The following is a 1,153,433-nucleotide window of genomic DNA, read 5'->3' as shown; positions in this document are numbered from 1 at the left end:
AGGGTCTATGGTTCTGTGATGGGAGCCATATTTTTGTTATACACCATGGCCAAGCTTTGAGCCGAAGTGAGAGACAAATCCATATGGAGGCTTAGGAAATAATATGGCAGACTTTCATGAGTAAAGCTTAGAAAATATAACTCTCATGATTTAAAATTACTTAACCCCAACCAGACTCTGGGAACAATGACCTCTCTCATCACACGAGTCCTCAAAAACAATGAAGTACCTGTCCCCCAAAGGTCACAAATCGCAAGTAGTGGAGTGTTGGGATCATTCCTAAGAGTGAATTATATTAGTGAATCAGCACATATGACTTAACAACCACTAAAACATTAAATATCGAATTCTCTGTCTAGAAGGAGCACAGAAGCTTAGAGCCATTAACCTCAGGTTAGGAAATGTGGCAGCTGTCTTCCAAGCTTTCCTTCTGAAGAAGTCTGTGCATCTGGATATACCTCTGCCCACCTTGGGACTCTGATCTATAACCTGGGGTATCAGACCACATTGTGGTTAACATCCTGGGTGTCAAGAACCCAACCGAGAGTTAAACGAAGGCCATGAACCCAACTGAAGTCATAAAGTCATATGAAGGCTTCCCTCTGAAATTCTCATATCCACCACACTCACACATACACAGACACAGTTGTTAACCCCATGAATCTCTTTCTTGGATCCCCTAAGAGTAAAGAATCCATGACCATATCAAATGTAAGCAACTTTCCAATACTAAATCCCAAGTAATACATTTGGTCTAATGTGTCCCAGCCAGGAGGGGGGCATTGTGATGGTTGCTTTTATATGTCAACTTGACTGGACGGCCAGACATTTGGTCACACATGATTCTGGGTGTGTCTCTGCAGGTGTATGGATGAGATGAAGATTTGAATCAGGAGACTGAGCAGAGAAGATCGCCCTCCCTAATGTGAGTTGGCTTCACCCAATCCACTGGAAGTCTTAGTGGAAAAGGAAGGTTGGGGAAGAGGAAATTTCACTCTGTCTGTCTTCCAGCTTGGGCCATTGGTCTTCAACTGCCTTTGGACAGGCTTGGACTGGAACTGGCACCACTGGCTCTCCTGTGTCTCCATTTTGTTCACTTCAGAACTTAGAACTTCGCAGCCTCCCTAATCACACGTAGATTCTTTTTTTTTTTTTTTAAAGATTTTATTATTTATTTGACAGATAGAGATCACAAATAGGCAGAGAGGCAGGCAGAGAGAGAGAGAGAGAGAGGAGGAAGCAGGCTCCCCGCTGAGCAGAGAGCCCGACGCGGGACTCGATCCCAGGACCCTGAGATCATGACCCGAGCCGAAGGCAGCAGCTTAACCCACTGAGCCACCCAGGCGCCCCGACACGTAGATTCTTTTTTTTTTTTTTTAAAGATTTTATTTATTTGACAGACAGAGATTACAAGTAGGCAGAGAGGCAGGCAGAGAGGAGGAAGCAGGCTCCCTGTTGAGCAGAGAGCCCGATGCGGGGCTTGATCCCAGGACTCTGGGATCATGACCTGAGCCGAGGGCAGAGGCTTTAACCCACTGAGCCACCCAGGCGCCCCATACGTAGATTCTTTATAAGAAAGAAATGCATATATTTTGGAGAACCCTGGCTAACCTCAGTGTGTAAGAGGAGAATGCACAATGTCCTAGAATCAGGAAGCTGGAAGGATGACATACCTTGAAATGGTTTGTGTATTTCCTGTTTCTTTGCTCTCCAGCTCTCCAGACAGGCACCCACAGGGAAAGACCTTTCCTTGGCCCATCAGGAAGCACCAAAACTTCTACCTGAGGCATGGGAGGGGGACCTGTGCCCATGCACGCTGGTGGTGATTGCAATAGAGAAGACACATGTTGGTCAGAAGCAGGCTTGTCGCTCTCACTTTCCAATTTTGTCTGAATCATCAAGTAATGGTGTGTGCTGCTTATCCTTCACAGCCTTCTACTAAAAGAAGTGGTCCCCTCATATTCCTAATGCTGTTAGTGGTCTGCCACGAATCCACAATGATCCATATGTTTATAGCCCTTTGCAGTCTATTTCTAGACTATCAAGTGAGAACTTGACTCCCCAGTCCTGCCACACAAACACATTTTGCTTCCCTTGTCTTGGCCACTCAAGGAAGCCCAGACCCATGTCCGTTCTCAGGTGACTTAACTCATCATGGAGAAGCACGACCTGAGCGTCGAGGAATGGTCAGAAGAGCTGGGGCTGCTGTTCTGGGTGGGCAGTTATCCTGAGCATTCAGGAGGCACGGCTGGCAAATGAGTGCAAAATGTGACCACACTTAGGATTTTAAAATACCTGGATCACCTTCAGTAGGTCAGACCCTTGTGCGAGGTGTACGTGCATTTGCATACATCTCCCTTTTAAATCTGACAGCGACAGTACAGGAACAGTATTGCAGACGAGGAAACCGGGGCTCACAAGGTTCACTGTCTTATTCAGAGGCCGACCAGGGGTCTAGATACGTGTGGTGCCAACACCCCTAGACTATTCCGTTCTCACTGCTGTATGGCCGAAACCTGTGCAGATGGGATCAGGACCCCTCCTCTTTTTGTAAATTAATATTTGAACTTCACTGAGGATGAGATCTAATATCGCTAGCCAACTGACTTCAAATCGTCAGAAGACAGTGTTATGTAAATGCCAAATGGGGTGATTTCTTCTGATAAATTTGATTGATTTGTTCTGTCAGACACTTTATCCTTGAGTTTACTTCCACTTTTGGGGGCACATTTTCACAAAAACATCTGCTAAGACACCACGTAACTTCAGTTGTTTTTCTAACTTGTTTGTGCTGTTAATCAACGTTCTTACCAACTACGGTATCATAACTAATTTCTGAGTAGTTAAAGCTTTCAATGACTTTATTGGAATAAGATTGGATAATAAAGATGGCTGTCATTTCCTTGAGGTCTTCTTCTCTATATCCATTAGCTTCCCATTCCCCAGATAAAAGGGCCCACATAAAGGTCATAGCAGCCAGTCCTCTGTCTTTTGCCATTATGGCTACGAATCCAAATGGAACTGTAAATTCAAACCACAAGTTTCTTGCTTTAAAAGGTGTAATCCAAGAGATAACACAACTTGAAAATTAAAGTTAATAAAGAAACTGTGAGATACTAAGTGTCTCCATGCCGGCACACCTGACACCGTGTTGTTCTTTTTTTTTTTCTTTCTTTCTTTTTTTCACTGGATACAGGATATTTCATTGATATATGACAAAGTAGGACTCCCCAAGCCCCTCCCTTTCTTCAGGGGACCTGGGTTAGAAATGGTGCAGGTCGGGAGGTTATTGGTGTGTCGGAGGGGGAGTTGGAGCAAGGACACCCCAGCAGTTGAGGGCCTCTCCCTTCCTCGTGCTCTCCCTGGGGCTGGTGGTCCAGGGAACCCTTACTCCTTGGAGGCCATGTGGACCACAAGGTCTACCACCTGATTGTTGTAGCCAAATTCATTGTCACACCAGGAAATGAGCTCAACAAAGTGGTCATTGAAAGCAATGTCAGCCCCAGCATTGAAAGTGAAGAGTAGGTGTCGCTGTTGAAGTTGCAGGAGATAACCTGGCTCTCAGTGTAGCCCAGGATGGCCTTGAGGGGGCTCTTCAATGCCTCTTCCCCCCCTTCTTGATGTCATCATATCTGGCAGCTTCCTCTGGGTGACAAGTCAGATTCACGACTAACACTTGGGGGTGGGGCAATGGAAGGCTATGCTGGTGAGCTTCCTACTCAGCTCAGGGATGACCTTGCCTACAGCCTCAGAGCCAGTAGAAGTGGGGATGATGCTTTGGGCAGCCCCTTCAGCCATCATACCACAGCTTCCCCAAACCATACTTCTCATGGTTCATGCCCATCACGAGCATGGGGGCATTAAAAAGAGGGACAGAAATGATGACTCTCTCGGCCCTACCCTTCAAGTTAGCCCCAGATTTCTCCATGGGGGTAAAGACCCCAGAGGACTCCACAACAGACTCGGCACCAGCCTCACCCCATTCGACGTTGGCGGGATCTTGCTCCTGGGAGATGGAAATGTGGTTTCCATTGGTGACAAGTTTCCCATTCTCAGCCTTGACTGTGCCATGGAATTTGCTGTGGGTAGAGTCATACTGGAACATGTAGACCATGTAGTTGAGGTCAGTGAAAGGGTCACTGATGGCGATAATATCCACTTTGCCCGAGCTGAAAGCAGCCCTGGTGACCAGGCACCCAATACGGCCAAGTCCACTTACTCCTACCTTCACCCTCGTGTCTTGGGGACATGACTAGGACCGCACCAGAAGATGCAGCTGTCTGCGGAGTGGGGAGGAGCAGAGAGCCATATTGTATTGTTCTGAGACCCTCTTGCCTTTAAAGTTTAAATTATAAATAATGAGTTTCCACTTGTGAACAAGATCTTGCTTTGAATCGGTTACATAAGCACTCACAGTGTCACTTTTCCACAAGAGAAGACCAGAAGGAGAGCACTGGATGGTTTGGGATACGTGGAGGTGTTGCTATGATTTCTCGAGACGTTCAGTGGGCTTCCTGCTCTCCTTTCATTGAGTCATTGCCCAGAAATCCCTCCTGCCTGCGTGGAGGCTCCGGCTCAGGCGATAGCACTGTCGCCATATCACCCCACTCAGAAATCCCTTTGCGAGCAAAGCCTCTAGACAAGAAGTGCTTTCTCTGTGACACAATGAGCTTTCTGGTCTGTGACAATATAAGCAATAATGAAATTAATAACAATATGGAAGCAGTCCATGTATGGGATAACTGACTTGAAAAGTGAAATATATGTCCCTGAAGTCCCTGAACTTCTATCATAAAATGACTCAAAAAAGAATAAGAAGATTCAACTTTCACCTATCCTTGATGAAAATTGCAATGTGGGTCTTGGCCAAATCACTTACCTTTTCTAGGCTTCACTTTTTTATCTGAAAGTTTACTTTTTTTTTTTTTAGATTTTATTTATTTATTTGTCAGGCATAGAGGGAGAGCGAGCGAGTGAGCACAGGCAGACAGAGAGGCAGGCAGAGAGGCAGGCAGAGGCAGAGGGAGAAGCAGGCTCCCTGCCGAGCAAGGAGCTCGATGCGGGACTCGATCCCAGGACGCTGGGATCATGACCTGAGCCGAAGGCAGCCGCTTAACCAACTGAGCCACCCAGGCGTCCCGAAAGTTTACTTTTTCTTTTCTCTTCCCATCCGCTAAGAGTTAGCATGCCTGCGGTCCCAGATCCTGAACACTGGCTCTCTTTGGAATCTCCTCCAGAAATGTCATTTAAAATACGATTTTATGCACATATGCTGTCGATTCCAAAATTCACATCTTCCACCATGGCCCCCCACCAACTCCACAACCATATGATCATCTCCCTACTTGGCATCTTAAAAAGGTCTCCAATAAGCATCTAAAACTTAACAGAGCTCAAGAAAGCTTTTGATTCTCATGACTCATCATGAATTCTCTGAATCTGAACATCAATAAATATTTGATACTATTAGGAAATTACTGTTCATTTGTTAGAGATGATAACAGAATTGTGGTTGTTTAAAAAAAGATTCCTTGTGAGATGCGTAACAAATTTAATAATGAAGTGATTGAAATAAGTGATAAGACTACAGGATGTGAGGTCTGGGATTTGCTTGTGTGGCTCACGGTGGTGGGAGGTAGCAGCAGAAGAATCTAATTAAAGTACCGATGGAACACGAGCTCAGTGAGCCGCTGATCGCCTCAACTGGGTGAGGATGTCCTGAGAAGCCAGAGCTGGAGTATTAGATTACGATCTGCAGATCATGGCCTGCTGCCTGAGGGGGCACAAGCCAAATGAGGTGGGCCGGTAGCTCCCTCCACATCCGATCTCCCACTTTAGGGAAAAGGAAACTCCGGGTAACCTTGACTGAAGGCACTGTTTTAGCACAGCCACACAAAGGAGGTAAAGTCATAAGATGTGTTACTTGCAGATCCCCCAAATAAGGGTGGGGGGCTGAGGGTGCTCAGCAAACCAGGGGAAGGGCGGTCCCAGGTCACGAGTGAGCACGAGATAGATAGAGAGCAGGATGGCAGTACCTGTTACCTACAAGGTAGTTGTGGCCAGAGGTCTCTAAATTTCAGAGACTCAACGCTGACTGGTTATTTTAAAAGGTGTCCCAGGAAAAACAAGGTGGACACTGGGGGTGGGAATCCTACGCTCAGGTCCCTAAGGGTCCAGACTTGGGACGTGGGCAGGGCTACCATGTGTGAAATCCTAGACACCCACTTAAGAGGGTTGTTCCTCTCATGACAGACGAGTATGTGGGGTTTTATATTATTGTCCTTCTAATTTGGGGTTATGTTTACATTTTTCCCTAATAAAAATTTTATTTATTTATTTTTAAAGATTTTAGTTATTTATTTGACAGACAAAGGTCACAGGTAGGCAGAGAGGCAGGCAGAGAGAGAGGGGGGAAGCAGGCTCCCTGCTGAATAGAGAGCCCGATGCGGGGCTCGATCCCAGCACCCTGAGATCATGACCTGAGCCAAGGGCAGAGGTTTAACCCACTGAGCCACCCAGGTGCCCCCCCCATAAAAATCTTAAAAGAGACTACCTCTTCACCATCCAAATAAAAGACAACACTGTTAACTCAGTTACTGTGAACAAAATTCTTTGAATCATCTCTGCCTTGTTCTTTTGACCCCGTGTCTCTCTGTTTGCAAAGGACCTAGGTTGGGAGTGTTCTCGGTATATCTCTGAGCAGTAGAAAGGCTGAATGAGGCAGTGAGCATAAGGGATGTAAGAAATGGAATCCGAGAGGCATTTTGATGCTTTTTAATATAGGACCTTAAGGGGGCATCTGGGTGGCTCAGTGAGTTAAGTGTCTGCCTTCAGCTCAGGTCACGATCTCAGGGTCCTGGGATCGGTCCCGAATTGGGCTCTCTGTTCAGCAGGAAGCCTGCTCCCCCGCCTCCGGCCTGCCTCTCTGCCTACTTGTGGTCTCTGTCTGTCAAATAAATAAATAAAATCTTTTAAAAATATCTAGGACCTTAATGGTCATGTAAGAATTTGTATTTTGTTTTCTATTTTGTTCTGCAAGTGATGTGAAATCTTTGGACAACTTTGTTCAGAGGAGGAGAGTGATGAGTTTTACTTTTGACAAATGTCATCAGGGATGGTGTGGAGGAATAGACATTAAGGGGTCAAGAGTGGGAGAGGGAAACCAATTAGATGCTATTTCAGTAAGTCAAGGAAATGATGGTGGCTTGAAATAGCCGTCTCTATGGAGGTGTGTGGGGGTAGCAGTTAGGACAGAATGTCAAGGTATTTCTGACATGAGTTTCTAATGGATGAATAAATGTAAGGTGACACTACAGAATTTAAAAATCCCTAAATTGTCCTTCAGCTTCATAGCCCTGCAAAATGCAAACATTGTGGCATGTGCCATTAATTCTATGACTTCTGGGAATCCCCTCTTTGCAATGCACACCCCCGGCAGGAACAGTGTGCCCTTAGGGTCAGAGAACATGGGTTCGAGTTGGAGTGGGTGATGCCGTCCACTCTGCAGGGCCAGGGAATGAAACGAGACAGTGTGAGAAAATCTCTTGAATACTGGACACTACAGCATAGGGACTCGGGAAAAATATTTCTTTCCTAAGTTATTTGCCCTCTCTCTTACCCAGCTAAGGGATGTCCACCTTCCTTTTCTTTTCTTTTCTTTTTTTTTTAAGAATTTAAAATATACTTACATGAGAGAGAGCAAGAGAGAGGAGAGAGAGAGAGAGAGAGGACAGAGGGAGAAGAAGAAGCAGGCTGCCTGCTGAGCGGGGCGCCCGACACAGGACTCGATCCCAGGACCCAAGGATCATGACCTGAACTGAAGGCAGAGGCTTAACCAAGCCGCCCAGGTGTCCCTGCAGTGCCCACCTTCCTTGCATGTTCCTGGGCTCCACGCTCAAGATTTCCACAACCTTGGGCTTTCTCCTTGCTCTTTTTAGCCTGAATATCTGTATTTATTGGAGCTGGGTCAAAAAAAATCACTTTGCAGAGAGGTGACCCTTATTTGGGGGCTAAAATGAAAGTATCTTTTGTTGGGAATTTCTCTTCATTGGCAATTTCAGATCTTTATTATGTGATTCATCATACGTAGATTCACTCGTAAAGTGTCAGTCTTGCATTGGCTTTTTAATAAAACCTCTTCTAAATTCAGAATACATAAGATAAAGCTTTCATTTGCACATATGTAGCTACTTTATATCCCCCTTTTTTGGCCTCCCCGTCTTTCTTTTTTATAAGCATTAATTAGTGGTTTACACTGTCATGTACATGTAGCTAAGCAACGAGGGATAGAAAAAATTGAGTTAAGGGGCACCTGGGTGGCTTAATTGGTTCACCTTCTGACTCTTGATTTCAGCTCAGATCATGATCTCAGGGTCGTGAGGTCGAGCCCCGCGTGAAGCTCTGTGCTCACTAGGGAGTCTGCCTTGTCCTCCCTCTGCTCCTCCGTGCTCTCTTTCTCTCTCTAAAATAAGTCAGTAAAATCTTTTAAAATGTTTGAGTTAATAAATAATATGTATACAAAATCTTGACTGTTTTATCAGTACCTTCATTTGATTAATACAGGATACATATCATTTGGTGGGGAGACACCCAGTTTCAGGCGATGGTAGCACCGAAGAATTTTAATTAGGAAAGTTCAATCTTTAAAAAAAAAGAAAGAAAGAAAGAAAGAAAGAAAAGAAGAAAGAAAGAAAGAAAGAAAGAAAGAAAGAAAGAAAGAAAGAAAGAAAGAAAGAAAGAAAACTGATTTATGTCATCGAATACATGTGTAAATAGAATTTTCACTAGGTAACAGTTCCTCAGATAGGAACTGGAATGTCAGCGAACTTTTGGAAACGGGGCCAAGTAGGCAGCTGACGTGCATCCATGCACGAGACCGTGTCTGATTCTCCAAACCTGATGTGGACCGTGGCAGACAGCTGTTTAGACAGGAAAGCCATGGACACAAGAGTAGAAGTGTGCGGATGAAACCACGACGCCAAAGGTACAGAATTTCGTTTCTGCACATTGCTGCCATCCACGGGGGCGCGTAGGCTAGTGAGCAGAGCAGCGAAGCCCAGGGCGTGGGAGGCCCTTCCGCAGCGCCCGCCGGCCGAGCGCCAATCCTCACGCAGCGGACGCTCTTTGCCCCTGTTCCATCCCATTCTCTACTTTCCAGCTGATAAATATTTCCGAGTATGTAAAGCGAGGTATCCTAATTTTATCCACCCGTTGTGATTATTTTTAATTGTCCTTGCTCACTAAGAATGTCCTCAGTCTAAAGTGAGCTGGTTTTTTCGTCCTAAGCACGGACAGCTGGACATGGTGAATCACTCCCAGTGGGCTTCATGGGGAACCGGAGGCTCCCAGGGTTCTCTGGACATCTTTCCATTAGAGCATTTGTCATCCTCCGTTGTGATCTTGTTCTACTCTGTCCTCTTCCCCTCCTCGACCCTTGGCCTAAACCTTGGTCGTTAAGGCCTGTGGGCTGGAGCTGGTTCTGTGCTGGCGATCTGCCCAGCCCTCAGCACATACTGCTCTGGCCTATAGTCGGCACTCAGGAAATATTTTATTACTGAACAAATGGGTAAACAAGAAAACTTATTTACTATTTACATGTTGCCCCCCCAAATGGTATAACATCAAAACTAAACACCATAGCACTCCTGGAAGTGAGGACCAGCCCTGGACAGATGCGTGGATTTCGCGAGTCCGTCTCTGTTATCCCCGAGGCGCCTTCCTTCCAGGTGGCGCCGTTGGCCAGCGGTCCTTCCATTCCCCCCCAAGCCATTCTGTCCATCTGGCAGAGAATGACTGTGACCATAGTCTGGGAAGGATAACGGCTCAGAACAAGGGCAGCTCATTTCTCCATCAGAAGTGTCAGGTGGGGGATGGAGTCACCGGCAGCTTCCCTGCCCCTGTCCATTCGGGATCTGGGTTGGTTCCTTCTGTGGCTCTTCTAGGGAGTGGAAGGGAAGAGGGAGGAAGGCGGAGTGTCTGCTTCTAGAAACCCCTGCTTCTGCAATGCTACTCATCACTCAGGCTCACATTCTACTGGAGAGCTGGTGGCCACACCTCTTGCCAAGGGGCTGGGAAGTGCAGACCCACCCAGCTCCCCACCCCCACCCATCGATGGACAGCACAAGCTGTCCCACTGTGCATGCATGCCACGGAGGAAGAACTAGCCTGAGAGCTTTCATTCCCAATAAGCTACAACAGCTCCTGAAGCTCGCTGCTCTTCCTACCGGGTGGTCGTTTTTATCAGAAATCCAATCACAGGGGCTCCTGGGTGGCTCAGTGGGTTAAAGCCTCTGCTTTCAGCTTGGGTTGTGATCCCAGCGTACTGGGATGGAGCCCCACATCGGGCTCTCTGCTCAGCAGGGAGCCCGCTTCCCTTCCTCTCTCTCTCTCTCTGCCTGCCTCTCTGCCTACTTGTGATCTCTGTCTGTCAAATAAATAAACAAAATCTTAAAAAAAAGAAAAGAAAGAAAGAAATCCGATCACAGAACCCAAAACGAAATTAAATCTCTTGCTAAACAGAAGGGGTCATGGTGGGAATGGCAGAAAACCTTCCAAAATTATGCAGGACAAGCAGCTGATTCCCAGTTGTGTACCAGATCATCTTGGCTGAAATAGAAGATTCTCAAAACTGTGTCCAAAGCATTTGGAACATATCTCCACTGCAGGTGTGAGCCTAAGAGATTGAACATGCTAATAAAACCCAACATCATTCCCATCTAAATAACTCCCTGTGGTAGAGTTGCCTAAATTTCCTACATGAATGACTGATCTACCACAATAGGGTATTAAAGCTTAGAATACTAACACAGGCACTCCAGATACCAAAGAAAATGGTCTTTCATTACCGTCGTGTCCCAATTCTAATGAGCAGGTGACTCTCGGGGATTCGAGCGTTGCAAGCCCCATGGCCCCGGGGGTGCTGTCACCCAGGCCACGTGCTAGCATCCCGGGGTGCGCGCCTGAAGCACTCTGGCCTTTGTCACACGGAAGGAAGTAATACTCAGCTCTGAACCTAGTAACAAACAGGATCCCATTTCATTTGCTTTTGTGCATTTTTCACTGACTTTCACTTGTTAGTGTGAAAAACCTCAAATGTGATGCTTTGATAGAAATGGAAAATTTTAAAACACTGAGTTTCCACAATTTGAGTTTAGTATCTGCATGTTATGAAACTCTGTGATGAAATGCCTTAAAAGGTCAAGACCGCTGGGAATTTGAACAGGCGTCGGAACTTCCCCCGAGTTTTCTAGGAATAGCTACAAGTCTGAAGACACAGCCCAGAGTCTACAGACAGGTGTTTATCACACAACAGAACCTAAATAAATTCATAAATTCATAAATAAAATGGGACCAAATTTATGCAATATTTTTGCTCCAAATGTTCCGCAAGAAGAACAATTTTGTCGGTATGTTAATAGTATAGAGACCCATGCAGATATTGGAGGTTTCTCTTGCCTTTATCAGGGGTTAAGATATGTCTGTGCATCGGAATTACAAGGTGAATTTTTAAAAATATTTATTTTTGTTAGAGAGAGCGAGTGGGTGGGAGGAGGAGCAGAGGGAGAGACTCAAGCAGACCCCCTGCGGAGTGCGGAGCCTGCCACGGGGCTCGATCTCATGACCCTGCGATCACAACCTGAGCTGAATCCAAGAGCCCAGCGCCCAAGCCACTGAGCCTCCCAAGCACCCCAGTACAGAGAATGTCTAAAACCACAGAGCCGAGGTCCTATGTCCAGAATTTCTCCCTCAGTGTGGTGTTTGTGGACTTGTGAATCTGCTTTGTATTTAACGAACACATCAGGCTGCGGAGAGGTAGGTGGGTCGCAGGCTTGTGGATCACTGATAAGGGTTTTGAAAGATTTAGAACAGCCGTTCTCAAGCTTTCTGGTGCATGCAGATCGCCTGCTTCACAGGATTATTGCCAACACCACGTAAGAACACGCAGGACTCTGCATGTCACAAGCCTTCGCCAGCAATCATGGGGGTGTCTTCGCCAAAGACGAATGAGGAGTTAGAAAGAAGGAAAAGTGTTCAGTGACCGGAATGAAATGGAAAGAAAACCAAGTGCTCATGGGCAGGGAAAGAGGCAGGCGGTGCTGTCCACCAAAGGCTTCCCACTTCCGGGCGTGCCCGTCGTAACTGTGAAGATAAATGACAAACAGCCTTCGAACAGGTCATTGACTCCCCGTCCTTACTCCTTTGCCGTGTGTTCTCCACCATCGAGTCAGGTTTATAGTGAGTCGACTGCCTGTGTCACTCCCCAGGTAAACACCCCTTCACCCTGGGGGTGAGAGAAAAATCCTCACGGCTGCTGCCTGCCTGGGACTGTCTACACCCACATATCCCAAGGCCAGGAATCACCACTCACAGACTCAGACACCACATCCTGTAGGAAGCCTTGCTCCAACCTCTGTTTCTCCAAGCCAGACATTTCCATTCTTTTTTATTTTTTTTTTCTTGAAGGCTGGCATCTTTATTTAAAAATCGGGTAGGTGGGTGCTACTGAGTTTTTTGTTGTTGTTGTTGTTGTTTTCAGCATAACAGTATTCATTATTTTTGCACCACACCCAGTGCTCCATGCAATCCATGCCCTCTACCACCTGGTACCCGAACCTCCCACCCCCCGCCCCTTCAAAACCCTCAGATTGTTTTTCAGAGTCCATAGTCTCTCATGATTCACTTCCCCTTTCAATTTCCCCCAACTCCCTTCTCCTCTCTATGTCCCCATGTCCTCCATGCTATTCCTTATGCTCCACAGATAAGTGAAACCATATGATAATTGACTCTCTCTGCTTGACTTATTTCACTCAGCATAATCTCTTCCAGTCCCGTCCATGTTGCTACAAAAGTTGGGTATTCGTCCTTTCTGATGGAGGCATCATACTCCATCGTGTATATGGACCACATCTTCCTTATCCATTCGTCCGTTGAAGGGCATCTTGGTTCTTTCCACAGTTTGGCGGCCGTGGCCATTGCTGCTATAAATATTTCCATTCTTTAGTGCGACTTCTCAATTAGTTTTCTGTAAGTCTGCGAATCTGAAAGAACAACGAAAGTGAACATTTTCATGGTTGATCAACGTCTTGATCAGTGTTTAATTCCCAGCAGCCCCACTGCCCTGGTATACGACCGATGTTTAATAAATATTCATTCCACCAACAAAGGATTGATAGAGAAGATGCGGTAGATGTATACATTGGAGTATTACTCAGCCATTGAAAAAAACTTAAACTTGCCGTTTGGGACAACACGGCTGGACCTTGAGGACATGATGCTAAATGAAGGAAGTTAGAGAAAGACAAATTCTGTATGATCTCAACTACACGTGGAATCTAAAACACAAAAAATCAAAATCGCAGATATAGAGAACATAACAGTGGTTGTGGTCTATAAGTGCTGAGGGCTGGGGCCACAGGGCAGGGGCGGTCAAACAGTACAAAGTTCTAGTTATAAAATAAGTAAGTCGGGGAGATGTGATGTACACCATGGAGACTGAGTAATAATGTATTGCCTACTTTGAGAGTTGTTAAAAGAGGGGCTCCTGGGTGGCTAAGTCGGTTAAGCATCTGCCTTCAACTCAGGTTATGATCTCAAGGTCCTGGGAAGGAGCCAGCATCCGGCTTCCTTCCCAGCAGGGAGTCTGCTACCCCCATTCTCTCTGCCCCTGCTCCTGCGCTCTCTCGTGCATGCATTTTCTCTCTAATAAATACATAAAATCTTAAAAAAAAAAAAAAGAAAAGAAAGTTGTTAAAAGACTAAACCCTAAAAGTTCTCATTACAAGAAAAAAAATTCTGTAACTCTGTGTGGAGACAGACGTTAACAAGACCTCCTGCGGTGGTCATTTTGTGATATATACAGATAGTCGGTCGTTACATTGTACACCTGAAACTTATACCATGTTTATGTCAATTATACCTCAATAAATAAATAAATAAATGTGTGTTGAAGGATATATATTGTTTACTTTTCATCAACTCTTGTGAAAAAAACCTTTCTTTATATTCTTTCTGAGACTCGTACAAAAGCCACTTCCTTTGTGTAGTTTCTCCAAATGGTAATATTGTTTGATCAATAGATTTATACCTCAATTTATAGAATTTATTTAATCCATGCAAATTTCAGTTATCTTTCCTCTCTGAGTTCCTTTTTTTCTTTAAATATTTTTTTAAATTTATTTATTTACTTGACAGAGATCACAAGTAGGCAGAGAGGCAGGCAGAGAGAGAGGGGGAAGCAGGCTCCCTGCCGAGCAGAGAGCCCGATGCGGGGTTCGATCCCAGGACCCTGGGATCGTGACCTGAGCCGAAGGCAGAGGCTTTAACCCACTGAGCCACCCAGGCGCCCCGCCCCACCTGCCCAGTTCCTTTTACACATAGAAATGAGAACTGGTTATATCAGCCATCAATACAGAGAAATGTAACAAGTAGCAAATCTACTCCTTGTAGTTACTAAGTATAGAGTAAGAGGCACTTCAGTTGGGCTTGGAGAAAGAGATAAAATGAAACAATTGTTTATTACATGACCTGGTGGAAATATAAGGTGAATTGTAACTTGGACTTTCATGGGCAGTACCAGTCATGAGATAGCAACAAAAAATGGCAAGGCACATACTACTCCTTTGTGCCCAGATACCTTCCCTGTCCAGAGCAAACAAGCTGATGTGGCCAGTGGATTCTTGATTTCGGGACCCTCTGTGGCTACCAGTCCCTGCTCAGCCACAGAAAGCCTTCCTGGTGCCACCCAGTGCTACTGTTACTGCTGCCCCCACCTTTCAGCTTGACTCCCCAACTAGCCTGTGACCTTGGTCCATGTTTCCCTGTCCTTACTGTCTGGTGGGGCCATTCCTCCCATTAGCTAGTCAATCACTAAATATGAGTTGAGCTCTGTGCCAGTCACCAGACTGGCTGCTGGGACAGTCGTGTGAGGAAGTGAGACTGCAACCTGTTCCCACAGAGGCTGGAACGCAGCAGAGAGAGCATGCTCCTCTCACTGCGGAGGGCAGAGCTCTTCAGATGGGCCAGTGAGGTGGCCCTAATTATTCCCTCTCTACCATCCCTTCTCATAAAGACCAGTGATTGGCCTAGGGCTGGGTGCCCTCCCAGTGGGCTTGCTGGAAGCATCTCCCCAGAGCTGAAGACCAGCCTGTACCCCGGGTTCATCCAACTCTCCCCTGACTCACCTAGGGCTGGGCATACTGCCTGCCAGGAAACGATCCGACAGGAACTTGAACTCTGGGGCCTTGCTGTTAATTCTCAGGGGTCCCATCTCTTCTAACTGAGCACAGCAGACCCTCACAGAAAAAGGAAATGCAGAAGCTCTCCACTACCATGTACAGTGCTACCTAGGTAAGAAGATGCCACCATTCTTCTGTGTCGGTTTTGAAAGATGGACATGTGACTTCCACAGAGATAACTAACATAAGGCAGGCCTTCTGAGAGCTCTCCATCTGGCAATGCTCACCTCACCTGCAGGTCTGAAATCCAGGAAGCAGAAACACTCAAAGTCACAATACTCTTGTTTCCAAAGGGGGAATAAAAACCCCACAAAAGCATATGGCAGTCAGGAAGAGTCATTCCTACTCCTGCTGGTATTTGGGGAAAGCATCCATACAATGAAGAAAGGTTGCTCCTGTGTCCAGTAGTCCACCCAGGAATGTATAAAAACCCAATAAACCACAAGGGCGGGGAGGGGTCCACGCAATAGCCAATGGGTTACTTCAGACAGGCTACCAAGTCCCAGCTAAACGGTGTGCCATGGCCACACAGAGTAGCAGGCGAACTGCTGTGTGATGAGAGACTCTGAAATGCTCAAGAGATTGGGATCAATTTAGAGCACGCACAAGTCAGGCACTGGCACAATGGTGAAGAGGTTCCTGGACTGGAAGGTCTATAACAGGCAATGTGTAGATACATATTTTTCAATGTCAGTGACTCAGGAGAGCAACCAGCAGATAAGTAACCCAGAATCCAGACAGCATGATGTGAAATCACAGTAAGTTCAGAAGACAGGAAACAGAAATATTTAGTCAGGGCACAATGGTGAGAAAAATATGGCAAGAGACAAAATGAAACAAAAATGTGTTCTCTGAACAAACAAAAGACAAAACAACAACAACAACAACAACAAAAACCCCTCTTGATCAGGAAGAGGAATCAGCTGGTCGGACCGCGGGAAGGTAGGCATGTTGGTCAGACGAGGTAAAACCTCCAATCCCATGACCCTGTTTATCTCGGGCAAACCGCACCTGCCCACACAGGCTTCTTGGTGCGGTGAAACTAGCAGGCATACTTTTAAACCCCTGCCATGGTGTGCCCTGAGCCCGGGAAGAATACGATGAACAAGACTAACATTTAATTTTGGGGTCCCTTCCTTCTGACCGGGCACACTGCTCAAGCCCTTACTCGTCCTTTCTCTCTCCCCCCTGCAGCTCTTTGAGGCCGGCGTCCCTGTTCCCGGTGAGAAAGTGGAGACGGGGAGAGGCGAAGCTCTTTCTCCAAAGTAACACGGAGGACTTCGCTCCCAGGTGGTCTGATGCCAGAACCACAAATTTGAACCATTGCTTTGTACTTCTTTTTGAAACTCCTTCCCTGATCTCCGAGACTGGATTCCATGTCTCCCCCGTGGAAGCCGCCTCACCCTGAGTCACTCTGCCCTCCTCCATGTCCTGGCCTGGCCCCGACATTTTACTGAACCAAACTATGAACTCTGAGGCAGCCACGGTGTCTGACTGCTGTGCTATCAGTGCCTATCCTAAACAGGCCTTCATTTATAATTCCTGAATTACTGAAAGACAGATGTTTAAGCCAATGAATATTGAAACAGCGAGGCCAGGGGTGCCTGGATGGCTCCATTGGTTAAATGTCTGACTCTTGATCTTGGCTCAGGTCTTGACCTCACGTTGGCTTCAGACCCCACCATTGGGCCCCAGGCCCAGTGCAGAGCCCACTTAATAAAAGCAAAACCACATCCTCTCCAACACACATTATTTACTGTCTTGTGAATTTTGGCCATTCTCACTGGTGCAAGGTGGTATCTCAATGTGGTTTTAATTTGAATCTCCCTGACGGCTAGTGATAATGAACATTTTTTCATGTGTCTGTCAGCCATTTGTATGTCTTCATTGGAGAAGTGTCTGTTCATGTCTTCTGCCCATTTTTGGACATGATTATCTGTTTTGTGTGTGTGTTGAGTTTGAGGAGTCCTTTATAGATCCTGGATATCAACCTTTTGTCTGTAGTGTCATTTGCAAATATCTTCTCCCATTCCATGGGTTGCCTCTTTGTTTCCTTGACTGTTTCCTTTGCTGTGCAGGAATCTTGCACAGCAAGATTTTTTGATCTTGATGAAGTCTCAAAAATTCATTTTCGCTTTTGTTTCCTTTGCCTTTGGAGATGTATCTTGAAAGAAGTTGCTGTGGCTGATATCGAGAGATTACTGCCTACGTTCTCCTTTAGGATTCTGATGGATTCCTGCCTCACGTTGAGGTCTTTTATCCATTTCGAGTTTATCTTTGTGTACGGTATAAGAGAATGGTCGAGTTTCATTCTTCTACATATAGCTATCCATTTTTCCCAGCACCATTTATTGAAGAGACTGTCTTTTTTCCACTGTATTTTTTTTTTTCTGCTTTGTCGAAGACTATTTGATCATAGAGTTGAGTCCATATCTGGGCTCTCTACTCTGTTCCACTGGTCTGTGTGTCTGTTTTTATGCCAGTACCATGCTGTCTTGGTGATCACAGCTTTGTAGTAAAGCTTGAAGTCAGGCAACGTGATGCCGCCAGTTTTGTTTTTCTTTTTCAACATCTCCTTAGCAATTCAGGGTCTCTTCTGATTCCATACAAATTTTAGGATTATTTGCTCCAGCTCTTTGAAAAATGTTGGTAAAATTTTGATTAGAATGGCATCAAAAGTATAGATTGCTCTAGGCATTATAGACATTTTAACAATGTTTATTTTTTCGATCCATGAGCATGGAGTGGTCTTCCATCTTTTTGTGTCTTCTTCAATTTCTTTCATGAGTGTTCTGTAGTTCCTCAAGTACAGATCCTTTACCTCTTTGGATAGGTTTATTCCCAGGTATCTTATGGTTTTTGGTGCTACAGTAAATGGAATCGATTCTTTAATCTCCCTTTCGGTATTTTCACTGTTAGGGTATAGGAAAGCAACTGATTTCCGTACATTGGCTTTGTATCCTGCCACATTACTGAATTTCTGTATGAGTTCCAGTAGTTAGAATGACCAAAATTACAAGACAGTAAATAATGTGTGTTGGAGAGGATGTGGAGAAAGGGGAACCCTCTTACACTGTTGGGAATGCAAGTTGGTGCAGCCACTTTGGAAAACAGTGTGGAGATTCCTGAAGAAATTAAAAATAGAGCTACCCTGTGACCCTGCAATTGCACTACTAGGTATTTACCCCAAAGATACAGATGCAGTGAAAAGAAAGGCCATCTGTACCCCAGTGTTCATAGCAGCAATGGCCACAGTCGCCAAACTGTGGAAATAGCCAAGATGCCCTTCAACGGACAAATGGATAAGGAAGATGTGGTCCATATACACTATGGAGTATGATGCCTCCATCAGAAAGGATGAATCCCCAACTTTTCTATCGATATAAACAGGATTGGAAGAGATTATGCTGAGTGAAATAAGTCAAGCAGAGAGAGTCAATTATCATATGGTTCACTTACTTCTGGAGCATAAGGAATAACACAGAGACATGGGGAGTTGTAGAAGAGAAGGGAGTTGAGGGAAATTGGAGGGAGAACCATGAGAGACTGGACTCAGAAACAAACTGAGGGTTTTGGAGGGGAGGGGGGTCAGGCGTTGGGTGAGTCTGGTGGTGGGTATTATGGAGGGCACGGATTGCATGGAACGCTGGGTGTTCCCAGTGGTACACTGAAAAGAAATTTAATTAATAAATAAGATTTAAAAAAAAAAAAAAAAAAAGCAAAACCAAACCACACAACTGCAAGGCCAACAGAGGCAAATTCACTCCTGACCAGTAGGTGGCAACAATGGACCGCTATCAAGGGAGTGACGCCCGAGAGGGACCCGGTCTTATCCTGCGGGGTGTGCAGCCGAACTACCAGTGTTTTGCCCGAGGAAGTCACCGTATTGCATTAACAGTTACTGTACTCTTCTCTAGACGCCTTCCAGATTTGATGCATCTTTTCCCAGCACCATAAAATTAGAACGGGTTTAATTATTCCACTTGTAATGCTACTTCTGTTGCATTTCTTCACTAGCCTATCTTGTAAAATATTTATGTTCAAAGAACAGATAGAAGGGTTTATAGATTGTATTCTTATGATGAAGCTACAGCTGAAATACACATATGACACATGCCCCAATTTGAAAGTGTACTTTCCTACTCTGGAATATTTGTGGCTTGAAGAGATTGCGGCCCTACCAGCGACGAGAGGTTAGAGGAACAAACTGACCCGAAGCTAGCAGCCATTGCTATGATAACCACCGTGGAAACATTCCAGAAAAAGGGGTGGTCTGCGATACAATATCTGAATGAAATAAGTCAAGCAGAGAGAGTTAATTATCATATGGTTTCACTTATTTGTGGAGCATAACAAATAGCATGGAGGACATGGGAGTTAGAGAGGAGAAGGGAGTTGAGGGAAATTGGAAGGGGAGGTGAACCTTGAGAGACTATGGACTCAGAAAAACGATCTGAGGGTTTTGAAGGGGCGGGGGTGGGAGGTTGGGGGAACCAGGTGGTGGGTATTGGAGAGGGCACGGATTGCATGGAGCACTGGGTGTGGTGCAAAAATAATGAATACTGTTATGCAGAAAATTAAAAAAAAATTAAAAAAAAGAATGTTCCTCCCACATTTATTTTCATGAACTTCCATTCCTTTTACTACAACTATTTGGACTGGTGGTTCTTGGTGTTTAGGGTTACAGAGTTACATGGAAATCACCCAGGGACTTGGTAGCGTGTTAACAAGCTGCTTCTGATGCCGGGGTCTAGGGCAAGTGCAGAGACCCTGCATGTCCAGCAAGCTCCTGGGGAGGCTGGTGGGGCTGCCCTCTGGACCACCATTTCGGCAGGATCTGGGGGACAGTGATTTCCAGAACTTTAAAAACAAGTATGACTTGTGTCTGTGCTCATTAATTGGTGTGTGATGGTCTCCAACTGAATCTTCAAGGCATGAGTATTTCTTAACTGTATTTTGACTTCACAGACTAAGCTAAGTCATTTTACTGAATATTTATGATAAATACAGTAATTTACTGAAATTAATGTTGTAGCTGTTCCTAAAGTTAAATCAAAGTGTCATATTTTAGTGATCTTTGATCACATGACAAAGCCTCCCAGAACTTAGTGCCTTTGGACAGCATCATGTCACCCTGTGGTTTTGTGGCCGGGAGTTCAGACTGGTGTTCCCTGAGGTCCCCAGGGGACGGTGCTCAAGTGTCTGTAGGTTGAGCTCAGCCGAATGACTCCTGTTCCCGGGTCTCAGGGTCCCTCTGGATGGTCTCTTCAGTAGGACGATGATAGGCCTACAGGGTGGTTCAGGATTCAGGATCAGGGTAGAAGCTGCCAGCCCCCGTAAGAGAGAGCCATGAAACTAGGGTGGCATCATGTGCACTGTATTCTCTCAGTCCAGACTACGGGTGGAAAGCCCAGGCTCCAAGGAAGGGAAAATAACCCTCTCTCACCATAGGAAGAGTGTCAACGTGGCCATCACGAGTCTCCCACAGGAGCGCCTGAGAGGCTCAGTCAAGCACCCAACTCTTGATTTTGGCTCAGGTCATGATCTCAGGGTCAAAGGATCGAGCCCGTGTTGGGCCCCCTGCTTGGCGGCGAGCCTGCTTCTCCCTCTCCCTCTGCTCCTTCCCCTGCTTGTGCCCTCTCCCTCTCTTTCTGCCTTTCTCTCTCTCTCTCTCTTTCTCTCAAATAAATAAATAAAATCTTTAAAAAATATATATCAGCAAGCAAATCAACATCATGGGCTCAGGGCGTGACTGCGTATTTGTGTGGAGGGGTAGAAAGCACTGGAATATTTCCATTGACTTCTTTCCCCTGTAAAGTTGGTCATATTTTCAACTTGGCTTTCTCTGCATCCGTCTTCCTTCCTTTCACTTTGAAGAAACCACTACAGAAGCGTAGAGATGGATGGAGATTAAGATGGGCAGGCTAAGGCTCCAGCAAGACTTGACTTGGAACACATTTTTGTCTTCCTCCATCTTGACTCCTCTCCCTTAATGTCTCATGTTTTTCTGTAGAATCCTTTGTTCTAGGAACTCAGCCTCCTTACTTAGTAGCGAGACCCAGATGGCCAGGGCACCAGTGACAGTCATGAGACCACCTTGAAGACATGAGGAATGCAGCTGGGTGGTAGCATCCTCGAAACAGCCCAGGTCCTGCATTTTCCCATACATACCGCTTAGCCTCTTACTCCCAGTGGGCAGTTCTGAAGCATTAGCCCGCCACAGCCTCCTTGGCCCGGCAATGCCATAAGACTCCTTCCTCTTTCTCTTTATCTCCAAATTCTGTCTCCGTGTTATATTTTGTTAGTGATGAACAATGTTTGTGATCTCTCCAGGTCTCAACTTTCTTATTATTAAATTCATAGTAAGAACTTAAATGATTGCTTCTTCAGACCCTGTGATTCTAACATACTAATCTATTTTGTCACCATGTGTAATATACTTGTAGTGTTAAGAATATTTAGTATAGCCAATGTTTCAGAAGCACACCAATCCAAACCAAAAAACCACATAAGACATCTATACGTAATCATACATATATACGTTTACCTATTCACACCCTAAATCTCTGCCTTGTCTTTATTTCCAGTAAGTGCTTCCAGACCTTCTGCATAATTTATTGCTTATTTAAAGATTTACTACTTTAATTATAGACATCCTCTCTCTTTGAAAATTCTTTAGATGTTTAGGGAAATCTCACAGCTCATTCGAACCCATATAATTTATTTATATAACATAATTTAAAAGCTTAATCAAAACATTCCTCAGTCCAAATTATTATTGGCCATTTTAAGTCTTTTGACCTTTTTATATTTCCTATAAAACATTCTCAAGCAGCTATAATTTTCAAAGAGTTAGAGCAGAAAAAAATGTCCACCCATCTATTACCTCTAGACAGTTCTAAAGATTGAGAGACTATGAATCTTGGGGTTGGCGTTCAGACCTAGAAGAGGGAGGGAAAAGGTTTATGTTATCATAAAAAAGTCACAGAACTTTCCATACATTTCTTTAAAAGTGCTGGTACATGTTGATTTTTCCAGGGGGTTAAATTTTTGTGGGGGGGGGTGTGGGTAGCATAAGCCTCTGAAAGAAGAGGGTTCAGTCAGGAGAAAAGTACATCTTCAGGTACGTGAGGGCAGGGAGGGGAGAAGCTGGACGAGAATAAAATACAGAGCAAGAGAAGACAGGCAGGCAGAAGGAAGGGAGGAAGCATCAGGCCTGTAGATAGGAGACAAATGCTTGTGAAAAGCAGGGACTTAGCGTTCCAGCCCAGATTTTCACACAGTATGTCTGCCCAGAGTACATGCCCGAAATGTAAAATGGGAAATGCACTCAAGATAGTTCTCAAATATGCACGGCTTTAGCCCCACAAATGAACAGCACCATAATGGTCTGAATTGCGCTCCCCTCAATTCCTATTTTGAAGCCTTAACCCCCAGTACCTCAGAAGGTGACTGCATTTCACACAGACCTTTAAAAAGGTGATTTAGATAAAATGAGGCTGTTTGGGCAGGCCCCAATTCAGTCTAACTGATGTCCTTCTAGAAAAGGGAACCTGGGACACAGAGGACAGGAGGGATGAGTGTGGAGGGAAGAACACCCGAGGACACGGCACCTGCCAGCCAAGGAGAGAAGCCCCAGGATGAGCCAACACTGCCCACGCCTTGATATTGGACTCCTAGCCTCCTGGGGTGCCTGGGTGGCTCAGTGGGTTAAGCCTCTGCCTTCGGCTCAGGTCATGATCCCAGGGTCCTGGGATCGAGTCCCGCATCGGACTCTCTGCTCAGTGGGGAGCCTGCTTCCTCCTCTCTCTCTGCCTGCCTCTCTGCCTACTTGTGATCTCTGTCAAATAAATAAATAAAATTTAAAAAAAAAAAAAAAAAGGAAAGAGGTGGACTCCTAGCCTCTGGACCTGACAGGGAATGCATTTCTGCCATTTAAGCCACAAGTCTGTGGGACTTTGGGATGGCAGCCTGGAAAACCAATACAGTGCCTTCGTATAGCGCAGAGACCAGGGGTCTGAATTTCCGTTTCACCATATACTTAACCATGTTCGCTAAGGGAATTTTTAAAAATAAACATTTTTATTTAGAATAGTTTTAGATTTACAGAAAAGGTGCAAAGATAATATAGAGGGTTCCTACAAACCCCGCAGGTTCCTGTACTGTTAATATCTCATATTAGTATAGCACACTTGTCATAATTAATGAGTCAGTACTGATGCATTCTCATTAAGTGAAGTCCATACTTTATTTGAATTTCCTTAGTTTTTTTTTTAAGATTTTTAAATTTTATTTAAGAGAGATAGAGCAAGAAAACACACCCAGGGGGTGCAGCAGAAGTAGAGGGAGAAGCAGGCTCCCCACTGAACAGGAAGCCTGACATAGGGCTCAATCCTACGACCCTGGGATCATGACCTGAACTGAAGGCAGATGCTTAACTGACTGAGCCACCCAGGCATCCCCTGAACTTCCTTAGTTTTTACCAAATATGCCTCTTCTGCCCCCATGGTCCCATCCAGGACACACTACATTTAGTCACACGTCTCCTTAGGCTCCTCTGGCTATGAGAGATTCCCAGGTTTTTTCCTTGGTTTTGATGACCTGGACAGCTTGAGGACTACCAGTCAGGTATTTTGTTGAATGTTCCTTCTATTTTTCTTAGGTTAGATCTGGGTCATGGGATTTGGGGAGCAAGACCATAGAAGTAAAGTGCTATTCTCATCACATCGCATCCAGGGTACCTGCTATCAACTCATCTCTCTGCTGGTGATATTGGTTTCCTCACCTGGTGATGCACTGTCTGTCAGGTGTCTCTATCATAACATTACTCTTTTCCTCTGCTCACACAGCAAGGCAAGATTTCAATCACCATGACGCTCCATTTCTTCCTGTTGTGAAATATAAACAAAGCTACTTCGAATTTACAAAATGATATTTTCAGTGTACTGACGGACCTGGGCTATATCTACTCTCATTCAGTTGGCTTTGAGCAGGACAGGGAACGTTGCTACTCCTACATAGGTCACTCCCCAATTCCAAAGCCATCATGTATCCTCTAAAATTCTCTCCTCAAGCCCATTGTCCAAGAGGTAGCATCCAATTTCAGGTTCCATTCCCTTTAATCTCTTTCTTCACTTTTAATTAAAATTTTAAAGTCATAATGCCAAGTATTTAATACAGTCTTCAAGGGTATAAAGTCAACTACTTTGTTGGTTATAAGTGAATCTTATAGCCATTTCTGTTTAAAAGATTAGAAAATAGTAATTAACAAATAATTTCCTATCATACCTGCTTTCTTATCTCACCTGTATAAAATGTAGCATCCCTTGAACATAGGGTGATACCTAATACAGGCAGCTCTCTCGTTTTCCTCAATATTGTCTTTTTCTGACGCAGGTGCATGAGCCAGTTTCCATTGATGTACCTAGAGGAGGAGACACTTTCAGAGACACCAACAGTCTGGATGATGAAGTTGGAGCTGAGAGGGCTTTATTTTACAAAAGGTCTCTCAGGAGTGAGGGCTCTGTGCGTGGGTGTGCTGGAATATGTCTTCAACACTCAGCCGGGCCTTGATAAGGATGCTCTAGGCTTCACTTCCTGCTGGTTTGGAGTCTTGAGATCAGCCACAGGTGAGAGCCTGGGGCCTTTCTGGAGGCCCCCCACCCCTGGGTATGGAGTATAGTCTCCTTAGAACGTGTGGGAGTTTTTCAAAGGCCCCTGTGGACATCCGCGCTCCTTGCTATTGCGTCCTTTCTCTTCCTTTCAGGGTTTTGCTTAGCTTGCAGTTCGTCCAGTATCATCCCCCTGAGGCAGACGGAACATCAAACAGTTGCCCCTGATTGTTTCTCATCAATGTTCCCAGGGAAAAGCTTTTTACCTGGGCCCTCTCTGAGTCTAGTAAAATTAAAATTAGCCTTATAGTTGGGTTTTCCAGGGAGCTGACAGATAGGCCAAATCATGCCAAGTCTCTCCAAAGGGTGTGTACCCCACTGGTTTCCACTGTCACTCCAGATGCTGGTTTCTAGGGTTGCCATGGGATCAGGGAGAGGGCAATGGGAACAGGGCAAGTTAAGACACAAAGAACTTGACAAGGTTTGCCATTTTCTTGTTGCTTTTACGGAGAAGAAGACTTCTGAAGCACATTACTCTGCCTTTCCCAATGCTATCACTTGATGTCATATCTAATTTTGTATTACTTTTTTAAAGGGGTGCCTGGCGGGCTCATTCAGAATGGTGTGAGATCCTTGATCTCAGGGTTTTGCGTTCAAGCCTCATGTTGGGTGCAGAGATTGCTTGGATAAATAAAGTTTAAAAAATTTTCTTAAATAAGAGCTGGAAAATTGCATTAAGCTTGAGATGCCTGGGTAGCTCAATCAATTAAGTGTCTGCCTTAGGCTCAGGTCATGATCCTAGGGTCCTGGCTTGAGTACCACATCAAGCTCCCTGCTCAGTGGTGACTCTACTTCCCCCTCTGCCTGCTGCTCCCCCTACTTGTGCTCTCTCTCTCTCTCTCTCAATCTGACAAATAAATAAATAAAATATTTTTAAAATTGTATGAGGCCCCCATAAAATGAATCTATCCCTGGTGCCAACCAGCTGTTTTAAGTCCTTTACAGGTATTAATCTAATCTTCACCACAAGGAAGCTGGTTATCATCACAATTCTAGAGATAGAGTTCAGCTCAGAGCTAACAGAGTTAGCAGCCCAGAGTCATCCTGCCAGCAATACCAGGTGCAGGGTCCGGCACGAAACCATTGCACTAACACAACTTAAAACTGGGAGCAGGTGTTTCCTGCCAGCCAAAGTCCCCAGACCCCACTCCAATCACATACAAATCATCTCCTTTCTGTGGTTAGTTTTTAAATATGTTCTAAAGTTAAGTTCAGTGCCTCCCTCTGATGATTCCTTGTTAGAATATGAATATATATATTAGGGCACCAGGGTGGCTCGGTTGGTTGAGCCTCTGCCTTCGGTTCAGGTCATGATCTCAGGGTCCTGGGATTGAGCCCTGCATCAGGCTCTCTGCTCAGCAGGGAACCTGCTTCCTCCTCTTTCTCTCTGCCCGCTGCTCTGTTTACTTGTGATTTCTCTCTGTGTCAAATAAATTTTTAAAAAAATCTTAAAAAAAAGAATATGAATATATATATATATATATATGTGTATATATATGCCTTTGAAATTAGAGGTCATTGCTCCACCAGGGAGCTGGGTTTTATTTTTATAAATCTCTACTAAAAAGTATAGTTCCATAAATTATTCATCAGCAATCCTGTGAAATATTATTTATTTGCCAACCTTTCAGCACTATGTCTATTTCTTGTTTTATTTATTTTTATTTTCTATTTATTTTACACGATGCAGATAAAAGTGCAAGTATCAAAGTAATATGGTACCATAATATCTAATCAGCTAACCAACAGGTGTTTGCCATGAAGCTCTATGAATTATAACTGAAGCAGGAAAAAAACCCCTGAAAATGTAGGTAAAATTTTGCATTTCCCTGAAAGACCTACTAAAGACTACTATAACTATAGTAAAACAGAGGGATTGAGTACCAACTTGTTTGGTTTGGGCTAAAAATACAGGAGGATTTCAGAGAGGCAGGGCTAGAGGAGGGTGTAGGGCAGGTAAGGGTGGCGTGGGCCACACAGATAGGGTGGGCATTCAGGAGCAGAGAGGGGCCAGAGGTGCCCTGAGATCTCTGGGAACAGAGGCAAGGCTGGAAATAACAATACTGTGATTCACTTATAATGCATTATTTTAACGATTTTATTTACTTACTTATTTACTGACAGTGCCTGTGCAAGCTGGTGGAGGGGAGAGAGAGACAGTCAGGCTCCACGTTCAGCATGAAGCCTGCTGTAGGGCTCCATCTCAGGACCCTGAGCCCATCACCTGAGCGGAAACCAAGAGTCGGTCACTTACCTGACTGAGCCACCCCAGCGTCCATCCTGTGTTTGAAACACGTTCTCAGCTTCCGAATTTATGGTTCCTGTCACCGACACAAGGGGCACTTGGGGAATTTCTCTTTCATGCCTTTACTCTAGTATATTGTGCTACAAAATCAGTTCTTTGTCTAAAGAAAGCAGGAAAAAACGTGTTGGTGAGGCGCATTCTGACAGTGTTTCCCCTGGGGGGGCCGGGCCCAGCTGCTAGGTTTGTGACCCCGCTGTCCCCGCGTGGTGTCAGGAACAGCACTGTGTCCATCAGAGTCGGGCTGCACCTACCAGGTTAGGATTTGAATGAAACACAGGTCCCGTCTTCCTACTAAGTAAAACTTTGTGAACTGAATGCAGGAATCTCTAGAAAGGAATAAATGTCTGAAAACTTTGATTAGCCAAGAGGAAAAAAAATGAACATCCCTTATGGATGTCAGTGGGAGAAAAAAGTAAGATCTCTGATTTCACGGTTCGATTTTCATTGAGCGCAGTGTTCAGTGTTAAATTTTCAAGTACATAGTAATGCCATTCCACTGGCATTTTTCCCTCAGCACAAAAGTACTGGAAAAGTCAGACAAACCCAAAGGAGAAAAATAAGTCATAGGGACAGCACTTATATATATTAAGTGGTCTTATTTTGATACAAGATCTATAAGGCTATATTTTTTCTATGCATTTAAAATATACTTTTTAGAGGCACCTGAGTGGCTCAGTGGTTGGGTGTCTGCCTTCAGCTCATGTCATGATCTCTGGATCCTGGGATCGAGTCCCACATCAGGCTCCCTGCTCAGCAGGGAGTCTGCTTCTCTTTCTCCCTCTGCCTGCTTCTCCCCCTGCTTGTGTACTCTCTCTTTCTCTCTTTCTGTCAAATAAATAAATAAAATCTTAAATATATATATGTACTTTTTAAAAATTGCAGACTGGCGTATATTTTTCGTACACTGCATGCCATGAAATTTTCTCCCTCGATCATTTAATGGCTGCCTACCACATCCTTCTACCAAGCGTTCTATTTACATCACCACTCAGATCATTTCCAGTTGTTTTCTGTTGCAAATAATGTTATGATGAGCAACCTTGCACATGCAGCCAGCCATGTATACGGGATTTCACTTTCAAGAGGGACGCCAACCGAGAACCGGATCATTCTCACTACATTCAAATAAAGGAATATGATTAAGATTATGCGTATCATCTCCACCTCTCCCATCAGGTATTTGACGGTAACTGATAATTAGGAACTGCTCCTGCAGTGATCTCATTTACACTAATTAACAGAATCAAATAAGCTTGAAATTTATTGTCCTGTTCAGTGAGTCATTGAGTCTGGCAGCTGCTACTACCGAGACAAGCATTATATCGGGCTGTTAACAGATTGTCTGAAAAAGTATTTTGCTGATGATCTTCTAATGAACTTATTTTTAGGAGAAAATGTTGTAAGAAATACATGATCAAGTTCTCTACTGAGAAAAGTTTAAACTGATTTTGCACTGGGATTGCCAATACAAAAGGGGAAGCTCCTTCAGTTAATAAATTTACATTACAGTCCAGGATGTGCTGGAAAACAGTCATTCTGAGACATGTTGAGGAGGAGGTATCAACATGGTATCGTCTGGTATCGTCTCCAGGCATGTCCCTTAGTTTTGTGGGGCAGAGAAAGGCGGCACTCCTGAGTGGAGGCCAGTCCACCTGGCAATCGCTGAGTGCTTTAATTTTCCATCTCATCCCTAATCTAGAGTATCCATTTTTGGATGAGCCAGACCTTACCCTTTAATCTATATTTACAATAAGTGGACCAACATGCAAGTATGGTCACTGCCATGGCGATAATAACAAGGAAAGAAAGTGGTGGGTCTCTGCGGTGGTTAGACAAGGTTTTCCTTTTTTTAAAAAGTTTTTACTTAAGTTTCAGTTAATTAACATACAGTGTTATATCAGTTTCCGGTACACAATATCAGATGCCTCACTTTCTTATATCACCAGGTGCTCATCAGAACAGGTGCAACATGCACTCCTTAGTCCCCATCCAAGCCTACCTCCCCTCTGATGACCGTCAGGTTGTTCTCTACAGTTGGGGGTCTTTTCTTGGTTTGTCTGTCTCTCTCTCTTTCTCTCTCCCTTTTTCCTTTGCTTGTTTGTTTCTTAAATTCCACATGCGTAAATTGTATGCTGCCCACTCCTTCCCCAGCAAACATACTCAGCATCTCCCCATCTAGCCACCAGAGCTCTGACATCTCTCTGTGAGCATCTGGGCTTGACCTTGATCTATTCTGTGCTTGTTTTAGCAAGATGTGTCCTAAGGTCCCAGAAAAGCCAGAGAGAGTCGAGTTTTGGGGGCCTTAGAATGTTCAAAAATATTTCTGTATAAATTAATGGTAATGGTTTCTTCACATCATGTGGAGCTTGGAGAAGTTTTCACTGAAACACTCTACTTCGGGATATTGGGGGAAACCAGTGTGTCTCTATCCTCCTTAAAGAAATACAAAAGTTAAAACAATTTCCTCAGTGCCCTGCAGTTTCCTGAGATAGAGTCAGGAGAAAAAAAGGGAAAGTTTTAGAAAAGAAAAGCCATTTTATTTTTTTAGTAGGCTCCACGCTGAGTGTGGAGCTGGGTGTGGCATTTGGACTCACAACCGTGAGATCAAGACCTGAGCTGAGATCAAGAGTGGACACTTAATGGACTGAGCCACCCAGGTGTCCCCAAAAGGCATTTCTATGTATCTCAGAGTTTCATATTCGCATGGGCTGATGTACCATCACTTATGTGATCAAACCGTTGTTAACATTTATTTCTTTTCCTTCATCATAGTAATTTACAGTGATTGTCCTTGTAAACGTGTCTTTTGTATATGTGTAACAACATCTGTCCTTGCAAACTGAATAACTTGGGCAGAACATAAATGCATTTAACATTTTGGTAGGTACTGCCACCTGCCCCCATAGAGGATTAATATATACATGATAAAAATACATATTTGCATTCAAAAAGCATAAGAATATGTTTCCTCACATTCTCATCAAAACAAAAATAAAAGTTTTGGCTTATACTTTTCATAGCAAAAAGAAAAACACATTTTAGTATGTCTTTATTGTGGATGAGCAATCTATCTTTATATAAGTTTAATAGCTGTTTTCTTTAACCTATATTTTTGTGTTTTGAAAATTTTTATGTAAAGTCATATTTGTTACTTCTTATGTAGATGATAGCCCTTCTTACAGACACTCTACGTATCACAAAGAAAAAAGTCACAAATATCTTCTCTACTAGGTCACTTCCAGTGACTTATTTATGGTACCGACTGTGGAGTATTTTAATAAATTTTGTAAATAAAATTTAGCAATCTTTTCTTCTCTGGCTTCTATTCTGTTTTTGTTTTCAATACTTAAAAGACACCCTTCTCCTAAATTTGTATTATTTGTATGGCTTTGTTTTGTTTTAATTTTAATTGTTTAAATGTTTCTTATTTGAGAGAGAGAGAGAGTGAGAGTGAGTGTGGGCAGGGGAGGGGCAAAGGGAAAGAATCTCAGCAGACCCCCTGCTGCTTCTCCTCCCTACCTGGGGCTGGATCCCAGGACCCTGAGATCACGACCTGAGCCGAAATCGGGAGCCCGTACTTCACTGACTGAGCCACCCAGGCACTCCTGGTTTTTGCTTCTGCATATCTGATTTGTACGAAATATATTTGGTTTAAGCAGTGAGGGCTCCAAATTGACTGTGTTTCTCTAGATGACTACATAGTTGTCTCCAAACTGTTTATTAAATAATCCATGTTTTGGGGAGCCTGGGTGACTTAGTCGGTTGAGCCTCTGGCTCTTGATGTCAGCTCAAGTCATGATCTCAGGTCCTGGGATGGAGCTCACGTCAGGCTCCACACTCAGCAGGGAGTCTGCTGGAAAGGCTCTTTCTCCCTTGACCCTTCTATCCCTTCCCTCCACACACACTCTCTCTAAACTAACTAACTAACTAACTAAATAAATAAATAAATATTTTTTTTAAAAAATGCATGTTTTCCCCCATTGACATGGAATGTCCCCTCTATTTTACACTGAAGCGCATACACGGTCTTCTGGCAGAATTCAACAAAGCTAAACCCCACAGCTTGGGTTGATGCCTCATCAGGCTAGCCACCCAGATTCAGTCCAGTATGTCACCAGCAAATACTTTTATTAAGACTGATGCTGAGTTGAAGATAACATTGTTACGTAAATCTACAGGTTGGACTCTTTGATCTAAAAGGAAAATGTCCCATGAGGCGAGACTAAGAGCTATTTTGAAATGTAAAGACATTCAGTGAAAGTGTACAACTGTATTTATGACATAATTCATGCTTCATACTTATAAAGAACAGCATTTTGTGTTATACCCAGTGTCCTGGTTTCTTGAGGTTTTTGCAATCTGTTTTATTGCTTTCATTTTATCAGACAGTGTAAATTACACAGTGACTCATGGGCCCAAGAAAATCAGTTTATAAATATGAGTAATATAATTTTTCCTATGAATTATTTTGTTTCTTCATAATCATTGAGGTTGTATCATGGATTCTGGCTATACCCTCCTTTGCTATGTACAGTGTTGCAAAGTTGGAAGAAATTTACTCCAATTCAGCAAAGAGGCCCCAAAGCAAAACCTATAGTTTTCTTGATTTTAATGAGCCAATTTGTATACAGTCATATCCCAGCCATCTCAAATCAGCTTAGGTCCCTGATGCCTATCTTTCTCATTATCAATGTTCCAACTTACCAAAATCATTCAGTATCGCTCAGGTCTTTGAGGTTTGGCTGGGCTAGTAAGTGAGCAGGGTCACAGCGTAGGTCTTCTGGAATGGTAATTAATAATAAATAGCACTTATGTAGGACTTTACATCTTCAAAGGACTTTGCAAACACTAATTAACCCACATACTAACCCCTTTAAAAGAAATGAGCAGGAATGAGCATTCGTTTTATGAATGAAAAACTGACTCGCAATAAAGTTGTGATCATGGCTGGTCTGAACGCATTACTCACAGATCATAAAATGTCTTCCCCATCACATTTCACTGGCTTCTGGGACAACTCTCTCCACTTAAACAAGAGGGAGATTTGCATCTGGTTCATTGCTGTGGGGGACTTTCCTCTTCATTGTGGGCTACTTAAAAGCATCCTTGGTCCCACCACACAAAAGCTGTGCTACCTCAGTCTTGACAATCAGACTCTAGATGCTGCCTGGCCCCAGGGGGCGGGAGGAGGAGGGTGTGCAGAAAAATCATCCCCAGTTGTGAACCACCATGTAGAAGAAAGGGAAAAAAATGACTGCCTGCCTGTTGGGAGGTTTTCCCTTACCAGAACAGTCCTTTTCTCCAATTTACATTCTGTTACTTCCATGTATCACAGTACCCGTGCACCTGTCACCCCCCTTCTACCAGACAAGATAATACCTTTAATGATGCAGCCCTCCAAGCATTGCTCTCAGACACATACACATTTGCACGCGCACATGCGCACACACACACACACATGCTTAGTCAACACGGCCTGATAGATTAGGAGCCCTTCTTACCCTATGTTATACAAGAAGAAACCAAGGCACAAAAAAAATTGCATGGCTTGTCCAACTAGAGAAGTCCAAACTCAGAGTGGGGCCCCTTGTTTCCAGAGTCTCTGCTCTCAACCGCTGAGTTACACCTGTAAGTCTGTCTCCCCCCAACCCCCAGCGGAGAGTTGGTAAGCAGTGAACGACACTGATGTTCTGAGTGTCAGTATAAAGTCCCTTAAGAACAACAATGACTCTACACATAAGAAAAGAACAAAGTCTCAGAAATGGAAAGTCGTGCAGCAGCCTGGGTCCTTGTCCTTCAAATACACGTCCGGGCCTCCATAAACACAAGGCACTCTGAAGCAGGAGTCGCCCAGTGCCCTTCAGATCCTCAAAGCGCTAGCTCAAAAGATAACATCAGATAAATAGATTTTGGGGCGGAAAATTATAAAGAGCACAAAAGTGACAAGTTCCTGGGTGGTAGGGAGGTGACGGGTCATGGCTGGGGAACTGGGGCAGATGACATGGTCAAAGTGGTGTATCCACTCTTCGAAGATGAATAGGATCTAAAGCGGGGGTGGGGGGTGTCACAGCAGGTGCCGGAAGAGGGCATGTCAGAAGAGAAAACGGGATATTCGTGGAGGCAGAGAGGGCAGGCGCAGTGTCGTCAGTCAGTGTGGCTGGAATAGGCTAAACAGAGAGAGACAAGGCTGAAGTCAGGATATGAACGTGTTATAAACGATTCGGACTTTTTTTTTTTTTTTTTTTTTTACGAAACAAATGGAGAAGGGGGAGGAAGTATTTCTTCACCGTCTCCTCTGCCCTAAACGCGGCTAGCACTTTGACATACATTCCTCACTTAGTTCCCCAAGCTTCTCAGGAAGAGGCGCGCATGATGGGACGTACGCTAGACTTCTGTTGGTGCATTTCCAACTGGAGGCTCAAAGGGGAAAGCGTTTTCTTCCTGCTCCCACGCCTATGGCGGCGTCAGCGGTGGGATCCACGGCGGCTTTCTTCTGTGAAAGGCGGCAAAGAGGGCCAAGAGATGGAAGGAGGGAGAGACGAGAGAGGAAGAGGGAAGACCGGAGGGGAGGCAGAGCGAGGCTGGGGAGAGCCGGCTAGGAAGACGGAGACCCACACACTGTCATGGAATACACAGTGCCATCTATCATTGTCATTTTCTCCTGATAAGAAGCAAGTCACAGGACCTGCCCATCATCGAGGGGAGAAGACTGTACAAGGGTGTGAACACCATCACGTAGGGACCATGGGGGTCACCTCACAATCCGCCCATCCAACTCGATCCTGTGACCTTCAATGATCCCACCTCCTTCCCATGTGCAAAACACATTTGCCAAATTAGCCACTTCTAAGCTGTTTAATCAATGTAGCTAAAACCATACTAAGAAATTGCTAGATCAGGATGCCTGGGTGGCTCAGTCAGTTAAGCACCTAAGTCTTATTTTGGCTGAGGTCCCAACCTCAGGGTCAGGAAATCGAGTGCGGCGTGGGGCTCTGCGCTGGGCTTGCAGCCTGCTCGACATCCTTTCTCCCCTCCCCTCGGCCTCACCGCCATCGCCCTCTCTCCTTCTAAAAAGAATGGCTAGGACCTCACTCAAAGAAGGCATTTAAGCTATTTTCAATCTACTTCAAAATGTGACATTTGCTGCCGTGCCTACGGAAGAAAAGATGCAAGGATGGCAGAACTAGTTAATCCACACGAGACAAAAATTCTACCGGGGCGCCTGGGGGGCTCAGTCGTTAAGTGTCTGCCTTCAGCTCAGATCCTGATCCCAGGGGCCCGGGATCAAGTCTGGATTAGGGCTCCCTGCTCGGTGGGGAGTCTGCTTCTCCCGCTCCCTCTGCCCCTCCCTGCACCACCTGTGCCCTCCACCCCTGCCCCTGCTCATGCACTCTTGCTCTCTCTCAAGTAAGTGAATTTTAAAAACTTAAAAGAATAAAATCTTTCAAAATCAATCCTAATTTACCTATATCTCTCCCTCCCACTGAGTATTTTACAAACACCCTCCCCCCAATTTTTGTATTCCCCATACCTGTTATTTATTCTCTTCCCTCTGCCAGGAAAAACCCTCCATACCACTACGTTAGAAGGAATTCAACGTATGGTTCCAGAATTCACTCACTTATTAACCCCCGTTGCAGAATTAAACCCCTCTGTAGAGGCCCAGGTAAGAGCAGCAGATAAAAGCTGGAGGCGCCATTCTGTGTGCTAGGTGCTCTAATTCTGTCCTCGAACATCCTGGGTGAGACGGAGACCGTTTCCATTTGAAAGTTTAGAAACTAAGGTTCCAAGAGATTGTGATTTGCTCAGGTAACACAGATAATTGGTGACAGAACTGGAACTGAGCCGAGGATAACTAAATTCTAAAAGCTTGTATTCTTTTCACTATGGCATATGGCTTTCCAGGGAATCCATCATTCCTTTAACTAGGAAAGCACTTAACTTTTGTATTCTAATTATCGTTCTCTTTTGGTACTCTGTGTTCCTTGAAAGCAGAGGCTGTCTTTTTGTCTTTCTTTCCTTCCTTCCTCTCTCTTTTCTTTCTCTCTCTTTCTTTTACTTATATGACTGTCAAAGAAAGTAAGAACTTCATATATGTTGGTTGAAACTGAATGGTGATGGTTTACAGAATAGCTCCAGTGCTCAGGGAATTCCATATTGATGTTTCAAAGCAATGCTCAGCCTATTTCCCCCAGAGTGAGAATTCCAAGCTTCCCAGTCAGCCATGCTCACTCCAGTGTCAGCCAAAGGGCACGGCTATGAAGCAGCTAGGGCAGCCACCTGATTTTTAAAGAAGATGCCATCAACCTAAAGATACGAACTCAGTCACGACGGTGCTATGTCATTAGGATGCAGAAGGTAGAGTTCTTGAAAGGTAAATATCTCATCCTGCTTTCTGGGAAGAGCCCATGGCCTTGGTGAAGAGCAAAGTAGGCTTTTCCGTCTGATTCAGAGGAGTTATTCCTTTAATATTTATTGAGTGACTGATCACAACAGTGAATGAAACAGCACGTCTTCAATCATGGAATTTGAATTCTAGCAGTAAGAAATAAAGATTCAGTGCCTTGGAAAAAATACAGCAGAGTGAAGGGATAGTACGTGTTGGGGATGTGAGTGGGGCAAACTAGGAGACCTGAATGAAATTGAAAGGCAAGGTACTCAGACCAGTGAGACTGCGGTACGGTGAGCAAGGGTGTCCTGATAGGAAGTCAAGTCCGAGAGCTCACAGAAGATAGGTCACCGGGGCCAGGTCCAACAGGCCGTTGATTAGCTTTGGAAGTTATGGGATGGGGATTCAGTGGTTGTGACCAGTAGAGGAAAAACGAACTGACTGCATCTTTAGAAGGAAAAATGGTGTCGTGCAAAACACACAGTGATAACCGTGCAAAATAGGAAGGTGACTGCAGTCCGGTGAGCGGAAGGGGAAGACGATGTGACTGGGGAGCGCGCTGAGAGCTCATATTCTGCATTATCTGGAAAGTCAGGCCAACAAGGCTTGCTGCGTCTTGGAAACATGAGAATGGCCGGGGGGGGGGGGTGTGCCGCAAGGATGACTCCCTAGTTTTCAGTTTGACCAGGGCAGTAAACAGACGCACCATGCCGTGAGGAGGGGACCGCTGGCAGACAGCGTGAGTGTGTTCAAGAAACCCAGAGCTGCACACAGAATACCTGTACATTAAATTAGGTGCCATGACTGCAGAATAATCCAGAGGTCTGTAAACACGGAAAAGATGGTCACGGACAACCGTTCACACTGAGCCGTGTGCATGAACACGCTCATTATACTGTGCTCTCGTGCACTTAAGATCCTGCCAGGATAACTGCAGTTAGACACATTAAGTATGAGAGGCTCATTAGACTTCGTGTGGAGACGTTATGTGGCTGCCTACGTGAACTGGAGTTCAGCAAGGAACTCAGGGCTAGAGATATGTGAGCGGTTATCGGCGTATTCAAGCCAAGGGATAGGATGAGAATACTTACGGAGCGAATGAAGACAGAGAATAGGTCCGGTACTAAGAAACGGAACTCTCCAACATTCAGAGATGAATGAAAGGTATTTTACGTGTCAAATTTACATAACTGCGTATCAATTTACTAAAAAATACGTAACTTTGAATCAGCAATTCTGTACTAAGAATGTTTAAGGAGAAAACAGGACTAGAACACGCAGACCATGATACAGACTTATCACAATGCTTACTAGGAAAGTAAAAAGGTGCAGCCGGGGGATGGTGCAAGGTCAAATAATCTGTAAGTCTTACAATAACATTCGGCCTACCTGAATACATTACACTCATTCAGTGGAATTGTGTACAACAGTTTAATGTAATGCAGACATGTTTTACTGACCCGTAAATTCTCCCACTGAGAAAAGCTGATCAAATACAGCATTACAGTTTTATCTTTATCTGTTACACTGCAAATAATGTATTTTGCACTTCCCATACTATTAATAACCTAAAATAGTGAATGTTACTATTTTTGGTGGTAAAATTATGTACCTTTTCCCCTACTTCCCTTACTGGTATCTGTTTTATAGTTTTTCTCAATGGGTATTATAAAAATATATGTTGAAATTTTTTTTGAAGTGTTATTTTTTGAGAGAGAGAATGTGTGCGAGAGAGCACAAGTAAGGACGGAGCGGAGGGAGCGGGAGAAGCAGGCCCCCCGGTGAGCTGGGGGCTCCGTCTCCGGACCCTCAGATGAGAACCTGAGCCAAAGGCAGACACTTAACTGACTGAGCCACCCAGCTGTCCCAAGTCTAAGTTTCTAATAAAGTTTATTCAGTCATACAAAATACAAAGGACCTCAAGTAGGAACCTGATTTGAATTGGTGAAAAATTGTATCAATAACAAAATATGTCTGACTGAAATAACTACTATGAATTGTTTTAAAATAAATACATCATAAATTTTAATAGTATACTAAATATTTTATTTAAATAAAGAAATATAACATTTGTTCCACTGTATCGATAAAATTTCAAATTATTTACAAATAATAATAATAATTCCTTGGGTACTATATTTCAAGTATCACAAAGCTGTCATGAAAACATATTTTTCAAAATGAATAGACTGCATTCTAAAATTTAGTATATAAATCCAGACATAATACATATTACACAAAATTGAATAATCTAGGGATAAAATCATTTTAAACAGAGCAATTTACCTCTCTGTAATGGAAGTTACAATACTTATGCCATCTTGACATGTACTGAATGGATTACATCTAGGAAAACCACTCCTTGTGAATACGATCTATCCTGGAGTACAGTTCACGTGAAAACATTCTCTTTAAAACATACTCTGTTGCAGGGAAAAAAAAAAAAAGTGGGCCAAGTACTTTAAAACTTCAAGTTTCTTTTAATTAGATTCATCTAATTTTAAGTTATTTCTCCTAATTTACCTAATGACATCATTAACAAGGTTTCATTTGTGAGCTTGCCCTTAACCTTAAAAAATAAATTTGTTTACATTTCACACTTGAAAGAATGTTAGCCTTCAATTTAAAAGAAATATTTTTTGTAAGTCCGATTATAGCAATTCTGCTTCTTTCTTGTAATGCTGTAATTAGATAAAAACTATTAAAATTTTGATCTTGGAAAATCCACTTAGATCAATACTTTTAATGACTCTAAAAGCTCATGAATGTAATATTTGAGTCAAAATTCTCAATTTCTGTAGGGATATTATATAAATGTCTCTTATTTAACTGTTTATTTCATCTTGGTTTTAAAAGTCACTAAATACCACACGGCTAAAAGAATTTTTTATTTCTTGGCTTTGGTCCATTTAGTGTCTTATCTATCTCATACATTTAAATTGTTTTTCTGTATCTCATAATGCTGTTTAAGTATAAATTTTAAGGGATTAAAAATAAAATATAGTTTCATTTTTTATCAGGACTCATCACAATGAGGCCACCGGACCATAGGCTTTCCTCCACAGAAAAGCTAGCTTTAAACCAAGTACCGATTTTCCTCCTGCAACTCACACTTGTCTATTGAATCAGTGACCCAATCTTGTTGCAGGATTTTAAACTTTCTCTTAAGAGTTCTTCGAAAAGCTTTTAAATCTGCCACACGACTCTGATCCTCCCCAACGATGACATGAGACACTCCCTGAGCTAAATGAGAAACCACTTTGGCTCCATGAAACCGAAGCTCCAAAGCTGTAACGGCTAATCTTGTTCCCTCGATGCTGGTACTCAAGTCATTAACAACAGCATACATGTCCACGTAAATAACGCAGTGCCGAAACATACTGAGAGGGCAGCCGTCCCAGGAATACCGGTGCTCTAAATCAGCAATCACAGAAGCCATTTCTCCAGGAGCTTGTGCGCTGGGATTTTTAATTCCTGAGAACACTTCCTTCAGTCGGTTCAAATCCGTATCAACGAAATAACTGTCACCATAACAATCGTATTCACGGGCAAAATGCTCCTTTGTCGACGGGCACATGTGAATCATAAAGCGAGGCTGCCACGGCACACAGCTTTTGGTCTTAAAACACTCCAACAGCCACTCGGGCTTGACGACATCATGTTTGTCCGAAGAAATTATGTTTTTCACTCTGATGTTCTCGGACCCTGCAATGACGCAGTACGTGTCTGGGCCTGGATTCTGTACTATGTAACCACCAAATTCGGCAATTCTGTTCTCCAGATCGGGCTTCGGATGGCCATCCGTGCCGTTCATGACACAGAACTCCACATCTTCAAATATATTAGACACTTTGTTTACATTAGAAAGGTTGGGAGCTTTTAAGTGCTCAATAATTCCGATAACTTTCCTCATCTTCGGGGCAGCCTTCCGCTTCTTTTCTTGTGGCTCATCGCCATCGCCGACGTACAGGTGTTTGGAAGCCAGCTTTCCCGAGGCCTTCCCGCGAAGCTGCTCCAGCCCGTCGCGGGTGGCGCACTCATGCCACTCTTTGTCTTCTCTGATCCTCTCAATTCGTGGAAAACGGAGTGTGCAGCCAGTCTTATACATATCGCTGGGGACGATCTCTGTGGCCTTAACCTGAACAATGACAGAATGACAGGGCTCAATGTACACCTCTGGCTTCTCCGTTCCACATAAAATGCTGCTCGGTGGAGCTTTCCTATGGAAAGGCTTCCAGTGTTTGGCCAACTTCAAACCCAGATCATACAGTTCTTTCATGGTGTAACCTGAACCAACACGGCACAGAGTATGAAACACCGATGGTTTTTCACCAGGAGGCGGCGTCTCTGCTACGGCACATAAGAAATGAGACATCATGCCCCCTCGGGAACCCTTCCCCCAGTAGCCCCCGACGATTAAGATGTCCAGCTCATCCACCAGCCCGTCCACGTACTCTGGTTTAATCTTCAGCCATCCTTCGCCCTTTTTGTCCGGCTTGTAAATCGACAGAGGGTGTTTTATCATGATCCCCTCTTCCCGTTTATCTATTGCTTCATTCAAAGCATCGATCACTTCTTTCTGAGTATGAGCTTGTGTCTTCTGCACTATTTCTATCCTACCGGGTACTGGGGTAAAAACACTGGTAAGAATCTCATACCTTTTTCTCAGGGTCTCACGTCCCAGCTTTTTATTATTAACCATCAGTACATCAAACACACAGAAACAAGTCTGCAGATCAGAATCCTCCACCATTCTTTTGATATCAAACTTTGTCCCCTTTTGCATGAAAGTCTGTGTGTTGGGGTTGAAGGCCATCATCTCGCCATCCAGGATACAGATCTGTATGTCTGTTTTGAACGCACTGTGAATGAACGGTGTGAGAGAACCTTCCTGTGGAGATCTGCCGAACTGATCCGTGTAGTTGAATCCGTTTCGGGAGAAGTACTGGTACTCCGCACCCTGCTTGTGCATCTGCATGCGCTCCCCATCGAGCTTGGTTTCAATGTAGAAGCTCTGGTGTTGCATGTCCTTCTCGATTCGCTCAATGTCTGCTATAGCAGCCAGCATCGGTTTAAAGGCTGAGAATAAAGTGATGGAGATGTCACTGAGTCCTATGGAAGGGTCATGCAGCTGCCTACAGACCTTTTCCAGATCTGTGGTGACGTTATGCAACTCGGCAGCATCATTATGGAAAACAGAAAATACAGACTGTTCGCTGAAACCGAGTTTTAAGTCCTTTACAATCATCCGTATAAGCCACTTCTGTTCCAGTGCTGAACTCTGACTTATGAGCTGAAGAAGACTCTTCTTAATTAGGTCCTTTCTTCTGGCAGAATTATTGCTGGCAATTGAGTCTAAAATGTCATTTACCTGCTGTATGGTTAAACTTCCTTTCTGCAAACATCTTGGTTTCAACACAAAATATGCAATTGTTGCAAAGTCACCAGCATCTCCACGAGTTCCGGTGGGCGTTCTGTAATTTAAAAGTTTAAGGGCATCTTTTCCTCCTTTAGGCAAATTAAGCAATTCGATATACAGTTTAGCAAGCATGGTTTCTTTGATTCCATACGCCATTCTCTCTCTTTCCAGCTGAGGAAGAATAAGTCTCATTGCTGGGTAAAAAGAGTCTTTGACATCTTTTTGGTTCTTATGAAGGGCACTGTGAAATCTTCTCCAAGAATCTAAAAATTCCCTGAAGTGTCTGATTTTTTCTGCTCGTCCTTTACTTCTCTGTATTCGTTCTAACGTTGAACACAAGTCTGCAAAAGGAACATGAGATGCAACAGTTGGTGAAGTGTGCGAGGCGGCCATGGAGGCGATGGTGAATTCTCTGGTTTAACTAGGAAGGCAAAAAGAGAGTAATTTTCAATTAAAGATAAAATTCAACTAAACATTTCATGTAAAGACCTTACAGATAGTGTCTCATTCATGATCAACGCTTGCTAAACGAAACCAAATTAATGCTAGAAACTTGTCTCTTTTCATTCTCTACATTTAATGAAAATCAACTATTTTACTTCCATCCTATTTAGAATTTATTATCAAAAGTATCACCAACCCCTTTCTGTACATTTACAATACCGAAATTGACCACTTTGTCTTTCTCCCTAAGTTCCAACTTCTATTCAATTAATGATTCCATTCCTCATTTAGCTCATCGTGCAAAGGAATAACACAACCACAAAAACAAGGCTCAATTCATTTCATTTCTGGGCTTCTGAGGTAAGGCCTTTCCTGACACTTCTCCTCCTCTTCTGTCAGACGAACACACAGCATCAGAAACAGGCGTTTTCAACAAATCACTGAATTGAAATTTGGCTTTGCGGGTACTGTAGGAGTTCACCCAAAGAACTTATCTTCTCTTTCAGCCAAAAAAAGCCCATATCTATGTTTACTTTCACTTCACTGTTAGCAAAGCCAAATCATTCCAGTGCCCCAAACCCAACTCCGAACACCCTTCCTATGAAATCCTTACCTGACCTACCTCTTTTAACTCTATTTTATCATAGCTATTCAATGGCTTTAGCAACTTAAACTCATTAGCACACCTTTCTGCTCCTATTCACATGCAACTACCCCCCAACAATTCACTGACTACATATATGCCAGGCACCATACTGTTTCTGCCTTAAGAGAGCTTGAGTTCTGGGGCACCTGTGGGGAGGCTCAGTGGGTGCACCATCTGCCTCAGCTCAGGTCCTGATCTCAGGATCCTGGGACTGGTGCGGATGCTGGGACTCCCTGCAGCAGGGAGCCTGCTTCTCTCTCTCCCTCTGCCACTGTCCTGGCTTGTGCTCTCTCTCACTCTCTCTCTCTAAAAATAAATAACATCTTAAAAAAGGAGAGAGAGAGAGAGAGCAAGCGTACATTTTATAAAGAGAAAGGGGATCTAACGGGAACTTATTATAAAATGCTAAGTGTTTTAACAAAAGTAAAATGTCATGAGACAGCTTTTCACTGAAGCATCTTCTTAAGTCAGAGAAGAAATAACAGGTACCTTGCTGGGTTAGGGTCTAGATTGTTTCCCAAAGTGATCACCACAACTGTGAAATTTCTTTGAAGTTTTAAATATTCATGCAATTTTTTTAGGGGGGGTGAGCAGAGGAAGCAGGAGAGAGAGACTCTTAAGCAGGCTCCTTGCCCTGTGCAGATGACCTCACAGAGCTCCACCTCACACCATGAGATCATGACCTGAGCCAAAATCAGGAGTCAGAAGTTTACCCAACTGAGCCACCCAGGCACCCCAGCAAATCCTATCAGAATCTCTAAGATATCAGAGCTACAATATATGATTTACATTATGTAACATTAAAATCAACTAACTTTTCCAAAAAAGACTTCAATAAAAATGTGCATTCCAGGAATATAAACTGTGTCCTATCTTGCGGTTTTAGACCCCTCCTGGCACATCCGTGTCCCCTAGAGAGCAGGGAGTCAGAGCAGGGAGGAGGGAGATGCACTGTACTCTCAGAGACCAGGAGATTCCCCATGGCAGCAAACAAGACAGCACACACTAGGAGCACAGGCCGCACTGTCTGACAGCTGACACAAGAAATCCAACAGCTGGTTGTGGTACCACTGTCACCACACTGCCAGTCCCCGGAGGTCAGGAGCAGTACTTTTTGTCAGTAGTGCCTGGTACACAGCAGGTTTGTTTGTGGAGTGAATTACGGAGCGACTAGAGTTGAGCTCCTGGAGAAGCACAGGAGCAAAGGCCAGGGGCTGGTCACACTTGGCACAACCCTCCCCACCCCCAGCCCCACTATTCCTCGTGGGATTCAGTTTTGTGAAAAACATTTAGCAGCTATGATTGCACTGGGAAAGTTCCACAACAGCCATTTGATGGCCTTTGGGGAAAAAGGCCACACTTCTCACCCAATGCCTGACAAAGGAAACTCTGCTTCTATGGAGTCAGGTAGACCATGAGACAAAACCCATGAGAGACCACTTTTTCCAACCTTTGATCTTTGAATACAGTGACTGCTCCCCCGGTCTCATCTGCATAACTGACTGAAACACGGGTCAGATGAGCTCACCGTCTACCTCTCAAAACGCGCCCCCTCAAGCCAGTGCATTATGCGATGTGCTGTGCTTACAATTCGTATATGACATTTACATAAAACACAGGATGTTAAGAAACACTTCTTGGAATGTTCGAGATGGGTACACAGTTTCTGATCTATCTGAATAGTCTACCTGGTCTCAGTTCCCCTCAACGAGTTCCAGGGAAAGACTCAACTACTTTATAACAACACTGAAATCGACCCTACACATGGGCGCCAAAACTACTAAAAATGTGACAAGGGCCCCAGAGTTAGGATGAATTGAGGAGACAAATGTTTTTACTCCTTAAAATGGACAAGAAAATCGCTTCTCAGCCTTTTGGCTAAGATCAAGTGTCAAACTGCACAGGAAAATAAAAATATGTACAAAAAAGTCAAATACTGGGATTTCCATCGAACATTACACATAAAAGGATTTCCTGTAAACATTCTCTAATTTTATTGTCTGGATCTGAGGCTGTCCGCCGACGGTCTACATTCGTGAGAACTGAACAGCGTGTGGCGAGGGTTCGGGACCCCGAGTCCGACCGACCTGAGTGTAACGGGGGCTCCACCGTGAGCAGTGCGACACCGGCCAGCCCCGCACCCTCGCCCAGTCTCCGTGAGTGTGAAGCGGGGTCCACCCCTGGAAGGTGAGACGAGGCGGCGTCAGACGCCCGCACACGGGCTGACCCTGGACGAGGCGGCCAGCAAACTCGGCTAATCCGGCCCCGCACCGCCGGCGGACGCAGCAACGTTTAAAACGCTGTATGTACCCCAAAGATACAGATGTAGCGAAAAGAAGGGCCATCTGTACCCCAATGTTTATAGCAGCAATGGCCACGGTCGCCAAACTGTGGAAAGAACCAAGATGCCCTTCAACGGCCAATCGGATAAGGAAGATGTGGTCCATATACACTACGGAGTATTATGCCTCCATCAGAAAGGATAAATATCCAACTTTTGTAGCAACATGGACGGGACTGGAAGAGATTATGCTGAGTGAAATAAGTCAAGCGGAGAGAGTCAGTTATCATATGGTTTCACTTATCTGTGGAGCATAACAAATATCATGGAGGACACGGGGAGATGGAGAGGAGAAGGGAGTTGAGGGAAATTGGAAGGGGAGGTGAACCGTGAGAGACTATGGACTCTGAGAAACAATCTGAGGGGTTTGAAGGGGCGGGGGGTGGGAGGTCGGGGTACCAGGTGGTGGGTATTATAGAGGGCACGGATTGCATGGAGCACGGGGTGTGGTGCAAAATCAATGAATACTGGGGCGCCTGGGTGGCTCAGTGGGTTAAGCCGCTGCCTTCGGCTCAGGTCATGATCTCAGGGTCCTGGGATCGAGTCCCGCGTCAGGCTCTCAGCTCAGCAGGGAGCCTGCTCCCCACCCCCCGCCTGCCTCTGCCTACTTGTGATCTGTCAAATAAAGTAAAAAAAATAATGAATACTGCTTTTCTGAAAACAAATAAATCAATTTAATAAAAAAATAAGTAAAATAAAACGCTGTATAAAGGGTTAAGGACACAAGCGCGGGGCGCTTGCTGGGACGGAGCAGCAGGACACGCGGGGGACGGACACCACCGGTACCGACGCTAACGCCACACACACAGCGACCACCCGCCGCCCGGCTGTCCTCAGGCGACGCGGCGGAGCCTAGAGCAGGACCGGGCTCTATGCCCGCGACCGCCCCGCCGCTTCCCGGAGAGCGCGCGACCCGCCTGCCTCCCCTGACGGCGCGAGGCCCCCCCGGGAGCGACGCCCCCACAGCACCCGCCCCCGGGCCGCTCGGGGAAGCCGTCCGCGGAGGGGAAAGGCCAGGACGCGGGAGCCCGGAGGCCGACGACGGACGGACTTAAGAAGAGAAACGGGCCCCCGGACGTCCGTGCGGCTGCCCCGGGGCCCCACCCCGCGGACCCCCGCCCCGCGGACCCCCGCCCCGCGGATCCCGGCGGACGCCGCCGCGGGGACGGTCCCGTTACCTCTCGGAGCCGAGCGTCCCCGCGGGCCTGGGGAGGGGAGTCGGGACGTGCGCGACCGCGGCGTCGCAGGGTCCAGCGCGCCCCGGGAGGCGGTCGCGGACAACCCCGAGCCTCGCCCGCGGCCCGGGAACCCCGCCCCGAGGGACGGCCGCCCTCCGGCGCCGCGCGGACCCCGAGAGGCCCGGGCCCGCCCCTGTGACCGCGCCGGGGAGCGGGCCTGAAAGACTTTCTGTCCGGAAACAAAAACGAACTTTCGAGACCAAAAGCATGGGGCGGGCCGAGAAGACGAGGGACGGCGCCCGCCCCGGTCACGCTGGCACTTACCCGCCGGCTCGCCCCGCGGACTCCGACGCCCGCGCCCCGCTGCGCAGCCGCGCACACGGCCGACCGGAAGCGCAGCCCCGGGAGCGGTCACCGAACCGGAAGCCGCCGGCCGAGGGCTGTTCCGCCAGCTGCTCCGGGCGCAGACGCAATCGCCCCTGAAGGCCGGGGGGGTCGGGGGGGGGAAGGGGTCCCTGACGTCATGAAGATGATGAGAGCGGCCGCCGTCACAGCGCCAGTCCGTGACGTCATAGGGATAATGTGCGCAGGCGCAGTGGCGCTCGGGACGGGCGCGCCTTGCAAGGCTGCGGAGGTCCCCAAGGAGTCCTGGTATCCGTGTGACTACAAGCAACTCCCGGTCGCCTCCCAAAGCAGCAGGTGCTCTTCGCAAGTGGCTGACCCAAGAGAGTGGGTTCCGTCTCCGAGCGACAACCGGAAGCATCTTGTGTACTGACCCTTACTGGACTATGAACCTAGTCCGCTCCCCGCGCGGCCTCATAGAGTTCTGTTCTCTGTCTGTAAGCAGTGGTACCAACCCTTATCTCACTGGTTGTTACGAAAAATGCCCTGATTTGAAAAGGGGCATCTTCCCACCCACAATGTCTGCTGTTTCCTTTAAATGGAAAAATAAGCTTTTGCAAAATTGCCTAAGGCTGTCCTTTCCTATTTGTTTCTCAAGATGGTACAACTTTGGTGTGAGTTCTTGTCTCTTCGTACAGAAATAATACGTAACTCATGCAAATACATAACATATAATTCTTAATACAGACATAAAGAATTGCATGCCCAGAAATCAACTATGGACTCTTCTAGTATCTGTTCGAGGATTCCAAATAAAAGTACTGGGCAAACCCTTATTCAGCACGGATACAGTAACTGTGCTAGGCATGCAAGATTGAGAGAAAACAAACTCAGTCCTTATGTTGCAGGAGCTGTTGATTTCTACCAGTGTTTTGTTACGGGTTGTCTCCTGTCATGGAGAATTGAGAAATTATCCATGACGATGGGGAAACAACGTTTATAATTATTCAACTTAATTATCAACTTGTTTTGGAGTAGCACCCAACAGTGTTGGTAGAGGACCCCCTCACAGTTGCCCATCTTAGGAAAGGGCATTTGTCTGTGCACATTTGCACCTTGTTCAGCCTCTACTGAGCCCCTACAATGTCAGAGTTTTCACTTTATATTTTTCATACAAGAGAAGAGCCAAGGATTATAAAACCAAACTCCAAATTAATTCAAATCTTAGTCTCCAATTCACCATGATATTTTAGCCTTTCTAATGCTTGGTTCAAAGATAATCAGGGGTTTTTCATCAAGTATTTTCTAGAGGTGCTGTGATTATTACTTTATTTATGTTAGTGGTCTCCCTTAGTGCCTGGCATTATTGGTGCCAAATAATAAGAAGCTATTATCAGAGCCTTGACCTGGAGCTCTCCATCTGTTGGAGGATACATGTTTGTCTGTTGTTTTTAAATATGAAATATCCTTTGTATATATAAAATAGGGCACGGAGAATGGGGAATGATTGAGGGAGAGGGACAGATTCTGTAGAAAACCAATTGAGTGCCTAGAAGGGCTGATAGTGAAGCTAATTTGGGATGCCTGGGTAGCTCCGTGGGTTAAGCCTCTGGCTCTTGGTTTCAGCTGACGTCATGATCTGAGGGTGGTGAGATGGAGCCCTGAGGTGGGCTCCATGCTCTGCAGGGAGTCGGCTTGAGATTCTCTCTCTGTCCCTCACCCCACTTACGCTCCCTCTCAAAATAAACAAAATCTTAAAAAAAAAAAAGAAAAAGAGCAAATCTAATGAAACACCAGCTTTAAGGGCCCATTTGTGCAGCCACTTCCCAGGACTTGGGCTCTCGCATGTTCCTCTGGTCTTGTGCTTTTGTAAAATTTGCAAAAATAAGATAAAGTTTGTATTCTTTTTCTTTGAAAGGCCCTCTAGGGTCCCCAGGTTCAGGCCTCTGAGAGAGGCAGGAGAGGGCAGGACTGCGAGAAACCGAAACAACGTGAGCTATGCACGCCTTTTAAGTACTTGGGGGAACACACTCTACTACCCGGTAACTCTACCAGGCAGACACGCTTTCTTAGGTAATTAATGCTTATTTGTGCGCACGCTTAGACTATGTCCTGAAGGGAAGTCTGGTGCGTTACCAACACTCACCCTGAGGTCCTCGGATGAGGGTTTAAGGCCTCCAGGGATCCCGGGCGCAGAAGCCACCGGGAAGCGACCCGCGAGCTCCCGCTCGCCGCGGGCCGGGCTCCAAGGTATCTTGTCCGCGCGGGCCACCGTCGCGGGGACTCCCCCGACTGCGGTTTGTGCGCATGCCCGGGAGGGCGGGTCGGGTTCCCACTCAGGGGAGGAAGGCGGAGAGGAGAGCAGGTGATGTGGGAGCCGGCGGGGACATTTGCCGGCGACACCGAGCGTGGGCCGGAAGTGGAGGAGCCGAGAGCGGCGCCGCAAGAGCTCCGGGCTAGACCGTGGCGACGGCGGCGGCCCCTCGGCTGGCGGAGGACGATGAGGAGCGACGGAAGCCGCGCGGGGGGACGCTGCTGCGCGGCGCCGGGTTCCGAGTCCGCGGCCGACTGCGCAGCCTGCGAGCGGGTCTAAGTAAGTGCGGTGCGCGGCCGCCGGGCCCGGTGCGCTCCCGCCGGGGCAGGGTCGCGGGGGGCGGCCGGCGGGGCCTCCCCGGGGCTGCGCGACGCGGACGGGCGCCTGGCGAGGGGCCCGGACGGAGGCGCAGCGTGGCCGCGGGCGCGCCGTGAGCGGCGGCCCCGGGTGCCGTGCGGCGACCGGCCCCGGAGCCGGTGTCCGGACCCGCGCCGCGGCGCTCCCAGCTGCGCGCCGGGACCGGTACTGGGAGACCGCCGCGCCCCGCCCCCACCGCGGCCTCCCCCGCCCCGAGGAGCCGCGCGCCGGAAGATCGCCCGCTGCTGGGGCGCGGGGACCCGCGGGTGCACGCGGGCAAGTGTGGGGCGTCGAGGAAACCGCGCGAGCGCACCCCGCGCGGCCGAAGCCCATCGTGCTGCGGCTTTCCGCCGGCGTTTCTTTTTTTGCAAAATGCAGCCGTGGTGTGCCTGCCCCGGTGTCCTGACCCCGCAGCCGGCGCTGGCTGCTGCAGCCGCTCCCCGGAGGTTTGCCGGGTGCTGGTCACGGAGTGAGACCCGCGAGACCGGACGGGCGGCGAGCTCGGGGGTTGGGTCTGCGTGGAGCCCCTCCCGGCTTCTTCCCGCACGGGGTCGTACTTGTGTGTGTGCACGCTCACATTCGTCGCGTCTTCTGCGAGAAAGTTAGATTTCGTTTCAGGAAGGAGCAGTTGGCCTTTCCCGGGCGCTGTCCTCTCCCCGGGGCCGACCCGGACCCCCGGCTGCTCCGTTCGGTAACTGTGCAGCCTCCCTGCGCGCCCGGCACTGTCTGCCGAGAGCGTGGGACCCAGTGGGTGCAGCCCCGACCTCGCGGACTGCCCGCGGGTGCGAGACAGGTGCCCGGCTCCACTGCGGCAGCCAGTGCCCCCGTCCGCGTGCGGACGCAGAGCGTGGGGCGGGCGCCCCGGGACAGGGCCAGGGAAGGCTTTCTGAAGGAGCTGCTACCCGAGCTGGGTTTTGGCAGAACAAGTAGGGCATTGCCCTAGTTATTTCCTGTGCGCAAGGACTCAGGTATTCTCCGGTGAGTCGTACCCATTATTTAATGCAAGTCTAGCAGGACCTGTAGCTGTGCTTAACTTTCACTTACCCTGCTCTGGTGGATCATAAATCACTTTAAATTTTGTTTTGTAGAAGCAGCTGCAATAACACACTACCTATTACATTGATCCCAGCAGTGTTTCAATTACACGTTTCATCTCGCCTTTATCTGTGCGGAAACATGCATTTAGAGAAGCTAAGTGAGTAGACGGAAGTCACCCAGGTAATAACAGACCAAGCTGGAAAACGTCTCTTTCCACTGCGTGGCACTGCCGCCCATTGGTCGTTGATCTGAGATGGTGCCTGTAAGGCAGCTCCTGGCTGTCTCTACCTCCCCATCCTGGGGCCCACATGCCTTCTCAGACACACCCCCAGCCCCTTTGCCCTCTGAGTGACAGGATTTAGGAACCAAGTTGTTCTGGGTTAACAGTATCACTTAGAGATAGGTTTTCCTATGATCGCCCGTCTCTTGTTTCTCATCTCAGGGGAATCTATACCTGTGTCTCTGTCTTTCACTCATTTAGGACTCAGTGATAACTCAGATTCTAAAATCTTTCTTGTTCTTGTTTAATCACCCCAGGAAGGCCTGAGGCCCATAGATGCCCTTCTTAAATTGAGACCAAAAGAGTTTCTAGTTTTTCTAATTCTTCTAATTAAGATGATTTTCCCTCAAATGATACACTTCATAATGAATTGTTACATTTTGTTACCTTTTCTAATATGTCTTAACTCCTACAGCAGTACCTTCTAAAGTTGCAGAGGTGTATTTCTAGCACTTGAACTATATGCATTAATGAGGTAGCCTGAGAATCATTAGAAGAAAATAATTTTTAAGTTTCATCCATCTAGTTAATATAAAGTGGCTAGAACTGTACCCGCTTCATAAGTTGAAAGTGTCTTGAAGTTCGTTATCAGTCTTAATTCTAACATTACTATTTGCATTTTTAGCCTTTGTGAATCTTTTTAAACAATTTTCTTCCTTGTAGCTATTTATAATCTCAGAACAAACTGTGATTGGCTTGCATAGTGACAATAATCTGTCATCTTTGTTCTGTCAGAGTTGACTGTATTTGCCAAGTCTCTCATGCTACAAGTAAAGGGGAAGCACACACATGCTCTCCGTGTGGCTCTTGGTACATGTGTCTGAGGTTTCTGCTCAGGCGGGTTTAAATCCCAGTTCGGAGCACTCTCTGAACGATTCGGTTCCTATCCAGCATTTCTGTAGGCTGTTGTTGTTCATTTGTCCCAGAGGACTATTAATACCCCCTTTTTCATTATTGATGACCTGTGGGTACCCATTAGGGAAGTAGATAATTCATTGTGTGGTGTCTCCCGCACACTGATAGCTGCTTGTGTTTCCACGTCCGCTGTGCGGCTGCCATGATTTCTTCACTTCTCCCTGCTTAGCAGAGAAGGAGATGTTGATGTAGGAGGGTTGAACCCGAGTGCTGTGGTACTTGAAATGTGATTGGAAACTGAATTCCCTCAGAGTAGCTGATGAGCAGCCTGGGACCCTCCTGTCCCTTGTGATCTGGCCGTTAACAATGACACATGGATTTGATGTCTGTGGTTTCCAGCCTTCACGTGAACCCGTTCTGTCACTTGGAGGTATGCTTGTTAACAAATGATGAGTTTTTATTTTTAAACAAGCTGTTCCCAAAATTACCAGTTTGAGATAGACTTAGGGGCCTTTAAAAATAATAGTACATTCATGATTGAGGACTTTCTCCATGGCATGTGTGTAATTGGTGACCCTTCAGTCAGTGTCAAGGGGAATTTCTCTTTCACGACTGGTAAACATCTACTTTTCAAAGATCTTGGACTGTTGGCAGAATCAGTAAATCACTACACACTGTATAATACAATGTAAGCACTCGCAATTAAAATAATCAAGATAGTTAGCATTTACTTTTTTGTATGAGAATTCCAACTTTTATTAAAACATGATTTTAAGTACGATTGAAAGAATAACATATTTGTCTGATCTACTCCGCTATTGAGGCAGTGATAATTAAAATGTATTCATTCCCATAATTTAAGTTTTAGTTCTTGATTTATTTAAGTTTTCTTTATGATTTGGGGATAAAATATAGCTGGATAGAGAACTGATCTGAATAGATTACAGACTTCAGAGGGAAGTGATAATATCTCTTGGCAAGGAAAAAGTTGATGGTGCTTGTTACTCTAGACTTGAAATTAATCTTTAATGTAGCACTTGCCATCGTGACATTACTTTTTATTGGAGAGACTAACCCGAGTTCCATTAAGTAAAGCAAAAACAAGACATTTCAGAGTTCATGAAAACTCATGGTAGTTCCCTGTATATTCCTGACTCTTCTTTCTCCCTTCTCAGTAATCACGTACTCCTAAAACATGCTGTGTTTTATGTGAAGGTTGCTCCGCCAAAGTTATTTTCTACAACTTTAATTCTGTGTGCTTTAAAAATATGTGACTTTGACAGTAGTGGTCTGGGAAGGAGACTAAAAATGTATGATGAATAAAATACCTCACAAACCCTAATTGAAATATAAAATCACTGTGTCTGTGCACATTGAAGATTTCTAGAGACTCATTTTTAATCTTGGTGCATACTTAGCTCGCTCACTAACTTTTCAGTTACTCATTAAAGTCATATAACTGGGCCCTCCAACCTTCTACTGTACTAGTTAACGAAGACTATTTATAATCTAGTGCTTATTTTCCAACTCTACCTTTACTTTTTCTCTGTCACCCATAAAATAGAATTTGTGAGATCTTACGGATTATTCAGGTAAGAGCTCCCTTCTCCAAATATGGGAACCAAGACCCAAGGTAAAAAAGTGATATGTGGGAATACCCATTCAGAATGAGTTGCCATATTTAAATGTGGACTTGCGGGCACCTGGGTGGATCAGTGGGTTAAATGTGAACTTGGCTAGTGATCTGAGAATGTGTGAAGCAAGAGTCACTGGGTACAAGCCTCGCCTGGAGTGACATAGAACTTTTGCCTGGGCAGAAAGTTCTCCCTCCAGAGTTTGCCATCTGTCGTCTAGTTTATGATCCTTGGGAACTGAAGAATGCCAGGTGTTTTTATTAAAGATATTTCTCTTCCAGAATCTAGTAAGTTTTAGCAACCTGTCTATATTATAAGACACAAAATATTTAAATTACTGTAGTACATTGTTCTTTTGGGGGGGAAGGTTCTGGTTTTATTTTATGTTTTTATTTAATTCCAGTAGAGTTAACATACAGTGTTATATTAGTGTCAGGGATTTTTTTTTTCAGGGGATGCAAAAATAGTTCATTATTCTCAGTCAGCATGATGCAACACATTAACAAAGTGAAGGATAAAAATCATAAGATCATTTCAGCATTCAGAAAAACCTTCTGAAAAAATTGGACATCTGATTTCATGATAAAAACTGTCCACAGAGTGGGTATGAGGGATCTATTTCAATGTAATGAAGGCCGTACTATATTAAACTTACAAGTAACATCCTATTCAGTGATGAAAGACTGAATGCTTTTCACCTAAGACCGCGAACGAGCCAAGGAAGTGCTCTTGCCCCACTTTATTCCCCTAGTTCTTGGAAGTCCCAACTGTAGGAATCCTCTTCGATGTGGCCCCTGCTCTCCCTTCGTTGTGGAGTTTATTCTGTCAGTCTTCAAGTGGATTTCTGGGGTATTTAGGATGATAGTTATCTAGTTATCTAGTTCTCCCCTATAGTACCTCCTTCTTAATCTGAAGGAGTCAAGTTTCTGCAGGAAAAAGACAGTAAGTTTGTATAGTTAGACTCTCCGAAACAGTGGTTTTCAAACTTTCTGGTCTCAGAACCTCTTTACATTGTGAAGAATTATCAAGGATGCCGAAGTGTTTCTGTATATGTGTACTCTAGAGAGAGATATTTACTGTGTTAGAAATTAAAGTTGGGAGTTTTTAACGTATATAACATTTTAAAATGGCAGTAAAAAGTTCATTACGTGTTAATATATTTTTTGTCGAGAGCAGCTGTTTTGAGGAGTATGGCATTGTTTTACATTTCTGTAAATATCTTTAATGTCTGCTTAGCAGAAGGTATATTATCATGTTTCTGTATTCATTCTCCGAAGGTAGGTTGTTTTAGGTGAACTGTGTGAAGCAAATCAGGTTCACACAAAACTTGTAAAGAGAAGAGTATTACGGATGTTCTTTGATATTGGTCCGATACTCAACAGGTAGTAGTTTCTTTTTTTTTAAAGATTTTATTTATTTATTTGACAGAGAGAGATCACAAGTAGGCAGAGAGAGAGAGGAGGAAGCAGGCTCCCTGCTGAGCAGAGAGCCCGATGCGGGACTCGATCCCAGGACCCTGAGATCGTGACCTGAGCCGAAGGCAGCGGCTTAACCCACTGAGCCACCCAGGCGCCCAACAGGTAGTAATTTCTTAAGGGCTGGTTACATTGTGGAATCTGAAACTTGGATCAAAGAACTTTCGTCTTTGTTACATTAAAATCCATTGGTTTGTCTTATAATGGACTGTTACTTCTGCTTGATGTGACAGCATTCATTGCTCATTTGGAACATACTTGTTTGCTGTGTTGGGCAGATTCTTTCAAATGTTGGTAATCGAAAAGGTTATCAAATTGCATTTGCTGGTACCATCATTACCGTGGTGCCAGCCGGAAAGCCTCTGAAGTCATGGGAGGCTATTGGCCACTTCACATTCGTTTTCCATAACGTGTCTGCAGGCACCGAAGTCTGAATAGCCATAGTTTGTCAGTGGTCTTTTTAAGTAAAATTGTTGTCACCTAAAAAAAGCAGCTAGTTCAGCTCTCGACTCTGAATTTCAGTGCAGGGCCCTAGGGTTTTTTGTGTCCTCTCCATTTTGTCACACATTCATCACACAAAATGTTAAAGATGTATACTTATTGGCTATGATATAAGTAAATTAATAATTTTTACGGCTTTTTCAGTGACATTCTTAAGTAAAACTGACTTTTGGCTCCTTCCCTGTGGGGATAAAGAATGGCACTCCCAGACTCTTGCCTCTGGGTGGCGCTGCCTTCATTGCTGCTCAGGCGGCTGCCGTCCTCCCGCAGTGGTTTCCTACCGTTAATGCCGCAGTGAAAAGGCAAATTGTGTCTTAGTGCCATTATAACATGGATCTTGAAGATACCTCAGAAGGGTCTTGTGGCCTTTAGGACTGTGCAGTGCAGCCACTGGCATAGAAAGGTCTGAGGCCTAATAAGGACCTTAAAGATCATCCACTTCGACTGCTCTGATTTCCTGGACACTGATTGCCAAGTATTTACTTAGATTATGCTTGAATATTTCTAGTTCCTGAGAATAATTGTGCTCAGTAATAAAAATAAGTGGCATAGATAGCCATTTGATGGCAAGTAAGAGAAATCCTTAAATGTGGAGTTGTGCTTTGTCTTGTTTTTAAAAGTTTGCGTAAATCTCCACTTGGTTTCTAAAGCATGCTGAAATGTAGAGATTACTCAAATTCTGTTGTAAAGGACGCATAGTTGCTGTATTTAAGGGCAGTTGTGATCTTTGATTGTCTTCGTGTCCTCTGTGATTAGATCGGTGTATGTTAGACATGTGCTGTGACGTGTGCCCCTGAGTAGATCGTGAGTCACTTGAGAGTCACATGAGGTAGGATCTGCATGTATTTGTGGCGTTGTCTTTCATCTTTAAGTAGCAGGTAGGATGCCCTGGAATCTGCCGGGCCTGGGAAACCAACTCTGGGTCCGCTCCAGGGGCCTGGGCTGGCTTTGAGAACCTCTACGGGGATTTGTGCTTGTGTTCTGAGGACTCGTGTCATTGACCAGGGGCGTTACTTTGGTACTGGTCTCTCTCTTTTTTTTTTTTTTTTTTTTTGAGCATCAACTTATACAATATTTATTTAAATAAAATGGAACCATTTGCAGTTCTCCCAAGTGCATATAAACGAGGGAGCGCCTGAGGTGACTAATGGAGGTCAGGTGAGCCCTCCTGTCACCGGCTCCGTGACTTACACCCGCTCACGCTGCAGCCAACGTGATGGTTCCGACAGCTTCACGGCTTCAGATTGTTTTTGTTTTTAGTCTTAAATTGGTGACTGTGTACTCACGAGGGTCTAACATTTACAAACCTGAAGCACAAGGAGCACTAAAGGTGAATAAAACAAGTTAATGCGGACCATACCTTCTCAAGGGGATCATCCCAGGTCTGGGGCTTCTGTTCCTGATTAAAGTGCTTCTGTAGCACATCAGGGTGTGGCTGGTCCTTCAAAACTGTTCTTTTAAAAGGAAAATGATCGTACCTACTTTATCTAAGCATTATAATAAAAATTAGTAGTGCTTCTAACAGATTTTTTTTGAGATTTTCATTTGAGAGAGAGAGAGCAAGGGCGAGCGAGCTCCAGCAGGGGCGGAGGCGGCGGGAGAGGGAGAGAAGCGGACCCCTGCTGAGCTGGGGGCCTGACTGGGGCCGGTCTCCTGACCCTGCGTCAGAATCAGGAGTTGGGGAGCCTGCTTCCTCCTCTCTGTCCCTGCCTGCCTCTCTGCCTACTTGTGATCTCTGTCTGTCAAATGAATAAATAAAATCTTAAAAAAAAATCAAGAGTTGGCCACTTCATCGACTGAGCCACCCCGGCGCCCCTCAATAGATCATTTCTTGAGAAGTGCTTAGTAATATCCGTTTGATGACTCTGATCACTTCATCTAAATAAAAAGCACGAGATTATTTTTAATGTTGACTTTTTTCATTCAAAGTTAAGACCTGTGCATGTTATAATGATGTGCTCATTTTTTGAAACTGTCACACATTAATTAAATTTTAGTTTACACGTTATTATATACTGAACTCCAGGATTTCACCTGTGTTTTTTAAAAAAGTTATTTGTTTGCACACCATGTGTTTTTTTGTTTGTTTGTTTGTTTAGTAATTGACAATAAAACATACAAAATGTGAGGGGAGGAGAAGGATGTGGTTGTTTGTAGATACGTTTGAGGTGTCAGTGAGCATCAGATACTCAGGGAATAGATAAATTGAGATTGGAGATGCAGTAGACACAGAGAATTGAAGTAAGTTATACACAAGTGTGATAGTTTGAGCCATGAGAGAGAATGAGATCGCTGAGGGAAGGGAAGTAGATAAATGGACAGGACCTGGGAAGATACCGACTTTTAGGGGTGTATCAGAGGGAGGAACACTGGGATTTGGGTATACTGGAAGCCAAGGAGGAGTCAGTGTCTAGTGCTGCTGAGGATTGTGGTGTTGCAGTGTGAATTGAGAAAAATCCATTGGATTTATTAGTAAATGAGGCTTACTTTTTTTTTTAATTTTTTATTTTTTATTAACATATAATGTATTATTAGCCCCAAGGGTACAGGTCTGTGAATCGCCAGGTTTACACACTTCACAGCACTCACCATAGCACACACCCTCCCCAATGTCCATAATCCCACCCCCTTCTCCCAACCCCCTCTCCCCAGCAACCCTCAGTTTGTTTTGTGAGATTAAGAGTCACTGATGATTTGTCTCCCTCCCGATACCGTCTTGTTTCATTTTTCCTTCCCTACCCACCAAACCCCCCATGTTGCCTCTCAAATCCTTCTTATCAGGGAGATCATATGATAATTGTCTTTCTCTGATTGACTTATTTTGCTCAGCTTAATGCCCTCTAGTTCCATCCGCATCCTTGCAGATGGCAAGATTGCATCCTTTTGATGGCTGCATAGTATTCCACTGCATACACCACATCTTTCTGTATACACCATTCATCTGCTGATGGACATCTAGATTCTTTCTATAGTTTGGCTATTGTGGACATTGCTGCTATGACCCTTTGGGTGCACGTGCCCCTTTAGATCACTACATTTGTATCTTTAGGGTCCATTGCCAGGTCGTAGGGTAGCTCTATTTTCAACTTTTTGAAGAACCTCCATGCTGTTTTCTAGAGTGGTTGCATCAGTTTGCATGCCCACTGACAGTGCTCCGCATCCTCGCTAGCATCTGTCATTTCCTGACAATTTTAGCCATTCTGACTGGTGTGAGGTAGTGTGAGGTTTACTTTTTATGAGAGATCGTGGTGAAGGTTCATGCACCAGGTTCTTAGACACTAAGTAGAGAGTTTTTGGAGTGGTTAAAGCCACAGGTAGACGAATTTGAGAGACATTTGACATGTGAGACCTTGTGTGATAGCGTAGCAAGAGCAGAACTGAGAAATGGGAATAAGTCAGGTATTTAAATGTGGGCATAAGGTTAAAACATAATAATGTAGAAGCATGGAAGATGAGAAGATACTGGTTGACTGAGTTTCTGTTATCTGTAGGTCTGATGCTCTTTCCCTCTCAGCAACCCTTCTAGTTCGTATAAACTTTGTTTTAACTTTGCATATATAATCTCATCATCTTTCTTGGTTGTTCAGTATACGAAGGTGATATCAGCAAATGCATTTGAGCATACAGAAGAACCTGGCAGATAATGCATCTCTTTTGGCAACACATTTCGTAAATTTAGCAACACATTTCATAAATGTTTTGCCCCATAGATGCCCCCATAAAATGTACAGTCGCCTTGTTTATTGTCCATGACCGGCAGCAGTGGTCTTGGGTTCAACTGGATATTCACGCTCAAGACCTGAGAGGCCATACCTGGTGCTCTGTCTTTCCTCTTTTTGAAAGATAGAGGATACAAACGCAGCACGTCAGCATCAGGTGCATTGTTCCCCAGTAATAGCTAAGGTTAGAGGAAAGGTGACGTGGGCGGGAGCGCGTGCCACCCTGACTTAGCGGCTTCCTGCTCCGTGGGAGATAGTATCTTCTGTAACAGCACCAGGGCATCGCATCCAGGTGCAAAGAGCACACCAGTTCCAAGTCCAGTCCCCACGGAGAGAAGGCTTTCTTTCTGATTCCTACCGGACATGTGTAGCCCTACTCAGTGTTTGCTCAATCCAGGTGTAGCTCACCACTAGGGGTCAAGTTTACCACACAAAATGTTGCTTTGAAAAAGCTGGCATCCCACCTTCATGAGGTTTCCAGGGAAACAGTACTAGAAGGTTAACCAGAGGTCATTTTTTCATGCTGGAGAAGAGGTTTTGTTAACCCTTTACTCACACTAAGTTATTGACAAAATATGTGGAAAACTTGCGTATCACTAGCTGTATGATCTGTGAAGTGGACTGTATTAGAGGCACTGTTCATTTTCATTGCCTTTCATAACGTCTGGGTCTACACGAAGTTGTTTTTACATGCCAGCAGATGGCTCTAGTAATTGTATTTTGCCGATAGTTTTAATACATTTAGGAAATTTAAAAAGTCCTTCCATATATTAGGCTTGCTTGTCTCAATTCTTAAGATCATAGAAGTGTGTGCTCGCTCTCTCTCTGTCAAATAAATAAAATCTTTAAAAAAAGAGAGAGAGACAGCATACACACTTCAGAGCAGTTTTTATTCACCTGTCCTTAAAGTTGATTTCCATTTGATATTCCTCCAAATGGACTGACTTCGATTCTGTCTTCCACAGTTTAAGAATATAAGTTTATGTTGTTTATCACAAAGTCATTTAGTTAAGGTGACTTTTCAGGACTGCTTTGTGGAAAACTGCAAATTTAATTCCTCTTATTTCTAACCATCAGTGAACTCAAATATGCCATTTTTCTGATGTCCCGTCTTAAATATATATATGTCCAGTGCTCAGAATACAGTTATGTTTCCTCAGAAGTCTAATAAGTTACTGAAACAATCCAGTAATAAGGTATATTACTAGATTGTTCATTCAAAAAATATTTTAGTCTTGAATATATGTAAAGTGGTGTACTACCCAGTAGGGAATAGAGTAGTGAAAAAGAGAAAGATAGTTCTTAGGCTTATAGATTTAAGTTCAATATTTTATGTTGAAATTAGATATTACAGAGCCTGCTTTAAAAGGATAATTTTTCTAAGTTTGAATAATTGAAAATTGTAACTCTTTTTTCTATGTTTTTTATTTATTTGTATATATGAGATAGTGCGGTAGTTTTTGTTTAATTTGAAAATTGGTCAATTCTTGATTATCCAGGATATAGGGGCCCTTATCAAATTTCTAGATTTGCTTGGTACATTCAGATATTGATGCTAATTTGAGTAGAACATGCTTAGGAACATAGTAGTACAGCTAGAAATACGAGTCACAAAAGCAAATACAGTTAACATATTTCTATAGCATTTGTAAATGCTTTTTAAATTAGTTTCATTTGGTAATGCTGACCGGCCTTATATATAGGCATTTTAAAAATTCTCATTCTACTGAAAAAGAAATTTAGATTGGAAATAAGTGATAAACATAAGATTATTCAGGAAATACATGGTAGAGCAGAATTTAAGTGGATGAAATTTTACTGTGTTTTTTTCCTACTAAATCTCCAAATAAATGGTACTTTGAGTTACTCCTCTCTCTGATAACTGTCATAAATGATTGGCTCTAACCATGAGAAAGATAGAAAAATTGTTCACAAAGAAATTTCTTAAATGGTATCTTATTTTCCAAATAGTGCAATGCTCTAATATGTTTGTATTTTATCTCAAACCCTGTTAATCCTAATCATTACACACACAAAAAGTTTTATTTTGATGTAAAAAGTTAATGCTGGTGTGTTTTTACATTTCTCCAGTACACCTGTTGGGTACAAATGACAATCATTGATATCACTTATAATTAAAAATTAAAAATAAAATCAAGTAAACAGTGGATGAAAAGTTTAAGTGGGCCAGATGTGTTTGTTGAGACGTATCCGCTGTGTTGAAGGAATATAGAATAGCTCTGACTGATCTGAGCGCTGTAGATAAATTGCTGTTATAGGTTGTAAAGGCATTGATTGATTACTGATCTGCAAAAAGTTGTCAGATTGAATGTAATTGGCTTATTTGGCTGCTATAATGCAACCACTTTCAATCTGGTTTTTAACCAGTTCTTGATATCTGCTGCTCAGGGATTGCTGCTTCTACAGTAGTTAAGCTTGAATTTTTCTTTTACCTCACATACCTGCTTTTCTCTGGCTTACCATGGAGCTCATTGTAATAAAACTTGCTGCAACTGGGTGGCAGTGTTGATTTCAGAGAAACTTCAGAAAAATGTCCTGTTGTCGGTGTACATTCACAGTCATTTGGATAAGAACTCAAATTTGAAAGTTTGTGTTTAGCGAAGTAGTAAGACATGTTTGGTGAGATAATGGTAAAAATCAAATTTGTTAAGTCATCTAACTCATCTTTATAGCCAATCCAATTTAACTTGGTTTTATGATTTTTTTTTTCAGTGTTTAATTCAGTGAATGAAAATGTCACATTTATTAGCTTATGGAATACAGTAAAATTTAAAAAAATCAGTCACTAACATTAGTTTCAATAATAACCTCTTTATGGTAGTTTTATTAGTGAGTAAAAGAGAATTTAGTATTTTTTTAAGAAGAAAATATTCAGTGGGGGAAAGGTCAGTTTCTTTAACAAATGGTGCTGGAAAACTGGATGTCCACATGCAGAAGAATGAAACTGGACCCTATCTTAGACCATAAACAAAAATTAACTCAAAAAGGATTGAGGACTTTTAAGACCTGAAACCATAAAACTCCTAGAGAAAAACCTGGCCATAAGCCTCTGATATCTGTCTTGGCAAAGATTTTTGGATCTGTGACATCAAAAGCAGGGGCAACAAAAGCACAAAATAAGTAAGTGAGCCTGCATCAAACTAAAAAGCTTCTGCCCAACAAAATGAAAAGACAGCCTACTGAGTGAGAGAATATATTTGCAAATTATATATCTGATAAGGGGTTAGTCCCCAAAGTATATAAAGAATTTACACAACTCAGTAGCAGCAAAACAAACGGTATGAGTATGAAATGGACAGAAGATCTGAATAGACATTTTTCCAAAGAAGACATACAGATGGCCAGTAGGTATATGAAAAGATGTTGAGCATCACTAATTATCAGGGAAATACAAATCAAAAACCACAGTGAGTTATCCTCTCATTATCTGTCAGAATGGCTGTTATCAAAAAGATAAGAAATAAATGTTGGCAATGATATGGAGAAATGGAAACCCTTGTGCCCTTTTGGTGGGAATGTAAATGGTGCAGCCACTATGAAAAATAATATGGTGGTTCTTCAAAAAATTAAAAATACAACTACCATATGATCTGGCAATTCTGCTTCTGGCTATTTATCCAAAACCACTGACTCAAAAAGATATGTGGATCCACATGTTTATTGCAACATTATTTACAACAGCAAAGATAAGGAAACAACCTAAGTGTCCTGTTGGTGAATGGATGGATGGGTAAAGAAAATATGATACATACAGACAATGAAAATAAAAAAGAATGAAGTCTTCCAGTTGTGACAAAATGGATGGACCTGAGAGCATTGTGCTTCCTGAGCTAAGTCAGAGAAAGACAAGAAAAAAACAAACTGCAAAAACTAACCCCTCTCCCACACCCAAAACAAAACAAAACCCCCAAACCCCAAGTTTAACAGATACGGAGAACAGATTGTTGGTTGCCAGAGTCAGGGATGGATGAAATGGGTGAATGTACAAACTTCCAGTTGTAAAATAAATAGACATGGGGATACAATATACTGTTTGGCAATTATCCTTAATACTGTATTGCTTATTTGGAAGTTTTAAGAGAGTAGATCTTAGAAGTTCTCATCACAGGGGGGAAAAAAAATTTCCAGTTGTGTATGGTGACAGATGTTAGCTACTTACTGTCGTGATCATTTCCCAAAATATATAAATACTCTTATTTTGTACACCTGAAAATAATACAGTGTTACATGTCAGACCTCAGTACGAAGAAATTTTTTTTCTCAGCCTACCTGGCTCACTGGTGGGCACACAGGGAGCTTTGGAATCCTGCTGGTTGGCCTCTGGCCTCTTCTGCCTGAGGAGCTGGGAGCACAGCTGTCGACTTACACCCCCGAGCCTCCCTTCCCTCATATACAAATTTGGGAACATGGCCTCAACCGATTCTTCTGTCAAATCAAGGAGAATGCCTTAATGAAAGTACCAGGCAGTAATTAAGCACTTTTTTAAAAGAGCAGGATCATTTGATAACTCTGTGTTTCATAAATACAGCAGCGGCAGGAGAGAGGAGACTGATGGGGCGAAGCAGCAGGGGGTCCGGACAGCAGAGGGTGGGCCCTCTGAGCAGTCTCCAGTAGCATAATTTATTATATCGTGAGTCTGACTTTTTAAATAACGTATGTCGAATTACTGATTCTCTCTCTCTCTCTCTAGGATACTTACGGAGAGTGGCCATGGAAAAGTCCTGGATGCTGTGGAACTTTGTTGAACGATGGCTAATAGCCTTGGCTTCCTGGTCTTGGGCTCTTTGCCGTATTTCTCTTTTACCTTTGATCGTGACTTTTCATCTGTACGGGGGCATTATCTTACTTTTGTTAATATTCGTATCAATAGCAGGTATTCTATATAAATTCCAGGATGTATTGCTTTATTTTCCAGAACAGCCATCTTCTTCACGCCTTTATGTTCCCATGCCCACTGGGATTCCCCATGAAAACATTTTCATCAGAACCAAAGACGGAGTGCGTCTGAATCTTATTTTGATAAGATACACCGGAGACAATTCGCCCTATTCCCCAACTGTAATTTATTTTCATGGGAATGCAGGCAACATAGGTCACAGGTTACCGAATGCGTTGCTTATGTTGGTGAACCTCAAAGTCAATCTTCTGCTTGTTGATTACCGAGGCTATGGGAAGAGCGAAGGGGAAGCCAGTGAGGACGGACTCTGCTTGGACTCCGAGGCCGTCCTGGACTATGTGATGACGAGACCTGACCTTGACAAGACAAAAATCTTCCTTTTCGGCCGTTCCTTGGGAGGAGCCGTGGCTATTCACTTGGCCTCTGAAAATTCACACAGGATTTCAGCCATTATGGTAGAGAACACGTTTCTAAGCATACCGCATATGGCCAGCACTTTATTTTCCTTCTTTCCGATGCGTTACCTTCCTTTATGGTGCTACAAAAATAAATTCTTGTCCTACAGAAAAATCTCTCAGTGCAGAATGCCTTCTCTTTTCATCTCTGGACTCTCTGACCAGTTAATTCCGCCGGTGATGATGAAGCAGCTCTATGAGCTGTCCCCGTCTCGGACTAAGAGATTGGCCATTTTTCCTGACGGGACTCACAACGACACGTGGCAATGCCAGGGCTACTTTCCTGCCCTCGAACAGTTCATCAGAGAAGTCCTCAAAAGTCATTCTCCGGAAGAAATGGCAAAAACTTCCTCTAACGTAACAATCATCTAATGTTGTTCCTTTTGATTCATGCACTGTATTTTAATTTGTGCAGAATGATAAAGAATGTTCCTTCCTAGAAGTGTGTTATGTCTGTACTTGTCTGAAGAGTGACATTAAACTTTGAATGGACTTCAGTGCTCCTCTGAGATGATCCAAATAGTTTTTTACATTTGAAGAACTAGAATTCTTGGGATTCTTTCATACATTTTCATCCAACCTTTCAGTGTGGTTATGTACCCATACCTTTAGTTTAATATGCCAGTGTAATAGCATATTGTATTCAAAAGTTTCTTGTTGCCTACGTGGTGTGCCCTGTGTGACACTCGGGTTAATGGTGGGGTGCGGAAGGAGAGTCGTAAACGAGAAACCTTTGAGTATTCTGCCTTTAGTAAATACTGGGACAATCATGGTAAGCAAACGTAGTCTGTTAACTGCATTCTTCCCCTTAACAGTTAAAATGAAATGCATGATGGTATTTTATTCCTTGAATTATGCAATGCAATGTTTTTAATGTAAATACTACCGGTCATATACCTATGTATATGGTAACCTGGGTCATATCTATTTTTATGTAAACTCTATTTTGTTCTTGGCAAGAAGTGAAATTGAGGCCTGTGTGCAGGTTGCCATTGACTTTTGCTCTGGTGAATGCTGAGATCCAGCTTTTTCTTACAAATAAATGGGACCCCATTTTTTCAATATAAATGTACCGTGTTTTGTTAGGTACAGTCTGGATCATGGCATGTAAAAATAGAAATTTAGAATTTTACTGCAGCTTTGATGTGCATATTTGAACTTTTTAACATTTGTAATTTTGGTGGCAAAGAGAAATTTTAGCTTCTGTCAGTTTTGTACGTCTACAGCTAAACCACTAATAGCAGTCATAATGACAATTAGAACTTGTTTAAGAATTAAATTAGCAAGTCTTACATTACATGATTGTACATACTATTTTACAGAAATTCCCACATTTGATTTTTTAAGTCCAGTATCTAGGTATATCTAGCCCACTAAAGTCAAGGTATCATTTATTGGACCTTCTGAAAATAAAAGTTACAAAAACAAAAGCAAAAAAGCTGTTCTTTGGTTTAATGTTCCAGTTATTACGATAGCATTGAACGACAGTGTCAGGAAGTCTTATTTATTTCTCTCCTACATGTAGGAATGTGGGAGTGAAGGAACTATAGAGCTTTTTCTTACAGAACCTACTACCAGATCTAACAATTAAGTGGCTATAAGTGAGAAGTAGCATTTAGACATATAGAAGAGTAAGAAAAATCTTACTTAAAAAAAAGAGCCCCTTTAAACTTGCAGGATTTACCTTAAAAAATATAAGCTATAAGGTATTATTGTGCTAAGTTGTTTCAAGTCGTCCTCAAAAATTAGGTGTAATTGAGCTCTGTCCATTACGTTACATCAGCTTTAGCATACCATATTTTGAATATTTCAGCTATATTTATTGGCTTTATGCAAGTAGCTAGAGAAGAGAAATAATGGGTCAACGTTCTTGACCTTAATTATAAAATCTTTCCATGGAGATAGGGCTAGAAATACTTTGCCAAATAGCATTCTTATTCACTTTATGTCAGTATTTAGAAAAAAATACATTCTAGCAAGTGTGATTGCTAAAGGATGCTGTTTTTCTATAAATTACTGTTAGAAAGTCATGCTTTTCTAAAAGTTGGTAATCCATATCGTGGAAGGTGTATTTTTATGTATAAATTCACCACGATTAAAGGATACTTTTCATCTTGTCAGTCATTGCTATGTAGAATGATTATCCTAAATAGTAACGTATTAAAAAGAAAAGAGTTAATACAACAAATGTAGTGTCCTTAGACGTGAGCTCACGTGGCACACCCGAGATGTGTATCATTCTCGGAAGCTTGCAGAGCACCTCTCTGTGTGTTCCTGTGATGGCTCCGTCTCCTGCTTGGGGAGGGGCTTTTGGACTTCAGTTGTAAATATTATGCTGATGAAGTATAAAAGCTTTTTCTTCACCAGTGGTTTGTTCTTATGCTGCTTTTGGTTGGTTGTTTCCTTTTTTAGGGTTTATAAATATTTGTTTTTGTTTTCCCTAAAGCTAGGATTTCAAAAGTCCTAAAGTACTTGTGCCCACCCCCACTTTCATTCCCTTGGGATTAAGGGGCATTTCTTCCTGCGGCAGAGGGAAGAGTGTGTTTCGGGTTGTAGTACATCTTTCCTTCCTGGCTTCTGTATTTGAGATGTCCTTAGATGGGGAGAGGGGGCCCATGAATCCCCTGGCATCATTTTTTCAAAACGTATCAAATCTTGTGGCCAAAACAGTTAGTATTAATCAGATGTGACTTCTTCATGGGTCACTCCTTCATTTGGACCCATGTCTTAGTGGGAATAGAGGTGTTTCTGCCTTGTGTATTAATTTCTGGCTCGTTTTGGAAGAGCGGCTCTAAGAGATGAGGAATGAATTTTAAGTTATTAAGCTGCTATAGTTTTGGAAATCCTAGGATGATTTTAAATACGGCAAAATACAAATTGTATTTAGATCAAAATTCATGATTTTAAAAGGGATTGTTGGGAGAGGGGTGAATGGCAAAAAGAATACTAAAAAGGATTTGCAAAAGATGGGAGAAGAAATTTGTGACAGGCGAGAGATAAAAGATACTAAATGAATAGAACTAGCTGGAAAGGGAACGTGATCTGGTTCTTGAGTGTAGGTCCAGGAAACGATTAACTGAAGAGGTCGGCAAAAAGGATACCTCATGGTGCAAAACAATACATTTGTATGCAAAGCGTCTCTAACCAAGAAACTGACTGGAGCACCTGATGTTGCAAATAACTTTGTAAAATTGATATTTTTACTGAAATGGTATTTTCAGTTTTCTTTTTACTGGGCAACTTAGCTTATTTTTTTTTTTCATGGTGAGCTGTGGATACTTGGTAATTACCCAAATTCCAGCTTTGGTGATATGTCAGTTACATTCTTTTGTTGAAAATTCATACCACCGGATGCTTTTATATTCATCTTTTATTTTTGTAAGATTTAGTTTGAGGTGGAAATAGGTTTGTTTGGTCAAATTACAGAATGAAGGACACGTTCAGCTTTATATAAATATTCTCACAATCTCAGTTTAAGGACAGTTTTTAGCATTGAGTCCCTTTCTTCCTTAAGGTTGGGAAAAAATAAAGTAAACTTCTACCTAGGATGTCACAGAAGTCACTTTTAAAATTAGATCATGATTGAGATATACTGAACTCTTGCACTGACCTCCCCTTTTCCGTTTTTCCTATTACGTTTGACAAAATAATGAAGAGAAAAAAAAACTGTGAGAAATACTCGTTATAATGCTTTCAGATTATCCACTTAAATTTATGTATTTTCATATCACTCAGGTAAAGTTGGAAATGACAGAGCACAGACATCTATTTTTTAAATCAGTAGGGTAGAAAATGAAGAGCACTTCTGTTTATTTATATTACCATATATGCACATCATCTAAGCTAATCAGAAATAATATATTCATTTGTATAGCAAAATGAATGCATTCATCCTAACTACAGTCAACACATTTTTGCCAAAAGGCACAAATATACCTCCATTTATATTTTGTATCTAAAAATGTAGTTTAAAAATAGGACTACGTATAAGAGACACTTTTTACAAAAAGTGCCATATGCACACAATGTAACGGGGATGAGTGTGTGGTGTTCAACATCATTTATAACAGTTTCCGTCAGTACAGTGAATACTGGAAAGTCAAGTTGTTTTCGACTTATTCAAGTATATCCAGGATAAAATAAGTTAACCCAGTTTCATGATGTAAATCATATTTTTGTTATTTGCCATATTTTATTTGAAGCAGTAATACAATTTTATAACTCAGATTTGAATGTTATCGTACACGATGTGCTGGCCATGGCAAGCAAACATTTACATTTGTTTTTTTTTTTTTACAATAAATTTCTTTTAGAATATACTTTCTATTTTTCTGTACTGACATATGCAATAAATTGATAACATTAAAAGTTTGATTAATGTCTTAAGATAGTTTGTATTCAGTCTTTTTTTCCCCCCAGTTTTCTATTAACCTAAATTATATAGTAGGACATTAAGGTTTCCTAAGGGTTAAATAAAATTTCTGAATGCATATTGAAATTAATGAATTTTTATTGTTGTAATGGTATGGTTGATAAGTAGAAGTGAGATTTATATTCTCTTCGTATTATCTTCCCACAGAAGACATTTCATGTAGGCTCATAGTAAATATTTTCTTTTTTTCAAAGGTTTTTTTTTTTCTCAGTTTTTTTAAAAAATATTTTATTTATTTATTTGACAGAGTCAGAGACAGAGAGCACAAGCAGGGGAAGGGGCAGAGGCAGAGGGAGAAGCAGGCTTCGAGCGGAGCAGGGGGGCCCCATATGGGGCTCAGTCCCAGCATCCTGGGATCGTGACCTGAGACAAAGGAAGACGTTTCACCGGCCGAGCCTCCCAGATGCCCCGTGAATATTTTCTCTATATGACCCGCTGGTGATTGAATAGGCCCCAAAGCATTTGATGAGTTAAATGAATCTGGGAATGAATACATTTTAACTATTGCCTTCAGATGTCACAAAGTGCTTTCTCACGGGATTCTGGTCTTTTTTCCTCCGTTACCATGGGGTTGGGGGTGTAGGACGATGTAAGATGGCCTGATACGCGTTCAGTCTTGAAGAGTCTGTAGCTTGGTTTCTCTGACAAGAAAGTCACACGCTCCAATAGTGTCAGAACCAGTTGGATGATAACGAAATGTGTGACAGACCATTTTAAACAGCCCCTACGAGTCAGGGTGAGGAGATCCCTTATCGGAGGCCACCATTCCACTGCAGATGTGGTGGGAGAGGCGGTCTCCCGTGTACTTTCCTCAAAGACTGCTAACCTGAATCTGAAGAGAAAGTAGTTTGTTTGTTTGTTTGTTTTAAAGATTTTTTATTTTTATTTGACAGAGAAAGACACAGTGAGAGAGGGAACACAAGCATTGAGAGAGGGAGGAGCAGACTTCCCGCTGAGCAGAGCGCCCGATACGGGGCTCGATCCCAGGACCCTGGGATCATGACCTGAGCCGAAGGCAGACACTGAACGACTGAGCCACCCTGGCGCCCAAGAAAGTAGTTTAAAAAACTAAGAACTACTCGTTCTTATTTTCAAAAAAGATACTTTCGCAGTCCTATTTCCCAACTCTCGCTTTACATCCCGTGACCTGCTGAAAGTCATGGGCAGTTGGATCCAGTTAAAGAATAGAACAGTCACCTTATTAACGAAAAAGGAGGGAAGGACATTTTCTAAACACCTACAAGTGTAAGACCGGCATGTAGGGCGCGTTAATGATCACGGAATTCCCACAGCAAAGCTTTGAGACAATCTCGAGTGATTTACTTGTTAGGAACACTTCCAAACAATGGGCCATAGATCAAAAATTAGGAATGTTACACAATAAGCCACATTTTCCCAGAGGATTTATTTGTGTTTCTGTGGAAGATCTAGAGGTTAACCTTACTAAGACTTCTCATTCTCTCTGTCAGCCCTTGATAGATAAGCAAACTCAAGAAATAGAGACGTCTGTCTCCAGGTTGCGCAACAGGTTGCTGTGACACCGATCTCCCTGTGTATTTCCCTAGTCCCACCACACGGGTCCCTGACATTATTTTATAACAGCTAGCACTTTTCCTGAATGATTGTGACATACTAAGTATTGTTCTGACTCCTTTTTGACATTTAATTCTTGATCACTAAACAGTGAACTGGTTTCTGACTTGGCTGATCTCACTCCTTGGTCTTTGTCCTGTTTTGACTTGCAGAAACAACTCCACACCTTTCCCTATCAAAGGGCACTTCGTGACTGCATTTCTCATTAGATCAGAGTCAAACTTCTTGGTCTGTAGGGTCCTTCACAAGGTGATCTTAACCTTCTAAAAAGTGGCTACTCTTTCATGAATCAAACTCGTTTCTCTTCTACGCACTTACGCCCTGTGCGTCAACCTGTACATCCAATGTCCTCTCACCTTGCTGAGCTCCCACACCCATCACCCAAATCCACGGTAGCTTTAGGAATAGTGTCTCCTCTTTCTGAAGATTATGGCACTCACTGCCTTTTGTAGTTTGGTACTTGATTATATTCAATTCGGTTCTTTTTTAAACAAACTGTCTCATTTCCCGTTTGTATGTCTTGGCTTCGCAGTAAATCAAGGTGCGGCAGCCTGCATGCAATTTCTCTCTGTCTGACATAGTGTTTAGCACCGTGCTAAGCACCTGGTAGTGCTGAGTGTGTTTTCCATGTGGCGTGTGCTCACTGAAATTGGTCCACGCTTTTCCTTCTCTAAGAACTAAGAAGATGCACAAAGGCAATTAATGTAACATTGTATATTTCTTAAAGGTTTAGATTTAGAATAGCAGCAAGTGAAGGTAAACACACATACACACACACACACACACACACACACGCACACACACACTCCCTAGCCAGTCATCAAAGTAGAAACATCAGAAGCTGCCTGTGTGATTAGATCACCCTTCAGAGGTGGGCAGGGGAGCGATTATGCAGGACATGTGACACTTGCAGGATCTAACTTCAGCTGAGCAGAGCAAAGAGGCAGAGATGAAAACACACTTAAAAAGAGACCGCACAGAAGGAGAGTATGGAACAGAGATCAGACGTGATCACTAAGCCTGGCCGTAAATAGAGCTGATACAGGACTGCAGTGTTAGCAGGCACACCAGCGGAAGGCCACAGGACCCCTTGTCATGGGATCTCTCTTCTGGGTGATAGAGATTATGTCCCAGTTTTGTTATCTTCCATTTATTTTTAATCATGTACTTGAAATTCACTTTTTAAAAAAATCTATCATGATCCCTATAGCCATTTTTTTAAAAAAATAAGGTATGCATATAATGTGGCATATTGGTATTTTTTGTGGCCTTAATCCCAGGACATATTCCTTGATGTTTTAGGAGTTCCAGGCTCCTCTGTAGCGATCCTGCAGGCAGGCCTCTGAACACAGGATGGACTGAGTTAGGGGAGAGCCCAGGGGCAAGTTCAGCATCTCTGGAGCAGTTGGTAAACAGTTGTCATTCTCACTTAAAGCAGACCTGAAGTTGAATGACAACTGTTGTAGTATTGTTAAAATCCCTTCCAGTCTTGTACTGTATTTCACCATTATCTGTTATTTGGGCTTCCAGCATTTTCGTCGTTAATGTGAATTACAGACCCACAAACATCAAGCAGACTAAAGTTGGTGAAGATGGGCACAGTTCTTCTGATCTCTCCTCACTGGCTTGGGCACAAAGCTGGAATTCAGTAAATACAAAATGAGCAAAAAATATCCCTTGGGTATAGCAAATACTCCAATATATGATGATATCGATGGAAAATATATATTGGTACATTGCATTCCAGAGACACTATCTGTGAGAGCAGAGGCCCCCAGAACTTTCAGGAGCCTCTGTATCCATGTGTCCTCTCAAAAGCTTGTAAAAGCTGCAGCGTGCACTCCGAAGTTAAGCTAGGTAGTGAAGTTAGGATGAGTACGAAGGTCATAGCCACATGCAAGTGATGTTTTCATGCCCGAAACACAGAAAGTGTTTCTGTCGAAACGAAGTGACATACTTCGTTAACTAGAATACCAGGTAGTTGGGATAGATGGCTAATGATGTTTTATACTTTTTTAAAGAAAATGCAGGCTTGGGCGCCTGGGTGGCTCAGTGGGTTAAGCCTCTGCCTTCGGCTCAGGTCACGATCTCGGGGTCCTGGAATCGAGTCCCGCATGGGGCTCCCTGCTCAGCAGTGAGCCTGCTTCCCTATCTCTCTCTCTCTCTGCCTGCCTCTCTGCCTACTTGTGATCTCTCTCTGTCAAAAAAATAAATAAAATCTTTAAAAAAAAAAAGAAAAAGAAAGAAAGAAAATGCAGGCTTGTCTTGAGGGGTGATTTAAGCATCTCCTACACTCTTGAAGAATTGTAGGTTCTAGGCAGTCTTCCTGCAGATCCTAATAGAACCGTCCTGTGAAGGCTAGTTTTGCTCAGTTTGACCTCGTATTTGCTGTATGTGTTTTGCATACCTTAATTACTTGTCTTCCATTTTCTAAGGCCTCGCTAATCTAAAATATAAACCGTTTGCATTCTAATATATAATTTGTTTCCCTTATTAGAATAATTGTTGCTTAGAGCCTAAAATGTAAGAAAATATATTCATGAGTAACTCATTGCCCTTTAATTTTTATTTATTATGAGTAGAACTGGAGTAGAAAGGCCGAGGGCAAGTCTGCCTGAGGAAGAGTTCATACGAAGGTCACTTTGGCAAAGTGTGTTCTTATCGCCTACTGAGCTTTGGGAAAATGCAAAGGAGGAATGAGCCTGACACGTGAGAAAAGTACACACTCATAATGTAGCACAGAAAATAGCCCTCCTGTTTTTTTTCTTTTCTTAATTTACTTTCCTCAGAACTAAAGAGCCCACGGCGTCGTGTCGAATCCCCTCCTCCTCCTGAACCTCTCCTTCCTCGGGCGCTGTTCGCCTTTCAGGCCCGCGTTCCCCTTCCTCGATTCTCCGCCCGCCCTTTCATTCTGTTGTCGCCGTTCACAATCACAGATCTACAGAAGAAGTTGAAGGTACAGTGGAAGAATTTTTAATGAAACATTTGCAAGTTCATCTCCAAGCTGATGCCCCCGATCTCTGAATATTTTCCTGTGTTTTTGCTGAGCAGGTTCTCCTGCACACATCCTCATAATGCAAACATTAAAGCCAGGAACTCAACAAAGTGGATTACCTGAGCCTCAGATCCCACGTATCCCAGCATCATTTACGGACAAAGCATCTTATGAATATAGGTGCAAAATAAAATACTAGCAAACTGGATCTAGCAAAATATGAGAGAATTATGGATCACAACCAAGTGAACTTTGTCACAAGAATGCAAGGTTAGTTTAAAATCTGAATTAAACCATTTAAACCATTCAGTTTAAAATCTGAATTAAGCCACCTGGGTGGCTCAGTTGCTTAAGTGTCTGCCTTCGGCTCAGATCATGATCCCAGAGTCCTGGGCTCAAGCCCTGCGTCAGGCTCCCTGCTCACTGGGAAGCCTGCTTCTCCCTTTCTGCCTGCCACTGTGCCTGCTTGTGCTTTATCTCTGCCAAATAAATCAATAAAATCCTTAAAAAAAACAAAAAATCTGAATTAATGCAATACACTACACACACACACACACACACACACACACATATATATTAGTCTGCTTGGGCTGCCATAACAGAATGCAGACTTGTGGTTTAAACAACAGAGATGTACTTTCTCACAGGCTAGAGGTTCATGATCAAGAAGCCAGTAAATTTGGTTTCTGGTAAGAGCTGTCTTACTGGCTTGTAGATGGCCTCCGTCTTGATGTGTCTCCATGTGGCCTTTCTTCTGTGAGTAGATGGAGAGAGATCTCTTCCTCTTCTTTCTTATGAGGACACCAGTTATCAAGATAGAGTACCATGATTACGACCTTATTTTATTTTATTCCTTTAAGGATTTTTTTTTTTTCCTCATAAGAGGGAGAGTGTTGGGAAGGGCTAGAGGGAGAGGGAGAGAGAGAATCTTAAGCAGGCTCCATGCCCTGCACAGAGCCCGACACAGGGCTTAACCTTACAACCCTGAGATTATGACCCGAGCTGAAATTAGGAGTCGGCCACTGAACCCACTGGGCCACCGAGGTTCTCCATTAGCTTTATCCTTTTAAAGGCCATGTCTCCAAATACAGTCACACTGGGGGTCAGGGATTCAATGTAGGTATTTCTGGAGGACACAGTTTAGTCCATAAAGCTATATGAACAGAAGAAAGCATTTGACAATATTCAACACACCATCTTGATGAGAAGCACTCAACAAACTAGGAATAGAAGGAAGCCTATGCCCATAGTGAGCATTTACAAAATACTTGTGGTTAGCATCATACTTAAAGGTAAAAGACTGAAAGCCTTCCTCCTTAAGATCAAGAACAAAACAAGCGTATATATTCATGCCACTTCTATTCAACATTATACCAGAGGTTTTATGCAGACGAATTAGGTAAGAAAATAAAATAAAAATCTGGCAGGTCGAAAAGGAAGAAGTGAAACTATTGATGAAATGATTTCTATGTAGAAAATCCTAAGGAATCCAACAAAAATCAGAACTAATAAATGAGTTTAGCAAGGTTCCAGGATTCAAGATCAAGTGGAAAAATCAATTTTATATCAATGCACTATTAATAAATAATCCAAATAAGATAGGGTTTTGGGTTGGATTGTGTATTTCCCCCAAAACTGATTTTTGACACAAGTACCAAGATTCTTGAGAGGACAATCTTTTTAACAAATGGATGTATAGACTGGATATCCACATGCAGATGAATAATTTGGATTCCTACACACACCATATAGTAACTCAAAATGGAAAAAATCTAGAGGAAAACATAGCCATAATCTTTGTGACCTTGGATTAGGTAATGGTTTCTCAGGGATGACATCAAAACACAAGTAGCAAAAGAAAAAAAGAAAAAAAACAAACAAACAGAGAAATTGAGCTTGATAAAAAAAGTTTTGTTTTTTTTTTTTTAACTGTGCTTCAAGGAACATTATCAAGAAAATGAAAAAAAACAACACGCATAGTGATAGCAATAGAAAATATGTAGACATCACAAATCTGATAAGGGACTTGTCTCTAGCATATGCAACGATATAAAAAAAATATATATAAAGACAATCTCATTTTAAAATGGACAAAAGATGAGAAAACGTTCTCTGAAGAAGAAGACAGGTGGCCAATAAGCACATTAAAAGATGTTGAGTGTCATTAGGGGTAAGGGAGATGTGAATCGAAACAACGATAGGACAGTACTTCACACCCACTGGGACGGACGTGATCAAAGACGGTGACAGCGAGTGTCCGCAAGAGTGTGGAGAAGCTGTGGACACTCACATTGCTTGTGGGGATGTACAATGGAGGAGACGCTTTGGAAACCAGTGTAGCAGTTCACGTAATGTTAAAGAGGGAGTTAGCCTGGGACCCAGGGTTTCCACTCCTGGGATATATCTGAGAGGATTGAAAATACGTGTTCACACAAAAACTTGATTGTACGTGATTGTTCACTGAAGCATTATTCATAATAGCAAAAAAAGGGGAACCTGTCCAAATATCCATTAAGTGATAATTAAATAAAAAAAAGTGATGTATCCCTACAGTGAAGTTACCGTTATGCTACAATAAAAAGGAAGTACTTTTAGATGCTACGACATGAAGGAACCTTGAAAACATGCAAAGTGAAAGAATTGAGTCACAGGAGATGATGTACTGCTAACAATACAGGTTTAAACTGCAGTGAACATGGATTTTTTAAAAATGTAAACACAGTATAATACTGTATATGTATTTTCTCTAATGATTTTCTTCCTCTAGCTTTGTTGTAAGAATATAGTATGTAATAAGATAACCTACAAAATATATATTAATTGACGGTTATCTTTTGGTCAACAGTAGGCTATTGGTAGTTACGTTTTTGGGGAGTCAAAAGTTCTACATGAATGTTCAACTCGGTGGCGGGTCAGCAGGCCTAACCCCCTTGTTGACGGTTCAACCGTACTGTGTGTTTCCAGTCATTAGTGTCCAACGAGGCAGCTCGGTTGAGTCGAGAAGGAGATTAATGTCTGCCCAAAAGCGGGTACTGAGGGGAATTAAAGAGTTTCTTCTGGGGGTAGTGGAAATATTCTAAAATAGGTTATTATCTATCTGTATCTGAACTAGACAAAAATGCTGCAAATCTTTGAATTGCACCTTTAAATGGGTGAGTAGTGGTGCATGTTAATTATTTTAGTAAAGCTGTTACAGTGGGTGAGACCATTTAGGAATAGTCTAAGTAGAAGGCGTTGGGTTCAAAGGATAGTGTTGGCTGTGGAGAGAACTGGATGGATTCAAGATACCCTCGGGAGGTAGCTGATGGGGAGGAGCGTGGAAGAACCCAGAGCCGATAGGTCTTTAGCACCTGGATGACTAGGAGAGCGCAGGAAAGTTTTGACAGAAATATCAGGAGGTCACGTTGACTTTATAATGAGTGTGAAGTGCCTATAAAACAAAATAACGAGTATTTTTCATTCTTTTCACTGCCCAGCACCCGTCCTGTGCTTTGGTCGTTCTATCTGACCTGTCAGAGCTGGTCTCCCCGTGTGGGACGCTCCTCTCACAGCAAAGATGCAGGTTCTGTACGTGACCCAGACTCGGTCGACCAGACACACTTGCTCAGACTTGGAGGTGGAGAGCGGTGACGTGGAAGAGGACGGCCTTGGGCAGCCCACACTAATGCAGGCCTGTGCCGAGAGCGGCCGGGTGCGGATTTCCGAGCCTCCTGCCCCTGTGGGCGAGCCGGCGGGGCAGCGTGCCGAAGGATCTGGGCCGGGGGCCACAGCAGTGGTATCTTTATGGGCCCATTTCTGTATCGTGACGGGGAGAGGATATACGGGTATTGAGTCCCCAAGCATACTTCTCTAGTTCTTTACAAAGATTCTGGAAGTTACCCCGAGCCTGTTCAGTGAAGTTCTTTTCTATTTAATTAGCTAGAGATGGTTTTTGTCACTTGCTGCTAAGAGCAACCTGAGGCATAGGATACCTGAGAGGGCACGGAGGTGTGGGGAAGAGCTCTGAAGATGGGCACCGGGGCGGCCACCCGCGCTCCCTCATGAATGGACCGGGCGGGCAATGTGAGCGCACTGAATGCCATGGAAGAAGCAGATAAAGTGGTCACTCCAGGGTGTGTGGTTCTGGTGCCGTAAAGAGAGAGAGAGACAGAGAGAGAATGTTGAGGGCAAGAGTCTGAAAGGGAAGGAGGAACCTAGGACCTAGCCTGAGGAACCTGAACATTTAAAGGCTAGGAGGACAGAAGATAGCCCTAGAAGAGAAAGAGAGGGAGATGCTTTATTGGGGTCTTTGCAGAGCAGCCAGCACTTGACAGTTTAGAACAAGGTTTGTTCAAATGGGAATGAATGAATGAATGAGTGAGTTTCACGCCCAGCTTGAGAGCTGCGGAGGTTGCTGAGCACTGATTGCTGATGCAAATACACACGGGTTATAAAAGTACATAGCATGGTGGTGAAAAAGATCAGCAAATTGGTGTCGCAGCAACGAACAGCTCCTTTTATGACAGTGCAGAGTCCACAGGAACCCAAGAAGGGGAGGAGATTCTCAGCCCCGTCCTGCTGACTCTGTGTGTCACAAGAAGCCGGGCAGCACCTCTGAAATACTTTGGCTAAAAGTCTTCCCTGAAAACACACACTCCGACTCCGTGTATTGTGTGTCCAGTAAGATTTATTCATGAATTGAGGTCATTATTAACAACCTTCATGACTACTGGACTACCACACCTTTATTTAATTAATAATGCCAGCTCCTTTATGGTGACCATAAAAATGATGTCCAAGTTAATTCGTATGTTTTCTTTTTCTCCTTAGCTGGACACATAGGGGGTAGCAGAAACAAGCATATTCAGATAAAGTGTAAGAAAGAGAGATGGTGCCATTTATGTTTGGACTTTCCGGTACCTTGAAATTTTTTTATTTGGAAGTATAACCAGTCATTTGAAGCTCACCCGATCAAGGCACTGTCTGCTCCAGTACAGACTGTCTCCTTCTGCGGTCCGAGAGAGAGGGCGCAGGGAGGCTCCCCGGCCTTTCGATCCTGTCCCACTCATTCTCTGCTTCTCTGTGTTTCGGTACCATTCTTATTGACTCTTGGAGTTTGGAAATCTTTTAGTGCAAATCCTCGAAACTTATTTTTTTCGAAAATTTTTGACGGTTCTAATTCATTTACATTTCCCTAAACATATTGAAATCAGCATGTTACTTTCTAACAAGAAAAAGCCTGCAAGCTGATGAACTTATCAATTTGAGTCACATTAATATCCCGGCAGTATTCATCTTTAGGCTTTAAGTTCTCTCAGCATCCTTTTTAAGTTTATAATTTATCAGGGCACCTGGGTGGCACCTGCCCTCAGCTCAGGTCATGATCCTGGGGTCCTGGGATCGAATCCCACATTGGGCTCCTTGCTCAGGGGGTGTCTGGTTCTCCTTCTGCCTGCTGCTCCCCCTGCTTGTGCTCTCTGACAAATAAATAAATAAGATCTTTAAAAAAATTATAATTTGTCTTCAAATAATACTTTGTGGTGTTTCCATCTCTTGCCTTTGTGCTATTTTTGTCATGTATTTTCCCTCTATAGAGCTTACACATTTTATAATTATTAGTCATCAGTTAATTATCTTCTTTCAGTGGCAAAAATCACTTAATAGAATTTACAATCTTAATCATTTTTAAGTGAGCAGTGAGTAGGGATAGGTACATGTGCCTTGTGCGTGGCCCTCGAGAACATTTTTATCCTCCAGACCTGGACCCCTGGACCCAGCGAACGACTCTCTCTTCCCCTTCCTCCAGCCCCTGACAATTGTCATTCTCATTTTGGTTCCTATCAGTTTGACTGCGTCAGATCCTCATACGAGCGGAAGCAGGCATCTGACATATTCACTTTGTATAATGTCCCTGCAACTCCAGACAGACTTTCCTTCTATTCTGAAGCTGCATTCCATTGTATGTGTATAACGCATTGTCTTTATCCAGCCATCCGTCCTTGGACATTCAGTTTCCACGATGTGGCTCTCTTGAATAATGTTTCAGTGAACATAGGTGTGCAAATATCTCTTTGGGATTCCATTTCCCATCATACTGGGTATGTCTTGGAAGTGAGATTTGCTGGATCATATGGTACTTCGATTTTCAATTTTCTGAGGAACATTTGTACTATTTTCCGCAGCAGCTACACTGTTTTACGTCCCCACCAGCAGAGCAGAAGGGAACCACTTTTCGCATATTGTGGCCCCACACTTTATTTTCTGCTTTGTTTGTCATCCCAGTGACCGTCCCAATAGGTGTGAGGTGGTATCTCGTTGTGGTTTTGATTTGTATATCCCTGATGCTTAGCGATGTTGAATATCTTTTTCACGTGCTCGTTGACCATCTGTGTATCTTCTTTGGAGAAATGTCTATTCAAGTGTTTTGCCCGTTTTTAAGTCAGGTTATTTGGGGTTTGCTGCTGTGGTTGCTGAGTTGTTGTTCTTTGTATATCTTAGATATCACTGCCTTATTGCATATGTGGTTTGCAGTATTTTCTCATTCACTGGGTTGCTTTTTCATTTTGCTGTTTCCTTGGCTGTGCATAAGTGTTCAAGTTCATATAGTCCCTGTTGTCTATTTTTGCTTTTTATACCTGTTCCTTTGGTGCCCTGTCTAAGAAATCATTGTCAAATCCAACGTCATGAGATTTTTCCCCCAAATGCTTTCTTCTACAAGGGTATAGTTTGAGGTCTTAAGTTTAGGTCTTTAATCTATTTTGAGGTAGTTTTGTTTGTGGCGTTCATGTAAGGGTCCCACTTTATTCTACTGTGTGTGGATGTTCCGTTTTCTCAGCATCATTTGTTGAAGAGAGACTCCTCTCTCCATTGTTCAGCTCTGGCAGCTTTGTCCTTTGATCCCATATGTGGTCATGCATTTATTTGTGTCTGTTCTGTTCTGTTGGTCTGTATATCTGTTTTCATACCAGAAACATGTTGTTTTAATTACTGCGATTTTATATGATGTTTTAAAATTAAGCAGTGAAGGTTCTAGTTGTGTTTTGCTTTGTTTTGTTTTTTTCTGTTACAATTGTTTGGGCTCTTTGGTGTCCTTTGAAATTCCATACAAATTTTACTATGATTCTTTCTATTTCTGCAAAGAATGCCACTGACATTTTGACAGGGATTGTGTTGAATCTGTGGTTTACTTTGAGCGTATTATGGACATTTTAACAATATTAAATCTTTCAATCCATGAACACAATATATTTCTATTTATCTGTGTCTTGTCTGATCACTTTCATCAATGTCTTGTAGTTTTCAGTTTAAGTCTTTTGCCTACTTGGTTAAGGTATTACTGATTATTTTATTCTTTTTAAATGCTATTGTAGATGGGATTGTATCTGTGATTTCCTTCAGATTGTTCATTGTTATCGTAAAGATTTTCTGTTGATTTTATATGGCACAACTTTACCGAGTTTATTTATTTTTTAGTTCTAGTACGTTTTTCATAAAATCTTATTGTTTTTTACGTATAAGATCATGTCACCTGTAAACAGAGACAGTTTTACCACTGCCTTTTCAGTTTGGACGCCTTTTATTTCTTCTTGCCTAATTGTTCTGGCTGGGACTTCTGATACAGTTTTAAGTAAAAATGTCAAGAATGGGCATTCTGCCTTTATTTTTAACCTTAGAGGGAAAGCCCTCAGTTTTCCACCATGGAGTATGATGTCAGACACACGCTTTAATATGCGGCTTTTGTGTTGAGGTAAGTTTCTTCTAGTTCAGTTTGTTGAGTGTTTTTGTTAGGAAAGAGTGCAGAATTTTGTTAAACGCCACAGCAGAGCCCAGCATGACAATTTTGATCAAAGAACCAATGGACGAAGCTTCTCTGTGGCAGGCTCTGGGGTCACATGCACTCATATCTCTGCTCTGTCTTGGCAGATGGGGTTCTGCTGTGCTTGGACTTGGCCCGTAAATGGCACCATCAGCGGTGACCTCAGCTCCACTACTCGGTGATCGGGGTATCCATGGGGCAAGCTGTCTGAGAGGGAACCCAGGGTAAGGGAGGAGGACATGATGGGTATCTTCAGTGTAGTATCTTTCTCTTGGAATATATGAATTCTAGGAGGATTTGTTGGCCATTGTATTTGAAGACCTTAAGAACTGAATTGTTAGTAAAGTTATTGGAGCATGAGGACATTTCAGTACGGAGATAGTTGGAAAACAATTTAATTTGGTGTCAGTGTATGAACAATGAACTGCTTCATTTTTCAAGGTTAACGGGAACAAAATTTAAATGGTTGATAAAGTCTTGAAATGGTTAAGATCCTGTGCCAACAAGGGTACAAGAAACTGTTGTCAGCAGGATTATGAATTGTTACATTTTGGAGACCAAATTGCATCTATGTATGGAACATGAAGGTTGGTTTCATCACTTCTAGCCAGTGTGTTCACTTTGGAGAGTCTATGCCCTAAATATAATTAGATGAAGGCATGTGTAAAATTATATTTTAATGTAGCATTTTTGGAGTAGCAAACAAAAAAAAACCCTACAAAACAGCTTGAAATTCCCTCAATGGGAAATAACAAATTACAGAAAGAATTAACTTTTTTTTTTTTTTTGATCTGCAGAAGTACTCATGATATAGTCACTGAAGCAAATCCATTGCAGTGTGATGTGAATAATAAGCATCTGTCAGGAACCCTGTAGATGTTAAGATCTGTGTGAATGCACACCGGCCCTTGGCCCAGGGACACACCAAACACACAGTGTTCTTGAGCTATACATGTTTTACTCATTAAAGGTTCAAAACAAAAATACACACACAGAGGGGTTGGATTAGAATTTGTATGTGTTATCTGACTCATATGTAAATATACACAGTAATACATTAAACTATTGATATCGATTACATGTAGAGAAAACTTGCTGTAGGTAGGAGAGAGAAGAAACAGCATGAGTTGGGATAGAACTCAAAATTGTATTGACCTAAGGCGTAAGTGGAATAATGTTTAATAAAAAAGATCTTTAGACAAAAATATGGGTTTTGTTTTACCTAACATTGAAAAGATAAAGTTGGGGGGGGTTGTGTGTGATTGCTTTAATAATTTTCCCCTCCCCTAGTTCATAGAAGTCTTTCTAGTAATATGGTGTTAAAAGTTGGGGTGTTGTGGCTGGTAAAATCGTCTGAAATAGAGAGAAGGTATTTTAAATATGTCAGTCGTGAATTACCAAACAACAGTCATTCTGTACACACATATGTTTATGCATACACACATCTCTGTCTGTAACATGTTCCATATATCCCCTACCTATCTATCTGCCTATTCACCCCCACTGACCTTTTCTTAGAGAAATGGTTGTATTCTGTACGTGATTTATTCCACTATGCATTTGTCACTTAATATATTTAGGAATATTTTTAAAAATATAAGAGAAGCACTTTCATGTTGTTGAACTTTTAAGGATCTAAACATAATTGGAATATATAAAAGTTTATATTGAACTTCAAATTTTTTTAAAGATTTTATTAATTTATTTATTTGACAGAGCGAGCACAAGTAAGGGGAACAGCAGAGGCAGAGGGAGAAGCAGGCTCCCCACTGAGCAGAGAGCCCAGTGCAGGGCTCGATCCCAGGACCCTGTCATCATGACCGGAGCTGAAGGCAGACGCTTAACCCACTGAGCCACCCAGGTACCCCTGAACTTCAAATTTCAAGTCCCTTTAACAGAGTTTTGACATTTTTGTTAGCTCATCAGCTGTAGAGCACCATAGAGCTTCTCTGTGAGTATCTATATTCTCTAGCTGTTAGAGGCTGAAACCCATGAGCCCCGACCCCTTCACCCAGCGACCAGACAGGAGGTTAGATGAGAATGCCAGACAGGGTTCTTCCAAGTGTGCAGACTCGAGTGATTAAGCAGGCTCAGCCACGTTGAATAGAGGAGTGAGGTGCCTTCCTCTGCCCTCTGGCACATCTAAAACCTCCACCATTGGGTCACTCTAGTGTTGTTCAGTAATGTTTTTGAGATAAGATCAGCTTTGTGGTCGGCAGCTCAGATAGCAGGATCTCCCCGGAAATGGGGAGACACAAGGTTAATAGGATCCATGCCTGCAGAGCATCATGATGCCTGGGCCGGTCGGCTTCTTACCCTTGTCGGTACAAAGGCAGTGTCTCCTGTCATTCCACAGGAGAATGGTCGCATATCTTGAAGCCCACTGGTTTTGCCAATTAAAAGTCAATTTTAAGAAGATCTTATTTATTTATTTGACAGAGAGAGCGAGCACAAGTAGATAGAGCAGCAGGCAGAGAGAGGGGGGGGAAGCAGGCTCCCTGCTGAGTGGATAGCCCGATGTGGGGCTCAATCCCAGGATGTTGGGATCATGACCTGAGCCGAAGGCAGATGCTTGACCGACTGAGCCACCCCGGTGCCCACGTATCTCACAATCTTTATGTTTCTTATAAAACCTAAGATGTAACACAGACAAGGACACTCTGTATAATAACTAACCCATCTTAATTCATTAAGTCTGTTTAACCGGTGTGCATCACAATTGGGATACTGAAGTATAAATCACCAGTTGGGTTACTGAAGTATAATAAGTTACTGGAAATCTAAGGCATGCTGATAAGGTTCTGATCTATAACTTTTCATAAATAGACAACTGTGCATTTAGATAAACCAGCCTAAGTTCTTGATGCTATAGATAGGGCCGTATGAAGCGCGCGTGGCCTGCATAGTGCAGACTGCTGATCGCTTTCTTTCTGGGAATGGAGCATCTGCGTACATCGGTCATTGTGCTAGATTTCAGTTCTGTAAAGGCAAGCAAAACAGGCAGCTCCTGCCTTCATGGGGTTCGGGGAGGTAAACAGTTAGCAGATCAGTAAATAAATATACGCACACGCGGTACAAACGTGCGGTAAGTGTTGTGATTGGAAAGCATAGTTTTCCCCGAAAAAGAATTGTCTGCCTTCCTCTTGGAAGCAGGGAACATTACGTGTCCTTGTTTCTCTTTCTTTCTTCTTCTCTTTTTTAAGAATCTGTTTTTCAGTAATCTGGACCCCCCAGCGTGGGGCTCAAACCCACAACCGCAGGTTCAAGAGTCACACGCTCTGTGGACTGAGCCAGCCAGGTGCTCCCTTGTTTACCTAAATCAGATTGACCTGCATCAGCCCTCCCTGACCTGTAAAAATTGTCCATAGTTCTTGACTAATCATGGAAATAGAAGTCAAAACGACAGTGATCTATCACCGCACATCCATTAGCATGGCCGCCACCAAGGAATAGAGAGTGGCAAGTGTTGGCAGGCTGTGGAGACGCTGGAACCACTTTGGCCTGTTGGTGGGAATGCAGACTGGGGCAGCCACGGTGGGAAACAGGATGGAGGGTCCTCAAAAGACTAAAAATAGAACTACCCTCTGATTCAGCAATTCTGCTTCTGTGTATCTCTCCATAAGGACTGAAAACGGGACCTCCAGGAAGTATTTGCACAAGAACATTCTAGCAGTATTATCCACAGTAGCTCAAGTGTGGAAGCCGTCCGAGCCGATCGTCTCCCTCCCCGATGGGTCAGTGGATAAACAAAATGTGGTATTGCGTTGGCCAGGGTTCCCCAGAGACACAGAAACAATGGGATATGCATATGTATGCACATATTCTAGTACAAATACGAAAGCCGAGAACCCGGAGAGCTGCTGCTCTAAGTTCCCATCTGAAAGGTAGCCGGCTCCAGACCCCAGAAGAGCCCATGTTCCAGTTCCAGTTTGAAGGCAGGAAAAGACCTGTTTCCCAGCTCAGCAGGGAGGCAGGAGGAGTTCCCTTTTCTTTGAGGGAAGGTCACCCTCTGTTTTATTCGGGCCATCAAGGGAGTGGGTAAGGGCCACCTACATTAGTCACAGGCATACATACGATGGAATATTATCCAGCTTTGAAAAGGAGGGAAACCCCGATACAAGCCGACGTGGATGTACCTTGAGGACATCGCGCTCCGTGAAGTGAGCCGGTCACAGGAAGACAGATACCGTAGGACTCCACTGATCTGAGGATCTAGAGTGTCCGCACCATAAAGACCGATAGGAGAATGATGGTTATCAGGGCTTGGGGGCAGGGTGCTTGTTACTTTGATGAAAAGAGGGGTTCAGTTGTGCATGTTGAAACAGTGCTGGCCACAGGCGGTGGTGATGGTTGCCCACCAGTGAGAGATGGTAAATTTTATGTTGTATGTTTTTCATCACCATAAAAAAAAAAAAAAAAAATCTAGGGCCAGAGGCGGCCTTACAGGCAAAGGACAGTCCTGGGAATGAAAACACGTTTCTCCATAGTGAGTACAGTGGAGTGGACCACACATGTTGCCACCTTCTGGAGCCTGAGATGATGTAGAAATCCTCTTTGTGCTGCAAAATCCATGACATGCGGAGCTTTCCCAAAGTGAAGAAGGTTCCCTTGTCTGAGTGAGGGTGAAAATTATAAATTCAAAAGTCAGCTATGTTAAAGAGAAATTCAAGAGTACCTGTATAAAGGGTAAGATGGTAAATTTTATGTTGTTTGCATATTAATGCAATTTTATAACCTAGAGTTAATGATTGAACATCAGTGTTCTGAAATGGTGAAGGAGTTTTTAAAAACTTTTATTTATTAAGTAATCTCTACCCCCAATGGGGGGCTCGAACTCACCACCTCAAGATCGAGTCACCTACTTTACTGGCTGGTCCTGCCAGGTGCCCTGAAATGGGAAAAGATTTTGACAGTCACCTGCAGATACGGTTTGTACTTTATTCCATGTCAGTTGTCATCCTTGGTTAATTATCCTGAGTCCTGCTGGTTGATAAGCGACAATGAGAATTTCACCAGAATTTTGCACGGCATCATGATTGCCTGTCCTGAGCGTGGAAATACCAACATGGGTCTGGATTGTGTTTAATTTTTGAAACGATTAAAGCCCATTATTCAGTTTAAAATATGTAAACAGCTGAAGCCGTGAGATAACAGATTATGCTTTTGGTTAAAATTCTGGAAATCACCCTCCTTTTTTTTTTTTTTTTTTACTCTAGTGGTAGAACAAAGAGACCTATTTTTAAGAGGAACAGAGAAAAAAAGTCAGCCCATTTTAAATGCAGAAAATTCAGAAGTAACCAACAATAAGATGATTTTTTTACTAACGTCTTAGATGAGTTTTATGATTGCCCAAAATTATCTAATACAGCTTTTACAAATCTTATTATAAATATGTTGGACACTCAGACTTGGTAATAAGATGGTTTGAGAAATGAAGAGTCTTTAGCTTTGTATTTTGAGGATCAAGAAAACACAAGAAAAGAAGTTGCCAATTGCCAATAAAGGGTTCAACATAACGAGAGTTAATTTTCCTTGAGACCCAGTCTGTCTGTCCTTTTGTACTGTTTCCTCCTCCCATGGTAAGTTCTCAGCAGCAGAATTGTTGAGTCGAAGTGAGAATGTGTTTTCAGTGTTACTAGGTAATTCCAGAGTGGTTTCTAAAACAATTTATTTTGCACTTTTGAAAGAGTTCTTTTCCCACGTTCTAACTAACAATACCTAATTAACAACTAACCCTCAGTGCTTGTTACCTTCATTAACTTTCACTTCCTGGGTTATTTTGACTTATTTTATTCCTTTCCCGATTTCTGCAGAATACTCTTGTGTTTTGGTGATAGCTTTGTTTGCAGTGCTCCTTTCTCATTAGTGATCAATGCCTTGCTCGTTTCATATAAATCGTTTCCCTTCTCGGTGCTCTCCAGGTAGCTTCTAACTTCAGTTTTGCACATCTCGTTGATTCAGATTTTATCTGTGATTGTAGTTTTTAACATTTCCTTTTTCATTTTTTAAAGACTCTTTTTTTTCTTTAACATATTATTTATATACTTGAGGGGGGTTGGGGAGAGAGACTGTGAGAACACAGAGGAGAGGGAGAAGCCAGTATCCTGCGGAGCAAGGAGCCCGATGTGGGGCTCCATCCCAGGACCCCGGGATCATGACCTGAGCTGAAGGCAGATGCTTAACCAACTGAACCACCCAGCTGCCCCTATATTTTTTACATTTTCAAGTAATAACTCTTTGATCAGCTTTTTTAATGATTTCAATTTTTATTACACCAAGAACAGTGAATGTGGTATTTCAGTTATCTATTGCTAAGCGACAAACCACCCTAATTCAGTGGCATATAAAGATGATATAAAGATGATGGTTTATTACTTTTGTGACTCCACGGCTTTCTGGCAGACGCATCTGCTGGTCCCACCTTAGCTCATCATCATGGCTGGTGAATTTGGACTTCTAGGCTCTGAATTTGGACTTCTAGCCTCCCTCACACATTTGACACTAATGCTGGCTCTTGGCTGGGGCACTTGGGTGCTTCTCCATCCCCCAGTGGATACACGGACTCTCACACTGGGACACTGGGGTGCTTCTCTATGTGTCTGCCCATCCCCCAGTGGATACACTGGGATACTGGGTGCTTCTCCATGTGTGTGCCCATCTCCCAGTGGACACACGGACTCTCACACTGGGACACTGGGGTGTTTCTCCTTGTGTGTGCCCCTCCCCCAGTGGATACACTGGGTCTATGACACTGGGGTGCTTCCCCATTTGTCTTCCCATCTCCCTGTGGATGCCCTGGCTTTCTTACATGGTAGTCTCAGGAAAGCAGCCCAAGAGAGGGTGAACTAGAACTGGGTTGCATCTACCGTAGTCTCCTGATCACAAATCAACTCACAAGGTCAGCTCAGATTCAGGGGGTGAGGAAATAGAGAAACTTTTGGGTAGGAAGAGCTGCGGTGTCTCACGGCAAATGGACTTTCACCAGAGAGTTTATTCTCACCCTTCCAAAACCACACATCACAACAGCTTATAGAAAATGCTACCTTTTTGAGAGTTGTTAATGTTGAGTAAGTTTTGTGTTTCTTGTATGTTTTGAAAAAAATATCTCTTTTTCATAGATATAATCATTACCTTCCTCTTTTGATTATCTTTCCACTAATTTTATATATATATATATATATATATATATATATTTAACACTGTATTTTTTAACATTATATATATATATAATTATAATAATAATTATAATTATAATAATAATTATTATATATATAATGTTAAAAAATACAGTGTTAAATATTATAGCATCAGTTCTCATGAACCTAAACCATGGGAGAAACCACTGGAAATAGGCAAGTAAAACACTGGTTGTAGGAGACTTTAATCCATCTCAATTAGTCTGTAACAGATTATATAAACAAAGGATATTGTGAACTTTAATAAAAGTATGTGTGTCATAGTCACACAAATGAAAATATTAATCTAAAAAGAAGCTTTCATTAATTTTTATTGATAGAAATAGGAGGAGAAAATAACCATAATGCAGTGTGGTAAGTGAGAAATTAGTAACGAAAATGAAAAACAAATGCCTGGAAATTAAGACAATTTAGCAAATATCTCTTCAATGATTTCTGAGTCCAAGTAGAAATCCAAACCAAATGGTGACATTTTCTTGAAAATATTAACAATAAAAACACTACGTATCAAATATGATTGAATTTTGCTAAGCAATGCTCTTAGGAAACTTAATAGCCTGTTTGTTTATATCAAATAACAAAGGAAATGAATGATTTAAGCATTCAGCTGAAGAAGTTGGAAACAACAAAACAAACTTAAGAAAAGTAGAAGGAAGCAGATCCCAAAGATAACAAGTAAAACCATCTGTTGATTACTTAGATAACAGTAACCAAATACCTTTTAGCTGTCTTTTCACAAAATAAAGGGAGAAGTCATAAATAAACAGTTTTTAAAAAATAGTAAAAGACCACCACAGGTACAAAATAAGTTGAAAACCAGATAGAAACTATTTTGTATAAATCCATTGTAGTTTGAAATTATTTAAAATAGATGACCTCACACAGCAGAATTTAGCCTCCAGAAAGCAGGAGTTTTCAAACTTTCTTTTAAAGTTTCTTTCTTTCCTTTTTTCTATCTTCTCTTTCTTTCCTTCTCATCCCTGGCACCTAGAGCATTAATGACGGACCAAATGGTAGTTCAGCCACCATGCTCTCCCTGGTTTATTTTTTCATTTTTCTTGTACAGAATATATATATATATATATATGTATATATATATATATATATATATATATACTCCCATTTCCCCTTATCAGTACTGCAAAAACTTGTTCATCAAACCCTCTTACTATCTTTCTGGCATCTGTAGTCTCTCTAGAAATGTCCCATTTGTCATTTTTGTTAATGATAATTTGTACTTTCTTTTTTTTTTTTTTTTGGTTTTCCTAAAATTTACTCATTTTTTTTGTTTCGAATAACCAAATTCCTTTATCCTCTCTATTGTGTCGTTACTTGCTATCTGTTTCATTATTTTTTTTTAAGATTTTATGTATTTATTTGCGAGAGAGAGAGATTGAGAGCACAAGCAGGAGGGAGGAGCAGAGGGAGAAGCAGGCTCCCCACAGAACAGGGAGCCCGATGTGGGCTCCATCCCAGGACCCTGGGATCTGACTTGAGCCAAGGCAGATGCTTAACCAACTGAGCCACCCAGCTGCCCCTATTTTGTTCATATTTTATCTTCTTTTTATCTCCTATCTTTAAGCTTAATTTGGTGTTACTTTTTTAATTTTTCAGGACTTTGTGAATTGTATGCTTAGCTCATTATTTGCCTTTCTGCTTTGCTACAGTGCTCAGATCACATAGATCTTCCACCTTCTAGTAAAATACACAATCGAAGCTGTCACGTCCCCGGTAAGAAGAGATTGAAGTGCACCCCCGGGGTCTGGCATATTTCCCGCGGGGCCCATAGACTTTGTGCAGGGATTTCATCAGGTTTCCTTGGGTGTGTTTTCCTCGGAGCTACCACTTGGTACCCACTTTCAAACTAGTTTTAGGTCTTTGTTGGATTAAGGCAGTTTTTTCTCCCCCCTTCGTGTTTTCAAATCACTGTGTCTTTAATCACCACGTTCGGTCCCGTCTTTTGTGCTCTGTGTTCCGAGGCTTGATGTCCCCTCAGGCCTGCAGGCCAGAAGTCAGAGCTTTGAAGTGACCATCCTTGCCCTGGGTTCATCTCTTAAACTCTTTAACTGGAAAATTATTTGGAGTCTTTCTCAGTTCGTAAACAAATTATCTGCAACTGAATCTTCTATCAATTTAAAAAATTCGTGTCGTCTGCCCCCACCTTTGTGCATATGCAGGGAGATGTCTGTGTTCTTTCTTTCTGGGATCACTCGCCTTTCCTGAACATGTCCTTGGCATCCTTTAAAGGCATGACGTGGCTGCAGTCTCTTCGGCCCTGCTAGTGGGAAGCCAGTCGGCTCTGTGCCCGCAGAGCAAAGGCAGTCTGCCCCTGAGGCCCGAGGGCAGGCGCCCCTTTCCGCCCATCTGGTTCCATTCTCCCAGCCTTGGGCCAAGAGGACTAAGTCTCTCCCCGTCTGGTTCCTTCGTACGTGCTGGGGGTCCAGGAAACGTGGCCTGCTCCTGTGGCGCTGATGACAGCGCCCCGCTCCCCCTTCTAGCACCGAGCCACTGAGCCTCCCGTCTCACATCCGGACTGGAAGCTGCCCCTTGACGGAAAACCTCACACCGTCTTTCCGTCCCAGACCAGTTCGAGCGCTGCTCATCCCTCCTGTCCAGCTGCCTCTGGGCCTCCGAAAGACAGGTCACTGGGGAGCCGGTCGGAAGGACAGTGGGATGGATTCACACTGCATTTCCCCAAGAGTGCCCTGGGGTCCCCTTGGGGTGTCTGAGGTGCTTCCCTCCCCACACAGAGACCTACAGTCCTGATTTCCTATTTTCCCTTCAAGAAGAGGTGACCGAATGTTTCTGGTTCCACAGATAAGACAATCCGTTCCCTACCTCTCCAGAAGCTAACTACCAGTTGTAAAGTTGTTGTTTTCTTAAGTTTCCTAACACTACGAAATACCTGAAGTTATCGAAAAATAACTAAGTAAAACTGGGAAGAAGACTCTTAGCGAGCGCATCCAATTTTTTTTTTTCTTTCCAGCTGCAGATGCTGGCCTTTTCTGTTTATATTGTAGTTTTTAAAATGGGGACATGTGGAAAAAATTCTGAAAGAACATTCAAAACTGTTCTGTACAAAAAGTCTTTAATTGCGGGACTATAAATATCCTCCAGCTAGCAGAATTAGTTAGGCCGCTTCTGGGTGGCTTAGCACCTAATCATGTAGCAAGTTGGCTTAAAGAAGAAGGCGAATGTGTTACTTAGTATAAGAAGTCCGACTGTGGAGCAGGAAGGTTGATTACTTCAGCACTCAGTAGTGGGGTTAGAGACCCCGTGTCTTCCATGACCTTGCTCTCCTACCGTCAGCCTGTCAGCCCGGGCATCCCAGCAACTGGCAGATGACTGCCACCATTCTCCGTTGTCCCGTGAGGTCATGTGACAGAGTGAGTATTTCTTGTGTTTCTCTTTAAAGATGATGAACTCTTTCCCATCTGCTTGTTAGAAACCTCACGAGTCCGTCCACACTTAGCAACCAAAGGCAGAGCCACATTTCTGTGATTAGGATTGAAACATGCGATTGGTCAGAGTCTCACAAAGACCGACGTCTAAACAAAATCAGCTTCTTCCCTACAACCCAGCAATTGCACTTCTAGGTATTTATCCAAGCGATACAAAAATGTTGATTCAAAGGGGCACATGCACCCCAACGTTTAGAACAGCACTATCAACAATAGCCAAATTATGCAGTAACCTCTTTGACATCAGCCATAGCAACTTCTTGCAAGACACGTCTCTAAAGACAAGGGGAACAAAAGCAAAAATGAGCTATTGGGACTTCATCAAGATCAAAAGCTTCTGCACAGCAAGGGAAACAGTCAACAAAACTAAAAAGCAACCTACGGGATGGGAGGAGATGCTTGCAAATGACATATCAGTTAAAGGGCTGGTATCTAGGTCCTATAAAGAATTTATCAAACTCAACAGCCAAAAAACAAATAATCCAGTCAAGAAATGGGCAGAAGACATGAACAGACACTTCTCCAAAGAAGACATACAAATGGCTAAAAGACATGTGAAAAAATGTTCATCATTAGCCATCAGGGAGATTCAAATCAAAACCAAAATGAGATACCACCTTACCCTAGTTAGAATGGCCAAAATTAACAGGAACTAAACAACATGTATTGGAGAGGATGTGGAGAAAGGGGAACCCTCTTACACTGTTGGTGGGAATGCAAGTTTGTGCAGCCACTTTGGAAAACAGTGTGGAGATTCCTGAAGAAATTAAAAATAGAGCTTCCCTATGACCCTGCAATTGCACTACTGGGTATTTACCCCAAAGATACAGATGTAGTGAAAAGAAGGGCCATCTTTACCCCAATGTTCATAGCAGCAATGGCCATGGTCACCCAACTGTGGAAAGAACCAAGATGCCCTTCAACGGACTAATGGATAAGGAAGATGTGGTCCATATACACTATGGAATATTACACAGGCATCAGAAAGGACGAATACCTAACTTTTGTAGCAACATGGACGGGACTGGAGGAGATGATGCTGAGTGAAATCAGTCAAGTAGAGAGAGTCAATTGTCATATGGTTTCACTTACTTGTGGAGCGTAAGGAATAACAAGGAGGGCATTAGGGGAAGGAAAGGAAAAGTGAATTGGGGGAAATCAGAAGGGGATAAGAAACGTGAGAGACTGTGGACTCTGAGAAACAAACTGAGTGTTTTGGAGGGGCGGGGGGAGGGATGGGTGTGCCGGGTGGTGGGTATTGAGGAGAGCACGGATTGCACGGAGCACTGGGCACGGTGCATAAACAATGAGTCTGGAACACTGGAACACTGAAAAAATAAAATTAAGATGTTAAAAATAAACAAGCAAACAAATAAATAAATGAAATGAAATAAATGAAGTAGTGCAGAATTTAGAAAGAAATCAGGTTCTAGATGTTGGGCAGGAGACAGTCTATTAAGGTCGTGAAGCCCCCTTGGGCATGCAGACGTGTCTGACCTCAGTGTCCACCTCCATCCTTTTGCTTCTAACATCTACTCAGCAAAATTTCAACTAAGTTATTTTAAATGTTTGAAAGCTCTGCCTTATTAATTTTTCGAGGCAGAGAGTAGTGTTTCTAGCGTGGGTGGCATCACGCTGTCATTTCTCCCAGTGTTTCTGAGATGGGTTGAATCATGCCAGGTTCTTTAGTCAAGTGTCCGAGGATGTCCGTGTGTTGTCTGTGTCTGTGTCTGTGACATGGACAGAGTCATTCATGGGTGTGGAGCAGCAGATGATGCACTGACTGCCCGTATCCATCTTAATACTAACTAGAATTTTATTCGTGTTGGTATTATAAAGGTCAAGAAGAGCAAACTAAGCTGCACGGGCCTTGGAAATGGTGTCAGAGCCGACAGAAGTGTCTTGAAATCTCCCCCTTAAGCACTGTTCCTTCAGAGCATTACATCCGGAAGTAGTCCCACGACAAACTAAGACATACTTGCAAATGAAAATGAATACTTAAAAAAAGTGCCTATGTTTCCCAGCAGTGAGGCTAATTAAGTTCCAGTAAATGCACGTGCTCCTATTTTTAATAAAACTATTGAGTATTAGGGATCAGTATGACCGACATTAATTTTTGTATGTGGATCTACCATGACTTTACAGTTAAGTTACCAAGTGATTAGCACTAAGCCTTACAAATCCATTTCCCTGGCTGCATACATATTTCCAACAGGAGACAACATGATTGTTGCCCAAATGTAATGGAGCCTTGTATCCACCTTTTTACCGTATTTTGAGCCCTTTAGGAAGTTGGTTTTACCGAGATCTATTGCTAGGTCCATCCACATGTCTGGGAGAGGCGTGCAATGCCCGAGTGGCACGGATCCTAGGGAAAGAAAACTCACCTTCGAAGAAGTGGTGTAAGAGAGGTGTCCTAAAGGTGCTGACTCTTCAAAACACTATTAAGCCAGAAGTTTCTAATTAAGCTTTTTGCATATTTTTGAGGTCGTCTATATAGGTAGTAGACAGCCAAAGATTGTATGTTGGTTTTACTCTCTGGTTCACATTCTTGGATAAACTCCTCACTTAAGTTCTTTCCACATATACTCTCACAAGTTCCTATCTGCCCAGTCCTGAGTGGAGGGACAGGAAGATGTATTCCCTCTGGGGTAGCTACAGCCGTACTACACAGGAATGTTTTCTATCCCAAGTGAGAAAGAGAAGTGGGTAAAAATAGCTCCATCCTGGCCAAGAGCACGGCGCATCTCAGGCACCCTGGCTTCCTTCCCTGAACACACTTGCGGTGTGGAGAGTTAGTCAATGAGCGGCATGCTATGTGTGGAACAGAATTTCAGTTAAATTATCATCAAACCATGTCCCCAGCAGGAAACAGATCCTTGATGTATGGGGTAATAACTTCCTTAGGTTCCTCTAACAAGAAACTCAGGAGCACATGAATGTCACTTAGTTTCTACCTGTCTTTAGAGAAGTTCGGTGGTGTGACCGCTGTGGCGGCACGCACATGGCCATGGCCGCGAGTCTCACACCGCGTCAGGGGAAGCGGCCGCCTGCCGTCTTCCGTGGAAGAAGCGCCATCCCTCTGCAGGTTTAGGCTTGCCCACGGCTTGGTCCAAGTTGAGACACTTGTTGTAAGTTGACCTGCACGTGGACTGGTCAGTCATTTTCTCTGGAGATCGTGGGCCATGAAGGTCTCTGCCCAAAAGAGCAAGGAAGGCAGAGCTAATTCTCCAATACGATCAAATTATTCCCTGTCTCTGGAATTTTTACAGCGGACTATGGAGAGCTGTGGCCCCCGCAAGGGGAGGAGGGTCGGCTCACAGAAGCAGCAGCGGCCGCGAGTGTCCTGGCTGGGAGAGGAGAGCCATCGCTTTCCAGCTCGGCCCGGAGTTCTTTTATTTCTGCGTGTGTGCAGGTAATGCAGATCCACACCCGTAAGCTGAGTGAGTTTCCCTTACTTTCAGTCAGAAGGCTTTAATACAGTCCCCCGAATAATTATTCTGTTTTCTGGAACGTTATCTAGTGTGTGTCACCCTGACGGGCCTGGAGACCAGGGCTGTGACCGAAGACGTGATCACATGATATTTGGCGCTCGCAGAGGGCGTCCTTCTCCACTTCAGAGACGGGGGTCCCCGCCGGCTGGTGTGGGGACCCCGGTCGTCTTTGAAATAACTTCGCAAAGTTGTTTTTGTTTTTTTTTAACCTTCTTTAAAAGTCTCTTTAAAAGGTTTCAAAATTCATAGACCCAAAGAAAAAAATAACCATCCTAAAATGAGTGTCGGATGGTGTCCCCCTGGCTCCTGGAGAGGCAACGGGAACTCCTTGCCGGGAGCTCCATGACCCTGGGCAAGGTGGCCGTGTGCCTCCTCTCCTGCAGGTGTCTGCCCGGCAGCCGGGCGCAGGTCGCAGGGAGACACGCGTGAGGACGTCGCGGAGGTGCTGCTTGTAAGACAGCTCACGGGGTGAGTGGGTAGGGACAGGGCCGCTCGCGGTGGGGCTGGACCGAGGCACTGGGAGTCGGGAGGAGGCCGGGTTTCCCAGACCCCGTCCGACCGACACCTGCGGCTGGGGGTGCCGACCTCCCGGCGTGGCCGTCCTGGGGGCGTCGAGTCCCAGAAGGAAAAGCAGACACGGGTTCCCCTTGGAAATGCAGCCCCCGCAGAGCAAGCAGCCCTCGGGGGGAGCTGAGACACGTCTGCAGGATCTCGCCGCGTTCTCTCTGTGGTGTTGCTAAGGATAAAGCGAGGATGGCCCGGTGGCCTCCGGTGCCTCCTCAGAGGACCGCCTGTTTCCTCCCTCGAGACCGTTCCTATATCGTTCTCCAGCTGGGACTGTTCACAGCCAGCACTGAGCTTATCTGACCTGCACAGTCATTACTCTGACTCCGGCAGAACCTGAACATTCCTTCCCTCCCGCGGTCTGAGCCCCGCGCCCCGAGGCAGCAGCTCGGGCCATGCCACCCAGAGCTGGTCCCGCACCTGCACGGCTGCGGGGCTCTCCCCAGCGGGCCAGCCCGCACCCCGGTCCCGTCACACCAGGGGCCTGTGTGTGTGTGTGTGTGTGTCTTGAGATGCCATTGAAATTCTTACAAAAACTGAAAGTGAAATGAGGAAATGATTGGGCAATCAGATTGAAGCGCCGGTGCCGGGAAGACCTATCCTGCAGCGGGGCCAGGACGCGGCCGGGCGGGCGGAGGGGAGCGCAGGAGAGCTGTCCTGAGGGCGACCGCAGGGCCAGGCCCCCGAGTCAGTGTAGGACACCAGCAAGCACAGCTCACAGGAAATGAGCCATTCCCTGCGCTTGCTTACTCGAAAGGCCCGAACCTGCAAAGTTCCAGGAGTGCCATGGATGGCTGCGCAGGCCGGCAGTCACGCCTTTCTCCCTGCCTGGAGAGGGGAGAAGAAATGAAACTGAAGGAGTGTGTCTCCATCCTCCCCCTGAAGGAAAGCCCCTCTGTCCCAGTCTCCAAAGATGGAACGCTGCTGGCCGTGACCTTGCTGCTGGCCCTGGCGGCCAGCTGCCTCTCGGTGCTGGCGTTCTGCAGGGTGGCCGCCCTTCAGGCCGAGCTGGGGAGCCTCCAGGCGGAGCTGCGGGAACTCCACCGGGCTGAGCAGCTGCCAGGCGCCCCCCAGGCCGGAGCCGCAGCTCCGAGGGCAGCCGTGCAGGAGGCCCCAGCTGTCCCCTCGGCTCTCAAAGTGAGTTTGCAGCAGCTGCCTCCCCCCGACCTCCGGGCGTGGGTGGGCTCGCCCCGCACAGCTGCCTCCCGCACCTCAGCTGTCTTTGCAGTAACTTGGGGTTTTTCTCTTCTTAGGGGATCTTCGCACCACCCGCTGCAGGAGGGGGCAACTCCAGCCAAAGCCGCAGGAACACACGTGCCCTTCAGGGTCCAGAAGAAGCAGGTAGGTTTCCGGCGCAGGAGCATCTGGGAGTCAGGGAGCCTGCGTCCACAGGTGTGGAGGACGGTCTTTGCTCTGGGGGCCCGGGAGCCGACCCGGGCACGGAGACCGTGCAAGTTGCATCTAAACCAGGGGAAGCTTTTAGGCACAACCGGTGCACAGCACGTCTGTCCTCCAATGAGCAGAGTGTGAGGGGCTGAGCTGTCCCGAGAGCAGAGAGGAGGAGGAATGAGCCGCGTAGTCTTCCTCATAGATCATGCCTGTGTCAGAAACCGGGTCCAGCCCTGCCGGGAGAAAGCGCCGCGTGTTAGTGCAGGTTCTGTCTACCTGAGTCCAGAAAGCCAGGGCAAGGAGAACACGTCCTGAGGGCGTGTGGCGCCCTGCGGCCCAGGAAGCTCCTATCGCAACAGGTGTGTTTGTGATTTCTTTTGTTTATTGCCTTCGTTTAAAAAAAAAAAAAAAAAAGGTTCATTTTACACACACACACACACACACACACGCAGAGATTTTAAAGCTTCTCTTTAAGGCTTTTCCAGGAAATCCACAAGTTTATAATCTTGTAAGAGTTCTCCAGTGATTCCTGCTTATGTTCATGTCCCACTTAATTCCAGAGTCCCAGAGTCCCAAGCCTCGGATTGGGCAGGGCCTCCCAAAATGCTCGATTCTAGTTCCTGCACTTCAGAGATGAAAAAGAGCATTTGTATTCCATTCAGTAGCATCACTACTTAGGAAATCCGTGGTATCGGTTCCCGTGTCAGGAGCACACGGTGTGTCGGACAGGTACGTGCTGTGATAGCCGATGTCACGGCTACTGTGTCCTTAAACACTCACCCTGCCCGTGAGGCCGCAGGACAGGTGTAGCTGTGTGGGTACAGGTGTGTGTTTGGGGAGGGAAGGGCCTGACTTACCCGCCAAGTGCTTCTCCGTCAGACTACACACTCACACACACTCACACACACTCACACACACTCACACACACTCACACACATACGTACATTAGATGCTCTGGCTGGAAACTCTTTTCACTGCCTGCCTTGTTCATGGGCAAAATTCTTAACCGATAAAACCATGATTTTTATGTCTTATCAAAAGCAGACGGGTTAAAACATATATAAACTAGGAAACACTAATATTTTTATTATACTTTAATAAATGAATTACTTTCATACTTTGCATTTTACCTGTATTTCCTACATAATTGAAAAAATACAACATAAACTGTGGTATATTTTTGTGTTTACTTATCATACAATAAGCCTTTTCCCTACTTCTAAGTAATTCCATATTAGTTTGCTATATCATACAGTTATTTAATGTGACCACTTCCAAAATTTTGTGCAGGTCTCTTGTTTCTGAATTACATGTTTCACTTGAATTCTGTAGATAGACTATCAGAGCTAAAAGAGGATGAACGTCTTGACCGCTCTCGCGGCCTGGCGCCATTTAGCTTTCAAACTGACTTATAAATGTACACAGCCAGAAATGTCGTGGGCGGCTGCTCCACATTCTTAAAGCATCTTATCTGTTAAATTTTATTTTGGCTAATTTAGTGGTTATAAAACTATCTCAAATGTAATTTGTTGCTTGCTTACAAAGAAGAATTTCTTTCTGCATATTTGGATAATTTCTAATTTTATGTCCTGCTAATTTTTATTCACAACTTCCCTCATTTGTCCTAATTTTTCTTTGTAATTTTGAAGAAACTATGTTAGGCATACTGCTTATCAAAATTTTGCTGTAAATATTTTCACAACATTTTTTTTAATTGTATAGAGATTTTGTCTGTGTATTTAATGTGATAAACTTTTCCTTTTCATCTTCTCTAATACATTAAAGCTAAATACATTAAAGCTAAAATTGTATTTATTCAAAATCTCTTACATAGCCTGTTCTATTCGCTGCTACTTTGACTTTTTTATAACTTGGTGTTTTAGTTTGGTTTTTAACTCCTTAATCCTCCTGGCATTCATTTGGTAGATCATGTCTACTAGCTTTAACTTCCCCTTTTTTCTTTAATTTTCTCCTTCCAAATTACTGCTAAATATCTCAACTAAATTTATTGGATGATTTTTTAACTTGTTTGCATTGGGCAGCTTACTATATTGTATTAAGTTTCTCATATATAGTTGAATCTATTTTGGACTGTCTTTTTATTGATTTATTATTCTATTTATCTGTATTAAATAAAATACTCAAGTATTTTGTAATATAATGAGCTTTATATCTAGTACCTCAATCTTCTTCAACCTCTATGTTAGTATTCCCAGCCTCCGCACATTAGTTTTACAAATAAACCTTAACTTGACCATCTCAAAGAGGGTGTCTTTATAGCAGATTTAAGAAGAAAGGATATTGAGTAAGAAATTAATTAACTTACAGAGTTCCACTTCCCCCAAATACCCTCTGTTCTATTTTAAAATTTCCTCCCATGTGCAGATTTTTACAAATTTCTGATTTTATGGCATCCAAAAATTAAGTACTGATTAAAAATTTCCCTAAATAATTTGTAATTGTTAGAAAGTTTGGAAAGTAATACAAAATTCTATCGAGTGAATGAAAATTTACCCAGTTTCCCAAGTCCAGATGGAATTGCTATTGTCATTATCGTGGTTAGCCTGAGATGTTTTTTAGACCTTTCATAAAATGCATGTATCTGCATGGTATACGTGTGTACAGTATGTGTAAGAATTCATCATATATATGTATGGTTAATGTAGCAGTAAATAGTATATCTCTTTACACACACCCACACACACACGCACACACACACACACTCAACGTTCATAGATCTGAGGCGGGAGGCTTGAAGAGGAGTACCTCGGTGACAGTCATATTTACTTTTCCTCATTCATGAAACTGGGTTGAATGCTGTTTTAAACACTATTGTTTTGTGCGGGGAAAATAAATTTTGTTTAGCATGACCAAATTAATGTATCTATAACCGAGTGGTTTATCCAAAACTCCTTGATTTTTTTTTCCTCTGTTCAGTACGGTCCTTTTTTGGAATTGAGGAAATTCTGAATCTATGCAGCTTTCTTTGTTTTTTGTTTGTTGTTTGTTTGTTTCTATTCTAGTTCTAATTTATTTTTTTTAAGATACTTGTTAATTTATTTATTTGAGAGAGAGAAAGAGAGAGAGACCATGAGCTGGAGGGCTGGGGTCAGAGAGAGAGGGACAAGCAGATTCACCGCTGAGCTGGGCGCCCAACTCAGACTCGGGGCTCAATCCCAGGACCCTGAGGTCATGACCTGAGCCAAAACCAAGAGTTGGATGCTTAGCCCTGAGCCACCCAGGTGCCCCTAGTTCTGTTTGTTTGTTTTAGTATTTTATTTTATTTTGTTTTTTAAATTAATTTATTTATTTTCAGAAAAAACAGTATTCATTATTTTTTCACCACACCCAGTGCTCCATGCAATCTGTGCCCTCTATAATACCCACCACCTGGTACCCCAACCTCCCACCACCCCGTCACTTCAAACCCCTCAGATTGTTTTTCAGAGTCCATAGTCTCTCATGATTCACCTCCCCTTCCAATTTCCCCCAACTCCCTTCTACTTTCAAAGTATCCATTCATGTGCTTATTTATTAATTTTCTATATACATTCTAGAACCATTGACATTTTTTGTTGGGACTTTATAAAAATTGTAGCTCTGAAGAAGAAAATGAATTTTCACATTGTTTAATTGCTTAGCTATCTCTTTATTAAATATCAAATTTTGAATTTCCTAATTAGATAGAATTTTCCTTGTATATGTTTTATTATTCTTTCATAGTTAATTATAAAAGAGGTTTTGTTGTGATCTCGAAGTCCTGGGATTTTCAAATAGGTTGTTAAACTCTTTGAGAAGGTACAGAATTGTCAAGAAATAATGCAGCATCCGATCTCATTGTTAGTTTTAAGCCACATCCACACACTTATTGGATTTATACTTAATAGAATTACAATATTTTTTCAGATTTTGTTTTTAGGATCTTCTGTTTTCTATACTCCTTAGCATCACTGTGCTGTCACTTTGTGTCAGAAAGGTTCAGAGCTAAGTACTGCTCAGTAATATGCCAGACTGCTGTGCATTTTTACTTCTCTGTAAATCCAACCTTGATTTCAGCAGGCACTACGGTTTTATCGCGTGTCTATCTAATTTGTAAGTAAACTCCGGCGTGTTGGGCCTAGAAAGCTGCAGGTCCTCAGCACCCAGCACTCCTGGCATCACGTATCACCTGCGGGAGGTTTGTACATGTCCTGTCTGTCCAGCTAGAGACCAGAGGCTTCTGTGCTCTGGGTCCTGTGTCTCTGGCGCATTCGTCATGATACTTGCACACGGAGGTGTTCTGTGAATATTTGCTGATGGATTTTGGGCTCGTGAAGCAGTAAGATGCAATGATTTGGCGTCCCTGGAAGGGGGGGATTTTCCCATATTTCTTCTTTTCTCAGGTTTTGATCAGAGGCTGTGTTATGCAGTTCTTTAACTTGACATTTGAAACAGCCGACTCACCAAAGGATGAGTCTGACAGCAAGTAGAGTTCCATGGGGCACCTGGGGACCCCTTGCCCCAGACCTTCTTGGTTTACCAGACAGAGGCACAATTAGGGCTCGCTGAAGGAACTTTCATGTTCAACAACCTGTGTGACTAATTTTGTGGATTTCTGTCCTTATTTAATGCTTTGGTTCTAAATGAAATATTATTTACGTACGGAAAAGGGCACAGATCGTAAGGGTATGTCCTGGGGAGAGTTCCTGGAATAAACGTGAGGTGGAGGACGGACATCACCGTCAGCCCCCAGGCCCCCCAAGGGCGAATTCTGCTCTTCTGTAGTTGTACTGTTTGGGTGCTTGGCTCTGGTTTTGTTTTCCTTAATTGTGTTGTTTCAAATGGAGGCCTTACTAGGTTTCTGTATTTCATAAGATAATTCCTGATTGTAATATAACAAACAGAAATGTGGGGAAATCCAGGATCAAAGAATTGCCAAATGGCTCAGATTAGCCCAAAGTTCACTTTTCAGCCCCTAAGTGTATTTGGAGATATTCCCAATTAAAACTATTAACTAAAGTGACCTAGCTTTGAAATATTCCTGTTAAAGTTTCTTCACAAATGGAATCATCATGATACCTGTAGTCCGCGCTCATCTAACGGTCCGGTCCACTCAGAGAACGTGGAGATGACCATACTAGGAGCCATCAAGAGAAAGGGTTCTTGCCAATGGATCGCTACTGAGCTAAAACCAGGTTTTATTAATAAAATCAGGTAACCTTTATATTTTCCCCTTGTTATTCAGGAGGGAATTTAAAAGTTATTAGAATTGCATGTGTTTTAGATTATAGAAATACAGGGGCACCTGGGTGGCTCAGTGGGTTAAAGCCCCTGCCTTCGGCTCAGGTCATAATCTCAGGGTCCTGGGATCGAGCCCCACGTCGGGCTCTCTGCTCCGCAGGGAGCCTGCTTCCCCCCCTCCCCCCGCCTGCCTCTCTGCCTACTTGTGATCTCTGTCAAATAAATAAAATTAAAAAAAAAAGATTATAGAAATACAGAATATATTTTTATTGATTGTGTGTATCATACTCATCTCAAGTTATAAGACTAAAACGGTGTTGAAAACATGAACAAAATGTAAAAACAAGAATAGGGAAAAATTATCCATATTTTATCTTGTAAATATCTGTTGTAAGATTTTGGCCAATCTACTTTCAGTTATTTTTCTCCATTTTTAAATAAATGGTTCTTGGTTTGGAAGTATTTTAGAATAAAAGAAAAGTTGCAGATAATACAAAGAGTATTACAAAGAGTTACCATATACCCCCCATCGAGAATCTCCTTTAATTTATATTACTGTACTTTGTCACAACTAAGAAACCAACACTGGTATTTAACAAGAAACTGAACTGCATATTTGAGGGTTTTTTCTTTAACCATAGTTCATCTCCTTTGCAAGGAAAGATGGGAGGTCTGATGGGTCTATAACATCTAGTCTTTGTTTCATTGACATTTCTGGGTTGGCTGGATCTTACAAGACTATAGAAAGAAGTTTAAAAGCATATTCAATATAGAACTCAATCATCCAGGCCACCTGGGTGGCTTAGTCATTAAGTGTCTGCCTTCAGCTCAGGTCATGATCCCAGAGTCCTGGGATCAAGCCTCCCATCGGGCTCCCTGTTTGGTTGGAAGTCTGTTTCTCCCTCTCCCACTTTCCCTGCTTGTGTGCGCTCTCTCACTGTCTCTCTCTCTCTGTCAAATAAGTAAATAAAATCTTAAAAAAAAAAAAAAAAAGAACTCAATCATCCACTTTGTACCAGAATCAGGTTAACTGGTGCCTCTTCCCCAGTAAGGGTGTGTTCCTTCCTAGAACAGAAACAGCTGGCTGCTGTCTTGGTGATCTTTGACCAGAATCTTCCCTGAGTGCTATCCCCCCCACCCCTGCATCAATAGTGGCTTCTTTTTCAGTGTTGCAAGAGCTGGCTTCTGTTCAGTTTCCAAAAAAGTAATAAAATAAAATAGTGATCTCATAATCAAATCTCTGAACCCTGTTCTTGTCAAGTTTAAAGTTTTGGGAAATAGAAGGAACAGGAAGTGAGTCAATCAAAGCAGCCAGAAGCGATGTCTCATACCTTCCATGCATGCCACAGGCCCGTTAGGTCTCAAGCACTGTTCTAGGTGTGGGTGTTGATCAGAAAACACAACAGATAAAAGTTTCCTGCCCACTGGAGATTACATTATAGTGAGGTAGAAAGACACAGAAAGTAGTCAATAGACACAATTAATGAAGAGATTACTAGATACCAGAAAATGGCACAGATCATGGGAAAGTACAGTATCTTGGGCAGGGGTTCACGGAACGGGCAGCATGAAGGGTGGGGAAGAGGAAGAGTGTGCATCAGGGAGGCCGGGGTACGTCTTTCTGTTTCTCCTCGAAGGCTCATTAATTCTTTATACTTTCAACTTTAAAAAGAATTGAAGATATGGGTTGATATTTTAAAAATAAATTCATAATGTTGGGGAATAAGTTCTCATTAATAATGCTGTAGGATAGGGTAATATTAGTTTCGATGTTTATTATTTTTATGAGTCAAGTCCTATTTAAAAGAACGGTATTGAACAGCTGCACTTTTGTTGTGGTTGGATTTTCTTTTAAAAGGGATTCTTGGGGCTCCTCCGTGGCTGTCACTTAACTTTGGGCTTCAGCTCAGATCATGATCTCAGGGTCATGAGATCGAGTCCCACCTCAGGCTCCACGTTCAGTGCGGAGTCTGCTTGAGATAATGTCTCTCCCTCTCTTTCTGCCTCTGCCTCCACTTGCATGCACACACTTTCTTTTTCTCACTCAAATAAATAAAATCTTTTTTAAAATTTTAAAAGAAAACAAAAGATATTCTCATTTCTTAGAAAAGAAACAGGGTTTGCTCAAAACTAGAGGAAACATCCACTGTGCCAAGGTCTGAGGTGGGCACTCCAGAATTACAGAAAAGGGGAGGGAGAAACTAAGTTACTGGGTGTGTTGCACTCACAAACTCTGGGTTGGGCTCTGTGGGTCTATGACACCACGTACCATTCACCTTCTCAGTAACCCCTGTTAGGTTGGCATTACTGTCTTCATTGTAGGTGAGAGAATTGAAGCCAAGACATCACCAGTCCCTTACCTTCACAAGCTAAATACTGAGTTGGAGAAGTTTTTAAAAATTAACGTAAATTTTTAAATAACACTGTAATCAATAAGCTCTTTACCTTTTACAAAGCACATGTAAAGTACCACTCCCGTTGGTTCTCACAGCAACGCAATGAAGTAGATATATTTATTCTTATTACACAGAGAAGAAAAAATATTTTAATGTTAAGTGTTAATCGCATGATTAAACAGCTAAGTTGGTTTGAGAACTAACATCTGAATCCATTATATACTGACTACTAAGTCTGAGTTTTTTTTTCCATTGTGCGAGTGGTATGTCTTAACATCCAAGTAATATAACAGATTTGACAAAAAAAACTGTTGGGTCCCCAAGAGGCCTAGACTGTTACTAACATGAGTACCAACAGGAGGCCATTAAGCAATGGTATCCTAGGATGTGAGATCAGACCACAGACTGACAGATGATGGACACCATGATGGATAAGAGCTGAGCTGAGTTTTGAAGTATGAGTCAATTTGGGGAAGGGGAGACAGTATCCCAGGGAAAGGGATCAGGGATGGCTCAGGCAGAATATAGGCCAGCATCTTGACATTGCCCCTTTGCTTGGATTTTTGCAAAGGAACACTTATGGAAGTGTTTTCACACGTTCAGGTTTCCTCCTCCTCCTCCTATGGCTGGGCCTTTTGGGGTAGACAGGGAGACTACCGCAGGTGACTACACAGTGACAGCTTCTGACACTGGCTGAGAAGTCACTCTTCACAGCTCATTCTGTTTCTCTTCTGTCTGCCACACTAGAACTTCTGGGAAATAGAGAGTGAGAAATTTTAGAGAAATACTACACAACCATTTGCTTCAAAAAATAATATAGTGTACTATGATTCTACAAAAAAAATTCAAAATCTTTATTATTGAGGATTATTTGTTATGGAAAATGTTTTTTGTATAACCCTGGGATTATAACCAAGGATTTATTGTTAGATGGTCCAGATGTCGGTGGTTGTTTCTCTTTTATGAGACCTATTTTCCCTAAGCATTAATTCAGTTTGATATAATGTGTATTATAAAGTTGGATATAAGGATGAGGTTTCAAAGAACCATTTGGAAAAGGTGGATATTATTATAATGTCTATTTGTGTTCTAAATGTTTGCACAATACTCCAGTTTCTCTTCAGATAGTATAAATTTTTTGCCTTTTACTAAATTGTTGCATGGGTTTTCTTTCTTTTTTTCTAGCTGACATAAGCCAGACCCCATGCAGATTTGTAAACGGTACTTCTTAACATCAAGTGTCAGCCTAGGGAGAGAGACAGTAATGGAAACAATGAGGATGTATAGTGAAATGTTATTTCAGTAGATGTTTGCGCAAAGTGTAGTGGGATCCAATATTTAGCAGGAAGAATGAGGGAAAGAATGGATATTTGGTCTGAGCCCTGAAGGAGGGATGGGTTTCACCAGATGCCAAGGTGAGGAGTATGTAGCCAAGGGAATGGCAGACACGCAGTCGCAGTTGGAGCTCCGTTCTGCAAGGGGTGGGGGTGCTGAGGTCCTGGGGTCATGAAGGTTCTTGGGTTTGTGTACAAGGGAAACCCACTGAAGGAGTTAGAAACGGTGGAAGGACAAGATCGAATTCAGGCTTAGGAAGGCCAATCTGGAAGAAACGCAAGAGATGGAGTGGAAATGTCAGACAAGAGAAGAGAAGAGGCCCAGCTCAGTGGCAGGTGCTGTCGTCCAGAGCAGTGAGGGTGGAGATCTGCACCGCCTGCCGTGCTTGTCCTGCCCCTGCTTATCATCCCCTCCCTGTCTGTCTGTCTGTCTCTCCCCCTTCAGCCGTACTAGCTGTGCCCCTCCAACCTCGGCCTTTACGTATACTCATGACGATTAGTTTCGACTGGAATGTTCCTACCCCCTTCTTTCTTCTGACTTCAGTTTAAGCACCCCCTTCTGAGAAACCTTCCTTATCTCTCTTGAAACTTCAATTCTGTATCTGTGACGCTGCTCCTCCCTGTGCTCCATGGACATAGGGATGCTCCATGAGTCTAGGGATTGTGTCTCCTGTTTCTTTCCTTTTCCTTTTCCTTATCCCTTAACTCTCCTTTTCTTTCTTTTCCTCTTTTCTTTCTTTTTCTTTCCTTTTCTTTTCTTTCTTTCTTTTCTTTTTCTATCTGGAGCACAACACGTGGCCTAAATTTAGTGTTCAGTAAAATTATTGAATGAGATAAATAGCAGACAGAATCCAAACGGAGCAAAACTTGAAAATTCAAACCATTAGAACTGGGTTATTTTCTGGGTTTCAAGATGGCAAGGGAAGGAATCAGCATGTTTACAAAGTGTCTCGGTTGGGCAGCTCAGAGGATAGCCATAAGCACTAAGAGAAAACAGAAGAGTGAGAGGTGCGTGTGTGGGAGGAACATAAAGAAATAGATTTGGGTCATGTTGAGTTCGAATCGTCACTGTGATATCCAGACAGAAGTGTCCAAAGGGGAGTCAAAGGTTTAAGAGCCAATTGGGCAACTCCCCGGTTATCTTTCTTCAAACACTCAGGTATATTTCTATCTTGGTTTTGAACTTCCTTGACTTCAAGTATGTTTGCATGTTATGTCATGAAGTTAATTTTCTTCTCTGGTAAGTTACTGATATCCAGTGCTTTATGCGTAGACACCATTAATAATGAGAAATAGTCTAATAATTCAAAGAAGTCATGGCCAAAGAAAAATAATACCCTGTGGAGAGGGGGACTCAACTACAAAATTAGTAATTTTAAATTAAAATAGTTCATCAGTTGTAAAATGAAATAACCTATGAAGATGGCATTTTGTTTTCCTGGGTTTTGTTTTGTTCTGTTTGTGTTTTTACTCTTGGTGTTTATGAGGCAAGGCAGAGGGCTACCATTTTACATATCTTACAGTTGCTTTAGACATAAAAGATGCTCACATTCTAAATGGTGTGTGACAATGTTAGTGCTTAGGACTCCGTACACACTCACACACACACACACCTTCCATTCAGATATCTTTATTTACTCCTGTTGACTATTGTGATTTCTGTGTTATTTTATCCACCTCTTTCCAAAACCCTCAAAGAACAAACCCTCCCCTTCGGTACTGCCTGAGGGCCACTGTAATGCTGCCATCTTTCTGAATTATCCAGAATGGAAAACTCGTTTTCATTATTAGCTTTTAATTCTCCTTCAGACACACAGTCGTTAGTCACAGACCTTTAATTCTTTTCCCCACACTCTATCTTGGACGCCATATTTACGGAACTGCTTCTGGGATCCGATCATCCGCATATTAGTTACTACCACTCAACAGCTGAACCTTGGCTTTCATTTCCTCTGCGTGACAATTGATTCTACACGAGAACGCGTGTATGACCGTCTTAAAGCACAATATGTATCAGATGGGCCCCCTCAAGTTTAAAAATTCCTGATTTAAAAAAAAAATTTCTATAAGGCAAATACATGCTTCTCAATTTAGCTCCCTAGAAATATTTTTAAAACTCCGCCTACTTGTGTTGGCAAACTGTTTATCACTGGTCCACTAAAACTCTATAATCCAGTTTTTTTACCCCTAAATTCATTGAATTTAGGAAAGGATTCATTGAAATCAGGAGTAATGTCTTAAAGATTTTCTCGTTTCTATCAGGTGGTCTTTATTCATTTGGTCTTCATGGCCTCCTAGTACTCTTCCTTTATGTGCCCAGTTTACTGGGTTCAATACTGTGAATGAGAATGATGTTAGCACCGCTCCCATGATAATAGCCAAGACGTATCTCGCAAGTATTGTGGGCCAAGAATCGTACTAACTATGCCACACGCTTTATCTCATTTAATCTCTATATGCATGTGCACATACAGCCCAGGAAAGATGGAACATTCGGAAATCTGACCTCGACTTTTGTCAACATCTGTCCTCACAGAACCTATCACAGTGCCCTGTGAGTAGTGATTCCTAAAGAAGTGTTTGTGAGAAAGATAGGAACATGTTTAAGTAGGGCTGGGTGGGCTGCCCTAGACACTGCCCGTCCTTCAGACTTTCCTCTATGGGTGTTTTGTTTCTCCCTTCTTTTACGCTGTCCTTATTCATGGCCGTTCTGCCTCTTAACGATGCTTTTACGTATTTTTTGTGGCAGAAGGTCTGCCGTAGTGACAGCACCAATGAGTCACATTTTCCCTGTGGCACAGACATGACAACTGTTGTTTTGCAGACCAATGAAATAATTACAGAGACTCCAGAATGTTCTGCTCCAATTGAAATGATGAGATAACATAAAAATATGTTAGAAAAGGTTCAGGGTTATAAAGGAATCATAGTTTTTTTTTTTTTTAAGACTTTATTTATTTGAGACAGAGAGAGAGCACGCACAAGTGGGGGTTGGTGGGGGGAGAAAGGGGCAGAGGGAGAGGGAGAAGCAGACTCCCCGCTGAGGGGGGAATCTGACACAGGACTCGATCCCAGGACACTGGGATCATGACCTGAGCCGATGGCAGTCACTTAACGACTGAGTCACCCAGGCGCCCCAAGAATGACAGCTTTTAACATTGTGTTTCCACTTTGAAATACCAAGGGTATTCTTCTTAGCAGGTTTTCTGATGCGATTACTCCCTGCACAGGTACTCGTTGAAGGCCTGTGTGCCTGTACAGCTTGGGGGTAGCTTACAACTGCTACATCTATGGGGTGTTGTATTGTGAGTATTAACATGCAGAACGTTTTCAATTAATAAGTGAAGCAGGAATTCTCTGTGTCACTCTTAAAATGTGACCACAGAGAAGCCTGTTTTTAAAGGATCACTTCAACTCTGAATAAAATACTTGCGGTAAGAAAAACTCTACACTAATATTTTCTTAATTAAAAATAGGCACGCTTAAATGGCTGTTTCATATTTTTCACAGATATTTACTGCTCTGTTTCCTTTTCCCATAGGCAGGGTTCTCATTTTGCTTTCACCTGGGGGCTTCTGTCTTTATTTGAGAGAAGCGTTCTCTGTGTCCTTGAATGCTGTCTGGAATATCATACACGTGATATGTGGTGCAAATTGAAGCTTCCCAGAAGCTTGACTGATTCTGCAGTTCCAGGGAAATCTCCCATTCTATTTTTAAAAATGCTTTCTTTCTTCTCTTCTTGGTCCAAGAGATATTACCCAAAGCCTGACTTTGGCTCCAAAGCGAAACAGGCAGGGTCTCTATCTGGCCCCGTCAGTTTCCACCACAGGCCCCGAAACAAGCTGTTTACACTTTCCGGGACTTAGTATCCCATATGTAATTTTTAAGATTTTTGTGAAGTCGCTTGTATTTATATCTGCTCAGTAAATGTTAGAAATTGTTTTTATTTTCAGGAATAGTCATTGTATTAGCAGTAACAGTGAATTACTATTTAATGTTAACTTTTTCTTTGTTTCTGTTTTTGCTTTTTGTTTGGTTGGTTGTTTTTATTTGTTTGTTTGTTTTTTGAGAGAGAGAGTCTATGTGAGTTGGGATGCCGGGGGGGCGGGTGGGGAGGGACAGAGAGAGAGGGAGAATCTCAAGCAGACTCCATGCCCAGTGCAGAGCCTCGATCTCATGAACCTGAGACCATGATCTGAGTCAAAATCAAGAGTCAGATGCTTAATCGATTGAGCCACCCAGGCTCTCCTTCATGTTAGGCTTTTCTGAAACAAAAAAATCACTTTCACGTAGTCTGATAGTTTGGCTCATACGTATGATGGACGGGAAGATTATGTGATAATTACTAAACCAGCCTTCTGTCCCCGCTTGACCTTCGGGCAAGTTAGATTGAACTCTAAGGATGATATAGTTGCCGTGTTCCAACAGCACATAGAGTTTTTCTAAACCATGGATTTCAAGAACATGGTATATTTTAAGTAAAATTTATAATAAAAAATCTGGGCGTGGACATCATAAAGCAGTTTGAGAACAAAGAGTAGGCTCTGTTGGAAGCAGACTTGGTTTCGTGCTTCTGGAAGAGCACCTGTGCTCCTTGTGCACTCTTACCTCTCTTACTGTTCCTCGTCAAGTAACTAAAAGGATGTATTTTTGCCTTTCAGTCACTCAGGACTGCTTGCAACTGATTGCAGACAATGACACACCTACCATACGGAAAGGTAATGAGAGCCCCTCCCGTAACTTTTCTTACACGTTAGTCACTTGTAAGACTGCATTCAGACTTCATCTCGAATCCGCTGTCTGCCTGCAAACATCTCAGAATCAGATGTAGAATAAGAGCCTTCAATCTCTTCAAAACAGTTGGGGAATACATGTTTAGGCTACTGTAATAATCTAACAAACAGAATTACCTTAAAGACACAAATACTTAGAAATGTAAAATAATTAGCCTATGATAAAACCAATACTAAGCCACGCTTAGGTTTTTGTTTTAAATTTTTAGAAATCACTTTGGCTTCTCTGATGACTCAAGATCATTTTCATGAATATTAACTGGTTTTTGTTTTATTTAGGTTTTAGAACTCACAATAGGGGGAGGATGAAACTGAACAAGTCATAAACCTTTTATATCAATTACTAGTGAATATGTAATTGTGCAAATGAACATGACACTGTTATGATAATCCAATGTGAAATGGTTGCTTTGTATTTTGCACGTATCAGTTGAAGACATGCGACGTTCTACGTACCGTGTGGGCTTTGGGGCTTCGTGACAAATCAGATGTGTACTGTTCTTCACCTTCATGGAATTTACCTTTTGATGAGGGGAAACGGGGAAAAAGCTAATGAACAAGTGAAATGTAAAATGATAAAATTAAGTGCAATGGGAAAAACTCCAGCAGGCGGGGGCCTGGGGAATGTCTGGGCTGTGAACCAGAACAGGGAGTTCACAAGTGTCAGGGGGCTAAGCTAGGAGCCGGGAATGGGGAAACGAGAAGGAGCCCAGAGGATGGATTTGGACGGGCCTCTGTACTGAGTGCCAGGAGGGCTGTCTTACATCTGTGTTTTTCTAAGTGGATGTAATTCTCCCAAATGGAGCACAAGTACTAAACTATTTGAAACCCTGTTATCATTTATCACTCTGCATTTTCCAAAGTTCTATCTTTGCAACTTTAATAGGCAGCGGACTGTTTGCTAAGAATTAAAATAAAGTCCGAAGAAGACCTTAAGGACCAAAGATAAAATTTGAAAAATATAACTTAGGAAAAGTTTGGTTTATACGTTTGGCCAAAACAAAAATGCTGCCCGTCACATGGAAAGATGAAGCTGCTTTTTGGTCCTGAGTGTGAGTCTCACAGAGGACTATGTGTGATGTCCCCGGTTGGTGGCTGCTCTCCACTGACCTCAGGTGCTTATCTGCATGCTTTACCCCTTAGACATGTAGGTTAGCCCGGTGAGACCAGCAGGCCTTGAGCAGCATGGGACTGTTAGTCGTTAGCACCACTGCTTGCTGGCACCTGGTAAGGTCTGCTATGTTGTGTTTCCATTTTCACTTGTCTCACTATATTTTTTAACTTAACCTTTTGATTCCATCTGACCCATTAGTTGTTTGGGAGTATGTTGCTTAATTTCCATGTAGTTTTGAGTTTTCCTATTTTTTTCCTGTTACTTATTCCTACTTTCACATCATTGTGGTTAGAAAAGATACTTGATATGATTTCAGTCTTCTTAAATCTGTTCAAATTTCTTTGGTGCCCTAACATTTTATTTATCCTGGAGAATTTTCTTTGTGCGCTTAGGAAGAATGCATATTCTGCTACTGTAGGATAGAATATTTGTATATCTGTTAAGTCCTTCTGGTCTGTGGTGTTGTTCAAGCACACTATTTCTTTACTTATTTTCTTTTGGATGACCTATCCATTATTGAAAGTAGGGTATTGAATTCTCCTACTCTTACTGTGTTGCTGTCTATTTCTCATTTCAAATCTGTTAATATTTGCTGTATACATTAGGGGCTTCAGTTCATTAGGGGTAACAAGTATATATATGCTTGTTATACTTTCTTGATGAATTGATCCACTTGTCATCATATAATGACCTTCTTTGTCCCTTGTGACATTTTGTTACTTGAAGTCTATTTTGTCTATATAAGAATAGCCACTTCTTGTCTTTTTTGTTTACCATTTCTATGAAATCTCATTTTCCAGCCCTTCACTCTGAGTGTCCTTAAGACTGAAGAGAGTTTTTTGTAGGCAGAATAAAGTTGGATTTTGTTTTCCCTTCAATTCATTCAGCCACTCTATGCCTTTTGATTGGGAAATTTAATCCATTTACATGTAAAGTAGTCATTGATAGTGAGGACTTATTATCTTCTTTTTGTTAATTATTTTATGGCTGTTTTTTAGTTCCCTTCTTCCTTTCTTCCTCTCTTGATGTCTTCCTTTGTGGCTTTGTGTATTGTTATGTCTTCATCCTTTATCTTTGTATTTTGGGTGTCTACTACAGGTTTTTAAATTTGTGTTTACCATATCACTTACATAAAGCCATTTAGTTACAGTAGTTTATTTTAAGCTGATAAGAATTTAACTTTGACTTAGATCTTTTTATATTGTGTGTCTATTAACAAACTACTATAGTTATAATTCTTTTAGTACTTTTTCTTTTAATTTTTATACTAGAGTTCAGAGTGATCTATACTCATTATAGCCATTTCTGTCAGGTTTACTGGAGATTTGTTTTATCCCTTCGGTTGTGTTGGATTTTCCTTGTTCTTCACCTTCCTTGAAGAGTTGCTTTGCTGTCTATTCAGGTACCTCTCCTACTCCTCACTGACTGATTTTGACTGGGAGATACTTTTACTGGTTAGCAGTGCTTGATATTAGCCACTTTAAGGCTAGGAGCAAGGCCCACTTTGCCTCCTCCCTACCTTCCTGGAGGAAAAGAATCTGTTGTCTGTTTTTCCTCAGTCATACAAAACAAAACAAAGCAAAGCTAACTGCTGGGTATAAAAGAATGTCCTCCCCTTTTCTTTGTTTCTTGCTGTTGCAGGGACCAAGCTCTTTGAATCATTCAGCACAAAGTATGGGGTGAGATGGAAACCAGTTCCAGAGAAGGCACTCTGAGAGGCTATGTGGCTAGGCATACACTCAGATCTCCCCATCACAGATGGAGGCTGTCTTCTTGGTGCTGACCAAAGCCTGTCTGGGGGAGGTACTGATGTGAATAAATTGAAATTGTTCCTTACCTATATAAATGTTAACTGCTTCTCAGTTTGTGCTTTACTATGTAACTCCTACTTCTTAGCTGGATTCTGAATTTCTTTTCAGAAAGTTGGCATTTACAAGGTATTGGTACATCACTGTTTCTGTGAAGGGTTGATGTGTAAGGCTTACTATGCTGCACCTTGCTGACATAACCATTCATCCCACTGCCTTTTGCCTACATGGTTTCAAGGGAGAAATCAACTGTTAATATTACTGAGCATCCCTTATACTGGAATGATTGCTTCTCTCCTGCTGCTTTCAAGATTTTCTCCTTGTCCTTTCTTTTAGCTGCTTAATTACAATTCACCTTGGTATGGATCTCTTGGAGTTTATCTTTTTTATTTATTTATTTAGTTTTTAAAGATTTCCTTTATTTGTTGGAGAGAGAATAAGCAGTGGGGAGCAGAGGTAGAGGGAGAAGCAGGCTCCCTGCTGAACAAGGAGCATGATGTGAGATCCAATCCCAGGACTCTATGATCATGACCTGAGCCAAAGGTAGATGCTTAACCAACTGAGCCACCCAGGCTTTCCCCATGTTAACCCTTTTTAAAATTCATTCTGCTTCTTGGATGTGTAATGCAATCTTTCTTCAAAGTTAAGAAGACCTCCTCTTATTTCTTCAAATACTCTTTCTGCTCCTTTCTGGGCTCCTTCTGGGTTTCCCATAATGCAAATGTTAGTCTGATTGAGAGTCCCCTGCTCAGTTCACCACTTCCATTTCTTTTCTTTCTGCTCCTCAGACTGGATAAGTTTAATTGTTCTATTTTCAAATTTGTGGATTCTGCCTTCTGCCTGCTTAATTTGCTCTGTAACCTCTCTACTGAATTCTTTATTTTAGCTATTTTACTTTTTAGCTCTCACGTTCTATTTGGTTCCTTTTTTAACAAAATATTTTTTATTTGTTTACTAAGAGTGTCCATTTGTTTATACATAATTCTCCTAGTCTTCTTAAGCTTTTTGTCTATGGTTTCCCTTCGCTCTTTAAGCATATTAAAAGATGTAAATCTTTGTCTAGTAAGTTCAATATCTGGGTTTCCTCAAAATGGTTTTGCCAATTTCTTTTTTTTCCTGGGAATGGCCCATAATTTTCTGTTTGTTTTATTTGCTTTTGTCAGTCTGCTGTCCCTTGTTCCAGAAGGCTATGTGTGGTAGACATCTTTAAAGTTTTTGATTGACACCAGGCTGGGGATTTGCTCCTATCAGAAAGAAATCTCCAAGCAGGGGCACCAGGGGTGGGAGAGAGCAGTCAGTAAGACATCTGACTCTTGGTTTCTGCTTGGGTTGTGATCTTGGGATCATGTAATCAAGTCACACATCAGGCTCTATGCCCAGCACAAAGTCTGCTTAAGACTCCCTCTCAGTCTCCCTCTCCCCCTCCCTGTTCTCTCTCTAAAATTAAATAAATCTTGAAAAAAAAATGAAAAGAAAAAAAAAAAAAAGAAAGAAAGGAAATCTCCAGACAGGTCAAAATGCATAGCCACAATGATTTGAGAACAAAGTAAGTATTATACTCAATAGTTCCAGCAAGGTGACCCCTAGAACTCAGGGCTTCATCTCCCTAGCTGCTGCTATGTTGGAGAATGGGAGATGGCAAGTGTGTAAGCAAAAATACAATGCTTCCATAATGAAATTTAACAGCCTTTTTCTTTTTTCATTAATTACTGTCTTGGTTGCTGTAACTTTTTTTTTTATTAGATTTAATATATCCAAAGATGTTGATTCTGTGAGTTTTGCCAGCTTAATTGCTATTCTGGTGGAGGGACTGATTATTTGAGCTTTCTACTCTGCCATTTTATATGACATTACTCTGACATCTATAATTACATCTTTAGGGAATATCTATTGACCACTCTGGTCTAGAATAAAATTAATATGATTCCTCTTAATTCTATATATTCCTTCTCTCCCCTACCATACATTTTTGAGGTACCAATGTTATATTTCTATATGTTATGTATGTACTATTAAAATATCTATGTTTCTATCCATTGAGGTCAACTTTAATACACAGCCTTGGATCCCCAGGTATTACAAATGAGGCAGTTGAATGAATTTACTACCAATATTTTTCCTCCTCTACTTCTCTGTATTTGTAAATTTTATAATTTCTACATTGTCATGACATAATACTGTTTCCTTCTTTTCTTTCAAGTCATTCTCTTTATGTACTTTTGTGTTCAAACCATTCTTTTTATGTGCTTTTTGCTTGGTTTTACAGATAAATGTAGTCAATACCTATCCCAAGTGCTTTCATTGTGCTTTCCTCATTCATGTCTTAGTTTCCTGAATTTCACTCTATTTTACTCAAAATGGGCTCAGGAGAAAAATGTTCACTAAGCTTCTGCACTGATAAAGCTCTATCTTTGTAGTTTCTATATGTTAAGGAGAGATGGCTAGATACAAAATCCCCAGTTTCCCCTTTATTTATTTGAGTTGTAGGAATTTCTCCACTCTCTTTTGGTATTAAATGCACTTTGAAGAGAACAAAGGTAAGAGAAATATTTCTTCTTATAAGTGGCTTGACTTTTTTGCCTGATTTTACAAAGAATTATTTATTTACCTTTAAAAGTCAGTACTTGTTTTATTCTATATCTCAGGGCTGACTGCTGAGTAGGTAGCACAACAGCTCCCAAAGACATCTACAGTCTCATCCCTGAGACTTTCGAGTATTGTAGGTCACACAGGAAAGGGCACTTTGTAGGTGTGATGATGTAAGAGATTTGGGGGAACTACCCTGGCCGATCTGGGTGAGCCCAGGGTAATGACAAGTGTCCTCACAGAGCAACTTGGTCTGGTCAGAGTCAGAGAGGTGATGTGAGGTTGAAATTCAAGATGGGAATGATGGGTTTGGTGCCTGGGAAGACAGAGGAGGCCAGGAACCAAGGAAAGCAGGAAGACTATGGGAGCTGGAAAAGGCAAGGGTTGGGCTCTGCAGCTTCCAGAAAAAACATAGACTTGCCAACACCTTGATTTTTGCCCAGTGAGACTTCTGATGTTTTGAACTGTGAGATACTAAATGTCTGTTTTCTAAGCCACTGAATACTTGATGGTTTGTTATAGCAGCAACCCACAACTAATGAAGCTATCTTGAATCTACTTTCCTGGCCCGGGGGGCACCGCTCATCTGTGGTGGCTCTGCTTGACTTCTGTTGTGGCTTGTTTTGTCTGTCAGGGTTCCAATTACTTGTATGTGCTTGTTCTTGACCTGTCTTATAGCTTCTATATACTTTATAGTTCTAGATGTATTTTGCAAATTCTAAACTCTTTATTTCTTTGTTTTTGCAATACCTGTTTCCCATTCTGAAACTTTTATTTTCATTTCAATGATTTATTTATTTATTTTAAAATTTTATTTATTTATTTTGCCTCCTTGCCTCCCACGTTCTTCTAGCCAACATGGAAATTGCCTGGACTGTGAGTTTGCAGAGATTTCTGTGTGTCTATGAGGGCTTCTTCACCATTAGAGAGTTGATTCTTGCTGGTTCTTTGTAAGTTGACCAATGCCAGGACCTTTCACTGTTTTCTGGCTGCGCCCCTCCCCTTCCACACCCAGCCCCAGTGTGAGCCCCTGACTTCTGGCAGCCTGTACAGCTACTCTGGAGAACATGCATCTGTCTGCTTCTTTCACATGACCCAATAGGAAGTAAAAAATGACAGATGTTATTTCCACAATCGTGTTGATAGCAGAAGTCTCTTGTTTGTTTCTGCCTTACCATCTAATTATTTCATATAGGCAATGATGAACTTTACTTTCAATATCCCAGTAGAATTTTAACACTTGATGACTCCCTTCTTGAAATACACGCTGCCCTTGGTTTATTTCTCTAATCATTTCCTTACCCTTTGGGCCATTCCTTTTTAAATTTCTTTGAAAACTACCCTTAAATGTATTTCCTCAATAGAGATGTCCTTCAGTCCTCCAGTACAATCTTATTCTCTTTTCATTCTTCTTTTTCCTTTGGTGTTTTTCAGTGCTACTATGTCGTCACTTAGCAGGTATGTGCTGATGGTTTAAACATAGATCTTTAGCCCAAACCACTTAGCTCCAAGCCCATATACACTCTGTCTTTTTAACATATCTTCCTTCAACTTGGTGACATCTCAGCCTAGACCATAGGACTTGTCCCCACATTTCCTCCTCTAGCAATCCTATTCCAGTGAGTGTGACGACTGTGTCCTCTGTTGTTTCAGGCAGAATTTTGGGTGTCATTCTTATCTGTTCCCTCTGACTCAGTACATTAATCTCAAAACTCTGTCAGTTATTCCCCATGAACATAACCTGAATTAATCCATTCCCTTAAATTCCCATCTTCCCAGACCCCCATCATCTCTCCCCTTGGCTGGTTTCCTTGGCCCCCATTTTGTACCTTTTCTTGTCTGGTAACCACAGAGTGATTATAGCCCAACCGGGGCCTCCAATGGCCCTTCATATAACTCAGCCTCCATGGCCCTGCCTGGCTGCGTTTGCTCTCTCCTGATTCCCCTGCTCTGTCCCAGCTACAGAATCACACCTGTCATAACTGTGGGCTTCCATGCCAAAAAGCACTCTTTTTATATTAAAAAAATTACTACTTCTTGAATTGGTTGACATAATCTGCCTTCTAAGAAAGTATTATCATTATCTTATCCCCTAAAACTATTTTCAGCAGCTGTATGATACTAAGATTAAAAAATCAGAAAGGTAGCCAATTGACAGCTTCTCTCTGTAGCGTTTTTTCAGTTACTGTGGGAGGTAACACCAGAAGTATGGATGTTTTCAAGGAAATCTGTTCATAAAGTAAAATTAAAAAAAAAACAAGTATTCATGAAATACATCTGATTTTTCTTTTTTTTGTTCAAGATTTAATTGGGCATTTAAAAATTTTTTTAAATTTATATTCAATTAGCCAACATATAGCCTCATTTGTTTTTGATGTAGTATTCAATGATTCAATAGTTGCACATAACACCCAGTGCTCATCATATTTCTATAAAATGTTATCAACCTAAAATTTATGTTTTCATGTAAGTCAGATCACGAAAGACGTACTCTTCTTAAGAGCAGATGCTTTCAAATATAGTGTAAATTATTTTCACATGTTAATACTGGCATTCTGTTGATTTCATTTCATTATTATTGTACGCATCCATTTTAAGTTTTCAGAGACATTTAAATACCCCAAGTATTTACAGCTCCATGGAGCTGGGAAGTTCAGGCTTTATACACCACAGCACATCTGTGTTTAGCTGTGGACTAACGGAGATAAAGAGAAGCAGTAACTCTTGGAGTTTACTTACAAATTCTCAAATATTTATTGGTGGCGATGCATTCCAGTTTAGAAAAGCATCCTCTGGAATGGGTTCTTCATGCATATTTTCTTGTCAGCCTTTATCCATCGTCTAATTAGTGTGCTAAAAGTCTCAGTAAATTTTAAGATGTAGAAATGTTATAATATTTATGCTTAAGTTATAATCACTTTAGCTCTTAATGTATTCTTTCATCTGTTTTCTTAATGGATCTGAGATTCACTCCACATGTACCCCCTGAGTGCAGACCCCGGGCAGGGCTGTGTTCTTGGTGTTTGGCCTCACGCAGTGCGGTCCGTGGGTGTGTGTGCTGGTGTATGTGTGTGTGCACTGTGTGTGTGCAGGGAACAGGAATACAGACAGTACATACAAACCAGTAACCATGGACTGTCTCTAATAAGAATATTTCCAGCAAGGTAGGATGAAATGCCAAAAGAACATGTCAAGAGAACATAAGAATATACCTAATAACTACTTCTTTTGCTTTCTGTTCTGACAATGCGGCAGTGAAAGTTGGTACAAGCTGGCTCACTAATTTTACAGATGGAAAGAAAAGCTTTCCTCAAGAAATAGGAAATCAACTTAAAGTATTGAAAAAAAAAATGTGCAGCCAAGAAATACCTCCAGCCAGGATATGAGCAAGCAGGTTTGGAAATGAGCCTTTCCCTTCACCTCCTGAGTATGTCCTACGTCTGTGGTAGCTTCCATCTCGCACAGTTCCGGAAACCAGCTCATGAAACCCTTTCAGAAATAAATGAATAAATAATATGATGCTTTTAAAATGCAGCGGGATGCTTGTGGGCAACTGTATAGCACACCACCATTTTGAGTTAGTTTATGTCTAAAGTTGAGGTCATTAATTCAGTGACGCTTGGCTGCCTGTCCCCTAGGGGCATCATCTCAGGCCCCAGAAGGCAGCAGGGAGCTGACCTACAGGGCCCCGAAGTCAGAGAGGTCCCAGTCTCAGGCATGTGCTGTTTCGGAGGGAGAAAATGTGCTCGCTGGTCGGAGCATCCGACAGGTGTCCTCAGGACCACGGAGGCCCCTTTCGTCATCCGCTGCATTTCACAGCAGTCACAACACGAGAATTCATTCTTCCCATGTTTTGGGCAGTCTGCATTTAAAAATGCCGTGAGCACAGGATCTCACTTAAACCAACGGAAAACGATGGTATTGTCATCTGCCCACTGCCTTGCTGCTGTGTCAAAACGGGATGACAAGATTGCCTCTGCGACGTGTCCCTGAGGAGACCTTTCCTCCAGGGACTGTCCCCTTCCAGTGGGGCACCGGGGGGCTTCCATCCAAGTCCAGTTTCTTCACGGGCCTTCCTGGGAACAGCAGAGCTGGGTGACCAGGCCTGCCGAGCACTGGGGGGCCCTCCTCGCTCCCCATGGGAAACAGAGGCGCGTCCTGTGAGCACACAAGAGGACGGACGAGACCACCTGTGTCCACAGGCACCTGTGGCTCCTTCCGTGGTCTCCCTCACAGCCGCCTGTCTTCCACCTGTGGGCCATGCCGACGTGGAGGGCTGCGAGAGGGAACAGAGCTCAGATTCGCAGTGTCCTTCGCTTTGTGTGATCACCTCGGGCTCTTTACTTCTCTGAAGTGTTGAGAAAATATGGGGCTTTTGTTTTATTCTCTTCCCTCCTGAATCCTATTCGGAAAAAGCTCAGACAGGATGGGTTTGGGGGAGCTAGCTGAGGCAGGGACGCTCACTCAGCCGTTCCTACCGTGCCACCCCCTGACAAAAATCCACAGGAAAGTTGATCTTGAAACTCAACCCAGGACAAGTTGTTCTTCCCAGAACTTCTGGCATATCGTCTTGTGGACCCTGAGTTTTATTATTTCCCTCTTTGCTGTGACCGAGGTGAAACCTGGGGACATGCGTTGTCCAGCATTATCCATTATAAGGAACATTTTTAGATTATTTTAGACCACAGTCTCATTTCACTGTTTTCTCTCCTTATATTACCACTTCCCTAATCTTCTTTTCACTTGTTAGATGCCATTTTATTTATGCCCCCTGCATTCTTGACCTAGCCTCAGTTTTACCCTTTACTCTGGTATTTTTACACAATGGTGAGAAATCCAGGGAATTTAATGCTGTGAATTCACAGGAGAGGGTGTTTGTCCCTGAGCATGGTGTTCCCACGCCAGAGGGAGGTCCCCCTCCTGTCTGCCCGTTTCTGTAGCCGCTGGCGGCTCTGTGTCCCCTTCCTTGGGCTCTTGTCTTTGCGGACCCCCCACCACTCCCCCATGAAATCTGAGGGCTCACAGAGGAGAATGTGTGTGCTGACCTGGAAGCACTTCAACTTGGATATCGCAGAGGACTATCGCCGAGTCCCTTGACCTTGTCCTCGTAGAGGCTGTGTCTTGGTCCCTTCCCTCGCTGCCCCGAAGCCCAGTTACGGTGCCTGGTGGGGAGGGGGCCTCCCCATGCCCCTCGCTAAAGTCTCCCATCCTAACTCGGTCCTCTCCGGGAACCAAAGGCAAACCAGAAAACCTCTTTGAGTGTGTCATTCAGAGACATTTGGTCCGTTTGGCCCCATCCAGACCAGGCTTTCTGGCGAACGTCGCTGAAATACACAAGATTTGAAGAAAACACAGACTTTGCTTGAGATGTACTGGCCCTCGGGTCCCCAAATACAAGGGTGCGGGAGGTCGTGTGCCCAAAACCACTGCTGAAACACCAGGGGAATGTCCTGATGGTCTCCTTTGTCTCTTTTGTAAAAGGCGAATTTCTCCTCTAAGTTTCAGACTCCGCTTTAGCGGCCGAGCAGACGTGGAAAACCGCTCTTCTCACCAGTGCTCTGTCTTCATCACAGGGGCTTACACGTTCGTTCCGTGGCTGCTGAGCTTTAAAAGAGGAAGAGCCCTGGAGGAGAAGGAAAACAAAATCCTGGTGAAGGAAACGGGTTATTTCTTTATATATGGGCAGGTAGGTTCCCTGCCCCCTGCTGCCTCCGCCTGTGTCTCCCTGCTGTGCTCACTTCTGACCCGCGTCTCTGGTTTGTTCCTCAGGTTTTATACACCGATAACACCTTTGCCATGGGACACCTAATACAGAGGAAGAAAGTCCACGTCTTTGGGGACGAATTGAGTCTGGTGACTTTGTTCCGATGTATTCAAAATATGCCTGAAACACTACCCAATAATTCCTGTTATTCGGCTGGTAAATAACAATTCTGTGTAAATAGAAGGACGGTTCTCGGTATGCTGTGTGGCGTTTGTTCTCTGGAAGGATAAGCTAGCTCTTTTGAGTCGAAACAGATACAATCATTAGTAATGGTTTTATCGTTCTTCTGTACATGGAGAAGGAGCCGTAACGTGCTGGCGATCAGCACGGAGAGCAGTTCCAAGCTGCATTTCCTTCCGTAGATAACGCTGCGTAAGAACCCTGGGAATGATTACCATGTGCCAGGCATCCTTGTCTTATCCTGACCTGGGCTCCTTCGTCCGACCACCGCCCCCCTTACCCCCTCCCCGCCCCGTTTAAGGGAGGCAGCATCTGAGACACAGAGAGGTAGCTCATGCTGCCCCAGAGGGCATAGCTTCCAAGTTCCAGAACCTGGATGAAACCAACAGGTCTGACCCCAGAGTGGGAGCCCCCAAAGCTTTTCTTGTTTGTGTCTTTGTTTTATGTGCTGCTGAAGACATGTCCTTAACCAAATCAAGGATCTGGTCAGGTTGCCCGGCGGCTTTCTCTCCCTCTCCCTCTCCTTCAGGTGACATGTGCTGCACAGAGGCCAGACAGGTGACTTTGGGATGGGAGTTTGCAGGAGCGAGGCTCCTTCGGCTCGGGGCAGTGAGGATGAGGAGAGGAAGGAAAGGGAAAGGGAGGACTTTGTTCCCATCCGGTCTTCAGGCTGTTCTTGCAACAGAGTCTTCATTTTATTTTGGGGGTAAATTCATCAAAGCTGGTATGAGGGGATTAAAAAAAACATATTAGCCTTGAACACATTTTTTCCTCTCTGGTGATTTGACACATCCACTGAGAACCCTGAGGCATGTCTTCAGTTCCGTATTCCCTGAAACACAGGCCCGAGGCCTGGCCGCCTCCTCTGAAGCCCTAAGTTTCAAAGGCGTTTGCTACCGAGTGCACAATCACTCATCAGGAAGGAAGGGAAATTGGAGGGGGTGTCCTCGTGGACCCGCAGCCATGAACAGCTGTAAGGGGATGATGAGGAAGTGTGTTGAATTCAAACTCCCTAATTTTCATAAAGAGATGTTCCCCTGCGCTCAGCGATGGCCAGTATCCTGGCATTGCAGAAAACCCACAGAAAGGCGCGGCCACCCCATCTGGACTGACTCTAGCACAGCAGTACTCGACACGGGCTGTGCCTGGTCATTGCCCTCCGGTGCTCCCGCCCTCCGCCACGCTTCCCCGGGGCCTCGCCTTTGAAGACTAGTTTATTGGACCTTTGGGCTGTGCCCCGGTGCCAGAGCTTAGGTTAGGTAGGAGAACCGTTCTCCAGGACATTCCGGGTTGCAGTGCTCATCTGTTCTAGGGCCAGTCTGCTTCAAACCAGTTAGCATATAAGAGCCGGACATGCTCCCATACATCATAACCTGGGAAAAAATGCAAATGGTCCCTTGGAAGAGCCCAGCTGACACCAAACACTGGTCCTAGGCACAGCTGGATCTCGCTGTTTCCCTCTCAAATCGAGTGTCTGTTGTAGAAGTGACAGCTCAGCTGCTGCGATCGGGAAGGACTGGAAGAGCCAATAACTCAGAGTTAGAGTTTCAGACAGAACCTTCTTGAAAACTGTCAGTTCACACGGCCTTTATTTTGAGTTAGTATTACTTAATGCTCCGTGATCAATAGCTTTTGTTAAAATACTAGATTCTCTTCAGTCTCTATGATAACAACTGATCTATTCAACAAGTAAATTCCAGCTTTTTTTTTTTTTACTGTTTTATGTAGTCATCAAATGCTTTGCTAATCCTAAAAAGTGTGCATGTTACCCTTCGCAATACCTGAAACTATGTTCCTTTGTTTGTTGTCTGTCATAGTCCGTGACAAAAATACAAGATCCTTGGAGACAGAATCTTTTGTCATTCTGATCACAGCCCTGTGCGTGTCTAGAAAGGTGTCTGTACATCGTAAGTTCCGATAAGTAAACACTGACTGGCTGTCGCCTGAGGAGATCTGGGTGCTTTGGGCCTGATGGATGTTAACATACATAATGTCGTTCGTGTAAATACATTTTCAGGGCATCTTCGTGAAAATACAACTGCTTTTTTAAATTGTTGGTTGAAAATAGGAACAACATCGATAGTAATTTGTTTGTTACTTTCTTTGTTTCTTCTCCCCTACTTTCATCCTTTTTTCTCTGTCATCTTTGTCTTTTAAAACGGGTCCCCACGGATGTACCGAGGGTAGTTCCTGAATTGTATTCTGTGTTCCTGAATCACAGAACACATCCTTGTAAAGTAGGCACATACAGATTTATTAGTTAGTTTTGAGAAGCTAAGTATTTTATTGCTTTTGATTATGAGGACAAATATGGTCATTTAAGGGAACGTGGAAACATAGAAGACTGTCAAAAATAATTCAAATGTCTCCTAACCCCATGGTCTGGACTCCAGAGAAACACTATGTTAATGGGTGGGTTTTGCTGATAAGTGGTGTTTTGTTTTTTGTCTTCCTAGTAATATACACATATTTATTTATTTATTTATTTATTTTTATTTCTTTTCAGCATAACAGTATTCATTGTTTTTGCACCACACCCCGTGCTCCATGCAATCCGTGCCCTCTCTAATACCCACCACCTGTTTCCCCCAACCTCCCACCCCCCGCCCCTTCAAAACCCTCAGATTGTTTTTCAGAGTCCATAGTCTCTCATGGTTCACCTCCCCTTCCAATTTCCCCCAACTCCCTTCTCCTCTCCATCTCCCCATGTCCTCCATGCTATTTGTTATGCTCCACAAATAAGTGAAACCATATGATAATTGACTCTCTCTGCTTGACTGATTTCACTCAGCATAATGTCCTCCAGTCCTGTCCATGTAGATACGAAAGTTGGGTATTCCTCCTTTCTGATGGAGGCATAATACTCCACAGTGTATATGGACCACATATTCCTTATGCATTCGTCCGTTGAAGGGCATCTTTGGAAGACCATTCCATGCTCCTGGATCAGAGGAATAAACATTGTTAAAATGTCTATACTGCCTAGAGCAGTCTTTACTTTTAATGCCATTCTGATCAAAATCTCACCACTATTTTTCAAGGAGCTGGAGCAAATAATCCAAAAATTTGTATGGAATCAGAAGAGACTCTGAATTGCTAAGGAAATGTTGAAAAACAAAATAAAACTGGGGGCATCACGTTACCTGATTTCAAGCTTTACTACAAAGCTGTGATCACCAAGACAGCATGCAACTGGCATAAAAAATATACACATTTTATATGCACATTCAGTGCATATTTATGTGATATCTATGCAGTTTATACATCTGCATAGTGTGTGTGTACTTTGTGTATTCTATTTTGTATTTTTATTTAACATCTTTTTTTTGTATTTCTATTTTGTTTTTATATAACATCATTATTTTTTTAACACTGTTATAAACATTTTTGTCAATAAAATGAAGCAAAACCACTTTTAACCACACAATATCCCAAGGAGGGATGTGCTATGATCTGACTTTTTTTCTTCTTCAAATAAAACATTGGTTTCTGTTCAGAGTCTCATCTTATAGACAGTAGGTGAGAAATACATTTATTTGTATCTGCTGTCTTTCTGCTCATTTGCTTTAGCTTTTTTGTTTGTTTTTTACTCTGGCCTTAGGCCGGTGGAATTGTAACTGGTTTGCAGTCCGCTGGTGTCCCTTGAAGTGTGAATGCGTAGGTTAACATTTTCCCCAAACAGCATCGTTTTATCTAGTGCACCCCCCACCGTGCGTCCCGCGCTGCACGACCGCTCACAGTCCCTGCACATCCTTGTTTTCCAGGCATCGCGAAGCTGGAGGAGGGCGACGAGCTCCAGCTCGCAATTCCGCGGGAGGACGCCAAGATATCGCGAGACGGCGACGGCACGTTTTTTGGGGCCTTGAAGCTCCTGTGACCCGCGGACCCCTGCGCCGCGGCCGGGTCCTTCCTCGCTCCGCGCCTCCGAGGAGGAGACGCTTCCCGGGAAACACCCGAAGGAAGAAAAGCAGCGGTTGACTCGCCTTTTCTGGGAGCTGCTTATTTTGATTCCCTGAAACTAGACCAAACAGGAAATTTCACGGACAACCGCAGCCCAGGGGTGTCCTGGGGACCGAAAGGAGGCCGCCCGCGGCGAGCGGGCTGGGCGCGGTCGCGCTCTCGGCTGGAGGGGCCGGTGGCCGGGGCCGTCGCCCTTTCCTGCGAACGACAGTCCGTCGTGTCCGCGGGGCGCTGGGACGTTCCTGGGAAACCGCCGCAGCCCGCCCGAGTCTTCACGTTACATAGACATGTGCCCTGTCCTTCCGCCGTGAACGTGCGGAGAAGTGTTTTATTAGAAAGAAAAGGGGGAAAAAAAAAAAAAGAAATCTTGCATTTGGCACCTGAAAAAGTAACTAAAAGCTAACCCGGAGATACATTAAGGCCTTGCACTTAAAACGCAGGCACTATTTAAATTCCTCCAGTTTACTTCAAGTCCGCCCTTTTTATCTGTAACATTGTATCACCGGCGGCACCACCAGACAATTTTCGCAGGAGGGAAGTCATTCTCTCCGGCGTCTACACTTAACTTGTATATTTTTTCTAGCTAATGTCAGTCACTTCAGAATCTTTACTGTGGGGTAATTCCAGTTCTTACGTACGCGAGCATAGAGTGAAAAAATAGCCGTGATTGGTCTTCTGTAAAAATCAAATCTCCAATGGAAGTTAATGAATACCTTTATAATAATGGAATCTATTGCCCTTTATTTCTTAATCTTCTGTTTGAAACTGCTGCTATTAAAAACACACCCATGTTATTAGGTTTATGGAAGTTGAGCTGTCGTTAAAGTTCTTGGCGTCTGGAAAGGTGTTCGTGCCATGTGCTTGTTACCCGGCTCTGGATACACCAGAAACATCACCTTCTTTCCACCTAATAGAGAACCGTACTCACAAACGCTGTCACAGCCGTCTTTATGACACCAATCTCTCTTGTTCTGCTTCTCTTTTTACAAAAAAGAATTTACTTCATTAAACAATTTCTGTCTGTCTTTTAAACAGTAGGTGGAAAAAATAGACCCCGATGTAGACTCATTTTCTCCAGTCCACATTGGAATGGGTTTAAGAATATGCTCTTCCAAACAAAGCAAGACGATTTGTACTTTGTGTCTAAGATGTCTAAGATGAAATGTTTAAAACTCTGATTACCACAATTTTGGATTTTTTGTTAAAATCAAATGTATTTTCAAACTTACTGTGTTACAATATTATAGTTAAAAAGTACAGGGAGAGCAGAAGCCCTGATCTAGGAGGTGAGTCATTGTCCTCATGTTGCTGCTAACTTGAATTGCAGAAGAGAAAATCTCAGTGCCTTCTGCCTGGCTTTTTGATGGAGTTTGCTTAACACCCTTCATCATTCGGTTTTTCTCCATGTAACTAAATGACGTTTTAAAAATTCAGTGCTGAGGTGTCTGGATAGCACAGCGGTTGAGCCTCCGATTCTTGGTTTCAACTCAGGTCACGATCTCAGGGTCATGGGATCGAGCCCCACAACAGGCTCCACGCTCAGCAGGGAGTCTGCTTAAGTTTCTCCCTCTGCCCCTGCCCTTCCCCCTTCCCCTGCTGCGTGCACCTACGCACTCTCTCTCTCAAATAAACAAATAAATCTTTAAAAATAAATAAATAAATAAATAAAACAGTGCATACCATAAAACATTATTAAGTAATATGCGTTAGGGTAGGAAACAAAGCATTTGAGGTCATGCATAGCTTATATATTTCAAAAAGGATTTGTTCACATCAGTACAATAGATAGAAAAGAAGCAATTCTTGGAGCGTCTGGGTAAAGAAGGTAGTGCTCCGGCTCAGCAGGCCGTTCATCTCCACCCGGCTCTCCCGTGTTCCTCTTCAATGACTGAGCACAGTCTATGGGCAGATGCTGCCTTCTGCCACATAAAGTGTCCTTAACTTTTACTTTGCTTTGAGTTTAAACCAGCATTGAAATGTAAATCATGTCTTCCTCATGCGTGAAATTGTGAGGGAAGTCCGGGAGGTTCTCTAAGAGTTTATTTAACAGTGAGGAAACAGGACAAAGAGGAGGTAGTCCCATAGTGGGGAGAGTGGGAGGCGGGGTCTTCCCGGCAGCACTGGGTCCAGAGTCTCCCTTTCCCTAGCTTTCTCCCAATTTTCTTCAGGAAAAATGATGTCATAGTGAGATTTCCTATAACAGAACGTTTCTAAGGTTCACTGTATGGACCCAGACCCCAGACGGTTGTCTTATAAGCAAACTTAGAAAGGATGCTGGGAACTAAGTACTTGAGTGTTGACTTGCTCACCTGCGTGGGACAGAGGGACAAGCCAGCAAGCCCCCATGAAGTGACGGGCAGCCCGACCTGGGTCCTGGAGAGACCGACGCACCGTCTCAGCTGGGGTGCAGAGAAAGGATTGGTTTGGGGGATAGCAGTGGACTGTCAGAAGAACTTACGGGATCCTATTGTAACGTGAGCTATGAATCACACTTGCTGTCCTGGGACTGAGGTTGTAACCCGTGAACGACGCACCAACACAGGCAGCTGATGCGTTTGCTTTGGCTTCCGATTTGCTAATATAAAAATCTAGACTTGTTTCATGAAAACAGGACATTTAAACATTCTATGAATATTCTCCAAAAATATTTGGGGAAACCTATGTACACATTTCTGTTGGACTGACACCTAGAAATTGAATTGTTGTGACAGAGGATGCGCCTATGTTCAGCTTCAGTAAATACTGCCAGAGAGATCTCTGAATGATAAACAGTTAACGGAAAATCGCACCAAACCAGGCTATGGAGGCAACAACCCATTGGGCTAGTTTCCGGTGGCCCGCTGCAGCCACGCAGGCGAGCACTGGGCTGCAGACCGCATGGGACTCTCTTTTTCCACCTGTCCTGTGCCTGGCCCCACACCAGGATGCTGGCGATTATCAAATACACTTTACTGCTGATTACCTTTGGGCATATTTGCTTTCACAGATCAGTTCTGTAACTTTGTATGCATTGGGCTAAATTTTACAAACTAATCATTGGTTAAAAGGAAGTGGCCCAAGGTCCCCAGTCTTGCTGATATCAGGGCAGCTGCTCCTTTGGGGTTCCTTGTCTTCCATGGGTGAAGCATGGGAGTGAGGGGCCCCATAGGGGGGTCAGCGATGCCACACTTGGGGGCTGTCCCTGCTCAGCTATGGCCAGACCAACTTGTTAGGTTTGGTTTGAGGTCCTCACCATCACCACTGTCCTTATTCAAGTAAACTAAGTCTTTGGTTATTTTAAAATTAATGCAATGAAATTATGTTTTAGATCATTATTAAGATTATTAAAAATAAAGACAATCAAATAAAATCATATATGCATATTAATAATGTAGCACGAGTATGGATTTCTTGCTTATATAGACTTATTTTACAATCTCATTGTAACTAGCCCAAGGGCTAGTTAACTTGTCATTTTAGAGGAATAAAGAAAGGAGAGCTACAATGCAAAAATACTGATACACCTGGGATGTAAGAACAATTTTGGTGTCACCTTTTCCCTCTACATTAAACTAGCAATAATTTTTTTCACAAATGCACATACACGCACACACACCATCACACACACTGCAACACAGGCATGTGCGAGTGCACACACACATGCACATGCACACACACACACACACACACACACTAGAAAGCAGCTCTTCTAGAGCACTCCGGAGGCTCCTAATCTTGGTTTAATCCTCTGCTGCTCCGTCTTGAGATTTGTAATAATTTTTGAGGAAGGGGTCTTGCATTTTTGTTTTGCCCTGGGCTCTGCAAATTAGGGAGCTGTCCCGCTTGAAGCTCTTGGAGAGAAGGACAGGATGGCAAGTAAGGGCATGTCTCTAGGGCTGTGCCCTGGAGTTCAAGGCCCTGGAAGGCTGTTTGTTCACTGGTTGTATCCTTTAGGATCTGGGGATAGCAGTATTGCTGAACTCCCCCAGCTGCCGGGAGAAACAGATGAACATGTGAAAACACCTAGACGGGTACCTGGCACATTACACATGCTAAATGTTGTTGCTCGAAAGATACACACACACACACACACAGAAGGGAGGGATTGCAAATGGAATTCGAAAGAAGTAAAGAGACGTGCATTGTTTGGTTTTATTTTAGCAAAAGATCCAAAGCTAAATCTGGTTTTGTTTGGTTTTAAGAGACCTTGAATAGACCCAAAATAAAAAGAGAAGAAAGAAAGGAGAACCAGAAAGCACCTACCCGCCCCTCCGCTCGGGCTGGGGAATACCACTGTCTATCCGCCTTCAGTCCCAGAAGGACACTTGCCTCTACCTTACAGTGCCCTGAGACAGACAGCAGCTCTGACTACATCCTGCCCTGGAGGCTAAGTATTTCCAGGATTTAGGGGACAGATGGGGCCAGAGTGTCAGTGTGGGAGCCAAGGCTTTTCTAAATTTAACGCCACTGGAGTCAAAGAACCAGGATCCCGGGATCAGGTGGGAGTGGCTAGACAACGTCGTGGGGGAGGGGAGAGTTGCGGAGAAAGAAAACGCCCGCAGGAAGGAGACTGCCGGGCTCCGGGGACGCCCGTCCCAGTCCCACCTGCAGGTGCAGGTGTGAGCAGGGACAAAGGACTCCGGGACTCAAGGGACCAGGGACTCTGCCCGCACCCCCGGCCTCGCCCCCCAAAGGCTTCCCTCCAAATGCCAAGGAAACAGCTGACCCTCCTAGCGAGTCTCGTCAGGGAGGGCGCGACCTGTGGGGCCCGCGGGCACCCGCTGGGGCGGGCGGACACTCAGTGCGAGCGGGAGTCATGCGGGCATGGAGACGGCCGCGTTGGAGCTGAGCTGCCTTCCAGACACGCCGGCTGCTTCCCGCACGGCGCTGACTCCCTTGGACGTTAGGACCAACTGATGACGGGTCACGTGTAGCCTCCGGCCGGCAGGGCCGTGGCCTCCGGGGCAGCAGGGCTGTAACCTCCGAGCCGGCAGGGTCGTAGCCTCGGAGCGGACAGGGCTGTAACCTCCGGGCCGGTAGGGTCGTAGCCTCGGAGCGGACAGGGCTGTAACCTCCGGGCCGGCAGGGTCGTAGCCTCGGAGCGGACAGGGCTGTAACCTCCGGGCCGGTAGGGCGGCCCAACGCGAGTCCAGAAACCGCAGCGAGAGCGCACAAGACGTCTGCAGAACAGCGTGGCCTGCCCCGGACTCCTGTCCGCCCCCTCGAAGGCGGTCCTCGGCCTCGGAGCGCGCGCCCGCGGGGAGGCCGTCCGCGTGGCCCTCCGCGTGGCCGTCCATGAGTCCCTGCGACCTGCGCTCCGGGAACCGGCCTCACCACGTGTCCCGGGAGAGAGAGAGGCGCGCGCATGCGCCTCCCAGGCGAGAGGGGCGGGGCGGGCATGCGCTGGAAGGGGGCGCATGCGCAGCCCGACGCCTCGCCAGGCGCTCACCTGCGGCCGCTGGTGCCGGCCGGGAAGCTGCGGGCGTCTTCGTTGCTGGAACTTCAGACCAACTGGGGTCCTGGCTGCTGCCCCATGGGGTCCGGGGCGGTGTGTTCCACAGCCCCCGGGTCCGCAGAGGCGGAGAGAGAGCCCCGCGGTTCCGCACGCCGCACCCCAGGGTGGAAAATAGGGACGCTCTCCGGGGACGAAGCCTGAGCAAAGTAGGAACTGGTGCGCGGGCAGGACGCCCGCAAACACACGCAGGGCCGGGGAAAGAGCAGGGGAGGAGGAGGAGGGAGCAAAGAAGGAGCATTTCTGACGCGCGGGGACCTACAGGGTCAAGTCAGAATCCGTGCGTAGGACTTCCAGAATTTCGTTTCTAAAAAAAAAAAAAAAAAAAAGCTTATCAAGGTACAAAGTACATAGTATAAAAGTTACTCGTATGACGTGCACAATTCAATGTTTTTTTTTTTTTTAATGAATTTGGAGAGCTGTGCAGAAAGGTACAGAATTTGGTTTTAAAAACTAGGAATTGAGATTTTAGTGCCAGGAAGAAGAGGAGGGTCTCCGGGGAAGATTAAAATAACAACAACCTTTTATTTATTTAAAAAAAAAAAGGTTTTATTTATTTGGCAGAGATCACAAGCTCGCAGAGAGGCAGGCAGAGACAGAGGAGGAAGCAGGCTCCCCGCTGAGCAGAGAGCCCGATGCGGGGCTCGATCCGAGGACCCTGAGATCATGACCTGAGCCGAAGGCAGCAGCTTGACACCCGGAGCCACTCAGGCGCCCCCGACAACAGCCTTTTAAAGAAAATGCGTGAAGCACCTTTTTAAATGTTAGGACGGACGTGGGCTTATGAGAGGACAAAGGGAGCGCAGAAGAGTCTAGATGTGCCCCCAGGTGCCCCCAGCGTTCGCGTCCCGGCTTCTCACGTCCTCACAACCGAGGAGCGACCCCCCCAACCCCCCCCCCCCCCCGCATTCCCATGAACCAGGCTCACCTGGGACCGGGATCCGTGCGGTTTCCGCGGCTGAGCCTCTGCTTTCCAGAACCCCGTCCAGGCCGTGCCTTGGGCCTCCCGCGCTCAGTCTCCTCGCCTGCCCGGTCCGGGCCGAGCTCCTGACTTTCCTTGGCGTCGCGGCCCCGCAGGTGCAGGGGTGTCGGCCGGCTGTTCTGCGGGACGTCCCTCCGTCTGGGTTTGCGGCGGGGTTTCTCAGGTTGCAACAGCTGCGGTGCCTTTGCGGTTAGAACCCCCTTCACGTCCCGTCGGATCAGACGCACCACCACCTGGCCGGGAAGTGTCCGCCAAGATGCCAGGGACCACTTCTAAATTCCCATACTTCCGCTAATCGTGAAACTGCTAACGATGCAGGCTACATTTATTTGGAAACGAACCCACAAAATGTTCATTTTTTAGGCAACGGACCGTCCCGCCTTTGCCTGGTTAGATGTTATGCCCCCGTGTCACCACTAGAGGGAAGCACTAGAACAACGAGCGGACAGGTGCGCCTTCTACTGCAGTGACATGAGTGCTGTTAGTCGCCATAAAATACATAATTAGTGTTTGATGCATAACACAACAAATAATTTCATTCTGATTTTAAAAATCAGTGAGTTAAAATTAAAGTGGATGAATTTTAAGTTTGTGTTATAGTTTTTAAAAAATTGGTCAAGGAATAAAATGTCTTAATAAATTAACTCTGAAAATTACCTTCTCAAATAAAATTTTCACGTTTTGGACCAAAAAAATAAAAATAAAAGTAAAGAGAGAAATACTAAGTGCGATAAAACCAGAAACTGGAAGAACGTTCAAAGACAAGCCAAACCCTGCTAAAGCCCATTACTGTTTCCTCAAATCATATTCAGTTTCAACAAAAAGGTGCAGTATCACAATTTCTACTCTGTTCTTGCGTGATGAGCATCAGCTCCTGTTGAACTGTAGGAACTGGTTTGCAAACCTGAGAACTTTGGCGAAGGTGGAGTCCCGGAGAGTCAGGGCGGAGGGAAACAATAATGACAAGGAGAGAGGAGGGAAAGAAGCTGTAGATCAGGCTCTCTCTCCCAGGCTGGGCTGAAGAAATCGCTTCCTTCTCTGACTTCTTAATTAAGAGATGGTTATATTGATATATCCTGATGCCAGCACATAGCAGACTACCTCCATTAAATTTTTAAACTGCTTATATGTTCACTGTACAGAACCAGTTTGCATGCATTTTCTAATTTTGATTAAAAAATCAAAGAGTATTTTTAGAGCAGTTTTAAGTTTGCAGAGAATCCAGCAGAAAACGCAGGGTTCCCATACACCGAGTCACCACCTCCCTAATGCCCCTGTGTTTAACTGACTGGGTTAGTGTGGCGAATCAGCGACAACGGCTGAACACACACAGACACATGATTATTAACTAAAGAGCACGGTTTACATTAGGGCTCAACCTTGGTGTTGTAATCTACGGGTTTGGGCAAATGGGCGATGTCATGCAGTATGGGTGTCTGCAGTGTGACACGGAATCTTTCATGGCCCTGAAGGTCCCCTGTGCTCCTCCTACTCACCCCTGCACACCCCAAATCCCTGACAGACCGCTGATCTTTTTGTCTGCGTAGTTTTGCCTTTTCCAGAATGTCAGAGAGTTTGGATCACACCCTCTGTAGCCTCCTGAGACCGGCTTCTTTCACTTAGTAATGTGCCCTTCAGGTTCGCCAGGCCTTTTTGTAGTTTGACGGCTCGTTCCTTTTTGCTTCCGAGTAATATCCCACTGTCTGAGTGATCCCGTTCATCTGTTTATCTCTTGAGGAACATCTGAGTTGCTTCTAGATTTTGGCAATAGTGAACGAAGTGGCTGTAAACATTTGTGTGCAGATCTCTGTGTGGAGACACCGTTTCAGCTCATTTGGGCCAGTAGCAAGGAGCACGGTTTCTGGAACATACAGGTAGGGGTACGCTTAGCTTCGTAAGAAACCACCGAGCTGTCTTTCAAAATGGCACCATTTGCCTTCCCAGGGCCAACAAGGAAGGTTCCTGTTACTGACATCCTTGTCTAGTATTTCTTGTCAGGTTTTCGCCATTTAGTGGGTGAGGAGAGTTATCTCACCTGCAATTAGTTTGCAGTTCCCTCAGGACACGGGACGTGGAGCACCCTTCATGCGGCCGTTTGCCATCCGTTATCCTGTTCGGCGAAGTGTCTGCTGAAATCTTTTGTCCACTGGCCAACTGGTACGTTCTTTTTCTAATAGTTGAATCTTAAAAGCTCTGTATATCTTTTAAAAGTATTTTATTTATTTATTTGACAGAGAGAGACACAGTGAGAGAGGGAACACAAACAGGGGGAGTGGGAGAGGGAGAAGCAGGTTCCCTGGTGAGCAGGGAGCCCGATGCGGGACTTGATCCCAGGACCCTGAGATCCTGACCTGAGCCGAAGGCGAGGCTTAATGACTGAGCCACCCAGGCACCCCAGCTCTGTGTGTATTTTTAATATAAGTCCTTTATCAGATACGTGTTTTGCTAAGATTTCCTTCTGGGCCGTGATTTCTCTTCTTATCCTCTTATCTATTTTATTTTTTGCAACAACTCTGTGATGAAGGGGCTATGGTCATTAACTGGGGAAACCGGGTCCTGGAGAATTTTTGTATCTTATCCGAGCTCTCCAACCCTACAATGCAGCAGATCTGGAATGTGAGCCCAGATGGGGCAGAGCCTACTGAACTGACCACTTCTTTGCTCCCATACTCAGTGCCTATCAGCTTTGCACACAGGCCATTGGTGCTTGGCTGAGGTCACGTATGACACAGAGACCCCGACACTTGTCCATCTGCCTTCCACAGTACGCAGGCTTCTGATGCTTCCTTAGAAATGTCGTCGGGCGCCTGGGTGGCTCAGTGGGTTAAGCCGCTGCCTTCGGCTCAGGTCATGATCTCAGGGTCCTGGGATCGAGTCCCACATCGGGCTCTCTGCTCGGCAGGGAGCCTGTTTCCTCCTCTCTCTGCCTGCCTCTCTGCCTACTTGTGATCTCTCTCTGTCAAATAAATAGATAAAATCTTAAAAAAAAAAAAAAAAAGAAATGTCGTGAGTTAGTGCTACCAGGTGCTTAAAAGTAGACGTTCAAATACTGTAAAATCAAATCCAGCCTAGAAAGAGTTGCTTTTAGACCAACAGTGGGGATTTTTCAATATCAGAGAAGAGAATGGTTTCCGGAAAGCTTGATGAAATTCCACTAAAAGTTAAACAAGGGGATTTCAGTGGTTTTCTTGAAGGAAATGAAAGTGCATCTTCAGGAGAGGAGGCCTGGGGCTAGCCGGCCTCATTTTAGGTCACTTTGGTCTGGAAATTTCCAGGGAGAGAGCTATAAAGTCCACTTAATCAAACACAGAAGAAAATGTGGATGAGCAGCAGTGTGAATGCATTAGCAACCAATTTTTCTAAAAATGAAACAGAGAGAGAGAGAGAAGAGAACCTGGAAAGTGAGTTGGGGTTGAAGGGCGGGCTGCCCTCAAATACTGGAAATGTTTCCTTGAAGAAAGAGCATCTGTTCCTTCGTCCTGCAGAATTCCGGAGTGCACGGTGAGGCTCCAGGGGAGACAAAGTTTCCTTTCCACACAAGGAAAAAAAAAGTTTTTTCTGGAGATGCAGCTGCTCCTGCGTGGAATCAGCTGCCCTGCCATCCGTCAGAGTCCGGTGGCTGAGCGTCCCCGCACCCGCTGTGGAGCCGAGGTCACCGTCTCATCCGCAGCCCTCGGCCCTTGCGGTCTGGGCCAGCAGCAGAGGGCAGAGGCCCAGGGGAGGAGGCCAGGCTTCCACCGGGGCCCACGGCTGAGCTGGGGCCTGTGAGCGTGGAGCCCAGAGCCCCCAGGCAGCAGGTAGAGTCACGGGTGGGAGCTGGGAGAAACAGAGAAGGCACATTATTGCCACCAGTTCCGATGACAAGGAGAACCCTTTGTGCGCAGTCTGCTGAGGAGAGGGAAGGCGGGAGGGAGCATCCAGCAAACGCCCAGCCCACGTCCTGGATCCCGAGAGGGGCCGGTGTGAAGACGGAGAGGGGAGGCGCGGTGGGGCGGGACGGTGGATCCTGCGCCGCAGGAGAGAGACAGCTTTAGATTTGCTTTCCCTGAGGCCTCGGGGATAACCTCAGGACAGAGCAGGCAGGAGGCAGAGAGAGAATGAAGGGCAGCGCTGTGCCCCGGAGAGAGGGGGGCGGTGCGGGGGGAGGCCTTGCTCTTCTTGTCGGGTAGGAGATGCCTGCAGCCTTCCCTGAGCCAGCTCTCACGGAATGTGCTCAGTGTCACCCTTTGGGGACAAGGGGCCCCCACTCCAGCTGCTGGTGGCTACCTGCCGGAGAAGGGGAGGGGGCTCCGGTCTCCCTGCCCTCCACGCTCCTCCCAATAAGACCCTTCCTCCGGCAGCAAGGCCCAGCCCTGGAAGGGGTGGGCTCCTTTGCCCCCGCTGTGCATTCAATCAGTGGGAAGAGGCTGAGGGCCTGTGACCGTCCTTGCTTTCTGAAGGACCCAGTGGTCCTATTTTCAAAGAGGTAAATAAAAGCAAAGGCAAGATCACTTGGAGCAAATGTTTTCATGACCAAGGTCATGACCTGTGCACAGTGAGCTGTAGGAACCGGGGGGGGGGGGGGGGGGGGGGTCCTTGCTTGCTCCTCCAGGCCAGCCCCGTCCCTGCTTCCTTTCACTTCTAATTAGCTTTTCAGTTTCATAATGAATTAAATTTAATAGACCCTGAGCCTAGAGACAGCCTCGTTGCCTTCGCTCGCTTTAGTCTGAACTGAACTAGCCATGCATCCCTGGGAGTCGACGGATTTATCCGTATTGTGAATCGTATGAATCATATACTATCAAAGATGGGAATTTTAATGGTCGTGTTATTAAAATCTGAAATATTATAATTTTAATGATTGTGTTACTCATATTAATCTCGGAGTTCCAAATCATCGATTTTCTTTTAAATTAATGCACCGGACCAAAACAATAAGACAGTACAGGGCATATTTGATGTTTCAAGGACCGTACCCATCCTGTGCTTTAACTGAAGAAAACCTTCTGTAAATCTGCCCCCACACGCCCTTCTCTCAGCTTGCCAGCTGCGAATTGATAACGCTGTCACGGCGTGGCGATGGAGTCCCTTCTATTTTGCTGTGTTTCATTCAACTTCGAGTCCTAGTGCATCTGTTTGACTCCAAAGTCCCTTTTTTGCCATGAAGATTTCCCATCTCTCAACATTTGGGATTGCTTATGCCTTCCTCTGAAATGAGACGGAATTTCGTTTCCACATTTTTGATGTATCTTCTGACGTTAACTTGAAGAGCAGCGTGGAGCCGTGGTAGGAGCATGGGGTGTCGAGCCCCACGGAACTGGTTTGACTTCCACCTGTGTGACCTGGGGAGGGCGTCCCGCAGCAAGGCTTGCAGTTCTGTGATGCTCTGTTTCTTGATCTGCGCAGAGCTGGTGTGGGCGTCAGGGATCCACTTACACGACACGCCTCTCCGTCCTGCCCACCGTGGCTGTGGCGTCATCGACGCCCATGGGTCCTCTGTCACTAGGCTGGTGCTGATCCTGGAGGGCAGAGGCAATCACCACTCACCTTTCTACCACCATCGCTTAGTTTGGTGTTTTGCTTATAAAAGTTGCCAGTTTACGTTTCTTGATTAGGAAACTTATTGTTGAAGAAATGAAGTGTCTTGTAGATCCTTACTTAGGGGAAACCAGGAAAACCACTTTCTTGACCCATGCCCATTGCTTTCTGTATGTTAATGTCAGTTTGTAAACAGAAGGCACATTCACTGTGCATCGTCTAAGGTCTTATTGGGAGGAATAACATACTTTTTACACTTCAAGTAAATAGAGGGAATTAAGAGCAGGTGCACTGTGACCTGTACCCACAAGTCTCCTGGGGTCAACACAGCAGGTCGACAACACTTGGCAGGAAGCTCCTAATAAAAATGACTCCAGCTGAGTTACCGTTTGGATAACAAAGATTTGCTGTAAAGATCTGATGATACTGTCTTTGGCCCTACTGGATAAGCTTTACGAGAGGTTGTGATGATCATTTCTCTCATCTCTGTTCTTGGATTTAAATGTCCTAGAAAAGGCCGGCTGGTGAAGAGCTGTAATTATCAACTTGGCTGAATTAGGAAGCTTAGGGGATGTGCACTGGGCTTACTTTCCCCTCTTCTCTGTGCATACCCTGTCCCTCTGCAGTTTCTGGTAAGGATGGGCATGACGGTCAGAAGTAGTCATAGTCAGGGGGCTTCTGTTACAGGATCTCTTATGATGTCTCCACTAAAGGACCAAGTCTCTGCTAGACAGAACCCCAGAAGAAAACAACTATAGCATCTGGACACGCACAGAGCCATTTCCTGGTGGCTGGTGGTGGGGGAGGAGGCGCTGACAGACGCCCATGGGGGTGAGGGGGGTTCGCGCTTGCTTGGACAAGGGGAGATGGAGCTATATCGGGAACTTTTCCTGGGAGGTGTGGGGCACATGTGGAAAAAGCCAGTCTTATTCTCTAGGAAGTTAGAAAAGAGCTGATAAAACACAGCTGCTGAGGAGAGCTAGGAATGTTGAAAGGAGAAGTCTGGGCATGATGTGTGTAGCCAACCTACCCGCTTGTCTCTCGGACCCTGACCGTCGCATGCGAAGAACAGACTCAAAGCACAGAGCTGAAAAGACAATACCTGAATGGAGACCAGGCCTCTGTCCAAGACACAGTTTTGTGGTTCAAACTCAGCAAGCACCATTTTGTGCCACTCCTGAAGTCCCTCAATCCACGCACCTGAAGACCTGAATGCCGTTGCACGGGAGGATTTCCTGATAGAAAAGAAACATGGCGGTACACGAGCATCAGAAAGGCCTAATTTGACAATAACTGAGGATTTTGTCTGTTTTGTAGGTTCATCTATTTTCAATTCGCTTGATCTTTTTTTTTTTTTCCAGTAAGCAGCTTCAAAGGAAAAGTGCCGCACTAAATTATACTTTAAGACTTTTTTTAAATTTTTTTTAAATTTTTTATTTTTTATAAACATATATTTTTATCCCCAGGGGTACAGGTCCGTGAATCGCCAGTATTTTAAGACTTTTGTGGCAGGTTGTCGGTGGATTCAAAAGTTGTAGAATCATTTTTATTCCCACTACATAATTATTTTTTCATGTATTTATTTTTATTATTTTATTTTATTTTATTTTAGAGGAAGAGAGAGAGGGAGAGATGGAATCTTAAGCAGACTCCATACCTAGTGCAGAGCCCAACGTGGGGCTTGATCCCACAACCCTGAGAACATGAGGTGAGCCGAAATCCGGAGTCAGATTAACCGACTGAGCCACCCAGATGCCCTGCATTTACTTGTTACTAGTATGTTTTTGTTTTTATTTTTGTTTTCTGGACAACACTTATCCTTTACTTATTCTCTTAGATTTTTGAGTTCGCTGCACTCAGTGTCTTGCGCTGGCACATCCGATCACGCCCCTCGTTGCTTTGTGAGCTAGAGGTTTCCTGAGAGAGGTGTGCGTCCATTAAAACCTCACGCAAGTCAATTTGCTGATTCATAGTCACCGTATCCTTTTTGGTGGGCTCTGGTAATTTCTAACATTTGGAGGTGTGCCCCAGCACAGCCCTCCAGCAAACTGTCTCCCAGGTGATACGCTCTTGAAAGAGAGAGAGAATTAAGTTCAGCCACAGAGTCAGACAACTGGTTCTCTGTACTTCAGTGAGTGGTTTGCATGAAATCTCCACCCGGTTGCAAAACCAGCCATGCTCTGAAAGTAGATACACAGAAGTTTCTGAAACTCTTTGTCACAGGATCAACCAGAGAGTTGGACCTTTGGCACCATCTGAAGGGTAAGAGACTCAATCACTAGGTTTTTGTACATGATCTTTTAGGGGTTGAGATGCCTAAAACTGTTGCCAGCAGCCGCACATCCCTCCAGTAGGACACCGTGCTGATTCACAGTCCTGGAGGGCAGAGGTGGATGGCGTTGCAGGTAGAGCCAGATGTTCTGGCCTCTGGACCTGGAGTCCTGACGAGGGCCTCGGTCTCCCAGCCATGTGGAGCGTGTTGCCTGCTTCGTCCACCATTGCTTTGTGTCCCTCCAGCACAAATGAGAGGCCACTTGCCACCCAGACCCATCACCATGTCTGTGCCCTGTGCTGGTTCTACGAACAAATCACGGGTCTCGTCGCTGCTTCATCAGGAGAAGTTGTTGTCACGATGGCTCCTTTAAAGCACTTCGAATTGTCGTAGACAGCAGGCAGTTTGGGTCCCGGACTGCTAAAGCGGAGGAAGTGAGGGGCCTGCGGCAACCTCGGGAGGAGCGGGGGCACTGGAAAGTGGCGGCTGAGGGCGAGGTGACCAGCCAGAGCTGACCTGCTGGCCCAACAGGTGCAGGACAGAACAGACTGTGACGCTGCTTTGGAAGCTCACGGGAGCGGACGGCGGAGGGTGGACAGTGCACCACGAGTGTCCCTGCGCCTGTCCAGAATAAGGAGAGAGGCAGCTCCCCTTTTTCCTTAGAAAATGCATAGGTTCTTTCTCTGTCCCTTTGAATAGATGTCACTCATTTTAAAAGGTAATTCCCCAGTTTCCCAGTCCCGTCAATCTTTCTCAAGGGCGGGGGAGCCTTCTCTAGGGGACGTAGCATCAAGGAAGACAGCCACCCGTCTCCTGGCGCAGAGATGGCTTATTTTCCTTTGTATAAAGCCGTCTAACTAACAGGGGAGGTCACTCTAGTGACAAGGCAGATGTAGGACGGACAATGCGGGTCAAGTGTCCCATCATGCCTGGCCACGTGAGGACCAGTTACCGTGTCTCCTGAGAATGTGGACGTGGCGGGTTGCACCGGCTCAGCCACAAAGAGCGTGAGATTTCCTTCTCTCGGTCAGTCTCTCAGCAGACGAGCTGTTCTGTGACTCACATTCCGACTTAGCACTTGCTGGGTAATAACACCGCTTCCTGCACGGACTTCGTGGAGAAGACCTCTGCGTTGGCAGGGACTGTTTTAAATCCTAGGTCCCCACTAAAGGCTAAAGCTTGGGGCACCTCAAGTCTTTGACTTCTTTTTTTTTTTTTTCCTGCCACAGGATGATGACAAGAATGTCCCCAAGCATCTTCTCTTTGTTTATAGAAATATGGTTTATTTTCCAGCAGCCGGCATATTGACCCCCTCGGCCCTGGCTGGCCGCTGCAACTTAGATGCTCTCTCAATAACTGCCGACGCCTCCCATCAATCTAATCGTTCTCCCTGTCCAAGCCCTGAGGCTTTCAGTCCATCGCCATGTGCCGATCGGTGATGGGGTCGATATTGTCCGGCCAAGCGCAAACTCGCCCCCGGGATAATTTAGTCAGAATAATAATGTTAGCGATAATAACGGAAACACATACGTTCTTGGACAAGTGATATTTCTTGGTGCACTGCTGGAGTTCTGAAACTCTGCCTTTGAATACGTTCATCAAATTCTTGGATCTGCATCAATATCTTCAATTTCTTTTTCGTAACTTTTCTATTTGATTTAGCTCTATTTTTTTTAATAGATTGAGAGAGAAAATAAGTTCACCCCCCCTCCAGAGAACCCAGCACAATATTAATGACCCAGAGATAATCCCCATGAAGACGTCACAATACACAGTGCTCGGGTATCTGGGGTTTTCCACACTTGCTATTGCAAAGAAAGCAAAGCAAAGAAATAGAGATGTTTTAAAAAGTAAATTCAAAAATAATAAAGTAGAATTGCCTTCCCCCAAATTCGTAATAGCACCCAGATATTTTAAGAGTCACCAGACTTAAAGGACGAGCACATCGTTGGAAGCGTGTTCATTTTCAACGAGGCCTTTATGTTGGGCATCATCCCTTTGGTTCTATCACAGGAGCTCAAATTGCTTTGGCTAAATTGCTTTCAGCCCTAATCATACGCCGTTTCTCAACACAGTGCTCTGGGAGACTGTTACGAATTAATTGAAGTGATCGTACAGGATTCTTTTTCATTAAAGAGATTGTCTTTAGGGACACATCCATCATTTGCTTGGAGTTTGTAGGGAAAAAAATTCTGGACAAAAAGCAGTTTCCAAATTGGAAGTCGTCCTCACTCTCTGTTACTTAATACAGTGTAAGCCTGGAACAGCGCGCGCACACACACACACACACACACACACACGCACACACACACACGCACACACGCATGCACACACATGCATGCACGCACACAGGTCCCTTAGGACGAATACTAACAATGACAGGTTACTGCTTGGAAATCTAACTTCTTGCATTGGAAAATCACATGAAATACGCCTTCTTCTGAAAAGTAGAAGAAGGGGCAAAACAATAGAAACGGTGTTTCCTGCCATTCACCGTGGGCTAGCATGACCTTTAAAAATTATCTCCTTTCATCCAAGTATTTGAGGAAGTCGTTTTCTTCATGAAGCACCAGGCTCCAGGGTCACCAGCCAATACTCTCACGGATTAAAAAAATCACTTTTTCAGGTGGTTTAATTTCTAGCAGGGAGCCTTTGAAGTCTCTGGAAAACTTGGCTCCTTCCCAGCCTGATCCTCCCCTGGAAGGACAAAAGGCTCCTCCCGTGTCTGGTGGCGGCCACTAGATGGGGCCTGACGACAGTTCGAGAATGCTTCCCTTCTCCGAGGCCAAACCCTCAGCTCAAAGATTCCTGTAATTTATACACTGTCTTTTTAAGGAGGACTCGATCGTTGACTATCTGTTGGGCTGACCTCGTGCCTTCCCAGTTCTGTTTCTGGCTGGCCCTCTGTGCCTGCCTCTCCCGGTCCGGGCTGCAGCCAGGCCTTCTAGATCCTTCTGAGAAACAGCAGGAAATACAGTACAGACAACCAGCGGGTGCAGGGCAGTGGTGACCTGCGGTTGTCAGCCATCTGGGAAAATAAGAGTGGGAGGACGTCGAATACAGATGTCCTAATATTTTCCCTAACGGCCCAAGAAGGGAGACATGAGCCTTCAACTCGCCAAAGCGATGATCCACCGTGAGGTCCTGTCTTTGCTGCCAAAGACAGAAAAGGAAAATCAGAAATGCAGGCATGCACGAAGGAGCGGACACTGTTGGCCAACGTTGCGAAAGCAAGAAGGGGACGCTTTGCTCTCCCCATAAGAACACCCATGCCTCACCACCAGAAAAAACAAACCCAAACAAAACTCCACACCTTGGGGAAAAAAGGAAAGTAAGAGGTCATCCTGAAGGTTCCCCTCCCCAGAATGATGAAACCTCGACTCTCGAGCCAAGATCAGAACCTCGACGCCTGAGAATGTGAGTCTGAAGGCCGGTGGCCTTGAGCTCCGGGAGGTCACGTGTACTGACCTCAGCTACCTATGGGGCCCGGTGATCGGAATTTCTTCCAATTACACCCAGACTCAGTCCACATATTAGATCCACTCAGAATTGGGGGATCTGTCCTCCTCATGGCGAATCCCATGAGTGGTATTTGCAACGTGGAACTATACAGCCCGTTTCAAGAGTGTGCTGTATATTCTCCTCCTCCAAGGGCAGGCTTTGGAAGCAGCCTCCTCTGGGATCCCCTCTAGATGCTCTGGTTCCCAGCTGCACGACGTGGGATTTCCATGTGGGCTTTCTCACGGGGCCAGTCACACTAGGCACCTTCATCATCTTGAGGATTCACTGAAACAAAATATGTGAGATGCCTTTCAGCCTGGCCCATCACGTGTTCCATAAATGTTAGATGCGTCTCTTTATTGAGCTACGCACTTCAGTTGGAAATCACTTATTCACGTACAGGTGGGACTGTTGAGACCTAATGGTCACGGTTCTCACGTCTTCTGTCTTCTACCAGCGAGCAGCGTAGAATCTAACACTTAGGGCTTGTTAAATACTGTTGTCATTCTTCTCAAATGACAGCTACAATTCTGAAGGTTTTCGAGACGTCTTAAATCAGTTCAACCAACAACCATTGAGCATTTTGAGGTTAAGCCTGCAGACCTTTTGACGTTCACGCAAACACCTACATGCTAGTATTTTTATACTCCTGCAGGCAAAGAGAGTGACTGTACCAAGTGGTGGGACCTTCTCAAAGGGCTTACATGTTGGGGTGGGGGGAGGCCCCATGTGACAGGGGCGTCTGCCTCTGCTGAGGAAATGCGGAGACACGGTCAGAGAGTGCTTCCCAAGAGGATAGGTTAAGGAGGCTAAAGTTCATCTTGGTGGGGATGGGAACTAAACGGCTGATTTATTTGTGAACTGAAAGAGATGCTATTATTGTCACTTTTATTATTGTAAGATGGCATTGGAAGCTCTGCTGTGGTTGGTTTGTCGCAGTGAGAGAGGAAACAAGGAAACTGGTGAAGGGGCCCTCACCCAGCCGTCGTGCAGAGGACGTGCCGGGGCCCGCGGGCAGACAGGATACGTGGGAGGTAGAGCCATCCGTGAGGGGCCTTGGCCTGGCATTGTGGGCCATCCAGCTCAGAAAGAAAGAACTAAGGGAGACATGACCTGGTGGTCCCGGCGGCCTCCTCAACCTCTACTGGGCAAAGGGGTCAGGCTATAGTCCTGGGCCTCTCTGACTGCAGAAGAGAGAGCACTGATCATGCACTCTGGCTTCCGAGAGCCCTGCAGGATGAGAGGACACGTGTCCACCTCAAGCCTTGGTGCTGTTTCGTGGCTTACTCACAGTGGGGAGTAATGGAGCCAAACAGAAGCACCCATCTTGCCCTCGGCCCCCGCCAGCCTCAGGCTGCCCATACAGCAAGACCCACCAAGATCAGATAGGCTAGGCTAGGAGAAGATAAAATAAGATAAGATAAAGGCCAAAATAAGATAAGAGCCAACTTTCCCAATTGAGAGATCTTTACTGCCCTTGGAGAGAACAGTTTTAGTCCTTCTGGAGCATCCCTGGACGGAGAGATCGGGCTAGGTCAGGATGCGCGGACCGGAGCGCCATTTCGTTTCATGCAACAGGCTTGTCTGTGAAAGGAAGGAGAGATAAGAAGAAGCAGCCCAACGTGTCTCTTCATTTTGTCCGTCGAAGTGTTCTTTATATTTGGGGAGATAGTTTTGCTACAAAATAAGCCATTGATGACGTGATTAAGTATGAGAGGTCAGTAAAAATGGTCTTTAATTCTGTTATTTTCCAAGTCACCCAAGTGCTCCCTCGTGTCCAATAATCATAAATCCGGACTCGCCAGCAATAACGGAACGCTGAGTGAAGACAAGCCCTCACACGAGGCCGGCCTTTTTCAGAAAGCGAACACTTACATGCTGGGCTCTGAGGGACCTGTTTCAGAATACGCCTCCTACCTCATCTGGCGTGGACCGCAAAGCATCCTGCAAACAGAAGACACCGGAGCGGTGCTAGGGGCGCCGGGCTAGCTCACTCAGGTAAGCATCTGACTCTAGTGTGGCTCATAAACCCAGGGTCCTGGGATCGAGCCCCGCATCGGGCTCCCTGCTTAGTGGGGAGCCTGCTTCTCCCTCTTCTTCTACTGTACCCCCTGCTTGTGCTCTCTCACTCGGTGTTTCTCTCAAATGACTAAATAAGCACCCCCCCCAAAAAAAAAGAAAGAAAGAAAAAGAAGTTTCTTGGTATTGATGGGGCTGAGATGCTGGGTCTCAGCTCTCTCCCATTATTTTTGTTGAATGTGTGTGTTTTCCATTGCATCATTTTGCTAAAGGCATACTATTTGGGGGGGGGTCTATCCTTCTTGGTGATGTGCACAGAGTTTTGGAGGATATACAAAGTGACTCAGATATAAGTGACTGCAGTTACCTCTGTCACCTAGAAGTTGTCCATCCATATTTCCTTTTAACATTTATCTTTCCTTCCTTATTCTCATAAAAGCTATTAAAAGCCAAAATACCTTTGGGATATCGAAAAATTCTACTTTTTCGGCATGTCCTTTTTGTAAAATAATTAATAAGGCCTTTTATAAAGAAATTATAATGCATTTTCTAAAAGCCAATCATAATAAAGAACATTATCTATACCATAAAGTCAACTCTTTTAATAATTTTGGTAATTTTCTTTCAATAAAATTCACGATTAAAATGACAAGATTTTATCCAATTTGAAATTGGATGATATGATCTTAAAAATTCAGATGAAGATGCGAATGTTTGAGTACAGCCAAGGAAAATAATTTTTATTAAAGATTTTATTTATTTATTTGTCTGAGAGAGAGGGAGAGTGAGAACAGGCAGGGGGAGTGGCAGAGGGAGAAGCAGGCTCCCCACTGAGCAAGGAGCCCAATGTGGGACTCCATCCCAGGACCTGAGACCGTGACCTGAATCAAAGGCAGACACTTAACCGACCGAGCCACCCAGGCGCCCCAAGAACACTTTTTTAAAAGTCTGTGTGTCCGATGTCAGCAGATACTTACAAAGCCAGTGGAATCAACTCAATATGGTGTTGGCTTAGGGACAGATAAAGAGTAGGTGAACCAAAGAGGAAACCAAATAATTTTGGCCGTATAAATCCAGGAATCCCACCCAGTGTACACGAGATAAAACATCAGACAAAAATGGTATCTTAGCGGGGCGCCTGGGTGGCTCAGTGGGTTAAGCCGCTGCCTTCGGCTCAGGTCATGATCCCAGGGTTCTGGGATCGAGTCCCGCATTGGGCTCTCTGCTCAGCGGGGAGCCTGCTTCCTTCTCTCTCTCTCTGCCTGCCTCTCAGTGTACTTGTAATTTCTCTCTGTCAAATAAATAAATAAAATCTTTTAAAAAAAATGGTATCTTAGCTCAGCAGGACGGGGCGGCTTATGTGACAGGACGTGCCGGCCCAGCAGCCCATCCTTATGAAGGAGGGAGTCTCAGGCCCCAGAGCGGCGCATCCCAGCAGTGGTGCATGCGTCCACGGACACACGGCCACAGGGAACGGTGGCCAAGGCTGGCAAGTGACGTGGTTTTGAGACTGTGGAAGTCTTTACGAGTCGCAGAAGGAATGAACTTCAACGTGTAGGAAAATGGAGACCATTTTTCCTATGATCGTCATACGTATGTTTTAGGACGGAGCTGGCAGACACGGAAGGATCTGGGGGAGGGCAGAGACGCAGTGCCGTAGCCGGGCAAGAAGGTCTGCGGGAGGCCAGACGTGGGAGCGCGGGGTTTAGAACTCCGGCGATGACCTCAGACAGCTGGGGAACAAACCCACGAGGCACACTTGCCTGCTTGACCCTTTTGCCAAGAGGGTCATTCTCTAGCCTTGCCGTGTGCGTTCTCAACAAACTCCGGGTCTCAAGGTCTTTCCCCTCTTGTTCGGCAGCTGTAGGGACCCACAGGGAGCCGAAAGTGTGCTTACCGGCAAGCAGTTTCCCTAACAAGGAAGCCCTGCCTTTTTCCAGTTCCTGGAAGCGGCTGTCATTGCACCGACCTCCATCCTCTTGTTGTAACCAGATTGTGGCCACCAGCTCCCCCGTCAAGAGCTCTCTCAAGGGAAACCACAGATCTTGTGGTTCAAAACCCACCCCAGAGTGTTTCCAAGCCTAAGAGATGAGACGAGGCATCGTCTAAACGCTGCTTCTCGTCAGTGAGCGGTGGCACCAGCCAGCAGGGGACATTTCTCTCTGCGATCACGCTCACTGCCCGTTGTCTGAAGCAGCAAGTGGAGCCCAGACCCACAGACCTACGGCTCTCTGACTAGGATGACTGGGGTGTAAATCTTTTCAAAAACAAACCCTAGATTAGGCTTGGAGTCCGTTCAAACTTCATCGTGGAAAGAGTCGCCGCAAAAACATGGAACATAAACAAAGCCGAGAGCGTGTGGAGAAGAAAGGTCTTCTTGTCGTCACATCCTTGTGAGGATTCCTAAGCCGAGAGCGTGTGGAGAAGAAATATCTTGTCGTCACATCCTTGTGAGGATTCCTGTTTCCCGCTTTGCAAACCGTACCATGAGGATAGGCTTGAAAGATCGAGGAAGCAGTGCCTGTCTTCCCTCTTGGGCTTCTGAGCGGGACCGTTTCTACAATTATTCTTCTTATGTTAATTTTTCAGTAAATACTTGGTGCTGGGAATTCTAATAAGAGTATATATTCTCATTTTATTCTTCACTCTCAAATCATGTTATTCCCAGAACAGCATTTATCAGCAAGATTAGTCATTTCTCCATAGTCGCACAACAAAAAATGAAAAATTCGTCATCTAACTCAAGCATACACGGCCCCAAGGAGCTCGCTCTCTCCACAGTATATACCCTCCCAGTTAGGCCAAAGCAACTCGTGTGAAGAGGAAAGCCTGACTGATTTTGGTGATGCATTTTGCCTTGAATGCAAATTGCTTTTGTGCCCGTGATCTTCAATTAATTGGATGAATCTTTGAATCACACCGATGTGAGCCCTGAGTCTGAAGAGGGTGACACTGGTTTCAGCAGTTGTCCTGATACCCAGACTTATGGCCTGGTTTAGAATGTGGTAGTCGTGACATTATTATTTAGGACAAGCTACTTTAATTTTCTAACCCTCTGTTTGCTTGTCTATACAATGGGTGTCTAGACGTTAAGACTCAATGTAAATGAATCTAGTGATTAAGACTCACTCATAAAAAGCAACAATCTCCTTCCCCTCCACCATCTGTCTCCCCCTCAGATCTAGAGTGTTCCTAGACTCCAAACAGTTTGTACCTTGTATTTTAGATAATGAGTTTGTGGTGAGGTTGGCATTCAGCCCCCAAATAAACATGTCATAGTGGAATTTCAGGACTACCGTAAACAAACAGGAAAATGATAGGTTGTAAGATACTCTTGGAACATTTTCAAATCTCAGTCCCCTGGCATCTGTTTCTTTAAAAAGCATCGTGAAGGGTACCTGGGTGGTTCAGTCCGGTGAACGGTGAACGTCTGACTCTTGGTTTGGCTCAGGTCGTGATCGCAAGGTCATGAGACGGAGCCGCAGGTTGGGCTGCACACGAGCTCAGAGTCTCCCTGGGATTCCTCCCCCCTTCCTTTCCCTCCCCCTCTACGCCCTTCCCCCCATCCATGTTGCTCGCTCGCCCTCAAACAAATACATAAAATCTTAAAGAAAAAGAAGCGTGGGAATGTAAGTTTGGGCTAGGTTCGCTGATAGTCTGGCATGGTACAGAAGGGAGGAGACCTTTGGAAAGGAAAGAGAAAGACAAGCAGACAGCGAAGTGAAGACAAAAGTTTTCCAAGTGAAAACAGTACAAAAGTTGGTGAGAAAATGGGGAGGAAATTAGCCATGTTGATAGACAGCTGTGAATGTTGTTAGTGGTTGATATTGTTGTTTTCTCTCTTGAGGTCTAGGGTTAATAATGATTTTCACATCCGCGTGGTTTGATGCGAATCCAGTAGTCACTGTGGATTGCACCAGCCAGAGCGGCAGAGGCTGGCGTGGGAATAAGGGACCCTTCACCACGAAGGCACGGGAGATGCCTTCCCTGTCACGTGACCCAGAGCAAGAAGAGACCCAGAGAATGAAGCGTTCAGGTCCTGTTTTTCTGGAATTTGACACGGGTGCATTGCAGTTGTCTGCAGAGGGAGATCATGCCCTTCCTCCTCCAGAGATTTCGGTAAGCTTCTGCCAGAAAACGATGTGCTGCCCCCGCCCACACTTTTGTCCTCCTGCCGTTGGGGGTACGGTGGCTCATTCCAGGAGACCAGGTTTCATTTGGCTGCGTTGCGAAGACTCTGGAATTCTATGAGGACCGCAGGAGAAAAAATGTCCTTGTGCTTCCGCGACATGTTAGCCGGAAGATAGAACTTGAAGTTTCTGTCAAGTGCTCCTCTTCCCTGGGAAATCCTCTGAGAGCCATTATATTAAAGTCAAAACAGAGCCAAGGATGCATTTAACCTCTCCCCGGTGACTCGGAGACGTCTCTCCGCTGAGTAAGGCACTGATGTCCAAAGCGATAGACACAAATGTTCCAAACTACCTAATGTCAAAGAAGACAGATTGTTGAAAGCATCTGACATATTTTGGACTTTGATGTACAGGAAATAGGCTGGTAAAAAGTGTCCTGTCACGGAGTCTGGGACATTGAAGAACTGCAGACTGGAAGCCTGAACAGAAAAGAAGACAAGAAGATGAATTGAGCTTTTCCTCTTCATCAATATGCTATTGACAGGATGACTAACAATCCAGCCCCGGGACGGGAGACGCCAAGTGAGGCTGACCGACCCGCTGGTGAGGTCGGCTCCCCTGCCTCGTCCTCATGGGCTTACCCGGGGGGGTGGGGGCGGCACATCAGCTTTGATTTCATGTAGTAAGCGGGGAGCTGCTGTAAAATCGTGGACTCTGCAAGCGTCACACGTCTCCTTCCGTCAACGGTCAGTTTTAGTTTGTGCGAAATGCATGTCACACTCACAGCTCTCAAAGTGGGACCGCCAGGGGCCCTCTTTCCAGGGAGCGCTCGTCCCTGGGACGCCGGCTTCCGTCCCCACAGGATGGAACCTGGTGGGCGTTGGCGACGTTATGACCTGGCTCTTGCCCGTGAGTGGGCAGTAGTCCGGGAGGACCCCGCCGTGCTGTGTGAGGACTTCCCCACGCGGTTGCATTAGACTTGACCTTCTGCTCCAGGAGAAACGGGAGGAGGAATCGTGTGGAAGGGACCGTCCACCCGAGGGGGGTGTCCTGACCTCCAGGGCAGGCGGCCAGTGCTCGAGGCTCGCCGCTGCCCAGAGACCAGAGATGCTGGGTGGGATGCCCATGCCCTGCCTCCAGCCATGTGAGGAACCGCTGCAGCCCAGAGCTCTTGGCGGTGAGCAAGTCCACGGCGCCACTTTGCTTCATGGGGAGGCTGTGAGAGGCGGAAGGGCCGCCGCCATGCGTTCATAGGCCCCCCCAGTCCCCCCGCCTCTGAGCGATGGTCAGACACATTCTGTGTTTCTTGTGGTAAGAGCAGAGAACAGGAGATGCACCTTGTTAACAGATCTCCGTATCTCATACAGCGTTTTCCACTAGAATCCGGCACTGTACCCCAGATCGCTGGCGCTCACTCCTCCTCTTGCGTAACTGGAACTTCTGTCCCGGAAACAACGAACGCCTCCTCCTCTCCCCTCCCCAATGCCTGGAAAGCACCGTTCCCCTCTCCACTCACTCGACTTACACCTAAGACGGTCCCCCTCGCGGAAGCTCCGGATGTTCTTGAATCACAGCCAGTCACCACTCGTACCTGAAAAGCGATATGCAGTGTCCACAGGCTCCTGAGTTAACCCATCACGGCAGAGGATACAAATGTGACTTAACGTTGTTGTTTCTTTGCTCATCCCTTTAGCTGATTGTACTCCCTTGATCTGCTGTCCTGGTGTGGTAAACCCACAGTCCTGTGCCTTACCCTCTGGACCACAGCGCCGGAAGACCCAGCTTTAAAGCCCCACGTGGGAGAGTGAGATACGGTTCAACCCGCAGCCTGCTAAGTGTCCCCTTGGTTTAGTTTGGGGAGTTGTAGTGAGGGAGGAACCAGACAAAACTTCCTGCCCAGGAACTTCTCTTCCAGGGAGAAAGACGACAGCGAGTCGCACTCGTAAAACACACAGTGCACGTGACAGTCGCGTGTGGGACACACGGTGCACGTGACAGTCGCGTGTGGGACACACGGTGCACGTGACAGTCGCGTGTGGGACACACGGTGCACGTGACAGTCGCGTGTGGGACACACGGTGCACGTGACAGTCGTGTGTGGGACACACGGTGCACGTGACAGTCGCGTGTGAAACACACGGTGTACGTGACAGTCACGTGTCCTTAGGAGAGAAGATAAAAGCGGGAGGAGGCGCAGAACATCCGCGTCCGAGGCAGGAGTGAGCCCCGACAGTCTAGTGACACAGGGGTGGCAAGTGACAGAGAGCGGGTGGCTTCTGAGTGAGCACTGCGTGTCACGCATGGCGCGTGTGTTGTGTTGAATGGGGTCGGGGAGCAGCCGGGGAGCAGGTGCTGGCCAGGTGCTGGGGGAGGGCCAGGGGTGTTTGGGGGACGGAGCGCTGGCGTGGGGCCACGGGAGGAGAAGCAGGGAGGAGAGGTCAGAAGGGCCAGGGGAGCCTGTGTGGAGCGGGCCTGGTGAGGCTGGAAAGGAATTTGCCTTTTTCTCTGAAATGGGAATGTCTGTAAAGTCGTGCACAGAGCAGTGCCAAGATAGGCTTGACAGGTTCCGACCGATAGCGGAGAAGGCACTGTAGAGAAGCCTCAGCAGAAGCAGGCGGGAAGTTAGACGTCAGGACGGTAATGAAACCGAGGCTTAGCGATGGCCTTGCCCGAGGTGTTGGCTGCGAGAACCCAGCGAGGGAAACAGCACTTACAGCGGGAAGGAAAGTGGGTGGGAGCGGGGAGACCCAGGACTCGCTAGGCTGGCTGCCTCTGCCTGGGGCTGGGAAAACTCACGGGGCGAGATCCCACGGGCGCGAAGAGAGAAGTCTGCTTCTGGGCAGAAATTTGTGACATTGGTATGATTCTATATGGAGGGACCGGTCGACAGGTGGACTCATGGTTTCTGGACAGAAAGTCTGGACCAGAGACGTACCTTGGGGACCCATCGGCAAACGGGCAACTTCTAATCCTGCGAAACTGAATGATACCAGCGAGAGTATGATTTTTTTAAGACAAAGAGGCAGAGATCCCAGCAGAGGTTTGGTCAGCCTGGAATGTTTGGAGGGGGCCTGGGCCAGCTCCTGGAATGTCAGAGGAATTCCAGGCCCCACCTTGGGAGCCACTTCTTTCTACTCAAGCCTCACGGCGTGTCACCTGGCGTGGGTAGCGGTGAATCTTGGGTCTGCGTATGACACACCTGCAGAATCCACGTCCTCACAGGGCAGAGGAGGGGGGTTGGGGCCGCAGAGGTGCGGTGTTGGCTCTGCTGTTCGGGGATTCTGTCACACGCGGAGCTAACTCTATCTGCCACTCGAAATACTTCCCCACAAAACTCAGTGCCTGATCGTGTTCTCAGCTCTTGCGTTCACACGGCTAGGTTACAGCCAGACACTGAAGTGTTGTTCCTTTTGTTTTGCGTTTTACAAACAAAGGATTTTTTTTTGCACGATTCACAGAGTGTCAGACACCAGCTAAGCAATAAATACTTCTTGTTATGAGATAGTAATTTTATGGTCATTTTTTTTTCTTTCACCAGAAAATATCACAGTCCTGGTTTGAACTTGGGTCACACAGGAGAGTCAGAAGATATCGGCACAGTCTTCATTTGCACGAGTGTATCTCGGCGCTCTCTTATGGAAGTGAAGTATGCTTTTCAGCTGCCTTAGGGTTCCTTCTTGGCAGAAAACAAAAATTAAAAAGAAAAAGCCTAGCTCCTTTCCTGACGCCTCCCAAACAATATTATCTCTGAGCTATCTTTTGACTCTGCCTCCTGTGTTTACAGAGTGTCCCGCTAAAAATACCCTCTGGGACAGCTGGGTGGAGAATTCCAGAGAGCACAGCTGTTTTGGGGTAAACTTTTGATCTTTGTCATCAGAGGCCCAGTTGCTAATGACTACCATAGCAAAGGTTTTCTTTGCTCTGAAATGAAAGCGACAGCATTGGGCCTTTCATGCAGCATGGAGGACTTTCAGGAGCCCTAATGGGCCTCGGCCACCGTGCTGTGAGGTCTGGAAGTGACACGTCCGAAGAGAGCAGCGCGAGAGGAACTGACCGTTAGAAGCCAAATACAGGTAGCAGGACCACGTAAACTGCGAGCGAGGGTCACATCATCGGGAAGCCAGGACACATTTCTGAAGCAGATTTATAAATTCATTTACAACAGGGCAAAATACACATGGCAAACACAAATGCTGATCATCCTGAATCAGCTTTCTGAATCGATCTGGGCCCTGACTCAGTGCTTTCAAATCGCATTTACTGAGCACGGATGGCAGCCGCGGTGGTCGCTGGAGACATTAACATCCATAAACTCACTTAATCTGTGCAACAATCTTTGGAATATATATTATTTTCCACTCTTTATAGGGGTGGGAACTTCAGCTCACACAGGATAAAGAACCAACTCCAAATCACCCAGTAGTTCTTATAGATACATGATACAAAATATTATAAAATACACAAAACGAATATGCAGAAACTTGTTGTGTTCCTATGATTAATGAAGTAGCAGGAAGAGAAGTGAAGAAAGAAATCCCATTAAAAATTGCACCAAAAGAATAAAATACCTAGGAATAAACTTAACCAAGGAGGTAGAAGACCTGAATTCCGAAAACTATAAGATATTGGTGAAAGAAATTGAAGATGACACAAACAAATGGAAAGATATTCCAGGCTCATGGATTAGAAAAACCAATGTTATTAAATTCCCGTATCGCCCAAAGCAATCTACAGATTTAATACAACTACTAACAAATACCAACATTTCTCATAGAACTGGAACAAATAAACCTAAAATTGGTATGGAACCAAAAAGGAACCTAAGTGGCCAAAACAATCTTGGAAAAGAACAAATCTGGTCTCAAGATACACCACAAAGCTGTGATCATTGACACAATCTGGTATAGGCACAGTAACAGACACATGGATCAATGGACCAGAATAGAAAACCAATGCTTAAATATCCAATTAATTTATGGCAAAAGAGACAAGAATATACAATGGGAAAGAGACAGGGTCTTCAACAAATGGTGCTGGGAACACTGGAGATCTACATGCAGAAGACTGACACTGGACCAGCATACACAAAAATAAACTCAAAATGGATTAAAGACCTAAAGGTGAGACCTGGAACCATAAAACTCCTGGAAGGAAACTCAGGCAGTAATTTCTCTGACATCAACAGTAGAAACATTTTTGCAAATGTCTTCTCAGATAAGGGAAACAAAAGCAAAAATGAACCATTGGGACTACACCAAAATAAAAAATCTTTTGCACAGTGAAGGGAACCCTCAACAAAAGGACAAAGCAACTCAGTGAATGAAGAAGATCTTTGCAAATGATACATCTGATAAGGGATTAGTATCCAAAATATATAAAAGAAAACCCAAAACCTTATACAACTCAACACCAAAACAGAAACAAATCTGATTAAACATGGGCAGGGGATTTGAATAGACATCTTTCCAAAGAAGATATCCAGATGGCCAACAGACATATGAGAAGATGATCAATGTCACTCAGCCTCAGGGAAATGCAAATCACAACCACAGTGAGATACCACCTCACACCTCTCTGAACAGCTAAAATCAAAATGACAAGAAACAACAAGTGTTGGTGAGGATGTGGGGATAAGGGAATCCTTGTGCTCTGTCAGTGGGAATGCAAACTGGTGCAGCCACTGTGGAAAACAGTACGGAGGTTCCTCAAAAAATTAAAACTTGGAATACCACATGATCCATTAATTCCACTATTGGGTATTTAGGAAATGAAAATACTAATGAGAAAAGATGCGCGCGTGCACACACACACACACACACACACACACACACACACACACAGAGGGCTATTACTCAGCCATTGAAAAGAGTGAAATCTTGCCATTTGCAACCACCTGGATGGGTCTAGAAGGCATAATGCTAAGTGAAACAAGTCATAGAAAGTCAATCACCACACGGTTTCATTCATATGTAGAATTTTTAAAAAATGAAACACATGGGGGTTCCTGGGTGATTCAGTCAGCTAAACTCTGCTTTCGGCTCAGGTTATGGTGTCCGGGTCGTGAGAACGAGCTCCATGTAAGGCTCTGCACTGGGCACGGAGCCTGCTTAAGATTTTCTCTCTCCCCCTTGCTCTGCCCTCCCCACCCCTACTCACACTCTCTCATGGTCTCTATTCTCTCTTTAAAAACAAATATACAAACAAATGAACAACCGAAAAAGAGACAAACAGAAAATGTGCTCTTAAATACAAAATATGAACTGGTGGTCACCAGCGGGGAGGTGGGCGGGGAAATGGGTGAAATAAGTAAAGGGGATTAAAAGCACATTTTTAATTATACTTCAGTTTTAAAAAAGAGTTTCAGGGACACCTGGGTGATTCAGTGGGTTAAGTGTCTGCCTTCAGCTCAGGTCAGGATCCTAGGGTCCTGGGATCGAGTCCTGCATCAGCAAGGAACCCGCATCTCCCTCCGCCTGCTGCCCCCCCACCTGTGCTGTCTCTCTCCCCCTCTGATTCTCTCTCTCTGACAGACAAATAAATATAATCTTTTATTTATTTGTTTGTTTATTTAAAGATTTTATTTATGACAGAGAGATCACAAGTAGGCAGAGAGACAGGCAGAGAGAGAGGAGGAAGCAGGCTCGATCCCAGGACCCTGAGATCATGACCTGAGCCGAAGGCAGAGGCTTTAACCCACTGAGCTACCCAGGCACCCCATATAAAATCTTAAAAAAAAATAGTTTCCACTTAAAAAATGGAGTTGTAAGCAGCACAAACTATGGGCAAAAGAAATGAGGAAAATTCACGTGGTGGGATTGGCAAATCCATGCTCTGTACAACTGAGACTGCAGGGCAAACCCTCCAACAGTGGGTCAGATATGTCACCCACATACCAGAGACAGGGCACACTAAAGCGAACAGGTTGTGATTTTTGAATCACAAATGGATTGGCACTACTATTTTTAACTCTCAAAGGAGGTGACAATGACATTCATGTGGCACATTATTAGACAACTGTCTTTATAACTATTAACGTAGGTACTTAGAAGGCATTTCAACAACAGCAAAACATCCAGAATGATGACACTCTTTGTAGAGCGCCCATATATTTGCTCTGAATTAATTTCTGCTAAAGCTATTTTGCTGGAACGCTAATGTATTCGTCTAGGGCAGAGGTGCGGCAATGCAGAACACAACGGCAAGGATTTGCTCTGAGGGCCTCATGTCTTCTCCATTGTCCCTTACTTTAATGGACCTGGGGTTAATGATAACAAATGTGTAGAAAAATAAAAACAGAAATGACAAAAATGGGCCTTAAAGGATAAAAGGAAGCTTGTCTTCCTGACTACTAGACAGCTGACTTGTGACTAGGGCTGAAGGTGACGTCTCCTACGTAGTCCGTGCTCACATGTGTCATGGTCTTGAGTCCTGCTCCTTGACCACCAGCCTCTGCTTTGGGTATATCTGCTGCAAAACCCAGATCTCTAGGACCACGTTTCCCACTGTGGTGAAAAGAAGAAGACATGGTTTGCCTTGACTCCTTCTCAAGGATCCTGTAGGAGTCGAACAGGGAGGAAGCGTGGGAGGCAACACCCGGATCTTCCAGGGTGGTGTGACAAGCAGGGACGGTTCCCACCCCCCTGGCTGCACATTTGAAACATTGGGGGACAGGGGCCCTTTAATATTCCTGAAGCCCAGGCCACAGTGTAGACCAGTTCAGCCAGAAACTCTGGGAGTGGGGTCCTGGCATTAATGTGTTAAGTCTTTGGGCACCTGGGTGGCTCAGTGGGTTAAAGCCTCTGTCTTCGGCTCCCGTCATGATCTCAGGGTCCTGGGATCAAGCCCCGCATCAGGTTCTCTGTTCAGCAGGGGGCCTGCTTCCCCCTCTCTTTCTGTCTTAAAATCTTAAAAAAAAAAAAAAAAAGAAAAAAGATTTGAAAGAAATGTGTTAATTCTTGTTAAAATAGCCCAGGGGAGTCTCCTGTATAGCCAAGGGATTGAGACCCATGGGGTTGGGGGGATGATCAGAGTACCCCTACTGCTTGATGTGCTGTCTTCTGACATGCTTCCACGGTCACTGGCGGCAGGTTCCTCACCCCAAAGACCTCAGCTTATGACATCTCCTGACTCACATCCAACCATGTAGCCTTCCCTCCAATGGGTCGGCGTGGATTACGAGCCAACAGGGACTGCCTGACAACCTGAGGCCTGACGAAATGACATACAGAGGAGGGATAGCATGATGTCTTGGAGATGAAAACATGTTACACATTTCTTCCCCAAGAGCCAGTTCAAAATCTGAACTGTCTAAATCATGAAATGGTTCTGACCATGGTGAAGTAGCCGCTTATTTCATTTATGTGCGTATGTCAAGATGCAATTGTTTAAAACATTTTCTTTCTTTACTGAGCTGTCCTTGACATGTACTTTTTGTTGGTTTCAGGTGTCCAAAGTCACGAATGACTTGCGTTCATATGTATTATGAAATGGCCAACACAATAAATCTGGTGAATGTCACCACCCGTGGGAGATGTTTTAAAAAGAGAATCCCAAATGTAGGGAGTGGAGGTAGTTAAGACACAAGTATGGAATTCAGAAGCAGAGGTGAGCTTAGGGATTGTAACCGTCCTCTTAGTACGATGAATCACTTATGCTTTGGGATGGATGTGGTAGGCTGTCTGAATGGCACGTGAAGTTTTAAATTCTTATCTCCTGAAAAAGAAAAATGTTTACGCACTCACTCCCAGAGAGTCCACATTATGAAAGGAGGTTTTAAAAACAGACGTGACAGAGAGCAACGTATTTCTGGGGACTCGGCCCGCAGCTCCATCTCCATCAGTGGAGCAGTTAGCGGTTAGCAGCCCCATTCCCAAGACGGGGGTTTTAACACTGCTATCCCGGAGTCTGTTGGAAGCATGAGGAAAAGCAATGTCAGGTGGACTTTGCCTTCCCGTATTCATGGTTCACCAAGAACAGCTACGATATTCATGGAAAGCACACGTACCTCACAAATATGACGAAAGCGGGCCATCGATCCTAAGATGTCAGTCTGGCAGGGGTCTATCACCGACCTGCGGATTTCATTCTCGGAAAGAGCAAACAGCACAGTAATCAGAGAAGCAAAGGCTGAGCGCCTACGACTTACTGTTTGTCCAGGCTCCGTCAGAAAGACAGTGCAGGTTTATGAACTGTAATAAACCCGTCTCGGAGCCGAGGCCTACTTGTCTTCCACACACACGAAAACCCCTCTTCGCCCTGAGTGGGTGAGACAAGCACATACCCGAAAATTACTGAGATAATCCAGGCTCTCATGATTGAGGATTATCTGAAAGTATTATCTAAAAGTATTATTACTCATCATTGTCATGTTGAGTTCTGTCCGTCATAGCCTCGACCTGAGACCTGTGGGCTAGCACAGGAAATGCACACACTGGAAGCCCCAGCTTTTAGGCATCCTCTGAGGGGGTGGGTACAGAGGGCATCGGGATTTTCTGTTGGAGGACATGTACTGAGGATTCTGTGTTTCTATTCTGAAAACACACACCAAGTCCCCCGCAATGTATGTTCAGTAACGGAGTGGACAGCCGCCTTCTTGGGTAGAAAGTAAGAGTGGGGACATGTGAGATCGAAGGAAGTAGATTCTGGGCCGGAGCAAAGCCAGTGATGATGCGGAGGGCGCAGGGGAAGACCAGTCGAGGACACACGGGGGACGGGTGTGGGAGGGACAGCTGAGGGTGCTGGCCGCTGTCAGCGCACCTGCCCGGCTCAGTGCAGGGCGACCACACCTGCCCGGCTCAGTGCAGGGCGACCACACCAGCTGCCGGCATTACGGGTGGGACAGGTGGGCAGTGAGGTGAAGGCGGACGAGAGCGGGGACTGGTTCTGCTCTTACGCACTTCTGTCGTCCCTGCAGGAACATATTTGCAGAGAATGGGCGGGTGTGCCTGCGTCAATGCACATTTTCGTCCGCAGTGCTCTGCTTCAACCCTCCGTTCCCACAAACAAATGCAGCACGTGCTTCACGGAGGGACTGAGCGTGCCTGGATTGAGCGCGTGGGTCCCACTCCTAGAGGCTCTGCCGCTGCCGGCATGTGTGACCCTTAACACGACATTCCTGTGTCTCCATTCTGCGTGAGGGCGACTGGGTGAGGACAGTAACCAGCCACCGGGCGGTTGTAGGGATTAAGTACACGGATTCCGAAGAAAAACACTAACCCAGGGAATAATAGCAGCTACTACTCTCGCCAAAGTCTCTTAACCCGGTGGACTAATGGAAACCATCATGAAGCCACGGGCTCGTTGCTGTTTGCCCATCCCGGCTGCTTCATCAAGGGAGTCAGCGCAGGGCAGAGCTCTGGGTCTCGGAGCTCACTCCAGTTAACGGACCGCATTCACCCCATGACCAGGAACGCAGCAAAAACCTGGAAAGCTTTTCTAAAATACATAATTAGGAGGATCTCAAACAGGTAATACGTATGTTTGGGAAGGGAAATACCGCAGAAAGACTTGAAGGAAGGGGAAGTTGTCGCTGATTCCATGTTCCTTACCCTCAGCCTTTACTCCAAGGCAATAAATTTTTTCTTAATTTGAAGAATAACATGGATTTAGAAAAAGGCACACACTTTCTGTGTGCAGGTGGATTTTTGCAAAGTGGACACATCCAAGTAACTAGCAGACAGGCCGAGCTATGGAACACCCGTGTCCCACCAAACCGCCACGGGGCTTTGACACGGACCTTGCTCGCCCAAACTGGTAATTGGCTCAGTTATGGACAACACACGTGTAAGTACATTTGGAACAACCTGAGTGTTTGAATCTACTGCTCTATCTGCAAAATGTAAGGACAGGTTAAGAGTTCCTGTTGAAAAATTAGCATCTGAACAGAGGAGGGCTGTTCACGTTAAAATGACTGATAGCAAGACTTCGCACGAAAAGATCTGAAATACCTCAATCATCTTTATACTGGTTTCGCGTTCAGTTAAATAAAGTCTATAAAAATAATTTCATCTGTTTCTTTTTAGTTTTTAAAACTAAACTAAACTCTCTGTCCATGTGTGATGGTCCGCGCTGACCTACCGTTCAGTAACGCCCTTGCCTCGCGCCCACGGCTGGCTACTGCTGGGGCTTGGTTCTCTTCACTGTTCTTTAATATTTCATTGTTTTAAAACCCCATATTTTATTTGCTTATTCACTCTACTGTGAATGGGCCTTTGCCCCCCGCCTTTTTTGTCTTACCGATTACGATGCTCTAGACACTAGACTTCTGTAACCCTTCAAGGACTGGCTTTCTTGGAATTTCCTTATTCCTACAACTTCTGTCTGTGCATTGCTCTCCAGTTCTCTCCCGACCTCATTGTTTCTTGCCCTACGCGGCTGAACACACTTCACCTTTCACCCAGGTCCATTCGTCCCAGGCCGCGGTTCCCCCGGCGCTTCTCCATTGCCAGCACGCGTCTCCTGCGATCCACCTGCCCGGTTGTGTCCTGACTCCCAGCCTCCGTGCCACGTCCCGGTCCCGTATTTCCAGCACCAGCTCAAGTCTACAAACTGATTTCTATTTTAGCCACCGTGTCTGAACGGCTGAAAAAAAAAAAAAACCCAAAACTCAGCTTAACATAATGCCGGTGTGTCTGTTGCCCCCTCTCTACGCTGGTTTGGCGGTGGGGGACTGGCTGAAGCCTGTCTCTGAGCTCAGCAGTTTGTCCCAGGAGAATAGGAAGGGCACGGGTAGTAACGACCCCACATTCTCAGCGGCAGAGTCCCGTCAAATCCCCTGCGGTGTCTTCCTGTTGAATTCCTCTGCCCTCCAACTTTGGAAATGATCACGCTTCACTCTCGGATCATTTATTCCCCTCTTTTTGGGAAATTGTTAGCAATGGTCCATTGTACCTCCCACAATGACGGTCTGTGTCGCTTATCTCCTGCTCTGATTTTTTTTTTCTTTTTCCTCTCATTTCTTGAATTTGTATGGACCTCCCAACTAAAGCTTTTCTATCTTGTTGTTCTTGTTTTTATTTTCTGTTCCTTGAGTTGTCTTCCTGGATATTTCATGCTTTGTCTTGGATTTTCTCCCCTTGAGTTGTCTTCCTGGATATTTCATGCTTTGTCTTGGATTTTCTCCCCTTGAGTTGTCTTCCTGGATATTTCATGCTTTGTCTTGGATTTTCCCCTTCCTATGAGAGGGATTCTTAAAATCACTGGTTCCTCTACTGTTTGCATCACAGAAGACGGTGACAAAGAGCAGAACGGAGTGTGTCTTTGTTGCTGGGCTGGTTAACTGGACAGACTTCATCTCTGGTAGTCAGAAAAGTGTCAGCACCTTTAAATATGGAAAATGCATCGTCTTTATCCAGGGATTCTAAAATCACCTCCATTTTCCTTGTTGTCCCCTCAAAACATCTTCAGAGAAGAACTCCAACAGTTACCTGTTTTCTCTCATTTAAGCTTTAGATGTTATCCCAGTGCACGTGTTCCATGTTTTGTTTCCAGAAAGACCCTGTTGACTCCACCCTCCGTGCTCTGCCTCATCGCACACCTAAAACCTTTTGTGGGCTCTGTCCAGCAGGTTGGCAGCCCTCTCTGGCCCTGAACTCACTCTACAGCCCGCTGAGTCATTTGGATCTCCTTTGTCTACTTTCTGCCTTTGGTTACTGGGTCAAATGACCTGTCCTTTGAGGGTTCATACCTGTTATCTCTTTCACTTAAGGTGCTTGTGGATTTTTGCCCCCTTTATTTTCACTTAGATCAGGGAGAAGAGAGACGACTCTTGACATGTCACTTGAATGGAAGTTGCAGGTCGTTACACTTCAATTGACCCAGCAGAGGACCCATCTTTTCTTAGAGGCCAATTCAGTGGTAAGATGGAGCGAAGACCCAGACGGTTGTAGAACATTAGACGGAATGCTGGTTTCACCGGGCTACTCCAGGAAAGTTGGGGGCGCCGACAGTTCCCTACTATATTCCTGTGTTTCAAGGGCTCATTACACAGTCTATTTGAACTGAAAGCTGTGAAATGACCCTGTATTCATGGAACTCAGGTATTAGTGTAAATTTAAAAGTGTGTTTTGCCCTGGATTTTATTTAGAAGCCAATTACAAATGCTGTGTGTGTGTGTGTGTGTGTGTGTGTGTGTGTGTGTTCTCAAAGGACTACATTTACTTTCGGTTTATTGATTCCCTGGGAAAATTCTCAACTACTCCCAAATCTCAATAATCAAAATACTTAAAAACCACCAATTGATGGTGGTTTAATCTGAATTGTTGCCAAGTAGCTAATAGACAGGAATGTTGGCTTAACAAGAGATCAAATCTTGTTTTGTGTACTCTACACTAGAGAATACAGTCTGTGGTTAGCTCTTCTGGCCAGCACCTACTAGACGCCAGATAGCTGACCAAGGGTTTCCCATGAAAGGTCATGTTTAGTCCTCTCAGTAGTCTTATAAGGTAAAAAGCATGATTAACTTGGATTTACTGATGGCAAAGTTGAGTGCTATAGGATTTATTTGCCTAGGATTCCAGGGATGGTAAGTATCAAACCCAGGAGAGAAGCAGAGGAATTCTGGGTCAGGGTCCGCATGCGGGACAGGCACACGCGTGTGTCTGCAACATGGGTTGCTCTGCCACGCCCATCCCATCAGGCAACATACTCACGCTCATCAGCTCTGTTTCCGTAACCTCAGGGCTGCTGTGTACTCAACACTTTTACTGCATTCGCTTTGCTCTTTGACTTAAATTCATTTGTTTTACCAAGAAACCTTCTATCTCCAGCTCAGAAGGAAAAACGGTCATTGTTTGTTGTGTGTTACCAAGGCGACAGTGGCACGATTGAGGAAAAGACACAGATGATCAAGGGACTAGAATTTTATTTGGCCAATGATGGGAAATCGGAGTATGACACAAAACAAAAGAGAATTCAACATATTTACAAATGGAGATAGATGGCTTTGCCGGATCTCACAAAACTGCTTGTCGCTTAGGAGAATTCTCTGAGGTCAGAAGCTCAGTTTTTCCATTCTGAAGGTTTTTTGTTTATTTGTTTGTCTGTTTGTTTTTTAATGCCATCCTGGGAGAACAAATGACAGGCCTTTCTTCTCTGGAGACCCCAGTTACGTGAGTCTCTATAGACAACTAAGGCCAGAACCCCCCAAAGTGTCCCAAGTTTCCCTGCAGACAAGTGGCCGTCACAGCAAAGTTGGGTTAATAGATTGAATCCAAGGTCAGTGCCCGGGTGCAGCATTTCATGGCAACCACAAGCTTCAGGCCAACCTGGGGTTCCCCACCTGCACATGTAATAAACTGAAGGTGTCCCATAGATAGTTCTGCTCAGCTTTAGCTCAAAGTTATCATCAGTCAGTGCTCTAAGCCTAAAGCTGAGTCTCTTTTCTAGAAAGGGAGTTAAGGACGCTAATACCTACTAACATCCAACGTAGACTTATTTCTCGACATTATCTCGTGATTTTAAAGAGAAGTGAAATTGGTTTAAAAAGATGTTTCACTTGAAACATTTATTACATTACATAACATATATTATATTGAATGACCCGTGTATGTGTATGTCTTGCTTAAATTAGCAGACACCCTCTGTGTTTCCTGTCTTGCGTTTTAGGAAACTCCACTCAGCTCTTACTGTTCTGTACCCACCGAACTCTCAGCCGCCACAGTGAGACACGCTCGCAAACTATCCCATGAACCAGCTGGTTACCATGCGTTTTTGTTTTTTAAAAAGTTACGTAAAGTAAAATTGATCTTTGGGGGTACATACGTTTTATGAGTCTTAATACACATATATTTTTCTGTAAGTACCTTCGCCCTCTGAATGCACCCACGTTGCTTCTCTGCAGACAGACTCTATCCCCCTGAACCCCATGCTTGCCAACCACTAGCTCATTTTTTGTCCCTAGAGTTTTTCCTTTACCAGAACTTTGCACAGGAAAATCACACCATGTGAAAGCTTCTGAGATGAATTCTTTCACCATGTCTATGCCTTTGAGACTCATCCACCTTTTTAATGTATCAGGATTCATTCTTTTCTGTTGTGGAATCACACCGATCAAGGGACCACGGTCTGCCCATTCACCCGATGACTAGAGAACTTTTGTACCGTTTTTGTTTTTTTACCACTATGAACAGAAATGCTATAGATATTCATGTACAGGGTTTGTGCGAGCATAATTTGATTCCTAGGTGTGGTATTGCTGGGCACAGTGTAGGTGCATGTTGGATTTTATTAGCGATTACCAGACTATCTTCCAGAGCGGCCGTGCCGTTCCGCACCTTCACAGGCTGCAAGGTTTCCAGGCACCGTGTATCCTCACCAGCCTTTGCTGGCTGTTACTCATTCCCTTACTCATCCATTCACACACTTACTTAAAGTTGCTGTGATGCCAATGTGTCATCCTATCTCATTATGATTTTAATTGACATTTACCTAATAGCTAGATATGTTGAACATCTGTGCACGCTTTGCATATCCATTGGTCAAGTGTCTATTCAAATTTTTTGCCATTTCTTTTATTGGATTATTTGTTTTCCTACTGTGGAGTTTAGAGCGTTCTTTAAATATTTGGAATACAAGTCCTTTGTCACATGCATAATTTGCAAATGTTTTGTCTTAAACTCTCTTTTTATTTCATTAACTGTGTCTCTCGCGGAGCAAACGTTTTTAATTTAATAGACTCCAATTTATTTTTCTTTTATCAATTTTGCTATTGGTGTTGTATTGAAGCATTCCTTGCCTGACACAATGTCACAATTTTTTCTGTTTTCTTGTGAAAAGTGACAGCTTTATCTTTTATATTAATTATATCATCCATGTTGAAATATTTTTTATAATGTGTAAGATTTATTTTGCAGGTCATTTTTTCAAAGCAACCTTTATTTTACGCACTTACTGAAAGAGTGTGTGTGCACACACATGTGCAGTGGAGGGGACAGAGAGGGGGAAGAGAGAACCCCAGGCAGACTCCGCACTCACCTTGGAACCCAATGTAGGGCTCCTTCTCAGAACCCTGAGATTGTGACCTGAACCAAAACCAAGAGTCAGACACTTAACTGGCTGAGCCACCCAGGTGCCCTGTGGTGTTTCCTATTTTGTTTGCATCTAGATACCCATGTGTTCCATCACCATTTGTTGAAGGAATTTCCTCCATTGTTTGCTTGTTCTCTACTCTGTTTCATACATCTACGTGTCTCTTCCTTCACCAGTACCATATTGTCTTGATCGTGGTAGCTTTATGATAAAAGTTAAAATTGAGTCCTTTAGGGTGCCTGGGTAGCTCAGTTGGTTAAGTGTTTGATTCTTGATCTCAGCGCAGGTCTTGATCTCAGGGTCTTAAGTTCAAGCCCCACATTTGAGGGCACCTGGATGGCTCAGTTGGTGAAGTGTCTGCCTTTGGCTCAGGTCCCAATCCCAAGGTCCTGGGACCAAGCCCTGCATTGGGCTTCCTGCTCAGCGAGGCATGTACTTCTCCCTCTCCTGCCCACGCATGCTCTCTCTCACACTCTTTCTCCAAAAAATAAATAAATAAAATATTTTTAAAAATTATTGAATACATTTGTCTTCTCCAGTTCCTTTGTCTTTTGAAATAAATTTCAGAACTGGCTTCTCCGTATCTATAACCTGACGGAAGGACTCAGATGTGCATTTTCTCTTGATCTGTGCTGACCTTTCCTCAACGCCAGCTAACTCATTATCCTAAGACTAACTGGACAGTCTGGCTCTGAGGGGGGGCTATATGTTGTACTGAAAAGTATCTAATATTTTTCTAAAAAATCTCAATGGCTATTATCTAGGAAGTTCTATCTGAGAATAGAGACATTCTCCAAAAGTCACTGAGTGTTTGACACCCAGGGGCTTGAGTGCAACGGTTCATCTTTAAATTGGTTTTTTTCCCAAAAGGTTTGGAAAGATGGGGAGTTGAAACTATTAATATAAATCAAGTGTTAAATTTACTGTGGGTTTAATTATCTCAGCAACAATTAATAAGTGCTGAATTTATCAATTTATGAAATAAGAAAGATCAGTATTGAGGGTTTTGTTTTAGTTTTGAGGTTTTGTTTTTATTTTATTCTTTAACAGCACCTATTGAAGACATACATCACAATAGCAAGTGACCATTTTGACCGTGGATCTCATGTTTGTGGGTGTGTGAGACAGTAAGTCAACGACCAATCCAGCTTTCTTTAAAGAAATGCAGTATGTCTTTCAAATTTAGTTTCAATTTTCTGGTTTATGCTCTTATGATGATTGGTTGGTTATGATCCGTTGTCAATGAGTTAAGTCTGATCCTGTTTCAATTTTGTACCCCTCGACATGCTCAGAACTCATGCTCTAAGGGGAAAAAAAGTATCAGGTAACAACAAAAATGTTTAAAGACCTAATGTTCACACTCTCTGAAGTTGGCTTGAGAGCAGTCTGACCTCCATTTCCCAATAACCAGATTGAGGCACTGAAGGCTCTAGGGCATTATGCCCAGCCCGAAGCATTTCTGAAATGCTCCACCTTCTAGAACATCCACACCATGGCCATCCTACTATGCAAGCTTGGATAAACTGCCGTGCTCGCTTGGGAAGACGGAAGTCCGGCACAGGATCATTCGTGAAGCCCATAGACTGTAAAACACACAGGTTTCCTGTGAAGCCAGTGGGGCTGTGAGGCGTGACGCTTCGTGGGTGGAGGTGTTTAGGCAAAGAACAAAAGGTTCCTTTCGTGCTGCTTGGCTGGATTGTTTCCACAGACATTAATGGGAAGACAACTCCACTGTCTGTGAATTCAGTGGCTGGATAATAAGAGTCAGAAAATTGGATAGAAAATGGGCACAGTTTTATTTCCTCAATTACCACATCCCCCTCTAAAATGTTCTTCCTGAGAAAGTTTACTGTCTCGCTTGCCGAGTGATTTAGAGGGCATCTGAAGTAAGTTGTGGCCTTGTAACGGAGGAGAGAGCACGTTTCTATTTTAAGAATTTGAAAGAACTTACGTACTTCCATTTGGATTAGTTAACTAGTTAAATCAGGTTTTCTCAGCTGTGGCACTGGTGACATTTGGGGTCGCCGGGGGCCATCCTGTGCTCTCTGGGATGCTTTGCAGCATGACGGTCTCCACCCACTAGATGCTAGAGGCCCTCCCCTGCCTCTGCCACCGGTTACGACCATTCAGAAATGTCCCCAGACACTGCTAGCTGTCCTTGAAGGATAGGGAGCCGAACTGTCCCCAGCTGAGACCTAGGTAGACGACAGCATCCCTGAGCCATAACAGGTGTTTGCACAGAGTTTGTGACTTCAGTTGGGAAACAAGGTTTGTGAAACAAAAGACAAAAAATCATGTTTCAGAAAAATCATGTTAAAATCAGCACATTTATGTTAAACGATGTATTGAAATATCCCAATGCTATATCATTTTCCAAATGTTCCAATCTCTCTTTATAAGCGTGAATTACATAAAAATCACGTGTTTTCTATAAGTGCCAAATTTATTTATTTGTGTGATTTATTTTTGCTATAAAATGTTTACTTTTCTGCACAGACAAGAGTATTTTTCTGGCTGCTGGATATTTCTATCTTATGCTGAGCTCGATGGGCCATTATGAGGCAGCTGTTTGTGGAATCCTATGAAAACACTTGAGTCGTTTTATTTTAGAACCTCACATCTTCACATTCACTGGTGCAATTTTAAGTACTTCACTTATGAAATGATGCTATTCTGGTTATTTGGAACTCATTTACATCCCCCTAAGTACCCAGCAGGAAGTCTTTTATCACTGGGGTGTGCTGTCATTTCGTTTGACTTTGTTCATCTTTCTACAAAACACTAGTGACTCCCAATCTAATTCTATCTCGTTCCTTCTCTATCCTGTACTAGGTGAAGTTATGCTGGTTTTTGTTAGACTTTAAAGGGAGAACGGAATTGTTTGCTTGAGATAGTAACAGAAAGCCTTTCATTCATATTGGAGCTATTTCCGTTCCAATGGCACAATCCACACACAAACAGCACAAACAGCACTGAGAAACAGAAACAGAATCGTAAATACAGAGAACCAAGTGGAGGGTTCCAGCAGAGGCGTGGGGGGATGGGCGGAAGGGGTGAAGGGGATTAAGAGGCACAAACTCTCAGTTATAAAATAAAAAAGTCACAGAGACAAAAAGCACAACATAAGGAAGATAGTCAATATTGTAATAACGTTGTCTGGTGCCTGATGGCGACCGCATGTTCATGGTGAGCGTCATGTAAGGTACAGAACTTTGGGCTCATGGTTGAGCATCTGAAATGAATAAAACCTCGTATATTAACTGTACTTAAATAACAAAAAGAAATAAATACATAAAAAGTGAAAAAAAGATTCAAGGGTATGATTGAAATGCAATGACATCATTTATTCCACGACAATTTTTTATTAGAAAGTACATTTTTTTGTTGTTGTTAGAGAGAAAGAGCACACACACACACATTGGGGAGAGGGGCAGAGGGAAAAGGGGAGAGAGAATCTCAAGCAGACTCCCCACCGACTGCGGATCCTACCCCCTGAGATCATGACCTGGGGCCAAAATCGAGAGTCGGCCACTTAACCAACTGAGCGCCTCTAGAAAGTCAAACGTTCTAAACAATACCATGTGAATTACATATCTTAACATTTTCACTCATAGGTAATTCTTCAGTAATAAGAAATGTTTTCATAATTTCAAAACGTATTCACCATTGCAGGGCAATAGAATGATATTAAAAAATACAAAATTTTAAATTCTTTTTATAAAACATTGCTTATTAAAATGGTATGGGATAGTTGATACTAAGAGAAGCCACTTCACAGACTGAAATCCCAGGTAAGGACAGTCTGGAAATCAGGAAGACAATTGTAAAAGACATGTCGACCGTACACTAGCTTTTGTCATTGAAACATGACCTGTCTTTTCCTACCTCTGTGTGTGTGTCTTTCATCACTGTCTTTGGACACACTGACCTGCCAGTGACTGCAAGCAATTGTACTTAAGAGCTCCAGATTTTTTTTTTTTCCTTAAGATTTTATTTACTTGAGAAAAAAAAAAAAGTGAGAGAGAGCAAGAGAACAGGATGAGGGCAGAGGGAAAGGCAGATTCCCTGCTGAGCAGAGAGTCCATGAGGGACTCAATCCCAGGACCCTGGGATTATGACCTGAGCTGAAGGCGGGCACTGAACTGACTGAGCCACCCAGGTCCCCCAAGAGCTCCAGATTTCTAACACAAAGCCAAATACAAAGCACATGCCCAAGTGAAGAATGTAACTTTAAATTCTTTGTTAGCTTAAAAGCCAAGCATTCATCTCATTGCTTCTTTCTGGTTACAAAGCCCAGCAAAGGAGTCTTTTGGAGATCAGCCACTGGGTCGGGACCACATTCTCATGACACTGCTGAGCTTTGCTGCTCGGGGCCCCGAGAAGGCAGAGAACCACAGGCAGGTTATGAGGAGAAGGGCTTGGGGCAAGCACTAGAGGCCAGGGGAAGCAGCTTATGCCCGGAAGTGAGAGGCTTGTGGGTGTTTGGGGTCTACTTTCAAATCCTACAACTTCTGGTGGAATAGCTAAAGACATTAGCAGCCTTGAACAAAACTGAACTAGCCCTCCGGGATGAAATCAAACACATTGACATTATACAAGTTCTTACGGTAGCCAGAAAAGCACCTGCAAATAGACCATTCTCTTGTTTGCTTTTCCACACTTGCTGGCCCTTTAGCTAGAACTGCTCACTGACTTTACCCTGCTCTCTCACATCCGCCCAGGGCATAATGTGGAAATGTCCCAGGAAGCAGGTGATCTGTTTTGGCAGTCTGCTTCCGGTCCCCCAGAGCTCACAGCCAACTGCACCTGCTCAATAGTGCCTCGGCGAAATACCCCGGGTCATGTTGGTCTCCTATCGGTGTAGCAAATGGGAGTTACGTTTTGATTGTATCTGGCAGCATACCTGGGCGGGAGGTATGGAACGTGGGCTAGTGAGCAGGGACATCCCCCCGGCAGCCCTCACACCTGCACACATGACTACCCATCACTGCACTAACCACGGCGAGGGCTGGGTTTGTTCATCAAACAGCCCACAGGGCAACCCGTTCTTTGTGAATTTATCCAGTTGGGACTAGAGTTGAAACTTGGGTGTCATCCTTATTTTAATTCTCTCTAGGCACTGACTTGAGCCCACTATGCTTCTTGGTCTTGACTTTTTCATCTGTAAAAACAAGGAAGCTCATTTTTCAAATTCGTCATCATTAGTCTGCCTGGAAGAAGGAAAGTGGACTATATAAACTCAGCCTCCTTCCAACTCACATTTTCAGCGTGAAAACATAATATTAGATTGCTGGGGAGAACTTGAATATTTCATTTGCTCACAATGGCTTATGTATGGGAAGAGTCCACTATTCCAGAACATTCTAGCCCTTGAAAAACATGGATAATAACTCTATTTAAGGTCAAAGTTAGATTACTACCCAGAAATGATTTCTTGGTGCTCAGCAAGAATTCTGTAAGTGAAGATCAACTAACAATAAAACAATGTCTTTTTAAAAATAACCTGTTTTTTTCCAGCATTCCTTTCTAAAAATCTTCAAGTCTTAGTAATTACCTCTGGCTTCCGATTGCACCGTTTTTAGCACTCAGCGTTCACATGAGAGCAATCAGACCAAAATTCACTTAACATATGGAGCTGCAGCTGTTACAGAAAAATGAGCCAAGGAAGGCTCTGATGTTGGCCTCCTAAGTCTCAGGTGTGGTGACTGACACGTGAAATTCAGGGTTGCAATCAGCTTGCAATTGTTCAGCATGGAAAAAGCTACTGTTGTTAGCAATCTGATTATGTAAGAAGCATTCCCCTTAGAAATGGCTAGACTTTGGCAGGGAGGGGCAGAGATGTGCTTATGACACACGAGGTCATAGTGCCCAAAACTACAGCCGGTGGAGACAGCTGTCTTGGTGCAGGCACTTGTGTAAGCTTGTGTGACCTTGGGAAGCCTTGAAATATCTTGGTGACTTCTTTCCACATGGACAAAAAAAAGAGAGTCCCTACCAGTGAGTGTGCTTGTGTGGCTAACTTGGGGAACCTATGCATGGTTCTTTGAACAATGTCAGCTAACAATGGCCCAACAGATTTTAACTATTTATAGGGGGAAACATGAAAATTATATTTTTCTTACAGTTTCCATTTTTTAAAGATACTATTTATTTATTTATGAGATAGAGAAAAGGCACGGACAGGGGAAGAAGCAGAGGGAGAGGGACAAGAGGACTCCATGCTTGACGCGGAGCCTGATGTGGGGCTCTATCTCATGACCCCGAGATCATGACCTGAGCCAAAATCAAGGACGGCACGGGCACCTCTAGAGTTTTCTTGTAGAATGAGATAAAAACCAACATATTTGTAAGCTGTGCAAGAATGACTGACAAGAATATTGTGAATTAAACACAAAACCAAAGGATGCCTCAAGAATGCCAATACAAATTACCAAAACAGTATTTACAGCATTTAAAAGTATGAAGGTATTTAAGTATTCAAGCTGTTCACGGTGGCTGAGAAAGGATGTGGCCCATGAACAGGGATATCTGGTTAGTGATCTGGACACGACGTGAGAGTAGATGGTGCCGTCATCAGTCCCATCATGGGAGCCACAGCCCCTCCTCATGGACTAACCGCTCCTGCCGCAATTTGGCTCCCATGATGCCCCGTGGGTGGAGAAGAATGGTCATCGGGGAACCCAATACACCATCCACGTGGTAGGTCTTTTTTATGTAAGTCTGAGTTTCAGTGATGTCTGATTGCTGGAAGGTGGTAACCTCTGGGTCACTGATAATCGAATATCAACTCGCAAGAATGAGCACCAGACCTGGAACTGGGTGGCTGAACTCGATTAGGACCTCTCTGAGGATGCTCCCTATCTGGGTGACCCGAAACGCTGCTGCCAATGAGGCTCGATTTCAAACTTTTTTTTTTTTTTTTTTTAAGCAGAAACAACTTTGGTGGGCAGATAACTACGGGAAGTTTTTTTTGTTTTTTTTTTTAAAGATTTCACTTATTTATCTGACAGAGAGCGATCACAAGTAGGCAGAGAGGCAGGCAGAGGTGGGGAGGAAGCAGGCCCCCTGCTGAGCAGAGAGCCCAATGCGGGACTCAATCCCAGGACCCTGGGATCATGACCTGAGCTGAAGGCAGAGACTTTAACTTACTGAGCTGCCCAGGCACCCTACTGTGAAGTTTTTATTGGGCAATTAGAATAATGAAAGTGAACTTGAGGAACATAAATCAAAATTTCCCCATCACTGTAATTCATTACCACATGTCCACGTGCTAGGATATTAGATTACACTTGTTTCCTTCTTCTTCTTCTTTTTTAAAAAATTGGATATTAAGAATAAATTATATCATGCATTAAATAGGTATTTTACAATTGACTACTTTGGCTTTTAGGAAAGGCAGTTTGATTCAAATTAGTTTATATACGATAATAGCTCTATTTAAATTAATGAAATCTTTATATGTCTTTTTAATATAATTTAAATCCAAACATAATAAACTTAATGTGTCAAGATATTATAATCAGTCACTGAAAATGAATATAAATGTAACACAAACTCTTTAAAAACACAATAAATAATTATTTACAAGGTGCATCTGAATGAAAAACAATTTGCTGCATTCTATACTTATGTAAGAGTAATTTCATGTACACTATTAAAATTTCTGGTGTTACTTGCAAAAATGAATTTATTTCTTTTGAGGAGAGTGGTGTACATATATCATGGAAGGATGTCTTGTTGACAGAGTCTGTGAGATTCTGTGTAATGGAAGAATTTACTTAATAAATGCACACACTGTATCTCTCTTACACACACACACACACACACACACACACACCCCACATTACATCCAACCCAATAAAGGGTACTGAATAGATAGATGGTGGTAAGTTTTGGATAATTAGAATAGTCAGTGAACTGAGAAATTAGAATATTGTTAGCTGAGCTACATGTTTTCACTTGTATGCTAGAGAAAATAAAAATGAGTCAAAATGACTCTTCGGCCAGTTTGGTAGTGGTTGGAAGGTTGGTATTCTGAAATAGATGAGACACTTATTAAATAGCAAACATGTTTAAATTAAACTATTCAAATTGCAAAAATAAAGAAGTAACTCTTGACTACATGTAAATTAAGTATAAGATATATCCCTTCATAACTCTGTGACCTTTGCCAGGTCTTTTTCTCCCCAGAACCAGTTTCTTCATTTCTGAGGCAGGGGTCACCCAACTTCAACCCTGAGACAGGCTTCTCTCCCAGGGAAGCCCTGTCGGCGACTACACCCAAGAGACACCAGCATCCCATGCTCCATGTCTGCTGAGTTCTGTGATGTGATGGCACTTAAAATGATGAAAGGATCTTGTACCTGATCTGTCTGTCTGTCTCTCTCTCTCTCTCTCTCTCACACACACACACACACACACACTCATGGAATTTTGGGTGTTTTGAAGGAAAGAATATTTGATTATTGTGATTTCCTACATTAAACAAGATGACTCTTGGGGCACCTGGGTGGCTCAGTCAGTTAAGCGTCTGCCTTCAGCTCAGGTCATGATCTGGGTGTCCTGGGATCCAGCCCCTCATTGAGACCCACATCGGGCTCCCTGCTCAGCTGGGAGCCTGCTTCTCTCTGTCCTGCCCCCCTTGCCTGTGTTTGCTTTCTCTCTATCTCTCTCTGTCAAATACATAAATAAAACCTTTTAAAAAAATAAACACGCTGACTCCATACATTTTTTATATTATTTGGAATTAAATGAAAAGTACTAATTTCTCAGACAAGTTAAATAAAATTCTTAATGTGAATGTAGTGAATAATGCTTAGTCCTAAGTTTAATGTTCAGTAAAGTGTGGTGTTTCTATTTGAGTTTCCCAATGGCACAAAATAAGCAAATTCCAACTCAACAAGATTTCCTGGTTAAGCAACATTCTCCAAATGACATTAAAGTAGAGGCGTCGTGGGCATACAATTTGTGAATGGCATGAAGACTGGGATTCTATAAGAGACTCTGGATGTGTTAAGATTTGGGGCAGCATCTGGCACCAACTAAGTGTAAATTCTTATCATGCATATCATCTCCACCCTCATCACCTTGTCCGGCCCATACCCACCACCAACTTACCAATAAGTGCCTGTGATAAAGTAAAAGTCTTTCATCACCACTGAGAACTGAAGGTCAGTGTCAACTCAATGACATCACATGGGAAGAACTACTTCTAATGATAAGGCAGGTGGCGGTGGGTTAAGGAGAACATACTTAACTCATGAAAGCTTTTGACTTCTCTTCAGAAAACAGACAACACGCGAGAAAAGGAAAGACGGTATTTTCTGGCAGTCGTGACATCTTTCCTGGGATTGAGAGATCTGGTGAGGAAATAATTCAGCTCCTCACAGGATCTGCAATGGAGGTGGTGACAGTAAATGTTTAGAAACAGAAGTGCAGGACATAGGGCCAAGCTGGAGGTGGTGAGGGGAATTCTGAGGGGTACAGAACCCCAAAAGAAACAATACCCCCAAGAGGTAGATAGACAGAGACCCGGTAACAGAGACACGTGTAAATCCCGGTTTCTTTTTCTTTCTCTCTTTTTTAAAAAGATTTTATTTATTTATTTGACAGATCACAAGTAAGCAGAGAGGCAGGCAGAGAGAGAGAGAGAGAGAGAGAGAGAGAGAGAGGGAAGCAGACTCCCCGCTGAGCAGAGAGCCCAATGCAGGGCTCGATCCCAGGACCTGAAATCATGACCTGAGCCGAAGGCAGAGTCTTTAACCCACTGAGCCACCCAGGTGCCCCTAAATCCCGGTTTCTGTGTGCTCATGTCACTTCCCTGCACAGAAGTGGTGGGTAGAGGCTGGGGGCTGGGAGGGGGGGGCCGTGTGGGTGAGGAGCCAGAAGACATTGGTAGAGAAAATCGGCCTACTTACTGTGCATTGGACTTGGGAATTTGAGTGGGGTGCTGCATACCGATCTGCTTTTCAGCATAGTTTTGAGAAGATTCAGTACCCAAAACTCATTTTCCATCTCAGCAGGTGTCAAATATTACTCCTCAATTTCTATGTTTGGAAATCAAGACATACACACAAACACACACATACACACACACACATACACATACATACATGAACACACACACACACACACACAGAGTTCAAACAGAATCTATAAAGAAGTACTACAAAATATGTAAGAATAGACAAAATAGAAGAGTAGATTTACAACAAACATACAAAAGTTCTGACCTTTACTGCAGAGATTACAAACTCAGATCTACCCCAGCAATAGGAACACGACAGCATTAGTGACAACCAGGAGGGCAGGTGATGGTCGCAACCTGAAGCCCGCATGCCCTCTCCCAAAGGGAGACTAGAAGGAATCGGCCCCTGCTGGTTCTTGCCGATACAGGCTCTGGTCCCCCCTAATGAGGGTTTTCAGATAAAACTAAATCTCCAAAATTTTTATGGGAGCTCTCCCCATGTTTTTAATATTGTATATGTCAAATAAAACATGTCTGTGGGCCATATGTGGCCCAGGAAGGCCTAGATATTACCCTATTCGTGCACCAAATAAGAATGCATTAAATATTTATATCTAGAAATGTCAGAAACACCAGGTTTTAATTACCATTAAGGTAACATTTTACCATCGGACTTTGACAGAACAAGGAGGCAAAGTACAAACAAGCAACAAACAAAAACAGATAAATGTTACGTTTCTATAAAATTCAGGCCAAAAATGAAATCTTGCCATTTGCAATGATGCCTATGGAACTAGAGGGTATTATGCTCACAGAAATAACTCAGTCCAGAAAGACAATTATCATATGATCTCACTGATATGAGGAATCTGAGAAACAAGGCAGAGGATCATAGGGGAAGAGAAAAAAATAAAACAAGACAAAACTGACAGACAAACCATAAGAGACTCTTAATCACAGGAAACAAAGTGAGGTTTGCTGGAGGGGAGGGTAGTGGAGGAATTGGGGTAACTGGGTGATGGACATTAAGGAAGGCACGTGATGTATTGAGCACTGGTTGTTATATAAGACTGATGAATTACAGCTCTGTACCTCTGAAACCAATAATACATTATATGTTAATTTAAAAAAATGTAGACCATAATCAGTTAAGTTCATCTTAGAAATGCAAGTTCCATTCAACATTAGGATATCATAAGTGACATTAAATAAGCATTTGACGGCAAAAGAGCAGGTAGCTTCGATATCCATTCCAGTTACAAAATTGTACTGTGTGAGGCTTAGGGCATACACGAGAGGGTTGGTTACTGGAAAGCCTGGTTTCAGGTCAGTCAGCACCATGCCCCAGCTTTCCCCAGCATCTAGATGCCTAACCACTAGACAAAACATCGCAAAGTTCTTTTATATAGGTATTTGCCTCCAAATACTCATACTGTAGTCTTCTGAGTTATCCTCCTGCCTCCTGGATGATTAGTTACTAAGATGACGATGCTAAGGGACAAGCGTCGCTCATACAAAGAGAGCTCCCAATTAGTTTTATTTTTCTACCTCAAATACACGTAAAACCATTGGATTACTTAATGAAGTCCTTGTGATAAGAAAGGCTCCAAGATTAACCAGAACATTCGATCACAGGAGCAACTGATACTGCAGGAAATAGATGAGACCGAAAGAGAAAAAAAAATGTCTATAGAAAGATTTAAGAAGACAAGACTCAAAAAGAGGGTTCATCCACAAAATAAGAAAAAGATGCTTTACAAAACTGAAAACAAAACAACACCAGGAAATTTAACTATGATTTAAGAGATTTCTAAAATATTCAGTAACAGTGGTGGGAGATTGAAATACAGGAACTATCTTAGAAAATGAAATAAAGATCAAAAGCATGGAAAATATGAGTATAAAGATAAACAATATGAAAAATCATTCCTAGAGATTGCGTTCAATTTTCACTCAATTCCAAGAATTGCACTCAAGAAAAGAACAGAAAAAATAGATGGGGAAATGGCTGAAAAAATCTAACACAAAATCACTTCGCAGGGCCAATGAGGAGGAGTCACAGGCAAAATAAGACCAACGAATGTTCAACAAAATGAATGAGAAAAAAAAACCACATTGATTATATCATCACAATAATTGAGAACAGCAAGTTTAAAGAGAAGTTCCTAAAATACTAGAATAAAATCGCCACGAAGAGATGGGAAGGAGAAAACTATCATATTTTCCCATCACTAACAGCAAAACTTCAAGCCCGAGGATTCACTCTTCAGGGCTGTAAGAAAAATTTGTAACTTAGCATTTTGTTGCAGCAAGACATACAGTGAAATAAATTTTAAGAACAGATAAATTTCTCAATGATAAGGACTCAATGTTTATTCCTACTCATCTTTACTTTTGAATGTGCTCTTTGGAAGTAAGGGATAGTTCCCCAAATGGAATCAACCACGGATCCAGTAGAGTTGTGATCAGAGACCATAAAACAACAGGAGACAGATAGTAGACACAGAGAATTTCGACAGCCAAAGACAGCAGAGGACTCCAAGAGGTAGTTCTATTGAAAAGAAGATGTACAAGATTTTTGACACTCTATTTGAGAATTTGTAATATCTAATAAAACAGTAAAGGCAGAAGATACAGGGAAGAAAAAGTGACTGATCATGAACAATGGGGTATTACAGTAACCAGGGGCAGTTCTGGAGAAACAAACAGATGCATAAATGCATTCGCACCACCGGAAGGTGAAAACTATCTCTCTAATTAATAGATGATGGACAGATTGATGACAAGATAGAGAGATGATGGATGAATGGGTGGATGGATGGTCAGATGATGGATGGATAGATAAAAAGATACAGTGATATAACTCAGAGCAAAAGAAGCTATTGATTTATTCATTGTGTCATTATTTACAGTAGCTCATATGGAAACAGCACAAGTATCCATTGACTGATGATTGGATAAAGAAGTTGTGAGATGTGAGAGATATATTGATATAATATATATAAAACATGTATTACATACATAATATATGTAATGGAATATTACTCACCCATAAAAAAGAATGAAATCTTATCTTTTGCAATGTCATATACAGAGAGAGAGTATTATGCTAAGCAAAGTCAGTCAGACAAAGATAAATATCAAATGATATCATTCATATATAGAATTTAAGAAACAAAACAAGTGAACAAGGGGATAAAAGAGAGACAAATGAAGAAACAGACTCTTAACATAGAGAACACGTGGGTGGCCCCAGAAGGGAGGTGGATGGGGGATGGGTCTTCAGGTGATGGGGATTAAGGAGTGCGCTTGTGATGTACAGAATTGTTGAGTCACTGTATTGTATGCCTGAAACTAATAGCATTGTATGTTAACTGGGATTAAAAGAAAAACTTTTAAAAAAGAGAAGCTATTGAAAAAGAATGAGTATAAAAATTATTCAACTATGGAGATACAACTGTATACCTGTGAGAATTTTGGTTTTGAATCAGAAAAACTGTTACGAATGTTAATAGAGCAGTAAAGTCATAAAAGTAAGTGTGGCTTCATGGAAAGTCATAGAAAGAAATGAAAGTCTGTTAATTTCATTATCTTTCTACTACAAAATCAGTCAATAGTGTCTGATATTGAAACCCAGCTTTAGAAAGCCAAGAATAGGACTCCAAACCCTTAGATATTTTTGTAATACCTTTTCGCGTATCCTTAGTTAGCATATACTATAAATCCACATCTCTTATGGGAAGGGAACATTTATCTGATGTTCAAAAATCAGAACATCAGATAAATGTTCTGTTAGCTTCATGTTTTCCTTCTTCTGTTAAGTCCAACTTATACTCAACTGTATACCATCGGTTTAGAAGCAGCATGTTTACTAGTGGATTTATTAGTAAAAATTCCTGGCTTAATGACTGTTATATCTGTAATTCCACAACTGAGGGATTTTTTATGTGGGGACATCATTTCCAACTGCAATGTCATCAACTCCTTGAAATTTTTCATTTCACAATGCATATTACTAATGTAAATTCAAGTCCCAGACTTCAAAGACAGAGAATTGAGCTGCAGATGGTTGAAGGTTATAGTAAATGATCTGTCCTTCGAGGCCCAGTGCTCCTTGGGTATTACTTCACTCACCTTTCAAAATGATGAAACTTGAGTCCATCACATTTTTGATTGATCCCCATGACATCACTGTATTTTTTCTATGCTTCCTTTCCTTAATAGGTGTAATTTTTTTTATTTGTGTAATTTTGCAGTTAATTGATGTAGCCAGGTAAAAAACCTAATGTTTCATTTTAAGGTATTTACAAGGCTTCAGTCATATCCTGAAGGTTTTTGTTTAAAATGTTGGTTACTACCAATCTGGTCAGTTCAATAGATCACTGGCAGGTCTGACTTTAAAAATATTGTGTAGTTAGACTGTTTGGCACTATGACCAGGACCCCAACTGTAAACCAATTAAGGCCAAGTTTTCTCAGCCATACAGAATTTTAGATCAGTTCGTCTTGGCTTTGCATTCAGGATGGGCCAATACTACATTTTTGTGTACATGTTCCATTTCAGCACAAGTTTAAACAGATGAGGAGTTGCGTTTTGAGTAATCAAGAATGTCCAGGATGAAATTTGTCCAGTAGACACTTGTTTATCCTTACCAAAAAACTGGAGATATAGGCTGACAAGCATTGGAGCCAATAAGAAATTATGGCCAAGCATATATTGAAAATTACACACACACACTCACACACACTCACACACACACACACACACACACTTTTGGGTGTTTAGATGTTTCCTGAGGCAAAGCCATGCACATGATTTTATAATTTTAGGTACATGCAGCATCTGACAAAAATTCCAAAGTCGTAAAGACAAGGAAGGGTTCTATAACTCCTAACTCTAGACTTACAGGATTGACCCATAGAAATATCACCAGTTGTAACCTCTACAATCAAGTGAACGATCGACAAACCCGACTGCATATACATTTACAACTCATGTGCAGACAGCAACATCAGATACAAAGCAGAAAGACAAGTATTCCAGGTATGACAATATGGCCAATCCTGAGAGCAAAACGACATTCCCACTTTAAAATACTGGGGGAAAAAATGTTGGGTAATACTTTCAGACTTTTTAATGCAGGCGAAGTCCCGTCCATATGAAAAGTTTTCAATTTCAAAAGTTCCAAAACCAAGTTTCCAGAAAGGTAAACCAACACCTTTTCCCTCCCGTTGCTATGGGGCCTGAGTTCACACCACCTGTGTGCTTTTTTTTCTTTTCTTTTTCTTTCTTTTTTTAAAAATTTTTTTTTTTAATTTACTGGACAGACAGAGATCACAAGTAGGCAGAGAGGCAGGCAGAGAGAGAGGAGGAAGCAGGCTCCCCGCTGAGCAGAGAGCCCGATGCGAGGCTCGATTCCAGAACACCGGGATCATGACTAGAGCCGAAAGCAGAGGCTTTAACCCACTGAGCCACCCAGGCGCACCTTCTTTTCTTTTTCTTTTGCAGTCGTATAAATTGAGCTAACTTTACAGAGGTTGACTTGACAAAAGCAATCAAAATTAAAGTGTATATATGTTTTGAGCCAAGAATTCTACTTCTAGATTTACCAACTCATGTAGGTGCACACAAAAACACCTACAAGGATTTAAACACACACACACACACACATGCATGTGCACACACAGAAACAGTTACATGCACATTAATAAGGGTATGAAACCTTAAATTAAAGGATAGCTATTTTACACAATTATTAATACTGAGCAGCTAATAAGAGGATGGGATGGGTCTGGGGTGCTGTCTTGAAATATGGCCAGTGAGTATTAAATGTAGTGTGAGCTCATTAATAAATGTGTACATGTTCTCATACACATAAATAAGTGCACCACATGTACATCATGGTGAAGAGCGGTTACCTCTTAGGAAGCGTAGATGACATTTCATAATATGATTGCAACGCAGTTTTTAACAAGTTCAAGAAAATCACATTTTTTATTTGATTTTTGGGAGGGGATGTGAATTCAAATTAATCAGGATCAGTATTGAAAAACCTGTGTCCCTTGTCCCTCCTTCCGTTTTCTGTTAGCTGAGTAACAGACAGAAGCACTGAATACTAAACCCCATTCAAGAAGAAAAGCCTGGGGAAACGTGTTTATAGCTTTAAAACGTGGAAGTTCGGAGTATAATAGTATGTATATAATCGAATGTTGAACACAGAAGTCAACAAAATGCGAAGTTTTATATAAATGTAGCTGGTATGACTCTCAATCCATACACCTGGGTCAGCAAGGTACATATCTGCGTATCTATATCTGTATCTAGTCATTTTTCTGTATGTCTCTATCTGTATATCTCTATCTCTATCTATATCTATAGACAGATAGATAGGATTCCTAGTAGAAAATAGAAAATTCACATTGGTTTAATTTCAGGCCCTGAAGCAGGGCACATATCCAACGTTTTATTAAGCATCAAGGCAATGTGGAAGACGGGCTAAATCATGCTAATGACACATCTCTCCAGCCCCTATGAACCCAGTGGGAATGATAGTGGATGCTGGGGACCTACACACCCACCTTTCAAAGTACGCAAACATGCTTTCCCTCCGAGTCGGCAGGAGCTCCTATCTGTGAAGCAGGGAGGCATGGGCAGCAAAGCTCCTGGCCAGGACACTCTGCTCTCAGAACCTGGAGATCTCCCCCACCCACTCCTTACAGACGTTCTGGGACTCCCCTTGCCCCATTTTTTGTCTTTCAAGGCTTTCCTCCTGCCCCTCTAGAAAAGCCAGGGTAACATCTCCAAAGGGTTTAGTTTTTATAATAGATGGGGAGAGACAGATTGCCTTTGCTTTCATCCTAGCCAAAATCCCCAGGGGAGGGATGTATAAAAGAGTGACAAAGCCTGGCCACTTGCTCAAAATGAGGAGAAAGAGGAAATTATAGGAAGTACCAAAAACAATATCCTATTTCAATAACTTACTTTGGCCACATACAGAAAGCAAATTTAGGCAAGTCTAATTTGAACCACAGTAAAAATGCAAGGCAAGAAGGCATCAGAGAAAACAAAGATTTTTTTATCTTACTTAAGATCAAATTTTAGGCACCTGGGTATCTCAGTCAGTTAGGCATCTGCCTTCACCCAGGTCATGATCCTGGGGCCCTGGGATGGAGCCCCAAGTCGGATTCCCCGCTCAGCAGGGAGCCTGCTTCCGCCTCTTCCGTTGCGCCTTCCCCTGCTCCTGCGGCGCTTTCTCTCTCTCTTTCTCTCTCAAGGTGTCTCTTTCCATCTCAAATAAATAGGTGAAGTCTTTTAAAAAATCAAATTTTAAAGATTTTATTTATTTATTTGACAGGCAGAGATCACAAGTAGGCAGAGAAGCAGGCAGAGAGAGAGGAGGAAGCAGGCTCCCTGCTGAGCAGAGAGCCCGATGCGGGGCTCCATCCCAGGACCCTGGGATCATGACCCCAGCCGAAGGCAGAGGCTTTAACCCACTGAACCTCCCAGGCACCCCCAAAAATCAAATTTTAATTAAAATCATAACATCCAGTTAAAAAGAGAAGGCAAACAGGCAAACAAGATTTGAAGCCAACAAAACAGAGAGAGATGATTCAAACCCTGCAGCCCAGCAAGTCTGCTTCCCTTACACGGATGTGCTCAGCCTGCGGTCCCTGTCCTGGGGGTCACGGGTCCAAGAATGGAGCCGGGGCGCTGCTCTCTGCCTTGTCCATCCTGCCGGAAGCTGTCCCATCGCACCTAGAGCTGTCCTGGCCCCCAGAGTGAGCCGCGTGCCCCACCAGATCAAGTCCGCGGAGCCACTGCAGAGCTCTGCGGCAGAACCTTCCAAATCAAGGGAATTTCCAAGAAGAGAAATCGTGTTTATCTCTGCATCTCCCCCACACTGCACGGTGTCAAGTGGAACACCGAACTTGCTCTGGCATTTGACCAGTCTGGTGAAAAACCTCAACAAACACACACAATTCACTAATACGTTACAGGAGAAGGCGAGGGGAAACGGCTCTGGTTTGGCTGCGAGAAGAAACAGAAAACGGGGGACGGTGGGGAGCCGTGAGAGGCACGCACGAGACAGACGGAGGGTTTGGTCTTTCGGGCCAGTCAAGGAATTAAAATCGCGGGTGATGCTGGCGGGGCGGACACTGGTAAAGCAGAAGGAGGCGGGAGTGACGAGCACGAAGCCCTTGAGCAGGTGCAGGGGAGGATGCCGGCCGCTGGGAAGGACACCTGGGAACAGGCGACCCAGAGCCCGGGCTCCTGCGGGGCACTGAGCGCCCTGGGGTGGCGGCTGCAGGAAGGTCTCTCCCTGGGAAACGGGGTGAGAGCACCAGCTGCAGGTGAAGAGCGGGGACACAGAAACCGGCCAGCGGGTCCCAGGGACACCCGCACCTCCCAGGGCTCCTCAACCCTATACACGCATCTTTTCTGTCCCCAACCTCTTTCTCTCTGCTGACCCCTCTTCTGTAGAAGGACACGTTGGAACCAGTCCCATTTTTTTTTTTTTAAGATTTTATTTATTTATTTGAGAAAGAGAGTGTGTGAGAGCATGCAGGAGTGGGTGGGGGAGGGGCAGAAGGAGAGGGAGAAGCAGGCTCCCCGCTGAGCAGAAAGCCCGGCTAAGGGCTCCAACCCAGGACCCTGGGATCATGACCTGAGCCGAAAACAGACGCTTAACCCACTGAGCCACCCAGACGTCCTGAAAGTCCCACTTCAAACAACAGAATCAGTTTTCCAGATTTTAAGGGTTCTGACTGCTGCTAACCTCCAAGCTAATAATTTGAAACTTGGACGAAACGATGGTTATGTAGGAAAAATGAAATATTCAAAGTAGACCTCAGAAAACATGTAAAACCTTAAAAAGAAATTATCTAAAAGAAAATTTAAGAAAATAGGCAACTAGCTTCCTCTTTTGAATAAAGTAGTACATCATAAAAGCCGCATCTTGACCAAGGCTGAACGTCTAACTAATAAAATTCTACATTATTCCTAATAAAATGACTTCTGCAAGTGAAGTCAGGTTATAACACCCTTTTTTCTGTAAATTAATCCAATGGATCTCTTCTGCCTCACAGATAATCTCCAAACTCCTTTTACCAGCACACACACACACACAAAACCGTAATGAACTAGCTAGTACCTGCCTCCTTACTTCCCATTCTGTACATTCTATTATGCTTTAGGCGGGCTGAATAATTCATGTTTCTCTGCCCTTGACATCTTCTGCCCATTACATCGTAAGTAATCTCTCCCCTAGACAGCCGTTTGCTTGCTCCTCTTGCTAGATGCTAGCTCACCCTTCAGGACTCCGGTCTGGTGTCCATACGCCCAGGAACTTAAACCCATCTCTTACCATTTTGTATTCTCCTTGATTTTCAATTTTACGCTGTCTTTGGGGATCATTGTCACCACTTGGTAGATTGACTTCTTTGCAACAGTGATTTTGTTTTACTCATCCCCATAATGCCCAGAGCAGAGCGCGATGCCTGGTGCTTGAAAGCTGTCTGCGCAACCGTCCGTCCGTCCGGGGGCCTCAGTGTGTCCGCTCTCAGACCCATGCTTTCATCCAGGGCTTTCATACGGCTCTTAGCAAGAAGAGATGCCATACGCGTCTGTCTAGGCTAATTTATCTGCCTCTTAGAGGTATAACATTCATATAATCATAGTAAAAAGCCCTAATAATTAAAAATGACTCTGGGATGACATTTTGCAGTTGATAGAATGGGGTGCCTAACTCGAGCCTTGAACTTAAATCTGCTCGCCCCACGCTGCCCTGGGGATCCTGTGCAGAGTTGGAGAAGGTGAAGAGAAAGGGTGGCTTGGGGCAGGAAGATAGGCTTGTTTGCTTCTGCTGCTTATTCTTATCTCTTTGTATTGCTGATGGGGGCATTGGCTTGGTCTGCTCTCTGTTCACATCAGCACGTCTCAGGTTGAAGGGCCGACTTTCCTGAAGTGGTGAGCACTGCTTCTAAGGAGGAGGTTATTTCCCCGTGCACCACCCTCCATGGTCAGGGAGCGTCTCTGCTGCCTGGGATTGTTTTTCACCGGCTGCCTGTTGAAGCCTGCTGCACTTAGTTTGATTGCATCTACCTGGTTCCCTGGGTAAGTAGAATAACTCCACCATTCTGTACTAACTGCTACTCTAATCATTGTCTTTCCCATGCTCAGAAGGACGAGCAGCTTCCCATAGTAATTATCCCTCTGCCCCAGGCAGAAGAAAGTGCTTCCTTCCCATAGTCCCAGTAAAGACGCAGTAAACATACTCTTTAATCAGAATATGTTACAGCCTAGTATTTATTACTAATTTATTTTTGCTGATTTTCATGACCTATGCACACCCTTAAACAACCAAGCAAATGAATCAGTTTGACAGGAAATATCAGTTAACCTAATTGTTTGTCCTTGATTCACTGGAATTACTATGGGATGACTTTGGAACTTTTGGATACCAATCCATGCCTTTTCTTTCTATGAAACGTAAAGGATTGTCCTCATTACAATGTTTACTTTTAGACGGTTGACCCAAGGATCTCCTATTCATGCACTAACTTATAATATAAATTTTTCAAAAGAAAATAAGACTACGACAGTGAACTAAGGTGAAGTGACACCGACTGTCTAATTTCTGTCCAAGCGTAAGTCCATTTGAGAGTAGGAAATTTGTGCTCCCATATTTCATTATTTCATTTATGTAAAATGTTCCGAACAGGCAAAACTGGAGAGAGAAAAAGGAGTTTCGTGTTTGTGGGGATAGGGGGTGGTTACTGCCAACTGAGAGGGGGTTTGTTTTGAGGGTGTGAGACTTCTCTGGAGTTTGATGGTGGTAATGATTACACAACTCTTGAATATACTAAAACCACTGCATTGTACACACGAGAAGGGTAAATTCTGTAACATGTGAATTATACCTCAATAAAACACGGTATGAAGAGGTTACATCTAGTTGTATTTCAGTTTGCTTCTGTAGTGAAAGCACAGTAAGTAATTCTTTTCTTCAACTATGTTCATTGCTTTAAGGCCAGAAACATCGTTTTAAGGCTTATATTATTCTTACACTGTATTAATTATAACTTATTCAAATGTTTCTTTTTTTAAGATTTTATTTTTACTTATTTGACAGACAGAGATTACAAGTAGACAGAGAGACAGAGACAGAGAGGAGGCAGGCTCCCTGCTGAGCAAAGAGCCTGATGTGGGGCTCGATCCCAGGACCCTGAGATCATGACCTGAGCCAAACGCTTAACCCACTGAGTCACCCAGGCACTCCTTACTCAAATATTCTTATAAGTTTTGACTACCTGCACCTAATTTGGCCAACTCTTCACCTCCTCACCTCCTAGTGCCCACTCCCCCACCTTTGGCAACCACCGTTCTGTTTTCTGTATGTGTGAATTAGGGTGTTTGAGATTCATCAGTGAGATCATACAGAAGTTGTCTTTCTCTGACTTATTTCACTGAGCGTAACGCCCCTTGGTTTTCCTGGCTCAATGATATTCTGTTGAATACATACACCATCTCTCTACCCAATCACCTGTTGACAGACATGGACATTGTTTCCATAACTTTGTTTCCATAACTTGGCTATTATAAAAAAATGCTGCAGTGAACATGAAGGTACAAATATCTCTTTGAGAGAGTGACTTGGTTTCCTTCAGCTATGGATTCAGAAGTGGGATTGCTGGATCATAAGATAGTTCCATTTTTAATATTTTTGAGGCCCTTCCACACCGTTCTCCAGAGTGGCTGCACCAGTTTGTGTTCTCACCAACAGGGCAAAGGGTTCCTTTTCTCCCCATCTTTGCCAACACCTGTTGTTTCTTTCTTTTTAATGACAGTTGTCCTAACAGGTGTGAGGTGATATCTCATTGTGGTTTCCACTTGCATTTTCCTGATTGTTAGTTATATTGAACACCTGTTCATGTACCTGCTGGCCATTTTTATATCTTCTTTAAAAATTGTCTATTCAGTCTCTCTGTCCATTGTTGAATTGAATTGCTTGAGCTTTTGTTATTGGTTGTATAACTTCTTTATAGATTTTGGATATTAATTCTTCATCAGATATATTATTTGCAAAGATTTTCTACCATCCCATAGGTTGTTTTTTTCATTTTGTTGATGGTTTCCTTTGCTGTGTGACTAAGGCTTTAATTTCTAGTTTTAAGGTAATTTGTCTTTGAGGAGATTTTCTAAGACTCTAACCAGCAGCTTGAGTGTTAATCATGCAACAGTACTTTCTGTCCTGGCTGGGTCTTGGGCAGAAGAACAGGAGTCTGAAAAGACGGCTATGACCTGGTCCACTGCTACACCACCTCACCTCTCAAATCCCAGCAAGGCACATCTGGTTGCCTTTTCAACTCCATGTTTCCCAGAAGAGTTGATCCCTGAATATTTTCACCCCCAAAGAACACCTGCTCTACTTCTGGGACACTTGTTAGGAAACACGGTTGCACCAGCCCATGTGCTTTCTGAGGACAAATGCCTTTGCTCTACGACGAGAAACTGACTGATGTTTTTTAGCTTCAATAAATAAATAGTAAGAAGTGATAATTGTGATTCTGTTGAAGTTTTCTTTTAATTTAGAGAAAACCTAAGCAAAGCAAAAGAATAAATCCATATAAAAACAAAAAGTGCATTCAAATATTGACCAAGAGCATCATTTGGTATTAACACAAAAAGAAGTCTAATCTGTCCTTGATTACAGAGGGAGGGTATATACTATAGGATTTTTACTAACATAAAAAGCTATTCCTGGGTCTTTTTTAAAAGAATTTAGCTAAAAATAGTTTCTTCTCCATGCAAAATTTGAATACATTATAAAAATAAAAGAATGATTGTCTTTTATATAATGAATTGTATTTATATTTCTTTTCTTATCTCTTCTGTTTTCTTTTTTTTTTCTTTTTTTTATTTTCACCAGAGGACAAAATAGTTGCTGGACCCAGGCTTACAAAAAAACTGACAGCTAGAGCCAGTATAGATTATGATAAAATCCATTTTTTCCACAGCTTATAGAGAGAGCTGAAGAAAAGTATATTCTACGTAAGACAGCAAGGACAGACAATCTAGCAAAGCTTTATCAGTCTGTGTATAAAAAGGGGCTGATTATTTTGCTGGAATTTGATGTGTGAATGCTTTACGTACACTTCAAAATCTTTGTTTAAATTCAAGTGAACAGGAAGCCAGAGGTATCTTATCTAGTCATAGGAACACACTAATGTTTAAAGCATTTCTTCTTTATCTTTTCCTCTTTATCTTTTTAAACATTATTTTGTAATTAATATTTCAAATGCCTGACTTGTTAAAAGACTTACATATGAGAATTTAACAATTTTGAGTACAATTTACAGTCAAGATACTTATCAGTAATTGTCACATCAGGCTTATTGAATATTTTATCTTGCCTTCTTGGTCCCCCAAAAGAGCCAAGGGTAAATAAGTCACTCTCAGTCTCTGGCACCTCCAAGTTCAAACTTGAACATCACTGGTTAGGGGTTACAGGAGAATCACCACACTTTGTAATAAAGCGGTTCAAAAATACTTTGTAAGTGTAGAAAAATCCCTGCTACAGAATACTTTAAAGAAAATATCTAACTGATAATTCAACAGTTGATAATTGATTTGAAAAACACCAAAAATAAGTGTGTGCTCTAATTCACTTGGGCTTAAAGTCTTTTCATTGTGTGAAAATAATCATTGTTTCCAGTATATACGCAGTACAAGAAGACTTGATTTAAACCAGAGCAGACATAATGCTCATAATTTACCTGGTGGTAAATCATGGGAAAACAGCATAATAAAAGGAGGGTCCAGGGGAGATTGGTTGGTTGGTTAGTTTGCACAATATTTATTTACTACTGTTAAGGCTGAGGAGAGTCCTTCAGGAGCTGAGGTGCAGATGGAGTGGAGTTGCTTCTCAGGAGAAAGCGCGGCAGGAGTGGTGACTAGGACTGGGCGGGGCGGCGGTGGGGGGCACACACCGTTACGGGGCAGCGCATAAGCCTCAGACCCTCTTCCAAGACAACATAAGATTTGGGTGGAAAGAATTTGTCTCATTCATCACAGCATCCACACAGTCTAGAAAACTGTCAGTACTGTACTAGATGCTCAGCAAATATTTGTGAAATTAATATCTATTTTGAGCAAGTTAATTAAAAAAATTAAATTACTTTTGTTTTTCTGCATGTAAATATATTGTAGAAACATTGGCTAGAGAACGTCTATGTGCAGTCCCTCTGCTGGAAATGTTGACCAAAACTTGACTTTCCTCTGGGCTCTTGTCTCTGACTTACATCATGGGCTCTTGGTGTGGTTTAAAGATTGTTGGGGCTCATGTGAGACATCAGGTGCCTGTGTTTATTCACATTTTTCTTGAGTTTGGAACCAACATTACTAAACCAACATTACTAAAAATATGTTGTTTTGAGATGTTTTCAACCTATTCCTTTTAAAGGTTATTCTTTCTTTCTTTCTTTCTTTTCCTTCCTTCCTTCCTTCTTTTCTTAATACAAGAGTATTTGTTATATTTGTGTACACGGCAAATCAAAAGAGTATCAAAACTCCTCTTTTGGCCAGTGTATCTTTTCACCCTTTAGAGTTATTAGATAAAATGATTTTTCTACTCATTTAAAAATAAATCGATAGTTAATCTTTATCAAGATCATTCTGGCTGAAGAAACTGTTAGACCTGCGTATAGTTTCCTAAGATTTAGTGCTAGTTCTATCTTGTTTTGGGGTATATGTGTGCACGGTCTGTTGGTTCTAATGCTGCTGAGTATTAATATTTCCTAGTTCAAAGTCAGCACAGTCAGTCACTTAAATACATCTCGTTGGTGGCTGTAAACTCTCCCATAGGACTTCACTGCGAGTGATTCTGCGAACTCTGGTTTCAGCCCTTCTAACCTTTCTGAACAGAAGAAATCTGAAATGGCATCATGGGGAGCAACCCTGGTTGCCCACTGTTGACCAAAAGATGGCTGCCTCCACCTTCAGGCACCACCTCGGTGTCCAAGGCAAGATGAAAAGGGCAAGCCCTGTCGACACTTCCAAATAGTCCTCCTTCTTGCGATGAGGCACTCTTCCTGAAAGGAAATCATTTGATAACAAATCAGTCCTGATGACAAAATTCATCTGAGAGATGAGTGACAATGTTGGATTAAAGGATCCGCGGTGATCACCAGGTCCATTTCAGTCCCAAAGCAAAGGCACAGAGCAGGAAATACAGGGTATAACTAATAGGACGCCATGTCAGCCCAACTTGGAGCTGGAAGGGGAGAGCAGGGGAGGACAGCTGTGCTCCAGTATTCTTATCTGTCACCGTGGGAAGTCTGAAGAATTACCTAAATCTCATAACTTAATTAATAGAAGCTTAAGAGCATAAATGGGTCCTTTAGAAACACTAATTATAGTAACAGTCAATTCTATTAATGACTGTAATTGCTTTAATTTTCTTATCTGGTAACTAAAGGGAAACAGAGGTGAATATATCATTATTTCTTATTATTGTTCACCAGGATCTACTGCCCAAGCTTCCTTTAAAAAACTGCACATGTACTCTATGGTGATCAACATAACACAATAAAAATAATAATACTAAAATATAAAATATAAATAACTGATAAAAAAGAAATTGCATACACATTATTAAAATTAAAAAAGGAACTTTCAGGACAAATTAAGCCCAGACTCAAATCTGGTTAAGCATGCAGAAGGGAGATACACACATTCAAACATACGATATTAAAAACACAGAGAACGTGGGGCACCTCGTTGGCTCAGCTGGTTGAGTGACTGACTCTTGATTTCGACTCAGGTCATGATCTCAGGGTCCTGGGATGGAGTCCCACGTGGGGCCCAGCATGGAGTCTGCCTGAGATTCTTTTTCCCTCGGCCCCTGCCCCTGCCCCTGCTCGGACGACCTCTCTCACTTTCTCTCTCAAATAAATAAATAAATCTTCAAAAAATAAAAACAGAAACAACCCCCTCCCCCCCACACAGACCACGAAGTAAAACAGAAAGAATAGAAGAATCTTTCAAAAGGAAATGGGAAAGAAAATGTGAGAGAAATGATAAAACGGAGATCAGATTTTCCTGTCCTATCAATGAATATACATGAAAATGACACAAACTAATTAAATAGAAATGTTTCTGTTTCAACAGAGCACAGAAGCCCGAGATATGTGGGTAAAGCAATGCAGTCTGGAATGCACTAATAAAAAGCTGCTGGACATAAAGGAAGGAGAAGAATTAACTGATAAATGGGTACAAAATGAACTCAGGGATCACGAGATTGTGTTCGAAGGCAAGGCAATGGTACTGAGAGACACAAAGGAGCCACCTTCTGAAGATTACCGTTCAGTCCAGGGTAGAGGTCCAGAGCCACCATGAATCCGGTGGCACCAGCAAACTCTATTCCAAGCAAAGGTCTCTCCCGAGCGTTGTGCCCTGGACTCGGACATATGTGAGACTTACTATGATGGCTGCATAAGGTGAGGGAGACCAAAGCCGAGAGACGGAGCATAGGGCCAAATGAGGTCAGAAGTCTAGTGGGAATCCCTGACAAGACCCTGCCCCAAAGGGTTGGCTCACATTCTGTGAATGAAAACAAGGCAATGGGCCACACTAACGAGGACAGGAAGGAAACTCAACTGCATCACTTCAGCCTTGAGTGGCCATATAATGTGCCCTCCACAGACAGATGCTTCTCAGGGGAAAGGACACTACAATTATACTCTAACAGCCTGGAACATATAGCCGTTCTAGGTGGAAGGGAAAGGAAATTCTCTGATGGTCTGTAGTAGCAATCTCATTCTTCAGCCAGTTTCCAACACAAGTTAACACTACCTGCAAGTCTGTCAAAAACTTTGGCAAATCATCTAAGGGTCATCCCAGGTTGGTGGGTTGATGGAACCCATGAGAATGATGGAAAAAACACCATCCTTCTTTGTCGGAATGCAACCCTTAAACTAGGCCACAGAGTTTTCACAGATAAATTGGAAAATGAGGTTAAGGGCAAATGTAGGAAAACACACTGGGATAAAATAAATTCTGAAGGAAAACAGAAGGAAAAACTCAACTGTAGAAATTCTTACCCAAACAATGAAAATAATTCTATAATATTTCTAGAGAAAGAGAGACAAAGAGAGATGTATAAATGCCCCAATTAATGACTAATCCAGAAATTCTATAATTAATACACACACTTAAGAATTGCTCATTTGCCTAGCAGCCAGGAAGTAATTAGTTTAACCAAGACTAAAAAGTATAAAATAAAATAAAATAATGATAAAGAGATACAAAACAGATGAGATTTCACGACACTGGAACACAGCCACATGGGAGCACACTTTAGTAGTTTCTTACAAAACTAACCATATTCCTACCATAAGATGCAACAACCATGCTCCTTGGTGTTTTCCCCCAAGGAGCTGAAAACGTCTATCCACAAAAAGACCTACGCATAGACCCTTAGAGCAGTTAGTTAATAGCATTGTTCATAATCACTGAAACTTAGAAACAAAGATGCCCCTCAGCAGTGAATGGTCACAAAAATGGTACATCCAGACCATGGAGTATTATCCACCACTAAAGAAAAATAAAGTATCAAGCCATGAAAAGACATGGAACCCTAAACGCGTATTACTAAGTGAAAGAAGCCAATCTAAAAAGACCTATGTACTTTATGCTTCCAACTATGAGATGGTTTTGGAAGGTTTACGGGGACAGTAAAAAGATGAGTGGTTCCCGGAAGTCAGCAGGGAGGCAAGCATGAACAGAAGGAGCACAGAGTGTTTTAGGGCACGAAACTACTCGGTCTGATGCCATAATGGTGGATACAAGCCATGGAGTGGGAAAGGCGAGACTGACCTGGGGGCAGGGGTCTATGGAAACCCTCTGTACCTTTCACTCAGTTTTGCTGTGAATCTAAAAGTGCTCTAAAAAAAATTAAGTCTATTTAAAAAAGTCTATGACCCCAAAGCAAGAAATTGCTCAAAATAAATGAACCCCATAGAGACATGTCTGAAGACCACAAGGAAGCAGCCCAAAGGGTTGTCATGGGCTAGATCTAGGAGGGGACCCAACTAAAGGACCAAGAAAACACAACAAAACAATAACGATTCAACAGAGAACATTAATGAAACATATGACAAATTTGGAATCTACATAGTGGATTAAAGTATTTTATCAGGATTTAATCTTCTGAATCTCATAACTACCCTGTGGTTACACAAGAGACGGAGACAATGTCCTGTTCTCAGGAAATATCCTTTGAAATGGTGAAGGGTGGAGGATCACGGTCTTTCCGTCCTAGCCTCGGGAAGCTCCGAAAAGTAACAAATTGTGGCATATGTGAAACAATGGGCAGATCTGGCTGAAGATCATTGGTAAGTTCTTTGTGTGGTCTCCAACTTTTCTAGAAGTATAAACCTATTTCAAAGTAAAACAAAAACGAAAATGAGGAAAAGTCCCCTTGCCTCCATGCCCCACGTGATGAAAAGCACAGAGCAGAGCCCTCCAGTGTAGAGCTGAGCCCCGTCTTGGCTGCGTCCCCATGTGACTTCCTTCCACACGACATGGCAGTCGGGTCCAGTCGAGGTGCTGGGAGACCAGCCCCCGCTGCAGGCTTGCGTCCCAGGCATGTTGTGCTTTCTGTGCCACGGGGGTGCTATTCTGCTGATGGAAATCGCCTTTCTTTAGTCCTTGCATGTCAAGTGGAATGGGTCAGTGTTTAGATGAAGGGAAGGAATAAAATAGCGTAGAGCCCCGCATACAAAGTGTGTGTGAGCAGGTATGTGTGTTTAATGCTTTTTATTTGTTTTGTTTTGTAAGTAGGCGTCACGCCCAGCATGGAGCCCAATGCAGGGCTTGAATTCACAACCCTGAGATCGAGACCCAAGCTGAGATCAAGGGTCAGATGCCTAACTGACTGAGGCCCCCAGACCCCTATTTAATGCTATTTCTGTATCTTTCTTGGTTTATGCATGCTGGTTAGACATGACCTTAACCTGGTTAGTAACTTGTGATTACCTGCTGGCAGCTAACCAGAGATGAAGACAGAATCATAAAAAGAACTGAGTCTTGCTGGGACTCCCAAATGCCAACCCTTCAACTTCCCAGGTACATCACAGTGATTTCTCAGAGTTAAGCATTTTCCTGGAGCCATTAGCCCCCAGGTTGACATTTCTAGCCTGGTCAGTGTACTTGAAACAAGATGTTGTGGGGTTTGGACCGAGGCCCAAAACTCTAAGTATGACACAAGAATGAGCTGCCAAGAGCCTGCTCATGTGCTGATAGGAACGCTTAGAGATTGTAAAGTGTTCCTGCCAGCCCATTGTCCACCTTGTGGGTAAAAAGGAGATGAAGTTGAACATACCAGAAAGTGAGAGAATTGTTGCATTCCTGTGGCCTTTCCTTACCCATGTGAGAGGAGAGGGGGCTTCCCCTCACCCTGCACCAAATGAGAGGGGGCTCCCAGATTGTCTTTGGGGCCTGGACCCATGCCCCTGCAAGTGAGAGACATGGCCTCACACCTAAAGGTGTGAAGGATTTGGTTCACACCTAAAGGGTCTAAAGGCAAAGAGGCTAGAGGCAGAGCTGCCAACTGAACGCTTGGAAAGCAGACCGAAGTGGCTGTGTGGATACCAGCTAACTCTTCCCTGGTGCCAGGAAATGCCTGAGCTTCCAGGGCCAGCCACGAACTCTGCAGATGGGGGGCTGGCTTGCAGTTAACCCAGAAGGGATCCTCCCCAAGAGAACATGCCTGGAAGAGGAAAAAGACCCACCAGAGGGAAGGGCTTCAGGAAATCCAGGGTGAAGGCACATTTTAAGCCATTAGGTAAAGAGGCTTGTGCTGAAGAAATGGAGTCTGGAGGTCCCCAACTGCAGGGCATGGGATACCCAGGCCTCACTAGGGAAAACGAACGAGAGCACCATTCCCAGTTCTGCTCCACATCGTGGGCCTGATCCTCAAGAAGTCAAGCATGGGAACCAGGAGATGAGGGAAGGAGACTGAAGAAAGAAACAGGCCAGATCCCTTTTCTGCTTTGCCACTTCTTAGCCTGAAACAGGCCAGGCCTGGGACAGAGAGACATTCAAATAGAATGAGAGGTTGGGATTGTGGCTGGATCCTTGCAAGGATGCTTTGAAGCCAAATGAGACTGCATCCCTGGCTCAGAGAATGGGGAAGGCCCCCTGACTTCCTTCTGGGGACCAGGAAGTGGACTGGGTCTAATAGACAGTAGACTGTCTGCACCCTTGGGAATCCAGCATGCTCAACAAAGTGGGTAAACACTTAATGTCTTCACTTGGAGAGCCCACAGAAATTTCATTATCAGGATCCCCAGGGCTGACTTCTTAATAATATTCAAATCTGATCTCCCCTCTAATCCATACAACAATGAACGGACCAGTATCCCAAGCTGGAGGCTACACACCAGCACCGACATCTCCAAGTTGGCAGAGCTAAAGAGCACCATCTTGCAACCATGGCAAGACCTTCATTTACTAAAGCATCAGTCCACACTTATTCTTGTTATCAAATTACCTGTTTCCATTTAGAACCAGATGTTCTTCCTATGCACCCTTCCTCTGACCCCTCCCAGGGTCACCGATCACTCCAGGACCACTGATCTTCTTGGGGTCCCCAATTATATCATGTTTCATGACTCTGTGGCCTCATACATCCTGTTGTCTCTCTCCCCTTCTTCAGTTGTATCTTCTCCTACCCAGCTCAATCTAAGCATCATGGTTTGATGAAACTTTTCCTGACGCTGTATTGTGATTTCTGGGCTCTGTCTTGGCCCCTCATCATGACCTGACGTCTATTTCATTGTAGTTCATATCATACCTTGCCAGGAACAAGGATTTACTTCTCTTTCCTCAGGGCACCTCATGCTCCAATATATTTTGTTTGACATTGCGTTTCTTCACCCAGCAAGCTGCTTAATGCCAATTCTACGTTCACTAGTTGTTGACTAGATGAATGGAGGAGAAATGGGTGAAGGGTTTTGTTAATGCAGCATATTGTTACGGTGATGATGATGATGTGTAGCAAGAACTTATGTCAGCAGTCTTTGTAGTTTTCAGTGTTTTCATACACATTATTGTATTTTTTCATCACGCGTATAAAAGAAGAAAACCAACCTAAGAGGGATCAAAGAACTTACCCAGTATAAAGAAGTAATTTTTTTCCTTCAAAACAGTCACAGCTTAATAGAAAAGCTGGATTATTGTGCAAAGAGTGCTTTTTTCCCCAGAGCCACTTGACCATAAAGAGCCAACCCATCATCCCATCAACTGAATTTACTGTTGTGTTCCAACAAGGGAAATGCAAAGCAAAGAGCAGCATCAAACTCAGGAAATTCATACTGCCTTAAAACCCTCATGCATGTCATATAGGTTCTGCCAACTGCGCCCACAATGTCTTTTGTATCAAGGGATCAGAAGCAAACACCACAGTTGTCACATCTGCTCAGTCTTCTCCAGCCTGGGAAAGTCCTCTGTCTTCTCTAGAAGTCATGATCTTGATGCTTTTGAAGATCACATAACAGTTAGTTGGGGGATGGGAATTTTATTCTTACTCATGATTTGAGGCAGGGTCTGGGTCTTTGGCCGGAGAATTGTAGACGCGACGCTGTGTTCTTCGTGTGCTATCCTTCAAGCGACACCAGATGTTGATCTGTCTACACCCAGGTTTTTCCCTTTGGTAGTGAATTAAGATGGTGTCTTCCATGTTTTCCACTGCTGAGCTACCCTCTCCTCCCTTATAATCAGGACATAGTTTGTGAGCACATACTTTGGAAATATAGAAATAGTCTGTTCTTCATCATAGCTTCAAATTATTCACTCCATTTTGGCTACATGTCTCCAGAGTCATATAAGGTAAGAGTTCTCATTTTTATCCAATGGACTGCAATCTATTCTCTCATTATGTATTTTGAGGCTTCACTTGTCAGGATCAGTGCTGTCCCTTCAAACTGGCTTCTGTGTCCTTTAGACATTCCCACCATACTTGGAACACTTATTTTTCTTCTGGGTAAACAAGATTTGGTGGGTTCATTGGGTAATGTTTTTGGTCCAGCCTTGAGGCTGAACATTTCTCCAAAGAGTCTTGGTTCTTTATAGTGGAAAATGGGCATTGGATATGCTCATTCCATGGGGGTGACACGGCTCTCACTATTCCTCAGTGGACAGAGCTAGGCAAACACACATATGCATGTTTATATTTATTTCTATATCTAAGATCAGGTATTAAAAATGATGAGTTCACTCCAACACAATCAACATGGAGAATTTTATTCTAGTCACCTTCTTTCCTGTTTTTGTAACTCCTCCTCTAACAATATAAAATCCTAGTTCTAATCATCATTAAGATATTTACTTTTGGGGTCACTCTCCCTATGTCGTACCCATTTCCTGTCTCTCCTGCTACTCTCTTCCCTCCCCAACCTACTTGGGCTTCAACCTCCAGGCCTGACCACCCCTCAGGGGAGAAAACTTCTTTCCCACTGCTGGGGCCCTGACGTTCCATGGCAGATAGCTCCCTCCCTGAGGAGTCCCACCACCACACTGGAGTGGGAGCCCCTCTCTGGGCCACTATGGCAGTCCACCGTCCACTGTCTAAGCAAGAAACAACTTTGCGTTAACAGGGACACTAGGCTTGAGTGTTCATCACATGTTTTAGTAGCAAAGAAATAAGAAATTCAGGGCATTCAATTCTAATTTTCTTGCCCTTCAAACAACTCCCTTATATTTCTATACTTATAGAGGCTAAAAGGCTTCAGTTGGGTTAATCTAGTGAAGCGTGAAATAGCCATGTGTCTTAGCAGGTTTAGTGGCTAATTTCAGGAACAACAAAATACTACTTGGTTTTTCCTTAAAGGGGTGTTCACACTAAAGAAGCTCACTGAAAGTATTAGTTACTTTATTTCCATTATTTTCTTGATGAGTAATGCTTCAACAGATATTTTTGTAAGAGAAATCTGATGATTTCCCTAGGATAAATTCTTGAAATTGCAGTAAGTTATTGGTTCAAAGAATGAATGTTTTTGAAGATATGTATGTATATATTCATTCTTCGAGACATATGTAATATATATAATACACACACACATATATATATAATTATCCTAAAGTATACCAGTTTTACTATAAAATATGTGCGAAAGCAAAGCAGAACTGGCTTACAAAACAGAAACAATATATACCTCTTTATATATCGTACAAATTATTCAGAGTAGCTAGGATTTTTCCTTACACAGAATAGATACCCAATAAATTTATTGAACAAGTAATGTCTTCACAGATGCCTCATGATTTAAGAGTGTATGTCTAGGTACAAATGCACATATACATATACACATGGACTTTCACATATACCGCATATGAAATATATATGAATATATACAAAATTTATATTTGAATATACATATGAAATGTATATATTATGCTCTACAGATTCTCAATGTTGGGTCATATATCTTTGGATGAAACATACAGAGACGTTCTAGATACTCTTCTGATTTTATTGACTATGGGAACTTGAACAAGTTACCGATACTGTCAGAGGAGACCCCAGAGGACACCAGACGATGGAAGTATTATTAAAGCCAATGAAGGAGCTGCAGAGTCTGAACTTCTATGCAGAAAAACAAAAGGGCTTTTAATGAGATGAGATTCATGTCAGTTCTAATGATGCAACGTTGGGTTGGTTGCAATGTGTTTTCCAACTCTAGATGGAGTCTTGAGAGACAGAGGTGAAAAGAGGTTTGACTTCTCAGTAAGTTGAGCATCCGACGCTTGACCTTGGCTGAGGTCTTGCATTCTGGGTTGTGAGATTGAGCCCCTCATGGGGCTCCACACTCGGTGGGCAGTCTGCTTGAGATTCTTTTCCTCTGTCCCTCCTCCTGCTCATGTGCTCTCTAAATAAATAAATAAATATATTTTAACTTAATAAAAAAAAAAAAAAAGAAGTTTGATTATGATGAAATAACCCCTAAAAACTAGAGATGCTCGATAATGGAGCTTGTTGCTGTCTGAACCCTGAACACCCCAAAACTTGAGCTAGTTCAGCTAAAGCCAAAGGTTGAGAGGAAAAGCCGTGCCGCAGTCACCTCCGTGAAGGAGGAAACTAAATGTGCTTCAGCCAGGAGTGAGGGTCCAGCTTCTTAAAATACTATTACTAAGATTCAAAATATCATTTTGTTAATTTTCTAGACGACAAAATACATACATTATGTCTATAAGAACATAGAACAGGCGTCTTCAACTCACGTAACGGCCAGCCAGGATGGAAGATTTAGTCCAGGTGTAGACCAGCATCCACTCAGCGCACCCGTGAACAAGCAAAGGGCCAAATACCGAGACGGATGTTCACGATTTTACTGTCCCCCACCTCCACCAGAGCATCAGGGAACGTCTCAAAACAAGGAAATGTCTACGCCAGATTTATTGGTAAAACACTTGTTTTTCTTTTGTTTTATTTTAAAGTAGGACATATGTGTGAAATTTAGGAATATAATGGGAGGGGGGGTGTGCCTGGGTGGCTCAGTCGTTAAGCATCTGCCTTCAGCTGGGGTCGTGGTCCCAGGGTTCTGGGATGGAGCCTCGTGTTGGGCTCCCTGCTCAGCGGGAAGCCTGCTTCTCCCTCTCCCACCCCACTTGCTTGTGATCTCTCTCTCTCTGTCAAATAAGTAAATAAAATCTTCTTTAAAAAAAAATAGAGTAGAATAGGAGGATGAGAGTGGATAGCGGCGCCAACAGAAACCAGCAAGAATTTAGACACATGAAGAGTGGGGAAAAAAATAAATAAATAAAACCTAATAAGCATTTATCTCCACCAGGCTGTTTGGGGATTGGAAATGGGCTATCACTGCACTTGAACTTCTGCCGTGGGCAGCGATGACTGGAATCTTTTGAGATAGACTTATGTTGGCTCGGGACTAAATTGCCGCTGAATAAATCGTGAGTGACTTCCGTTCTCATCTCTGTCCTGAAGCTTCGGCGGACCGTGTGATTTGCGGCGATGTGCTGCTGGTTGTTCTTGACTCTCGAGTGTGTCCCACGTTTCTTTCCATGGCTCGGAATGCCAGCTGCTCCGCAGTTTTGCTAAGTTTCCACATCTTTTCCTCTACCTGGGACATTTTATTTTGTAAACACCGCATTTGTTTTTGCAGATGTCCTTAGCTATTCACATCTGTGTCTTTGATATTTGAATCACAGATAGAAGCGGAAGCCGTGGCTCTGGAAAAAGGTGTCGTTCAGCGTGGACCGGCTCCCGGCTGAATTCCTATTATAACCGAATGAGATTAAGCCCACGTTGAATTTGTATTTAGATAACCTTGTCGCTTTCCATTACCGACTCGGAACAGTTATGAGTAAGTGAAAGCCCCCATTGTCCTTCCTAGATCATGCCCAAGTCAGTGAAATAAACACAGCGTCCACACGGCACTGCCTGCCTGCCTTGGGCAGCTAACAGATTCTATCAAAACAGGACTGACAAACTACTCACAGATTTTCCGTGGGATCAGGAATTATCCCGGAGGCCTCTTTGTTGTCATAGAGGTAGAGTCCACTGCTCCAATTAATGTGGGCTTTGTGGATTTAAAATTTCCATTCTCCCAAGGGAAACTCTTCTCCCCCATGCCCCGGTCCCCGGCACAGGTGACTGGGCGCGACACTGTTGTGTAACAGACATGTGGGCCCAAAGAGAGAGGCAGAAGCTGACAGTGCACCCCCAGACCTGACCTCCGCGAGCAACCTATCTTGGCACTGCTTGGTATGCTCTGTGGGTAGGCTTTGAAAAATCCCCTTTCCAGCAGCACACACAATAGCTCTTCTAATCACTACAGTTATTGCTGGATATCGACAAGTACCAGACCCTACCCCAAAGCTATTTTAAAATATGGCAGTAGTTTATTTTGTTGTTGATTTTTTCTTAACATGCTAGATCGGGGGTCAGCATGCTTTTGCCATCAAGCCAAATCCCTATTTCTTTCCTATGGCCCCTAAGCTATGAGTGGCTCATATATTTGTAAATGGCTGGAAAATATCAAGAGAGGGAGACTTTTTCATGAAACATATTATTTCTATAAAATTCAAATGTCAGGGTCCATAACTGAAGTTTCACTGGCACACCGCCACACCCCTTGGTCTGTGTTGCCAACGGTGGCTTTCAGGCTGTGAATGCCACGGGCTCTGGCCAGTGACACTGTTGGCCCAGGTACAGAACACACCTTCTGAGATTGTCCCCACTGGAGCTTTGCCAGCAGGCATGGCGGGTCATCACTGTGTGTCTTCCTGGTGAGCGAGCTCAGGCTCCTGCCCCCTGGGCGGATAAGTAACTGCAGGGGTCTCTCTGTGTTCTGACAACTCAGAAAATGGTGCCATGTGCTGCCACCCACGTGGCTCACGTGGCCCTCCCTCACGGGGAACTCTACCAGTGGTGGGGGAAGAGTTACTAGTGGCTGTGGTCCGTCAGAAACGGTCTTTAAGCCTTTTGTCTTAGAACCAAACTGGGTTTTCATCACTGGATGGATAGTAGATAAGGTCAAATTCCATATTTGCATCTTGGCTTTAGAAACTAGTTACTTTTCACTCCGAATCTTTCCCGAGAGGTGCAGATATGGCAGAAGCCCTGACTCTCTGTGGTGTAGTATTTGCAACCTCGTGCCGCTTTACACCGATGCATATAGTCTGTTTGGGGTTCATTCTCCCGTTCACCTAAAACCACGCTGGCTCAGGACCAGACAGAGACAAGCAACTGTCTGGTCTATGACACCCTCCGACACGGCGAGTTACAATAAGAAATATGTATTGAGCCATCGTCTCCTGCTTCTGGACCAGAGCTCCCAAAACTCTTGGAATGTCCTAGGCCAAGAAGCAATAAAGTGTCCTTCGTTACGTGACTTTTGGAAAGCAGCTAAGGATGGGGGCTCTTTGCCAAGGGAACCAACCAGGAATAGAGAACAGTCAGTCTCACCTCCTGATTTCTGGGAAGGAGAGAGGACTGGAGGTTGAACCCGTCACAGACAGCCAACAATTTCATCAGCTGCAGCCCTGTAAGGAAGCTTCTACCAAGGATGGTGTTTGAAGAGCTTCCAGGCTCTTGAACATCTGGAGATTTGGGGAAAACGTTACCCTCTGAGAGGACATTGGAAGCTCGGTGCCCTCTCCCCATACCAGGCCCGAAGCATCTCTTCCATCTGGATGTTCCGGAGTTATATCCTCTCATAATAAACTGATGATCTAGTAAGTAAAATACTTGAGTTCTGAGAGCCACTCTAGCAAATTTATTGAACCCAAGGAAGGGGTCATAGGAACCTCCAATCCACAGCCAGTCTGTAGGAGCACGGGTGACAGCCTGAGCTTGCGATAGGCATCTGAGGTGGAGGGTGATCTTGTAGGACTGAGTCCTTAACTTGTGAATCTGATCCTTTTTCTAGGCAGATCCTGTCAGGACTGAATTGAATTGTAGGACGCTGAGCTGCCGTCACTGAGAATTGCTTTACTGGTTTGTTAAACCCCTCCACCGCCCGCGGAATTTGGGGATCAGAACAAGCTTGAATATGCACTAATCCCTAGGAAAGGTCTCGCGGATCTCCGCTTTTCAGGTGTGGTTACCAAGTGTACAACATAAAACAATTCATGGGAACAACGCAAAATAGGGCCTTCCAAGTCCAAATGGAAATTCTGTTGATTATCAGTTTCTTATCACTGCCAGTGTTCCTATCTTGGTGGTTTCCATGTCTACTGATAATTTTCTACAGTTCAGATGAGGGACAAAACAATAGAGAATCATCCCAGAGCTAACAACTCTTCCCCCAGCCCCGCCAACACACACCCATCTAAAAACCTAGTACAAAAATGAGCTGGGTAGCATCTGCCTAGTCTCTGCTCGATTTCGGTGGTAGAGAGCTCAAGACCTTGCAAGGAAGTGCATTCCAGTTTTGTTATCTTTAGCTATTAGCTCTCCTCCCCACTTTTCTTGTTCCTGTGTGGATGTCCTCTTTTGTACTCTGAAGTAACACAGTTAAGCATGACCCATTTTCTCCAGCCTATCATACCAGGTGACCCACTGCTGCACGAGGGCATGGGACAAAGTAGCGTTCAAGGCAAAAACAAATCTCTTCGAGCTGCTTCAACATATGCGGTGCGTTGTATGTGAGGAAGAAGATAGACTGGAGAACTGAAATTAGCTCACAATTACTTAGCATGGGAGAGCCAAACACTGACAAATCCAGCTGAATTATGATGCACTGATTGCGAGAGAAGTTGCTATCAAAAGATTAACACTACACCGAATTTATTATACATCTTTATTTTTGGCTGGGAAAATGAGGACAAACAGCCATTGCTTTGTTATTTCTGAACTGATCCCCAGTTGGCAAGTGTTGTAAGCATCACCAAAGAAAGGAACCCAATATTTAAAACGGAACAAGAAAAGTTAAGCGTTCTCAGGGGAAATAACGAAGTAATGTTTAGCCTGGGTAATTCGCGTTAACGGACCCGCGGACCCGCAATCCCGACCCCAGCTGATCAGCAGGGGGTATACTTAGAAAGTCATGAACAACAGCGCTGAAAAAGACGTGTTTATGCAAAAGAGTCTGCAATCGGAGAGTAAGCAAGTCCAGTGTGGCTTCAGCTCTAACCAAGAAATCATGACACCCTGAGGTGTGTCTAATCCCCCCGTCTGCCATACCAGTGAAGCTGGAGGAATGTCACCGAATGAATCCGATGACATTCAGTGTACGTCAGTGGCATGAAGATGTGATAACGTTTGAGGGCTGTAAGAGCATGAATGTCAAGGGAGGAGGACGATCGGCCTAGAGAACACTTTAAAAGAATGGAGTCTGCACGAATAGTCTAACCTACTACTTCCGTGTGCTGAAAAAAAATAATGAAGATATTTTTCAGGGGCTGCCTTTCCAAGAACACAGTAGTTGGGGAATCATTTAATTGCCTGCAAATGATAGATTCAGACTCAGAGCACGAGCCATTTGCATTCCTATCTCTAGATGTGAGGCTTCCCCTTTGAAAATACTCGAGAGAGAGAAACAGGAGGGAGGAAAATGGGTTGATTCGGGAGACAGACAGGATCCGTGTCTCACACAGAAATGGTGCACACTGAGAATGTGTGTGTTTCAAGATAAATGGTTTAAATGTCCTTATTTCCAACATATAGCAGCTCTTTCCTGTTTTCTCTAATATCACTAGGCACATTGTGGAAGACAGATGGCCTTCATGCCCTGCTATGCCAGTACTCAAAATTCCCTGCCCAACTGTAACAATAATGTCCTTTCAAATTTTAATAACACCTGCCACCCAGGGGACCCATGACCCTCTGGAGTTTCATTACATGCAACATTTCCATTAGGTTGGTTGTCTGCTTTGTTATTCGCAGCCAGGGAAGAAGCACACTAGGGTGTGCAAATTGGCTGACATTGTGATTCAAATTGGTTAATTTTTTTAAAAAATGTGTATTATAATTGGACCCACAATTCCCTACACATTGGTTCATCCTGTAACTAATTACTATATTAATTTTTACTGAACAGCACCTTGACGATTCTTGTATTTAAAGGTGAACTCTAAATGTGTTCTCTTCAAACAGCAAAAAGCAATGTCTTTCTACGTATTCAGATTGGACACGAAACTTTTTTTGTCAGCTCTTTGTGAATTTACGGGGGGCCGTGTACGGACTGTGAACTTACCGTTTCACTATTTCACAGAAACATGGTCCTTCCTCTCCATGGCAAGTAACCGTGGCCTTGAAAGCCAAAGGAATGGGCTGCCTAGATAACTCATGTGGGGACATTTAATGGGAGTGGGTCCATGGGTCCACTGAACAGAATGTTGTCTGGAAGGACTCAGAGGACAATCTCATGGCCACGTCCACCTGCCGTCTCTCAGCTGTGCTCTCCCTACCCCTGTCACCACCTGCTGCCCACCTCCTTCAAAACCCCCAGGGCTCGCTCTTTCTTATGTGTAGGGTGGCCCATAACTGGATAAGGAGACTATTACTAATGGTTAGTATTTGTTTGGAGGAGAACAAACAGCTATCTACTTTCCACTGGTGGGGCTAATTTTAAGTCCTCACACAGCCTGAGATGTTAATGTATGTGTCTGGTTTATCTAGAAAGTATATAACCACCCAGTCAAAGCAATTGTTTCATTAAAGGAGTGAAAAGTGACCTTGAGACTTTGACTGATGGGTTTTACACAAGCACCTTGGTGAGCTGAGCCCTGGTTGGGCAGGGTTGTTGGCAGTCTGGACCAGACTATTTTCCTTCAAAGTTTCACACTAACACAACAACAGAACAATCAAAAGGGCAGCTAAGTTTCGCATGCCATTACCCAAGTCAGGCATAGTGATGAGCACTGTTTCCACAATAGTGTAGGGGATCCTAGGAAGTGGGTCCTACAATGTGCCCATTGTAGAGGTGAGGGACAGAGGCCAGAGAACTTAGGGGTCTTCCCCAACGCTAACCCAGGTGACTGGAATGCCTGCAGAGTTTGCAGAATGAGTGCAAAATGAAATAAGGGGCCCCTTGTTCAAATCTGTGAACAATTCCACCACAGTGAGAGCAGAGCTGTCCCCTACGAGAGATGCCGTGATGTCTGTCTGCCCTTCCTCACCCAGTCTCCATTTCTGTCATTAGGAGACGAGGAAGGTGCCTATGTGTCTTGAATCAACAAGTTTCCTTGACTAGCTCATCTATTCAGGTAAAATCTGGCTTCCTGGTTATAGTATATATGCCCCATAGTTGACTTGGTTGGTCTTTTCACGGCACACACAGGCACACACACATTTCTCTCATCTAGATTGCCCTGTCCAAAAGAACACCATGCTTCTCATCTTCCCTGGGGAGGAAGAGCTTGGCACCTTTCTACAGACCACAAGACTCATGAGTCACCTACTGTAGATGATGTACAGGAGCTTATAAATCACTGATTCCAGAACGTTCCACTCTTTACCATTTTCAGAAGCGCTAGTGGCAAAGAACTGAGAGTTTTATGTTAATATTTGTTTCTTAATCTTGGCCAATCAAGAAACTCCAGCTTTATTTATTCCTTCCTCATTTTGCATATTTTAAGAGACTTTCTCTACAATTTTTCTCATAAGAAATGTTTATTTATATTGGATGGCAGTGTTTGTGCCTGACATCCAATTCAGATCTCACATCCAAGAACATACAAGTGACAATTGCTCCAGATTCCTCACTTTCCACTTCATTTCACGGAATCATGAGTTCTCCATCTGTCCCCTGAACTAACATCTCAGGACGCCTCCTATCAGCATAACCCAAACACTTATTACCCAGCTTAATTGTCCCTTAACATAATGATCGTCACTTGCATTACTAGGATTGTGATTTTGTGCTTTAATTTTTTTAGATATCTTAATTTGTGTGCTAAATAGGCCTTGAAATGCTTCTTTTTATCTTATTTTGTTTAAGTAAAAAAAAATGGAATATTTTACCAACTTTTCTTTATCTGCTAATGGACTGATAAGAGTGAGCTCTTCCCTATGCGCTCATTTAATCCCCACACCTATGTGAATCTATTTTTCTTATTCATTCTCTACCCCAGATTTTACCTACAGAATCACAAAAGCAGTTAATTTTGGCTGATACACTTCAAGATAATGTGTATGCTCAACTTAGAATTAATTCCACAAAAGAAGATGTTTGAACAGCAAACATAACTGCCAAATGATTTGACCCTTGAGTTATTTTTGTAATGAAAAGAAACCAGGTGAAAACTCATTTTATGTTGATAATATAAAGAACAAATTTTCATGTAATATTGACAGAAGCTAATCTTTTTCGAAACAACAGCACTCCCTTATTATTGGTTCAGATAGTCAGCTTCCAAGATGGCCTCCAAATGGTCCCCAGAATGTCCTCCTCTCTCTTTCTTTCTCTCACACTCTCACACACACTCTTACACTCATTCTTTCTCACACTCTCTCACAGACACTTTTTCTTCCACAAACTCTCTCACACACACATTCTTTCTCACATGCTCTCTCACACACACTCAGTCTCTTTCCCACATTCTCACTTGCACACTCTCACACATGCACTCTCACACTCTTTCTCACACACTCTCATACTCTCTCATATACTCACACACTTTCTCTCACAAATTTACTCACACACTCTCACATACCCTATCTCACCTTCTCACTTGCACAGTCTTTCCCACATGCACTCCCACAAACACACTCTCATGCTCTCTTTCACAGACTTTTACACACACACACACACATTCTCTTTCACACACACTCTCTCTCACACATGCACGCATGCCTTTTATTTAGTATATGTTAATTAATGATTCTCTTTAATATGATGAATTTTTAAAACACAGGGATTCTACATTCAGCTAGCTCAGCACAGAATATAGTTGATTCATGTAATTAAATTCTAGCAGATTAAAAAAATGCATTATGACCAAACAATAAACACATTCTGTACAGTGCTTTACAGTTGACAGTAAATTTGGTAAATGTTATCTCACCCAACCTCACCACAACTCATTCAGCTGGGACATGGTTATGGGCTAAATTGTGTCCCCCTCCAAAATTCATATGTTGAAGCCTGAGCCCTGGTACTTCAGAATGTGACTGCATTTGGAGACAGGGCTCATTAAGGTAAAATAAGATCATGTGGGTGAGCCCAGTCCGATCTGACCGGTCTCCTTTGAGAAGGAGGAGCACGTGGGGAGAAATGGCCATCTACAAGTCAAGGAGAGAGGATTCGAAGGAACACCCTGATGTCAGACTTCTGTCACACAGTAATGTGAGAAAATAAATGTCCATTGTTCAGGCTGTCTTGTCTGGGGCACTCTGTTCCAGCAGCCCTTGCAAAGGAACCCAGACATTCCACCAAGGTGAGGTCATGAGGTCCATGACTCCTTACTGAGCAGGCCTGGGACCTGAATCTAAAACTTCTGACTTTGTACAGGCCCCAGCTACATGAGCATTTGGCTATCTAGAAACAGGAGTTTATTGAACACATTTTGCTTTTATTTTATGGTCTTGACTTTATGTTACTAGGTTCACTTTGTAAGTCTTTTCAAATAGAGTTTATGAAGTCAGTTAGGACCAAGTCTAAAATCTTACTAACTGCTTTGTTCATAATGAAATGAAGGAAGATTTAAAATAAACAAATTCTGTGGTGCTTCAGTTATTTTGAGGACAGTAGATATGGGAAAAAAATCCACTGTATTTCTGTTTAATTTTTTTTTTTTTTGAGAAAACATGGGTCACATGAAGAACCTGACAGTCCATCTGCTCTGCATTTCTAGTCATCACTCTAATGCAGATTTATGAAAAGCAATCTATTTGGATCATTAAGAAGGTGGCAAAAAATTATCAGAGATTAAGTGGCATGATTTGGAAAATGTTAGTAACAGTTCAAATTGGATGATAAAAACATGGAATTCATTTTACTATTGTGAATTATTTTAAGTGAGTTTGACATTTTTTCCTAATTGAAGAATAAAGGAAAACCTCTCCCAAACTTGTCCGTGGACTGCTGACTTCAACTTTTGGCAAGTGTAATTTACCTATTTCCGGAATAGAAGGGCTCACCTACTACCTCGTCTGTTTCATAAACTTTTCTTTCAACAACACACTCTTTTTCTTGGAAGGACCTGGAGTCCTTTTCAGAGAATAAAACTCTAGTTATGACTTAGACTCAGACTGTGAAGTAAGATGAGTTGACTAGAAGCAAGACAGACCAACAAGCAAACAAGTTACGTGGCAAAATGATTTAAGAACTAGGGCAACTGAATTGGCCAGAGGACGGGGCTCTGGGCAAAGGGGCACAGGGAAGCTAGGCGGCAGCATCAGGTCAAGGGCAATTAATTGTCTTTGACCTTACCCCTGGGTGTAGTCATTGTTGTGGGAGTGACACAGTGGAGGGGAAACCATTCCACTGTGGTTGTAGGGCCAGGAGGCATGATGTGAAATCCAACTACAGATGGCAGAATCCAAGACTAGAGCAGCAGCTTCTAGGAGGGGAGGCTGAAGCACACAGAAGTCAGTGCCCTGACTTAGGCTGTGTGGTCCCTACACTGTGGCTCACCAATCTGGTCCCCCTCCTGTCTGAGCTTGCCCCCTTGTCCTTGGGACCTAATGCTCTGCCTTCCTGTGACCGCATTCCTGCCTTGCCCACACTCCAGTTCTTGCTGTTTATCCCCCCTTTTATCATGTTGCCTTAAGTAATCACCTTTTTTGGTGCTTCTTGCTTCAGCAGAAGGTTTACTAATATCACTAAACTGATAGAAGCATCTCTTACATGGAGGACAAGACTAGTGAAATCAGGATAAAAGAGGAGTAGAATCAAGGTCAGTGGGTCCACACAGACTGCCAAGATAAAACGGGAGGTACAGAGAGACAGATGGAGACCAGCAGAAACAGACCGAGAGGACGAAGCCGGGGGCACCAGGTCTGGCAGCCAGGAGCTCACTGTTACCTAGGAAAGTGATCTCAAGACTTGAGGTTGGGACCACCTCCGACTCATTTTGGAGTCACCCTCGAGTCTTAAGTCACAGGAAGGAAGCAGTGTCCCCTCTGTTTAAGAGGCCAGGACCAGGATTGGCAAATTCCTACTTGACCTACAGCTGGAGGAGAATGATGCCATTATCTTTCCAGCTTGGGAGAGGACAGTTCTCTTCCTGTGCCCAATTTGCCAAGAACATCTCGTTGCTCCTTCGTTCGTGAATTTGTGTACCTGTGAACAATATATTACACAGTTAGTGGGTGCGAGATACCGAGGTTCCCACAGCGATGCACTCTGTGTCTTTGAGGTGTTTCCCTGGGGCGAGGTGCACAAAAAATACACAATTTCTATGCAAAATCATTTATGGAGAAAGGGATGCGTGTTGGCCTTGAGATACATTGATTAGAAGAAATTTGGGCACTGAGGTCATTCTCCGTTGAATTAGTTATCCGTGCCATAGCGGTGCCAAGTCACAAATGATCCTGAAATGTTGTGCGTGTGACAATCAGCACGCAGGTACTCCCGAGTTTGCGCTCAGGTGATCTAGCCTGGTCCAGGCTGGTGTTTCTTCTGACCTCAGCTTGCTCTGCTCACGTCGGGAGTGAAATGTCCGTGGCGGACTGAGGATGGCCTCACCGGCCTCAACTGGCCTCACTGGGTTGACTCCTTCTTGCTCCGTGTGTCTCCTGCTTCTGGCGGACAGCGGGCTAGGCCGGGCACAGGCTCACATTGGGGGTGGACGTCAGAGACCCAAAACCCTGATGGCTACGTGCCACCTGCCACAACAAATCACGTGGCCAAGTGGGAGCTGAGAGTGAGGGGACGCTGCAGAGGGGCGGGGGGGAGGGGAGTCAAGTCACTGAGGTGATCCTGATAACACGCCACCCGGGGGTCCAGCAAACGGGCTGCCATCTTGGTTCTGTCACCAGCATTCACAGGAAGGAAGGTATCTTACTGTGTCAACAACTAGGGTATTTAAGAATATCTCAAAAAGGACAGACCGTCCTGGGGAGCTGGGTGTTCATACTTGACTCAGGACAGTCTAGGGTCATTTGAGCTGTAACAGCTCCCTGGGGTTTCTGAGAATCTGTTCTTCATTTTTGTTTTTGTTTTAGAGAGAGAGAGCATGCATGCAGGTGCATGCAGGGGGAGGGGCTGGATCATCAGGGGAGAGGGAGAACCTTAAGCAGTCTCTGAGCCCACCCATGGCTCCACCTCACGATCCTAAGATTATGACGTGAGATGGAAGCCAGTCAGATGCTTAACCCACCCTCCCCCCTGAGACCCACAGCTACCCCGGTAATCTGTTGTTTTGTGCTGGCTTCCCTTTTGGCACCACTGGGCTCAGTGACCCATCAGATCAGAGAGAGCAAAGGGTTCCACTGTGGGGTGGAGGCGCAGGGCAGTGGGCAGAAAAGGCCACACCACAGTTTTTGGGGCTCCCATCTTGGACTCTTCTTGTAGGGTCTCGGGATCATGCAGGGGCAGTGCTGAGAAACAGATTCCTACCAACCCAGGGGAGTTAGACAAAACAACTCCCACTTCTCTGTGACCCAGAAAAGGGCACCACCTTGATAGCTCCAAAGAAATGGTTGTCCCAGAACGCAGGGGTCCCTCTGCTGTCGGTGGATCTCATCAATAGCCCCAGGGAGACAGCATGAGAGCACCAGGCAGGTCCTTAGGGACCTACTTAGGGAGAGGCTAATCTGATGTATCATCTGTAGAGAGAGAGCAAACGTAACTCCCTGACTGCCCCTAGAATCAAAACCACATCAGCAAAGGGAGCCAACATTTCCAAGAGAGTTACAACTCAGTAGGTGTAATTACACATCTAAGCCTCCTGACCTATTTTGGATCTTTGATATAAATTTCCAGACTTAATTATCCAGTGTAGATTTTGTGTGTGTGTATAAAACTTAAATTATCTTTCGTAATGTGTATTTATATCTTATACATAAATTTTGTATGTGTACATATACACACGTATATTTACATACATGCAGACACGTTCGATATATATCTATGAAAATTCAACAAATTAAGTAAGATTCTCAAAAAATGTCTTTTAATATTTAGATAAAATAAGCTGAATTACCCAAGGGAAATATACTTCCTTCTCCCCTACACACTGTCTTTTTAACAGAGAAAAATCCCGTTGCCGCCGTGTTGCTGCTCTAACCGCACAGTATAGTGGTCGGCGTCATACTATTTGCCAGCTGTGCACACACTGGCCAGTTACTCCATCTCTGTAATTTACAAAAGGGCAATATTAATTACGCTTATGCACAAGGTATATACTTATACACAAGAATGTGTAAAAAGTTCAGCACAGTTCCCGCTGTGGGCTGGCAGCCCTGATGTCATCAAGACTTCGGCGCTGACTTGGTGACTCTGACGTTGAGCTTCCCAACATTTAATGTAAATAACATTCACTAAGTGCCTACCTTGCCTGGAGTTCTACCAGACTCTGCACAGACACAAAAAAGAAAGTGGTATGTGGAACTTGCCTTACGTATAAGAAAACAGTATTTCATAATGAAACGATACCAAAAAAACCCCACAAAAGTCAAGGGTGCCAGAAAGAGCTGTGAGCCATGATGGGCCAGAGCAGAGAGGGTGGGCATCCGAGTGGGGTTGAACTCGGGTTCCTTGTAGGGAAAAAAGGATTTAAGTAGTGACAAGGCAGGGAACACTCCTGGCAGAGAAATAACTTGAGAAATTTAATGGAAGCTGGGAAAATTGAGTGGCATTTTGTCTCAGTACCCTTACAAAGGTCAGAGAAATGAGCTCCACGATATAATTCATACCAGGTGATTCACAGGTTCTACGTGAATTGCCGTATATAATTCACATATAATTATGCTTAAACATTTATGATTATTTGCAGAGTCAACACACACTTTTGTGAGTACATATTATCTTCAGTAATATCAAATCCTCACTATGGTAAATGAATGCAAACACGACTCGTTTACTAATTCAATGAACATTTATGTGGCGCTACTAAGGGGCCAGGGACAGCGAGAAGAGTTCAGAGCACAAGCGAAGGTGCAGGGCTGGCTCCCGAGAAGTGTGCAGTGGCAGATGGAGGGAGAGAGATAAATCCACAGACCACACAGGGCTGCAGGACCGTCCAAGGAGGGCGAGGTAGCTCACACGGCAAGAGGGTAGGAAGGACGACAGAGGGGTCTCTGGAAGAGGTGACCCGTGGGCCCCAGCAGGCAGGATGCAGTGGAGTCGGAAAGGCCAGGGAGAGGGGGCATTTGCAGCAGGGACTGGAATATGCACAGGGCTGGAGGCGGGAGGAGGAACATCGGAGGGTGTCCACACTGCGGAGGACTGCTCACGTGTAGAATGAGAACGGGAGCTGGTGGGATTTAAGGCTGATGAGACGAGCCAGCGAGCACATAATGCAGGGCCTTTTATGCTTTGCTGATGAGTTAGACTTGCATCCTGTAGGAACGGGAAATGAGGAAAGGGTTTCTGATGAGACAGAACAGCATTCGCACTGAGAAAGGGCACTTTGGCTGCAGCGTGGAAACTGACTGGCAGGGGCAACTCTAAAGGCTTCGGACCACAGGCAGCGATGGCTGGTCCCGGACGCCTGCTCCGAGGAGGAAGAGCAGGAGAGGACGGCACGGTTGCTGAATCTCGCCGTCTGGGGAGATCTTACAGATGTCTCTGGGGTGTTTAACTCACTGTTTGCATTCATCAGGGGAACGAACCAAAGCTTCTGTAACAAACACGTTTAATGCTGCAGGCACCCAACACAATGTGGTTTTATTTAGCATTTATTCACCGCTCAGTAAGCAGCCAGAGCCAATTAAGGAAGGTGTACTGCTCTTATTTTATTAAATGTTTTTCTTTAATCAGGCATCATGTTGGAATTTTGATGTTATTTTTGCATCAACAGAAACGATAAGACACAGTTTTCACTGTGCTGTACGTTGGTATCTGTGATTGCGTCCGTGAGGAAATCTCTGCGTGGAGTGGTTCATCTTTTCATGTGCGCTGGAGTCTGTTTACCCTCGAGGTACTGACGCGCTGCTGTGCTTTCTTCTCCAGGCCGCTGAAGCGTCTTCTGATTCACTCTTTCCTCCTGATGCCAGCAACCTCCCCGGAGGGAATCATAATGTCTCTCCCTGTGTTTTCCCCTGGCCTTCCAAATCTACAGTGAGACTCTTACCGGTGGGTTTGAAAATCTGAAATCTTAAGGGAAAGGGCGTCCTGAGAACTCAGGACTCTGAGTTCTCTCAATCTGAGGGCTCTCAGATTCTCCTGGGAGAATGGAGATAAGGCTAGGATATGAGGGTGGTTCTGGTGGAGTAGATAAGAGACGTCATTACACTTCCTGTCGAATAATTGACTCTTAGCTCTCTTTCTCAGTTTTACTTCCTTTTTAATTTAAAGTTCCCAACTCACTGTTTTTTGAAAAGTATATCATTAGTTTTTATCTTCTCCCTTGTTTTGTTTTGGCACACTTTCACCTAAATTCCCAGGAAATGTCTAATTTCATTTAATCCATTCTCTTTTTTATTTGTTTTATTGTTGTGTTCATTTAATTAAGTAATTACTTATTTATTACTTAAAGTAAGTAGACTCTGTGCCCGATGTGGGGCTTACACTCATGACCCTGAGGTCAAGAATCACATGTTCTACCAACTGAGCCAGCCAAGTGTCCCTCTACTCCAGTCCTATTTGACTTAACTCATTATTTAATGACGTTACTGGTTAGGTCAATGACTATTATCTGAACACTGAGCACTGAGCACCCACATCTTAAGTAACATCCTGTTACTTGGTGAAATACGTGTATCTTCCTCTCCTGAAAAGACTATACATCCTTCAAATTTCAGCAAAGTCAAGCCAGACCCTGTAAAAGGGATGAGGTTAACCACTCCCAGCCTGTGGCAGGAGTGTGAGTTGAGACTTTTTTTTTTTTTTAATTTGGGCATGCATACAAAATACAGTGCATACATTATGTCCTTTCGTTCAATAATGCCACTCCTAATTTATCCTAAGGGGACAATTAGAAATACCCAAACAGCTTTATAGAAGAAGGATGTCAGGGTGCCTCGGTGGTTCAGTCAGTTAAGCGTCTGACTTTGGTTTCAGCTCAGGTTGTGATCTCAGTGTCGTGAGATCGAGCCCTGTCTTGGGCTCCATGCTCAGCAGGGAGTCTGCTTGATGTTATCTCTCTCTCCCTCCCCCTGGAATACATAGATAGATAGATAGATAGATAGATAGATAGATAAAAGAAAACTTTTTAAAAATAAGAAGATGCCAATCCACGTTTTATTTATAAAATTTAGAAGCAGCAAAGAAGAAAAAAAAAAGTCAAACACTGGAATGATGCTTAAATTCAATCTGTGGTACATTGACATGATGGAATCTTCTGTAGCCAGGTTTGGGGTTTTTTATTTTTATTTTTATTTTTATTTTTTAAAGATTTTATTTATTTATTTGACAGACAGAGTAGGCAGAGAGGCAGGCAGAGAGAGGAAGGGAAGCAGGCTCCCTGCTGAGCAGAGAGCCTGATGCGGGGCTCGATCCCATGACCCTGAGATCATGACCTGAACCAAAGGCAGACACTTAACCCACTGAGCCACCCAGGCGCCCCATTTGGGTTTTTTTAAATTCTAAAAATGTTTACTAAGACATTAAAAACTATCTTCTTGGAGAAAATTTAAAGATTCAGGAAAACTCTCAGATTTTAAAGTGAAAAAGAGATTACGTCTCTTAAGAACAGTAGGTCTCCAATTTTGTAAGAGAATTATCAGACAAATACACACCAATGTATTTCGTGGGTGTCGGAGATATAAACACACTATGTTTTTAATATTTTTCTCAATTTCTCCACACTACTCATTCATTGTTATTATAGTAGTAGAAAGAAATGAAAACTTTTCATAGCAAGTGGGAAATTAATAAGCCCACTTTAGGAAGCAGCCTGGGCATACAACTCACCAAGTAAAAAACGACTAGAAGGCAGCCTGGTGCTGCTTTTTACCCAGAGCATGCAGTCTGGAAATCTTCTGGGTATCCTGCAGTGATCGAATATTTCACTTTCAAAATCAGTCCTCAGCATGCACATTTAATCTTTAGTTGAAGTGATGTACCAAGTCAATAGACTTTCACTGAAATACTCCCTAGTAAACAGGAGCTATCCAGTCTCGTGTTTTATAAGAAAGACAGCAGATGCCTACGTGTGAGAGCAGGAGAGAAAAAACTTTCCCTTCTTCTTATTAGCTGGGCAAATCTGTAAAATATTCATGGATATTATTCTGGGACCTGAATGACTGATAGGAAAGGTTAGAACTGGGGGCTTGAGTTAGGTAGGAGATCTTCATCAGAGAGAAAAATGTAAGACCAATTGCAAGTTAGCACTCTTTTTTTTTTTTTAAAGATTTTATTTATTTATTTGACAGAGAGAGATCACAGTAGGAGAGAGGAAGGGAAGAGATCACAGAGAGAGAGGGGGAAGCAGGCCCCCTGCTGAGCAGAGAGCCCGATGTGGGACTCGATCCCAGGACCCTGAGATCATGACCTGAGCCGAAGGCAGCGGCTTAACCCACTGAGCCACCCAGGCGCCCCAACAAGTTAGCACTCTTGATTTTTCAAGGCTCGGTCTTAATTTTTTTTTATTTTTATTGAAATTTTAAAAAGCAGAAAAGGACTTAATGTTGAATCAAAGCTGTCCTCGTGAATACTATTCGTAGCATACATGGAAAAGGAACATGTCAGAACTTCTTTGAGTAAGTGGGTGGGTGGGGCTTCTTAGAGCTCTTGTAACAGGCCATTCTGAATAGAAAAAGTGAAAAAAAAAGTGGGGAGATGGGGTTATTTTGAAGTGTGTTTGGATCCTGTTTTGGGGGGACTACTTGGAAATTATTGGCTTTTGAAAATTATTACTGTAAATTAAAACTAAACTATATGAATGAAATTTGTCTTTTTCATCATCAAGAAATGTAAATTTGTTTCATGATCTAACTCACAGAGAGAGGTGGCCTTCCCTATCAGCCTATCCAAAGAAGTTATATGCTCATAACCTCCATGAGAATGGGCGCCTTCTTTCCAACACAGTCATAACAAACATTTTAATATTCTTCCTCCTGTCTTTACTGTTCTTTTCCCCACTAAGATGTCTATTCCATGAACGCAGCTTGTCTGCTTCTTAAGAGAACTTGTGTAATCATTATCTATGAGTATCTATTATATTATGTATCTATTTGACAGAAGAAGAAATGAATGACCATGCCACGGAGTCAGTGACGTTTAAAATCCATTCAGACGATCACATGTGTAAGGAGATTATTTTAATCTCTTCAATGGAAAAGTAATTTCAATAACAAGAAGAAAACTGGATTTAAAGGATATGATTGGGAGGGCATGAACTTTATTTTTGTCACAACAAAAACAATCAATCTAAGGCAAAAGACCTTGTATTTATCTGTCAATGGAATTATAAAGCCCCATCCCAAACCAAACAGCTTCTCTTAGACCAGTGCGAGCCTTGGAGACTTCCTGTTGTTCAGAATGCACTTGAGGAGTGCTGATGATAAAGACAGAGCAAATGTGCAACTGTATTTATTATTCCTACTTTGAAACATAAAGTCTAAACTTCTCTAATAGTTACTTTTGTTTCTTTTTAAGAAACAAACACTAAAGCAGAACAGTGAAATTAATAGTTGCTTCCGAAGAAGGCTCAATGCGTTTTTCAGTTCTGTCTGGTGGGAAGGCTAGACCAGGCATCTTCAGAAGCATTGGCTCTTGAGGTTTTTTTCATCAATGATTCTCAGGTTTTTAATAAAATTTCTGCTGTGTCTCTCAATTTCTAGTAATCACTGGGAGTCAGTTTGGGGTGTTATTTAAGAATGTGGACTTGGGATCCGACTCCCCAGTCTGAAGCCATGTGACTTTAGGCAAGTGACTTCTGTCAGGTTCTATTATAACGTGAGAATTAGCAACAGCAGCACTAGTGTGAGGATTCAACGTGGGCGCATTTGTGGGTACAATTGGAACAGTCACTGTGCATGACAATGTTGAAGTTTCTGGGGCTGATATTACCTGGATTATTCTCTCATTCTCTAGGAAGCCACCACTCTCCTTGAGAGCTACTGAGACGGACAAGGAACACATGCGCTGAGTGACCTTCACGGCCTTTCTTTGTCATTTATTGCCGGAATTTTCGCGTCTCATTGACGGTTCCTTTTCTCTCGCCCCAGGAAGTTCCTAGATGTGCACCTGCTCACTGACCTCACCTGTTGCCCTAGGAAGGACCATGGCAGCAAGATACACAGTGAGGGAGTTCTGTGGTCCTTTTTGCCCAACAGATAAAAAAAGAATAGTGGGACTAGTGCAGTGACAATCAAAGTTTTCAGGAGTGGCTCGATAGATGGCAGTGGAATCCAACCTGAATTTGTGGAAGCTGAAGACGACTTTGTAGAATCCAGCATTAATCATGTTACCAGTTCACACGCTTGCACCAGGCAGGGTCTGAGGGTTTCACATGGATAAACTCACTCGGTCTCTTAACAAACTTACCAGGCAGTTGCTGTTATTATGCCCATTTTGTGGATAAGCAAACCGAGACTCAGACGGTTTAAGCTCTCATGTCAAGTGGCAGAACTATGGAGCCACAGCGCATGCCCGCGGCCAGGACGGCGCCACTCAAGCCATGAGTTCACAAACACGTGCATTTACACACATAGGTGTGTTCACAAACACGTGTGTTTGCAAATGCTAACCCAGAATATTCCTCTGCATGAGGAATCTTCTCGGAGGCATCATAATGTCTACTGGACCTTGTGCTGCCTTCCTTACTTTTCTTCTGACAGAAAGCAGGGAATTTTGTGCGGCGGCTTTCCCACACACCCCATAGTTTATTCTGCATAGTGTCTGTCCATTTGCTATCCTGACTGCTTCATGACTAGTCTTTTAACCTATTTCTTGGTTTAAATGTCAACAGTGGTCTGAAGTATTTCCCCGAGTATCATGTCTGTGGCAGGCTACGATCAGACCTCTTCTCAGACAAGGAGAGCCTGCCTGGAGACACAGTAGGAACTGAAATACGGAAGGACCCAGGTTGTACCGATCCATGCGTAAAGGAATGCCCCCCGAGCGCTCCTGGGCCATCTGCCGGATTGCCCCATCATTTCAGCGACAGCGGGCGAAAAGGCAGCGGATCCTGCACGTTCCGGGTGATAAACAACTGGGTGACTGCCCCCGTCTGTGGACTTCAGGCACTACCTTGCATCAGGTAAGTGTTCACCAGGGAAGAAGGTGAGATGGAAAGCTCCCGCCCGGCATCGGCACCGTGAGTCCCCGGTCTCCTGGGATCCTTCGCACTCTGCATTCACCGGCGTGATGATCGTCAGAAGTGAAAGTAACCAGAGCCAAGTTACGTGTTCATGTTGTTCTAGAAACCAGACCCTGTGGCTGGCGGCCGTCTCTACTCATTCCTGCTCTGCATTGAAAATAACGATGTGCTCTGACACCAAATCCACACATTATTAGACATTATTGATGATCTCTTTAAAATGTTACTTTATTACATTTGTTTTTGTCTTTGGACAAATTGCAAATTGCCAGAATTGTTTTATATATGTAAAGGTAGGATAAGGGTCCCTATCCTTGTGAAATGAACATCGGAGTCATCTCAGTCGCTAAAGCTTTTTACAACTCTTCCACATTAAACACGAAACGATCGATAAAAGCAAGACTGAGGTGACTGTGAGCACATCAGTCAGAGAGAAGCCTGACTACTCTGGCATGTTAATTATTATTCTAGGATAGCCATTACATTTGGGGGAAAAAGAGGCAAGTCCAAACACATAACTGTATGAATTCTCTCATGAAACTTCTTTCTTTTTGTGGCTGATATCTAAAGTGTATGGTCCTTCCTCATTCCTCACAAAACTGTTTGAATTGTTTGCTTGCACACCCAACCACGTGAACAAAAAAGTCACTGCACCATGCCCTCTCTATAGCCTCTCCATCTTCATGGATGTACCTCTGAGGCTGCTCAGAAACTTTCTTTGCAGGTTTTCTGGGTCCATTTCCTTCACTGAACCATTAGCTAGAGTGTGGTGGGGAACCAAGACTCCGCTGTCCTGCAGTTTCAAAGAATCACAAGACCAGAACAGAGAGAGGGTCTGTCAGTAGAGTGACTCCCAGCAGATTCGGCTCTGCTGTGTAGACCTGCCCATCGGTTGTCACTCTCACTTGTCACCAGGGATTATGGTCAGTATCGACAGTGTCACCAATTTTCTGGTCCTCTTCTGGAAGACCGGCATGGGGTCTACACGCAGCACAACAAGGTTTCCACCTGCTGTGAATGTCACAGAGCTCACCATTCCCACCAGAACTAGGATTTGGGAAGTTCTAGGCACAGAAATCCCATGCAAGCTTGTTGACTTGTTGAATGCATTGCTAAACCCACTACAAAGTTTGGGTCTGCACTCTCAGCAAAATAACATTGTATGGGAGGAAGTACGTTCTCTTGGCATCATTCAGTTCTAGAAAACCAAAGAGAATGGCCATGTGATAAAACTTCGTGCTAGAAAAGACCAATACAATTAACAACAAGAGAAGTAATTTCTAAAGGGCTAGAAGGGGAAGAAACTTCTATTACAGGTACAGTGGAGTCCAGTCCTCGAAAGGTATTTTCACTTCAAAGTTTGGCTTATGAATCCTGTGAACCTGCCGAAAATATGAGTTCCAAGAAATAAAGACCAAAAAAAAAAAAATCCACCAAAAACAACAAACAACAACAAAACAAAACCTCTCAAAATGAGGCTCTGAGAATGAGTGTTAACACTTTTGTAAATCTGCCAAGATTCTCAATACAACTGCCAAAGTTTTGATGTTCGGGAAAGCACGGAGGAACTGTTAACACGCATGCCGCATAAATGACCATTCAGGGAATGAATGTGGCTGCTTATATGTGCCTGCTTTCCCTGGCTGACTAATATATCAAGCATGGTTCTTGTTTTGTGCTCTGAAAAACTTTGCCCATTACCATAGTAACCTCTACATGTTGGCGGAAGCTGATGTCATTCAAGGTATTATTCATTCCTGGTGAATCGATACTCAGCGTGCTAATAAGTCTCAGGGAGATGAAAAGCACTGAGTACACATACTGGTCAAACATTACTTAACCCTTTTACCTCACACGGTCCTCCAGGGCCGGCCGAGGGGATTACTGAGGGAAATGAAAGTGCGGCCCGGACTCGGGACAGCTTTGGAGCTGGGGTCGCTGTCACATTATGCTTACTTCACTCGGGAGGGCTGTATCCTTGTGTTAGTTGGCTCAGGCTGCCACCACGACATACCACACTTTGGATGGCGTAAATGACAGAAATCTATTTTTGCACCGTCCTGGTGCTGGAAATTTGGTTTCTGGGATACTCTTCGTGTCTTACAGTTAGCTGCCTTCTGGCTGTGTCCTTCCATGATGGGGAGAGAGATTGTTTTTTGTTTTTTTTAACTTAATTTCATTTTATTTTTTTCAGTGTTCCAAAATTCATTGTTTATGCACCACAGCCATAGCTCCATGCAATCCGTGCCCTCCTTAATACCCACTGCCAGGCTCACCCACCTCCCCACCCACACCCCTCCAAAACCCTGTTTGTTTCTCAGAGTCCACAGTCTCTCATACTTCATCTCCCCTCCAGTTTCCCCCAATTCACTTTTCCTTTCCTTCTCCTAATGTCCTCCGTGTTATTCCTTATTCTCCACAAGTAAGTGAAACCATATGATAGCTGAGTCTCTCTGCTTGACTTATTTCACTCAGCAGAATCTCCTCCAGGCCCATCCACGTTGATACGAAAGTTGGGTATTCGTCCTTTCTGGTGGAGGCATAATACTCCATTGTGTATATGAGAGCGATTCTGCCGTCTCTTCCTCTTCTTATAAGGACACCAGTCTTATTGGATTAATTCCCACCCTATGACCTCACTTATCCTTAATTACCTCCTGCAAGCCCCATCTCCAAATATTGTCACCCTGGGTGATGCAGTGGGAACATATGAATGGGGAGGGGGAACACAACTCAGTCCGTGACATCATCTTTCCTCTCCTATATTCCAGAACAAAAACCTAGTAAATAGTACATGTCTAGGGGATGTATGGTTTTCATTCTTTTATTTGAACAGGAAGCCAAGACCAGGTTAATGGATAATAAAGACCAAGATCATTCTGACCTGAACCTGAGCACCGGGTTAGTAACACTGTAGATATACCCTTGCATCCATATGTTGTAACTGTATGTAACATAGGCTTGCATTAAGAATACTAAACGTTCATTGGCATTTAAGGATAAGAGCAAATTCTGACATCATATTTCCTTTTATGCATGAATATAAGTTGAAACATTCTCCTGCATGAGTCTCAATGTTAATTTAGCTTTACACTTGGATTTGTCATCAGGTTGGAAATATTTATTATAGTGTTGACAGGAAGTCCAGGAGTCCAAGGCTGGGCTAACTTTCCACCAAGAATGTGCATAGACCCCATCACCAGCATTTCCCAGGTAATGAAGACGACTTCAAGTGTGCTGTGAGGAGAGCATGGAACACCTGGTAACACCACAATCCTGGCTCCCGTTTCACCGAGTCATTCAGTAAGTGCATGGGCATTGGGTAGGTGGGCGATTGCCTTCTAGAGAGTGAATGTATGTCAGAAGTGCACGTAGTAATTAAAGACTCATTGCAGGAACAGCAAGTACTGTCTAGGACTGAAATAGAGAGCAAGCATTAGCAACTGCTATGGTCTTAGTGTTTGTATCCCCTGCCCCCCCCCAACTTCATCTATTGAAAACCCAATGACCAACATGATGATACTAGGAGGTAGAGCCTTTGGGAGATGATCATGCAAAGGCAGAACTTTTGGGAACGAGATTCATACCCTTATAAAAGAGATCCCACCCCATAGAGCTGTGTGAGGACCCAGAAGTGTGCCCTCCTCACCCAACCACGCTCACAACCCAATCTCAGACCTCCGGCCACCAGAAATATGAGGAAGATGAATCTGTGGTTTATAAGCTCCCCAGCCCAAGGTACTTTGTTCTAGCCGCAGGAACTAATGAGGCCAGAGAGGCTGGAGGAGCCATGTCCATAGGGCTTCCTACACTCAGATCAGGAGCTGATCTGGATTCTACCAGAAGCCGAACAAGAAGTTTGCATTGAGGGATGTGGCCTGGCAAAGTTGCATCTCAGAACAAGAACTCTGGTAGAATGCGAAAGAACTTTGGCCCTCCCTCTCCTTTCTTCACAGCTAAGCTCTTCCTGCCACTTGGATCTTATCTTAAATAGTGTCTCTTTGGAGAGGCTTTTCCCCTCTGTGCAACCGAAGTTCTTGAATAGAACTTGCTGCTGCTATTTGACTTGTTGGTTGTCAGTTTTTTAGTTTGCTGTGTTTTGTGAGACTCCCATCGCCCCATCTAAGACGAATGCTTAGAGTCCATAGTCTCTCATGGTCTCATGGTTCATCTCCCCTGACTCCTCCCCACTTTATTTTTCCCTTCCTTCTTCTAATGTCCTCCATGCTATTCCTTATGGACTCCGAGAAACAAACTGAGGGTTTCAGAAGGGAGGGGGTTGGGGGTATGGGTGAGCTCAGTGATGGGTATTGAGAAGGGCATGTAGTGCATGGAGCACTGGGTGTTACATGCAAACAATGAATCATGGAACACCACATCAAAGACTAATGATGTGTTGTGTGGTGACTAACATAACATAATAAAACATGAAAACAAAACAAAACAAAAAACTAAAAGCTCCATAAAGATGGTCCATATCTGTATGGCCATTGCTGAGAATGGAGTTGGGCACATACTGGGGAGTCAATAGGTATCCATTGAATGAAGAAATGAGTGAATGGGGACAGGTCTTCCAATAAAAACTTGTGGCAATAATCTAAACAAAGCGTAAGAAAACCCTAAATTAAGTTCGTAGTATGGAGGGTGAATCAGAATATACAGACTTGAGGAACATTTGAGATGCAGATGCAACTGCATTTATTGACTAATTAAACATGGACAGTGACTATGAATTTGACATGGACATCGTGCCTCCATGGGGATAAAGGACCACGGGGGTCAATAGGACAGTAATGGCAGAGGTTGATGATTTCATTTCTGCATGGGGTGGTTTTCACCTTTAGAGGGTCAGTATCTAAGTGAGAATGACTATCAGGGTTGATTATACTGATCTGACTTTAGAAAAAGTGAGAAAGCACAAGGAATAAATTCAACAGAAGGCCAAGAGAGAATCCTACCAACAGTGGCACTAAAGAGTGAAGGGGAAGAGAGGAGTCCACAAACAGGGGAGTGGGAAGAGAAGTAGAAGGGAAACAAAGTGAGTGGTGGTTACCAAGACCTGGGAGGAAGAGTCATTCAGAAAGGAAGAGATTGTTCAGAAAGACTGTCACGGGGCAATAGGTGGTCACATAGAGTAAACAGAAAGGTGTCCCTGGGATTTGACAATATGCAAATTATTAGTGACCATGGAAATTATGGTTTTAATGAAGTGGTGGAGACAAACACCATATTTTAATGGCTTGAGAAGTGAACAGAAAATGAGGAAGGAGATTCACAGAATTAAATTATAGAGTGAAAATGGCAGAGTGATAACTCAGTGGTGATGGCCAGTGATTGGAGGACAATTTCCTGGGGCATATTTAAGTGTATTTATAACCAGGGGAGAAAAGAAGTAAAAGCTGGAGGAGACAGAGACTTTCATGGAGTTGGGTCCCAATGAAGACAGGAAGTCTTCGTGGAGATAGAAGTTTGAGTCTTGGAGAGACACTGGAGGGTGTGAAGGAGCATGTGAGAACCAACTGTGAGACCTCGCCCCCTGGACTCCCACTCAGTTGCAAATGGGCCAAAATTAGTTACAGGGGGTCAAATTCTGGTTACAGTTAAGAAAGACTGACAGGGACTGGATCTACCTGCTCACATGAAACAACTAGAAAATGGGACAAAATATATGAAACTGCGTTTTTAAGAAACCGAGCATCAGACAATGAAGGAAAGTGGTCCTTGACAGATGGGAACAAGGTGAGCCCTGGGGGTGTTGTGGTTCAGGCAGGGACAACAAGGCATAAGACAGAGCCTGACTGATGCCTTGGGTTGACAAGATGGAGCAGAGACTCAAGGTGGACCAGAAGGGTTAAGTTCCTGTGGGAGACTCCCTGGGAAGACCACACATGAAGAGCTCTGTAAAAATGCACAGGGTCCCCACTGGTGTCCTGAAGAGCCCTGAAGACCACACTGTCCCTGGAAGGGAATGACCAGGCTGGGGAAAGCACTCACTGCAGGAATTAGAGTGAACACTACTCAAAGCTTATGGAAGCTGGGAGTCATCTCTGTGTCTATAGGCCAGACTAGAAAATCTCACACCTCCTGGGACATTGGCTTGAAGACTCAGAAGTATCAGGTCTCAGTAGTGGAGAATATTTGGCCCTAGACTAAATGCTGCTGGCCCTCCCCTACCACATCTTAAAAGCAAGACCCAAGAAGATCGATCTGGTTCTTAGCATCAAGACTCCATATTGGAACAAATATCAAAAACATTATAGGAATGGAGCAATGTCCAACATGCAGAAGGTAAAATGCATGATATCTGGCATTCAATCAAAAATTATCAGGCTTGCAAAGAAATTCTATCCATAAGGTGTGAAAAGTTAATCACTTGAAACCAGAACTGACAGGGATGTCAAAATCAGAAAACGGGGCCATTAAACAGGTATTCTAACTACATTCTACATATTCTGGAGCTAAAGGGATGATGGGGCAGGTGAAGTGGAAACAGGACAATATAAAAACACCTGAATTCAACTCCCAGAATTAGAAACTACAGTGTCTGATGTGGAAAATATATTGGGTGGTTTTATTAACAGATTAAAAGCTGCAGAAGAGAAGATCATTGAACTTGTGGACATCACAACGGAAACTACTCCAAACAAAATATGGGCATAGAGACAAGAAGGTCCCGGACACTGAGGCCATCGGTGAATCATGAGACCCCATCACACAGCCTGATGAGATGTAGATTACCAAGGTCATAAGTTATTGGAGAGTTACAAGGCGTGTCCTCTTGTGACTTCTACTCAGTATCCTATTGGAGGTTCCAGCCAGTCCGATGAGGCAAGAAAGAGAAATGTTCAGCACCCAGGTTGGAAGGAAGCAAAGCTGTGTTGCTTTGCAGATGACATGTTCATCTACATCAGTAATCGTATGGGAGTACCCAGTAAACATCTCTATATGTGTGGGTCGCTCCCTTCAACCTTACTTCAATGAGGCTGTTAAAAATGTCAATTGTTGGAGTATATTCACCTCCATAAAGGCTTAGGTTTTGGTCTTTACTTTTATTCTTTCAAATAGCTGATTAAGGAAAGAGAATAGGTCTTTCCTGTATCCTCAGGGACCAGGGAGGCAATCCTAGCACTGTCGTCAACGTGGCTGAGGTTTCAGGCAAGGAGGGGAGGAATATTTCATTTTCAAGGACAGGACTTGCTTCAGGACAGCAGAGTAGATGCGAGCCGATGTCTGTGGGTTACCAACTCGTTTGTTCATTCAAGAAATAACTGACCCACCACAACGAGCCCTAGTCCCAGGGGATACAGAAAAGAACAAGAGACCAGGTTCTGCTCCTATGGAGTTTACTTCCTATGTCAGGGGACAGATGTCCAACAAGTTAAGGGGAAATATGCCAGGTGCGGATGCGTGCCTTGAGAAAGGAAGTCTCAGGGAAGAGGCAGGGAAGAGGAAGCAGGTGGAGGACGGTGGGTAGGAAGGCCTCTCCAGCAAGGTGGCATTTGGAAACAGACTCAAGGAAGCAAACTTACGCACCGCGTGCCTGTGTTTAATGGGGAAGGCAGAGGGAGGAGCTCGAGGGACTGCGAGCCCGCAGAAGCCCGGGAGGGGCGAGAGGTGAGGACGAGGAAAAAGGCCATTCAGGACTTAGAAACGGATGGGAAGCCTTGGAGGGGTTTCAGGAAAGGGGAAAGGAGACCCAGCGTGGATTCTAAAAGGATCGTTCTGGCTACTGTGTGCACGTGGACTGTGATGAGGGTAACAGTCGCACAGAATGCCATCTGGAGGCTGGTCGGCAGCACACACCATAGACAGTGACGGCTTGGACCAGGTGACAGCACCGGACAGGAGAAGCCAGGAGACTCTGCCCAGGATCTGAAGGGGGAGCCAGGAGAATTTGCTCCTGGACTATGTGTGCAAGAGAGGGGAGGCTCCAAGCTCATTCTCAGGTTCGGCCCAAGCCCATGGAACAGAATCACGCTGTACTTTGACGGGTAAGACAGGAGGATGTTACAAAACGGCCTTGAACAAATGGGTGATGAGGAGTGGCTTTGAGACGCTCAGCACCAAACAAAGGTATTTTCATTCTTATGGGAAAATAATAGTCTGGTTAAACCCAGTATCAGATTACCCAAGGCACTGGCCTCATGGTGTCGGAGAGCAGGCGACATTGAGCAGATCAAAGCCTTGAAGGAGTAGCACCTGACATGTTACCAGCTAAGTCTTCAAGTTACGATCCACAGAAATAAAAAAATCCCAAACAGCTTGGACCGAACAGGAGCATGTATTCATCTTGTAAATTAAGTCCTCTAAGTCTGAGGTTTAATGGCCACGTAAGAATTCGTTTTAAAGGGAGAACGGGACTATGGTTGCATGCCTGAGAAGCAGAAACCTTGCTTCGTTTTCCCGCCTCCCCTGCCTTGCTTCCCTCCTAAGAGCCATGAGTCACTTAATCAAGGAGCCCTTTTCCAGGCTCTGCTTCTCGGGAGCCTGACCTGAGACCCATAAACACACAGACAGCCTAAGCAGGGGTTTAGAGATCTGTCTGATCGCCTAAGAAAGCACGCACATAGAGATGAACAAGGAAGGTAAAAATCACCTTAGCCCCACCGTCCACCGATGGGTACTGGGAACAAGGTTTAGGCATCAGATGTCTTTTGCATGTGTAACAACGGGCATGGGATTAACTGACAACACCCAGCTGTGCTATTCCGCACTAAACAACAAAGCTTAGACCCCCTTGCCTGCCATCAGCCTTTTCTAAAGCTTCATTTATAAGGCCTGCATAGAATTCTATGATTTGGGAGATCGAAATAGCAATTGGGGTCACCTCCCTTCTCAGCTGTAGATAAGATTGGCTCGAAATCCCATGTAATAGACAGTAGAAAGTTCACTGCCCCCAGCAGGATTTCTGTAAATTACTAGGGGTGTTATTTTCTTACCATCAATCTGGACTCTGTGTTCAGGCTTCCATTCAATTATTTCTCTCTGGCAGTCTTCTCACCGTCTCCCACAAGGTCTCCTTGTCTGCACCGCGCTGACCTAGATAGGAATTCTAGGTATTTTCCTTAATAGAAATATCACAGACGGCATTTCTGTGCATGACTAAAGATTTGGGGGGATGGGGGGCTCCCCTTGCTGTCATGTAGATGCCCTCATGCTAACTGGCCTTAAGACGTTTCTTGGGGGAGGGATTTTCAGTTGGCACTTTTATTTCTCTGCATTGATGGCTCTGCCTTCCCTTAACCTCCATTTCTGCCCTTTTCCTCTCCAGCACAAAATGGAGTTTCTCCCTTTGATTTCCAGACACATTTCAGTTTTTGGCAGCACCTTGCCCTGGAGCTGAGCTGGGGTCCTTTCTTTGAACACTCTCTGAGTTGGAAGAGAATACTTCCATGTTCCCTGCTTATTGAGGTGAGGGGGTTGCTTTTTCCATTTATGTAATTCTTCTAATGTTCCAGTATTTAAAATGCTTCCCCTTCTTTGCCAACACAAGTAATTCTGTGGTAGGTATGTGGCTCAGTCCACATCCCCATTTCGAATCTAGGTGCCTAGAATGAGAATTTCTGTGGAACAAGTATGAAGGCGGTCATATTTATTGGCAACCTGCTTTCTGGGAAAGCTGTACCCCCTTACACCACCACTAGGAGTGTAGGAGAAGACCCTCGTCTTCTCTGGGTGTTCTCAACCTGCTCCAATTTTACCTTTCTGATATTTGAGAGCATTATCTCACTTCTTAATTGGCGTTTCTTTAATTGTTACTGTGTCTTGAGTACTTTTCCCCAAGTGTGGGGGGAATATGAATTTCTCTTTTTCTGAGCTGCCCTTTGGTCTCCTGGCAGCTCTGCTTTTGAATTTAATTATTTTCTTATTAATTTTTAGGAGTTGTCTGCATCCTTAGGCCACTAACAAGCTCATGGTCAACCATTTTACGTTTCAGCCTGTTGCGCGTCCGGTAGTTTTCAAGCCTGCAGATGTGTAACAGTTTTAACGTCAGGGGTCAGCCTCTCCTTCCTGCTTGCCAAATTTTTGGTGTGGCCTGTGCTCTCTGAGGCGGCCGATGGCCCCTGCTCCCCAGCCTCTGTGTACTGCTCCCCTATTGCATGTGGGCTAAACAGTGGATTTGCCTTTGATGAGCAGAGCTCACAGGGTGACCGGGTGTCATTTCTGAGCTTCAATGACAAAACAACTGTGGCTTCTCTCCTGGGTGCATGTGCGCTCTCTCTCTCTCTCTCTTTCTCTTCCCCCTTCCCTCTCTCAGGGGAACCCAGGGGAAGCTCCATGGACAGGTCCACATGAATGAATTGGGAGTCATCCTCCTCCAAGGACCCTGGAGATGCCTGGAGTCCGCCTGACACCCTGGTCAGGCGGCATCGTGAGGGAACCTGAGTCTGGCCCACCAGACCAAGCCACTCCAGCCCCCAGGCCACAGAGAGCGAGACCATCCGTGCTTGCTGTTTCCCGATGCCAAACTTCTGGAGCAATTTGTTACATATCGATTGATAACGAGGACTGTGGATACCTTGGCAATTCTTAAAGCTCAACATTTTTTGAAACCCAGTTATCTTTCATCCTAATTCTCTTATACCCCAGAGCACATGGGAGTCATTAACAGCAGCCAATCCTAAGTCTCCTCACCCTGCCTATTCTCTTCTTTCTGTGGAAGCGCTGACACAGGCTCTCACCCGAGCTTTGCTCTCTCTCCCTCTGGCTTCTAAGAGATCCCGGTGCTTTCCCATGGCGCCCCGTGTGCATGGCGTGGCATGATCCCTCCTCTTGGGGTCTGTGAGTATAACAACCCATCTCAGGAAGCCAGCGTGGCTCAGTTGGTTAAGCATCTGCTTTCAGCTCAGGTCATGATCCCGGGGTCCAGGGTCTGCTTTCCGCTCAGCGGGGAATCTTCTTCTCCCTCTCCCTCTGCCTGTTGCTCTGCCTGCTTGGGCTCTCTCTCCCTGTCTGTCAAATAAATAAATAAATAAAAATATTAAATATATGTGTGTGCGTGTATATTCTATATATAATATACGTATATTATACACAGAATTTATGTGTGTGTATATTCTATATATAGTATGTGGGTATTATATATAGAATATACACACACATATGTATATACTATATATATATTAACTCAAAATGGATAAAAGACCTCAACATGGGGCAGCAATCCATCAATCAGAATCCTAGAATATAGGCAGTAACGTCTTCAACATCGGCTACAGCAACTTCTTTCAATATGTGTCTCCAAAGGCAAAAGAAACAAGCAAAAATGAACTTTTGGGACTTCATTAAGATGAAAAGCTTCTGCACAGCAAAGGAAACAGTCAACAAAACAAAGAGGCAAACCACAGAATGGGAGAAGATATTCGCAAATGACAATATAGACAGAGGGCTGATATCCAAGATCTATAAAGAACTCCTCAAACTTAACACACACAAAACAGATAATCAGGTCAAAAAATGTGCAGAAGACATGAACAGACACTTCTCCAAAGAAGACATACAAATGGCTAACAGATACAAGAAAAAATGTTCATCATCACTAGCCATCAGGGAGATTCAAATCAAAACCACATTGAGATATCACCTTACACCAGTTAGAATGGCCAAAATCAACAAGACAGTAAACATCAAGTGTTGGAGAGGATGTGGAGAAAGGGGAAGCCTCTTACACTGTTGGTGGGATGCAAGTTGGTACAGGCACTTTGGAACACAGTGTAGAGATTCCTTAAGAAATTAAAAATAGGGCGCCTGGGTGGCTCAGTGGGTTAAAGCCTCTGCTTTCAGCTCAGGTCATGATCTCAGGGTCCTGGGATCAAGCTTCGCATCTGGCTCTCTGCTGCCAGGGAGACTGCTTCCTCCCCCCTTTCTTTCTGCCTGCCTCTCTGCCTACTTGTGATCTCTCTCTCTCTCTGTCAAATAAATAAATAAAATCTTTAAAAAAAAAAGAAATTAAAAATAGAGCTACGCTGTGACCCTGCAATTGAACTAATAGGTGTTTACCCCAAAGATACAGATATAGTGAAAAGAAGGGCCATCTGCACCCCAATGTTCATAGCAGCAATGGTTCACAGTCACCAAACTGTGGAAAGAACCAAGATGCCCTTCCACGGACGAATGGATAAGGAAGATGTGGTCCATATACACTATGGAGCATTATGCCTCCATCAGAAAGGACGAATACCCAACTTTTGTAGCAACATGGACGGGGCTGGAAGAGATTATGCTGAGTGAAATCAGTCAAGCAGAGAGAGTCAATTATCATATGGTCTCACTTATTTGTGGAGCATAACAAATAGCATGGAGGACATGGGGAGTTAGAGAGGAGAAGGGAGTTGGGGGAAATTGGAGGGGGAGACGAAGGATGAGGGACTGTGGTCTCTGAGAAACAAACTGAGGGTTTTGGAGGGGAGGGAGTGGGGAGATGGGTGAGCCTGGTGGTGAGTGTTGAGGAGGACACATGTTGCACGGAGCACTGGGTGTGGTGCATAAACTATGAATTCAGGAGCACTGAAAAGAAATTTAAAAAATAAATAAAAACTTAAAATATATGTATATATGTGTGTGTATGTGTGTGTGTGTGTGTGTGTGTGTGCATATATATATATATAAAATTACCCATCTTTTCAATGAACCCTCTCTTGATCTATTGGCCTCACAATGGCTGAATAACAACATCCATATTTTAAAACATACGTACACGTGTGTAACCCTGTATGTATGTATAGAGTTACTCTATTACACATACGTGCATATATGCTCATATGTACACACACATATGCAGTCACATATACACAACACATATATAAAATGTATAGAGTTGCCCTCGCTTTTCATAATATTACTCTGGTAAGGTTGCTTTGGACAAGGAATTACACTAACTTTTTGTATTCTCAATGCCTGTTATGCTAACTGATTGGAAAAACTGGGAAAAAAGGACAGTTGGGGAGTATGAGGTATACCTTTCCAACTCTTCCTGGGTGGTGATAGGTCCCATTCGCAAGCTGTATTTCTGTAATCACATAACTCACGGACATCAGGAGATGCTCTGTGGAGTCACGCTGTGGGTGTCGGAGAAGGGCCTCGCTGCTCCGGACTGGGAAGTCACCTTGCTATCACTGTCGATCATGGCAGGCTTCTTCAGTAGAATTTATAGTGTTTCTCTTATGGGCAGTTGACAGTCACACCTTTTGGGCTCACCATGAAACGATACTGCACGGGTCATTACCATCATTCAACATTTATGGGCCGCGCAGCGGGATGATGGGACCCTGAGATCCAGCGCTGGGCTGAGATGCATCAGCCCGGAGCACTGCAGCCTTCTGACTGTGATGAAGGCAGTCTTCCACGAAAATCACATAGGTGGTAAAACTTAAAAGAGGAGATTAAAAAGCAGACATGTTAAAAAAAAATTACCCTGACATATTGCATTCTCCCCCCCAAAAAACTAAGCCCCTGATGATGTATTTTCGACCACTTCACTAATCCTACAGGAAATTCTCCTGTTCTATAGCTTTAATAGGGACAAAGGAGGCAAAACCAAATTAGAAATAAGGAAGGCCTGAGATGATCACTCAGGACCAGCGAGGGGTGTGACAGAGTCGGATAGAAGTGAAACGGGTCGCAGCAGAGAGAAGCGGCCAGGGAAAGCGCGGGAAACTGGGTTGGGGAAACTGGGTTGGCTCAGAAGGGGAACTGGATGGATTCTGCCCAGGTCAAAGGGGTCTTGGGAGCCTGTCGGGAGCCCCATCTGGAAAGCTGCACCTGCCAGACGGGGCTTCGGCAGGGCTGGTTTGTTTTTGTTTTTGTTTTTGTTTTTAATGGATTTTTTTTTTAAGATTTTATTTATTTATTTGACAGAGAGAGATCACGAGTAGGCAGAGAGTCAGGCAGAGAGAGGGGAAGCAGGCTCCCTGCCAAGCAGAGAGCCGGATGTGGGGCTCGATTTCAGGACCCTGAGATCATGACCTGAGCTGAAGGCAGAGGCTTTAACCTACTGAGCCACTCAGGTGCCCCTAGCAGGGCTGTCTTAGAAGGGGCTGAGCTGGGACTTAGGGGGACCTCGGACCCACGGGGCACAGCAGGATAGCCTATGGAAAGGTCACTGCCTTCTCTCTCTACAGGGTGGTGCCAGGCTAGAGAGAGCTTTGGGATCAGAAAATCAGACTATTATAACTGCCTCGCTAGCCGGCTGAATGGTTTGGGGGCACCCGCTGACCTCCTGGAAAGATTCATTTTATTGGAGAAACGGGATCCATCATAGGAATTCAAAGCTTACGCATTAAAGAAGGTGGCTATGAAATTGTCCAAGGAGAAACTCTACGCTAAGTTCTGTAAATGGAGAAGAACTACACAAGCCGAGAGTAAGGGAGGTCCAGAGATGCACGGGGTGCGGTGAGAAGTGCCACAGTGACAGCCAGACCTGGCGGCGTCCTGGCATCTGAATCTTCATGTTACCCAGACTCCCCAGTGACTCCCGTGCACACTGGGCACTGAGAAACCGTCTCTCAAATCACCTCAGTGCACAGGAGATGCTCACCTAACTCCCCATGCTCAAGACTTCCTTGAGCTCCTATGCTTAAGAAATTCTTCTCAATGCCTGGAGATACACCTCTGACCAAAATTCAGAAGAAAAGCTTTTTAACATAAATGCAAATGTAAGGGATAAGTTTAGCATAAAACTATACCTTTATGCCTCCAGTTCCGGAGTGGCAAAAATAGAGATGGTGGAGTGTGGAAGATGGGATCTGACTTGGAGTCCTGGATCTTTCCCTCGTCTCATCAGCCAATGGGTCAAGCCCACTGAACTCAGGCATCAAATGGGGCAGATAATCATCCTAGTTTTCCAAGAATGATAAGATTAAAGGACCTGTCATATATGAAAGTGATTCGTAAGCTATCTAGTAACAGGCACCCATTGTTACTTTGTTTTTCCGGGCTTGGAAATGGTTGAAGCTCTCTAAACCTGTGTATCCTAACAGGCAAAATGAGCGCCCATCATTCTCAAAACACTGCCTCCTGACAACGAAGTTACATGTGTCTTCAAATAAACCACCCATGGGGGATAGTTTTTCCCAACCACAACGACAAGAAAGCAAAGGTGCCTTCTCCACAGTGGAGACTACACATGTTATCTTCTGGAAACAGCAAATGTCGAAATAGATTATATTTGCTTTCACTTTTAGTGTTTGGTTTGAAACAGCTGTGAGGTCCAATTCTAGCGGCCACTCATGTTCATGGTATTATTAATCTTTTATTTATGGCAGATGCCGTTCTGTTCGACTTCATAACACACAGGGCTGCACACCAATTACTTCTATCATTTTATGGCTTGGCCTCTGTTTTGCTTTTGCCTTTACTTTAACCCTACTCATTTCTTTCTGCTTTATAATCTTTCTCCTTATAAGCTATCGTAATGCCCTTTCAGAAAGAGAATAAGTAAAGATAACTAGATATATCAGAATACTATTCATAAGAAAGTTACATTTAAGTGTACATTATATGTCTAAATCATAGATACCCATACATATGCACATTATATAGATTTTTAAATGCATTTTATGATGGGAGCAAACAGAGACTCTTGAGTAATATAATAACCACACATCACAGTTGTCCTTGGTATTGTTAAAGACATAAGATGTAATTGTTAAAAGTCAAGTTTTGAACATGGTGTTTTCAGAGATCAATAATATTTTCCTTTTATTCTTAGCAATTTTCTAATAAAACGAGAATAAAGAACAACCACTTGAGTGGCTAACACAAACAAACCCCTTTGGTCTCTCGAGATTTATTTGAAACGATGCCTCGTTCTCTCAGGCAAATGTAGTCTAGTACAAAGAAATGTCTGAAATACCCAGAGGTGATGGCATGTACACAAAGGGTTTGAGACAAAACAAAATGACTGATTACAGAGATTTTGACATTGGAACAAACGAGATCTCAGTTGCAAAGTGGCCTCCACAGTTGAGGTTTAAGCACAGTTAAGAGAGGCAGAATCCTGCCGGCCCCCAGGCAGGAGATGGTTTTTCCACGAGTCCTGTGACTGTGAAATGCTTTCAGGAGGAACTTCTACCCGCCCCGGTCTCCTGATTTTGAAAGAACAGAAGGGGCGCCTGGGTGGCTCAGTGGGTTAAGCCGCTGCCTTCGGCTCGGGTCCTGATCTCAGGGTCCTGGGATCGAGTCCCACATCGGGCTCTGTGCTCAGCGGGAAGCCTGCTTCCCCCCCCCCCTCTCTCTGCCTGCCTCTCCATTTACTTGTGATTTCTCTCTGTCAAATAAATAAATAAAATCTTTAAAAAAAAAAAAAAAAAGAAAGAAAGAAAGAACAGAAAATCAAAGGATCAGAAAACGTGGGTTTGGGAGTTTCCAGTCTTTGCCCGGCTTTCTACTGTTGTCCAGTGGAACCTTTTCTTCCTCACCTCCCCTTGAGGTGCCCCATGACTTTGAAACGCATGGAAAAGCCATTGTCTTCATTTACACTGATTACCAGGAATTCCCTGTCATATGTTAATTCTCTCAAGCTTTTCTGTTGTTAAAAATGTTCTTTTTATTTTTGGAAGAAAAGAATTTGTTGCTAAGACATTTCAGCTAGCATGAAAGTAAGAGTTTATTTATTTATTTTTTTAATAGGAGGATGATACTCTTCCTCTTCCTTAAGACAGTAACCACCGACAAGCCGCCTGAGACCGCACCTGCTTGCTTGTTTTCACGGCTACATTAGAAGGAGGAAGCGGACTCCGGAAGGGAGCAGAATGCCCAGACAGCTCTGCTGGGTCCCTTTACTTTTCCTTCTGTGGCAGCTTTCCTAAAAGGACCCTCCCTTGCTGCCTCTCCGGTTCCCCTGAGAACCACCTCCTCGAAGGCCTCTCCTCTACCCGGGACTTTCCTTGCGCAGTCGTGCGCCCGAGCAACTGCACGGTCATGTCCGGGCGTCCCCTTCCTGCCGTCTCCACTTCGGCAGTTTCTCGGGTTTCTGACCTGACCAGAGAGTGCAAGGAGAGTACATTTAAGTGCCGGAGATCCCTATGCAGGGTCTGGAAAAAGATCGGAGAGACCCTCATGGAAGAGCTTCTAAGGTTATCTAACACCCTAAGATCATGGCGGAGGCTGGCTGGGGCAGGAGAATTCTAGATATTTAAGAATAAATATAGAAAATGTTTGCCTTTTAAATTCGAGAAGGGAAATTTGAATATAAGAATTGAATACAAGATTTTTATATATAAAAATCAATGTAAATATAAAATTTGAATATAAGATGGTAATGATCAGAAACAATGTATCTTGTTGAACTCAGTTTAAAGCTGTAAGAATTTTTTTAAAAACCCACAAGGAGAAACTAAAAGCTGTTTTGGCTATTAGTAAATATTGTTAATTAAAACAGCTTCAATGAATGTCTTACCTTGTCTAATTAGCTTGAAGTACTGTAATAATTACATAAATCTCTAGGTCTGTCAGATTCAGCTTTTTGAAAGTGTTTATTGCAATAATAAAGTCTCTCTCTCTCTCTCTCTCTCTCTCTCTCTATATATATATATATACATTTAGAACTGTTGGAATTGTAATAAAGTTCCATGATCACTTATCCTGGTCATTTAATCATAACTTTAAAAGTATTCAGGTAACACTAATGAGAAGTGGCGAAGGGCCACGCTGCCTGTCCTGTGTAGATTAGCAATGACCAGTGTCAGGGCAGAATGAACACGGCGTTAGCCTTTAAGCTGACTTCATAAAGTTGGACATGGGATCAGTTTCAGCGTGATGGTACTGATCTGGGAAGAACGTTTTACTAGAAATGGAAACAAGGCTCAGAGTCTTAGGTCCGGAAATACATTTCATTTTAGGTCAGCATCTAAAGAGTCTCTATGAAAAGAGGAATAATTAAATTGGAATCAAAGTCTGTGTGACCTTAAAGCCTGGAAGGGACTAAGCCTTCCCCAGGAAGAGCAGAGGGAGAACCCTGAGGGTAAGGAGCTGGTGTAACCTTATGAGAAGAATCCCTATCAGGACTGCAGAGCTCCTGGGATAAATCACCCATGGGGTCGCAGGTCGAAACGTGTGATGCTCACATGAGAAAAGCAATCTGTCCTTTGTTTGATTAAGTGAAACCTATCTCAGGGTGAGGCCCTTTGATGCAACCGAAGTAGTTTTAATGTAAACTGTGCAGTATGTAGCAATGCTACACATTGTTTCAGAAGAGAATTTAGCAAAAATATACCGTTAGCTTCTTTGCCTCAGAGGTTTTCAGTAACACCAATAATTCCCCTATACGGACTGCTTAAATCCAAAAGGTGTGAGAAGGAAAAGTGATGGATAATGATAAGTTAACGGTGAAATATACTTAAATTAAAAAGTCACACTCTAGGGGTGTCTGGGTGGCTCAGTCCTTAAGCCTCTGCCTTTGGCTCAGGTCATGATCCCAGGGGTCTTCAGATCAAGCCCCGTGTCAGGCTGTCTGCTCAGTGGGAAGCTTGCTTTTCCCTCTCTCACTCTCCCTGTTGTGTTTCCTCTCTCTGTGTGTCCCTCTCTGTCAAATAAATTTGAAAAAAAATCTTAAAAATAATAACGCTCTAAAGTAAAAGTATTTCCAAATTAAAATGTTGCTCCACTTGTGGTGAACATAGCGTAATGTGTAGACTTGTCAAATCACTGAGTGGTCCATCTGAACCATTGTGTGTCAGTGTGTCAACCGAAGCATTGTGTGTCAACTGTGCTCAAATTAAAAAAAAAAAAAATTGTTTCCAGATCATTCTTATGTTTACAAGATCGTAAACACTTTCATGAACGACTCGATTTTAAATAGATTTCACACCACATATGTGGTCTCAAAGGCCACTACATCTCCTACGAAGTTCCCTAAACCTCATCTTTTTGTCAATAAGTTGTGCATACACAAATCACAGCAGTGTCTCCATGGTAACTCAAGTGGGCTGATAGTGGCTGGCAGCCTCCAGGGGTGGGGGTGGGGGGCGGCACTGGCAACTGGCCTCCGGTTCACAGGGGGCAAGGAGAGACCAAAGAAAGAAGCAAACCCCTTGGGATTGGTGGGTGGCAGATATAACGAGCAAGGGGGCTTAGGTAGGGGCTTGTCTTGGGAGGCTGTGAGACCAGCCGATTCCTGCACCAGCCCTCCAGAATCTTGAACAACGTGGTTCAGGCATGTCACTCCCATGTGATCAGGAACACATTACTCTCTCCAGGCTTTGTCCCGGGAAAGGGCTCCTCCTGTGGGAACAGGGGGTGGAATGTACATTCCAAGGGCCGAAGAGGGAGTTGGAACGTGGCTGCCCAGTGCCAGCTCACTGGGCAACCTAGGCTCACCTCCGAATGACCTCGTTCAATGCTGAATGGGTTCATTTAAGAGGTAAATAACTTAAAATGAGGGTGAAAGTGACATGGCAAAAAAAAAAAGTGTATTTGGCTATAAAGCCTGAGGAGTAGTACCCAGCACTTTTTTTGGAGAAACCAAGTTCTTGCAATTTAGGGGAAAATGGGAACTTCACAAATGATACATAGCTCAAGGAACTTCGATCCCTGAAGGAATCTGAATGTGTCTTTGTCTCAACTCATTTACAGTACAGTATCCTCTTTGCAGACTTCTCAAAGATTGTCTGCTATCGAGATGAAATATTAATTTTTAGATGAGTTTGAATTAAAATTTGGAAGGCTGCAACTGATTATGTTTATAAGATAATTGCTGGAAATCTTAAATTTACTCTGGGTATGAGATACACTTGAGGTAATTTATTTTTAACTTGGTTCATTCAAGATCTATGATACAGGGGCACCTGGGTGGCTCAGTTGGTGACGTGTCTTCCTGCGGCTCAGGTCATGATCCTGGAGTCCTGGGATCGAGTCACACATCAGACCTTGTGTTCAGTGGGGAGTCTGCTTCCCCCCGCCATACTCTCTGTCTCTCCCTCAAATAAATAAATAAAATCTTAAAAAAAAAAAAAGGATGTGTGATATATACAGACAAGTAGGGTTTGGGGGTCATTGAGCACTTTAGAAATTTTTACATTATAATAGATTCTTCTCATTTCCCTTCACAATTGTCAGTGATTGTTCAAGGAAACTCTTACCAGTGATCTGATTACATTAAAGCAGCGCTAAGCACAGATTTCTGTATGACCAAGAAGAAGTTGTAAAAACCAAATTTACCCTCCTGCTTAAAATAACCAAAAAGGGAGACAAAATACATGAGGAATCATGGCCAAGGTGTCATCCACGAGCAGTAAAGGACCGTGGTCCCTGAGCTGACCACCCAGAGGGAAGGTTCAGATGCAGAGCGGGAAGCAGAACGTAGGTGGAGACCTGGGCTGCGAGTTCGAGGACACCGTGAGGACACCGTGCCGATCGGAGTTCACAGGGGACCACAGGTGCGAGATCCTCTTCACAGGAGGATGGAGTTGCTCAAGCATGAAAGCAAAACAAAACACCAGAGGCTGGGAAGTAACTACTCAAAAGTTAGAGGGAGCGATCAAGGGAGTTCTCACAGGGCTGCTCTATTTCCGGCAGTCACAGTGGGAAACCTCATCATCCGGGGACATTAGGTAGAGAACCTCGCACGAGCAAAGTCATTTGTTAGAACCAGAGGCTCATGTTCACTCCCCACTCAGATATTCTATGCTTTGCTCACATAGCACGAAGGCAGGGGAGAGTCAGGCCTGGACTGAGCCTTTCTTTTGTCCACCAGACAGCTTCAATGTAGCATCCAAAAGGATCAGACCATTTCCCAGTAATTTAACATGTCACAGAACCAAGCACAATAATATTTATAAGAATGCAAAATATCTAGCAACCAGAAAGGAAGATTGCAGTGTTTATCCAATCAAAAAGAACCAGGCATGCAGAGAAATACAAAAATGTGTCTCATAATTAGAAGAAAAAAATAAATGGAAACCAAACCAGAAGGCAGTAGTAGACAAGGACCTTACAACGGCTGCTCGAGGCCAATCCTCCCTGCTCGGCATGGACACGGGGCTGAGGTCCTCTGGGCGCTGATGATCGTCTTTAGAATGGGGGAATGGGACTGTGGAAGAGCTTTGAGTGTCTACAACACTGTTATAAATCAAGGATTTCACCAGCTGTTAGAGGAAATATCATTCAGGTTGTGCTCCCTGTGTGTGTGTGTGTGTGTGTGTGTGTGTGTGTATGTGTGTGTGATTTTACCAGAATGTTGGTATTTGAGGGAAGAACCGATGTTAGAAAACACAGTAATAAGTTCTGCTAGTTACAAGCAAGTTGTTGGTTATGGAAGGAACGGGAACTCGCCCCATCTCCTTGTTTGTTGCCTTGGGCTAAGCCTGGACATAGCTTTTCTTTAGACGATTGTGAAGGCTGTTTGTTTAAAGTCTAGCAAATGAAAGTGAAGGTTTGAGCAATAAGGTTCTCACATATTTAAATGATCTCTATGAATTGGAGCCACAGGATGGTTTTGTGGTCATGGATCCTACCTTTCCCACAGCTCAAGGGAATGCGCCTTCTCTGAGAGCCAGGCAGCCATCAGAGACTACAAGAAAGTTTCTGGAAGTCGTGAAATGGATGCTTTTGGGAGAAGTACAAGGTGCTCGTCTGTATGACCTATGGCGATTGGACATTAAAACTATGTCCATGGAGAGGCACCTGGGTGGCTCAGTGGGTTAAGCCTCTGCCTTCTGCTCAGGTCATGGTCTCAGGGTCCTGGGATCGAGTCCCGCATCGGGCTCTCTGCTCAGTGGGGAGCCTGCTTCCCCCTCTCTGCCTGCCTCTCCACCTACTTGTGATCTCTATCTGTCAAATAAATAAATGAAATCTTAAAAAAAAAAAAAGTATGTAGTGAAAGCAGAATTGGAAGGATCAGTGCCACTCCGGTGTCACTCAAGCTTTTACTTAGTGTCATTACAGGGAAGAATATGTACATTTTTGGCTGGATGGGTTCTGCACGCAGAGGAAAACATTAAGACCTTGCCTCATGATTGCGAACGGCAACGTGCTGGTTCATTTTCTTACCTGAATCTAGGAATAGCAAGGGGGACAACCCTGATTTTGGATTCTTGGGAATATTGCAAAAAAGAAAAAAAAAATCAAGTGTAAGAACAAGAGGACAGACACATGCTGTATTTGGGGACCGAAGAGCTGGCTATGAGAAACCACGCAGCCGTCAGGGACGCCGCAGGGATCCGTGCTGTCGTGATCCTGAGAAGCCACAAGCCCCGTCCCCACGTTCAGCGGGTTACAGCGGCTGCTAACTCGAGCCGGGCGAGGGGGACGGAATGCCCGCAGGTGAGGGCAGCTTCGCAGGGCAACACGGACACGCTGCAGAGACGAGGTCACCAGACTCCCCAGCAGCCCCAGACGCAGAAGGACTCAGAGAGGGGCTCCCGGCCGAGGCCGCAGTAACGCGGTTCGCAGCCGCATCCACGCGTTCGGGTCTAGACGACGGCTTCCACGCTGGGACAGAGTCCGCCGCGGAAATTCTGGACATACAGCCGTGAACGCAGTTCGGGGGAACAGAGGCCCGATTCCTAAGTACGGCCTGGCCGTGCACTCCCCGTCATTTCGCAGCTCACGCTTCTCACCATAATAGCGGCGGCGTGGGGGCGCGAAGGAAGAGTGCAGACCCTCGCCCGCCAACCAACCCGGCGGCCTGGGCTCAAGACGCTTCTGTGCTCAGCTCTCTCGGGGCGCACAGGCCGTCACACCCCTGTTGCGTCTGACTTTGTCCCTGCCCGCCTCCTGGCCGCTTCCCTCACGAAAGCTCGAGTCTCCGGCGCCTCTTCCACTGGTTTGCTCTGCGACCCCAACGTCTCTAGCCACGTGGCTTGATCCCTTTGAGCTGTTTAAAAGTAGCACAGGGCTGAGATAATTACTGGAAAAAGATTCAAGTTCAGAAACTGTGCCTTTGATGTTTAATGATTTTCTGAAGATCATGGTTAAGTTCCAAACTGAATAATGGATTTTTTGGATTTTTTTTTTTTTTTCAGATCAATATACTTAAATCTCTTTGGGGCCAGTTCACTTAATTTACTGCAGCCTCCAGTCTCTCCATGGAGAAAAGAATTGATCTTTAAGATCTTCTTGAATACCACCACCCTGTCTTTTCATGAAATATCAACATTTTCTTGAGGTATGGGACTGAAACTGTCATTACGTAAAATTCCAAATTAAAGTAACCGTTTCCCTATTGCAGACAGGAGGAAGTATCTTAACAGGACACAGGCTTTGAACCAGTGATTTAAACATTTGTAAGACTTAGGAAAATGCTCTACATGTTCCATTGTTTCAGTATTCACCATAAAATTGTAAAGCTCGTTTACTTCTGAAATATAAACATTTTATAGCTTAAGGAAGCTTCAGGTTCACCGTAAAGATGTGGAGAGACATCAGGAGCCTGCTGTGGCAGGTAACCTTTAAATCCTTTAGGGTTTAGGTGCCTGGGTGGCTCAGTCAGTCCCTGATCTCAGGGTCCTGGGATGGAGCCCCCCATCCTGCTTCCTACTCACCCGGCCGTCTGCTTCTCCCTCTCCTCTGCCCCTCTCACTATTTAAAGATAAATAAAATCTTTAAACAAAAGTCCCTTAGGAATGTCCTGGGTCTCCTGCCTATTCAAAAATCTGGACTAAAGAGCAGTACGGTACCTGCAGAACAGCCATTTCAAACCACCAGCTGCAAACATTGCGGGAGCCTGTATTGCTCACACCATATGTCTGTTTAGTTTGACTGAGGAACTCTGTACCCAAAATGCACATACAAAATTTAGACAAAGGTGAGTTTGTTTTTCAGGGTTGATCTATATAGGTGTTGCAGTCAATCATTTAAAATATATGGACTATTTCACAGAGAGGTTTTTTTTTTTTTTTTAAAGAACCGGGACTTGCTGTACTATAGTATGTATGTATGCGTGTCTACATTTATTTTATTTATTTTGAAAGATGTATTTATTTTGGAGGGAGAACAAGAGAGAGTTGGAGGAGGGGCCGAGGGAGAGAATCTCAGCTGACTCCTGCCGGGTGAGCAGCCCGAGGAGGGGCCCCATCTCATGACCTGTGAGATCATGACCCGACCAGGAAACCGAGAGTCCGACACCAAACAGACCGACCCACTCAGGGGCCCCTGCTCTACCATGGTATTTATAATTAACGCGTCTCATTCTTTTGAAGAAAATACACAAACTGTTAGATGCGTCATGAGAACTTTCTGAACTCTAAGGATAAAATAAATGTACTGCCCCAGTTCGACTAACTCTTTGTGGATCCTTGATCACTAACATGCCAAAGTAATATTTACCAAAATAGCAATTAGTTATGTACACGTTGAATGCCCGTACTTGTTGAGTGTTTCTGTGTGTTTAAATAAAATGTATGAATGAAAAGTTCAACACACAAGTGTATGTTTCAAGGGGAGTTGTTAAACAAACTATTTTCATTACTAAAGAAACATCAGATTTTTAACCCCCTTTTCCAACATTAATCAGTTTGCATCCTGAAGAACTTCTTTCACTGGCAAGGCATTCCTGACTTTAAGCAAAGCATAGAATAGCTGAGCAGGGAGTGAACATGAGCCTCTGGTTCTAACAAATGACTTTGCTCGTTCAAGGTGAAGGTGGCATTTCTATACCAACACACTCCAAGCTGAATAAATGTTTCCACTTTGAGAATTGACCAACTGCTATTATTTTCTGGCATTTGTGCCTTAATCACCAATTCTATTTATCTCTCAAATAACTGACTGGTGACCAAAAGATATCACCAAGACATCTCTGTGGCTTTAATAATATTTTCAAGTAAAAAAAAAATAGATGTCAATCTGTCTCTTATGATCTGCATAGTTTTGCAAGTAAAGATGCTTTTGTGTAGCAATGGTCGTACGATACAGACAGACTTCTCCGTAAGAGAGTACACTGAGTGAAGTCACTTTCTTCACACTTCCTGATTGGATGAACAAATCAGAGGAGCCAGCCTTTAAGTCACAGCCCTATTCCTATGCCCTGTGACTTTAGTCCATATATGGAATATGCAGAAGAATAATGATGTAAAATTTTTTTATGTAAAATTCTTATACTTTTATGTAACTTGAAATAAATATAAAGTGCCCAAACACTCCAATTAAAATGCAGAGATTATAACATCCAATTAAAAAAAAAAAAACAACAAAAAACCAAGACCTCGCTCTGTGGTTTCCTTTAAGAATCTGTTGGTTTACAAACTTGGAAGCCCCCGGGTAAAATCTGGAACTGGCTCCCATACCCAGAGGGCAAGGGGAGACAGAAGAAAGAGAGCGGCCCCTCCAGGTGGACAGGTGGAAGTTTCAGAAGCCAAGGTTGATGTATGAGGCTTGTTTGGGTTGCGGCTAAATGAGCAGATCTCGGCACCTGCCCACCAGAATCGCACAGGTGCATGGAGGGTTACTTGCGTGTGGCCATGAGGGCCGTCCGGACGATCTTAACAGCACCTTGCTCACTCCGGTGACAATGGCTCCCACTGTGGGAACAGTAGGCGGGAGGCACGTTCCGAGATCAGGGGAGGGGAGACGACTCTAATTGCCCAGCTCACAGGTCCCCAGGCGGTCACGTCCTCTCCAGCCACCTTCTACAGAAGCACACTTTAACTGTAAAGATCCAAATCATCTGACAGTGAACAGATGAGATACTCTCCCAACACCGATCAAAAGAACGCTCGAGTGGCTCTATCAGTATAATGAAAAGTGAACTTCATCTCCAGGCATGTTACTGGGGATAAAGATTATTTCAAAATGATAAAGGGATCAATAGCAATTCTAATCATTATGCACTGAGAACAGAAATCCTAAACACATGAAGTGAAAACGGACAGAACTGCAAGAATAGAAAAGCTCACAGTCGTAGCGGAGGAAGGCAGTAGCCCTCCCTCAGGAGCTGGTGGGGCTAGGGTCGCAGTCAGCTTGGGTAGCTATGACAAGTGACCGCAGGCCAGATGTCTTATCAGCAACACAAACTTATTTCTCAGTTCTGGAAGCTGGTGGTCTGACATCAGGATCTGGCAAAGGGGTGGGGCGTGGAGGGCTGACCCTCCTCCGGGTTACAGGACACTGTTTCTCACTGTGTCCGCACAGGGAAGAGAGCAGGCAAGCAAGCTCTCTGTTTCTTCTCATAAAGGCACAATCCCTTTGGTGGGGGCTCCGCCGTCCAGACCTAATCTTCTCCTAGAGGCCTCCGCTTCTAACACCATCCCACTGGGCAGTTAGGAGTTCAACATACTAATTTGGGGGGTACAGAAACCCTCAGTCCCTCGCAAATAGATAAACTGGACTTTGAAACAAATTGTAAACCAGGGGTTAAAACTGTGTCGTGATTTAGAAAATGATATTGTGTCCCTCAGTCATATGTGAGAAATTCTCCATTTGCTGGCTCCTACCGACACTTCAGGGACGTGACTAATCTGGACGTGAGTGTCTCTGTTCCCCAAACTATTAAAAATTAGCAAATTACTTTATTTCTGTGTTTAAATTTCCAGTTCATTTGAGAAAGGTGTATTAGCAGGACAGTAGATTATGAGCGTCGTACAACACAAAGAATTCACTGACACATTTTTCCATAAGATAAAGCTTAATAATTTATATTCTGAAAAGTGATAAGAACTTTAATTCAGGATGTGTACACGGCTAGTTTCTGTGGGATTTTTATTTAAGACATTCTTCTTTGTTTTTTTTTTTTTTAAGATTTTATTTATTTATTTATTTGACAGAGAGACACAGCAAGAGAGGGAACACAAGCAGGGGGAGTGGGAGAGGGAGAAGCAGGCTTCTTGCTGAGCAGGGAGCCTGATGCAGGGCTCGATCCCAGGACCCTGGGTCATGACCTGAGCCGAAGGCAGACGCTTAATGACTGAGCCTCCCGGGTGCCCTAAGACATTCTTCTTCTACTTGCTTGTACCTCATGGGGCTGCTGAACTGGGTAATGTCTGCTTCTGTGCTAACAAAATAATTACTATTTCAGCGCCAGACATTCCATGTAAACAGAGCACTCGCCACGGCAGACTAGCATTTATATCTGACTTTAAGAGAAAAGTTACCTTCGGGAACTGAACCGATATTGACATTCCTAATAATGTATTGCCTCTATGCTTGGACAGCAGAATTATTTTTTAAAACCTTATCAAAGTCATTTGTGTATTTGAAGTCACCGCAGTAACTGATGAGGCAGAACGTGATAGGGAGAGGTAGAATCCAAACAGATCGTTCACGATTGATGGATTTCTCTCTACATACTTCTTTTTTACTTCCTTCGTATAAGGTACTAACATAGACATTTAGATCTATAACAGAGAGAAACCCATATCAAGTACACAACCTCTATTTCAGAAACATAAGCACTTCTGTGATACCAACATAAACTCTCCTGCTGAATCCATATTAATATATTAGCTGATGCCTCTTGTTTGATGTCTATTGAGTTTTAAGGGTAGGTTACCAGGGGTTCGATGCTGGTTTGGCTCAGGTCATGATCTCAGGGTGATCTCAGGCTGCTGGGATTGAGCCCCGCATCAGGCTCTCAGGATGGAGTCTGCTTGAGATTCTCTCCCTCTCCCTTCACCTCTCTTCTCTCTTTCTAAAATAAATAAGTAAAATCTTAAAAAAAAAAATACCGGTGACCAGAGCCAACTTTTGGTAGACAAAATTTCTGCAAGTTTCTTCTACTATAGAAATCTTACAATATACATAAAAATGGAATGGTTTCACATAAAATGCAACACAATAAATACAGAAATGGGTAATCAGCGCATTGCTGTTTCTTGGTGCCAGTGTATAAGATGTCCAGATAAAAATTAGGTGTTGAAATATATTACTTTTAATTCAGAACCATTCTTACTAGTTCATATTACCCTTAGTTCTATTGTTGAATTGCTTTGATAAATTCAATGACCCTATGCATTATTTTTGTAAGAATTAAATCTGACTTGGGTCTATCTATACTCCTGTCACATTATGTATGGAAAACATCTCTAGACCATCCCATAATACATAAGGTAAGCTGATTCCTTGAACTGATCCTGTCCTAACATTCACAAAATGTCTCTCAACTCACAGAAAAATATGAAAGGTAAATGAAAATTAATATAGGATCTCAGAATCATCATTTAATCCATTCCTGAACGTGCACTGTTTAACGTCATTTAAGTATGAAATTTTGCATTTCATGCAGAGAACTCCAGATTCTCTATTTTTCATATACCCATGTATCACATGTTTTATTTAGAAGGGAATAATCTGAATAATTAATATGGTTATAAACTCATTTGAATAAAGTTATTGCGTGTGTTATATACAAGGCCCTTTGCACACATGCACACTTTATAATACAGAATAGCAAAGGGCCTTGTATATAACACACGCAATAACTTTATTCAAATAAGCCCAGAATTAATAGAACCGATAGCTCTCGCGGCAAAACGTGGACAGTGGAACATGTTTACAGGGCAAAGAGGAGCAAAATTTGGGGGGTGGGTGAGTGTGGGATTCTATTCTGGCATGTATACTGCAACAGAGAGCAGATCCCTAGAGAAAGGGAGCTCGCCCATGCTTCTCTTGTCCCACGCAAAAATTCATATTTTGGAGAATTCAGCACAATTCGGAAGCTCTCAAGTGCCAGGGCAGGAAGGACTGTATGGCCTCTGTATCTTTAAAAGGGTCACTCGTCTCATCTGGTGACAACTGCCACAGTCCCCGCGATGGCCTTTGTTCTGGTCGGACTGCCCAAGGGAGATGCCCGCTCCAGGCCACAACTCCGGGCCAGAGGGAAGGGGACCCGCGGCGCGGCCACCGCCTTCCCCGCCAGCTCCCCCGCTTCTCGCACGAGTCAGGAAGGAAAAGTTGGACGAGCGAGCCCCATTCTTAGGCTGTCAGCAAAGCGCGAGGCGGGAGAGCCCGCAGGGGAGGCTCGGAGGAGCAGGAAGAGCAGAGCAGAGGCGCGGTCTCCGCGCGTGAAAGCGTGGGAAGGAGGAGGCAGGAGACCTGGAGCGACCACCCGGGGCCGCCGCGGAGGGAGGCGGGCTCCGCAGTCCGGCCGAGGCGGGAGCCGCGGGACAGCCGGGGGCGGAGCGAGGGGGGCAGGCGGCGCCCCCGAGACCTGGAGCCGAGCCCGGCGGCCGGCGGGGCGCGCGGGGAGGGGCGAGTGCGGCCTCGGGTCCCGGAGGCGGGCGGAGCGAGCACAGCCCACCCGGCTCCCGGCGGCCGCGGCCAGCCTCCCGCCCGCCCGGCTGCGCGCACCGCGCCCGCCCCGAGCGCGCCGAGGCCCCGGGCGCAGGGCCCCCGCGCCCCCGCGGCCCCCGCGCCCCGCCGCCCCCGCTCGCCCGCCGCGGCGCACCCGGAGCGGATCCCCGCGTTCGCGCCGCCGGCTGCACGCCGCTCCCGTGGCGCCTTCTAAGGCAGGTAGGGCGGCGGCGGGGCGCGGGGCGCGCTCCCCAGCGCGGGGCGGTCGGCCAAGCAGCCTCGCCCCGGGTGCAGAGGTCGGCGGGGGCGCAGATGCCCCCCCCCTGCCCCGCGGCGCTGGCGACTCCGGGAGGGTGCGGGGTGCTCGCACCTAGGTCGCGCGGGTCCCCAGCCCGAGTCCCGGCGTGGAGAGGGGGGCGTGGAGAGGACGCTGGCGGTCCTTCCCCGGGAAGGGGACGCGGGGAGGTGTGCGAACGCGGGCCGAGAGCAGAAAGCCTCTGAACTCTGGACCTGGCCGAGGAGAGGAGGCGAAGCTGGCAGTTTAGAGGGACCCGGGAGCCTGTCGTTGCTGCGGGAGATGGGAGGGGCCGCGCGGTCACCCACCCGGCCACTTCTGGGGGCCGCAGGGGACCGTCTTCCTTCTCGTTCTCCTCTGGGGATGAAAAAGAGCGACTACTGCAGAGAACAAAGATGTAGGGGTGAAGGTGGGCTTCCTGGCTGTGGCCTCTTCCCCCAGATCCCACTGACCCCCGACCGCGACCCCCGCCGGCCAGTGTCCGCTCCATTGTCTTGCAGGCCCGGCCGCCACCCTGCGGGCCAAGTCGGCGGGGCAGCGGGGTACCCATCGGGGCTGCTCGCGGCTCCTGCTCCGCGCGGCCTCCGCCCACCTCCCCCCGCTGGTAGAACCCACCGCTCGGTGGAGGCGCTGGGTTTAACTGGCACCGTGTACGGCCCAGAGCGAATGGAGATGATTCTCATCAAGTTCTCCCGGCGTGTCTGTCATGACTGAGAAGCTGCGGCGGCTCGCTCGGGCTCCGGTCTCCGCTTCGGGGAGGGAGCCAATGCGTTCAAATGGTGCGTTACTCGTTTGGCACCTGGTAGAATTCTCCAGCCCTTGGATGGTGTTTTGCTCAGCAGGGCCGAGGGAAACTTAGCTGTTCTGAACCGGCCGAAGGAGTGGGGGAGCAGAAGGCAGGCGCAAAGGCGGTCTTTATTCTGCCCCGCGCAGGAGCTCCCGGGGAGCGCCGACCCTGCCTGGCTTTCTCGGAGGGTCTCCGGAAATGTTTGGAGTCTCTCTGTTCCGGAAGGTTAAAACGCCTCGCGCATGTTTGCCATGGGTTCTTGGGGTGCTTACGAAGCTCCCGCAGTCTATCCATGCGTCCGCTAGTGATTTTCACCCAGAATGAAGAGTGAGAACGAGCGACCCCAAGTCGTCCCGGAGCTCTGGGCGCCAGAGCCGCACAGCTGACGACAGGGCGGCAGCAGACCTCCCGGAACCATCAAGTGTCCTATTCCTGTGCTCTTGATGTTCGAAAAGTTTTGCAGGTGGTTTGTCAGCCGTGAGTTTAGGGTCCTCGGAAGCATGTCAAGTCGTCCGTTTCAAGTTTAGTTTATTAAAATGATGCAAGCGTATGTAACATGGGCTAAACATGAACAACTGTGGTCCCTTGCCAAGGGTAACCAGTCTGTGTGAACCTGTGAGGTTTATATTTGATGGGCTTTTTGGAAACCAGCATATACGGCATTGCTTTAGAGATAGCGTTAACACGCCCAGGGATGTATTACTTGCTATACAAATAATCCATGTTCCGATGTTTACTTACAAAAGGAAAAATGAGTTTAACCAGGAGAATTTCATGTAGAGGGCACAATGGTTCAGTTTATCTGTGTCCTTTGAGAACTGGGAGAGTGAAGTTTGCTCAGCATGTCCTCTAATAGCTATTTTATTTTGAATGCGAAATAATCTTGTAAAGACTTTCCCACTCTTTGGTGTGAGAATGCTTGAAGACACAAGTTATGGTAGATACCGTGGCAGCCATCCATGTGATCTGTGGGTAAGTCCGTGCTCCTGCACATAAAGGAGGATGTCCAGCCAATGGGAACCCACTGCAGATCTCGAATGTTCTTTGAGAATAGGAACACTTCTTCCTCCTTAAGAAATCAGAAGATGAAAGGTGTTGAGTAAAAACATACTAAGATATAATGCATATGGGACCCTGATATATGTATGTGTACATACATGTGTGTCCATAACTTGCAGGTCATTTGATGCGTTAAAACATTTGCATGAGTGAGAAAATATATTTCACTGGAACCGGGATATTTAAGAACAGTCGGAGGGTATGTGCTATGGTGAGCGCTGTGAATTGTGTAAAACTGATGAATCACAGACCTGTACCCCTGACACAAATAATACATTAAATGTTAATTTTTTTAAAAATATAAAGATAGTTCTGTATATTTGACCTGCGGTGAGTGGAGCACTTCAAATAAGTACCTGCCTTTTGGGTCTTTCTACCAAACAGGAGCATGGACAGGTGGGAAGGTAGAGGGTTTGACCGTTACCCCCCTGAGAGGGAGGCACATGGGGCAAACGTGGGGAGATGGTATTTTTAACAGCAGTGACCAGTCTCCTTTTCTCTCCTCACCCCTTTCTCCTTTGGTTCTCCTTCCCCCGCTCTGTGGCCATTCCTCTGTTCCGGGCTCTTCTCTGTACTAGAAGTAACACATTGTTCTGTTCGAGTTTCAAAGAGCAGAGGATGGGCATGTCAAGAGAACAGGAAACCTTTCAATGAAAATTATTTATTTAGTTTAAAGATGCATATAGTTTATCTACATGGGTTAAAGAAAAAAGGTCCAGGGGCACCTGGGTGGCTCAGTGGGTTAAGCCGCTGCCTTCAGCTCAGGTCATGATCTCAGGGTCCTGGGATCGAGTCCCACATCGGGCTCTTTGCTCAGCGGGGGGCCTGCTTCCCTTCCTCTCTCTGCCTGCTTCTCTGTCTACTTGTAATCTCTGTCTGTCAAATAAATAAATAAAATCTTCAAAAAAAAAAAAAAGGTCCAGGTAGTGGAAAAAAAGATGATTTTCACCCCAGGTGCATTGAGGGGAGGAAGCAGTCATGGGAAGACGAGTGTGTTTACCCTCAGAGATCCGAGAAGCTCCCAGTAGCAACCCTGGGCCACTTCTGAAGTCGTCCTCTCCCCCGAGCTCTCCCCTGAGCCTCTCAGCTGCCCCTGGAAGGTGAGCATAGTCGTGGCCACTCCCAGTTTCGCTTCCCCAGCTCTGTTCCTGCTCCCTGTGGAGATCCAGGCAAAGTTCTGAGCCCTTCCAGAGCTCTGCTGCTGGTGGGTGATTGTCACATTGTTTGTGCTCTGTCTCAGGTCCTTTCACAGCGCCTTGCAATCTCCTGCCTGGGGCGTGACCCTGCGTATGAATTTGGTTTACGCTTTCAGAATGTTGAACCCAAGGGTGCCTGGGTGGCTCAATAGGTTAAGTGGCTGCTTCAGCTCAGGTCATGATCCTAGGGTCCTGGGATGGAGCCCCACATTGGCTCCCTGCTCCGCGGGAAGCCAGCCCCCTCTCCCCTCAACCTCTTCCCCAACGAAATCAAGAACTTCTAGTCCTTGGCCTCTTTAAGCACCCAGAGAGTCAGATGTGTGCTCCCTGGGCTGCCTAATTGAGATCCACCTGTACCCCCCCTCCAACTCACCCCCCCACTCCACCCTCTGCCAGGAGCCTGGTAAGAGTGGATTTCCTGAGCCCTTCCCAGACCTATGGAATCAGAGTCTGGGGTGGGACACAGGACTGTCCCTTCAGCCAGTCCTGAGTGACTTCCGTGAGCACTGCCTCTTAGAGCCACTGTGCCAAGGGCACTCCCTCCGGGGTACACATCTTGCCTCCTCCGAAGGGGAGTTCAGGACACCTGTTCCTCTCTCCAGGAGGCCTCTCTCATTCCTGCACGTCACCCCCCAGTGCAGGGGTGGAAGCCCCATGGCAGGCCCTCCCACCCTCTCTTCCCCTCCCAATCTCAGGCCCCTCCCCTCCATCCCCAGGAGGTCTCGGTTTATCAGTAGACATGGCTAACCATAGTCGTGGTCTTCACTCCGGTCTTTCATGCCGAGACTTGGTCAGTCTTCATCTCCGGCCAAGGCTCAGGGTTCAGTTCCTAAGTTGGTGTTCCAGGCTGTCCCAGGTGCCAGTGATTGATCTTAAACGCCAATTTGGCCACGAGGCCTCTTGCCGCAAGCGATTTCCTGTTACCCGCAGCTGCCCACGTGCTCCTCGCACAGCCCGAGTGGTCCTTCTGGACCCCTCCTGCCCACCCTGCAGCTGCCTCTCCTCAGTCCTGATTCTGACCTGCTACCTTGGATGACACGGAGCTGTAGGTAGTTTCCTGCCCAGAATTTAGCGTTTCTTGCTGCACAGACTTGATCCGTTCTCCGGTGCACTGGGAACGTGCTTCTCACTCTGTTCAGCTGGGGTCAGACGCCACACATCTCTCCCCAGTCACCCTCATCCCATAGCTGTCCCTCTTTCGGCCTGTCCTTACCACCTACACCCCATGGGCTTGCTCCCCTTAGGCTTCCTGCTCTGTTGGAACTTGAACGTGTGACTTCTACACGTCCTGGTGCATCTGCGCGCACGTGCGTGCGTGCGTGTGTGTGTGTGTGTGTGTGTGTGTGGCTCGGTAGATGTTATAGGAATGGATTCGATGTAAGCTCTGCAGAAACCAACCTGCTCGGAGCCCTGGAAATGCCCTCTGGACATTCCGGCCCGACCCCGCCCTGCGCTCCGAACACACGGAGCTCCGGCTCACATTTTAATGTGGCTCTCGCTCTGCCCCCACCCCAGACCCTGCCCCACAGATCCCTCTGGCTGTGTCCTTCTCTTTCCCATGAAAATCATCTGTTCGTCCTAGAAACCCGGAGAAACAGAGTAATTTATTCCGAGTTACCTGTGCTCTTGTCACTAAGCAGAACTTCAGGTCTTTCTTTTTAAGAGAGGACCAGACAGCTGTAGGCTGTGGACGAGACAGAACCTGTGGCTTGTCGGGGTTGCAGCCTGCGAGCCACACGTTTTATTGGTAAAGGAGAGCAGAAACAAGATGATACAACACGACACAGCGCAACAAAGCTGAGTGCCGCTGAGACCCTGCGGCCCTCCTAGCCCCGAATACTTGCCGTCTTGCTCTTCGCAGAAGATAGCTACTGCGCGTGATCCGGAGGAGCGGTGGGGCCTGAAGGTCATGTTCAGTGTAATTTATGTGGAAACTGACTTTACTGAATAATCATCATCTCCCCAACCCCAAAACTGGACATTTAAAAAGTAAGTTGTAGATCTGTTGCATTTTAAGAAGAAAACAATGAAGGCGGAACCCATATTTCCTTCACTGAATGAATGGTGTTGGTGGCTTGTTTCATAGTCTCCTTCACCCACACACGATTATCACGGCAGACATCATCACTACCACGTACTGTAAGTAAATTAAGTCAGTTACAGCCCCCCAAAACTGCTGAGGGCATTTTGGTTAAAAAACATGACTGAGGGTGTGGATAAAGGTGAGTCTGATGTTCAAATTCTCATGAGCTAAATTGAATTATGCATGAAAATAGGCATTTGAATATATTCTTTTTCTATAACTGAAATGTTGAATGCCTTCCTTTCACTTTTATTAGTAGAATTAGTGTTTTAAAAATAAACCTGGTAGGTTAAAGCCTCAAGCATGTGGCACTGTATGCATTTAACGAACACATTTGAAATATTAAATAATTCCTTTAAGAATGATAAAGTCTTATTCAGGCATGCTCATTTTCTTTCTAATTTAGATTCGTGGTTAGAAGCAGCTGAGTTATGTGTGGTTGAGAGTCCCTGGGTAGAAATCATTTGATGAGCTCTCAAATCTTCTTTTAAAAAGTCTATTAATATGCCTTTTATCTTTATGATTTGGGACAGCGAGTCATTAACTTTACATTTATTTCCAGTGATTTAAAACTAAATGCAAGAGCAAGACAAAAGAACTTTGGGATAAGAAATGAAGGAATTTCATAGAATAGAATATGGAGAAAGATATTTTATATAGGCTGGTGGTGGCTGTGCTAATCTTATAGAGTGTAGAAAGAGACAACTAACAGTTTTCTGGAGTGAAAAAAAGACATTTCTCAGGAAGGGGTTTGCTGAAACAGCACAACCAGGAGAATTCAAATAAGGATGGTAAATAGAGTTTTCCTAATATGGATGATAAAAGAGTCATCGAGGCAAGGAAATTACAGCCATAACACACTGTACAGAGGTACAGTGCGGTAAGTGGTCAATGAGGGGGAACTTGAGGTGGACTAGCATATGTCGAAATTTCAGATCTGCTTCTCACCCCTTGGACACCAAGAATAAGTGGGAAAAGCTTTCTAGACCTCATCTGTGAAACAGGGTGAACAGAGTGGCTCTCATGTAGGATAAAATGCCGGATTGAATGAGATGCAGTTTCCTGCACCCTTAGCTCAGGGCCAATCACTGAGCAGAAGCTCTTTCAGCTCAGGTGGGGTTATCCTTCCTGGGGAAGACAGCAGTGTGCTCGGACTTGGGCTGAATTTCCATTCTCGGAATGTCTAGGTGATGTAAGCAAATTGCAGTGCTTTGTAAGAGCGTATCATTCAAGTGCTATGACAGACTTGAATCTACTTACTAAGTAAGAACTTGTTGGTGACATCAACATGGTGAAACCATTGGAGAAAAAAATCCCACTAGCTTGTTGAAATAGTCTGGTGTCTAGTGGATCTTAAGAGGATGGGTTTTGAAATTCTGGGAGGAAGGAGCCCAGGGGACAGAGACTGTAAAATCAGTTGTGGAGTGGGACACTCCAAAGCAGCATTGCGGCTCTGAAGTCCCATGTCATTATGAGGAAGCAAAAGAAGTCACGTAGGAAAGGGACATCACACCCTAGCGTCTACCTGTGAGGTGACATTTGGTGAGGATGTGTGTGGGAGGTGGAGAGGGAGCAGAGTGAAAGAGTAACATGAACCCATAAGAAGAATGTCAGGACTGGACCTACCTCATCATGAGTGCAGGTTTGGAAAAAATGCTAAAGACAATAGACAGGTTTTTGCAATGTTGGGAATAAGAAGAGCAAGGCTGTGATTGGCCTCTGGGACTAGTGGTGTAAAAAGTAGAGATCGTGTAAAGACGGATCTCCTCATTGTCATTTTGGTCCCCATCCTCTAAGTCAAAGAGAATGAGCTTAAACAAGGAAAACAAATGAGAATGTTGAACTAAAGCCCAAAGTATATGAGGATAGTAAAACAAAAATTCATGTATTTCTTGTAAGTGAATTCAGGTGATGCTCAGTTGCGTCGAATGCTGGGGAACAGACTGACCTGCACGGATGTCACTCGGGGTGTCCTTGGCAATCACGGGACGTGATGGAGAATGACTGAAACCATAGAGAGCCGGACAGGTCAGATGTCCTGAGCTTCATAGAACAACCTAGAATCTATATACCTATAGACTGGTTTCTAGATTCCCATCAAAAATAATAACATTATGTATATTATGTTCACGCACTTATTCACAAATAATTTTTAAACCATTACAAAAACACAAGGAACCAGAATAGTTCACAGAAGTCAGTCATTACAGACTCACCTGACTACTTACTTGAAAAGCTAGTTACAATGAATGCTTCCCTTTGCTCTTCTGTAAAATTCGGTGAATTAATTTCTAAGGTTCCTATTTATAAGAATTTATGTCAGAGTTTAGTCTGTTTTTTTTTTTTTTTTAGATTTATGTGCATCACGTATTTTTTTTCCTTGTGGCAAAACAGGAATAACAGAAAATTTACGACCATAACCGTTTTTAAGTCCATAGCAGTATTAATTCTTGTGCAGCGGATCTCTAGAAAGTTTTCTCATAGCACCACTGAAATCCTGTATTCATTGAACAGCAGTTTCCAGTTTCCCTCCCCTGCCTCTGATCCTTGCAACCACACCGCACTTTCTGCCTGTGCCTTCGACTCCTTTAAATACCTCATACAAACAGAATTGTGCCACAATTATCTTTTCATGACTGGCTTATTTCACTGGGCAGAGTGTCCTCAAGGTTCATATGTTTTGTAGCATTTGACAAGATTTCCTTTTTTTTCTTAAGGCTGAATAATATCCCATTGTTTGTATGTGCTCCATTTTGTTCATCTGTTCTTCCGTCAATGGACAGTTAGGTTTCTTCTCCTTTTGGCAGCTGTCAATAATGTTGCAGTGAATGTGGGTGTGCAAATATCTTTTTGAGATTCTGTTTTCAGTTCTGTTTGTGATATCTATATATCTATATATCTATATATCTATATATATATATATCTTGAAATGGGATTGCTGAATCATATGATAATTCTATTTTTATTTTTTCCAGCTTTATTGAGATGTAATTGACATATAACATTGTGTAAATTTAAGGTACCCAGCAAAGTGATTTTATGTGTATATATTGCAAAATGATTATCACAGTGTAGTTAATACATCTGTCACTTGTGTTCTTATAATTGTGTGTGTGTGTGTGTGTGTGTGTGTGTGTGTGGTGAGCACTTTAAAAATCTACCTCTAACTTGTAATGATAGTACATTCTTATTACTTATATAGACTATAGTAGGGTTAAATATAGTCGCCATGCTGTACATTACATCCCCTTGCTGTGTGGAAATCTTTAAGTTGGCTTTAGTCTCATTTGTTTATGTTTGCTTTTTGTTGTCTGTGTTTTTACTGTTATATTCAAGACATCACTGCCGTATCCAATGTCACGAGGCTTATCTTATTTTCTTCTAGGAGATTTATAGTTCCAAGGCTATGTTTAGGTTTTTAAACTATTTGGAGTTGGTTTTTGTGTATGTTATAGAATAAGGATCCTGCTTCCTTCTTTTACATGTGGGCATTTGGTTTTCCCAGGAGCAGCTGCTGCAGAGACTATCTTTCCCTTATTAGGTAGTCTTGGCACCCTCATTGAAGATCATTTAGCATTGTACATGAGGATATATTTTGGGGCTCTGTACTCTGTTCTGTTGACCTATTCCTCTGTCTTTTTTTTTTTTAAGATTTTTTATTTTATTTATTTGGTAGAGAGAAATCACAAGTACACAGACAGGCAGGCAGAGAGAGAGGGAGAAGCAGGCTTCCCACCGAGCAGAGAGCCCGATGCAGGGCTCAATCCCAGGACCCTGAGATCATGACCTGAGCTGAAGGCAGAGGCTTAACCCACTGAGCCACCCAGGCACCCCAACCTATTCCTCTGTCTTTATGCCAGTACTATTCTGTTTTGATCATTGTAGGTTTGTAATACATTCTGAAATCAGAAGAACGAGATTTCCAGTCTCTTCTTTGTCAGGACTGGTTTTGCTCTATGAGGTCTTTTGGGATTCTGTAAATTTTAGGATTGTCTTTTTATTTGTGCAAAAATACCATTGAGGGGGGCATCTGGGTGGCTTAGTCAGTTAACTGCCTTTAGCTCAGGTCATGATGCCAGGGTCCTGGGATCAAGCCCTATGTCTGGCTCCTTGCTCAGCGGGGGAGCCTGCTTCTTCCCTCCCTTTGTCCTTCAGCCTGCTTGTGCTCATTTTCTCTCTTTCTTTGTCATTTAAATAAATAAAATCTTGAAAAAATGCCATTGAGATTTTTATAGAGACTGTATTAAGTACAGATCACTTTGGGTAATAAGGACATTTCATAATATTAAGTCTTCCAATCCATCATCACTGGTTGTCTTTCCATTAATTTATGTCTTCTCCAATTTTTTTCAACAATATTTTACAGTTTTCAGAGAACAGTTCTTTCATTCCCTTGGTTAAGTTTATTCCTAAGTGTTTTATTCCTTTTGATGCTATTGCAAATGATATTATTTCCTTAATTTTCTTTTAAAATTCTTCACTCCGTATCATGCTTAGCGAAATAAGTCAATCGGAGAAAGACAACTATCATATGATCTCCCTGATATGAGGAAGTAGTGATGTAACATGGGGGGTTAAGGGGGTAGGAGAAGAATCAATGAAACAAGATGGGATTGGGAGGGAGACAAACCGTAAGTGACTCTTAATCTCACAAAACAAACTGAGGGCTGCTGGGGGGAGGGGGTTTGGGAGAAGGGGGTGGGGTTATGGACATTGGGGAGGGTATGTGCTATGGTGAGTGCTGTGAAGTGTGTAAACCTGGCGATTCACAGACCTGTACCCCTGGGGATAAAAATATATATTTATTTAAAAAATTCTTCACTCCTAGTGTATAAAAACATAACTGATTTTTGTTTTTTGATTCTGTATCCTGAAAATTTGTTGAATTTGTTTAATAGTTGGAATTCTTTTTTTTTTTTTTTTGTCGTATCTTTAGGGCTTTCTACATTGAAGAGCATATTGTCTGTGAACAGAGATAATTTAACTTCTTCCTTTCCAGTTTGGATGTTTTTTATTTCTTTTTCTTGTCTAATTGCTCTGACTAGGGCTTCCAGTACCCTGTTGAATAGAAGTGGTAAGAAGGGTCATCCTTACCTTCCTCCTGGTCTTAGAGAAAAAGGTTTAGTTTTTCTTCATTGCATATTATGTTAGCTATAGTCTTTTCATGTATGACTTTGAAAAAATATTGTGGGAATTTCCTCCTATCCCTAGTTTATTGAGCATTTTTATTATAAAATGGTATTGAATTTTGCCAGACACTTTTTCTATCATTTGAGATGATCATGTGGAATTTTGCCCTGTGTTCTACTAATGGGATGAATTATATTAATAGATTTTCAAATGCTAAAATGTTCTTGCATCCCAGGAGTAAATCCCACTTGGTTGTGGTCTATATTGATTTTAATGTGCTGCTGAATTTAGTTTGCTAGTATTTTTTTGAAGATTTTCCATCAGTATTTACCATGGATATTGGTCTATAGTTTTCTTTTTATGTGGTATATTTGGCTTTGTATCTGGGTAGCCTCATACACTGAGATTGGAAGTGTTTCTTCCTCTTCAGCTTTTTGGAAGAATTTTTGAAGGATTGGCACTAATTCTTCTTTAAATGCTGAATAGAATTCTCCAGTGAAATTATCTGGCCCTGGGCTTTTCTTTGTTTGGAGGTTATGTTTACTAATTGGAGTTCCTTACTGGGTATAGTTCAGCTCAGATTTTTTACTTCTTCTGGGTTTAGGGTTGGTGTGTTTTATATTTTAGGAATTTGTCCATTTCTGCTAGGTTATCTACTGCTGGCCTGCAATTGTTCATAGTAGTCTTTTAGAATCCTTTTTATTTCTGTGCCATCGATTGTCCTATTTCCTCTTCAATTCTGACTTGAGTCTTCTTGTTTTTCCTTAGTCTAGCAAAAGATTCTCAGTTTTGTTGATCTTTTCAAAGCCCAACTCTTAGTTTCATTCATTTTATTTTTTTCTATTCTCCATTTTATTTATTTGTTTGAATTTTTGTTATTTCCTTTCTTCTGCTAATTTTTGGCTCAGTTTCTTTTCTAGTTTCTTGATGTGTAAAGTTAGGTTATTGATTCCAGATCTTTCTTCTTTTGAATATAGGTGTTTACTGCTATTAACTTCTCTCTTGTTACTGACCTGTTGTATCCCATAGGTTTGGTGTGTTGTGTTCTCATTTTTATTTGTCTTAAGATATTTTCTGTTTTCTAATTTCCTTTTTGAAGTTTTCTTAGGCTCATTTCTTTTCGGGAGTGTGTTGTTTAATTTCCACATATTTATGAATGCTTCAGTTATTCTCCTGTTACTGATACTTAGTTTAATTCTATTGTGGTTAGAAAAGATACTTGGTATGATTTCATGCCAATATTCTTAATTATTTTTTTATTATTTTTTTAAATTTTTTTATAAACATATAATGTATTTTTATTCCCAGGGGTACAGGTCTGTGAATTTCCATGTTTACACATTTCACAGCACTCCCCATAGCACATACCATCCCCAATGTCCATAACCCCACCCCCCTTTTCCCAACCCCCCTCCCCCCAGCAATCCTCAGTTTGTTTTGTGAGATTAAGAGTCTCTTATGGTTTCTATCCCTCCTGATTCCATCTTGTTTCATTTATTCTTTTCCTACCCCCCAAACCCCCATGTTGCATCTCTACTTCCTTATATCAGGGAGATCATATGATAGTTGTCTTTCTCTGATTGACTTATTTCACTAAGCATAATACCCTCTAGTTCCATCCACGTCGTCGCAAATGACAAGATTTCATTTCTTTTGATGGCTGCATAGTATTCCATTGTGTATATATACACCACATCTTCTTGATCCATTCATCTGTTGATGAACATCTAGGTTCTTTCCATAGTTTGGCTGTTGTGGACATTGCTGCTATAAACATTCGGGTGCCCATGTACCTTCAGATCCCCACATTTGTATCTTTAGGGTAAATACCCAATAGTGCAATTGCTGTGTCATAAGATAGCTCTATTTTCAACTTTTTGAGGAACCTCCATGCTGTTTTCCAGAGTGGTTGCACCAGCTTGCATTCCCACCAACAGTGTAGGAGGGTTCCCCTTTCTCCACATCCTTGTCAGCATTGTCATTTCCTGACTTGTTAATTTTAGCCATTCTGACTGGTGTGAGGTAGTATCTCATTGTGGTTTTGATTTGTATTTCCCTGATGCTGAGTGATGTGGAGCATTTTTCATGTGTCTATTGGCCATCTGGATGTCTTCTTTGCAGAAATGCCTGTTCATGTCCTCAGCCCATTTCTTGATTGGATTATTTGTTCTTTGGGTGTTGAGTTTGCTGAGCCCTTTATTGATTTTGGATACTAGCCCTTTATCTGATATGTCGTTTGCAAATATCTTCTCCCATCCTGTCAGTTGTCTTTTGGTTTTGTTAACTTTTTCCTTTGCTGTGAAAAAGCTTTTGATCTTGATGAAGTCCCAATAGTTCATTTTTTTGCCCTTACTTCCCTTGCCTTTGGTGATGTTCCTAGGAAGAAGTTGCTGTGGCTGAGGTCGAAGAGGTTGCTACCTGTGTTCTCCTCAAGGATTTTGATGGATTCCTTTCTCACATTGAGGTCCTTCATCCATTTTGAGTCTATTTTCATGTGTGGTGTAAGGAAATGGTCCAATTTCATTTTTCTACATGTGGCTGTCTAGTTTTTCCAACACCATTTGTTGAAGAGGCTGTCTTTTTTCCACTGGACATTCCTTCCTGCTTTGTCAAAGATTAGTTGACCATATTGTTGAGGGTCTATTTCTGGGCCCTCTATTCTGTTCCATTGATCTATGTGTCTGCTTTTGTTCCAGTACCATACTGTCTTGATGATGACAGCTTTATAATAGAGTTTGAAGTCTGGAATTATGATGCCATCAACTTTGGCTTTCTTTTTCAATATTCCTTTGGGTATTCGAGGTCTTTTTTGGTTCCATATAAATTTTAGAATTATTTGTTCCATTTCGTTGAAAAAAAAATGGATGGGATTTTGACAGAGATTGCATTAAAGGTATAGATTGCTTTAGGTAGCATAGACATTTTCACAATATTTGTTCTTCCAATCCATGAGCATGGAACATTTTTTCATTTCTTCATGTCTTCCTTAATTTCTTTCATGAGTACTTTATAGTTTCCTGAGTATAGATTCTTTGCCTTTTTGGTTAGGTTTATTCCTGGGTATCTTATTGTTTTGGGTGAAATTGTAAATGGGACTGACTCCTTAATTTCTCTTTCTTCTGTCTTGTTGTTGGTGTAGAGAAATGCAACTGATTTCTGTGCATTGACTTTATATCCTGACACTTTACTGAATTCCTGTACAAGTTCTAGCAGTTTGGAGTGGAGCCTTTTGGGTTTTCCACATATAGTATCATATCATCTGCAAAGAGTGATAGTTTGACTTCTTCTTTGCCGATTTGGATGCCTTTAATTTCTTTTTGTTGTCTGATTGCTGAGGCTAGGACTTCTAGTACTATGTTGAATAGCAGTGGTGATAATAGACATCCTTGCCATATTCCTGCCCTTAGCAGAAAAGCTTTCAGTTTTTTTCCATTGAGAATGGTATTTGTAGTGGGTTTTTCATAGATAGTTTTGATAATATTGAGGTGTGTGCCTTCTATCCCTACACTTTGAAGAGTTTTAATCAGGAAGGGATGCTTTACTTTGTCAAATGCTTTTTCAGCATCTATTGAGAGTATCATATGGTTCTTGTTCTTTCTTTTATTGATGTGTTGTATCACATTGACTGATTTGCGGATGTTGAACCAACCTTGCAGCCCTGGAATAAATCCCACTTGGTCGTGGTGAATAATCCTTTTAATGTGCTGTTGGATCCTATTGGCCAGTATTTTGGTGAGAATTTTCGCATCTGTGTTCATCAAGGATATTGGTCTGTAGTTCTCTTTTTTGCTGGGATCCTTGTCTGGTTTTGGGATCAAGGTGATGCTGGCCTCATAAAATGAGTTTGGAAGTTTTCCTTCCATTTCTATTTTTTGGAAAAGTTTCTGGAGAATAGGAATTAGTTCTTCTTTAAATGTCTGGTAGAATTCCTCTGGGAAGCTGTCTGGCCCTGGGCTTTGTTTGGAGATTTTTGATGACTGTTTCAGTCTCCTTACTGGTTATGGTCTGTTCAGGTTTTCTATTTCTTCCTGCTTCAGTTGTGGTAGTTTATATGTCTCTAGGAATGTATCCATTTCTTCCCGATTGTTGAATTTGTTGGCGTAGAGTTGCTTATAGTATGTTCTTATAATTGTTTGTATTTCTTTGGTGTTTGTTGTGATCTCTCCTCTTTCATTCTTGATTTTATTTATTTGGGTCCCTTCTCTTTTCTTTTTGATAACTCTGGCCAGGGGTATATCAATCTTATTAATTCTTTCAAAGAACCAGCTCCTAGTTTCCTTGATTTGTTCTATTGTTTTTTTAGTTTCTATTTCATTGATTTCTGCTCTGATCTTTATGATATCTCTTCTCTTGATGGGTTTAGGCTTTCTTTGTTGTTCTTTCTCCAGCTCCTTTAGGTGTAGGGTTAGGTTGTGTATTTGAGACCTTTCTTGTTTCTTGAGAAAGGCGTGTATCGCTATATATTTTCCTCTCAGGACTGCCTTTGCTGTGTCCCATAGATTTTGAACCAATGTGTTTTCATTATCATTTGTTTCCATGAATTTTTTCAATTCCTCTTTAATTTCCTGGTTGACCCATTCATTCTTTAGAAGGATGGTGTTTAGTCTCCATGTATTTGGGCTCTTTCCAAATTTCCTCTTGTGATTGAGTTCTAGCTTCAGAGCATTGTGGTCTGAAAATATGCAGGGAATGATCCCAATCTTTTGATACCCTTTGAGACCTGATTTATGACCCAGGATGTGATCTATTCTGGAGAATGTTCCATGTGCACTAGAGAAGAATGTGTATTCTGTTGTTTTGGGATGGAATGTTCTGAATATATCTGTGATGTCCATCTGGTTCAGTGTGTTGTTTAAGGCCTTTATTTCTTTGTTGATCTTTTATTTGGATGATCTGTCCATTTCAGTGAGTGGAGTGTTAAAGTCCCCTACTATTATTGTATTACTGTTGATGAGTTTCTTTGATTTTGTTATTAATTGGTTTATATAGTTGGCTGCTCCCATGTTAGGGGCATAGATATTTAAAATTGTTAGAGCTTCTTGTTGGACAAGACCTTTTGAGTATGATATAGTGTCCTTCCTCATCTCTTATTATAGTCTTTGGCTTAAAGTCTAATTGATATGAGATAAGGATTGCTACCCCAGGTTTCTTCTGATGTCCATTATCATGGTAAATTGTTTTCCACCCCCTCACTTTAAATCTGGAGTTGTCTTCAGCTCTAAAATGAGTTTCTTGTAGGCAACATATATATGGGTTTTGTTTTCTTAATCCATTCTGATTCCATCCCTGTGTCTTTTGATTGGGGCATTTAGCCCATTTACATTCAGGGTGACTATTGAGAGATATGAATTTAATGCCATTGTATTGCCTGTAAGGTGACTGTTACTATGTATTGTCTCCATTCCTTTTTGATCTACTACTTCTAGGGTGTCTCTTTGCTTAGAGGACCCCTTTCAATATTTGCTGTAGAGCTGGTTTGGTGTTTACAAATTCTTTCAGTTTTTGTTTGTTCTGGAAGTTTTTTATCTCTCCTTCTAGTTTCAGTGATAGCCTAGCTGGATATAGTATTCTTGGCTGCATGTTTTTCTCATTTAGTGCTCTGAATATATCATGCCAGTTCTTTCTGGCCTGCCAGGTCTCTATGGATAAGTCCACTGCCAATCTGACATATTTACCATTGTATGTTACAGACTTCTTTTCCTGGGCTGCTTTTAGGATTTTCTCTTTGTCGCTAAGATTTGTAAATTTTACTATTAGTTGACGGGGTGTGGACCTATTCTTACTGATTTTGTGGGGAATTCTCTGCATCTCCTGGATTTTGATGATTGTTCCCTTTGCCATATTAGGGAAATCCTCTACAATAATGCTCTCCAATATACCTTCTGCTCCCCTCTCTCTTTCTTCTTCTTCTGGAATCCCAATTATTCTAATTTTGTTTCATCTTATGGCGTCACTGATCTCTTGAATTCTCTCCTCGTGTTCCAGTATTTGTCTCTCTTTTGTTCAGCTTCTTTATTCTCTGTCATTTGGTCTTCTATATCACTAATTATTTCTTCTGCCTCATTTTTCCTAGCAGTAAGAGCCTCCATTTTTTATTGCACCTCATTAATAGCTTTTTTGATTTCAACTTGGTTAGATTTTAGTTCTTTAATTTCTCCAGAAAGGGCTTTTATCTCTCTGAAGAGGGTTTCTCTAATATCTTCCATGCCTTTTTCAAGCCTGGCTAGAAACTTGAGAATCGTCATTCTGAACTCTAGATCTGACATATTACCAATGTCCATATTGATTAGGTCCCTAGCCTTCAGTATTACCTCTTGTTCTCTTTTTTGTAGTGAGTTTTTCTGCCTTGTTATTTTGTCCAGATAAGAATATATGAAGGAGCAAATAAAATACCAAAGGGGTGGCAAAGACCCCAGGAAAATGTGCTTTAACCAAATCAGAAGAGTCCCCAAATTGTGGGAGGGAGAAACGGGGTAAAAAGAAGTTCAGGAAAAAAAAAAGTTAAAAAAAGAAAACAAATAAAGAAAAAATATTAAAAAAGATATATATATATATATATATATATATATATATATATATATATATATATATAAGACTGGTGACTAGAACAGGGTCACCCCACTTAATTTTGGAAGTATTTTGGTCTTTTAGAAGAAACTACCTCCCAAAATTTTAAAGAATGAAAAACGTACATAAGGGTAGATGCAATGAAGGGATCAGATATGCCTATAAAGATGAGAAAAAAATTTTTTTTAAATTTCTAATAAAGGAGTTGATAAAGTAAGTTGGTTGGGAGGATAAAGAAAAAGAAATTGGAGAGAATTTGCTTGGGTTGGAGGCTAGAACAAGCCCAGAGCTAGATTTAGGGTATATTTTGATCTATTAGGAGAAGTTGTACCCCAAATTTTTTTAGAAGAAAAAACCCTATCTGTATGCCAAAAATAAAGTTAGATACAATGAAGGATCAAATTAACTATAATAATGAAGTTTCAAAAAAGGTTATTATTACTATATTATTATTATTTTTGAAAGGTATTGTTAAGATAAACTAGCTAAAATAAAGTTAAAAGAGGAAAGGGTAAAAGTAAAAAAAAAAATAGCAGCAGAAAAAAAAAATTAATTAAGTGCAAGACTAAAGAATCATGGGGAGAAAGCCATGAATTCCATGCTTTGCTTTCTCCTCCTCTGGAATCCGCTGTTCTCCTTGGTAAATGAACTTGGTCTGGATTTCTTGTTGATCTTCTGGGGGAGGGGCCTGTTGTAGTGATTCTCAAATGTCTTTGCCTGAGGCGGAATTGTCCCGCCCTTACCAGTGGCCAGGCTAAGTAATCCACTCAGTTCGCTTTTGGGAGCTTTTCTTCCCTGAATGCTTTCCGTAGAGTTCCGGAGGATGGGAATGAAAACGGCGACCACCCAATCTCTGGCCCGGAGGAGCTGAGAGCTCTGCCTGCTGCTCAGCGCACCCTCACAGAAAAGCACTCAATCACTCCCATCTGCCTGGCCTCTGGCTGCACTTGGAGAAAAGCGCTCAATCGCTCCCGTTTCCTTGGCCTCTAGCTGAGCTTCGAGCTCACCAAGCCTGCGACAAGTCCAAGGTAACCCTGAGCTGAGAGCTCACTCCTTGGCTTTGTCTCTGTAGCCAGCTTCCCCGCTCTAATACCTGCGAGCTCTGCGACACTCAGACACCCCCAATCCTTCTGTGACCCCATGGGACCTGGGGCCACCTGACTCTGTGTGGGCTTCACCCCGGTTTAGCCTCTGGAGCGATGTCCCTCAGTGGAGCAGACTTTTATAAAGTCCTGATTTTGTGCTCCACTGGTCCCTCACTTGCCGAGCGCTGGCCCCTCCCCCCCCCCCCCCCGTGGTCTATCCTCCCATTCCTTTGGATTCACTTCTCCTCTGGCCCTACCTTTCAGAAAGTGGTGGATTTTCTGTTTCTCTTCGATCTCCTGATGGATTTGTAGGTGTTTGCAATGGTTTGATAAGCTATCTAGCTGATCTCCTGCTACCTGATGGCGTCTCAGCCTGCTGCTTCTCCGCCATCTTGACCTCTTAATTTTTTTTTTTAAATATTCTCAAATTTTTAAACTCATTTTGTGGTCTAATATGTCCTAATATGTGATCCATCCTTAAGAATCTTCCATGTACGTTTGAGAAGAGTGTGTATTCTACTGTTGTTGGGTAGAATGTTCCATGTGTCTGCTAGGATGAATTGGTCAATTCCTCTCTTCTTATTGATCTTCTGTCTGGTTGTTTCGTCATTATCGAAAGTGGGTTTGTAGTAGTCAGTGTTAAAAAAATCCTGTAGCCTATGTATGTCTTTACATCTTAAAATGAATCTGTTTTTTAAAAATCTATTCAACTACTTTATGTTTTTTGTTTGGAGATTTTAAATGATTTATGTATAAAATAATTATTCACAGGGAAGGACTTATTATTAACATTTTCTTAAGTGTTTCCTGTATTTAATATAGTTGTTATGTTCTTATTTGTCCTTTCTTGTAGTGAGATACTTAGTTTCCTTTGTAATTTTCTTTTGTATATTTTCTATTTTTTTTCTTTGTGGTTTTCATGGGGATTACATAAAATGTCTTATAGTTACATAAAAAAGAACCAATTAGAGATGAAGAACACAAGTGAAATTAAAAATACACTTGATGGAATAGATGGCAAGCTGGAAGAAGCAGAGGAATGAATTAATGAATTAGAAGACAGAGTAATGGAAAGTAGTCAAGTTGAACAAATGTGAGAAAAAAGAATTATGCAAAATGGGAATAGAATTAGGGAACTTAGTGATTCCATCAAGTACAGTAACATTTGTTTTACATGAGTCCCAGATGGAGGAGAGAAAGAAAATAGGACAGAGAATTCATCTGAAGAAATAATAACTGAAAACATTCCTAATTTAGGGAAGGAAACAGATATCTAGATCCTGCACAGAGACCCCCTCCCCCAACAAAATCAACACAAGGGGGTTCACATTAACTCACATAGTAATCAAAATGGCAAAAAAAAGAAGTGATAAAGAAAATTAAAAGCAGCAATAGAAAAGAAGGCAGTTACATACAAGGGAATCCCCATAAAGCTATCAGTAGGTTTTTCAGCAGAAACTGCATGACAGAAGCAATGGCTTGATATAGTCAAGGTACCAAAAGGGAAAAATGTACAGCCAAGAATAATCTAGTTAACAAGGCTTTCATTCAGACTAGAAGGCGAGATAAGGGAACTCCTGGCTATCTCAGTCAGTCGAGTATACAAGACTTGATCTCAGGATTGTGAGTTTGAGCCCCATAATGAGTGCAGCAACTATTTAAAAATAAAAATCTTGGGTGCCTGGGTGGCTCAGTGGGTTAAGCTGCTGCCTTCGGCTCAGGTCATGATCTCAGGGTCCTGGGATCCAGTCCCGCATCGGGCTCTCTGCTCAGCAGGGAGCCTGCTTCCTCCTCTCTCTCTCTGCCTGCCTCTCTGCCTACTTGTGATCCCTCCCTCTCTGTCAAATAAATAAATAAAATCTTTAAAAAAAATAAAAAAATAAAAATCTTAAAGAAGTGTAGGAGAGATAAGGAGTTTCTCAGACAAACAAAAGCTCAAGTTCATGACCACTAAACCAGACCCGTAAAAAATAATAAAGGGGACTATTTGAGTGGAAAGGAAAAACCGTGAGTATGAAAGGCAGAAAACAGGAGCACCTGGATGGCTCAGTGAGTTAAAGCCTCTGCCTTCGGCTCAGGTCATGATCTCAGTCCTGGGATCGAGCGCCACATTGGGCTCTCTGCTCAGCAGGGAGCCTACTTCCTCCTCTCTCTCTTTCTCTCTCTCTCTCTGCCTGCCTGCCTACCTATGATCTCTGTCAAGTAAATAAATCAAATCTTAAAAAAAAAAAGCAGAAAACACAAAAGCAATAAAAATAAGTATTTCTATAAAAAACCAATCAAGAGACTCACAAAATAAAAAGGTGTAAAGCATGACACTATATACCTAAAATGGTGGAGGGAGAGGAGTAAATAATTGGTTTAAACTTATGTGACTATCAACTTTATAGACTGCTATATGCATGATATGTCATACACAAACCTAATGGTAGCCAAAAATCGAACAATTAATATGCAAAGAATAGAGAAGGGAATCCAGGTATATCACTAAAGAAACCCAACAAGCTATGAAAGAAAATAAGAGAGGAAAGAATCAAAGAAAAACTATAAAATAACCACAAACCAAGTAAAATGGTTTCATATATATGTATATATATACATATATATATTTAATTTTAATATAAATGGATTAAAAGCCCAAACAAAAGATACAGGGGGACATAGTGGATAAAAAACAAAACCCATTCATATGCTGCCAACAAGAGAGTAATTTCAGACCCAAACACATCTCCAGATTGAAAGTGATGGGATGGAGAAATATTTATCATGCAATTGGATATCAAAAGAAAGCAGAAGTAACAATGCTTATTTCAGACAAAAAGAAAAAAAAAACTTTGAAACAAACACTGTAACAACAGACAAAGCAGGACATAATATACTAATAAAGGAGACATTCCAACTAGAAATAACAATTGTAAATTTATGCACCCAACATGGAAGTACCCAAATACACAAAACAATTAATAACAGACTTAAAGGAACTAATCAATAGTAATATAATATTAGGGACCTCAACAAACCATGTACATTGATGGAAAGATCATCCAAACAGAAAATAAACAAAACAGTGGCTTTGAATGGCATGCTAGACCAGATGAATTTAATAGATATATTCAGAGCATTCCATCCTTAAACAGTAGAATCCGCATTCTTTTCAAGTGTGCATGGAACATTATTCAGAATAAGTCACATATTAGGCCACAAAACAAGCCTCAACAAATTAAAAAAGATCATACCATAAATTTTTTCTGACCACAACACTATGAAACTAGAAATGATGAAAAAATCTGGAAACAACCCAAACACACGGATGTTAACTAACATGCTATTAAACAATGAATGGTTCAACCAAGAAATCAAAGAAGTCAAAAAGTATATGGAAAATAATGAAAATGAAAACACAAAGGTCCCAAACCTTTGGGATGCAGCAGAAGTGGTTCAAGAGGGAAGTTTATAACAATACAGGCTGACATCAAGAAGCAAGAAAAATCTCAATTAAGCAACCTAATCCTACACCTAAAGGAACTAGAAAAACAACAAGTAAAACCCAAAACCAGCAGAAGGAAGGAAACAATAAAGATTAGAGAAGAAACAAATGATATAAAAACAAACAAAACAAAATAAAACCAGATCAGTGAAACCAGGAGCTGTTTCTTTGAAAAGATAACAGAATTGATAAAACTCTAGCCATACTCATTTAAAAAGAAAAAAAAGAGAGAAAGGAGAAAGGACTTGAATAAAATCACAAACAAAAGAGAAGAAATAACAAAACAATAATGCAAAAATACAATTGTAAGAGAATATTTTGAAAAACTATATGCCAACAAATTAAACAACCTAGAAGATAAATTCTAAAGTTTTCTAAATGGATAAATTCCTGCAAATGTATAATCTACCAAAACTGAAGAAGGAAGAAATAGAAAATTTGAACAGACTGATTACTAGCAAAGAAGGTTGAATCAGTAATATAATAGCTCCCAACAAGCAAAGTCCAGGACCAGATGGCTTCACAGGAAATTTCTACCAAACATTTTAAGAAGAGTTAATACCTGTTCTTCTCAAATGATTCCGATAAATAGGAGAGGAAGGAAAACTTCCAAATTCATTCTATGAGGCCAGCATTATCCTGATGCCAAAATCAGATAAAACATCACACATGGAGAGGGCACGGATTGCATAGAGCACTGGGTGTGGTGCAAAAACAATGAATACTGTTATGCTGAAAATAAATTTTAAAAAAATCACACACAAAAAGAAGAACTACAGACCAATATCCCTAATGAACACAGATACAAAAATCCTCAACAGAATTATAGCAACTCATATCCAACAATACATTTAAAAAAATTCAGCACAATCAGGTGGAATTTATTCCTGGGATGCAGGAGTGGTTTAATATTTGCAAATCAGTGTGATCCATTACGTCAATAACAGAAAGGATAAAAACCATCTGATCATTGCAACAGACATAGAAAAATCATTTGACAAAGTACAACATTAATTTTTTTTTTCTTTTCAGCATAACAGTATTCATTGTTTTTGCACCACACCCAGTGCTCCATGCAATCTGTGCCCTCTCTAATACCCACCACCTAGTTCCTCCAACCTCCCACCCCCACCCCTTCAAAACACTTAGATTGTTTTTCAGAGTCCATAGTCTCTCATGGTTCACCTCCCCTTCCAATTTTCCTCTCCATCTCTCCTTGTCCTCCATGCTATTTGTTATGCTCCACAAATAAGTGAAACCATATGATAATTGACTCTCTCTGCTTGACTTATTTCACTCAGCATAATCTCTTCCAGTCCCATCTGTGTTGCTACAAAAGTTGGGTATTCGTCCTTTCTGATGGAGGCATAATACTCCATATTGTATATGGACCACATCTTCCTTATCCATTTGTCCGTTGAAGGGAATCTTGGTTCTTTCCACAGTTTGGTGACCGTGGCCATTGCTGCTATAAACATTGGGGTACAGATGGTCCTTCTTTTCACTACATCTGTATCTTTGGGGCAAATACCCAGTAGTGCAATTGCAGAAAAGTACAACATTAATTAATGATGAAAGCTCTCAATAAAGTAGGTTTAGAATGACCATATCTCAACATAGTAAAGGCTATTTATGAAAAACCCATAGCTAATATCATCCTCAATGGGGAAATACTGACAGCTTCCCCCCTAGGGTCAGGAACAAGACAAGGACGTACAGTCCCATCACTTTTACTTAACATAAAAGTACTGGAAGTATTGGAAGTCCTACCCACAGCAATCAGACAACAAAAAGAGATAAAAGGCATTCAGATTGGTAAGGAAGAAGTAATTTTTTGACTGGTTTCAGATGGCATGATACTACATATAGAAAACCCAAGAGAGGGCGCCTGGGTGGCTCAGTGGGTTAAGCCGCTGCCTTCGGCTCAGGTCATGATCTCAGGTCCTGGGATCGAGTCCCACATCGGGCTCTCTGCTCTGCAGGGAGCCTGCTTCCTCCTCTCTCTCTGCCTGCCTCTCTGCCTACTTGTGATCTCTCTCTCTGTCAAATAAATAAATAAAATCTTTAAAAAAAAAAAAAAAAAAAAAAGAAAACCCAAGAGATTTCACCAAAAAACTAATGGAGCTGATAAATGAATTTAGCAAAATCTTGGGATACAAAGTCAATGCACAGAAATCTGTTGCATTTCTTACACCACTAATGAAGCAACAGAAAGAAAAATTGAGAAAATAACCTCATTTAAAATTGCACCAAAAATAATAAGGTATCTAGGAATAAACCTAACCAAAGAGGTGAAAGAAATGTACTCTGAAAACTATAAAACATTGGTCAAAAAAGTTGAAGATGACACAAAGAAATGGAAAGACATTCCATGCTCATGAATTGGAAGAAAAATTTCTTAAAATGCCCATGCTACCCAAAGCAATCCACAGATTTAATGCCATCCCTATCAAAATAGCAATGGCATTTGTCACAGATATAGAATAAACAAAAAATCCTAAAATTTATGTGGAACCACAGAAGACCTCTAATAGCCAAAGCAATCTTGAAAAAGAAAATAGAACTTGGAGGTATCACAATTCCAGATTTCAGGTTATATACAAAACTGTAGTAATCAAATCAGTGTGGTACTGGCACAGAAATGGGCACAAAGGTCAATGGGACAGAATAGAAATCGTAGAAACAAATGCATAGTTGTATGGTAAATTAATCTTTGACAAAGCCAAAAGATTATTCAGTGGGAAAAATACTGTCTTTTCGTCAAATGGTTTTGGGGAGTTAGACAGCTATATGTAAAACAATGAAACTGGACCACTTTCTTAAATTATACCCAAAAATAAACTCAAAATGGATTAGAGAGCTAAATGTGAAACCTGAAACCATAAAAATACGAGAGGAGAGCACAGACAGTAATTTCTCTGACATTGGCCATAACAACGTTTGTCTAGGTATGTTTTCTGAGGCAAGGGAAATAAAAGCAAAAATAAACTATTGGGACTACATCAAAATAAAAAGCTTCTGCACAATGCAGGAAATAATCAACAAAACTAAAAGGCAACCTACAGAATGGCAGAAGATACTTGCAAATAATATATCTGATAAAGGGTTAGTACCCCAAATACATAAAGAACTTATACAACTCAGCAATCAGAAAACAAATGATCCAATTAAAAATGGGTGGAAGATATGAACAGACATTTCTGCAAAGAAGACTTCCAGATGGCCAACAGACACAGGAACAGATGCTCAATATCTTTCATCACCACAGAAATGCAAATGAAAAGTACAGTGAGATATCATTTCACTCCTGTCAGAAGGGATAAAAAAAAAAAAAAGAAACAGCAGGTATTGACAAGGATGTAAAGAAAAAGGAATTGCCTTGCATCATTGGTAGGAATGCCACCTATTCCAGCCGTCTTGGAAAGCATATGGTGCTTCCTCAAAAAATAAGGGGCGCCTGTGTGGCTCGGTGGGTTAAAGCCTCTGCCTTCGGCTCGGGTCAGAATCCCAGTGTCCTGGGATCAAGCCCCGCATCGGGCTGTCTGCTCCGCGGAGAGCCTGCTTCCTCCTCTCTCTCTCTGCCTCCCTCTCTGCCTACTTGTGATCTCTGTCTGTCAAATAAATAAATAAAATCTTTAAAAAAAAAAATTAAAAATAGAACTACCCTGTGATCCAGTAATTGAAATACTGGGTATTTATCCCCCAAATATAAGAATACTAATCCAAAGGGACACATACACCCCCATGTTGATTGCAGCATTATTACAATAGCCAAATTATGAAAGCAGCCCAAGTGTCCACTGATAGATGAATGGATAAAGAAGAGGTAGTATATATAATGGAACATATATAATAGAATATTATCCATCCACAAAAAGAATGAAATATTGTCCTTTGCAATGACGTGGATGGAGCTAAGTGAAATACCGTATGATTTCACTTATATGTGGAATTTAAGAAACCAAACAAATGAGCAAAGGGAAAAAAAATGACAAACTAAGAAACAGACTCTTAACTGTGGAGAACAAACTGATGGCTACCAGAGAGGAGGTTGGGGGGTGGGGGTTGAGGGATATAGGTGATGGGGATTAAGGAATGCCCTTGTGATGAGCACTGGGTGATGTATGGAATTGTTAAATAAGTGTATTATACAACTGAAACCCTAATATGACACTCTGTGTTAACTATTCTGGGATTAAAAAAAGAAACTATTCTGGGATCTTTTATTTTTAATTAAATTAAATTATTTATTTTCAGAAAAACAGTATTCATTATTTTTTCACCATACCCAGTACTCCATGCAATCTGTGCCTTCTATAATACCCACCACCTGTTACCCCAACCTCCCACCCCCCCCCCACTTCAATCCCCTCAGTTGTTTTTCAGAGTCCATAGTCTCTCATGATTCACCTCCCCTTCCAATTTACCCCAACTCCCTTCTCCTCTCTAAGACCCCTTGTCCTCCATGATATTTGTTATGCTCCACAAATAAGTGAAACCATATGATAATTGACTCTCTCTGCTTGACTTATTTCACTTAGCATAATCTCTTCGAGTCCCGTCCATGTTGCTACAAAAGTTGGGTATTCATCCTTTCTGATGGAGGCATAATACTCCATAGTGTATATGGACCACATCTTCCTTATCCATTCGTCCGTTGAAGGGCATCTTGGTTCTTTCCACAGTTTGGCGACCGTGGGAATCTTTTTTTTAAACCTATTTTAAGCTGATAATAACTTAATAGAAGACCTCTAGTCCTTTATATCTGCCCCCCCATTTTATGTTCTTGATGTCACAAATTAAATTTTTATGCTGTGTATCCATTAACAGAATTTTATAGTTCTTTTTTATGCTTTGTTCTTTTGAGTTTTATACCATAATTAAAAGTGACTTATGTACCATTACAGTGTTATAGGATTCTGTGTTTGAGTACATACTGGCCTTTATTAGAGAGTTTTATATTTTTATATGCTTTCCTTTTTATTTAGCATTTGTCATTTTAATTTGAAGGATATCTGTTAACATTTCTTTTTTTTAATAACTTAAAAAAAGTAATTTATTTATTTATTTGACAGACAGCGATCACAAGTTGGCAGAGAGGCAGGCAGAGAGAGGAAGGGAAGCAGGTTCCCTGCCAAGCAGAGAGCCCGATGCGGGGGGCTTGATTCCAGGACCCTGGGATCATGACCCGCTGAGCCACCCAGGCGCCCCTGTTAACATTTCTTATATTGCAGCTCTTGTAATGTAGAGTAGTAGTGCGTTTCTTATCTTTTGTTTATCTGAGAAAGTCTATTCCTTTTTTATATTTGCAGGGTAGTTTTGTTGGGTATATTCTTAATTGGCAAGTTTTTGTTTTTGTTTGTTTTTTTTGTTGTTGTTGTTGTTTTTTGTTTTTTTGTACTACTTTGAATGTTTTATCCTGCTCCTTCCAGAAATGTAAGACTTATCCCAGGATCTCTAGTACATGATGATCAGTCATTTTCAGGATTCTCTTTTCATCTTTGACTTTTGACAGTTTGCTTTTGTGTCTCAGTGTGGGTCTTCTGGCTTCATCCTAGTAGGAATCCATTGAGCTTCCTGGATTTGATGTCCATTTCCTTTCTTAGACATGGGAAAGTTTTAGCCAATATTTCTTAGGGATTCTTAGATGAAAGATAAAGAAAAAAATGGAACCAATTTGAGACTCTCTCCCTTTCTCTCTTTGACTTTCTTCTGGGAATCTCATTGCTTTCCTTATAATGCCCCCTATATCTGTTAGAGCTTTTTAAATTTTTCTTCTTTCTTTTTTCCCCTCTGACTCAAATATCATATTACCAATTTTTGAGTTTTCCAATTCTTTATTGTGCTTGACCAAGCCAGATATTGAACATCTGTAGAGAAGTTTCCATTCGGTTATTATATTCTTCAGCTTCATAATTTCAGTTTGGTTTTGTTTTTTAGTTTCTGTCTTCTCATAATGTTTTCATTCATCATCTTCCTGATTTATTTTAGTTTTCTCTTTTTGTTCTCATTAAGCTTATTGAACTTTTTTAATGGGGCTATTCTGAATTTGATATCAGATATTTCATTGATTTTCCTTTCTTTAAGATCAGTTTCTAGAGATTTTTTTCTTTTGTGTCATCTTTTTCTCCCTTTTCTTCTTTCTTTGTTTCCTTCTTTCTTTCTTTCTTCTTTTTTTTCCTGCCTGGGACTTGGGTTTATGAGAACACAGCCACCTCTCCAGTCTTCATAGTCTGGCTTTGTACAGACTTCACCAACCAACTTAGCTGGAGATTCTGGGAGTCCCCCAAATCTTTGTGAGGGCACATCTTCTCTGCATGATCTTCCAACTACAGAGGGCTGCCTATTTCTTTTCTTTTTAAATTTTATTTATTTATTTGACAGACAGAGATCACAAGTAGGCAGAGAGGCAGGCAGAGAGAGAGAGAGAGGAGGAAACAAGCTCCCTGCTGAGCATAGAGCCTGACGGGGGACTTGATCCCAGGACCCTGGGATCATGACCTGAGCCAAAGGCAGAGGCTTTAACCCACTGAGCCACCCAGGTGCCCCCTCCTGTTTCTTTTTAAAGAGATTATAGCCTCTTCCTCCAATTGGTGTCTGCTTGTGGTGCTGCAGAGATAGAAGGGGTGCATTGGGAATTTTCTCCCAGTCCTGAGGGGCTGTGCCAACTTGCAGGCAGGGCAACTGTGGGTAGAGAGCAAAGACTTTTCTTACTTATGTCATTATACCTATTCTTGGGATTGTGCTTCCTTGGTCTACTGTAACTATGAGGCATTTTGATCTATTTATTATTTTTTTCAAGTCAGTGTATCTGTGGGAGAACAAGGGATGGGCTTCTTCTTCCATCATCTTGCTGATGTCCGTCCATAGGCTGGACAATTAAACTGGAGTTCAGCTTAATTTTAACAAGGCATTCTGCACACTTTTTTGGATTTGACAGAATGCATCATTGCCTTGATCAGTTGTTGCCCATAGTGTGGACAGGAGACCCAAGGTGAGGTGCGAGAGTTTAACCAAGTTAAACCAAGTTGCCTTTAGGGCAAAGTGTCCGTTTATTGACTAGTGTCAGTCTTGAACAATCAAAGATGAACTTTAATGAGACAGAATTGAAAGAACAGGCAGAAAAAAAAAGAAAAAACAGGCAGAGAGGTGTGAAAACTATAAGAAGAAATGTAAGTAGGGGATTTATCGAGGTCAAATCATTGGGGAGTAGGATCTCCTTGAAATGGGATCCCAGGTAACCATGAAAGCCAGTAAGATACATATACAACTGAAAAGTACTTTGTGAGTAGAAGTTGAACTCAGCACAAACTAGAGATAGGGTATTGATTGGCAAAGAAACATTGCAAAGTACATGCAAACTGAAAGAAAAAAATGTCATAAATGTCATAATTCATGTTCCCACAACTCTGTGGCAATAACCTCTTTACACATTGGTGTATATCCCTTATAACAGTGTTTCTATGTATGAGTGTGTATGACTATGTATACATGTATGTGCACATATGAATATGTATTAATCACCATTCATTTTACTGTTTTTCCTGTTGCTTAGTGTTTGTGTGGTTTCAGTGAAATTGAACCAAATCAAATTTGGAAATGGACTATGATTGGGCTTCGGTTTATCAGCGTAATAGTATTCTTCTTGCTCTGGTGATTTTTCAGGGTTAAAAATATGGTCCCAATGAATGTGGTCAGAACTTTTCTTCTATTATTGAGTCAGGATCCATCCATCCTTCCACCCCTCCCTCACACCCTTTCTCCCTCTTTACATCATCTTACTGTGGCCATATTGCTTTTATGACAGAAACTGGCCTCTGAAGAAAACCATGAGGGGATACAGTAGAAGTAGAATGAAAACAGAAAGGGGCTCACACTTCAATCAGACTGCACATGACACACTCCCCTACCACCCACCCCACACAAACTTCTTCTGACTTAGGATTTTTGTGGGTTGTAGAAGGACAGCCATTCTAAGTAATTCTTTTAATTTAATATTGGTCTTATTTATTGACAACTATAGCATTCACAAGGGAGAAGATGCATATGACATAACCATTCTCTTTAACAAATTATTGTAAGGTAAACACATGTATCAAGAAATAAACTGTTGTAAGCAACTCCACTACTGACTGTCTTTACTTTTATAGCATTTCTTTCTTTGGCTTTTCTGCATACTGTTACCTTTGCATCCCTGAGCATTGCGGTTTTGTCTAGACTGATTGTGAACTTTGTGCAAATGGAATCATGGAGTATTTGCTGCATGAGTGGTAGGTTACTCGGTTTCATTGATGGGTGTCTCTCTTCTTCTGCACAGACCAGAATGAATTTATCCTTTCTACTATTGTTGCGTTGGGGGCTTGGTTTTGCAGTTTGGCTATATTACAAATAATGTTACTCTGTCAAGTTTGGCCTGCTTGTAGACACACATATGCACATATGTATATATGTTGTATACCTAGAAGGGAAGGGCTGGGTTATGAAAATGAACACTTTAGTTGATTTAGATCAATATTTTAAAAACCTTGGTAGGCTGATACCTGGGTCTAAGGATCACAGGAGAATTTATTAGGGAGAATTTTAAGTTTTGCTGGCTGATTCAAAGTATTAATGGCACAAGTTCAGAGTGTCAAAGACACACCTTGATAACAAAGCACTTGGGATAAATTTGCAGGTATTAGTTGACTAATGCTTAGCACAATGAGCCCAATGTCACCATCATAAATATAGCTATGCTATCACTACTGCAACCTAGCATCTAATATCCTGCAGAGGTGAATTCACATTTAGAGCAGGTATTCATTTTGGAGAGTCATATATAATTAAGGATTTGACGAACTGGAGTATAGACACAGAAAATAAGCTAGAATAGTTAACGTCTGGAAAGAGCAATGTGAAAAGTTTCTCCCTGGGAGGTTTACCCTGGAAAAAGGTAGAGAGAATGTTGTACCTTTCACGTAGAAAAATAATTACAACTATTTTGTTATCTCTGTATGGTTGGCCTTGGACCGACAAGTGGGGTGGGAGAAGATTGTATGAAGGAATGCTTCATTTGCCTCATATTTTAATATAAATGTGGCTCTGATAATTCCAAGAGAAGGAAAGGATGATCTTAAAACATAGCTCACTATCAAAGAAGTTTCAAACAGAAAAGGGAAAAAGATATTCCTGAGATGTGTAGATGCCTTGGCTCTAGGTGATGATGTTTTAGTCTTCTCTGTGTGTCTCCCTTGAAGGTGAGGCAGGAGAGATCCACAGCTTCAATGAGGGAAGTCCTGGGTAACCTTAAATATCCTGTGGAAAGCATTTCTCCGCATTCTGAACAGAGAGGCATTTCGTAGTCCTAATTATAGCTTCCAGTCACCGTGTGTAATGTGACTTAGACAATTGCACCTGTTTTCCATACCAATAATTACTACTTGAAAAAGGGGTAAAGTCAAAATAAAGGCACAAATAACCCCTAAAAGTAGATATGTAAAAAAATGTACAAAACCACATTCCATTGTGATTAACCTTACATGGGGTCTTCTTTAAAGTTCTGGCTTACTTATTATAGAGCAATCTTGATTTATAGAAAGGATAATTGCAGTGGAGTTATTTCTGATTGAGAAAAAAGAATGTCAGAATTCAAAATGTTGTAGAAAGTCAACTATTATTTGAATTTTCTAAAATAATTTAATAGAACTAAAAATGGATGTCAGTCCAAAGGATAGACAAAAATTCAGTGATGTGACCTCAAATTGATGCACTTAAAGAAAGAAGCCAAATTCGTGAGCATCTTGGAAGAGATGCTGTTTTTAAGTGTTGAAGAACATTGAAAAATAAATCCCACTGCTTAGATGACTTTGTTTCTCAAGAGGTCAGTGACATCATACGTTTCTTAAATCTGCATGAAAATCATCTTACCAGAGGCAAGAAGTCCAGATTTCACACAGGTGAGTACAGAATAGTTTCATCTTGCCTAGCAGATGTCTCTAGGTCAGTGGCCAATAACAATTTGTAACACACCAATGATATTACAAGGCAGCCACTTCTCTCCTGGAAGTGCAACCTGCTTTATAAAAAATGAAACAGGCTGGTGACTTTTTCTGTAGCATAGAGATCTACCCTCCTCCCACTTTCCCACATTTCCTTTCCTCTTTCTTCCAAATTATGGACTTAACTGGACTTAGCTGTTCCCTTGTGTGAGGGAAAGTACATAAATAAGCAAATTTTAGGTCCTTATATAGATATCATATATGGATTCAAACAATGTAAATAAAAATAAGATTTACTTGACTGAAATCGTTCATGTGAAAAATATCACACCCAGGCATGCATACATGTACACCAGGAAAAAACTCCGAGTTTCGTCCACCATCCACATGTTTTCGTGAGAGTTTGCAGAAGCTATCTCAGAAGCCGACATCATGTAAACATACAGTGGGAGGACTTTGGTGGGATTCAGAGTAAATATGCTGGGGAGTGGATCCCTGCCACTTCTTCCCCTGAAAAGAAGGAACCGGAGTGACTGGAGTTGTATAAATAAACTGAAGATAGGAGTTTTGAAAAGTTCGGCATGTGTACATTTTCATGTTGTATCTGTTTTCATAAGGAATTTGACTTAGTAAAGCCACATTGAAAGGGCATCTGCCTTTCATCTTTGGGGCTGTGACTCTAGGATCATCAATTTACAAGGTGGCCACTGACTAGAATTTTTTTTAATTAATTAATTTATTTTCAGCATAACAGTATTCATTATTTTTTCACAAAACCCAGGGCTCCATGCAATCTGTGCCCTCTATAATACCCACCACCTGGTACCCCGACCTCCCACCCCCCACCACTTCAAACCCCTCAGATTGTTTTTCAGAGTCCATAGTCTCTCATGATTCACCTCCCCTTCCAATTTACCCCAACTCCCTTCTCCTCTCTAACTCCCCATGTCCTCCATGCTTTTTGTTATGCTCCACAAATAAGTGAAACCAGATGATAATTGACTCTCTCTCTGCTTGACTTATTTCACTCAGCATAATCTCTTCCAGTCCCGTCCATGTTGCTCTTACTTTTGTAAAAGTTGGGTATTCATCCTTTCTGATGGAGGCATAATACTCCATAGTGTATATGGACCACATTTTTCTTATCCATTCGTCCATTGAAGGGCATCTTGGTTCTTTCCACAGTTTGGCAACCGTGGCCATTGCTGCTATAAACTTTGGGGAACATGATGGCCCTTCTTTTCACGACATCTGTATCTTTGGGGTAAATACCCAGGAGTGCAATTGTAGGGTCATAGGGAAGTTCTATTTTTAATTTCTTGAGGAATCTCCACATTGTTCTCCAAAGAGGCTGCACCAACTTGCATCCCCACCAACAGTGTAAGAGGGTTCCCCTTTCTCCACATCCCCTCCAACACATGTTGCTTCCTGTCTTGCTGATTTTGGCCATTCTAACTGGTGTAAGGTGATATCTCAATGTGGTTTTAATTTGAATCTCCCTGAGGGCTAGTGATGATGAACATTTTTTCATGTGTCTGATAGCCATTTCTATGTCTTGATTGGAGAAGTGTCTGTTCATATCTTCTTCCCATTTTTGATAGGATTGCCTCTTTTGTGTGTGTTGAGTTTGAGGAGTTCATTATAGATCCTGGATATCAACCTTCAGAATCCTAGAGGAGAACATAGGCAATACCCTCTTCGATATCAGCCACAGCAACTTCTTTCAAGATATGTCTCCAAAGGCAAAGGAAACAAAAGCAAAAATAAACTTTTGGGACTTCATCAAAATCAAAAGCTTCTGCACAGCAAAGGAAACAGTCAAAAAAACAAAGAGGCAACCCACAGAATGGGAGAAGATATTTGCAAATGACAGTACAGACAAAAGGTTGATATCCAGGATCTATAATGAACTCCTCAAACTCAACACTGACTAGAATTTTAAGTATATTGTCATCGAGGAAATTAGAAAGTTGACAATAGGGTCATTTTCTCCGGCTTCCCGTGGCTCTCTCCTCTCTCTTCTTTCTCCCCGTACTCCTCCTTCTCCATGACCTGCCTCAAGTCATGTGAGACCATCATGGGACAGTGTCGGAATAACACAGAGTACGTCATGAGGTCCTTTGGGTCCATTCCAGGTTTAATAAGACTGAAACCAAGCGACGCATATGAGAGTCCTTCTCAAAACTGTAACATGCCCTCTGCCCACATAGAACTATCATCTATCAATCAGTCAATCAATCATTCTATGATATCTCTGTAGGCAAAAATAGGAAATTATAACCATAATGAAACCACAGGTCATTCTACATGAAAACAAATTCAGTTCGTATGTGCGACTAGATAGCGTCAGACTGTATCTGCTATACGGATATTAGAGATTTTATGTCAGTATTGTGAACTCAGGTTTCTTGTTTTTTTTTTTGTTTTTGTTTTTTGTTTTTTGTTTTTAAAGCTTTTCAAATAACTACTCATTTGGAAGGAGTTTCTGATCTTAGTATCTTGAATTAGTAAAATACAGCACATTAAAGAAAATTGGTGCCTGCCAAGAAGAAAATCGTCTGGTAAAGATCAATGGACAATCTGATACATGTTCTGCATTGTATTAAATTATAATACATGTTGAAATTCTCATCAGTTTCAGATGCATGTGAAGCCCAAAGCTTTTCACATTCACTGTGGTATGGATACGGACAATTTAAAAGCCTTCTGTAAGTGTGTGTCATTGGCAACAAAGCTGTCACAGTGGCTCTGAGCTCCTTCTTCCCAGCGATGGTTCCAGCAGGTCTCCCCTCTTACAGGAGCAGAGGATTCATCCAAGAACTCAGGTTACTCCATGTGATGGGCAAGCCCCATCTTGCTAGGTCCTCTCCCTCATCCCTCCTCTCTTCCCTCCTTCTCTCCTGTCTTCCCTCCCCTCTTGTCTCTCCATTCCTGTCCTCCAGTTTCTCTCTCGCCCCTTCCCTTTCTCCTCAAACCCACCACCTGCTGCCTTGTTGTGCCAGGTGCAAGACAGAAACAGCACCAGACATATCCTCGGACCTTACGGGTTCTGTCATCCAGCCTGAGACAGGCAATGAGCACAGAAACTGGGCAGGGCAGGGTGAGGCCAGGGTCTGTCTGTCACTGCCAGAGGGGAGCGGACAGACGGCAGGTGCCAGCCATGCTCAGACAGAAGGCCAGTTAGTAAGTCTAGAACATGTGGTGAGACAGCGTGGACACGTCGTGGTGCTTGTTGGATGCGTGCAGGACAGAAATGATGATGGTCTGTGGACAATTAAGTAAGGTTTATAGGATAAGATCTTGTCATTTATTATTGATATTTTGCAATTCAGTGTTAGGTGATGAGTAGGGTGATCAAACAGTGCTTTTAAAATGGATTCCTACTTAGTTTAATTATCTACAAAGTCTTTTTCTAACACAGATGTCTGTTAGAGGAGGAGAGTCTTGCTTTTTGGTTCCTTCTTCCTCAGACAGAATTGGTTGTAACAGGAATATATTAGGGGTGGTGTGATGCTTCCCCCGCTCAACTCTGAGCCGCTGCATGGTAAATAGCGCCATTCAAACTGATAACTGTTCTCTTTATGTCTGATAATCTACCTCTGAGCCTGGTGTTTGGGACCTTTCGTCATTTTGCCTGTAAATGTAATTATTTTTAATGATCTGTTTTGTAAATACAATGGTTTTTCTTTCTGTGGGTAGTCAGCTGAGTCTGAATGTGGAAAAACTAAAGGAATGTGAGCACTGTTCATTTCAGAAAATATAGCTATTCTCGTGGATATTTTGTACTTTGTTCTAGATTTACATTCAGCGTAATTGCATTACTATGAATTTCAGACAACATAAAGATCATGAAGATTTATATCAATGTTCCGTTGAAATTTTTGCAAGAGTTCTTAGTATAATTCATCCAGCATTGTGTACGAAGGGTGCTAGGTAGTTATCAGTTATTTTCCAAATTTAGTTATGAAGGGAAAAAGAAGAGAAACCTGAGTGGGGACTATTTTGTATAGGAATGAATGATGTTCTGTGAAACATAGTCTGTTTAATGGGCTCTGTCACAACTCAGACCTGGGCCAGTAGTTTGGAAATACACATTCTTCCCTATTCGGAAAGTAAGGACTTCTGTGATCCAAATAACGTGCTAGAAAGCAAATCTCTGGGAAGTGTATTCCTATTCAACTCTTGAATGAATAACCAAATGATTATATAAATGAATCAGATTCAGTATCCATTACTTGTTTTCCTCATGGATTTAAAATTGTATTTCAGAAGAATCTAGATCTGGCATCCCGTAATTCCCAAGAACATGCCAGTATCTAACTCTCCATGAGTCAATCGGTTTGGTGGCTGCCACAGCCGACATTCACTGTCTCACAGCTCTGGAGCTGGGAGTTCAGGATCAGGGCGTCTGCAGGGTCGGTTCATCTGAGGGAGGTGAGGAAGAATCCACGCCACACTTCTCCACTACCTTATCTAGCCTTAGCCTGCCATCTTTGACGTGCTAATGGATTACATCTGCAATGACCCAATTTCCAAATAAGGTCAAATTCAGAGATGCTGGGAGTTAGGACTTCAACATACATATTTGTGGGGCCGGGTGAAGTGGGACAGAATTGAACCCATTACAGAATGTCAAAGGAAGGCCCTAATCCTTTCTACATAGGTGTTATCTAGGCAGAGACTAAGATTAAATAGAGACTGTGGGATGGAACAGACTCAGTTTGAGGAAAACAAAGACGAGAAGAGCCCTCAGGCACAGCGGCAATCATGGGACACCGTTGCCAGGTCTGGTTGCACTAAGGGAAGTCTTCACAGAGGAGATGGAGTTTGAGAGCTGAAGGATGTGTAGACATTTTTCTGGTGAACGTGAACCCCAAATTTAATTCAACATGAAGCGGACTCAATTTTCTAACTATACTTGCTCCTTCTCTTGAATGGGTTGAATTGGATGAGTTCTATCAATGGAGCTGGTGGAATCCGAGCCTTCTCTTTCCTCCATCACATCTGATTCGATTATGAATGTCATCCCTTCTCTCCTCACAGAATCACTCTGTCCTTTCCCTCTGTCATATTTTTGATTGCCGCAGCCCAGCATCAGAGCTTCCTTCTAGAATGCCAAGGATGTGGCTGACAGTTTTCTGTGCTATCCTTGAATTTTTGTCTTCCCTTTAGCATCCGTCCTGCACATCACCACCCAGCTCACTTCCTTAGTACCAATTGGGGCTCTACCCTGTAGGCCCTAGACCTTCACTATCTTCTACCTGCCTGCCAATCTTAATCAAGCTACCCCGTATCTTCTTACAGCCCACATTTTCAACCTACATTCCTCACATCAACATTCAGTTGAGTTTAAGAATCCTATCTTGCAAATGGATTTTAGAAATTATCTGGTTGATGTGTCCCAGATGCATGAATCCCTCAACAACATCCCAGCTAAGTGGTCACACCTTATGTCTGCCCCCAGTTTCAAGAACTTTGCCTGTCACCCTGCTTACCTGTGGTCATAATCATTTTGAGCTCGTGGGTATGCTTCTCACTTCTGAGTCTTTGTTTGCACCACTGTTATGTCATATTCTTCTGAGACATCTTTGTCTTCACCCGTTTTCACCCCATCATTCAAGACCTGGCTCGCATGCTACCTTTGCTAAGAAAAATTACTGTGACACTCAGATAACATCTGAACCAAGGACTGTGCTGTGATGACAGGGGATAAATGACAAATAGAATGAAATGATGAAATAAAGACTGGGGTGGTAGAGTAAGTATAGGAGAAAAAAAGATGTAAGTGGAATTTGGTCATACAGATTTTTGTTAAAGGTTTTGGTAAAGATAGTCCTTCTTATAAAATTTATTTTTGAAACTACAAAGAAGACATTTAAAGGAGCATAACAAATAACACAGAGGACAAGGGGAGATGGAGAGGAGAAGGGAGTTGAGGGAAATTGGAAGGGGAGGTGAATCATGAGAGACTATGGACTCTGAAAAACAATCTGAGGGTTTTGAAGGGACAGGGGTGGGAGGTTGGGGGAACCAGGTGGTGGATATTGGAGAGGGCACGGATTGCATGGAGCACTGGGTGTGGTGCAAAAAACAATGAATACTGTTACGCTGAAAAGAAATAAAAAATGAAAAAAAAGATAAAGTCAACTTGCCTAGTTAACATTATTTCTGATGTCAAGTTAAAATTATTGCCCTGTGGTTTATTTTTTTAAAACTGAGGGAAAAAAATCAGACTCCTTTGAGGTGTCTGGTCCATGTCCAGAGTGTGAAGACTGAGGGTCCACACATTATGGGCACAGGGATTACCTCTGGGTCCCGATGGGAACCGCAATCAGAATCACCTTAGCGCATCATTAGGCGAGGTGTGACTGAGCACGGATAGTACAGGGAGGCTGCCTCTCTTCACCTGCTTCTCTCATGGATGTACTGTTCAGTGGGACTCTACTCCCTCAGAACTAACAACACTTAATCTATATTTTAGGAAGCAAAATGATGGCTAAATTGTTTGGATCTACCAACTTTGAAGTGGTCATCTGCTGTTAGGCACTTTTAAGTTATAATATAAATAATTAAATTAAGGAGATAATGAATACGATCTCCAAATCCTGTGCAAGTTCTGCTCTGTTCACACTCCTTGGACTATGGGGGAATGTTGCCTCATTTTATAATTCCATTTGAATGTGTGTTTGGATGATCCTGTTTCACAGTAGCCTTTGATGGTTTATACTTCCCATCTGAAGAGCCAGGCACTGTGAGAGATGGGAGTTCTGGTCCCCCAGCCTCTGGGAGTAGCCGGCAGGTGGCTTGCTGTGTAATGTTGACCCACATCCTGATGCAACTGGTATCTTCTTTGATTCTTTTGAAGCATCACCAGAGAAATTAGTGGCTTCATTGGTATGTAGATATCTAGATCAGGGTTTCTCAGCCTCAGCGCTGTTGACATTTTGGACCTGGTCATTCTTTTTTTGGGGGGTGTCCAATGAATTGTAGGGTGTTTAGCTACATCCATGGCCTCTGTCCTATGTGCTAGAAGCGCATCCCTCCCATACACAGTCTTAACAACTAAAAACATCTCCAGACATTGTTGAAATGTTTAGGGAGCAGAATCACCACCAGGTGAACACCACTGATCCAGGTGTTAACATCAACGCCATGACCATAGTTCTCATTACATCGAGGGGCCATGTGCTTCCTGGAGGACATCTTACTCTGGGAGTCCCTGCATAATTGCTGAGCATGACAGGCAGGCCTGTTGTCTTCTTAAAGTGGTTTTAACGAAAAGCCTGAAACTAACACCCGTACATTTATGATTCCTTCAATGGGTAAACTGCGTGTAACTGAAATGATATGCAATTAATTGCTTTTACTCCTTTTACACATTTCTCATGAGTATTGCTTGATCAAGTGATGCCATTTATTTTTTCTTAAGTCTGGCAACAGACGCTGCTCTTCATCTCCCCATGTGTGTGTTTTTTGGGGGGGAGGGAGCAGGACTGATACCAGCTGGTGAATTCAGAATTAATTACAGATTGCTTCCCTCAAAAAAGACACACTTGGGTCACTAACCTCTAATGATTTTTGGCAGCTGTTTTGGCACTATTAAGATTACTAGTAACTGGACAGACACTTTACTCCTCTTCTTGGAAGTGTATGTTGCAATTTTGGGGGATTTGGACACGACGAGCTTTGTTACAGATGCCACATCCAATGAGAGTTTAAGACCATACAAGCCATTGGCTCAGAAATCCATTATGTAATTTACTAATTCACAAACCTTTTGGTAGTCTGTGACTTTTTGTTAAATACTAATGTACAAATAAATAAATTTCCAAAAACTACAGGCTCAGAATTAAAGGATATATGTCTTAAAAGTGGAGAACTTCCAGCTGAGTGAAGAAATATCTCTTCTTATATTGGATGGGAAAAAGAATGATTTCAACATCATTTAAATGATCCTTAAAATGTGTTATGTTCATGGCAACAGTTTTGGGGGAGATGTTTTCCCCTCCCAAGCCTTGATAAGTTAATGGCTAAATTGCATTGAAATAGACTCTTCAAAAAAAAGTTTATTAGTTGTTATTAGTTGTTATGCAACCAATATTGCTGTTTTAATAAATCTTATAAGTGGAATCACTTTAAATTATATGGTTGAAAGGAAGACTTCTCGTCTCTTAAATAGAGTCTACACATTGTTTCCAGCATCTTGTTTCCCCTTTACTCCTCAATCCACTACATTTGAATTTAGGTCAAAGTGTTTCTTTAACTGGCCTGTTGGATATTCTACCTCCGTTCTGCCTTTCTTCCCTGGGCATCAGATGCTGCTGATGCCACTGGTAGTATTTCTGTCCATCACTTCCTTTTGTGAAGAAGCAGCATAATGTCAGTGTGAAAGCACAGGCTTACTGTCCACCCGCCTGGGCTTGAATCTTTGTTCCACATTTGGCTGACTCGGAGAAAGCAACTACAAAATGCCATCTTGTTATTTCTCTGTCAATTAAGGTCAACTTATTAAATTTGGATGAAGTTACAAAATACTGAGATCACAGATGGTGAGTTAATTATCATGAGGTTGGTGGATAAAATCAACCTTCTATCACAGAATGGTTTGTAACTTCAGGTGAGCGAGCAGTTTCCAAAGACACATTTCTAGCCAATGTAGCTTCTTAAAACACACGATTGTAAATATAGTCCTTGGAACATATAAATTATTTCAATGTATCTTTGAGTACTTACAGAATTTTTTTTCACATTACAAAGAAACTGAATTTTCATACAATTCAAGTTTACAGTAAGTTACAGATTAAGGGTAGAGCCGACTTGAGTTTGATGATAGCTAGTAAGTGAATTTTGACATACATTTTCTATTTGTGAATAAGATATAAGATAAATGCGTGCTTTAATTCATCAAATTCTTATGTTAATAGTCTCTTGATCCTTTTCATGCTTCCTTATTAGACTGTTAATTAAAGCTTATAGCCTGTGGCTTCTTTTAGAGTTTTGAGTAAAGATTGAATCAAAGAGTATGGGGCTTATAATTTCTCATTTTCATAACCACTCATTAAAGAAATCATTTAGCACAGATTCCTGGAGGTGCTCAAACTTGCGTGGCAATTTGAATTATATTGTATATGAGTTGTCATTGTGTGTGGAATGGCTATTCTCATACCTCTGAAGTAACAATGTATGCCAGTAAAGGATTCTTCAATTTGAGAGGATGGTTTCACAACTTTCTCCTTTCTTTCTTTCTTTCTTCTTTCTTTCTTTCTTTCTTTCTTTCTTTCTTTCTTTCTTTCTTTCTTTCTTAAGATGTTATTTATTTATTTTAGAGAGAGAGAGAGACCATGAGCTTGAGGGGGTAGCAGAGAGAGAATGAGAGAAGCAGACTCCACCCTGAGCTCAGAGCCCTACACAGGACTCGATTCTATGACGCTGAGATCATGACCTGAGGACCTGAGCTGAAATCAAGAGTCAGGTGCTTAAATGACTGAGCCATCCAGGCATACCCCACCTCCTTCATTTTTTCTGTAAGGATTATTGACATAGGAATCCTATTTCTCCTGTTTGTTTTGCCTACTTTGTTTTTTTTTTTTTAGAAAATTCTTTTTAAGTTGGCCCTTCTAACATCTCTGTGTTCATAGGTAGGCTAATGAGAGAATTCTTCAAAACTGAGGGTGTTACAATACACCCTATAAGAATTTTCCTATAATATTCCTATAGTAGTTTTCTGAAATAATTGTTCATGGACTTCCAAAACAGGCTCTTTGTTTTAGGATTGCCCCTTATTTCCTGTGTCTGGGGGGTAAGTGCCTCACTGCAGTGTTAGTTCACTGCCTGGAACCTGCTGAACACTTGGGACATTGAGAACCGTAGGATCCCTGAGCATCCCCCAAGGTAAGAGGAAGAAAGATTACAGTCAACAAGACAAGTGGAAAAAAGTGACAAGCATGTACAGATGTGAAGCGTTAAGTATTTACGGGGAACTGATGCTTTATGGAAGCAAATTAGTACATTTACCACATTGGACAGCTTTTTCTTTATATGTTATTTTGTTGTAAAGGAAAGCATTGTGAATGGGATGTAGGGCAAAATCCCATAAAGGCACAGACCCTACAAATAGTTAACTTCTTGGCCAGATGGCAGACCTGAGGCTATTTATCAAGATCTGAGGATAGAATTTGGGACAAGAAACTTTAGGTCCAATGCCAAGAAGAAGACAAGAAACTAACAGTGAGGAGACATGGCTTCATCCCACTTAAATAAATAGAGCAGTTTTCAAGTGCGGTTCCTTGTATTAACTAGGAGATCAACCTAGTTCCTTTAGTTCCTTAAATTACATTCCATGGTTGGGAGGAGTAGGGGCAGAGGACGGAAACTGGGCAAGAAGAACATTACGTTTCGGAGACAGTGTTGGGCCATTCTTTTTAATTTTATTTCTTTTCCTTTTATTTCCTCTTCTTTTCCTCTCCTTCTGTTCCTTCCTTTCTTCTTCTCTAGACTTTCTTCTAAGAAGATGTGGGATGGAAAGGAATGATGGTACCTTAACCAAAGGACGAGATGGTAAGGTAATGAGAGAAGAGGACAGGTCATGGGTTTAGACCAGTCTAGGGTACCAGGTCGGGACAGAGAGTTCAATAGTAGTGTCTCAAGTCCAAGAAAACCTCAAGACCAAAGAGCAGATCAGCGAAGCGAAAGCAGAGAATTACGCTTCAGACGCCGGCTGGGCCCACTCCTCCTCTTAGGCACCATGGCAGGTTGGGTAAAACCTTGGTCTGAGAGACAGGCTGTAATTCCGGGTGTGCTCACCAGCTGCACAAGGAATGACCTTGACTAGTCTCAGTCTGTGTTTCCTTGATTTAAAACACAGGGATTGGATTTGCTTCACAGAAAGTGTTGTTTCTTTTGTTCCCAAAGAGGCCACCGTATTTTTAACAATCTCTTTATATTTTTCTCTTTATCTTTACAGATCTTTCAAAACTTAAATACTTCAAACCATCATGACTTAAATGCTATTTCCCCAGAAAACCTTTCTTACTAATTCACCCAAATTTGAAATGACCTCCTCACTGCCAAACCCTGATATCAGCCACCAATGATACCTACAGTTTAACAGCCAAATAATTAAGTATTGTATTATATTTATTTCATGGGTCTATTTTCTTATATATATTAGTTCTGGGTTCTGGTCTTTGATTCTAGGTCACTAAGACTACTAGGGTATTTGGGGGCATACAGAGTTTCATTTTTTATTTCTTTCTTTTTTATTATTCAGCACTACCATGATCCTTGGAGAGAGTATGTTCGTCATTAAATACTTTACTTTTTCATTTGTTGAACTGTCAATCTGGAAACCTTACATATTTCCACATTAAACTCATTTTCATAACTTAATAAAGTGCCCTCTTTTGGAAGCTCACAGATATTCCACTGGAGAGGAAAAATAATCTCTCTAGTTTGGATTTTTATTTCCTCTATTAAAACCCTATCAGGCTCAGGTCCTTGCCCAGAAGAGCGAGCGATGTTTCCTATGCACCTGGACCAAAAACCTTGAGTAAAACTAAGTGGATCATCGGGGACATCAGGGACAGGCTATGTACCTCAGTAAGGTCATTGTCGAGGCTTTTTGTTTTTTTCCTTGAACCTCATACCCATTTATGGAGCACATTATTGAGTAGGCAGAGTAAGTTACAACTGATTCTGAAAACAAATACAACTCCATCCTGAATCATATTTATTTAATAAATGCTGATATGGTTAACCGCCAGCGTTCTCCTTTATAACTCTGCAGGAATAACAAACACCTCTTGATCCTTGATGCACCAGGAGCATGATGGTCTCATGCTCACCGCTGACCTACGGTGCCATGTCCCTGCAGGCTGCAGAGCAGTAACTGCAGGCAAGGCTGAGCCTTTGCTTTCTCTTACCAGGATTTTATGAATCCCCACATCTCTCCCAACACTTTTCCACTGTCCCCACAGTAAGCTCGATGTTCCCAGTTCCTCGTCCCCAAAGCAAGTTTAGCACCAAGCAGACCCCCAGATAACCCACTGCGAGTTCTGTCCCTGCCCATTCCCAGTCACTTCCAAGTTTTATGGAGGGATGTACCTGGGACAAAGAAGAGCCAGAAGACGAGAGCCCACTCTTTAACAATAGCCACATCTAGCAGGTCAGTTGGAGGAGACTTAGCCGGGAGGGTCCAGAAAAATAGATGTGCTGGAAAACACAGATTGAGGGGGAAGGGAGGTGGTTTAAAAGATGCAGAGCAGCTCGGGAGGATGGTTGTTTCACTGTGTGGTGGGACGGGTTGAAAGCGCAGGCTCTTTCCTCCAGCACTGTTTCTTTCAGAGAAATCAGGTTTGCATAGGTCAGATGTCCAGCTGTTTCTTAATTTAACCGTGGGACCCTGATTTTCAAAAACAGATTCTTAGTTTCACTGTACCATGAGCACTTTAATTATATATGATTATTGGGCCAATAAATCTCCACTTTGCTGGAGTCTAGCCTCCGCAGAGGCAAGAACATATCTGTTTGATTATCACCCTATCCTTAATATGAGCCAGGCACCCAGCTCAAGGCACAAAGGGAACTTTTAGGGTTTATCTTCAAATCCTAACAAAAAATTGCATCACATGCTTGTACTGTACTTCCGGTTACTAGCAAGGTGTGACCTTTTTAAGGACTGTTAATCATGATGCTTCCTTTTGGAATATTGTCTCTACCCAGTTAACATTTGGGTCTTAAACTTTTTTATTTATCTCTATGCTATTGATTCTTTTTCTGGAATGTTTTCAGAATTTTCTAGATTTTTTTTTTTTTTTTACTTTTGTGTATGATGTCTTTTTGAAATGGAAATATTTTAATCTGATGGCCTTCATAGTTCTGGATCTTCTCTTTCTGGGTCTCCTTCACTGTTTCAGGTGTTGAGTCAGTGATCCAAATACCAGCCTTGCTGGGAGAGGGGGGAAGTGCTGGTGCGGGGCCAGAGCTGTGCCCCAAGGGTGCCCTCACTAGCCCTTACAGAAGTGGGGGGCTCTGGGGTGGCCCCATGGGGCAGAAGAGAGGAGGGAGTATGTTTTAAGGATCCATTTTAGAGCTAGAACACACAGGACTTGGGGGCAGCCCTGAGGTGGGGTTAGAATAGGAGTAATCAATTAGGGTGCAGACAGGGTCAGAGACACAAAGGAAGGCTGGTTCTACACTTGGAAGAACCCCTACCTTTAGAGATCAGAAAAACATGCTGATATGGTTAGCTGCCAGGGCTAACCATAGTTATGAAAAAGTAAGAGGAAGTTTAAAAGGACATGTTTTTATGGAAACCAGAAGAAGGATTTATTTCGAGAAGAGGGGTAATTATCTGTATCAAATCCCACCAAGTAGTTCGGTCCGGTGAGGACCAGCACCCTGGAATTTACTGGTGATCTTAAGAAGAGCTGTTGGCCAGGGCGCCTGGGTAGCGCCGTTCAACTCTTGGTTCTGGCTCAGGTCGTGATCTCAGAGTCATGAGATCGAGACCCCTGTCGGCTCTTGAGCTCTGAGCTCCATGTGGAGTCTGTCTGAGACCCTCCCTCCTCCTGCCTCTGCAGCTTGTGTTCTCTCTGTTTCTTTCCTATATAATGTGTGTGTGTGTGTGTGTGTATACATATATATATATTTTTTTTAAGAATTGTGGTCGTAGTGATGATGTCAGGATGAAAGCTGGCATGGACTGAAGACTGTGCTGGGCCAGGAAGAAGGCACCTCCTCATGTTCTCGAGGAGAGCGGGGGTGTCTCCAAAGAGAGGGGGGAGAGCATCGTCACAAGAGTTTGGATGTGAGAGGACGGGCCCAATGGGAGGGAATAGATTGAAGATGCAAGATAACAGGAACTAATCCAGAAAGTGAGATTTCCCTGGAAAAGTGGAAGCGAGCAGGGTCCAGAGCAAGCGAGGACAGAGCAGTGGGCTTTGCTTCAGCATAAACGGAAGGAGAAGGAAACAAGGGCGGCACGGATGCCGGGGTCTGCGGATTCGTTGGTGGAGAGATGCCAGGGGCTGGGGGGTTCTGTTTAATGACTTCTGTTTCTCTTAAATGATAAAGAGTGTTAGCTGGTGACCTCGTTGGGAGTCCTGGTGAGGGGGAGTCAGCTGCAGAGGGGAGAGAGCCCTTCACAGCCGGTTAAGGGGGCTGATGCAGAAGGAGCGGCCTGCATAGTAAAAAATTTGGCTTCAACCAAAGAGAGATCTGGGCTTTTTCCTGGATCCCAGGAGGTAAACTATTAAACTGCTGGAATTTCCCAAATGATACTTGGGAGCACCTTTGTTACACTGTCCCTCATGGGCTTCGAGAAATATACCTGATGGGTTATGCTAATGAATGAACCAGGATGCGGCTTGCCACACCCGGTGGACCTGGGGTGTGGGCTTCCCGTGTCAGAAAGACCATCCTATGGTTTGTGGCCATGGTTTTGGTTATTGGTACACCTAGAGACTGACTTTGATTATATGGTCAGTAAGTCATCACTCATGACATTAAGGAAGCCTTCATAAAGCTCTTGAACACCAAAGCTTAGATGAACTTTGTGAGCAGCCTAGGCACTGTGCTTGGCCCACAGTGATTCTGGGAGTATAAGGAGTTCCTGAGGACAATGCCAGTTTGCATGAGAACCCTCCCAGGGTCTGCTCTGTGCGTCTCTTCCTTCAGGTGCTTCTGATTTGTAGGTTTCCTTCTAATAAATACAACCATGAGTAGAATACATTTCTATGAGTTCTTGCAGTGAACTTTCAAATGTGAGAGTGGTTTTGGGAAACCCCATGGACCTGCAGTCAGTGTCACATGTGAGGATGGTCTTGTGTGCACTCTTCTGACTTGGGAGTTGGATCTTGCCTCCTTATAGTAAAAGTCAAAAGCCTTGCACAGACATGGCTGTCTCTGGGAAATGTGTTCCTAGCCTCGTAGTTTGGCTGCTTCTGTGTACAACCCATTTACTCTTTGGGGGAGATTAGTTTTGATGTGACCAGAACTATTCCTTGAGAAACTGTGAATCAGTTGTACATCAGATGAATGGTGGGGTGTGGACTATTGGAGTCAAGGACAATGGATAGTTGACTGTTACAGCTTTCCCTCATTGTGCCACTTGGTGGTCCACGTGTCCAAAAAGAAGGGGGATCCAGATATAGAGAGATTTCGGAGACAAAGCTGATAAAACCCAAGGAGTGATTTTTGGAGGCATTGGTTCACCATAGCTTTTCTCTCCCAAGCACACATGAGGCCAAATCAAGCCCTATCTGTAACAGCAGCTCACCTCTGGAATGGTCACAGTGCATCTGTCACTGTCATGGTGGATGAGGTGGTGGCAGGCATGGCTCACTGTGGTGTGGGTCGAGTATCTGTGCCGCGAGCACCCCTGGAAAATGTCTAGCAGGTATTTCTGGTTTGTCTGTCTGGGAAATGTGCCCCTCTCCCAATATGGAAAATGAGTGGTTTAAGAAATCATGTCAGTAAACAGGATTTACCTAAAAGAAAAACTTTCTGTGGCACAGGATGTGACAAGTGAGGCAGCTGTGTGATGCGTTTCTCTGGGGCAGGCGCCGAGCCCCCAGAACCTCATCACAGGCAAGCCCTTCCATCCTCGGGGTCCTTGCTGTGCTCGAGAGTGCAGAACATTTTCTGATGAATACCAATTAATAAGGAAAAACAAAGGTTTCCATTTGGGGTGACATTCTGTTTCCCATAGAAATGAATCTGTATTTCCTTGAATCAAAATTTGCCTCCGATAAAAAGGTGCAAAAAATGTTAGGGTAGTGATTTCAGTTGCATGTATCCCACTGAATATGGACAGCACCTTGAACATGATTCTTTGATTTTAGTACCGGGACTTGTATTTTACCGGCGAACTCACGCGGCTTTCTTCCACCTCCTAATTTTTACGCAGCTATAGAAGCATATTTCATTTATGTTTGCTCAAATGGGCTGGATATCCCTGAAAGTGTTAGAACTCAGACTAATTACCATAATCATTCTGCAATAACAGAAACATCGCCTGTTCCGATTTTAAGGGGTTCTTTTCCTGCATATCCGCTCTGGCTCTGCATTTCATTCATCTGTGCGCTGTGCATGGTTCTAATCGTGGTAGCTCCTGCTTCAGCTGTGCTAATGGGGACATTGGGAGAGCGACCCCAAAGTAGAGTGTTATCTCAGTGTTACTGTTTTGGGTTATAATCGGCTACCCTTTATCTCCCTTGGGCCACCGTTTGTACGTACGTATGGCTAAAAGTGATGGTTTCGTGCTGACTTTCCGATAGCTTCTGGGGAAAGAGTTCTGTATTGTTGGTGTGATATGCCTCATCTCCAGAAGTGAATCCCACACTCACTTGTCTGTTCTTGGAGCTGTCTGGTGTCTGGCGATGATTTGTAATGGCGACAGAAGGCAGCAAGAAGGATGGGTCCTGCTGCCGTCCAGGGAGCTGACCTCGGGGTCCTCCCTTGATTGTCCTATGTGAGGTTCTTAGCCCTTTGTGTAGGAAACACTAATTTTTCCAGTTTCTCTACTTGATCTGCTTCTGGGTGAGGGCTTCTGGAAGCAGAAGCCTTTACTCCGCACGGGGTCATGAATGGCAGCCAACAAATCTCGGCAGGTAACGTGAGCAACTGCACTTGGCAGTTCTTAACTTCTGCTTATTTCTTTAGCGAGGAGAGGACAGGAAGTGGGGGAAAGAACCCAACAAGCATGAAGAGATCTCAGTTACCTTCAGTAATACAAATGAAGGTAAGCCTCAGCCTATGAGCTCAAGTAACAACAACATCCCAAATCACAGTGACCTAACTAATAGAGATATTTACTGTTCTCACTCATCTGTTGGCGTACACAACCTGGGCCTGGCATGGTGGCCCCACAGTTGTCAGGGTCTGGGAGAAAAGCCAGTGTTAAAATTGGCAAGTCATCTTTGGTGAGAAGTGAGCAGCATTGTTATTTTCGTAGTAAATCGGTTATTGGTGACTTTGGTGTGAGAATTTTGACCAAAGGCATATGTTTGTGGGCTGGGGTGGTGGGAACCTAGAGGCATCCATGGGAGTGAATGGCTGTGATAATGGGGAGACAGCAGATAGAGGTTGTGGTTCATGGAAGCTCCAGTCTGGATGGAAGAAAATATCAGGACCTGGAGAGCCTACAGTGGGATTTCCCAGGGAAGCTTATCCTTATGGTTCTAAGGCTTAGAGAGGTCCTGCTAAGGTCAATTCTTATTGGACATATTTGGCTCTGCACAACCCCAGTCCAAGGTCTTACGGGAGAGGTTTTTTTTTCTCTTCTTTATCTCTTTGTCCCTAGTGCCTAGCTCTGGGGCTAGAACACTTACAATCTCTTTGTGGAACAAATAAGGAAGTCTCCCATGGTGCTCCAGGATCCAGCCAGCTTCTGTGGTAGCCTGGATGCGAGTCCCGAACTTGGGTCTGCTCTCCACTGTCCGTAAGAGTATTTGATCTAAATTCTAAACAGAATGGACGTAAGTTTCATTTTCTAGTTTTCTCAGCTGAGAAGGGGACACTGTGAAGTCCTCTCTCCGTGCTCCTGCCCGACTCTTGTGCCCTCTGCCTTCACCCTGCTGTTCTTCCAAGCTTAGATGTATCACCTCCAGCTGTCGGGCTACATGGCCAGATTTAAAGACATCCTACACAGAGTTGTTATTTATCAGAAAAATTGCTTGCCTGTGTTTTGTGTTCTGTACTTGAGTTAAGAGAAATGGATTTGATCAGTGTTTGCAAAAGCCTCTTTCTAAGAAAACATCCTTCTTCACATCAGTAATTTCCTTGACACCCAAATAATGTTCAGCATCTGTTTTGTAGATGCATAAGATGTTTTATGAGTCTATGACCCCGCCAGTGTCCATTGCAAAGCAGAACAGGACCACATTTCTGGGATTGGCCCAAGAACAAGCAGCAAGGACCCGTCCTCTTTCAGTTTTCAGTTTGGAGAGAGCTGTCCTTTTATCATTTGAGCAAATGAATGATGAATGACCTAAAACATGTATTAAACTCCACGGTTTGTCTAGGAAACCAGGGCAAGGAACTAAATTGATGATGGGCCTCCCTGTGGGTCAAATAACTTAGGATCTGTCATGCAGTGAATGAAATGCTGTGGTTAAGAAGGAATATTATGGTGGTTATGGGCAGATGTTTCGTACATTGAAAAATGGGTTTACTAATGGCATGCTTATGAAGAAAGTTCTAATCAGGGATTCTGTTACCGTATTTAATTAACCAGTCAGCTGTTGAAGATCCACAAAGCTCAGATCCAGAAGTGAGTGATAATCAATTTTTAGTTTTGCTCTGTCCACAGCTAAGAAGAAGATGGTGGCAGATCTTAGAAAGCTCAATCAAAAGATAGATCAATATTTTATTTTGTCTTTGGTCATTGATAATCTAATGAGAGGAAACACACACATGTCTTCCTTGATTCCTGTTTGGCTCTACACTTGTATGAATTTCAATAGGGCACAGAAGACATGTGAGGTGGAAAAAGAGAATTAGATGATTTGGTCGTTGCAAGATGGTGCAACCACTAAGCTTCAGATTAATGGCTGTGTAACAGGATCATATATCATCAACAGACACTTCAGAAAAAGATATGAACGTTTAGGGACAATGATCAGCTTATTTCTATAACTACTGAACTCACTTCATCCCTTTTCTGATATAACTTGAATTAGAGTCTACATAAACTGGGCTGTCATGAAGAACACAGGTGGGAGAATGTTTGATATCATATTAACATACATGAAGGTGTGCAGTGGCTAGTGTAACAGCAGGAATGCCAAGGGGTATGCAAAACGAACTTTATTTTATTTATTTTAATTTTTAAATTCAATCAATTGACATATAATGCACTATTAGTTTCAGAGGTAGAGGTCAGTGATTCATCAGTCTTATATAAGAATATGAATTTTAAATACCTTATTTTTATGGATTTCCCTTTGTGGCAAAGCTGGTATTTTGTAGAACAGTTAAATGACAGTAGCTTTTGTGCGAAATGAAAATATTGGAAGATTTTTCTTTTGTCCATTTGGAAAAAGCCTTTATTTTATAAATGATGGCACTTGAAGATGTCATTCAAAGGAAATGGGCCTGGCATGAACCAGGAGCACCGTGAGGGACCCAGGTGGACAGTGTATGGGACAGTTCTTTACAAGAAATTATTTAGAACTTGTGCAATTCTACACTATTACATTCATTGCCTCATTTTTATTAATGGCTGGAAAATTGGGGATTTTTTTGCTACTCACAGAAAAGAGACCCACATTAATTTTGGTGTTGCAGTATACCTTCTTAGGAATATACCACCCCGGTTTCTGGCCCCATTTCCATATTCAGAGTCAGCTTCCAAGGAGCTACCCTTAGAAACCACAGTGGAATGGCTTGGTTAGATCACAAGTATAAAGCTTTGTATTTTTCCAGAAGCAGAAGTATTTGAAGACTATGGCCTCAAAGTCAATTAGACAAGAAAGAGAACTGTACTTACAAAGTTACAGCAAAGTTCTAATTTTCCACATGTTATAATTATAAAGCTTGAGTGTTTTACTCAGAACACACATGATAAGTGGATATTTGAAGATTGGGAACAATTTTAGATAAATATCGTGATTGCATGGGTGTTGTTTTCACTTGACATGGCCTGAAATTGGACTCGCTACGATGACCCCAAAGACCAGTTGACATGATTGAATGCTTGTCCCTGAGAATTCCTCAGCACCCTTGGGTGACCCCTTACTGTTGGCTGTTTGTCACAGTATTATTCAAATCAAATAAAATAATCATATAATAATCAAATTAAAATCAAATAATCAAATAATCAAATTTTAAAAATCAAATAATCATTTACATGTTTCTTACCTGTGACTTTAAAGACTTCTGCTATGTATATCTTCTCATTATACATCTTTACATAACATCTGTGAAAATACGAAAATGAAGCTAGGTATACTACAGAACTCTATAAGGAATGCATCTTTTGATATATTGTAACTTTCAATAGACGATTGATCTAACCACAAAGCTGTTATATTCTGTACTTTTCATTTTATGCTTTTAAGGTCATGAGTTCAATCTGTTCTTTCTTTTTTTTTTGAACATTTTACTTGAAAAATTTCCAGCCTACTGGAAATAGAGATAGGAGTACAGTAAGCCATCAGATAACATTTTAACATTTCTTTCTTTTATTTATTAACATTTATTTCTTAACAAATTTTTTTTGGGTTTTTGGTCCTGTGACTTTCTTCAGTGTCTCAAATCCTAGAGTATTTCTTTCTCAAAATGGGTTAAATATGTACCTCTAGCCATGGCATGTCTTTGTTTTGATATCTTATCTATAAATTCCCAGAAAGCAGTAGCACACTGGAGTTTATATAAATATCACTATTGATAGTTTGATTAGATATTGGAATTTTTAATAATGCTACTTTTTTAAAAATTTGTATTCAATTAGCCAACATAGGGTATTTTTTTTAAGATTTTATTTATTTATTTGACAGAGAGAGAGAGAGAGATCACAAGTAGACAGAGAGACAGGCAGAGAGAGAGGGGGAAGCATTTCCCCTGCTAAGCAGAGAGCCCAACGCGGGGCTCGATTGCAGGACCCTGAGATCATGACCTGAGCCAAAGGCAGAGGCTTAACCCACTGAACCACCCAGATGTCCCCAACATAAAGTATTCTTAAGAAACAGTTTTCTATATCTGGAACAAAGATGGAGTCAGGGAAAATTATTATGAAGCTCATCTACATTTTATGCCAGTGTTGATTTTAAAATAATAATAAATAAATAATAGTAATTAATAATTTTAAATAATTGTTACATTAATATTCTATTGTTGTGCATCAGATGTAATGTTTTCTTTACCCATATGTCAACACCAACCTGAAGACAGGTGTGAACAGATAAAGCACTGCAGAAGTCCCATGTTTGATTTTGTCTAAGTGATCATGCTTGCTTGTTTTAAGAAAAAACATTCTTCAATATCACAAGCCTCTCTTTGTGGAAGGTATCAAATGGATATTTGGAAAGATAAGAAAATTTATTATTGAGGGAATAAAGAGGATTCCTTGGGAAGTTTGGCTTGAAAGAAATTTTACGGTTTATTTTTTATTTATTTTTTAAAATATTTTAAAGACAGAGAAAGAGAGCACAAGCCAGGGGAACAGCAGAGGGAGGGCTCTCCTCTGAGCAGGGAGCCTGACCCACGGGGCTCAATCCCAGGACCTTGGCATCATGACCTGAGCCAAAGGCAGATGCTTAACCAGCTAAGCTGGATGATTAATTATAATCACCTACATTTATTGTGACTGTAAAATGCACAATAGTAAATACTTCTACCTTACTGTAAGGTTTAACATAAGTTAATGAAATAAGGGCTTCCTTTAGCAAAACAGGATTCCTTAATTTTCTTATTTGATCAAGGTAAATGGACCAGGTGAACTGATTACTTTTAATTAATGCTTTTGGTCATACAATTTGCTAATAGAGAATGATCATTTCCTTAGTTTTTTTTTTTTTAATCTCATACTATCATATACCATGTTAGGTTTTAATGGTTTTTAGGCACTGTGTATTCATGTGTTTAAGTTAATATTCTAATTCACGATGTAACTTACTATAGGAAGAATGTAGAGATCAGATTTCTGTGCGGCGGGCAAGTCACGGGCTTGTTAATCATGTAACACTCTAGATATTGGTTGACAGAAAAAGATGTGTTGAATCACATTTTAGGTAACAGGAGCAGTGGAAGAGGGTGGTGTCCAGTTTATACCCTGGGGTTGTGCCGAGCAGTGACCATGACCTGGACACCTTGAGGCAGAACTGGGTATGGTATCTGGCTTTGTGGTGCTTGGATGACCTTCCTAGCTTCCATGAAATGGAGATATTTACCTCCAAGTTTCCATGAGGACCACACGTAAACATGTGGGATAACGTCTCCAATATGATAAGCTCCTAATACGCACTAGGATTTGGTGGTAACGACTGCCATGATACTGAGATTGTGACCCTTGACCATGGTGGTCCAACCTCTTTCTAGCTGTGCTGTGCTGCTGGTTTTCTACGTAAGCGCAGATTCACATGGTTATAAACTACCCAGGTCTGACCGCGTTCTGTGTGTGAAAATGGGGGTGCAGACCATAGCGAGGCCAGGGGCTGGCTGGACATGACCCAGAGTAACAGCATTTGGATGACAGAGAATTCTGGAGGCAGCAAAGGTCATTTCTGGCCAGAAGTCCAGACGGCTGCATCCTGAGCTCGCCTATCCATCTTTTATTGTGGTTTCTTGTTACAAGAAAACTGACCGCCCTCTTTGGGGGCTCTTCTGAAAATAGATTTTTTTTGGGCAGTTAGCTTTACAGTCTTGAAATGTATTAAGAGGACCTTGAAGGTGCATCTAAGAGCTTTAAAGTGTATAATGTGTTTGGGGCAGACTTATCTCAAAGAAATCTCTCTCTCTCTCCCTCTCTCTCTCTCTCTCTCTTTCTCTCTGTCACACACACACACACACACACACACACACACACACACACACACAGCCCCAAATGTAGCTTATTATAAAACTTGGCTGGCACTTTACCAGTGCTAAATGTTTATTTTCCTCATTTGCTTTCTGAAAGTTAACTGAGAAAATATTCACTACGATACCATTGGACTGGTAACTAAGTCCCAGAAAGCTTAATTATGCAAACGTCACGGTCTCCACTGCTCCCACTTACCACACTGACACAACACAAATTACACCCCCATGGAGGTGGGGCTTATATTTCCACTTCTCACCTCGTCTTTGTTTCTTAGTAAAATCAAAATAATGGGATTTTGTATTTGTAGAGCACATATCAGAACTGACTTTCAGATCACTCAAGAAAGAGTCTCATGTGAGGTTGGTAAGTGGTAACTGTTATCCCTTGTCTAGGATGAAGTTAGACAATGGAAATCAGAGCTGGCTCAGAGTCACTTAGTAAGCTTCTGCTAGGGCCCAGGACAGAATGCAGGACTGGTGAATACTTGTCCACCCTCCCGGGTCTGCAAGCAGTTGTGTGTGTGATGTTACCAGTTGGCTCTTGTCAGGGGAGAGGGAGCCCTGATGGTAGTGTTTCCTAGTTTCTAAAGTATGCAGACTTCCACCAAGGCTGGTTTCAAGCTCCTGATGTGATGTTACTGAACGCAGAGTTGAGAAGAGATGCGTACCATTGACTCTCCAGGGACGTTGCAATATGGCCACCACCTATTCTTCCTCTCAGCCAGGAGAAAAGCTTTCTGGATTTCAGGCAGTCGTTTACAGGATCTTCGTTAGGTTATTTCCAAGAGCAACATGGTGGACTGCCGCGGTTAAACACAAGTAGGATATTCAGTGTCTGCCATCCAAGAGCTTGCCGATTAAATTGGTAGGCGGTGCGCGTGAAGGTTCGCCATGTTTTGGAAGGCATTGGTTGCCCGGCCGTGGGGATCTTAGCCAGATCTCTTCAGGCTGGATGAGCAGGCTTGGACTAAGAGATGGGATTTCAATAAGTGGAAATCGTCAGTGCGTGGACCGAGTCGTGAGGGCACTTCCTCTCCTCCTTTTCTACTCCGGATCGTTCTTTTGAACTTGTCACTGCCCCTTCGAGTTCAGACACTACCTCATTTATACTTTGCAAGAGACAGTGTGGTTTTGAGGGAAGACCATGGAGGCATCAGAATGCACAGCACCAAGAGTGAACCCTAATGTCAACTATGGACTCTGCGTCCATTGCGTCCAATGTGTCGATGTTGCATCATTGGTTGCAACAAATGTCCTACTGTGGAGGGGGATGTTGATAATGGAGGAGTCTGTGCATTGTGGGGGAAGAGGAATATGGGAAATCTCATGCCTTCCCCTCATTTTGTTGCCTTTGAATAGAAAGTGTTGGGCGAGTCCCTACAGTTTTTCATTTACCTCAGTCTAAGCTTTCTTCCTATATGAACTATATGGAGTCCTTTAGAAAGATAGTGACTTCCTTCCTTGCAAGCTTTTTTTTTTTTTTTTTAAGGAGAAACAGTGTATTCCAAGGCTAAAAGTCAGTTTGCTAGCATACCATGCCATCATGCTGTTGCCGACGTGATGGTGTGGTGGAGGTCACGTGTGGATGATGGTGGAGATGGGGATTCTGACGGTGGTGATGGCTTGCTGGTGTGGATGATATACAGGCAGTGGTCCTGGGTATGCTGGTGGTGCAGACCAACCACTCTTGCTTCCAACTGCCCACTGTGGTCTTTAAGCTTCAACACTAGCAAATGGAGTTTCTTGGAAGCTCATTAATTATTGTAACTAGTTGCACTAGTATGAGTTAGTGAAACAATGTGACCGAGAGATCCTAGCCACGTGTGTCTGTCCTTGTGTGCAGTTTCCAAGGTCCTGCTCCCACCATGGGGAGGAGGCGCTGATGGCGGCAGGCCAGCTGTAGTAGTATTTCATACAGAAATCGGCGGTTGACGATCGCACTGTACCAGTCTCTCTTCCCCTTGGCTATCTTTTGCGTGTTATAACACTTTCCTGTGGTGAAAAAGAAAGAAAAGGAACTTATTGGAGAAAAGATTCTGTTCTATCCAGAAAAAAATATGGCTTTGCAGGAAAGAAAAGTGACCTAATATTTACATGTTTTTCTCCCACCCTCTCTAATGTGGTTTCATGCCTAATATAAGCAATATCCAATCAATGGAACCCAGGTGAGAGTCTGAGGTTGAGGCTCTGTGTCTCTGGCGAGCCGCACAGGCCTTTCTTACCACATGAGAAATTTGTTTATGCTTATTTATGCTGTAATTACCATTTATTTTCATACCCTGTCGCAATCTCACTTAAAAATGAGAAAAACCTAAAAATTCTCTCTTTTTTCATAAAAAATTTAAAAAGACTGAATTGTATTCTTGTTATTCCACAAGCAAGCACTGGGTGTGGGAGATGTGTGCGTACGATGTCTGTGTGTGTGTGTGCACGGTGTGCGTACGCTCACATACATACATCTGATCAACAACGACTAGTTTCATTTAGGAGGAAACGGTAAAGAGGGTAATCAGTCAGAATAACTCCTACACCGTGACAGCGCGTCCGAATGCCGTGTGCACAGTATAATAGAAGCCAGGGTTTTAAATGGCTGTTTTGTTGGCTGGGAATGGTCTAGAATATCTGCCTTTTTTTTCTCACAAAGATTAAATGATAAGATATGATGATTACCTACTGGTTCCAATTTATTTGCTGTCAACTGGTTTTGTCCGGTCAGCTTCTACATTCTCCTCACACAGAGTTCCGGGCTTGCTGGTGAATTCAGAGCTCGTTTTCACAGATTAATATTATCTAACATATTGCTTGCAAAGTTTTTTTATTTATATTTTGAGGCATAAGATAACTCCCGCTGAATTATGTTTTATATAATATTTTGATATAATAATACTTTATCTTATTTTATATAATTTATAGGATGTAAGCCTCTACTCTTAGGCTTTTTTTAAATTCTATTTTAATGCTAGAGAGTATTTACAATACTAAAATTCCTGGAACATGGCCTGTATTCCCATCTGTTCAGGGTTACTTTTATGTCTCCCTGGAGTGTGTTACAATTTTCCTCATATAGGTTTTGGAGATTTGTTGTCTTTTTATATATAGACATGCATTCACACCTTTGAAAGTTTTTTTTTTTTATAGTAGTGAAACACAGTACCTTTCTTTGTTTATTATATGCTTCTCTCCTTAACAATTACATTCTGAGAAGAGCGTTTGTTTTGTTCTGTGTTGATCCCCAGCACTGTTCATAGCCCATGGTGCATAATAAATGCTGAAAATGTACTTGTTGAGTAAATGAACCGAGATACAACACCAGCTTCTTCCCTCTCCCTGCCCTTCCCTTCCAAGCCCATCTCTGCTATCTTCAGGCATGGTCTTGGGTGTCTTCATGATTGGTCTTTACTTATATTTAAATGAAGTTTATTACAGTTAACACTGAGCAAATAAATTCTAGAGCACAAATTGCAGACTGGTAACTTAAGGCAAATTTAGCAGGCATCTTTGTTCCTTCCCTGACAAAGTTTAATAAGCTTCGTTTCTCGTGAGGCAGCACCCACAGGAAGCCCGCGACTTGGCTGGCGTGCCCGGGTACACTGGCAGAGCTGGTGGTCCTGAGACTCGACAGGCCTATGTGGGTGACATGTGTGGCTCCCTGAGGATGACCCAGGCGTGTCCCAGCCACAAAGCCTGCTCTCCTCGACATTTCACCGGATTCTTGTATGAATCATTCATCACTCCGGGCCTCAGAGAGTACGTTTGTTTTCTGTCTTAATCTCTTGAGTTTGGTCTTGGCACCAAACAAGGAGGACCAGGCTTGAACCGAGAGCCTGTGAGAGGTTCGATGACCCTCTGCTTGTTACTTTATTTGATTCTCCCAGTGACCCAAGAGCACAGGCGTCTGGTCCCTGTGTTTCTGACAAAACAGCCACAACACAAAACACCACACAGCAAAACCTGGACCCGCTCGCCGGGCGTATTTCCATATTTCCACAGAGCCTCTCTGTGCCTAGTAGTGGCTTAATAATCTAGGGGAGGGTGATTTATCGTATCATCTATAAAATTAGTGTGTGGTCCGGCTTCTGAAAATCTTGTAGGTTAATCCTTGAATATCATCCATCACCCCAGAAACATTTATCTCTGGGGCTCTTTTTATTCTCCGTACCCACTGTAGTTTCCTCCACACGGTGCGTGCTCGATAAAGACTTGCTAATGTTTATTCTGGGTTAAGAGAGGAAGATACGAGAGACATTTTAAGTCTGAAGAGTTGTCTGGACAGAGATAAGACGTGGTGACAGCCCAGGTGGGAAGGCGTGGAGAGAAGCCAGGTTGGAATTTAACCTCACACAAGTGGGTCTGGCAAGTGTTCCATGGGACCAGCGTCTTCCCCGGGCACCTGGGAAAAGGGCTTCTCTGTCATGTGTCTGATGCCTGTCTCCTTACTTGAGCACCACTGCCCACGCTGAGGTCAGGCCTTTGTCTTCACCCTGGACATGCCACAGCTCCAAGCTGGCTCTTCTGTCTTGGCTTCACCCCCGCCCCGAGCTGGTGCACGGATCTACGTTAAGGCAGCTGAAGAGCCCTGAGCCTTCCACTTCTCTTCATTTCCTTCAGTTGCACCTTCATTACACTGTGGTGAAAAGAACCAGCATCTAGCCACTGCCCAGTCCTCTGTTGGCTTCTCTCTCCTCGTCCGGTCCCCATCATCCATCCATTCCTACCCCGACTCCTCATGCACTTGATTATTGTTCACTCGTGGACAGATTGTTTACCCCATTATCTAGAAAGATCCAACTACTGCCGCAGTTCTTTCTGGCTTAAAGTGTGTGCTTCACTTCATGATTCTGAAAAAATCCTGCAACACACACACACACCCACTAACATCTATCACAATATTATTACCCTTTTTAAAAAAGATTTTATTTATTTATGTGACAGAAAGGGAGGGAGAAAGAGAGAGAAAGCACAAGCAGGAGGAGTGGCAAGCAGAGAGAGAAGCAGGCTCCCCATGTAGCAAGAAGCCAGATATGGGATTTGATCCCAGGACCCTGGGATCATGACCTAAACCAAAGGCAGATGCCCAACTGACTGAATTACCCAAGCATTCCTCACAGCAGTATCTTCTAACTAGACTGCAATATTCTTGAAGACAGGGGCGCCTGGGTGGCTCAGTGGTTTAAAGCCTCTGCCTTTGGCTCAGGTCATGATCCCGGGATCCTGGGATCGAGCCCCACATCGGGCTCTCTGCTCAGCAGGGAGCCTGCTTCCTCCTCTCTCTCTGCCTGCCTTTCTGCCTACTTGTGATATCCGTCTGTCAAATAAATAAATAAAATCTTTAAAAAAAATATTCTTGAAGACAGAAATCTGAAAAGTGCCTTACTGATTGCTAGATTCTCATATGTGGCAAACAGAAAAATGCTCCCCCACAGGTATCACTGGCTTAATGCCAGACCCTATGAATATGTCATATGGCCGAAGGAACTTTGCAAGTGTGATTAAATGAAGGATCTTGAGCAGGAAGATGATCTTGGATTATCTGGGTGGTTCCAATAAGACCAAAGGTCCTTATAAAAAGCAGGAGTGCTAGAGCGAGGGAGAGAATAGAAGATGTCGCTGGCTTTGGAAACGGGAAAGGAGCCAGAAATCAAGAAATGCAGACAGCCTCTAGAAGCTGGAAAAACAAGGGGACAGATTCTCCTTGGGCCCTTTGGACTGAACACAGTACTACTGACAGTTGGATTCTTTCCCCCAGTGAAACCCATCTTGAACTTCTCAATACCAGAACTATTAAATAATGCATTTTTGTTGTAAATTTGTAATAGTTTGTTATAGTAGCAATGAGAAACTATGTAGAGGAGAGAGTAAGTATTTGATGTGTCAGCAGTGACTGGTAGAATGGAGCATATGATGGGACACATTAAACTTTATGTCTAAGGTACCAGAGGACATCAGTTTTAGGAAGAGAAAGAACGTTGTATTGGCACATGGTGGGCGTGGGGAGAGGGGGCATGACTGATGCTGGTACACGTCTGGGATCAAGAGCTTTCGGAATATTGAAATAATGGAAATACTGTAAAAAATTGTGGGGAAAAACACCAATACAACTCCCACTATTCTAGCAGACATTGAAAATGGTTAAAGTTCAGCAAATAGCACAGGGAGCAACAGGAACTCTAATTCACCGCGGGTGAGAATGCAAAATGGCGCAGCCCTCTTGGAAGGCATTTTAGTGGTCTCTTACAAAACTAAACATTCTCTTACCATATGATCCTATTGTTCTCCTCACTATTTACTCGAAGGCATTAAAATTTTGTGTCCACACAAAAACCTGTACCTGGACATTTATAGCAGCTTTATTCATAGTCACCAAAAATTGGAAACAACCAAGATGTGCTTTGGTATATAAATAGAGAAATAAACTGTGGTACATCCAGACAATAGATCATTATGCAGCACTAAAAAGAAATGAGCTATGAATTTATGAAAACATATGGGGGAATCTTATATGCATAGAAAAAACCAAGTGAAAGAAACCCATCAGAAAAGGTCACATACTATACGGTTCCAGCTCTGTGACATTCTGGAAAAGGCAAAACTATGGAGAAAGTCAAAAGATTGGTAATTGTTAAGGTTTTGAGGTTGGGGGGATAAATAAGCAGATCATGGAGGATTTTTAGGGCGGTGAAATTACTCTGTTTGACTATAATGGGGACATAGGTCATTATACATTTGTCCAAACCCACAGAATGCACAGCACCAAGAGTGAACCCTAATGTCAACTATGGACTCTGCGTCCATTGCGTCCAATGTGTCGATGTTGCATCATTGGTTGCAACAAATGTCCCGCTTTGGAGGGGGATGTTGATAATGGGGGAGTCTGTGCATTGTGGGGGAAGGGGAATATGAGAAATCTCATGCCTTCCCCTCATTTTACTGTGAACCTAAAACTTCTTTAAAAGATGTCTTAATTAAAAACAAACAACAAACAAAAAACAAATTTAGGATAGAGGCAATTTTGGTAATAATGCAAAGTAGAAGGAATAACAATGAGCCCACATTCCCTGCAGGCTCTCTGGCCCATCCTTGGGCAAGATCCTCTGGGCTTCTGTCTTGGGTGATCTCCCATGTATTTGGAACTGAATCCAGCTCTGTTCCATGTCCATGGCCTTGACAGGGCCAGCTGGCGGGCAGACCATCTCACTGTCTCTGTGCACCCACAGCCTGGATGGCTGACAGGCAGGAAGAAGTGAAGCATGTGAGCAGTGAGGAGGGACAGCTGGCCTCGGGGGCAGTTAGCCCCGGCGACACCGTCCCTCCCCCATCTGCTGTGTGACAGAGCTGCTGGGCTGCTCCTCGCAGTGGCGTCAGCCCTTTGGCAGCTGTGCCCAGGGTTCTTGGAAAGAACAAAGTCTTTGCAGTTGTCTGGTAGTCTGGCCCCACTGAACCCTTGAGTTTTTAGTTCAAATATCACTCGTGGGTAAAGACACTGAGCATGTGGGCTCAGTAATGTCAGAAAATCATCCTTCAAGCGACGTTGGCACTTAGACTTAACACCTTGTACCTAAATATGGAGTCTTTTATTCCTTAAAGAAAGCATAAAAATAGTTTTCCTCTCACCTGCTAGAGTACAAACAGAGTTTAAAATAGAAGAGCAAGCTGGCAATGTGAGATTCGCCATTTGTATCCGGTCATGACTTTTAACTAAGGCAAGTGGTTTTGAGTCACTTAGGCGCTTGGAGATGATTCGAGGGCTGTGTCTGTGGATCGGTCATAGAAATGGACCAAACTCAAGGGAGTAATGATTCTTGCTCGTTTTTACTTATTATACTTAGCAGAGCTATCCTTCTGTTCTAAATTTGCTTTTTCAATTAAAAACACATTCACTGAACCCCTGCTCACGCTTCGAAAATGAAATCACTGCATTTGGGAGAAAGCATTGCAGAGTTTTCCTCTTTGTCTCTTTGTCAGCAGGGTTAACGTGTTCTTTGAGGAGGCACCTGCAACAGAAATGCTTTATCCACACGAACTGCACGTGCTTGAAAATGCACTTGATGTCTTATGCAGTGAAGAGCTGATCGTGCTTCGCACCATGCGGCCCTGAGCCTGTGTCTTTTCAGGAATTTTCTTCCTTGCCTTTCGTAAGACCCTTATAGCCCCGTCACCCTGATGAGCAGTTCTTCCTCGTGCTCCTTCACGTGCTCATTTTATCCATTCTCTTCTTAAATATCGGGGTTCCAGAATCCAGACATGTTCTCAGTCCATTCTTTTCTTAAATATTGGGGTCCCATCTTCACTGTTTGCACGCTGCAGGATCCCTGGGTAGGTTCATCTTTCGGCTTCATCTTGCAGTTACACCTGGAAATCTCCTTGCCTAGGACTTCAACCTCCTCTGTCTCCTCTCTTAGACTCACCTACCCAACCGCGTAGTAGACCCTTTCTGTGACCGGCTCCCCAGGTCTGAGATTGAACTCGCGGCCTGCCCGCTTCCCCCAGGTCCACTTCTGCTGCCTTGTCCCACATTTGAACAGCTGGCCCCGCCTGGCTGTGGTTCCAATGGCTCATTCTCCATTCTCTCATCTCTTGGTCTTGCCCACTTGTCACCTCCTGACTGTGGTTCCTCTTTTTCAGTCCTACAGCTAAGACTCCCCTTAATGTTCCTTATTTCCCACCCAAATTGGTCATTACTCTCTTAACCCCTAATCTAGCCCTCCCCACCCCATGCATTCTCCACAGTTAGTCCAGAACTTTCCCACATGTCGTCCTGGTTTTGCTCTGTAAAATCTTCCCATGGTTCTGTGTTGCCTAGGGGAGGAATTCTTCACCCTTATGCTTTGTGAGAAAGGCCTTTTCTGATCTGATCCCTGACTATTTTTCTCAGCTGGTCTCTTATCATTCCACAGCTAATGCTGTCCTTCTAAGCATACTACCTTTTCTGGGCTTTCTTCGTGGGTACTGATGTGTGGGGAGTGGTCCCAGGGCAAGGGCGCTTCCAGGTGTACCTCCAGCAGCCTGTCCCAGAGGTTGCAGAACAGAAAGGCTCACGTCACCGAATTAAAATGCCTCGATCATTCTGCTGATTAACTTCACTTGAAACACACAGGAAGAACAAAGGAAGAGATGAGAGAGTTGATGTCTCTAGGATCGAACGTCAGGAGGCAGGTGCCCGTGCTAGGGTAGTCCGAGGACACCGACGATGACGATGGGGTTTTCAGGCTCCAAACTGAGGCTCAGTCCAGTGGCCTGTGGGTAGAAGGTGCCCTGGGTCAATGTCATACACTTTCTGTATTGAATTGTAGGTTCGCCTGGCTGCTGTCAGACGTGGAATTTCTCTGCTTTCCTTGGGTGGAGGATATGTGGGGTCAGAATTGCATGTCACCCACAGGTGACAGAGCTGTCACCCCAGAAGTGACAAGGTAATGGGTTGGTCCTGCCGTGGTTACCATCCAGACCCACACTCTTGTTCGGGGAAGGAGGTTTTATTTGTATTTACTCCATCTGTCTTTGGCCTGTCTCATAGCTCCCCCACTCTCTTCTCGGTTCTGCCCGGGCCCTTCCTAACCCAGGACTCATTGCTGCTGGATCTGGGGTGTGTTGCTGTGTGTTGCCAGCTGCCAGCGTCCCCGCAGTTGACCTCAGACACTGCTGGTGTATCTCCTCCTTATAGCAGAATGAACTGTCACGAAACACACTCTCAAGCACGTCTCATCTATTGCACACACGTGTGGCGGCCGTGAACTGTGTGTGCTCCACGGCCCAGCCCTCCCTCTCGCCCTGTCTGCCCACCTGCCCTTGGCCAGACTGACTTTCCTCCACCCTCACTGCTCCTCCCCAGAAAGCGTCCATGAACCTGCCAGTCTGGATCGGAAGCCCTGTCTACACTGGTCTCTGTACTTAGTGGTAGTTTACCCCAAGTTCATGTTTACTGATCTGGGTGCTCTCATTGTCCTGGGAGTGGCATCAGCAGGGATTGTGTGTTCCAGCTGTCGGATTCCTGAGTCATCCCAGGTGTGCTGCTCCTGCGGTGGGAACAGGGGTGGTGGTGTTGACGGCCAGCAGCATTGCTGTGGGTTGTTTTCTAACCTCGCTTCCCCTACCCACAACCCCCCCCCCCCCCCGCCTCGGCAGATACTGTTCAGGGCTGCGCCTCCGCCAGTGTTTAAGGGATCCCTGGCAGGTGTCTTGCGTGCTCATCGCCCCGACCTCTCAGTGGCCCCCAGGGGCGTTCTGCGGCCCTTCTGTGCTCCCCTTCTTCCTCTGCTGCTGGCGGCACTGGTGCTCTGGGGACAAACACGTGCTTTAAAACAGCCCCAGGTTAAAGACCGTTACTGCTGCTGGCTCCAACGTGCAGGCCCACCATCCCAGACACTCTGCCCTGTCCTGAAGCCCCAGCACTCTCCCCGAGTCACGGTGGCACTGTGTTTCCTCCAAGGGCTCTGAAGTTCCTTGGGGGTCTCTGCATTTGGGCACACAGAATCAATTTTACACTCTGCTCATCGACCCAACAGGTTAGCAAGGGCTGTGTGGACGTGCCAACAAGTGACAGAAATCGTACGCTATGGTCATACCTGGGTTTCTTGTAGTTTTTCTAGTCTGATTTCTTTTTCTTTTTCTTTTAATTTATTTATGTGACAGAGAGAGAGAGAAAGAGCACAAGCAGGGAAAGTAGCAGACAGAGGGAGAGGGAGAAGCAGGCCAAGCTCCACCCTGACCAGTGAGCCCCATGCAGGGCTCTACCCCAGGACCCTGGGATCCTGACCTGAGCTGAAGGCAGACGCTTAACTTACTGAGCCACCTAGGTGCCCCATTGGTCTAACTTCTGTGGTTCTGCCCTATCTTGTGACTCTGACCATCTTTACTTTTTTTTTTTTTCCCCTGCTTCTTTCCCTGCGTCTTTGCTTTTTCAACTAAAGGCAGAAATCTGAGGTCAGTGCTCACCTCACAGACTTTTCTGTAAACTCCTATCTCCAAGTGTTCTTCCTTCTTTTGCCTTGAGTTGCCCCCTTTATGGTGTTAGCTCACAAGTCTGAGCTACTATTTTGCCATCGTAACTAAACACCAGTTACAGTCTTATTCATCTCTACTTGGTGCTGGTTGTGGGCTGGGGGCGGGGGTGAGGTTAATGTGCTCCAGATTGTACTGGCTGCTCAAATCCAATCTTCATTTACCATCTTTTATCCCACACCTCGGTGCCCTCTACTCTTCTGCTGAAGGTCTCCCCTGAACGTGGAAGAGAGCTGGGTGTTATCTAATAAGTGCAAACTTCTCAGACTGTACAGAAATCTAAGTCTGTATTTGTTCTTATTAGCTGGTGTTGAACACCTAGCAGGTATTTAATAGTCGCTGTTGACTATGCGGGTCTCCTCAAAACAGGGTCATTAGACGTTTGGACCCATGTATGTCCCTCAGCCGATTGCTCACCTTTTCAGCCACTTCCTCCACAAGTTCTCATCAAGGGCTCGTGAGCCATCACTCTGTAGGACGGTGAATGAAGTCAGGGGCACATGCATTAGCTGAACTCAGAGGACATTTGACAGTGCTCAGGCAAAATGGGAGAGGTCTCTGAAGGGAAGTGGCTTTCAGATTTTTTTATCACAAAGCACATTAACTATTACATTTCACTCTGTGCCAAACATATTTATACACACACACACACACACACACACACACACACACACACACACGTACACACTTGTAACTGAAACAGAAGTGTAAATTATAAGTGAAGCGAAGCACAAGTTTCACAAACAATGCTTGTTACCATATGGGAGAGAGTCTGATATTTTCGAGTCTGGAAATAATGCCGGTTGCTACTCATTCAGCCAGTATCAAAAGCACAGTTTGAACAAGACCACTGTGGTTTACTTGAAACTGGGGACAATTGCCATTGATTCCCAGCTCAACGTGGGAAATGGTATGTTTACTCTCAAACCTTAGAAGAAAAATGTTCAATTGTATAAATAGAATGGATGAAAATAGGTAAATAAACTATTGAAAGGAAAGGGTTGAAATGCCAACTCAGCACTTACAAAGGCAAAGGGATTATGCAAAGAGAAACTGAAGGACCGCACGTGCATTTTCTCTAATTTTATTCTTATGTAGTGATAAAAAAAGCATTTTAAAGGGTACAAATCAAATACTTAAAAACTCTTAAGAATTAGATTTTCAGGGGTGCCTGGGTGGCACAGGCGTTAAGCATCTGCATTCGGCTCAGGTCATGCTCCCAGGGTCTTCGGATCGAGTCCCGCATCGGGCTCCCTGCTCGGCGGACAGTCTGCTTCCTTCTCCCTCTACCTCTCCATGCTTCCTCCCTCCCAATCTCAAATAAATAAAATCTTAAAAAAAAAAAAACACGAAGATTTGAAGCTGTGGAGAGGGAGGCACAGTGGGGGCTCTGTAAGGTGTTTGCAGATGAAGCCCCTGTAAAAGGACGTGGGCCACAACTAGCCTGAGGAAGTGAAGAGGGGAAGGGGGCATTCATCCTTGCGCAGACAAGGCTGTTCCATCCACCCAGCTTCTCTGAGGGAGGCTAAATGCAGATGTCCCCGGGGAGTTTCTTAGCATCCTGGCAGAGCTGGCTCCTCCCTCTGCTCCTGCTGCCCCCCTACAGGGATGGGAGCCCACAGGGATACCCTAGAGTGCAGGGATGAGGGACAGAGCACCTCTAATTCCCTGTCACAGCCCATCCCTTGGGACGTGCGAAACTACCACTCTTCAGAGCACACTGTGTGACCTGTGTCAGTCCATCCCCACAGACGAAGGAAGCAGTGCACTCATGCGACCTTAGATTTTCCTTCATTTTGTACAAATGTTCCCTCAATAGCATGGCTGTGGGTTGAATTGTGCCCCTTCCCCCAAATCTCTGTTGAAGTCCTAAACCCCCACACACATCCCGTAACCCCTGAAGGTGACCTTGTTTGGAAATAGGGTCTTTGCAGAAGTCATTAGTTAAGATCAGTTCTTAGAGCAGCCAGACTCTGGTGTGACCCGTGTCCTTACCGGAGACACAGACTGGGACATGGTCACAGAGAGAAGACGGCTCCGTGAAGCCAGAGACAGAGACATAGAGATGGAGGAAGCATGTGTACAAACCAGGGACCCCCAATGCCAGGTGGCAGCCCCTGGGAGCTGAGAGGAAGGCATGGATTCTCCCCTGGGGCGCAGCCCTGTCCACACCCCGATTCCGGACTCCTGGCCTCCAGAAGTCCAAGAACAGTTTTGTGTGCTTTGAAACCATGGAGCTTGTGGCACTTTGTCTTGCAAACCTAAGAAACAAGGACAGACACATCACTCTACCAGGAAGATTGTCAAGGAACACCACAGTGTAGTACCACCCGATGTCTCATGATGATCAATCAAAAATGAATCTTAGATTGGATTGTTAGTGTTGAATTATCATTCATTGGAATTAAAATACCAACGTTAAAATCCCAGGCTCAGAATGAGCAGAGAGGCCCCTCTGTGAGGGCGCGGTGCTGCTATTTGCATGAGGCAGTGCACCGTACACCCGGACCTGAACCACGCACCCAGCAGCCTGTTACCATGTTGCACGGTTGCTATGGCAACATCAAACCAATGAATGGACCACCTCCCGGAGACAGGGAGGTGAGTGAGTGTGAAATTGATTCAGTTGTAGCAGGAATATACTCAAGCCACATTTGTCAGGATACAATTTCTGGTAGGAAACTGCATTTTTAATTACATAGACATGATGCTTTTCATATTAAATATTTACTTTGGAGATTCTAGTAAAATGGTATTCAAAAACTAAGTGCGCTGGGCAATTTTGTGCTTTTTGTGCATGCTTTGCACTTAATTTCACATTAACACTGGTTTTTGTTGCCATTCATTGAAATTTGGGTATCTAAAGTGTAATTTTTACATTGAAATGAATATTTTAATTTTGTGCCCTGATGTTAAACTGCTTTTATTTGCTCATTTTACATGAACATATTTGGCAAATGACTTTTTAGGATAAACAAATGAAAGTTGTTACATACATATACTTATATATATTTTTTATTTTTGGATAACATTTAAAAATTGCGTTTCGCATTGAGTGGTACAAAATATCACAAGTAGTATAAATCAGTCAAAATTTAAGCAAGTTTTAAATAATTTAATAATTAAGCAGCCTACTATCGGGCTTCATAAAAAGTAGTCACATGACTTACTACTTAATTGTGTTCAGAACTCATTCTTAGACTGCAGTTAGTACGCAGTGTTACTCTGAGTATGAAATCTTGATTGATGTGATGCTTTATAATAAATGGCTTATTTAGAGTAATCTGATAAAATGAATAGACTCGCTTCCTTTCTTGTCTTACTTACAATGCGTACACTAGGCTTTGTCTGTCCCACGAGGTTGCTGAACACACTAGAGAGAGAAGAAGGATCGCTCTGTGATGTGGTAATTACTGTCTGCTGTGAAACGCAGTTCCTATTAACAAAATATATTTATCAGGCCTCATCAGTTTGAAGGGAGAACGTGTCTCATCTGGGGGACATGCCCATGCTAAGGACTGTCTACCTTCCCATTAGTTCAACTTGTAGCACAGAAGAGCATGACTTGTTTACATAACAGAAACCAATATTTGCTCTGCCTTATTCTCTTGGCATAGACTTCCAAGGACAATGTTTGCCAGATCCTGGCAGAGTGCTTGCTGACGATGCATTTCTCCGTGGGAGAGGAAACAGAGCTTTTATGGCTTTCTGAGAGTTGTATGCGGACCCCTTGATGTTTCGTACCGACCAAAACCAGGGTTGGTTATTATGAAATGAGTTTCCTTTTGTTTCGTGACCTGGGATGGTGATCATAGCCTGCTATCTCTTGGGAGGCATCAGCACACTGACGTGACGCTGTCAGTCAGATGGTCCTCGGTACTCGGTCACATCCACTCCGGGCCAGTTGTCATTACCACGTGCGCACCCACGTAGAGCCGTGGGCACCCACATTTGGGAGAATCGTGTATTTGAAATACTAAGTAAGACAAGCCGCTCAAGCAGGCAAGCCAAACAAATCTGGCACAGAGTCACTTCCTGAATAATGGTACATTGTCTGGTATGGGGTAGTAAGCCTATTCAATACGGGATCTCAGGAGATAAGGGAATTATTTCTAAATAAAACCTGACTCCTTCAGTGTGTTCCTAGCACCCCTGAATCGGGACTGTGATCATCTAGACCTTTGAGTTTCACCTGCCTGTAGAAGGTTTTCAGAATAGGCACCAAGCTGTCAGAGGACATAAGAAAAGGCAGGAAGAAGAGAAAAGGGGTTTACACATCTTGACATCCCCGCCACAGTGCACAGCGGGTTATCATTTAATGTTGATTTTATGGATGTAACAATTTATCAATGAGTTCTGTTTTTAGGAAACTTGCTACGGAAGTGCTGAGGGCCCTAGCATTTAAAATCTTCATAGACAATCACGATACGATTCTGACAGGCTTGTATGGACCAGGGCTGGTCTGTGAATTTCTGTGTGTGCCTGGTCTATAAGAAGCAGAGGCATCGACAGAATGTGCTTTGAAGTATTTGGACTAATATGACGTTGCCACGACATCGATTGCCTGATTAGGAGACTCATGGCATTAGCTTAAAGAAGATCGGGTATGACTGATCCTAGGCGGTGTGTCGTAGTAGGTGGTGGTGTGTGCTTCCTACTTGGGCAGAATCGCACCTATTTTTAGCACATTTTTTAATTGACGTGTGAAAAGATGTAGATACTTAACATATATAACTCAGTGAGTATGCAGAGAAGTGTACCCCTATGAAACTATCACCAAAATCAAGGCTGCAGATATATGCGTCTCCCCCCAAAGTCTCCTCCTTTCCCCTTATTATTATTGTCGATATTAGTGTGTGTGTGTGTGTGTGTGTGTGTGTGTGTGTAGTAAGAACATTTAATATAAGACGTACCCTCTCGGCAAATTTTAAGTATAGAATACAGCATTGTCTACTACAGGCAGTGTGCTGTGCACTGGATCTCCACAACTTATTTATCTCACAGAACTGAAACTTGGTACCCTTGGACCTTCCACTCCCTGTTCCCCCTGCCCCCAACCCCTGGCAGCCATCATTCTGGTCTCTATTCTCTGACTTTGACGATTTTAGATTCCACACATAAGTGAAATCCTATAGTATTTCTCATTGTGTTTGGTTTATTTCATTTAGCATAACACCCTCAAGGTCCCTCCTTCTATGTTCTTGCAAGTGGCAGGACGACCTTCTTTTTCATGACTGAGTGATATTCCATGATGTTTTCTCCATTCATTCCTCTGTTGATGGGCACCTAAGTTGTCTCTGTACCCTGGGTGCTCACAAACATGGCAGGGCACGTGTCCCTTCCAGGTCCTGATTTCAGTCACAGTACCACACATATACTGATAATTAATTTTTTTATAGTTTATTTACACAAATAATATAAGAAACACTGCAGAGATGAAAGGCTTATTTATTTCAAAAGACCTAATGCCATAATTTGATAAATATGAACTATAACATATGTAATCCAAAACATATGCATTTTAAAGATTTTATTTACTTATTTTAGAGAGAGAGAGGGGGAGACAGAGTGTGAGGAGAAGAGAGGAACCGAGGGAAAGGAAGGGGGAAAGAATCTCCAGCAGATTCCCAAGCCAAGTGTGGAGCCTGATGCAGAGCTCAGTCTCACAACGCTGAGATCATGGCCTGGGCTGAAACCAAGAGTCTGGCGCTTAACTGACCGCCCAGGTGCCCCTGGAAGAGAAAATAATTCTGACAATGATAAACAGTAAGGATAAATACAATGAAAAACTGCCAACCGCTGAGTACTGAACATGTTTTGGGTAACACGGAGGGATTTCCACCCAAGTTATATTACTTAATTCTTAAGGAAACCTCTAAAGTAGGTGATATTATTTTCATTTTAGAGAGGACAAAATAAAAAGATGGGGTGGTTTTGTTACTTGCCTGAACTTTTATCACAAATGGTAGATCTGGGATTCAATAATTTTCTCTAAATCTAGAGTTCTCCTCCCCAGACTGATGAGAAAGAAATATTTAAGTGAATGGACATTTAACGTGATAAAAAATAGATGAGTGGAGGGAGTGGAAGGAGAAATTTTAAAGTAGAAGCAAAATGTGTGTATAGATCTGGGGTTGAAATCGGTCAGGTCTGCTTCCATGTGGGAATTAGAGCAGCTTGATTAGGGTAGAAAACTAGTTAGTGCAGAATACTAGAAATAACCCGGGGAAGTGGGATGTGGCCGGTAAATGGATGCATTTAAATGCCAAAAGATTGCATTTAACAATGAGGAAATAATATTTTTTAGCCCCCCAAAATTGCACAGAGAAAGATATTTTTAGTCGTTCATTTTAATGAGTTAGGTGAGGAGAAGCAATAGGTAGGACAAAGGGTAAGGAGAGGGTATGGAATAGTCTGACCTTGAGATTATAAGACAGAAAGTCAGGATGGGGACAGAAGTGGAAGGGGAGGACAGTTTAGAGAGGGATCGGGAGAGCTGACACAGGTGGTGAGTAGGTATGAAGGGAGAGAGGACCTGCAGATGCCCACTCCAGTTCCTGGAGCCAGGACCCCTGGAGGAAAGAAGAGTCCTTGATGGCTCATGGGCAGTTGATGAAGGAGAGTAGCTTTATCCGCCCAGGCAATAAAATTGATTATCTGTATTGAGATACAGCAAGAACTGCAAATAAAAATGGCCAGTAGACATATGAAAATATGAAGACAAAATCTGGACATGGAAAAAATGTCTTATAATTACCTGAACACCACTAAGATAACTGCAAAGGAGGTTAGTTTTGGTGCCAACAAGCTTTATGGAGTAACATGAAGAGATCTGGGTAAATGAAACAAAGCTTATGAATTTGTGGGCTTTTTGTTTTTATTTATTTATTTATTTATTTATTTTTATTTTAGAGAGAGGGGAGAAAACTGGGGGAGAGGGGCAGAGAGAAAGCGAGAGAGAGGATCTTAAGCAGGCTCCAACCCCAGCGTGGAACCTGACCTGGGGCTCCAGCTTAAGACCCTGAGGTCCACCAACTGAGCTAAAATCGAGAGTGGGACTCCTAACCGACTGAGCCACCCAGGTGACCCATGAATTTATGTTATGGATGATGGTAAATTATGAACAGATGCAGCTAAGTCAGCTCTTAACATCTTCATTGAGATATAATTGACAAACTGGAAGAGTCACCCCTTCAAAGTGTATAATTCAACCATTGTGCAACCATCACCACAATGAATTTTAGAGAACTTTCATCACTCCCCCCCAAGTATCCCCATACCCAGTGGGAGTCATTTCCCTGTCCATCCTACCTAGCCCAGGCAACCACTGAGACACTTTTCTTTATGAATTTCTGGCTGATACTGGGCACCTGATATAAATGGAATCATGTATGTGTGGCCTTTTGCGACGGGCTTCGTTCCCTGAGCATAATGTTATAATGTCGCCCGTTTCGAAACTTTGTCTTCCACCCTGACTAGTATTCCTTTGTACGGCAATAACCACATCTTATTTTTCCACTTATCAGCTGATAGGCATTTCTGTTGTTTCCACTTTTTGCCTCTTAAAAATAAGGTTGCTATAAGCAGTCATGAACAAGTTTTTGGAGGGTGCAGGTTTTCATTTCCTTTGGGTGCACATCGAGGGGTGTAAATGCTGTGTCATATGGTAACTCCAATTTTAGCATCTGAGGAGCTGCCAAATCGTTTTCTAAAGTGACAGCAGCATTTTAATATCCCACCAGCAATGTAAAAAGATTTCAATATCTTCATATCCTTGCCAACACTTACTGTTTTCTGAATTTTGATTATAGCCATCTGAGTGGGTGCGATGTTGTATTTCACTGTGGTTGTAATTTGCATTTCCCTAATGACTAATGACGTTCAGCATATTTTTCGTGTGCTTATTGGCTATTTGTATATCTTCTTTGGAGACATGTCTATTCACATCCCTTGCCCATGATTTCCTTGTGTTGTCTTTTTACTGAGTTGTAAATGTTCTTTATATTCTGAATACCAGTGGCTTAAAGCATATGTTTTTCAAATACTTTTCCCTCATATCATTGTCTTTTCACTTGGATGATGGTAGCAACTGCATGAAAAATGTTGAAAAGTTTGCCGTCATCGAAATAATCTTTTTTTCCCTCCACTTGTTCTTTTAGGTTCATATCTAAAAAAAACATCATTTAATCCAGGGCCACAAAGCGTATCCCTGCATTTTCTTCTAAGACTTTTATAGTTTTCTGTCTTACATTTAGGTCTGTGATCCAGCTTGGGATAATTTTTGTGTCTGGTATACAGAAGGGTCCAGCCTCATTCTCTTGCACGTGGATACCAGGTTGTTCCAGCATCCTTGTTCGAAAGCTGTTCTCTCCCTTATGTGCGACTTGTCAAAATTCAATGGACCGTTAACATAAAGGTTTTTTAATGGGCTCTGAGTTCTGCTCCATTGACCTATATATGTGTGTTTGGGCCTGTACTACGTTATCTTGATTACGGTAGCTGTTCTGTAAGGTTTGAAATTGGAAAATGGAAGCCCTCTGATTCGGTTCTTCCTTTCAGGATTGTTTTGGCTACTTGGGGCCCCTTGCCTATTCACGTACATGTTATGATCAGCTTGTCAATTTCTTCACAAATCCAGTTAGAAGGTCGACCGTGTTTGTGTTGAGTTCATACATCATCCTGGAGAATATGGCAATCTTAGCAGTATGATGGGTTCTTACCCATGGATGTGAAATGTCTTTCCATTTATTTCAATCTTTAATTTTTTAACAATGTTTTGTAGGTTTCTATGTACAAATCTTGGGCTTTTATTAAATTTATTCCTAAGTATTTGCATTACTTTTGTTGCTATTGTAAATGGAATTTTATTCTTTTTTAACAAATATTTATCTATCTATCTATTTTTTATTTGAGAGAGAGCATGTGCATTCATGCATGTGCCAGGAAGGAGGGAGGAGGGGGAGAGGGGAGAGGGAGAGGAAGTTGGAAAGAATCTCAAACAGACTCCATGTTGAGCAGGTTGCCCGACATGGGGCTTGATCTCAGTACCCTGAGATCATGACCGGAGCTGAAATCAATAGCTAAATGCTTAACTGACCAAGTCACCTAGGCACCCCTATAAAAATAATTTTAAAATTTGGTTTATTCATAATGATTGTACATAAACACAATGGATTTTTGTATGCTGCTCTTGTATTCAGCAAACTTGCCAAACTCTGTTGCTGGATCTAATAGATTTTTGAGTATGATTTCCTTAGGTTTTCTATATGCAAGATCATGTCTTCATCAAGAGATAGTTTTGCTTCTTATTTCCAGTATGGATGGCTTTTGTTTTTGTTTACTGTCTCATTGTCCGGGCTAGAACCTCGATTGCAATGCTGGGTAGAGGTGGTGAGAACAGGCCTCCTTGTCTTGTTCAGATCTTTGAGGGAAAACTTTCTATTTTTCACTATTAAGTGTGCAGCTAGCTCGGGGTTTTGTAGATGCCCTGAATCAGGTTGAGGAAGTTCCTTTGTCTTCCTATTTTGGTGAGCGTTTCTGGCAAAGAATGTTGTTGGATTTTATCAGATGTTTTTCTGTCTCTTGAGGTGATCACATGGTTTTTGGTCCTTTCTGCCCGCACTATGGTGTATTGGTTCCTTTTCATATGTTAAACCAGTTTGTATTTCTGACATAACTTCTACTTGGTCATGGTGTATAATCCCTTTTGTAAGTTTCTGGATTTCATTTGCTTGTATTTTGTTGGGCATTTTTGCATCTATATTCATGAAACACCTGTCTATAGGTTTGTTTTCTTTTTCTTTCTTTTTTTTTTTTATGATATCCACCTGGTTTTGGTAATACTAGCTTCACATAACAGAGTGGGAAGCACTTTCTCTTCTTCCATTTAAAAAAAATATTTGTGAAGAATTGACATTAATTCCATCTGAAATGTTTTCTGTAACTTCCAGTAAAACCAAGTGGGCCTGGGAAGTTAACATTGGAAACTGGGTCTTCTACTTGTTTGTCTAGTCTGGGCACAAGAGTCTGAAATGCTTCATAGGTCCTTAAATCCATGTGTCTAGCTGAGGCAATCATAAAAGGAAGGCTTATTTAATTCAAGACTTTATGAAAATTAGAAATATCATATTGTGAATGACTAAATCTGCTCATGATTTTAAATGGCACAGTTGTGGCTAAGAGTGTTTCCTCTTCTCTGGTCTAGATATCTATTACTCTGTTTTCCAGTATTCTCTTCGGTAATTCTCTACTGAGATTGGGGATTTCCTTTGAGATCATCATTTTTTTTTTTGGATTAAAACATCTCTTGGGACTGTTATGCACTTGCTTAAAGTTAGCTTGATGGACACAACACTTACCAGAAACATTTTAAGGAGGGCTGAGGTGACACTGACTAAGCCATTGTAATTTCGGATTTTGGAGTAATTAAGTATGAGTAAGCCCAGATCTGATTAGGTGAGCCTTTTGTATTCCTAAGGCAAAAGGGAAGAAAAGATACAAAAGGGCAAAGACTTTGTGTTGCATTTCCCATTCTTTCTTTCTTCAGGCTCCAAGAAAATACTTGGTTGATGACTGGATCTCCTTGAACTGTGTAAGTCTGGGGAGCTGGCCCACCAATTAAGGATAAGCAGAACCAAGTGGGGATGAAAACAAGGGATCAGAGGATAGCTCAGAGCTGAGAATTAGCCCCCGGAGGAAGAAAAGACAATATTGTCAAGGTTGGGGAACTACTGAGAGTAGAAAAAATAAAGCAAGTGCTAGAGTTGGGAAGGACTGCAGATGTCTGCCTCGTGATAATGAAACTGATTTGAGACATTGCTAAAATAATGAAAGGCTGACACAGCTATTGTAGGGAATTAGGAGTTAAGGTTTTCATTAATGTATCCTGAGATCAAGAAGTCTTGAGAGAAATTTCAATTGTGCAGGACATGGGAGATGTTAGAAGGTGCTCAGTGGTCAGTTTGTGTTCTTGAAAACAAAGTTGGTTACTGGCAAATTCCTGTATATTTATTTCAAAGTCTTTTCATTATCCTTGGTGCTGTTAAAAATATATTTTTTTAATTAATCTTACTTTGATTTGCTCATGATGAGTGTATAAAAATATAGTTCATTTCTGTATATTGACCTTGTGTTCTGCAAACTTGCTGAAGTCTATTGCTAGTTCTAATAGATTTTTGTGTATGCATTCCTTAGATTTTCTATATACGAGGTCATGTCTTTGTCAATAGAGACAGTTTTGCTTCTTCCTTTCCATCCTGGGTGCCTTTTGTTTCTCTTTACTGTCTCAAAGTCCGGGCTAGAACCTCCACTGTGGTGTTGGGTCAGGGTAGTGAGAGCAGGCCTCCTCGTCTTGTTCAGATCTTTGAGAGAAAGCCTTCTGGTGTCACCATAAAGTGTGATGCTAGCTCGGGATTTTGTAGATGTCCTCAATCAGGTTGGGAAGTTCCCTTGTCTTCCTATTTTGCTGAGTGTTCCTGGCAAAGAGCTTTGTTGGGTTTTATCAAATGTTCTTCTGTGTCTATTGAAATGTTCCCATGGTCTATTGTCCTTTCTTCTCTTACGTGGTGTGTTGCATTGATTGCTTTTCATATATTAAACCCATTTGCATTTCTGGTATAAATTCTACTTGGTCATGGTGTATAATCCCTTGGATGTCTCTGGACTTCATCTGCTCCTATCTTCGTGGGGCTTTCTGCATCTATTGTCTGTAGTTTTCCCCTCTCGCGAGCCAGAGGAGGTTGTTGCTGTAAGCGTCAAGGACCCCTGTGGTCCCAGTGTTCCACCAAACACGCACGTTCTTTGATGGGGAATCATGAAATAGACATGAAGATAAACTTTATCCCCCACGAACCGTCAAACCTGCTCAGTGATGACGTTTCCTCTGCCACTGCATGAAAATTCAGACAGGCCTGATGACTCTTCTCCTAATGCTTACATGGCAGAAAGGTCCGTAGCATAACGTTTTAGTTCAGGAACTTAAAATGTCCAGTGCCGGAGAATCAGAACTATTTTCAAGCTGACTCCAAGTTCCTTTTTTTCTCCCTTTCTGCAGCAAGGGCCCTGATGATTACTCCTGAGAGAAAAATCGAGAAGGGGAGGTTCTTTCTCTACCAAGAACTCCTCTCTTCCCAGCTTGCGAATCACAACAGGTGCTGTGTCTGTGACTAGACAGGTTTGATTTAAGAACTAAAATACTAGAAATGCTGCCTCCAACTGTCATTTGAAAAGTGAGACCTGGACACTGGGAAGCTTGTTTATATAATAGACCTTCTTACTGGAATGCATTTCATAGTCTAGACTTAAATGAGAATTTTTAAAAATATTTTATTTATTTATTTGCCAGAGAGAGAGAGAGAGAGAGAGCGCACGCGAGAGTGCACGCACAAGCAGGGGGAATGTCAGGTAGGGGGAGATGCAGGCTCCCCAGTGAGCAGGGAGTGTGATGTGGGGTTCTATCCCAGGACCCTGCAATCATGACCTGAGCAGAAGGCAGATGCTTAACCAACTGAGCCACCCAGGTGCCCCTTAAATGGGAATTGTTATACAAACTATAGTAACAAGGGAGCTTCCTGTACTGCACCTGTCCTTGAAGACTTTAAGACTGGAAATGACCACACTGAGCTTGTCCCAAAGGCAGTGGTGACTGATAGGAAGACTCCAAGAGACCTAGGTAAAAGATACAAGCCTCATCCACATTCATAAGGATATGCAGTCCTAAGTACAAATAAAAACTTTCGTAGAGTGTGGGTCATCTCTGGGTTCTTGGGTTTCCACCAGATGCCCAGCAGCCAGCATCTTCCTCCCCTTTCATCTTCAGTGGGTGTTGGTATACCCACCCGTGCTTTTCCGTGGCTTCTCAACTCCCACTACCAACTATTCTGTGTATCACAAGTCTCTACCCACTGCTTCCCAAATACAAGTTTCTGGGGGAAGGATGACCTCTAGCACCTTCCTGAAGGTTTTCTCGTATTTGAGAACACTAACTCTCAATCTCCTGGTGGTGTAGCTCTTCACACATGGTAGCACAAGGTTTCCTCCCATCGCTCGACAACGTTTGACTCAAGCCTTGGTTTTGATATATTCTTATAGGTGATTCCCTTTACTCATTAGCACATCGCCTCTGATCTAACCCTGCTATTAATCTTCCAGGTCTGTGTAACTCAGCCCCTGTTGGAACATCCCGACCTTTCTTCTCTGCCCCAGCCCAGAGGTAAGGGCAGGAGAAATTGCTGTCAAGCATCCCTTGAACCTCATGATGTACAGGGAGAGGATAGGAAGGTTGGGTGTTTCAGAGCCTGCTGGGAGACAGAGTTACACCAGTTGGTGAATCAAAAGAATTAGATATTAAGAATTGATAATTAGATGTCCGAACACTAAAAAGACACAAAGGAAATACTAAGGTATAAAAGAGAGGTAGGGACTGTAAGATGCAGCCGTGAGCCTTAGATGTGGGGTAGAAACTTGCTAAAGCTCACATTTCTAGAAGTGGGGATGGAATTCTCCAAGCTAATGGAAGACCAGCCTTGTGGGCAGTGCGAGCCCAGGGGGTCACCAACATGGATCAGGACGGAGGACCCCCAGTGAAGGCGGATCAAGTAAAACTTCTCCTAGATGAGCCGCTTTAGCAACCAGAAAATAACATATAAATATTTGTAACATTTAGTCTAAGAATATTGAGGAAAATAAATGTGTGTGGTTGGTCTTATAAGACTTTAACACACATTGCTTTCTACAGTAAAATTTTAAATTCCTTTTTGTCTATATGGCAGAATGTGAGTGCTATTTTAATTAAATTAACTTTATATTTGATGGATCTATGCTGTGTGGAGGCATTTAATTAATCCAATAAATGTAAACATTTTAGGGCATCATTTTTTGAGGATTTTAGGTGAGTGAAAAGAGATACAGGAGCTTGGATGATTCACTAAAATCATAATAGCAAAAGGGTTACGTGTGTGTGTTATCTAATATTAATTTCTAAATGTAGAATCTCACCCTATAATGTGAATACCATTAGAGATTCTAGCTGGAAACTCTCTTTGACTGTCAGAATCCTAAATCTTATAGAGATGGTATACACACACAATATGTAAGCTAAATTGAACAAAATATTCAAACTTTATTCGTCTCACGTTCTTGCTCGAAGGTTTTCAGTAATTGAGGAGCACTTTTTCCCTCCCTGTAAACCTCCACCCTTCTTCTAGTCTGTTTAGGTACACTGCCTGTGTTTCTGGTCATCATGGTCCCACTGGGGTTTTACTGCCTGCTGTTTTCCAAAGGGCAGCTCTGGGCAGTGTTACAAGCAGACAGGGTACGTCAAGAGTGTTATAATAAGGTGAAGCTGGTCGGATTCTTCCAGAATTTCCAATGAGTTATGGAACGAATGCACGTTCATTGTTTCCATTTGACAGAGTATGGATTATTTAGATTCATTCGATAATGAATTTTTTGCATGTCATTAAAGCCATTTTAGGGTAAGCCAAAAACTTGTAATATTCCCTTATTTGAAAACATTTTTAAAATGTAAATTAGTTCAGGTTCCCCAGCCCTTTCTGTCAGGATGAGTGCATTTTCAGGACCTTCTCTTGATGTTGACTATTTCTGATTCAAAGAGGTGATGGAATGCAGAAGAACTATAAGAAGCTCAGTGAGAAAGCACCACGGAGAATTTGTTCCCTACCCTTGGCCTCACATCTCAGTCCTTTCTGTCTAGTTCTACATTTTTATGTTCAGACTATCCTGCAGACACCAGGAGCACAAAAGGAAATGCTCATGTTTCTAAATTTGTGGATCTTCAAGGAGGAGCATATTCTGACCAGGGGACCCTTTCCCAGCACCCAGCACCCCCAAACCCAGCCAGGGCAATGAGGAAGATATATAAGCAGAACACCTTGATTCATAGAGCAAATATTAGAAAACAGTGTGGGGACAGACAGCAGGGACAATCAGCAAACCAATTTAGAGATGGCTTCTATGTCCTGTGAAGACAGAGTTGAATCTTGGGGGACTGGCCAAATAAATGACGTGTGTGTGTAGGGGGAGGATAGGGCTAAGGGCTTAGGGTGGCGATGAGGGCCCTTTCCTATGAAAAGGAAGAGCAGCTTGCATTAAGCAACATATGGGTACCTGGAGTCATCGCCTCAATGTTTATAAATGATTTTGGCACGTGAGGAGTGACCTCCTGGGATTTTTAGGGTCATCCACTTCAAATAGGATCATATATATTAAAGCATTTAAAAAATTTCAAATTGTAAAAATTTTTATAGTACTAAATTTAATGTTTTGCAGAAACGTTATAGGGCAAATCCATGCGTAAATATTGTCATATTAATAAAAGCATTCAGGGACGCCTGGGTGGCTCACTTGGTTGAGCAACTGCCTTTGGCACAGGTCATGATCCCAGCGTCCTGGGATCGAGTCCCACATCCGGCTCCTTGCTCGGCAGAGAGTCTGCTTCTCCCTCTGCGTCTGCCTGTGTTCACCCTCTCTCCCTCTCTCTCTCTGACAAATAAATAAAATCTTTAAAAAAAAAATAAAAGCATTCAAAGAGCGTTATGTTGAGGACTTGTAAAATTGTGTGTTGTGGGTTTTGGCTGTTACATTCTAAACACCATGGTAGGAGCACTCGTGATTTCTTGTCTTCATATCTGTTTTTTTTTTTTTTTAAATGTATGGAGGATTTGTCTTTTGCACACATTTGTTATCATCATATTTTCAATCAAAGAAGTTATGCAGAATGTAATATAAGAACTACTTTTAGGAGCACATCCGTAAATCATCCTGGGATGGAAAAAGGACCATACATCACGTTGACAGTGTTGATGGCATTACTCACTTGGAATTCCTGTATTCACATGCAAAGGATTCTAAAGGAGCGTTTACTTAGAAACACTTTCCTGATGCACGATTATAATATTCTTTTGGGTTACCAAAACTTAAAGTGTTAGTGTCTTATAGATTTCAACCTCAGATTTCAGTATGAACACTACACATAAGGATTGTGGACTTAAAATATTATATTAGGATGACTTCCCATTACACCTGACTCTACTTCTAAAACACCAAGCTATTATAACCATACAATCAAACAGTGTTCTAAAAATAGCTTGAAGCCATAACACGTTTGTAAGCAGAGATTAATATTGGGACCATAAATCAACCTTCTCGAGAATGACAAATACATATGAACACAGCCAGGACCTGAAGCACACGAACATTTATTTTTTCTAAAATAGCAATTTAAATAAATAGAAGTGTGCTGCAAAGTATTTAGAAAAAAAAATCTAAAGAAGGAAATATGTATTTTTTAAACGACCTGCAATACCATTACTAAGGAACAGCAACCCTGGAAATCCTTTTTCTGAGCTACTGCTTTATATACACATATAAAGTTTACACGGTAGTGATCATCCTGGAGGTGGGATTTTGTGCTCTCTCTGCCTCTCCGAGTGCTGAATGCGATCTACTCAAATGTCCATGTCTCGAAAGGAACACTACCTGTGTCTTACAATTCCTGCTTTGCCTGTTTGGGAAAAGGAGTTTGCCTCATTTATACTTTGAGAAATACAGCTATTTTCCAGAATGTTCTGATCATAGAGTTTGTGCAAAGACATGCATCTTTGCTTGCATAGCGTTAAGGAGAGGAGTAAGTACAGAAAGCAACATATGTAGAGTGTGGTTCGTCCTGTAGCATGGTTATAGCAGGACCAGCTGGATAGACACTGATTAGAAAGTCATGAAAACAACACAAAGCAAGGCAGAAATCAGACAGAAGAGCATGCCGAAGAAAAAGGAGTAACAGTAGACCCCTCCCTTCCAAGGCCACTTCCCACACCAAAGAGATCAAAGGAAGGGTCTTTATAACCAGAGCAAGGTTGGAGAAGATGCTGGGGTAGGAAGGCATTTTTATGGTAGTCACGAATTATACTTGCAAACTGTTCCCGTTGGCCTCTCTCAGACCCACAGTGGGATTGCACTTTCCAGGCATGTTGTGGTTGGGCGGCACCGTGTGATGGAGTTTGGCCAAATGAGGTGTGAGAAGGTGCTCTGTGTCCTTTCCAAGTGTGGTGCTCACTTGCTGGTGTGAGGCCTCGGGCTCCTTCCTCTGGAGCGTGATTGGCAATGTTCAAGCTGAAGGTGAGGAGCCACCCCCTGCCCCCCCTGACGGGCATGCCGTATGGAAGGTGAAGAAACTCTGGCCGTTTTCAGCCACTGAGATTTGGGGTTGATTTTGCCACTGTGTGATTTAACTCGTTCTTACTCATAAAATGGTTTGGCATTAGTGGATTTTGTGTGCAACATTTTGGAATAGCTATTGACGACAAGTGCAGTCTTTCATATTTGATCGTGGAACAGACACTGGGAAGATGTTTCGCGGCTAAGGCAGTGGCAGGGGAAGGGAGTCCAAGAATCAGCCGCAGTTACCACAGGCCTGAGGCTTCGGGGACGGTCCCTGATCACACCTGTCATCCTGGTATAGTTATCGGTAGTCACTTCTTTCCCTCCCAAGGGTCCTGGTTTTGATGATAAGTTATGTTGGAAATCTACAAAAACAACGCGTTGACCTCCTTACTCTTACCTTTTCCTACTGAACAGATGGTATGACTTGTGATTATCAACCTGATTAGTAGGTCTGGCCCATTTCCGCCCTTCTTGCATCCACTTCTGTGTCTCACTGTACTAGGTTTCTGGATGGACTTGCTCCTGGCGTCTTCGCTACTATAGTACGTATTTTCCTCTGTCTTCCAACACACCAGTATTTCCTTAGATCCTTCCTTTTCACCATCTTGTAATAAACACAAGGAAGTTTATTATTTCGTAAACTTGTAACTGTTTATACGGTAATCACTCTAAGAGCAAAGCGAATGCCAATACAGAATTATCGTCAACTCAAAAGGAAAGTGATACCCAACATTACTCACTTAAGCTTTATCAAAGAGTTTTCTAGGGCTCCAGTCTGACTATATGTATGGAAGACCTCGTTCTTTTCTTTTTTCTTTTTGACCAGAAATTACATCTACCTATTAAAAATTCAGAAACCATTCCAAGTGTTTTCTGAAATCATGACTCTGGAAAATCGGTGGACAAGAGAAGAGTCCAAACAGAGTCCTGTACTATAGTCCTTTGGAGCAAAACTATGTGACATGTGAGAAAGACTTGAAAACAGTGGTGAAATCACCAGCGCATTGAGATTAACTTCCCATGTTCAAGTTTCTTGGGTTTCCTTCTCTCACATGCACTTTCTTCCTTAACCTTGACCTTTATTTCTAAACATCTGTAATGACTATAGTTCAGAGTAACTATTTTGTGATCCATATTATGCCTGCCTTGAAGAAGTAATCAAACACACACAATCATATTGATGAGAAACCTTTGGGTTCTTGATGAGCATTGTCAAAAAGGCCTCTGTTTTCTAAACAGCGTATTGTTAGTGTAGGCTAAATTACTGGTGTATTTTTCTCCAATTCATGCTAATAAAAAGAAAAAAAAACTGCAAATATTCCATTTTAAAGCATTATACATTTTTTTTAAAAAGCTGTCAAATCTGAGTCTTGTGAAGTGGTTTTCAACCCTTGCCACGCCCCAGAACTATCTGAATTTTAGAGAAGAGTAATGCTGGCTTCACCCTTTCGGGGTCCAATTTAATTGACTGGAACCTAGCATTGCTGTGATTTTGAAAGTTCTGCAGGAATTCTAATGAGTGATCAATGTGGAGAAACACAGTTTCAGTAAATCTTAAACTTTGGTGTGCACACATTTTGGGCTGAATTGTGTCCCCAAGAAGATATGCTCAAGTCCATACTTCCGGTAACTCTGAATGTGGCCTTATTTGGAAGTAGGGTTTTTGCAGATGTGATTGGTTAAAATGAGGTCAGCCTGCAGCAGGGTGGCCCTAACCCAATGATTGGTGTCCCTATAAGAAGGGGGAAATGTGGACACAAGACACACAGAGAGGGGAATGCCACGTGAGGACATAAAGACAGAGGGTATGCAAAGGACAGAGGCCATGTGGGAATGGAAGTGGAGATGAAGAAATATATCTACCGTCCAGGGACAAAGGACTGTCCACCACACAAAAGGCAGAAGAGATGAGGGAGTGTTGCTCTCTGGAGTTTTTCAAGGACAGTATAACCTGCCAGCACCATGATTTTGCTGGGTTTCTGGCTTCCAGCACTGGGGGAATGTATTTCTGTGCTTGTAGACCACCCATCCATGGTCCTTGATTCTGGCAACCCTAGGATACTGACAGAGTGTGTTATGGTCATTCGTTGAACCCGTTAGAAATCAAGAGTTTCAGTCCCTGCTATGTAAGTACTTACATCAAAATTGGGATGTGGGTCATGGGTTGCTGAATTTTTACTTAGTTCTGTAGACCCTTGCAGTCCATGGGCCAGCCATGGTGACATCACCTGGAGCTTGTTGGAAAAGCACTCATAAGTCCTGAGCCAGACCTCCTGAACCCAGCCTGCATGTGAACCAGACCCCATGTGATTCATGTGTATATTTCAATTTGAGAAGCCTTGCCTCCTGGGACTCGTGAGATGCCCCAGGCATGAGCTTGGTTGCTGTAGCCAAGAAATAATTTTTGAGATGAAGAAGAGCTTCAGTCTTTAATGCAGTTTGGTTAGTTATAAAGAACAGAAGTTATTTCCTAAACATAAAGGAAGAACACCCAGTATTTGAAAACATAGTTGAAAATTGAGTTCAACAGAAAATATTGATTCTCTTGTTTTTTAAAAGAAAGAATAATCTGGCTCTCAGGTTCATAAATGGTTAATGTCTGCATCTTTTCATTTGGAGTGCTGAGCTACTTTTTTTTTTTCCCCTTTTTCATTTTTAGCTTACAGTGAGTGGCCTTTCATAATGGTTGGAAGGAAACATGACAACAAAAGCCAATTTCATGACTTATTTTTCCTGACAATACAGATGATGTGCTTTAGAAGAAAAAGTATTTGGATTTGGGTTTTACTGTCGTTGAGCTTTCGTTTGTATGTTAACTGCTTTCTCTTTCTTCTTCCTTGTCCTTTCCACTGTGTAATGACCTACTTTGAAGTTTCAAATAAAAAGAAGTTAAATAGGCTTTTATTTGGCTCTTGATTCTGTCTTTTTCTAGCAAATTTGGAAAAGGTCCTGACTTTGAGTATAACATGGCTGAGTGTAGAGAGAAAAGAAAGGGCTTGTCCCGTCTTCCCGCTTTCTGCTGGTTCACTCCCAGGACTTTTCCAGTTTGGAGGGGGAGCAGCAGACTCACCAATATTTGTGGTCCATGAATAGAAACATTTGAGTTAAAAACAACAAAAAAAGTAAGATGTAAAAGATGCTCACCCACTTTTTGTGATAGCTCTGTAAGGGAGCACATCATCTGTGTGGTGTAGTGTAGTTAGCTACTGTAGGAATAGAAAATAATTTTCCCTCTACCCTTCTGAGCTCTTAGGGGAGACTTCTGTAACTCAGGCAGATTAACAAGAGAAAAGCAAGGAGAAGTTTATGAATATGTATACCTCATTCATGCATAGAGGACACAGTAGAAAATGAGTAACTCCAAGAGGTGGTTTAGAATTCAGGATTAAAGACCATCTAATTAGGGAAAGTGGAGGAGGAAATGGGGAAGGGTTGGGGGAGACGGAATTATCTTTAGGAAAGGTGAAGGGTCCTTTAGAACACTTGGGAGGTATGACTTTTTGTGACAAAGTTTCTCTAGTGTGGGGTAATGTTGCAGTCTCCTGGCCTGTAGCAGGAGTCTTGTCTTCCCGCTTGATAAAGCTCTTGGTAAGGGGATTTATCACAACTGAGCTCTTTCATCTTTGGGCAGGAACAGGTACTCAGAGAAGCACTCTCCCTGCAGGTGTCTACAGCTCAAAACAACATAATGAAGTATCATACTTTGGGCTGGGATAGTCTGCTCCCCTTCATTCCATAGAGTTTATTTTATCTTAAATGCTTTGGTACCAGTGTAGGGTCATTCTTAATAGGATGTGATAACAAAAGGAATTTTTTTTAATTAAAAAAAAAGTGTGCTATTGTTGAAATGGAAGACTTTTTAATTTTTAATGTAGTTGACTTTGTAAACTGTGGTACCGTTTCCAAAGGAAATAGTAATATAGGAGCACCTGGGTGGCTCAACCAGTAAGGCATCTGATTCCTGAATTCAGCACAGATCATAATCTCAGGATTCTGAGATCGACCCTTGTGCCAAGCTCTGTGCTAGGCATGGAGTCTGCTTAAGATTCTCTCTCTCCCTCTCCTGCTATCCTTCCCCCACCCCAACTGTCTTTCTCTTAAAGGAAAAAGACAGAAAGAAAGAGAGAGAGAGAGAGAGAGAATAGTATCAGGGCAGAGGTGGCTCAGTCAGCTAAGCATCTGACTTCGGCTCAGGTGGTGATTCCAGGGTCCTGGGATCAAGCCCCACGTCGGACTCCCTGTCAGCAGGGAGCCTGCTTCTCCCTTTCTCCCTGTTGTTCTGCCTTCTTGTGCTCTCTTTCTCTGTCAAATAAATAAATAAAATCTAAAAAAAAAATAGTATCTTTAGTTCCCTCAAAATAAAATAGCCCCCTTTCTAGAGAGTTATACTTAAACTGAACTCTTTGGACAATACCTCTGCTGTTAGTTCTGGTGAACATGGATGGAAATGCAACATCTCCTATCTTGTAGTCTAAGGAGGGTCACACACTACCATTTCAATGTCACCGAGATGGTAATATTTTGTCTCTTGAAATGTATGAATAAATGAAGAATGGTTAAGTGGGAGTGAATAAAATGCTTATGAAAGGGACTGACAGCTTTTCACGATGGGAGAAATTGATTAGCCATTACTTGGTATCAACACAGCACAGAAGGGGATTAACATAAACTAAAATACGCAAGGAACTCTTCCAGAGCAGTATAAGAGGAAGACAGAAGATTCAATGCTGGTATGGTTTCCGCGGTGCGAAAGGATCGCTGGAGGTGGGTTAATCCAATAGACCAGAGAATGCCAGGGATGGATTTGGGGAGTCAGTTGCCTGGGGGCGGAGCTACAAGGGCAGGCATGAGCTACTGAGAATGTGGAGCTTCCTTGATCTGGACCCACCTGAGATACCATTAATGACAGAACGGTGCTGTCTGCTTTATAAACTGCAGCTTTATGGATAAAAGTTTCGTTGCATATTTTAACAGTGAGGACTACAGACCGTGGTTTGTACGGTATATTTCCTATGGCGCAGGGCAGTGTTACTTGGAAAACTGGACAAGGGTGGGCTGGACTAACTTGCGAGGGTTCTGGAAAGCTCCTGCTTCTGACCCTACCTTCCTCAGAGCCTCCTTCCCTTCAAGGAGGGCCTGGGCACTGTCGTGCGGCGCAGGGACGGTGTTTGATGGTGTGGCATTGAGCATGTTTGCTGTGCTCCTATGTGCTCCCAAGGACTGCACAGCAAGTCACCTCCCCTGTGTCCCTCTGGGAAGTGGCCGTTCACTGCGGGAGCTGCCCAGCATGCCCAGGGGGACCAAGGTGTTCCTCTGCTGACCATAGACAATTTCACCAAACACCAACTTCTACGAATGATCAAGATAACCGTGAGATCCCTCTGTTGTCCTGTGGGAGCACAGATAGAAACATGAAGCTTATTTGAGCTGTGGGAATGTCTGAACTCCCCCCATGCTGGTCAGTAAGAGAGAGGCTCACATCACTTACCAGGTCAGTGTCCCTCTCAACTTCCCTCCTAAGAGAGATTTATGGACACCTGCCCTTAGAAATGGCCCAATGTCCTAACGTCTTCTGCTCCAGAGACAAGTCCTGGGTCCTCAAAACCCCTCCAAGATCACCTTCATTGCCCTGATCCTGTTCAGTTTCCCTGAGATGCCGCCCAATCCCATGGCCTGTGTGTGCCCCCTGCGCCCTCCCCTGCTCCACTGCAGTGAGCATTAACCCAAACTTGCTCAACTTTCAAGAGTGCTTCTGCTGGAGGGATTGGGCACGCTCTCCCCACCTTCATGCACACTTATTTCCCTCCCCCTCCAACAGATTCAGCTACTTCTTAAACCCGGCTGGCTCACTCTCCCCTTGCCAGCCACACCTCTCCCTAGCTCCTCAGCACCCCGCCATCTTTTAACAAATCTGCTGGAATCCATCTTGGGCTGGTTGTCTCAGATTTACCTGGACTGGAATTCCCCATTACTTGTCCCCCCATGGAACACTTGGGTGCTAAATACCGCTGCTCCAAGGTAGTCTGGAACTTAAAGTGTCTAGTAACCTGCTTTGGACCATCCCCACCAAAGGATTAGTCTTCTTAGGTGCTCCCAGCCCAGTTCCTGAGCAGGTGATATGGTTTGTACCCTCGCCTGCCTCATATATATGACACTTGGGAGCTCCCAGAAATACTCAGGCTTGGGATGCACAGGATCCTCGTGTGGGCGGGAGGCTGAACCAGTAATTAGGGAGCACCCTTCTAAATCAAAATTTCCATGATGTTAAGATGCATGGAAGTTAAGGAAGAGGAATATATTTTTGCTTCTTTATGATAAGTTATGGATTGCTTTCACTGAAAGATAAGCTGCCATGACTTCTGGTTCATACATAACAAGAAGTAATTTATTCCTTTCCAAACTTTAAATTCTTTTAAATGCATCCAGTCTATATATTTCATGGGCATTTCGACTGTCTGAATAATTCTTAGATAGAAGTGCCCAAATTTTGACTTCCCTGGACAATCTATTCTTCCTACACATTTCATCTCTCTCATAATTAACTTTGTTTTACGTGTAGATCTTCTATTTCTTAAAGTGACCAGTTGCAGAAGCCTGGGCTGTTACATCAGAAAACCACCTTGACATTTCCTGTATTGGTTTTTTATAGGAGTATTAGACTTGTTTAATTCATTGCTCAGCATTAAATGGAGTGATGGAATCAGGTCAAATCTACACATCCCAACGCAACTGGAAAAAAGTTTGGATCTGATACGTGTATAAGGGGCCTGACTCGGAGCTCACACTTGAGCTGTGTTTTTGTTGTTGTTGTTTGTTTGTTTTTGTTTTTGTTTTTTTGTTTTTCCTTTCTTTGAGTTCCCTCAAAGAGAGGTTTAAATACCGCCCCCACCCCAAGGCTGTGTCCACAAGTCATTAAACAAGACTGCAGTTCAGGGGGTGACGTGTTTTTAGCGAAAGGCTAGTCCGCCTCTTCTCATCCCAGCCACCGCTTCCCTGACTCTGCCAGCCCCTGGTCTCTGTAATCACTGTGCCGTCAAAGCCCTGCTCCACCTGCTGGGGTGTTTCGACACAAAACCAGGACTTGGCCCTGCACAGCCTCTGATCCCTCCAATAAATAAAGCTGCTGATTGTCACACCTCCTCTTCCCTCCCCCGATTCCCTCCACTTCCTTCTGGCTGGTGCGTCTTACTGGTAAACCTTTAACTTAACTGCCTTGACTTTGACCTTCATCACGCTGGCTCTTTGAGTGTTTCTAGAGGTAAAGAGGAGTGCACAAGTCAAAGTCTTTAGTGTTTTGTTTTGTTTTTCTTCCTTACCTTGCACAGGCTTAAGACTTCCCTCCTTGTTCATTAAAGATCTGTACTGGAGTCACAAAAGAACAGAGCCAAATGCTGTGAAGCTGAATGTGGGGCTGCCCTTAGGTCAACCTGAGCTTCTTTGTTTTCTAGAATGACTTTTTGAAAAAAGTCAGGTTTTGACTTACTGGAATCCCCATCATTTGCCTCGGAGTGGGGGAAGCAGTGGGGGCGGGAGAGGGGTGTCTCAGACACCCAGGGTGGATCAGAGCTGTAGGCAGAGACTAGAAATGCAGGGAAGGGATTTCCAAAGGTTGTATTTTTCCTTCTGGTCGGAGCCTCTCATCCACACTGTGGTAAGTGGGTCAGCTCCTGTTCACTCTTCCTTTTAGGAGGAGGGAAAACCCCATGCAGAATTAACCCTGCATTTCCCACGGGCTAATCTTATTTTTCTGATTTTAACCTTAGCATGTGTATGTTTCACTATCAAACTTTGTTTCTTTGTTTTTATTTTTAACTTTTTTTCATTTTTGTTTTTGGTTCTGTTTTTGCCTGTGCGTTCTGAAAGATTCAGCTTGGTGTAATGTAGTCCTCCTTTAAATTCATAGTTCTAATTAAAACTAAAAATAAAATAAATCTAAATTCTGAAAGTCTTCCTGAGGAAATCATACATTAAACAAAGGAAATACTGGCAAAGTTCTGAAAGACAAAAAAGGAAAGAAGGTGATTTTCTCAGTTCTACATGCTTTAGCAAGTTCTTGTGTGTAACCTAAAATTGAAGCCTGTACTGGATGGTCGAAGAAAGATACTTTTCTTCAAGAGCGTATCAGCATTTTAAATGCCTCTGTAATGTATATAATACACTTAGAACTACACACATTTTTCTTCGCGTTCACAAAACAGGGTGTATTTTTTGTAGGATCATAGTATTTGATTATCTGAATTTCTCAACCTTGGCAATGGCTTTTAAAAGAGGTAATAGCTACCATTCATTAATGCTTCCTGTATGCCCGGCACTGTTAGACCTTTGTATGATCGTCTCATCATACTCCTATAACACACTCCTCAGCACTTTTGTTACTCCCTTAAGAACGTATTTATATCCAAGTAGAACATACAGTTAAAATAAACTGAATGACACTGAGAAGCTCATGGTAAAAACCTATGATCTCTCACCCATGATGGGTTCACCTAGTTTTGCCCAGTAAAAGTGCATTTATTTCTGCCGTTAGCTCTTTAGGGAGGTACCTCCAGATTCCGACATGTGCCAGTGTACACACTGTCTACTGATGGGAGAGGATTTAGCTCACCGCGCACCTTCCTTTTTGTTGTCCTGCATCGATCTGCTTTTCACCCACTCAGCTGAAATGCATCTACTTTCCCATCAGTCACCTTCGTAACCTCAAACAACACACTTACACGCGTGTTTATTATTTTGTCTGTACACACGCTGTTTCTGAACTCTCCAGAGGCCACACCCGGTTGTTTGCTCTTCCGTCTCCTCCTGGACTTCCTTCCCTCCTCTGTTCTCCAGTGTCTATCAGCCATGCCTGGATTTTGATCCCTGGAAGTATGTGAAGTTGCCAATATCGATAGTTTTTAATCTACAAAAAAATGGCAGTTCCTTGTGTCGTGTCCAAGATGGAAAGATTATGGTACATTGCAGTCCGTAACCATTGTGGAGTCTTCCATATCTCTAGCATGGTCTTAAAATGGAAAACCAATTAATATTATTTATATTGTAATGGCTGTGTATGCATTTTTAGAAACAGGCACACACAGGGAGAAAGATGAACTCCTCCTTCTTTATCGCCCGTTTATGTTCTTTGCATTAGTATGGATTTTCCTTTTGAACAGCCCACCCTCTCCTTGTCCAGGGACTCAGTAGCTCGACCTTGGGGTGAAGAGGACGTGATACACGGGGGCCTGACTTTAAGGAGATGATACTCTAGTGTTAGTATTTCATGGCACCCTACACAATAAATTGGGGTGTCTGGAAGTGTGTGTGTGTGTGTGTGTGTGTGTGTGTGTGTGTGTATTAAACCTAGGCTAGAATTCTGCCCAAATTCACTGAGATTTTATAGCATGTTTAGATTTTCCTATGAGTCATGACAGGTTGTTTTTTGTTTGTTTGTTTTTGTTTTTTGTTTTTTTTTCCAAATGCTGATAAAATGAATGTAATTTTTTTTTTACTCTAATTTACCCATAACTAGTTTTCTTATCTCTTACAGGGATAGAAAAATTCTCATTTGTATCAATTGGTCTGGAAAGATTCTATGTTTCTATAATTTTTTATAAATTAAATTCCAAATTTATATAACAAGTGAATTGTCTTTCTGTAACTGAAAAAATATTTCTTGAAGGCTGCTATTAAAGTGATGATTCGAGGCTTTTTACATATTATTTTATTTTTTTCGAAAGTGTTCGTGTCTTGTAAGAGTTGAAAGTATCTATTTTTTGGTTGCTGTTTCATGAAATGCTTTTAATGGCAAAATAGGAGTGATCCAGTAAGTGTTAATTTTTTATGTGATTACTTACTGGAACCAAAAGCAGTATTGCTGGCCGGACATGTCCTCTGCCCTGAGAGCAAAATCAGTGTGTGTGTGAACGATGGGAACATGGAACAGAGTCACCTGTCGTTTCATTGCTCCTCGGGTTGGCATTTCCTTTTTACAGATATCATGGGAAAATAGCGAGGGTTGTGCTCATTAGGCAGTGAATTTTTTTTTTTTTAAGATTTTATTTATCTGACAGAGAGGGACAGCAAGAGAGGGAACACAAGCAGGGGGAACAGCAGAGAGAGAGGAGGAAGCAGGCTTCCTGCCGTGCAGGGAGCCCGATGTGGGGCTTGATCCCAGGATCCGGGGATCATGACTTGAGCTGAAGGTGGATGCTTAACTGACTGAGCCACCCCGGAGCCCGTAGGAGGTGAAATTGCAACCCAGTTGCCATCATAGACCATGGTGTGCTTCTGTCTACAGCTGAGATCCTTCACATACAAGCGTGTCTAACACACAGTCAGTGCCCCATAAATACATTTGGAATCAGTGATAAAGCTAACTGAAACCCTACTCAAGGACCTAAAAACTCAAAAACCTTCCTTGAAATTCCAGGGGGGTTCCAAGGCTATGCTCCTCCTGGCTCGTGTCTGCTTTATACCAGGTACGAGAATGTTAGGATTGTCCCACGCAACTGCCCCTGCTCTCCCAGCATGGTGCCGAGACTGTTCGGAAATGAAATGGGGCTTGTTCTTTGATTTTCACTCCGTCATATTTGATGGAGGGTGAGTCAACAGGAGATCCATCTGTGATTACACCCAACTTTATTCAACGTTTGCAAAATGTTCTCAGTCTTTATGTGCAGTGACTTGGCCATCCACCTGCAGACTCTCCTCTACCTAGATACACCCCCAAGACCTACTTCCAGAAACAAAATTATCTAGCTGAGCAAAGCCAGCTCTTCTCTAATGACTGCTGTTTACCCCAACCCTTGACTTTTTAAGGCTACGTTCTCTAGTACTCTGATTTTAATGCAAAATATTTGGCTGCACTGTCTGAAAAGAGCATGAGTAGGCGGTCGATGGTGTCAAAGGGAACTGGCTTTGCATTTCGGCTCTGATATCTGCCCATCTTGGATATTGGCTCATTTGCCAAACTTGCCTAGGGTTTGATCTCCTCCCCGTGCAGTGTGCGTGAGTGTAACAGAACACCTTAGCTGCTTCAGAGAGTTGTAAGCATGATGTGAGCAAGGTGCACGCGCAGGGTCCAGCCCCCGGTGGGCAGCCAGGGGCACTCTTGTGTTGATACCGAATGAGTAATTCCTCTACTGCGGACCCTTCCACACCCAGAGGGCTTCATGTGGGTGGAAGTTCTGTCAATCATCTTCAGAAATTTTTCTACTATAAAACTTAGTACATTTAGGTGTGCCTGGTTGGGTCAGTCCGTGAGGCATCTGTCTTCAGCTCACGTTATGATCCGGAGTCCTGGGATGGAGCCCTGCTCATTGGCTCCCTGCTCAGTAGGGAGCCTGCTTCTCTCTCTGCCCCTCACCCCTGCTCTCTCTCTCTCAAACAAATAAGTAAAGTCTTAAAACAAAACAAAACACCTTAGTACATTTAAAAATAGTCTGCTACGAGGGAATTAAGCATCAATAATGAAAAACCACAGGAGAAGTTAGCAGGAAGAAATGGTACATTAGACTTTCTGTCATGACCAGGCCATTTGACTGTTAGAAAATTCTAGTACTTTGAAGTGAAAATACTTTGAAACTTAGCAACTACGATATCAACTGCAGCACCTTTTTCTTCCTTCATTTCACTGTCGCTCTGGGGCACTGAGTCCGGGTAACCCTTCACAGGCCTCTGATGGTGAATTCAGTCTTGCCTGAACTCATGTCACTGGGGTTTTTATAAGTACATTAGTTTTCTCAACCTTATATTTTTCCAGCAGGTCCTATTAAAAAAGCAGGTATTTTTGACTCCTGGGGAGATATCAGAGACACATTTTTCACCATGAGATTTTTTTTTTCTTTAGAGAAAGAAATATGGAGAGAGAGAAAAAATGTAATCCGAGGTCCCTTTCACTTGAGCGGCTCTTAGATGACTTTGAACTCTGTGTGTAGAGTGTTTTGACCCATATACAAACCTTACAAAAGAGCCTGCGTTTCTGAGAAGAAGGTCAGAGCCAGCTGTGACTGTGGGTCTCCATTCAGCACACACTGTGTCCTTTGGAGATGTGCATCCCATGAGCATGGAAATACAGGCTTTGAAACTAGTATTTGATGGACTTTGGACTGTGTTGTGGACAAGTGGAAAATTAGAAAGCTTCCTAAAACCCATGTTAGAGAATTTTCTGCTATTTATTGTAGCTATACTCCATCGTAAGAGGAAATTGTTGAAATGTTCTGTAGGTTCCATCCCAGGAGACTTTTTTTTTTTTTTTTTTAATAAGAAAGAACACCTTTTTTTGGTCACACATATAGAAAACAAAGGGGAAAAAAATAATTCTTCCCTCTTTAGAGAACTGTAAATATACAGCCAGCTAGAACTCTGTTCTAGACTAGTTGTATTGATTTGTTCATAATGATAATAGGAGTCAATTTTTTTCCAGTTTCAAGATGATTCCAAGCTCTTTTGTATAGTGTGTATTTGGAGATTGTGTATGGGAGAAATTATGAGATCATCCCAAAGACCCACGGGCATAGAGCACATGCTCGTGCATCCCCACTCCCGTGGGCTGCCTCAGTCTATCCTCTGCATTTCCCACACCATTTAGAACAACCCAAGCAGGGAACGCCTGGGTGGCCCAGTCCACTGAGACTCAGATTCTTGATTTCGGCTCGGGTCGTGAGATCGAGCCCTGTGTCCGGCTCCGCACTCAACGCAGCGTCTGCTGGAGTTTCTCTCTCTCTCTCTCTGCCCTCCCCACTGCCTCCCCTACCAGGCATTTTCTGTCTCTCAAATAAGTAAATAAATCCCCTCAAAAATAATAATAACCTAAGCAGGAACTAGGTTTATAATACTAAGTATTTGGTTAACTGACCGTAAGTAGTTTTGAGAAAGTGTGTTCTTTTCCTTCCTCCTTCCTTCCGTTACTCTCTTTTTTTAAAGAGTTTATTTATTTGACTGAGAGAGAGAGAGCATAAGCAGGGGGAGCCGCAGAGGGAGAGGGAAAGGCGGACATCCTGCTGAGCAGGGAGCCTGATGTGGGACTCGATCCCAGGGTGCTGGGATCGCACCTGAGTTGAAGGCAGGTGCTTAACTGACTGAGCCACCCACACACGCCAAAGGTGTGGTCTTTTCACTGATGGTCTTGACTCTTCCTAACCACACAGGCACAGGACATTTGAGCGTTAACTTTCCAGGGGTTTGCACTTCTTGGGTCTTTCCTTTCTGTGTGTGTGTATATTCGAACTCTCATCTCTCAGATATACTTTTTGGTAGTCATTTTATATATAATTGCAATCCTAAAACACCACGTTTAGATGTTAAGATATTGGTAGGAGTTTTTGTGAAATGTCGTGAAACATCTTCCTGAAGACTAGCTGGGACATTTAGAGTTGGCGTGTGTCATGTGTTGAGGATAAAGGGGTCAGGGAGACAGCCATTTCTACTATGTAGAAAATGCTAGACATATGTACATCATCCTTAAATGTTGTAATCAATCTGTGAATCTTTAAATGGGCTACTTTTCCTCATAGGTAGTGCATGTGTTCTGAATTGCTAATTGGCACTGAGATTTGTTGTATCTTGCTTCTGAACTGAGCCCAAGGTGGCAAAAATTTATGAACTTAATAAAAATTTTTAATTTTTTTACTTGGTATAAAACTTTGGGGTTTATTTGGTGAATTGGGATATTGAACCTTTGCTATGAATTACCTGAATCGTTTACAGTAACTTTTAGTAATGTTTAAATTGGCCAGTGTTTTTTTTTTATTTTAATTTAAATTTTAACTTAAAACTACTTATTCTTTGCCTTTAAATTATGCCGTTAACTTCTTCAGATTAATTTGTTAATTTTGTGTGACTAAGTCCATTTTAATGCCTTATTTTTCACAGCCCTGAGCTATATTTAGCTGTATTTATCTGTTCTGTGGCTGTGGTTGTACCAGATAAAAGGGACAAAAGCAGTTAATCAACTAAATTCAGCATATGTTCTTGTGTTATTTCCTTGGTTTTGTCTTTTCTTCTCTCTTTCTTTCTTTTTTTTTTTTTTTGGAGAAAGAGAGAGAGCATGAGGGTAGGGAGAGACAAAGGGAGCTGGAGAAAGGGAATTCCTTTTGTAAAGATTTTATTTAATTATTTGTCAGAGACAGACAGACAGAGACGGAGACAGTGCACAAGCAGGGGGAGGGCCAGAGAGAGAAGCAGGTTTCCCACTAAGCATGGATCCCCATCAGGACTCAATCCCGGGGCTCCAGGATCATGACCTGAGATGAAGGCAGATGCTTAACCCACTGAGCCACCCAGGCGTCCTGAGAGAGAGAATCTTAAGCACACTCCAGGGAGCCTGAGGCAGGGCTGGATCTCAAGACCCTGAGATCGTGACCTGCGCTGAAATCAGCATCTGGAGGCTCAACCCGCTTTGCCACCCAGGTGCCCCATTATCTTCATTTTGAAGGACAGACTCAATGGCACAGTACAGACTCCCATGAACAAATTATACCTGGAGCTAAATATGGCCATGAGCTCCACCAACGGATGTTTCTAAGGAGCCTGCATTAGTAACGTATCTAGGAATGTTTCCTTTTTTTTTTTTTTTTAACAGGAATACTTATCATTGGGTTACTCTATGTGAAGAAGAAAAGTCCTTTCAAATGCCTAATACCCCACAATTTTCTAATGCCTCAGGATGTTCTAATGTTCCATGAGGTCCTAATGTTCCCACAAAGTTCTCATACCCCGCGCACGTTCTCATGCCCTGTGTTCGAATTCCCACTGGGCTCTCACGGCCCGGCACGTTCTACATCTCCGCCCTGGTCTCGCGCCCCAGCATGTCTTCGTGCCCGCGACGTTCCAGCACCGCTCTGAGGAAGGTCCGGCCCCCAGAATCCCCGACGGTCAGTGTTGGTGCGGAAGGGAGGGAACCTGCCGGTCCTTCTGCCCCCGTGGAACATTGGGGGGCGGAAGCCAGCGTGCCGGGGTGTGTCCAGCTCTGGTCAGCGATGCACGGCGGCCGCAGGCCTTGCTGCGAGCTCGTCCCCCTGGCTTGACGTTGCTGCCGAACGGGAGCTGCCGGCTCTTCGGTGGGGCTTCCACCCTCTTCTCTCCCTTCGCCCGCAGTTCCCGACCCTACCGCGCTCTTCCCCAGCTCGACTGCAGCGTGTCTAAGAACGGCCTGTGTGTGCGGGGGCGCGGGGGCTGCCCCCACCGTGACCTGTGTGTGCGGGGACGCGGGGGCTGCCCCCACCGTGACCTGTGTGTGCGGGGACGCGGGGGCTGCCCCCACCGTGACCTGTGTGTGCGGGGACGCGGGGGCTGCCCCCACCGTGACCTGTGTGTGCGGGGACGCGGGGGTTGCCCCACCGTGACCTGTGTGTGCGGGGACGCGGGGGCTGCCCCCACCGTGACCTGTGTGTGCGGGGACGCGGGGGCTGCCCCCACCGTGACCTGTGTGTGCGGGGACGCGGGGGCTGCCCGCACCGTGACCTGTGTGTGCGGGGACGCGGGGGTTGCCCCACCGTGACCTGAGTGTGCGGGGGCGCGGGGGCTGCCCCCACCGTGACCTGTGTGTGCGGGGACGCGGGGGCTGCCCCCACCGTGACCTGTGTGTGCGGGGACGCGGGGGCTGCCCCCACCGTGACCTGTGTGTGCGGGGACGCGGGGGCTGCCCCCACCGTGACCTGTGTGTGCGGGGACGCGGGGGTTGCCCCCACCGTGACCTGTGTGTGCGGGGACGCGGGGGTTGCCCCACCGTGACCTGAGTGTGCGGGGGCGCGGGGGCTGCCCCCACCGTGACCTGTGTGTGCAGGGACGCGGGGGCTGCCCCCACCGTGACCATCGCGCATGCGCTGCTCCTCTCAGCACCCACAGCCCCTCCCCCCGCTGCCGCCGCGCTTCTCCCGCTCCCCGCCGTGTCCCCGCCGTTGCCCTCCCTGCGCCAGGGACGCGAGCAGCGCAGGGCCTCCCAGCCCGGCCGGAGACCCCCGTGACCGCGCGTGAACCCCCGTGCGTCCAGCTCTCCCCTGAACCCCAACACACGCTTCTTCGGTTTCCCCTCGCACCGTCGGTCCCGCCGCGGTCCCCGGGCCGCTCCGGGTTTGTCGCGCTCCCGCGCGTCGCGCCGCCCCCGCCCCCGCTCGGAACCACGCGCCACTGCGGGGACCGCGGCGCCCGAAGTCACCTCCTCGGATCCAGAACCAACACGAGGACCGCGGTCGGCGCCGGAAATTCCCCGTCTCCACAGACGGGCGGCCCGCGGGGGCCAGTGCGGCGCCCAGAGGCGCCCGCTGCACGCTCTTCTCTTCGCGGCTTGTTCCTGAGCCCCCGAACCGTGTCGCTGTCCCAGGAAGCCACACACCGTGGCCCTGGCCCCAGCTCCGCCTTCTCGCGCGTGCGGCGGCCCGACGGCCTCGGCCCCGGGCTCGTCTCTGCTCCTTCGTGGCCACACAGGCAGAGCCGCCGACGGTCTTCCCTCCTGTGACCTCCACGTGCTCTGTACCCCCCATCCCTGAGGGCCCCCATGCCTGTCCCATGGGGTCCCCTCCGTGTCGCTGCCATCCCCCTGCGGGGCTGAGCCCACCGTGGGTGCTGCGGGGGGTGCCAGCCGCCCCCGGGAGCGAGGAAGCCCGGCGGGAGCGCCCCGGGGCTGCGGAGAGGAGAGTGTGCGGTACTAGCCGCGGCCACGAGGGGGAGACGGCGGGCGACGTGACGGGCCTCAGCCGTGTTGGCTGCAGGGAAGCTTCACTTCTCCCTCCTCGTGTCCAACTAAAAAAAAGAAAAAGAAAAAAATCTGGTGTAAAATCTGAGCTGAGTCGGATACAAAGGCTTTCTCTGTTTTTAGGACAGGCCATGACGGCCCCAGCCATCTGTAGAAAACGTGCGGGGATGCTGGAGACGTGCCGGGATACGCCTCTGAGTGGAACAGGAGAGGACACTGGTCATCCAGCAGATGGGCTAGGAGGGGCCGCACGGAGAGGGAATCGGAACGATAAACAAGAGACCCGAGAAGGGACGCCGGGCGTGAGGGCCGGGCGTGAGGGGCCGTGTGTGGAGGGGCCGTGCGTGAGGGGCCGAGCGTGAGGGACCCGGCGTGAGGGGCCGGACGTGAGGGGCCGGGCGTGAGGGGCCGTGTGTGGAGGGGTCGGGCGTGAGGGGCCGGGCGTGAGGGACCCGGCGTGAGGGGCCGGACGTGAGGGGCCGGGCGTGAGGGGCCGGGCGTGAGGGGCCGTGTGTGGAGGGGTCGGGCGTGAGGGGCCGGGCGTGAGGGACCCGGCGTGAGGGGCCGGGCGTGAGGGGTCGGACGTGAGGGGCCGGGCCTGAGGGACCCGGCGTGAGGGGTCGGACGTGAGGGGCCGGGCGTGAGGGACCCGGCGTGAGGGGCCGGGCCTGAGGGACCCGGCGTGAGGGGCCGGGCCTGAGGGACCCGGCGTGAGGGGCCGGGCGTGAGGGACCCGGCGTGAGGGGCCGGGCGTGAGGGGCCGGGCGTGAGGGGCCGGACGTGAGGGGCCGGGCGTGAGGGACCCGGCGTGAGGGGTCGGACGTGAGGGGCCGGGCGTGAGGGGCCGTGCGTGAGGGGCCGGGCGTGAGGGACCCGGCGTGAGGGACCGGGCGTGAGGGGCCGGGCGTGAGGGACCCGGCGTGAGGGGCCGGGCGTGAGGGACCGAGCGTGAGGGACCGAGCGTGAGGGGCCGGGCGTGAGGGTCCATGTGTGGAGGGGTGGGGCGTGAGGGGCCGTGCGTGAGGGGCCGAGCATGGAGGGGCCGGGCGTGAGGGGGAGCTGCAGCCCGCCCGAAAGCTGCGTCATTACGTGAAAGGATGCACGTTCCCGCCGGCAGGACGGTAGTTCGTCCCCTCTAGGGAGCCGTAGGGAAGGGCCTCATCGGAGCAGGAGACAGGTCATGGGACCCTCTAGGACCGACGGCGCTGCCTGACTCCCAGGGCTTCCCTCCCGTTCGACCTTGAGCGATAACGTCTGCCAGCCTGGGCTCCTCGTCTGTAAAATGGAGGTAACGAGGGTCCGTGTGTCACAGGCATCTGGGGACCTTTAAAGGCAAGAGGGCCCGTCCGCCGGCAGGGACCTGCCTCGGACGCACGTGAGGCACGCGCCGGCGCTTGGGTGTTCCCGGCGGAGACCTGGAGGCCCCGGGGCCGGGTCTCCCCACCGGTCGCGGCTTCCGTCATCCCTCGCGGGGGCCGCTCTTCGAAGGGTCCTGCCGTCCCGGGCTGTTCTCCTCGGACCCTGCGTGTGGGGTGGGGAAGAGCCGTGTTCCGTGGTGTGTTCTGGGAGCCTTCCGCGTGTGGGTGCCTCTGGAGGAAGGACGGAGGAGGCCCGGGGCGGGGGAGCTCAGGGGCGCGAGGAAGGCGGCCGCGGGCTCGGCCGATGCGGAGGGAGGGGCTCTGCGATGACGTCCTGGGAGCGTTTCCGCGTCGGCCGCGTTCACACTGCGGCTCCGAATCGAGCCTCCTCGTTGGCTGTGCTCCCCTCGCGGCTTCCGTACTGTGGGCTCTGGCCGAGGCTCTGGTAAGCAAAGGGCCGAGCCCAGCCCCGAGGGGACGCGTGACCTTGAGGCTGAGGAAGGCGGACAGCCGACGCGACGGACGGGGCAGGCGGACCTGGGGAAGGCGGGCCCGGGAGCGCCCTGGGCGCGCCCGGGCTCTGTTGTGTTCTCCCCTCCGGGTAAATCCAGGGCTGCGGGAAGTTCGTTCCCAGATGCTTCGTGAGAAATCAAGTTTAATGAAAGGATGGTGGGAAAGCCCTCGTGCCACCCAGGCTGTGGGTTCGGTGGATGAATCTTACACGGGCTTTAAAAATTAAAGATACCATTAGAATCACATACATCGTGTTGAAAACAGTGACCCACCTCTGTCTAGACTGGAAAGAAGTGATCACCGCAGTGATCCGAAAGTCCATATAGCTTAGCCTTCCGCAAATGAGAGAAGGTCGGCAGAAAACGCAGGGAGATGGTGCCAGTGGATATCTCAGAGTCTTCTCGTTTTGAAGACTGGCTGTTGAACCTTGTCTTTTGTCTTCCCCTGTAAATTGCATTAAAGTACAGAAAAGAGAGCAAAAACGAAAAAAAAGACTTCAAAAAGCCCCTATTCAATGAATCAAATTAATCATTTAAAAAAATTCCGAGTTGGAAGTCACACTGAAACAAAGGAGAAGGGAATTAATTTGGAACCACCAGAAAAATGACACGGAGCCAGTATTGGATTCCATTCAATTTAAAATCAGAACTTTTATGTTACACCATCTGCCTCACCAAGGGCCCGATAAAATTTGAATACTACAAACTTTAGAGATTCCCATATGAGGACGGCTTTTTTAAGGCCCTTTAAAGAACACAAAACCCCAGAATAAATAAAGCTGGTGTTCGTGCAGGCATCGAGGTAGTAATTAGTGATTACCAAGAAGGTAAAGTGCATCTGTGATTTAGGGACTCGGATCACATGAGAGGTTCTGCCCTCTGCAAAATCTCGCAGAAGCCCAGCAGCAGGTGGTCTGCTCCATGTAAGAGATGAGTTAATGGAGGCCGGAGGAAGCCAAGCCCCTGGGTGGTAGTCACCTCACCTGCAAATGGGGCAGAGCTGGAATGGAACCCACAACTCTAAACTTCTGGTTTTAGGCCTAACATTACTAAGCAAAGTAGACAGGAGGCATGACACAGAAAGTATGTCTTCCTGCCAGATTCTCCTGTTCTGGTTGTATAATCAGGTGAGCTAGCTAGCTAGAAAGCAGGTGATACGACACGCTTTGCCTTTTCCTTACACACAGGCATAGATGTGCATCTTTGTAGAGATTTCCATCAGCGGCAAGCATTAATTTACGGATAAGTTATGAACATCATGATGTTTAAATTGCCCATTTAGTTGATGCTGGTGAAGCTACCAGCAGATGCGGACTACAGCTCACTCATCTTTCAGTCCTGTGCCTTAGACCTACCCATTCCATGAGTGAATGAGCACTTAAGTAGAGAGGAGTCTTCAAGAAGACAAAGGAAAACAAGGATAAGGTGCTGATGTGAGAAAAGAAGTGGCAATATGCTTGAATCAAGGTTTTACCAAAGCTGATGATTATAATAAAAAATTCTACATGAGTCTGCATATTTGGGCAGTAGACGCTCATGAGAAAGATCTAGTTAATATCTGCACACTCCAGACAGATGAATACCTTCACTTTTAAGAGCTCAAATTCACTTTTTATTGATGTAACATTCTACATGTGCCATGTGTTGGGTTAGAATGTCAAATAAGACATGGTTCTTGCCCAGAAGGAGAGCACAGAAGACATACAAGCAAATGGATAAGTGGGGTATCAAGTGGTAGATGCTAAGATCATGCCTTAGATCATGGGTCTATCATGTCCAGGGAGATCATGCCTCCATCACATCCAGGGGAATTCAGAGGAAGGGGTGCTATTGGGTGTGAGGCAGCGAGCTCAGTCAGGTAAGAACTGAGGTGGTAGGGGTTGACCTGAGTCACTTCTTTGTCTACTGTGTGCTCACCTCCTCCTTTCAGACTGTGGGCAATGTAATGCTGGTCACCACAAGTCATACACATTTTATGGTCTTGCTTCTCTGTAAACCATGCCTTTCCTGCTGAACAAGAATAGAAACGAAAAGCTTAGCTCTTATTTGAACTAGGACTTGAAATTAAACCAGGATGTACTGTGTGCAGAAGTAGCAAAGATGAGGACAGGGGATTATGTGAAGACAGACTTTGAAGCAAGAAATAGCACTGCCCGTCCGAATGTGAGAGAGTACATAGGTCCTGGAGCCCCAGATGAAAGGGACAAGAAGGAACCTTGACTGAAGTTCAAAAGTCATGTTTTCAGCTTGGGAAGGGGGTGCTGATTGTGGCCATGTGTCAAGGTCAAGAAAGCAATTCGGACATATTGTCTAAGGATGGCTAACGTTCAGTTAAATGTGGTGAAAATACTTGTTTTCAGCTTTTTCTGGATATAGCAGGACACATTTCAATGTCTGAGAAAATCGACATAATCTTTCTGGATTTGACATTCTGCCTGTAAAAACTGAGAATGTGTGAATGAGGGATTGAGTCCAGATGTGCCCTTATTTCTGGACATGCTTGAGACATTCCAAAATTTATCTTCACTCCTCCCCCTCTTTAACTCCTCACACCCAACTAGCATGCCTGCTGAATATGCTCATGTAAATTAGCTTTACTGTGTGACAAAACATCCTCAAAACTTAGTGTCATGCTAGAAGAGGAAGGAACATTTCCCAAATCATTCTGTGCAGCCAGTGTTTCCCTGATACTAAAACCAGACAAAGGCTTTCCAAGAAAATGAAACACAAATGCCATTTGTGAAAATAAAAAGCAAAAGGTTGGATAAAATACAAACCCCATCCAGAAACTTATGACAGGTGTATACAGCAGGACCAAGTGGAATTTATCCCGGGAATGCAAGGTTGGTTTAACAAATGAAAATCAGGGGCACATGGGTGGCTCAGTGGGTTAAAGCCTCTGCCTTCAGCTCAGGTCATGATCCCAGGGTCCTAGGATCGAGCCCAGCATCGGGCTCTCTGCTCGACGGAGAGCCTGCTTCCCTCTCTCTATGCCTGCCTCTCTGCCTACTTGTGATCTCTGTCTGTCAAATAAATAAATAAAATATTAAAAAAAAAGAAAACAGCTCCACTTATAAGTAGCATCAAAAAGAGTAAAATACTTGGGAATAAATTTAACAAAAGAAATGCAAAATTTGTACATTGAAACCTGCAAAGCATCGTTAAGAGAAATGAATGAAGTCCCAGGTAAATGTTTATGGATTGGAAGAATTGATGTTGGAAAGAGGTCAGTGCTCTTCAAACTGGGCAATGGATTGAATGCGATTCTTATTAGCATTACAGCTGGTCTTTTCAAATACATTGACAGTCTGAGTTTAAAGTCAATGTATAAGTTCAAGGAATATACTAGCCAAAACAGTCTTCTTCTTCTTTTTTTTTTTTTTTTTTTTAAGGATTTTGTTTATTCATTTGAGAGAGAGGGAGCAAGCACAAATCAGGGGGAGGGAGAGGGAGAAGCAGGGTCCCATCTGAGCAGGGTGCTTGGCACATGGGGCTCGATTCCAGGACCTGGGATCTCAACCTGAGCCAAATGCAGGTGCTTAACAGACTCAGCAGCCCACATGCCCCATAATACAGTCTTGATGATAAACCAAATTATAGGATTGACGCTTCCTAATTTCAAAATTTCTCCAAAACCGCAGCAGTCAATACAGTCGATACTGGTGTAAGGCCAGATATGTAGACTAATATCTAATGTAACAGAATTAAGAATCTAGAAATAAACCCTTACTTACGTGTGCAATCAAGCAATTTTTGACAAAGTTCTCAAGACCATCTGATGGGGAATGAGCAGCCTTTTCAGCAAATGGTGCCAAGGCAACGGACTATCTGTATGCAGAAGAATGAAGTTGGGCTCATACTTCGTACTGTATACGAAAATGAACTTAACCCGGATCACAGGCCCAAATCAAAGGGCTGAGACTATCAACAGTTTCAGTAGGAAGCACAGGAGTAAATTTTTTTTTTTTTAAGGTACAGGGAAAATAAAGTTTAATTTCTTTTTCCCCCTCAAGCTTTATTGAAGTACAATTGACAAGTAAAATCATATATATTTAAGATGTGCTAATGGAATGACTGACCCTTGCATGTGTTGTGTAACAGCACAGTAAGCTCATCGCTATATCCCTCCCCTTGCTCAGGTTCCTTATTATCTATTTATTAATTATGGTGCAAATGGCGAAGACTTACTTTCAGGAAATTTCAACTGCACAGTTTAACATTATTAACTGTAGTCACCATACTATCCCTTAGATCCCCAGATCTTACTCATCTTACAACTTGAAGTCTGTACCCTTGACCAGCATCTTCTCATTTCCTCCTCTCCCAGCAACAACCCATCTACTCGCTGCTTTTGTGAGTTGTATTTTCTAGATTCCTATAGGAATGAGATCATACAGTGCTTGTCTTTCTGTGTCTGGCTTGCATAGGAGTAAATATTTATGACCTTGGGTTAGTCAATGAGTTCTTAGGACACCAAAATCACTAAGGCAAACAAAGGGTAAACTGCATCAAGATTAGTATCTATGTGGTAAAAAGGGATACGGTCAAGACAATGAAAATGCAGCCCATGGAATGGCGCAGAATATTTGGAAATTATATATCTAATGAGAGACTTTCTTTCCAGAATATATAAAGTAATTAATTGACAACTCAACAATAAAAAGACAAATAACTCAGTTAAAAAATAGGCAAAGAACTTGAATAGTTCTTCTTCTCTGAAGAAGATATATAGATGACTAATAAGCACATGAAAAGATGCTTAACATCAGGGACACCTGGGTGGCTCAGTGGGTTAAAGCCGCTGCCTTAGGCTCAAGTTGTGATCCCAGGATCCTGGGATCGAGTCCTGCATCGGGCTCATTGTTCCGCAGGGACCCTGCTTCTCCGCCTCTGCCTGCCTCTCTGCCTGCTTGTGATCTCTCTTCTCTCTGTGACAGTTAAATAAATAAATAAAATCTTAAAAAAAAAAGATGTTTACCATCATTAGTAATTAAGGAAATGCAACTCAAAACCACAGTGAGCTCTACTGCATATCCACTAGGGAAGTTAAAATAAAAATGTCAGATGATATCCTGTAGTTGTGAGGATGTGAAGAAATCGGAAGTCTGGTGTGCTGCTGATAGCGTTACAGAATGGAACCCCACTCTGGAAAACAGGGTGGTAGCTGTGCAGAATTGTAAACACAGAGTTATCCTGTGGCCCAGAAATTCCACTTCTAGGTATATAAGAGGAGAATTTAAAACCTATGTCCATAAAAAAGCCTGCATATAAATATTCATAGCAGCAATTATAATAGCAAAAATGTGACAACAACCCAATACCATCAATTGAAATAGATAAACAAAATGTGGTATATCCATTCAGTATTACATCATCCCACCACAGAAAAAGAATGAAGTATTGATCTGTGCTACAAAATGTCTGAACCATGAAAACGTTATGCTAAGTGAAAAGAAACCAGACACAGAGGGCCACCTATGGTTCGATCCCATTTATGAAATGTCCAGAATTGGCCAATCCAAAAGACAGGAAGTCGATGTGTGGTTGCCAGAGGCATTCAGATTAGTGTAGGTTTAGTTTCCAAACAACCTAATTCACCGTGGTCTGCCTCCATGGTGCACCATCTCTTCTTACCCAGATAAAGCATGCACTTCCCTCTTCCCTGAGCTGACGACACCGTTCTCCAATCTGCACTTGCTTTTCCATCTTCCTCAGCTCAAATGCAGTCCCATGTATCCCAAATTAGAGTGAGTCACTCTCTCTTCAGTGCCCCGTAGCACTGCATACCACTCTTGGTTGTGCGAAACGTAGCCGATGACCTTCATGCCCACCCTCCTTTCCCCACCAAGCTGTATGTCCCCCAAGGACAGGTCCTGTGATTTTTGTCGGTCATCTTGTCCAAATTAGCCTTCAGGGAAAGGGTTTTGCACATGGTAGTCTTTCAATAACTATTATTCAATCGAACATTTGAAGAGTAACATGTTCCAGTGAAAACTGAATATGTAATAGACATTAAAGAGAGAATCTGTTCCCTTGCTCCGTATTTTATGCCCAAGTAACAAAAACAGTGAGCAGGCATTCAGAACAAAAGGACATGTTTTGAACTAACTGCAGTCTCGGTTTGTTCGGAGGATTCTAGAATCTTCATGTTACAGTATGTGCTTCTGATATTTGAGAAAACAGGGGACAGCACCTCTGCCATTTTCTCTTCCAGTTCAGTCTTACCCTTTTTGTGAGGGGTCACAGGATGGTTATGACTCGGGATTCTGTCTTTAGGCAGCTGATTTGGTTTTTTTTCCTTTGTGTGTAAAGCCATCTCTGGGCAAGTTAAGCTGGAGTCTCCTCTCTGCCCCTGAAGCCTTGTGTGGTTCTAGGGAACTATCAAGTTCTTCCTGTGGGAGCTGAACTCCTTACTTCCTGCCCCTAGCAGATTAAATGCCACATTATTTTTGGAACTTGTTTGGAGACGTGTATCAGAATCTTTCAGTAACTCAGTGCAGGAGACCAAATGCAGAGGAGAAAGAGCTGTTGGAACCTGATCAGTTCTTTCTGTAACACCGGAATGTAGGAACACAGGAAAGCAGCAGAGCAAAGATAAAGAATTGTTTGAGTAAGGTTTTATTACTAAAAGCACCGCTTTTATTGTATCCTAACTATATACACTGTATGTTGTTATTTTTTGTTTGTTTTGGTTTTAGTGTGTTGATTAGACAACCATGTATGTGCTGGGCAGTGAGGATTCAAAGATAAATGGGGCTAGGTTTGTGTTCATAGTTTAGGGGAGGAAAAATGAGAAATGTAAAACTTAACAATGCACAGAATGTGTGATCTATTATAAGCAGACCAGCCAATCAAGCACAGGGCCGATATCTCTCCATCCCTACATCTTTCTTGCTCTATATTATTTCCTCCTGTTTGTGTATGGTATCTCCAATTCTAGCCTCGAAGCTAGGGTGTTTTTTCTCCGATTTTTGTTTCCCTAGTGATCTTCCCACTCCCATGGCTTTCGTGTCTGTGATTTATAAGAAATACATTTGGACCTGTAGGGAACTGACCCCTTCCCCCCAAAGAGTTGAAAATCTGTATATAACATTTGACTCCCCCAAACTTAACTACCAGCAGCCTACCGTTGACTAGAAGCCTTATCAATAACATAATCGATTGACATATATTTGTATGCGATAATGCACTTTCAGAGCTGAGTTGTAAAAGCTCCACATGGGAGAAGATGAGCAGAGATCAAGCCCAAATTGCTCAGGGTCAACAGTATGTACTTGGTCTCCATCCCTGTTTCTGGGATAGGAGTACTAAAACCCTTGGAATTTCCTAACTGGTGAGAGCCACAAATATGTCTTCGGTTGTGTTTTAAGGTGGCTTTTAGAGAGCACCCAAGGATGGGGGCTGCTTGCCAAGAGAACCAACCACAGGATTGGAAGGTTGTACCTTTCAGTCTCCCCCCTGACCTTAGGGGAGGGGAGAGGGGTTGGAAGTTGAATCCATCACCAATGCCAGTGATTTAGATAATCATGCATATAGAATGAAGCTTCCGTAAAAACCTGGAAGGGTAGAGTTCCTAGAGTTTCTGAGTTGGTTAACGCACGGAGATGTGGGGACAGTGCGGTGCCCTGTTGGACAGGGTTTAGAAGCTTCTTACCTCTTTCTTTTACCTCGTCCTACATCTCTTCCATCCAGCTGCTTCTGAGTTCTATCCTTTCATAGTGAGTTGGAGACCTATGTACAGTGTTTCTCTGAGTCCGGTGAGCCGCTCTAGCAAATCAGGAAGGGGTCACTGGAAGCTATGATTCTGAGCCAGTGGCTGAGATGTACAGGCAACACCTGGACTTGGGACTGCCATCTGAACTGTGACTGGCGTCTGGGTGGGGGGTGGGAGGAGGCAGCCTTGTGGGACTGAGCCCTTAACCTGTGGCTCCTCTACTGTCTCCAAGTGGCGAGTGTCAGGACTGAGCTGACTTGAGTTGAACAGTAGGACACCAGTGAGTATTCAGAGAGTTGCTTGGTGTTGAATGAGAAGCATACTACCCCCACCCCCATGTTGGAATTGGTCCAGGAATCCAAAGAATGTCTATTAACTATAGATTTCAAATGCCCTTTGCCAATCCATTCCCTTCCTAAGAGCTGTGTAGACCCAAATAACTTATTCTTTGCTGGAACATTTCCCTGACGTTTAAGAAGCAACCCCAACTTACTGGGTCTGGAACTGAGCTCATCTTGATGCCTGTAGTCCCCATGTTCCTTCTCCGTGTCATGGGCAGGCCTGGTGATCTTGTCCTCTGCAGTCTTCCAAACCTGCTCATGAATTTACCCCAGATTCTATAAAATCTACCTCCTCAATAGTTTTGAGACCGGCTGGGTGAATCAGTTGGCTAAACATCTGCCTTTGGCTCAGGTCATGATCCTGGGGTCCTGGGATCGAATCCTGTGTCACATTCCTTGCTCAGCAGGGAGCCTTTCTCCCTCTCCCTCTGCCTCCCCCCCTTCTTGGGCTCTCTCTCCTCTCTCTCTTGTCAAAAATAAATAAATAAATTCTTAAAAGAAAGAAAGATGTGATGTAGTGTTCCTTGATTAATTGTTTGCATCTAACACCAAGTGCTCCATGCAATACGTGCCTTCTTTAATACCCGTCACTGGGCTACATCGAAAACTAGTGATGTACTTTATGGTGCCTAATACAACATAATAATAAAACAAATGTGAGACTAACTTCCTCCTTTTTATTTTATCTTTTGATTATGAATTTTTGAAAATCCAGAAAAGCATATAGTTTTGTTTCCTCTGTCTGAGAGGTAGTGATGGGTTGGGGCTTTATTTGTGCCATGTCGTTCCTCTGGACTTGGTACCCTGCCTTTTAGGATAGATCCCATAACACTGGTTACTTAGGGATAAATAAAAGGAGAGCTGAATGGAGACCAGAACCCATATTTCCTGCACCCTGTGTTCTCTCCAGCACCAGTCCAGGCCCTGTGAGTGGCAGAAACACTATAAATATTTGGTGAATTGACAAATGATGGTTTTATAGGTACTGAAGGTGAAGACATTTTGAACAGCTCCTATATGTAATTTTTTATTCTATTGTGGGCAAGACTTGGAGTTTTCATCTACAAAGAATGCCTTCTTGCCTATTCCCAAACCAGCCCTTCCTTCTCTACTCCTTCGCCGCTCTGAGGACCTCACCAAACACACAAGCACCCAGGAGCTGGGGGACCGGGTTACCTCCCATCTCTTGTGCTGCGTCCCACTCCCATCCAGGCAGACTCAGTCATTGCTTCCTGAGAATTAATCCAGTCTGCTCTGTCCCCACCGCCATGGCTCCATTTCAAGGCTTCATTATGTCTGCTTTGGACTTTTACAAGAGCTTCTAATTTACCTTACCTCCCTGTCATCTGTTTTTCACAGAGTCTCACGATTTGACTTATTTGTCTAAAATCTGCTGACCAGTCTTCCTCAATGTCAGGAAAGGTCTTCATTGGGTCAGGGGCTCTTTGAAAAGCTATGGCTGTTCTTGCAGACGTCTGTGGAAGTTTGTGCGAGTCCAGGTTAAATAAAGCCGCCCGAGGTGACAAAGGTCTTTGTGCCATAGGCAGCCTCTCCTGCCTGTCTCTTCAAGTTCAACTCCAGCCATGTCTCCATCCTCTGTGTACAGGTCCCCGAAATCCAGCTGGCCTACAGCAGTCTTAAGGCACAGTGCCTTGGCTTGGTGCCCTCTCCTGGAAACAGCCTTTCTGACCTCTATTGAGCACCCTTCTTTCTGACGGACACAGAGCGCTGTGGTCCTTGTTGTCCTTTTGACAGCTTACCTTTGCGTCGACCGTGTTATAATCACCCATTTTCGACCGTGTTATAATCACCCATTTACCGAGCTGGGAAATCATTCCAAGGGCTGTAACTCTTCTGTGTCTGTAAGGAGGCATGGCGTCCTTGGTGCGACCTGTCAGTCAGTGATTGTTGAAATCATAGATGTACGATGAACCACCTTTGTTTCACACCCCTCAGAAATCTTTCTTTTGCTCTACCTCTTGCTGCTGTGTTTGAAACTGTGTTATGTTTTGTGACACTTAAAAAAATTTTTTAAAGATTTTTATTTATTTATTTTACAGAGAGAAATCACAAGTAGATGGAGAGGCAGGCAGAGAGAGAGAGAGATAGAGGGAAGCAGGCTCCCTGCTGAGCAGAGAGCCCGATGCGGGGCTCGATCCCAGGACCCTGAGATCATGACCTGAGCCGAAGGCAGCGGCTTAACCCACTGAGCCACCCAGGCGCCCCTTAGATATAATGTGGATACAGTAAAGTCCACGAACCCATAGTTCAATAAAGCTTTATATATCTTTATATCTCTCTGTGTTTATATTTGCGTCAAAAGATGCCTGATCAAAATAGAAAACATTTCTTTCATTCTAGAAAGTGTCCTTTCCCATTGATAGTCCACTTTTGAAACTTATATCATTGTGAATTAGTTTTACCTGCTCCTAAACTTCATGTAAATGAAGAGTTATATATCCGACACCCTCAAAAAATCCCGTCAGGTTCATGTGCGACTTTTATTTCGGTGATATTTCTTCGCACCCATCACATTACGTCCTTCCTTCAACCACTTAATTAACACCTCCGTATTGGGGTCTAGAGATGTATATCAACCTCCTCTGTGCTCCGAAAATAATCCTATAATTTTAAGAGCCTACGTATGATTGCTAGCAGCTATAATAGGTGACATGGAAAGATGAGTCTGTTAAAGTTGTTGCAGCTCAGCCACTTCATGAGAATCTCAAATTCCATTCCTCTCTCCCTCTTAAATTCTGTACCTAAAAATGTATCCTTCTTCCCTCTAGTAAGTCCTACCTGTGACCTGCACATCTTTCTCTCAGCACTTCCCTTCTCTTCGCATGTCTGCTTGAGTGACCCTGCACACCGCCGGGCTGCCATGATGGATAGTCTTCGGTGTAAGTGTAAACGTTGTTGTATTAGCATCATATTAGCATTTTGAGAGGAAGCCCACATAAGACATAAATAATCCATAATAGGATGCAGAATCAGAAGGCATGGCAGCCATGAAAAACCGTAGCTCACCTAAGCGAAGAACAAAGGGGTGGGGGACAGGGAAGGAATGGAGACTCACCTGCCTTGGGTCCCCCATGTCTTATTTTCTACCTCCTTTGACCCACCTTCTTCCTTTCTTTGCCTTTTCCTCTCAGTAGGTCTTTACTCTCTCTCTCTCTCCTCCCTCTATATGTCCACAATATGTAGGGCTGAGTTAATCAGACAAAAGAGGTTGGGATGAGAAAGACAGTGAAGAATGTTCCGGACAGAAGTGTGTGCTTAGGGTGGAGAGTTGCCGGCATGCTCCAGAACCTAAAGGAAAGGCTTGATCCCAGAGCTGGAGGGGGTGTGTAGTGAATGTAGGTGTGGGGTGTGCTGTGATCACGTTTCCGTGATCCGGTTTGTGCTTTCACTGTCGTGTGATTTTGGACTTCTGGCTTCGTCTTTATGACTCAGTTTCCTCTTCTGTTAAAAACAACAACAACAACAACAAACAATGATGACAGTCCCAACGCTGGAGGGTCTGTTGGGAGGATTAGGTGAGTCTGTGCACACGCTGTGATTAGCACAGGGCCTGGCGATGATCAGCACCTGTCACTCATTTGCTGTACAAAGTCAGGCCTTAAGAAAAATTTGAAGCCACTTCCTAAAACCACTCAGTGAGAAGCTTATTCATAATTTACTTACTCTGTACAGCTGGTGTGAATATTTATTCTGGAAGTGCCAAAGGGAATGACACTACGTGTATTTATGTTTTTGATACTGAAGTTTTAGGACGGTCCTGACATTTGAGACCCGAGGCACACCACAGGTAAGGGAGGAGGGCTAAAGCACAGGAGAAGAATTAACGCAAGTGACTTTTTCCCACGTCCCAGACTCTCTTCGGAAGCCAGCCCCAAGAGTGAAACCTGTAGGGTTTGGCCTTCTAGAAGAGACACCTTTGTAGGACTGGTGACATGAGGTACAGGGAGATGGCACATTAGGTCAGATCACATCTGCCCTTCGGGGGTGGGGCGGGGGGAGGGCTGGACGGCAGGGTGGAAAAGAGGATTTCTAAAGAAGAAGGCAGATGCAGGAGACTTTGACGCGGGCGGGGGAGGGGCTTACAGTTTGGTTGGAGAAGCATGCGCCGTCTGCTCTCCCCACGGCCTGGCTTTCTCTGCACAGCTGCCCATGGAGACAGCCCTCCCGTCTTCTGCTGCCGTCGTCCCTGCAGCCGCAGGGGTTCTCGTGAGGCCCACCGCTAGTCACCCCCTTCCAGCTCTCATTTCTCCCCTGTCTCTCTTTGTTACATGGGAAGGCATAGAGTCGCCTCCCCAGCTGTCCCCACCCTGGCCCCTGATGACTTCTGGAGGCTCACCGCTCACTTGGCCATTCTGTGAACTTCTCCTTTAGTCGTGCCCAGCTGTTTTTCATCTGGAACACTGCCCCGTCTCCTCCTCCGCCCACCTTCTTTACCAGATGTTTTTCCACTCATGCTCTGCTGTCTGCTTCGGCACCCCTTCTTAGGAATACGCTCTGGGTCCTCATGCTTTGGGGATCATAAGATCACACCTTCGGGGCACTGTGCGGAATCTTCCAGTCACTCTTACTTCCTGGTCTGTCATCTCTGCAGAGCTTCACAGGGTAAGGTCTAGGTCCGACGTGTAACTCTCACACACACCGTGCATACACATATTTCTAGGGCTGAAGGAATTCCCTCAGGCTGAGCTCTGTGTCTAGCGGCTCATAATAAGCCCAGGGTAAATGTTTACTGAGATGGGGTTTTGCTGGTCATGGGTGCCTGCAAGACTGTACCAAGGGGCGGTGATGTGTTCAGGACACTTCATGTCGTAAATATCTTCGCTCATAGAAAGATCATGCTAGGTCAGTAAAACATCGGGGCTGGACACATTGTTTTTAAGATAGTGGCTGGGAATGTGCTTGCCAGGTGCCGAGCCTGTGCGTGAGAATTCCGGGTAGCGTCTATCATTATCTCCATGTTTTCATCTGAGGAACTGGAACCCCAGGGAGGTGGTCTGACCTTTAAGGAGTGGCTGAGGCAGGATTCCTGTCTAAGCGTGCTCACTGCTGTGAAAGGAGGGGTCGCCCACCAGAGGAGCCCTGGTGATGGACAGGGCTTGCAGTCCTCTTAGCGCTTCATTAGCCTTATCTGCTGCCTGTAGAACTTCCCTGCATTTACAGCTTCACTCTGAGGAGTTCCTCCAGTTACCCCGCGATGGAAAAGGGGGGCTGCGCACAGAGAGAGAGAGAGAGGAGGAACATGCACATAAATCTTCTCCAGAGAAGACAAGAAAGTCTCCAGCTACATCCCCCTGAAGTACAATGATGTATAATATTATAATAATATATTATAAATAAATGAGCCTAGGGAGATGGCTTTCCCATTCACCCCAGAGTTACACACTGCCTTTAGCTTCCAAGGCATGTTTGTGTCCTCAGGCATGTTAGTCATTAAACCAAGGTTGCTGGTGCTCTGCTCTGACAGCCCCCTGTGAAGACCACTGTGGAGAGCGGCCCCCAACAACGAATGCTATCGCAACTTTTCCAAATAGCTTTGGCCTCTAAGTTTGGGAAATAATTTGATGCCATTTGTGAATTTGAATTATTTCACTGTACATTTTTTTTCCAAATCACTTTACTATGCTGTTAAATATTGTCCCTCAAATAGAGACCACGCTTTATCTTTCTTAGTCCAAAGTGGCATTTGCAAGCAGGGGTTTCATTTATTTTTATTTATTTATTTATTTTTTTTGGGGGGGAATTCATTTAGAGAAAAGAAGTTATCAGTGTTTAAACTTGCTTACTTATCTGCTATCTTTAAATTCATAAGGAACATTGAAAAGGCAAATAAACTGTCTACTTGTGCCTCCGTGCTCTCGTGAAGGAAGCTGTGTCTTCCACTCCGTCTCTCTGCTCCGCTCCTCTCTCTCAAGTCTAGAAAATTATGTTTTCCCAAGTTCTCAGTAATCCTGAGTGTAATAAAATATCACCACAGACATTACGTGTCATGACCCAGAAGATGCTTTGTAGCAATTCTAATTCTTGGGTTCTTCATTTGGTGACCCTCGAGTGTTCATTGAAGTTTTGGACTTTGTACAAAACAAGCAAAAGTAGTAGGTGTATAGTTCAAGTAACTGATTATTTAAGTATGAAGAGACTCCCCAGGTGATATAATCAAAGAAAACCACAGAGCATTGGGTCACCAGGTTCTGGATTGACTGGTACGTAGAAAAGTGACTAGAGGGTGGGTTAAGGCTTGGACTAATTTGGGCCAAGGTATATGGAGAAGAGTTCGTAGGTTATATGGGCTCAAAGTGAATTTCAGTGGATGCAGAGAAACTGAGCAAGTATCTTAGTGTGTGTTTGGGTATGGAGAAGATTCGAATGAAGGTGCTTTTATTTTTTAAAGATTTTATTTATTTGACCAAGAGAGAGGAAGCGGCCATGCGTGCATGAGTGGGGAAAGGGACAGAGGGAGAGAGAGAATCCCAAGCAGACTCCCCAGTGAGCGTGGAGCCCAGTTCAACGAGTTTGATCTCACCACCCTGAGATCAGGACCTGAGCCAAAACCAAGAATCAGATGTTAAAACAACTGAGCCACCCAAGCGCTCTGAGAATTTTTTTCTTTTTAAGAGGAATGCATTATCAGTTGGGAACGAGGTAGGAGAGGTTCTGAATTTAATCCCCTCCAAATTCCTTTCTTCTCTTTCAGAAAAATTGAGGTGATCTTTTACATCATCCGAATACTTCACTGATCCTGTTTCTTTAGTGACAATTGTGTGTAGATCTGCCACCTAGTTGACCTTGCTAGTCAGGCCGTCACTCCTCTCTACAGTTTCCTTCTTTCTCATTCAAAGTCCATTTATACGGGGCACCTAGGTGGCTCGGTTAAGTGCCTGCCTTTGGCGCAGGTTGTGATCTTGGGGAGCTGGCTCCATGCTCAGTGGAGGTCTGCTTCTCCCTTTCCCGGGGCCCCTCCCCCCGGTCATGTTCTCTGTCTCTCTCAAATAAATAAGTAAATAAATAATCTTTAAAAAAGAAAGAAGTCGGAGAGCCTGCTTCCCTCTCTCTCTCTCTGCCTGCCTCTCCGACTACTTGTGATTTCTCTCTGTCAAATAAATAAATAAAATCTTTAAAAAAAAAAAAAAAAAAAAAGAAAGAAGTCGGGACGCCTGGGTGGCTCAGTTGGTTAAGTGTTCTCAGGTCATGATCCCAGGGTCCTGGGATCGAGTCCCACATCGGGATCCCTGCTCAGCAGGAAGCCTACTTCTCCCTTTCCCTCTGACCCTGCTCTCTGCTTGTGCTCTCTCTCACTCTCAAATACATAAAATAAAAGAATATTTTTAAAAAGTTTTAAAAAAAGAAAGAAGAAGAAAGTCCGTTTGTTTGCTCCCCACTTACAGAAAGCCGCATACCCCCACAAACGGATTGGAGAACAAGCAGAGAACACTTACTCTTCCACTCACCGTACCCGTGTAATCGCACATGCATGTGCACAAACCCAGATGCTGTCCTGCAGACATCAGCACTGTCTGTGTCTCATTTACAGTTGATATATGCAAACCCATGTCCATTGTCCACTTTCGGTGAGTTGGAGCAGTATCTGGAAGCGGGGAGGTCATCCTCGATAGTTGTAACACGAACACTGGAGAGATTTCAAAATGATCTTAACATGCAGGTGCTTAACATGCAGGTGAATATATTTGCAAAAGTTTACAAATTTCCTTTCCTTCATAGCTACTGTAATTGCCGCACATTAGATTCCAAAGTATTTCATTTTGATTAGGGAGAAAAAAATCACAAAGGGAATGTGGGGAACCAGATGCCTTTATGGAGCAATTAGAGTATCAGAGATAGCCTGTGTGTGTGTGTGTGTCACGTGCACATCTATATTTGGGCATGTATATATATCCATATCGATGCACATATGTGCATATGTTATATTACTCTATACTGCATTACATAACGGGCATCTTCAATCAATACGTGGAGCAATTTTAAAATTGCAATTTTTTTTTAACTTTACATTGCTATTCTATGAAAATGCTAGTGCTGAGGCTGATGAGAATTTTCTAGCCGTTACATTGCATGTTCACACTTAAGCATGAAAAACAGGGCTCAGCTGCACAGAAAGGGTGGTCTAGTTGACCTTGCTAGTAACCTCTCCTTTCTTTCCAGCTGTGCAGGTCTATACTGTAAATTCCTTCCTCTGTCTGCTCCACGATTGCCTACATCTAAGTCAGAAGGCCACTGGTTCTGGAAGGAGATCTGTGTGATGGTTTGAGGGTAGGGAGGCCTGAATCTGATAGCCAGCATTGCCACAGACTGGCTGAAATCAAGATCAGTCCCAACCGGTGGCAGCTTATGGAAAGGGAACTGGCTGGAGAGGTGGGGGTCTGATTGGTCAGGCAAGGTGGGCTTGATCCTGGTCCTGAGGCACCTGTGGGATGACCAGTGACCCTGATTTTCCAACAAGTACTGAGTTTAGTGATGCCTCTTTCGTCTTGACAACCCACATCTTTCCTTCTCTGTGAGCTTCAGAAAAGGATCCCTTAAGTCTTATAGGGCCCCCGCTGACCAATCAGAGAGACAAGATGGCGGCTCCATCTACACTGCAGCATTCAGTGATTGTGATAGATTACACTATAAATTTAATTCCCAGCCATTTTGGGGTATGAAGTGTGAACTAAGGCCTGTGTGTGGTTTGGTTCATCCAAGCCAGTATTAATAAGCTCAGCCTGTTCCCAAAGCAGAGGCAAAGATACCTACTTCCTAGAGCTTGAGTTTGGATCACAAACAAAGTGTCCGTGTGATTTATAGCCTGCTTGGAATTTTTATAGTAATCTACTGTGTATACGAACCCTACCAGAGCTAGCAATGTTTGTAAACTTGAATTTTAATTCTATCATTTAACAAAGTGTGAAAAAAGGGCAGAACTATGAGAATTAGAAATTATCTATGAAAAGACTGGCCTAATAGATCTGTCCAAAAAGAAGTCTAAGGGGAGTAGTATTTCATCTGTGAGCTTTCACTGGAAAACCTATTTTGAAGCTGTGTATCATGCACATTCCATTTTAATAGATATTTAATAAGATAGTGCATAATTTTAAAATGCTTGTCTGTCACTAGAATCATTCCAGTTTTATATTTTTTTTATTTTGGCCAGGAAATCATTTGAAAAAAATCTGGTGTATAATGATACTAACATTTGGAAGGAAGAAATCATGTGTTTTTATCAGAAATACTGTGAATAGTGAGCAGCTGTTTGGTGTATAAAAGAGAGAGAGGAATTTCTTTATTGTTCCAAAATGCTTTTGAAATGTTATGTGTGACATTCAGAGACAGCAGTTGGTCATTGTAATAACCCTGAAATAAAATAATAAAACACTTGTGCTTTATGAGTATGTAAGTTTTGTTGTAGTAAGAAATAACTTCTTTCAATGCATGATTGTATTTTTTTAAAGATTTAATTATTTGAGTGAGAGAGAGAGAGAGAGAGAGAGCATGAGCAGAAGGGAAAGAGAGAGAGGGAAAGAGAATCCCAGGCTGATTCCATGCTGAGCACAGAGCCTGACGTGGGGCTTGATCTCAAGACTCTGAGATCACGACCTGAAGCAAAACCGAGTTGGACACGCGACTGACTGTGCCCTTTCATGATTACGTTTTGTCTTAGTGATCACAGTCTGTAAAACAGATAAGTTACTAAGAATATAGCTAATCTGATCTAAGTCTTTCCTAGCTACTACCATGGGCAACTCTGATATTATATTTACTACATCAGAGTCACAGAATCCTGAAATGATCAATCGATCTCCTGGGTTGAATTTCATAGGGGTGGGCAGAGATCAAGAAACTCTAACCACTTATAAATTACCATTATTTTTCTACTTTATAAAGGGAGTGACATTAATAAGGCCAAAATTATTTTGTCTCTGTATTAATGCCTGCACAATTTTTTGGTTTGATAATAAAGAGAAACATAAAGCTGTATTTCTTTGTGGTCAGACCTAGTTCTACTAGTGTTTAGAGCACAAGTATATGGTTTCCAGAGGAAAAAAAGATGAGAGAACTTTTTAATCTGGGTGAATTATATAGCTTCTGCGTAAAAGTAGACCCTAAGTATTATAATAAGGGTAGAATACATCTCTTAGGTGAGCCTCCTTCAACTCTGAAGTGGATTGGACACCGCTCCTTTAGGCTGCTTCAGAGATCTACACTCCTACTTGTAATCTCTTGCCCACTACCCTTCATGGCCTTTTATGACTGTCAGCATTTCTCCGGACGACAAGCGCTTTGAGGGGAGGATGATGCCAGCTTTCCTGTGTGTCTCAGTGTACTATGATGTACCAAATGTCTGTGAAATAAATGAGCCGGAGAATAATAAGTGCATTTGGTAATGAGCCCCCAAGTATGGTGGGCGGTGTTACTGCTCACAGGGGACTTTGTTCAGAGTTCTTAAATGGGGGGAGGGAGTTTGTTCATAACTAACTAGTTTATAATTTGTTTGTGGCCCAAATCGATAGCATAGTTTCTTTACCAAAGACACATCTTGCTTTATCTGAGTCTCATCCATTTATTTTTTCCCTTCAAAGAGTAAATGGTGCCACAGAGCTCAGTTGTCTTATGATGTTTGTTGAATGTTATGTGGAGGTGTGCAGTTTTCAGGTAACTAAGAAATTTGCATATATAAGGAAGGTATGTCGACAACATACCTGTGTGTGGAGAGGAGAGCGTAGTGGTACCTCAATGGCTAGCACCTCCCCAAAGGATGCTGGACAGCATTCACATAAGCTCATAATTACCGTACGTGTCTCCAGAGACTTGCTGTGAGGTGAGAGACAGCCTTGTTCTCTGTTGGATAACAGACAGACATAGTTGTCTCTGACAGTCTTATGAGGAAACATTTGATACATATGGACATCTTAAATAGTAGATTCTATCTTCCTTCTATATAAAGGCATTTTTTTGTAAACTCCTGAAAAGTCCTTAAAATGGTGACTTGTGGGGCACCTGGGTGGCTCAGTGGGTTGAGTCTCTGCCTTCGGCTCAGGTCATGGTCCCAGAGTCCTGGGATCGAGCCCTGCATTGGGCTCTCTGCTCAGCAGGGAGCCTGGTTCTCCCTCTCTCTCTACCTACCTCTCTGGCTACTTGTGATCTCTTTCTGTCAAATAAATAAATAAATAAAATATTTTTAAAAAATGGTGACCTGTGTAACACAGAGTCTCAATAATTATTTGGGGAGGGAACAAATTAATGAGGAATATGTATTACTGATAACAGCTGAAAATCCTCATTCTGATTCCTAAAAAGTTGAAGTATGCATTGCAATCTTTAGCATACAGCTGGCTGTTGTTTACTTGTTAAGTTGATGACATTTCAGGGCAGACCAACAGTATAAACTATAATTAGGATAGGGGTTTTTCTAACCTTCAGAGCAAGGGTTAGGAATTGTACTTGCCATATGTAGGTGAGGGAACTGAGGCTCTAGGAGGTAAAATGACTTATTCAAGTTGATACTATGGTAAGCATTAGTACCTGGATTTGAACTCAGGCCCTCCTGACCAAACCTTGAACTTGTTCTTCTACATAGTACTACTAAAATGATTAGAACAATTTCTCATGGAAAACTTAAGTCATGACCTTTGTTGCATAGGTTTGAATTTTATAATCTTTGTGCTTCATAAAGGTGCTGCTCCTGGAGTTTTGCTTAATAAGCGAATCCCAGACGTAGGCTTCAACCGCAGAAGGACATACATGTTTAACATATTGTTCATATTTGTCTCTCTGATGCCTGCGAATCCAAAACACAGATTCGAGACTGTGCCAACTCACTTGCAGAGATCATCACTCAAAAACACCAGTTTGCAAGAATAATTAGTTGCTTTTGTAAGTGACTTAAACACGACCTTTATCTTCAGCCCACATGGCTAGTGCATGAGGGGCACGATATTTATTTTTATTGCAAGAACCTTGAAGACCATACGTTTCTTCCTTTCTGATTCCAGTTCAGTCTGACTTATTTCATCCGGTTGTACAGTGAAATCCATTGCAGTCTGCAGAGGTAGCAGACTCCTAAATTTGTAAAGCTATGCAAACCAGAAGCTTTGGGGGGAATAATTTAAGTTTCGCATTCTGCAGAGAAAACCAGAAAGATGGGTTGCGGCATGTAATGTGATTTCTTCGTTACGAGAGGGGGACCAAACGACCTCTCATTCAAGGAGGTGGCATTCTGAGGTCCTGCTCTCCGTTTCCCGTCCACACATAGCAACTGGTGGCAACTAAAAATAATGAGCTGTGCCACCAGCTGAGAATCTGGTCACAGTTGGCTCGTGGACAGCGTGCACAAATGAGATTGAGGATGCCTCGCTCGGGTTCCTCCCTCCAGCCCACTCATCAGCTAGTTTGCTGCCATGTGGAAGCTATTGCAAAGCCATTAACAGGCAGGACCGGGAGAGCCGCAGTGCAGCACACCTCTGTGTGGACAGAATGTGGCTGCGTGTGAGCGCCAATGGGAGTGGGCTGTTCCCGGGACCAGGGCTCCGGGAGCCCTGTCAGTCAGCCTCCTTACAATAGCACGTGCGGCCGCTGGGGCTCCGGATCCATGGGGAGGCTTCCCTGAACTCCAGCTGCTGAATGAGAATGAGTTTGAAGCTTTTTGCATGACCATGGAACCGAGCCTTGGTTCAGTAATGCATCCTGAGGTAAACTGTTACCTGAGTCAGGCTCTAAATAATGCATTTCCTGGGGACCATGGTTGTAGCAGAAGAGAATGCCAGAACCCCTAGCAAGATTGCTGTCTGAGATGGAAAGATGTCTCACTATCATTTCATCAAGTGCTGTAAGTAAGCTGCATATTTTGCTCATGCGGTTGTCTTCTTGAAATAGGACATAGGCAGATGCCAAAATTCAGGCGGGTCTTCCTGTATACCACGTCCAGATGAGCAACATAGCACGGTGACTCGGAAAGATGTTTTACATGCTTAAATGTGTTTCCTCTTAATTTCAGGTGCTGCAGTTACTCCTGTGTGATCCAAAAGATCATAGTGTAGAAATCTTTAAAACTTGATCTTTTTAAGAAAAAAAATACATATATGCAGTAATAAAAAGTAGCAATTGGTAAAAAGGAGTGTGAGAAGGATATTTCTGGGTATCAGCATACATGAATACCGTGCTCGTATAAAAACTTAGCTCGTGAATGTATGGCTGAGACCATTTTAGTTACTATTTTACTCTCAAGTTTGACTGCTTCTGTCTGCATTCGGTGCTCAACTTACAAGCTTAATCTTTCCGAATATCCTTGACGGTAAACTTTTGTCCTTGTGTCATTCACCTTGAAGTGTTCACGGACTCGCGTGGCATCTGTACCAGATGCTCTAGGCTGATGCTGGTAGGGTGAAAAATAGTTTGTCACTGGCTTTCTGATGAGTCCATAAAGGCTTTCTTCGATGCCTGATTTTTTAACAATTCTCCGAACTAGATTAAAGCTGCCTCTGAACCTTCTCCAGATGGTAATCATGAAGAAGGAGACCTATTTATAGCAAAAATGGCTTGCTAGATATACATGTGGTACTTCTGAAAACTTCTGTACATGTATGTCATTGTCTTAAAGTGACAGATGGCATTAGTAGAAAATGCTTTCCTCTGAGGGTGAGGGTTTTGTTGGCCAAGGACATGACACTGTTCCATTTAAAGTAACATTGTGAAGGGGACATGTTTGAATGGATCTTGAGTTTAGCACTGAAGGAGAGTGAAAAGATCATGATAATAGAGAAGGAAAAATCTTTTCATTTCTTTTGTCTTTTGTGGGAGGATGTACATAGGAGTGAAACATCTATGATGAATGAAAATGAAGATGCCTTACTCTTCACATGCACCGAGCGTGCTGGACAATTTTAATTCCAAAAGGAATTCGTTGATCAGTTTGTAAGTTGGAAAATTAACCCTTTAACAAAAATTGGGAGTGTGCAGCATATTCAGGAATTGTGACAAAAGGGTTTTTGTTTGTTTAATCCCTGAAATCTTGGGGTTATTATCTTGGTGGAATGTCTGTAGGAGGGCACTCTTGGCAGGCTTTCATGTTGCCCCTCCTGTCTGACTGCACTAGCAGAATGTCATTATTTCTCCTTCCCGTGCCTCTGCAGAGGTGGTTCCCAAAGCCCTCTGCACCATTTCTAAAAGGAACCTGGGTGCTCGTTAGGCAGAGTGGACACACCTGCTGGAAGGCAGCCACAGAGCCTGGGCAGATCACAGAGGGACAGATGGGGGAGCAGCTGGTCACCAAAGAGAACATGAGCCTGCCCTTAGCTGCCTTACACTCCTTCTGTTCCAGCTAAATGATCTGAGTTTAAATTTGGGGAAGTTCAAAGAAGTCATGATGTCTGCTCCAGTGGAAGCTTTTGAGTTAAATCTTGCAGTTCGGGTGAAATATAAAATTAATGAATAGTGAAATGTTTCAAAAACCTGGAAAAAAGTGTTCCTGATGAATTTATCCAAGTAATCACATAATACTTAGAAAAGATCCAGCTATGTTCTATGCCTGGCGTTTGGTCATGTCTCTAAAATGGCAAAGAAGCATGGAAACGTCAGAAACTATCTTCCATGGCAGAAGGGTACAACGAGCCAAAGGAGTTCAGAAATTATATTTCACTATGAGACACTAGTCAGGGGACGTCTCAGAGTCGAGCTGGATCCTGAAGGATCTCCTGAAGGATCCTCCAGGATCTCCTGAAGGGAGAGTCCAGAAGGAAAAGTTGGAGCTTGTGTAGAATCAGAGGGCTTGTTGATAGGATCATAATCCACAGCTTAGCTGTTCTCGATGCATCATTGTTTCTGTATTGTGTCCCCTGTCCCTCCTGTGGGGGCGATCTCTTGGCAAGGCTCACGGGCCCATTTTCTTCATGTTTCTTCCTCACCTGAGCCTCCACATGGCTGTCGTGTCATCCTGCCCCGGTTCATCCCTGCACCGTGTCCACCTCCCAGCCGGGCAGCAAGGCAGGGAGGGTTCGGATCCAAGAGCATGAGCTAGAGCTCTGAAAACCAGCAGGAGCAGACCCCCATAGCATCCCAGGAGGAGAGCCTTAGGGCTGGACTTGGGGAGACCAAGAAAGAATGCTTACAAGGAACTTTAAATATCACCTAGGAAAATATTCATTATTTAACGATAAAGCATGTATATACTGAAAGGTCTAAACTCAGATTCTAGCAATGGTTGACTCTGGCTTGTGGAATAATCAGTTTTTGTGGTTCCATGTAGCATATGCAATTCTGTGAATTACCATTATAAATAATTGTTATATATAAATATAAAATATAAGTATTCACACATGAATTATGACTAACTTCAGAATAGAATTGTATAATTAATTATAGTTATGGGATTATCTGTTACTTTTATAAATTAGCCTGTATTTTTCAAAATTGTCTATAGTGGGCGTGTTTTCCTTTGATCCTCAGAAAAACAAACTCAAAGACCACGTAAGAGAGAGTATACGGAGGAAGAAATGGCTGAGACCTACATCTCCACCCACATTCCTTTCTGACTCCATGGGTTCTGGCCTAATTCAACATGTTCCATATATCTGATAGAGAAAAGTTAAAAAACTAGAGTCTAAAAATGTAGCGTGGAAACAAGATGTAGCAGGGGAGTGGAGGGGCATAACTGCCAAGAAGTGCTGATGATTCCCGGACCTCTGTGACCCAGAGATGTCTTTGGATGGGTGTGACTCTGCCCAAGTCGTGCCTGATGAGGTGGCGGGATGTGGGGAGGGCAGATGCTTCAACTGAGGCACAAGAGCAAGGGGACGGGGGAAACACAGTCCCAGCGTGTTAGGGCCATGGGACCCATGGAGCTGTCGTTCTGGCTTGCTGCTAATGATGGGCAGAGAGGCAGGAGGTCTGTCCTATTAAATCCTCTCTGATGCCTCAGGAGTCAGACCTCTGCCTGGCCTGTATCTCTCCCAGTTTACTTCTCTAAGTATATGGGGTCGGACAGCCCTGTTTGCAATAGGACGCGAGTTAAACTTATTTAAAATGAATGGACTCCAGACCTGTTAGTTCTTTCACAGCAACCCAGGATGAATTTTACCATCGAGGCTGCTATTGTGCATATTAAAAAATTTCCCAGTACCAAGGTCACCTTATTTTCCTCTCATCATGGGTTTTCATCAACACTGTTCCCACCGACATGCCGTCCCTGATCTTTCCCTGGCTGTTCCTGCTGTTCACGAGTTAGAGCCCCGTGATGCTGCGGGCTCACCGAGACGTCAGCACGCTGGTCCCTCCTTGGCTCGCCCTCTGCCCGGGTCAGGTCTGTGGTCCTTCATGGAAGCCTCCCACACCCTAGCCCTGATCTCTGCCTTGCACTGAAGCGAGAGATGCCAAGCCCCGCTTGACCCGGACTGTCCGTCTGTCTGTCCTTCCACCAGCGTAGCTGGATGGCCACTGAGGCTGCAGCAAAAGCAGACTCGTTTCCTGTCAGCTTCAGACTGCGACACTCTCTCTCCCTCGCGCTGTGCGTCCCCAGGAGGCACGGCGGCTCAGACCTCGAGAATCCTGACGTCTCCCTTCCTGAGAGGTTGGAAGCCAACGGATGTAGATGGTGCATCTTCCTGCTGGTAAAACTGCAGAGGCACTGGTGTGTGAATTTCTCTTTGTCCGCTCTCTTCTGTGATGCTGACTCGTTCCTCCTCGTGTCCCAAGCCTGCTCTGGACTCTGTCCCCTCTTGCTCCCTCCTTCTGTTCCCCTCCCCTCTGCACCCTCAGTCTCCTCCACTGAGCATTCACACCTGGCCCGGCAGGCCCGTCTTCAGATCATCGAACAGTCCTCCTTGACCTCATGCTCCTTTCTGGCCACCAACCGTTTTCTTTCTTTTCATGGTCATTCTTGGAAAAATCTGTACACATGATCGCTGACCCTCGTCCCCCTTTCTTCTCTACAAATAATTCCACTGAACTTACCTTACTTAAACCTTCTTTATGGGGCAAAATCCAGTGGACACGAGTCCTTCCTTGTGTTAGTTAATTTTTCACTTGACCTCTACCTCTTCTTTTACAGTTCTTGGGATTTTTCTCCTGGTTCACTGGCAAGTCTTCCTTTGCCTCCTTGCTGGCTTTCCTCAGTAGAGGTTGGCCCTGACCCTTAACAGTCTCTGGTTTACCTCTTCTCTCCCTGGGGCATTAAACCTCACATGGATTTTCCCTGGTTGTGCCTCTGACTCCAGCATCTCCTTTTCTCTCTCAACAACATGGGCATCTTTTCTGGTCAGTGAACATATGTCTTCGCAATATTCTTGTTTTGATTGCTAGGTCATATCCCATAACCTTTATTAAACCATTTATTCATTAATAAACTTCCCTTTTTGATAAGCATTAAAACATTATATTTTAACGTTTTGGCTTCTGTTACTAAAGTATTGATTCACAAAGGCGGTGCTGTTGAATCAAATGGTGTGTGTAATTTCAAGTGTGATAGAAGCTGCCAGATTTCTTTCCGCTAGGCTGTGGCACTTCAAGTTCCCCCACTGGTGGAGAACACCCATCCCTGCTTTTTTCCCAGCCTGGGGTGCTGTCCTTGTCCAGATGTCGTCAGTGCCTTGGTTGAAATACAGTTTCCCAAAAGTCCAATTTTATTCTACTAATAATTAAGGAGATTTGCTCATTTCTTCTTGGCCCTATCTTTTTGTATCTGTGCTCATTTTTATTTTGGACCGTTTCTTCTTTTTCTTATCAATTTATGAAATCTTTTATGTTAAGAAATATCAGTATTTTCCTGAATATGTGTTGAAGATAGGTCTCCAGTTTTTTCTCTTTTGTTTTTGTTTTGGGTATTTGTTGGCATCTAAGTTTTTAATAATTTATGGGAAGACGGTCTCATGGATTTCAGTTTTATTTATTACTTTGGTTGTTCTATTTTAAAACTAAATGGTCTTCATTTTATTATAGCTTTTATGTTTCTATTTTAAATTCTAGTTCTCATAAAATTAAGTGTATGTGTGGTGTAGACGAAGGTCACACTGCACTGCCTTCTTTTTCTACATGCACTGTGTCCACTGAGTTATAATTCCATATTTTAATTCCAAAATATACTTGCATCTGCTGCTTTCTATTCAGTTACACCAATTTCTTTGCCTTGCTCACAGCCATACTGTTTTAGTTACTGTGGCTTTATAGTAACTTTAATACGTGATAATGCAAGTCCCTTCTGATTTTTTAAATATTTTTATTAGATATTCTTAAGTATTTATGTTTCCATTAAATACTAAATTGTTCAACTGGTCTTTTTTTCAAGTTTATTTTATTTTCATTATTTTTATTTTTTTTTTAATTTTATTTTTCAGTGTTCCAAGATTCATTGTTTATGTACCACGCCCAGTGCTCCATGCAATACGTGCCCTCCTTAATACCCCCTAATCTTAAAAAACTTCTCAACTGGGTTTAAAATAAACTTACCTTGTAATGTAAATTTAATAATATTAGAATAAGATATGTAGATTGGTAGTACCTATAATTCCACTAAAAGTTATTTTTAATACATCGCCTGCTGTTCCAAATTGATACTTATCTTTATAACAGTACATTGATAATTATATGAATATTTATTTATATGTTTATGAGAATTAAAAGAATAATTTAATATCTTACAAACACTGTTTTATTGAATATTATTAAAGTATAAGAAAAAATAAATAAAATGTTCATATTAGTGATAAGTCTAGGACTCATAAACCTAACACAATTGAGAAAAAGATAGAAATCATTAAATGTGCTGTTACAGATAAATAAATCTTTAATGTTGGACATCTGCATACAACTCCAAATCTAATCTCTCTAAAAATGTACGTTCTTTGTATATTTATATTTGTATATCTTTTATATCTATATCTGTTTTCCTGTGGTATCAGTTGGGAAGTGAGGATACAGTTGAAGAATACATATAAAATGATAGAATTATTGCAGTGTATGTCCGTCATTCAACATTTGACTGCCTTATTCACACAATTCACATTTATACAGACTTAGGAATGTCATGGCTCCTTGTTTCCCAATGGTCCGTCCAGTGATGTACTTTTGTGTAACGAGGCAGTGTTGTCATTGCATTATTAAAGGCTTGTTGTTACAGATGGAGGGCTCCACACCCCTGGCCTCACTTGACATCTGTTACTCTAATGTGATACCCTTTCTTTCTGTAGATTGTGCAGTGAATAAAAGGGGGCTCTTTATAAGTCCCATGGATGGCTCACACTTGGTGTCACTCTAGGCACGGAGACATGCCATGGTAACTTAACTGTTGAGTAGAATTGAATGGATTAAGTCCATCACATTTTCCTCTATACCATTCATTCATTTATTCATTCATGGATTTAATTAATTTAGTAAATATCGAGTTCCTATTCTTTTCCAAGTACTGGCCTAAGGGCTAAGAATACAAAGACAATCCAGCCGGTTAACACCACTCCCATCTTGAAATCCTGGTGACTGTGGTGAGACAAAGTAACAATTAAACGCACTGATGGGATAAAAATTTTTGATAGCAGCAACTGATGTGGAGAAAATAAGAAATATATAGATTTAATAAGTGACCTGGCAGCAGAATGCAATGAGGGTTGACTCTGAATAGGTTGTGAAGGGCTGACCTCCAAGTGATTGAATGCAGTGAGAGAACCAGGATGTGAATATCTGGGGGAAGGTTTTGTTAGGCAGAGTGGAGAGCAAGTGCAAAGGCCCTGGGGGAGGGATGGGCGTGTTTCACTTTATTGATTTGGAGAATCTAGGCTCCCTGAAGTTAACTTTATCTTAGCACTTCACTAATAGTTTCCAAACTCTTAAATAGATAGTACATTTTATTTCAGTGCTTTTAGCTGTTCAGGCTAATAGCCTGTAGCTTAACCTTCACTTCCAAACTTCTTTAAACTGTTATTTATAGATGGCCCTCAAATGCCTTTCTACCCAGGGACTGCATGTTAGCTCCCACTTCATTATTGCATTGAGACCTCAAGCTCCCTTTTTTGTTCCTCATTTACCGCAAATATTTCCCTACTTTGACTCAGTGATCATCTGTAATTTCTTAACCTTTTGCTTTCCTGGAAAAGTGTTCATGTAACTCGTTGACTTATTCTGCTCTTTGGGTTCCTCCCTTGGTCTCTCCATTCTCACCTGGTGATTTCAGATGTTTCCATCCATCACTCATGCTTGACATGATGCAGTGTGCTCAGCTTCTATGAGTAGAGAGGATTCTTCCCTGTAAGAAATTCAGTCTAGAAAGGAGCCTGGGAGAAGTGAGCAAACACTGTCAGCACTCTACTGTCAGTGGGTGCGCAGTGGGGAGAAAGAAGCACAGGGCTGTGCTACAGGGAACATGAGCGAGGAATGGGTCCATCTCCTCACAGTGATCGAGCAGGCATCGAAGGATGAGGAGGCATTTGCTGATGATGGGTGGGTCAGGGACATGGGCAGAGGTGAAGGCCTACATGAAACCCACATTGTGAGTGCCTGGTACATTCAAAGAACAAACCAAAGGAGTTCCACATGGTAGAGGAAGGAGCAATGTGCAATGTTTGGACAAAGATGATGCATTTTTATGGTGTTCATCATAGGAGAGAGTTCATGGAGTAGTTTTGAAGAGTAAGGGATATGGTAGGATTTGTATTTAGAACTGTCACTCTGGTCTCAATATAGTGGATGTATTAAAAGAGAGATTGGAAAGGAAACAAGATAAGAAAATAGGCCAGATGTCAGCCTCAGTCAGAGGGCGGGCAACAGGGCTGATGAAACGTGGTTTGATTTGAGCCTTATTTATAAGAAAGAATTAACAGAACTTACTGTCTGATTAGCGAAAATCTCTGTGCTTTGCCCTCTTTTCCTTTATACCTGTCCTGTTAGGGTTATTCATCTCCAGCATTTTTGTGGATAGCTCCCAGGAAAATCTCCCTGGCTGTGCTTTCGTCAGACTCTCTTGGCACACGTGGTCACAACCCAAGAAGACCACTGTGTCTTACCAGCTCTTCAAACTCACAGTGTTCAACCTCAGTCCATATTCTTCCTTCCTAAATGTGAACGTGGAGATGGAGAAGGCCCTGTACGCTGTGTAAGCATGTTTAGACCTTTCCTAAGAGTAACTGGAATCCATTAAAATCTTTCACCCATTAGAGTGAAGAGCAAAGATTTGTGTTAGTGGGATCAGTTATGGAGAACGAGTGCAGGGGAATAGCAATGGAGTAGGCGTGGCCAGTGGGGAGGCTCTCATGGTAATCTGAACCCAGTTGGAAGGAAAGCCATCTTTGTGAGTGACCTGAGAATGGAGAAGAGTGGGTGAAATTGAATGATAGTTGAATACTAATGAATCTTGGGCTGTAGGACTGATTTAGGAGTCACAAAAGATGAAAGAAAGGGAATAGTCAAGACTGGCACTTATGTATTTGCTTGAATGACTGAGTGTATGATGTTTCTATTAAGCTTCAGATGTGCACAAGAGAAAGGGAGATAGGCCAAAACACACTGGGCCCCATGATGTCCGAGAAGCACTGTCCTGTCCACAGCTGTATATACAGGTCTGATGTCAGCAAAAGACATCTGTTTAGAGACATGGGGTCATTACCATACTGGTTTCCTTTAAGCCCTGGTGCAGGAGGAAGGAGCCAATGGGGAAATAGTTGGCTCAGGTCAGACACTTCTGAGAAGCAGATAGAGGAAAAGATGTTCACAAAGAAAGAGGGAGGTCTTCAGTCAATAATACGAGCACCATGGAGCCAGGAGGCAGGGTCTGCTGAACAGCCTGGTGTTATGAGATGAGATTAGAGCACAGGTTTGGTGAGATCCACTGGGACAACAGATGGGAGCAGTGTCAGTGGAGAAGAGGGAGTGAAGTTCAAACTCCCATATCTTGAGCCATCACTGGAGAGGAGTTGAAGGGTGCTGCATGTTTCTATTTCTAAAAGGAAGAGGAGAGAAAGGTCAGTTAGTGGGCAGAGGTGTGGTTCTCAACAAAGTTATTCTGTTTTTAAGATTGGAAATACTTGAGGTTTTAATTCATTGTGTCTCTTTCTTGTCTTTGGAAACTCAAGCCCATGCTTGCTGTCATTAAAGTCTATGTGTTGGAACTTCAGAGGAAAAAAAAAAAAAACCTTTGAGCATCATTCAATCACTTGAGAAATTAAAATAATGATAAAGCAAGGGAAATAACCATGATGCCATTGAAGATTCAGAAGAGCCTTGGCATAAAGGCAACTTTGGTTTTCACCAATTGTCGCAAATAAACTCATGCTAGTGTCATGTTTTAAAAGTGATCATTACATGGGCATGACCTTCTCATACTACACTTTGAACACCTCTGTTCCAGCCCACAGAAGAATTGTGTTTTCCGTTCTAAGGAGCAAGTATCCTATGCATGCAGAGTCTGTTTGAATAATTCTTAAACTATTTGGCTTTAAATTTTGTCATATCTTCAGAAAACTATGTAGAGGTCATTGTGGACAGTTCCATTAACACGTCATCTCTGCAGATGGTAGTTGCTAAAAATGCTGATTGGGAGCTGTTCTCCCCTTAAAGACAGGAGATGATATGATGCAGAATGGAAACTATGACATTGCATGAGTCAGTGGCGCGTTCTAAATACTGCTTCCATTTTGTTTCGCTCAGCATAAAAAGGTCTTTGGCTCATAGGAAGCGGTCAAAGGAGGGATAACTAAAAGGCAGAAAGCTTCAGAGTCTTTTGAGTAAGGAAAGAGAAGAGGCTTGAATTATTTATTATCTGGAGAGGAGGAGTGATGGCAGAGACAGACATAAATGAATGAATGGTTTTGTGGAAATCAATTGGCTATTTTTTTTTTCATTCAGGCTTTTAGCAGAGAAAGAGGAAGACACTTGTCTTGGTGGCTGAAAATATGCATGAAGTGGATGGATGCGGGATATGGCTCTTGGTGCCTCGTATTTTACGCACATAAAAGCCAATTCTGCGGAACATCATTGAGAAGAGAGAACCATTTGAGGGTTGAATTGTTTCCTAAATTTCTGGTTCATTATGTTTTATTTGGAGCAATTTTACCTATGAGGTTCAGCTCTGGGGACTGACTTAAACCCTTTCAATTGGGGGCTCAGTGTAGGCCACACATTGTTTCATGGTTTCTGTTCTTGTGAGATCCTAGACAAGTCTTTTTTTAAAAAATACTTAAAAAAAACTTCCGGTGTAATTAACATACAGGGTTATACTGACCCTAGTCAAGAGCCGACCTCTTCCTTTTCCCAGTGATCCAGGAGGGCATCACCTGTGCTGGGCCAGTAAAATCAGTGGAAGGTGGGCCCGGCACAGTGTGTTGTGACGTTCTCTGTCCAGGGGAAACTGTGGTCACAGGTGTGGCTGGCGTGCATGATGGAGGCCACACGTGTTGTCCACAACCACCCATTACTTATGAGACCTCTTGGGCCAGTCCTGGACTGTTTTAACTACTGTCTAGATTTTTCATTTTAATCTTTATTTATTTTTTTTTAAAGATTTTTTTTTTTTTTTTTATCAGAGAGAGAGGGGGAGAGAGCGAGCACAGGCAGGGCAGAGGGAGAAGCAGGCTCCCTGCCAAGCAAGGAGCCCGATGTGGGACTCGATCCCAGGATGCTGGGATCATGGCCTGAGCCGAAGGCAGCTGCTTAACCAACTGAGCCACCCAGGCGTCCCTCATTTTAATCTTGAATACATCACTTCATTTCTTTAGGGCTTGGTTCTCAGTGTCCGCAGTTGAAAAGCGTAGCTGGTGACATCATCCTTCCTCCCTTGGCTGGTGACATCATCCTTCCTCCCTTCACTGGTGACATCATCCTTCTTCCCTTGGCTGGTGACATCATCCTTCCTCCCTTCACTGGTGACATCATCCTTCTTCCCTTCGCTGGTGACATCATCCTTCCTCCCTTCGCTGGTGACATCATCCTTCTTCCCTTGGCTGGTGACATCATCCTTCTTCCCTTGGCTGGTGACATCATCCTTCCTCCCTTGGCTGGTGACATCATCCTTCTTCCCTTGGCTGGTGACATCATCCTTCTTCCCTTGGCTGGTGACATCATCCTTCCTCCCTTGGCTGGTGACATCATCCTTTTTCCCTTGGCTGGTGACATCATCCTTCTTCCCTTGGCTGGTGACATCATCCTTCTTCCCTTGGCTGGTGACATCATCCTTCTTCCCTTGGCTGGTGACATCATCCTTCCTCCCTTGGCCGGCGTCTGGAAGTCCGCCCGTTCATTGCTCTTCCCTTCCCTCCTTCCCTCCCTTACCCACCACGAATTCACCCACCTCTGTGGTCAGCACTGGCTCGTCCAGGGACCCGCTGCTGGTGGTGGGGCCCTCCGGTGCCAGATCCGGGCAGGGGCTGCAGGCCCGCAGGCCAAGAAAGATCATGCAACAAAGCTGGCTTGGTGTTAAAACCCAACTTATCTTAGTAATATCAGACACATATTAATGACACAATAGCAGTTGACAAATGAAAATGAGTTAGCAATAGTAATTAGTTCACGTAATTGTGGTCATTAATATTCCTTAATGAAGCCACCTTTTAAATTCTCTATATTTCCCTGGCCTCTACCACAATTTTCGGGGTGGAAAATGACCTCTAAACCTTGTAAGGTTTAGTACGTATGATTTTTCTTTGTATCTTTTGACGACCCCAGTGTGTTTCTCAACTTCCAGAGACACCACTCTTGCCCAAACCTCCTTGCCCCGCTGTTCCCATGAGATTGTCTACAGAGTAGGCAGCATGGATTCTGGGGGCAAGTCTCCCGTAGCAGTTCCTACCAGCAGTGACTATGGTGCACAGATGCCACGCTACAAAAAGATAATACAGACCCACATATATGGGCCGCGGGGAGGAGTAGGTCAGGAGGCAGGGGCCAGATGGGCTGCAGAGGCCAACACCCCTGTCTTTCCCTTTTTTCTCTGAGCTTCCTTGTGTGCATCCACAGAGATCAATGCCAAGATGCTTGGGGAGAGTAGAACTAGTGACTCCTGGTTGCATCGTTCAGACTGAACAAGAAGCCCTTGATGGGACAGGGAGGTCAGGATTCAAGAGTGGGGTGGGAGACCCTTTTCCTGAGTGTTCTACAGGTCAAGCACTTACTCCTAGACATGCAGCAGCTCTGCCAGGGATTCAAGTCGACCGTGTGTGCAGGTCCCCCAGGACTCCACATTTCCCCAAATCCTGCTTGTGATCCCAAGTCTGCATGAGGAGACGGTGGTTGTTCTGTGAAAGGAAAGAACAGAGTCAGAAAGAACAGGGATTTTTTTCTGTTTTTGGTAGCACATGTGTCTGTGTTTTATCATATGTGCTTACTCTAGCGTTTAGTATTCTTGTCTTTCTGTGTTATTCCGTTAATTTTGCATACATGTCCTATAACATGTCCTTGCACACAGACAAGTCCTATAACTCTGTTTTACTTTTTTTTAAAAAATTTTTTTAAAGATTTTATTTATTTATTTGACAGACAGAGATCACAAGTAGGCAGAGAGGCAGACAGAGAGAGAGAGGGGGAAGAAGGATCCCCACTGAGCAGAGAGCCCAATGCGGGGCTCTGAGATCATGACCTGAGCCAAAGGTAGAGGCTTAACCCATTGAGCCCCCCAGGCGTAATTTTACTTTTAGAAGACATTGTTGTTCTATTCTGATTCCAAACCAACCATGAAAGTGTTGTATTATAGGATGACATTAAAAATCATGGAAATAAAATCCACTGTACTTTAGGGCAAGTCCTTATTCTTTCCCTTAATTCTGGCATTTATAAGTTGGCATGAAGGTGCGATGGGCCATTGTCTTGTTAAAATGTTCTGAGATTGATATAATCTATGAAAAAGAGACAATGTTGGTAATTTTGATATTATTTAGAAATAACTGAATGTGTGCCTTTCCAAATCACTTATAGTTTCCTCTCATTTTTCATAAAGTTAAAAAAAAATGTAGTAATTAATGACAGTGCGACTTGAGGCTTATCAACATAAACCTATATCTGGTTTAAAAACATTAAATACGGCTGCTATCTGTGAGGCGCTCCAGGGTCCGGGGGGAAACCCCAGGGGGAGAGTTGCTCCCTGGCACAGCTGTAGTTAACCCCCCTGGCATGTGGACTGCTGCGTGGCTATGGGTTAGATGACTTGCGTGAATCACAGTTCCACATTGGTCTGTTTGCTCTCTTCCAAAGTCAGTGGTGTGTCCTCTCTCACCAAGGGCATCCCCTCTGTCTGGCCACCACAGCTTGGAAACTCAGAGGCAACTGTTACTCCATGTTCTGTCTCCACTGTCTACTTCCCACCTGCCTGGTGTCAGCTCCCACCTCTGGAAGTCTTCTCTCCATGCTCCTGCTTTGTGCGCTGTCCATGGTCCTGCTCTGGTGGGGCTGGGACCTTGATGCCTCAACTCTGAGAAAGCATCCTGGTGGGTCCTCCCCACCCCATCTCCTAGAAGATCTGGAGCTGCTCCCGATTTTCCACAGATCCCACTGTTGTGATGGGAATGCTGAAGACATGTTGTCAGAGGCTCCCTGTGGCAGAGTTGTAAGTGTAAGAGTTTTTCTTCCCTAAGAAATGTTCTGATTCTGTTCTGATTTACTCTCATTTCTGATTTTTCACCTTTATTTGTCTTTCTATCGCTCCAACTGACCCCCACAAATGCTTTCCATTTTTCTGAAATCGTTGCCTTTCTTCTATTTTTGTTCCCCAGTTTGAAAGGCAGAATTTTTTTTCTTGTCTTTGAATTTCCAAATTCAGGTCAAATGCCATGAAATTGTACTTGACCTTCAAGTACTCAATTCTCCTTATATCTGAGTTAACTGAGCACTTCTCCCGTTTTTCCTTGACGCTGGATGTATTTAGGTGACTGTCCTCTTTATCTTAGTCAGGAGGCAATATGAGCTGACTATGGTGACTGATTAAACTTAGAACCATCAAATGTGTAATACTCAGCTTTGCACACAGCAGGTTCTTAATAGTATATTTGAACAAGTGAGGTGGAGATTGAATCCTTCACGTGGCAAGCCCCTTGCTATGCTCTGTGGATGTACCTGTGAGCAAAACTAGAGATGGGCCTTCCCTAGAGGGGTATATGGTCTATGGGGGGACGGAAGGGAAGAATATTTGCTGAAGTGTCCGCTGAATTGTGAGAATAGAATTTTACAGCAGGAAAACTGCTTCACATCATTGTGTCATGTACACAGAGATAGAAAAATTAAAGTACAAGAATTGGGCCCATTGGTCTATGCCAGCATGAAGAGGATTAAACTGAATTTTCATGCTCCAGGCCCCTGGTCCTGCAGGTCAGCATGCTCTGGGGACGGTTAGGGATGCAGGCATTTGCCCTGTGAGAAGCACGGAATCCTGGCTGTCATTGTGTCTGAACTTTTCCTTATGTCTATGAACTCTCAATGGTGTGGTTGTACCTTTTGTGACCAGGCACTTTAGCTTCTACCTCTTTGCATCTCAGTTCATAGCCATGTGCACCGAGGGCATTCAGTGGCTACTTTGTTTACTGAGGAGTGACTGACTAGAGGGAATTTTTGTCTCCATCTAAAGCACAGCACACAGGAAACACGTGTGGGAAGCTTCCTGAAATTTGGAAATGGGTTATTTTAAAATAAATAATATAAAATCAATATTCAATGTCATATGATAGTTTAAGTGGAAATAAACTACACGTCAGAGGCAGAAGAGAAGAGATGTCACTGCTCTAAAAGGACATATCCTTTAGGGGGAAGAAAAACTTGTATGTTGTATGAGTCACTTGGTTGCCATTGGCAGAAAATCAACTCGTAAGGGTTTAAGCACAGAATGGAGTTTATTGGCTTTCATGTGTGGAAAATGGTCCTTCTACCTGGGAAGTCCAATTCAGTTGGCTTCAGATACTCCTAAATATGGGGTCTTGGGATTAAACTGATATTATTTTTTCTGTCTGTTTCTCTCTTTTTCCTCTCTGTTCCTCTATTTCTCTCTTTCTCTGAGTCAGAAGATGTAAGTCTCAATAGCACATACATACATCCTAGTGGGATGATAACAAGTAAGACAGGGACTTTTTACTGTTGTTGTTGCTCCTCATGTCCACCTATCAAATCTCAGGGCAGGGTCCTGAATTGTCCCCACTAGGGTCATATCCCTGCACAAGGACAGTTCATCAGTCTCCAGTGTACAGGCCATTGTGATGGGCTCACCTAAGTCATGTTTCCAGCTCTGCACACAGTTGAGTTGGGAGGGCCTTGTAATAACCCCACTAGGACCATGTGAAGGGAGAGAGGAGTGGTGATTTCCAGAAGGAGGGTGCTCCTAGAAGAAATAATGGGGCTCACCAGGTAGGTAATGGTAGTTTCAGATTCCATATGATGGAGTAGCAGGAAGACAGGAAGGAAGATGGAAGGTATATAAAGACTGGATGGTTTGTATGGTGCCTTAATTCGTAATAATCTTCTCTGGGTGAGGTGGAGCCCATGGATGATGGACTTGAACACTGTGACTAGTTTTATTGCTTATACCCATTATTTTAGGTTAGTATTAAGGCAAAATTTCTCTCTCTCCCTTTTTTTTTTTTTTTCAATTGAAAAGTCTGTCCAGGAGAGCAGAGTAGTAATAGACTGAAGCCAGGTGTGTTCAGTGCAATAATTAAGACTTGAGGGGCACCCGGGTGGCACAGTCAATGGGTGTCCAGCTGTTGGTTTCAGGTCAGGTTGTGAGTTGTGAGTTCAAGCCCCAAGTCAGGCTCTGTGTTGAGTATGGAGTCTGCTTGAGATTCTCTCTCCCTTTCTCTCTGCCCCTCTTGCTTGTGCTCTCTCTCCCTAAACAAAATGAATTAAAAAAAGAATTAAAAACAAAATGAATTAAAAAAAATGAATTAAAAAACAAAAAATGAATTAAATAAAACAAAATGAATTAAAAAAACAAACAAAATGAATTAAAAAATGAATTAAAAACAAAATGAACAAAATGAATAAAAAAAAAAAAAGACTTGAGACAAAGAGGGTCCTTATGTTGGATAAGGGGATGTTTATCTGTGAATCATACTCTTTGTTTTGACATTGCATTTTAAATTGGCCGTGAGGGACGCCTGGGTGGCTCAGTCGGTTAAGCAGCTCAGATCATGATCCTAGGGTCCTAGAATCAAGTCCCGCATCAGGGGCTCAGATCATGATCCTAGGGTCCTAGAATCAAGTCCCGCATCAGGCTCCTTGCTCAGTAGGGAACCTGCTTCTCCCTGTGCCTGCTCTGCCTGCTCTTTCCCCAGCTTGTGCTCTCTCTCTCTCTCTGTTAAATAGATAAAGCCTTTAAAAAAAAGTAAAATAAATTGGCCTTGAAGAATTTCTCTTATCTGAATGTATCTTATAAATTGATGTAAAAGACAAAGGAAATCATTTAAGAACACAAATGATAACCTAGAAATTATCTTAGCCTAGAAGGGATCATAGAAATGTTAGCATTTGATTTTTCTCTAAATTTTTCCTATTTAAAAGAAAGAGGGAAAAAAAAAAACAGACTCTATAAACCCAAAATTAAATATTAGATGTGAAATTCGGTTTTGCTTCAGCTCATTACAGGACTGAGAACATTTTATATCATAATAGTGTCAAATATCAAATATTGTATATCAAAGTACCATTTTAAATTAAAAAAAAACCTTTGCAAGACTTAGGAGAATGATGGAATAAAAAATTATTTATAGCCATGAAATTACAGTTGCATCAACACATACACACAAGCTTTCAAATCGAAAAAATAAATTTAAAGCGGAGCTGTCAATGTACAGCCTGTGCTCCTAGGTCTTTTACTTGCCATTTATGATGCTTATTTTACAGTGTTGCCTCAGGACTCAGACCAAAGACATCCAGGAAGCTGCGTGATTGACTGCTGAGGTCATGGGGCTAGTCAGGGCTCTGTTTCCTAAAGAGGAGCCAGTGTGTTGACACTGGCAGGTATCCCGTTCTGAGATAGCCTGGGACACCAGGGAATTCATCTGTTAAGAACATTGTCTGGCAGGAATGGAGTGAGTTGAGTCTCTCCCCGCCAGAATCCAGGATGTCGGCTAAAGGTGAAATGTGCAGATGTGAGTGATGAACAGACATTATTTCCAGTCCGGGGGGCTAAACGTGTGTATTTGAGGGAGAGGGTCTAAATCTGTTTTCTTCTGAATGAACCCAAAGAGGGCTTCTCTCTTGAGCTACCCAGAATTGGAGTCTGTCTTGAGACTATTTAATTCCCGAGCTTCGCCTCTGTTGGAAAGGACTGGACAGCAATCACAGCAACCTTGGAGAGATCCAAGTGTGGCACCTTGGTGTCCAGAAAGGCAGGGCATTCAGGAAAATCAGGATTTAATTTTAGCGAGATGGTACGCCATAGGAAGCATCTGAGAGTAGCCATGAGTAGGCAGTTCTGATCTTAAAGGGTCTAGACTTCCCCAGACAAGCTCTGATTGCAAGTGTATCTCATAAGGTCGTAGCTAGTTGATATTTTGATGTGGGGCTTCAAATTACCCAACTCTGTGGGTCCTGAATGTCGCTGGGCTGTCTTCTGAGAAGGAGCCTGGTCTTCCAGTGCTCCATGTATCTGGGTAAATCTGTGTCTGGGCATTAGCATGCGGGCATGATTCTGGAACCATCTATGACTCAGGGCAGAGTTTTCACCACATTATACCCTGTATCAACCATAGATTTGATAAGACATGTGGGTCCACTTGAATAGTGAACCGAGGACATTACCTCAGGGTGACAATCTTCAGTTTTATTGTTATCCTGAAACAAACTCCAGAAAGAATTATAACTATAAATCTATATCCCCTGAAAAGCTATTTATAGTAATCAAATCACTTGTCTTTAAGGAAATTTTAAGTGTACAAAACTATAGGTCAATGTGTAAAAGCATAAATATACTCCAGAGTCTGTAGTAATTTTTATGTCCTGCATATTTGCTTTATTCCTATTTTAATTTAAAGAGAGAACTTTTGGGGCCCCTGGGTGGCTCAGTGGGTTAAACCACTGCCTTCGGCTCAGGTCATGATCTCAGGGTCCTGGGATCGAGCCCCACATCAGGCTCTCTGCTCAGCAGGGAGCCTGCTTCTCCTTCTCTACCTGCCTCTCTGCCTACTTGTGATTTCTCTGTCAAATAAATAAAATGAAATCTTTAAAAAGAAATAAGGAGAGAATGTTCTTCACATTCTCATTAGAAAAGCATGCCATAATTATTGTATAGAAACCAAACAAGTGATCACTTGATATATAAATTTAAAAATTTAAAGGCAGCAAGTAGGGAGATGAAAAATATTGTACATTTTCTTGAGAAGAATTTAAATTATTTAAGTTTACCTCTCCATCATTCAGAGAAGTATTTCAGAAAACGATTTTATGAAACAGGCATTGTGGACCTACATTCTGAGATATTTTAAGGCATAACATCTCTATCTTCTTCCCCAAGTTCAATTTCTTTGTACTGTTTTTCGCTCTGTAAAGAGGGTTATGAACCTGCAGTTTGATTACAAAGATGTTAAAAAATCTAGCACTTTTTAAAGACTTCAATGCTTCAGTAGAGTTTTGTGGTTTTTTACGGCTCTGGGGGAGTATGTTGAAATTGATTATACTCTTGTCTTTGAAAATCCTCTCTGTTCCTTTGTTTCATCGTCATTGTGTACACAGTAAAAATAACTCTGGAAGCATGTTCTAACAATGGATTCTGTCAATAAAGCTTCTGCTAGGACAGTTTTGGGGGGTGCCTAGATACGAGAGTGTGTGTGCACGTACACACGTGGGCGTGCTCAGCACCTGTGCGTGACCGTGCTGATTTCCTTCCCCAACAACTGTCTTCTGCTTCTCAGCCTTCAGAGCAAACATTTTTATAAGGTGGGCTGAGCCATCAGGTTCACAGCTACATTTTTCATGAAGTACTTACACTATGTATATAAATATATTTTTAAAAACTCCTGTGAAATAGCCTCTTGTGTCTTCTTTCCTTTTTCCCAACTTTTTTTTTTAATGCATAAAATAACATTGAGTGGATTAGCCATTTTAAGTGTGTCATCAGCAGTTAAGTACACTCACGCTGTTGGGACGCTGCGCTCTCAAAGGTTTTCGGCTTTAAAATCTGATACTCTCTGCTCATTAAACAGCAATTCCCACCTTCTCCTTCTTTCCAGTCCCCGGTAATCACCATTCCAGTTTGTTTCTGTTGAGTGGAATCAGATAGTAAATGTTGTTTTGTGACTGGCTGTTTTCAGTAGGCATGTCCTCAAGGTTCATCCGTTTTGTAGCACATGATAGGACTCCCTTACTTTTTTAAGGCTGAATAATATTCCATTGTGCAGAGACCACACTGTGTTTATCCACTCACCACCGGTGACATCTGCCTCTACCTCTTGGTCACTGTGAACGCGGCTGCAGTGAACATAGGTGTGCAAATGTATCCTCTGAGATCCTGCTTTCAGTCTTTTGGATACACACCCAGAAGCGAGACCGCTGGATCTTATGGCAGTTCTATTTCTAATTTATTGTGGAGACGTCACACTGCTTTCCAGAGAGGAAACCATTTTGCAATCCCACCAACAGTGTCCAAGGATTTCAGTTTCTCCACATTTTTGCCAACACTTATTTTCTTTTGGGGGGAGGGTAAAAGCCACCCCCTAATGGATGTAAGGTGATAGCTCGCTGTGGTTGGATTTTCATTTCACTGATAATTTTGAGCTTTTTAAAATATGCTTTTGCATATCACCATTGGAGAAATGTCTAAGTCCTTTGCCTGTTTTTAAATTTGGTTATTTTTTTCACTGTTGAGTTGTAAGAGGTTTTTTTTTTTTTAGTACTTTAGATAGTAACCCCTTATCACATATATATAGTTTGTAGGTATCTCCTCCCCTTCTTAGGTTGCCTTTTCACTGTGTTCATTGTGTTCTTTGATGAGTGAATGTTTGCAAGCTGGTCGGGCTTGCCAGTGTTGGCTTCTGATGCCTGTGCTTGTAGTGTCCTACCTGAGAAGTCATTGCCAAGTCCAGCATCATAAAGTTGCTTGTTCCTTCTATGAGTTTTATACTTTTAGGTCTTATGTTTAAGGTTTTAATACATATTCATTGATTTTTGCCTATAATAGAACATTAGAGCCCCACTTTGTTCTTTTGCATGTGTGTCTTTTTTCTTCTGCTGTTATTACTTTTAGTTTTTTAAAACCTATGTCATTAAGTATGTTCGATCTGTATAAATTTTGCATCTACAAAAAAAAAATCCTTCCCTTTGGTGTAAACCATGAAAATTAACAGAAAATTAAGGTAAATGTATATAATCTTACATGTATTGGGTTGTGTTTTCTAGAAGCAGAGTCTTGAGAGAGGGTTTCAGGAACACATGACAATATATAGAAGGAATATCCATTAGAGAAATCCTGTGGGATTTCAAGGAATTGAACAGAAAGAAGCAGCAAAACAAGGTAGACTTGGCTAAAAGTCTTCAACCTCCCAGTTTACTTTGCCGTGGGGTGTAAATCGCACCATAGAGTCATCTCCTTCTACGTGAAGGGGATGTGTTTCCGTACTTCTCTGGGTAGAGTCTTCCACTCCCTGGGAGACTGAGTCTGGCAGACCATTCTCCAGAGGTGGGAAGAGCTCTGAATCCTCCCCAGCCAATACTCAGAGCAGCTGGGAAGGGTGTACCAGCCAGTAAAGGGGATCTGAGAAGGACATCAAGGTCACCAACCCTAATATGAAGAGCATTTGAGGTCTTTGATGGGAAGCATCCCCCAAGTCACGAATATAAGCTGATGGAATTGAAATGGAATTCATACTCATAATTGCTTATAAATGATAAAATATATTTTCTTTCTTTTCACAGGGAAAATTATAGGGCTTTTTAAAAGAGATTTTATTTATTTACTAGAGAGAGAGAGAGAACATTAGAGGGTGGGGAGGAGGAGAGGAAGAAGTAGACTCCCCGCTGAGCTGGGGGCCCGATACGGAACTCGATCCCAGGACCCGGAGATCATGACCTGAGCTGAAGGCAGACACTTCACTAACTGAGCCACCCACGTGCCCTGAAAATTATAGCACTGTTTTTATTTCATTCTGACAATTCATTTTTCTTGTGGGAAAACTAGGGTAATAAGCTATTTCTAATCATGCCCGAATCCACCCCATTCTCAGCCTTCTGAGGTCAGCTTCTGGAGGACAGAAACATCTACCAATACTTAGGTTAATAGTAGTAGTAGTAGTAGTAGTAGTAGTAGTAGTGGTAGTGGTAGTAGTAAATCAGTCAAGCTAAGTAGGCACATTTGCTAACTTCTTGCCTTGCTTCCGCGTTGGTACCCTGTGGTGACAGCAGACTCAGCACCAGACAGGAGGTGGACAATGTTACAAGAGGAAGCCATTCTGTTTGTTTGTTTGTTTCAAGTTTTTATTTAGAATGCGGTTAATTCTCATACAGTGCAATATTGGTTTCAGGTATAGAATTCGGGGGTCCATCACTTACGTACGTGAATCTCTATATGTGTGTGTGTCACGCGTGTAACCCCTCGCCCTCATCTCCGCCGGTGCCCTCCATCCCCGTCCCCGCCCCTCCTGTGCCTAGTCCGTCCCCCAGCTCCCTCCTTCAGCCGTCCGTTGTTCTCTGTCCCTGAGAGTCTCTGTTACGTTTGCCTCCTCCCTCTCTTTCTTTGCTTCCCTTCCTCATGTCCGTCTGTTTTGCTTCTTAAATTCTACGTATCGGGGGAATCATACACTATTTGTCTTTCTCTGACTTATTTTGCTTAGCGTAGCACACTCAAGTTCCCTCCATGTCCGAAGTAGCTATTCTCGTGCTTGCTTCTGAAGTTGGTAACTCGCCTTGGCCTCAGCATGGTGGAAACCACCTGGAATGGGACATAATCTCACCTAGAACCGTTGCTACAAAGTGTCGTTATTTAAAGAAAATGCCAGACTGTTTTCCTGTGTGGCTATCCTGTTTTACATTTGCAACAGCAATGTTGAGACATCCTGTTTCTCCACATCCTCACCAACACTGGGTATTGTCACTAATTTTATTTCATTTTTTTAAAGATTTATTTCTTTACTTTAAAGAGACAGAGAGAGCGCAGGGGTAGGGAGGGGCAGAGGGAGAGGAAGAGAAAGTCTCAAGTAGACTCTCCATTGAGCATGGAGCCTGACCTGAGGCTCAGTCTCATGACCCTGAGATCATGACCTGAGCCAAAACCAAGAGTCAGAGGCTTGACCGGCTATACCACACCCCCCCACCACTAATTTTATTTCTGTCTTAGCTCTTCTGATGGGTGTATAGTGATGTCATTGCGCTTCTAATGAGCATCTCCCTGATGACCAGTGCCATCAAACGTCTTCTCATGTGTCTGCTCGTCATCGTCCATCTTTGTCAGTGAAAAACGTCTTTCACGCCTTCTCCCGTTTTCCAGTTCCATCATTTGCCTTTTTGCTGTTCGATATTAGGTTTTTTACTTGTTCTGGATGGGAGTCTTTGTGGGACAGGTGCTTACAAGGACTTTCCCCCCCTCTGTAGCTTGTCTCTTCATGCTCTCAACATGGCTTTGACACAGCAGTGCTTTCGGGTTCCATGAAACCGTGTCCACCAGTTCGTTTTTCATTCATGGACTGTGTTTTGGTGTCAAGTCTAAGAAAGCCAGGTCTCCATGATTTCCTCCTACGGTCTTCCAAGTGGGTTATAGGATTCCTTGTGGGTTCATTTCAATATACAGTGTGAGGTCTGGGTGCAGGACCATTTATTCCCTATGGCTGACCGCAGGCCCTGTCCTCGCTCATTGGCAACACGCTCCTCACCGACTGGCATTGGCACTTTGTCATGAACCGTGGGCCACCTGTGTGCAGAAGTCTTTCCAGGTTCTCTTTTTCAGGTTCTGTTGATCTAGGTGTGTCATCAACCAGTACCAGTAACAGACAATATTAAAGGGCACAGGTGGCAAAACAGATTTTTTTCCTTCGAACCTCAGGGAGGGGATTACTTAGAAAATTGGCTTTTTTTACTCTTCACCCTTTTCACTGCATGCTGGATTTCTTGTTTGTTTGTTTGTTTATTTTTACCTGCAGTGTATTTCAGAAGGTTTCCAGAGTACTTACCATGGTTGTGGGAGAGAGACACATGTTCAGTTCAACAAAGTGGTTCCAATTTCTCTTTAATACCGATGGGACAATGTTGTCAGTCACATGAGTGTGAAATGGTATGTTTTAAAATTTTTCTAGACATGAGTAAGGCCGCATATCTATTACTGGGTTTGAAAATGTAACTTTCTTCTTTTGTGTATATACTGACTTGTGTTGAGCAAAATTCTGGCCTATCGGTGCCGAATGGCTGAGTCATAGAATGCGTTTGGCTTCCTGTGAGGTTAAGTGTTTACAATGATGACTGGCTTTCCCTTCTTTTACTGATATTAGGGTCCTTATTTCTTTTCCTTTTGTTGTCTATGCTGATGGAAACCTTCATTTTAAGGTATAATAAAAGCAAAGATAGAGGGCCTTCCTTCTCTAAATTTGGAACAGAATTGAAAGGTAGTGACAGACACTCATAGATGTTCTAAAATTAGCCATCCTTTCATTCCACTGAAAACATATGTACATAGGCTGTTTACACATGTATGTGTAGACAAGATTGATCTATGACTCCTCCTTTTTTTTTTTTTTTGTGACGTTCTCATTTCGGTTTTGGTATTCAAGCTTATGCTAGTCTCAGAAAATGAGTTGAGGCCATTTCCATTTTTTTTTTCTAGTCTCTAGAAAAATTGGAGGAAAACACAGGTTATCCATTCCTTAAAGGCCAATGAAATCATTTGGGCCATGCTTTTGTATGCTAGTTTCCTTTTTTTTTGTAACTGAATTTTTACCAATTAATTTAATTAATGTAATGATTGTAAACCTATTCAATTTTTTCTTCTTGGGTCATTTTTAGCAAGATATATTTTTTCTGGATATTGCCCATTTTCCATGCCTGTTTTTGTCTTTACTCATCCTGTATTTCCTTTCTATCCATTTGGGCCCTCATTTCATTTTCTTTTTCCTTTTTTGGACTTCCTTTTCTTGTTCTTTCCTACGAAGATGCTGTGTCACCTATTCTAAGATGAGATTCTTTTCTAACAGGTACAATGAAAGCTATAGATTTATTTCTATGCAGTGTTTTAGTTTCATCTGTGAAATTTTGATGAGACTGAAAAAGTATTATTTCCATTAGTTTTCTTCCTTGGATCTGCTTTATTCAGGATCAGCGTTGTGAGTTTCTTTTTTTTTTTTTTTTTAAGATTTTATTTATTTATTTGTCAGAGAGAGAGAGTGAGCGAGAGCGAGCACTGGCAGACAGAGTGACAGGCAGAGTCAGAGGGAGAAGCAGGCTCCCTGCGGAGCAAGGAGCCCGATGTGGGACTCGATCCCATGACGCTGGGATGATGACCTGAGCTGAAGGCAGCTGCTTAAACAACTGAGCCACCCAGGTGTCCCAGCGTTGTGAGTTTCTGAGCATACTGGGAGATGTGGCTTCACCTCTGGAGCTGATGTTCTATTCTCAAATATGCTAAGAAAGTACCTGTATAATATAAGTTCTTTAGCATTTTTTTAATTTGTTTTGTGTTGTGGCCTAAGACATAGCCAACTTCATAAACCATCCATGAATGTCCGTTCCCCTGAAAATTGGGTGCAAGTGTCTGTAAATGTCCTTGAGATCAAATTATCTGTGTTTTACCATTTTTTATTTCTCCTTTGATCTGGCAGTCATCGAAAGAGATGCAAGAAACCTTCCACAATGATGGGTGCCTGAGTGGCTCAGTGGGTTAAGCCTGTGCCTTTGGCTCATGTTTTGATCTCAGGGTCCTGGGATTGAGCCCTGTGTAGGGCTCTCTGCTCAGCAGGGAGCCTGCTTCACTTCCTCTCTCTCTGCCTGCCTCTCTACCCACTTGCGATATCTATCAAATAAATAAATAAATAAATCTTTAAAAAAAAGGAAAGAAAAGAAAAGAAACCTCCCACAATGAGTGTACCATGGCCCCATGAAGGTTTTGGTTCTCATTGAGTTGGAGGAATTTCTGGCAGTTGTACAGCAGAATAATTTTAGGAGGTCATTTTCCGAGTTCCCTTTTCCTTAACATTAGTCTTTATATTTCTGGTTTGCTACAATAAGGCATCCTGATATCATGGCACAGTGATAGGCCCTCCAAGATCAAAGCATGGAACTCCTCATTTTTTAACTAGATGTTCTATAATTAAGATAGATCTTTGCTTTTTCCTTGATATATTTTATTTGGTGGCTCAATAATTTTGTTATATAGAGATGCATGTTTGTTGAGCAAGTATTTCTGGCTATGGCAAATGTCTCTAAATTTTTATCTAGAATTGCAACATATAGCTCCCCACCCCGCAAACGGAGTAATTTGGTAGATCAAGAACTCCATTGCTATCATAAACTTGGCTACAATGAGGCAGTCCAGATAATTTAGTGAGGAAGAGCAATTAGGTGAGAAGTATGGTGCTGCTGTGCATTTCTGGAAGAGCAGAACTAATAGACATCCATTACTACTGTATGTTGAGTGCTGGGTCAAGTTTTAGCCATACATATGGTATTTCTGCCAGCAGTTTAATTAAACAGTTTCAGGAACAACATCAACAAAGATATCCCATGTCTACTATTCCAGAAGCTGAGAATAAGCAGTGGGTAAAATTGTCCAAGTTCCTGCTTTTTGGAGGACTTATAGATAAAAAAGAAAGTACGTGGTATATTTTAGTAAACAGCTTTAGTATTAGTATAAGATACTTTCTAAGTATAGTGATTGATATTGTAGAAACATAATTCAGGGTGATCAATACTAAGGAGAAAAATAAAGCAAGAAATAGGAATATACATATATATTCAGGAATTCCTGAATATTTGTTGATTCTGATGCATGTGAAGCCGTGGTCCTCCAAGGTGGGCTTGATGCAGTAGTTGGTTTAAAGTCGACCCTCCCTGCCTTGGGGAGAGGACCTCTTTCCATCTCTTTGTTTAGGGATGTGACTTTGGTGGCTTGAGACTGACTGTGACATTTGTACCATGGTAATAGGCAGACCAACAAATTGAAGATTCCATTCCCACTGCACCAGAGATGAGTGTCAAAAGTTTGCTAGAACCTCACTAGGTAGGTAGTAATGGTGTAGTCTTACCATTAAAAATTCTACCAAATATTCAAAATGTTGAATGTTCTCTTGATCACCCCTCAACACTGTGAAGACAAAAAAACAAAACAAAACAAAACAAAACAAAAAAACAGTTCTAGTTAGGGTGATGTTAATTTTTTAAGAGTTCAAACCCCTTTAAAAACATCAGTGCCCAATTGCAGTAGAAATTCATTTCTTTCTCAGGTACAGAGTTAAGGGAAGGGCTGGTTGGTGTAGGTTGCTCCAAGCAGTAGTGGGGACCCTGAGTGGCAAGACCATGGCCATCCTTGCTGCGTGGCTTCCATGGCTGCCATGTTCACAGGCAGCAAGCTGTAGGTGGCTAGAACATGATAAAATGCATGTGAGCATTTTTTTGGTGCCAGCCCTGGGGAGCTCAAAAATGATACCTACTCACATGAGGAAAAAAGACAACTTGTCTCCCTTTTCAGTTTCTGCCACAATAATGCAAATATGCTCTTTTACAATGAATGTGTCCTGCATGCTAATGAGCTGATACATTATTGTGAGAATGTGAGAATGAGGTTCATATATTGTTGAAGTTATGTTAGTTCATGTGTGGCTTTTTCTAGGCCAAGAGAGCCAAAATAGCAGGAAAGAATTACAGGCAATTCCAGGGAAAAGCCCTCAGTTCAGGAGTATGGCAGGCAGAACTCTCCTGCCTGGAAGAGAGTGCCTGCCCAGGACCCCTTTCCCAGGGGTGCAAACCAGCCTTGCCCAGCTCAGACTCCTGTACTTCCTCTTCAGCCTTAACCATCTGCCTGCCTGGCCTGTCCAGATTGTCACCTGAGGTATTAATGACTGTTACTTTCAGTGCCTCCGTGACCAAGTTTCATAGGTTTTGGGTAGACTGCCTCAAAACTAAGTTTCCTGTAACTACGTTGTTTTCGGGTGATATCTTACAGCTTGACAGCAGCTCATATATGTGACACAGCTGCTCCACCCCTAATTAGACAAAAAGAAAGTCACGGCACCTGTTATGTGCTTAGAATGTAAAAAAAGGAAAGTTTAGCCCATTTAAAAATCAAAGCATGGGGAATTATTGAACAAGAAAATATGTTAAAAATTAATATTTTATCAGTGTAGGGATCTGAAATTTCACAGCCTTGGCATCTGATTTTCCAAATCATAAGGGAATTAATTTATGAACATCCCTCAGTGCTTGTCTGGACAGACTGAGTGGGTTGCTCTGTGGATCAGGGGCTGTCACTGCAGACTCCTTTAAGGTTAATTGAAAATTTTGCAATACAGTTTTTCATACAAGCCAAATCCCAGAGAGGACTGTCGTGTTTATTAGGTTGTCCTCTACCTTGGACCGAGTGCTCCTTGGCAGGGACATGCTGTGACGTCCTAGGCTTGACTTCTTCGGGTTTCCCAGTGGTTCCGCTGATCGTCTCGGCACCTGCTCATGCAGCAGGAAAGTCATGGCAGCTACCGGGTCCTGGGAACCCAAGTGCTGTTTTCTGAGCAGCTTGGAAGGCAGAAGTATTTCCTGCCATTATTAATGAGCTCTCACAGACGATCTGCTTGTGATCACGGCTTTTATCACACAGACAGACTTGAGAGTGATTTGTTGATGTCATGACCGCCGCTGTGTCTTTGTGTTTAGGTCACTGGAAAGGGAACGTTTTATATGGAGTTAGCTGATGCTTCTCACATCACTCTGACAAATACTTATGAAGATCTTGATGAAAATATAGGATTCTACAACGTCGTCAAATGCTAATGAAAAACCAGGATAAGATTTCCCTGCTCTGCTTCCTTCCCCTCCTCCCTGCTCCCCCTTACATATATTAAATATCTGGCTGCAGAGAGTCGCTTTCTCTTATTCTGCATTTTTCTTGAGCCTTTATGGAACATTTGTGACTGTCGTATAATCATCTCTTTGGCCCTGGCCAAGTAATAGCCTCTCTCAAATCCATTTCCTTTTCTTGTGAAAGAGAGATGGTCTGGCCCAGTGGTTGTGAGAATAACACTTTGAAAAGCATCAAGTGATCCAGAAATGGAAACCGCCTGGTCACAATGCTGTGTCCTTTCAAAGGACTTGGACATCTCCCTGAAGATGAAGCAGCTGTGCCCTTTCTGAGTGATCTTTCCATACGGCCTATTATCAACCACATTTGTGGGGTTACATAGTTCCTTTGACTTCCACCATAAATACCTGAAGAGAAGAACATCCAGACACTTCCGAACCTGTGAGTTCGATTCTCAAATTCTAGTGTTTAGTGTTCATTTTCTGCCAATAGTAAAATTTGAATCTAGTGGTAGGTAATGAGCTTGTACATTTCTATTACAAGGGTTTTGGGTAGTGTTTCTAAGGAATATCAGGTGGAAAGAAAGTGAATATTGTTTCAGTTTCAGGACAGAGGAATTCAGTCCGTTAATCACTGCATTAGTAAGACAGAGACCACAACAGCAAGAGTTTTATCCATGGTTCTGAACTGCCAAGAGAAAAATCTGTTTCATTGTTCAACCATTATTTTGTCTCTGAGAGATGGATGTTACAGTCCCTAGGAAATGCGTTTAGCAATATATGGGTGGAAATAATCACTGTGTCACATAAACAGCTGATAGCCTACACAGGTTCTGTTACATTAGATAAGCGAGTTGTCGGGATAAACAGATTTTATTAAGGTGTGCTGAAAGACTCAGAATGGCTTTCTGCCAAGATTTAACACAGAAAGTTTCGTTGGTGTTATTCAATGATGGAATTTTAATGCATCTGTAGAACTTTTAGGGCTTTGGTGCAGGTTTAAGAAAAATAAAGAAATGATGGTGTTTGCTAATATTAAGTTGTGCAAAACCACACATCTAGCTCTAAGTATATGATTTATATTATTACCGTGCGATGTTGAGTAGGACATCAACTCTCTTTGCTTCTTTCCCGATCTGTGAGCTGGCCTTTGCCATTTGCATGCCAAGTTCAAAAAGGAATGATTAAGTTTCTGACTTCCGTACTGGGGCAAGAGGGAGTCAAGTGAGCTCTGTCCTGCTCCCGTATCGTTGGAGTAAGGGTCTAGTGAGCTCCATTGTGCTACTCTATTGTTGGAGAAAGGGTCTAGCGAGCTCTGTCGTGCTACTGTATCACTGGAGTAAGCGTCTGGTGAGCCCCATCCTGTATCGTTGGAGTAAGAGTCTAGTGAGCCCCATCATGCTCCTGTCATTGGAGTAAGGGTCTAGTGAGCTCCGTCGTGCTACTGTATCACTGGAGTAAGCGTCTGGTGAGCCCCATCCTGCATCGTTGGAGTAAGGGTCTAGTGAGCCCCATCGTGCTCCTGTATCGTTGGAGTAAGGGTCTAGTGAGCTCCGTCGTGCTACTGTATCACTGGAGTAAGGGTCTGGTGAGCCCCATCGTGCTACTGTATTGCTGCAGTAAGGTTAGTGAGCTCCGTCGTGCTACTGTATCGCTGGAGTAAGGGTCTGGTGAGCCCCATCGTGCTACTGTATCACTGGAGTAAGGGTCTAGTGAGCTCCGTCGTGCTTCTGCATCGCTGGAGTAAGGGTCTGGTGACGTTCTCACTGTATTTCTTGCAGGTTGCTTTCAGCTATGTAACGTTTTCCGAACCCATGAAATGGAAATTGACCAGTGCTTGCTGGAGTCCCTTCCCCTCGGCCAGCGGCAGCGGCTGGTGAAGCGCATGCGCTGTGAGCAGATCAAAGCCTACTATGAAAGAGAGAAGGCTTTTCAGAAGCAGGAAGGATTCCTGAAAAAGCTGAAGCATGGGAAGAGTCAGAAAGTCCACTTCAACCTTGCCGACATGATACAGGATGCAATTATCCACCACGATGACAAAGAAGGTACGTGACACAGAAGTTTTCCGACGTGGTTTTCATGGTTTCTGTTTGTTGTTTCCTAGTGGGGAGATGAAGGATGGTATTTCTTTTAAACGTTAGGGATCTTTAAAAAAAAATATATATATATATATATATATATGAGATAGTCAAGGAAATATCCTCTTTCGAAAGAACATAGTTAAAACTTCCAAGTCTAGTACAAGTGAACAAAATGCAAAATTTTGGTAGAATTATTGTAATATTTTTTAAAGAATTACCTACCTGGAAAGCATGTGATTGCCTTGTAAACTGTGCATTCAAATTTGTAATGAATTTTTTTCCCCAATGAAATTGTTTTCTTTGATGATGAGATTATGTTGCAAAATTCATTATTATCTCATTTTGAATTCATGGATAGAAATAGGAATAGGAATTAGCTACCATTTTATTATTCTCTTCCTACTTGGAGCTCTTCATTTCATGGCCATTCGCTCTGAGGAGCTGTAAGTACCTTCAGGGGAAGGGATGCTCTCAGCCCATTTCACAGCCCCCTGCTCCCCACCCAGTACCTTCCAGCAGTGTTGAGTGAGAGAGGGAAGCAATTTGTTCATTGCTTCCAGGTCGTATTGTTGGAACATGTCTAAATTAAGTTGCAGGAAGACACAAGCCCTATATCGATTTAACAATCACACAACCGCAAAAAGATTGTTCACTAAATCTCTTATGTAAAATATCAACAGGACAAATAATGCCTGAATTAGGGTTAAAAATTTAAGAATAATAAAATCATAAATCCAGAGACCAAGAGGAACTATTTAATGTATGTATAATATATAATATGTGTACTAATATATATTCCATATTATAACATTTGGTGAGGACACTGAAGTCATAAAGTCAGAATTAACCCTGATGTAGGCATGTCACTTGGGCAATCAAGAGCCTGAGATAGGGGTCCTGCCTTCAGGAAACCTCGAATCTAAGTGAGGGGGAAAAACTCTCCTAAGAAAGTAGAAAACAGTAGAAACGAAGTCTGGTATGAACGGGAAGAGCTGGGCAGTAGAATGTGATCTCTGAGGGGTTCCGGAGGAAGCTGTCTGTAAAGAAGAAACCACACTTAGGCAGTGTGGAGACAGCTGCCCCGCGTGAGTGCCGGCAGGGAGACCTGCCTGAAGGGAGCCGGAGTGAGGAGCGGGGCTGCTAAGCTGGTACTGGGGAAATAGGACTATTGTGAATACTTCAAGCCCTACTTTTGAAGCAGAGTGCAGTGGGATCCACTGTATGTTCCTCAGAAGAAAATGCATATGCCACAAATAGTGTTGAGCAAAGATTAATCAGGGATGTATATCTGTAGGAGAGATGGAAGGGTAAGGACAAGAACAAGAAACAAAGACACCAACTGAAAATCCAACGATGAAATTTCCATGTTAGATGGAACTGGCTTGAGATCGTAGCCATGGGGATTGGAGCGAAATCATGAACCCAGCAGCCATATTCCATAGGAAAAATGCCTAAATTCATCAAATAGGTATGGTGTTTTTATTATGGGCCAGGCAGCTGTGAATGAAGGAAAGCACATCTCTGTCTCTGTGATGCCCCACTGTCTGGTGTGTGACCATAAAAATTAAGATAAAGTTGGATGTGTAATATAGGGGGTAATGGAAGGAAGGAGGGAGACTCTGGAAGGAGGTGTGGGGAGTTAGGTGAATGGGTATCTGAGGAGGAGCCTTCCAGGTGAGTCTGGAGCTGGGAAGGAACATCCCAGCCTGTGGGAGGAGCCAATATGAATAAATTGGGAGGATGGAGGGCAAGAGGCCAGCATGGAGGGGCTGGAAGGGTCATGGGAAGGATTCTGGCTTTTGTGCTCAGTGAGTCCTGAAGATATTGTGGGGGCTTGAGTGGAGCTCCTATCACCTGTGACTTAACAGGATGAGCTTGGCTGCTGCACTGTGACTTGAATGAAGAATTGTGAGGACAGAGCAGGGAGGCTCTGCCAGGAAGTTGGGCACAAAATGATGGTGGCTTGGACCAAGGTGGAGTGAGGGCGTGGTGAGAAACTGTCAGTTGGGGCAGACACTTTCAGGATAGAGCTAACAGGAAATGCTGATGGGTGGGTGACGGGGAGTGTATCAGTTTGTACTGCTGCCATAATGAACGGCCACTCCTTTAGTGTGTAGTTGCAAAAGGTATGAGTATATCCTCTTAGAGTCGTGGTCCGAAGTCTGGGGTGAGTCCCACTGGCCTGAAATCCAGGTATCATCAGGCTGCCATGCTTTCTGGAGGTTCTAGGTGAGGATTGCTTTCTTTGACTTGTCCATTTTCTGGAGGGCATAATTTCCCCTCAACCCTAGCGCCTCCTCTGTCTTCAGGGCCGGCAAGTGTTGGTGGAGTGTCCCTCTCGTGCTTGGAATTTCTTCTGCTCCTTTGTCTGTCCTTGCGTCTCTCTGAACACATCTTTTGCCTCCTTCTTCCACCTTCAAGGCCCATGTGATCCAGGGCGAAGGACTCACTTGGATCATCTTAGATAATCTCCCTTTTTTAAGGTCAGCTCATGAGCCACCTTAATTCCTTTCCCCAGGTACTGTAACATAATTCAGAGGCATGACACCCAAGGGCAAAATTGATCCTACAGACTCAAGGATCACACCGACTCTGTTCTGGCCTGAACAACCAGCATAATGAAATGTTATTAATAGAGACAGAGGTGCTGCTAGGAGGTCAGATCAGGAGAGGGCATCATGTTGTTTGGAGATAAAAATTAGAGACAGATGGGCATCAAAAGCTGAAAGACTATGTATCACTTAGGGAATGAGAGTAGATAAAAATACAAAAAGCTCAAGAACTGAGCCCTAGGGAGCTCCAATATTAAGAATTCAGAAATGAGGCAGATCCCCCAAGAGCATCAAAGAAAGGTGGAACTTGAGGTGGGGGAGCCATCCTGGGAGCTAAGTGACGAGAACTTTTCAAGGAGAAGAATGACTATCAAACACTGCTTCTCAGTCTTGGGGTGGAGACAGAATTGAACCTTTGCATTTAAAATATGGAAGGTATAGTTTTAGTGAGTTGTTGGGAGCAAAACTCAAGTGGATAAGAATGGAGACAGTGGGTGAACAGAAATGGACACTGGGAAATGGAGACCTCTTGAAGGAAGTTTTAGGTAGAGGGGAGAAATGGTAAGGTAGCTACAGAAGGAAAAGAAATGAAGGGAACTTTGGTTCACGGGAGATCATGGGAGAAATATGGGATTTCTGGAAGAAATAATATCATGGGAGAAATAATAGCGTGTGTGTAGTGGAAAGAAATCATGTATCTGGGAGGGAAGAACTGCTGGCACTGAAGTAAGGAAGGAAAGTCACTGGAGCAAGGGCTTTGAGCTCGTACACATGATGAGATCTGGTCCTCAGCTGGAGGGTTTGGTCTCGCTAATTTTATTTGTAGTTCCAGTATCCTGGCTCTGCCCGTAGAGATCCTGATTCAAGCAGGATAGTTTCCCTTTGTGCCTCCAGTGCTGTGTTGTGCAGACAGGGCTGAGGACCTCCCACGGGGGCAGTGGGAGAAGAGATGCAGCCAAAGGGCGAGCGGGTGTGGGAATGGGAACTTAATGGCGGCTCCCTGACGGCCTCCAGCGCTTACTGATGAGGGAACCTTGGCTGTCAAAGAAGAGGGAGGATGAGAGGAGGCTTTGCAGCTCCAGCTCCCACATGTACACGTGGGAGAATAAGTGGACTGGGGCAATCTGTATGAAAAAAGGAGTTACCAATAGAATGAGATATAAAAAACAGAAAGAGAAGGACCACGTGTGACTCAAAGTTTTCCAAAGTGGATTGGGGCTCAGTGGGGAGCCTTCTTCTCCCTCTCCCTCTGTCGGCTGCACCCCTGCTTGTACTCTTTCTGTCAAATAAATAAATAAGCATCTTTAAAAAAAAAGGGGGGGGTTAGCATGGCCTCTCCACCCATGGGTCCTTATTCGTAGCTATTTGCTTTTCTACCCTAAAATTTTACTCTAGCTTTTAGAGTTCAGTTTGTCCCCACTTTACCTTCACAATTCCATATATATATGCACACAGATGCCATTATATATGGAATATAGTATTACCTCATCAATAGGCACTTGGGTTTCTTGCTAACTTGGAATCACTTGTTAGCTGTCAACACCTATTTTCCAGTGGGGTCCGTGACTGTGCAGATGTACAGTGGGTCATTTGTGTGTGAGAGTTTATATAAAGACCCTGAAATCTAAGCAAGCAGTTGGATTTGAGTTTTCAACCCAGAAGAAGCGGGGAGTAATTGTTTTGTTTGAATAGACCACGATTAACTATGAGTTGGGTTTAATTTTTTTAAAGTTTTTTATATTTTTAAAGATTTATTTATTTATTTTGTTTAGAGAGCACTCATAAGTGGAAGGGGAGGGGTGGAGGAAGAGGGAAAGAGAAAACCTCAAGCAGACTCCTAACTGAGCACAGAGCCCGACATAGGGCTTAATATCAGGACCCTGGGATCATGACCTGAGAAATCAAGAGTCAGACCCATAACTGACTGAGCCAACCAGGTGCCCCTTAAGTTGGGTTTTATTGAAGAAATTGCTTTTGGAATTGCAATGGAGAGAATGAACTGGTCAATAAAGTTACCCGTTTTGCTTGGTATAATGACCAATAGAAGGTATTTCAATTGATAGGGACAATAGGAAACTTCAGAAGAAAAAAATGCACACATTCACTCACAATGTTCATCACACTCTTGCTTTGCACAACAAACTATAACAAACCTTTGCTATATTTGATCTAGTTTATTCTTTATGACAGAAATTAAACAAAAAATTCAAAAGATTCTTAGAGAAAATGTCTTTAGAAAGACATTTTATGGGGCACCTGGGTGGCTCAGTCATTAAGCGTCTGTTTTTAGCCCAGGTCTTGATCCCAGGGTCCTGGGATGGAGCCCCACATTGGGCTCCCTGCTCAGTGGGAAGCCTAGTTCTCCCTCTCCCATAACCCTGCTTGTGTCCCCTCTCTCTCTCTGTCTCTCTCCCTCGTCAAATAAATAATTTAAATCTTAAAAAGAAAAGAAGGACACCTCATATAATTTTCTCACTCCTAGGAAATAGTTTCTCTTACTAATGGAAGCAAAGATGATGTTCAGTAACTAAGATCAACATTAGCATCAAATGATGAAGAAATAATTCAGTGACTCTTAAAACTCAACACAAGAGTTTGAATTTCTAATCAATTATTTCTTTAAAGATTTTTATTTATTTGAGAGAGAGAGAGAGAGAGAAAGAGAGCATGCGAACAAGTGAGGAGGAGCATCAGGCAGAGGGAGAAGCAGTCTCCCTGCTGAGCAGAGAGCCCGATGCAGAGCCAGTCTCAGGACCCTTAGATCATGACCTGAGCTGAACGTAGACACTTCACCAACTGAGCCATCTGGGTGCCCCCAATTTCTAATCAATTATTAAAATTTTAAGTACATTATTGTGTTGTTAAACTAAGATATTGATCCATTGCTTGACCTGCTTTAACAAAGTACTATAGACTGGGGACTTCAACAACAGACATTTATTTCTCAGGGTTCTGGAATTTAGATACCCAAGTTCAAGGTGTCACCAGATTTGGCTCTTAGTGAGAGAACTCTCCCTGGCCACCTCCTGGTAGATGGCCACCTTCTCCTTGTATCCCAAATGGTGGGGAGAGGAAGCTCTGGTCTCTTCTTCTTGTAAAGGTACCAGTCCCATCATGGAGGCTACAACCTTGTGGTTGCATCTAGTCCTAATTTCCTCCCAAAGACCCAACTCCTGATATCATCACACCGAGGTGTAGGGCTTCAATATAAAGATTTGGGAGGGGCACAAATATCAGTCAATAGCAGGTCACATACCACATCTATAATTGCAGCTGACCCATGTATGCACAAATGAAATATTACTTTTTTTGGAGTCTCTCATCTACTTTGGAAACTACCATGTGAGTATCAATAGACCTCACTGTTTCAGAGGAAAAGCTTTAATTTCTTGCTAATTTAAAATTTTAATTGGATTGAAAAGACAAGCAGGCTCTTTAGAGATATTATACTCTCTTTAGCCAATGTTTAACTTCTGGAAAAGTATCGAGGAAAATGTGTTTATTTCATTATGGTAATCATACTTTCGTTTATCTTTTAACTACTCAGATACTGAAATATACATGTTTATTGTGTTTATAAAATTGAGATGGTAAAACATATTGCCGTAAGAACAGCCTTTTTCCATTTAAATTATTATTGCAAACTTTGTAGGTTCTATTTTTGTGTAAAGCATTTCATTTCCTCTCTTATTTCCAAGTACTTTCTTGGCTGAATCTAAAGAATCAAATACACTTTTTCAAAGGACAACATATTATTCATGCTAATGTTTGTTATATATCATTGAGAAGCAATTCAGAATTGTTTAATTTTATGAATGTTGCATTTTCATAATTATAGTAGTATCTTTAGTGCTTTGTTTTTCTCTTCTGGTAGTTAGTGATATTTTAGTGTTAATGTACCATGTTAATATACTACATCATTTTAAAATGTGATTTCCTGGGTGGCTCAGTTGGTTGAGTGACTGTCTTCAGCTCAGGTCATGATCCTGGAGTCCCGGGGTAGGTCCAACATCGGGCTCCCTGCTCCTCGAGGAGTCTGCTTCTCCCTCTGACCCTCCCATCTCCTCTGCTCTCTCTCTCTCAATCTCATTCTTTCTCTCAAATACATAAAATAAAATATCTTTTTTTTTTTTTTTTTTTTTTTTTTTTTAAAGATTTTATTTATTTATCAGAGAGAGAGAGGGGGAGAGAGCGAGCACAGGCAGACAGAATGGCAGGCAGAGGCAGAGGGAGAAGCAGGCTCCCCGCTGAGCAAGGAGCCCGATGTGGGACTTGATCCCAGGACGCTGGGATCATGACCTGAGCCGAAGGCAGCTGCTTAACCAACTGAGCCACCCAGGCGTCCCAATAAAATAAAATATCTTTAAAAATAAATAAATAAGTAAATAGTGTTCATTCTTTTCCATCTAGAAAATTTTGTTCTAAATTTTGTTTTAGGGCTTTTAATTTACTTATTTTTCACCTCCCCAAATTTCCATCACTCCTTTAAATTAAAAAGATACATATATATTTTTCTTTTGTGGTAAGAGCATTCAACACGTCACCTCTTGGCTTGGCCTTTGGTGGTAAGTGAGCTAAACTACTGATCCCACGAGCTGTTTTCCCTTCCCTGCCATTTGCTGTCTTTCCCTCCTCTCGTCTGGTTGAGTTCTGCTCACTGTCAAAGGGACGGCCAGAGTGGGGGACAGACATTCTTTAAGCTGTGACCCTTTCCCTCTCTCTGCTCAGACCCTTCCTCCACCTTTTTGGCTAGAGTTTAGGAGGACCTATTTATTAACCTACATGCGTAATATTTTCTAAGAGTCTGTTCTATTCCAGTCACACAAAGAACTTTGTAAATGTCATTACAGACCTATAATGTCCAACTTCACTTATATCAGAAGTCAACTCTTAGGAAAAAAGGGAAAAATCAAATTATAACCATGTGGGACTCTGTTTCCTTCTCTTGCCTCTCAGACCACTGGCCCCAGTTTCTTTGGAGGGCTAAGGTTAAGAGCTGTGGCCTAAGGATCTGACCCTAAAACTTTCCACTCCCTGCTTGTCCTCCCCAGAAGGCCTCACCTTTTCCCTTTGCATTCCTTGTCCCCCGCCCCAGGGATACCCAAATGTGCATTCAGACCTCTCTCCTGAGCGCCACACCTGCCCTTCCAAACTTGTGACATGCGCAGTGAATATCCATCCCCATCTCCTTCCAAACCCAAATGCTTCTTCCCTTCTGTGCTTCACCTTCTTGCCCTCGTGCCCAGAAATCACGAGGTTGGGCTGATTTAGATACAAATTTGTGAGACTTGACGGTTGTCCCTGCCCTGAATAACTCACAGGAAGTATTAACTGCTCATGTACTAGCGGGAGCCCTCTTAAGAATATACCTGGAGTGCAGCAGATCCGTTTCTCCAATATGTAGCAGATTCTCTATTAATGGGCAGAACATCTCCCTCCTTAGAGACTTACAAGTAAATTATTGGGAGCAAGTGTTCTGTTCCCTACCCACCACACCCCCAGTGAGTAGTTTTGGGTCAGAGAATACATTTCACGTATTCCTTAAGTGTTTCACAGCTGACACAAGAAAGGGGGCTTCTCGTTGACCTAGCGAGTGGGGGTACTTAGTTGAGCCCCCTCCTTGCCTTTACTGGACTGGCATGGAGGTTAAAATGGTGATGGACGGGGTGACCACGTAATTGTATTTTTTTAATCTATTTTTTTACTTCTGTTTGACTATCTAGAGTATAGAGGTAAAACAAAGGTGCCAGTTATGGTGTTTTCTTTTTGCCATCCTGTGTTTATGAAGATGATCTGTCTGCCAGGGCATGTTTCCCGCTGGTGGCTATGGATTTCTACTCAGTGCAGCCTCTTTCTGTCTCCCTCACCTCCCCATAACCAGGCGTGTAAGTAGACAATTAGAAAATAAGTACATTTAACTTGCCCCTTAGAGAAATTGAACCAAGACTCTGCCACCTTTAGAGTGGTGGTCAGACGCACTGAGCAATTACCCAGTCCTGGTTCCCTACACCCATTTATGATAAACATAGTTGAGTGTGATGTATGTTAACTACCCGACAAGGATGCATATTTCTAGAACTCAAAATTAGGGGTATATCCTTGAAGTGGAGTGTAGATAGACCCTTCCCAAAAGAGTTGGATTCAACCAATATGAATGTCTTATATATTGGATACTTGGGGTTGGAAAGCAAATAGAAAGCATCGTTCTGTCTTTAAGGAAGAGTTGGGGAAAAGAACATTCCCAGTGAAAAGACGAGTGGTCTACTGCTGTCTGCATCATCCTTGTTCTAGAATGGTACCAAACCTGAGCAGAGAGAGGGAGATGACCGCTTTACCAGAACCACTCCGATCTTGTTGACTTCTCAGTGACGGGAACAGAAACGGAATGGATCTGTGCTTCTCATTGGGCAGAGGAGGGTGAGGATTTGGGGCAGACATCAGAACGAAAGGACAGCTTTTAGATTTTAGAGAAAAGGATGAGCTTTATGGCATCAGACCCATGTTCACATCAGAAAGCTGGAAGGCAAAGTGAATATTGCTCACAGCCGTGCTGAGTCCAGTGACCCAGGGCATGTTTGAATTTCACAGAGAATTTTACAGACCTCTCTTCTCTGGACTGGTGCTTTCGATGAACAGGTAGCAGTTGCTAGGTAATTAAGGGTGCCCATTTCAAAACCAGGTTTAGAAACATGAAGACTTGGAAATTAAGTGCTTCTAAATTCTGAGGGATTCTGTGCAAATTTAATGAGGAGCTCAGTATTTCACCAATACCAGATTCATATTCCTGACAAGTAGTAATTATTTTAACTGCTTGCAGTGTAGTCATGACTTTACCAGGTACTGTGGAAATAACTGGAAAAAAAAAGAGGGAGAGAGAGAGAAAAGTGTGCTTTATAGGCATTTATGCAAATGGAAAGATATGCTGTTTTTTAACAAGCAAACAAACCAACTAGAAATGGACCCATTTAAAAGGAATCCCAGCGGGCATTCACCAGGGGGAGGTCAGAATGACATGAATTTGAAAGTCTGCTCTGTGGGAAGATTTTACTTTGGCAGGATGGTTGGTCCCTACCTCCATGCACCTGAGCCTCGGGAGCCTGGCCAGTGCACCTTCTGGGCCTCTCTGTCCTCCCCTGCCGATGAGGGTGAGGGGTAGAGTGGTGGGCCTTTCTCAGAGGTGGCTGTGAGTGTCAGTCACAGAACTTCAGAGGACCCCTGTCACGTCTTACTCTGTGCAGTCCGTGCTCTGAAGAGAATCAGGAGGCAGTGTTGGAACAGTCGACAGTGGCAGGTGAGGACCCTGACCGGTGTGGGGTTCACAGACAATGACAGCGGGTGTTAATATGTGGGAATGAACACGGAGTGTTAGAGGACTCTAACTCTAATGGGGCAACCCTATTATAAATCATGAAGAAATAGAGAAAAGGCAAGACAGACAGGTAAGCTTAGAGTGTGGACATGAACCTGAGACCACGAGAAACAGCAGTTGGATTATACCTTTGGAAATGGGATTGAAAGGGGAAAATTCACGTTATTAAGCTGATTGAGCATTTTCTTCACTCTTTGCTGCTAAGGCAATGCATGTGTTATATATGGTAAATGTTACCTATAATGTGTTTTTCTATACACATACTTGTATTGTATATGTATAGAGTTTTATACACTTGGCGTAGCATTTGACTATCATTCTCTAAGCCCTTCATATGCATTGTCTCATTTAACCCCCACACACCCCTGTGAGGCCCTGTATGGAGTGACTCAGTGTCCTCCTTTATTCCAGGCCACCTGGAACCTCATTTGAAAACAGTCTTTGCACGAGCACTCCAGGGACGATGATGTCGCTCTTGATGAGAGTGGGTCTTCAACAAAGGACCAGAGCTCTTAGAGAAGGAGGGAGTTTGGACCCATGGGGAAGGTGGCCAGGAGAACAGAAGACAGAGATGGGTCTCCAGAGATTGCTGGTGGCTCTGAGAAGCTAGGAGACAGGCCTGGAGGGGCCTCCCCTCAGGGCCTTGGAGGGAGGGAGGCCTTCCTGACCCCTGGACTTCAGACTTCAGCTTCCAGGGCTGTGAGAGAATAAATTCTGTTTTCTGACCCCTTCATGCCCCCAGTTTGTGGGCCTTTGTGTAGCGGCCTTTGGAAACAAATGAGGGTACATACAAACCCTGCCCAATTTTGTGGATTAGATACTAGGGTTTAAGGAAGTTAAACAGAGTTCTCAGGAGATGGGCTGCTCCTCAGGGACAAAATGAGATTCAGACCCACCTCTGTCTGGCCCAAACGTCCACGCTGCCTGCCCCCGCCTTCTGGGGCCTCTGGTGTCACTCCCACCCATCCCGAGGGTGGCTCCGGGCTCGTCCTGCGTCCCTGCACGTGAGCTCTTTCACCTCCATGGTTCTGTGTCTTGAGCTGGTCCAGGCAGTGGCTCTAACCTGGCAGTTGACACGATGGGAAGGCACGTTCCCAGGGCAGCGTGAGATCCAGGAGCTCAGGCCAGCAGAGAGCTGGCTGTGAGCCACGGAGATTCAAGGTTACTGGCTACCTTCTCCGTCCATCCTTCCGACTCCCATTCTTGAGGTGGGACGTCTGACCCTCTGTTTCCCCTGGTCCTCACAGTGCTGCTCGGCAGATGTTTCTGGGGCCATTGGCCTTCTACTCATTCTGCAGGGCTGCCCAGGGTGAACTGGTAAGGCTCTCTCTTCCCCTCGCCTAGTGCTGCCCACCCCAGGCCGTCTGGACCACACTCCCTTCCCCACAGCTGTTCCACACAATTCTGTTGACCTCTTCTGTAGCCCCATGGTCCGAATATCCAGGCCTCAGGAGAAGGGGAGGATTGGGTCATGTTGTTAGAAGACATTGGGAAAGCAACTAGTCCCACATCATCGGGTTGGAACCTCTCATCTAGAATTTAAGTGTTTTAAGAAGAATCAGTTTCTTCTTTGCCCGTGCCAAGGCCATTTTCCCTCTCTGGTGGCTAGGAGGAAAGCTGTCTCTTTCCTCATTAATTCTGCCTTTGCTGCTCGCTTTCTGCCATAGGCCAGCTGCTTTCCATTGATCGACCCCAGGGGGTATGTGGGGGAGAGAATGAACTGATGCAAATGCATGTGGACTCTGCCTGGGCCGTGGTCTACAATACCAAGGATGGGAAACACTCTTACTGGCTGTGTCCTTGGAGTCTTTGTTTAAGCTTTATCCTCTGCCTAGAACATTCTCCCACTTTTATCTTCCAAATGAACCTCTCTTCTCTGAATGTGAGAGAAGACTGTTCTCTGACGTTCTTAGGCAACACTGATTCCTTCCTCCTTTATGTTGCTCGTGCTGATTCCTTGAGGTCATAACCCCTTCTTTACACATTGGTATCTCCCAGCGGAGTGGGTACCATTCAAGAAAAGGATCTTTCCTGTTCCCCGTCCTTTCATTTTTAGTGAACATTCATGGAACCTCTGCCATCTGCTTTGCACTGTGCTACGCACTGGAAAGATATAGGAAGGGCAGAAGGCGTTCTGGGCAGAAAGAAAAGATGGAGCAGAGACATGATGAGAAAGTATGTTTTCTTTTACTATCCTAATAGATATCATGATATTTCCACCCCTGTTCCTAGCACAGAGACTTAGTGTGTTAGTCAAGGTTCTTGAGAGAAATAGGACTGAGAGAACACACACACACACACACACACACACACACACACAGAGTGTGGGGGAGATTTATTTTGAGGAGTTGGCCTGCACAATTGTCTGAAATCTGTGGGCTAGTAGGCTGAAAATGCAAGGAGGAGTCCGAGTGGCAGTCTCGAGTCTGAAATCTGCAGGATAGAGACTCAGGCAAGGCTTTGGCACTTTTGACTTGAGGCAGAACTCCTTTTCCTCTTGGAGACCTCAGTCTTTGCTCTTAAGGTCTTCATCTGGTGAGATGAGGCCCACCCACATGGTGGAGGGCAATCTGCTTTAATCAGAGTCAACTGATTAAAGCATGAATCACATCTAAAAAATACCTTCAGGGCAACATAGAGAGTGTTTGACCAAATAGCTAGGCACTGTCACTTAGTTAGGTTGACACATAAAATTAACCAGTACAGACTTTCTTGGGGGACTAGTAAGAGTTAGATTAACTGAGTATTTATGAAGGTCCAGGCACTGTTCTAAGTGCTTAAAATCTATTAACTCCTTGTCTGCTCACTGTGGTCCTGGGATCTCAGAACAGGCTTAAACACAGGCTTTGACTTGTGAAGCGACTTGTCACAGTGCACACAGCTATTGTGGTAGACCAGGACGGAAGCCCAGGCAGGGAAGCTCTGGAGCCTCTTGACAACTAAAAACATATCTGGATTTCAGTAATGAGACTTTATTTGAAAAGATTGTTGTGATGGGGAACACTGACCTTAGCATTGGCGAGCATCTCAGAATCAAGCAGGAAGAGGCTTGCCTTTTCTAGGGAGGGGTTGGCAGGACCAGCAGGGAACTTTGGGGAAAACGGCCAGGAAGTGGGATGAGCCAAGAGCATGATTGGGTGGGTTAACAGGGCATTTTTCTCTCTGTGGATGGCTTTGCTTTGGAGAATCAGCCATTAAAGGAAGATGTTCAGCCTCTCAAGGCTTGCTTCAACATGAAGCAGACCGAGTGCAGGGGCCTGGGGGGTAGAGCTTTTTCAAGCCAAGTCAATGAGTAGGTAGTAGACAGTTGTGAACTCTCAGTCACAATGATACTTGTAAAACCTAAACTATCTGGGAGGTCAGTACGAGTATCGGGAATTAATTAGCTGAAGAGCAAAAGATTTGGGGGGCCTGGGTATGTCAGATGGTTAAGCGCCTGCCTTTGGCTTAGGGCATGATCTACAGGTCCTGGGATCAAGCCTCATGTTGGCTTCCAGCTCAGCGGGGAGTCTGCTTCTCCTTCTCCCTCTACCCCTCTCCTGCTTGTATGTGTTTTCTCTTTCTCTCTCTCTCTCAAATGAATTTTTAAAAAAATCTTTAATAAAAAAGAGCAAAATATTCTTCCAGATGATATTGTATGGTATTATATGTAAAAAGTCAGGACATTTTTCATATTGTTGAAATTAGTATTCATTTACTTTAGCCTCTTCATCTTCAGTGAATAGTGTTCTACTTCTTCTGGTTTTTATAAGTAGATTCTGATAGCACCTAGCAAGTGGCGATATGAGCAGATCAATGCTGAACACATGCATTCAGTCCTTCAGAATCAAGATACCATGTTGTTACCTGTGTCCAGCAGCGGGCTAGGTATTGGGAATACCAAGAGAAATTGAGCTTGCTCTCTGCAACCTGGCGGAAGGAAGGAAGCTGCTGCAGACAAAGGCTGACAGCATTTAACTTCTGTAGAAGTAGATGGGCAGTGCAGACAGCAGGTCAGAGTGGAGTGGGAGGTGACAATGACTTTGGAAATGCTATTTTTCGGCTCTTCCAAGTCAGGAAACTAAGCCAAAGCTAAAGATGGTCAAAGGCCAGAGGTCCCAGAAAGATAAAATGTTTGGGAATTGTAAACACTCGGATATGACTGGGGTTGGGGAAGGTTGGCATTGGTCTCTGGAGACTTTGTGTGCCATAAAGGCAGCTTAGGAGTTGGACTATAGGAGAGGATATTGATTTTGCCCAAATATATTCAGTGGTAGTTGAGCATGGTAGACAGTCATGAATCTTCATATTCTGAACATGGATGTTGTTACCCCTAACCTATCCAGGACGGTGATTTAAGGCTTCTCGTGGTTTTCCAAAGGAGTGGCAACATGGTGGCAAGAATATAAAGGCAGAGATGAGCCTGTAGGTGTTATTCCTGATTTTTCTCTCCGCTGTTTTACATGAATGCAAGAAGTGTGGGAGAGTATCATTGGGCTAAAAAAGCACGTTAAAAACTTTTAACCTACTAGTTTTCATACTTTAAGGAGGAGGAGGGCAGATGGTGTGTTCTGTCGTGTGCAATCACATATTGTCTCAAGGTTTTGTAGTCACACTCCTCTGTGTGTGTTTCTTGCCCCATATGATGTTACTTCTTAGGGCTGCTGGCTGCTCCCTTCAAACATAAATGTCCAATGAGAATTCCCAGCAGCACATGAAAACTGCACATTCTAACTCTCCACACTCTCAAGTTTTGACTAAATTGAATTTTTTAAAAAAAAGAAGAAGCATTTTAGTTCACTGGATTAATTCCACAGTTAGGGTCTCTGATCCATCAAATTTAAGACAGCATTGCTGCTGCCTGTGTAAACCCAGGATTTTCTGACTCAATATGTTCAGAACAGCCTCTGAAAAAAAGAGGAAAAAAAGGACTCATAATTTTCGTAGGAAAAAGGCACAATCTGTCCGAGGCCCAGACTGCAGCTTGGTGCATTTGCCTCTCACTGTACGAGGATGGTACACTCCATCTGAAAATGTTCCGCAGGCAAAATGTAGATTCTCCATTTCTAAGATCAAACAAGTCATTTTGTGCAAGAGTGGATGGAGCAGAATATATCACCAGAGTTTTTTTCTGAGCGTTTTCAACACACGCACCATTTCCAGGAAATTGACATTTATAAGGTCTGTTTTGTAAAACAGCCTACTGGCACCAAGGTCACACTCATCCACTGGACCCTGACCCTCTGTCCTTCCCAAGACCACCACTTTTCCAGCTGCCCCATCACCGTCCACCACACAGGATCGTGCCGCGGGAGAATAGGGCTTCATGTTGTCCAAAGTGGACAGGAAAGACACTAAACTAAATGAAACCATCTCCCCTTCCTTTCACTGATCCCTTACGACCCGAGCTCCTCGGGAGAAGAGCCTGGACTCACTGCCCCCCGATTTCTCCCCTCTGTTGTCTCCGTGAAAACACTGCCACCAGGCTGTCCTCCAGCTCTTCCGCCCCGCGCCGCCTGCACTTGCCGCTGGCCTCCTCGGTGCCACTTCAGGCATATCCCTCAGTCCCCATCACAGTGAGCTGGAAGCCGCGTCCTCTGCCACATCTCCTGCTCAGTCGGCTTCTGGACCTGTCCTCTCTCCTGGGTCCCCTGTCTGCCTTGCTGGTCCTCGCGTCTCAGTCTTCTGGGCAGGGTCCTCCTCAGCCTCCCCACTTTGACCCCACAGCATCCCAAGGCTTCAGCGCTCCTCCCTGTCTAACGTCCTCCCTCTCGGAAATCACGTGCCAGGCCACATGGATGCCATGAATCCCAGTCTTCACGCCCAGCCAGGACGGTCCCCTGGACGTCCGACTTCGCCCCACCGCCCTCGTCGCCGTCTTGCTGCTGCCCCATCTCGCGTGGACTCTTCCAGCAACCTCCCACCACACTCCACCGCTTCCCTTCCAGTGCCCCCGTCAGCTCACACATTTTCAGGGACTTCAAGGCTCCCCAAGAGTGGCACCTTTGTCCTTGCCAGGGGTAAGAAGACCCCATGAGGTCTGGCCCTGTCCTGCCCCACTCCAGCCACTGAGCTCATGCTCTCCCATTTTCCCTCACACGCACTCCTCCGCAGGCGCTCGGGCCTTCTTGCCTTTTCTCAAACAGGCCACACCTGCTGCCTCAGAGCCTTTGCACTTTTGGGCATAGATGCTGCAGGGCTTTCATTCACCAGCCTGGGCTCTCCGCTGGAATGTCACCTGATCAGAGAGGCTTTCTCCGACTCCTGGCTGAGCCCTCTTCTCCTGGGCACTCTCCCCCCCCACCCCCGCCCTGCTTTCCTATTTTCGCAGCCCTTCTCACGGTGCAGCCTTTCCCTCCTCAGTGCGCGTGTGCACGTGGGCACGCTCATGTGTGGTGTCCCAGGAGAATGCAGGTCTACGAGACCAACATCTTTCTGTGTTTCATTCCCCCCATGGTCCCGGCTTCTACAACAATGGCTTGCAGGACAGAGGTAACAGCAACAATTGTCCAGTGAGTATGTAAGGGAAGGGACTCTCTTCCTAAACGTCTTTTGAATGCATCCCTCTTGCCGGTCCCCATGGCCACCGCCATCTTGTGGCCTCTGTCATCTGCGGTCTGGGCTGGTTCCCAAGTCCCTGAACTGATCACCGACCTCCAGTTTTGTCCTCCCCCCGCTCAATCAGCACCTGCTTAACATCACAAGCTTTCCAAAGCACAAATAGAAATGTTCTTTCTTCTACTCAGAATTCCTGCTAAGAACACTGTAGTTTTCAAACTCCTTTTCCAGGGACTCAGCCATGTTGATCTTTCCAGAGTGCCTGTTTGATGCCCCCTGATGCAGCCTGTCTCCTCCTGTGCCCCCAGCATCTTGTAGCACCACATCCTAGAACCTCACACACTCCCCATCCCTTTCTGGCTGGGTGCTCCCTCTTCACCCTTAGGTCTCCTGCTATCACGTAGAGCTCCAGACCTGGGGCATCCACACAGAGAAGCCAGTCCTGTGTCTCCAGGCCGGCTCCCAGAGCGCCCTGAGATGCCCCTGTTACAGTGGGTGTCACCATATGTATAACGACATGACCCATTTGCTTCTCTGCATCCAGAATGGGCCGCAGGCTCCACAGGGGCAGAGTCTGCTCTCATTCCTCATCATCTGGATCCCAGCACCTAACACAGTGTCTGTGCTCAGACGGCCTGTCACGTTTTACATGTTTATTTTGCAAATTAACATCAAATATCTTCACGCAGCTATCAATTGTTTCTTCCATGTAAAGAGCTCAACAGTTCTTCTGACCTAACTGACTATTTCCCTGTCTTCTGTCTAGTATTTATTTACTCAAACATCTAAGGTCAATCTGTGGTCTCTGCGTTAATTCGTCGACTCTGGAACAGAGGCATTGCATAAACTTGCACCTTTCTGTTTATTTCTTCATGTGGGTAGAGAGAAAGCAAAATTACTGCTAAGAGTACAGTCAAAATTACATTTTCTTATGCCTTGAAGGACTTCTTAATCCTACTCTTACAATTCCAGTAATTTATATATATATATATATAAAATATATAAATATATAATGTGTGTGTGTGTGTGTGTGTGTGTGTGTGTGTGTATAGAACCGGACTTATTGTGATGTCGAGAGAAGGCATAGTTTTGGGAAAACCCCGAGCAATTCCGTTATACACCCCTCCCAGCATTGTGGACGGGATCTCACCCAGGACAGTGGGTTCGCCCTGCCCGGGGTACCCTGAACCATGGCGTGGGGGAAGTTCATGGCTTCCTTAGGCCCCAGGTGACATATGAATGATGGTGTGGTCGCATATGTTATGCATTTGCATAGTGATTTCTCATAACATTCCGTGATAACTGATTTTATTAAAATCTCCCTGGTTTGATAAGAAGAGTATTTGTCAATGTGATTTTGGAGCCGAAAATGTCCAATGTCTTTCTCATGGCCTTGGCCTCTTTCTTTTTTTTTTTTTCTTTTAAGATTTTATTTATTTATTTGAGAAAAGCAAATGAGAGAGAGCAAGAGCGCGAGAAGGAGGAGGGTCAGAGAGAGAAGCAGACTCCCCGCTGAGCAGGGAGCCCGAGGCGGGACTCCACCCCATGCCAGGACTCCAGGATCCTGACCAGAGCCAGAGGCAGCCGCTTCACCAGCTGAGCCCCCCCGGCACCCAGCCTTGGTCTCTCTCACAGGGCGATTTCCAAATTTGATTTCCAGAGTCCAGGCACTGCTCTAATTTTCCTCTTGTATGTTTTAGTCAAACGCCACACGGCGTCTGCTACTGTGCCCGAAGCTCCGTTTTTCCACAGCCCCATCGCCTTTCTTTACAGAAATGTCCCTTCCCGCACGTGCTCATTGGTCAATACATGGTGATGTCGTTGTTGTTGTTTTCCTCAGAAACTCCAGTTTGAAACTTAGCGGTTATTTTTGATATTTTCTCTCACCTGAACATGGGCCTTTAACCTTGCAGATCCCACCAGTGAGTTTCAGTAACAGGACTGATCCCCGCCCTGCATTTTGCCCATTGTTGCCGGAAAGGTTATTTGGACCTTTCGCATGGCTTACCCCTTGTCTCTTGCTGCCTCACTTTTTTTTTTTTTAATTTATTCATTTCAGACAGAGAGAGAGAGAAGGAGAGAGCATGAGTGGGAGGGGCAGAGGGAGGGAGAGAGAGAAAAAAACTCAGGCAGACTCTGCGGTGAGCACAGAGCCCGACGAGGGGCTCCATCTCACGACCTGGAGATCAAGACCTGAGCCAAAACCAAGAGTCGTCAGACGTGTAACTGACTGAGCCACCCAGGCACCCCGTCTCGTCACTTCTGATGTCATTCACTCCGGGACTCCCCAGATGTGCTTTCCCGGCATATTTGGACCAAGGAGGGCGTTGGTGCAAGGGAGGTTAACAGTGAGCGGAAGCAGGTGCGGTCCATGGTGGCTGCCCCTTCCAGTCAAGGACGAGAGCCCCCCTGCCCCTTGATCTGCTTCGTCTGTTCTTCCTGGGCTCTCTGCTTCTCTCACAGGGAACATGAACTTGAGCTCCCTGGTCTTGCTCGGCTGGCAGAGGGAGCGCTGCTGCACAAGGACAAGAGATACACGCCCGGTTTGTTTTCTCATAAGACAATTCCTAAAGCCATCCAGCTGCTTTCTGTCTGTCTCTCTCTCTCTCTCTTTCAGTCTTGAATGCGATAGTAGGGATGTGATGAGGCATTTGTCTTCAGAGACTTCTTTCTCATAACCCGGTTGCCACTCATGGCCTTCCGAGCTCTCACTTCGGTGCCACTCTCTGTGTCTCTGTTCCGTGCACCGGAGACACGCCACCCCGGGGAAGAGCCTCGGCACCTGGGATGAATGCTGCCTCACCTCCCTCCCCTGGGAGCCTCTTAGGGATGCAGATTCTCTGTCGCCATCCTGGACCAGCTGCGTCAGAAACTGGGAAGGAGACAGGATCAGCCTTCCAGGTGACTCTGAAGCTTTAGCTGGATTCTAGATATTCTCAACGGAGCATGTTTGTCAAACTTAACTCGGGATGAACTGAAGTTCGCTGTCCAGGGGACGGAGGTGCTGAACGTTGCGTGACCTGTGGGACCGCAACAAAGAAGAATGACTGCCCTGTCCTAGGGAACCCCGTCCTCCTTACGCACAACAGGACGAATCTGGTCTAACAGAGCTGCTTCCCTGCTTTGCCCGGAAGGGCTGACTTCCTGCCCTTCTGTGTTTCCTTCTTCAGTTTCTTACTCTGATTTCTGTCTTGACTTGGCTGTGTTCTCTTCAATCGGTCGAGGCCTGCATTGAGTAATGCCTCCTGCAGGGCCCTTTCCGGACTTCCTCGGCTGAAAGTATAAAACTCCTCTGTACACCCACAGGCATTTTTTCCATGAGTCTAGAATTTGCTCATTGGCATCTGCCTTCAAATGTCATTCTTGATAGAAATGTCTTCTCTTCCCCACTCTGCACTGCTCCAAACAGGGTGGTGGCTTCTCTCTGTCCCCACTGGAGTTGCCAGCCTGGGAGGGGCTCGAAGCAGAGACAGCGTCTCCTCTCCCTGCTGCTGGCGCTATAGTAGTTCTAAGCACTAGAAACACAGCACACTGCTGGTTGATTGCACCGTGTGCAGAAATACGAAAAAAAGAAAAAAGGAAACTCCCGCCCGTTCTAGTCCATGACCACGCTCTCACCAGGAAGCTCAAGAAATCTGTCTCTGATAAATGACCCCGTTTGTGCACAATTGTGCATGATTGGAGAAGTTATAATTCCCATTTGCTCCAGCTGCGCAAGTCCAGAAGCCATTTTTGAATACCCCGGGGCAACGTAGACTTGACAATTGCCTCCATTTTCCTTCCCAATTGGAAATGATTCTATAACGAAACACAATTACCGTCTTGTTCTAATAAAATGAAGATCACAAACAGAGTGTCAGGTCCAATGTGAATTTTAGGAAGATAAGGCTGGAAGTACAACCCGAGAATCCCAGGCAGCAGCGGTTTGAGTTCCCCTGTCATGTGGGGCCACGGAAGGGGGTGGTGTGCTCATGTCTGGAACCCCTGGGAAAGTCAGCCTGGGTCGGGGTCCTGAGAAACACAGGGGTGTGAACCGGGAGGCTGCGGGGCGTGACCCGCAGGGGAGACTGCTCTTTCCCCCCGTGGGATTGTCTTAGGCAGGAAAAGGTTGTGTTTTTCTGTTTGGACTATAATAGAAATAGTGCTACAGACAGGGTGGTCTGAGCACCAGAAATTAATTTTCTCACTCTTCTAGAGTCCAGAAGGCTTCAGTTGGGGTACGGCAATGCCAGTTTGTGGCGGCTGTTGCTGGCTTAATTAATTAACCACCGTCACGGCCTCATCTCTAAGGACAGTCGCACCAGGTGTCCAGGCTTCAACATAAATTTTGAAAAAGTCAGTTCTGTTCCTAAGAGCTGTGTTTTAGTTGAGTTCTTCTCTCAAGGAGACTGGGTGAGTTGGGCGTCCATTGGAAAGCAGGCGTCCAGGAGAGTGGAGATGCGCGAGAGTCCGGGGAAGCAGCAGCGAGCCCAAGAGGGAAGGGCGCGGAGGAGTCTGGGAGAGACTTGAGAAGGCGATGCGCGCGTGCCCCAGGCTGTGTTCGCTTCTAGGGCTGGTGTCACAAAGCACCTCGGGCTGGGGGACCTGCGCAACACGCACTGACTTCCTCACGGTTCCAGCAGCTAGGAGACCAGGTTTGCTGTTCCGTTGATCTGTGTATCTGTTTTTGTGCCAGTACCAAACTGTTTTGATTGCTGCAACTTGGATGTGTATTTTGAAACCGGGGACTATGATCCCTCCAGCTTTGTTCTTCCTCAATTGCTTTGGCTCTTCAGGGTCTCTTCTGGTTCCATATACATTTTAGTATTATTTGTCCTAGTTCTGTGAAAATTGTTGTTTGTGCTTCAATAGGAATTGATTTCAGTCTGTAGATTGCTTTGGGTAGTATCGGCATTTTAACAATACTTGTTCTTCCCGTCCATGAGCATGGGCTCTCTTTCCATTCATTTGTGTCATTTTCTCTTTCTTTCTTTCTTTCTTTCTTTCTAATAGTTTTCACACAACAGGTCCTTCACCTCCTTGGTTAAGTTTATTCCTCGGTATTTTATTATTTTTGGTGCAAGTGTAAATGGAATGGTAGAAGGAGCTATATCTCTTTGCACTTTGCCCCCAATACAGATTCAATTTATAATGAGCAATTCTACACTCTGGAAGAGTGCTATGCAGTTAACTAAGGAGTTACCTTGAGTACACATGTGTACACAGCAAGGTGTAAGTAGAACATAAACCCACTTCCTCTGTGGGTTAGTAGACTAACTGTAATGTCCTATTCCTAGGGGTTTGGTAACAGTCAAAGCAAAGGTAGTTATGGGCAGGTCACTGACCTGGCTCTGGGGTCAAGTCTTTGGTGCCCTGGATAATTATGATCCTACAGATTCTTCTCTGTGTTCCGTGCTGATGTTTTCTTCACGTTGAACCACACTAGACTGGTCGTGTCTCTCAGAGCTGATAGCCCAGATGCAGAAAACCACAATCTTTAGGCTCAGAGTTTCTGCTGCCTCTGGCATTTTGCTTTTTGCCCTTTTGAAGCCAATTATTGGTGGATACATGCATTTCCTCAATATGTAGCTGGGACAAGATGAGAATACATTGAATGCAGAAAGAGAATCTGAAAAGAACTATAGGGATTCAGACAGTGTACTTAATCCGCTGATAGAAGAGTTAATGGGGCAAATGTAAACTCCAAAATATCAATGACTGACTTTGGGATATTGGTGCTCTCCTTTCCCCAGTTAATAAAATCAAACCCTGCATTAATAGAAGTCCAGTTTCTAAACCAAGAGAGGCAGAAGTCCAAGGGTCGCATAAATTAATATGGGGGCCTTGGTGCATTTAAATACAGAGAATCTCATCAGGACTGCGAAAACAGTGAGAGGCCTAAAACCATTTTTACGGAGGAAGAGGCAATGGGCCAAGGGTGTTTGGCTCACGCAAGAGGTGGCTCAGCCAGCGCAGAACGGCTCTGAGCCCTTGAAGTATTGCCTGTGGAACTGGTTCCTGTAGCTTATTAATATTTTTTTCTTATGCCTTAGACTTGTTCTCGGTGGTATCAGGTTGGGTAGAGAAAGCCAGGGGTTTGAAGTTGTAGAAAAAGAGAATTTAGCTTTGTGTAAAGATGCCGTTTTGCAGATTTGGAACAATCAGCCTTGGGAGATGGTGAACAAGGTAAGCAAGTTAACGGAACTTCCGTGTCCAGTTTGCTAATGCGTACTCCATAAGTATATGAATATGAACTTACAGTTTTGTAAGTATAAGTTACAGTTCCCACTAGTATTACTTTATTATTATTTTGTACATATTTGGATTGCTTGATTTTTTATAATCTCTCTGCATGTTATCATAGCGTGATTCTCCAGGTTCGTTACACCAAAATAATTGCACACTCAACTCACAACCATAAGCGGTGACACAGTTGCTGTAGAATTCTTTGAAAAGCTCAGGATCAGATTTCTCATGTGGTTTAATTTCAAGTATAAGTTATTTTCAGTGCAAAAGTAGAAATCGAAGCAGGCAGAGAACAGCCTCCTAACAAATTCCTCTCCTGTCTCCCACATGTTTTGAGCAGGTAGGGGATATGAAATTGAATAACTTCATCAAAGCACTTCATGAAAATATATTTTAGCAAAGATGGTAAGTTTTGAGATCAGCAGCGTGTGTGCTGATAATTTGATTTTTAAAATTTTATGTTATACTACAATTTTTATCACAAAGAACCTTTAAAAAATACTGTGTTGGGGCACCAGAGTGCCTCAGTGGGTTAAGCCTCTGCCTTTGGCTCAGGTCAAGGTCTCAAGGTCCTGGGATGGAGCCCCACATCAGGCTTTCTGCTCAGCAGGGAGCCCACTTCCCCCTCTGTCTCTGCCTCTCTGCTACTTGTGATTTATCTCTTTCTGCCAAATAAATAAATAAATAAATCTTAAAAAAACATATACTGGTGTTAATAAATTTAATTATCTTAGCGTGTGTGTGTGTGTGTGTGTGTGTATTTGACCTTAAATGTCACAGTCAAACATTTTATAAAGTCACAGTAACTAATTAAGTGTATAATTTTAAAGAGCTCAAGCTGTTCATCGTAAGACTGTACCATACTGGTCAAAATCAATCGTTTTACTTGAATGACCCACAAAGATCTCTCAATGAGCAGTAGACATTATGACGGTTTTTGCAATGATCATATTTGGTAAGATCTGACTGCACTTTTATTGTCAACACTTACCTACCTTAAACCCAGACAAATAAACTACTTTCTTGCCTATTCTCTTTTTATTAGCTATTTCTTAAAAAGTGAATGAATGTTCAAGTTCAGAGAGTCTTTAAAACATGAGGATAACAACAGAGTAGCCAAAGCAAAAAAACTCAGGCAATACCAAACTATACTTGGAAACCACTACAGCCAGCATACTTCATACTATAGAGTTACTTCATTTCTAATGGAAAAGAGCCAATTAACTGAGGAACAGAGAGAATGGTTTAATACAGAAACAGCCTTCAAAATGAGATCCTGTGTCTAACACCCTATCGTGGGGACTGAGGATGGCCCCTGTATTCTCTCGGAATATAATGGATTCTGTACACGCCTCCATCATTTACCATCATTACCACTTCCCACTTCTCTCTCTCCGACTTGTTTCCAACCCTCACTTTTCAGCCTAGTCAGTCCAGTGCCTTCCACAAGATAGGCTCAAATCCTTTTAATGTAAAGGTGTGGCTTGGGGCCACCTAAGGTGGAGACAAAGCAACACAAAAGGAAAATACATCAGGTTGAGCCTCTGTGAGTGCTTCCGGCTCTCTCCAGGCAAGGCTTAGGAGATGGAGGGTGTCCGACTCTCTGTGTCTTCTGTCTCTCAGACCTCATTCTTCCTTCTTTTCTCTCCTTTCTGCTCTTCTGCAGTGATTAAAATAAAACCTCTGCTATTTCATTTTCCAAGAGAATCATAAAAGAACATGAACACCAGAAAGGGAAGATGATGGGGTCACCCTAGGGTATGCCCACTGCCCATTCTGTTCTGTCGTTTTTGTGATTAGAACCTGGTAATAAATACTTGTGTTCAGATGTCTCTCTCCACTTTTGTATTGCACACGCACACACACATATGCACGTTGACCTCTTTTGATCATTTGAATTCTTACATCCTTAAAGAGACTAGTTAATTCAAAATTTATATTGTTAATCTCAACTTTCTGTTTAACATAAAGTTTTAAAAATTTGTTTTGTTATAGACGGCCTTATGCACGGAATAGTTGTCAAGGACTTTGTAGAAGTCAGTGAATTAAATATCATTCAGAGCACTTAAATTCTTTTTATAAATTGTTTACAGTGTCAACCTTGAAGGAAAGTTCTCGTGCCTGTATATACCACCCCCAAAGTGCAAAATCATGCTCTTCACTGCATAAATTTTTTCTTATTTTAGTAGTGCATGTAGTTTGAAACATTAAAATTAGACAACTCAGCTCATCACAAAAGATTTACAAATATGTTTTTTTATCCATGCTTTGAGTTATAGTCTTATTTCACAAATATATTTTAGGTAAATAATGCTTTCAGGGTTGATGATCCATCCCTTCTTGTTTTTTATATCTTTATTATAAAACCAAGGGAAAAAGGTAGGTCTACTGAAAGTTGCCATGAGAAGATTCTCTTTGTGTAAGCTAAATGAAACAAAAACTCCCTTGGAAGAAAAAAAGAAAAATTGAAAAAAATATTTTGAAGGATAGGCAAGTTAGAGGAGACTAGAATAGTACACGTCGATACCAAGCATCACTTTTACATGAAAGATATGGAACCAATTAGTAGATCTGTATAATAAAAGATAGTCAAGTTTTGTTCTACTAATTTTTTCTACATATATACCATAAACTCTGTTCTGTATAATTACACTGATTTCTTAATTAAACTGCTTGAACTGATTGCTCTGATAATCAGGAGTGATTGTAATCAGTGAAATTAAGATAATCACATTAGCACAAAATGCCAGATTTTTACACACACACACACTCACACACATACTCACACTCATGTAACCATGCTCTAAAGTACTACGTCTATTTGGGCTTTTGTGCATGGGAGGTTTTATTTCTAGAGAGTTCCTTCATTTCTGCCCATGGCTGCCAGTATTTGGACGTGCTTATGGGATGTCCAATTTGTCAACGTCTCTGCAGTTCTAAGATGGGCTCAACTGCCGCACCATTTTACACCCTCTCTATCTCTGTATCTCAGTGCTTCCCTGATGTTGTCTGAGTCATTTAATTCTGTAGGGATGTCACTTGTCTGTTCTCTTTCAACTCCCTCTTTTATCCCTTAATCTTCTGGCTAGCTGCTTATCTTTACTGTCAGCTCTTCTTGGACTGTGGCTTCCAACGCATTAAAGACTTCAAAGGGGCTAAGTCTTTTTGATCCAACCAAAATAAAAATCTATTTTTTTCTTAGTTTGGGGCTTCAATATTTTTTATTACTCATATAGGAACCCTAGAGAAATGTTTACTATAAATCCTTTTCTCCTAACCTTAGGTATGTGATAATAATCTAAATTTTCTTTGATGCTTAGAAAATACAAGATCCTAGTCTAGTACAAAAATGAAACCAGTCAAAACTTAAGAAGCTCAAGTGTGAATGTGGCAGACAAAAATTTGACCTCACAATGAGCAATATATGGGCAAGGCCAAAAGTCTGAATATTGTTTAAATAATTGTTATAAAATGGTGCTAGAACTGATTATATATGATAAAGAACTTACAATCTAAGGAAAATGATATAGGCTTATTTAATAAAGGGCTAGATAATGGGTTAATTTGGAATCAATGAATCAATGTGCAACATTCGCTTTGGATCCCTTGAGGCTGGGAAAGGGGGACAGGTCTTTTGCAAAGCATGCATTTCCTCCAGCTGTTGGATTTTGTGTGTGGTGTCACATGAGGCATGGCACCAGCAGGAAGAGCTTGGAGGCCACAGGGAATTTCATTTCATGCCATGGGCTGCTGGATTCATAAGCTTAATGTAAAAACATACATTTGAATACAGTTAGGTGTTCAGCTGATCTCTAGTCTTTCTAAACAGATCAAGTGCCATGTATTTACTTTATGTAATTTCTTTGAGTTGGCCATGGATCTCAGATTTCCCTGACTGTTGTCTCTAGTCCTGTGTTGGGAACACAACACCAGCGTGGACAGATGTCGACTCATTGCACTTTTGTGTTAATAATAAATTAATGTTTGTGATATGTGGCATTTCTGAAAAGATTGAAAACTTCTCTTGGAATTCTTTTTTTTTTTTTTCTTTCAAGGAAATGCTATATAACAAATAATAGAATACCCAAAGACACATTCTCAGAAAGGTATGACAGTAGGGCTTGGGCAGGGGTGGGGGTGAGGGGCATTTCATCTCCAATACCTGCTCTTCATATCGCTAAGGATATGGTCTCTGCTCTACTCTAACACAACTCAACATTTTTCTGTGTCCTCAGTCCACATGCTCTCATTTGTCAATGATTCTTACTCTTCTTGTAGATTTTTATTAATTATGTCCCCTAAATGAGTGTGAGAAAGTGTTTGACTTGACTTCATTTATTTCTTCTGGAAAGGGTCCATTTTGTATGTGGTCTGCTAGTTTTTTGCCTATTAGGTTACGGTTTCAAAAATGGAAGGAAAACCAGAAAACAAGCATGGTCTGGTTGGGTAGTACAGAAAAGTAGAGGGAGACAGAGAGAGAGAGAGAAAGAGAGGGGGGAGAGCGGGAGAGAGAAACCATTTGGGTTTTGCTGTTTGTTTTTATAAGGATTATTTCATCTTGCGTCCTTCCTGACGAAGGATATACTCACGCAGGAATCCCTGCGTGACGAAGGATATACTCACTCAGGAATCCCTGCGTGACGAAGGATATACTCACTCAGGAAGTCCTGCGTGACGAAGGATATACTCACTCAGGAATCCCTGCGTGACGAAGGATATACTCACTCAGGAAGTCCTGCGTGACGAAGGATATACTCACGCAGGAATCCCTGCGTGACGAAGGATATACTCACTCAGGAAGTCCTGCGTGACGAAGGATATACTCACTCAGGAAGTCCTGCGTGACGAAGGATATACTGACGCAGGAATCCCTGCGTGACGAAGGATATACTCACTCAGGAAGTCCTGCGTGACGAAGGATATACTCACGCAGTAATCCCTGCGTGACGAAGGATATACTGACGCAGGAAGTCCTGCGTGACGAAGGATATACTCACGCAGGGACTCCTGTGGAGGAGGATATACTCACTCAGGAAGTCCTGCGTGACGAAGGATATACTCACGCAGGAAGTCCTGCATGACGAAGGATATACTGACGCAGGAATCCCTGCGTGACGAAGGATATACTCACTCAGGAAGTCCTGCGTGACGAAGGATATACTCACGCAGGAATCCCTGCGTGACGAAGGATATACTCACTCAGGAAGTCCTGCGTGACGAAGGATATACTCACGCAGTAATCCCTGCGTGACGAAGGATATACTGACGCAGGAAGTCCTGCGTGACGAAGGATATACTCACGCAGGGACTCCTGTGGAGGAGGATATACTCACTCAGGAAGTCCTGCGTGACGAAGGATATACTCACGCAGGAAGTCCTGCATGACGAAGGATATACTGACGCAGGAATCCCTGCGTGACGAAGGATATACTCACTCAGGAAGTCCTGCGTGACGAAGGATATACTCACGCAGGAATCCCTGCGTGACGAAGGATATACTGACGCAGGAATCCCTGCGTGACGAAGGATATACTCACGCAGGAATCCCTGCGTGACTGAGGATATACTCACGCAGGAATCCCTGCGTGATGAAGGATATACTCACGCAGGAAGTCCTGCGTGACGAAGGATATACTCACGCAGGAAGTCCCGTCCTTTACTTCGTCGTTCCCATTTCTAGCTAAGCTGAAGTCTTGTTGTGCTGCGGAGTCTTTGGTTGAAGACAGGTGACTTTTGTGGCCCACCCTAATAGTCGGTTTTATATTTGATGCAGACAAATAGGCTGGAAGAAGAGGCAAGACAGGCACCACTGTCACATAGGTGAACTTTCAGGAAAGCATGGCCCTAGACCTGGGTTTAGAGGCTGACCAGGTGACCCTTCCAGGGCAAAAGCAGATTTATCTCTAGTGTCCCTCAATTGACTGCAAGGTGACAGAAAGGTACAAACTCCAGTGACAACATTTTGAAATATCCCTGACACTTAACTCCTTTTACCCTTGCTCTGACTTTTTTGACCTTCTCTTCACATTTAATAATGACTTTAAAAAGAGATTTATTTATTTGAGAGAGAGAGAGAGAGTTGGGAGAGAGACAAGCAGACTCCCCACTAAGTGTAAAGCCTAACTTGGGGCTCTATCTTATGACCTGAGACCATGAGCCAGAATCAAGTGTTGGATGCTTAACAGACTGAGCCATCCAGGTGCCCCAACATTGAATAATGAATTTTTAAACAACAGCACCTGAGACTAACCGAGGCATTTGCTATTCATCCATGTAACTTAGTCGGTGTGCATGATATTGGATTTCTAAAAATGTTTAAGACACAGACTGAAAATCGGTTGATCAAGAATAACATATTCCGCATGTGGGGACACTAAATACCGATTTTGCATGGATAGGGCCGTTCTTCGGTGTGCAGACCTAACAGCGGTAGACACATTTGTCCGATGGCTTTTGTGGTCGCAGGCACCCTGGGAGGGGCGGGCTCACTCGATTTTGTTGGACGCTGAAGCCTCTGGCAAGTCCTGAAATTGGAATTGATAATTTCCTAGGGGGCAGCATTAATCTCTCTTCCTTAATGTGTCACACGGCACATATTTTTCTACATGAGCTTCTCTGGGGACAACAGTTATAAATGCTTAATGGGGCATGTGTCTGAGTATAAAAAAGAAAAATGTAATGATTAATGAGACTCAGAAAGAAAGCAAGCGGTTGAAGCAGGAATGTGGGAAATAGCACCATGGGTCAAGGAACAGAGACGAGCCTGTGGTTCCAGGCTCCATTGAAGACCGTTAGAACCAGTGTCCATGGCGCTGACCAGACTTGAACTAGCTCTGTGTGACCAGAAACTAACCTGTGGATTAAAACTATTCCCTAGTGGGTTATGAGGGCTAAATGTGCCCAAATTCAGCTCCTCAGAGAAAAAAAGTTCTAAGTGATTATTATGCAGACAAGAAGGCATAATTTGTACCCCAAAGCTGTACCTTCTCTACCTCAGAATTATTGAAAAACACAAACAGGATTTATATAAATAAAATCACTTGACATTAGGTTCTCTGTAAATATAGTTTTATAAAATATAATCATGTCTAAATATGTGTGGGGGCACCTGGGTGCTCCGTTGTGTAAGCAACACACTATTGGCATTGGTGCGGGTCATGATTTCAGGGTCCTGAGATCGAGCCCTGCTGTGGGCTCAACACTCGGTGCTGTTTGGGATTTCTCCCTCTGCCCCTCATCCCCCCCATCCTGGGCTCTCATGGCTCCTTCTCTCTTTCTCAAATAAATCAATTAATTAAATCTTAAAAAAGTATATGGCTTAAGAAGTTTATAATGTTCAAGACATCATAATCAGGGAATTTGGGCTTTTAACTGTAGTAAAATACATCGAAAATAAAACATACCATTTTAACTATTTAAAGTATATGGTTCAGGGGCAGTTCACACATTCACAATGTGGTGCATCCGTTAGCAGCATAAGCGGGGGGGGGGGGGGGCAGAGGGAGGAGAGGGAGAAGCAGCCTCTCCGCTGAGCAGGGAGCCCAAGGCGGGGCTCGATCCCAGGACTCTGGGATCATGACCTGAGAGTAAGGCAGACCCTGCACTGACTGAGCCCCCCAGGTGCCCCTGTTTTGGTTACTGAAACTTTGCAGTAAGTTTTGAAATCAGAAAGTGAGGCATCCAACTTTGTTTTCTTTCTTTCTTTCTTTCTTTCTTTCTTTCTTTCTTTTTTTTCAAGATTGTTTTGGCTATAATGCCATACAAATTTTAGGATCAGCTTTTTCATTTTTGCAAAAAAGGGCATTGGGGTTTTGATAGGGATATATCATAGCTTTTTTGATATGCAAAATGTCCTGAGAAATGAAGGAGCAGTTGGCCAACTCTTATATCCTTGGCTCCCTTGGATAGGCATTTTTGTTCCTACTCGTATTAGTTGTAGTAGGTTGATTTACCAAGGAATAGTTATTATATAATACCCAGGGGTTTGAAATATTAGTACTCATTATTTCTGTAATCATATAGCACATTTTTCATTTTGTTATCTTTTGAAATGAAATAAAAGACATAATAAAGCTAGCAATAAATGTGTAATGATGATTTATTGAAAGTAAACTTCACGTAATCACCAGTGAGCAAACAGAGTAGACCATTCCCTGAGCCCCTAGAATGCAGGGTTGCTGTATTATTTGAAAAGTACTGGGATTTTCTACCAAATAGTGGGAGACAGGAGCCATATTCAATAGATAGAGAACTTCTGTAAACCAAGAAGAAAAAATAAAGAAATATACTATAAAATATTGGATAAAAGACTGGGATTAGCACCACGGAAGAGAATATCCTAAGACTAATAAATTTACCTAAAGATTCTCAATGTTATAACTCATCAGGGTGCTGGAAATTAAAACCGCTTGCCCATAAGCATGGTTCCACTGAACAGCGAGTACTGGTGAGAAGGTGGACAGCCCGAATTCTAGTATGTTGCTGGTGGGAATACAAAATGGTACAGCCACCTTTGAAAACTCTGACAATTTCTAAGAAATTCAAATTTATGCATCCTCTGTGTTCCGGCAACCCCACTTCTAGGTACGTGCCTTATAAAAATGAATGTATTATTTTACAAAATGACTTGTGCAGGAATGTTGGTAACAGGTATATTCATAATTGACAAAAACTGGAAACCAATCCCGTGGTAGACATTTTGTTCTTTTATCTGTTGTCTGCTCTTGGACCCATGCTCGAGGGTTTGAGTTGTGATAGCTTTAATGTATCTGATGTTTTAATGTTACACCTCTTTAATGTTATACCTCCCCGTGTAACACGTGGCTCTATTTTTAGCTCACTGAAGAATTAAAGCATTAAAAATAATTTTTCAGACTTTCTGTTATTTTCAGGGAGTGAGTTACTCCAAAATGTCTCGTCTGATAGAGCAAACTTTGCTCCTATGAAATTTCACCCCCCACGCCTCCCCCACCATTTTTTTTTTTTTTTAATTGGGGCATGGAGCCCAATGTGGGGCTTGAATTCACAACCCTGAGACCAAGACCTGAGGTGAGATCAAGAGTTGGATACTTAACTGACTGAGCTACCCTGGCTCCCCTGAAATTTTACTTTTAAAATGAGTTAAAAGTTGGGCACCTGGGTGTCTCAGATGTCTGCCTTCATCTCAGGTCATGATCCCAGGGTCCTGAGGATCGAGTCCCGCATCTGGCTCCCCATTCAGCCGAGAACCTGCTTCTCCCTCTCCGTCTGCCTGCCACTCCCCTGCTCCTCCTGCTCTGCCACTGTCCCTGTCAAATTAATAAATAAATCTTCTAAAAAACAAAATAAAATGAGTTTAAAATCATGCGTATCTGTGATGCCTTTGGAATTCATGAAATCGCGTGTCCTCCATGTTCTGTCAGCGAGTTTACCTGGGGGAGACTGGAAGGGAAATATGAAAGGGTGAGAGACCACATCCCGTAACGACCGATACCTCAATAAGTATCCAATGATACTCTCCATTCCTGTCTTCTGAGTTGATCCTTAGGTACTTGGTCAGTGACAGAAATACTTGAATAGTTCTCGCCCCTAATTTTTTTTTTTTTTTTTTTTTTTTGAGATGTAATTTTTTAACAACTGAGTTGGGTTACTTTTTAAAAAGTTTTTTTAATTCACGCGAAATTAACAGAAGTCACAGTTCTATACATTACTCCGTGGTCATTGGTAAGGTTGTCGTAAGCGATCGCACCCATCCCCCCCCATCCCGCTTTGCCTGAATTTTAAAAGTTGGCAACTCGTTGTTTTACCTTTTATTTCAAGTGCATCATGTTTTAATAACTTTGAGGAACGTTTGCATTATTCTGTTTCTGTTTTTGTTTTTACTGGGCTCAGACATAAACAGTATTTTGTATTAACAATGTCAATGGTGTACTGCATTTTATTTATCATTGTTTGAAAGTGCATCAGTGTTTTGAAGCTAAGACCCCTTCTAGAATTTGAAATATGAAAAATCATCTTAAAGTTCTCTAAGATGAATAGACAGTGGCTTATAGAGGGGGAGAGTGAACGGGCCACATGCGTTTCTACTGTGTGCATTCTGGATTTACAGTTCCTACATCAAGGGCTGAAGAAATATGATGCAGTTAAATCTGTGTTGCTATAAAACTGTCACTTCGGGTCTGTTCTGGAATATTTAGAGAGTTAATGATTTAGATCTGGTTTAGGTACACAGGCCACGCCTGATTCCTGACAGGCGTATACATCACAGTAATATACATTAGAAATTCTGTAGAACAGGTGATTGAAGGGCACCTGGGTGGCTCAGTGGGTTAAAGCCTCTGCCTTCGGCTCAGGTCATGATCCTGGGGTCCTGGGATCGAGCCCTGTATCGGGTTAATCGGGCCGTGAAGTCTTAAATTTGGCACTCTTTCTCTTACTCTAAATGAGACGTTGAAGGTAATTTTTTGAGATTGTAAAATCCTAGCAGAATCTCCTGGAATGTTTGTGTAAAATGCAGGGTCTTAGATCCCATTCCAGAATGCTTGAATCACAGTGTCTGGACGTGGGACTGGGGCTTGATTCTTAAGGGGGAAGAAATGGCCCCCCAAGGTGAGCAGTCTTTTTAGGGGGAGAAAAGTGTTATCCATGGTTTGCTGTCCTTCCTAGGACCACCTAGGACACAGACAGAACATCTGTGGTATTACAATTTATGGCAGAGGTTGATGGGGAAGGAGTGATAATGAAAAATAGGTTAAGAATCACTGAACTAGAAAAAACTGCTTTAGGGGCGCCTGGATGGCTCAGTGCATTATGTGTCTGCCTTCAATTCAGGTCATGATCCCAGGATCCTGGGATGGAGCCCCATGGCGGGCTCCCTGCTCAGTGAGGGGGGGGTCTGCTTCTCTGCCTCTCCCTGTCCATCTGCCCCTGCCCCTACTCCTGTTCTCTCTCTCTCACTCTCAAGTAAATAAATAAAATCTTCAAAAGAAATCTATTTTTTTTTTTAAATCCTCATGTCCTTTTCAGGCATCCTAAAATTTGGGTTCAACCTAGGCAGGAAATCTGTGTGTTCAGCAGCATTCCTTTGCAGATCTACGGCTCTGTGGTGTTAATAACATAATCTCTATGTTCCTGCTTTTGGCCTCCATTCCTGATGAGCATACTGATAAGATAAACCTCTCAAAGAGGTTCTTAGAAGACTGTCCATTGTTATGGAAATTCCCACATCTGTGTTTTTTGGAAACCTTTCCATTGATGTTTCTATTACCCCTTCAGGGAGAAAGGACTCTGCCTTGATTTTTTGTGGTTATTCATCTTTAACTTTTTATTGAGAAATTAAACCAAACCTACAGAAAAGGTGAGCCAACCAAACAAAGAACTTTGTACCTCCTTCAGCCAGCCTTACTGTTTGCTAACGTTTTACACATATAAATTATCGTTTCCTCTATCTAAAAAGGCCTGTGCTTGGCTTAAAACGGGGCCAAGATTTAGAAGCCCTGATTCAGTTGTGTTTCCCTTGTCTTTCCCTCCGCTGATTTTATTTATTTATTTATTTTTAGGATTCTTAAACTCATTAGATTTATTTGTAATTGTTTGGCTTCAAAAGGAATCTTTGAGAATTAAACAGTTTTCGAACTTTTTTTTTCCCCACAATGAAAAGTAGAAATAGAATAAATTTTGATAAGAAGGAAAAAGGATTTAACAGCCAAGGCAGATACTGGGTTAAATATTCCTTTAAAACTTGAAAAACATTTTTTTTTTAATTTCTTTTCAGCATAACAAAATTCATTGTTTTTTTGCACCACACCCAGTGCTCCATGCAATCCGTGCCCTCTATAATACCCACCACCTGGTTCCCCCAACCTCCCACCTCACACCCCTTCAAGACCCTCAGATTGATTTTCAGAGTCCATAGTCTCTCATGGTTCACCTCCCCTTCCAAAGCCTCTGCTGATTTTTTAGATGTAAAATCTTTGTGAATAGGGACCCGCGGTCATTGTGAGAATCACGTGAGTATCATGGAACACCGTGTAGCCAGATACCCACACGGGCTCCTAGAATTCCCAAAGCAGTTATGGTCCCCAGGTTGCCGTCCAGGTCCTCTCCTCCGTGTGCTACCGGCACGTCATCCACACAGCTAAATCGTGGCACTATCTGGAGACTCGGAGGAAGAGCTGATTCCAAGCCAGACTCTTGGTTTTGGTTATGCTGGTGCTGGTGGGGACATGCTGTGGTGACAGCTGACACTATTAGAGCTCCTTAGCACATTTTCTGATGTGTTTGCATCCATTTTTCAACCGCAGTAGCTGAAGTTTTAGAGACTGAATGTTTCTTTTTAAATATCAAATCATGCCCCCCACACAGACTTCTCGATGGAGCTCTGGGCAGCTTGATGACAAAGCCACAAGTACACAGGACATGCTGAATCGGTTCCAAGCAGCCCCACTCTAAGAGGCAGCCTCGGCTCCATTATTCTGTTTGGTCCCCAGATGGTTGTTTCTCCCCCGGCTGTTTTCCTGCGGATTTTATTGTCCCAGAAAGACCCGGGGTGGCCAGGCCATTTGACTTGACTGGCAATTCGCCCCTTGTTACTAAAATGGATCTTGATTCCTGTTGTGATTTCTTTTTCCTATTGTGATTTTGAAATTTCTCTACCCCGATGCTGTTCTTGTTGAGAATCCTTGGAATCCTCCTGCCCACGCTGAGTGCTAGTTCCAGCAGGTTACCCTGTGGCTTGGGGACGTCACAAGATCGGAGTCCCTTTGTCCTTAGTGAAACAATTAATTCTAGGATCTGCATCATGGACTCAAGAGAATTAAAGTAATTCTTATACTCATGTTCTTACAACCAAAGTACTTAGAAAAGTGCTCAGTGTGTGTTAGTATTGGAAAATGTACCTGGCATAGGAAGTGTTGGGATCTGGAGCGCACAGCCAAGAAAGAATTATTGAGACATCTTCAGTGCAGAAAGGTGGTTTTATTGAAGCAGGGGGACAGAACCTGTGAGCAGAACTGGGGTTCAGAACACAACTGGGGTTCTGAGCGTGACTGATTATAGACTTTCAAGTTGGGAATGGTTTAGGGATAGCATAAGTCTCTAAGGAATTTTGAAAGCAAGGTTTCCAGGACCTTGACGGGACTAGCTATTGTTATAAAAAGACCATTTATTACTGTCTACTAAAACCTTAGTCGTGAGACCCTGTGGATGTGTAACGGTGAGCCGTATGCTTGGGGGAGGACTGCTGACATGCATCTGGGGAGGGCGGGTTAATGGATAAAGGAACTTTCCAAAGGAATTTTTATATTTAAAGTAGACTCACAGGGCCCTGGGTTGGGCTAAGATGGCCTTTGGCCCTTAGCAAAGTGCCAGCATCCAGGCAGCTGAGCTCCCAGAGGAAGGTCCCTCTGTCTGTTTCAAGGGCCTGACGATGAGCTGTAAGTAGGAAGGACATTTAATGTTTCTTCTGCCTTTATTTCCCCGTCATACCCTCTTCTTTTTCAGAATTCTCTGTTATGAATCAATTATTTAGCAAATGGCCTTTTCTGCGTTCCTTTTTTATATATGGGTACTTCACAGTGTCCAGTTTTAAGACTTAGCAGACACAGAATTTAGCTCACTCTACAACTTGCGTGTGTGTTTATAGGAAAAACGTTTCTTTATTTTGTCAACGGCTGATTGGCTCTGTTGGTCGGTCTCCACCATGGCACCCAGGGGCTACCCAGGCAGCATGTCTTCTGAGGTTCCAGCTCAGTTCTGTCTGATAATGTAAACAGCCCTTTTGGAAAACAGCCCTCCCAACTGGGGAAAAGACAGGCTCAAATTGTTCCCACTTCTTTTCTCCTTGGACTGAGGTGTGGCGCAACGAGAGGGGTGGGACTTACTCATGGGCCATTGTGGCAGGAAGTTCTGGAATTCCTGGGCGTATTGTCCTTGTCGTCTGTGGACGTTCTTGGGCCCATTCTTCAAGGGCCTCAGGCTGTCCCCAGTCGTGCGCTGAGCTTGCCCTTCTGGCCCCCCCGAGAACCAGCTGTTAAAATTTCAGGAATTCGTCAGTCGGTTGTGGAACAGTTAAACAAAGCCTACAGTAAAAATTAAAGTAGATAAACTTACAATTAAGTTGATTGTAATAAAGAATAATTCTCCAGGGGCGCCTGGGTGGCTCAGTCGGTCAAGCGTCTGCCTTTGACTTGGGTCATGAACTTGGGGTCCTGGGATGGACCCTGGACAACAAATTGTTTACAAATAATTAAATACATAGTACTCAGGGCTGACTGGAGGGCGTTTGTTGCCCACAGAATGGTGTCTGAGTCCCGTAGCGTGATGTCCCGTGTCCTCACTGACCCCGTCCTCTGAGCTCTCCGTGGTGTCCCCCTCCCCCGCATGCTCGTCACCCCTCACTGTCTCCCACATAGTCCTCCTCACCACTTTCGTGCTGGATAAACCACACACTCGTCCTCCAGGAGACTGTTGCTAAATCCGCTTGGCTTATATTCTAGACTCCCATTCAGCATTTAAAACTCAGAAGGTTTTGAGAAAATTTAGAATAAACCTTAAGTTATGGATTCTAGATACGTTATTATGGGGTTTTTTGACGTAGAGTAATTATAAGAGAAGGAATCATTTGGAGATCGGTACCCAGTGCCGGGATGCATGATATACTGGCCGCTCATTGGCTCATTCACTTGTGCCAGTGCCCCCAGGACATGGGGTCAATGGACAGGAAACTGAGGCCCTGAGAATTCGGCAGCTCGCCCCAGTGGGGCCAGACCTCCCAGCCAGTCTGTGGAAGCCCAAGGTCAGTGTCTCACAGACTCCTGTTATGTGTCGTTCACTACACAGGTTCATGGTGGGTTCTACTCAGAAATCAGACAGCAGGGGTGCTTGGGTGGCACAGTCAGTTGGGTATTGGGCTCTTGGTTTCAGCTCAAGTCCTGGTTTCAGGGTTGTGAGATCGAGCCCTGCGTCGGGTTCCTTGCTCTGTGCAGAGGCGGCTTGGGACTCCTGCTCTCTGTCCTCCCCCCTGCTTTCTCTCCCGCTCTCAAACAAATAAGTCTTTTTTAAAATATCTGACAACATTTTATGAATGTTTTTCTAATAAATCTGCCTCATACTGTATTTGTAGTGTATGTGCTTTGCTATGAAAACTTTAAAACTGCGTTAATATTAGTTAATTCAAGATGAACAATTTCATTTGCTAAAAAAATAAACATTTGGGGGAAAGTGCTATTTATCTTCTGGGGAAACCATTGGTAAATATATTTAATCAACTGTCTGCTGTTGTCAATGAACTGTTCAAAATTAAGGGCTAGAAGGGTTCTGGGGGTGGGGGCGAGAAGTGAGTCCGTCTATCCTTCGTGTGCATAGGGAGAGCCGGGAATGGGAGTGACAAAGGACACCTGCGGACCGTGCCGCAGGGCCGCTCCCAGATATGCAGCGAGGACAAGAAAGGCCAAGGACTCACCTTCTGGATGTTTTGATGGCTGAAGAGGGAGATGCCCAAGGGAGCAATGGTGGCGCCATGCCATGTCAGGTTACACTTGATCCTGGAGGATTGTGGTCTTTGAGAAATTCTTTGATCACAAACTACCACCATTAAGAGAATCTGTGTTGTGAAAAGAGTTCAATTCTTAATTGGAGAAAGAACATATTCAAGGGGAAGCCCCTTGGCAGGTGGACAGATGTGGACAGACTCCTACTGAGGACAGCTTTGAAGGCGAGGACGGAAGAGAAGGAGTGCGGGCCCTTGGAGCCACGTGTTGCCACTGTTGAGAGGGCACTGGGGTGTGTCTGACTTCGCTAGGGAGAGAGATTTGGACAAACGGCCCTCCGACTTCAGGAAGGCCACACTGGGCTGGGTGTGGGTTATCTCTACTGTCACCATGTCACCCCCATTTTAGAGGGGCTCCTCAGTCTCATTTTTCACCCCCACTGCACATGACATCAACGCGATGGCCTTCCTCGAGAGAGGACGACAGGCATAGCCATGTCCACCAGGACTGTTGGTGCCCCTCGTGACATGTGGTTAGCTCTGGGGAAGAGGGTGACACACTAGATATTGGAACACATAAAAGATTTGGGGTACCATAGAATAGAAGGGACATTTGAGTGACACTCCAGACTATAGAGAAGCTTCATGGAAAGACAGTATGTTCAGTGACGTATGCGTTTGAATCCAAGCCATTTAGTAACGGATTGTGGTATAATGGGGGAAAAAAAGACTCACTGTTGCTTTAATTACAGTTTTTATGGAAAATGCATTAATGGCTTTTTATCAAGACTGTGATACTGCTATTAACTGTGGAAACCATGATGGTGCTTTGGGGAACTGATGAGATTTCTGTGAGGCTGGTCCTAGAGCCCACTGTCAGAAGCAGAGACTAGAATAGTCTGCCCATGCCTATGGCATACCTTGTACTAATGAACTCACCTTTGCCGTTGAGACGGAAACAAGGTCGCCTTCCAGCTGTGCATTTGTTCTGGTAATTGGCGTCTATGTTGACCTATCTGGCTTCTTAATCTGGATAGAAAAGGCTTTGGCCCACAGTCCTTTTCGGGAATGGCGGACACACTCCCAAGAGGCCATTGTAGAAAGAGAAGTTTAATGTCCAGAGTATAAACTTTGTTTTAAGCCAATGGGCCCTAATGAGATAAAAAAATAAAAGTTACATGAACTGGTGCCTCCATGAGCCTAGTGAAGTAATTTCTTTTTATTATCTTGCCCTGTAAAGGGTATACAAACTAGGCATTCGGAAACAACAAACTGTAAGAACATGTTCCCCTTTCTGAATACTTAGGGCGGCTGTAATAGGAAATCTCGTTGACAGACCGGGAAGAAGTCTGAATCTGAAGACAAAGGCCACCGATCCTACCTAAACCAAGGAAGGCCAGAGGGCAGTGGATGTGTCTGCGTGGACTTTTATGGACGTTAGCGTTTGAGATACTAGTGCAACGCTCCGGTGTTGGTTCACGGTGCAGACGGAGCACGCACTCTAACTGCCTACTCTTTCCATTTTCCAGCACTCCGGCTCCTGAAGGAGGGCGCGGATCCACACACTGCCGTTTCCTCGGGAGGGTCCCTGCTGCATCTGGTGAGAACCTTTGACTGGGACGCGTGGGGGTCAACGCAGGGAGGAGAATCAGTTGTGGATTCAAAATCCAATAGCCAAATGGACCTCTTTTTTTTTTTTTTAAGACTGTTTATTTAATAGAGGGTGCAGAGAGCATGAGCAGGGGGGGAGGAAGAAGCAGACTCCTCACTGAGCAGGGAGCCCCATACAGGGCTCGAACCCAGGACCCTGGGATCAAGACCTGAGCCAAAGGCAGAGGCTTAACGATGGAGCCTGCAGGCCATCCTCCAAATGTATGTCTGACAGATGATCTTCAAAACATGACACTTTCAAATGATCAGGCATGGATAATGAGCTGCAGTATTTTCTAATTACTACATTGGAGTTTGTAATTAATCTTTAACAAATGGAGTTAGAACTTCTGTCCTAAAGAAGATACTTTTGAAAATAAAGCAGATACCTTGTATCTACTATAGACTGTTAGGCAATCATTCTTTTGCCTCTGCACTTTGTCTTTCTGGCTGCAGTGGATTTCCTCTATTCTCTGCTTGTGACCAGGCACATATAAATGTGAATAAAGCTCACCTACATTCTTTTGGAGACAAAGCCGTGGATAGCTAAGTGAATCAACTAATAAATGATTGCATAAACAAGAAAATATTATGTTAGGATCATGTGCCAGAAATTTTTGCTGGTTCACTTAAAAATTCAGTAGTAGGATCAATTAAGTAGTCTTAGGACTGATGTAATGATTAAGACTTAATTTTGAAAAATATCAAAATTAACATAACATTCAAAACCTAACTCAGAGGCACCCAGGTCAGGGGTGAGCTGTATTTCTTTGTGGTACATTGAACTCTGTTAAAGAAGGTCAGGCATCAAACAGCCCCAAGCTCTGGAACACGCCCCCAGTTCTCAGCCTTAATTGCATGTTGGAATCATCCAGGAGCCGTAAAATGCGGACACCTGCTTCCAACCCTAGCCAGGACACCTGCCTCCCAACCCTAGCCGGGTCCCTGGAGATTCTGACATTTTTCTGGGATATGACAATTCAGAGCTCCCCCAGCTGACTCTGATTTGCAGCTGAGGCTGAAAACCACTGCAGACAAGAGAAACATGTACCTACCAAAGGTTCAAGATATCCAGGGGACACAGGCAATCACATTATGCACTCAGCGGAATAGGAAAACAACTCAGAATAGTGGTAAGAGACAGTCTGTAGAAGAAATGTCAACTGTTTCTCTCCAGCTTTAATTGAGATGAAAAGAGAGATTTCTAGATAACTTTTTCCTTCTCTGGAGGGTTTTGGTTTTGAAACCTCTCCATTTTGGACTCTGATCATTACGTGGCTTATATGAAACTGCTAAGGAGCTATGTATGCCTCCTTAGTTCCTAGATCCCAGGTCTAACAGTGATAAGAAATGCTACCTTGACTAGGGACGTGCTAACAGCTTCGCACAAGCAAATATTTTCCTCTTGGTTGACGTGGTTATCTCCTACCAGGAGGTCCAGTGATCAGCACGTTCAGAAGGAGATGAGGCCAGGCCTTGCTTTCTTTTCTTGGGAGTGTCTACACCTGCCTCTGTGCCCCCTGTTAGAAGAGGATCAGGAGAGAATTCGAGCCCATGCCGACGGCTTTTGATCTTTTCTTTTCATATGTAACTTCATGTACATTTACCCCTTTCGTGAAGTTTGAGAAGATGCTTAAGCTCACTGAGGCTTATTTTTCCCACCTGTGAAATGGGCATATTATCTGGAACATTGTGTTCAGAGTATTTACTGGGATGAATACATATCACAGCTGCATTGTGATGGTCGGAGAGAAAGGAGAAGAACTGGTCAGCCATAAGGTGTCTTTGATATGTTAGATATTGATCAATAGCTACATTACAGTGTATTATTTAGGATGCATTTTCATATAAATTAATTTTTTATTCACTGTAGCTCTGTGTGCTTGGGAATATGCCTATGTGACTTTCCTCTGACAGAATATGCCTCAGACACAGACACACACAATGTTCTTGCCACATCGGTTCCCCAGTGATACCTAAAGGGGCTCATTTCATTTTTCAGAGAGCACACGGTACTTCTAATTCAACTACTGGAAGACAGACCTTCTCTGTAAACAAACGATGTGAATTCATTGTTAATATTGCCAACAGTGTTATTACTGAGCATGTGTGTGTATGAGAGAGAGAGAGAGAGACCCACAACTGTATATATAAAATGCATTTGCCTGTAATGAACATATAAAATGCCTTCTGCCAGTAGTCAAGCCAGTGGTTGCTTTCTGGTCTTCTGACCTACAGCCAGATGCCACTCTGTCCCTTCCCCTGGACCCCTGCCACCCTCTCTTAAAGCTTCATCCCTTTCTCAGGATAAGCAACAGCCTCTCTCATCTCCCCGTCCCATCTTTGCCTACCCTGCAGGGTGTTGCCACACAGAAGTCAGTTCAACCTCTCTGTTTCATCAGAATACTGCAGAAACTTCCCTTTCCACTCAAAGAAAAACCCAAAGTCCTGCATAGAGGCATATCATGACCTGCCCTGGCCATGGCCCCACCTCGGTTCCTCCCCTCTTGTTCTCAGAGCTCCTTGCTGGGTCCTGCCGCCCTACCCCCTCCAGGTGCATCCCCCCACCCCCCATCTTTTCCACTTGGAACATTGCTCTGCACGTGTCCACACAGCCCATGCCCTCACTCGTTTTGGGTCTCTGCTTGGAAGTCATCTAACAGAGCAGCCTTCCCTGGCTTGCCCTATAGGAAAGAACAGCCTATGACCACCACTCTACAATCAACTTGACTTTCATCTGATGTCTAGTTTCCCCGTAGTGTGCAGGTGCCACCAAACAGATTATAGACTGATGTGATTACATCCTAGTTCTTAGACTGTCCTCCCTGTGAGAGCAAGAACTGGGCATGGTCTTGGCCTGTTGTATCCCCAGTGCCTAGGGGAGTGCCCAGCTCTTGGTACCTGCTCAGTAGACTTGTTGAGTAGGAAAGTTAATGCATTAACTACTTAATTAATTAATGTCTGAGGCCATGGTCACTCTGAGGGATGCAGAGATTCAGAACACATTCTCTGCCCATACGGAGTTTAGTTTTCCCAGGGAGGAAGAAGAGTGAACCACTGGCTATGGCCGACCTGGGGGGCGGCGGGAAATAGGAGATCGTGGCAGAGGACCATGAAGAGGCCATCCTGCACTGGGAGAAGAGTCCTGACACTTTCTCCGACCCTCCTGATCAGACGCAATTACTCCTCCATCCAAGCTCTCCGAGCGCACGATCCTTGCTTCCTGCAGATCTCGTCATGATGGGCCGTGATAAATGGGCGATGTGTCTTCTCTCTCCGCTAGACTGCATTGTCAAAACCTGTGACTGTCTTAGGCACGCTTCTATCCTTGGCCGGTCACGTGCAGGAAATGCTCACTAGGGTGTCCGTGAATGAACGGATGAAGGAATGGGCCCCAGGACTTAAGGGCATCTTTGGCTAATGAGAGGTCGGTTATTTGAGGCCCAGATCACAGAGTAGACAGACTCAGAAATAGTGGAATCAGAAGGAAAACGAAATGAGAGGATTCAAGGGAGAAGGCAGAGGGAAACACGTTCTCAAGCCTCCGTTTGGGGCAGCTATGTTGCATTTTCATACCATCAGGCATGGGCTGCGAGCCTCAGACAAAAGGAAGGCAGGGCTGGGGAGCACGTGAGAAAGCCTGGGGACGGCCGAGGGACCCCAGGGTCAGCACCGAGTCTTCCTTTCCTGGGGCTCCTGAGTAAATAAAAGCAAATGAAAAATTGCGAGTTGCCAGAGAGACAAAATTACAGGGCTTCAACATGCCTTAGGTGCTGGAAAAGGCAATTTAGCCATCTGAAACGTCAAGGGTGAGGGTCTGGGCTGTCAGCCCCACCTTTGGGGCATCCTGCGTTAGGAATCCTAATGTGTTATCTGTGCTGAAGCTCTAATTAGAGATGCTTAGATCGATGCCTTTGAGAAAAAGGGCACCATCTGTTTGTGTGGGCCATGGAGAAAAAGCAGTGGAAATTGTTGAGATTTCTAGAGTTTTGTTGATTTCATTCAGTTCTTCTTCATTGAGTTCTTGATTCCAAGAGCAGATTTCAGTGCATTTCTCTTAGAAGTACCAGGAGAACTTTGATGTTGGAGATTAACAATTCCCATCCCGCACAGGGATTTTGTTTTCTTTCAAAATTTTCGACAAATACTTCCAGATCAGCTTGTTTGCCCACCCTTCTGTAAATAATTCATGTATCAAACCTAGGGGAGATATCACGTCCCGTGATGGACAGAGGGGAGGTAAGGGCAGCAGCTGACAGCACAGACAGATTTAAGTCTCGGGAAGACATTATATTTGTGGATTTGGAAACAGAATCACACAGGTATTGCTAAACCGCTGTGTGGGGGTTTAGTGTTAAGACTTCTAATAAATAAGCTCTTGAGAAGGAGCTTCCAGTAGTGACCAAACCCTCGCGAATGGAGCATGAAACACAAATTCTTTTAGTGTTGTCTTGTGACAGCAGCAGAACAGTGAGGCTTAAATGGAATGTGCTAGAAATAGAAATTACTCTTTGTTTGATCTGGTGATGAGATGAGAGAGAAAGAGAGAAAGGGGGACATTCTTTGCAAAAGCAGAGAAAATCTCCAAGCTAGACCAGAAATTTTTAACAGTGACTCAGGCTGGGGAGAGGAGGCAAAGTCTTTTCTTTTTGACATGTATGCTTCATGTGATCAAAGAAGTTAATGAACTTAGTTAAGACTGCATTTTTGTTAGAGGCTTAACACTACCTGTTTTAATCACTTCCTGCTCTTCCAAGAAGGTCTGGTGTCTGAATTGGCAGCTCATTGGGCTTCTCTCTCCACATCTTTCAAGCTTTAGGATCTGGAAGAAGCCGAGATAATTAGCAAAATACTACAGTGGCAGCTGTTCCACATCTTTGTATCTTTTCGATGGAGGAGAGAATATTATATTTTGAAAAGAGTCAAAATATTAGGACTGTGGAGGAAATGTCTAAAGAAAGATCTAATTTTAAAACTGGTCTAAGTGTTAGAGTGCAAAAGTGGTCAGTAGCTACGTGGACGTTGTCCGAAGCATCTGGGCATTGACCGTGTAACTTCGCCTTCCTTTGTTCTCCCAGAAAGGAAGGGGGGAAAGCTGTGAGGGTAAGTGCTGGTGAGAAAATGCATCATTGCAGAAGAAAATGTGCCCTCTCCAGGGGCCGTTCCTGGGATTTTCTTGGGTGATGAGGACTGGGGGACATCGTACAGGATGGGGCAACAGGAAGCGAGGAGGCAAGTGAAGGAGCAAGACGGACGCAAAAGGAGAATGTCCATGAGCAGGAGAGCCCAACCATTCTGATGTCTGAGGTGATGCTGGAAAGGGCTGGGAAGCAAGAAGCAGTTTCTGTGGCCTGGAAATAGTGACTCTTTAAATTTTTTTCAAGGAAGTGATTAAGATTCAAATTTCTGGCTGGACTTTACTTTTTTAACATCCAGCATCTCTTTGGTCCATGAGAATCATGGCATCCGTAACTGGAAAGCCCAAGTCTAGGATCTTCGATCATGAGCACAGCATCCATCTAAATCTTGAATGAAAACCCTGACTTTGTTCTGTGTGGTGGGCATATTTTTATCTGGACTGCGTGGGTGCATGACTTAGGGGTAAGAAGGCAACAAAAGTGTGTTTCTCAGAATGCCACCAGGGACTGAGGGGAGTGAATTTACCATTTTTGAGTAAATATATCACACAGGACTGGTTCATTCAACAGCAAATTCTAAAAAATTCCTTGGTAAAGTTACCAGTGAGATTTGTGTTCTGTTTCACCTTGTCTCTGCAACCACAGAACCCCATTTATAAAGAATTAGAATCTGGGCAAGGAATTTTTTATAGATGTCTTTGAACTGTGAACTTTGAGAAAAATCCAGTTGACCAGCATTGAGAGAACAGAGCCTTTCTTCAGGGAAGCTGTATGTCTCAGCCAGAAAGGTTTTCCCTGAGGGCTCAGTCTGAAACTGACCCTCTCAGAAAGACCTTCCATGAAAATGACAATTCCTCGAAGAGCCATTTCATTCCTCCTCCGGATTGTTTTGTTGTTTCCTACTTTGGGGTGCTCCTCTGAGATGGCCCCCGTAGCTCACTGGACCTGTCCATCATACTTCTCTTTGGCTGCATTGCCCTCTTGAATTTTGAGGCTATTGACTGGGGACAGTATCTAGTCCATGATACCAACTCTTTGGGTTGGCACAGCACTAAGCACAAGGGTAGGGTTTCAGTGACTTCTTAACGGATTAGGAATGTCTCCACCCCTCCCTCCTCCACCGAGTCCTTCAAGACCTGTGTTGAGTGTCCCATACTGGGGTGTCCAGTTCTATCAGGGTGTTAGCTACCCATCCACTGTGAATCTAGAATGCTCTGAACACCCTCAATCTCATTCAACTGGATTGTCTGTTTCCCAAGGATATTACTATGTCCTTAAACTTGACCTGTATATTGCCAAGTGCAGTGCCTGGAAGAGAGCATTGCCTGGTAAAATCTTGGTGATTCAAAGTGAGGCAGACCGACATTGCAGCTGAAGGTGCAGAGTTTGCAGTCACTTAAAAGGATAGAAGTTCTATTACGATTTTAAAATTTCTGGATAGAAGACCTATTAGGATTTTTAAATTTCTGGTACATCTGAATCTCTTTAGTAATAGCTGGTTTTATAATTTGAGTTTGGTTCGATCGGTTGGAAGATATCTGTGCTTGGAATGCAGGTGGAAATAAGAGCTATAACTCAGCTCAGAGGGTTAGGTTATGTATGGAGAGGTAATCTGTAGGACAAGTATTTGCCAGAGAGAAGAAACACATCTTATTTGGCTTATGTCTGGATAAATCATGTAAGTTGAAGGTATCATTAGGTCAAAAATGCATTTAATACCTCTAACCTACCAAACATTGTAGTTAGCCTGGCTAAGCCAACATTAGCCTAACAGCTGGGCAAGATCATTGAGCACAAAGCCCATTTTCTAATAAAGCGTTGAATATCTCATGTAATTTATTGCATTCTCTACTGAAAGCGATACCACAGAATGGTTGCATGGGTACCGAGTGGTTGGCAGGGTACCACTTGTCTTCGCTCATGACAACATGGCTGCCTGGGAGCCGCGGCTGCTGTCCAGCCTCATGAGAGGGGCTCGAACCGCATGTCGCCAGCCCCGGACATGATCCAAATTCAGAATTCTTTCACACCTTCATAACGTAAAAAACTCATAAGCTGAACCATTGTAAGTCAGAGACCATCTGTACATGAAAAGCAAAAATGATGAGAAGTATGTTCAAGATGACATTATAATGAGTGCGATCCTTCAGTGTGATATAATGGCAGGGAAGTGGAAGTGATTTTGTACAGATCTCGGCACTGGCTGAAAGAGGTGGCTGGTGGGGATTGATGTTCAGTACAAGGGGCCATATGGGAGTTCTAGAGAGATTTCAAAGATTTTTAAATATTGCAGCAAATTCAAATTCATTTTCCTACTGAAACAAATCTCTGCGTTTGTGTGTGTCTCTCTCTCTCTTTGTGTATCTCTGTCTCTTCTCCATCTGTCTCTGGTTGTAGGACAGTTTTTGAACCACTGGGAACCCGTAAATATAGGACAAGAAAAGTGGACAATGATTAATCCAATTTGATGCATAAATCATGTTGCTTCCCCTCTCCCCTCCACTTCTGGAGGGTTCAGAGAGAATTTTTTTGATTAATAATGGAACTGTGCTTAGCACGTGATACCCACTCGATAACTGATATCTGGATCAAACTGAATGTTGTCCTGGTAACTCTTTGCTAATCTCTCCCACCCTGGTGGCTGTGAAATCTGCACAGAGGAGCAAAAAAGAGAAGTGTGCCCTGAAAATATATAGACAGTGAGAAAACTAATGTGACAGGTTTGACCCATGTTTTAAAAAAGAAAACCAAAAACTTGCAAAAGATAACTTCCATGTGTGAACAAGGAGTTTAATGTGGGAATTCAGCATTTGTAGAAAACGTTGAATTTTCTGAGTGATAGATTTCAGAGTTGTTCAGGATATGGTCGTTAGCCAACCAAAAAACTAAAATACATAAAAGATCCCTTATGACAAGATGTAGGGAAAAGACAAAACATTTAAAGTTTAAAATTGTATCTGTTAATTTGGTTTCTTTGGTTTTTAGGGTCTTTTCAGCTGAATCAATAATATGCATTGTATTGAGTTTGTACATCGAGAGACATTAATTACCTTTGGTTACAAACAATTCCAAACAGTGAAAGAATGCATTCCCTGAGAAGCTGTGGACTGCTGGTTAGTGTGGGGGGTGTTTGTTCTCACTAATCCTAGGCAACTCAATGAACAGTGTTGGAGGAAGGAGCTGTTTGTTGTGTTGCTCTCTAAATATGCGTTAGGAGGCAGAATGGAATGTTTTGATCACGATTGGGATATTGGGATTTAGTAATTTAGCATGAAGCCAGTCTTCGGGGTGGCAAGCCAGGGGATGGGAACTAATGTATAATGTGGTGGAGGTTTCTGGGGGCCTAGAGGGAAGGCATTCTACACTTTCAGAGAGGGTGTGTAACCCAGCGTGGCTGACGTGCTCACTGCGGGACGACTGTGACTGTAGGGGATGAAAGTGGAGAACTTTGATGAAAGGGGAGAAAGACCTTTTTGGGAGAATAGGGCTAGGATGTAAGGATCGAGTGACTTCGAAGTTAGCATATTAAGGTGAATGAATAGTGAATCTATCAGAATCGGTAAGCTCAGGGGCATCCGATCGGCTCCGTTCATGGAGCGTGGGGCTCTTGATCTCGCTGTCGTGAGTTCAAGCCCCACACTGCGGTGTAAAGCTTACTTAAAAAATAAAAATTAAAAAAAAAATCAATATGCTCAGAAAATGGCTAAGCTTTTTCAGGGCCAGATGGAAATTTACCTGCTCCGTGGAGGAGGCTGCAGGAGAGATGGTGTTTCCACAGAAATAGATTTGGGTTCTACGGACATTTCTAGGTGAGGAAGGCTTATTTGAAACGGACTAGGTTCCAGGGATTCGCTGGAAGGAAGTGCAGTGTGCGGACTTGAGGGACCTGGGGGGCGGGGTGCATGAAGAGCTCTGGCAGTTCAAGGACAGCTTCACAGGCACGGGGTCCACATGGTCGCTTTAGGCTCCACTGAACCCATGCTTGGTTCCATGCTCTGCTGTCACCCTCTTAAAATTCTTAGTCATTTTAAAAAAAATGTATTTATTTATTTGAGAGAGAGAGACAGAGAGAGCATGGGGGGAAGGGCTGGGGGAAGAGAAAAATCTTAACCAGACTCCATGCTCAGCTCAGAGCCCGGCATGGGGCTCGATCTCATGACCCGAGATCATGACTTCAGCTAAAATCAAGAGTCAGGTGCTCAACCAACGGGACCACCCAGATGCCCCCAAATTCTTGGTCATTTTTGAAAAAGGGGCCCCACTTTTTCATTTTGCACTGGGTCCCACTAGTTACGTAGCTTGTCCTGTCTGGACCTTGGAGACGCAGGGGATGGTGACAGGAGGATCGGGGGAGACAACTGCTGCGTTCAGAGCTCTCTGAAGGGGACCTAGTGGCAGTCCAGCCACCTTCTTGCTGCAATAAACTGTTGCCAGAAATTGGTTGAAATGATGAAGAACGGCCTAAATCGGGAGAAAGATTTGCTAGCTGGAAGAAAATCCTTTCCAGTGAGAATGAGGTTTACTATCTAACAATAATGTTGTAAGAACATTGTAACGGGAATGTTCAACTATCGTAATCTTTTCAGACAAGTGTGATTAGAAGGTATTTATTGCTGTCAAATTATTATTCATGATCCTCTGAAATGTGAGTCTAAAAATTACATTACTTGAGAGAGGCTGATACCATTTTCCACACTGTATCTAATTAACTCTTTTTTGGTAAAAGACAGGGAAGAGCCAAACTGTAGGTATCTTTGAATTGTAAATGTGGGTTCCTGAGGTGCAGGTGGAGGGGTCTTGAAAGACAGGGAAGGAGGAGGTCCTATCACTGTTGATTCTGCAGGGAGTTATCAAAAAGATAAAGACAGCAGAGTACACGTTAGCAGCATGTGAATTTCCTGAAAGAAATTGGATCCAGGCCCTAATTCTAAAACCTATTTATTGAGCCTTTAGATTCTGATCCTCATCTTACTAGTCGTTGGACCCAAACCTGCAGCTCCTGTGAATGGGACTAGGGGTCTTAGCATTTTCGTTACTGTTATACAGGACACAGTACTTCACAAAGGCAAACGTCATGGTTCAAAACCGGAACCAATCCCTCCAAGTTCACGTGTGCCATTGCCCCAGGTGCTTCCATGCATCCCAATACAGATGCCTCCGCATCTTCCTTCATGTGGAACCTGAACCATGATTTTGCACCGTGCTCACCACTCACGGTCTTGAGACCACCAGATACTGTAGGAAGATAGGAATGTTCTTCCATGACTGCATCATGATTGGGAAACACAATTCATGTGTCTTTTTTTTCTTTGGTGAAATACCAGTTCAAACCTTGTACCTAATTTAAAAAACTGGCTATCTTGTAATTACTAATTTTAATGCAAATTAAATAATATGAAAATATAAATCAATTTCTGTAAAACCTATTTCCGGTACTATCAGTCTATTTGGTTACTGTCTGAGATTGCCCATGGCTCACCGATGCTTGGTTCACTTATTGAAAGTCATTGATTGTTCGGTCCTACTTTGTGTAATCTATGTTACCGTCTTCAGGTTCACCAGTCTTATCTTCTGCAACAGCCAGTCCATTGTTAATCCCATCCTTTGGTGTATTTTTTATCTCCACCCTGGTAGTTCTCATCACCAGGAGTTAAATTTGAGTCTCTTTGCTGTCTCCCATATCTCTGCTTACCATGTTCAACAGTTTCCCAGTTTTTTGAACACACAGAACGTAGTTATTGTAACAGTTTTAACATGCAGATTTGCTCATTCTAACAAGTGTATTGCTTCCGAGTTGGCTCCCGTTGGCCCCCTCTCTCCTCTTTGTGGGTCCTATTTGCTTGTTGTCTTGGATATCTGGTCATTTTTTCCTGGATGCTGCCATAGTGAGCTTTGCCTTGTTGGGTACTGAATATTTTCATATTTCTATAAATAACCTTGAGCTCTCCTTGGGGGGGTGTTGAAATATTTGGAAGCAGTTTGAGCCCTTCAGAACTGGAGTTTAGTATTTCCAGGTGGGGGTAGAAGACCTTTGAAGTCCCCTTTCTCTGTGCAGCCCTGTTCTCTCTGTGACTCTGTCCTATATCCTGGCCAGCTCAGTCTCTGGACTTTCAGTTCAGTCTCCTCTTAAGTGGCCCTGGGTGACCGGGGTTCTTCTCACTGTGCTGCAGCTTGGAAAGTCCTTCAAGCCAGGGAGCTAGAATAACAGCAGCAGTAGGACTACATTGTTTCTTTCCAGCTCTTGGAAGTCATATTTTGTCTGAGAGTTTTTGCTTTTGTTCCAGTTAATTTGGGCAGGAATGCCAGTCTGGGCCCTGTTACTCAAAAGGGAAAGCCCTCCCATGATTTGTTTTTAATTGGTCCAGGAATAGTTGATACATTGACATGATGCTATTTCCAATGATGGCATTGATTACTACTTCTCTGTGGGAGGGGAACCTGTTTGGATGCATCCAAATCCTATGGGAAACATGTATCTATCAACCCAGGAATTTTGCTGATCTGTAGTTAGCTTATTTAGCTTAGATCTTTTTTTAAAATATTAATTTAGCTAATATGCATTGGAACAGATGTAGCTTATAGATATAAAATATCAGACTTATACTAGGACAGGATAATTTATAAGGTGCAGGGCAAGTGAATATGTGGGACTCTTCAATAACTATTGAAAGTTCTTGATGACAACAGTGGAGCCTTAAACCAAATGCAGGAACTGCCTAAGCATGGAGATTGTGTACCCTTGGAGCCAGTCCTGACTTTGAATTTTTTTTATAAATTTTACCTATAAATAATAAATAGAAGATAAGAGCAAAACAAGTTCCTGGAGAGTTTGATTTAGTAGACTATGAAATTTCTATAAAACACAATGATTAAAATTCATGTTAGAAGATTCTGAAATTACCAATAGTTAACTATTCCAAGATGGCACCCTGGAGTACTGACTTATCTTTTGCAGCTAGGCTGAAGGCTGAGTTTGGATGATGGGGGATGCGTTTAGAAGGACCATGACGGGTCTTATCTGTCTTGGATGCAATAAGGGGGTAAAACTTTTTTCGTCAACAAAATTGAATGACAAAATATGTATATTTTAGAGAAGAGGGCTCATATGATCAGATCTGTATTTCAGAAAGATAATTCTGGCAAGCGGTCCGAGATTTTCTGGTAATCTTTTGTAAAAATGATGAGGACACAAAGACTGAAATTTTTTCCTCCTTCTTAATGTCTGTCCCTATGTTCTCATTTTTATTTCTACTTTCTGTGGATGCCATTTCCCTTTGAATCCTTCAACCCCCATCTGCCCCTTAGCTTGTAGGTTAGCTGGAGCATCGTTAGTCCCATCTCTCAACCTCTAAATTGGCATTGAAGTCTTTATCTATGGACATTTGCAATGAACCTTATCATTGTTTGAAATACATTTCTTCCTTTCTTTTTTTTTTTTTCTTTCTTTCAGTGTGCTCGGTATGATAATGCCTTCATTGCAGAGATCCTGATTGACAGAGGGGTCAATGTCAACCACCAGGATGAAGACTTTTGGACACCAATGCACATCGCCTGTGCTTGTGATAACCCTGATATTGTCCTGCTGCTTGTATTAGTAAGTAAAGCAATTTCGTTTTTTACCATTTGAAGATTTGACAGCATACCAAAGGCTATGTAGTTAACTATTACTATTTCACAATATGTAATACTTTGTTTGATAAAAAAAATATGTATGTATGTTACCCTTTATTTTCCTGGAGTTACAAGATAATTAGAGACTAAGGTTGTGGGTGACAGAGTTCATAAAACAGATTGTGTAGATGTCGTGTGGAGCTCTACTCTGCTAGCTTTTTTTTCCGGGAAATTATATGCCTTAATACTTTGCAAGTGAATCCTAACTAAAGTGGTTTCATAAGTGGTGTTTCTTTCAATCCGTTCTCTTAATTCTTAGCCAACTAGGCATACAGTAAAGAGATATGGCATCTGTTGAATCTTATTGTCTTGCTCACATCTAGTAAACCAGTGTCTATAGCATTTCTTTACAAGAAAATGAAAACTTTTAAGTATAAAACTTCACTAGAGTTATTTGTTGCTGTTGTTTTTTTTATTATAGCTTAGATCCTAGCATTGATCCTCACAATATATTTTAATTATCTCAGAAATGAGAGTTGGGATTTTTTTTTTTCTGGTGAAAAAAAAATCTGGTGTTATCTTAACAAAGATTCTTAAGAAAGTATGCAGGAGTTTTAGAAAACATGCACATCTCAGTGTCTGATTATGTTGCTTTTATTTGGGAGACAGAATTGAGAAATAGAAACTAGTTTTATTTCATGTGTGATCATAGAGTTAAATCTATAGTATCCAAATTAACATGTTCATGGTTCTGCAGTGACTCTTTTCTCACATCAGGTACAAAGTTGTATTTCTGACAGTTACATTCTACAGTGACCTTCACTTACTGATCATTGAATTAATATTTATTGATTACTATTTTTAACATAATCCCTACCCTTGAGGAACTTCCAGCTTATTCATCATTCAGATATTTATTGAATAACCCCTATGTTCTAGATGCTACCCGGCGAACAAAAAGTTTATGTTAGAGAGAGTGGCAAGAACAGACAAGAGCAAACAAGTAAGGGCACCACTGAGAGATTTGATTCGTGGATGAAGCTAGTCTGAGTGGTCTCCTTGCCACCGTGGAATAGCCAGCCCAGCCATCTATCCACAGGAATAATTCACTTTCAAATAAATATGGATGAAACCCATTGACACAAAAATTGTAGCAGGAATGTGTTCCTGTTTACAACCTCAAAAGAGAGATTTATTCTACTTCCAGGAGTAAGTGCCACTGTACTTAGTGTTAGTGCTGCCTGTCCAATATTCTTCCCATTTTCCAAAGATTTCGGATGAGTAAGAGACTGTGTAAGTATTTGAGTGTGTTCTGGTCTTTACGAAGAGGGTCAGCCATGAACATAAAAAACACAAATCCCTGCCTCTTGGAGCTTGCATTCTCCCGGGGAGAAGCCGGAAAGAACAAATACGCAAACGAGTGAAATACACAGTTATGTCAACTACAGAGAACTGTGGGAAGGCCAGGAGGAGAGGAGCGGAGGGTATTAAGGGGTGGCCTCATGGAGAAGGGGACATGTGAGTGAGTCGTGACTGGATTTCCCCGTGTTCTTTCACCCCCGGTGAATCAGGGATCCTCTGGAGAGTTTTGGGTGAAGTGACACGATCGGACTTCTGTTGGAGAAGATCCCTCTGGCTGCTCTGTGGAGAGCGGACAAGGAGGGGCAGGATGGGGGAGCCATCTGTTGTCACTCCCCAGGCTAGACGCTATGGTGGTGGTGGCGGTGGTGGGAGGTGCCTCGCATTTAGATATTTGAAGGTCAAGTTGTCCGTATTTGGTGTGGGGTTGGATGTAGGGCTTGAGAGAAAGACCACAGATCACAGATGACTCCCACTTGTTGGACTGAGGAGTAGAGGCTTGGCATTTGTGTTAAAAGCACTGGAATCATCTTTTTCAAGTCTCTTAGAAAATCATAATAAGAACAATTTCAGTGAGGTGAGAGATAATTATGTGTTATGAGCTTTTGTGGAGTAGAGATGTGTGTGGTTGTGTGTGTTGCTATCAAATACTGCGCAGCACTGGAACGTTGCTATTTTAATTGGATCGCAGAAGGTTCGTGTCCATGAAATAGGCTCAGGTACTGTGAATGTTGTCATTACTCTTACCAGATGATCTATGAAACTCTAAGAGGTAATAATAATTGACTTTGGCACAGCCTTCCTATGTGTCTGATATGTTTCTACATATGCTTTCTAGTGATAAATTGACTTAGTTCTCCTGAAACCCTACTGCATAGATGCTAGATTTCTCTGCCCTTTAGAGGTGAGGGACAGAGGCCCAGAGAGGCCAGGATCTGTGCTGAAGGCCCCAGAGTAAGGGCAGGGACAGATTTGGTGTCATAAATGAGCCCCCGGTCTGCTGTCCTCTTGCTAATGACAGACTTCCTACAGAATGGCAAGTCCCCAGAGTGGACAGATGATACCCCGATTCTCACCGTAATATCATACATTCATTCCCCTTTAAAAACACTGATTTCAAACTGATATTTAGAATTTGGGAAGACAGATAAGAAACATACACTCGATTCTTGTTATTTGTGGTAGTTATGTTCTCTAAGGTCACTGCAAACACCGCATTAGTGAATGCTGAACCACAGCTCTTGGGGAAGTGCAGCACTCGGTTCCCGCGAGCCTCTGGTCACGACATCGTCGTCAGCTGGTCTGTGGGAACTTTGTTTTATCTGTCTTTCTCCTTAAAGACACCTTTTAAAATATATACTATCGATTCATAAACATTGAACTCATGGCCAGGAATGCTATATTTTGTGTCTGATGGAAGCCTAGCCACACGCGTGCTTTCTCCATAAGGCTTCTTGCTCTAGGAAGCAGTAGAGAACATCTCAGCACCCCGCTTGGGGCTCATTTTAAATGACAAAATCACCAACAAAAGGACAGAAATGTGAAAGACACTCTAAATGGACCACAACAGAGACTTTGCACTATGAAAGTTAAACTTGTCATGTGGGATCCCCATTGCAAACGTGCACACTGGCTGACCAGACTTGTCCCCACTCCGTGCTTGTGCAGGAATGACGGTGGGTGTGGAGCCCAAGGAGACCTTGTGGTATTACGGAAAAAGTCAGCCAATAGGCAAATCTGCAAATGTGGAGTCTATGAATAGTGAGGATCCACTGTGTTTATTAAGCAAAACAATACACACTTTCTTAGAATTTTAAGAGTGAAATAAAAATCATCTAAACCCAATATATTTTAGGAATTGGGTGGATCAAAAAATGGTTATTTCTGCAAGACTTTTCAAAATTTATACAGAAAAAGTCTCAATATTTTTACAATTTCCAGCACGTAGTTGGATAGGGTTTTGGAGTTTCCTGAAATTTTATAGATCTGTCACTGGAAGTGTAGAGCATTCCTATGATGTGAGCAATACATTTAATATGTAATCCTTATTTTTATATAAAGAAATCTATTAATAATACATATCTCAAATCTAAATGTTTTGCTTCCCCAAAATAAAATTTTAAACCACTATAACTTTTTATATTTATATCTAATTATGCATGTATTTAATTATATGTAGTATACATTATAATTACAATTTGTCCACTGAGAATTTTCTTTTCCTCACTTTATTTTATAGATTGTTGAGCATTTCACATATATACGTTCTGATTTTTCATTCTACATTATCCTAATTTTAAAAATATTTTCTAATTTGCTCCATATTCAAACACTATGTTCTATAACTCAGAATTATCTCTAGTTTTTTAAAAAAAATTTTTCAATGTACATGGCCATGTCCCAGATTTTAAGAATCTCTTCTGTCCCTCAGGACTGAATCACAAAGGCTGATAAGTGATGAACTCAAGTCATGTCAGGTCTTTTTCTCTAGGAAATCTTGATTTCATATGTGTTTCAACATGTTTATGTACGTGTATTTCTGGCGTGTTGTATCCGTGAATCTGTATCTTGAAGAACGGATACACTCAGAATCTGCGCAATCCCGTGTCTGTGGAGGGAGGGACGGTAGGCTTGTCTTTGCTTTCTCGTGCCTTAGGACTGCACTGGGAACCGTTTCTGAGGAGACTTGCTCAGTTCTTCCATCTTTTCTCATACGACTTTGGGTAAAAGAAACATATTTATTGCAGGGTTCTGAATTTTCACATCTGATATTGCAAAGTGGCCACAGGTGCTACATTACTCTGCCCCATGACCAGTTCCCAAGCTGGGGCAAATCTGCACGTTTCAACAGTCCGGTATGTTTGGAACCATCGGAAATATATCCCTTGAATTTGGTATTAATTATTTTAGGAAAATAATTTAATTGAATAAAAGACTGTAGGTTGCTTCTACTTGAGAAAATGATATACCTGTGTTACTGATAAATCATCTCGGACTTCTTGTCTTTCCTACTGAAAAACTTGGGAAGATATAATTTGATATTCCATGTCCTGGAGTTATTTAATAAACCTTACTCCACAAAGGGCATCTATTAAACGTGTTTACAAAAAATGAGTAATGGACAACAGAAGGCTAAGATGTCATTTTAATTAGTTTTATTTACAAAACGGTGAATTAATTCTGTTACCTACTATTAGGAGACCTTTCAAAGTATTTTTACTCTTTGAAATCAGAAGGCACAGGGAAAATATTAGCAGGTGGGTAGTCATTGATTACGTGGGGCTCAGCAAAAGCTTTATCATTGTTTCACTTCAGTAACAAGGGGATGATTACTGGAAATTGCTCTGAATGTTTTCTCCGTCCTTGGCCTTTTGCGTTTGAACATTTGACGTTCATCATTTTTGTGCCTGTTGGATACAGTGTGTCATGGACCATGTCTAATGGGTACTGTGGGACTGGATCATTTTAACGGGTGGGGCCAGTAAATGTGAGAAACCAACAATTCTGTCATAACTGAGGTAGGAAATGATATTTCAAAAACACACTGCTTACTTTGTGTTAGGCGGCTTAAACCGATAGATCAAAATTAACTCATTCCCAAATGTTGCTCATTCGTTGCTTAGACTGTTTGTGGTTAAAGACTGCTATGCAGCTTTCATACTGTTTAGTTATCCTTTACCCTTCCCGTCTCTGTAATCTGTTAAATAGTAGGACATGGGGTACCCTGCTATTTAAGAAGGTGATCTTCCTTCCTAGAAAATGAGCTATACATCCAGAGGGTTCAAGGTACATCTGATTTCCCAAAAAGAGCTATGGTAGAGGGCCTGGCATCATTATCAACGTTTTACGTAAGTGACCCCACACTCAATATTGAATCTCTCTCTTAGCGGTTCTTTTGCTGTCAGTTTCACTGACAAAGTAAGTTTACAGGCTTGAATGCCTTCAGCTTCCACCTAGCAGACAAAAGCAACAACAAACCGTTGACGTTTTTCCTATCTATGCACAGCTTTTGTTACATCCGGAAAACGCATCTGTTTCCCTGCCGAAGCTAAATTCCCCTCCATCCTCTCTATACTCACTAACTACCACCTGTCAGAGGATTTCTGCCTCACGTTTCCATCTCCCATTTCCACGGTCTTTCTGTCGGGTTCCTCCTTTAGATTCATAGTTATGTCGCAGGATCTTCCAGTAATTAAAAACTATGGAAAAGCCCAATTAAATGTCTTTCCTGTCATTGTCACCATGGCGTCCCTCTCATTTTTATAGTAAGGCTTCCCTGAAGAGCAGCCTGCTTTTGTGGACCCACTTACCACCTCCTGGCCACGCCTCAGGGCAGTCAGGCTGCCTGCTGTCCACGCGGGAACCCCAGCATGGCCTGGCCCAGAATGCTTTTGACATTGCTGTGATGGCTTTCATTGTTTCTCCTAGTTCATTTGTCTCACGAGATCTAAAGGCAAGTGGGTCAAAGAAGGAAATCTGGCAGACATCCAGGTTTTTTTACTCAAGGTTCTATTTTTTGGGTTAATCAGAGTAAGAATTTGAAAGGAGCTACGTTGGCTTCTCAGCCCTGTTTGTGGCCATGAAACTTAGCGATTCTTGGCAAATAAGATGGTCTGTTAAGTGTCCAGCATGATGAGTTGACGTAAGCGCTTTGTGAAATGATGACGGTAGGTGGGTTATTGACACACCAGCACTTCCCACGGTGACCAGTAATTCTTACTCTGTCGTGGTAAGAAGGCTTCCGATTCACTGTCTTGGCGAAACTGTCTTGGTGGACAAAGCAGTGTTGATACTTCGAGTTGCCGTGCTGTGTGTCCAGTCCTCAGAGCCGATTCTTCTAGAACCGGAAGCTTGTGCTCTGACCAGCAGGTCCTGTCTCCCCCACCCCAGCTCTTGGGAACCACCTTTCTATTGTCCGTTTCTGTGAGTCTGACATTGGGTGTTGTTCTTATGTTGTGTTTTTGTAAACCTATCATTCCCTAACCCTTCCCATCACTAAAATCTATGGTGAAAATTCCTCCTGAACTATGGTGAAGATTCTCACTCAGTATTCATAGTGATTAAGACCATAAGAGTGATTTCAGAAAACAAGTACTGATGATAAATCTATAACTTGACATAAAATTTTTTGAAGAACAGAGAAATACATTATACACCTTTCATGGGAATCTGACAGAAACGTGAGCACCTGAGGTTTTCCCCGGGCGCGGCCAGTTTGAGAAGAACACATTTGCACGTCTAAGGTCTAAGGGAAACTTCCTTAGGTTTCCCTGTTCATTTATTGAAGCTCCCATTTTTAGTAAATTATATTGCCTCTTCAAAAGTGCTTTTCATGACAAACAACATTTTTCCTCTATATTTCAGACAATTAAAGTTTTAATAATTCTCATTAATATTGTAAAACATTTAGTTTTAATTTCTGAATATCCTTTTAGGAACACATTTTATTTTTCTAATTAAAGAAGCAATTCACATTTATTTTAGAAACATTGGAAAATATAGAAGAACCAAAAGAACATAAAAGTCACCCACAATCCTGCTGGTCAGAGAAAGTCAATGTTAACATTTAATACATGTCCTGGTTCTAATTGTGTGGGTGAGTGTAATGCACACGAAATACTTTAATTTGTGTATGTACATATTGTCTATTTTTTTGGTTTGTTTTTAAGTATTTTATTTATCTGGTTTTTTTTTTGTTTTTTTTTTGTTTTTTGTGGGATGGGGGCAGAGAGAGCAAGCAGAGGGAGAGGGAGAGACGGAATCTCAAGCAGACTCTGCACCAAGAGTGGAGCCCACCATGGGGCTCGATCCCAGAACCCTGAGTTTATGACCTGAGCCAAAATCAAGAGTCAGACCTCAACCCACTGAGCCACCCAGGTGCCCCACATAATGTCTCTTAAAGTCACAGAATTATTCCGTGTTTCTAAATATTTCGTCGGAACATCTATTTAGCGGCTGCATAGTGTTCCAGAGTTTAGAGGCTATGATACTTTTGGGTAACTCTAGCTGTTTCCAGTTCTCACACGCAGCAACCATGAGTAGTTCTGTAGTGTACGAGAGCGGTTATTTATAGCGGAACGTGGCTGTCATTTGCATTTCCTCCGGGAGTGGGGCGGAATGAGCTGAACTACGACAGCTCTGGGGGTCTGTGTGGACGTGTGGACGTCTGAGTCTTTCTAAACTAGATGCACTCAGCTGAGAGGTTTTCTAGCTACTACCGACCGCGTTGCAGCAAAGGAGTTATGATGGGATGCTCTGCTCTAAGATGTTTCTCAAATGAAATGACTGGCCTATACCTCTGGAATGTTCCTAATAATGCAGGCCTTGGAAGTAAGGAACAGTTACGGCCAGAGCCCCTGTTGAGAAAGGCTGGGCCATTGTGGCCCCTCAGCCACTTCACACGGGGCCGGGGCTCCTGCTGCCGGGTCAGAGACTCCTGGCCAGGCTTACTGACTGAGCTTCCTTCCCCCCTCTGACCTCGCCTTCACTGGTAGGGCTCAAGAACAGCTTTAAATGATGAAGTATCGCCTCTTCGTGGGTAGCACAGCGTGGGAGTTTTTAAACAGTATGACTGACTTTCAGTCTGGACCAGGCCATCTGTGTCGAGGGCACCGGGCTGGGTGCAGGACTGTGGAAGAAGAGACCGGGAAAGGGACTGCTGTGTTGGAGGCTGTCAGTGGAGGTGAAGGCCACACGCGGAGATGGACGGAGCCTCGTTTCCGTGTAGACAGAGCTGACTGTTTTAAACGCAAGAGTCAGTCCGTCGGTCAAATGTGGAGCCCAGCGCAGGAGGATTCTGCCTGGAACCTGGGACAAGCCAGTTGGGACTAGTGGCACAGGCAGAAAAGTCAATTCATGATACTGATAGAAGGACCCACATAAGGCTTAAGGCTTATGGTTCAGGATGGTGAGTTGTAAACAGAGTTCTAGGTCTTTCCTGGCTGAGGGGCTATTGTGAAATCCCAGCAAAAGAGCGATTAGCCTTTACATGGGTAGTATCCTGAATGGCGGGAAATAATGACTCTGTTATCTGTGAGACGGTCTCTATCGAATATAGGCTACAGTGGGAGAAGAGGGACGAGCTTAACCCAGTCCCTGGTGTGGGAGACAAGGGCATGTGCTAGACAGAGGGGTTGGGAAGACCCCCCCCCTGGAGCTGGTCATCAAGCCGAGATCTGAAGGGGGCGCCAAGTGTGTCCATCAGGCGGAGGGGGTGGGGTACAGAACATCGCAGAACCTTGAGCAGCTTGTGTACAGACTCCTTGATGAGATGAGAAAGGGCAGGTGTAGAGTCTCTTTAGCGAAGGGGAAGAGAAAAGGATCAAGTCACTTCCACTAGCATGAGCAGATGGAGAGACGCTGGTCTTTTGCCTCCAGTCATTAGGACTCCCTCTTGGGACTCGGCCATTGGAAGAGCAGACTTGCCGGTCACACTAGCTGTTCGATGTGGGTGACAGAGTATTTTTTACTTAATTCAGAACTCATCCCGGGGACTTGGGTGCAGTGTTTATTACTAAATAAAGCTCCACAAAATCAGAAATAACTTCACAGTCAAATACAAAGAAACATACAATCTTTAAACTATATTTAGAAAAGTACATTATTAACCAGGATAGTGCAGGCTACTCCCTTACTTTGTGGTGATTCATAAGACCCCGAACAGCGCATATCTCTGGCCACTGCTGTAATGTGAGATCTGTGCTGTCCTTCCTGACTCTTGACGCCCTTATTTCTTTTTCAATATTATATCTGCTACAGCAACCCGATCTGGGTATTTTAATATTAATAAAAATGTGATGTTAGGTAACTTATACTTTAATTTTTTTCATAGTCAGTGATGATTTTTATGAGATCTATACTTCTATGTGTATATTATAATTCAATTCAGAAAGTTTGAGCCAGGACTTGCCAAATGGAAGTCACTCTTTGACGGGTTTTGTAGGCTCTGTTCTCTTAATGATTGAGTCTGTTTTAAAAAAATAAATAAATAACATCTCAGCCTTCTGAAGATTTTTAGTTTAAGAATTTTATAATTTGCAGATAATACAGCAGAATTTCAGGATTGAAGTATGAATAGCCATTAGTGGTGTTTGTGTAGACGGGGCAGAAATGACAGTGTCACGGAACACACACCTTGTCTCCCTGTGTCTACGACCGCTCGCGTATTTCTGCCATTTTGTCTGGTGGGCAGCTGTTACCTCGCACTGTTGATCAAGTCACTGGCCATTTGGACTCAGGAGAAACGCAGTGATCCGTGTGCCCTGGGAACTGGGGAGGAAGTTGAAAGAGTGTCCTGTGAAAGACACGACAAGGTAAGATACATTTGAGCTTAGCTCCTTCTGACCCCCCGGGGGCATGTAGCCAATACAGGAAAACCTGGTACCGGAACCATCTGGCCAACCCTTCTTGTAGTAACTGAAGACTTGCAGTAGTAAAACCTTTGGGTTAGAACCTCTGAAAACCAGAAATGAGACGGACGCGTAGATGGGAGTAAAGAATGTGTGCAGTGAAAGATAAGATGACTTTTCTGGCTTGAGGAAGTAGATTAAAAAAAAAAAAAAGAAAAAAAGATCGAGCCAAAATGATGCCAGTAGAAAATCAGTTACCATGTCGTATTTTCAGTTTGCCTAGAGGAAGTGGAATGGACTGAATCTGAAAGTTTAATTTCTTGATAGAAGCAAGAGAGGCATTTGATGGTGGCATGTGCATGACGCCACGGCTGGGGACAGGAAGAAGGGGACTCTAGCAGGAAGGACAAGGCAGGCCAGCTGGGACAGTTGGGCGTTGTGCAGTACAGGGCTTCCTCTTAGGGGCCGGCGAAGTAGGTCCAGCGGCACCTGCTGCTTTCCTCTCTCACTGATTCTCGGCCAATGTGGGTTCTAGAATTGCACTGTTGGTCCTGCCGCTTGCCTGTCCTGCTGCCCTCAGCCATGGGGACGCTCTTACTGCCCGCCTCCATTCTCAAATCATGAAAGTGGCAAATACAGGGGTGACCCTAGGAAAGGGTTTGGGCATCCCCAGGCCAGGGGCATCCTGAGGAGGCTTTTACAGGCCTTGCCTGGAACTGAATCATTTAGCTCAGCAGGGCCCAGAGCAGAGCCCTTGGATCCTGGGGTCTCCATCTCACTCGGATCCTTCTAGCTTACGGGGCCTTCACGGTGCTCTCAGCTAGTGTGGGGTTCTAAGAGGAACAGAGAGTCACCAGGGACCCCAGACAGCTTAGAAAATCTCTCTTACAAGACTGGGCTGTGAAATGCAGGTAAAAGCTGAGGAGGCTTTTCAGGGTGGCAGGAGGAGAGAAGGAGACTCTGCCCGCCCCCTGGGGAGTCGCCCCCCCCCAGGATCCAGGGTCTCCCCTCTCTGTGACTCCTCTGAGTGGAGTTTAGTTGGCAGAGTAGACACCGGAGGGCAGAACGCTGGAGATCTGGGAGAGTTCATTGGAAGGTCACGGACGATGAGAAAATCTCAACAACGGCATATTTTGAGACTTCGCTGCTTCTTTTTTTAAATTCAGTTAGCCAGCATATTCGCACCTCGTCAGGTTCAGACGTAGAGGTCAGTGATTTACTAGTTGTGTGGAGCAGCCGGTGTCCATCGCATCCCGCGTCCCCCTCCTGCCCATCTCCAGTTCCGTCTCACCTGCAAGTGAGGTGACCCTCGGTCTCAGTGATGTCACTGCCTGGGTTTGCAGCCAGTCACACTGCCTGGCAGGGGCTCACCGGGAGCTGGTCTGCTTCCAAAGTTCACAGCCACCCCCATCTCTGCCGCTTCTCTGTATCTACCGTCTTCCTTGCCCTTTGATGCTGTTGGGATTATTTGGTACATTTAACCGGACTCCTTAAATTGTAAACACCTCGAAGGTAGATTCTTTGCCTTAGAGTTCTTCTACCACTTCTTCGGCCTCCTCTGAGCACGGCAGTTATTAAAAAGCAAAGAGAGACCTCAGCAGCTGGAACAGAATTATGGGATTTCAGAGTTTGACAGGGACCCTGTCCCTCATCAAAAGAGGTTCTTAAAACCACCGCAGGCGTAACAATGGTCTGGGGCTGGGTGCAGAGAAGAAGCCGCTTCTCTACCTTGCAGAACACCGTTGGCAGATCTGCTCTGTGGCCCTTGAATCCAGATGCATGTCACCTTTTCCTCCAGCCGTCAGACTTACCTGCTTCTCACAGGAACTATTCTCTGAATGAGTGTAAACTCGAATGACTATTTTAGAACAAGAAAGCCATCTTCAATAAGCTGTAAGCTATCATTCTTCCTTTCTAACTCAGGATCAAAATGGAAACACTATATTCAAAAATATCTCTGGTTAACTTACGATGTGAATTCACCTGTTCATTCGTTCATCAAGTACATTTTTTATTGAGAATCTGCTCTGTGCCCAGGGCTATGCTTGCTCCTGAGGATACATGAGCAACAAGAAAAACAGCCTCTTTGGCCATAACCATTGATACTCTGGTGTAGGAGAGAAAGTAAAAGGTGAGCATAAATGCTAATTTGTTTCTTAGTGTATAATCATTAACATATTTACATCAATGATTTTATGCATGCCATGTGTCAAATCTCAGCTTCGGGTGATGGCTGTAATGGGAAAAATAGCACTTTGTCCTCAGGGCTCTGGGCACACATGGACTAAGACTAAGGGCTCCTCACTGAAGGCAGAGCAGATCACCGGAAATGCTGGTTAAGCCGCTGTGGGTGTAGGGTATAGTGATGAGAGTGAAGGAAATATCGATGATGCATGTTGAAGGTGAAATCAACAGTAATGTTGGGGTTTTGTGGTTTTTGTTTTTAATGTTAAAGAAGGAGAGAGAATTTAAATGTGACTCCAAGACTTCTGTGTTTGGGAAATTGGAAGGGATGGTACAAACACCGGTGGAGAAATACTTTTCTGTGGGACGGCCATGCCTTCCCGGTCGAACGTGTCAAGGTCAGGATCCATGGAAGATATACATGGAGAAATCCAGGAGGCAGTTGGTCCTGGGAGTGGAGAGAGAGAGAAAGAGAGAGAGAGAATCTTATTTGCACCCATAGGAACAGAAGCCCTGGAGTAAATCAGATCAGCCTGTCAAAATGTGAAGTCCAAAAAAAGAAACATTTAAAAGAGGGTCCGAAGTATGCCAATTAGAGGACTGTTAGAGAAACAGGAATCTGCAGAGAAGACTGGAAAAGAGAAGCCAGATTTGGAAGGCAAACCAGAAACGGGTACTGTTGTGAAGTCCAGGGAAACGTGCCGGCAGCATTTCCTTGTGGAGGGGGGACCTGAAATTAACCCAAGAAGCTGGTCATTCCAACGTGGAAACGGACAGGCTAGGAAGGTTGCGGACGGCATCCCTAGCTCAAATGCAAGGACACATAAACCCTGTGAGGTCTCTCCTCCTTATGTGTGGTGTGGTGTGGAACAGTACAACTGTAATAGAATATTCTAGAATAAAAAAAGAAAGAAGAAAAAAAAGAGGAGCTGATACTATGAGGCATCAGAGATAAATCACACATGGAGACCACTGGCGCAAGGTGTGTCAGGACTGAGAATATCCACTGTATTCCCAGTGTGCTGGCCAATAGTCTTGGAAAAGATTGTATTTTCTCAGAACAAAGTATGGGGTGTTCAGATGAACAAAATATGATTTTTTTTTCTAAAGATTTATTTGTTTATTTGAGAGAGCATGTCCAGGAGTGGGAGGAGGGGCAGAAGGAAAGGCTCTTCACGCAGACACCCTGCTGAGCACCAAGCCTGACTGGGCTGGAGCCGGACCTCAGGACCCGTGAGATCGTGACCTGAGCCGAAACCAAGAGTCAGACACTTAGCCCAGTGAGCCACTCAGGCGCCCCCAAACTATGCTTTTTGAGAAAGCGGAGTGCCCTGACTGGTATTGGAGAAAAATTGCATGAGTAATCAATGCGGCGGGAAGACGCTGGCTCCTTCATGCAGGTCTTAGTGAACGAATATTGTGTGGCTCACACAAAACCATAATACGAAGGCAAACGTGCGGCTCAGCAGGACATGTAATGGAAGCGACTTGCCCAATACCTTGAAATTATGTTCCATTTACCCTAACCACAGAGGGCTCTGTACTAATGTGGAACCCATGATTTCTTGTCTTAGCTTTTTCTCGGAAACACTTATTCAGTATGCTTGCTTACGAAATTGTATCTTTTAATTGGAGGGTTGACTGTTATTTATGTGGTAGCCGTTCATTGATTCAAGAGTCACTCAGGCTCGCTCTCCAGTCGCCGGCTCGTCTCACGTTTCCCTCCTCACCTTCGACTTCAGAATCTTTGAAACTTTCCGTGAACCCAAGAGAATGGTCCTGTGTTTTCACCTCCTTTCATAGTTTTGTTCATTGTTTATTCTGAAAAATATTTTTCTCAGTATAAATATCACACATTTATTGTAGAAAGAAAATTGAAAGAAAATAAAGGAAAAGAAGAAAATTAATAATCACTAATAATTCGATCACACGGAGATAATCAGTGAATATGTTTTGATGTGTTTTGTAATCTGTCTTCTTCCCCACATTTTAGAATTTGTACAGAATTTATCTGATGCTGTGTGTATGTATTGGTAGCCTTTTTTTTTTTGGTGCAAACTAGTGGGTTGTTTTTTTTTTTTTTGGTGCAAAATAGTGGTTTTATTAAAGCATTGGGACAGGACCTTTGGGAAGAAAGAGCTGCTGCAGGGGGTTTCTGAGAGCTGGGGAGGTAAGGAAGAGGGAGGCTTTCAAAAGAACCTTCATATGCTAATGAGGACCTAGAAGGTCTGGAGGCCTTGCTATTGTCAAGTTCAGGTTGTTTTTCCCTCTAGGAACAATGCTGGAGAAAGTCATTGAAGAAAAGCCAATGAATAGAAAGGAGAACTGGGGAGGGTTAGGCCAACATTTCCTTCCTTTGAGAAAAGGGGGATTGACCACAGCTTTCTCCAGAAGCCTGTCACCGGAGGCTTCAGACAGCGGCTGAGCTCTTTGTCTTTAAGTGGCCCACAGGTGCCTGGTTTTACTGCTTATGAGAAGAGTTGATCTAAGAGGGACATCTCCCAGGAAGGAAAAGAAGAGTCCCCTTTTACTCACCCTTTGGAGGAAGTGTTCCCAGGTTTTGGCACCAAAATGGTGTCAGAGAGCGAAGTTCTTGTCTCACAGAGTCGGAGAATGAGTCTCGAGAACAACGGAGAGTGAGTGAAGAGTTCATGGTTTGAGGCCAAAGGCCAAGGAGGAATTCTTGGGACGTGTTTGCTGCAAACTGGTGGTTTATTAAAGCACGGGGACAGGACCCCTGGGCAGAAAGAGCTGCTGCCCCGGGGTCAGGAGGGGCGGCTCATTATACACTTGGGAGTTGGGGGAGGTAAGGAAAAGTGAAGGTTTCAAAGGGATTTTCTTATGTTAAAGAAGACTCACAGGATTCCTGCGGCCTTGCCATCCTCAAGTTCAAGTTGTTTTCCCTCTACCAAGGCTTTATCAGATAGTTGGGAGCCTCCTGGAGGAGCATTGCATTCCATATCTGTCTGGGGGAGGGGAGTGTTAAAAAAACACTTAATTGTATCTGCATTTCCTTCTGGAAGCTAGTTGGTTATTGATGGAAATGCTTTGTTCTTACAGATTGCTAAGACATTTATAAATGAGGCAGACTCCTATCTGGCAGGATTGTGATCTCTATGAGTTAATTGCTTGTTTTTCCTATCCTTAGCTTTAGAGCAACTCAGAGTGCAGGAGGAACATCACTTATATCTCATGGTGGGGGTGGGGGGTTGTGGGGTGTCAGCTTCTGCTTTGTCCTAAGCTTGGCTTCTGTTCCTCATTAAAGGGATATTTCCATTAGATGAAGGTACAGAAAAAGCTCTCAAGAGGGGTCCCAGCAAGGTTGCCACTGATGGCTTTTAGGGGTGGTCTTTTACAGACAGCTAACCAGGGAACTTAAATCCGTGTGACACCTCTACTGATATCACCATCTCGTGATGAAGCCGTCAGTGGCTTACTCCCTTCATAGCGTCAGGTAATTCTCTTGGTGGGAAGCGGCTATTACAGGACCCGGGTGTCTGACACCCAGGACCAGTGGTCTGGTTTGTTACCTTTTCTCTGATTTTTGAATTTTGCAAGCCCCTGATCCCTTGGCCCCCTACCTCTCTCTCCCTACCTAGCCCCACCCGCCCCTTACTGAGTAAGGCCCTAACATTAAGACAATTGGGAGCTTCCACGAGGAAAGTCACGCATATTCCACACTGGGGTGGGGGGCTTAGGGGGGTGTTGTAGGGTGTCCTCTTGTGCTTTGTCCTCAGCTCACCTGCTCCCTCATCATTTCCCTCCTAAACAATTGTGACCCATAAATCTTTAAGGCTGTCGAAGGTGGACGGTCCCATCTTCTGTAACATCTTCCTGCTGGATAGGGTCGTGGAGAGATCCCTACCTATGGGTCAGACTGGTTAGTTGGAGAAAGTGTAGGGGAGTTACTAAAGGGGGAGGCAGCTGACTCCAACACAGACGACACGTATGAACCTCCTGGACTAGAAAGGATCATGTGTCGCTGGAAGTTACGGCTGTGAAGGAGTCGTGGCGCTGGGCGGGGAGACACAGGAAATAATAAAATAAGGTGAGTGTTGTACTGAGAAAGAGATACCAGAATAAAAGACCTCTGATAGTTGACCTTCGCTAGTGTTCCTCCTGTCCAGGAGTTTAAGGCAGTCACTAAAGGAAAGAGAGATTCTTAAAAGCACCAATTTGTGTATTCATGTCAGTTAGAAGTGGGGTGCCTGGGTGGCTCAGTCGGTTGTGTCTGCCTTCAGCCCAGGTCATGATGCCAGGGGATCGAGTCCTACCTCCGGTGCTCCCTGGCTTGTCCTCTCTCTCTCTGGCAAATAAAAAAATAAAGTCTTAAAAAAAGAAAAGAAGAGAAGAGACGAGAAACGAAACCCAGAAGTATTTTGGTGGTAATCTGGAACACATACCCAGCATTCTGTTTTTGTGATTGTGCAAGTTCTACCTTGTGTAACACTTACGGCATCGAGTGCCATTCTATTATGTAGAACTGCTTCATGTATTTACTTTGGTATTTAATAGAGAAATGTTACTTGTATTAGTTTAGTAGTTGATAGAGAAATGGTACTTCGAGTGTCTGTTAGGGCTTTGACCGTGTGCCTGTTAAGAGCTGCCACATGCTAAACAGCATCATTCAGTCTCAAAGAGGGAAAAAAGGTGGATGCTGGGTGGTCACCCCAGTGTAACACAAAACGTGTCCACCATCGTTTTAAATTTGGAAGGTTGGCCGTGTTGGCAGTGGTTTAATAATGCGTCCATCTTTTTATATACACATGCTGTACATCTCCAGGTCTTACAAGTTTCTTCTATGACATGCTTTAGTTGGTTGGATCATACAGATGGCCTTAGTTAAGTGTTCTCCTATTTTAGACATCTTATACAAATTTTCATTACTTTTTCTATGCTCTTGACACTGTTATTACATGATTTCATGATCCTGGCAATACATGTTTCATGACATAAATTATTTCATGTATGCCATTGTTTTCACTTCTGGTTTGTATCTGTCGTGCAAACCCATATCTAGAAAGCCAGATCGTTTACAGGACTTGTTGGAAGACTTGTCAGATTAGCTGTGGCCTTCCCTGCACATTTTTCTTCCCGGATACAATCCCTTTGGACTCTTCTAGATGGCTTTCTGGTTTTTATATCTATTTCATGTTAAATAACTATGTTTATGTCCCTACACGTTGACTTTTCATCTTTGGTCTGGAAGATGAGGATTGAGGCTGTGGTCCCACGAGCCCACATCTGCCCCCTGCTATGCACCCATGAAACTCTGGTCCCTTGTAGAAACACGTCCGGGCTTCTTTAGTGTGTCTGTAAGTGCTATCCACACCCGTTCACTTGGAATTCTCCGATTATCCTTTCTTTCTGACATATTTTGTTTTCTTGGTATGGTTTGTTACTTAGCATGGCAGCAGGGCCGCCAGTAAATATTTACATGCTCCCAAAGTAGTAATTACTGACCTCGGATGTTTACAGACTGAGCTGTAAAAATCTCCTCCAATGTAATTTCAACTGTTATAAAATTTAAATGGTGGTCCTACAGGTTTTAAAACTTTTATTACCAGAAAACTTCATAATCATTAATCTCAAAGTACATTTTAATTATAAATGTATAGTTAATGCATAGTTCTTAATGAATGAAAGGATTCCCTTGTGGTATTACTTCCTACATTATCTGCTAACAGTGCAGAAGCAGGAGGAAAGTTGCATGCTTTTATTTTTCCCTCTGTGCTCCAACCGTGCAAACCCACGGGAAAGTCTCAGCTTGAGACCAGGGATGAATGGATCTTCTGCCTCTGTTCCCTGAGTTTCCATGATTGTGGGCAGATGGGAACTCAGGAATCCTCTGGGTGTTCTGACTCAAGTACAAGAGAGACGGCCTGTGGCAGGAAGATGGTTTCTTCCCTCTCAGCGCCATTCACTGGCGCTCATCAGGAGTAATTAATTCACTCTTACAGGTATCTGCTGGTGCATACCCTACCTGACACCCTCCCTTCCTGATGGCCATAGGGCTTTCAACTGGAATGTCTCAGTAGAGCCTTGGGGAAAGAGGTGGCAATTCAGTGTCTCCAGGTTTTAAGGTTTAACGGTTTCTTCACCTGTTCCTTTTGGTGGCATGAATATTTCAGAATGAGAAAGGTTGCTTTCTGGATGTAACTGGTAAAATAGCATTTCTGCCAATCACCCAATTCAATGGCAATAAGTGAAAAGTGATGCAGAGTACAGAGAATAGGTAGTTCTCAGAACATGAGCCTCTGTCTTTCCTGATGGCATTTGGTGGCCCTGTGGGTCAGAACCTATTATTCTTTTTGTTCAGTGATTTTAGGTTTCATTTTTGGGGGAGTCTTAGGCGTTTTGCTTGTCTTTGTATAAAAGGAGTTTGCTGTCTTTGTTCTGATTTATTTGAAGCTTTTGTGGTTCTTTGGAGTTTGTCCTTGAAGACGACAGGGTTGCTAGAAAGTTTTGTTTTCATTCTCAAATAATTGGTTGTAAGCAGCAGTGGAGGGTCTGCACAGTTTCCCTGGGTCACTGGCTGGAAGACACACATTCAAAAGCCAAGTAGTAAATTACCAGGAAATAAATGGATTGAATAGATTTTTGGGAGATCTCTTCCAGAAGTACCTGTACATTTCTATTTGATCTTTCATAAAAGTGTTTTGTTGCACGTGGGTTCTCTTTAAGGAACAGACTTACAAAGAGTTCCCTCATACGTCTCAGAGCACAGTGCATTTTTGTCAGTAGCAGAGTAGAGGGCATTCAGATATTTTTTTTCTGGTTTGCATTAGATGCTGCACTTGAAACTTTTAACATCGCTGGACCTGTATATTCTGGGCGTGACATTTTACAAGTATCTCTCGCCTTTGACTGAAATCATTTTGCTTCCTCATTGCTGGCTTTGTCAAATACGTTGTCCAGTAAGAGTGAGCGGAAGAAGGGAAGCAACAAAACCAAATGCACCACCTCAGCCTTCAAGGAGCTTGGGCTGAACTTCTCTCTCTCTTGCTGTTTCCTTCTGCCCATGCCTTTTGGAACTTGAATTCAGGACCCAGCTAACACCTGTGTGCAGGGAAGGATGGGTGATTTAATACAGCATAGCTCACGCTCATCTTTACAAAGACCACATTTAATAAGGTATTCTTTCCTTGCTGATTGCTTTTATTAGGAGAGCTGTAGTTCACTGAGTGCCTACTGTACATCGGCACTGTGCTGGGCTTAGACTGAGGAGAACTGGCGTCTCCATTAACTAGTAATAGTTGGTTGTAGTTTGCAAACTAAGGGGCTGAATTAGGTGTGTTGCTCTTGGTCATGACACCGGTAAACAGCAACCCGACACTTGGCACGGTGTCTCTGATGCCAAGCCTCGTTACGTTGTGCCAGGAGAACTTCCCTCCCCCTTTCCTGCTTTCTGCAAGCTCTAAGTCAAACACCCTTGACAGTCATGTCCGTGTTTTGCAGCTCCCTGAGTTCTGATGTCCCACTTTCTATCTCTGAACAGCCTGGTCTAACTCACCTCCTCAATGAATGTAAGATACCGGAAACACACAATTAAACTTTCATGGATGTCTAACTCAGAAGCCCCATGCAGATTTCTTCTTCTCATCAAAATATGCTTCTTTCTCTTGAATGTGCATTTCTTGTAGGATAGCAACTTTTATTGTTTACTTAATATGAGATGCCATGAAGAGTTCAGAAGTGAATATTGTCGTGCCTCCCAAACACTCTATTTTTGCTCAAGTGAATTAAAAAATCTGGAGATAATCTTTAACAGGTTGGGGTCCAGAGGACGTGGACACCTGAAGCCTTGTCCCTCTGATCCCACAGTGCAGTTCCCATATATCCTTAAACTAAAAGCTTGCAGCATGCTATCAGCATGTGTTCCGAACCAAAATAATTGCCCGTGCATTATACATTCATTTGGGACAACCTCGTTTTTTCCTGCTAGCACATAATGCAAAATTTTCTACAGAAAGAAGGGAAACCATCTGCAATTCAAAAGCACGAAACATCCGCTCCCAGAATTTTCTATTTTCCCTATCATGTTAGACGCCAACATTTTTATATTTAAGTGGAATATTTTGTGGCAGGATATTTGAGGACTGTGTAAATATTCTATTCCTCATCAAAGTTTCCTTCAAACTTCCGCCTTTCCGGCACCCAGGAACATAGTGTTAACCTCCCTTGGTGATTTTCATCTGAATCGATTATGACTGGAGCGAATGCCAGGTTCTAACCTTGTCATGCGTCCTGCATGCGTGCGTTGGGATTCTGTTGTAAGGAGGAGGCTTTTCTTCTCCCCTCTGTTTGGGTATTCATGTGTTTGTTGACATCAGCGTGCACTCATGGGTTCCTAGCTGTGGTTCCGCAGTGCAGAAACCTGGCTAACCTCAGCTCTGCCAGCGACCAAGGTTAACGTCTTCAGTGACGGGACCAAGGGACATCACACACCCGTCGGATGGGGTGCGATGGGACAAACGTGCTGCCCCCTCTGTGATCTGCCTGCTGAAAACCTTCTTGTAAGGCCATGTGAAGAAGGCCTTGAAAAGAAAAGGGCTGGGTGTCCGGGTGGCTCAGTGGGGTAAGCAACTGCCTTCAGCTCGGGCGGGTCATGATCCTAGAGTCCCAGGAGCGAGTTCCGTATCAGGCTCCCTGCTCTTCAGGGAGTCTGCTTCTCCCTCTGACTCTCCCCTTTCATGCTCCCTTGCTCTCATTCTCTCTCTCTCTCTCAAAAAGTTAAATAAAATGTTGTTCTAAATGAAAAGACAGGGCCTGTTCCAAATTGGAGAGGATGAAAAAGAAAGGACAAGTCCATGCACTGGGGGACCGTGGGTTACCTCCTGAGCTGGGGAGATGGCTTTCAGTAATACGCTTGGAAGAATTAAGGACATTTGCACGTGCATGCTGGTTTCTGTAATAGTGTTTAGGAATGCTGAATGTTGTGATGCAATAACTTTTATGCACAAGAATTACCATTATTCTTGTGAAATGCGTACTCAAATATTAGGAGTAAAGGGAGGTGGTACCTGTGATTCACTTTCAAGAGATTCAGGAGGGGCACCTGGGTGGCTCAGGCAGTTACGCTTCTGGCTCTTGTTTTTGGTTCTTGATCTCAAGGCGGTGGGATCGAGCCCCTCATCAGGCTCCGTGCGCAGTTCAGAGTCTACGTGGGATTCTCTCGCTCCCTCTGCCCCTCCTCCTGTTCTTGTGCCTGCATGTGCTCCCTCTCCCTCTCTCTCTCACGTAAATAAATCGATCTTTAAAAAGAGACACTCAGGAAAAACAGAGACTGAGTGCAAAAATAAGGGGAAAGTATAAATTGGTGAATTTGGGTAAAGGGCAGAGTATAAGTTTCCTAAGGTTGCTACAATAAAATACCACAAACTAAAGGCTTAAAGCAACAGAAATTTACGGTCTCATAGTTCTGGAGGCCAGGAGTCTGAGCAAGGTGTCAGCAAGGCCGTGCCCCCTCTGTAGCTTCTAGGAGAGGCTCCTACGTTACTGGTCCAGCTCTTGGGGCCACCTGGTGTTCCTCGGCCGTTGGCCGTGTGGTCCCCATCTCTGCCTCTGTCTTCACGTGGCCACCTTCCCTCTGGGCGTGTGTCCCCGGGGCTCCTCATCTTAACTCAGCTAGTTACGTCTGCACCCATCCCGTTTCCAAGTAAGTCACCTTCACGGCTACTAGGGATTACGGTTTCAGTGTTTCTGCAGGTGGGGGGGCAGGAGGGATGCCATTCAACCCCCAGCAGGTACACGGGGCCTCTTTTTACTGTTCTTGCAAATTTAACTAAACGTGAAACTGCATCAAAATAGAGTTACCAGAAAATGTTAGCCTATAACAAGTGCATTTGCTTATTAAGATGCCACCATGTGCCTCTCATTAAAATTCCAGTATTAATGTGTTAGAGAATTATTACTGAGTGAAAGACGTGGTGAGTATTTTCACTGACATTAAACTGTAACATAAAGCAACCGATACAGTGTTTATTTACAGGAAAGGTGCCCTTATGGGTTCATATGTCATCGGATGGGCAGTAAATAAGATTCCTATCTGGCAGGTGGGGGAGTGGTATGTTTGAGTTCCATTTCCAATACCAAGGACCATAATAAGTTAGGACAGGCTGGAGGTTGGGTGGCCTTCCTTAGAGAAAATGTGCCCAGGGCTTCCTGTAGGAACCGTCCAGTCCTCAGCTGAAGGAAGTATTTGAGGAGCGGGATTTTGCATAGAGAACATCGAATACTTTCATTTCCCTCATGAATACCCATCACGATGTGATTGATTGTCTTGAGGCCAAACTGAAGGGCATGCCTCACGGTCTGCACGGCACAAGAATAATGTTCTGGCTGAGCGGTTCTCACCAACGCAAGTTTTTCTTAACGTGAGCATTCTTTGAGGAACAGAGGACAGTGAGGACAGTCAGTATAAGAAATCGGACCACCCGGTGATCAGGCGTGGGAAAGTAGAACTAGGAAGAGGCTTTGCACACACGTGCGTGCGTGCACACACACAAACGCGTGCCCCCAGGCACACACACTAACACTAACGCATGTCTGCGTTCACACACATGCTTCCCAGGGCCCGGGGTGTTCCTGGGCCCTGGATATAAATGAGAAAGAATGTGTGCCTACCCTCTCTCCTCACTCTGGCTATCTTTTTACAGTTTTTAGCCAGTTCCTAAACCATCTGTTTTGATAAAGTACGGCATCCAGTTATTTTAAAATATTGCTTGAGCTTCGGAAAGCACGTCGTGATGGCTTAGACAGATGTTCTTGTATCACAGAGTAGGTACAACCTTGGACATCTTTGTCCTGTGTTTGAAAGTCTCGCCTAAAGCCCTGGCCTTGTCCTGCTTCTCTTGCCCTGGCATGAAACCGCGGGGTGCGCTGTGAAAGGCACACACCGGCACACGGGGAAATGGAAGTTCGTGTTTGCTGTCGGCGCCCACATTCTGTACTGAAAATAGTGAGCCCCGTATCCACGGAAACACTGTAATTAATATGTGGCCCAGTTCAGGAGCCCTTCTCCCTGGTTTTGATATTCGGTGCTGAGAAACCGTTTAGTGGACTCTTAGCACCCGTGGAATGAAATTTGAAATGTAATAAGAATTTTTTTTTTTAAGGAAGTATTTAAGAATATCATGTCTGGAAGGGAAAGATATTTTAGAACATATATACTTCTATAATTTTTCAAATTTCATATTAAGGAGGGACAATGCGAAAGGGGTATTTTTAGCAAATGACTTATTGGCTCTCACTTTGTAAAACGGAGAAAATTCATCTTACTGGGTGGCTCAAAGTATTTAAACAAACAAGTACTGGCACAATGTGTAATAAATGTTACTAATTCCCAACCCCATGGGCCTTTTCCTTTCTGTATGCTGGAAATCAGACCATCCTGACGGTCTTGAGGCAGATCTCTGACATTTTGAGGAGAAGTCTTGCTCTGCAAGCCCTCGGCCCCTCAGTTCCAGTGGGATCCATTAACAACTAAAAGTGCATATTAATGCTCGAGCCGGTCATGCTAAGAATGACAACCAGTCGCGAACCTTATCAATGGTGGTTTTTTCCATTTTTGTTTTCTTTACTAGGTATGCAATTCCAGATACACAGCTTCTCAGGGGACCCAGGGGACCAGTGTTCTTACTGCACATCGCTCAGCCTGCCTGCGGCCCTTTCCCAAGACCAGATGGTCGGGGGGGAGGGGGCCCAGCACCAGGACCCCCTGCACGTGGGGCACTGTCACCCTGCCCAGTGGTGGAAGAAAGAAGGGGGGAGAAGGCGGGAGAGACGGAAGAGGGAGACGGAGAGAGTGAGGGAGGGAGGGAGGAAGAAGCAGCAGGAGAGAGGAAGGCGGGCAGGAGAGACGGGAGGGTCACAGCAAAGGCAGGAAATGCACAAATGCAGGTAGTGATTTTGTAGTTTTATTCAAGAACCCATAAAATAAAGGTCAGGAAATTTAGTTCAAAATGATGAAAATTAGAGTTTTCTGCCTTAATTTTTAATAGTCTAAGTTCACTTTTGCTCCCCCCCCACCCAGGAAACCTTTTTTAGTGTCTACCATGGGCCAGGCACAGTAGTAGGCAGGGACAGTAACAGGGACTAAGCTATGGTCTTTGATCAGGGAAGTTTCCCACCCCAGGGAGGGCTCCCTTCAGTGCGGGGGGACACAGGTGACTGCGCAGCACAGACCGGTGAGTGACGAATGGGCTGGAGTTTGCGTGAACAGCCCAGCTGACATAGCGAGCGGCAGGTGTCTGTTTCAGACTTGCTTTGAAGGAGCCTCACTACTTCTGAGGAGAGTAGGAAGCCTTCTCTCCAAGTGCATCATCCTCCTCAACGCCAGGCTGTCGTCCTACTTCTTTTTGTTGTTACTGATGATACATGACTCTTCTGTTCAACAGGTATAGTCACTGTTGCCGTGTGTGCAGATGTTTGGCAGAGATAAGATTCTAGCCGGAACACCAATGTGCGGGGGAGAAAGGGAATGACGCGATTGACTTCTGCTTGTGAGGGTTGAAGTCGACAAGGACTTCAAGGTTCTCTCTCTCCTAATTGGTTCATTAACAAGTGACACTTGAGTAGTTATGCAAAATCTTCCTCTCCTGCGTGGACACTAACGGGGAAGACTCATTAGCAGAGTCTGCTTCACAGTATTGCCTCAAGTGACTACTTTTCAAACTCTGAATAACCTCAAAAAATTAAATGCACCAAGAAGATTGTTTGAAGTCTTAAGGACGTTAAACTTAACTTGCTTCCTTAGCCAAGTGAAAACCTGCATTATAGAACTTACAATGTTCAAATACAGGAGTAGCTTGATATGATTACAGAAAGTAGAATTTGGTTGACTCTGGGTGGGGAGGTAAATGCATAGTTCTCTGCAGGCAAGGCAGCGAGATAGACATGGTTTTGCCACTTGAATCGACTTTGTCTTCACAGGATACTTAGAGCAGTCCTTTGCAAACATTGTGTGGACTCGGTAAGGTATAGAAAAGCTGTTTTTTTTAATACAGAAGGCGAAAAATCCCCCATTTCGGTGTATAAGATTATGAATGTACATACCTTTTCATGTCACGTTAGGAATTCGGAGAGTATGTGAACTTCAGTAACATCACAGCACAGAATTGTATTTGGTCAAGGGAACAGGGGAAGACTTTCATTTCCCTGACCTGAGTTCCGTGACTTGTGAGGTGAACGGGGAGCCTTGGTCCGTGGGGACGTGGTCACTCCATGCCCTTGAAGAAAAGATGCAAAACAGGCCTGGTAAATTTTATGGCGCTCATTGAAGATTTACATGAGCACATTTTTTTCAAAGGGCAAGTACATCTGTCATTGTATTTCAGCTGGGATGGGTGGTGGGGGTGGGGGGGGACAGGCATCTTCTGAGGTGCCTGACGAAGCCTGCTTTGGAGCTGAACGAACTGTCATGGCCATATTTAATACACTCTATCCATTGATATCTACAGATGGTGCTTTTTTCAGAAAATAGTTTCTGGAAGGAGGAAAAAAAAAGAAAGAAAGAAAGAAAAAGATCAACAGCCAGAAGCCATTAGTCCAAGCCTTTATTAAAACATGGTAGGGGAGAAAAGCTCTCAGATGACTTTCCACAGAGAGCAAGGACCTCGAGGGGCTTATGCCATCATCTGGGGAAGATGGGTTGAAGTTCATAGGAAAGACCTCCACAGAGACTCTCTGCAGGCATAGGGGGTTTCTGCTGTGTAGAAACAAGGCAAATGACCGGGTGGGTTTGGCTTCGTGGTCATGGGCTGGAAATCGGGGTTTAGCGTGAGGGGGCGGGGGAAGTAGTCGGGACTTAGGCCTTTGCAAAGGTCAGTTGAACGGTTTTAGCCTTATTGGAGTTTCTCACAAAGTAACTGCTGTACTTTTCTTGCAATGTAATCACGGTTTCCTGCGATTCTCCAGGGTCGTATCTGCCACAGACTTCCCGCGCCTGTGTCCCGCCTAACCTAGAAGGGAGAGTTTTGATCGGCTTCCTCTGCTCACAGCGTACGTCACGTTCTGTTTGTTCTTCTTCACTCACAGGCTGGAGCCGACGTCCTTCTCCAGGATGTCAATGGAAATATCCCGTTGGATTACGCCGTAGAGGGGACAGAATCCAGCTTCATCCTGCTGACCTATCTGGATGAACATGGTAGGCGGGTGTTTGAGAAGCCGAAGAAAGATCGAAGGGCCGCGTGGTAGAATTGCCAGCGCGTGTTTAATCTTTAGGCGTGCTTATGTGACTGCAGATGGACAAGCTTTCCCCAGACTGCGTGACTTGAAGTCTTTCTTTCCATGGAGCCTTTCGCTGTTCCCACCCTGGTCATTGTTGGTTTAGTCAGTGCCGTTTTGCAAGGCTGCAGAAATCTGGAGGCCAGCAGTGAAGGGACATTTTAACAAGGGTCTGAAGCCTGTATTGAGGGGGACTGGATTTGTAGTTATAATCTGTTCTCCACTGGGAGGGGGCGGAAGTGAACCCGCACAGCTGAACGTTGAGTTCCTGAGAGGCTGGTCGGTCATCTGAGGTGTGTTGTCGCCGGAGCCCGTGGTCCTTGCAAGAAGGACACGCCCGTGAGCAAGGGCTTAAGTGGAGGGCAGCCCGCATAGCCTCCCGGCGCCACTGTCGGTGGCTTGAGAGTACCGTAGTGGAAGCAGGTTCCTCGGTGGCGGTGCTAGCCTGAAGAGATGAGCCCAAGCTCCCAGCCATGTCCCCTGACAAAGAATGTTTAATTGCACAGCCGAAACGTATAATTTCATGAGTAAGTTCAACATGGGCAAAGTGGGAGGTATCTGAAATCCTGAACCCAATATGGCATCAAGCTGGAGAAGGCTGCCACTTTCTGTTTTCTTTTCCCCCCTTTCTGTTTAGGTATAAATAACAACAAAGAAACTCCAGTCCTTTCAAGGATGATCTTTTGTCAGCACAAAAGTTTAAAAATGTTGAGAGCCACGCAGCGCTTCTGACTCTGTCCTTGCTTCTAAGAAAAGCCCTCACATCTGCCTCTTTGTTCCCTGCCCTCTCTGCCTCCTCCAGATCGCTTGTATCAAAAGGTTTATTCCGAGAATGGCTTAGAATAATAATAATAATTAGTACGTAGCAGCCAGCGAGTTCTTAAAAAAAATTATCTCATTAATTCTGAAAGCGGGATGAGTACCATTATCTTCATTAGGGACAACGTGAGCCAGGCTGTCCTACTGAAGGTCACAGAGTCTCTGGGTTGGGGTGACAGAGGCAGCGTCGGGGAGGAGTGCCACTCCCTGAGCTTGTCCTCACTCCTCGTACCTGCTCCTTACCGGAGGGTCACAGTCAGGTCTGTCATCCTCTTGTCAGTGGTGACTCGTTGGGGACAGCTTCCGTCACTGCTAAGGGGAGGGAAGCTTGAGGTCCTGCACATCCCACGGCTGCGAAGTTTATTTTTGGACCTTTGCACACCCTGGGCTGGCAGTGCCCGATTCTGACTTTGCGTGCAGAGCTCGGCCGTGCATTACTTGGTGTCTTTCCACCTTTCAGCTCTTTTTCTGAGGCTCTGACAGCTGCCGCAGCCCACATTTCTCTTTGAAAACTAAAATCAAGCATCTTCCTTTGCAAAAGAACTCACCTGACTGATAAGCCTTTCCAGCTCCTCCAAGGATTTTGCTTGATAAACAGTTGTAGTATTTGCTGGGCTCCTGGGTGGCTCAGAGGGTTAAAGCCTCTGCCTTCAGCTCATGATCCCAGCGTCCTGGGATCAAGTCCTGCATCGGGCTCCCAGCTCCACAGGGAGTCTGCTTCTCCCTCTGACCTTCTCTCCTCTCGGGCTCTCTCTCTCTCTCTCAAATAAATAAATAAAATCTTAAAAAAAAAAAACTAAAAAAAGAAATTTTAGTATTTGCAAAAGCAGTATTATCTTTCCTCTATAAAGAAAAATAAGTGTATTCCTTTGGGAGGTTGATTTTATTTTTTATTTTTCGTTTCTTTAGAGAGAGAAAGAGAGCACGAGCAGGGGGTTGGGGAACAGAGACAGAGGATGAGAGAGAGAGAAGAGAGAGAGAGAGAGAGAGAACCCTTAAGCAGACTTCCCACTGAGCGCAGAGCCTGACACGGGGCTCGATCCCACAGCCCTGAGACCACGACACCCGCTGAAACCAAGAACCAGATGCCCGACCAGCGGAGCCACCCAGGTGCCCCATGAGGTTGATTTTAAATGTGATTAAGGGAGCAGGAAGAGGGGGAGGCATTGACTCCGAATGTTTAGGAGAAAATCCGCCTCGACGCGGCTGTCACAATGGGTTTGTAACATGCATGTTTGCTGGAACCAATTCCACTTAGTCTCGCCTCCGTTTTAAATTCCGTGTTCATCCGTGCTCGCCGTGGCGCCGGCCCGAGTCTCCCGTCCATCTGCCCTCCCTCGGGTCACTCATTCTGCTCGGATCCTGCTGGGGTCCCTCCCACGTGTCTCTGTCGGCTGCCACGCTGGCCGGGAATACTGTCTCACTCGATTTATGCCCGGGCCCCTTGTCGGGGTGCTTTTAGCGTTAACTGCGACGACAGCGTGGGCCGATAGCCTCGGACACGTCGAGTACCCACCGGGAGATGGTCCTTACTGCTCGGATCTCCGTGCTTCCGCACTGCATTCTGAATAGCGGGGTGGCTGCACCTCCTTGAATTTTTGGTGCATGTCCCCTGGTTTCCAGGCTGAAACCTGAAACCCAGGAAAACCAGACTGAAACCCCCGGTTTGGGTGTGTGTCCCCCGGTTTTGATCCCATCGGGATGCGTGTGGCTGAAGGCAGGTGAGGTCGGGAGCGACCTTATTACATGGAAGACCACTCACTGGTCACAAGTTCTGATTGTACAGTGGCCGCTGACCCCACTGTCCCCTCCGGGGCACAGCCGCTAACCGCGGCTCAGGGCCTGAGCTCCCCGGGCTGGAGAAAGAGAGGCGGCGCGCTGCTTGAAGGCATGATGCATACCGGCTCTGTGGTGCGAGGCCAACCCCACTGGGTTTCGCAGAAGGCAAAGAATTATAAAATGCTCCCGCAAGGGAAGAAAGCCCTGCGGGGTTCGGGGGGCCACAGGGTGGCCCTCGACAGATGCCATACCCAGGGAAGACGGTCTGCTTTCCACCCTGCTCGCCCCGTTTCTTCAGCCAGCTCCCTCTCTCCTTCCTGGGAAATCCATCCTTTCAGAGAAGGTCACTCCCGTTGCTTCCCTGAGCTCCTGGTCTCCTCTCCGGAGCCCCCGCAGTGCAGCTTCTGCCGCTGCTGGAAGTGTCCCTGCAGAGACGGCCGCTGCCTCCTTGACAGGTCTCCGTTCTGTTCTGTGCTCCCGTGCCAGTGGGTGGCCTGCGCGCCACTGCTCCCTGCGGTGGCGGTGACCGTTCGTACTGTTCACCGTCCTGAGCTTTCCCTTCGTCTCTTTTGGATGTGCCGCTTGCACACGCAGACGCCAACATGTGGATGGCTGCCAGAGCTATTGTCTCTGGGTCTCTTCTGGCATCCCGCCGCCTGCTATGTGGGGCTTATGTCACCCCGATCCGCATGTTGTGCCCACTGCCTGCCTGCTCCCAGGAATACCCACCCGACCCCAGCTCAGAGATCTCTGCAGACCTTCTACTTGGCACTGCACAAGGTTTAGGAACACAAGAGTATCAGACAACTTGAAATAACACATGCCCAATGTGGGGGTTACCACTCTCCTTGTGTGCCCTGTCCATATTCTGTTTTGCCCATTAGCCAGGAATCCAACCATCTGAACATCACTTTTCTTTTCTAAATCTCTCACATGCAATTGTCACCAAATAGATTCTGCTTCCCTGATGTCCCTCTGATATGTCCACGTCCCTTACCAGTTACACTGTTTCTACCTTAGTTGAAACCCTGGGCTTTCTCGTTTTGGAACAGCCTCAGAAACTCCTTACCCCCGTGAGGGTTCTTCAGAGGACTCCCAGCTTGACCAGCGCACAGTGACCTTGTGTAATTTCTTCTGCCTGATAGAGTTCATTCAGAATGCTGTCCCCACATCGCCGTCCTGGGAATCAACCCTCGCTGGGGTGGCGGTGCACTCCGGGGGGCCCAGGACCACCTCACGTGGGGCCTCTAGTCAGGATCGAGGAAAGGGGATCAGGTGCAGGGTTCAAACACCTTTTGGCCTTGAACGTGTTTCTTTCTCTTTGCCAGAACCAGCTTCCCTTAGTTGCCTGCCCAGAGCGTCCTTCAACTCTTGGATTTAATGAGCTTAAGAAGGGAACAGTGGAGATAAAGCTGAGAGTTAGGAATTCTAAAAACTGGGAGAAGCCAGGCCTCCATCGCCGGGCACTGGTTCAGTAGTTACGTGGGCTCCCATGGTACCCCAGGGAAGAAGGGATAGCAGAGAAAAGGAAAAGTGGAAATTGTTACAAAACCATGTTATTGTAGGGGGACAGTTAGGGAGGTGAGTGTGCATGGGGTTTGGACTGACTTGAGGTGTCCGTGTGATTTCAGTTCTGTGCAAACACCTTCTGAAGGTATCAGAGGTGATCAGGGTGACAGTAATTAGTATCACGTGGAATCACTTGTGAATTTCAGACAAATGATGTTTTTCTTATTTCCTGAAAGAGAAGATTTTACACAATTCCTGTCAAAATGAAAAACCTAATCAGGGCTTCTATTAATGTTTTTCAGAAAACAGGGTGGAAGTGAAACTTGATTTCTTTGGAAAAGAGACAGGCTTGGCTCATTGCCCATTACAGAATAGACTTATTGTGCCCGTAATAAGTCTTGGTTGTTTTTCTCATGGAGCAGCTTGAGAACTTTGCTTGACCAAGAAACGCGGGAATTTCTGTTCTGTTTTTTACTGAAAATAGACTTCTGCATGTTTCATAATGAAAATACGAAATGACATTTTACTTGGTATCATATCTGAAGCAAAATTAAGTTTTAAATAATAAGACACAAGGTCATAATATTCCCCTCTGATTCCTTCACAGCCAGTGCTAGAATAGATGGCTTTCTCGTGACACATCGTAAGTCAGCTGAAGTGAGATCTCTACTCTGTTTCTAATTGTCTTTTATCTTTGAACCCTGTTCTTCTACCGTTCAGTTTTAACCCTGTGTTTCAATAATCCTCTGAAAGATACATACCACTCCCATAAACAGGGCCACGTTATAAAAGTTAGAATAATGTAACCATCAGATTCTCCTGCTGCTTCCAACTGTGCAAAATTGAACACTGACATTTGAGGGATAATATTTTCCAAAATTAACTCACATGTTCACTTCCATCATCCTAAAAATAAGAAGAGAGTAATCGTTTTTGTTGGTTCTTAACAAACCTCAAAGCAGCTCTTAGGGGAAATCTGTTCATGCTTCCAGCATGGCAGGGAGATTCCAAAGCTGGTCATTGGTGGTCCTTCCTGTCTCTGCTTTGGACGCAGGATTTGAAACAACCCACATTACTCAAAGAGTGCATTTTGCTTTATTTTGTTTATTTTGTTTGGTCCTCGCCTGACTCTTTATGACGAAGAAAAACACCACAAAATGAATGGCCCATAATCCCTGCATCGGAAAGCTGAGTAGGAATGACCCCTTCCGCCTATTGAGTGCTGCCCACCAGCCAAACATGGGGCGCGGTGCTGTCCGTGTTGTTGGTAACTCATCCTCATGATAACCAGTGAAACCAGAATGACCAGCCCCATTTTGCAGGTGGAGAAAGTGAGGCTAAGGATAAGTCACCTCTCCCATTGGCACTAGAAGTAGGTACAAGACAGCACTAAAGCCTAGGCAGCCTGACCTCTGAGGCCAGGCTCTGGGTGAGAGCTGTGCCGCAAGGCGGAGCTGCTGGCTCGGAGGGGAAAAGGGCGGCAGGTGTGCCGCAGGCTGGATGCTCTCTGCCCTGGGGACAGATCCCGTAAATAGTGCCGGTAGCTTTGCTCCCTTGGGACGGATGTTATGATCCGAAGGACTGTGGATGTGGGCGGTCAGGCGGGTTAAACTCTTTTCCCAGAGTTGCCCCGGGAGAGGTTGGCCACAGAGGAGCATGACCAGGGGGACCGCTCCAGTGGCATTGGTGCCCTGGTCTCCAGTGTCTTGCCCACCTGCACATTTGCCATGAGGACTCAGGTGTGAGAGAGAGAGAGAGAGAGTGAGCTCGTTCAGAAGAGTGGCTGGTTCACAGCCGCCACTGGCGGACTAATTATCCTCACCAGCGGGATTACCTTCCCTAACAAGAAGGTGGATCCTTTTCCCTTAGTAAACACCTGTTACGTCCAGGAACCAGGGCTGGGAACGGGAGGTGTAAACGCAAAGGTAGGGGCTACCGTGGAGATTCAGGATCCTGAAATCTCAGGTTAAAAATAAAGGCTGCGCTGAGGTAGGGGCCGGCGGTGAGCGGGCTGAGCTCTGGTTGGCCCCATCGCCCCCTCGGCCAAGCTGGGTGGACGGCTCTTCACTCTGCTTTACGAGCTTCCTCTGTGTTAACACGAAGGGTCATGACATGCTCGATTGGAGCATCTCTTGAAATCCGTTTGGAAAGCTTTTGAGATAGATGGGGACGTTGTGGAAATAGCTAAGGGGGACCCCATATCCCCTTCACCGGGGGCCCCACATCCACAGTCCACACAGCCGCGCTGTGTTGATCCAACTACGGCGTTAGCGTGGGTACGATACTATTCACCAAACCATAGATTTATGTAGATGTTCCCAGTTTTCCCAGCAAAGGCAGTTTTCTGCTCCAGGAGACCCGCCTCTCTTTTGGAAGCAACTCTTTTGGCCAGGAAATGATAGAGAATAAAAAACTGTATTTTTTAGCTCCAGTTCAATTCAAACAGTTTAAAATACTCTGGGCAATGCCCCTTGGGGATTTACATACTGAAACAGAGAGCCTGCCGTGGATAAGGCGGCATGTCCCATCTTTGGCGTATAATAAGAGGAAAATTATTCAAGACTGTCTTCTAGCTGAGAATAGAAGGCGTGCGGAGCCAAACAATCATACAGACTCTGGGAGAGAATTCAGAGGGGGAAGAGAGGCTTCAAAGGGGAACCGTTGAAAGAACAGGAAGCTAAATTCAGAGTTGACCCCCAGAGGCTGAGAAGCATCTTTGCCTTTGGTGTGAAAGGCTGTTTCCCCCCCAGGAGTGGACCTGACGTCGCTGAGACAGATGAAGCTCCAGAGACCACTGGCCATGCTGACAGATGTCAAACACTTCTTATCCGGCGGCGGAAATGTTGACGAGAGGAATGATGAAGGAGTGACTCTGGTGAGTTTGCGCACGCGACTCGGAAATCCTGCTGGAATAGAGATTTCAGCCGATGTCTCCTGTGTAGAATTAGGTACTACTTGTAAAAATGGCTTTTTTTTTCCTGATCGTGAAAAAACTACCTATAATCATAAAAATCTTGAAAACACCCACGTATGCAAAGAGGAGAACAGAAATCCCATACGCCGCTGCTCCTCGAAGCCAGGGGTTCTAGGTGGACGTGTTCTGTTCAGGCCTTCCTTCCGTGTATTTTTAAAAATCGAGAATGATTTGTATGTGTTACTTTGTCAGTGTGATATTTGAACTGGAACTTACAGGAGGATGTTTTCATTTTAATCTTAACAAACACAAATTATGGGTCACTCTGGTGAATGAATTTCGAAATCCAAGCAAAATTATGCCATTACTTCTTTTTTTTTTTTTTTTAATAGCTGTTGGGCATAGTTGCAGTAATGTGAAAACAGTACAATTAAATGTGGGTTAATTCTAATATAAGCATAATATCTGATCATGAGAATAAAAAACATCTGAGTTATTGACCCAAAAAATGTACTTGAACTAGGCATGCTAGTGTTGAAGTTAATCACGGTTGGAACTAAACGTATTGAGGCTCAGGGAAAAAATTAAGAGGAATTAAGCTAACAGGCAAGAGTATGATGCTTGAAGCATGGGTTGTGTAGAAGTGTCTGGAAGAAGTGATTCAGTTTCTGGCACGGCAGAAATAAGGTGTGAGGTTGAATACTGTGATGAGAGAAGTGATTTGTCTAAATGGATAAAGTGGTGTGAGACCTGATACAATTTTAGATTTATTAAATACAGATCAAGCACCTTGAGACCTCTAGATAGAATAATCTTCCTTGATACTGATCTTGGACTTTGGAATATAAATTTCAAAAGACTATAAAAAAAACACCAAGTTACAAGCAAAGAACACAAAGTATGTTTAGAATTTATTGAAAAATCACACATTCAAATGGAAAAATATTGTGATTAATCTATTGGGATATTAGCCACCTCCTGTGAACAAAATAGTAATGAATAAAACCACAAAAGTCCTTTTGTTGTGGGCTTCATTGCATTGGGGAAGATACATAATATACAATATAAATGAGCTAAATACAAAACATATTAACAATGGCAGATGCAAAGGAGAAAATAATAAAATGAGACAGGGAGGTGCTGGGTGTGTGTTGACATTTTGGAGGCACACAGGCAAGGTCTCACTGACGAGGAATTTTGAGTAATGACCTGACAGAGGTCTGCACACACCACAGGTGTGCATAGGAGCATTCAAGACTGAATGGTGGTAGGTGCAAAGGCCCTGAGGCAGGGGTGGGTGTGTTGTGATTTAGAAACAACACAGAGGCCTGTGAGGCTAAGTAGAGTAAAGGGAAGGAGGGAGGCAGCTGGCGCGGATCACACAGGGTCTGTGCACCTGTGTGAGGACCGTGGAGTCACTCTGAGTGCGATGGGAGCACATTGGAGGGCTCTGAGGAGAGCAAGACATGGTTCTACTTTCGTTCTAAAAGCACCACTTGCTCAGACTGCTGTTAAGGATGGATGGTCAGAGGGCAAGGCTGATGCCGAGAGTTCAGGTAAGAGAGTAACCCAGTGGTTGGTGGTGTGGCTCAGACCAAGCTGCAGGAAGCTGAGGGGGTGGGAAGTGGCTGACTTCCATCTGCATGGGAAGAAGATCCACTGGGACTTCCTGATGGCCAAGTGGTGGAAGAGAAATGATGACTGCAGAGTGACTTCAAGTACTTTTAGCTTGGACACCTGGAGTGATGGGGTTGACATCCAATGAGACAGAAGGTGGAGGATAAAATGAGCTTAGGACACGGACAGTTCGGGGAACAGAGAGCTATGGCTGCCTCTGAGCCGTCTTCATGGAGGTGTTGGGTTTGTGGTTGGTTGCTAGAGTCTGGAATTCAGGAGCTGTCTGGACTGCAGACTCAATTTGGGGAACACTAGCATAGAAACATGGCACTGAAAGCCTTGACCATGGGTGAAATCAAAGATTTGATACAGAAGGAAAGAGAAATTGGGACTGAGCCATGGAGCTTAGGAAGAAGAGAAAGATCCAGAAATGATCTCTGGGGCAGGGGGCATAGAGGGTAGAGGAGCAAGGAGGAGCTCCCAAGGTAGGAGGAGAACCAAGAGAATGAGTCGTCACAGGAGCCAAAGAAAGGAAGTATGATGAGGAGGGGGAGGAAGCTGTGAACTGTTAGATACCACCGAGAGACCAAGTGACTGGAGATGGTGACTTGGCCGTTGGACTTAGTAGCATGGAGGTCACTGGTCTTCTCAGCTAGGGCACTTTCATTGGAGTGCGAGCCTCGAGATCCAGACTGGAGCAGATAATGGTTCTTTAAAAACATGGCATGCACTGATGCCTAACTCAGAAACCCAATAGATCTTTGCTTCTCTGTTTGGCACAAGACATTACAGCTTTAGATTTCTTTAAAAAAAAAAAAATCTCTGCTAAATTAAAATGGCATTCGTGTTTCAAATACCACTGAACAGAAGGACCCACCTACTTCAGTAGTGAAGCTGTTTCAAGAATCAATACAGAGCAATACATTGCTATCCTGTTCAGTCATTTTCAATTTTGACATTCTTTGTGACTTTTTTAAATTGAGCAGAGAGCATAAATGTTGCAAACAAATTGTTGTTTGGATTTAAACAATCATCTCTGAGCTTTTCATGAGGGAAGTAACGGTGGTTGGGAGGCTAGGAAGTTGTCCCTCGAAGATGGCTCGCAGCATTGAGCAAGTGGAGGGTGAGATTGATTTCTTATGTCTGAATTGGTTAGTCTGTCACGTTAATGACCGCCACCCCATGCTGGCCTCTAGACTGTGCGTTCTTGTCTGTTGTTGGTGGGAACCGTGAAAAGACACTCGTCCACAGAATTCTGTATCCCGAGTAGGCATGCCTGTTGTGGCTTAAAATTAGGCATCATTTCCCACAGTTACATTGTGCAAAAAAGGTAAAACTATCAAGAAAAGATGCAATACTGCTACACTTGTAGTATATTGCCTTTTTCTCCTCTGTTAGAATATGCAATAAAGTAACCAAACATAATGTTGCTCTTTGAAAAAGATCTCTTAGTTTACACAGATAATTCTTTTTAGAGGAAAACAAAGCCTCCAAAAAGGACACAATTCCAAAAAAAAAAAAAAAAGTCATTACGAGCATATGGAAATGCATTCCTGAGTTCAAGTGCATAGATGCTCTTTGAAAATTTGACTGTAATGACTTTCAGATCCATTAGGAAGATGCTGGTTCTTTCTCTTTTGTCACAGAATTTGATATATAACATCTGGCCTTGGGATGTATTCACTGGGTTTGTTGGAAAAGAATTATTCATGAGATGCAAACATCAAGCAATTTTATTTTTGTTTCCCTTTGTCTTTTCAGTAGCGCTGGTTTACCCTTACTTCTGGATGAAGACTTAGCCATTGCCATCAGCTTTCTGGCCATTTTTAGGGAATAGAGTTTTTGTGGTTACTTTATATTACAAACCATAGCCTTAGTTTAGAGATTAGAGTGTCTGGTCCTATATAACCATGAAAAGTCCCAGCTTGTGTGAAATCAGGGTTCACTGATCTTTTTTATGCCGTGTTACCCTCTAAACCTCGGTGTAGCAGTGGATTCCTTGTCAGAATTGGGTTTAATGTAATAAAGATGGTGCCTGTATTACAGAGAACGCCAGTTACATGGAAACATCATAATCCTACTATCAAAATTAAATTTGTGATATGTTATGCATGTGCTTCTTTATGAAGGCACTGAGTGACGGATAATCATTGCCAGGATGTTAGGGTAGATTTGAATATGGGGGATATTTGGAGATGTCCGCTGTGACAGCACTGTGTAGGGACATACCACTTTCAATGACAGCATCCTAGGTGAGTAGCCTAGATTCACCATTCAAGAAGTTGCTGAATTTCATTTGGGGTTAGAAAAAAAAAATAAAACAAACCATTTTCCCATCCAAGTTTGCAAAGCCCCTGAATCTCCCTGAGATCCTGTGGGGTCTGGTGGGCTCAGGTGTTGAGGCCCCCGATCTCAGTGAAATCTGGAACCCACTGCTGGCGTCGTGTCGCATCAGATTTGGGAGTCCATGGAAGGGAGGGTGGCCATGGTCATCTGTTTCCCCTCTCATCACCGTCTCCTCTTCCGTGTCAGTGACGTGGAGGGAGAGGAGGGGAGGGGACAGATGCGCAGGAGGAGACACACTGGGAGCTGGAAGGTTTGGGCTTGAGGTTTCCTGTTGGGTGTCCTGCTCTCTGGGCACGAAGCTGACCCCTTCCCTTGTGAGGATGTGAGGGTTCTTCAGATACGTCACCCCCACCACTGGGGTCTCCAGAGAGTCCTTCACACCTGCCTCTGCTCTGGGAGTCAGGGGTACCCCAGCCTGTCTCTACAGGGCCACGCACGCTCTCCAGCCATCTCCCTGAAACAGGACGGAAAACAAACATGGCTGTCCTCCCTGTGTTTGTCTTTGCCGGTGCGACCTCATGAGTGCGGGCAGACGCCAGCATATCTGTGACTCCCCTTCGCTGCCCACGAAAGCAGAGAGCCAGCTTGTCCCTTGTCCTTTATTTTTTCTAGTCAGGAATCGAAACCAGTAACCGTGTCTCCAACAGACTCCAGAGGACACATGGCTTCTGTCGGTGACCACTGAAGCCAAGCTCTGCCGACATGATTAGGGAGGGACCCAGGCCCCACCACCATACAAAAATTTCTCATGTGTCCTGTCTCCATTTCTCTCTCATTTGGACCTACTATACCCTCAGTCTAGAGGTAGAAGTCAAAGGAAATCTAGGCTGGGGCATCTGTCTGTCTCAGTCAGTAGAGTGTGTGGCTTTGATCTTGGGGTTGTGAGTTCGAACCCCACACTGGGTGCAGGTGTAGAGATAAAACATTAAAAATGTAATTAGGCAGTTTTTGGTCAACTATTTTCAGATGTCCATATTTGGTCTCACTTTGAGATGTGATACATATTATTTTCTTACACAGTCAAAACTACAGTAGGAAAAATCTTCTGTTAATATTTTTTTAGGGATTTTATTTATTTGACAGAGAGAGAGAGAAAGCGAGAGAGGAAGCACAAGCAAGGAGAATGGGAAAGGGAGAAGCAGGCTTCCCACTGAACAGGGAGCACAATGTGGGGCTCTGTCCCAGGACCCTGGGGATCGTGACCTGAGCCGAAGACAGATGCTTAATGACTGAGCCACCCAGGCTCCTCCTTCTGTTAATATTCTGATAGAAAACTAGAACTGGAGAAAATTTGCCAGTATTCATTCAAAATCTGGACTAATTCCTTCAGCTGCTTGAATAGCTATCCCTCAAGATTGATTTTCATTTACTCCTAAGGTAATTTTCATCAGAATTTGACATTAGCCTCCTAGTGGCCTGCCTGGTCTAGAGTGGGAAGAGTCACAGACCTCAAATAAGATGACATTCAATGGGAATATATTTTTAATTTCACACACAAATTTCTTTTTTAAATGAGATTCTGAAATAGGAGACTGAGTAAGTAACTTAACAATGAACCCCCAGTTCCCGTGTCACACAGTAAAAAGGAGTTATGTCTGGGTGGTGAAAGCCCTTCTAATATCGAAATGGGAGAGAACGCACAAGGGGAAATGCTGAGATCATTGACTATGACAAAAATTAAAATGAACACTTGTGCATTAAATAATGAGCAAACTTAAGAGGCAGATAATAAACTAGGAATATGATACTTGGGACAGGTCTTTCAAAATGTTGATAGTTTTAAAATATGCAGCATTTGTAGAAATGAAGGAAAAGATCATCTCTCAGTAGGAAAACAAATTGCAGTGAGAGTCCATACCCAAAAGAAAGTACAGCTACCCTACAGATATATCAAAAGAGACCCATTTTTAGGAATGCAGTGCATTGAATTTATTTATAGTCATTTTAGAAATACATAATAGTGAAGCCCCAAAGGCTAAGGGTCTATGAGAAAGAGCCCCTCCACACACCACTCGAGGGGATGGGGATTGCACCAACATTGTGGAACTCAGTGTAGGCAAATACATTGAAAAAATTTTCATTATTTTAGGATTGCAATTCTATATCTGGGAATGTGTCAGAAGCACATAATCAGACACAAATCCAGTGATTACCAACAAAGCGATCTTCTATAAAATAAAAAATACGGCACATGTGTAAAAGCCCAGTAGTGAGGAGTTGGTCAGCGGATGGTAATGCAGGGCTGTGCGCTGAGCTCTCCTGGAGAGCAGTCAGTCGGGAGAAGCACGTCGTGCTGAGGAGACAGGACGGTCCTCAGGCGCAGCGCCCTCACTGCCCGGGGTGGCTCTTGTTGGTTGGTCATTGTCTCAGTCTTGACCCCAGCCCCCCACACCACCTGCGCGAGGAGGAGGCTGATTCAGAGACACTGACTCCTGCGGACTTCTAAGGGGGGTCTCAGGTCCTGTGTCTTCATCGCTGCGCAGCGCAGGACCTGGCGATGGTTTTGATCGGTGTGAGGAGGCTGCACGCCACGCTTAGCGCACGTCTGTGCCTCCACAGGTGGTGGCCTGGGCGAAAGCTGCGGCAAGTGTGTCAATGGTGGGTGTCTCCGGAGACAAACATTTAATACAAGACAAGGATATTGGGGAAGGGGGTGTATGGGAAGAAGAAAAATGCCATTTTTAGACCCAATACATTATGGGACGCACACAGGGTTGTTAGGAGCACTGACGAACTGTGGTTGTTAGGAGCACTGTGAATCGCGGCTGTTCCCCGGGTGGCCTGGCCGACGCGGGTGCCGGTGCCCGGTGGCCATTTCCGAGCGCCCATGCTGCAGAACACGGAAGAACGTGGCTTCGCCTACAGGGGCCGTGCTCCCCGGGGCTGGTCGCCTGAATTAGCTCAGCCCCAGCTTTTGCCTCTGCAGTACCAGGACAAAGGTCATTGCCTCACGGGTCTTACAGACGAGAAGGAATAACTGATAACTTTTATGAGCAGCGTTTGTGAAGCGGCTCTGAAGCCTCGTCCTGCGTTGTAACTGCGTGGGTGATTTCCAGCCTGCCGTAATTTCCCAGGACTGTCCTTTTGCAATTGTCCTTCCAAGAAGTGCTGCTCATGATTTACAGAAACAGCAGCTGTCTCTGTCTTTCTTCCAAGACCCCATAACGCAGCAGGAGAGGAGTGTTCTGAGATGCTGTAGGGATAGACACGTTCACATTTGGCCCCTGACATCTTCCAGACATTGTCAGGACAAGGGAGGGGGGCAACGTCCGTTTCAGAAAATAGACATTTTCGTGTCTATTAAATAGACAAGGTCTATAAAATAGACATTTAACTCAGTGATGAGAACGGTCCCCTTGGTGGGGGGGTCTGGAGGCTTGCTTATGGATTCAGAATTTGATTGCCGGTAGAATCAGGGTAGAGCCTCTAAGCTCTTACTGATTTACTGTGATGAATTTTTAAAACTCTGTTGTCTCTTGTAAGGAAGTAGAAATACTCAAAGTCAGGAGTTTTTGCCTTCATTTTGAAATGGTCTCGGATTAAATTTGTCTGCCTTCAGAGATGTCACTGGGAGCTCTTGCTTTTGACAGCTTTTCTCCCAAGTGAGCCAAGACTTTCCTTCTGGTCTTTTCCTTGAGAGCAGTGCCTGAGATGGTCAGCTAGGAGCTGGGCTGAGTTTGGAATGGGAGAACCCAATTTTTGCCCCGTGGAAAGCAAATCTTCTCATTAAGGAGTTCATCCTTGATGACAAGTGAACTTGACTTCGTTAGTCTCAGGTGCTAACCAACAAATGGACAGTGAAAACCTTCTCAGATCCCGATGTGCGTGCTTATAGTTCAGAGGAACCTTTGAGTCAACTGATTATTAGTGTGATGTAGACTCAATTGCGGAGCAGGTGTAAGACTGGTTTTCCAGGAGAACAAGTATATAAAATCATCCTTCTCTGAGATACTTGTGGATGGTTTGTTCTTGGGACTGTTTGCTAAAATATTGATGAGGTGAATTCTATGTATAACCAAGTATGGGAAGAGTGATGTGAAACTTGATCTCTTTGTGTTTATGCCTTAAATTGGTTAAATATATTTGTTCTTTTGTTGTAATTAACTAGGAGAGATAAGCATGTACGTACACGGTGTACATGAAAGAGCACAGTGAACTCCAAGGGTAGAAAAGCAAATGTTTTTGCTGGATTTTATTAATATATATGTACACACATTTAATAAGCCTTTTGACTTTATTATAATTTTATCTTTTTAATAAAAACAGAAAGGTACAAAATTCCATGCTACAAGACCAAGAAGAAAAGCAAATGTTTTTGCTGGATTTTATTAATATATATGTACACACATTTAATAAGCCTTTTGACTTTATTGTAATTTTATCTTTTTAGTAAAAACAGACAGAAAGGTACAAAATTCCATGCTACAAGACCAAGAAGAAATCATTGATTTTACTACTTTTATATTGTTTTTCTTTTTCCTTCCATATAGTTTCATATTATTATGCTCATGAAATCAAGTGCGTAGTTACTTAAGAACCCAGTTTAAATGACAGTTCAACTACAAATCAAGGCTTCTATGCTGGAAGCGGGAATTACCTCACCTGAAAAGTCTGAATCGTTCTCTAAACCTGACCTCCTGGTTGTAGCCTCTGAGTCCTCCGTCCTGAGCTAAGCTTGCATTCATGAGCTAACCTGGGAGCAGGAGGAGGAGAACCATATAATCATTTTAAGGTCTGTTGGGATTAACTCGTCCTTTCCAGTGTGTTGGCCCATTTTTCCTGTTCCTAAGCACCAAGATGATCACATCTCCTGCTGTCATATATGTCCTCGAATCTCCTCCAGTCGCACAACTACAGGGCTAGAATTTCAGAGCCGGTCACTACGTGTTTGACTTTTTGGGTGAGAAGAGGGTAAAGTGTTCAGTTATTGCATTTTGTATGCAAAAGTGCTCAGATTCCGGTACAGAGAACACTAAAGAAGGAAATGGGAATTGCATGAAAAATCGCACGTTGTCTGGGTCCGAGGGGAAATAATAATTAAGCCATAAGCCTTTGTTCCAAGAAGGATACTGTCCACTTACATCAAATAAGTAAAACTGCAGGTATGTTCTTCTTTTTAAAGGTATTTTATATTTGATAATTTGTTAGCTCTCAAAACAGCTCACTGAATAAGCTGTTTTGATGTCACTGCTTCTTTTTTGAAGTTCTATAACAAAGTATTCCCTCACCGCAGTTACACATGGCGTGTGCCAGCGGCTACAAGGAGGTGGTGGCCCTTCTCCTGGAGCATGGCGGGGACCTGAATGTCGCGGACAATCAGTACTGGACCCCACTCCATTTGGCAGCAAAGTATGGCCAGGTAAAGTGATCTCCTAAATTATTGTTTTTAAATCATTCTATAATGAATACATCATTCAAATTTTTAAATTGTGCACAGTCAGGATGAAACTGGGTTTTCAATGGCAGCCCATGTTGCCATTATTTTTACGGTGGAAGGAAACCATCATCTTTCGGAAGGATGCATAAAACATGCCGTCCTCGGGATTCTGCACATTGTCGTCAGAATTGTTGGAGAGATAAGACAAAATCAAAAACATGTTTCATAGGATGGGCTTACTATTTTCTTAACATTACATAATCCTTACGTAGTTCATATTTTCATGAATCGTTAGTAACTCTATTTGTTCTCTATAGTTTGTAGAAGTAAAGCAGAATTCTGTTTTATGTTTTAGTTTTTCACTATAAATTATATTTCATCTTGAAGAATGAAGAATGAGGAGCACATTTTTTTTTCTATGAATAGGTTTTTCGTCATAGCTGATACAACTTGAGTTCCTATTGCACAAATTACTTTCTCACCAGCTACCATGACATCATCAGGAAGAAACAAAATGACTTTTAAATGATTTTATGTGGGTGAATGTGACTACAGTGTTCATAATATTTAATTTTGAAATCTATTTATACAATACACAATATTTTGTGTTGGAGAAAGCCTGAGTAGTTCTGTTTTGGAAGAGAATTCATTGTTACATAAATATGGAGATTTAGGTTAAACTTGATGATTCTCAAACATTGGTCTAGAGTAACAGGTCATGCCCCTTAGGTTCATAGTAAGTCAAGTCTCTTAGGTACCAACGGGTACACAAAATATCCATCATAAAATCCGAGCATGGCTGTTGTTAAAATAATGGATACCATTTACATTTCACAATTTAGAGAAAGCACATTGCTTAGGAGATGTTTTTCAAAATAATAAAAACATTATTTGCTTTGGCAACATTTCCTTTATGAAAAGTATCATTTGTTAATAAATATTTCCAACAGGCCCTTTATTAAGTACCCCAAACTCTGTGTTTAGCAAATGAATGTTTGTGTAAGTAAATGGATGGTTCAAGGCGAGGAGACTGCAGGTAGCTGGAGTCACTTGTCCTAGGGGCTAGGGGTCTCAGGTCCCCCCAGTAGATCATGGGAGTAGTGGGGGGTCAATAATCGCCATGAACCATGAACACACTAGTGCTGCATTTCTAGCACCATAGCACACTGGGAGACACTGGGTGTCAGGTTTTGTCTTTAGTAAAAAGTACAGAAGCAAACACAGAAGCAAGTTTGGCTTCCTTGAATACAACCTGTTGGCCCATGCAGAAGAAATGGTAACCAGTGAATTATCAGAACATGCTCCTTGTCGTCAGGGATCCCTCTGGAAGGAGCTACATCTGCAAGTGAGTGAGAGCTTGGTAAAATGTGACAGAACGCTGCTTACTACAGTTAAATTAATTAAGGCTTTCATTTTACCCATTTTTTTCCCATTTTTCTGATTGGACTTTTAGAGTTCAGATTGGGTTCATTTCAAAGAATACCAAATTGGTTCCCTTTAACCACTTTGATAAGCTAATGGGAGAATAGGACTATTTTTAACAAGTTTTTTAAAGACATTCCTTGGGGGGTGCCTGGATGGTTCAGTGGGTGAAGTTTCTGCCTTTGACTCAGGTCATGATCCTTGTTCCTGGGATCGAGCCCCACATCAGTCTCCTGCTCAGCAGGGAGTCTGTTTCTCCCTCTCCCTCTGCCCTGTCTCCTGATTATGCTCATTCTCTCTCTGTCAAATACATAAATAAAGTATTTAAAGAAAAAAAAAATCCAGACATGCCTTGGACTAAATACATCATTTCAGCTGTTGTTAGACATTTAATTTTTTTTTTTTTCAGAAGCCAGTGTGTAGTTTTTGTTTGATTTGGTTGCAGGTCAAATGAAATATTTGGTAGGACTTGGTGTATTTTACTTGTTATTGCATGTTTTGGTTCTATGATTTCCATTTGGTTTGTATTGTCCCTTCTATGTCTTTGATGGAATCTCCTCTTCTTTCATTTGTTTCGAGAGGATTTGTAGTTGCTTGTTGAAGCATTCTCATGAGATCTGCTTTACCCTCATCATCAGATGATTGTGGCATGATTCATCTTGTCAGTTCTTCATCTTTTCTCATTCAAGTTGTGATTTCCTGATCTTGGTATGACAAGTGATTTTTAATTGTATTTTCGGACACTTCAGCTAATTTGTTCAGAGACTCTCAGTTCTGTATAAATATTCTAGTTTAATTCTCCTGTTTACGTTTGATATGCGGACCTGGTCTTCTTCAGGAGGTTGTAGTTCCAGTAGCAGTTTAATTTTCAGACCCTTTGGGGGGTTTTTTGGTCTACGTGGCCCATTTGGTGCTCCTGGGATCCTCACTCCTTCTTCCAGGGTCCCCAAAGGGGTGGAAGAAGAGGTTTTCCCAAGCCAGACTACCCTGTGTCTTAAGATAAGGTTGGGGGGGGGTCTCTGCAGGGACAAAAGACTTTTGGGGCTAGGGGCTCACTGGGGTATGCTCCCTCTTACAGGGCCCTCCTCCCAGCTACCCTTGACTCTCATCAGGGAGAGGATCTCAGCTCAGTGGGAGAAGAGTACTTGCCCTGGCACTTCGTGTTAGCAGATTGTGGTGCTGGACTCACCTGATGTTGTCTGAGGGACACATCTGGAATGTGGGAGGGATGCCTCAAACCAGGCCATCTTCTGTCCTAAAGATGGGCTGGGAAACCCTGGGTCTGGGCTAGACTTCAGAGTTCTTCTTGGGTTTATTGTAATTAGAAGGGAAGATAGGAAAGAACCAGTCTAGGCTGGAATGTTTTAAAACAACTGCTCTATTTCAAAAGAATTACTGACTTCTGAAAGTCTCCTGAAGCTTAATAGAGAGGAATGAAAGGAAGTGAATTTATGATTATTTTCACATGAAACCCATCTGTGGTGGAAGAGAAACAAAGATGCTTTTATATGACTTTCTTGTAGCATGTCTACTAGGATCTTTGATTCTGCGCATTGAACGTGTCTTGATGTGACCGATTCTTCCTGACCCATATTTTGCCAGGTTTGTTCTGAAGAACACGCCTGCTCACGGGCTCTGAACAGGGGCTGAGCGGATCCAGCAAGCCTCCCTAATCCTCCGTCCGGGGAGTCTGGCCCCAGGGTCTTCTATGAATGTGAACCGTCCACCTCTGTTAAAAGGGGGATTTTTACATAGCTCGGGGGTTCTGGGGAGTGATGATGGCAGATACGGAAGATGCGTGCTGAGCACCACTTGGCGTGTATCCTGGTCATTGATTCAGTTGTGAGATTTGTACAGATGATATCCGATGCAGGGTTTCTGGCAATGGCCATGATTAGTGTTCAAATGAGGCAGCTTTAAAAACCAATGTCACTTTATCCTCTGCTTCTTTCAAAAATGACTAGCCATCAGCTCAGTATTTCCTAATTCCTTATACATTTATGTACCAAGGAGAGATGAAGATCTCGTGTGTCTTCTCCATTCTGCTCCATCAACCCTGTTCAGCAGGGTTACCAGAATATAAGCTCCCAGCCGCGAGGACAGTTTGCGTGTCCTCTTGCCCTCTTGCCCTCTGTGCTCGGTGCCCTGCGGAGTAACCAAAGGGACTGAGGGGGCAGATCCATCAACCAAGAACTCGAAGCAAAGCTCTAACATACAGAAGCAGACGGGGGCTTTTCTGGTGGAATATATGACACCAAAACCAAACTATGGTTTTTCAATTCAGACTACGAAGACAACTAACAGATTTATATTAATAGATTTTGAATCAATTGTATCTCAATTATTCTGTCAGGAAAATACCATATGATATATAGAATAATATTTAAAAATTATTCACTTGTAAAAATGCTATTTAGTATTCATTTTGGAAATAATTTAGAAATAGCTTTTATGTGAATTTCAAGTTATATGCATGGGAGATTTATAACTCTGAAGAAATTTACCGTAAATAAGTATGTCTCAGTTTAGAAAAAAGTTTTAGAAATGCTAACATTGTAAAAGACTAATGGCATTTTTGGAGACATTCATAGCAATTTCACTTTCTTATAAATATCTTGCAAATACAAATACCTTTACGGGGAAGGTAGTTCATAATTTTTAGCGGTTTTCCTTATTGACACTTATACTGGGATGGCATATATATTTTAACATTCCCCTTTATAAATATGTTAACTTTCCAGCGAGGAAAAGGAGATGCTTGTTCTTGTGTAAAACTGGGGACTGAATAATTTATGTGACTGATGTCTTTTGGTTTCATAGTACTTTCATGAGTCGTACATAAAATTTGATTCTAGCCTTCTACATATTTTTAGCGTTTCTGATAGGATTGGTCACGCTACAACAGAAGATAGGAAAGTAACTACAGATGCCGAAGCCTAAACACCCTCCCCTTCAAAAGCATATTCTGTCACACAGCCTGCATATCTTGATGTTCAAAGGAGTCATTTGCATTCATTCTCAAAAACATTTTTGCCCAAGTTCATAAGAATTGAGAAATCTTCAGGGGTTTTGTTTGTTCGGGTTTTTTGTTTTGTTTTGTTTTTTTATTTCTTCTCTTTGGGAGAACATGGAGACACTCTCTGGTTTTCCAGTCGTCGCTCTGAGCACACGCTGTTGACGGGCTCGGCGCTCTGGGGGCTCCCTCTCTTCTCAGTGTTTACTAGTCTTTAGGGAATCCCCACCCTGCAGCCTCCAGCCCCCCCATGCTGCCTCTTGTTTCCCTCTCACGTTGCAGACCCCTGAGCACCCCTGCCAGGTGGGTGATCTCTACCCGCCTGCCCTCCTGCTGCTCTCGTGGACAAAGGGAATGGTCAGCTCATTTCCCAGCCCCCCAGGGTGCTGCCCTTCCCATGTGTCGTTTACTCACCACAGCACTGGGCATCACCCTTCCTCCTAGCTCGCCCCCATCTTCCAGTACGCAACAACCCCCCGAGCCTACGAGCTTCCAAGTAAGAATTGCCTGGGGCTCTGTGAGGTGAAACCATGGCCCCATCCGGTCCAGCAGCCTCCCTCCCTGGGGAGCCACCCACCTGCCAGCCCTGTCCCCACTCCTGCACACCTAAGCTTTGTCAGCTCAGGTGTCATCACAGTGCCTCCACACAACATCCTTCGTACTGCTGGGACAGAAAACATGCACTCCGTGACACAGGGTGCCAGTGCCCTGTGGCGGGGCGTCTGCTTCCTTCTCCAGCTGCCTTCCCCGGCCTCCCCCATCAGACTGGCACCTGTACAGGAACTCAACCACTTCCGTTTTCTGGACGATGCCACCATGTGCCTCCTATTGTGTTCTTTGCTCTTCCTGAAATTGTGCAGTGGTTCAGTATTAACGTGGAGAACCACACGGAGATGCCACTTAAGTGGCCCCTCTCCCAGTTGCTCAGATTCCAGGGAGGACGCTCCCCTGTGCATCCGATGTGGTCCCCGTGTGTTCGTACCTCGTCACGTATCACCGTCGGCTGCACCTGCCTTCGTGTGCCTGCACTGCCCTCTGGTCTGTAAGGACCCAGTGCGCAGACAGTGCCGTTTCTTATCAGCGTGGGGTCCCACCCAGGACACACAGTTCTGTTCACGAACAAGGGAGCCTGTGTCTGCCCTAGAGCTGCAGATGCCCGTTGGTCCAGCCGACTGAGGCTGCTCCTGTGCAGTGGGCTTTGAGCCCACAAGCTCACAGGCGCAGGCTGCCCAGTAGGAGGGACGGTCCCCAGGTACACAGGTCTGTCCGTGGCGCCCCAGATAAAAGGCATGTGGGCCGAGGGACTCCAGCCAAGGGTGAGCAGCACAGGCAACACCTGCTGGGTAGCGTGAGAGGTCATCAAGGAGGCTGACCAGGAGGGGATGCAGGGGGAGGAGGCTGCCACATGGGGGAGGGGAGGGACGGGCTCTGGAAGGACCGGCAGGTACTGGCGGGATCGGAGAGCCTGTGTTCTCAGCGATGGAGGCAGAGCTCTTGGGTCTAATGTGCAATCACAGTTGGGCCACAAATAGGGATAATACTAACTTATTAGGTGGTTTTGTATTTCACATCTGAAATCCTGCAGGGGCAGGAAGCACGCATTGGGAGTTCTGGGACCTTTAACGCTTCAGTTTCTTGTTACTAGATGAAGGAAACAGGCTCCTCTAGCGTCTGAGCTAGAAACCAGCTTCGTCCAGATGCTCACCGTCGTGGTTCAACTCTTTAAAGGGGCCATTTAAATGACCATCAAGGAATTAATTTTGCTGAATTCATCACACTGAAGGACAACTCTCCAAAGAATGAACAAGTCCATGTCCAGTGAAACCTGTGTGGATTTAAATTTCAGCCTAAGTGCATTTTCATTTAGCCTTCAGGGTCTCCCTTCCACCCTCACCACCCCCAGCGCGCGCGCGCGCGCGCGCGCACACACACACACACACACACACACACACACACAGTCGCCTTATCCTCCGGTGCCTTTGGTGATTGTAGCGGTCTTGTACTGGTGGTGACGAATTCTTACTGGGTTACACACCCGACCTATTCACAATTGAAGCAATTTACCTAATGGTCTTTTGAGAGGGTAAAGCAAATGTTCCGGAGGAGAGTAATTGAAATTAGCACGGGCCTGTTTAATTTAGTTCTGTGACGGGCCTCCCCGATTTCTGATCGGAAGCGCATGGGAAAAACTGGCTCTAAAAAAAGAAAGGAACTCCCCAAATGAGAGAGGCTTCCTCCCTCCACACATGAATGCCTCTCTCTATGGGCCTGAAATAAAATGGAGTTGCTTTTATTGCTAAAGATTTTCCTGAAGGAAACATTTTGCTTTTGTTACTGAAATGCTTTCTGGGGTTCTAGGAGAGGCTGCGGAGAGAAGTGGTTTTCTGAGAGATGGCACATTTCTCTTTGGAGGCCTGGACACACTGAATTGCATTTGCAATCGCCAAGTAATTGTTAAGTGTGTGTCTGACATTTTTGCAGAGATATAAAAGCATTTAGATTTATACTGTTCTTTCAAATTTGGGAAAGCCAAAGGCAATCTTAGCTCACTTTTGGTTTGGGTTTTTTTTTTTTTTTTTTCCTTTTCTAATTCCTTTCCTTCTTTTATCCTTCCCTCCCTCTGCCTGTCCATCTTTCTTTTCCTTCTTCCCTTTCATGTGGTTTAAATGCAAATACATCACTCTCATCTTTAATATAAAACAAAGCTCTTTCCTGTACCTATTTCAATGTCCTGGGAAACTGCTCTCTATATTTTATCTTTCATATTTCAATAGAATGTCTCCCTTTAATAAACTCTATATTTGGAAATAAAAACAAACTTCTATATATAAGCACTGTAATATAATTTAAATGCTACTGATATAATCCATGTTCTGCAAAAATCAAACACCGATTTTGAATGGGCTTTGGGAAAGCTAACAAGGAGTAGACTGTTTGAAATCTAATTAATTTTTTAATGAGAATACCAACCAGGACAATCATCGGTGGGCAGGGAGATGTCTTGTGTGCCTGGATGCAAAGCTCTGTGTGTGGGGAGAGCCACAGCGTGTGTTACAATAGCAAAACCCAAGATTGGAAAAGCCAGTCTCATTCTTATCAATATAATAAAGCAAGAAATAGAAACAAAGGGCAAAGTTGGGAAAGGAGAAAGGAGGATGAAATGCCAAAGGAATCCACAAAAAATGGAAAGACTAGACCCATTAAGTGCATTGATCAAGTTGTTTACAGTAGCATTAAAAACATAAAATATAGAACAATATACTTAACAGAATATTTTAACAGACAATTTCTACAGTGAAAACTATGGAACACTACGGTGAGGAATTAAAGAAGACCCCAAAAATGGAGGAGTAAGCCATAATCATGTGCTTTGACAGTGAATATTTTTAAGATCTCTGTGGAAGGCTGAAAAGTGGCCCTCAGAGATGTCCACACCTTGAAGCTCAAAGCCTGTCAATATGTTTGTTCCCTAAAAAGACAAAAGAACTTTGCAGTTTTGATTGGTTACGGATTTTGAGATGGGAAGATTTTCCTGGGTTACCCAGATGGACCCAATCTCATCACACGGGTCCTTAAAAGCAGAGAACAATTCCTGGCTCAGGGTCCCTGGGTGGGGGGTGTGTGGCTATGCAAAAATGGGGGTGTTGTTATTATAAATTGGGGCGTGATCATGTAAATTAAGGCCATTGCACGCAAATAGGGAGTGTGTTTATGAAAAAAGGGCAGACACCTGCAACATTGTTGGCTTGAAATTGAGGGAAGGGGCTACAAGCCAAGGAATATGAGTTGCCTCTAGAAGCAGGAAAAGGCAAGAAACAGATTTTTCTTGAGAGCCAGAGGGAAAATAGTGCTGCTAACACCCCAATTTTAACCCAGTGAGCCCTGTGTCAGACTGCTGACCTATAGAATTGTAAGATAATTTTTCTTATTTAAACCACTAAATTTGTGACATTTTTAAAAGCCATATAAAATTAATATGGTATTCACTTAAAGCAATTCCAATAAAAATCCTAAGCCTTTTCTTTTAGAAATTGAAAAGCTCATTCTAAAATTTATATGGAACTACAAAGTACCTAAATAGAAAAAATTATCTTAAAAAATAAGAAAATTACAGACTTTTTTCAAGACTTACTATAAGTCTTTCACTTACAAGATTTCAATACTGACTCCAAGTTGCACTAATCAAAGTGGTCAGGAAGTACAGTAAGGATAGACAGATAGATCAATGAAACAGGCAGGGACATGTATTGTCCATTAATTTTCCACAAAGTTACCAAAGCAATTCAGTGAGAGGAAAAAAAGTATTTTCAAGAAATAGTGCAGAAAAATGAATGGGTGCTGGACCAAAATAAATTTGAGATTTTCTCTGTCATTTGCAAAAACTCACTTGAGATGGACCATACGTATAAAAGTTAAAATTATACAGCCTTTAGGAGAAAATACAGTATTATGTTGTTATGGCCTCTGAGTGGACAGTTATTTTGAAAATAGAGTGTTGACTGCTTGAGAAAACAATACAGATGTTACACTTTCACAAAAGCAGAACAAAGTTAAAATACTCTTCTGTTTTTTTAAAAAAAAGCATTTTCAAGACTATGAATGGAGACGCCACAGAATGGGGAAAAATATTTGCGATACACATATCTGACAAATGTGTCTAGAACATACGAAGAACAGAGGTCACTAAAGCAAAGATAAACACTCCAGTAATAAACGGGCAAAGAAGTCTTGAACAGACACTTCCCCAGAGAAAGCCGAGGAGGGCCACTCAACACGTGGAAAGGTGTTCGGTATCCTTTGTCATCACAGAAGTAAGCTAAACCAGACTGAAATATTACTTCAGTCCTGGTATGAGAGCTAAATTTCTAAAAATGACCATATTAAGTGTTGGAGAGAAAGTGAATCTAGCGATAGGCAAATGCACAGAAGCAAAGTTATTAAGTAGAGTGCAGAGCAGCAGGATGTCTTGTTGGGGATGGGGCGGGCGTTTGAGCTCTTTGGAAAACAGCTAGAGCTATCTAAGCCACGTTGATGGTGTCCAGACCTTTATCCCAGCAATTTCGGTCCACGTGCTTGCGTCCTGAAGAGACCTTGGCACGCGTGCACCAAAATAAATGAGAACAGTTGCAGCAACATTACTTGTAAAAATAAATGACTGCAAACGGCTTGAAAGCCCAGGGAGGAAAGCACGTAAATTATGATATATTTGTATGGTGCAGTTATACTGTAGCTGACAAAATGAATGAATCTTGTCCATCACCTTTGATGACTCTCAGAATGCAGGGTTAAATCATGAAAGCAAGGCGTCGATGAATATACACGTGCAGATTCCACTTCTCTACGTGTCACACACAGACTGAGTGATATGTTGTTTGGGAGGTACTCCTATACATAAGGGCGAAATGTATAAAGAAATCATAGTGATAGCCCAAAATTCATGACAGTGGCCAACTCTGAGAAATACGGAGAGGGATAATTTTGGGAAGAAACACAGAAAGATACCATGCATGACTTATTTTAAAAAGTTGGGGGTGCCTGGGTGACTCAGTCGGTTGAGTGTCTGACTCTTGATTTCTGCGCAGATCATGATCTCAGGGTGGTGAGACTGAGCCCCACGTTGGGCTCTGCTGTAAGTGGGGAGTCTGCTTGGGATTCCGTCTCTCCCCTTCCTTCTGCTCTTCCCCTCCATGCTCTCCCTCTCTAAAATAAATAAATCTTAAAAAAAAAAAAAAAGTTGGATACCCTGGAAATCATTTCATACTTCTCTTTCAGGGCTCATGCACACATATATACTCATTGAGTTTATATTTTATAATAAGATTTAAAGAATATATTAACCTCTCATCAGGTTGCTTTCTTCCTTTCTTACAGTGCAAAATTTAAGTTTTCCTAACTCCCCCCGTGACTTTAGTTCATATTGTCTGTGGGGTTCCAGTGATGGGACAGGACCAGTGAGACGTTAATGAGTCGCTCAATTAAAACAAAACACATATAAGGTGTAATTCCTCCCACCAGATGCCCTAAAATAAACGAGGATGCTGTTAAGTGAGCATTTTCAAATCCCCAGCAATTTATCCCTCCTTTGATAAGTAACTTTTGGTTTGAATGTCTTTCACTTTTTTAAAAAGGAGCTGGGAAAACTACAAGTGGAGAGAGTGAGAAACGTTTACGGTGGGATGTGTTCATGCCTTGTCCCTCCAGCAGGCTGGAAGAAGCCCCCTAGAGACCACGCTTCTGTAGCTCTCTCTGGGGAATCTTATTTCAGTGAACTTTACTGTTTCAGACAAACCTGGTGAAGCTTCTTCTGATGCATCAGGCAAACCCAAACCTTCTGAACTGCAATGAAGAGAAGCCCTCAGGTAAGTTATGAGCATCCTGGGACCGGTGAGCGGTCACTGACTGCTTCCTGTCCTACCCGAACTTGTTTGTCCATCACAGGCGTGGCTGCCAAGTGAGGCCGCCTCCCCTGGAAGCTCTGTGCACATGCTCCACCCAAGCCCTGTTCCGAACCCCTTGCCCAGCTCCTTCGCAAAAGGGTCTTACAGGCTGGTTCCCATCCTCGGGGCCCTTGGACTTGCCTGCAATTTGCTTCTCGGGCTTTCAACTTCCCGCGCAGTGATCCCTTCAGTGGCAATTACTGTTGAATATATTTTTGCTGTTATTTCACTGGTTTCTTATCATTTCAAATACACACCTTTTCATCAGGGTAATTTTAAATAACATATATATATTTTTTTTTCCTGCACAGACAGGTATAATGCAAGGAATTGAGACTGATACCCTCCAGCTAATTTAAAAGTCTCACAATCTTAATTGAATATTTCCATTTTTGATAAGTATCTCTTGAACATTTCTAGAGTTCTTTTTACCACTGTTCTTTCATAATGTTCATCTACTAATTTAAAAACAGGGGTGCTGCATTCATTTTCTAGCTTTTACAATTTGACAACAAATGTATTCATCAGTTTTTTGTTTATTAAAAATAAGAATTCTAAGTAACAGAGAAAAGGGTACACAGGTCATACGTTGCTATAAAAATCTTGAAGGTACTAAGTGAGCACTTTATGACTGAGATTTCTCATTGGATACATTTGTAGGAGTATGATGACATGATAAACCTCCAGCTTAAGACAGGGTGAGAGATTTGCTCTATTTCTTGTTTTTTTGAAGTTAAAGGGTGTTTAATGTTTATTCATCTTACCTGTTAAAATAAACTGAAGATTTAACAAATGAAACTCTAAGATACTATGATAGCTTCAAACTTTGGGCGTGGACTGATGTCAACGAGAGTGCAGTAATCTTGGTATTAATGACAAAGGCATGTCTCATGATAAATATTAAAAGAGCAAGTAGAAATGTGTGGATTTTTCTATTTGTTTAATGTATCTATTGTGAAACATGTCACATTTAACATTTGTCACATTCGTCAAAATCACATCCCTGGCTTCTTTCCCAGAGAAGAGAATATATGATTGACCCTTGACCACATGGACTCCAGTGTGTCACACTTCCCCCTTTAGGTCTAGTGTGGTAGGCCTTAATGTGCTGAAATGGACACCCAAGGCAACCCACAGTCCTAGAAGACACGGCGTGACTAAATGTCTGGTCTGACCTCAGCCCTGGCCACCTCAGGATAGGATGGCTGTCTTAGACAGGCTGCCGGTGTTGGCCATGCCTAGTCTACCCTCAGTGTAGTCCATTTTCCATGCCTTGTTGGTCCAAAGAGACACAGTGATGGACTGGTAGAAGACTCTCAACAACCGTTTCTTGATTGAAGGAAAATGCTTCTTTCACACACCACAAGGGACAAAGAGCTATAATGCAGCGAGGGTTCTGAGTAAATGTGGGAGGGACCAACATCTAATCCAGCAGCATGAATAATGAACCAGATAAAATAATAGCACAGAGAACAGGAAAGTAGACACCCAGATTATGACTGAGCAGAAGAAAATCATCACAGTATTATATTCGAATCTTGCCATTTTGTGTTTCTTGAATTTGGAGTGGATACAGAAAAAATTATCTGGGGAACAGATAAAAAAAAGCAGTTTGGGGTGTAGTCATTAGGTAGGACAGACATAATCACCCCAGGTGAGGAAGTCGGGCTACTTCCTCTTTGTTACTGGATATGATTTGACCTAGATGAGATGGTGGTAAAATCTTGGCATAAACATCTTCTCGTGGTGGCTGAATTAACTCCTCCAGCTCATCAAGCCACATAAATCTGTAGACACAAGTGGTCATGCACTTCAGTCACAAGGATTGAAAAGAAGCAGTTGTGGCCATTAAGTTCCCAGTTGTTACTAAGGTCAATTTTTCTTCAAGATTTTTTGATTTCCAGTTTCAGTTGTTAGTAAGTGTTCATTTGAGTAATGCACGTCTATGTTGCTGCCCAGGTGTATTCAGATGTCACTGTTGACATGTGGTATGTATACATAAGGAAGTACAACTATATTTCAGATTGAAACAACAGGTCACAGAGTCTAGACTCACTGTTTTCAGAATTCAGCTATTTATTGGTACGTCTACAAATGGATGCTTAAAGAATGCCTACTCTAAGTTTTCCAGTAAGCCAGTCCTGGGGAATGTGTAACCATTTTCATCATTTTGATTGTTATTCATCAAGATGAAGGAGAGTTGCACTGAGAATGAAAATGACATCACGTTCTTTCAAGCTTAGCTTCTCTGTGATTTTACATTTTACACATCACCACTCGGTGAATATTATTTCTACATTTTTGCATTTCCTTTGTAACTAAATATGCCACCGATATAAAACAAGACCGCTTTTTTAAATGGCGGTACTGCAGCTTCATTCCTATCGTAAACTCTTCATGTTTTTCGTTTTGCTCTGATCAATTTTCACGTTCTGAGCATGCCCGAATTACAGAAAGGGAACCGTTTTCTGTGATCTCAGCACCCACTTTTCCTGATGTTCCTCTTGCTTCTTGTAGATATTGCCGCATCTGAGTTTATTGAGGAAATGCTGTTGAAAGCCGAAGTTGCCTGGGAAGAAAGGGTAAAAGAGCGTTTATCTGTTCCTGCTTTGGCCTCCGAGGAGCCCTATGAAGAGATCCTCCACGACCTCCCCGCTCTCTCGAGCAAGCTGTAAGTGCCTTCCCTGTAGAGAGCCGACTTCAAAGCCCTTGCGTGCGGAGATTATTTTCTCTGCCATCCCTGCCAACCATTTTATAGTCAGTATGAAGACAGAGTTCATAACTGAATTGAAGCTGAATGTTCCTGTCTTTACCAACAAGTACTTGTTGACAGTGATGAGTTTAGCTTCATTTTCTGAAAAATCCTCTGAATATTTTTTTTGAAGATTTTATTTATTTATATTGTCAAACAGAGATCATAAGTAGGCAGAGCAGCAGGCAGAGAGAGAGAGGAGGAAACGGGCTCCCACTGAGCAGGGAGCCCTATACGGGACTCGATCCCAGGACCCTGCGATCATGACCTGAGCCGAAGGCAGAGGCTTTAACCCACTGAGCCAGTGGGTTAAGGGCCAGGTGCCCCTCCTCTGATTCTTTTAAACATTGTTATTTTAGTTATAGATCAAGTGTGTCACCATGAGACCAAAGATGATAGTTTAACTGTATTCCACATTTTTAAGTCACCGGATTTGGAAGATTTCCCGTGACCCTATGGTAAGGGCTAAATTTCTAAAGTAGGAAATACAAATATCCACTTTTTTCTCTCTAAAGTATAAAACTTAATGGCTTCTGGTTGCCTAAACCATCTCCTCAGTACTGATACGTACAACAGCAAACATGAACCTCAACTTTATGCGGAGTGAGTGAAGGCAGACAGCAAAGGCCACATGTTGTGTGATCCCCGCTGCATGAGGTGTCCAGAATGGGCAAACCCACAGACACAGACGCGTTAGTGGTTGCCAGGAGCGGGGCAATGGGGAATGACTCTTACTGGGTGGGGGGTTTCTTTGGGGGGATGATGTCAGTGTCCTAGAAGTAAATGTGATACAAATTTCTGAATATGCTTTTTTTAAAAAAAGCACTGAATTATACACTTTAAAAGTGTGAATTTTGTGCTATAGGGATCGTATCTCAACAAAAGAAGGAAATATGTAAGGAAAAAATATTTCAGGTTGAAAGAACATTTTTAACACACTGTTCTCTTTTTTTAAAGATCTATTTATTTATTTATTTATTTGAGAGAGAGGGAGAGAGAGAGCAGGACAGGAGGGAGACGGAGAGGGTGTAGGAGAGAATCTCAAGGAGACTCCGCGATGAGCTGGGAGCCTGAGGAGGGGCTCGATCTCAGGACTCTGAGATCATGACCTGAGCCGAAACCAAGAGCTGGACGTTCAACTGACTGGGTACCCAGGCGCCCCTAACACAATGTCCTTTCGATAGAGATCATAGGTGAAATGAATCGGTGCTTTGACAGGATTAACATAAAACTTGCATGTATTTCTTTCACAGATCTCTTGTGGGTAATTTACCAAACAGCATTTTGTTGTTGTTGTTGTAGTGCGCGGTTTAGCCGTGGTGTTCAGGAAGGTTTTGTCTTCGGCCTCTCTCCTCACCTCAGCGTTGCTGAATTTTCCCCAAACCATTTCTGTCCTTTGCGTCTGTCAGAATAAACAAATGCTCTTGTTCTGTGAAAATCCAAGTTGCCCTCCGTTAAACCAAGTGCCTTCTTGAATGGTTTGATAACCTGGATTTTTTAATGTGAATCCTGCCCTTCAGCTCTTTCTAGAAGTTCCTCTGCTTGAAGGAATTGGAAGAAAATAGAACTCCAGGAAGAAGGGGAAAGAGCAAGTGGGTCTCGCCTCATTGGCCAGTTTCCCTGCTGCAGGCAGGGCCAGGCGTCCCCGTGAAGCTCGCTGCTTCTGTCATCTCATTACTTAGCCCAAGAAAGAATACTGCATGTTCTTCGGTAGGAGACGTGAATGATCAGGAAGAACTTACTCGGCCTTCTCTTCTTCTCGGTGCAGTCTGTGCTTATCTCCAGAAAGTCTCTTTTCCCACCTGTCACCAGCCAGCCTCCTTCTGAGGACGTAACCCGCATTACCTCATCTGATTTATCATTTCTGTCTTTCACTTTTCATCCAACTTCCTATCTCTTCCCTTCTACAGTTAACTCGCTCCTTTTACATTTTCCTGGGATATATTTTGTTAAAATTTTAAGGAACAGTTGAGTGGTTTCTGGTACCTCAACATACAAGTCAAATTCCCTTTCCAGGATCAATTTGCATTGATCATCCTGTGAGGGTTTGTGAGCTGAATCTTGAGTGAGTTAGGACAAGAGCATGACTCCTGCCATGCTCCACAACCGGCAGCCATCCTGCCTTTGGTTAAACATTTAATCAGAAGGAAATTCCTGCATTATTGAACTATTTCATTTTCCATGTTTCTAAGGTATCTTCTATTGAGTGAACATCATTAAGCAGTCTATGTGTTGCCTCACTTTCTTGGTTCATGTTTCCAAATGAGCAGGTTAAACAACTCCAAAGCCCTCCCAGAGTCAATCTTCCCCATCTGTAAAGCTTTCAGGCTTCTTGCCATACTTGCTGTGATTCCCCGCTCTGTGCTTTCTTGCCTTCTGGCCTCCTCCCCACACTCTGTCTCGTGTCCTGATGTAGATCTCAGTGTCTTGGGTGCGGTGATCACTGCTAACAAGACAGCTGTGGTGGCATGTGCCCCGTGGAACATGGAAATGCTCTCCCAGGGTCTCTCACCCTTGAGAAGTTTGATGTGGGTCACGTTTGCTGCGAGTACTCTATTTCATGGGTCCTGGAGTGGGAAGCCGCAGCAGTTCCACATACCTGGTGGGGTGGAGTCATTGGCCAAACACCTGTGGGTGCTCAGTGATTCACCACAAGAGCTGACGGTCCCCATCCCCTGACCAGACACCAGGATTGGTGCAGTGTTTACGGGAGTCATTGCCTTGAATCTGAAGAACAACGCAAGTACCCTCCCTCTTTCATTTTTGTTGTTGTTGTTGTTAATGTTTTTAATTTGAGTATCATTGACGTATAATGGTGTATTAGTTCCAGAGGCACAATGTCACTATCTGCCGTGCTCACCACGAGGGCAGCTACTGTGCATCGCCAGATGCCATTACAGTACTCCCACTATATTCCCTATGCTGTATCTTTTATTCATATGATGATTTTTGTCTTTACTTATAATTGTTTTCAGTTTTGTTATATCTATACACACAACACAAGGACTTCTTTTTAAAAATTTTTACAATTTACATCCAATTTAATTGGCGTACAGTGTATTATTAGATTTCAGGGGTAACACAAATGCTTTCTGTTCTATCCCATGTTCTGCATCCCCACCCCCTGCCCCGAGACTCAAAACTCGAGTAACTCCACTCCTGTCACGCACATGTACCCACTACCCTCTTGTTTCAGTGAGGAGGCCATTTTTATTTGCAATTTGAAAACTTCTAATTTGGCTTGAAAGAGGAAATGGGTGATCTGAGTTTCCCTGCTATGATCAGTCAGCTTCAGACGTGGAATATTGTCAGTTTAGGCTAAGTGTTTCTTCATATGACAACTTAAGAAGATAGTCTGTAATCAAGAAGACATTTCCCTTCTGCAGAAATGAGGAGCTCAAAGGCTCCTTGCAGTATGGTCGAGCACTGATCTGCTCTTAAGCGGAAGCTCAAGTCAAACGGAACATGGAGCCGTTATTTCCCCTGTGGCCGCCATGTTATTTTTCACACCCTTGTCTGGCTTGCTCTGAGTGTCTACACTCACCCCCTGAGGTGACTTGTGAGGCCATGTACTGTGGTCCTTATGGACGGAGACCCAACACCACACATTCCAGTTCAGATCCTGGCTCTGACTGGTAGCCTCTGTTGACTTCAACAGGGTCGTTGCCGTATGTCACCTCCAGTGTAGACTATGGGTGCCGTCTAGTAAAGAATTTTCCCAGGCCTTTCTCACTGCTTCCTGGAGGGGAGAAGCTCAGCTGTTGGAATTCCCAACCCATAGGTCTGCCTCTGCTGTCCAGGATCCCTGGGATCACACTTGGATTTAGGCTAACAAGGCACCTCAGGGTAGGGGGCTGATCATGCCAGAAAACCCAGTGCTGGGATGGAAGGACTGAGCAGTGAGCCGGCCTGGCCTCTGAGAGGGGAGGAGGACCAGAGGCTGAGATCAGTGACGGAATCCATCATATCTATGGAACCAAACCTCCAGAAGGCTCTGTGTAAGCCCAGGGGAGCGTCTTGGTGGGTAGCCACCTCTGTGTGTGTGATGGGGGGGCAATGTGCCCTGATTCCGACACTTGATCCTGAGGGTCTCTGTGCATGGATGATCCCAATTCATACCCTCCCTAAGAAAGCTGTGAGTATAGTGCCTTCCTGAGCTCTGCGAGTTGTTCTAGTGGGTTATCAAGCTGGAGGGAGTTGTGGGAGCCCTTGGGCTGGTAACTCTTTGGTCAGAAGTGTGGGTGAGCATGAGGCTCCCAAACTTGTGACTGTGTCTGAAGTGGGGGGTCAGCCTTGCCCTTAACTTGTAGGCTCCGTGCTACAGGTAGTTGGTGTCAGAGTTGAGCTACAGTACCACAGGTGATGACGATGGTCAGAAGTGTCTCATGAGGTGGTTCTTGATGGCTCCGTGACTTAGTATTTTCGAAACACAGCAGTCTCTGGCTCAATGTGAGACCACGTCAGCGCTCAAGAAGTGACAAAAAGGCAGGCAGATGCTCTTCATGCGTCTGTGAATTGTCAGCCTAATCATCTGATGAATGAAGGACTTATAGCTCTAAGCTAAGACAAGAGAGTGAAGCTTCCAGCTTGGTGCTTTCAAACTGAAAATGACCATATAGAGAAAAGCTTATTTTCTAAGCATCTGATAGGAAAAATCCAATGCCAGAGATGACCAGCTTTGAGTGACTGGCGTGGGGCTGGCTCTCCAGGGCTTCTGAGTCACATAGCACCTGGGATGGAGAGGCGATGTGACTGGGAGAAGTCTGGAAAGAGGCAGATCTGAGCGTGTCTGAGGACACGAGGATAAGGGGCTTGGGGGGGGGGGGCGTTCCTAGGATGCATAGACCAAGTGGCCATTGATGAGGAGAAATACCTTGTGGGAATCTGAAAGAGGCAGAGTGTGAGTTTTGCAGTGTGTCCTGGACCTCAGTGAAACCTGAGACTCCCGGCAGGCATGCAGTCGATGTTATGGAAAGCCTTCCAGGGGCCACATTTTATGAAACAAGTCCATTTGCATTTACTTAAAAGCAAGCCAACTGTCTGTGGCTTCACAAGGATTTCTTCTATGGCCTTTGTTGCACAATGAAAAGAAATATGATTCGCATAGCACTGTGGTTTCAGTTATCATTTCCACCGATCTTCGTTTAAACTCCATGACTTAGGGGGGATACACATAATGATCTACATTTTACTTACAGAGAAACAGAAACCCAGGGGTGTGACAGACCTATGGAGATAGTGAGTGAGTAGCAGCCGCGATCAGAACCACAGTCTTTGGATTCTTTGGAAATGCTCTCCAACCTGAGGTGGCAACAGGTTCAGGAAGATTATTCCAGGCTCACAGTGTGCACAATCTTGTCATACAAACTTAAAAATAAATAAATAAATAAATAAATAAATAAATAAATGAAAAAATAAAAAACATATATATATTTATATATTCATATATATATTCATATATATAAATATATGCATATTTATATATATTTATATATATATGAAGTTGCAAATGAAGGACATAGCCTTTAACCCATGCCTCACCGCCACACCTGGGGACTTTCTTGACAGAAATTGTCTCCTAATAATTTAGTCCGGGGAGCTTGGATAAGCAATCTTGCAAAGTGCATTTTTACTCGTAGAGCCTGAGGCACAGTTGTGCTTGGACATTAATTTCCCGGGTCGTGGTGGCCGACCACCACCTCTCTGGTTATTCCTGTGAGGCGTTGTTCTCATGCATTTACTCCTGACGCTGAGGCACCTGACCCTTTTCAAAATCAGTGCAGCTTCCGTGACCATTTCACAGTAAAATGACATCACCTGAGGTAAAGTCGGACCAGACTCCCAGCCCAGGATTCATCAGAGTCTTTGGAAGGAACTTTGTGTTACAAACTGACCATAAAGCTGTCTGTTGGTTCCATGTGAATTTAGGAATGAATTCTGTGGCCCAGAGGGAGATGGAGAGAAATGTCACATGATACAAGGAGATCAGGAAACCCTGAGAATTATCTCATCTGGTTTCTAATTTTAAACCATTTACACTGTCCCTCAAGCATGGTTGAATAACTAGTTGGTCTTCCAAAGTTGGTTGAGAACTAGACTTGGCTTAAGAAGAAGGTAGAGTCCAATAATGAAGATTATTAAAGATATCCTTGACTGAAATGAATGATGGTAATGTTGTTTTATAAAAATATCATTCATTAAATACCTATTCAGCAACATAACTGTATACTAGATAGTCACTGCTCACAGTATAACCTACCATATGCAGAAACTTTCTTCATGTACTCACAGGGCTGCTGTGCTCAACTTATTTTAATTTAGATTTTTAAAATTTCTTTGCAGATACCTGTTGAAACTACTAGACGAGTATAGAATGTCTTAAAAACAGGGTCATTTCCAATTCAACTGTAAGAAACACATGGACTTTTTTTTTTAAGATTTTATTTATTTATATGACAGAGATCACAAGTAGGCAGAGAGGCAGGCAGAGAGAGAGGAGGAAGCAGGCTTCCTGATGAGCAGAGAGCCTGATGCGGGACTCGATCCCAGGACCCTGAGATCATGACCTGAGCCGAAGGCAGAGGCTTTAACCCACTGAGCCACCCAGGTGCCCCCCCTTTTTTTAAAGAGCCAGACCTAGCATGGGGCCCAATATGGGGCTTTTGAACTCAGGACCCTGAGATCAAGACTTAAATCGAAATCAAGAGTCATAGGCTTAACCAACTGAGCCTCCCAGGCTCCTGACATTTTTGTTTTTTAAACACAAGTTGTATTTTTTCCAAGTGTTTTTTTTTTTAATTTTTTTTTTTTTATTACAAAAACTAAAGTCATTGGTGGGGGGCAAAGATATCAATTAACTCAAAGCTCTCCAAGAGCCGTTTCATTCAGAAGTGAGCTTTGGATCATGATTTTGTAGATGCAGAAAAACCCAAATGCCTTATAGTGTGTAATTTATGCAGCTGTGTTCTTAGGATTAAAATTGAGAACTTTCCACTCAGTTCATGACTCACCACCAAAATAATGGAGTCTCCTATGCCATTTCTATACAATTGTTTCGGTTTCAGTTTTTTCTTTGTTGGCCTAATATAGCCCAATATAGTCAATTTTGCTTGTTTTCTGTAGTTTTCTAAATTTGCTAGAGTCCTAATGGGCAATAATTGTCGCTTTTGTTAGTTTTATTGTATTATATTCCTGTTTCCATTTTCAGAAATAAAATCTCAGTTCCTACAGGCACATTTGCTCTGCATGAAATGCCTTTTATGTTTATAGAAATCAGTAAGTCTTAAATAAATCCAGCAGCGTTCAGAAATTGATTGTCTACTGGTATAGTCCCATGCGGTTTTGCCCACAGTCGGGTTAAAATGATCTATCCCCAGTTTGATCTGAACTGTCCTTGGATGGTTGGTTTTCATTTTATTTATGTTTAGGGAATCTGTCTACCAAAACCTTTCTTTAGAAAGTATACTCTTTTCAATCCTATTTTTTTCTGTTTCTCAAAGATAAATTTCTATTTCTAATACTTCTTCTTTTAATGTAATCAAAATAAAATTTTCTCATGGAGGAACATTTGGAAAATGCAGAAAAACATAGAAGCATGAAAAAACTCACTCATTATTGTCAAAGAAAAATTATACCAGAGACGTTAAAGGTGAAAGGAAGACTTTATTCAAGATTATTGCAATACCAAGAGCGAGAGTGAGCTTGACTCAGAGAGCTTTCAAATGCTGGGATGAGCTTGTGCTAAAGCCCCGGGGCTGTTAGCAGGAAGGGGGGTCCTTGCGAGGAGGCCCCCCAGCGTTTGCTAGTTGGTGTTTATGGAAGTGAGGCTCCTTCCCTCCCACAGAGACCAGGAGACTGGGGCTTCTGCTCTCCATCCAGATGGTCAGATCCCAACAGAAAGTCTCTGGGGTCCTTGAGAAAGACACTGTGGGACTGTGGAATATTTGCATCTCAGAAGGACAAAGGAAGAATTTACAACGGCAGTTCTCTAAAGTAAGCGCTCCAGGAAGGGAGAGGGCGGCCCTCTCAAGCTGGGGAGAAGACTGTCCAGAGTTTAGCTGAGATGAGGCGGCCCTGAAGTCCATCTGCAGCAGTAGTCCATGTTTTTGATGAAACGGCTATTAATTTGATCTATTTCTTCTTATCCTTTATGGGTTTCTTTTTTTTTTTTTAAGATTTTTTTTTTATTTATTTATTTGACAGACAGAGGTCACAAGTAGGCAGAGAGGCAGGCAGAGAGAGAGAGGGGGAAGCAGGCTCCCTGCCGAGCAGAGAGCCCGATGTGGGGCTCGATCCCAGGACCCTGAGAACATGACCCGAGCCGAAGGCAGAGGCTTTAACCCACTGAGCCACCCAGGTGCCCCGGGTTTCCTTTTCTTTATTGAGTTCTTGTTCTTGTGATAATAAGTACATCTTAATTTTTTTTTTTAAATCTCATATCAAATATTTTGTCATGGTTGGTAAATGTTTAATGAGTGTTGAAATAAATAGCAATGATTACTTAAAAATTATTGTTTTTTCTAGAAAAATGACATTTTAATACATGTTCATAGTGTACAAATGGATAACTGGTGAAAATTTAAATACGTAGAAGTTATCTTGGGTGAATACTGTTAATCACAATGATTACGGATAAAATGTATTTCATTTTGAAAGTGGGAAGAAGCGTAAAGAAGAGTTTTCCATAAACCTTTAAAACAGTATCACATGCCATCAGCCAAAGTACCTGTTTTGTATTTTCTTACAGAAAATACGTGTATGACAAATAAGTAGTCGTTCAATCCAATTGTATTATTTAGAGTCATTTTTTCTTACATGAATGAGAGTATTTTTAACTAGTTACTCACAATTATTTTTAGTAAAAGATCTAGCATATTATATATGATATTATTGAATGTGTAAGTGGTCTTCAAATATGTGGGTGAAATAACACATAACGAGGTATTAGGTAGTAACAGCATAGATCTGTAGGGCTTGGCGTACACTAAGATACTGCTTCATCTAACCCCCGCATTTGCAAAGCCAAAATGTGGCCCAAAGATTTTGAAGGCTTATAGGGTCAGGTGATTTCCAACTTGAGGTAAAAACTGACTTAGGGGCACCTGAGTGGCTCAGTGGGAGAAGTGTCTAACTCCTGATTTTGGCTCAGATTATGATCTCAGAGTCCTGAGATCAAGCCTGGCGTTGGGCTTTGTGCTGGGCATAGAGCCTGCCCAAGATGCTCTCCGCCTCTCCCTCTGCCCCTCCTCACCCTCTCTCTCTCCCTCTCTTAAAACAAAGCAAAGCAAAGCAAAGCAAAGCAAAGCAAAACCTGACTTAGCGTGAGGTCCCTGTATTCCTGGATCAATCTTCTTTCCAAGTGCACCTCTCATTTAGAAATAGAATTGATCCTGCTGTTAATGCTGTGATTAGGTTTGAGATAGGAAAGGAGCATTTTAGGTATTTTTGTAAACTCACTGTGTCTTCCTTTTGGAAATCCTTTTTAATTAGTGACATTATGTAGTTTCTACCTGACTGGTCAAACCACTGCTTTCTTCATTGCTTTATACTCAAAACACCGGGATGGTATATGCCCAACCTCTCTAGTTTTTCTTTGAAGACTTTCTGACAAAGCAGAAAAAGAGGTGATTGACATTCAGGAGGATAAGTAAGGAAATAATTTGGTGGGTGTGAGGATGGATTTTGGATGTGGGCAGCGTGACTGGGGTGGTTAAGAATACAAACTCTGGGGGCTCCTGGGTGACTCAGATCATGATCCCAGGGTCCTAGGATCGAGCCCCACCCCCTGCTTGTGTTCCCTCTGTGTCTGTCTCTCTTTCTCTGTCAAAAAAAAAAAAAATATATATATATATACAAGCTTTGGATCTCAAGTCCCACCTCCACTCCTGCTGCGCTGTGTGTCCTCAGCCCATTCTTCTCTTTCTTTCCCAGTGTACTCACCTAAAAAATAAGTGGAAAAGTAGATATTCCTTATACTGCTGTTAATAGGAGTTAATATGTCTGAGTCCTTAGAATGGAGATTATCATGCATTAAATTCCATCTAATTATTACAATGTGTTAATGGCGGTCCACTCACAGTCTGGAAAATACAGAGAAAGTGCAGTGGTCTTCAGATGTTTGAAGGGTTCTCATGTCAGCGAAGCAGAGGACACACCCTGGGAGCTCCAGGAATGGTGACTGCAAGTTAGGACAGCAGGTGCTGTTTCACAGTTGTTCATGGAAGAAACACAGCGTCTTTGAAGTTATGAATACCTTATCACTAGTGGGATTCCCGCAGATCTGGATGTGAAATTTTTACAAGCATTTAAAGCATTCTCATTTTATAGTGAATTTTTAAAAATTAATAATCACACTATTGGGAGGGTTAGTCTGCCAGGGCCCCGCTCCATTGTTGCCCAGCGCATCAGGCCGCAAACACGTGCCCTTAGTCGCGCAGGCCCTCAGGCAGCTCAAAGGGACCACGGAGCAAACACCAAGGGAAGAGCACTGGCTTCTCTGCTGCTTGGGGCAGCGTTTGCTTCTTGCTTGAAAAAACATTGGACTCCTGGCCAGGTTTCTCTCCTGCAACACAAACCACGGCACGTGTAAGCATCCATGTAGTTTCCCCCGAGCTGGCTCTTCTGACCTACCACCATGGGACTCTGTCAAACAAGAACCTCTGGGTACCGTGTGTGCCATGAGTCATGAACTCTTTGATCTCAGATCCAGGAATCTCTTGTCTTCCGTGCCTCTCCATGAAATGGTGACTAGCTAACCTGTTAGTCTGTAAACACAGCAAAATCCTTGAAGCTTCACAGTGCTAAGCCCTTTGTGTGTCTCATGCTAGAAATCCCTCAGCAGAGGCCTTTCTCACAGATTGGTTTCAGAGAATGCATCTATAATGCGCTCTGTCTCTCGTCAGCAGGACTTCTCACCTACTTCAAAAATCTCCCATTGGGTAAAACTTCATCATCCAGACCTCAAGATTTCACATTTCTGTAAATATGTTCTTTAGCTATTCCTCAGGCCTTTCCCTCAACCCCAGCACTCATGCAGCCCATTCACTGCTCTGATTTTATCCACGCATTTCTAGACTTGGTGGTACGGCTGGAAAATAAGGCCCAGTGCGACCTTGTGGTTACTGGACGAAGCCCTTCATTCCTCTCTTCCTCCCTATGCATGTTAGTCTACCCAGAGTTTGTATTCTTTTTTTTTTTTTAATTTTATTTTTTTAAATTAAATTTATTTATTTTCAGCATAACAGTATTCATCATTTGCATTTCTATAGACAGCAACAGGAGGTTGAAATAAAAAATTCATTTGTCATGATACTAAAACATCAAAATAAATCTAACAAATTATTTGCAGCACTTTAATGCCAAAAGTTACAAAATACTGAGAGAAATTAATGATCAAAATAAATGGAGAGAGGTGCTGTGCTTCTGGATGATGGAATTCAACATTGTTCATATGTAAATTCTCCCCACATTGATTTATCAGCTGAGCAGAACGCTAATCAAAGCCCCAGTAGGCATGTTTATAAACCCTGACAAGTAGATTTTAAAATCTATATGAAAATGCTAATGATCCTGAATAGCTAAAACAAAAGAAAACCAAGCTGGAGGAGTCCAAGTACTTGGTTTCAAGCCTTATCTGTGCAGGTACGTTAATCAAGACAATGTGATATTGGTGTAGACTAGACAGTTGTATCAATGGAACACAATGGAACATCCCCAGATAGACCCACACTTATATCACCAGTTGAATCTTAACAAAGGTATCCTAGATAAGTGGCTGGGAAAAGATGTTCTTTTCAAAAATGGTGCTGAAACATTGGGATGATTGGGATGGCCGTATGAAAATGGAACAGCCCCCGACGTGTACATAGCACCATATGCAAAAACCACTCACAGTGCATCGTAGACCCAAATGTAAAGCACACAACTATAAAATTGCTGGAATAAAACCTAGGAGAAAACCCTTTTGACCTTGGGTTAGGAAAAGAATTTTTAGATAAGACACAAGAAGCCCAAGGCATAGGAAAAAAAAAAAAAGTCTTTGAAACACTGTAAAGAAGATAAAAATGTGAGACACAGACTGGGAGAAGATATTTGCCATGTAGGTACCTGACCATGGACTTGAAACCAGAATATATGAAGTCAGTATTCTGGCAATGAAGGTTTGAGCTCACATTTTACCAGAGGAGAGATTCTCATGCCGGATAAGCGCCTTAAAATGAAAGTTTGAAACCACAGTGAGAAGCCACTAACATCCCTGCTAGAACCGGTGTAAGAAGAGAGAGAGAGAGGTGTTGGCAAGAACGGGAAGCCAGGGGAATGCCCACGCGCTGCTGGTGGGAGCGCCACGTTGGAGACCGCTTGGAGTTCCTTCTAGGTTTCTAACCAAGATGAAGGCAAGCACATGTCTGCTCAAACACCTGCGTGCAAATGTGGACAGACGCTTCACTCATGCTTGACGACAACTGGACAAGCCCAAACGTTCGGTGAATGGAGAGCCCAAGTGTAGTGTGTCCCCCAGGAGACCACCACTCAGCGCTGAAAACCAAACCGTTGTGTATAAAGCAGCGTGAATGTGCTCGAAAGCACGTATTAAGTCAACAAAGGCAGATGCAAACAGCGGCTCGCTCTATGATCCCCTAAACGACAGTTTAGAAAAGGCAAAACTACAGAGAAAGAAGTAATAATCAGTGGTTGCAAGGAGCAGGAGGCAGGTGGAGACAGTGGGTTCCCTGGAGCAGGCAAGAGGGAATGGTCAGGAGTGACAGAAATCCTGTATATTCCTGGTGACGTGGGTTACACATGCCCATAATTAACCGCATGTAACTCTACGTGTATCTGACATAGACACGTACAGCATGGCCATCCCCACACAGTGGATAATACTTTAATACGCCTGAATTTTTTTTAAACCAAAAAGTACATTTAAACATTAATTAGAATCACAAGTGCTGTTATAGAATACATGAAATAATTACATTTATGCATATTTCGCTTGATTAAATATGTACGTATTTCTGCTCATATGGTAACATTTAGGGAAATGCTTTTTTAAATCTTACTACCATAAACTGTTATAATGCAAATTAAACTTTTAGATCGTGCCTATTTTTTTATGGACGTTACATAATAATGACTTTCTTTTGGCAGTGATGTCTATGGAACGACAACAAAAAATGAAGTAGCTTTTATTTTTTTTGCCTAGTTTGAGCTGTAATGAAGGAAGTAATGAGTTATCGTTTGCAATATTGGAATCCTTGAGCACATCATTCCTCTCTAATGCCCCTGTCATTATTTTGTTACAAACTCTAAATATTGCCCATGATTCCATAACATATTTTGGGTTGTATATGAGCAATATTTTAATTAATTGTATAATTTGTGCCTTCACTTGTTTGCATTCACTTTCACATCTAAGTATCCTGCTTAGTTCAGTCATGTGTTCACGCTTAGCTTATAAATTGCTTATTGATTTGTCTCCTACAGTCCTATATACATTTGTAAACATTTTCTTCTCAAGTTGAAGTGAATATATTTTTCTTTTAAAGTTGAAATTGAATGGAAGTTAGAGCGAATAGAAAAGTTGACAGAGCCCCCATTGATTGTTTTTCCCCCTCTGTGTTGAGACATGGTTTCTTTTTTTTTTTTTTTTTTTTTTTTTTTTTTTTTATGATTTTATTTATTTATTTGACAGAGAGAACTCACAAGTAGATGGAGAGGCAGGCAGAGAGAGAGAGGGAAGCAGGCTCCCTGCGGAGCAGAGAGCCCGATGCGGGACTCGATCCCAGGACCCTGAGATCATGACCTGAGCCGAAGGCAGCGGCTTAACCCACTGAGCCACCCAGGTGCCCCGAGACATGGTTTCTTATCTGAATAAAACAACTTCCTATAACCCAATTGTCCTGTTGCAGTCCTTCTTGATTAATACGGCAATGTCGGTGGAAGACTAATTATAGTATTGATTATTTTCTGTAGCAGTCCCCTGGTGTTGCCGATTGCCAAGCAAGACAGTATGCTGGAGAAAGACATTATGTTCAAAGATGCCACGAAAGGTCTATGCAAGCGACAGTCTCAAGACAGCATCCCTGAAAATGCTACCGTGAATGGCCCCACAAAACCTGAGCCCGTAAGTATACCTTTACTCCATGCCTGTTTATTACATCATGCTTTAAAATCCAACATTTTGAAACCAAACACCCACAATTTCCATTCAAAGAAAGATTCATGAATGCAAAGGTTAATAGTTTTTTAAATTCCCATATATAAGCTGTTATATTATACTGACCACGAACAAACATAGCTGCTATTGTGCTGTACAAGGATTTGAATTGTATATTTATCTTGACTTACATATCAGGAATGTAAGCTTGGCCGGTACGCTAATTCCTGAATATTTCTGATTATGTCTTTAGTCCTTTATTTTTTTTTAATTTTTTATTTCTTTTCAGCATAACAGTATTCATTGTTTTTGCACCACACCCAATGCTCCACGCAATCCGTGCCCTCTATAATACCCACCACTTGGTTCCCCCAATCTCCCACCCCTGCCCCTTCAAAACCCTCAGATTGTTTTCCAGAGTCCATAGTCTCTCATGGTTCACCTCCCCTTCCAATTTCCCTCAACTCCCTTCTCCTCTCTAACTCCCATGTCCTCCATGCTATTTGTTATGCTCCACAAATAAGTGAAACCATATGATAATTGACTCTCTCTGCTTGACTTAGTCCTCCTTTTGATTATTATTTAAAGTATGGTTTTTGGAAATATCTCTTGGTGTATTCTGTGTGTGTTTGTTGGGGAGGGGGTAATGTGTGTGCCACAGTGCCCAGGTTATGGGAGATCAGTCTGGTGAGCTTGGGGCTATAGAAAACAGTACATTTCCCTAGAGAAATAAATGATCTTTAAATGCTTCATGTTTTATAAATGGCAGAATAATTTTATAAATGTCAGAGTAATCCTTGAAACTGGTTTGTTTCACGGTATCTAATTTTGAATATATTAAAGACATTTTAGCTAGATTTTTCTAAGGCCATCTTTTCAAGATTTAGTTTCATTAATTTTGTTATTTCAACATAACTAATAAACATGTTTTGTAATTTTGAGATACTTTAAAATTTCAGCAGGTGTATTTGTCATCTTAGGCTACTGTAACAAATACTAACACTGGGTAGCTTAGGCAGCAGACGCTTATTTTTCACAGTTCTGGAGACTTGAAGTACAAGGTCAAGGTGCCAGCTGTTAAGGTTTCTGATGAACGTCCCCTTCCTGGCTGCTTTCTCCTGGTGTCCTCGCGTGGGGGTTGAGCGGGGGAGGGAACAGAGAGGAAGGAACTGTCCGGTGTCTCTCAGAAGTGTGCCAATCCGATGGGATCAGGGACCCACCCCTATGACCTTCTCTAACCTTCATTGCCTCAAGACCCCATGTCCAAAGAGTCACATTGAGAGCCTCCACACATGAATTTGGAGGAAAGCAGCTTAGTCTGCTGTAGTAGGCAAATTAAATGTTAGTAAGATGGAAAGCCAAGTTCTTTCTTAACTTTCTCAAGGGTCCTATGAACTTCCTATAACCTTAAATGCATATTACTGAGTGAAAGAAGCTGGTCTGAAAAGGGTGTACAGCGTATGATTCTAGTAATTGACATTCCGGGAAAGGCCTAACCATGGGGACCGTACAAGATCACAGGCTGCCTGGGCCGGTGTGGGGAGGGGTGGACAGCTGGAGTCCAGGGGGTGTCGGGGCACTGAAACTGCCCTGTATGATTTTACAGAGATGGGTGTGTGTCATTCCACGTGTGTATAAAACCCCAGAATGTACAACACCCAGAGTGAGCCCCGATGTACCCCATGGACTTGGGGTGATGGTGACGTGTCCGTGGAGGTGCAGCTGTAACAAATGTCATCATTCTGGTGGAGAGTGTTGATGCTGGAGAAGGCTGTGCACGCGTGGGGACAGGGGTGCGTGGAAAATCTCTGTCCCTCTCAGCTTTGCTGTGAATCTAAAACTGCTCTGAAAACTCAAGATATTAGGGGTGCCTGGGTGGTCCAGTTGGTTAAGCGTTCAGCTCTTGGTTTCGGTTCAGGTCATGACCCCTGGGTCCTGAGACGGAGCCCTTCATGGGGCTCTGTGCTCAGTGGGGAGTTTGCTTGAGATTCTCTCTCTCCCTCTGCCCCTCCCCCCAATCACACCACATGTTCTCTCTCTCTCCCTCCCAAATAAATAAAATCTTTAATTAATTAATTAATTAAAATCTTTAAAAAAGAGAGGACACTCACAACATGATACCAGGTTTAACCCTTATAGAATGGCCTTTCTGATTTTAATGTAAACTCTTTGTAATTATACAATTTATAGTTGCATCCTAGACCTTAAAGGCAGTTGCAGTCATGTTCAGTTTTTCAGGTTTTGTGTTTTTCAGGTTTTGTGTTCGTACATTATCGATGGAACATTCACGTGTTCTCATTGCCCTCTGTGGGCACCATGGGCCTCTCTCCTTGGCCGTGAGGTGCGTCGGTGATTCTCTCCCAAGGAAGACCAACATTATCCACTGACTGAGTTATACTTTAAAAGTGTTTTAGAAAAGACTCATCAAAACAAGAACATTCTGATGAACATCTTAGGGAGAAGTACATAATGGAGACATTTTTGTAAAAAATTGAAACAAAACCCACAGAATCTCTCCTTCCAGATTTTTATAAAATGTAGGTTTTATCAAATGGTTACTGTGTGGGCGCCTGGGTGGCTCAGTGGGTTAGGCCGCTGCCTTCGACTCGGGTCATGATCTCAGGGTCCTGGGATCGAGTCCCGCATCGGGCTCCCTGCTCAGCAGAGAGCCTGCTTCCCTCTCTCTCTCTCTGCCTGCCTCTCTGCCTACTTGTGATCTCTCTCTGTCAAATAAGTGAATAAAATCTTTAAAAAAAAAAAAAAAAATGGTTACTGTGTGAGTGAGTATTTCAAGGCTTGATTTAAACTTTTGGGTTTCGATAATCACCAAAATGAACACATAATATCTCTGAGAAGACAGAAATTTTCTTCAAGTTGCCTAAAAGTGCAAGACATTCTTCCTTTGATTTCCTTTCCACTCTTCCTTCCCCCCTTTTCTCCTCCCCCTGCATTCTCCCTTCGCGCTAATTGTCTGACTTCTTTTCCCCCTCCCTTAACTTCCTTCCTTTGTGACTATATTTCTTTAAATTTCGTTCACGCTTGAAATTCCAATTTTTTTGCCACTGAGTGAAGGCACATTAGCCTGCGAGTTCAGAGAAAGGCAGGTGATTTGGTTACGTCTGCTGCTGAAAGTCTATGACTCAGGGGTTCCTTGACCTCATCAGCTTCATCTGTGAAATGGGTACATGGTATAGGTCTCACAGGGTTGCTAGGAAGCTGACAGAAATGAGGGCTTATCATACATTTACCAAGAACAGAGTAAAATGCAGTAAGATGTATTTATATTTTCATTGTTATTGATATAGACTGACTGTACGGTAGCTTTAGCCAGAATGGCTGAATTTAACTGCTCTTGATGTAATTCCAATCAACGCACCCACAGAGTTTATTTTCATCAATGCAAGTGTAGGTGACTTCAAACACTAATAATACAGAATTATACTTTATGTGAACATTGCAGTGCTTAAACATGCATTCGCCTGCATTGTCTTAATCCTCAAAATACCACTGTGGGCGAGTTATTATCCCTCTTCATCTCTTGACTTATATTCAATTTACAGATTAAGTTGTTTTTTTTTTTTTAAGGAGTTGTTTATTCATCTGGGAGAGAGGGTGCATATGCATGTGTGCAAGCAGGGGAGGGGCAGAAGAGCAGCTCCCCGCCGAGTACAGAGTCCCCTGTACAGGGCCTTGTCCCACGACCCTGAGATCATGACCTGAGCCAAAACCAAGAGTGGGTTGCCTATCCGACTGAGCCACCTAGGCGCCCCATAAATTACAAAATGGCCAAACTTCAGAACTCTAAGCAAATGGCTGAGAATCACAAGTGTTTCTTTTACTCTGGATCCTGTTCTGTGTTGGGGGCACGGCAGGAGAGCCCGTGGACCTGTGATGGTTGTATGAACAGGAGAGGGGGTTCCCGGCTGCATGTGTGGTACAAGGGTTTTGAAGATTGGTGAGAATTCTCTTTCTGTGGTCCACAGACTCACCTATCTCCATGCATATGAAAGTATAAATCCTTGGCATGTCAAAGCACCAGTAAGTGAAAGGACCTGGTAGGTTTTACTGTGGTGGAAACATCTAACAGGATAACAAGAGCAGGAGGGAGTAGTTAAAATGCTGTCTAGCCATGGTGATGAGCTTAAGTTTTGGAAAACTTAGTATTTGTCAGATTATTACCTTATTCTCTGCTAGGACCACCCGGGTCAGCTAGTTTTTTCCCTGACTTCCTCTTTCCCCTTAATTCATGAATATTCGGTTCTTTCCTCTCCTCAAGATACTCTGGCTTTTCTCCCATTTGTCAGACCACCGCTTTTATCTGCCAGACGTGTGGTCTCTGCGCACAGACTGCTCATCTCCCAGAGGGAAAAGCCCCAAACAAACAAAACAGTAAAGGGAACGGCTCTCCGTACGGTGTGGACAAGGGGAGACCAGGAACTGGGGAAGTCAGAATATTCCCAAACGTTAAGCTCCCTTTGGATCTCGAAACATTTCTCTAAGTGTTTCTCTGAAGTTTGTCCCAACTTTCTGTCCTGAACTATATCTAATTTATATTCTAGATATCTCCTCTTACAGAGATAGACAGAGAAACGTATTTCCATAGAAATCATAGTGGTCAGTCCTAGAGGGGGGATGTTAATCCTTTTTATGTATTTACCCCATCTCTGTTTTGCCTTCTGTTGTCTTTGTTAGGTGGATGTGGGCAGTAGACATTACGGAGTCTACGACTAGAGCATAGAGATACTCAGAGGTGTCTTTTTCTTTTCCTCTCCACTTGCTAGCAGGTGTCCCTGGGCTTCTGAATCTTTACGCGCGGACGGTTTTTGCGGATGGTGCTATGTACGAGTTGGGGTCTGTTCTGTTTTCACACGGCTCTCACACGACGTGTCACATTTCCTTAGTGCACACAGACGAGGGTGTCTTCACATGTTGGCTGTCAGTTTCACAGTTTCCCTAACCCACGGAACAGTTGTGACCCTGTGGCTGGAAATCCTTAAGAACCCCAACGAGATGTCTGCAAAAACTCTTCCGGGCTTGTCGGAACGAATGCCGACTTCTGTTAGTACTCTCCATGCTTTTTCTAAACAGAACCCCAGAAATTTGCATTGAGCTGGTTAGAGCTGTGGTTATAAAAGGAAGTTTATTATCGAAGAAATGTAATCCATTTCTTCTAGAGAAAAAAATCTTGCTCTTAATTTGTCTCTTTTTTGTGATGCTTTGGGAGGGGAATATGTATTCTACCTTGATGAAGCCTCTTGTCTTATTTTTGCATTGTTCAAAGCTATTGCAATCCACTGTTGGCTTGTACTATATCATGAACATGCATGAACGTGTATATATATGTGTACTAACATGGATGTATAATATGCATAGATATACATATGCACATCTGTATCTGTTTTCTGGGGTGCATATCTGTGTGCAAGGAGGTGTATACATTTTTGTATGTTCAGGAAATGCTTGCAGAGACACTGGAAAAAAAGATATATACATCCGTCTCTCAATTGATAATGAAAATTTCCTTTTATGTCTCTCTCTCTATAAAGACTTCAGCCAGTAGGTTTTTAATTCCTTAGAAATACATCCTTTCCCTTTGGTACTTATTTTCTGAATGACTTTCCTGTCTAAGGACACACACTTGCATCTGTGATCCCAGGTACGATGCAGTTGCATCAGTGTAAGTAGAGCTTCGACCTCCTCTGCGGGTCTGAGTCGGAAACGCCGCTAACCCCCACCCACGCGAGCCTGGCAGCTCCTCGCCCAGCTGTCCCAGCAGCCGCCCTGCCTGTCTTCCCGTGCGCCTCTCTCCCCCTCCGCTGCCACCGGCCCTATTTCCTCCAGCTCTACCGCTCACGGGACCTCATGGCCCTTACGGCTTTCTCCCCTCTCCCTGCGCGCCTTCTCCTCGAGCCCGCGGGCTGGCCTCGCAGCCTTAGGCCCAGGCGCAGCTTTGCTGTGACCTCATGGGAGACGACTTCTCAGACCCCCAGCGAGAGGGCACTCTCACTCTTCAGAGCACCCTCCAGTTCTCCCCCTACACTTTTCGTGACTGTAGTTTCTTACTTACGTCCTTACTTCTCCCCGAGCAGACTGTAACGAGTGTAAGACCTCAGCGCTCTGCTCCTTCTCTGGTCTCCACTCTAGCACGTGCCTGGCAAAGAGCCCGTGAGCAAGAAGCGGACCTGCCAAGGACTGAATATGTTGTCGGATTATCCGTCGTTGGCTAGACTTCCTCCACTGTTCCCCGACGGGGATTGTCCCAGCTTCTCCTTCTGACCTAGCTGCTGTGTGACCCAGGGAAACTGTGCAGCCTCTCTGGCTTTAAGTTCTGCATCTCCTGGTTAAGGAGGTCGGAACTATATCCATAAATTTCAAAATTTTTTAAATTACTACTTCAGAGCAGATCCTTTCCCAAAAAAGGGATCTGTGAATGTGAAATCTGGGTTTTAGAGTGGATGAGAGCTGAGGGTGTCCGCTGAGAGCTGCGGACCCTGGCCAGGGTCGTCGGCAGATGCCCACCTCCTCCTTTCTCCAAAGGCAGTGCTCAGGGAAGTTGGCAGCAAGTTTCCCTCTGGTGCGCACGACCCTCTGCATCTGTCTGTCTAGGTAACGACACTGCACACTTATCTACGGAGCAGACACTTGCCAGGCCTCCACGCAGACTCACCCTCACGGCCTCCCGCGAGGGACACACCATCATCTTTTATATCATAAGCGATGACGGAAAGTGACTTAGTAACGTTGGGGAAGAGAAAGGCTCAGGGCCCCCCATCCGGGGAGATACGCCACTGAGATTTTTTTTTTTTTTAAGATTATTTATTTATTTATTTGACAGGCAGAGACCACAAGTAGGCAGAGAGGCAGGCAGAGAGAGAGGAAGAAGCAGGCTCCCTGCTGAGCAGAGAGCCCGACGCGGGGCTCGATCCCAGGACGCTGGGATCATGACCTGAGCTGAAGGCAACGGCTTTAACCCACTGAGCCACCCAGGCGCCCCAATGCCACTGAGATTTACACACAGTCATCCCTATTAGTACAAAAAGAATTGGTGCCTGAGACACGCTTCTGTAGCATTTTTTTTAAGTGAGAAAGCTCAGTTCGGTGTGTAAGTTTTTTTATCCAGATCAGCGTGACTGATGGAAAACGCAGCACAGAACGCTGCCTGGGTGGAGGGGACTGCTGGTCACTCCCCCCGAGGCATCCTGGGCCTACCGGACTCTTTTTTTTTTTTTTTTTTAAAGATTTTATTTATTTATTTATTTGTTAGAAATCACAAGTAGGCAGAGAGGTAGGCCGAGAGAGGGGAAAGCAGACTCCCTGCTGAGCAGAGAGCCTGATGCAGGGCTGGATCCCAGGACCCTGAGATCCTGATTGGAGTCAAAGGCAGAGGCTTAACCCACTGAGCCACCCAGATGCCCCTACGAGACTCTTAAGTAGAGCTAATTGTTTAGTGTGGAAAAAAGAACAACTCATACCCACGATCCCAGGACTGATTCTGACCAGCAGGGAGAGTATCAGAAGAGGCGGGACGTTCTGACTTCCATTTTTATCAGCCCCGAGTACCAACTTTCAGATTCTACTCTTGACTAGTTAAGTGAATATTTCTGACAGTATTGAAGTCTTCCAGCTATGCCTGTGGCTAATTAAAATGCCCTAGTCAGCTAATGTTAATGAGACTATGTGCTATGCTCCATACAGGTTAATTCTGAACCATATGTTGAGGCCTATTTCTTTAAAATGTGCAAAAGCAAAGAAAATGAACTCGGGGTGTTGGCTGAGTGTATGCACGGCATGGGGAGAAGAGAGGCTTTTTCTTGACCTTTATGCAGTCTGCAGTACTTTACAAATTGATTTTTTATATGTTTATTTTACTTCTGCCATAGTCTTTTATTATTTTTTATATTTAAATTTTATTTTATTTTTTCAATGTTCCAAGATACATTGTTTATGCACCACACCCAGTGCTCCATGCAATACGTGCCCTCCGTAATACCCACCAGCAGACTCACCCAACGCCTGACCACCCCTCTCCTCCAAAACCCTCAGATTGTTTTTCAGAGTCCACGTCTCTCATGGTTCATCTCCCCCTCCGATTTCCCTCAACTCCCTTCTCCTCTCCATCTCCCCATGTCCTCCATGTTATTTGTTATGCTCCACAAATAAGTGAAACCACATGATAATTGACTCTCTCTGCTTGACTTATTTCACTCAGCATAATCTCTTCCAGTCCCGTCCATGTTGCTACAAAAGTTGGGTATTCGTCCTTTCTGATGGAGGCAAAATACTCCATAGTGTATATGGACCACATCTTCCTTATCCATTCATCCATTGAAGGGCATCTTGGCTCTTTCTACTGTTTGGTAACTGTGTCCATTGCTCTATGAACATTGGGGTACAAACTAATTTTTAATACACAAACAACTTTCTCTTAGAATATGGTGTTTGCCACTTAAACCCAAATGGTGATATTTCCCATACCAGAGCCCATTGGGTTATACCCTTCTAACTGGGAGACATGACAAACCACTCTTCTGATCACCTGAGATTCCCAGGAAAGAATCTGAGGTTCCACTGTGAGTACATTAGGATTAGAGGAAGCCTAGGAGCGCACAGACTTGAATTTATGAACTCCTGAGAAAGATTCCATTTTGCGAATCTGTCACTCACAGCAGAAAGATCACCCTACACTTAGATTTTTTTTTTAAAGTTCTGTATCTGTCAATGCTATAAACACTTAGCTGATAAACAGTAATATTTAAGTCCAAATTCTTTAACAGTGATACATACGAGGATAAGATATGTAGTGCAAACACAATACAAAAGGGGAATGTTGATACGGAATACAGACATGAACGTAATGATACAGAATAAGCTTGTTGTTGCTAAAAATTCACCATGGACACGGATGAACTCACCGAGGCGTGGATAAGAGTGTTCTTCGTCTTTGGCTCCTCTGTGTTTGACAAAAGAAAACCAAGGCTGTCCTCACAGATCAAGGGTCTGCTTTGCACAACCTACCTTGTATAGGTAAAATTAAACATGGTCCATTCTGAACTTGCAAATTATAGGTTTTTGCCCAATTAAATCATCCAAATTCATCTTTTTTAGTTGAAATATTTGGCAGTTTTATAACTCTATCACAGGGAATCATGTTTTTCTTTATGACAGAATTATCTGACTCTCACAGCTACTTTCATTGTAGGAGTCATGTAGAGAAGAATAAAAATCCCGAGCCAAAATTCTAGAGTCTTTCAAAATCTGGCCTCCTCCCCCATGTGTGCGGAAGCTACATTCCAGGCTCACCGGCTCCTTCAGCATGCCAACAACAGTAATAGGAGAAGTTCTGCTTTAGCTTTGGAAACACTGCAGACACGTGAGCTTTTCAGCTGCCGGGCGTAGCGGACGCAGAGCAGCTCAGAGCTGTCTACGTTTCGAGTGGGGACTAGGAAAGTCAACGTGCTGGAATGGTTCTGGCAGACTGATGCCTTTGCAGGACAGAAGACGGCACTGGGGGTTTTGGGGTTAGCGTGTGTGCGAGCACTCGTGCACGGTCGTGGGCACAGGACAGAAATTGTCATCTGAAGACATCTCTCTGTGGCTTTGAAATTTTTTTGTTCCTTCTTCTAAGTGAACCATCTCGTTTTTTTTTTTTTTTTTTAAAGATTTTTATTTATTTGACAGACAGAGACCACAAGTAGGCAGAGAGGCAAGCAGAGAGAGAAAGAGAGAGAGGAAGGAGGAAGCAGGCTCCCTGGCCAGCAGAGAGCTCGATGCGGGACTCGATCCCAGGACCCTGAGATCATGACCTGAGCTGAAGGCAGAGACTTCACCCACTGAGCCACCCAGGCAGCCCACCATCTCGTTTTTTAATAATGGTTTCAAACTCACGTGGTCTCTAAGCGTTTGACATGTAATAGGAAATGGAACATCCAACTGTGAAGAGAGTTGATTGGAAAGCAATTAGAATTGATCTTTTTGTTTGTCTTCCCAGGTCAAGCTGATGCCCCCCGCTCCCAGCGATGACTTGGCGACACTCAGTGAGCTGAACGACGGCACCCTGCTTTACGAGATTCAGAAGCGCTTTGGGAACAATCAGATATACGTAAGTGCCCTTGAGCCGGCCTTGGGTGCTGCTTTGTCTTGCTGCCGATGTCCCCGCTCTGTGCTGCCGACGTCACAAGGAGAGGGCTTACCATTGTTTCTGGTCTTGCTGATAGCGTAAGGTTGATTTCTCAGCGTTCAGCTTCATTCTGATTCAGTTCTAAAGCAAGTTCAGCAAAGAACCAAATTTCAGAGCTGTTAAGTGAAAGTTAATACCCTGTGGGCTGATGGCTTTCCTGTTGTCGAGGTTGCTGTGGAAGATCTTGCTAGAAACAGGAGGATCTGCAAGTCACTTCTAAAACGGCTGTTTGTTTCCTGTGCTTTACTTAGCCTGCTGGATCTGGAGAGCGAGAGGGCACTGGGCTGGGAGGGTGCTGTCTCTATGTGCGTGAAAGGAGTCTGTCGTCCCTTTAAGTTATCAGGAAATGCTTTGTTTGTCAAGTAAATAATCTATACACCAAACTCTGATAGCAGGATACGAATGTATGACTCAGATGACAAATAACCCAGAGAATCAATCTGCTGTGCTTCTAGCCCCGCTTTATATGTGTCATTTCATCCGACATGCAGAACAATTTAGACACCGTGTCGTCTCGGTCCCCATCTCTGTCGGTCGGTCCGTCTCCCTCTGCTTGATTTTGTGATATTCAGCTGAAAGCAATTCAATCAGAACGTCTGTAGAGAAATCTGATGATGCCCATATGTGCTAATTCTTTTTGATAACACTCTTTCCCCCCCCAAGTCTACTGAGAAATTGATTAAGTAATTTTCATGTAAATGCTAAGTCTGAGATTTGCTTATAAGTAATAAATCGTCAGGTGCTGATTAGCCTATGAAAATTCAGTGCAGCATCTTAATGCTTGGATAAATTGCCTGCCACCGTAAATACACTTAGAATTAAACGCTTCTATCAAAATGAACGGGATTGAGTCCTTGGCATAAAGTGGTGAAAGCTGATGACTCCGCTCTCTGGGACGGCCCCGTTATTTGTGTGTTAGTTTTATTCCGTCTTCTCACCTTTGCCAGCGTGGTGCAGATCCTTCTCCTGTACGTGCTTCTCCTCCTCCCTACCTTCCAACCGAGTTACCAGAGGCCATTGCTTGAATTGTGTTGTGTTTCTTGATTTCCTTCGTGCTTCTCCAGTGCCTCTGTCTCCCCAACGTCCACGTGACCTACCCTCACCCCGGTGGTCGCCGTCCTCATCAAGGCCTTCGCCATCTCTTCTCAACAGCCTCCTGACCTGCCGAGGAGACCTTGTTCCCTTTCAGTCTGATCTCACCAGGAGCTGGAGTCATTCTTATCATGAACAAATGTGATCTTGACACTCCCAGTCTTAGAGCATCTCTGTGGCGTGTCACTTCCCACGGGAAGATGGCCGCAATCTTCATACACGATCTGGGCCCCAGATACAAGCTGATGCTCTCAGCCCCCGGGCGACAGCCCTTCTGCCTGTGTCAGGATTTTCCTTGGGCTGTTTTTCATCCCCCTAAGCTTTTCTCTCTACCCCATGGAATAAACACTTAGCTTTATAAACTCCCACTGGAGTTCTTCAATCTTTAAGTAAACCTCCCCAGCCCTTTCTGATGAAGTCACAGAGGATCTTCTCAGGGCTCGTGATGATCTCCCTCACTGGTGATTTGATGGTGTCCGGTGCTGTGCTAGACGCTGGGATCCATCCATACTGGGTTTGCTCCCTGGGAGGCCTGCTCAAGCACTTTCCAATCTCAAGGGACAAGTACTTCCGATCTGTTTATCAGAATCACGGCTCCAACTCCTCCCCACACTGGGCCATCTTCTTAGGTCATTTCTGCCCACTGGGTTTCTCTTTCTTTCCGGATCCTGCTTTGCTAAAGTTCACATCAAATGCACATTTGCCGCTGCAGGAGACATGCTTTTCCTCTCCCACACCTGAAATATGGAAGAGCTTAATCGTCTCAGATCAATTTTGGGATGAGTGCTCTAAGCCAGGTTATTTGAACTCGCCTTTAATGGATAGACAAGCCACTTAAACATTATTGATTGAATAATAACAAGTGATTCTTAAAGTGTAACCTGTGGACCATTGGAAGTATGAACTTTTTATTACCATTCTGCTGTGAGAGTAAGCATTTAGAACCTCTTATGACAAGTTGATGGTTTCGTTGCTGTCTGTTGAGTCTAATAAGAATCCAGGTTTGCATTTTGTGGGTCTTTGTCTTTTTCAATGCCATGTTTACAGGAATTCACTTTTATCACATTTTACAAAAGTATCAGTTCATGATGCACTGGAAACAGAAGTGTTCCTTCCCACAAATACGAAAACACTGGTTTCAGTGGCTGTTGTGTTCAGAGGTGGTCTGCGGACCTCCACACCCACTCCCCCGACACGCCCCTCCCCGGCCCTCTTACTCTTCTCCCAAGTTCAGGCTGAAGTGCCTGGTTCGAGTGTCGGGACTGATCCCTCTTTGGTGTCCCACATCTGACTCTCCTGCAAACCTTAGCAGCCCTCCTTTCAGAACGTACACAGAGGGGCCCTCCACTGCTGCCATCGCCCATCAGGGCCAACATAACACGTGTCTGCTAAAGTAATGTCTAACCGGCATTTTCATCTCTTCTTGCTGTAATCTGACTAGTTATAAGATGATCTTTCGAGAAGGTCGGTAAGTCGCCTTCCCTTTCCTCCCCTTTCCCTTTCTCTTTCCTTGCCAAAACCCAGGAGCAAACATAACTTGCCCTTTTTTCTAAGTACATATATATTATTTCATTTGGATGTCAGATTGCAAAGGTTCCACATAGCCCGTAGCAGAAGGATGAGCCCAAACCATCCAACAAAATGAATTGTAAGAATTGAGACGTTTGCTTGCTAAATAATGCAGAGAATAAAGGCATTTCTTTCTCTGAATAATCACTGTCACATAGGACAGCGGAAATAGAATACACAATCAAGTTTCTTTTGGATGGCAGATAAACGTGAAGGTAATATTCTCTTTGTAACCACAACTGGTAGGACTCAACACTCATAAAGAAAGAAACCCCCCAAATAAACACAGGCTCCTGTTACATCTGGTTAGCTAGGTAGGCAGCTTGGCTCGGCTGAGCCACTTACTAACTGAACATTCCCCTCCAGGGGCCCCACTGGGGTTTAGTAGGTCTTTTTTGTAGGGGCAGCTCAGGAGGCTAAAGTTGACCAGCTTGTGTCAGAAGCTGAAGTATCTCTCAGTAGGAGGCTATTTGAAATTAGGAGGACAGATGCATTTCCCCCCAGATGACACTGCCCCCTAGCCTGGAATCTGCCATATACAATCCCTATGGTGCCAATTCCCTGTCATTCCACTCACGCTTATAGACCCTGGGGAGCTCTTAACATGTGTGAGCTAGTAACAGTAAAACAGCGATAGTTTAGAAAGATGAGGAAAAGGAAATCTGTAGTTTTCTAAATTAAAAAAAAATTCTTCCTCTGCAAAACATTTACAACATTACCTTTCATCAAAGCAGCCTCTTGAGAATATGGCATAAACCTGTATAAACTCGTATGTTAGGAGTCCATTGTTAACACGCAGATCACACTTTTCTAGACTATTTTTTGTTGTTGTTCATCACAAAATACATTTGCAAAGACAGTCTCAGATTCCTTCATTAATTAGATCAAAATAGAAATTATATCTCAATAGAAAAGTGCAATTTAGAAGCATATTTGGGTGCGTATTTGGAAGCTCCTCATTTTTCCTTCCTTAGCAGATTTCTCCTTTCTCCCTCAGTCTACTTTTTTTCTTCATTTTTCTGAGTAATTTTCAGATACTTCACTACAAAGGTTCCCATTTGGTTCAATCATTTTACTTTTCTTTTCTCCTTTACTTGGCTATAGAATCCTGGCCAGTCCTTCCATTGAAGTCAATGTTGTCTTGAATCACAACATGTAAAGAGTCACACACCACTCAGGAGTGTATAGCTTCATGAATTTTCATTTGGTGAACATGCCTAGGTAACCAGCAGCTTCATAAAGAAATGGAATAGTAAGAAGCCCCTTCCTCAGTTTACCCTACCCATCACAAAAGATTTTGGCATATATAGGTACAGATTCGTTTTGTTTCTTTTTGTTGTTGTTGTTGTTGTTTCTGGACTTCATATAAAAGGACTCACCCAGTGTGTTTTCTTTTGTGTCTGCTTGCTTGCTTGCTTGCTTGCTTGCTTTCTTTCTTTCTTTCTTTCTTTCTTTCTTTCTTTCTTTTTAAGGATTTTATTCATTTATATGAGAGAGAGCACAAACGAGAGAGCAGGAGACGGAGAGGGAGAAGCAGACTCCCCACTGAGCAGGGAACCCGATGCGGGGCTCGATCCCAGGACCCTGAGATTATGACCTGAGCTGAAGGCAGTCGTTTAACCCACTGAGCCACCCAGGCACCCTTGCCCACTTTGATTCGTTGTTGTGTTTCTGATAACCGTCTATCCTATTCCTTGCAGCAATCGCTGATTTTTACTCCTCTAAAATCAGCCGCTGTGTGGATATATGCTCATTTATTTATTTACTCTACAGTGGAAGAACACTGGAGTTGTCTCCACTGTTTGGTGATTGAATTCTGCTGTTACAATTACGTGAATTTTGGGGGTGATACTGTTATAAACCATCTTGGTCCCTTTTTGGCAACATGTGTACACAAATATTTCCATGAGACAGCATACAGCTATTTTCGTGGGGCGTGAACCGAGCCTTGGAACGCCAGCGTTGCAGGTACCTCCAGCCTGAGTAAATACAATGAAACACTTCCTCATAGTGGATGCACTCCCACCACAGACCTTGGTCTTAATGTTTCCCCGTGTAGACTCCCACTGCGGCATTGCCATGGCGTCTCTGTGGTTGGTGACCAGATGACCCTGGCAAGTGGGTCTGTCTTCCATTGTATGGATTCGTTTGTGCCTAAACCAGTACTGAGCTATCTTAATCACTAAAGCAGATAATAAATCTTGATCTAGAGAAGTCCTCTATATATCATGGAGGGTTAATATCCCTCCTTTCTCTGGGACATTTAAAAATTTTCGGTGTAGAAGTCTTGACCTTTTATATTAGATCTGTTTCTAGGCCTCTTTCAAACTCTGACGCTATAAGAAATGTTATCTTCTTACTGAAAATAACAAGCAAATTTCATTTTTTTATGGTGTATTGCAAATATAGGGATATAATTTCATTGGGAAATTCATGTTTTTTCTGCCCAATTTACTAAGTTCATATGTAAATATTAATTTAAATGGAGATTCTTTTGGATGCTCTGCATATACCGCATATGGTATATAATGACTTTTATTTTTCTCTTAAATCTTGACAGTTTCCTTACTCTTGTTTTATTTCACGGGATGGCCCTCTTAATAAAAAGATGATGGGAGGTAACAATAAGCTAAGATAGGCATCCCTATCTCATTTTGGATCTCAGGGAAGAGCTTTCGATGTTTTATCATTAAACAAGTGGTTCACAGTAGCTCTGCGAACATAGGTGTGGTTAAATTTCATTAGATTGAGGCAGTTCTTTATATTTATAGTTTTCAAAATTATTATTTTTAATTAGTAAGCACTGAATGCTATGAAAAGTTTTTTGACTATTGAGTCTATTTTGAGATGATCATATGGCTTTTTTTCTTCACTTTTTAGTATTATAAATTACAAGAGCTGACTTACTAATATGAAGCCAACCTTATGTTACTAGAACAAATCCGAGCTGGTTGAAGCAGATTATCTGTTGAATGTATTACTGGATTTAATTTGCCAATAGTTTGTCAGGGTTTTTGCATGTACTTTATGGAAGAGAAGTGCCTGTAATCTTCCTTTCTTTCAATATACTACTTTGGTGTTTTCTCTACTGTTATTTTCTGGAGCAATGTATATTTGCTCATTTTGCTTTTTTGTTCATGAATGTTGGGAAGAATTCACCAGTGAAGTTTAAATTTTCTTTGTGGAAAGGTTTTTAGACATAGATTCAAATTTCTTTTACAGAAAAAAAAGTAACTAGTCAGATGTTCTGTATCTTATTGTGTTGGTTTGGTAAGATGATGATTGTCGTCCACATTATCTAAATATCCATCATGGCTAAAATGGGATTCCCAGTATCTCTTCAGCTGTTTTCATGTCTGTGTTGTCTGTAGCAATGTCATATTTAGGATACCAGTAGTTTGTGCATTTTGTCTTGTTTTCTCAATCTTGTTAGGGTACTCAACATTTTATTACACTATTCAAAAGACCACCTTTTGACTTTCGTTTCTAGTCCATTAATTTCTGCTGTTATACTGATTTTATTTCTTTATATTTTGATGTAATTTGATGAGCTCTTCAAAAAGTATACTTAGATCATAATTACCAGCCTTCCTTCTTTTTTAACATTATAAATAACATATCAGATAATCATTTCTATACTAAGTATATCTTTGGTTGCATCTCACAAATTAGGATATGTTATAATCAAAATATCTTCTCATTTGCATTGCAGCTCATTTTTTGCCTCGTAGGTTATTTGCAGATGCATCATAGAATTCCCAAACATTTGGTGATTTTCTAGATATCCATTATTATAATTCTGGCATGATCAGAGATCCTACCCTATGTGGTTCATGTCCTTTACATGTAATGAAACTGACCTGTGTTCAATTTCAAAGAATGTATATTCTGCAATTGTTTGGTAACAGTGTTGTATATGAGTCAATGAATCACTTGGTAATTATTTATTTCAAAATTGTATCTGCTTATTCCATGAGCTACTAAGAAAAAAATTGTTTAAAATTCCCTCTGTCATTGTGAATTAATCTTTCTCCTTACAGCTGTTTTTGCTTCATATATTTTGTGCTTGAGTCTCATAGAAATTTTAAATGCTATATCTTCCTGGTTGATTTAATGTTTTACCATTGTGAAATGCTCATTTATATCCCTTTTATTGTGTGTGTGTGTGAATTGAGTGTTGCTAAACCACATTTGTCCTGTTCTTATTGTTTGCAGGTGTACTCTGCTTTACCTTTCATTTGCAGATTTTCTTAATCTATAGAGAGTACTTCAATCTAGTTCATAATCTTCATCCTTAAGAACATTTAGTAGCTTTACATTTGATGTAATTTCTGATTTGGGGGAATTTAAATCTATTATTTAATCCCTGATTTCTATTTATTCCATCTGTTTTTTGTGCTTTTATATCTCATTCCTTGTCCTTTTTTAAATTAGAAAGTATTTTTATTTGCTTCCTGTGCTTTATTCATTTTTCACTTGTGCATCTTCTTTTTTTTTTTTTTTTTTTTTTTTTTTTTTTTAAAGATTTTATTTATTTATTTGACAGAGAGAAATCACAAGTAGTCGGAGAGGCAGGCAGAGAGAGAGAGGGAAGCAGGCTCCCTGCTGAGCAGAGAGCCCGATGCGGGACTCGATCCCAGGACCCTGAGATCATGACCTGAGCCGAAGGCAGCGGCTTAACCCACTGAGCCACCCAGGCGCCCTCACTTGTGCATCTTCTGTAGCAGCATAGAACTCATTACCACATTTATTTCCTTCAGTATATTTTGCCACATGTTTTAATTTTATATTTTTTATTCAGTCTGATTCTCACAAAACCCCTTTAAGAAAAGCAATTCTTAGAATCCTGTCATTTCACTTGTTACATGTTTAATGAATCAAGCATATACGTTTTACTTTATTTCAATTTGACTTTTCTATTTCTTTATTTACAAACTTTATTTACAAACTTTTAAAATAGCTCACAAAATGTTGAAGTATGGCCTTTATTTATTTTCTATATTATGTACAGTGATTTTAAAGTTATATCACTTTTAATTTTAAGTGTTCTCTTTATACAGTCCCCCAACTATTTCTATCCTTTTCTTTTAACAGACTTTTATTGGAGATATCCTCTTGCTTGTCAACCCATTCAAAGAGCTTCCAATTTATTCCACAATGGTGAGTATGAAATTTAAAATATCATTTAAAAATGTGGAATGATGCTCACCAGACATACCTATCCGCATCAAATGATCGGTTCAGAAGAAAGCCCAAAACAATAAGTAAAGTCAAACTTCTCAGAAAATTCTAAATTGATATTTGCATAATAATGACTTTCATTTGTTCTGAGACAAAAATGGAAAAGAATGTGATCTTATCAAATATGCCTTTGCACTTATAATGTGTCATTTTACTCCAATTGTAGTTACTAGACAAACTTCTAAAATTAAACAATACATGACTCTACTTTCCATACCTTCTTGACTAATTCAAGATCAGGTGGCTTACAGTCCTTATTTCAACATCATCACCTCTTTCAGAATCGTTTTATGAAGTTAAAACAATGAAAATGAGAAAGGACAATATAGAATCGTTTTATGAAGTTAAAACAATGAAAATGAGAAAGGACAATATAGAATTTTATGCATTTTTCCAAATGACTTTCCACTTTCAATGATGAGACTCCCAAAATTAAAAGAGAAATTTCTTTTGGAAAATTATTCCAGATAACTGAAAACATGACATAATTTTCAAGTAGTAGTCGATCAAGAAACATCATTGTGCAGCTCTTTTTTTTTTTTTTTTTTTTTTGTGAGCACAAGCTGGTTCCAGTGAAAGCAGAATCCTTAATAGGGAGCAGGAGCATGACAAAGAGGCAAGGGGAGCAGGCATGTGTTCCTGAAGAGGGACATGCTCTTAGGTGCTGGAGGGAAAGGCGGCAGGAGAGAGGTTGGAGGGAAAGGGAGAGAGAACACCTGCTTTAAGCTCCCAAGGAATCAATGAAGAATTCTTAAGAAACCTCCCCTGAGACAGAGTGCCCCACTCACTGTCCTGGCCACAGTCCTTCTCGCCAAAGTCACTTGAACTGTTGTTTTTTAAAACTGCTGCACTCTGCCAGGTGTCCTCACTCCACTCAGGCTGATCCCAGCCTTAGTCTAGGCCACCTGAGTGTGTGGTCACCCGTTGGGGCAGCACGAGAGCAGTCACCGGCAGTCATCGCAGGAGTTCTATCAGAGGAGTGCAGCCTGACCTGTGATGATGAAATAGGCATGCACTGTTTGTATTTTTACTTCTTTTTATGTCAGTTCTTTTTTTTTTTTTTAAGATTTTATCTATTTATTTGACAGACAGAGATCACAAGTAGGCAGGGAGGCAGGCAGAGAGAGAGGAACGGAAGCAGGCTCCCTGCTGAGCAGAGAGTCTGATGCGGGGCTTGATCCCAGGACCCTGAGATCATGACCTGAGCTGAAGGCAGAGAGGCTTTAACCCACTGAGCCACCCAGGTGCCCCTTTATGTCAGTTCTTTTTTTTTTTTTTTTTTTTTAAAGATTATTTATTTATTTATTTGACAGAGAGAGAAATCACAAGTAGGCAGAAGTAGGCAGAGAGGCAGACAGATAGAGATGGAGAAGCAGGCTCCCTGCTGGGCAGAGAGCCTGATGTGGGGCTTGATCCCAAGACCCTGGCATCATGACCTGAGCCGAAGGCAGAGGCTTAACCCACTGAGCCACCCAGGTGCCCCTATTTTTTTTTTTTTTTATGACCTGAGCTATAGGTAGACACTTAACTGACTGAGCCACTCAGGTACCCCAATGAATACAATCTTTAAAAATAATAATAATAGTAATAATAATAATAAATAATATTTCAGGTAGTATGATTTCTTTTAATGTAAGACTTGGTATTTAAACAGGATGACATACTTGTCTAATTATAGCAAAAGACTTTGATAAGTTTAGATGCAGTAGTACATAAAAAATTTAACTTCTTTCATTAACTGATAATTTAATTAGATTAAATTAAGAGACATCAAAATTTAGAGAATCTAATAGTCCTTATCTATTAATAAATGTAGCCATCCTGACCCCAAAACAATAGTCTTCAGTAAGTATATAAGCATAAGTTGAACATTTACACAAACAGGCCATTATTTAGGCCAGAAGTATATGCCAATAAATTCCTAGAGTTAAATATCAGGCTATATTTTCCAAGAATAAGGCAATAAAATTAGAAAACAATGACCAAAATATTAAATCCATATAATTGGAAGTTAACTTCATACCTAAAAAGAAATAATACAGCTAATTCAGAAATTTTTAGAATTACAGTACTTTGGTAATATCAACTCTCAAAATGAGTAACGGACAGGTGGGGCTAGAGAGGCAGAGATCCATAGGGAACTTTGTGAACAGGCGCTCAGAAATCCCCAAAATGTGGTGTGGGAAAACCAGAGTAAAGAGATAAATTGGACCACCCTACCCCAGGGAAGAGCACCCTGATCTCAGTTCTTAATAGTTTTGTTTTACAAGGATTCTGTTCTTCCAAAGTTTGGGGCATATAATTATTCATGAGTCCTATTTATTTTTTTAATGTTTGTAGAATTTCGAGTGATTTCTTTCCATTCCCAATGTTGGTCATGTATGCCTTCTCTGACTTTTTAGAATCAATTTGCTAGGAATTTCTAGATTGTATTAATCTTTTCCAAGAAAACATTTCCTCACTTAATTTTTTTCTACTATGTATTTATTCTCTATGTGTTTGATCTCTGCTTTTTCTTTTTATTGTCTCCTTCTTTCTAAGTTCTTGGAGTTTCATTTGATAATCATTTAAGTTATATAGTTATATTGCCAATTTTCTGCCTTGTATAAATAAGTATTTGAGACTTTTAATTTTGCTTTAACCACAGTTTTCTGCATCTTTTTAAAAAAGATTTTATTTATTTATTTGAGAGAGAGAGCAATAGCAAGAGAAAGCATGAGCAGAGGGGAGAGGCAGAGGGAGAGGGAGAAGCAGGGTCCTTGATGAGCAGGGACCCTGATGCGGGACTCCATCCCAGGACCCTGAGATCGTGACCTGAGCTGAAGGCAGAGACTTAACTGACTGAGCCACCCAGGTGCCTGAGCTTTCTGCATCTTTGATGCTTTCCAAGTTCATTATTCTTCAATTTAAGAGAGACAGCAATAGAAAGAGAGAGAACTCCTGCTATTTCAAACTGCCTATTAATGTGTTGTTTTTGGCTTCTATCTATGGTATTACATTGGGTCATAGAGTCAAAAAGAATCTTATGTTGAGACAAAAGCCAATTTTAGATATTGCATAAAATATATACATATATAGCTATTATATAAATGCTTCTATAGATCTAGCAGTCAAATTCTGAGGATTAAGGAAAATATAACAATGAATTCTTTTAATACAATATTACTTGTCATGTTATATTCTATTTCAAGTGGAAAAAACTGATTTTCTGGTTTCTTCATTTTTAGGCTATCAGTAGTGGAATAGTTTTCTGGCTTCAAGCAACGTTTTGTATTTGCAGGTCTTTCAGGAATACTTGTTAATGGAGAAAAGGAGAGATATTAAGAGACATATTTCTTTATTAATGTAGGAATAAAACATGATGCAATGAGATTTTTGCATGAAGCGTTCATTAAAACTTAAAATAGTGAATGCGACATATATCTTATACATATCATCCTTTATATCCATCAATTCCAGTGGATTCTGGCATGGAATGTAACAGGAAAATAAATACATTTGGCTAAAATAATGCACTGATAAAAAGCTTACAACAAAACTGCCCACTTTTAATAGGTCATAATGAGATTTTACTGTGTTTGGTGTTTTGGAATTCACTTCCATTTTGCAGAATCAAATAGTTTGCACTTTCCTGGTCTACAAGTAGTAACATGTAATATAATTATAGACATTGGGTGAGCATCCCCTGTAGCATCCTTAGTACCTTGTGATTTTATGTCAGTTACTTGCATACTGAACCACATCAAGTTATCTCGCTGTCCTATGGACATGCAAGAGAAATTTTCACTTATTTTTATGCTGAGAAATTATGTAATCAAGTTTATGCTTATTATCTTAAATAACAAATTCTGTTCAGATAGTTTAGTTTCTTCCCTCATTAGTTAAATAAAAGAAGAAACTGAAACATTGAATATGATTATATCTATAAAGATTATGTAGACCAGGAGAATGACTTCTGTGTTTCATGTTGAAAAACAAATCCAGGAACATCATCTGTAGCTCACTTTAATTTTATTACCATTAACTGTGTTATGTTAAGCTTTGCATAACATTCATTTCATGGGAGGCCATTAATCATGGATGCAGAGCCTCTGCGTTGAACTGCATTTTGAGACTAATACAAACACATGGCAGGAAGCAGCCCTCTCCCAGAGGAGGTCCATAGCCAAAAGCAATGTTGATGTGACGCGAACAGTCATTGGGGGCAGTGGCACCCAGGGGGCCAGAAAGCAGACGGATGTAAATGAAGTATAACCAGCAGGGAGGGGTTCACTGTTGTGCTCCCCATTTATGTTGAAGGTGAGTGACTTTGCTTATTTTAAACATGTAAGGGGTAGGGGAGAAGGAGAAAAGAGAAAAGTAGCCAGATCTTTCTGAATAGGCTTTGCAAAAGAAGCAGGGTTATGATCAGGAACACGAATGCTTCAGCAAACCAAGAAACATTTATTGAGTCCATTAAACACAGTATGTTATGTTAGGTATTAAGGATGTTAGGTATTTGGGGATGCTAACTAAGCTTCTCCTCATCCTTAAAAACTGCACTGATATTCTAGAGATAATGCATAATCAGATTTCCCTTGTCGATGAGGACAGTAAGATACCTGTATTGAGAATGTACACTATTAATTGACAAGTCAGAATGTTGGAGGGAAGGAGGTCTTCCCAAGTTGAGAAGGCATTACTTGGAAAAACAATGGGATTGTTGCAAATCCTAAGGAATGAATAAGATTATGGTAAGGGGAGAGGAAGTATACTTTAAAGAATTGTCTAGAGTCAAACTATGGGGACCAAAAATATAGGATCATTAGAAGAAGGCACAGACTAATCTTATAAGAGCAAGAAGTTCAAAAAGTTAAAGAATTGAAAATCTGGTTTGGATCTACACTATAAAGCTAAGTTAGAGAGTTTGAGTTTTAATTTTAGAAAATAAAGACTCACTGGAAACAAACAAGTTCAATACAAATAGTGTTTATAAGTCTTTCGCCATCAGTTTGAGAAGAAGAGACATTTAGGCAGGAAGAATAATTAGTAGGCACTGAAATAATTCAAGAGTAAGCCTAGTATGGGGACTCTGGTGGTAGTGGGCAGAAGTTGAGTGAGTTTCTGAAAAGACACTAAGAACCTGCAGAGAATTTCATTTGAGGAACAAATAAGAGAAAAGGCATCCCTTGAAGATACAGGTTTTGATTCTGTGAGTCTAGGAGAATCTATAAGAAAAAAAGAGAAGAAAAGAAAAATTGATGAGGAAAAAACAGGTTCAGGTGAATGTACAGTTTTTGGAGGTTAAATTGAAATGTTGAAGTTCTCCCTTGGATGCAAAATCAGGAGTAATTCACATAGATATTTCATTTTAGAAGATTTCTAGGAGTCACACCAAGTTTAAGAATGAGGTAGAAAAATAATAGAAAGCACTGAAGGAGGAGGAGGAAGAGGACAGGGAAAGAGGCAGGGGAGAGGAAGGGAAGGGGATGGGGAGACCACGGTGGCAGGGCAGATGGCTGCCGGTGAAGAGCCGGGTCTAGGGACACCTGGCTGGCTCGGTTGGTTGAGTGGACTTTGGCACAGGTCTTAATCCTAGGATCCTGGAATGGAGCCTCACACTCTGGGTCCCTTTCTTCCCCCAACCCCCCAGGTAAAGGGGCACACTCTCTCTCTGTTAAATAGGTAAAATCCTTAAAAAAACAAACGAAAACAAACAAACAAAAACAGGTGTAATGCATTGTTGAGGTAGTAATTAGAAAAGATAAACATCTTGGTGTTTGTGCCATTGTGGAAACCAGTGAACACGTGAATGTCATGAGAGTGGACACATCAGCCATAGGTATGCGTGGGCCCTCAAACATCCATGTCAGCCTGGTCTCAGATATTTCTCACTGTTCCCTTTACTATGGATTTCACAAACCAAAGATGTATCACTTAGAAATCTCAGTGTGCAAAATAATGATGCCATTCCAGATAAAAGACCTAGAGATAATTTCTCAAGATCATATTTATGAGTACACAAGGACACAGAAATGCTCAGAACCCATGCCCTCCATTGGTGGTGAGATTAAGCTCTCCTACTGTGTGAAATGGCATCTAGTGTAGGGTGTCAGGCTTAGGGCTTCATTAAATGTCAGACCCCGCTTGCTCTTGGTCTCCTAACATTCCCACTGCACGTCTGGTGTGGCACGCAGCTGCATGGCTGAGTGGAGCGTTGTACCCCTGGACGCGGGGGGCTGCAAGGAGGACCTGGCGTCGTCTAGGGCTCGTCACGTGGTAGGTCTGCTGCAAAGAGTTCCGCGTCTGCCGTCACATCTACTTACAAAAGGCAATGCAATCAGTATAAGAATTATTATTTCCACTTTGGAGGTGAAAACACCAAGCCTTCAGTAGAATTAACAAATTTTCTAAAATCTTCCGTGAGTGGGAGGGACAAAATTTAAAACGAGGTCATGTAACCTCAGAGCAGATGTGTGATGAGCTCCTCTCAGCATCACAAACGTAGAGCCCAGAGGCAATTTTGTTTATTATTGTACGTGATTCTTTGTAAAACAAACAAACAAACAAAAGCACAATTTTTTTTTTCCAGAATATGTCCTCTATATGGATAGTTATATAGATAATAAGTAAGTAATCCAATCAGGCAAGTAGAGGGACGTATTTTTACCATAGCATGAAGCCAACCACCTCTTAATGTCAGGGAGGTTCCACAGGTTAGGGGACCTGGAGGGCTGGGGAGCCCCCTCATCCATTGTGGAACAGCATGGTTGGCTTCAGAATTCAGAACAAGGTAGGATTCTGCCAGCTCCCAGCAGTTTACTGAGAGGTGCCGTGCATGAAAGTACGAGAGAGGTGATTCATAAAAACAAAACAGACAAACAATGAAAAACTAATCCTTATTCATTAGAAGCAGAGGGTCTAGCCCAGGGGCAAAAGGAGGTGCCCATGAATGAGGCTGATGTGATGTCATCTCACCCATGAGTTCCAATCAAGCACTTAAAATTACCAGTGACCAGAGTCTTATTCCCAGATGATGCAGATGGGGAGAGAATAAGGTGAAGGGGAGGGAGAAGGCGTGTGGGATCGGGATGCTGGTCGCTGACGGTAGTTGCTGGACCCGTGAGAACGTGCAATAGTATTAATAATGAAAATGACGGTGGTGGGGATGACCAGTCTGAACGTTACATGGCTTGTCAGAAGACTGAAACTGCCTAAGTGAAAATCTTCAAGCTTCAATAGATAATTAAGTAGAATTGATTACTATCTTAATTAAATGCACTGTTATATTAAAATGATTGTTTTGTATTTATACCCCTTATGAAGCTAACTAAGTATTGACGTTTAGCAGAATTACCAACTATTACGAGGTGTTACCTGGTAATCGAGTCAAGTATTACCAGGTTATAGCAATGGAATATTCTACAACAGAAAGTCTGACACCATGTGGAAAGGAGAGGACTTAAGAGAAGGGATCTGAGAAGTGTTAGTTTGATTATCATGAGAAAACATCGATACCCAAGATCCCTTATATGTCTAATGTCCAGTAAAACTTGGTCTTAAAAGTAGATGTGACCCCGAGGATGTGAAGAAACGGAGTAGGAATCACACATGCTCCTGGCTGTCTTCTGTCTCTCCTTGTTTGTAACATCTAATGAAATTCTCTGCAGGATTTTACAGATGGATCGTAAAAGCATTCTGCTAAAATTTGATTAAGACCATGTTGGGCTTGGGACGTGAGATAGTTAGTGCAAGTATTCAAAAGGAACAGAAATTTGTCCTGCAAGAAAATAGAGCGGGGCTAGAACTTCCTGGTTGGTTTATGAGTTACAATGTATACATCACTATTATTCATTCTTTTGATATCCATTTTAAATTCTGGAATAATTAAAAAATACAAAAATCTGAGAACTATTTCAAATAAGGAAGTCCTATTTGCTCGCAAACACTCCTGAGATTGGGACACGGCTATAATGATGTGCTAAGAACACTTCACGTCCTACTTCAATTGCAACATTTGTTTCCTGCATAGAACAGAAAATAAAGCTTTGTTTTAATTATATGGTGTCTTAGATTAGTTTGTGTGGTATGATATGAACACAGGCAGATTCCTTTTCATAAGCAATGACAACCACTCTCCCGAAACTATTATCCTTTCGTCCAATCACTTTTTTAAAAAAAGATTTTATTTGTTTAATTATTTGAGAGAGAGAGCATGCATGTGCAGGGAAAGAGGCAGAGGGAGGGGAGAAGACTCCCTGCTGAGCAGGGAGCCCAATGTGGGACCTTGAGGTCCCAGGACCTGGAGATCATGAGCTGAGCCAAAGGCAGGTGCTTAACTGACTGAGCCCCCCAGGGGCCACTCATCCAACCTTTTATACGTTCACTATACATAGGCACATATGGTCGTCCCACTGCGGTCAGGGTCACCGCGGGACTGATCCTACTTCTGACATAGCATCGGAAGGTCGGTAGTAGCCTGATGCTGTGTCACGTGTCTGCGTCACTCACTGCACTTGATCATCTTCCGTCACCCCAAGAAGAGGGTGTATACAGGACAAAGAGGTATTTTGAGCCTGCCTTTGGCTCAGGTCATGATATAATAAATAACATCTTTAAAATAAATAAATAAATAAATAATGTGTTTTGAGAAAGACAGACCATACCTGTAAAACTTACTACAGTATATTGTTGTAAGTGTTCTTTTTCATTACTAGTTATCATTGGTAATCTCTTACTATGCCCAACTTATAAATTAAACTTTATCATAGTTAGATATATATAGGAAAACACAATGTATATAGGGTTTGGCACTCTCTGTGGTTTCAGGCAACCCCTGGGGGTCCTGGAACATAGACCATATGGGTAAAGGCAGGAGAGGGACAACTGTACATGTGCAGAAAATCCCTGCAAATACTATTATATTTCCATATTAATTCACTCAGATATATTGCTGATACATTCAGATTTATTAACTATGTCCTTTTACAAAACAAATCTTCATTAGCCTTTGTGCTTTTTTGTGTTGATGGTTTCAGTTCTCAAAAATGTATTCTAAATGTCCTATAGTATTTTATCGTATTAAAACACAATCCATTGTATTCATCCATTAAACCCTACATTGGCATGTTTTCTGCTCTTGCAAAGAGTGCTAAGAACCATTTCATGTGTGCTTTTTGTGAAGGTCCAAGAGTTTCTTCAGGGAGATTCCTGGTCAAGCCCCCCTTACATTTAGAAGTTGTTACCAAATCTCTGTTGCGATTGAACAACTAACTCTCTACAGTGCAGTGCGTGTTTCTAGTGGTGGAGAAAACTGCCTTTTGAAACCAAGCATCACCACTAATGAGCTATGTGACCTTTGACCAATTACTAACTTCTTTGCTTTAATTTCCTCACTCTTAAAAAGGAAGATATTCTCATAGCCAAGTCATAGATTTCTAAGAGAATTGGATGGATACCAAGTGCTTAGAACAGCAGCAAGCACACAGCCAGTGTAAACCATGACTATTATTATGAGGCCGTTGATAATGTTATCAGTATTTTATACGTCACCTTCCTGTTTGAAATGGCATTTCCCTGATTACCAGAGAGTTTCTGCTTCTTTTCTTTTACTGGTTATCCTTTTCTGTTTGTATTTTTTGTCTAATTTTCTATTTTCTTTCCAGTCTTATTTATTTGTAGAAGTTGTTTATAAGACACAGCTTAATCTCCTCTGTGTCTTTGGTTTTTATTGTATTACTGTGTGTATGATCTTTATGGTCAAACACCAACTGTCAAATATACGATTTTGTTATAGCTTCATCCTTCCCATTAGAATTTGCGTTTGGGAACCCTAGTTCCTTATTCCAAAATCATGAGAGTATTCTTCTGTTACCTTGTGTAAATGTTTTATGCTTTGCTGTTTATATTGAGACTTAAGTTCCTCTGGAATTCATTTTCACACCTGGCATGAGATAGAGATCAGCTTTCCTTTTCTTTACTAATCAGCCCATTCTTAATGCCTAATGCATGCAACATCCCCCTTCCGTAACCCAAATCCACACCCATGTGTGGGCGTGGGTTGAATTCTCTAGTTTGTCCACGTGATCTCTTCTTCTGGCATCTGCACCAGAACCACGAAATTTGTGGATTTGGGCTTTCTGGAGTTTTTATTGAGCTACAGTGAACATGGGTTTCTAAGTGCCCTGATGGGTAGATTTTCACAAGCCCTCAGATCCAGAACATATCCCGCACTCCAGAAGCCCTGCTCTTGCCCCTCTGTGATCACCAGCACCTTGACCAAGATACCACCGAGCTGACTTCTACGGTGTAGCTTCGTTTTACCTGGTTTTGTACTTAATCTTATAGAATGTTCTCTCATGTCCCGACGGATGCCACCCAATATTATGTTTGTGAGATTCACCTAATCATTTTTTATAGCTGTAGGTCATTTATTCTATTAAAAAAAATATTTCCCCGATGATTTTAAATGACTTCAAACATATGAACAATTTGCAGATAAATAGCACAAACAACTTTTTTTCCAACCATTTTCAAATGATTTGCTGGCACGCTGTCCCATCAACCTTGAATACGTGGGTTGTGCATTTTCTACAAACAAAGGTATTCATTCCCTGTGAAACCTCTGTACCACTCCTGGAATCAGGAAAAATCAGGAAATTCTTCCTGATGCACTCTGATCATCTGGTCAAGACATCCCATTCAGGTCTTTCCTGTTGCCCCGGTAATGCCCACAGAGCCAAAGACCCAGGTCGCCATGACAGGGTGAGCAGACTTTGACCTTGTCTGGACACTTTCCTCCATCTTCTGATGAGATTCCCACTCTCAACAGCCTTGAAGCGACAGGCCAGTTACTTTGTAAAAGAAAAATTAAGTTTGTCTGATACTTCTTCATGACTCAGACACCTCCATATCATTCTGTGTTTCTTCTAAAATAACAGAATTTACTGGTACTCAAAAGGACTAAACATACTGGCACCATGACAATCCTCATAAGTCACTATGTCCCTGAAATTTTTTGATTTTCTGAGAAGTTTATAAGTTCTTCCATGTTTCAGTGGCAAGTGCTTTCTACCCTTCTAGCTCACATTACTGAGATGAAGTGTTGCCGAGAGACGTTGAGTGTGATGCCCTTCCCCGCAGGTTCAGCTTACTTCACAGGTTCCATCGAACTGGATGTGTGTGAGTTGTTCTGCTTAAGGACAGCAGAAGAATTTCAAGCCTGTGAACCAAGTCATGAAAGATCAGACACCTGCCTCTCTTTTATCATTGTGAATGCTTAAAACTTGCTGAAAAGGGCATAATTTCCCAAACGTTTGTAGTTATAGACGAGTTTCAGATCTAGAGCTTCCCTGGTGTTTGAATCTTGGGAGTGAGTCAGCTGTGTCCTGAGGTGGAGAAGCCCGCACCTTCTCATGACATCTGTCTCTCACTCTGCCCGGCAGGTGTCTCAGCTCTACCTCAGCAGCACGGGGCAGCCCTGCTCCTCCTTGCCGCCTCACATCTTCTCCTGCGCCGAGAGAGCCTTTCACCAGCTTTTCCAGGAGCAGCGGCCCCAGTGCTTCATTCTCAGGTGAGCCCGCCCCCCGCCCTCCCTCCCATGCTGCACCGATGCGTTGGGAGCTTGGCTGTGAGTTTCTCCTCTTTTCCTTTGGTTCACGTTCATTGACTTCCTCAGCACCTGGTGGTCCCACGTGTCTTTCCAATAAGTAATTTGACTCGTTACCAAGGAGAAACATCTCTGTTCTTAGAAATAGCCCCAAGTGTGGTAGAATCAATATCAACACACTTAACCTGAAACTCAATTCATTTTGAAGATTTACTACTTGGGACCAGAGTGGTTTGGCTTTCAAACCTCAGGAATCATGGGGAAAGAAAGGCATCCGCGATCAGCCGCCACGATGTGGTACGGACCAAAATACAGATGATTACCCTGCAATTGTGGGTTTTCTCACCCGCTTCTCGCTATTTACCTACGCTCATCTTTTACCAAGTATACACTGGAAGTATTTTATACTGAAATATCATGGAAACATTAGCTCCTAAATAGCAAGATGCCCAGGATGATGATTTACATGGAAGCGAAAATATACACACACAAGAACCGCAGGACATGGAGGTGACGTGAGATTATGTATTGATAAAGGATTAAAGTACTATTTCGGTATTAAAATAAGACATGCATTGAGAATTACATTTCATATTAGGAGCAGCCTCTACCAGAGGGGGCTTCTGTAAATCCTCAGGGTTTGCCCAAGTTACAATAAGTAGTGTCCGCTGGTAGCTGAATACATCAGTGAACCTTTGCCCAACTCATCAGAGTGAGATGAGAGAGAGGAAATGTGGACACCTGGATAGAGCCCAAAAGACATTTAAATACTTAAGTTAGCACTTACTTATACACTTTTAAGTTACTAATGTGATCAGAAGTTCCAGAGAGGGTCAGATGGATGGCTTGCAAACACCCGTGCTCTGGTTTTCAAAATAACACACAAATGGTTGTGTTCACCCTTGTTCTGAAGTATCCCCAGCCCCACAGGAGAGGCCCTGGGGGCATGGTGGCCCCGACCATTCTTGAATCAAGCAACTGTGTTCTCATCTGCTTATCTGTCTGATTGTCTAGTCTAACTTTGACCAAAAAGGGGAACATTTTTTAAAAATTGTGAGATTGTGGGGTGTATATATATACTAGTGTGGTCATTAATAACTGATGTTTATTGAGAACTTATTAAGTGCCAGACCCTTCACAAGGAGCTTTCCATGTATTCCCTTATCCATTGCTTTAGCAGTCTTCCAAGATACGTATTGTGTGTGTGTGTGTGTATGTGTGTGTTCCAAAATTCATTGATTATGCACCACACCCAGTGCTCCATGCAATACGTGCCCTCCTTAGTACCCACCACCAGGCTCACCCAATCCCCCACGTCCCCTTCCAAAACCCTCAGTTAGTTTCTCAGAGTCCACAGTCTCTCATGGTTCATCTCCCCATCCGATTTCCCCCAACTCATTTCTCTCCATCTCTCAATATCCTCTGTGTTTTTCCTTATGCTCTACAAATAAGTGAAACCATATGATAACTGACTCTCTCTGCTTGACTTATTTCACTCAGCATGATCTCTTCCAGTCCCGTCCAAGTTGCTACAAAAGTTGGATATTCATCCTTTCTGATGGAGGCATAATACTCCATAGTGTATATGGACCACATCTTCCTTATCCATTCATCTGTTGAAGGGCATCTTGGTTCTTTCCACAGTTTGGTGACTGCAGCCATTGCTGCTATGAACACTGGGGTACAGATGGCCCTTCTTTTCACTACATCTGTATCTTTGGGGTAAATACCCAGTAGTGCAATTGCAGGGTCATAGGGTATCTCTATTTTTAATTTCTTAAGGAATCTCCACACTGTTTTCCAAAGTGGCTGCACCAACTTGCATTCCCACCAACAGTGTAAGAGGGTTCCCCTTTCTCCAATTCCTCTCCAACACGTGTTATTTACTGTCCTCTTAATTTTGGCCATTGTAACTGGTGTAAGGTGGTATCTCAATGTGGTTTTGATTTGAATCTCCCTGATGGCTAGTGATGATGAACATTTTTTCATGTGTCTGTTAGTGATCTGTATGTCTTCTTTGGAGAAGTATCTGTTCATGTCTTCTTCGCACTTTTTGACATGATTATCTGTTTTGTGTGTGTTGAGTTTAAGGAGTTCTTTATAGATCCTGGATGTCAGCCTTTTGTCTGTAGTGTCATTTGCGAATATCTTCTCCCATTCCATCGGTTGCCTCTTTGTTTTGTTGACTGTTTCCTTTGCTGTGCAGAACCAAGATATGAATTATTATTAATATCATGATCTTAACTGTCAGGTGACTGTGTATTAGGAGGAGTAACTCATTAGTCTAGGGTGTCCCATTAGTAAATAGTGAATCTGGGATGTGAGCCCAATAGTGTAAACTGGTGAATGGTGATTCATTAGTGTAGGGCATAGTGGATGCCGTATGTGGGATTGGAGCCCCATCGCTGGCTTCTGGGCCTGAGTGAAGCTTACCCACTAGTGCATGGCCAGACCCCTGCAGTCACACCCACAAGGTTTCCAGCAGCCCGCCCACCCCATGCTTCCCTAAAATGAGGGCCACATATCCGTGGATTTTCCTAAATTCTAAGTGATCCACTGAATTCTTTTGAAAGACATTGGTCCATAGCGAAGTTCTGAGTTGCCAATGAATTGTATCCTTTGGGAATCTGCCTGTTAGAGATTTCAGTATCTAGCAAGTGCTTTCAGTAAATAAAGCTGTTGATCTCTAACCCAGTGCTTTCTACATGAATTTGCTCATGGAATTGTTTTTCCAGTAGGACCTGTTAATATTCTACAGAAGCATTATTTCTTTGGGACATTTTTAAAGGCTAATAATGGTATGTATCGACCAGTGTCTCTTAAAAAAAAAAAAAAAAGATTTCTTCGTTCAGGTTTCAAGAAATGAAGAGCCAATCTGTGATCACAAGGACTTGCTATTTTAGTCATTCTCATGTGGCTCCTCTATCTCCTTGATTGTCTTGCCTAAGATAAAGTCTTTCTGCACTTATTATACTAATTCATTAAAATTAGTAAATTTAGAAGTCATCTAAATACATGATTTAAAGATCATTTTTGAGAGTCTATTGTGTTTTTAAAAGATTCATTTATTTGAGAGAGAGAGTGGGAGGGAGAGTCTTGGGGAGAGGGAAAGACAGTCTTTGTTGAGCAGACGCCTCAGGGAGCGCAGAGACCTATGTGAGGCTCGATCTCACCACCCTGAGATCATAACCTGAGCCAAAACCGAGAGCTGGATGCTTAACTGACTGAGCACCCAGCTGGCCTAAGAGACTCTATGACATCTTACAAAAAGCATTTACAAAGGATAATTTTAGATTTGGGGTTCAAAACACAAATATTCCTGGAATAGCCATTCTATAACCTAGGACTAGGGTGAGGCTTTTTAAGTCTTATTTTCAAAAATTCAGTTTGATTTTTCAATCAATTTGTTGATAATTTTAGGTACCAACTAGCACACTCGGTTTCATCTTGAGGAATAGTTTTTCATAATGTTCAGATCTTGATCCTGGGTTATAACTGAGAGTTTGGTGTTCACCATCATCTATCTTATCTTTAATTTTCTGAAGGCCCTGATGGATGGTTTTAATTAATTGTCAGAGCACATGTGACAAAAATCCATTATCCAAAGAGTGTGTGGAGCAAATCTAAATTAATGTTATATGCTGAACATACAAGTGACTTGTGAAATACACGGTATAGGTTCTGCCTCTATCATGTGCAGATTTAGCAAACAAAGCTATTCAAGTAAGCTTTAGAATTCTTATGAACCCCTGATTGGCACCACCCACAATCTCTGGTCAATTCTAATGGAATCACAGATTGGATTTGCAGATCAAGGAATGTTTCTTGAACACGTAAGTGTAGGACTTTTAGCTTTAATTTAATCACCTATAGGGTCAACCCTATCCTATCCTATACTATTTTTTTCTTTTATTTCCTTGTATTTTACTCAGTTTAAATGGAATATGGCCATTTTGGGGATTTTATGAGATGGTTAAAATCTATGGGATTTTAGCCAGCTAAGAGGACTGATGATCATTTTCTCTACTCCTACTTGTTGTGATAGAGTAAGCCCAGTTGTGGGGGGAGGGGAGGCAGCTCCGCCACATTCCCTCATAGGTGTCTGCGGTCTTCATGTCTGCAGACTGCTGCCTCGTCCACCTTGTAGACTCACTCGCTGTTTCGGGTTGCACAATACATGCTTGGATAGTACTGGTTGAGAATTTCTGGTTGAATAATGGCTGCCTTCCACACTACCTCTTCTCTGAGAATCAGTCTACCCCCCACCTCATGCGGAAGTCTTCCCTGGTTTCTTCCACTTCTGGGCACACTACTCCTTCTTCACCTGTGGGAACGTTGTTCCCTGTGAACAGAATCTCTACAACAACAAGGTTTGTGAAACAGCCAATTATTTTGCTAAGTAAGAGAATATTTATAACAGTGAATACAAATGTAGAAGTTAAATTTCCATCATGAAAGAGGTAAATTGTTTCATCTCTGAAATGAGAAGGTTAAAAGCAAATGTCTTTGAACCCAGAAAAGGAGCTCCTTCTCCTGTGCAGGTCTCTGGCACCTGTGCCCCGAGGTGGTTGTTCGAAAACGTCATTTAACTATGTATGGTCAGCGTGGATGAGGGGAATAGAAGTGTTTGTTAACAAGGGGAGGCTAGAATAAAAGAAGTAAATTTCAGCTTCTTCTTTTCCAAAAAACATCCTTTAAGCAAATTCATTAGTACGAAAGATGCAGGGAGAAGCTTGAGAAGTCAGCACTAGTAAAGAGCTTTATACAGATTTTTAATTTTTAAGCTCTCAGTTGAATAAAGACTCTTTTCCTGAATAAAGACTGTTTTCATGAGCATTCTATCTGGAAACAGTAAGTACTCATTTTAAAGCAATAATTACTATATTGAATTTTTATGTTAATCTTCTATTGCCTGATGTCAGAAATGTAATATAGTTCATTTATAGAAATTAGATGAGTTATGGGGGCCTGGGTGCCTTGGTGGGTTAAGCATCTGACTCTTGGTTTTGGCTTAGGTCACGGTCTCCAGCTCCTAAGGTTGATCTCCAGGTCAGGCTCCACACTTGGCAAGGAGCCTGCTTGAGATTCTCTCTCTCCCTCTGCCTTGCCCCTGCTTGCACACGCACACACATTCTCTCTCTCTCTCAAATAAATAAATTAAAATCTTTTAAAAAAGGAATTTGATGAGTTATGAAGCATGCCTGAGAAATAGGAAAAGTATTGTCTTATTAATAACAAGTTTGGCAAGGGTCCGTTTGTTCTGGACATGCAGAACGTCAGGCTGACAGCAGCCTCAAGGGGCAGCTGGCCATCTGAGGATCCACCGTACTCGCCTGGTCACATCTGACCATCTTAACAACTTAGTTTCAGGAGCTGCTTGCTTTGTGTTCATTTTGGAGAGAAGACAAGGGAAGTGTAGAAAGATCCCATGGGTCTCTGGAGGAAGATGGAATGTCTTTCCTGGAAGGCTCAGAAAGATTCAGCAAGGTCATGTGGTGGAGCTCTAGGACATACATCCCCACTGTAGAGACCATCCCCTGGGGCCACCTCACTTACCTTCATTTACAAAGCTGAGGACAAGTCGTCATTGTCTTTCTTTTCAGCTTGACCTCTGTCTGCTGTAATTGACCTACACATGTGGTTCTACCCTGTGAGACATTGGATGGCAGACTTGCCTCCCACTGATATGAGGCTTCAGCATCTAAAGATGTTGGGGTTAAATTCATATGGCGTCCCAGCATCTAGAACACCACAGGGCATGTGACGTAGCTCGTGTGTACTAACTATTTTGGATGAACAAATCAAAGGGAAGAGTTAGATGATACCATACACGCATCAAAGGGCCAGTCATTCCCTCACCATCTTTGTATCTGAGGATCCTCTCTGCCCATTGGATCTTTTACTACATTCTCCAAAACAGTAAACTTGGGTTTTCTCTCTCTGGTTTCTTTTAGTGGAGAAAGAGGATCCGGCAAGTCTGAAGCCAGCAAACAAATAATGAGACACCTCACCTGCAGATCTGGCTCCCGCAGGCCCATGTTTGACTCCAAATTTAAACATGTAAGTTTCTTGTTTGGGTTGGAGAATACGTTGAGCCAAAAAATCTGCAGTTTCCCAATAAATGGGAACATCATGATAAGACCATGATTTGGCCATAAATTGGCCCAAGTTTGCAGAAAGAAAGGAAAAAAGAAGATTAGGGCAAATTAATGCTGCTCAAGTGAGGGTTCATGTTCTTGTACGTGTTTTCAAATATTTGAACATACTCTTCTTATATTTGCTCAGAACAGTTGGATTGAAAACATGTAATAGACTTAGAGCTTGTTGTTGCTTGTCTGGAAAGGGCCACTTTGATGTGTCACTACCTCTGAGGGGTGTGGCCTGATAAGCACCTTTTGTGGGGGGAATCACAGAAAGCTGATAATAAAGTGTCAGCGTATATAAAAGAATTGATAACGGGAAATGTTAACACTAATGGGCAGGTAATACACCTTCACCCCCAATATTGATTTTTTAGACATACAATGTTGTGTTAGTCTTAGGTGTGCAACACAGTGATTGGTTGTGTGTGTGGATTGCAAAATGATCACCACAGTAAGTTTAATTAGCATACATCACTACACATCATTAAATTCGTGTGTGTGTGTGTGTGTGTGTGCACGCGTGTGTGTTGAGAACTTTCAAGTTTTGCTAGCTCAGCAGCTTTCAAACATCGGGAGCAGTGCTGCTCGCCATGGTCGTCACGTGTGCGTGAGGTCTGCGGGACTTTCCTGTCTTGTAACTGGGACTTTGTGCCTTTTGACTCCCATCACCCCACTTAGAACTGATTTCGTTATATTCGGTAACACCTGCTTTTATATGAAGACCTCTCATCGACCTCCTTCACCCAGTAAAGTATTAGCGAGATTCAAGGAGGAACCAGAGAGGCCTCCAAGCAGCTCTGGTAAAGGTCAGAGAAACTCAGAGATTTTACCCAAGGACACACCTGCATGTGCTTGGCTCTTGTTCTCACGCGGTTCCGGTCAGTTCCGTTAGCAGTAGACTGGCGGAAGGGGCGCGGGAGCTGCTCGAAGGATCCTGCCATGCGCGTGCGCGGGAGTGGGAGCCCCTAGGGAGTGCGAGCACAGAGACGATCAATAACCGATCAGGAAAATGATCAGAGCTCAAAAGTGTGCTGCTCCGGGAGTCTCCACCTGCAGGGCTAAACCTCCAATTTCATCGTTTTCTAGGAAATAACTCTAGTATAACCTGTGATGATTATTCTCTTACATGTCCCCCATTACTTGAGGGGCTGTGGGGTCCTATAGTCTGCCCTCCCGTGTGCTCAGTGGTCCCAGGACTTGGTCCCTTCTGTGTGTTGACACCCTGTCCTAACCCCCTGATCAGCTTCTTACCGTGTAGACATCTGCCCAACAGCCTTCCTGGACATCCCATAGTGTGCCCCTAAGACATGACCAGAGTGGAATGCACAGACTCCCACATTTCTCCTGCATTTATCCAGCAACCCAAGAGGCTGCTGTGTGCATTTCCCTTGAATTCAGAGATGCTCGGCGCATAGTAGGGGCTCAGTTTCTATGTAGCATATAGCATATGAATGAGAGCAGGAGGAAGATACCTGTAAGTATTTCTGGCACACCTAAGGTACAGTTAATTATTCAGAGTTACATTAATCAATTTCCCTTAATAATATCAAATGAATTTAATGTGGATACACCATTTGTAGGTCATCAGGACCCTGTAAATGTCGCTGTGTGCGTGTGAGGTTACACACCGCTGACCGTATTGCACCGGCCCCTCTCTCTCCGTGTGCGTGTCACTGGGAGGCTGGGCAGGTGCACGCCTTGCCCCCCTAGAATCTCTCCTACATAAAGCTTGCTGCACACACATCTGCAGAAAGACACCTGCATTTCATTCACCAACTTGATACTTGAAAGTGTCTGATGACATTGGAGTAGAAACAGGTGCTGTTAGCTCAGATTATTCCCTCAAATGGTGCTCCCTGAATGTTCAGACGTTGAGGATCTAGAAACCCATCGCCCTGAGAGAATTGTGCTATTTGTGTTTGGTTTTCTGTCCCTGCCCTTTGGACCGCAGCTGCAAGCCAGAGTTATTTCTGCCACGGTGATGTTCACAAGGGATGCTTCCGGACATTTTAGTGTGTGATTCCTCATTTAGGAATGAGAGGGACTTCTATTTAATCGACAGATCAATGTAATGTCCTCATATTTTCTACTTTTGAAAAAGAAGTCCTTAAAAATTTTAATCTGCTCTTCTAGATTCCCAAACTTACGCCTGATTCTGGAGATTCTTCTCTTTGTGAAGAATGTTCCATAAATCAGTTCCGCAGCATATCTCGGGTGACATATGTGATCATTAATGACTAATTCATAACCATTTATTAAGTTCAAACTATATACTGAGAATCCGCATGATTCTACCACCACACAGCTTAAAATAATTTAACATTTTCCATCGAGTTGGGTGGAATAGCATAAATTATGTTTGTTCAGATATTGTCAGCTACTGACTACTGACACATAAGAATCAGGGAATTTATAGAACAACATGGCTATAAAATAGACTCAGGTTAACTAATAGAATGATGGGATCTCTTGGCCTAATCACACTGACAAGGAACCGTAGGCTCCAATGTAAATTATAGACTAAAGCAGTCATTTATTAACATCATCCTTTGTGAAAGAGCAGGCTGTGTAATTTCTAAGCCGCATTCTAGATGGCTTTATGTAAATTGGCTTTGCAGTTCAGCTTAAGTGAGCACAGACTAAGTGGCATTTCTTTAGACAGCTGTAACTCTTCCAAATCAGTTAGCACCTGGGAATCAATACTATGATATCCATGCAAATTTCAAGTACAACTATTTCCAATTCTTATGTTTGTTTTATTCATAATTCATACAATAAGTGATTTTCTGGTCTTGTGAAATAATATTGCCCAGGGTTGACTATGGCTTCAATTCACGTCAGTTATGCTTTTTCTTTCTTTCTTTCTTTCTTTTTTTTATCTGTTTTTCTCTCATTTACAATCCACATGAGTATCATTTGGTGTCCAAAGTGTTCCTGAAAATTACCCAGTTCATCCTGGGGCAACGCCCAAGTGTATGTGTGGGAAGTAAATACGAATGTTGGCTAAACTTCTGAATTGCCTGGAGATCTTTGTAACATCATAGGGGTTTAGTGAAATTCTGCACATTCTGGAGATGCACCTGTACTTCCTGCAAGAAAGAAAAGTCTAATTAAGGAGATGAATGCATGAGAGCATCCTTGATGGTGAAGTTCAATGCCCAGGGACAGGGGAAGCTTTGTCAGGTGACCCCCACAAGGAGAGAAGTGGGTGAGCTGACCAGGAAAGCTGTTCAGCCAGACCCAATGGTGCAGCATCGCTGAGACTCCGCGCCAGCAGCCACGGTGTGCGATGCTTCCCCGTGGGGCCACGTGCATGATAGACATGCACAGGACATTTCCACTGGGGATGCTGGCTGTCTAGCCCACGCAGTTTTGCCCTGGGTCTTAGGAGGTTATTGGAGGTTATTCTGATCAGCAGTTTCTGAAGAAGAGAGAAGGGTGTCGTGGTGTGGCCGTCAGCAGACAATCATGCACGTTGAGGAGTAGAGAGAATTTTCCTTGTGGTTTCCTCCAATGACTTAATTAAAGATTATTACCTGGAGCATGGGGAGCACGAGAACAAAGTGAAGGGGTTTGAGGTAAAGTTGGCCATTGCTAATCCCTGCTGAACCATAAGCAGCACTCTCCACGAGGGTGGCGAGGAAGAGCCAGATCTGGGTGGGGTCTGGACAGTCAGAGGGATCCAGGCTCTGAGCCCCAGACATGACCTGTGGTACTTTCATGCAGGCCACACATGTGTTACCAAGAGACACTCAGCTGTCATGTCCCTGAATCTTGATCTTGTACTTCAGTTGTCTTGCCCTAAAAGTCTACAGAGGTTTGCATTCGGCCCTTGCGGTGGGCTTCCAAGTTGAGTGCGTTTAAACTCCATCACCCTGGAGACGGCTTTTGCTCCTCTGTACAGTTTCCAGACAGCTAAGATCAGTGAAGAAGGCTGTTGTTTTCAATCCCCAAATTTGAATTTCAAGGTGGAGAAGCTGGGGACTTTCCATGGCGATAAGTTTATTGGGACATAAAAACCAGGTGTTGCGGGAAGAGACAACTGGGACTTTTCACTCATCCGGCCCAGAATTTCAGCTTTCAGGACCATTCAGATCCATTTAAATTGTTTAACTAAACATTTATTGAGTAACTGCTTTTACAGAGTGGAATGATAGGGTCCGCTTGGTTAAGGCACGGTTTTTTATTGAGGAAGCCACAGATTTTTGCTCTTAGAAAATACCGTACGTTAACCACCACCAAAATAGGACTGCATAGCTTTTAGAGGCACAGCTATGAAAATTTTAGAGGAAAAAAATCATACAGTTGCAAATAGAAAAAAAACTTACCAATAAAAGTTGAATACTTAAGAAATATTTACTTACTTCCCTTTGCTACATTTTTGTTTAAAGTTTTGCTCTTGTACAACATTCTCATTGTTTTCTTTCGAAGTTAAGGTGGGCAATGGACCAATACCGGTTTTTGCATCTTCTTCCTCTCCCCCCGCCACCCTGCCCCGCCCCCGCACCTGCCCCGTATTTCTCTTAACACATTTGTTTAGCGCCACCTATTGGTTGAGCAGATAATTAAAGGTGAAAAACATTACTTCGGTGTAACCAGAACCTGAAGCTTGAATTCTTCAACCCTGCAACAGAGCCCAGTGGAAGACTGCCCTATGAGCTCTTGCATTTTGCTCAATGGGTTTAGCTTCCTACAGCTGGAAGCCCTCTATGTCCTTACTGTGGTTCTAGCAGTCACCGCCCGCGACACAGAAAGGAAACACGCCCTATTTCGCAGAGAGATGGCCTGGGTTCAAACCCCAGCTCCACTATTAACAAGCTCTGAACCTTGGGGGACTTCCATAATCTCTCAATTCCCTTTTCTACAGAATGGAGACACTAGAAAGAAAAGAAATATGTAATTAAGAAATAGGTACTTAATATAACAAAAGAAATAAAACAAATATATATATAAATGTACTTACCCATATATGTCTACATGTGTGTAGAGTATACATAATTTAATATGCAACTTCATTTATATTATGTGTTTTTTATATATATATATATATGAAAACTTTAGAGTAATGCTTGACACAAAATACATTTTGCTACTATTCTTATCAAAAATACAATGAATCCTTGTTATTTGTTGGATGCTTACCATGGGCTGTGCACCAGGCTGAGAGCTTCCCGCAGCTGACACTGAGGAAGGAGCTATTCCTGTGTTAACCTAAAAGAGAAGGTGGTTCGGGGACTCATGGACCTGGCTTAGTGTCAGGTTTGTTACTAGCACATTTGTTAATTTGTGACTAGCACAGCTGGAATGTGGGGGCAGCTGCTTCTCCCTCCACAGCACACGTTTTGACCCTATATACTCTAAATATAGGGTATATATTACCCTATATTTCCTGTTTGGGCATGTTATTCATTATCTTTTATGTCTCTTTTCTATAATAACAAGCCAGCTTATTTTCAGATATAGCACCAAAATAGCTAGAAGCCAGAATATTTTAAAAAATCCATCTTAATCCTTGTTATGAATTTTTAAATGATTATTAAATGTAATATACATGTTGGAAGTGTGATTTACTTACACTGTTAATTCCACAATATACTTATGTAATTTTGAAGTATTGGAGAAGAAGCAAAAATCAAGACCTTTAAAAATACTATTTCAAATTATTTTTCAGTATATGTTTCTGCTATCAGTATTATCACTTCACTGTTATGATCTTTAAAAGTAGGTTATTACAAAGAGATATAAATTCTGGGATTTCTGTAAAAATACAACATGTCTCCTCCAAAATTTCAAAAGTTCAAAAACCAGTCTTTTGGTATATTTTGCAAATACCACAAGCTTTAGCACTTGGGATTGTGCTTAGAATCGAAATACTATTTTGTCATCTTTCAAGATACAAAATACTTCCAGGTGAACCAAATGTTTTCATAGATCAGTATCCAGAAGGTTAAAAAGAAGCAGCAAAGTCTTTTTTTTCTTTTAACTTAGAATAAAATTCTCAAAATCTACTCTCACCGGAAATTAAAAAGAACCCATTGTATCAATAAGGTGATGGGTTAGTGTCCTCTCCCTTGTGGCGGATGCAGGAACTGCATTTCGCTGCGGTGACTTGAAAAAGACCGAAAAATACCTTTGAATCTTCCAGGTTTTCATACTTTCCGGAGAGTTGCTTGGTCATCATCATCACCATCACAGACAGGATCGATTGTGATAAGAAATGGTGTTTTCTCTATAGTCAGCATTTAAGGAAACATGTCAGGAAAGAATTTCAGATGCCAGGGTTGATATGAAGATCTTCGTTAACGACGTTTTAAAGCCCTAGTTCCCCACCTCTGGAAGAGAACACTGGTGAGGAGACACACCAAGTAAAACAACCTTGTCTGGAACTCTCAGTCCTGTTTCTGTGGGAGAGAACATCGGGGTTGAAAGTGTGTGTGTCTGTCCCCCGTTCAAAAGAAGGTTAGAAGCAAATGTTTAAGTTCACTTGTTTGTTTCAAAAGAAGTTCTCACTGTTGCCTCTATAAAATCCAATTCCTTCCCTCCAAAACCACAAAAGCATTTCTTCTGTCCTATTAAGTTTAAAAGCCTAAATAGCATGTGTTGAGTTGTTTATGTTTGTGTAAAGAGATAGCAAAGCCAAGTGAAGCCCTCTGTGTGTCATTATCTTATAATGTTTGAGGCAGAGTCTGCTCGTAGTTTGCCGTTGAAGAAAGAGGGACCGTACAAATTCAATACGGAATCATACAAGCAACAGGGACCCTCCTGCCTAAGGGGATAGTTCTGTATCTTTGCTATTATTCCCTGGTTTTGTTTTTAAAACTGAGGAGCTCAGTGAATGTTTCCATCTTGCTACAGGTCATGTGCATCTTGGAGGCCTTTGGACATGCCAAGACAACGCTTAATGACCTGTCCAGTTGCTTCATAAAGTATTTCGAACTACAGTTCTGCGAGAGGAAGAAACACTTAACTGGAGGTAAGTATAAAATGAACAAAGGCAGATCTCAAGAGCTACCAGGAGAGGGCAGAAGAACCCCAAACACGGAGCCAACAGTGACCATGTGGGCCTGTGCTCCTGTGTGTGTGTGTGTGTGTGTGTGTGTGTGTGTGTGTGTGAGAGAGAGAGAGAGAGAGAGAGAGAGAGACAGATCGCATGTGCTCACCCCTGAGATGCAGGTCAGGGCTTCTAAAATTATTGTGAATTGAAAAATACTCAGAAATGTGAAACTTTTCAAGATGATTATTGTATAAACTATATGATATGGAACCAAACCAAACATAGCTGTAATGAATCCTAGTTATTGAACGAAGAAATGACTCACATACTCAGTTAAATGAGAACTTGAGTACCTAGTGCCTTCATGCAACAGACATTGAAATCTATTTTAAATAGAGCTGAATCTATGTTTTTAAATGATTGGATTAAAAAAATATAAAATAAAAATGATGGAATTAGAACAAATCAAAGCAACACATAACCACCCAACTAAAGCCAAACAGAACTTTTTTGTTGTTAAGTAGTTAATGTGCACTTTATGAAAAGCCCTTATTTAAAATTCAACTAATTTAAGGGTTCCTGGGCGGCTCAGTTGGTTGAGCCTCCGACTCTGGATTCCGGCTCAGGTCACGATCTCAAGAATCATGAGCTCAAGCCCTGCTTCAGGCTCTGCTGTCTGGGGAGCCGCTGGAGATCCCTCCCTCCCCTCCCCCTGCCTCTCCCCCGCTCATGCTCCCTCCCTCCGTTTCTCCCTTTCTCTCTCTAAACTAAGGAAATACGTCTCTAATATTTTTTAAATTAAAACTCAGATAATTTAGAATTCACTCGGGATTTTACATCTTTCTAATCAGAGCAGATTATCCATGCAAATGAATCGTCCTGACAGCATTGTAGGTGGGTGCCTCCTGCGCTTGGAAGGATCGAGTGTTGCAGAAACTGGAGTAACAGCTGTCAGCACACAAACAATGGCTCAGTGCAGTGATTGTAGAAAGAGACCAGTCTTAGTTGGGGTTTTCGAGTGCTCTTCGCCAAACAGAAGTTAGCTCTGACCGTGATTTAGAAACAAAAATCCTGTATTTTGCAGTAAGTGTTTGTCAAAATCCGCTATTACGAGATGAAACTGGGTAAGAAAACGCAGGAAAGGAGTCGACCTTGGGGAAGCAGCTTGAATTCTGCAACAGGAGAGTCGTGTTTTAAAGATCGCAACTGCCGGCCAGGCGGGGAGACTCACGTTGTCAGGGAGACCCAGAGCGCAGCGGTCTTGAGCCACCGACTCTGGTTTCCGGGTGTCGGTTTTCTAACCTGCCCTGGAATGTCACACACACACACACACACACACACACACACACACACACACACACACCTGCCACCAGAGGGCAACAGCCTGACCTCTCCAGCTCCAGCAGACCTCTCCAGCTTCCCTTTGCACTTTTGGGGAGCTGCGTTCTGAGCCTCAAGGCCAAAGGAGCCCCAAGGCCGCCACTCCCGTGCGTGACTCTGAGACGAGCGCTCGTTGCACTCTGAGGAGCTTGTTGGAGATGCAGCCCTGTGGAGTGGGACTCTCTTCCCCAGGACTCCCGGTGCCTTGTGGGGTCACCGGGGCTGCAGGGGCACCGGCCAGCCCACACAGATCCCGCCCCCATGCTTTGCACACATGGCTCAGGGAAGAACCCTGTCCAGACTCCGCTCGTGTGACTTCGTGCACTGGGGATTCCGTGTTCCCTTTTCCAAGATGAAGACACGATCATGGGCTTCTGCAGGACTTGCCCGTTACTGACTTTGTGGACTTTCCTTCCGGACAGAATTTAGCAAGTTGTTCTTGAAAGTCATGGTTGGCAAGTCGGCGGAAAAGCTGAAGCATATGGTGGCGAGCCGCTCCTCCTGCTCCTGGGGTGTCTCAGCCGGCGGGGCCGCCCACAGGGTTCTCCGGCTCCTCCTCTCCGGGTTAGTGCCCTTGATTGCCTTCCTAGCGCCCAGGCTTGCTGGTTTGGCGTCCTCCTGCTACATTCTTTTAAAAATCTGGCAGTGATTTTGTGGTGGTTCTGCGCAACCCCCCCCCCCAAAAAAAACTTGAAGAGCAAAACCCATATTACCAAGCCGGCCAGTGCTGGTTGAGACTCCCTTGCTGGGAGCGGGGAAGGCTGAAGGGTCCCAGGGGCCTCTGCTTTCCCTGGGGAAGGGGACCGGTGAGCATGTGTGCAGAGAAAGTGCACGGAGCGGGGGCCTGCTCTGGATGCACCTGCAAGGACACGGAAAAGCAGACTGTTGAGGGACACATGGCACGTGCCTTCACATATTCGCGACCACGTGGAAAGGGCTTGAGAACGAAGATCTGTACATGAGCTCTGCTCAGATGTCCCAGAGAGAAACTGTCCTCCCTGATCTTGAGACCTTCCCAGCGACTTCCTGGGGAGGCCCCCACCGTGCCCTCTCCCCATGCCCCGGCCACCCCAGCGCGGCCAAGGCGCAGACCCCTCACACGCCCGTAACAGCCTCCACAGGACTTTTGCGGCATAGTTCTGGAGAAGCGGGGAAGGCCCCAAGTTCCCCAAGTCCACCCAGGAAGCTCCTGGTAATGTGACCAGAGTTCCTATGCCCAGCAGAGGGACTGGATGGCACGGATTGTCCCCTAGAAGAAAGACCCCACATGGAAATTCTGTAGATTGTAGGAGCATGCGAGACCCACTCTGACAAAACGCTATAAGCTCGCTGGCTTGGAGCAGAAGTCTGGATCAGCAGGATGGCGCTGTCCTGGATGTCCCTACGGGACCATCCTTGCTGGCGTCTTGCAGCCTCCAATGTGTGCTGCCAAGTTTGGGGCTCATGGGCTGGTAGCTGTAATGCTCAGGTCTCAGCCTCACTTGTCACGGGGTCTGTGCCCGTGTCTCCCTCCTGACAAACACCGGTCACATAGGACCTGTCCAGCTCCAGCATGACTACTTCTTTTCTTAAAAAGCCCATTTTGTGTTTCACCGGCCACTTACACGCTCATCCTATTGTGTGAAGCGTTGGCTCAACCGTGCATTGGACCGGGTCCTGCCCTTAAAGGCTTGTCAGATAGTCAGGGAGCTGGACCTCGCCTGTCTGTGTCCACTTGCCTGTCTGCATCTCTTCATCACCAAAGGGCAGATGAGGGTCTTGCACAAGGTTGGGCAGAGTCAAGTGAGTAAGTGAGTAAAGGGCCAGTTGAGCCTGTGGGAGTCGCTCGGGCAGAGGGCAAGAAGTAGGCAGGACTATAGAGGAGCCTCAGATTCTGCACAGAGCTCAGACTCCAGAAGTCCTGGGTCCAAGGCCCAACCCATGCACCCATGACCTTGATGAAACCACGTGGACGGAGGTAAATTTGTAAAATGGAAAGGGGAAACCACAGAGAGCAGGCGGACTGGGTGAATGAGTGAAGTAGGATTTGGGGGGTGGGGGGGGCTGTGCCGATCTAGAAGCTCTTGCCCTACGGCGTGGCCTCATCCTACCATGAGTACATCTGCTGCTTCCCTGCTCCGTCACGTCACGTCCCTGGGCCCTCAGGTTGGCACTTAGGCATGTCATTTGTGGGACACAAATGTGGGACGCCACAGAGAATAAGGGGGATCTGTTGCATTATCTTGACCTCTCAAACTAATTTTCAGTTTGGAACTTCTTCGTTACCCCCCAAAAAGAGGCACCGAACACTAGAGGAGGCTCAGGCCGGTGGATACCTTTGATAATCTCTGCTGATCTCCAGGCTCCTTTTGTGAAGGAAAAACAAAAGAGATAATCATTTAAACTACTTTTACACACAATTTTTCAGGAGAGCTGAGTTATCCAAATGGGTCCCCTGGAAGAGGCTTCTGAATTTTAAGTGTTCCCTAAAATAATAAACCCAACTTGAGTAAGATTTTTACACCTCAAACTAGGTCAAGTGAATGTAGGTTACAGGTTGATTTTGTACTTTGTGGTGCTCTAGAGTTTCCCTTAAATTATCCACTTTTCTAAAATAGTGGCGATGGGTGTCTTGGACAGAGTATTCTCTTACTAATTTTAAGGTTGAGAGAGGCATGTTCCCTTTATAGATACTGTTGCTCCTACGGTTATAACTTAATGCCAGCTCCCTAATCAGGGATGCAGCCATGAATTATGATAGAAAATATGAGGCTCAGTTTTATGAAATAACGGCTATAGAAAAGTGGGGACTGTTTATTTTGAAGAAAATTTAATTAATAAAGAACATTCTCGTCTGGCTTTCAGCCCAACACTTCCCCCATCTGATTATTTATTTAACAATGTCATTGTTCTGAGTTCCCCGATGCCCGTGCCAGCACCGTCAGGACGGACCGATGTCTAGAACCTCTAACCATAACCCCATAGGTGAGTTTGTAGTGTGCAAGTAGTAGGAAACCTCTGCCGACAGTGATGTGCTTGCATTCAGCCAGTACCTGTTGCTCGGGACTCTGAGGTAACTTGCAGATTTGAATCCCTAATGACTTGTACTTTTCATCTAAGAGTGTAGAGGGGTTTTCAGGGCTTAGGTGCACTTATGAAATTAATGGTGGGGATCAAGGTCATATCTGGTCTTTTTAAGGTCCTTTAATGTATTAAGGCTATGACTATGTGCAAGCTTTCGACATAAGATAGAGCAGGGTCCTTTCAGTCTTTTCCCCAGGGGACCGTTTTGTTGTCTCTAAGTATTCAGATCTACGTGGTAGAGACCTCTGCAGTGTTTGGAACCCCAGGTCCCCCATCACAAAGCATCCTTCCGCAAGGACACTTGGCACAGCACAGAGGGCTCCCGGGCTGGATCTCTGCGTGGACGTCGGGCGGATGTCCCTTAGCCTCTTCTCCCAACAGGAAAACCCGACACCAGACCACGCTCTCGTATATTCCTTTCAGCCTTGTTTCACTTAATTGGGGAGAAACTACTTTTGAAGTCTTACAGTGGAGGCTGCGAAGGGCTTGCTGTAGCGCCCCTCACCGCGGGGAGGGCGGGCAGAGCCGCGAGGATGGTGTTTGTGAACCCCTAGTGCGTACGCCACCCCTCACCCCTGTGCTCAGCTCAGCGAGCAGGCTGGGCAGGTGGCCCTTTGCAGGTGGCGCGGTGACGTGCAGACCTCCTGTGGCAACGAGATATTCAAAACCAGAACGTTCCCCCGATCCAGGATAAACCCAGCTCCCCACTGGATACTTTGTTAGGTCATAATGTTGTCTCCTCTTCTGGGATGTTGATGGAACGTTCCTAACAGCTTGACTGTGGGATTGTACGCTCATAACAATAACAAAATGAGCTGTGGTTTTGGAAGTTATCAGGCTGTCTGATATGAGGACTATGAGCTAAAACTTCAAACCTTGGAAACTGCTGTCCTGAAGTCTTTGCAGACTGAGGCCACTTTTTTTTTTTTAATTCTTTAATATTTATTATATGGGCATGAAGTCAAATTATTTTCCTATTATGATTTCTTCGGAAATAAGCTTTTATGTATTTCTAATGCTTTCTTCTGCAGGGTCCGTATAAATACGTTCTTTACAATGTACTGTTTGGTTTCACGTTGACGTATTTCAGTTCCCCGTAACGTTGACTTCTCATTTTGCTGATAGTCCCAACTGTCTTCCCCGACAGTCGTTGGTCACTTATATCCCTGCATAAACCGACGTGACTGTTTGCATGTTGGCTTGCGTCCGGGCTCTCCCAGGGCTCAGCAGCCTGTGGGCTCAGGTGGTCACTGTGGGAGAAGTCGGATATGCTGGCCCCTTCCTGCCTCACCCCATTTCTTTTCTTTTCTCTCTTTTTTAGAAGGATCATTAGCCAGCTTGGAGTCCATCATAAGTTTTTGTTGTGACTGAGTGTGACACCCCGTGCTCAACCCAACACGTGTCCTCCTTAATACCATCACCCAGTCACCCTCTCCTCCCACCCCCTCGCTTCTGTGACCCTCCGTTTTGTTCCCAGAGTCCGGAGTCTCTCATGGTTTGTCTCCCTTTCTGATTTCTTCCCGTTCAGTCTTCCCTCCCTTCCCTGTGGTCCTCCACACTATGCCTTATGTTCCACGTATGAGAGAAACCAGATGATAATTGTCTTTCTCTTCTTAACTTGCTTCGCTCAGCATAATCCCCTCCAGGGCCATCCATGTCGATGCAAATGCTGGATATTCCCCCCTTCTGCTGGCTGAGCATCCTCCATTGTGCGGATGGACCACATCTCCTTATCCATTCATCTGTTGAAGGGCATCCCGGCTCCTTCCACAGTTTGGCGATTGGGGACATTGTGGACATTCAGCCCATTTCTGACACCCCCCTTGGGATTCCTGGCTCTGTCTCTGGACCCGTCACTACTGCCCAGTTGTCCTGCATTGGACCCCTTGGCCGGCTCACCAGTCAGAATGTCCTCTGGTCCAGTGAACTGAGGAGAAGCCCTTCTTCTCTGGCTCCTGTGGCCTTAAAGGCCCCCCTGAGGTCCTGTGTTCCCCTGTTTTATGAATTTAGCCTTGTTTGGAACACCCTTCCCTCCAAGAGATAAATTGAACCCATTTTGTGGTGTTCAGACTAATTCTTTTTCCTAAGTCATTGCCTCATTTACCTTCATGAATGTTAATTAAGAAGATAGCATGCTTTGTAGCTCTGTGGAAATGGAAATCAGCCACTGCTGTCAGGCTGTGATTATGCCTCAGCCATTCCCCCTCTCAATCCACAGAGCCCCTCGCCGCCCTCATCAGTATGTCAAGCCCAGGACCAGTTCCCTGTTCTTGCACACTGCAGCCCTCACAGCCCCTGTGCCTGTGTCCTCCCTGACCTGCCCTGTACCCCCACCCCACCTGGTCCACGTTCTCCAGCCTCACCAGACTTTTTAAGTTCCTGGCTTACATGAGGCCAAGGCTTGGTTTTCGCTCTCCACTGCGTGGACGAGGCTTACCTCTTCTCCTGGAATGGACAGGCAGCTCTCACTGTCCTGGGTTCAGTGCAGGTCACTTCTTCAGAGAAACCTCTCTTTCTTCCCCAAACTCATTCGAAGGTGACCCTGGATCCCCAGATCTGTCTCCTTACTTATTTCTTCTATAGCACTTGTCAAAATCTGGAAGTGTCCTCTTCATGATTTGTTGGGTCGGTTGCTGTGTCTCCTATTGGGGTATAAGCCCGTTGGTGGTGCGGATTTGGTCTGCCCGGTGCAGAGTAGAGCGAGGCCTTGCTAAGTATTTGTAGGATCAGTAAGGCTAAGGAATGCATGTGAAGCGTCAGTACGATGAGGTCACCATTCTTCACGTCAGGGAGGAAATTGTGTAAAGCCATCAGGGACTCACTCATGTCCACAAAGAACACAAATTATTGAGAGTGTAAATAGATCAGAAAGCTATCAATATTGAACTCTGGGCTTTTTTTTTTTTTAATTAGAGCCAATTCCTCTTCATAATAACAGACTGTATATGGCAAGAATAGAACCATATTATGCATCCTTAGTGCCACTCTGTTCCGTGGGGATTGGTAAAGTGGCCGTGTGTAGGTCTGTGGAGGGAGGCAGGCGCAGAGCCCGCATGTGGGAAGGGAGGGTACTGGGCTTCTGACTCACCTGTGCCTGGGGACGCCACATCTGTTTAAGCAGAAACTGGAATTTACTAACAACCAGAAATTCCTCGCAATGCATATGCCAGGGCTATGTTATCTACTTAGGAAACTTAAGCTTACAGTTACTGCACATGGATGGGATGGAAAATCTATTAGGGCTTTCGCTTGTGGGTATTTTTGGATAATCTTCTTTATCTCCGTTATCAGCATCATCAGTCATCCTTAGTTTTGTACTCTCCATCAGATTTTTTTTAGAAGTTCCACAGGGCGTTAATTCATCTCACCTCCTCTGAGGAGCAGCATCTTTTAGTGGCGATAAGCCAGTTGGGTTCCAACACGAAAAGGCTGACAACAGAATTTAAAGGAGGCCAACATCTGAACACCCCCGGCTCAGGGCCTGGTACACGCAAGTGCATTGAATGGTGGTCCCTTCCTCTTGGAGGCCAGAGGAAGCCTGGGGCCTTTCTGTCTTCCCATCCCCACATTAGTGTGGGGACATCAGAGTTCAGGGAAGGCGGAGATTGGCAATGTCAGATTCAGGACCCGGAGTCACCCTTGGGATCCTCCTTGAGGCACCTTCCCTCATACGACCCCTTGTGTTAGTCTGGGATAATGAAGTCAAAAGAACTATGTAAGAGTGAAAAAGAGAATATTTGGACATATTAATTAAGCAACGGTGTGCTTTTGGGTTACTTCTAATTGAAGACATGATGGGGCTCTGGGAAGAGATCCCAACTGGTCATGATTTCTAAGAAGAAGAGTGAGGCAGTGGCAGTGAGTGCTGGAAATTTCTCGAAGGCAAAGGGAAGGGCCATGAAGGTATTTATTTGTCTTTCTTGAAGGAGAGGAGATTTATTTATTCCATTTTCTTTTATAATTGAAGAAAAAATTAATATGTCTGTAAAATACTTTTACGGCATATTATGTCCTATATAATCTGCACACATGTATGTCTTTATAGTGCCAGAACTTTCTGAGCAGCACACTCATATGTAGATTTCCAGAAAGACAGACGATCACAGAGCTATTTCTAGTCAGGAATATTCCTGAAATAAGACATCTTTTAAAGCATACAGGAGGTCTTGAGAAGTCAAAAAAAAAAAAAAAAAAAAAACCAAAAACCAATAAAAACAGCCATTTCCTTCTGTGTGGACATTTACATGAATGAGTCAAACCTCAACTCCATACCTATCATTTTCCTTCCTTTATTTCACTGTAATTTCAGACACAGCAGAAAAGCTGGCATTTTCTCCATTTGGAAGAATATTAGAGTCTCACAGAAATTTGAATTTTTGGTTGTTTTGTGTTTTCTTCTAGCTAAAAGCTCCTTTAAGGTTTTTTTTTTCTTTTTTTTTTTTCCAAAATCCTACTGATCAGAATCCCGCTAACCCACAGCAATTTTATTCACTGCGGGAGATGAGCTGCCTGGGATGATTACTAATTACATTGTTTTTGAATTTAGATTAAAGGTATTGAAGTCACTCTATGATGTGGAATTTGATTAGTTTTGAATGCTGTTCTAAAGGAAGCTTGGACTTTGGCTGGGACAAATGCGCGTGGGATCAGCCTTTTCTCCGAATATAGAGCGTGATGGTCAGAAGACAGCTTCAGCTCTCCATTCCCTGTCAGTACTTCCGTGGCTGAAAACCATGCGTAGGAACAACCTTTGCAGTTTATCTCCAATGGGATTTTAGAAAACATTCTCTTGAACAGGGTTTATGTTATTAATGCTATGGAAAATGTTTTCAGCAAATAATTTGCTTAAGAAAGAAAAAAAAGAAAGGAAAGAAAGTATAGTAATTAAAACCTCTCCTTGAAATTCTCACCTGATTTCATACTCAAGGAGGGATAGGAAAGAAACTATAATACCCCCTTCTAATTTTAGCATCACCTTTGGGCAACTAATTAAAGGAATTATTTTGAAAGAGACTTTGTTTATGCACTTACAACAACTTTTCTAAAAGGTTTTTAGTAAGACGACTTTTCTTAATAGTATTAATTTTGAGGTTTTGGGTTTTTTGGGTTCTTTTGGCACTGATAATCATTATGACGGGCTGAACGGACCACTTAATGAATCTTACCAGAGGGAAGCACATATTAGTGGTTCCATTTTTTCCAGTAGATTTGCTATATGAAACCAACACTGGGAGACTTCACATGTTTGCTTTTGGAGGCAGGACTCTAGAATAATTATTGGCAGACTCATTACACAAGGTGACGTTTCTGGTTCAAATGTAGGGTATAATTTTGTCCATTTGGCTTCCAAGGAACTGCCACCTTTTGATCAAAAATTATTTATTTATTGACCATGGATCCTTACTTCGGAGTAATTCACAGTTGCATTTGAAATTGGAACGCTTAATCATTTACTGTTTTACAAGTAAAAAAAACACTCCAGAAAAACTAGAATTTTCAGCCTTTCAAACATTTAACCGTAAGTGTTGATGGACAGTAATTTCTGTCTTGCTAGTCCTATCTCGGAAGCAAAATCAGGCTTGTGATTCCCATCCTTTATCCTCTGGTCATTGTTCAGCTTCTGTGAAATAAGAGGTTAACGACATGTTCTCCTGACGGGTTGTTTTCGTTTGTATTTTTGTAATGTTAAAAGATGAAAACCTTAAATAATGAATTTAGGTGTTCTGCTACAGTATATGTGAGTTCACAAAAATCACAAGATGGCTAGACACTGTTCACCCTGGGCATGTGCCACTTTACAAACATGTCACCAGGCACCTGGGGGACTCAGTTGGTTAAGTGACGGCCTTTGGATCAGGTCATGGTTCTGGAGTCCCAGGATTGAGTCCTTCGTTGGGCTCCCTGCTTAGCCGAGAGTCTGCTTCTCCTTCTAGCCCTCTCGCCCTTCTCATGCTCTCCTTTTCTCTCAGTATCTCTCTTCAATAAATAAAGAAAATCTTTACAAAACTAAATAAACACATCATCTGTCTTATTCCTTAGTTGGGATACAAATCTTATTATCAAAGCATCTGTTTCATTATCTACCATCAGGCTAGAAGCCATAACTTGGCTCCTTTATATGATTTCAGTATAGGTCTTAAAATTTTCCTAATATACCTTCTATATATTAAATTGCATCTGCATAGATTCAAGTCATGTTTGCCTTTTCTGCAGCGAGTTGCTTCCAGTGTTTGCAACAGTGAGAAACTATTGTCTGTGTTTTTGGTTTTTCTATAATGTGGCCCTATACACTTCTGATCTGGTCAATAGTAATACTTGCTGGGGTCTACAGCAGAATATTTTGTAATTACACACACACACACATACACACACACACATATTCCATAGCTGTATGACTTGTGCTTTCAAATTACACAAAATGAAGAAAATTCTAAAACTTTTTGGGATGTCTTTGTTGTTATACCCAAAGACATGTTTTGTGTCAGATTATGTTTGCACACAAAAGTTCCATGTTGGGTCAAGAACAAAGGTAAGACTGTCCCTCTCACCACTTGTTTTCAGCGTTGTACTGGAAGTCCTAGCTTATGCAGTAAGACAAGAAAAGAATATGTATATACACAGATTGGAAAGAAAGAAATAAAACTGTCTTTGTTCACAGATGACATCTCTGTAGAAATTTGGAAAGAATCACAACAACAAAAATGTCCTAGAACTAGTAAGCCAGCAATTCAGGATACATGATTAATATGCAAAAGTCAATTGCTTTCCTATATATCAGCAATGAATGATTAGAATTTGACATTAGAAATGTATTATTTTCACCACCACCAAAAAATGAACTATTTAGGTACAAATCTAACAAAATATTTATAAGATCTTTATAAGGAAACTATAAAACTCTGGTTAAAAAAAAATCAAAGAAGATCTAAATAGAGGGAGAAATATTCAAAGTTCATGGATAAGAAGGCTTCATATCGTTAAGATATCCATTTTTTCTTAATTTGATCTATAAGTTCAACACTATCCTAATAGAAATTCCAGCAGATTACTTTGTGGATATTAACATAACGTTTATATGGAGAGTTAAAAGATCCAGAATAGGCAACACAACTTCAATTTAAAGAGGAGAACAAAGTTGAAGAGCTGGTGCTACCCAGCTTCAAGACGTACTCTAAAATTGTCGGGATCAGGACAGTGCGGAGCTCGTGAAAGAACAGACGTTAGAATGGAAAAGAACAGAGACCAGAAACATCCACATAATGCAGTTAACTGGTCTTTAACAAAGGGACAAAGGTAATTCAATGCAGAAATGATCATTTCAATAGTTTATGCGAGAACAGCACAACATTCACATGCAAAAAAAAGAAAAGAAGACGACTCGAAATGGATCATAAATCTAACTACAAAAACAAAACTGTAAAACTTCTTAAAAGATAATATAAGATAAATTTTTGTTAGGGGACCTTGTGTTTGGCAATCCCTTTTCAATACAACACTAAAACACAACCCATGAAAGGAATAATTGGTAAGCCGGACTTCATTAAAGTTAAAAACAACTGTTCAGTGCAGGACACTGTGAAGAGAATGAAATGATGAACCACAGGTAAGGAGAAAATACTGGCAAAAACACAACGGATAAAAGACTGTTAGCCAAAAGTTGCAATAAGCTCTTAGTACTCAGCAACAGGAAAACAAACAGCCCACTTTAAAAAAAAATGGTCAAAATGTCTAGACACCTCACCAAAGAGGATACACAAACAGAACATAAATAAGCATGTGAAAACATGGTCCCCATTATAGGCGATCTAGGAAATGCGAGTTAGGACAAAAAGGAAATACCACTGCAAAAATATTAGAATGTTTGAAATTCAGAACACGTACGACACTAATTACTGGCCAGAGGACATGGAGCAATAGGAACCCGGGTTAATTGCTGGTGGAGATGCAAAATGGTGCGGCCACTTTGGAAGACAGTTTGGTGGTATTTACAAAGCTAAACATAGTCTTCCCATACGATCCAGGAATCACATGCCTCGGTGTTTACCCAACTGAGTGGAAAACTTATGTCCGCACATCATGTGGACACAAATGTTTATAGCAGCTTTATTCATAATTGCCGAAACTGTAAGCAACCAGGATGTCCTTTAATAGGTAAGTAGATAAATGAGCCGTCGTGTGTGCCTATGATGGACTACAGGAAGTAAACGATCAAGCCGTGAAAAGACAAAGAAGACCTTAAATACATATTCTTGAGTGAAAGGAACAGAAATGATGGCAACCTGCACAGTTCACATGCTGCAGGATTCTAAATGCACAACGTGCTGGGAAAGGTAAATCGACGGAGACATGGAGGAACAGTGGGCGTCCGGAGTTCGGGAAGCAGGTAGGGAGAGTAGCGGAGCCTGGGACTTCTAGGGCAACGAAATAAGTCTGTGTTGGACACGTGGTATTACGGATTTCTTAAAACCCATGGAGTGTACAACGCAAAAAGGGAACACCAACATATTTTTACAGACACTGGTTAATAATGAAGTAATAGTGTTGCGTCCTCGGTTTTCACAAATTTACTGCCCTTGTGCAAGATGTCACTAAAGGGGAAACCGTGCATTGAGGAGGAGAGACCGGATACGTTGGAGCTCTCAGGATTCTCTGTTAAATTTTTCTGCAAACCTAAAAACTGCTCTAAAAAATAGAGCCTAAAGATATTTTTCAAAAGTCCTGTGTTTGAAAATGGCTGTTTTATTATCTCTTGCAATTAATTAGTTTGTGTAAATGTATGGAAATGGAACTAGTAATGCCGTTTAATGGGGTCACTTTTTGTTTCTGCTTTAACCAGCCAGAATTTATACATATATGCTCGAGAAATCCAGACTGGTTTCACAACCGCTTGGCCAGAGCAATTTCCTCATTTTCTACTTGTTGATGGATGGACTATCTGCTGAGGAAAAATACGGACTTCACCTGAGTAATTTACGTGCACACCGGTAAGTGACTGCGTGTTTTCTATGTAGTAATTCTGTCTTCAGGTTGTGATGGCATTTTAGCAGTCTTAACTTTTCTTCTTATTTTTTGGAGAAGAAGTGGTGAGTCAGAGGAATAATTGGGTACTGTTAGGTTACAACCTTCAGTGAAACAAGATTGTAACAGCGTATTACCGAATGCTGGGGCTTGAGCATGTGTCTGTGTATGTGTATGAAGCTGTGTTTCTGTTTTCCTAGTTGTCAAATCAGATTTAAATGATTAGTGCAGTATAAACTTTTATATTCCTTCGGGTATTTTAGATAGAACATGAGTTATGCATTCCTAACCTTTGGCAGTCTTGAAATAATGGGAAGTGTTATTTGGCAATCGTTATTCACTAGTAACCGATGAAATTGCATGAAGGATGAAGACACAGCACACGCACAAACTGGAGAGCTCACTTTCTGCTCCGGAGGCAGAAAGCACTGGCTCGGATGCAGGTGTCTTGGTCAGGGGATGGGACGGGGCCGAGGAAGCCGTGAAACGGGCGAGCTGTGGGCTGTCTTTGCGTCCTGTGCGTTTCTGCCGCCTCCCTATCCAGTGCATCTCCCCGAGAAGGGGGTCCAGATTTGGATCAGAAGGAGAAGGACACAGTGAGGAGAGTCCGCCCCCTTCAGGAGAGAAGCAGGTGGGAGACGGGAGCAAGAGGGCGCTGGGCGCACTGACCCGAGCTCCCTGGTAGATCCGGGGCTGGGTGGAGAATGGGTCTTGCTGGTTAAGACCTCAAGGTAGAGAAGTTTGTGGGGCCGCAGAGTGGAGATGCCAATGGGAGAGGGGAGGGGTGTGGAGCGGTGATGGGATCTCAAGGGCGCTGAGCTTCTGGAACGGGGCGGAGAGGCAGCGGGGCGGCCTCCCTGGTGGCCACTGCTGTGATGTGGGACTGCCGGTGCGGCACAGGGCCAGGCAATAGGATGAATTTGCCCTTTGCTAACTCACCGTGACATTCTAAACTACTCTCATCCCACTGCTCTGAAGGTATTACCTCCAGGGGTGTAGGTACAGTGTATCACGTTGAATGGGGAAGAGTGGTCGAGAGGTTAAGACCTTATCAAATTTGTGTCTTATTTAAAACAAAGGACTTCGGGGGTCTATTCTGCTCCCAAACAACAGAAATTCAGAAGAAAAAACACCAGTACTGGAGCATGGGAGCTCAGTTAAAAGTCATTTAAAAAAAAGAAAACAAAAACAGAAATGAAAGTCATAAAAAAAACAAAAAAACAAAAAAAAGAAATGGAAATTTGAAGTTCCTAGGGTACAGAAATGTTTGTTTGTTTGTTTAAAAATCAAACCCTCTCGTCTCATAAAGGAGGAAATCAAACCCAGAACTGTAAAGAAGCTCGTGCCAAAGAGAATATGGCCTCTAACAGCCGCGCTACAAACCAGTCCCTGGAATTAGACCTTGTTTGGCTACACAGAGCATCTCCAGCGGGAGACGTTCTCCCTGGGAGGAAAAGCATCAGATCGGAACCCCTGGGTCAGGGGTTCAAGAGGAGGCTCGAGGGAGAAATGTCTGGTGGATTTCTATGTTCAGAATCTTGCTTCCAAGTAAGAACTCCACGTCGATAGCAGATAATTGGTTTAGGGAGTGTGTCTGTGTGTATTTGCACACGTGTGCTTAGTATTTCGACGTAGACCCCTGAAGAGTAAAGGAGCAGAGTCTAATCTGCCAGGCAAAGAAACAGTTGAACTTCTGGTTCTGAGGTTTGGACCCGTCACTCCAAGTGTGTGAGCGTGGGGGAGAAAACAAGCTTTTCTTTCTTAAGGTCCAGTTGTAGCATTCATCTCTCTTTGCTAAAGAGAGTTTGGAATCACTCGGGCTATTTAGAAAGTCAAACAGTCAGGGGTTGCTTTGTGAGGAGCTCCAACAGGAAAGAACTCAGAAAATCATGAATCATTCAAGGCCCTTGAACAAAGAGTTTATTTTATTAAATTGTATTCTAAATGTCGAATGGGAACAAAACAACATTCCTCAATAAAAAATACACACCACAACCCCAGATTCATAAAAATATCAATTGGAACATTTGTACAATGAGAATGTACATAATATGTACATATGTTTCATAATAAAACAAGCTGTTTTGCAAGTTACAAGGCATACATCACGCTGGTTGTGCTGTGTGGGTCTTCTCACTCTTTACCGTGTGCTGACAAGTCTCGAGGAGTTCCTGTTTGTCTGATACATGAGTTGGGGTTGGGGTCTAATCTTTATTCGGTAAGGATGTGCCTTAAGGACCGTAATTTTTGAAATTATTTGGCTTGTTTGCAGTCAGCAGTATGAATCTCAAGTTGCTACCTTTCTAACTCATCACCAATCGGTGGCCCTTCCGAGTTTCCTCCTTAAAATTAGCGTTCAGTAGATCTGGGAAAGATCAGTGTCTGGACACATGCTGTTGTGAAGAGGACTGTGGTTACTGTCACATCTACTGATCTGATTTTCTTTAAAAAGGTGTTGCTATCTCTGTTAAATAGACCATCGGAACAGGCCTTTCGTTATCAATGCCCACGCCACAGGGCAACTTGTGCGGTGATGTCCATGAAGTATGTTCAGTCTTAAGGCCGATGCTGCAAAGACTTGCGAGCCTGCTTCCTCCAGATGCACCTTTTGTCCTCTCCGTTAAGACCCGCTCACCATCTGCAGGACACAGGAAAAGCACACGTAGCAGTGACGGGGAGCCGGCGGCAGGCTCCGGGTGCATCCTCCGCCCTCACCTCGTTGAACTCCAAGGGGAAGGAAACATTGGAGATGACGCTTTAGAGTTAAAGCTACAAAAGTGTGTGTGTGTGTGTGTGTGTGTGTGTGTGTGTGTGTGTGTTTTAAACTTTGACTCTGTTTTTGGAACTAAAAGTTTTCAAAGTCTCACATGAAAATTTATGGAGGTTTATTTCAGTGAAAAATGTACCTAAAAATACTTTGCGGCTTCTGGAGTTGGAAGGGTACCTAGAACAAGCAGATAGCACTCTTGCTTAACTGGGGGATGTACAAGGTACAGGCGTGAGGTCCTGTCGCTGAGCTGCATGGGAGCAGGATTTATAAGACTCTGCATAAGGATCCTCCCGTACAGACTGTTAAAACAACAACAGTGGTGACAAGAAAACACGTCTGAACACAGGAAGCCGTGGAAAGAAGATTGCGTTTATCAGGAGTTCCCACTAGATGGCGCACTCTCCACAGGGTCGGGAGGGGAAAAAAAGAAGAAAGAAGGTTTTTGTGTTTTTTTTTTAATTTATGGTTCCTCCTATGATTTACTTCTTTCCTGGCTGTTTGTTTTTCAAGTTCTATTTCGAATTCCTTTGTACAGAATGCGGTGTTCATGAGAATGGAGCTTTAATCAAAGTTAGAAAGAGTCATTAATGGCTGATCTTCAGCCTCCTTGAAACAGCTTTTATGGGTTTAGTCCCAGATCAGCTGGGGTCTGGAATGCAGACCAGTTATCCCTAGTCGTCCCTCCTACTGATGCGCCATGCAAGGGACTGTGATGCTGCGTAGTAGCATTTTCAGAAAAGGTCAGATTTTGAATTATAAGCCGAAAGCAGCCGTTGACTCAGCGCGTGACCTGTTTCTAACCTTGTGTGTTAGTGAAAGGAAACTCTGACTCATCGAGTATTTGAACTTGTGATTGCTGCCTGAGAGTACACCTGTCACAGGAGACGCTGTGGCAATGAACTCTCCGGGAGGGTTCCTTTTTTTTTTTTTTTTTTGGCTAAGGATTTATTATGCACATTTAACTTCCTCTGAGAAAGTCTCTCATAATTAAAACATAGGTGAGGGTCAACTTAAATATTCTTTGAGGATGACTCTTCTGGGTTTTGCGATACAGTACAAGATTGATTTGGCCATATAGTTTGGGCAAGCAAATCTTGAAGGCCCTCCCAACACAAAGTTTCAAGATAAGAGGAACCCAAATTGATTTCTACTGGACTCTATTATTAGTTACCTTTTTAAAAAAAGATTTTATTTATTTATTTGAGAGAGAGAGTGTGTGTGTGAGTAGGAGAGGGAGACAGGGAGAAGCAGACTCTCCACTTGAGCAGGGAGCCTGATGCGGGGCTTGATCCCAGGACCCAGGGACCATGACCTGAACCAAGGGCAGACGATTAACAGACTGAGCCACCCAGGTACCCCTATTATTAGTTAGCCTAGTAGTAATCACCATTGTAGTACATACAGCTTAAGGAGCAGCACCAGTCATGTTCTAGACCTTGTCCTAGTGTCATCTTCCTTGTGCCTTTGAATTCTCACCTGGAGCTGAGCAGAGGGTACAGGACGGCATCCACATGGGACAGACCCCGCCATGAAGACACACAGGTCAGCCAGGAGCCAGATTTGAGTCCAAGTCCTACTGACTCTAGACTTAACCCTATATTGTGTTCAGGGCAGTGTTGCCTATAAATTGGCAAGCACTGCCTTTGCAACTTTGTGTCAAGGACATCGTTAAGGAAAATACAAGTGAAAGCACAAGGTCAGTGTTTGTGCACATTTTTTTTTTTTAATTTAAAATAAGTGAAGCAAAAAACTAACTTAGGACATTGTAGACTTTGTCACCTCTACCTTAGAAAGCAATTTGGGGTTACTTCTTTGTCAGGTAGCATAATGAAAATTTTAAGCCATAAGAGATTGCATTATCTTAGTAGAAGGTTATAATATGGGGAGCATAGAAAGGGTTAGGTCACCTCTGGGAATGGTCAGGTAAACTCCACTTGTGGAAAGCCAGTAGCACGGAGTCGAGGGCAGGGGCTCCTTCTTTTTAGTCTTGAGTGATATGTGCCCAGAAGGGGAGAGAGAGGGGAAGACCAAAAAACAAGCAAACAAACCAAAAACCACACGGTTATCAGGCACCATGCTCTCCCTCTTTAGTGTTCAGAGCCCTGTGGGAGAGTATTCTAAATTGTTTTTGATAATAAGTCCGAAGCACGGATATGTGACTGAATCAAAGACATTTAGCTGGTAAGTCTAGGGGACGAAGAGTCGGGTATGTGCGGCCTCACACGTGCCACTCACTGGAAGTGCGCGCGAGCGGCACATGCCCAGCCCGACGCGTTTAAGAAAGAAGCCGGAGAAGCAGAGGAGGGACGGCGGGGTGGCCTCACTCACGTGCTCGGGCACGACCACCTCGTCTCAGCCTCTGCCCCCTTCTCTCTCCCACACCTGTTACACCGTTTATTTGCGTGTTTCCCACCATGGGGAGAAGGTCACGCGCGCGGCCCCGCCTGCACGTCTCGGAACCCTGGAGGGGAAGCTAGAGCTCTTCTTGTCGGCCTCCGAGAGGCCGCCGTGGCAGGCCGGCTCGGGCCGGAGTCCAGGCGAGAGCGTGCAGGACGAGAGCTGTTCAAGGGCAGAGGCCGACGGCGGATCCGGGCACCGGGAAGGAGCCGCGCGAAGCCTGTTCCCTGGACCCTGCGATGCTCCCGCTGCCCCCGGAGGAGGGGCCGCCCCGGTGCCAGGCCCCAGCCCGCAGGAACGCGGGCGGCGGCTGAGCTCTGCCCCGCGGAGGAGCTGCGGGTTTCCCTAACCAGCTGCTCCAAAGAGCTACCCCTGTGCAAGACCGCGAGTAGTGCAGACGGACCTCGGGGCCTGCGAGCGAAAACGGTGAGGCTTCGCCATATAATTTCTGTTTTATGCACGTTCCCCCCCAGATAGTTTTGGGGTTTAAAGTTAAAACAATACTGTGAAGGGCAGCCGGATGGCTCAGCTGTTAGAGCATCTGACTCTTGGTTGCCAGTGGGGTCCTGATCTCGGGGTTGTGGGATCAAGGCCGGTGCTGGGCTCAGGGCTCGGCTTGAGGCTCTCTCCCTCTCCCCTTACCCCTCCCACGCTTGCGCTCCCTCTCTAAAATGAAATAAATTAAAAACATATATATTTAAAAAACCCCAAACATTATGACTCACCAATCCACAATATTATTAAGTAGCTTGTCTATGAGAATTTTGATGGCTGAGTATACCTCAAAAATTCAGATTTCTGCTTGAAGACACTGACGGGTGTTACATGGTGACATATATATATTTTTTAATTGATGGTACCCTTATGGTTGCCACTGTGATACTTCCAAAACTAACAAGAGCCGTCACTGACTGGACACTTCCCGCAGATCTTTCTCTTTGTCTGCTCCTGATAATTCTGGAAGGTCGTAACCGATTTCCCTGTGTCGCGGATGGGGTGCCTGAGGGCTGTGGTTCCTTGGTCAACCAGCATGGAGCGGAGGTGATATCTGAACTCTGATCTGTTCAGTTCTCCATTAGTTTATAAATAGTTTAGAAATTAATGGGCACCTGGGTGGCTCAGTGGGTTAAGCCTCTGCCTTCAGCTCAGGTCATGATCTCAGGGTCCTGGGATCAAGCCCCACATTGGGCTCTCTGCTCAGCAGGGAGCCTGTTTCCTCCCCTCTCTCTCTGCCTGCCTCTGTGCCTACTTGTGATCTCTGTCTGTCAAATAAACAAATAATATACAAATCTTAAAAAAAAAAAACTATTGGGTATGTAAACTTCCTTCACAGAGAACTTGTAGTGCCTCTACTAGAGCAAGAACATCATTTGCTAAATTCAACTTTATAGTTCTTTTCTCTTCAGATTTTTGACAGATTTTGAATCTGACACTTCAGATTTTGACACTTCAGATTTTTTCAGATTTTAGCATGGTCAGAATCTTAAGGGTGCACACACACGTATGAATAAACATGCATACATTTATGAGTAGGCATAAAAACCAACAAGAAGCTACTTGTAAGACTGTATTAAATGTTCCAAGGACAGCAAGTCCCAGACACAGTGCTCAGTAATTACTTCTATTAGTTCACGTGATTCTTTTAGCAGTTCTGTGATGTAGATACTGATATTGTTCCTGTTTTATCGATGCGCACACTGAGATCTACAGGATATGCAACTGCCCAGGGCTGAGTGGAAAGGAATTGGGGACTTCAGACGCTCAGATGCACCGGTCCATCTCCAGAACCCAAGTGAGGAACAGCTTACCACTGACCACTGTCTGTCCGTTTGGGGAGAGACCCAGCCTTAGCACTTAGAAATGGACGGTCTGTTCTGACATAGGAACATTAATTCCACTGTCTGCACTCTCATCATGTGATGAAAACCTATCTTTTCTCAGCTTAATCAGACTATCACTCTTTTCAGAGTTTTGTTTCTGTTCCTTGAAATGCCAGTTGGATTGTGTTTACTTTCCCAGTCACCAGTACAAAAAGAAGATAAGATACCTAATATTCTCACATCTGTGTTCTTTATTTGATTTTATTTATTACTTTTGAGAGAGAGAGAGCAAGAGCAAGGGTGCACTCAGGACCTCAGGAAGAAGCAGGGGTGAGGGTGGGAGAGAGAGAATCCCCTGTGAGCTCCATGCCCAATGCAGAGCCTGATGCAGGGCTTAATGTCACGACCTTGAGATCACGACCTGAGCTGAAATCAAGAGTTGGATGCTTCACCGACTGAGCCACTCGGGCGCCCCCCATCTTTGTTCTCTAAATGCAATACCATGCGCTGACCATTCTGATATCCTCTCTCTTCCCCGGCTGGGTCTGGCCCCCCCCCCGCCATCCTGTCTGCACAGACTTACTTCCCTGCCCTTTCAATCTCGTGCTTCACACTCATGTCCGATGAGTATTCGGTAAGTACCACTTAGCTATGAAACCTCCTAGCTCAGAAATATTTCATAGATATTGCTTTTCTGTCCTATCAAATAAAGTCTTCTCGGTGATCCGAGGAAACAGGGCTGGTGAGGCCATAAGGAATTTGAAGGAAGAGATTGTTAACCTGTTTTTTGAGATTCTCTCTACTCTTGTCTCAGACTGGAGTTGATCATCCGTCAAGGGAAGATCTAGTTTTATACTAAAAGAAGAAATAAGCTCCGTTGACATTAGGTGGTTAGTCACCGTGCTTATCTTTCAGTTAAGAAAAAAGAAATCCAGGCACCTGGGGGGCTCGTTGGCCGAGCAGCTGCCTTCAGCTCAGGTCACGGTCTCAGGGGCCCAGGACTGAGTCCCGCATCAGGCTCCCTGCTCAGCAGGGGGGTCTGCTTCTCCCTCTGACCCTCACCCCTCTCACGCTCGCTCACTCTCATTCTCTCTTTCTCTCAAATAAATAAAAAAGGAGGAAAGGAAAGGAAATCCACTGTCATATTAGGAGAGTTAAATACTCTGCCACTTGCTTTCCTAGTCAGTGAATTAAATGTAAAAACGTGCAGTAGACAGCTTTCACCGATTCTCCATGGTTCCCGAGTACAAACTGTCCTGAAAACCAGGACTGCATTTGTGACTCGTGTGCTGGTGAGCAGACTAGCCACCTGGGCGCGTTTGAGGCGGATCCAGGCGTGAACTGACACGAGTGTGTTTATAATCTTCATGCATTTCTCGCCTGTTGGGGATATCCGTACGGTTCCTCCCAGAGTTAAAATACCTGATGAAGGCGCACGGCCAACCTTATTGGGAATATAAACATTACATTAATTTATTAAAAAATGTGACTAGGAGAGCCTATTTATGTCCACAAGTTTGGGATGACGAGTTGTGGCTTGTGTCCTCCGGTGTGTGTGTGTGTGGGGGGGACCACGGCCGTGGTGTTTGCCAGGACCGCCGGGCAAGCCCTCCCTGGAAGTGACCCCCACACGTGCCGTCGTGCCTGACACAGACCCCACTGCCGAGAGCCTCCGTCCCTCCCGAACCCCGTCGCCTCTCTCATCTCTGTCTCTCTCCATTTAGGATTATTTCCGCCTCACGAATAAGAATTGTTTCATTGCCTTCTAAATTATGAAGAACTCTGTCAAGACAGCGGCCGGCGCGGGTCCGGAGGCCATCACTGCGCCCGCGGGGTGCTGTCCTCTGCAGGTGTGGCTCTGGCCGGCTGAGGAAGCTTGTGGAGAAGGGCCACAGACGGCAGGTGTTTGCTTGGTGACTCCCTGTTATTTCACAGGGACTGGGTCCCCGTCCTGTGTGTGTGAGAGACAGAATCTGTTTCCTCTTTTCAAACCTACCATGCGGCGAGCAAGCCGCCTCCCACACTCAGGCGTGACCTGCTTCCCAACCACCATGTACGTCAGGCCAAGGGAGAAGGTGTCCCGCCATCTGTCCCATTCCTGCTTGACCGTGTCATCCTCTTCTGGCACCTGGCGGTCCCGTACTGGCCTGCTCTGGGTCAGAGGTGGAGTGACCATCTCCGTGGGACAGGTGAGCCCGGGTGAGCCGTCCCTCGAATTCCAGCCACGTCTGCTCTGGGCTGGCGTCCCCCCTCACTGAGTCGGTGACCACGCCATGTAAAATCTCTCTTATTGGTGCTTTCCACGCGGACTCTCCCCAGAGGTCTTCCACATGCCCTTGGTAGTTTGCAGGAAGCCTGGGACAGCCAGCCACAGCCTGGTGGAAGGCAAGATGCTGTTCCTTGTCTGGCTGATGGAACCACATTGCCGAAATCAATACGCGCGCGGAACGGTTAGCAACATCCCACACCGAGGTGGCCTCTGAAGTCTCATCCTGCCCTTGCTGACATTCAGGGGGGTTGTGTGCTCGCAAGGGGGTGCCCGTGTTTTGCACTTGGTAAATAGTCAGTGACAAAGCACTCTTATCAGACGCCCCCCTCCCTGCCTCGGCGGTGGGGGGAATCCTGCAGGCTGCTGTGCCTGCCCACGCTCTCCTGCGAAGGGGGCCGGCCTCCGCGGGGCCGTGCACACGTGTGGCCTGGGGGGGCTGCCGCAGGAGCCCGCAGAGCAGGGCCAGCCCTCGCCGGTGCACTGGGAGGACCCGTGACAGTGTCCTGTGTGAGTACCTGAAGAAGTCATTGCTTTGCACGAGTTAACATGAGAGCTTTGGCTCCCTCAGAAGGGCTGGGACCTTGGGAAGTCGTCTCCCCCCGTCTGTGTGTGTGACCTGCATTCCTGGTGTGTGTCAAGTCTGCAGGTCGGTTGGCCCTCACTCGGACATGTTTCATTTGTGAAATTTAGGTGCATCTTTTGACAGTTGGCACAGCCTTTTGAAGAAGGGAGGGTGATTGAGAGCAGATGTGGAGGGGAGGGGTGCAGGGAGCCGGCCCCGCGGGGCTGCCGTTCCCACCAGTGACAGGGGGGGCCGCTCCACTGTCCCCCCGCCTTACAGCAGGGATAGCAGAGCGTGTCGTGTTACAACCTAAGACAGAACCTAAACACTCTGGAAAACTTCCCGTCTCACATTTTCCCTGGGGCAGAAAATCAATTTGAATGCTTCAAATGCTTTGTCATTCTGTATTGGTTAGAATCAGAAAAAAAGATTCCTTCAAGTCAAAAAGCCTGCATTTATTTAATCACCGGAGGTGATGACCTCGTAGGATTTGGGAACGCGAGCTCGGTCAGCGATCGTGGTCTTCTCCAGTGGATCGTGCGAGGGTCCAGGCAGGCGTGCGCCCGGTCTAAGGCGGGGTGGGGTTTAACCGGGACCGTGATGTGGATGCTTGCGTGGACCCCTGTGAAAGCATGTGCGAGTGTGCGTGCAAATCTGACGCTACATTCTGGGCGCAGACAGGAAGGGGCTCTTTGAAGCGAGCGCTGCTCCTTCTGCAAAGCCCCCGCCGCGCCAGCAGCACATGGGACGGACGATTAAAACCTCGACTGACCCCACACTCTTGTGCTGAGAACCTGACACGCGTCATCTCACTCCTCCCACGGCGCGGCCGGACACAAACGACATGGACGGGATCATCCCGTGTCCCGTGGCTTTGCCCAGGCCTCCCTTAAATACGTCCCATGTCTGCCTTTCACACGCTGATCTCCAAATAGCAGGTGAGCGGTTTCAGGCAAGAGCTGAAGAAGAGCCGCGCGAGGTTTGCAGCCCCCGGAGGGATGCCGTGTGGCGCATCAGCAGCGGCCGGAGCCCCCCAGGGCACCGACGACCATTGTCTCTCTTCCTGGTGCGACTGGGGTATGGTGAGGGCAGACAGGGGGGACAGGAGACAGAAGCTTGACCTCTGGCCAGTCCCTCTCCCGGGGCCCCCAAAGGCTCCCCTCGTCCCCACCCGTCCCCTCCGCTCACCCTCTCCGCCTACCCCTGACCTTGCCGCGCCCCCACCAGCCCCTTTCCTTCCCACTCCTCCCGTCCACCCACCCTCTCCCTCCGTGGCCTCCCCCTCCACCCCCTCCGTGGCCTCCCCCTCCACCCCTGCCCTCCCCACAGCCCACCCCGGGGGCCTGCTTCACGCCCCCCTCCACCCACGCTCCCCCGTCCCTGCACCGGCACCCCACCGCTGTCCCCCACCACGACCCCGAGCCTCCCCACTTTCACTTCCTCTTCCGCTCACCCACATCCCTGCCCCTCCGCCCTCTCAGTCCCGCGCTCCTGCAGATTCAGAATTTTCAGGATTCAGGCCGAGCACATCGGGCCTTGTGTTCTGCTTGTTTGGGGAGTCTGCCGGGGCAGGACGTTCTGCGAACCGCACCACGCGTGGACGCGCAGAGCCTTGAGCCCTGGTATGTTACAGGACTGACCCCCAAGCCGGTCCTTCCCGGCCTGCAGCTGGAGACTGAGCTCGGGACCGAGGTGTGGGCCTTGACCTGCGAGCTGTTACGTGACATTTTCTTCACTTTGTTAGGACTGTGGTGTCTCTTCTGGGTGCGCTCTTGGCAGCAGGAGGCCTCCCCACACAGCGACTGCACCTTCTTCCGCCAGCCATCAAGGCCTGGGTTGCCGTCCGGGAACCAGCGTCTTAAAACATGTGCGCCCTGGGACGAACACATGAAGCAAATGTTTGCAAGAAGGTGCATCTGCGAGCGAGACCCCCTGAGCCCTGGGCGATCTGCCGCACTCTCCAACGGAGCATGACCCAGTCTGGGCTTCTGGGGAGTCCCATGCAGACCTCTGCACCCCCTTCCCCCGGCAATCCCAGGCTTCCGTGCCCCTGCCAAAGCTCCCTGAGCCTCCTGGATGCCTTCCTTCCCTGATGCTGACGACCCCTCAGGCCGGTTCTGTTCCCCAGGCTCCGCACGGCTGCTGCCCGGAGCAGTCACGCCACCAGCCCCCCAATCTCCGTTTTGAGGCGCCTGACCCCCACGACACCTGCAGTGTGACCTGTGGGTCCAGCTGGGAAGACGGAGGCAGCCAGCGTCCTACCTGGACCAAGTTCTGTGTATATAAACCCAGAGGTTACGGGGTGTATTTCATCAAAGGTTCTGACCTGATGGCCCTAAATGACCGGTGGCAGGCGGCAGGAAGGCTCGCTTCCTCCAGGATCCCGTAAGAAGGCTCTCGCTGACAGAGCTCAGGAACAAAGAGACCTCAGTGTCAGAGCAGATAACGGCAGCCAACTCCGAAAATAAACACCCCGAGAGCCACGCTGGAAAGCCCCAGGTTGTGGGAAATGAACCCAAACAAGGAGAGACATGACATCACTCTGGACGCCTTTATGTGGAGCCCAAGCAGTGTTTCTGGGGACAAGCATACGTAGCCCAGAGCGGACACGTGCGTACTCAGACCCTCCTCTGTGCCGAGAGCTCGTCCAGTCTTTGTCAATGTACCAGCGACGGTGACAGGCGTCCGGCCTCTTGGAGCTCAAGTTCCCACAGAGGGATCCGCGAGGAGCGGTGGGTGCCGCGGGCGAGAGCGGGCGGGTGCTGGGTGCTGCGGAAGGAGGCAGGCGGGCGGCGTGGACGGGGACAGGGAGTGCGGGGTCAGGGGTGCGCGGGAGCTTCCGGGGGGCCGCTGAGCCGGCCGGGGTCCGGAGCTCTCCAAGCTCCAGGAAGTTAGCCAAGGTGGAGTCGGGGGAAGAAGGACCCGGGAGGAAGAGGGGGCGGCTGGAGCAAACCGGGGATGCGGCGATGCGGAGCCTCAAGGAGCCGTGGGAGCCTCCGTGGCCGAGAGAGGGGCCGGGGGACGGGAAGGGAGGTCAGCGCCCACAGGGACGGAGCAGACAGGGCCGCGGGGCCGTCCGTGGGCTGCTGCCCCGAGGGAAGAAGGGCTCTGACTACTGCACTGAGGCCTGGTCACTTACGGGGACAAAGGGGCTCTGGGAGGATGGGCACCCCCCCCACCTCGGCGAGACCCGGCGAGACCCGGCGTGGGTGCGCGTCGCTGGGTTGTCCTGACGCGGCCCGCTGTGTGCCACGCCCCCGATTTCACACCTTCTGCCCTGAGTGGTTGCTGGGCCGTGGTCAGTGCCTGAGTCTGCTCCAATCCACGGGTCCTACCCCGCGGGGTTCACTTGTTCCTGTTCCCTCCTCTTGGCAAGTAGGGATGGCTCAGGTCTGGTGCTCTGAACGTGACCTCTCTTTCCTTGACTCCCAGCGGCTACGAAAGCTCATGTGTGTCCAGCAAGGGGGCTGGAGTCCTGGGGTCTCCAGGCCGCCCTGAATGAAGGGCACAGGTCGTCCTTCTGGAGGCTTAGCCGAGCATCAGCCCCAGGGTCCCCCGAGAGCAGGGATGGGGAGCGCAGGACGAGTGGGGGCCATGATTCATTCTGGAATGCCAGCGCTCCCACGGCTTTTCTGGGGCACCTTCTCAGGGCTTCGATTCACCTTGAAACCCATGAAGTTCTTGCAGGGTGTTTATTTTCAGGAATTACAACGCAGCAAAGGGAGAGTGGGCTGGGGAATTGCACCAGGGATAAGCCGTTCGCCAGCTGGGGGCGCGCCACAGGGTATCGGGGGCTCCCAGAACCTGCGGTGTTGACCTTCGCTCTGTCTGTGGGCCAGTCCCTGCCGTGATCCTTACCTGCACAGCAGACCCGGCTCCCTCTCCTTATCTTCCCACTACAGTCCGGGCTTGGTGCCCAGCCTCGCCTACCTGAAGCTCTTCAAGCCTTCCTTTCCGGCTTCCTCGCGCCCACTGGCCCCACCAGGCCCCCCCACCCTTTCTAAAGGGTGCTCTTTCTAAAGCAGAAGTCACATCCTCCTGCCCACCCTGCTTAAAGCCCCAGCAAGCAAAGCGGGCCTCCATCTCTTGGCCTCCCCTGCGGGGCCTCTCGTGGGTCCCTGCTGCCGTGGGTGGGCCATGGCAGCTACCATGGCTTGAAGCCCACACACAGCCGCCCACCCCGATGGCTCAAGCCTCGGTCCTCCTTGTCATCTAGGCCTGCACTCTGGCAGCGCCCGGTTGGGCTCTTCCAAGCTGAAATGGGCAGAGGCATCCTAGCAGCCTCCGGAACAGAGGGCAGGGAGCCCAGAAGACCCGCCACCCAGAGGCTTCGGGCAGCCGGTCCCAGGAGACTCAGGTCTCCCCTCGTCTTTCCCTCACTCGTTCAAAAGGAAACGTCGTCTCCTGGGCCCCAGGCACAGCGCTCGTCTGCGAGGTGGCAGGAAAGGACACGGTCACTCCTCGGAGGCCGCTCAGAGCGCTCAAAATCCAGGCCATCGGCAGGTGCCTTCTCAGTGCCAGTGTGAGGAGTGTCGAGAACATCTATCTGACTGAGGGCTCCAGGGGCAGGTGAGGAGGCTGTGCGGCTGCGGGGGCGGGAAGCAGGAGCTGTGAGCCCGCAGATGGACGCAAGGAGCCCAGGAGGGCGAAGGCATCAGGAACAGAGAAGCAGACATGCCGGCTGAGGGGGAAGGTTTGTGGGGTCACGCGGGACCCGTGGGACAGGTGTCTGGAGACCAACAGCCATGCAGAAGAGAAGCAGGAGTTGTGTTTTCTAATGCACTTTCTGGAGAGAAGTAGCAACTGTTCCACAAACGAATGCTGTTGGGGACCCACTTCAGATGGGTCCCTCCCGTCCCTGGGGAACACAGGCTGCACAGTGACACCTGACGCTTGGCGGAAATACCAGGGGCCTTCCCAAGTGAGGACAGAGGAATGATGAGTTATGTTTGCATTTTAGCATCTTTCCCTCTCGTGCCTTCCTTTGGAGAGTGGCAGGAGAACTCTGTCTGATTTAGCGATGTCTCACACCCCTTGGGGACTTGCCAGAGATTCTGGGATCATGGGACCGAGTATGGCCCGGGTGCTGGGACTTACTGCTGCGGGATTCGGACACGCTCTAAACGAGAACCACCATCTCTGGGGTCAGGTGCTGCGCCAACCTTCCCAGGCTCCACGAGAGCCCTAGATAAAGGCTGAGCTTGTTGAGTTGATTCTCAGATAAGACCTTCTGGCCTGGAAATGTATTTATATTTCACAGATATTCGTGACGGTTTGCAAATTTCCCTCTGAGACTAGGTAAAGTCAGGCAGGGCAAACACTTTGCTGTGTGGAAACGAACCCAAAGGACAGCAGGAACGCTTCTCAGGGCCATGGCGGGAACTTTTTGGACACATCACGGAAATTAAACCCAACCTGCGTCTTTGGGGCTACCCCACAAGGCTACCTTTCCTGCCACTTTCACTGATAAGGACGTGAAGAGAAAGCAGAAAATGCTGAGTTCTGGAATGTCCAAAGGCAAGACCTCCGTCCAGCTTGGAACCCAGCGAGCTCTTGATGCTGTGCCGTCTTTCCCCATCAAGTTCTTTCCACCAGACACACTTGTGTGCGGGGCAGTGGCCAGGGCTTGCCCAGGAGGGGCTGTCTCTGAAACAGCTGTGCGAGAGTTCCAGAACTTTCCATCCTCCTCTGTCTGTCGTTTGAGAAAGCCCCACTGTCATCCTCCAGCCCGTCTCTTCTCAGCTGTGTTTGGCGGCAGCTCTTCCAGACAAGCATGGCGAGCTTGCCTTCCAGGCTGCCCCTCTCCCCAGTCTGGGAGGGGAGGTCTGCCAAGGAGACAGGGACGAGAGAGAGAGAGAGAGGGGATGAGGAAAGTGAGGACGGCGTAGGACCCGCCTGGAGGAGAGGGAAGAGACAGGGAAAGGGGCCCGTGCGAGTGCCGACCCTCCCTCGGATGGCGCGTCGGCGATGGCAGGGACGTGGTTACCGAGACAAACTGTGTTGTTACAGGATCATACCATGGACTACATAACATGCCGCTTTCTATACGAATGTTACATAAACTGCTGTATATTGTTTCATATCTTATATTATTAAAATATCTAATCCCACGTCTTTTATGCCTGAGCAGCCGTGTGGCATTCGTCTAGAAGCAGGGAAAGTTTAGTATTTGGAAGGTCACCTTGAGTAGATGTTAACGTGTGTGAGAAAAACTTGGGATACATAGAAAGTCTTGAGTATATAAATACTTGAAAGGAAGAATAGAGTCGTTTGTTGGGTAAAAGGAGGGTTGAGGGCAGATCTGTAGATTGAAGTTAATGTGAGGGCCCACGCAAATAGCAGTGCCATAAAATAAAATTCATAGAAAGTGAATGGGCCTGAAGCTGCATTTGCTTTTGAGTTTAAATTGCCTGAAAGTAAAATAAAAAGCAAAGATATATCAGGGAAGCAAATGATAGCTTTTCACATCAATACTGTGTTTTAGACACTTACTAGAAAAATCAATCGTATCTAAAAATAAACTCAAAATGGATTAAACACCTAAATATGAGACCTGAAACCATAAAAACCCTAGAAGAGTGCCCAGGCAGTCTTCTCTCTGACATCAGCTGTGGTAACATTTTTCTAGACATGTCTTCTGAGGCAAGGTGCATAAAAGCAAAAAGAAGATATTGGGACTTCATCAAAATAAAGTTTCTGCAAAATGAAGGAAACAATCCACAAAACCAGCAGGCAGCCCACTGAATGGGAGAAGATACTTGCAAATGACATATCCGATAAAAGGTTAGTATCCAAAATATATAAAGAACTCATTCAACTCAACACCAAAAAACAAATAATTCAATTAAAAATGGGCAGAAGACACAAACAGACATTTCTCCAAAGGAGACGGCCACCAGACACATGAAAAGATGCTCAACATCACCCACCATCAGGGAAATGCAAATGAAAAGTACACGAGATACACCTCACACCTGTCGGAATGGCTAGAATCAAAATCCCAAGAAAAAATGAGTGTTGAGAGAATGTGGAGACAAAGGAACTCGCGTGCTCTGTCGCTGGGAATGCGAACTGGTCCGGCCCTGTGGGAAATAGTATGGAGTTTCCTCAAAAAATTAAAAATTGAACTACCCCACAATCCAAGAAGTACACTACTGGGTATTTACCCTAAAAATACAAAAATGCTAATTCAAAGGAACACAGGTACCTCTGTCCATTGCAGTGTTATCTACAAAAGTCAGATTGTGGAAGCAGCCCAAGTGTCCCTCAATAGATGAAGAGATAAAAAGTAGTGTGTGTGTGTGTGTGTGTGTGTGTGTGCACGCGCACGCACACACACACACACACACAATGGAATATCACTCAGCCATAGAAAAGAATGAAATCTTTCCATTTGCAACAACACGGTTTAGAGCTAGAGAGTATAATGCTAACTGAAGTAATCAGTCAGATACTGTATGATTCTCAAACGGGGAATTTAGGAAACAATGAGTGAAGGGAAAAAAAGAGAGAGAGAAACCAAAAAACAGACTCAACTATAGAGAACAAACTGCTGCTTACCAGAGGGGAGGTAAGTTGGTTGGGGGGGGGGGGCAGAGGTTAAGGAGTGCACTTACCATGATGAAATAAATAATAAATAAATAAATAAATAAATATTTTAATCATCTCTTAGGCCATAGAGTAAAGGTAAATAAGATCCCAAATTAAGAAGATGTACAGGGCATATCCTTTGTATGCAATGGAATAAAACTAAATCCAGAAGTGAAGGCAAATGAAAACATCACATTGACCCCTGGTGCTAGAAACCAGGGTACGAATAGCCACAAAGGTGGTGACACTAAATGAACAAGAATCCTTCGTGCAAATGTGAAACTGACTCTCAGAGAAATGAAAAGTCAAGCGAGATGAATAACCACAAAAGAACCAGGACAACACAGGAGTCACACGCAGGAAATTCCTAAGCATGTACCTCCAAACCTTCAAAGCACAGAAAATTGTTTAAATGCTTGCAAAAATTAAAGAATTAAAGAACTCCCCTGTTCTCTTCTGAATATGAGAAGAGAAACCCCAGATTTGCAGCAAACCTACAGAAAGATGTGCATTCTCACAAGTAATTAAGGACATGCAAATGGAAAGCGTAGCTAGATACCATTTCAAAATGAGAACATTGGCAACAATAAGAAAAATCAGGTAACACAAGAGCTAGCCACTCACAGCCTCCTGATGAGAGTTTAAACCAGTAAAACCAATTTGACGAACCCTTTTGTAATAGATGGTAAAGTTGGACATGTGCACAGCCGATCATCGTAGGTTGATACAAATCACAGGGGCCGTTGGCGGTATCTGGACACATTTTTGATTGTCACACTGGGGGACATTACTACTGGCATCTTCTGAGGAGAGGCCCTATGTTCCACAGGATGGCCCCACAATGAGGAATTAAGGGACCTGACCCGAAATGTCAGCAGTCCCAAAGCCAAGAAACTGTGGCTTAAAGAAACCCGCATATATGTGCCTGAAAGAATAATAAGTAGGACAAGAAGGAAAAGAAGCGGAGGAGGAAAGAGAAACGTGTCCATAGTCTGCAGGGACACCTCTCCAAAACCGGCAAATGATTAGAAAAGAAAATAAATTACTGCGTTTAGGAAACAAAGAAATTAGTGAAGTCTGGTTATTTATGGTGGAGTAACAGTCTAGGAAAAGGAACCCAAGTATATGTAGGAATAGATCTTCTATCTCTACAGTTGAGTTTACAAAGCAATTTGCTGAATGGTGTAAGGTAAATCACATTTGTATAATGTTAAGTAATAACATTACGTAGTTCATACATTTTATAGAGGTATACGTTTATAATTCAAAAAATTAAGATAGGGTGAAAAGGGAGTCAAAAAATTGGTCATGTTTATTTCATTTGATAAGGAGATAAAATAGTGTGTCCACCTGGGGATGTTACAAATTTCTGTGAAATTGGTGGAAAACAATGATCTGAAGTAAATAAGTCATAAAGTTGCTTTTTTCACATTGGAGGGTGATGCATTTTCTGTCTCTGTATCTTCTTTTAAAACTATTCTCGTTGTCAAAAATTTATGGAAAAATTAAAAATCCAGCATATCTATGTTGGTAACACATCAAAAGATATGCTCATACAAGAAAAGCATAGGCAGTTATCTGACTTGTAGATAGAGAGGCATAAATAAAACATTAGCAAATACAGTCCATTAAAAGAGACTCCGTAATCAATATCAGGAACCTTAATTATTAGTATATATCACATCAATAAAAAAAAAAGAGAAAAATCAGTTGGCCATTTTAGAAGGTGCCAAAAGACAATGACAGTCAACTCCAAATCTGTTTTTTTGTTTTTGTTTTAAACATTTTATTTCTTTATTTGAAAGAGAGCATGAGCCCTGGGAGAGAGAGTGCAGAGGGAGAGGGAGAGACAGACTTTCTGTCAAGCAGTGAGCTGGACACGGGGCTTGATCCCAGGACCCCGAGATCATGACCTGAGCCGAAGGCAGAGGCTTAACCCTCTGAGCCACCCAGATGCTCCTTTGTTTTTCTCTTTTGAAATGAATTACTGGGATATACACCTTGTTGGTATTAATCTGTGGAACATGAGGCCTTTTTGTTTGTTTGTTTGTTTGTTTAAGATTTTGCTTATTCCAGGGCGCCTGGGTGGCTCAGTGGGTTAAGCCACTGCCTTCGGCTCAGGTCATGATCTCAGGGTCCTGGGATCGAGTCCCGCATCGGGCTCTCTGCTCAGCAGGGAGCCTGCTTCCTTCTCTCTCTCTCTGCCTGCCTCTCAGTGTACTTGTAATTTCTCTCTGTCAAATAAATAAATAAAATCTTAAAAAAAAAAAAAAAGATTTTGCTTATTCCAGAGAGAGAGAGAAAGCAGGGTAGGAGCAGAGGGAGAGGGACAATCCGACTCTGCACGGAGCCCAGAGCCCAACATAGGACTTGATCTCATGACCCCAAGTTCACAAACTGTGCCGAGACCAAGAGCTGGCTGCTCCACCAGCTGAGCCACCCAAGCACCCCCCCAAAATCTGTTTTTTATAGTAGTGAAAGGAATCTTTCACATGAACATACACACACACAAAATTATCTTAAGTGGACATCACATTTCATTGTGGAGTAGATTCAAACATTTTTAAGCGTTGTGTTACAGGAAGGAAATAGAAAACAATAAACATTACCAAGAAGGATTAGACAAAATCACCATTATTTATACCTCAGATGACTGTCCACCTGGAAAATCTAATCAATCAATGGTGAAGTTTTTTTTAATAGTATATTTCAGTAAAGTTTTGAATTACAAAACAAAGTGTGCAAAAATCCGATGACATGTACGCCAGCCATAACCACTTAGACAAACAGAGACGCTACCGTTCTTGAACAGTGCTGCTCAAGTAGGAAATGCCGGTGCCCTGGGATGGACCTAACAAAGACAACTGCAAGCAAAACGCAATCATTGAGAGCAGGGATTTCTGGCTCCCAGCGCCTCACTGTTTTACCTGTTTTATGGACTGGAATTACTGAGATTCAGAGTTTTCATGGTGGAAAAAATTCTAAAGCCTAAAGCCATCGCTCTCAGGCATTCAGCCTGCCTGCAGAAGTGACGTATCCATATGTCTGGCTTCTCCGGTCCAAGCCAACCTGTGACCTGTTCCCACCTGGTCTTCTGTGCTCCAGTAAGAGCACGTGCCGTGAACCTGCTCAGACGCACTCAATGAGTAGAAGAATCAAAGAACGCCTCACAGCCTTCCTTTGGCATGGATTCTCCTCCACCTAGGAGACCTTTCCGTTCCAAACATTCATTACTCTGAGAGTCCTTTGAAGCTTTCCCTGAGGTCTGCTTCTGTCCTTCGTGGTCGCGGGGGGGTGACCTTCCCCTCTTCCCACCTGCAGGGGCTCCGTGCACACCTCTGCTGTGGGACCCTCATGACCCAGGTGCTGTTTCTGTACTTGGCTGTCTTCATTCAGGGAGCCAGTACCCGAGGACTGGAGATCATGACCTACTCAGCTTGATGGCCTAGACCTTGGCACCATCGGTAGCACACAGGAGTCGCGGGATAAAATGGATAAATCAATAAGCACTGGCGTCTGTGGGAGCCCATGTGCGCGTGTGTGTCTAGATTTCTAGTTTTGCTACAGTGATTATGCTTATGAATTTCATTTCACTTATTCTATTTGAGACTTTCACTTGTAAATCATCAGATGCATTTATTTTACCAAACTTGAAAACCTATTTGAAGTTTGAGAAATTATTGGCCATCATCCCTGCCAATGTTTCCTCTTCCTCTTTTTTTTTTTTGTCCCCTTTTCTTTTTTTCTGGAACTCGTCTCGATGCCTGCTGTCCCTTCTCTGTTTCCTCTCCCAGCTTCTCTTCTATATTTTCCATCTCAGTCTCTCGGTGGTTCATTCTGGACCATTTCTCTACGGCTTTCTTAGAGTTTACTAACCCGTTTTTGAGCCATGATGAATGTGATGTTTAACGCGTGCATTGCATTGTCATTTCAATGATCTTTTTTCCATTTCTGGGAGTTCTTTGTTCTTTTTCGCATCTGTTTTTTCTTAAATATTATTCCTGTTCTCATCTCATATCATATTTCCAGTTCTTTTCGTTGTTTTAATCAGGCTCATTATACCATACAGAACCAGGCGTTGCATTATCTGAAGGATTCAAGATTCTACTAGTGCCATTTATTATGTCTGCCCAAAGGGGATTATTTCTCTGTGTCTTTGTCCTTTGGGGTGTGATTTGGTGTCCTGCAGTGGCCAGGCGGGGACAATCTTGAGTAGCCTGAATGGAGGGTTAGCCCTCTGCAGACATTTGTCCTCCCTCTGCTTTGGTGAAATGTTCCAGGAGTCTGACCAGCCTCCTGGTCCATTTTTATGGGACCATTTTTATGTTGATTCTTTAGTTAAATATCCTAAGGACCCCTGGAGTCTAAATTTAACCCTCTAAAACCAAAGGAAGGTTGACTATGATTATGATTTCTCTGAGGGGAGACATTTGTCCACCCAGAATCCTCCCAGATAAATTTCCTTGTGGCCTGTCTGTCTGTAGGCTGACACTGTGTGGTGTTTCTCCTGCTGAGCTAAGAGCCGTGTGATCGTCTGGCTTTATGCAGTTTCTAGGGCCCCAGGCGGACCTTCGCCCTTTGGTTAATAGAACACATCAGAGTTCCCACTAACCGGGAGACTTAGATCACAGTCCCCCGCTCTGGGTGGCCTGGGGACTGTTCCTTACACAGTGGGATTCAGCAATCCCTATGAAAGGTGTGGTCCATGGGGTCCCACGAGTTTACAAAGCAAGGTCGTCATCTTCACAATTGATACATTTCCTGATTAAAGAAACGAAGAGATTCTGTTTCTCTTCACTATAAATCCAGAGTCAATAGTGGTCTTAGGCTATTTTGAGGTACATCAGCTGCCTGTCTTTGTAAATGAGATCCCGTTGGAGTGTGTGCACACGCACGTGTGTGTGCATGTGTGCCTAATTAAGCATCTCTACATCCACTCGGCACAAGGTTGTTGCTAAGTCTGGTTACAGCTAGATATTGTGACAAGTCCTAAACACTCCTGTATTTACTTGGGGAATATTACTGGAGAGCTTATCTAGAGCCATAGCTTTTAGATAGATTCGCTTAATCTAACCCGCTTATCTGGAATAATACACCCAGGATGCCAGCATCAATGGAAGATACTGGGTCATAATTACACATCGTGACACCATGCTATTGTTGATGACCTGTTCGGTCATGCGTAGTATAGCATGTGCGCAATGTGTGTGCCATGTGTGTGTATGTGTGTGTGAGAGAGTGGGGGAGGGATAGCCAGGTACAAAATGGTTTGCCCTAGGCATATCCGCAATATCTCACCTGTTTGAGTATTTCCTGGTACACAGAACATCAGGCAATGATGACTGATTTTAATTCTCAGTTGTCTCTTACACCAAATGCATAGCTTCTTAGAACAGCCCACACGTTGTACCTATAAACCCTCACCATGACTTTACTGTCAGCTGATAGCCTCTGCAAAATAAATTAATAATAAAAAGAGATCTTAGGGGCGTCTGGGTGGTTCAGTGGGTTAAAGCCTCTGCCTTCAGCTCAGGTCATGATCCCAGGGTCCTGGGATCCAGCCCTGCATCAGGCTCTCTGCTCAGCAGGGAACCTGCTTCCCTTCCTCTCTCTCTGCCTGCCTCTCTGCCTACTCGTGATCTCTGTCAAATAAAGAAATAAAATCTTAAAAAAAAAAAAAGAGAGAGAGAGATCTTAAACCCTGTGAGCAGCAGGGGACAGCTACAAGTGACCGGAGAGTTGAGGTGACAAGATTCTGATAGTGCACTGAGTTTCTCTTCACCGGGAATCCTTTTTTTTTTTTTTTTTTTTAAAGATTTTATTTATTTATTTGACAGAGAGAAATCACAAGTAGATGGAGAGGCAGGCAGAGAGAGAGAGGGAAGCAGGCTCTCCGCCGAGCAGAGAGCCCGATGCGGGACTCGATCCCAGGACTCTGAGATCATGACCTGAGCCGAAGGCAGCGGCTTAACCCACTGAGCCACCCAGGCGCCCCCGGGAATCCTTTAAGAGTAAAATAAACCCAGGGGTTGGGTCTGGATGGCCCAGTACACTGCTTCGACTTGATGTTCGGAAGAAAGTTTCTTCGTCATATGTTTGGCTAAACTTGGGCCACCTGTCCGTCACATTTCTGGGATGGGGACAGTAAGCTGGAAGCACTTAGCATCCCGGGAAAAGAAGCTCTGGCTGGACAAGCCTGCTGATGGTTCTCAGTGAATGGTTCCAGTGGGCTCTGCGGCAGGAAGCCCATTTCCAGTAAGAAGCAGCCAGGAAGGGGAGGTCACTGGGAGTCGGCACAGGGGTTGGACCCAGGAATGGTCTGAAACCTCGCCCTCCACTTGAATCCCCGCACCCTGTCCCTCCCTGTTCAGAAAGAGTCCAGGGGAGAAGCGTCCTGCCAGGTGTGATAGAATGACCTTGAAAAGATGAGCTACAAACATGCAGGAAAAGGCCAGGAGACAGACATCCGTGACCATTTGCTCTTTTGTCTTCTTAAAGAATGTTCTCCCAACATTGGTTCATGGAGAGGAATGTCCTTTCCTTCTGGTATCAGTAGGAAAAGCTCACTGCGGCAAAGGAAGTTCAAATTAATTCGGATTTGACATTGTCACGTTTTACTGCTTTGGTTTCTACAAGCACATTCCCCTCCTGGTTGCAAAGAAAATTAATTTTGTTTAATTAACTATGAATATTTTGAAAGATCTAGAAGTCGCTTTAATTATGAAAACTGATGACCCTCTATTTTATGACTTAATTGGCCTGAATCCACCATGTTTTGAGATTCTGCTTGGCCCAGTTCTGTGCCTCCCCAGAACCCCAGAGAGCCCAACGGGTCTGCCTTTTGTGGAAGGCACTTTATTGATTAGAGATTGGGTTTTTAATTCTAATTTATTGTTTCAAACAGTAACTCTGTTACTTGATTATCATTTCTCTGTCTTGCCGTCATTATCATTACAGATGCATTTCCTCTACGTATCTGTATTACTTCTGAGTTCACCTCCCTTAGACAGGGATTTGCGTGATGTTTGAAGAATCCCCCAGATCGCAAAGCCTCTTAGACAATATGCTGATGAGAGTGAGTGCACTTACAGAATTGTTAACATGTTTTTCTATGAGTCATTGAAATGCATGTCTAGGGTTCCTGATGAAGCCAGTGGGTTGAAACAGGCACCGGCATTTTAGTATTAAAAAAAAAAAAAAAAAAAAAAAAGAGACCTTTTAAAATATCAGTTTGCTTTCTCAGAATTAATAATTAGATATTCAGTGTTATAATATATATTAGTATTCCATGTAATATATAATCGAGTGAGTTCTCATACTACTATAATTTTGTCTTAACATGTCTGTCTCCTCTAAAAAAATTACTGTCTCATTCGTCTTTGAACCCTCAGTGATCACAAGTCTTGCCACATGTAGAAACTCAGTATTTCTGAGTGAAACCTCCCTATCTTATATTAGCAGTTGATTGAAAAAAAAAAAAAAGAAACAAAAAACAAACAAACAAAAATGTGACATGCCTTCTATCATGAACATACAGTTTGTTCAAATCTGTCTTTACACAGCTTCTGCGAGTCACTCAGTGTGGACTTAGTGTGACATGGTCAGGTCTCTTGGAACCATTTTCAGAGTCTTTATTTTTGTTTAAAAGCTTCCCTATTCAAGAGTAAGGAGAGGGTGGATACCCTGCTTTACTGAGGCCTGGGGCCCGTGTGGGGAAGCACGGTTGGCATTAACTTAAGCATTTTGAGATACAGTGAAGGAATTGATCAACAAAGCACACTTGCTTTATTTGCTATGAGGATAAGAATGTTCATCCAACAAAAGAAATGAATATTCCGGCCCCAAAGAGGAAAAATACGGAAATATGTTTGCTAGTCCTGGTGGTTCAAACATGAACATGGTATTCTTGGCCCCCGCACCTGGCTACAGTGTTTCCTTCAGTATCTGCTTTACCAACAAGAATGTTATTTACTGGGCTCCTATGGTAACATGAGGCAGTTGCTGAAATGGGAAATAACGAACATAGGAAACCCTACAGCAACTTTCCAGATCTAGAACCTGATACAGATGTAGTACAGGTGTTTAAATGTAAGATCGGGCACCTTCTATGTGCCCTACATTATCTGACATTTTAGAAGGGATCTCGTAAAAAGAAAAATTAATAAAATGGTTCTTGTTTTTTTCTTTGGCCAAGATGTGTGATTGATTCCATTCAGTAGATATTTTCAGTTTCAGCAGGAAGAGATTTTCTATGTGAAAAGGGAAATCCAAGGCAATGGAAAAGGGCATTTGGAGTGGCTAGTGTTAGGATTCCAGCAGCATGAACTCTGAGCCCAGGTATCCAACAGAAAACCCAGCCCAGGATCCAGTGTAGTCCTGACTGCCTTTCTTTCTCTGGGCTAGGCCTGCTCTGGGTCTCTGTTCCCTCCCCCGTGACCCCACTGAGCTCCTGCCTGCACCAGTGCTCCCAATGCAAACACCACACCCAGGAGAGGACAAGCAAGGGGCCAGCCCTCACCCCCTCCAAAATAAAACTTACCCCAGTTTCCCGAGATCATCATAACCCTGAGCCAGAAAGGAAGAGGAAATAGGGTGCAAGCATTGCTTTTTTTTATAATGAGGACTGTGTTTTGTTTTTAAAGATTTTATTTATTTATCAGAGAGAGAGAGAGAGAGAGAGAGAGCACGCACAAGCAGGCAGAGAGGCAGGCAGAGGCAGAGAGAGAAGCAGGCTCCCTGCCGAGCAAGGAGCCCGGTGCAGGGCTCCATTCCAGGCTCTGGGATCATGACCTGAGCCAAAGGCTGCGGCATAACCAACGGAGCCACCCAGGTGTCCCACGACTGTAGTTTTTAACTTGATCATTTGTTTGTATTATTTTGTTCTGAGTTTGGGATTCCCTAACAAATCAGAAGGAAATACCTAATGGTTTTAATCTTTCTAATTTAAGGAGCTTTTATTTTCACCCAAGTTGAGATTCAGGGTTAACTCTTTGTAGTTTCATGCTGTAAATGTAAATACCAGAGTCCCTAGAAGCTGCAGCTTGGGTGAATGAAGCTACCAGAGGGGTTTCCGTAAAGTCCACACACCCTCCCCCCCCAAAAAAAATCCACTTAAGATCATTAAATTATTTATTTTTTTGACAATGAAGAAGCCTCTGAGCTTCACTGTATTTACCCTTATAATTTTATTTCATGAACATTTCTAGTAAGTGTGATTGGCCTAGGAAAGTGAGGAAGATATTTCTGTACAGAATAATGTTGTGACGATGGTAGCAATGTTGGTGAAAGGGTGACCTGATCCTGCCAGGTCGGAATACCCCTTCACTGTCTCTGGGTCGGAGCGCTAACTCTCAGGATTGACAAGCGTATTGAGCCCAGAAGAGTGATGCCTGCCGGTCTTGAAGGTTTCAGAACCTGCCTTGGGAAAAACTAGTCTTTTATCGGTTTAGTACTTTCCTAGATAAGCAATTACTTTCTAATACCCTTGGGTAACTTACTTGAATTTCTCATATGAACTTCTCATGGTTAGAATCGAATTTGGAGCAAAAGCACATCATTGAGATTTTAATCCGTTTTCAGATTTTTTTGAGTTTTGGTTAATTTTTTAAAATGTCCAGCTGTCATGACTTTTAGGCAACTTGCTTGGGTCTTTTCTGCAAATATTCTTTAATGGGGAAGCGTTTTGACCTAAAAACACAATATGGTATGATCAGGGACTGCTTGTAGGATTAACCTGTTGTTTGCACGGCATACATCATTTCATGAGAAGTGTTTCCTTGTTACTGTAAGTAGCTTGACTGCAGCGTGGAGGTGCGGATCGTGGAGTAGTTCAAAGTTCGGAACCAAACCAAGAGGCAGCAGAGCTCGCTCTGAGTGGTAATGACTTCCGTCGCTTCTCTTTCCGATTACTGCGGCTCTGTTTTTAAAAATTCTGCATTGCACTATCACCTATGGATGGTATTTTTGTATGATATAGAATTTCTTTTGAGAGAGAGAGGGTGCGTGCACACAGGCGGGTGGGGTGGGCGAGCAGGGAGGGCCGGAGGGGGAGGGCCAGGGGGCATCTCCAGCAGGTCTGCTCCCAGCACAGAGCCTGATGCAGGGCTTGCTCTCACGACCCTGAGGTCATGACCTGAGCTGAAATCAGAAGTTCCAGGTTAACTCGGGAGCCCTGTGTTTTGAGTTTTCTTAAGGATTTATCTATGCATTTGAGAGAGAGGGCGAGCATGTGAGCAGCACAAGTTGGGGGAGGGGCAGAGGGAGCGAGCGCGCCGCAGGCCGGCTCCCCGCTGAGTGCGCAGCCCGCCGGGAGGGCTTGACCCCATCCGAGGTCACGACCCAGTCGAAATCGAGAGCTGGCTGCTTGACTGACTGAACCTCGCAGGCAGCCCTGTGTGTCAGATAGCTTTATCGAACACGGGTGGTGTATTCCGAACGACAGCGGCAAGTCCGTGGCCCGACTTACTAGAGGTTATTAAGAAATGGGAGCGAAAGGGCTGCGGTAGAGAGAGGTAGAGAGACGGTCTTGGCCTAGAGCCCGCACGTCCCGCACGTCCCGCACGTCCCGCACGTCCCCCGCGTCCCGCACGTCCCCCACGTCCCGCACGTCCCCCACGTCCCGCACGTCCCCGCACGTCCCCCGCGTCCCGCACGTCCCCCGCGTCCCGCACGTCCCGCACGTCCCCCACGTCCCCCACGTCCCCCACGTCCCCCACGTCCCCGCACGTCCCCCACGTCCCCGCACGTCCCCCACGTCCCGCACGTCCCCGCACGTCCCGCACGTCCCGCACGTCCCATCTCTCTCTTCTTGATTTTATCCGGATCCATTATGGGCAAAGAAGTATTCTTGCGTGTGCTAACATAATCATTTTATTCCGGTTTTAAATGAGAACTGATATTTAGCAAAAGGAGAAATGAGGTATTTACTCTGATTTATGAACATACCCTGAAATAACCAGGTCTTAGGCTCCATTTCTGACATCATCTCGTCGGATACCTGGTCTTGGGCTAGATGACTTGATGAGGGACAATCTGCATTACTTGGGGTTGCAGGGAGATTTTCCTTAATTTATTTTTAAAATCTTTTAAAAATTATATAATACATTTTTATTTTACTCACCTCAAGTTCTCTATAAAAATCACCGTTTCTTGAAGTGGAGGTGCTGATGTGTCTTGTTCACATGATGGACACATTTTTGCATCATTTTGGGTGCTGTCAGGATGCTGGGCCTTGAACTTTTCTTCCCGGGGTGTGTGTCCTTGCAGAGGGTGTGGACAGGCCAAGTTTTTGCCAAAGGTTCAGTTTACCATCCGACTAATGATCTTCTCAGGAAAGGCCATGAAACTAATTAAGTGAACTATTCATATTTATTTTTTGAAGCTATTTTACTAATTCCTCAATCCTGTCTCCTTCCATATTGTCCTGCTTCTTTCCTACGACTTCTGCAAAGACGTAGGGCAGGTTTCTACCTCTGATAAGTCACTGCATGTTTGTCCCTCATACCAACATTTCCTCACGGAATTCCTCACTGTAGTATTTATGGGTTATGGTTTACTTTGCCAAAGAATGACTGATTTTTATGACATCGATCTCTGATTTACTTTCGCCAGTCTTTGAACGAGTAGGGCTTGTGCTCACTGCTTCCAAACCAACCAGCCACGCCTTGACACCGTCCAGGTCTGTTGAGAACCGCCCAGCGCTCCATGGAACTGACTGGGTGCATACGGAAACTCTGAGATGCATGTGGAAGCTTTTGGGGTGTTTATAAAACCTGCCGCACGCTCAGTAATGGCTTAGATTCTGGGGGAATCCATGAGAGCCTGGAAGACATGCTCTCTTTCCAAGAACAATCACATGGGTCACATTGAATGTCTATATGTCGCATAGGAACAGTAAATATTTATAATGTGTGAAAAGATAACGTGGAGGAACAGAGTGTATTGTTTAGGATTCTCGAGAGAAAACCAGTAGGAGGGATAGAGATATACGGACCCAGATATAAATGCACGTGTGTGTATACAGAATTGGCTCCCACGGGTATGGTGGCTGAGAAGTCCTCGGATCCCCACTCCACAAGCTGGACAGGAGACCTGCTTCTGGCCTGGTCCCTGGGTCTGGCTGGTCAGGAAAAGAATCCTGGTGAGAAAGTGACAAAGAGCAGGGTAGGTCCATACTGAATCACATGGTGGCCAAGTGCAGCGGGAGAGGGCAGGACCGTGTGTGCAAATACAGCAAACTAAGAATGTTCTGATGGGGAAGAGACTTGCCCGTGTTGGGAAGAGTGTCGGAAAATAGGGAAGAGAATTTATGATGTAGGCGAAATGTTGATGAGTCGAGCACGGACATGAGGGCGGTACGTCTGGGGAAGATTGATCTGATAGAGGCGTGTGCACACACACGCTCATTTTCTTCACTCCAGAATGACACCTACTTGTCACGGCTGGCCTTGCTTTTTCCTGGGGATCGTGGCCAGGCGATTTGCATCCAGTCGATAAAACACTGTTGTGGAGGAAATGCACTGCTTGGGGGAGTTCGTGCACAGGACATCCCAGAGAAAGTGGGCTGTAGGGAACAATGGAACTTATCCAGAATGTTCCGCAGGGCTTGGGTATGTGTGGGTTATGCTCCCAGTGGAGAAAGCAAGGGGAGTGAGGTCCCGGAGGTGGACGAGAGTGAGGTCTGTCTGCGGGACCAAGGGAAGTTCTGTGCAGCATGAGCTCGGAGGACTCAGAGAGGCTAGAGGGACACAACTCTTGGCCCCTGGTGTGCGGGGCTGTGATGAACCACACCGGGCAGTTAGGATCAAAGGGTTTAGGACCTGGGAAGTGAGTTCACCAGATCCACCTTCCAAAAAGAGAATGTCGCAGGGACTAGTTTGGAGGTGGGCAGGAACGGGTTTCCGGAGACCCGGCTCCCGCAGTGCTCTGGGGGAGACTGAACAGGCCCTGGTTCTCCACTGAGATGCTGAGTCCGCTGAGGCTGCGGGGAACCTGCAGGAAGGTCCCCTCTTGGGTTCACGGCGGGTGAAGAACGGAGCTGGCTCGGGGCGCTCCACGCGGTGTAGGAGGAGAAGCAAGTGCGGCCGCTGGAATGTTCTCTCCGTCAGACGGAAAGAGTGAAGTCATGCGCGTCATAGAAATCCGTCATTTGACACGGACGTTGAAGTCCCTTTTAGGACGACCGAGTGAGCCCTGCCGAGACACTTGGGGTGAGTTCCTGAGCCCACGGGCGGTCCCAGAGAAGAGCACGAGGCCCGCTCCCCAGATGTTCGCAGTGGTAGATGGTTCTGGGTCTACATCGCAATTTCTGTGGTGTTTACCTACTACAAGGGTTCCAGTGCAGGTGCCTACCCAGGATTTAAACCTCAGGGAGTGATGAAGTCCTTCACAACAGCGTTAGGGACATGACCTTGCACAACGCTCACCCGTGGAGAGAGAGAGAAAATAACACAGCGTCATAATTCAAAGTTACCCAAGGGACCCTTCCCCAGGGAGGATTTCGGTACCTGTTCAGCCTTGCCCGGGGATATGTATGTATTTATCTCTATCTGTGTACCATCTCTCCCCGTGCACAGAGCTGAGGCCGGGCTGGGGGTGACTCGGGATGAACTACTGTGAGCTCTTCCTTCACCCCTGCAAATACAGCCCCTCTGACCGTGGCTTCTTAGACAGGTGCGTGACGGCCAGACCGAGCCACACATTCTGAGCAAAAACTTCTCTCCCTCCCCATTGCACTCATTGAAATACAGATTGTTCTCTGGGCATACCTCTGTGAAAAGAAAGGGAAGGGGCCCCTTCCTCTGGGAGGAGCGGGGTCCCCATGCTGGACACAGGGCTCGGGGCCTGGTTGCAGACTGGGGTTCAGGCCCCCAGACACTGGCTCTCAGTCTTTGTGCTAAGACGCACCCACTGCGTTCTTGGACCTCCTCTCCCAGCTCTTGGAAACCAGTTAGCTGACCGTGAGCACTCCCTATCTGAAGGATGGTAAGAGTTTAGAATTTGTTTCACCAGATGTTTTGAAGAAATATTCTGACTAATGAAAAAAATATGGACAAACTATTCTGGGAATGTCACAAGACTCAAAGTCTTTCTGAATGCATAATTTATTAAATGGATTCTGTTTTTTTCCTGAAGACCACTGGCAGGGTTTTCCTCTTTCCAAACAAAATAGTTTGCAGCTAATATATTAATATTTTCATTGGTGGAGATTTATGTATCCAAACCTGTGGATAATAAAAACCTTATTCATATCCCGTTGGGGGGGGATTTAAAATGCGTTAATACTTTCCAGAGGGTTTAAAAATAATGAAGAAAAGAATTTCCTTTTTGGGGGCAAGGTGGGGGCGGCTGGGCAAGAAGGAGACCAGTTAACCACGTTCCTCAGTAAACTAGTAAACAGTGCTCTCTGTGTTGATGCCAACTGTTTGCTTTTGCCTTATCTGGTTTCTGTTTACATATTAAACATCCCCAAGTAGAAGGCAGCTTTGCCCACAATAGAGAAGACATTGTTCTTCTGTATTTATAAGGGGCAGGCAGAACCCTGCGAGATGCGTCATGTTTACAGTCTGTGAGCTTCTGACTTGGTGAATGGGCTACGCACGAGACTTTTTAATTAGTAATGTCTTTTCTTTGTGTTCGAGCCTTGGTTCCTGGTGTGTCCTGGGCACAGGGTTGGTTTGAGTCTGGTGAATGGTGTGCCCAGCGAGCGCAGGCAGGGAAGCTGGTTTTTGTTTGTTCTTTAATTGTGCGTCGGGATGTAATGGACATATAACACTGGGCTAAGCCGAAGGTGTATGACATGTTGGTTTGTTGTCTCCTGGTGCATAATTATTATTTCTTTTTTTATGGTGAGAACAACAAGCATCCGGTCTCTTAGCAACTGTGACGTTTTGAAGACATGTTGACCGCATTCACCGTGCTGACCCTTACATCTCCAGAATGGATTCCTTTGCTAGTTGTCTGTCTCTTATTTTAATGCTCCTGGGGCCACTGGGAGACAGGCACCGCTGGCACCGGAGGGGACACAGGCCCTTGAAATTCCACAGTGGAGCTTTTTTTGCAAACAGTCATTGTTTGTATTTGATAGTCAGATCATTTCACCACAACCTCGAATGACCAGCCCTCCTGTCAGGGGGATGCCGTCGACCGTTTTCTATAGAAATCTAAAGGCAAAGCTCCATAGGACAGAGCTCTTGCACTCCTCGGCATTTGTCCTAGGAAAACAAAGACGTCCGTTGACCCACAGACCTGCGTGCGAATGCTTGTGGCAGCTTTATTCGTACTAGTCCCAAAGGGGAAACAACCTAGATGTTCCTCCAGTGCCCACATGGTGGGACAAACTGTGGTACCTTCTGACTGGGGAACGCTGCTCAGCAATAAAATGAAACAAGTTGCTGAGACCCACAGCACACTGAAATTCATAGTCGTGTAGACATTTTTTTCCTGGTGATACATAATAGTCATTGATTCTTGGAAAACTGGAGAACATGGAACAGAAAGAAGAGGGGAAGAAGAAGAAACCTTCCTCCAGCAGCCACCTATCTCTCGGCCTTTCCACTTGGGATTCTGGAAACTTTTTGAAATCCCCCGTGGAGAGAGAGAGAAAATAGCACAGCTTCACAATTCAGAGTTACCCAAGGGACAGTAAACCCACACGTCAGTCATTAGAGTTACGGAACGTGCGGTGGTGCTGGGGTCTGGATGCTGAGCTCTGTGAAGACGAAGCCTGGGGTTGGTTGGCTTTCTATCCCAAGCCCATGGATCTGCCCCTGTTTCTAAATACCAGTTTAGTGGAAACATTAAGTGATGCATTTCACATCAGTTAGGACTTTGGAGTGACTCATCAATTTAGGAACCTAGAAATCTGTTACTTTTCCTAGAATTTGCCTCAAGAGGGATTGACGATGCTCAGTATTTGGCAAGAAGAAATGAACAGGGACATTATGAACTGGTTGAGACAAGGTCGACTGCGGAGTAATATTTAGCAAATCTCCTCTTGGTGACCAATTCAGCCAACACTTACCATCGAGAATCTTTACTCTTTAAAAATATAACTTTATATAGCTGATAGCAGTGTTATCAAAGCTTCTACAAAATTGGACTCCCTAATTCCCAGTGTTTTTGTCCTTCTGAGTTAATGAAACCTAAGAGCTTTTAGTCAAGACTCACCTTCTTGGAGGAAGAAGAGCACAATCTGCAGTGCGTCTTCAGAATAACGTGGGGACTTGGATCTGCTCCTGGAATATTTCTACTGTTTCCAGAAATCAGGATGGACATAACTTTCCTGACATAGAACTTTATTTTCTACCTTTGGATATAACTGACCTCCTAAATCATCTTGTCCTTACCTGTTTCACAGGCAATGGATTTATAAATAATCCAGATTTAAGCTCGTGATAAACACAAGGATATACTTGTCTTCCTCCTTGGATATCTCCTGCCACATCTTCGCTCCAACATTGACCAGAGGGACCAGCATGCAGGTAGACTCAGTCAAGATTTGTATTGAAACAAACCTCTGACTTTGGCTCGTTTAATTTACTTCAGTGCAGATTATTTGCTTCTTGATAGGACTGTAAACAGCAGTCCGATTGAGAGCGAATGTGTTGTTATGACTACGGAGATTTAATATGTACTAATGACGTTTCATGAGGTCAAGTTAAATACGGCTTAGGCCCAGCCACGTGTGTGTCTGCACTGTGTGCCCGGAGTAGAAGCAGAAAGAGTTGAATCACACACTTGGGCATTTCTTGCTGCGAAGACACATCTTACTACAGTGACGTAGCTTAGAGCATGAATATTGCCATGCAGCAGCAATAAAGGTCATCTAACACAACCTAACTCTGATCCTGGAATTTCTTGTTCAGCAAACCCAGTGAGATGGGTACAGAGCCTCAACTGACCTCCTAACGGCAGGGATCTTACAACCTCAGAGGCAGTACATGGCTGTGTAGGAAGTTTGTTTATTAGAAAATACTTTCTGACGTTGCACTGAAACACGCTTCCTTCTAGGTTCTCATTGCAAATTTGGATTTATGTAAAAACTTTATTATGTAGCAAATTTTAATTAAAAACTAATATTTATAATGATGGGCTGATGACAATGGCAGTATCTATAAATTTACCATTACTGTAGCCTAAATTTACATATTGCCTTTGGTCAGATTACTGTTTGTAGCAATTGAATCCTTGGGATTTTACTCACTCATGCTAAGCCTGTCTTAGTAGTGTGGTGTGAATTTGGGGTTAAGATGTATGTTTGGGTCTCTCTGACCTAGACCATCACAATTCCTTACCTTACCTCACCACCCAATGCAATGGCTTTCCCTTTGATTTTCACCACCCCTGAATTCCATTGTAACATCAAAGATGCTTCAGCCTGGCTGGTCCCTGGAGGCCTCCCCACAGGAGCAGAGACCCCTACACAGAGGCAGCATGAACTCAGCAGCACTTCCCAGGTGCTCCCCTGAGCTGGGAGCTACTCCGTGTCTGGCCCACAGTACACGCTTAGGGCTGGTCTTCCCTGCAGGAAACTTGTAACTGAGGTCGGGGAGCCCTGGGGGCTCCAGACCAGGTGTGTGTTGGTCACCACTTACAGCTGGGAGGCATTCCAGAAACTTCAGCTCCCTTAGACCTTACATGGGTGCACTGATAGGTCCTTTCTTCAAGGTCAACGTGGCGATGAATGGAAGCAGTGCTTCTAAAAGATACAGTCGAGAATGATTAGTACCCACTGCGTTTCCCTTCGAGTAGAATTAGTGGAACAGGATTAATCCATCTATAGTTTTTAACATTATGTAACCCACATGTTCCTCTTCTGCTCCCTGGTAGAAGTTTCCTCTGGGACATTCCCTCCATTTGCCAAGCCGTCAAAAAAAAAAAAAAAAAAAATAGCAAAGATTCTTGGTTTAACAAATGATAGTATCGGATGCTTCTGACACAGGACTTTGTGATGTGTGTGTGTTGCCAAACATTACTGTTCCAAGTTATGTACGAGTTAGAAAGAGAGGATTAAAAAAAAAAAAAAAAGATTATCTGAGTAGTCAGTGTATTCTTTGAGTCATAAAAGAGGCTCTGTGAAACACATTGAGTTCTGAGATTTCAGTACTGGGAATTGTGGGACCATTAATTGCTAGGTGATAAGTAGGAAACAGTCGGATGAAACACTTGCGCAAATTCATCTCTGGTGGTTCTCAGCCACTGTGTTGAGATGGTGGGAGGAGTCCGGGGGAGTACGGCTTCCGCGGGAGCGCCGGTCACCCATAACCCACCGCCGTCGGGAGCTCTTTCCAAGTGTTGGAAACATCTGGAAATACCATGATAATATTGCACATGTGGTCATTAACCTTGCATTCTGCTTAGTTTAGAAAACTAAAAAAAGCACCAAGAAGTGAGAACCACAATCTATTCCTTTCATCTGTTTTATCTGTAGAAGAACAGGAAAACTTACTTTATAGTATAAAATTGTCTGTACTGCCAATAGCATTTGTTACAGTTTCTCAAAATGTTCCTTATTTGAATTACTTATTTGATTAAGAGCTTCATTAATGCTAGAGCACGCTGACTAAAACTGCCCATATGTACGAGATCCAGTATTTCCGGGAAACCTACTCTCCATGTCCCCTGCAGTGGGAGTGTAGAAACCATACCCCACACTGTATCTTATTTCATTCTCATAAAGCCATTGTGAACTAGAAGTGGAGAATGTTTTTAGTCAATTTTTTAATCTACTTAAACTCCATTTTACAGATAAGAAAGTAAAGGCTTAAAATGTCATCAGTAAGGGTCAAATCAGACCTAACTCCAAGTCTCCAGATTCCTGGTTGTAATATTTTCTGGGCATATTTTTCAAGTATTTCCCTGTCCTTGTGTGTGGTTTCATTAATAAATAATGTCAAAAGGAAAGTGAGTTCTTTCAATCTCCAAAAAACAAACTTTCAATTTTTTTTTTCCCCTGATACTATCCTTTCCATTTTAGGATGAAATTTTGCAGATAGTGAAAACCATACTTCTAGTGATCATTTTAAACATTATTGAATAGTGGGAGAAAGTTTAAATTTACATGGAAGACATTGAGTTCTATTTGGCGGGGGGATGGGCATTTTCAGGCCAAGAAGTTTTCTGGCCACAGAGGAAAATGCAGCCAATTTTCAAACAGCATTCCTCCATCAGGCAAACTAGTCTCTGGAAGTCTCGATTGTGCGTGGGTGTCCCCTGGACCATTGCATACTTAACAATTCCGCCTGCAACCACTAGGGTTAATGCCACATGGTTTCCTCCCTCCGGAATGTAACGGAAGCCACAATGCCGGTTCTCGTGGCTGCAAGCCACAGGTCTCAGCTGCTGGAAATTCTCTGCCATAAGGATACAAGACATGGGGGATGGGGGTGCTGAACTGTTTGAAACGGCCAATCAGTTAAGGGCTTCTAAATTGAGGACTTTTTATTATTGTGAAAGAAACTGGTATTTTGCCCATGTGACTCTGTGATGTTCACAGGAGCCCCTTGTCCTTTGCAAGGGGTTTGGTGATGTCTCTTGCTGGGATACTGACCGAGGCAACGGGCTGCAAGTAAGTGGGGAAGGAAAGATGGCGTCAGGGAGGCGGGAAGACTCCTGTGGGAAGCAGGAGAACTGAGAGAGGTTGTGATTTCCTACCTTTAAGACATTTGAGTCACTAAGATTTGATAAATTTTAGGCAGAATGACCACCATGACCCAGGTTCGATTGATATTGCTGACCTTGACCTTTTCGTTTGGTTCCACTGCCCATCCCCCAACTCATAATCCAACGTCTGACCCCTAGAAGCACATTAGTCTCAGAGCGCCTGCTTTGAGATGCTGGCCATCTCCAGACTGTATTTGTCACCTTTCCCGGTAGGTCCGAGAGGCTGTGTCCCTCCTGCAGTGCAAGGTACACCCTCCACTGTACCCCTCGCCCCTCCTTGTGACTCTCTGCTCCTTGGAAACACCACAGCTTCCTTCCTGTCAGCCCTTTATCCCGGCTCCGTGTGCTTCCAACTCAGCATGTGACTGTCCCAAAGACCCTTCTGGTCCCCACCCCAGGGGCTGGCTGTGTCACTTGTAGGCTTGGGAGCAGGGGCTGAGGGAGGAGACACCTGCTCACAGCCCCACCTGCTCCACACCAACCCATCCGTGTCCTCCCCACAACACCACGCATTTCCATTTTTCTGTTGTCTCTCTTCTGTCCCCATCGGACAGTCCTAAAAAACCGTTAGCCTTTTGTTTTGATGACTCTGGCTTATTGTGATGTTCCTCCTCCCTTCCTGAACATTCAGTTCTTTCTTCAGCCCTAGAACCTGAGCGTCTGTCTTGGGGTGAGCTCACCCGGTCACATGGGTCTCGTCATCTGCACGTTGATGACTTCCAGATCTTGTTTTCTAGGGTTTTCTGAATTTCAGGTCCTTCCAGCCAATTAGTTTTTGGAATTCTACTCAAACTCCTCGAGTAGTTCAAAGTCAACATGGCTAATACAAAGAGAAGATTTCTCTCTCAAGCACACACCCCTCCTCCTGGAAAGGCTGTGGCGGCATGAGCATGCTCTGCCGTCTGATCCCTGAGATGTCACTTCAGAAAGCATCATCGATTCTCTTCCTTCTTCGCCTCCATCCGGTCTGTCCCTTCATCCTGCCACGTCTGCCTCCGTGGCACCCCCATTGCTCTTTCCTTAACCCCTGCTGGCCTCACTGGCTCCCCCAGCCCTGAGTACCCTGCCTGTTCCAGGTAATCTTTCGCTGGCTTCTCAGAATACTCTTTTTCACACACCGGTCTGATCCTGCCCGTTCTTTTTTTCAAGACCCTTGGGATTACCTGTTGCTTCTAAGACATAACGGAAGCTCTTTTGCAAGAGAAACGAAACTCTGACTACATCTCCAGCCTCATCAAGTTTGGCTTCTCTCACTGTAGTCTCCAGTTTTGCTGAAATACCTGTGTCCCTGTGTACATCATGCATGGTCAAGGTCATGCGTCCTTGTGTATGTTGCTGAGTCTTCTGGGGCACCCTCACGTCCTGGATTTGCTTGGAAAATTTCTTATTCAGGTGTCTATTCTTGGAAGGGAAGCCTTGTCCTGTCTCACAGGTTTTTCTCATCACCCACTCTGGGTTTGGTCCCCTCCCTGAGTATCTCTGCCCTCCCCTCTCGTCCGTCTCTGCCCTCCAACTTCCCCGATCTACATTTGTGCGATGAGCCTGTGTCTTTATAACCTCAGCTGCTAGTACTCTATGTTTGGGAAGTGATTCCCATGTGATTTTTGCACAAGAGGAATAAATCAACAGATTAATCAACCATCGCATAATTAAGGGATATGGACAAGAAGAAATAATAAATTAATCTAAACTACAAATCTTTAATAAAAGTATTAATTACAAAGCATAGGACAGGACCCAGCAGATTCCTACATGAACTACCTAAAACTTCTGTGACCTTCTCCTTTAGGAAGGAAGGGTACAGCTCAGGTGAGAACCAAGTGAAACAGGGTCATTAGGTTCTGGTACAACAAGAACTCTTTTTTTCTTCCTTCCTGAAACATCATATGCTATTATGTATCAAAGCCTTGTAAACACAGGGTACGCAGTGTCCAGGTGATGCTATTATTCCGGAGACCAAAGATGGCGGAAGTGACTCCACTGCCAGAGCTTGACCGCAAGCCAAGCCATGAAGCTGTCTGCTTTCTCTCCTCACAGGTATTTGAACCAGACCCGACCAGAAGATGTCTCAACAGCAGAGCTTTCTCTGAACAGGGAGAAATTCACTCTTTTGAAACAAGCCCTGAATGTCATTGGCTTCAGTCACTTGGTGAGTCACACTGTAAATATTCCACTGAGAAAACCAACCTTCTACTAACGTACAGAAGTTATTCATTCAACGGCATTGACCGAGTCCCTATCATATTTCGGATATGGGTGGGAATACTCGTAATTTGGCCAAGAATAAGCCTCACAGTGTCTGCCTCCTAGAGTTTTCGTTCCCATGGGACACATGGTGCCCGGGGGCGTGGGTCCCACGAGGACAAACAGTGACCAGAGAGGGGGCATCTCTGTTCAAGGGGGCGATCCAGGAGACCTTTCCCCAAATGAACCGTGTGAGCAAACAGGTGAAAAACCGTGCAGTGACCGACTCCAGAGAAAACTGGCGAATCTAAGGGAACAGTTGGAGGCCAAGAATCACTTTGAAAAGCAAACTGATGACTTATTACAGTATCTTTCTGTGCAACGTAACATGTGCTTTTTACTCTTAAAGAATTACCAAATACCAACAGGCATCGTGAGGTAGAAAAATGCAATTTAAAATGTTTAAACCACTCCTCTTCAGTAGAAGTTTCTATAATCATGGGAATGTTCTGGACCTGGGTAGGTCCATGATAGACCAGGCACTTACAATGTGGCAAGTGTGAATACGGGCATGGATTTTAAGTTTAGGATATTTTAGTTTTCATTAATTTAAATTTAGGTAGCCTTGTGAGCTCAGTGGTTAATGAATCAGCATAGGTTTAGTGGGCCAGAGATCTGAAAAGAGCTGAGCACGGAGACCCCTCACCACCCCTCAGATTTCTCTTCCCCTCACACAGCGGCTTTTGCCGGTACCTTTGGAATGCCAGTAGCTTAGCAACCCAGATGTAGCCATAGATTTACAGATCTTCCTTTTCTTACAGTCAGTTGATGGATTTGGGTCTTTGTTTTTATTTTTTATTTTTCCCTAGCCCACATAGATACCACTCCCGGGGCTGCAAGGTGTGGAAAGGCTGGGGAGATCGGGGCTCACCCTACATGAAACAGCTCTGGGCACTTCCCCTCAGCCCATTCGGAGATGGGAGTTCTAGGGCCGTGCAGTCACATGCTATCTTATTTTCTCTCTCTAATGATCCGATCTCCACATTTCTGTCTTTGAGTGAGTCCCGCCCATTTGCACTTTTCTGTCCTTGTGTTTGCAACTGTTGTACTTTTTTGTTATTTTTTCCCCCTTCTTCTGTGCCTAAAATTTCTGCTTCCTTCTAGGAAACTGGGATATAGAGACGGGTAAGGAATCATTCTACCAAAGTACCCGTTGCCTGGAAACAGGGCTTTAAAAATCCATGATTGATTCTCAAAGGCAGGGCCACCAAAATACGCTTTCCCCCTAAGGTAGCTAATAAGAGAATCGAACAACCCTTCTGGTAAAAGAAATACGTGCATTTTAACAAAAGACATGAAGGCAATCCTTTCACTGTGATGCTTGAGGTTGATGGCTGTGGGGACATTTCAGTGCACTTAGGAGGGATGGCTCATGTCCAGGAAGACTAGAAGCAAGGTGTTTCTGGGCTGGGGAGGCCCTCGAAGAAGACTTGCTCATCAAGGAGCTTCTACCTGTGTCCAGTGGGACGGCGGCGACCGTCACTTCTCTCTCCACGGACACAGGGCGGCAGCCCTCATCTCACAGGGCACAGTATTCAGCTGTGATTCATAGTGTGGCTGGTGGTCTTACTCTGTCTCCACAGCTAAGCTCTCAGATCCTTAAGGTCCCAACAAAGCCTTCTTCGTGACCCTGTCCCTAGAGTGCCTGCGTCACGGAGCACTGGAAAAATCTACTGAGGAGTGACTGTATTTATTACAAAGGGGGGAGAGCCGTTGTCAGGGAGCGTGAGGAGGAAACGGTTATTCAAAGCAACATAACTGACTAAAATTTGAAACCATAACCTGACATTGGCAGGGTACCAAAACCGTTTGTAAGTAATGCCACAGTCCTAGAGTATTAGACCTAAACATTACTTAGAGACTGTCCTTGTCAGCATTCTCATTTTGAAGAAAATAGAGTTATACTTTGTGGTGAGAACTAGAAGTTCTAGAGGGGAGTCAGAGCTACATCACCCCACTTATATATTTATAAAGCAAAGTATGAGTTGCTTTTAGTAAATTGTCACAGGCAGCAGCTTTTTATTTCAAAAATTAAAGGCTAGGGAAATGAGAATTTAAAAGATTATGTCACTTGCCCAGCATGGAGCTTAACCAGTGTCACTCATAATGTCATGATACTAAAAGATTGTTCTAGAGAAGTGTTTCTCGGCTCCAGCTTTTTCTTGATTTTTCATTGTCGCCACAAAATGACTGTCCATAATCCAAATTTAAGGTCTGGCTTCTCTCTTTCTGCAGAGTTCCAGATTCTCAGATCTCCTCCTGCAGCAGACAGTGTCTTATTTCCTTCTCCGTTCTGCTCAAAGATAGCTCTTGCCAAAACCCATTTCTTTCTCTTTTCCTTAAAATACCTTAAAAAACAATTAGCATTTTTTAATCTAGGCATAGATGTTTGTATCGTGCCTTCCTGAATTTCCCGGCAGAAGTGAGAAGTCCTATAATCACACCAGCAGTTTAGCTCAGATGGGACAGCACAGGGAGATGGACATCGGCGCCCGAGGCCTCTGGGGGCGCAGCCTCAGCGTGGGGCCCCGTGCCAGGCCCGGGAAGACGCGTGTGGCCCATCAGGGCGCAGTGATTCATGTCTCAGGGCGAGATTTATCTAGAAACTGTCCGTTTATGTCAGAGAGTCACTTCCTCTCCCTCTTTAAAGGAGCAGAGACATTGATTAGAGGAAATGTGCACTCAAGTGATTTTGTTTTCCAGCTGGAGATGGGCCGTCCTCTGACCAGACACTCCAGATCTGAAAAGTCATCACAGCCCCACCAACAGGGCCTGCATCAATTTTTTTTAAGCTATTAGGTTTTTAGAGGATTTGCCTTTTCATCTTTCGTCTAAGCAATTCTGCTCGTTTTCTGTCTTTGTAAAACGTGCAGGAGGTAGAGAATCTGTTTGTGATCCTGGCGGCAATATTACACATTGGAGACATTCGATTCACGGCTCTGACCGAGGCCAACTCTGCATTTGTCTCTGACCTCCAGCTTCTGGAACAAGGTCAGTGGAACAGAGCTCCCATCGACCTCGCGGGTGTGCAGCTTTGCAGACCTGCCGGTAGATGGAGACAGAGTACAGAAAAGCCCTGGGGAGGGTGCCCTTTCTGCAGAGTAGAATTCAGAAGGGTAAAAAAAATATGTTAATAATAACAAAAATAATAATGGAAGAGCTGTATCCACGCTGTTCTTCTCTCTTACAAATGGTTTGGGAGATGAATAGCAGTACGTGCGTGATGTTCTCGTGCTTCCCACACTGACCGAGTCGGTTCTTAGGCGGGTACCTGGGTTTATTTATGTTGTGCTGGATACCCTCGGCCCACCCTGCCACCCGTGTATTGGGGGGCTGTGCTATTAGCCCAGCAGTTTAAACAATATAATTACTTCCTTTCAGAGGTCTTGCCAAGAGCCTCTCTCTCCCCTTTGAAGTTGCCTTGTTAGTCACTCCCAGATTTTTTCAAAATACCGTCAAGCCACAGATTGTCAACGAGCGTGCCGTCTTCACCTTCTATCCACGTAGTTCAACGGGGGGCTGGGAAGAGCATCCAGGGCTGTCTGCGAGGGCAGGGAGGGAAGAGACGTACAGATCTCAGGCAGGAGCCCACGAGCTCGTTAGCGCTGTCCCTCCCAGAAGCGGTGTCTCCAGTTCACTTTGGTAATTAGAGCGCTCGTTCGGAGTCCTGTAATCAGCACAGTTCCTGATGGGTCTGTGCCATAAACTTGCAAGTAATAACCATAATGTGGAATGCCCTCGCCATCCAAAAATACATACTGACCTGTGCTTTCAATGCTGCTTTACCTTTAGTGGCTGGATTGTTGCAAGTTTCAACCGATGAATTGCTGTCTGCTCTAACCACCGACATCCAGTATCTGAAAGGTAAGTGTTACTCTGCTCTGATGTTGACCTTTGGGCAGTTTGTGGTCTTCTCCGAGACACGGAGAGCAAACGCAACCTGCCTTTCCCCACCCCGTGGATCTGTTTCTGTGAGCTGGATGCCGAGCGAGAGAAGCATCAGGAGCCCGTCGGGTCACTTGCTGGGACTGTGTTGGAACCCTCAGAGGTCTGGAGAGACCGTGTTGATGAACTAGTCACCTTCTCTCGCTCATCGGTCATTTGAGGCCAATCAGGCCTTCAGTCCGAGAGGATGTACTCAGTTAAGTAATTGGAACCATTCGTGTGTGCCTGTGCCCCCGTCAGCGAGGCGCACCCTCTCTCCTCTAGGGTGTGATTCGGAAGAGGAGCTGCCATTTCTTGGTCACTCTGGAGAGGACAGGCACTGTGCCAAGTGCGAGAAACGCTGGAATTTTAACATTCTCACAGATCCCTAGGAAGTGAGCATCACGTTTTCTTTTTAACAGATGAGAGGATGAAGCCTCCAAGAGACTAACTTTGCCCATCAGGCCACTAGCAGGGGCGTGTTTGGAACTAGACTCTCGTGCTGTCTGTCTCCCGCCGTGACTCTCCACACACCACGCACATCCGTCTGCCTGCCGTGGGCACGGAGAGTGGTTTTCCCACGCGCGCCACAGCGGAAACCGTGTCTTGATGAGATACGGACCGAAACCGCTGCCTACCAACTTCCCTCTTAGTGAAAGTTTGAGAACTCAGCCTCTCTCTGATCTGTTTTCTCGAAATCACCGCTGTCTGACCTGCTGCTTCTCTTCCCTACCGGCAGACGCTTAGGGATGTGGCTGGTCATTCCTGCCCCCAGCTCCAGAAGGTTCCCCTCCATGTTCCAGAACGTTTCGAGTCTCCGCATCATCCAGGCGGTGGTGCCGCCGCCTCCTCCTCCTCCGGGCGCAGACCAGACACACGTCGGCTCTGCTGCCCGGCTCGCTCCGGTTCTCACTGCCTTCTCTTCGTTTCGCCGCCACGTCTTAAGGCGTCCTTCCTTCCCTCCGTCTCGGAACGACCTCCTCTTGAGTCGTTTATCTGGCCTCATCTCATGTCGTCCCCCTTCTGCACTGTTTCGGGAATAGTCCTTCTGAATCACATTCTGCAAATGTGACGTTCCTCTGTGGACCACAGCCTTTCAAAGATGCTTCCTCCTCTTTCGGAGCAAGCCTCGCCTTTAGGCTGACCCTGCACGCCCTTCACGTTCAGGCCAGCCTCACTCTTATGCCTTATTCTGGACCATCTTCCCACCAGCCCTTGCATCTAATTATTTCATTTCTTGAACTTCTCCGAAATCATCATGTCTCATGACTTTTTAAAGAAAAACTTGAACTCACCATTAATATCTAGAATTTCCTATATGCCCATTTTTCTGCTTACACCGTCCTCGTGTCCTTACTCACCCACCATGTTGGCGACCCGACACCCTCAATCATGGGACTCTGGAGCCCTTAATTCTATAAGGTCATAAATGGCACAGCTGTGTTCATGGTCACCTTGTCTGTTGATCTCCATGGCCTTGAACTTGTAGGTCTCTGAGTCTTCCTTATCTGCTGATTTTTTTTTTTTTTTTTTTTAAATCTGACTATCTCAGAAGGAGCTCTCCTGTGCTGGCCGACGCTCATGCAACCGTTACTTCACATGGACATTGTCAACTACTTAACCCCCTGCTCGGCCGCATGGCCCAGGTTTGCCGGCTGGCCGTGGGACACAGTATGAGTGCTAGACTCCCCTCTCCTCTCTGTCTCTAGCAACAGAACGATCACAGGCTCAGCTCCAAATCTTCCACACTTGTTTCCCCCCTCCCCTGGTTTCTTCTCTCGTCTTTTGTAAAAACCTTATCACTCAAAATTTTAGTCACCATCTCTTAGAGAATGGCGTAAACATTTCTACCTGAAGGTCTCAACCTGTTCCAAACTCCACACTCCCATTTTGGTTAGCTAGACCATGTCTCTGAAAATATTTAAAATATGACTAATTTTCTAGGTGACCAGGTTTCTGAGGGCCTTGGGGACAATTCTATTCAAACCAGTGAGCGGCTACCGGAAAGCTAGATAAGAGGGCACCCCCGCCCCTGGCTGATTCCCTAATGGAGAAGAAATTATACTGCCTGCCTCGAGATCCAAAGCTGGGCTCCGTGTCGGGAGCAAGTGGGACTTCAGCATATGTGGCCGTCGCTTGGGGAAACATTTTAAGGAACAACTGGCAGAGACCTCATTTCTCAGCCTTGTCGCATCACTGTGACATCTTCTGGTGTAGGGCGATGGGGAAGGGATAGAGTGGCTGTGCGCGGTCTTGTCTGCTTTTACGTGGCGGGAGCTGTGACCTCCCTTCTCTCCTTTCTGTGGCTGCAGGGGACACCATCATACGGCGACATACTGTGGAGATGGCTGAATTTTACCGGGATCTCTTGGCCAAGTCCCTGTTCGGGCGTCTGTTTAGCTTCTTGGTGAACACCATGAACGGTTGCCTCTACAGTCAAGATGAGCACAGCAGGTAGGACTGGCGGGCTCCGGTCTTCGGCGTTACTCCTGCGGGAGCCAACTTAAAGGGCTCCTCTCCTGCAGTTATGCTGTCGTGAAAACATCTCATTTTTAACAAGTGATTTTACCGAACAGGTTTGATTGACTTTTTCGTGGGGATTTAACCCCCTTCCTCCATCCCCACATGCTGATGAATTAATCAAATCCTATCACGTGCGTTCTCTCTGGACTGCAGGTGTGTGTGGCTTCTGAGCACCAAGGAATGTAAAAAAAATATATAAATCCGGGAAGAAGACTGTTTAAGAACAGCTAAAGTACGTAATGTTCATTGAGGAGTCCGTGCCTCTCTGAGGACCAACTGGGTGATGTGTTTCCGGTTAGGATGTCTTCCTCTGTCCTTCCCTTACTTGTAGATCATTGGCTGAAAGGTCTCCGTGGTAATCATTTAGATTCCTCGCCTTCATCACTTTTAAAGCAGTAGCTTTTCGGGATTATTTGAACATCTAAAAATTACAGACCTCCATGGCATCTCGTCAGTGGAAAACTGTGTGGGTATTCTTGTCACTGATAATGACCTTGAGTGGGTCGCCGAAAACAGACGCGCATCCGGAAGCCTTCACACGTAGGCTTGTCTTTGAATGAAACCTTTTGAGAATTTCTTTGGTGTCCACATAGAGTTCTTCACTAAATTTTTAAAAATTGCTGTCTTTGGAAGTTTCTTGGAAAACACTAGAAGTAACATGTATTAATGGACAGTTCTTAAAGAAATGTGGACATCTCGAAAGACATCAAGGACAAAGGGATAGTGAATGTGCACATAGGAACTGCACAGCAGGTTGATGAGTCACAGTGCGGCCTAGGGTTTGGCATCTGGGTGTGTATGATCGATATATTAGCAGCTTTGCCTTAGAGATTGGTCTGGTGAGGATTCTTGGATTTAGAACTGTTTATTGTCAGTGAATTTGTCATTTTCCTTTAAATATGAAGATAACCCACAGAATGATATCAATATGCTAAGTCTTGCAAATTAATCCTGTGTTAAAATTATTGGCTGTGCTGCTGAAATTGACATTGACAAAAATTAATCTTATAAATCCAGCTGCACATAGAAACTTCTAGAAAATTTCCATTGGACACATTTCTTTTTAAAGATTGATTGACTGATTTTAGAGACACAGAGAAAGACACACAGAGAGAGAGAGAGGGCAGGGGGTGGGGGAAGGGCCAGGGGGAGAGAGAGAATTTTAAGCAGACTCCGTGCTGAGCGCAGAGCCCAGAGCTGGGTGTGCCTGACCCCATGAGCCTGAGATAATGACCTGAGTTGAAATCAAGAGTCAGATGCTCAACTGACTGAGTCCCCCAGACACCCCTCCATTTGGCATTTAAATTTTGCAGAACCCTAAATTACATCCTTACGTAATACCTAGCCTCGATGTTTGACTACACACACAGAGAAAAATACACAAATGCAATCCTTGGAAAGCATAGTATTTCCCTCTCGGTGGGAATATTGCCACTGTGTCAATATGTAAATTGATGATGTTAGTGCTGTCTTTTTAAAAAATTGTTTACCAAGCAAATGAATGAGGACAAAGATGAGCAGGAAATTAGCAATGTTTTAATGTATTAGAAGTTGAACTTAGAATACACACTATTCTCAGATGAGTCATAATTCCCATGTTTTTCTCTCGTTTCTCCTGGGGTCACCCAAACCTAAATTTAAGTCTTAAAATACTGCAAAGAAAGGTTATGTTTGTAGTATTTCTAACTCATTGAAATTCATGGAAAGTTGAAGGATTTGTAGATTTACAGAACCATTTCTTAAGTCTGAGAGGTCTCAAAATTTGGATAAACTTAGGCTTTGATTGTTTAAGAATCCTCCATGTTTTTGGAATGAGTAATCGTGTCGAAACCGTTATGTAAAAAATGTGTATCCCCGGGGTTCAAGTTGGCGAGCACTCTGGATGTTGATGGGGAGTATTTTTCACACTAGATTTGTTTTTTTGTTTGTTTGTTTTTGGTAAATTTTGCAAGAGAGAATAACTGTAAATAAGATGTACTCTAACAAGTTAGTAAAAGAAAACAAGTGAAATTGAATCAGAGGAAATGTTTCTTCTTGGAAAGATGGACTCATTTCCTGGATTACAGTGAAATAGGTACAGTATCAGTAACGTTATACATTTTGAAAGATGTTACTTTCTCTACCTCGATCCTAAATAGGGTCGCTTCTGAGTTAAAATCCTGAGGTATAATGTGAGAGTTGTTGAGGAGTAGTTAATTATGATGAACCAACGCATTTGCAGTATTTGCTCGGCCAGAATTGAGCCAGTAAGATTGCCATGCAGACATCTCCAGCCTGTGGCCTGCGGTGGGCTTAATGCCCATCCAGGCTGCACGTACTGGCCGCCACTGGCTGGGGACCAGCAAGGCTGGGACAGCTCTCGTTCAGGGGACATGCTTTGTGGTCAGGACACTCCAGAAATCAAAACATGCCAGAACTTTACTTATTAGGCTCAGTTGACAATGATTTGATCCAAGTAGGCAAAAAGGAATATTAATGAAAATAGCAACAGAACCAACACATTCAATGTGTTGTATATACAATGTGTGTGTACCATGTGCACTACTATATATAATGTATTATATGCAACATATATTACTGTATCATATATCATAGCCCTATACATACTATACTATATTATACTGTAAGATATATACACGTTCTATATAATATATAGAATATCATGATACAGAGTATCATAATATATAACATAATAATAGATAATATATAACACGTAATATATATGTATTATGTGTATTATAGACATATATGATAATATATAATATACAATATAATTATGTACATATATAGTAATAGAAATTATTAATTATATACATGTACATATATAATGATGTATATGTAATATATCGTATACATAGCATATAATAACGTATATGATACATGTAATAGATGCCTTTATTTGTTTAAAACTTTAGTGCTCACACTAAAAAGTGCGTGCATATAAACTAGCTTCGGAAGAAATCCTGTTAACCAGCCAAGAACGACACAAGGGATCGTGGGAGCAACGGGAGCTCTGGGAAATTGTGGCGCGCGGATGCCCTGCTTCTTCATTCCCCTCCTGATGAATCTCCTTTTGAGAATCCCTACACATATGCGAGCTGTGGCTTGTTAACCACTTTCTGGGATATTTCTTTCTCTGAACTATCACTTCGGCCTCGGAAGGGAAGGGCACACAGGGTTAATTCGGAGTTCCGTGATGCCAGCTCGCTCCTCCTCCCAGCCCGGCCGTGCTCCGGCACGTCTGGCCAGCACCTGCTCACGGGCTCGCTGCCGCTTCCAGTCCTTGCACGTCCACGTGCGCGCCAGGCGTTCATGGCATTATCCGTCCGGGCACGTGTTCGTGTCTGACTCTTAAAATAATTCAGTGGAGTATGGCGCGAGGAGCCAGGACACGGGTTCTGTGGGCTCTGGGAGGGAGACAGCAGAGCCGGGAGGTGCTCCCGAGTGGGGCAAGCGCTTCTGACCTCTGCAGTCACGCAGGCTGGCTAGCCCGTGGGCCCGGTCAGCATTCGGGGGGTGGCGGCCTCGGGCAGGAGAGCGCCCGGCCTCCCACCAGGGCCGCCTCCTGCACACACCAAGGGGAAGGACCTCCTGCAGCGGTGGGAGAGTTAGAACCCCTGGAGCTTCTCTCCCTGGAAGGAAACCCCAGGACCAGAGCAAGGATCTCCACTTAACAAGAAGGGAGTGCTAATTTAAGAGTTGATTGGCTTGAGGGGCGCCTTGGAGGGCTCAGTTGGTTGGGCAACTGCCTTCGGTTCAGGTCACGACCCAAGGATCAAGCCCCGCCTCAGGCTCCTTGCTCAGCCTCTCCCTCTGCTGCTCCCCTGCTTGTGCTCTCTTCTCTCTCTCTGTAGAATAAATAAATAAAATCTTAAAGAAAAAGAAAAAAAAAAGGTCGATTGGCTTGAAAGAGCCAAGGCCTGTCTGATGCCAGAAAGCAGGTAGGCTCTAAGACTCCTGTGCTGCGTGGTTTGGGTCTTTTTTGTCCATTATTTTCGAAAGGATATGATGAACCCACCTGTCTTAGGGTGTGTGTGGCGGTCCTCCCATTTGACCGTTCTCACGATGTGGTCACTAGACATGCAGGGGACCCCTGTGGTCTGGGAGTCCGTGGCCTCAACTCCCCACTACATTGTCACTGACACCCCATGACCAGTGTCGGCATAGAGATCCCATGTTTGAACCACACGGAGGTCCCTCTGTAGATTCTTGTAACCTCGCATGTAGGAGATTGGCAACTGTGAAGCCCATGGCGGACGCTGCCTTGATTCCATTCTTCCCTGCCCATCCAAAGCTGGGTGGGAGCTCCCTTCCTGGGGACACAGCCCTTCTTCTCCCGGAGGAGAAGTCTTCCATCAGACGCTTCATTAATCACAGTCAGACCAAATCCTCGACTTACTCTTCTCAGGAGGCCTCGAGATGGTTCCCAGCGTCCCTTTCCCCCAGGGAGTTAGCTTCCCTGATCAGGAAACCGCAGTACCCTACAGCTTCTGGATCCTCCTGCTTCCCGAGTGCGCTACCCCGTGAGAGCAGCTGTGATGTGCGAACGCTTGGGGAAGGTCTCCTCCCGTGCCTCCGTCTGTGTGTCTTCCTGTAGCTCCACGTAGGTTCCTTTCCCGGTCCCCTCGCTGTGTTTCAGAACATCACCTCAAGCATCCCCCCACCTGTGGGACATAGAAAGGAATCTGGATAAAGTTCCTCCATGGCTCCTACCCCCATGAATTATTTTGCCTCATCATTGTAGAAAGCCTTCTCTGGTTCATGATACAGGTTGGCTGTGTCTAGTGGAACATTCCAAAAGGAAAGACTTGCTCTTAAGTATCTCCTGTTCGTTTACTTAATAAAATCACAAACCTTTTGAAAAAGTTAGTAGGGAGACACATTAAGTTTATCTTTCATCTGAAAAGGCCACAGTATGGACAGTGTTACGTTCGCCCACTACAAAGTATTTCTTTTATTGTGTCAACGTAAGTAAAAATGTCCCCAGCCCCCGTGGTATTATTACTTATCTTGGCATAACAACCTTGTTACAATGTGCGATTTGTGGTGTCGGGAAAACACAGGTCCTTCTCTGGCCTCACCTTCCCTTAAAGAGTGTCGTGTCAGGAGAATACATCACCACCCCGGGAAGAACGGCGGGAGGTCCCAAGACGTGTTGCTCGCAAGTCATATTCCTGAGACTCCTCTAAGTTCCCAAACACCCAGCTGGGACCGGAATTAAAAGCGTCTCAAGACGAGAGTGCTCTCTCCTGCCGGCGGGACCAGGGCGGTAGTGGGCTGCCTTCTAGGAGGGGTGTGACAGGGCCTGGGAGATGGGGCCAGGGGCCAGGAAGTGAGGGACGTCTTGCCTTTTTGAAAGCCGGAGGATGGTTCCCCCTGACCCTTTCTGGCTCCTCACACATTCCCACGCTGGACCTCTCCTTCTGCAGACCTCGGGGGGAGGAAGGTGTGCAGGCTTTCATTCCCCACGTGTCACCCATGCTTGGGGCAGTCCCTTCGACACGGGCTCCGCACACAGGGCCCTGGCCCCCCACAGCTTCCCAGGTGTGATTCTGGGGCAGGATTTCTCTGGGTTGAAGGCAGAGATGGACTCAAGCGTGGGGCAGTGCCTCGAGGACTTGCAGACACTTTCATTACTCACTTTCTATAATTTTTAATCAAGACACAGGCTCTAAACAGCACCTCATTTTTGTACAGGAATCTTCCTTGTGATTCTGAAATGAGCTAAATGCTGGCGATTCTAGCTGAAGTCGAATGAATAATAAATACCTTGATTTAAAGAAAATGATAAAGTGATTTCTGCAGCTCCTAAACGTGGACCTGCTTCATAATGCGACACTTGAGACTGAACAGGCGACGTTAAATTTCCTGGGGCTGCTTGTTCCTAACGTGGTTCCTTCACCAGAGTTTCGGTGCGGACTCGGCTGCTTGCCGACATTCTTGAACAGCGGAGGGGGTGGAGACCTTTGGGACGGTTCCCCACATGTCTCGGATGCTGAAACCTGCCGCTGATTTCACTCGCTTCATCACGCCTTCTGAATCCTGGGGCTGACGGAGAAACAGAACCCGTGGACGGTATTCCTTTTCACCGTTCGACACGCCCTGAGAAAAAACAGATGGAGAGTGAAAGGTTGGCAGGTGGAGGAGGGGAAGAGGCCGGGCTGTGTGGTGTGGACGGCGCACTTTATTTATCTACACCCGCACTGATTTGTTCCTGCCTTCATTTGTTCGTTCATTCATTCGTTTGTGTCCGCTTGTTCTGAAATCCACACTTCTGGGCAGCACCATTTGGCATGCAAATGTATGCGGTAGATAAATGGAGTTTTGAGCATAAATATGGAGATTTGGGGGTTTGCACTGAGCGTTCAGCTTCTTAAATATGCTTATGCTGTATTGCGTTCTTACAATATTTTAGTTGAGCTAAACATAAACATTTAAAGACTTTATGATTAGTTACTTTCGGCTTCAGTGACTTAAAGAAACTTTGGAAGAGCTCCCCCCTCATGTCTTCAGATGCCCAAACCAACATTTGACTCATTTTCATCCTGAGTCCTTGAGTATCGAAGCTTGCTCCTCCTGATTCCACCGGGAGCTTTGGTTGGAGTCCAGGGTCGTCTGAGGATAATGAGAGGACTCCATGTTGTCCATGCAGTGCCTGATACAGCAGGAATGGCTGCTTGGCTAAAATCCCCCAAACCTCGGTGGATGTGGCTGGATGGAAGGCTTCCTGGCTGATGGTGATTTGTCTGTGGAGACAGAGGGTTCGGAAGAGGTGCAGATAGACAGCATGTTGGGAAGCCGGGATACGGTCCAGTCTTTTCCATTGAATTTTGGTTCAGTGACCTTGGGTGTTCTGAAGAGTGCCAAATAGAGGAAATATGTTGTTCTTTAGAAATAGGAACGTTGCCGTTCATGTACGCTTCTAGACCTGAGAGGGGTTTTCTCTTTGCTCAGAGGCTTTGCAATAAGTGGGTGACCGTGGATTCGCATCAATCGGTCTCCATCCTCTGTCCCGTATCCTCTGTACCGATACATCCGAGACGCCTTTGCAGAGAGCCCAACTAGTTGAGAGTGTCGTGTGTGCTCCTTGATGGTTGCAAAAATGAGGTCCCCATGGCTTAGACACCGTATTTCCCAGGAAGTAGGGGTTCCTTGAGGAAAAACTCACATGGAGGACGCCAGCTCTGTGGACAGGTGAGTGTGCGGTGGCTGGAGGGGTTCTGGCTATGAGGAGGATTGCATCGGTGATCAGAGAGCTGGTGCTCTCAGCGGGGTAAGGGATAGGCTAGGGGGACAGGTGGGAGAATGGGGTGAAATTGGGATGAAGGCTTTCGGCTTTAAAAATGAAAGCATCTTATCTTTCACTGGAAGGTAAGGGCTCACCACCCTGGGAAATGCTGGGTCTGTCCTTCCATCCATAGATTGATATGGAGAGAGAAGAAAAGGTTGTTGAGAAGGAGTCAGCTGGAAAATTTCTCACACTGTTAAATGTCCCCTTTCCCACCCAGGACATGTATAGTGTGGGTTTGAATTACACACAGAGGTGTTGCACAGATACACCAGTGAGAGAAGCAGCTCGACTCCTTTAGAGAGAAGTTGAAGTTTTCTTTAACATTATTCTCTTTTTCTTTTCCTTTGAATTCACATATCAGTTCGATGGTTTGGTTCCCAAAACCATCAGTAGTATATTTTCTGCATCTCACCCTGCTTCTAAATTCACACATTTTGATAGTAAGGAAAAAGCATTTTGTAAGGCAGCACGGAACATGCTAGATGTCCGGAAAGATTTCCATCAGCATGGTCACCAAATGCCTGTGTGCTTCCCAGCGGTCCGGCGGGGGTCACGGCAGAGGATGCCGGTGTCGCTGGGGGGGGGCGGCTTCCCCGAGTGTCACCGCTGACGACGCGCTCTCTGAAATGATAAGAGAGGAGCAGGTCTAGTGGGGCCTAAGTTTGAGGTGCTGTCGTGACGCCTGGTGATCGCCGGGGAGTCCACTGCGCTCCAGCCCGGGACGTGAGCGTCCCGGCCAACATAGGAGATCTGCAGTGGGATCGTAGCAAGCAAGTTGACGTTCCTCGTCAGAAACACCGAGCTCCTTCATCAGAGGAGATGTGCTGTTCTTCCTTAATTAGAGAGAACAAATATTTCCTGTAGGGAAAATGTAATTATAGCTTTGGAGAGTTCTGCAGGCTGGTTTAAAAAAGAAACCCATGTCAGCATTTTGGATAATCTGTATTGGGTCTGAAGACTCCCTCAGTGAGTGGCAGAGGAGGCTGATCTCTACCTTCATGCTCTGAAATGAGAATCCGGTGGATTAACGGGGTGGACAGGATATACGGCTTACATTTATTGGGGGGATTCTCCTGAGTTTTGTTCTGCTAAAGATTCAGTTCATGTACTATTAATTCTGAGTATTTTTTGGTGCATATGCACATGTTTGTTGGATTTCCAAGGATTTTAAGTAGAAAGTAATATTTTTCCCGTTTATACAGAATTAGTAGGCAAGTTTGCTGTGATTACCATTTATCTCTCTGATCCAATCAGGTAGCACTTAATGTTCTTAAGAAATGTTATGTGACTTTTTGTAGGTCAGAGTCTCATTTGAGAATCCAGTGAATGGTGTAAACACACACACACACACACACACACACACACACAGAGTCCCTCATGTAATTTCTGGTGATTGAAAGACCACACCCAGCAAAACAAAATCCATGTGCCTGGGCTGGAATACTTCCTTAATTTGTTGGTTAAAGAAATGAAAAAATTCTGAATTAATACCTTCAGTGTGGTTCTCAGTCTACCAGGAGTTCAAGAACTCCTGGATTTTTCAGTCCAATTTTTTTGGGGTAATGATTTTGTTGAGATTTTTTTTAAATTAAAAATTATCTTTTAAAATTTTAGATGAAATGTGTGATTTAAAAAAAAAAATACCCTGAGGTACCGTCTAATAGATGAGTAACAATTCTTCAAACACTAGTATGATAGTAAGCTTGTGACTGTTCTGGAAGGTTAGACCTCATAGAGTCGATGTTTCACTGTAACCGCATATTTGTCAAGGGTCTCTCGTCCTTCAGGGACAGGGAGTCAGAAAGTCGGTTTACAAGGAGCTAGGGGGCCTGAACGCAGCTGAGGGCAGAGTGTCTTTCTGCTGCTCTGCAGACCAGCGTTTGCCTTGCGGTTCATGCCTGCGTGTTTGCCCGAATCTCTACTCTCCTACCAACCTATGACCAGTTCCAGGTCCCATCTCTAGGTCATTTGTTGGCTGTCGTACGCGGCGTTTGACATGACTTCCGCACCTCCTCCTTCTGATCCGCGTGAGGCATAAACCTAAATTCCAATCAGGGGTGTGTGTAATAATATCATTCTACCTTGTTCTTGTTCTTAAATTATTTAACCAGAGAACTTTTTTTTTTTTTTTCCCTTTAAATGTGACGTGCAACCCATGACTTTTTAAAAAGACTTTTAAAAGGCTATGGATGTAGCCATAATATTTATCAGTGGTTCTTAGGGAAGTTAATTTGTTTTCTCTTTTGCAAGGAAACACGGTCAGTTTGGGGAGGGTGAGTCTTTGAGCTACAAGCTGGTAGAGTAGTCTTCTCCAGAGTGACAGCCATTGGAGCACCCTGGGTGATGAGAATTGTGCATCCCAGGGACCTGAAAATCTCCAGAGGCTCCAGCAGGATCATGACCACGCCATGCTACCTACAGAAAGCTCTCCTCTGCTTTACCTGAGGGCTGGCCATCATTCCCTCCAACTGGAAGCTTACAGTAGGCTGTGCTTTCCTCCTTCCGGAGTCCAATGAGTAGGAAAGATTTTATTGAAAATAAGGGACAGATTTTTCAGAATATCTGTGCCACCCCCAAGTATGGAAGAGAACTTGTTCAATTATCACCTATCTCCAGATTTAAATGTTTTCTGCTCTTTGGGACTATCCATGTCACTGACTAGAGGATCTGTAGTGATTCTCAACAGTGTGGGGTGGGACAGGCTCAGTGACAACTGCAGAGCAAAGGAGTATGAAAATAATTTAAATCTGTTTGCCGAACCACATGCATCTTCCCCACAATGCTCAAAGAATCATAGGGAAAGTTTGAAATGCCCCTCTGTTGTGGTGGTGGTGGTGGTTGTGGTTTGGTTTGGTTTGGTTTGGTTTGGCTTGGTTTGGTGTTCTGTTTTGTTTGTTGTTGTTGTTTTAGGCTGAAATAAGTGAAGAAACAATCTACATGGTGATAGAAAAGTGGAATAAGAAGAAAATATCTAGAAAGTCAATGTTTTTTCACTGTTATTTTGACAAATTAGTAATTTCCCCAAGAAAACATCTGACCAAATGATGGATTGAAACTCACTCGAGAATCCTAAGTAACATCTCATCCTCTCTCTCTCTCTCTCTCTCTCATTTATTACGTATTTTATAAATCCCTGTTAAAAGTTCAAAAAAGGTCATGGAGATTAGCTGTCCTTTATGGACACGAAGCTGGGAACAAAGTGAAACTTGCTTCTGAAGTAAGGATTGAAAGTGTAAATGAATTGATTCAAAACCAAATGTTTACTTACTAGTTTCATTTTTTTCCCTTAACAATTTATTGAAATGATTATAAAGATTTAAAGCTTTTGATGGATATTACAAATCAAAAAAGATGTCTCTAAGAATGATAACCTAAATTTCTAGACCATCAGTTGATCAGTAATGAAGAGTTGGTACAATGATATTTTGTGCATTACTTTATCAATTATAATGTAAAGTACTTAATTCTTAAAAATGAACTTACATTATTAATTCCCAAATGTCTCACAGAAATACTCAAACACCTGCTGTGCATTTGTGGGAAAGTGAAAACAGGCTTACCCTGTTTTTATTTTTTTTCCCTCACTTAACATATGATACCTTTCTTCATTAATGGTCTTTTTGTGGAGATGGCTGATGTACTAATCAAGAAAAGTACAGAGGGGTACGGCCAAGGCCCTCACTTACCTACTATCTAGAATTAACACTGCTAACATTTGCCACTTCTGTTTCAGATTTTTTTTTTAAGGTTTGTTTATTTATTTATTTATTTGACAGGCAGAGATCACAAGTAGGCAGAGAGTCAGGCAGAGAGAGAGGAGGAAGCAGGGTCCCTGCTGAGCAGAGAGCCCGATGCGGGGCTCGATCCCAGGACCCTGGGATCATGACCTGAGCCGAAGGCAGCGGCTTAACCCACTGAGCCACCCAGGCGCCCCTGATTCAGTCTTTTTAAGGGCCGCGTTAATTTCCTTCCGTGACAGAACCTCCGTCTTCTCGTCCGCTTCTCTTCCGAGGGACACTGAAGTATCTTTTCGTTTTTTCCTCTCAGTGACACAGTGCTGTATCCTGGTGCATGTCTCCTGAGATTCATGTTTAATATGTTCCTCCCGGTACATATTTAGTGGCAGGATTGTGGGGAGAGCATTAATTTGCATTTCCCTGATGACGCTGACCGTGGCAGGTTCTGCACCGTCCCCTGGTGATGTCCCCGGAGTGATGTGCGGTGGGATTGGTTCAGGGACGCTCAGTTGTCTGACTCTAGGGCCCTATCGATGATGTCCTTCTCCTAATTCAAAGTCATCTTACATTTTTTTCCTAAAACCCTTCGATTTCAGTACATCAGGAACTTGTTTATAGGAAGCACTAATATAATGTTATATTTTTAGTCAAATATTCCATGGTTCCTACTCCCAGTTATCTCCAATTAGTTAGAAATGTTTTTTCACCCCTCCTGATTTTTAATCTATTTCACTGAAACTGTATCAATAATATATTGTTTTAATAAGTAAGTTCTCATAATAACTTTTATTTTCTTATGTGGTTTGGTTATCACTGGATCTTTATTTTTGCATATGAATTTTATAATCACTTTGACTCAGTCCATAAAAAAGTTCTTTGGGGATTTTGACTAGAAATACATGTGTTGATTAATATGAGGAGAATTGGTTTCTTTAGATTATTAATTCTTTCCTTCCATAAATATGATCTATATTTTTATTCATGTTTTTTCTTAAATAGTATTTGTATTTTTTACCAATTTCTTGAACATCTTTATTTGATTTTTTAATGTAATTTTTACATTTTGTTGTTATTTTTCTATTACATTTTAATTTGTTTATTGGGACTCTCAATCTTGCATTTCATATGTTGATCTTCTATCTAGAAACCCTGCTGATTTTTCTTATTAGTTCTAATAATTTTCCTGTGGAATATCTTACTATTTTATAAAGTAAATGATCATAATTACTTTTTTTTTCTCTTGTCTCTCATGTCTCTTATTTCTTCTTTTATTGCTTTGGCTAGCACTGCCATACAACGTTGATAATTTGTGATGATAGCGGATATTCTTCTCTTATTTCCAAATGAATGTAATATCTCTAAATATTTGCCATCAAGTAATCTGCTTACTTCGGGTTCCAGGAGATAATCTTTCCTGATTGTTTTCAATCAAGGATGCTAAGTTTTATGTTTTTTCCTCTGTAGATTAAGATTACTATTACTCTCTCCTATTTTTTGCTTATGCAGCAATTCAAGGGATGTGTATTTTTTTATGTTGAATAATTCATTTATAACTTGAACTCTGTTTGGTCATGATGTCTTAGATTCCACTTTCTAGTCTTTATTAAGAATGTTTAGATTTACTTTCATTAGTGAGAAGAGATTCTATTTTTTTCCTTCTGTCAGGTTTATGTGAAAGAGTAAATTGGGTAGCTTCCTCTGGTTCCTCCCCTCTACAGGGGTTTGTGCTAAATGAGGATGATAGACACCTTGAATGTCCGGGGCAAGTCTTTCTAAAATCTTTTGGGGAGATGGAGGTCGGATTGCCTTTTGAATGCTAATTATTTTAAAGTTTTTAGGTCTAATTGGATTGTTTTGTTTCTTTTTTGAGTCATCTTTCTTTTCTAGAAAATTGTCCATTTTAATATTTTAAATGTATTCACCAACTAAATCATAACTTTGTTTTATTATCCTTCAGTCTCTCCTGTAGCTGTAGTTTGACAATACTGACATGCCTCATGTTGATGTCTTTGCCCCAGTATCACTGATGAATCATGTTTGAAGCTTGCCTGTAAGAATTATCTTAAAAAATCAATTTTTTTTCATTTCTTAAGTTAATATTACTTCTTTTACTAGGTCCTGAAATCTCTTTATATCCCTATTTCAACTTTCTTGGAATTTTGCTCTTTTTTTTTTTTTTTCCTTACTTCCTGAGTGGAATGTACGTCTCTTATCTTTCGATGATTTTGCTGACCCTGAGTCTATAAAGATCCCCCAAGGACCTAGTAGCTTCCAGACGCTTACCATGTAATGCTCGCTTTGTTGTTTATTTCTAAATATTTTGTCTTTATGCTGTTTCACAGATAAAATAACAAACAGTTTGTCAGAAAAATAAATTTAACACACCATGTTTTTCCCTCCCTCATCCTAACTGGGAAGTTGTTTTTTTTTCCCCCCATTAAATAATGAGATTTCTTTGATTCTTATGAATATAGTATGAGTGACTTCTATTTCTGTATAGACTTATTTAAATCATGGTGCTATTGCCATGACAACCAAAACTACACAATTTAGCAAAATATCTGAGACAAACCTGCTTTCTAAATAATTCTCCTTCTGCTCCATTTCCTTACCAAAACACCCATATGTATAATGATTTCCTGAAGAGCTACGAACCTTTTCTCTGTAATTGTACACTTGTTTTTCATTATTTTCTGAGATCTTTTTTTTAAAATAGAAGGATCAAGAGGAATGAAAAATATTCGAGTTTTACCAAGGCATCATGTATATTACAATGCTCAGAAAGTAATCATAAATTACCACATAATAAATACAAAATAGTGGTTAAAATTTTACCACCCTTGTTATAAAAATTCCCATATGCTACAGACATAATGATGGTGGCATTTAAATATTAATCATGATAATGTGATAAATTGTTTCAAGAACAGCGCCCCTTATTGAACCAGTAAATAACTATGTACTTTTCCCTTAAGTACATGTTTTCGGGAGATGGAAGAAAAAATAGATTTGTCATAACTACGAGAATATGACATTTTTAGTATCAAACAGGATTTTCCTTTTTGATAATGACTGTCGTATGATTTGCTAATATTATTGGAGACCCAAATAGATTCCCCCAAATGTGTAAGGAATTCAGTGATTTATAAGGCTAATGAGAAAACGTTCCAGCATCCTACTTCTCGAGCTCTTTCTTGAGCCCTGATTGCAGAGGCTAACGCTTGTGTATTTTATACAAAAAATAAAATTCATTGCGTCGCTAACCATGCCTGCTCCCTTGTTTCAGTTCTAAGTGGGGAGATGCACTTGGCCTCTTTTCAACCCTCTGCTAACCTGTCCTGCTGAATAGACTTAACCGAATCTGTATTTATTCTGTTCTTCCTCGCCTGCCGTCAGAGCATCGTGGCAGGTCTGCCAGAATGAATAATGCCGTAGTGTTCGGAAGCGAGAGCAGAATGTCCCATTCTGGCTCCCAGCAACCCGGCCTCTCCCTGCAGGAAACACCAGGGAGGAAATGTCAGCACCACCATATAAATATCATTGGCCTTTTTCTGTAATAATTTTCGAGTTGAGGAGGATGTGCATTTTGCCATTTTTAGTTTTTTGTCGGCTCCATGCTTTTAACTTTTCTCACTTCACACACCGTCTTATTAAAAATACACTTCCAAGCCCGGCTTCTGCGTGAATGTGATACGTGATAAAGGTACACTTATTTAAAAAAAAAAAAAAAGAAACAATTATTGAGGTAATCATTTATGGGCTATTACCTATAAATGAGCTGGGCTTTAAGCTGAGGATTGTTGAAGTTCATACTGACATTAGCCACGAGGTAGGTGGGGTGATCTCCCTGTGTTAGATAAAGAAACTGGAATTCAGAGAGGTTTAATAAGTGTCCTTGGTCACACAGCTGGGAAATGATGGACTTGATCTATGAACTCCAGTATGTCAGGATCAAAACCTGAGTTTTTTCCAAAAGGTCTCCCACATTGAAGACTGTCAGAAGAGTGATAAGAAAGTACAATTTTAAGACTTAATTTTTAAATTAACCTTTTGAAATACAGATGATTTCTTTATTTCTAATAAAATTATGGAAGTTTAAAATAGCCATGTATGGACATGTTCCCAAGAGCCAGACTGTTTACTCCCTTTTTGTATCTGGGCTTCTAGAATCCCGCACAATGCTTTGCAAAAGGGGGTGTTGTGTATATATTCACTGAAAAGTGAATGAACTAGTAAATGAATTTGTTCGAAGTCACTCTTGAGAGAAGAAGCTTTGGTAGATAGCAAAGATGGCCCCACTTCTTTATTCTTGTCTGTGTCCCTGACTTTCAACACTTCTCTTATCCAGGGTCAAGTCCATTTCCCCTCCCTTTGAATCTGAGCTCTGCTGTGACTGGCTCTAGCCCAGAAAACACAGTAAAAATGACAGTACACTGATTCTGAGCCCTGATGTGAGTCTATGTTCTCAGATCCTGGTCCCCGCCATGGGCCCGAGTCTGGGCTTGTGTGCGATGTGGGACGCTCTGTCACCCAGACAGGGGCGGGCCAAACCCTGGCCCTTGGGGGAGTTCATCCCACATCTGATGGAAGGCCTCGGTGACCAGAATAAGTACTTGCTGGTTTTAGTCACTTAGTTTCGGGACATTCGGTTATCCAGCAACGTCTGCTTGCTACAAATCACCGTCCAATTAATTCAGTTGTTGGGGGTCCTCGTTTGAACCACAGACTTCAAGGACCCACATTGGAGGAAAAGTCCACTCTCCATCTCAGGGGTGACTGTAGAAATGCTGAGATGCCCCCCACTTCCCAGGGTTCCCAAACCCTCGATCCCCTCACCTTCTTGGCCCCCAAATCCCTAACCTTTGAGTAAGGAAGACTTAGTTTCTCAGAACTTCCTATTGCATTGCAAAAACATCCCGAAGTGCTCTTAGCAACCCTAAGTAGCCAGAACCTCATAAGAAAGAAGGTAGGGGTGCCAAAATGTCACTAGGAAGGGAGAAAAGGACCATGTGAGAAGAATGTGAGGCTGTTGCCCACATGTGTCAGATCAGCACGTGGGCCCCATGGAGCCCACCATGTTGTAGGTCTGTTACGTCTTGGTGCAACGGGGGGAAATGGAAAAGCATGGTAAAGAGAAAACAGAGCAACATTTTGTCCTGTGGCTCTAGCTAGTGGGTTGAAATGCTACGTTATTATAGTAATTTTATTGTTTGTCTGGTTTTTAACTTTTTAAAAAGTGTAATAGGTATTATTTCTTCTTTGAAGGTTTGGTAGAAGGTTTGTTTTTTGGGAGGTTTTTGATCACTGCTTCAATCTTGTTACTAGATATTGGTCTACTCAGGTTGTCAGTTTCTTCCTGGTTTTGGAAGTTTGTAATTTCCGGGAATGCATCCATTTTATCTAGGTTGCTTAGCTTGTTGGCATATAACTGTTGAAAATAATTTCTGATGATTATTTCTATTTCCTTGGTATTAGTTGTGATCTCTCCCTTTCATTCATAATTTTATTAATTTGGATCTTCTTTCTTTTTGGGAGATTAGTTTGGCCAGTAGTTTATCAGTCTTATTGATTCTTTCAAAAAACCAGCTTCTAATTTCACTGATGCATTCTACTGTATCTCTAGTTTGTATCTCATTGATCGCTGCTCTAATCTTGATTATTTCCCTTCTTGTGCATTGGGTAGGCTTAATTTGTTGTTGATTCTCCAGTTCTTTAAGGTGTAGAGACAGCTGGTGTATTCTGTATTTAAATTTTCTTTGAGGGAGGCTTGGATGGCTATGCATTTCCCCTTAGGACCATCTTTGCTCTATCCCATAGGTTTTGGACTGAAGTGTCTTCATTCTCATTGGTTTCCATGAATTGTTTAAGTTCTTCTTTGATCTCCTGGTTGATCGAAGCATTCTTAAGCAAGGTGGTCTTTAGCTTCCAGGTGTTTGAGTTCCTTTCAAACTTTTCCTTGTGATTGAGCTCCAGTTTCAAAGCATTGTGGTCTGAGAGTACACAGGGAATAATCTCAATCTTTTGGTATTGGTTGAGCCCTGATTTGTGACCCAGTATGTGGTCTATTCTGGAGAAGGTTCCACATGCACTCTAGAAGAATGAGTATTCTGTTGTTTTAGGGTGGAATGTTCTGTATATATCTATGAGGTCCATCTGGTCCAATGTGTCATTCAATGCTCTTGTTTCTTTATTGGTTTTCTGTTTGGATGATCTGTCTATTACTGAGAGTGGTGTTTTAAGATCCCCTACTATTAATGTATCCATATCAGTCTGACTCTTTATCTTAATTAACAGTTTTCTTATGTAATGGGCTGCTCCCATATTGGGGGCATAAATATTTACAATTCTTAGATATTCTTGGTGGATAGACCCTTTAAGAATGATGTAGTATCTCTGAGTACAGTATTTAGTTTAAAATCTAATTTATCTGATATAATAATCACTATCCCAGCCTTCTTCTGAGGCCCACTGGCATGAAAAATGCTTCTCCATCCCTTCAATAAATGGTGCTGGGAGAATTGGACAGCGATGTGTAGAAGAATGAAACTCAACCATTCTTTTACACCATACACAAAGATAAACTCGAAATGGATAAAAGACCTTCACATGAGGCAGGAATCCATCAGAATCCTAGAGGAGAACATAGGCAGAAACCTCTTTGACATCAACCACAGCAACTTCTTTCAAGATACATCTCCACAGGCAAAGGAAACAAAAGTGAAAATGAATTTTTGGGACTTCATAAAGATCAAAAGCTTCTGCACAGCAAAGGAAATAGTCAACAAAACAAAGAGGCAGCCCACGGAATGGGAGAAGATATTTGCAAATGACAGTACAGACAAAAGGCAGATATCCAAGATCTATAAAGGACTCCTCAAACTCAACACACACAAAACAGATAACCATGTCAAAAAATGGACAAAAGACATGAACAGACACTTCTCCAGTGAACACATACAAATTGCTAATAGACACATGAAAAAATGTTCATCATCACTAGCCATCAGGGAGATTCAAATCAAAGCCACATTGAGATACCACCGTACACCAGTCAGAATGGCCAAAATTAACGAGACAGGAAACAACGTGTGTTGGAAAGGATGTGGAAAAAAGGGTACCTTTCTGTTGGTGGGAATGAAGGTTGGTGCAGCCACTTTGGAGAACAGTGTGGAGATTCCTTAAGAAATTAAAAATAGAGCTTCCCTATGATCCTGCAATTGCATTACTGGGTATTTACCCCAAAGATACAGACGTAGTGAAAAGAAGGGCCATCTGCACCCCAATGTTTAGCAGCACTGGCCAAACTGTGGAAAGAACCAAGATGCCCTTCAGTGGACAAATGGATAAGGAAGATGTGTCCATATATACAATGGAGTATTATGCCTCCATCAGAAAGGATGAATACCCAACTTTTGTATCAACATGGATGGGACTGGAGGAGATTATGCTGAGTGAAAGAAGTCAAGCAGAGACAGTCAATTATCATATGGTTTTGCTAATTTGTGGAGCATAACAAATAACATGGAGGACATGGGGAAATGGAGAAGAGAAGGGAGTTGGGGGAAATTGGAAGGGTAGATGAACCATGAGATACTGTTGACTCTGAGAAATAATCTGAGGGTTTTGGAGGGGTGGGGCGGGGTGGGAGTTTGGGTGAGCCTGGTGGTGGGTATTATGGAGGGCACATATTGCATGGAGCACTGGGTGTGGTGCATAAACAATGAATTCTGGACCACTGAAAAGAAATTTTAAAAATTAATTTAAAAATTAATTAAAAATTAATTAATTAAAAAGTGCAACAGGAAGCAAGATATCTGGATTCCTATTCTGAGCCTGACACTTAACACTGAAGAAATATTCAGTGAAAACTGTCATGACTTATGAAACTGAATTTTATCAGTCCCTAGAATTATAATGACTCTATTTCATGTGCCAGCAAATGGAGGTTTGGCCTCCGTGAGTCTCTGGCTTGTTTCTGGTTTTAGGACCTCGGAGTCTCTGATTCCCAGTCAGGGTAAGTGGGGGAACAACAGTGATACCCAAATATTTGGTAGCTATTAGAATATATTTTGCTGGACAGATTGGGTCTGTTGGTAAGTTGTGGACCCCAGGACATGGTTTTCAGGGTGGCTAATGTAGAAATGGTTTTATGTTACATGTTTTAAGTTTTGTTGGTCTTTTGTTTGTTTGTTTGTTCATTTGTTTTATTTATTTTTTATTTTTTCAGTGTTCCAAGATTCATTGTTTATGCACCACACCCCGTGCTCCATGCAATCCGTGCCCTCCGTAATGTCCACCACCAGGCTCACCCAACTCTCCTCCTCTCCCCTCCAAAACCCTCAGTTTGTTTCTCAGAGTCCACAGTCGCTCGTGCTCTGTCTCCCCCTCTGATTTCCCCCAATTCACTTTTCCTTTCCTTCTAATGTCCTCCATGCTATTCCTAATGCTCCACAAATAAGTGAAACCATATGATAATTGACTTTCTCTGCTTGACTTATTTCACTCAGCATAATCTCCTCCAGTCCTGGCCATGTTGATACAAAAGTTGGGTATCATCCTAATGGCTGCGTAATATTCCATTGTATATATGGACCACATGTTATTTGATTTTTGTTTTGACAAATTAAAAAAAAACCCTTTTCCATTGATATTCTACAGATTGCCAGTAATAGATGCATTTTTAAAAAATCAAAAATAAGCACATCTCAGTGCCAAAGACTTAAATGCGAACAATTATAATTACCAAAATTGTCATGACTTAGCCTGGTTTGAAGTATGGAAACAAACACAAGATATGCTGTTGACTCTTTTCTCCATCCTCCCCTCTCTCCCCTCGTCTCCCTTGTCACTCTATCTTTTGTCTCTCCCTGAGCCTTAAGTCAGAACCACAGAAGGAATCAGGAAATTCCCACTAGGATGGTGTTTCCCAGAGAATGTTCTGTAGAATAGTAGTCCAAGAAGCTCGTGAAACAAATAAAAGGTTTTCCAGAAAGGGTTTTTATGTGGTCGGGAAAGGTTGTGTGTTCTCTTGGACAGGCACAAAACACAGTGTTCTGAGGAGCTTTGGGCAAGAGCAAAGAGCATCCTGGTTTAGTTGATCATGGGACAGAGGACACACCTGAGAAACTCATGAGAAACCAATTTAAAAAACTGAAGTAGCTCAAGAGTGCAAAGCTACCTGTCTCTGTACACTCAGGTCTCCTTCAAGTGTTAGTATGCCAAGAACTCACTGTTCCTAAAATGGAGGCTGACTTCTCCCAAACCCTTGCTTCCCAAGTCCATGCCATGGTGTCTCCCATCCCTGATGGCTGGCAGGCTGACGCGCATGGTGAGATGTCACTCCGCGGCCCACTTAGAGATTGAAATCATGAGGAGCTAGCTGCAGACCTCTCTTCAACTCGCCAAGTGGTGTTGTGAGTCCTTCGTTACCTCTCATTGTCGAGAGTTGACACAACTGTCTAGAGCATTCTTACTGTGCTGATCTAATGTCAAGAGAAAGGAAAGTAGGGTTCATCAGCCAGGAGGGCTAGTTGCTCTAGGAATTCACCTAAATACCCACAAAGTTGAACAGCCAGTCCTTAAGACTTAGCAGCTCCACAGGGTCTTACGTGATGCTTAATCACAGAAGCTGTCCTGCATTTGCACATTCACTGCTTGGCACCATGATGGGTGAGCTCAGAATCGGCCCTCCCCTACACAAATGAGGCTAAAATGTGTCAAATTCAGTGGATCCTTGAGTCTTACTAGAACTGGTAGTACCGTCATCGAGATCTGAAATTCAAAAGCTGCAGATTCCTGGCACCTGTAAATACTCATGCTCCTGACCTCAGTGAGCTCACCTCCTCCAGTAGCTCTAGACTAACAAGTCTAAGCTCCAGAGAAGGGCTAGGTACCCACTGACAGTCTGGACTCGCAGTGTACACCTGCTAGCACTTGTCCATCCATTCACATAGGACAGTCTCGGGGGGACCCCTTTCCCACAGTTAGTCATCGTATCTCTTCTTTGAAGATCACAAACGCTGCAGATGAAGGAGTTGGTGGCATCTGGAACTACTCCCACCCGACCCCCGCAGGATTACCCACCCTTACTGGGAATCCTGACTTGACTGCCTTCCGGAACAGACTCACCTCATGGGATCACACGACTCTTGGGTTTCCCTGTGTTTCATCCTGAGCACTCTCTGACTGATCTCCGGTGTGTATCAGACTCAGTATCACCCCTGTGAACCTCAGGTTTGTCAAAAGCCAACATGAATGCTGCAAACACACCTTCAGAGCTCACTCTTCTCCCAAGACTGTCCTCTCTCTGATGGGCATGGTGTGCATCTCCCAAACCCACTGGGTCACAATCTCCAATTAGTGGACATGGACTGAAAGGGAAGGAGAGGTATTCATCTTCTTGTTGTAAGACCGGAGGAAACATTTCCTTGAAAAGACAAATCAGCTACAGAATTTCTGCATCCTCAAGGGGGATTTTATTTTGCTACTTGCCAATTTACAAAAGATGGTCCAAATCCAATGATACGGGAGTCCAGTTTAGAGTCAAATGGCTTTAACACTTCTCATTATTGTGTGACCTAGATGATGATACTTGTTCACTGACTCTGAGAGCATAAACCCAAGGAATGTACAGCTGTGTTGACTTCATCTTTAGTTGTTTCATTTTACTTCTTCAGAAAGCTTTTGGGCACAGTGTGCATCCCTTGTTGAATTCACGCACCGAAAGAAATCCATCAGCACTCCTTATGCCAATGTGCATCAACAGTGAGATTTCCCAAGATTGTCTCTGACTCAGTTGTTTAGATAATCGGCATTTTTGTTGGAAGGGCTAAAGTCACTGGTCTGAAAGCATCCCCAAGAAATGCAGCTCAGCTTTCAAAGGGCAGTAGGTCATTGCCCAGAAAGTCAACAGGTAAGGGAGGGAAATATTAATCTCAAATATAAATGGAAACAATAATTGGATAAATATGACTAATTCAACAGCTTAAAGAGTATGTATTTCCATCTCTTCCTCAACCTGTGGGCCACCCAAGCCTTTGTAATTATCTTCCCACCGATGTCTATATTCATAAATGGGACCTGAGCCTCCTTGGAGCAGGCAAAGTCTACCAGGAGAAGGGGCACTGTTCTACTTTCGCGTTAGCCCTGGCAGGACCACAGAAAACGTATATTTGAACACTGTCGTCTGACAGACATTCACCAGGTAATCTCTCTGTCCTCACACATAGTCACGATCCTCGTGCACACATTTCTTTCCTGTCCTTTTGAAGTAGAATGCAGCCAGTGTGTCCATATTCTAGATACAGCTCGGCAGATGGGACTCATGCGACGTGTCCATGCGACCTCCACACGGACGGGTGCGTGGGTCTCTGCTGCACTCTGGCAGGTGTCCATCATGCCCTCCTTCTGTTTTGTTGTGTTTTATTTTCTCCTCAGTGTCAGGTAGCAGAAGGACATGCACAATGTTGAGTACCCGGTGGTACCTCCTCCTTCTATCCCTGAGGCGTATTTCTCTGTAAACATATGTGTGGACAGAGCACTCGTGACTTACATGTTCTACGGTTGGTGGGCACTTGGGGTGTCTCTAGTTTTTGACTCTGTGAATAAAGCAGCCACGAGCATTCTTGTGCCAGTCTTTAAGTGGACACATGCCTTCAGCCCCCCGCTAGGCCCCCACAGGGGGAATTGTGGGTAGTTCAGTGGGCTTGTGTTTAGCTGTGATAGGTGAAGCCCAACCACATTCTGGGTTTCAAATGTAGGCTACGCCCAGCCGCGTCTGAGGTCCCAGTTTCTCCACAGTCAGTACACATCGTTTCTCTCTGGCTCCTTTCATGATGATGGCTCTCTATCCGAATTTCCCTCTTTCCTAACCTTTTAAGAACCGTTGACTCCGTGGAACAGCGAAGCCATAATTTGCCTAAATTGTCTGCTGCTGTTCTGATACGGGGGTTGTTTCGGACTAGGAATATGAAAGTTCCTATGAGCTGAATATTACTTATGGTCTTAAGTAAATTATAGGGGGGTTGATTTGTGTTTCGAATGATGCTCCTGGTAACAAATCATGTGTGTCACAGTGACAAGTGCAGCTTATAAAGAAGGGTCTGTGTTCATTAACAGTAGCAAGTGTTGATGCTTTTCAGCTCTAAGTGGTAGCTGTTGCAGAGAAGGAGGGTTGTGTTATTTCTACTCTTATCACACCAGGGGAGGTTTCCTTTCCTGGTGCACGCAGGCTGGAATTAGACTTGCTTAGAGGACCAGCCACTCACTGGAGGTTTAGGTGGTGATCCACGGGGCTTGCTGGCACGGGGCTGATGTTAGCCTGCCTTCCAGTTCTGGGCCCATCTAATGCTGTTCTGTGCCTTTGAGAGACTTAAACCTTCACTGTCCTGGCTCAGTGTTCCCCTCCGTAAAATGGAGCAGATCACTGCACGTACCTCATAGGGTGTTGTTAAGGCTGCATGAAATGAGACATTTCGGATGTTCTAATGGTGCTCGGCACACAGTTCTCCAAAAGACGGCAGCCCCGAGCTTTCCCCTCACTCCAAGACTTGGCTATGTATCCAGTCTAATTAACTGCAATTTTCACCTCAAGGGCCTCAGCTTTTTACTTCCCAGCTTCTGTTTCCAGTGGGAAGGAGCGCCAAGAAGGGCTGCATTTCGGAGACACGGTGTGTGGTGTGCGCGGCCTCACTAGATGAGAGGAGGCCGACAGTTGCTTCGATAATGTCCCTGGATGGGTGATGAGTGGGTGATGCTACCTAGTTCAGCTTGTCAGCAACCGCACACTCTTTCCCTGATTTCTGACATGTCTGCAAGAAATGATAAGCCTCGAGTACTTTTCTTTGGTCAGAGACCAAAAGGGACAAACTCTGGAAACCATGCATCCTGGAGTGCCCCCTCTGCATCTTATCAGACTCGAGAAAACCGTGCAAGATTCAGATTAGCCAGCGTGCTGGCGGACTCAGCCCTTACCGTGTAGCACCTTGCCGATTATGTTCAGTAAATTCCTCAGCATGTTGGTGCTGCACTTGGTGGAGGCCATCCCAGGGCTAACATGTCCGGGGACTTTGCACCAGCTCCCTCCGAGACAGCGCCTCTCAGCCCGAGGGCAGGGTGTCCGGACGGCGGGATCGCTCTAGTGCGCTCTGCTTCCAGTCCTGCCCCATCTGGGCTCGGGCAGGTCAACCGTCAGCCGAAGAGGCCGATTCACGTCGGGCTTAGTCTACGCCTGGGGTGCCCGGCAGGATTCGACTCTTTCCTAAACTGACTGGCTATTTAAGCAGCTGCCTAGTCCGTCTCCTTGCGTACGGATGACGGAGGACTAAAGCTGACATGCACATCCCCACGGACTTCTCTGCCCCCGTAAAATCAGCACATCCGCGCTTCCAGCTGCACATTCTCTCTCCGGGGACCCTCCTCCCTTCCCATCTAGTGCACATCGAGGGCAAAGACAAAACCAGACAATGCCATGGCATTTAATGTTTTGTCTGATATAATGTGTTGCATTTTACTAATAAGTAAATGCAAGTGAGCCAGTTTTGTGAACCATCAGGAAAGCCCTCAGTGGAATTCTAAGGCAGAATATGAACAGACCATCTCATTAATATGTTAATTTTGCCTGTGGGATTGATTCCCAGTGGATCCGATGACCTCTGTCTGCTCCTCCTTGCTAGAAATTGGATGTTGGGTTAAATGCCTGTGTCATGCCAGTCAAGCTCTCGCTGAGAGATGACAGCAATGCTGAGGGACACACAGAGCGGGCATTCTGTTGGCTACGAGTCCGTGTGACCGTCCGTGACAACCCGGATGTTCTAATAACAGACACGAGCTTCATTCAATCCTAGATGATGAAAGATTGTTGAAAAACAATTATTAAAAAAAAAACAACTATCTGCTGGTAGTTGTGAAATTAACCCTTACAATGCATTTGTTTTTCCCCGACATTGGTTTTTTCCTTTCTTCCCCCCTTCTTCTTTAATAATGTTTTTATTTTGTAACCATGTGTAGTTTGGAATCCAGCGTCTGGGAAATACGGGGAAAAATCACTAAAAAAGAGTGACCCCTCCACCATTTATGCTCTCCTGAATTGCCCGTTAATCATCAACGTGCTCCGGTCTGAACCAGAATCTTGACACGTGCTGCTCCCCCAAACAGGTCTGGGCGGCCCAGCGTCCTTCGTCTGCTTGTGGCTCGGAAAGTCACCATCCTCATGAGAAGGGGAAGGACCGGGTAGTGTGACATCGTGTCCCCCTTTGCTCTTGGCCTTTTCCTTAACTTCCTGCCACGTGATGTGCCGGACATATGGGACCAGTGTTGCCCAGGCCAGGGCGGGATCAGGCAAGGAGTCAAGGTCAGAGTGGGAGGTTCTGGTAGAAGTTGACAGGAAACATCCATATGCCCCATCACCATGTGGCTCTCCTGCCACAGCCCTGCTCACCCCCAGCCCCACGGTCCCTGCTGCTCTGCCGGCTCTCCTGCCACAGCCCTGCTCCCCCCCAGCCCCACGGTCCCTGCTGCTCCGCCGGCTGCTGGAAAACCAGAGCCCTTCTCTGCCTCCCTTGCCGTCCTCTCTTTGGCCTGAGGTCATGGCTGTCCCTTTCCCCACCAACTCAGAAAATGCCCAGAAGGTATTCCCTTGTATATATATTTTTAAATAAATGTTAATGGTAAAGAGTAATACCCAGGATAGAACATTTTAAAATTAAGAAATCACCTCTAGATCTAACATTCAAGACCTCTCCTGCCATCATGTGCTATAATTTTTCTGTGCCATGAATTTATTTTTTAACGTGGGTGCAATTATATGATGTAACCGTAAGTATACCAATGGCATAAATGTTGTTTCCAGCTTTGCTTTTTGGCTTTGGTTGCTCAAGAATATTTCCCATGCCTTCATAGTTGTTTTATCAACATCAGTTAAATACTTACCAGTAATAAAAATATGGAAACCTTAGAAAAAGCAGACCAGTAAAAAGAAGTAAGCAAAAGCATTTCTATTTCCTTTTCTTGGACTGACTATACTCCTTTTGAAGTCTTCTGAATATATAATTGCGGTTATTCTTTATATAGAACTTATGTGTTGCATTCTATTAACTTGATTCACTAAACTAACCCACTATCGGATGCATGCGATTTAATTAACCATGTCTTTGGTGCGGGCATCGGCTGTTTCTTCCTGTTGTTGTTATTAGAATTAAGATAAGGATGAACATCCTTCTTCGTAAGTCTTTAATGGCATTTCTTATCATCGTTTAGTATAGATTCCTGGATATGGAAATACTCGTTCAAATGATAGGAACTTTTCAAAGCTTTATGTTGCATAACCAAATTATTTTTTAAGAAAACTCCAATTTTATTATTTATTTATTTAGTTAGTTAAACTCTACCCCACCCCCAGCATGGGGCTCGAACTCATGACCCGAGAGGAAGAGTCACATGCGTTACTGACTGAGCCAGCCAGGCACGCCCAGACACTTCCGGTTCAAACTCCCAACGAAAGGGCATAGGAATATCTTTCTCATCCTCGTTTTTAAAATTTTATTTCTTTAGTAACTGTAATCAGGTCGGCATTTATAATCTGCCCAAGCAACTTGCAGGGGCACCTGGGGGGCTCCGTTGTTCGAGTGTCTGACTCTTCCTTTCTGCTCAGCTCTGGATCTCAGGGTTGTGGGCTCAAGCCCCCCGTCAGGCTAAGTGTTCAGTGGCGAGTGCGCTGGAGATTCTCTCCCCCACCACCCCCCTTCTCTGAAATAAGTAATTAAGTAAAAATCCTTAGGAGAAAGAGAAGCAACTGTCTACCAGCGATTGTCCTAGCCCTGTGTGTGCATCTCTTCTAATGCAGCAGCCAGCCAAGGGGACAAATATCACTTGCTGTCTCGTTTTATAGACGAGGAAACTGCAGCACAGGAAATGAAAGTAACTTGCCCAAAGTTGTCCACCTAAGCATTGTGTGAACCAGGATTCCTACTCTGGGATTCCTACCCTGGAGACTGTGCAGCTCCAAAACCTGACAAGCTTTGTCACCGAGCCCCTACAAGGGAAACAGTGCAGCTCACTACGTGGAAAACATGTGCACACGCATGCACACACACACACACACACACACTAAACACCTCAGCCCCCTCACCACTGAGTGACGGCACTGCCTTAGGCACCTTGTGAGGTCACCACGGAGGAAGGAGGCACACGTGCGCCAATAGATTGGGGAAAAAAAATCTATGCAAATGAATGTGAGAACACATTCTAATGACCTCTAATAGTGTTTAGTTTTATTTATACAACTTAGTCCTGCAAAGAATTGGTGTTGTATCATCAGACATTTTGATTTTTCTCAGATCTGAAAGCAGGAGAAAATGACCATATTTGTTTTCTTGTACATTTTAATAGTTTCTTGTGCCAACATTGTATTCTGGGATCTGTGTCGGGTTCATGTGGGCACACGGGGGGAGGGACAAAACTCACTGTTTTTTTGTCTAGAAAATTAAATCAATTACTTCGATGCCTCCGCTGCTTTGTGTTCCTTGCTGTGTGCCTTGATAAGAAGGACTTCTAAAATGCTCTCCTTGCTGCTAAGGAAGCCCGTATGTGTACCGTCTACAAGCAGTAATCTTAGAGACAGGATATCATAGAATAGTTACCTTTAAAAAAAAAAAACTGGTTATTTAAGTGACATAGTACATGACCTAAAATATTATAGTTTTGCACTGAGAGGGAATGCCCAATACAGGTACAAAAAGAGAGAATTTGTTGTCATTTGCGCAGCTTGGACCAAACGAGTGGGGATCAAACCGCGGAAGTGTCTGTGTCACCCAGGCTGGCAGTACGGAAGCAGTCCGCAGGGACAGCGGGCCATCACCCCCACCTGCAGAAATCAGGACAGCGGTCAGGTCCCGCTGGGGCTCTAGAGCCACCATGGGAGAGGGTTGGGTGTGTGCCTTCCAGGGGACCGGCATTCCAGAATCATCTGGGGCTTTCTTTGTAAGAAGCCCCCTCATGCCCTCTCCCGTGCGTGCTGCCCCCATTCCCTGCAGAATCTAGGCTGGTTTTCCACCCCCCTTTCTCACTTGCCCTGAGGGTCCTCGTCTGGCCAGACTTCCCAAGACAGCAGCCCAGGGCAGGAGAGATCGTTTACACGGAAAGCAGGAGTATCACGAGGTACTCCCGTTGCTTGCTTGCAAGTTGACAGCCAAGTACTGTGTTCTTCTTTCTCCTGTATTTGCAAGAATTTCCTTAGGAAGGTCGTAGCATAATTTTTGCAGGTCGAAGTACACTTACTCACGGATTTTGTGCTTCCTTTCAGCCCACAGACTTTGGATATTGGAATACTGGACATCTTCGGTTTTGAGGAATTTCAAAAGAATGAATTTGAACAAGTGAGTGTGTTTTTTTTTTTTGGAAACTTTATTATAAACGTAAATGTGTTTTTTTTTTCAACTAATAAGTCAACTATTTAATTCAATAAAGATTATTTGCATAATTACTTGCAAATGCAGAATTAAATTAAGTATTTTGTTATCCTGTTTTAAAATATTTATCCCTGGTTCCTGGATATATTCATCCTTATTATGACATCTGTAAACAATGGGCATAATCATTAAAAAAAAAAAAGTAGAAGCACTTGTTTCAACGAGGTCAGAGAGACAGAAGGTATCACTGTGTGCAATCAGGGCAAAGGTCCTCAGAACATTGGCCAAAAATCAGAATGGAAACACTGCATTATGCTAAAGACCGTTATCTGTGGGATCGTTTCTATGTGACATCCCTACATGTGATTATCGGAAACTTGTAAAAATAGACTCAAGAGGCACTGATTATTTTTAATCCATTTACAGTTTAGGGCACTCTGAAAAATGCTAGTTCTTTTTTTAAGGATCTCCATAGTAATGTATGAATCATTTAATCGAAGTAAGTATATCTAAAAATTAAGTGTTGAAGAACAGAGTAGAAATAGAACTTGCCCCAGCCGGCAGAGAAGGAGAGGCGAGCCTGTGCAGAGGTGGGGTGGGGGGAGAGAAAAACCAGGCTGTGTTACAGCATAGGAACAGCCCCAACTGTGCCCTGGTTAGGGAGCACTCTTTATAATATCACTTGTTCGGCTTTGGTTTTTTAAGGGAGATAGCGTGGTGGTGAATGACAGCAGATGTGAGTTGGAGACCTCAGTCCTGTGACTTTCACGAGCAGGGCTGTCTCGGTCCAGAACAAACATCCCTAACGATCCTGGGCTTCCTAGTCTATAAAGCTGGGATCCTGAGAGGGCTGCAGCGTTGTGGGATTCAACAAGATGTCTGTCCTAAGGGGTCCGGTGTCATTTAGCTCCCATCCACGTGTGAGAAATAGTGGAGAACCACTGCTGCTGTTATAAATGAGGACACTTGAAAACCTTCTAAAATTCAGCTTTTTTTTTTTTTTTTTTTTTTTTTTTTTTTTACTTAAAAGTGGTGCAGCATCTTGTGAGTAAATCCTAAATCATGTTGACTCACCTAATCCAGGGTGAGTCATCATGAATCATGTTCTTTACAAAACTTTTGAAAAGTCTGCTATGAAATCAGACGAGGAGGACCACAGAGTTCTGCTCCTTTCAGATTTCTGTATCCGTGGGCGTGTGGGAGCAGGAGGACTGTGGCTTTATTTATTCATCACCTACTCTAAGGAAACTGGTGGGGAACAGAGGCAGAGGGTGGTTAGAGGCCCGACTGGTGAAATGGTACCAAGAGACGTGGGTCTGCCAGCCTTGACCGAGATGCAGCTCTCCCACGAGAACTTGAAGGTCTGGCCAGCAGTATTGATCTCTGACATGGTTGCATAGAAACATACAGGCTCTCCTGTCCCTAATGAGACTCCATGGTTTGTCCATCTCCTGGCAAGCGACGTGTAGAAACCGCCGGTGCGGTGGGGGCCTGTCTCAGCCTCTCCAAAGCCAGGCTCCCACACCTGCTCCACACCCCACTCCCTGATCTGTCCAGCCTGAGCTGATGATTGGGATGGACAAAACCTGTCTGTTATTTCCTTATTAATTACTATAATTACCTATAGCCTTCCTTCTTTCTTTTGGCTAAATATTTGAATTATGTATTTTAGAATATATATTTATATACTCTCACAAATAATATATACTATACATAACATAGTATGTAATACACATACATAATGTATATAGTTATATATAATATGTATTATATATAATATATAGTATATATAATTGTATACATAATAATATATACTCTCCCATGCTGAGAATTGCACAGAACAAGGAATGTTTTCAGATCTAAAGAATGAGTCTCTATTAAATACCAAAAGGTAGTTTTAGATGCTTCTGAGTAAAATCTCAAGATCAATTCTTAGGTTTAAATGATAAAAAAAAAAAGATATTGTAAAAAAAAAAAAAAAAAACCTGTACCTTTTTCTTAGGTTGGTTTGGCTGTTGTATACAATGGTAACTAGGAGCCATTTAGAAGAATGAAATCATTTTCTCTGTGATGAGTCCCAATCTGAGCTTACAGTGGGTTTAGCAAATTTCTAGATTTGCATGTGAACTTACACAGAGGTTTGGTATGAATGTGGCATCTTAGATTCTTGACTTGCTCATACGATGTGAACCTCTTCATTTTATATTCCACTGCAAACTTTCAGCAAAATGTTTAACAAATCAATCCTGTGTTCTGGGTCAAACCCAGGAGAATATCCGTGCCTTCATAAGTATTTATTTTATTCTGTTTTGAGCTTTTTGACCGATCTGTCTGCCCTTTGCTGGAATGGTAACTCCTGCAGTGTTGAGCTGTGTCTGGTATAGCATTTTGTATACAGTAGAAGCTTAACAAATACAGTTTCAATTGAAAGCTCGAGAATGAGTTCATAAGAAAACGTCTTCATAGTGAATCTCCTAGTGATTTCCTTGCTCAGGAATAAACATATGTATTTCAACTGTTCTTGCATAGGAAGCCTGACAAAATGTTTAGAACAGGGACAGTGGAAAGAGATATGAAGAAGAACTTCAAAACCTCAGCTTCTCCAACCTCAGTGTCCGCAGGTAGCTCTAAAAAGATTAGATGGGACTCTGTGAACCTTTAGAGGAGAATTCGTTTCAGCTAAGAGAAATGCTAATCCTGTTTTCATTGACTTTTAATGATTTGTTTCTCTATTTTACATATTATAATAATTTAATAAATAGAGAAATAAAAAATACTTCTTTATTTTACATACTATAATAAAGACCATATTTAGAATAAAATATATAATATATAACTACATAAATATATATATAGTTTTACTAAACTATATATAGTTGAATGGTTCAGTGGGGGGGTGGTCATCCTAAGTCATTGGAGTCCCAAAGTCCAATATGGAAGGCTGTGACTCTACCACCCTCATTATTTAAATACTTACATTATTACCAGCTCACTCTCTGTTATATAGTACCTGCATTGTATGAACCTTGTTTCCTTCACCACGTAGAGTTTGTCTCTAGCTCTGTAAAAATATCTCCTAAAGCATCCAGGGAGAAGCTCTCTAGCCGAGCCTCAGGCATCAAGCAGGTGGCGAATTCCAAGTTTGTAGTGCTCAGGAAGCGGAAAGATAGTGAATGAGACAGGGTATCCCTTACACATCCCAGCGCCAATGATGCCACAAAGGAGAGAGTGATCTGAGGCACCAGGAAATGGGAGAGAGGGGTGAACATATGTCTCGCTCCAGATGCGATGGTGTATTTGGAAAAGTGAGAAGAGTGAATGAGACATCACGGTGGATAACGAGGGGACTTGAGAGGGAAGCCGGATGTGGCCTGAGCGCGCAAAACCAGTAACTCCTCTAGAGTTTAAAAATAGCATGTTAGAGGCATGATGGGAGTGAAGACAGACTGACTTGGTCAAAACGAAGTAGACAGCCTAGTGAGAGACTGTGCAGAGGGCTCCCACAAGTCACACGCTTAGACAGAAGGGCTCAGTGTGTGCAGTTGCCCGTCTTCCCTAAGCCACCACATGGGTCGCTTGGGGCGGTCCCTCAACAAACAACTGAAAAATGGAGGGCAGACTTAGGGCTGCTCCATCCTGCCACTCTTGATAAGGACAGAGTCCAGGCGGGAGTATCAGTGACTACTAACGTGGCTAACAGAGACATTCACAGGATGCTTGTGAGTGTTCTTGCCAAGGAAGAAAGAAGGGTGCAGAGGGAGGGAAGGAAGAGAGAAAACCTGAATATAGTGAAGTTTCTTGAGCTAACTACTATGTAATAGGGACTGAGGACAGAGGAACACGATGCAAGAAACCATGAGGATGCTCTCTGCAAATCCCAGCGCATGGGAAACCATTCAGGACAAATGACCTATCTCTGCAAACACAAGGGCAAAAACGTACAAGAAGGTGGGTAGCCTATAGATTCAAAGACTCTAAGAGATGGAGAAGTCAGTTAAATTAGGGACTTTGTGTAGATCCTTAATTGTTGAAGTACAAAATCTACAAGTGAACCAATGTAAGGTAAAAATCTAGATATTTGATGAAGTGAAGGAATTATTGTTGATAGAAATTATGGAGTCAAAGGTACTGTGGATGTGTTTTCTAAGTCCTCCTATCTTAGAGAACTGTGTTAAAATACTTGCCAATATTTCAATGCGCGCCTGAGAATTACTTCAGCTGAGTTCAGTGTTGAGGGGAGCAGGAAGGTTAGTAAAGCGGAATTGGCCATGAGCTGATAATTCTTGAGGTTTGTTGATGGCAGGTGAGGGCTTATTACATTGTTCACTGTGGAATATGCTTAAAACTGCCCTTAATATACAATTTTAAGTAAATTGAGAATATTTTGCGATTACATAAATACCATCTGAATAAATGCTGGAATACTTCCACACCTAACCAATGGGGTGCAAAGCCCTACGTGCTACACATCTTGACCAAAGACACAAAGGATAAAGTCATGGAAACTAATGATTTAACATTCAATAATTTTCCTAAATTTCCCACTGCACACATAAAATGCAGCTATGTATAATGAAATGCTTGGAGCTCAGAGTTTAGTAAAATTGCAAAGCAACAACCTTCTGTAAGAATAGAGAGACTGCATTTGTTCACACTTAAAGCTTCTGTTGCAGAAGATAAACTTGTGATATATGATCTGTCGTCAAACCAGGCTTCATCCTAAGCTGATTTGGGCAGGGCTGTCAAGGATTTGAGACGTCTCCCTGCTTACAAACTCTTTTCTAAAAAGTGAGATTTACTGGAAAGTGGAGATGAGCAGTAATTCAGTGAGGCTTGAGCTGAGTGTTTGAACACTGAAAAAGCCAGATACCTTGACGTCTCAAATTTTATGAAAGGAGGTCATAGATTTTGGCAACCTCAACCTCAAAAAAAAAAAAGAAAAAAAACATAAAATTCTTAGTTGTGGAATTGCTATCCTGGAAACGATACACAGATCAATCATCACCCTTCATGTAGAGTAGCCCATTTTACAGATGGGAAAATGGAGGGCTACAGTCTCTGCTCTGGGACAGAGAGTCTTATTAGCAGTACCGGAAGGACGTGCTTTTCTGGCTCATTTGCATCAGGGCAGTCTATGGTGCATTCATTCAACAAACACAATTTGCATATGTATGAAGTTCCAGGCCCCCATTCCAGGCACTAAGAAATGCATAGGCCTTGGGGTGTGGTCTGTAGGATGCAGATGGAAGGAGGACCGATCCTACCAGACACCTTGGGAGAAGGGTGGGGAAGCCTTCAAGAGGAAAATGTTGCCATTTTAGCTCCAGGCCGGTATGACCCCTGCTGTTTTCATCATAATTAATGTTCTGACGACTGTTAGGTTTCAATATTTATCTGGGGTACCTGGGTGGCTCTGTGGGTTAAGCATCCAACTGTTGCTCTCAAGGTCATGAGTTCAAGCCCCTCATTGGGCTCCACACCAGGCTTGGAGCCTACTTAAAAAAAAAAAAATAGTTTTCAGTGTTGATCCGCTTACCACCCAATCAGTTGAGCTATGCAAACAAAAATATTTTGTTAAGTCACCTCATGTTTAGATTCCAAAATTGTACATACATTAAATATCCAACTCAAAGTTTAAGAAAAATTTCCATGAGAAAATTTAGTTTCTTTGCATAGCAGAACACTAGCTAGTGGGGTACTCAGGTGCTATAGAGAGCCAGTAATTAAATAATGAGCTGCTATTTTAATGTACTTGCAGTAATATTGGGTTCTAGTTCCAAAATACAGTATGCCTAGAAGTCTTCTTGGGTAGGGTGCCCGGCAGGCTCAGTTAGTACAGTGTGGAACTCGATCTCAAGGTGATGAGTTCAAGCCTCCCATTGGCTGTAGATCCTATTAAAAAATACATACATACATATATATACATAAATATAAGATAAAAGTAAAAAAAAAAGTCTTCGGGTAACAGTTTTTGAAAAGCTAATTTTGAGGAAATTTTTTAAAATGAGGCAGGGTAAAGCAATTTTAACTGTACATTTAATGACATTTTCCCCTCCAAACTGTATAACTTTAAAAAAAAAAAAAGTCACCATTTTGGTGTTAAGGAAAGCAAGGCCCAGATAATTTAAGTAAGTCACAGAAGGACCTAGCACGAGGTTCTGAATTCAGGATGATACGTGGTCTCTCTCCGGTTCTGCAGGTGCTTTGAAACTAGACGTAAATGTGGATTATTACTATACATTTTCCAAACTGCTGCCTGCCCATGGTGGTATTTGTTTGTATTTCTCTTAGGACACAGCATTATTTATTCTATTAAATGTAGAAATAAATAACTTAATAAATTTTATTTGACATCATTTTTTTCCCCATCGTGGAGTTTTTCAGCAAATCTTTTTACTAAGTATAAATAAAATTAGAGAAAGCAGGTTTATCCTTATTACAGAATAGCAGAATGATTAAAAGGAAATGTTACAGGACATCAAAAGAAGAAAGAATGGATCCCAAAATGTACTTCGGGTCACTTCAGACAGGAACAGATTGAATTCTTATAGTGATGACTAACCTAGGAAAAGCCTACACTTACGTAGTGACTGCACAGATCGAAAGCGCAAATGTGCTGGCCAGAAATAGAATTCATGTAGTTTTCTGCTAATAATCAATAATGGTTAGAAGCGCTTGAGCCCCCACTATGGCCCAGATGCGTTTTCTGGCTGATCTCCGACTCCCACGGCAACCCTCTGGGGAAGGCTTGGCCGGCCAAGCAGGGAACATGGATGCACGTCTGCCGGGCCCCAAGGCCAGCCCTCTGCGTGCTTGCTGTGTCCCTCTCTCTGCCACCTCGAGAGCATCATCCTGAAGAGCCTAGTTATTCAGCCGTCTTAGCTTCGCATCTAATCCCGGGTAATGAAAACTATTTTACAAAGAACAGATATTTCAGTAGAATTTATATATTAATTATTGGTTTTAGGCCTCCATTAACAAGTGAATGTGAGAAGAGAAAGCATATTGATTAAGCTGAACACACACACACTTATTTTTTGTTGGAAAGTAGAGTTTTCGAAGCTTTAAAACACGAGAATTTGGGCCAGAAGTTGTTTCCAACACCTGGGCATGGCTTCTCTATAAATGGGAGGACATGTTTTATGGACAATGTATCATGCAAAATAGCTAAAAATACTTTCTTTTTCATTTGTAGTTTCCAGTTCTGATACTTGTAGATTATGATACAGAATATGGCAATAACTTAGCCAGTGGGGTTTCTTGTTGGCTGATCCCTTCAGTCAATCCCTTAAATCCCAGAGTAGTGATTACTCCTTATTAGAGGAGAATGCAAGCATGAATCAGGCCCAATGGAATGTTGGATTTATTTAATGAGCCTGCGTTGCTCTAAATAAGACTGTCAGTAAGGAAATGTTGAGAAAGTGTTTTTTGCCTGAATAAAAACAATTCTTGTTTAAAGATTGATTTATTTATTGCGAGTGTTAGCAGGGGGATGAGCAGAGGGAGGGAAACAATCTGAAAGAGACTCCTTGCGGGCCGCAGAGGGCCGGGCCCAACTGGGGGACGATCCCACACCCCTGAGCTCCTGACCTGAAACCGAGAGCCCACTGCTTCGCTGAAGGACCCACCCAGGTGCCCCTGAATAGAAACAATGTTGTTATGCCTGTGATAGAACTATATTTGCTTAAAACCTGTTCTGCAGGTTTGATTTGGAAATTTCGAAGGGAACCCAGAGGATGTTTGGAAAGAAGTTTGCAAGGACGTGCGATTTGTTTAGGAAAAAATCCACCAAAGAGAAGGGGAGGGCAGGGAGACGAGAAAGGGTGAAAACCAAACGAATCCGGAGAAAACACCAAAGCAGCAGCAGGGGGGCTGGCGTGGGTGGGCGCTTGGTGGCTACCTGCTGACCGAGGCTCCCGGGGCGGGGAAGAGGCCCGGTGCAGGGTCTACGCAGTGCCCTAAGCCTCTGCTTGCACATGACATCGGAGTGCGGGCAGAGGAACTATAGCCCCTCCATCAGGTCGAGACAGATGGCGCTGAGAGAAATTAAATAGGCCTCCCCAAACAAGGACAGGGAGAAGAAGGGCCTCTGCCGTAACAGGACATTCAAAGAAGGCAAAATAAATTAGAGGATTTAAAAGCTGAAACAAATCAGAGAGGTGCCATTCCCTCACCAGCCCCTGCACCTGCTGTTTTATAGATAATGTGTCAAAATTGGGAATGATTGATTTGTTGGGGAAAGAACATAGAGCAATCTGGCGAGCCCCGAGGCAGGCTTTGAAAAAGTAAGGTGGAGATTCACAGGATTGTCAGCACAGGAAAGGCCCTGAGAAGTCCTGCAGAGAAGCCCATTAACTTAGCTCACTTCAGTGTTTCTCCAGTGGGTTTCTGATTTAGTGTGGGTTTTTTGTTTGTTTGTTTGTTTGTTTATTCATTTTTTTAGGCAGTATCAACTGAGATCTCATTGAATTAATGTTCTGCTAAACACATGCAGAAAATACAGACTGTCTGAAATCTGACATCATTCCTGCACAATCTAACAATATTCCATTAGTGCGTTATATATACGTATCGGTATTCATTGAGAAACAAATCACTTAATGGATTGTGTATAGCTCTGTGCTATGCTTTGGTGTGCTCACCATGTCTACATATTAAAATCACTTGGAAAGCTTTTAAACTGTATCAGTGTCTGGGCCTCACTCTGGCTTGATTGGTTTGGGGTCAGGCTGAGACATCAGCATCCTGTAAGAGCTCCGAGGTAATCGCCGTCTAACGCCTGGGGTTCTGCTTTCACCTGGAGTCGGCTTTCATTAACCTCCTACTTTAATTCTCTGATGTAAATGTCATGCTCTATTATATTTTTGCTTCAGAGATATTTCACTGAGTAATAAAAATAAAGGGAGAACAGTTGGTGAAAATTTACTCAAGAAATTAAGTTTGTCATTAATACAAATGATAGACCATCTGGATAAGCAATAATGTTCTGTTACTAAAGAGGGTTTCCAAGGGGTGCATCATTTTTATTATTAAACCAGTTAGCAACAGCACTTAATGTACGAAGCATGTATTTGCATCAGAGAAGGGTGCGTGCTAATTAAGCAATACTTAGTACTACCTCATTTTCATCTGTGAATCCTCACCTTCTCTTGCATCCAGGCCGCTCGGAGGAATCCCCAGAGATTCAGTGCCACCCGGTTAGGATTCTGATGGACGATGTCAAAAAGTAAAAATGGTTGCTTTGCAGTGAAGACAATCATATTCTCAGTTTTCAATGCAGATCGATGCTTCTAGATATGTAAACTAATTTGCCTGGAAACATGCCTCCCTGTATCTTTTTCTCATTGCATTTAATATACACTCACATATGCATCTGCAACACACCAGTGAAGCCGTATCAGGAATAAGTAAGTAGGTTCTGGCCATGAATGGGGCCATCGTTTTGTTGATGGGATCCATTTTTTTCCCCCCATTTTCAGCTAGACATCTGACATACCCTGATGTTTTCATATTAGCCACGTTTACTGGCAGTTTCAAAGTTCATGCTGCAGTGCCCTTTGTAGATTTTGACTTTGGGTCAAACAGTGGGTGCTGTAAACAATATAAAACAGGAAAGGCAAACTGTTTTCGTAGAAAATTGTAATGTACATGTTACTTCAACATGAATTTGGAAACCATTCTACTTTGAACTGTATATGCTCCCAGTGATTTCCTTTCTCACCCAGCATTGGTTTTCTCTGTTAGAAACACAAAAACAGGGGCGCCTGGGTGGCTCAGTGGGTTAAAGCCTCTGCCTTCGGCTCAGGTCATGATCCCAGGGTCCTGGGATCGAGCCCCACATCAGGCTCTCTGCTCAGCGGGGAGCCTGCTTCCTCCTCTCCCTCTGCCTGCTTCTCTGCCTACTTGTGATCTCTGTCTGTCAAATAAATAAATAAAAAATCTTTAAAAAAAAAAGAAAAAAAAGAAAAAAAGAAACACAAAAACATTTCAGTCTCAGACAGCACCAGTGTAACAAAGGCTGCAAGTCAAAAACTACTCCCCAGCCTACTCAGTTTTACCCATCAAGCTGGAATTTTCCCTATGGGATTTTAATAAATGACTTATTTTTTTCCCCCTCCAAATATAAAGAACATGATGTACAATACAAGGTTCTGATCACCCGATGTCACAAAATGCCATCCAGTGTTGCAGCATAAAATGTCAAGGCTTAGTAGAGAAGCCGGATGTTTTACAAATCATCTTGACCAGGAGAGTAAGAAATCGAATTGTATCCAGAAGCACAGGCCAGATCCATTTCCTGTTAGCCAAAGTTTGGCAGATTACTTTAGGCCTTCCTAGGGGAAAAAGAGGGGGAGGGATGTACTCTGACCCCCTCCAGCTCTTTCTAATTTTGCTGTGGCTTTGACCACATTCCCACTTGGTGCCTCCATTTCCCCTGAAACAGTGGATCCGTTCAGCGAAGCCAAGGCTCAGTTCAATAAAATATTAAACAGTAACAATTGAATTGTATGTCTGTATTATAAAAAAGCCTAAGTTGGTCAGACCAGCCACGGGTATAGGGAGATTCTCAGCTCTGAGATGCTCAAGGGCAAGAGGAAGCGGGCAGGTTGTCATGGAAAGTAATTTTTGCAACAACAGTCCTGCCATCTATCGTGAATGTGAAATGCTAAGAAAATTCTGTTCAGTGCGTTTGGAACATCCACATCTAAGTACCTTCAGTGAGAGACTCTCAAACTGAGGGGAGAGATCTATGTCCTGTGTTTCGGGTATTTCTTGTACACTAGAGAATCAGCCACGGGTATTCTCATTTTGGAATGCTTCATTAGACTGTAACATAGTAACTGACAGTAACATATCAGACGTTACAGAGTATCAGACATCTCCTTATTTTTCATGGCTCTCACCTTTATCTCCTGCGCAATCCATTTCCTAAAATACATTCCATTTAGGTGCACTCTCCATAACCACTTTAAAACCACTTCTTCCGTAGAAGCTCGGACGGCTAACATATAGAACGTGTATTTATGTTTTCTTAAATGATTTAATGTATTTTTAACATCAAAATTTTTGAAAAATGACAGTTGTGTGTATCATATAATTAAAGAGAGTATTTTCCAGCAGTTTCATTTCATAATGGAGTCATTCATTTTCTGTTCATTTACCGTAAATATTTCACTCCAAATTTTAACAGTCTTTTGTAACATTAATTCATCTTTGGTAACAAAATTACTTAGGGACTAAAGGAGTATAACAACTGGGTAGATTGGGGGACCATCTCAAAATACGATTTTTTTAAACAAAGCGAAATAATTTTTAATATTTCCATTTTTCTTCCCCAACAACAATTTTCAGACATTTCTGTTTGTTGTTTATGATGAAATGAGAGCCACAAGTAAATGCGCTACTTTCCTGGTGGGGCTGCTCCTATGAACAGAGTCGACACTGTTTTGGGGAAAGGGTTTGTCTTTCCAGAATCACTTCCAGAAATGTATACTCTGGAGAGTAAGAAAAGCAGGGATCTTGGTCAGCCAGTCTCACTTAGTTTTGACAGAACAAAGCAAGCGGATGAATGTGAAGCTAGGCTGTAACAGTTGCGAGAAAGGAAATAGCTTTTTGTATGATATTTAAATAGTGAGTTCCATCTCTTTGTTTGCCGGCTGTCATGTGCCGACCTTACCAGTCTGTGTCCATATTCAGGTTGTTTTTGCCATAACAACCAGCAGGCAAGTTAAATGTCCTACATTTAAAGGCAAGTTAAATGTCCTACAAATGTATTGTCACCTGAAGTGATGGAGGTCATAATATTTTTATATTCAGAGAATACATGAGTGAAAGTGAGGGTTTGTCTAAGAAACTTTTAGTTTAAATATACAGAACTTCCAATTTTGCCTCTATCTCATGAATTCTGGTTGTCAAGAGGCAGAGAGGAGACGTTCTAACAACTGCTGGCCGAATTGGATAGAGGAAAGAAAATTCAAGAAATCCCAGCCACTGTGGCTGGAGTAGCAGGAGGAAGGAGATGAGGTGAAGAAATGATTCTAAGTTTAAATGAATTGTCTCTAGTTCTTTAGGTTTTAAAGTTAATTTCCAAGACAGCAGCAATGTGGCAGAGTTCTTATTTTAGTTTTAACTTAGATCTTATTTTGCAATAGAATGCAATAGGAAAGCTTTTTCAGTCTTAAGACATTTGTTTTATCACCAGATTTACAAAATCTTTTTTTTTTTTTTTAACTGTGAAGTCAGAAATACAAAACCAACTATGGGAGATAGGGCAGTAGTCCCAGACCATCATTTTCTGATCTGGAGCTAATAAGAATTGCTTTTGTATTTCTTTGTCCAGATAGGGTATTCAGATCTTATTTTGAATATAGTTATTATTTAAGCATGTCATTTGGCATACTTCTCTATCAATTATTCTCCATCTATTGCATTAATAACAAAATATCTATGTACATGCATCATTGAAATAACTTGACTGGATCGGGTCATCTGAGCCTCTGCCTTTTCAGCTCTCCAGTCTTGCTTTGTTCAAGGTAGCCACGTGCCCACAGTCCTGTCACTATGTCACCTTTTCTGAAGACATTTGAGATGTGTCCACTCACACAGCTCTGGTCCTGGTGAGAAGTAAAGAATGGAACCTGACATTACACCATCGGTCCCAGGACAACCTCTGTGTGCTGGCCAGTGCCCTGCACTGATAAGTTTCTTTCTTCCCTGAAACCTTTCCCTCTGAGACTTCATTTCTGTAGAATCCCATCAACTCCCATCCCCCCACATAGCTGGATCTATGAGAAAATGGCTCTTTCATTGTACACATTGTTCTTCAATCATGAACAGCCCCACCCTTGATGTGCAGGCAGCGGCACCTCTATGGAGAACTGAGGCATTCCTGGTGTTGGTCATTTACAAAAGTGGCTTGGCCTGCTGATTGGAAGCTGGAACATAAGGGGTGCTCTTATATGTCCAAGAGAGAAACCATGAGCTCCCAGTAGAAGGACAGGAATATCTAGGAAGAGCTCCCACTTAACAGGTGTTTTAAGGACAGCAGACATGGAGAAGAATTTGGATATGTGCAGAAGAGAAACCTAGGGTGGTCCCTCTTTTCTCCAGTGACTATTTCAGTCCATGTGATTTACAAAATCTTTGGCATTTTCATTGTCTAACTATAACACTTTCATATTACACATAATCCTAGATATTGTTTCTATTGCAGGTGTGATATGGTTTTCTTTGAAAAGCTTTTTATCCGTAATTTTGACTTATATAAATGATTCATCTTTAACTATTTTCAGTAAGTTACTGAATTCTAAATAGTTCTAAGCGATTTGTCGGTTTTCACCTTTGGAGGTTTCACCATGGATTTTACCGGGTGTAATATAGTGGCTCACTCACACATGGTCTGGGAGACAGAATGAACTCATGAAGGACGTGGGTGTAGGTGGAGAGGCCCGTGAGGCAGGAGGCCACAAGCACATGGTGTCCTGGAAGACAGTGGAGGCAGCTTTCCAGGAAAGCGGAGGAATCACCGTGAGATAGTGCAGGGAGGTCAAGGAAAATGAACACCACGAGGTGAACACTAGATGTCATTGGTGACTCCCACCAAAGTCATTCTTGTGGGAACACTGGGGAGGGGGCAAAAGTTTATTGGAGTGGCTTCAACAGTGGAGAGGAGAATAATTTGAGATGATAGGGAAAGACAACTCCTTTGAGGTTTTCTTGTTGGAAAAAAGAGCAACAAAGCAAGAGGGTAGCCTACAGAGGAGGTAAGACTTCATTTTTGTTAAGTTTGGGGTGTTTTATTGATTTTTAGTATTTAAGGATAATTTTTAAGATTAAGAAATAACATATTTGTTTCCGGATGGGAAGAAAAAAGTCGACAGTTGGAGGATTATAAAAATTTTTCTGATAAAAAAATTTCTACAACAGAATGAGTAAAGCAGTTATTCTTTCTGAAAGAAACCCACATTTTCTTGTCATCATGGATATATAACACAAGTGAGGTGGCAGTACATGTTTCTTTTGTTCCTGGGCTTTCATGGTAAACCCACCATTTATCCTTAGTTGTTGACAAAGCCCAGATATAATTTCCTTTTGGAAATGTTTTTTACTCAACTATATTTTAAACACCAACTTTGTGAGTTAATGTTGTAATTATACTTCTTGTTTTTAACATACTCACTTTAAGTTGAATAATCAGACCAAATGAAGTCAACAGTATCAGGTGAAACTCTTCTCTTTGACTTCTCAAGCAATACTGTAGTGCTTTATCTCAATAGATTAATTGGTGTGGAACATTCTTGAGTCAATATGTCGCCCATCTGAAATGGTCATAGAACGAGTGGATCTGCATGGCCATAATTACCTTGTGAATTGTTTTTCTTTCTCCCCCGCATAGCTTTGTGTCAACATGACCAATGAGAAGATGCACCACTACATCAATGAAGTGCTTTTTCTACACGAGCAAACAGAATGTGTACAAGAGGGAGTTACCATGGAAACAGCTTATTCTCCTGGGAACCAGACTGGAGTTTTGGATTTTTTTTTCCAGGTATTCATATAATATAATTAGATACTTTACAGGATTTAAATATACTGGAGACAAAGAATTTTCTTTCAAGGGGCCTTCATTGTGAGATGGCTTTATATCTGAGACTTCACTGTATTAATTTTTTCAGAAATTTATTTTTTTCAGAATCAATTTGGGAGAACAAATTACCCTTTTCCTGCAGGGGCATTTGAAGAATCATCAATTCATTGGAAGGGATTAGAAATATCAGATCATTTTGTTATAAAAATATTCAACATTGGTTATGTCAATAAAACTCCCCCTTCGGCACAGTTACAAATGCTCAGTGTACAAAATTAATATTTTATAAAACAATACTAAGACTAACAAGCTCATAGAATAAATTCAACAGGATCTTTTTAATTTATCTCTGAAGCTTGTAAATTGAAATATGGAAAAACATTGGCAGAAAAATATGTTTGTGTATGTACAATCTTAGGACCTCTGCCAGTGTCAATCCTTACCTTTTTTTTTTATTTCTACCTTATAATGCAAAAAACTTTGCCTCATATCTCTATCATAAAAAACAAAAATCTGCCACACAAATAGCAATCCCTCTGTACTAATGTAGGAAGACATGATATACATATATTGATACTATCTCTAAAACACTTGAACATTGTTTAAAACTGATGCCTTCAGCCACTGGAGAACATAGGCTGTAATTTTCCACCCTTTATTTCTATAAATGTAGATTTGTAAATTTACTTTATACCTTTACCAAGTATGTGAAATATTTTTGTTCTTCTTACAAACTTGTCAACCTTCTTTGTTTTAATGACAGAAGAAGCCATCTTCCTCCAGAAAGCCATCCCTCATCATGACACACAGGGTATATAACTTCTTTATACAAGGTTTGAAAATGTCTTCAAGCCAATAGCAGTGTGTAGTGAACTGTGTATGGGAAACCTCAGAAACCTGCTGCCCTCATTCTCGCTGGCTGCTGTATCCTTGACTGCTAACCACTGGCCAGCCAAATGATGTTCTTTTTATGTCTTCGATGGCTGTGATGTTCTATGTATTCAATGGCCATGATGTTCTTTCTATGTCTTTGGTGGTCATGATGTTCTATGTCTTTGATGGCCATGAAGTTCTTTCTCTGTCTTTGATGGCCATGACATTCTTTCTATCTCTTCGATGGCCATGATGTTCTTTCTCTCTCTTCCATGGCCATCCTTGAGATTTCACCCATGATTATCTCAATAGGAGGACCCTCATCAGAATGAGTTGGAAATGAGAGTGGGTGTTTCTCACTTCTGCTTCTCTTTGATACCTATAAAAATGAAAAGATGGACCAAGTATAGGGTGCAGCTTGAGTATTTACCTACAAATCTGCAAGTCTGTACACCAGACAGGCAGACCCTATAATACAAAGGAAGCATACCGTTTCCTTCCTACTACCCACAATCCATTACTGCTCACAAACATCTGTGATTTTTGCTTATGCCATTAATTCATATTTCAACAAATATGTATTAGTCTTATGTCCATGAAGGGAGGTTGTGGATCTAGATTCCTATCTGACTCTCCGTGTGTCTAGTGCACTTTGTTACCCTATTGGTCCTCATTGCTTTCTGCTGTCAAGGTGAAATGACATACATTTTGTAGAACAGTCTCTCCTAAACCCTCACTTCTGAAGGAATTGGACGCCATTTTTTATGACTTCTCCATGTTCTGTTTTCTTCTTCAGACATGTCAGCAAGTTTCCAAGTCTTTAAGTTTCATTACTACCATTCTTCTGTGTTTTTATATCAAACATCCAGGAAACCTAATACGTACAAATTTAAAAACTTTTGGAGACAATACAAATTACAGTGTTTTTAGAAAAATGCCTTGTTGGTTTCTGACCACCTTATCCTTGGCAAACATCATCTTGCTTTTGGAGTAGAACGGGTCGGCTAGTTTAGAAGTGATCCCTTCCTTTATACTGCTTAGGGCCTTGACTTCCAGTTACTGAAACACCCATTAAAGCTCTAAATTTGAGCCTCTACAGAGGTCTGTCAGCCTCCAAAACATGGATGCATTTGCCATGTCCTTAACCAGCCCATTCACCCTTCCACCACATGCCTGTGTTTGCCCATGTGTGTGTGTGTGTGTGTGTGTGTGTGTGTGTGTGAGGAGGGGAGTAAGTGTAACAGTATCTGGAGGAGTGCCATGGCCTGATGCTCAAAGGCATGGGTAAAGGAGCAACTGCTGATCTTATGTATCAACAGCTTACTCTTGGGGCGCCTGGGTGGCTCAGTGGGTTAAGCCGCTGCCTTCGGCTCAGGTCATGATCTCAGGGTCGTGGGATCGAGTCCCACATCGGGCTCTCTGCTCAGCAGGGAGCCTGCTTCCTCCTCCTCTCTCTCTCTCTGCCTGCCTCTCTGCCTACTTGTGATCTCTCTCTGTCAAATAAATAAATAAAATCTTTAAAAAAAAAACAAAACAGCTTACTCTTCAGCAAATAGGTTGCTACACACTGAAATGAAGAATCTGTTCTTTCAACACTTCCCAGGCAAGACCAGCCCTCTTCCAGCTCCTCACTGAATTTTCTTTTAGGGCCTCTCCATCTATTGTGGGTACCTATGCTTCGGTTTTTTACATCTGGCTCTTTATAGGGCCCTTTGTTATCTGAGAATGAACCATCCAGTGGACTTCCTTCTCCACATCCCCTTATCAGAAACATTTCTGTGATGGTAACACAAGTCTCTGGAGGTGTTAGGGACCAAGGTCATTTGCTGAGGTGGGTCAACTTGCTTCTACTGAGGTGGGTCAACTTGATTCTTACAGGTCTACCCAGTTCCTTCCTCGTGCTCCTTCTCCCTTTATCCACCCATCTTCTTCTTCCTTCCCAGGGAGGCTGTCTGCTCATTCCAGAGATACTCCTTCAGATGCCAAATGTCTCCCAAAGGGCTCACCCTGGTACGTGAGCCCCCACCAGGCATAGGTCCTTCCCCTGGCCGCCATTTTCAACCTTTCTTCTCTATGGGTGGCATTGGAAGGATCTCAACATTTACAGCCCTGAGACAACTGTATCTAGTCTTTGCATTTTCTTTACCATAAGCAGGAAACCCCGAAAGGCCTAAAACAACTGAAGTATTTTAGCCACAAAGAGACAACTTTCTACTGGCCAAATGAATAAGATGAAAGGCCTGTGGTGGTGGGTTTGGTGACCTCGGGTCAAAATGCAAACTGAGTCACTAGAGGGGTTAATATGTCTCTTCACTCCCTGAGAAGAATTATTTCATGGTATTCACACTTCCAAAAGCACACTGGGTTGATGCAAAGAATTCAGCTATATGACAGAATGAGGTAAATAAATAAAATAAATTACCTGATTTTTAAAGGTGGATTTGACATGTCCACAGAAGAACTTTTCTAGGGAAGAAAAGATAAACAGCAGTGGGTCAACGTTATTCACCTGGCGCGTAAACCGAGTGGGCGCCATGCTGTTCTATGTTTGGGGAGCAAACTGTCAGGGCAATCTGAGAAGTTCTTTCAAGCTGTGTTTTCCTTCACATGAGATTAATTTTAAGTGGTTGCTTAGATATGACTTTAGCTTCTGTGTTTGACAGCTATAAACTATCTGACTTCCAATTTGGATTTTGAGAGTGATAGCTTCCAACTGTATTTCTTCTAGTTCCTAATATTGGAATATTATAGTCACTTCTACTTCCTGCTCAGTAGGCTCTTTCTGCAATTTTTATGACTCAACATGATTGTAAGTTCTGTTTTCGGAGAAGTTACTTGACCCGTCATAACTATAAAGAGTTTTTTTGTTTTGTTTTTATAAAGAGTTTGATGTGGGTTAGAGGTCAAGGAAAATTATGCTTCTCCTTTAGTTGGAAATTCCATTTTTCTTTTTGAGATGAGAATATATTTTAATAACTCCAGCGTTTGAATGACATTAAAACACACTGTTTAACTTATTTACTCATTATCAATTATTAATCAACTGATACTTTTTGGGCCTACATTACATCAGAGTTTTGCTAGGTGTTGGGGATATAGTAGTGAGCAAACATAGATGTGTATTAAAAGTAGACTAATTCATTTTTTGAGTGCTTATATGAAGATAGTGAAAATACAAATGAACATATATGTACAATAATAACAAAACCATCAAACTGAGTAATGGAAGAAAAAATTCTATCTCTTCTTAATTTTCAGAAACCATCTGGATTTCTCTCTTTATTGGATGAGGAAAGTCAGGTGATTTGGTCAATGGAACCAAATCTTCCCAAAAAGCTACAAAGTCTCCTTGAAGCGTCAAACACAAATGCAGTCTATTCACCCATGAAAGATGGGAACGGGAACATGGCGCTCAAAGACCAGGGCACAGCTTTCACCACCATGCACTACGCAGGAAGGGTAAGTTGAATGAGGAACATGGCATAGCATGTACGCTGAGGGACCAAACCTCTTCGGGACAAACTTTCAAGTTTTAGATATTTTAGAGTTGATTATTTCAATGAATGGAAGTTGGGAGAAGAACCCACACCATTTTGCTTTCCTAAGCTCTTTTATTTCAACCTGAGAAGGACTTTGCATCTTCAGAATGTGGGTGATGAAGCAGGTGGTCAGATCCTTCTATAACGTTCCCCACATTATAACATCATGTGAGCAAGAGGGCCTTGGCTTTAACAGACAGCTCTGCTCTGAGCTTTGGGATCCCTTCATTAGCCAAAAAGGTATTGGTTCTGACTTGACTTGCCTTCAGTGTAGTTTTTAGTATTAAATTATTTTTCTTAGAGCATGGCAACCTGAGTAAAGAGAGCCACCTCTGCACCCTCAGTTCCCTAAACATCTTAGTAAAACGTGCTTCTTCCTTAAACACCTTCAAGGACCTCCTCTTAACTGTCTATAAAAGCCTTACACCCTTTAGGCCCAGCTAATATCCCAGGTTCTCCGAGCTGATGCCAGTTGTTTTAGCCTTGACTTCTATGTCACAACCCCACCCCCGGGGCAAAACCCACACCCTCTGGGCTTCCACTCCTCCTAATCAAGCTTGAAATACCCTCCTGTTCTTCACAAGGTCCCATTGCCGCCATCTTTTGATGCTGGAATCCACATTCCATTTCCCTTCCATCCAGGCCCATCTGCAGTTACCACCTTCCACGTTTGAATTTGTGGCCCCTGGGTTCCCCCCCTCGGCCCTTAGCAGCAGTTACCTATAAGAGGGCAAAGCTCCAGCCAACGTATTCCAGGTCATTTCAGTCCATGTTCACTGAGACTCTACTAGATGCCAAAGTCCGAGCATTAGAGAAGCAAAGATGAAGAAGCCATATTCCTTGTCCTCAAGTACCTCACTGTCGACAAATAAGGAAAAGGCAAATGAACAAATAATTATGATATCATTTGCTTATAGTAACATAGGTAATATTAACAAAGTTCTGCATTACCTGGAGAACGAAGTAATCATTTGGCTCCCAAAGAAAGTGTAGAAACGTTTCCTGGAGGAGGTCAGGTGTGGCCGAGGTCTCTGGGGATGAGCTAGAGCTCAGGAAGGATGAAATGAAGGCACATTCTGGTGGAGACGTGGACGTCTGAATGGCATCGCCAACCCCCAGGACTCCATTGCTTGGGACAGAATCCACTTTAGTTTTTCAGGTGGGAAATAACTTGGTATAGGGAAATTACTTACCGGGAGATCCTATGTTAAACATTCAGGAATGACTCAAAAGCACACCCCATGGTGGGGCTTCCGGCATACCCGTGGCCTTGTCTTTGATCCGGAAGCTTCCAGTCAGATGGAGAAGCTGCTGCTCCAGGCAGTGACTCCCAGTTCCTGCCACGCACCGCTGACACCAGGAACGTGCCCCTCCCCGGTCGTCAGCATGGAGAGGTCAGTGAGCCAGTGACCAGGCCGGGAGGTCTCCATCGCCAGAGAAGTCAAGGCGTCTTCATGACATGCTCATGAGACACGCAGGAGACGCGGCAGAAGCTCCCCCACGCCTACCTTCAGGATCCTGAGCAGGAGTGCCAGACGGGGGGAAGCTAAAGAGCCCTCAGACGCTGCAAGGAGGCTGGGCACGTTCCCACCTTCTGATGCGTGCGGTGCAAGAAGGCGGCTGTTCCTGAGAGCGCCGTGGGCCCTTCTGCCATGGCCACCCGCCCTGTGTTTGGGAAATGGTACAAGAAGCACAGTCAAGTCTCTAGAGATCGGCTAGAGATAAGTCTGTAGAGATGGGCTGGAGATAAGTCTTAAGAAAGCTTTTTGGACCAAAGCATGAATAAGTATGCATGGACTAGTCAGGACTTTGTCCTCTTGACGGAGTGAACTCCCCACGTATTTTCAGGCAGCGTGTGGGATGAAGTAAGGAGACCAGAGGACACAGTAGAGGATGGATTGGGGGAGAGTGGAAGGGGCTCTGGGAACACGCAAAAGAGAACCCTTTGGGCCACAGCAGAAGATCGCAGAGGTGGGGTTCTCGAGATGAGGCTGCCGTGCTGACCGACGGCACGTCCCGAGGAGAGAGGAGCCGCAGCTTGAAATGACAGGAGTCTCTCTCCCCACCCTGGATGGATGGTGCCAGCGCCAACCGCGAGAGGAATCCTGGAGAAGAGGCAGTCTGGAAGGAAAGATACTCAGTGTAGATGTTTTGATTTTGAGATTTTTAATAGAAACTTCAATCGGCTATGACAAAAGGGGTTGGTTGTTTTTAGAAACATAGGCATATTTGTGGAAATGTGTGTCTTGATCATTTCCCTCACGAAGAGCGTGGAGAAGATGGAGCCAAGGAGTAGGAGAGAGAATCATGAAAACCAAGAGAAAAGAAGGAGGAAGGGGTCCGCAGGAGATACACCTGAAGGGAACAGGTGGGCCAGGAGCGTCCTGGGGAGATGCTGTGGAATCATGGCACCGTGGGATGGGCTGAGCCGTGAATTGCTGTGGAGAGGGCCTCGGTGTGGGATTTTACACACACACACACACACACACACACACACTCCTCACCTTCTATTAACTTACTCACTACCTTTTATATAGGAGAGATTTAGCCTTTAAAGTTTTTTATAATGTACCAACCTTCTAGTCCTGTATTCACATTTTAATCTATATTTTCCTTATATTGAGCAGTTATGAATTCATGGGGTTTAGTTGAAATATTACAGTAAGACAGAAGTAGTGATTTTAGAAAACTACTTCCCTATTTTCCTTTAAGTCTCGTGGAAGCTGTCTTCAGACCATCTCTACCTGACCCGCCTCACAAGTCTGTTTGTATCGAATCTTGAAGACGTGTCAGGTCGTTCAATAAATGCTAATTGCATTAAACAGAATGGGACCAAGCTTTGGAATAATGTTTTGTTTGTTAATTATTTTCTGTTTGCTTCTAAAAATTATTCCACCGCCACTTAATAGAATTTCCATTTCAGTTTTTGTTGTTTTTCTGTTGTTGTTGTTGATTTGGGGAAGAACAGTGAGCAGTGCGAATAAATACAATTATTTCCTGCAGCTCTGATAGCAGGAAAGCAGAGTAGAGCCCGTCCATTGATTAGCTGCCACAGAGCCAAGTCCCATGGAATTATGAATTTTTCTCTAAAAGTGCCTTTATGTTTTAAGCAGGATTTTCCATAATTGGAGTCAATTTTGTGGTTTTAGAAAAATCTTTCATTTTCCTGAGATCTGCTAATGAGTCTTAGCCCAAGGACTCCCGAAGGACTCATTCACATGTTACAGTATAGATTATATGTAATTTGTGGCAATATGTCAAGCCATATGCCTTTCTAATCATGAGCCGTAGCTACGTATATTTAATCTTGAGCTACTGGATTTTCAAGGAAAGCAGCGTATTCTGCGTTTTATAAACCAAGACACATAGCAGAGAGCCAGTTGGTTTAGCAACAGCACGATCTCTCGGACCGTCGTATGAGCATTCCTGCAGGGCTCTTTGGTGATAAAGCTGGTCCCAGGGAAGAAGCTCAGTGGCTCTCGGGTTCCTGGATTGCTTTGCGTCCTCTTCTTTGGCCAGACGGATGGGCTGGAGTGTCGCTCAGATCACCCCGGCTCTTCTGTGATGGGGTTACCTGGTTTTGTGAGGGAAAACTCCCCTCTCCTGGGAAGGCTGACCACGGTGGCCGGTGATTATACTGACCTCCAGCCCCCCAGGAGGGACCGTTCTGCTCTGACTACGAGACCCCGCCGTGCTTCTGAATCTGGTTTGGAGCAGAGGCTCCTAGGTCCTTTTAGAAATGTTTAAGCAACATTATTTGAATTATAGCTGAAGATCTTTCCTAAACACATTTGAATTTTTCATTACTCATAGGAGCCTGGTGTATTTTCCAATCTCCATTACAGAAATATTTTAAAGTAAATGGGGAGAGGCTGTGCATGAAATATTAACAGGGTCTCATTAATGAGCACGGATGTGAATTAAAGAAGGCTGAGGGGGTTTTGGTTGTTGTTATTTGTTTTAGCAAATTTTAAATCATATATGGATTAGCTGTTTTAGGAATTGCTCTTAAACTTCCAGTGGTGATTTAAGTGATAGATACGCATTAAATCCAGAAGTATGTCTAATTTTATTGGCTTTTAAAATTAAGAATCTTGAAAGAAAGAAGAATTATGATTTGGAAAAAGACATTGGCTCGCAGGAAATCTGAATTTCCATCAAGGTGGTTCTGAGCTGACTCTAATAGGAAACAGTACTTTGAAGGTCCTAAATTTTAATGTGAGCAAAGTGAATAGATTAGGAGACACGAAAGTGATCAGAAGTAATAAAAATGAAATTGATGAAAATACAGGTCACAGTAATGGTTACAAAATATGTGATGCTTGCCTATCTGACCTCATTGTCTGCTCATAAGGTCTGTGTTTGAAAATTGTTTATTGCGACCGTTTGATCTGACACAAAGTGATGCTCTTTGGATCTGATGAGTGTCCTGTAAGACTGGCCTGGTTTACACAAATCAAGTTGGTGATACTGTTCTTGCCTGGGATCACGTGTCTATGTTTCAGCCTCGTTCTCTCCCCAAACCCTTAAATGTTGCAGTGGACTGAATGGTGGCCCCCCAAAAAGGTGTGGCCATGTGCTCACCCCTAGGCCCTCAGAATGGAACCTTCTGTGGAAAGGGGTCTTTGCTTACTCTAAATCCAAGGGCAAGTACCCTTCTGAGAAGGAAGCAGAGGGAGATTCATGAGAGAAAGGGAGACCACACAAGCAAAGAGGCAGGGACAGGAGAGATGCAGCCACGGGGCAAGATCCCAGGGCCCCCAGGAGCTAGAAAAGGCAGGAAGGCATGTCCCCTAGAGCCTCCGGGTACATAAAGATATGCCCAATGTCCAAGTTCTGGCCTCCAGAACTGTGAAAGAACCAATTTCTCTTGTTCTGGGCCAGCCGTTTGCAGTCACGACCCTCCGGAAGTAATACACGTGTCCATTGGGTCAGGATTCACAGATCAGAAAAGACGGGAATGATTTTAACTCATAACATTATGGAATTTCTTTACCACTTTTGATTCGTTCGAAAGGGATCCCGACATTTCTCCACCTCTGTTGGTTTTCTTCACCTGAAATACCATTTCCCTGTCTTTCCAGACCTTGGCCATCTTAGGAGTCGCTTCTTGGCTTAACCCACACCTCCCTGAGCTCTCCCTTCCCTCAGCAGTCGGGGTGTCTGACGCTGGTGTGGCCTTCCCCGGTTCACGAAGTGCTCCCTGAGGCCTTGCGTATGAACGCTGCAGGGTCAGCGTTCCAGTCAAGTCAGCCTTCAGGAAGTTCAGTGGTTCGTCAAAGACGGCACAGCTAGCACGAGCCTCCTGGGGGTGACTTAACGAGGTTTCAAGTGCCGCGCGGCTGGAAACAGCAGAAATTTATCCCCACATTTCTAGAGGCCAGAATCCAAAATCAGGTGTCAGCAGGGTTGGCTCGTTGAGCGGAGTCTGAGAAAACTCTGTCCCAAGCTTGTCCCCCGGCTTCCGGTGGTTGCCAGCCGTCCACGTCGCTTGGCTTGTAGACACGGCTCCCAAACTCTGCTTCTGTCTTCACAGCTCTCTGTCCCCTCCTCTTCTTGGAAGATATCCAGTTGAATTTCGGACCCTCCCTCCCCCCTACGACCTCATCGTACTCATATCATGACATCTTTGAAAGATCTTATTTCCCAATTAGGTCACATTCTGTGGTTCTGGGTGGACATGGAATTTGAGGGTACACTACTGAACCCACCACAGGGTAATAGGTCACAATACCATATTTCACTTTCCCTTCCGAGGACCACCTATCTCCCCATCTCCACTGTGTTGTGCGTGAAATTCTTCAAGTGTTTGTTGTCTACAGTCATAGGCTCCTCGTGGTACGGCAGGGAAGCTCTACAGGGGACTCCCTCACCAGGATCTTGAGGGGGACACTGACTTTCAGTGGCCACATGCATAAAGTTTGCAATTCAGGGGAATATATTGTGAACCTCATGAACTTGTTCTGAAGGTCACATGTTGGGCAAGAAATCACGTCACGTCTGATTCTCTTGAGATGTTCCATCAAACATGAGTCATCTTTCCCCCAACAATAGCTGAAGGTCTGTCTATGCAGAAGTACCACTCTCCTTGGCAGGATTTTGAACTCACTGATAACAAATATTGACGACTGGAAAATATTTCAGGGATCATCTACCAACTGGCCATATTTTTAGGTGAGCATATTAAGGGCCCAATTGACTCACTCAAATTGTTAGTGATAAAATGCCCTTCATTAGTTAAAAAATAGGTTTGTTAATCTTTGTATCCTATTAATGTGCCCAGTGCCTGAAGCAAAGCTTTGTAAGTCACATTAGAATGTTTATTTTTATTTCTCATAATTAATGTCACTTCAGTAGGTGATAGGGGAAATGTAACCACCGAAGTTATATTATAGTATTTTCTTGCTATCATGCTTGGAAAACTTGAGTGGAAGGTGCAGAAATAGAGATATTTTTCTATCTGTGAAAATTGTAATAATAGAAGAAAAAACATTTACATAATGTTTTAACTTATGTTAATGCTTATCACTGAATATACAGGTTGTTTTCATGTTAAGTAGCTCTACCTTGATCTAAGAGAATTTTTGTGAAAAATTATGTTCTTTGCCATTTAGTTTTATGACTACTATTTTAATGGTGCAAAGAGGTGTGTGGAATTTTACTGCAGAATTTAGAAGATCCTTTCCATTACGGTTTGCCTCAAGGAAATGAAAGCATTCTCTGCAATTTCCATACTACATATTCTGAAATGTAATTTTATGACAGTTTGAAAATGTAGAGCCCCTTCATATAATGTGCTTTAGATATGTCTTTCTGTGGGTGGATTTTGATCGTTTTCACCAGGATTCCTTTCTCCGTCCCCTAAACCACATCCCCGCGGAGCACTCTGTAACCCTAGACACGTAGGCCTTGGTCATTAGTGTCCCTGTCCTTGACGTCCGCACACATTTATGAGGACCGTAGGACCAGAACGTCGCTGATAGAAGCCATGTGCGGGAGGAATGATGTTACTGACGTCTGGCCAGTCTGTAAAAGCATCTGATTCTCCCCTCCTCCTTGAATAAGATCTACCCCTGTTGCTGGAGGAACTGAGTTGGAAAGATATCGGTTGAGATTGGTGCTGTTACTCGGATCTGAGAAGCAGGGACGTTGCCATGGATTCTGGGTGATGCCTTGATGACAGCAAACCTCTTTGCCCCTCAGACGTATTTACATCACGCGTGTGCAGGGGAGATGGTGGCCTGTTCAATTTCCCAGTTCTAGCTGCCCCAGAAACGCCTTCTGTAGCTTGCCGACTGGCCTTCACCCCGGAGACCTGTGGGAGACACGATGTGCCCAAGAAGACTCGGAAAGTGAACCTCTAAATCAAAAGAAAAAGGAGATGAACTAATCAATAAGGAGCCTTTCATTTATTTCTTTCTTTTCTCCAGGCAGAATCCCCAGACATAACAATGAAATCTGTCTGGTCTAAGCCAAATGGATACCATTAAAGGTTATTTGACAAAGATATCTTGACCCACACAGAATGAGTTTAATTTACATCCGTATTTGCTGACTTCTTGGGCAGACTCCCGGAAAAATAAAAATTAACTCCACCAGGCCCCTGGTGGTCTGTTGTTCTATCAATTTTGCCTCTGGCGTAAATTTCTGTGGGAGACCTGATAAATGTTTCCTCATTTGGGGTTGTGCTTGGAAGAGAAAATGCAGGCTCTCCTTCAGGGAATCTCACTGTTTCTTTAGGGATTTAATAGGTTCTGTTATCTTCGTAGACTGACAGAAATTTGTAAATAAGGAACTTTGGGTTTCCTAGAATATTGATATCTTGTTGTTAGTTGATTGGGTTTTTTTTTTTCCCCCTTTAAAAGGAGCCAATGAGGCATATTCATAAATTTCATATATGACAATTTCAAGGAAATGTCTATATTCAGATGCTAGGTAAGGACACTTACAGTAATGCTGTGTGTGCTCCTAACTTTCTTTGTTTATCAGTATTTGTAACGTAAAGTGAATGAGAATGAAAGCAAGCAGTACCGTTAGATACAATCGCTTAATAGAAAAGTAAAAAGTAGGAGCTTCTACCTATAAATATTGATGGCTACAGAGGGGTCAATTTACGACTACTCTTGAAATTGAGACTCTTTTTAGCAAACCTCAGACAGAAAGCTGAAACCACGCATGAAAAATTACCAGACTCCTTTGTACTTGCTTGAAAACAATCTTTCATTTCTTTTCCTAAAACCCAATCTTTATACATTCCGATGTGATGTGTTGTAGTCAAGAGGAGATTCCAGAGTTTAGAGTTTGTATCACCTGGTGATCCCAACCACCTCTTTTCTAGAGATCATATGTTGCCCCACATGAAAGGGATAATAAATTTGTCTGATAAGTGAATTCACTTGCATTCCACAAATACCGATGTTTCCCAAGAGAGTATTTTATGTCTGCTGCTGGGACTTTGTATGCCCTCAAGATTCCCTCTCCTGCATGACATGAGCCCCCAAACGCCTCTCTCTGTCTGTGGGCTCCACGCCTGCACATGTGCTTGTTAAGACCTCTCCTTGGCCAGCGTCTCTGGCTCTCGGCAGATCCAGAAGCGAACCGCCTTCAATTCCAAACCACGTCCCACGCTCTCTCTCTCTCCCCCTCAACTCCCTTCAAAGAAGTAAAGCAGTGAAACTGATTTCCCGTATTTGTCCCACTTTTCAGGGTAAAACCTGAAACCCAGCCCCTCTCTCTCCTTACTCCTGAGTCCGAATGCTCCCTCCTGCCCCGGGACCCTCATTCCTGGCCCCTCGCTCACGGCTCCTGACGCCGACTGGCTCTAGTTACCTATTAAGGAATGAATGAACAGTTTTACTTAAATGTGTAGGAACTGCCTCTGCTCCACTGGTCTGTTTCTCCAGTGACACTGTTCAAAGCTAAAGGTGATGATCCCATATCCCACTTGTTAATCACGGACATGCTCTAGGCCATCCGGGCTGCTGTCAGCGGCTCTTCAACGCTCTGTTAAGCAATTTCACCCCCGACCTCTGCCTCCCCGGTAGAAGAATGAACTTCCCTCTCCCTTCTGAAGACCGGATCTTCCGGACCGTCCCCGCACGCTCGTTCTTCGTGTACCTGAGAGTTGAACAAGCCACTCGGGGGAGGTAATCAGATTCAATTTTATTTTTGGCTCACGCTGCTTTTTAAAATGCGTTCAGCAGAGACAGTCCTTTCCTTGGAACCAGCTGAGAACCCAGGCAGCTCCAGGGATATTTCTGGTCTCTGTCCAGTAATAGGACGTCCTTCATTGGCTTTCACTGGCGCTCACAGACTCAATTCCATAACGAGGAACTTCTAGTCCTTGTTAATTATCGTCATTGCAATGTACCTGGAAGGTGAGGCCCCTCCTGCCTTCGCCACAGAGGATGCTCTCCGTACAGCGACCTCGGGGGTCCTGTTTTCTCTCTTTTCTTGAGCTGCGTGGTCTCACTGTGTCTCAGTGGTTTCCCACAAACGATGCCTTTTAGTGTCCAGGTCTTGCTCTAAGGGCTCTCGTGTGTCGCTGGCACACCCCACCCCTGCCTGCGTGGTGCTGACCCCTTGGGCTGGCTGCCCCCATGGCCCTGGTGGCCAGGTTCATTCCCACAGACTCTCTGCACTGGGCTCCTTCCCTGCCAGCCCCGGCTCCCGCCTTGTTGGCCAGGATGTCACAGAACTCGGACTTAGGGACCACATAAGGGAACCTTCCCATGGCCTTTGTAGATCATGGGACACCTGAGCTGTTCTGTGCTCTGCTCAGGAGCTGACAGGGGCATCAGCACGGGCTGTGCCTGTCCCCAGTCCCCCGGTCACCTGCCCGCATCTGAGTTTGTGCTTCTTGGTGGAGTTAAACACCAGCTTGCCGTGTCTCCCTGAGTAGTGCGGCAATGTCAGTGTACTAGAGGGGTCCCATGAAGCCCCCTTCCCACTGGCTTAGGGGGTGGGGGAGAGAAGCTGTGGAAAAGCATTCATGGCCACATTTGCATATCGTGTGCCTGAATGAGGCATGGGAGCAATAGACCTAAAGAGGTGGACATTGACAGAGAAATCAGTTTCAGTAGATAGATAAAGTAAACACACGCACTCACCGTGCTGCCAGAGGCTCCATGTTACCATCTGGGAGATCCTAAAATGCCTGAATTGTCATTGAAGGGGGGGATCCTTTTTAAAAAATAACTAATTAATTAATTAGTTAATTTTCAGTATTCATTTTTTTTTCATTTATTTATTTTCAGCATAACAGTATCATTATTTTTTCACCACACCCAGTGCTCCATGCAATCTGTGCCCTCTATAATACCCACCACTGGTACCCTGACCTCCCACCCCCCCGCCACTTCAAACCCCTCAGATTCTTTTTCAGAGTCCATAGTCTCTCATGGTTCACCTCCCCTTCCAATTTCCCCCAACTCCCTTCCCCTCTCTAACACCCCTTGTCCTCCATGCTATTTGTAATGCTCCACAAATAAGTGAAACCATATGATAATTGACTCTCTCTGCTTGACTTATTTCACTCAGCATAATCTCTTCCAGTCCCGTCCCTGTTGCTACAAAAGTTGGGTATTCATCCTTTCTGATGGAGGCATCATACTCCATAGTGCATATGGACCACATCTTCCTTATCCATTCGTCTGTTGAAGGGCATCTTGGTTCTTTCCATAGTTTGGCGACCGTGGCCATTGCTGCTATGAACATTGGGGTACAGATGGCCCTTCTTTTCACTATGTCTGTATCTTTGGGGTAAATACCCAGGAGTGCAATTGCAGGGTTATAGGGAAGCTCTATTTTTAATTTCATCAGGAATCTCCACACTGTTTTCCAAAGTGGCTGCACCAACCTGCATTCCCACCAACAGTGTAAGAGGGTTCCCATTTCTCCACATCCTCTCCAGCACATGTTGTTTCCTGTCTTGCTAATTTTGGCCATTCTAACTGGTGTAAGGTGGTATCTCAATGTCGTTTTAATTTGAATCTCCCTGATGGCTAGTGATGATGAACATTTTTTCATGTGTCTGATAGCCATTTGTATGTCTTCATTGGAGAAGTGTCTGTTCATACCTTCTGACCATTTTTTGATATGATTATCTGTTTTGTGTGTGTTGAGTTTGAGGAGTTCTTCATTGATCCTGGATATCAATCTTTTGTCTGTACTGTCATTTGCAAATATCTTCTCCCATTCTGTGGGTTGCCTCTTTGTTTTCTTGACTGTTTCCTTTGCTGTGAAGAAGCTTTTGATCTTGATGAAGTCCCAGAAGTTCATTTTCGCTTTTGTTTCCTTTGCCTTTGGAGACGTATCTTGAAAGAAGTTGCTGTGGCTGATATCGAAGAGGTTACTGCCTATGTTCTCCTCTAGGATCCTGATGGATTCCTGTCTCACATTGAGGTCTTTTATCCATTTTGAGTTTATCTTTGTGTATGGTGTAAGAGAATGGTCGAGTTTCATTCTTCTACACATAGCTGCCCAGTTTTCCCAGCACCATTTATTGAAGAGACTGTCTTTTTTCCACTGTATATTTTTTCCTGCTTTGTTGAAGATTATTTGATCATAGAGTTGAGTCCATATCTGGGCTCTCTACTCTGTTCCACTGGTCTATGTGTCTGTTTTTATGCCAGTACCATGCTTTCTTGGTATCACAGCTTTGTAGTAAAGCTTGAAATCAGGTAATGTGATGGCCCAGTTTTATTTTTGTTTTTCAACATTCCTTAGCGATTCGGGGTCTCTTCTGATTCCATACAAATTTTTGGATTATTTGCTCCAGCAATTTGAAAAATACCAGTGGAATTTTGATCGGAATGGCATTAAAAGTATAGATCGCTCTAGGCAGTATAGACATTTTAACAACGTTTATTCTTCCGATCCAAGAGCATGGTATGGTCTTCCATCTTTTTGTGTCTCCTTCAATTTCTTTCATGAGTGTTCTGTAGTTCCTCTACTACAGTTACTTTACCTCTTTGGTTAGGTTTATTCCCAGGTATCTTATGGTTCTTGGTGCTATAGTAAGTGGAATCGATTCTCTAATTTCCCTTTCTGTATTTTCATTGTTAGTGTATAAGAAAGCCACTGATTTCTGTACATTGACTTTGTATCCTGCCACATTGCTGAATTGCTGTCTGATTTTTTTTTTTCTGGATATAGTCTTTGAACCCCGATGACACCCTCAGTCTGATGCAGATAATATTTAGTGACCTTGGCTATGAGCCACACCAGAGGCAGCTCGAAGGTCTAAGCAGATGACACCCACCCATGCCCATTTCCTGAGTTCATAGGTAGCGTGTTCCCCTTCCCTTGAAATAACATTGTGTCTTGTGGGCTGTGCTGGCAAAGTCACCAGACTTCAGTGGGAACTGACCTCGGTGAACTTGACCTTGTAAAAACAAGAAACTGACTTCCAGAGTCATGCTGCTGTCGTGCCCTCAGCTAATGGTCACCGTCCGCGTCCCATAAGTGTGTTTCCAGTTGGCGGGTGGAAACTACAAGAGGAAGGCTTCTTTACAGCTCTGGGTGCATTTCCCTCCTACCGCAGCCCACGTTTATTCATTTTCTGTCTCCCCACTGCCAGCACGGTTCATGGCTTACACAGGGGACCCCAGCAATCATGGCTGTTTGAAAAATACGGAGTTTTCTTGCTGCCATCTCAGATAAAAATATTTGAAAATGCTTTCTGGACAGCTTTTTAGAAATGCCAACCCTCCAAAGGAAAAAGGTTGGTAGTGAGTATAATTATAATGTTGTCTCATCTTAAACTTACCAGCGATTTTTAACTAAGCCGTTGTCTCCTCTCATCATTGTACTGTATCTCAAATGCCCAGGAGACATTTCTCTGCAAACCCCAGGCCTGGGCTCTCTTGCTCCCTGCCAGCATCCCCGGGGGAGAACGGAGTTCCTGGGGCAGCTTACGCGGCTGGTACCTGGAGCCGCCATTCTCATCCTTGGGTGTGCACCAGGATCAACTGCGGAGCCAGTTAGAAATGCAGAGTCCTTCGTTGCACTCCTGGCAATGATGATTAAAGAGGGCCAGGGGAGGGCTAAGTTGTGCGCGTGTGTGCCAAGCCCCAGAGGATGCACTCCTGTAGGTAAACTGTGAAGCCTGTTTTTAGGAACGCTGGAGGTATTTGCACACAGTAGGTGCTCAGGTGAGCATACCTTCTAGCACATCGCAGGGCCGGGCCCCCACAGGGGTAAAAGGGTAAAGGGCCCAGGAGCCTGGCTCTGCGACCGGGCACCTTCCTTATCAAAGGGCGGTAACACACCTACCCTTGCTCTCAGCGCAGAGCGAAAGCCCTGACTGCAGAGGAAGCTCTCTCCCCTCTGGCTTCCATTTCCTTGGTGATCAACCCAGCCGGAGCCTGACAGCCCCCAGTGAGGAGGAGAACACGTGTGTCTGGCCTTGGGTAACTTTTCTTTGTGGACCCGGGAAACGAGGCAGCTTGGTAAAGTGTGATTCATACCCACGGGGAAAGCTTGAGTCTCCCTCTTACATAGACAGCTGAGCTGGTCTATCTTGTGATTGTGTGTCCTGCAGCCCCGGGGTGTCAGAGGGAGGACTTCGGGAGAATAGCACCCCCCACTCCCTGGGTCACCCACACTCCTCCACGGACCCCAAGGCCGAAGCAGTGGTGTGAGTCCTGCTAATTGCTGAAACACAAGCAAAACGCTGAGTTTTCTTTGGAGTCTTTTCATTGAACAGACTCATTCCAGAGGACTCTGGCTACGGAGACAGCCTCCTGAAGCCCTGGCATCGGGCCCCATGCACCTAAACGTCTCCATCACATGTCTGAGGGCCCTGCCACTTCGCACGTGAGCCCTACCTTGCAGTCCTTAAGAGGGAAAAACAACGGAAGTCTCAAGTCCAGTTATGCGAAGGCAGAGGGAAAAGAGGAAAAGGTAGTTGAAAGCAGAGACGCGGCCTCTATCATTGGCTACGTTTGTGTTTTTCTCCTTTCATCCCCGAATATCAGACCGGCAAGGACGAGCAAGGCGGAGCAGCGAGACAGCCGGCCCGAGTGACCCAGAAAGGCCTCCGCCGCCCCGGCTTCCTGCTGCTCCTCCGCGCAGTCTGCCGGTCCCTCCTCCTCGGGCCGCACGGCTGAGAGGACAGGCCCGGCTCTGTTCTCCTGACGCACAGGCTCACAAAGCCGGGCGCTATTTCTGGGGTGCACGGAGCCTCTTCTTGGTTGTTTCCCTCCCGTAGAAGGTTCTAGGGGAAAGGACAGAGTCTCACCTCCCTTGGGACACCCGGGAACCAGCGACGTTCGTCCCACAGAGTTTTGTGGCTTTCTGTGGTTTCTTTTCTGTGCGGTCGTCGCCTCCTCTGCCTCCTAGAGGCCGTTGCTGTCGGCGAGGTCCTGACGATGCCAAGGGGGAGAGGACAGCGGGCGTCCGGCGGCCCTACCCCCCCGGGGGACCCGCTCTGTTCGGAGGCAGGTCCTTCGGAGAGTGACACAGGATTCTGACCGCCGTAGTCACACCGCAAGAGGGGCAGCCTTCCTGGCTGCCTCAGCACAGAGGACCTAGAGAACGTCGTGTGTCCTTCTCAGGTCAGTGCTGTAAAACGTTCTGGAACGGGTCAGAGAAGATGGCAGAGGCAAGCGCTAGAAGCAGGTGTGGGGCGTTGCCTAGAAAACCAGGTACTGTGCGGAGCGGAGGGCTAACAGCCTTGTTCGTTGATGTTCAAAATCCGCTGGAGAGAGGTCGGCAGGCGGACAGACAGGGCGGACAGGCAGAGAGAGGCTGACGTGCCCTCCCCTGTCCTGGAGACGAGAAGGCACAGTATCGTGACATGTTTACCACCAGACTCCATGACTGGTGGAAGCTGGAGCCCAGAAGGTGTCTCCCCCACCCCGCACCCCCGCCCAGCTGCTGCTTCTCCCCTGCATCTTTGGACCCCCCGGAGCACGGGGTCTGCAGAGCAGACTCGGCCCTGGCCGCTGGAGGAGCTGGGGCTAAAAGCCAAGGCAGGGTGGCCGTCAAGGGACAGATTGGGCTGCTGAGTGGCAAGAATGAGGAGGAAGGTAGTGTGCAAACGTGCCCAGTGTGGAAGGATCCTGTGGACATCGTTCTGCAGATGGAGACTGACTGGGGATCCGATGGGAGCGCTCCTTGACTTAATGCTCCTCCGTTCCATCCTTTTCTCGAAATTAACTTTAAGATCTTGCATTCTTTTTGGATAAAAAAGTGAAGTGTGTTATTTAGTCTAGATTATAGTAATTATATTAATAACTGTTAATTATAATATAGTTATATATTATATAATAATTATTAATATAGATTAATAATTAGATTAATATTATATTAAGCTGTGGCCATTTTGTTTTCTATCCTTATTTTTTTTTTTTAAAGATTTTATTTATTTATTCGACAGGTAGAGATCACAAGTAGGCAGAGAGGCAGGCAGAGAGAGAGAGAGGAGGAAGCAGGCTCCCCGCTGAGCAGAGAGCCCAACGTGGGGCTCGATCCCATGACCCTGGGATCATGACCGGAGCCGAAGGCAGAGGCTTTAACCCACTGAGCCACCCAGGCGCCCCTCTATCCTTATTTTTAAAGCAAAACCAAACACAACCCTTAAGGCACACTCATTAAAATATAGTTTTCCTCTTAGGGCATGCAATTTTGAATTGGATAGGCCTATTTTAGATTTTTGTGCTAAGTTTCTGAATTTGTATTGTCCCCCCACCTCCCCACTGCAACAGAGAGTGTTAGAGGAGGCCTAGTGGGGGGCTGGGACATTGGGCACACCCCAGAGATAACACAGCCACAGCTCCCCTCTCCTCATACCCCCTCAGGGGTGGCTTTGTAGGAAGCCATGAAGACGCATGCCAGCCCCTTCCACCTGCTCACCCCACAGCCAGGGGCATATGTTGGGGGGGTGGGGTGGGAGACCAGAACGCCTCTCTGCCCAGCAGAGATGAGAGAGCCCTCTTCTACATCAGTGGTGGTTGAGTGGGGAGCCGGCTTCTCCCAAGTGGCAGTGATGAGGCTGGGCCTCTCTCGTCCTGCTGAATGGCATCAGAGGAAGCCAGCTGAAACAGAAGTTTATGCTGGAGACATTGACAGCCTGCTCTGGACACATGATGGGACATCTGTAAGGATCTCCACAAGGATACAGTAAAACTCTACTCCGCTCACCAACAGGACCGACTCACTTACGGGGCGCTCAAACCAGTGAAAACAGACTACGCGTGCTTCTTGAGTCCCAGCACAATATGTATCAAGAAAGACCACCTGCTGGGGGAAAATCGAAGCTAAAGAATTTCAGAAAGATTAGAATTTTATGGAGTGGGCTTACCTCCCACAAAGCAACCAAACCAAAAGTCAATACCGGAAAGATGGCGGGCAGATTTCCAAATAGTTGGAAACTAAACGGTGCCCTTCTGTATATTCCATGGATCAAAAAGGAAGTCTCGAAGTAATTAGAAAGATGTGTTGAACTACATGAAAATGGAAATAGTGCGTACTGAATTTGTGAGACACAGCGAAAACAGTGCAGACAGGAAAATGTCTATCGCTGAATACGTATGTTAGAAGAGAGGTCTCAGTTGATGGTCTAAGTTCCTACCTCAAGAACCAGGAAAAAAGTGAGCAAAATAAAACCAAAGCAAGCCAACAGAAATCAGCGAAGTTGAAAAAAGTAAAGGAAATCGATGAAACAGAGGGCTGGCTGGCTGCTGATAACCCGAAATGACACATCTGAAGAAAGAAGGACAAAAAAGAGAACAGACACCAACCGCTGTCTATCAGGAATAAACGGGATTTCGCCAGAGACCGTGCAGACACCAGAAAGATCGAGAGGAAAACTGTAACTGTCACAAACACCAGCTTAGGTTAAATGGACCAATTCCTCAAAAAGCACAACCTGCCTCAATTTACCCAATGAAATACGTAACTGAATCAAGGAAATGAACTTAGATTTAAATCTCCCCAAAAAGAAAGTTCCCGTTCCCAGTGGTTTCACTGGAGAATTCTATCAAATGTTTAAAAGAAAATTAACACTAAACTTACAAGCTCTTACCTAGAAAATAGAGGTGAGAACACTTCCCACTTCATTTTATGAAGCTAGTATTACCCAGTGTGAAGACCAGACACAGAACACACACACACACACACACAAACTCACTCACACACACACGGAACTGAAAATCGGTATCCCTCATGAATGAAAACGCAAAAAGACTTTTAATATTAACAACTGTAATTACACAGTATGTAGAAAGAATTATGTACCATGAATAATTTGTTGTGTTTTTTTTTCTGGAGATGCAAAGCTGGTACAATAATTTGAAAATCAGTCAAGATTAATCCACCATGTTAACAGGCTAAAGAAGAAAAAAAAAATCACATGATCGTACCAACTGATGCAGAAAAAGCATTTGATAATTCAACATTCATCAGGATGAAAACACCCAGAAAAATATTGTTAGAGGAGACATACTCAATTTGGTAAAGAGCATTGACAAAAATATCCTACAGTTAACATAATATTTAATGGTGAAAAAATGAGTGTTTGCTCACGAGGTCAGAAAGAAGGCAAGGATGTCTGTTCTCACCATTCTTATTAAACAGAATGCTGGAAGTTCTAGCAAGTGTGCTAAGAAGAGAAATGAAATTAAAGCCAGATATACTGGAAAGGAAGAAACAAAATTGATCCTTTTGTAGATGATGCGATTGACTGTGTAAAATCCCAAGGAATCTACTGAAAAAAAAAGGGGGGGAAGGAAAAAAGTCTCGTAGAACTAATAAATGAGTTCATCAGGGTCACAGGATACAACATAAATGAAAAAACAATCAACTGCATTTCTATATACTGGTAAAGTGCACCAAAATTAAAAATACAATAACATTTACAACTGCTCATAAAAAATGCTAATAGGTAAAAGTCTAACAGAAATGGGGAGAATCTGTATGCTGAAACCCGCAAAACCATGAGGAAAGCACGCAGAGAGCTGCCTGGGAGACACATCACATCTGTGGGTAAGAACACGGCATGGTCAGTAGTCTCATAGACAAGCAGTATCACAATACTTCTCCCCAAATCGCTATGCAGGTGTAATGCAATTCCTATCAAAATCATAGCAAAAATTTGTTTAGATACAGAGCTATCGATAGACAACATTGCTCTAAAATTTATTTGGAATAGTGAATAAATTAGAAGAGTTAAAACAAATTTTTTAAAGAGTTATTTATTTATTTTAGAGAGGGGAGGGCAGAGGGAAACAGAGAATCTCAAGCAGACTCCCTGCTGAACTCAGAGCCCCACACCGGGCTCCATCTCACGACCCTGAGATCACGACCTGAGCCAAAACCAAGAGTCGGACACTTAACTGAGGCACCCAGGCATCCAAAACAATGTTTATAAAGAAGAATAATGTGGGAAGAATTCATCCATTTAACTTAATGTCTTATTATAAAGTTTCAGTAATCAAGACAGAGGTGAGGGGATAGATACGTAGATCATGGAACAGAGCAAAGAGCCCAGAAGCAGACCCTTACCAACAGGGTTGATGGCTGTGGTCATTCTGCAGGATGTTACCGTTGAAGGGAACTGTGTAATGGGCCCATGGGATCTGTCTGTAGCGTCCCTTACAACTGCCCATGAACCTGCAATGATCTTAAAATCAAAAGTTTCATTCAAAAATATTTGAAGGCGGGTACCTGGGTGGCTCAGTGGGTTAAGCCGCTGCCTTCGGCTCAGGTCATGATCTCAGGGTCCTGGGATCGAGTCCCGCATCGGGCTCTCTGCTCAGCAGGGAGCCTGCTTCCCTCTCTCTCTCTGCCTGCCTCTCCATCTACTTGTGATTTCTCTCTGTCAAATAAATAAACAAAATCTTTAAAAAAAAAAAAAAAAAATATTTGAAGGCAATGGTAGCAGATTATATATAGACGTAATAAACAGACATGAGTGGATATTATTTATTTAAATTTTCAACTTGCCTTGGACAAGGCCAATATTAAACTTCATTGACTTGAAGAAATTGTCATGGTTGAAAGACCAAGTTTGGAATCAGATTGTATTTTATTTTTAAAATTAAAAAAAAAAAATAAAACCCCTCACATAGGAGTTTGGTATGTGTTGTGTATTTCTTGGCTCTATTCACTGAAATATGTAAATATTGACTAGTCCACCAACAATGTGCACACTTTAGGGTCTGGGGGTGGCGGTTGGTCTCTCATTTTGATTTTCCCCTCAAGTATGCAAGGACTTCTTGAGGAAAGACTTCATTCCAGGTTCAGGGCCAGGAAAAAAAAATTCTTTGGAACCCTGTGTTAACATTCCACTAATGCCAATTTTATGTAACACGTTCTCAGTCATTTGCATTATTATATTGTGATGATACAATAACCAACTGTTATGGGCAGTGTCTAAAACCTGCGTTGAGCTGTGAACTCAAATCCTGTCAATACTGGTGCCATCCATATCTTATGAGTAAGGTCAGAAGCTCTCAGTCTTGGAGTGCCCTTGAGACTATTAGTTAACACGTGAAAGAGAGTATTATGGTTTGCCCATCATCACAAAAACAATTATGCTCGCAGGCTTCAAGATTTGTTCATTTGATACAAAGTAGAAACATGTGCTGAGCTCCATGCTTCCTGCCAGCATCCAACTGCCCTGGTTGAGTGTTTGCCCTTGGACATGTGTGGGAGATGTGGTTTCCTAGGTATGTGACTAGAGTCTCCTGCTGGGAAGGTCTGGACTTGAGTTTCAGTGGGAGAACTTCAGCTTTTTCTCCACATTGCCTGGTACAGGTACCATTCATGAGAACTTTCCAGTGCATGATCCAAAAAGCACAAGCTCCAAAGCATGATCTTGTGATAATGCAAGACTCATCAGCACAATCTTAAATGAAATGGACAGCACAGTGTTTTGATGTATTTGGTCATAATATTCCAAAACATTAAAGTCCCTTTCAGCAGATATTGATTGAATGTGGCCAACGGACAGGCGTTCTGTTGGTTGCTGCAGGGAGATGGAGTTGGACAATTTGTAGTCACTGTGCTCAAGGTACGGCAGGAATTTTACTGTGGGATTGGGTAGGAATGGCCATACAGAACGAGACCATAACAAGAGCAAAGATAAGAAATGTTTTTAGAGAAAATCAGGTGGTCCAATCTGTGTGTGTGTGTGTGTCTGTCTGTCTGTGCTCTGCATCTGTGTGTTTAATTCAGTATCATCTTTTCATTTTTTTTCCAAGATCTTATTTTCAAGCACTGTCTTTACCCAACATGGGGCTCAAACTCATATCCGCGAGGTCAGGAGTCTCATGCTCTACCGACTGAGCCAGGCTCCCCATCGTGTTTTCTTCATTTTAAACGTTAACTGTTTAAATGATCCAAAAGGAATCTTTGAATAAAGAGACCACTGAATTTCTCCAACTGGAATCAAGCCCTCTTCCCCAGGCGTGGCAGCAACCCCCTGCCCGGTTTAGTGAGTTTTCTGGGAAGACGAGGGTCCCCGAGAATGAAGGGAGGCTGCACGAACATGAGTCACCGCCATTTCCTCTTAAACTCACAGTCAGAGGGGGACTTGGAAAATTAGTACAGGAGAGGTGTCCCTTGTTTGATGTGCAGAAAGGAGCTTCAGCCTGGGGTGTAAGATGAACTTTGAAGACTGGAAACACCTCTCTGGTGAATAATTGGAAACTTCCTCTGAGTCAGATAATTCTGCAAAGGAGATTATTTTTGTGGTCATATTTAAACATTAGTAATCACACCGTTTTCTTTTATTACAGGTAATGTATGAAATTGTTGGAGCAATTGAAAAAAATAAAGACACCCTCTCACAGAATCTTCTATTTGTAATGAAAAGTAAGTTTTTTCCCCTATGGTTAAAATGCCACACACTCTTTCTTTCCCCATCTCTGAACACTGTCCTCAGCAATATGCCACCAGCTTCAGGGGAATTGAAATATCTTTTACATTCTAAAGCCCAGAATAATAAAGAATGGATCTTGCCACAATGTACATTGGCTACAATCTAATTTGGAGTCTAGTAGAAACCATAATTTAACTAAGCTTTTAGCAGATAGAAATATAAAATACCTTTACCACTCTGGTGGTATGAATATAAAAAAGCTCTTTTGTGAAGACTAATGAAGATTAATACAGCTTCCAAAATTATTTAGGCCACAGCAGGGTGAATTTCATTACTGAAGTTGATGTCTGGAGCATACCTAAGGGTGGTATTTTATTCTCGTACTTTCTGTTATAAAGAATTAATACCCACGAAGTAGAGGGAGGGCACAAATTCATATGTGCGCGCACACATGCTTATCTGTATATATCAACTGACAGCCTCTATCTAGTGAGTGAATCTCAGGCCTTTATGTACTTGTACCTATTTCTATAAAACAGGGGACTAAGTACATACTACACTTATATACTGTGCCCTTATATGTATCAATATGTATACTTCTGCCGACTCTAGTCATTCTTTCTCCATAGCGTTTCTGTAGCCCTTAGTTCTCGTTTCCCTAACAACCTTTTCAGTGAATTAAAATGTATCACCTTTGATGCTTTAAGTTGCTAGCCATGAGCTGGGTCATTTATCTTTCCTGAAAAAAAGAAGCCTGTGATCACCCTTCATGAGACAAATTGAGGGCTTTGAGCTGGAAATAATCACCGCTGGCTTGAGGACCGTATTTACCTTAAATCATGCGGTGCGGATGCCATAGATCGTTTCTCAGGGGGACTTACTGAGCTCGTCTCTCAGAACTTAAAGCGATTGAGTTCTCTTAAAACTGAGACCAGCCGAAGGAGCGTGGCATTGGAATGACAGCATGTAGAAGAAAGGAAGGAACTAGCAGACCCTGTTGATTATCACCGGAAATATCTTCCTTCTAGTTTCCAATTATTTGAGTTTCCATTGATAGTGTACTACCACCTAAGTCATACCTTGCGTGAAGATCTAATATATAGTGTGGTTTTGAAGTTGGCGCAATGCCTTTTTTCTTATTTTTGCATTTCCGGGGATAGAATATGTATTTAGAGAAAGAATGTGATGGTTCGTGATATTGTCATTCTCCTTCCCTTAACAGAGTCCCTTTAAAGTCATTCTTTTGTGTATATTAAGTTCCAAGAGAACACAAGTGAGTCTTGTTTTGTTCTAAATTCTTTTGGCATCTGAGCAAGCAGACAAAATTTACAATAGATTCTTACATGTTTATACAGGAAGTGGCAGGTGTTTTCTATAAAGGTCCAGAGAATAAACATTTCAGGCTTTGCAAGCCATAAGGTCTCTGTTGCAACTTTTTAACTCTACTGTTACAATGACAGAGCAGGTGTAGATAATACAAATGGACATGCCTGTGTTCCAATAAAACTTTATTTACAGAAATGGGCAGTGGGCCAGATTTGGCACACAGGCCATAGTTCCTCACCCATTCTATCATATAAGAAAAAGATGTATGGTTGTGATAGTATTTTATGAATTTGTGAAATTGTTGATGCGGTAAATAGTTGTTAAAAGCGAGTATAATTTATAGATTTTTTAAAAAATTTTGAGTACCTTGCTAGATACTTTGTTTATAGTATCTAATTAAATCTTCCTATTATCAAAAAGCTCCCAGCTGAGAAAGGTGGTAAGGTCTGGTATGGGATCGTGAGCCAGCTGGCCAAAGGGAGGCAGGTAGCTTGGAGACACAGCTCGGGCAGAAATGCAGTGAGTGCTCTCACCTGTGCCTGAGATGTGAAATAAAGTCTCAAGTCTACTGTCTCCGAGTGCCTCTGCGCACTTGCTCATAAACTATTCATCTAAGTTCGCGTATCCTGGTGGACTGGCAGGAAAACACTGGATACAATGTTTACAGACCTCCTTCCGGGGACACTTCCCATTTCAACATTAGCATGAACTATTGATGTTGAAATGATTTCAAGTTGAAGTTAGAAAATTCATACCAAGAACTCCCATAAACCCTTTTCCCAATTCATTTTCCTCATTTCCCTTCTTTTATTCTGTCTTCTCCGTCCCATTCACCCCGCCTTCCACTCCCCACCATCTCTCCCTGTGTGTGCAAGTGTGCACATGCATGTGCGTATGGATATACATGTGTGCGTGTGTGTGTGTGTGTGTGTGTGTGTGCGCGTGCATGACATGTGTGTTCTGAATCATTTGAGACCTAGAAAAGGCCTCTTCGGTATACATCTTGAGCTAAAGACATCATCTTACAAAGCAACGGTCTGAGTATTGAACACTGACGCAGTGCTAACATCTAGACCCAAGTCCTATTCCTTTGCCGCTCACTCCAGCAATGGCTCCCATGATGATTTCCCCCGATTCAGGGCAGTCGCTGCATTTAGCTGTCATTTCTCTTTAGTCTTCTTTAATTTGGGACATTCTCTCTGCTTATCTTTTTCTTTTTTTAAATGATACTTACTTATGTATTTATTTTTTTATTGAATTATAGTTAATATAAAAGGTTACATTATGTTCAGGTATATACATTGATTTAACAATTCTATACATTATTCAGTACCATGTTAAGCATAGTCACCCTCTGTCATCATAGAGGACTATTTCAGTATTGTGGACTATATTCCTTATGTTGTATTTTTCATCTGTGTAAATTATTTTATATCTGGAAGTTTGTACCTCTTAATTCCCTTCACCTGTTTCATTCTTCCAACTCACCTCCTCTCTGGAAATTATCAGTTTTTTCTCTTTATTTAAGAATTATTTTTATATTTTTGTTTGCTTTTGTATTCCATATATAAATAAAAATCATATGGTATTCTTTGCCTGCCTATTTCACTTAGCAAAATACCCTGAAGGTCTATCCATGTTGTCCTGAATGGCCAGGTTTCATGCTTTGTTGTGGCTGAATAATATTCCACATCTTCTTTATCCATTCATCTCTTGAGGGACACTTATGTTGCTTCCATATCTTGGCTATTATAGATAACGTTGTAATAAACATAGAGGCATATACATCTTCACATCATTAATGTTTTAATTTTCTTTGGGTAAATACACAGCAGTGGAATCCTGATACTTCTCTTTTAACTTTTGAAGGGTCGTCCATACTGTTTTCCAAAGTGGCTTCACAAATTTACACTCTCATTAGAAGAGTACAAATTCCCTTTTCTTCATATCCTCACCAACACGTACTATTTCTTGGCCTTTCGGTACTAGGCATCTGATTGCTGTGAGATACTACCACATGGTGGTTTTGATTTCCATGTCCCTGATGATTAGAGGTGCTGAAAATCTTTTCATGTGTCTCTTGGCCATTAATATGTCCTCTTTTGGAAAAATGTCTTCTTAGGTCCTCTGCCCATTTGTTTATTTTTATTATAATCCCAGTTTGTTCACATACAGTGTGAACAATGTAGTTTACAATGTAGTGATTCGACAATTCCATATATCACCCAGTGCTCAACCAGTGCACCCCAATCCCTATATAACCTATTTAACTTATTTAACCCGACCACCATCTCCCTCCGCTATGGTAACCATCGGTTTGTTCTCTGTAATGAAGAGCCTGTTTGTTGGTTTTTCTTTTTTGCCTTTGCTCATTTGTTTCTTTCTTTTTTTTTTTTTTTTCTTCCATTTTTTTTTTTTTATTTCCAGCATAGCAGTATTCATTATTTTTGCACCACACCCCGTGCTCCATGCAATCCGTGCCCTCTATAATACCCACCACCTGGTACCCCAACCTCCCACTGCCCTATGACCCAGCAATTTCTTTTTTTTTTAAATTTAATTTTATTTTTTCAGTGTTCCAAGATTCATTGTTTATGCTCATTTGTTTCTTAAATTCCACATATGAGTGAAATCATATGGTATTTGTTTTTCTCTGACTGACTTATTTCACTTTCTTTCATGACTGTCATTTTAAAACCTAAAGGCCAGTTATTTTGAAGACTGTCCCTCAATCTCGGCTTCTTTGCTGTTGGCTCCCATTGGCGTCTGCAACACCCCTTCTGGGCAGAAGCCCCACAGAGGAGCTCAACGGTCCTCACCCAACCCAGTCATAGGACGCACTGACTCTGAAACACCACTGGTGACACAGCCATGTTAAGGTGACACAGTTTAGGTTTCTGTAATTGAAAGCTGCTGTTTTTCTCTGTCACTTCATAAGGAAGGTGAGGCAATCAACGTTCTCTTCCATACCAGACATTCACCTGCTGGCTCACATACACGATAGATTCTTGCCCAAATCAGCAATTTCTCTGATGGTTGCAAAATCACCATTTTCTACGCCCCATTTTCCCATCAATTGTGACATTCAAATGCAAGAACTCCCCTTTCTCATTAATTAACTAATTAAATTATTAGCAGTATGGGCTCATAGATTCTTGTTTTATTAAATGACTCACAATCCATTACTTATTGTTATTTTGATACTAACATTGTTCAAGATATGGCCAGTGAGCCTCCCTTCAAGCCAGCTCCGAGGTTCTTCTTCAGCTTCTTGTGATTTTGTTTAGCACCTCCTGATATTCTAGCCTTCCAGAATGTTCCATGATTATCGGCTCTGCCTCCAAATCAGCCCTGTGCCCAAGAAGTCTAGATTTATTTTAGAGAAGAATGGTATTAAGAAACACTGAGGTCTGAGGGCTTGACGAGCTCATTTCTAACTGGGTTGTCTTTGCTCTGAGGCCCCTTCAGAATGAGACAACTGAAGATACGGAGATCAAATATGGGTGTGTAACTCTATATGAAACATCATGAATTTATCCTGCTAGCCCTAAGTTGTATGCAACACCACGGGGCTCCATTTTGCCTTCCTGCCTTCCCCAGTTGTTCTTCCCTTTTCTGACACTTCTGCCTAGTTTGTTTATCATGTAGTGACTTTCCTTTACATGCCTTGTCACCAAATATGTTAGTCTGCACAAGCAAAGTAATCTGGGTGTGGGAAAGGTAGAAAAATGGCTCTGCTGGCTCAACAGAGCTAACTAGCTCATGGGTCCACAAGGTCCTAAATGATGTGCACACGACTTTACATTCTAACCCTGTATCATCCTCAAACTAGGTATGTCATGGTCATTTTGTAGGAAAGGAAACTCAACTGTGAGGATTGTGTAAATACAAATGTAGGTAACATGAGAAAGGTGTCTTATAGAGCTCTCACCGCTGTATGTGGTTTTCACTATACGATTCCAAATTTAATAGAATTTGTATAACGTCACATGTAAAAGACAGTGGCTTTTTATCTTTGTAGCTGAACTGTTCCCCCTAACAACTGGTACAAGCAAATGGAACAGGGTCCCTACAAATGTTCACATACACTGGGAGCTGGGTTAGACCCTGGGACTTGTGTTTCTGGAGTGGGAAGCTGCTGGCGGAAACCACAGGTCTTCATGACTTGGCCAAGAGAATTGAAACCCTGTAGACCCAAGCCAGGCAAGACTAGGTTCCCAAGGCTAGGAGAGTCACAAGGGCTACTCAGAAGGCCAAGGGCCAGTGCTGAGATAGAGGACAGGGACTCGGATTAGGACTCCTGGTCAGGACAGAGAAGGTCAGAATTCATCAAGTGGTAGGATTAATGGTGGGGAAAACACAATAGGGGCAAAAGGAAAGATGACCTCTCACTTCCGTCTTGCACTGGGAATGTCGAGTGCTTACAGCCCTGGAATGAGGAGTGTGTTTAAAGCTCGGGGACATAACGATTTGAATGCCACTCACAATATCGCTTTATTTCTTTCCTAGCTAGTGAAAATGTCGTGATCCATCATTTGTTCCAGTCGAAACTGTCACAGACAGGATCCCTCGTGTCCTCCTATCCTTCTTTTAAGTTCAGAGGACAGAAATCCACCCTGCTCAGTAAGAAAACGGCAGCTTCTTCGATTATTGGAGAAAACAGGAATTATCTAGAACTCAGTAAGGTAGGAGTTCCTCTGATTCTTGTTAGTACCTTTACTTTTTTTTTTCTCTCTCTCTCTTTTTAAATGCAATTCTGAAAACAGATGGAAACAAATTGATATTTTAATTTCAAAAAGTAATGAAAAGGATCCTGGCAGAAGTATAACCTTAAGAGAGAGGGGCGGTCGAGGAGATGCAGTAGAGTGAAAATTCAATAGCAAATAGGACATTAGTGATTTTATTGGTTGTCTCTGCAACATCCTATTTGTGCCTTGTCTCGGTGACTGTCCTTTTGATGAATGGGAAGTAACTGCACGGACAGTAGCTTTCCAGGGAATAAACTTCGCTACCTTATTCTGTCAACATTAATCACTTCAGAGGTTTTAGGTCTCTAAACAATACATTGTAGTTTCTCTTATAGACAGTGTGTATGTTTCTGGAGCTGGAAGTATTTTTCTGGATAGCATGTGGATTTTAAGCTTACTTTTGTATTATACTAGTTTTAATGTGGACTTGTCCGACACAAGTGTGGTTGTCCTTAAAACATAAAGGTTCTATTTATAAAACAGAACTACAGATTCAGCGGAGTTGTCTCAAACCAATAGGAAATAGGTAGGAAATGTGTTAACGTTAAGGATTCAGTGCCTGATGGTAGCCTGGTTTGCTCTGCCTGCCACCAAAACTACGGAGATGAGAAATATGTTTGGGAAGGTGTCCAGGACAATCAATTTTAGAAATTCAGTTGTTGTAGCTTGTTGGAATGCATTTGAGCTTACCAATTAAAATAAAAGCATAATTAAAATCAGCTCTATTTTGGAAGAGTGGCAAGATGTAGATAACATATTAGAGATGAGTGAGTATGTGCACTCGTTTGTGTGTGTGTGTGTGTGTGTGTGTGTGTGTAGCCAATGGACCCTACAATTAGGGATCCTTTGATGGAATCATTCCTGGACTGTCTGAACACAGGAATTCAATTTCACTAAATACAAAGTGGCATTTTTTTTACATAAAAAAAAAATAAAGAGTTACTGTTCATAAGGAAGATCTCTACTCCTGAGGGTTTCACTGAACCTCCTGGCCCTTCCTTTCTCAGTCATCCTGGAAATCAAGAGCACAGAATCACCACACACCTCTAAACTGTAATTTTTAACCTTAATTATTAAACATTACCAGGCATAGAGGCCATTAGTCTTTTCCCTAAAGGACTGCAAAAGGAAGATAATTCACAGTGGTTCCTCCGCCCAGAAAGGGAAATTGAGTGTTCCATTTCCAGGGATGGAGATTTATTTCTTATGACTCTTCCGTAAGCGTTTCATGCCTCCCTTCTGTGCACACTGCCTTCATCCTTGCACACCCACGCCCGTGACCGGCAGGATGGGCGGGGTCTCCCCACTCTTACCGAGCGTCACACTTGGCTGGCATCTGTAGAAAACCCGTTGATCTTGGACCAGTTGCCCCTTTCACGTTCCCTTGTCAGGACTGATCATTCCAACTTGACGGTTCATGTCAGTGGAAGGAAATGGGCTGCTTCCATGATAGCAACAATACCATATTGACAAGAAGGTTTCATCCGATGTTTTTCTCCTATCAGGACCTCTTTATTGTAATGTAAATGATTTTGGATCAATAGATATGTTGGTCTGAGTCTGTGTGATTTTGTGAAAGGCAATACAGTACGTCTGTGGCTGGGGCTCCTTTTAACCCCTGGTGGGATTTAATTAATTACCTTCTGCCCTTTCTTTCTTTCCCCATTGGCCTCATTTCCAACTGACTTCTTTTATCTCCATTATCCTTTAATCTCTCCTATGTATGATTTTTTTTTTCTTTTAAGAGCTGTATGCAATGACTTATTGAAGAAAATACAGAGTCTTGCCATTTGTCAGATAGGTAATCTACTACTCCTTTGAGCAGTTAAAAAAAAAAAAAAAGAAGAGGAAGGTCAAGAAAAATAGAATGGGAAGAAATTGATTGTGGTTAACTTAAGGGAACAAACCAGGGATTGCTAGAACGTCAGGTTTTGTAACACACACGACTCTCTGTTTGCCGGGCAGGAAGCTTCCACTTCGGGACAAACACGTGCGATGGCAACGCACAGCACTAGCGTGCGCTTGTTGCCCACTGAAGAAGAGTCAGCTCTTGGCCTCAGGGCTCAGATGGGCCAGGACGCAGCTTCGGTGTACTCGAGAGGCTGGCAGCCGTGGTACTATTTAACAAGTAGCTGCCCATGTCCCAGTTAGAGTACCATCGCCGGGAATCCTTTGGTACCGAATGTTACAGTCTGCTGTAGATCTGTGCCGCCCTGTGAGTGAATTCACTCACGTGGGTGGGAGGCTGGCTTGCTTTCTTCTCTGTGGACTTTAGGAAAATACTATGAAAATCACTGTGCTGTATGCTTGAAACAAGTGTCAATGATACTTCAATGGAAAGTAAAGGACTGCATACTTCAATAACTAAATTGCTCTTGCTTTATTTCCTTTTATTTTCATGACAGTTACTAAAGAAGAAAGGAGCCTCCACATTTCTTCAGCGACTGGAACGGGGAGGTCCTGTCACCATTGCATCGCAGCTCCGGGTTAGTGGGTTTTGTGGTTTTCCAAAAGTGAGATTTTGATGTTATCAACTGTAGAGGGTATATGTGTATTTTTCCCCATTTTGACCCCTTGAGTACCCTCAAATAAAAGTAAGCACTCAACATGCACGCACGCGTGTGCGCACACACACACACACAGACTCACGCCACAGAGACTTCATAATAAAAGAGTTATGGATCAAAGATAAACATTTTTATTGAAAAGCTCTTTATATTTGCCATCAGTGTCGTCTTTGGAGAATAAGCTGTGTTTTGCTTCTCTCCTTAGAAATCTCTAACAGATATTATCGGAAAACTTCAGAAGCGGACTCCACACTTTATTCATTGCATCAAGCCCAATAACTCAAGGCTGCCAGATACTTTTGATAATTTTTATGTGTCTGCTCAGCTACAATATATTGGGGTCCTGGACATGGTGAAGACCATCCGATATGGTTACCCTGTTCGCCTTTCCTTCTCGGATTTCCTGTCAAGGTAAATTCTGCTCTTGAAACATTATGTATGTGCTCGGTGTGACATCCTGCTGACGTGCTAGCAAGGGTCTCCTGTTTTGTTCTTTGTTTCAGGCCTTGGTTTTATTGTGTATACAGTTGACTCTTTGAACCATGGGGGAGGTTGGGGCGCCTTCCCCCACACACACAGTGGGAAATCAGTGTGTAACTTCCAATCCCTACGCAGCTTAACTACTAACTGCTGACCAGAAGCCCTACCGTTGACCAGAAGCCCTACCGATAACACAAACAGTGGATTAACATACATTTTGTGTGTTATACATATTATATACCATATTCTTACAATAAAGTAAGCCAGAGAAAAGAAGATGTTATTCTGAAAATCCTAAGGGAGAGAAAATACATCTACGGTGCTGTACTATATTTATATACAACAATCTCCATCTAAGTGGGCCCACACAGTTCAAACCTGTCTTGTTCAAGGTTCAAGTACATTCTTCTAAGCCCAGTAAACAAAATACTCTGGGAAACAATGAAACGCACTGAGCAAGCTTTTTGTAAAAAGTTATAGAACTTTGATACCTTGGAAACAGTTTTCATGTTACTTTATATGAGTAGATTTTCTTGGATTTAAAGATTTCTAAGATTGTTGCATGTAATGTTTACTTAAAATTTTTTATTTAAAAGAATATAGGCGCCCCCAGCTGCCTCAGTCAGTAGGACATCCGACTCCTGATTTCAGCTCAGGTCATGATCTCAGGGTTGTGAGATCAAGCACCACGTCAGGCTCCACACTAGGCATGGAGCCTGTTAAGGGTCCCTGTCTTCCTCCCTGCCCTAAAAAAAAAAAAAAAAAGAGATTCTCTCCCTCTGCCCCCTCAAAAATAAAAATAAAAGAATGTATATATGTGATTATTTTCTCCCTTATGTCCATGAAAAAAATATTTTCTACATCAGAGAAACTACTCTCATTGGCCAAATCTAGCCCCCACCCCTATTTTTATAAATAAAGTTTTATTGCAACACAGGCACTGGTGAAAATAATGACAATGTTTGTTCTTAGGCAATTACAAAATAATAGGGAAGTAAGCAAAAAAAAAAAAAAAAAAGAATGAAAGAAAGAAAGAAAAGAAAAAAATATTTAGTAATCCTGTATAAAAGAAGGTGAAGTTTTAAAATAATATGGATATAAAATATTATCAATATTATATGAATAAAATGTAGCATTTATGGTTCAAACTAACTGCACAACTAGTATGGAAAATCTATTCGACAAACCATTTATTTAAGAAAAGAGATTTGGGGGCACCTGGGTGGCTCAGTGGGTTAAGCCTCTGCCTTCGGCACAGGTCATGATCTCAGGGTCCTGGGATCGAGCCCCGCATGGGACTCTCTGCTCGGCAGAGAGCCTGCTTCTTCCTCTCTCTCTGTCTGCCTCTCTGCCCACTTGTGATCTCTATCACTCAAATAAATAAATAAAATCTTTAAAAAAAAAAAAAAAGAAAAGAAGATTTAATACTTGGTTGACCAGAAGTTCCACTTGAGCCACTAGCGTGAGGAAGCTGCTAACTGGAAACAAGTTATTTGAATTGCCCTATTCCCCCAGCAGAAGACGGTGAACGTGACTGTGTGTCCCCATGTTTGTATCTATATTACATATCGCAATGATTAGGAAATGCTTTCTGCCTTGTTGTTTCTTTTCTTTTTTTTTTTTCCCCTAAGTCTACTTTGATGTATATACTCAACCAGGACCTCTAGGAAAAGAGTGTATGAGATAATGTCTTTTAAAACTAAGTATAGCATTTCACATATATGCATCTCTTGTCTACCATGACCTCTAGGCAGGGACCACGTCTTACACAATAACAATTACTGGGCATTGTGTTTAACCAGCGCTTTCAGAATGAACCTGGCCTTGCAGATTATTCTTTATTCAACTTAAAGAAATATTTCTATATAACAGAGACCATAGCCACAGTTTGTTTAAAAGAGTAGCAGGGATGAGAAATAATATTTTTTGGTAAATCTTTGCATTGCTTTCACCAGCCCCTTATTTAAAAGAAGATATGATTTCTACTTATCCTTATTTTCAGTGGCATATCAATAGAGATGAAATTATTCATTTACATTAGTGGAAATTTGCCACCATATTTTTTTTAAGTAGGCTCCATGCCCAGCATGGAGCCCAATGTGGGGCTTGAACTCCCCACCCTGAGATTAAGACCTGAGCTAAAATCAAGAGTTGGAGGCTTAACCGACTGAGCCACACAGGCATCTTGCCACCCTCTTCCTTAAATGAAGGATGCCAGTGTGGGCTATTGTCACAAAACACACTGGTCCATGCAGAGATGACCCATTTCTACAGAACTGGAATAAAATATAATTCACATACTGTCATGTCAGGAAATAACATAATTTTTGTATTTGAGTGTTGTTGACATGCAGCATTACCTAAGTTTCAGGTGTATAGCGTAGTGGTTCCACTATAATTTAATATTTATTTAGAAAGCTCATCAGAACTTTGACATTGCCCCAGGCAATCAAGCATCATTATATAAACAAAGATTAAAGGTGCAATTTAATAGGAAGTTTTGCTTGCCAAAACTTCCTATTAAATTGATAACTGATAACAGATGTATTGTTCCTATGTAAAATACTTATTTTCTCTTCCTATCACCTTGTCTTAATTGTTAGAGAATAAAACCCTTTGAAAACCAATTACTTTGTTTAGTACACGGAAAGGGATACAATCGCCACAAATGTGTCAGATTGAGAAGCAAAAGATGTCCTGTGGTGAAGCAAGCACCTACTTATCTGAATGGCGTTTATTTTTCCTGAAATCCAACATGACACTAAATGGGGATAATGACATTCCTGTGGAATCTGCAGGTGGATGTGATGATATTGCAAATTTGCTTGGTGGTATTTCGGCTTTAATAACTGCCGATCATCCTGAGACTTCCTAACTGAGGCTGGAGAATCGCATTAGTCTAGCGAATCCAGTTTTGATTAAATGTAGAGGTATGCCTGCTGAGCGTTTGCCTAATAGCATCAGTAGCTTCCCGGGTTGATGATAAAGATGTGAGGTCCTGCCTCCCACAACCAAAGACTCTGCAAGTTTGGACATACGAGAAAAAGGAAAGGAGCATCATGATCCACAACCGGTGTCCTGTTGCTCTGAGCTAAGTCGTACATCGTTCAAAATTCATAGGCTGAAGCTCTCACCCCCACTGTAAGTGCACTTGGAGATGGGGCTTGTGGGAGGGAATCCGCGTGGAGTGAGCCCAGGGGCTGGAGCCCTGATCCGACAGCATTAGTGTCCTTGTGACAGGAGTCATCAGAGAGCAGGTGCATGCTCTCTCTGTGTGTGCTATGTGAGGACACAGTGAGACGGCAAGGCAGGAGGCAGGAGGAGACCTCCATGGAAACTAAATTGGCCGGCGCCTTGACCTTGGACTTCCCAGACTCCAGAACTGTGAGAAAATAAACTCCTGTTGTTAAGTTGCCTAGTCAGTGGTATTTTGTGACGGCAGAGGAGGCTGGCGAGGATACCTGGTCTTGTAGGATGTGTTTCCGTGGCGTCCATGGTCGCCAAGCTGCATGGATGACGTTGGGAAATTGTTGGTGCTTGTTCTTGCTATGAAATGCTCTTGTGTTAGTTTAGATGAAATGTTTAGTTTGTGTTTAGTTTAGATGAAATGCTCTTGTGTTAGTGGAAACAAATAGAGTTTAGGTGCACATATCCTGTGGTTCCAAAACCTCTCTCATCCTTCTTGCCTTTGTGTCCATTTACTCACAGTATTTACTTGATATTCAGGATTCACTCGGGCATTCCCTCCTTTGGAAAATCTTTCATAGATTCCTAAATTGCTTGGTGTCTCTCCTCGATGCATCAGAAAATGCTTGAGCAAGACAGTTGTTGTACACTCCCTGGAAATAGTCCTTTATGGCCAACCTCCACCACTGGACCAGAGTGAGCAGACCACAGCCCTTGGGCGAGATCTGGCCTGTCACCTACTTTCATACGGCCTGAGAGCGAAAAATGTCTCATGCGTCGTTAAATTGTTATATTTTGAATAGTTAGCAATGTACTTCATAATGTCCTCAGTGTTGTCTCCTGGCATGCAAAAGGCTGAAACGCTGAGTCTCTCACCCCTTCCAGAACATATTTGCTGCCCACAGGAGACCATAGGCTGCTTACATGACAGACAGGTCCTACTGCATGCCTGGACTCTAGCAGAATGCCTGCCACCCTTCGTGCTTCTCGAGCCCGCTCAGTGACACTGAGCAGAATGGCTCTCATACACTCTTCCATGTCAATGACTTTCCCTAATGTCGGTCTGGCTCATGAATTTTTTTTTTAATATTTTTATTTATTTGACAGAGAGAGATCACAAGTAGGCAGAGAGAGAGAGAGAGAAGCAGGCTCCCCACTGAGCAAAGAGCCCGATGCGGGGCTTGATCCCAGGACACTGAGATCATGACCTGAGCCGAAGGCAGCGGCTTAATCCACTGTGGCTCATGAAATTTTTCAGATGACTTTGTAAAGGACAACTCTCAGCAGTGATCCTGCGGAAGATAAAATCCCACGTCCATGGCCTATAACAGCAAAACTTTCTCTCTTGTACTCATTTATGTGATTTGGAAGTAGTACAGTGAAGCTCAGCCCAGCTCTGATACGAGAGTCTTTTCCCTGATGGTCCCAGGAAGAGGTGGGACGTGGCCTTTCCTGTGTCAGAGGGAGAGGAGAAACGGCCAGAATGCCTGTTATAACATCTGCCGAGCTGTGGCACTTGTCGCTTGCTTATATTCCATTGCCTAAAGGCAATCTGTTGGCCAAGGCCAACACGAATAGGTGGGAAAATGTTTTACTCCTTGGAGAAACCATACAACACACAACCAACTTCTGGCTCCGTTCATCTGTCACTATGTAGCAAACATCACAAAACTTCATGATGTGAAACCATGTGTTATTTCTCCTGCTTCTGTGGGTTCACTGGGCTCAGGTGAGCAATTCTTGCTTGGGGCCTTCCAAAAGTTACAGCCAGATAGCAGAAGACTCTCCTGTTAGCTGGGCTGCACGTGCACGATGGCCTCTTCGCTCATGTGCCTTGGTGCTCCTCCAGCAGCACAGTCTGGAACTCTTCCCTGGCAGCTCCCAGTTCTTGGGACAAGAAGGGAAACTTGCAGTTCTAGAAGCTGGGCCTGGAACTGGGCCATCATCGCTCCCCTTGTGTTTTCTTGGTCAAACAGTTGCAGACCAACCCAGGTCTACCCCCTGGAAGAAGCAATGGATGGTGGCCAATGTCAGAACCAGCTACCGTATCCCCTTGAAGGGAGAACATGCAAATAATTGGGAACAATAAGAAAGATCTTCCACAGCTGCCCCGATGTGTAAGAATTCCTATTATTTCATCTCTTCCCAATAAGTATATGTGACTTCAATGTGTTGAATAATGTTACACCATCATGGTTTTGTTTTTGTTTGTTTTTGTTTTCCAATTCTAGAATTGAGGGAAGTATAATATGAGGCAATGCTAAGGAAAATTTTTTTAAGGTTTTATTTATTTGACGCAGAGAGAGCATGAGCAGGGGAAGCAGCAAAGGGAGAGGGAGAAGCAGACCCCCTGTTGAGCAGGGAGCCCGATGTGGGGCTCGACCCCAGGACCCTGAGACCCTGACCTGAGCCAGGACTGACTGAGCCACCCAGGCACTCCTAGGGAAATTATTTCGAGAAGTCCTTCAAGGAATGGTACCCTGCATTTTACCTTGTAAGGTGTGGTACCATCATTTTCCAGAACTTTCTTTGAGTTCTGGGATTGTGACATCGTAAAGAACACCTCTTCCCAGTGGGAAGTCGGCCCGTGGCGTGTCTCACTCCCGTAAGTCTCTGCTTTGCTCAGAGCACGAGGCTCTCACGCTTTATCTTCTTCCAGAAACGACAGGGAAATCTTTTGGAATCTACCTCTGGATGTGGGGGGACAAGCCTGGGGCTCATGCCCGCCGCTCATCTATGGACTGACTGACGGTCGCCAGGGGAGAGCAGGACATCACTCCAGGCTTCACCCTTTGGGGCCGCGACCTTATTTGGGAAAGACAGAAAGACGTGCCCTTGAGAAGCGCCCCCAGTAGTGGTATTATGCTTGGCGTGGTGAGGGAGAATGACCTGTCCTCTGAGACTGTCACTGGATGAGATCCCTCCTAGAAATAGTCTGAATGTTGAGCTTGTTTCAATGACACAGTTGTTGCCGAAAGGTCAGGCTGTGGAAGCTCACAGCCCTGATGGGAAATTGGGTGCCAGGAGACAGTTGAAGGAAGCCACACTTCGGTTTCTTGGACTCAGCCCACGGGGAAGGCAGCTGCCCAGTGAACCAGCACTGCCAGAGCCATAGGTCTGAGCTGGAATCTTCTAGAAGTTCTCCCTGTGACATGGATAGGCTGCCAGGTGCTGTCCATGCATCTTTAATAGAAATGTGAATTAGTAAGTTCAGGAACCGTTAAATGTCCTAAAAGCTTTAACTGGCAAAAAGATCTGTTTCCTTTGGTGTGGTCGTGCCAAGGCTGACCGTGTTCTTCCTGCTACAACTCATCTCAGGGCTTCATGAAGTCCGGGAGGAGAGGACTGGTGACTCTTCAGTGAAATGGGGAAGTGGGAAGAGAAGGGTCAGCATGGGTTCTAGAAGCCATTTCAGTTGAAGCATCATTCTGTCTTTATTGGGAACCTGTTTGGGGGCTCAGTGGGTTGTGAATCATCATTTCCCCCACAGTCTACTCAGGGCATGTGTGAACTTTTTCTAGAAAAGGCCACATGGTCATGGTTGTCAGCTGCAGGCCTCGAGGTCACTCCTGCCTGTACCCGACTCCGCGTGGGGCCCCGCGCAGCTGCCAACGGCATGTGGGGGAAAGACCCACAGGAACAGAGTGCAGGTGGTTTGGGCCCCAGGGCAGCTGACCCCGTATCTAGGCCCATCCCCCCGTTCCAGTGGAGCTGGGGAACCGTGTCTATAGAAAGGGGGCAGAGAGGGAAAGGTGACTGAGGTTTGCTTCTGCGCTTCCGGGACTTGGCTCGGGGGTCTGGTCCCGGGGTCGGTATCCCTTGTCTGTTTCTGCCTCCCATGCTCGTCCCTCATGTCCTCGTGGAGCGTCCTGCTGACTCAGATGTCACTCAGGTGGGAGGTCCACCCCGTGTGCGCGGAGGCCCGCTGTGGGTCACACGCCCCAGATCGCCACTGCAGGCTCGTTACTCTGGTCCTCAGAATAAGGTTCCACACAACTACTCTTATTACCCAGATACGAGTTAGTTATGTCCTTACGAGTCACCAGCTTTGACTGAAATATGCCTCAGGCGCATTCATCCGCATGGCGGAGGCCGGGCACTGTGCTGCACTGTCCCCAAGGGTCACTCATTTCACCCTCATTCCCCCCCCGGCTGCCGTTACTGCAGCATTTGTTTGCCCTCGGAGCAAACTCCGGTCCCCAGGGACTTGGGTACCGGCTCACAACGGCTCACACCTCTCACCCCAGAGGGTGTCTTTAACCCATCCGCGGTGCGGGTGTGGCGTTCACGTTGGCCCTGTTCCCGCGTGCTCACGTTCCCCACGCCCTCTTCCTGCTGGAAGAGCAGGAACCCCCAAGCAGCACCCTGACCTCCATGGGGAAAAGAAATCCCTGGAGATGTCTCCGGATGCAGACGTGGGCCCTTCGTTCTGCATTTCTTTTGCTCTGCTTCCTGAAAAACAACCCAGTTAGCTCCGTGGGGTTCACGGCCACCAGCGTCCCTCCTCACCAGCAACCGTGCGTGGTCATGCAGCGGCAACGGGGCGGCTGGCTGCGGGAGAATGGGCTGATGAATCATGACTTCTGGAAAGTGAGCTCCAAGTGAGTAAGAAAAGTGATCCTTGCAAATGGAGAATTGCACGATGTCATGTAAAATAAGAAAAAAGTGAACACAAAAAATATTTTACAATTTTCTTTTTTTATTATTTTTTTTTATTATGTTAGTCACCATATAGTACATCAGTAGTTTTTGATGTCGGGTTCCAAAATTCATGGCTTATGCACCACACCCAGTGCTCCATGCAATATGTGCCCTCCACAATACCCACCACCAGGCTCTCCCCACCCCCACCCCTCCCCTCCAAAACCCTCGGTCTGTTCCTCGGAGTCCACAGTCTCTCATGGTTCGTCTCCGTCTCTGGTTTCCCCCCCTTCGTTTTTCCCTTCCTTCTCCTAATGTCCTCATGCTATTCCTCATGTTCTGCAAATAAGTGAAACTATCTGATAATTGACTTTCTCTGCTTGAGAACTTTCTAACAGTTCCTTGGAAACATACTCCACACTGACCAGTCTAAAATAATTTACTAAATAATTCCACTCCAGTAAGCATCCAACATGAAACGAATGAAATCAGGATGATTGTGCTGTTCTAGGAAAATAGACAGGAAGCTACAGGAATTCATTATTTTAACAATTAATTCTATTGTATTTCTAAAACAGTTTTATAAGAACATTAGAAATTCAGTCCCAGAATTCCAAATCTTATTATTCATTACTTGATTTATATGCGCTTCCCCATGCCCCCTCCACTGATCTATCACCATGTTTTTAATTATAAGTTATGTTTGGCAAAACATAATCACAAAATGATCTTGCTTTTAGGGCCAAACCAGCTTTAAATACTTACCCATAAGTTATTTGTTTCATACTTACAAATTATTTAATTCTGTTTATAGGACAACAGTGGTTTTTAATGTGACCCTTAGTGGGTAGTTTTCATTGATTCTATCTGAATGATCTCAGTGATTCAGGAGTCTACAAAGAACCTCAGGTTGTCATTGGGATCTTTGAAGAGACCTAATCAATAGTATCTTTATCCTTATTCAATTTTTGACCAAAGTGGGAAGACAAAATGATCAAAATGCCACCTTTAAAGACAGCACTTGGCATAAGAGCCAACAGTTCCTGCTAACAGAACCAACCTAGGACTGGCCAGACTGACCCTCAGTTACAGACAGCGCGGACTCAGCCACACTTCCCCACGAGGGGGGCTGTTTGGGGAAGGCTTGGAGCCTGGAGAAACTGAGGAAGACCATGGTGAGCCAGGAGCAGTTGTCTGTTATTAGCAGCTGAGAAGGCTCTGTATTTTTCTCACCAAAACTGCCAGTCACATTAGTCCACCGCCACAGCCTCCCTTACGAAGTGGGTGGGATTAGGGGAGATCGTGGTCTGCCTGCATCTCTAAGGAACCAGCTGAAAAGAAGAGGAAGGGCCTTGGTGAATCTCTGCGGTGTTTTGTGTTCTAGGGTGTTGGACTCCTCCAGTAAACCTGTCAACAACCTTGGGGTGAGGCCAGTCCCCTGAGGGGACATGCCATCCTTCATGAACACCCCACTGCATCTTTGTGCATCTTTGGCCCCTTCTGGGGCCACTGACAAGCAATATAGATTTTGCACCCAAAGACTCTGAAGTGGCCCAACAGTGCATTACTTTAATGGGTTTCAAGGACACTCTGTATTCATGGCTAAGTGCGTTTTATTTCCAGTTACAAACCCTGTCTAGACAGTGTCCAGCTGAGTCTGTCAGAGATTCTGCAATCCCGAATAAATGGAAATATTCAAATAAAACAAAAGAGCAACTCAGATAATAAAATCCCAGTAGCCTAGATATTCCCCAAATTTGACTGTACATCTTCTTCCACTATTAAGATCCCCGTGAGAAATGAAAGTTCAAAGATTAATACATCTTGTAAATGAAAGTCCAGAAATCTTCAGTTCCAGAGGAATTAAAGTCCCAAATCTGATTATCTTGCCTTGTTGAGTGAAATGTCCAGAATTCCATGCACATAAGTTAAATTTCTATTTCTGAATCACTCTTCCTGGCTTCTCCCTCGGCTCCAATGAGCTAGAGAACTTCCAGGTATCCTGGCTGAGCTGGGGACCCTAGCATGACCCGAGCGAGCCATCAGTCACTGTGTTGGTCACAAAACACTACAGACTCATGGCTTCAACAACAGATAGTTATTTTCTCCCAGTCCTGGAGACTGGAAGTCCAAGATCAAGAAGCCAGCAGGGCTTGTCTGGTGAGGGCTCTCCCCTTAGACTGTAGACAGCTGCTTTCCTGCCATGAGCCCCACTGCCTTTCCAGGAAGTGTGAACACCAAGGGAACGAGAGAGTGAGGATCAGAGACCGAGAAGCGACAGAGAGACAGAGCAAGAATGCACGCAAAATCCTACTGAATCAGGACTCCATCCTCAGGACCTCCCATAACCTAAATTTTCTCCTACAAGAAGACCCTATCGACAGATTCGGTCTCCAAATACTGGGTCAGGGCTTCAAAATATGAATTCAAGGGGGGGATGGGACAACAAACACTCAGTCCCTCGTAGTCGTCCTTCCCGATGAGACTAATTCGACATTGCGTGTTGTGTTGACTCAGTGCCCGGTCCCTGATCACCTCCGTGTTGAGACACCCAGGACTAAATAGTGGAAGGGAGCTTATTCATACACACTAACTTCGTCATACACACTAAATGTAGGAACCTGTCCCTAGTAGATTTCTCTCTAGAGAGAGCAGGATACCACAGGCAGAATGTTCTAGAATCTAACACTGTTTGTTGCCAGTGACCAGGGTGACTCTGTAGTTTATCGACCAAACCAGGACACGTTTTACAGCGAAATGGCAAACCCTTAATTAATTTTGACAGGAATGCAGGTATCAACTGGGACCACCCCTGGCAAACCAGGACATTGGCCACCCTACCCACCCTGCCCCCACCTGCTCATGAGTCTTGGCACATTGCCAAGAATCTTTAATCTCCTGCATCCCTGGTAGACACGAGCTCTCTTAAGGAAACCTTCTCCTGTGTGCACGTAATAGGTGGCTAGCCAGTATTTGTTGGATGAACTAAGGCATGAATTAGGAATGTTTTATTTTCGGTACAGTTTTATAGCTGAGCTCTAAATTCGGTTCCAAAATGGAGTATTCATTGATATCCTCTTTAAGTTTCATTAGTGGCCAAAGAATTGTCCATATCTAACCAGCTTAAAATGTTTGCTCGAATTATGCTGAGATATTTTCATTTCTGGACATCCCTGTAGACTTGAGCACGAGACAATGGTCCCAGGTTTGCCTTTGCCATAGTTTAATAATATTCTCACACTCCTCCAAAATATCGTGAGTCATTCCCTGAGATTTCTAGTCATATGACAGCTATCTAACAGTCCTGGGTGTGTACTCCCATGTTGGTTTAAGAAATAGCTTTATTTTATGACTTTCTCCTCTGTTCTTTGAAATGCTCTGTTAACGAAAGGCAGTTTCTGTGGTACCACAGGGATGGAGGACCAATTTATGCAGTAGAAATGTACTTAGGAATAAAAACATCAAATCACAGTAGACTCTACTGATGATCTATGTTTAGGGAGATGCTATTTTTAACTGAGTAATTTACAGTTAGAGCTGACCCACTTTGTGCTCTTCCTACAATGTGCTCACTTGAACCCTCTACTCTAACTATATTGTTGTAAAACCCTATTACAAAGCCTGAAAACTTACTTTTGCGGCAGTTTAATAAGTATTTATATTATATGAAATAAAGACTTCTACATTGAGCAGAATGTATTCAACTTCAGAATAAAGGCAATTTGTCTTATTGTTAGGAAGCCCATCGTTTTTAGAAAATCGTAGTTTTAAAAATATGGTGATGATAACATAGTTTTAAGCTTTAATATTCTTTCAAATCTCTCCCAGCGTGTTTCTGTGGAGGGCCTCAGCTACTTTCTATAGAGCTGGAGAAGTGGGATATCTGATATTGGGCAGCAACTTATAAAATATTCAAAACAATGAAATCTGCAGAAAAATGAATCCTACAGAGTGACCCGAAAATTGTCAATGCACATAGTGAGGGACTCCAGAGGAAAGTACTTTAATAGGAATAATATGAACTATCTCAACTGACAGATGGTTAGTGATAGGGGCAGTGTGCCTTTTTTTGCAGCTCCGATCATCATGACACAGAACAGTCACAGTCCCATTCAGGAAGTCGAATACCAAGGGTGGCATTCATCATATTCATGGGCTGCCTTTTTTGAAGAGAATCCTTTCAGGTCTCTGCAAAGCTAAGAAATAGAAGGCATCATTTATACATTAAATTCACTAAGGCAATAATTATTTAACATGACAGGAAAACAAGCAAGTTGTATCCACACATGTTGCATTAGAGATACACACATCATTTCAAAATTGACTTTTACAGAATTATCAGGGAAAACCTTTTTATTTATTGATTTGTTTGGAGAAGAGCATGCATGAGCCAGTGGGGGAGGGGGAGGGAGAGAGACAGAGAGAATCTTACTAGCACTCCATGCCCAGCATGGAGCCCGGTGCAGGGCCCAGTCTGATGACCCTGACGACCCTGAGAACTGGGACTTTCTACAAGGAAAGAGTGTCAGGGATCATGACCAGAGCTGAAACCAAGAGTCAGATGCTTACCTGACTGAGCCCCCCAGGCACCCAGGAAAAAACTTTAAAAGGTATCATTAATACCATGGGCTATTAAAAAATCGACAGGCCCTGTCCCAGCGAAGGGTATATTTGGAGAAAGTGCAGATACGGGGTGATCTGTTTTCTATGCCCAGTATGCTCCCGTGTCAAGACCAACATCAATGCCATAACCATCTTGTCACGCCAGGGTTAAACAGTTCAACCCTGCTTAACTAGACACTTTTATACGTTGATTTCTAATTCTTTATTACGCTTTGACCATTGCTGCAGAGGAAGCATGTCCACGTACTGATACAGGACACGCATGGTCCCCAGCACCAGTCCAGTGGCCTTATGCGACGGTTGATTGAAGATCTGTGTTCCAGTCAGGTTTCCTGGGTCCCGGTCACTCTAGCCTCCCGGTACAGGGTGGAGGCTCTTAGTCAATACTGCCTTGACGCAAGTCCACCAAGGATGGTTAATTTCAACGTGCCATCCTGTAACGCATGTTAGAAACGGGGTGTTAATGGTAATTTTCCCATTCCGGCTCCTCATTATTGGAAGGGGAAGATCTGGAAGAAAGAAAGTTTCCTCTTCCCATTATTACCAAAATACCACCTCGCGTCTTATTTAGACACAGCCTTAGTGTTCCACGCTGGTCTCTTATTTTAGAGCGTGTCCCCAGCACCTGACGCAGGGCCCGATACAAGGTAGGTGGCTAATAACGGCGTCGCCTTTCTTGAAGTAATTAACAAAATATTCAGGCTGTCATTGGGAATTTTCCGGGGAATGTTCATGCTCCTTGCACCTCTGTTACTGTTTGTAAAACCTGTTGTGAAACACACGACGTGTGTGTGCGTGCATAAGCACACACACACACACACTCATACACACGCACACCCCAAGCATTCTTAGGATCAAATTCTTTAAATCAGTGCCCCTCAACCATACTGGCTAAGTAAACTCACTAAGTTAAAAAATATTGATATGGTTAGCTGGGTTGGGGCCTGGGCACAGGGAAGGTTACCAGCTATGATCCAGGATGCCCAGTTAAATTATAATTTCAGATAAACAACAAATGTTGAAAATAGACAAAAATTATGACCTCTGAAGGACACCCTGGCATGGCTGGGGTCACAGTTTTAAATGCTGCCCTCTCCCTTACCTCCCCTTTCCTTCTCTCTATGCTCTGACACTCTTTCCTTCTAGAAAGTTCTAGATCGTCTCCTATGTGTAAGGGATTCTTAGCTGCATGAGCTCATTGAGGACTTTCGCAATTCTTGTAGACTAGGCTATTCAAATCCATTGTTTGTATAAGATACGCCTCCATTTTCTATTTGTTTTACCATTAGCAATTGCTAAATATTGAGTAAGAATATTGGGTAAAAGAATGTGACATCTTTATATCATACTGTGGTGTCTAAATTTGGTGATCTCTACTTGACTTATTCAAAAATACTAGGAAAAATTAAATTATTTACCTCAGCATACATTTCGGCCTGTGTCCTATCATTCCAAGGTATAGGGTCATCCACTTTACCCCAAAGAAAAATATAGAGATCCATATTTCCTTATACAGACGCATATTTCCATACATTTTCAACACAACTTCAGGCATATACGGAAGTGTGGCCATTGAGGATGGGAAAAGGTCATTAAGATTCCCAGTAGCTGACTAAACTGCATTATAACCAAATTACACTGATAAAGCTACACATATGAAAAAAAAATAACATATTTTTTCTACTCTTCAGTATATCCTATTGAGAATAATCCTGACCCATTAAATACACTCAGACATCAAAAATGCAACCAAATACGGGCGACTGGTGTTTGACAGTTTCGCTGCTGACCAGACACATCAGAACACGTGTTGTGTCCTGATCTCTCCCAGCAGTTCAACGAGCTACATGTGCTTTTCACCGACATGCTAGACTAGTCACTTCCTGGGAACCCATTCTCCTTGCTGTTCTCTGTCCGGGTGCAAACACTCCTCTGTGTTTACTCAACATGCAAACTAGCATCAGAAGAAGCGGGGACTTTGGTTTCCGTCGTAGGCATCCAGAACAGATTTTTTTGCTAAGTTTCTCTGAATTCTTTTTATGAATGTTAATTTTTTTCTAAAAAATTTAACAGTTTTAATAAAATAGAATTGACATGCAATAGACTGCATCTGTTTTTAGGTTCTAATAAATGACAAGTTTGGATAGAAACCTACATCCTAGAAACCATTCCACAAGTCATGGTGGTGCACCTACTCGTCATCCCGCTGAAGATTCCCGATACCCCTCGGTACTCCTGACCTCTCCCCCACCCCTGCTTCTCCCTCTCCAACCAAGCATCAGTACGCTTTTGCTCACGATAGATTCGTTTCATTTCCTGAAATACCATACAAATGAAATCATCAAGTGTGTACTTGTTTTGCCTGGCTTTTTTTCACTCAGCACAGTAATGTTGGCATTCACACACACAGTCGTGTGTTTCAGGAGCTCACCGAGTCGTAGTCCTTTTCCGTGTTACTCACATGGTACAGATCATGATCTGTCCCTAGCGTTTGGCGATTGCAAGTAGAGCCAGTATGACCATTCATGTGCAAGGCTTCGGTGGACATGGTTTCATCTTGGGGATGGGGTTAAGGGTAAAAATAGAGGCGTGGAGTGTTGAGACATATAGCCGGTACACAGTTAACTTTTAAAAAAAACTCCCAAACTGTTTTCCAAAGTGCGCATACTGTTCTGTATTCCTACCAGGAGGGTGTGAGAGCTCCTCTGTTCACACCATCTTCAGTGCTTGGTTTGACCAGCCATCTTGTTTCTGCCATTCTAATAGGATGTGTGCTGGTATCTCACTGTGATTTCACTTTGCTTTTTTCTAATGACTAAGGACGTTCAGCGTCCCTCCATGGACTCTTCTGTATGTCTTGTTTTGGTGAATTTCCTGTTTGTTGCCTAACTTTTCATCAGGTCTATTATTTTTTAGAGTTCTTTGTAGATTCTGGAGACACATATGAGTTATTGAGTTAAATATTGAGTTAAATATTTAATTGGCAAACATTTTTCCCAAGACTGTGGCTTGTCCTCTATGCTGTGGAAAAGATTGTGTAGACTTGGTGTTAATTTTTCTTTCAATATTTGGTAGATTTGCTTAGGTGACAGCATTTGAGTGTGGAGAATTCTTATTTGGAGGGACGTTAAGTATAAATCCAATTTTTTTAAATAGTTCTAGGGATATTCATGTTATGTACTTTATCTTGGTTACATTTTAGTTATTTGTGTTTTTTGAAAAATGCTCTGTTTCATCCAAATTGGCACATTTATTTATATGGGGTTGTTTATACCCTTCCCTTATAATCCTTTTAATATCTATAGGATTAGTGACAACATCTTTTCTTTGCTTCTGCTACTGATAATTGTGTCTTCTGTTTCCTTTTTTACCAGTCAAGGGTTTTATCAATTTTGCTACAGTTTTATCAATTTTATTTATTTATGCAAAGAATAAATGTTTGATTTCGATTATCCTTACTGTTTTATGTTCAAATAATTTCATTGATTTCCATTCTTATTTTTATTATGTCTTTCTTTCTGCATGCTTTAGATCTATTTCGTTCTTCTTTTTCCGACCTTATGTGGTTTGGAATAACAATAAGAAGGCTTTATTTCTTTTCTAAGATTATTTATTTATTTATTTGACAAGCAAGAGAGCAGGCATAGGGGGAGGGGCAGAGGGAAAGGGGGAAGCAGACTCCCCTCTGAGCAGGGACCCTGATGTGGGGCTTGATTCCAGGACCCTGGGATCATGACCTGAGCTAAAGGCAGAGGCTTAATCCACTGAGCTACCCAGGCACTCCAGGGAGTCTTTATTTCTGTTTTAATAAAGGCAATTAATAAAACTCACCTTTCTTTAGTTAAACAGTACCTTTGAGTTGATCGTGAGTTTACCATTTTTCCCCAGGACCCCCCGGCCTGGAATCCAGGCATCTCTAAACCCAGAAGTCAGTACTGTTGCAAACAAACAGCTCCAGAAGAAGCCCCCTACTTCAGCCTCAGGGAACAGGATATGAAACTCGTAAAGCTCCAAGTGTGTGGAAATACACTGGTTTTTTATTTCCTCCCTTCTCTCACGTGCCAGCAGCTCACAGGCACTTCTTCTCCGAGGAAGGGGAGCCTTCCTCCCCAGTCAGAAGAAGAGCGGTCCCAAAAGTGTGGAGTGAACCCCTATCTTTCTTGGCAGCCCATATTTCAGCCCCAGATGCAGATGCGCTCAGTACACAGAGAAGAGGGGTAAATAAAGCCAGAGACATCAGGCTGGAGGACAGGAAAGGGGATATCCAGGCAACGGGAACGTGCCCATGAGCCTGGACAGGAGGAGGAGCTCTGGAAAGCTTTTCGTGAACCCATGGCTCACCTCCGAGCTGTATGTACATAGATCATATACAAATGTCATCTTTTCTTTCAGTTCGATTTTTTTTTTAATTTTTTTTACATCATATTTTAGAGCACTTTTAATTTCACAGCAAAACTGACTGGACGATAGATCACCCCCCACAGCCCTGCCCCCACAAATGCACAGCCTCCCCCACATCAATACCCTTCAGCAGGATTTTGTTAAATCTCTCTGGATGTTTTTATGAGTGTGAAGATAAGTTGTTTCCATGTTTATCGTCCTGTCGGTGAACCTGCACTGACCATCATCACTGTCCGTGGTTTACAATACAGTTCCTTCCTGGTGCACATTCTCACCCTCATTTATGAAAGACATTTAGAGAAGGTGAAATATTGTAGCTTGACATGTTTTTTTCTGCTGGTGTTTTAAAGGTACTACTTCTCTGAGTTGTACTCTTTCCAAGAAGAAGTTGGCTGTCATTCTTTGCTCTTCTGTGTAAGATTTGTCTTTTTCCTTCCTGTGTGCTTTTACGATTTTCTCTTTTTTACTGCTTTTGAGTAATTTGAGAATGATGCAATTTGGTGTGGTTTTTTCCTTGTTGCTTGTGCTTTGGGTTCATCAAGCTGCTTCGATCTGTGGGTTTCTAGGACCTGTGAGTTTACAGGTTTCATAAAATCTGGAAAATTTTTGTCCATGATTTCATTAAATATTTTTTCTATCTACCCTTTTATCTCCTCTAAGTTAGATGGTACAATGCCATGTGCGTCAGATCTGTGGGTTTGTCCCACGGCCTCTCATCACGGATTAGTGCAAATCACAGGTGTTGTCAGTTTTTAGCCTTGATTCTGTTTCATTTTGGATAGTTTGTTATTATATCTTCAGGTCCACTAATCTTTTCTTCTAAGATGTCTAATCCACGCTTCATCCAACCCAGTGCATCTTTTGGTTCAGATACTGTAATTTTCATATTTAGTTCACTTTGGATTTTTCAAAAACCCTTCGTGTCTTTCGCATTATATCTTTTAGTATCTGTCTACTAATTCCACTTCTGGGTCAATGCTGATTGATTAATTTTTCTCTTTCTTATAGATAAGAGTGTTCTGCTTCTTTGCATGCCTGGTAAGTTTTGATTCAATACTAGACATTACATGAGTTTCACATATTTTTGTATTTCTATAAATATTTTTGAGTTTGGTCCAGAAAACAATTAAGCCGCTTGGAAATAGTTTCTTGTTTTGAGGTTTTGCTCTTATGTTTTGCTAGGTAGAACTAGAGCAGTATGTAGTCTGGGGTTCATTACGCCATACTAATTATGAAAGTAATTAACTTCTCTATCCAGTGCCTCATAAATTGTGGATTTTTTCACTCCGGCTGATAGGAACCACCTTCCTTGTGTCCCATCTTTGCCTTGGGATGGTATTCTTTCCTCCATTTGGGTAGATCTTCTCTGGGACTTAGGTAGTTTATCCCCATGTGGGAACAATATTCTACTAGAGACTTGAGTGAGGCTCTGAAGGTCTCTGGAACCTTCTCTTGGTGCGCTGTCTTTTCTCAGACGACCTTCTCTGGGAACTGAAGCTACCTTGGCCTCCTTCATCTCCCAGGGCCATACCTTCAATCAGGGAAAGCCCTGGGCTTCACTTGGGATCCCTCTTTGGGCCACAGTCTAGAATCTTCCCTCATGAAGTCAACTAGGAGGTCTTAGGACTTACCTTATTTGTGCTTTCTCAAGGATCACTACCTTCCCTGACTGGTTTCAGTGCATACCCTGAGAACCATTGCTTCACATACGCTGTCTAGTTTTAAGTTGTTTGAGGATGGAGGGTAAGACCAGTCACTCTTGCCCCATCTTGACTTGAAAACAGAAGTCTGTGAATTTATTTTTAATATTGTTTCCTACTAGATGGGTACTTTATCTATTACATTGTTCTTGGGCTATCTTGTGAGCACCTATAATTTGTCCTTAAAACAGAGAACTTCTGAAAGTGAGAGTATTATTTGAAAACGTGTATTTAAGATAATTTTGATAGTTCAAATAATGGTACACTTTTCTCCTTTGATTATTCAGATTATGTATACTAATTTTTCCTAAACAGACTTGTATTTCTGTATAAAAATTAACATAGAGCAGCTGGTATTTTATGAAATGATGATGCTAGACAAGAGTTTTGGATAGGAAGTGGAGGCGAATACTATATTTGTTTGAATGTGCATGGGATTTTAATTAAGCTAAAATTAAGCACGTTAGAAATTGTCCAGGAAGCTGATGACTTTCATTCTTATTCTTAGGGAATTCATGGGTTGGACGTCTCTAGGACCAAAATGGTCAGAAATGCATATTTTTGTACAGGATTCTAAACAGGTTTATGAGCATTCTGCCCCCCATCCTATGCCAAAAAATGTTTTGGCTCAAGAAAAAAAAAGTGCCACCTGCTAGGTCAAGAGTAGAATTTCAAGACTTAGCAGGAAATCTCCTATTCTCTTATTGATTATTGACCAGTACTTTATGCAGGTAAACCCTGAGACATCAATAAATTCCTAAGACATTCCAAAAATTAATAAGTAATGAGATTAGGAGGATATGCCTTTTTTAAAAGTACCTTTATCTCAGAAATCTTTACAGCAACCATTACCCTGCAAATACTGCTGTAACCATTTATCAGACATGGATAGGAAGAAGGCTCAGAAAATTAAGATTTAAGGACATACCTCTGGCCTTTACTATATTTCACTGTCATTCCTTTCCAGTGGTCAGGGAAATTATAGATATAGATGTAGATACAGAGCTATGTTTCAATAATTTATCTGTTTCAAGAAACAAATGTCCTGATGAAGACAGACCTTGAAAGACATGAACTATAAGTATGATTTTTATGCATTCTCTCAGAATTCTCTTGCTTTATTTATTGAAGTATTTAAAATTAAGAAAACAATAAATAAGATCTAACAAAGTAAAATGTTATATAACACAGGTGCTTTATTTCCTTCAAAATGTTCCTTTTTTTTTAATTTCTTGCCCGAAATCTTAGCCAAGTGCTCTCCAAAGACCCAGAAACTTGAAAGATGCTGCTATAAAAGTTATTAATTCAATTTGGTACTGAGTTTCTGCAGACTCCCTGTGGCCATTCTGAGTGTTGAGGACACAAAAATGGGAAAGTCTTGCTCAGGTCTAGAGTACCTCCTAGTTGAGTGGGTGACATAGACTCACCAGAGGATTGTAGTTCATCATCGGATCCTGGGAGTAAAGCCTGTTACCTCGCCAGATGGAAGCAATCATAAGGAATTCCTAGAGGAGTCTTGAGTAGTGATGAGAAATAAAGTTATTGAAGGAGATGATAACAGAAACCTCAGACTTAGAGTGATACTCAGGCTGGGTAAGATGAATATCATTAAAGGGAAGAGGTGAGGAGCGTCATAAGGAACAGGGAAAGACATTCCTACTGCAGTGACCTAAGAGTGAGCATAGAAGGAAAAAAAGGAAGCAAAGAAAATGATAGCAGGGAGAAAGGCAAGGCCTATGTATTTTAGGATATAGGGGATTTATCCTGTTGCAATTAGCATTAAGTGTTTAGGAAAATAATGTAGTTTTCTTTTCCTTTAAGTAAGATAAGGGGACAGCATACTGTGGCTCACAGACCAAACTCTGTTAGCAGCCTGTTGATTAAATACAGTTTCTCTGGCACTGAGCACGTCTATTTGTTTCTGCATTGTCCTTGGTCACTTTGGTGTTACCAAGGCAGAGCAGAGTAGTTGTGATGCAGAATATGGCCCACAAAGCTGAAGCATTTACTACCTGCTCTTTATAAAGAAAGGTTGCTAAGCCCTGAGCTGGATCTCCCTGGCAGAGAGTTTTTCAACCTTGCCCCTTGACATTTTGGGCCATATACTGTTGTAGTGAGTTGGCCTGTGCCTTATAGAATGTGGGAGCATACTCAGACTGTACCCACCAGAGTTCAGGAGCCCTCTACCTAACCCCACCCCCATGATGACATCGAGAAATGTCCCCAGACCCTCCAAAGTTTCCCCAGGAGGGAAGGCTCACCTCTGGTTAAGAACTACTTCTAGCAGTTAAGTGGAGTTTGGTTTTAAGTAAACATGATCAGAGCTAAAGTTAAAACACTGGAAAACTGAACAGACCTAAAAGACGCCAATGAAAACCAAAGTATTTTGAAAATGAAAGCAGCATCACTTAGTGACTATGAACATGGGGCTTCGGACAGGTGAGGAATGAGGGTGACTTTCTGAGGTCTAGCTTGCTTTACAGCCTGGTCATGGTGCCCATAACAGAGAAGAGTAACAGCAGAGGGGAAGCAGGTGTAGGGGGTTGAGGAGGCGGCCGATTTGGTTGCAGTGGGTTGGGGTAATGATGTCTAATGGCTACTGAATATGCACATCTGAAGCCAGTAGATGATAGCTAGTGTTGTAGATGAAAACCAAAGAGCACCATGTCTGAAAAGCGACAGGGAACGAAGCCTCTGGAAACTGTGACCAGAAGGGTTTGTGTGGTGGAGAGAACCAGACATATGGAGTACAGATTGTCCACCACATCTTTAAATTGGGGAATGACTCACTGAGGGTACCAGGAAGAAGAAACACCGTGTGGATCAAGGCGTGCCTGATAGTGAAGAACTTTCGAAAGACAGAATGAGATGAGGGAAAAGGAGAGAGAAGAGATTGCGGTTAGGCATTCCATGCCATCAAGGGAGCGCTGTAAAGAGAGTCACCACTTAAAGCTGGACACAGCCATGTTTAAGAACAGTGCAGGCGAGCAAGATGCTTAGCTCAAATGTTTCACAAGGGCGGGTTTCCTAGGAACCTTGCCCATGTATGGACATTGCACTTGGTAAGTGGTGATTATGGCAGCTGGAGAGGGTTTCCAAGACCACCAGCATTGCAGCAAATCCTTGCATCAATCGGTGGGAGAGGTAGGGGGTCTGGGATTGAATTCATGAGGCTGTAGCCTGCATCTTTTCCTTCCGTAGCGGAGATCCGTGCTGACACGTGGGATACACCGTTCCGAGCAGCACACATCTCAGGCATTACATAGAGACGTAGGCTTCGAGTTGGTCTGTTCTGTCACTTTCACTGAAGTTCATCTACTCGGCAGTCCTGTTTTTAGACAGTTTAAAGTGGTTTTAAATAAATTGGCCACAGACTTCCTTCTTGTAATACCAGTCAGTCTGAACGTGTAGAAGCAGAGCAGCATCTGAGGGAAAGGGGTACTTAGAAACTTAGAGCGGGCAAGAGGAGGGTGAGAGCACTGGGAGGGCGCAGCCCGCAGGGGCCGCAGCCTGGGGAAGGACCCCTGCAGAGCAGACCCCTCCCCGCGGCCACACCTGCTCCCTCGCTCCCGCGGCCACCGCCAACCCAGCCCTGCCCCCTCCCTGCCTCTTCAGGGGTCAGCGAGAGATCCGCCAGCCACCCCCAGCTGGAGAGGGCGACCAGCAGACAAAAGCAGCCAAACCTCTTAAACATGTTAGAAATAAAAATAGGGAGATGACTGGCTCTGGAAATCTGCACTTCACCGTGGTGACTATTGAAACATGCTACGGAATAGCACAGTCGCTGGTTTTTATACATTGGTGGGAGGGGGTGGTCACCGGAAAGGCAATATCCTTCCGTTATCATTAAAATAATACTAAATATTTTTTAAAAATATGTAATGATATTTGGCTTGTAAATAAAGATGCTTACTTATACAAGACTATGATAGATTTCATTACATCAAAATAATAGTTAAATAATCATTAAAATTTTATTTTCTCCCACTTCCTCATTTCTCTTTTCTTCTCCTCCTTCCTTTGCCTGCTCACTTAACAATAGTTTGCTGGGGGCGCCTGGGTGGCTCAGTGGGTTAAGCCGCTGCCTTCGGCTCAGGTCATGATCTCAGGGTCCTGGGATCGAGTCCCGCATCGGGTTCTCTGCTCCGCGGGGAGCCTGCTTCCTCCTCCTCTCTCTCTCTGCCTGCCTCTCTGCCTACTTGTGATCTCTCTGTGTCAAATGAATAAATAAAAATCTTTAAAAAAAAAAAAAACAAAAAAAAACAATAGTTTGCTGGATGTTTTCAACATGTCAGATATTGTGAGCTACTTTAGGGATGAAAATATGGAACGTCTAGAACATTCCATCTCAGAAGCCAGGGACATGACAAAGACCAGGTGGGGCAGTGTGCTGCAGACAGATCTGCACCAGGCAGTGGAGGAATCCAGGGAGGGGACCCCCAAGATTTCTTGGAGTCGTGGACATCGAGCTGAGGCTTGAAAAAGGTTTGCAGTTGTCTGTGCAAGCGTGTCGGGCAGCACAACAATGGAGAGAATGGGGGGGTTGATACATTTGAGTGTGGCGGAAGTGGGGGACCCTCACGGCTGGGAGGTGTTTAGCCAGGAAAAGGCAAGGTAAGGACGACACCACCAAGGAACCCACACACAGCGTGTGTGCCGAGGACGGAGAGTCCCTGCGGGGTGCTGACGAAACAGTGGGCAAAACTGAGCGGACAGGGTAAGGCGGGAATATTCAGGTCCTGGTTGATGACGGAGCTGAGAAAGAAGCCGGTGAGGCTTTATGGAGAGAGTTTGGGTGAGATGAAGGAGAGGTCAGCCATGTCAGAGCCCGACGTGGAGGAGCGGGTCTCCGCGGACTCCAGGTCGCACGTGGGGAGGTGGACGCGTGGCGGGGCCCGTGGAGCAGGATCCACGGGGAACGTGTGGCAGGAGTGGGGCGTGGGACCCCCTGGGCTTCCGGCATGGTCGGGAGACCCCCTGGGCCATCCGGCAGGCCATTCACCGTACTGGTGTGCAGTGCCGGCAGGTGCTGATGGAGTTTCAGAGGTACATGAACTAACTTCCCATCGTTAGTTCACAAATGCTAGCGGCAGCCTTACTGTGCCTGAGGTCACTCGGGGAAGATGTCCCAGGACAGCCAGAAGCAAGTGCAAGGAAGCATACGTGCGTGGTCGCAGGACGGAGGGGCTGGCCGGGGAGGGAGATCAGGATGCGGTGGTCCCGTGGGAGGGACGCCTCGGGATGGCAGGACCCCGGGGGAAGCCATGTCAAGGAGGGAGAAATGGGTGGTATTGGGCGCTGCACAGTGATCAGGTTATACGGAAACAGAGAAATGCAGCAGGAGGAGAAAACCCTGAAATACAGTTACTGGATCGGACGTATAAAATGGTCGCTATCTTGACACATGGGGTCTCGACAAAGTGGTGCGTCTGGAAACAGAGCCCGAGTGCCGAGCTCGGAGACCATCCCGGGACAGAGGAGTGATTCGGCTTTGACTGCGGCTGGAACGCAAACCTGCCACAGCTGAAATCCGCAACCCCCGCACCGGATTGCGGAGAATTCCGCACTTAAGTGTCATTTTTCAAAAAGGTAAAATCGAGACTCTCGTACCAAGATAAGGCATCGCAAAGATTTTAATTCAGCTCCTTAGAAAAAGAGGGGAGTAATCAGGTGTTAAAGCCAGTTCAAGTGAAAATCTGATTTACGCAGATTTATCTCCTCTACTGACAAAATTTCTTTGCACTGCCAAGACAAATGTCATCTGTGTGGCTTTGGACAGGAATTGTCGGTGTTCTCAGGTTCCCGCGGCTTATGCTCTAACCCTCCAGAGCTGTAGCATAGCTTAGTCGAAAGCAATGACTCATCACAGCTCTGTGAATCGAAGTAATCTCCAGGGGTCCCCTCGACAGTGCCCAGCACTCAACGGAGAGGACTCCCAAGAACAAGATGGTGTCTTGTTGGCCATTGCCTCCGGTACCGAACTGTTGCACAATTGTGTTAATTTTAATTTATAATCCTCAAAGGAAGTAATGTAAGAGGTGAACCCCAAGCAAACCAGCTTTTTAAGGGTGTGTACGTCAGAGCTGTGTGGTGTGTTAGTGGACGTGAAGAGACTGCTCATTTGTTAATGCCCATTTTAATCATGTCTCCTTTTTTTGAAGATTTTATTTATTTGAGAGAGAGACAGAGTGCACATATATACACACACACAAATGTGGGAGTGGGGGGGGTGGGGGCCAGGGAGAATCTAAAACAGGCTCCACACCCAGCGCAGAGCCCAACGTGGGGCTCAATCTTATGGATCTCACGACCCTGAGATCATGACCTGAGCTGAGATCAAGTTGGACCCTTAACCGACTGAGCCACCCAGGCGCCCCATTCACGTCTTTTCTTACATTAAAACTTTAATTAAATATATCAGTACCTATTGGTGACAGGTAAATAATTAAAATTTCTGTGCAGTATGTACCTATGATGGGATATTATTCAGCCTTAAAAGTGAAGGAATTGTGCCATTTATAACAACACAGATGAACCTGGACTTTCACAGAAACACAAAAAAGACACATGCAGAAAGGCAAGTGCTGTCTGAGCTCCCTTCCATGTGGAATCCAAAACAGTCCAGCTCGTCAAGGCAGAGAGTGGGCTGCTGGCGTAGAGGGACGGAGAGAAGACAAAGCGCACGACGTCTCAGTTCTGCAGCTTGAGTACGGCCCAGAGACCTGGACATCGTCATGCCTACAGCTGCAGGACTGTATTATATACTCAGACTTTTTTCTAAGAGGGTAGATCTCATATTGCACATTCCACTCACAAATAAATACACAAACAGAACCAAAGAGGGTGGGAGGAACGTTCAGAGCGGATGGGCATAGCGGATGGGCATGTTTATGGCATAGACGGTGGTGATGCCATCACGGATTTATCCTGACTTCCAAACTGAACCAGTTACATACAGTAAAAATGTCCCGCTTTTTGTCAGCCATACCTCAGCAAAGTGGTTCTAAAACACATAACTACGGTTGACCCTTGAACATGTTCAGTGTGGGAGTTAGGGGCGCTGAACTCCATGCAGTCAAAAGTCTGAGTATAACTTTCAACTCCCCCAAACTACCAACAGCTTACTGTAGACTACAAGCCTTAACAATCCCATGACGGGTCGATTCGCACGTGTTTTCTGTACGTATTATATAATGTATTCTTAGAAGGAAGCAAGCTAGAGAAAAGAAAATGTTAAGAAACATCAGAAGGCAGGGCGCCTGGGTGGCTCAGTGAGTTAAGCCTCTGCCTTCAGCTTAGGTCATGATCTCAGGGTCCTGGGATCGAGCCCCATATCGGGCTCTCTGCTCAACGGGAAACCTGCCTACTTGTCATCTCACTCTCTCTGTTAAATAAATAAAATCTTAAAAAAAAAATAAAGATTCTTTTAAAAAAAAAAGAAAAGAAAAGAAAATCAGAAGACAGAGAAAACATAGTGGCACACTATAAAAAAAATCTGTGTGTCAGTGGACCCACAAAGTTCAAACCTGTGTTGTTCAGAGATCACTGTGATTCTCTCTGAAATTAACCGACATAATTAGGTGCAGACACTGATCTCCAAGTCATCGTTCAAGCCTGTCACAGCCTCTCAGAGTGGATGTTCAAGAGACAGTTTCCTTGTTACTGAAGCAGTGTGTGATCTCGGTGCAGGTCCAGACCATTCTGGGGAGGATCAGAGCCATTCTCCTTTGTGATCTGCTAACAAGTCATAATGACAGTGACATTCTGAACAGCAGGTTCATATGGCAGTAAGTAACTCACTCGATGTCTGAAATAGGCATAAACTTCTTGGAATAATAAAACTGGTGTTAGCTACCAGTCTCCATAAAATGTTCTAGCCATGTCCACAGAAAAGGATTGCCCTCTGTTTGATAGGGAGAGAAAACAATGGAATAACAAAACTTTCTAGCCAACAAATTGACCTGCCTTGGTTTCCTGTCCCTACTCAAAAAATAAATGGTCACACTGACCCTGGTAGGTCTTTGAAAGGAGGAAATTGCTTTAAAAATGGGATAATTTTACCCAAACTGTATAGCTTAAAGAGGTCTCTCATTTAAAGGCTTGAACAACCAATGAACATCTTTCTTTCAGTTTAACTCAACGAGCTGTTTTTGCACCTGATGAATACAGGCTGTGCCTCGCCAGTAATTCTGCAAAGCACAGAGGAGGTAGGACACCAGCCCGTCTGGTCAGCACAGGCTGACCGTGCTCAGGGACCTCCCGGGCGCGCGTCACGAGCCCAGGAGCTACAGCAGTGGGGTCTCTGACCTTCACTGTTATCTCAGCCCCATCATAACTTCTGCGCCCCGAAAGGGCACGGTCTTCAGTGGCCCCCATGAGAGATGGCTCTGGCGTGCCCGGCATGCCTGGGTGGGGTTTCTGTGTAGGAAGACACTCAAGGGCTCTATCCGGAGCAAACCCAAACCTGGCTGAGGTCAGTGGTAGAGGCCTACAGAGCTCAGTGTACATTCCCCGCGGGGACTTTCTCATTCGGTGTTTCTCTTTCATCCCTTTTTTGAATACATTGAACACCGTGTGACGTCGCGCAATTCAAATGAAAGGGAGGGACCAGACATGAAGTAAGAGAATTTGAGAGCCTGGTCATGTAAATTCTTAGCAGATGTTCTGAATTCGTTTTTTATCCGCATGTTGGTACTGGCTGATCCCAGGAGTCGAGGTCTAGTCTAGCATTCCTTTTTTTTTTTTTTTTTTTTAAATTCACCTCCTGCGTTGTCTGGGGTGGGAACCCCTGGCTTGATGACACAGATGCGTGAGTGAGTCCCCTGGGATAAGGCTGCATCTCCAGGGGGCCGGGCTGCTTGGTCACAGGCTCAGGCCCCCGTTGCTTCCCGGGAGGGAGGCTATTGAGGGAAAGGGTCCATCTGGAATGCCGGCCGCCTTCACACCCACAGCCCTTGCCCCACTGGCCAGGCCTGGGTCCCCCCAGCCGATACAGCAGCAGCTGAAGCACAAGCAAACCCCACACCTTCCCCAGAGCTCACAGAGGGCCAGCAGCACGAAGCCCGGGGACTTCCCGGTGCCTGGGAAGGGCTCGGCTAAGCCTCTCGGGAACTGCAGGATGCCCTCACCCTCCGCGCCACCTCCTTCCTCCTGGTGGGACTCTCTCCACGGTGGGGTGCGAGCCAGACTTTGAGTGTGAATGTTGGATGCTGTGTTGTCGTCTTAACTGATAAATGCCTAACAATGCTGGCTGTGATGACACTGAAGTCATACCGTAATGTTATCAATGTAATAGTAGCAGAAGCAGCTCTCACCCCCACCGGATGAGGTTGAGAGAGAGAGAGAGAGAGAGAAAGGGACTAAGCCCGAAGCTGAAGACGTGGACGTAGGGATGACCATGGAGTCAGGCTTTCCAGGCTGTGTCTTAGCGACATTCCTCACTGACACACTATTCCACTCAATAGTCCCCTTTGTCCTCTCAAGCCCCAGAGCAGAAGGGGCAAAGGTCTCATTTTACCTCATCTCCCACATTCCTTAGTAAAGCCACATTAGCCCCCAGCCCTGCTATAAACGAGCTGAAGGTGTCGCACAGCCTTGACTGACGTCCTGGGGTTTTGAGAATTCCGTGTCGCTGTGCGGAGACCCGGCGTCACACCTGGCATCTGTAGGCATTTCGTTACTCTCCGTCCCTCCCTCTCTCCTGCTTCCCTGCTTCATTTCCAACCCTGGAGACCGGCCCACGGCTGGGTGGGAGGCCCCTCACTCCGCCAGCAGGTGGCCCGGTGGCGGCTGTGGGGTGACACGGCGGGGCAGCGGGGCGGCTCTTCCCAGCACCTCTTCCCGAGGACTGTCCTCCTGGGGATCTTGAACCGGGAGGCACACGGGAATGTGAAATGCCACCGTGTCTTTGAATGGGGCATCCGTGTTCTAAAGATGACGGCAGCCTGTCTGTCATAATTTGGGAAGAGCTGGGAAGTCGTCTTGACCAGTGGCCTCAGCAGGGGGCCTGGGACTGTCCTAGCGCCATCTTCCTTTAACCGACTCATACGCAGTCCCTGGTGAGCACGGAGAGGCTTCATGTGGATCCCAGTAGATGTGAAAATAAACTCACGTCCAGATTCCAGGCCTGCACCGTCCAGGAGGCCCCAAAGCTGTAGCAGGCGACAGCCGTGTCCCCTTCCTGTCCTTCCGGTAAATATCCAGGAGGAGTCATGGGTAGGCGGACACAGGAGATGCACCAGGGCATGGATCAGGCTGTTGAGCCCCAGGCAGAAGAAACAGCAGCTGCAAAGAAATGTGGGAAGGCCAGACGTGGAGCTGTGGGAAGCCGGGAGAAGACCGGGCCGGGCGACGGGCGGGTGCGCGAGGCGAAGGCTCCGCACGGGACGCTGAGCTGCCGGGCGGTCGCGGGGAGCAGGCCCGGCCCTCCGCAGGACGGAGAGCTCAGGGGACGAAGGCCGGACCAGCTGCCACGGGAGGTGAGGTCTTCAACCCCGAGTCACGGGAAGAAGAAAAAGAATGTGCACACTTAGGGAACACGATGCATTTTTGTGTGAATGATGATTTTTAGCAACTTTTTCTCTTTGCTTTCGCGTCGTCTTTAAAAGAAAAAAAAAGTGCTCCTCTGTAGTTGAAAGGCCCTTCTGCAAAGCCTCTCTCTCTGCCTCGTTTCTCTTCCTTCTCCGCTCCCCCCACGTCAAAATAGATTTTATTTCTCCCCCAAGCCCTCCGTGCTCCTTCCGCTTCCTACTGCTCACTATTTTCCTGATGCATGTCAGTCCCGTTGCTAGGCAGCTGTTCCACTCAACCCACCACTCAGCATTCTGAATGCTGGAAATTAGCCCCAAATAGCAGAAAATCACCCCTCCGCACCTGCACTGCGTGTGCTGTGGGAGCTAGCATGGGAGCCGCAAAACGAGCGGTCCCGGCAAGTCCGCACAACAGGGGAGACGCATCCCCGATCCGGTGCAGACAGACAGCCTCGTTCTGGCAAGGTGGGAAGCTCCACGGTGCCCTGTGAGGAAGTCTCAAGGAACTGGATCTAGAAGAAACCCCATCGTTGTCCTAGCAGAGCTAAACAGGAAGGAACCCAATAATCTGGAGAAAAACAGCAGTCCTGCCAAATAAGCATGAGTAGAACGTAGGCTTTGTGTATTTCTATAAATGTCGCCTACAGGCTCTCTGGTTCTTCCCCGACCCTGAAGAAGAAAACGCCCCAAACACTTCGCTTGGTTGTACCTGCCCCTCGGGCCGTTGGCCTTTTCCTTCCTCCGTGCTCCGAGTCACCAGAGCCCCGAGCTTGTGCCTCCGCCCTGTGCTGCGGGCTCGGTGCCCTCCCCTGCCCTTCCTGGCTGCCTCCCCCTCCCAACCTCCCCTCTAGGGCTCCAGCGACATCCCCTCTCTCTTCCCGTGGATTACCCCGTCCCGTTCCTGAGGGATGAGGTTAACAGTGCTCCCTAAACCTCATTGTGTTGTTCCTGACTAAATAAAATAGGACCCTTATGAGAAAATTTCATGAGATCTTGAATTAAGAAAGCCACATCTTTTCTGAGATATAATTTTGGCCAAAAAGGTCATCCGTGAGCATAGGCAGTCAGATGAGAGGGTCGCTTTGCCCATCCTGGTGGGCTGTGCCTGTCTTGGCAGGGTACCTTGCTCATAACTGGTGCTTAATAAATATTTGCCGACCAGAATTAAATTTTAAGGGGCTCAGGGACCAAAACTTTCACAACGAAATTGTGCTCGAGTGTGAAGAGACGAAGCCAATATTCAGCACACAAACCATGTCAGAGAAATTGCATCTGAGGTGGGGTTTGTTGTTGTTTTTAGTGGTTTTGTTGTGTTTTGTTGGTAAACATTAGCTCGATACACATACCTTGTATTTTTCTAAGGAAGTGACTCTCCGGTTCCGTGGTGGGCTTCTTACAGGAGTCAAATGAGTGGTCACCCTGCCTCTGTGGTCACCCCGTGAGCTCTGTTTTGTCTCTAAGCTCACGAGAAATAGCACGTCCGCGTTCTCCTTGAAGCTAGAAGGAACGATCGCTTTGGAAAAGACAAATACCGCGTCCCTTAGGTTCCCCTGCGCACGGCTCAGCGTCTGCTCTGCCCTCCCTCTTCCGCTTCCGCCTGCCCCGCTCAGACCGCAGAGACCCCGAGCCAACACCGCGGACATTGGGGTCCCTCCACCCATGATTTCTGCCAACGACCGGGATGTCTGTTACGATTCCCGAGTCATCCTGTGCCCGGGGGTGCGTGTGGGTTGAGGAGAGTTTTCGTACTTGGACCCTTGGTGTCCAGAGGGTACTTAATGACGAGCCTGCAGGTGAGAGAGCTTTCCGGAACTGTGAACTGTGCTAGAACTCGCCCCCCGACCCCAGGCCTCACCCAGTATCGGCCATCGGGGCCCTGGGCGGTCTGGGGGAAGGAGGTTGAAAGTCGGCAGACACGTTCACAAGGGGAGCCAGACACAGTGTTCGGTTTCGGCCTCAGGGACCCACAAGCACTCAGCACGAGGAGACGTCTTCTGGACGGTGGCCGCCGTCCTGGCCGGGAGGCCGTGGCTGGTGACAGGCGAAAGGGGCCCCAACGGAGCGACTGGCAATAGGCAGGCAGAGACTGTTTCGGGGCGTCGGCTCACTTCAGTGACCCCGTCCTTGAGGCTCCCGTGGAATTCTTCCTGCGCCCTCCGCCATGGTGTTGACACCACCCCGTCCCCCCGTCTGAAGCAGCCGCTGTCCCCGGGCGCTCCGTCTCCACGAAGGTCACTTCTGCCCTCCAGCTTCGCAGGCGCACCTCCCCTCCCTCCCGCGTCCACATCCGTCCATCAGGAAACCCCACTGTGCGCCGCCGGCCTTGGTCTGCACCCACCCAGCTCCTCCCATGAACGCTGCCTCCCTCCTGGGCTGCGGGAAGGGCCTCTGGAGAGACCCCGGGGCTGTCCGCTGTACATGCCCATGCCCGGGGCCGCCAGCTCCTGGGGACCCTTCTGGAGTCCCAGGGTAGGACCCATCTGCTCAAATCACTGTGTCCTGGGCTCTCAGGGTCAGAGCTGAGGGCTTACAGTCACCTGCGAGGTCACCTCCTTCCTGTGACTCTGCCCCTGGACCTTGCCTCGGCCCTCTCTGCTCCAGCTGCGGCCGCTGCCCTGGGATTGCTCACACGGGCGCACGCACATGACCCCGCTCAGGGCTTGTGGGTTTGCTGTTCCCTCAGCCAGGGTTCCTGTTCCCCGGAGGGCCCCACAGCTCACTTCCCTGCCGGCAGATACCTGCTCTCCGTGAAAACTCCCCTGCCCCATTTTTCTCCGTCTCTCTCGTTGTACGTGACGTGGCTCCTCATCTGTGTTTCTGGTCTTCCCGTCTCCGTCAGAGGATGTAAGGGTCTTCATCGGGCGCATTCCGTGTGCGCATCTTGTGCTCAGCCAGGACTCCTGTGCTTACCGGCTAATTGATTGAATGAGCCCAAAAGAATGAGCCCGGGACTTGGGCTCTGGACATTGAATTAGATCCCAGTGATTCCCTCCAACCCAAACCAGGATGAGGCAACAGTGAGCTGTTCAGGAGACTTGACATTGACATCTTCGAGTCGGCTGATCTGTCTCAGACACGGGCAGGTACCAGCCGAACACAGAGCTCTTCGGGGTGTCGAGGATGACAGAGGCTGAGAGCTGTGGGGAAGGAAAGCTTCGGAGTCTCACGTCCAGTCACACCTGCACTCAGCGCCCACACACTGTCCCAGGCTCATCCCTAGCCCCTTGGTCTTGGGTTGGAGTTTCTGCGAGGTCCTGTGTTAGCTCAGTGATCGACCCGGGACGCCACCCAGAGATGACACGCCCGTTCCAAAGAGCAAGATGTTTTTAATTACACTAAAATAGAGGCCCTCACTTGGGATGATGTGTTTGTCTTTTCAGTTGAAATGTCAGAACTATACCATTTTAGATGTCACAAGAACAATATAAAGTGAGGGGAAAAGCCCCCGGTGTAAGATCTTTGTTCTGACTTGTTCGTACAGCCTTCAGATACTCGAATTACGTCAGTTGAGTTCTCCGTGATAATGAGCAGAGCTGCAGAATGAGACAATTGTAAGAGAATAAAAAGATAATTTGAGTGATTTCATTTCATTGTGTGACTCTGGCTAAATGGTAGGAACGTGCTGGCTTTCCTGCGCGCTTGAATGAGTCTGTATTTCATTCTGAGCTGAGTTTTCCGTCAGAGGCCCAGTCACCCGAAGGTCGGAGAGCCTGGAGTTCTCTTCTCTGCAGTCTGGTGTGCGGCTGATGCCGAGTGCTGACCGCTTCTGTCTCTCACGCCCCAGCCCTTTCCTTTCCGCTCTAGAACCATCTGGGGCCGGGGGCTTGTTGGTTCCTGCCTGAACCGTGTCGGGGATGGCCGAGAGACCGAGATGGCCCGTTATACACCTAATCTGCATCTGCTCACTGATGTGCGCATGTTACACGCCCACAATTCTGGAGAGCCCACCCCACTGCCCTCTGCACACAAAACTCCCAGTCCTGGCCCTTCACACACACACACACGCACGCACATGCACACACGCACGTACACACATGTACGTGCACACACGCACGCCCCATTCCGCACATTGTGTCTGTTCTCTTCTACCCTGGGGACACCCTGATCTCTCCGGCAACGACCACACACTAAGACCAGTAGACGAGACAGACACCAACCCCAGTGCCTACTGCATAGGAAATCCCATTCTTGCCTCTTATTAAAAAAAAAAAAAGAAGAAGAAAAAGAAAAAGAAATCACTGAATACTTCCGTATTCCACAGATCACTTCAGTCCGTGCGCTGTGATCCGAAGGTGAGCGAGGTTTCCCGTCCTTGCTCTGGCGCGCTCCTGCTCGCGTCCAGGCTCGGCTCCCTGCTCTTTTCACGCCCTCCTGGGCCCTGAGTCCGATACAGGAGCAAAATTCCGTGTGAGGAGGAAGGGTTGTGGCTGACGTTGATGCCTTTCATCTGACGTGTGGCTCCCGAGATGAGGACGTTGTCAGCCCAGGTCGACGAACAGACTGAGGGCTCCGCGGTGGCGCGAGGACGGAGAAAGGAAATGAATGTGTGCTACTGCCAGAGTCACAAGGGGCGTGTCTGCTCGGAGCACTCACCGCGCCAGACCCACGGTGACCACGGCCGTGCCCCCCCGTGCTGGGCACCCCCGGCGAGGGAACACGACAGAACCCTAGAGGGGGACCACTCTGGGGTGGCGGTCGGGGGGCACACGTCCAGTGCTCTCCTGGCTGCTAAGAGGGAGCCCGGTGGATACGGGACACAAACGGGGAAGCGGTGCTCTTCCTTCCTTCCTTCCTTGCTCTAAGCAAGCAAGTAACTCGTTTTAGAAATTGCCAGATTTGCTGCCACAAACTTCGGATGGAAATCACAGACATTTTACAGAAAGTCACAGAGAACTTAAGTGATTTACCTTTGGGCATTAAATTCCCAAAGCAACGTGGGAATCGTAAACACAGTCCAACTAAATGCAATTACAGGAATCCTTGCCTGTTTCCTCTTCTCTGTCCCCCTCCCCCTCCCCCTCCCCCTCCCCCTCCCCATCCTCCTCCTCCTCCTCCTCCTCTTCTTCCCCCATCTTCTAACACAGTTTACCTCCACGCCAGGTTAAATAACGTGCATGCAAGGGAAATTTTACATCGATTTTTTAAGTGGCTGGTAGAATTTTGAAGGGCATTTTAAAAATCCATAAAAAACCATTATATTGCCATGGATTTCAGCTCAGGAATGTCAGTTATTCAGAGGAACTTTCAAATAAATAAATAAACAAACAAATGTCCTTCTAGAGGATTGATAAAACCCTATAGGTGGGCAGAGCGGCTCTAGATCCCACTTGAATAAAGCTTCCAGATGTTCTGATATCCACATTATAGATTCTTATTATCTCTAGGTTCATTTCAAATGGTCATAAGGAATTCTAAGATTTCTTAAAAGGCATATTTTTGAGAGCATTCTAAATATTTACATGAAAACAAGGAGTTTTCTTTCCTTCAGTTCCTTCTGTTAAATGGTTCCGTCAGTCCGCGATAACAGTGTTAAACCTGCGTTAAAGGATTGAAACACATATTTGGCTCATTTTAAAAACTCATCCTCACGTGGCAGAAGAGGGTTATGTCGCGGTTGGACGAGGTTCAGTGCACGGTGGATGGAGACTTGGGGGCTCGGGGGAATCAAGTGGGCTTTGGGGACGTTTTAAGGAACGGTGGGACCGAGATGACCCTGCCGGACAGAAGATGCATTTGCTTGACACACTCAGTCACGGATTTCGTGTCCCCACTGCTTTCCGCAGGTACAAGCCGCTGGCCCATACGCTCCCGGGCGAGAAGCAGCCGCTGTCTGCCGCGGAGAAGTGCCGCCTCGTTCTCCAGCGGTGCAAACTGCAAGGCTGGCAGGTGAGTGACCCGCGGGCGACCTGGTGTCGCAGCTCGGGATTGGAACGCACCAGCTGGGTCCCCGTGGCTGCCAGCAGCCTCCGTGGCAAAAACGGGAGCGTGTTTGCGACGAGCCACTGGCGTGGTCCCTGGGAGCACGTGGGTCTTTCGGATTTTCCCGTTGTCGCGTGTGGTGGGGGACATGCGAGGGGGGCCCGCGGGCTCCCTCCACAGCACGGACGAGAAGTTCGTGCCGCATGTTGTTGGCCCGTGTGTCAGTCCCCTTGTCACTCGGGCTTTCTAAGGGAGTGAGGGGAGAGCAGACGAGGGTGTTGGTTTCTTGGCCCCTCGCCTGGATCCTGCCTTCTTCAGACCCACTCCCTGGCTCGTCCAGGGCTGGGGGGGCCCTGTTTTCTGCTTCTCAGCTGCCACACACCGGAGAGGTCACTGTCCCTTCTACCTCACTCCATGGCAAAAGGTTTGTGTCTGGAAATATTCAGTCTTTTGTGTGACCCCTTGGTTGGCAGAGTCCAGGGGCCCGTGGGAGCGAGAGCTCCTCCTTCCAGAAGGAAGAACTAACATGACACAGAAGAGCCTGGGGGGCTCCCCAGAAACAGCGGGGTACAGTTCTGATTTTGTTCAGCACCTGAAATAACATCAGAATGCTGTCTGTGATGAGTGTGGAGAACAGGAGGTTTGAAACTTCTGAAAGCATTTGGGAACATCCTGCTCCCAAGGGCGATTCAGGAATGGGAAACAGAAGAAAGACGCAGACATCAGAAGGCCTGGGATGTTTCCAGCCGTAGAACAGCAGAACGTGCCCACGTGGCAAAGAGCATGGCTGCCAGTCGCTTTGGCAAAACTAACAATTACCACAAGCAGCCATAAATGTCATGTTGAAAAGCCTGGGCATCTCTAAGAGACCATGTAAGATAACAGACGAGGCCAGAGATGCGTGCTTCCCTTCTGATGGTTCGGAGTCACTGGTTGTATGTGGCCGCGTATACGGGGCGGCGGGGGGGGGGGGCTGGCATTGGCCCTTCCTGCGCCTGCGGAAGAGGACATGGAACCTGGAATGTCAGACCGATGACTGATGACTCCATCGTCTGTGCCGCCCAGTCTCTCTCTCTATTACCTTCTCTCCTTTTCCTTTGTTTTCAACTAATAATGGGACGAGCTTTAAGTAGTCTGAAGGCGGAGGCGCATGCGGTCGGTAGGAGCCGTGTACTCGGATGTGGGATTGGAAAGGGAGTGAGGGGGGTCACTAATGTGGGACAGCGTCCGCTCACCACCCTGCAGCCGGGGCAGAGAGGCGGGTTCACATTCAGAACGGGGACATGGGCTCCCGGACACGGACGTCATCGTGACTGAATCACTGCTGGGATTTTTAAGTCTTTGGGCAGTAGTGGTTCCCGAACACGGAACTCTGAGATTTTCTTGTATTTTTTTCCCTTTAAAGTATATTCCGAGGGACGCCTGGGTGGCACGGTCGGTCAAGGGTCTGACTCTTGGTTTCGGCTCAGGTTGTGAAGTCAGGTCCCGAGACGGAGCCCCACGTCAGGCTCTGCTGAGCTCGGCCTCTGCTTGAGATTCTCTCTCTCCCTCCGCGCCTCCTGCTCGTCCTCTTCCCATTCTCTCTCTCTCAGAAAAAAAAAAAAAGAAGAAGAAGAAGAAAGACGCACAGATAAGGATAATATGCTTTATTAATACTGAAAGGCGGCATGGGTTGTGGAGAAAAGGCGAGGGCCTCTGGAAGAGTTGTTCCCCCAGCGGGTGGTAAGCCCGGTGTGCGACACACATCAGTCCTCTGATCGGGGTCCCACACAGGTGCCTCCCGACAGCCATTCCTTCTGCACCACTGCGAGGGCTGGGACACTCGAAATCGCAGCTGGGGGAGGTATTATATCGCAACACGCGTAGGAACTTTGAAGAAGTGCATCAAAATAAAAAACAGGGACACGTTCCCCATTCACTGCACTGGTCTGTTTTCCCCACTTCTTCACTCCCCAAAAGGAGACTAAAAATACGGGACGAAAGAAATACATGAACCCTTTTACTCTCCGCGTGTCGGGTTGTGTGTTCCGTGGCGAGCTGGTAGGGAAGATGGCTTTCTTCAGCTTCTCCAAAACATAACGTCCCGTGTACTTTCTATAGTAAGACAGATCCTTGGCTTCCTAGAAATAAAGCTTGTTCATGTTACACTTTTATGCTAGACAGAGAGCAAAAGAATTTGCAATTAAATAATTTATTTAATTAGAAAGAGAGAGCGAGCGAGAAGGGCAGAGGAGAGGGACAGAGAATCTTCCACAGACTCCATGTCCCGTGCAGAGCCCCAGGCCGGGCTCCATCTCATGACCTGAGCCGAAATCCAGAGCCACGTGTTTAACCCACTGAGCTACCCAGGTGACCCAGCAGAAGAATTTTTTTTTAAACATCATTTATTCCTGACCTGGAAAGTCAGACTCTCCAGTTTCAAAAGCAAAGCGTGTGTCTGAAACGTGTCCTTCGCGGCTGGAGGAGTGGCTCTGACTCCCTCCCGGCGGTGGACCAGGACGAGGCCACCGCGGAGCCGTGGAAGCCGCAGTGAGGTCCTAACGGATGGCTGTCGTTTTCGAGCACGATTCCCAAATTACCGAGAGTCACGATGTGTGTTTCTATTAAGCAGTCAGTGTTCATCCTTGGGTCTGAATGGTTAGCGGGAATTAAGAGTCCCTCGTGCCCATATTTTTCAAAGCAGCGCTAGGAGCCAGCAGGGATCGGAGCCGTCTTTACTGTGGGAAACTGCGCAGAGCGTTAGCTGGAAATTCAATTCTCTTTGCTAAAAATACGATGAGCCTCTTGCGCCGCTCTGATGGGTCTTGGAGGTGTTGGTAGTGGGCGCTTCCGCTCTCCTTTACATGGATCAGGCTCCGTGCAGGGAAGCCTCGGAGGCGTCAGCAGGGGTCCGCGCCCGTCTTCTCCCACTTGCGTACATCGTAGCAACGCGTCCGCTTCTGCTTCCGAGGCGGAGAGAGACCTGCCCCGTTCAGTGCGTTGGGTTTGTTTACTGATTGATTCTCCGCGGAGTTGTGGGCCCGGAGTCAGTGCGGGAGGCCCTGGAACTGTTAATCATTTACGCACGGTGATTCCGCTCATCTGTAGGACATGTTATAACTATTCCGAGCTCTGGCCTTCTTTGATTTGAACCTAAGAGCAAGGGTGCGCGGAGACGGGAAAGTCGGCTCGGTGGATGTAGGAGCCCGTCTGAGACCGGAGGCGATGGAGCCTCGCAGACGGGCCTGCGGGCCGAGGGCCCAGGTGCGGTTCCCGCCCAGTCTCCGCGCAAGGGCCGCTCTGCCGGGACCCGCGTCTGGGTCCCGCGTCTGGGTCGCGGAGGCTGCGGTCTTCCCACGGCACTGGACTGGATCTGTATCTTTGACCGCAACCGGCCGAAGCGCTTCTGTTCAGATGACGCAACTCGACGGGCGAAGGTTCTGCGTCGCGGCGCGAGCTTTGACCAGAGGCACGTGCCATCTCGTCGCGACTCTGAGCGGATCGGGTCCGTGTCGCCTCACGCTGGTCGCTCACCTGGCGGTGCAGGAGAGTCGCAGGGACGGCGGCCCGTGGCAGGTCGGTTCTGATCCCGGCCGCTCTTACCGGACCGTCAGCCAGGGACCCCCACGTAGCCCAGAGCTTTGGGACTCCCCTTCCTCGCTGCATCTTGGGGGGGAGGAGGAGAAGGAGGGTGAGCGAGAGGAGCAAGAGCAGCCGGACAGGGACAGGGAGAGCCGGAGCCAAGCAAGGACTCGGCGGTTTCACTCCGGTCCGTCGCAGACCCAGCCCCAGCCCCAGCCCCCGCTCCAGCCCCAGCCCCCGCTCCGGCTCCGGCCGTCTAGGCAGCCCCGGGCCGGAAACAGCTCTGGGAGACCGTCCCGGAGACGGAGTCAAGGTGACACTGGCTTGCAGCTCAGGACTTGAGCGAGGACAGTCTCAGAACAGTCGTCGTAAGCCGTTTCGGTAAATCCCCAGCCTGAGGCTGCCGGCCCGCTCCCTCCCGTCATCGGACTTGCGGGCGCCCCCAGCTCTCCAGAACGTTCCCTCCGCCCTGCTCCCCCTCAGCCCTCAGGTCGCACACAGGTCGCACACCTTCTCTGAGGTCGCGGACAGCCTGTCCGTCACCCGGGATTGGCGTGTGTCGAGTTGGCTCCTGCGTCCCCAGGACAGGGGGCAAAGGGGAAGGAGGCGCGGTGGATGGTACCGGATAAGTCTTGGTCCCTAAGAAGCGGCCAAATCATACTATACATTTTACATGGATACACGGTGTTTAAGACTGTTTACGATCTGGAATAATTCACCACAAAAACCTGAGAGTGGTGATATCCAGGGCATTGTTTGGAGACCACAGTCAGAAGTGCAGCCCATCTCTATGATTCGAAGATGAATGTGTTCATAAGTTACTTTCTGTAACTGAGAATTATTTTTAAAATTTGTTACCACCCCATAAATACAATTTAAATAGAATATTATATAGGGTCAAATTAATTATCGTGAGCATTTTTGAAAAAGACATGTTCGTCACACTGACTCTGTTTTGCTCCAAAGCGCTTTTGCCTTCAAGTGCTAAGTAACCTGTTGTATTTTCTGCCTCACTTCTTTTTTGTTTTTAAGATTTTATTTATTTATTTGACAGAGTGAGATCACAAGTAGGCAGAGAGGCAGACAGAGAGAGGAAGGGGAAACAGACCTCCCCGCTGAGAGCCCGATGTGGGGCTCGATCCCAAGACCCTGGGATCATGACCTGAGCCGAAGGCAGAGGTTTTAACCCACTGAGGCCCCAGGCGCCCGGCCGCCTCACGTCCTGAAGGACCCTCCCGCCTCCTGTCACAGGATTCCAACCACTCGCCACAAGTGTTGGCAAACCCGCTCGTGATGCTGTTCTCTTAACATTCTCAACATCGTGGCTTTCACATCAGATGCTTTTGTTTTGAACAAAAGTGAAAAATAATCAGGATGTAGTGGTGGCTGCCAAGGAGTCCTTCTTTCTGGTCGTTTCTTGTTCGTGCAGACAATGAAATGACTTGTTCTTTCAAATATGGCAGCCTCCTCCGTGCCTCAGCCTTATTTGATGTGGATTTACACCAGTTGTTTGAGGAGGAGCGGAAGGTTCTGGAAGTAAGCTGAGTAGACACAATATGACTGACTTGCAGTACTTTTGTGAGAGCCCCGTGTTATTTCTTGCAGGATCTCAGTTTTCTCTGTCGCACCAGGTACAGTTTTCTTGATGAAACAGTCTTCAGGTGACTTCATTTGTGGAAAAAATGCAGAGAGCTCGAATTAAGTCACAGAGTGAAAGCAAGTTGTGTGGATCCGCAAGTTATTAACCGTCCGTGGTTTGTTTTTAACAATTATTCTGATACATGCTCTATCTAAATACGTCCATTTTTTAGTTCAGTTCGACTTTCAGGCGCCTTTGAAAATAATCCCTCCAAAGCTAGGCACATGGAATCAAGCGCTTTCTGCCCTGGTCTCCCCACACCACGGAAAAGTGACTGGCAGGCACTTAGGCCCATGTGGAACATGCTTGTTTTGCTGTGTTATGTCATTTATGTAAAGTGAAAACTTTTGAAACTACTAATTCTAAGTGGAAAAATAAATGGTATAATCTGATTTTCACACATTTTATATGAATCAACTGGTTATAGGATGATTTTTTCTGTGTAGTTATTTGAATGCTATATTCATTTTAAAGCCATCTGGTGGGATGACGAAGGGAGAAACAAATCTGTCGGAGTCCGTCCGAGCGCGGCTCGGGGCGCCATTTGCCGACACAGAGGCTCGGAGCGCAGGGCCAGTCGGTGCGGGGGAATGGCTGGCCCGCGCCGGGGAAGGCTTTCGTGGTGAAGTTTCACTGTCCCTTCGGTCATGTTCCGAGGACTTTGGGAAGTTCTGTGGGAAGGCAGGGAGGGGAGTCCAGTGAGGGGAGGCTCCTCGAGACAGGGGCGCAGGGAACTGTTGCTGGGAACCCTGGAAGGAATGTTGAGAGAAGGCGACATGGCGCCAGGATGAGAAGGCAGACCCGGGGAGACTTCCGGGGACTTAGCCACGATTGGACAGGCAGGCAGTGAGGAACAGAACGGGAGCTTCAGCTTCCTCCCAACTAGCCCACGACACGATGGCTACTCTCGCGCGTGTGGGCATGTGAGTGTGAGAGACAGACAGACAGAGAGGGGCAGAGGGACAGAGATCCGGAAAGAAACAGCCAGGGGCTCTCACAAAAGACAAACCCCAAATCCTAGGGAAATACACTTTTCCTATTTGTGTTGGTTCACTAACAAAAAAATTGCAAGAATTATTTTCCTTACCGTCATCTTCGAGTGTGATTTTCACAGGGTGGCCTAGATTTCATGGCGCGTCTCCATAAAATATATGGTCTTTGAAGGAGCCCCTCTTACAGTGCTGAGCATTGCAAGATTAACATTTTACTATAACATTAAATAAAATCAGTTGGATGAAGGATTTATTATTTCATTAATCTAAAAAAGTACAGTAGAGAAAAGATAATAAAAGTAAGAGCAAGAAATTGTTGAAGTTTTAAGCACCTTCTACTTTTTTTTATATCTTCTAAGACAAGACAATGGTATTAGAGCCCTTGGCTCTTATTAGCACAATAAATTAATGGTTTATAACCTTTGTTTTATTACTCAAGGAGCACTTCATAAATCAGCTGTAAGTACAGGCTAGAAAATAGCCTATAAAATTCTTTCTCTCACATCCCTTTCCTTTCTCTAGAATTATTAATGCTAAAAATAATAAACGTTAGGGATCTTAGAGTATCTCTTGGTGCTATGTGCATTATAAACTGAGAATTACTATACCCATGCACAATATTGACTTCCTTTTTTCTCTTGTACTAGACACACACACACACGAACACATTTGTGTTATGAAAGTAGTGTTTATTCTTGATAAGGAATTTGAAAAATAGTGAAAATTAAAGAAAAAATACAGATCACCCATCATCGAACTACCCAGAGCTATATACTCCAAAGGTTGGGTGTGAATTTGCTGAGTCAGCTTTAAAAAATAATATTACAAAGTCTGATTCCTGGGCAGTGTGTCTCTCTCCTCTTTCACTCTGAACTCCACTGAGGAAAACTCCCACGTCTTCTTCAGATATATCTCTCTAGATACATACAGTAAGTATTGTCGTGCGTGTGTGTGTGTGTGTATGTCTGTGTGTTTCACTATTACTTTCTCAACGGCGTCTGGCACACAGTAGATACCGAACATGTATTTGCTGAAGGAATGAATAAATGTACTGACGACCACATTTTTTCTTGGGAAATGAAGGTGTCCACCATCAAGCCTTCCCGACATGGTAGCTTCTTCAGAGCGTTCCTCTCAGCTTCCTAGCACAAAGGGCTCCGTGTAAGACCTGCACTTAATAACCGGTCCGGGAAGCGGAGCCGTGCCCATTCCTAATCCAGCTCTCGTCCCCTACAAGTCCAGTTCACTTCCTCCAGCTCCAGGATTATTGGCCGATTGAGTCAACGAGCATCTTTTGAGCACCCCTGATGTCCCTGAAGCTACACGAGGAGATACGGTGCATTGTAAAGGCGGAACGCCGTGGCCTTCTTCCACAGGCTTGCGAGCTAGCAGGGCCGAGAGGGGGAGGGGAACCACAGTCAGCTCCGTGCTGGGAAGGAACCCACAGGACGCTGGTTTAGAGAGGCAGTTGTCATGAAGAGCATCGCTACGATGAACACGTGTGGGCTGAGATGTGAAAGTTGAGGAGCAGGAGGCAGGGTCCAGGGCGGGAGCCGACGGTGCCACCCCCTGAGACAAGTTCAGCTGAGGGCTGGGCGGGGGGGCAGGCTGGCTGGAGAACCAGGAACTGGGAGACGGGAGAGAACGATGCCGTGGGCCAGTGTTTCTCAACCTTACGCTTTCATTATCACTGCACTAGGGAGGAAAATTAATGAGAGAAATTACTAACAAATTGATTACTGGGAAGAGTGAAAAAAATCCTTCACTCTGACAGTGACTTGTGGTCCTCCAGAGCTCAGTCCTCCCCGGCGGTCATTAACAATCGCCTGACAGTTACTAAAAAGTGGCGGTTCTGTCCATGCTTTACCCAGGGCTCCGTCTCATGTGTATCAATCTGGCGTTATTCAGTCCTGCAGCAAGCCTTTATTAAGCACCTACTGCATGCCTCAAACCTTGTAATAGCCAAGGATTTTTTTTGCTGATCAGGAACCGGGTTCACCCTTTGGGGACACCAAGTCACCACCTTGAGAATGAGGCTTAGCGGTGAGCAGGGACCAAGCCCGTGGGACCTTGGTTGCATCAAAACACCACATTCTGCTTCAAGTTCACCGTGAAGCCATCCATAAGCTTTAAAGAGGATAATGAGGTGACCTGATTTATGCTTTAAGCATGAACCAGTGTGTTGCCGGACGCAAGAGCAGGGCTGGGAAGCCAGTGCACACGGCCTGCAGCAGCAGAGGTAGGAGGGACGGGGAGCCGCTGCGGGGAAGGGACAGCGGCCTTTGGTAGATGGGCCTATTAACTCCCTTGAAGAGTGAAATCTCCTTTAAAACCGACGTTATTAACAAGTGTGAGTCGGCCACACGAAATAGGGCGGTTCTCGAGATGACACGAGGGCCTGACTCTCTGGGAGTCGAAAGCAGAGACGGTTCGCAAACATCCATGCCGATGAGTCTCAGAGAAGATGTGAGCACACACGCTACAGATATTTGGAAAATTAGGAGATCGATGTAAGTATCTTTTTTTAATATCTAAAAATGCTCTTTAGGACGAATGATATAAGAGCCAGGGCGGCAGGAGTCGTCCCAGTTTTAGAAGCAAAGCAAACCTCAGAAGACACACGAGGCAGAGACTTGGCGGACACTGGTGGGGGAGGGCCCCCTGCACGTACGTGTGTGCGCGCGCGCGTGTGTGTGCAGGTCTCGGGCAGGACAGCGGGCTGTGACTGTGTGTTCACTGCAGCTAATCATTTATAGCATACACATTCCACGAGGCAGGTAATTTTTCGTAGTATTGAGGCCATTTTGTTAAAAACCGAGACCAATGTTGTTCCTTCAACGAATGCATCCACCCCTCCGATGGCCTCCTCTCTGACTCCGAAGCCGGTCGGCTTTGTGAGGCTCTGGCTTTGGTCTGCTTTTCCTGATGGGTAACTTTGAGCAGAAGAGGTTTGCTTTCGTCAAGCTCTTGACCACCTAGATATGATTTCTGGAATGAAGCCATGTGTGGGGTCACATAGGGAGTTACTCACCAGTCAGCTCAGAATAGGAGTTTTTGTTCATCTCTGTTTGCTGTACAGGTCATACTGTTCTAGGTGAGAGTAATTCGTTTTCTAAACCTGTAATTATATGTAATTCGAGCAGAACCACCTTCCTCAAATACCTGAAGACGTGGTACTCTGTTCGATGTGTGTGGCTGTAATTATCTTCTCTGTGTTGAAGTTAAACTTCAAGAATAGTCTATTTATAACAAAGAGAAATTGTATTTTAGTATAAATGTATCCTCTGAGGATGTTTAAAAATACATTTAGAGCCAGGCTGAACGTTAGAATATTTCCATTTGGTAGTTTTTCAAAGCTGCCATGAAAATGTGAAGTATTGAAATAATAACAATGAAATGTACACACATAAACTAATGTCCATCCTTAGAAACGCAGTGAATCCAAGAAGCAAATAGGGAAATATGTTAATTCAGCTTGAGGAAGATAAATTTTAGTTAAATGGTTATTGCTCTGAGCTTCTTGAAAGGATAGGCCATATTCTATTCATCCTTGGGGTCCTAGAACCTGGCAAGGTGCTGGGTATCAGCGCCTGGCAAATGTTGGGATGGATGGACGGACGGACGGACGGACGGACTGCTGTATAGTTGGTTGGATAAATGGGTGGATGGACATACTCGTGGATGTGGGGTTGAATAGAGAGATGGTGGAGGAGTGACTGGAGAGAGGGAGGCACCGCTGGAGGAGTGGGGGGCTGGATGGACAGATGATGAGCGACTAAGCAGCTGGAGAGGACAGACCCCTGATAGCATAGACGGGTGAAGACGCATGAGACAGGCAAGTCAGGGAAGCTGCTAGATACAACGCGCCCGAGAGTATGTGAAAATGACACAGAACCAGGAACCAGTGCAGGACTGTTCGTGGCGGGCATATGGACGTGCTGCGGTTTGGAGCTGTTTCTGTTTGGAAAAGGTTACCTAGTAGGCACAGAAAGTGCTTCGCGTGGTAAAAGTAGAAAGAACCGTGTTTTAAAGGAACACAGTGACATTCTCAGATCCGCAGGGAGGGAAACAAGGCTGATGGGAGAGGGAAGCAGACATCCAAACACATAAAAGAAAGACTGTATTGTGCAGAGTCTTGTCAGGAAAGCTGCTTTAAAATTGGGAACAGACCTACTTCGGTAGGGCACTTGAAGAGATAGTGGGCATATTTTTGGAGTGCTTGTATTACAGTGAATGACGCAACTATGTCTGCAACTTTCGATGCAGCTGCAACATGAGATACCTTGTCTTCAAATGAGAAGTATTTCTTAGAATAAAGCTAGTGTTTTTAAAGTAAGGGATATTAACATTTTCAAGGACTAATTCATCAATAATAAGGAAAATAGAGCATTTTTGCAGCAAAAAAATAAAACAAGCATTCACCACAAGGTATTAAGTGTATGGTGATCATTAATAAATATATTTCAATAATAATAGGTATACAGAAGGGCAGTATCTAACATAACACGGACAGCAACTACAACATTGTTCAATACAAATTCCATGCGTAAGAGTGCTGCTGTCCCTCGATCACGTCTACAGAAGCCTTGCATCAGTTTTCCGCTCACATAGAGTGTGTGGGATGTAGAAGTAACAGTAAAAAACACCTATTTTAGAAGAGTCAAATATGTGAGCTCTTTAGAGATGAACAAAAATCATATTGTGGAGGACTTTGAATGCCGAATCCAAAGTTATATGTTTAAACTGCTAGGCTTCATGGAATCATGAAGGCTTCTGGAGGATTAATAAACAGGAGGCCATGTGCAAGTCCGAGGCAGGTAAAGAATTGGAGGAATTTGGGAAATCTGGGAGATTTGGTGGCCCCAGAAATATGCAAGGTTAACATTTTTGTTTCTTACTCTTTTCATTAGATGCGTTTTTGCAAAATGACCAAGTTCAAAGAGTTTGTTATATTTCGTTTTTAAAATGTATGTCAAGTGAACTATTTTTTAGTATCTGGGTTCATGTTGTAGCTCGTGTCCAGTAAAATCATTCTTGAAGTTCTGCTTTCTTCATTTTGGTGTCCTGTCTGCTGTCATCTTCTCCACCTTGATGGATGTAACTTAAGATCTTCGTATTTGCCTGACCTTATCCTAGCCCACTGTATCTCACAGTCAAGTTGAATATTCAGACGGGTAGACAAATAATGACAAAAAACAGGAACTAGCGCTATTCTGGAGGTATATACAAAATGTGTTAGCGACGTGGGTATGCTATTAAAATGAATTCATTATTTTGAGGTACACGCTAGACTCAGAGTTCACCAAGCCATCTGTGTTTTCAAGGGTGGACAGGAGCTTCTCCAGGAGAGGATTAGGAGAAAGGTATATAGTACGTGTTCAGCCAGAGAAGAAAAGCAAGCTTCCCTTTTGGAATAGCAGACAACATGATCTAGTTAGAGAACAGATATGTCTGAATGCACTGAATAGAGCCATAGTATAAAAAGTCTGATAAACATTTCCAAAGAGCTTGAACGTTATCCTGAAAATTGCCCGCTATTAAATCATGTTAGGCAGGAAAGTAACATGAGTTTGATGTTTAGAAAGATCACTCTGAAGATGGTTTTGCCCATGTCTCCCAGTCAGTGAATGGGGGACGTACCTAAAAGGGCAAGGCCAGTTGTAGGCTCCTCCTGTGGGAATCCTTGGGTTGCCATGGAAACCCATGGAAACCTGGAGGGTCTGTCCCTCTACCCCTCCACAGGAGGGCCACCTCTGCCAGCAAGTTTGCCTCCCCTGTGCTTTGTCTACACCTCTGTGATCGGAGGCAGCCTTCAGTGATGGTGAGGAGGAAAAGGAGAGAAGAGAAGAGTATCTTCACGGCCGTTGGTCTCTCCCTGGGGCTGCCTCAGGTTTACCTACGTGCCATCCCTGCGCCCTCCAGCAGCTGTCTGTGCTCCCTCAGCAACCCCCAGAAAGACCCCCAAAACTGTAGCAGGAATTGAAGCTTTCGAAGTCATCAATGACAATTTTGTGTAATCCTTTAAAATCTGTCACTTCCAAAAAAAAAAAAAAACTAATGGTTTTCTAATAAAAATAGCAATGACTATAATTCACAGATGGTTTACTTTTACAGGAGTCGGAATGACATTAACATTTTAATCTCAGATCAGAACACTCTGCCTCTAGGCAGGGCACAGGGAGAGGGCGCAGGAGGCGAACACTTTAACCCCTCCTTCTCCTTCTCTCTGGTCGTGAGAAACCTCATTTTATAAGAGAACGCAACTAAAATAAAAAATGTGGGTGACTGGAACATTTCGTTGCATCCAAGTGAATCCTAATTTATTGGATTTGGTATAGCACACCAAGGCAGACATGATGGGAGTAACTTGACAGGAATTCATTCCACAGAAAAAATTAAAATGGCCAACGTTTTTCTCCTGGTCAACTAGTAGACAATAAAAATATAGAATCCTTTTGATCTTGTCTGGATTTCCTGGTTAAATAAGATTCCTAGATTTATGTCCCCGTAATCCTTATCCTGAGGGATAACAGAGGACTTAAGAATACAGTGTGTTATTCAAAATAGTTTCTGACAAAGAAATTCAAAATACTACTAAATGATGAATTTCATTCTTCAAGGAAAGAAGAAGCATTTACTCTAAACATGCCATCTCTAAAAGACCAGCAAAGTCAAACAAATGTTAACATTTCCAATGGATATCTCCAAATATTGCCAATCCACAAATAAATTACCCGGTAAAATGTATGTATGTGTAAAGAGTGAATGAAGGAATGAATGGGTAGGCCCATAGGGTAAGCACAAAGTACGCCCAAGTACCCGAATGAAGAATTTTTTGGCCATCTGAAGGTGATGGTGGCCCAATACCCAGCCATGCCCACAGAGTCTAAGGCTATGCCTTAGCGGGACACCTGTGTAGATTTGGGCTTCTGTCCCCTCTCCTCACACTGAAATGCAAGCCCAGAAGCCTCCCTTATTACAGAACCTTTGGTTTTACCTCTGGAGAATTTTCCTGGGCCCAACCATACCAGAGCCTCAGAAGGAGCCTGGGGAGCAGGTCTAGCCCTCTGGCTCCCAGAGGAACATCTGCCTGTCTAGCACTGCACCCTCCCCCGCCAATGTCCCATGTCTCACGTTCCCACCCAGCTCTTCCCTTGCCATTGTCCCAATCCATGGATCTCAGGAAGGACTCCTTTTATCCTGCCTGCAAGACAAGCAGATCTGCTGTGTGAAGCACTCAGACCCGCCTTCAGGTCCTGTGAAATCTCTAAGATGCTGTGAAAAAACCCTACTGCCTCCATATTTACGCCCCTTCTAATTTAGCCTCCATATGCGAACTGGAAAGTGGACGTTCCTGAAAATACTGTCAGGAGGTTTCACTTTTTCTCACTTCCTTTGTCTCAGTGGGGGAGTGGGGCTAGCTGACTCATTGCTCCCCAGCCTTCTGTCTTACGTCTACACCACTTGTAGACTATCTTCACCCCACTTTTCTTTCCTCGCCCCCATGATTTGTCCTATCACCTACTGGCTGCCATGACTTCTATCCGGTTTGCTGAATGACTTAGGGTCCGGCTCATGTTTTCAATGACCGTCATAACTTATTTTCATCCTTAAAGACATTATCATCCATTGCGATGACTCATCTTCTTATACGAGGACTTCACAATTCCTTATGTTCTGTTTCTAATCTGAATCCGCCCTCCCCACATCCCCACCACTTGTGAAGCTCAAGAATATATCTTCATATTCTCCAGGAGAGATGTAAATGTATATGCATAATGGAAAGTATGCAATGCAATATAATAAATGAGGAATCATTCATAGGGTGTTCTGGAAATACAAGTGAAAGTCATCAAAGCCTACTAGAAGTGGATTAATGACTCTCAAAAATCTAATAATGGGAGTGGGGCTTGAGCTTGGTAATGAAGGATGAATAAGAGTTGGCCAAGACATAGGCAGCTGTGGTAGGTTCTTCCCGATCCAAATCATTGATGACATGATATTGTCTCACTTCACCAAGTACCTCCCGAGCCAAGTTCAACAACCCATTCTTCAGATGGTTTTAGGAAGGAACTTGATAAATTTCAAATACAATTTCAGGAGTCATTTTTAGGAAATTTAGCTGGGATCCTCTTTCAATCTCCCAGGGGATCCACTTTGCTCATATAAGAATGTCCAGGTTTTCCTGGAGTATTCTTCACGATGTGGCCACCGGTTACATGTATGGACCCTTCCCTCGTCACTGTTGGTGCAACTAGCCCCTAACATGGTTTTCTGCCCCCAGCTGTTCACAGGCTGCTTTTTCTGCTCCACATTCATCTTCTCCCTCTATCCCTAGACACCCTGGAGAATTCCTGCCCATCCTTCAAGACCACATGGCTGAGATAACTTGTTTCTTCGTGACTCCTACCTAACCCCATCTTGATTCCCCGTCCTTAGATGTAACTCGTCATTTTTGCTCACTGCTCATCTTCCTCAGGAAACTTGTCTTTGAGGACACCATCTTCCCTCATATCCCCAGCATCTCAAGATCTACCTACTTCCATGTTTCAAATGGCTGTTAGAAATGTCACTCTGGGAGCTCATTGTCGTCCTGTCCAACTCCCTTCTCGTCCAGCCATGGTCCCCATTTAATTAAGAGAGTGGAACTGGAACCTAATTGTCTTAATTCCATTCCATAGGTCTTTCCCCCATGTTGAGCGCCCCCCACACACACACCTGATGAGTTCCCCTAGCGATCATCACCGACTCCACCCATTGGGTCATATTGCTGGCTGTCACTCTTCTGGACTGCATTTTGGGACACAGGTTTGCATGCATTTTGCCTTTGCGATTCGGTTTCCCACAATGAGTTGCATACGACAGTCAGCGATGAACAGAAAGACGCCATGCTCCCTCCTTCCCGGTGCCTGTCTCACAGATTTGTTCCGCGGCGCTCACAGACAGTACCAACTGTTCTTCCTGTTGGCTGCCAAAATAAGTCAGCAGTTGGGAAGGGGGGAAGAAAAAGACTATGAATTATGGAAAATAACTCGGGAGAGAGAATGGCAATACAGTGAGAAAAAGTAACAGCTCTCTGTAGCCCCCCACCCAGGTGAGTGTCTCAGATCTCAGCAAACTACAAGAAAACTAAGCAAAGAACAGCCTCCAGTCAAGCAGGAGCCTCTGAGACAGGACAGTCGTTGAGAACTTGCCCCATTGATCTGACTCAGTGGCCTGACCGCCACCACGGAGGACTCAGGCCCCAGTCTCTTGCACAACCGTGTGTTTTGTGGCGAAGGGGCCAGCTAGGGGGATGTGACAGCTAGATGGGGCATGACAACATAGGTCTGGAATAAACTCAGTTTCCAAATAAAAAGCTTCATAAACTGCCTCTGGCCACGCATTCTGGAGACATGTCTGACCTATAAACCCTTCCAGTGCTTGACAGTGTGTGCACAGTGTGACCTGCGCAAGGTGTCATTGTGATGTGGGCTGGAGCGGAGGGGTGCTCGCAACTCAGCGACCCCGTGCATGCTCGGGAGCACACGCGTGAGCCTTCTCGTCATGGTGGCATTTGTCTCAAGTCCTAAGAAGATGATCCTGGACGTTTCACGAGGGGCGCCAGAGCAGTACTTTCTCCTAATCTAGCAGAACCTCACCTCCGAGCTCCCCAGCACCTCCTGTCAGTATTTACCAGGCTCCTCAGAATTATTTATGCCTGCTTCCCCCCAAAGCCTGCGAGAATTTACACGGCGAAGGGCATTCCTCACACCTACCCCCAGCTCTGGGAATTCTTAGACAATACGCACGACACCCAAGAAAATTATTTTGACAACGCATGGGTGTGGTTTCTCATTCTGTGGCTTGAAGACTTCCCTTTGGCCACTGCCTTCCTCTGTAGCCGTGCGCCCAGGCTAGCTTGCACACCACCATAGCTTTTGCGGACGCTGCTTTGGTAACACGCTTCTTAAAAATGCTGCAGAAAAAATGAATAAATAAACAAAAGAAGATAAAATAAAATAATTAAAATCCTTCAGAGAAATGCTTATTGTACTGTCATTTACAGAATCAACTAGATGGTTATGGCGCATAGATGACTTTGTCAATGACTTTCTACTTTGGGGCTGCAGCTTTGTAACTGTGGGCGTATGAACAGTCGGTGTATGATAACATACAGTAACATGTAGTGGGAAACAATTATGGAAATGACACATTTGTGTGTCCGCTTTATGGGGTCTATTGGTCTTTTTGTTTTATCATTTTCTTTCTCATAGACTCAACTCTGCATAGAGTTGAGGAAAGGAAAGAATCACCGAGGGTGGAGAAGGGGATGGTCTCAGCTCCTGGTGGGGTCAAGGCCTGTGTCGCTCCTTGGCCAGACGTGGCACGGTCACCACAACTCTCTGTGTGGGCCTTTGCAAGCATTAATGCCATGTGAGCACACGGCAAGCACACTTCTCGAATAAAACCTTTGGGATTGCAAGTAGATGTCGTAGCGTTTGGAAAAGAAATTAAAGAAAATGTACCGGAATTAACATTGTTAGCTGCGTTTCTTCTAATCCTCTTCTGGAGAAATCTCTTGCCTGACTGTTCCCCCAGCACCATTGTTGGTATCTTCGTGCAGTCATGTCTCCTGCTGTTTGTGTTTTAGATGGGAGTCCGGAAAGTGTTTCTAAAATACTGGCACGCCGACCAGCTCAATGATCTGTGCCTGCGGCTCCAGAGAAAAATTATCATCTGCCAAAAAGGTAACAATCATGCCCTCGCCTTTCTGAACCTGTCTGAGTTGTGAAATACAGAGTGTCGTAGGGCATCCCCGAGTTGAAATGTTGGTGGGACCTTCTCCGCGGTGGGCCCCTCCATCCTCGCGATGACACCGCGTGCAGGTAGGGCCGGGAGCTGAGACAGCCCTTCCCGTAAATCAGCGCACGCCTGCTTGGCCCCGCTGTATCTGGTAGTCATTCCACATGAAATTTCATATCAAAGTTTCACCCCCCTCAGAGTTTGGAAGAGGGACTATTCGTCTTTTATAATTTACGCAGCCACCACCTTGCAAATATTCACACTTGTTGATTTGGGCAGAAAGCACAGGGCAGGAAGACGTAGCTTTGAATCTTCACTGGGAACCACCGCCCCCCTCCACCACAACAAGGCACTGAGATGCCCCTAAGAATCATCTATAGGCCATTTTCATCAGCATCACTGGTACGCTGGGATTTTATGGAACCCTCCACGGGCCTTGGGAAAATCCTTGACTCTTCCCTTTCCTTTATAGAGACCATAATATCGGACTATTATCTTGGATAGCAGACACCAACAGCATTTTCGTGTTGGGAGAGATCCCGTGCAGAATTTTTTCCCCTGCAAAAATCCAAGAGACCATTGCAAATGGGCACATTAAAAAAAAAAAAAAAATCTTAACTACTTAACTATGCCACCTATAAAATATATATGCACTTACTAACATTAATTTTTAATTTGCTTAATGATTTGATTATATTAGATATCATAAATGATATCTGAAGAAAGGTAAAAGAAGGAGATACACAGGCTAGTTTTGGCAGAACCTGTTATAATGAGCTTAGCTCTCTGATCCCTCCAGAAATAAACACAAGCACAGCTCGTGGATGCAGAAATCGGTTTGATTCTGTTCAAACCTCTGTCCGTGGAGCCCCTGCGTGAAATGAGAAATGCTCAGATGTCAGAACTACCTTCCAAGTTAAACCATCCCTCTTAGCCGCCGCAGGCCCTGCGGGGGTGGGGCTGGGGGGTCTGGGCGTGGGTCTCACCCTGTCTACACACCCCTGGTGCTGGCAACAAACAGGAAGGGGACAGGGCAGCCCCTCTGTCTGACTGGCCCCCATGTGGGCTGGCCTTGGGGGTTCTCTAACATGGCTACAGGTGTTCAAGGGCGGCTCTTGGCTCTGCAGGAGCACACCTGCAGGAGCCTGCGTGCTGCTCATCTGAGAGGTGGCCTGACCTCTCCTGTAGACAGTCACCTGGACTTCTCCCCCACCCCTAGCCTCTGGCCCTCTGCCCCCAGTACTCTCAAGTAAGCCCCTTTTAATGACTCCAAGCAGTCATCTCTTTCATAACATGGACATCTAGTGCCCGAGAAACATAGTAGAGGACCCCGGCACAGTCCACCGTATCCTCCAGACTCCAAGGTCCCATGGCTGGTTCTCCACCTGGGCTGCCGAAGCCCCTTGCAGCAGCCTGGAGGTCAGTGGTGCAGGGAGCCTTGGGGATGGAGGCAGTCCACCCCAACTCTAGGCAACCCCTGCTCCTCTCTGGCTTATGAGCATCTGGCCCCTTTGTCCTTTATCCATGGAAGGAGAGGCTGGGGTCCCAGCTCAGTCTGCACTGCCACCATTGCAGTTCTGTGCATGGGCTCAGCCACTCCCCTGCTGTGCCCTGTGAGCACCACCTGGGGACCAGTCAGAAATGCAGAGTCTCGGGCCCCCCTCCACATTCAACATCTGTCCTTACAGCCTCAGCTGGAGCTGGGATGGGGGCCCCGTCGCCCAGACCAGTGCCCTCAGCCCTGAGCTCTGGGGCCAATGGAGAATCCCATTTACTGTCATGGTGTCCGCACGTAGAGCGGGATCCCGAGTTCTCCTGGAAATGTTCCCTTCCACACAAGGAGAAGAATGTGTACCCCTTCTTCGCTCAGGGGTGCTCACTAGGAACATCTCCCTGATTTAATGGCAAACAGTCAAGTGACTCTACTGACCTGAAAGTGAAGAAGACTCTAGGTATCCCCTCATGTTGGAAGATAAAAACTGAGACCGGTCTTAAAAATGTGACTTCATAATAAAAACCATAATTTCAGATTGCATAAATGAAATAATGGAGGTAAAAGTATCTTTAGAACTACAGGCTCTTAAATGCAAAGCGTTAATTATTGATTTTTATTTTTATATCTCTTGGAACAATCCCTTCAGTACTTTTCACTAGTGTGAAATTTACTCAACATTTATACAATCTGGAGTTATTTTTTGTTTTTCAAAGGTTGTCGTTTTTCCTTTGTACATGGTGAGGTTGGGGAGAAAGCCTAAACTTTAAGCATTTTAATATTCAGTGACTCCTAATGGAAGTTTCTTCCTGACCCTACATGTTCACTTGGTCCTGGCTGGAAGCGTCAGGAGAGCCAACTTTTAACTTGTCTGAAAGAGAACAAGTATTGGTGATCGATTGTGACAGATTTATTTTTACGAGTTGCCTCTAACTGAGGAAAGCAAGTTTCAGCAGTTGGGATATCATGTTTAAAGAATCTTTAAAGGCTGCAGAAGTGCATGTGAGAAGACAGAGTCCCCGGATGTGGGACAAGGGCCCCCAGTGAATGTCCGTGCAGTGAATAGCTCTTCTCTCACGGGGTCACAAAACGTCCACCGTGGCCACATTAATCTTCCCTTTATTCTGAAAGATTAACATCTTGAATACACCCTCACCTTCACCCTTGCAAAAGTCAATGTCTCAGGTTTTTTTTACTGTACCAGGAACGAGCGAGCAAACGGTCGCATTTGAGCTCTTTTATCTCTCAGGCCCACGGCATGGTTGACGCTTCTGCCTTTTACGCTGCATTTTTCATTCCTGGAAGTCTGATCATACCTTTCACTGCTAATTCTTTTCCCCCTTTAGATGGGTTCAGCATGGCTGTTTCACAGTGAACTTCATACAGCTGCCTTCCAAAGTAACTGAATATTTAGTATCGCCATTGGGTCGGGGGAGCCTTAAGCATTTTAGATGTCTGCATATTATTTGCCTCTGGAGCCATAATTATGGAAAGTTGTGTTCGGCTTTCCACCTTCTAATCGAATAAAGGCATCAAAATGAATATTCTAGATAAGCCGCACATTTTTTCTTCTATTAGCAGAGAATAGTTTAAAGCACTTAATGTTTTACAGGACGTCCCCCCACCCTCGACACTATAAACAAAACAAAGTGTCTTTGCTACACACATCGGTTTCTTCCCCTGAGATTTTAGTTCTTCTTAGAGTTCTAGAAACTCCTTCTGACCTTAGAAACTTGGAATTGGAAGGGGTGGCGTCCTAAGGTCAAAAGGCATGGCTGGATATTTGCACCTGTTCACGGCACCCAGGAAAAGGGATCGTTGACCCTTTCGGGCACGCTGACTCCCGGTTGCAGGAGCTGGCCCGACCTGTGCACACACCGCTCATCGTTAGAAAGTTCTTCTTCGTGTTGACAACAGTATGCTTCCCGGGGTCGTCCCCGTTGGTGACCTGCTCTCTGGGGAGCTCAAGCAGCATCTGGGTGGTCCGAGGAAAGGGAATGAGTTTGGGTGCATAAGCACGGAGACTTGAAACCTGGCTCTACCCTCCATTGGTTGTGCTTCCGTGGAGGAAACTTCGTAGCTTCACTAAGCTTCTCTTTCTCTGGGTGCACAATGGAGACCATGGTTTATGAATCATCCTTCATATGAAGTGGGAATGAAATGATGGAGAGCCCGACACATGGAAATGCCTTTAAATGGTGGGCATCGTTACTTCTGTTCTCAAGTCTTAGCATTTGTTGCTGACATATTAGCAATTTCAAAGTGTGTTCGCTCATTTGTTTCTCCTAATTCTTACACATTTTTCTTGCTAGCACCCTTTCCCTGGAGAGCAGGAAGGATGTCCTCAATTCACACATAATCTCTTTCCAGAGTCTTAAATGCACTGCTTGTTTTTTTGTTGTTGTTGTTTTGTTTTGTTTTTTAGGAGTTCAGTCATAGTCTTATTAATAATTCGTGCGTGTTTTTGAAGACGACTTCCAGAAGCCTCAGCCGTTTCTGTTCTACTGGGATATAACGAGAGATGAGCAGTGTCCCCTAAAGTGGCCCAGTTGCTGCCACACTGCAGAATTCTCTGTGGTTTAGACCGGGTTCCTCCCCACTGACCTTCTTTCTTTCGTCCGGACCATCATGTCTAGCCTGTGTTTCAAAAACAAGTGTGGATGTCTCATTCCTTAGGTTATAGATTTCGCATCTTAGGTGTTGTTGTTGCTGAATGTGGATCCCTTCCCAAACATGAGATGAGAAGCTGTTGTAAATCCCAGTTCTGGGCGAGATGCATCTGACGAGGCATCCGTGTGTTGGGACTGTGTGTGTGTCTGGGTTTCGCTTCTGCTCCTCTCACTGACCCATGATTGTGTTCTTTTATGGAAGTTGTAAGAGGGTTTCTAGCACGCCAGCACTTGCTTCGGAAAAGGAGCATCAGACAGCAAGAGGTCACGTCCATCAACAGCTTCCTGCAGATTACGGAAAACATGGGGTTGAAGACCTACGACGCCCTGGTCATTCAGAACGCTTCTGACATTGCACGTGAAAATGACCGGCTGCGGAATGAAATGAATGCTACTTACCATAAAGCGAAGGTGGACGCCGGACACAAGCCGGAGGGAGGAACCAGAAGGTAAAGGCAGATCAAATGCAACTTTAATTACCTTGATCATTGATTCAGTGGAGTCAAGAAAATCCCAGTAGTCCTTAATGCAGGGTTCCGTCGAATATGACGGTGGGTACGGGAAGGAGCATGGGCGTGCATGTGGGTGACTTGCTCTTCGAAACCTCCGAGCAATCTAAAAGGGTCCCTTCTCATGCTTTCTTTTCACGCAATGGATGCCCTCTGCTAGTTTCTCCGTATGAAACGGTTATCACTTCCCCTACGATGCTGCATCGCTTACTGTCTCAAGGCCACGGTTTTAAGGGAGCTCATATTTCTGTCTTAGCAAAAATATACAGCTCGGTTCTTGACATCTTTATACAAGAATTTCATATATATACGGTGACTCATAGAAACTTCTGGAAATCTGAGCCAAACAACGGAGAAGCCACTCCGAACACAGAGAAGTGGAATCGGTGCTCTGTCGGTCTTATATTTCCCTTAGTAATTTGTCAGTTTCGTTGCCAACGGGAAAATTCGGGGGAAACACTTCTCATCGTCAAGTTCGCTTTGGACGCTGAGCTTGGGATAGAAGTGTGGAGGCGACCTGGTGCTTCTCCAACTTACCGGTCTTGCCTCTCCCTGAAGGACGGGGACACCCCTGATTCTCGGGCCCCCTCTCGGGGACCTGGGTCCTCCCTCGGCGTCAAGCAGGTGTTTGTTTTTCCGTAGAAACTTGGCATGAGCTGGTCGTTTCTCACGGAAAATGACTCCCCTTCGCCTCGGCTGCCTGTGTCAAATGATTTTTTATTAAAGATGAAATGGCGATGTGTCTCTCGCTAATTAGCTTCAAATATCTCCGTGATTAAATACTGAAAAACTTCCCTTTATACGGAAAACTGTAATTAAACATTACAGGGAAAACAAATTATTCACTGAGTGCCCTGCTTTCATCTGAGGCTAGTTCATCTTCTACACGGGTGTCTGGCTCTGCCTCGTGGTGGCTCCCCCACCCCGGCTGGTGTGCTGTCACACAAAGATATAATTACAAACACAAATGCTCAGAGACTCCTTGTGCGATGAACGCATGGCATCTCCCTGGTACACGATTACATTGACGTGTGAAGCCAGAAGGGACTTTTTTTTAAACCAGATAACTATTAATTTTATCTGACTTCCCGAATAATATTTATTATTTTCGCTGCTGGAACTCAACAGCCACCCCAATTTCCCCATTTGATTATGTATTCATTTTGCCTGATATAAAATTAAGTGAAGAAGTCTTTTCCCATTTATTTATTGACTACCAGCGGTTCGCTTGGCATTGTACACACCGATGGGGGAACCGAACAAAAATAATCATTCTGCCCATCATTAAATAATTGCTCGTGGAGTTTCACTGGCAAGGAGAAAAGGGGAGAGAGAGAGAGAGAAAGAAGCGTAAACCATTGCTGGTGTTAAGTCAAGAGCGTACTCTTTGGCAGTGGGAGACGGTGATGAACTCCCCGCATTTGATGCATCAGTAACTCTCTATTAAGACGGATTTCCCAGAAATTATCATTCAGATTGAAATTCTGGTTTTTTGATTTGCTTAATAATCAGAGTGTGAAAAATTCATTCAGCGAGCGCCTGGTAGAAAACGTGGCTGTCTGTGAGCAGTGCAGCGCGGGCTGAGGTTCTCCGAGTCGCCGCGACGGTCCGCACCGTGCTCATGCGGCCGCGAGCGGCCGGGGAGGGTGGGCAGTGTTCCCCGGGTGCGGCCGGTCCCAGAGCACGAGACCCGCATCCTCGGACCCCAGGGGAAGGCCGTTCACCAAAAAACCAGATTATGTCTGCGTGAGCGGGTTCATTGTGACCGTCTCAATAACGCATCTGGGCCCCCCGCCGGGCGCTCTTTGTGTTCTGTCCCCCAGAGCCGAAGATAGGGCTGGACCGAGGCACTGCCACTACAGCTCCGTCCCGGGCCCGCTGGCGGCGGACGGCCTGATCCAGGCCCTGGCTGGCCCGTCCGCCCGCTCTCCGTCTCTGCACTCGGTGTCCAGCCTGGATGACGGCAGCGGCCTCCCCTCCCCACGGAAACAGCCTCCGCCCAAGCCCAAGAGGGACCCCACGACGCGGCTGAGCGCCTCCTATGAGGCCGTGAGCGCCTGCCTGTGGGCGGCGGCCCGGGAGTCAGCAGGTGAAGGTCAGCAGGGGGAAGGAGGGGGCGCCTGGTCGGGGCCTGGGGCTCTGCCTTCCGGTGTCTGAATGCGCCAGCAGCATCGCTGCCCTAATCTGTTTCTGACAGAAATAAGTCCTGCTGTCAGCTTGCCGGCAGCTCTTTCATCATTCAGTATAAATCACATGTGTTCAGCGCCCCCGGGGTGTCGGGGCAGAGCTACTTGTGTATCGTTGACTCACTCTCCCTACCCATCAGCATCGTCAGTGCGGGCGGGGGGCCTCGGACCAGAGCACGCCAGGGTGTCTGTCCTTGTCCGGGAACATGTTCACTGATTACAAGCCTGAAATCTCACAATGGCTAGTTCATGTGACTGTCACCGCCTAATTACTCATTTTTCAAAGAGTGAAAACAGAGGCAGGACGTGTGGGCAGAGCAGGTACTGACCGCAGAGTTCTGTACCCCCTGCCCACAGGTAGGCCCTGTCGTAAGCCCAGGATACATCCTATCTGAAACAAAAGGATCGTCTTTCCTCACGGGGTTTGCGTTCTCGTGTGGGAAGACGGATGCTCGACACAGAGAACAAGTCAGTACATAAGGTATTTCGGCGTATCACGGCTTCAGAGAAAACGTACACCAGGTAGGGGAGGAGGTGCAGGGCGGGGGGTGAAACTCTACAACGAATGGTGTGCAGGTTCCGCTAGAGAAACTTCCACCTGGACACGGGATGGATCACAATTCCTTCCATCAGCAGAGGAGCCAAGAATACGAAATCATGGTGAAGCCACGCACCCATCTGCGGGAGGAGATGGGTAATAGCAGGGGACAGTGGAAAGACTGTGGCTCCGACGCCATGAGCAGTGAAAGCTCCAGCTAGCAGGAAAGATGCTTCATCATCACTTTCAGAAAGAATGGATTTTTTAAAGCTTTTTTTTTTTTTAGAATTTTTAAAAAATTTTTATTTATTTATCTGACAGAGAGAGATCACAAGTAGGCAGAGAGGCAGGCAGAGGGAAAGGGAGCCCGATGCAGGGCTCAATCCCAAGACCCTGAGACCATGACCTGAGCTGAAGGCAGGTGCCCCGAAAGAATGGATTTCTAAGAGAATATTTAATTTTTTAAAAAAAAGGCCATCAGTACAGTAATGTAGAGTCATGTCATGATAATACAGGGATGTAGGAGATGTAGGAGAAATTCCTCAGTTTGGGGAGAGGCGTGCAAGTGTGTTTCCAAGGTCACGGCACCAAAAACAGCTACGAAAGTTGAAAGCAGCTTCAGGGAAATCTCGGGAGGACAGGCTCGGGGCGACATCAGGGCGAGCGCAGACCCAGGGTTAGCGCCGGATCAACGGAGATGTAGGACCTCCTCCGACGCCCCAATGAACCACAAGAGGCTGTCGTCTAAACAGACCGTAAACCCACTCCCGGGGCAAGGGGGTGCTTCCCATTTCCAGCCCTACTTTCAAACCTCTGCCCAGGATTTGTGGTATAGAGGTGAAAAACTTGTACCCAAGGAAGCTCCCTTGGGTTTATTGGAAGAGGAAGAATGGCCTCCTGCAGGCGAACACTGATGAACTGAAGAAATGTGGACTAGACCCAGGATAGCGTCAGAAGCTGGAAAACACGGAACGAGACTGACCATCACAGCCCGCCCAAGGCAGCCCCCTGCCCTGACTCCAACGCCGTACACGGGCGCTACCGAGTTGAGGAGGTCAGCCCCAGAATAGTCCGTCCCATCTGAAAACTCCCGTGTGTGCCCCTTCCAAAGCCATCTGCCCTGGACTTGAGATTCTGCAGTATTCAGCCGGTGCAAACTAGTCACGTCATTGGGAAGGGAGAGAAAGTTTTGGGGATGACATCAAAACATGTCCATTAAGAAAAAGTGACCCAAGAACCATAGGAGAGAAAAAATACATATAAAAGCAGGGGACAGGACGTTGCCACTCTTGTGAGGACGCACCAGGCAGTCTGGTGGTTCAGAATGCATGATGGGATGCCATGAGGGTTGCAAGACTTTCAGGAGAAAGTTAAGTTCTTGGAACCTAATTTCAGCTGGCTCGTGACAGAGGTCACCTGTGTGAACTCAGAATTTGGAGGCCAGCCCCAGAGGTGGTGTGTTGATGCTGTCTACGTTGTGTGTCTTTCTTAGAAGACTCCTCATGTGACTCTATGCCCATCACTGCCTCTCCTGCCGCTGGAGACGACTCTTCCCTCAAACCTGCTAATCCAATCGGGCAGGTGTGCCCACTGGTTTCCCTACCATCAGGAGTCAGGCCCAGTGGGGGTCTGGTCGCCTGGGTTTCCAATCCATACACCCTTCTGAGAGAAACCCACCATGCACAGGGGCTCTGGCCGCATTTATGCTTTTGTGACAGGAGTGGAGGTGTCCAGGACAGAGGCCACTAGCCATGTCTGGCTATTGACATTTAACTTCAAATTAAGTGAAATTTAGAACTCAGTTCCTCAGTCATTAGTGACACTGTGGGGTGTGGAACCTTCAAACATGGCAGAAAATCCCCTCAGACACCACTGATTCTCCATGCTTGTACCCTGAGGTCAGTGCTGGGCTTTTTGTATATGTCACAAAACTGTCCTTCTGGAGAGACAGGAAGAAACTCAGATTGCTATTTAAAATGCTGTGTCAGCCTTGATTTCATAAGAACAAGGACCGCAACCCAGTCAGTTTCTTACTTGATCCATTCCTTCTGGCTACTGAAAAGACCGCGTTCAGACACTCTTCTTTTGCAGGGAAAGCTGCTGAGTCATCTCCGAAGGTTACGTGGTGAAGGGAGGTCTGACAAGAGAAGGAGAGCCAGGAAGCCAAAGATTAGGTCACGTTAAGCCTTTCCCATAGGTTTTCATCCAGTAAACGCGGTCATAATAAAGACAGGCAATGGAGAGAGCTCTTTTGTTTTTTTCTCACCGTCTTTGTCCCTGAGAAGCATGAAGCAATTTTCTGAGCCAGTAAATTCTGACACTTGTGTGCAAACTATTAGCAAGTTAGGGCCAAATGCTTGCGAGTAGAGCTGACCCTTGAACAGCACAGGCTGGGGCCGGTTATACGTGGTTTGTTTCTCGATAGTGTACGACCCCGTAAACATATTTTCTCTGATTTTCTGGGTAACATTTTCTTTTCCCTCACTTACTTTGTTGTAAAGATACAGTATCTAATACATATGTAAATTGCACATACATGGACTGTTGCTTCTGCAACAGCACGCTATATCAGTAGGAGAATTTGGGGAGAGTCAAAAGTTACAGGCAGATTTTCAATGGCAGGAGCAGTGGGCACTCCAGCCCCTGCGCTGTTCAAGGGGCAACTGTGCTATTTTTTTGAAAGTCAAGGGCTGCTCGCAACAGGGCTGCTTCTTCTCCTGTCTAGGGGGTTCCCAGCTCCCAGCTCGTGCACCCTTCTGGAGACTTGATTCTCTGAGCCCACGGTGCAGACTTGTTCCCAAGCTTGGGGTTGCTGGATGGGGGATTGCAAGAGGTTTTGCTGGAGTAGCGCCAGCCTTCACTGTTCACTCTCCTGTCACGTGATCTCCGCACCCTCCAGCCTTTCAGACGGCAGCACCCCGTTCCTTAGAAATAATACCTTGCAGAATCCATAATTTTTAAAACTAAATTGCTGTATAACTCCATTCCCAACAAGACCATTTATATATTTATAAATGATACAAATATAAATTCATAAGTTTATATTTATACAAGAATAGTTCATCTGTGTAGCTTAATTTGGAAATAACATTCCATCCCTTTTCACTGTCTGTGTTTATCTTTACTCAAGACTACCCCTTGGTACACAGCAGGTGCTCAGGAAGTATTTATGGAACATATGCATGTTACAGGAATGCATTTCTTTGTATTACTTCCATTCACACAGAAGTCGATTCTTATCAGTAAATCAGAATGACCACAATTTGGCCTTGAGATTTGCTGGATTTGGCCTGTCAGTGCATTTTTCACAGAAGCCCCTTAACTATATTTTCCTACTAGCTAAAATTTGACAGAAATTAGATATTTGATGAACACCATCCTGAGAGTATGTTACTGAATAAAGAAGAGTAAGAGTGTGTGTTTCACAGCGTAGACACATGAGTCCATTCGACACACAGTAATTAACTCTACTCCATGAGGCCGCCTCCCCTCAGAGGGCCACAGACACCGGGGGTAGGTAAATGGGCAAATGAATTATAAGATAGGCAGACTGATGGCCAAGAGAGGAGGTGGTGTGGAACACAGGGCAAGGGTGCTCACCCTTGTTGGAACCTGGGAAGGGGCTGCGAAGGAAATTTCAGTGACGTTACCCATACGAGGTGAAGTCCAGTGGGGGTAGATGGGGTAACAGCAAACGTTATGGACTTTTCCCACCAAAAAAAAAAAAAAAAAAAATGTTATCAGGTCGCAAGATGTCACAGCTCGATGGAAGCCCTTTTCCCCCCTTTGGAGCTGGTTATAGGTTGGTACTACGTTCACTCGTGTACGGGGCTGGTTCTGCGTCCAGCCAGCCGGCATCTAGCTGAGCATCCTCTGTCCAGAGCCCTATGCTAAGCCTTAGGTTTCCTCTGAAACTAGGCAGAATCACTCTGAAGTGGTGGATATGTGCTTGCACAGACAGAACTATTTTCTTGATGAACAAGCTTCTCATTCATTTTCTCTTTCTTGTAGATTAACTATGTAGGTACCTGTTTTTCAGGAAGAATAGGGCCAAATAACTTGTGTCCTACTCAAAATAGTGCCTTAAAAGCCACCTGACATGCCTCAGGGAACCTTCAAAGGGCATGTATTCCGTATAAGAACATTTTATCTCCTAACAGAACCTCAGAGTGACGTTAATTCCCTAGATTGCTGCGCGGTAGCTCAGATAAGAGACGAGGTTCGGAATGTTCGGTTTAACACTTAAGCTACTGTTACAACACCAGGCCTTGCCCTGAAGGTATCCTGTGACTGTGGAAATGAATGCCTGACCCCATCCTGATGGAGTCACAGGTGTTTTACCTATCAGTATTAGGACTCAAAACATTGTTAAGAAAATTCCTTATTTTTTTAAAGAAAATCCTTAATAAAAGTTCATTGTTTGTAGCCCTTCCATCCATGTTTAAAATGAATTATTAGTATTTGTATGAACACACACAGACAGAGAAACACCCATAAAAGCAATGAGACTTTAATATTCTGTGGTTTTGTAATTGTATTTTATGAAGACTGAAGCTTCTAGTTCTCACGCCCAAAGATTCAAATTCAGTCGTTATGGGCCCCTCCGGGTGGTCCTCAGTCAAGGTCTTCAAGAGGCTGCAGGCTTGTAGTTGGAATCATCTGAAGGTTGGCCTGTGCATGCTGGCTCGTCGGCCATGTGAGGACCCGGATGATGTGGGCGTCTCTATCTCCAGATGTTTCCTCCACGTGGTTCATGCGGGGTGACAGCTTTGGTGGGGACCTGGACTTCATACACAGAGAAGCAGCGTGTCAGAGGCACGTGCTCTGGGAGGGGGGACGCCAGGCAGCCTCACCTTCACCACATCCCTCCCATCCATCAGGCGGTCCCAAGGGTGCACCCAGGCTTACGAAGGAGAAACAGACTCGACCTCTTAACAGGATCGGAAACACTATTGTGGCTGATTCTAGGAGAATACAATTCCAACCCACCCACTGGACAAAAGCAACTCACACCCTTCCCACATATGAAATATAGTCACTCCTCTTCCAAACCCCCAAATCCACCTCTCCGCAGTCCACCACGCCCAGACCCAAAGTCCCCATCTCGTTGCGTTGGCCAGACCCAGGCTTCCTGGCAGCTCAGGTGCAGAGCTCTTCTAGGATGCCCCATTCGGTCCAAAGACAGGCTCTACTCCTTGCAGTGAGAAGACCCTGCAGGGATGGGTGCATATGCCCTTGACTGGAGACCAGGCACTTGGAAGGCACATAGCAGTTCTGAAGGACACCTGGGCACAGGTTGCCCAGGCCTTGAGTAGGATTGAGTCCTGGTGCCTGGAAATGGTTTTCCGTGGCTCTCAGGCCCATGGTCTGCAATCTTGGCTCACCTTTGAGTTATAATTCCTAATGAGCAAGAGACAACTTGTTTGGGGCTGGTATCTCTCAGCCTGCTTTCTGCTCATAACATCCTGAGGCACCAGAACTTGCCATTTGGTAATGACTCTGCCCTTTTGGGTAAACACCGATACAATTCCTTTAAAAGCTTAGTGAGTTTCTTGTGAGTCACTCTGTATCCACTCCAGTGGTGAAAAGCCACAGACACTAACTTGAGACAATGTCATCTCTACTCTGGGCTCTCTACAGGAGTTCTCTGGAACGATCATCTTGATATTCTTAGGAGTCCTACGGTGTTGCTACTTGGGAAGTGTGCATGAGACACGGCTTCAGATCTTTTTGAGGTCTGGAGAAAGGGTTTCGAAGTCATGGCCTTGGCTTCATCTTTAGCTAGGTTTTCAGGGAAATGCCCCAGACTTCATCTCTGCCTGGAAGTCACACCTTCACTCCGGAATCGTCTGCTGTCTGGACAGCCTGGCAGTGAGGAGCTGCGTTATTTTCAAAAGGGGGAGAGAGAGAAATTCCCTTATGGTTTATAGTTATAAAGGAGTTCTAGCCCCTTCATAGTCACTAGCTCCTTGTTTAGCTTATGTCTTTACTCTCACCTTTTACTAGTGGCAGCTAGAATAATCCGGAAGGCAGTTCCCACTCCGCCTGCACTCCTCCGTCACTAGACCGTCCAGCTCCATGGGCATCCCTGTGGGGGACACTCTCGCGAAGCCTTCTGCCGTGGCATACAAAGGGTTGTGTTTTCTCCAGCTTCCAGCATCTCCCTCACTTTCCTTGAAGCCTCCCCAAGATTCTTCTCGAACATCACCACGCTTCCACTCACACTGTCATCAAGGCTCCTCCGATCTTCCAAAGCTGCTGCCTTATTTTTCAAGTCACTGTGCAGCAGCACCCGGCTAGTACCGATATCGGCATCAGTCCTCTGTCGCTGTGGAACAGACCTCCCCAGACTCGTCTTACAAGAATAGTGGTGATGATCCTCTCTCTCTCACGGTTCCAGCAGCTGGCTGGGCTGAGCCACAGCTATGGTCAGACAGTGGCTAGTGCCAGAACCGTCAAAGACTTGGTTCACTATGTATTTCTGGTGTCTGGGCTGGAGACACCTGGACAGGTGAGGCCTGGAGCAGATGGGGTCGCCTGGCATCTCTCACTTCCATGGCCTTTCCACATGTTCTCCACAGCGGGGCTGCTCCAGGGTAGATAGACTTTGTGCGTAAAGATCAGAGCCCCCGGGACGCGTCTCAGGGGGGCAGGAGCCAGACTAAAGCCATGCTGCCCACTACCGGCCTCAGAAGGCGATTGGCTTCTCTTTTGTCACAGTTGATTCATCAGGGCTCAGTCACGGAGGCCCTGTCGGTTTCAAGATTCTGGAAGAGAATGTGGGATTGGAAAATATTGTTGAAACCAGTTTTGGAAAATACAGTCTGCCACAAATCCTTTAAATTATTCAAATCTTCAGAACAATTCGGTAATACTAATGCTAAAAATTAGTGTGGCTCATTAACTTTCCAGAAGCTTATGAGCGGCTGTGTCTTAGCACACTGAAAGCCTTTGGAATAATGCTTATGAGTTACAGAATTCTGCATTTTTGGTATTTTCCATTCTTAGAAGTTGGCTGCTTTGGCAGAACCCTGTAGGACACTGGCTTACAAAGATGTCCAGTGGGCTAGAAAATTAGCTTTGTTCTTTTACTTTCTCTCTTGGATATCTCCCATTTGACTCATGTTTATAATATACCAGAGTAGGAGCTGAGCATTTCTCTCCCTTTTATTCCTCTGAGATAATGACCGATATCGCCATTTTGCGTGTGACGATACTGGAACTTAGATTTTCCCAAGACCTCTTTTATTCACCACCTGGGGCCTCCTTCCTGTGGCCTGCTGTTCCTGGTCCTCGTGGTGTGTATCACATTCCAACATGCGAGAGAATTTACTCCTCTGCTTTATTTACTTGCTGTTATTGTCTGACACCTCCCACTAGGGCAGAAGAAGGAAGGGAACATTCTGTCTGTTCACGAATGTGTCTCAGTTAAATGCGGCTTGAATGCACGCCTAAGTGAATGATGGCACAAGTGAATGATCACTCTGGGATCTGAATCCAGAGCTGACTCCAAAGTCCTTACTGTAGCCACGAGACTCCATAGGCACCCCACAACGAGAGACAGAGATCGCTGTCGGACATGCACAGTGACCGAAAAACCTGGCTGCCCGAAACAACTCATGAACTCAGCAAAATTAGCTGTGCTTATATACCTACCTTCAGATTAGTAAAATACCAAATTAATAAAACAGTTCAAGGTTTTCTAGAAGTTTTGCTGCTTCAGCAAAATTTGCGCAGTTTTCTGACACGAACATCTCAGTTTCCAGAGAACTTATAGTTAATAAGAATACTATGACAATTTATGGTAAAAATGTATTAGAAAGAAGAAGTCTCTTGGAATTTGGTGGGGGGGGGCTATTTTTTTTAACATAACCTTTAATAAGTGTTTTAGAGTTGTACGTAAGTGGTTCTTCCTCTTTCATTGTTTTTCTGAGTATCTCTCCTGTTTCGGACTAACAAGTTTCTGTCTTTGAAGTTTTTTGTTGTTTTGTTTTATTTTAAATAATCTCTGCGCCCAAGGTGGGGCTCAAATTCACCCTGAGATCAAGAGTCACGTCCTACCCCCTGAGCCAGCAGGGCGCCCCTCCCCTTAGAAGTTCTCCATGAATCATTGCCCTCTTGAGTTCCCTGTTAAATACGTGTTTCTCTTAAGGATTCAAATATGTCATAAAACTCAGGGTGAGCGTCGTGTTTCATCAAGTTCTTTTCTAAGAAAATCTCTTCATGCACGTTGGTGTTTTTGTTGGTGCTTTGTTCACTGTGTGCCCCATACAGAGAGCCTAGACATTTCCGTCTGGAAGCATCTATATGCCACTAACTAGCTCATGGGCTTGCTAGCCCCAGTCTTTATTTTCTGGCCTCCAAAGTCGTGAGGATCGGTTCAGCCAACACTTTCTTCACAGCAGCCTCAGGCCTCGAGCGCACAGGTGTGCTGGGTTCCCGCAGCAGAGCCGGAGGCAGGTCCCAGGGCTTCCCCAGGCCTTCCCCTTCGCAGGTGGCTGGCAATGCCGGGCCCTCTCGTGGCGCACAGGACGCCTTCCCCAAGGGCTAGCTCTGGTCCCCAGCTCCAAGATCCGGACAGGTTTTCCCGTTGGCAGCCTGAGGCTCTGGAAGGTGGAGGGAGGGAGGCAGGTAGGGGCTGGCTGTGGGGGTCCGGGGGCCTGGTTAACCCCTGGCACCTCTCCTGTTCCCCGCGCAGGGCTCACCAGACCCAGACCTCACAGCGACGACTACAGCACCATGAAGAAGATTCCTCCTCGCAAACCCAAGCGCAGCCCCAACACCAAGCTCAGCGGCTCCTCCGAGGAGATCACGGGCGCGCGGCGCAGAGGGGGCCAGCAGCGCGCGCCGGGGGTCCCCGCGCCCCCCGCGCCCCCCACGCGCGCCCCACCGGAGCCGGAGCCCGAGCCGGTCTACATCGAGATGGTGGGCCGCGCCGGCAGCCCCGAGCAGGTGGAGGCCGTGTACGAGGAGATGAAGTACTTCGCGCCCCCCGAGGCGTCCGCGTCGCCCCCTCTGCTGAGTGACACTCGGAACCCCGTCAGCAGCGAGGATGGCGAGGGGGGCGGCCAGGCCGCCGCCGGGCCCTGCAAAGACGCGTGCGACATCCCGGCCCCCTTCCCCAACCTGCTCCCTCACCGTCCCCCGCTCCTGGTGTTCCCCCCGACCCCGGTCACCTGCTCCCCGGCGTCCGACGAGTCGCCCTTGACGCCGCTGGAGGTGAAGAAGCTGCCCGTGCTGGAGACCAACCTCAAGTACCCGGTGCAGGCCGAAGGCTCGAGCCCCCTGTCGCCACAGCACGCCAAGAACCAAAAAGGCGACGGGGACAGGCCCGCGTCCCCCTGCCCGCTGGCAGCGAGCGGGTCCCCCGCTACGCCCCCTCCCCCGCCCGCGCCCCCGGCCCCCCGGCCACCCACGCACTTCGCCTTTCCCCCGGAACCCCTGGGGAACGCAGGCCGGGCGGCAGGACCCAGCCCTGAAGCGCCCAAAGCGCCCCAGCCGCCCAACTCCGCACCCGCTGGGGGCCCGTGCAGCTCCTTCTCCAAGGCCCCCTACTCCCCCGGGAGGGCCGCCAGGGCCGAGCACAGGAAGGCCAGCGCCAGCCCCTCCTCCCCGGTGCCCTACAGCCCCCCGAACTGCAGGGCGCTCGGCAGCCCCCTGGACGAGCTGACCAGCCTCTTCAGCTCTGGAAGGAGCGTGCTTCGGAGGTCCGCCGCGGGGAGGAGGATCAGGGAGCCCGAAGGTAGGGGAACCAGCGCCGCGCTCTGCGCCTTGAGATGGACGCCCGTCTCCGGCTCCGTGCGCGCACGCACCGCGGGCACACGCTGCTGGGGGTCGGGGTGGCCGTTCCGAGCAGACGGCAGCTTAAAACGTCGAAGGCAGCCCATGTGGTCCCGTAGGTGAGAATGCCGTGTCCATTTCGCACCGAAGGCTCCTGATCTAAAAACACGTAGTACCTAAGCTGGGTTCAGTACGTTTTCATGACGTGTGAGTATTAGAGCAAGATTAAATTTGAGCTCCTGTTCTCTCTTCTCCGATAATGCTCCCTTCCGACACGGAAGTGGTGTTTTTGTGGCGTTATCTGGCCAATTCCCATGTGATTCGGGCCTCACCCTGAATGCCTGAGTGTCCTTCTGTCTGGCTGTCCATCCTCTTTCCGGCTGGGTGTCTGGGGTGAAGACCTGTCCATCACGACCTTGTACTTAACACAGTTCACCTTTACATCGCTTTGGATGAATGATTGTCCTTTTGCTTGTGCACCACCCAAGGAGCATTTTGACCCCTTAAGGAAGTTCTAACAGGTCTCTCCAGTCGTGATCCATTAATACCCACCCCTCCAGGTAAACAGTAGCTATTAACAACCTCTCTTTATAGGCCGGGATGGGAAAATTCCAGGTGAAGAGGCTAAAGGCCTTCTCGAGGTCAGGTGGTAGGATTGGAAGTAAAATGTTGCCTAATGATGTAACTTTTTATATACACATTAACCTGCTGTCTTTCCAAAACAAAATACATAAACATGTTTGCTTTCATCATCTGATTAGGAAAATAACTATTCCATTCAGGAAAATTATAAAAACTCTAGAAAAATCTAGAAAGCCATCTGAATAAGTGAAAAGTAGATCAAGGTAAGAACTCTTAGCAAATGAATAAATAAACTACTCCCTATTTATTCTTCAGACAAATACACTAATTGTTTATTTTGCTAATGATTTCTTAAGTATAAATCCATTAATATATGAAGTTGTCTTTGTAAGTAGAAGAATGTTTCAGTTTCACAAGTCATATCTTGTATTTTCTTTTAAGATTTTATTTATTTACTTGACAGACAGAGATCACAAGTAGGCAGAGAGTCAGGCAGAGAGAGAGGGGGAAGCAGGCTCCCCGCTGAGCAGAGAGCCAATGGGGGGCTCGATCCCAGGACCCCGGGATCATGACCTGAGCCGAAGGCAGAGGCTTTAACCCACTGAGCCACCCAGGTGTTATATTTGAAGGAACAAAATGGAATCTATGAGATAGTATAAAATGAACAAATTAATATTTGTTTTTAGAACAAAAAGTTAATTAAAACCTCATAAAGCTCATTTTACCGTAGTTAGGAATTGGGTGAATTCTTCTTGACTCTGCTCAGGAAAGCGAAGTGAATGGATTTCTGGGTGCACCTTGTCATCTGGAAATCCCTTATCTGAGGACTCAGTGTAGTGAGGAATATTGCGGGGCCTCCAGGCGTAGTGTGTGAATTTGCTAATTATAGTTCCCTGTGGTGACATTAGCCAGTGTTTGAGAACACATATCGAAACCTCGAGTACAACACTGTTAATTCACATCTATGATGAACTATGAACTATGTTAGTTCATAATCTATGATTATAAACTATTTTTCTACTGTGGGCTTTTACCAAACACTCCTCCTTTGAAAAAATTGGCTTGAACCACATATGACTTTCTCATAAATACATGAATTAGCAACTTCTGCCCAGCACAGTAGCTGTCATACCTGCAAATGTAACAGTAGGAGACCGGGTCGTCCCCGCACACCAGATGACAGGAGTTCCAACTCCACGTTTGAGAGCTGGGTGATTCTTGACGGTCCACAATGTGGGAAATAGGTCTGCGCGTTCGCATGTCCTGTTCTCCTGGGATCTTACAGGTCATTCCTTTAGAATAAAAGGGGCTAAAGATAAGGTGTGGGGGAAGAGTGGGCTTCGCGCTGAAGCTAATCACCAGAGCTGCTCTCTGATGATTAAGGTTTACACAGTTGGATCCCAAAGTCAGTAATCCATTTTCTTCTGAATGAATTGAATGGCCCTTATTAACGATTTACTGTAGTCTTGGGATTTCTTCCCTTAAAGGTTTTAAATCGTCTACTTTACCCTCTTTATATTTAAAGATATTCTTATTTTCACCTGAAATGGCTTTCTTACCAAGTAATCCAGTGGGTGGCAAACTTGCCCTCCGGGCACCTGAATTAATTACAGCTCATTTCGTGCAGTTGTGGTCTGGGGAAATTGTTCTGCACATTTTGCAGAAGTGTTCAAAATATCCCCCTTGCTTCTTTGGAAAGTGACCTTGAGGAGACGACGCTGCTCACTATTACCCTGCTGTGGGCATTTCCAGTTAAGTAGAAAGGACAATGAGTCGTGTGTAGTAATGAAGCCCTTGGGTGTGTAATTCTGCTCGCTCACTTCCCGCAGACTTGGAGGATTTCACAAATATTATCTTCCCCCAAACGGGTGATTTGCTGTTGACTTGAGGGCATGCGGCCTGAGGCACATGAAGTCCCTCAGATTTATCTAAGAGTTCAGGATGCGTGGCTTGCAGACAGAAGGCTGTGGATGGCGACCGGCCCGCAGCCCCAGAGGACAGTAGTGGCAGGCAGTGGTCATAGTGCTTACGGTTACTGTTTTCATGACCCATCTAGTTCTCTCAGGATGGGAAGCTGTCTGCTACTATTATCCCCCTCTCACAGATGACAACAACCAGGCCCAGAGAGGACCACCGTGCCCTCCGTGCCATCCTAGCGTGCGAGACGTCGAGCGCCTCGAGCGCCATGACTTATCTCCCTGCATGGGGGGTCTCGGGCAGCAGGGGCAGAGGACAAGGGTTGAGTCGTTCACACTGGAGTCCTAGAGTTGGGGTGGAGAAAAGGGTTTTACAAATTTAAAAATGCCAAACCTGTACGTGACAGCTCCGGAGTGCGTATCCGCTTTGGAATATTGTACGTGGGCCGCTTGCCCCTTAGCATCTAGAGTGACTAAAGGTTTAATGATCTATGCAGCGTTATCCCTTTCTTTCACAAAATGTGCTTCATCTGATATTATAACAGGACTAATATTATTACGCCAAAGATTTCTGGCTGCTTAGTTTCAAAAATCACGAGACCGAATGCGGAGGGAAAGAGAGATCCGTCGGCTCGTGTAGACCACTAGGGTGCTCCACTGCTCCAGGTGGCGTCCCACGGTCCGGCCGTGTTTATCCAGAACAGAAACAAAATGAGCAGAGACCAGGATGATAGGACTTTGACAAAAATGTGGCACACCCTGAGATCTGGAGAAGGAAGGAGAGGCCCACTGAATTAAGGAAAAGTCTGGTGTACAGAATATTTTTGCCAAAATTGTCTTATGACTTTTGATATTGTGCATCCATAGATTGTAAGATAAAAGTAAGTGGTTAAAAATAATGTAAATGACAACAGAAAATGCACAGCATTTCTTTGCATAGAGTAGGTGTTTATTAAATACCTAGATGATGAAAAAAAAAAAAAAAAGCAATTTGCCATATGACCAAATTTACTGGATCTAGTCCTCGAGTCATTTTTACTTAAAGAGACTCACCTAACCCAGATGGAAATCACTGCATTTGCATTTGCATTTATTTTATTGCATAAACATTCTGAGTAAGAATATTTTGAGTTTTAAATCAGTGTTCTATCCCTGAATTTTCACAGTTCAGTATTTTATCGCATTGGGACATTTGTTTAAAGGGAGTTCTTTTTTTAAAGTTGGCCCTATGGAAAATATCAGACATTCACAGAAGTCGAGGGACTGGATGAATGGACTGTCTCCGTGGGGACGGGGTGAGTGGGCTGTCTCCGTGGGGACGGGGTGAGTGGGCTGTCTCCGTGGGGACGGCGTGAGTGGGCTGTCTCCGTGGGGACGGGGTGAGTGGGCTGTCTCCGTGGGGACGGCGTGAGTGGGCTGTCTCCGTGGGGACGGGGTGAGTGGGCTGTCTCCGTGGGGACGGCGTGAGTGGGCTGTCTCCGTGGGGACGGGGTGAGTGGGCTGTCTCCGTGGGGACGGCGTGAGTGGGCTGTCTCCGTGGGGACGGGGTGAGTGGACTGTCTCCGTGGGGACGGCGTGAGTGGGCTGTCTCCGTGGGGACGGCGTGAGTGGGCTGTCTCCGTGGGGACGGGGTGAGTGGGCTGTCTCCGTGGGGACGGCGTGAGTGGGCTGTCTCCGTGGGGACGGGGTGAGTGGACTGTCTCCGTGGGGACGGCGTGAGTGGGCTGTCTCCGTGGGGACGGGGTGAGTGGGCTGTCTCCGTGGGGACGGGGTGAGTGGGCTGTCTCCGTGGGGACGGCGTGAGTGGGCTGTCTCCGTGGGGACGGGGTGAGTGGGCTGTCTCCGTGGGGACGGCGTGAGTGGGCTGTCTCCGTGGGGACGGCGTGAGTGGGCTGTCTCCGTGGGGACGGGGTGAGTGGGCTGTCTCCGTGGGGACGGGGTGAGTGGACTGTCTCCGTGGGGACGGGGTGAGTGGGCTGTCTCCGTGGGGACGGCGTGAGTGGGCTGTCTCCGTGGGGACGGGGTGAGTGGGCTGTCTCCGTGGGGACGGGGTGAGTGGGCTGTCTCCGTGGGGACGGGGTGAGTGGGCTGTCTCCGTGGGGACGGCGTGAGTGGGCTGTCTCCGTGGGGACGGCGTGAGTGGGCTGTCTCCGTGGGGACGGGGTGAGTGGGCTGTCTCCGTGGGGACGGGGTGAGTGGACTGTCTCCGTGGTCCGTCCTGCTTCATCCCCAGGCCTGTCCGGCCCTCTCCGTCCCCACTGGATTGATTTGAAGTGCATTCCGGTGTCAAATCATTTATTTAAAAATATTTACAAATTATTTAAAAAGTCCTTTAGAAAATAATAGAAGATTTACTCTGACATCACTTCAATCTGTCCAGACCAGTGGATCCATTTCAGCCTTCCCTGGCGTGGGAGAAACCTGCTTCTGGAAACCAGGATATCATTTTTCACAACAGAGACTAGATGATGCTCGGGTGATCTTTCTCCTGAAAGAACCCTGAAGCCAGTGAGGTGGACGGTGGGTGCCGGCAGCCCCCTGGACCACCATGAAAGATAAAATAGAACTAGAAAGGGTGAGTCTAGTCTAAATATTACACCCAAACAGAACCGAGAATAAAAGACCACCGTTCCAAAAAACATACAGTCACTTCTGAAATCAATATTTTATAAGGTTTAGATGCCTCCATGCCAAATTAAGTAGTTACTTATTCATTGTTTAGTAACAAGAAGAGTGCTTTAAAATCACTGAAATGTCATGAAATCACTGGCAGAAGTCTGACTTGCTGGAGGGCGATGTTTGGAAGCTGCCATTCTCTGCCTGCGTTGGAAGCCCAAGTGTGGACACCGTCTCCGTTCGGCGTCTGACGCATTCTAATGAGATCACAGCAGAAGAAACTGCTGTGCCTCCTGCAAATCTCGGCCTCCCAGAACAGGACGCAGAGGCTGGCATCCCCACAGCTTCCTGCTTCTCCTCGGGTTCTCCTAGCACTTTGTCCCGTGCGGGGCCGGGGTCTTCTTCCCTCCCTGCACCGTTTCTCTCTGTCATGATTTATTTCGGGGACTGGAGGGCAAGAGGTGGAGGCGTGGCCCGAGGCATCTTGAAAATCATGAAGGGCGCAGACAGACAGACACAGAGTTCCCGGATGTGTCGCTGTCTGTCTTCCCGCCTCACCTGAGAGCCTGCCTCGCAGGAAAGCAAGGCATTCCTCCACATTCTGGAACCATCTGGAGTCAACACTCAATGCCCCTTATTTTCCAAATGAGTAAAGACAAGCTTAACATCCCAGACAGGCAGGTTCTCTATTTCTCACCAAGTGGCTAGGAGGTAAGGCTGTGCCATTAGGGTTTCCCTAGGCCGGGGAGCCTGACAAAGAGACGATGCCTCTCTGTGAGAAAAGCCTTTTGTTTGCCAAACTCTTGGCCCCTCTGCAAGAACCAGGAGCCTCTGTGTTTGGGATGTGTTTTCAGTATTTCTGATTTCCCAAATCATACTTAGCCCATCTCCGCTTAGAAATAAGCTTTCAATTCTAATTAACCGATCCGTAGCCCAACTAACCTATGTTAAGAGCACAAAGCCCTTTGTCTTTGATATGAGTCAGACAGTTGTTTTTAAATGTCTAATGTTTGTTGTGAGTGTTTGTGACATTCTTTTCCCAACTTCTAGCACCTTCTCTTTAGAAATGCCCAAGAATTCACACAGGGCCATTATGCAACCGGGGGTGCATAAGGGACTTGCATGAACTTGCAGAGCTCATCCTAACATTTACTGAGTGGAAGCCCAGGGCTTGCTACTGGAATCCAGAAATGGGGAAATCCATGTTGTCCCTGCCCTCTCACAGACTGTAGGAGGCAGACGGGTCCGTCCAGTTTCAATGAGTGAAATCCTAGTGGAGCAGGCAGGCTTTTTAGCCCGCGGGTCATAAACTACTTGAGGGTCCCTAACTGAGCTCCAAGTGGCCTGTGAGTCCCAGTGCTAGGCTTGTTCCTGATCTGGCGGGGAGGCATCCCAGCCTCCGTCGGATTGTCACAAAGTGTCTATGGCCAGGGAGAAGCACAGGGCCACGGTGGGGAGGGTGCTGATCACGGTGTGCTTAGTGCGGGGCCGCTGGAGGAGTGGGGGAGAGAGCCTCATGCCCGGGATGCCCAGTGAGCAGGGCGAGTGGCCACCGGTGTGGAGAGGATGGAGTTCCCCAGGTGCACAAGCAGGACGACAGGCACGGCAGCCAGAGAAACCGTGTGCATGGGACCTGTGGGCTCAGGGTACACAGTCCTGTTAGAGCACAGGTGTGAAGGCTGCAGAAAAGGCAGAGAGAGAACAGAGGCACTACTTGCCTTGCATGGGATCAGAGCAGGATGAGCTTTCTACCTGGAAGCTGCAGGACAGGGTTCTGAATGCCCTCCATTGTGTCTCCTCGTCACGTGGGAAGTCAGCAGGATCTTCGGATCTTCCCCACAAAGACTGCAAAGAGCCCGAGGAGGGGGATGACCCAGAGGGCTAGTGGCAATTCTGGGTATGCACATGTGACCTCCTGTAATGGAAAATACTCGGAAACGCGATGGAACATTTGTTAATGGTGTTCTGTTAATAATATTAATAGCCGGCATCTGTGAACGGCTCTTTCCTGTGGGCCGAGCAGGCAGATGTCTCCTGGGTGCCCCCCTCCTCGGCCCTGTGTGAGGTGAGTGAAGCAGGGGTTGGCCTCCCCATTTGCTGATGAGCGATCTGAGAGTTTAAGGGATTACGTGACTCTCGCATAATGACAGGAATGAACTGGTCCCTGCGTCAGGAATGAGACACACGGTTCCTTTCTCCGAAAGAAACTCGGAAGAAATGTCTATTTCTGTTCTGTGAGGCCAGTCCCAGTCTCCACAAACAATTAGAAAATTTAACTGGTACAAAGTCAATGTCTGAGAGAATCATCCCTTTTTGAAGTTAAATGTAAATTCATGACCAGGAAAAAATGTGGGAAGAGGACATGTTTGTTTGTTTTTTTGTTTTTTTTTCTTTTCAGTGATTTTCAACAGCCCCCTGATTGGGATAGGAGAAAGACATTCGAAAAAGCTTCCATCATTCGCCTCTTGGGGACATTCTAGATGAAAAGCAAACAATAACAATTTGTTAGTTTCTGAATCATGTCAATCTGGAAGCAGAGACGCAGGTAACTGCGAAGGTAGAAACGTGTCTGGACGGAAGACTCATGGGGCCTCCAGTGCCTGCCCCTCAATCAGGACTTGTTGGGTAGATATTCAGCCCACAGGTCTCATGACCATGGGCATCCACTGGACCATGCTGCTCCATGATCCTTTGAAACCCAGGAGCAAAACCAAGCAGAGGACTCTGACAATTAACTATGTCGATCAACCTGATCAAGAAGTAACCTTTGAGTCACTTGGGAAATTTCCTGAACGTCTTGGCTGTGCCTCTGTAGCCACCACATGCCAGTCTTTCCGGAGACACACGTCTTGCACAAACGGCTCATCCCTTCTGCACTGAGTCCGGCACAGCCGAAGGGCCATCTCAACCGGGTTGTTCTAGGATGCGCCGTCAGTGGGAGAAGCAGCTCTTGTACCTGGGATTGGGAAGAAGAAGAAAAAAAAAAGAGGCAGTCTTTTCAGAAGTGGATTATCTTTCATAACCAGTAGATATTTCTCATGCAGTCAACCCGTTCAGGCAAGCAGCTGTTGTGTAGTGTGGGTCTCTATACGGGATCGTGAATGAAACTCCCACAGGGCTCCAGAGAGAAGCCCAGGGCTCGTCTCGTGAGGCATCAGCAGCTCTCCTCAAGCAAGTTCATAAAGACCTTCCTGACAACCTGCATCTCATTATTGCCACATAATACAACATCCTGGGGTTCTCTTCCTTTTGTAAAGAAATGCGTAAAAGCGATGTGGTGCGTGGAAAGTTTTCCTAAAGATGGGCTGGATCGATGCCATGTTCTCGTTCTCCTTAAGAGTCTTGGTGGAGGAAAACGGATTTCTTAATTACCTACTGGCGTTCAGGTCCTTTATGCCGACCTGAATCATTTTTATGATTAATCCTCAGATTAGCCTAGAAAAGCCCACACTACCTGAGAGTTAGCTCTCCGCAGTACCACTTTATCCAGAGCTCCGTTCCCTGAGCCCCCCGTGGTCGCCCAGCCTCCACGTGTGTGCGAAGCTTCACAGCCTTTTTTCTGCTCTGGCTTTTACTTCCTCTTTTTCTCGTTTCTCCTTGAAATCTGCAACGTTCTTACCCACACGAGGAGCGTTTGCAATGACCAGCCCGTTGCAATCCCACAGTAAACAGCAGCCTGTTCCTTGTGCTCCCTGCTCCGGTGACTAGGTCCTAAAAAGTGCAGGGTCCAGACATGGGCTAGATCTGACCTTACACTGATTGACATCAGAACACTCACTGTCCCGCGATGCCTGAGAATTTGTGCGTTTCCCAGAATTGCAAGAGAGCTTCTTCACGCCCCAAAATCTGGCTCATCATCAAACCTAATTTTTCAAAGAAAAATGTCCTTTTAAAGAATGAAAGAAGTGACACATACACACTAGGTACCTGGGGTTATTTCCTAGGCAAATGTGCACGTTTGGGATTTGGGCTTAATTATTCTTTGATGTGGAAAGATGGCCAATCCATGAAGAAGTAAGCTGAGAGAGAAGACATGGGCAAAGTGGCGGGGGAAGCTGTGACCCTACCAAGGCATTTCCATGTAACTGAAATGGGAATCAAAGCTCCCAGCTAGTAAATTACCTTCTGACATCACCTCTGTTCGCTGGAGCTGCATTCGCTTAACCTGTTTTCAGATGAGATCACCAGCCGAAGGGGCCAGACTGGTCTTCAGAGCAGAATGGAGGGGACACATCAAAGTACAAACACCTGACTTAAAGCTGGGGAGCCCTCCCCCGGGATGCTTCTACGGGCTCTCACACCCTTTCTTAGGGATACATCCAGTGCCCAGCCCCAGAACCTCTAGAGCAAAAGGCCTCTTTATGTATCTATTTTATTTTCATGAGAATTGGATGGACTCGATTTCATTTCTTGGTATTTAACTACCTTTCTATATAGTTAGTAAGAGAGTCTCCTTGGATTTTTAATAGATAAACTGCTTTAAAAATAATTCGTGAAACATATAACCTTCATTGCTCCATTTCGGGGACATTAGCCTGCATTCCACGCTTCCTGTGTTTTTCTGCTGTGTCCTGGCCACCCCGATCTCCTCTGCATACACCAAGCAGAACTAGAGGTTTATTGAATTGCTTATGTGTCAATCCAAGACAGTAAAACTCGAATTGCTAACATTAATTCATGGGTGTAGCTGTGGTGTGCAAGGAGGGGGTCTTCTTGGTTCACTTACGGAGCCTTGGAGTCGTGTCTAATTTCCAGAGGCTGAGGAGCAACCCAGGACAGAGGCACCGAGCTCACATCTGGTGATGAGAGATCATAAAAACATAAAAAAAAAAAAAAATCATTGAAAGCCCAGCAACGTGGTTCAGCTGTCAATCAGAGACGTTTTCACTGCTGTGAGGATTGAATCTGTCCCAGGAACTGTCTGCAATGACTTCAGGAAAAATGCTCTTTTTTTTTTTTTTTTCCCCAGACAATAAAATCATTCTATGAATGGCCCCAAAATGTGTAGTTCTTCTCAGGACTTAAGAAAAAGTAGAGGTTAACTCTAGGCAAGACAGTGGAACTGGCAATCGTATTTTGTCCTGCTGTTTGCCTGATGTTTTCAAAGAGCTTTGGGAAAAATCACCCAGTAAGAAGGGCAAGCTTCACTCATTTTGTTTGTTTGTTTATTTGAAAAACACACCAAGGACTCTATTTTGTGCCAGGCATTATACTAAGTGGTATGGATTTTTTTTTCTCATAAAATGTGGGGTCTGTTCAGAAGCAGCTCACAGCAGGGAGACATGAAAACTCCAGCGTATCCAGGCGGTGCAAGACCGTTTGCGTGAAGATAACGATTTGGGGGTCACGAAACACTATGTACCCTCAAAGTTTGTGAAATGCTGCATTTTTATTCATTTGGTTCTATTCTGCTTCATCTTTAAATGCTTATCATGACCCACTAAATTGATTTCTCAGCCTGTAAATATGTCCTTTGGAACACTGGTCTAGAAGGTGGGCTGTATATGGAGAGACGGGAGGGATTTGAGACCAAACTCAGGAGAGAAAGACCCGGGGCAGGAGGGCCCCCGCCGCCCAGCTAGGGGCCAGTTTGTGTTCCAATCCTACGCTGTGATTATAGGGTTTTGCACAAGGAATGGGGGGACCTAGTGTTTTGGAGCAACTCCATTTGGGTATGTGGAAAGGACTGATGTCTGTCTCTGATTTTTTTCTACCTTCATTTAAATGGAAACATACACTTTAACAATGGGTGAGAGATGCTTAGTTGCAGGGCACATAGGAAGGGGCTATCCCAGCTTCCGACTGGCCCTTCGGTGGTTTCTGTAGTGGATGAAATGAGACTATGAGACGCAGGTTCAGCCGCACCCCCCAGGGTCCCGGGGCTCCTCCCTCCTGCGTGTCTGTGGTATGTCCTCCATCAGCTCTGCGATCTGTCACAGCAGCGGCTCAGGAGACATGCGCTCCCAGGCACTTAGGACTTGGAGGCATACGGAACCCGGAGCACCAACCCGCCCACCGTCGGTAAAGGACACAACCCCAGGAGCCACCTAAAGCACGGCTCATCGAGTATTTTGACAAGAATTTTAATCTCTATAGATACTTTTATTTCTTATTTTATTCTTTTAAAAGGTGTTTTTCTTTATATTTTAGAAAGAGAGGGAGCATGAATGGCGGGGGAGAGACAACCAGACCCAGCGCTGAGCAGGGACCCTGATGAGGCTCGATCCCATGCCCCTGAGATTGTGACCAGAGCTGAAACGGAGAGTCACCCAGGCGCCCCTGTATCGATACTTTTAATTCATTCCTGAAGGCCTCAGAGCTGTGGGCTCACCGCCATCTCCGGGAGAGATGAGCAGGACCATCCTATTGTTGTTAAAATACTGAAATGTCTCTGTAGCCACTGGACATGACGGCCGGCCGGGCTGGGTTCCCGAGCACAGCCCCCCTCCCACCTGGGCGTCCTGGCCCCAGGCCTGTCCGGTTTCTCCCAGGTTAGATATTGGCACGAAATGCTTAAGATACATGGTTGGGCCTCTTCCATTGGCCCCGGCCTGTGCCCTTGTGGTTATTGGCATTTAGGTGGGTAAATTGTGATTCCTCCTGAAAAACGACTTTGAGAAGACCCCGCATACATCCCTGCATTTTTTTTTTTTTAACTGTTGACGACTTCCCTGGTTCTCTCTCTCCTGCTGTGACCACACCTGTGAAATCAGTGCTCACAGCTAGAGCTTTCCTGTCCCGTGGCACCCGTCCGTGAACCTGCAAGCCTCCAGCTGTGCGAAGGTGTGTATGCGGAGGAGATCGGGGCTGGCCAGCAGGGACTAGAACGTCGTGGTTAAGGCAGAATGCGAGCTAATATCCCTGAAATAGGGCAACAGAGATTCAGTTTTTCTCAAGGACCAAAGTAGTTATTCTGGAAGCAGATCATCTGTTAAAAATGCAGGGGGACTCAATGACTAGCTCTGCAGGGAAGTGACAAGGGCCCGGGGACAAAACGGACTCCATTCGATTCTCATTAAAAAAATAAATAAATGCTTGTTGAGGTTCTGTAGATCTGGGGGGTGGGCAGCGGCTGTCCGCCTAAGGAAGGATGTGGCCGCCGGTGGAGGTGCCCAGGGCTCCTCTGTGTTCCCTTGAGATGCCGGGCCCCACTAGTTACGGGGCCGTGACGCCACGCAGGTGTCCCAGGCCCCACACCTTCCCGACCAAAGAGCGGAAGATCATACTCTTCCCCTTGGCTTTCTGGAGAAAGCGAGAACGACCCCTTCGCCCTAACGAGGGCTGCCCGGGCCGGTGGAGCTGTCTGCAGGCGCCGCGTTCCCCGATCCTGGATGTACATTACCACCTGGCACTCGGGAGATGTAAAAATAACAGCCGTATAAATAACCGCATGACCTATGAAATTATACATGAGGAATGGGTCTCCGGGCCGGGCTAGCGTGGTGTTTAGATGTTCATGTTCAGCTAATTATAGGACAGGCAAGCTACCCGAGTACGCGGACAGGGAAGGGACTGGCGTGATTCGTTTCCCATTCCGGCAGGGACAGAAGAGATGGGCGCGAAAGGATCCAGTTAGTTAAATTTAAAAGAAAATTGGCACAACATAATTTTCTGTGCATTTTTGGGTTCTAAAAACCTTATTTATACTGACAGTCACTTTTTAGCTTTACTATCAATATATTCTTCCCCTGCTCAGCACATATGTTGTTGAAGATACCACTCTATTTCCTGATTCAGTTGGCGTTTCCAGCACAAACCCTCTCCTTGCACTTGGCAGGGGAGTGGGCGGCAGGAGTTAGGAGTAGGGGACAAGGCAGCGCTTCCATTCTACCCCGCTTAACCCGGAGGATGAGTGTTGGTGGCACTGTTTGCCGCGGAAGAAATGCCTAAAACGCGGCTCCAGGGGAATTTTGATCTACTCAAGAGTAGCGATTTCTGAAGAGTCATTAAAAAGTGGGAAGGTGTGCTGGGGGCTGGCGCTAGCCTTTGAAGGTCAGTAGCCTTGGACAGTTGTGTTTTCTCAACCTGTCCATCCTTTGCAATTGCTAGGGTACCCTATTTTTTCTGTCTCGTAAGGTAATGGGCTCCTACAGGAATGCAAGTGAGTTACGGCACATGGCTGTGTCTTAAAGGTGATCGCACGGAAGCCCCGTGTTCGGTCCCCAGGCTCCCCCCTTACTGTTAGAGATTGAAGCCTGCTCTTGACACATTTCTGCAACTATCAGCAAAGGGACGACGAGGTCCGATTCACGTGGCTTGGGGTCAGTTAGGGCTGTACAAAACATACGGAGACGCGGCCCGCGCCCTCTGTGCCTGAGCACACACTGCGGGAAGACTGGCTCTGCTCCCATCTTGTGTCTTGTCGCACAAGCCCACACCGGGGGTGGGTGGGGGTCTGTCTGCATATTTGAGGCTTGGATCCGACACTGTCTAGATGTGTCCTTACACTGGACATTTGTCCTCCCCTGAGGCAGCAGGCCCTGTGCTTGGGTTATGTTAGCATGTATTTTTAAAAAGTTTAATTTGCTTCCTAGAAGCCTGTTACAGCAGAATGCAGGGCAATGTGGGGGTCTCAGTCCTTATTTATAGTTCTTACCTGTGGTAATAGATGATTTTACAAAAATCAGAGGCGTAAGAGACATTATTCCTTGTAACTCACACACTGGATGCCAATCTGGGGTCTACGTGATCCCATCCAAACGGAGTTAGTTACACACTCTCTGCGTGTGTCCGTGAGTACAGATGAGCTGGAATGCCCAGGTTTTAGGAACGAGAACTTGAGAAGTAGAAGGACTATGCCAGCCGCGTCTCTCAGTGCTTGTACCTTTCCTTAATGCCAAAGAGGAAAAAACAAGCGCATTCCGTCCGTGCAGTAGCCTTTCTGGAGAGGAATTTTCCTATAGAGTTGCGGAATGAATTAGAGCCAGTGTGAGTAATGAGTTTAAAATGTATTTGCACATTTTTTCTGCCTTGCATAGCACTCTCGGTATTAAATCAGTCAAACAGCAATAGTTTGTTTTTCTCCTGCGTTACTGAAACCTGGATCCTGTCTCCTATGTTTCCAAAATATACTCTAAAATTATCTCAAGTTAAGGTAACCAAGAGAGAAATGATGTGTTTAAGCATTCTTCTTAAAGAAACACTCTGTTGCTCACTCCTGACTCATTCTCTGCGACCTTTCTGTGGCGCGCATTGCTGTCAGCCTCTCTCTGCCCTCCACTGTCCCCCACCCCCGCCGCCGAGCCCACACCTGCCTGCTCGTGTCCACTCTCACCATGCCTCGCCTTCCGCTGCCCTTCTCTACACGATCTCTGCAAGAGATCTCCCTACTAAGAGAGGCTTGAGTCTTTCCTGCACGTTTTCTTTTCAGTCCTCATGAATGCTGTGGCTCCAATCATTGCCACTCAGTTTCACCCTTGGGCGTGCGCCTGTCACTTGAAGGTCGACAAGCACAGCCCCAGTCTGTCCTGCGTCCAGGTACTTCGCTGGCGCTGACTTACTCCGGTCCCTAAGCTCCGAGAGACGTGTAAGGCGGACCGTCCTGACCACCCAGCCCTGCCTCTTCCCTAGTCTAAATGCTCCCGGCTCCCGTCTCTGATCTGTCCTCCAGGCCCATCCAGCTGGACACATTTTTGCCAGAGTAGTGACATTTCAAAATGCAGTTTCTGTTATGCCCTTACCTAAGTATTGGCTGCGCCCCGCTCTGGTGACGGCGCATGCGTGACAAGTGTGCCCACAGAGTGTGCAGAACCAGACTCCTCTCTCTCTCTCCCCTCCCCTCTCCCCCCTCCCCTCCCCCCTCCTCTCCCCCTCTCCCCCCTCCCGTCCCCCTCCTCCACTCCCCCTTCCCCTCCCCCCTCTCCCCTCCCCCCTCCCCCCTCCCCCCCTCCCCCTCCCCTCCCCTCCCTTCCCCTCCTTTCCCCTCCCCCCTCCCCCTCTCCCCCCTCCCCTCCCCTCCCGTTCCCCGCCTTTCCTCTCTCCCCTCCCCTCCCTTTTCTCCTCTGAGCCAAAAGCCTCTCCAGACCATTGTGTTTTCCAAACCATGGGGCAGGTGTGGAGTGTCTTCAAGAAAGATAATTACGATGACAAACATTTAGGGAGTGAATGGAGCATTTGTTTAAAACGGGAAAATAAGCAAAGCACACATTGGTCAAGGCCGTCTCTGCCACCATTAACTGGGCACGCGTTGACCGACCGACTGGTGCTTGGGCCTTGGATGTGGCCTCGGCAGGTGAGGGGTCCACGACCATCACTCTGTAGATTCCTGTCTCCTGTCCCTAGGCACCAAGACGCCAGAGCCAAGACTTATCAAACTGATGGCAGGTTTCTGAGATTACAGGTCGCAAAGCTCTGTGCAGTTAAGATTTTTAAACACTGAGCAGGCATGAACCTTCTGTATCGGTGGGACAAGCAGGACATACTCGTCAGTGATAACTGCTAGTGAAACCCTGAATGTGCACCGCGGTGGGGAACAGATTTCAGATGTCCCAGAGTCCGTCCTTCCCCTCATGCTAACGCTCAGGTGGAAAGCAGTCGGCTCTGGCCCTTTGAATACGTCGGAGATTTTCACCTCGCTCAATGAGAAGTTTTCCTTCCCTCATCATTTTAAATAAGCAGAGATTAGAAGCTCAAAGGTATGTTCACAGTGAAAGTCCTTTCATGGTGTCAGTAATCTCGTGTGAATGAGGACAAACAGTTACCAAGGTCTTCCCATAATCATTCCCACGGATTCCGTAGTAAGTAAATTGGTCAACTGTTTTCATTGCAAAACATGGAGTTTCCTTCTAGAAAACAAACATTTCTCCAGCAGTTTGGTGGTGACCATTCATTTATTATTTTTTCTGTTTTCCCTAAGTGAAACAGAAACCAGTGGAGAGACCTGAGTAGGCACAGGGCATGGTCTGACTTAGGGTGCAGAACGAGGTGCTCAGCCTCAGGCCAGCCGCCTCCTGGGCGGGAACCGCTCTTCCCAGGGGCTGCCCGCCCTTGCCTGGGGCCTCGAGGCACCCCTGACCTCTGCTCGCTGGACACCAGGAACTGCCCCCTCCTCCGGGGTGGGGACTAGCAAGGTCTCCAGTCATGCCCAGATATGCTAGGGGACGATGTCACCTTCTATGGAAAACCAGTTTTCAAAGGATAACACCCACCCAGAGGGATAGTTTAGTGTTATATAGATACTTAAAAAAAAAAAAAAAAACCCACAACAACAAACAAAAAACAAACACAGCAAAGCTGAAATTTTTCCGGCATCCGCACTTGCAGACTCGCTAGAACTCTCCCACTTGATTAAGATTCGAGCTAACCCTGTCCACACTGCGCACTCGTATTGAACCGTCGTATCCTGGGGTAAAGGCTGCCGTTTCATCTTTGAGTCAGATCCCCCGGGGATTCACTTCTCTCCTACCTGTGCAAACAGCCCCGGGCGGGGGTCACAGAGAAGTCCTGTTTACAGGCTCAGAGGGAACAGCCCAGGTGTGCAGACGGAGCAGCGTCCTGGGTGCCGCCGAGCTCCCCAGACCTCTGAGCACACAAGACGCGGGGACACACAGGTACTCAGACCCGCCCTCAGTCTTTCTGTGGGATTTCACCCACATGCTCCCTCCCTGTTTGCTTAGACCCACTCAGAGCCTCAAGTATTTTCTTTGGTGTGACTGTAACCGACTTTTCTTCACCCTAAAAATCTCAGTGGCCGCTGCTTGGAGGCATGATGAGGCCTCACAACTTTGTTGGCTCTGGATCATTCCTTACAGGGCCCTCCCTGAAGTACGGACCTTGTGTCCGTGCCCTTGGAACTGGGAACTGCTCCGACTCAATCCCAGGGTCCTTGGGTTCCTCGCGTGCCTGAGTCCAGGGTCACGCGCACCTTCTTGATGAGGAACATGGTAGCTGCTCGCTCAACAGACCCTTTGGAGCAAAATCAAATTGCAGAGGATTTCTGCCTTTGCTCTTCGTTGTGGCTGAAACTAGGCATTAGCAAGTTGGGGCACAGGCGCTCGGATGTGTCTGGATTTCCCTCCGAGCCAGGGTGTTTATGAGCAGAGGCTGACACAGAATTTAGGAAGCCAAGAACCACCCCCACAATTAATATTCATGAGGAAGGATAACCCCAGAGGTGAGACGTTGGTATAGATGTTGCAAGTCCTGTTCAGTGGCTGGAGGACAGTGTTCAGCCTGCAGTTCCCGGTTCATTACCACCGAGGCACGGGGATTGAGGGAAGCCATGGAGAAGCAGCCGCCTTCCCCTTTAGATCAGCAGATGCCAGGACGGGAAGCTTTACACAAGGGCCAAGCGCAGGAATGCGTGTGGGTGGATGGCCGAGCCGGAGTGCCTCCGTCTGAACCCGGCTGATTCTGAAATGTCTGCACGGAGGTTAACCTCCCCGAGCCTCTGGGACCTCATCTCAAAAATGGGTGTGAAAGGGACAGCTCTTCAGAAGCAGGAAAACCAGGGCAGAATCAGATGTTGCGTCTGGTGGGGGTTTGGTGCCTCCTAAACCCTCAGGAGCTGGTGATTATCATCAGAACAAGGTGAATAATTATCGTTAGATTGACCATCGACTCTTATGTTTTACTGGAAGAAGGACTTCTTTCCTTATTCCAACCCAGAGCCATTCCCGAATAGACCTACGCTTTTAAGATAGAAATACAAAGAAAATTTTAGAGGTAATGTAAGAATCACCGCCTAACTCCTACGGCACGCTGAAAACCAGTCCTTGGCTGCAGTGTAAGCTGCTGATGAGAAATATTTTTAAAACCGTAATAGGAAAATTGGAGGTTTTGACTATATAAACATGAATTGTTTAGGAGCGGGAAATTGGTGAATAGGGACGCTAGCGTCTTGTCTATAGCAAGAGTCCACGCAGCGCATCCGAGTACTGAGTTCTGTCCCGCCGGAGGGACGAGGACCGTCCGTGTTCACGCAGGGATGGACGCCCCGGTTCCCAGCCTCGGGTGAGCTCCCTTCGCACCGGCACAGAACCTCCGCTCCCTGCGCGATGGCCGACCCTCCGTCCTGGTCGTTACGGCACGTGGAGTTCACGAGGAGTGCGAACACCTCGTAGGAATTCAACAAACAACCGAATCAAAGAGCGAGAAAAGGAGCTCCAAGAGAGGCTGACCCGCATCTGTGTCTTGAGACAGCTTGACAGCCAAACCGTGTTGCTAACTCGCAGATGTCTCTGAAAGGCAAGCCAGAGTCGACGGGCGCAGTGGCAGCCCGAGAGCTCCGACGGACCCTCCGGATCGGCTGCGCTCAGCTCATCCCTGTTCCTCCGCTCGCTGGCCGAGCAAGGCTGTTCTGCGTGTTTTCAAGTGCCGGGATCCAGGAGCTGCCGTGGTTTTCGAAGACCTGTCCGCTTCGCCTCCATTCCGGCCCTCCAGCGTCTCCTGCTCCAGACGGCACACGCTCTCCTGCGGGGCAGACCTGCCGCGCCCTCCACTTCGAAGTGACGGGTCCCTGGGGCTCGTCCAGCACGAGCCCCACTGGTGAGGACAGGAGCGTCCCCAGCTGGTGGGGGTGCCTGTGGGAAAGCGGGGAACGTGGGTCAGCGTGGCGCGTCTGGATTCGTGACCGGTGCCTGTCGTGCGGTTGGAGTGTAAGGCTCGAGGGCAGGGGGAGATCAGCACAGAGGCAAGAGGTAGACAGGATCCGGTCCAGACCAACCGCCTCCTCCGCCCTCTCCCCTACGTCCTCCTCCTCCGCCCTCCCCCCCACGGGGTCACTGGAGATAAACCCTTCTGCCGCGTGTAAAGTATAATAAAGCAAATTAGGCTTTTTATCCCTGTTGAATAATCTGTTAGCCGTAAACTTCAGACAGCCCTAACCGAAAGGCAGTCAGAATCCACTCTGTACCACCGAAGACCAGAAGCAACATCCACGGCCTCCATATTGAAGGAAGATCCTCCAGAACCTCCCTTGGGAAGCAAGAGCCCGTCCCAGGCTCCCCTGACCAGCCCCAGAGAGGGCCCATGGCTCCGGGGTGGGGGGGTGTGTGGCAGGGGCCACAGCTGACGCCCTGGTGGACAGTTGTGCTTCCTTTGCTCCCTCTGGTCATTCGTAGACCCTGCCTCAGGATAATGCAATAGACTTTGCTCCAAACCCTGGCACTTGTGACATTTTACTTTGTTATTTCTACATAGTTAAAAAAAAATATTCATTTGGCTCTTCAGCTTAATTTGGGGGATGGCTTCTTGTATTCATTGATCCCTGAGCACTCAACACGGGATGCGCAGTGAACAATTAAGTAATGTTAGTGTTCAGAATGCAAAGGTAGGGTTTTGAGGTTTAATAGTCCTCAGTGGATAATAATAAAGTTGGTAAGATGCTGTAAGTGTATTTCTTATTTTTTCAAACCTGTAGGGATTGTCTCAGCTCTGCTTAATTTAGTAATTGAGAAAACTTGTGAAACATGAATTTATTTCCACGCTCCTTTTAGGAAATAGCGTTCTCAAGACAGACGGCACTCTAGTGACAAGTTATTAGACTCTGACACCAAAAGTTCTGTACAGATATGTTTGAAAATAGTAAATTATGTAATTCGTTAACACCACTAAATATTCCCCATTATGTTTGAAAGTGCTGTGACAAAATTTGGTGGACATTTTGTAGGCCATAAATTTAATGAAGGATGATTATTGATTTACTATTTCAAATACAATTAGTGTTTCATTTGATGAGCTGTATTATTTTCTTCTACTATTTTATTAAATTAGTGGGTGCATTTTATCCAAAAAGAGTAACCCTTTCTAAAATTTATTTTAGGTTTTGAGACTAACATGAACCTCACTGCCCGAGAGGATGCTGGTAGATCAGAAATTGCATCTGAGACTCAAGATAGAAATGCAAATAACCATGGAATTCAATTATCTAATTCACTCTCAAGTGCTATCACTGCTGAAAATGGGAATTCCGTCTCAAATGGTAAGTGCTTTTTAAACTCGGAAGTAAATAGATGAAAGTATTAAGTTCTGTCAACTTTCTAGGGAGAATGGATTTGAAACGTAAAAATGAAGTAGGTTTAAAAGCTGGGACATAGCTCATAAACTTCGCTGGAGGGTATATTGTAGCATTTTATGGGTTGGGTTAAAGAATGATCGTTGTGTTCAGTGTTAGCTGACTTTTCAAAGATTGTTGTGGAGTATTCGCTACGTGGGAACCAATATAAAATGAGATTATACAGAACAGAAGGAGGAGATGGGGTTGTTCTAATGGTACTTTTAATTAAAAAAAAAATAAATAACTTTTTCTTCTCATACCTGGGTAGTGTGAGGGAAAATAATAATGAAGTTATGGTAAACACCAAACTGGCCTTAAGTATTTAACTAGTGTATATAAAGGAATGTATCATCTAGAAATTGGCTAGACTGTGTTTATCCAAAAATCATTCTGATAGTGGCTTAAACAAATAACTTATTTCTCTCACACATAAAAGCAGCCCATGGCTGTTGGGATGATTTTCCTGAGGACATATGGAAAAGCTGGCCAAAATTTTCATTGCTGTTCTGATTAAAGGCACTAGAAAACCATTACGACCTTGAGATCCAGGGAAGAGATGGAGGAAGGGGGTTTAGAACGCAGGGAGGACCAAGCAAGGAAGCCTACATTCTAGGCTCTTCTCCAAGAGACATCCGTGCACTCTCCCAGTCCATAGACACCAGCTCAGAAGCTGGAATGGATTTTTGACAGCCTCCTGGACTGTGGGGACAGACTAAGTCCAGGGCTTCCTAAGGCCATGGGTTAGAGCCTCAAGGTGTCCCTCCTAAGGGCTGGGTGTTCCCAATCTAGAAACCACAGCTCAGCTCCAAATCGTCTCAACCCCAGCTGTTTGACAGACGTCCTTCAGGACTGACAGGGCCCACACGTACCTGGGAAGAAATGTGTGTGGATGTCTGTGTCTCAAAGGACATCGACAGCATCCGAGGCCTCAAAATGATGTAACAAACCATGTTTCAAATCTAGTGCTTAACACACAGTCAAAAAACCAGACACATGATGACACAAGACAAGATCACAAATTAACAAGCGGAAATAGCCGTCCATTGCGGCCCATCCCTGGAAGCCCAGAAGACGGGAGTTCAGAAGCGCTTGCTTTAAGCGAAGCGTGTTTACTGTGCCCAAGGAGATGAAAGAGTGGGAATCCGCAGAAATGGGAAACTATAAAAAATGTGTTGAACGGAAACTCTGAAATTGAGACATAGTCATAAAATTAAGTACAATAGAGGAGGAGTTTCGAGCTAATTAGATACAGTCATTAAAAAAACAAAAACCGGGGCGCCTGGGTGGCTCAGTAGGTTAAGCCTCTGCCTTTTGCTCAGGTCATGATCTCAGGATCCTGGGATCGAGCCCCACATTGGGCTCTCTGCTCAGCAGGGAGCCTGCTTCCCTCTCTGCCTACTAGTGATCTCTGTTTGTCAAATAAATAAAATCTTTAAAAAAAAAAAAAAAAAAAAAAAACAAAACCCTGAGGAGCCGGACGATCACTGAGGACATTAGGGAAGGAGACATAGAGGAGCAGGAGAGGATCGGGGACTCCAGAACACGGTCTGGAGGCGGGAAGGGTGGGGCGAGAAAGTGGCTGGAACTCTGGAGAAAGAAGACAGGCCACACGGACAGCAGGAAGACTGTGCCCATGAGGAGACCCGTATGCGAGGGTTTATTGGGCCATCGTTGACCGTCATCCAAAATGGACGCCCTTGGACCGGGGACTGGATCACTTGGTTGTCTCCTGCTCTGTAAAGCACCCACCCGCCGCCCCCGGAACTTAGAGGCTTAATTCAACAGAAGACGGTGATTTCACACGTTCTGTGGGTCAGGAGTCCGGCTGAGGCTGGTCTGAGTGCTCTGGTTTCAGGGTCTCTCATGAGGCAACTCATCTCTTGGCCAAGATTCTAGTCCTCTTGAAGGTGTGAGTGCCCCATGGCGGGCTCCTGGGGCCATTTTACAGGCTGACTGGCACGTGGGTAAATGGTGCAAACTACAAAGCGGGGGGCACGACCCTTCTGTGCCGCCACACGGTGACTGTCGAGCACGTCGCGCTAAGTGAGGGAAGACTCAAAGCCGACAGGTATGATCTGTGCACGTGATGTTCCAGAAAAAGCAAAACGAGAGGCACAGAAAACCACGCGTGGTTGCCCGAGGCTGGGCTTGTGGTCCAGGATGGACTGCGCACCTGCTCCGTCGGGGCCGCTGTAACAAAACACCAGACTGGGTGGCTTCGGACGGGTGGAAACACGCTGTGCGGGTTCTGGATGTCCGAGCAGCGCGCCCGTGGGCTCAGCTCCCAGGCCGCCCGCCTCCCGGCGCAGCCTTCCTGACTCCCGCTGTGTCCTCCCAAGTTGGAAGGACGGAGCCAGATCTCCGGGGTGCCCCTCGTAAGGGCACTAACCCCAATCCTGAGGGTTCCACCCTTGGGACCTGATATCCTCCCAGAGGCCCCAGCTCCTACAACCACCACCTTGGGGGTTACGATTCTGATTCTAATGTATGAATGGGGAGGGGGACACAAACAGAGGGGCCTGAATCACTACCCACAAGCAGGTGTGCATGTGTCCTGGAAATGTATACATGTGTAGGGCTTTCTGTCTGTAGATGGGACTTTTGTTCAAACCAAACCAAACCAAAGCCTGCTTAGCATAAATAAAAAGAAAACTGCCCTTAAGCATCTCATAGTGAAATGCTGATAACTAAGAGTGAATATTAAAAGCAGCCAGAAGTAATAAAAAAAAAAAAAGACAAATTCTAAGGAACGGCAATTCAAAGACAATTCAAAAACAATGAAATAACATATTTAACACGCTCAAAAAGCTGTCAGTCTAGGTTTTCATAAATAGTAAAAAACAAAAACAAAAACAAAAAACAACAACAACAAAAAACTTCTTAAAAGATGCAAAGGAGTTAAGGCAGTTTTAGAAAAAAAATAAAAACTGGAAGAATTCAATGCAGGGCAGACCCAAAATGCTCGGAGATACAAGCAGGAAAAACGAACAGTCAATAACGCCAGTGAAATCAGGAGAGCGTGGAGCAGGGTTTACTGCCGCAGGCCGGTAAGTCAGACTCACAGGCTGTAATGTCAGAGGCAAGCACTGAAGGAGTAGTAGTGAGTATGTAATCTCCACACCAACAGAGAGAGTAAAACAGAGTAATACAAGTCAGTCTATCCCAAAGGCGACAAAAAAGAGGTGAACTGGAGAGACCTGGAAAACAAGACCAGCCCGCCGTGGCTCAGTGGTGGAGCATCTGCCCCGGCTCAGATCATGATCCCGGAGTCCCGGGATCGAGTCCCGCACTGGGCTCCCTGCACAGCGGGAAAGCCTGTTGCTCCCTCTGACAGCTTCTCCCCCTGCTTGTGGTGTCTCTCTCTCTGTCAAATAAATAAATGAAGTCTAAAAAAACCGCACACACACACAAGGCCGATAGGAAGGTCGTAGATGTAGGCATAAAATCACCTCTGAAAATAACTAAGTTGAACTCAGTTTAAGTTTATGTTTCAAGCCATGAAAGTTTAAGAGACTCGTTTAGTGTGAATTCACATTAGAGATAAATCCATTAATAAAATATTTTAAAGCCTAAGATTTCTGAAAACCATGTAAAACATGAGGATGCTAAAAATTTAAATGTGAAGGAACGGAACCAGGAAAGGTGTGCCATGCAAATATTAAAAACGACTTTCTCATCTTTCTGGGAGTTCTAAATTACATCTCTAAGGGATCAGTAGATTCGGGAAGAAATCACAGAAAAGCAGAACTTTGTAACAAATGACAATGAAAATATGACAGAACTTGTGGGACGCTGCTAATGTCTTCATCAGGGGAAATTTATGTCTATCTGTTTTGCAAAAGAAGGAAGGCCAAAAATCGGGTTTTTAAATGTCAACAAGTTAGAGACAGAGCAACAGAAAGTGGAAGAAAAGATACAGTAAAGATAAGAAATAAGTTACTGTAATGTATAACAAATAGCAAAACCGGAAGTCGGTTCTTTGAAAAAAAAAATCTTTGAAACATGAATAAAATGGAAAACTCTCTTGCAAGGATAGTAGAGAAATAAAGAAGGTGGCACAGGTGACGAACTCGAGGATGCAGAGGGGACCCACCCCAGACTTTCTAGAGTTTGGAAAATAGTAATATGTATATTATGAACAGTTTATGCCAATATAAGTTTGTGAATTTAGATGGACAGACACACTTCTCCAAAAGAAGGAAGGAAAAAAAAAAAAAAAAAGCCTGGTGGTGGCTATGAAGGATGGCACGGATGGCATGGAACCCTGGGTGTGGTGCATAAACAATGAATCTTGGAACACTGAAAAAATTTAATTAAATTAAAAATTAAAACAAACAGGGGCACCTGGGTGCCTCAGTGGGTTGAAGCCTCTGCCTTCGGCTCGGGTCATGATCCCAGGGTCCTGGGATGGAGCCCTGCATCGATCTGACTCTCTACTCTGCAGGGAGCCTGCTTCCCCCCCCCCCCCCGCCTGCCTCTCTGCCTACTTAGTGATCTCTGTCTGTCAAATAAATAAATAAAATCTTTAAAAAAATTAAAACAAACAAAAAACTACAACTAAGCAAAATGGACCCCCCAAGTAGGAAAGCTAAATAGTAACATAAATATTAAATCAATTAGAGTTGAAATTGAGTACTTTTCTCTGAGGAGAACCCAAATGACTTTCCCAGCAAGTGTCTCCAATCTTCAGGATGAAGAGTGCGAGCGTTCCATAAGCTCTTCCAGAGACTTGGAATACAGAAGGGCAAAGAAACAAAGCTCCGCAGCTTGCATAAATAACCACTTAATTTATGACAAACCTGGCATTGCAGGGCACTGGGGGAAGGTGATCGATTACTATCCGTGAGAGGAAAAAAATGGACTTGACCCTCCCTTCGGGCCGCACGCACAAGAGACTGCTGGTGGATTATAGATCTAAGTGTCAAATGTAAAATAATCAAATGTGCTGAAGAAAGCACAGGATTTTTTTAACCTCAGAGATAGGAAAAGCAAGGAGGATGTCTTAAGCCACACAGGAGTGTTAACCGCAAAGGAAAACAATTCTATATATCAACGTCCGCACAGAGGAGGTATTTTCGACACATTTGACCAACAAAGGGTCCTATTTGGAGTTTGCTTAAAAACAAACAAAAGGCTCTTGAATAGGAAATCGGACAGGGGACATGAATAAGCACGTAAGCATTTTTCAGAGCCACCTTCACTGGGAATTCGAGAAAAGCACGGGAAGGACACAGGAAAACTACTTTTCGCACCTCGCACACCTGCCGGATGGCAGCGCGGACCAACGAGGAGGGGCTCGGGCGAAGGGGGCGCGGGGAGGCGACGGCTGCCCAGGACAGGACAGGCTCTCCCTGGGGGAGGAGAAACCCGTGGGGATCGGGAGAGGGGATGACGGCGGCTCCTGGGTAGCGGACGCAGACCTGTCCCAGCTGCAGTTCCCCCATTTAAGAAGATAAAGAGAAGAGACAGGAGGGAGAGAGAACGGGCGGGGGACGGAGGGGCGTGGAGAGCCCGCGTCAGGCATCCGGACGGTGGCCGGTCCCCACCCTGTCTCGGGCTTCCTTCAAGATCCGAGGGACCCCGGGGAGGCTTCTCAGCTCAGTGTGTTCCTCACCCACACGTGGTCACACAGAAGGGGATAGAACGAAAACCAGACGGGGGTCTGGGGAGGGGAGGGGCAGGTAGTTGGTCCGGGCAGCGTTTGTTCGAGCTTAGCAGGAAGGTCTCCCGAGCAGGTGGGAATTCTCTGTCGGCACCCAGGGAAAGGTGGTTTGAATCGCACACACGGGGGAAAATCTCGGATGTGTTTACGGATCTCACCCCCCATACTGAGCAAGGGTTACAAATAATGATCAGAAGGATCGTCACAGGGGGGCCTGGGTGGCTCCGTCGGTCAAGCCTCTGACTCTTGATTTCAGCTCAGGTCGTGACCTCAGGGTCCTGAGATTGAGCCCCGGGTCAGGCTGCACACTCAGTGGGGAGTCTGCTTGGGGTTCTGAACTCCCTCTGCCCCTCCCCCCACACGCGCACACATACTCTCTTTTCCAGATAAATCAATCTTTAAAAAAAAAAACAAAAGGATGCAAGTCACAAAACAGAGGCTGGAAGCAGGGAGTGACATCAGTTAGAGACAGCAGCAAAGACTTCTAGAGAAAGAAACTGCCCTTACCAAATTCTGTTACCACTGGGAGCAGACAGAAGTTCGGCCAAGAACGACACAGGCTCCCCGGACCCCAAAGCGTCAGCTTTTCTTAACATTTTCTCCTGACTGAATTTTGCAGCCTCTAAAAACAATATCTTAATCAGATGACATTTATAATTTTATGCATTCAAAAAATTAATCGTGTTTCAGAAAGCAGAGAGAAGAGTAAAGAAAAGAATAAAAACTATCAGTTCTGTTACCTAGAAATACTCGAAACACATCTCATATCCCACTGGCTCAAACTGTACATTTTCATACAGTTGTTACGTGCGTGGTTACGTCATGCTTGGCTTATTTTTATAAAGCTTGAGTTTGACAAGTCTGCTGCTGTCCTCACCTTAGGAATATTGTGTGGTGTGTCTCCGCGTCCGCAAGTTCAGATCTGCTTGGCTTAGAGCTAGCGACTAAGCACGCCCAGAGAAGGGCGCCCCATCTTATTGGATGATGACCGAGCCTGCGAGTTGGAGAGCAAAATTACCTCTCGGTTTCCCACCTGAAAACAACACTGTTGATGTGTTACTCTAACTCGATTTAAATAGGCATTTTGTAAAACTCTGTATTAATGTTTGATGTTCAGTCTTATGTGACTCTGTTTAGCTAGAAATAGAGAGAGTCAGTCTTTCTCTTAAGATGGTTACTTTCTGAAAGCTCCGATGCTAACCTTTTGGGAGGAGGTAGAGGTCATGAAAACACCGTATACCTTTATGTTGAAATTAGGTATTCCTAAAATAATAAAAATGGAATTTAGGTGACAGCTGTAGCCGGCAGGCATGTGACAGAAGATGTTTCACAAACGCTAGGAAGCAAGTAACGGATTCCTGTTCTCCTAGCAATTGTGGAGTATTCAAAGATGGCCACCCACAAAAAGGGAATTTTAAATATGTTCAAATGATAAATACTGAATACACAAATATTTAAGAAAGATGACCGTATACTCATTCACTTTTGCTGAAATTTCAACCCATGCTTCTCCCTAGCTCGCCTTGGATGACATTTAACCTTACCACAAAGAAAAAGAAAACAGAAACTTCCTGTCGCCAAATTATTTAATTTGTGTCTTGACTCAAAAACCAAAAGCTATGGGTTGGACAACGGTCCTGGAAAAGCCTAGCTAAAACAAACAAACAAACACCTGTGAGTTTTACTCTAAAAATCAAAGTTAAAACCAAAAACCAATGGAACAAAGGAAAAAAAAATCCTCTAAACCAAAATGGAAATTTTTGTGGACTACATTGCCTGAAATTAATAATATCAAATTAAATATTTAGGACTCTCAGACTTCTAAACTTCAGCATGTAACAAATGTTTGAGCCCTGGAAGACAGGTATATGTACATTACCCCTTAAATCTTGTAGGGGCCAGAGTTTAAAATAAAGCAAGTTCTGTGTTGTCATTAATTGACAATCACTCAGAAATCTCAGGAGTTACAGGCACAAAAGGAAAATTATTTCAACTGGGATTTCAGTCTTTCAAAGCTACTCAACATGTTGATGTTGGTCTGCTTTCGTGAGCACCGTGAAAGTCTGGGTTCCCGCAACCTCCGCAGATTACTAGCATATAGGGCACAAGGCCCTGGGTACTTCCCCCTGGGTAAGCACTTAGCAATTGGAACAATGTTGCACGTTTCCTAAGAACCAGTGAGTTTTGTGCAGGGTGCAGAGTTAGAAAATTTCTCCTTGTTGGTATGATACAAACTGAACTAATATCACTCACATGCAGAATGTAATATATAGGTGATCATTGTAATTCTGAAAGCAGTTACTAGTCTTCATTCCTAATTCACAACGTATAGCCAACGTGCTTTCTAAATAAAGGCACAAGATGGAAATAAATGTTTAGAATAACTTGAAATTCTAATTGAATCAGAAATAGTGTTATTTTCTAGGAAATGATTTCTCTTGAATGCCAGTATCTGCACGCTACCTCTGCTTCCCAGAAATAATTATCTGTTTGTTCATTTGCTGAAATATAGTTATGTGTGGATAATTATAGCTATCACTTACTTTAATTGCCAGGCTTTTTACTGATGTGAACACAGACTTAGATCTTTTTTGGTATACTTAATTATTCCCCGGACTTGTGGTTATTTATCATTAGATTAAAGAACAGTTTTTCGTGTTAGGACGTTTTAGTCGCATCACACAAAATATTGTGTGTATAAAGATGTTCATTTTGGGGGGAAATAAAGATACAAAAAATTCCAGCGAGGCCCTTTTATGTCCGGTATGATTTTCTTCCTTGCTGCTCAGTGAGTACACAGGACTTTGCTGGGCAAAAGGAAACAAGTGGCAGTTAAAGAACGCAGTCATTACATTTGGTCTAACATTTATCATTCCATGAACATGGTGTCCCTTTCTCGTCTGTTATGTTTATCCTCGGTGCGCCGTGAGGGTTATCTGTGGTATAAAGGGCTTTACGCAGGGAAGGACTAGGTGAGACCATCTGGAGGACCAGAGGAACTCTGTGTTCTTTGCATGGCCTCCAGTACCATATTGAAGCCACCCCCGTCGGAGCTCCAAACCACAGTGGTTCTGGAAACATCTAAAAATGGCTTTCGTCAGCCCTGCTCGAGAGAGATCCAGAATGCTGGCAGCGGATCTTCTCATTTGAGGCCGTGAAAAACATTCAAGTATACGTTTTACAACATCACTTTGTTTATGGGGATCGTATAGATTCTTTGGAACTCATACTGTTGTCTGATTCAAAGGCCAACTGCCAGAGGAAGCAAGCCTTCACTTGAAAATCTGGAATATTGTGCAATTATCTATTTTCAGCAGCAGAAGGTAGCTTTGCGAAGGAAGCCAGCTCCCCGGGCCTTTAGAAAGCCCTGCCCCGCTCCTTCTGGCTAAAAATATTTTCAAGACATCTTAAATAATTGCTAATTTGGACTTCATTTAATTGAATTTCCTCCGCTGTGGTTGAAAAGTCAGGATTCAAGATGGCTGGGCTGAAATGCTGACTCTGTTTTTCCCCGGATCTGTCGCATTATTCCCGGGTGTCCGTGTTCAGACCCCGGCTTTGATGCTTACGAACTCCATGCCTGGGAGCAAATTACTTAACCTGTCCAGTTCTCAGTTTTCTCATCTTAAAAATGGGGACAGTTAAAGGACCTGCCTTACAGGGTGTTATGAGGGTTTTGCCGTAGGGCTAACACAAGTCAGTGCTCAATAAACATTACCTACCCCCAGATACCATAAAAGCTTAGATATTTAGGGGCTAGAAGATCGCTGAAAATGTGTCCATTAAAAGCCAAAATGCATGCTGTAGATGAGGTATGAGGCACTGATTAATTCATCCCAGACCATACAGACTATAATGCCAAAATCAATGCCTAATGACTTATTTCCACATAGAGCCCAGTCCACACGCAGGTATGGTCAAACATGCGTGTCATTTGGTGGCTGCGCCGGCGTTCAGGGCGCTGACAGATGTCGTAGTCGGGAGCCTGTGGGATGAAGGGAGACTGGGACCGACGGCGGAGTTCTGGGGAAGCTCTGCTTTACCCCTTGGAGGGTTCGAGGTTTCAAAATAATAAAAAGGGCAGACTGACAGGAAGAAGCCTAGAGAAGGGCAGGTACACATCGGTACCTCAAAGCATTTATTAAGCACCCATTGCCTGCAGACCTTGTGCAACGTGTGCGGAGGCACAGGAAATCTAAGCAAGTCAGACCTGCTCTGTGTGAGAAGACAGGGCACACAGAACGTCCACGATACAGTTCAGGAGAGATCACGAAGCAGGGTGGCCCGTGAGGTGTCCGATCCGTCACATGAAGAATGAGTGTCCTGTTGCCTCCACCTGGAAAAGGAGATTCCTTGTGGGCTGGGATTGTTCGGGATGCTCCTGGGGAGCACTGGGATTTTCACAACGAATCAGACTCAGACTAGAAGGGCACACCTTCCAGTGAAGAAGATTTATTGCCCAAGATCTGTGTGGCAGGGATGAGAACGGGGTACTTTGATGGAGGAGATAAGGAACTAAGGGACAGAAAGTGGCAAGAGTGCTCCAGGCATCAGATGCCAATTCAAAGAGTGTCTCTGGGAGAGTAGCCTTGGCTGGGAGGGGTGAGGTGCGACCTGCTATTGTGGAGAAACCTCCCCGATTGGGTTATGCAGAGTGAGCCGTGGAAAGGAAACTTGCACTGGGAATAGCGGTTTTGAGTCCCCCCACCCGAGCCGTCGTACGCTGTGCACCCCATCGAGAGTGACTGACAATGGGCTGGCACAGGCGGCAAGAAGAGCGGAATGAGGGTGATCCGAGAGGTTGAGGTTCCGGGCAAGAGAACAGGCAGCCTTTACCGGAAGTTAGAAATGAAGTTCGGAGAGGAGGTTTATTCTGGGGCTTGGACTTGAACTTCAAGCCCTAAGAGGGACTTCTGGATGTAAACAGTTGTTCCCTAAACAACGCTGTAGATAATTGTTCCCTAAACAATGCTTATAGTTTGGGAGTTTAAGGGTAGCTCAAGGCTGGGAAGATAGAAGAGGTAGGGTTTTCAAGGAAGCTGGAGAAGTGGGGATCCTTTATGGCATCAGAGGAAAAGATTTAAAGGGAAATGAGGGGAAAGTCTGACGGCAAAACCATGTAGAGTGCCAAGCTTCGAGAACTATCGCTTGAGAAGGGCAGACGTACAGATGCAGAATAAACGGTCAGACAGAGGAACACTGATGTCCAAGTCCACAGACGCCGGGAGAGGCATCATGTAAAGAGTAGGGGTCCTTGGTGAGCCGGCAGGACACGAAAGGAGAGCCAAACCCCATTGCTGTTGACTAAACACACGGGTTTGGGCAGAATTCCGGGGATTATGGCCAGCAGGCGCCACCTGGTTCGTTACATGATTTGCAGAGGGACACCACTGTCTACAGCCTGCGTCATGCTTCTATCCTTAGAAGACTTTACATAAACCCTTAGTCTGATGTGCAGACTTCACCAACAGAGGCTCTCCCTTTTCAGCATCTCCTTACAAATCTCAAGGAAGTCCAAGGTCTGGGTCCACACACACGTGATGGGGAGAATGTCCTAAATGCTACACAACCCCCACCCCAGCATCCTGGGGAAGGATTCATGACCAAGCACCCACTACCCAAGGAGAGAGGGAGCCCAGAGCCTCCTCCCCCTACCCGCGCCCTCCATCAAGGCCGATGAGTCCCCGACTCTCCCACTGCCCAGCCCCCGTGCAGAGCAGCCTGTCTTCTAGAACGCCACTGTCTACTACGTAGAATGCCTTCCCCAAGCCTGCCGGCTTTCTTTGAACAGAAGAGCGCAGTCTCGGGAGCAGGTGGGGCAGGATGGGGACGGTTCCAGAAGACCTTAGCATCTGGACAAGCTAGACCTGCCGTCATCCCGACGAGCCTGGCTCCTGAGAACGATGGTCTCAGCAAGGGGACATGCTTCCATCAGACCCACAGTTGCTACCACGGACACACGTGTGGAGGACACGGAACTGCAGCCTGTGGGGGAACGATCGCCTCAGAACACGGTCTGGGGAGAAGGCTGTGGCCACGAGAAGAGCGAGCATGTTCGTGAAAATGTGCAGTCCATCTCCTGGGATCAAAGCCTTCCATGGAAGTCAACAGAGAAACGTTCTGGTTCACCTCAGATGTTCTTCCGCCACGGGTCCGGAACCTTCCACGCGGTAGGAACACAGAGGAATTCTCTACCCCAAGACTTGGGGACTTTCTGGGGGGCTTTTGCACAGCCCACTGTCACTGTACAAGGGAGCCCCTGGCCTGCAGGAGGGACCCGTGCTCAGGAACTGACAGGTATGCGACGCCTGGGTGGCTCAGTTGGTTAAGCAGCTGCCTTCGGCTCAGGTCATGATCCCAGCGTCCTGGGATCGAGTCCCACATCGGGATCCTTGCTCAGCAGGGAGCCTGCTTCTCCCTCTGCCTCTGTCTGCCATTCTGTCTGCCTGTGCTCGCTCTCTCCCTCTCTCTCTCTGATGAATAAATAAAATCTTAAAAAAAAAAAAAAAAAAAAGAACTGACCGGTGAGATGACGCGGTTTCCAGGTCTTTTTTTTTTGAGATCATGAGAAGTAAATGAAACAAGACTGAGATAATGCGCATCCAGCTTGGTGATGGGCACACGGAGTCTCACTACATTTTCTCTTTTCTCTCATGTGTGTGAGATTTCTGTAATGAAAAGTTTTGTCGTGCTGGTTGTCTAGGTAAATAACATGGGCAGTTGTTGTACGTCTGTGTGCCTTTCTTTGAATATTCATCGACTGATTGCTCATTTTTAGGTTCATTACCTGCTGCTTATTTCCTCTCTCCCCTCTCTGGACATAGTCTTTGCCCGTGTTTTAAAATCTGACAGCCGGTGCTTTATTTTACTGTGTCAGTTGTTTTAAGAATAATAGAGCCTTTTATTCAGTGCATTTAAATGTTCTGTATTGTTGTTCCTTCGTTTGCATTTTATCTTTACAATGTTTTCATTTATATTGATTTTTAAATGTTCAGGTAGAGGGACTAGTCCATTTTTTCCTTCTTGGGCTTTCTCTTTTTCTTCTGGTGTCCTGTTTAGATCATTTGCCTTTAAAATGCGCTGCTTCTGAAATGGCAACAAGATAAAATATTTTATTGGTCCAAAACAGAACAGAACAAAACTGAGCCTTTTAACGTTCCCGGGGCTTCCCGGTGTCTCTCATCCCCTGGCTCCCACGCCCTCGGCTCGCCGGCCTGAGTGAGCAGCTCCCACCTGTCGGCTACAACCAGCGGGGGTTCTGCACCCCAGGCCGGTGGTCCCGTGGCTCCCCCCACCTGCTGCTTCGTGAGGGGAGGAGGTGGCTCGCAGGCCAAGCTGCCGTGAGCGCCCCTTCCTTCTCCCTTGCTGTCCCTCTCTGTCCCCACACTGACACCATCTGCCCCACCTGCCGGCCCTGCCGCAGGTTCTGGGATCTGTGACTTCTTTGGCCAACAGGGAAGAAAGGCCTCGTAACGCAGCGCTCGGGTAAAATGACGTCTCATCCCAGTCCCCTCTCAGAGACCGGCCGTGCTGTCCGGTGCCTGCGAAATGCTGTCTGACATCTGTGGGGCGTCCTGTCAAGGGTTTCCCTCCGCCTCCTCTGCCTTCCAGTACATCCCGCAGGGTCCCCGCCCACCGCACCCTCTCAGAGGCCCTTCTGCTGGGCGTGGAGCCTCTGGAAGGTCATCGTCTCCCCTGGGGGTCTCCATGCACCGCCCCCCCACACACACCTGCTTCACCGTTCAGAGCTTCTCCTCCCGGAAGGCTCAGATCCTGTGGCGTCTCCACCACCGCAGCCCTCCAGTCCCCTCCCTCAGAACGCAGCCCTGCTCTCTCCAGGATCCCGCTCAAGGTCACCCGTCCCCTGCCTGACCCGTGATGCGACTCATTGACTCCGAGTCCTGGCTGAGGGCGCTGGTCTAGTCGTCATGGCATTCCCCAGCGCCCCGTTCAGAGGGGGACTGGGAGGGACTTTTAGCTTCATGTAAAGGCCACCGTCTACAGCACATTTGTGCTATCGACTCGGCTCCGAGTTTGTCTCCTCCGTGAGCCAAATTTCTGTTTTAATTCAGGGAGTAACCTTCTGACTTATGATCCAGTTTTTAAAAATGGACCCCCATGTTCTTCCCCTTTGGTCAGACTCCTGGTCTTCATGAGATGTCCGTCGAGCCATGGGCCTTTGTCTTGCTTGCCGGCCAGCACTCTGTTCCCCCAAAAGCACCCACACTTCCACAGCCCTCTCCACGTGGATCCCGGTCTGTCCGCGGCCTCTGCAGTGTGGACACCGGTTCTACAGCCGACCCTCTGCTGACCTGCTGGCCTGGAACTCGAGCTTGTGACCATCTCAGAGTCCCATGTTCCCTTCCACCAGGCTTAGATCTCAGACCTCTCTGCTCCTGCGGGACTGGCCCCTGCCCTGCCCTGTTACCTGAGTCTCCCCCATGTCGCGCCCCAGCCCGTGGGACTTGACTGCTGCTTCCGGCCACAGCCCGTCTTCCCCGTGACCCGCGCTGCTGGCCTGTCACATCCCGGTGGCGGCCCCTAGTCTGCCCAGTCTGGACGGAGTGAACCGCTTCCGTGCCAAGGCATTTGCATATGTAACAGGAAGACGCATCTGGCCTCGTTGTGTGACGAGGGGTCGTGCGGACCCCCCCCCCCCGAGGAGCTCACTCACACTTGCTCGCGCAGAAGTGTGCGGTGACTCGCCAACGGTCGTCCGTGCAGGACGCCTGCGGACGGTCAGTCGCTCACACCATCCTGGTCACTTATGGTTTTAGGTAAGAGCAGCAACCGCTTCGGGACTTCAGGTCTCTGGCTTGAGCTCGGGCCATCCGGGGACTCTCCTCTCTTCAAGTGTTCATTTTTATTAGCAAATCACTTGTAACGCCGTTTGGCCCCTGTCTGCCCTGGGCCGCAGTCAGGGCTGACCTTGCCTCCAGAGCTGCCACAGCGACTGGGGGGCCACTAGCAGCTGGGATAGAGACCAGGGACCCTACACAGGGCAGCCCCACGGCCGACAGGGAGGCGGCCCAGAGTGTCCACCGTGCGGAGGTCGGGAAACCCGGCTTCCTTCTTGAGCGATTGTTAGTAAAAGCCTTTGGCGCCTTAGAGGTGTTTCTGTATTATTTCGGGGGGACGTAAAGGTCCCCACGCTGGCTGTTTCTCCTCCGGGCTCAGCTAGGAGCTGGTGTGCTGGGAATGCACGGCCGCCCGACCTCTCCCGCGTGGACCTCCACCCCGTCCCTTCCTCCCTCGGGGTGTGCGGTGATCGCGCGTGGACCGGCTCATGCAGCGTCTGCGCATCCTGAATCCCGCCCTGCCTCCCCGCGACCCCACAGAGGAGGCGCCCGGTTCCCTCCGTGGCCATTCAGGGACCCCGTCCCCTCCGTCGTCCACGTGCTTCTCCCTCCGCCGCCGCTGCTTCCCCGAACATCCTCAGACTCTCGAAGCCCCCACGGCCCCCCGGCCGCGTGCCCGCTCGGAACAGTTCCTCGTTCCCCCTTCATTGCTTTTTCCAGCGCGTCTCCTCGTCTATGACACGGAACCGCAGCAGTAGTTTGTGTTTCCTGCCCCCTTGGGAGATGTACTCCCGAGGAGCACTTACTGACCACCCTGTCGGTCCACGAACTGTGACGACTGGCGCTTACCGCGGCCCGCACCCAGCTTGTCTGGTCGGGGGCGGGACACACTCACCTGCTTCTCGGTGTTGACCTCCGCAGGTTTGCCTGAAGAAGACGGACTCTGCGGGTTGTCCGTGAGCAGCTCCACGACCTCCTCATCGCAGAGACCGAGAGAGAGCCACACCACTCAGGTAATGACCCTGCGTCGGCACGGTTACAACAGCGGCGGGAACGAAGCCGGCAGCAGGCACTGGTGAAGGTGGCACCAAGGGCGTGCCCCCCCCCGGACTGGAGAACACGCTTGTTCTCACGCTGGCCCCAAGTGTCTTCCCCTCCACACCCTTGTCTCTCCTCCTCTGTCTCAGAGATGCCGGCTTCCTGCTGGTTAGAAAGAGAAGGAGAAGAATGTCCAAGACAAACAAAATTAATAAATACTTCTAAGTGGGATATTGTAGACGTAATTTACATCGTGGCATTTTAAAGTCACCGTCACGGGAAGACGATGTCACATCCCGGGAGTGATGCTAACGCGTTCTCTGCACTTGACCCAGGACTCTGGGTGCCGGTGGCAGGGGATACAATGCTTGAGGCACCTGTGGCTTTATGCCACCGAATCTCAGTGACCAGCTCTGAATTCCACGTAAGCCAGACTGATTTATAATATAGTATACGGGGCACCCAGCAGAGCACATGGCTCTTGATCCTGGGGTGGGGAGTTCAAGCCCCCCGCTGCTGGGCGCAGTGCTTACCTAAAAAAAGTAGGTAAAGAAAAGAAAAGAAAATATAGCAAATGATCAGGCTATAAAATCAAAATGAGATCACAGCTCGCGAAACTGTTTTTGGTGGGTTTTAGCAGTTTTTGTGTACAGGCTTAACGTGCCTGGCCTTAAGAAGTTCACCAAAAAAAGATTATCACTTTGAGGAAACAAAACACTAGGGTTTTTAGAAAGAGAAAGGATTTCTATCATATACTCTAGTGTTCTTTTTATGTTGAATTTTTAAACATGCTTTTAATCATCATCTTCAAAAAGATGAGTTTGCAGTCAAGGTGACACAACCAACAATGTATCCAAAAGCTTGTTATTGGCATATTCAGGATGATTGCTTTAGCAACAGTGTTCTTACCTTGCATGAAGCGATGGTACAGCTTTCGTGATGTCAAATATCTACAAAGAAATCTTTAAAAAGGGGTGCCTGGGTGGCTCATCAGTTAAGCATCTGCCTTCGGCTCAGATCATGGTCCCCAGGTCTTGGAATCGAGCCCCAGGTCTGGCTCCCTGCTCAGCGGGGAGTCTGCTGCTCCCTCTGCTTCTGCCCCTCCCCCCTGCTTGTGTGCGCGCTCTCTCTCGCTCTCTCTCTCAAATAAGTAAATAAATAAGATCTTTTTTTAAAAAAATCTTAAAAAATAAAGTCAGCCGCCTATCTGGCTGTTGTCGTAAAATCAGTAGTCCAGCCAGTGCCACATTTTCATCTGAATATTTGGCCTTCCACAGACAGGTCCCTTGTTATCAGCTGAGATTTTTTTCTAAATAACACTGATGAGGGAGCGAGAAAAATCAATAACTTCAATCTTAAAACTAAATCTTGCGGCAGGCAGTCTGCTGAAGTCATTTACAGTGACATATAGGTGCTGGAAAAGGAAGAAAACGTGGGTTGGGCGCGGGAACAGAGCCTCCTAGTCGCCCCTCTGTTCCTCGAGAGGCATTTGCTTTCCTCTGCCAGCCTCACAGACGCTTTATCTCAGGCCGTTCCCAGAGGGCACCTACTTGTAATGAACGCGGGTTTGGTTTTTATTATCATAAGACTGATTTCTGCGCCTTAGAGCACAGCGGTCGGCCCTATCCAGGGCTCCCGCTGCCATGAGGTTCGTAGAGAAAAGGGTGATTTTGCAAGCAAGTGCATAAGGTGGGCATCTCTTTTGTGGATTCGGCTAAGAAGCAAAGAGAGATGAGAAAGAGCCTCGGGAATAAGTTGCCATTCCTCGTGGTCAGTGGGGGCGCTTGGCTCAGGGGCAAACTCTCTGCCTTCAGTTACCTTGTGGTGCCTTTTTTCAAGGAAGCAGGAAACCAGGCTCGTTGCCTTCCCTGCAAAAGTGCACGCGTCCTCATGGGAGGACACATTTGTCTTTGCGGAGAAGCGCTAGGACTTACATCTCATGTGGCATTTCTTCAGGAAACGTGGACACCTATAGACTTATCTTCGTTTAGATTTTCTACTGATGCAACTAGGTAAGAATTCTATAAAGTCAGTCCCGGACTGACTGGGTAGATATTGGTAAAATTAAATGTTGACTACAAATAGAATTGCTCGTTGCAGACGTCTATAGTCTAATTAGCATCATCCGTGATTTTAGTGAAATCTCTTTAAGAAAGACAAAATGCACAGGTGTTATCATACCTAGAGAAAACAGGAAATCGATTTGGTAACTTGCCAAAGATCATGGCGAAAATTCAGTGTATGCTTGGAGTGGACACCAAGATCCTATTTCTGAGAATGAACTTACCAAAACCCATTAACAAGAATGGAAGAGTCATCCAACTTTTTCATAAAATTTGAATTGTTGGCCAAGACAAAAATCGAAGTAGCTGTGGCAGACATCTGTGACTCGGCGTTTTAGCCGTCCGTCCCGTGTTCAGTTTTCTCACAATGAAAACACGAGGGGAGAGACTCACCCTCCTGTCATCCCTTGAGAGTAAGACAGAAACCGGTGAGGTGGGCTCGGTCGGTCTGCTGGATTATGGAGTGAGAGACATATGATGGGAAGCACGAGAAGAGTAGATGTCGCGCGGGGGTGACACGTGGCGGAGGTGGCTCCCTTCTGTGACAGGTGTCAGAAGGCATAGGACCACAGCCAGCCCCTGAACCCGCCTCGGTCCTGCCCCCTCTTTGCCAGGCCATTCCTTCTCCGTCCGTGCCTTTCCGTCACCTTCAAAACTCCACCTGTTCAGGCGTCCGGAGTTTTTGTTGCTTGCAAATAAGAATTTTGACCGACACTGATAGAGATATAAGCCTTTTCTGATGAAGGTCGCTCCTTAATAAATATTAGTTGTTGCTTTCCTCGGGGGGTGGCTTAGAGACAATGCAGTTAATGTCCTATTCTGTTATACAGGTTTCACAAATCTGTAACACAGAACGACCTTACATGAAAGTAGTAAAAATAGAGGTGCCTGGGTGGTTCAGTGGGTTAAGCATCTGCCTTTGGCTCAATGATCCCAGGGTGCTGGGATCCAGTCCTGCATCAGGCGCCCTGCAGGGAGCCTGCTTCTCCCTCTGCCTGCTGCTCCCCTGCTTGTGCTCTTTCGCTTTCTCTGAAAATAAATAAATAAATAGAATAGAATAGAATATTTTTTTTAAAAAGTAGTATAAATAAAATTCACTTGGAATATTTGAAAAGCGTGAAAGCTGGGACGTGCGCCCGTCTTGAACGTGGCTGAGTTCCTGCGCGCTCCTCCTAGGGAAGGCTTGCCAGGTCCTTGCTGTGAGCAGAACAGCAGTCACGACCTTGCAGGGCCCTCGGCGCGGGGACACCCAGCAGTGAGTGGGTGAAACCAGGCGGTCCGATGTGCCGGCCCTGCCATGGGGGCGGGGCACGGGGGACTTGGCGGACCTTTCCACCACTCAGCTCTGGAATTTCATAGACTGTAAACGTCACTTCAGGTTGGGTTTGAAATTAGGCAGTATTTGTAAAAATCATACGCCATTTATCCACTTGCTGTTTGGGGAGATGTAATCAGCTTTTTACAAAAAGTGCGTGCCACTTAGCGCCGTGAGACCCCTCCGCAGTAGCCCGGCCGGAGGGGACCGGCAGGGAGTGAAACGCTGAGAACACCTTCCAGCCCGGGGTGACTCGGCATTTTTTGCTGTGCTTGCCATCCGCAGGCGGCCGGGAAACCTGACCCAGGATCCCCACGGATTATAAATAGAGCAAACGTGTGAAGCATGCGGCGGGCGGGGGCCAAAGGCAGGAGGGTCCAAGGAAGGATGGAGAGAATGAAATGCTGGTTCTTGCCCTCAGCCTGAAGTTGCGGCTCTGCCTCTGCTCGGGGCTCTGGGCTGCGCTGCGCAAGCCCTTTCCTCCCGTCGTCCGAACATACCTTATGGGGTTTTGTTTGTTTATTTGTTTACATGGAAGATCTTGTGATTGCTGGGAGTCTATGGATTTTAGCTCGTAGATTCTCTTTTTATTATTACTAACGCACAGTGTATTACTTGTTTCAGGGGCGCAGGGTGTGATTCATCAGTCTTACACGATTCACAGCGCACCCGTTATTCGTGCCCAGCACGCACCCATTATTCGTCTTTACGTCCGCCTTTTTGCTTTTCCAACTGGCACTTCGCGTCGCTTTACTCCTCTCGGGTGTTTGTTCTCTGCCGCGATACTGCGTGGTTTGGGACCTTTGATTTTCATTGGGGACATGTATGGTATTCCTTACCGAACTTTGTGTTACAATTTTTTAAAGAGCATAAGAACTTATTATTAATATCTGCCATATCCAAATACTCCTTGTCAGAAACCACAGAGGCTCTCTGATAAAACAGCGGCAGTCTAGCCCCCAAGAGCTTAACAAATAGGCAGCCCCCTCCCGACACAGCCACCGAAGAAAGCCGTACCATAATCAATGCACAATTGATCCGCAATCAAGAGACAAATTGTTATGCGTTTTGTTTTACAGAACTATCCAAGAAACCCTTCGGTAACGTCACATATCAGCAAAATGAAATGTTGCGGGGCTCTAAATCAAGCCAGCGCCTTCCTGGCTGGCGTATCCATTGTATCTGTCACGTGGACTGCCTGAAATGTGTCCTGGCAGGGAAAAGAAACAGTGTGCTAGGAAAAATAACCAAACGTAGACACATTTAGTTCAGTCATTAAGGGATCATTCTAAAGCACAGGGTAGGAATTAGAAACTAGATAAGCACTTCAAAAGGAAACATGTATGCATTTCATTGTAAGCTACGAACAGAAGCCGATCTAGCATGGACAGAAAGCCCTTCCAGGCAGCAGAGGTTTGGGGGAATCAGTATGCACCCCTCGTGACTTCCATATTACGTGCGAGAAATGAAGGCAGTAAATTAATTTGATGGTATGAGTTGAACGGCAGCATTTTCAACAGAAAAGAGCGTGATCCTAGCTAGATGCGTAGAAACTTGGAAAATAAAAAAACAAAACCAGGTCTTATATTTTGTATCTTTCCCTCATAAGATTGCACCATACATAGATCCAAAATGTATTCAAATGCACAGTGTTTTTCTAAGGAACATGTTGACTATCACCAATGAAGAGATCGTTCAATTTTAAGAAATATTAGGAGAATGAGAAGTGGAAAGGTCTTGTGCTAGGTCGGCTCGCTCACCTTCCGGGCGGGGAAGCTGCCACGAGCCCACACGAGCGCACCCGGGAGACGGTGAGGGTACGGCGAGGATGTGGTTAAGGGCAAACTCCGTTTAACTCAAGAACTTCTGTGTTCAGTTCATTAAGTAAGTTTCATTTTGAAAATTAAAGAAAGGAAAAGAGAAGCCAAGCACAGAGTATGAGCCCCGTAACTGTTATTGAACTTGGGGCTAGAGAAAGTAGCGAGTAGTTTTCAGATTGATTCAAGAAAATCTATATAACCTGACAAGCCTGCCCTACAGTATAACAAGTGCTTAAAAACCATGTTTGCCATTTTATCTTGGTCTTCCCCGCCCCCCCCCCCCACTGAGTCAGTATTCTGAACCTCAGTTCTTATTCTAACATAGTAGATGCTATCTAAAATATGCGGGAGATGACACGGGGCAGCCCCTCCCCCAACCCACACTCATCTGGGATTTGGTCAAAATGGGACAAGTATGTGGTTTTCAGAATATTTTGTGGCTGAATACCATAAACTTTGGGGAACGAAGCACAGCGAGAGTAAAACACCCAACTTCGGTAAATCTGAATATTTCCCCATATTTGCTCTGGCATCAGATATTTTAGGGACCATGAGTTTTCAGGAACTCTATGACCCAGTTCCTAATCCGCCACCCCTGTCCTGAAGTTAGTGAACAGCCCTCCAAGCCTGTTTGCACCTTTACTGATAGGGATGTCGCCATAAATTGCTTGGCCTGCTTTTAAAATGGTGTATCCCTCTGAGCAGATCACCCCACAGGTTGTCTTGCTGTTCTACTGGTCGAGGTGTTTGTCCCCCACTTTGACACAAGTTGCTTTCCTTTGCTGTTTTATTCTGGGTTAGCTCCGGGTTAAATGGAAGGGCCTGAAGGTGGGGTGTCCCGGGGAGGCAAGAGGAAGGAAGGTGACAGTGGACACACTCTCCTTGCCTTCAAGTTCCCTCCGCGGACTCAGCAGGGAGCAAGTCTATTGCAAGAGACGAGGCCAAAGGAATGCACCACCGCCTGGGGAAGGGCAGGACAGGGCAGGCCTCACCCTGCTACCACCCCAGGCCCCAGAGAATAACTGTGTCCCTGGCAGCCCCATCGTCTTCCTCCAGATTTTCACAAGGTGGTCAGAGGTATCGCTCAGGGTCCTGAGAAACCCAGTCCAGCGGACTCCTTGGGAGATGCTGGGAAATGTCGCTGAGTGCCCAGGGACAATATGGCAGCACGGACTTTCCCACCCAAACATTTACCACAGGAATCTAATCAGGTCATTAGCACGGATTCTTACTGGTGTCTCCAGAAGCTCTCTTGCAACACCTTCAAACAAAGGTTGTATTACTCACTTTTTAGGTGTAAACATGCCTCTTCCACTCTCAACTTTTCTCAGAATCAGGTTTCACATATATATATATTCATGACATTTCTTAAGAAAAACAGATCTGCAGTTTGACCAAGGGGAGTGAAAACTTGATCAAAGCCAAGTTTCCAAATGATGACTGTTAGAAACAATGCTACAGTGAAAATCATGGAGTATGCCTCTAACTCGTCAGTAGGGACAAATATCCAAAGTTTTCTGCTGCATTTCAGGAGATACACATTTTCAACATGGAAGTTTCTGCTAATTATTCTCCAAAACTGTTGTACTGAGTTATACAGCTCTAAAAGGGAATATTTCACATTTCTGTTTTAGTAATCTCTTGGTTTAATGAATCTTTTTTTTTTAACCAATGTGATTAACTGTAAAACAGATCTTATTATGGTTTTGTTTTGCATTTCCCTGGTTGCTGTGCAGTGTTTTCATATGTTCTGACCATACCAGGTCAGACCTGGTAGTCTGGAGACATCCTTTTCTTATTTCTGAACTGGTTTGCGTGGGTTTCTTGATGATTTGCAGGAACTCTTTACATATCCTGGATGATATTCCTTGTCAGTTGCAGGTATGGCTAACACTTGGCTTATAGTGTTTTCTTCTTAGTCCAACCACAAGTTTGTCAACTCTATTGATCTTTTAAAAATAACTTTTGATTGTATTGAGATACTCTTATTATTTTTCTGTTTCATTGGTTTCTGTGCTCTTTAGTATTTTCTTCCTTTTGCTTGCTGCTTGCTCTGGGTTTATTTGTTCTATTTCTAAGTTTCTTAAATAGCAAGCTTAGATCATTGATTTGATGCCTTCCTTTTTGCCTAATAGTATTTAATGCAATAAATTTCCACCTCTCACTGTATTACCTGCATTTGGAACATTCTGATACGTTTTGCTTTTATTTTCTATCAATTCAAAATGTTTTCTGCTTTCCTGTAGGACTTCCTCTTTGACTACTGTTTTTACCTTCCACATATTCAGGGGCATTCCAGATATCGTTTTGCTTTTTATTTCTGGTTTAATTGCATTATGATCTGATAATATGCTTTGTATAATTTCAGTTCTCTCCAATTTATCAGGAATTACTTTATGGCTCAGGATATCTTTGTGGGATTTCCACGTGCACTTGAGAAGAAGGTGTAGTCTGCTATTGTCAGATAGTGATCTGGAAATGTCTATTGGGTCAGGTTGCCTGACAGTGTTATTGAGTGCTTCTCTATCTTGGCTGATTTTCTGTCCACTTCTTTTATTGAATTCTGAAAGAACAGCATCCAAGTCTCCAGATATAATTGAGATTTTGTCTCCTCTTACTTCCAGTTTCACAGTTTTTACCTCACATCTTTGTAAGTTCTGTTGTTAGATGTGTGATCCATTAAGATTACTACGTCTTCTTGATGACTATATTTATTTACCATTATGCCTTTTTTTCTTTTTTCTCTCTGCTGATATTCCTTCTTCGGAGGTCTACTTTATCTGAAGTTAATATAGCCACTTCATCATTCTGTTGGTGTGTTTTTTCCATCCCTTTAATTTTTTTAGACAACTTTATTAAGATATAATTCACATAGCATACAATCCACACCTTTAAAATAATACAATTCAGGATTCCTTAGTATGTCCTCAGGGTTGTGCAGCTCTTACCACAATCTTATTTTAGAGTGTTTTCATTCCCTCCTCCTCCCAAAGAAAATCTGTCTCTTTACTTTTAACCTAATTATGTCTCCATGTTTAACTCATGATTTTTATAGAAAAAAAATGGATGAATCATGTTTATTTTTATCCAGTCTGATGGTCTTTGTATTTTAGTTGGTGTGTTCTGACCATTTACATTTAGTGTAATTATTAATGTGATAGGCTTTAGGTCTGTCCGTTTTCTCTCATGCTCTTTTTCTCCACCATTTTTGTTCATCTATTTCCCAATGGTGCTTTCTTTGGGATTATTTGAGTATTTTTTTAGGACTCTGTTTTAATTTCTCTTTCGGTAGTTCAACGGTGTTTCTTCGTATGTATTTTTTTCATAGCGGATTAGCAGTTGTAATGTATACACACCTAACTTTCAGTCTATTTGCAGCCAACCATATATTGTTCCTTTACTGACCTTTACTTTATAGTCACCACACACATTGCATCTACAGTCGCAAATGTGTTACATCTACATTCTTTATAGTTGTGCCATATGTTACATCTATTTTATAGTTGTCCCATACAGTACACCCACATACATTGAATATCTCCTCCCAGGCAATGCTGTCACTTTTGCCTTGAAATGTTATGCATGCATGAGAAAACTTCAGGGGAGAAAAATCTCCTTTTTATTATCCCAGTACTTACCATTTCTGCAGCTCTCCTTCACTCCTAAAGTTCTGAGTTTCCTTCTACTGTTTCCTTGAGCAGGTCATTCACAGCTGATCGAAGAATGCTCCTAGTTTTCCTTAATCTGAGTGTCTTTTTCTTCTGCCTTTATTCTCCAAGTTCTGATTCCCCCCACAATTCACATGTTTTTGTTTACCTTTCTGGTCCTCAGATAGATGTGCATTTTGTCCAAAGTTTAGTCATAATTACTGAGAGTGATGGGCTGCTGTGGAGTTAACTTCACTGTGGCCCAGCTGATGTATTTATCCCACAGAAATTTATAATGTTAATGTAGTCAAATTAACCCTCATCTTTATAGGTTATGCTTTTTTGTACTGTTTTAAAAAAAAAAACTTTCTTTTCAAAAAGTCAAAGAAAAAATCTCTCTTACCTTGCTGTCATAAAAATCTATCTCTCTATATTTCAAAGTTTAGGGTTTGGGGTTTTTTGTTTGTTGAGGGTTTGTTTTTGTTTTTGTTTTTTACATTTAGGAGTTCATACTACCTGTACTTTATTTGTGAGAATAGTGTAAATTTACAATACAGTTTGACATTTCTCTGCTCCAATAACAATTGCCCCATGCCTTTTATAACATAGGACCATACTTCCAACTAACCTCCAATGCTGAGAACATTGCCTGAAATGGACTATTCTCTGCATTTATCTGTAACCTTCTAGGTTTTTCTTTAATGTTACTTTCTTCTTGTTGGCTTTCCTTGAGCATCCCTTCTCATCAAAGTAGTTATTTGCCTCTATAAATTGGTTTCTGTAATTCTAGAATTCATATATCCTTTTATATAACCATTTTTCTGTATTATAATTACGTGCATGTGTGTATACCCTGCAGACTTTTGAGCATACAGAGAATGCATTGAATGCATCATAATCAGTTTTGCATTCCAAACACAAGCACTCAATAAATTGCCAACTCTGTGTAATTGTCATCTGGTAGTGGCTTCAGATGAATTAAGAGAAGCAAACTGGTAGGATATTTCCTAAATTTGTTCAAATATTTAAACTCCGTCTCATGTTAAAAATGTACCAATAAACTCGGCAAACAAAATCATAGGCAGTTGCATTACTGGTTGGAGGATATTAAAGTCACATTTTATTTGGTGATTATGTTCTAAAGTTGGCATGATTTGTGAAAGTCACATACAACAAGAGAGACTCTGAACATCCCTTATATTGCCTGTAAAAGAAAAAAAAAACAGTGGGCTTTTATATGTTTTATATATAAAACAGTACACTTTTAATGTCTACAACTCCATACAATTATATAAAACAACTTAAAGCATTAATAGCACAATATTTTGAATTCTAAGAAACTGAATTGCACAGAATTGAATTTTCAGAGGTTCATTCATTCATTCATTCAACAAATATTCCGTGTGGACCAACTTGTGCCAGGCACAGATCTAGGCACCTTGGTCTACAAAACCAACATCCTTGCCCTCATGGGACTTAAATTCTAACTTTGAAAAGCAAACAATAAAAAATATTTAAATAGTGCATAATATACTAAAAGGAAATAAAATACATTAGAAAAGTAATCAGGATAGGCAGACCTGGGAGTGACCAGAGTGGATGTAGAGGGAGATTGGGTTGAGTAGCGACTTTAAGAAAGAGGGTCAGCAGAAGCTTCATTGAGCAAAGACAGAGGAAGGAAGTCAGGGAATGAGCCATGCTGATGTCAGGGAGAATGCCTCAGTTGGGGGAACAGTGAAGACCCTGAGACAGCTGCACACCTGCGTTGCAAGGTGGCCAGTGTGGCCAATGGAGCACCAACTCCATGAATTACTAGATGTTTAGATGAAGAGAAGTTGTAGTTAACATTCATTCTAAGCGTTAATCCTAGAAAAGGGAGGCTTTTACATTATAAATGATAGCGGGAGGCTAAATGTAAAATACGAATTATGAATGTACAGTTCTGTCTTTTTACGAAACCATTTACCAGGTTTGGAAATTCTGGTCTGCTCAGAATATAAGTGAAGGTAATTGTTTGCCTTTTCTGTGAGTGGAAATATAGATGAACAGAGCTCTAATTTTGCTCCAGATAAGGGAACTGGGAGCGAGGCCCCCAGGAAGCCAGGCTGCATATTCCCTGCCTAGTTAGCTGTGGAGCTCTGGACACTGACGCGACATGTGTGAATGCACAATTCTGGAAGGAATGGATACTTTTGCCTTGTGCTGAAATTGTGAGCGGTTAATTAGGGTGAAAAGATTTATTTTATTCAAAATAAAAGAGGGGTTTATTTTCTGACCTTAGTCGACCTCGAAGACAGGATTCTTTTATCTCTCTGATTACATTATTATTTGAAACTGTCATTTTGTATTCCTGACTCCGTCAGAAATAGGCTCTAGAACAAGCTGAGCTGTGGTATCGGGAAGACATTTCATGAGCTCAATGACATCAAAGCCTGGATTTCTGAATCCCAAGTGGATTTAAATTAACTTTATGCACGTCCAGGTGACTTTTATTATCTATTTTTGGAAAGAACTCTTGATTAAAAAGATTTGCTCTCATGTGTTGCCTACTTTGGCAAAACCTTGTCTCTTCTCCTTCCCAACCCATCCTGCTATGTTTTCCCTTTGCCTACGTTGTCTAGCATTTGTACCTGCGGGATTTGCCATGACTATGTCTCAAAGACACTGTAATGGACCTCAGAGTCAGAGTGACTGCCACTGTGCCCATCAGACCCATTTCTCCTGAGACACAGAGCTGCCCGAGTTTCCCAGATTCCCTCATGGTGCAGAGCAGACCTGTCATGGACACCAACTCAGGGGAGCGCGAACCGTAGTGAGCTGATCCACTTCCAAGCTTGGCCCATACAAACCCCCCTTTGCCTAGTGCTCCATGTCCTTCCCCATCTAAAAGCTCGGTACAAGATCCCAGAAGGAGCAAAGCACACTCAGGACAACACGGAAGGCCACCCCTGACCAGAAACACCCGTTTCATCCTTCATCCCAACGACGTACTTCTTTCCTCACGGGCCAGTGCTGCTTATGGTCTGCCCATGGTGGAGCTAACTAGTAGCCTCTCATTTACTTAGTTTAGTGTTGCACGTGTGCGGCGAAGCATGACTGCTCTCAGTACTTCGTTATCTAAGTTTAACTTCCGTTTTGTAGTAAAAATTATTTAAGAGATCAAAAATCGTGCCTGCTAATGATACCATCATTAGAATATCACTTATTAGACATTGTAATACAAAGTAGTACAAAGTAGTGATCAGTGGTGTGTATCTATATATATAAATATATATAATTGTGTATTTATATATATAATTGTATAATATGTATATTTATAAATTGTATATTTATATATAATTGTATATACAATATAAATATACAATTACATGGGACGCCTGGGTGGCTCAGTTGGTTAAGCAGCTGCCTTCAGCTCAGGTCATGATCCCAGCATCCTGGGATCGAGTCCCACATCGGGCTCCTTGCTCAGCAGGGAGCCTGCTTCTCCTTCTGACTCTGCCTGCCACTCTGTCTGCCTGTGCTTGCTTTCTCTCTCTCTCTCTCTGACAAATAAATAAAAAATCTTAAAAAAAAAAGTTCTTCAAAAAAATTTAAAAAATAAAAAAAATACACAATCACATATATTTATATAAATATATTTAAATTATTAATAATTATAATAATCATTATATAATTTATATACCTTTATATAATATCATATATAATATAAGTATCTATATATAGATACATTATGAATGTATTAATTATAAATAATTATAAATAATATAAATACAATAGTATTTGATTCATCAGAAAAGAATCCTATCTTTGAGGTCTACTAGGTCAGAAAATAAATCCTTCTTTTATTTTGTATAAAATAAATCTTTTCACTATAATTAACTGTTCACAATTTCAGCACAAGGGAAATTAAATATATATAGAACCAAAGCTTTTAAGTCTTAACAAGTGGTCTATCAGAAATTCCTCAAAACCGATAGACTTCATTTTCCTCAAGGACAAAATTAATCCCCTATATCAAGTTGGACACCCTGAGAAATGTTTTCACACTTTTAGGAACTTCTTGCTGCATTAATGATTGTAAAGGAGCGCCTTTCTTGCCTCCAGTTCTCACTTTGATGCGGGCAACGGGTAACTAAATTTTGGAGGGAAAAGTCAAGGTTGAGGACAGAGAATATTCCCTCCCCAGTGCTGTAACTTCCACAGCCAAGGGAATTGCTAAACTGTGTCCCTCTCCTAATTAGAGCTGTTTTTTTAAAAATCTCCTTGGATTAGATTATTTTATTAACATCTAGTTTCTTAGGGTGTTTTTTTTTTTTTTCTCTCTTTCTTATTTCATTATATCTAATGCCACAACATACAGATTGTGGTTGTTCCCAGAAAAAAAAATATGATGAGACATTAATAAATTAACAGATAATCTGTGTCCTTCACAGCAGTGCGGGTCCCGGCCCGTTGAATGAGTGGGGAAAGGGCTCCTCTGCGACCTCTCTGTCCTCCAAAGCTGTGGAATACTTTACTACCATGAACACCATTCCCTTTAGAACTCAACCCAAATGGCCTTCCCTCTTTTTGTATCCCACGCACCATTTCACTCCAAATCAAATGCCCCATCCCAGTACGAATTTCTTGGCCAATATATCACTTTGAAATGAGTCGTGTCTCCTCAGTACTCCAATGACAATAATTATGCAGACACTGTGTTAGTCGGTTAATGCCGCATTCCCTCATGACATGCTTGTGGTTCTGTGACGTTTAAGCGTCTCTGTTCATCTAACTCTTCCTGTTTTTATGTTTTGTTGCTCGATTTGCATGGCAGCCCTTCGAGGAAGCAGGTCATACTGTGTGGCTCGCAGTCCTGTAGAAAGCGTCACAGGGCCTTCCACTCTACAGTCACGGAAGGAACACGCATTCCCTGATCGGCGCACCAGGAAGGCTTCTTGGAGGCCAAAGTCATTGACTAGTACCCTGGAAGGTTGACTGAACTTGGTGTACTCGAATTTGTGTTCTGACTACACCACTTACTAGCCAAGTGAGCTTGGGCTTTAAAGATGAATTTCAGCACCTGTGAAATGAGGCTAATACTACAAAGCCTGCTTATTGCTTCACATGATTATGAGAAAGTACTAGAATAGTAACGTGTGAAAATGCTTGAAGAATATAAAACAGTATCATGAAGATGAGGTTAGAAATAGGCCCTCAGAGACCTCAGAGCACTCTGTGTGTGAGCATACGGACCAGGACTGCCGCAGAAAGAAAGCGAATTCTAGAATTCTAGGTGTGGCTCTGTCTGGTGGGACGGACAGAGAGACTGTGAGGACGTACGGTAAGGACATTGGACTAATCAGCGTGGCCAGAAGATACAGGACTTTCTATAACCTCCTGAAGTGTGTAGGCTTGCTTGCTTAGACCAGGCAAAGGGGTCGCATTGAAGATTTTCAAACACACAGATTATGCGAATAGATCTTTTCTTTGGAGACAGAAAATCTAGTAGATTAATTGTCCTCAATAATACCTCCTGCTGTTTGCACTGAGTCCCCTATAAAATCCCGAGAAAAATGTTTTAGAAGTAATCATAATGCTATTACTTTCTGTATTTCCAATATAGTAGATTTATGTTTTTCTATATATTCCATGGATTTGACCTCCATTACTATAATACGTCATTATTATAAACATACCCTACATATATGTTATCAATTTTGTTATACTCTAGTCACTTTTACTGATACTGTCATGTTTTCTTAAGTGAATTGAGGTAAAAGACCAGAACTCATACAAAATCCATAACCCAGAGTGCCACAAATTAATTACATTGCATGATGTATAATACAATCATAAATTTCTATTTTATAACTTTCCATTAATAGGAAGAAATATACATTCACTCATCAGAGTCCATTTTTATTCAAAGCTATTAACCTAAAATCAGCCACAAAATGCAAATAAATGTCCCTTTAAATGATATTAAATGCATTCCAATATAATATTACTTACGAAACTTAAGAACGGTTACTATCTTTTTTAAGAAATCAAAGTGTACAGACAAGGTGAAAAGCTAAAATCCTTTCTCCCCCTCCTCACTGCCTGCTATTCAGAGGTAGCTACTCTTGCTTACGAGAGGATTTGTAAAGTGCCTTTGAAGCGATATTTTTCCCTTTATCGAACCTTTTGGTGATGAAGGAAACAAAATGGCAACAAGAGAAACAAAATAATAAGATGAACTTCATTGAGTCTCTGTATAAATAGCTATTTCCAAATTAAAAAGGATCAGCTCTCTTTGCCTAAACCAGAAATTCTGCTTTCACATTCAGATCATTTTCTTAAGATTTTTTAGAAGTATGAAAATATACAACACTTTAATCAAAGATTTTTTTGAATCACATGTTACTCTATGCCACTTCTCTAGGATCTATTGAGACAGACTTTGGCTTTACAAACTGTGATTTTCGGATTTCACTTTTTAACGTTTTTTTTTTTTTCCCTCCAACATCTTGTTAGCATCAAGTAGAAATGGGATTTGCATTTGAAACACTAATGTTCACCATTCAGTCAGCCAAGAAGATTCCTTCTTTTAATTTCCATAAATGTCAGTAAATGCCTCTTTTCACCTTTGGGTGATTAGTCAATAGAAAAATCAACTCTGTGACAAATGAACAGCAACATGATTTTACATATGAATTATTTAACAAAGTCTATTTTTATCCGGGAAGGGAAAGACTTAGGGTAAAAAATCAGCAGCAAATTATTAATTTACATGTATTAATATTATTCACAGAAATGCATATCCACAGGAAGTAAAGAAATTTATACCTCATTTTTTAATTAGTTCATCTCATAGAACTCTATTAATGACACCATAGAAAACTATTGAAAATTAATAAGACATATAATAACCTCATGAAGCCTTCACATCACATTGGGTTTCCCTCCAGGTTGTGAAAGATTCCGTGGATTTTGACCCGGAAAGTGAGCAAACTAATGAGAAGTGTCCCCCTTGAGATGTAGAACTTTCAGGAGCTCAGTTTTTACGTTCCTTTATCAGATTCTTGTCTTCATGTCCGCCTATACCTCTGGACATGAGAAGGCACAAAATAACTTTCCAAGTCCAGGTGGGGAAATGGACACTAAGATTCAGGTCTTGAACTTCTAAGTATCAAAACAGCAAGATTTTCTCAAACAAAACCCTTTAAAAAAAGAAAGAACGAAAGGAAGAAAACCCACAGTGAGTTGTCCAGGAGGTAATAGCCAGTGTTTGTAAGTGGCCCTATTTTCTCGGGATTACCGCGTCGATGAAGTCTTCTTGTTAAGACCCCGCTAAAAGGAGGGGATGTTGTTGGGGGATGGGTACTCCAGCCCACGGGGACGTGTCTGGACCGTGGTCATTGACATGCCTGCTTACACCTGCTGGGAGCTTGAATCAGGGTGATCGGAGGCACCTGTTTATTAAGTGTGGATGGCGTGGCTTCCCCTTCTGTGATCTTTGCTTGAGAACAGAGGGGAGGACACGAGGCTGTGGCTTGCAGGGTCTGAGCTGACAGGAGGCTGTAGACGGCTCTGTAGGTGCTCTGTGCCCTCCCCCGGTGCAGCACACATAGGGGGCACTCCAGGGACGCTGCCTGCCCTCGAGGGGCTGAGCAGGGCCTCCCGCCTGTCAACTCCTTTGAGGGGTCTGGTTGTCCCAGCTCCCAGGGGACTGTGACTTTCTGCTCTCCCATACCAAATCACCAAGTGGCTCCTAAGCTTTGAAGCTTTCATACTTGTTTCGAATGTCAAATTTAAAAATAAAAATCACAGAATAATTTCCAGGTATATTATTAGATTCTCCACTGATATTGGTTTCAAAGGCATTGAAGCTGACAGATGGTCTGCACCCTTTTCTAGAAGCCTGGGGTTTGTACCTGTTATACAATAGTATCATTTTCCCCCCATGCCATCCAAAAATAATAATTCTGGGCATGGGACGTCTTAGTCTGTCTGGGCTTCTGTAAGAAATGCCGCAGACGGCGTGGCTTATCAACGACAGATATGTCTTTCTCGGGGTTCTGGAGGCTACAAGTCCAAGATCGGGGTGCCGGCATGGTCGGGGAAGGGGCCCTTCAGGTTTACAAATGTCTCTCCGTGTCCTACCAGGTGGAAAGTGTGAGGCAGCTTTGCGAGAGCTTTAATAAAACCACGGATCCCATTCATGGGGGTCCATCCTCGTGACTTAATTGCCTCCCTCAGGCTCCAACCACAAACAACACCACACGGGGGGTGAGGATTCCGACATGCAAATTTGGGGGGACACAGACGTTTGGGCCACTGCATGGGATAAACTTGAGTGTCAGACGCATTGCATGCGTCGGTCACCTGGAAGGCTGGGGTGGCGGTCCCGCTGTCTTTCTGGGGGCCGCTCACTAGCCATTCAAAGCCATCAAGACATGTGTGAACTCAGAGTAACTAATGGGCGTGGGACCACCCACACCTGATGTGATTTCAGGGCAACAGAACATTTTGAGTGAGTTCCCAGGGTTTTATGGTGTTTGCAAGGACCGTATCTGAATCCGTGACAGGAGAATTGCCTCCCAAGTGTAAGAACATACTCAGGGTCCGTCTGGCCTTTCTTGAAGGATCTCTCTCCCTTTCCTTCCCTGTCCTGGATGGCGGTAAGGTGCCCAGGGCCCCTAAATTTACTTTTTGAAAAATGAAACCAGAAATCTAATATACTGTGTAAGAGGAGATTTCAATACACAGCAAGCAAACCCAGTTAAAAGAGTTTTTTAAAATAGCCTCCGGAGGCCATCAGGGAGGAGGAATTTATGCACGTCCTCCCGGGAGGAACCCAGACTTGTCGCCTGCTGCACACCCTCTGCCCGCACCTGAGTCCTTCCTCATCAGGACCCCAGGACAGGTCCTTTCCTTTTTTCACTTCAAGAGAAACCAGCTTCCAAAAGTTTCTATAACCCTAACGTGTCAATGAACCCAACCAACCCCAGTTAAGCCAGTCTTAATCCCTGTTGTAAATGGAGGACCTAACTGAGAACGGCACTCGTGACCTTCACCGTTATTACTCTGTCCTGTCTCCTCGGAGCATGGGAGTCAGGTTTCTGCCTGAACCCTTCTCCCAAGCTGCAGTTCTGGCGGCCCAAATCAAGGCCTGCTGGCTTAAATTTTCAACAGTGAGTTCTTTCTCGCTGACGACTCTGATCAACTTTCCCCTTGTCCCAAGCATGTCGCTGGGCATTCGTACACGACCTCTGTTTCAGCTCTCCAAGGGCCCTGGACACCCGGTGCTGGGTAGAGATTAATTTACTCACTTTGGACTCGAAGGGACACCCCTGGTCTGAGCAAGAAACACATTCTACCTCCAGAGACTTCTACCCACATGGATCCACATTTTCCTACTTACGTATCTTATGTGGCCTCTTTTAAATTTTATTTTAAAGATATTATTTATTCAGTTGAGTGAGAGAGCAGAGGGTCAGAGAGAAGCAGACTCCCCGCTGAGCAGGGAGCCCCAACATGGGGGCCGTTCCCAGGGTCCTGGACCATGAATTAGCAGAAGGCAGACGCTTAACTGACTGAGCCACCCAGCCGCCCCTATGTGACCCTTTTTATTTTATTTTATTTTTTGACCCTTTTTAAATAGAAGCAAGATTCCCCTTAACCCTGAACGTTTCTTAAGTTATTATAATAGTAAGACACACACGGTTCCATTAGATCTCTGCAGTCGTTCACCTGTCATTACAGCTGTAAAACCAAAGCAAACTTACAAACTCAACACGACAAAAACCGACAGAAGCAAAAAATTGACGTTTACAACGTTCGTGCTAGGTGTGATTTTGTTCAGCTGAAATGAAATGACGGATGACAAAGTGAAGGTGGTCGGACGCAGATGCCATGAACGTGGGTCCGTGTCTACCACCCTGAGCCCTTGGGGACCTCAAGCTTCTGCCGCTTCTCTCGGCTTGAACTGCGGGGCAACTGCCCACCTCGCCCAGGCTGCGGTCCGGCTCAGCTCTTTCTCAGAGGAGGATGCCTCATTTGCATATGAAACCATCCACTGTTTCCTCATTGATCTGCAGCGATATCAGCAATATTCCCTGTGTCGTCCGCTTATAAATAAAATACGAAGTCGGAGAGTAAAGTCTTGCTGAGCACTAGCTTAATGATTATAGTGCTTTTGAAAAACTATTTTGTAAAGAAAAACGCACTAAATACTAAATTATCCAAGAATGCGAGGACCCCAAAAATAACATATACAAATAGCTATTTACTATTCACTAAAATCTGTTTATCTTACTCCTGAAATTCGGAGAAACTCTGGACCTTTCATATCTTCGCGTATAACTCTCTTTAGTTTTAAATTTATATATATAAAAATATATATAATACAAAATAATATATTATTATATTATTATTATATATAATATAAAAGAATATATTTATATTTAATGACATATAAATGTATTTTATTTTATGATTAAATAATATATATTATTTTATTAAATATATATTTAATAATATATAAATATATATTTATGTGTGTGCATATATATTTATGTGTATAGAATAAATCCAGTGGGTTGCTCAATATGTGAGATTTCCTTGTTGATAAGGAAGAGACTATGTTATGTTACAGAGGGCCCCAAATTGTGAGAAGTGTTCTCATGCAATGTTATCTGTTCGACTCATCAGGATAATCATAATTCAGCAATGTTTAGGGTTTTTCTCAAGTCCAAGAGCAAACAATGACAAAACCGTAAGACCCTGCATTTATAGGGCACTGGTTGCTTCTTTAAGGTGCGCTGTTAAGTGGCCCGCGCACGTTCCCCCTGTAAACCATCCTGCGTTTTGTTGAGGTGGACTGTTCCTGCCAGCCCACCTCACAGATAAGGAAGCTGACGGGCTTGTTGGCAAATGCAGGATTCTGGCCCGCGCCCCAGTTGCCAGGGACTGGGTTTTAGACCATGCTGCGTCTCCTCGAGCGAGCCCTGGGGCCCTCGTGGGCCAGGGATGCTTTGGGAGAGGATGAAGTCCCGTGTCCCTCTTGGCTTGTGTACATCGAGTCCTATGAAACGCTTCTTCTCACCTCTTCTTTCCCCTTTTCCAATGGTGGCAGCCTCCTTTTTCAACATTCAGAGCAAACCTTCTCTGTGGAGCTTCTCCAGACCCTCCTCTATAAGCTCCGTTTCCCACGTAGATCGGGAGAGGGGAGATTTTTAAAAGACATCTTCCCCGTTGTTATGCTGTGTGCAACAAGTGAAGACAGCTGTGTGTTTTGCTTGCTTTGGAGTTCCTTTAAAGGCAAGATATTTGTCACATTCATGGAGCACAAAGATGGGACAGCGTGGACAGCCAAGGGATCATAGGTAGGGGACAATGTTTACATCTCCAGTCGTTAACACTTGCTTTTTGGTTCTGAAAGATGATGATTTTGTGTCCAAACACTGTAATATAAAACATGCCCAAAAAGAAAATAATTAAGTGGCGAGCTATCTGCAGGGACACAGGGTGGAGATAGATCTTTGAAGCAAGGTAAACAAGCTTCAAGTTACAAGATCCCAGTAGGACACCTGTAGCCAATGAAGAAATAAGGATAAATGGGGCAGGGGGTGAGGGGGTAAGAAGGCGCCCATTTCCAGCTCTACCCTTGACCCCCAGCATCACTCCCTCTGTTTCTGAAAAGAAATGGTTCCCTTTCAATACCAAAACTTAATTTTAAAAAAATTTTTTTCATCCTGTCAAGTCCCGGTCCCCTATTTCCCCCCCCCCACCCCCCCCTCTGGTGACCAGACGTGTGTTGTCAGTAGTCACGAGTCTATTTTCCAAACCAAAATTTTTGTTTCAAAGTCATTCTTGCCTTCTTAATGATCATATGTAATTTATCATGAAGCATGAAATAGTGGTAGAGGAAGCTGTGAGGGTTTTTGTTATTTCCCACAGGTCAGGTAACTTACAGAATGCAGAAACACTGATTGTGATGTTTGCGGGAGCGCTGGGTAACATTGTGAACACTTTGTAGTGCTTGTATGTTACTTGACCATCGTTTAAATAATATCCATAGTTGCCACTGTTTGCTATTCTAAAATATTAAAGCCCTTTTACGGCTTTTGACAGATGTGATTTTTGTGCCTCATGATCTAATAAATTCAATAAATCCAAATAGAGCAGATTAAACATCGTTCGGGGCACACCGTTCTTATCTTCTTATCTAATCATCGTCTCTCAGATCATAATTTTAAAATCCCCTCTGAACTTCTTTATGTTGCAAGTAGTGACCTATGATGTATCCTTACACAAAATTTTAACTCTCATTTAAGGAATAACCTGTGAAAATTCTTTATTTTTCTTTCTTTAAAGGAAAATCAATAATGTTAGTATGTTACCATCTCATTTAGACCATTCTGGCAACTACCCTTAGGTACCTATTAGATTTTACTCAACACCTATTAATCTCCATAATAGACAATAAAGTTCCATGGGATCTCTCAATGAAGGGTTTATTCTGAGCACTCGTTGATTATTGCAAACATCAGTCACGTTTCTACTTATCAAGGAAGCATGGAAAGCGCCTGGTTGTTGATTGGAAGATGGGGTTCTTCTTTACTTACTACATTATTCAAGACATCAATAGCCTCATTAAGAAAATGCTTTCTAGTGGATTGGGTATATAAGTCTCACCTTTTACAGTGTACTTGGGAATTCAGATATTTTTAGTAAACACTGAGAAGCTTTGAAAGGATAGAGAACATTTTTTTTTTTCTCCAAACATTGAAGCAGTAGCTCAGGGGATTTGGGACATTTTCCATCAAAAGCCTCCTCTCCAGCCGCCATCAGATCAGCAGCCGCAGAGTGGCTCTATCTGGAAGTGCGTTCCTGTTAGGAACAGCGTGGCGGAGGCCCACCTCATGCACGGTTTTGGTCATTATGAAGGGCTGCGGAAGAGAGTCTGGGATTGAGAAGAGACCCAGAATGGATGTGCTCTGGGGCTGGCGTGGGGACAGAGCTGTGTGGCTCTCCGGTGCCCCGGCATGAACAGAAACACGGTCTGTGCATCCGGCCATGGAAAAGCAAGGCCAGCTGCTGGGCGGAGATGTGCATGCTGCTGGTCCAGTTTTTATGCTTTACTCTGTCTTGTTAGAGCTGCCTCCATTTTCATGGGACTTCTGTATCCTTCTTCTGTTTTAGATTGATGGGATATTTATTATTTCACATTTCCTGTATGTAACTTCACGTGTCATTACATGTTCTCTCCCTGCGTGTTCTACAGTTTGACTAGAGAAGAAAGCGTGCATTTTCTACTTACTGCCTCTTAAGGGACTTTTGTTACCCTGACCATTTTCCTAATGCTGCTAGAAGCCTACCGCCTCGAAACTCCCCGCAACCCCTCCTGGCTTTCACAGGTCGTCCTTGGTGTGCATTCCGGTTCTACAGATAATTTATGGTCCATAAGGTATCCCAACAGCTAGCTTCTTTTTACCCTTGGATTTAATTCTGGTGTCCATGAATTAAGAAACTTAATTAAGAATTAAGAAATTTAAAAACTTGATTCTCTCCTAAGTTTCAATTTTTTTGACCTGGGGTCATTTTCCTTCTCCTTAAAAAAAATGAGAGACTTCTGCGGCAAATTTTCCCCTTCTATTGTCTAAAGGTATCTCTATCTTACCTTTTGAGGGTTATTTTGATTGAGAGTAGAGTTTTAGGCTGAATTAGTTTCTTCCAGTACTTTAACTCATTATTTTCTGTCTTCTGCTTAGAAGTCAGCTTTCCCTCTCATTGTTGTCCCTCTGAAGGGAATGTGTCTCTTTCCTGTAGATTTTAAAGCTTTTTCCTTTGTCTTTGTTTTAAGAGGATCTACCTTGTGCTTTCTCACTGCTGGCGGGGGGCCTGTGTGTGTTTGCCTTTTGTGTGGTTTCTCTGAGCCTCTTGGGTGTGTGGATTGATGCCCTTTGGAAGTTCAGGAAACTTATCTCTTTGAGGACTGCCCTGTCACATTCTTTGCGTATCTCTTCCCTCTGGAATTCCTTTTATGTGTGTCTGTTCCGCGTCTTCGGTTTGCCCATCATTTCCTCTCTCTTAGGCATGTCATCATCACAGGTATTTTAAAGTCTCTATCGACGAACCCTAAATCAGGATCATCTGGTGAATCTGCTTCACGCTCTGATTTTTAGTGAATTTCCTTATCTCTCCGCATGCCATTTCTGATCACGCAGTAAGCGTCGTGGGTCAACAAACTGTAGATGCTGCCGAGGCTGCGCACGACAAGGGAGAGATGCCACCATCACATTAGGGGGCAAAAGCACGGGCGGGAGGCCTCAGTCCAATCCCGGATTGAGCCGCGGTGCAGAAGCAGCCTCTGCTCTGCCTCTCACCCGCAGGCAGCACCCACCTGAGCTTTGGCCTGTGGGGTTTTTGTTCCTTAGCTCTGGAAGAGCCCAGATGCGCTCCAGCTGTGCATTTCAGAGGTCTTGCCCCCTCTCCAGGCTGTGCAAAAATCTGCAAGTCTCCAAGACAAGACTAGTCAGGCGCTTGAAGCTATTCTCTCCCCCATCCCACCCTCTTCTGAAGCACCTCAAACACCCCAGGGGATTTCACTCTGGTTTTTTGTAAGCTTTTGGCCTAAAGCACCACTGACACATACAGCTGGAGGACTTAACAAATATCTCTTGGGGAAAACGGTCATCATCTGAGGGTCTGCAAATTCCCAATCTGTGTCTCTCGTCTCTTACAACTGCAACATGTTGTACAGTTTCTCTGTCTTCTAGAAAGGGCTCTCTAGACCTACAGAACTCAGAATTGGCAAATGTCCCAGGAGAGGGGAAAAAAAAGAAAACAGCTGGTCATTATCTGTTCAGAAAGATTCAGAATTTCAGTTTCTCTGGTTCTCAGAGCTATCTGATGCTCTAAATATATGATTTGGGTAATTTGTCTTTTTTTTTTTTTTTTCATCTTTACAATGGGAGCCGTAACCTGACATGACCTTAAAAACCCTATGCAGGTGGGAAGTTTTCCTGTTTTGTTTCTAATTAGATCAGCGTAAAGTTAGGTTACTTAACAAAAACAATACCTCAAGGAAGCTGGGGGGAAAATCAGTTCAGATGGTAAAAATATTCTTCCATCAATTATATACTCTCTCATAATAAATCCCATGAGAGTCTTATCCGCAGATTGCTCTATGTGCTGAACGTGGGCCAAGGACTATGGATATACAAGAGCTCGGAATCCACAGAGTGAACGAGATGGCAGCTGATAGTAACCGCCAGGTGTACACGGGGCAGTAGAGGCACTAAAACACAATCGCAGAGGAGGCGCACGGATTGCACTCAGTCCCACGGAGGGAGAGGAGAAAGGGAGCGTGGCAAAGGGACGCTGGTCTTCAGCTCTAGCCCGCTTTCATTCACTCTCGTTTGTTTTGCTGGGGAGGCTGGGAGCTGCACCACCACAAAGCAGGAGGGCCTTTGGAAGTGGGCTGGGACGTCTAGTTTCTTCTGAATTCTCCCCGGTATCCCCGCTGTGATGTCTGCACACTCACTTGAGGATGCCCAGAGCAACCGTGTCCTAGGGAGGCGACAGGAAGAAGCCCATGCAATCACATTGTGATGCTGTCCTGCAAAGGTCCATCAAGTTCTGTCTGTCTGCGCCCAAGGACAGCGAGCACCCACTGCTGGTTCAGATCACGGCTCTGATTTGCCGCTGCAACCTAGAGCGTGTGCTGAGGCCCCGGTGAGGTTGCAAGTGTTTTCAAGGACCTATAACTCGTTTCCTGCTGCCGGGTAGGCTGTCCTTGACCTCACGTTGGTCCTGGAGACGGTGTCTGTATCCGCGCCGTTCCCCGTTAACACTGACTGTGGATGGGCTCTCTCGAGCAGCCCCATCCCTGGGCTGATGCCTCGTAGTCAGGAGTAGACTCGTGCTCCCTGAACAGATGTGGACTAGTACTGCCTAGATGGGGGGGCCCTAGAATCGGGGGAACCTCGAGAAACCCACAAAGCTCTATGACACACAGCCTCTCGGTTGTGATGAGGGGGAGGAAGGGGATGTTCTAAGAAGGTGTGCTGCAATAGAGGGCGAAGGGCCCGCTGCTGGAATTCCCTGCATGTTTCTCTCCTCAGCCAGTGTTCCTGTCCTCCCTGCTCTGCTCTGCGGGCCGCCTGCACCTGGCAGTTTCCAGCCCCGGGGAGGGGGCGGCTTCCCGAGGCAGCAGCGCCTGGAGGCTTGGAAGCCAGCGAGAGCAGCCCCGGGTGGCCCTCCCGCTGCCTCTCGCCATCACAGCACCTGCGGCTCCAAGTCTCCCCTCTTCCCCCCGCAGGTCATCCAGCAGCTGCGGCTCTCCGAGAACGAAAGCGCGGCCCTGCAGGAGCTCCTGGACTGGAGGCGGAAGCTGTGCGAGGGGCGGGAAGACTGGCAGCGCCTCCTGCACCCCCCGGAGCCCAGGGCGCCTCCCCCTCCTCCCTGCAAGAAGCCCACGCTGGTGAAGAAGCCCGAGGGCGCGTCCTGCGGCCGGCTGCCCTCCGAGCTGTGGGACTCCGGGCTGTGAGCGGCCGCGCGCTCAAGGGCCCGCCGCTTCCCGGCCGGGGCCCCTGGCACGCGTCTACACGGAGTGGCCCGGACCCCGGACGGAGGCCGCGGGACTCGGCGCATGTGCGTGTGCGCCCGTGTGCCTGTGTGTGTGTGCGTGTGCGCGAGTGCGTGTTCCTTCTCGCCCGTGCGGGGTACGCGCTCCGTTTCTCGGCCCGCAGCCCCCCGGTGGAGCAGGCGCTGGACAAGCGCGGGGCAGCGCCAGCGGGACCGGGCGGGGCCGTCGAGGGTCGCGCTCCGGCTCTGGGGTCGGGGTCCCCGATGCTCCTGGCCCCTCAGCCGCTCGCCCCCAGCATACCCTCCGCGACGGACGCCTGGTGTCTTCGTCGGTTGTGTTGTTTGGCCATTACGAACCTGATGGTGATGGACCGGGTTCTGACCCGTTTTCTAACTCTCCGCAGTTGGTGCTCCCTTCAAACACAAGTGTGAAAACGCGTGTCTACAATTTTCTCTCCTCCCGCACCTTTTTTAAACCTGAAGGACCTAACCCCCTCGAGACCGTGTCATTGCTTTAGCCCGCATCAAGCCTGTGCGCGCGGACTGGGTCCCGGGGTTCCGCGGGGCCGCCTGGGGAGGCCCGTCCCCCCGGGGCCGCGACTCTGCGGACGCGCACGGCCAGCTCCTGCCGGACTTCTCCTGTCCCCGCGTCACCCTCGGCCGCGGGAGCTCAGTGGAGCAGGGGGCGCTCCCGGGCCGCAGCTGGCCGCGTGACAGGGTCACCCCGGAGGTCTGCCCCGTCCAAAGGAGCTGGCGGGGACCCGCTGCACCGGGCGGTGACGCCGCCTCCCAGGGTCGCCGTCCCCTCGGAGCTGTGCCACTGGCTCCCTGCTCCAGTCCTCAGCCCTCCCGTAACAGAACCGCCCGTTTATCCGTGTGCTTCTGCGGCGGTCGGGATGCCTTCAGCGGCGACCCCCGCCTGCCCTTCTCGCTGCTTGGAACGCCGTGTTCGTACCACGTCCCAATAAAAGGTGCAGCTTCAGTCTTCGGCGGTGGTGTTTATTTGGGGTTGTTGCTGTGTCGCTGGCCGAAGAGCAGGGCCAGTGAAGCCATCCTGTCCCCGCGGCCTGCCTTCCTCTGCGCTCGCAGCCCCCTGCAGGCTTTGGGCACTAAGGGTCTATTTTAAAATAAAGGTTTTATGAATATTCAGGTATAACGGCCATGCAGGCAAATGTCAGTGTTGCGAATAATGTGTTTGTTATTTAGAAATAAAAGGCTGCCAGGTCCACAGACGATTTCCCTTAAAAAGGTAGTTTCTTAAGGTGCCAGAGAAGAAGGTCTGGGTCAGCCAGGGGGCAACGGGCCAGGGAACCCAGGGGCCCAAGCCTAGATTGCCATGTGCTTGGGAAGGATGGGGGGGCAGGGTTTGCAGGCCTAGAATTGGTGAGTTTGAATAATTTCAGGGGCTCCAGGTGGGAAGCTGTCCCTGGTTGTCTGGTACTTGGCCCCGGGCCGTGGGATGGGGGCAGGGTCACTGGCTGAAGAGGGACCCGCCCATGAAGAGGGTGCTTGAGTGTGGGCTCCAGAGTGGTTGGCAATATCTATTATATGTAGGCGATGGGGAGGGCTGTTAAAGCATGAAAACTGTGAACATGGAAAGGCACAGTAAATACAGGGTCAACGACAACATTACTGATGCCGTCTGACAGGGAGGCCTTCCGGGTCACCTCCCGCTTCACGCCACACACTGCCGCTCCCCGCCCTCTCCCCGACGCCTGACTTCCGCACCAGCCACCAGCAATGGAAGAAGCCGGCTTTCCTTGACCTACATGGCTTCCTACATGGCTGGCCTTGCACACTGTGGCTGCCTAATGATCGTGGACCATAAGTCTGAACTGATCTCCGCCCGCCTCCAACAGACACAGTGTATTTATTTGGACCAGGGTGAAAAGCAAACTGTCCCAGCATTGTACCTTCTGAGAATTTGTTTCCATTGCGCACTGAACACTGGCTCTGACCGTGCGGGCGCTTTGCATACATCGTTCCTAACACAGACCTCCCTGGGAATGACCATCTACATACTCATCCTAGAATTAAAGCCTTAAGTAGGCTATCAGATCATAAACCCTCATCTTTATGGTTCCAAAGCCCATGTCACATTAACTTGATATGCAGAAATGTTCTGCTCATGACATCAAAATATATCTTTAAAAATCTTCAAACTAAATGACTCTTGGGGGATACAGTGTTGTGTGAAAATGGGAGGTAACACTTACCTGGAGAGCTTACGCGGAGTGCGCTGTCCCCAACATGGGTGGGTCTGAATGACACCATCCCCTGTTCTGTTAACCTGGTCACAGTTTTGGGCGTGTGTAGATGTAGGCTGACCTGTCTGTCACCTGCTAGAGGTATCAAGGGCATCTGGGAGAATTTAGATGGGCTGAGTCTAGGAATCCCTTTGTCCCATCTAATGTTTGTTGACCTTGCAGAGGCAGAGAACAAACCCTTGGAGGGTATTCTAGCCCACATTCAGGCGTGTGTTAACTAGAACCGTGTTGTCGTGCCTGTTCCGATGTGACGGGACAGGCAGCGGACTGGAAAGCATGAAAAGCCACGACAATAGAAACAATATTAAGAGTCATAATAATAAGAGATAAAGTCCGATTCTGTGTGTATGTATTAAAGGTACTCCCGGCATGGTTCTCTAATGATTACGACACTGTCAACAAAATGAACAGAGGTACTATTCTGCTTAATAAAGCACGGAATATTATTCCATGTAAGCAAGATTTCAACAATTATGTATGTTTGCAATATACTTAATGATGGTATTTTAATTGCTATCAGACCATAAGGTATGAATTATGATATATTATTGGGCCTGAGACCTTATGTTTAGCAATATAATTGGTATGAATTATTACCCCGTGTTCAAACACTGCCCAACCTTATTGCTTTTTTAAAAAATGCTTTATGAGTGGTCTCTAAAAACTACTATCAAAATGTTTATAGTGGGTTAAAATGATTTAAAGTGTATTTTCTAGAGTGGAAAAATATATTACTATTCTTAAATTGTGGTACCTAATTTAGTAGAATTATGCTTACATAAATCTACCCCATAAAAGCAACAACCAATTAAAATCTTAGATTTGTAAATGAATATCCCATATAAACATTACATAAGTTGGACAAAAAGTATGTTATGAATTCCACAGTCTAGGAGGACAGATAAATTTCTATCAAAATTCTATTGCTGTCAATTTCCAGCGAGACATCAAACCCAGCTCCCGTCACGATAAAGGGCATAAGGTTATTATATAATAACATTCTACAGTGGGACACATTTCACTCCTGGCTATCACTCTGCACTGCCAATTTTTTTTCAAACTTTTAAATGTATATCTTTAGCTAGAAGTTAATAGGGTTTATTTTTATGCTTATTCTCATCAGGTAATTAAAAAAAAAAAAAAAACATTAAATTAGCTGGAAAAAAACAACAACTGTGTTCCGAGTAAAAGTTCAGTGTAATTTCATTACATTTTTCAAATTGTTTTTAGCTGCACATAAAAAAGCCATGTAATGCAGATGAAAGCAATTATATTTCTATTTATGGTGCAATGGTAAATTCTCTGCAATGCTCATGGTTTCCCAAAACAGTAGCACTGCTTTCAAAAAACTAAAAATATATTCTCTCCCCCCATTCCACTTCCTTTACATCTTATTCATAAGCAATGACTTTATCAAATAGATTCTACTACAATGTTCTAGCCATGTGAGTTACAAAGATACGCATATAGCATGGGGTTGTAGCATGCTGAGTTACAGATGGCAAAGAATTACCTTTGTAGTCCCTTCACTTTCCCTAAGTACTGGAGACCCCTGGGCAGCTCCATTATTGTGTTTCCAGTAAGTTTTTCTAAAATCCAGCATGCTTTGTAAAACTTTAAAGATGAGTTTTTCAAAGGCTAAGTCTTATTAGCTGCCTATAATACATACCTATTACCTGTTCTAATTTGTCCCGTCACTTTTCAGATTTAAAAAAAAAAACAAAAAAAAACTCTTTATACCTAAACTATTTTGTATGCTTTGACAGCAGCACAGTGTAATCTGGATGCACATAGTTTACCCGACTGTTACAACGGCAGAAGAAGAGCTTGATGTCTTCTCATAGAAAATATTAAAGGTGAATAAATCTATGCATTCATTTCCATTGTTGCTCCACAAAAGGAATGCATCGAATGTGTCTTTGCTTCACTTTGAATTAGTCATGGGCAGATAGCCGGCGTATCTGCTGGCTTGCCTTGCCCGACAACCCCGGGGAACACGTGCGGCTTCAAAGCAAGGTGCGTGACATCTTCCTGATGTCACCACTTAGCTTCTAAAGTCTAAAGGGAATGAAAGAGAATGAAACCATGGATAAATCCCAAGGGAGAGATCAAAGCTCTACAGAAAAAGGAAATAAAACCAAATTCAATTTGAGGTTTTGATCTTTTAAGATTTCAGCAAACAAAGGGGCTTGAGGTCCATGATCTCAAACAATTGACTGAAAAGTGTATGAATTCTGCCACATTCTGAAGAAAGGTTTTCTTTACCGGACCTATTTTTGGGAATCTGTTCAACTGAATTTAATCAAACTGGGTCTTGAGTGGTAACAAGAGAAACAGTGCTACCCAACAGAGTCCCTATTATGGTTCATCAACATTACCGTTGAATAAAATCACCAATCTTCATATCACAAAAGGAACTTTCTGATATCTTTTTATGTAAGTCGGTTGTACATGCGTGTGGGTTGTGGGGGAGATAGTTCTCCAGAAAACTTTGCAATTGGTGAACTGCTGTCATTCCCTTGGGTGTAGAAGCTGTTATAAAAAGATAACATTCTATATTTTAAAAAGCAAGAAAAATTCCCTGGCCGAAGAGAAGAGATGCCACGGGAAATCCACGTAGAAATTGCTTCAGTTGCTGAGGCTGTCAAGGGTCGGGAAGGAGGGAATTTGAGGCGACTCTGTCTCATTACTGATCTCCAGGAACAGTTGCCTTTCAGCCCCATATGAAAACAAACCCTACAAAGACAGGAGACTTAGTGCCAAGAGCATTCACAAGCCAAAAGTTTATCCACAGTGACTCAAAGGAAAACTCATTAAAGGTACAAGTTGCTACGTCTCCCTGTTCTACTCCCGGTAGTTGGCGTTTGGCCCTGGTGAGTCTCCAACCCTACCTATGTTTGCTCTCAGGTAGGCTAACTGTTTCAACCAATCACCACAGAAGCTAGTGGTTCCACACAGTAGACTATTCTAGATTTCTCCGTTACCTCACAGTCTGACACATGTGGACCCCAAGAAGTCATCCCGAGACCAAGGGTCCTTCTTCCCTCTCAGGTCTCCAACCTCCTCATGGCCTGTGGAGGGCTCTTCGGTCAGCCAGCGGGTGGAGGGGACCACAGAGGGCTGGACATGGGGGAGTCGCAGCCTGCCCGAGAGAGGCTCAGGTCACTTCTGCTCATATTCCATTGACCACAACTCAGTTGTGTGATGACTCAACTGGAAGGCGAGATGGGAAGTGGCCCTGCTTTCTAACCCAGAGGAAGAGAAAACCATTTGTTCAGTTAGCTAGGATCTGTCGCGCTATGTGAGCTAGGGAGCTCCTAGCACAGATACCTAAAATCTATTTTCTATTTCCTTGTGTGTTCAGACGTCGCCTAGGGCAATTTACCTTCCACCAACCATGAGCACAGGACCTCCCTCCACTCAGCCACCAGCCACCCACCTTTCCCCATGTCCCCCCAGTCAACTGTCCTTGGCCAGCCTGGGAGCTCGTGCAGTGAGGATGGGTAGGAGATGGAAGGAGACACGGGGGCATTCTCACACGCCTGCTGGCTCCTGCTCTGGGCTGGTGGTAGAACAGCTGCCTTCCTCTTGTGGGAGATTCCCTGCAGGTCTTTGCTCTCACATCTGGGCACCGAGATGCCATTCTGTGTCCACTGCTGCCAGCAAGACCTCCTGAGCCCTTGGGCATCGGGAGAAATGCCTCTCCTCCCTGAGGTGTCCCTAATCTCCATAGGAGACTCCATCGGGTGGTGCACTTGGCCTCTCCAAGTGTTCGTCAAAGGACCAGCAGAAATGACATCCCTGGGAGCCCCGCCCCCAGACCTGCTGAATCAGAGTCTGCATTTTAACGAGACCCGCAGGTGATTTGCGTGCTCGGGAAAGATTGAGCAACACGCCATGGACTCGTTCGTGCTGGCTCCCTGGTGGGACCATCTCCATCTCTCTCATTCTGAAGCTAAGGAAATCATGACTCATGCTTGTCAAACCATCTTCTATACTCATTGGCAGAACGATGTCACCAAAGGTTTCCTCCAGGTAAAACCAGGTGCGGAGAGTTGTAGTTTGTCCTAGACCAGGAACCTGGCCACTCACTCCCTCTGCTGTCCTAGGAAGCCCTCCGTTCTTAACTCCAGATGTCTTCAGAGGTGCAAGTACCCACCAACACTCTCTACAAACGTTCTCACTCAGTCTGGCTTCGGAGAGGGTCAACAACGGGAAGACAGGTTCCAAATAGCTTGTTTGTTGCAGGAGCATTTCAAACAGTCCTTGTCTTCTGTCTCTTATGCTCACACTTCTGCTCTGATCTGGGGTGCCATGATACCCTCACAGGTGACTTTTAAGAATGTCACTAGTTTTTGGTTTCAGCACAACCTCAGTATCTAAGGAGCACAGATGATGCTTGAACAAGGGGGTTAAGGGTGCCCATCCCTGTACATAGTTGAAAACCCACATATATTTTTGACTCCCCCAAAAACTTACCCACTAATGACTTACTGCTGACTAGAAGCTTTACTGATAAGAGTCAATTAACATATTCGGTATGGTATATGTATTGTATACTATATTCTTACAATAAAGTAAGTAAAGAAAATATTAAGGAAATCGTAAGAGAAGATGTATTTGTAGTACTGCACACTCTATCAAAAAATATCTGGGGGCGCCTGGGTGGCTCAATTGGTTAAGTGTCCAACTCTGGTCTTGATCTCAGGGTCGTGAGTTCAAGCCCTGCATTGGGCTCTGTGTTGGGTGTGGATCGTACTTAAACAAACAAGCAAGAAAACATCCACACACAAGGCGACCTGTGTTGTTCAAGGGACAACTATAGTTTGCCTTATGCTTTAAGTCACACTGATATTTTCATTTATGACTATTCCCGGTTCAAAATTTCAATCTTCCATTTGTTTACAGAATTTTACATTATACTTAACACTGAATGGCTTGGATTTCCATCTCTCTCTCTTTTTTAAAGATTTTATTTATTTATTTGAGAGAGAATGAGAGAGAGAGTTCACCAGCAGATGGGAGGGGTAGAGGGAGAAGCAGATTCCTCACTGAGTAGGGAACCTGATGTGGGACTTGACCCCAGGACCCTGGGATCATGACCTGAGCCGAAGGCAGAAGCTTAACCAACTTAACCACCCAGGCGTCCCTGGATTTCCATCTCTTAAATCAAGGATGAGCCTTGCCATGGCTCCTGCCACGCCATTAATGCCAGGTGAAATGAAGCGAAAACCAATTTGCTCTTGATGAATTGATGTGTGGTCTGTGCTTTTCAGTGTCATCTCTTAGGAGGAAGACATAATGGGATCCTTTACCTGAGAAGCATGCCACTGGAAAACAAGTCAGTGTGAGAAATGCTCCAAAATTTTACAAGTGCCCTTCTAAAGAGCAGACCCTTCCAAATTGCACTTCTTGAATGCTTTCTCATAGCCTAGGTTGTCCTTCCTTACCTCCTCCTATGAGCTCTTTGTAGTCTCTCCACTTTCCTGTCTTTATGAGAGTACAAGTCACATGGCCAGACTGTGGACTGGGTAATTCATTTGACAACAGTGGCAGTGGTGAGTGGTGATGGTGTCCCCATCCCCTGCCATGGGGCTGTGTCAGACCTGCCTGGGACCTGCTTGACACTGTGCAGCTGGACAATAGTCGAGGCTCAGCAAGTGAGCTGGGGGGCAGTGAGCTGTGGCAAGGGAGTGTCATCCCACTCTTGCCCTGGGTTAGTTGTGAGCATGAGAATGACACGGAGTAGTTAATGTGCTCCGACATTTTCAACTGCGAAGCAGAACTTATATTTTGGTACCAAACTCATAGAGAAGCCCATTGAGATGAAGATGCTTTGATTTTATGTATGGTTTCCCTGAAGCAAGTTCATTTATTGAAAATTAAACATTTTTCTGAAGCTCCTCCTCTGCATATTTGGCCCTGAGTGTGTGATCCTGTTCACACAGATACGGTTCCTGCTCCTAGGAGGCTACAGTTGGGGTGAAAATCCCTTAGACAAATAATTCCATGTATAACTATTTAAAATCAGTGTCATCAAGTGTTGGGAAGGCCAAGTGCAGGGTATTGCAGAATGGTAAAGGAAAATCCAATTTACCTAAAGGAGTGATGGAAGTATTTCCTAAAATGGTATTTATATTGGAACATGAATGGGCAGCTATGGGATGAGAAGAAGAGTCTGTCACTTAGAGGCCATGCAGAAAGTAGGAAACCTCGGGAGCAGGAGAGAAAGCAGATGTAGGCATTCTGTGAGATGACTCCTCCCGTCCAAGTGCTCACAGTCTTCCGCCTCTCCCTCCACTACGGCACCTGCCGGTTGGTATCATAATCTCCAATCTTCCCACTCAATCACCTGGATTTAAAAGACCCTGGTATTCCTCAGATTCCAGTCTTTGGTACGGCAGGTGAAGCAACCCATGACTGATAGATGAATAAATGAAATGATACATAAATGAATGAACACCAGTGAAACTGTTTTCACAGTAGAAGACTATAGACCCTGATATCTTTCTGCTCCTTCCCAAATCCCTAAAAATAATATAAAGGCATTTTAATACTTAAATCATGATATAGGGCTTTTGATGAACTGGAAAATGGGAGAAATTCTTAAAACGTAGAATGGAGTTTGGGAAGGAAACCACCACCTCACATGGGTGAGATAGGATGTGGCGTCAGAATATGGTGCTCCCTGTGGGTAAGTCCTGGGACAGGAATGTTGCCGTCACCTGTCATGAGCTCAGGACACTCCACAATAAAGGACGAGGGATGTTTTCCTCTACCACATACAGTCGGTATCAAGTGCAATGGTACATGTGGACGTAGTGTGCGAACTGTGCAGACCTTGGTTATCTGGAGTTATTGCTTTGTTACTTAACCCTCCATGGATCTTTAAAGAACAAAAGAATACTTCTGCTTTTCTTAGATGATCTCAGACAGTCCTGAGGTAAAGGAGGAAAAAGAAGAAATACATGTCCTGTTTATTACTCTATTTTACCTCAGGAAAGACAGAACTCATGGCCAGTCCCTCCGATGTGCAGAGAGTAGGAGTCTGGTATCCACTCATTCACACAGGACCCTAGATGGGGCTAGAGGGGTCCAGGCTCTGAGTTGGCTGAGTGGCTCAGCCTGCCTTTTCTTTTCTTTTTTTCCTCTCTAATGCGAGATGAGTTTGAGCATGTGCACGGACGTGTGTGTGTGTGTGTGTGTGTGCGTGTGTGTGTGTGTGTGTGTGTGTTGGGGACCGGGACGGGCCAGGAGAGGATGTCTAGTAAATTCCTAAGTGATTGTTTTAAAATGCTACGAGTCTTATCATAAGATCATTGACATTTTTAAAAAGAGAGAGAGAGAGAGAGAGGGATAGAAGAGCTAAAATTGTTTTGTCCAGAGCAGGAAGTATAAAAGTGATGGTAGACCCCAAAGGAGCAGATGTGTCAGACAGAAGAATGAACCTCATTCGAGGCAACAAAATCAATGTTAAGAATATATACCTAAGTTAAAAACAAACAAACAAATAAACAAGAACGTGTCTTCAAGGATGAACTGTGCTAGAAACGTGAGCCCACCATCTTCAGAGTGGCCGTGGACACTTCTCCCCCAGACATGGCGTTTCCTTTTGAGTGATGAATATAAAAATCATTTGGAATTGGTAATCAAGCTCCTCCTCCCTGATGTGACAGTGTTAGACCTTGCCTCGGGCGAGCCCAAGGAAAAAAGACAAAGAAACACAAGGAATTCAGAGTGCCAAAGCTTATCAAAGTCAAAACGGTATCTTTTTAAAAATGGCAAGGAAGGTTGAAAAGATGATTTAATGGAAAAGAACATCTAACCTGACCAAGCGGGGAATTCAGAAAAAAGGGGAAGCTCCAAAGCGTGCCCTGCTTTCACGTCTGTGAGGGTGCCAGCAGCCCTTGGCAATCTAAAATCGTGGCAAGAACTGTAAAGGGGGCATTTAAAGAATGAGAGTGTGAGTGTGCATGCCGTCTAGGAGGATCCTGAGCTTGAAGCAGGTGAGAAGGCCCAGAGCCGCCGTCCCGCTGCACCTGTCACATACAGAGAATATTATGAAAACTGACACCAAATCAGACAGACAGTACACTGGTTTGTTTTTAAGTAATTTATGATATGTTTGTTTCGTCTCTAGTAATCTTCCCCTGATTATCCTGCGGGGTAGAAAACCAGACTGAAGGAGTTCCTAAGGAAGATTTCCGAAGGGAATACATGAGCTCGAAACAACCAACCAGTACTTTTGAGCACTTGCTAAGTGGTACGCTTACAGTGGTCCCACAGAAGCAATACAAGAAGCAATACAAGAAGTCCAGAGCCCCAGGTCTCGCGTGTCTAAGAATCCGGACCATGGAATAAAAGAAACAGCGGCAGTCATGCCGAAAGCGTGAAAACGCAGCCGTTCTGAGAACAGGAGCGGAGAGGATGGAAAATTAATTATAAAACATGGGGGAGAGCGGGGTGCCTCCCCACTTGGCCTTACACGGTCAGAACAGGGAAAGAGCAGGAATAAGTGAAGGCTGATGAGACGGGTCAGGGTAGAAAGCCTCGCAGGAGACCCGCAAATACTCTTAGATTTTGTGCGGCAGATGTAAAATACTGTCCCTGGGCATCAGCAACTGGGGAAATGCACCAACATGAACAAAGGAGCCATGATTTGATGTCATCTCGGGGGTTTTTGTGTTTTACCGTGACCTGCGGTAGTGGCCTTCCCTCCTGCATTTTACCCCACCAGGACACCAACTGGGCTTCTCTGGGTTCCCAGGTAGCCACAAAAACGCTCTTTCTGACCAGATGGGAGTCCGAGGCCAGCGGAGAATGGGACAGGCATTGCAGCCGCGGTGGATCAGCCCAGCACGAGGGGAACCGGGTTACCCTGCACCTCGCTACCGGCCCCGGACGGTGGTCCCCGGGGTACACCTTACTTTGAATCAGCTCTGGGTCCCCACCAGCCTGTTTCCATGAGGTATTTCTCTTCATCATCCACGAAGATGTCTGCCCACAAGCCGTGGTCAAAGCACCAAGGACAGAAGGCCCCCAAAAGGAGAAAATAAAACACACCAGAGCCAGCCTGCATAGTTTCCATGTCACAATCCCCACAGCCTGACATTCCGTTCTCGTCGATGAGGAAACAATATAATGTACATTCCTGTCACCATGGCTATTAATAACTTGGATGACTTCCAGAACCACACGGGGTACAAGGGAATATTCCGTCCTCCGCAATCACACCACTGTTTGGATGTTTTCTTCCTGAGACCATGCCTCCGTGTCTCCTGCCTGCCACGTGTGAAGGTTCTAATTTTCCAGTCACACAGAAGCTCCGATTAGTGGTGATAAGGCAGTCAGTGGGACCAAATATTTTTTAAGCGATTTAGAAAACCACAAAGGACTCTGAGTCCCAAAACACTCTATTAGCACTTTCCAGTCCTATTTTAGAAAAACCAATGGGGAAAACGTAAGATGGGGTGGGTTGGGAAGGTTTTTCATCAAAGTGTAGCTGTAATTTTAACTAGGAGTTTTGTATTTAAACCCCCTAACGGCAAGCATGATTAAGAGAAGCTTGGCTCTGCTGTTTACAGCAGACTTTGATTAAATACAAACAAGCTAATGGAACAAAAGAGAGAAAGACAGAGAGAGAGAGAGAGAGAGAGAGAGATCTCTTCTAGAACGTCCTGTGGTCTTTCCTCAGAAGAACCATCCCCAAGGGAAAACAGAAGGAAGCACGGAGCTGGCCATCTGTCTCTCCCCTTCCCTCCAATTTTCCTCCATCCTAGGTCCGTCTGTACAATCTGCCTGCTCTAACCTATCTTTTGAGTTTCAGCTTTTCAAAAAGCAGGTATGCACCAACCTCCTATATATTCAGCATCGATCACTGTGGGCCTTCTTAACGTCAAGGATGATAAGACCCACGATTGTACTGTGACCCCCTGAGAGGTGTTTGTTGGTTGGTTGGTTGGTTGGTTGGTTGGTTGGTTGGTTTTTTGAAGTGGGGAAGCCTGGGTCTGCATTTTCCTCTGGACCGTTGGCACCAGGCGGCGGGAGCATGGGGGCAGGAAGGCAGGGAGAGGGGTCCGGTGGTCACGCGCTCCGAGGGCTCCTTTCCCACACCCCTCCCGTCCCTGCGTCTATAAAAGGAGCGAGCCCACGGCGCGCGTCACATAAAGCAGCAGCAGAAAAACAAGAAGAATTCATCTGTCGAGAGGGAAAAAGAGGATACCTTCCGGCTCCGGGAGCGCTGCAGCCGAGCGAGGAAGGACAGGGAGGTGGGCAGTCCTGGGACCGTGCTTCCGACGGTCCGAGTCTGAGCCCGGGAGCAGGTGCAGCGGCCTGAGAGGCAGCGCGTGCCGGGGAGCGCACAGGACAGCCCCGTCGGCAGCCCCTGACAGGTGGCACTTGGGGAGAAGCCCAGGTGAGCAGACCAGGAAGGCTAAGGGAGGCGAAGTTGCTGTCTTTTCACAACTTTTCACAGCTCGGAGAAGAATTGTAGGAAAGCGAGTTCTGAGCGGAAAGAGTCCTTACGTTTAAGAAGGAGGTTCGTGGGTGTGTCCTCGGCCGGCTGCGGCGCTACCTCCTGGCCGCCTCGTCCTGCCCCTCGCGGGCCTCCTCCTCGCTGTTCTTTCTCCTCCTCCTCCAGACGCCGTGAGGTAAGTTCAGTGTCGCCGCCGACTGCGCAACACTCCTTCAAAATGAACTTCCTGCGGCCCCTGGACGGCGCAGCTGGTTTCAGCTCAGCTCGTGATCGGGGTTGAGGGATGGAGCTCCACATCGAAGCCCGTGTCGACCCCACCCGGGGCTCTGCGCCAGCACCGAGTCCGCTTGGGATGCTTCTCCCTCTCCCTTCGCCCCTCCCCTGCTCGCTCGCTCGCTCTCTCTCTGTCCCTCAAATAAATAAATAAAACCTCAAAAAATAATGAACTTTATTTCAAGAATTTGAATGAAATAAATGAATTAAATGAAAACTAATAACATATACTACAATGAGATGTTCATAGGTTTACCAGTGTAATTAACATATCATATATAATGTGTAAGAATAAAATAATTGATAAAATTATTATTAATTACTTGAATTAATTCATACTGAATTAAAGTGAAATGTCTCCTCTGCCCTTCCTTTTTGCCTGACAAAGATGCCAGGCCATACATGACCGTTCATCGGCAGGTGTGCCGTTCTGAGATCTTGTAGCACGCGTGAGGTGGCCTTACACCACGGACATTTTGCTCGGAGGTTAAAATGTATGCCTTACACCCTAAAGAAACCAGTAAAATGACAAATTAGTCATAAATGTTATAGCCAATAAGCCACCATAAGAGATGAAATGGAATTACAAAAAAAAATACTCAGATCACAAGAAGGCAGGCAAAAAGGAAAAATGAAAAAAAAGAACAGATGAGACAAGCGGAAAACTCCTTGAGGGATGCTTAACCTAAACCTCATCATATCAATAATCACAGCCCGCGGAAATGATCTAAACACATCAATTAAAAGATAGAGATCGTGGGGTGCCTGCGTGGCTCAGTGGGTTAAGCCACTGCCTTTGGCTCAGGTCATGATCTCAGGGTCCTGGGATCGAGCCCCGCATCGGGCTCTCTGCTCAACAGGGAGCCTGCTTCCTCCTCTCTCTCTCTCTATCTGTCTGTCTACTTGTGATGTCTCTCTGTCAAATAAATAAATAAAAATCTTAAAAAAAAAAAGATAGAGATTGTCAGGTTGGACAATAAATAAGCTGAGATCCAACCCCATACTACATTTTAAAAATCCACTTTAAAAACAGACACAAGGGGTGCTGGGCTGGTGGGCTGAGCACCAACTCCGGAGCCTAGCCCAGGTCTTGATCTCCGAGCTGGGAAGTCAGGCCCCACACTGAGCTCTGCACTCGGCGGGGAGCCTACTTAAAAAAAAAAAAAGACATAAAAAAGTTAAAAGTAACACTATGGAAGTATATCATGCTAAAACTCACTGGAAGTCATTTTGTGAAAGACTCAATTCATTAAGAGTATATGACAATTCTTGGGGTGTCTGGCTGGTTCACTGGGATATAATAAACCATCATATATAACAGAGGATTTATTTTAGATATTACACCTCAGGCAACTGTAGGCGCTGGGAAAACACCCGGTGGAAGCCATTTCCCTGCGTCCTGGGGCAGCTTGAAGTCAGCAGAGCAGATGGGACAGGACATGAAGTGGGACAACAGGACCTCCTGAACCAGCCGGGGGATGGGAGGCCCCACAGGGACAGACTAGAAACTTTCCCTTTCTCGCAGCCCCCAGTTCTCCACCTTTAATGGCGGAGATGTCCTTCGGGAGAAATTCATCCCTTTGTCATGTAAAAAAAAAATGCAGCACCTGGGTGGCTCAGGTGGTTCCGTGTCTGACTCTTGGTGGGCTCTCAGGGCCATGAGCTTGACCCTCACATCTGGCTCTGCACTAGGTGTGGAGTCTGCCTGAGGTTCTCTCCCTCTCCCTCCGCCCCGCCCACTCACGCGCTCTCTTTCAAATGAATAAATACATCAATAAGTGGTAGAGATCGTCTTAATCACACATTCCCCTTGGTTTCACTTGCAAAGTTATATATATATATATATATATATATATATATATATATATATATGCCCCAGCAGTCAAGAGGTCTGTCGCATTACTGCCCAGCATGTATCTTACACTCCTTTTCTCATCACTGATTTTTCTCGACTCTTCCAAAGGCCGACTCTAATGCTCCCTGAGCGTACAAGGAGCCAAGTACAGTATAATGATTTTGTAATATTTTATATGCTATGTAGTAATGTTTATGGTCCTGTGGGTCTAGAACTACGTGTTTTACTTCCAGTATTTATTTAGAAGGTGAAAACTCAGTAGACACTTTCTGTGTGACTGATTGGCTAAAGGCTCCGAAAATTCTAGTTGGGTTTACACAGCAATCTTCTTTCCTATTGTCATTTGAGCAATTGCCAAATTTAGTTTGATTTCCGCATCTATGGAACCAATGGGATTTATTTAAAGTAATATGGGGAGCTTTCTAGATCAATATTGCTAAGTGTTCATTATCAAGAATTCCCTGGACACCACCTGCGAGTCTGAATTGTCGAGCTGAGGAAGCTAATTGGTTTCTTCCAAGTTCCTTGAATCCATAGTGACATTTTCCAAGTGAAACTCCAACCGTAACAGTTCACAAAGGCATTTTATGAGCTCATTACACAACACCGAATAAATGCACCACATCAGAGGTCATTTAGATGTAAGGTTCTGACAAAAAAAAAGCCAGGACCTTCGAATGACTGGGTCATGGAGGATTTTCTACTCTGACAACAGGTTTACAAAAAAAAGTCCTATTGAAGATACAGTGGAAAGCCAGCTGGAAAGTACTGAAGACCGAGAGACATATTCTCTATTCTGAAGTGTCGTCACAATAGTTCTCATCAAATTAAAAGCATAATTTGCATTTCAGTTCAAGGGCCCGAGATAGGATACATGGTCAGGTGCTCTTTAGCAGGACCCTAACCAGATTTAAGAGGAATCCAGTTCTTCAGCTTGGAAAGGAAAACCGTGGCGTTTGGTCTGATTTAAACTATCAACTGTTACTTTATAAATCTTATCCCCCATTCACTCCGAGTGCTACAAAGAAGCTTTATTTATTTGATAAAGAATGCTGAAGATGAAAGAGAAAGGCAGGCAGGAAGGAAGTGCAGGCAATGTTGTTTCTCTAGAAAGTTGATAGCTGGTCTTACCTGCGACCGCAGAGCTTACTCTCGAGATCCTTGAATCCTGTACTGAGAATGTTGTAGCGAAGTCTCAAGGGCTTCGGGACCAGAAGCAAGATCCAGAATACCTGGGGAAGACTATTTCTTTCTATGACCGAGTTGGCACAGTTAGGTCTGGAATAAACGGGGTTTTGTTTGCTTAATGTTTGGTACAGAGATTCTGTCAAATTGGCTGAGCTGAAATATTGAGTACTCTTTCCGGAAAAGGACGCTTCATTCTTAAGGGACTTAATCTTTCTCAGGCCATCGTGACCATTCAAGGGGGACGTTCAGGGCTCTTTCAGCAGCCGCTCGTCTGACCGCATCAGGGCATCGACTCACGCAGACCTTCACGCTCCGAGGCACCCGGACAGCACCCACCCCACCCCCGGCCATTCTGCGGTGCGCACCACATCTAGTTCTCTACCCAGATTATGAACGAGGACTCTGAGGGGATTACAGTCGATGTGAAATGAGTGAACATGTTTTTTTTAAACCCGAAAAGTAAGCAGGAAGGGAAATCTAGATTTAAGAAAAGAAACAATGAATCAAAAGTGAAAAAATCAATCCCTTAGATAAAATATTAGGTAATGGGAAGTTGTTTCATAATTCTTATTGTGATATACATGAACAAAGTAGACAGAATGATAAAATAAATCCTCAGGTACCCAGAACCCAGCTTCAAAAATCACCAACCCAAGGTTAGTTTGGTTTTATCCCTACCCCATTCACTCCCCTGCCTTATTATTTTGAGAAAAGCCCTAGGCGTCACATCATTTAAGTTTTAAATATTTCAGTATGTATCTCTAAAATATATGAAACCATATTTAAATGAAAGAATCACCGTATCATTGTAATACCTAGAAATGAATAATTTCTAATGGGTTCAAATACGTAGTTAGTATACAAACTACTAAATATCTCATAAATGTCCCATTTTTAATAGTCTGTTTGAATCACAATCCAAATAAGGGTCACAACAGCAACTGCTGATACACTGCTTAAGTATTTTATATTTCACTTCCCCTCCATCTGTGTCATGCGTTTCTGAAGTCTTCTCTAGTCTGAAACATAACCTTTTTCTGGAGTAGCACACCCAAAGAAAAATCGATCTCAGTGTCCTCTACTGAATTATAGGATTCAGAACTCTTTATTTGAGTTCACACACAGTAAATATCTAGGAACAATTTTCTTTGTCATTGAAAAAAATTTTTTGGAATATTCTTGTCATCCTATTAGAAAATTTCAATCTTTTGCTTTTCTCTGGTTTTGAGGTGTGAGGAGAAGATGTGTTGATCTGTTTTCTCAAGAGAAGGAAGTATCATTCCAAAATCAAATAAGGAATTTTGGCAGACGCAATGTCATGTCTTCACCGAAGCCCATCTCATGACCATAAAGACTTGTGCACATTTTTCTGTGCTCTCTTTACCACATATTTAAAATGGCAGAATCCTGAGACATCTGGGGGGCTGGTTTGGCTAAGTGTGTGATTTTGGCTCAGGTCATATCTCAGGGTCCTGGAATCGAGCCCCAGGTGGGGCTCCCTGCTCAGCTGGGAGCCTGTCTCTCCCTCTGCTCATGTGTTCTCTCTCTCTCTCTCTCTAATAAATAAAATATTGAAAAAGGAAAAATTTAAAGATAAATTTAAAAAAATAATAAAATGGCAGAATCATGGGTCCCTCACACACACCTGGAAGACGGTTGCCTGACCCACATCCGGCGGGGACAGAAGTGTCCCACGACCTGAGATTTAAGGGGTTTCTCACTGCAGCATAGTCTAGCTTCATCTGTCCTAATAGAATTTGGGGACCCAAACGTAAATGCAGATGTACATTGTTTTATTGTATGTCACTTGATTGTGTTCGCAGATACTATGTGGGTTTTTTGTTTTGTTTTGTTTTTGTTTTTTTACAAATGGAAGGTTTGTGGCAACTCTGAGCTGAGCAAGTATTTCAATGCCATTTTTCCAACAGTCTCTGTGTCCCATTGTGGTAATTCTCACAATATTTAAAACTTCTTCATCGTGATGATGTTTGCTATGGTGCTCTCTGATCAGTGATTATGACCCTCTGAAACCTCAAGGTATGGTTAGGATTTTTAGCAGTCAAGGATTTTCTAGTTAAGGAATGTACATTGCTTTTGTAGACATAATGCTAGCGCGTGCTTACTGGACTACAGTTTAGGGGAAACGCAACTTTTCTGTGCACAGGAAACCAAATAAAGAATTTGACTTGCTTTATTGTGATATTCACTTCCCCGCCGCTGTCTGCTACGAACCCTGCAGTGTGTCTCAGACGTGCCTGTACGCAGTTTGCCATCTAGACGAGAAAGTTATGGAACCCCCGTTGAAGTAAGACTCCCACTTTCATAATAAATTTACTTATTGATTCATGTATTTACCAAATAAATTAAATAGAGCAGATTTTGAAATTGAACAGTAGATATAGGCTATAGGGCTACATATTTTTATTTAAAGATTTTATTTATTTATTTGACACACAGAGAGAGAAATCACAAGTAGGCAGAGAGAGGGGGGGAAGCAGGCTCCCCGCTGAGCAGAGAGCCCAATGCGGGACTCAGTCCCACGACCCTGAGATCATGACCTGAGATGAAGGCAGAGGCTTACTTAACCCACTGAGCCACCCAGATGCCCAGGGCTACATTTTTTTTTTAAAGAAAACAGTAAAATACTTAAACATTTCCAATTGTATTTACTTTAAAATCTACATGTGCATTAGCCATCAACAGATTGAAAGGAAAAAAAAAATGGCTACAGAGAAGAGGGGCCACCACTCCTTTGGTGGATACCAAATCAGCATAGAAGAAAACAGCATAGCTAATTGTTTGATTTGAAAGCAATTATTATTCAGCATTGACAGGAGTTTTCAGCCCAATGATCTATTATTACTCTGACGCAGACAGCTAAAACCAACTTTCTGTTACACAAGTTCTTCCCCAAATCCAAGAGAATTTATTTAATCCATGCTGGTGGAGTCGCAGAGGCGACGGGCAACACCTGTGGGACCTGGGGCCGTCTGTCATCTCCGAACGGGTTCTCTGGGACAGGTGGTGGTCTCTTTGGGGCCACCGGTAGAAGTCAGTCTTGCCAGGGACCAACCCCCGTAAACCTTTCTATATCATTTAATCAAAATCTGTTTTTATTCTCTCTTCTCGATTATGAAGTAGACAAGCCATAGTGATTGAAAGACAACATGCATTTTAGACAAATGATACAGTATAAAATCACAGAAACGGAGTGGTGAGAGAGCACGAAGATTGGTAGTTAGCTAAGTCCTTTATCGCATCGAAGAAGGAGCTGAGCCACAGAACCCCCAAGAGGCTTACACAAGCCCAGAACACAGGCAGCTGTGCCCACGACAGCTCTAGACCCAATTTTCTGACTCCTGGCCCAGAGCTGCTTTTGTCTGCCTTTGAATAGAACATCATCTTAATACAATTTGCATATTCTAAAAAACCGACTTATTACAAATCTGATTTAAATATGTATGGGACTTAGAATAAGCACTCTTGTCACTACTGAACATGGGGAACCATCTTTTTTTTAGATGTAGAATAACCTAATAAGAGGCAGATTATTAAAATATAGAATGGATTTTGAAGGTTTTGTTCAAATCTCATCTCTTCGGCTTCAGCTTTCTCCCTTTCTGACTTTAGATAAGTTACTGACATTCTATGAACCTCAGTTTCCTTACTTATCAAATGGGGTCGTAACAAAGTCTTACTGAGTTCCTGGGGCGGCTATAGGTCCTTAGCGCTGAGCAGGCTCTAGGTCCTTACCGTGCGGCAGAACCAAGTTTCCGTGCATGCTGGTGCTGCTGGAGGTCTTGCAAAACCTTCATTTAAGATCTGGGGGCTCACGCAGTGCTATTTTATTACAGCTTCAACTTCAAATTTTGTGCATCCTGGCAAACAGTCCCACAAACTCTATTTATTAAACCACTGATGGGAAGACATTTTCTGGGGAAATCGACACTGTATGTTTTCTCGAAACACAAGTCAACCAAACCCTCTCTTGCTTTCATGCCAATTTAATTGCCACAGTTAGCTCGACGATTCCATTTTAAACCTAATTGCTTCAAGGTGGCAAGAAACGTATAGAACTTTATTTGTTTAGGCTATTTGAGAGAGGAAATATAGCCTGTCACCAAGCACATTCTATTGATGTGGTAAGTGATTGCACATTGGGAAAACAGAAACACTTAAAATTGTGTAGCATTAAGCATAGCCCTGGCACGGTGAAGTAGGAGGCAAATGTGACACAGAACTTGAAAACCAGGAGAAACCCACAGTTCCAGTGCAGTGAGGCGTCCGTAGGATGTGGCCCATGGGTCAAAGAGCTTCCGAAAAGACACCTGAAACTCTCTCTCTCCAATCCTTCCTTAATCCTCTCTTTCCCTGTCTAGTTGCAAGCATGTATTTTTCATATAGAAAGAAAGATACAAAGTTACAAATTACTATTTCATCCCCCCACTCAAATAAGCACCATATGCCCCCAGCACTAATGCATAAACTGTGTAGCATTTTAAGATGCTAATACCTAGAAATAGGATATCTGTTTCTCTTTGAAAACAACACAAGTTGGACTTCGTTATGATGCAGAGTTTAGGCAGGCGATCATAGGCGTAACGCGGAAGCTATAAAAGACGAATGTTAGAGTCTGACGTGTAACGGAGGCGCTGGTTTAAGATACTGCTCTGGGATCACTCTAGAATAAGTTTTGCTTTCATACTTCCACATTTTGAATGGTAAAACAGTTGCGGACTGAAAAGAGCTTCAGTGGAAATTTAGTTTTCTCAGAATGTCTTTTTCTTTTTTTTTTTAAATTTGTGTGCTTGTGTTTCAATTTTTGTTGCTGAGAGTGTGTGTGTGTGTGTGTGTACGTGCGTGGAAGGTGAGAGACAGGATGCTTGTTCCCTGAGGACCACTGAGTTTGACCCCTACTTGGCTGTGCTAAGGCAAACTGAGAAAAGTCCAAATGTGTCCAACCACTTTACTTTCCAGGTCAGCTATTGAACCAGATACTACGGGATTCCATCAAAGAGCATAGTAGAGATGCCTGGGTTAGGGAAGAAATGCGTGTGGCATTCCTGAAAGCCACGATGGGGCTTGAACTATAGAAGGAAGCTATCATCACCATTGACAGATGCTTGTTGTGTAAGTAACCAGACTCCCTATAAGGAAACTGACTGCCGATTTAAATAAAAATGGAAGCAACCCAAGCAAGACCTAGGACAGCAGTTACTCTGGTCTTTCCTGCCTGTTTCCACACAGATAAGAATCCTCGTCTCTAATGAAACCGACAGCTCCACTCGCGCATAACTCCATGACAGGACATGCGAGCACAAATAGTTGAAATTGCTCAGAGGGAGAAAGTCAGAAGTGCATTGTGCAATCTGACTCTTTGGAATGTCAGTGTGATGCGTGAATCACCTGAGAGGCTTTGCCTCAGTCCATTTAAAGACATTATTCAAAGGAAATCTGTCTACACATCACTGCCCAAAAAGGAGACTTTTCTCTTTCAAAATTAAATGAAATCCTCAGCTAATTTCTCAGCAGCAGGTGTCCTGACTACTGAATATGAGCTCATCTACCATGTGTTTAGCCTTCGTGGGATCTGAAATTTAGACTCTAGGAAACTCAGATTTGTAAAGAGCATGGTCAAAGAGCAGGAATCCTAGATCCTAGACTGTGCCAAATCACTTCCCAGACAGGTGACCTTGAGCAAGTGCCTTAATCTCACTGAGCTTTCATTTCCTTCTTTGTTAAGCATTGCCCAAGCCTCTCATCACGCTGGAGTTGTGTGACAGTCACAAGACAATAGTGACTGTAAGGTTTGATGAAGTCTGCCTCATAGGGACACTATAATGATTACCATAAGATTTTAGTATCATATAAGCAGAAGCTTCTGACATTTACTGAGTAAAGTTTTAGTTGAAGATATTGGAGTAAATGAAAGTGTCCGAGAAAACTCACAGGGCCAGTCAGAAAGAGGCAAGGGGAATAAAAGCCAAGAGGAAGACTAATACTGAGCCTGTCCACGAGCAGGAGGAGAGCAAGTAGGGTTACTGAAAGTGGTGCTAACAGACACATCTCATTTATAGAAGAAACAGACCCAGAGAGGTGGTCACAGGCATCACACCACCCGAGTGCGAGTAGGAAGATCATCATGGCATTGAAATCTTTAGGTTTGATCATCGGGAAGGCACAGCCTTGTTTCTATGAAGGGAGTTTTCTCCTGGTCAAGTAGTGATTTTAACTGGACACTTGACATCCACCATGTTGGTCAGTGTCTGGATTCCTGCCTTTCTGGATTCCTGGATTCCTGCCCAGGGCTTTCTTCTGGAAGGTTGTGAATTTACGTGAGCATCAGCTTGACCCTTATAATTCTTTGGTGGGATGTTTTTATGCTTCATTAGAATGGATTTACGGAAAGGCTAGTTTAGCCTTCCTCCTGTGGTATGGCCTTTCTAGAGGCTCTACTGAATGCCCTGGTTATTCAACAAGGTCTCTCCACACAAGCTAAATGGAGAGCAAATATCTCCCGGCTCTATGGGAAGCTCAGTAGTTCTGTTTGTTTGTTTGTTTAGCTTGTAATCCCCTGATAGTTATCTTCCCTTACTAGTTGTTCTTTATCCTACTATTAGTTCAGAAGAATGTTCTAACAGAGACCCAAGGGAAACTCACAGTAGACTCTGGACTTCTTCCTCTGTGTGGCCCCTTGCTCTCCAGTACTCTGGCCCACAAATTCCAGTTATGCATTCCCTGTGAATTTACCTTTGAACCAGAAATCTCAGCCTCCCTGAATTCTGATCTGTATCACCTCCTCTCACGGAGGTCACGTGCTCTGTTTGGGCTCCCCCTTCCTGGGCCATAATGCAGAAGAACCATCCAGGCAGAAAGCCAAGACACCAAGCGATCGCCTCATTCATGGCTTTCCTGGCATGGATTACGTTCCCATACTTTCTTGGCCTGATAGCCACAAAACACACATTTTGTACCATTTTCTAGCTGTTTATGGCTTGAGGGCTAGTATAGTACCAGCTACTACATTTTGGGCTGAGTCAGAAGGCCCATGAGGACTCCTAGAAAAAGGACGTTCAGTCACAGCAGAGGAAGCAGAGCTGAGTTTTCAGAGAATTGAGGCATAAATGAAAGAAAGAAATGAGTCAGGACATGTCAGAGACCAGCGAAGAAGAAGAGAACGGAATCACGACCTGAGAAGACATTAATCTTCCTTCCTACTGTTCAGTTACCTATAATTTAATTTGGACAGTATTTCTAAGAGTTAATATTTGTAAGTCCTTAAAAGAGTGCCGGACTCATCTGCTAATATAAGTTTCTGAGTACAGAGCCCTAGAAGCACCACTTATCACAATTGTAAAAAAAAATACTGTGTATTTTCTCTGTAATGAACTTCTTTCCCCTCAGATCATAAGCCCTATGTGGGTAGTAACTGTGTTTACTTTTTTAACTCAGTCTCTCTACCCATTAACAAAATACCCACAACATGGGCCCATAACTGTGCCTGGATAAATGAGGCATTAGAAAACCTTGTAGGATTGAACCCCTTCCCTGTGGGATCAGAGTCTTTCTCTTGGTAGTGTCAGAATTGAGCATATGTCAGAAAGACACCCGGTCAATGTCTGCTGCCAAGTTGGAGAACTGACCTGTATGGGGAAAAGCTTATTCACATCTTGTCACAGATGTGTTCACGATGAGCAGGGGAGAAGAGAGGAAAAAATTAAAAAAGTAGTGTTTTCCACACAATGACCTTCAAAAACAGTACCTGTAGAGGCATCGAAGTAATATGTAGGAGAGACAACAACCATAGAAGATAGTCTTCCCTTAAAATGCTTATTTTGTAAATTTGACAAAAAGCCCATGTAAATAGCTAATATAATCTTAAACTAAACTAACATTAGATTTTTTTAAAAAGCAAAAGCAAAATAAAAATAATGAATCTAACTGTTTAACACGTTAGTGGCATATCCACATGGAGAAGAAAACTTCCATATAACTTTAAGAAATATTAATGACCTATACTTTCCTAGTGACTTGACGCTAAAAAAAAAACTGAAAAACAATATTATGCTCTTTTCAATAATCATATTGTTAGTGATAGTATTGAGATAGCGATCCTGAGACAATACGACTACCCTCTGCGTGTAGTGAGTAATTGGTATGAGATAAATCAAATGAGCAATTATGGTGTTGTCACTGAAAACAGGAATTTTCAACATGGGAAAGATACAGATGTGAGGTGGTAGAGATGAATAATAATCTGTAGTCCTGGATTTAATTTGCAATTATCAGTCACTATGAACTCACTGTATCATTGTATCTTATTGATACTGAACTCATTGTATCTTATCTTCTCAGGGATTTATTTGTGTGTGTCTTTGTGTGTTTAGCTCTGTCCTCTGAAAATATCTAGAAACAGTGACTAACCCAGTAGAAATTAGCATCCCTAGCACCAAGACTGTGGTCTTTAAATACTGTTTCCCACTAAAGCAGACCAGGACTCCTTGCTGATATGACGCTTCCAGTTTGAGGAAGAAAATTTTCAAGATAAGTCTGTAATATTTAGTCATTCCAGAAAGCAAGAAGCTAGCAAATACCACTAGCGTCATGGTCAAAGAATCTAGGAACCACTTTCAAGAGACTTTCACAAGCCAATGGATAACTTTGCAATTAATAAATTGAAGTACATCAAAGATGTTAATTCATGTGTTTAAAATAATACTCAAACCACATAAGACATACATGGAATGTACTAGGAAAACAACTCCTTATTTGGAAAATTAGTAAATAAAAAGACATAATCAAGCAAATATAATATTTCCTGTAAGTTTTCTGGTGGAATTCTACCTCAGGATAACTGAATCATATGTGAGGGGAAAATATCCTGTAAGACACATTTTAGACAGTAAATTTAAAAGAAATGATCACATTAATATATCACCATTTTACAACCTCTAAATTATTTTTAATCTACTCCAGGCAGATTATTAATGGAAGTTACCTTTATAAAAAGGATGGCCAGACATCAAAATCCTTCTACTGTCTGTAAGGAATTTTTGCATAAAAAGGAAAATAAAATTATAACTCAAATCTCTAGGTCTAACTTTCAATTTGCAGAAAACACAGGATGCAAAGGAATTACACAACAGGTACATAGCAAAACGTGGAAAAAATCAACAAATTTCCTTCAACAAAGAAACTACAATGGATATCTGGTGGGCTCAGTGGGTAGAGTGTGGGATCTTGATCTCAGGGCTATGACTTTGAGCCCCACATTGGGTACAGAGATTCCTTTAAAATATAAGATCTTAAAATAAAATAAAAAAAAAAAGATGAAAAGAAAAAAGCTGCAAGGAAAGCACCGGAAGCCACATTTTATTAAGAGTGATTTAAGAAACAAGTCAGTGAATTACAGTATATGGACCTTTATGAAATTCCTGAATTAAGCAAACCATAGGAAAGGAAAAGATTAGAAAAATGTAACACTGGATGGATATTTAGTAACAGAAAAAATTATTGATAATTTTTTTGAGTGTGACAACAGTGTTGAGGCTACCTTTCTAAAGAATCCTTATCTTTCAGGGATGCATTGAAATATTTATGGAAGAAATGAAATTGTGGCAGTCCACACTCTGTGCTTCAGAGCCAAAATGTACCAGGAAGACAGAGCCTCGGACAAAGAGGAACACTTGGTTTTATCGCCTTCCCGGGCAGGCTGTGGTCTTCAGAAACCAGAAGCCCATGCAGAGGAAGGGGCTGTGGGGTTTTACAGGGAAATATAGGATCTCACTGGTTTTGGCAGGAATTGTGTTTGTGCTGCCAGCCTGGTTCATCACCTTTCCAGGGCGGAACCGAGTTCCTGAGAGAAAAGGCCAAGAAGGGAGGAAGAAGTTTGTAGAAGAGAGGAAGGGGTTACTTTAAAACGCAGCTTCATGGAGGCATTTGTGCTGCCATTTTGATTCTCGTTCAACTTCCTGCTTTTAAAGGGTTCCCGTGTGACGGATGGGGTTTGCTGCAGTGCCCCCAGGGAGGGCCGCGCAGGGTAGGACTACAGTTGGAGCAAGACTGTTCGGGGGAACGTTTGAAGCTGGGCGCTCAGTACATGCACTGACGTCATCCTCTTTCTCTAATTCTTATGGGTTGGAAATTTCCACATACCCAATGTCATGTTTTTGGAAGTGCCGTGCTGTGGGTATTCGTTTAAATAAAAGAAGTTTTGAAATCTGTAGAAATATAATAGATCTCGTGATAATAAAAAAAGAGTCGAAAGTTAATATTCTTTAAATTCCAGATTCTGATACACAAACTTTTCCCGTATTTGTACAGAGTTTTAAGAAGATGAAAGTTGTAAATCTTGGTCACCCAAAATTACTCTGAGGTAATGTCAATTTTAAGGCATTTTTACTTAGCGCTCTGGTGAGATGTCCCGAGCGGCATAAGCAAGAAATCCCATGTGGCAGAGTGGATAATCCGCTGAACGTGCCACAGGATCCTCGCCGCCGCGCAGCCACAATCAGCAAGGGCAGACCACTGGTCCTTGGGGTGCGGCCTGGGAGGTGGGAAGCTCCGGCCTGACAGCCTTGAGCTGGGAGCAGGTGCAGGGCTGAGGCTCCCGGGGGTGAGTGCAGACAGCTGCCCCGGCCACATCCCCGTGGGACAAGGTACATGGACACAGTGGATAGGCAGCGTACTCTTTACAACATTTCCCAGCATAGGGCCATACTCTCATTTCCTAGCTTCAATGCTGTCATATTCTAACAGAATCCAGACCTCTGTGATGCAGCGGGCCGCAGGGGACCACCTCCCCCCTGAGCATCCGCAGCACCCTGGCGCACGACTGAAGTCCTGTCCGTGACCCCTGTCGCTCCTTCTACTTGTCATGTCCTGTCACCCCTGGGCTTGGCTTTGCTAGTGCGCAAGAGTGGGTCGTCCTTGAACTTCCTGGACTTCTCAGAATTCTCCATCTGCATCTCTTCACTGAAAATGCCACGGTTCTTCTTTTCTCCCTCTCTTCCTACTTTCCTGTTTTTCTCTTAAATCTCAAAAAAATTGGAAAACTTAAACCTGGAGGATGAACAAATGAACGGTTTCCCGCTGATGAATCACCTTTCCGGCCCCTCGGGAATACAGGTTAGTTACGCGAGAGGAGGTCTGCCCGTCGGGACGCGAGCCGTCGTTCAGGTACCGGGGAGCCCCGGGTGATGAGGCCGGGGTGATGGCGCGGGGATCCCGCCGCATAAGATCAGGGCCGCGTGTGAGCGGTCACAGGCCGATCTCCTGAACGCAATTCGCGAGAAGCGACGCGCCGCCGTCACTCACGTTAGCGCCTCTTCGGGCAACGATGTTGTTTGAAATAATCGACCAATTCGTCAAAGGCAACATGGGACTTGGGGTGGGGTGGGGTGCGGGGACGAAGGTGCTTTTTCAGGACTAGTGAAACCAATGACATTCCTGTTTACCATCTGTCAGCTTTAAATAGTCCGTACGTGTTTGCAGTGACTTCCCAATTTTGAGGTGCGATTTCACTTATAAGGATGTGCAATTTTTAAGATGTATGGAGAGGGTGTTTCTTCCGCAAACACTCAGCTTTGATAATTATCTGGAGAATGATTCATTCTGTCTCGGAAGTTAAGTGCATGATAAATGGAATGTCTCTTAGGGCTTGCAATTTCTGAAATGTAAAGAATGCCCATTTCTTTGATAATCACCTCAAACCCATTAATAATAAGTGTAAGCATTTGGGGGCAGCAAGTTGGTAATAACTGTGCATCTAGAATAGTATGAGATCTGTATTAATCTCTTTTTCTTCATTCTCAAAGCAGACATCACAAAACCCAGAATCACTTCCGTGTTTCCTGCAACCCTCCCCGGACACTCCCGGCGGGTAACAGCTCCTGGGGTCAGCAAGCTGTCCTCTCTGCCATCCTGAAACCCAGCGGGAACCTGGAATCCTAAGAATGTGTTTGCATTATCCAAGAACTCTGGCTTTACCACGAGGTCCACGCTGGGATTCCATTCTAGTGACTTGACTGAAGGCATCTCTTGTGACTCATTACTCAGTTCCCACAATCTGTTTGAGAACTTGTTTATGTTACCAAGAGCGTGGAGTGCCCACTTAGGAGTCTCTGACAATCGACCATCAAAACTAAGATAAACACGACCGGCGTGATCACACTGTCCCCGGTCACTTGAGCTGCAGGGAATCAAGAGATCAGCAAGACCTTTCTGATTTTCCAAATGAGCCCATGGGAAAGGTCACCCCCAAGTCACTTTGGGACATGTGCCTGCCTGTGATCCCATTCACGGCTCATGGAACCGGCCCGTCCTGCCCCGGTGCTTCATGAAGCCTGGTGCCGTTGAAAGAACACGGCTTGGGTGGACATCCTTTCCAGTGACAACATCTCGTTCCAGAAATCACAGACCTGTATTCAGCCCTTCTGTGTGTTTCCTCCTCCAGCAGAGCACTACCGTGACCACTGGGAGAGAGCGATCAAAGCAAGCAGGCCACGCACCCGTCCTGGGCCCCCAGACACCTGTTCGCAGGGACCCATTGGCTCCTGTGAGTGACTCTTCTTTCGTGGAGACTTATTTGAAAACGGGGTCTGAAAGCCCCCCGTAAGACATCTCCACCAAACGAACCACGTGTTGGTCCCCTTCCCAACTGTGTGACGGCCACCAGCCCGTGCGTCTGGGATAGTCATTCATTCTGACGCACGGAGGCTTGGCTGTGTCGACTCATTTTCTAGCAAGAGGATGAAACCGTGTGGTCTAGGGAACGGGATGGGAGTAGAGGGGTTTGGGAAGTGGGAATTTTATTCTTGCTCGGATGCTAATTCTCCCGTGACCTCAGCCCAGCCCTCTGAGTTGTTACTATCTGCAGAGGGAAGATAATGGACAGGCCCTCCCCTCCCCCAGGAGAGTCCTGGGGATTAATTAGGCGGCTCATTTGAGATTCAAAGTGCTGGGAGCCCACAGGAGAAGTGACCGGAGAACAAAGAGGCTCACACTCATGCTAGCAGCCAGGGACCACACCAAAGCCACTCGCAGGAATCCATTTGGTGGCACACTCGTATTTGTTAATTAGCTGGGGTGAGGAAGTCATTATGGCCAGGAGGGGTTAATGGAAAGCTTGAACTTGATCTAGCCGCCCCATAGAGGTGTAAATCGAGGGCTCCTTTGTTCTGAAAGAGGGCCGGGCCCTCCAGCCTCCACGGAACCAGCACCTTCCAGGAACCCCAAGGAAGTCCTTGGGAGCTTGAATAGTTTTTCAATGAAAGGTGAAACCCAGTTCTCGCTGTGTCGGAAGGAGAAACTCTTCTCCAAACAAATAAAAAGGAAGAGCAGGAGCTAAGGAGTACTCCTCCCGGCACCCTGTCACCGACACGTTCCCTCCGGCACTCACTGCGGCACAGTGTGAGCCTCGCTCACATGCACACATGCAAGCTTGCACGACCATGTGCACACGCACGTGCCCCTGCTCACACGCATGCACACGCACGCTCGTGCACTCACACGTACACGCCCGAGCTCACACGCATGCACGGGCTCACAAGGGCACAGTCACACGCACACATGCTCACTCACACTTACGCACGGTGACACACACTTGCACACTCACAAGCACACTCATACTTGTACTCACACATGCCAACTCTCACACACGCACACTTCTACACTTACATGTACACGTGCTCCCACGCCCACGGTCACGACTCACACGCACATGCCCACGCTCACACTCACACCTGTTTACACTCACGCTCACACAAACTCACACGGATACGCTCATGCGCACGGACACGCTCACACGTTCACACACAGGCACTCATTCACACACACTCAAATAAGGACTCTAGCCAGAAACCAGAAGAACACAACGGGAGGAGCCCCAGGAAGTCCTCAGCCGGCCCGGGCGGAGCACCACTGTGGAAGGCAAAGGACGCCGGAAGGAGGAAACTTCTGGAACTTGTGGAGTGCCGTCAGCTTTGCCAGTGAAGCCTGGAGGAATCCAAACCAGTGGGGAAAGTTACGGACTTTGATGTCTGCCTTTTTGTTGAAGGCAGGTATGTTTGCAGGGCCAGTTTCGGGAGGATTACTGGGGGAGGGAGGGGTACTGAGAAAGACCCAGAGCATTCCTGGGCCGGCTCCCACCCACCCCCAGGGGTGCCCAGAGCCCAGGGCGGGTCAGATGCACTCACAAGTCAGACTCCTCCAACGAGCTCCTACCTAGGAGCCTGTCTGAGTGGCGCTCAGTACAGACAGCCAGTGTGAAAACCATGTTCGCGGACCCTTCAGAGCCCTGCACCGGCTTGCCCCCTCCCAGGAGCCAGGAAGGGACGTCGGAGAGCGGCAAGGACAACTGACGCTGAAGCAGGACGGACACACATGGGGAGAAGCCCGTTCCAGGAGAAGCAAGAGCATGTCCTTCTCCATGGTTCTTCTGGCTTCTCCGGTCCCGGAAGGTGGCACCAGCATCCTCACAAGGAAGACGCACCCTGACTAATCATGCAGACAGCTCTGGTCCCGAGGCCGCTTTCACCCAGAGGACGTTTTCTGTCTGCACCAGAGAGCTCAGCTCTCCAGAGAGGAAAGACTGTTTGCAGAATTACTGCCGGGGCAGAGGAACACAGAGCTGGGCGGGCTGCGCACTTTCTCTGGTCTTGGAATTTCTGAGTCCGGAACAGCCAGACCGGTCAGGTGTTGGGGTGTAGAGGGGGTGCACCTGCCTGTTAGAGTAAATGAGGTATTGCTGGACCAGCCTCCGTGTCTCAGGACGGGAGGGGCGGGGCAGAGCTCCTTAGGGGAGGCTGACTTTCCCAGAGAGGATCACGGGAAGCCACATGTCAGGGATCTCAGCAAGACCAGAGAATGCAAATTTAAAGACTTAGAGAAAACAGATCTCTAGAGGAAGGGGTACCCAGTGGGACAGCACGACTTTGCAAACATAAACAGGGAAGTTGTCGAACTTGAGAAAGTGGTTAGGCCCTCCCAGGGTCTCAGGACGCATCCCTGCCCCCGCCCGTCCTGGCTCCCTTACCATCTCTCTCTTCTGTTTTGTCCTTGGCCCTTGGATCAGCAGCCATGGGAAAGGGGAGCAGAATCCTCCTACATCCAAGCCCAGATACAGCCTCAAGCGGTACTGAAGGACGTTGAGAAACGGGCAGAAGCAGGCAGGCCGGTCGGACCTCCCCCCACCCAGCCCAAAGCAGGTGCAGACCCTCCCCCTTCCCGAGGAACCACACATCCTTCGTGTCCTTAACTCAGAAGACAGGGCCCCCAGAGGATGGGAACAGCTAAGTCTAGTCGTGCCCCCTCACGCTGGACCTGTCCTGTTTGTCCACCACTGCCCCACACCTCGCCCAGCCACGGTCAGCGCTCACCGCCTCCCTCTGCCGCTTACATAATATAGAATCATCACTTACTACTTACATAATATAGAACTGTATCACTCATATTCAGTGAAGGTGTGTGCTTTTCCCTGTGAGCCTGTCCCTGTCAGCCAGGGCCCCGAGAGGAGGGAAGACGACCTTTCCCTGTCCTGCCCCTGCCGCGGGGGCGAGCGCCTCCCTCTCCAGCCTCCCCGGCTCCTTATGTCCCTCCACATGGGCAGCTCAGGGCTCCGCAGGCCCTGGCCTTCCGGCTGCTGCCTGCCCTCAAGAGACAGTCCTGGGGGGCTCACCGTGTCTGAGTCAGCCTCAGTGGGACCCGGGAGCAGACTCAGAATCGTGGCCGCCCGACGCTGGACGGCATGCTGGAGGACCCGCCCCTGCCCCACTTCCTTCGCCCGCTCCTCCTGCGCTGCTCTGTAAGTCAAGGAAGGACGGAGAGCCACTTTTCTGGAGGAACATTCAAAACAACACTGTAGCCCTCTCATAAAGGTTTCTCACCTCCAGAAGTTCAGGCAGGTGACTTGGAGGCCCGATGGCCGGGCCCAGTGCCCAGGACTCGCTACGGACCCCAGGAAGCTCTGAGTCCTGTGCGGGTGAGCGAGCTCACCTGTAAGCCTGCGGGGTACGAGCACCTCCTTCTTACGGCTGCTGTGCCTACAGAAGCGGGAAGTACCCACAGACCCGAACTACCGCCCTTCACCCCCACCCAGGAACAGGGGAGTGCAAGGGCAGAACGTCAGACAAGCAGTCATGGACGATGTCCCAGGACTTTGATCTCTGACATCTTAGGATTATTTTTACCTCTGGCAGGAAGAATAGCTTCAGATTTTCATTCTGCAAACACGGGCGACTGTAGTACTGAATCTCAGTCCCTTTTCCTCTTATGTGAGTATTCTGACATGGAGCTGTCAGCCTGGCGAGGTGGGACAGAGGCAGGAGGTCAGGTAGAGAAGGCACAGTGACCCAGCGGATGGCTGTGTCCCCCAGATTTGGTAATACAGGGACAGCCTGTCCTCAGCCACATCAGACAGAATGAGGTCATGATCTCTCAAAGGAATTTACGAAGGGTCTGAGCGTCGTTCTGTTGCGATGACCAGAGTGGAGGGGATGGGCATTGAGGGGTGACAAGGGACTGGTGGCTTCGCCAGGTGGGGATGCAGCTGAGAGCCAGGGCCCGCCAGGGGAGGAGAGAGCAGGGCTTAGATAACACATGGGGGGAACGGGCTGGCCCCTCCTGTCAGTGCTGCTGGATAAAACGGGAGCAGCCGGGTAAGCGTGAGTGTCGGATGCACAGCCAGCAGGAGTTTAGTTAAGTACGTCCAAGGGTTACATGTTGTGTACCTACCCCATCCAATCAGTTCCGTTTCTCCAGAGAATCATTAACCCTGAGAGACTGTGAGACTGTGGGGCTCTCATGTCCAATGTCTGCTGTTGTCTAGGGGGCTGGAGACCCACCGAATTGCCGATGTTGCTGTTTGAGTCCAAATGCTGTCTGCCGGCAGAATTCCCGCCTCCTGGTTTTTTAATCTCAGAACCTTCAACTGATTAGATGAGGCCCACCCACATGGAGGAAGATAAGCTGTTTTATTCAACATCTACTGATTTAAATGCTAATCTCATCTTAAAAATACATTCACAGAGACATCTAGAATAATGCCGGACCAGAGGTCTGGGCACTGTAGCACAGCTAACTTGACACATGGAATTAATTATCACATTAGGAAAGACATCTCCCCGAGCCCCGTGTTTGAAAATCTAATGACTTCACAGCGATTTGCAGCACATTCATGGGAATCTAATCCCAGACATGTTGAGTCATAAAGAAAAACAGCAAACATACGGTGCAGCTATCAGAAGTGCTCCGGGCATGTGCCTCGTGGATGAGGAAATCTGTTTTTTTAAAGAACTGGTCACCTAGAGATGTTTTGTTTTGCTTTGATTTCTTCCTTCTTCTTCTTCTTTGTTTAAAAGGGCAGAGCTTTCTGGAGCCAGCTGAAATCTGAAGTCTCTGGATCGCTACAGACAAAACACGTCACTGTAGCCAGCTCGTTTGGCCGCGGAGGCAGTTGGGGCCTCCCATTCGAAGGCTAAGTTGAGCTCAGCCATGTCCCTGTGCGAAGGTGACAGCTCCGTCCAGGCGGACCTCTGGGGACTGTTCACGACAAGAGATGTTCCGCTGAAGGTACCGAAGTATTAGATGTTGACGATCTGGAGCCCCGGGAAACTCTCTGTGTGCAGAGCAGAAGCCCCTGCACATAACAGAGGGACTGGGCTTGCGGGGGGCAGGGCGGGCTATGAAGTCCCCGCACTCACTTCCGCTCCTCTCCTGTGCCCACGTAGCTCGCAGCCCCTGCGAGCTGTCCTCAGAATCGGCCTTTCGCACAGTAAATCCATTCAGGAGAAGACAGTGAAAACCCCAAAGCAAGGCTGTTTCCTCTAAAAAATCCTCAGCGAGAAAGGGGAAGTTTGAACAGTTAGCACAGAGAGCATCTGCTCTGCCCCAGGCTTTGTTTTTTTCCGCCTTCTTTGGAGACTGAGAAAAACTTTGTCCTTAGCTTCCAGAGGGAGACAATGGGGCCTTATTTCCCAGAGCCGCGGGTGGGAAACGGGAGTGTCTGAATCCAGCCAGCGCTGGCTCTAAGTAACCTTCCCAGTGGACGACGCGTGTTCCATCCCAAATAACCCACGTGAGGAAATTTCCCGGACCATCTCCTTTCTTGTCTTACGCGACCAGAAAGGCTTCTGTCTAAAAGGCTTTAGACAAATGACCCTCCCCCTGGGTTCTCCCCGTCTTCCCAGGCTCACCCGCAAATAACAGTGAACCTGGCAGGAAGCGTTTTATTCTTACTTCTCCACTGTTCACGGTGGGCCGGACACTGCTGGAGAAACCGGCACATACCAACTTCTGTAATCCTCACGAGAACCCCACGATGTAGGCCCCCACATGGCATCTGGCCCCAGAGCTCACTCTATTTCCCATGGGAGAGCATTGTTTGGGGACATTTCAAAACGACAACTGACATACGAAACAAAATGTCCTAGGACGCTTTGAAAAGAGTGTCCTCACAGAACTCATCGCATTTTGCTCCCGTGACTGCCTGTGAGCTGAAGCGTCCCTTTCCTTCGCCCCGTCTGGGGGAGGGAGAGGAGAAAGCCTGGGAGAGGTGGCGGGTCAGAAACCTGGTCCCCCGCTTAGCGCCAAAGGCTCTCCAGACTCACACAGGCCGAACAGCAATCCACCACCTCCCTCCGAAGGCCGGCTCGTCAGTGCTGACCGTTCGCCTTCTGCTCTCCGGTGTCAGAACCTAACCATCGGCTTTGGTCACCTCTCTCCTTCTCCGCCTGCCTCCACACCGGGCTCTCGGCGTGTCCTCCGGAAGGCACGTGTACAACGGGAAATGGCGGTGCCCCTGCAGGACCGCACAGTGACGGGAAGAGCACCATGGTCCAGAGGTCATGGTTTTGTCATCTCATGGAGGGTGCAGCCAGGACACGGACTGTGACAGGTCAGGGTAAGAGATCACAGGGACACGAGAGAGGGAGGGCGTATGAGACCCTCACTGCATGTGCTGAGGCATCTCGGAGCAGGACACGCTCACCTCCATGCTGCCGAGACAGAGAAGCCGGCAGACGGGGAGCTGAACCCGAGCCCCTCCGACAGCACAGAAAGGGGGGGCAGGGCTGGGGCTGGGAGGGAGCGGGGCAGGGGACAGCAGTGAAGGGTCCCTTCCGGCAGATGTGTAGGGGGTGGTGATGAGATCAGAAGAAGGAAGTCTTAAAGCTAAAACTTCTTAAAAGCCCATCCTTCCTCTCTGGCTGCAGTGGGATCCCCCGGCCGAGGCTCTTGTCACCTGCTGCCTGCTGGACCGCCCTGGCTGCCCCGCCAACCTCCCCTCTGCAGAGGGCTGCGGGCAGCCTCGCGCATCTCTTCCCGTGGGGGCACTCATCATTTACCCACGGCTGTATGCCTTGCTCCCACTCCCTCCTTCCCTGTTTCCAGAAGAGCCTTTCCACTGAAGTTAAAGCCACCTCCTTCCCCGGGCTTTGGCGCCCATCTTGTCCCACGGACTTAGAACCCGTCCCCCACTATTTCCCTGTGACCATCGTGCCCCGAACATGTACTCTTCATGGACCTGCTTTCCAGGCAGGTCCCCGGACTGCTGCAAAGCAGAGCTCACTTGGGAGATGGCATCACCGGTGGGGGTGGAGCTGGGCTGGGAGGAGCAGAAAACCCAGCGAAGCGAGTTACAGTTTATTTGGAATTGGTTTGATGTCACGAGAAGCCCAAGGTTGACTTGGTGGCTATGAGACGCCGAGATGGCCCCGGCGGTTCCATCTTGCTGCGATGCCCTTCTTAGCAGGTCACTTTATCTTCGGACGGTCTCACGATGGTGGTTCATCTGTCAGACAGTCTTCTGACAGCGCAAAAGGGACAAAGGCCAAGTGTGATCTTTCAAATCCCCAAAAGAGTCTGGAGGCCAGGGAGCCCCTTCAACCAGGCCTCATGGCATGGTGGCCACTGCAGTCGGGCGACATGACGCCCACCCGGATGAAAGTGGGTTCTCTTGGGAAGGAACCAGAAGATGACCCTAGACAGCGTATTTCTGCTCTTACCACGATCTCTGCTCTCCCAGCACTTCAGGTGCCATCTAACGGGGCTTCTCGGAAGCCTTCTCTCTTCTTGAATGACCTTCTGGTGGCTTCTGGGACAGCACACGCTGCTGCGATTTCTTCCACTTCTGTTCCTCCTCCGTCTCTTCCGCAGGCTTGTCCTCCACTGCCTGACCCTGTGGTCGCCTTTCCGGTGTTCCGGCACCCGGGGAGGGTGCGGGCTCCCCTCTGCTCCTGCAAGGCCGACCCCAGGCTTCGAGCAATAGCACCCCAAGTCACCAGCTGCCCCAGAAAGGGAAAAGGTGGGAGACGGGTAGTTGCGGACCCTGGTGTGGAGGCCTAGAGGGACCGCGGCCGAGAGGCCTCCAGCGTCCCTGGCCTTCCCTTCCCAGTGTCAAGATGACTCCTGCCACTGCGGAGAGCGACCAAGTCTGTACGCCTCAGCTTGGAGGTCAACGTCCTCCCTACGTGCCTTCACTCTTCTGAGTTGATCCTACCTGCGCACACCGCTTGTGCCCTCCCCGGTCCTGAGCATGGGGTCACTGAGCCACACCTGGCTGATGCTTAGTTGTCACAGTGTGAGGGGGCCGTGAGAACATGGCTGCCCTCCCATGTCCACTGCAGCCCCCGGAGTGCTTCTTGTATCGCTTTGTGGAAACGACCCTTCTCCTGAAGCACAATCTGCCCCTGTCATCCTGAGGGTAGGAACACCTTTCCTTTCCACCAGGGGAGGCCTAAAACCGCGACCTGTTCCCCGGACCCTACCTTCCTCTCCAAAGTCTTCTCCCAGAACCCCCGGGGCATCTCCACCACCCGCGCCCCACTTGCCAGCTGTCTCCTCTCTGGAGCACGTCTCTTCTGAAGCACAAAGCCCCATCCCTGAGAACACTTTATTCTCTTCTTGGTGTCTTTTATTCAGTCTCTTGGTTTTAGGCGGATGCTGAGCCCCGGCAGGAGAAGTCTGTCCCGTCTGCCCCCGCCTGAGTGTGGGTTTCTTTGCGGTCACCCGCGGCTGCTCCGGCTGCGGCGGGCGAGGCGGTGGCCGGGGAGGGTCTGTCTGGTTCCAGCCGCGCGGCCCCGGCAGCCCGCGTGTTGCGGGGGGAGGCCTGGGGCTCCCGCCGCGCTCCAGCCCTGCGTTCCCTCTCAGAGTTCGTGCGCAAAGGATGCGTATTTTTTCAGACGTCAGCTTGTCTAAGGTCAGCCTTTCAGTCCACTTCCCAGTGGCCTTTCATCAGCGGCGGCTTGTGTTGTCACCAGGCCCAGCTTGGTTTCCAGCCCGGGAATCAGGGCGCGTCTCGCGCTTGGCAAAACCTCCGACGGGACGAACCGGATCGCGTGCGCTTGGGCGAATCCCTTGACCTTGCGCGGCCCACGCTCTTGGTCCGCGCCGCGAGCGACTCCCCAGGCTGCGGCGCTCGGGGTAAACCAGGAAAGACGACTGCGTGGGGCACGTCTGCCTCCCGCTCGGGTCCTGATCCCGGGGTCCTGGGAGGGAGCCCCGCGTCGGGCTCCCTGCTCAGCGCGATCCTTCTTTCTTTCTCTGCCCTCCCCGACTTGCTCTCTCTCTCTCTCTCTCTCTCTGCCAAGTAAATAAAATTTAAAGAAGGAGGAGGAGGAGATGGAAGAGGAGCAGGACATTCCCTGCTCCCGTTCGTCTTCCCATGAAATCCGTGCGCTCTGCCCCCGGCGGCCTGCGGGTCACACAGAGCACTCTCCTGTCCTGGGGCTGGATGTTGTCAGCCTCTCCGATGACCTTCTGGGCATAGGAATCAACAGTCAAGTGCCAGCAGTTCTTGACCCAGCAGACTTACTGGCAGAAATTGATCTAAGGAAATAGAGCTCCACGGATACATGTAGCAATGCTCTCAGCATGGCTTTCCAATAGGATATGTAAGAAGCTTAATTACCACACAGACGGGGTGTCCATTAGGGAGGATAAAACCCTATCATGCATCCTTTCAAAAATCACACGCACAAATACGCAAACATGGAGAAAATTCTGGGAATAAAATATAGATAAATATAAAAAAATAAAATAAATATAAAAAATTAGTGGTGGTTTTCCCCCAAGGATTACTAGGATTTTTCCTTCTTTGTCATTATAATATCATATGTTTCTATTCCCACCAGGGTCATGTTATCACTTGTATAACGAAATAAGCTCTTAGTTTTGGAAAACTCATGGTCTACCTTTTATGGTGCCTCCCCCGGCCTGCAGTTATCACCCAGTTGGGCGAGGTCCGGAGAGATCCTGGTAGCCCCAGGTCCCAGAGATGATGTCCTACCAATGATGTGTCCTAAAGGAAGGCATCGGTGTCATCATTCGAAAAAGAAGGAGCGGAGACCAGAGGAAGAGCGCGTGGGTAAGCAAGGGAGGGACCTTGTCTGCTGGTGAGGTTCAGCCTGTTTGTCTCTTAAATTGAATTTGAATCATTCCTATATGTAACCCCAATAGCACCGATAGTCTAAATTCACACAGGGAAACGTATAGTGAGAAAGCCCACTCACACCTCCTGGGAAGCTGAGGTTTTCCTGGGACTAGAGGTGACAGATGCTTGGCTGCCCGACCCCTGCCCCGTAAGACCATTCATTCTGAATGCCATTTGGGGTCATGGTCGACAGTGCGGCCTCAACAGGCCCCAGTGTGTGCCCAGTTCTTTCCGACATGAGTGGAAGGGGCGATTGATTTCTGGCTGGCTTTCTAACACTCTTTGCAAAATCTATTCCGGATCAGGTTCTGGATGTGCCTGGTTTCCGGGGCAAAGGCTCAGAGAAAAAGGATCCTTTCTCCGATTCTGCCTGTTTCCATCTCCTGCTGCTGATGGGAGGCCGGGGGGCCCCTCGTGTCCCAGAGGAAAGTTGCTCTGCCCCCAGAGCTGTGACGGCGGGAAGAGAAGGACCCGCTTCCTCCCTGCATTCCAGCCGGTGACAATGGCGAACCCACTCTGAGAGGGACGGCTGTTGTGTCCAGCACAAGCCAGAAAGCCTAGTATCTCGCGCTATTTGCAAGCCTGCCTCTCGGACACATCTGGCCGGCTGTTTGTCTTTGTTAGAAGGACCGACTGGTCACTTTGCCAGGGGACTCTCTACCACCCTCTGCCACCAGCATCTGCACAGAACAGAAGGCTTTGGAGGCTCGGATGACAAAACAGTGCCTCCGAAGGGACCGAGAAAGATAGTAGTGTTTCTGTGCGAAGCAACAGAATGTGTAAGAGAAAGCGCCAACTGAGCCACACCAATGAGCCATTGTGAGGTCCTGCTTGAGCAGAAGAGGGATCTGAGGCCACTAACAAGGGTGGGGGGGGACGCGACACGGCTTCGAGTCCGAGTGCCACCCCCATCTGCCCCACAGAACACAGCGCCATTCTGCGGCCTCTGTTGCCTCTTGTGTGCCAGGCCCCGAATGGGGGCTTCACCGCGTTGTTTACCTTGTTTACGATTTGTCTCTTTTCTCCTGTGGGAAGCCGTGAGGCACAGGCGTATGTCTAATGTACCCACCCCTGTATACCCTGGGTTTGCCGCCCGGCAGACGCTAAACCAAGAGCCGAAGGAAGGAAGACAGAGAGGAGGAAAGGAGGAGAGAGGGAGGCAGGGAGAGGGAGGGAGGAATGTGCACCCTTATCCGGTGACACTGCCTGCACCTCCCGCACCTGACCGGCTGCCAGGCGAAGGACCGGCCGCACGACCGTGCCCACCGCCGCTGCTCGAGGCCTGCCCGGCAGCGAGCGGGGCCATCAGTAAACGTCTGTTGAGTGGGGTGTGGTCTTCAGCGCTTACTGGATTAGCAGGAGATTAGATTTGATACTGTAGCAAAAAAAAAAGGTTAGTGTAACCATGCTCATAAGTAAGTACTTTAAATGAATGGGTTTTATAAAAAGGGCATTTTCCTAGCCATTCTGGTAGCTAATTATTTTTGTGACTAAAAACTCTAAACTCCAAGCACATTTAGGAGATGGAAGCAAGGGACTGGTGGCTCCCGGAACAATTAGCTCCTTGCAGGAGGTGGGCAGCCGTAATGTGTTGTGAGGCAGGTCAGTTCTGGGGCCATGTGCAGGGCTAGCTCCGGGGGCTTAGCCGAGATGATCCCACCACTCCGTCGTCTTGCGACATGAAGATGAGCATGTGGTCAGAGAGGCAGTGGCCTGTTCCCGTCACACCCGCTCAGGATGACAGGCACATGTTGCAATGCTCTGGAGAAAGAAAGACAGGAAACCAGTGTGAGATCCTACCCTTTCCTCAACGCTAGATTCGACCATTCCGTTCGATCCCTGGGCTGTTTATGATTGAAAGCACTACGGGTTTGAGTCCCAGCTTTGGCCCTTAGGTGGCTGATTTGGGTGAGCCAAGAGACGTTTCTTAGTTTTCTAATCTGTGGAATGGGAATAAATAATGTCTGTCTTGACAGTACTTATTGCCAAGATCGAATAAAGGCGGTCGTTGACATGATTTTGTAAAGCGTGAATTTCCACGCGTTTTATCGCTAGTGGTAAAAACACCTGCTGGTTAGTTAGCCCCGATGGTGTGTGTGTGTTGCTGAGCACCGCACTGCCACAGCAGTTAAAACTCAGAAAAATCCCATACGGAAGCTGGCAGTGGGAGTGGTGCTGTGGTCATTTGTCCACCGGGAAGCTTACACGGACGTGGGAGACAGCGTGCACCGGACAATGAGGGAGTCAAGTTCGTCCAGGCTATGGTGATAGGGAGGACCGCCGCTCATCAGTGACACCTCAGAGAAAAGGGAGGGGCTTGGGGCTTCATAGAAGCAGGGGGACAAGGACAAGTGGACCACAGGGTTGCCCGTGGGTCTGTGGGAGCAGGAGAAGGTCTTATCGGGTCCCTGAGGAAGTGTGAAGGGAATCTTATCCTGGAATGGTAAGAGCGGGTGGTTAGCTGGTTTCTGGAGCAAAAAATGGATGATGGGTGTGGGGCTGACCATCGCTGTTTACTAGGAACACATGATGGGGTGAAATTCCAGTGTCACAGCTTCAAACATATGCCCAAGAACACACAGAGAGTAGTACCAGCGGTGGTAAGACTCGTAGTGCTAGCAGCAACACTATGAACGTTTAGTGACGGTTTACTAAGGGTCCAGTCGCGCACTCAGAACTTTGTGTGCATTCCCGCACAATATTCTAAACGAAAATTCTATTCCTCTTTCCTAGTTAACAGGAAGGCCCACAATGCTTCTGCTTCAGAGACCAGAGAACCCATGCAGGCTCCAAATGTCACTGAAGGAAGGGAGTCTGGCTTTGCCGCTGGGCTCTGGCCCCCCACACATGCCACCCACCACAGCATGGAAGCACTTCCCCATCTGCGAAAGCTTCGGAACACCAAACACCCTCACCTGGCGACGACAGTAGAAAATTGGTCCGTTGCTGTAAGCCTGCGTTCTCTCCTTCCTATACAGCTTTTAAACCAGGTCCAACCATCACCTTAGATTCTGTAGTCATAAGGGATGACCTGTCCCATACTGATGGCTTCTAAGGTTAAGGTAATTGGGATATTAACTCACAACGTGGGCTAGGAAAAGAGAGCCGGGAAGAGCGGCAGGAAGGGCATCTCTGCGTCAAGTCCCCGACGCTTGCCTGTCACCGCGTGTACGGACTGACGCCCACAGGACGCATGAAAGCTCGCTTGGAGGTTTCATCTCCGAGAGGTAAAACCAGTGAATGAGGCTGAGACTGTCCGTGAAGGCGGCGTTATAAACCGACCGGATGGCTCCGGCCGATGACTGTGGGGTTCTCTAAGAACATGGAGGGGCTCAAAGTTAACTTTACACTCCACTGACTTCATGGAAAGAGTTAGATTATCCGGGGGGCCGGAGGGCTCCGTCGGTCAAGTGCGCAGCTCGATTTCAGTTCAGGTCATGAGCTCAGTGCTGTGACCCCCAGCCCCGTGCTGGGCTTCACGCTCAGTGCGGAGTCCGCTTAGGATTCTCCTTCTCCCTCTCCTTCGGCTCCTGCCCCCACCCCCAAAAAAGGAACTAAAAGACTTCCTTTTTTGTAAAGAAAAAGAAAAAGAAAAAGAAACGAAGGGTTCTTTTTCTAATCATGGGCTCACCAGGCCAGGCTAAGATACTCAGGCGGAATCCTACTGTCCTCTGCGATTGGGACCAGTGGCTGCTTAACAGAAAAAAGAAGATTAAGGCACAGAATTATACACGTGACTCCTGCACCCCTTAAATGCTTGCTTGAAGGTCTTAAAACATGTCAACGCTCCTTCATTCATGGTGACGTCTCTGCCGATAGCTCCACTAACTGGCTTGCCGTGGCATTCCTTGCATTAACACGCGCAGATAATAACTAACGGATCGTCGCGGAGTCCTGCTTCTGCTTCCTGGTGGCAGAGCGAGAACTTACGGGCCCCCGTGCAGCAAGTTCATCCGGAAAACTTGGCTCTAGAGACTTCTCCTCCGCGCCGGCAGCGCCTCATCTACGGCAATGTGGGAAAGTGATCGAACACAAGATGAAACAGGTTGCTTTTATCACATTCTTCCCGCTAAGTTGGCTTTGGTTTTCATAGAAATTATGAACTATGGGCACTCCTGTTCCACTGGGTTGGATCTCACAAGAGTCCGTGAAGGTACGAGGTTCCCTGAAAGCACACGGACGCAGGGCGCTGCGGAAACACCTGATTCCTGGCCGGGACACACAGGAGCACTCACGTGTCCACTGCAAGGCGGACGGCCAGCACCCCATCGACCCCAGCTGACACCAGGCAGCGTGTCTGAGAGGCAGGAGGACGTGTGAGGGGACGTGGCTCAGGAGGTGTGTCCCGTCTCCTGGCCCTCTAGGGACACACATCGGGGGTCCCGACCGTGGCCGGTTCCTGGTCCTCACACTGTTTCTCCTGCTGAAGCATTAGCTAGACTTCGTGCCGCACCCCGGTCTCTTTGCTGGGCCCGCTTTCCTCGACTCACGTAGTCACCCCATTAGTTATTTGTAAAACAGGTAATTAACTCACAAAGTGCCAAAATCGGAAAAGCGAGCAATTTTCTCTTTGCACGTCTTCCACCCAACAAGGGCCGCCTCCCCACGGTGCGTGGCCTTCCGCTCTGAAAACAGCAGGCGTCCTCGGCGGGCAGGAACCCCCAGAGGGAAGCGTCTCACTGCGACACTGCCGTGGGGGCAAGGGCGCCCACCCCAGGACACCCCAACCTCATACCACACCCGCCATGTCTCCCGTTCATGCTCGTCTTATCCTTTTCGAGCGTAGCATGTAGGAGACAAGGCATTACACGCCACATTAAACTATTCTGTGTGAGACTACCGGCTGCTGTATTTGGAATTTTGTTGGAAAACTCACTCCAGCGGGCCAGTGCTAACGACGTGACGGAGGACATTGTCGTGCCAGCACGGCCCTTTGTTAGGACAGCATTCCACTCCTAAAGCAACCTGCGTTGACCACCGCAGAGAAGGGCACCAGGACAGGCCACCTGAAACGTGCCTCCTGGGCTTATGGACTACTTTAAGCTAAAGACAGAGGCACGAAAAGCTCTTTATGTCCTGCTAACTGCCTGAAAATAGAGAATAAGTTTCCCCTTTCGTAAAGGAAGTTCCCATTGGCAAAGATGTCTCCGTAGGAGGAAGAAAGTCACTCTGGGAAACAAGCCTCAGGACCCGAGAGGATGCTCGTTAACCACACCTCGCCTCCCCCAGCTGCCCAGGACTCGCTTTCCCTCCTAGAAGCTCAAAACTCCTTTCCTTCGTGTGGCTTAACCCGCCCACGGCCCGATCACCCCGTACAGCACTGAGTTGAAGTCTTTGTGAAAATGCTGCGTTTACTTCCCTGACTTGGTTTTTCCTCCCTTCAGTCTTGTCAGAAATTTGATTCGTGGGCCCCGGCCACTGTCCAAATCCTACTGGTCAGGTCACACGTGCAGTAAAGCAATTGTCCTCTGCTTCCTAGAGTTTACGTGAGGTCAGCCTACAACTCTACGCCAAGACGAGCGGCGGGATGGTGGGCTTAGGCTGCTTACCACTCCCGGGACGAGCGTGCTGAGTCAGGAAGTACCTGAGGATCCCCGCGAGGGAGCAGCACCTCCGCTGGGGTCAGGCAGCTGCCGTTCTGCCTCGGGCCCCACACCTCGGGCATCTCCCGGATCCCTTTCACACACACACACACACACACACACACGTGCACACATGCACGAAAGGAAACTATTTAAGAGCACATGGTCCCTCGGTCCCACAAGACCCCAACCCTGTGCGGGGGGTACACTTTCCATGACCTTAAGCATCGTTCTCGGGACGAAGGTCCGCAGACCAAAGCAACATGTCACCACAGCTCTTTCCCCGACGTCTTTGAAACAAGAAGCTACTACGTCCGAATGCAAAGATCTGGGGTTGAGCCATTGTGGTAAAAGCGACAGGCTCCGCGGAATGGCAGGACAGTTGACGTGGCCCCTAGGGAAGAGAAACGACAAGTTAGCACCCACCTGGCCCTCTCTTGGAGCGCGATGGGATCGCCCGGGCGTGGCCTTCTGCCCTTTCCCCGGAGGGCAGGCGCCCGTTCTCTTGCCCCTTCCCTATGCTCTGGGAGGGTCTGAAATCCTTGCCAGGCAGCTCGGCACGTCACCGCAGGTGCAGACGACTAGTGTGCGACGTGAAAGGCTTAGTTCCCGCTCAATTGTTACGTCACGTGTTGTGTGTGTTACTCGCCTGAATATTGCTGTCCGTGAAGAGAACCCCCCACGCCCAATGTTAGCTACCTCCTCTTTCGTAACATATGGATGTCCTGTATTTAAACCCCAAATGTGCATGGGCCGTCTGTTTCATCATTACACGGGTACCTTTGGGAGGGTAGCAGGGGTGGGACATTTTTTAATCGGATGGAATTCTGGCGCGTGGCTTGACGATATTGAGACGCGGGAAACATGGGTCCCGCTGGCACGTTTGCCCTGGACCAGCAAGGCCCGTCTAGGCGGACGGTGGTGTTTATGAATGGGGCCTTCCCCATCGCGGCCTCCAGGATGGGCCGCCGGAAGCTCTCAGCTTGCTCTTACGTGAAGACAGCTGTTGATGACGACCTTATTACCCGTCAAGATTATTCTCTTTGTTAGCGAGGGACGGTCCTTCAGAGTGCAGCAGACGTCCTAAGTAGACGACCATCTGACCAAACGCAGCTGGCCCACAGGGGAAGCCCGGCCCTTTCCTCGTGGAGAGAAAACCAAGAAGGCACTGATCTTTCCAAATTAGGCATTTGCACACTAGTTCCCCCAAATGAGATCTGAAATGCCAGGGCCTGCATTTCTTCCAGTCACCATGGACAGGGGCCGCATTCCAGTAGCCTCTGTCAGCCACTGAGTCTGCCGTTCCTCAGGGACCTCACTGCTCCTTTCTCCTGGAGCCCGAGGCAGCTGCCGACCTCGGCCTTTCTTTTTCCATTGTTCTTCGAAGCGGGGTTAGTCACCTCTGCCTGCGCAGGACACTCACATTGGTCCACGCAGACTGCAGACAAGGAGCGACCTGCTGTGAGAGTGGCCCCTGGGCAGCCTGGCCTCGGAGCCTGGAGTCATCCAGCTGGGGGTAGGCAGCGCGTGTGCAGGTTCTCAGACATGTGGACGGATCCCGGCAGAGTTCATCAGGCTGAACCACAAGCACACCGATGACTGAATGTATTTTCGAAACCTGAACTCAGGTCCCATCAAGCACAGGGTCGACTCCAACAACACAAATAAAATAACTCAGAACGGACTGCTCACTCTGGGGTGTTGCGGGGAGACCTAGCTGCTCCGGTCTCGGCGTCGAGCCACCCTTAGAAACAAGCCCCTGGGTGTCTCCCATATCTGCTGTAGACATTGCATTTTATTCATTTTCCAATTTTCTCTATTTGTAAAGGCCGGATATCATTTATTCTTCTCACTGGAGAAACGCGTTCCCACTGTTGAGGGCATGTGTCTGGGGTCTGGAGGAGGCAAGAGTTCTGTTTGTGCACCGCTGTGTGGAGAGTGAATCAGAGCTTCGGTTAGACATGATGACCCGCGTTCGCGGATGGGACTTTTAGCCCAGCCTCTGCGGTATCGGTGGTGAGCAGGATTGCGAGGGGTTCGGGAGAGAAAAGAACGGATCCTTGTTCTAGTCCTCAGGATAAAGAAGAAACAATGCAGGCTACTTTACCGACCAGGGGATGATAAATGGGTGAGAAATTCAGCTGAAGCCGCCGTGTGAGATATCGGTTGTGACTTTGCAGAGCGTGTGATCAGCTCTGCGTTAAACAACGGAAACGCACCAGGTACTGACAGTTCGTGAAAGTCCGCAGCCTTCCGTCTGTGGGTCTAATCCTGCCACCATGGGCTTTTGTGAGTGAAGTCCCATGGCGATGCCTCGGCTGTGGCCAAGACTGTGTCCACTGCAAAGGCGACAGTGTCTGGCCCTTTCCAGACACGTTTTACTGACCCCTGCTCTCTGAGCCTCTAAATCCCAAAGATTTGAAATAATTGATTGTCGGGCAGCGTAGCTGTAGTCAGGAACACATGTATACGTCAGAGGTAGAGGAACCCGGATTTAAAATCTGAGTTGTGCATTCATTCAACAAACATCAGAGGGCTATTCACTCTGTCAGATTCTGCGTGAGGATGAGAGAGTGGACAAGGCAGGGTCTCCTCTCTCTAGGATCTAAGATCCTACTGGGCCCATCGATTAAAGGCGGAAACTCAAGGGACGTTGTTTTTCTGAGGCGGGTCAGTTTTCTGAGCAGCAGGAGAGCGTCAGTGGTCTGTAATGTGGAGAGTTACTATGGAGATTACAGGAGAGACTAGAGCGAAGCACTTACCACAGTACCGGACACCAAGAGCTCAGTAAATGCTCAGCATTATGACCTTACTGTCAATGAACAGGTGGGTGAAACATTATTTTTACCATCTCAGGGTCAACGCACTCAACAACAAGTTTAATTTGCGGTCCTGTTGACACCTAGCCAACGGTGTCGTGTAGACGAATCTTGGGACGTGAGGTGGGCATGGTGGGGCCGAGGCTGCCCACGGAGATGGCAATGGGTCTACCAAGATGCTTGGACGTCCCAGATGAGGGCCTGGTGTGGGATCTGAGGGAAACTCTAAAGACGGTCTGATGATAACCAGACCCAGGGTTTAGAGAGAGAGTTCTAGCACATGCGTGGATGGTGAGTTTGACTGGAGGGTCCTCATTTTATAAAAGACAAATGACATACCTATAAAATGGCACCCACTGAATAATGCAACCTGAGCTATTAGCGTAGTAGCCACTAGCCGTGAGAGGATATTTAAATTTAAATAAATTAAAATTAAGTTAAATATAAATGGTTCCTTGGCCATCTCGCCATGTTTGAGGCAGTCAACATCCACCTGTGGCCAGTCGTTGCCAGGCCAAATGATGCAGACTCAGGGTAACCCCTTATCACCAAAACTTCTCCTGGGTGATGTTGATTGTACTTTGGGAAACATACAATTTAAGAATATTCTGTACTTGGTGCCAAAGCATCATACTCAATGGGTCTATATATTGGACAGTTTCTCAGGAGGGAATGAGGACAGCTGTTGGATTAGAGAGGATGGAAATCCATCATCTCCGTGAGACCTGAGACTTTGGGCTGGACCGTACCACCCGGAGCGGTCTGGAGTGGATCCTGCCCAGGGGTATTGGGGCTGACCTGTGCACTGAAGACCGGGGGTGAGGGCTCCCCCCAGCTCACGCAGCTGCTGTGGACACTAGCTGGCCCCTCTAAAGGCAGCTGCATGAGCTGGGCATCATCAAAGACATGGGATCCAGGACAACAGAGGTGGAGATGCTGGGTCTTGGTTTGGCTCACCTGAGCTGGGAATGAATTCATGTGATCAACATGGTAATAAGGACAAGTGTTGGTCCCCTACCACAGTGGGACACAGCAGCTCCCTGCCCTGTGGCTACACATAGCAGAACAGCAGTCCCTAAGTCATCGATCCCCAGGGCAAGCCACAGGTGACAGAGACGAAGCTGGAGGGGAAGACCAGGGCACTGCTTCTGGGCAGCAAGTCTCAAAACCTTGCAAAGATAGCTGGGAAGCGCTCTGAAGTAAGCTAACGTCTACCAAGTGGGTGGGTGACGGTGTATGCTACAAACACTGGGATATGAAAGTCTGTGATTTTATAGCCAAAGCCTGGTGAGGTCTGGCATATGTAAGTTGTCATTTACTGTTTTTCAGCAAAAACAGTCCATTTGAAGGCCTTTTTACACTACTAAAGTTAACAATTCATAATTCTCTTTACAATATAATAAAAGTTACTCAGTTGAAATGGATCACCCTTGGCAGAACAGCTTTAAATGACTCAACCATCATTAGTAGCTCTGTCTCTGTCTGTCTGCCTCTGCTGTCTGTCTCTGTCTGTCTGCCTCTGCTGTCTGTCTCTGTCTGTCTCTGTTTCTCCATCCATCTCAGTTCACCTCTCCCTCTTTCTTTTTCTTTCTCTTTCTTCCTTTCTTCTCTTTTCTTATCTTTTTTTAAATTTCTTGAATCAGGAAAAGAAACTTGTTCATTCTGCTCACTTCTTCATCATTTCTCTGTGGACAATTACAGATTTTTTAAAAAGTTGTATTTATTTAGTGGGCCTTTCTGAATAGATCCTGGGGCTCCATGCTGGACAGAAGGAAAGCTGTCCTGTCTTTACGTATGCAAGAATGCATGTGCGACCAAGGCCCTACTTTGTAGAGGTTCATCAGAGGACGTAGGGTGAAACCAAGGCTGGGAATTGCCATTGAGTAGCCCAGGGATGGGCCAGAATGTTGTGGGGGATCAGGTCGCCTCTCAGATGCACTGTTGAACGTTTATTCTCTTGGGAGTATGGAGGAAAGAGCAGAGCAGGTGGGTTCCTCTGACCTGCCTGCACTTGTTGAAAGAGCAGGAAGCACATTCACCAGAGACTGCAGCAATCCTGGGCAGAGCATGTGGTCCATGGGGCAAGACGGGAGCTGCAGCCTGTCCCAGGAGCTGGAACTTGCTGGGCTTAGCCCAGGTGAGAACAGAGTGAGTGCTGATGAGTGCTGGTGAGTGTTGGCTTCCTTCCTCATGTGGGAAGGGCTAGCTCGAGGGACACGTAGGTGAGTTGCTGGGGGTGACCACACAGCTCTGAGCTCCCCCGTTTTCTGAAAACAACATCTGTGCTTGCCCTTAAGTGGGAAGGAAAAGTTCCTTCACAGAACACCCATTTTTGGTGCCTAGGCCTTGCCTTCGTAGAAGGAAGTGTATGTGTTTACCCGGAAGACACACAAAAACACCCACAAATCCAAACAAGATGGAGACAGGACCCTGGAAACCAGGCTTTGGATTCCAGCACATCTGGGTCCTGGGACTGGAGAGCTTATCCTGAGAGGCCCCTCCCTGCTTGGGGGGGAATGGATGGTGTGTGCCCCCCAAGGGGGCACCTTACAGCTGTCCACATTTTGCTTGGGGAGTCAAGAAGGGTATGTTTGTGATCTGAGCCTTGTATCTGGATATGACAGAATCATCTTGGTCAGAGATGACCATGTGGGCCGCCATCTTGCAGCCATCTGGGGCTGAAAAAGATAATCCCAACCAGACATGAGATCCAGACTTGCAGTGAGCACTTCAGTTTTGAACCAATGAATCCTCCAGACCACCAACAGGAAGTTAATTGACCATCTGTGTTCTTCACATGGCCACTTTGAGCCAAAGATGGCATAGGTGTGTTCTGAGACTTTAGCCAAGTATGTGGCTCCCCAAGCCCCAGCAAGAGATGTGCCCGAAACTTGGGTCCTCCTGAGAGTCCCAGGCCTCCATACCTGCACAGGTGTATTTTCTGTGCATGTCTGCTTTGGCTTGGATCTGACAACACTCCCGCTGGGCTTTGTCATGGGGGATGTAAGATGAGTCAGAGGCCCTAGGAAAAAGATATTGGTGGTACAGAAATTCCACTGTAGAAAGACATCTACATATCCGACAGCTGTATTTCTACATTAGCAAGTCTCAATTTACAAAAATAATGGAGACCCATACGTTCTTTGTAGGAACAGCATCTTTGGCCGATGAAGACCCAGAGAAATTCAGATTATCTTCTGCATTTTGCCCTCTTTCTTTCCATCAGAGTTCTTTCCAAAAGCATACATATAACCAAATATGCATTTTATTATTTTCATACAGACCGTTGAAATCTCATGATATATTAAACTGTTGCTGAGTCCTAAAATTTTTTAAATGCAATTTTTTCAGCTAAGATAAAAGCAAGGTTAGATGCACTAAGGTGATGAATATTTATGAGATATAATTTTTTTATAATAAAGTTTTAAAAATATCTTGACTATGTCTTCCTCTTCTTTTTGGTCTAGTTAGGTGGGGAAAATTACTGTCCTTAGCATCTTAATTAAAATAACATTATAATGTTAGCAAAAAGGAAAAATGATTTGACATATTCATGTGGTAATTACATTAAAAAAAGATTACTCTCCATTAGTCTTCCTGATTGTACTAAGCCATCTGTGCTTGTAAAAATAATAATAAACAATGAAATGAATTTCATATGCCATATGTACTTTGCTGCTTAATAGTAATTAAGCAGTAATCCCAAAGCAATCACTTGTTAACTGTGATAATTGCTCAAAGGTAATATTTTGTAATAAATGATAATCAATTATTTATAATATTAACAATAGTTTTCTTATTTTTTTTAACCTTTAGAAATTGCTGGTGGCTGTAGCTTATCTCAGCAGCTGTGCTGGAAAATCACTAATCTGTTGTGTTAAGAACAGATTTTCCACAAGTCAAAATTCTGGTTATGGTCTATTAGATTTGTAATATGTGTTTATAGTATTTTTTAAATGAAACAGCTATAAATATCTCACTTATCTTATTATTACAAGTAAATGACTTTAATAAAATTTCTAGTACCATGTAAACTACGGAATGATGGAATGATCGATATTACAAAGCCCAGCATGAATGTGAAAATAATAGAATGTGTGGCCTAAGTCAGAACAGGTGGACAGAAAACAAAGTTTGATTTAAGGGAGGAAATCATAAAATATAACCAGTTATCCCCAATTGTATCCTTTTCCCAATCTACCACACCCAGTTTTGGCTTTAGACAGCCTACTGCCTCTTCAAGAAATGGTACATAATATTGAATTATGGCATTCCTTGTAGCAGAGAGGTGATATAATCATACATATTTAAGCAATAAAACAATTTAGAATATTTATGATTTGCAACAAGTGTTTCATCTTATTTTTTAATATAGCAACAAGGAAGGTATTAGACTGAAACTATTCTTTCTGAATTTCATATCCAAGGAATAAAATCCATGGTTCTGTCTCTGGATTCCTAACGTGACATGGAAATACACAGAAGAAGGCGTCCCATGCCTCTGAATCAGTGGCTCTCTTGCCCTACGGGGACTTGTGACTGCCTGGAGATGTGCTGGTCCTCATACACGGGGCTGGGGGGCTGCCGCCCCTGTGGGTAGAAGACGGGGATGCCGAAGGTAGGTTCCACAACACACGACAATACCCGCTAGAGAATGACCCAGCCCAACGTGTCTATGGTGCCAAGGTTGAGAAACCCTGGCCCGGATGACTCTTTGCAACCAAATCATTTATAAAGGACATCAAGCATTTCGACTTTCAAAGTTCCATGTGGTAATTAAGAGACCAAGCGACCAGGAACTCAAGTCCCCTCCTCTTCCAGCCGCACAAACAGGGAATATCACAGAAACCAAAGCCTCCCTCCAGATGTGGTCCTACCTGCCGAAGTCAACTCCCGCACTGGCTATGTGAAACCCAAAAGAAAGATTAATATGAAAGAAAATTAGGTAGCTCAAAAAATCATTGTGAGGGCAGCCCTGAGCTTCCCATATCTAATGAGACCCACATCACAGGGTCCCCTGGTGCGGAAAGTCAGCTAGTGTAGGCTGCAATGCAGACACCTGCTATGGTGTCTGTGGCCAGGGAGGCAGCCTCTGTCACCACCCTGCTCCCTGTGCAGGCCTTAAGAGCAGGTCTCTGACAGTTCCATCTCAAGGATGACATGGCACACACAGGCACACACAGGCACTCTGTGACAATGGTGGCTCAGAAGAGACACGTGTCCTTTCAGAAGACAGGACTGGGGACACAGGGAGCCACCAAGACCTAGGGAACTGGGAAGACATGATTTGTGGCATAAACGGTGCTTGTGCTTCAGGTCTGATCTTGATATCACAAATGCCCCTTGTTCTTGGAAATAATAGGGCTTGAATCTTGGAAGCCCCATATTTGGGGGCTGGAGGAGGCCGGAGGTGTCACCTGCTCTGACCACACCCCTTCTCACCCTCCCCCACCCTTCATCTGTTTTCAGACCCTGTCTCTTGCTTTGTGTCTTCCTCCCTTCTTTCTCTCTTATCAAATGTCTTTCTTCTCTTATCAAATGTCTGCTTTGTGCCAGGGGCCATTCAAGAACACCCTGCCATGAGTAGAACAAGCAAATTCCATGCATTTATGTCCAGATTTGGGGAGAGAAATCAACAAAATGAATATGTAACCTTAATAAGTATCTTTGGCTATCCAAACCTGCACACATAGAAGTAAATATTTTGACAAATATCTTGTTATCCAAACTCTCGTTTACTGGCTCTCTGAAATTCAGGCGCCAAATAAATTCAGATAACGCATTATCTCTTGCTATTAAAACTCAGCACCCCAACTCAAGAATGAAGGCAAATTTGTACAATTTGTCAGATGGTGATAAAGGCCAGGGAGAAAAGCAAGACAGGGAGAGTGACCACAACACCCCCGCTGGGGAGGGATTGCAACGCTGATGGACATAGAGACCCTCACTGGAGAGGTGCTATTTGGAGGAAGCTCCAGACAGAGACTAGTGCGGAAGCTTCCAGAGGGAGCTTTCTGCTGAGTCTGAGAACCTGCAAGGACCCTGGCGAGGTTGGACATGCTTGAGGGAGACACAGACGATTGGACCAATGGAGAGGCCATGAGAGGAAGGTGATGAGATATGGGATGCCCAGAAAAGAAGAATGAGAAGTAGGAGAGAAGCCGGAAGGTCTTCCACCAGTGTGGAGTCACAAAGTGTGTCAGGCTCGGCTGAAAACGGGACCACGGCGTTGGTGGTGAGCAGCAGCAGGGAAGCCATGGGTGGGTGGTGGGCAAGAGCCCCACTGCACAGGGCTCAAGGGAGAACCAAGGGGCCATGGGACAGACAGCATAGAACGTGCAGGAAGAAGAAGGAGCCCGGAGGCTGGAGAGAAGAGTTGCGCGTCTGGTGGGCAGTGAAGCTGACCCTGTGGAGAACATGAAATGATGTAGGAACACAAGCTTCCAGTGAATAATGGGAAGGTCCGAGGGAGCCGGCCACCTCTTGAAAAGTTCCAAGGTCCCCGCCCCGTGATACTAGCATCTTTCCAGCTCTGGCCCCAACCTTCTGTGCTGAACCCACAAGCTCTGATGTGGAAGCTCCATTTTATTTTCTAGATTCTCGAATTGCACTATGTCATCACTGCCAAAAACATGACCAAACCCTAGACTGCTCTGATTCTGGATTATCTAAAATTAATTCATATGCTCTCTTTACACAACATCTGCTCTCATTGCTTCTACTCATATTTTTTCTCTTGACCCTTCCCTCTCTCTGGGCCATTCACAGCCCATCATCATGAAGAACTTTCTGGAAGCTCTGTAGCATAGGCTGCAGGTGTTGGGAAGTTTCACCAGGAGAACGTGGCGTATGGCTTTTATGGAGACACATGCATATCATCGCTCCTGGACCATCTTGCCGAAGGCTGAGGTTGCTAACCCTTTGATTTTCTGAATACTCCTGACTTTCCAGGCAAATTCAGACATAGTTTCTTCCACTCTCTGTTATGATCAACCCGCCATGCCCTTATACTCAATAAGAGGACAAGAACCTTTCCTGGGGCTCCAGCACTTAGATATATGGCCTATCTAAGAAGGAGCTAGCTTGGGCCTCCTCAGGGCTGGGGTCAAAGTAGTGCTGGTTGAAATCGTATGGTAGGAGGCAGGCAAGAAGTGCCTCAGTGAGACTTCTTTGTCTGTGTCCAGCTCTACACGGTCCTATGGCAAGGGTCTGAAGCATGGCTCGAGGTTGGGAAATACCTGCATTCTTCTGGGGGTTCCCAGAGCACAGCCAAGTTCTAGACTTCTGGACGCTAAATTAGTATTATTTGATATTCCTGAGGACCAGTGTGGATGGCCAAAGGTTAGAAGCTGGAGCCCATGGAAGTGAATGGACATGCAGAAGAGGGAGGGAACCAGGCAGAATCTGCGAAGGAACTGAGATAAGCTTGGAAGACTGGAAGAGTTTAGGAATTTGATGTCGACCATGATCTTTATTGAAAAGAGGAAAAGGTATGTTAGGAAAATTGGGGGAAACCCAGGTCAGATGTACCTTCCTTGCTTATTCATGGCTAAGCAGCCATAACAATAACCAGTGGTGTACAAATACGTGTTTAGCAATTGGTTCTCCAGAGAAAGCAAGAAGCCCTGATTTTAGTAGCGGTTGAATTCTTTGGTGTAACGATTCCCACCACAGCTGGTCTCAGACTACCAACATGACTTCCTTAGATGAAGAGTTGAGACAGTGGGTGCATAGTAGCTCTTACAAGCTCAGAAAGGCCAGCTCCAGCACACCCCTGGAGCAAGGAATACTTCTTATGAGTAGAGGTCTTAGGTCAAGTTCTTGCAGAATCAACCCTGAGTCCAGGATTTGGACGCACAAAATTTATGAAGGACATACTCCCATGAGAGCCGGACAGGGCTAGAGAAAGAGTAAGCAGGGCTGTGAGCATAGAAAGGCCCACACTGGGCTGTTGAGCCAGGTCCCAGGAGGGAGTCTGGAGTACAAGCCACCGCCCCATGTTGTTATGGCTCCCAGAAACCAGTGCTCTGTAGCGGGGCGGGGGGAGATTTTTGCTTTGGTGGTGGTGATTTATGCACCTGTTGCCTCTTCGAGTTCAAGATTCAGAGGAAAGGGCAACTCTTTAAAAAAAAAAAAAAGATTTTATTTATTTATTTATTTGATAGAGAGAGCACAAAAGCAGGGTGAGGGGGAGAAAGAGAAGCAGGCTCCCCACTGAGCAGGGAACCCAATGCAGGGCTCGATCCCAGGACCCTGAGATCATGACCTGAGCTGAAGGCAGACACTGAACCAACTGAGCCACCCAGGCACCCCCAGAGTGACTTTTCACTAGCAGTTTGGATGATGGAAAGAGCAGAGACTTTACTATAAAGATTAACCTAGTGAAGGGCTTTGAAGGGTCAATAGGAGTTCGCCTCCAAGACAAAACTGTGATAAAGGGAATTTGACAAAAAGAGCACAGCTTGTCTGAACAATGTGGTTCAACTGTGGCTGCCCATTAGAACCATCCAGAAGCCCTGAGAAGATGCAAGCCTGGGACCCCACCACCCAAATCTGGGGTTTGATTATTTTAGACAACGGTAATTGTTCAGCTCCTTGGTGATTTATTGGGTGGTCAAGATTATGGATCAGTACAATAAAACTTCAAAGAAACCTGCCAGGGGTTTTTTGAGGATGCACTGTTTAGTGTTGTTGGAGCACACCGGCCTGGTGTGTGTGTGTAACAACAATGCAGCCCCCTGGCACAGTTATATGTGTTACATTCTGTTGCATTCTCTTTATAAGTAACTCTGGGACAAGCGACAGGCACATATATGTTAGATGTTAAAGATAGATGTCACTTTGCCAAAAATTAATATATATGGAATAGAAGCATTTCAAATCCAATTCAGCTTTGCCTCCTTTTACAAAGGCTATTCTCTTATTCAGTTCTCGTTACAACATCTCTTCTCATAAATCTGGTTGTCTTCATAGCCGGTTAACTGCATGAGTATCTGCTAAATTGTATTATTCTCTAATTACATCTCGCCCATAAATCTTCTCATCTAGGCTTAAGGTCCTTCCAGAGAAGTACAAGGTGGCCTTACTTTCTTGTATCCTCCATAGGTTGTCCCCCACGGACAGAGGGAGAGTCTTGTTCTTCTGGGGGCTCAGGGAACGGGCTAACAGGGCAGATCCCTTTGAGATTTCACAGTCCCCATCTAAGTCTATAATTCAGGGTATCACAGCCAATAAGGTATCTCAGCATTTTAGTAAAAGAGGGCAGCAATTTGATAGTTGGGCTCTTCTGCCTGACAATAATTCAGACGTTAGGTGAAAACCTGGAGGTCTTGGTGGTTTTTCTGTAATGCATAGAAAACCCTGTTTGTAGGGTCATCGACAGTAAAGACAGAGCTGTCGCCGTGCTCATCAAGCGTGCTCTCCGGAAGCTTCACACTGACCTGGATTATGATCGGCTGTGTGCCCCGCACTCTGGGACCGTGTTTACGTGGCACTGAGGTAAGTGAAGGTTGGGCAAACACTTGGATCATATAATCAATAAAAATAGTCAATGCCGTCATGTGTGGGTAGAATTTTCAGGAAATTTCACTTGTTTTTAGCAGAAGAAAATAATCAAGGCTTTAGCACAGTGCCGGGCACACTTGGGAGAAAAGCGCATAGGTGTGGAATAGCACTCTGGAAACAATCATGCAGACACATGAGGCAGTGAGACGATGTCCCCATAAACCTCCACATACCACGCGAGAAGACGCGGATCCCCACCATCTCCTCGCGTGCTCGACCTGCTCTCGGAAGAGCTAACATTTATCTTGCCTGTTTTGAGTTTGGCTCAGTAGGAGATCTCGCTGAAGGAACAGGCAAACAGCACAACTCCCCCTGATAAGGTAAATATTGTGTTGAGATAATTGTTAACTTTGGAGTGAGCCCCATGTTGGGCATGTTTAACCACTAGCCCAAATCGCACACATCTCTCTAATTCAGCAACCCTCCCTTTCCCTGCGGCATGGGCCTGTTGAGAACAAAATAAGTAGGAATGAGCCCAGAGACGATAGGAGAGAGAAAGCTCTGGACCATCTTTAGAATGAAATATGGGAGATTCGCTTATGTTAGCACGGCGTCTCTTCCCAGTATTTTGAAGAATATTTAATTAGTGGCTGCAACCATTAATTGAAGACTTGGGCTGTGCCAGGGCTGTGGTTTATGAATGTCTTACATCTCCCTTGTGTCTCACAACCATCACCCACCAGGAGGGGCTGCTCCTCCAAGAAGTGCCCTCCCCCCATTGCAGAATGGAAGTAGGTTGTTCCTTCCGGCTCCTCTGTCTCCAACCCTTCACACCTCCCTGCCCCCAGAACGTGTCTGTCACGTTACCTCCCTCCTGTGCCGCGACAATTTGTAATTTTGTAATTGAAACTCCAGGCAACAAGTGACTGTGCCTTTTCGGGGCCAGACACTACATCTTAAGTCTACCTAGAGACTGTCAGGAATTGCTCTGTGTACATCTAACAGATCCATATGCCACCCCGCCCATTATTGTGAGAATCAGACCATAGGGTCAAAAATTTGGAATCGTGACTTTTGTTGTTTGCGTATGTGGCAGGAAGAAAGTTGCTGACCCAAGCCACATGGAGTGGGTTCTCACACCTCGGCTCCTCAAGTCTGAGCACACTGGGTTTGCCAGGTCTCTTGATAACTTGGGTAGGACCCAAGACCTCAACCTACCCTTATCTTTCCAGGAATTACCATAGGATTACAGGGGAGGAAGACCCTCCCACGTACAAGTAGGCAAAGATGGATAATATTCATTTAATAAATGATTGGACTATACATTTTGAAACATGGAGAAAAAACTATAAGCAGAATAAAATATATATTTGAAAAGTTCAGATATACATTTTGGAAAGTAAGCTTAGCATGATAAACCAGGTGACAGCTATGTCTGAAAGGAGAAATAAAAGTCCATTTTCAAAGAAAGCATATTTGCTTAGAAAAACAAAGAGGAATATATGACTGAAGGAGTAAAATAATGAGGCTTTCTCATTACTACCTGTTAGCATGTCACCAAGTTCTATTTCTTGTGGGAGGGCCGGTTTCCCCCTCAGCATTTTCTCTAAGCAAGACAACTGAGTATTGCACACTCCTGACCATGGTGATTACTAGGGGATAGGACATGTCTCCCTGTGCAATAAATCTATATAATTCTGGAAGTCCTAGGACATTTCCCTTGCTATGCCGAGAAAAATCAAACATGGAAGAGTAAAGCCAACATACAAAAGGGAAGCCCAGTGACCTTGATCAAGCTTCTTGATCCAGCCATTCCTGAAGAATTTACAATGAGAGAAACAGAATACTTCTTTTTGCTTGAGCCAGTTTGAGTTGTACTAATTGATTAAAATTTGTTTAGTTTTTCTTACCCAAGAAATAAGTGGGGCACATTATGAGTGCTGAAAAATATGCCCTTAAATCAGCTGATTGACTTCAATTTGCCCCTTAGAGTCAGCCACCTATAGAACTCACTTTAGTTGGTTCAGTATTACCTTGATTCAAAATAAATGAAAACTGGGTGGGAAGTGACCTTTGGGAGACCATTTCCCCAGTGCCTCTCCAAATAATAATACATGAAGTACACAATCATACAAATCTCTACTCCAAAACAACAGTAAACACCCACAGGTCAGAAACAGACAGAGGGGTGCCCGGGTGGCCCGGTCAGGTGACTCTTGACTTCAGCTCAGGTAATGATCTCTGGGACTTGGGATCGAGCCCCACGTCAGGGTCTCCGCTCAGCAGAGAGTCTGAAGATCCTCTCCCTCTGCCCCTCCTGTCCCTCCACTTGCATGCACTTTCTCTTTCTCAAATAAATAAACAAATATTTTTAAAAAAGAAAGAAAGAAATACACAGTGGTAAGGAGGAAACCAAGGCTATGCTGCCTGTAGAAGCAAGGCCTAGAACTGAACCTTGTGGGCTGGAGTTTCAATTGCATGCAAGAATTGATGACAAGCATTGCTGAAGAGCAGAAACACGCCCTTTGGGTGAAGTCAGAGGGTGCGAAATAAGTTCAATCAGAGTGAATTGGGATGAAACAGCTCTGCCTGTCTGTCTGATATTATAGATAGAAACTTGATATTGCCTATGTCTCATGAAAAAAATGAGACAACTGCACAAGAAAGGGAACTAAGTAGCCTTGCACATGGGTGTGGAAATGCACAATTGGCTGAGAATCCTTAAAAGAAGAAATGATTATGTACAATAAGAAGGAGGTACATGAGGAGGAGAAAAGGACATGAACAGGAAAAATCTGTTGTGCAAAAGATCGCAAACACATGGGTGTGGAAATGCACAATTGGCTGAGAATCCTTAAAAGAAGAAATGATTATGTACAATAAGAAGGAGGTACATGAGGAGGAGAAAAGGACATGAACAGGAAAAATCTGTTGTGCAAAAGATCGCAAACAAAATTTGCAAAGAGCACAAAGAAATCCATTGTCATGAAAGTCATCATCAGACTTGATAAATGGGAGAGTTCACCCCAAAGAAAACAGAATAATGGATCAATTTAAGTAATTCTAAATCAGTGTATAAAATGCTATAAAAGATAGGGGAGGGAATGGTATTTTTAGGACAAGAACCAGAAGTTGTTAAATAAAAATAGGTACATTAAAAATAATAAAGAAGATGTGGTCCATATATACAATGGAATATTACTCAGCCATTAGAAATGATGAATACCTAACTTTTGCATCAACACAGATGGGACTGGAGGAGATTATGCTGAGTGAAATAAGTCAAGCAGAAAAACTCAATTATCATATAGTTTCACTTACTTGTGGAGCATAAGGAATAGCATGGAGGACGTTAGGAGAAGGAAGGGAAAAATGAAGCAAGGTGCAGGGAATCAGAGGAGGAGAAGAACCATGAGAGACTGTGGACTCTGAGAAACAAACTGAGAGTTTTGGAAGGGAGGGGGTAGGGGGATGGGTGAACCTGGTGGTATTAAGAAGGGCACATATTGCATGGAGCCCTGGGTGTTATACGTAAACAATGAATCTTGGAACCCTACATCAAAAACTAATCATGTACTGTATGGTGACTAACATAACATAATAAAAATAATAATAATAAAAAATAACTGAAGGGAAATACAGTTATATAAAAGTCCAGAAGAGGAGAGGAGTAGTAGGAGTAGACACTGGTGAAAAGAGAATTGGTAAAATGGATAGTAGAACTGGAAAAAAAAAAATACCCAGAACACAGAACAACAAAAAATGCTGAAATGGTGGAGGGTATATTAAAAATTCCAGCATAAAGTACAATAAAACAGTATTCCAGTCTTGAAGAAAAATAAATCTTCATATTTAAAAGCTAAAAAGTGCCAAGAAAAATACATTTTATGAAGAAAAATTTTAGAAATGCACATATCCAAATAGTCATCTTTTAAGCGCTAGAAGACTAATTTCGATATGATAATTAGGGTCTCTTTCTTTACTACTTAAAACAGGTAAACAATGCTGTCTTGCATTTCTGGTGCTGTTGCAGAGGTTAGTTCCATGATCAAGGATTTGAAAGAGGTAGGAATGGTAATTCCTTCCAGATCTTTATTCAACTCACTTCTTGGGCCTATGCTTATCTTGGAAAATGACAGCAGAATATCACAATCTAAGTCAAATGTGACTGCACCACAACTTCTGCTCCTGGTGTGGTTTCATTGTTGGTTCAAATCACCACATCCAGGGTACTTAGTATGTAGCTAGTGATAACACTGATGCATTTTCTCCTCAGTAAACCTGTAGGTAAAAGATCACTGAAGGTTTACTCTTAGGCAGTAGGGTGGCAATCTGCCTTCTCTTTCATAGTTGAAAACTACATTCATATTCTGGTCAGAGCCCTTGGCCACGTTTGCACCCTATAGGACATCATGCTGGGTACTGATGGTACTGTCTTATTGGTCTGGTCAGCAGGAATAGCTAACTCCCCCAAACCCCTTAGGAAGACACATCTCATAAAATTCAGAAGCCTGACATCATGAAATTTCTAGGGCACCAGTGGTCTGGGGAATGTTTAAGTGTCCCTTTCACAGTGAAGGACAGGTGACTCATCGGATCCCTTTCCACCGAAGACAGCAAGAAAATGCCTACTGATCCTCTTTGGATTTTTGAGGCAACACGTAACTCATTTGCACATGATTCTCTAACCCATCTATTAATCATCCCAAATGCAACCAACTTTTAGTAGGGCTCAGAAAATGGCTCTCCAAATGATCATAGAGTGTGAAGATATTTGTATCCATGTGAATGATGAACAAAGAGCAATTTTAGAAGAAGAAGAGGTCTTTAGTAAGCAGGCGGAGAGACAATGTGAACCATCCAAGTGTATCAGTCAATCTCTCTCCCTAGCTATCCTCTCTCTTACTCAATAGACTTATGAACAAAGTGACCATGACAGCAGGATGAAGATTATACATGGGCTCAGCTATGACTTTCATTCACTGGGATTAATCTGACTTTAGCCACTGCTGAGTGCCCAGTCTACCAACAGACCCATTCTGAGTCCCTAGTTCCTGGCAGAACCATTTCCTAAGGAATCAGACATGCATTTTCTGGAAAGTTGATTAAAATAAGACTCTTCCTTCATGGAAGGGAAGCTACTTTGTCATCATGGCCTGTAATGCTCTGCCAAAAATATTGTCTGTGGTCTTACAAAATGCATTCTCCATTCTCATGGGGTGTCACTCAACATTGCTTCTGATTAAGAAGTTCAATTTATCACAAAGTGCAGGGGTTTTCTCTTGTTTATGGAATTCATTTGTCTTATCATGTACCTCATCTTCTTGAAGTAGTTGACCTGATAAGACAGATGAATAGCTTGTGGTGCAACGAGGTGGCCATTCAGGGTGAGGCTGGGCTCATGTCTCACAGAATGTGGCCCATGATCTCAGAGTCAGCAAATAAGACATCACGGTATTTCTCTTTAGCCAGGACTCTGGTCTGGGAATCAAGGTGGAGTTGATCCCCTGATTTTATTTCTCTCACTAATACCTAACTGATAAAATTTTACCTTTTTGTCTTTGCAAGTTTGGATTCTGATGGTGTATAGGTCTTAGTTTCCAAAGATAAATGCCTTCACTGGGGACCAGTGGTTCCATAAACAGATGGTGAGTCTACTGCTAGATGCTTTCACTTCTCATGCCAGTGAACCAAAAGTCCAAGGAGGGGGTTACCGGACTGGCTAGAGTGATAATTCTTGACGATTAAGGGGAATTGGGTTGTATTTACCAAGGTGGGGGTACAAGGAAGAGCATATCTGAGATACTTCTGACTTCTCTCATGTCCTGTGGTGAAAATCAATGAAAAACTTCACGTCTACTTCATGTAGGACTTCTAGTGTCTTGGACCCTTCAGGAAAGTGTGTCCAGTACTTCCCACCAGGAGATGATAAGCTGAGGTTCTTGCTGAGAACTAGACACTGGGTGTCAGGCTTTGGATCCTAGCACAGCTGGGTCCTGGGGACATGAGAGTTCCTCTTGTGCAGCCCCTTCCTATGTGGTGGTGGGATGCAGGATGTGTGACCCCCAGGGGAAACTCAGCATCTATTCAGAATCTGCCTGAGGTGTCATGGAAGATGTATTGGGATGAGCCTCCTTTCAGGAGATGACAAGACTGAAGTATCTGGAATCAGAAATAACCACAGAGGCATTTCTTCCCTGGGTCTTCAGCCTGCCAGCCTACCCTGTGGATTCTGAACTTGAACTTTCACAATCATATGAGTCAATCCCTTCAAATAAACCCCTCCTGCATAAATAAGAACTTTCTCTCTCAGTACGTCAAGTGGTTATTTTGTTGTTCTTAAAGTTCATAATGAATAATAACAGTTGAGATGCTTTTTGAGTAGCAAGGGAACAGAGTGATAAATATTAATTCTTGGTAGTTATGGTGAACAGGTGGTCTCTGTAGAATGTGAAAACTTTTGACTAATTCAGGACAAAATTCAGTAAAATTGAGAAAATAGTGGATCAGATCAACTATTTAGAGTCATGTAGAATTAAGAGGTTATCCCGATAAAGAAATTTTTCATTTGGTGCTTCTTTCTCCTACCTGGTGTAGACACAACCAGCATCCTTGGCTGTTCTTCATACCCACCCCTGAGGACAACATTTCACATGAAGAGACAGAGCAACAAAGATGGTCAAAATAAGCTATCCTGGGACTATTCCACTAATGGCTAATAAAAGGGAATAAAACACGAAAACTCCTCTATCTGGTAGATCCCAATGTTCTGAGAGCAAGATGGAAAATCAAGGTACAAGTTATTCCATGTCAGAGCACTATGGTTTGTCTGGAGAGATTTGCTGAAAATTCATTTGCTGTGGTAGAGATTTATTCTAGTGGACTGTCATGTACCCAGAAGCCCTTCATTCCTTACCCAAAAGAAGACATTTGTTTGGGGTCAGGGGGTGGGGAAGTGTCTATCCATTCATCAGGCTCTATTTCAGTGTACTGGGGGCTACTCACCAAGAACATTCTTATCAAACAAGGTGCCAGCTACGGCCGAGGAGGGAGGAATAGCAGAACTGCTTAACAGATGAACTACCCCGACACCCTCCCAGACTGGTATTACCACTGGAAGTCGTTGCATGTGAGTTCGAGGGTGAGGCAAGGCAAGGAGCTGTTAATGACGTCTCATCCTTGGGTCATGTTCAAATAGGAAAAATAATTCTATAGAGAACAAAGTGAGGGTGGCTGGAGGGGAGGTGGGTGGGGGTGGGGCTAGATGTGGGGTGGGCATTAAGGAGGGCCCTTGTTGCGAGGAGCACTGGGTGACGTATGTAAGTGATGAATCACTCAGTTCTGCTCCAGAAAACCATCATCAACCTACATGGTAACTAACGAGAATTTGAACAAAAACTTGGGGGTGGGAGAAGAAAAAAAAATTAACTGAACTGGAAAAATTTAAAAACGAAAGGAAATTGTGACGTACTCAGCCACCTGTGATTTGTCAGTTTGTGTGTGTGTGTGTATACAGTGTGTGTATGTGTACAGTGTGTACACAGTGTGACACAGAGAGAGAAGGAGGAAGAGAGAGATTAAAATTGGGGAACAGCTGTGCTGCATATGCTGTTAGTAAAAGGCAGAGAAGTCCAGTTTCTATACATTTGAAAACCATTATCTCTTTAAATAATAATCTAAATAATAGAGCAAAAAGTGCTTGTCAGGTAGGTTCCAGTCTGTAGAGATAGCTGAGGTGACTTCAATTATCAGCCCTGAGACGACAACCCCTCCCCGCCCCACCCCCGCCGCTGAGCTTGGGGTGAGCCGCGCTCTGTGGCTGCCCAACTGCTTGCACAGAGAAGTCGCACGTCAAGAGGCCTCCAGCATTTAGCAGACGGCCGCCTGCACAGCCGCCTCTGGAGACGCGGGCCGTCATGTTTCCTCCCAGCAGCTGCCCGGCTCGCCCTCCCTGGGGTTGCGCTTCGCATCCCTAAGCATGATTTTAAATCCTAACATATTTGAGTGAGAAAAGGACATGTCTTCTCAACCTCACCTCCAGTTAGCCCCCCGGAGACTCAGGGAAGAGGGCCTGGGTGGCCAGTTGCCGACGTGCACACAAAGGAAAGTCGCTCTCTCTCTGACGGTTGTGTCTTCGCTTCCAAAATGTAGCAGAAACTTGAGGAGTGAGTCCCTTCCCCAAATACACCAAAACTATCACATAAAATTCAACTATTCAGAGAGCAAAATTCAAAACAATTTTTATTATCCACTTTGGGTCTGTGCAAAGAATTTGATTTCTTATCCTTTCCCCAAACCCCAACAACCAATCATTGTTTGGGGTTTTTTTGAAGGTCTTCAGTTACTCTGTATTTATTTGCATTTCTTAGGCATTAAGTGTTGACCAGCAAGCCCTCTCAGTGTGGTGCGTAACAAACATGCCTCTCAAATTTCAGAAGAATTCATTTGTTTCTCTAGTGAGTTGGTCAAATCGGAACTGATCATTAACCGGATGTCTCCCCTTTGAGTGGGAACGACTAAAGGGTACTTGGGCTTCATGGCATCCTTTGTGGGATTTGGGGGTTTAGGATAACAGAGCCCCACAGAGTCCCACAGAACCTGCCCCCATGTGTGACTCCTCAGTGCCGGGCTCCCCACATTCCCCTCTGGAAACTTCTTCTGGTGTACAAGCTTTGTCTTACGGGATTATTTCAGGAGAAAATGAAATAGACTCATGTCCCCGCATATGGGGCCAGGATCCAGAGTGCATTAAGATAATAGTACTTTCCTCCGGCAGGTCTGAGTGGTTCCCACTATGGTGTGGTAGAGCCGACCATCATTTCCATTGGAAATGTTTGAAAGTGCCCATTACGGAGAGCTAAAGTGAGTTAGACGCAATGACTTTGGAGAAAATAATATGGCACTGATGGTCACTAACAAGAAGAGTCACACAGGCTATTATTTTTGAGAACTGCTTGGGGTGAGTCTCAGTCATTCCACTCTTTGGAAAGGACATTAACTTCCCGCACCCAGGCCTGTACTTTGCACTTTGAAACTCTGGCAGCGGTCGGCTTGTACCGTTTATTAAGAATTCTCCATCTATTTGTGAGTTGATGAGAAGTGCCCAGCACCCCCGGGGAAAGAAAATACGGTAAGAATGTGGCTTGAGAATATTAGCTTTCTGTGTGCATCTGCAAATTCAGGTACAGAGTAAGATGGTGTGGGTTTTGGTTCTATATCTGTGTGTTTAAAGGGAGCTTCTCTGTCTGGCTCACAGCAGAGGGTTTGGGTCTGTCCCTCTCCCCCATCAGCTCTGATAAACCATTTGTTTGCAAAAGGAATCAGAGAAGCGTGTCTTCTCCCCACCCAGTTACGCCCTCCCCCCATTACTGTCTCTGAAGGAAAGTACCTGGTCCTGGCGGGCAATATCATGGCTGGACACCCACAGAAACCTTCCGAAAGGTGAGGTCTGCAAGGGGGGTGGCTTTCTCATGCCCATGAAGGGTCAGATCACTGTACAGGTCCTAGGAAAGCCACCGACTGTGTTCCAGGGGGCCGGATCCCAGACCTGCTCCTGCTGTGCCACCTCAGGCAGACGCTAGCACCTTCTGAGGCTCGGCGGTTGCCTGGCCTGTAAAATAAGGACTAATGCTCCTGTCTCAGCACTTTGTGAGGGTTCAGTGATCTCGTGAAGCTCTTAATTTGATGCCAAGCCCATAGGAGCCACTCAGGGAATGCCTCCATCCATCTGGACACTCGGAGGAATCGCACAGAAAATGTCTAAGTTTTATCCTTGACGCATAGAAAGAAAAGCCCTGAATTCTTCCTTCCAAATAAGTTCATCAGAGAACCAGCGGCAGGAAGGGAAGCTGCCTTACACAAAGGAGCTGCAGGGGAACCATCACCAGCACGAGAAGGATTTTTTAGCACATACCAAAAAACATGAAAAGCACTAGATCGGGGCCCAGGCCAATTTGGAATCCAACATTCCAGCGGAACTCTTACAGACCTTTGAAATCGAGGTCAACCGTCGTCCTAAGGTCTCATGTGTGCTTCTCATGTGACATGGTCTTGAAGAAAAATTCACTGTGAAATGAAGAAACCAGAACTTGAGCTGTATGCTCTCTTGTAGACATTAAATAGTTTTAAAACCGAAAAGCTCCGGCTTGTAATCAGCTTTCCAGAGGAGCAGATTATCCAAGGTCTTGCCAAAAAGTCAGAAATTCATGCCGAGAGAGGAGATGACCACGTGGGAGACTTTCCTGGGACACGGCATCGCCAGGCACTCTTGGCTCTGTGGCAAGCAGCAGCTCAGGGTTGGGAGGCTGGTTTCTGCCTCTGTTTGTCCATCACGGGCTGGGCGGGGTGGGGGTGTGGGGCGTCTCTGCCCCTGCCAGTCCCGTCTGCAGCTGAGGCTGAGAGCTGAGGGGCGCTGGTGTTTGTGACCGAGGGAAGGGAGCTCCCTCGGGGTGTTTCATAACTACCGGACTTGGCCTGATGAGGACATGGACCCATCGCTCAAACGTCACTGCCCACAGCCGCCATGTGGCTCTCACTGCACCTCAGGGATCCTTCCAGGTGCCCAGAGGTGGGGGACCGGGGAGATTGGGTAAACAGCTCAAACATTTTTCAGCCCCTCACCTGAGCACGTTCATGTGGGCCTGGATGCCAGCACCGCGAGCAGGTGGGTGAACAGGGCAGGACTGGGGCGCGTGCAGGGACCTTGGCAGGAACACCAAGTGTCTCCACTAGCTTTTGGTTGAGACTTGAGAAGTCATGAAGCAAAGTCCCCGTGCACGGACAGGTCCGAGCGTCATAGGAAAGACCTGCAGGTTCTACAGTTGTGGCTGGGGGACGTCTCCTTGCTGGAGGCTATCCTCGCCGAGTGGCAAGGGGGAGACCAAAATGACCCTGGGGCCTTGGACCCATCACAGACACACTGGGCCCGGACCAACGCCCTAACAAACTCAGAGCATGGAAATCGCGTTGTATGCGTATCACTCAAAACCGTTTACGTGTCATACGTTAAGATGTGTAATTTCGTGCAGGGATCCTGACAGTCTGGTCCCCACGCAGCAGCAACCGAGCTGCTCAGACCCTTGGCAGAGGGCAGATTTCCAGGCCCACACCCCAGCCTGCCGAGCCAAAATGCCGAGGGGGCGGCCAAGCACCCCTGGTCTGGGCTGTGCTTGATTCTGAACACGCACACGGCGGGAGAACCACTGCCCCAGAACACGTTATTCCAGGATTCACAGAGTGTTCAAGACTTTATCTCGTATAGTTCTAAATCCTGGGTGAAATTAGAAATATCCGGAGACCTTATTAAAGAAACACACGTGCCCTTGTCCCACTCCGGAAGACTCTGGGAGACTCCAGTCCAGGGGGCCTGGGCAGGACGGCAGCATCATGTTCTTAACGATGCTCTCCTGCGGCTCGTGGTGTGCCTCGGGGGCCGAAAGTCACTGAAGCCCGCCCCCTCCTTCTCCGGATGCGCTGGAGGTGGCAGGAGAGGCTGAGGGTGCCCGCCCCGCCCGTCAGCCCCACGCAGGCACGGAGAGCCCCACAGCGTGGAGGACAACGTGGGCCGTGTTATCGTTTAAAACCAAATCGTCAGTGCGTAGTTTCAAGATTCATAATCTGTTTTTGGCCCAGATGAGTCATAAGCCCGCATCTCTGTTATTGCTCCGACCCGTAGTTAATAATCTCTTTGCTTTCATCACCATCCCACATCTTTAATATCCAAAATTGTTCATCTTGGAAGATGACAAGCTGTTGATGTAATGATGATGTCAGCAGCAGACAAAGAGGTCACCATTTGCACATTCAATCGAATCAAGGTCCTTTCCTGGCTGTGATGCACACGTCGGCAGTCACGGCGTCAATATTATATTTCAAGGACAGTGTTCGCGGTCTTTGTAAATCAAAGAATGGATCTATTTCAGAACCAGATGATTCAACCGTCAAGTGTGATGTTCCTACATTTTCTGAGTCAATCTGATTTTGCAAGAACTACTGTATCCCTTTTCCTCTGATCCCCACATCGGTGGTGGTAGTGACATGCTCGCTGGGGACAAGGACACCCTGAGTGCCCACACCTGTCCCCTTTCCTGCCCGCTCCCCGGGATTCCCAGCCGAGGCGCCGGTCCCAGCTGCTGGACTAGCTGCTGCCGGTGTGGCTGTTTCCCTGCACACGCAGGACAGGGCCACGCAGAAGGCCAATGGGAAGAGAAGGCTGTGTTTTCCAGGCACTGTCGATTTCCCCACCTAAACACAAAAGAAGGATTTCCCAGACTCTTTCTTCTTCCCGACATTCACAGGGTAGGGTACTAGCTGTGAAGAATACAGAAATGACTCGGAGCCTCAGGGAGACAGAGCGTATCTGGAGCAGGATTCTCTGATGACGTCGGCAGCCGGTGTTTGCAAACCCCGGGCCATGCTGTGCTACGCTTCTCCCCACGGCCCCTCCGTGCTGGGGAATCGGGCATTCCTTCTGGGAGATGGGAAATTGGACAGTGGCGACTGGCCTTGCCACCTGACCCCTTCTCCATTGTCATTCTCTGAGAACCCGCAGCCTGTCAGGAAGCCGGCTGGAGGTTGCCATAGCAACACTCCCCAAACCCCCGCCAAAGGAGGTTTGTGGGCTTGGGAACCGCTGTCATTTCCGCGCCGACTCTCAGGGTTTGGAACAGGACTCTAAACCCACGTATCAGAACACAAGGCTCGGCATTTCAGAAGGGCGTGGAGCTCGGTGTGAGGTTCCCAGATGCTGCTTGGAGGCCGCAGTGTCTGTCAGCTCTGGTCGGAGGGCGCACTGGCCCATTTCTACAGCCGTTAAATCTGTAGGACGGGTATCTGGCTTCGGCTTCCCCAGCCTCTTGGAGGCACAGGCCGGAGGTCAGGAAGCGCTGCCCAGGACCGGTCCGGCGGTCGAGCGGTCCTGCGCGGCGCCAGGCCCCCGAGGCCAGCTAGCAGGGCGGCAGGCCCGCTCACCTCTCCACTCTGGCCCCAAAGCCTCACTGTTCTCGGGGAAGGTCTGCAGCCAGCCTGTCATTCTTCTGTCTTCGTTGGCTCCTCCATCTGTTACTTTCCTTCTGAGACGCTTACCAGAATCTTCGACAGTGGCCTTTTAAGTGTGCACAGTCCATCTTTATGTGGTGCTTACCAAATCCCTGGGGCACTGGGGGAGGGGGACCAGTGGGGAGAGAGGGCCCCTCCCGGGTGCGGCTGGGCCGAGGCCTTGCTCTGCACAGACCGGCATCTGAGCTAGGTCCCCAGGGTCCCTCTCCTTGGCTGGAACGACACCCACCTTGCCAGACTTGTAAGGATTAAGTCAGATAGGGACTTGGGGCAGAGCTGTTCCTACAGTCAAGCTCATTAAAGCCCAACCAGGATGACTGGCCACTTGGTTTTCCCTTTTAGGCCTGGGCAAGGGAGGTCCCCGTTATGGGCCTGTTGTGTTGCATGCTCCCTCCTGGTTGCGCCCCTAGACTTGCCCTCCTAAAGGAACAAGATGCTTCATGGCCAAGGGGACTTGGCCCCCTGGAGCCATGCTTCCTTGGCTAGTCCCAGGAGATAGGATAGCCTAAGGAAGCTGTCCGTCTTGAGTTCACTTCCAAGGACTGTGAGCACACTCCCGTCCGTCCTCCTGGAGGGTTCCACAGCCCAGGTAGCCGACAGGTGGCTGGGGAGTGGGTGGAAACTGGACATGCGGGCTGGACCCCCCACCCCCCACCCCCCCGCACCCTCCAAGGAGGTGAGCAGCTTGGCCTGGTCCCTGTCCTCCTGGCTCTGGTGCTGAAATGGGGGTCAGAACTCCCAGCGCACACCGGGGCTTCCAGACAGTAGCTTAGTGTGTGTGTCCAAGTAGGCAGACAGACTACGTCTTAATCCACTGCTCGCTGGCTCAGTCTGTGACTTCTTAATATTTACACAAATGGTGTGATGTCTCCACTTGCGTGTTGAGTGGGATCCCAGGGACGTCCGTGGCAGACCCCACATGCACGGGGAATGCATCACAGACCCACAGCCTGTACGTTAACACCGAGACACAGTTCTCTGCAGCAGCTGCTTTATGGCTTTGTTTCCTAAGGTTTTTTTAAAAAACGGTGCAGTGATTGGTCCGGCTACGCTGGGATGGCTCTGTTAAACACACAACAATAACACTGGGAAATGGGTCAGAAAAGAGGGGGAAAGAGTGAAAATTCGGTTCTGATAAAAACCTGATTCTATTTCCTTCTCCCCCTCGCTCTAACCAGCTTTTCTAGAATTTGTAATCCTGGAGAAAATAGAAGAACAAAACCCAGAATAAATATCCACCGTTCAACAAGAACAGGAAGACAGGCTAGCGTGGGGGTGGAAGTTTTCTTTCGTATCACAGTGCGTTTGAACTGTTTTCCCGTCCTGACCTTAGATGGTCTATGTGTGATACGGATCCGCCGGGCAGACGGGGTGTGCCGGGGTGGATTTTACAGGAAGAGCAGGTGGTTGCCTAGGGCAGCGCAATATTTCCTCAAGTCTAGGATGGGAGGGTCTGTAAGCTGTCAGGGGGTGGGTGCCTCTGTGGTTCTTTTTCCCCATCTTGCCTAGGGCAGCAAATTCCCAGCACCACCCTAGGGCCTAGAGGCAGAGCGTTTGAATATATTTACATCCCTAATTGTAACCGGGGAGGGAGTAGGAGAGGGGAGCATTGGTTTCCCACCCCTCCCCACCCCGAGCTTCTGATGAGTGTTTAACTTTTGGTCTCTCTCCCATGGTGGCTCCTCTGACACTCTCGTGGCTGGGAGAGATGGCGGCAGAGCCAGGCTTTTATGTAGGTGACATGAAGGTCACATCAGGGGTGTGCCAAGGCAGGCAGACCAGAGGGACAGCTGGCACTCCCGCCCGCACCCTTTTCTTCGGTGCCCCTCTCCGGAGAATGTGCACGTGTCCTAACAATACGGCCGAGCTCCTGAAGCAGGTCCAAAGCTGCACCTGGTTCCCGCAGCTGCGACGCCATCTGTGCAGGTTATCACACTGGCTCAGGTCGTCGGATCTCGGGGAGCCTCGGGGAGACAGAGCGCGCTGTCCCAGCAGACCGGCCCCCTCCTTGGCGCTCACTCACTGCGATGGAAACGACTCCCGCGTTATAGTCCAGGGAACTAAACCGCGGCGCGTCCGACGGGCCTGCCGCACCCGGGACGGAATGGACAGGCGGACGAGCGGCTCAGAGGACGTCCCGAGGCTTGGGCATTTGCTGAAAAGTAACACATCGTAGGAAGCGCCAGGGACAAGTATCCTAAATTAGCCATGATCCTTGGGACGGTCGCTGCGGCCAGTGGAAGGCCACAAGAGAAAGCTTCTGAGTGGAGGCGCTGGAGGGGTGCGTTCACTAGTGCCCTTCGTGTCCACAAAGGGATGTCCTGTGGCCAATGAAGGGGACCCCCTTTGTCCATCACAGGAAGCGCAGCTATTAAAAGAGTGACTTTCACCCAAGGAGATTACGGCAAGAAGGAATGGGGGGAAAGAAGGAAGGTGGACCGAACCCTCGTGCGACTCTTCTTAGGTGCCCCAAATGGGGAAAAGCATTCTGTAACGCTTAGGAGTTCGAGCTTGCCATCCTCGCAAACCAAGCCCTTCCCAAGTCAGCAAAAGATTTTTCCTCTTTCTTTCTAAGGTAATTTTCATCTTTTTCGAGGTGTGGGATATTTGTTTAACAAAGGTGTTCTGCACCTAGAGCCCAGGGGACCTGTTCTCCTGTCCGTATGTCACATAATGCATCATTAGTGGGAACTCAACATGTGCATCAGTGGGAGAAAAGAAACCGACCTAACCCAGGTGAATAAGCTTTTCTAATGCAACATCCTGGCTGACTTTTCCTAAGAAAATGCACTTAAGCCTAAAGGTTCGGGGAAAACCTGTCAGCCGTGGAAAAGGCCGAAGGGATCCGAGAGATGATCAGGCCAGGACCGCAAGACTTCGTTGGAGCCCAAGGTCTGAGGCTTCAGGGGACACTGTGGGGCCTTGAGTCAACAGCAAAGGTACTATGACTGCAGACCAGTCTCCACAAAGAGAAGGAGAGTTAAGCAAACCATAGAGACCAACAGCAGAGCTTTAAAAAAAAAAAAAAAAAAGAAATGCTTCCTTTTGCTGCAATAAAAAGGTAATGAGCCCACACTACAGAGTGGTAGTTTATGTGCCATCACAAGATAAATACAGGATCTTTAAACCTCTGTGAAATATGCCCTTTGTGTGTGGTGGCTCAGAGTCAGCACTCAAGTCCAGGAGCTCTTTGCAGATAGAGGAAGCTCAAGGCTAGCTTTCGTTTATTTCTGTGAACAAGAAAATGCAGGGCCGGCGACCCAGGGCGAAGAGCTGCCTGTCCTGTCTCGAGTGGCTTTGCCTTCACCCGAGGCTGGTCACGACTGCACACCTTGTCTGGCACTTTTTAGTGGCCGTCCCTAAGGCAACCGATCAAAGGTGGGGGATATTACCGAGTGAGAAGGAAAACCGGGTTTTCAGTTTTGAATGTAAAAATGTCTATGGCGACTTGGAGAGTGAAGAAAGACGTAATGCGACCCTCCCCGGGATAAAGCAGACCCTCCCCGGGATAAAGCAGATCATGGCGCTTGTTGCTTGAACACACCCGTTGAATTTAAGGCATGCAAAGTTGGCCTTGAAGGTGAGCCAGCATACGGGCTGGAAGCCCAGACCACATTCTAGCCATTAGGTTCACACGCGTGCCTTCTTGGTCTGTCTCTCCTCGATTCCAACTCTTGATCTCGGGATTTTTATCCTCCGTTTTGTTTATCACTGGAAAGAGGAAAAATAAAGAAGCTAAACCATTCAGGCTCTCATATTTCCTACCTGTGTAAGCCTTGGGAATTCACGAGCAGTGAAGAAAACAGATACAAAATAATTTGCCAAGGTGTCAGGAGACTTTATTGCCAAAAGTCTTCCTTTCATGTGAACCCTCACTCACACTCAGCATCTCCATAGTGACATGCTGCCTTCTCAGATCATTGGATTCTGAAGAGAGGCATGCCAATTGGCTAGGCTTGTTGGGTAGGAGGTATGTTGAGACGATCCCATAATAAAGGTCTTGAAAACGGCTGTGAGAGGTGGCCCACCACCAGTAGAAGTGTCTTGGGATACCAGCTTCCGTTCTGACTTGAACGCTGTCTACTTACTATCTGTGCTAACCTCTGTGGGATCACTTTTATCTTTATGCATAATGGAGGAGGGAAGATGGGGACCAACAAGGTCATTGCTCTCCAAAGTGTGCCCACTGGCACACGAGTTCTGGAAGCCCGCTTTAGAAAAAAGGTTTCACATTTCTTAAATTAGGAAATGCTATTTATTGTATTTTCTTATTGATTTTCAGTGACTCTTTCCCAATGAAAAGATTTGAGATGTTTTCAGTTAAAAATTAGTTTAACTCTGGGGTGCCTGGGTGGTTCAGTGGTTAAGCGTCTGCCTCCAGTTCAGGTCATGATGCCAGGGTTCTGGGCTCGAGTCCCAAATCGGGCTCCCTGCTTGGCGGGAAGCCTGCTTCTCCCTCTCCCACTTCCCCTGCTTGTGTTTCCTCCCTCTCTGTGTCTCTCTCTGTCAAATATATAGATAAAATATTTTTAAAAATTTATCTTAAGTCATATTTCTTCTCAATCTTTATAGATATGGAAAAGCCTTTAACAAATTCAACACCTGCTCATGATAAAAAATACTCAAGAAAATAGAATGATTTCTTAATAAGAATATACATACCATATGCACCCTCAATCCAGACTCAGATAAATAGATAGATGGATATAGTCTCCAATCCACCATAATTTATTTTATTTTGTTTTATTTGATTCCAGTGTAGTTGACACACAGTGTTATATTAGCTTCAGGTGTATAGTACAGTGACTCAACAGTTCCGTACATTAGCCAGTGCTCATCATGACAAGTGGTCTCCATAATCGCCCACCATGTTAGTTAATGGGGGAAATTCTAGAGGTACTAGAGACATATCCCCGAGGATGAGGAGCAAAGCAAGGGTGCCAACTGTGTCTGCGGCTGCTCAACATTTAGTAGAGGCATTAGCCGTTTCAATCATGTAAGGTAAATCAATTAGGCATGAGTAAAAAAATAGGATTTTCTCTATTTACAGATGGCAAGATAATCTATTGTAAAACCTCAACAACATAAGAATTTTGTGATGCCATAGAATATAAAATTAACACAAACATCAGTAGCTTTCATTTGCACAGAAGACAAACAGAGAAAGCTCCACTTGTTCAGCAATAAGAATTTAATCCTTAGACATACACATCGCAAGAACTGTAGAAAAACCGTAAGAGGAAAATTTGAAAGTTAGTGCAAGTTGTAAAAGTCACTTTGACTAAATGGAAAATCAGTTCTGTTTTTTGTATCGAAGACACAGCACCATAGAGATGTGTGTTCATTCTAGGTTGATCTACAAAATCAATGTTGTCTCAATAAATACACCAATAAACCATGCTGTAGTGTTAGAAAGCTTGATGAAATTCATAGGAAAAAGTAACATGGAAATGTACTCAGGAGAAGTCTGGAAGACAAAAACTAAAGTGGGAGCTCACTGTACCAGGTATGAAGACACACAGTACAACTTCTAGAATGCAAACTGTAGGACTGACATAGGCATAGACAAATGGACCGGTGGGGAAAAATACAGGAGGTATAGAAATAGGCCCAGGTACATATGGAAAGTCACACATTTACAATGACAGTTTCTTGAGCCCCTGGAGGAAAAAAATGGCATTCTTAATAAATAGCGCTGGAACAGATGAGTGACCATTTGGAAAAAGATAAACTTAGATTCTTATCTCATTCTACACTTAAAATACACTCCACCTTGATTAGGGAACTCAACGTAACAAAATCCTACAACTACTAGATGAAAAATGGTCAACTTCTCTTTAAACTTGGGACAGAGGAAAGCTTTTAAACTATGGCTCAAAATTCAGATGCAATAAAAGAAAGGATTGACAAACTGGAGAACACGAAGTATATAAAAACTGTCTGTCAAAAAGTCAGAAGCAGGGGCGCCTGGGTGGCTCAGTGGGTTAAGCCGCTGCCTTCGGCTCAGGTCATGATCTCAGGGTCCTGGGATTGAGTCCCGCATCGGGCTCTCTGCTCAGCAGGGAGCCTGCTTCCTTCTCTCTCTCTCTCTGCCTGCCTCTCAGTGTACTTGTAATTTCTCTCTGTCAAATAAATAAATAAAATCTTTAAAAAAAAAAAAAAGTCAGAAGCAAATGGTGCCTAAAACTGGGAGAAATATATAAAATAACTCAAAGAGTTGATACCCCTCACATATAAACATCTCTTAAAACTGAGAGACAAAAGGAAAAATATCACAGATAAATGTAAAGAAGGTACAGACGTCTCTCTCTCTGTGTTAATCTAGGTGGAAGACCGCCAATGATCTTTATCTTTACAAAAAGCCAGCCGTTATTGCAATGACCATTTTTTAAAATCTCTTGTTCTTTTTGTGTCTTATTGACTTGCATTCTTTCTTTTCCCTTCTTCTATTTTGTTTTTTTATTTGATCTTCTTTCTGTGGTCATAATGTGGAAGTTTTAATCAGTGATTCTGAAACTTTCTTCCCCTCTCATGTAGCCTTTTAAAGATAAGAATTCCCTCTAAGCATTGTTTTAGCTGCATCTCATAGGCTCTGCAGGTCGTGATTTCCATTTTTCCCCATCCCCCTAATTTTAATCAATGTTATATATGTAACAGCTTTAGAAACACAGAATTGAGAAGATACTGGAAAGAGCTCCCACAGAGCGGCATGCCCAGCTTCCCTTGATACAACACCTGTGATGATAGCGGACTTAACTAATTATAACTGATGCACCATGTGGATTCTTTCTCATTAGACTATGCCCATCGCTTATTCAGATCTCCTTAGTTTCACTGAATGCCTTTTTCCATTCAGGAATCCCACTCAGGATCCCACATCACATTTCCCTGCCATGTCTCCTTAGGCTCCTCTTGGTTGTGTCAGTTTCTAGGACTTTCCTTGCATTTGACAATTATGAGGATTGGTCAGATATTCTGCAGAAAGCCTCAGCACGGAATTTGTCTGATGTTTTTCTCATGATTGACCTGACTTATGGGTTTTTAGGAGGACCACTCCAGACATAAAGTGCCATTTTCATCAGCCTGTATCCACAGGACTTATTATCCACTGTCCATGCTGACCTTGGTCGTCGGTTGTGTTGTGTTGTCGGTTATGTTCCGGTTGTGTTGGGTCCCTCCACTGGAAGGTGGGGAGCAATGTTCCTCCAAGGTGAAGAATCCTCATCACTTATTTGGAATTCTTCTGCATGGAAGGTTTGTCTGTTTTCCCTTATTTATTTATTTAATCATTTTATTTATATCCGCTTGGACTAATGGGTATTTTTGTAATAGATATTTATATAATAATACTTCTACATTATGGTTTTCACATCCTCTTGTCAACATGTAGATATATTAGAAAATATATCTAGAAGTGGAAATGCTAGATCAAAGCTTATGTACATTCAAATTTTGATAAATGGCCAAACTGCCCTCCATATTTATATGTTGTTCTCATTTCTACTCCCCCCAGTCAGGTATGAAAGCAACTATTTCAGGACACTCTTGCTGGATAGTGCATTACAAAATGTTTTGAACTTTGCCCAAAACAGAATCTTTTGATGGTTTTAATGTGTTTGCTATTTATCCATTCGTTCTAATAATGTGTCTTTTGTGGTCCTTCTCTCAGGGATGCCCTTTGGGGAAGCACTTCATTCCCATCTTGAGACTGTGAGGTTAGATCTGGTCCTCGGGGTTGCCATTGACTTTCAAAAACTGGACTCTGTTGACCTCTCCTAGGATCTAAGCCCTCAGGCATCCGTATTCCCCATCTTCCATGGTTGACAATCAATGCTGCTAACAGACTCTTCTCCTCTTCGTTTTCCTTCCTTCCTTCTTCCCTCCTCCCTCCTCCCTCCCCCCTTCCTTCCGTCCCTTTCTTCCTTTCTTCCTTCTTTCCTCTCTCCCTCCCTCTGTCTTCTTTCCTGTTTGTTGCATCAGAGCTGAGATCTATTTTTTTCCATTTTGTTTACTTTGGAGGAATCTTTGGTAGAGGGATGTCAGCCTTACTTCACCACGGTCAGAGTGGAAATCCTTACCCACGTTGAGCTGATGGCCGTCTACCTCATTCTGAAGGATTTCTGTGAAGATCTTTCGGACATTTTGTTTTAGCTTCACAGGGGCATGTCTGGACTATCTGAATCTTCATGTACTCACCTGCTGTAGTAGATTTATCCCCCGTCCCCATGGTTAGATGTTCGCTAATTGCAGAAGCATGTTTTATCGGTCTTCAAGTAAGTGAATGGTAAAAGCATTTGACTGGATTTAATCATATCAGAACCTTTTGGCTTGCTGCTAATGACTTCCTTTCAGGTTGATATCAGTACATTAATCGCCACTTCTATTTTTTTTTTACGGTTATTTGCTACTTCGCATTGCGTTCAATTTTACCATCAGTCAGCTCATGTCATCCTGTTGTTTCCACGAGCACTTTAGAAAGGTTTTGTCACGAGCGTTGATGAGACCCAGATCCACACGTCCGGCCATCCCGTCTGCCAGTCTCAGAACAGCGTCCGAGAGCCAACGAAGTAGGACTTGTTGGCAGTGAACCCTGCTGACTCCTCAAAATTATTACTTCTTTTTCTAAAGGGCTTGTAAATCTATTGCCCCAGCCGTACCGGGACCTGCCATGTCATCGAGTAAGGGCATCCCAAGTTTCTGGCACGTGTGGCTTTGCCTTTTCACTTTCGTGATTCTCCAAAGAGCTGGAATTGGTTTTGCAATCACACATTTATGCTCCACACACCTTGGGATGAAATGCAGGGGGACGTGGGCACTCAGTCAGTGAAGGAGCTGCCACCCTCTTATAGGCTCGGCTGTGCGGGACTGCACGTCCCACAGCTCGGGTGGGCTCTCTGGGCTTCATCAGGACGACTGATCGTGCTAGCAGAGCAGGCTGGAGGACAATCAGCCAGGGAGCAGCTCCGCCTTCTGTCTCCTATTAACCTTGAACTGAGACTGTGAGCTCACACAGGGCCTGAGAGCACTTCTTGTTCTGAGCTTTCTCACAAAGTTCCTGGCTGTTGGTCCTTTGGCGAGTCATTTTTCCTTCTAAAATGGGAACAACCACAGCGCTGCCTGAGAGTCCTCGTGCAGGACAGGGATTATCCATTTTGCGTGCCTAGAACCGTGACAGTCTGCAGCACGGCATCGGGTCGGCGGACTCACTGCCATCGTGTTCATCCATGTTCTAGTGGGCAAAGTCACTCTGACATCAGCTTTCCTCTCTCGCAGAAGAGCTGTTCGCTGCTTTTCTAGACGTTCTTGATTGTCTGTTCTTATGCCCGACTTTAAAAATCGGAACTCTTTAGAAGGAGGTTTTTACGATCAGCCTTCCCAATTTTCTTTCTCACCAAGCTCACCGGTGATACAATAAGGATTTTTTACATTATTTATTTGTCTCAAATGGTCGCTTCTTTTAGAGTCTCTGACAACGTGGTTCCTTTTCTCCGTGCATCACATAGAACTACCAGGTCCTGCCCTGACCTGACCTTCATAAAGCTGCCGGTTCCTCCTCCTCCTCTTCATCTCTCTTCTACCACCTGCACTATTTCTTGGCATTTCTCCTTATAACAAGTTCAACATGTTTTCTGACAGTTCCCCTGACGTTAGATCTGCCCTCTGCCACCAGATGGATATTCCTAAGACATTAATTTAATAATGACATCAGCTTGCTAAAGCCTTTTTGTCTTAACATATTGAAACCTCTTCCAAATCAATGATCAAGAGACAAGAACACCAATAAAAAAAAAAACCAGCAGAGATTGTGTTGATGCATATCGCATTCAGATCTGTCTCACATGCCAGTACTAAATACACAAAAACGAAAAATTTGGCAAGACCATTCCTCCAAAAGCTTTACCTATTTGTTCTCAAGTAATTTAAGAGCTGTGGAGGATAATGAGCCTAATCACTAATTATTACAAACCTTCAGAAAGGGAAAGGATTTGTTGCCTCTTAACGTTTCTTGGAGTCTCCTTAATCTCTGAGTGTTGATCTATGTGACCATCTGCAGATGGGACTACCTCCTGATGCCAAATCTTAAAAATGTCTAATGGAGCCATGCTGATTCACCCTTGGGAGCAGCAAAGACAGTACCTCACACGGGCAACGAAATACGCCGGAGAAGAAAAATGCTGAATAGAACTATCAGGTATTGGCATTTACTCATTCTACCAACAAAGTTTTTTTGTTTGTTTGTGTAAGATTGCATTTATCTATCTGACAGAGAGACACATAGCGAGAGAGGGAAGGCAAGCAAGGGGAGTGGGAGAGGGAGAAGCAGGCTTCTGCCGAGCAGGGAGCCCAATGCAGGGCTGGATCCCAGGACCCTAGGATCACCACCAGAGGCGAAGGCAGACACTTAATGACCAAGCCACCCAGATGTCCCCAACAAAGTCTTTAAGAGCATTTACTTTCATTGGAATCAAATCGGCTACATGAAAAAAAAAAGATGCATCTTTTTCCAAAGAAGTTTGTTAAAATTGAGAAAAATTACCACTTGTGACATAGTGAAAGCTCTGAATAATTCAGAGGATCACAACTGGTTTTTTGTTTCAAGCAAATGGGTGGGAGTTCCATAGAGATGTAGATACTGGTAGATACATAGATATACAGATAAAATATGTTATCTCCAAGTAACAATAGAAATGCATGACAAAGCTAATGAATCATATTCTAACTTCCAGAGATTTTATTTATAGCGCATTTGAGAGACACTGTTCTCAATGCTGTTACCTTGTCATTGCTGTTGTATCTTCATTCACTTAGAAAATACTTTACAATCATCAGGAACAAGATTTTAATTCTCTACTAAGTATAGAGACACAGTGCTTAGTGGACAAAAGATCCTCAGATGAATTCTGGCTAAAGTAATAATTTCTGTGAATGGAAGAAGCCAAGTCCTCCTAGAATTAACGTTTTCCAGAACTATTTAGAAGCTGATCTCACGCTTTCCCTGACAGCATCCCCGTGGTACACATTGCTCTCAGAACTCTTAAAAATTAAACTTCTGATGTGAAAACAAACCAGGAAAAAGTCAAGGAAGAAAAGAGAAATACCCAGAAACTACACGAAAATGTCCAACTATAGAAATGCATGTGACAAAAGTGCCTCTGGAATTTACCCAGGAAATGGTAGGTGTGTGCCCCTGACTCCTGGCCCAAGGTGTCTCATGGTCCCTCACTTGCCACGTGGGTTTGTGTGTATCTTGATGACTTTTTAAACAAAGCTTCCGGCTCAGTCAGGAAGGCTAAGAAACAGACACAGAACTCAAGGAACATTATACAAAGGAAAAAAAAAAAATACAAACCCAACAACAGAAAGATCCCATATGTTGGTGTAGCACAAAAGAAGGCAGGTAGCAGCCACGGGAAGAGGGGCGGGGCTTCCAGAGAAAGGAGATCGGGAAAGTGCTGAGCTCCGTCTGGAGGGATGAGCAGAACATTCTACAAGCACAAAGGGTCTGGACAGGGTCTCGGACACCGAGAAGAGCAGGTGCAAAGGCCAGAAGCAGCGAGAGTACAGGCGGCTCAGCAAGCTGCAGCCGTTTGGAGGTGATGGATGGCGGCAACTAGAAGGGAGGATTAAAGCTAGCTGTCCCTCAGGACAAATAAGAATGCGTCACGTTTGGCAGGGAAGGTTATTTCAGTCAAGCCTATGGGACACATTAGGGCTCTCCTCAAAAAGGGGCAGAAATTCTAAGGTTAAAAAATCACCTTAAGCCAGTAAATACATATTAGTATGTACAAATACGCACTAAACCCTGAATGGGTAAATAGTGCATCCAGAATGGGAAGGGATTGTGCAGCCAAAAAAAAAAAACAAAAAAGGGATTGAGAGCACAAAAAAATTGTGGTCTCTTTCTCTCTTCTCCTGGGCTGTGACCTGAATTCTGTCTCTGCCACCGAGACCTGCACCCGACCAGACAAAAGCCATATTTCTCGTGTTTTCGTATTCATCGTTCTCGTATTTTCTGTAGGTCATGGAACCCTCTGCAGAAACAAAGAGTAATGATGGTAAACTTGGAAATGTTGTTTAAGCGTTAAGCACATAATTATCGCTTTTCTAAAGACCTTTGCAGACCGGAGTAACTCCCCAAATATTAGCAAATCTGGATGGTTCTGCAACTTCTAATGATGAGGTGTGCTCGACATCACGCTTGGGACGTTGAACAGCCAGCATGGGAATAGTCAGGACAAAGTTTAAAACACACGCCCATGATGAGCCGTCAACACCAGTCTTCCATTCAGTTACTGTCGGATCATGGCTGGAGAATATGCTGGCATAGAAAGGCTTGTGACCAAAAGTTACAAGATGTGAGAATAAATCTTGGCTGGTTGTCTTCTAGGGACCAGCGCTGGTTCTCGATGTCCCCAGATCAAGGTGGCTGAATGACACCTTGCCATCGCCAGGTACAACTAGGGACTTTGAATCATGTCCAACATGCCTGAAAAATCCCAAGAAACAGCTGATTGTCCCTGGGACCTCCATAATTCAAGCCTATGAGAGCTGAGAGGAGAAATTTTTATACATTTCTACAAGATACTTGATTTGGAAAAACAGTAGGCAAGAATGTAGTAGGCTCGACCCTTGCAGTGGGAGAGTAGGCACAGTCCTTGGACTATAGAACCCGGGACATCTGTATTGAATTCAAGAAGAGTGGCCCAGGATCCAGAGCTGGGATGTGTGGAGTCACTGATTACAATGAATGTCACATGCTTTCAGAGCAGCTGAGGTGGGGGTGGGGGTGGGAGGGGAGGGGTGGCATGTCAGGATGTGGTCAGGGGCATATGAAAACTTTCTGTTTACTGTTGTTGTGAACCTGAACCTTCCCTCAAAAAAAAAAAATTATATATAAAGTCTATTTGAAAAAGCCCTGAGGTAGGTAGTATGATCATCCCTACTTTACAGATGAGAAAAAGAGTCACAAAAAAACAAAAAACTATGTTGGATTTAGATGGAAATTAAATTGTACAATTTTTTATACTTTTTATGAACATATTTTCAGAAAGTTGACTAATTAAAAGTACTATAAAGAGGCACCCGGATAGCTCAGTCCATTGAGCGTCTGCCTTCAGTTCTGGTCATGATCCCGGGGGTCCCAGGATTGAGTCCTGCACTGGGCTCCCGGCTCAACAGGGAGTCTGCTTCTCCCTCTCCCGTTGCTGCTCCCCCCACTTGGGCTTTCTCTCTGTCTCTCTCTTTCTCTCTCTTTCTGTCAAATAAATAAATAAAATCTTTAAAAAATGAGGACCGCTACAGGTTTTGAAATACAATACAAACAAAAATACTATAAAACTTCATTTTCCTGCTTTAAATAGTTTAATTTCCACATGCAATTGAAATAAACAGTGAGAAATGATTGGTCTCCACATGCGGAAATTTTCTTTTGTTTTCTACCCGCTCCAGCCTTTGGCCCATGCAATATTTCTAATGAACCGATGCTGTTTTGACGAGTGAAGTTCCTCCCTCCTGCATTCAGCTGAGTCTTACCTTTAAATCCCAAAAGTTTGCATCTGAGCGATGAAACACATTCACCTTTTAGCAAAGTAAGATTTAACAGCTGTAAGGTATATAACCTAGAGAAACATAGTTGCAAATAATATTTTCTCTAAAGAAGTTAAAGTTAAATTACAAACAGCTTTTTAAATCATCCTTCAGTTTCTCAAGTAAGAATCAGAGAAAACTATTTTCTCAGGAGGAATAATATTGCCCCGTGTGGACGGCAGCAGCCGCATCAGTCTGTTGGGTCTTGAAATGCGGGTAGTGACACACCATGGGTACGGAATATGAAAAGAGACAGAAAAACTGGTTATTTAAAATTTTTATGTTGATTATGTGCTGGCAATAATATTTTGAGTCTATTGCCTTAAATTAAGCATTGAAACTAATTTCACACATTTCTTTTTATTTTTTAACCTGTGGCTACTAGACCATTCAAAATCGCCTATGTGGCTCACATTTTATTTCTATTGGGTATCGTTTTCAAGACAGTCACTTCTAGGAAAATAGTACTTAGCCTCCAATAAAAAGTTGGAATCATGTTTTTCACACAAAAAAAATAAAACCTTGGTTTTTCTGACATATGTTAGCACAGGAGTTCTCGCCATCCGATAACAAGAAACAACAGAGTAATTTGTAGTATCCCAAATAGAGAGAAAAAAAATCCCCAAAACAGAAAAAAGGAGAAAAACACAATTAGAGTTTAATTCTTCTCAATTATTTTTAATATGGAATTTTAAAAACATGTCACACAAACGCCTCAGCTTTTCACTTTTGGTGAAAAAATTGATTTGAGGGAAGGATTGATCCCTCCCCCGCCGACATGACAAGTCCAAAAATAAACAGATTATCCGTATCAGCTAATAAGAATGCAGGGACATGGCACTCTGGGGCAGGTGTTCTCTTCTGTGCCATGTTGATAGAAAAACTGACAAGGGACATTTAAAATTCATTGCTGGGAGACTCCATATTAAAATGAATCTCATTAATAGTAATTAGGGTTTTTTTTTTTTTCCTCCCCAGCTTCTATGACTGATACCCTTGTGTTTATGGGTCAAAAAAGCTTAAATACTGGCCAGTCCCCCTAACAACGGACGACATCATTTGGTTCCTTAAGAATATGTCAGAGGCTTCAATTGCCTTCGAAGCAGGAAATGTTCATGTTCTTGCCTGAGTGTCACAGGCTTGTCACAAAATCACCAACGACTTAATCACAATTATAGGCAGGCAATAGGTCAAAGCAACCACTTTGCTTCCCTAGTCTAAAGAGTTCTCTTGGAATTCATTATGGAAAATCATGACCCTCGCCCTGGGGACCTCGTGTGGGAATAGCGGGGTGTGTCTCGATGTCAGTGGCCAGAGGGACTTGCTCTGGCACTGAGATCGGCCTGGAAGAGTGTAATCTAATTACTCTGCATCTCACCGACACGTGCAGACAGGGAGGGCTGCTCCTTTCTCATGGCGGGAGCTGCAAAGTGCACCCCTCCTATCTGCGCGGGGTGGTAACAGGACTCCCGGACTGTGTGGGGACGGGGAAGGGGGCCAGCGGAGGCCAAGCCATTAGGTAAGTGTTTCTGCCACATTACCCCGGCAGCCTGCCCTTCACACGCGTCCCGGCCGTTGTGGCACCGAGCAGCACAGCTATCAAATGTGATGCCAACCTAATTATATATTTTGGCTTCCGTTTTTGCAATAGACTATACTTAAGCAAAATTTAGTGCCGTCTTCTGTGTTTCTACAGCTGGATAATTACAAGGCCCTTCAGTTTTCGGAGCAGGAAATTAATGATACAAAGATCAGGAGCTATTTAAAGACAGTAGGCTCTGTGCTCCCAGGGACCCACTCCTGGAAAGCGTGTGGAACTCTGCAAAGGTAGTCCCGAGGCGGGAGGCAAGGAGGTTGCCGGCTTCATTCAGCTTCAGAGTCAAACGGGTTTTGATGCTTTGGGTCAATGTATTGTCAAAGGCAGAATCTACAAAAACGTGTCTTTCTTGTAATACTTCCGCCTACTTCCCGTCTAATAAATGCTCTTAGATGGGGGCTGGCTAGGGAAGGTGTTGGCAAAGCCAAAAGCTAGAAAAACAGGACTCCAGGTCTTCAAAGCCCCCTGATTAGTGGAACAGAAATATAAAGCATTAAGGCTGGAAGAAACCCTAGAAAGCATCCAGTCAAGGGGTACTGAAAAGCATTCTTTTGAACTACAGACACATGTAAGCAGAGGTGAGCTGCAAACCCGGTAAAGCGGGGGCTGCCTGGTCCCCGGGCGCTCCCTCCCCGCTGCGGTAGGAAAGCTTCCAACCAGTAGACTCAGCCCCACCGCAGGAGAGAGAATCGCTTTGCTGATGCAATTGTATTTCCAATATTACCTCGTACTGAAGCCTAATGTATTCGCTGAAGACCCTTAGCTAATGCCCACCCCAGGAGGAAAAAATGCTACTTGCAGTCCCAGACTACACTCTCCCCTACAATTCTCTCCCCAGGTTGGCCCCTGACAGGGGCTACTTTGCCTTGGGGATGAGTCTTCAGACAATGGGACCCCTTCGGCTTGCAAATGTTTTAAACTTTACAGGTGGGAGTCAGGATCATTAACTATTTTGCATGAAGTTGGTGAAACTGTTCTGGAAGAAAGTATGTATTAGGCAAAGTCAAGTCAGTACGTTAATTAAAAAAAAAGGGGGGGGGGCCCTTGAAGAGACCAAAGGCAGGAAAAGGCATTGCTTAGATGAGTTATTCTTTCTTCTTCCAGGTGAAGAGGTTTGTGGCCTTCTATCATTTGGCCTTTGGCCCTGACATATATAGGAGCAGAAATACTGTGGTCATCGCAAACTCGTGAAGCAATAACGGAAAGCCTGACCCCTGGCAGAGAACAGAAACCAGTGGCGGTCTCCTCGGTCTTCTGCTATTTGGGACGGAAACAACAGTCCTCCAAAGCTGTCCCTTCTTCTCTGTTGCCAAGAGCTTCCTTTCCTTCTCTCGTTCTCTCTCTCTTTAGAGAATTGTGTGTTTCGATGTGTGTGTGTGCGTGTGGTCGCGGGTGTTTATGGGGGCGTGTGTGGCTGTGTGCGAGTGGGTGTGTGTGCACCCAGTCCATCGGGTGGAACATGGGATGTTGGGCCTGAGTGATCTGAATTCACATCTCCCGTCCATCCCTCCTGGGGCGGTTGGACCGTCCGTGCTCACGCCGGATCACGTAGCAGCGTCCACCAGAGATCCTGCTGACCTCAGAGCACTGGGTTCACCCGCAGACTCTCTGGCTCACTAGGTGGGGACGGGCCTGAGCAGTTGAACTCCCAGCAGCTTCCCTGGTGAGGCTGACTCAGTGCTCCCAGACAATCAGACATTGTGGAATCTCTGTGGTGGGAGACAAGAGACTCTCTACCAGGGCAGTTGTAAAGAATCAAGTTTGTAAATGGCCTAACATCTGGCCTCAAATCGCAGGGAGCTGAGTGGAGAGAAGCCCACCGTGCGGCCGTCTGTCCTGAGACCGAATGCACGGCTCGCTCATCTGAAGGAATATGGCAACGGGAAAAGGAACAGGATTTTGAAGACTCCAAAATAATGCACCATGGGGAAGCCATACTCAGAAATTCTGAATTTTATTACAAACAAAGTTGTTTTGAAAAACAATCTTGGGGGCTCCTGGCTGGAGCGGTCAGTAGAGCATGGGCTCCTGATCTTGGGGTTGTGAATGTGAGCCCCATGTTGGGTCCAGAGGTTGTTTAAATACTCTTAAAAATAAACAAATAAACAAGTAAATACATAAATAACATCAACTTTAGTTCTTTACTCTGGCTATGGTGGTGACATTATTTCAATATGTACACATACTTGTACTTCAGATGGTAATAGTGTATCATTTGCTGGAAACTCACAGGATATTTCATTTCCTTTTACAATCGGGTGCCATAATCTGTGTACCATTTCTGGGTCCAGGATGAAAAGATGCCTCTAGATGTCTTTGGCCTTTTCAGGTGACGATTTGGTGGCCTGATTACAGCAATTGCATCTTTAATATCTCTTTGTTACAGGGATGACTAGTATCTGACTGGCGAGTATGTACCTAGTGACTTTCTGAAAGGCAGTGGAGACACGGGTTGTCGTGTTTCCCTGTCACCTGATTGCGTGTTCTCTCTCACCAAGACCACGACTACAGGCCCTAACCTGGAAAGCCACCACGCGGTGAGCATGGCGCAGGGCACTGGGCATGTCTAGGGCGCCTCAGGGCCTTCCACTCAATCTAGCCTCACGCTGACATTTTGGCTTTGAAACAATTCAGAAACAAAGGTGATATTAAGGCAATCGTTGTAACCAACATCTTTCTCTTTCTCTTGGCCAGCGCCACCAGGAGGCATCGGTTCAAAGATGTAGAAGAAGGAAGTCAAGAAGTAAGCGACGGACCCCTCTGCCCTTCAACCACCATTTGGAAAACTTCTGAAGATTTCCAATCACGTGAGCTCAATATTCTAAGCGGCATCTAAGTTCTTTTAAATATTTCAATAGTATGGGTTTAAAGCCCAATGTAAGTATGGGTCTTTTCTTGTACTTAAAAAAAAAAACCCACAATATTTCAAAGTAATGGCTTCGCAAGCATGAAATATTGTACCCCTTGATTAAATTTCGTAGCCCCTGATGACACAAGAGCTGTGAAATACGACTGTCTCACGGCCGGCAGCAGAGAGGTCGGCAACACATCTGTCTCATTTCTGTTCAGGATGTCCACATTCCCCGTCCGCTCAGAGGTAGATAAATGAGGGACAGCGCCACGGTCGTATAACACAGAGGTGTCAAGAAAACTAGAAAGAAAAATTCAATTACTTCCATAATCCTTCTTACATTTCTACTTTACATAATTCCTCATCATTACAAGAGGCCCCTGGTTCTTTAATGCACTTTTCATTATAGACTGTCTTGTCATATACTCCAATCCAAACTGCTTACCTGGTCACAACATTCTAATATACTTTCAGTTAGGAGCTTTGGATCTTGCTGTCTCCGTAATTAATGCATCCCATACCTGCCCGACCTTTCCTCTGTATTTGTAGATCTAATCTGTGTTACCATAAGAAACTACTCTAGCCGTGCCCAGTAGGCAATCCTGCTAAAGGCACGGAAGCCAAGGCATTCACAGCCGCACGCCCACTGGGAAAGGACTATTGACGCACAGGTGAGGAGTACACAGGAGAAGGGTTCCTCTGTCCTCCCAATCATTCGGGACGTGTTGACGTAGAGACATGTTCCCTCCAGGCTGCATGACAGACACAGTGGCAGAAGAAAGAGCAGCTTTGACATCCTGTATGACGGATGAAACTGAAGCTTAGCATTAGTTACGAAATATCCCCCATCGTGTCAGATTCTTATTAAGTGAGATTCTCCCGTGGCCTTGTCCGTCACCCCTGTTTGAGTTGTTAACACACCTGGCCCGGGTCTCCTGTTTCTGCCGGGACCCATGAAGTCAGTATTTCACACAAAGTGGTCTAAGGACAAGACCGATATGACAAGGGCAGTCTGGCATCCACAGTCTGCCAAGCACACTAGACACGAGGCCTGTGCTTGCAAGATTAAATCAATCCACTCACAGCCTAAAATGGGAGACCATGTCTGGTGCTTCCAGCAGGAGACTAAAGACAGGTGTGCAGGAGACAATCCAGTAAGGGGAACCCTGGGCGCAAAAGAGGTTCAGCACAGAAAAGCAGAAATCAAAGAGGACTCGGCATGAAGGGGGCTCATGGTCTCCCCACGCTTTTCCTGTCTTGATCTGTGTATCCCACTGAGAAGGCCCAAATAAGAGTAAACAAGTTATAAAATCTGTCGACGTTGGAGAAAACAGAGGGAAGAATCAAATCACAACTTTGCAACCTTCCTCCAAGGGCAGAGCGTCGGCCACTTCCTGCCCTGTCTCGCTCCTCCTGTCCTCAGGGGAAGGTTTCCACAGCCCCTCTGCCACCCAAGAGCAAGTGCATCTTTCCCGTAACAGACGCACATATGGCTTCCTGGGGTCCTCTGTGCCGGCTCGCCTTGCTATGTACAAATTGTGTTGATGAAGAGATGGTTCATTGAGGTGAATTTTCAACTTCCTGGACACTCAACAAGGTTGTCTCTGGAGGCAAGGACGACACGAGCCATCCCTGCTTGGCACGTTTGCTGCCAGACCAGTCCCCACCCTGAGTGGCAAATGTGAGCTGTCCGCTGTGTGGCACAGGACGGTAGGTCCTAAAGACAATCAGAGACATCGACCTGCAGCTCGTGGCGTCGTGGAAAGAGCAGATGGAGTCCGGGATGGGCCGTTCGGGTCGGCCTCTCCAGCTCCTGAAAGAGACACCTGCGAGAAGTCAGGTGGGTCAGGAGGTCTTGTTACTGAAATGACCAACCACACATGAAAGAAAGAAAGAGAGAGAGAGAGAGAAAGATGGGAAAGAAGGGAAAGAAGAAAAAGAAAAAGTGGAGATAAGACAATAATTTTAAAATGAAGGTACATTTTAAACTATATGGTATCATACCAATATGAAGTAACATTTGGTTAATTAGTTGAGCACTGAAGTAAAACATATATGAAAGAGTGACCACTGACTTGAACTTGAATTTGAAGGAATTAGTAGAAACAGTCCTGGAGCCAGAATTCTCAATGATGAACCTTCCCTGGTGTTGCTTGGCAGAGCGGCGCCGGAGCGCGGACCCCAGACGCAGAACTCTGCATGCCGCCTGCGTCCCCAAACAGAAATGGATGTGTGAGCGGCAGCCAATCGATCAAACCGAATGCGGCCTGCAGACAGAGAAAACCGAGAGCGTCTTCAAAACGCACCCGCCCCCGCCATCCGTTATCCCGTAAGTCACACACAAGGACGGCGAGATTCGCCGTTTGTATTAAGCCACGATCAGTGTGTCATTCCCAGAAATCGCTGGGAAAACAAAAGAACAAAATTGATGAAATAAATAAACGAAATAACCCGAGTCCCTGGTATTAGAAAGATACATCTTCATACGTGAGTCCCGAAAATTTATCGCCCTCCCAGCACGGAGTCGTCACATCACCATATATTATCTCTAGTTTAGTGTCGTGTCTGCGCCGGGGCACCCTGTTCGGAATGCATAAAACTTGTGTCCGTGTGCTGACGGTAAGCTGCCTCCAGTGCATGCTGGAAGGAGACGGGACATCAGTCAGAAACCAGTGACATACGGAGGAGCCACCGTGTCTTTGTGTGGCTAGTGGAGACCGGGGCGCTGTTGTCCCCGCACCAGTTTTAAAGAGGAGGGAACTGAGTGCGGCTCCGGGGCCGAACAGTCGCCAGGGTTGCCCTATCCCTGTTTAAGAGACAAAGTTCCTGGGCTTTAACAATGAAACACAGCGTCGTCTGTGCGTTAACTTAATGAAGGTCTTGTAAAAATCCTCGTGATTTTTCTCCCTAAGTGTCCCAGATGTCAAGCCCATTTTTGAGAGGTGGAGCTTGAGGCTTAGGGAAGTCAGGAAACTTGCTGTCTGGGTGTGGCTTAGAACGGCAGAAATTTCTTCTCTGTTGGGTCTGGGGGCTGGAAGTCCCAGTCAAGGTGTCAGCAGGGCCAGGCTCCCACTGCCACCAGGAGTGGGGGGACCCTTTGCCTCCTGCTGCTCCCGGAGCCCCCGGCACCCCCTGGTCTGCGGCTGCCTCCCCCCGGACCTGCCTTTGTCTTCACGTGGCTTCTGTGTCTGTCTCTGCGCACCCACTGTCAGATAATTTCTCATCAGTCATGCTGGGTTGGAGGTCACCCTACTCCAGGGTGACCTCGTCTTCCCTTGACTAACTGTATCTACAACAACCTCGTGTCCAGCTGTAGTCACCCTCGGAAGTGAGGAGGGTTAGCCCTTCAGCCTGTCTTTTGGGAGGAAACAGAATTCAACCCACAGCACTTCCTCTAAAGTCATCAAGCAATTAATGGTCTGTTGGGATCAAACGTGCGATCCGCCACCTTATTCTTCCTACACCCTTTCCCCAGAAAAGGTCTCGGGGACCAGGAACGTGGGAGAGGGACAGCGGGTATATCCACGCATTGTACAGCCCCCACTAACCACAGACCCGTGCAAGCAGCTCCGGCATTGTTCAGGTGAGGGAGCGACAGCGTAAGCCAACTCGAGTGACAGTGGCTCCGATATCCATAGATGACATTTTCCTGGCCACGGTCACCAACAAAACAGACAGTTAACCCATCAGACAAGAAAAAGAAATACAGATTAATAGAGACGTGTTGATCCATGATAAGTACTATGTAGAGAAGTAACAGCGTCCGTGAACGCGGCACGTCTCGCAGCTCCTCGAGCGGGGAGTCCGGGCACAGAGAACGTGGATGGGCTCACTGAGGTCCCTTCAGCAGAGGGCTTACATTGTCACAGTTTAGAGGTAGAAGGTCTCATGACCACTCAGTTACAGAAGCCCCACCATGACCTCGGGATCACACTATGGTGTGCTCCGTGTCGAGAACCCTCTCTGCGCCAACGATGCCCACCCAAGCTTGTGTAGCCTTTGGGCTACGGTCCAATCCCACCGTGCCACATTCCACTACAGAAACTGTGAATCTGCTCCAGGACCATTGCTGGATTATATGTTTGGAAAATTAACAACTGAACTCAACATCACCTAAATCTGTGTTTTTCATGGACTGGAGATGAAGCAGGACCCCAGCTGTGACCTGTTGTTCACCCACCATGCCTCTGTCCATGATGTCTCTGGTCTCCTGCTTCCTCCATTCAAGGCTGGTCATGCCTCCTGCTCTACGCCTCAGCCTTCTTCACCTCTTCCAAGATCTTGCTTTGCTGGTGGTCCCCCCACACAAATCCAATGCCTCACTATGCAGCAAATTAAGGTTGCCATGCATGCGCATATGCGACCTTCTGGAAATCATTGTTCCTGATAAGCATGTCCCCCTGGGTTAGCCGGGCAAGGAAAATTAAAAACAAGGATCATGTCAGCTTGAAAAATCTAGGAAACATTATTGCCTTCATAGGTATTCTCCATGATATGGGAATTAAGTAATATCCCAGGCCCAGACTGGCTCAGAGAGAGAGGCTTCCCAGGATTTTATAAAAATCAAAATTCTAAGAAATTCTTAAGTCTGTCTTTTCCAATACAACCTCCTCTCTGGCATACGAGTTCGATGACCCCACACTCACGGGTCTGATGAGGCTCGGGGGACTTGCTGAAGAGAGTTTGCCCTCCGAGGTCTCTTTTCTATGTGCAAATCCAATCTCTTCATGCCCCCTGTCAACCCCAGTACTTTCTCCACTGTGGGCTCGTTAGCAGTCAACATCTGATGGCATCCTTAACAGAGATATTCTAGATCAATTAAGAAGGAAGACAGTGTTCAAAGAGAGCAGTATGCAGTTGTCTGGTCATTGAAAACCCAACTAACTCGAAGAAATTTCTAGCGTTAGATGAGGAAGGAGTCGCGTAAGAAAGGGTCCGGACACGGGCCTTTACCACAGGATGAGCTCACCATTGCCCTACTTTTCCCCTTCACTTCACATCAGACGTCTCGAGGAAGGGATCATGGCCCACACTTCCCCACCTCCCCCCACACTGGACAGGAACCTCGTTTCTGTTCTCCTTAAACCATTGACACTTGTCCCTTCCTCAAAACCCATCACTGACATGATAGTTCTACTGTCTCTGGCAGTAAACACTTTTCCAACCTCTGAAACTCTTTGATTAGGGACAATATTAATTTTCCTCCTGTCACTTACACGGCTCTTTCTCACTTTCTCTCCTGATTTTTCCTTTCTCTGGCCTCTTAGACTTTGGTGTCCTCCAAGGACCTCTTCTCTTCTGACCTTGCAGATGGCGGTGGGAGACTTGGTCACTGTGGGGTGAACCGTGCAGCCGTGGGCAACTGACTTAACCTCTCTCAGCCAACACATGGAGATGATGTCAGAACCAACCTCAGCGGCCTCCACGCGGGTCAAGGGCTGCCATGCGGGTCAAAGAGGCAAAGTCCCTGGAGCGTGGGGCGAGCAGGGAAGATGCGTGATGCTCCCCTGGTGTCCACACGGTCCTTCACAGCTCTCTTCCCTCCCCACCCGCATCAGCTCGTGGGACGTCTCTTCCTTCACGTGTCCCCTCGGCCACTGTTCCGCAGAGAGGTGGGGTGCCAGTCCCCTCTTCCTCCTCCACAGTAGAAGGAAGCGCCCCCACCCAATCTCCACCTCCCCTCTGCCCCTCTTTCCCGTAGTGTGGCCACTTCTTGTCGCTGAGCTCTTTGCTCCATTCCCCTCGCTGGTCTCCCTTCGTAGACTGTGAGATTCTTAAGGCCCAGAGATTTGATCTTCTCCTGTCTTGCTCACAGCCCAGAGTGATAGGAATCCCACAGTGGGGGGCGCCTGGGTGGCTCAGGGGGTTAAAGCCTCTGCCTTCGGCTCAGGTCATGATCTCAGGGTCCTGGGATCGAGCCCCACCTTGGGCTCCCTGCTCAGCGGGGAGCCTGCTTCCTCCTCTCTCTCTCTGTCTGCCTCTCTGCCTGCTTGTCATCTCTGTCTGTCAAATGAATAAATAAAAATCTTAAAAAAAAAAAAAAAGGAATCCCACATGTGTCCAGGACTCTGTTATTTCTCTGTTGCTGCAGAACTAATGACCCCTCACATTTAGCAGCAGGTATCAGTCAGCTCAGGCTTCCATAACAAAGTCCCGAAGACTGGGCGGCTACGTCTTCCAGCTCTGGAGGCCAGAAATCTCAGATCAAGTTGTGGGCAGGAGGGCTCACACCGGAGGTCTCTCCTTGGCTTATAGGTGGCCGCCTTCTTCCTGTGTCCTTGCATGGCCTTCCCCTGCACAACTGTAGCTCTAGTGTCCCTCTTCTCACAAGGACGCCAGTCCTCTGGGACCAGGCCTCTGCCTCATGGCCTCGCTTCACCTAGATCACCTCCTAAAAGGAACCATCTCCAAATACAGTCGCATCAGGGACAGGGCCTCAAACTATGAACTTGGTATTCATAGTTTGGGGTGGAGGGGGAGACATACTCAGTCTTAAACATACTTTAACAGTATTTATTACTCTCAGTTTCTGCACCCCAGGAACCGGGACCTGCCGGGCCGGTCCTCTGGCTCAGGCTCTCAGAGGCTGTGACCAAGCTGTCATCGTCCAGGGAAGTAGCCATCCCGAGCACCACTGAGAAGCTCTCAGCTGAGCTCACTCTCAGGGGAGGGATGGAGGGCCTCGGTTCCCTGCAGGCAGGGGTTGGGGTGCCCTCAGCCCTGTCCTCTGGACCCTTCTGGCTTTATCAGAGCATGAACTTGAGGGGGGAGAGGAGAGATGGGCAGCACACAGTGTCACTGCCCTGCAACCCGCTCTCAAGGGTGGCCTGCCGCCCCCCTACTGCACCTGCTCTGCTCATTAGGAAATATGACCAAGTCCAGCCAGACTCAGGGTTGGGGTTTGGGGGCTACAGAAGGCCAGAATCCAAGGGCAGGGCCACCAGGGCCCATGAGCGAGAGCTGCACACATCTGTCCGCCCTCCGGTCGGGAACGGGGGACAGCTACACCAGGACAGGAGCAGGTAAGGCTTATAGGGCTGGACAAGGTGATCCCAGGGATGACCCTAATGAGGATAACATCTCTGTTTCCCCCATGGCTCTGTTTGAAGTGCACAGAGAACTTTCTGAAAGATCATTTCTCAGAAATCAGACTTTTGGCAGAACATAGCGGGTCAATCACAAGAGCCCGGGATAAAAGGAACAATCGTGAGAAGGCGCGGACGTGCAGCACTGACATGGGGTTGAGGTGGCACTAGGCCCGTCCTTCCTTGCTCCTCGCAGTGGGCCATGACAGCGCGTTCGAAGGCAGCTCTCAGGAAGGCCAGGGACTCTGTGCTGAGGCTCCAAGGGCAGACGTCAGACTCTCCAGGTGAGATGAAAGTGACCGGCACGTCTGCTTCCGGAAGCCTCTGTGTCACTGGCGCTCCGTGAACCCAGAATTGCACATTCTGTCGGCCACTATGAGACGTAGTTATTTTAAGTTATTAAATATTTGTTACTAAATATTTAGTATTCACTAGGGTTGTTTTTTCATGCAAACTAATTGTGTGCAGGGTCTTTGATTGCCAAGAACTACACGCTGGTGAGGCCAATTAGCATGACAATTACTGCCCCTCATCTAAGGAGGGTTATGAAAGATCAGAATAAATATTTAATTTTAATGCTGTTGGGAAGCTTTTCCCGATTATACAGGAAGCTCTATCCAGGGACATTAGATGCTCCTTGACAGTAAGTAAGTGGCACAAAGCAGGACACTAAGGCCAAGGGTGCGTTGGCTGAGTTTTTGTCGGCACCTGTTATGCGTTGAATTGTGTCCCCCACAAAAGAGACGCGATGCAGTCCTCTAACTCCCAAAACTCAGAAAGTAATCTTAGTGGAAGGTAGTGGAGTTTAGAGGAGGTCACTGGGTGCATCCTAATCCAACAGGGCTGACGTTTGAAAGGAGGACGTGTGGACCTAGACTTCCATGCAGGAGCGCGCCACAGAGACCACCGGCCAGACCCCCCGGGCAGGAAGGAGGCATAAGGAGGGCCAGGTTTCCTCCCAGTCTTGGGAAGAACCACACCTGCCCTCCCCGGCCTCAGACTTCCATCTTCCAGACCTGGAAGAGAACAAACTTCCATTGTGTCAGGTCTGCTGTCTGGTCTGTGGTCCCCAGACCAGGGACGTGGTGCCTCCGCTGACCAGTCAGAGCCCGAGTCTCTAGAATCGAGGGCCAGACTCATTTTGATCAAAGCCTTTCCCCTCCGACTCCCTCTTGGTGTTGGAAGCCGCCCAGACCCCGACTGCAGACCCCCGGGGTGAACTGCCCTCTGGTCGTGCTGTTTCGCTCCCGGAATTAAGGAGTGTAGCTCTCCCAGGATTTGGCTCCCAGATGGGCCCTTTTCACCACCTGCCGACTGCATAATTTTACCTTCAGCTTCTTACTTAGACTCTGAACATATTAAATAAAATGAGAAGTGCTCTAGAGAAGAGATGTACAGCAACAGTAGGTCTTCACCAGCCGTGCCCGGGGTAACATAAGGATCCAGGGAAAGAGGAAAACCTCTAGAGATGTTGCACGTATGTCACAGAGACCAGCTGGACTGAAAAAGGAAGAAACAAGAGAATGCAACGACATGTACGTGCTTCTTAGCCGCTCCCCTGAGGAGCACGCTCTCGCCACCTGTTTCTGGGCAGGTATCGCGCTCGGTTTCCAGGGCAGGAAAAAAAGACACATTCTCCGTCGAGTACTTCCGATCCGCGTCGAGTCCTCCGTGGTGACCCCCAGCGGCTTCGGACGCGGCGCAGCTCGCCTGGGCCGGGGCAGGGGCTGGGATCCCCATCCTCCGGCCGGACTGCTCGCACCGGGGACGCCGCCTGCCGCGGCTGAGGAAGAGAGCCTTCCCGGGGCGATGCTGGGCTGAGCCCGCAGCGAGGGCGCGTCCTGCGGAACCAGGACCTTGGCTCCTGCCCACTCGGTGAAATTCTCCTGATAATGTCTCCGTTTTCCACCCGCTCGGCCCGTTCTAAGCCTTGCTGTGCAGTGTTACCTCGCGCCTCTATCCCAGTGCGTGTTAAAGGTCACCGCTACAGGGGACAAGCTCCTGCCCCGTGTGTGTGTGTGAGTGTGTGTGAGTGTGTGAGTGTGTGTGTGAGTGTGTGTGAGTGTGTGAATGTGTGTCTGTGTGTCCTCGCACACCCACCCTGTGTGCAAAAGCTCTAGAGCCGAAGTCGCGCGGCAAGAGGCAGGCTACGTTTTCAAAGATCACTAAAATAGTACTAAGTCGCCCGAACGCTAACACGTAGCAAATCCTCCCCCGCCCACCGCATGACGTCACCCACCGCATGACGTCACCGACGTTTCCCGCCCAGCGCATGACGTCACCGAGCGCCCGGCGGGCGGGCAAACGCAGCCACCGCAGACGCAGGTGCTCCCTCCTTGGTTCGGGCCCCACCGCCGCCTGAGTTTGAGCAGCCTCGGCCTGGTGTGCTCTGTGCTCCTCTCCACCCAGGCAGCAGGGGATGTAAAAAGGTACAGAAAATGCTAGAATCTGCCAGCGGCAGCAGAAGCAAAAATAGAAAAATCCACTCAAACATGTGGGTCCCCAGGCTCAGCGTCCCCAGCTGGAGCCGGCTGCGGGGAGAGGCGCAGGCAGAGCGCTGTGGCCTCCTCCTCACGGCGCCTCGGTTCGATCCCGGGGCCCTGAGCTGGCCTTCCCAGGCCGCCTCATCTGGGAGGGGGTCCCATCTGTTCCAGACACCCGAACCCCAGACGGGAGCCCCGGATGCACAGGACGTGCCAGGCCGGAGAAGGGCTTCCCAGGGCTCCCTGCTCCTCTCCAGGCCCCGAGGGAAAGGCTCACACTTTTCCTTGCTCCTCCTGCCCCACTCGACGTCCCGGACACGAACAGCACTTGGTCCTGCCCAGTCGGCTCTGCTGAAATGACGCCTGAGCCTGGAAGTCAGAGGCTGCCTCAGGACGCCTCTGTCCTCTGTTTAAGGAGCGACCACCTGGGCAGGAGGGAACAGCAGCCACCCGTGCAGGGCACAGACGCCGCGGTCCCGTGGACGCCCCAAGGGGAGGATGACGACCCCTCGCGTGCTTGGTACCCAGCTCACGGCCGTCCGGCCCGGCGCCCTTGCCTCAGCCGCGGGCAGCGGCCTCTCCCAGCTCCTGCGGCTGCGCGGAGAAGCCAGCGCCCTCACCCCGCTGTGTCCTGGTAATGATCGCCGACCGAGGCCCAGACGGAGAGCGGCGGCCCTCCCGCCCCCCCACACTCAGTCTCCCAGTTCACCAGGGTCCGCCGTGCTCCCGTGTCCTCCGCACGGCCGGGGAGAATGGACGACGCAGTGCACCTGCGCGCAGTCCGTGCCAGGTGCCGGGTGCCTGCCACGCGCCAGCCGCGTCGTGTCCCAGTCCTCGCCCAGACCGCGTCCCCCCGGCCCTGCTGTCCCTCGCAGGCGGCCGGAGAGTAGTCCGTGCCAGGTCTGCAGCCGCTTTTCCTTCTTTCCCCAAGGCAGCAGGCAGTGCGGTCTCCACACCGCTGCTTCTGATCCTCTCCATGTCGTCTTTCTGCTCCTGCTCTCGGGGTCACGGCACCCGGGGGGACACAGAGCAGCAGCTTCCCAGCGTCCGCCCCAGCCTCTGTACGCCAGAGCCCAAGCGCCGGTCCAGGAAAGCAGGAACTTGGCCGCAAAGGTAGGGGTAGAAGAGACGAAAAGCGCCACCTGGGAAGGCTGTCCTCTGCCCTGTGTGAGTACCTTACACACGCCCTTTTTACAGAAAGTTAGTTACCCAAGCCCCACGTCCAGAAGAGGCTGATCTATCTGGCTTGAAAAGTCCTCTAGGAGTCCTTTAGGGGTCAAATCACTCCATCTGTGGAATCCCTTTGTGCAGCAAATAAATGCAGGGCTATCCCCTTGGTGGGCCTCAGCCTGAACCCCTCTCTGTGTTCCTTCCCAGAGCTCCTGGGCTCATCTTCTCCCTCCCCTGGGCAGGAGGAACTAGAATCAGATGCCCCCAACCCTTGGGGTGTATGACTGTAGAAACCATATATGTGACTAGTGGTAGTAGACTCGCTAATTTACCCTCTGAGTTTATTACAAAAACTATTTTAGAAACAGTGTTTTATTGAGTCAGTTGTGTGTAAGGCATATCGAACCACTGTTTGCATAAAACCATCCCAACATTCGAGCATAACAGAAAGTGTCTACTTTGATTCAAGTTTCCCATTTTTCAGCAAATATTTTGTATATATTTAACCACTGTTTCTGGGTGGTATTACCGTTCCCATTTGGTATTGCATTTCAAGCATTTACCATATTATTTCAATATTATTCTACCTGTAGTTATGTATTATTGTGAGGTTTCCATAGTCGTTAAACAGACAGCACGGTATTCAGCTGAATAGTTGTGTTTATAACTGTTCCCCCACTTTTTTCCCCTTTTTGTTATATAGATTGATCCATTAAGCACGCTTCTTCATCAAGCTTCTTTTTCCTAAGGATACATTCCCAGAAAAGTAATTTTTGTACCTAAAGACATCGTGACTTAGTCACTATCTAGAAAATTGTGAGAAATGGGTGAGAAATCTATTTCACAAAACTATCATCTGTATTATTAGCATTCAAAAAATTTTGGCCATTTGATACATGAAAAAAATTACTGTGGTTTTGTTTTCATTTACTCACCACATGGTCCTGAGTGTCCTCTGAGATGTTCGCCCACCTGTAGAATTTTCACTTTATGCCTCATCTGTGCCTCCATTCCTACCCTGGGTAGGAATCGAAATATTTGTTAAAAATCGGTGAAAAGCACTCATTTAGTCATGACTGGATGACTTCCCCGCCATCACCGCCTCACCCGTGGGGCGGCTGAGCCCCAGGGCCAAGGAGCACCCACCCGCCACTGGTCTCCCACATACCTGAGTCTGCTCTGGGGCCGCGTCGCTGAACACCAGGGACATTGCCCCTGCAAGCACAGGGACCCCCTTGCCCTGGCATCTTGGCAAGGGAAGCTGGACAGATGAAAACTGAGTGGGACCGTCCTGGAGCAGAAACACTCCTTCTGAGGTCAAGGGTCGAGACTCCCCGAGGCCTCCAAGACCCAGACGTGTCCTGATATCGGGTCTGATACAACAAAACACCCTCTTCAGATGCTCCCCAGCCCTCTTTCTCAGTAGGCTCTGGCCACGGCAGGCGCCTCGCTCCCTCACCTCCTGCTCCCCGCTGCCAGCAGGGAGCTCCGGGCCGTCCAATCCCTTCACGTTTGTTTCATGGACGAGCCAATGAACCAATTAACAGCAGGGTTGCTTTTGGTTTTTTGTTTGTTTGTTTTGTTTTGTTTTGTTTTGTTCTTCCCCAAGCAAACTAAAACAACTCCTTACATATTTACCAAGGCTAATTATGAAAGATGAAAAACATGCTTTCTACCTTTGTAAAGTCCCTCCCGAGCTCACAGGGCACCTGGCGTCCTGCCTTTCTAGACCGCGCTCGCTCTGGGCTCCCGCTGCTTCCTGCAGGGACCGCGGCCACGCAGGCAGGTCTCCTCCAGCCGCTCGGCGCTCCTCAGCGGCGTCTTGGGACAGACTCCTCCGGCACCATATGCCAGATGCAATTGTGAGTCGGACTTAAAGTACAACAGAACACATTATCTAATTAATTAACATTTAACGGCTCTCAGAAGAAGAAATCACTGGGCAGACGATGGGATATGAGAATGTGTAAATGGTTAAACTCCAGATTTGGGGAATTTAAGGTATTTTAATGGGCACCGAAATTTCTGTCCTGGCCGTGTCTGCTCACTGGGACCTTAGGCTTTTGGGACGTTATTAGCAGGTGCTGGATAGAAGCCCATTTTCCAGTTCAGGTCAGAAAGCATCCACTATTGAAAGTCATTCCTTAAAAATGTGTTTTTATTACTTATTAAATAAGCGGTTGGCCTGTTTTCTGGTACCAAAGTCGTCTTATAGGAAAATGGACATACAGTGACAGTGAGCACTGGCAGTCCGCTGATGAGCCTGGGAGAGAGGCACTCAAGGCCGTTAACACAGCACACGGAGTCCTGATGGGGCTCGCAATGCTTTCTGACAGTTTCGCCCTTCTGAGCTGGCTCCCACCCAAACAAGGCAGCAGTGTCCATAGGTAACAAGAAGACACCTATTAGGAACATAATGGGAGTGATGGAAGGGTTCGGTTGCACCAGGAAAGCCTGTGTATTTTGGCTTCTGGGGCTGGGCCACTCCAGGAGCCAGCTGTCCCCTCTCTGAATCTAGTTGCGTTGTGACCCCAGCTTTTTGCTGAGTTGTGTGTCCAGGAGAGCCAGTGGTGCCCCTGGGGACACAGCCACATTCTCCATTGTTCCTGTCCTGGGATGAGCTCAGCGAGTCATGTAAACTCCAGGTCTTAAAATGCACGTGTATATGTAAAAGGACTTGCTACTTCCCGCTTCCCAGGCACGTGGCGATAAGAGCTCTTCCCAGCACCTGCAGAAACACCAGGAGGGACCAAGATAGTCTTGTGCCGTCCTGCTCCTGCTCCTGCTCCTGCTGGCGGCTGCCAGGCGCACACAGGGAAGCTGCATAAGCACTTCCTGTCGGAGCCTCTGGCCGTGCTCACCCCAGGACTGGGGGAACATGGCACCAAGTACTCTGTGAAGGTAAAGAGAAAAACATCTTTCTTATGCTTGCAACGTAGAGCAGCTGACTCTTCTCTGGGTGCCCAGGCGACTCCCCAAGCTGAGCCCCAGCCTCCAGCCCTCCTCCTGGACCTCGGAGGGTTCCCATTCCCTTGTGCACCTGCAGAAACTGCTCCCACACGCTTTCGGAGTGTGCCGTGCATGATGGCCCAGGGGTGCCCACACGCTGACCAGCACGGGCCACACGGGGCTCGTCCACCTTCTCTAAAGCCGGGAAAGGTCCGGAGTGGGATTCCTGCCATCAGCTCAACCGCAGACAGCACTCAAAATAACCAGCAACTTAATCAGGCCACCCTGATGTTAATGTCGCTTAGCCGAAGGAGGTCGCCCTTCAGAAGGACCCACCGCCTGCTGAGCAGCATTGCACACCGGCTGACCGGGAAGAGAGAAGAGACCCCGAGGCTCCTGCCGGCTCCGAGGCCGTGAAAGAGCTGTGTTGTTCCCGCGGGTGAAAACGCCGGCTCGGATGACAATGTGTCTTTGGTACGAGACGGTTAGGCTGGTCCGGCTGTATCTGTCTCTCTCTACAGGTGAAAAAGACACCACATGCGACTTCCCGTCACTCAAGCCCCACAGACTTCGCCGGGGTCTGGCCCACGGTCCCAGCTCTGTTCCCCTCGGCACCTGCTGCCTCTCAGAGGGCGGCCCGCACGGTGAACACCCCAGGAGCCTTCCTCCAGGGGAGGTTTGCTTTCATTTCCATTGGGGACTGGAACAGAAACAGGAGAAAAAAAAAAAAAAAAAGGAAGGAAGGAAGGAAGGAAGGAAGAGAGAGAGAGAGGAAAATCTTACAAAATAAGCCATCAGGAACAAAAACAACCTTTGAGGCGAGCGGTCCTTTTAAAGCTTTGCTCCTCGAGCTAAATGATATGACTTACATCAGTTGTTTTCTTTTTTTTTTTATTTTAAAGATTTTATTTATTTATTTGACAGAGAGAAATCACAAGTAGATGGAGAGGCAGGCAGAGAGAGAGAGGAGGAAGCAGGCTCCCTGCTGAGCAGAGAGCCCGATGCGGGACTCGATCCCAGGACTCTGAGATCATGACCTGAGCCGAAGGCAGCGGCTTAATCCACTGAGCCACCCAGGCGCCCCACATTAGTTGTTTTCATTTGCGGCGACAGCACGGGGTTGTGCAGAATACATCAGAGCTTGAAGGGATATGAAACACCGCCGGCTCTGCTAATGCCGTGCCCCAGCAGGAGCGATCGGACCGCGCAGAAGAGACCCTGATGTCGGCAAACCCACGTCTGGTCCTGGGCTGACAGAATCCTGACATCCGTCTTGTTGTAGTTGTTGTTCGATTGTACCTGAACAGCCGAAGTCTAGAAAGCGTGGCCCTTGGTCCTTGAGAAAACCCAGGCCGCTGTCAACTCTGACCCTTACCCGTGTTTCCAAAATATTTCACAAGTGTTAAATGAGGATCTTAGGTTGAGTTAGAATGTTAGACGTTAAATGCTTGAGCTTGAGAATGTAATTATTTTAGGAGACATCAATTTGATTTCTGCTTTACTTTCTCTGTATTTCAGTGCGCATGGGTAAGTGTATTTCTCTTGAGAGGAACCATTGCCGGGTTTCTACTGTGGCAGTGCCGGGAGGTTAGAGAGAAAGAACAGTGATGAGTACAGTAACTGTCACGGTTGTGGGTTGAGTTGTGTCCCCAGCGCGGTATGTCTGCGTCCCAACCCCGCGTGTGTAACCTCATGTGGATAAGGTCTTTGCGGGTAGAATGCACTTAAGATAGGATCCCAGAGTGGGCCCTAGGCCAGTGATCCGTGTCCGTGTAAGAAGACAGAAACAGACGCGTGCCAGAGGCTGCCAGCCACACTGGGGACTTGAGAAAGACCCACCACCGATTGTCCCTTAGAGCCTTCGGGGACGTGGCTCTGCTGACACCTGGATTTCAGACTCCTGGCCTCCAGGACACACTTCAGTCACTTCTGCTGTTTTAAGCGACCCTATTTGCAGTCATCTGTCACAGCAGCCCTAGGAAACCAGCGCCGAGGAATCCGAGAGTGGCAGAGTGGGGCCGTGTCCGCAGGACCCCGCTCCAGGAGGCCGTGCTCTGTCTTCAGGTCCGGAGCTCAGACAGTTCTGCAGAAATGCACACGGTCTTACCGAGGTTCCCAGAGAACATTGTTTCTACCTCAGTGTGAGGTACCAGCGAAACAGAACCTGAACCGAGGGTGCACAGAAGGGTGGTTCATGGGGAAGCGGTCCGTAGGCGGGGCGCGGAGACGGGAAAGTTAGGACGGACGGCAGTGCAGGGGAGTGCTGCGGGCCGCAGGGCACAGTCCTGCTGGGAAGCCGCTGGGAACCCACCCCCCCCCCCCCCCGGCTGCGGGGGCCCCGTGCGCTCCGCCTCACCTGCCGTCTGTCCTCTGTTCTAGCATATTCCTCCACATACGATGTTCTCAGGCAGACAGACCAGGAGGCCTTGTGCACGGCGGCAGGTAGAGCTTGGGGACCGAGGGCGTGAGGCTGGAGGTACTTCCCTTCCCATCAGCGACTCTACATGCTAAGGCCACGCAGGCAGCAAGCACGATCCTTACTGAGTTAGAGGGTGGTGTGGACGGTATTAACCGGGGGCGGGGACGGGGGGAGGGTGAGAATTTGTGTCATTCCAAAAGATTTTCTGAGAAGAGAAAGCTAAGCAGAGAGCGCTGGGAATGTTCAGAAGTGATGGAATCAGTATCGGCAAAAGGATCTGTTACAAAATACAGATGTTTCCGGCGATTCTTCCAGAAGTGCGGCCAATCCCCGTTATTTACAGATCCCATATCTGCAAATTCATCTACTCATCGAAATGTATTTGTAACCCCCCAAATCAATACCCACCGTGCTTTCTCTGTCATGCATGGGGACGCCCCGGTGGCCCCCAATTTTCATTGCCCCCATGAGCGCTCCCGCTCCCTGTCTCAGCGCCCAGACGGTGGCAAGGGTCAGCTCTGTGGTATTTTGATCCGTGCCTTGATTATTTCGCTGTTGAGAACAGCCCTGCATGCCGCGCTACAGAGCGTGGAGCTGTTCCTAAGAGCAAGAAGGTGGGATGAGCCTCGGGCAGATGAGCTTTGCTCCTGCCAGACATCTTCAAACAGAGACACACATAGGACAAAAGTACAAATTGATGGGTTGGGGAAAATGTAACCAGAGCTTGGAGGTACCTGACCCTGTCTCTCCCCTAGGAACAATGGCTCAACATTTGCCTATTCTGCACTCACAGTGCCTTGAGGGAATATAATCCCTACTAGTGACCAGCGTCCCTGTGCTGTGACATGTTTTCAGCACAATATTTTGAGTGAACTGCCTTTGCCCAAAAGACGATTGTAATCAACCAGTCAAGAAAGAGAACACTACCCAAAATATCATTACCCCGTGTCTATTTTGTTGCACCATTGACTTTAGATTCAGTAAAGGTTGCTAATAATCTTTCCCCATTTTGCTTAACCTGCACATTAATGAACCAGGATTGAAAATAAACAAATGCACAATATGTAAATAATGTTATATGCTTTTGAGCACAAGGAAAAATAGGTTAAAGTTAAGTCATGTGCTCACATATTCCAATTAAGAAAACTAGAGGAGCGCCTGGGTGGCTCAGTGGGTTAAAGCCTCCGCCTTCAGCTCAGGTCATGATCCCAGAGTCCTGGGATGGAGCCCAGCATCGGCTCTCTGCTCAGCAGGGAGCCTGCTTCCCCCTCTCTCTGCCTGCCTGTCTGCCTACTTGTGATCTCTGTCAAATAAATAAATAAATCTTTAAAAAACAAACAAACAAACACTGGAAAAGCAGTCCAAACGCATTCGATCAAGTAGTTGTTTCTGGAGGTCATTCCTTAGGAAAGCTAGACTGGTGAATAGAGGCAGAACGATTCAGAAAGGAGTTACTGCAAAAGTCAATGACAAAAAGAGTATTATGGACTTTTAAGACCAAGCCTGCATTTAATTACAGATTTCAAATGTCTTATTTTAGCTTGAACCCCCATTTTCCCTCAAGGCAGAGTATTGGTGTTTAATGTTCTTAATTGCTGGTTTTAACAATTCTTCGGCAAATGAAGGAAAACCTGTCAGCTCCCCCTCCGTGGAGACTCCCGTGTGCTCCTCCGTCCTGGTCAGGTCCACCCAACGCCAACTCCGGTCGCACACTTTTTAGATTTCATCTGGTTAGAGAACTTATGAGCAGAGGTTTTGTTATCCCAGTTCCCCAAGTAGAGAGAAACGGAGTGCTGCTGTTTCAAAGAGTGAGTTTCCTTCCTGACTCACCAGGGAGAACGTCCGTGCTGTCTGGAAGGTCTGAAAACGCGCACGAGGTTTGAGACGCTTCAGATCGAGGCTCTGGCAGCCGGTTTTGTTTTTGTTCTTGTTTTTGTTGTTGTTGTTTCTAAAATATTCATAAAGACTTCCTCTCCAGAAGGCACTGCACGTTTGTGTGGGATCCCAGATTGCTTGGGTGGCTGTGGTAAGAGATACGTGTGGGTTTTCAAGGACGCCCATGCGAGCAGAAGAATGTGGCCTTTGTTACGGCTTCCCTCTGTAAACTGAAACCTGTCCGGTCCCTGGAAGAGGAGCCCGGCTGGCCACACACTGGCCTGTCTTTTGCACCCAAATGCCCCCAGCACCTGATCGCAACCCCAGTCCCCTGCAGGCCCTTTCCCCGCTTTGAGCCAAACACAGGCTTGCATTTTCCCGCTCAGAACAATGCAAGGCAGATGGGCTGGGTTGGGCTGAATGCCTTCCGGATGCTGCGAAATGCTGGGGCGTCGCCGTGGCCTTCAGGGCAGAGCTGTGACAATGGAAATTGCTTAGTGCTTCTGTGGGCAAAGAAAGAGACAAGTGTCCAGCAAAAGCTGCCATGAGTGGAAATCTGATTAACACATGCATGAGAAAAGGGAAATCCAAGAGAGGACCGCATGGAACAGGAGAGCTGGAAGAGATTTTGGTGTGTGGCCTGGACTCTGCTTCCGATGACTACTGTGGACTCAGATTTCATGGAAGTGTTTTAAGGAACAACTATTGGGACTCCAGTCACCTATAACGGGGTATTTTGTAAGATCCTTACAGGATAGGTCAAATTTTAAAGTAAAACCTTTTTTTAAAGATTTATTTATTTATTTTAGGGGAAAGGGACAGAGGGACAGGGAAAGAGAGAGAATAAAAATCAGACTTCCCACTCAGCATGGAGCCTAAGGAGGGGCTCCATCCCAGGACCCCGACATCATGATTGGAGCAGAAATCAAGAGTCAGATGTTCAACTGACTGAGCCACTCACCCAGGCATCCCTAAAATAAATCATTTTTTTAAAGATTTTATTTATTTATTGGACAGACAGAGATCACAAGTAGGCAGAGAGGCAGGCAGAGAGAGAGAGAGGGAAGCAGGCTCCCTGCCGAGCAGAGAGCCCGATGCGGGACTCGATCCCAGGACCCCGAGATCATGACCCGAACCGAAGGCAGCGGCTTAACCCACTGAGCCACCCAGGCGCCCCTAAAATAAATCATTTTGACAAACATCTTACCCAACAAATATTATTCGTGAACCGCTACCTTGTGCCTGACACTCCGCTTAGTGTGAGGGATGCAAAGACGGGAAAACGTGGGTCCTCCTGATGGGAGCGAGGCTCCAGCTCAGAGACGACAACAGGGACAGGCTCAACGGCCACAGCCGGAGATCCCCGATGAATAAACTGGCGTCAGTGTGGAGGGACGTGTGTGGTCTTCCCGCATTTGTATCAATGACTTAGTGCAAGATGGAAGACATTTCATCGAATCCGCAAGTCCCAAAGCAATGGCAGTGACGAAGGATGGCAGGGTCAGAATCCAAACAAACTTCTAAATGTTCCCCAGGCTAAAGCTGCAGTTTAGTGGAAGTGGGTGTGATGCCCAGTCTTGAGCAGGAAGGCCTGGGAGCGTGCCTGGCAGCTACCAGTTGGGGACAGGCGCCATCGCCTCTCCTGGCTCTTTAGCCTGTGGTTCTGCACTGCTCGGCTCCATCTCTAACCAGACAGGGTGTACCACCCCTGCTGCTGGGGCCCCACTGGGGCGTAGGATTTGGCCATCTGAAAACAGTAAGAGGTGGACGGAGGACTGGTCCTGGGATGGGAAGTGACAGGCACACTCAGAAGGCTAATAGGAAGATGGAAGTTAGACTAGGCACACATTATGCAGCTCCGAGGTCTAACTTAGATGGGTGGGAGCTCCAGGCATGGAGATAAAACAAAATAAATCAAATCAGCACAACTACAGGGAGAACCTCTGGGCCTCCTCAGCTCTCCAAATACGGAAATGTCTGTTCCCAGTGCTGGTGAATTCAGGACTCAGTGGTTAAGATAAGAAGTTTGGATCATTAGCAAGGAACTGATGGCCGCGATCTGAGCCTCAGATGTTGCTTCCAGTGTTGCTTCCTTGGGGCCAGTCCTTGCACAGAGCGGACCTGGAAGTTTTCCGAGCACTCCCTAACCAGGGCCTCCTAGGTCCCCATGTCAGCTCATGGTCCGTTTCTGCCATGCACTGTCTTCGGGGACGTCATGCAACCATCCATGATCGTGGCACTAACACCATGCGTGTTCTCAAAGGCAGACTGAAAGGTCACATTTTTGTTTCTGTCCTCACAAAATCAACTTTGCAAAGACCCTCTAAGTCCTAAACCTCCCACATTAGAGAGATCCTCCAAATTAATGACGTTGGTCTGCATCCGAGAGTGTCTGATGACATAACACAGGAGGGATCAAATGCTTTGTGTAGCCCCTTCTCCTCTCCCGAGCTATAGTCTCTGAGCCAGATTTCTCCAAAACTGTTCCTCTATTTTCACTGTAATTGGACCCAGAAGTGTGTTCCAGGGGATTGCATAAAACTGAAACTTCTATCAGTCTCCCATTTTCTAGTTCACAGCTGGAAGTGTTGTGTCTCTAATACAGTTTCCTCGGTGCTTCCTGAGAGTCTGTGAACACCACCAGATGCCGCCTTGATAAGGGAAAGAGCCACAGTGTGAAACCCAAGAGGCGTAGTATAGTTTGTGGGGGAAATCCTCTGACAAAAAGCACGTCCCCTGCACATCCTCTCTATGGCTCTGGGCAGACCCAGAGCATTTTGTAAAGACCAGCTCTTAGCTCCCCACCACCTCCTACCCCTGGTGTGGCTCCGTCCTTGAAGTGGCTGTCCCTGTGGGTGCTGCTCCCGTGGCCGGAGGAACGTGCACCTCTAGAATGCGGTTATGTCAGGGGATAGCTCACCTGCGCTCTGTTCCACGTTCCTCCCTGGCCGAGCGAGACGGGAAAGCCAGACAGGAAGATGAAAACGAGGAAGTGGAAGCCACATAGCCAAGCCCCTTCACGGAGACGAGGGCTCCTCTGGCATCGCTGTTCTGTACTATGGAGAGCAATGCTGCCCATGGGAGGACTCACGGTGCACTCAGTGGATGAATGTTTGTCTTTCCCAAATGTCCCAGCAAACAAAGAGACCCAGAATGCTGAGCTGTATCTGCCCGCAGCGGGGTCTACGGGTAGCACGAGAGGGCATGGCAGAGGAGCACCAGGACGCTTTGGGGGGACAGGTGCGTGCATCACCTTTGCCCTGGTGGGTGGTGGGTGTGCACCCAGGCCAGACTTGGAAATTGTAGCCTTTATACATGAGCCTTTTCTTATTGCTGATCATCCCTCAATAAAGCTGCTAAAATGAAATCTATCGATTTTCTTCTCCTAGAATGAGTTGAGTTTTGATAGGCACTGTGTGAATACTTCACCAAATATGCAAAACATTTTCCCAAATCCAAAATCTTGCCAGCGTTCTCCCATCACTTCATTACCAGATTGCGGTAAATTTCCCGATACTTAGCCTTATACCCTGTCGGACTTTATAAATCATTTAACCCCTTCCTCGTCCCGACACAAGCTTGATTCAGGGTTCAGGAATATATTCTCAGTTTTGCTTCACTAACTTAGGTGCTTTTTTATAGGCATAAAATGGGATAAAATGATCCAAATGTTTTTGTTTTTATTTTAGTTTTCCTTATCAAAAGCTATCTAATTTCCTGCTGTTTGACTTCCCACGTGGAGGCTTATTTTGAGACACTGTGTCTGCACCAAGTTTAGCCATTCCTATATTAAGCCCAGCAGTCCTTACTTTCAAGGAAGAGAGGAAGAGAAAGACGATGTTGTCTGCAATGTACTAAGCCAGGGGCTCTACGTGTGGCCCCAGACTGGTTCTCTGCACAGAAGGTGCTCATAATGTTTCAAAGTGTGAGTACGTCAGACGGGCACCTTGGACACTGACCAAAAATGGGTAGTCAGGACAGTGGACACTCTCTGATCTTTCCTACTTTTCATGGGGAATTGGAATTAACTGGAACAGGATTAGAAGCAAATATCCAATTGATTAAGCACTCCAATCCCCCAGCTTGCTTATTTAAGGAGAAGTCCAAATAACTAACTGATTTTCAGTCCTTCAAAAGGCAAATCTGGTCAATGTAGAATATCTCCTGCTGTAAAAATTCCCTTTTAAAAAATGCTATGTCTAGAAAATGTTCCAAGTCTTTGACCCAGCATTTCACTCCTGGGAGCCAGTCTTCATGCTGCAGTCAGAAACACATCTGAGGATTTATATCACAGGTGTGACTGTTATAATTTTATTGTCATAATATCTGCAATAAATCATGCTAAGTGGAAATATTGGCATAATTTACATTAATGAAAATTGGAAAGACCCAATTTTTGAGCTCTATAAACCTGTTTATTGATACATCCATCTTATAAAATGTGCAGATGTTAAAAACACACTTATTAAGAATCTTTAGTGCTCAGGGAAAGAATCTACAGTAGAATATTTAAAAAGCTACGATAAAAATTAGCACAATTTGTGCCGAATGAGAAGAATGAATCAGTCGACAGCAGTTCCCTACACACGACGGCGCTCACGGTCAGTGTACGACAGTGCTCGGCGTTGTCTCAGCAAACACACACCCGGACATGGGACAGAGAGCCAGGATGTGGCGTTCAGCCTCAGGAATCAGGTTCCGGGGAATAGCACTCTTCACATCTCTATGCATCCTCTAAATTGCATGCAGTGACTTTCTGACCCACTTAGAACAGAATTATTTATAGAAAGGAGGGAAACCGCCACCCCACAGTCATACCTCTTGTAAAAATCAGCAGATTGAATTCTGATATTCACAAAATTAGATGGAGGACTGAAGCCAGTGAGTGGTAAAAATAAAACCTGTAGTTTAACCTCCAAATCCACCTTTTCTCTCAGGAGTAGCTGTTATTGGTTTTATGGAATGGCTTAATCATTTTGGTAATTCTTGAATGATTTCCACCTGCTGATCCACAACTGGGAGTTCAATGGTTAAGGAGCTTAGTCTTTCCAAAATGTATTTTTTGAGAGCGTGTGTGTGTGTGTGTGTGTGTGTGTGTGAGAGAGAGAGAGAGAGAGAGAGAGAGGGAGAAAGCTGGCGAGCATAGGCACACCTGTACATTTTCTTTTCAAATCATGTGCTTTGCCTCATCTAGGAATTTACGACAAACGGATTGGTGACGGTCTGTCAACAGTCCCATTTAAGTGGCAGCTCAGGCCCCCCACCTCTCCAGAGCCCGGCTGCCGTGATGTCCAGCCCTCCCACGCCCGAGCTCTTCCCGTGAAGCTGGACAGCCCGTGCACGTCCTCGGCCTGCCATGCCCCTGCCGTGGGCTTACCGGCTCTTCCCACCCCTGCACGAAGGAGTCAGTGAGAACAGCACCGTTCAAACGGCCCAACAAGCTCTTACAATCAGGAATAACCTGCAGTCTTTGAAGCACCATTGTTTTCAACAGCCCCCGTAACTGTGACCTGGGTGCATTCCTGTTTTCACTTGTCACACAGTCCCTGCTGACGTGGGCGCCTCCGTGGCCTTCTGAGCATGGCCCTGTCTCGCCCCGGGCTTCTGAGCGGCCGTGGAATGCTTCCCGCTGAAATGAGGGCACGGCTGGGGAACGGCGTTGCTAAGCACAGAACATTTGCTGCTCTGCCTGGAACCGATTCCCAGAATGCACGTGGCGTTGCTTTTCTGTTTCTGGACTCACTTCCTGATACTTACAAAGAGCATCAAAACAATTGATAAATCACCCGTAATAAGTAACCAGACATCGTGAGATCATTTGTTACTCAAACCTATGATATGACGAAGGAGAAAAAGCCACTGGCCTCCTACGGTTATTGCTACATGATTGCAAAAGAGCGGTGTGTTGAAGTTGTATTTTAGTTTTCTCCGGAAACTCTATTTGCCAGGGGACATAGGTTGCACCATCCCTGTTGCTCACGCTGATAATTCCATAATATGGGCTGTTTTCGTAGGCAAATGAATTTGCAAAATCAGACCTAGTCTCCCAGATTATGCTGCCTTAGTTACAAATATCAACAAAGTCAGCAAATAAACAAGTCTCAAAGGAGATTTCTAGCAAGTTCTGCTAGCATCACTGGATTCCTTTGGGAAGGGTTATACAACCATTGTTTATTCACTCATCTGTTAACTAGATCAGTAAATACCTACTGCAAACCTACTGTGAGCAAGGCTCTTTTAAGGAACTGTGCTGGGTCGGGGAGAAGATGCAGGCACGCATAAACAAAACACAGCCCGGAGTGTAGTAGAGCAGGTAAATTACATGCGCAGAGAGCTAAAACATAAATTCCCATCTCGGGGAAACCCAGGCAAAGCCAGAAACCCCATCTCCTCCCTGACCCTCCATATTCTGTCCCGTGCCTGACGTGTGCTCCTTGCCCTCCTCCTCTAGGGAGCGAATGGCACCACGCCAACCTCCTACGTGGCCACTCGGGACCAACCCTTTTCCCCTCCTCAAAATTGTTCCTCCTGCAATAAGCCCCGATCTCATCATTAAAATATCTGCACAAAACCTTAAATAGCTTCCTGTTTCATTTTAGCATAAAGGCTAAAATTTTCACCATGGCCCACACAGTCATGGGTGTTAACATGGACAGCTGGCCCGTCCACCTGTCCAGGCTCGTGCTGAGTCACAGTTCCTCTTGTGCTCTGCTACAGGCCCAGTCTTTGGCACTGGGAATGTGTTGCCTCATCCCCTGTTCTAGAATCTTTGTTAACACTGGGCCCCCACCTGGAATCCTGTCTTCCATGGTGTACTAAGCCCCAAATCTTCCTGCTGACTTCAACTCCAAGTCTAGCACCCCTTCCTCTAAAACACTAGGCTTGGATTATATCGTATGTTCATAGGGCATCCTGCATTCTTTGGTTATTAGCCCTTATTTTAATTAGACACAATTGTGTGTGACAGAAAAGAGGAAACACCAATGACTTAAAACTTCTTACTTGACAAGTACAGCACTGAATAAACCAAATGAAGCTCTGAATGTCTCAGGGGCCCAGGGTCCTTCTAGGCTCTTACCCTAATCAAGGGGAACATCTCGCTCCTGCCATATTGCCCATGTCGGCCAGTCAAGCTTCCGAATCAAAACTGTGTTCCAAGCATTATAATGAGGAAATAGGAAAGGAAGAGCCATGCCCCCTTACTTCAAGAATACATCCCGGGGCGCCTGGGTGGCTCAGTGGGTTAAGCCACTGCCTTCGGCTCAGGTCATGATCTCAGGGTCCTGGGATCGAGTCCCGCATCGGGCTCTCTGCTCAGCAGGGAGCCTGCTTCCTCCTCTCTCTGCCTGCCTCTCTGCCTACTTGTGATCTCTCTCTGTCAAATAAATAAATAAATAAAAATCTTTAAAAAAAATAAAATAAAATAAAATAAAATAAAAAGAATACATCCCATAAACTGTCCTTCGGTTTACCAGCTGCTGCCTAGGACTCATACATACGCCACACCTAGCTGCAAGGAAGCCTAAAAACTCAGTCATTGCCCTGCTAATAATAAGGGTATGAAAGGGATACGGCTGCTGACATTATCTTCTTGGTCATGGCCCATTTCCTAGATTGTAAACTCCATGAAGACAAGATCAGATGAGTTTACCCGCTGCTGCGTTCCTGGAGCCTACCTGACATACTGTCGGTACATTGTAGATGACCCATAAATACTGTTGAATGGCGGCTGGGTGGATGGGTGGCTGGGGAGAAAGGAGGGTGGAGGGGTGGTTGGAAGGGTTGGACTGATGGTCGGATGAATGGATGGATGAAATTCTACGGTTGTCCAGAGATAGAACTCACACCTTTCAGGTTGGAGGGGAGAAAGTGGGGTGACTGGGAATCGTCATCTTGAAGGTATGATTTGAACTAGGAGAAAAGACAGGCGTAAAGTCATCTTAGAGTGTAGAGGTCACAGATCAAAACCATCCCTCTTGGACCTCCACCGTGTGGCATCCTCCTAAATCCCGCACTGCTGATCTTGCTTCACACTTCATTAAGAAGACAGAGGGACAGGAGAGGCGCTCACTGACCGCTGGTCTGACGGCCACTCAGCGCGGCGTTCCCATCTCTCTGCTTCCTCCTCACTTCCAAGCCGTGAGGCGTCCTTCTCCCAGCTGACGGGCCATCTCTTCCCCTTCTCACACTCCCCCGGCCGCACAGTCACTTTCTCCACACTGGCTCATTGCTATCTGCACACACATGTGTTCTGACTTCTTTTATTAAAAGATTGTTTTTATTGAAAGATTGATTTCCACCCAATAAAACCCCAGGTTTTTGCTCCCTTATTCGACGAGGCTTCCTAAAAGGACGCGAGCCCTTGTCTTTACTTCTTGGCGTCTCACCCACCCAGGCTCTCTTCCCTCCTTCTGGGCTTCTGGCTGCTTCCCAGAGGCTGTCCCTTCTTGGAGGACGGTCGGTGGCCATGCTGCCAGCCCTGAGTTCTCACCCCTCCTGACGCTCCAGGCTTCTGAGCACACAGAAATATGCTTCATCTCTTGAAACACGTCTTCTCGTGGCTTCCAGGACCCAGCCCATGTTTGCCCCACATCACAGGCCCCTTGGCTGGAACTGTAAGTGCTCAGTCTGGGTGGGGCCCCTTCACCGTCCCTTTCTTTCCAGATTATCCCATTCTGCCCAACAGCTTTGAACAGTCTGTCTACCAGTGGCTCCCTGGCACTGTTCTGGGATTTTATTCATGGCAAGAAAATGGGGGTCTAAATTAAATGCCTCCTGAATCAGTCTTTCCCTGGGACAGAGATACCTAGAAGACGGATGTAATGTCTGAGAGAAGTAATGACTCTACGAGTAAAGAGACGAGTAATTTTCATTTTGATGCTTTTGGTCTCTGCGTGAGAGGAGGGACTGCTGATAATGACCACAGCACCGCAGGTCGGGACCCGGGGCCGTGCTGGGCACCACGGCAGGTTCGGGCAGGGAGATTGAACATGGTGTGAGTAAAGAAAAGAAAGACGAGGATACAGGGAAACATCTTGAAACAATGTCACGGTGCAGGAGCTCGTGGACAAACATGAGTGTGCAGCGGACTAAAACACATTGAAACAAAGATGCTCCAAAAACATACGTGAAACCAAGAAGAAGGCCAGCATTGAGAACCGTAACCATCTTTGCAAAGAGACGGTGCTGTCAACACAGGACAGAGGAACAAACAGCCAATTGCATGGGTTCTCACAGAAACCAGAACGGGTGCCGAGGAATTCACCGAACGAACCGGAGCGTGGCTCTCGGCGTGAGGGGCTCGCACACAGGTGAACGACAGGGTGGGGTGTGAGATCCACGGCCTCACCGTGGGAAATTCTTTCCAGACCTTAATCCTCAGTTCACCTTGAGACAATACTCAGCAACAATTTGTTTTCTGGTGATTCACTTAAGTCCACTCAGGTAGAACAAAACAGACCGCTTACAAAGATACGGATCACAGCTGACGGGAGGGGACGTCTCATGAACGAGGGATCGATGATTGATGATAGGAAATCGCAAAGCAAATGTACGGCAGCTGCATACAGCTGCATACAGCTGGGGGGGGGCTGGGTTCTAATTCCGTCCTGCCGTCCTCCGCTCTCTGGGTTCTCCTCCTTCAACATGAAAACTGAAGAAAGGCCAAGGGAAGGACTCCGACAGCTTCTCCTTCTCATCTTTGGTTTGAGTGAAACCCATCAGGGCACATTCCTCTTGATACACCCGTGAACGTGGCCCTTCCCCGGATCACAAAGGGAAGTTATGCCTGCGACGCTTCCTTTGTGCTCTGGAAAACCGCGCTCCTTTGACCTCCTCTGAAAAGGGATTTCCAGAGAAAGCTCGGGGAGGGTGCCGCAGAGAAGGGCCTTCTCTGGATGCTGTTTCCCAAATTTCTGCCGCCCTGGGGCCGCACCCTCCAGCGGGAGCCCAGCAAACCTCCCTCCTGGAGCCCTCGGCTGGCTCAGGTCAGCACTGGACAGGGCCCTTCCCAAGTGTTCTTCAGGAAAATGGCAATTTTCTCCCACAAATAACATGACATTCAATTTCACCCAATACCCACACCTGGCCTTTGAAGGTCAAAGAAGGGGCTGTGTGTTTTATTTTATTAATGGTGACAAAAAAACCATCAGGAATGCGGGAGAATGCTATTATGCCTGCTCTGGGATGTGCACCGTGACTTAGAGGAACCGAAGGAAAAATGTCAAACGGAAGGTATTTAAGGCAAGGCAAAGCAGAGATAATCTCTTTTGAGCAGAATTTTCTTAGTAGTATTATACACCCTGGTCAACCAGCAATGTTAGGGTTACTATTTTACTTCCCAAATTTAAGCCTGAACTAAACTTCTTGGAAATATTCCTCTGAAATAATGGAAACATGAGACTATTGGGCTACTTCATGTTTCTAAATGTATTTGATTATTTTCATCCTTATGGTGTTACTTCCTAAAGGCTTTCAAACTAATAAACATAATTCTGAGAAAGTGAATGTCATCAAAATATGAACAAATCATGGCTCACCATGAGGCATTAGGGGTAACAGACCCTTTCCATGGTTTTTCTGCTGTTTCCTAAATTGCTGCACAGGAAGCAATGCTCTGGGAAGCCCCATCTCGCTCGACTCTGCTAGGCCTTCCAGCATTACTCAGCAAAGAGGCAGAGAATGGCCTCGCTTCATCCGAAGCAGCCCTGCAGAGTCACCTGCTAATTCTAAGGGGACCCCTGGAGCAGAGGCAAGCAGGAAATGATGCTGTGGACCAAGACTTCAGTCACTGACTACCAAGCAAGTGCCCCAGACTCTGCACCCCACTTTCCCTACTCATAAAGAGAGGAGTTGCACTAGACCATCAAGGTCCTTTGCAAAATGAAAACCCACCATTGCTTCGTGCTTCTGGCAATTGCCTAGAAAGTACTTTTTTCGAGAAAGGATTCACAAATGGACAATGCATGAGCCTGATATCTTCATATACTGAGACAAGATCAAACCTAAGACCATGACATAAGTAGAATAAATATATAGCCTGTTTTTGAGACCTGTAGAAAGGGGGAATAGACAACCTGCTTTTTCACCCTAAACTGATTCCAAATTCTTGATGTTGCCAGAGATTCCACAATTACACAGAACAGGCGAGGAAAATTCTCACAGTATTAAAGAAATAAGATGAACCTTGAGAGGGGGTAATAAATAAAATAGGAGGTCTGTAATTAATATATTTAAACATAATTTTGTGGGCTTGAGCATACCTTCTTTTCCAATATACACATCAGTTTTCTTCCACACAAATAGCAGATAATGAGCTATTTTGAATTTGTTCTCTTTATTTTTCTTCTCTAAATGAGTTATCCTTGGAAACATTATTAAGAACCTTTGAAAGTATAATTTCAGTAGCAGCAATATAATTCATTATAATTAAAAAATTCAAGTACTCCTTATTTCTATATTTTTACTAAAATCACTAATACTGCAACAAATATCTTTATAATAATTCTTTGCTTCAAGATTAGTTATAAGATAAATTACTACTATTTTTTTTAATTCCTGTTTTTAGACCCTGATCGACTGCAATTTCTTCAGGTTGGGAACTCTGTCTTACATCACAACCATATCATAGAATATGTGTATTATCCGATCAGCGATAAGCTGTAGTCTGTAATGAGTGCCTCTCAGGAAAGTGCCTGTCAGAACTGGGACATTACAAATTGAGATTTATTTTGGCGAGTCCAGCTATGAAATAAACACAGAGCAGGGATAGAAAATCAACTTAGAGAAACAGACCGACGCTCATATCTATGAAACTTAACTTCGGCATAGTAGAAGAAATTTTCATGGCTGAAGAAACCCATCATCGGGGGTTACCAGGGGAGGCTCAGGGCCATGAATACACTAATAAAATCATAACAACTGACAGGAAGGTAGACATTGCTTATCCAGTGTTTACAGAGTCGAAGTCTTATTCAAATATTTCAAAGTGTTCTTTTTCCCCCATGAGCAAAACCATCTCATTTAAAGAATTAACGCCAATCCTTCTCAAACTCCTCCAAAAAACTGAAGAGGAAGGAATACATCCAAATCCATCTTAGGAGGCCTGCATCACCCTGATACCAAACACAGGTAAGGACACTACGTAAAAGGAAAACTATAGACTCATATCCCTGATGAACAGAGATGCAAAGTTCTCATCAAAGTACTAGGAAACCAAATTCAAAAACCCATGAAAAGGATCGACACCATGACCCAGTGGGATTTACCCCTAGGACGCAAAGATAGCTTGGCAGGCACAAATCTGTCCTTGTGGTACATCTCATTAATAGAATAAAAGATTAAAAAAGATCCTTTCAACAGATAGAGAAAAGACATTTGACAAAGTGCAACGTCCTTTCCTAATAAAATCCTTTAGAAATTTGGGTAGAGAGCGGACACACCCCACCATAACAAAGGCCATACGTGGCAAGCCCACGGCTGGCATCATACTTGGTGGTGAGAGGTTGGAAGCTTTTCCTCCAAGACCAGGAACGAGACAAGGGTGCCCACTGTCACCTCTCTGATTCAACATAATCTGGGACATCCCAGCCAGAGCGGTCAGGGAAGACAAAGAAACAAAATGACCAGATCGGGAAGGAAGAAGTACAATCGTCATTATTTGCAGATGATATGATCTTTTATATAGAAGATCCTAGAGACTCAACCAGAAGCTGTTGGCACTAGTGAATGAGCTCGTAAAGGAACAGAATACGAAACCACAGGCAGAGATCAGTTACATTTCTGTACTCTAACACAGAAATACCGGAAAACAAACCAAACAGCCCCAACTGTGTCATCAGATGTCATCCCTCAGCCTGGGCCTCTAAACACAAAGTTTTTCTAACTTGTCTGTGTCTTCCAGGCTTCTCAGCTGATTTGATTTTCCATGTGGGTCCCGGGGAGAGAAAACTTGGCTGTTCCCCTCCTGGACCTTCAGAAGTTATTTCTCATTGAAAGTCAGATACAGGATTTCGTCACCAATTAGCAAGCACTTGGTGCCCAACAGGTCTATGCCAGGCCTGGGGACACAGGGACACACCAACCACGTGCATTACCCGCAGGGAGCTCGGGGTTGGAAGCAGACTGACAGGGACGGTGGGCCACCGCGGTCTGGCAGGACGCTGTGATAGTTCCTGTGATGTCCTTAGTCCACAGCCAAGGGCGTCCGTCGGAGGGGCCTCCAGCAGGGCCACAGGGCAGGCGAGCATCAGGGAGCATTTCTGTGACGACAGCAAATCTGGATGGAAACGTGGGGGAGTAGAAGTTAGGAAGGCAACGGGGAGCGTCGGTAGGAGGGGCGGGACCTGAGGCGGGCGTGACTTCCAGGTAGAGAAAAATGTGCAAGGCGCTCTGCACCATGAGCAGCAGAGTTCCCGCGTGGAGAGGAGGCTGAGCTCGGGCATGAAGACCTCGCTAAGTGTCTGCATCGCTCCCTCGGTGCCCCTGCGCAGCAGGAGTACAAAGGCGCACATCGGACTGCAAGGTGGGCGCTATCACCCTCCTTTTCCTGCTCCCCTCGTGGCCCTTGCCCAGAGTCTCCACGGGGCTGGCACCCCGACCGAGGTCTCCCTGCGCCCAGAATCTTCCCCTTGCACGAGCGGACTGTCCAGCTCGGACCCCACGGCTGGACCCGGTGTGGGCGGAACCCGCCTGTGACCGGAGCTGCTCCTTGCCGGAGACGACGCTCGGGGGCCTCCCAAGCCAGGTCGACAATGACAGTATTAAGTGACGCTGGGTTCAAGGCCACCCACGGCCCGCAACTGTCGGTAAGATCCTGTTAGGTCTAAATTGATCTGTTTTTAATGATCGGGCGTCAGCTGCAGGCTCCAGCAGATGGAGAGATGAAAGTGCATCTGGTCAAGGCCACGGGCAAACCACAGCCATGGCTTTGTCTGCGGACGGGAGGCTTTGAAAGTGTCCTGAAGAGTATTTAATGGCAGAAGACGGTGCTCTGGATACACTGTTGCGTGAAGAGAGCAGGCTGAAAATCTGATATGCTTTATGTTGGTTATTATGTTCTACACACACGTGCACACACACACACACACACACACACTCACACACACTGTAAGACTCAAAGGAAAAACACTGGAAGAGAATATGCCAAAACACAGCAGAGACAAACAGAGTAGCCGATGGAGAGAAAACTTCAATTTCTCTCTATTTCCAAGTTCTCAATAATGAACATGCATTGCATTTTACACTTAAGAACTGTTTCTGGGGCACCTGGCTGGCTCAGTCTGGAGAGCGTGAGACTCTTGATCACAGGATCATGAGGTCAAATACCATGGTGAGGGGGTATAGCTCAGTGGTAGAGCATTTGACTGCAAATCCCACATTGGGGATCGATTTTCCTAAAAAAAAAAAAGCATTATTTTCTTTAAGATGTTATCACAAGAAGTCATCACAAGATGGAAATGCCTTTTTTTAATTGAAATCTAGACCAATAAAAGTGCAGAAATCATAAAGGTAAGCTCCTTGAGCTCCTGCATAGACACCTCCTTGAGTTCCTGCATAGACACGTCTAGGTAACCAGCACTCTGATCAAAAAAGAGGCCATTAGCAGTTTCTCCAGAAGGTTCTCCCAGGCCCCTCCGATCATAACCTTCTTTCAAACATAAATTCTAACACCACAAAAGAGATGTTGCTTTTCCAATTTTATATACACAGAGTGGACTATATTTGCTTATTGAGATCAACGCTGTGCTGGTGAGACCCCAGCCATGCTCTTGTGCGTGGCCATGGTTTCCAGCCTCATTGCCACGCCAGGTTCGGCGTGTGGACATGCTGCCTGAGTGTGTTTCCACGCTGGAGCTGCGAGGGGTCGTCTGCTCGGAACACCCTGCACAGATCTTTGGTAAACAGGTGTGCACGTTTCTCTGGGGCCATCTTTGGAAACGGACTTGCTGGGCCATGCACGTGCTCTACTTCACTGTGTCTTCCGGAGTCTTTCCAGGTGATGGCGCCTCCCGCCCTCTCCCCACCTGAAGGCACCATGTCCTCGCCGACACTCAGTCGTTCTGGCGGGAGTGGACCGGGATTGTACCGGCCTGTTTCCCCCACGAATCACCAAGGTGTGCGCCTTCTCAGGTCTTCTCCAGCCAGCTGGAGAACCTCCTCTTCGGTGACGTGACTTTTCCAGCTTTTTTAAACCACCTTCCACTTGCCTTGTTTGTCTGTGTCTTATTGATTTATGGGAGTCGTTCTCCGCTCCCAGATACAAGTCTTCCGTGTAACAGACGGACCTGCAAATGTCTTTCTCTACTTGGCCGCTTATAAGTTCACTCCCTTAATGGTCTCTTTAGTGAACTGAATTTATTAATTTTAATGTGGTACAATTTATCATTTTTCTTAACAATTAGTGTTTTTGGGGTTCTATTTAAGATGTGTTTTTGTGTTCAAAGTCATCAGGATATTCTCTTACTTTTTTTCTAAAAGGTGGGTTATTTTACCTTTCACGTTTCGATGTGTTATGCAACAGGAATTGATTTTTATATATAACGAGGGGACAGGTCAAGATTTGCTTGGCTACTTTTTAAGATCCCCGAAAATTTACCAAAAAATAATTTAAAAATTCCATACTTCCACCCCTCTTCCCAAAGACGATGATTCTTTCTGAGAAAACAACAGGAAGCTGGACCATGCCCTCACTTAGGGAAGAGGCGCAGCGGCCATCAGGGTCGTGCGGGGATCGTATACACGATGCACACTTGTTACTCACAGCAACTCTGCAAGCTAAGTGTGTTTATTCCCCCTCCACAGACGGTGGTTAGAAGAGAAATAAGCCAATGTGCCCACAGTCACATGTCAAATCAACTCAGCGGGCTGGACTCAGATTCATATTTTATCTGCTCAAAACCCTCCCGGTGCACAACATAAGAGCCACACCCGAGATTATTCCCCAGGATTCCAGCGTGCAGCCCGCCTCCACCAAGAGGATGAGATGCGCTTCTGTGGGTCGCACTCCATGAGTGAGCTCTGGGCTTCCAACCCTCCAGATCACTAGGCTGCCACCGACTGGACGGACTATATTGTTTGATTTATTCTCTAACATGGCTGGGTCGCTGGATGGTTTCCGCTGTGGTCCAGTTATTTCAGAGGGAAAGATACTCCCTAGGATGGAATCAGGGCGCCCACGCAGATAAAGAAATTAGCACTGCATTTGTCACTAACACCATTTGCATCTGAATGAACGTCTCAGACCTCTCCTGGGAAGAAAAGATCATTGCAGAAGTTGCTCAGCCTCTGGGACTCTTCAGCAACTCACTTCCAGGAGTCATTTATTTGGGAGTGACCCTGGTGAAAAGCGTAGCTTGCCTAATTGTTGTGAAAATCAGAGCTTTATCTTGTGGTTTCCTAAGCCCTCTTTCCACAAACGCATTGTGAGGCAATTGCTGCTTTATGGTCTCCATCATCGGAGAGGAAGGCAGGCAGGCTAGAGCTATTCAGCCTTTGCATGAGGACATCCTGTTACCTGGACACGGGCAGCCACGCTGAGCTGAGTGGCTCTTGGAGGCACGTGGCAGATCGGGCCGTTGCCTGGCGTCGGGACGCATCCCTCTCCCTCCTCTCTCTCCCCCCTGCCCCCTGCCCCCTGCCCCCTGCCCCCCTCCTCGCCGCCTCCCCCTCCCCCCCCACTCTCCTCCCCCCTCTTCAATGCAACATGTCACATCCATCCGATGGGATGCGTTTTCTCTTCTCATGACGTTAATATTCTAAACAAACGGACGCATTACAGCAATCTAATCAATGCGCTCTGAAACTCATGACCGTCCAAGTTATGGAAATGTATTTTGTACATCTTCAATGTTCAGCTGAAAATCAATAAAAATCCATTATCTAATATTTCAACTGCCGCCCACTTGAGACATAGTTAAAAATAAATCTCTCCAAAGAAAAAGATTAAACTGTCTTATGCCATTACTAATTATTGATATTCACTTCTTATAATATTATACCTGGTAGGAAATTATTGGTAATTAAGCGTGCAGTAGATCAGTCTCAGAGGAAAAGAAATGGTAAATTGTTAGATTGAGGTATTTCAGATTTGTTTGTGACCATTTCAGTGAATATTAACATTTTTAGAGATACACACTGGTTCGCTATTATTGGTTACTCTTTCTAAACATTGATTTAGTTTCAAAATGTATACCTAGGAATCGCAGATCACTAGCATGGCGTTTAAGCTGCTTTAAGAAAAGCCTAAAACTGTGCCAGGTTTCAGGAAAAGGCAAGAGAAACACAAAGATGTTTAGCTGTCTGGAGACCAGCATCCGGCATCCTCCGCGAAGCAGAACCTGAAGCAGAGGCTGAGAACTGACGCAGTTTGTTGAGAACAAGACAGCCTTGGGCTGAGAGTTGTTACCATCGGACGTGGATTTCTTTAACACATTCCTCACCCTCGCCCCAGAGAGGCACATAAACTTTCCAGACAAGCCCCACGGAGAGTTTGGGCCATGAGACTTGAGTCCCCTGCTCAGGCCGGCTGGCACACGAGCCCAGGCTCCGCTGCCTTCAGCGGCGCTGGGCAACCTCCCCGTCCAGCAGCTGAGATCCAAGTGCATTTCCCCGTCCCCATTAGTCACACCCGCGATGCTCAAGGACAGGACGAGCGCTTGGAAGACAAAATGTCAGCCAAGAGACACATATCCTGTACTTCACCGCGAAGAATCCTATCGGACACCTTCGTGTCTCCAACAAGTACTTATGTATAGTCCTCAACGCTCGCTGAGAGGGCCTCCACCTGGCCCTTCCCCCACAAACATGAGACCCACCACGTGCCGGCACAGTACAGGACACAGGGGACACTGCGCCTGCCTCAGAGGGAGCTCAGAGCACAGATCAGAGAACAGTGCCTGAGGCAGACAGTCACAAAGTGATAAAGTCAGGATAGGTTTGCAGTGCCCCCAGGGAGTCTTCCTGGAGGAGGTGACCAGAGATCTGAATTTTGAAATAAGAAGCGGGACTTTCGTCCGGCTGGTCATGGGAGCAGGGCCTTCTGGGAAACAACGGCCACATGTTCGTTGTCGGGGGACCCTGGGAAAAATGGGGCTCCTGAAAGAAATAGCCAGTATGTGTGGGTTAGGAGATGAGTCAGCAGATTGTGGACCTGCGGGCGGGGGCCCTCACGTCTGGACCGACCTCCGGGCCATCTGGGGCCTTTGAAGGATCCAAAGCAGAGGAATGAGGTGAACAGACTTGGTTGAAAAAACAAAGTCACTCTGGCAGCCATGAGAAGAGATGGTAGGGAAGACGGTGAGGTCAGAAAACCAACACAGAGGCTCTTGGTCGTGGCGCGGGTGAGGAGGCCAGTGCTGGACACACACCCGGCCTGTCAGCACCGAGGCCACTGCACGGGGCCGAGGCAGAAGGAAGACCAAGGAAGCCTTAGGCTGCCGGCTGGGCCACAGAGCAGACGGGGATGCAGATGAGGAGGTAGGCAGAGTCCAGGATCCAGCTTCCGAGGCTGGGGCGAGGGTGTTTCCATGACATGCCGGGGGACTGCCCGGAGGAGGTGACTGGGATCTGGGGCTGGCTTTCAGCTGTGGAAGCAGTTGGAGCATAGCTGGGAAGTCGGGGGGAGAGAGAGCCGCGTGCTCGGATGCCGGGCAGAACGGAAAGAAGCCAAAGGGCGGACCCAGAGAACGGGACCCACTGGGCTGCGGAGAAGGGATCCGAAAAGGAGCGGCGGGGAGCGAGGGCTGCCGTGTCTGTCTCCTTCACGCAAGTACTCTGATTATGTTTAAATTATCACGGCTTGTTGTTTAAAACTTGGAAACTATAAAAGCTCATAGATGTGGAAATATGATTTCCCCCTAATCCTATCCCTCCGGATGATCACGTTCCCCCTTCCCCCGCGTCTCAATTTAACATGCCACTGAGTGAATGCCCCTTTAGAAAAACGCAGAAAGAGGTCCAAGTGAAGAAAGAATTTGCTCTTTGGATCTTGCAGTTGACTTCGTTACCTTGATATTGCATGAACTACACTCTTATTTGGGAGCAAATGCTTTTATTATTTTAACATCCAATATAGAAAACGGATCAACATCTCCGCAGACCTCCGTAGAGATGAGTTGTTTCCTACCTGTAGAAAATTACTCTTACAGTGAGCAAAAGATTTTAAAATCACCTTCTTAAATATATAGACCCCAAAAATAAAGTTTAAAATTTTGTAGACCGAAATTCAAAGAAACCAAATTTCAGGTTTTCTACACCAGGTAAAAACCTTTCTATACCTTTCCAACCTGTATTTGGAGGATGGATTTCAGTGCGATCGCTTCTGCGCGGGGTGTGTGGAATGCCGCTCCGACCGGGATGTTCCCTAGCTTTTGTCACTTTGTTTGTGAGTGTTTTTCTGGTGACCTATCCTTAGACATTTTCTCAGGAATCATTTTGGAGCACACATTAGGCATACAATGAAGCGTGGGCCCACACACCCTGAGTCTACAGAGTAGACGAACAGGGACCCCGAGCCGACCGTCCACCTGCAGCCGGGGAGCCGTCCACGTGTCTGTCTGCGAACGAGCCAGTTCTCCGCTCCTCTTTGGCCAAATGCCGAAGAGAGGACACCACGGACCCGACGGGCAGGCGAGCAGCCGCGATACCCAGGAAACCACCGATCGCTACGCAGGCAGGAGTGGAGGAGCAGCAAAGACGGGGCGGGGGAGGGTGACTTCCTTGGGACTAAGGAAAAGCCAAGGCAGCTCCGTGGGAACGTGGGGCGCACTCTGCTCACCTCCCCCAGAACCTAGAGCAACCCGCTCGGCACCGGGCTCAAGTCTGCGGCCCCTCCGCTCTCCAGCGTCAGTGCCCGGTTTCTCCCTGTGTGCGCTGCACAGCCCAGGCTCACCTGGAGGTGACTCCAGGACTGCGGCGGGGGACAACCTTCCCAGCTCCCGTGCCTGCGCACACAGCCCGGAGTAGCCCCACAGCCAGCAGAACAACTCCTTTAAGCAAGGATGAGTCCTGAAGGATTTCCTCTGAGGTCTCTTTCGGAAGATTCACCGTCCCCAGGGAGTTTAACAATTTAATTTAAAAATTAAAAACCTTGAATTACGAGTGGCAGGAACACATCCGTCCATCCGTTTGGAAATTCTGCAATGTCGCGAGCGATGCCGGGGACGTCTTTGAGACTCTGGCCATCGCTTCGTCTGACGTGGTGTGTCTCAGATCTGTGTCATCTCTACACAAAGGCGATTTCGTTGCACTGGTATGTGAGCGGAGGAAGGGACTGTCATCGTTTAGCAGGTGGGATCGGCACGCAGCCTGAAATTCACGGTGCCTTCCTTCCCGCACGTCCAGATCGGCACAGGGTACTCGTTGCTCAAAGCCAAGTACACTTTGCTGTGTTCCTTAGAGCACAAAATATTAGAAGAGGGAGTAAATCGCTCTTCTCTGTTGTAGTCAATGAGGGATGTGTCTAAGGGCAAAGTAAGACCCTCGAGATCGAAACGTATCCCCGATTCACCCAGACTTTTGTCTTGGATCTCCTGACCTCCAAGAGCCACTTGGAATGACATATGGGTACCCATGTCACATGAGAGATAGGGCAGGCCCACTGTGGGGGGGGGAGCAGATGATGACCATCCCTTCCAGCTGGGAACCAAGGTGTAAAACTGAAGAGAAGTGGTTCTTCAAAGTGAGAAACTCATCAAGGTTTAAAAATACATACCTTCCCCCATACCATTTCCCTGAGTCATTTTTCTTTTCAGCACAAAATTCAAGGAAACCTAGCCATCGCCTGCAGAATTGTTTAAATCCTGAGATTTTTTTTTTTTTAAATTCCGGGTTTGAAAACCGATTTTAAAATAAAAATACCAAAAACAAAATTTTGTTTTCCTTTACAAGCAATCTCAGGCTCCAAATAATTTACTCTCTGCAGTTACATCGTTAAAAAATCCACGCGGCTTGCTTCTGCATCCGGCTGGTGTCTAAATTTGTGTATAATAACACAAGCTTCCCACAGAGATACACATACGCACACACACACGCACACACACACACACACACACACACACGGCACCAGCCGCTGTGAGCCGGGTCCTGCTGATTACGCAGCAGACCCCGCGGCTGGTTTCCTGTTTTGCTCGCTCGCTCTGGGGCAGCCCGGTGCGCTCAGCCCCGCGGTGGGGCCGGGACTGTCTGGCCTGCGGAGACCTTTCTGTCTGGGACAGTACCATTCCACCCAGACGGGGAGACACCGTGTGTCCAGGTTGATATTCTCAACACCAAAGCCACCCCAAACAACTCTGCGCTGGCGCTGCCTTTAAAAACGTTTGAATTCTGAAAGCACTTTTCCTGAAAGTGCTGGGAAGTCACGCTCTGATTCGGGGCATCCCGCCCGCCCCTGAGTGCGGAGAGCGGGTGACCCTCTCCCGTGGTGAGCTGCCGGCATCGAGCGAGGCTCTTCCAGCCGTTATCTGGGAAAGAGCAGTTTGCTTGCAAATGATGAGCCCTGCTTCCCTGGCTGGGAAGGAGAGGGGAAGCCGCCCGGCTGGGAAGACAGCCGGTTTCAAAGGCTGCGGCTCCTCGCACAGCCCCCAATTAGGGCCTCGCTATAAATGCACCAGCTTTAACCTCCAAAGTCAGAATCTTGGACGTGCACAGCGATTCCAAGAAACATGAAACATCAAATAGGAATATTATAATCCACGTGAAGCCGTCACGGCGCAGGTGTTAACCGGCATTTCAAAGTGGCTTCTCCTGTGTAACGAAGGGAATTAGCTCAATAAAAGTTTATGTGCTGCGTGGCTCTCCGCATTTGTGCGCATTCGCGCTGTTACGTGTTATTCTAGTGGCTATAATGAAATCTTCAAAGAACTCAAGTGCCCTGTGGCTAACAGACTTTCCAGATCAGACACCGTGGGACAAATAACTTGCATTTTTTGATTATACCTAGTGAAAGAAGTTTTATTTTGTTTTTCATTGCACTTGGACAAAAATCCAGAATTCCGTTTCTCAGGCTTTTTAAAGCCTCTCTCAGGAAAAAGAAACTATAGCCTGCTCACTTTGAACTAATCATAAATTCCCATTTCAAAGAACTAACTAATATTCCCAGAAAGGTACTTTTTGAAGACGTGTTTTGCATAAGAAGTCTTATGGTAGCTCGTAGAGAACTAAAAATAAAACCCTAGTACTGTACATAGAACTCATGTATTTTCTCGGAAGATAAATTTTAAAAAGTTATTTTTTTTTTCTTTGAGAAAAGAGCCAACTATATTCCTCTATGTGAACAGAGTATAAAAAGCACAGCCCAATGTGACCTTAGTATATCTAATTTCTTATCTACATTTGCCAAATTAATTTGGGAAAATCAGACTGGCTTTGCTAAGGGTTCCCATGGATACATTTTCATCTCTTTACCCAGCCCGTCGTGGGACACGCACCCGCTCTGACGCTGACCCTCCAAGGTTCTCATCTGTCACTTTCCCCTAGACTCAGGACGTCTGTCCCCCTAGGTTTGACCGAAGAGTCCACATCTATTAAATATTTGATCCCTGCAGATGCTAAAGTGAACTCATGTGACATTTGGCTTCTATCTGTCTGATGTTAATAATAATATTGCAGAGAGCTACATGGCTAGGACTGGAGATCAGGCCTATCAGGAATACTGAGAAAATATTTAAGTGTTTTCTTCAGACCCTGAACTTACACATCCCAGTTTTTATCAACTCTGAATGACAGATGTATTAAATAGTATCATTCTTACCCTGAATAGTACCTTGCCCTTCACTGGCATTAAATTGTGTGTGTGTGTGTGTGTGTGTGTGTGTGTGTGTGAAAGAGAGAGAGAGAGAGGCAGGAAGGAAGGCAGGAAGGAAGAATATTTAACAGTTGTTGAGCAGGACACTCAGTTCTTCCAAGTAGTAAATTCTTGGGTGGTTGCTATAATTTCTGTCTGTTAAAATGAAAACTCAAGGATCTACAGAGAAGTTTCTTACAGAAACAGCCTTTTAATTTGGCACCTGTTATGGTTTAAATTATCAATTTAACTGACAGTTTTTGAAAGAAAGTGGATATCATAATATTTCAAGATTTCCAAATATTGGCTCATGCTTGGCTGTTTAGAACAGGTACTCACGCTACTCTTACATCCTGAGAAACTGAGGCAAAAAGGGAGCTCAACTTCTTCGGAGGCAAGCAAGTAAACTTAAAAGAAGAAATCACCTTCCCAGAATTCCTGGGTTGGAGGGCATCTGATCTCTTAATCACACTCTGACCACCATAATTTTCATAGTTTATCCTGAGATTTCTTTTCTTTCTCTGGTTTTAATCATAAATTTCCCAGGGAATTGCCCTGTAACTGCCACATAAGGAAGACAGATGTTCCAAGGAAAGGGGCAATTTTATTTTACGAGGTATCTTTTAACATACGCACGTGAAGTATCATAAATTGTCAAAGAATAGCAACATTGGGTAAAAGGGGAGGTTAAAACAGAATTTGGAAAAGCGATTCTGCGAAAAGCTAATACGATATAATTATGTGTGCCTTTAAAGATCAAAATTTATCAGAGACTTGTGAGCACCGCCAGAAGTGAAGCGTGGACCGCCCCTGGCCTCTGGCTTCCACCTGTTCCACGGTCTCCAGACATAACCCCGTTAACTCTGCATTCCGTCATCCGTACGACGCTCCTCGCTTTGGAAAAGGGCGATTATTCCCCCCGCCCCCGATTATGAAAGTAAATAATATTCCTTGTGAAAATTTTGAAAAAAAAAATAGAAGTTGTGAAGAAGAAAGAATTTCTCACCATGGTATTTCCTGGGCAGAACCAATATTAATTTGTCATATTTTCTTCTAGTTTGTTTTTTCCTCATGTAAAGGAAGTAGGAGGACTAGTTTGAAAAAATACGAATACAAATGTTTCGGGGATCTTTCATTTTTTATTTCGGAGATGGTGCCTGCGTAGTCCAAATACTGCGGAGTAGTATTTCCCACCAGAAATGCCCAGAGAAGATCCAGCCTCTCACATTCAAAGCGGGAGTTTTCCGCTCTAAGCCGTAGCTGGGAGACACAAGGATTTTGTCTGTTTTCATCTCAGGCTCGGAGGGGTCCATGGCTCACACTTCCAGGTTTATGGGACATTTTCGTGTGGTTCTGCCCTGAGAAAGGGTTTTCTAAATTCTACCGTTTCCACCTTTAACATGTCCAGGTGCAGCTGGACCCTGGATGGAACTTGGGATCACCAGGAAAGAGTCGGTGGGGGCTGTCTTTTCTGGTGGGGTGGGGAGCATGAAGAATCCAAAGGTTAAGGAAGAAGTGGAGGCTTCAGCGGAACACTTCCTCCCCACCTTTCCCCCGCCTTCCCCACCCTGCTCCCCGGGGCAGCAGGAAAGGACAGTGGGGACCAGAGGCCCCGACCGGCCGACTGATCTCTGAGAGCTGGGGCATCCCTGCCCCGCACACCGCTGCTCCCATCGCCTTTTTAGAGTAACCTTCTCAGATGCTGGGCACCCTCCCTTCTCTCAGCCCACCAGCCTAGCAACTGCAAATGTTCTCTGCTGCTGCCAGCCCCAGAATGGCTTGTCTACCCTTGGGCTAATTCTCCAAATCAATGTGCTTCATGCCTCATGTTTGGAAAAACTCACTCTATTAAACTCTGCTCAACGTAGTGACATTTGAGCAAGCCATTTGTCTTGAGGGAGATATTGACCTACGCAGAATAGACATTTGGGTCCCAATTCCCCACACAAAATGTGAATTCTTCAGAGGGGCCAATGTAGTAGGAACATGGGGGACATCAAAGGTAGGCAGACCCTACCTACCTTCTTGAACGAACCTCTTAGAAGAGACCCGTGTGCAGAAAACCCATGGTAAACATAATCTAGTTAAGGAGTCAAAGAACTGGACTCACACCACCATAAGAATTAGTTTTGGCTCCCAAGCTTTCCTGGATCTCCCATCCCTGGGGTCTCTATGTATCAATCAATTTCTCTGTCATCTTTCTATCCTCCTCTTTGTACATCCATGCAAAATTTGTAAATACATTGTATATTGCAACGTGTACTGGTAACATGTAACTTTTCCAAGTGGTTCAATTGCTTGGACCACATAGTCATGGACTGGAATGTACTTTGTTAAGAGGATATTTGTACAGAGGTTTTTGGTGTGTGTGTGTATGCATGTTACTTCTGTCTTGAGAATCTTTGGGGAAGTTCTAGAAGCTCTGAAAGACCCAGATAATCACCATGATGTCTATGTAATTTCTTCTCCTCTCTTCCGGGTATGTAATATTTCTATAAGTAACAAGACTCATCTGAACACATCAACTTCAAAGTAGATCTGTTTAATAATGAAATATATCAGAATCCTTTCAACTAATTCTTACCTTTGGATGGGTGTTCTTTGGGGGATTTTGGTGAGGTTTGGCATTTCCTGAGGTAGAAAACCTCCACCAAGCTTTCAAATACCATATCTAGACAGATGTTTTGTTGCTTCAACAGCACTCTTTATATAAGTATATGACATATATATAAAAATTAAAATGTTATGAAAAATTTTGCATTTACTTTTTTTAACCTGCATCTCTGATTATTTCTTTGGGATTGTTATCCAGAAGTACAAAGTGGGGGAATGGTGACATGGTGCCTTGAAGTGTATCAGTAAATGGTTTTCAAAAAGGCCACAGGATTGCAGAGCCCCACCCACAATACACATCCTTTTCCCCTTTACTTTTGTGTTTGTTTCTGACTTCTCATTTAGAAAAAAGATTATTGACTTTAAAAGTCACAAAAATACTATGAAGAATTCCTGCATACCCTTCACCCCAACCTCCCCGATGGTCACATCTTGAGGAGCCATAGCACAGATATGAAACTTAGGGAAGAGATAACACTAGCACAGTACTATTATCTAACTTGTGTATCTCACTCAGATTTCACCGATTGTCCTAATGACTTCCATTTTCTGGTCTAGGATGTCACTGGAGATCACACCATGGTTGTTGGTTGCACTTGCTGCCATGTTTTGTTAATTTCCTTTAATCTGGATTACCGTCACTCTGTGTCGTAAGAGCCTTACACTCGGGAGAACTACTGGCCGGTTACTTTATATAACGTCCTTCCATTTTGAGTTGTCTGGTATTTCCTCACAACTAAATTCCAGTTTCCTGTTCTTGACAGGAGAGATGTTAGGTTCTTGGTGTATCACACCTAGAAACACAAGGCGATTTACGGCATTGCTTATGACATCAACTTGGATCATGTGGTTAGTGTGGCTTCTGCCTGGTTTCTCCACTGATGGAAAAATCTGTCTTCACAGTAGAATCCCAATTAATATGTGTTGAAGGAAAGATAGAAATAGAAAATCACCATTTGGTAGACACCATAGGTGGTGGTGTCTGCCAGGTCTCTCCACCAATGGAGGAACCTGACCTTCAGTAGCATTCCAATTAATAAATATAGAAAGAATGATGAAAATAGAAAATCCCCATTTGGCAAACACCTTTGTAAACATTGTTTCAGGCAAAAATCATCACTGGATGCTAAAAGTAGTGTCCAAAATATGATGAGAAACAAGGTTTTTACATAATCTCGCGCTCTCTCTCTCTATGTGATACTCATTAATTACAAAGAGGAAAATAGTAACTTCATGATGGAAAAATCTAGCCAACCACAACAAAATTTCATAAGCATTCTCAAGGAAAAAAATGTCATTAATACGATATTAGACGGTTGTTTAATTTGAAAGGAAAGATACTCTGTTGTGATAGCTACAGAAAAAAAAAGCCTATAACTTTTTCTTTTTCTTCAGTAAACTGCTCTCATTCTCTGCAAACTTCTCTCCCTGTTGCAACACTGTCTTGTCTATTGATTTGTGCCGTTTTTAGGCGTGAAGGACATTAATCTATTGTCTGCTCTATTTGGTGCCGTTCTTCCTCTGTTGTCATTCGCCTTTTAATATTATTTATGCTGATTTGTGAAACAGCGAAGCTTTCTGTGCAGTTGAAGCATCGATTGCTCCCCTCACCCTCTCTTCCGTCACCTCGTGGTTATGAAATCGTCACCATCTTGAAAACAGAAAAATATTCTCTTGCATTTTCTACCATATGTGATGATAGACTCTGATGTGTTTTTGTTGTTTTTTTTTCTCAAAGAATAATACGTTGCCTCATAAAAAATGTAATACAAAATCCTTCTGTTTTTCATAACTTCGTGATGCTCTTAGTATTATTTACTGTTTTTGCAATATGTCAGTGTGTTTCTAATTTGTCTACTTAACCCATCGATCTGTTCCCCAGGACTGGAATGATTTGTCTATCAAGTCTTTATGTCCATTAAAGAAAAGGCCTATCATTACTTTTATTTATCAAAGTTCCACTCTTCAATTTCTTCTAAGAGACTTATCTGGAAATCTTCAGAATGACTGGGCCTAACTCTCCACCTCCAAAAATTTCTTATGGGGATTTTGATTGGAATTGCACTGAATGTACAATCTAAGCTAATTTTGAGATGGGGAAAAAAAAAAGATTTTTATTCAGCTTCCTGAATTTTTAGCTCTTATTTATTTATTTGTATGAACCATTTGGGGAGAATGGTAATTTTATGATACTAAAAAGTTTAACAACTATTATGAAAATATAAGTATGTATGACTCAATCTGTGGGCCAAACAGTAAAAATAACCTCCTTCTTTGTGCTTTAGCCAATTGAATTAAACTACACGTATTTTTAAATGTTTACCATGTGATACATGCAGTGTAGCTTTCTCTAAAATCATCATAGGAACTTGCAAATTATTTGTAGATTGTTTAGAAACTTTCTGCGATACTTTTGGCATTGCTGTCATCATCGACATGGGACGGCCACAGGCAGCTGCCTCACAGTCTTCCAAGGGTGACCCCACTGAGCGTCACTAGATAACTTGCAGTCCCACCAAGTAGACAATTTACATCTTCAGCCACTGGTTTTATCATCATCATCATTATTATTATTTATATTTTTGTTAGAGAGAGAGAATGAGCAGAGGGAAATCAGTAGAGGGAGATGGAGAAGCAGGTTCCCTGCAGAGCAGGGAGCTGGACACAGGACTCAGTCCCAGGACCCTGGAATCATGACCTGAGCTGAAGGCAGACACCTAATGACTGAGCCCCGCCAAGAACCCCATCTGCACCTACATTTTCCGCCTGTTCTTGAATGAACTCTTCTGTGCCAACAGCAGTTAAACTCCAAATAGTTTCTAGCTTTATAGTTTCCCTGTTGTCCAGGTCACGAACTATTCATCGGCCTGCCCTATTTATTTGTTGACTTAACTTGATCAATTAGATCACTTTCAACTGGAGGAGATTCTCAGAGAACAGATCGGCAACCTCACTAAGGGAAGACTTGTTCTATTGTCAAGCCAAAGAGAGTAACAACGTTTTCAGAGTTTCATTGACGTCAGATTCAAAAGGACTCATTTTCTAATGTTTACCTGTTTCCACATTCGATTCCTGCTAAAGTCCATGTGCAAATTTTGATGTACTTTTCAAATCGTTTTTGTAGCTCCAATACTGCGCGCTGCAAGCTACAGCAGTCTTCCAATTTTCTGTAAATGAATCCCTATCCTTTCAGATACATTGTATAATTTCTCTGGTGTTTATTTGGTGCCCAGGAAGGACTTGAGATTACCTGAGTTAGCGGTGAAGTGCTTACTTAATTTGTATCTTTTATAACACAGGGGAAGTAGTTACATTAGTAGTTATATTATCTTGGCTTTGATGTTGCAGATTTGAAATTGTATAAATGTTTCTAAATTCTGGCTACAAGTTCAGATTTTTCTCCATAGGTTAATCCTGATAGCATCTGTACAAAATCCAGTAAGATTTCATTGTAAATATTTCTGCCTAAAATATTGTCCCATGAACCAAGAATGAGGTTTGACTATTTTTTCTTTCAGGTGACATTCCTCACAGCTTCCTAGGATCACCAGGAAACATCACTAAGTTCAAAATTATTGAATTTCACAAGAAGTTATTAAAAGAGTTTTGCACGAAACCTTTTTCATCAATAATAACTGAAATCTTACTACCTTGGTATTGATGTCTTTCCAAAAATGTCCTGTCTTATTTGAATAGGAAAAAATGTTGTGGTGACAGGCCTCATAATTGTAATTTACAATGAGACACTAGCATTGAAATTAATTTTTTGTTAAGTTTTATTTAACATTTATCATCCAAAATATTCAATAAGTTCTAATTTAAATAATGCTAAAAATTCTGGTAGTTCATTCTAAATATTTTTATTTCCTTTATCACCACTTTTGGTGAAATGATTCATTAGTATTCTTCATGTAGATGTCTTGCTTTACTGGGAACTTTTAGATGGCAAATAAGAGTAAAGGGTCACTTCTGAGGGAAGGACGGGCACTGAGCATCTCCAATCTCAGATTTCGTTACGTTTCTACAGCGGGGACAGTTAGCAGACACTTTCCGTAATTTTAGAGCTATTACAGCCTCACATCTCTTGTGTGCCCACGTTTGACGCTATTTGGATTTATTTCTGTTGAATAAATCCCCCCACAACACCCATGAAAAAGCCAAATGGTTTGTTAATTATCAGACTGTGAAAGGACCCCCACCAAGAAGCTCAGAATTCTGAACGCGGCCCTGCTCTGATATCCACTTCCTGTACAACGTTTATTGAGGTCTGACTCCCATACTCTGAATGCCACTCTCTGACCTGTACCATTTGTGGTTCTTAGTAAAGTCACAAGCTTGTGCGGCACAAACAGCTGCTCCCAGTCATCACTGAGGAAGGACATCCAGGACCATCCTCATCCACTCTGTGCCCCCTCTCTTCAGCTCCTGGCCACTGCTGGTATACTTTTGTCCATACATCTGCAGACTCGGGACCTCTCCTATAAATGGCTTCTGCAATATGTGGCCTTTCGTGACCAGAGTGTTTCACTCAGCATCACGTTTTCAGGGCTCCTCTGGGCAGTGATGTGTATTAGTACCCCATTCCCTCTTGTGACCTAGCTTCTTGCTGCAGTTGAGAGAGTGAGAGAGAGTGAGAGAGACAGACCACAAGACAGGGGACGGTCAGAGGGGAAGCTGACTCCCACTGAGCAGAGGGCCGGATGCGGAACTTGATCCCAGGACCCCAGGATCATGACCTGAGCCAAAGGCAAACGTTTCACTGATGGAACCACCCAGGCGCCTCCAAATGCAGGGGAGGTTGGGGAGCTTGAGGAAGGTGTCATGGCCTCCCTACGGCCCTCTGGCCGCCGTCGCAGTAATCACGTAGATCATCAGAACCTGAGAGCGCCTAGCGTGCCGTCTCGCCTTGCCTACTCCTAAACACAATCCCAGTTCAGTGTTCTCATTTGTTTCATTCAAATGGTCTACGTTGAACAAAAAAGCGGGAAGTAGCACTAGACACTTAGTGAGTGTTTATGGCACACGTGACTTCCGGACACACCCCACGTGGATGAAATTGAACAGCCTTGGTAGGAAGCGGGACCTGCTACTATCTTTACCCCACGCCGAGGACAATGAGGCTTAGCCATTTGCCCAAAGTCAGTGAGTACCGAGCAGAGTCGGAATCCAGACGCACCTGTCACAGGCTCGGCCTGAGAAGGAGTGCGGGGGTCCGGGGGGGGGGGGTGCGGGGAGGAACTTGGGGCAGGAGACAGAGCCGAAGGAAAGATCTAGCCCCACTCGTGGCTGTGTTCGTCATCGGTTCTCGGTGCGGGGTGTTCTCCGCAGTCTTGCGTGATGGGGACGGGCAGTCCCTCAGCCTCCGTACAGACGAATACCTCTTCTAGAACAAAGGGGATTTTTTTCTTTTTCTCTTTCTTTTTTTTTCCAATCTCTTCCCAAGCCCCAACATGACCCTCTCCTCCGTGCAGGTAAATACACAGTGTTGACAAACACCCCAAGTAAAAGCTCCAAATACACACGTGGAGGCTCCGGGGTGCTCTAGTAGAAACGAAAGCCACACTGGGGTGAAATGCTCAGGCATTTAAAACAATATTCTGGAATTTACGGGTTGGTGCTTAAAGGTAATGGCTCCAAAATGCCTCAAAATATGCGTGCACCAAACGGAATCTCCCTCTGTATTTATTGTGGGTAATAAAAATGGGCAGAAAAAGGTTTGATGGTGAAACAGTCTTATTAAAAGCTACGAGGCATGCAAGCCACTACAGTGCAGCATTGGGCCACAAAACGAGCACCCAGCTGTAATTCTGTCCAGGAGGGCACATAAAGAGCCTGCATGGGCTTAGAGGCTTATCTGCAATGGTAACTGGGCCTTATTGTTTGTAAATATAACGTCAGGTTAGACTGCAGAGGTGGCCATGGAGCTATTACTTCTCAGAAGCGAAATGGAATGCGGAATTCGGTAGTTTTTCTTAAGAGAAGGAAAAGACACATGAACCATGGAAAAGGTGAGAGATCCAGGCTGCTGGGCAGAAAGAACAAGCCAGAGAAATTCTCTTTGAGGGAAATATACAAACAATACAAAACTGTGAGCATTAGAAAAGATTAGCTCTGACACAGGGTAGGGGATTTTTTCTTTGTCATTGTTCAGAGCTGAATAGCAATAAGACTGTAAACGGCAGGGCTGCCTGATAGGATGAGACCCCTTGTATAATGAGGTTCGTTATGAATGACATGCATAATTCCGACCCTGTTCTGCGGATTCTATCTTCCGTCGCTGCGACAGTCTGCTTGTGTGGGCCTGGGCAGCCACGCCGAGCTTCAAACACACTCAAAACTATTCTACGGGAATGTTTGTTTTCTCTCCTTGGTCGGTAGGTCTGGGTACATGTTAGACAGAGATACCCCCCTGAATGTACTGTCTTTGTGTAATAAAACGTATTTCATTCAGCACGCTATTTAAAAATTCTCGAGTGATGAGAAGTGCACAAGCAAACATTGCCTGGTGAGTTAATTTCATCGGTTCCTTACCAAAATACGCAAATGACACCGGGAAATCGTTTGATTAGTGCGCATTTTCCAGGCTGAATATTTATGTCTGCCAGCCCCCCCCCATCTCCCCCAGCTCTCCCGTATTTGAGGAAATCAAACCGGTTGAGAGCTAGTATGGAAACAAAGACCATGCAGGTGAAAGACACATGTGGTCACCCGGCCACAGGTCTCAAAACACCACTAAGTGAAAGCAGGACACAGACAAGGTAACCCCGGTGCAGAAAGGCCCCCCCACACCCTGTCCAGCCACCCCACTCTCCCCTCACACCACCACGCCCCCTGCCCGTACACACACACACACACACACACACACACACACACACACGGCTCTGCAGAGGAGCTCTGTGGAACCTGGAGCAGCACATTCCTAGGGATCCAGCATCTGGAATAAGACATCTAGGAGGGCTGCCTCCTGCTCCAAGCTGTTGATCTGCCTGCCAGGTTGTCTCCTGTGCTGTTTGGTTGGACAGATGCAAAGAGCAAACTCTCCGGGCTTCAGAAGTTCTTCCAGACTGTGCCGTATCTGCCCTAGGACATCCTGAATTTGCCTGTGCATTCCCCATGGGCTTGCCTACCCCTAAGGGCCAGCCAGAGAACCATGTGGTTTGCAAGGCCCCTTCTCGATTGTTCTGAAATCTGGTGAGTTCAGTAGGGGCAAAGGCTACCAACCGTCTTAGATGATAGGCACTCCGTCCTCTGCAATGACACTAGGTGTTTGCCTCAGTCGTTACTGGGAATGTGATACGTCACAGCCACTCACAACCAATGAACGGGGTCGGAGAGTCCACCGAGAAACCGTCATCATCGCCCTCCATTTGCCCACGCTAAGTTTTGTTTTGTTTCGTTTCTATGCTCATCACAGAAAAAGGTCCTCTCTCGGATTCCTTCCTTCTCTGTGAAATGTAGAGCCGTGCTGGGGAGAAGTCTGCGATTTACCAAACATCTCCTAAAAGGGATTCAGAGGGTGGAGGCGGGATGGCGGGGCGCCAGGGTCTCAGGCTCGGCCCGCGATGTCGGCCGATGAGGCGAACCCCGGGAATGGAGCAGCCCTATAATTAGAACCCTATCAATGAGACATGAAAGAGACCTATTAGTTCATTTCAATCATCCCTAAAGGGACCAGCCTGAGACTGTTCCCTGCAGAACATTTTCTAAACTTCGTTTATATCATTTTTATGAGGCTCATAGGATGACGGGCTTTCTCTAACCGCATGCACAGGGGCTTCACTATGCTTAAATAACAAGGAATCTTTGATCCGAGCAGTTTGAGCACTGAAATTGTAATATGGAGTTGATGCTTGCGAGGCGTATATGAAAAACAGGGTGCTCAGCTGCCTGTCGTTCCAAATACACTTGCCACTCTCCTACACACAGTCACTTCACACTCCCACACACACGGGGACACTCGCTCTGTTCTCCCAAATCAATAGACCCAGGAAATCATCTCTTATCTGTGAGAAGGCGAAAACCGGTACCGGATGGGAGATGGCTATTTATTGATCCGGGATTCGTAAGAAAGAACAGAAGAGGCAGCCTGGGGAGAGGGAGGGTCCGGTGTCTCCTCCTGAAGACCCAGCACCTGACCCGTCAGGTTTCCAAGGACCCTCTGGAGAGCACATGCATCTCCCATAATCACCAGAGTTGGAAGGTGGGCAGGAGATTCTGGGCGAAACCTTAAACCCTGTTCTGCACAGGGCAGGTAGTGAGCCTGCGGACAGGAAGCTGTCGTGCCTGGACGGCCAGCACCCAGCGGGGGCCGGCAAACCCGAGCAGAACTCGGAGCTGGGGACAGACCCCCGCTCTTTACGGAGTGGCTGGGAGACCGCTTGCAAGTGACCGCACCTCTCTACAGCCGGTCCTTTCATTTGCAAAGTCGGTCATTTATCCTTTGGACAAATGCTCCATAAGCACCTGCTGGGGGCCGGGCCTCCCCGGGGTAAGGAGCTGTGCGCACCGCCCACAGGCGCTCCCCTCCGAGCCGGGCCGCCGGGGGCTCTCGCTGACCCTCTGCCGGGGGCTCATCGCCCCGAGCGTGGCCCGTGGGCAGTCATCGGGCTTGCGCTTCACCCCGGCTCTTGAAATAGAGTCGGGGTCGGGTCAGGCACTGGCGCAGGGTTCTCGATGCTTCTCTCGGAGCCCAGGATGGAGGACAATGGACCGCAGGATAACCTATTCGGGAGAAATCGTATCTTGGCACTTTTGCTTTCTGAAAGAATCACACTCCCAGAAAGTGGTTTTCATGTCTCTAATTCCCTCTTTCCAGCCTTCCCTTCCTCATCCACGCTGCTGTGGGTTCTCTTACGCTGCGAAGTCCCGGACTTTTCCAGAACACTCACGTGCCTCCGCGTGCCAGCGCTGCGGGACCCGGCCAGGGAGCCCTGGGGAGGGATGAGCGCAGGTGCCCCAGGGCCCACCGGGCAGAGGGGCGGCCCCCCAGGAAGAGGAAGGACCCTGCAGAGACAGGCTGGATCAAGACAGGAGGGCAGGAGAGCAAGACTCGGTGGGGAGAGCAAGGAGGGGCTGCCGGCGGGGGGAGTCAGGCGGGTCCTGGAGGGTCCAAGCAGTCAGGTGACAGTCGTGATGGACGAGAGGTCTCGAGCTTAGAACAACCTTTCTGCCTGTGGCCGAGGGTCTCCCCCTGGCAGGTGGAACAGCGCCTCCCCTTGCTGGCGCTGAGCTGTGTGGCGGCTCCCTGGGGGAGCTCTCTCCTCTGCCGCGCTCACTCCTTCCCGGCTGGGCTCCCTCACTCTCCGGCCCGTGTCTGTTGCTTTTTCTTTCTACCCCTACCTCTGACCGCTCCTTCTTTAACTCCTTCCCAGACTTTCCTTTCCTCCGACTTTGAATGTTTCCTCCTGGGTATTTCTCGAGCTCCGTTGAGTTTCCAGGACCCGGCGCTCTGCTCTCCTCGGAGCTCTTATTTTCCCGAAAGACTGTGCCCAGCACATATGCGACACCTGCTCAAGCATTTCTTTTTCTGTCTTGAAACTTGGCCGAGCTCCATCCACAGTTTCTTCTGCGTCTGTGCGCGTGTGCCCACGTGCATGGATGCCCGCCTTCGCTCATCCTGCGGCGATGCGGGGAGCACCGGCTCGGTGGTCGGCAACCGAGAAGGTCGACGAGCTCCCCACAGCCGTGGAGCCCCCGTTCTAGAGGGAAGAGGCTGAAGATAGACGAGTACACGAGTGTATCAATACAACTTTTCCTTTAATCAGGGACAGGCGGAAGAGAGACGTGATGGATGCATCGCTCTCCCCAGGACCTTCAAACACCTTCAAAGTCAGTTTTCAGTCATTTAGCAGGCGTCGAGCTCCTGCTGGGCACAAGGAATTCCAAGAGGATGAGCTTCATCTTCACCTGGTCCCAGGCTGCCCTGGGGGCTCCCTGCTGTGCTGAAGGGCCCCCACCCTATGCCCAACAGCTCTTCAAAGAGACCTGAGCGTTGTCCTAAAGGCAGCCTTCTCCCTAGAGCTTGCCTGGAATCCTAACTCTGTGGATTCTACTGCTTTTGCAAATACACACTTTTGTAAATACAGCCATTGCTTTTTAGTCTCTACGGACATATCGTCATTTCAGACACGCCGTCTCTCCACTGCTCAGGACTCACAAGTGACACTAGTCTCTCTCTGTCCAGGGTTCTCCCCTCAGCACTACTCACAGTTGGGGCTCGATAAGCCCTCGTTGACAGGGGTGTTCTGTGCATGCTAGGATGCTTATTGGCCTCCTCAGGGTCTACCCCCTAGTTCTAAGTCCCCATTCTCTTTTACAATGAACAAAAATGTCAGCAGACATAGTCAAAAGTCCCCTTGGGGAGAAAATCAGGCCCAAGTAAGAATCACGGTGATGCTCCTCCCAAGGTGCACCTGTGCTCCATTCCCCTGCCTCCCTGGGGTGTTCTGTGAAGTGTCACAGGGCTGGGGAGGCCATGCCTAGCCATCTGACTGTGGTCCCACCACCTGCGCTCATTCTGGACCCCCACAAGCTTCTCCAGCTCCCGTGTCTCCCTTGTTTTTCTCCCTAGCACTGATCTCTCCTGCTTGTTCAGCATCTGTCTGTCCTCTCAAGTAGAAAAAAAAAAAAAAGTAAGCCCCATTAGTTTCTCTGCTTTTGGTGATTGATCCATATCACGCTTCCTTAATAATCTCGTGGCTTTCGTATGGCGTCCTGTCTCCCTCTCTCCCCCTCCCAGCTCCCAGATGCCGAACCGTCCCCAGCCACCGTCCTGCTCACAGTGCTCTCAGCACACTCAGCATCCCCAGCTGATCCTCCGGAACCTGGCAGGTCAGCTCCCCTGCCGGGTCACCCCTGTTGACATTTTTAGCCTCAGCTGCTGCCTCTCCCTCTCTTGACTCAAGCTGTGATCCCAGAACACATCACTCCCCTTCCTTATGACTTCGGACTTCCAGCATCTCCTCCTCCCCACCCCGAATGCCCTCCTTCCGTCTTTCCAACAGGCAGATGTCCTGCCCATTCTTTATGTCTCTTCCCAAGTGTAGTTTTTTTGATAAATCTCTTCTTGATTCTCATGCAGAGTGTGGTTCTTTTTTTCCTGTGTTCCCAATGCATTTTTCACATACCTCCATAAACATAAAAATTCCACTGTATTTTTGATTATGCAGATGGTTGTTTTCTCAGTGATCTCCAAGGTTCTGCAATGAGGAACTATGTATCTTTACATCCTGGCTGCTAGGATAGCCTCGGGCACACCGGCGCTCTGTACGTGCTTGTTGAATAAGTGAAGGAATCCTACTTTATACATTATCTTCTATCACATATTTTGATGACTACTTATATTATCCTAGAGCCATTGTTCTTAAACTCCATGCCGAGATGGCCCTGGGGGAGCCATAGGAAACACAGGGGACACAGGATAGTTTACACATTTGAGGGACATAGGGCCACGATCCACATGTGTTGGCCATCTCATGAACCATCAGCTCCAAGTGATTCAATCGCTGTATCACCTTATGTTACTCTTCATTTGATGACATCATATCTCAGTAGAGTCAGAATATTGGCTATTGCGATGTTAAAAAGCAAGTTATGTGGGTACATCAATGTGAACAGGAAAGACGGGTGTTGTGTTCCATCCAGTCCCAGATGGAACATGTGGCACTGCGGCCAACAGGTGTGCACGCCCCTCGCAAAGTGACTGTGCCTATTTAAGAGTGAAAGCCATAGTTTTGCTTTCACTAGATCTCGATCGTTTTTTCAAATGACAACTAAATTGTTAGGACATAAATACTCACCTGTTTGAACCTGCTTGATAAATTTTAAGTACACATATGTATTTAGTAAACATATACAGTCAGATATTTCTTTTGGTCTCAGCATGTGATGAAAAACACTGAGGAGTTTAGGAGGCCATGAACAGAGAGTTTGGGAAGCTCTCCCTTAGAGAGAATTACTGGTTGGAGTCATTCCTTGTAAATACTAGAAACTAGTTTCCTGTTGATGTCCATAAAGTAAATGAATTTATTGATAGCATATTGCAGAATTTGCAGAACCAATGAAGTAGTTTCATCCCAGGCTTGGCATGAAGCTCCCAGGAACAACTTCTCAAAATATGGTCCAGGAGAGCAGCTCCAACAGAGTTCCTCTTTGTTGCAAACTCGGTGTTGCCTCTCCAGAGAGAAGCAGACACAGAGACAGAGAGAGGAAGGGAGACACTGAGGCAGGGTCAAGGACACACAGAGAGCGCCTTCCATCTCTGCTCCCAGGTCGGACCCGGCAGCCACAGCCGGTCGGCAGAGACAAGATCACATGCACGCCTTTGCCCACCTACAGTGGAAGTAGAGAGGGGGTCTCCTGCACGGAACCTTCTACGGAGGCACGTTCAGATTTCAGACTCACCTGTCTCAGGGGACTTTTGAGTCCTTCCACGGACAGAGAGGAAGGAGTCGGGAAAAACGTCTCGAGAGTTGTGTCCGCCGCATGAGCCTCTGAAGTGGAAGCGGGCTGAGCACGTGTCCTACGGCCACATGGGCACAAAATGGACACCGGGAGGGAGATGGGAGTTCGGGATAAGAAGAAGCCCCCGGGCCCAGGCTGTCCGAGGCTCCTGTCCCTGCCTGGGTGGGGGTGCAGCCGGGGTGACCGGGGAGTGCGAGAGAGAGAGGTCCTGGGGGTCCTGGGGGTCCTGGGGAGCAGGGGCGTCCTTGACTCCCGGGCCAGAGGCTCTGCGTTCTAAGAGCACAGAGGTGTGGACGCATGATCCGTATCGCACAGTGGGCTGAAGAGTTGTGACGGGATGGCGAACAGGTCTTCCAGAACCACACTGTCAGGTTTTCACTCTCCTGCGGCTACGGACAGACTCTCACTGGTGATAAAGGAAGCATCATTTTTTAAAAGATTTTATTTATTTATCTGGTGGAGAGGGAGCGAGGGAAGGGGGGCGGAGAGAGAGAATCCGGAAAAACTGGAAGTGAAAAAGCAAACCGTTCAGGTACTACCCTCACCATGTGACACAACAGAAGCTCCGGTGCTGCTTATTTCCTGCTGGATTTTGTTCTCTGGTTTTATTTTCAGAGCTGTGACCCCATTTTATTGCTTTTTTCAAGTGTCCTGCTGTAATGGACCATTATATCACCCTGGAGCGCACTGGGCAAATTGGTATAAATATTTCGTCAATAGACTGTCTTATTTTCTTTAGAGAATGAACACTGGATTATCATAAAGCTATTAGGACTTGAAGTCCTGTCAAGTCATGTCATGAACTAGATTCCTGCTACATTAAAATAGACATTTTAAAGGACTTTGATACCTACTACAAAAATAAATTTAAAGTATTTGTAAAACAGAAGAGGAACAGAATTTGATTCTCAGCGCTATGAGTGACGTGGAGAGAAAAGCACAATGAATGAGCCAATGCATTTCTGCAGATGATGGAAATGATGGAATTCTGAGAAGATGAAAAGAGGGAGCTTGCAAGCAACAGGCACTCCTCTCCGGGGGGATGGTGCCGGCTACTGGAGCTCTTCATGGAGACTGCCTCTTGAACGAGCTCCCTGTCCAGTGGAGATCACTTTCATGCGTCCAAGGGCTCCTTCTAAACTGTGTTGAACAAAATAACAAATCAAGTAAGAATCGACTTCCGGCGCGCTGGGCATAAAAATGTGTTTTCAGAGAAAGAATGGCCCCAGCATGCATCCATTTAAGTCTGCCGCCCCGGGAGGAGTCGGGCTGGAGTTAACTGGCAGATATGGAAAGACCTGGAATGATGGCCGAGTTAGGACTGCTGGTGGGAGGGCTCGGGGAAGCACTTCCACAATGGGAGAGCGTGAGCGTCCATTATTCCGGATGGACACCTGTCGCCAGGTTACCAGCTGAGAGTGTGCGGCTTGTGGAGTGCCTGGAGCAGAGAATGAGCCAGAAACCTGCCTTTGTATCGTGAATTCTTCCCAGTCTGGGAGCAGCAAGCCTTTGGGCAAGTGTGCTAAGTTTTCTGTGTCTGCACATCCTGTTAGAGGGCACCCCACAGCTTCCAGTCACCCATCCCAGTTTCTGCACAGTGACATGCTCCACTGGAGACACTCCCCTGTCTGGTGTGGGATGGCACAGTCATCCTCCCTAAGGCCGTGTGTCCCAGTGTTCTAGGTGGACAAATCCTCTGTCTGTCCTGCAGACGTCCGCAGTCTGCCTATGTCCAGCTTGTGAATGCTTCCATGCCTCAGACATCAGTGAGGCCCAGACAAGATAAGCATTTCTTGCCATTGGAACATTTACATTTTTCTCAGTGCATTGTCTATTTATCTGCACTGTCTATTTATTGTCTATTTATCTATTTATTGGCCATTGTCACAAGCAGTACCCATCACCCTAACCCTAACTCAGCTGCACGCAACGGAGTCTTGTAGATTTTCTTGGAGCTGGAAGACATTTTACACCATTGCAATGACGCACTAGGTTCTCGAGACTCAACTGGATGCCCTCTTTAAGGAGTAGGTTCGCCTAAACCAGTGACCGGTTCTTGAGCATCGAGTCCCACTCCAGGATCTGCTGGATGAGTGCGAATGCCCCAATCCTGAGACCAGGTTTGAACTGGGAGTCAGACGCCTACGGGTCCTGTCTCCTTAAAATAGCTCTCAGTTGCCCCTTGTCTCAGTGTTCTGCCGGGAAAACAAAACCGGTGTTTCCTATGGTTTCCTCTCAGTAGGCGGTGAGAATTTTAAAACCTTTGAATTCTTAGGTATTGCCTTTTTTGGTCAAACCTTCTGACATCCTCAGTCTTATTTATCTGAAAAGATTTCTAATTTTCCTTTCATTCTGTGTTATTCTTCTCCGCCTGATTGTTACTTCCTTTTTAATGCCGTGTAATACGTTCCTAGCAATGTTGCTCTTACTAGTTGCTGAGTTCTAAGTAACAAATAAATTGGCACCTGCCGTATCTTCCAAATTAAGCATTTGGAAAAAAATAAAAAATAAGCAGTGTATGTGAGAATATTTGGGAATTGTAAAGCGCATTATATACGCAGCTCTATAAAAGGCATATATGTTATATATGCATAACACATGGACATATGTATGTGCGTGTGGGTCCAGAGAGAGAGAGAGAGAGAGAGATTACCAGTGGAAGTCCAGAGGAGACAACAGAAGCAACACAGTCCTCCTTTATTTCTGTTCTGCGTGCACAGGGCACGCAGCCGGAGCAGCTGAGTTGGCGGGAGCCGGGCTTCACGCCCAAGGGCACACGGGAAGGTGTCCTTGCTTGCTGACCACCGGCATATCTGTTACCTCCGCACTTCCCCAGTTCTTCAGTTTCATCGGAGAAGCTGACGCGGTACAGCCGCCGGGCCCCTCCGATCAGCACCACATCGGCCTTAATTTCTCAAGTCGCTTTACCTGCTTTAAGTTAAATCTGTGACTACAGAGAGTAATAGGGTTTATTGGCGAGATGCATACCAACTGGCCTTTTCTGACCTTTTCTGTTGTCGTTGGGGGGGACGCTAGTGTCTTGCCTGTTAGATTCCTTTAATTTTCTGCTGCTTGGTAGTTTGTGTTGTGCTGGTTTTTTGGCCTTCATGGAGGAATGCTTTAAAAAGTGAGCATTGGGGCGCCTGGGTGGCTCAGTGGGTTAAAGTCTCTGCCTTCGGCTCAGGTCAGGATCTCAGGGTCCTGGGATCAAGCCCCTCATCAGACTCTCTGCTCAGCAGGGAGCCTGCTTCCTCCTCTCTCTCTGCCTGTCTCTCTGCCTACTTGTGATCTCTGCCTGTCAGATAAATAAATAAATAAAAATCTTTTTAAAAAAAATAAAAAGTGAGCATCTCAAAATGTCCTCTCCTCTGGTTCTGTACCTGTGGGGTGGTCTCGACCGCACCTCCGTCCTCGCATGCACACACACCCGGGTGCACACACACACACACACACACACACACTCACGCATGCACAACCGCGCCTGCGCTCTCACACTCACACGGGAAGATGGCGACGTCCGTTCCTCTCTCTTCCGTCCACTCGGAATATCTAAACACGATTACTACAGGGGAGTCGTAAGGAAGACTACAACCTCTGCCTCATCACAGCGTTCACGCCGTTGGAATTTGTGGGAACAAATAATTCCTCGTCTTAACACGTAACTTAAGGGCAAAAGAAGTATAGGTTCTAACACCTGTTTTTCTACGTTCAACACGCCTGTTCCTTCTTCTAGCTTGGATCTGGACCATCGTAAGGACTACATTCTTGAAGCTGTCCCACACCGAGCCCCAGGCACTGGAATCACATATCCCAGTGGGGGTTCAACATGATCAATCAGACAGACTCTAGGCCCCGAAGTTCCCACATACTGCCAGGTGATGTTGGAAAACATTGATTCGGCCTGAGGGGCCTGCCATGAGGTGAGAGAAGCCTTGAGCCAAAAGCTACCGCCAGACCTCCATGCATAGCACCGTGGGTCCCCAAGGATTCTGTAGGACCAACAAGGGTCAAGATGGCTCATTCGCCTGGACCACAGCTGTGAAAGGAAAAGCAGGAGCTGGCCAGCCACGGGCTTTAGTACAGGCAGAGGTCACGTGGGGCACAAGTGACGTCCCTGCAGAAGCCAGAGGGACAGGAGACCGTGTGCAGACCGGCACCTTCCTGACCGAGCACCAGTCAGCAAACACCCAGCGTCCGCACAGAGGAGGGGACCAAATCTGGAGGCTCAGTCAGTGCTCAAAACAGGCTAATTTCAGTTTCTCAAAGAATGATTACTGAACACCAAAAATGTGCCAGACACTGTTCTAGGGACACGGGGTGGCCCAATAAGGCCGGCCAAATCCTACTGAGTACAACAAATCGGAGGACATCCATCACCCTTGGGGTCAGAAGGGGTCAGAAGAGCGGGTGAGGAAGGCCAGTGGGCTAGAGTTCCGGACGCTGCCGCACTGACTGCAGCTGTGGGTTCAGCCCTCACGCCACCCCCGCCGGGTCCAGCTCTGCTCTCTTCTGCCCTCCATCACTCGCTGGACCATGTGCCTGTGCTTATAACCTGCTGGCTGTGCGGTGCGGCCCAAGGGCACACAGCGGTGGTCGAGATAGACCCCCAGCCTCAGACTGACGAGGGTGGCGAGGGACTCAGACACTCAACACATCACCGCAGGGTTAGCAACAGCGAGCAGCGTTGTGAGGGTTAAACGCCCCGAGCAGGGCGGAGAACAGCTCCGGGGACAGGCAGGGCTGGGGCCCGCCCGGTAGGGCTCCGGCTACAGATCACCGAGGCTGCAGACGAACCAGTCCCACGAGCCCACATTGTCAGGCCACTGTTTCTCAAGAACTAAGGCAGGAGAGGAGCCTTTTGGAGAATTCGAAAGTGTCCTTCTAGGAAATTAGGGCACAGGCAGTATTAGCAATGTTCGGCACAGCCTCCCAGATGTCACAGAAGAATGCACCTGTTTCCTGTAACGCCGCTCAGAGAACTTGGTCGTGTGCTGCTGGATGTTCTCCTCCAGCATGAGCCGAGCGGCCACAAGAGCGTGCTTGAAGGGATAGACCATGATTGATACAACCACACCCCTGTGGCTGGATATTTAAACTGCTTCTGAGTTTTTGCTCTTATAAATAGTTCCCTACAGGACAGTCTCATTATCCCTCAGATACATTTCTAAACATGAATTTGCTGATTCGAAGAGAATCCAAAATTGGCTTGCAGACATGGTATGATATTGAAAGATTTTCCTTATTTAAACCCTGGCATGCGCCATCCTGCTATGGGCAACTCGTATCTAGTTGAACACTTTCAAATTGGGTATGTGTACATGCTAAACAACCTCAGTAATGCAGGAAGCCAGATAATAACAAACCCGAGAGCCCCCAGCCCTCCAGGTCCCCGAGTCCCCCCCTGCAGGCTGATGGGATCCCGGGCGCTGAAGCGGATTCCCACCGTTACCAGGTTCGGATGGTTCTGGATGTCTCTTTCATAAATATTTTTGTATACATCTTACTGTGGTCATCGGCTTCCTTTCTCTGGGGACTAGACTGGTTGGTTTATCCCATAGATGTATGTTCAGCTTTTAAAAAACCACCGAGTCATTTTTCTACCGGGGTCCCATTCTATGCTCCCACCAGCAACATATGAATTTTCAGGAGTCAAATCCTCACCATTATTTGACAGACTTTTAAATGAGATTTCCCACTGGTTGTGAGATGGTATCTCACTGTGGTTTTAATATCATTGTCGAATGACTAATGAGGACACAGTCATCCTGGCAGAAGAAATAACATTTGTGAAGACCCCAAAGGAGACAAGAGGTGCTTTCTGGAACATTCCTGAGCATGACCTTAGAGAACCTACAGACATAAACATTATTGGCATTTCAAGCTACATATTTCCAGATCTCCCTGTCATGCGCACACACGCACACACACACACACACACACACACACACACACACTTTATTTACTTAACACGGTGACTATCTATGGTTAAGTATGTCCTCTCAAAATTTAATGCGCAGGAGCCCTGCGTCCCCGTGTGACGGTGTGGGGAGCGAGGCCCGTGGGGGGCGACTGGGATTGGAGGAGGTCCGGGGGCAGAGCGCAGTGAGGAGAGTCACGCCCTTGTCAGCAGAGGAAGAGACGGGAGACCGTTCCTCCGCTTGCACGCACCGAGGAAAGGCCATGTGAGGACAGAACCTGGCCGGGCTGGCACCCTGACCTCAGACTTCCGGCGTCCAGAACCCGGAGAAGGAGATGTTTGCTGTTTAACCCACCCAACCCGTGGGACTTTCTTGGGGAGGCCCAAGCCGACGAAGACGGCATCTTTTACTCAGTAGTCTTCTCCAGCAGCACCATTTCAAGACGCTGCGTAGCACATCGCGTCGACGGCCCACTCGGATGGGTCCTTCCAAGGTTCGCTTTACAATCTGCTGAGGCAGGACGAGAGCAGCCGTCTTCAAGACGTGGCCTTTCCTGGGTGGTGACCAATTGCCTGATCTCCCAAGGGGCGCCTTCTCTCCTGTGGCTCACAGCTTCCCAGAACTGCCGTTTCCTGGGCCGCAGGGTCCCCGCTGCCGGGGCCTGGCGTCGTATGTGCCCACAGCTGTGCAAGGACACGTGCACTCCCTGGTGCTCTCACGCGGCACACATCCCTGCTCTCCTGCATCCCGTCCACAGATCCCAGCCCGCGGGCAGCCTCCGACCCTGCTTCCCTGGGGCTCCACGTCCCCACCTTTGGTCCACGAAAGCTGGGTTGGCCCAGGACTACCACGTCTCTCTTCTCGGGGAACCCAGTCCTACACAGCTGAAAATAGTTGCTTCTTCGGTTCTCTCCAGTCCTGTAGGGTTATGCTAGTCCCAATTACTTTATTGTGGCCAAAATTAATTGTCTTATTTCATTTATAAAATTGTTGTGCTATTACAAATAAATCTTCAGTGGGCATGTGTATAATTTTCTATATACAGAAACCCTGAATAGTTTCATTTGGCTACTTACTTAGTAACACTAAGTGATATATATAGTTCTTGAGATTTGTCTCCTACACCCTGGCACGCTTCATCAGTAAATGGGCAACTGTAATTAGTTTTACAACTTTAATTAGTTTAACAGAAACACATGTATATTGTATACCTCTTCCCTGAGTCAAGTAGAACTACAATGATAAATCAACCTTTTTTTTTTTTTCTATTCATTATCTTTGGAAGAAACCAGCACTGACAGTTTCTTATGTATCTTTCAGAAGTTTCAAGGTTGTGAACACTTATAAATATATTTTCTTTTCTTTGTCTTATGGTAGAGATGAGAATGTATTCCTTGCCTTGTTGTGCGTCTTTTAACAAATTAAAACATATCTTGAATAAATTTCCATATTTGCATTGATTTAGCTATCTTATTTTTTGAAAATAGCTCTGCTTTCTAGATGTACCATAATTTAACTAATCAATTCCCTATTGATGGACATTTATAGAGTTTGCACAGTTAGCATTTCAAACAATGCTACAAAGTAAACCTTTCACACAAATGTGAGAATAAACAAGGTCCCAAGGTGAAACTGGCTTGTCAAAGTAAATACATCTTTTGTTTTGTGGGATATTCCCAAGATGCTCTCCAGACAGCCTCTGCCCGTTTTCACTCCTACCAAGAGCAGATAAGACATCCATTGTCCAACATCCTTATACATTGTGAAATATTGACTCTTCAGTCCCTGCCAGCCTGAAAGACTAAAACGAAATAGCATCCCATTTCTACACGTCGTTACTTCATTATAAGTCAGGTGTTGCTAACTTCCCTTTCTTCATATTGTTAATTTATTTAAACTACTTTTTGATGTCCTTTGAATAATAAACTCCAGCGGAGTCAAGCCGGGTCAGGTAGCTACTGCTCATTTTATGGAATTGTATGAGTGAATCTCATGAACCCTGGGATTTACCCCCAGGAAGACGTTTCAAAAACTGTATGACCCTCTGCCATTTATGACAGTTTTATTTTAATGAATTTCATACTCTAAATTCTTAATCACATCACTTTTCTTTGTACTATTTGATAACACCTATGTTTTCCCTTACCATTATGTACAAAATGGGGGTTAAGTTCTCCTTGACAAATCTCATAAAGATTTGCTTGAAAAAAAACAAAACTTTTCCATCAGATGTAGACCCCTGGATCTTCCTGCTATCATCCTACTGGCCTAGGGCAGCCTCCTCTCTATACCTGGAAGGGGTCAGGTGGATGTTGGCACTGCAAAGGAGGTTGGGTGCCCCACTAGGATGGACCAATTGTGAAGGATCTTGGAGCAAATGGTATTTGTGTGTCTTGTTAGGAGCTCAGTTCCATCTCTTGTAGGACTGGAGCAAAGCTGACCTGAGGCACTTGTTTCTTGGGGCCTGACTGTGGGCTTCCTCAGGAGCTGCCTAGCAAGGCTCTGCGACGTGGTGAGGACCATACTTAAACTTGTGGAGGTCAAACCTCAGACAGAGGCTGCCTCCTATGTCTCTGGGCTTCGGCAGTTCCATTACGTACCAACATAATTCACCCACCCATGGTTTCCCAGGCAGGACAAAACATTACGAAAGTCAGGCAGCATCTCTAAGCCTGCAGAATGAGAGCTGGTATGGTTGTCAAGATCTGTTGACCAAAAGAAGGTCCGCAGTAGAGTAGACCGAATGGAACGGCAGGTGTAACCACTTGCCTAACCCCAGGAGCCCCCACCTCGTTCACCAGTGATCCAGACATCAGACCTCACCGCCTCCTGGGGATAGGCTTTTTTTGGGTAAATTCTTAAATAGCCTCTTAGCCTCCATTGTGGTTTCATAATTGTGACCTTATAACAGTTACCATGGAAAGAATTCCTAGATTATAAATAATGACAATGTGAGTTTCTTAGTTACCAAGTGTATTTATAAAATGAATTCCAAAGGTACATGACATTTCATTCCAGCTTATTTTTAGAAATCAAAAGATAATAAAGGAACATACCTTTTTTTTCCTCCAGAAAGAAAGAATTGTACTATTTCTCCAAATCTAGTTATACAGCAGTACATCTATATGACTATTAGAAAAAATGGAAGGTTTTTAGTAACATACTACTCTTAGAGCTTTAAGAAAAGCATTTGCAATCACATAGATTTCAGGGTTAAATCAAGTTACTATGACCCTGTATCAGAATTAAGTTTATAAAAGTTGTCCTGCATTTAAAAAGACGTCGTGACTCTGTGTTTTCTCACCAGACACAACACTGGGAGAACTGATATGCCTTCTAGAACTGTGCAAAATACTTTTGTGACTGAAAACCACTCTTTCTTATGCAGAGCTCTTAAAGGCCAAGGCTCACCTGGTGGGAAGAGCTGTGAACCAGGAAAGTCAGTGAGGCTTCCTGAGGAACACAGCACAGGAGAAAAGTCACTCCATTGGGGTGATTGGGTGGCTCAGTCGGTTAAGCATCTGCCTTCAGCTCAGGTCCTGATCCTGGGGTCCTGGGATCGAGCCCCGCATCTGGCTCCCTATTCAGTGGGGAACCTGCTTCTGCCTCTACCCCTTCCCCTGCTTGTGCTCCTATATGCTCTCTTTCTCTCTCTCTCTCTCAAAAATAAATCACTAAAATCTTTTTTAAAAATTTAAAATAAGCAAACCCACTCGATGGCTTTAAGCCACTTTCTCATGTGCTATAGAAACACAAGTTCGAAGAAGATACAAAAGTGATGGAAATGAAGTAATTTTTATGCCCTGTCTGCTACTGTGTCTTTTCCCAACACTACTCCAGGAGATGCTTCATGGAAATTCGTTCTTTAGCTTGACTGCAGTGTCTCCTAATTGGGACATTTTCTCCCTTCGGAATCTTAAATCCGGAACGTTCATCTTCTACACTGAAAAAAATGTTCCAGAACTTAACCCCTGGAACCTCCTGCATTAAAATTCTCCTCTCTCCTTTTACGTCGTGGATCCTATACATTTGCCAGTTGTTCTGGTTTTGTTTTGATACATACTTATCAAACACTGTCTTCGGGGGTGCCTGGGTGGCTCAGTGGGTTAAAGCTTCTGCCTTCAGCTCAGGTCATGATCTTGGGGTCCTGGGATCGAGCCCCCCATCGGGCTCTCTGTTCAGCGGGGAACCTGCTCCCCCCTGTCTCTGCCTGCTTCTCTGCCTACTTGTGATCTCTGTCTGTCAAATAAATAAATAAAATCTTAAAAAAAAAAAAAAACACATACACACAGAAGTGACTCTTCCGTGTTGGAATAATGACACACTAGGTTCTATGAACGACAAGGAGATAAGATAACATCCAGCCAACGTCCCCCAAACTACAGCAGGCTCTAACGCCAGCATCTTCACCACCGGTAACAGTGGTACCTGGAGAATGTAGACTTGGAAGCCAGATCAGCACACTCTGGGTCCTAGACAGCAGTAGGTAGCCATGAACACTTGGACAAATGTCTTAATCTTGGTGTTAATGTTTTTGTGTTAAATGAGGATCTCAAGCTACTATAAACAACCTCTAAGATTTTTTTTTTCATTTAAAAAGCATATGCCTGGTGTGCAATATTCAAATATTTTGGTCTCAAGGCAACTTTACACTCTTAAAAAATAATTGAGAATTCCAAAAAGCTCTCGTTTATGTCTACTTTATCTGCTGGTATTTGTTGTGTCAGAAATTAGGGCTTAGAAAAGGTTTTAAATATTTATTAACTTATTTACAATTAATGAGAAATCCATTACATGATAACATAAATAACACATGCCTATGAAAATTAGCTCAGAACACAACATTTCTTGGTAAGGTGGCCCTTGTTGGACATTCTTGAAAATGTTTTCAGTGCTGGCTGAAGAAAAAGCCCCCGATGCTCACCTCTGCTCCTGCATGTAGTCTGTTGTGACAGCAAAGTCACGGACACTTCGGGAAACACTTTCTATATATACTTTCTGAGACAAAGAGAGCAAATCAAGTGTCCGTGCTGTGACGGTGAGCTGTACGCGCACAACCCCTCTCAGGATCTCGCGAACCCCCGGGATGTGCTGTCGTCGGGGCTCAGGGGTGCCTCCCCACTCTTGAAGTGGGCCCAGCAGAGTGTGGCTCATCGACCCGCACCGTTGACTCTCACTTTTGACACGAAAACCATAGTGAACAGTCCTGCAAGTTCTTCAAGGTCAGAAGGACACAGCTGTTCTCCCTTTGCTTCCGTCTCCGTCTTGGCTTTTCCCGCCCTCCGTTTTGTTCCTCGTCCTAAAGTGCCGGCTGCAGGGGCTGCACAAGTCCTAGCGTCGCGGCACGACAAGGACTGCCCTCTCCTTCCTTGAAGGCTTTCGTAAAAGCGAACCGGTGGTTGCCAAATACCCAGCAAGCCTGCTCTGGGACACCACTCGTTGGCTGCGGTGGCGCCTTTCCTGCACTCAGGTCTAGAGAGAGGCCCCGGCCCCTCAGGGCGGCGTTAGGGAAGCAAGAGCCGCCCCAGGAAAGAGTAGGTGGGCCCACGTTGCCCTAACACGGGGCCACGTTACAGAGAGTCTGTGCCCTCTTGAGAAGGAGAGCGGGATTCGGCAAAGAGGCAGACGACCCGCAGCTTCGGCCACGAGGGACTCAGGAGGTACCGGGCAGGAAGGAGTCAAGGAACCATGACCCTTTCTAAGAGCTTCGGGGACGACGTGAGCAGGTCCTTCACCACATAGCTGTTTCTCTTTGCATGATTTAAAAACCGTCTCTTTCGTATTTGCTTTGCACAACATCTGACAGAATTTAGTGCTCTTTCAAGTGTAAGTGACAGTTCATAAGAAACAGTGTTAGAAAAGCGCCAGGACCTGCTTCCCACAGCTAACTCGTCCAGCATGCACCCAATGACCAGGTCAGCTACGAGCCAGAACTTCAAATAAAGAAATCTCAGTTTCGCACTAGTTTACTTATTTATTTTTCTGTTCGGCTTGTTTTTAGATTTATGTTCGAATTTATGCCGACTTTTCTAAATATGTTTATTAAACTCTGTAGTTCTTTATCATTTTTATTTGAAGGGTAAGCGGTGTACTCCTGCCATTAGCTCTTTGATGCAAAAAGGCAATTGCGACTTGAAAAAGCAAAGGCAAATAGTTTCTGAGGCTTATTAGTGTTTTACTGTGGGCATAATTCTTCTTTCCGATCTACACTGTGATTACCTATTCAGAGGAAGCACTTAGTCTCCACTTAAAACGTAGGAAGATTTTCCATTACCATCAACTGGAAGATTCTAAGCGGAGCCATAGGACACTTTATAAGCATGAAACGGATGCCCTAAAGCAAAACGGAAGACGCCACAACCCCTGCCTCCCCCCCACAAAAATATTGCATGTGGAAACCTCCTTTTTTTTTCTGAATAATCAATCACAAAAGTAATTTTTCCATGATGAAAATGTACGTAGCTGAGTGAAAAGTTACAAAAACAAAAACAAAAAACAAAAAAAAAACAAGCAGAACAAAACGCAGAAACCTCCCCTGCCATTTAGGCTAAAAATAGCAACTTCCATGCCCAGGTACATTCATGTGTTTACTTGTAACGAATCTTTAACAGATGGCACAGTGATTAGAGCCCAGGCTCACCCTTCTGAAGTCTGCAAAACCCGGGGCATCAACCTTCCCAGTCACAGGATGCTTGGATCGGCTCTCAGGAAGAGCATCTCGGGCAGGACGTAGTAGATTTCTTATACTCACGCAGAGCAGATGGGGGTTTATGCAAGGAATTCAGGGAAGGCTAGGAATCTTTCAGAAACTAAATGAATATTTTGTGTTACTATTGTCTATCACCACCGGGGAAAGTATGGTACTAGGTGATACAACCGTGATTCTGAGAAAGTCTTTCCTGAAATCTTCCGTTCGCTGAAATGAAATCTTGTGGCCCCTGCTTGATTTCTTGGCCGGAATAAGAAAGCACTTCTGTAATCTGCAAAGCCTTGGTCGGTCTGTGTTTGACAGGGACGGCAGCATGGCTGTTCCTTCCGGTCTCCATCCAGGCGCAAGCCAGCGAAAAGAGGTCCTGCCACACGGCACTGATGTGGTTGCTATGGAGACGCACCACTCAGACATCCTGCTGCAGGACCGTAAATGGCTGGGGCTCCAGCGGCTGCCTTCTGTGTCCACGGCCACAGCCGCTGCCTTCTGCGTCCACGGCCACAGCGGCTGCCTTCTGCGTCCACGGCCACAGCCCCCTCCCAAAGGCTATGCATAGACAACCGCCGAGCCTGGCAGCCTCTTCCCATGACACGGGACACTCAGCCACCGGCTAGACTAGTTCAAGATTTCGCACTGCCCTGGCCCATCCTCTCTTGGAAGGGCCTGCCCTGTGGTCTGAGACCCCTCCAACCCAGGCCCCCCCCTCTTCCTGCCTGTCCCCCTTCCCTGGGTGTCAACCCACGCATGGTGCACAGGCCCCCGCATCGTACCGGTACCCTGTGGGGCCGATCCCATGCCTGCACAGGCCTATCTCGGTGTCTGCCTCTGGGCAGATCTGGATGAACCCACTCTTCTTCCTCTAGGTTCACGAGAAGGCGCCACACTTGAACAGACACGAGGCCTCTGTTGAATATCAGACACTAAGATATGTTCCACGTACGAATCACAGAATTTTCGAGGAGTAAAATTTTATCATAGCCCAAGAAATGCACAACAATGAGGTTAACAAAGAATTGGCCAACAAAGCATCTTTCTAAGTAAACATGAAAAGTGTGTAAATGTCCTATAACTTGTTTTGGCTGAAAATGGGCCAGCTCAGTCCATGGGTGCACGTTGACAATGAACGGCTCCAAGACTGTGGTCCCATCAGAAGGGCACCAGGAGTCCGTGGCGAGGGGAAATCCTCCCAATGGGCAGAGGTTCGGGGGTTCTACCTGGTTACCCAGGTAGTGAGCAAGGCACAGGCTTACAAGGACTCACGGGCAGTGGCAAATGGTTTGGCTTCTTGGTCAAAGGCCAGCAATTCAAAGTCTGGAATATTGTGTACAAGGAGATCCAGGGACCCAAAAGAAGATATGCCGCTGAGACAGTCACAAGGTGAGCAAAACTTCCTCTCACACATTAGTGCCCACCAGAGACCATCCACCATGGACTAGCATCCATCAGAGGCCATCCCCCGTGGAGGAAGTACTGAGTAGCCATGGAAATGGAAAGGCTAAGACGGGTCATGTCAGCTGGCATCCGTTCTCGTTACCTTGCTCTGGTACCATGAGCTCCTGTGTGCAGCCCCATGGTGTTGGGCTCCACAGCAAAACTCCCCCTTCTCCGTGGCGAATTTACTACTGCTGCGGCAGAGTGCCCAACCTGAAAGCAGCGAAGACCGGTGTTGTACACCACGGGAATGGTGCTGGCCCTGGAGGGGGCCATCGAGCCTCTCGGCAGTAAGCTGACTCCTCTGGAATAGACAGCAGCTCATCTGGCCTGGCCTGGACATGTATTTCCACCCATGGGTTTGCCCTTCCTCCCTTGCAGGACTTCAGCCAACTGACTCACCTGGACTGTCCAAAAGTTCAGTCCCGGGTCCCCTGTCACACAGGGCTGCTGAGGAGTGAGCCCAGACCATGGGACCCAGCAATCCTACCACAACCCACCCCACTCACAAGGTGATTGACTCAACAGGGCAATGGGGTGGGCTCTTAAAGGCAGAGCTAAGGTGCATGCTTGGAGGTGATGGCAGATGGTCACGGGGCGGCGCTCTCTATCGCGTATCGTATGCCCCAAGTCAATAGTCAGACCAGTGTTACAAAGCACAGATCTGTAAGCGCACTACTGTAAATTATCACGTCTCTAATGCGTAGAATATGGAGGTTGAAGAACAAAGGTCTGGAAGTTAGAGCGGCCCCGTTTGCTCTTACACTCCAGTGAGTGACTTGCTTAGGGAATTTGCTCCTCTTGTCCCCAAAATCTAGGCTCTGTGGGTTTAGAGGTGAAATATTTCCATCATGATGCACAAAAGTATCCCATTAAACTTCCAGCTCTACCTCCTGCCCGGGGGCTTCAAGCTCCTGTGCCAAGAGACCAGCCCAGAAGGAAAAGAGCTGCATCTTCACAAATACAACGGACCTTAATCACCAGGAGGAACTAGGGTCCCTGTCACGAATAGAGTCAGGGAAACAGTAGAGTTGGTACCCAGGTGACCCCCTGGGGCATCTCTTTATGGGCCCCTCATCCAGTTTGGATGGCATTGAACACACGCCGCAGGCACCGAAAAGGGGATGGGGACCAGGGGCTGCGGTTCCTTAGGAGCATGAATGGGTCCACAGGTGACCTGCATGGGCCAGCAGAGAGGCTGGCCAGAGAGGAGGGGCTCTAAAGTGAGTTGTGTAAGGAATGGAGTGATTTGAACCCCTTGAAGCCCTATGACCAGCTCTAGTGAATGATCTGTATTTCGTAACACTGGCCTGACTGTTGATAGATTCCCAGAACTTGGAGAGGCCATTCCCAGCGGGGCAAGGGGAGAGGCAGGGAGCACAGATGGGGCGCGCAGGGGCGGGCTCAGTGGGGGACGCCGCGTGCCTCCCGGCCCTCCTCCCCCAGGGCAGGGAGCTCCTGGCCCCAGCTGCCAGCAGTGGCCCTGGCCAAGTTCCTCCCTGGGAAACGGTCTTGGCTGAGGGGCAGTGAGAGAGAGCGAGGTCCCCTACCAGCTGTAGACCTGTTTCCAGGCTGGGCAGCTTTAGCAGACATGACATAAGGAATTCGGGGATCTTGAAAATGAGTTTTTTAAAAACTTCCCATTGGCCTCCAAATGACACTCAGACACATTGTGTGCCTCCCAGAGTGTTTGCACTTCAATATTAAGACCACCTGTCACCGTCAGGTCTCACTGGACGGCAGCATGGTCCTCCTGCGGTCCCGGTAGACACTTTCTCCCTGCCTCCTTGCCCCCAGTATTATGCTCTTCGCAGCCCGAGGGGCATTTTATTAACCGAAGTCATGCCTCTTCTCCACTAATCCTCTCCAGCTGGATTCCCATTGTTCTTGGGATGAAGAAGCAAATTCTCAGGACGCCTTACTGGCCTCGCAGGACCCACTTGCTCTGGACTCTGCAGGCTCCCCCGCATTCACCACGGAGGAGCATACAGGACCTGTAGCTCCCTCCCTTCTAACTTGGTGTCTCTCTCACCACCTTCCTTCCAGAATGTTCTTTCCTCTTTCCCTTTTTACCTGCTGTGTTTTGTTCCGATTTTCCGCTAAATGTTGCTTTCTTGGGAAAAACCATCCAGACCCCAGGGAGGTTCAATGCTCTGCAACAAAGGTGACCACGTGTCCTGACTCACCTGGACAGTCCAAGTTACTATGTCCTCTTGTGCACCGATTTCATCTGCCCCCCAACCTATAATGTTCTCGGTGACAGCTACTTGTGCCTCATCGGAAGTACCCCAACTACTGAAAATAGGTGTTGTTTTATTTTTCAATACCTGTCTCCTTAGAGCAACTGTAAGACTATGAGCACAGTAATATGTCTGTCACGACCATGACTGAATTGCCAACATATGGTAGAATCACTGGCACATAGTAGATGCTCAACAAATATTTCTTGAATGAATGAGAGTGATGGAGAAATTCATAGCATTAGAATATCATCAAACCACTTTCACCAAGAAAAAACCCTATCAGTTTATTTATACTGCCACCTGCTATTTGTGAAAGTATTCCCACAGGCAGAAGACTGTAGAATGGTAGCCTTTAAAAAATATGAGCAGGGATACAATGGCTGCAAGTCTTGCTTTAATTTGCATGTCTTTGATAATGAGGAAGATAGACATTTTATCCCTACTATTTATATTCCATTGTAAATCTTCCATTTATTTCCTAGGCTTTTTCATTTATTACAGTCCTTGTAATGTTATTGTATCTGTGAACAATTTTATTTATTATAGGTATTAATTCTCTTAAATGGTTTATTTGAGGCAAAAATCTTCCTTATTATTGTTTTCATAATTCTTTCATTTCAGCTGCTTTTTATCTTTTATATGATTAACATTTTTATGGTAAAAATCTGTCAACCGTTTTTTCATAGTTTCATTTCTCATCTGGCGTACTTTTTTCAAAATTGGAGTAAGGGTATTTTTCATATCTTTCCTGGTTTTTTAGAACTTCTTGGTTGATTTTTTAGCTCTTGGCCAAATTTTCTTTTGATATATATGATCTATGGTGTGGATATAATTTTTTCTCTGTAATCTTTGCTTGCATAATAACTTTAAAAATAGCCAGTTATACAGATAAACCTCAGTCTAGCTTCTTCTAATTCATGACTGTTGTAGCGCACATGGATACTGAGGTGCTATTTGGTATGCAAACAGTATCATGAGGTCAGTTCCTAGGGAGGGATGTCTGGCGATCTAGGAAGCTGGGCACATGCCCATCTCATGAATTACGGTGCGTGCATGAACATTTATGGACCTCAGTGGTCCCTTTTCATGTGAGGCTGCATAAAGTCCTCTAAATCAAAGCGTTCCTTAGGATATCAAGTAAGTACAGCATGGGATTTCTGTGAATGATACTCGGAGTTGGGGCAGCTTTTCCCTGGACACACGATAGTCAACCTACTAAATGGTGCATAATGAGGAGCGTGACCCCGAAGGACTGATTTGTCCATAGTCATTGACGGAGAAAGGCTCGGTCTGGTGAAGGCATAGGGGAGGCATGTGCGAGAGGAAAATGGACCTGCTAAAATGGAGGCTTGCTTTCCTCTTAGGCTTCAGACGGAAGCTGAAGATGGAAATAGTAGTTTGACGTTCATTTAAGTCAAGTCTTTTCATTCGTGATCTTCTGGATATTTGCTGATCGCTACCTTCCTGGACTTGCGTACTCAGCCTTGCGAGGGCGTACATGCCTTTGGAGGACGGTGGCTGGGATCAGGGCGCAGCCGGTGCTTAGAGCCCCGAGGAACGTCTCCAGTCTTCCCAGCAGCCCAGGCAGCTGAGCCAAAATGGCATCTCAGAGACGTCCAGGGAAAACAGATGCAGTGGGGACGGGCAAAGCCACGCACGCGGAACGACACACCTTCTCCCTGGGTGTGCGACACGCTCACATCTTTGCAGCGAAAGTGCGTCGTTTCAGACCAGCTGAAACAGAGCGAGAGACTGAGACCCCGCTAATGCTCTGACGGGTCCTGGGCCATCAGAGCGCGTTCCCACTGCTAACTTTCCGTCATTAGCTTCCAAAAGCCTCATAATAAACCGCATTTGCATTCTTACTTTTTTTCAGAGAACTAAGTAGATTTCAGACCATTTCTTTTCATTCATTTGAAATAAAGATTAAGACTCTCATTTGTTTTATGGCTTTCATTTTTGAAAGAAAAAAAATGAATGCACCCAAGCCTTTTTTTCAGCAAAGAATGAAGATAGGAAATCTCCATTAGCCACAATATAGCCATTGTATTTCTCTCTTTTTAGTTAATTGGATTAAAATTTGCTTTTATGGCTATGATTATCGCTATTTCCTTTTTACGATCATTGTCATATTGTTTTCTCCATTCATCTGACCTCGCCCGTCACATGTGACGGTTACTCCATTCAGGTGGTATTCCAAAATGCCAAACTTGAACACGAAAATAGAGATTGTAAAAGCATCAGTTTTTGTTTCCTTAAAAAAAAAAAAACACACATTTAAGGAGAATATCTTCACTAATTAATGCATTATTAACCTGAAGGTCAGACTAAGGCAATACTGAATCCTGCTTTTAAAAAAAATGTCCCCCAAGGCTTGCTTGCCCTCTTGTAAAATGCATATCATCCATTCAACAAATCTTTATTGATTATGCCAGTCACCATAATAGGTTTTGGCATCGCAGCACTAAACAAAACGGACAGAAATCCCTGACCCTTTGTCTGAGTTCTGGATACTCAGCAGATGGGATCCGCCACATACAGCCATTTGATGTTCTGTTTTCGTAGCCTGGAGTATTCTGGGACCTTATTTTCCTTCCGCTCAGCCTTGTTGGGGAGAACTTTAATGGTGCATAAAATTGAAACAGGGTGAAAAGAGATTTTGAGACCAAGGCTGTTTCCCCAAAATGTTACAGTGTTTAAAATCCAACTAAGCCGGTAACCACTGGTACCATAGCTGAGGCTCATGGCCCCATGGCGCCCTTCATACTTCCATAAAAGGGAGGAAACATGTTGCTTTGGGACCTCCAAGTCACACTGTGGTCTCAAGCAAACATCTTTTTTTTTTTAATCATCTTTGATAATCTGATATCTACAACAAGTCAAATGTTGCCATGGCAGCATTTAAATTTTTGAGAGATTAACTAAGTTGTATTCAGATGTAAATAAATAAATAAATAAGACAGTGAGGGCAAGGACAGTCCCTCCGGGCTCCAAAGAACCAGAAAGACAAAAAGCCTTGGACACGTTGTTCCTGAATAAGTGAAAGACTTTCTCACGGGCTCTGCGTGGCACTTCTGACCCCAGACCTGACACCGCTAAAGATCATTTTCAAACCCCATTTTCAGTGGCGTTTCAGTGGGGGTAAAAACGAATACCCAGCCTTTGGTTCTGAGCCTAAAGAGAGAAGTTTTCAGTGTACTCGGTAATTGTCGGCAGTTGGTGAAGTCAGCCGAAGCCAGGGAAGGACCGTCAGCAGGGAGCTCCGATCTACAGAACCGTGACTCCCTCCAGGAGACAGGACGTCCGATGCCCAGAGCCCAGCTAGCCAAAGCGGAGCCAGGACGGCTGTGGGCGGGGTCCTCACGCGTCCACCGCGTCTGGGCTGGCGATGGCCCGTTCACCCAAGGGGCTCCCAGGACGAGGGTGTTTGGGTGTAGAATCGTAGGGCGAATGACGAACACAGCCGGGCGGGATGCTGCAGCTTGGGACAGCTTTTCTTAAGCTGTTCTTGTCAGGGGGTCGGTGTATTTCTGAGGCGGGGGCCTCGGGGATGAAGGGAAGGCCCGCTGGCGGAAAGTTCGGGGGAAGATCCAGGACCGCGATCCGTGAGCCCTTAGGACGCTGTTCTTCCTTGCGCTTGTGTTTGCCGCACCCTCTCCCTTGCAGAAACCTCTTCTACCGCCACTGAGTGGACTTTAAACCATTCAAGTACGTGAAGATAGATTTTAGTTATCTTAGACTGAGCTATTTACAATAAATATAATTAGGCGTGCGCTGTGTTACGGCAAAACAAGAAGGGAAATCACTAAGGTACCGACTTAATGCCGCCGTCCGTCCGTAGAGCAGTTGGAGCCGCCGGGCTGCCACTTTCCAACCCACACCCGGAAAACCTCTTAAATATCGTGAAACCCCTTCAGCAATGTGTGTTTTCAGCCCAGAAAAGCACTATCTTGCTCAAGCTTTTTTTTTTTTTTTTCTCTTTGCCTATCTTTCCAGAAGCCAGAGCAGCCTGGAGCCGGGGGATTTCTTTCTGGTCTCTGTGGCTAACGAGACTCTCATACGTGTTGAAGGCAGCAGGAGACCTCTGGACGATCCCCACTCTTGTGGGGTCTGGGATGGTGCTCCTGGCCCCACGTGTATCATCTACATTGTCACCGACCGACAGGGTCTCGTTGCAAGTTCTCCCCGCAGAGATGCTGAGGAAGGATGCCCTTCGGGCGTTTCCTCTGTCTCACCCTCTCAAGCCTGAGCGAGGTGCCAGCACCCGGAAAGTGTGCACCTGCTCCCCATCCCTCCCGCATGCCTCCGTCCCAGGCCGGCAGCTGGTCCTCCCCGAAGAGCCACACACCGCAGGACACAGATGCCCAGGTCAGCGCAACGTTGGGAGACAGAGACACCCGGAGCATGGGTGCCGGCTCTCGCGCCTCCGTCACTCCGCTGACAGAATGATGTGAGAAATGCCCAGACTCGGCTTGCTTGGCTCAAGCAGAAGACAGGACGTTCGGGCGAAGGGAGCAAGGGAGCGGCGCAGTCCATGACCAGATCTCGGCTGTTGACATAAACTTCCCGTTCCCAACCTCAGCCACAAAAACCCAGAGATACAAGTGAAGGACAGTCCTGAGCTCCCGGCAGCCCGCGTCATTTCAAGAGGTTGAAAATAAAAAAAACAAACAGGAAATGTTTGCCATGAAACAGCAGTATTGCTTTGTGCACAAATGCAAAATAAAATGATTCTGTTCAGTTCAGGGCTGTGTTCACGGGCATCCCGTCTTTCTGACTGAGCCACCAGCTACGTCCGGCTTTGTATCAGAAGGGATCGTTGGAATAAGGAGCCACGGTGCTCACGGGGGTGGGGGGGACCCACCTCCTGCTGATTCTGACTTCCCTGCGAGATCGGGTTCTCCCTGGGAACCCCACGCAGGAACGTTTGGTAACCGAGTTCACACAACACACACGGGTGTTGTCTCTAGCCCGTCTGTTGATCTCTCCTCTTCATTCGCTGCCTCAGCAGACGCCTGTTGTGCCAAGCCCCGAGCTGTGGGGGGAGGACTCGGAGGGCCGGTCCTCCGGCTGCGAAGGCGCCGGTCCGCTGAGCCCCCGCTCCACGGACAGCCGGGGTTTGCTCGCTCGTCTTCTGTGAGCTGGAGAGGCGGTCCCTGTCTGTGGTCTCGGCGCGGAGGGGTTGATTACAAGATTTACCCTTTTATTTGCTCGTTTCATGGCCTTCAGCCACAGAATCCCTCAATTTCCACATCTGTAGGACTTGGGAAAACAGCCCCAAACTCCCAGGGATTAACCAATTAAGGATTTCAGAGGATCTGGAAATCTCTTTCATGGTCTTTCTGTCTTATTTTACTGGGAGTCATGAATGTGCTTCATCGGTGGCAGTTTTATAAATTGTAAGTCATAAGCGATTTTTCCTGTTACAGTCACCACTGTGGATCTTTATTCCTGATTAAATTTATAGTTAAACGGACCCTTTTTCACGTGGGGTTTTCCTTTTTGCCCCAAAGAATTCCTCAGCACGGGGAGGGCTGTGAATGCACATGTCTGCTTCCAAAATGAATTGGTTTTGTGCTTTTGAAGTTATCTAAATGTTTTACATCGTTTCACTACAAAGGAGGGAAACTTGAGAGAGCGAGAGAGAGAGGGGGAGAGCGAGACGGGAGGAAGGAAGGGGAGGAGTGAGGAGAGGGCGCAGGGAGGAAGCCGGCGCACGGCCGAGGTCCTCCCGGAACATGAGCGGCTCCACAGAACCGCACACGGGCTGAACCTGCCAGGTTTGCCCCGTGGGTTTCTATATGTTGAAGCTAATAAATAGAACAGAACTGACGAATAAAATATTCTCATAAAATTTATGAGGCCAACGAGGAGTTATCTACAGCCTCTGTCCAGGAGCACAGCGGAGCCGTGAGACTATTCCTAAACCATATCGTTAAGTAATGAGCTCCACGACCGAGTTATTTTTAAAGTAGTACTTTGTTTATAATAATGTCTTTTTATAATCCCTAACTTCTAATTAGTATAAAATAAATCACCCACCCAGCACATTCTGTCGTTACCAGATTACCTGCACCTTAGAAGAGATCCCTCTTTATTGCATTTTTAAGTCACAAGCATGTGAACAAACATTTCTCTCACTGATGGTATTTTCCCAAGTTTACTAAGAGCACATATTTTTCTGTATGTCCAAACGACTAACATTTATTTTTACACAAAAACTTGATTCCTTCATGGCACCATGAAAAGGGTATTTTGCCCCTTTTTTAGACCCAAACACGCTCCTTTTTTATCCAAGAATTTCATGGCTCTTCCATTTAACTCATAAACACATTCATTCTGTTATATAGTGTGTCCTGGGAATAATTCCAGGAAAAACAAGTCCTATCCCTGCCTTTTCATTTTTAAAACAACCGTATTTACTTATAAAACCCTTCCAGACACAGGCGGCAGGGCAGCCCCCGCGGGTCCCGATCCCCCCACGGGCTGAGCAGTCTCCCAAGATTACCCCCAACCAGGTCCGGGGCTGCCCTGACCCCAAGCACTTTCCAACCCAGCTTCTGGGGGGCACGGAGGGTGGTGCGATTGGCTGTCCCGCGCAGGCTGCGGGCACCGTGGTCACACTGGGAGGCAGCCTTCTCCCTGACCTTCCCAGTCCCTCCTCTGCTTCTCATAGACCAGAGAGGCACGAAAGAAACCCTCCATCCAGGCTGGGCCCCCCCCAGCAGAGGGGATGCGGGAGTCACGAGAGAAACGGCGCTGCGGTGGACATTGCCAGTGGACCCCAAGGGCTGTCGGGGGGCTGGTTTAGCCGAAGCTGGACAAACGGGCAGCCCACGGGCCTGAGAAGGGCACAGGGGACTGTTTGTGGGTATGGGAACAGCAGATGCTAAGGCCCCTTATGCAATCACACCTGTCCTGTCCAAGGGACGGAAACATGATCTCTCAGGGACCCGACGCTAAGTGTAGCGAAAGAGAGTTCGGAGCTCTCAAGGTCTACAGGCAGCCGGGAGAAGCAGCGCGTCAGCCGGGGGTCCCGGGGAGAAAGGCACCGCGGCCTGGCATCTGGCAGAAGCAAGGGCCCGCCTTGGGGTGCAGAGTTTCGGAATTCTGTGCGCAGGAGATAAACAGAGCAGGTCTGAGGTGCCCCAGGCAGAAGAGGAAGGCCAAGAAGAGAAAGAGGGATACCATGGGTGGCCCTAGCCGTCCCAGGGCAGCCCCAAGAGCCTGGAGAGACCCAGGACATGCCTGCGGGCCCTGGAGTTCGGCCCACAGGCACTGGAGACAGTGACTGACGCTGCACGCCCCGTGGTGGGACCTGCCACAGCCCCTTGCGATGCACCCCCACAGACAGACACCCAGCTCCCTCCGGGGAGCTGACATCTAACGCCTCTTTGCCATCCTGCGGCGCGTTCGCAGCTCCGGGGCCACTTCCTTATGACGGGCCTCGATGTCATTTTCTTTCTGCATTTTTGTGCTCTGGGTGCTCGAGCTCCCTGGAACGGCGATTTTACAGTTTTCGCCAAGTTGGGGAAATTTTCGCACATTATTTTTTCAGAGTCTGCTGCTCCTCCCTCTCTCCCTCGGACGAGGCCGCTGGAGGCTGTCGGGCCGATGGGGAGGGCCCTGCTCCTTCCTTGCCCGACACGTCTCCGCTCTGGGTCTCACCTACATGGCATAAATTTCTCCCACGGTGAGTTCAGGCTCGCTGACCTTTCCGTTTGTGGGATCCGTCCCGATCGGTTACATTTTCCTCCTCGGCTGTGCTTCCCACCACTAGACGTTCGCTCTGACTCTTCCTCCGTCTCGCGAGCCTGCCTCCCACACTCTCCGCGTCCTGCAGAGTCTGAAAACCGTTCCCGCCACCGCCGGAGTGTCTAAGCTCGTTCTGTGTCATTTTCAGATCTTATTTTGGGTCTGTTTCTATCTGTCTGCTTCTTTTCATACTGGTGATCTTTTTATTGAACGGCAGACATTCTGCATTTTCTGCAGGACGGATGTTTTTACATCCCCATAGATAGCCTTGGGCCGTGTTCTAGGACAGAGTTAGGTGACTCTGGGGCAGTTTGATCTTGATCTCAAGGTCCTGTGTTCAGTGGGACCCACGCCACCTTTGGTCCAGGGCTCAGCATACCCCCTGCTCAGACAAGACCCTTCTCGTCCCCCTGCGGATACACCGTGAATTAGAAGTGCCTTCCTCCCCTGCTGGTGGTCCTACACTCTGTTGCTGGCCTTCTGTAAACTCCCTAGACTGTTCCCTTGACCGTTCTGGGCCATCCTTGTCCTGGCCAGGGGCAGGTCCCTTGTGAGCACACAGTGACCCTACGCCAAAGTCCTAAGGGGACCCCTCTGCGAATCTGGAGAGCGTTCTCTCTCTCTCTCTCTCTCTCTCTCTCTCTTTGCAGCAGTCCTTTCCTGGTACCCGACTGGGGGGGGACAGTAGCTCCTCTGGCCTGTATGGACCCTGAGCTCCATCTCCTCTGCGCAGGGAAAGAGCTAGTGTCCTCCTGGGGAGCCATCTTCCCGCCCAGGCATGAGTGATGCAGTCACCGACTCACCTGTTGGGTGTCTGTCGGCCTCTCTGTGCTGTGCTGCTGATGTCAGAAAACCTGTGCCTCGTAGGTTTTACTCTTTCTTCTGTCCTCACAGGTAGGACAGATGTCCAGTCCCCGTAACTTCATCTTGGTTGGAAGCAGAATCAAAAACAAACAAGATCTATTCTTCTGAAGCTATAAAAGGCCAGTGCGTGGAGGAGACAAATGAGGCTGAGTCATCCAAGACTGTGCCAAGTAACGGCAGAATTAAATACACTAACCCAGAGAGAAAAGTTTGTCTACGATGATTTACAATGATTTCTTCCTTATCCAGTATCAATCCATTGGTTGTTTAATAATGTGTCATTAATTAATTAATGGCTTTCTGACGGCCACTTTCCATTCTAATACTGATAGGAATTATCTCATTTATTACCCAAAATAATCTTTTCAGGAAGGTATTTTCAAAACTCCCATTTTAGGGACTTGACAACTAACACAGAGATAGGAAGTAAATCACTCTGGGCTTCGCTTGGACTCTAATCGTGCAGAAAAACTCAAAACTACTCAGAACTAGAAAGAACCCAGGCCCTTAAGGATGAAAGAGAAGATGGCTTCTGCACGGCTTGTTAGAGACCCAGTATCAGTACCACCATAACCTGTTAGTCGCATCTGTTTCTTTTCTCAAAGCTGGAGCAGTCAGGAAACGGGGCTGTGCATCATCACGAAACCCTGCGTTCCTGCAGTGTCTCCAGACCTGCAGGTGCACGTCCTCGACCTCTCTGAGACCACCATCCGGGAGCCTTCAGCTGTGGCTCTGGCACCCTAACACTGTGGACGGCAACGAGACACTCCCCCGTTCCACGCACTTCACGCATGTCTGCGGTCAGTGCACCTGTCGAAATCCTGGACTTCATGACCCTCACGCATATCAGCATCGTAGGCCCAGGAATCACATAGAGCAGCTCAGTTAGGAATCTGTTTTTTAACTGGTTGATGTTCACAATTGTCTTCAGTCCGTGTCCGGCACCTTGAACCTGACGTGCGGAGGTCACAGGATGCCCGTGCAATGCTGTCTGTGCATTTCATTCCCCATCCCCTGTCTTTTCAGCTTTTTAAGAACAGATTGATTGACTGATCTTAGAGAGAAAAAGAGACAGCCGGGGGTGGGGAGAGGGACAGCCGGAGAGAGAAACTCAAGCAGACCATGCGGAGCAGGGAGCCTGACACGGGGCTCGATCTCGTGAACTCGAGATCGTGACCTGAGCTGAATGCTTCACCAACTGGGCCACCCGGATCCTCCTACTTATCTTTCCAGCTTTGATGTGAATTCACAGAGGCCACAGAAGTGGCTGGAATGTAAACCTGGGTAGAATGCAGAGGGACAGAGTGTTTGTGGCCTCTGGCGTCGCTCTGGGACGCTGTCAGTCTTCCCCTGTGGAAGGGAAAGGGCGTGAGGAGGGACCGAGAGCTTCTAAAGGTGACGTACGTCCCTTCCTCTCACTTCCTCAGCTGCACAAGTGACATGCCCTCGGCAAGGTGGGGCTGGGCTCACACAGTCCCCCCAAACCTTCTCCCTGAAGGACGTGTGGTTCCACGGCCAAGCCTGAGACCTGTGGGCAGAGAAATAGCACGTCCCCAGGGAAGGAGAAGGAATATTTTGAATGACAAGTTCTACCCCAAAGAGGGCGGGCTTTCCCTGTTGACTTCAAGGACTCAGCCTTGCCTTTTCCCAGGGATAGCAGAGCTGCAAACCGTAGGGACCCGAACACAGCTGCAGAACCCTCTGGAACACAGAAACACAAGAACTGGTGCTGAGACACAACACCATTTTTCCCATCAGGGTGCAGACTGGCAAGAAAGACGACTAACCCACGGCGTTGGGACCCTCCCGCTCTGGCAATTATCACGTGGGTCTCAACTATTCAGACTGGCCCCGGCGGGGCAGAGTTCAAGCCCTGCCCTGTCTGGTCCTTGTAACGCAGGCATGAAAAATTCAGAACACAGATGTCAGTCAATAAAGAGGAGAAAAGTCTATCAGGAGCTTGAACAAAGATGTTCTCTCTGTGTAAGGCCCTCACCGCCCTAGGGAAACAAGGTAAAATGGAGTTTAATTGTCTCATTTAAGAAACTGAGATTATTTTATTCACATAAAAGTGCCATAGATAAAAAAATATAATTGCAGAGGCCATAGACAACACCCAGGAGAGGAGCTCTCTGAATCCGTAGCAAGCTTTAAAAGCTTCATTTCCCTCTTCCGAACGTGGTGCAGAAGATCAATTTAGCTATAGAATTAGGAGCCACAAGCAGCATGGAAAATTGCACGGCGGAGCCTGCAGGAACAGGCTGGCTTAGAGAAGATCTCTGGATGGCGTGAGGAATTTCGAAAGCTGGACACGCAGCGTGGAAATACGTTGTGACTGTCCTGCGTGAACCTTGCAGACCCCAGGCTAGAACCCGAGAAGCTCCCAGCACAAGGGGTCAGGTTATCAGGCAGAGCCTCGGACTGCCTGGCCGTCGGCTCTGGAAACTGTCACATCCCGGAAAACCTTCCCTGATGGGGCTTCTGTGCTGTCCCAGCAGCGGTGTCCCTGTGCCTCGCCTCATATGGAGCGCTGGCAGGCCACGTCTGTGTGCAAAGCGGGCTCCCCATCCCGTGTGTTATACCGACAGGCAAGTATCAGCAATTCTCTCTCCTTCTGTCTCCCGTTACGTGTCAACACGTATAGGTTGTCAGTGTCACAATTAAGAATTCCGTAACTACACAAACTCACAGTCACGTGCGTGCACTATGTCTGTCCACGGTGTGACGCTCACAAGCAGAGAGCCGTGCGAAGTAGAAGATGGACAGCATCATCGACATGGGGCGCTTCCAACACCGAGCCCACGGAGGCGCGCTGGACCCCATCAATCCCAGACCTGGTTGGCGCGCTAGGAGGAGGGCAGGGCCCTGCCCTGAGATCACGGGTGGGCAGAGGGCGAGAGCAAAGGAAATGTGGAAACACCAACCAGGGAAACCAGAGTCTGGTCGGGAAGGAGCAGTTTGCCGAGCGTCAAAGGAAAGAGGATTGAAGCCACGTCGGAAGCCTTCAGGCACCTTCCGGGAGTGATCTGAGCAGAGTGCGGGCCCCGGTCCACTGGCAGCTCATGGATAGGCCTGGCCCCATCTGTCCCCACCAGTGTGCACGGATCCCCGAGGAGCGGGGCCGGGGCTGCCCCCGGGATTTCCTGCACCGTGACCCGCCCTAGGAGAGCGTCTCCCACCGCAGAGCTGCATGCATGTGTGCACCCAGTGCCCTCAACACACACACACACACACACACACGCACACGCACACACACGCATGCACACACACACCCCGAGAGGGAAGTCTGAGTAGCATCTGTCTTCACCGGGTGTGTCAAACACTGGCTCTTTATTCTATTCCACTGAATCCTTAAGGATCATGACCAACTAAAATGACTCCACAGTCCCTGACGGGCGGACTGGTGTTTGAGCCGCGGCAGATGCGGGGGCCCGCGTGAAGGGTAGAGTCCAGCAGCCCGTGGAAACCGCCCTCGGGGAGCTTTTGACCAGAGCTGGGCCAGGAGCATGTCTTCCGGGAGCGGGAGGCCTGGCGGCACCGGGAGGCCGGGCAGTGAGCTCTCCGGTGCAGGAACTGCAGCTCTCAAGGGGGCACCATGAGGCAAAGCCAGGAGAGGAGGTCGGGGAAGGAGCCGGTGCCCCGTGCTGCAGCCCCAGTGCAGTGGCCCAGGGATGGGGGAGACGAGGATCTCCACCCCAAGGTTCTCTCCCTCCCGAGCCCTCCACTTCATTCTCTGGCATTAACTGGAGCCTCCAGCATCACTGATTCCTCGAGGATGGAGTGCTTGTACCCGGGGGGGGGGGTGGGCGCTGAGGAGGGTTGGGGCCCAGGGCCCCCAAGAGGCTTCGGAAATGGGGGAGAAGTGAGACCAACTTCCTGACCCTCCCCTGCCCCCTGATACCTTCACTCTGCCTTGGGAGCACGCCCCGATCTGTGACCCTGTACCTCTCCCGGGTGCCACGGGCGGAGGTTGGAAAAGCCCGTGCTCCTCCCCAGACCTGACCCAGAGGCAGAGAAACACATGCTGTGTTGACCGTGAGGAGCTTCTCTGTCTGCTGCTCTTCTGGGCGTGCAGGCTGCCTGCTCCTGGTGCGCTCGGCCCCTTGGCCGAGTCCTGCTGTTCCCTGGGAGGAGGCCACGTCCACACTGCACTGAGAGGGTGACCACTGGGTGCTCAAGGGGAGGGGGCATTTCTTCATCTCACGGAGGCTACATCCTGCTCGACCCAAGCTTAAAAAACGAACGTACCCGGAGCTAAATAAAGCAAACTGGCAAATCCGTCACAGTCCGAGGACTCGGCAGGGGACCCCGGGCTGTGAGATCACTCTCCTCCGCCTTCCCAGGGACACACGCACGCACGCTCGCACGTTCGCTGGCACACGTCCACTCGGCACCGCCTGTGTTCCAAGCTCCACACTTTCCAGCTTCGTTATTCTCTGGGCTTCTTTTTTCCTCTCCTGTGTCCAGCTGACCTGGCAGTGAACCAGGCTGGATCCTCGGGCCATGTTCCCGTTAGTAACCCATCCTCATGCTCTCCGTGGTCACTCGGCTCTTGGTGGAGAAGTTTCCGGGGAAAGAGAAGCCCCGGGGAGACAGGGGCACCGTGGGAAGGGTGACCACAAGCAGACACCGCCCAGCACGACCTTGCCAGAACCCAGCCGTTCTCCCTCAAGGTGTGCAAACGCGAGTAAAGCTGTTTTGTTCACCCCAAATACAAGAGCTCGGCAGGCCAGCCACACCGTCTCTGTCAGACGGAGAGCCCGGGATTCATCACTTCCCCAACGCTTCTCAAAGTAGGTGGTTCATAGAACACTTCAATACGATCACAGACCGATTCTCAAATAGAAGTTACACACGTCTTGGAACAATGAAAAAATAAAATTAAATAAAAAAAAAAGTTAGGCTCAAATATGCTGTCGCTTCTATATATGTAAGTAAATTCTAGAAAGTAAAACCCTCGACCCGCTATTGGTGCTGCGTAAATATCCATTTTGGGGTGAACTCATGACACTGAACATGGACTCTCTCGTGATAGGTTAACTTCCACCCGGTATTTATGTCCCAGTCTGAGAGGAATGTTATTAGCTCCGCTGCATCACGAGGAAACTGAGAGTCTCCGAGGCCACCTAACCTGCCTGCAAACGGCGCGGTGAGGGGTAGATCCGAGATCCAAGCCCGGGTCCCCTCACCGGTCTGCGTGTCTCACTACGGAAATAGAGCCTCTCGGCATTGGACACCCGCTCTGAGGAGCTGTGGAAATGCCAGGGATGGTTGGTGATCGTTGTCCTCCAAGGTCGCTCTGCCAGCACGATGTCATGAGCTGAGCGCTGTAGGGTCGGAAACACCCCCATGCGATCTACCAGGAAGAAAGAACAGAGACGATCATCTAAATAAAGTCCCCGAGCTGAGGGTTAAAACCAGCATCCCTGAATGCTTAGGAGAAAAAAGAAAGCTTCGCTCGTCAACAAACGTAGACAGAGACGGGCCCGGCTGCTCTGTTTTGAGGAAACCTCTCCCAGTGGAACAAGGTTGCGGACTCTGAAAGCGTTCTTCCCGCCGGAAGGCACGCCGCCAGCCTACCTTCACGGCCACCGGTGGGTTTGCTGGGTGGAAAAGAAAACTCATTTGATTTTTCTATTTATTGGCGAGGATAAGGGATTAAGCGGGAATCAGCTATAGGTGTCTTAATCGAGGGCAGAGGGAAACAGTCTGGGCTCCGTCTGTTATCCCTTGGCTTTATCTCTTCTCTCACCTGGAAACTTTGATGTCGAAAATATTATCAATTTCCAGACAGTTCTGATAACCAAGCAACACAGACTTGAAGGATTCAATTTATAAGAAATAGATACATAACCTTTCTCTAGAGAAAAAAAAAAAAAAAAAAACACTCTGATTTCGCTGGGATTAGACAGTCAGCATACAACACGGTTGCTTAGAAACTTTCCTTTTTCACACACAAGTGCAACATAAAATAGCTTCCAACAAAGGAATGGAGTGTTGCTAAATAAAGATGTCTTCCCAATGACCAAATCCCTCGCCAAAGGTAACACATCCTTTAAGATCTGTTTGCAAAGACAGTCTTTTGTCTTCTGTCGTGGCTACAAGCCAGAACTGTGCACAGATTTTACTTTTGCGGTTTGTCTTAAAAGCGCCCCAAAGTGCTCTGCTTTCCAATTCCTAACACAAGTGTGTAAGGCATCTTGATTTGATTCGGGGCTCTGCTACAAAGTTTCCTTTCTGCCAGTGCTCTTAGGAGATGTTCTGGCCAGACTTGTGGCTGTTTGACACCTTCTGCTACATTTTAATTTAAGATTTGACCAGTCAAAGCCCAGTGGGACACCGGCTTGGAGCAGCGCCCCTTTGTGGGCCCGGCCTCGTGGGAGGATGGGTTTGGAGCTGGTTTCATTAGCCTGCTAATGAAGATCCTTTCTTTTGGTTTTTTGTTCCAGGCATGCACATCTTTGAGTGTTTTACCTCTACTTTGACATCGGTTGGAATTCTGAGCAAGATTCAGAAAACCATTTCACTGTGTGATCGCGGGTTTCTGAAATTTCCCAGGCTTTCATCTCTCTGTCCTCCTTGGCTCCCTTTGGACAAAATTCAGTGTGGAGCCGGGGGCCAGAAGATTCAAAGCGCTCTTCATGGATTTGCTGAATAGATCCAGGGATGAACACAAGCTACATTTCCTAGTAAATTTTCTTTTGGTTTTGCATTGTAGATTTTTTTATTTTGTTATTTTGTTGTAGGGGCACCTGGGGGGCTCAGGCGGTGAGGCATCTGCCTTTGGCTCGGGTCACGATCCCGGGGTCCTGGGATCGGACCCCACACTGGGCTCCCTGCTCAGCGGGGAGCCTGCTTCTCCCTCTCCCTCTGCCCCTCCCCCTACCTTGTGCACTCTTGAGTGCTCTTGCTCTCTCTAGAATAAACAAAATCTTTAAAAAATTTTTAACTATAAAATAAAGCCTATATACAGAAAAATACCCAGAACAAAGATATAGCTCAGTGAACTATTTATAAGGCACCTACTGCCATTAATAAACAGAACGGACCGTTGTCACACTCCGGAGCAGCCCTCCCAGGAGCTGCCCCTCTCAAAGGCTCCTTCTCCTCCCCAAATCTTGCGGGAACGACTTCCTTGCCTTTCCTGACGGTTTATTCATGCACGTGCACCCCCACTTGCCATTATTGAGGTCTGCCCATCAAAGAACTAATTTATGTTCTTTAAAGGTCTCTTTCTAGTCACATTGCCTTGCTCATCTTTTATTTCCCCGAAGTCAGATGGTTCAGAAGATCCGGGCTATGTTATTCGGCGTGTACGGACTCTCGCTTTCTGGATTTTGCCAGTTGCGTTTTCTTTGTGCAGCCCAGCATGCGCGTCTGTCCTTTGCTTTTCCTGCAAACGGACAGCTGAACCTAGTTTAACGCCTGTGGCAGGAGCACGGGTGATGTCACACGTTTCGTCAGAAGGCACAAGATCCCTGAAATGTCCTCCATTTTTGGTGGTAGCTATTCTTTCCACTCAGGGGTTGCAAAATGATGATATTTCAATTCTATTGTGTGAAAAATCATTTGGAATCATTTTAAAGCAAGAAACATTTTCTCATCTCTTAACTTGATTATCCGGTGCTACATTTTGAATTTTGAAAAACCAGGACAAACACCTGTTTCTTCTCTTACATGTATCCAGTTTCAAAGACATCTCCAAAATGCAATTGATTATTATTTTTTTTATATCATCACAAAACTAAGACTTTATTTGCTGGGTTTCAAGTCATTGAATTTTGATCCTTTTTGAAGTTCAGATTTTCCTATTTTGGTCTGTAGAAGCCTCTTGAAATTGGGTCTTGAGTCTCTTGACCTGGTCCTACCGAGCCTGATAGCTTCCTTGCTGTCTGGTACTCAAGATGTTCGATGCTGCACTAGTCTCCCACTGCAGATCTGGGGTCCGCCACTTCTTCGAGAAGCCTGGTTTTATTTCATGAGAAATGGCAGCACAAGGCCACCGTCTTGGCATCAGGAGTGCTCATTGCCCCCGGTGGACCCTTGTTTTTAAGTCTTTTCAGCAGAAAGAGTTTAAAAGTAGACACTTGATAGATGATTTAATCATCTTTTTAATCATAAACTATTCCTCAAATGCATGTCAAAGTTTTCAATTTAAATTCAGGTTGAAATGGTTTGTATTTGACCTATTCTATATTAAATACCTGTTTGCTTCTTCCAGGCCAAGAATCCTGGCTCTGAAAGATGCGGATGATGAGAAACTTAGAACATCCCGTAACCACTCGCTTTCCCATGTCGCAGAAACAATGGTCTCAGAATAGCAATACTAAGCTGCCTGCCCCAATTTTAATGAGGAAACAGATAAAATTTATACATGTATCCAAATGCTCTCTCCAACGTTTGCCCCGTCCTTTCTAGTCCTTCGCGCTGTCCTTGTCGGGCCCCGTAAGAGTTTCGTGCCAGGCTCTCTGATTCTCACTTAGTCTGATTTCCTTTAGTGACTACACGCATCTTACTTCAAATTTTCTGGAGTCACTTTGGTTGCCTGAAACGTGTTCTTTAGTTGATTCTGTAGGAAGAGATGAGAGAAGAAATTTCCCCAGATTTGTCAATGTTATATTTATAACATTGGCATAGTTCTAAGTCTGTCAACTTAGGAAGACCTCCTTCTTGTGCTGATTCGTAGAGTTTTCTAGAACATGGCAGCTTCCCTTCTGGACCCCATGTCCTCCTCTGTCCCTCTCCCTCATCTTGGTCTGGACCTGCCCTCTTGCTTCTACTCTATAGTTATTACTGACGTCAACTATGCTTTCTCCCGAGGTTGCTCCTCTGTATGCTGCCTGCCCCGGAAGACTCATGGGAATTCATTTCCAAGGCTTCCTGGAATCTAGCTCCTGTCTCCAGATCTGACCGCAGACCCTTCACACCTCTTCAGGACAAACACCCCCGATCAACAACGCTCAGCCCCTCTATTGGCCTGTTGAGGGCTTCTTCTGGCCACAGTCCTTAGTGCTGCTTCCATGACTTCCCACGTGGGTGCTGGGTGGGTGTGGACTGCTTGGTCCAGTGACTTGTGTCCAGGTTTGGTGGTGGCCCCTTGTTATTTCATTTTATTGTAGACATTGCCAGTGAATGTTCTTCTTTAACCATTTAACCGCTTCTTTTATCTGGGCATTTGGGGAGGTTCAGAACTGTTGGGACCCTTGACGCCATGACGAGATCAAACTTTCAAAGTCTTTTAATTGTGTCATGTGGTTATCTTTCTGCTTCAACGGCATTCTTGATTCTTTTAGGGGAAGGACCTCAACACAAGTCTGGTTCTGTGTGCTGGAGTAAGCCTGTGTGTGTGGCTCATACCTGTGAATTACATGAAATGCATCAAGTGAGTAGAAATTTAAAGAGGGACCAAACTGAGAGGTCGGCTAGTCTGACACTTTAAATTTACAGCACTGGACTTTGCCTTCTTTTTTTTTTTTCCTGAAATATGTCATTAGTCTATTTTTTGGTGTTTTTATTAATGAAGGGTTCTAAAAAGTATAATGTAACAAGTTTATCCATCCATTCTTTCAGTTTTCTGAGTTTTTCATGTACTTAGAAAAACTTCCTCCTTCCTGAATAATTATGATCGAAGTCTTCATGGGAACCTGTATTGTCTGTGTGTTTATCAGGGTTTATTTTTGTTATTGATTTTTTTAAAAGATTTTATTTATTTATTTGGCAGCACAAGTAGGTAGAGAGGCAGGCAGAGAGAGAGGAGGAAGCAGGCTCCCTGCTGAGCAGAGAGCCCGATGTGGGGCTCAATCCCAGGACCCCGGAATCATGACCTGAGCTGAAGGCAGAGGCTTTAACCCACTGAGCCACCCAGGCGCCCCTTTGTTATTGATTTTAATAAACATTGACTCCAGCTGAAAGTTATCTTGATGTTGGCAATGAGGAAGGGAATCTCAGTTCATTGTTTTTTTTCCTGAAGGTAGAGATTCAATTGTTCCAACACCATTTGTTAAATAATAATCAAATCGTTTTTTCCTAAAAGACAACAAATACCATCCTTATTAGTTATTAAATTCATAGGTATAGTGTATATTGACTCTCTTTATGAATTAACTTTTGCCCCTTCCTTCCTAAATTTGCACCTCTCATTCCTTCCTCTCACCTGACAATGCGGCTGGTTTCTCCAAACCAGGGGTACACAGGGTGGGCACAGCCAAGGTTGCCACTGGTGGCTGAGGTTCATGGAAGGGCTCCTCAGGTTTGCCTTTTAAGCATGATACCATCCTGGCTTTTGGATTGATATATAGAAATATTCATATCTATTTATTTTCTGTTTATCCCTATTTTGAGAATATATTTTGTTCAATTAAGAATAGAGGTTAAATTTTAATTTAATTTTAATTTCATTTAATTTTAAAATTTTAAAATTAAAAAATTAATTTTAATTTTAATAAGTGCCTTTTCAACTTCAATGGAGGTAAGCTCGTGATTGTTTTCTTTTTTCTTTTTTTTTAAGATTTTATTTATTTATTTATTTGACAGAGAGAGATCACAAGTAGACAGAGGCAGCCAGAGAGAGAGAGGAAGGGAAACAGGCTCCCCACTGAGCAGAGATCATGACCTGAGCTGAAGGCAGAGGCTTCAGCTCAGGTCTGAGCCACTGAGCCACCCAACCCACTGAGCCACCCAGGCGCCCTGTGATTGTTTTCTTTACTACTTTTGTATAGAACTTGCATTGATAGGTTTTCTGATATTGAATCATTTTTCTTAAAATAGACCCCTCTACTTTTTCATAGCATTTTTTTATATAAATTTGGATTCTGTAAGCTAATATTTGATTTAGTATTTCCACTTCTTTATTCCTCAGTGAGACAGACCTGTGACTTCTCTTTCTTTCCCTTTTTGCTATCCATGTTGGCATTAAAAGAAGAATGCAGAATTATTGTCTGTGCTCTGAAGCAGTTTAAAGGGTACAGAGGTTATCCGAATGTTGAAAGATTGCCAGAAATCCCCAAGGAATTCCTCTGCTACGTTTTAAGACATATGATTTGTCAACTGTTGGTTTTTTCTCCTTTGATAGTCTGCTCTGAGGTCAGTTCTATTAGTGTTTCCAAATCAGCCATTTATCCTGATTCTTGAATTTGTGTGCATCATTGGGATCAAAATAGTCTCTTTTATAATTGATGTGATCTTTTTTGTAAGTCCGTCTTCCCTTAGGAATCCTCGAAAAACACATGCATTTGTGTTTTAGCCTATTGGTCTCCATGAATAAGTTAGTTATGAGTGAATCCAGTTTTAAATTTTTTTAAAGATCTTTGTTTTTGAACAATTGCTTCAACTAGTTTTTCTCTGCCGACTCATACCTTTCTATTTGTATATTTATTGGTGCTCTCCATATGTTACATTAGGTGAGCTACAGTGTTCTTATTTGTAGAATTTCATGCTGATTTATATGACTTACACACCCTGTTTGTTAATACAAATAAATGCTTACGCTTATCAATTGTCCTTTGAATATTGTTTCAGCTGTGTGGCACAGATTTTCATAGACTTCATTTTATTATCATTATTTCCTATGCAGTACATGGTTAGGGTGTTTTTTTTTTTTAATCCTAGAATTTAATTTTTTGCAGGGGGCATAAATACTGGTAATTATAGAGAGGAGTGTTTCACTGTTTTCTACCTTTAAAAGAATTTGTAGTTTAGTTTCTTTGTGACCAGGGCAAAAATACAAACCTGCCCCCACCATCTCTGGACAGTTTGTGGCAAGTGAGAGCACCTGTCCTAAGCCCTCATGCCTCCTTTCCTGACTTATCTCTTCCCCTCTCCAAAATAAACACTTAAATAATTGTCCATTGCAGACCGTAGTGCTTTAAAACAGAGTAACCTCTTATTTGAAACATTTGTACAAAATTAAAAAAAAAAAAGATAATTATTTACTAGGTATCAAATCTGATGGATTTACAGAGTTTGGTTGTGAAATGTTAAATTAGCAGCAATAAGTGGGCCCTAAACTTGGCGTTGTGTCCCTGAGTGCAAGAACACCAAACCGGCGATCTTTGTGATAACCGAGTCTGCTTTTGCTCATTTGATGACTGCGAATCCAGCTAAGTTATATTTCTATCTTTCGATAACGCATAGCACCTGCGAATTGAAAATGGTGGTGAAAGAATGAATTCCAACGACCGTTTTCTTCCACTAAGATCAACGGTTGGACGTGGACACTGCGTCACACTATAGTTTCTGTCGACTGGCCCGAGGCCTACCCAACATGCTCTGAAGACACACTTTGGGTCAATATGAGATGGACAAGCACACAACATGTCACACGGATCTGGTCACGCGGCCGTGTTGTGTGGACGGATCCTAGAGCCTCAGGATGGCCGAGGAGACCTACAACGTGGACTCTGTGGGATATTAATCTCGAGCGAGGCGCATCTCCTTCTCGAAACCTCGGGTAAGCCGTGATCTGGATCAGCCGAGCGGGGCTGACGGAGCCCGATCTGACGGAGCCTGACCTGATGGAGCCCGACCTGACACGGCACAGACGCCGCCTTCTCTTCAGGTCACTAAAAGGGAGGCCTGTTCCGCTCGCTCTCCCAGCTAAGGGTCCTGGGCCTAATCTCGCCCTTTCCCTACGCATTCCGTGTGGGTCCCACAACGCGCCCTGCGAGGGGGCCTTGCAGTGGCCCTCATTCCCCAGCCGAGAAAGGAAGCAAGTATGTCTGGCGCTAAGCTCTTCAAACGCACAAACTCATTTACTTCTTCTAACAGCCCTGGCAGGCCACGCGTCCTATTTTCCACATTTTACAGATGAAGATGCAATCTGGAGACGGTCACTCGTCCAGTTTCGTGCCAGGCGGGTCACAGCCAGTCTTCCCGCTCAGGGCGAACGGCCGCAGAGGAGGGGCCTGCAAGCCTCGAGCCCGGCCTTCAGCTCCGATGACCATCTCTGCCCTGGGGTCCGCCCGCTGTGAGCAACCCAGTCTCACAGGGGTCGCCGGTGGAGGGTCAAGAAGCACAGGAAGCTTCATTCAAGCTGTTGTCTGCCTTGGGTGAAGCGGCGCCCACGGAAATGCAGCGGGCTAGGAACGCGCGCTTCGTCACAGCCATGTCTAAGGGTCAGGCCCGTGTTGGTCTCCTAGAGAATGACTCAATTTCAGAAGAACTTCCTTGTCCGAAGTGTTTTCCGCCGTCAGGGGTGCAGATTTCGATGACCCGCATCGGGTCTGCGGGTGCGGACCGGGCCGGCGGACGTCACCGGGCAGGCGAGGACGGCCCGGCCGGGGCGGCACCGGGACTCGGACTACAGGTGCACCCGGAGCCGGAGCCGGCCGAGGGGACGAGCGGCGGGAGGAAGGCGGGTGGCGCTCGAGTCGCACCCCTGCTTTACGCTTCTGTAATGTGGAAACTGTCTTTGCGGGATCTGCAAGGGTAACTTTAACCATAATTAAAGAGATAATAAATTAAAGTTCTATGATTCTCAGAGATCAGTGTCTTCGGTTTAATTCATGGATATTTTGCTGTATATTGAGGGGTGGCTCTCGGGGGTGTGAAGGTTAGACGCAGGTCCTAGTGGGTCGTGGCGTAGCCATGGGACTGTGGGCTCTCTCCCTCTACTGTCTCCACACTCTGGTCTCTGGAGGTAACATGGGGGCTTGTACCTGCTGATCTCTGATCCTTTTCACATCTGATTGGAAAGAGCCTGGCACTAAAAATCCCCAGGCCCCTGGGATTTGACCAGCCGACTTCCCCTTGGTACGTGTAGTGTAGCAGTGTTAGAGATGTTGTTCCCTTCTCTTTGGCACTCAAGAAGTCTGTACACGGGTCCCCCCCCCCCCCACGACACAATCCTCACTCTCTCCCTTTCAAAGGTGAAGCAAGGGTAGACACCGACAGGAAGTACTTAGACCCTTAAAATTCCGTAGAACTTAATTTTATTTCCTGATGGAGGCGGCTTCGGGTTCTGGGCAGCAGGACGGACCCCAGCCCCGGCTCCTGCGGCGTTTGCCCCTGTCCAGGAAACGACGCGTTCCCGTCGCGCTGGAGTCTCTCCTCTCCCGAAGATGTCATCCAATGCCGTGATGTACACGTATCCGTTCGCCAGGGATCGCTTAGCAACAGGACCCTGTGTTCTGCCAACCTTCTCTTCACGCTGACAGTCTAGATTTCACAGAAATTGTGTTTTCTAGAAGGCTTGAGGGATCGGGAAGGGTGACGGAAAGATGCCTCATTGCAACACAGACCGATATTGGTACTGGCTGACCCTGTTGATGATTTCTGAGGATATTTTAGGTATTATTTTAATGACATGTCGTTCAACAATTTATTTTTAATCACTGGCTATTAATCAGCTGCAGACTGACGTCAGTTACCATATAAAGCTGATGACATAGTGTGTTTGTGCAGAAATATAAACTTGATTTTAGCCACAAACATTAAAAGCCAGCGTAGAGCTAACGCACTGCCAAGGGGATGTTACCACGTTAGTGATGTCTACTCACCTTGTGAAAAACAAGCCCACGATGTCTTACACCTTTATGGTAAGATCTGGGACCCATCTGGGACTGGGCGAAGGATAAAGTACTGGTCATTTTACCCTAGTCCTTCCGCGTCTCCTGACTCATGCCCTACAGGAAAGGGGACAGCGTTGCAGATACATCACGAAGAAGAATATTACCTTTGTTTGACTGTAATAAATGCTCCTCCTTTTAATGACAGGCCCTTCTGTGATGACGTGATGTACGATTTATTTTAAAAGAGTATCTCGTCCAGCAATGACAAAGCGCACAATGGGCAGAGGAATGTTATTCCTTCTAAGGACGTCGCCCTTTCTCACTCCATATGCTGCTCACCTATTGTACAGATGCTCTCTAGAATTAAATGATTTTTCCTCCTATTTCTTCATGAGGTTATTATCTGATGCTAAGAAAGAAGATGATATTAGTCTTTTTTATAGAAGTCATACCTAAATGTGGGTCTGAATTTATCACAGGAGAATTGGTGTAACATTATCCAACAATTTTCTGGAATTCCTTCCACCCGCCGCTACCACGAGGGAACGGAGGTCTCTGCAGGTACGTTTCCAGACCCAGGAAACGTTTTTCACACTTTTAAGATATATAGGACCAAATTATTATGGGGTTACTTGACAGCCAGGCCGTCAAAGGTTGAAACTGATGAAATGATGGCAGTCCAACAGCAAGTCGGTGGGCGAGACCGACTCCATTTTCCCTTCCAGTGTCCACGTTAAAACGGGCCCCTCTTCGATGGGTCTGTTCTGCCAGACACAGGTTTGCTCGCGGTGATCATTCGTTCCACTTACGCTGCCTCTGAGTTTCTGTTCCACACACACACGTGTGCACACTCACACACAGACGTGCACACTCACACACGGACGTGCACACTCACGCACACACAGACGCGCGCACACACAACTTCACAGACTTCAAGCCGTCAAGCAGGCTGAAATGTTCAAGTAACGACTGCAGGACAGTATTTTCAGTTTCTCACATGGGAGGCTGGTGACGCGGTGGTACTAGCCCAGGGGAGGCGTCGTCGCCGGGAAGAAAGCAACTGTACTTCCTTCCAACGTTGCAGAGGAGGTGGGTGGTTTACGGTGTATGCTTTGGAACTAGATGAGATTTCAAATCTCGTTCTGAGGTCCCCTCTGTGTCACCCTGGCCATCTACCTAACCCGCCGAAACGTCAGCGTCATCAGACGTGATCCGTGAGGGCAGCGATTCCCACCTGACAGGGCGGTTATGTGGGTCTGCGAGGAGACAGTGCACCCGCGGTCTCCCCACGGGGCCGGGCACAGCGCCCGCTCCGGCAGTTACGGATTATCTTGGGTCTCTGCTTCTCTGGCGTCAGGCACAGCTTCCTGCCCTCCCTGGTTGGACACTGGTGGCCGTGAATTTATCCTTGTTGTCCCACTTCGGGTTATTTTTATCTAGGGACACAATTATACCCCTGAAAAAGCCGCATGAGGGACGAGAGGATCAGGGGGACAAATCCTGGTGTAGGGACAAAGGACAAAGGACAGTTGACTCTTCATGACGGTCTAGACGAGCTTGAGTTGTGCTGCTCTTAAGGGAAACTCAGGGTTAGGTTCCTGCGAGGCTCCAGCCACCGCTTTCTCATCAGCGGATCAATGCATAGCTTTGACCTATGTGTTTTTCTCTTTAAAGGTGCCTTATGTAGTAATAGTATTGATCCATTAACACTAAATTCAGGGCCAACAGCCCTGCAGCTCTTGCTTGCAGAAACTCAACTACCTCCTGTGTTTTCCCCAGTAGACAGCACTTCAGCACGATGGCCGGACCATTGCACAGCAGTGAAATCACACACAGAAATGTGAAAAACATGGCAGTAAGTAGACTGCAAAAGGTAGGCTCATTCACGCTATGAGAGCTGAAACAGGAAGCAAGGGCCCTCTGCTTGGCCTCCGTTCGGAACGTGCACCACAAACAACTCCAACGTCCGGCTGCTCAACACACGTCTGCTAATGACCACAAGAGCTCTGTGGCTGTAGAGTTCGGGGGTCACCAAAAAACCTAGTGCATAGGCTAATTTGCAAATACAGAGTCTGTGAACGAGGGGGACTTACCGTCCATGACTCTCAAGCCATGTTCTCCAACAGACGAAGGTCATGAAAGTCTGGGAATGGCCACAATGCAGTTGAAAAAGCTTATTTTCATTTATAAAAATGGGCAATCAGGAAGGCCTGTGGCTGCACAGAATCAGAGTCTGAGTTCCCAGGGGTCAGTGACCCTCAGGCCACTGGGAAAGGAGGTAAACTGAACAGTGAAGGCGCACCGTTTCTGCAGGATCCACCTAATTTTAGTGGATGCCAGACCAAGATGGAAAGAAGGTTTGACAGGGCTGGTGCAGTAGCCGGCTCTAAGACAGTGAAATTTAACTCTTCCCTTGGGTCTTTAAAAGCCTAATTGTTTGTATCCAAGATAGAACGGCCCAGCTTAGAAGCAGCTGGCATCAAAACAGCCCAGCGCTTTCACGTGTGGTAAGCTGAGGCCAGCTCACAGGGGCTGTGTCCTAGAGGGAAGTCTGGTGCAGACGGAAGACACGGCGAGCAGAGCTCTGCTTGTTCCTGCAGGAAAACCACCGTGGCGTGTGGACAAAGGACTCAAGCCACACAATGTAAGTCGCAGTTGGAAGACTGGGGGTGTGCTCTCCAAAAGACTGAAGAAAATGAATTAATTGGAAATATTCCATTGATTGTCTCATGAGAAAAAAATCCATCGGCATTTCTTTCTGGGTGGAAGAGAAAGGGGACTCGTGGCTGTGCTCGGCGGATCTCACCAGAGCAGCCTGCTGGAGAGGCGACAACCTCCCCCCGTGCAAGGACCCGACGAGAACCACGTCAACAGTCTTAGCTTTGTGTTCCAAGATAACGCCTCGGAGTTTCCGGACTCAAGGTGAGGTCAGTCCATCACCAAAGCAAGAGAAATGGCAAGGTGTCTTCCTGAGGCTGGGCAAGTGCTCTCCCTTTCTGCGGGATCCTACGGATGCACAGGAGAAGGCAGCTGTTTCTTGCAGAGCCTGCGATGGGCCACAGGTGGGACGAGAAGGTCCTGAGTGGGAGTGGCAGGCCGCGGGGCGGTGTCCGGGTCATGGGTCAGAATTGCGGATAGCTGCCCCGTGGAAGCCACCCATGTCGCAGGAGAGGAGCAGCGTCCCGCCGTGACTTTTAAATATCAGTATACAGAGGAGTCAACAAGAAAAAATTAATGAATTACGTGTCATTTTCACTTGTTTATATTTTACCTCTGTTGCCTTTTTCAAAGAGATTTCATAAATTAGGTTAATTGTTTTATTTGGATACAAGTGGCATGGGGGGAAATAATCTTGAAAGAAATAGTCTTAGGGGCGCCTGGGTGGCTCAGTGGGTTAAAACCTCTGCCTTGGCTCAGGTCATGATCCCAGGGTCCTGGGTTCGAGACCCGCATTAGGCTCTCTGCCCAGCAGGGAACCTGCTTCCCTTCCTCTCTCTCTGCCTGCCTCTCTGCCTGCTTGTGATCTCTGTCTGTCAAATAAATACCTAAAATCTTAAAAAAAAAGAAAGAAAGAAAGTCTTATAGATGTGAAAGTGACATGACTCCTCAGACCATGACTTTTTAGTGATGCTCAATGTCAAACATAGACCTTTTCTTTTAAAATATGCATTCAGGGGGCGCCTGGGTGGCTCAGTGGGTTAAGCCGCTGCCTTCGGCTCAGGTCATGATCTCAGGGTCCTGGGATCAAGTCCCACATCGGGCTCTCTGCTTAGCAGGGAGCCTGCTTCCTCCTCTCTCTCTCTCTCTGCCTGCCTCTCTGCCTACTTGTGATCTCTCTCCGTCAAATAAATAAAATCTTTAAAAAAAAAAATTAAAAAAAAAAATATGCATTCAGTCCTAATTTGTGTAGGAAGACTCCAAGTGTACAGTCCTGCCCTTTTTCCATCCAGGCCTCTGACCAGAAGTCCTGGCGGATGCAAGGGAAACGGGGCACAGATTTCCGCCTATCCAAATTACAAAAAGGATAAAAAGTGAAGCAACCTTTTGACAAGAGTAGACCGTGAGCCAGGTATTAGCAACCCTGAGACTTCGTGGGAGGGAAGATTGCCAACCAGTAGCAAAAACACTAAAAATGGTGGATCTCCTACCCAGCACGTGGGCTTCAGAAAACGAACAAGAGCGTTCACTAAGACTTAGCTCTGGTGGTAAGCAGCGTGGAACATGAAGAAACTGGACACGCCGTCCAAGAGGTGGTGTATCCCTCTGTTGCCGTTAAAAGTCATGTTGCATTTAGTAACTTAAAAAAAGGGGACTGTTTTAGGAGAATAAATTAAATAACAAAACAGTATAGTTCTTATTATAGAAAGAACACATACCCGTATGTGTATATGTGTGGATAGAAAAAGAAAAAAAATCCATAAAATGATCAAAAAGTTTTATTAGGGGAAATCCTTACCACACACCGAGTGGAGAGACTAATAGGATACTTCCCACTGCGCCCATTCACTGGGCTTCACTGACCCTTAGCTAAGCCAGGCTTGTTCGTTTATTTAAGTCGCCAGTTCTACTCCCCAACCCCTATGGACACCAGCCGGTTATTTCAGTCATCAGACCACGTGGTTTGTAGATATTTTACTATAAATGGCTGAGAAGGAATGACTTTAAAAGTCAAATAATAGCGATATGTCTATTAAATAAAAATAGAAATAGTAACTTATTTATACTAAGTGTCAATATTTTAATGTCCCCAATTATCTGTCTTCCTAAATCAGAATCCAAGACAAAACACACACCTCAATGATTATGTCTTTTAAGATGCTTAACTTTTAGGTTATTTATCCCTTTTGTTTGTTTGTTTGTTGCAATTTATTTATTAAAAATCCTGCAATCCTCAATATTCTGTAACGTGTTTTCCTGCCGCCCGTACTTGTTAGAAACTGATGGTACCTGTGATGTCAACTAATAATGTTAACCCTTTATTCCCGTGGGAGGGGTAAATGTCGATATTCTGGAGCTGTCATTAATTCTCTCAGCCAAAACCAGAATACCTCCATAAAATGAAACTTCCCTCATCAATTCTCTGATCACTGTGTTCACTTAGGAAAAGCAGGATAAATGCTGGTGTTTCCCCCTTTACTCATCACTTTCCCTAATAGTTAGCTGTTTCTTAGCATCTTTTTAAATAAGCAAGAAGGCCAGTGAGGCTTTTTAAACATCACGTGAACCAGGAGACTAGAACACGTGATGCATCAAAGCCGTTACTATTACTGACGCTCATCTTGTCCATTGGCCAATGGGGATGATTTCGGGTGGACCCCTATAGCTTCCTGCATCAACACTGATCTTTGATAGCTGCCCCGCTGTCCCTGGCGACCCCCTCCCTGCTATGGTGCCAGGCGGCACCTGACCGCAACCACCAGGGGCTCTCAGCCCAGCTGTCCCGCTGCGCGCTCCCCAGCTGACCCACAGAATTTCTGAACCACAGAAACTGAGGTGTTCACATGATTGCCATGACTTTCAACTCATTCAGTCTTTGGACAGGCATAATCAGTAATTCTGGATTATTAACCAAATAAATATGATTAACCAAAGCAAATTTAACCAATAAGTAACTAAATGGAACACTTTAAACACATGTGTGTCTGAGACACCTCTGTCTGTATGTACAGAGAGAAAATAGAACTAGGTCAAGGGGACAGGACGTTCTGCTCTGTCTGCACTGTATTTTGTAGATTTAATTGGGAACTATGTAAATGTTTTACATAATTATACATGATGTTACAAAGCAGTACCTGAACCCTAAAACACAGCGGGGTAGATGAGCATGAGTGTTGGGGAGGTGACAGACATAACCACACAGAAAAGAGTTATTTCAAGGACTTCTAAAGCAACAATTTCACTGGGGCTTCTCAGTGCAGAAATGCAAGGACAGAATGAACGAATCACTAAAAACAAAACACGAAAACATGAAGCTCTTTCAAAATCATCTGATTGATAAAAATGCTACTATTATTTTGTGAGCAAGAATTATGACACAATGTCCAGTAAAGCAAATAAGTAATTATGTTGTTTTCCTGAAAAATCAAAACTGACATCACATAAAAGAAAAACAAATACAAAAATCCAAGAAGTCTGTTTGTTGCCTGGAACCCTAGAACCTCATCTTCCGAGTAAAATTCGCGACCTCGTCTCCTGAGCTGCCGTTTGGGGGTGACGTCCGTTCTCCATCGCACCGCACAGAGGAGAGGCAGAGGAGCGGGGCAGCCAGAAGGCACCTGCCCTGGCTCAGGAGCGCGCTCGAGGGACGAGGTCCTGTCCTTCCCCTTCAGCGTTCTAGAGCGCCCGTGGTGGGGACGGATGGGAACGCGTGTGGCCGGGCGGGGGCACGAGGCGTGCCGGGAAGGGGAGAGCAGGGTGGAGGCAGAGAGGGCAGGAGGAAAAACAACATGTGAGAAAGAAAAGTGAACAAAGTCCTATAGAACTGGGTATTTTTTGACTCACTATCAACCTAAAGCACTTAATCGCATGAAGGGACACTCGTCATCACACATGTAGGGTTCCGTCCACATCCCAGAGCTGCAGGCACTTTCAAGAGAGCGGGAGCCATTCTTTTTCTCCTCCCAGAGACTCGGCTGAGGCTCCGCCGACACCTGCTTGCAGGTAACACACCTGCGAGGCTCTAAGGTGTCTGATGGCTGGACGCGGGGGCTGGGGGTGTGTCCCGCTCGACCTCCCGTGGTGGCTCTTTGGCCCTCGGGTTGCGTGCCTAAATGATCCCTTGTGATTTCAGTTTCCATTTTTAACAAAGCGTGACATTGGCTCCCGCCTTGAAATGGAAAATGAGACTTTCTAGAACCTTCCATTCTGATGATCGGTTTGTGTTCGCAATCCCTGTGCTCCCCAGGGTTGACCCTTGCATGAGCTGGGTGCCGCGGGCTCCCTCTACCACGGGGCTCTACCCAGGGCCGCCTTCTCCGGGGTGACTGACGCTCTCTGTGGACTCACGTGAGTCAGGGGTCGCCAGGCACGTCATTTCCCAATAACCCGAGTGGAGAAGCTGGGGTTTTCTACCACCGACCGACCTAGCACATGCGGGGCCGCGGGCATGGTGGCCGAAAGGCAATGTTATGCCCGTGCCTGAGGGTTATCACAGCTCCTGTTCCAGAGTCGGGACATACCAGGCACATCCCCGTGTTCAGGGTCGGGAAAATCTGAGTCCGGCACCAAAGAACCACAGCAGCAAACAGACGCAGATCCGGGATACGTGTTCTGAGCAGGGAGCAACGCCCAGCCTCGCTCACCAGGTTGTTTTCTATTACCTTCCGGAACCTTCTGTGATTGTCCCCTCGGTCCCTGAACTGATTTCTGTGGGACGGGCTGAAACGTGCCTGTCTCTGGAGAAGGGAGAGTGTTCTGGAAGGTAACAGGAGGAGAGCCGCCGGAGGGGCCGAGAGCCCGAGATGGTGAAAACGTGAGCTCGCTCGCGGCCCCGGATCCCCACCACGTGACGTCCACATTTCACAGACCCGACCTGGGGCCGCCTGGTGCCAGAAGGTCACCTGAGAACTTCATTGGTCTGTTAGTGCAAATACTTAGAGGTAACCGAGGAAGCTTGTGGCCCCGTCGTAATACCCTCTTCTCTAACGAAAGACCTGTTCAAGCAGTCGTGGTCAGAGCCAGGCCTCTCCATATTCTATTTTTGAAACGACAGGTGGACCTGCTCCAGCCCCTTTCCTGGACTGGGGCTCTCATGATCTCTGTTCCCTTTGAGTAAATATGACTTCTTTCCGTGACTACGCAAACACCGTTTAGTCTTCACAACATTGTGGGACACCCTTTCTGAGCCACACGCTTTGACTTTCTAGAACCTTCCATTCTCATGAAATAGACACGAAAGATTACTTTTCCATCCAAATGAATACCTGTAGCATATGTCCTGGCATCTTGTGAAATCTGGAAAGAGAAAGTAGTATAATAATTAGCATTGCAAAAATTCCTCTTCTCCTTCCTATTTATTAAGCAAATGTTCTTGGAAAGGCCCTTAAATTATAATTTATATGTTGCATATACATTTGTATATTCTTGGAACTTTACTCAGATTTCTTTCTGCACGATTTTTAATGCCTTAAAGTGCTTACATTTGCATTCAGGCACTCTTCTGAAGATTAATAGAACCAGCAAAAATAATCAAATTATGAACAATTTAAAAATAGGATTTTGAACATACATGCCCATATTTTTTTCCTTTTCATTTTTCTCAGCTACCGTTTGGCCTGAAGCCTCAAAGATTTGAGGAAAGGGAAACAAAATCTAAATTACAAAACAGTTTAGATCTTAGATTTTTTTTCTCTTCTTTGTCCCTGTAGAATATAGACTGTTCTGGGCCACCCTGGCTCTGCCGTAGCACCCATGGCCAAGGGCAGCCTTTGCCGGCCTCTGCAGAAGGAAGGAGCAGGGACGCCCTGCTGCCCAAGGGATGCCACCAGTCGCCGTGGGTCTACCCTCGGTGGGATATGGAGCTCTCCCGGAAAGAGGAGACAAGCGTCTTTACTGGTGCATTCACACTGCGCGAGACCTTGCTTCTGCCTTCAGTCCTCGATGAGCATGCCCTGTCTGAGTGAGCAAGAACACAGTGTCCTCGGGCCTCTGTCTGATGATGAATAATCGCACAGGGAGCACAGTCATTCTGAACCCACACGTGACGACATCACATCCAGGCCAGGCTCGCTCTAAGAGGGATCTCTGAGCCAACTCCATCAGCACAGCCTGGAAGGATAGTTCAGAGTTCAGAGATAGTTCAGAATCCATGGGGATGAGAGCTGTGTTTTAACAAATCCTCCTCCTTCTGAAGCCACTGGACAACGTCTTCACATCACACAGCAGCGTGAGCTTACGCTCCTGGAGCACAAGGAAAGTACAGAGCAAGGACACCGCGGTGCAAGAAGCAGGGGTCGAGGGACGCCTGGGTGGCTCAGTTGGTTAAGCCGCTGCCTTCGGCTCAGGTCATGATCCCAGCGTCCTGGGATCGAGTCCTGCATCTTGCTGGGGGCCACCGGACCTGGTTGACTGAGCCCTGCTCCTCCCTCTTCCTCACCAGATTCCAGATCTTCCGGTCACCTGTTCCCTCCCACGTGCGGCTGGGGACAGACTGTCTCCTCCGCCCACGTCCATCCTCTTCCTCTCTCTGACTGGCCGACCCTTCACACGCCTTTAAGTCTCCAATCAAGCATCACCGCCTGGGCGTGGGCTTCATTAGCCACAAGGCAAAGCCAGACCCCCCCACTGTAGAGCTTCCTAGCGCCCCATGACTGCCTTTTCTTCCTTCTTCCCAGAGTTGGCACAATCGTGTTCATTTTGTGGATATATGACTTACGTCGGTCTTTCCAAGGAGACCAGCAGCTCCACGAAGACAGGGACCAAGGCTGTTTACGCCTCTGTAGGATCGAGGCAAACCAACCCGCCTCCCGCTGGTTCTCAGCGAAGCTTCAGGGGAACGCAGGACAAAGGCTGGAGCCCACAGCACCGAGTCAATCTTCATGCCCCCAGGATCTGGCCCCATCTGTCTTCCTTCTTCAAGCTCCCCAGGGTTGCTCTGGTTTTCAGGTAATAACCTGAGAAATTCTGATGTTCTTGTGCTTTAGGCTTATCTCTGCCAGGATCTCCTCCCCTCACCGCAAAACGTGAGCAGAGGGGTGATGGTGAGGAAGCCCAGGGCGCAGGCGTGAAGTGGGCCGCCCACGATGAGGAGGAGAGTGGGCACCGATCCACCGTGACTGCCATCACTGCCACCGTCGTGTCCGGAAGTCACCTCTGTTCCTGAAAGAGATTTCTCCTTAAGTTTTATTTTTTCATTCTGTGCCTGTTTCATTTTGATATCCAGAATGAGCAGAAGAAATTTCTTTCGCTTTTTATTTTCAAGAAGAGTTTGTAAATGTTTATAATTGCATTTTCTTCGGAAATCTGGGAGAATTTACCTGTAAACTTGCATAGGGCTGTTGTTTTCTCTGAGGGAAGATTTTTAAAGACTGACTCAAATCGTTGGGTGCTTACGAGATGGTTCCAGCCTTCTAATGTGAATAGAGACAATCTCAGATTTTTCAAACACCAGTTTCAGTGTATTTCTAGGAATTTGTCCATTTCGTTTAGATTTTTACAATTAAAAAAATTTTTCAATCTCTACTTGGGCTCTTCTCTGCGGCCTGTCGTCGGCCATTCCTTCCCCTCCCCCGCCCGCCCCCCATGATCTTGATCCATCTCGTGGGAGGTTTACCCGCCCTTGTTTCTGAGAACCAGTTTTTGACCTTGTGGACTCTGCCTGTTCTGTGTTTTTGACCTTGTGGACCCTGCCTACTCCGTGTCCTTCTCACCTCTACCTCGTCCTTCCTTCTACTTTGCAGACTTCCGTTGCTTTGCTTTTCCTAAATTCGTGCACGGCCGGCTGAGCTCCCTGCGCCTCGCCCGCCTTCGGCTCTGACAGCGTCCCGGACTCCCCCGCGACCCCCGGCCTGCCCCACGCCCGGCCTGCGCGACGCCTGCGGGTCTCGGGACTCACCCTCGCGCCCTCCGTTTGCATTCTGGCTTCTCTTCCATGACGCTTGACCTGCGAACTACATGTTTTAAAAGCACAATCCGTTTCCTCCCCGCCTCTGTGATTTACGAGCCGTCGGCACCGTAATTCAGGAGCAGGCGGGCTCGTTCCGACGCTGGAACGGAGGGAGGCTTCTGCTGCGCCGCACACGGTGCCTGAGAGTCGTGCAAGCGTTCTTGGAGCGAAAACAACGGAGCCCCCAGACTGCCCAGCAGTTTTCATTGCCTGGCCGTTGCCTCCAGCGTGTCAGTCGTGTTGCTGGAGCTCCCTGAGCTGCGCGCTTCCCCCCGACCCAGTGGGCGCTCACCCGGTCCCGCGGGCGCCTCCCCGTTGGCCAACGGTGCTCTTCTGGACTCCCCGAACCCTGTCCCATGTCTGGGTTCATAGGAGCCGCTCTCCTATCACATCCATAAACAGTTCCAATGGGTACGCCCTCCCGGGCAGTTCAAACTTAAATTAAGATATAACGACCCTCTTCATCTTTAATAATGGTTTTTGCCTTTTAGCCTTGTTTTCTGATATTAATATGACTCTATTGGATTTGTTTTGGTGGTTGTTTGCCTGGTGCCTGGTTTTTGGGTAATAACCTGAGAAATTCTGATATTCTTGTGCTTTAGGCTTATCTCTTACAAAAGGCATATAGTTTGATTCTTAAAATCCCATCTGGAAATTTCCATCTTTTACTTCCCAAATATATTCTTTGCGATTACTGATATCCTGGGATTTATTTCCACCACTGCACTGTATGATTTCTATTTGGTCTTCTGCTTTCTGGATCACTTTATTCTTCTCCCTTCACTTAGGTTTTTGTGTTTTTTAAAGATTTTATTTATTTATTTGACAGAGAGAGAGGTCACAAGTAGGCAGAGAGGCAGGCAGAGAGAGAGGAGGAAGCAGGCTCCTTGCAGAGCAGGAGGCCCGATGTGGGACTCGATCCCAGGACCCTGGGATCATGACCTGAGGCAAAGGCAGAGGCTTTAACCCACTCAGCCCCCCAGGCGCCCCTCACTTATGTTTCATGTATATGACAGAATATTTTGTTTATCATATATATTATTTATGCTTATTATATATTTCCATTTAAAATAGCACGCCTAATGTTAACTCAGTTAGTCTCCTCACGAGTGAGACAAAGACCTGGGGATCTCTCCCATCACCCTCCATGGGGCGCACCTGCTACTGTTGGCCATAGGATCTTAGTATTAATTTTATCACGATGAATTAGACATTTCAGTTCCCGTCCTGGAAGCCAATGTTGGCTAACCTTTCTCCCCTGCTCCCAGGCCACTTGCTCTCACACTATTTTGGAGGTGATTTTGATTCTCTCTAAAGCTGTTCTTGCCAAGGCTCCTCTAGGAAGTATCTGGGGCTATAAAATCTATCCGTTTCTGGTTTCCTAAAAAACCTCCTTATTTCACTCTTGATCTTGAGATAATTTTATTATGTATAGGAATCTAGACTGCCATTCGTTTTTCTCATTCTTTTAAGGACATCGTTCTACTTTCTTCTGATTTCATAAATTTTAATCACTTCTGAAAAATTCTCAGTTATCAGCTTTTCTTGATTCTCTCCCTCATATTCCATTTTCTTGGTCATTTTACATTTCAAATCTGATCCTTACAGTATGTGAAGACTTACAGAATGGAAACAAGTCACTTGGGGCTTTGTAGAGACTTGTATCCTTACTGTGCGGTGGTTTCTTTTTTATCGTGAGCTAGGGCTTGGCCAAGTGTAATGTACAGAAATCTGTAGGGAACAGAATTGAGGATTATTTGCTCCTGAGGGGATCTGCCCTACAATATACTGGATGTCACCTGCCTGGAGAAGGTTCATAGGATGCCTCAGCCTGAAGGTTCCCTGAACAGAGGGTCATTACCATTAAACACCAGACCTACAGGACATGACCCTACAGCTCATGATCTACAGCTCATGACCCCATATTCTGAGGGGACGCTGTTTCCTTTGGAAAAGAATGGAGTTAGAGGTGTTTTTTCAGGGTTTTCTTGCAAGCAGGCAATCAGGCATTTCTCACCCACCATTTCTCTGAACCTCCAGTTGCTTCTATCCTAGCTCTGTGTAGCAGCTTGAATTCAATGAGGCTGCTTTGTAAACACACTCAAAGCCCAGTCTCTTCCCACTAAGGGACTCCGTTAACCCCCAGAACTAGGGTGCCACTACTAGCATTTGTCCCCAAACTTTGTCACATTGACTTCTATGCTGACCCTTACGCAGCTCTGGTCTCTTTTTACTCAGATTTTTTTTCTAGCCCTTAAAGAGTTCTGTGTGTGTGTGTGTGTGTGTGTGTGCATGTATGTGTGTGCGGTTGCGTGTGTGTGTGCACATGAGTGCATGTGCGTGCGTGCGTGTGTGTGTGTGCATGAAGGCATGAGGGCATGTGTGCAGTGAGCAGCAGGTATTTTTTCATAACTTATTCAGGAAGAGGACATTCTAGAAAACCTGCTCTTCTATAAAAGAGGGGTTTTGACAGTTGGAGTCCCCTAAGTGTCTAGTTTCTGCAGAATGCCTGATGCCCGGTTAGGACTAGATACGATGGCATGTGTGTGTTTAAAGCAGAGACTGGGTTAAGCTAATTGAGAAAAGTTTTCCCCTGATTTCCTCTCTCTCCCACTGGGGAGAGATTCGGGTGAGAGAGCGACCTGTAGTGCCCACTCTGGCCGAGGACCTTCCGCTTCCTTCTATCTCCTTGTTCACACGGACACAGTCATTTCCGTACCCAGACCCTAACTCCAGTGTGTGTATTAAATGTCCTTGGATACAAATGTATCCTTGAAAGACGCACAGTGTCAATGTGATTTTAAACCATACAGATAATTCTGTGGTACAGATCCCGTGTTGCTTTTCCACCCAATGCTACGCGCTCAAGATCTCACTTGCTTCACGCTCTGGCCTCAGATGCAACCATGTGCTTTCATTGTACTTACCTGTTCCCCAAGGGATGGGCACCTGGGTTTCTTCCAAATGCTCTTCCCACAAACAACGCGGCGCACTTCTCCGATTCCTGATTCGGGGGTGCTTGCCTCTGACGAACACTGCAGAAGGCTCTCCAGGATAGCGAAGCTGACTCCTCTCCCAATAACCAGTCAGGGGACCTGCTTGATACTCTGCAGTTACTGGAAGGAATGGGGCTCAGGACTGGACCAAGCACCAGCTGAAATGGTAAGAAACAAGAGTAGGGCTGTGTTTTGAGAGTGGACCTCTGAAGATTTTCTGGTGGAACCAATTTGGGGTGTGAGAGAAAAGGGGGGCAGGGAAACTCCAAGGAAACAAAACAGAGTCCCTGGAGTTGGAGCTGGGAAAGCTGCGTGAGAAGTAGGTGTGGGGAAGAAGGTGAGACCCGGGACGCAGAAGGAAATAGCCGAGGAGCTGAGTGAGACGGAGGAGAGCCGATGGAGTCGGCCACCGCGGGAGACAAAAGAACATATGTCAGCGGGGGCTGTGAGACTGCTGAATGCGGTTTGTCGAGTACATTGGGAAGGCCACGCGAGAGAACGCAGACCGCCGGTGACCGCAACAGCAAGAAAGAGGCCGCCGGTGGCTGGGGGAGGGGAGGCGTAGGGGCGCCAAGATGGTAGGACTGGGTTCGAGTGAAAATGGGAGTGAATCTTGACCACGTTGTCAAGGATCTTTACTTTTAAAGCCAGGTCTACGGGCTTATAGATAGAGAGACCTCAGTGTTTTGTATTATTTCCGAAGTGGAACACTTGTAACATGGATGTGGTTTGGGAACACTTGTAACATGGATGTGGTTTGGGATCCGGTTCAGGGGAACGGACCGCTCAGGGGCACGGGAAGGAGGAGGAATGTCCGCGACGGGATCCGGGAGACGGAGCGCACTGCGGGGAGGGTGGCCTTTGGCGGGGGCCCGCAGGAGGTAGGAGGGTGACGGGTAGGCGGAGCATTGTGTACAAACGTTTGCCTATGGAGAGAAGCAATGAGTGCAAGTACGTTGACAGACTCGCTCGATCCGGCAAGACTGAGAGTGAGAAGGGGACACCCGCTGCTTTCCAGGACTGAAGGTAAACGAGAAGCAGTCATCGCGGTGAGTGAACCCTCAGGTGAACCACAGAAATACAGTGTAAATGCAAGAAGTACCAAGGGCCCCCCTGAGGTCTGTGACCTTTAATAAGAGACCAGAAGGATGGTTGGCTTTTCTCCACCAAAATTTAGGCTGAATTGAAGTGAGCAAGGATTAGGCAGGAAGTTCTAGTTTATCTGTGATTTTGACGAGTATCCTGAAGCAAGGAAGGGGCGGGGGCTGAAATGCACTGGTGGGCGCGGTGGTTAGGGTCAGCGGTGGAACCTACACAGATGATGAGGACACGGGGGCCTCCGTGGACAAGGGTGATGAAAATGAGGGCAGTGGAGAGTGGAGCCTGAGGACCACTTGGCGGTCAGGGAACCGGGGCGGGGCGGGCCTGGAAAGAGGGGAGACGGGGGTCAGGGTGCAGCAGGCACAGACTTGAGAATGGAATGGCATTTATTGGCAATGACAAAGCTTTGACCCTCAAGTCAAAGTCTATGGCAAGAGGGCCCCGAGACCAGTGGTGGGTAAGTAAGACAGCTCGACTCCTCTCGTGGTGGGCGGGAGCCCGTGTTCTCAGCTCTCCGGACCTTCTGAACATTGGCGTCTCCTTGGGAGGGCAAGAGCTGTTCTGAGAGTTGAGTAAAACTCAATTTATTCAAATAATAATTTTTTCACCCGGGGAAGGCTTTGATTATCATTTTAATTTCTTCAACAGTTACCCGTGTACTCCATTTTTCTATTACTTCAGACCATTTTGATAGTTAGTGATTTTTTTCCAGAAATTTATTTCAACTAGTTGTCTTCTTTCTCTTTTTACATCAGTTGTATCGCTATTATTTCTTTTTTCTTTCAATATTATTTTTAAATGTCCTTTTGCCAGAGCTTATCTTTTTAACTAACGCTTCAGAGGAACACATTTTGTCGTATTTACGTTATTGACTGTTTCTGAGTTTTATTGATTTTGCACGTTTTTATCCTCTTCCTACTTCTTTGTGCTTGCTTTTATTTTTTTCTGACTTTTTGATTTGCAGGCTGATCTCTCTAGGATTTTTGTTGTTGTTGTTGTCTTTTTTTTTTCTTTTTGTCTAGTAAACGTGATCAGTTATAAGCCTCCTCATGCACATTAGCAATTTCCCACAAAAACTGGCGTGCTGTGGGCCACTGTTACTCACGTATAACCATTCCCCAGACTTATTTCATGTTTGTTTTAACACCAGGCTTATATAATATATTTTTGTTTGTTTCTTCATATATGGAATTTTGAAGCTCTTCTTTATTTTAGTGGGTTACAATTTTAATGAGTCGTGGACAGACAATTACGTCCAGAGGAAGTTCAGGCTTCACTGAGGTGGTATTTGTAGTGGAAGTCAGGGTGGGTCCCCACAATGTTCTCCCCACACCTCCCACCCCTGTGTCCTCCGAAGTGTGCGTTCTGTGCGTCCGACCCTGCGTGTGCCCAGTGTCACCGTTACCTACATCGTCAAATCAAGTGTCCCCTGTGGGTCCTTTGTAACGAGTTTGCCTTAAATTCCGCTTTCCTTACTGACAAAATCGGTATCTGAAGTCTCCTCTTGGTTTCTGTTTGACAGTTTATCATTCTCCTAGTCCTTCCTTTTCAAAACTGTGGCATAGATTTGTTTTCAGTGTCTCTTCGTAAGAACTAATTCCTGGATCTGTTCGTTTGTTTGCTTTTCCTTCACCCAACAAATCTACGAAGGTTGTCTCTGGGCGCGCTTTACCCTTACGGACATTACTGATACCTGCTGTTTTGTTTTCTTTGTTGAATTTTATTTTTATTTCTTTTTCCTCCTTGTTATTTCTAACTTGGTAGGGTTTCTCTGGTGGCTTGGAACATACTTTATCTACCGTTAAACTTTTTATGTTTCTCCTGATTTGATGATGATCTCTAATTTTGCTTGTCTTACCGATTTCTTCCGTAAATCAATTTCTACACCTCTCCCTGGAACAAGATGTTTCCCTGCCGAGCATGGCCCTTCCTCCAACCGTCCCTTAGCTGTCCCTCCAGCCATTTGGGCCTCCGACAGGCCGCGAGCGGAGCCGCTGTCACCCTGAGCTGGGGCTTCGGTTTCTGGCCGCGTGTTTCTCCCCCCTGCTGTGTTACTGACGTTGTCTTGGGTTTGGTCCCAGCTTCCTGAGAACACAATAGAATGTACTACTTTATTTACATACCTTCGCTTGCACATCACATCACGTGTGCGCGACTTCCCTTCTCTCCTTAGACGTCACAGCCCCCAAGTATGTTTTCAAGGAGGAATTAGCGTGCCAACCCCCCCCGGCCCTTTATGCCGGGGAGTCTCCATTCAGCTGACGGTTAGGTGAAGTCATACTTGTCTGGACCCAGCCTGACCCCGAGCCCCCCTCCCCAGCTCCGACACCCGGAAATCGGACTCGGTGGCCTTCCTGCGTTCCGTTTGCCGGGCCGGTGTCTGCTCACTTCTCAGCAGGTGCCGCGCGCCTTCTCTCCGACCATGTTCTCGGTGCTTCGTGTCCTCCGATGCCTTCGAACATGCGCAGGTGTGGGTCTTCTCTCACCTTCCCGACTCGGTGCCCTGCGCGTCCTTTCCACCTGGGCCCTTCGGTCTTTTCTTTAATATCGCGAGGTTTCCGTCACTGTCTAATAACGGATGTCATCTTCTCCGTTCACTAATTTTTTCCTACTTATGCATCTACGGGAGGGTCTTACTACATCAGCTTTTTCCCTCCATTTCTCTAAACTTCATTGTTTTAATTATTTCATTTTCCAGGGCGCCGGTTGGTTCAGTGGGTCGAGCCTCTGCCTTTGGCTCGGGTCATGATCCCAGGGTCCTGGGATAGAGCCTTGCATGAGGCTTTCCGCTGGGCGTGGAGCCTGCTTCTTCCCCACCCCCCTGCCTGCCTTTCTGTCTACTTGTGATTTCTGTCTGTCAAATAAGCAAAATCTTTCTAAAAAATAATTGTTTTATTTTCCGTAGAGAATGTTTCTATTCGCTTTCCATGGTGATGGCTTGTTCCCACCTCAGGCTTCCAGTATGTCTCCCCATCCCCAGATTAGTTGACGGGCCCTAGACCTGGACTTGCGGGTCTGAATTGAACGCTGCCTCCTGTGCTGTGTGATGTTTAGCAAGATGCTAAACTGTTCTGGTCTTGGCTTTAAGATGGAGATGGGCCGTGACCTCACGGAGCTCCTGGAGAGAGTAAATGAGATAAAAAGAGTGAGAAAGCTGCTTAGAACAGCTCTTGACATGCTTAGCTGCTCGATAAACATGAGCAATTGTTACTTTAGGTTGTTATGTTAATTCCAGGACAGCTAACAAACTGTCTTAGTTTCTGGTATTCAATATGGTGACCGACGCGTCCATACATCGCTCAACACGACAGGTGCACTGCTTCCTCCCCATCCCCCGTTTGACCCGCACCCCTCCCGCCTTCCCCTTTGGTGACTGTCAGCGCACTCTCTGTCGTTAAGAGTCTGTTTCCTGATTTGTCTCTCTTTTTTTTAAAGTCTCTTGGCTTCTTTGTTTTGTTTCTTAAATTCCACATAGGAGTGAGATCCTATGGTATTTGTCTTTCTCTGACCGTCTTAGTCCACTCAGCATGATACACGCTAGCTCCGTCTAAATCATCGCAAATGGCCAGACCTCACTCTTCTTACAGATGAGTAGTATTCTGTCGTACGTACCCACCGCCTCTTCTCTATCCGTTCAACGGATACTTGGCTGCTTCCGTAATTTGGCTATTGTAAATAATGTTGCCATGAATATTGGAATGTGTGTATCCCTTTGAATTAGTGTTTTTGTAAAAAGATTTTATTTATTCATTTGAGAGAGAGAAGGAAAGCATGAGTGGTGGAAAGAGGCAGAGGGAGAGGCAGACTCCCTGATGAGCAGAGAGCCCCACGTGGGACTCCATCCCAGGACCCTGAGATCATGACCTGAGCCAAAAGCAGATGTTTAACCAGCTCAGCCACCCAGGCGCCCCTGAATTAGTGTTCTTGCATTCTTTGGGTAAGTACCCAGTAGTGCAACTGCTGGGTCATCGGGTAGCTCGATTTTTAACTTTCTGAGGACCCTCCACACTGGTTCTCAGTGTGACTACACCAATCCACATTCCCATCAACGGTGCAGGAGGGCTCCCCTTTCTCTGCATCTTTGCAATTATTCTTATTTTAAATTAACCTCTATATGGTTCTCTAATTCTACTCTCCCTGCAAAAAGTCAGTCAGTCCCTGCTCTTTCCCCCTCTGCATGCCGGTGGTCAGACACCTCGTGACTTTCTTCTGTGAACACGCGTCCGACGGGCACACGATCAGCTTCGGAACCGCCGGGGCTTGCTGGGCTCCTGAGTTCCCATTTCCATCAAGTCTCTTACTTTCCTGCTATGGCCCAGGGTGGACTCAGAGACTGTGTCTCTAGTCAGTTACTCTTCTTTTCTTCTAAGGCATCTATTGATCCTTATTGTCCTGTTTAAACTATTGATCTGAGTAAAAAGAGGAAAGAGAGAATGTGGGATTCCGGAGTCATGGACCGGGAGGTGACGAGGCGTGAAACGGGCAGACCTGGAACCGTGGGAACCGTCGCCGGCTTCATCCTCCCCCAGGTCTCCAGCTCCGCAGCTTCCTCTGCCCACCTTTGTCCCGAGGCGAACGTCCTCTCCGTGAGGACTTGCAGGAAGGTTGCAGGTAAAGGGGACCAGAGTGAGGAGGAGACAGGAAGGGAAGATGAACACCACTCTTAGAAACAACAGCACCCCGAGTCCTTGTGCCGGGAGATGGCTTCGCGGGAAAGAGAGGCGCCCTCCCCACGGGACGGCAACGCTGAGCCAGACTGCGTGAGGGGGTCGGAGACGTCCCTCTCACAGACGCCGAGTGCAATGGCCTCCCAGCTGGGGCTGCATATTCTCAGTCTTGCTTGTTGTCTCCCTGTAATTATCACTGCCACTTTCTTTCGCTCCCCGGACACTGTCCTGCTTTACACGACAGACTTGATCCCCATGCCAGCGGCAACTTCCCAGGCCATAAGGAAGAACCCCCTGAAAGTGCAGCCTTTCAAGACGGTGCTGTCCGGGTCCTGCAGCTGCAGCGGCGAGCGGCCTGGACGCTGCTGTTTAGAAGACAAGAGCTGCTCGCAGACACGCCTGCAGAGGTCGAAAGCCCCAAATAGGTCTCACCGGGCTGGAGTCAAGACACGGGCAGCGCTGGTTCCTTCTGGAGGCTCCAAGGAAAATCCTTTCCCTTGTCTTTCCAGCTTCTAGAGGCTGCCGTGGTCCTCAGCCCATGGCCCCCTCCCCCTCCTTGAAAGCCAGCCGTCGCTAGTGGGGGTTTCGCACCTTGGACCCCCTGCCTCCCTCTTCTGCTCCTAAGGACCCCTGTGATGAGGGCGAGCCCGTTCGGATGACCCAAAGTCATCTGCCCGCCTGAAGATCCAGGATGTGCACATGGCTTTGCCGCATCGGGTTCTGGGGATTGGGAGGTGGGTTTTCATGCGGCGGAGAGAGGACGTCGTTCCGTCCGCCACAAGGGAGCACAGAGACAGCCGGCGGTGAGAACGAGGTCCGCCTGCTCCTGCGCGGAGACGAGGTTAGCAGAGTCCGGCAAGCAGGGCAAAGGCGGGCACAGAAGCTCTGCTGAGCTGGTCCAGGGCTGAGGGTGCGGGGGTGGGGGGGGCACATGTCTTTTCAAAGTCCTGGGGAAATAACATAGCGACGGCATCACCAGCGCCGCAAACAAAGCCTTCCGTGGGGAACTGAGTGCAGGATAAGCGTGGGGGGTGGGCCTCGGCGGGGAGCATCCAGAGCCCGGAACAGGCCCCGTGAGTCACCAGCACCCACTCCCGGTGCATGAATAAGCGTGGAACACAGCGCTAGAAAAGGTTACATATGAATATTCAGGGGGTTATTATCCTCGAGAAGGAACTGAAAAAAATCAGTGCTTTACACTGCCAAGTGCTTTCCACCCCGGGTCCGGCTCAAAACTGCCTGGCTTTTCCCTCTTCTGCTGCGTTTCAGCCCGCACTCAACGTGTGGGAAACCGGTCCCCCGAGGCCCATGCATCGGGGAGAGCCCAGGGGGCGGGGGAGAGGGAGGAGGAACGCGGATTCCCAGAGCGCCTCGGCCAGAGCGAGGGAGGCATGGGCGTGCAGGGGCCCGCGAGGGCGCAGACTTGCACAGCTGGTGCCGGACGGACCCCCCAGGGACCGGCCATCTGTGCAGCTCTCCAGACCCGTCGCGGTGGGCTCTAGGGGAGCAGGGTCTTCTGAACTCCGGTCTCATCAAGGAATCCTGATACCCCATCCCGCTGGTACCACTGGATCCTTTCTACTACTCTCCCTCATGGTCTGGAAAGAGCCGGGACAAATTTTTTCTAGTTATACATTTTATATATTTATATAAATTGCCTTTCTTCAGGGCTCCTGGGTGGCTCAGTGGGTGAAGCATCTGCCTTCGGCTCAGGTCAGGATCTTGGGGTCCTGGGATTGAGCCCCACGTTGGGCTCCTGGCTCAGCCAGGAGTCTGCTTCTCCCTCTGCTACTCCCCCTGCTCATGCGTGCTCTCTCTCTCAAATAAATACATAAAATCTTTAAATAAATAAATTGCCTTTCTTCGGAGGAAGTGTATGGCCCCTGGAAGTTACTGATTAAACAGAGTACAAAAGGGGCAGCAGCACCGAGCGCGAGCGAACGGTCACTCAGCACTCCAGTCGAGACTCTCCTGGGAGAACCCAGCTATAGGATGAAAACATCAAACGCAAAACAGGAGGGGGGAAGAGGAATTTCAAACTAGATTCAGGACTAAGGCACTTAGCCGCATAATTAACGATAAAATCATAGTGTATTTAGTATATGTTGGACACCCTTCTAAGAACTGTTCCCTTATTATCTCATTGGACGCTAATAAACTATAAATAGGCTTGATTATTTCCGCTTACATGAGATAAAATGGGAGCACAGCCGTGATAAATCCCTTTTCCAAGGGCATTCTTGTTAATAAGTGACCGATTTCAGAACATACATTAACACTTAAATGTCCTCTTCCTTAGTACTACGGGGAAATGCAGATGGCAGTTAGAAGTGGAAACTTTCTGGAAAACCTGAAGCGGAATAATGTCTTTTCTCTCCTCACCAACAGGAACACTTGGAAGGAGCTGAAATATTTGCACTCCGGACGTCTTGGCGTGCTTTACAGATTCCGTCTCTGTAAGCGTTTTCAAACGTGATGAGAAAATCAGTGTCACGTTTGCATTTGTGGTTCCAGCGATTACGTCTGGTTCGGCGGATGTTTCCTAGGACTCCAGGTCGCGCGGTTCTCCTGACACACACAGGGAGGTGTACCAGCTCCCTGGGGCTCCCACAACAACACACCACAAACCCAGTGGCTGGAAAACAGCAGAAATCTGGCCTCTCCCGGCTGTGGGGGCACGCGTCAGCGAGGCACCCTCTCTCTGAGCCCCTGAGGTGAATCCTCCCTTGCCTCCTGGGCGGGCGGTTGTCCTCACCACCCTCCCCGTTCCCCCGTTATAACTGCGACCCTCCATTGTCTGCGCCTGTCCCCTCGGGACCTTCTCCCTGTGGGCCTGTCTTCAGTGGTGCTTTCTCTTCCCATAATGACACCAGTCACATATGACACCAGTCACATTGGACCAGGCCTCCCAAAGGACCTCCTCTTCACTCAATTATATCTGTAACAACCCTCCATCAAATAAGGTCATGTCCACAGGTGCTAGGCATTAGAATTTCAAAAGTCTTTCTGGGGAACATCATTCAGCTCGTCATAGAAGGCTAGAAGTCCTCAAAGGGCAGTGATGGCTGCATCACACTTATATATTTATTTACACATATTTGAATGTCTAGTACACACAGTCCTGGTCAGATATGGGGAACTCAGCAGGGAGTAAAATCAATACCTACCCGTGGTGGTTTCAGCAGAGCCAGAAAGACAAATACATAACCACCCATGTTTGCGTATAACGAGGTTGTCACAATGGACGGAGCGCGTGTCAGCCAGTTGGATCTCAGTCCGGGAAGACCAGTCAGGGACGGCCTCCCGGGGGCAGACAGATGAGCTGTCTTTAAAGGTGACTATGGTTCACAACTACGGGGGTACAGGAGATGCCGAGATCCTCCCAACGGGAGGGATTAGAGGTGCCAAGTCTGAGGTGAGAAGGACCGTCAACAGCCAAGGACCAAGACTGCGGCCAGAGGAGGGGTTAAGATGACAGAAGGATTAGGAAAGACAGGAGGGTCAGCCATGGTCTCCAGGCCTCCAAGCCAGCCAGATGCTCGGCGGAGTGCAGAGACCCAGGGTCACCTCCGTTCATCGCGCCGGTCCTCCCGTTGAATCTGTGAAACCTTCTTGTCTACTTCATTCATTTTAGGGTTGTTGGGACAACATGGAAGAGCTTTCCATCAGGGCATAAAATGAGACAGCTCTCTGGATCCCGTTGGAGCCACCTCCTGGGTGGGGAGAGCTGACCCATGTCTCCGTGCAGCGCTGGGACCCTTGTCTGTCCTGGTCCCCAGCGCTGTGTAAGAGCACTCCCATCAGGCCTTGTCCTCCTCGGATCTCCGGGCCAGAAGTCCTTACGTGGTGTGTAACCGGCACCGGAAAGAATTGGCGGAATCCCCCACGTCCCCTGCAAAGATGAGAGTCGCCCCCTGCTCTGCGCCTCGGACAGCAAGACAGCGCAGACTCGAGCCAGATCACCCTCACCCCACAGACACGCGAGGAAACCCACGCCGGGGCTGTCCTGCCGGGCGTCTTGGCTGCTGTTTCTTCCTGCCACCATGTTGCTCCCCAGGGGCCTGATGCAGTGCGGTGACGCTCCTCTGCCATCATGAAACAGCCTGGCCTGCTTGGTCCCCTCTGTCCCACAGGACCCCGTCTTCCTGCAGGGAAAACCAACACAGCACCCCAAGCTCTGCTCCCTTCAGAGCGGTGTGTGTGCAAGTGCCCAGCTGGAGCGCCGGGAGCTGGGGGGGTCGCAAACTGATCCCACCACACGTGCCTGCGTTCTCACCTGTTATGACTGAGTCTCTGCCACGCTCCCCCTCACTGGGGTCGCTCTGCTCTCCCCATGTGAACCATCTCAACCTGCTTGCCCTCTGTCTTCCTGATGGAAACTGTGTCCCTGCGTCCATGGGACCCCTGTATAGACACACCGTCTGCCAGTCAGTGGGATACATCCACAGTGATCAAGGGGTCCCCAGAAGATCCCGTACGGAAGGATACATGGTCTCTCAGAACAACCAGCACTGGTCCCACTGGAGTCTCCAGAACGTTTCTCTCTCTCTCTCTCTCTCTCGTTTAATTATATTTATTTATTTAGAGAGACAGCACCTGGAGGGGAGGGGCAAGGAGAGGGGGAGAACCTCAAGCAGACCCCGAGCTGAGCACAGAGCCCAACACAGAGCTCGATCCCATGACCCCGAGATCGTGACTTGAGCCAAAATCAAGGGTGGGACGTTCAGCCGAATGAGCCACCCAGGCACCGTTCCAGAACATTCCTAAGTCCTGTGGTCTCATAAGCCTAATGAAGACTTTGGTTCCATTCTAATTTTTCATACAAGCATCTTTGCTCGTCCTGGCCCTGGGTGACCCTCCAGGGGACACAGGCGGGCGCTGCACGGAGATCTGCCAAGCTGCTGGCCACCCTCAGAGACAGTCCCGCGAGCAACACAACCAAAGCCGGAAGCATCGCGCCTGATGTCTGACGGCGTGGGGGTTGGTTTCCATGAACTGTGCAGTAGGTCACTATCATCGGGCAGGACCGGAGGCAGCGAGCCAGGGTTTCCGACATTCGGAATGTCCACGACGTCTCATCTCCCTGTTCCAGTCCCACGTCTCAGGGCTGTTTTCTTGTTCACGTGCGCCTGGACTCGCGCCCTGGCTGAGCACGCAGGGCCCCCCTCCCCTCCCCTCCCCTCCCTTCCCCCCTCCGCCTTGTTCTGCCCGTTTTCCCAGGTATGTGGTTTCCACTGATCTATTTTTAGACTCGGTGACATATGGTCGGAGTCTGCTTTTCTGTATATGTAAAATCCGAGACGGTTTATCTTGTAATAAGGTATTCTAAGCCAGTCCCGTAGCTGACCCCTTGCGGTGCCGACTATCCTGCTTCCGTGGCCCTCCCTGCGTTCTTCGTGGTTTCCGTTCCTGAATCCCACCACCCTCCTGCCCGCCTCTTCCCGCCTGCACGATTCTGTTCCCTGCGCGAAGGCGGAGCCTCCCTCCTGCCCCCCCTGCCCCCGCCAACCCTGTCCTCCATCCCTGCTGTGGCCGGAGCTCGCACCCGTCTTTGAGGCTCACCTCCAGTGGTTTGGCTCCGGGAGACCTTCCCTAGCCCTCGGGGCCCTGCATCCCAAGCTTCTGGGCCACATGGGGTTATATGGCAGGTTGGGTTTCTTCCTGACCCAATGGGCTCCACGAGGTTAGAGGTGATTTCGTACCCAAGCACCCAGTGCGGCCCCGGGACAAAGCGGACTCGTACATCACTGTGGAAGCCTGAGTGCAGAGTTAATCAGTGCGTTCTGGGAGACTGGGGAGGGGAGCGCTGGCCTCTCCGCTGCAGGAGCTTCATCCTTGCTGAGCCTGCCCCGTCTCGTGCCTGCAGTCAGCTTGTGGTCAGTCTCCAAGCCCATCTCTGAGCAGCCCCTGCAGAACACAGCCCCGCGGAGAGACACGACTTCAGGGTAGAGCACCTCTGTAGCTGTGGGGCAGGCTCTGAGCGAGTCAGGGCCTCCGAGCCCTACGTGCTCGGGCCCCACGGCTCACAGAGCCAAACACATAACCACCAGGCAAAGAGGGACAGGAGATGACCTCTTGACTCCTCCCTGACATGCTGGGAAATCTATGGCTTTCGAGGTCGGCTTGGATCCAGGCACCGCAGGAAGGCTCTGGACATGGACCACGTGGCTTTGATTTCTTAGCAGAACTGCACAGATGGAGCTGAAGACCCACCCCTCAAACTTGAGCCACGTAATGTGTGAATTTCCGTCATTTCCCACACGCCATCACTGAGGACCCAGAAGCATCCCACCGGTGCATAAACTGCGGAAGAAGACACGTTACCTGCCGGGCTCTTTGCTGTGTTCCATCTCATCACACTAGGTGCTGTTCGTGCACCTTTGCTCGGGCTTCTCCGAGGCTCAGAGCACGAGGCCCAGCCACCTGCCTGCACGTCGCAGCACGTGTGCGAGTCTGTGTGCTCCTCTTGCCTGCTTTAGTGTCTCCCTTTGCCCTCCGCACTGTAAGGGTCGATTTGACCCAATTTGTGTTGTAAGTATTTATCTAAACCTTTTTGAAAAATAGACCAGGGCACCTGGGTGGCTCAGTCGGTTAAGTATCTGCCTTCGGCTCAGGGTCCTGAGATCGAGTCCCACGTCGGGCTCAGCGGGGCGTCTGCTTCTCCCTCTCCCTCGGCCCCACTCATGCTCTCTCTCTCTGTCTCAAATAAATAAATAAAATCTTTAAAATGAATAAATGAATAAATAAATAAAAATTTTTAAAAATAGATGAACTTTTGATGCCTAGATTCTCACTCTACATGCCTTCCCCATCACCATGATCCACAAAGAACTGATTGAACTTTCCTCTAAAGTTTTCATATTCACACCCTCCATTACCATCATGATTATAATCTGTTACTTAGTGGGACTAAAGACTTCCTCTCTTCCTTCCTTGTTTACGGGGTCACCTGCGTATGACACAACTTTCTCCGTTCTAACATCAGTGTGACATACTCAGTGGCTGGACCAGGAGGCCACAGGCGCACAAAGCCCAGAGAGGCAGAGAAAAACGTGGGGTCTTGCTGCCACTTGCACGGCAGAGGTAGGGCGCTGTCAGGACAGGCACTGAGAAACCTCTGCTCGTTTTTCCTCCCCAGCTCCCACCTGCAAACTCTGTTCTCCTTCCTCCCTTACAGCGATCGCACCCGACTTTGTGCGGACCGTGAGTGTATACAAGAGCTTCCAGAGCGCCCTTGGCAAACACGGTGAAGGCACACGGTTGCTGTTTTCACGCTAGCTTTTTCACACGAGGAAGGGAAGACTCAGGAAACTCCGAGATGCTTTATATGTCCAAAGGCAGGCGATGGGCTTGAGACCCTCACCCCAGAGCCGGTGAGAGTGGGATTCCGATGGGCCTCTCTGCCCCGTCTCCCCCGTCACGGTGGCAGTAAGGACAGATCACAGGTGACCTGGCATTACAGGTGTCGTGAAGCCGAAGGAGTTTGTTGGTGCATAAAGCTGGCGTTCAGGGCCTGAAACACCACCCAGAGGTGGGTGTTTGTTTAAAAACATAAATAAAACACTGAATTTGAATCTGGGGCTTCAGCTTCCAGACCCAGGATCCCTTTCCATGAAAGCACGTTCTCAGTCTAGAGATGGTCAAGAGAGCTTTGCGAGCTGAGTGGGGGAGAGCCAAAGGTGAGTGACGAGGCATGAAACAGGAGGGAAGTCAGGGGACCCCATGCGGGCAGGGGGTAAAGGACCCCATTCTGCGTCCGCAGACGGAACCTCTGGTCCGGGGACTTCTCATGCGAACAGCTGGCTGGCCTAGCGCGTTCCGCAGAGAAAGCACCTGCCTTCCTGGGGGCCAACACCCAATCGGGAAGACCGGTACTTCAGACCCAACTGGGCAGCTGGCATCTAGAGAAGGACACTGGGCTGTGACCCTCAGAGACTTGCCGTCTGCATACTGCACACCAGCCAGGCAGGGCAGCTCTAGAAAACTTTCAAAGCACTGCCGTGAGCCTTCATGGGAGAAAAGAGTAGAATAGGTGTGTCTAAGACTGCGAGGTCCAGAGCGGCCCAGAAGAAAGACTCACTTGGCGAATCTCTCACTGAGGGACCGGGTCAGCCTCTCCCAGCAGCAGTTCAGTGGAATCCGGGGCCCACACAAATCCTTCCGTCGCATGTGGGCCGAGTGGAAAACCACCACCCGTCAGTGACGTCTTCCACGAGCCCGGGAGGGGGGACAATGCCAGAACGCGTGCAGTCCTGGCCTGGGGCGAAGTTTCCCCATCCTCCTGCCTGTTGAGTGAGCGAGTTGTCGCCGGGAACCGGGGAGAGAGCCACGTCCTCCTGGGCCCTGCTCCCTCCCACTAAATAACACCGTGCAATGGAAGTCGCCATCAGTAAGACGACGGTAGGATCTCGGAAGGCGTAATATTGCTACGGCTTCCCCAATAATGCAAGGCCCTGCGCTGTGCAGCGTGACTCACTGGGGATAAAACATTTGCTTCAGGAGGTTCTAAAGGTGAGAGCAAAACAATTTGTATTTGTTTAAAACATAATGTCATCCGTAATGAATGGGGTAACTCTGACTCAGTCGAGCTTGAAACGACTGTGTGTTTGAAGCTGGATTTCTAGTTCTTGAGGTGACGAATAAATTCACCCTTAAGCTTGTGTTTTATTTTTTTCATGGAAAAAGTGATATCCCGTGATTGAACAATTGGTGTCTTTTTAGTATGTTTTGGAGGAGGGTTATTTGCTACTGAGCGGGAAAAGCAAGGCCCGTTACGGGGATCTGCTTTCAAGCAGTAGCGGCGAAACACACGGGTGTTAACATGGGTTATCACGAGCTCTTTCCGTGCCTTTACTCCGGCCCGTAATTTAAACTCCTCATGCAGGTTTTAAAAAGAAAGGTGTTGCTGTTGTTGTTTGCTTGCTTGTTTGTTTTGTGAGTGGGCTCCAGACCCAGGATGGAGCCCCACAGGGCACACTCCAGACCCCAAGATCAAGACCTGATCTGAAACCAACCGACTGAGCCACGCAGGCACCGCTAAGGAAGGAAGTTTTTAAAAGATCAGTTAAAAAGTATTTCTTTCCTATCTTGAAATGCATCTTAAAACAATAAAAGCTTCCATTTTGTATATCAGTTCCAGAAAAAAGCTTCTGACTCTTTGCAATATTAAGGAAAACTACTCCTCAACACAGCCCCCCAGGTGCACGACAAGACGACACAGACGGACCCGAATTCCCCGCAGGGGTCTTCTCCCTGCGAGCAGGATAGGGGCCTCCTGGAGAAGCCCAGGAACTGTCCCTTCTCGGGAGGAGGCCTCGAGGGACCGAAAGCCATGTGGGCTCTGGATCCGCCATCAGGGGTCCGCAGGAGGACGGGGATTCGGAGAGGCGCATGGAGGAGGCGGGTGCCCACGGGGTGGTTGAAAGGGTGGTAGGATTTTGACAAAAATGGATGGGAAGAGAAAAAGGTATCTAGGCAGGGAAATGGTCGGTGAAAAAAAAATACCAAAAACCACAATTGCTTCTGACCAGAGAGGGAAATGGTGCCCGGCCCACCTGCCCAGGTTGCCTTCTGCCCCCTCACTTGGGCATTTGCAAACATGACCCAAGCCTCTCTTCTTAGTTCTTAAGGTTGTTCTCCACCTAGAGTTTCCAGTATCATTAAAAAATAATAGACGTGCACTGAAAACCTTCCACAGGCCAATCCTATTTACTTCATTTTGAGTAACTCCCTTAGCTTCTCTGTTTCTGTCTTCCACTTGGTGCCATTCAGATGCGTGATTCAGTGACCGTCTCCCTGCCTCCAGGAAGCCTTCTTTGATTTGTCCAGTAGCCTATGTTCTGTCATCCAATTTCTTCTCCATGTTGTGTAGGCCATTTCTTTACAATCTCCTGAGGCCGACACAAGGTGCCCAGAGCACAGAGAAAACATCTTGTACCCAGTAGGTTTCCCACAACAGCAAACTGCTGAATTAATACAAGAAGCAAATACTAAGGGAAAATTCTATGAGCCTCTAGTAAGACTAAACCCTGGTGCGGAGAGGAACTTTCTCCTGGCAATTCCATCTCCATTTGGAGGGCAAAGAGTAGAAATTCAGCAGATGTCTATTGACAATCGGATCGTAGCAAAACTTGTTCAAAAATCGAAAAGAAATGGCATTTAAATATTTGCAATATGCAAATCTTCTTAATAGGGTAGTATTTTACATAACTTAAAATAATTCATGAGGCATCCATTCTAAGAAGCTGAGAAAAGTTCTGCCCTCTTTTTCCTTGTAGGAAGAAAAACACTTTCCTCAGGTTCACCCCCAAGATTTTTCTGGAATGTAAAATCCTCAAGAACTTTCTGAACGGAAGCCAGGCGTGGACCACATCAGGGATTTTTCCATATGAAAATGGAATTTTTCCTAATCGCTGGGCCGTGTGTCGTAAGAAGGGAGTGCTTTCTATGAGATGCACATCAGCAGACGGAGCAGTAGAGGAGGTTTTGCTGACGGTCAGGCTTTGTGAGCGGTCAGAGCGAAAGCAGGCCTGCTGGGCGGGTGCGGCCCGCTGGCCTCCCACAGGCCCGCTGAACCGTCAGAACAAAGCCTCTATTTCTAGGTCTCCTCACCTGGGGAAGGACACCAGACCACTCACTGTCACTCTCCTTCCGACGCACTGGACCCCAGAAGCAGGAGCCTTCCCACTTCACGGCCTGCGAACCGGGGCTGGAGAAGGGCAAAGCCACTGACACCGAGCTGTGTTTGTTTCCCACTCTTGGTTTCCAGAACATGCTCTGGTCTTTAGAGAGCCTGCCTGTGCCTGTGACTCTCTCGGCCCCCCACTCAGCTCTCTGAGAAGGACGGGGTTTTCACCCTGCCCCGGGCTACGCGACGGTCTCAGTCCCTAACTCGCTTCTTGATTCAACTGCTACTGTGGAGCTCCCGGAACTCCTTCCAAGGCCTTCCTGGCCCTCCTCCAGCAGAGAGCAGCTCCGTTCAGTGGTTCATCACTGGATCCTTTTATCCATCTAACGAGGGCGCACACACAACTCCTGTTTCGACAGCTAAATCCACGTTTCCCTGTTGTATTCCCTACCTTAGTGCTCATTCTGATGCTGACGAAAGCCCTTTTTGACCTGTTATGCTCTGGGCACTGTCCTAGATTCTTGGGATAAACACCACTGAACTCCATGCCCTCACAGAGCTGACCTTCTGTCCAAAGGCAAACAGTAAGTACCAAACACAATGGATAATTAAATGATAGAGCTTTTTATAAAGTGTTAAGAAATATAGTAGGGAAAAAAAAAAAAAAAGCAGAGAACAGGATAAAAGAGACCCGAAGTAACAGCAAAGCATAATCTTACATAACTTATCTGAACCTTACCTCGAGCAGGTAAGGTTCGGGCAAAGGAAATCCAGGGGGAGGAGTATTGGAGTATCCAGGATTGGAGGAAATTTTAAGGAAATCCAGGGGGAGGAGTATCTGGGCAGAAGAGCCAGGCAGTGCAAAGGCCCTGAGGCACGTAGTTCTGGGTATGTTTAAAGAACAGGAAAGAAGCCAGTGCAGATGGAACAGTGTGTGCAGAAGGGAGAGGTTAAAAATGAAGCCAGATTTAGGGTCTTGTGGGCATTATAAGAACTCTTGTTTCTGTCCTGATTAAAACAACAAGCCTCTGTGGGTTTTGAGCAATCAAAGGACTTAACCTGTCTTGTGTTTTCAGAAGGCCGTCCTAGGTAGCAGGTTGGGAATAAAGAGAACAAGAGAAAACGAAGGCAGAGCAGTTAGGAGGCTGTTACAGTCATCGGGCAAGAGTGTATGAGGGCTCAGAGCCGGGGACAGCAGTGGACCGGGAGAAGTGGCTGGACATCAGATACAAAGGACTCTGAGGCCCGAACCCAAAGCATTTTCCGACAGATGGTTTTGTGGCCTGAGCCACAGGAAGAATGCTGCTGCCACCAACTAGAGGCGGGGAGGGCTGTGGGGCAGCTTACGCAGGATGGGTCAGAGGGCAGTGCGGGCCATGCTGAGCTTGAGGGGCTTCGAGCGGCACCTGGAGATGCTGGGAGGTCAGGTGGTCGGGCAACGGGGGGCCCGGAACGAGGCCGGAGCCGGAGTCTCACGTGCGAGTCTCACGCAGGCTGACGGTACAGATTTGAAGCCTCGAGATGGGGGAGGGGGCTGGGGGCTGGGGCAGCTGGGGGGCGTTCAGGAGGGCATGTGATGGGGTGAGCACGGGGTGTTACAAAGACTGATGAAGCACTGACCTCTACCTCGGAAGCTAATATGACACTGCATGCTAATCGGTTTATGTAATTAAATAAATAAACACGATGAATGAATAAATCGAGACTCAAGACTGGAGGGGAGTCTGCAGGAGAACGCACGGTGGCCCAGGAGAGAAGGTAGAGACATCTGTCTTGGACACTCGGACACTAGAAAGTCCAGGAGAAGAGAAACGGCCACGAAAGAGGGGACAGGGACAAGCAGAGTCCCTCCAAGAGAGACGAGAGGGTGTGGCATCCTGAGACCCCCTAGGAGGACGCAACAGCATCCCCAGGTCAGGCGAGCGGAGGGCTGAGAAGGAGCAGGTGCTGGGGGCCTTGGGGAGCACAGCTCTGAGCCGGCGCGCAGGGGAGGGGATGGGTGGGAGAGAATTTAGACGGAGGGCGGAGGCAGCTCTTCTGCAGACAGAAGCTGCGGGGAAATGGAGTCAGGAGCAGGTCGGTCCTAGAAGGGAGAGATGACGGCCCGTTTCCATGGCGATGGGATCCGCGCAGAGAGGAGGAAGACGATGGAGACAGGGGAAAGCTGCTGGAGAGACGCCCTGGGAAGAGGGGGGATGGGACGGAAAGCCCGAGAGAGGAGGAGCCTTGGAGGGAAGCCGCGGTCAGACGCATCCCCTGCTGCGTTTCCGGGCTCCCCCTGCCCAGTGCATTTGCCAAATCTTGTCATTCCTGAAGATGCCTCCTTGCGGTCTTCCTCCGAGCCGTGGTGGGCCGGCGGCCTCAGCGAGGCGCGCACTGGGTGCGGGAGACGGTGGGGAGTCCGGGCAGGAGCGCCCACGCTGGAGCCGTTTTCAAATCCTCGTGCTGCACGGAGTCTCCTTCCTTCGATAGAAAGGGCACCCCCGGCCCCCCGACCATAATCACCCCCTCGCATTTGCCCACCTCGTCTCCCGCTGTACCAGAGGGTCACACACACACATCCCTGACCGGACGGGCCCTGGGCTGGGAGGGAAAACCCTTCTGGGCCTGCGACCACCGGAGGACACGCCCAGGAAGCCGAGGCAGGAGGCACGGGGGGCAGCCCCCCGATGTCACGCAGGGGGCACACACACACAACAGCCCCGTGCGGACCTGTGCTTGCCAACCCACCTTCGGACGGACCCAGAAGCAGCATGGCTGTCCCAGGAGAATGTTCTGTTGAAGTTCAAAACCCAGCAGACGCCTCCTGCCCGGAGGGAGCCCATGGTTGCAAACGGGTTTGACCTTGGAGATCAGCTCGTGCTTGCGGAGTGTGCGATGCTCCCTTTACAGGAATGGGACTGAAAACACCTTCAACTCTGCCGTTTTAGCAAACTGTGCTCAGCACAAGCACAGCACAACTGTTACGGTGGAGAGTTCAGCCACACAGCTGGGAGACGTGGTAAAATGCTCATTTTCAATGTTAGTGTGTGAGGAAACACATTTTATCCAGGATTCCTTCGGGAGCCAGGGGAGCAGAAGCAGCTGGAGACCCCAGCTCGGCCGGCCTTGCCCTCAGATGGCGCCCGTTTCCCCTTTGCACAGAGCACGTGCTGGACCGCCTCGAGACGACCAGCGAGGCCCGAAAGGCCGAACGGTGGCTTCCGTGCCCACTTCACCATAAACATTGACAGGAGGCCTGGGAGCTGCCCTCTCGCTGCCGATCCCGGGGGTAGCATCGCTGGGGAGACCCCAGCCCGATCCCTCCCAGATCTGGTCACTGCAGGAACCAGACGGGCCTGAGCACGCACAGCAGCTTACACTCACTCCCATGGGTCCGCACGTCCACACAGAGAGGCGGACCCCCCCGCAACAGGACAGGCTCGCTGCCCGGGGCCCCTCGCCGCCCTGTGTACCATCATGGGACAAGCTGTACCGCACCGTGCTTCCTGTCAGCGGAGCTTCTGGTCCCCTAGAAGATTCCGTTTTCTTTGATAGCGCCCTCCTGGTCCCCTGCCCCCCCAAACTCCCCATCACTAAACAGACACCCACAATAAGGTGTTTCTCCCATGATGGTAAAAGAAAACAAACCGGTCAGCATTCCCCACTCAGGAGGGGAGGAACAGACTCAGAGAGACTGCCCGGGGGGCTTCTGTGTCAAACCCATTTGCACACCCCATTGTTACAATAAGGAATTTACAGGAGCACCTGGGTGGCTCCGTCCGTTGAGCGTCGGACTCTTGGTTTTGGCTCTCGTCATGATCTCAGTGTCGTGAGATCGAGCCCTGCGACAGGCTCTGCTCTGGGCATGCAGTCTGCTTGCGGCTCTCTCTCTCTGCCCCTTCCCCCCATGTCTCTCTCTTAAAAAAAGAAAAGAAAATGAATTTACAAAAGGAAGTATTAAAATATGATGAGAATGTGAGCTTCTCCCTTTTGCAGAGCCTTCTGTGGAAGGAGACGCCGGACGGGAGGCGCCGGAAGGGGCGGGGCGGGAGCAAGGATTGCGGGGACCGTTTGGGGGGCGCCCTCCTGTGCCCACCTGCTCGACGAGGCTCCTGGCCCGCGCCCGGAGCATTGGATCCATGCCCTGGGGTCTTTACTGGCACCGAGCAATCACCAGCCCAGCTGCAAAGTCCCGAAAACCCCGAGGGAACAAGAGAACGCGGCAGGAGGCCGTTCGGAAGGAGGGAAGCGCCCCGTGCCCTTCACGGTCCCTCCGATAGGCACGGGGATGCTCCGGGGTGAGGTGTTTGCCTCCGATCTTAGAAGGTCCGGCTCGATGCAACAAAGCGGGCCTTCCCGTCTTCCTGCAGCTCGAAGACCTTCCAAGCCGTGGCAGAGCCTGACGGAAAGACCCCGTCCAGCGCCCGCGGCCTCTCTGTAACTCAGGACTTCCCAGTCAGCAAATATTCAGTGATCAAATCCCAGCGTCTACCGCTGCGGGAGAGGAGCGGCAGGTCGGGACGGTTCCCAGCCTTGCGGAGTGGACAGTCCAGTGGGAGACACCGGCTCCGCCAACACAGGGTCATCCAGGGGCTTCCCTTTGCTTTTAAAATAAAAGCCACGTTCCCCGGGTGGCCGTGGAGTCTCCGTGCGCAGCCCTGTCAGTGCACCTGCCTTCCCCGTGCGGCTCCCGTCTGTCTGGAGCACCGGCTGCCTCCCTCCCTCTGCTTGGAAGCATCCAAACCACCCTCTGGATGTTAGCCTCGTGGTAACTCTCCCCAAAACAGGGATCCCCGTGATGCAAACGTAATGAGACGCTCGAGCTCACCGCCCTGCATGCGCCTCCATTCCCAGCACGCTTGTCTATGGGTCTGGGTCCATGGCTGGTCTGCGCCCCGCCTGTCCCGCTGCGCTCCGTGGGAGGGAGAGAAGACATGTCGTGCTCACTGTCCCAGCTCGGCTCACCTTTTCCTGGCCCCTGCCGGCTCCCTGTACATGGTTTGATCCACGCACGCTCTTTAAAATGTGGGTTTCACAATCCACCTGAACGTCCTCAAAACGCTCTCTACGCAGGACACATGGGACCATTCCCAGGGTGTCCAGGCGGAGACCAGGCTGAGAGAGGCCTGTGATTTCTGGAAGATGAAGGAACTGTGTTCTGGAAAGTGTTTTCTCCAGGGCACCGAAGAGATGGGAGTCTCCCCCACGACATGTCCGGAACCTGAGTCTGGAAGGCGTGGAGGGGCGACAGCGACGGGATGGGTGCTGCTTCCGGGATCCATCTGCTGTCCTTCGTCCCGGGAGCAGGACTTGGAGGTGGCAAGACGAGAGCACCGTGGCGGCTCACCAGGTGCACTTCTAGGAAGCCCGGGTTTCTCTCGGCTGTGAGATGAAAATGCGGACGGTCCCCACAGCGGTGGGATGCCATCGGGCAGCGAGGAGCGCCAGGCCCCTTCAGGCCATGCACATTGCCATGAAGCTAGGACAGTCCCAAGGCCGTGCCTGGGGTCTTGGCAACGGACGAGGATCGTGGCTGCGGGATGGTCCCGCGCTGTCCTAGGACAGGACTAGGTCTGCACCAGCTCCAGGGCGTCAGCGGCTGCATTGCCTGGAATAGGACAAGGAGCCCCGCCTCTGAAGGGCAGGGGATGTGCCTAGCAGTCTGAGCCTTCCAGGGCTTGGGCTTTTGTTTTGACTTTTCTGTTTCTAGCTGCACCTTCAGGAAGTAAAGGGATGGAAGACAAGGGAGGTGGTCATTACTTGTGGGTGACCTGACGGCACGGCTTCTCAGGGACAGAGCGTGACATGGGGGAGGAGGGCATTTGGGGCGGGCCTGTTCCCCACTTGCTTCTGTAAAAGCTGAGTTTTTGCCTGGAAGCCAGGAAGAAGTGTCTCCTTTGAAAGGATCAGGCCACCTGGTGATAGTCAGGACTTCGTGACGCCGGAGTCAAAGGGTTTCTTGAGCGGCTAGTTCAGAAGCTGAGCATTTCCTATGGGTTTGGACGCCCCCATCTAAAACGTCACCCTCCCTTTGTCTGTTGAAACTGAATCCGTCCAGCAGATTTTAGTGAAAATCTGGCCTCCGGAACCAGACAGTCCCCGAGACACCTGCTCTGCGTTGCTGTCCCCTCCCACCGTCCGGGGGCCAACGTGTGTTATTTGCCGTCAGCTTTGCTTGAGAAGCCATGCTCCTGCCCCGACTGCAAGCTCCCTGACAGCAAGACAACGCGTCTAGAGAAATCTGCTCTCCTGTTTATCTTCCTGCCTTCACCCTTGGCCACGGTGTGATTCGAGGTGAGGCCTCTTGCTCGGGGCCTGCCCAAAGGAGGGAGGAACCTTGGCTCAAATCTGCTCTCACTACGGCACCCATGCATGCACACGCACACACACGCACACACACACGCACACACACCCCTCCGGGCCACCCTACCACCTGCCGCTGTTGGAGGAAACTCGACCCTGTGGGTTTGACCCTGGGTCGGGGCGGAGGGCGGGGGTGCTGGGTCTGCTAGTGGGCGGGGCTACAGTTCCTAAGTAGCAGGACCCAGCCTGCCCCCCACCCTCTGCTCCTTCTCTTCTGTAAAGTCTGGTCAGCAGGTGGCCTGATGGCGTGGCGGTTAGGGACAGGCAGGCCCTCCCTAAGCAGACAGAGCCTGACCTCTCTGCCCCAGCTTGCCGGGTGGCGGTGGCTGGGCAGAGCCTGCCGTCACGGGGGAAGGAGTGGGGAGCAAAAGGCGTTGCTTAGGTCCTGGAACTTTGCTTAATCACTAACCTAAACTGTCCAATTTTGCAGGCCCCGGACAGACACCGGGGAGAGCCACAGCCATGCCCGCGGTGGGTAAAGGGGTGTTTATTCCGTGTCCAGGTGTAGACATTTGGGAGTGTGACAACCCCAGCAGAGACCTTCCTGAGGAAGAAGACAAGAAAGAAACCTGCCTCCGAGGCGCCGCCAAAGCTGCCGGAATCTTCCGCGCGGTAAGTACGATTGGCTCGAAGATCCGTTTTAAAATGACCAAGATGGGAAACCAGCGCGCGGCTGAGAGGTCTGGACGCACCTGTGTCTGAAGACGCGCCACCGTCGCATCTCCCCGACACGGCGGGCTCCGCTGTCTTCTGCTGTCGGCCTGCGCGTCCCCCACTCCAGGACGGGCGGCGGGTCTGATAAACACGAACCCGTTCTTCCGGGTCAAATGTCACTAAAGGGATCCTCTCCGCGGGTGTGAGCCAAGCCAGTGCCAGGACGCTTCTGCGTGTGTCTGTTAGCACACCCGTCCCATTGTCTCACGACTTCTGTGACCCATGTCACCCCGGGTTGTAGCTGGGGTCTCTCTCCTCAGCTGCGAGCTCTCAGAAAGCAGGACTCGGGACGGACGCCCTCCCGTAAAGCCCGACATCGGTCCCAGTGCAGAAACACGGCGACGTGAATGAACGGACCAGGGATGGCCACCGAAGCCGTCCTTCCTCACACACGCACCAACCAGATCAAACAGTTTAATTTAGAATAATCTGTTCATCATGCGACACATTGTTACAGTTTTTTCTAAGTCCTTCCACTCTCCTCCCCGCGTCACAAGTGATGTGTCCAAGCAGCAGGTTTCTGGACGGGGACTTGGAGACGTTTCCACGGACTTTTCTTCCCTCTCGGTCGTCTGTCCAAGCACCGGCTATAAGGCACCGTCGTGGAGAATGTAGGGATTCGGGGAGCCTGGCGGCTCAGCCGGGGGAGCATCTGACTCCCGATTCCGCTCGGGTCGTGATCTCGGCGTCGTGGCCCAAGTGCCAGGTCGGGCTCCAAGCTCGGCAGGGAGTCTGCCCGGGATTCTCGCCCTCCCTCTGCCCCTGCCCTGCTCCCCCTCACACGCACTCTCTCAAACAAATAAATACACGAAAGAATGAGAGATTTGCCCTCCCCACATGCATTCACGGATGAGCTCTGACCAGTCCCTCTGCAGCCTCGGTGGGCCTGCAACCGACCGGGGCTCGGATGGTGCCAGGGAGGGAGGTGGCCACCGCCCAGGTGAGTGCGCCCCAGTGGACACTGTCGTTCGTGAAGGTCTCCCCCTCGGGCCACTCACTCTCTCTGCGGCGTCACTGCGTGCCAGTTTGGGAACTGACGAAGCAAATCACCAAACATAAAATGAAGATAAGGGCCGAAGACGGTAGCACTTTCCTCCCAAGGCGGAAGCAATGGGGGAGAGAGGGGCCTTTGTTTCTAGGAGGATCTCAGAAGTTAGAGAAGTTCTGCTCCCAACACAGACAACATCCGACGTTTTCAATTCAAAGATACAGCCGTGCACACGTCATCAGACTTTGTGGTGTGCATACGCTCAATTATTTATACCTGCAGCAGGAATTTTGTGGGAAAAGCTCTGTGTTCAGGTTCTCACTGAGCAGATGGCGAATTCTTTTTCTGACAGATTTCTGTGTTTGCATTTTGCACCTCAGGCAGCCGTCCAGAAACCCAGGAGAGGTGCTCTGCGCTGGAGAAGTATGCGGCAGCCGCACTGTGCTTTACATGCACTCCATTCCCCCCTGCTTTGGCTAATGGAAAAACTCGTCTTGTGGGGATTTTCGGGTGATAGAGGCGCCCCTGAGGCTGCCCCCCAGAGCAGGGGGTCACAAGACAGGCTGTCCCGTCCAAGGAGCCCTCACTCCCGCCTCCGGACCGAGAGCCAGCCAACGATTTTCCGCCAAAGTTTGGAGGAAAAACGATCCAATCTTGTGAGCCCTAGCAAGCTAGTAGTGAGTTAAAAATTACTAGTGGGCTTCTTGTCTGCCAGGAGCTTCTGCCTCGGCCCATCCTGCTGCCGAGATGCTCTTCGGGACAGCCCTGTCTCCCGCCACTTCACCGCAAGTTTTCAGATCTCCTCTTAACAGGTCGGCCTGCTTTCCTTTCTCAGTGGACCATTCCAGCCCGTTCCCACCCTGCTGTGGGAGTCAGCTTCTAAAATGCAAACACAATTATTTTACTAAGGAATCTCCCCAGAACCCAGGCTGAAGTACCAGATCCCCAAGGTTTGCAAGCGGTACGCCTTCCCCATCCTGGAAGCACCTGTTCCTGCCTCGCACAAGCCCCCTGTGCACCTGCTCCAGCCGCAGGGAGCTGCCTGCCGACCCCAGAGGACATGCTCTGTCTCCTGTTTTGCGTTCACGGATGCCCTGTCCCCCTCACTGCAGCCCTGCTCTCTCTGCACATGGTGACCACACTGACCACGCAGCTTTGCTCCCCTCGAGACGGGTCAGCATCAGATGTCCCAAAGACGGCTCCCCACCGACGGCCGGCCGAGAGACTGCAGCTTGAGAAGCGAGGCTGGGAGGCTGGGCGTACTCACGGTGACGGCCCAGGAAGGACCAGCCGGGTGGATGTGAGCATGAAGGCACAGCTGTGGGCAGATGTGGGGTCTGCTCAGAACCACAGCGGGTCATGCTCCCTGCCGGTTCCTGGGCCGGGGCGCCTGTCTGTCTGCATGGGGCGGGCGTGCTGTGGCCACAGGGACAGGAAGGGAAGCCAGGGCAGAGGAAGGACAGAGGGAAACCGTGCTGGAGGATTTCACGCGCATCCAAGACCACGAGCAGTGCTAGGGGTCACCTTGACCATGGCTGAGGACTAGAGGCAGCAGTAAAACTGAGGTCCACAGGCCCGCAGGGGACAGGCAGGAACACATGGGCCATGGGTCAGAAACGCCACCGGGGAGGTGTGCTCCCAGCCAGCGGCACAGGAAGGCACCGGCAAGAGGGCACGAGTGAGGAAGACGAAAACCAATGGGGGAGAACAGAGACTAGTGAGTACCCTGGTATGTTCGTCTCCTAATCCCGAGGGCGCGCTGTCTGTGGAGAGCACTCGGGGTTCAGGTGGCAAGTCTGAGGGAGGGGAGGCGTTTGTCATGGTCTCCGTGTCCCTCAGCCTCTGCTCCTGATGCACATGTTCCCGTGGCCACGTCCAGGGAAGACACTTGAAGCCTCCCCAAAGATTTTTTTTTTTAAATAAACTGTTTTATAAAAAAAGGGTGTGTGTGTGTGTGTGTGTGTGTATGTGTGTGTGTGTGCGTGGTGTAACAAGGGCTTTGTAGGAATAATCTCCCCAGTCTGCTCCCCTCCCCCGCCCCAAAAAAATGGGAAAAGTTTTTATTTGACTGAAAGGGTTGGGGGTCTCCAAGGACAGCGACGCTGCTTGGAGACCTTTATGCAAATCTACGTCGAGTCAGCCACAAACCCTTGCAATGAACGATTTCTCATAACCATAATCCCCGTCCTGGGAGGCTTTCCTTTCTCTGAAATACATGAGCTGTACCTCAGGAAAAATAAAACCTACAACCTACCGTTTCTGAATCATCAGACGAATGTCTAAAAATCCATCTCAAGCCAACACGCAGTTTAGGTCCGACTGGATTGTAAGGGCTGCCGTGAAAACCCCTTCCTGGAATTATTTCAAACACCGACCTCCATGCGTTCACAACAAAATCAAGACGGTCGACTCGGGTGTCCATTTCTGGACCCTTGACCGGATGGTTCTCAAGGGTCTTCGTTCGTTTATTTTGCATGTGTGGAATTGGAACGCATCGGCTCTCCCTGCTTTTGACTCCAACCATTTTTACAAGCTCTATAAATAGAAGATATTGATGTTTCTAAAAGGGAGTATGCTCTGTCTTGCATTTTCTCCAGCAAAAAGGGAAGGATGGAGTGCGGGTTTCTAACCACAGCGACGACTGCCCTTCACCTCCAAGCGAATTTCCATTCCTTACAAAGAACCAGACACAAAAGGGACGCATCCTGCCTGTTGAAACAGAATCCCTTGAAGGTGGCCTCGCGTCTGGTTCAGAGCTCCCCCCGACTCTTTTCCCTTCTCCCCCACCGAGGTGGCGATCAACGCTGTGCTCTGGCTGCCTTTGGAATAATGCACGGGGCTCCCAGAGCTTCTGAGGGATTCTTAAGGGCAGAGTGCCGATGTGGCTTCCCCCGGGAGAACAGAGGGGTCATCGTCTCTGATAATTGGGGCCTCCCGCGACCCGGGGGTACAGGAATCAGTCACTTCCTGAACGGAGCCTCCCTGTCACACTGCCCGGCCTCGAAGCTTCCGGGGGCTCATAAATATGCATTTACAAACGCATCCGCAGCGGGAAAAGCATAAATCCCTCTAAGCTATCGCGACGCAGAAAGTACACGGTGCAGTGTTTGCCACGAAGACCGACTCGCTTCTCCTTTTCCGGTGAAAACAATTTAACCTGCGTTCTGAGTCCAAGATTCCCTCTCCCCCTTTCCCATTTGATTTTGTGACCTCGAACATCTCTCCCAGCGACAATGCTTTTGGAGCCTACGACCTGTCAGTGGGCCCCGAATCACAGCCTGCTCACTGGCACCGCGTTCATGCCTCCGTCTACAACATCCAGTCTCACGTCCTACACAACGCGGGCTCCCCGCACTACTTCCAGGGACCGCTGAAAAGACCTGCGCCCTGCAAAGCCTTCCGAAGGGGTTTCTGTGAGTTGTGATGGCCAGGCGAGGGAGCATGCCATTTCTCAACGGCAGACAAGAGAGTGACACGCACGTGTTGCAAATGACATCCATGACCACCACCAGCAAAAAACGTTAAGGGGAGAAACGAGCCAGTGTCCTTGCCCCGTCCCCGCCCAGAGGCCCGCCCCTCCCCCATGCCGCCATCTGTGCTGGCTCTTACCCTAGATTTCTCTAGGAACAAAGCCCTACCTACTGATTCTCCTTGAAGTCACTACCCTGACTCCCCTCCCTCTCCTAGTGCCCCCAGAAGACACGACTCCTAATGGTGATCCCTTTGTCTGTGGAGTTAGGGTCTGAAAAGCCATGTGCACCCCTTTCCTGGGCTGGGTTTCCAATGTCATGGGGTTTCAAAGGTTCACTCAGGTTACAAACCGGGAGGAAAAATTCAGGGTCTGCCCTTTCCGATTTTCTTCCAACGGTTTCTAGAACCCACGTTAAGAAAGAATTCGACTCAGGTTGTGTGTCGCCCAGGAAAATCAGAACACCCTTCCCGGCGAGTCCCGGGCTGGTTAGAAACACTACTTCATCACACAATCAGCATTTTATTAAAAAATTAATGCCTGTGAAATGAGTTTTTGATACAAAGCTGTGTAGCTGTGACTTTTTTTTTTTTTTGGTTTTAAAAACATTCATCTCTTCAATAATTCATCTTTTATTTCTTTAGCCTCACTAAATATTAAACAGGTGAAAGTTAAATATTTGAAAACCTGGCGCAGCCCAGGAACCTTCGAGAAGGTACACGGTGGGCACTCGGGCACGCCTGCCGCCTCGTCGCCTTCCTTAAGGCATGGCGACCTCAGCTGTTGGTGGCTGTGGGTCGGTGTTTTCCTCGCTTGGCTCTTACCCGTGGGGCAGGACAGGTCCCCACTTGAGCACCTTTGCCTCGGAGCTGCAGCCAGCGTCCCAGAGGGTTACGTGTGATCTACCGCAGAAACGAGATTCCAGAACATGGGTGGACAAGCACCTGTTATCAGCAGCTGGGCCCTCCCAGCTCAGCAGTGAAAGAGCAAGCGGCGATGCCTTGACCGTGGTCCACGGTGGCTCAGCAGCCGGGCCGGCTTATGAGTACCCCTCCCGACTCTCGTTCCCTCGCCCTTATGACTTGGTGGTCACCAGCTCCCCGGGCTGGCTCATGGAGGCAATGGCAGCGTCCCTTTCCTGCTGAATAATCGACATGATTTCACCTGAGTTGATCTGAGCTCAGAGATGAAAATTCCTTTCCTCTCTGGCCCCCTGATAACTCACACCTTTTAATTATTAGCAGTATTAGTTTCCAGTAGGCTGAGAAATTAATCTTAGAATGAGTGCTTGGGACATAACTTCCAGAGTAATTTTTCTCCGGTGATTTCCACACGCGCTATCAGCATGGCTGTGTTTCTGGGATGCCTTGTTAAGACTGACGACACGTACTACGCTATCAATGTTTAAAAAATGTCTGTGCCTTACAGATAGTACGTGCATAGTGACTGAGAGGTGACGGGGGTGCTTTAAAGTAAGTGTCCTTGGTTTTCAATGCCCAGAATAACAGAAACAAATGTTTACTCTATTTTTTTATTGTATTTTATTTTACTTTTTCAGTGTTCCAAAATTCATTCTTTATGCACCACACCCAGTGCTCCATGCAATCCGTGCCCTCCTTAATACCCACCGCCAGGCTCACCCAACCCCCCAGCCACCCACCTCCCCTCCAAAAAACCCTCAGTTTGTAAGGTCAACCAGAAACCTCAGTCCCAACCAGAAGACTCGCATTTCCTGTTCAGAACAAACACCAGAGAGCAAATCTGTGAAGGTCAAACCACGCTGTGCCGATGGTTCTAAATCCAGCCCCAAACACTATTTTCCACCTACTGGAAGAGAGTGAACTTGACCACAGCTCAGTTGGACCTTCTGATTCGAGTGAACTTGACCACAGCTCAGTTGGACCTTCTGATTCGAGTGAACTTGACCACAGCTCAGTTGGACCTTCTGATTCGAGTGAACTTGACCACAGCTCAGCTGGACCTTCTGATTGGGAGCCTCTGTAAACAAGCCCGGAGTGTGGTTCCGGCGGGAGCAAGGAGAAGGGCTCGGTGACGAGTGCGGTCCTGGGACAGTGGGGGCGGCTCGGACTCCACCCCAGCCTCCCGCCCCTCTTCCCTTCCTCATCCTCGACCCCACCAGCTCCTCGATACCAGACTTCTGCTGCTTTACCGCGCAAGGGCTTCTGATGGTGGCAACAAAGCTCTCCAGGAGGCGGAGAAAGCTGGAGGCCTGGACTGGAAACAGGAAACACAATGGAAATGCTAATAGGGCACTCAGATCCCGCTTTCATGTTTTATTAATGACATCTGCACCATATTTGTAAAATAATTTGCATAATATGTTAATTCTCCGCGAGAGGGGGGAATGGGAGCTCATAATAGCGTAGGAAATCTGCACTTTCCCCCACTGTACCGGGGCCTCGTAATGCTTCAGATCGTGTTTGTTTAAAATAGAGACCCTTCTTGGGCTTAGGTTACATTTAAAAGTCAGTCAGGATTAAAATTTTAAATCTGCTTGCGGGGATATAGACTCATTAGTAAATGTTCATCATGGCTTCAGACCCCGTATAATAGTTTTGTTTTAAAGACGTAGGAAAGATTCATCAGCCACTGAGCCAGCCGCCCGGGAAATGAGATGCGGCTGGAGCTCACAAAGGCACCGGGCGTCTGGCCCTGGCGCGGGCAGGAGGCTTCCCGGAGTCCCACCCTTTTGACTCCTCAGTTCGCTCTCTCACGTTTCTTTTCATATAACATGGAAATGCCACACGACGGCTCTTTTCTTAGGTAGAGGGATCTGTCAGAATCGTTCTAGAACTTTCTAGGGAGGCAATGAAAATGCCGGGCAAAGGAACCCGTTGAAGGAAAAAGACTTCAGGGCAGCCAAGTGCCCTCGGGCACATGACAAAGTCCAGAGCTGCTGGTGCAGGGGCTTCGGAACGGCAGCGGGGAGGCTTGGATTCTGCAGATGCCGGGTGGATTCTCCAAGGCCGGGTTGCGACTCTGCCGACAGTCCCTGTGCCTGACTGAGCTTGCCTTTGAGTTAGCCTTTATCCACACGAACGAGCGCTGGTCACCCAAGTGGGCTCATTTTGAGGTTTTTGAAAAATAAACTTTGAATTCTCCTCGTCCCCCGCCCACTGGAGATTTGTAAGTTAGCAAAGCGCATCTACAGATGACCTTGCGACTGACTTACAAGCCAGAACGCTAGGGAGGATCCTCGTGATGGCAAACCTGCAGAGGAGGCTGTCCGAAGCGCCTTCCTCAGACCCAGAAACGCTTAGTCACTGGAAATTCGGGGCAGATTTTCCTCTGCATCCATTGCCGTAAACTGAAGAGGGTCAAAGAGAACACGGGAGAGCCCTCTCTTTGTGCCTTTGAATTCCAGAAGATGCTACTTACAGAATCGAGGCAGGATTTAAATGTGGCCGCATGGGTAGGGGAGACGACCAAAGACTCAAAGAAGGTACAGAAAAAAGGAAGAAAGAATTTTTTTGGTGCTTCGCTTACGTCCTCCTGTGTTTCGCGAGCGTGGTGCTCATCCAGGACCAACACCTGTTGGGAGGAGAAGGTTGGTCCTCAGCGTTGGTCCAGGTGAAACCCTTGTTCGTAGTTCTTTTGAGAGATGCCAAATTGCCCCAAGTACATGGCTTCTTGCTTCATCTTTAACATCACGTGAATTTCAAGCTCTCTTCGGGATTTAGTTATTGGAGTCATCGAGTGAGGCTACGCACACATGAGTGGATTTCGCCATTCCTTTCTTCGTTCACCGGACCAGAGCTCCTACGAGCGCAGACACCGACCCTGCTCCGGGTTTGAGAGGGCTCCTCTCTGAAGCCCGGGGAAATTTCTTTCTATGAAAACAAGGAAGTGAAATGGGGTGTTCAGTATTTTGACTCCATTTCTGAGGGTAATAATTGTCTAGGTGAATGCTGGCCAGGTTTTCCTGCGTACAGAAACACCTGCAAACTTACCAAGAGAGAACTGACTGCAGCACCAAGAAGCAACCGTGAAGACCGTGGGACCCGGCAGTGCTATCGGCAACGGAATGAAATCCTCCACTGCAAGTGTCAACAGACTTGTGGGTCCTTCAAACACCTTTCCTGATAATTCCCTCCGAAACAGGCCAAAGACTGACACCAGTATCAGTGCTGGGGGAATGCTGTGCATTCACCCACTCACCCCTGACATTGGACACAGCTCTGAGCATGTGCCGCCAAATTCACATGTTGGCATCTGAACCCCGAAGATGACAGTATTAAGAGGTGAGACCTTGGGGAGGTGATCAGGTCATCAGGGCAGAGCCGTCTACCTTGGGATTCGTATCTTTATAAAAGAGACCCCACAGAGCTCCTCACCTCTTCCACCATGTGAGGACACAGTGAGAAGTCTGCGGCCAGAAGCGACCTTTCACTTGTCCACCCAATCTCCGATTTCCAGTTCCCAGAATGGCAAACAATCAATTTCTGCTGTTGATAAGCCGCCCTGCCCGTGGTATGTGGTCACAGCAGCCCAAACGGACCCAGACACTAACAAACTGCTAAATAAAATGCAATCTATCCTCTACCTTGACAAAGAGATCTTTATCATTACAGAGTACATTAAGTGTGCATAGGTCTAGCTGTTCTGATGATGGGGTAGACATGTTTAGGGTGGTAATAAATAGTCACATACAAAATTAATACATTACTTTATATGTATTTCATGCAATCGTCCCTGCCTTTATTTGAGAAAAAAATCACTAGTTGTGGTGCTATAATGGAGAGGTTTTTCACATTGTTGGTGTTCTACTGATGATAATAGCATGTTAAACAATGTTTCTTGGGCCATCATAGTTTTAAGATTTTTGTAGACATTGTTTGTTATTTTAATTTGGAAAGATACCACAAGGCTGAAGCAATGGAAACTGAAATTATAAATAAAATTCTTAAGGTAATGCATAGATTTCGGAGTAAACTGTGCGTTCTACAAATCACATTTGAACAATATAATGTGGTTGTATGGGGTGAGTCATTATTATTGCAGAAAATAACAAAATATTTTAATTTTATCCTATAAGTGACTATTATTTACATAGCAATTTTCACTTGAATTTTCACTTGTAGTGCATCTACTAAAGTATTTCTTTAGTCCTTTCCAATTTTTCGCTGGGGAGAAAGTTTTAATAAAACCAAAAATAGAAAAATGGCATTTATGGTCAGGACAGTCTCCTTAGAAATTCATTTCAGGATTATGTACCCAAGAATTTTCCTCACGATACTTGTGCAAAATACAAACCACAAATTAATGAGTGGCAAGAGAAAGCATCAGAATTTTCAGGCAAGTTGAACTGTGCTTTTGGAAATATTGTAAAACCTGTATTAACTCCTTTTATTAAGATAATGTGCAACTTGGCATTCAATATCCATTGAGTTCCCACGTGAAAAATGAGCATCCTGTTCTGATCTTGTAACATCTAGACCTACATATATACAAACTGAAGACTAACTTGACTTACTCAATGTACTGATTCGCAAATACCTTGGAAACAAAATCGGTACCTGATGAGAAGCAAGGTCTGGAAGCTCTGCGTTCATGGGGAACGGCCCTTCATTATGCAAGAGTCTGTTGCATCTGTGCTGAGAAGGATTTGACAAGCTAATTAATTTGTCTTTTCTTTTACCTCAGTCTTTCTGCCTCGAAGCCCCTCTGCGCTGAGACGCAGCCTCTCCACCTTGTGCACCGCTGACTCAACACTAACCCTCGTGCTTTTAGCTGTGGTTTGGGTCCAGGACAGAGTGGTGGTGTGGAGGAGGCATTCCTGCGGATTGCTTCGTGCTGCATGATGAGCTCTGGGGGGTTCTGGGTCACCCCAAGGCCACACTGACAGCCCCGTAGCGGGACAGGAGCTGGGAACCCTGCAGACTAAGGTGAGGGCTCATGGACCGACTGGCTGGCCGTGCCATTCCCTGTCTGCGGATGACCGCGCCTGCCTGGCCCCTAGACGAAAGAATGAGGAAGGCAGAAAAAGGAAGAGAAAGCCATATTCACCACAGGGGCAAACAGGGGGACCCACCATTTTGTGAGAATCTGGGGAAGCACACTGGCTGTGGGCAGAACTGGAGAGAGGGAGGCATCAACCTTCCAGAGAAGGTGGGCTCCCCGCCCTGCCCCTGACCGTCAGACTTGCCTGCACGGGAAGCGGTGGTATCCTCAGCCGGTCGGGGCTCACCCAGCCCCTGCTGCATCGTGAGAACTGACCCATCCCAACGATGACCAACCTTTAAACATGTGGCTAACAGTTTGAGGCTTTGCCTCGATGCCGAACTCACAGTGCTGCCCCTGCAACCTCAGAGAAATACCAGAATCCAGCTGGAAAATGAGGCCTCCAGTACTCGCACGCCCCGCGGAAACCCGGACGCCCGTGCAGGAGTCGCGTCAATCCTGCTCGCACCCGTTGCCTCCCACGGGGCACTGTCCTAGGTTCCAAAGCAGCTCGGGGCTCCGTGCAACCCCTTGCCTCTGGAGGCGGGACACACGAGGGCAGAGGAGAGAAGACAAAATTAGGTCAAGGAGCCAGCCTGGATCCGTAAGCAGAAAACCAGCACGAGTCTCCGGTGCCAACCAGTGGATCCCAGAGATGCTGTGTATTGATCCGTCTGGCGTGAGCTCACCCGCCTCTGCTGCCCGGTCCTCAGCTCCTCGACTGAGGCCATGCATCTTTGAATTCTCAGGGCTTTGTCCCGGGCTGGGAAGCAGCAGGTGTGGCGGAGCTGTCGGCGGTCCTCGGCGTCCCTGCAGTCGGTGAGCTGCCCCTGCCACAAGCTCCACAGCAAGCTCTCACGACACCCGCCCTGTCCCGGGGCTTCATTGTTGTCCCTCTGTCCTCCTCTTCTTATACCAAACAGGCAGAATTTCAGGAAGATTCGTTTAGTGAGGTTCACCTCTCCCAAGACACCAGTTCTGTGACATAGGTTGGGTTTAGGCTCCCGGTTTTGGAATTTTTTTTTGGGGGGGGGGGGATACAGCCTATATTATGTTAAGGTCTTTAAACCAGACCTTAAAACAGAAACAGCCCAGAGTTTTATTGTCATGGACCAGGAATGGTTACAAAAGACGAACGGTCTACTTTCTACTGATTTCAGAAAGATGGGCGGAACATTCAGCACATCAGAGCAATGGTGTCCGTGGTGGGTGTTCTCCCATGTTTAAGTAAGAAGCTCCCCAAACCCCCAAGACCAGGGTATTTCAGTACATTCTGGGGCTTCGAGTGCTGTTAGATCTTCCATCCATCTCTGAGCCTAAGCCCCTTAGGCAGGGCTCAAGTACAGTAGTTGCTCAGTAAGTGCACGGGGAAGAAAGCAATGGAACCATGGAGGAAAGCAGAGGAGTGGGAGTCAGGCACGCATGGAGGGGGCTGCTCCCTGCCCCCCCCCCCCCCGTAAGTGGCAGAACCAGCTCTCATACCATTTTCAAGCTCTGACCTTTGCGGGCATAGTCAGAGAATTTCAGAACATCTGTGCCTAGCGGGGAGCATGTCGACCCCATGGGCCTGAGTCTTCAGGTCGCCTGCTGCCAATATTCCTATCTGGCCGGTCCAGAGTGGGGTCCAGGAGCCTGCACTCCTCACAGGACACAGGTGCCAGTGATGGGGGTGGCCTGGGGACAGTCAGGACGGAACTGTCGCTCTGTGACGGGAAACGGAACTCCCAATGGCACTGAGGTCCGCACTCTGGGACAGACTCCAGCCTGATTTCTGAGAAAGACCGTGTGAGGCTTCTCGTTCAGTTGCCCGACAGCCCACCTCTGTGCCTAGTGGGCTAGCCTTCCCGTCGGGTCCTCTAGCATTTTAAGGGAAGTATTAACTCGACCCCTGCGTATCTGCCCACCGAGTTTGTGAGCCAGTCCCCAACCAGTCATTGCGGCCATCTGCTTCCAAGGTCACGATTGTCATCATTCCCTCCTGCCACCCCGCTGCGGGCCAGAGCCCGCTCTCCACGCGGTCCTATCGAGCGGGATCATTGAAGGGATGCTCTGGCACAGACAGCCCACGCTCCGGACACAACGACTAGATACAATTAACACTTTAGTGAAGTCAGACCTCAGTATTACGTCTGATGATGATGGAAAGTTGCCTCAAGCTCTCTGTGAATGGAAGCTGTTTGTGCAGTTGTCCTGGAATCGTGGTGATCCGGCTGTCCAGTGAGGTGCGAATCTCCCCGGGCAGGAGCAGGCATCAGGACAGCGGTCCTCCCTCTTCAGAGTGGCGGGATGCTCCCACCTCCCGAGGGACAGGGCCTGCCGCGTGGGCTTCCTGATCTCCCCCAGGGCTGCCACAAATCTCAAAATCTGGGTCTACTTTAGGCGCTCCGATGCGTCACCTGCTGGGTTCCCATGCACCGGGTCTTCTCTATGGTGCTTGTTTGCTTGTTTTCTTCCATTTCGTTTGCAAGGTGCTTTTGCTCCAGAAAGAGGAGATGTAGGCATTCCTGGAAAGTCAAAGTTTTATGGTGATAAAGTGCAAAATCAAGCCACGTCATCTTACTACCAGTTAGTTATCAATATGACACACCAGACAGGCAACAGTCCTCCTGGTAAGCAGGAACAAGCCTCGGTCGTGGACCTCGCAGCCCGCAGGGGTGGCCCAGCAAGGCCAGACGCCCACTGCCGGACTTGTCCTGTTTCTACCCATCTTCCCCTCCGCTCCCACTTGTCGCGGGGGACCTGGAAGGCTCCTTCTGCAGGAATCCCGTGTTTATCCTTCACGGAGTTCTGAACTGCCCTCTTCCAACCTCTTCCCACCTCGCCGCTCTTGGCTTTCACCTGCCTTCGAGCTCACACCTCCCCACCCAAATGTCCAGCTGCAGAACGTGTTCAAGTTCCAGAACACCTTGGAACCCAGCAACACTCTGCTGCTACAGCGAAAGTCTTGGGTCAATATTAGACAAGTCACGAGCGTGAGGTTATATCTGGAGTGTCAGCTATCCTCGAGGAAGATGAGCAAGCAGAAGGTGGGGTGATGCCAGTGTGTCTTGACTAGAAAGCTCTGTGCTGTAGTTGGATTGTCTCGACTCCTTTCTCTTGTAGATCCTTCGCGATGGCTCTAGCCCACAGTTTCCACCTGTTACTCGAAAACTCCATTCCACGGGCAAATAGGCTGCAGGTTGCAAAGCCCCTTGTCTCCTCAGGCACCGGATAGGGAGGCTCTATGAGAGCGACATATACCTGTAACATAGAGTCTCGTATGTTCCTGTAGGATGCCCCGGTGTTCCATGTTCCACTAGGATGGGAAGAAAAACTGTGCCCATTAAAAGTGACACAAGGCTCTCTTCATTTCAAACTTACGATTTCAACTTGTTGAGGTTTTCAGGATCTTAGGAAGGCATAACTGACACGCAATAAATTGCCTATCTTAAAAGTATACAGTGTCACCCGTCACATACGGGTTTATCGGCGAAGCCATCACCTCTTTCGAGAACGCGAACTCACCCAGCACCCCCAGATGCCTCCTCCAGCCCCTTCGTGATCGCCCTGGCATCCTTCCCTTCCACGTGCCCCAAGGGAAAGGCTGACCTGGTCCCTGCCTCTACAGATCAGCTTGCCAGAACCCCCTTATCTGGAATTGTACTGGTCCCTCTTTCTATCTGACTCCCTCCTCGTGGCTTCGCTGCCGTAAGGCCTGTCCGTCCGCACCAATGTGTGTGTCACCTGTTCACTTGCTCATTGCTGAGCGCTGGGCCGTCGCGCAAACAGGCCAGTTTGTCCTTCCGCTCACCCTGGGTGGGGCTTCGTGTTGTTTCCACTGTTTGGATGTTACAAAGTCACCTGCTGTAAATAGTCCTGTACCTTCTTACGTGAAAATATGCTTTCATTTCTTTCGTTTTATGACCAAACATACAGTGTCTCTTGGCAAATGTTCTGTGCGCACTTGAGAAGGCTGTGTATTCTGTTCGGTCCTGAATCGCCCGGCGAGGTCAGTTGGTTGGCAGTGTTGTGCAAACCTTCTCGGTCCTTGCCAGTTTTCCATCGTTTTGTATCAATTACTGAAAGATAGGTATTAACATCCCTGGCTGTGGATTCTTCCACTCTTCTTGCACGTCCGTGAGTTCTTACTTCACGTATTCATACTTTCTCTTGGGTTCATAAACCTCCAGGATTGTTGTTTTCTCTTTTTCACTTCACGTATTCATACTTTCTCTTGGGTTCATAAACCTCCAGGATTGTTGTTTTGGTGAGTCATTTCCCTCATCATGATCACGTGAGCTTTCTTATCCTTCAAGTGTTTGGTTGGCGGAACTATCGAGGGTTTTCGCCGCCCCATCATGCTGCAGGAAGAGCAGCTTAACCATGTGTGATTCGGGCAAGGGCAGCCTGGCTGTCAGGGCCGGGCAGGTGCCCAGGAACCCTAGAGATGCTGTAACGTAGAACACCAAGCGGGCAGGAAGACATCCTCACGGGGTGGGCGGCCGGAGCCCAGGACTTCGACACCTTAGTCCCTTGAGGGAGAAGCACAGACCCCAGTCCCCGTGATCAGTGATCACTGCGTGCGTGGACCGGATGACGCGTGGACGTTATTCCAGGTTTGTGAAACTGATTACTTTTGATGGAAATCTTCCAAGAATATTCTCTGGCAAGTCTTTCTTTCACCTTGGGTTACTGTCTGTTTGGACGGTGGAAACTCTTCTTAGCGGTGCTATGCCGTGATGTGGGAAGTGGGAAATGTCAGTGTGGGCTCAGTGTGTCACAGATGGGGAGTGGGGTTTGTGCTTCTCCTTGAAGGGACTAAGGTGACGAAGTCCTGGGCTCCGGCTGCCCACCCCACGTGGATGTCCTGCCCGCGCCCACCCCGAGGGCTCTGCGTTCATCTTGTTGAAGACGCCCTTCCACTTGTGGCTCTGCCTGCATTCTGCCATCTCTGCACGGGGGTCCCGAGCTCCGTCCACGGAAGACGCCCCGAACTGACTTTCCCGTGGACCCCGCTCCCCAGCATCCACGCTTACTCTCGGGTAATGAAAACGAGCGTGGATACGACCACGTCCAGGCACGTGTGTCCGCACATGCACACACACACTCACACCGTGGCCCGCGCTCATTCTGTCCTCCGCCGTCTTCCCCAAGCTCCCCCGGGGGCGTCGTCTCTCACGTTTCTCCCCCTCCTCCTCCCCTTTCCCACAGAACCCCTTTGCTCCGGATCCCCCTGAAATTCTCATTATGCCTCAGGCGTGTGTTTTCCTTTCACTGATCTGTGCCAAGGATACACTTAACTATCGGATTTACACCAGAAAATCACTCTCCTCCACTACGACAGAACTCAACTTGTTCGCCTCTGCAGACGTTTCCTGCAGTCCCGGGGCCCACCCGGCCCGTCCCTTCCAGCTGCCCCGCTCTCCGTCCGTGCCTGCGCCGAGGCGCCGGCCGCCCGTCTGGCTCCTTCTTGCAGCTGCGTACCGGGCAAGCAGCCTGTTGCAGCAACGGCTCTCTCTCCACTCTCACTCACACACGCAGGTAAACTGGCAGGGGCACGTGTGAGGGCGTCCTGCCCTGCCCGTCCCTCCTTACAGACCCTGTCCTCCCGGCTTTCCTCGCAACACTCCGCCCGGGGAAACCCAGCAGCCGGCTGGTGGCTGGCGCCCAGCTGTGCGCGCCGCCCGTCTGCGCACCCGTCTGCTGCCCTGCCTGCCCTCGGTCCCCCTCGTGACGGGTTCGTGCCTCCGCTGTGAACCCTCAACTTGCCCTTGGGTGTGTGCCTGTCGTTCCCGGGTTATCTCATTAACTCTCCATATAATGGGAGGGGATATTTATCTACCCTTTGGAAGAGCATTATTTCTGGGAAATACGCCTGAATTCCTGGCGGAGCCTAACCAGGAGGACCATTGCCCTGTAAACAAAATCGCATCCGCACCGCACCTAAACGGTGTGTTCAAAAGGACTGCGTGCCTGCCAGCCAGCCCCAGCCGGGGCAGGGCACACGCATTCTGCAAATGTTTGCTAGAACCCTGGCCGCAGCTCTCTAGAACATTCTAGGCTCTCAAGGGTATGAAGCAAAAGTCAGAATTTCCCTGTGTCTATGCTGGCAGATCAAGACAAAAACTAGTAAAAACAACTTTGAAAACGGCATGTATAGAACTAAGATGGCATTTTCATGACCTTGACCTTGAATCACAGCCATGTATGAGAATGGGAAGCAACACTGATCGACTATTTTGTAAATCAGTACCAAAAAAAAAAAAAAAAAAAAAAAAGAAGAAGAAGAAGAAGAAAAGAAAGAAAGAAAGAAAATTACAGATTGTCAAAGCAGAGAATTCATTCTTTTGTATACTCTATTCATTCGGCCCTAGTCAAATATCGGTCAGTTCCCCTGCCAGAGGAAAGGAACAGAGAGAGCCTGACTCAGGGATTTCCAAAACAATACAAGTGCTATGGTTTTTAATGTATTATCCAAAAGTGGGAAACTTTTATTAATCTGCTCATTTTAAAACTTGGGAAAATCTTCTCGGTTTTGCTTGTGGAATAATTTGCCTAATGTCTAAGCTGATATTTTATTTTTGCTTGAACGTTCTCAAACTCAGCCGGCTTTTACCAACGGACAAAGATCTCCCAAGCACCGTGTGGGTATAAACAGTAACTGCGCTCTTTAGGCTTACTCCCTGGATCCTAACGTTAAAGATAAATTTTAAGTAGCTTTTAGGAAGTCTGAACAGACATGTCCACATCCCAAGTGGTCGTATACATTTTATGCAGATTCCCCAAGCTTTCCCAATACATCTGTTAATGTCCTGAAAAGAAAGAATTTTGCTGTATTGCCTTAAAGTATTTGGATTTTTAAATTTAATATACTTTGCTTTCCCATTCACAAGAGCATGACCATCTTCCAGAAAAGAAAGGAATACAATTCAGAGGATTTCTTTCAACTACATAATTTTCAATAATTCATAATGCCTTAGGATTTATTTTAAAAGAAGCAAGTCATCACCAGATCTTTTACATTAATTTCTGTAAAGCCACATTCAAAATTCATTTTGGGCCTCTGACAAAGCTTTTATATTAAGGATTTTTTTTTTTCATTTATTAAATTCACTTATGTGAGCCTTAACAAAAGCTGTTTACTTGAAGACTTAAACAGGCTATAATGTTTTCAGTGTGTTGAAAAATGTGTGTTATCTTTGTCTTTCGATTATTAAAGAAAAAAAAAAAAAAAAAGGAACAGACTTTCCGGCTGGTCCGCTCACTCTTAGATGATTCCAGTGTATTTCTGGCCCCTGCATTGCCGGTCTGTGCCCCCACATCCAACACTCATGTCTTCAAAAACAGTTTCTGCTCTAACAAAACAAGAGTTTATGATTCACTTTCAGACTTTGTTCTTTCAACGGACTTGTTTGTCCAGGAAAACAGATTTCCAAGACTTGCACACACAGCAGGATCTTTGTGGCCCTGTTTTCAGTCCTCTGTTGCTGGGATGACATGACTGTTGGCTCATGAAACATGCACGAGAGATAAGTGGAGAAAAACACGATACTCTTGGGAGGTCCTTTCCCCCAGTGAAGCACCATCCGTAGCCGAGGGAAAGGACTGGCTTGTAAAATGACCCACGACAAGGAACCGAAACGCTTAAAATCCCCCAAGCTGCGGGGTGATGAGGAGGTGCTGAGAAGGCGTCTCTCTCCTGTGAGTCTGGCATGCCTGGACCTGCCGGCGTGCTACATTTTGATACATTTATCCAAGCTGCTTGTATCCTGTTCTATTTTCTTCCTGGCCGCTCCCCGCTCTGCCTCAAGTCCTTGCTGGCTCCCTGCTAGGAGTCTCCGTTGCCACTGGTTAAAATCACTGTCCCCGGATCTCCCCGGATCTCCCAGCCTGCCACCCACTCTGAGGCTGAAAGGCAGGTGTTTAGGTCTTCAAGTTCAATTACAAGAAACTGCTTCCTTCATTTCTACTTGGAGGAAAACCACCACTGCGGAGGGCGTGCCATGCAAATCAGCCGGAGGTAGAAGGCGCCCTCTTGCATTTCTAAGCAGGGAGCAGAGAGATAAGGACAGGTGAAGTTTAAACACTTCTCCCTTCAGGCATAAAAAGGAAAAATCAGGTATTGCTGGCGAGTGATAGTCACAGCCACCAAGGTCCTACGGTGACATTCGACTGCCCGCAGCCTCGAGGTGTGCTGACGTCATGGGGACCAGCCGCCACTGTGGGTTTGGCTGCTGTCCTCATGCAGGGACGGCACCCCCAAGCTTTCGTCCCCTGGGATCAGCCAACTCCCTGGGAAGGAAATTTTAGGCCCAGGGTCTGACTGGAAGGGTAGCATTGGCCCTAGTTAGGCTAGAGAAGGAAAACAATGAAACCACCAGGATGTCTGACTTGTGCTTTGAGTCCTGAGGTCCCTCTCAGGACCATGCAGGTGCAGACCAGGGAGCCTGAGCTGACAGCATGGCTGAGGGCCTGAGCTGCTGTGCTCACACCCTCCTGCGTGGCCTTCAGGACTCACCTGCAGGGGCTTGGGGCGTCCCCATGGGCAAAGCCAGAGGAGCCATCAGAAGACCCAGTCTGGCTTCCCGCCCCCTCGCCCTGACCACTTGGAACCTCAGAGTCCTCTTTGGGGAGGAAATGTCTGCTTCCCACCCTTGACGGGCTGATGAAAAAGCACTTGGTGAAACTCCGCAAGAATTGCCCGTGGCTCTGCCACCCTTTGCGAGTCCATTTCTTGTAGATCTTTCTCCAGCCCCATCCTCTTCCGGCTGCTTCTCCCAGACTCTGCACCGTCCTCACGAGTAATGACTCTGCTGACTTCAGTCTCTCCGTTGACCGGCTCTCCTTCCCCTGTTCCCATTCCACGTTTCTGTTCCTCTGCTCCCTGTACCAGCCGATTCAGAAAACGTCAACAGAAGCCTCCCGTGCCGACTGACTGTTTCTGGCAAGAGAAGGGGGCCTGGAGCCACATGACTCGAAATTAGAAATGGTCCAACCTCTGCATAATTCTGCTTGCCGGGGAACAGAGGCCAAGGCCGTATTTCTGCGATAACTTGGCTAATAGATGAGAGAATCGTGTACGATTTTCTAGTGAAAGCTACCAGTCGAAAATATGTTTACCCTAAGAAGGTAGATTCAATTGTTGTCAATACACCAACTACAAAGATGTGTGTGTGTGTGTGTGTGTGTGTGTGTGTGTGTGTGTGTGTGAAAATAGTTCTCCATATACTACTATTGGCTAAGAAAATACTTGCAGGCCAAAATGATAGAACAGACATAACTTAGAAATTATTTTTCACGGTATTACAGTAAGAACTGAAAGAGAAGGTGGTGGGGAAGAGTAGCACGAGAGACAGGGACAGAAGAGTGTGGGAAGGGAGGGAGAGGACCAGGAAACTCGACCTAAAGGTAAACACTAGGTGCAGAATGCACGCACTTCCCAGAATTCCATTTGTAAACCACATGGCCAAGGAGCGCTTCTGTCGATTTTAAATCCACATCTTCTGCTCCCACCCCACGTATTCTGATCTGGGGACGGGGGCTGGCATCCAGGAGCCAACTCCTGCTGGCGCGCACCCCCGGGAATGGGTTCACAGGTGTCCTGTTTTCAGGTTAGTGGGATTGTCCCCGGACCCATGACTCATGTTAGATTCCTTCTGGGGGCTTGGAAAATAAGGATCCTGGTTGCTGGAGGGGGTCCAGGCATCCGTCCTCATAAACTCTTCCTCGATGGTCCCCAGACTCAGCCGATGTGCAGAGCGATCGTCCGAAGCTCATTAGCTTTGGGCTCAGAAAACTTAGGGTTATAGTCACAACTCCCACACCCCGCTGTGTGACTCTGAACACATGACTAAACCCCTCTGGGCTTCTGTATTCGCCTCTGGAAATTAGGGGACACTCATTCCCACCACGGGGATTAGAGCCGTGGTTCTTGACCTGGGCAGCATATCCCGACCATCGGGGAGGTTTTAACGGGGTCAGGCCCCACTGCTGACCCAAATCAGAATGTGGGGGGCCAGACTCGGGCTGCAGGGTTTGCCAAGCTGCCCTCTTGAGGACTTGTACATTGGAGATTAAGTGAGATACCAGTGTTGCTGCCGGTGCTCTACTCCTAGCAAGGGAGCTGACAGCAGGCACACAGCGTGTCCTCTCTGGTTGGAAGGACGGTGCTAGCCCACGGCCCGCAGTGCCTTTGTCCACCCTCGGCACCCCCGCAAGGTCGATTCCGTGCTTTTGTAGGCATCGCCCGTAGTCACCAGCTGCTGGTAAGTGTTCCCTTTCCCGGTGTCGACTGAAAAGGGGGCAGTGTGTCCAAGGAAAGCACGGCCTCTGGTTCCCTGGTAGCAGTGCCCGGGGACCTGTGGGCAGCGTTCGCTGGCCGCAGGCAAGCAATCATCTGTTGGAAGCAGACAAACGTCCAAGTGGAACAGAATGTTCAGGAGAGAGACAAACAAACGGTTTCCTCCGGTCTCTGACAAGATAGGAGAAACTGAAAAGATTGTATTCGACATCGATAAGCAAAAACTTCAGTTGAAACCTGTTGCCACTTTTTGTATCTTGGATTGAGGACTTGGTGGCAGGACATCTCAAATTCTCCTCTTGGTCTTTGAATTCTCACCTGTTCTCTCCCAGGGGGCTGGGGTGTAGGGGGTGAAGGGTTACTGGTGTTGATGCTCTCAGTCTTTCCGTCTATGAAATGGGAATCCCTTTGGTATCCATCTGACCTGACACTCCGTGTGATAGGAGCGATCACAGCACGTGCGTCCAGTGAAAAATCCCTTAAAGGGCGTGTGAGTTCCCAAGGATTTCTCCCACTAGTGCTATCTAACTAACTAAAAAAAAAAAAAAAAAAAAAGAGGAGGAAAAAGACAAAAAGTGTGCTTTCTCCACACAACTCATGTAAAGCCCTCACTTTCTGTGTATTTTTACAAAGAAGGTTCCATGTAAATTTTATAATCGTTACCCACTATTGTCATTTAGGGACAAAAAGCGATGTGGAAGATTACTTTCTCCAAGAATCAGAACAGTGATAATGAAACAGGGCCAGTAATCTCACTTTAATGATATGAGGACTCCAACCACTACATCAGAGAAGGCAATAACGTGTGTTCCCATACCAATAAAACTCGCTTCTGCGTGTTCCTATCGTGTAGGCAATATGCTGTGCTTCCTGGAGAAGACGGTGCTCGTCCGATGCTGGTTTGCGTTTTTTCAGGAGCGTCTCACAGCTGACTTCAGACGTGCTTGGTGAATGAACAGGTCTGTTGATGAGAAGTCTGCTTACCACACCACTAGGCTGCCTCTACGGCATTTTCACCTGTAAAACAATTCACACGGCCCATGGATGCTTCCAGAAAATCAGGAAAATGGTAGAACTTCATGCATAAAGGCAAGAAATTAGTCTAAAACTGGTGGTTGCTCAGGCCACACTTTCTAGTTATCCTTCCAAATCTGCTTTTCATCTAGAAAGCTGTTATTTTAAAACTGATTTAAAAAGTCAATAATCATTAGCTATGCAGAGAGATTTGTGTGTTCCCTGTTTTGTATTTTGTATTTTGTTTTGTATTTTATTCCAAATTAGGCTTTCTGTGTTTTGTCCGTGGGGGTGTCTGCTGTTCTATAGGGAATAGGCTGGTGTTGAAATCAATTACTCTGGGTTCCCAAACACAGATGGGTGGTTTCCACGCCTTCCCCGTGGAGGTGACATGACACCAAAGCAGAAACTTCGCTTTCCTTGAGCACCTGATGAAGTGCCAGCCTGCGGGGTGCAGGACAGCCTCTGGGGGGTCGCACGTCCTGCTGTCGGCTGCCCGTTCCTCCGTCTTGAACGGACCTCGGCGTGCCTCCTCCCACCTTGACATTTTGAGACACAGGCAACAGCCCGGAATTTTCCCTACGTTCTTTTTCCTGAGCTTCTACCCGCCCCATGGATCTGGTTTTTCTGGGCAAGGTGACTCCTACTTAAGGGCACGTCCTGAGGCCAATCGTAGTGACCCCGCCCTGGCCAGGACACACCGGGTACAGAATATAACTTCTCGGTATTTGGCCTCCAGAGTCACTCATTCATTACACAGAGTCTTTATCTTTGCGCACATCCTGGAACAATACTCTTAAATAAATACTCCCCGAGGCATTTTACTCCATGGTTATTTACTTTGCATTTCCATGATCTCAATGGAACACAGAAAGGGAGGAGATAGAAGGCTTGGCAAACAATAATTTGCCACCATCTACGCACAAGCGGACAACTGTGAGGGACATTGTTTTGTTTGAAAAGAAAGACACGTCATTGACTTGACAGAGTGCGGCTCTGTGCGAACCAGTCACTTAAGAAATTCCACTTGACACAGCCTGCTGGATGACCTGTGTCCCAGGAGCACAGGCACGGGGCTTCCAAGTGAGGTGGCCCCGTGCCTCCCGCAGCCACCTCCCCCCCCCCCCCGCCCCCGACCCCGAGAGCCTGGTCAAGCCCTTGACATTTTGAGTCTCGGTTGCATTCTTCGGTCAAGGACTCGCGATGAGGTCCCCCACCTTGTCCTTGGAACTGCTCTGGGTCTAAAATGCGGCACTGTCCCCCGAGTGCATGAAGTCAGAGAAGCCACCAGAAGCGATGCAGAGGCGTCGGTCAGCAGCCCACCCGCTTCTAAAGCGACTGCCCTGAGACCGGGCACCGCGATTGCGAACACCGTCACCACCAGATTACTGTTACCAGGTTTCTTTAAAGCCTCGTGAGATGAAGAATTATTTTTGAAAGGTCTTCAAGTCCACACATAAAAAAGAAAATCAAACTTTGTTTGAGACGCGCCCACGTTTGTGAATGAAACCTTTGCTGCCCCATTTACCGGCCTCTTCCTCCTTATCCTTTTCAATTAACTCTGAACACAAAGATCTGCCCTCAACAAATAAACACGGATTCCCATGAAAACCTGCCAAAAGGAAAAACAAAAGAGGAAGAGGATATAGCATTTCTCAAGGTTCACTGGCTTTGTTCCTGCTTAAGCCGGGCTGACTTCATTCATAGCCTTGCGAAAGCGCGTGCTGGGTGTCCCGGCGCCGGCCACGGGCAGGCAGTGCCAGAGGCCACGGATCTGCGTTTCCTTTTGTTGATGGACACAGGGGACGATCTAGGCTTTCAGACCCGAACTCGGACTCTGTCTGTGGTGGCTCGTGGCAGCGCAGGTTGGAGAAGGTCGCGTGGGTCCAGCCACAACTGACTCACCAAGATCCGAGAGATGGCGGGGGACGCGCACATCTCTAGGTGCTGGTCGGCAGCTCGCTTCCCACGTCCCTCGGACCCGGCCGTACAGTGGAATATCTGTCTGCAAAACCCAAACCCAGGAGCTCGGACACTTTCCACCTCGTTGGCCAACGGCCCCGAGACGAGCTGGGAGACCGCGCTTGTAACTCATTTTCATTCTTCTTTCGTTCAAACCGTTCTAGGGTCTCATCTTTTAAAATGTCTCTTAAGGGGCGCCTGGGTGGCTCAGTAGGTTGGGCCGCTGCTTTCGGCTCGGGTCATGATCTCAGGGTCCTGGGATCGAGTCCCGCGTCGGGCTCTCTGCTCAGCGGGGAGCCTGCTTGCCTCTCTCTCTCTGCCTGCCTCTCCGTCTACTTGTGATTTCTCTCTGTCAAATAAATAAAATCTTTAAAAAAAAATAAAAATAAAAAAAATAAAAATAAAAAAATAAAATGTCTCTTAAGAGGGTGCTGTGCTCCCGAGTAGTGAGACCCCCAAACCCTGAGGGAGGCTTGCTCCGGGGAAACAATAAATATTTTGATACCTCTTCAGTAGGCGGGGTCCGTTTTGAAGTTGGACAATGCTGCTTACAACAGTAAAGAGAGTAGACCTGCATATAAAGGGGTTTCCTTTGGAAACGACTGGAAGGTGTCTCTGAATAGAGACCTTCCTTCGTGATAGCAGCATCCCCGGGAGGACGGTGAAGCTTCCCGAAGTAACTCTGCCAGCAGGCCAGCCACGCAGCCCTATCGCTCCGTGGCCGTCTTGCATTTCATTTGATGGCAAAGGGGATCCTTCCGAGACCAGTTCACCATGAAACGGCATCTCCCCCATGCCCCCACCGCCAAGTTCACAACACGCGGAGAATCTGTATTGAGTTGCGGAGGAATGAAGGGGACACACTCTAACTAAGCAAAGCAATTGCTTACACCCCCCAGGGGAGGAATCCCGAGCGTGCTCAGAGCTGAATCAGGAAGAAACAGGACCCAGAGCAGCCCTCCTCTTTCCACACCTTTGGACCCCCAGTGGGCCAGTGTCTCATGGAGGACTATTGCCCTGGCGTTAAGGAAAATCATACCAATACATCGTAACAATTACTTCAAGTAATGAACGATTTCGCACTTGAATATGATACTAAAATGTCCGTTTGTGAGTCCGGCTGATGTCTGTAAAGTTGAGCTTTCTTTCAGATTTCCATTTTATTATCATTGGCAGCATCTACTTGGAATATCAGAGGGCACCCTGAGAGCCGTTAGTTAAAAGGAATCATCCACACCAACCCCTGGAGCCTCCCTTCTGAGATGCAGCCCTTGGGAATAAATAGAAAGGCACCCGTGCAAACAGAGCCCCGTAAGAGTGCAGAGATGATCCCAGGCCATAAAACAAAAGACAAACTTTGATTGCATGAGAACAGTCTGTGCGGGGCATCCTGAGAGCCAGCGGTGAGCGAGGGCTGGAGGTGGCCGTTCTTGTGGCCAGGACATGGGGGACGAGTCACTGCCTCCAAGCCGGCTGGTGGCCAAGAAAGGCTCAGGGAGAGGCAAAATTTAGAATCCCCTGAAATGATGAGAAGGAAGCACTTAGCCAATATCATCTCTGCACAAAAGAATTAATTTAAATTAGCACAATCCCAGGGGTACTTCTAATCCGCTATGGTGACGAGAAAAGAAATTGTCAAAATGGGACTGAGGACTTATTTTATCTAAAGAAAAAGGTTTGAGTTTTTGGTAGCAATTCTAACATAAAATAGTAAAGCTACAGATTTCTAGAACTTTCACGATGGGGGGGGGGGGGGCAACGATTCTACTCCGTGACAGCAAGCCAGCCCCCCATCCCGAAGGAAAGCTGAGCTGGGGGCTTCACTTAAAAAGCCTGCAGAAACTGACAGCTCTCAGGGATGCACTGGAATTTGGGGGTAAAGATAGAATCTCCCCTCAGGTTTCAAAAACAAGCTTTTATTCACATTTTCTATTTTCCCATTGACATGAAAATTGCCTGAGAATAGAAGTCCCGGGGGGACCCGCTCTTCAACTCATACCTTTTCCTGCGCTTCTCATTGCTTAGTTGCTCGGTATGCCTGTGTGTGTGTGTGTGTGTGTGTGTGTGTGTGTGCACACGCACGCACACATGTGGGCATGGGTGTGCCCATGTACGTGTACGCGTGTGCGTGAGGTGTTTTTCTCTATGAAAAATCTCTCTTAAACGCAGGCTGTGACTTTCGCCAGCAGGAGGGTTGAATCCTGCGCCCTCCTGAACTAGACCCGTCCTTCTTTGGGAACGTCTAGGGTCTATCTTGCGAAGCTGGACAGACATTTGAGCGGCACGTAAATTGTCTTCCCCTCTGACAGTCACCCCCAGCAAGGAAAACTGGTCTGAAGAATAATCCCGTCACCACTTGGCTAACTGAGATGTTAGAATGAGCCTAAGGCTGTTTCAGGGAGAAATCTGTGCGTTTGGGTTGCGTGGAGACCTGTGTGTCAGCTTATTTGGAAAGGCAAATTACATTTGATGTGCTTGCCTGCGTAAGTGTGGAAAACACTGCCAGAGCCTGTGGTCAGCTTGTTTGTTGATATTACATATTTCATTCATCGCACACACCACGACCCACACCTCACACTCCTAGACTGCTGGCGGCTGTCGCCCATCCCCTCACACAACTCAGGGTCATAACCCTCGGGGGGGACCCTCTACTTTATCCATTAAAATATCTCCACGGGAGCTAGGAATTGGGGTTGAGGTGTGATGGTAAATTTTATCTGTCAACTTGCCTGAGCCACAGAGGGCCCAGACACTTGGCCAAACATAATTTGGGGGTGTCTGTGATGGTGTTTGTGGGTGTTTGGACCCAGGAGAGCGAGTACAGAGGGCCTCCCCCCCGTTCAGGGCAGTCCCACTGCCCCCCAGAGGCACGAAGTGGTCAAGGAACAAGGAGGAAACAGGACATTGTCCTTTCGGGGGGGGTCGTGAGGAATGTCAGAGAGATGCCAGAGAAAAGGGATATTTCTTGGACTCGTCGTGTTCCGATCTCCATGACAGAGCAAAGTTATGTGGGTAAAGACCATGTGTGTGCGCACGTCTAGCAACGGTCCAGTGGGCAATCTCCTCTCTCGGTGTTTCCAGACTCTTCCGAGGTGTTGCCCAGCACCCAGCCCCCCGGCAGGGCAGACCATCAGAACCCCCCAGGTTTGCAGGTCCCCCATCCTTTGTCAGAACATCCCTCTGACGGTCCCTGTCTGATGGGACCCTGGCAGGGAACCTCACAAGCCCCCAAGGAGCTTTGCCAGTTTCTGAGTGAAGCTTTTCCTCTTATTTGTGAAAGGCGGTTCTTGGGGAAGGAGGAGTGAGGCTACAAGGAAAGCACGTGGCAAAGAAAACACCATGACGCCCAGAGCAAGTCCACAGACAACACTCCAGAGCTGGGGATACAGACTGGGGTGGGGTGGGAGGGGTCAGGTGGGGTGTGGGAAGGGGTGAGGGTGGAGTGGGGGTGGGAGTAGGGTGGAGTAGGGGTGGGGTGTGGGTAGGGTTGACAGTGAGAGTGGGGTGTGGTGGGGGGAGGTGGGGTGTGGTAGGGGTGGGGTTGGAGGTGGGGCTAGGGGCAGTGCAGGGAGGAGTGACTGGTAGGTCCCAGATCAAACTCTGCTCCAGCAGGAAAGACAGTGTTGGTCGGGTGACTGGGACGAGTCGCCTGTTTGATGGTGGCAGCGTTTCTGTCCCTTCCGCAGAGCTCCCGTGTCTACATCTCAATGGCCGGTTTGGACTGAGATGCACCCGGTCTTGTCTCCCAACGTGAGTGTCAGTCATCCATACGTCCGTCTCGTTCTAGAATCACACCACCGGAGTTGGGGGAGCATTGATTTTTGTTGAAAATCGGAGAGTCAGCGTCCCTGTGACCACCGAGACCTGTGAATACCAAGTCTGGCCGTCACCCGGGACGCGGGGTCAGCTGCACACGCGAGAGCTGCCAGGTGCCTTCCCCAACAGGCACGGGTGCACCTGGACCCCCGAGTTATTGGGGTCTGTGTGTCATCTTCCAGTGCTAGAAGAAGTGGACCCGTGAGCCTCACCGTGTAATGCCTGCAGACCCTCCTTCCCTGGGGTACGCTCGTACCATCGGTATGTGGGACGTAAAGCAAAGGTGAGGCCTTTCTGACACTGGCTTCTTGACTTGGGGGGTTCTGGCTCCTTCCAGAGGTTACTTCCTAGGTACTCAAGTCTGGAAGTAGTCATTCGCCATTCAGCACAGTGTGGGGTGTCCATGTTGACCTACTTGGGATCAAAGAAGAGGTCTGTCCGCTCACGGCGCACATCAAAGTCCCTTCAACCATAACACATGCCCGCCTCCCCCCGTCTCCGCAGGGACGGAGGTCCAGGCTGCCCAGCATGACCTTCTCCGGCCCCAGATGAGTCAGTCCCGGTGAGCCCAATGCCATTTCCTGGTCTGGTCCTCAGGTCTGTCCTCAGAGGGGACTGCAGGAAGCCCTCCCGTAAATACAGAGCTGTGAGAATGTTTTCGGGGGGAAGAAATACCCTTCCGGTTTTGTGTTACGATCACAGGGGAAGGATGATGGAAAGTTGCCCGTTGTGCCCATCATGGTAAAGAAGATGCCCTCTGTTCTGTCCACGTTGACATTCTTAGAGGAGGGAAGACTCGTGATGGTAGCCCAGCAAGTGCCTGGAGATGGGGGTTTGATTGTTTGTAGGGAGGTGGGACTCCAGGGACGTCTCTGAGTCTTACCAGCGGTCAGCACACCAGATCCGTCACTTAGGAGAGAAGGAAACCGAAGGGGGAGGAGCAGAGGGCTAATTTGTGGAGGGGAAAGGGTTCTGTCATTTTTTTTTTTTTTTAATTAAGTGAAGGAACTAGAAGCCACCCTCTGAGGAGGTTCCCGCTGGGCTCGAAACAGACGGGGGCCCATGACCGTTTCTGCATCGGGGAGGCGGGTGCGAAACCTTGGGCATCCCAGAGGTCTTCTGACCGTCTCTCTGAGCCGACCCTCTTCATACGCAGGGTCCCACGATCGGTTGTACCAGACATAATCCCAAGTACCACGCCAGAATGGGAGCACACACGTGTAAAGAACAAGAAATAAACACAAACGTTCCCTTCGGACTCACCCCAAACTGCCGCCGCGCCATCTGATGCTCATCTGTCCGTCTCGTCTGTTACACTGAATCCAGCACGAGCGCCCGCGTTTTCTTACGAGCCGAACCCGCATCTCCTGCAGATTCACGTCTCACCCGCTAACTCACTGGGCCGCGTAAATCCAGGCCCACACAGACGTGAGGCTGACAAGGAATCCTGGACGCCTTATTCCACTCCAGGGGGGAAAACCCTTCCTGGCTTTCCCTTCGTATGGTTGAGAGTAATTTTGAGCATGTGCAAGCCGCTGGTTTCAGGGATGTATTTCATTTTGCTGAAAGCTGATCTACGCATTCTAGGCATTGAAGTGTCTGCACGGCTTCCACATGGATATTCCGTGTGGGGACTGGAAAGCCTCTGCTCCGAGTGTGGGAGAAACGAGATATCACACATTGTCAAGCACCCCGTGGGGACGGGAACATGCAGAGGCAGACGGGGTCCCTGTCCCCCAACGCTCTTGTCCCGTCTCCCCCGGGACCCTTCCCGCTTCCCCGCCGCACGGTGAGAAAAACCCAGTGCGGGTGTCCGGCTGTCCCCGGCAGCAGTGGGGGGAGCTGTGGCAGCTTCTTCCATGCCGGTCATTCCTTCTCTTTGGAAAGGGGGTGCAAACAGCAGTTTCCTCCTGGATTAAAGGAAGTGCTCTCCACACATATCGGAAGCCCGGGGGCCGCTGCATCTTTCTCGGTTTCAATGTCCTTCCCCGTCAGAGATCAAACAGAGATGCCGCCAGGGTGACCATGATGACCAGAGGGGACCAGAGGGGCAGCAGAGGGGCTGACCTGGCCGGCAAAATCCCGCCAGCCTCTGGGGCAGCCCCTGGGCTCCCACCTGCCCCTCTGCACGATGCTCAGCTCCCTTTAATCTCAATTCTCCGTCTTACCTTATAGATACGTGATGCGCATCGCAGCTTCTTTCCGTCCGCACTGTAATGACGGAAGTCTCCCTCATGGCCTGTCCTAACGGCTGCACAGCGGTGGGGGCAGGGGTGTCCACAAACCCTTCTGTAAAGGGTCCTCTGTGACCCGGGCCCCTTCACTCCGACCCTGCAGCGTGGACACACGATCCTGGCTGTGTTCTGACAAAGCTGGGTTGATGGGCACTGAAATTCCAATTCCGTACCTTTTCCCATAACATGAAATGTTACTCTAATTTTTTTTTCAAAATATTTCACATTAAAAATGTAAAAATGATTCTCCGTCCGCAGGCAGTGAGGAACAGACAAGGGTTCAAGTATGCGTTCTGTGTCTCAGGAACGTCTTTCCACATCCGACCCAGAGCAAAAAAGACGTTGGTTAAAGCTTATACACAGAAAAGCACCGGCAGTGGTATCCCTATGGCTGAAAGAAAATGAGAGCCATTAATTTTGAGGGAAATTGTATATTTTGAGGGAAAAAAAACACTTTTTTATTAGCATCTAGTATCTTTCCAGCTACACAAAAGTCCCCTTTAGTAAATCCATAGAACTGCCTACAATTTTATTTTCCTATAATAAGATCTGTTTTATCCTAAGCACTGTGACTCCGTCCTCAGCCTCCTCCAGCCTCCAACAGAGAGGAAAACTCTCAAATTCGTTTCTGTTCTAATCCTGGGCCGGGCATAGCACTGTTTTGTTACGTGACCATTTCATCCTCCTGGACTTCAAACCACTTACAGAACAGCAGGAATCTGGATCCAGCAATCTGGGATCCTGTTATAACCCCCAGTTTTTACAGGGTCTCTATGATAAAGTACTTTGAATTTTAGCATTCCATTGACCAACATCTAAAACACTGGGCATTGCCTGTAAGGACTAATTCATTCAACTGTTTGTTGTTGTTGTTGTTGTTTTTCCAAGCTGTGTCCCATTGAAATCCAAAGAATGATCAAGAGAGAAAGTGGGAGATTAGGGGCAAGAGAGAGTGTCAGTGTCCATCCGTCCCCCCAACCGTCCGTCCGTCCACCCACTGATATGTCCAACGAACACGTTTGGTGACTCCTGTGACAACACACCTGGCAGGGTCCGATAGGCTGCGGGCCTTGACAAAGTTGCTCTAATCGGGGAAATAAGGTAAACGCTTCAGAAGCAGGAGAAAATGATGCAAAATGGTATATGATTAGGCGGCAAAGAGCCTCTTCAAGAAACCAGAGGCAGGAGGCATCATGATGGGACAGAGCAGCCAGAGAAGGCGTCACGGAAAAGGGAAGAACTGAGCTTTGCTCTTGAAAATGGAGACCATGTGGGTGGGTGTTTTGCAGATGGAATGGTGTTCGGGACAGAGGAGACAGTGCGGTCCACAGACAGGGCAGGAGAACCCCACAAGGCAGAGTCAGAGGGAAACTCCTCCTGAGTCAGAGGAAAACAGTGTTTGTTCTTTTGTTACCGAGTCACATGAGTCCTTTTATAATGTGTGTATCAGCCATCATCAGATGTGTGGTTTGCATGTCTTTTCCCTGATTCTGTACGTTACCTTTTACTTTTATTTTGAAACCGGGATCCTGGGGAGCCGTCTGCACACTCCTGTGCCTTGGAGTCTTATCCCCACGGCCACGATGTGGAGACATCCCAAACGTCTGTCGACGGAGGAATGGATTAAAAATGTGGCCTACACGTAGGGTGGCATTCTGTTCGTGCGTTTGTTAGAGAAAAAGGAAATCCTACCCTTGGCAATATGGCTTTGACATAGACGGACCTGTAGGCTAAGAGAAATCAGCCAGACACAGACAGAGAGACTTTATGATCTCCCTTATGGGTAGAATCTAAAGTGGTCAAACTCAAAGAACAGAGAGCAGAACGGCGGCCGCCAGGGGCAGGGAACGGGGAGGTAAGTACAAAGTTCCAGTTCTTCGAGATAAGTATGTCATGGAGATCTAGTGCGCGGCACAGTGCCTACAGCAGACGATGCTGTATTCTGGACCTAAAATGTGCTGAGAGGGTACGTCTTATATCAAGTCAAGGGTATGTCAAGGGTACGTCTTATATCAAGTGTTCTGACCACACACACACACACACACAATAGTAATAATAAGAATAAAGGGGACAGAAGGGACATTTGGGAGTGATGTATCCCTATGGCCTGGGTGGTGATGATGGCTTCACGAGCCTATGTTCACCCCCAAGCCCCCAGAGTTGGAGACCTTACAGACGGACAGTTTTTCACACGTCAGTCAAACCTGAACAGTGTTAACGCAGGAAGCCAGGAAGCGGCATCAGCGTGCCGGCGCAGAGAGAGAGAAAGGCCGAGTGAGGTCAGAGTTGGTAGATTGTCAAGATCAGAGAGGAAAGAATTTCCAAAAGCAATACTTCAGGAATAATGAACCCGAAAGCCATGCTATGGATGAGTTCGGAGGAAAACTGAAGGCAAATGCATGAGTTCAAAGCCAAGGATATAGACACGGGTGTGGAGCGATACCCCCGCCGCTAGGGGAATGGAAACACACAGACGTGGGACGGAAGGCCGTGAGCAGAAAGGAGGGATCGAGTGTTCAACCCTACGTGGTGAAACGTGTACGAGTTGGAAAGTGCCGCTGTCATTGCCCGAACTAGGGAAATCTGGGCAAGGAGCTAATTTTAGTGGAAAAGGACTTTGGTTTTTACTGTGTTAACGTGATCATAAATCCACAACGATTTCATATTAGATAAAAGCTTTTCGATTTTCCAAAGGAGATTTTATAGTCTAAGGCCACGGGAGGCAGACGACAGCCTCCAGGCAAATCCTGCACACCGCACGCTTTTATGAATAAAGTTTTATCAGAACACGGCTTGCCCGTGCATTTACACATTGGCTCTGGCTGTTTTGCAGGACAGCCCAGATTGGAGCAGCTGTGACAGAGACCGGAGGACCTGCGAGCCTGAACTGGAAAAGCCTTGCCGTTGACGACCCATGGAAAAAGCGGAAGGAATAGGTACCCTGGGGGACAGCGACAAGAAGCAAAAGCTTTCTGAAGACACGCCTACAACCATGGCACCAGCAAGGCAATTCGAAACTTTCAGAGGAAAGGTAAGGAGATCCCTGGAAAGGCCCAGCCGACTGACCGGAAGGAAAGGGAACGTGCTTGACAACACGAGGTTCGACTGCTGCTGTCAGTCCCAGAGGCAATCTGCAGGCCCAGGCGCTCTGCTGTTTACGGACACAGTGGTTAAGAGATGGGCGTATAAACAAAGGTAAGGGTAGAGGAGAAAGGAGGAGCTCTGGAAATACTGCCACGAGGCTGACGTCCAGAGGGAGGACACACGAAGTGTGAACAGACCACGCAAAGGACCTTGTGGCCGTACTGAGGATGCAAAGGATAGCCAGAAGGGCAGAACGGGATGCAGAAGGGGGTGTGGGCTCTGGCCGGTCTGGCTTTGAATCTGGCTTTATCCTCCCCTGTAAGGTGAGGGGAGTTCAGACGGGTGTTGAACCTGCATGTGAGGGACTTGATGGCATGTCACTGGGAAACTGCCGGTGGGACGTGAGCTCGCTCAGAGAACGGACGCGGGGAATGTGCCGGCTCCTCTGTGGTCTGTCACTTGTTACAGATTTGCTCCTACCACCAACACCCACAAGAGCAATTTCTAGTTTGGATCCAGGACCTTTAAGAAAGGGAAGCATGAAGTGATCAAAAAATATAATAATCAACGATAAAACAACATCACAGTACGAGACATGTGACTATTTCCCAGCCTTATTGAGGTATTGTGGACAATTTGATAACTGTACGTACTGAAGGTTTACAATTTGATGATCCGACGTGCCCACACACTAACGTAGCCATCGAGACGGTCGCTTGGAAGTACCCGGCTGGCAGGTGAGAAGAACTGGCACGCAAGAGACCACATCTCAGGAAGGACCACTGAACATAAGGCTGTTGCACTGGGGGAAAGGTGGGCATAGCGCAGGGGTCAAGGGTCATGCTGGGCTTGTAGGCTTGCAGCCACGGCCCCGGAGTCAACAGGTGGGAGTTATAGGCGGCGAGCTTCCGATCGGCGAGGCCCAGCCCTCAGGGCTCCCCCGAGCTTGCGGAAGGAGGAACCATCCTGGAGTCCTGCTGTGGCCAGGCCTGCACTGGACAAGCTCCACGGATGACCTCCTTCCTGTTTTCATCCCTCTGGGGGTGGAGCTTTCTCTCCAGCAGGAGAGTTCCAAGGCACTGGAGGGCCTCTTGAAGGAATACTGTAAAGAGAATTGGGCGAGAAATGGTAATAAAGTCACAGAATGTGTAATAGACCTCCAGAACCCACGGGCTTTGGTCTCCAGGACCCAGCCCTAGAGGGCAGAAGGAAACGAAGAGGCCTCACCAGTAGGGATCCCAGAGACTGGGGACATGTGGGGAGGCCAGTGCAGAAGGGGGGGCCTCCCGGGATGTGCCTGGGGGGACACACCCACTCAGGGCTCTTTCCTGTAGGAGGGGCCGTGATGTAAAGTAGAGAAAACATAAATGTGTGAGAAACCCCGTCATGGACCCTTCCGACCTGTCTTCGTGAGAGAAGAAGAGGGAAAGGTTCTAGAATTTACAAAGACAGAGTTATTGGGACACATAAAAGAAAGTCTTTGGAAGACCCCCGAGTTCAATGTTCTGCCTCCCCTTTCCTTTCCACACTTTAACCAGACACTTTGTCCTTCATGACCAAAAGGTTCTGGAATCCATGTGTTTTGTGGTCTTCGTTGTTTGGTTTCACTGTCCACAGAATCGTGAGGTGTGGGCCAAGGTCTTGGGGAAGAGGGAAGGGCGGAGGGAGAAAGGGTGAGGGAGACGCGCCTCCCCTCTCCTCCCCCCGCGGCCGAGAAGACTCGGAAACCATTTCCGGAGCATTTCCTCTGACGCTCACGGCCGCAGGCTCGAAAGCAGGATTGTCACCAGAGCCCTTTCTTCTGCATTTTCGTGAGGATTCCCGTAGGTCCCTGAGACCTGCCCACCTTCTGGTTGGCTTCCGCAGTCCTTTCCTTGCCAGCATCATGGGCTCTGTTCCCTCTCCTTTGGGCCAAGAAAAGGGCTCATATCCCTGCCCGTCCCACGGTTGACACCGTTAGCTTACATGATTTACAAAGTGAGTCTCAATATAACTTCTGAAAGTTAAACCCTAGCCGTGTTCTGAGCTACAGCAGACTTCTGGGAAATTGGAATATGTTTGTGTGGTCTTCCAAGCAGGCCACTTGGGAGGCCCACCAGTGTTTGGCTCTACATGTCCCAGCACATCTTTGGAAAAACAGTTGTTCATCTTTTACATATAAATGGATTTATGGTCCTTCTTTCATCCTTCCGCTACTCGGAGGACGTGGTGGTGTTCCTTTTTCTTCTTGCGGACGGGGCTTACAGACTTTCCGTCTTAGTGGTGCTGTGGTTGGTAGCTCCCTCATCCCCAGGAGCGCAGGAAAAATATTGCTGAAAAAAAGATGACATCCCCTTCTAGCACCTTCTGAGAATGGACGTGCATAAAAACACCTGCAGAGTGGACAACAGGATGAAAGGAATATGTAAAAACGCTGAGAGGACATTTTAATTACGGACGCATCTTTGTTACTCACCAACTTGAGGGTGCAGACGCAGTCACCCTAGCCCGACTCAAAGCATTCGTGAAAACCCTCAAAAACACGCAAGCCCCCAAATGAACGGAGACACCTGATGGCTAGCATTGAGTTTTGAAAGAAGTGACTTTATTCCGTAGTCTTCCAGAAACCTGTTTATCAAATGTATGGAACACTTTTGTTTATGATAGCTTATGATTAATCATTCACCAAGGACACGAGGCCCTTTGTACCTATTATTGTCAAGTATTTGTTTGGACTGTGTGTGACCCTTTGTACCGAGTGGTCTGTGTTGGAGCCGTTTGAGAACGGGCTGCCTGGCTGCCTATGTTTATGGCTCTTCCTGAAATCCCATGGCTCCGCTACTCTAACACACTGCTCTGTAAGAGAGCCCCAAAGCACGACGTCACTTACAAAATCAAGTTTATTGTCACTCCAAGGTGAACGCACTCACCTCGGGTTACTCATAAGCATTCCGAAGTAATATTTTAAACACAGCTTTGCTCAACGAATGGCTGTGTTGTGACCCAAGAGTGCCTGTGAAGCACATCTCTTTGCAAAACATGGGAGCACCAGATCTGTCCTCGACTTTGCTTTGAGTGTGATGATCAAAGTCCTTTGCAAATACAACTCAAGGCAGGAAATCCATAGGTCTGATGACTTCATGACCAAAGGACCCTACGCTCCAAAACAGGAGCACAGGTCAGAGGAACAACGGTAGGTGCTCTTGCGATGGTGTAACCATTCACCAGTTAGGTGTCTCTTAGATGAGAGACTGGCAATGTTGTCAGCCCCCCTCACTCACGCAGTCAACAACCATTTCTCACAAGGCTGCGGTGTGAAGCACCTTGCAAAAATCAGCCAGGGTGGTCCCTGGATTCCAAGAATGCATAATCTGCGCTGGTCCTACTGTACCCAAATTCACTGCAAAACAAAGTTGTAAATGTGCGTACCACGTGTCTGATACGGATCGCAGTTGATAAGCATTGGGAGCAGGGTTGTGTACTTGCAAACTTTCATCTTTGATTCGTAGATCATTGGACGGAGTAAATACATCAGGGGTGAAGGGAAGGCTAGTCAGATTTTGATGAGAGGAAAATGTCGGGGGAAGAAGTAGCGGCAGTAAGTCAAGGGGTCAAGAATTCATCCAGAGGGTCTGGCCAGACAGGGTCCCTGACCAGGGTCCAGGGGCGATGTGGGCACCAATCAAGGTCATGGCAGCCTTTCATTTTGTAGGAGTTATGAGAGCTGCCAAAGGATGGGAAGAAGGTGCCCCACTGTCTGGCAAAAACGAGAGTAACTGTTCAAACTCTACAAGGAAGAGAGTTGGCCGACTGCGTCGTATTTTTCCATGCCAAGTCATGGTGATAGGGACTAATACTTTCATAACATTTTCTTTTCCTTTTTTTCAAGATTTTATTTATTTTTTTATTTATGAGAGAGAGAGGAGGAGGAGGAGGAGGAGGAGCAGAGTGAGAGACACAAGCAGACTCCCTGCTGGGCGTGGGGCTCGATCCTATGACCCTGAGATCACGATCTGAGCTGAAATCAAGAGTCAGACATCTCACTGACGGGGCCACCCCAGAGCTCCCATAGCGTTGTCTTTAATGGGAGCATGCACGTCCCCATGAGAATTCTGATGAACTTACCTCTTCCCTGATCTCAAGAGCGTGCCAGTGCATGGAAACAAGTCAGTAAGGAATTCTCAAAATGTGTAAAAATCAATTGATTTGACTTGCTGTTTCTGTCCTCCTGGGTTGTGAGCTCTGACCTCCTAAGTGAATGTTGACGGAAGCCATGGTGTTCTGGAGAAAGTCCAGTGAAGAACTTGCTGTTTTTGCAATCAACAAATTATCAGATTCCAGTAACTAGAAACTATGCCAATTCAATCGCATGAGGGAAGACTGCTGAATTTTGCTAAAAATTAAAAAAAAAATTAAAATTTTCAAAAATGGCAGGTGACCCAAAGTGTCAAAGGAATCTCAACAAAGCGTGCAATGATATTCAGAAATAATACTGCCCTCGGTTCCCTTCACCCTTTCCAAACAGTATGTTCCTAAACTGTTTTCTACTGGGGACACCGAATGTGCGTACATTGCAGGCAATCTTGGTTTTCCTGGGCTCGGGAGGGGAACACAAAGGCAAAGATGAAAAGTCTGGTGTTGTCTTAACATTACTTTAATTCTTTTCAAAGTATTTGTAGTTACGTGATGTAACTGACAACAAAGTTTCACTCCAAAATTATTACTTCTCGGGATACTTTTCAGGAAACATTGCTCTTCTCATTGGGTTTGGAGGACTATATAGTATGTTGTCACGTCATTACGTTCAAAGTCCTTAACACGGCTGATTGTGTAGTTAGGAAACAGGAGAGCCCTCTGGGACACACTCTGCACATAGACCAGGCCACAGATATTTTAGGATTATTTCATTTCTTGAAAAGACTTCAAAATTCCAAAGTTTTTATTGGAGGCGGAGGAAGAAGCTAGCTTTGGAAATGTGGCGGGGTCTCCACGAGGATACCCACCAGTCCATATTCCGTATTTACCCATTTGTGTATTTATGGCTTCCTACATTCTGTCACAAAACATTTATCCAGCGCCGACTGCATTCCAAGCTGGGCTCTTCTTTGAAACTGTATTATTTCTGAGATAAAAGGATATTTTTTTTACCGCTGGCTGAAGGTGTTCCCTCCCAGAGGAACAACTATAAAATAATAAACCATTCCATCCTTCCCTCAACTAACCCACACTCCACACCCTGGAAAACACAAAGACAAGTGAGAAATGCTCCCTCCAAGAACTCTCTCCGTGGTCTAATCTCCCACCCGGTCTCAAAGTACGGAATGCTAGAAGCTTCTGTATTTATCATCACCCGGAATGTGTTTGAATAGGACCATCTGTGAAAAGCATTGCAAAAACATATCTATTATCATTCTGATTCATTTTACGGATGATTCCCTTCAGATGTTTGAAAACATGAAAATCGAACACATGTGAGAAAAATAACTTCTTATTGCTTTGTTGTCTATGTTTATCTTTAAAAAATGGTTTATTTCGTCTTCGGGCTATACGATGTCTTGAAGTAACAAGCCAAATCCTGACCATCTACAGGAATTCCAGGGACTTGGCCTCAGACTATCTACAGTGGCTAAAAAAGATTTTTTTTGTAATAGCTTTATTGAAATATAATCCACAAGCCACAAAATTCACTCGTTTAAAGTGTACACTTTGGTGGTTTCTCATCTCTTTGCAGTCATGAAAGTGTGGCCGCTGTGTCTTTGGTGCCACCCAGAAAAGCACATCCAGGTGAATTAGTTTTTCCCTTTGAAGCCTCCCCTCTTTCTCTCACCCACCCCCAAAGCTTCGGCCGCCACTCGTCTCCTGTCTGTGGTTCTGGACTCGCCTGCTGTGGACATTTCGCATAAAGAAATCCCACAGTCCGTGGCCTTTTCTTTTCTTTTTTTTTTTTAAGATTTAAGATTTAAGATTTAAGGCAGAGAGAGAGGAGGAAGCAGGCTCCCTGCCAAGCAGAGAGCCCGATGTGCGACTCGATCTCAGGACCCTGAGATCACGACCTGAGCCGAAGGCAGCGGCTCAACCCACTGAGCCACCCAGACGCGTGGCCTTTTCTTATCCCTTCCTTTACGTGGTGCAGTGCCCGCCAGGGTCATCCGTGCTGTAGTGTATAAGCCTTTGGTTCTTCTCCATAAAATATTAAGTATTCCGCAGTGCAAATATTCCACATTTTGTTTATCCATCCATCTGTTCATGAACATTTGGGCTATTTCCAACTTGTAGATTATGAAAAATGCCGATAAGAACATTTGTGGACAAGTTTTCCTGTAGATGTAGGGTCTCAGTTCTTTTGGATGGACTCCTTGCGCTAGAGGAGAGGTCATTCGGTAAATCAATGTTTAAGATTCAGAGTGTCACAGGATTGGTGGCCTTGTAGTGCCCTGGTTCCAGGTCACGCTGCTTCGAAGAAGGCAGAGCTGGACGAGAGCAAGAGTGGTGTGCGGTGAGCAAAGCCAACTGAGCAGGAGGACAAAGCTCCTGGAGAGGCGGGGGACCCTAGGGGGTTGCCCCCAGAGTTTCTAAGATTAGGGGGTTTTATGAGCTTTTCGGTGGAACTTTCTTAGGTAATCAAGGAGTGCGGAGGGATGCCGATCGGGGCTTGGGTCACATGTCTGTGTACCTGTTAGGTTAATATCCACGTGCTGATGGTCTCTCTTTGCTGACATCTGGGGGCTTAGGTCTTAACCAGACTTTGCCCATGATGTTGACACACACTTTGGTGGCTCGTTGTCTTATTTAGGACGTTTTGCAGAAGTTGTTCAGAATGTCCGTGTGGTCCTGGTCAAGCTGCAAAACAGGGTGTCAGTGCTGTTTGATCCTAGATGTCCTGACTCCATAGTTTCTTCTTGGGGACCCTGGCCTGACTACCTAACCATCCAACTCACTCCTAATGGGAGAAAGGGTCAAAGTGTTTTCTAAAATGATTGCAGCATTTTGCACTCCCACCAACGGTGGAGGAGAGTTCCAGTTTCTCCACGTCCTCACCAACTCTTGCTCCAGAAAGGTTTTTGTACTTGCGTGTGGGTCCAGTGTCTTCAAGCCTCAAATCTCCTCTCAAAGAGTATGATGGAAGCACAGCACAACGATCTTCTTTAGCGGAGGCGAGAAATGGTGTCCTTCGTGCTCGCTGATCACTTCCCCAGTCGCTGTGTCCCTCTCTGTGCCGAGACTCTAGGATTCTGGGAAGAGGACCCCTTGCAGCCACTGGGTGCTGAGTGACTCAGTCACTCTCTCTTACTCTTGTCCAGGGGTAGGAGGGAGGATGCATCACCCTGGGGCTTTTGGCAGATGTCCCCAGGGCAGACAGAGAACAGTGTGCGGGCTAAGAGCGGTCCAGGGACTCAGGCCTTCCCGGGCTGTGAGCTTGACGAGCTCATGGCTCGTCTCTCATTCCATAGAGATTATCTATATATTCTAGTTGGAACTTTTGACCTTTCTAATGATTACTATGTATCTTTTATGAAGCCTGTGCTCAGTCATCTGATAAAGGTTTCATACTGTCAACGGCTAAATGTTTCCCTTAGGCACATTCTTTAGGCAAAATTAAGATGCATGGCGCAGCCCGAGATGACAGCCAGGAGCAACCCTTTCAGCGAGTCTTCAGGAATTCATGACTTGAATAACACGTTCAAATGACTCACCTTTTAAAAGTTAGAACAGATTGCCAGTGACCTACAAATACTTGAAATTCTATTAAAATGCTATCATGTGAAAATGTAGAGTGTGCTTTAGGAAGAGTTCGACCTTCCCTTTCATGGGGCCAGCGTAAGTTAACAACTGAGGAATGTACATGACCTTAGACACAAGCGTGTATGTGAAAGTGAACTTGATCTTACCCAGGGAGGTGGAGGGTCTTGGGTGAATTCTGTCGGGATGTCGACATGACGTGTTGTCATTTGAGACTGTTAAGTCACACACAGGCACACACAAGCATACACGGGCGTGTCCGCACACGCACACATGGACTATTGGACAACACTGTCTGTGAGATCTTACTACCCAACACTGCTGTCATGAAGTTCTTTGCAAGCCCCGCCCCTGAAAAATGTGCAGAATTATTTAAAGCAGCTGCTAAAACCACTTGCTTGTCCAATTCTCAGAAGTGTTCCTCTTCCTGTTACCCATCATATTCCTCTTACTCTGGAAACTGAGTCCATGTCATGGGTGGCTGCTGACAGATTTTCTCTCGAACAGAATACAAGCAAGTGGGAGGAAGTTTCAGTCTGTCCCCGAGACCCGAATGTCTTCGGCTTTTAGCCGAAGGCCACCATCTCCATTCCTTCCTTCTGGTACTAAGATCTTCGCAGTAGAGGTAAAGACATCAACAGGCTGTCTTATTTGCTACGGAAACTGTAATCAAGATTTTTGTTCTGCTTGGAAACAGAACACAGCTGGAACCACTGTACTGCCTCCAGTCCATTCAGAATTTGGGCCACCTTCAGGCATGACTTCAACCTGCCCAGGGCACTTTGCAGGAACAGGCAACCCAAGAGTCTCATGTGTCGAATGTTCTGGGAAGACCCCAGACAGAACGGTCTGCTCCGTCCACCCACCTGGGCACCTCCGCTGCTCCACACCTGTCTGTGTCTGGGTGGGACCCATCTCCCTCTAGAAGGCACACCGTGGGGCAATGGGGGTCTTGGCCATTTTTGTGTCCCCAGGATCTGTGGCATTAGGTAAACGTGGCACCCCTCGTGGGGTGGGTCACCGTATTCTCGAGTCCTTTGCCTAAAGAAGCATTCCATTGTCACTTCCACGGGGCTGCTCCGTCCCATTCGCTGCTTTCGGGAAGGCCGGACTTCTGTCTGCCATTGCAGGCGCTGTCTACACCTGAGCATTCAGCTGACCTGAGACAGGTGAAGAGGGGAAGCGCACACAGATGTGCACACGTCCGTGGGGGCCCTAGAGAAAAATGACGACCCAAAGAAGCGGCAAAGCCGCCTACTGCGTTGAACAAAGGCAGTTGAGGGAGAGTAACTAGACAATAAGGGAAACATCGGAAGATAAAAGTTATTTTAACAAGGTCTGTTTGTACTGATTTTCCTCCACCTTCTCTCCCGTCCCTGGTGAAGAGAAGGGCTTTTTCCCTCCCCATTCAGGGAGGGAACTTTCACAGACAGTGGTTAGCTCTTGCTTTTTGGAATAAAGGGGAGGGACAAGCATCCTTCCCACACCTGCTGTTTTTCAAATGCTTCAGCTCAAAAGAATCATTACTCCAAAGCTGCATCTTTTCAGGCGACAGGTTCTGCCAGCCTCCGTTTGTTTATGCAGATGACGTCTGTTTGTCCTTCATACCTTGCTTTAGAGAAATAAAAGAAGTGTGTGTGTGTGTGTGTGTGTGTGTGTGTGTCTTAGAACAGTGCCTGGCATTAATTTTTTTTAATCTTTTATTCACTTATTTGAAAGACAGAGAGAGAGAGAGAGAGGAGAGGGTGAGTTGGGGAAAGAGCAGAGGCAGAGGAAGAAGCAGGCTCCCCACTGAGCAAGGAGCCCAATGCGGGACTCGATTCCAGGACCCCAAGATCATGACCTGAGCCGAAGGCCAACGCTTTACCAACTGAACCACTCAGCTGCCCCAGTGCCTAGCACTTAATAAGTGATTCGTAAGTATCATTACTCTAAGTTTAAGGAAATGATCTGTGTGGGTTAATTTCCACCAAATTTTAGGCCAATCTGACTCCTTGATGTTATTTTTAAAAATGTAAAAATTCAAACATGTTTACCTTGCACACAAGCTCAAAAGACTTTAACTTAAGCTGAACATCTAGTCTATAAAAATACATTATTAATTTAGTTAGTAATCAAAGTCCAAACAAATCCAGAACGATGCTGTCTAATTTTTCTTTTGTTCTTCCCAGCTAGAGACATTAGCAGACCAGGGAGAAGAAGTTTTGCTCTGCAGAGTCTGCCCATGACCTGGTTACATGTAATTACTTTATCTATGATCCAAGTATTTGTCTTGGGCTGTCGAAATTATAAGCTTCTTGACCATGTGCCTCATTCAATAGTGAGATGCGTAGCCTAAAGGCTCTCATTAATCGAATGGGTAATTGAAAATAAACTTGTGTATCTTTCTCCTTAAATCCAAGCCTCTGCTAAGTTTAAACTTCTGGGATCATGGAATCACTTCCCATTTACCAAGGACAAAGTGCAGTTACTGCTGAGTCACTTTTCATCTTCAATTCTTAACTTTGGTTTTGGTTTCCAACCACAAACATTACAGGTTTGATGTGATTTACGTATTTAGCTAAAACGGACCGAGCATATATCCCTAAATGTCTCTTTTCAAAAATCTTTAATTGTGTCTGTTCGTTTAGCCTGGTTTTATTCCAATTATGTCTTCTCGGCTTTGCCCACACCAGGGGGCGGGTCAGTGAGAGGGGCTCTGTGCTGGGGGTTCAGCTCCACACAAACACCAGAAACAGCTCAAAAGTAGTTGGCGAGACCTTGGTGAATTCTTAACTTCTCGTCTTCAAACTACCAGCCATTTAATGTCAAATTCTGCAACAAAAGACAGAAATCATGAACATACAGGACAAGTGGCCCGTACAGAGCCCCCCGGGGTCGTCTGCAGGGGTGAAATCCATACCCACCGACCCCCACTTGAGGACCGTTTTCTCCTCGGTAGGAACATCTCTTCTTCCATTTGGCTCGTTACCACGACGTTGCAAGCACAGAGAGCTCTATTTACATAAGAGCAAATCCATGTGTGGAAGAGTCTTATCGGGAAAGGCAGATCCAAAACTTCCAAAATTAATACATCAATAGAGGGCTCTGGCCAATTCTACATGCGATAGACTAATCAAGTGTGGCATCGCGGAGCATTTACCGTAGGGAAATCTGTAAGCAAACGCAGTTTACTGATTTTCTTTTCACACTGAAGACAATTTAGGTAAAGGCGGCGGCTGGCTTCACGAATGGAGAGGGGAAATGAGACTTTCTTTTGGAGACCAAGGGAGAAGAGTGATTTTTTTATTTGCATAATTTGAGGGGGAAAAATTAAAAAAAAACAACAACAACAACTTGACATTGGAAATGCTTTTCATGGTCTTACCAGGCCCGGGCCCAAAATAAACGATTCCGACGCAACAGTCCAGGTGATGGATAAAGGACAGGTTTCACGGATGGAGCGTTCTGGAGAAAAGCTCGATGTATCCTCTGCTGGATCCGCAGGCAGCCAGACAGCCCTGCCCCATCTCATCCCGCACACTATTTATGTGTTTCCATGTGCATGAACCTTCTCTAAGGTTTTGCCCGGCTGCTTTTTCAAGTTAATGATAGGGCACTTGGGGAAAGATTAATGTCAGGAATGCAAAGCTTCAGCAAACTGTTGAAGAGTTTCACCACACAATTAGTCTCTCTCTTTCCTCTGCCACAAAAGTGCAAGGAACGACTGCCGGGGGCTCGCACAGGTCTGTCCGCGAGAGCCGGGCCATTCCGCTCGACAACTGGCGGCAAGGTGGCTCTCTGCCCTCAGTCCTACCTGTTGCTCTCCGTGCCTCACTTCCTTGCCCAGCGCCAGGGCCCTCAAGGCTGTTTCCCCTTCGTCTGACCCCTGGACAGACCCCAGAGCAGGATGGGGAGAGGCAGGGAGCAGAGTTGGCATTTCAGTGAGGCAATGCCACATTCCCATGTCCCTGAGTATCCCCTGATCAGTGTCCTGATTCCCTCTATATTTCCAGCCTTATCTTCATTTAGTAGGACGACTCTCTCTACTGCTCTCAGAGACCAGCGAGAAGAAAGCAGGCCTCCCCCGAATCCCCATTAACCCCTTACTTACCGGACCGTGGTTTTCCGGGGACTCCAGAGAAGAAGAGAGAACATGAGGACATGCAAGCGAAGGACTCAGGATGCCTGGGGACCGTGCTGGGTCTCAAGGGGAGGAACTCTGTCATCGGCTCCCACAGCACCTGCTGTCCTCTCATTCAGCCTCTTCTCTGACCCGACCCAGGGTTGGGCCCCATACGTATCTCAGTCACAGGATCACCCGAGTATGTCACCACTCCACGGAGCCAGTGAGGGGATGATGGTAATCACACCCACATTTGTCCCCACCCCAGGGGACTGGAACTTGCTTGCCCACTGGACCTCCTAAACAAGGGGGACAGGACAGTGCTTAGAGAGCCATAGGGGGCTTCCATGCCCAGCTGTGCAGACCATCCTCATCCCCGGCAATGTGCTGCGGACCATAGGCTACCAGCCTGGACAGTTGCCCAGTTGGGATTTTTGGAGCCCAATATGAACTTTGCATTTTAGAAGAAAAAATTTTTCCCTCTTAATTCAGGTACATAGTGATTTAGGAAGGAAAATTTAAAATGAAGAGGCTAAGCCATTTTGTTCCAAGATTAGCAGGAGCTGAGGGAGAAGCAGGAGTCTCTGGAAAATGCTGGTGCCTGACTGGTTTCCCAAAAGAGGCAAAGATGGCGGCCATCTGTGGGGAGACAAGGACACCCCTGTCCCCTGCAGTGCGGTGATGGGGCTGCCTAGGCCTGGAAGAAGGAAACTCATAGCTCTACCTCGGTGAAAATGGGCCCTCCCTGCCATTCATGATTTGTTGGTCTATTCGGTGTTTGGACAAACATCCACCAAACATAATTTGAGCACATGACGTCTCCCATGAGTTAGAAGACTGCCCGGTCATCACGGTGGGGTGACAGTTTGTGCCACTTTCCAGAGTTCGGACAACTATTCGAACTGATGTCTGATTCCCTTCGTCACCCGAGCTGAGATGCTGGTGAGACCAGTATTCGACTCGAATAAATAACATTGACCGAATCGCGCTGAATTATGTGCGGTCCAACGTGTTGCGCCTCCCACTTATGACTCCATCTGGGGGGCGCTCAGCGCGGGGACGAATCCTCCTGCCAGCTGCCCCCACGTCAGCCCTCAGTGAGCAGGTGGGACCCACCGGGGCCCCTGCCTCAGACCGCCCATGGGCTGGCAGACTGCCACGGCCGTGGACTTCCGTCATCTGTGTGTGTTTATGTCTGTGCCCGTGTGTGTAAGTCAGAAGAGAGGACTTGGTGGGGGGTAGGAGTCCCTGAAAAGACCCTTCATGCCCCTGCTACCTTCACAGTCTGCAAAGAAAGAGAATTCGAACGGCTCTTTATTCCTGGAGGAAGAGAAAGGTGTCCATGAAAGATGGGGCGGCTCCTTACCCTTCGCCTTCCTGCTCTCTGCTTGTGTTTGTGATTAAGAGGTGACGCGTGCATCACCCCACCCTGGGGTCAGGGTGGACCCTGGAGGACATCAGTCACACTCCCGGGAAGGAGGACAGGGTCAGACACGGGATGGCCTGGATGTTCTCCTGCCCAGGAAAGTAGCCTCCTAGGGTCTCCAGGAGGAAACGTCCTCATCCGGCCACGGTCACAGGCAGACCTGAGCTCTGCAATGTGGCCACATCCCAACGGCCGTGTCTTGTTTTGGTAGAGCTTGGAAGGCGCAGGGCTCTGGGTTGATCCTCTCAGGAATCCTGGGACGCACCAGCATCATTGTCTTGGGAACTTGGGACATGGAGCAAAGAGGTTGAGCAACCCACCTGGGGGGGAGCTAAGGAAGCCTCTGCACCCCCACGAAGTAGGGCCGGTCCCTCCTTTCTGTGGGATCCCATGACAACAGATGGGACAAGGAGTGAGAAAGTACGGTCAGTTACAGAAATACAGCCTTGCACTTCTGGCCTGTAAGACTCACTGAATTTAGGGATGATAAGTGCCTCCTTGTAATGATACGACAGGCACCCATTTCCAAGAGCGCCATTCCTCTCCTCCTAGCACGCTCCCTGTTGGAGAACAGCCCTGACACAGCTGCTCTGGGAGAAGGGTGGGAAGTCCCCCGCCCAGGTGTGTGACCCGTCGGGGCATTGGGACAGGGCCCTGCCTGATGCCAGCGGAGGAAACCAGACTCTTTCCACTCCCAGCCTGGGGTCAAATCACAGAGGCCAAGGGCGGCTAAACCCACAAAGTCATGGACCGTTGATCCTGGTTACTCACGATTCTGTACGTACAGCTGCCTACTTGCTGAAATTTGCATATAACCCCCAAATCAGTCACCGGGATGCTTTCACATTCATGCAGAGACGTGCCCAGGGCAGATCGCTGAGTGTCCTGACCCACACGAGTTCCAACACAGCCACCCTCGTCTCTTGTTTCATCTGTCTTCCTGTAAGTAAGTGCCTTTTGCGGTCTATTAAGTGCCGTGTGTTATGCCTTCTTGTGCATTTTGTTAGTGACCCCACTGTTTAAAATGTCTCCCACACATCGTGCTGAAGTAATGCCTGGTGTTTCTAAGCCCAGAGAGTCTGGGACGCACCTTCCGGAGAAAACCCATGTCAGATCAGCTTCTTTCCAGGCACATGTTGTAGAGCTGAAGGCCAGGCACCCGAGGTTAGTGAATCAACCATACACATCAAATAAGGTGTCTTTAAGCAGAAATACACATGAAGCGAGGTTGTGATCAGCTGATGAAAGTGTGACAAGCGAGGCTCCCAGGAACCCAACCCTGTCCTTCCCTAGAGCGAAGAAACGTCCATGTGGGCCAGTTCAGTGTTTGTGGCGACTTCATAGGACATAACTACTAAGAATCACACGAACCAATGATGAGCCGGCACCAAGATCATCAGTTCCTGGCCAGGCTGGGTCAAAGCAAGGACATGGGGGGGTGGGGGGCGCACGCGATGCGGGGAAGCAGCTGCTCATGGAGGAGAGGTCTGAGTGGACAGGAAACTTCCCGCTTCTCAGTCTTGTGTCTCACGCACTCGAGCTGGGCAGCCTTCAGGCAGTTGCTCGAGATCCCCCACACCCAACGGTAAAAGTGCATGAGCTCAAGAAAGCATGGATGCCTTTCTGTTTCTTATAGATGCATCTGTATAGATGGAAACTACCCAGTGTGACCCGTAAAATCTCATAATAAGATCTCCAAGTTGAGTTATTCTCATCCTTGGCACTAACAAAATGGAAGAGAAATTTATCAGGTGAAGTGTTAGACCCTGATCCATGACCTCAAATAGCCTAACATCCACAGTAGGCCTGTGCTCTGGAGTTCCCAGTCACCCTGTATTTCTTTGGAACAACTTCTACTTTTCTTTAAAAAAATCAAAACATGGTTACTTAAATGTTCCTCCATCAGCTTCTACTAAATTAACCTTTTCCCCTTTCATGCTTGACCTTGGCCACAAAACTGAAATCCTGATAGATGAGGCAGGGCATATTGATCTGGAAGTCAGAGGTTGCTTGTCATCAGAGCGAATCTACAGCCTCTTGATGAGATGATCCCACAAGAAGAACAAGCTTGTTCAGCTTTGCAAACCTATTTCCATTTCTTTGCTGTTCAGGGTAATTTGTACCTAGTGCTAAAGATCAAAGCAAAGCAGAAAAGATCCAGAAATCCAACATCTTTCTCATTTATTTACCTGCTATGATAAAGAAAGTAAGGCTTACTACAGTGTCTGGAATGATCACTCTTTGCCAACTGTTTCCTGTACGTCGGGGATAGGGTGTTTAATGGTCCTGCAGGGTCCTTCTCACGGCCGCTGTTTTCCACGGCAGGAAGCTGAGGACTCACACAGATGGAGAGGAGCCCGACATCGCACAGAGGCAAAACTAGGAGGAAAGCTCGGATCTACTTCACTTCAGAGTCATGCTGCTTTCACTTAATTGTCTTACCCGTGAAGGAGTGGGGTGAGGGGAGGCTGCGGAGAAGGGTTTCCATAGACGGGAGGTAGGCCAACAGCAAGGCCGCATTTCCTACCCCTCCACAAGGGTTTCTCAATCCAATACAATCTGTGATGCCCGGAGGGCAGACATAGAACAAAACAAACTGGCTGACCCATTCTCAGGGGCATTAGTCACCAGGAGTTCTGGCCGGTGACAAACACTGTTTTGTCCTGAGAGCGGGAGACCCCATTTACAAGGTGAGAGCGGCCTCCCCACGATGGAGAAGGCCTCTGAGCTCGGCCCGCTGTCCTGCTCCCCCCGGAAGACAGCCTCCATGCCCACTGGGCTAGCATCCCTGTGGATGGGAAAGGGTGAATCTGGAACACCCAGTTTCACAATCTTTAACTTGTCGTTGGCTCCACTGTGGTTAGAGGAGCAAGTCCTACTTGTTTTTAAGAATAAATATGTTACACTTTATACACACTAGAAAGCACACGGCGTAGATTGCTGTAAAGCCCAGGCTGCGGGGTGCGTGCGGCTGGACAGAGTTGGCCCCACAGTACATGGAACATGTCTGGTTCACAGCGTTTGTATCACAAGTATATGAAGTGTTTACGTGGCCCTCTGGTTGCCATTAGTGCGCCACGAAAACCCCACGGCAGAGTTTTGGACACAACCTCACTGGCACCCATGCAGAAGGTATTTCTTCATGGTATCTCACCCATCTAGTGCTTCAGCAACTTGTTCTCTGCCTTAACTCATAGCTGCACGTGCGCTCGGTGACCCATGTGGAGATGAGATCCGTGAAGGTCATCCTTCTACAAGACAGAAAGCTAATGAGACCAAATATATACGTGCAAACTCTAGCTACCAGCCTCCTCGGGGATTTCCTGCAATGTCTGACTGGCAAACATGGTCCCCAAATGTAAAAACAAAGTGACCAAGGACCCTGACTCACTTTGGCTTGTCAACGGACACCGGGTCCCGAATACGCTCTGCCCTGTCTTCAGAAGTTGATGCTGTGGGAGACCTGAGCCCGGAGCAAAGCTCTTGTCCTTCCCTCTCGCCGGTTCTGGTGCCCAAGGACAAGAAGCTGCCTTGCCGGTGGATGAAGTCAACGTCCCCCAGCCCCAGGTTTCTTAGGAATCCCTGCAGAGTCCCCAGGGACCACCTCACTCTCCTGGATCTTCCAACAAAATACAACGTCATACAGCAAGTGTGCCGATAGTTTTCAAGAATGGCTCTAAAATTTTATCTTTAGCCTCTAAACATGGTACCTCAAACTTCATTTACCGGAGCAACTCAACCCTCTGCTCCTCACTGTCCACACACTTGACGGCAACGGCTACGTGCGCGTCTTGCTTACCGTCTCCCTCGCAAGCCAAAACTCTTCCGGCCACCTCTTTCCCCATCCGTCTCCCCTAGTTTTCTTTTCTTAGCTCTGAGCAGCTCCCTCATCATCGGTCAGGGAACGAGTGGATGTACGTGGCTTGGAGGGCTCTGCCCCAGGGCGAGGGCCACCAAGCTGGCCCCGTGGAACATTGTCTTTGCACAGCGCCTTGATGCTCTTTACGGCTGGGATCGAAGGCTACACATATCCATGCTCAGGGATATATTTCGGCTCAGGGATCATGTCAGTTACAGTACCTGGATGTGTCCCCAAATAGCTCCAGGTGGAGAAAGTGTCAAAAGAAAAGCAGCAGCAAATGAAATGAGTGTATCGAGAGAAACTTAAAAGGATTGGTTTTGTGTGCACAGATAAGGTGGTCCCTTACAACTTGACAGTTTCAGAAGGGCTTGGGGGGTGGGGGTCGAACCTCGAAGGAAATGACAGGCAAAGCTGTCTCTGACAAAAGCCAATTTCCACTTCCAGGGAAAATCATGGTGGATCGTTGCACTTCAATCCATGCATTCCTTTGTTTTAACTTCTTCATTTGTGAAATACAGTTCCGTCGCTCTACTTAATGGCATTATAAAATAATCAGCGAAACACGGTAAATTTGAATTATCTGCACACATCTTGAATCTCCAGTAAATAATAGAGGGAGGAGAGGTGGTGATCTGAAAACATCCCTGGGATAATGGAGCCAGGAGCCATAATCAAGCAGGTGTTTTTGAGGAACAAATCATTCCACAGACAACTTGATTGCTTTTTTGATGGAATTACAAGATTTGCAGATGAAAGCAACATACTTGATGTAATACGTCTAGAATGACAATTAAAATACATTTGATACAGTATTGCACAAAAGCCCACTTGCAAAATCCATTCGTGTATGTTGAGACTGTCGCTAGAAGAATAAGCCAGGCGGAGAGCGCCGGCCCATGAGTGGGAACAGGCAGCACTGTCTTCTCGGTCCATGCTTTAAACCCTCACTTACAAAAACAACAACAAAAATGACCTTTGCTTCTGAGTTGAAAATCTGTTTAAAAATCAACAGTCAAAAGGTTGCCATTCAGATTGACCTTGCTGGATATCTGGAAGGTCAGAAATTGTGCCAAAAATTGATAGGACTTTGGATCATCAACCACAGTTTCTTGAGCAAAAACCAAGAGTCCGGTGATTTAAGGAAGCCTAGCGTGTGACCTTGGAGCCCTCACTGAGGACAGCCTACCTGACGTGGTAGAGGCGTTCGCTACAAAGGGACTCACAGTGACATACAACCCCTGCTTGGAGGGCGCGGGAAGAAACAGCCAAGAATTTCAGGGCACAGAGGAGTGTCAGAGAGAAACCCCCGTGTGAGTGGCTTACAAGGGGTCCCCATCGCGGTGTGTGTCCAACAGGGGAAGGGCGTCTTCAGTGACCAAGCGCCCGCCGCACTCCATAGCACGCTTGTGCCCGCGAAGTCTAGCACGAGGTTAAACACGGGACACAGGACCCGGAACAGAAATCAGAAAGCGCAGGCTTCCCCCCTGCAGTGCAGGGGTGCTGGAGGGCAGGCGGCCACATTTCCGATGTAGAACGGTAGCATAGGAAAGAGTAACGACCTTTCATGGCATGTAAAGACCTGGGGACAGAATTCAACGCATGTGAGGGAAAAAATGAAGCTCGCATCTCCAGTTAAAAGGATTAATAAAGCAGGAAATGGAATGAAATCACAGTACGCGGGTCTGCAAAAGCAGCAAATGCACAGATGTAAACAGGGCTTCGTACCTACCCAGGCACGGGGACACGGTGTCGGCGTGGGAATGAGCCAGGCACAGGGACATGAGGTCGGCGTGGGGATATGATAAATAAAGGGGAGGGGCTGCTTGTGGGAGCTCATTCGTCACACCAGAAACACAATGATTGGGCTTAAAATTAATAAGTGATGACCACGGTTACAAACATATGGAGGAGATAAAGAAAACCAAAACAGCAGAGCCACATCTGTAGGGACTGGAAGCATTCCGCTCCGGGGACGGGAGGGGCGCGCTGGGAGGGAGAGCCGAGCCAGACAGCAGCCTGGGGTTGCCTACATGGTTCCTCCTATTGGATTTTGCTTAAATAGGTGCATAATTATTTGAGTAACAACAAACATTTAGAGCAGACATCAAGGCCTACCTATGATAGAAAAGAACAGAGAGACAGAGCCAGAAAGAGAAAGAGGAAGGAGAGACAGACAGACAGCCAGACAGAAAGGACGAAAACGTCCCGTGGCCGAGGATATATTGCTGAAAGAAAATGCTGCAGATGGTTTCAGTCGTGATGGCCGAGACACATCGCGGGGCTCCGAGGCTGAAAACTCCAGGTCCAGAAGGATCCGGACTAGGAACTGACGGACAAAGAACATAGAAACAATGTCGTCTTCAGAGTTTGGATTCTGGACTCCTGGGAAAATCCTGGAATCTGGGAAGCTATGTTTCTATTTTTCCCCCTAAAACTAATATCTCTCAAGAACCACTAGTAAAAATGAAAACAATTATACTCCTGTGACATCTGCGGCATGCCTAGGGCTGCCGGATAATGATGTGGGCACGGCCCACGCGACCGTCACGCAGGCAGGACACAGACGTGCATTTGTTCCCACTGACAGCAAGATGCTGTCCTTTGTGTAGTGAAGCTTCCTTTCCCACCGTCTGGGGACCACAACTGAGAATGACCCAGGGCCGGCCCTTCTCCTCAACTGCCCTCCGCCCGATAGGAGCCACGGGCTGTGCCCACCCGCCTCTACCTCCCAGCGTGAGGGGACTGCTGACTGGCGCAGGAGGAGGAAGGCCGGTCGCGACCAATGCTCCACTGCAGACCACTTCCCAGAGCCCCCCGTGGGATCAGACGATCACGGCACCTGCCGAGAACACAGCCTGCGAACCACATGCATCCAAACACAGCCTCCGCGAACCACATGCATCCAAACCCCATCCCGGGCTCTGAGTCTCAGAATCCTGCTCAGAGCGGAGTTTGCAGAGAAGGACATGGCAGAAGGGCAGGGTCACTGACTCCACCAGCTCCAAAGTGACGCAGCCCGAATTAAACCCGGGCTGTCCAGGGAGGAGCCTGAGAGCCGAGGGGGAACGAGGTCACCTGTAGAGACAGCAGGGGTGAGAAGGTGCACCGAGGTGGTCCCAGCCCTGGGTCTCCTCGGCCTGCGGCCCCCCAGCCTCCTTGCCCTTCAAGGGGGTCGACCCCATGAGGCCGTAAACTGTCACTGGACTACGTCTGGCCCCATTGAGTTTCTGCCACTTGCAACAAAGAATCTAAGACAGCATCCTTAACATAAATAGGAAAGTTCAGAGGTGAATCGTTATCTTGTTGAAGAGACAAGATAATTAGCTTGTTCTTGGCCACATTCAGGTGGAGATGCCCAAGGAATGAAGAAATTGTGTAACAGCCCTTTGCTAAGAGAAAGAAGAATCAATGACATGAAACACGGGTGTAAATCTTGGGCTGGCTACTGAGGCTTTCCATTGAAATGAAGTTGTAGGAAGGGTGTTCCCGGGGAATCGATCAGGCTCTGATGTTAATAGGGCCGCCAGATCCTATGAATAAAAAGAGAGGATACCTCATTAAACCTGAATTTGCCCACAAACAGTGAACAGTATTTTAGTATGAGCTTATCCTATGCAATATTTAGGGTGATCTACGCTAAAAATGGTTCATTGTTGATCAGAATTCTAAATTTAACTGGGTAGCCTATATTTTTTCTAATAGCCCTGTTAGTAAGGCACCTTTGCAAGCTGAATTTCTGAAGCTGCTAGATACCGTTTTTTGGTTTGTTTGGGTGTTTTTTTTTACCTTTTTAAAAAAAAATTGCTTTTCTAAGACATCGAGTAGATACAAGATGACTCTAAACTATACACAGGTTACAAAGAACAGGGCTGGAATGAGTGCTCTGGTGCCCACCAGCCACCAGGGTAAGAACAAGAACATTCCCCACGCCCCGGGGGCCCAGCCACCTTCCCCATCTCCCCACACACTCCCCCAGCACACACACCACCTAAGCGGTCTGCTCGGTTACTTTTAACTATATGATTTATCTTCCCCATGGTCTGCTACCTAAAACACGGTATAAGAAATTACACAGAGAAACCTGTATAGCCACTGTCCAGGGCAGGAAGGTGATCAGAGCTGAGCCCCAGAAGGGGCTAGAACCTTCCTTTGTGGTATCTGACTCCCTCCTTCTACTGACAACCACTGTCTAGGCTTCTCATGAAAATCATTTTCTTGCTTTTCTTTACAGTCTTAACATCTTCATGTATATTCCTCAGCAATATAATTTCATTCTACCTGCCCTTGACTACTTACATAAATGGAATCCTTTAGTTAAAGGGGATATTCTGTATTAGTGCAGGCAAGTTGCTATACCACAGATGCAAGACTTAACCAACAGAGCGCCTCCCAACCCAGAGTTCTGGGGACCGGAATTTGTAGGCGAATGGACTCCTTCATCATGTGTCCAGAACTTCTCTAGCCTTCTGTGTTTGTCTGCTTGTTCCAACACAGTTACTGAGACACATGTCTTAAAAGTCATCCACTGTGATTATCTGTTTCCTCTGGAAGGTTTGGTTTCTCCTGGAGCTGCAGATGGTCACCTCGAGTGTGTTCCTCATGTGGCCTTTTTTTCTGTGCATTCCTGGGTGTCTCTTCCTCCTTTTGCAAGGACACAAGCCATATGAGATTACAGTCCACCCAGTGTGAGTGTGTGTGTATGTATGTGTGTGTGTGAGTGTGTGCATACATACATACAAATGGTGGAATATTACTCAGCCATAAGAAAAGAATGAAATCCCGTCTTTCCCAAGATTGGACCTAGAGGGCTAATGCTAAGTGAAATGAGTCAGACAAAGAAAGACAAATACAATATCATCTCACTTACATGTGAAATCCAGAAAACTGAACAAATAAGCAAACAAAAAATGGGAACAGATTCATAAACACAAGGAATGAACTAGTGATCATTGGGAGGGAAAGGGGAGAGGGATGGAAGAAACAGCTGAAGGAGATTAAGCTACAAACTTCCACTTACAGCAATAAGGAAGTCATGGGGATGTAATGTGCAGTGTAGGAATTGTGTTCAGTAACGTTGTAACAACTTTGCATGCTGACAGAGGGGAGCTACCTTACAAAACCTACAAAGCTACACCTTGTATCCTGCAAGTTTTGTTGTGCGGTAGTTTCATTATGATTAAGTTCAGAGTATTGTGTTTCCTATGATCCAGCTCAGATTTTATTTGACTCCTGAACTCTTTGGTAATGTGTCCCATAACTTCCAAATGTGCCTGAGTTTTCGGGTTATCGTTCAGTTACTGGTTTTGAGCTTAATTGCATTCTGTTCAGGGAAGAGACCCTGTGTGATTTCAGTCCTCTGTAATGTATTAAGATCTGCCTTGCTGGCCTGCCATCTGATTCATTTTCATCGATGTCTCATCCATCTTCTGTGGCTAAAGGATGGACTCCTGAGCCTGCTTCCTTCACCACGTTGTCCAGAACTTCTCTAGCCTTCTGTGTTTGTCTGCTTGTTCCAACACAGTTACTGAGACACATGTGTTAAAAGTCACCCACTGTGATTATCTGTTTCTCTCTCAATTTTTTGCTTCATAGGTTTTAGTACATATGAATTATTAGGCCCATGCAGATCCTAGGTAGGTTTTTTTTTGGGGGGGGTGGAGAACAGGTGTTTTTAACCTCTTATCACTACACATAACCTCTGTGTTAATGTTTTTTGTTTTAAAATTTATCTCTTCTCCTATTAATATTGCTACATCATTTTTCTTTGGTTAAATTTCACAAATTAACATTTTCTAATTTTTAACATTAAATCTTTTGGAATGCCTCTATCTGTTGGATTTTTTTTTTTCATTCAGTTTGAAATCATCTTGGTTTAACCAGGCATTTCATCCCTTTATAGTTAGTGGGATGGCTGATATGTTTTGATTTCTATTTATTATTTAAGTTTATGTTTACTACTTGTCCCAGGTTTGTGTATTTCTTCTTTTTAAAATTAATTACTTGTTCATTCCATCTTTTTCTCCATTTGTCTGGAATTATGTACTCTACCTATTCTCTTAGGGATACTCTAGAAATTATACTAGACATGGCTTATTTACTCAAGTTCAAAGTTAACCAAAATATTCACCATTTGAGATCATACACAGACTCTAAAACAGTGAGTTGGTTACCCTCCATCCTAATGAGAACTGTTCATTTTTGGTTAAGCAACTTCTCTTCATGTCTTTAACCCCATAGTTATTATTTTATCTGAGCCCTCTTCATCTAGATTAATCCACACTTTTACCACTTTCTGCTCTTTATATCTTCTTTAATCTCCGACCATCTGGAATACCTTTTCCTCTGCTTAAAGTGTATCTGTGGGAATTTCCCTTAATTAGAGTGTTTTGGAGTCAAAATCTTTCAGCATTTGTTTTTCTAAAATTATATTTATTTTGTCTTTATTATTTTAAGATATTTTGTTGGATCAGAATTACAGGCTGGCAGTATTTCTCCCACAAAACACTGAAGATTTTCCATTATCTTCCTTCCATTATTACTGTTGATATAACAGAAAATTCTGTCATTCCCCTGGTTATAGATTTTGAACCTGAAGTCCAGGGTTAAGCAATGTTTTTATACTGCCCTTTTGGTGAGGGTGCTGTTGTTACTGCTTGGCCCTGGCATCATGGGAGGCAAATTATTTCAAACCCTGACCCTGGGAACCCTTCATGGGTCTCTGAGCCATTTTGTTGCTCAAATTCTTTTCTCACAGTATCTACTAAATCAAATGCTTTTGTTTAAATACAAGCTTCATTCCAGGGGTGCCCAGCTAACTCAGTCAGAAGAGCACCAAATCTTGATCTCAGGGTTGTGAGTTCAAGCTCCATGGTGTGTGTGTGGGGGGGGGGGGTGTAGAGATTACTTAAACAAATAAAACTTGCAAATAAATAAATAGAGAGATTAAATACTCTCAGATCCCAGTATCTACATGAAGACCAGCTTCAACTACTATCTAGACCCCTCGTCTCTGTTAACAACTTACTCAACACTCAAGCTTTTCAATATAAGCTCTTATTCTAGAATCTTCTATTTAATTTTTGTTCTCCTTTTTACTTAGCATATCTGGTATTTGTAATAGGAGGATTCTATGCCACGTTTGCCAAACAAGCTGCTGGAACCAGGAGTCCTAGTACTGGCTATGTCTGTCTAGCTTGTATTTAAATTTTTCCAGAGCCTGGCAAAATATGAGAAGCTTCCCAATTAATTCAGTGACACTTCTATAAGCCTGATGTATTTTTAAAAAATTGTACTCACAAAACAGGAGGAGTTACTGGCCAATTTTCCTTATGAATAGAGATATTTTTAAAAATTAGCAAATGGAATCCAGTAGCATATTCCATCATAATACATCACCATCAAGTGAAATTTATTCCAAGAATAAAAGAATTGCTTAATCTTAAGGTACATATTGGTAGTACTCAACACGTTTCAAAGAATGACAACCTGAAAATACCTCTAAGATAACATTAATTTTAAAAATCAGATATTAAAAAAAAATCAGGATATTAGCAGTCTCTGGAGAATAACCCCACTTTTATGCAAAAAGTAAATATATCTCGTTGCAGCCCCATAAGAGGCCAACATAAACCACACAGAAAGGCTTACAGTGCCTCCTCCCACTACCAATAACTTGTTTTCTCCATAATATTTTCTTCAGCTTTCCAAATTCTCCGCAATAATACCTACAGGTATTATTATAAACAGGTAATACCTACCTGTCAGGAAATACCTCCACAGTAAAGTTTCAGAGTCTGTTGTTAACCAGGCAGATCTAATCCCTCCCTCTGGCCACAGGGACCAACCTCAAGTTGTAGGAATCTTCTAACACTTTTCCAAAAAAGGACCTCTAAAAGAAGTCCCTCCACACCCAGACATCATGCGCTTTCTCTGAGCCACTTTATTGCTCAATTTCCTTGCTCACAGCATCTACCAAATCAAATGCTTTTGTTTAAATCAAGCTTCATCCAGGGGTGCCCAGCTAACTCAGTCAGAAGAGCACCAAATCTTGATCTCAGGGTTGTGAGTTCAAGCTCCATGGCAGCGGGTGGGAAGGGGTGTAGAAATTACTTAAATAAATGAAACTTGCAAATAAATAAATATATAGATAGATAAATACAGGCCTCATCCTGTTCCCTGCAGTAGGACTGCTCCGTCAAATACAACGTGGATTTCTTTATTTTTGTCCCAATCTCTATAGTCTTGAAGTCCCCTCACATGACTTGGTATTGAATTCAGTAATAATTTGTCATTTTTCCTGCTGACTATTTGCACATCAATCCAAAACCAGCTTATGCATATCAAAAGCATAAAGTTTTCCATCGTTTTTATATATTTTATGTTTTTCATTTATTTTATATCCCAGTTACCGGCACATTCCATAATTCAATATACAAAATCGATAAAACAGGTGGTAAGTCTGGCTCATTGTATATTAGTGAAGAAACAACACTCTTGAGGGGCAAAAATATGAAAAAAAAATAAATAAATAAAAACCCAGCACGTTTCTTTGGCTCTCTACTACAGCAAGACAAACAGCGGAAATAAAGTTTAGAAGAGAAGCACAGCGCAAAACTGTGCGTACTTTCGGTGACAGTGATCTGATACTAACTTCAACAATCCGACTGTGAAATACTCGGTCTACCTCCTTTCCTCCCCCCTTCCCCCTGCCTCCCATCTCCTTCCCTTCACTCTTCCAATAGCGACCTGATTCTTGAGTGACTGAGGCAGAGACGCTGAAGGGCTGGCTAGCAGTGGGCTGACACAACGTCCGCAAACGTCACGTGACTGTAGGCTCACGCTGGACCCACGAGCCCCGTAGACCAAAAATGAGTACAAAAATGTATGTAATTATTGAGAGGAATAAATCATTATATGCAGTGGAAGCCCGTCTCCAACGGTTATTCAAAGGCTGAACGTTATTTAATCAGCCCCATGCTTCCTGAACCAAACAGCACGCAGGCATAGACGGCCGCAGGAGAAGAGCGTGATCAACTCAGGGCACGGGCAGCCTGCGTTAGGATGTGTCTAGAGGGTCTAGCCCTCGGCGGGCACGTGATAATGTCACAATTGCCCCCTACATGACTGTGTTTGGGGTTGGGAAGCATGACGTGGGGTTTGTTCTTCCGATCATTCACTAGACACTCACCCGGGGGCGATAATTCAACTCTCCGTGTTGCTGTCGTGTACCCCTATTTGGAAGGGGGACGTCACATCTGCACGGATGACTTCCCAGACCTGGTGGTGAGGCTCGCGTATGTGAAAAGGCTTTTTATAAATGACCAGATTTCGTAGGTTAGAAGTCAGCGGTGCTGAGATGTTGGCAGCTGAGGGACTGCGGAGACGTAAATCTGATTTCGACCTGCTTTATCTCCTACCAGGAGTGAGGCAGGAGACGGGCAAGGGCGTTGGGACGGCGGGGAGGACAGCAGGCTCCAGCTCGCAGCTCCGACCAGGAGCACGTGCGAACACAGCCCTTCCTGGAAGAGCTACCGACGCTGGCCAGAGAGCCAGAAAGGAGGCGGCTGGTGGTCATTCGTGAACCCAAGGCAGCCAAGACCTGAGAACCTCGGGCTCCAGCAGGAAGCTCAGCCCCACGCAGGGCTTCCCCCTGGTGGTCTCTGCGACCGGTGGTCTCGCTGGGGCCAAGCGAACTGGCAGGGATCTGCGGCTGCATATGTTCAAGGTCCAGCAGGCCACCTGCTGCCCACACACATGACCACCGGGTTCCCAGGGGCACCCCCTGTGTGTCAGAGAAGGCCCCGGCCAGAAATGAGAAGCATGTGATGGTCCTGGGGGTCGAAATCCCCACCAAATTCATGGCCCGCCGCGACCTCAGAATTTGACCTGATTTGGAAATAGCGTCTCTGGCGATGGAAGGAGGGAAGATAGAGATGGAGTCACACTGGGCAGGGGCCGCCCCCGAGCATCCTTATGAGAAGAGGAAAGGACACAGACCCCAGAGGGGCACCACGTGAAGACGGGGGCAGACCCCGCGGCGAGACCTCCAGAGCCCGGGCCCCGGCCGCCCCCACACCGTAGCACAGGGGACAGCGGCAGAGATTTCCGACCTCCCCGCCCCAGTTTGTGCTCCTCCGTTGCAGACGCCCTGGGACACTCATGGACACGGCGAGCTGCACACCGGGGCCGGGACCTGGTGGCTGCAGATTCTCGAAGCCGCCCGAAGATTCTCGAAGCCGCCCGAAGACGGAGCAGAGCAGGTGGCTGCTGGAGAGAATTGGCCACAGCGCCCAAGGGCTCCAGTGCCTGGGTCCAACCCCGTCCTCAGCCGGTTTGGTTCAGTTCCTGTTCTCCAAGAGCAGGTGCCTCTTTCCACCGACCGCGTGCGCTCTGGGCCCTCCCTGCTCTGCCTTTCTCCTCTCTCCAGGATTCTGAACTGGCCGAGTGAGGTTGTCCCGCTTCCTGAAGCATTTGACAGCTCACTGCACTCTCCCCTCCGAGACCATTCCTCTGACTTTACACAGGAAGACCAGAACCCCGCCCCCACAAGGCCGAAGGCTTGCCCTGGCTCAGCCAGTGGGGGAGAACGAGGCACCGCATCCCAGATCCAGACCCTCCTGCCTCACCCATCCCCGTCTCCCGGAGGCTGCCTTGGTCCCCTCTGGTTTTCTCTCTCTGATATGGTGAAAGCATCGTTTCCTGAGCACATTGTTTTCTGGAGCCATAATTGAACTCCAGCCTCTCCCTTGATCAGAGGGCGGGAATTAGATCTATTACACTTGCCACATGTCTATTATGAGGCAAAATTATATTTGATTGCTGGTGATTCATTCGCAGCAGCAAGACTGACCCTCTGTACCTCTGAGTCATCACCGGGATGGTACACGTTATTGATTCAGACGTTGACCCTAACGTCTATCAGGGCTCCTTCGTACTAATGGTTTGTTTGGACTTATAGATTGATTATTTTGAGAGTTTTACTTGTACTAATAAACTTTTTCACATCGAGTGAAAATTGGCTAATCATGAAGGTGGCCGTGGTGCACTGGAAGAGAGCAGCTTGTGACATCCGATCGCGGGCGGTTACGGGCAAGCTGGGCGCTCGATTTCCGATTTGTAACAATCCTGTAGCCGGCTGTTTGCGCGGTTTATATTGTTCCTGGCACTTAAGCAGAAAGCCATAATATACGGAGGAAATGTTTAGAGTTTCTAGCCTTTTCAGTTTGGGGAGGGCTGGTTGGTGACGCGCTCTAAATTCAGACCCCTCCCCGCAGCACCCCACACCCCACCAAGCGAGGTCTGCAGCTTCTACTCACACTGAAACCCACTGAAGTCAGTGATCGCGAGAAGGTCACAGACTGCGGGTCCCCACTCCTCTTCCTCCTTCTCCACAGGCGTCTAGTGGCCACTCCCTTCCGTTGTGCTCACCGGCCTCGGTCACTCCACAGTGAGCGAAGAGCCTCAGGTTGAGCGTTTCTTAGCAAAGTCAAAATACATATTGTCAGGCTTCGATAGGTACCGATAGTGTTTCTTGTGAAAAAAAAAAAAAAAAAAAGTCTATGAATCGCCTTTTGGTCTCTTTTCCTGTTGATTTGTCGGTATCCTCTGAGTCTGTTTGTCTGTAACTTCGATGGTCTGATGACAATACTGTCTTCCGTTCACAGAAGCTATTCTTGAATCACTGTCTTCGAAACAACAACAAAATACTTCACAAAGATCACTGAGCATTTGCCAGGCCCGGTGCTTGCTACCGAATACATGAAGGACCAAAGATTTGAAAACACAACCCCTGCCTTTGAGGAATTCATAGTCTGGTAAGAAAGCAAGCATAAGAGGAAATAATTTGAATCTGTTACGTATCAGTTAGGAGTAGGTTCCACTGCAAACGACCTTGGCTTACTAAAATAGAAATTCCCTCTCTGCCCAGAGCTGATGTGCTGGGTCTGCCACCAAAAACCTTAAGGACTCAACCTGAGCTTCTAGCTCAGCACTTCATAATCTCTAGAGTGCATCCCTTAGCCTCATGTTCCAAAAAAATTGCTGGAGCTCCAGCAATCGTAAGTACATTCCAATGAAGAGGAGGGGTGAAGGACAACAGAGAAATAGCAAAGGGTATAGAAAAGTTTTCTGTTAAGTAGGTTTCCTAGACACTGTCGGCCAATACATGTGCTTACATTGCATTGGCTGAACTCAGTCATATGACCACACTTGCAAAATATCCTCTTACTAATAATTGGGCCCACACTAATACCCTGGGCCCGCACGCTCCCTGGTTAGGCTACAGAGCCCATTTGACTCGCTTAGACGTCTCTACACCATGCTCTCTCTCCTGTTCTCTCTCTCTCTGTTTAATTTGTATTTTTAAACCGTGCATTTAGATTGTGGCAGTCTCAACATTGAACATTTAGACCGGACCTAGGTGCTGCCCACCAGCTCAGTCCTTGCAATCCATCTGGCAGATCCACCGGGCAGCCAGCGGCCTCGTCAAAGCACGGGCCCCGGACGGAGGGCCAGCTGCCGTCCAGCTGCCCGAGCGGGCACAGGGTCTCCGTACTGTCTGTGGCCGCAGTTAGGTCTGGCCTCAGCCGTATTCAGCCTTTCATCTTCTTGAACAGCCGAACACTACTTACTTCACCACAGCCATGTTGGGACATACGCAGGCGAAGACTGGGCCTTTGGCACAAATTGGGGGAAAGCACTGGTCCAGGAAAGGCTGTTACTCTAAACGCTGGTGGTCTCACTCGTCAGACTAACCCACGTCTGTCACTGGCTCTGTGGGAAACCCGTGAGCGCTTTTAAAAAGGAGGCCGTCACCTCCTTGCTAATACTTCATAGCAGTGGGAAATAACGGGTTGTTTCCTCGACGGGATTACATATCGAGAGTGTCGTAAATAGCCAGTTTTAAGCTGTTCTCCACTGTGCCACTGTGTAAACAAACTCGTTGGCTCTCGTGGGTCCCGGGGTCACACAAGCGCGCGTCCTGGACTCGGGGGATGGGTGTTCACCCCGCTCCTGTCCACCTGCGGTGTCTGTGTCCTTGCTGGGGGCGCCTCTGTCCCTGCTCCCCACCGTCTGCTTCGGCGGAGGACGCCCTGGGCCTCGGTCGGGAACACAGAAGCCACCGTCTGCCCGTGCGGGCCTCGCCCCTGCCCCGTCTAAATGGGAGAGGAGAAGGGAGCCCAGATGGACCCAACTGTGCCCCTTCGAAGTTCACGGCTGAAGCCCTAATGGCGCATTGGGCTGCATCTGGAGACAGTGCCTTCCAGGAGGTGACCGCGCATAAATGAGGCGACACGTCCGGGGCTCTGATCTGATGGGACTGGATTCTAGACACGAGAGACACGGAGTGTGCGTGCACGGCGCCAAGGCCACATGAGGACCAGCAAGAGGCCCTCAGGAGACGTGCCCCCAGGCACCTGACCTCAGACTGCAGCTACGGCACTCGGAGAACATGCATTTCTCCTGTTCAGGACCCCCTGTCCAGAGTGTCCTGTGACGAACACGACACCAGCTTGCCCCTCACCCCTCGGGCCAGCGCGCCACCGCCCTGCTCTCCTCTCTTAAAATCGCCACTGCGGTTGTTAAATGCCTTTCCGGAGTCACCGGAAGACAGAGGCTGCAGCCGGCGTGTATCCGGCCCGACCGCTGCGTACAAATCCCGTTTCTAACCGTCACGAAATGTAGGCAGCATAGCACGGACCCCGTCAGCAGCTTCCGAGTGTTCGGGTCAGTGGCGTGGAGTGCGCTGCCATGGTCCGCCTGTCCCGTCCATCGACCTCCGGCGCACCTCCAGCTCTGTCCCTCCTCAGCCCTAACTCCTCGCGGTCCCCTCCCCCTGCTCCCGGCGACCTCGGTTCCACCAGGGTCCAGGGACTGGACGACTCCAAGGACCTCATTCGGACGGGATTGGGGTATTTCATTTAGCGGAAAGCCTTCAAGGTTCATCCATGTCGTAACGTGTATCACAACGTCCTTTTTTTTAAAGTTGAATAATATTCCATTGTGTTGTGTCTGCGCACACACACGCACACGCACACACGCACACACACGCACACACACACACCATATTCCATTTACCCATTCAGCAAACCACTTGTGTTTCTCAACCCCCTTCTCTTACTTAGATGACTTCTCTGTAGGCGGTTTTTCCTTGTCCCTGTTATCTGTCCCAGAGGTCCTCAGCCCGGGGCACACCCCCTTCCCCGCAGGGGACCGTTGGCGACGTCTGGAGGTTTTCTCGTCGTCGCAAGGGAGGGTGACGCTGCTGCGTCTGGCGGGCAGAGACCAGGGAAGCTGCCAAGCATCCCACGGAGCGCAGGACAAGCCCCAACGCGGAGAACCGTCTAGCCCCGATTGTCTTCATGCAACGGTGAGAAATCCTACCCAGAAGAGCCTAGGTTTAAAGGAGATCATTTAGTGCCTCAGCCTGCGTGTTCCTTTGCTTCAGGATTCTGCACACCCTTCTGAATGCCCCACAAGAAACAGCGCACCCCTCACAGCCCCCGCCCCACCCCCTCGAACGCCCCACCCACTCCCTCGCTCCCCACCGAACCCGCCCCCCTCCACTTGTTCCCTGCCCCTTGCCTCCTGCCCCAGAGCCAATCTGCGCGCCCGCGCCTCCTGTCCCTCTCTGCACCCCGCCCCCCGCCCCGCTGATAATCCTGGACTTCAAAATTGGTCCCAGTTAGACTCAATGATCAACTACTTTGGCTTTGACCGACAAGACTGCTTTTGCCTCCGACCCTCAGCCGGGTCTGCCTTCGGACATCTTCATTCTTCCCCTTCTCCCCTCCTGGTGGGCTCCTCAGCCACGCTCTCGCAAGCTGCGCGGCCTCACCGTAAGTGTACGTTCTCGACTTCTAACTCCGGCCCTCGCTGCTTCAGCACGATGACTTCCAGACGGTTTCTGACCTTGGTGTTCCCCCGACCCCTAATCTTCAATGACCCTCCCCCCCACTTCTCCTCTCTTCAAGCACCCAACCCTCCCTATCCCTTCGAGAGAAATTCTCTCACCCCGATTTACAAAAGAGGTCCAGAGGCATCTTCTTTTCCCTTCCCAAACGTCTATCACACGTCCTCTCCCTGTACAACCGTCGGGACCGGTTTCTCTGCCTCGACGCACAGAGCAGACGTCCTCACGCTTCCCACCGCCCAGTCTCTCCGTGATGACGACTTGCTCAACCCCAGACCTAGGTGCAAACCTCCGGCCCTGCTGGTAATTGCTGACCTCCCGGCTGGCGTAGTCTGCCTTTGGTCCCCGTCCCCAGGGAGGGACTGCGCCGGCGAGTGCCAGGTCCTCACTCCCACACCACGTGTCTTCTGTCGTCACAGTGACCTCTCGAGAACACGTGACGTGACCGGCGTGCTTCTTTGTAAATTTGACTTCCGTGACCCTGAAATCACCTGGTTCCATTGCAACCTCTTTGGCTTTTTCTTCGCCTTTTATTGCCTGTTCCTCTCTCTCCCTCTTCTTTTTCTTACATGTGAACATCTCCCTAAACGACTTCTTTGATTGTTCCTCTGTTTTCTTCACCGACAAAATCACGCACTAGCAACATCTCTCATTGTAAAACATGGAGAAAAAGTCCCATTTTTACTTTATTGGGGAGTTAAATTCAATGTGCCCATCCCTGTGAGATGTCCCTTCTGCTTCCCCCCTTCTGCAGGTGGCACCCACGGCAGAAGGTCTGCAGACCTCTTCGGCCCCCTTCCTCCCTGTCCCTGAGGGCCAAGACGCCACCAAGGCTCCCACCGTCTTTGTTCTGTTTCTTGTATCGCGTATCTCTCCCTTCCTCCTTACTCCCCGACCTCCCCTCCAGAGCCCAGGCCTTTTCATCTCATGGCACATCTCTCCCGTCCTAACGAGCTTCCTGGCTACCACCTTTCACCTTCTGATATATTTTACACAAGAGCAAATGTACGGCTCTTAACGCCCTGCTTTAAACCTCGTCTTCCTTGGCTGGCCTCATCCGCTGAGCTCTGGGAGGCCCTGGGTGGGCAGGGCTCAGCCACGATTCCAGGCGGAGACAGAGAACGCATTGGGTCTACCCACCTAGCTATGGAAGCATCAAGATTTGAGTTTCCTAGCAATAAGCACTTGGACATGTGCGTCTGGGGAGTTGAGTGGCGACCAGAAGACGGTCTGAAAGGGGTCAAGGATGTGCAGAGCGCGCCTGCCGTTCACACAGTTCGGAGCTGCCCGCAACAGCCAGCCTGGGGCGAGCGGGGGCGGGCCCGCAGGTTCAGGCAGGTGGGCAGCGAGCTTTGGGGAGACACCGCCGGCAGACGCCGGGCGTTGATTCATGGACAGAGGGGGGCTTGCTGGCAGAGCCCGAACCCTGGAGAGGCCGAGCTCCGTTGGGGTGGGCTGGAGACGCAAAGGCGGACACACGGCAGAGACGTGTTGGCCAAGCCCAGAGCAGGAACTGGAGCAAGACCGGACGGCGGGCGAGCCGGTCACCTACTAAAGTCAGACTTCCGCCACTCCCCCACCGGCACCGACGGCCGCCCCTGGACAGCTGCCATCTTGGGGACAGAAGACGGAAACCAAACCCCTTCAAAAATCTTCAGCTTCCTTTTCTATTGGATAATATCCAAGTCCCTTCACGTGCCAGAGGGAACCGCCCCTGCCCAGAGTGTAGACTCACTTCCCTTTTTAATCTAGGATCCCAACCTCTGCCTTCACAGACGCCCTATCTCAGTCAGTCCCCAGAGCTGACTAAGGGCACAGCTTACCTTTCCCATGGTCCTCAATCTCTCTGGCCTAACCCGACACCATCTGCCATTAAAATCAATCCCTACACCCCTACCCCAGTGAGGCCTTCCTGGAGCAAACGTGGCCCATCGTGTCTCCTCACCTGGACTCCCTTTGCAGACCCCGTGTAATTTCCTTCTCCATTAAACATGCTGGTATCACAACACGGTAATCATCGGCCTGTTGGTCTGAGCTTCTCTCTAACTTCTCCCTGGATTGCGCCTGCAGCCCCCGATGAGAAAGAAAGGACCCTGACACCAGGAGACCCACCTAACATGAGCCTCTGTGTCTCCCACGGCTCTCAAAGTAGGGCTGTTTACCTGCCCAGTAATTGCTAAACATTTGATTAAATTGTCCCCATTTCCTTTAAAAACGCTGAAGCCCAAGATCGAAGCACATTTTCCTGTCTTCCCGTCTTCAGCGGTACATTTTGTGAGTTTCTCTCATTTCCAGCACCTCTCGATAAAAGCGTTTGCCATAGTAACAGAATTTCCCGGGGATGCTCGGTCCCTAGTGATAGGCACGGACGCGGATTTCCGGTGGAAGCTGGAACACGGACCCTGGCGATGAAAAAGCCAATTTGTGGAGGAAATATCCCAAACGATTATTTTTCTTTTGTTTTTCCTCTGAGTCTTTCTTTAAAGGTCCTTTCCGAAAGATAAATATGGTCACCCATTTAACTGGATATTTCATAATCGCTTGAGGTTTGGGGCTTTGTTTTTTACGTTTTTCTTTACACAAATCCAAGAGCTGTGAACAACTGAATCAGGGAGGTCTGGCTAGAATATCCTCAGGTTGATATAAATTTATTTTTCCTTCCTTCAGGATGAGAAGGACAGGGCAGGATGGAGCTCAGGAGGAGAGGGAGTTGTCGGCAGAAGAAAGACAAAGGTTGTGTTTTTCTCTTAATAAACCACGATGTGGGCGTTGTGGGGCCCTGCCGTGTCTCTGTTCCCCAAACTCTCCAGGGAAACGGTAATTGTTGAACAGGGCACTTGGCCGGTAAGCAAGGGATCCGTCACGATGTTCCTTGAAAGAGTTTAAGAAGGTGTCCTGATCGCTGCTGGCTGGCGGCCTCTGCCCGTGGACGGTCTCCCACATCGTGCAGAGATTTCTGTTTTTCTCTTCCTCCCGACGGCGGGAGCCCCCTGCCGACCCCGCTGCCCGAAAGGCTCCCCGCGGCTGGTGGCCAGGCTCCCGAGGCACCACAGGAAGCCCATCTCCTCACGCAGGGCTTCCTTTCACGTCCCTGCAAGGTCAGACAAGCCAAGTCCCTCTGATTGTCCCTCCAGAAAGTGTGACTTTCCAAGGCTAAGCTTCCTGGGGGGACTCAATTATAAGAGGCCGCCCCATGTTCCTTTTGGCTTTTCAAAATCAGCTGCGCTCCTTGCTGGTGGAGAAAAACAAGAACATATTGACAGATTGATTTCTTTTCACATACTGATTTCCATCATAAACAAAACGTCTGTGCTGTTCAGAGGCAGAGGCAGCACGGGAGACAGCGTGCCGCGTTTCATCCCCGGATTTCCAGGGCACACGTCGCCTTCAGAAAGGACACACACTTGGACCGGGGCTGGAGAGGGGGCTGCGGGCCGACGGTTTTCTCCCATTTCTGTATTTTTCACGTCGACAAACACTCTTTCTTCTCACCTCTTGACTCTGTGGGATTGACTTCGACTTCTTCTCCTCCGGAGGACTGCTCATTTTTTCGTTAGTTTCAGTGCGTTTGCAAATTCGGGTTTGGCGCAGGGGAGACATCACGTGTCCAAACGAACCACTCTTTGGGAGAGATGAGCTCAGGGAGGCAGTGCAAAAACAAGAACCTGGCTGTGGCCGTGCCCTCGCCCACCACCCACCCAGGCATCCTTATGTCCGGGGGCCTCCGTGACCAATTATATGGTCAATGCAATGAATTGGAATCATGCAACAGGTTCTGACAATCACAAATGTTTTGTCTGTGTTCCCTGGGTTCCAGTGGTTTCGACTACGCCCGCAGCCACCAGGCTCAACCCTTCTGAACACTGTTTACACGGCAGCTAATCCAAGTCCGTGTGAATGAACCTGGATCAGCACTTCTCAGTTAGACAATGAAAAGACCCTTAATTTGGGGACATCCCAGGCTCTTTGCTTTCCGTGGAAAATGACTGCTCCAAGAGGACCCTTGTCCCGTTAAAACTTCTGTGCTGTGTCGCACCGAAATGGGAATTGATACCCGGCAACTTGGAGAACTCCTTGGCCCGAAAACGTTCCCATTTTTTTCAAGAAGAAGATTTCACAAAGATATTTTTAAACAATAGGTGTAAAATGTGGCTTCTTTTGCTTGACTTAATTTTATGTGATCCATAAATTTCTGGAGAAAAATCCATGTATTAGGAATCATAAATTCCCTTTATTGCCTCTCCACGGAGAGACAGCGATTGTGACAAGAGAGTTGAAACGTATTTGTCGGCATCAGGAAGGTCCTGGAAGGGTCCTCCTGGCAGTTATCTCCTCCCCTGAACTCCGCACGTGACTAGCGGCCACAGAAGCCGGGCCCCACGGCACGATTGTGAACTGGCAAGCCGGTCCCGGGTGCTCAGTCCACCCCCAGGCTGAGGTCAAGTTTCCCACAGCACAAGGGGCTCACTTATTTGCACCCTGGCAGCCCGGAGCACAGGAGGTCCCTCGGGTGAGGACTCCTTCTGGGATGGGGCTGACAACTCAGGGACGAAGGTGTTGGAATGCGGCCAGTGAGACCCTTCCACAATCCCTCCAAACAAGTGTCCGGTAGATGTGTCCAAGTTCCTTGAGACACAGAACTATGAAAAGCTAAGAAATTCACAGTGCATCACACTAAAAAGGCAGCTAGGAAAGGAACAGATCCCACTCAGAAAGGGGCCCCGAGTCAGGATGCTGGTGGGACGCGACCCGGACCGGTCTGGGATGCCGCTGGAGCAGGGGACCGGGGGTCCACAGAAGTAACAAGGAGCACGGAGGGTGGGGGAGGGGCAAGGCCTGGATGAGCCACGGGGCCCGGCCCCAGCACGGGAGGGAGGCTGCCTGTCCATGGCCCCGGAGTGCACCGGAGGGGCTGGACCGGGCACCCGAGGCCGGCCCTGCCTTCCGCAGCGGGGCCGTCCCACCACCTGACATGCGACTGACTTACTCCAGGGGGTCTTTGGGGCGGAGAGACCCCGCTTCTCCCGGAGCTGGAAGCTCAGAGCCCAACGTCTCTCTCTCGAACAGGTGCAGGTGTGTCTTCCCCAGGGCTGATAACATCAGGAAGATGTCCCCCGGCCGTGAAAGCAAGTATAACACGTTAGAGGAGAAGGTTCGACCGAAGAGAAAGCTACTTTCTCTAGGAAAAAGAAAAAAAAAGGAAAAAAACGAGATTGGAAAGGGAGAGAAGGGAGGCTAGGAGGGAGACTCTGCTCGGACGCCGCGGACGGCTGACCCGAGGCCCTGAGCACGACTGTCCCTCCCTCCCCCGGCCTCACCCCTCCTGACGGAAAGGGCCCTTCTTCCGCGAGGCTGTCAGTCGCCTACGCGGGCCCTTCTGTTTCTCCTTCGATATTTCACTTCTTGTCTCCTGTCCTTTTCCAGCTGGGTTGTAATCTCCTTGGAGGGTCACTCGGGTCTGTGTCCTCAGCCACTGGGGCTCAGGGCCAGGGAGGAGACGCTCCCCGGGTGCGGGGGTGACACGCTAACGTCCCTGCGTCCTGCTCTGTCCGTTCCTGAAGAAAGAGAGGGAAGCCGCGGTGTCCCCGCAGCCATGCCTGGCTCCACCCCCATGGGCCACCCCCCACCCCGCACTGGGGACCCTCAAACTTGCTTCATTACCGGCCCTTCCGGAGCCTTTCCAGACATTTCTTTCTTAATCCCTGCCCATCAACTGTTACTGTCCCAGTCCACGGACGCGTGGGTCCCACGGCCGTTTGAAGGCCGGCAGACGCCGTCCTACCCTGCGGCTGGGGGTCCGCAGGGGACCCCCCGTTGGCCTCCTGAAAAGGCTGTCTAGGGCCTGAGAATGCATCTCTGCAGAGTCCGTGGCGTCCCTCCCTCTCTTCAAAATGAGGCGGGGGGAGGGCGGCTTCCGCTTTTGAAATGCCGCGGGCTGTGTCCTGACACGGGTGGCCTGACCTGCCCACGGGGTGAGCGTCCTCCTGCGGCTGGAAGGGTCAGCCCTTCCCACGGAGGACTGGGGGCTGCGGGAATGTGCGGCCGGCCACGCTGTCGTTGTCAGGGACCCAGCCAGGCAGGCGACGGGCAGCCAATGTGATGTGGACCAGGGACCCGGTGACAAACGCCCACAGGCATCCGCATCACAGACGGGAAAGGAAACGCATCGCACACACACTGGGAGAGGGTGACTTAACTATCTCAGGGCCAATGAGGAGTAAACGAAAAACATGCTATTTCTTATCACCAGCCGAAGGTGGGGCGCGCCCCAACAGCCGTCCCTCGGAGGAGGGGTTCCGGGAGAGGAAGCGGGCCCCACTTGGCTCCTTCCCTTGGGGGGATGCCAGCCGGCCAGGCACAGCCCACCGGACTCCAGACCGTGCGTCTCGAGTCCACGGCTGGCACCCGCCGGTGGGAGCGGGCTGGACACCAGTCCAGCAGATGGCCGTGACGACAAGCATGTGTCCAGGGACAGGTACAGGCTCTGCCTCTGACCATTAATCAGAGGGGCAGATGCGGCCCTCCGAGCTCACCCTGCGAGAGGCGATCGCGCCCGGTGGGGCTAGGGGAAGGCTCGGCCTGTGCACCGCCCCCCCGTAGCCCCCCAACTGAGTGGCCCTTCGAAGCACGCTGCCCGCACAGGCGCAGTCGGGCTCCTGCACCCCCGCGCTCCCCGGGGATGGACCCCCTGGGGCTCTCCCCAGCCCGCCGCAGCAGCAGCAGCAGTAACGGGCGTCTCCAGGTGGGTGGCTGCACCCCACTCCCTTGGGACGTGAAGGGGCATGTCCTTCACTGGGCGGTCCCAGCTCCCGTCCTGTCCACCGGCCACAGCCGGCTTCTCACTCGGAGCCCCACTCAGCTGGGTGTACTTACTCTGGACAAAGAGGAGCAGATCCGGCAGCCTGCACCCTCCATATGAGTGGGCTTTGCTCCCTGTGCAGACGGGCGCAGACCCAGTCCGTGGGGCAGCCCCATCCCGGGGCCGGGTCAGAAGACTGGAGGCAACAAACCCTTGCCTGGTGGGGCCTGGGCAGCAATGGGAAGCCTCGCTCCGCCGCCAGGGACCTGCCTTCAGTCTGTGTCTCTGTTTCCAGCCTGGTGTTGGGAGCTGCCCACAGGGAAGGCGCTCAGGGGACCTGCTGAACCACAGAATGAAGGAAGGAGGTCCCAAAGCCACTGGCGTCGTCCCCAGTGAGCTCCAGGCCTGACACTTCCTAAGTTTGTCTTTGCAAGAATCGGTGGGTGGGTGGGGGGGGGGGGGGGCCTGGCTGGCTCAGTGGGTTAAGCCGCTGCCTTCGGCTCAAGTCAGGATCTCAGGGTCCTGGGATCGAGCCCTGCATCCGGCTCTCTGCTCAGCAGGGAGCCTGCTTCCTCCTCTCTCTGCCTGCCTCTCTGCCTGCTTGTGATCTCTGTCAAATAAATAAATAAAATCTTAAAAAAAAAAAAAAAAAGAATCAGAGGTGGGAGCGGGGGGCACGAGCTAAGCCCAAGGGCCAAGGAATGAAGATCCAAACCGCTTGTCGCAGCCGCTGCGTGAGGAAGGAAAGCACATGCTACCCCTCATTAGTATGAAATAAATGGTGACCTTTGGGGTTCTACACATGCGTTTACCCAACCGTGTGCTCAAGAATGGGCAGCGAAAGACCGGACCAGCCAGGCAAGATCTCTCTGAGCACCCAGGTCTGGGCCGGGCCAGGGACGAGGTTGGAGAGGCGGGTCAGGGCCTTGCTTCCACCCTGTAAATGAGAACTGTCTTCAGCTTACAGCCCCGGGGCGCCTTCTGGGGGGCAGGGAAGGCTCCCGGAGCGCCCTTCTACAAGAGTGTCGCATGGTGTGATTTGGAGAATGTCTCGAATAGAGTTACTTACCGACATGTATTAACAAAGACCGTAAATTCCATTTTCCCAAAAGCCATTCCTATAGCCAGAGTCAGCCCACTTTTTAAAACAGGTTCTAATAGTAAATATTTCCAGTTTCGCAGGCCACACAGCCTCTCTCCATTATCCACTCTGCTTTCGTCACGTGAAAGCCGCTGTAAGTCATGTATAAACAAACGGCCGTGGCCGTGTTCTAATAAAGTTTTATTTATAAAAACAGGGGACTGGCTGTGTAGGCCCACAGACAACAGGCTGCTCCCTCTTTCTTGGTTTATAGCTTTGAAGCAAAACCACCCTGGCCCACAGAGGGTTCGCGCAGGAGATACGACTCAGAAGAAGTTGTATGACGTAGGCCTTTTAAAGTGTAAGTTCCACAGTAGACTATGAAACCACGAGTTTTCATTCCAAGGTGGACAGTCTTTGAATCCCTCCAAAAGTATAAGCAAGGCGCCTGGGTGGCTCCGTCATTAAGCGTCTGCCTTTGGCTCAGGTCATGACTGGGATCCTGAGGGACGCCATTTTCGAGTCTTTCCCGAATCACATTCCTGGACCCAAAAAACTCCTCAGATGAATCAGGGGAAGGGGAAAGCCAGCAGTCTTTCGTCCCAAAGCAAAGCTGCCCGTTCCTCCTTCCGTAACGCCAGCTCTTTTCAGCTCTGCCCCAAAACCGCAATTCCCTCAGGGGCTCATGAAGCTGGCGGGTAGTCCCAGGAGGATCAGTTGCCTTCAGACAGGTCAAGCAGGAAGTGAGACCAGATTACTCATAGGTAGGGGAATGTTCTTAGAAATTCCTTTTTACTATTTGTTTCGTACTGAACATGCCAAAAACCACACCTTGTAACTCTGGGAAATTCATTTTCCTCAGCCACGTAGACAAGTCTCTAATCCCCAAATGCGGCTTCTATAGATGATAACTGGGGCATTAAAATCCTACAGAACCAATTTTGCAAAAACAAAAAACCAACTTTGTGCCCATGATTATGCCCCGTGGGAAAAATAAAACAAAATCAAGGGCTAGTTGAATGTCAAGGAGCCTCAGAATGGGTGGAAGGCTTCAAACCTACAAGCAAAGATTTTCAAGGAATTTATATATAAAATCTTAATTAAAAGTTGTACGTATTTTGACTTGTCACAAACACGGAGATAGAGTTGAGGAATCCATATCTCACAATCCTGTAAATTTTTTAAAAGACTAAGAAGAAGAACCCACACGATGTTAGGAAGAAAAGTTGAAGGACTGATACTAACTTCAAGACTCACCATCGAGCTGCAGGAATCAAGCCAGTGTGGTCTTGGGCAGAGAACAGACAGATGGACAGAACAGAATGGAGAGCCCAGGAAGAGACCCACACACAGAAAGCCAGATGATCTTTGACAAAGAACAAGGCAAATCTGAAAATAGGGGTCATTTTTTCAACAAATAGTACTGAAATAACTGGACGTCCTCACATGAAAAAAAAAATGAATCTAGACGCTGACTTTATACCCTTCACAAAAATTAACTCACCAAAGATCACAGAACTCAGTACAAAAGGGAACACTACAACGTTCCCAGAAGATGACATAGGAACAACTCCAGATGACTTGGATTTAGTGATCGCTGTTTACAGGACAAGCACAATTTGTGAAAGAAATAATGAACAAGCTAGACTTCGTTAAAGTTGAACTTTCCTGCTCTACAAAAGATGCTGTCAAGAGGATAAGACAAGCCACAGCGGATTATGAGAAAATATTAGCAAATGACACATCAGCCCAAGGACTGTTATTCAAAATATATAAAGAAGTCTTAAAAGTCATTGAGAAAGATGAACAACCCAACTAAAAAAATAATAATAACTGGAGAGAAGATCTGAACAGACTCCTCACCGAAGAAGACACACACACACACACAGCTGGCAAATAAACGCATGATGAGACATTCATCATCATACATCGTTAGGGCACCCTACCGTAACCCTAACCCTAACCCTAACCCTAACCCTAACCCTAACCCTAACCCTAAGAGAAAGCACTGCACACCTATCAGAATGGCCCAAACCCAGAACACTGCCAACACTCCGTGCTGGGGAGGATGTGGAACAACAGGCAGCCGCCTTCCCAGCTGGTGGGGATACAAAATGGCACAGTCACTTTGGAAGGCAGGTTAGTAGTGTCTCACAGACTAAACATGCTCCATGACCCATGACCCAGCAATCACACTCCTTGGTATTTTCTCAAATGAGATGAAACCTTATGTCCACACAAGAACCCACACACAGAGGTTTGCTACAGCTTTGTTCATAATTGCCCAAACTTGGAAGCTACCAAGATGTCCTTTAGTAGGTGCGTGGGTAAACTGGTGCGTCCAGACAATGGACTATTATTTGGTTCTTTAAAAAGAAAAAAAAAACGTGCTCTGTGTCTAAAAGACATGGAGGAAACTTAAATGCTCCTTACTTAGTGAAAGAAGCCAATCTGAGAAGGCTACACCATACGGTTCCCACCGTGACATTCTGGAAGAAGAGACCTGTGGTTGCCAGGGGTTGGGGAGTGGGGAGGGGGGGACAGGTGGAGCGCAGAGGAACTGGAGGGCCCTGACACTATTCTGTCTGAGCGTAGAATAATGGAGACATGTCATGATACGTTTGTCCAAACCCCTAAAACGTACAGCACCAAGAGTGACCACTCACGTAAAGTATGGACTTTGGGTGATGATGACATCAGGGCAGGTCCATCAGATATAACAAATAGATCACCCTGCTGGGGGATCTTGAAACAAGACCAATGGAGGCCAGTCGAGTGTGTGCGTGTGTGAGTATGTGTGCGTATATAAAGATTTATTACGAAGCAGCTGGTCAGGTGATTATGGAAGTTGACAAAGCCAGCACCCACAGTCTACAAGCTAGAGACCCCGGAGAGCAAACAGCATAAATTCCGGTCCCAAGGGCTGCACACTTGACACCCAGGAAAAACCAATCTCCCTGTTCAAAAACAGGCAGGCAGAAGGAATGGCTTCCTCCCTGGGGGAGGGTCAGTCTTGGTTCTAGTTAAGCCTTCAACTGATTGGATGAGGCCCACCCATTATGGAGGGCAATCTATTTTACTTGGTGTATTGATTGTTCATCTCATCCTCGTACACCCCCACAGAAATACCCAAAATAACGTTTGGCCACATATCTGGGCACTCCGTGGCCCAGTCAAGTTGATACATAAAATCAGCTGTCACTTTGAGGTAATGTGTGCGTCCATGAGGGGGGATATATGTCAGAACGCCTTGTGCCTTCTGCTCGTTTTTCTGTTCACCTAAAACTGCTCTAAAAAACAACATTTGTATTTTAAAAAGAGACAAGCAACTCAGAACGACCAGCACACTTTTCAGAAGAGTAACCTGCGGCTGTAACTGTATGAAAGGGGAATGAATCTTACGAAAACAAATTTCATTTAAACAGTATTGAGGGATGCCTGGGTGGCTCAGTGGGTCGGACGACTGCCTTCGGCTCAGGTCATGATCCCGGAGTGCCGGGATCGAGTCCCGCATCGGGCTCCCAGCTCCACGGGGAGTCTGCTTCTCCCTCTGACCTTCTCCTCCCTCATGCTCTCTCTCACTGTCTCTCTCTCAAGTAAATAAATAAAATCTTTAAACAGAATTGATTAGCCCGATTTATCAGACAATTGTTCAAAAGGGGCCCCCAGAGCAGATATTAACTTGTACCCTCATCCCACGATAATAATCCTAAATTGGTCATTTAAATGTCTATGGTGATTATTCTATCAGTACCATGGATGGGGATATCTGGGTATAGATCAAGTAGACAGAGAAATCCTCAGTCCAGACCATTCTGCCACCGCCAGTGTGGACAACGGGAGGGGACTATAAAGAGGCCCGAACCTCAGCCCAGAATCCCCTCACTCCAGAGCACACAAAGGCCCTAAAATCTTTGGTAACAGTGACAGAAGGCGGGCTTTAATGATCATTACACTGGTTTGACGTTGGGTCACGGCTCCCTAAAATCGGAGGTTGGGAAACTGTGGCCCAAGCTCCAATATGGCCCACCACGTGCTTCTGCAAATAAAGTATTATTGAAACAGTCTTATTGCCCATTTGTTTGCTTGTAGTCTGTGGCTGCTTTTGCGTTACAGAGACAACCACTACGTGCCCCATCTGCACACAATCCTGTAAGATCTACCGTCTGACCCCGTGTAGGAGAATCCCGCCGATTCATTGTTCGCTTTTTTTTTTTTTCTTAAACAGGGCAATCTGTGCTCTTGTAATTTTACGAGAAAAATCATACAACGTGTTCTAAATGCGGTGTGGTATCGTTAATTGGACCCCAGACAGAAAAGGAACATTAACTGAAAACCAAGTAAAATCTGAATGAAGTCTGCGTCTCTGGGCTAAACGTAACAAAACCGTGTTGATTTCAAGGTCATGGTTCCTTAAGATGCTAACATCGGGGGGCTCCTCTGTACAAGCCATGCAAATGTTCCAAAATTCTAAAAGTACTCCAGGATTAAAAAAAAAAAAGCTTATTTAAAGAAAATTTCTCAGCCGATAGGTATTTGAAGTAAGCATTCAGAACTTAAAATTAAGTCTGTCTCCAATCCCAGTAGTGACGAGGCTGAGTGGTCCATTCACTTATTCAGTCAACATTTAAGAGCCTGCAGCAGCAACCAAAAACCTCTTTTACATAAATATACATAAACACACTGTGCTTTTCTAATTTGGGTAATTTCATCCAAGCCGAATGTTGGAACCTGCAAAAATGTTTCTGGCCCAGGTAATGATATAAAAAGTCAAGGAAGAAGGGACGGAAGGTTCTTCCCAGGGCATCCCGGACAGGGGAGTGGAGCTCCCGGACTCACAGGCAACTCAGAGGCTGAGCAAATGAAGCCTTTCATTCTGAACCTTCCCAGAGGAAGGCTGAAAAGAAGAAGAAGAAGAAGTATGAAATGAATACTTCCTTAAAGCATTTATGAGAGGAGAAGTTAAAAAACATCTTTGCACATCTGCTCCTTTTGCACGGGCTGTAGGTTTCCTCCCTTGGACGCTTTCCAGACCCCAGCACCAGGAAGGCATTAACCTAGAGTCAATCCAAATTACGGAGGCTCGGGGACCAGTCTGAGTTTAGGCTGCCTCGTGACAGCAGATCAGAGAGAACTTGTTTATACCCCGGACAGAAAGATCACGCTGCGTTCAGACGCTGTTCTGGATGACTGGAAGCCAGACACTTCAAAAGGCAAAAGTGGGAATGAAACTATGCACCAGGGGCCGACTGAACAGAGGCTCCCACCGGCCTTCCAGCCTCCAGCCGGTCAGACAGAGGTCATGGCCCCCGAACTGAGCGGCGAGCGCTTGCCTTTGGAGATCCTGCAAAGCCCTGAGATTTTATTTTTAGTTTATCAATTGCACAAAGAAGGATGATCCTACTCCCCTTTTCTCGCCAAGGCAATGCCCAGGCTCCTGGCTTGAGCATGTCAGGCTGGAGCAGGTGCACGTCCGACCCAACAGGGGGGTGTGCATTCTAAGGGTGCCCCGTTGGGAGGAGCCTGCCCCAAGCTCCCCTTCCCAGAGCCCGAGGCCATGCGGTAACCTCTGCTGTGACCACTCACGTCTGCCCCTCCCTCGATCTCGGCTTTAGCCCCCCACAGATAAAGGGGTGTTGGAATAACAACACTGAGCACTCTCGACTCTGAGATTTTGGGGAGCACAGGGGGGTCAGATGACTTCTGGCATACAGGTACCCCCTCAGACCCCGCTAGGCACTTCTCCTCCTCCAGAGGGTCCCGCTCAGGCACTAGGCAAGAGGATTCGGGGATTCTCTGTCCGCTCCGAGTCTGGCCTCTGGAAGCCACTGGTCTGCTTGTCCCTGCATTCAGGACAGGCCTGGCCTCAAGAAGGACAGGTGAGTTCAGGGGGGAAGCGGTGTTCTCTGGGCTCTCTTTGCCGTCACTCAGTGAGAGTCATGGTTTCCTCTCCCAAGCCAGAGACAAAGGCCTGAGACATGGGGTCCGAAGTCCCAACACCAACACGAGTCCAGAGTCACATGCATTCCCCAGAAATTTGGACTGAGACAGATGTGGGGTTCATTCAGTGCCATCATTCAACGCTGAGCTCTGGGCTTCCTCTGACCTACGGCATCCCTCGAGGGGGCCCATTATCAGCCAACAGACCCATCCCCGGTCAACCAGGTGACCGCAGGTGACGCACCCCCACGAGCAGCTGGCCGTTGGAGAAAGAGAGCTAGGAAGGGCTTGTAACTTCCCAGTCCCAGGGAAACTCTCCTGAGATTCGGTGATGGAGCTACGGCTAAAATCAAAACGTTTCCTCCTCATGTTAGAAACACAACACTAAACATGGTTACTATTAAATTACAGACACGGGCATCTGCTGTTTCTGTGGTTCTCGTCCTCTGCTCTTCTGGGTCTGGGATGGTCATACTACACGGAATTTACAAAGTGTTTTTCCTGTGCAAGAGTATCTCTTGCCTTCTACGACCACATCGTGATTTTTTTATGAATGTCTTAAGAACCTAATAAAATGCACTATACTGCCATCTCTCCTCAAATTGTACCCTGTACTTTTGTACTTTCCTGCTCAGCTCTATGCTTACCTGTCCCACGGCCAACGGTTTGTAGTTAGACATATGCATTTGTTTAGAAAGTTTGGGCATTTATACATTCTTGTCTTTGAAACTTCCATAGTTTAATTCATTAATTAATAGTTTTTAATTTTTTTATGGGATGCTTTACAAACTTGCACATCATCCTCGCCCAGGGGCCGTCTTCTGGGCTAAGCTTCTCTGTTATCTAATTTTGCCGTAGGTGCCGCTGAGGCAAGCGCTCATACATTACATTCTGAAGTTGTACGCTTTGTCTTAAGCTAGTAGTCACAGTCTCCCAAGAATGTCAAATCAGATGCTGCATCTACCAGAAATTTCCAATTGTGTCAGCTTATGTTGGAAAAGGTATCAATGTATGTGTATACAATGGTGATTTTATACAATTTCACCTAATTAATCTGGTGGAGCAAAACCCAGAAAACCTGGCAAATATTATCGTGAAGCTAGTGAGGGCGAAGGGCGGATGCATCCGCGTCGCATTTTACGCATTTACGCAGCCGTATTTTTCTGAGTAGATACCTAGCGAGGGCCGCCCACAACCGTCTGAGCCTGAGGACCGAAAACCACAATCCGGTTGTGTATCGGGCCTGGAGTTCTCCCGGTCGAAGGAAGTGGTCTGATGATAGCCGTGTGGTAATACCGTCCGTGGTGAGATCTTGTAAGACACGGCGTTCTGTCCTTGTGGCTTCCTGTTCATCTAAACGCAACTTTCGCAACGAGAGCGAGACGGAGCTAGCGATGGAAGAAAACAGCCCGGAGAGAGCACGGGAAGGACACGGGCGCGCGCCGATGGAGGCTAAGAAACTTCCTTCTTTTTTTTTTTTAAAGATTTTTTTACTTATTTATTGGACAGACAGAGGTCACAAGCAGGCAGAGAGGCAGGCAGAGAGAGAGGAGGAAGCAGCTCCCTGCTGAGCAGAGAGCCTGATGCCGGGGCTCGATCCCAGGCCCCTGGGATCATGACCTGAGCCAAAGGCAGAGGCTTAGCCCACTGAGCCACCCAGGCGCCCCAAGAACGTTCCTTCTGAAAGACACTCTGGCCAAGTGTGCGAAGGAGCCCGGGGTTCTGTGTGTGTGTGTGTGTGTGTGTGTGTGCGCGCGCGCGCATGTGTGCGCCTGTGCGCCTGGGCGTGAGCCCCGGGTGGGCGGTGCGTGTGTGCACGTGTTTCTGCATTTACAGACGATGAGCCAGAAAGTGCCCATTGATCTGAACTGAGCTGGCTTGAACTTGGACACACTGGAATTGCATGAAAGGCATCCCCAGAGGTTTTAGAGGAAATGAACCAAAACCTCTGTTTCCAGTTAGGGTAGAATTAACTCTGTAATTGAGTCTGGCCCCGTGCCCCCGCGAGCGGGGAATTCTGATAGATGGTGCTCTGTGAGCTGAGCGAGGCTGCAGTTCCAACATCAGGGACAGGCTTGTTTCCAGTTTCAGGGCAAGAGTTAAATTCTAGAGCAAGCATGTCTTCATTTCTCTTTCTCCTCCTCTTTCTCCTGACTTTAGAAATAACTTGCAAGAGAACAACAAGCAGGGACTTCTCCATGGCGTCTCCCAAAGCCGTGACAGCTAGCAGCAGGAGGAGGGGGGGGGTCCCAGAGCGACCCTGCAGCGGCTCCCGCGGCGGTCATCGGGGCGCCCCGGTTCAGCGACGTGTGCCTTTCAAGCCCCCTCATCGAGGGGCCGCTCGCGATTCCTCCCTGGCTGCAGGCGGGCGGGAAGCCCCCTGACCCCGGGTCACCCCATAGCCCCGAGACAGCTAGCATGGGCGCTGGGCAGGCCCCGGGGAGGCAGTTGGGGTTCTGGGGCAGGTGTCCCGGGGCGCCAGGCTTGGTGCGGGGCAGCTCCTCTCGCGGAGTCCGGAGAGCTGCTCACGCGCGTTCAGGACACTCCCGGGCTCACACTGAGCTCTGCTCTTGGAGTCTTGGCTACTCCCCTGTAAAGAGCTACGGAAATCTGGAATCTTCCGGACTTGCCTCACCTATCAAAGGGAAAGAAACATAGCAGCTGTCGTGAGGAAAACCTAAGACGTTCAATGGAAAAGCTTAGGGAAGAGCCTGGCGCGCACGTACAGACAAGTGTCTTCACGTCACCTTGCGTTCCGTCCAAAGGCTCAGAGGGAATGGGGGGCCCGGACGTCCTGTTAGCCAGAGGGGCTTGCACGTCCCTGAGGGAAAGAAGAGAGGCAGCCGGATGGCAGGGAAGGCCTGTCCTCTGTGGAAAAGGGCAGGAGGTGGCAGGTCACCATGGACGCCCCGAGCTCACTGGACTCTCCAAACTCCAGAGAGAAGCAGGGAGAGGGCTGCTTCCCCCTCGCTCACAGTTTCTCTCCGGTATTTTCTCTGAGACGGTGGAGAGGCTTCTGCTCATCCTGACAACAGGAACAAGAAGTGGGTCTGGTGGAAAATTCTCTTTGCCATCGGGTCCCGTCTTGTCTCGTTCGGATCTGATGATCCTGTCTTCGGCAACAAGGAGGCGGCTCACGACGACGCGGACCGTGTCCTCGGCAAGCTCGGCCGCCTCTTGTCTTTCAAAGCCCTCCCTTCGATGTCACCACCTCACCCGGCCGGGGCCCCACCAGGCCTGCCCCGTTCCTCCGTGACGCCTATCTTCTCGCTCCTTCCCACTATCCCGTCTCTGTGTGACCCGCACACAGGAGGCCGGGCAGTCCGTCGGCTGGTGACCACGAGAGGGAACAAGCAAAGCCCTCGTGGTCCCGCGTGTCCGCCGGTGGCCATGGGGTCAAACACCCAGGGGGTGAACGAGCCTCCAGACCGCGTGGCCCACGCCTCGGGCTGCCTCACAGTCAGAATCCAAACCCTGCGTTTTCACAGGGTCCTGAGTCTCAGGTTTGCAAGGCTAAGCTTTGGTGTGTATTTTTATAAAAGAACAGAGCCGTACGAAAGCATTCATATTAAAGATGAAATTATTTCATTTGACAAAGGAACGAGTCTCGGGAGAGTCAGAGGGAAGCAGGCAGAACTTGTCCATTTCCTTCATTCTCTCTTATCTCAAGCCTCGGATCACAGACTGTAAACAAAAGCTTTTCCTTTTATATTTAGGTGCACCTACCTAAGTTGGTGATATCAACACACCCCACACGTAAGGGTATATATTTGCTTACTGGGACAGACTGGATTAAACTGTTCATCTTTCTGGATGGGCTCTCGCAAGCTGCAGAATCAGAAACCCTAAAAGCAAATCTTACCAGAGCAAACACATTTTCTCTCTAGCAGTGCTGTCATGGACGCTCTGGGACCAGTGCCCGCACATCTCAGCTATGGTTTTAGAACACCATTTTAAAACAAATATATACATATATATACACGCACACATGTATATGTGTATGTGTGTGTGTGTACATATACATATATATAAAATCTCTAAGTTCACTCCAGCTCAATTTTGATTTTGGTAATGGCTTGCCAACAGTAAGAGAAAGTTACAAGTGGATCTGGTATTTGTCCCTGATGAATGCTGGTGCAGATAAACACATCCGCTTTCGATGACGAGCTCGTGAAACTTCTCATCACTGCTTGGAAACCATGAGGGCCACCGCTCGGAGGCCCTGACTCGTCCCAGGAGACGGATCTCCAAAGCACACTTAAGTGTTTAACCTTTTCAGGAAAGGGCATGTTAAAAAGAGTCAAATTCCAGAGAAAATGGAGAGAATCTAATAAGTATACAGAGATTTTTTTTTTCCCAGGGCAATCAGTCCATTTTAGATATCAAATATCACCTTGTTTGTTGCAAAAGGGACATTGCAGTTTTGAGCCTGCTTGGGGGGAGGGGGTCTGCAGTGGGTTCCAGAAGGAGCAGTCGCCCTGGGATTCATCCCATTCAAGTCCGTAAGGAAATTGTTTGATACAAATATAGGAAGATTATCTAGTGTTTGTGCAATGCTCGTTGTCTACACACCCACAACCTGCCGCCTTTATAGGGCTAGACCTCCTAGCAGGACTAACCTCTAATTTTTTAAAATGCAACCTAATGCGTCTCTCTCTCTCTTTCTCTCTCTCTATATATACACACAGACCCAAATACAAAGGTCGAGAATTTACCAAAAATAAATAATGAAATAACCTGCCGACTTGATCACTCGGTTCATCAGTTCTTTATCTCAGGCTGTCCTTCTGAAAACGCCCTTAAATGATTGTCAAGACCCATAAAGAAGGTGGGGGACGTGGAGAACTTACAGACTTGAAAGAGAACCCACCCATGGTGCCAGAACGAATTTCTCAGGGACCCAGGCTCTCCCCTGGTAGCGGCCTCTCCCCAGCTCTCTGCTGCCCCTTTGCCGGGAGGTCGGGCGGGGGCCCAGGCCTCCCTCCGCCGGCTCCCGGCGTTTCCTGCGGGAACGTCGATGCCAGCGCAGCTCCCTGAGCGAGTCACCGCAGACCCGAGTGCTCAGCAGATGCACACCCTGGGCCAGAATGAGCACGGCCAGCACGGGGTGGGGGCTCAATCTCTAGATAATGCCTCATTCGGGAAGGCCACGGCAAGAACCCTGAGAGACCCCGTGGGCCCTAACCACACTCGGGCAACAGCTGACAGACCACCTTCACCTGCCCAGGTGAACTTCCAGAATGACCTGATGGGTCGGCAAGAAAGTCAGGACCGGAGCCCGGGGACCGCTGGAGAGCGCACAGCAGCAGAGTACATCCAGCCGCAGACCCCACCTGGAGGCTCCCGGTAGGGCACGGCCACTGGAGCTGAGACAAGCAGTAACACCCCCACCCCCCGGCCGCACTTGCATCACCAGAGGCGCTGCTGATCACTCATCAGTATCCAGATCTGGGTGAGAAGGTCTCTTATTCTCACCAATCTTCACGCCTACTAATCCTCAGGGCATAACAGGTTGCGTGTTTATTCACGCTATTCTAGAGATCAGCTCTTCGAGCCTGTGTACAGGACTTCTATTCTCTATGTGACCCTTTCCTCCCCCAGAAAAGTCCATCCTAAAGCCACTGCGTGGGTCGGAGCGAGGTGGAAGTCCACCCTGGGAGAAAGGACGCACAGGGGAGCCCGTGGCTGAGGCAGACATCCGAGGGGCGTCCTGGAGTCCAGGTGGGCACGGGGGTGTCCGACGGGTGCGGTGCCACTGGAGCCCCGTAGGATGGGGCGGAGGAGAGAGGGGCACCCAGGGGAGCGCGGTGCCGTGGATGGGGACTGAGCTGGGGCGGGGTGGGGGCATCTTTGGTCCTGGGAGCCTGACCAGAGCGAGGAGGTGGCTCTGCAGGGAAGAAGGAGGCTCCAGACAGGGTGAGGAGGGGAGCCGGAGGGGCCAGCAGCTGGAACCTGCATCCCTGTGGGAGCTGTGGGCAGTGCCAGGAGGGCTTCCGGGGGGGAGTCAAGACGGGTGGGGGAAGTCACTGACAGGTGGGAGGAAGCCCGCCAGAGGCCGCAGTGTAGTGGGTGGCCAGCAGCGTCTGGGGTCTCCACACAAGGCCATAGAAAGCAGCTAGGGAGGCTCGCTGCCCGGCACAGAAGTCACAGACGCAGACGGGGTCAAAGCGAGAACCCTGTGGTCCAGGATTTGAACTGGGGACCCAGTCAGGAACTCGCGGTTTTTGACCTAAATAGACATGTCTAGATGCGGGCATGGATGTGACTGTTTGTGTCTCACTCCCCTGAGATAGGGTGCCTGGCCGCCAGACCCTGCTCTCTAAATTCCGTTCTCCCTGCGAAGACAGTGCTCCCGGGAGTCTGGCAGAGGGGAGCCCAGAGGAGGGGGTCCTGGAGCCTCCGCGGGCCCACAGGCGAGGAAGGGGACACACAGGGCAGCCTGAGGGGCTCCAAATCAGAGAACATTTGAGAACCTTTGAGCCTCAGCAGAGGTGAGGATAGTAACAGGGGGGCCGGGATCCCTACAGGCAGCGACAAATACGGAAGGGCAGAGAGTAAGTGTTGGACCAGGACTTGCAGGGGAGTGCCCACAAAATGCTGATTACCAGGGGAAGGGAGGGAGAAGCCGGCAGACGCAGCCCCATCCGGTGGCCGAGAGCATCCTCAGTGAAGGGACGGTCTGCTTCCGCACCCTTCCTGCCAAATACACGGCCCGGACCCAGTCCTGGGCGCCCGTCACACCTGATGTGGAAAGACGGAGCCCATTTCCAGAACAGCTGCGCCCAGCCTGTGGCTCCAAAGAGGAGGCTCCAGAGGGCGTTTGTAGGGCGATGGGGTGGCGGGCGGAGGAGTAGGGGAGTGAGGCGCCGGCGCTGTTTCTCTGCTTCTGCTGGCTCCGCGGTGGCCGCCGGGAGGATATCCAGGGGCTTCGACAGCCCACGCGGGAGCGTTCAGGGGTGACGGGATAGCGTTGAAGCAACTTGTTCTCGAAGGCCCAGGAAAGCATGTGCCTGTGCTGGGCTCGCCGCTTCCCCGTAACTGGTTCATACTTGTTGGAGAACTGCGGACGTCCTGGGGATGCCCCTCTGCGGGGGGCGGGTGGGGGCAGGGGGGGAGCAGACGTCTGTGGGGCCGCAGCCCGGCGCCCCACCCCCACCCCAGCCCTGCCGGCCGGCTCGCTCCAACACCAGCCTGGAGGGGTGCCCGGGTCGCAGGACTGGCAGCCCCAGTGACACAGGCAGGCTCTGGAAGGCCAGCCGGCGTGCCAGCGTCCCCAGTAAAGGACAGCGAGACAGACAGATGACACCGGGCGGCTGCCAACCCCGGGGACAGGGAAGGCTGAGCGGCTCCCGCAGAGAGAGCCAGGAAATGCGTGTCCTTGGAACCCAGTCCTGCGAATGCCCCGTGGGAAGCTCTCAGGGGATCTGAGGACCGGGGACAATGAGGACACTAAAAATAACGGGTGCTGCGTGGACGCCGGGTGCCAAAGCCTCTGCTCGCACCGCCTCCTGCAGCCACGGCGGCGGCCCAGCAGCAAGGGGGACCAGGCACCCCCTTGGGCCGGCGGAACCGACATGACCTGTGTGGTCACTTTGCCCAAGCGTCCACAAATAGCAGATCCCTGTGCCACAGGCCTGGAACGTTCTGTGTCCATTCCACCCCAACAAAAGCATTAAAATAGAAATAAGAGAAGGAACGGATGCACAAGGTGGAGAAGGTGACCGCGGTCCCAGCCGGGGACAGCTCTCCGGCGGCCGCGAGGAGGCGGAGACCGCCAGGCTCCCAGACCCACCCACCCGAGCCTCGACCCCGGCCGTCCTTGAGGGCCTGCAGTCAGGGACGTGCTCCTCCGTGAGCCTGCAGCCGTGTCCCCTGAGCACACCTTGCCACCGAACAAGGAGGCGGTGGGACCAGCTCCAGGCTTGCTCGGGGTGGGAGCGGCAGGCCCGCTCTACTCCTCCTGGACGGGGACCGCCTCCCTCCTGTCTCCCACGCCGACCACCCTTCCTCGGCTCTCCTGACTCTGGAAGGGCCCAGGCAAGCGGGCAGGGTCACATCTGCTCCTGCAGCGGAATCGCGGACCAGAGGCTCCTGGCCGGGGCTTGCCTTGGACCTCCCTGTCTGGTTGTGCGCGATGCCACACGCATGGGCCTGGGGAGGACTGAGGCCCCGGGGACAGCCCCATCGTGTCCCTCCATCCCCCACATACGGGGCACAGGGAAGGAGGCAGGGGGCTGGGGCGGGGGGGGGCCTCTGCACGGGCTGCCTTCCCTGCCTTCAGGGCACTGTTCCTGCGCACATCCCAGGACAAGAACCGAAGGACTGGAACGGGAAGGGCCTTCCGGGTCCTCGGCCTCAGCGCCTGGCGGGGAGCCAGAGCGCGCACCTGTGAGCCTGGCGCCCGATCCGTCCCACCCTCGCCAACCCTGCTTCAGGAAGGCCATCTCGAGGGAGGAAAGCCACCCATCCATGCTCGTCGCTTTCTGGGTGGCCCGGTGGAACCACGCTGGTTGCCCTGGGACGGGGACAGTGTCCTTCCACATTCATTTCCTTTCCGCTTTGTGTTTACGCTCCAGCGTTCGAAGTAGACAAGGGACACCCAAGAAGCCGTACAGTACTGTAAAAACCTGAGGCACGGATGTTACTCTCCTAGTTACTTTCAGGAGCACCAGGTGGATTACATCATCAGGAACAATGCTTCTTCTTTTATCTCTCTATTAGCAGCTCCCAGTAACCCTGTGCGGGTCCTTTCAGCCCCTTCTGGAAACTTCCATTCTGCCAACCTCGCCAGCCCCTCTACAGAGGTTCCCAGGTAGGGAACCATACAGGGCCTCCGCTGATGCCATCACAATGACAGTGACGACACCGGCTGGTGAGCACAGGGAAGACTCGTGCAACACCATGAGATGACCCGGTACATAACAGGCACTTCCACCACCTGCCATTCCCAGCCCCGAACCCTTGCAAGAGTCTTACTGTCCTTAGCGGAAGCCACGGGTCACTTCCTGCATCCGAGCTCTTTACTGACCAGCAGTGGGTGGTCCTTTAAAACCCCTGGTGCTGACCCAGGCAGGCCCACTAGGAACTCTCAGGAAATACAGACTTGAGGCAGGCCCCAGGGGACCCAATCCTGTCCTCCTAGGCACTTCGACTCCCCTCGGGGGCCCGAAGCTCCTCAGCCAGGTCCCCCTGCCCCGGCCCTCCCTTCAACTGGGTCGGTGACATTTTCCCATCTTTAGGGAAGGCTCTGTTTCCCTTCACATTAGTGGCTTCCCTGCAGTTCTGGAACCACATCCTGCATTAGCCCAGGAGGTGGGCTCTGCACACGGCGCGGACCGGTGTGGACACGCGGTCATCACAGCAGTGAGCCGAGAGGCTGGAAGAGAAGCAGCCGCCCCGAGAAGCTCCGGGCTTCTCCACCATGAAGGCCTTGGGGTCTCCTTAAAGAACACATTCTGAGTTTTCCCAGCTCCGTTATTAGCAGCTCTGAGAAGATATCCCACAGGTTACCCTGACTTTTGGCAACCTTCTGTCCTTGTAGTCAGTGTCTGTCCATCTTGGTTGTAGACCACAACCAGACAGACACAGCTGGGCTCGTATTCAGGGCTCCTGGGCCTCCCGCTTTCCCGCCCCCCATCACCTCTCCCACTCCCTCCCTCTCCACCCCCCTCCTCCCTCCGGACCCTTCCCCCATCGCCCTTCCTCCCTGCCTCTCCCTACTCCTAAGTTAACAGCTTTGACTTGGAAATGAGAAACAAATTCTTTGATCAGCTCATTATGAAAGTCACTCCTTTGTGATTGTTTTTTTAAAAACTGCCAAGCACATCCGCATTCCTTATGGAAGACCTCCGTGCCCTGTTGATGGTGCGCGTGGGTCTTGGTCCCTAAATTTCGCTGTAACCTGGTCCGTCTGGCTGTTTCAAATGCTCATTTCCCCTCCCGTTTGACGGCCAGATCACTGTGGGCGGCTTGCCTCGAGGACTGCTGTTTATTTTCTGATCTTGGGCTCACCGCTGTCCCTGCCCCACGGGAGCCCAAGGTCGCGGGGGAGCCCGCCCCCCAGGGCCTCGCGCAGCTCTGGGCTCAGGGCCGCTCTCTTGCTCCACAGGAACCGCGGACGAGCTGTTCCGCCACCAAATCCATTTGGCTCCATTTAGGAACTAAGTACAGGAAGGTAGTTATTGTACGAGATTAGTTTCCTGTAGGCCATAAATTGGCAGTAGCCGAAAAATACAGGATGAATTTATTAGCGCGCAAGGTCAGCCGAGAGGAAGAGCAGGCAGGCGACCTGCTGCTTGCCTTCCTTCGCTGACCTCCCGAACTGCCGAACTGCCGGCAGCAGCAGCCCCTTTAACTGCTTAATTACTTCTTAATAGTTTTAAGCAAATTCAAAAGGCTGCAGGTCCAGACGCCTGGAGGGCAGGGCTGCCAGGATAGGTTAGTAATGCCTGTTCCTACCCAGAGGTGGTGACACCTGATTAGAAGCCAGGACCATCTTGGGCTTTGCAAGGGTTTGTGTTTTGTTCGGTTTGTCCTGCCTTTAGTGGTGTTGATGGGCTAGATCTGTACTTGAGAGCTGGAATTCTACATTTGGGACTATAAGAGAAGCTTTTAACAATTAAGAAAAGCAGCGCATGCTTCCTTGAAAACACAGTTACCCTATGGTAGCAGAATGGTGGGATGCAGTCCTTATAAGGACGTTTATCCGTTCAAGAGAGAACCAGCCTGCCTTACCTGAGCCTTTCCCACATTAGAAACATAACCCTCCCCTTTTCCTTTCGCTATTTTTTTCAAATGGCTTAAAGCTGTCGGGGAAAATTAGGCCCCGCTAGTAGGAGACAGAGTGTTTGGATCCGGTTTTCTAGGGCTTTTGCATGAAAGGTTGTAATTCAAATTTTAATTACACCCAAGATCTGCAGCGAGTTCTGGGAGACCCCCTCCTCCTCTGTGACTCGGAGGGCTTCCCAGCAGGACAGGCAGGGGTTCAGGAACAAGGGAACAGGCCCCTCTCCCCACCCTTTCCCAGCAGAAGAGAACCTTGCTGGGAATGTGCTTTCCTAATCTCTTTGGGGGAGTGCAACACTTTACATAGGAAAAAAAAAAGGCATGGTGATCAACGTGTCCTCATGTAGAAAGAGCCCAACTGACTCTCACTGAGGGGGTGACTCCCCCCACCTCGGCTTGTTGCCCACTGTGCCCTAGGGCAGCCGCTGCTGGCGTCCATAAGCCTGGAGGGGAGAAGTCACAGCCCCCCAGCCTGAGAGGTCCGGACTTCTGGGGTGCGGAAAGCCTGCCAGGGGCTGAGATGCCATTCCTCACATCCCAGGGAAAGTTAGCGCTTCTCCACTGGGTCCGCTTGTCCAAGCTGTGCTGCCCTTATTAAAAAGTTGTCAAGAACTCCCTCCTAAGGACAGATCTGAAACAGATGTTCTGGATGGGCTCGGGACGTCCTTCCCCTGGGCTCGGGTAAAGGGCCACAGAGCAGGTGGGACAACCTTGGCTCAGGGCCCTGCTGGGGGGTCGGGGATCTAGAAACCCAGCTGTATCTGGCCTCTGCCAGAGCCTCCGGGCCAGACTCAGCTTCCCGGGCCCTTCCCCGAGCCAGCTGTCGCGGCGAGCCCAGAAATGGAGGGGAAGTTCACGTCCTCAGCCGTGCCAGAGAAAGTCTCCGCAAGGCTGCCTGTGGCCAAACATTAGCTGGCAGTTTCTTCACTGATCGGGGAGGTGCGTCTCTACGCAGCCCACACCCACAGTCCCTAAAGAGACAGCTTTTCCTTCCCGTGTGGTTCTGATAGGTTCCTGCCCTTTTGCCAACCTCTGCTCTTCTGCCCAGTGTCCTGTTTCGGGCTGCGTCACGAAAGCTGCGTAACCAGCTGTGGCATCGCTCTGGGGATGGAAAGTGGAGCCCTTTGCTCCTCTATAAACCCACGGAGGCTCCTGGCCTTGCCGCCCGTGATGACGCGTCCTCCCGCTGACGCGTGCTGCGACCTCCAGCGGGGGCACGCGCAGCGGCTTTGACCTGCCTGCCTCTTCTTACCCAACAGCCCTGTGATGGTGCACCAAGCGGGTCCGCTGGAGTCACTAGTCACATCCCGGGGAGAAGCCCTCACCCTTACACGGGTCACGAGGGCACAGAGCCCACCAGGCCCTCAGCCTCAGAACGGCACGTGACTGTGAAACCAGGAGGCAGGAGCACAGACAGGAGCAAACGGGAGCTTCAGGACCACCGAGGACCCCATGTCTTGAAAGACTCTCCGAAAGGACAGATGGACTCTTTTCACCGCCTATCCCCCAGCCCTTTGCACACAGGCAGCTGGTCCTCGACTCGGAGACTGTGTGCTGCCCGAGTCCAGGAGTGAGCAAATGCGAGCTCAGAAAATCTCGTTTCCGCAGCCCAGAGAGCACATCTCAGGCAAAGCCCGAAAATAGCCACGAGCGACCAGCCGCCGTCACCCATCACGAGGGCACGGTCAAAGCCATTTCCAAACCAACAGCACAGACAGACCTGGGCAGTCTGAGACGCGGCAGTGCGGCCGGAGGGAGTGAATGAATCGCCGGAGAAACACAGGCGCGTGATGGGCGAGGGCCGGGTGTTGACGACCTAGTGCATCGGAAACACGGCGTAGTGTGGGTATATTTTAAAAAGATATTTAAAAAAAAAAAAAAAGCTTTTTGTCATAAAAATGAAGGAACAAAATGCAGTTTACTGTACAATGGAATATTACCCAACCATTAAAAAAAAGGAGAGGGAGATGGCGTCTAGATACAGACGCCAGCGTCGAGCCCATGGGAAGGAAGCCACGTCGAGAGGCCCCATGGTGCATGATCGTGTTTATCCGAAATGCCCCAGAACGCCCACATCAGTAGAGACAGAAAGCCGTTCAGTGCCAGGGGCCGAGGGCACAGAGGAGTGGGGAGTGGGTCAAATGGATTCGGGGCTCCTCTTCCGGATGATGTAGACGTCCTGGGATGAGGTACTGATGGGCGTGCGATTCTGCGACCACACTGAAAACTGCTGACTCCTCCAGTGTAAAAGCATGGATATTATATCTGAATGATCTATCAAAAGAAATAAAATTTTTAAGAAGGGCCAATGGCAGGTGGAAAGAGGAAGGCCTCCCCTCGTCCGTTCCCCCCGCACACGGACTTTTCACGCTGCAGCACTTTGATGCAAGAATCCCTTCCAGAGCAAAGCACGCTGATCCGTGCCTAGTGTCCCAGGAACTTCCTAGATGACCCAGTTTGCCCCGCGCCCCGGCCAACTCACAAGTGCTTTCTGAGTTTCAGTTGTAATGAACCTGCCATGAAGAGGCATCTGGAAGGAACTGCCGACTTGGGCAAAAACTTAGTTGTTGGAGTAACTTGGGCCCAGAAGCCACGCACATCCGTCCGTCTCATCACACACCCTGAACTCAGTGAAATGTGTTTTCAGCTAAGTGGGGTCCGGGGACTGCTCTCTACACAGCGGCCCTCCTGGCTCCTTAGCTGCGTTTGTGGGCAAGCTGATTTCTCAACCCAGGTGTGCTGACTCCCTGCTCCCTTATGCACACTCCCCACGGCCTGAGGGCAGCAGAGCCCCCTGGCTCGGATCCCCAGTTTCCACATCAGCCGATGTTGAGTAAGAAATCCTATTTCTTAAGTGCTTAGACTCCAAGGACAGACATACAGGGGAAATGGCACGGTGTTCCTACAGCCACAGATCTGGAAGTGGACCCAAAGGAGATAAGCAGAGGTAGAGACCACAGGGACCCTGGTCCCCCCAGGGCCGTAGGCACTTCTATGGGTCCATGGGACTCCCCTCGACAGCGGCAGGTGGAGAAACAGAAACCACAGTTGCCAGGGCCACTGCGCCCTGTTAGAACTCACCCGGATCCCCGGTTCCACGGTATTCACCCAACCCTCCGCCGACTTCGCCTGGACGATCCCGGGGCCCATCTGTGTCTCTCTCACACCTGCTGCTACTCACTGGTTCACCCCCAGCGCGCCTCCTGGGGGGGCAGGTCCCCAGTGCTCAGGCCCCCCGCGGAAACAAACCGAGGAATTCCTCCCGCATCCTGCCTGGCTGGCGGCTGGCTGGTTGGTGGTGGGCCGTGGGCCGGTTGCCAGGGTCTCAGCCGTCTCTGACGGTCCCTTCTGGCCTCACTGAGGTTCGAGGGCCCAGAGACCCTGCCTGCCACACGGGAGAAGAGTCACGCGTGTGGGCCAGAGGAATGAATGGAGCTTAGCGGCGTTGTGTAGCTTGAATCTGAGACTTAGAGAAAATCAAACTGCAGGCCCCAGAGTTGGTTAAAGGCAGAGGACTGTGATCCCTGACGCCGGGGATCCCGCCACGATGGCGTGTGCTCGTCACGGGGAGTCGGGCCATCTGGGTTTGCGGGATGGTCGCTCGCCCCAGCCGGGAAGGCTGAGCTCTGGGTCTGTAAGAGGCGGGGTCAGACCAGCAGGGCAGGGCAGGCAAGGGACGCAGGGGAGTGTGCCAAGTTGGAAAGCAAACGAGGGGATGGTGGGGTGAGCTCTTCCCAAGGGTTAGGCTCCGCGCACAGGCCTCGTGGCGAGCTGAGCCCTGACCGACTCCCCCCGGAGCACAGAGCCGCCCACCAGCTGCGGGGTCTCCAGTGAGCTGAGCTTCCAGGACCGTCTGTGAAGGACGGAGTCCAAGTCCACTCCCTCAGCGTCAGACATCTCGGGCTCGGACAACATTTTCTGTGGTCAGTGTTTCAGGGTCATGTGCCACGGAAAAGGTGAAGCCATTGCCGCATGAGCAGAATTCACAGCAGCCCCAGAGCGTGTGATCGAGCTATGGTTCCGTACCGGAGCCTCCCAGAAGGAGGAATAATCCTCCAGATTATTTCCTGAAAGCTCACAGGGATACGGTAAAGACGATTAGCCATGGGTCCCCATTACAAAACTACAAGTGAAGCACGGAGGGGCGCCTGGGGGCTCAGTCCTTAAGCATCTGCTGTTGGCTCAGGTCGTGATCCCAGGATTCTGGGATCGAGCCCCACATCCGGCTCCCTGCTCAGTGGGAAGCCTGTGTCTCTCTCTGTCAAATAAATAAATAAAATCTTTTCTAAAAAGTGAAGAAGGGAATGCTTTGTGATATTTAAAAAAAAAAAAAACAGATTTTATTCACAGTGGGAACAATGACCTCAACTACTTTTGTAACATTAAAAGCAAAATGTCTGAGTTTCCTTTTATTTCGTTTGTACTTTACAAAGTGACTGAGTCTGTGTGGTTGAGACCATGTGAGGACGATCCCCGGGAGCCAAGTATGGGCACAGCCGTCCCACGGGCATCACCTCGCCGCTACCCCTCGCTGAGACACCTGTTCCCAGAGCCGGCGAGGTCCGGGACCGGCACTGACCTCAGGCGTTCTGGTTCAAGCACCGCTCAGGTGAGCCACTGTCCCCGGAATCCCAGGACAGCTGTCATACATGGCAATGTGGGGGGAGTTTCTTTTCTTACACACTTGAGTACATTGAGGCTTTAATGCATTAAACAGAGCAAACACGGAGGCTAACCTACGTCCCTATGGTGGGCACCAGCGTGGGCTCACGTCACCCCAGCGCTGCCGTTGATGACCTGGGCGGCCTCGGCCAAGTCCCTGGCGCCTCTGCCTTCATGGTGTTCGCCGTGACATGGAGACGCCACACCAGAGATTTGGAAGCCGTCTGCCTGGAAATGAAGAGTGAGACCACAGGCACGGGTGTGATGTCTGGGAGAGAAAGACAGAGGGACAAGCCCAGGAGGACAGAGGCTGGGAGGAAGGGACGGGAAAGCCACTGGAAGCAAGGAGCACGAAAAACCCAGGGAGCTCAGGGTCGCAGGAGCCGATGGGTCAGGGGCTTTCTGGAAGGGCAGAGCTGTCCCCGGGTCAGACGCTGTGCCCCTGAAAAAGGACAGTAAGGCTAAGGAGAGGACGTCGGCTCAGGCATCCGCGTGGTCCGTAGCCACACTCGAGAGCGCGGTGCAGTTACTCAGGGAGCAGGGCCAGTCAATGGTAAGAGACAGTCCACGGGTCTGTGGTTCCCAGCTGCCGTGGTCCTAAAGGTATGGTCCCCAGACCAACAGCATCAGCAGGACCTGGGAACCTGTTAGAAACGCAGAGGGGGAGGTTGGTGTGGTTGTAAGGGTGGGAGATTAACGTGAGAGAAAGTGTGTGTGAGATGGGGAGGAGGCGGATTTCTGTTTGAAGGAAGAATCTCTGCGAGGGTATAACAAGAAGCTCCAGTAATCCGCAAAACGGAGCAAACGGGGCTCCGAGTCGAGCGGTCAGGAGACTGTCGAGAGATGCTGGTGACTAGTACACTCGCACGTTGTGGGGGGTACAGGCAAAATTGGGGGTATCTGAACACAGTCAGTGCATTGTGTCAACGCCGACAACCGGTTGTGCATGTAAGTTTGCAAAATGTCCCCCTGGAGGGACGAAGTGAAAGGATGTTCTCCCGCACGGTGTCCCCTTCCAGGTGCTGAAGTTCCAGTCCAGGTCGTGGGGGGGGGGGGGTCCTCCCTTTGGGGCAGAACGACATAGCTTTGGTTTCTTTCTCTTTTCCGGCAGCGGCCAGCTCCTAGTTGGCTGGGTGGTCCCTGGAGGAAGGGTTTCACACACCTTCGAGACTAGAAACTACCAGGCAGGTTTATATGGTGACGGCACGTTTTTGCTTGGGGTTTTCTTGGGGAAGAACTTTTCCTGTTATCATCCGTCGTGATTGCCATTGGCTGAACTCGGTGCCTTCCACAAACCAGTGATCTCGGTTCTTCTTCCTAGAAATCCAGGCTTATTAATCTTCGTTTCCAGCCGAGGAAAATGAAGTCCATGGCCATGAGAGCATGTCTAAGGTCCGCAGCTGACAAGAGCAAGACTGTAGGGTTCCGACCTGTGAGCACCTTCCAGAACAAGTCTAGCGTGTACGCCCATGGTCACGTTTGCACACGGGCACACGCGCACACACGCACTGCCTGCAACGTCCTGGATCCCAAGTAGTTCATTCTCAGTCTTCTTTTATTCCTTCCAAAAAGTTACTTTTTCTCCCCAAAACAGTCATTTCAAGCACAGGGTTCTTCAGGATTAAGAGGCTATCTTTAGAACGCAGCCTGACTCATACACTTCCAGTTTCCCCCTAGAATACCTATGAAAACACAGAAAAAGATAAAAACGCAGCACGGAAAAGCAGGACGGCCCGCCAACCCGCTGCCAGGATCCGGGAGACAAGCCAGCTGAGAAGGACAATCGCATGCTGAGCCGCAGCCCAGAGCCGGTGCGGGCCAAGGCCTGGGAACCCGAACCGCGGCAGCCCGGACCAGGGGGAGGCCCAGTCCCCCACCTGCGGCTCTGTCCCCTCACACGAGCTCCTTGTTGTAGAAAGACTTGGTCCCTAGGCCCCCAGAGCACGGCAGCTGGGGTTGGAGGAAAGTAGTTGATAAATAGCACAGAATCCGTTGTTTGTAAATCAAAATGAGTTCTAAAACCAAGGCGAACTCCACAGATGTCTCCCCTCCCCAACGGCGAACACCCCGCTGTCGCTGCCCACTGACTGCCCTCACCCGGGTCTCTGGAAAGGCCTCTCCGCTCTGCTCTTGCCCCCCCCCCCAACCCAGTAAACCACACAGGAATCCGGGCTCTTGACAAATCCCCGCTGAAACCTCCTTCTCAGGGACTGCCATGGTCAGAAGCTACACAGCCTCAGCTCCCCTGGGCAGCCTTCCTGCCCTCGGGGCCACCCCTCCTCCGGCCGAGCTCTGCAAGTCTCCTGCCGGCGTCTCTCCGCACACCTGTCACCCTGAACGGGTTCTCGGTCCCTGCTCGCCCGGTTCTCTTCTCTCTCTGCCCAGAACGTTCCCGCCCTGTCTCTCTTCTCCTACGTCTGGCCCGTCCCTTGTCACCCACAGACACGACTCGAGGAACGCGTCCCCACCAGCCAGACTGGGGAGGGCTTTCGGGCCCGGCACACCCTGGGGTATTCGTCAGGACGCATCACAGCCCCGGGGCTGCTGCGATCTGGTCCTCCGGGGTCCTGCTCCGTCCCCTCCCGGGAGAACCACACCCACGCGTTCTGGACACGCACAGGCCCCCCAGGCACGCAGCAGGGGCGTGGGGCACGGCTTCCCGCCTCTTGCTGCCGATGAACGAGCCATCCTGTAACCAGCAGCGTCGTTGTGGACAACGGTGGGCCACAGAGTGCCACGGCTCTGGTTTTTCACTTTCTTCTCCCAGATCCAGCCTGGGTTTTGACATAAACGTGCATCCCCTGGGGAATGGGTCGCCAGACCGAGGCCGAGTAGAAACACGTGTGGAGAGCGAGCAGCGAAGGGCAGGGGTGGGAGGAGGGGGGACACAGGTGGAGAGAGCGGCGGGACAATGCAGCAGCGACGGAGCACAGAAGGCCAGTTCAGGCTGGTTCTCGTGTGTCTCCCGCAGCAGTGAAGACACGAGAGCGACAGAGGAGGGAGGTGGTGACCAGCTGATGGAGAAGCTCCGTGAAGGTTCCCGTCTGTCTGAGTCAGCGCGGGCTGCTGGGACAACCCCACCGGCCAGTGGCTTCTCTCCCAGTCCCGGGGCTGGAAGCTGGAGACCAGGGGGCCCGGGGCAGCTCTGGGAGGAACCTTCCTGGCTCCTTGCTGCGTCCTGCCTGGTGGACTGGACGCCACTTCCTTCTCTTATGAAGACACTCACATCCCCCTGTGTCCCCTCCTCATGACCTAATGTGACCCTCGTTAGGCCCCCTCCCAATGCTATCATGCCATTTGGGGGACGAGACACTCAGTCCCTCACAGAGCACCAGCCTCCTCCTCCCCCAGAGCTTAGGAGAGGCGGGAACCAGTAACGCTGGGTCTGGGGGACAGTGATCCACACGGGGGTTCTGTCCTGGTGGTTTCCGTCGCAGGTTTCCAGTGACCCCAGAGAAGAAATGACCCTTGCAGAGACACACAGAGGACCTGGCCCATGGCAGCACCAGCGCCCTGAAGCTTGGACTCCATTAGTCACAGCCACGTCCCTTCAGGTAACAGCCTGATCTCGGGGAAGACCCGTGCGTGCTCAGGTGGGGACGGCCAAGAACTGGGGGAGACCCTCGGGGCAGAGGAGGGGCGCCCAGACCCCAGCAGGTGCTTCTGTCCTGAGCATGTGCCGAGCCCTGCAGGCCGCCAGGGTGTCTCGCGATGGACGGTAGGTGCTGTCAGCGCCCAGTGCCTACGGAATGCCGTTTGACTGTTTTGCTTCATAAAACAAAGAAGATTCGTTAGTTTCGGCTGTATAAAACCCAGCGCATATGTAGGATAACGCGACCCTGTTCCCAGGACCCTGGAGCCTAACTCGGCCACGTTCTTCTCCGATGTGTTCTTACTGAATGTCCAAGGACATTCTGCTGCGTCTCACCGTGTAAGGAACCTGCCAATGTTGGGCTCTTGTCGCGTTTCCAGCCCCCCCGGGGGCTAATCCAGCTGCGTGATGAGGGAAACTCCAGGACAAACCTACAGTTGCCCCAAGATGTCGAGCCCTCCTGGAATATAGGGCATCCCAGAGCAAGGGCAGATCTCAGAAGACCTGCGTCGCAGACAGACATGCGGCCGAGAGACAGCGAGCCTCTCGCTGGAAACCGTTCTCCACGCCTCGGGCTCCACCGAGTCCCAAACACCAGCTGCAGGGCTCTTGGAGCCCCGAGGACGGAGGGCTCAGGTGTGGTCTCTGCGGGGCTCAGGCCGGTGGCTGCGGCCCCAGTGCAGGCAGAGACGTTGCTCCTGTGTGAGAAGGAACTTGGCCTGCGGTCAAGTCTAAGTTTGTAACCGGAGCAGGAAGGGGCGGGTGTGCGTTGGGCGTGCCAGCAGGTCGGCTGGGGGAAAGGTGATGTTTACTGCAGGCGCTGGGCTGCGTGGATCTTCTGGGGCTCCGAAGCGGGCAGAGCAGAGTCCCGCCGAGCCCCTGCCTCGCCAGGCCCAGCCCGCCCTGCTACCTTCAGGCCAAAGGGGAGAGTGAAGCAAGCGTCTGAAGAAAGAGATTAGAATCTGGAGCCCACGAAGCCTGTGTCGACAGGAGTAAATGAAGGGAAGGGTTGAGAAAATAGGCTGAGCAGCCGCCCCGAAGTCCCTCCCCAGAAGGGTCCCACTCCAGCCGTCCGCCCTCTAGGTTGGTTAAACAGGCAGGAATGTGCAGAGAATGACCACGGAGGGCAGGGCCTCCTGACCTTGGGAGGAGGGGAGGGAAGGGGAGGAGGAGGGGGGGGAGATGGGGGGAGGGGGGGAGACAAGACGGGGGGGGGGGGAGCATGGGGGGAGGGGGGAGACCCGGAGGGGGGAGCATGGGGGGAGGGGGGAGACCCGGAGGGGGGAGCATGGGGGGAGGGGGGAGACGGGGGGGGGGAGCATGGGGGAGGGGGGAGACGGGGGGGGGGAAGCATGGGGGGAGGGGGAGACGGGGGGGGCGGGGGGGGCTGTAGGGATAAATCCAGGCTTCCCCAGCACCTGTCCTCCGCGCCGCTGATCGCCACGGCTCGCGGAGTAATCGCCGCCGGGTGTGGATGAGTCTCTTGGAGACTCGTGAGGCCAAACAAGAGGACATGGGCCGGAAGGCCCTGGGGCAAGTCCTGATGTCCGTATTGGAAGGGTAATGTCGCAGCGGCCATTCGACCGTGGGACAGTGGGGCCAGCCCCGGCTGAGGCGTTGAGCAATCCTCTGGGGCCTCTGATCAATGGAAAGAGCAAATCCTCAACACACAGGGGAAAAAAAAAACAAAACAAAATCAAGTAAAACGGATCCCTCCTCATTCTCAGTCACTCACACTTGGTTTGGGAAACTTGCCTCAACGCATGTTGGTGACGACCGCACTGAGACGGGATCTCTGAACAGGGGTCCTCAAAATCAGGAGCGACACGTCGCCAGGTCGCGAACCGCGGCGGATGCTGCTCTCTCGCCCCGTCTTCCAAAGCAGGGTCTTGTTGGCAGCGCTTACTAGTGTGCGAAGACCGAAAGCTGGGGAGAGAGTCGGCGCTGGCTACGGGACACAGCAAAGGGTCCTTGAAAATGCAGCAGGCCCGCGAGCCCGTCCGCTCTGTCCTCGGTATTCTAGGGCTCGTTACCGCCCCCTCTTCCCTTGCCGATTAAGTGCTTTCTGGCCAAGCGGTGCTAGGATGTGCCAAAGATTTAAGAAACAGTTGTTGGGGAATTTTTGAAACTGAGAACGTGGTACCCATTCTCTCCACTCTGTGTGCGGTGGGAATGTCCTTGCTTGCGATCAACAGTGGAAGAGCCGTGGCTGAGCTGGTGGACTGTGCGCTGACCCCAGGAGCTCGGCCAGAGGCCCGCCGTCCCCGGGTCAATCATCCCCGATTCTGTCTTTAGCTACGTCAGAATGTACTTTTCAGACCCCGGAGTCTGCGCTCTCTGCCCGCAGGACGGAGGCCGTCCTGAGGTCTCCCGGGGGCTCTGATCTCATGAATCACCTCTTTCTGTCTTCCCAATACATTTCGTGAGATGTCACTTTTGAAAAGGTATAAACAAGTTATTTAGAGAAAATGCAGACAGGAACACACGCCCCACACACCGCCCAAAAAACAGACTCTGGGGTCCAGGAATCTAGAGTCTAAAATCTCAGCCCGGACCCTGACACAACCTTCGGTTTTCAGCGAACAGTGCACGGGAACTTCCTCCGTAGGCACTCGAGGCCGCTCCAGGCTGCTGATCTGCTCCGAGGACCTGTTCCCATGGCCCTGGTGTTCGGGAGGCGTAAACAGAAGATGGTTACGTGGCGCTCTCGGCCAGCGGGCCAGGTGGCAGCAGGGGCACTGGGGGAAGGCAAGCAGGAGAGCAGGCATGGAGAAGGAGGTTGACACGGGCGTTCCGGGAAGGCCTGGAGATAAGGGGACATCGAAACAGGGACTGAAGGAAAAACTGAGGGCAAGGCCCGTGTGGCCAGGACACGAGCACTCTGGGAAGGGCCGGCAAGTGTCCCACCCAGGGCAGCCCCTGCTCTTAACCCCCTGGAAGGATGCGTCCACATGCCGTTGTAGCCTTAGACATTTAAACCGCCTCCAAACGACCTCTTTTCCGAGAGGAGTGTCAAGCCGACGTCCTTAGGCTTGAACCCTCCGCCTTCCCAGCATTTCCGTGCTCCCACCAGCAGACACACCTCAAGTCCGGACGCAGGAGCCAAGCATCCCTGGGACGTTTCTACTCGCTGGCCTTCACCGCACACGGGCAGAAAGTTCGCCGAGCTGGC

General features: G+C 45.8%; 4 protein-coding genes and 4 long non-coding RNA genes across 18 annotated transcripts; 5 read left to right on the top strand and 3 right to left on the bottom strand.

The window, feature by feature from the left end:
• Nucleotides 1–38,008: 38,008 nt before the first annotated feature.
• LIG4 (DNA ligase 4) lies at nt 38,009–46,059 on the bottom strand. Of its 2 annotated transcripts, none has more exons than XM_032314370.1 (2): nt 45,952–46,059; nt 38,009–41,438 (listed from the first exon to the last, which is right to left on the bottom strand). In XM_032314370.1, the coding sequence occupies exon 2, from the start codon at nt 41,408–41,410 to the stop codon at nt 38,675–38,677; it is 2,736 nt and encodes a 911-aa protein (XP_032170261.1). In that variant the 5' UTR covers nt 41,411–41,438; nt 45,952–46,059; the 3' UTR covers nt 38,009–38,674. The 2 variants fall into 2 exon arrangements, with proteins under 2 accessions (XP_032170261.1, XP_032170262.1); XM_032314371.1 differs by lacking the exon at nt 45,952–46,059 and adding an exon at nt 45,627–45,765.
• Nucleotides 46,060–48,274: 2,215 nt separating this feature from the next.
• Nucleotides 48,275–67,722, top strand: ABHD13 (abhydrolase domain containing 13). 3 transcript variants are annotated; one of them, XM_032314372.1, is made up of 2 exons: nt 48,275–48,561; nt 62,853–67,722. In XM_032314372.1, exon 2 carries the CDS (start codon nt 62,873–62,875, stop codon nt 63,884–63,886), a length of 1,014 nt encoding a protein of 337 aa, XP_032170263.1. In that variant the 5' UTR covers nt 48,275–48,561; nt 62,853–62,872; the 3' UTR covers nt 63,887–67,722. The 3 variants fall into 3 exon arrangements, with proteins under 3 accessions (XP_032170263.1, XP_032170266.1, XP_032170267.1); XM_032314375.1 differs by lacking the exon at nt 48,275–48,561 and adding an exon at nt 54,004–54,026; XM_032314376.1 differs by lacking the exon at nt 48,275–48,561 and having other exon boundaries at nt 62,883–62,988; nt 63,078–67,722.
• A 3,995-nt stretch (nt 67,723–71,717) lies between these two features.
• On the top strand, nt 71,718–82,075 carry LOC116573941. Of its 2 annotated transcripts, none has more exons than XR_004279069.1 (3): nt 71,718–72,804; nt 76,011–76,225; nt 82,046–82,075. It is a non-coding gene; the product is annotated as an uncharacterized LOC116573941 (long non-coding RNA). The 2 variants fall into 2 exon arrangements; XR_004279068.1 differs by lacking the exon at nt 82,046–82,075 and adding an exon at nt 80,437–81,040.
• A 74-nt stretch (nt 82,076–82,149) lies between these two features.
• TNFSF13B (TNF superfamily member 13b) lies at nt 82,150–127,131 on the top strand. Of its 2 annotated transcripts, XM_032314378.1 has the most exons (9): nt 82,150–82,190; nt 83,953–84,063; nt 94,864–94,948; nt 95,140–96,181; nt 96,298–96,385; nt 110,045–110,101; nt 121,258–121,370; nt 121,454–121,604; nt 125,393–127,131. In XM_032314378.1, the coding sequence occupies exons 4-9, from the start codon at nt 95,831–95,833 to the stop codon at nt 125,503–125,505; spliced, it is 873 nt and encodes a 290-aa protein (XP_032170269.1). In that variant the 5' UTR covers nt 82,150–82,190; nt 83,953–84,063; nt 94,864–94,948; nt 95,140–95,830; the 3' UTR covers nt 125,506–127,131. The 2 variants fall into 2 exon arrangements, with proteins under 2 accessions (XP_032170269.1, XP_032170268.1); XM_032314377.1 differs by lacking the exon at nt 82,150–82,190 and having other exon boundaries at nt 83,585–84,063.
• A 121,490-nt stretch (nt 127,132–248,621) lies between these two features.
• On the top strand, nt 248,622–833,269 carry MYO16 (myosin XVI). Of its 5 annotated transcripts, none has more exons than XM_032314881.1 (35): nt 248,622–248,711; nt 400,109–400,372; nt 440,087–440,157; nt 452,796–452,939; nt 478,885–478,993; nt 485,931–486,055; nt 495,291–495,416; nt 506,153–506,228; nt 508,824–508,977; nt 523,030–523,180; nt 533,202–533,312; nt 541,146–541,211; nt 552,716–552,843; nt 558,834–558,939; nt 565,878–565,995; nt 579,296–579,443; nt 618,585–618,696; nt 621,665–621,782; nt 622,584–622,655; nt 625,028–625,169; nt 653,566–653,638; nt 668,067–668,219; nt 672,390–672,590; nt 693,415–693,490; nt 699,333–699,508; nt 701,977–702,057; nt 702,344–702,549; nt 737,482–737,584; nt 754,443–754,539; nt 758,958–759,204; nt 761,088–761,359; nt 770,687–771,730; nt 791,644–791,802; nt 807,259–807,350; nt 832,512–833,269. In XM_032314881.1, the coding sequence occupies exons 2-35, from the start codon at nt 400,147–400,149 to the stop codon at nt 832,737–832,739; spliced, it is 5,511 nt and encodes a 1,836-aa protein (XP_032170772.1). In that variant the 5' UTR covers nt 248,622–248,711; nt 400,109–400,146; the 3' UTR covers nt 832,740–833,269. The 5 variants fall into 5 exon arrangements, with proteins under 5 accessions (XP_032170772.1, XP_032170771.1, XP_032170770.1 ...); XM_032314880.1 differs by lacking the exon at nt 248,622–248,711 and adding an exon at nt 316,301–316,348; XM_032314879.1 differs by lacking the exon at nt 248,622–248,711 and adding an exon at nt 369,882–370,290 and having other exon boundaries at nt 761,088–761,353.
• Nucleotides 659,276–668,137, bottom strand: LOC116574227. The gene is made up of 3 exons (XR_004279158.1): nt 667,851–668,137; nt 662,815–663,262; nt 659,276–659,563 (listed from the first exon to the last, which is right to left on the bottom strand). It is a non-coding gene; the product is annotated as an uncharacterized LOC116574227 (long non-coding RNA).
• LOC116574226 lies at nt 782,997–786,628 on the bottom strand. The gene is made up of 3 exons (XR_004279157.1): nt 786,563–786,628; nt 785,479–785,779; nt 782,997–783,743 (listed from the first exon to the last, which is right to left on the bottom strand). It is a non-coding gene; the product is annotated as an uncharacterized LOC116574226 (long non-coding RNA).
• Nucleotides 833,270–867,392: 34,123 nt separating the features above from the next.
• LOC116574404 lies at nt 867,393–872,652 on the top strand. Of its 2 annotated transcripts, none has more exons than XR_004279270.1 (3): nt 867,393–867,732; nt 870,962–871,194; nt 871,566–872,652. It is a non-coding gene; the product is annotated as an uncharacterized LOC116574404 (long non-coding RNA). The 2 variants fall into 2 exon arrangements; XR_004279269.1 differs by lacking the exon at nt 867,393–867,732 and adding an exon at nt 870,425–870,721.
• The last annotated feature ends 280,781 nt before the right edge of the window (nt 872,653–1,153,433 follow it).

Source organism: Mustela erminea, chromosome 15 (assembly GCF_009829155.1).
Source record: "Mustela erminea isolate mMusErm1 chromosome 15, mMusErm1.Pri, whole genome shotgun sequence".
Lineage (NCBI taxonomy): Eukaryota > Metazoa > Chordata > Mammalia > Carnivora > Mustelidae > Mustela > Mustela erminea.
Note: the sequence above shows the minus strand (reverse complement) of the source record. Positions and strands in the feature narration are given on the sequence as shown.

Bases quoted from the DNA above. Each gene is read 5' to 3' on its own strand.
- LIG4 (XM_032314370.1), bottom strand. From the start codon at position 41,410: ATGGCCGCCTCGCACACTTCACCAACTGTTGCATCTCATGTTCCTTTT.
- ABHD13 (XM_032314372.1), top strand. From the start codon at position 62,873: ATGGAAAAGTCCTGGATGCTGTGGAACTTTGTTGAACGATGGCTAATA.
- TNFSF13B (XM_032314378.1), top strand. From the start codon at position 95,831: ATGGATGGCTGCGCAGGCCGGCAGTCACGCCTTTCTCCCTGCCTGGAG. The intron at 121,371-121,453 runs GTAGGTTCCCTG...TTTGTTCCTCAG, and splicing joins ATTTCTTTATATATGGGCAG to GTTTTATACACCGATAACAC. The intron at 121,605-125,392 runs GTAAATAACAAT...CTTGTTTTCCAG, and splicing joins TAATTCCTGTTATTCGGCTG to GCATCGCGAAGCTGGAGGAG.
- MYO16 (XM_032314878.1), top strand. From the start codon at position 370,263: ATGTCTCACTATCATTTCATCAAGTGCT. The intron at 523,181-533,201 runs GTAAGTATACCT...TTGTCTTCCCAG, and splicing joins GCCCCACAAAACCTGAGCCC to GTCAAGCTGATGCCCCCCGC. The intron at 558,940-565,877 runs GTAAGTTTCTTG...ATCTTGCTACAG, and splicing joins TTGACTCCAAATTTAAACAT to GTCATGTGCATCTTGGAGGC.